The sequence below is a fragment of the Martes martes genome (genome assembly GCF_963455335.1).
Source record: "Martes martes genome assembly, chromosome: 17".
NCBI classification, from domain to species: Eukaryota; Metazoa; Chordata; class Mammalia; order Carnivora; family Mustelidae; genus Martes; species Martes martes.
In genome coordinates this window covers 13066415-14163884 of record NC_137905.1, presented here as the reverse complement: position 1 = coordinate 14163884, position 1097470 = coordinate 13066415, and the positions used below count along the sequence as shown (strand labels likewise).

Genomic DNA, 1097470 nt, shown 5'->3' with positions numbered 1-1097470 from the left:
CGAGACCGTGCAAATGCTGCCTTAGCCCGGTACCAGGCCTGGCTTATGATGAGCAGTCAACAAAACATCAGCTGTCAGGTAAGCCACTTAAACCTCGAACCTTCATCTCATCTTGTAGCAAGTGAACAATAAATCCTGACTTGCCTATCAGACAAGCGGTAGTAAATAAGGCGAGGTTTGCTCCAGCCTTTGGACATGATGAAACTGCACAGGTGGAAGGTTATGATTGCAGTGACGGATGGACTCCGATCCCTCAGGAGGAGGGGACTCTCCGGAGCAGTAGCGAAGCCGCCCGGGGCACAGTGCTGGGGTCTAGATAGGCCAGAGTCCCCGTTTTATCAAGAGTAAGACCCAGACGTGGGTAAAACTCTCACAGGGACATGTCTCTGGGAAAGAACGCTAGGTTTGGGGGGCGGGGTGGGAATCTTCTTTTCTGGGGGGGGTGTGAGGAAGGAGCGAGTTCTTTTGACTTTTGACTTTTGCTGCTGTTAAACATCCTACCAGCTGGCGAAAACGGGGCTCTGGCCATGGCCTCAAGGCTGAAGGGGACAGAGAAGCAACTTTCTGTGGCACTGTTGTTTGTACGTTAACCTAAGAATGTGGATGCGCAGTTGATTATTTTCCTCCAAGCTTTACTTCTACATAGAAGGAGAATGAGGTATTTCCCCATTTCTGCATGAGGTTTAGTTTTGACCTTTCAGCTTGGATCGGTTCTACAAGAAGTAACTGTTGAAGGGACTTGAGAGAAGAGGAAAAGGAGTATGTTCCAGGGAGGACAGCAGCTGGAAGGTGGGGAGGAGGAAAATGAAGTTTCTCCCAACAGCCATTTTGGTGTATGTGGAAAGAGGCTTATGTTTGCTGGTTTCTTACTCACCAGAAATTAGAGAATCGGAACTTGATGTCAGAATTGCATCGTGGAAATAAATTGTTTTTAGAAGTGTACTAAACATTTAATTTATAAATAGCTTAACCTCATTGATAGTATGAAAGTAAAACTGTGATGTTACAGAAAAAAAGGACTAGCTGTTGAGAAGCAAGAGGGCGATTAGGGAAAAACAATGATAAGGGCATGTTTATTTTTCGAGGTGCGTCTGACATGAACTGAAAGTCTAAGGCTGGTCGTAAAGTATAAGAACAGCCATAAAACTTGAGATTAAAATAACTGAAAACTTTATTTTTAATATTCAGTGTTAATGATGTATATTACGTTATGAAAACAATCCGGGGGCACAAGAGATCACAAGCTGCCTTTGAAGGCCTACTCTGGAGAGCGCTGTCAGGGAAGGCAGAAAAGGGGAAGCCTCCAATAAGCCCTTCTAGTCTAGTAAAATTAACTGTCCTGTTGAATCAGTTGAATAACGCATTGAAGAAGTTCATGAATTTTATTTCTCTCTGGGAAGGCTTGTATTTAAGAAAATTATAACATTTTAGGAATGTGAAATCCAAATGAATGACTTGCAACAAAAACAAGGAACTTGGAATGCTGGCAAAACCCCATTTTCTCTCAGCCCCACTGCGAGGAGGGACACGCACACTACCGGCATCTGCCTTCGTGTATCAGGAGTCCCACCTCCCGCCTTGAAGGGAGGATGGCTGCTGGGACCCAGGCAGTCATGGCGGCTTCCTTCTAGGAGAAGCAGACTGTAACTACTCATTTAGAATTCAGTCATACAGCTGCTTTAAAATCATTCCCCAGGGACCAAATACGGGGAGCAAAGACAGGTTTCTTTCGGTGACTTTAAGTAGTCATGCCAGACAAGAGTATTTCTGTTGTAGCGCTGGGCCTGCTACCCTGGATGTGTAGGTCTCCTCTCTCCTTCTGAATTTCTCTGGCTCCTTAGTTCTGTATCATCGTGATCCTACCATCCCCGCAGCAGTGTACCCAGACTCTGGATGTTGCTCTTTGCTGCAAAAGGTGATTTCTTTCATTCTTTCTTTCCCAAGTTCTCAGCCAACAAAGACTTTTTGATAGAAAACTGAGATGATCATCGAGCTCTGCACTGGTACTGGTGGGACTTTTTTTTTCCCTCCAAGATTTTGTTTATTTGTCAGAGAGAGAGACAGAGAGCACAAGCAGGGCAAGAGGCAGAGGGAGAAGCAGACTCCCCGCTGAGTTCGATCCCAGGACCTTAGAATCATGACCTGAGCTGAAGGCAGATGCCCAACCACTGAGCCACCCAGGCGTCCTGATGGGACCATTTGCAAAATCATTTATGTGAAAACCACCGTTGTCTAACATGTCATTTGAAAAGACACCTTTTCATGAGAGAAACAGGGATGTGGACTGCCCACAGAGAAGAGGGTCTCAGAGTACTCCCGACCACAGGTACTCGGGCGCATCGCTGTGGCTGCTGTGCTGTGCTTGGCTCTCCTTGCAGAGCTTCTGCTCCCGGTAGCTCCGCAGGGCCAGCACCACGCCGGCCCCGTACAGCAGCACCAGGAGGCAGGCGAAGGTGGCTGCCGCCCCGTCCGTGCCTGCCAGCTGGCAGTTCATCCAGGTGAGACCCTTGCGGGCATAGAGCCTCTCTCGTGCTCTGCAAGTGTCCGTGGAATTGATCTGCAAGGCCACGTGGAGGTAAATGCCGGTGCCCACGCCGTAGCTCACTGCTGCCAGGAGGCTGAAGGCGGCCTCTAGGAGGAGCCACTTCCCCGACAGTTCCTCCAGACTTTTGGCTCCTTGGAGTAAAACACTCATAGTGAGGACGCCCAGCCCCAGAGAAACAGCCACGCCCCCGTAGATCAGGGGTGCCCGGAGCACTGTGTACTTCTGGTCCAGCTGCCGAACCTGCTCCAGCTCGGTGCCCTCGAATGGTGAGTAGTAGTTGTTCCCAAAGCCGCCGCCACTGGTGAAGGTGGCAGTGAATCCAGCAAGGACAAAGTAGGAGGACACGACACACATGAGAACCATGCCATTCAGTATCACCTCCACTATCTGTACCACACCTAGGAGGAGAGAGATTTGGGATTTAACACCGACATCACTTGCTCAGAAAAGTCTAGGTTAGACTCGAGAAGTACCGCCGGTGCCCTGCTTCTAAGGACACGATCTGATTCAATATTAACATCTTTGGTTTTTGTTTTTTAAACTGACATATGTATGGATGGATGGATGGATTTTTAAGTAGGCTCCATACTCCATATGGGGCTTGAACTCACAAACACTGAGATCAAGAGCTGTATACCCTACCGACTAAGCCAGCCAGGAACCCCAGTTTTTTTTTCTTAATATTCACATGTTCAAAAAACAAAATGCCACTCTGGAAAAAATTTTGTCACGTTTCTTAAAAAAACATATATATATATATACACACACACATACCATGTGACCCTAAGACCAGACTCCTGGAGCATTTATCCTAAAGAAAGAAACACTGAAAGTCTATACAAAACTGTGCACATGAAAGCTCACAGGAGCTTTATCTGTCATTGCCTCATATCAGAAACCTAGATGTCTTTCCGCAGGCGAAGGGTCAGCAGTCAGATGCATCCATACCCCGGGAAACTCCACTCAGCGGTCCAATGGAAGGAGCTGCGGAGACACACGACTGCTCGGACGGCTCTCCAGGGAATTACAATGAGCAGAAGAAAGCCAGTGTTAAAGGTCTTATACACTGTGTGATTCCTGTTATGTAAGTCTCAAAGGACACAATTTGGAGAGTGAGCACAGACCCACGCTTGTTGGCGGATGGGGAGATGTGGGGGAGCCCTAGCAACGTCTGAGCACGGGACAGTTCTGTCGCTGATCATGGTGGTGGTGGTGACGTGAAGATACGTGTGACCGAACGGCACGGAAGTGTGCACACACACAGACACAAGTGCAGTACAGCTGGTGAAATCCACATTTCTCCAACGTCAGTGTCCTGCTGCCGGCGCCACGTTCCGGTGACGCAAGACAGGAGCCCCGGGGAACATGGTGTGGAGGGCGCATCTGTTACCATTTCCTGAATCTACAGTTAAAATTTTAAAGTTTTTTTTTTTAAACTAAACTGACATAAAAAGGAATACACTGGGAAAAATCACTCCTGTCCCTGTCCATCCTGTTCTCTGCCCCCACCCACTTTCATTATTTCCTAATATAACTTTCCAGCGTTCCTTCATGCATATAAAAGCAGACTCAAATCTGCATTTCATTCCCCCCTTCCCTTTTTTTTTTTTTCCCCACCAGGAAGCATACCCCACACACTGTTCTGAGTCTTGTTCATTTACTATTCTAGGAGGTGTTTTCAGATCTGCTCCCACGGCGTCCACAAACTTCGTTATGTGGGCTCCGATGCCACTGTGGGGACAGACCGGTCTGTTCAGCTGACCGTCACGTGGGCTGTTCACTTGGGGGTTTCTTACGCATTTAAGGAAACGAGAGGTGACTGCACACTGAGTATCTTCTCGTCCAAGGTCAGCTTTCATTCATCACTAACAGAGGCCCTGCCTTCTGCTTAGGTGTACTTCTGGAAGAATGTCTCCTGTCATGCTCCAGGGTTCAGAGAATAGAACTCAGAGAGAAGCATATGAACCTAGAGTGGGAACACCAGGCTCCCGTCCCTACACTCTGCTGCAGGGGATGTTGCCCTGACGAGAAGCCTCACACACTTCATCTGACACGGGAAAGTGGTGCCTGCCTGTCTTATCCCGCAGGGCTGGGCTGAGGCCCCGATGAAAGCAAGTACCTATAAATATTTGGAAAGTCATAAAATGTGAATGCAAACGGAGAGTGATGCTACTCAGTAACGTTTAGACAATGGAAGGGGCTTAGTGAGAGATTTAAGAAATGAGACAAATTATGAGAAGTGTGGTTTCCCAAAAATTGGGAAGCCTCGCTAGTACACTGGGGAGTACCATAACGTTTAAAAACTGGGCAGCGAAATACCAGTCTCTCTAACAGACTGAGGCACCATCTCCTGGGCCGGGTGGTCCTAACTCCTGCTGGGCCCACAGGAATTCCTGGAACGTCCGCGGGACACAGCAGCCAAAGGCTCTGACAGTCGATAAGCTACATTCCTCTAATTTAGATCTGAAAATAACATCAGATCAGAACTGCCCACTCACCACCCAGGCGCTGTACGGGACTGGCCACTTGCTCCCCAGAGCAGAACAAGTGAATTGGCCCAAACATCGCTCTACTTCAGGGGGAGCACTTTCTCCTGCATCCGATACCCTTCTCTGCCTTGGTTTTCCTTCTGCACGCAGGTTAATGTCCCACCCCTGCAGGGAGAGACAGGAATACTGTCCTGCTACAAGATGGAGAAACCTGAACGCTTCCTCCTGGGGCAGATTCGGCCAAAACAGTGCAGTCGTGATCCATGCATGTATCTGCTGGGCTGAAATGAAATAAATCTAGATCTTGTCAACTACCCCCCCTGGATAGGACAGTTGAGAGGAATAACGGTCTGATGCCGGGTCCAGTGCTATTGGCTCTGCTGAAGGAATATGGCCACTGAGTATCATCACAGACCAGGCAGGCCTGGCCTGGCTTAGCTATCAATATCAAACAGACTCATGTATTTTCTTCTTCTTCTTTTTTTTTTTTTTTAAGATTTTGTTTATTTATTTGAGAGAGAGCACGAGCAGGAGGAGGGGCAAAGGGAGAGGGAAAGGCAGACCCCCCCCCACCCCACTGAGCAGGGACTTGATCCCAGGACCCTGAGATGGTGATGTGACCTGAAGGCAGATATTTAACCTACTGAGCCACCCAGGCACCCCCAGGCTCATGTACTTCTAACCTTGCTGTTAGCGCAGAAAGATTCACAGCTCTCAGAAGAAAACGAGGGTGATTGCCAGAGCCAGCAGTTTATTTTGATGGCAGGATGGGACAAGTCTCTGGAAAGAGAGAAGAGCGAGGGCTCTAGAGAGGGAAGTGGAGACCAAAACAGACATGAGATTTTTGTTATATATGGGGTCTTTTTGGGTGAGGCTGGTTTTGTGGCTGATCACGTAATATCCTGCTTAATTAGACATCTACTTCTGTGTTTGCACTGTAAATGTGAAAAAAGAGGGGAGCAAATCAAGTTTTTTATTTCTCTAAAATAAAACTGAAACGTGCAGTCAAGCTATGCTAAAATGGAAAATAAAATCTCCTTCTCTCTGGAAGCCAATACTCTTCATGCTTTCTTATGTATTCTTTAAGAAACTGTCTAATCATAGATAAGCATTTATTTCACTTTCTAAACCCAAATGGAACTCACCTTTTAAATATGACAAGTTGCCTGTGTTTAAGGGTATACTGTTAAAAATGTGTTGTAAAGAGGAGCATCACCTCCAAGTTAAAATTTTTCTTTGGACTCTTATTGGATTTACATAAAGCAAAGATCATATTCACTTGTACCCAGAATATGTTGTAATGTTCCCGAAGTCACAATTTAACATGCACTAAGAACCCATGAAGTTGTCTGGCCAAAAGTTGCATTCTTCCGTTGGGAAAGATTTTACATTCTTTTATTCTGGATGGATCCTGAATTCCAGATGTTGGGTTTAATTCTCCATACAATGGTACATTTACAAGAGGTACAAAACACTTATTGAGTTTTCAAGGCCATTGAAAGGGGCTTGTGAGAATTGCTTCTTTGCAGCCCAGTGAATGAATCTGATTCCTCTTTGCTCGGCCCACGCCTACCTCCAACTTACAGGCGGAGTCTCCCCAGCTTCCCTACACCCTGCCTGCAGAGCATCAAGGAAGTGAAGGATCCAAGCCCTCAGTGTGGAAAAACTTTGGGGCTCATCTGCTTAAGACAGCTGTGTTTAGAAAAGTTCAAGCCGGAATGTTGTCTCTGATGTATAGGGCTTTCCACCAACTTGGAAGATAAGGTTCTTCAGATTCACGCGGTTATCTCTCTTGAGCTAATCAAAAGTGCATTTTGCTGCAGCTCGTGCCTTTTCCTCGTGGGTCCTGACTTCCAGTTTTGGTCTGTTTCAATAACTTTGACTCGCTCGCCAGCAGAGGACTCAAGAACTTAGAACCTCAGAGAACGCGGCTCTGTGTAACCTGGAGCTTCCCCAGGACACCGATGTTGGTCCCACCCTCTTCAAGTGCAGGCAAGTCCCATGGCCAAGTATTCCGTGAAAGACAGTGGTTCGGAGTAACTTCCACTGCTGACATTTGGCGGGATGGCTTAAAAGGCCTAAAACTCCAACATCTCTGCAGGCTTCTCTTTGAGCTTCCTGACCCGCCGGTAACCTCGGATGGCCAGCACAGCCCCCAGAGCAAAGAGCCCGATGCTCAGGACGGCGAAGACCGCAGCTCCTATATCCCCACCGTGGAAAGTGCAGCTGAAGCCGCTGTACCCTTTGCTCTGGTACAGCGCCTCCCTCTCTCTGCACACCGGGGACGCATAGGCAGCCGAGAGCTGGTGGAAGTAGAAGTACAGAGCGGGGATGTAGGCCCCCGCGATGAGCACGTCCAACAAGCCTTCAATCAACAGCCACGGGGGGCAGTGCCACGGGACCCGCAGGACGCCCAGGAGGACAAGGAGGCAGCAGAAGGCCATGAGGGCTCCGCTGTAGGCCATCGCCGCAGTGACCGTGGGCAGCTTCAGCTGGTAGAACTGGACGTCCAGCTGCTGTGCTTTCTCCCCGTCAGCGCCCTCGAAACCACTGTAAGCACCTCCGAACTGGTAGTAGTAAATGCCCCCCAGGCTGGTGATGCCCGTGTAGCCCCCTGTGGAACTGTAAGACACGGAGCTGCAGGCCAGGATCAACAAGTTCAGGAGCACCTCCAGCATCTGGCAGCAGGCTGCAAAAGAAGGGTGTGTTACCATTTTGAGAGCTGCTATTTCGTATTCGGAGACGTCCGCCTTGCTGTTCGTCTTCCCTGTGGTAGCTCAGGCCGCCGCCCCGGGCTCTGGGTTCCGCCCCGGGAGGCCCGAGCTGCCCCAGCTGCGTGAGGGGCATGAGATGGGAGCGGGGAACTGTGGGCTCTGGAAATGCTGTCGGAGGTGCTCAGAGCTAAAAATAAGAGTAACTCTCAAGGGAGCCTCCCCCTGCCGGGGTGCAGGAAGATGGCGGGAGAAATCAGGCCAGCTCCCGACCGGAAAGAAAGGCATCCTCCATGGAAGGCGAGAACATTCTCTGCCCCAGCCCTTCCCTGCCAAAGAGACTAAGAAAGACCGATGTCCTCTTTAGATATGTTTTGTGGCTTGCTTCATTTGGAAAGAAGAAACTTCTCCAAGTCTGAAGGAAATAACATAGAGCTTAAAAAATACAATGAAGGGCGCCTGGGTGGCTCAGTTGGTTGAGCGACTGCCTTAGGCTCAGGTCATGATCCCAGACTTCCAGGATCGAGTCCCGCATCGGGCTCCCAGTTCTTTGGGGAGTCTGCTTCTCCCTCTGATCTTCTCCTCTCTCATGCTCTCTCTCACTCATTCTCTCTCAAATAAATAAATAAAATAAAAAAAAATACAATGAAGTCGGAAAAAAGCACGGAAGTCATACATCAAAATGTTAACTGTGGTTCACATATATTGGAAAGAGGAAAGATTAAGTTAACTAAACCCACAAGGTTTACTGAATTAAAGAAACGTAATGGGCTTCCCTGTTCTTAGATTTCAACTCAGTAAGTCTGTTTTACAATTTAACTTTGTTTTCTTTGGTTTCCCTTAAGAGCAAATGTGGGCTGTGATTCTTTTTGCAGGGCTAGGTTCTCTGGGGGACCCTTGGCTTCTCTGTCTTGGACAAGGAAAGAGCTCCAGCTTTTCTGCCCAAACTGGCTGCTTTCCTTAAAATCAACTTCACTGAGATATAACGGATACGGAACAAAACGACCCATGTTAAGTGTACAGCTTGTTGAGTTTTGACAAACACAAATGCCAGGTCTTCCGAAGCAAGATACAGAATATCTTCATCTGCCCAGAAAGTTCCCCCAAGAGACTGCTTGTGGTCAATGCCTCACCCTCCTCCTCAGACAATCACTAGTCTGCTTTCTGCCATTAGGAACGAGGTTGGCCTTTCTAGAATTTCATGTAAATGGAATCATACAGTTATGTACTCTTTTGTGTGTGGCTTCTTTTTCTCAGGATTCTATAAAGCTAGGTGTTCTGAGCTGGAAATTGTATATGCTGGCACAGTCCTGGTAGGTCAGTTGACTACGAGCAGTCAGCCAGCAGCTCCCGGGTGGGTGTTTAGAGAATGGGATTTTGTGCCTGGGTCCAGCTGGTTTATGTATGAAGTCGTGGTACATCTACCTACACACTCTCCAATGGGAATGACAGACTGCCAAGTATTGTCTTTACGCTCCTCACTTTCCTCCAAGATGCAGACAGCCTTATTGTTGTCTTTAATTATAAAAGTACTATATACTTGTGGGAAAAAATAAAGACAAAAACATATAATGTCACAATTACCTAAAATCCAACTGTTTAAAAATGCCATTATTTTTTCTTCTGGACTTTTATCGTACATTCATCATTTTTTCTGTTATTTGCTTTTAGGAGAAGAACACTCTAGCCACTATTATATAACCTATTTTTTCACTTAAGAATATAGGAGGAACATTTTTTTTCTATCTCAGCAAATATAAATCTATTTCTATTTTTATTTTTATTATTTTTTTTTCTACTTTGTATTTTTAGAAGGCGTATAGAATACCACAATGAATTTTAAAAATCCCAGTGTAAAGGACATTAAGGGTTTTCCAATGTCTTGCTGTATGGGGAGGGCAGAGCCCCTGCAACCCCTTGTTCCTGTTGTAGCTTTAACAGAACCAGGAAAGAATAAGCAGGGCTGGGGGAGATGTGTAATCCAGACTACAAGCTGAACGCAAACATCATGATGTGAACATTGCCAGTCGAAGGGGAGAGGGAAAGAACAAAGGAAAAACAGAAACTGCTCCAAACAAATCAGGGAGCCGAAGAGGGAGCAGGAAATACATCTTCTTCCCAGGGAACTGGAACTTCTCAGCCGTCCCTCCAAATAATAAATGAGCACAACCTGTACGTGCATAGGATCCCCTGGTGATCTGACACACACGGGGACAGCTGAACTTGCTTTTTATCTGATCTTAAGCCTCAGCCGCCAACGATTTTAGTAGCTGAGGGGACTTGCTCGGAAGTGAATGTGGGATCCACCTCTTTCCCTCAGTGTCCTGACTGTCCCACTGAACTAGCAAAGCATGACTTCGGGCTCTCCCTAGGAAGCCAGAGAGGGCCACAGCAGCCTCCCGCTTCCACCAGTTTGCTGAGGGAGGAGATGAGTTCACTGATAAGGAAAAGCAGTCACAAAAGACCTACTCTTAAGATAGGGGTGGAAATCTTCAGGTGACCTGCTGGAGACTAGTCCCTGGTGTTCAGTGGCTGTTTCTCTCGACACAAAACCAAGAATTATATACTGATATGGGCCTCTGCATATCCAGAGATCTTTATAGGCCCTCCGCGGTTCTGACTTCTAAACCAGTCTTCCACTGTCTTGACTCAGAAACGATCTCTGGGTCCAAAGCCAAACAGCCGGAAGCAGTCAAAGCTAAATCAAGGTGTATTTTGGTCAGGAGGCTCACGTCCTGCCCTCGCCTCTTGGTAAAATAACCACAGGGGAAAACATACTTCTGCTGAGAAACCTGTTAACCCAGTCTCTGGCTTATTCCTATTATTTTTATCATCAAAGGGGGGGAAAAAAAAAGGAAACGAAAGGTCAGGCAAGTAAACCATCTCAGGCCTTAGAGTTAGGCTCTGAGTTTCCGCTGCAACTCCTCCACGTAACAGCTGTGTGGCTTTGTTATCTTACTATACCTCTCTGAGTCTCAGGAATTATTGAGCAAATTAGAAGCAACGAGGTTGTGCCAATACATGTACACCAGAGTGTAGATTCTTATACCTGGATTGCCTAGAGCTCTTTAACGGAAGTTCCAGAAAACCCCATAATCATGTGCATTATTGGAATCATCCTATGATACAATTTCAGGTACAAGTTCCTTGATTTCTCTCCCTTAGGCTGAGAAGTTTTCCCCCTTAGTCATAGGCAGCCTAGAAGAATTTCTCACCAAATCACGTGAGCTACAAGGGCTCACCATGGCAAACCAGATTATCTTCATTACTGGCAAGGCCAGGACGAATGCTTGGATGGGAACTCAGGGCACCACACTTGGAGCCGACACATATTATTTACATATTCTGCAAACTGCATGTTCTATAACTTTTTTTTTTCTGTTTGTTCTCAGTAAAACAGGGTGGACCAGAAATTACTCACATAGCTGATATCTAATAAGGTTAAGTACTGTTTCAGGACGTGCGTGTATGTGTATGAACCTGGGCCTTCAAGGAAGATCTATTTCTTCCTATGGATCTCAGTCAACAAATTTTAAAAGACATCCTGTGGCATGAACTGCTACCAGGCTGCCCCCTCCAGGTGGCTTTCTGTCTCTAACCCAGCCCTCCCACAGCTGGTTCTCCCTGCGGTTCCACCTGACACCCGCAAGCAGGGCGGCTCGCCTTGCCGCCGGACATTTGAAGAGAAGCACTGGAAATCTCGCTGTAGCTTTCAGATGTGCCTACCTTTTTGGGGGGTTGGGAGAATGAGAACCTCATGCAGTTGTATAAATGGAAATGTTAGGAACCCAAAAGGGAAGTCTGCTTGGATTTTCGCTTCACCAGCTCAGACCCCTTCCAGAACCATCAGCAAACAGTCAACGGTCACAGTGCCTCCCAAATGGCTTACCTCTCCCAGTGCACAAGTATTTGCATTTGTGGCATTCCAGGAGTCCTTCAGCCTCTGACTGGTAATATTCCACTTCCTCTAGTCCAGACCTGGGGTTCGAGGGCAAGTATCTCCCTGCAGTGGGTTCACTGTAACTGAAAACATACATGGCCCTTAGGGGCTTCAAACTCAATAGCTGGTTCAATATTAGAACCCTGAACATCTCACACTGGCATTAAAGAGACATTAAAGAGATGCGCAGAACAGAAACAGATTTTGCTGTAGCATTTCATATTCCAGAGAATTCTCTGGTTTAGGGGCCCCACAGGGTATCCAAACACTTGGCCCAACACTCCTAAGCCACCATGCCACACATCCCTATAATTCTGAGCACTGATTGGATGCTGGTTTGCCCACCTGCTGAAGCTATCTAACCAGGTAGCTGGGAGCCACCTTTGTGAGCCTAACTTTCCAGTTCGGCATGGACCAGGCCTTCTTTAAAGCTAATTTACGTTCACAAGACTCTGATGCCCAGACTGGCATTCTCTTCCTTCTTTTGTTACTTTGCAAAGGGCTGAATCCACAATAATTCTCTAGGCATATGGGTAATACAGATAACTTTGTGTGTCTTCCTGTCTCTCCCTTTTCCTCTGCTAGTTCTGGCACTTTCTTTCCTTCCCCCGCTTTATCCAGCATATCCGGAGCTTTCTACCTGCTGGGCACCAGGGATCCTTCCAGTGTTCTCATTATGGATCTCTGGGGTTTGAAATCCTTAAACTCTCATGGCTTTGGATAAAGTCCAAACTTTCAGCACAGCACACAAGGCCCTGGCTCATCTCTCTTCACTCACAACCTCACATTCAAAGACCCAACCATAGTGAACTGCTCCTCTCCCCTGGCCCCCCAAAAGATGACCTGCACTCCTGTGCTGTAGGTCACTGTGGAAGCTAGTTCTCTGCTTGGAACCCCTTTCATTTCCTCTCCCAGTCTTACCATTCTTGCTCCTTTTCTTTCTTCTTTTCTTGATTTTATTTATTTATTTGAAAAAGAACACTAGTGGGGGAGGGGCAGAGGAAGAGGGAGAAGCAGGCTCCCTGCTGAGCAGAAAGCCTGTGTCGGTCTCTATCCCAGGATCCTGGGATCACGACCTGAGCCAAGGCACATGCTTAACCTTAACTACTGAGCCACCAAAGTCCCCTCATTCTTGCTCCTTTTCCAGAACTCAGCTTCGAGGTCAATGTCCTCCAGGAAACCTTCCAGATCTCAGGCAGGGGATCTGTTCTCTCCAAATCTGTTTCCCCTACAGTGGCAGATCTACCTGTCAGTCTCCTACCAGACTGTGGACACTGTCAGTAGATCTCACCCATTAAGTAACGGAGCCCTGGCCCCTCCATCCTGCCCATTAAATCAAAGTTTATCGTGTGGAAGAAAGGCGGAAATAAATTGTCTTTTGGTTTCAAACCACCAACTGGCTATGAGCCAAAAAAGCAAAAGTAATTCCTTCACTCACCCTGGGTGCGGGGGTGGGGGCAGGGGGTCGTGGTGAGGGACAAGGATACTGGTTTAAAAAGAAACCCAAAATGAAACTCGGGAGCTACCAATGCAATGTGGTTTTGGTCAGGAACGCACAACAGCTCGTGCCTCTGACTGTATCGGGGCATAACCTTTGTCAGAGTTTGGCTAGTTGGTTTTAGATAATGTAACATAAGCTCAGGATAACAGCTTTCCCGCTATGTGGACACAACTGGGAAGGGGACTGAGTTTAAACCTCCAAATCCTACAGCAGAGAGGAGCCTGACTCTTCCTTAAAGAAAAGAGCAGATGTCCAAAACCAGAAGGCAGTCTCACTCCAGTACCTACCTGTCTCCTTGTTGGCCTGGCACATAACCTGGGAATTCAGTAATATCTGTGGAGCTGGATGGAATGTTCGATGGAAAAAAGACCAACTCTTGACGGGGGTGTGGAGTCTAGGGCTGACTGCCTCCTTTCCTCCCTTCCACTCCCTCTCCCAGCTCCCTAAGTCTTCCAGGATAGCATGAGGCTTTCACCTCACAAGACCTTACCAGAATCGTCTGTGCTCTAAAAGGCAGGGACGGCCTAGTTTGTTCATTCAGGGAGGTGGGATCTGAAACAATCAGGGGATTTGCAGGAGGCTGTCCAGAAGGCTTCACTGACAACAGTGGGCAATCTCTACCCTTCAGTGGGGGAGTTTTAGGTAGATTCAGTTCTTTGGGTATAAGAGTAGCTTCTCCCAGCAGTCTGTTTTGAAATGCATATACCCCTACAAGAGGTTACAGATTAAACTATTAACCCTTCACTGGGCTGACCTTATCAGACCCTGACGGGACTTTGGAAGGCTGGTTTTGGAACACAGGACAAGGGTCCGAAGCCCCACGGGGCGGTCCTGTGGGCACGTCTCGGTAGGGTGGGGTGAGGTCAGGGAGGAGCCTCAGGTTAACCCCACCTACCTACCCTCCTTCCCACTCCTTCCCTTTCCGCTCCAGAAGTTTTCTCTTCCTCCTCATCTGGTCCCCGGCCCTGCTACTGCCAGCAGGGGTGGTTTCTGCTTTGTTAATCGGATTCGGATCAAGAAGTGGGGCACCGTAAGGTCTTCCTTCCCCCCCAGGTGTCCTCTGAGACCACAAAAGGGGGGAATGGCACTTTCTTCCTTGAAGCCGCCTTCCTAGACCATGGAGTCGGGCGCTGGAGCACCGCAGCGAGGGGGAGGGGGGGTGTGTGTCTCAGACCCAGGCTTTCCGGGTCACCAGGTCACAGGGCGTCCCGCAGCCCCACCTCACCTTGCCGGGCCACTGGTCCCGAAGCGCTCCTTCCTCTGGGGCGGTAGCTCCGGGGTTTCCCAAGGTGCGGGCCAGGGGGGCGGGGCTGCGTCCCAGGTCGGCCTCCGGGGTCTGTCCCGCGTCCGACTTTGATGGGACTTTTCCCAGACTCTTTGTTCACCGGCGCGAAGGTCCTCGACCCGGTGCCTGTCTTGGCGAGGGTCTCGGTGCCTCCCCCTGTCCCGGTCCCCGTCCCTGCGCTCGCCCACGTTTCTCTCCCTCCGCCGGTCCCCGGGTCGGTCCCGGTGTCGCTCGGGGTGGCGGTCTCGGTCCTGGCGGGGGTGCCGGTCTGGGTCTCGCTCTCTCGGCCGGGCCCGGGGCTCCCGAGCCCCCGACGTACCTTCCATGGCCAGTTTCCGTGTCCCCGCCCCGGAGCGACCCGAGGGCAACAATCCACCACCAGTTTCACGGGCAGGTGGCCAAGCACCGGGGCGAGGGCGGGGGCGGGAAAGGGAGCGGGAGCGGGGCGGGACGCTCACCTGCGCGCACGCGCACTAGCCACGCGGCGGGCTCGGAGGGCGCTCACCTGAGCGCGCGCGTCGGTAGGGGGCGCGGCTGTGCGTGGCGGGCGTGCAGGCGCGCGGGGAGCGTGTGCGAGGCTGAGGGCCGGGGGAAGGGGGTGGCTCGCTGCTCTGCACCCCGCTCAGCGGATACCCCTGCGCCCGCCGCGCCTAGTCGTCCCTGGAGCGTCCTTTCCGTGACCCCGGAAGGTGGGTGGCATAGGGAAGCGAGCTCTGGACTTCCTCAGCCCCTTGGGTGCGTGCCCATCTAGTCACTCGCCCGTGTTTCCTGCCCCTCCAGCCACCCAGCCGTCTCCCCCTGCACTTGCCCTCTCTCGCCTCCTCCGTCTCCCGCTATCCTTAAAACTGTGTTGTTCAGGGGGCTTGAGGCCAGTTCATCTACTACAACAGTCTCGGATTTATAAACGTTTTTAAAGTAACCGCACAGAATAGTCAGCTTTTCCTGTTGTTAATCCTTTAGAGAAATACACGTGAGCAGGTACCCTGGCAGGCCGTGGAGACACAGTGGCGAACTCCCATTATGTGGCGCTTCCCTTCTAGCATGTGTGGGAAAAGAGAGAAAGAGACAATGTCTAAAATTTAATGAGGAAGGCAGGTTTCTTTCCTTAGACCTCAGAAGGGACCTTTGAGTTGAGCCCCGGAAGGCAGCTTTGGGGATAGCTGAAAGAATGTGCCAGAAAGAGAAGCTAGGTAATACAGAGTGGGGATGTGGGATGAGGCTGAGAGGAGCAGCAGCCCGGTGTTGTAGGGTCTCCACAGTGAGGGGTTGTTTTCATTCTGAAAGTAATGGGAAAACATTGAACGGTTTGAGCAAGAAAGTGACTTGCTCTGATTTAGGTTTTTATTATTGGTATTATTACTTTTTTAAAAAAAGATTTTATTTATTTATTTGACAGAGATCACAAGTAGGCAGAGAGGCAGGCAGAGAGAGAGAGGGGGGAAGCAGGCTCCCCGCGGAGCAGAGAGCCCGATGTGGGGCTCGATCCCAGGACCCTGGGATCATGACGCAAGCCGAAGGCAGAGGCTTTAACCCACTGAGCCACCCAGGCACCCCACTTTTTTTTTTTTTTAAGGGAGAGAGAGAGAGAATCTTAAGCAGACTCCACACCCAGCATAGAGTCTGAAGGGGCTTGATCTCATGACCTGAGGGGCTGAGATTCATGACCTGAGCCAAAATCAGAGTCAGACACTTAACCACTGAGTGGCCCAGGCACCCTTGATACATGGTTTGAAAAGATGACTGGCTTTTTTGTAGAGGGTGGAGGATAAGGAGCCAAGAGGAGAGGCAAGAGATAAATTAAGAAGTTGCCAAAGCAACCTGAGTGAGGGGAGCTAGTGGCTCAGTTGCTGGTGAGAAGTGGGTGGATCCGGGTTGTGGTTTGGAGGAAGGACTTAAAGGATGGATTGGATGTGTGGGGGGTGAGGGTGGTGGAGGCAAGTGCTTACTGAGATGGGAAGACTGGAGGGAACCGGGTGTGGGGCAAAGTAGAGAGTTCCATTTTAGACATGCTCGATTTGAGGTGGCAATGATTCATCCAAGTGTAGACGTCCAGTTGCAAAGGGATAGATGAATGAGTCTGGAGGAAGAGGGGGCAGAGATACTCTGTGGGAATAAGGGCAGTTACCTAAAGAGGGAGAAGTTTAAATGCCAGGAAGACCTTGGGATGAGCCCCAGGGAAATCTAACCTTTAGAGCTAACCCTAAAAGGACTGAGAAGTGGTGACTGGGGTAGGAGGAAAGCTGGTAGGGTGAAGTCAACAGGCCTACCTGCCAGAGATCATCCTGCAGAAACACCGTGGGCCATATCCTCAGGCCTCCACAGATATTTACATGAGCAGCACCCTGTTCTGAGCCTGGGACAGCTGTGGCCTTCCAGGAAGCCTGGCGAACAGGCAGACTTGGGATGGTTAGTGAGATGGCAAAGCGCTGCTTCTCTCAGGCCTTCCCTCTGGGCTCCTGGAACCCCTTTTTTGAATAAACCAACACCCTTACCACCTTACCTTTTTATTTTCCTTGTTTTTGTTTTGTTTGGCATCTTTACCTTGACCCACTACTTATTGGTTTGCTGTTAAAGGGTGCAAATGACTCCATTTGGGGCTTTTCTTTTTAAAAGATTTTATTTATTTTTTTGACAGAGAGAGAGAGAACACACACAATCAGGGGGAGCCACAAAAGGGGAGGGGGAAGCAGGTTCCCCCCTGACCAAGGAGCCAGACAGGAGGCTCGATCCCAGGACCCTGGGATCATAACCTGAGCTGAAGGTAGATGCTTAACCGAAGGCAGATGCCCTCAACGCACCACATTGTTTTCTCTTTTATAATTTAATTTTATTTTTTCAGTGTTCCAAGATTCATTGTTTATGCAACACTGGCCTGCCCCGACTCAGATCAGTGGTCTTCCAGTCTGCTCTCCCCCTGAGCAGGACTCTGCGGGACACCCAGGGTGTAGGTTCCTGTCAAAAGCACGTTTGACCCTGGACCCAACGCTGAGGGTCAGTGTTTTCTCTTGTTTTAACAGTATTTCGCCCTTTGCTTTCTCTTCTCCCTTCACAGACTTCATCACTCTGAACACCAAGTCCACTCAGGGCAGGGTGTCTGAGAGTCATCTGTAAATGTTCCCCATTCTGTGCTCAGTCAGGATTTGCTGAATGGAAGGATTGACAGATACATATTGCTTTTTTACTCCCTTTGGGCTGCCTTGTGGAACAAGGGGGACCTGGATATATTTTTGTGGGAGGCTGTGGAGGAAAGTCTTTCAAAAGTCCAAGTGATGACTTAACTTCTCCACAAACTGTCTAGGGCAGATTGCCTTTTCTAAAACAGGTCACAACAATATTTCCGGTCCCACATACTCTTCCAGAACCTTCCCACTGCCCCTTTAAGACGGAGAGTCTTTATCCCCACGCTGGGAGCGTGGGCAGTCCTTTGCAATTGTCTGGATGAAGAGATTCAGGGCTGGCTACATAATTTGTAGGGTCCAGTGCAAAATAAAAATGTGGGACCCTTTGTGTAAATATTATTAGGAATTTCAAGATGGTGACAGCAGAGTATTAAACCAAGTATAGGATGTTCTAAGCGAGGGGTGCTGGGTGACTGCACAGGTCACATCCTGTGAGGCTAGCCCTGAAGAGAATGTGGCAAAAGGGACAAAATGGCTTCTAGGGCCTGTCATAAAAGGCCATGCAGCTTCCCCCTGGCTCTTGGAGAATGCTCCCTCTTGGACTGCAGTCACAGTAATGTGAGGAATCCCAGGCTACATGAGAAAACCATGTGTGGGTGTTCTGGCTGTTAGCACCAGCTGCAGTCCCAGCTGACAGCCCATATCACCTGCCGAAGGCTGGTGAATGCGGGTTCATGATTCCAACCCTAGCCTTTGAATCACCTCCAGCCTTTGGATCTTCCTGCTCAGTTCTTACTCTTACAAAGGAGAGATAACCCATCTCCACTGGGCCTTTCCAAATTCCTGACATGACACAGAATGACACAGAATCCATGAGCATAGTAAATAGTTCTCTTATGCCTCTAAGTTGGCCGGGGAGCAGGGGATTGGATTCATTACTCAGCAAAAGATAGTACCTTCCATGACTCGAGCTCATCTTGGCCTCTCTTTTTCTGAGTAGGGAAATTTTTTGAATTGCAAAATGTATTGCAGTTTTGGTTCAAAACATGCAGTTTATCTATTGTTCCCAATATTTGAAAAATTTACATTTATTTGTGTTGATTTGTATTGTCGGTCTCTCTAGGCTGTCAACTGCCTGGAATGATGTTTTTGACAATATAATGGCATGGCATTTAGGAGGTGCTCAATAACTAATTGTTGGATAAATAACATTAGTTCTTGTTGGTGAATCTGTGTTCTGAGAAAGATGACAGGGACCTTATATTTTCCATATCTTGCATAAGGTACAAGACGGCATAAGGGGCATTAAAAAGAAAAGTTTCCAACTATGTGTAATTTCTGATCAATCAATCAACTACACAAGTCAGGAAGGAGTAAGTAAGGTAGCTAAGTTAGAGCCCAATGAAAATTTGATGGGTTTATTTAATTTTAGTCTAATGTATGTTCTTTCCATTTTTGTAGAAAAGATTAGGAACCAATGCTCTGACCTCACTTTTGCCTTAGTTGGAAGTATAAAATCTTGTGGTTATTCCACCTTCTTCCGGGAACCCTTGGACAGACGTTATGCATATGGTGAAAGGTTACACGGGCAGGAGCCCTTTTCTGAAGAAACCCCTGAATGTTTAGCTAAAGTAAAGATCACCAGTAGCCGAAGGCCAAAGAATGGAAAAGGAAAGTACTTGCCATTGGTGTGTTCAAGAGAAATTTCCTGAAAGGTAAGATCACAACTCTCATTCAGATATAAAGTGGACACATGCTAAACATCTTATTTAACTCAGTAATCACTGAGGGACTCAGGCAGCTGTTACAACAGGTTCAAAAGAAAATCTGAAGAACACACCCCGGATAGGTCGGGAATAATGAAATGAGTGTGCGAAGGAGGCAAAATTGATTGCTTGCCAGGAGGGAAGGGAAAATCAGTTGAACCATTACCAGACAGGATAGAATTTGCATGTCTATAGGCAAAGCTTTTTTTTTTTTTTTCATGGCTATTGAACAGCTACAGTTTGGTGTTGCAAAATAACATGGTTTTCTGCTGAAGCCCAAACAGAAGGGCATTGCTGTCATTTAAACTGGGAAAGCTGGGTGCTCAACGGTCTTAGAGATTTGTGCGTTTGGGAAAATGTAGTGAGGGGCTCGCCCTGAGGAGAAATAGTATGCGCTGCCTCTTCTGATTTAGCAGGCTCGCAATGAAGCCTGTGCATCTGCATTTTTTAATAATTCTCTGAGGCACCCCGTTTGAGAACCAGTATATTCATGTAAATTAGTTTTCCATCCTAACTAAACGAAAACCTAATGTGAGATGAATTCAGATACTCACCTAAGTTTTTTCTTTAAAAAAATAAACATTCCTCTTGGTTTTGGGGACATTCTATGGCATTTGGGGGCAGAGGGTTTACTTTCCCAATTCTGTTCTTAACTCTGAGTGGTTTCATGCAGCCGTCCCTATCAGGAAGACAGCCCTTCAGGTGTGTGAATCCACAGGTAACCCCTGCGTATTCCCTGCACGATCTCCTGACCCCTCTCCCTCTTAGAATATCCTGTGCTGGGCTCCAGACTCCAGGCTCAAGCTCAGGTGACAGGGACTTTCGGACAGTTAAGCCTGCAGCGAAAGCAGAGATGGCCAGCAGGGGGCAGCGCAGGCTCAGGCCGGGGTGTCTACGCCATCTTCCCTTTCCTCAGCCTGAGCGTTTCCCAGCTCACCTGAGCATGGGTGACTATTTCTCTGATCACAGGTGTGATAGAAAACACACAGTTCAGTTTAGTTCAGTATTCCTTGAACTCTGCATACTATGTAAATGACTTCAGGAAGTCCCTCAACGTCTCTGTGTCCAAGTGTCCTTGTTTGCAGAATAGGGATGTTTGCACGCATCTCCCAGGATTAAATCAAGTAAATATGGGTAAAACACTTGAAGCAGTGGTTGGATATATCAATACTATAAAAGTATGAGCTGTTATTACTGTCACTGTTACTGTTTATCAGGCACTGTGGACTCCTAAGTAAATGAGACTTTTTCTTTTTTAAGATTTATTTATTTATTTGAGAGAGAGAAGGTACGCGCTCACACATGCACACAAGTAGGGAGAGGGGCAGAGGGAAAAGAATCTCAAGCAGACCCCCCACTGAACGTGGAGCCCTGCACAGGGCTTGAACTCACGACCCTGAGATCATAACCTGAGCTGAAATCAAGAGTCGGTCCCTTAACTGACTGAGCTACCCACGTGCCTCCTGGACTGTCTTTGAAAGCTCACAGCTCTAAAAGGCAGAGAGGGAAATACATGATATTGCAAAGGAAAAGCTGTGCGTGGGTGTACCTGGGGTATGGAGGGAGGCAGAAGCAACCAAAAAATGGCTTGCCAGAAGAAGGAGTGCTTTTAGGAATAAATAAGACAAAAGGGTTTGGGGCTTGGGGAACAAAGGCAAGGGGCAGCATTCCAAACAAAGGTGGGGGCAGTGAATAGAAAGTAGGCAGGTTTGGGTAGCTTCAGCTTCCATTCCTTCCACTTAGGCCAGCACAAGGAACAAAGGAGGAAGTCAGGGAAAGATAGGGGCAGGGACCAGATCATGACCAGTCTTGGAAATCAGCCTTATGGACTTGCACTTACTGCTCTGGTTCTGGGTTCTCCAAGCAAGGGCATACAACCTCCACTGAGGGGTAGGAAAGACATATTAGCGCTTTAATGTATGAATGTTATCTTTCTGGGAATTTTTTTCTCTGTACCTGGTTTATAATATTAAGTAATATGTTAATACAGTGGTATAATTTTAAATAAATACATTTGGCCCTTGAATGACATGGGGGAGGGTGGAGTACCAAGCCCCTATCCCACTGAAAATCTACGTATAACTTTAGACTTCCCTAACACTTAACTACTAACAACTTACTATTGACTGGAAGCCTTAATGGTAACATAACAGTGCATTAACAAATGTTTTGTATGTTATGCGTATTACATTCTGTATTCTTACAATAAAGTAAGGGAGAGAAAAGAAAATGTTATTAAGGGGTGCCTGGGTGGCTCAGTCGCTAAGCGTCTGCCTTCAGCTCAGGTCATGATCCCGGGATCCTGGGATCGAGCCCTGCATCGGCTATCTGCTGGGCGGGGAGCCTGCTTCTCTCTCTCCCACTCCCCCTGTTTGTGTTCCCTCTCTCACTGTCTCTCTCTGTCAAATAAATAAATAAAATCTTAAAAAAAAGAGAAAATGTTATTAAGAAAATCATAAGGAAGAGAAAATGCATTTACAGTGATGTACTGTATTTATTGAAAAACATCCGCATGTAAGTGGACCTGCACAGTTCAGACCCACGTTCAAGGGTCAGCCGTGTTTGTATATTGGGGTACATGCTAGCTTTATGACTACAGGTCCTGCAGAGCCACCAGAGATGTCTTTTAATCATGGAAGCAATAGTAATAATACTCCAGAACGTCCTAGAAGGCAAGCTAGCCCACTTGAGGCCTTGGCACTGGAGGCGACAAGGCGTGGACTTGAGTGATATGAAGGAGGTGTTTAGTTCCATCAACCAATGAGGAGCAGGTGATCTGTAAGTGGCCAGGTGGCCAAGAGCTTGGGGAACAGAATGTCAAATGCTCAATGAAAAACAAACACTCACAGAACATCAAGTACCCAATGACTATCAGATATTGGTGCAATAAATCTTTTATTACTTTTTTTTATTACAGAGAATTCAGTAAATCCAAGATTAGAAACTTTTCAGTTGTATCTGGACTGTAAGTGACCTTCACTAGATCATGGGAGGAGGATGATTCCTTCTTGCTAGGAAGGAGCCAGACTGCACTTTTGGATGAGAAGATAGGTGGCAGGACCATTGCAGGGAGGAGGGGGAGACAATTTTCCTAGAAGGAAGAGACTTAAGCATATCTATAGGCTCAAGAAAGAGAGGATTAATAATGGGATGAAAAATAGAAACAGGGGCACCTGGGTGGCTCAGCGGGTTAAAGCATCTGCTTTCGGATCAGGTCATGATCCCAGGGTCCTGGGATCAAGCCCCGCATCGGGTTCTCTGCTCAGTGGGAAGCCTGCTTCCTCCTATCTCTCTCTGCCTGCCTCTCTGCCTACTTGTGATCTCTGTCAAATAAATAAATAAAATCTTTAAGAAAAAAAATAGAAACAGCTTCTCCAGCAGCCTCCCCAGAGCCTGGTCCCCTGGCAGTATTACTCCACTTCCTCTCACCAAAGAAACCCCTTCTCTTGTTGTACTGCTTATTTAAAATGGCTAAAAACCTTGACCTTTTTTTTTTTTAAGTTTTATTTTTATTTTATTTATTTTACCTTTTAAGATTTATTTATTTATTTATTTATTTATTTGAGAGAGAGCAAGAGAAATCACAGAGGGAGAGGAAGAGGGAGAAGCAAACTCACCGTTGAGCAGGGAGCCTGACGCAGGGCTCTATCCCAGGACCCTGAGATCATGACCTGAGCCGAAGGCAGATGCTCAACCGACTGAGCCACCCAGGCATCCCTTAAGTTTTATTTTTAAGTAATCTCTACAGCCAGGCTGGGGCTTGAGCCTACAACCCTGAGATCAGGAGTCTCAGGCAGGTGGGCACCCCTAACAAGCATGACTCTTACGCGAATGGTGAAGTGTGTGTCAAAGATTTATTTAGCCCTTTTTGTTTATTTAGCTTAATTTATTTATTTGGATTGTTTATTACTAATGACAGAACAGCAGTATGAGAAAACTGCTCCAGAGGCCTATGGGAGAGACCAAAGTATTTCCAGCTAGTGAAAGACAACACACCAAAAGAAGATGGTCAAGTGAGCTCCCACACTGGCTGCTGTCTTGCAGCAGATGAGCAATAGCCTCGGTTTGCCCAGCACAGTCCTGGTTTTAGCACTGGAAGTTCTTTGTCCTGGGAAGTCCCTCCATCCTCAGGCAAATGGGAACAGTTGGTCACCCAGCCTACAGGACCATAAGCTATAAACTTTAAAGTTATTCTTTCTACTAGACAAGAAATCCCTTCAATCTTTTGTTTCCAAAAAGCATTTGCAGTCGACCAATCCAGAAGAGCATCGAAGTTTATAGAACCTGAGCCCTTATCAAGAGCCAGTGATAAGTCAAACAAGAGGACTCTACCCCTAAAGAATCAGTACTTTTGGTGTGGGCCTGCCTCACAATGCTTCTTAGAACATTGAGGACACACAGTTATCTCTTGTCTCATTTCCAAGTGTTGAATAATTTTTCTTAATACTCTACAAAATAAAACAAAAAGTAGTTTCTATGCATCATCCCCAAGCACCCATTTCTCTAGAAGAAAGAAAATGATCAAGGGCAGGCTGAGTCGTCAGAGCCTGAGGGACACCCCTCCATGTAAGCTGTCCACATGCATAATTAAGAATCACCCCCCCACAGTAGCCACCATTTCAAAAAGCTGCAAAAGGTTTAGAGCTCAACCCCTCAAGCCCCCACCCAAAAAACAAGGTTTAGAACCCAGACAGGATAGAGTTCAGGCTCCAGGACTAGGCCCGGCCAGATAATCCAGGATAATTTCTCTATTTTAAGATTCTTAATCATATCTGCAAAGTTGATTTTGCTCCATGAGGCAACATAGTCACAGTTGCCAGGGAGTAGGCCGTGGACTTCTTGGAGGGGCGTGTTGTGGGTCAGAGATTCAGGAGTGCTTTGGCTGGGTGGTTCATGAGCCTCCCGTGAGGCTACAGCCAAGAGTTCGGTTGGGCTGCAGTTATCTAGGCTTAAATGGGGCTCGGGGATCTGCTCTAAAAGTCAGCCACTCACGTGGTGGACAAGTTATCGCTGCTTCTGGTGGGGGCGGGGGCCTCAGTTCCTCTTCACTGGGGCTGTCCAGAGGACTGCTTGGGTATCAAGACATGGCAGCTGGCTTTCCCCAGAGCAAGAGATCCACGAGACCGAAGTGGAAGCTGCAGTGTTTTTTATTTTGACCTTTGCCTTGGGAGTCACATGCTATCACCACTTCAGTGGAATCATTGGTCACGCGGGTCAGCACTTATTGCATGTGGAAGGACCATGTGAGGGCATGTCCACTGGAAGGCAAGGATCAATGGGCTGTTGTGGAGGCTGACTATCCCTGATGGGTGTTATCTCTAGTTTTTTTTTTTTTTTTAAAGATTTTATTTATTTATTTGAGAGAGAGAGAGAGAGAGAGAGGGAGGGAGAGGGAGCATAAGCAGGAGGAGCAGTAGTCAGAGGAAAAAGCATTTTCCCTGCCGACCTTGATCCCAGGACCCGGTTATCATGACCTGAACCGAAGGCAGATGCCCAACTGATGGAGCCACCCAGGTGCCCCATCACGAATCTTTTGATGTATGGTATCCTTAAGAATTTTCTCAGATTGTGGAAGCATTTTCAAAGCATTCTTTGTTTTTAGGAAAAGTCTATAAATGCATGTATATGTATTAATTGTTAAAGTAATGCAATATCATAAAAAATAACCCTTCATAATTATAAACTACTTTTTTGCACAGTCTATTAAAACTTTGCAGAAATATCTATATGTATGTGTATACATATAAAATACGTGAAATATATTTTAAACTGTTGTAAATATAACACAAACCATTTTGCAATATGATGAGGAGGTTAAGTGTTTGGTCCGTGGAGCCAAATTGCCTGCGTTCAAAGCCCGATTCCACCACTTACTAGCTATGTGACCTTGAGAAAATAACTTAATATTGCTATGCCTCAATTTTCTTATTGGCAACATGAGGATACTAATACATCATACCTGTGAGGATTGAATGAGTTAACATATTTAAAGTGTTTATAACACTACCTAAGACATAGAGTATGTCTTAGGTAGTGTTATAAACACTTTAAATGCCAAGTGAGAGTTTGCCATTGTTAACATTTCTCTTAGCATTATGTCATAGTTTTGTTGTAAAACAGTGTCATGGGGGCTCGGTGGGATAAAGCCTCTGCCTTCGGCTCAGGTCATGATCTCAGGGTCCTGGGGTCGAGCCCCACATTGGGCTCTCTACTCAGTGGGGAGCCTGCTTCCCTCTCTCTCTCTGCCTGCCTCTGTGTACTTGTGATCTCTCTCTCTGTCAAATAAATAAATAAAATCTTTTAAAAAACAAAACAAAACAAAAACAAAAACAAACCAGTGTCATGACTTTCTGGGGAGGAAAAAAAAAGATATGTGGAAGTCCTAACCTCTGGTACTTCAGACTGTGACCGTATTTGGAGATGGAGCTTTTACAGAGGTAATCAAGTTACATGATGTCATTACAGTGGGCCCCTAATCTAATGTGACTGGTGTCCTTATTTTAAAAAGGGACATTGAATGGAAAAAAGAGAGTCTCTTCAACAAATGGTGTTGGGAAAATTGGACAGCCACGTGCAGAAAAATGAAATTGGACCATTTCCTTATACCACACATGAAAATAGACTCAATGGATGAAGGACCTCAATGTGAGAAAGGAATCCACAAAATCCTTGAGGAGAACATGGGCAGCAACTTCTTCCTGGGAACATCGCCAAAGGCAAGGGAAGCAAGGGCAAAAATGAACTACTGGGACTTCATCAAGATCAAAAGCTTTTGCACAGCAAAGGAAACAGTCAACAAAACCAAAAGACAACTGACAGAATGGGAGAAGATATTGGCAAATGACATATTAGATAAAGGGCTAGTATCCAAAATCTATAAAGAGCTTATATAAAGAGCAAACTCAACACCCAAAGAACAAATAATCCAATCAAGAAATGGGCAGAGGACATGAAGAGACATTTCTGCAAAGAAGACATCCAGACGGCCAACAGACACATGAAAAAGTGCTCCACATCACTCGGCATCAGGGAAATACAAATCAAAACCACAATGAGATACCACCTCACACCAGTCAGAATGGCTAAAATGAACAAGTCAAGAAATGACAGATGCTGGCAAGGATGCGGAGAAAGGGAAACCCACTTACACTGTTGGTGGGAATGCAAGCTGGTGCAACCACTCTGGAAAACAGCATGGAGGTTCCTCAAAAAGTTGAAAATAGAGCTACCTTATGACCCAGCAATCGCACTACTAGGTATTTACCCTAAAGATACAAAGGTAGTGTTCCGAAGGGGCACGTGCACCCTAATGTTTATAGCAGCAATGTCCACAATAGCCTAACTATGGAAAGAACCTAGATGTCCATCAACAGATGGACACACACACACACACACACACACACACACTGGAATACTATGCAGCCATCAAAAGAAATGAAATCTTGCCATTTGTGACAAGGTGGATGAAACTAGAGGGTATTATGCTTGGCAAAATGAGTCAATTGGGGTGGGAGGAGTCAAGATGGCGGAGAAGTAGCAGGCTGAGACGACATCGGGTAGCAGGAGATCAGCTAGATAGCTTATCTAACCATTGTGAACACCTACAAATCCAACGGGAAATCGAAGAGAAGAAGAGCAACAATTCTAGAAACAGAAAATCGATCACTTTCTGAAAGGTAGGACCTGCGGAGAAGTGAATCCAAAGCGACGGGAAGATAGACCCCGGGGGGAGAGGCCGGCACCCAGCAAGCAGCGGAGCGACGGAGCACAAAATCGGGACTTTTAAAAGTCGGCTCCACTGGGAGACATCGCTCCAGAGGCTAAACTGGGGGGAAACCCAGGCGGGGTCAGCATAACCCCAGGTCCCGCGGGGTCACAGAAGGACTGGGGGTGTCTGAGTGCTGCAGAGCTCGCAGGTATTAGAGCGGGGAAGCCGGCTACAGTTACAAAGCCGAGGAGCGAGCTCTCAGCCCGGGGTTACCTTGTGCCGGTCGCAGGCTGGGTGGGCTCGGAGCGCGGGCGGAGGCCACGGAGACGGAAGCGACCCTGCGCTTTTCTCCAGCTCCAGCAATTGACTGCTTTCCTCAAGGCGCGACCGCAGGCCAGGGAGGCGGGGCGGTGGGGCGCTTTGCTCTGAGAGCGCACTGAGGAGCGGAACCCCAAGCTCTCGGCTCCTCCGGGCCGGAGACTGGGAGGCCGCCATCTTCATTCCCGTCCTCCAGAACTCTACGGAAAGCGCTCAGGGAACAAAAGCTCCCGAAAGCAAACCCGAGCGGATTCCTTAGCCCGGCCCCTGGCAAGGGCGGTGCAATTCCGCCTGCGGCAAAGACACTTGAGAATCACTACAACAGGCACCTCCCCCAGAAGATCAACAAGAAACCCATCCAAAACCAACTTCAGTCACCAAGAACAGCGGAATTCCACAGCAGGAGAAAGCAAATCCTACCTGGACAAAATGACAAGGCAGAAAAACTCACCTCAAAAAAAAGAACAAGAGGCCGTACCGAAGGCTGGAGACCTAATCAATACGGACATTGGTAACATGACAGATCTGGAGTTCAGAATGACAATTCTCAAGGTTCTAGCCGGGCTCGAAAAAGGCATAGAAGATATTAGAGAAACCCTCTCCGGAGAGATAAAAGCCCTTTCTGGAGAAATAAAAGAACTAAAATCTAACCAAGTTGAAATCAAAAAGCTATTCATGAGGTGCAATCAAAAATGGAAGCTCTCACTGCTAGGATAAATGAGGCAGAAGAAAGAATTAGTGACATAGAAGACCAAATGACAGAGAATAAAGAAGCTGAGCGAAAGAGAGACAAACAAATACTGGGCCACGAGGAGAGAAGTCGAGAGATAAGCGACACCATAAGACGACACAACATTAGAATAATTGGGATTCCAGAAGAAGAAGAAAGAGAGAGGGGAGCAGAAGGTATATTGGAGACAATTATTGGAGAGAATTTCCCTAATATGGCAAAGGGAACAAACATCAAAATCCAGGAGATGCTAAGAACGCCCCTCAAAATCAATAAAAATAGGTCCACACCTCGTCACCTGATAGTAAAATTTACAAGTCTTAGCGACAAAGAGAAAATCCTGAAAGCAGCCCGGGAAAAGAAGTCGGTAACATACAAGGGTAAAAACATTAGATTGGCAGCGGACCTATCCACAGAGACCTGGCAGGCCAGAAAGAACTGGCATGATATATTCAGAGCACTAAACGAGAAAAACATGCAGCCAAGAATCCTATATCCGGCTAGGCTATCATTGAAAATAGAAGGAGAGATAAAGAGCTTCCAGGACAAACAAAAGCTGAAAGAATTTGCAAACACCAAACCAGCTCTACAGGAAATATTGAAAGGGGTCCTCTAAGCCAAGAGAGACCCTAAAAGTAGTAGATCAGAAAGAAACAGAGACAATATACAGGAACAGTCACCTTACAGGCAATACAATGGCACTAAATTCATATCTCTCAATAGTTACCCTGAATGTTAATGGGCTAAATGCCCCAATCAAAAGACACAGGGTATCAGAATGGATAAAAAAACAAAACCCATCAATATGCTGCCTACAAGAAACTCATTTTAGACCCGAAGACACCTCCAGATTTAAAGGGAGGGGGTGGAAAACAATGTACCAGGCTAATGGACATCAGAAGAAAGCTGGGGTGGCAATCCTTAGATCAGATCAATTAGATTTTAAGCCAAAGACTATAATAAGAGATGAGGAAGGACACTATATCATACTCAAAGGGTCTGTCCAACAAGAAGACCTAACAGTCTTAAATATCTACGCCCCTAACATGGGAGCAGCCAACTATATAAACCAATTAATAACAAAATCAAAGAAATACATCGACAGTAATACAATAATAGCAAGGGACTTTAACACTCTCCTCACTGAAATGGACAGGTCATCTAAGCAAAAGATCAATAAGGAAATAAAGGCCTTAAATGACACACTGGACCAGATGGACATCACAGATATCTTCAGAACATTCCATCCCAAAGCAACTGAATATATATTATTCTCTAGTACACATGGAACATTCTCCAGAATAGACCACATCCTGGGTCATAAATCAGGTCTCAACCGGTACCAAAAGACTGAGATCATTCCCTGCATATTTTCAGACCACAATGCTCTGAAGCTAGAACTCAATCACAAGAGGAAATTTGGAAAGAACGCAAATACATGGAGACTAAACAGCATCCTTCTAAAAAATGAATGGGTCAACCAGGAAATTAAAAAAGAATTGAAAAAATTCATGGAAACAAATGATAATGAAAACACAACGGTTCAAAATTTGTGGGACACAACAAAGGCAGTCCTGAGAGGAAAATATATAGTGGTGCAAGCCTTTCTCAAGAAACAAGAAAGGTCTCAAATACACAACCTAACCCTACACCTAAAGGAGCTGGAGAGAGAACAACAAAGAAAACCTAAACCCAGCAGGAGAAGAGAAATCATAAAGATCAGAGCAGAAATCAATGAAATAGAAACTAAAAAAACAATAGAACAAATCAACAAAACTAGGAGCTGGTTCTTCGAAAGAATTAATAAGATTGACAAGCCCCTGGCCAGACTTATCAAAAAGAAAAGAGAAAGGACCCAAATAAATAAAATCATGAATGAAAGAGGAGAGATGACAACCAACACCAAAGAAATACAAACAATTATAAGAACATACTACGAGCAACTCTACGCCAACAAATTTGACAATCTGGAAGAAATGGATACATTTCTAGAGACGTATAAACTACCACAACTGAACCAGGAAGAAATAGATAACCTGAACAGACCCATAACCAGTAAGGAGATTGAAACAGTCATCAAAAATCTCCAAACAAACAAAAGTCCAGGACCAGACGGCTTCCCAGGGGAATTCTACCAAACATTTAAAGAAGAATTAATTCCTGTTCTCCTGAAACTGTTCCAAAAAATCGAAATGGAAGGAAAATTTCCAAACTCATTCTATGAGGCCAGCATCACCTTGATCCCAAAACCAGACAAGGATCCCACCAAAAAAGAGAATTACAGACCAATATCCTTGATGAACACAGATGTGAAAATTCTCACCAAAATACTGGCCAATAGGATCCAACAATACTTTGAAAGGATTATTCACCACGACCAAGTGGGATTTATTCCAGGGCTGCAAGGTTGGTTCAACATCCACAAATCAATCAATGTGATACAATACATTAATAAAAGAAAGAGTAAGAACCATATGATACTCTCAATAGATGCTGAAAAAGCATTTGACAAAGTGCAGCATCCCTTCCTGATTAAAACTCTTCAAAGTGTAGGGATAAAAGGCACATACTTCAATATTATCAAAGCCATCTATGAAAAACCCACCGCAAATATCATTCTCAATGGAGAAAAACTGAAAGCTTTTCCGCTAAGGTCAGGAACACGGCAGGGATGTCCGTTATCACCACTGCTGTTCAACATAGTACTAGAAGTCCTAGCCTCAGCAATCAGACAACAAAAAGAAATTAAAGGCATCCAAATTGGCAAAGAAGAAGTCAAACTATCACTCTTTGCAAATGATATGATACTATATGTGGAAAACCCAAAAGGCTCCACTCCAAAACTGCTAGAACTTATCCAGGAATTCAGTAAAGTGTCAGGATATAAAGTCAATGCACAGAAACCAGTCGCATTTCTTTACACTAACAACAAGACAGAAGAAAGAGAAATTGAGGAGTCAGTCCCATTTACAGTTGCATCCAAAACCATAAGGTACCTAGGAATAAATCTAACCAAAGAGGCAAAGAATCTATACTCAGAAAACTATAAAGTACTCATGAAAGAAATTGAGGAAGACACAAAGAAATGGAAAATCCATGCTCATGGATTGGAAGAACAAATATTGTGAAAATGTCTATTCTACCTAAAGCAATCTACACATTTAATGCAATCCCTATCAAAATCCCATCCATTTTTTTTAAAGAAATAGAACAAATAATCCTAAAATTTATATGGAACCAGAAAAGACATCGAATAGCCAAAGGAATATTGAAAAAGAAAGCCAAAGTCGGTGGCATCACAATTCCAGACTTCAAGCTCTATTACAAAGCTGTCCTTACCAAGACAGTATGGTACTGGCACAAAAACAGACATATAGACCAATGGAACAGAATAGAGAGCCCAGAAATAGACCCTCAACTCTATGGTCAACCAATCTTCGACAAAGCAGGAAAGAATATCCAATGGAAAAAAGACAGGCTCTTCAACAAATGGTGCTGGGAAAATTGGACAGCCACATGCAGAAAAATGAAATTGGACTATTTCCTTACACCACACACGAAAATAGACTCAAAATGGATGAAGGACCTCAATGTGAGAAAGGAATCTATCAAAAGCCTTGAGGAGAATGCAGGCAGCAACCTCTTTGACCTCAACCGCAGCAACTTCTTCCTAGGAACATCGCCAAAGGCAATGGGAGCAAGGGCAAAAATGAACTATTGGGACTTCATCAAGATCAAAAGCTTTTGCACAGCAAAGGAAACAGTCAACAAAACCAAAAGACAACTGACAGAATGGGAGAAGATATTGGCAAACGACATATCAGATAAAGGGCTAGTATCCAAAATCTATAAAGAGCTTATCAAACTCAATACCCAAAGAACACATAATCCAGTCAAGAAATGGGCAGAGGACATGAACAGACATTTCTGCAAAGAAGACATCCAGATGGCCAACAGACACATGAAAAAATGCTCCACATCACTCAGCATCAGGGAAATACAAATCAAAACCACAATGAGATACCACCTCACACCAGTCAGAATGGCTAAAATGAACAAGTCAAGAAATGACAGATGCTGGCGAGGATGCGGAGAGAGGGGAACCCTCCTACACTGCTGGTGGGAATGCAAGCTGGTGCAACCACTCTGGAAAACAGTGTGGAGGTTCCTCAAAAAACTGAAAATAGAGCTACCCTACGACCCAGCAATTGCACTCCTGGGTATATATCCTAAAGATACAAACGTGGTACTCCAAAGGGGCACGTGCACCCGAATGTTTATAGCAGCAATGTCCATAATAGCCAAACTGTGGAAAGAGCCTAGATGTCCATCAACAGATGAATGGATAAAGAAGAAGTGGTATATATACACAATGGAATACTATGCAGCCATCAAAAGACATGAAATCTTGCCATTTGCGACGACGTGGATGGAACTAGAGGATATCATGCTTAGCGAAATAAGTCAATCAGAGAAAGACAACTATCATATGATCTCTTTGATATGAGGACGTGGAGATGCAAGGCGGGGGGGTTGGGGGGAGGTAGGAAAAGAAAAAATGAAAGGATGGGATTGGGAGGGAGACACACCATAAAAGACTCAATCTCAAGAAACAGACTGAGGGTTGCTGGGGGGAGGGGGGGCCGGGAGAGGGTGGTGGGGAAATGGACATTGGGGAGGGTATGTGCTATGATGAGTGCTGTGAAGTGTGTAGACCTGGCGATTCACAGACCTGTACCCCTGGGGATAAAAATACATTATATGTTTATTAAAATAAAAAAATTAAAAAAATGAGTCAATCGGAGAAAGACAACTACCATATGATCTCCCTGATATGAGGAAGTGGAGATGCAATGGGGAGGGGCTTGGGGGGTAGGAAAGGAATAAATGAAACAGGATGGGATCGGGAGGGAAACAAACCATAAGAGACTCTTAATGTCACAAAACAAACTGAGGGGGACGTGGGGGAGAGGGGTGGGGAGAGGGTGGTTGGATTATGGACATTGGGGAGGGTATGTGCTATGGTGAGTACTGTGAAGTGTGTAAACCTGGCAATTCACAGACCTGTACCCCTGGGGCTAATAATATATGTTTATAAAAAAATAAAAATTTTTTCTAAAAAAGGGACATTTGGGGCAGCTGGGTGGCTCAGTCATTGGCCGTCTGCCTTCAGCTCAGGTCATGATCCCAGGGTCCTGGGATCGAGCCTTACATCAGTCTCTACTCAGTGGGGAGCCTGCTTCTCTCTCTCGCTCTCCCCCTGCTTGTGTTCCCTCTCTCACTGTGTCTCTCTCTCTGTCAAATAAATAAAATCTTAAAAAAAAAAGGGGGGGGACATTTGAAGACAGACAAAGACAAGCAAATAGGGGAGATAATGTGAAGAGACAGGGAGGGGACAGCCCTTGGCAAGCCTGAGAGAGAGGCCTGGAGCAGACTCTTCACTCACAGCCCTTAGAAGGAGCCAATCCTACGAACCCCTTGGTCTTGGACCTCTAGCTTCCAGAAGTGTGAGACAATAAATTTCTCTTGTTTAAACCACCCACTTTGGGGCATTTTGTTATAGCAGCACTTGCAAACTAATACACTTTTCTGTGATGGAATATATACCTTTACAGTTGTGATTATACTAATTATTATAACGTGTATTCATTAAACGTGATGTCATCACAATTTATTTAGCTTTTCCCCCACTTGGGGCACTTAGGATGTTTTCAGTGTTACAATATTATAGCTAGTGCGGAAATAACTTACTTTTTAGGATAAATTCTCAGGAGTGGGATTTCTGGGGTCAGGGAATATGGATATTTTTGTAACTTGATGTGCGTTTGTTTTCTTGAAGGGCCACTCTGGTGGTCCATGTCTGAAACATGGTTCTAGCAAATCAAAGTCCTGGGTAATTACCTGTCTCTGTTCTGGGTCTCTCTAGGGCTTCACGCACTTGGTAATGCCCTCTGCCCTCTAGGAGCATCATCGTTTCTGTTATAGTGTTCAGTGAAAAAGTCTGCGAGGTGCTAGCAAACACTAGCGGTTCTCAGAATCTTAGGACGTCAGTAATAACAAAAACAGTTTCCTTCAATGTTTTCATCTCACTAAATGTCCAGCGTGTTGCCTTCAAAGGTGACTCGGAGAGAACCCACTGGCCTGCCCAGGAACAGCACCTGCATCAGCTGATAAGTGTGGGCCCTGTTGGCTTTCTGCACACTGACGTCAGCAGAATGCCCTGTCCTGTTCTTAGCACCACCTTGCCCAGTAGCACCCAGCTGTGGGTGATTCCCAACTCAGGTTTCACAATGTCCCTGGGAAGGCAGTTGAGTACAAGTAGCAGCCCGGGGCTGGGGAGGGTGAAGAAGCTCTGACTTCAAGAGCTAGTTTCCAGTAAAATCTGGACACAGACAAAGGGTGTTGCTCCTCGCCTTCTGACTTCTCCATTCAGCATCATGTCCTTCTTCGGGGGCTCTTGTTACCCCCTCTCCCCTTGTATCCTCTACCCCCCCAAAATCTGCTGAGAGTGAACTTTTACACAGAGGAACAAGTGATCTGTGCCTAATAATATCACTTACCCCCTAACCCGCCAAAATGGAAGCCCCACCGGAGCTGTTGTTTTTTGACTGCTGTAACAGTACCTGGCATGTAGTAAGTGCTCAATAAACATTTGCTGACTAGAGGAATAAACTTCATCCTTTAAAGTCAATACCATTGGAGTGCCTGGGTGGCTCAGTGATTAAGTGACTGCCTTCAGCTCAGGTCAGGATCCTAGGGTCCTGGGATTGAGCCCCGCATCAGACTCCCTGCCGAGGGAGTCTGCTTCTCCCTCTCCTCTGCCGCTCCCCCTGCTTTTCCATTCTCTCTCTCTGTCAAATAAAGAAATGAAAATGCTTTATAAATAAATAAATAATGTCAATATTATTATTTTGGATTATTAGAAGCACTTACTATAGTAGAAATATTTGAAATGGAGAAAAATGTAGAGAAGAAATTAAAATCACCCACAAAAAAGTCACCCATAAGTCTAGAATCCCTTATTCCAAATAATGTTAATGTTTAATATTTTTTCCGGTAACTTTGGACGTCCAAATTTATGTACTTGCTATAGTGAAAGTGCTTTAAAATAGTGTAAGGTGGAGGCACCTGGGTGGCTCAGTTATTAAGGGTCTGCCTTTGGCTCAGGTCATGATCCCACGGTCCTGGTATAGAGCCCTGCATCGGGCTCCTTGCTTGGCAGGAGGCCTGCTTCTCCTTCTCCCATTCCCCCTGCTTGTATTCCCTCTCTTGCTGCCTCTCTCTCTTTCTGTTGAATAAGTAAATAAAATCTTAAAAAAATAAAATAGTGTAAGGTGATTAAAAAATAATAATTTATAATTTCCTAAACATGGTCCTTTGGGTAGTCCAGAGTATTCTCTCCTCCATCCATTTCTGTGCCCAGTGGCCATCTGCTTTTGTTTATATCCTTGGCAAAGGGGATAGAATTATCTTAGGGTATGACAAAATTGGCAAGACCTAATTAATTTTTTAAAAGTAAGTCCACGTCTGGCAGTTCCTTTGGGCTGGGGCTGGGGGAGAGGGAAGCTTCAGGGAGGTAGAGAGTAACGGGCAATATCACAAAATCAAATAAACAACTGTAACGTGTTTGGTGTTGCAACTCCGAAATGGCTGGAAATGATCACAGCCTGAAGGCAGTGATATCGTCCTGTGATATCGTGTGTGGTGAGGGCAGCTCTTCTTGCAAACCAGTCCCAGGGACCCTGCCCTTTGCGTCCTGGGCCTCTTCATTCTACAGTCCTCTCAAAAGATCTCTCTCTCTCTCTCGAGTTGATGGCTTGTTTTAAATCCATCTAATTTAAAACTTTATGTTTTAAGTCTTCCCACAGTAGTGCTATTATGAGAACAACAGAACCAGAAGAGAAGCGTTGGTATCATCTATAGGACCTCCCTTATTTGCCCGGTTTGCTCAGGGTCAACAACAGAGTGTTGACAGCCTAAGACTGGAGCAAAAATTCTGTTATATCTTTCCATTTTTTCACACCAACCCTCCTAGTTGCTCCTTGTTCTGGGTTGAATTATGTTCCCTCTCCAGGATCACAGAATGTGACTTTATTTGGAAATAGGTTATTGCAGGTGTAATTAGTTGTGAAGTAGAGCGGGCCTCCAATCCAGTGTGACTCACGTTCTTATTAAAAGGGGAATTTTGGACACGGACAGGTGCACAGGGAGAGTGCACAGGGAGATGAGGCAGAGAGTAAGAGGATGTACCTATAAGTCAAGGAATGCCTGAGATTGCCAGTAAACCACTATGAGCTGGGGAGAGGCATGAAACAGATTCCCCCTCCCAACCCTGAGAGGGAATCAACCCTGTGGATACATTGATCGCGGACTTCTGGCCTCTGGAATTCTGGGACAATACGATTCTGTTGTTTAAGCAACCCAGTTCTTGTTACTTTGTACCACAGCCCTAGTAAACTAGTACACTCCCCCTAGTAGGACCTCAAGAAGTCATAGACTCTGGGGAGACTAATGCTCTCCCAAGGGCTTAGAGTCTCTTTGGTGATTCTGGCTTCCTTTTTCCTCTCTTTGGAGAGTGGTAGTACTAATTCCAAGCATATATCAATAGTTTGGATTATTAAAGTCGTGAATATGCAGGTTAAGGTAAAATATGAAAATGTGTGATAAAAAAAAACTTGATGCATCCAGTATACCATCAGATTATATCCATGCAAATTACACCTATATATTCAAGGGACCTTATGCAAATTGTATTTATCATTTGTATGCCTATGTATATATACACATAGAGACTGTCTGTATTTATGCTTATGTACAAAGAAGAGGATTAGGAATATAAAAGACATAGATAAACTCCTTCATCCAACCAATGTGCAGAGTGCACATTCCTCTCATTCTCACATGGAACAGTCACCAAGAGAGGTTGATTTTAAGTCAATTATCTAAGTTTCTACGCTAGAAAACTAGAAGTGAGGGCACCTGAGTGGCTCAGCTGTGAAGCATCTACCTTCGGCTCAGGTCATGATCCCAGGGTCCTGGGATCGAGCCCCACATTGGGCTCCCTGTTCAGCAGGAAGCCTGCTTCTCCCTCTCCCACTCCCTCTGCTTATGTTCCCTCTCTGGCTGTCTCTCTCTGTCCAATAAATAAAATCTTTTAAAAATAAAAAAAAAAACTAGAAATGGAAGAGCAAATCTGAAGTAAGTAGAAGAAAAGAAATAATAAAAATTTGAGCAGAACCCAATGAAATAGGGGTGCCCGAGTATCTCAGTCCATTAAGCATCTGCCTTCAGCTCAGGTCATGGTCCCAGAGCCCCGGCATTGAGCCCCACATCACGATCCCTGCTCAGCAGAGTCTGGTTCTCTCCCTCTGGCCCTCTCCGCACTTGGGCTCTCTCTCTCACTCTCTCTCAAATAACTAAATAAAATCTTTTTTTAAAAAAAAGAAACCAATGAAATATAAAACAGGAAATCCATAGAGAAAATCAACAAAACTGAAAGCTGGTTCTTTGAAAAGATTGATATAACTCTAGCCAGGATAATTAAGAAAAAAAGAGTGGTGACACAAATTACTAATATCAGGAATTAAAGAGCGGATATCATTGCAGATCCATGGATATTAAAAAGATAGTAAAGGAATACTATGAGCAACTCTCTGTTCACAAATTTGATAACCTACATGAAATGGACCAATTCCTTGAAAGACACAATCTGCCAAGACTCACAGCACAAGATAGATGATCTGAAAGGGCCTTTATCTGCTAAAGAAGCTGACTCAACAGTATATAGCCTTCCAAAACAGAAAGTGCCAAGCGCACATGGGTTCACTGGTGAATTCTACCAAATATTTAAGGAGGAAAAGCATATCCATTCTCTCCAATCTCTTTCAGAAGATAGAACCAGAGAATATACTTCCTAACTCATTCTGTGAGTCCAGCATTGCCCTCATACCAAAACCTGACAAACTACAGACCAATATTTCTCATGAACACAGATGTAAAAATTCTCAACAAAATATTAGCAAATTAAATCTGACAGTGTATAAAAAGAATTATACAACATGACCCAATGAGATTTATCTCAGGTATGCAAGACTGGTTCAACATTTGAAAATTAATTAATGTAATCTATCACATCAACAGATTAATGAAGAAAAGCCACATGATCATATCCATAGATGCAGAAAAACCATTTGATAAACTCCAGCAGCCCTTCATGATGAAAATTCTTGGTAAACGTGGACTAGAGGGGAGCTTTCTCAACTTCATGAAGAGTATCTGTAAAACAACGTATAGGTCATATTATACTTAATGGTGAGAAACTCAAAGCTTTCCCACAAGAATAGGAAGAAGGCAAGGATGTTCCTTCTCATCACTGCTTTTTAACGTTGTACTTGGAATTCTAGCTAATGCAATAAGACAAGGAAAGGAAATAAAAGGTATACAGATTTGGAAGAAAGAAAGAAAACTGTCTTTGTTAACAGATGACATGATCATTTTCATAGAAAAATTTTTTTAAAACCCAAAAGCTCCTGTAACAAATAAGCAATTATGGCAAGGTTTCAGGATGCAAGGTTAAGATACAGTGATCAGCCACTTTCCTATATATACCAGCAATGAACAAGTGACATTTGAAATTAAAAAACATAATACCATTTATATTAGTACTGAAAAAAATGAAACAGACACAAATCTAACAAAGTAGGTACAAGATTTTATATATATGTGTGTGTGTGTGTGTGTATACATATATATGTGTGTGTATATATATATGGAAAACTATAAAACTCCGATGAAAAATATCAAAGAACTAAATAAATGGAGAGAGATTTCATGTTATTGGATAGGAAGAGCCAATAGTGTCAAATTGTCATTTCTTCCCAAGTTCATCTGTAGATTCAGTATGACCCATCCCCCCCAAATCCCAGTAAGTTGTTTTATGACTATTGACAAACATATCCTAAAGTTTATTTGGAAAGGAAACGACCTAGAATAGCCAACACAATATTGGAAGAGGACAAAGTTAGAGGAATTAATACTACCCAACTTCAAGGCAGAGATTGTCAGACTGGATTTTTTTTTAAAGATTCAGTTTGGGGTGCCTGAGGGGCACAGTCAGTTGAGCGTCTGATTCTTGGTTTCATCTCAGGTGGTGATCTCAGGGTCCTGGGATAGAGTCCTGCATTGGGCTCCATGCTCAGTGCAGAGTCTGCTTGAGATTCTCTTTGTCCCTCTCCCTCTGCCCCTACCTCCCACACTCACTCTCTTTCTGAAATAAATAAATATTTTAAAAAGATTTAATTACATGCTAACTACAAGGACATCCTTTAATTTTTTAAAAAGATTTTATTTATTTGTCAGGGAGAGAGACGGGGAGAAAAAGCACAGGCAGGGGGAGCGGCAAGCAGAGAGAGAAGCAGGCTCCCCATTGAGCAAGGAGCCTGATGTGGGACTCGATCCCAAGACCCTGGGATCATGACCCGAACTGAAGGCAGATGCCCAACTGACTGAGCCAGCCAGGCATCCCAAGAGACATACTTTAGATTCAAAAGCACAAATGGGCTGACGGTAAAAGGATGGGGAAAAATACACATGCAAAGAGTAACCATACATGAACTGAAGTGGCTATACTAATATCAGACAAAATAGGTTTTAAGACAAAAATATTATTAAACACAAAAAGGGAAATTTCATAATCACAAAAGGGTGTAGTAGGTATGACACTTCTAAGCACATACTCACCCAACAGAACCCTGCAATTTAAGAAGCAGAACTGACAGAATCAAAAGAGGAAAGGGAGGGGCGCCTGGGTGGCTCAGTGGGTTGGGCCTCTGCCCTCTGCTCAGGTCCTGATCTCAGGGTCCTGGGATCAAGCTCCGCAGCATCGGCTCTCTGCTCAGCAGGGAGCCTGCTTCCTCCCTTCTCTCTGCCTGCCTCTCTGCCGCCTTGTGATCTCTGTCAAATAAATAAATAAAATCTTAAAAAAAAAAAGATGAAAGGGATTACCAGGAGTAGATATAAGGATGAGAGGAGAGATGACCTTAGGTATCTGGTTTGTATAACTTGATGAATGATGGGGTAGCCATAATCCAAGATGGCTCACAGTGACTTTTGCCTCCTGACATCAATGTCCTTCCTTTCTTTTTTTCTTTTTTAATTTTATTTATTTCTTTGACAGAGAGACAGCGAGAGAGGGAACACAAGCAGGGGAGTAGGAGAGGAAGAAGCAGGCTCCCCACTGAGCAGGGAGCCTGATGTGGGGCTCGATCCCATGACCCTGGGATCATGACCTGAGCCAAAAGCAGATGCTTAACCACTGACCCACCCAGGTGCCCCTCAATGTCCTTCCTTATTTTTTTAGACATTTTTATTAACATATAATATATTATTTGCCCCAGGGGTACAAGTCTGTGAATCGTCAGACTTACACATTTCGCAGCACTCACCATAGCACATACCCTCCCCAATGTCCATAACCCAACTACCCTCTCCATACCGCACCTCCCCCCAGCAACCCTCAGTTTGTTTTGTGAGATTAAGAGTCTCTTATGGTTTGTCTCCCTCCCGATCCCATCTTGTTTCATTTTTTCCTTCCCTACCCCCCAAGCCCCCCACTCTGCCTCTCAAATTCCTCATATCAGGGAGATCATATGATAATTGTCTTTCTCTGATTGAATGTCCTTCCTTATTGAGTAGTGCTAATCTTATGTATCCAGTAGGATACCATAGAAATGACAAAGGGTGGCTTCTGAGGCTAGATCATCCCTGCTCGGCAGGGAGCTGGTTACGGGGCTCCATCCCAGGACCCCGAGATCATGACTTGAGCCCAAGGCAGACGCTTAGCCGACTGAGCCACCCAGGCACCCTGTCATTTTTATTAGTTAGGATGCGTATTTTGGTCTCATTTATTTGGTACTTGTAAATTACATTTGTTTTATGAGTTTTTAAAAATTGAGATGTGTGAATGTGCTCTTACTTTAACCCCTTCTTGGGAATAAGCACCCACCTCTTGATTAAATTGAATTAAGTGTTCCCTTGTGCGTAAAACTAGTGCTGTATAAAACCAGTTAAATAGGGGCGCCTGGGTGGCTCAGTGGGTTGGGCCCGCATTGGGCTCTCTGCTCCGCGGAGAGCCTGCTTGCCTCTCTGTCTGCCTGCCTCACTGCCTATTTGTGATCTCTCTCTCTCCGTCGAATAAATAGAATAAAAAAAAAATCTTAAAACCAGTTAAATAAATATGGCCCCTGCTCTCAGAAATGCACAAACGTGAAAAGAACTAGAGATATATACACTTTCCCAGAGTCCACACTTTGGCACAAGCACAAGAAGCCAAGAATACATTGATCAAATATGCACAAGACACATAAGCATTGCAGTTAATCATTTTCATGTTAGGGCTCACTGACATCTAAGTGGGAACGTAATGGTAGTTAAAAAAAATGAGTAGAGAAGTAAAAATCTATAACTTTTGTGAGCAAATTTATCAGTCACTTTGACAGATTGGTCATACACAAAATCTCTTGAGAAAATACTGATGTATGTTCATGGGTATGCTTATAACTCTTAGTTTATTTATTTTTTAAGACAGGAGACAGGGTTCCTGGGAGAGAGTTGGCATTCACATGCCTTGTAGCTGTGGATTGTTGTCCTGAAGTCAGGCAATATTCCATCACCATCTCTGCACTCCCCGTGCCCCGGTGTGCAGGAAACTTAGCAGGATCAGTCTCTGGTCATTCTCTTTCTGTTCTCTTCTCGCCGTCTGCGTTCCTCGGTAACCCCTCGTTTTTCCCCGCTCTGATTTGCTGGAACTTTCCTCTGCCTCTCAAGCCACATGATTCTCCTTTGGGTGGCCAGGGGTGGGGGAATGGATCCGTTCTGTGGCACATGCAATAAGGTGCAACACCGAAGTCACTGAGCGGGATATTTCTCAATATTTGCTCTGGCAGATGTAGGGAACCAGAGCTGCTCCTGTGTTCTAGGGGACTGAAATCAGTTTGTAAAGAGAAGGGAAGGAATCTGCCTGGCCTCAGGTCTGGAGGGTAGGAGGTTTTGCCAGACAGTGAGTCCAGACTTCCTTTGCTTGTCTGGTTGGCAAATGGACTCCTTCAAGTTGCAACACAAGGGTCAACAAAGTCCTCTCTGCTCCTCTGGGCGCATCCTGAATCTTCTGCAGGCTTCCATGGCGCTGGTTATCTGTCTAGGAGCCTCTTTGTTTATCTATCCCCAGTGCCTATCACAGCGCTTGACACGTCAAGGGCGCTCAGCAAATGTTAACAGAACAAAAGCCAACCGGAGAGGGTTGGCTCTGCCTTCCTTTTGTCATTTGATAATTGGCCAGCAAACCCAATGGCCTAATTAACCAGGGGCTCGGGAGGTCACTTTAGTCACAAAAGTTAATGATTTTTATTGCTTTATTGATTCTTTAACTGTCACTTAAGTACCATGAAGACAGGGTGGGATGTTTTAGTGGCTACGAGGCAGTATAGCCTGGTGGGTAAGAATGCTACCGTGGCCTAAGTTTTGACTCTGCTGTTCAGTCCCTTTGGCATGTTCCTTAACCTTTCTGTGCTTGGGTTCTATGGTGTGTAATAGTACCTGTCTCCTGTTGTGAGAATTGGAGGAGCTAACATTTTTTTTAAAAGATTTATTTATTCATTTATTTATTTGACAGACAGAGATCACAAGTAGGCAGAGAGGCGGGGTGGGGTGGGGTGGGGTGGGGGGTGGGGAAGCAGGCTCCCCGCTGAGCAGAGAGCCCGATGTGGGGCTTGATCCCAGGACCCTGGGATCATGACCTGGGCCGAAGGCAGAGGCTTAACGCACTGAGCCACCCAGGCGCCCCAAGCTTAGAGATTTATAAGATTCTTTGGATATCTTTTTAAAACACACACAGAGATAATACATGGTTTTATAAAAATGAGATCATATTCCAAATTTTGAAAAAAGCGCTGTGGCCCAAGTTGGTCCCTTTCCTTTCTGTTCCCTCCTCCACGACCCCGGTTCAGGTCCTTATTCATTTCTGTGACAGCTTCTTAAACTTCTTAACCAGCTCCCTGCCTGCCACCCTCCTTGCAGTTTTCCTCTCTCCAAAACATCCTCCTCCTCACTGCCGCTGCTCAGGTTAATTTTAATAAAACACTCTTCAGATTATGACCTGTTCATGCTCAAAAACCTATAGCTCCCATGGCCCTTGAGTATCGAGTCCCAACTCCTGGCAATGAAGGCTCCCTAAACCGGCCCAAACCTGGCAGGTTTGGCAGGCATCTCCCCAGTGCCCACTGTGTGCCAGCCTCAGGCTTGGCTCAGGGATGGAGGTTCAGCAATGAATAAGCCGTAGTCTCCTCCACCATCTAGAGGGAGGTCAGACGGATTAACAGCCATTTTCTTTTTCTTTCTTTCTTTTTTTTTTTTTTTAAGATTTTATTTATTTATTTGACAGACAGAGATCACAAGTAGGCAGAGAGGCAGGCAGAGAGAGAGAGGAGGAAGCAGGCTCCCTGCAAAGCAGAGAGCCCGATGAGGGGCACGATCCCAGGACCCTGGGATCATGACCTGAGCCGAAGGCAGAGGCTTTAACCCACTGAGCCACCCAGGCACCCCACTTTGTTTTTTTTTTTAAGGGAGAGAGAGAAAGAGACAAGTGGAGGGGGCAGAGGGAGAGAGAGAATCTTAAGCAGGATCATAACCTGAGCTGAAGGTAGATGCTTAACCGAAGGCAGATGCCCTCAACGCACCACATTGTTTTCTCTTTTATAATTTAATTTTATTTTTTCAGTGTTCCAAGATTCATTGTTTATGCAACACTGGCCTGCCCCGACTCAGATCAGTGGTCTTCCAGTCTGCTCTCCCCCTGAGCAGGACTCTGCGGGACACCCAGGGTGTAGGTTCCTGTCAAAACCACGTTTGACCCTGGACCCAGCGCTGAGGGTCAGTGTTTTCTCTTTTTTGAACAGTAGTTCGCCCTTTGCTTTCTCTTCTCCCTTCACAGACTTCATCACTCTGAACACCAAGTCCACTCAGGGCAGGGTGTCTGAGAGTCATCTGTAAATGTTCCCCATTCTGTGCTCAGTCAGGATTTGCTGAATGGAAGGATTGACAGATACATATTGCTTTTTTACTCCCTTTGGGATGCCTTGTGGAACAAGGGGGACCTGGATATATTTTTGTGGAAGGCTGTGGAGGAAAGTCTTTCAAAAGTCCAAGTGATGACTTAACTTCTCCACAAACTGTCTAGGGCAGATTGCCTTTTCTAAAACAGGTCACAACAATATTTCCGGTCCCACATACTCTTCCAGAACCTTCCCACTGCCCCTTTAAGACGGAGAGTCTTTATCCCCACGCTGGGAGCGTGGGCAGTCCTTTGCAATTGTCTGGATGAAGAGATTCAGGGCTGGCTACATAATTTGTAGGGTCCAGTGCAAAATAAAAATGTGGGACCCTTTGTGTAAATATTATTAGGAATTTCAAGATGGTGACAGCAGAGTATTAAACCAAGTATAGGATGTTCTAAGCGAGGGGTGCTGGGTGACTGCACAGGTCACATCCTGTGAGGCTAGCCCTGAAGAGAATGTGGCAAAAGGGACAAAATGGCTTCTAGGGCCTGTCATAAAAGGCCATGCAGCTTCCCCCTGGCTCTTGGAGAATGCTCCCTCTTGGACTGCAGTCACAGTAATGTGAGGAATCCCAGGCTACATGAGAAAACCATGTGTGGGTGTTCTGGCTGTTAGCACCAGCTGCAGTCCCAGCTGACAGCCCATATCACCTGCCGAAGGCTGGTGAATGCGGGTTCATGATTCCAACCCTAGCCTTTGAATCACCTCCAGCCTTTGGATCTTCCTGCTCAGTTCTTACTCTTACAAAGGAGAGATAACCCATCTCCACTGGGCCTTTCCAAATTCCTGACATGACACAGAATGACACAGATTCCATGAGCATAGTAAATAGTTCTCTTATGCCTCTAAGTTGGCCGGGGAGCAGGGGATTGGATTCATTACTCAGCAAAAGATAGTACCTTCCATGACTCGAGCTCATCTTGGCCTCTCTTTTTCTGAGTAGGGAAATTTTTTGAATTGCAAAATGTATTGCAGTTTTGGTTCAAAACATGCAGTTTATCTATTCCCAATATTTGAAAAATTTACATTTATTTGTGTTGATTTGTATTGTCGGTCTCTCTAGGCTGTCAACTGCCTGGAATGATGTTTTTGACAATATAATGGCATGGCATTTAGGAGGTGCTCAATAACTAATTGTTGGATAAATAACATTAGTTCTTGTTGGTGAATCTGTGTTCTGAGAAAGATGACAGGGACCTTATATTTTCCATATCTTGCATAAGGTACAAGACGGCATAAGGGGCATTAAAAAGAAAAGTTTCCAACTATGTGTAATTTCTGATCAATCAATCAACTACACAAGTCAGGAAGGAGTAAGTAAGGTAGCTAAGTTAGAGCCCAATGAAAATTTGATGGGTTTATTTAATTTTAGTCTAATGTATGTTCTTTCCATTTTTGTAGAAAAGATTAGGAACCAATGCTCTGACCTCACTTTTGCCTTAGTTGGAAGTATAAAATCTTGTGGTTATTCCACCTTCTTCCGGGAACCCTTGGACAGACATTATGCATATGGTGAAAGGTTACACGGGCAGGAGCCCTTTTCTGAAGAAACCCCTGAATGTTTAGCTAAAGTAAAGATCACCAGTAGCCGATGGCCAAAGAATGGAAAAGGAAAGTACTTGCCATTGGTGTGTTCAAGAGAAATTTCCTGAAAGGTAAGATCACAACTCTCATTCAGACATAAAGTGGACACATGCTAAACATCTTATTTAACTCAGTAATCACTGAGGGACTCAGGCAGCTGTTACAACAGGTTCAAAAGAAAATCTGAAGAACACACCCCGGATAGGTCGGGAATAATGAAATGAGTGTGCGAAGGAGGCAAAATTGATTGCTTGCCAGGAGGGAAGGGAAAATCAGTTGAACCGTTACCAGACAGGATAGAATTTGCATGTCTATAGGCAAAGCTTTTTTTTTTTTTTCATGGCTATTGAACAGCTACAGTTTGGTGTTGCAAAATAACATGGTTTTCTGCTGAAGCCCAAACAGAAGGGCATTGCTGTCATTTAAACTGGGAAAGCTGGGTGCTCAACGGTCTTAGAGATTTGTGCGTTTGGGAAAATGTAGTGAGGGGCTCGCCCTGAGGAGAAATAGTATGCGCTGCCTCTTCTGATTTAGCAGGCTCGCAATGAAGCCTGTGCATCTGCATTTTTTAATAATTCTCTGAGGCACCCCGTTTGAGAACCAGTATATTCATGTAAATTAGTTTTCCATCCTAACTAAACGAAAACCTAATGTGAGATGAATTCAGATACTCACCTAAGTTTTTTCTTTAAAAAAATAAACATTCCTCTTGGTTTTGGGGACATTCTATGGCATTTGGGGGCAGAGGGTTTACTTTCCCAATTCTGTTCTTAACTCTGAGTGGTTTCATGCAGCCGTCCCTATCAGGAAGACAGCCCTTCAGGTGTGTGAATCCACAGGTAACCCCTGCATATTCCCTGCACGATCTCCTGGCCCCTCTCCCTCTTAGAATATCCTGTGCTGGGCTCCAGACTCCAGGCTCAAGCTCAGGTGACAGGGACTTTCGGACAGTTAAGCCTGCAGCGAAAGCAGAGATGGCCAGCAGGGGGCAGCGCAGGCTCAGGCCGGGGTGTCTACGCCATCTTCCCTTTCCTCAGCCTGAGCGTTTCCCAGCTCACCTGAGCATGGGTGACTATTTCTCTGATCACAGGTGTGATAGAAAACACACAGTTCAGTTTAGTTCAGTATTCCTTGAACTCTGCATACTATGTAAATGACTTCAGGAAGTCCCTCAACGTCTCTGTGTCCAAGTGTCCTTGTTTGCAGAATAGGGATGTTTGCACGCATCTCCCAGGATTAAATCAAGTAAATATGGGTAAAACACTTGAAGCAGTGGTTGGATATATCAATACTATAAAAGTATGAGCTGTTATTACTGTCACTGTTACTGTTTATCAGGCACTGTGGACTCCTAAGTAAATGAGACTTTTTCTTTTTTAAGATTTATTTATTTATTTGAGAGAGAGAAGGTACGCGCTCACACATGCACACAAGTAGGGAGAGGGGCAGAGGGAAAAGAATCTCAAGCAGACCCCCCACTGAACGTGGAGCCCTGCACAGGGCTTGAACTCACGACCCTGAGATCATAACCTGAGCTGAAATCAAGAGTCAGTCCCTTAACTGACTGAGCTACCCACGTGCCTCCTGGACTGTCTTTGAAAGCTCACAGCTCTAAAAGGCAGAGAGGGAAATACATGATATTGCAAAGGAAAAGCTGTGCGTGGGTGTACCTGGGGTATGGAGGGAGGCAGAAGCAACCAAAAAATGGCTTGCCAGAAGAAGGAGTGCTTTTAGGAATAAATAAGACAAAAGGGTTTGGGGCTTGGGGAACAAAGGCAAGGGGCAGCATTCCAAACAAAGGTGGGGGCAGTGAATAGAAAGTAGGCAGGTTTGGGTAGCTTCAGCTTCCATTCCTTCCACTTAGGCCAGCACAAGGAACAAAGGAGGAAGTCAGGGAAAGATAGGGGCAGGGACCAGATCATGACCAGTCTTGGAAATCAGCCTTATGGACTTGCACTTACTGCTCTGGTTCTGGGTTCTCCAAGCAAGGGCATACAACCTCCACTGAGGGGTAGGAAAGACATATTAGCGCTTTAATGTATGAATGTTATCTTTCTGGGAATTTTTTTCTCTGTACCTGGTTTATAATATTAAGTAATATGTTAATACAGTGGTATAATTTTAAATAAATACATTTGGCCCTTGAATGACATGGGGGAGGGTGGAGTACCAAGCCCCTATCCCACTGAAAATCTACGTATAACTTTAGACTTCCCTAACACTTAACTACTAACAACTTACTATTGACTGGAAGCCTTAATGGTAACATAACAGTGCATTAACAAATGTTTTGTATGTTATGCGTATTACATTCTGTATTCTTACAATAAAGTAAGGGAGAGAAAAGAAAATGTTATTAAGGGGTGCCTGGGTGGCTCAGTCGCTAAGCGTCTGCCTTCAGCTCAGGTCATGATCCCGGGATCCTGGGATCGAGCCCTGCATCGGCTATCTGCTGGGCGGGGAGCCTGCTTCTCTCTCTCCCACTCCCCCTGTTTGTGTTCCCTCTCTCACTGTCTCTCTCTGTCAAATAAATAAATAAAATCTTAAAAAAAAGAGAAAATGTTATTAAGAAAATCATAAGGAAGAGAAAATGCATTTACAGTGATGTACTGTATTTATTGAAAAACATCCGCATGTAAGTGGACCTGCACAGTTCAGACCCACGTTCAAGGGTCAGCCGTGTTTGTATATTGGGGTACATGCTAGCTTTATGACTACAGGTCCTGCAGAGCCACCAGAGATGTCTTTTAATCATGGAAGCAATAGTAATAATACTCCAGAACGTCCTAGAAGGCAAGCTAGCCCACTTGAGGCCTTGGCACTGGAGGCGACAAGGCGTGGACTTGAGTGATATGAAGGAGGTGTTTAGTTCCATCAACCAATGAGGAGCAGGTGATCTGTAAGTGGCCAGGTGGCCAAGAGCTTGGGGAACAGAATGTCAAATGCTCAATGAAAAACAAACACTCACAGAACATCAAGTACCCAATGACTATCAGATATTGGTGCAATAAATCTTTTATTACTTTTTTTTATTACAGAGAATTCAGTAAATCCAAGATTAGAAACTTTTCAGTTGTATCTGGACTGTAAGTGACCTTCACTAGATCATGGGAGGAGGATGATTCCTTCTTGCTAGGAAGGAGCCAGACTGCACTTTTGGATGAGAAGATAGGTGGCAGGACCATTGCAGGGAGGAGGGGGAGACAATTTTCCTAGAAGGAAGAGACTTAAGCATATCTATAGGCTCAAGAAAGAGAGGATTAATAATGGGATGAAAAATAGAAACAGGGGCACCTGGGTGGCTCAGCGGGTTAAAGCATCTGCTTTCGGATCAGGTCATGATCCCAGGGTCCTGGGATCAAGCCCCGCATCGGGTTCTCTGCTCAGTGGGAAGCCTGCTTCCTCCTATCTCTCTCTGCCTGCCTCTCTGCCTACTTGTGATCTCTGTCAAATAAATAAATAAAATCTTTAAGAAAAAAAATAGAAACAGCTTCTCCAGCAGCCTCCCCAGAGCCTGGTCCCCTGGCAGTATTACTCCACTTCCTCTCACCAAAGAAACCCCTTCTCTTGTTGTACTGCTTATTTAAAATGGCTAAAAACCTTGACCTTTTTTTTTTTTAAGTTTTATTTTTATTTTATTTATTTTACCTTTTAAGATTTATTTATTTATTTATTTATTTATTTGAGAGAGAGCAAGAGAAATCACAGAGGGAGAGGAAGAGGGAGAAGCAAACTCACCGTTGAGCAGGGAGCCTGACGCAGGGCTCTATCCCAGGACCCTGAGATCATGACCTGAGCCGAAGGCAGATGCTCAACCGACTGAGCCACCCAGGCATCCCTTAAGTTTTATTTTTAAGTAATCTCTACAGCCAGGCTGGGGCTTGAGCCTACAACCCTGAGATCAGGAGTCTCAGGCAGGTGGGCACCCCTAACAAGCATGACTCTTACGCGAATGGTGAAGTGTGTGTCAAAGATTTATTTAGCCCTTTTTGTTTATTTAGCTTAATTTATTTATTTGGATTGTTTATTACTAATGACAGAACAGCAGTATGAGAAAACTGCTCCAGAGGCCTATGGGAGAGACCAAAGTATTTCCAGCTAGTGAAAGACAACACACCAAAAGAAGATGGTCAAGTGAGCTCCCACACTGGCTGCTGTCTTGCAGCAGATGAGCAATAGCCTCGGTTTGCCCAGCACAGTCCTGGTTTTAGCACTGGAAGTTCTTTGTCCTGGGAAGTCCCTCCATCCTCAGGCAAATGGGAACAGTTGGTCACCCAGCCTACAGGACCATAAGCTATAAACTTTAAAGTTATTCTTTCTACTAGACAAGAAATCCCTTCAATCTTTTGTTTCCAAAAAGCATTTGCAGTCGACCAATCCAGAAGAGCATCGAAGTTTATAGAACCTGAGCCCTTATCAAGAGCCAGTGATAAGTCAAACAAGAGGACTCTACCCCTAAAGAATCAGTACTTTTGGTGTGGGCCTGCCTCACAATGCTTCTTAGAACATTGAGGACACACAGTTATCTCTTGTCTCATTTCCAAGTGTTGAATAATTTTTCTTAATACTCTACAAAATAAAACAAAAAGTAGTTTCTATGCATCATCCCCAAGCACCCATTTCTCTAGAAGAAAGAAAATGATCAAGGGCAGGCTGAGTCGTCAGAGCCTGAGGGACACCCCTCCATGTAAGCTGTCCACATGCATAATTAAGAATCACCCCCCCACAGTAGCCACCATTTCAAAAAGCTGCAAAAGGTTTAGAGCTCAACCCCTCAAGCCCCCACCCAAAAAACAAGGTTTAGAACCCAGACAGGATAGAGTTCAGGCTCCAGGACTAGGCCCGGCCAGATAATCCAGGATAATTTCTCTATTTTAAGATTCTTAATCATATCTGCAAAGTTGATTTTGCTCCATGAGGCAACATAGTCACAGTTGCCAGGGAGTAGGCCGTGGACTTCTTGGAGGGGCGTGTTGTGGGTCAGAGATTCAGGAGTGCTTTGGCTGGGTGGTTCATGAGCCTCCCGTGAGGCTACAGCCAAGAGTTCGGTTGGGCTGCAGTTATCTAGGCTTAAATGGGGCTCGGGGATCTGCTCTAAAAGTCAGCCACTCACGTGGTGGACAAGTTATCGCTGCTTCTGGTGGGGGCGGGGGCCTCAGTTCCTCTTCACTGGGGCTGTCCAGAGGACTGCTTGGGTATCAAGACATGGCAGCTGGCTTTCCCCAGAGCAAGAGATCCACGAGACCGAAGTGGAAGCTGCAGTGTTTTTTATTTTGACCTTTGCCTTGGGAGTCACATGCTATCACCACTTCAGTGGAATCATTGGTCACGCGGGTCAGCACTTATTGCATGTGGAAGGACCATGTGAGGGCATGTCCACTGGAAGGCAAGGATCAATGGGCTGTTGTGGAGGCTGACTATCCCTGATGGGTGTTATCTCTAGTTTTTTTTTTTTTTTTAAAGATTTTATTTATTTATTTGAGAGAGAGAGAGAGAGAGAGAGGGAGGGAGAGGGAGCATAAGCAGGAGGAGCAGTAGTCAGAGGAAAAAGCATTTTCCCTGCCGACCTTGATCCCAGGACCCGGTTATCATGACCTGAACCGAAGGCAGATGCCCAACTGATGGAGCCACCCAGGTGCCCCATCACGAATCTTTTGATGTATGGTATCCTTAAGAATTTTCTCAGATTGTGGAAGCATTTTCAAAGCATTCTTTGTTTTTAGGAAAAGTCTATAAATGCATGTATATGTATTAATTGTTAAAGTAATGCAATATCATAAAAAATAACCCTTCATAATTATAAACTACTTTTTTGCACAGTCTATTAAAACTTTGCAGAAATATCTATATGTATGTGTATACATATAAAATACGTGAAATATATTTTAAACTGTTGTAAATATAACACAAACCATTTTGCAATATGATGAGGAGGTTAAGTGTTTGGTCCGTGGAGCCAAATTGCCTGCGTTCAAAGCCCGATTCCACCACTTACTAGCTATGTGACCTTGAGAAAATAACTTAATATTGCTATGCCTCAATTTTCTTATTGGCAACATGAGGATACTAATACATCATACCTGTGAGGATTGAATGAGTTAACATATTTAAAGTGTTTATAACACTACCTAAGACATAGAGTATGTCTTAGGTAGTGTTATAAACACTTTAAATGCCAAGTGAGAGTTTGCCATTGTTAACATTTCTCTTAGCATTATGTCATAGTTTTGTTGTAAAACAGTGTCATGGGGGCTCGTGGGTGGCTCGGTGGGATAAAGCCTCTGCCTTCGGCTCAGGTCATGATCTCAGGGTCCTGGGATCGAGCCCCACATTGGGCTCTCTACTCAGTGGGGAGCCTGCTTCCCTCTCTCTCTCTGCCTGCCTCTGTGTACTTGTGATCTCTCTCTCTGTCAAATAAATAAATAAAATCTTTAAAAAAACAAAACAAAACAGAAACAAACCAGTGTCATGACTTTCTGGGGAGGAAAAAAAAAGATATGTGGAAGTCCTAACCTCTGGTACTTCAGACTGTGACCGTATTTGGAGATGGAGCTTTTACAGAGGTAATCAAGTTACATGATGTCATTACAGTGGGCCCCTAATCTAATGTGACTGGTGTCCTTATTTTAAAAAGGGACATTCAATGGAAAAAAGAGAGTCTCTTCAACAAATGGTGTTGGGAAAATTGGACAGCCACGTGCAGAAAAATGAAATTGGACCATTTCCTTATACCACACACAAAAATAGACTCAATGGATGAAGGACCTCAATGTGAGAAAGGAATCCACAAAATCCTTGAGGAGAACATGGGCAGCAACTTCTTCCTAGGAACATCGCCAAAGGCAAGGGAAGCCTGGGCAAAAATGAACTACTGGGATTTCATCAAGATCAAAAGCTTTTGCACAGCAAAGGAAACAGTCAACAAAACCAAAAGACAACTGACAGAATGGGAGAAGATATTGGCAAACGACATATTAGATAAAGGGCTAGTATCCAAAATCTATAAAGAGCTTATATAAAGAGCAAACTCAACACCCAAAGAACAAATAATCCAATCAAGAAATGGGCAGAGGACATGAAGAGACATTTCTGCAAAGAAGACATCCAGACGGCCAACAGACACATGAAAAAGTGCTCCACATCACTCGGCATCAGGGAAATACAAATCAAAACCACAATGAGATACCACCTCACACCAGTCAGAATGGCTAAAATGAACAAGTCAGGGAATGACAGAAGCTGGCAAGGATGCGGAGAAAGGGAAACCCACTTACACTGTTGGTGGGAATGCAAGCTGGTGCAACCACTCTGGAAAACAGCATGGAGGTTCCTCAAAAAGTTGAAAATAGAGCTACCTTATGACCCAGCAATCGCACTACTAGGTATTTACCCTAAAGATACAAAGGTAGTGTTCCGAAGGGGCACGTGCACCCTAATGTTTATAGCAGCAATGTCCGCAATAGCCTAACTATGGAAAGAACCTAGATGTCCATCAACAGATGGACACACACACACACACACACACACACACACACTGGAATACTATGCAGCCATCAAAAGAAATGAAATCTTGCCATTTGTGACAACGTGGATGAAACTAGAGGGTATTATGCTTGGCAAAATGAGTCAATTGGGGTGGGAGGAGTCAAGATGGCGGAGAAGTAGCAGGCTGAGACGACATTGGGTAGCAGGAGATCAGCTAGATAGCTTATCTAACCATTGTGAACACCTACAAATCCAACGGGAAATCGAAGAGAAGAAGAGCAACAATTCTAGAAACAGAAAATCGATCACTTTCTGAAAGGTAGGACCTGCGGAGAAGTGAATCCAAAGCGACGGGAAGATAGACCCCGGGGGGAGAGGCCGGCACCCAGCAAGCAGCGGAGCGACGGAGCACAAAATCGGGACTTTTAAAAGTCGGCTCCACTGGGAGACATCGCTCCAGAGGCTAAACTGGGGGGAAACCCAGGCGGGGTCAGCATAACCCCAGGTCCCGCGGGGTCACAGAAGGACTGGGGGTGTCTGAGTGCTGCAGAGCTCGCAGGTATTAGAGCGGGGAAGCCGGCTACAGTTACAAAGCCGAGGAGCGAGCTCTCAGCCCGGGGTTACCTTGTGCCGGTCGCAGGCTGGGTGGGCTCGGAGCGCGGGCGGAGGCCACGGAGACGGAAGCGACCCTGCGCTTTTCTCCAGCTCCAGCAATTGACTGCTTTCCTCAAGGCGCGACCGCAGGCCAGGGAGGCGGGGCGGTGGGGCGCTTTGCTCTGAGAGCGCACTGAGGAGCGGAACCCCAAGCTCTCGGCTCCTCCGGGCCGGAGACTGGGAGGCCGCCATCTTCATTCCCGTCCTCCAGAACTCTACGGAAAGCGCTCAGGGAACAAAAGCTCCCGAAAGCAAACCCGAGCGGATTCCTTAGCCCGGCCCCTGGCAAGGGCGGTGCAATTCCGCCTGCGGCAAAGACACTTGAGAATCACTACAACAGGCACCTCCCCCAGAAGATCAACAAGAAACCCATCCAAAACCAACTTCAGTCACCAAGAACAGCGGAATTCCACAGCAGGAGAAAGCAAATCCTACCTGGACAAAATGACAAGGCAGAAAAACTCACCTCAAAAAAAAGAACAAGAGGCCGTACCGAAGGCTGGAGACCTAATCAATACGGACATTGGTAACATGACAGATCTGGAGTTCAGAATGACAATTCTCAAGGTTCTAGCCGGGCTCGAAAAAGGCATAGAAGATATTAGAGAAACCCTCTCCGGAGAGATAAAAGCCCTTTCTGGAGAAATAAAAGAACTAAAATCTAACCAAGTTGAAATCAAAAAGCTATTCATGAGGTGCAATCAAAAATGGAAGCTCTCACTGCTAGGATAAATGAGGCAGAAGAAAGAATTAGTGACATAGAAGACCAAATGACAGAGAATAAAGAAGCTGAGCGAAAGAGAGACAAACAAATACTGGGCCACGAGGAGAGAAGTCGAGAGATAAGCGACACCATAAGACGACACAACATTAGAATAATTGGGATTCCAGAAGAAGAAGAAAGAGAGAGGGGAGCAGAAGGTATATTGGAGACAATTATTGGAGAGAATTTCCCTAATATGGCAAAGGGAACAAACATCAAAATCCAGGAGATGCTAAGAACGCCCCTCAAAATCAATAAAAATAGGTCCACACCTCGTCACCTGATAGTAAAATTTACAAGTCTTAGCGACAAAGAGAAAATCCTGAAAGCAGCCCGGGAAAAGAAGTCGGTAACATACAAGGGTAAAAACATTAGATTGGCAGCGGACCTATCCACAGAGACCTGGCAGGCCAGAAAGAACTGGCATGATATATTCAGAGCACTAAACGAGAAAAACATGCAGCCAAGAATCCTATATCCGGCTAGGCTATCATTGAAAATAGAAGGAGAGATAAAGAGCTTCCAGGACAAACAAAAGCTGAAAGAATTTGCAAACACCAAACCAGCTCTACAGGAAATATTGAAAGGGGTCCTCTAAGCCAAGAGAGACCCTAAAAGTAGTAGATCAGAAAGAAACAGAGACAATATACAGGAACAGTCACCTTACAGGCAATACAATGGCACTAAATTCATATCTCTCAATAGTTACCCTGAATGTTAATGGGCTAAATGCCCCAATCAAAAGACACAGGGTATCAGAATGGATAAAAAAACAAAACCCATCAATATGCTGCCTACAAGAAACTCATTTTAGACCCGAAGACACCTCCAGATTTAAAGGGAGGGGGTGGAAAACAATGTACCAGGCTAATGGACATCAGAAGAAAGCTGGGGTGGCAATCCTTAGATCAGATCAATTAGATTTTAAGCCAAAGACTATAATAAGAGATGAGGAAGGACACTATATCATACTCAAAGGGTCTGTCCAACAAGAAGACCTAACAGTCTTAAATATCTACGCCCCTAACATGGGAGCAGCCAACTATATAAACCAATTAATAACAAAATCAAAGAAATACATCGACAGTAATACAATAATAGCAAGGGACTTTAACACTCTCCTCACTGAAATGGACAGGTCATCTAAGCAAAAGATCAATAAGGAAATAAAGGCCTTAAATGACACACTGGACCAGATGGACATCACAGATATCTTCAGAACATTCCATCCCAAAGCAACTGAATATATATTATTCTCTAGTACACATGGAACATTCTCCAGAATAGACCACATCCTGGGTCATAAATCAGGTCTCAACCGGTACCAAAAGACTGAGATCATTCCCTGCATATTTTCAGACCACAATGCTCTGAAGCTAGAACTCAATCACAAGAGGAAATTTGGAAAGAACGCAAATACATGGAGACTAAACAGCATCCTTCTAAAAAATGAATGGGTCAACCAGGAAATTAAAAAAGAATTGAAAAAATTCATGGAAACAAATGATAATGAAAACACAACGGTTCAAAATTTGTGGGACACAACAAAGGCAGTCCTGAGAGGAAAATATATAGTGGTGCAAGCCTTTCTCAAGAAACAAGAAAGGTCTCAAATACACAACCTAACCCTACACCTAAAGGAGCTGGAGAGAGAACAACAAAGAAAACCTAAACCCAGCAGGAGAAGAGAAATCATAAAGATCAGAGCAGAAATCAATGAAATAGAAACTAAAAAAACAATAGAACAAATCAACAAAACTAGGAGCTGGTTCTTCGAAAGAATTAATAAGATTGACAAGCCCCTGGCCAGACTTATCAAAAAGAAAAGAGAAAGGACCCAAATAAATAAAATCATGAATGAAAGAGGAGAGATGACAACCAACACCAAAGAAATACAAACAATTATAAGAACATACTACGAGCAACTCTACGCCAACAAATTTGACAATCTGGAAGAAATGGATACATTTCTAGAGACGTATAAACTACCACAACTGAACCAGGAAGAAATAGATAACCTGAACAGACCCATAACCAGTAAGGAGATTGAAACAGTCATCAAAAATCTCCAAACAAACAAAAGTCCAGGACCAGACGGCTTCCCAGGGGAATTCTACCAAACATTTAAAGAAGAATTAATTCCTGTTCTCCTGAAACTGTTCCAAAAAATCGAAATGGAAGGAAAATTTCCAAACTCATTCTATGAGGCCAGCATCACCTTGATCCCAAAACCAGACAAGGATCCCACCAAAAAAGAGAATTACAGACCAATATCCTTGATGAACACAGATGTGAAAATTCTCACCAAAATACTGGCCAATAGGATCCAACAATACTTTGAAAGGATTATTCACCACGACCAAGTGGGATTTATTCCAGGGCTGCAAGGTTGGTTCAACATCCACAAATCAATCAATGTGATACAATACATTAATAAAAGAAAGAGTAAGAACCATATGATACTCTCAATAGATGCTGAAAAAGCATTTGACAAAGTGCAGCATCCCTTCCTGATTAAAACTCTTCAAAGTGTAGGGATAAAAGGCACATACTTCAATATTATCAAAGCCATCTATGAAAAACCCACCGCAAATATCATTCTCAATGGAGAAAAACTGAAAGCTTTTCCGCTAAGGTCAGGAACACGGCAGGGATGTCCGTTATCACCACTGCTGTTCAACATAGTACTAGAAGTCCTAGCCTCAGCAATCAGACAACAAAAAGAAATTAAAGGCATCCAAATTGGCAAAGAAGAAGTCAAACTATCACTCTTTGCAAATGATATGATACTATATGTGGAAAACCCAAAAGGCTCCACTCCAAAACTGCTAGAACTTATCCAGGAATTCAGTAAAGTGTCAGGATATAAAGTCAATGCACAGAAACCAGTCGCATTTCTTTACACTAACAACAAGACAGAAGAAAGAGAAATTGAGGAGTCAGTCCCATTTACAGTTGCATCCAAAACCATAAGGTACCTAGGAATAAATCTAACCAAAGAGGCAAAGAATCTATACTCAGAAAACTATAAAGTACTCATGAAAGAAATTGAGGAAGACACAAAGAAATGGAAAATCCATGCTCATGGATTGGAAGAACAAATATTGTGAAAATGTCTATTCTACCTAAAGCAATCTACACATTTAATGCAATCCCTATCAAAATCCCATCCATTTTTTTTAAAGAAATAGAACAAATAATCCTAAAATTTATATGGAACCAGAAAAGACATCGAATAGCCAAAGGAATATTGAAAAAGAAAGCCAAAGTCGGTGGCATCACAATTCCAGACTTCAAGCTCTATTACAAAGCTGTCCTTACCAAGACAGTATGGTACTGGCACAAAAACAGACATATAGACCAATGGAACAGAATAGAGAGCCCAGAAATAGACCCTCAACTCTATGGTCAACCAATCTTCGACAAAGCAGGAAAGAATATCCAATGGAAAAAAGACAGGCTCTTCAACAAATGGTGCTGGGAAAATTGGACAGCCACATGCAGAAAAATGAAATTGGACTATTTCCTTACACCACACACGAAAATAGACTCAAAATGGATGAAGGACCTCAATGTGAGAAAGGAATCTATCAAAAGCCTTGAGGAGAATGCAGGCAGCAACCTCTTTGACCTCAACCGCAGCAACTTCTTCCTAGGAACATCGCCAAAGGCAATGGGAGCAAGGGCAAAAATGAACTATTGGGACTTCATCAAGATCAAAAGCTTTTGCACAGCAAAGGAAACAGTCAACAAAACCAAAAGACAACTGACAGAATGGGAGAAGATATTGGCAAACGACATATCAGATAAAGGGCTAGTATCCAAAATCTATAAAGAGCTTATCAAACTCAATACCCAAAGAACACATAATCCAGTCAAGAAATGGGCAGAGGACATGAACAGACATTTCTGCAAAGAAGACATCCAGATGGCCAACAGACACATGAAAAAATGCTCCACATCACTCAGCATCAGGGAAATACAAATCAAAACCACAATGAGATACCACCTCACACCAGTCAGAATGGCTAAAATGAACAAGTCAAGAAATGACAGATGCTGGCGAGGATGCGGAGAGAGGGGAACCCTCCTACACTGCTGGTGGGAATGCAAGCTGGTGCAACCACTCTGGAAAACAGTGTGGAGGTTCCTCAAAAAACTGAAAATAGAGCTACCCTACGACCCAGCAATTGCACTCCTGGGTATATATCCTAAAGATACAAACGTGGTACTCCAAAGGGGCACGTGCACCCGAATGTTTATAGCAGCAATGTCCATAATAGCCAAACTGTGGAAAGAGCCTAGATGTCCATCAACAGATGAATGGATAAAGAAGAAGTGGTATATATACACAATGGAATACTATGCAGCCATCAAAAGACATGAAATCTTGCCATTTGCGACGACGTGGATGGAACTAGAGGATATCATGCTTAGCGAAATAAGTCAATCAGAGAAAGACAACTATCATATGATCTCTTTGATATGAGGACGTGGAGATGCAAGGCGGGGGGGTTGGGGGGAGGTAGGAAAAGAAAAAATGAAAGGATGGGATTGGGAGGGAGACACACCATAAAAGACTCAATCTCAAGAAACAGACTGAGGGTTGCTGGGGGGAGGGGGGGCCGGGAGAGGGTGGTGGGGAAATGGACATTGGGGAGGGTATGTGCTATGATGAGTGCTGTGAAGTGTGTAGACCTGGCGATTCACAGACCTGTACCCCTGGGGATAAAAATACATTATATGTTTATTAAAATAAAAAAATTAAAAAAATGAGTCAATCGGAGAAAGACAACTACCATATGATCTCCCTGATATGAGGAAGTGGAGATGCAATGGGGAGGGGCTTGGGGGGTAGGAAAGGAATAAATGAAACAGGATGGGATCGGGAGGGAAACAAACCATAAGAGACTCTTAATGTCACAAAACAAACTGAGGGGGACGTGGGGGAGAGGGGTGGGGAGAGGGTGGTTGGATTATGGACATTGGGGAGGGTATGTGCTATGGTGAGTACTGTGAAGTGTGTAAACCTGGCAATTCACAGACCTGTACCCCTGGGGCTAATAATATATGTTTATAAAAAAATAAAAATTTTTTCTAAAAAAGGGACATTTGGGGCAGCTGGGTGGCTCAGTCATTGGCCGTCTGCCTTCAGCTCAGGTCATGATCCCAGGGTCCTGGGATCGAGCCTTACATCAGTCTCTACTCAGTGGGGAGCCTGCTTCTCTCTCTCGCTCTCCCCCTGCTTGTGTTCCCTCTCTCACTGTGTCTCTCTCTCTGTCAAATAAATAAAATCTTAAAAAAAAAGGGGGGGGGACATTTGAAGACAGACAAAGACAAGCAAATAGGGGAGATAATGTGAAGAGACAGGGAGGGGACAGCCCTTGGCAAGCCTGAGAGAGAGGCCTGGAGCAGACTCTTCACTCACAGCCCTTAGAAGGAGCCAATCCTACGAACCCCTTGGTCTTGGACCTCTAGCTTCCAGAAGTGTGAGACAATAAATTTCTCTTGTTTAAACCACCCACTTTGGGGCATTTTGTTATAGCAGCACTTGCAAACTAATACACTTTTCTGTGATGGAATATATACCTTTACAGTTGTGATTATACTAATTATTATAACGTGTATTCATTAAACGTGATGTCATCACAATTTATTTAGCTTTTCCCCCACTTGGGGCACTTAGGATGTTTTCAGTGTTACAATATTATAGCTAGTGCGGAAATAACTTACTTTTTAGGATAAATTCTCAGGAGTGGGATTTCTGGGGTCAGGGAATATGGATATTTTTGTAACTTGATGTGCGTTTGTTTTCTTGAAGGGCCACTCTGGTGGTCCATGTCTGAAACATGGTTCTAGCAAATCAAAGTCCTGGGTAATTACCTGTCTCTGTTCTGGGTCTCTCTAGGGCTTCACGCACTTGGTAATGCCCTCTGCCCTCTAGGAGCATCATCGTTTCTGTTATAGTGTTCAGTGAAAAAGTCTGCGAGGTGCTAGCAAACACTAGCGGTTCTCAGAATCTTAGGACGTCAGTAATAACAAAAACAGTTTCCTTCAATGTTTTCATCTCACTAAATGTCCAGCGTGTTGCCTTCAAAGGTGACTCGGAGAGAACCCACTGGCCTGCCCAGGAACAGCACCTGCATCAGCTGATAAGTGTGGGCCCTGTTGGCTTTCTGCACACTGACGTCAGCAGAATGCCCTGTCCTGTTCTTAGCACCACCTTGCCCAGTAGCACCCAGCTGTGGGTGATTCCCAACTCAGGTTTCACAATGTCCCTGGGAAGGCAGTTGAGTACAAGTAGCAGCCCGGGGCTGGGGAGGGTGAAGAAGCTCTGACTTCAAGAGCTAGTTTCCAGTAAAATCTGGACACAGACAAAGGGTGTTGCTCCTCGCCTTCTGACTTCTCCATTCAGCATCATGTCCTTCTTCGGGGGCTCTTGTTACCCCCTCTCCCCTTGTATCCTCTACCCCCCAAAAATCTGCTGAGAGTGAACTTTTACACAGAGGAACAAGTGATCTGTGCCTAATAATATCACTTACCCCCTAACCCGCCAAAATGGAAGCCCCACCGGAGCTGTTGTTTTTTGACTGCTGTAACAGTACCTGGCATGTAGTAAGTGCTCAATAAACATTTGCTGACTAGAGGAATAAACTTCATCCTTTAAAGTCAATACCATTGGAGTGCCTGGGTGGCTCAGTGATTAAGTGACTGCCTTCAGCTCAGGTCAGGATCCTAGGGTCCTGGGATTGAGCCCCGCATCAGACTCCCTGCCGAGGGAGTCTGCTTCTCCCTCTCCTCTGCCGCTCCCCCTGCTTTTCCATTCTCTCTCTCTGTCAAATAAAGAAATGAAAATGCTTCATAAATAAATAAATAAATAAATAATGTCAATATTATTATTTTGGATTATTAGAAGCACTTACTATAGTAGAAATATTTGAAATGGAGAAAAATGTAGAGAAGAAATTAAAATCACCCACAAAAAAGTCACCCATAAGTCTAGAATCCCTTATTCCAAATAATGTTAATGTTTAATATTTTTTCCGGTAACTGTGGACGTCCAAATTTATGTACTTGCTATAGTGAAAGTGCTTTAAAATAGTGTAAGGCGGAGGCACCTGGGTGGCTCAGTTATTAAGGGTCTGCCTTTGGCTCAGGTCATGATCCCACGGTCCTGGTATAGAGCCCTGCATCCGGCTCCTTGCTTGGCAGGAGGCCTGCTTCTCCTTCTCCCATTCCCCCTGCTTGTATTCCCTCTCTTGCTGCCTCTCTCTCTTTCTGTTGAATAAGTAAATAAAATCTTAAAAAAATAAAATAGTGTAAGGTGATTAAAAAATAATAATTTATAATTTCCTAAACATGGTCCTTTGGGTAGTCCAGAGTATTCTCTCCTCCATCCATTTCTGTGCCCAGTGGCCATCTGCTTTTGTTTATATCCTTGGCAAAGGGGATAGAATTATCTTAGGGTATGACAAAATTGGCAAGACCTAATTAATTTTTTAAAAGTAAGTCCACGTTTGGCAGTTCCTTTGGGCTGGGGCTGGGGGAGAGGGAAGCTTCAGGGAGGTAGAGAGTAACGGGCAATATCACAAAATCAAATAAACAACTGTAACGTGTTTGGTGTTGCAACTCCGAAAAGGCTGGAAATGATCACAGCCTGAAGGCAGTGATATCGTCCTGTTGATATCGTGTGTGGTGAGGGCAGCTCTTCTTGCAAACCAGTCCCAGGGACCCTTCCCCTTGCGTCCTGGGCCTCTTCATTCTACAGTCCTCTCAAAAGATCTCTCTCTCTCTCTCGAGTTGATGGCTTGTTTTAAATCCATCTAATTTAAAACTTTATGTTTTAAGTCTTCCCGCAGTAGTGCTATTATGAGAACAACAGAACCAGAAGAGAAGCGTTGGTATCATCTATAGGACCTCCCTTATTTGCCCGGTTTGCTCAGGGTCAACAACAGAGTGTTGACAGCCTAAGACTGGAGCAAAAATTCTGTTATATCTTTCCATTTTTTCACACCAACCCTCCTAGTTGCTCCTTGTTCTGGGTTGAATTATGTTCCCTCTCCAGGATCACAGAATGTGACTTTATTTGGAAATAGGTTATTGCAGGTGTAATTAGTTGTGAAGTAGAGCGGGCCTCCAATCCAGTGTGACTCACGTTCTTATTAAAAGGGGAATTTTGGACACGGACAGGTGCACAGGGAGAGTGCACAGGGAGATGAGGCAGAGAGTAAGAGGATGTACCTATAAGTCAAGGAGTGCCTGAGATTGCCAGTAAACCACTATGAGCTGGGGAGAGGCATGAAACAGATTCCCCCTCCCAACCCTGAGAGGGAATCAACCCTGTGGATACATTGATCTCGGACTTCTGGCCTCTGGAATTCTGGGACAATACGATTCTGTTGTTTAAGCAACCCAGTTCTTGTTACTTTGTACCACAGCCCTAGTAAACTAGTACACTCCCCCTGGTAGGACCTCAAGAAGTCATAGACTCTGGGGAGACTAATGCTCTCCCAAGGGCTTAGAGTCTCTTTGGTGATTCTGGCTTCCTTTTTCCTCTCTTTGGAGAGTGGTAGTACTAATTCCAAGCATATATCAATAGTTTGGATTATTAAAGTCGTGAATATGCAGGTTAAGGTAAAATATGAAAATGTGTGATAAAAAAAAAACTTGATGCATCCAGTATACCATCAGATTATATCCATGCAAATTACACCTATATATTCAAGGGACCTTATGCAAATTGTATTTATCATTTGTATGCCTATGTATATATACACATAGAGACTGTCTGTATTTATGCTTATGTACAAAGAAGAGGATTAGGAATATAAAAGACATAGATAAACTCCTTCATCCAACCAATGTGCAGAGTGCACATTCCTCTCATTCTCACATGGAACAGTCACCAAGAGAGGTTGATTTTAAGTCAATTATCTAAGTTTCTACGCTAGAAAACTAGAAGTGAGGGCACCTGAGTGGCTCAGCTGTGAAGCATCTACCTTCGGCTCAGGTCATGATCCCAGGGTCCTGGGATCGAGCCCCACATTGGGCTCCCTGTTCAGCAGGAAGCCTGCTTCTCCCTCTCCCACTCCCTCTGCTTATGTTCCCTCTCTGGCTGTCTCTCTCTGTCCAATAAATAAAATCTTTTAAAAATAAAAAAAAAAACTAGAAATGGAAGAGCAAATCTGAAGTAAGTAGAAGAAAAGAAATAATAAAAATTTGAGCAGAACCCAATGAAATAGGGGTGCCCGAGTATCTCAGTCCATTAAGCATCTGCCTTCAGCTCAGGTCATGGTCCCAGAGCCCCGGCATTGAGCCCCACATCACGATCCCTGCTCAGCAGAGTCTGGTTCTCTCCCTCTGGCCCTCTCCGCACTTGGGCTCTCTCTCTCACTCTCTCTCAAATAACTAAATAAAATCTTTTTTTTTTTTAAAAAGAAACCAATGAAATATAAAACAGGAAATCCATAGAGAAAATCAACAAAACTGAAAGCTGGTTCTTTGAAAAGATTGATATAACTCTAGCCAGGATAATTAAGAAAAAAAGAGTGGTGACACAAATTACTAATATCAGGAATTAAAGAGCGGATATCATTGCAGATCCATGGATATTAAAAAGATAGTAAAGGAATACTATGAGCAACTCTCTGTTCACAAATTTGATAACCTACATGAAATGGACCAATTCCTTGAAAGACACAATCTGCCAAGACTCACAGCACAAGATAGATGATCTGAAAGGGCCTTTATCTGCTAAAGAAGCTGACTCAACAGTATATAGCCTTCCAAAACAGAAAGTGCCAAGCGCACATGGGTTCACTGGTGAATTCTACCAAATATTTAAGGAGGAAAAGCATATCCATTCTCTCCAATCTCTTTCAGAAGATAGAACCAGAGAATATACTTCCTAACTCATTCTGTGAGTCCAGCATTGCCCTCATACCAAAACCTGACAAACTACAGACCAATATTTCTCATGAACCCAGATGTAAAAATTCTCAACAAAATATTAGCAAATTAAATCTGACAGTGTATAAAAAGAATTATACAACATGACCCAATGAGATTTATCTCAGGTATGCAAGACTGGTTCAACATTTGAAAATTAATTAATGTAATCTGTCACATCAACAGATTAATGAAGAAAAGCCACATGATCATATCCATAGATGCAGAAAAACCATTTGATAAACTCCAGCAGCCCTTCATGATGAAAATTCTTGGTAAACGTGGACTAGAGGGGAGCTTTCTCAACTTCATGAAGAGTATCTGTAAAACAACGTATAGGTCATATTATACTTAATGGTGAGAAACTCAAAGCTTTCCCACAAGAATAGGAAGAAGGCAAGGATGTTCCTTCTCATCACTGCTTTTTAACGTTGTACTTGGAATTCTAGCTAATGCAATAAGACAAGGAAAGGAAATAAAAGGTATACAGATTTGGAAGAAAGAAAGAAAACTGTCTTTGTTAACAGATGACATGATCATTTTCATAGAAAAATTTTTTTAAAACCCAAAAGCTCCTGTAACAAATAAGCAATTATGGCAAGGTTTCAGGATGCAAGGTTAAGATACAGTGATCAGCCACTTTCCTATATATACCAGCAATGAACAAGTGACATTTGAAATTAAAAAACATAATACCATTTATATTAGTACTGAAAAAAATGAAACAGACACAAATCTAACAAAGTAGGTACAAGATTTTATATATATGTGTGTGTGTGTGTGTGTATACATATATATGTGTGTGTATATATATATGGAAAACTATAAAACTCCGATGAAAAATATCAAAGAACTAAATAAATGGAGAGAGATTTCATGCTATTGGATAGGAAGAGCCAATAGTGTCAAATTGTCATTTCTTCCCAAGTTCATCTGTAGATTCAGTATGACCCATCCCCCCCAAATCCCAGTAAGTTGTTTTATGACTATTGACAAACATATCCTAAAGTTTATTTGGAAAGGAAACGACCTAGAATAGCCAACACAATATTGGAAGAGGACAAAGTTAGAGGAATTAATACTACCCAACTTCAAGGCAGAGATTGTCAGACTGGATTTTTTTTTAAAGATTCAGTTTGGGGTGCCTGAGGGGCACAGTCAGTTGAGCGTCTGATTCTTGGTTTCATCTCAGGTGGTGATCTCAGGGTCCTGGGATAGAGTCCTGCATTGGGCTCCATGCTCAGTGCAGAGTCTGCTTGAGATTCTCTTTGTCCCTCTCCCTCTGCCCCTACCTCCCACACTCACTCTCTTTCTGAAATAAATAAATATTTTAAAAAGATTTAATTACATGCTAACTACAAGGACATCCTTTAATTTTTTAAAAAGATTTTATTTATTTGTCAGGGAGAGAGACGGGGAGAAAAAGCACAGGCAGGGGGAGCGGCAAGCAGAGAGAGAAGCAGGCTCCCCATTGAGCAAGGAGCCTGATGTGGGACTCGATCCCAAGACCCTGGGATCATGACCCGAACTGAAGGCAGATGCCCAACTGACTGAGCCAGCCAGGCATCCCAAGAGACATACTTTAGATTCAAAAGCACAAATGGGCTGACGGTAAAAGGATGGGGAAAAATACACATGCAAAGAGTAACCATACATGAACTGAAGTGGCTATACTAATATCAGACAAAATAGGTTTTAAGACAAAAATATTATTAAACACAAAAAGGGAAATTTCATAATCACAAAAGGGTGTAGTAGGTATGACACTTCTAAGCACATACTCACCCAACAGAACCCTGCAATTTAAGAAGCAGAACTGACAGAATCAAAAGAGGAAAGGGAGGGGCGCCTGGGTGGCTCAGTGGGTTGGGCCTCTGCCCTCTGCTCAGGTCCTGATCTCAGGGTCCTGGGATCAAGCTCCGCAGCATCGGCTCTCTGCTCAGCAGGGAGCCTGCTTCCTCCCTTCTCTCTGCCTGCCTCTCTGCCGCCTTGTGATCTCTGTCAAATAAATAAATAAAATCTTAAAAAAAAAAAGATGAAAGGGATTACCAGGAGTAGATATAAGGATGAGAGGAGAGATGACCTTAGGTATCTGGTTTGTATAACTTGATGAATGATGGGGTAGCCATAATCCAAGATGGCTCACAGTGACTTTTGCCTCCTGACATCAATGTCCTTCCTTTCTTTTTTTCTTTTTTAATTTTATTTATTTCTTTGACAGAGAGACAGCGAGAGAGGGAACACAAGCAGGGGAGTAGGAGAGGAAGAAGCAGGCTCCCCACTGAGCAGGGAGCCTGATGTGGGGCTCGATCCCATGACCCTGGGATCATGACCTGAGCCAAAAGCAGATGCTTAACCACTGACCCACCCAGGTGCCCCTCAATGTCCTTCCTTATTTTTTTAGACATTTTTATTAACATATAATATATTATTTGCCCCAGGGGTACAAGTCTGTGAATCGTCAGACTTACACATTTCGCAGCACTCACCATAGCACATACCCTCCCCAATGTCCATAACCCAACTACCCTCTCCATACCGCACCTCCCCCCAGCAACCCTCAGTTTGTTTTGTGAGATTAAGAGTCTCTTATGGTTTGTCTCCCTCCCGATCCCATCTTGTTTCATTTTTTCCTTCCCTACCCCCCAAGCCCCCCACTCTGCCTCTCAAATTCCTCATATCAGGGAGATCATATGATAATTGTCTTTCTCTGATTGAATGTCCTTCCTTATTGAGTAGTGCTAATCTTATGTATCCAGTAGGATACCATAGAAATGACAAAGGGTGGCTTCTGAGGCTAGATCATCCCTGCTCGGCAGGGAGCTGGTTACGGGGCTCCATCCCAGGACCCCGAGATCATGACTTGAGCCCAAGGCAGACGCTTAGCCGACTGAGCCACCCAGGCACCCTGTCATTTTTATTAGTTAGGATGCGTATTTTGGTCTCATTTATTTGGTACTTGTAAATTACATTTGTTTTATGAGTTTTTAAAAATTGAGATGTGTGAATGTGCTCTTACTTTAACCCCTTCTTGGGAATAAGCACCCACCTCTTGATTAAATTGAATTAAGTGTTCCCTTGTGCGTAAAACTAGTGCTGTATAAAACCAGTTAAATAGGGGCGCCTGGGTGGCTCAGTGGGTTGGGCCCGCATTGGGCTCTCTGCTCCGCGGAGAGCCTGCTTGCCTCTCTGTCTGCCTGCCTCACTGCCTATTTGTGATCTCTCTCTCTCCGTCGAATAAATAGAATAAAAAAAAAATCTTAAAACCAGTTAAATAAATATGGCCCCTGCTCTCAGAAATGCACAAACGTGAAAAGAACTAGAGATATATACACTTTCCCAGAGTCCACACTTTGGCACAAGCACAAGAAGCCAAGAATACATTGATCAAATATGCACAAGACACATAAGCATTGCAGTTAATCATTTTCACTTCAGGGCTCACTGACATCTAAGTGGGAACGTAATGGTAGTTAAAAAAAATGAGTAGAGAAGTAAAAATCTATAACTTTTGTGAGCAAATTTATCAGTCACTTTGACAGATTGGTCATACACAAAATCTCTTGAGAAAATACTGATGTATGTTCATGGGTATGCTTATAACTCTTAGTTTATTTATTTTTTAAGACAGGAGACAGGGTTCCTGGGAGAGAGTTGGCATTCACATGCCTTGTAGCTGTGGATTGTTGTCCTGAAGTCAGGCAATATTCCATCACCATCTCTGCACTCCCCGTGCCCCGGTGTGCAGGAAACTTAGCAGGATCAGTCTCTGGTCATTCTCTTTCTGTTCTCTTCTCGCCGTCTGCGTTCCTCGGTAACCCCTCGTTTTTCCCCGCTCTGATTTGCTGGAACTTTCCTCTGCCTCTCAAGCCACATGATTCTCCTTTGGGTGGCCAGGGGTGGGGGAATGGATCCGTTCTGTGGCACATGCAATAAGGTGCAACACCGAAGTCACTGAGCGGGATATTTCTCAATATTTGCTCTGGCAGATGTAGGGAACCAGAGCTGCTCCTGTGTTCTAGGGGACTGAAATCAGTTTGTAAAGAGAAGGGAAGGAATCTGCCTGGCCTCAGGTCTGGAGGGTAGGAGGTTTTGCCAGACAGTGAGTCCAGACTTCCTTTGCTTGTCTGGTTGGCAAATGGACTCCTTCAAGTTGCAACACAAGGGTCAACAAAGTCCTCTCTGCTCCTCTGGGCGCATCCTGAATCTTCTGCAGGCTTCCATGGCGCTGGTTATCTGTCTAGGAGCCTCTTTGTTTATCTATCCCCAGTGCCTATCACAGCGCTTGACACGTCAAGGGCGCTCAGCAAATGTTAACAGAACAAAAGCCAACCGGAGAGGGTTGGCTCTGCCTTCCTTTTGTCATTTGATAATTGGCCAGCAAACCGAATGGCCTAATTAACCAGGGGCTCGGGAGGTCACTTTAGTCACAAAAGTTAATGATTTTTATTGCTTTATTGATTCTTTAACTGTCACTTAAGTACCATGAAGACAGGGTGGGATGTTTTAGTGGCTACGAGGCAGTCTAGCCTGGTGGGTAAGAATGCTACCGTGGCCTAAGTTTTGACTCTGCTGTTCAGTCCCTTTGGCATGTTCCTTAACCTTTCTGTGCTTGGGTTCTATGGTGTGTAATAGTACCTGTCTCCTGTTGTGAGAATTGGAGGAGCTAACATTTTTTTAAAAAGATTTATTTATTCATTTATTTATTTGACAGACAGAGATCACAAGTAGGCAGAGAGGCGGGGTGGGGTGGGGTGGGGTGGGGGGTGGGGAAGCAGGCTCCCCGCTGAGCAGAGAGCCCGATGTGGGGCTTGATCCCAGGACCCTGGGATCATGACCTGGGCCAAAGGCAGAGGCTTAACGCACTGAGCCACCCAGGCGCCCCAAGCTTAGAGATTTATAAAATTCTTTGGATATCTTTTTAAAACACACACAGAGATAATACATGGTTTTATAAAAATGAGATCATATTCCAAATTTTGAAAAAAGCGCTGTGGCCCAAGTTGGTCCCTTTCCTTTCTGTTCCCTCCTCCACGACCCTGGTTCAGGTCCTTATTCATTTCTGTGACAGCTTCTTAAACTTCTTAACCAGCTCCCTGCCTGCCACCCTCCTTGCAGTTTTCCTCTCTCCAAAACATCCTCCTCCTCATTGCCGCTGCTCAGGTTAATTTTAATAAAACACTCTTCAGATTATGACCTGTTCATGCTCAAAAACCTATAGCTCCCATGGCCCTTGAGTATCGAGTCCCAACTCCTGGCAATGAAGGCTCCCTAAACCGGCCCAAACCTGGCAGGTTTGGCAGGCATCTCCCCAGTGCCCTCTGTGCGCCAGCCTCAGGCTTGGCTCAGGGATGGAGGTTCAGCAATGAATAAGCCGTAGTCTCCTCCACCATCTAGAGGGAGGTCAGACAGATTAACAGCCATTTTCTTTTTCTTTCTTTCTTTTTTTTTTTTTTTTAAGATTTTATTTATTTATTTGACAGACAGAGATCACAAGTAGGCAGAGAGGCAGGCAGAGAGAGAGAGGAGGAAGCAGGCTCCCTGCAAAGCAGAGAGCCCGATGAGGGGCACGATCCCAGGACCCTGGGATCATGACCTGAGCCGAAGGCAGAGGCTTTAACCCACTGAGCCACCCAGGCACCCCACTTTGTTTTTTTTTTTAAGGGAGAGAGAGAAAGAGACAAGTGGAGGGGGCAGAGGGAGAGAGAGAATCTTAAGCAGGATCATAACCTGAGCTGAAGGTAGATGCTTAACCGAAGGCAGATGCCCTCAACGCACCACATTGTTTTCTCTTTTATAATTTAATTTTATTTTTTCAGTGTTCCAAGATTCATTGTTTATGCAACACTGGCCTGCCCCGACTCAGATCAGTGGTCTTCCAGTCTGCTCTCCCCCTGAGCAGGACTCTGCGGGACACCCAGGGTGTAGGTTCCTGTCAAAACCACGTTTGACCCTGGACCCAGCGCTGAGGGTCAGTGTTTTCTCTTTTTTGAACAGTAGTTCGCCCTTTGCTTTCTCTTCTCCCTTCACAGACTTCATCACTCTGAACACCAAGTCCACTCAGGGCAGGGTGTCTGAGAGTCATCTGTAAATGTTCCCCATTCTGTGCTCAGTCAGGATTTGCTGAATGGAAGGATTGACAGATACATATTGCTTTTTTACTCCCTTTGGGCTGCCTTGTGGAACAAGGGGGACCTGGATATATTTTTGTGGGAGGCTGTGGAGGAAAGTCTTTCAAAAGTCCAAGTGATGACTTAACTTCTCCACAAACTGTCTAGGGCAGATTGCCTTTTCTAAAACAGGTCACAACAATATTTCCGGTCCCACATACTCTTCCAGAACCTTCCCACTGCCCCTTTAAGACGGAGAGTCTTTATCCCCACGCTGGGAGCGTGGGCAGTCCTTTGCAATTGTCTGGATGAAGAGATTCAGGGCTGGCTACATAATTTGTAGGGTCCAGTGCAAAATAAAAATGTGGGACCCTTTGTGTAAATATTATTAGGAATTTCAAGATGGTGACAGCAGAGTATTAAACCAAGTATAGGATGTTCTAAGCGAGGGGTGCTGGGTGACTGCACAGGTCACATCCTGTGAGGCTAGCCCTGAAGAGAATGTGGCAAAAGGGACAAAATGGCTTCTAGGGCCTGTCATAAAAGCCATGCAGCTTCCCCCTGGCTCTTGGAGAATGCTCCCTCTTGGACTGCAGTCACAGTAATGTGAGGAATCCCAGGCTACATGAGAAAACCATGTGTGGGTGTTCTGGCTGTTAGCACCAGCTGCAGTCCCAGCTGACAGCCCATATCACCTGCCGAAGGCTGGTGAATGCGGGTTCATGATTCCAACCCTAGCCTTTGAATCACCTCCAGCCTTTGGATCTTCCTGCTCAGTTCTTACTCTTACAAAGGAGAGATAACCCATCTCCAATGGGCCTTTCCAAATTCCTGACATGACACAGAATGACACAGAATCCATGAGCATAGTAAATAGTTCTCTTATGCCTCTAAGTTGGCCGGGGAGCAGGGGATTGGATTCATTACTCAGCAAAAGATAGTACCTTCCATGACTCGAGCTCATCTTGGCCTCTCTTTTTCTGAGTAGGGAAATTTTTTGAATTGCAAAATGTATTGCAGTTTTGGTTCAAAACATGCAGTTTATCTATTGTTCCCAATATTTGAAAAATTTACATTTATTTGTGTTGATTTGTATTGTCGGTCTCTCTAGGCTGTCAACTGCCTGGAATGATGTTTTTGACAATATAATGGCATGGCATTTAGGAGGTGCTCAATAACTAATTGTTGGATAAATAACATTAGTTCTTGTTGGTGAATCTGTGTTCTGAGAAAGATGACAGGGACCTTATATTTTCCATATCTTGCATAAGGTACAAGACGGCATAAGGGGCATTAAAAAGAAAAGTTTCCAACTATGTGTAATTTCTGATCAATCAATCAACTACACAAGTCAGGAAGGAGTAAGTAAGGTAGCTAAGTTAGAGCCCAATGAAAATTTGATGGGTTTATTTAATTTTAGTCTAATGTATGTTCTTTCCATTTTTGTAGAAAAGATTAGGAACCAATGCTCTGACCTCACTTTTGCCTTAGTTGGAAGTATAAAATCTTGTGGTTATTCCACCTTCTTCCGGGAACCCTTGGACAGACATTATGCATATGGTGAAAGGTTACACGGGCAGGAGCCCTTTTCTGAAGAAACCCCTGAATGTTTAGCTAAAGTAAAGATCACCAGTAGCCGATGGCCAAAGAATGGAAAAGGAAAGTACTTGCCATTGGTGTGTTCAAGAGAAATTTCCTGAAAGGTAAGATCACAACTCTCATTCAGACATAAAGTGGACACATGCTAAACATCTTATTTAACTCAGTAATCACTGAGGGACTCAGGCAGCTGTTACAACAGGTTCAAAAGAAAATCTGAAGAACACACCCCGGATAGGTCGGGAATAATGAAATGAGTGTGCGAAGGAGGCAAAATTGATTGCTTGCCAGGAGGGAAGGGAAAATCAGTTGAACCGTTACCAGACAGGATAGAATTTGCATGTCTATAGGCAAAGCTTTTTTTTTTTTTTCATGGCTATTGAACAGCTACAGTTTGGTGTTGCAAAATAACATGGTTTTCTGCTGAAGCCCAAACAGAAGGGCATTGCTGTCATTTAAACTGGGAAAGCTGGGTGCTCAACGGTCTTAGAGATTTGTGCGTTTGGGAAAATGTAGTGAGGGGCTCGCCCTGAGGAGAAATAGTATGCGCTGCCTCTTCTGATTTAGCAGGCTCGCAATGAAGCCTGTGCATCTGCATTTTTTAATAATTCTCTGAGGCACCCCGTTTGAGAACCAGTATATTCATGTAAATTAGTTTTCCATCCTAACTAAACGAAAACCTAATGTGAGATGAATTCAGATACTCACCTAAGTTTTTTCTTTAAAAAAATAAACATTCCTCTTGGTTTTGGGGACATTCTATGGCATTTGGGGGCAGAGGGTTTACTTTCCCAATTCTGTTCTTAACTCTGAGTGGTTTCATGCAGCCGTCCCTATCAGGAAGACAGCCCTTCAGGTGTGTGAATCCACAGGTAACCCCTGCGTATTCCCTGCACGATCTCCTGGCCCCTCTCCCTCTTAGAATATCCTGTGCTGGGCTCCAGACTCCAGGCTCAAGCTCAGGTGACAGGGACTTTCGGACAGTTAAGCCTGCAGCGAAAGCAGAGATGGCCAGCAGGGGGCAGCGCAGGCTCAGGCCGGGGTGTCTACGCCATCTTCCCTTTCCTCAGCCTGAGCGTTTCCCAGCTCACCTGAGCATGGGTGACTATTTCTCTGATCACAGGTGTGATAGAAAACACACAGTTCAGTTTAGTTCAGTATTCCTTGAACTCTGCATACTATGTAAATGACTTCAGGAAGTCCCTCAACGTCTCTGTGCCCAAGTGTCCTTGTTTGCAGAATAGGGATGTTTGCACGCATCTCCCAGGATTAAATCAAGTAAATATGGGTAAAACACTTGAAGCAGTGGTTGGATATATCAATACTATAAAAGTATGAGCTGTTATTACTGTCACTGTTACTGTTTATCAGGCACTGTGGACTCCTAAGTAAATGAGACTTTTTCTTTTTTAAGATTTATTTATTTATTTGAGAGAGAGAAGGTACGCGCTCACACATGCACACAAGTAGGGAGAGGGGCAGAGGGAAAAGAATCTCAAGCAGACCCCCCACTGAACGTGGAGCCCTGCACAGGGCTTGAACTCACGACCCTGAGATCATAACCTGAGCTGAAATCAAGAGTCAGTCCCTTAACTGACTGAGCTACCCACGTGCCTCCTGGACTGTCTTTGAAAGCTCACAGCTCTAAAAGGCAGAGAGGGAAATACATGATATTGCAAAGGAAAAGCTGTGCGTGGGTGTACCTGGGGTATGGAGGGAGGCAGAAGCAACCAAAAAATGGCTTGCCAGAAGAAGGAGTGCTTTTAGGAATAAATAAGACAAAAGGGTTTGGGGCTTGGGGAACAAAGGCAAGGGGCAGCATTCCAAACAAAGGTGGGGGCAGTGAATAGAAAGTAGGCAGGTTTGGGTAGCTTCAGCTTCCATTCCTTCCACTTAGGCCAGCACAAGGAACAAAGGAGGAAGTCAGGGAAAGATAGGGGCAGGGACCAGATCATGACCAGTCTTGGAAATCAGCCTTACCGACTTGCACTTACTGCTCTGGTTCTGGGTTCTCCAAGCAAGGGCATACAACCTCCACTGAGGGGTAGGAAAGACATATTAGCGCTTTAATGTATGAATGTTATCTTTCTGGGAATTTTTTTCTCTGTACCTGGTTTATAATATTAAGTAATATGTTAATACAGTGGTATAATTTTAAATAAATACATTTGGCCCTTGAATGACATGGGGGAGGGTGGAGTACCAAGCCCCTATCCCACTGAAAATCTACGTATAACTTTAGACTTCCCTAACACTTAACTACTAACAACTTACTATTGACTGGAAGCCTTAATGGTAACATAACAGTGCATTAACAAATGTTTTGTATGTTATGCGTATTACATTCTGTATTCTTACAATAAAGTAAGGGAGAGAAAAGAAAATGTTATTAAGGGGTGCCTGGGTGGCTCAGTCGCTAAGCGTCTGCCTTCAGCTCAGGTCATGATCCCGGGATCCTGGGATCGAGCCCTGCATCGGCTATCTGCTCGGCGGGGAGCCTGCTTCTCTCTCTCCCACTCCCCCTGTTTGTGTTCCCTCTCTCACTGTCTCTCTCTGTCAAATAAATAAATAAAATCTTAAAAAAAAGAGAAAATGTTATTAAGAAAATCATAAGGAAGAGAAAATGCATTTACAGTGATGTACTGTATTTATTGAAAAACATCCGCATGTAAGTGGACCTGCACAGTTCAGACCCACGTTCAAGGGTCAGCCGTGTTTGTATATTGGGGTACATGCTAGCTTTATGACTACAGGTCCTGCAGAGCCACCAGAGATGTCTTTTAATCATGGAAGCAATAGTAATAATATTCCAGAACGTCCTAGAAGGCGAGCTAGCCCACTTGAGGCCTTGGCACTGGAGGCGACAAGGCGTGGACTTGAGTGATATGAAGGAGGTGTTTAGTTCCATCAACCAATGAGGAGCAGGTGATCTGTAAGTGGCCAGGTGGCCAAGAGCTTGGGGAACAGAATGTCAAATGCTCAATGAAAAACAAACACTCACAGAACATCAAGTACCCAATGACTATCAGATATTGGTGCAATAAATCTTTTATTACTTTTTTTTATTACGGAGAATTCAGTAAATCCAAGATTAGAAACTTTTCAGTTGTATCTGGACTGTAAGTGACCTTCACTAGATCATGGAAGGAGGATGATTCCTTCTTGCTAGGAAGGAGCCAGACTGCACTTTTGGATGAGAAGATAGGCGGCAGGACCATTGCAGGGAGGAGGGGGAGACAATTTTCCTAGAAGGAAGAGACTTAAGCATATCTATAGGCTCAAGAAAGAGAGGATTAATAATGGGATGAAAAATAGAAACAGGGGCACCTGGGTGGCTCAGCGGGTTAAAGCATCTGCTTTCGGCTCAGGTCATGATCCCAGGGTCCTGGGATCAAGCCCCGCATCGGGTTCTCTGCTCAGTGGGAAGCCTGCTTCCTCCTCTCTCTCTCTGCCTGCCTCTCTGCCTACTTGTGATCTCTGTCAAATAAATAAATAAAATCTTTAAGAAAAAAAATAGAAACAGCTTCTCCAGCAGCCTCCCCGGAGCCTGGTCCCCTGGCAGTATTACTCCACTTCCTCTCACCAAAGAAACCCCTTCTCTTGTTGTACTGCTTATTTAAAATGGCTAAAAACCTTGACCTTTTTTTTTTTTTAAGTTTTATTTTTATTTTATTTATTTTACCTTTTAAGATTTATTTATTTATTTATTTATTTGAGAGAGAGCAAGAGAAATCACAGAGGGAGAGGAAGAGGGAGAAGCAGACTCACCGTTGAGCAGGGAGCCTGACGCAGGGCTCTATCCCAGGACCCTGAGATCATGACCTGAGCCGAAGGCAGATGCTCAACCGACTGAGCCACCCAGGCATCCCTTAAGTTTTATTTTTAAGTAATCTCTACAGCCAGGCTGGGGCTTGAGCCTACAACCCTGAGATCAGGAGTCTCAGGCAGGTGGGCACCCCTAACAAGCATGACTCTTACGCGAATGGTGAAGTGTGTGTCAAAGATTTATTTAGCCCTTTTTGTTTATTTAGCTTAATTTATTTATTTGGATTGTTTATTACTAATGACAGAACAGCAGTATGAGAAAACTGCTCCAGAGGCCTATGGGAGAGACCAAAGTATTTCCAGCTAGTGAAAGACGACACACCAAAAGAAGATGGTCAAGTGAGCTCCCACACTGGCTGCTGTCTTGCAGCAGATGAGCAATAGCCTCGGTTTGCCCAGCACAGTCCTGGTTTTAGCACTGGAAGTTCTTTGTCCTGGGAAGTCCCTCCATCCTCAGGCAAATGGGAACAGTTGGTCACCCAGCCTACAGGACCATAAGCTATAAACTTTAAAGTTATTCTTTCTACTAGACAAGAAATCCCTTCAATCTTTTGTTTCCAAAAAGCATTTGCAGTCGACCAATCCAGAAGAGCATCGAAGTTTATAGAACCTGAGCCCTTATCAAGAGCCAGTGATAAGTCAAACAAGAGGACTCTACCCCTAAAGAATCAGTACTTTTGGTGTGGGCCTGCCTCACAATGCTTCTTAGAACATTGAGGACACACAGTTATCTCTTGTCTCATTTCCAAGTGTTGAATAATTTTTCTTAATACTCTACAAAATAAAACAAAAAGTAGTTTCTATGCATCATCCCCAAGCACCCATTTCTCTAGAAGAAAGAAAATGATCAAGGGCAGGCTGAGTCGTCAGAGCCTGAGGGACACCCCTCCATGTAAGCTGTCCACATGCATAATTAAGAATCACCCCCCCTACAGTAGCCACCATTTCAAAAAGCTGCAAAAGGTTTAGAGCTCAACCCCTCAAGCCCCCACCCAAAAAACAAGGTTTAGAACCCAGACAGGATAGAGTTCAGGCTCCAGGACTAGGCCCGGCCAGATAATCCAGGATAATTTCTCTATTTTAAGATTCTTAATCATATCTGCAAAGTTGATTTTGCTCCATGAGGCAACATAGTCACAGTTGCCAGGGAGTAGGCCGTGGACTTCTTGGAGGGGCGTGTTGTGGGTCAGAGATTCAGGAGTGCTTTGGCTGGGTGGTTCATGAGCCTCCCGTGAGGCTACAGCCAAGAGTTCGGTTGGGCTGCAGTTATCTAGGCTTAAATGGGGCTCGGGGATCTGCTCTAAAAGTCAGCCACTCACGTGGTGGACAAGTTATCGCTGCTTCTGGTGGGGGCGGGGGCCTCAGTTCCTCTTCACTGGGGCTGTCCAGAAGACTGCTTGGGTATCAAGACATGGCAGCTGGCTTTCCCCAGAGCAAGAGATCCACGAGACCGAAGTGGAAGCTGCAGTGTTTTTTATTTTGACCTTTGCCTTGGGAGTCACATGCTATCACCACTTCAGTGGAATCATTGGTCACGCGGGTCAGCACTTATTGCATGTGGAAGGACCATGTGAGGGCATGTCCACTGGAAGGCAAGGATCAATGGGCTGTTGTGGAGGCTGACTATCCCTGATGGGTGTTATCTCTAGTTTTTTTTTTTTTTTTAAAGATTTTATTTATTTATTTGAGAGAGAGAGAGAGAGAGAGAGGGAGGGAGAGGGAGCATAAGCAGGAGGAGCAGTAGTCAGAGGAAAAAGCATTTTCCCTGCCGACCTTGATCCCAGGACCCGGTTATCATGACCTGAACCGAAGGCAGATGCCCAACTGATGGAGCCACCCAGGTGCCCCATCACGAATCTTTTGATGTATGGTATCCTTAAGAATTTTCTCAGATTGTGGAAGCATTTTCAAAGCATTCTTTGTTTTTAGGAAAAGTCTATAAATGCATGTATATGTATTAATTGTTAAAGTAATGCAATATCATAAAAAATAACCCTTCATAATTATAAACTACTTTTTTGCACAGTCTATTAAAACTTTGCATAAATATCTATATGTATGTGTATACATATAAAATACGTGAAATATATTTTAAACTGTTGTAAATATAACACAAACCATTTTGCAATATGATGAGGAGGTTAAGTGTTTGGTCCGTGGAGCCAAATTGCCTGCGTTCAAAGCCCGATTCCACCACTTACTAGCTATGTGACCTTGAGAAAATAACTTAATATTGCTATGCCTCAATTTTCTTATTGGCAACATGAGGATACTAATACATCATACCTGTGAGGATTGAATGAGTTAACATATTTAAAGTGTTTATAACACTACCTAAGACATAGAGTATGTCTTAGGTAGTGTTATAAACACTTTAAATGCCAAGTGAGAGTTTGCCATTGTTAACATTTCTCTTAGCATTATGTCATAGTTTTGTTGTAAAACAGTGTCATGGGGGCTCGTGGGTGGCTCGGTGGGATAAAGCCTCTGCCTTCGGCTCAGGTCATGATCTCAGGGTCCTGGGATCGAGCCCCACATTGGGCTCTCTACTCAGTGGGGAGCCTGCTTCCCTCTCTCTCTCTGCCTGCCTCTGTGTACTTGTGATCTCTCTCTCTGTCAAATAAATAAATAAAATCTTTAAAAAAACAAAACAAAACAGAAACAAACCAGTGTCATGACTTTCTGGGGAGGAAAAAAAAAGATATGTGGAAGTCCTAACCTCTGGTACTTCAGACTGTGACCGTATTTGGAGATGGAGCTTTTACAGAGGTAATCAAGTTACATGATGTCATTACAGTGGGCCCCTAATCTAATGTGACTGGTGTCCTTATTTTATTTTTTTTTTTTTTTTTTTTTTTTTTTTTTTAAAGATTTTATTTATTTATTTGTCAGAGAGAGAGAGAGAGAAAGAGCGCACAGGCAGACAGAGTGGCAGAGGGAGAAGCAGGCTCCCTGCGGAGCAAGGAGCCCGATGTGGGACTCGATCCCAGGACGCTGGGATCATGACCTGAGCCGAAGGCAGCCGCTTAACCAACTGAGCCACCCAGGCGTCCCTGTCCTTATTTTAAAAAGGGACATTCAATGGAAAAAAGAGAGTCTCTTCAACAAATGGTGTTGGGAAAATTGGACAGCCACGTGCAGAAAAATGAAATTGGACCATTTCCTTATACCACACACAAAAATAGACTCAATGGATGAAGGACCTCAATGTGAGAAAGGAATCCACAAAATCCTTGAGGAGAACATGGGCAGCAACTTCTTCCTAGGAACATCGCCAAAGGCAAGGGAAGCCTGGGCAAAAATGAACTACTGGGATTTCATCAAGATCAAAAGCTTTTGCACAGCAAAGGAAACAGTCAACAAAACCAAAAGACAACTGACAGAATGGGAGAAGATATTGGCAAACGACATATTAGATAAAGGGCTAGTATCCAAAATCTATAAAGAGCTTATATAAAGAGCAAACTCAACACCCAAAGAACAAATAATCCAATCAAGAAATGGGCAGAGGACATGAAGAGACATTTCTGCAAAGAAGACATCCAGACGGCCAACAGACACATGAAAAAGTGCTCCACATCACTCGGCATCAGGGAAATACAAATCAAAACCACAATGAGATACCACCTCACACCAGTCAGAATGGCTAAAATGAACAAGTCAGGGAATGACAGAAGCTGGCAAGGATGCGGAGAAAGGGAAACCCACTTACACTGTTGGTGGGAATGCAAGCTGGTGCAACCACTCTGGAAAACAGCATGGAGGTTCCTCAAAAAGTTGAAAATAGAGCTACCTTATGACCCAGCAATCGCACTACTAGGTATTTACCCTAAAGATACAAAGGTAGTGTTCCGAAGGGGCACGTGCACCCTAATGTTTATAGCAGCAATGTCCGCAATAGCCTAACTATGGAAAGAACCTAGATGTCCATCAACAGATGGACACACACACACACACACACACACACACTGGAATACTATGCAGCCATCAAAAGAAATGAAATCTTGCCATTTGTGACAACGTGGATGAAACTAGAGGGTATTATGCTTGGCAAAATGAGTCAATTGGGGTGGGAGGAGTCAAGATGGCGGAGAAGTAGCAGGCTGAGACGACATTGGGTAGCAGGAGATCAGCTAGATAGCTTATCTAACCATTGTGAACACCTACAAATCCAACGGGAAATCGAAGAGAAGAAGAGCAACAATTCTAGAAACAGAAAATCGATCACTTTCTGAAAGGTAGGACCTGCGGAGAAGTGAATCCAAAGCGACGGGAAGATAGACCCCGGGGGGAGAGGCCGGCACCCAGCAAGCAGCGGAGCGACGGAGCACAAAATCGGGACTTTTAAAAGTCGGCTCCACTGGGAGACATCGCTCCAGAGGCTAAACTGGGGGGAAACCCAGGCGGGGTCAGCATAACCCCAGGTCCCGCGGGGTCACAGAAGGACTGGGGGTGTCTGAGTGCTGCAGAGCTCGCAGGTATTAGAGCGGGGAAGCCGGCTACAGTTACAAAGCCGAGGAGCGAGCTCTCAGCCCGGGGTTACCTTGTGCCGGTCGCAGGCTGGGTGGGCTCGGAGCGCGGGCGGAGGCCACGGAGACGGAAGCGACCCTGCGCTTTTCTCCAGCTCCAGCAATTGACTGCTTTCCTCAAGGCGCGACCGCAGGCCAGGGAGGCGGGGCGGTGGGGCGCTTTGCTCTGAGAGCGCACTGAGGAGCGGAACCCCAAGCTCTCGGCTCCTCCGGGCCGGAGACTGGGAGGCCGCCATCTTCATTCCCGTCCTCCAGAACTCTACGGAAAGCGCTCAGGGAACAAAAGCTCCCGAAAGCAAACCCGAGCGGATTCCTTAGCCCGGCCCCTGGCAAGGGCGGTGCAATTCCGCCTGCGGCAAAGACACTTGAGAATCACTACAACAGGCACCTCCCCCAGAAGATCAACAAGAAACCCATCCAAAACCAACTTCAGTCACCAAGAACAGCGGAATTCCACAGCAGGAGAAAGCAAATCCTACCTGGACAAAATGACAAGGCAGAAAAACTCACCTCAAAAAAAAGAACAAGAGGCCGTACCGAAGGCTGGAGACCTAATCAATACGGACATTGGTAACATGACAGATCTGGAGTTCAGAATGACAATTCTCAAGGTTCTAGCCGGGCTCGAAAAAGGCATAGAAGATATTAGAGAAACCCTCTCCGGAGAGATAAAAGCCCTTTCTGGAGAAATAAAAGAACTAAAATCTAACCAAGTTGAAATCAAAAAGCTATTCATGAGGTGCAATCAAAAATGGAAGCTCTCACTGCTAGGATAAATGAGGCAGAAGAAAGAATTAGTGACATAGAAGACCAAATGACAGAGAATAAAGAAGCTGAGCGAAAGAGAGACAAACAAATACTGGGCCACGAGGAGAGAAGTCGAGAGATAAGCGACACCATAAGACGACACAACATTAGAATAATTGGGATTCCAGAAGAAGAAGAAAGAGAGAGGGGAGCAGAAGGTATATTGGAGACAATTATTGGAGAGAATTTCCCTAATATGGCAAAGGGAACAAACATCAAAATCCAGGAGATGCTAAGAATGCCCCTCAAAATCAATAAAAATAGGTCCACACCTCGTCACCTGATAGTAAAATTTACAAGTCTTAGCGACAAAGAGAAAATCCTGAAAGCAGCCCGGGAAAAGAAGTCGGTAACATACAAGGGTAAAAACATTAGATTGGCAGCGGACCTATCCACAGAGACCTGGCAGGCCAGAAAGAACTGGCATGATATATTCAGAGCACTAAACGAGAAAAACATGCAGCCAAGAATCCTATATCCGGCTAGGCTATCATTGAAAATAGAAGGAGAGATAAAGAGCTTCCAGGACAAACAAAAGCTGAAAGAATTTGCAAACACCAAACCAGCTCTACAGGAAATATTGAAAGGGGTCCTCTAAGCCAAGAGAGACCCTAAAAGTAGTAGATCAGAAAGAAACAGAGACAATATACAGGAACAGTCACCTTACAGGCAATACAATGGCACTAAATTCATATCTCTCAATAGTTACCCTGAATGTTAATGGGCTAAATGCCCCAATCAAAAGACACAGGGTATCAGAATGGATAAAAAAACAAAACCCATCAATATGCTGCCTACAAGAAACTCATTTTAGACCCGAAGACACCTCCAGATTTAAAGGGAGGGGGTGGAAAACAATGTACCAGGCTAATGGACATCAGAAGAAAGCTGGGGTGGCAATCCTTAGATCAGATCAATTAGATTTTAAGCCAAAGACTATAATAAGAGATGAGGAAGGACACTATATCATACTCAAAGGGTCTGTCCAACAAGAAGACCTAACAGTCTTAAATATCTACGCCCCTAACATGGGAGCAGCCAACTATATAAACCAATTAATAACAAAATCAAAGAAATACATCGACAGTAATACAATAATAGCAAGGGACTTTAACACTCTCCTCACTGAAATGGACAGGTCATCTAAGCAAAAGATCAATAAGGAAATAAAGGCCTTAAATGACACACTGGACCAGATGGACATCACAGATATCTTCAGAACATTCCATCCCAAAGCAACTGAATATATATTATTCTCTAGTACACATGGAACATTCTCCAGAATAGACCACATCCTGGGTCATAAATCAGGTCTCAACCGGTACCAAAAGACTGAGATCATTCCCTGCATATTTTCAGACCACAATGCTCTGAAGCTAGAACTCAATCACAAGAGGAAATTTGGAAAGAACGCAAATACATGGAGACTAAACAGCATCCTTCTAAAAAATGAATGGGTCAACCAGGAAATTAAAAAAGAATTGAAAAAATTCATGGAAACAAATGATAATGAAAACACAACGGTTCAAAATTTGTGGGACACAACAAAGGCAGTCCTGAGAGGAAAATATATAGTGGTGCAAGCCTTTCTCAAGAAACAAGAAAGGTCTCAAATACACAACCTAACCCTACACCTAAAGGAGCTGGAGAGAGAACAACAAAGAAAACCTAAACCCAGCAGGAGAAGAGAAATCATAAAGATCAGAGCAGAAATCAATGAAATAGAAACTAAAAAAACAATAGAACAAATCAACAAAACTAGGAGCTGGTTCTTCGAAAGAATTAATAAGATTGACAAGCCCCTGGCCAGACTTATCAAAAAGAAAAGAGAAAGGACCCAAATAAATAAAATCATGAATGAAAGAGGAGAGATGACAACCAACACCAAAGAAATACAAACAATTATAAGAACATACTACGAGCAACTCTACGCCAACAAATTTGACAATCTGGAAGAAATGGATACATTTCTAGAGACGTATAAACTACCACAACTGAACCAGGAAGAAATAGATAACCTGAACAGACCCATAACCAGTAAGGAGATTGAAACAGTCATCAAAAATCTCCAAACAAACAAAAGTCCAGGACCAGACGGCTTCCCAGGGGAATTCTACCAAACATTTAAAGAAGAATTAATTCCTGTTCTCCTGAAACTGTTCCAAAAAATCGAAATGGAAGGAAAATTTCCAAACTCATTCTATGAGGCCAGCATCACCTTGATCCCAAAACCAGACAAGGATCCCACCAAAAAAGAGAATTACAGACCAATATCCTTGATGAACACAGATGTGAAAATTCTCACCAAAATACTGGCCAATAGGATCCAACAATACTTTGAAAGGATTATTCACCACGACCAAGTGGGATTTATTCCAGGGCTGCAAGGTTGGTTCAACATCCACAAATCAATCAATGTGATACAATACATTAATAAAAGAAAGAGTAAGAACCATATGATACTCTCAATAGATGCTGAAAAAGCATTTGACAAAGTGCAGCATCCCTTCCTGATTAAAACTCTTCAAAGTGTAGGGATAAAAGGCACATACTTCAATATTATCAAAGCCATCTATGAAAAACCCACCGCAAATATCATTCTCAATGGAGAAAAACTGAAAGCTTTTCCGCTAAGGTCAGGAACACGGCAGGGATGTCCGTTATCACCACTGCTGTTCAACATAGTACTAGAAGTCCTAGCCTCAGCAATCAGACAACAAAAAGAAATTAAAGGCATCCAAATTGGCAAAGAAGAAGTCAAACTATCACTCTTTGCAAATGATATGATACTATATGTGGAAAACCCAAAAGGCTCCACTCCAAAACTGCTAGAACTTATCCAGGAATTCAGTAAAGTGTCAGGATATAAAGTCAATGCACAGAAACCAGTCGCATTTCTTTACACTAACAACAAGACAGAAGAAAGAGAAATTGAGGAGTCAGTCCCATTTACAGTTGCATCCAAAACCATAAGGTACCTAGGAATAAATCTAACCAAAGAGGCAAAGAATCTATACTCAGAAAACTATAAAGTACTCATGAAAGAAATTGAGGAAGACACAAAGAAATGGAAAATCCATGCTCATGGATTGGAAGAACAAATATTGTGAAAATGTCTATTCTACCTAAAGCAATCTACACATTTAATGCAATCCCTATCAAAATCCCATCCATTTTTTTTAAAGAAATAGAACAAATAATCCTAAAATTTATATGGAACCAGAAAAGACATCGAATAGCCAAAGGAATATTGAAAAAGAAAGCCAAAGTCGGTGGCATCACAATTCCAGACTTCAAGCTCTATTACAAAGCTGTCCTTACCAAGACAGTATGGTACTGGCACAAAAACAGACATATAGACCAATGGAACAGAATAGAGAGCCCAGAAATAGACCCTCAACTCTATGGTCAACCAATCTTCGACAAAGCAGGAAAGAATATCCAATGGAAAAAAGACAGGCTCTTCAACAAATGGTGCTGGGAAAATTGGACAGCCACATGCAGAAAAATGAAATTGGACTATTTCCTTACACCACACACGAAAATAGACTCAAAATGGATGAAGGACCTCAATGTGAGAAAGGAATCTATCAAAAGCCTTGAGGAGAATGCAGGCAGCAACCTCTTTGACCTCAACCGCAGCAACTTCTTCCTAGGAACATCGCCAAAGGCAATGGGAGCAAGGGCAAAAATGAACTATTGGGACTTCATCAAGATCAAAAGCTTTTGCACAGCAAAGGAAACAGTCAACAAAACCAAAAGACAACTGACAGAATGGGAGAAGATATTGGCAAACGACATATCAGATAAAGGGCTAGTATCCAAAATCTATAAAGAGCTTATCAAACTCAATACCCAAAGAACACATAATCCAGTCAAGAAATGGGCAGAGGACATGAACAGACATTTCTGCAAAGAAGACATCCAGATGGCCAACAGACACATGAAAAAATGCTCCACATCACTCAGCATCAGGGAAATACAAATCAAAACCACAATGAGATACCACCTCACACCAGTCAGAATGGCTAAAATGAACAAGTCAAGAAATGACAGATGCTGGCGAGGATGCGGAGAGAGGGGAACCCTCCTACACTGCTGGTGGGAATGCAAGCTGGTGCAACCACTCTGGAAAACAGTGTGGAGGTTCCTCAAAAAACTGAAAATAGAGCTACCCTACGACCCAGCAATTGCACTCCTGGGTATATATCCTAAAGATACAAACGTGGTACTCCAAAGGGGCACGTGCACCCGAATGTTTATAGCAGCAATGTCCATAATAGCCAAACTGTGGAAAGAGCCTAGATGTCCATCAACAGATGAATGGATAAAGAAGAAGTGGTATATATACACAATGGAATACTATGCAGCCATCAAAAGACATGAAATCTTGCCATTTGCGACGACGTGGATGGAACTAGAGGATATCATGCTTAGCGAAATAAGTCAATCAGAGAAAGACAACTATCATATGATCTCTTTGATATGAGGACGTGGAGATGCAAGGCGGGGGGGTTGGGGGGAGGTAGGAAAAGAAAAAATGAAAGGATGGGATTGGGAGGGAGACACACCATAAAAGACTCAATCTCAAGAAACAGACTGAGGGTTGCTGGGGGGAGGGGGGGCCGGGAGAGGGTGGTGGGGAAATGGACATTGGGGAGGGTATGTGCTATGATGAGTGCTGTGAAGTGTGTAGACCTGGCGATTCACAGACCTGTACCCCTGGGGATAAAAATACATTATATGTTTATTAAAATAAAAAAATTAAAAAAATGAGTCAATCGGAGAAAGACAACTACCATATGATCTCCCTGATATGAGGAAGTGGAGATGCAATGGGGAGGGGCTTGGGGGGTAGGAAAGGAATAAATGAAACAGGATGGGATCGGGAGGGAAACAAACCATAAGAGACTCTTAATGTCACAAAACAAACTGAGGGGGACGTGGGGGAGAGGGGTGGGGAGAGGGTGGTTGGATTATGGACATTGGGGAGGGTATGTGCTATGGTGAGTACTGTGAAGTGTGTAAACCTGGCAATTCACAGACCTGTACCCCTGGGGCTAATAATATATGTTTATAAAAAAATAAAAATTTTTTCTAAAAAAGGGACATTTGGGGCAGCTGGGTGGCTCAGTCATTGGCCGTCTGCCTTCAGCTCAGGTCATGATCCCAGGGTCCTGGGATCGAGCCTTACATCAGTCTCTACTCAGTGGGGAGCCTGCTTCTCTCTCTCGCTCTCCCCCTGCTTGTGTTCCCTCTCTCACTGTGTCTCTCTCTCTGTCAAATAAATAAAATCTTAAAAAAAAAGGGGGGGGGACATTTGAAGACAGACAAAGACAAGCAAATAGGGGAGATAATGTGAAGAGACAGGGAGGGGACAGCCCTTGGCAAGCCTGAGAGAGAGGCCTGGAGCAGACTCTTCACTCACAGCCCTTAGAAGGAGCCAATCCTACGAACCCCTTGGTCTTGGACCTCTAGCTTCCAGAAGTGTGAGACAATAAATTTCTCTTGTTTAAACCACCCACTTTGGGGCATTTTGTTATAGCAGCACTTGCAAACTAATACACTTTTCTGTGATGGAATATATACCTTTACAGTTGTGATTATACTAATTATTATAACGTGTATTCATTAAACGTGATGTCATCACAATTTATTTAGCTTTTCCCCCACTTGGGGCACTTAGGATGTTTTCAGTGTTACAATATTATAGCTAGTGCGGAAATAACTTACTTTTTAGGATAAATTCTCAGGAGTGGGATTTCTGGGGTCAGGGAATATGGATATTTTTGTAACTTGATGTGCGTTTGTTTTCTTGAAGGGCCACTCTGGTGGTCCATGTCTGAAACATGGTTCTAGCAAATCAAAGTCCTGGGTAATTACCTGTCTCTGTTCTGGGTCTCTCTAGGGCTTCACGCACTTGGTAATGCCCTCTGCCCTCTAGGAGCATCATCGTTTCTGTTATAGTGTTCAGTGAAAAAGTCTGCGAGGTGCTAGCAAACACTAGCGGTTCTCAGAATCTTAGGACGTCAGTAATAACAAAAACAGTTTCCTTCAATGTTTTCATCTCACTAAATGTCCAGCGTGTTGCCTTCAAAGGTGACTCGGAGAGAACCCACTGGCCTGCCCAGGAACAGCACCTGCATCAGCTGATAAGTGTGGGCCCTGTTGGCTTTCTGCACACTGACGTCAGCAGAATGCCCTGTCCTGTTCTTAGCACCACCTTGCCCAGTAGCACCCAGCTGTGGGTGATTCCCAACTCAGGTTTCACAATGTCCCTGGGAAGGCAGTTGAGTACAAGTAGCAGCCCGGGGCTGGGGAGGGTGAAGAAGCTCTGACTTCAAGAGCTAGTTTCCAGTAAAATCTGGACACAGACAAAGGGTGTTGCTCCTCGCCTTCTGACTTCTCCATTCAGCATCATGTCCTTCTTCGGGGGCTCTTGTTACCCCCTCTCCCCTTGTATCCTCTACCCCCCAAAAATCTGCTGAGAGTGAACTTTTACACAGAGGAACAAGTGATCTGTGCCTAATAATATCACTTACCCCCTAACCCGCCAAAATGGAAGCCCCACCGGAGCTGTTGTTTTTTGACTGCTGTAACAGTACCTGGCATGTAGTAAGTGCTCAATAAACATTTGCTGACTAGAGGAATAAACTTCATCCTTTAAAGTCAATACCATTGGAGTGCCTGGGTGGCTCAGTGATTAAGTGACTGCCTTCAGCTCAGGTCAGGATCCTAGGGTCCTGGGATTGAGCCCCGCATCAGACTCCCTGCCGAGGGAGTCTGCTTCTCCCTCTCCTCTGCCGCTCCCCCTGCTTTTCCATTCTCTCTCTCTGTCAAATAAAGAAATGAAAATGCTTTATAAATAAATAAATAATGTCAATATTATTATTTTGGATTATTAGAAGCACTTACTATAGTAGAAATATTTGAAATGGAGAAAAATGTAGAGAAGAAATTAAAATCACCCACAAAAAAGTCACCCATAAGTCTAGAATCCCTTATTCCAAATAATGTTAATGTTTAATATTTTTTCCGGTAACTTTGGACGTCCAAATTTATGTACTTGCTATAGTGAAAGTGCTTTAAAATAGTGTAAGGTGGAGGCACCTGGGTGGCTCAGTTATTAAGGGTCTGCCTTTGGCTCAGGTCATGATCCCACGGTCCTGGTATAGAGCCCTGCATCGGGCTCCTTGCTTGGCAGGAGGCCTGCTTCTCCTTCTCCCATTCCCCCTGCTTGTATTCCCTCTCTTGCTGCCTCTCTCTCTTTCTGTTGAATAAGTAAATAAAATCTTAAAAAAATAAAATAGTGTAAGGTGATTAAAAAATAATAATTTATAATTTCCTAAACATGGTCCTTTGGGTAGTCCAGAGTATTCTCTCCTCCATCCATTTCTGTGCCCAGTGGCCATCTGCTTTTGTTTATATCCTTGGCAAAGGGGATAGAATTATCTTAGGGTATGACAAAATTGGCAAGACCTAATTAATTTTTTAAAAGTAAGTCCACGTCTGGCAGTTCCTTTGGGCTGGGGCTGGGGGAGAGGGAAGCTTCAGGGAGGTAGAGAGTAACGGGCAATATCACAAAATCAAATAAACAACTGTAACGTGTTTGGTGTTGCAACTCCGAAATGGCTGGAAATGATCACAGCCTGAAGGCAGTGATATCGTCCTGTGATATCGTGTGTGGTGAGGGCAGCTCTTCTTGCAAACCAGTCCCAGGGACCCTGCCCTTTGCGTCCTGGGCCTCTTCATTCTACAGTCCTCTCAAAAGATCTCTCTCTCTCTCTCGAGTTGATGGCTTGTTTTAAATCCATCTAATTTAAAACTTTATGTTTTAAGTCTTCCCACAGTAGTGCTATTATGAGAACAACAGAACCAGAAGAGAAGCGTTGGTATCATCTATAGGACCTCCCTTATTTGCCCGGTTTGCTCAGGGTCAACAACAGAGTGTTGACAGCCTAAGACTGGAGCAAAAATTCTGTTATATCTTTCCATTTTTTCACACCAACCCTCCTAGTTGCTCCTTGTTCTGGGTTGAATTATGTTCCCTCTCCAGGATCACAGAATGTGACTTTATTTGGAAATAGGTTATTGCAGGTGTAATTAGTTGTGAAGTAGAGCGGGCCTCCAATCCAGTGTGACTCACGTTCTTATTAAAAGGGGAATTTTGGACACGGACAGGTGCACAGGGAGAGTGCACAGGGAGATGAGGCAGAGAGTAAGAGGATGTACCTATAAGTCAAGGAATGCCTGAGATTGCCAGTAAACCACTATGAGCTGGGGAGAGGCATGAAACAGATTCCCCCTCCCAACCCTGAGAGGGAATCAACCCTGTGGATACATTGATCGCGGACTTCTGGCCTCTGGAATTCTGGGACAATACGATTCTGTTGTTTAAGCAACCCAGTTCTTGTTACTTTGTACCACAGCCCTAGTAAACTAGTACACTCCCCCTAGTAGGACCTCAAGAAGTCATAGACTCTGGGGAGACTAATGCTCTCCCAAGGGCTTAGAGTCTCTTTGGTGATTCTGGCTTCCTTTTTCCTCTCTTTGGAGAGTGGTAGTACTAATTCCAAGCATATATCAATAGTTTGGATTATTAAAGTCGTGAATATGCAGGTTAAGGTAAAATATGAAAATGTGTGATAAAAAAAAACTTGATGCATCCAGTATACCATCAGATTATATCCATGCAAATTACACCTATATATTCAAGGGACCTTATGCAAATTGTATTTATCATTTGTATGCCTATGTATATATACACATAGAGACTGTCTGTATTTATGCTTATGTACAAAGAAGAGGATTAGGAATATAAAAGACATAGATAAACTCCTTCATCCAACCAATGTGCAGAGTGCACATTCCTCTCATTCTCACATGGAACAGTCACCAAGAGAGGTTGATTTTAAGTCAATTATCTAAGTTTCTACGCTAGAAAACTAGAAGTGAGGGCACCTGAGTGGCTCAGCTGTGAAGCATCTACCTTCGGCTCAGGTCATGATCCCAGGGTCCTGGGATCGAGCCCCACATTGGGCTCCCTGTTCAGCAGGAAGCCTGCTTCTCCCTCTCCCACTCCCTCTGCTTATGTTCCCTCTCTGGCTGTCTCTCTCTGTCCAATAAATAAAATCTTTTAAAAATAAAAAAAAAAACTAGAAATGGAAGAGCAAATCTGAAGTAAGTAGAAGAAAAGAAATAATAAAAATTTGAGCAGAACCCAATGAAATAGGGGTGCCCGAGTATCTCAGTCCATTAAGCATCTGCCTTCAGCTCAGGTCATGGTCCCAGAGCCCCGGCATTGAGCCCCACATCACGATCCCTGCTCAGCAGAGTCTGGTTCTCTCCCTCTGGCCCTCTCCGCACTTGGGCTCTCTCTCTCACTCTCTCTCAAATAACTAAATAAAATCTTTTTTTAAAAAAAAGAAACCAATGAAATATAAAACAGGAAATCCATAGAGAAAATCAACAAAACTGAAAGCTGGTTCTTTGAAAAGATTGATATAACTCTAGCCAGGATAATTAAGAAAAAAAGAGTGGTGACACAAATTACTAATATCAGGAATTAAAGAGCGGATATCATTGCAGATCCATGGATATTAAAAAGATAGTAAAGGAATACTATGAGCAACTCTCTGTTCACAAATTTGATAACCTACATGAAATGGACCAATTCCTTGAAAGACACAATCTGCCAAGACTCACAGCACAAGATAGATGATCTGAAAGGGCCTTTATCTGCTAAAGAAGCTGACTCAACAGTATATAGCCTTCCAAAACAGAAAGTGCCAAGCGCACATGGGTTCACTGGTGAATTCTACCAAATATTTAAGGAGGAAAAGCATATCCATTCTCTCCAATCTCTTTCAGAAGATAGAACCAGAGAATATACTTCCTAACTCATTCTGTGAGTCCAGCATTGCCCTCATACCAAAACCTGACAAACTACAGACCAATATTTCTCATGAACACAGATGTAAAAATTCTCAACAAAATATTAGCAAATTAAATCTGACAGTGTATAAAAAGAATTATACAACATGACCCAATGAGATTTATCTCAGGTATGCAAGACTGGTTCAACATTTGAAAATTAATTAATGTAATCTATCACATCAACAGATTAATGAAGAAAAGCCACATGATCATATCCATAGATGCAGAAAAACCATTTGATAAACTCCAGCAGCCCTTCATGATGAAAATTCTTGGTAAACGTGGACTAGAGGGGAGCTTTCTCAACTTCATGAAGAGTATCTGTAAAACAACGTATAGGTCATATTATACTTAATGGTGAGAAACTCAAAGCTTTCCCACAAGAATAGGAAGAAGGCAAGGATGTTCCTTCTCATCACTGCTTTTTAACGTTGTACTTGGAATTCTAGCTAATGCAATAAGACAAGGAAAGGAAATAAAAGGTATACAGATTTGGAAGAAAGAAAGAAAACTGTCTTTGTTAACAGATGACATGATCATTTTCATAGAAAAATTTTTTTAAAACCCAAAAGCTCCTGTAACAAATAAGCAATTATGGCAAGGTTTCAGGATGCAAGGTTAAGATACAGTGATCAGCCACTTTCCTATATATACCAGCAATGAACAAGTGACATTTGAAATTAAAAAACATAATACCATTTATATTAGTACTGAAAAAAATGAAACAGACACAAATCTAACAAAGTAGGTACAAGATTTTATATATATGTGTGTGTGTGTGTGTGTATACATATATATGTGTGTGTATATATATATGGAAAACTATAAAACTCCGATGAAAAATATCAAAGAACTAAATAAATGGAGAGAGATTTCATGTTATTGGATAGGAAGAGCCAATAGTGTCAAATTGTCATTTCTTCCCAAGTTCATCTGTAGATTCAGTATGACCCATCCCCCCCAAATCCCAGTAAGTTGTTTTATGACTATTGACAAACATATCCTAAAGTTTATTTGGAAAGGAAACGACCTAGAATAGCCAACACAATATTGGAAGAGGACAAAGTTAGAGGAATTAATACTACCCAACTTCAAGGCAGAGATTGTCAGACTGGATTTTTTTTTAAAGATTCAGTTTGGGGTGCCTGAGGGGCACAGTCAGTTGAGCGTCTGATTCTTGGTTTCATCTCAGGTGGTGATCTCAGGGTCCTGGGATAGAGTCCTGCATTGGGCTCCATGCTCAGTGCAGAGTCTGCTTGAGATTCTCTTTGTCCCTCTCCCTCTGCCCCTACCTCCCACACTCACTCTCTTTCTGAAATAAATAAATATTTTAAAAAGATTTAATTACATGCTAACTACAAGGACATCCTTTAATTTTTTAAAAAGATTTTATTTATTTGTCAGGGAGAGAGACGGGGAGAAAAAGCACAGGCAGGGGGAGCGGCAAGCAGAGAGAGAAGCAGGCTCCCCATTGAGCAAGGAGCCTGATGTGGGACTCGATCCCAAGACCCTGGGATCATGACCCGAACTGAAGGCAGATGCCCAACTGACTGAGCCAGCCAGGCATCCCAAGAGACATACTTTAGATTCAAAAGCACAAATGGGCTGACGGTAAAAGGATGGGGAAAAATACACATGCAAAGAGTAACCATACATGAACTGAAGTGGCTATACTAATATCAGACAAAATAGGTTTTAAGACAAAAATATTATTAAACACAAAAAGGGAAATTTCATAATCACAAAAGGGTGTAGTAGGTATGACACTTCTAAGCACATACTCACCCAACAGAACCCTGCAATTTAAGAAGCAGAACTGACAGAATCAAAAGAGGAAAGGGAGGGGCGCCTGGGTGGCTCAGTGGGTTGGGCCTCTGCCCTCTGCTCAGGTCCTGATCTCAGGGTCCTGGGATCAAGCTCCGCAGCATCGGCTCTCTGCTCAGCAGGGAGCCTGCTTCCTCCCTTCTCTCTGCCTGCCTCTCTGCCGCCTTGTGATCTCTGTCAAATAAATAAATAAAATCTTAAAAAAAAAAAGATGAAAGGGATTACCAGGAGTAGATATAAGGATGAGAGGAGAGATGACCTTAGGTATCTGGTTTGTATAACTTGATGAATGATGGGGTAGCCATAATCCAAGATGGCTCACAGTGACTTTTGCCTCCTGACATCAATGTCCTTCCTTTCTTTTTTTCTTTTTTAATTTTATTTATTTCTTTGACAGAGAGACAGCGAGAGAGGGAACACAAGCAGGGGAGTAGGAGAGGAAGAAGCAGGCTCCCCACTGAGCAGGGAGCCTGATGTGGGGCTCGATCCCATGACCCTGGGATCATGACCTGAGCCAAAAGCAGATGCTTAACCACTGACCCACCCAGGTGCCCCTCAATGTCCTTCCTTATTTTTTTAGACATTTTTATTAACATATAATATATTATTTGCCCCAGGGGTACAAGTCTGTGAATCGTCAGACTTACACATTTCGCAGCACTCACCATAGCACATACCCTCCCCAATGTCCATAACCCAACTACCCTCTCCATACCGCACCTCCCCCCAGCAACCCTCAGTTTGTTTTGTGAGATTAAGAGTCTCTTATGGTTTGTCTCCCTCCCGATCCCATCTTGTTTCATTTTTTCCTTCCCTACCCCCCAAGCCCCCCACTCTGCCTCTCAAATTCCTCATATCAGGGAGATCATATGATAATTGTCTTTCTCTGATTGAATGTCCTTCCTTATTGAGTAGTGCTAATCTTATGTATCCAGTAGGATACCATAGAAATGACAAAGGGTGGCTTCTGAGGCTAGATCATCCCTGCTCGGCAGGGAGCTGGTTACGGGGCTCCATCCCAGGACCCCGAGATCATGACTTGAGCCCAAGGCAGACGCTTAGCCGACTGAGCCACCCAGGCACCCTGTCATTTTTATTAGTTAGGATGCGTATTTTGGTCTCATTTATTTGGTACTTGTAAATTACATTTGTTTTATGAGTTTTTAAAAATTGAGATGTGTGAATGTGCTCTTACTTTAACCCCTTCTTGGGAATAAGCACCCACCTCTTGATTAAATTGAATTAAGTGTTCCCTTGTGCGTAAAACTAGTGCTGTATAAAACCAGTTAAATAGGGGCGCCTGGGTGGCTCAGTGGGTTGGGCCCGCATTGGGCTCTCTGCTCCGCGGAGAGCCTGCTTGCCTCTCTGTCTGCCTGCCTCACTGCCTATTTGTGATCTCTCTCTCTCCGTCGAATAAATAGAATAAAAAAAAAATCTTAAAACCAGTTAAATAAATATGGCCCCTGCTCTCAGAAATGCACAAACGTGAAAAGAACTAGAGATATATACACTTTCCCAGAGTCCACACTTTGGCACAAGCACAAGAAGCCAAGAATACATTGATCAAATATGCACAAGACACATAAGCATTGCAGTTAATCATTTTCATGTTAGGGCTCACTGACATCTAAGTGGGAACGTAATGGTAGTTAAAAAAAATGAGTAGAGAAGTAAAAATCTATAACTTTTGTGAGCAAATTTATCAGTCACTTTGACAGATTGGTCATACACAAAATCTCTTGAGAAAATACTGATGTATGTTCATGGGTATGCTTATAACTCTTAGTTTATTTATTTTTTAAGACAGGAGACAGGGTTCCTGGGAGAGAGTTGGCATTCACATGCCTTGTAGCTGTGGATTGTTGTCCTGAAGTCAGGCAATATTCCATCACCATCTCTGCACTCCCCGTGCCCCGGTGTGCAGGAAACTTAGCAGGATCAGTCTCTGGTCATTCTCTTTCTGTTCTCTTCTCGCCGTCTGCGTTCCTCGGTAACCCCTCGTTTTTCCCCGCTCTGATTTGCTGGAACTTTCCTCTGCCTCTCAAGCCACATGATTCTCCTTTGGGTGGCCAGGGGTGGGGGAATGGATCCGTTCTGTGGCACATGCAATAAGGTGCAACACCGAAGTCACTGAGCGGGATATTTCTCAATATTTGCTCTGGCAGATGTAGGGAACCAGAGCTGCTCCTGTGTTCTAGGGGACTGAAATCAGTTTGTAAAGAGAAGGGAAGGAATCTGCCTGGCCTCAGGTCTGGAGGGTAGGAGGTTTTGCCAGACAGTGAGTCCAGACTTCCTTTGCTTGTCTGGTTGGCAAATGGACTCCTTCAAGTTGCAACACAAGGGTCAACAAAGTCCTCTCTGCTCCTCTGGGCGCATCCTGAATCTTCTGCAGGCTTCCATGGCGCTGGTTATCTGTCTAGGAGCCTCTTTGTTTATCTATCCCCAGTGCCTATCACAGCGCTTGACACGTCAAGGGCGCTCAGCAAATGTTAACAGAACAAAAGCCAACCGGAGAGGGTTGGCTCTGCCTTCCTTTTGTCATTTGATAATTGGCCAGCAAACCCAATGGCCTAATTAACCAGGGGCTCGGGAGGTCACTTTAGTCACAAAAGTTAATGATTTTTATTGCTTTATTGATTCTTTAACTGTCACTTAAGTACCATGAAGACAGGGTGGGATGTTTTAGTGGCTACGAGGCAGTATAGCCTGGTGGGTAAGAATGCTACCGTGGCCTAAGTTTTGACTCTGCTGTTCAGTCCCTTTGGCATGTTCCTTAACCTTTCTGTGCTTGGGTTCTATGGTGTGTAATAGTACCTGTCTCCTGTTGTGAGAATTGGAGGAGCTAACATTTTTTTAAAAAGATTTATTTATTCATTTATTTATTTGACAGACAGAGATCACAAGTAGGCAGAGAGGCGGGGTGGGGTGGGGTGGGGTGGGGGGTGGGGAAGCAGGCTCCCCGCTGAGCAGAGAGCCCGATGTGGGGCTTGATCCCAGGACCCTGGGATCATGACCTGGGCCGAAGGCAGAGGCTTAACGCACTGAGCCACCCAGGCGCCCCAAGCTTAGAGATTTATAAGATTCTTTGGATATCTTTTTAAAACACACACAGAGATAATACATGGTTTTATAAAAATGAGATCATATTCCAAATTTTGAAAAAAGCGCTGTGGCCCAAGTTGGTCCCTTTCCTTTCTGTTCCCTCCTCCACGACCCCGGTTCAGGTCCTTATTCATTTCTGTGACAGCTTCTTAAACTTCTTAACCAGCTCCCTGCCTGCCACCCTCCTTGCAGTTTTCCTCTCTCCAAAACATCCTCCTCCTCACTGCCGCTGCTCAGGTTAATTTTAATAAAACACTCTTCAGATTATGACCTGTTCATGCTCAAAAACCTATAGCTCCCATGGCCCTTGAGTATCGAGTCCCAACTCCTGGCAATGAAGGCTCCCTAAACCGGCCCAAACCTGGCAGGTTTGGCAGGCATCTCCCCAGTGCCCACTGTGTGCCAGCCTCAGGCTTGGCTCAGGGATGGAGGTTCAGCAATGAATAAGCCGTAGTCTCCTCCACCATCTAGAGGGAGGTCAGACGGATTAACAGCCATTTTCTTTTTCTTTCTTTCTTTTTTTTTTTTTTTAAGATTTTATTTATTTATTTGACAGACAGAGATCACAAGTAGGCAGAGAGGCAGGCAGAGAGAGAGAGGAGGAAGCAGGCTCCCTGCAAAGCAGAGAGCCCGATGAGGGGCACGATCCCAGGACCCTGGGATCATGACCTGAGCCGAAGGCAGAGGCTTTAACCCACTGAGCCACCCAGGCACCCCACTTTGTTTTTTTTTTTAAGGGAGAGAGAGAAAGAGACAAGTGGAGGGGGCAGAGGGAGAGAGAGAATCTTAAGCAGGATCATAACCTGAGCTGAAGGTAGATGCTTAACCGAAGGCAGATGCCCTCAACGCACCACATTGTTTTCTCTTTTATAATTTAATTTTATTTTTTCAGTGTTCCAAGATTCATTGTTTATGCAACACTGGCCTGCCCCGACTCAGATCAGTGGTCTTCCAGTCTGCTCTCCCCCTGAGCAGGACTCTGCGGGACACCCAGGGTGTAGGTTCCTGTCAAAACCACGTTTGACCCTGGACCCAGCGCTGAGGGTCAGTGTTTTCTCTTTTTTGAACAGTAGTTCGCCCTTTGCTTTCTCTTCTCCCTTCACAGACTTCATCACTCTGAACACCAAGTCCACTCAGGGCAGGGTGTCTGAGAGTCATCTGTAAATGTTCCCCATTCTGTGCTCAGTCAGGATTTGCTGAATGGAAGGATTGACAGATACATATTGCTTTTTTACTCCCTTTGGGATGCCTTGTGGAACAAGGGGGACCTGGATATATTTTTGTGGAAGGCTGTGGAGGAAAGTCTTTCAAAAGTCCAAGTGATGACTTAACTTCTCCACAAACTGTCTAGGGCAGATTGCCTTTTCTAAAACAGGTCACAACAATATTTCCGGTCCCACATACTCTTCCAGAACCTTCCCACTGCCCCTTTAAGACGGAGAGTCTTTATCCCCACGCTGGGAGCGTGGGCAGTCCTTTGCAATTGTCTGGATGAAGAGATTCAGGGCTGGCTACATAATTTGTAGGGTCCAGTGCAAAATAAAAATGTGGGACCCTTTGTGTAAATATTATTAGGAATTTCAAGATGGTGACAGCAGAGTATTAAACCAAGTATAGGATGTTCTAAGCGAGGGGTGCTGGGTGACTGCACAGGTCACATCCTGTGAGGCTAGCCCTGAAGAGAATGTGGCAAAAGGGACAAAATGGCTTCTAGGGCCTGTCATAAAAGGCCATGCAGCTTCCCCCTGGCTCTTGGAGAATGCTCCCTCTTGGACTGCAGTCACAGTAATGTGAGGAATCCCAGGCTACATGAGAAAACCATGTGTGGGTGTTCTGGCTGTTAGCACCAGCTGCAGTCCCAGCTGACAGCCCATATCACCTGCCGAAGGCTGGTGAATGCGGGTTCATGATTCCAACCCTAGCCTTTGAATCACCTCCAGCCTTTGGATCTTCCTGCTCAGTTCTTACTCTTACAAAGGAGAGATAACCCATCTCCACTGGGCCTTTCCAAATTCCTGACATGACACAGAATGACACAGATTCCATGAGCATAGTAAATAGTTCTCTTATGCCTCTAAGTTGGCCGGGGAGCAGGGGATTGGATTCATTACTCAGCAAAAGATAGTACCTTCCATGACTCGAGCTCATCTTGGCCTCTCTTTTTCTGAGTAGGGAAATTTTTTGAATTGCAAAATGTATTGCAGTTTTGGTTCAAAACATGCAGTTTATCTATTCCCAATATTTGAAAAATTTACATTTATTTGTGTTGATTTGTATTGTCGGTCTCTCTAGGCTGTCAACTGCCTGGAATGATGTTTTTGACAATATAATGGCATGGCATTTAGGAGGTGCTCAATAACTAATTGTTGGATAAATAACATTAGTTCTTGTTGGTGAATCTGTGTTCTGAGAAAGATGACAGGGACCTTATATTTTCCATATCTTGCATAAGGTACAAGACGGCATAAGGGGCATTAAAAAGAAAAGTTTCCAACTATGTGTAATTTCTGATCAATCAATCAACTACACAAGTCAGGAAGGAGTAAGTAAGGTAGCTAAGTTAGAGCCCAATGAAAATTTGATGGGTTTATTTAATTTTAGTCTAATGTATGTTCTTTCCATTTTTGTAGAAAAGATTAGGAACCAATGCTCTGACCTCACTTTTGCCTTAGTTGGAAGTATAAAATCTTGTGGTTATTCCACCTTCTTCCGGGAACCCTTGGACAGACATTATGCATATGGTGAAAGGTTACACGGGCAGGAGCCCTTTTCTGAAGAAACCCCTGAATGTTTAGCTAAAGTAAAGATCACCAGTAGCCGATGGCCAAAGAATGGAAAAGGAAAGTACTTGCCATTGGTGTGTTCAAGAGAAATTTCCTGAAAGGTAAGATCACAACTCTCATTCAGACATAAAGTGGACACATGCTAAACATCTTATTTAACTCAGTAATCACTGAGGGACTCAGGCAGCTGTTACAACAGGTTCAAAAGAAAATCTGAAGAACACACCCCGGATAGGTCGGGAATAATGAAATGAGTGTGCGAAGGAGGCAAAATTGATTGCTTGCCAGGAGGGAAGGGAAAATCAGTTGAACCGTTACCAGACAGGATAGAATTTGCATGTCTATAGGCAAAGCTTTTTTTTTTTTTTCATGGCTATTGAACAGCTACAGTTTGGTGTTGCAAAATAACATGGTTTTCTGCTGAAGCCCAAACAGAAGGGCATTGCTGTCATTTAAACTGGGAAAGCTGGGTGCTCAACGGTCTTAGAGATTTGTGCGTTTGGGAAAATGTAGTGAGGGGCTCGCCCTGAGGAGAAATAGTATGCGCTGCCTCTTCTGATTTAGCAGGCTCGCAATGAAGCCTGTGCATCTGCATTTTTTAATAATTCTCTGAGGCACCCCGTTTGAGAACCAGTATATTCATGTAAATTAGTTTTCCATCCTAACTAAACGAAAACCTAATGTGAGATGAATTCAGATACTCACCTAAGTTTTTTCTTTAAAAAAATAAACATTCCTCTTGGTTTTGGGGACATTCTATGGCATTTGGGGGCAGAGGGTTTACTTTCCCAATTCTGTTCTTAACTCTGAGTGGTTTCATGCAGCCGTCCCTATCAGGAAGACAGCCCTTCAGGTGTGTGAATCCACAGGTAACCCCTGCATATTCCCTGCACGATCTCCTGGCCCCTCTCCCTCTTAGAATATCCTGTGCTGGGCTCCAGACTCCAGGCTCAAGCTCAGGTGACAGGGACTTTCGGACAGTTAAGCCTGCAGCGAAAGCAGAGATGGCCAGCAGGGGGCAGCGCAGGCTCAGGCCGGGGTGTCTACGCCATCTTCCCTTTCCTCAGCCTGAGCGTTTCCCAGCTCACCTGAGCATGGGTGACTATTTCTCTGATCACAGGTGTGATAGAAAACACACAGTTCAGTTTAGTTCAGTATTCCTTGAACTCTGCATACTATGTAAATGACTTCAGGAAGTCCCTCAACGTCTCTGTGTCCAAGTGTCCTTGTTTGCAGAATAGGGATGTTTGCACGCATCTCCCAGGATTAAATCAAGTAAATATGGGTAAAACACTTGAAGCAGTGGTTGGATATATCAATACTATAAAAGTATGAGCTGTTATTACTGTCACTGTTACTGTTTATCAGGCACTGTGGACTCCTAAGTAAATGAGACTTTTTCTTTTTTAAGATTTATTTATTTATTTGAGAGAGAGAAGGTACGCGCTCACACATGCACACAAGTAGGGAGAGGGGCAGAGGGAAAAGAATCTCAAGCAGACCCCCCACTGAACGTGGAGCCCTGCACAGGGCTTGAACTCACGACCCTGAGATCATAACCTGAGCTGAAATCAAGAGTCGGTCCCTTAACTGACTGAGCTACCCACGTGCCTCCTGGACTGTCTTTGAAAGCTCACAGCTCTAAAAGGCAGAGAGGGAAATACATGATATTGCAAAGGAAAAGCTGTGCGTGGGTGTACCTGGGGTATGGAGGGAGGCAGAAGCAACCAAAAAATGGCTTGCCAGAAGAAGGAGTGCTTTTAGGAATAAATAAGACAAAAGGGTTTGGGGCTTGGGGAACAAAGGCAAGGGGCAGCATTCCAAACAAAGGTGGGGGCAGTGAATAGAAAGTAGGCAGGTTTGGGTAGCTTCAGCTTCCATTCCTTCCACTTAGGCCAGCACAAGGAACAAAGGAGGAAGTCAGGGAAAGATAGGGGCAGGGACCAGATCATGACCAGTCTTGGAAATCAGCCTTATGGACTTGCACTTACTGCTCTGGTTCTGGGTTCTCCAAGCAAGGGCATACAACCTCCACTGAGGGGTAGGAAAGACATATTAGCGCTTTAATGTATGAATGTTATCTTTCTGGGAATTTTTTTCTCTGTACCTGGTTTATAATATTAAGTAATATGTTAATACAGTGGTATAATTTTAAATAAATACATTTGGCCCTTGAATGACATGGGGGAGGGTGGAGTACCAAGCCCCTATCCCACTGAAAATCTACGTATAACTTTAGACTTCCCTAACACTTAACTACTAACAACTTACTATTGACTGGAAGCCTTAATGGTAACATAACAGTGCATTAACAAATGTTTTGTATGTTATGCGTATTACATTCTGTATTCTTACAATAAAGTAAGGGAGAGAAAAGAAAATGTTATTAAGGGGTGCCTGGGTGGCTCAGTCGCTAAGCGTCTGCCTTCAGCTCAGGTCATGATCCCGGGATCCTGGGATCGAGCCCTGCATCGGCTATCTGCTGGGCGGGGAGCCTGCTTCTCTCTCTCCCACTCCCCCTGTTTGTGTTCCCTCTCTCACTGTCTCTCTCTGTCAAATAAATAAATAAAATCTTAAAAAAAAGAGAAAATGTTATTAAGAAAATCATAAGGAAGAGAAAATGCATTTACAGTGATGTACTGTATTTATTGAAAAACATCCGCATGTAAGTGGACCTGCACAGTTCAGACCCACGTTCAAGGGTCAGCCGTGTTTGTATATTGGGGTACATGCTAGCTTTATGACTACAGGTCCTGCAGAGCCACCAGAGATGTCTTTTAATCATGGAAGCAATAGTAATAATACTCCAGAACGTCCTAGAAGGCAAGCTAGCCCACTTGAGGCCTTGGCACTGGAGGCGACAAGGCGTGGACTTGAGTGATATGAAGGAGGTGTTTAGTTCCATCAACCAATGAGGAGCAGGTGATCTGTAAGTGGCCAGGTGGCCAAGAGCTTGGGGAACAGAATGTCAAATGCTCAATGAAAAACAAACACTCACAGAACATCAAGTACCCAATGACTATCAGATATTGGTGCAATAAATCTTTTATTACTTTTTTTTATTACAGAGAATTCAGTAAATCCAAGATTAGAAACTTTTCAGTTGTATCTGGACTGTAAGTGACCTTCACTAGATCATGGGAGGAGGATGATTCCTTCTTGCTAGGAAGGAGCCAGACTGCACTTTTGGATGAGAAGATAGGTGGCAGGACCATTGCAGGGAGGAGGGGGAGACAATTTTCCTAGAAGGAAGAGACTTAAGCATATCTATAGGCTCAAGAAAGAGAGGATTAATAATGGGATGAAAAATAGAAACAGGGGCACCTGGGTGGCTCAGCGGGTTAAAGCATCTGCTTTCGGATCAGGTCATGATCCCAGGGTCCTGGGATCAAGCCCCGCATCGGGTTCTCTGCTCAGTGGGAAGCCTGCTTCCTCCTATCTCTCTCTGCCTGCCTCTCTGCCTACTTGTGATCTCTGTCAAATAAATAAATAAAATCTTTAAGAAAAAAAATAGAAACAGCTTCTCCAGCAGCCTCCCCAGAGCCTGGTCCCCTGGCAGTATTACTCCACTTCCTCTCACCAAAGAAACCCCTTCTCTTGTTGTACTGCTTATTTAAAATGGCTAAAAACCTTGACCTTTTTTTTTTTTAAGTTTTATTTTTATTTTATTTATTTTACCTTTTAAGATTTATTTATTTATTTATTTATTTATTTGAGAGAGAGCAAGAGAAATCACAGAGGGAGAGGAAGAGGGAGAAGCAAACTCACCGTTGAGCAGGGAGCCTGACGCAGGGCTCTATCCCAGGACCCTGAGATCATGACCTGAGCCGAAGGCAGATGCTCAACCGACTGAGCCACCCAGGCATCCCTTAAGTTTTATTTTTAAGTAATCTCTACAGCCAGGCTGGGGCTTGAGCCTACAACCCTGAGATCAGGAGTCTCAGGCAGGTGGGCACCCCTAACAAGCATGACTCTTACGCGAATGGTGAAGTGTGTGTCAAAGATTTATTTAGCCCTTTTTGTTTATTTAGCTTAATTTATTTATTTGGATTGTTTATTACTAATGACAGAACAGCAGTATGAGAAAACTGCTCCAGAGGCCTATGGGAGAGACCAAAGTATTTCCAGCTAGTGAAAGACAACACACCAAAAGAAGATGGTCAAGTGAGCTCCCACACTGGCTGCTGTCTTGCAGCAGATGAGCAATAGCCTCGGTTTGCCCAGCACAGTCCTGGTTTTAGCACTGGAAGTTCTTTGTCCTGGGAAGTCCCTCCATCCTCAGGCAAATGGGAACAGTTGGTCACCCAGCCTACAGGACCATAAGCTATAAACTTTAAAGTTATTCTTTCTACTAGACAAGAAATCCCTTCAATCTTTTGTTTCCAAAAAGCATTTGCAGTCGACCAATCCAGAAGAGCATCGAAGTTTATAGAACCTGAGCCCTTATCAAGAGCCAGTGATAAGTCAAACAAGAGGACTCTACCCCTAAAGAATCAGTACTTTTGGTGTGGGCCTGCCTCACAATGCTTCTTAGAACATTGAGGACACACAGTTATCTCTTGTCTCATTTCCAAGTGTTGAATAATTTTTCTTAATACTCTACAAAATAAAACAAAAAGTAGTTTCTATGCATCATCCCCAAGCACCCATTTCTCTAGAAGAAAGAAAATGATCAAGGGCAGGCTGAGTCGTCAGAGCCTGAGGGACACCCCTCCATGTAAGCTGTCCACATGCATAATTAAGAATCACCCCCCCACAGTAGCCACCATTTCAAAAAGCTGCAAAAGGTTTAGAGCTCAACCCCTCAAGCCCCCACCCAAAAAACAAGGTTTAGAACCCAGACAGGATAGAGTTCAGGCTCCAGGACTAGGCCCGGCCAGATAATCCAGGATAATTTCTCTATTTTAAGATTCTTAATCATATCTGCAAAGTTGATTTTGCTCCATGAGGCAACATAGTCACAGTTGCCAGGGAGTAGGCCGTGGACTTCTTGGAGGGGCGTGTTGTGGGTCAGAGATTCAGGAGTGCTTTGGCTGGGTGGTTCATGAGCCTCCCGTGAGGCTACAGCCAAGAGTTCGGTTGGGCTGCAGTTATCTAGGCTTAAATGGGGCTCGGGGATCTGCTCTAAAAGTCAGCCACTCACGTGGTGGACAAGTTATTGCTGCTTCTGGTGGGGGCGGGGGCCTCAGTTCCTCTTCACTGGGGCTGTCCAGAGGACTGCTTGGGTATCAAGACATGGCAGCTGGCTTTCCCCAGAGCAAGAGATCCACGAGACCGAAGTGGAAGCTGCAGTGTTTTTTATTTTGACCTTTGCCTTGGGAGTCACATGCTATCACCACTTCAGTGGAATCATTGGTCACGCGGGTCAGCACTTATTGCATGTGGAAGGACCATGTGAGGGCATGTCCACTGGAAGGCAAGGATCAATGGGCTGTTGTGGAGGCTGACTATCCCTGATGGGTGTTATCTCTAGTTTTTTTTTTTTTTTTAAAGATTTTATTTATTTATTTGAGAGAGAGAGAGAGAGAGAGAGGGAGGGAGAGGGAGCATAAGCAGGAGGAGCAGTAGTCAGAGGAAAAAGCATTTTCCCTGCCGACCTTGATCCCAGGACCCGGTTATCATGACCTGAACCGAAGGCAGATGCCCAACTGATGGAGCCACCCAGGTGCCCCATCACGAATCTTTTGATGTATGGTATCCTTAAGAATTTTCTCAGATTGTGGAAGCATTTTCAAAGCATTCTTTGTTTTTAGGAAAAGTCTATAAATGCATGTATATGTATTAATTGTTAAAGTAATGCAATATCATAAAAAATAACCCTTCATAATTATAAACTACTTTTTTGCACAGTCTATTAAAACTTTGCAGAAATATCTATATGTATGTGTATACATATAAAATACGTGAAATATATTTTAAACTGTTGTAAATATAACACAAACCATTTTGCAATATGATGAGGAGGTTAAGTGTTTGGTCCGTGGAGCCAAATTGCCTGCGTTCAAAGCCCGATTCCACCACTTACTAGCTATGTGACCTTGAGAAAATAACTTAATATTGCTATGCCTCAATTTTCTTATTGGCAACATGAGGATACTAATACATCATACCTGTGAGGATTGAATGAGTTAACATATTTAAAGTGTTTATAACACTACCTAAGACATAGAGTATGTCTTAGGTAGTGTTATAAACACTTTAAATGCCAAGTGAGAGTTTGCCATTGTTAACATTTCTCTTAGCATTATGTCATAGTTTTGTTGTAAAACAGTGTCATGGGGGCTCGTGGGTGGCTCGGTGGGATAAAGCCTCTGCCTTCGGCTCAGGTCATGATCTCAGGGTCCTGGGATCGAGCCCCACATTGGGCTCTCTACTCAGTGGGGAGCCTGCTTCCCTCTCTCTCTCTGCCTGCCTCTGTGTACTTGTGATCTCTCTCTCTGTCAAATAAATAAATAAAATCTTTAAAAAAACAAAACAAAACAGAAACAAACCAGTGTCATGACTTTCTGGGGAGGAAAAAAAAAGATATGTGGAAGTCCTAACCTCTGGTACTTCAGACTGTGACCGTATTTGGAGATGGAGCTTTTACAGAGGTAATCAAGTTACATGATGTCATTACAGTGGGCCCCTAATCTAATGTGACTGGTGTCCTTATTTTAAAAAGGGACATTCAATGGAAAAAAGAGAGTCTCTTCAACAAATGGTGTTGGGAAAATTGGACAGCCACGTGCAGAAAAATGAAATTGGACCATTTCCTTATACCACACACAAAAATAGACTCAATGGATGAAGGACCTCAATGTGAGAAAGGAATCCACAAAATCCTTGAGGAGAACATGGGCAGCAACTTCTTCCTAGGAACATCGCCAAAGGCAAGGGAAGCCTGGGCAAAAATGAACTACTGGGATTTCATCAAGATCAAAAGCTTTTGCACAGCAAAGGAAACAGTCAACAAAACCAAAAGACAACTGACAGAATGGGAGAAGATATTGGCAAACGACATATTAGATAAAGGGCTAGTATCCAAAATCTATAAAGAGCTTATATAAAGAGCAAACTCAACACCCAAAGAACAAATAATCCAATCAAGAAATGGGCAGAGGACATGAAGAGACATTTCTGCAAAGAAGACATCCAGACGGCCAACAGACACATGAAAAAGTGCTCCACATCACTCGGCATCAGGGAAATACAAATCAAAACCACAATGAGATACCACCTCACACCAGTCAGAATGGCTAAAATGAACAAGTCAGGGAATGACAGAAGCTGGCAAGGATGCGGAGAAAGGGAAACCCACTTACACTGTTGGTGGGAATGCAAGCTGGTGCAACCACTCTGGAAAACAGCATGGAGGTTCCTCAAAAAGTTGAAAATAGAGCTACCTTATGACCCAGCAATCGCACTACTAGGTATTTACCCTAAAGATACAAAGGTAGTGTTCCGAAGGGGCACGTGCACCCTAATGTTTATAGCAGCAATGTCCGCAATAGCCTAACTATGGAAAGAACCTAGATGTCCATCAACAGATGGACACACACACACACACACACACACACACACTGGAATACTATGCAGCCATCAAAAGAAATGAAATCTTGCCATTTGTGACAACGTGGATGAAACTAGAGGGTATTATGCTTGGCAAAATGAGTCAATTGGGGTGGGAGGAGTCAAGATGGCGGAGAAGTAGCAGGCTGAGACGACATTGGGTAGCAGGAGATCAGCTAGATAGCTTATCTAACCATTGTGAACACCTACAAATCCAACGGGAAATCGAAGAGAAGAAGAGCAACAATTCTAGAAACAGAAAATCGATCACTTTCTGAAAGGTAGGACCTGCGGAGAAGTGAATCCAAAGCGACGGGAAGATAGACCCCGGGGGGAGAGGCCGGCACCCAGCAAGCAGCGGAGCGACGGAGCACAAAATCGGGACTTTTAAAAGTCGGCTCCACTGGGAGACATCGCTCCAGAGGCTAAACTGGGGGGAAACCCAGGCGGGGTCAGCATAACCCCAGGTCCCGCGGGGTCACAGAAGGACTGGGGGTGTCTGAGTGCTGCAGAGCTCGCAGGTATTAGAGCGGGGAAGCCGGCTACAGTTACAAAGCCGAGGAGCGAGCTCTCAGCCCGGGGTTACCTTGTGCCGGTCGCAGGCTGGGTGGGCTCGGAGCGCGGGCGGAGGCCACGGAGACGGAAGCGACCCTGCGCTTTTCTCCAGCTCCAGCAATTGACTGCTTTCCTCAAGGCGCGACCGCAGGCCAGGGAGGCGGGGCGGTGGGGCGCTTTGCTCTGAGAGCGCACTGAGGAGCGGAACCCCAAGCTCTCGGCTCCTCCGGGCCGGAGACTGGGAGGCCGCCATCTTCATTCCCGTCCTCCGGAACTCTACGGAAAGCGCTCAGGGAACAAAAGCTCCCGAAAGCAAACCCGAGCGGATTCCTTAGCCCGGCCCCTGGCAAGGGCGGTGCAATTCCGCCTGCGGCAAAGACACTTGAGAATCACTACAACAGGCACCTCCCCCAGAAGATCAACAAGAAACCCATCCAAAACCAACTTCAGTCACCAAGAACAGCGGAATTCCACAGCAGGAGAAAGCAAATCCTACCTGGACAAAATGACAAGGCAGAAAAACTCACCTCAAAAAAAAGAACAAGAGGCCGTACCGAAGGCTGGAGACCTAATCAATACGGACATTGGTAACATGACAGATCTGGAGTTCAGAATGACAATTCTCAAGGTTCTAGCCGGGCTCGAAAAAGGCATAGAAGATATTAGAGAAACCCTCTCCGGAGAGATAAAAGCCCTTTCTGGAGAAATAAAAGAACTAAAATCTAACCAAGTTGAAATCAAAAAGCTATTCATGAGGTGCAATCAAAAATGGAAGCTCTCACTGCTAGGATAAATGAGGCAGAAGAAAGAATTAGTGACATAGAAGACCAAATGACAGAGAATAAAGAAGCTGAGCGAAAGAGAGACAAACAAATACTGGGCCACGAGGAGAGAAGTCGAGAGATAAGCGACACCATAAGACGACACAACATTAGAATAATTGGGATTCCAGAAGAAGAAGAAAGAGAGAGGGGAGCAGAAGGTATATTGGAGACAATTATTGGAGAGAATTTCCCTAATATGGCAAAGGGAACAAACATCAAAATCCAGGAGATGCTAAGAACGCCCCTCAAAATCAATAAAAATAGGTCCACACCTCGTCACCTGATAGTAAAATTTACAAGTCTTAGCGACAAAGAGAAAATCCTGAAAGCAGCCCGGGAAAAGAAGTCGGTAACATACAAGGGTAAAAACATTAGATTGGCAGCGGACCTATCCACAGAGACCTGGCAGGCCAGAAAGAACTGGCATGATATATTCAGAGCACTAAACGAGAAAAACATGCAGCCAAGAATCCTATATCCGGCTAGGCTATCATTGAAAATAGAAGGAGAGATAAAGAGCTTCCAGGACAAACAAAAGCTGAAAGAATTTGCAAACACCAAACCAGCTCTACAGGAAATATTGAAAGGGGTCCTCTAAGCCAAGAGAGACCCTAAAAGTAGTAGATCAGAAAGAAACAGAGACAATATACAGGAACAGTCACCTTACAGGCAATACAATGGCACTAAATTCATATCTCTCAATAGTTACCCTGAATGTTAATGGGCTAAATGCCCCAATCAAAAGACACAGGGTATCAGAATGGATAAAAAAACAAAACCCATCAATATGCTGCCTACAAGAAACTCATTTTAGACCCGAAGACACCTCCAGATTTAAAGGGAGGGGGTGGAAAACAATGTACCAGGCTAATGGACATCAGAAGAAAGCTGGGGTGGCAATCCTTAGATCAGATCAATTAGATTTTAAGCCAAAGACTATAATAAGAGATGAGGAAGGACACTATATCATACTCAAAGGGTCTGTCCAACAAGAAGACCTAACAGTCTTAAATATCTACGCCCCTAACATGGGAGCAGCCAACTATATAAACCAATTAATAACAAAATCAAAGAAATACATCGACAGTAATACAATAATAGCAAGGGACTTTAACACTCTCCTCACTGAAATGGACAGGTCATCTAAGCAAAAGATCAATAAGGAAATAAAGGCCTTAAATGACACACTGGACCAGATGGACATCACAGATATCTTCAGAACATTCCATCCCAAAGCAACTGAATATATATTATTCTCTAGTACACATGGAACATTCTCCAGAATAGACCACATCCTGGGTCATAAATCAGGTCTCAACCGGTACCAAAAGACTGAGATCATTCCCTGCATATTTTCAGACCACAATGCTCTGAAGCTAGAACTCAATCACAAGAGGAAATTTGGAAAGAACGCAAATACATGGAGACTAAACAGCATCCTTCTAAAAAATGAATGGGTCAACCAGGAAATTAAAAAAGAATTGAAAAAATTCATGGAAACAAATGATAATGAAAACACAACGGTTCAAAATTTGTGGGACACAACAAAGGCAGTCCTGAGAGGAAAATATATAGTGGTGCAAGCCTTTCTCAAGAAACAAGAAAGGTCTCAAATACACAACCTAACCCTACACCTAAAGGAGCTGGAGAGAGAACAACAAAGAAAACCTAAACCCAGCAGGAGAAGAGAAATCATAAAGATCAGAGCAGAAATCAATGAAATAGAAACTAAAAAAACAATAGAACAAATCAACAAAACTAGGAGCTGGTTCTTCGAAAGAATTAATAAGATTGACAAGCCCCTGGCCAGACTTATCAAAAAGAAAAGAGAAAGGACCCAAATAAATAAAATCATGAATGAAAGAGGAGAGATGACAACCAACACCAAAGAAATACAAACAATTATAAGAACATACTACGAGCAACTCTACGCCAACAAATTTGACAATCTGGAAGAAATGGATACATTTCTAGAGACGTATAAACTACCACAACTGAACCAGGAAGAAATAGATAACCTGAACAGACCCATAACCAGTAAGGAGATTGAAACAGTCATCAAAAATCTCCAAACAAACAAAAGTCCAGGACCAGACGGCTTCCCAGGGGAATTCTACCAAACATTTAAAGAAGAATTAATTCCTGTTCTCCTGAAACTGTTCCAAAAAATCGAAATGGAAGGAAAATTTCCAAACTCATTCTATGAGGCCAGCATCACCTTGATCCCAAAACCAGACAAGGATCCCACCAAAAAAGAGAATTACAGACCAATATCCTTGATGAACACAGATGTGAAAATTCTCACCAAAATACTGGCCAATAGGATCCAACAATACTTTGAAAGGATTATTCACCACGACCAAGTGGGATTTATTCCAGGGCTGCAAGGTTGGTTCAACATCCACAAATCAATCAATGTGATACAATACATTAATAAAAGAAAGAGTAAGAACCATATGATACTCTCAATAGATGCTGAAAAAGCATTTGACAAAGTGCAGCATCCCTTCCTGATTAAAACTCTTCAAAGTGTAGGGATAAAAGGCACATACTTCAATATTATCAAAGCCATCTATGAAAAACCCACCGCAAATATCATTCTCAATGGAGAAAAACTGAAAGCTTTTCCGCTAAGGTCAGGAACACGGCAGGGATGTCCGTTATCACCACTGCTGTTCAACATAGTACTAGAAGTCCTAGCCTCAGCAATCAGACAACAAAAAGAAATTAAAGGCATCCAAATTGGCAAAGAAGAAGTCAAACTATCACTCTTTGCAAATGATATGATACTATATGTGGAAAACCCAAAAGGCTCCACTCCAAAACTGCTAGAACTTATCCAGGAATTCAGTAAAGTGTCAGGATATAAAGTCAATGCACAGAAACCAGTCGCATTTCTTTACACTAACAACAAGACAGAAGAAAGAGAAATTGAGGAGTCAGTCCCATTTACAGTTGCATCCAAAACCATAAGGTACCTAGGAATAAATCTAACCAAAGAGGCAAAGAATCTATACTCAGAAAACTATAAAGTACTCATGAAAGAAATTGAGGAAGACACAAAGAAATGGAAAATCCATGCTCATGGATTGGAAGAACAAATATTGTGAAAATGTCTATTCTACCTAAAGCAATCTACACATTTAATGCAATCCCTATCAAAATCCCATCCATTTTTTTTAAAGAAATAGAACAAATAATCCTAAAATTTATATGGAACCAGAAAAGACATCGAATAGCCAAAGGAATATTGAAAAAGAAAGCCAAAGTCGGTGGCATCACAATTCCAGACTTCAAGCTCTATTACAAAGCTGTCCTTACCAAGACAGTATGGTACTGGCACAAAAACAGACATATAGACCAATGGAACAGAATAGAGAGCCCAGAAATAGACCCTCAACTCTATGGTCAACCAATCTTCGACAAAGCAGGAAAGAATATCCAATGGAAAAAAGACAGGCTCTTCAACAAATGGTGCTGGGAAAATTGGACAGCCACATGCAGAAAAATGAAATTGGACTATTTCCTTACACCACACACGAAAATAGACTCAAAATGGATGAAGGACCTCAATGTGAGAAAGGAATCTATCAAAAGCCTTGAGGAGAATGCAGGCAGCAACCTCTTTGACCTCAACCGCAGCAACTTCTTCCTAGGAACATCGCCAAAGGCAATGGGAGCAAGGGCAAAAATGAACTATTGGGACTTCATCAAGATCAAAAGCTTTTGCACAGCAAAGGAAACAGTCAACAAAACCAAAAGACAACTGACAGAATGGGAGAAGATATTGGCAAACGACATATCAGATAAAGGGCTAGTATCCAAAATCTATAAAGAGCTTATCAAACTCAATACCCAAAGAACACATAATCCAGTCAAGAAATGGGCAGAGGACATGAACAGACATTTCTGCAAAGAAGACATCCAGATGGCCAACAGACACATGAAAAAATGCTCCACATCACTCAGCATCAGGGAAATACAAATCAAAACCACAATGAGATACCACCTCACACCAGTCAGAATGGCTAAAATGAACAAGTCAAGAAATGACAGATGCTGGCGAGGATGCGGAGAGAGGGGAACCCTCCTACACTGCTGGTGGGAATGCAAGCTGGTGCAACCACTCTGGAAAACAGTGTGGAGGTTCCTCAAAAAACTGAAAATAGAGCTACCCTACGACCCAGCAATTGCACTCCTGGGTATATATCCTAAAGATACAAACGTGGTACTCCAAAGGGGCACGTGCACCCGAATGTTTATAGCAGCAATGTCCATAATAGCCAAACTGTGGAAAGAGCCTAGATGTCCATCAACAGATGAATGGATAAAGAAGAAGTGGTATATATACACAATGGAATACTATGCAGCCATCAAAAGACATGAAATCTTGCCATTTGCGACGACGTGGATGGAACTAGAGGATATCATGCTTAGCGAAATAAGTCAATCAGAGAAAGACAACTATCATATGATCTCTTTGATATGAGGACGTGGAGATGCAAGGCGGGGGGGTTGGGGGGAGGTAGGAAAAGAAAAAATGAAAGGATGGGATTGGGAGGGAGACACACCATAAAAGACTCAATCTCAAGAAACAGACTGAGGGTTGCTGGGGGGAGGGGGGGCCGGGAGAGGGTGGTGGGGAAATGGACATTGGGGAGGGTATGTGCTATGATGAGTGCTGTGAAGTGTGTAGACCTGGCGATTCACAGACCTGTACCCCTGGGGATAAAAATACATTATATGTTTATTAAAATAAAAAAATTAAAAAAATGAGTCAATCGGAGAAAGACAACTACCATATGATCTCCCTGATATGAGGAAGTGGAGATGCAATGGGGAGGGGCTTGGGGGGTAGGAAAGGAATAAATGAAACAGGATGGGATCGGGAGGGAAACAAACCATAAGAGACTCTTAATGTCACAAAACAAACTGAGGGGGACGTGGGGGAGAGGGGTGGGGAGAGGGTGGTTGGATTATGGACATTGGGGAGGGTATGTGCTATGGTGAGTACTGTGAAGTGTGTAAACCTGGCAATTCACAGACCTGTACCCCTGGGGCTAATAATATATGTTTATAAAAAAATAAAAATTTTTTCTAAAAAAGGGACATTTGGGGCAGCTGGGTGGCTCAGTCATTGGCCGTCTGCCTTCAGCTCAGGTCATGATCCCAGGGTCCTGGGATCGAGCCTTACATCAGTCTCTACTCAGTGGGGAGCCTGCTTCTCTCTCTCGCTCTCCCCCTGCTTGTGTTCCCTCTCTCACTGTGTCTCTCTCTCTGTCAAATAAATAAAATCTTAAAAAAAAAGGGGGGGGGACATTTGAAGACAGACAAAGACAAGCAAATAGGGGAGATAATGTGAAGAGACAGGGAGGGGACAGCCCTTGGCAAGCCTGAGAGAGAGGCCTGGAGCAGACTCTTCACTCACAGCCCTTAGAAGGAGCCAATCCTACGAACCCCTTGGTCTTGGACCTCTAGCTTCCAGAAGTGTGAGACAATAAATTTCTCTTGTTTAAACCACCCACTTTGGGGCATTTTGTTATAGCAGCACTTGCAAACTAATACACTTTTCTGTGATGGAATATATACCTTTACAGTTGTGATTATACTAATTATTATAACGTGTATTCATTAAACGTGATGTCATCACAATTTATTTAGCTTTTCCCCCACTTGGGGCACTTAGGATGTTTTCAGTGTTACAATATTATAGCTAGTGCGGAAATAACTTACTTTTTAGGATAAATTCTCAGGAGTGGGATTTCTGGGGTCAGGGAATATGGATATTTTTGTAACTTGATGTGCGTTTGTTTTCTTGAAGGGCCACTCTGGTGGTCCATGTCTGAAACATGGTTCTAGCAAATCAAAGTCCTGGGTAATTACCTGTCTCTGTTCTGGGTCTCTCTAGGGCTTCACGCACTTGGTAATGCCCTCTGCCCTCTAGGAGCATCATCGTTTCTGTTATAGTGTTCAGTGAAAAAGTCTGCGAGGTGCTAGCAAACACTAGCGGTTCTCAGAATCTTAGGACGTCAGTAATAACAAAAACAGTTTCCTTCAATGTTTTCATCTCACTAAATGTCCAGCGTGTTGCCTTCAAAGGTGACTCGGAGAGAACCCACTGGCCTGCCCAGGAACAGCACCTGCATCAGCTGATAAGTGTGGGCCCTGTTGGCTTTCTGCACACTGACGTCAGCAGAATGCCCTGTCCTGTTCTTAGCACCACCTTGCCCAGTAGCACCCAGCTGTGGGTGATTCCCAACTCAGGTTTCACAATGTCCCTGGGAAGGCAGTTGAGTACAAGTAGCAGCCCGGGGCTGGGGAGGGTGAAGAAGCTCTGACTTCAAGAGCTAGTTTCCAGTAAAATCTGGACACAGACAAAGGGTGTTGCTCCTCGCCTTCTGACTTCTCCATTCAGCATCATGTCCTTCTTCGGGGGCTCTTGTTACCCCCTCTCCCCTTGTATCCTCTACCCCCCAAAAATCTGCTGAGAGTGAACTTTTACACAGAGGAACAAGTGATCTGTGCCTAATAATATCACTTACCCCCTAACCCGCCAAAATGGAAGCCCCACCGGAGCTGTTGTTTTTTGACTGCTGTAACAGTACCTGGCATGTAGTAAGTGCTCAATAAACATTTGCTGACTAGAGGAATAAACTTCATCCTTTAAAGTCAATACCATTGGAGTGCCTGGGTGGCTCAGTGATTAAGTGACTGCCTTCAGCTCAGGTCAGGATCCTAGGGTCCTGGGATTGAGCCCCGCATCAGACTCCCTGCCGAGGGAGTCTGCTTCTCCCTCTCCTCTGCCGCTCCCCCTGCTTTTCCATTCTCTCTCTCTGTCAAATAAAGAAATGAAAATGCTTTATAAATAAATAAATAATGTCAATATTATTATTTTGGATTATTAGAAGCACTTACTATAGTAGAAATATTTGAAATGGAGAAAAATGTAGAGAAGAAATTAAAATCACCCACAAAAAAGTCACCCATAAGTCTAGAATCCCTTATTCCAAATAATGTTAATGTTTAATATTTTTTCCGGTAACTTTGGACGTCCAAATTTATGTACTTGCTATAGTGAAAGTGCTTTAAAATAGTGTAAGGTGGAGGCACCTGGGTGGCTCAGTTATTAAGGGTCTGCCTTTGGCTCAGGTCATGATCCCACGGTCCTGGTATAGAGCCCTGCATCGGGCTCCTTGCTTGGCAGGAGGCCTGCTTCTCCTTCTCCCATTCCCCCTGCTTGTATTCCCTCTCTTGCTGCCTCTCTCTCTTTCTGTTGAATAAGTAAATAAAATCTTAAAAAAATAAAATAGTGTAAGGTGATTAAAAAATAATAATTTATAATTTCCTAAACATGGTCCTTTGGGTAGTCCAGAGTATTCTCTCCTCCATCCATTTCTGTGCCCAGTGGCCATCTGCTTTTGTTTATATCCTTGGCAAAGGGGATAGAATTATCTTAGGGTATGACAAAATTGGCAAGACCTAATTAATTTTTTAAAAGTAAGTCCACGTCTGGCAGTTCCTTTGGGCTGGGGCTGGGGGAGAGGGAAGCTTCAGGGAGGTAGAGAGTAACGGGCAATATCACAAAATCAAATAAACAACTGTAACGTGTTTGGTGTTGCAACTCCGAAATGGCTGGAAATGATCACAGCCTGAAGGCAGTGATATCGTCCTGTGATATCGTGTGTGGTGAGGGCAGCTCTTCTTGCAAACCAGTCCCAGGGACCCTGCCCTTTGCGTCCTGGGCCTCTTCATTCTACAGTCCTCTCAAAAGATCTCTCTCTCTCTCTCGAGTTGATGGCTTGTTTTAAATCCATCTAATTTAAAACTTTATGTTTTAAGTCTTCCCACAGTAGTGCTATTATGAGAACAACAGAACCAGAAGAGAAGCGTTGGTATCATCTATAGGACCTCCCTTATTTGCCCGGTTTGCTCAGGGTCAACAACAGAGTGTTGACAGCCTAAGACTGGAGCAAAAATTCTGTTATATCTTTCCATTTTTTCACACCAACCCTCCTAGTTGCTCCTTGTTCTGGGTTGAATTATGTTCCCTCTCCAGGATCACAGAATGTGACTTTATTTGGAAATAGGTTATTGCAGGTGTAATTAGTTGTGAAGTAGAGCGGGCCTCCAATCCAGTGTGACTCACGTTCTTATTAAAAGGGGAATTTTGGACACGGACAGGTGCACAGGGAGAGTGCACAGGGAGATGAGGCAGAGAGTAAGAGGATGTACCTATAAGTCAAGGAATGCCTGAGATTGCCAGTAAACCACTATGAGCTGGGGAGAGGCATGAAACAGATTCCCCCTCCCAACCCTGAGAGGGAATCAACCCTGTGGATACATTGATCGCGGACTTCTGGCCTCTGGAATTCTGGGACAATACGATTCTGTTGTTTAAGCAACCCAGTTCTTGTTACTTTGTACCACAGCCCTAGTAAACTAGTACACTCCCCCTAGTAGGACCTCAAGAAGTCATAGACTCTGGGGAGACTAATGCTCTCCCAAGGGCTTAGAGTCTCTTTGGTGATTCTGGCTTCCTTTTTCCTCTCTTTGGAGAGTGGTAGTACTAATTCCAAGCATATATCAATAGTTTGGATTATTAAAGTCGTGAATATGCAGGTTAAGGTAAAATATGAAAATGTGTGATAAAAAAAAACTTGATGCATCCAGTATACCATCAGATTATATCCATGCAAATTACACCTATATATTCAAGGGACCTTATGCAAATTGTATTTATCATTTGTATGCCTATGTATATATACACATAGAGACTGTCTGTATTTATGCTTATGTACAAAGAAGAGGATTAGGAATATAAAAGACATAGATAAACTCCTTCATCCAACCAATGTGCAGAGTGCACATTCCTCTCATTCTCACATGGAACAGTCACCAAGAGAGGTTGATTTTAAGTCAATTATCTAAGTTTCTACGCTAGAAAACTAGAAGTGAGGGCACCTGAGTGGCTCAGCTGTGAAGCATCTACCTTCGGCTCAGGTCATGATCCCAGGGTCCTGGGATCGAGCCCCACATTGGGCTCCCTGTTCAGCAGGAAGCCTGCTTCTCCCTCTCCCACTCCCTCTGCTTATGTTCCCTCTCTGGCTGTCTCTCTCTGTCCAATAAATAAAATCTTTTAAAAATAAAAAAAAAAACTAGAAATGGAAGAGCAAATCTGAAGTAAGTAGAAGAAAAGAAATAATAAAAATTTGAGCAGAACCCAATGAAATAGGGGTGCCCGAGTATCTCAGTCCATTAAGCATCTGCCTTCAGCTCAGGTCATGGTCCCAGAGCCCCGGCATTGAGCCCCACATCACGATCCCTGCTCAGCAGAGTCTGGTTCTCTCCCTCTGGCCCTCTCCGCACTTGGGCTCTCTCTCTCACTCTCTCTCAAATAACTAAATAAAATCTTTTTTTAAAAAAAAGAAACCAATGAAATATAAAACAGGAAATCCATAGAGAAAATCAACAAAACTGAAAGCTGGTTCTTTGAAAAGATTGATATAACTCTAGCCAGGATAATTAAGAAAAAAAGAGTGGTGACACAAATTACTAATATCAGGAATTAAAGAGCGGATATCATTGCAGATCCATGGATATTAAAAAGATAGTAAAGGAATACTATGAGCAACTCTCTGTTCACAAATTTGATAACCTACATGAAATGGACCAATTCCTTGAAAGACACAATCTGCCAAGACTCACAGCACAAGATAGATGATCTGAAAGGGCCTTTATCTGCTAAAGAAGCTGACTCAACAGTATATAGCCTTCCAAAACAGAAAGTGCCAAGCGCACATGGGTTCACTGGTGAATTCTACCAAATATTTAAGGAGGAAAAGCATATCCATTCTCTCCAATCTCTTTCAGAAGATAGAACCAGAGAATATACTTCCTAACTCATTCTGTGAGTCCAGCATTGCCCTCATACCAAAACCTGACAAACTACAGACCAATATTTCTCATGAACACAGATGTAAAAATTCTCAACAAAATATTAGCAAATTAAATCTGACAGTGTATAAAAAGAATTATACAACATGACCCAATGAGATTTATCTCAGGTATGCAAGACTGGTTCAACATTTGAAAATTAATTAATGTAATCTATCACATCAACAGATTAATGAAGAAAAGCCACATGATCATATCCATAGATGCAGAAAAACCATTTGATAAACTCCAGCAGCCCTTCATGATGAAAATTCTTGGTAAACGTGGACTAGAGGGGAGCTTTCTCAACTTCATGAAGAGTATCTGTAAAACAACGTATAGGTCATATTATACTTAATGGTGAGAAACTCAAAGCTTTCCCACAAGAATAGGAAGAAGGCAAGGATGTTCCTTCTCATCACTGCTTTTTAACGTTGTACTTGGAATTCTAGCTAATGCAATAAGACAAGGAAAGGAAATAAAAGGTATACAGATTTGGAAGAAAGAAAGAAAACTGTCTTTGTTAACAGATGACATGATCATTTTCATAGAAAAATTTTTTTAAAACCCAAAAGCTCCTGTAACAAATAAGCAATTATGGCAAGGTTTCAGGATGCAAGGTTAAGATACAGTGATCAGCCACTTTCCTATATATACCAGCAATGAACAAGTGACATTTGAAATTAAAAAACATAATACCATTTATATTAGTACTGAAAAAAATGAAACAGACACAAATCTAACAAAGTAGGTACAAGATTTTATATATATGTGTGTGTGTGTGTGTGTATACATATATATGTGTGTGTATATATATATGGAAAACTATAAAACTCCGATGAAAAATATCAAAGAACTAAATAAATGGAGAGAGATTTCATGTTATTGGATAGGAAGAGCCAATAGTGTCAAATTGTCATTTCTTCCCAAGTTCATCTGTAGATTCAGTATGACCCATCCCCCCCAAATCCCAGTAAGTTGTTTTATGACTATTGACAAACATATCCTAAAGTTTATTTGGAAAGGAAACGACCTAGAATAGCCAACACAATATTGGAAGAGGACAAAGTTAGAGGAATTAATACTACCCAACTTCAAGGCAGAGATTGTCAGACTGGATTTTTTTTTAAAGATTCAGTTTGGGGTGCCTGAGGGGCACAGTCAGTTGAGCGTCTGATTCTTGGTTTCATCTCAGGTGGTGATCTCAGGGTCCTGGGATAGAGTCCTGCATTGGGCTCCATGCTCAGTGCAGAGTCTGCTTGAGATTCTCTTTGTCCCTCTCCCTCTGCCCCTACCTCCCACACTCACTCTCTTTCTGAAATAAATAAATATTTTAAAAAGATTTAATTACATGCTAACTACAAGGACATCCTTTAATTTTTTAAAAAGATTTTATTTATTTGTCAGGGAGAGAGACGGGGAGAAAAAGCACAGGCAGGGGGAGCGGCAAGCAGAGAGAGAAGCAGGCTCCCCATTGAGCAAGGAGCCTGATGTGGGACTCGATCCCAAGACCCTGGGATCATGACCCGAACTGAAGGCAGATGCCCAACTGACTGAGCCAGCCAGGCATCCCAAGAGACATACTTTAGATTCAAAAGCACAAATGGGCTGACGGTAAAAGGATGGGGAAAAATACACATGCAAAGAGTAACCATACATGAACTGAAGTGGCTATACTAATATCAGACAAAATAGGTTTTAAGACAAAAATATTATTAAACACAAAAAGGGAAATTTCATAATCACAAAAGGGTGTAGTAGGTATGACACTTCTAAGCACATACTCACCCAACAGAACCCTGCAATTTAAGAAGCAGAACTGACAGAATCAAAAGAGGAAAGGGAGGGGCGCCTGGGTGGCTCAGTGGGTTGGGCCTCTGCCCTCTGCTCAGGTCCTGATCTCAGGGTCCTGGGATCAAGCTCCGCAGCATCGGCTCTCTGCTCAGCAGGGAGCCTGCTTCCTCCCTTCTCTCTGCCTGCCTCTCTGCCGCCTTGTGATCTCTGTCAAATAAATAAATAAAATCTTAAAAAAAAAAAAGATGAAAGGGATTACCAGGAGTAGATATAAGGATGAGAGGAGAGATGACCTTAGGTATCTGGTTTGTATAACTTGATGAATGATGGGGTAGCCATAATCCAAGATGGCTCACAGTGACTTTTGCCTCCTGACATCAATGTCCTTCCTTTCTTTTTTTCTTTTTTAATTTTATTTATTTCTTTGACAGAGAGACAGCGAGAGAGGGAACACAAGCAGGGGTGTAGGAGAGGAAGAAGCAGGCTCCCCACTGAGCAGGGAGCCTGATGTGGGGCTCGATCCCATGACCCTGGGATCATGACCTGAGCCAAAAGCAGATGCTTAACCACTGACCCACCCAGGTGCCCCTCAATGTCCTTCCTTATTTTTTTAGACATTTTTATTAACATATAATATATTATTTTCCCCAGGGGTACAAGTCTGTGAATCGTCAGACTTACATATTTCACAGCACTCACCATAGCACATACCCTCCCCAATGTCCATAACCCAACTACCCTCTCCATACCGCACCTCCCCCCAGCAACCCTCAGTTTGTTTTGTGAGATTAAGAGTCTCTTATGGTTTGTCTCCCTCCCGATCCCATCTTGTTTCATTTTTTCCTTCCCTACCCCCCAAGCCCCCCACTCTGCCTCTCAAATTCCTCATATCAGGGAGATCATATGATAATTGTCTTTCTCTGATTGAATGTCCTTCCTTATTGAGTAGTGCTAATCTTATGTATCCAGTAGGATACCATAGAAATGACAAAGGGTGGCTTCTGAGGCTAGATCATCCCTGCTCGGCAGGGAGCTGGTTACGGGGCTCCATCCCAGGACCCCGAGATCATGACTTGAGCCCAAGGCAGACGCTTAGCCGACTGAGCCACCCAGGCACCCTGTCATTTTTATTAGTTAGGATGCGTATTTTGGTCTCATTTATTTGGTACTTGTAAATTACATTTGTTTTATGAGTTTTTAAAAATTGAGATGTGTGAATGTGCTCTTACTTTAACCCCTTCTTGGGAATAAGCACCCACCTCTTGATTAAATTGAATTAAGTGTTCCCTTGTGCGTAAAACTAGTGCTGTATAAAACCAGTTAAATAGGGGCGCCTGGGTGGCTCAGTGGGTTGGGCCCCCATTGGGCTCTCTGCTCCGCGGAGAGCCTGCTTGCCTCTCTGTCTGCCTGCCTCACTGCCTATTTGTGATCTCTCTCTCTCCGTCGAATAAATAGAATAAAAAAAAATCTTAAAACCGGTTAAATAAATATGGCCCCTGCTCTCAGAAATGCACAAACGTGAAAAGAACTAGAGATATATACACTTTCCCAGAGTCCACACTTTGGCACAAGCACAAGAAGCCAAGAATACATTGATCAAATATGCACAAGACACATAAGCATTGCAGTTAATCATTTTCACGTCAGGGCTCACTGACATCTAAGTGGGAACGTAATGGTAGTTAAAAAAAATGAGTAGAGAAGTAAAAATCTATAACTTTTGTGAGCAAATTTATCAGTCACTTTGACAGATTGGTCATATACAAAATCTCCTGAGAAAATACTGATGTATGTTCATGGGTATGCTTATAACTCTTAGTTTATTTATTTTTTAAGACAGGAGACAGGGTTCCTGGGAGAGAGTTGGCATTCACATGCCTTGTAGCTGTGGATTGTTGTCCTGAAGTCAGGCAATATTCCATCACCATCTCTGCACTCCCCGTGCCCCGGTGTGCAGGAAACTTAGCAGGATCAGTCTCTGGTCATTCTCTTTCTGTTCTCTTCTCGCCGTCTGCGTTCCTCGGTAACCCCTCGTTTTTCCCCGCTCTGATTTGCTGGAACTTTCCTCTGCCTCTCAAGCCACATGATTCTCCTTTGGGTGGCCAGGGGTGGGGGAACGGATCCATTCTGTGGCACATGCAATAAGGTGCAACACCGAAGTCACTGAGCGGGATATTTCTCAATATTTGCTCTGGCAGATGTAGGGAACCAGAGCTGCTCCTGTGTTCTAGGGGACTGAAATCAGTTTGTAAAGAGAAGGGAAGGAATCTGCCTGGCCTCAGGTCTGGAGGGTAGGAGGTTTTGCCAGACAGTGAGTCCAGACTTCCTTTGCTTGTCTGGTTGGCAAATGGACTCCTTCAAGTTGCAACACAAGGGTCAACAAAGTCCTCTCTGCTCCTCTGGGCGCATCCTGAATCTTCTGCAGGCTTCCATGGCGCTGGTTATCTGTCTAGGAGCCTCTTTGTTTATCTATCCCCAGTGCCTATCACAGCGCTTGACACGTCAAGGGCGCTCAGCAAATGTTAACAGAACAAAAGCCAACCGGAGAGGGTTGGCTCTGCCTTCCTTTTGTCATTTGATAATTGGCCAGCAAACCCAATGGCCTAATTAACCAGGGGCTCGGGAGGTCACTTTAGTCACAAAAGTTAATGATTTTTATTGCTTTATTGATTCTTTAACTGTCACTTAAGTACCATGAAGACAGGGTGGGATGTTTTAGTGGCTACGAGGCAGTATAGCCTGGTGGGTAAGAATGCTACCGTGGCCTAAGTTTTGACTCTGCTGTTCAGTCCCTTTGGCATGTTCCTTAACCTTTCTGTGCTTGGGTTCTATGGTGTGTAATAGTACCTGTCTCCTGTTGTGAGAATTGGAGGAGCTAACATTTTTTTTAAAAGATTTATTTATTCATTTATTTATTTGACAGACAGAGATCACAAGTAGGCAGAGAGGCGGGGTGGGGTGGGGTGGGGTGGGGGGTGGGGAAGCAGGCTCCCCGCTGAGCAGAGAGCCCGATGTGGGGCTTGATCCCAGGACCCTGGGATCATGACCTGGGCCGAAGGCAGAGGCTTAACACACTGAGCCACCCAGGCGCCCCAAGCTTAGAGATTTATAAGATTCTTTGGATATCTTTTTAAAACACACACAGAGATAATACATGGTTTTATAAAAATGAGATCATATTCCAAATTTTGAAAAAAGCGCTGTGGCCCAAGTTGGTCCCTTTCCTTTCTGTTCCCTCCTCCACGACCCCGGTTCAGGTCCTTATTCATTTCTGTGACAGCATCTTAAACTTCTTAACCAGCTCCCTGCCTGCCACCCTCCTTGCAGTTTTCCTCTCTCCAAAACATCCTCCTCCTCACTGCCGCTGCTCAGGTTAATTTTAATAAAACACTCTTCAGATTATGACCTGTTCATGCTCAAAAACCTATAGCTCCCATGGCCCTTGAGTATCGAGTCCCAACTCCTGGCAATGAAGGCTCCCTAAACCGGCCCAAACCTGGCAGGTTTGGCAGGCATCTCCCCAGTGCCCACTGTGCGCCAGCCTCAGGCTTGGCTCAGGGATGGAGGTTCAGCAATGAATAAGCCGTAGTCTCCTCCACCATCTAGAGGGAGGTCAGACGGATTAACAGCCATTTTCTTTTTCTTTCTTTTTTTTTTTTTAAGATTTTATTTATTTATTTGACAGACAGAGATCACAAGTAGGCAGAGAGGCAGGCAGAGAGAGAGGAGGAAGCAGGCTTCCTGCAAAGCAGAGAGCCCGATGGGGGGCTCGATCCCAGGACCCTGAGCCGAAGGCAGAGGCTTTAACCCACTGAGCCACCCAGGCGCCCCTAACAGACCTTTTCTATGATACATGGTAAACAGTAGGGTAAAGGTAATCCCAGGGAGCTATAGGATCTTCAAGAAGCATCCACCTTCCTGGTCACGTCCTCATCCCCTCTCATCCAAACCCTCCCTAGTCTGTATCCCACACAGATCCTGGAGACTCTGTCTTTACCCTCAGGTGGGTGGGGCCTGGTGACTCAGGTAGTAACACCTGCTGCACATTATTCCATTCATTTTTGGGCCGCCACCAAGGCTGCGTCTCTTCAAGGGCATCCATAGTAGAATGGATAAATCAATAGATTCAGTCAGTCTGTGGAACACTGCAGGGCAGCGAGATGAATGGGTTACAAGGCCCTGTAGTAACATGGATGAATCTTGCAGACCTAATGCTGAGTGACAGAAGCCAGACACTGAATCTCCTGCAGGCTTCCATGGCGGTGGTTATCTGTCTAGGAGCCTCTTTGTTTATCTAGGAGCCTGTCTAGGAGCCTCTTTACTATTCTATCCCCAGTGCCTATCACAGTGCTTGTCACGTCAAGGGCGCTCAGCAAATGTTAACAGAACAAAAGCCAACCGGAGAGGGTTGGCTCTGCCTTCCTTTTGTCATTTGATAATTGGCCAGCAAACCCAATGGCCTAATTAACCAGGGGCTCGGGAGGTCACTTTAGTCACAAAAGTTAATGATTTTTATTGCTTTATTGATTCTTTAACTGTCACTTAAGTACCATGAAGACAGGGTGGGATGTTTTAGTGGCTACGAGGCAGTATAGCCTGGTGGGTAAGAATGCTACCATGGCCTAAGTTTTGACTCTGCTGTTCAGTCCCTGTGCGACCTTTGGCATGTTCCTTAACCTTTCTGTGCTTGGGTTCTATGGTGTGTAATAGTACCTGTCTCCTGTTGTAAGAATTGGAGGAGCTAATATTTTCTTTTTAAAGATTTATTTATTCATTTATTTATTTGAGAGACAGAGATCACAAGTAGGCAGAGAGGCAGGCAGAGAGAGAGAGAGAGGTGGGGAAGCAGGCTCCCCGCTGAGCAGAGAGCCCGATTCGGGTATCGATCCCAGGACACTGGGATCATGACCTGGGCCAAAGGCAGAGGCTTAACGCACTGAGCCACCCAGGTGCCCTGCATGTGTGTAATTTTGTAAGAAAATTGCTTTCCGACCCAGAAGACTCATTTTGAAACAGAACAGCAGACAAAGTTGTTATCTTTATGGTTGTCTCAAGAAGTGGCCACTAGTATCACAAAAGTAAATAAATTTAGCGTAATGAGTCATTAAACATTACCTTGAAGGGGCATTAGGGCACTTTTCTTTTCCTTCATTTGTGACTTTTCTCTGCCACTCACTCGGAGGCACCATTTCACAGGGGAGACTAGCACTGTTAGAGCAGAGAAAGAAACTGGGGTCAGCTTCTGACTTCCAAAAAGGGCTCTTGAACACCACATAGTATATGATTCCATTTATAGAAAATATCCAGAATAGGCATAAAAAGTAGATTACTGGTTGCCGGGCAGGGGCAGCTGGAGCTGGGGTAGGGTGGGGAGTGGTGAGAAGTGGGCAGGGGTTGCTAATAGGTATGGGGTTTCTTTTTGGAGTGATGGCAATGTTCTGGAATTAAATCGTCGTGATGATTGTGAAACCTTGTGAATATACTAAAAACCAGTGAATTGTACACTTGGTTGACTTTTGTGGTATATGAGTTATGTTTCAATTTTAGAAAACAAATAATGTATTGTTACCAAAAAATTAGTGATCGTGATGTAGAGAAAGGCTGAGGGATTGGAGCATGGTTTAAACTCTGGATTATTCCAGGGGCACCTGGGTGGCTCAGTCATTGGGCGTCTGCCTTCGGCTCAGGTCGTGATCCCAGGTCCTGGGATCGGCCCTGCATTAGGTTCCCTGCTCGGTGGGAGGCCTGCTTCTCCCTCTCTCACTCCCCCTGCTTGTGTTCCCTTCTCTTGCTGTGTCTCTCTCTGTCAAATAAATAAAATATTAAAAAAAAATAAACTCTGGATTATTCTGAACATCAGAATGTGAAGAACACACATTATTTCCCAGGAATCTGGGCCTGTTTATTTAGGGGCTTTCTCTGTAAGTACAAATGACACTCTTCCTAAGAATGCTAAGAATTGGAGTCAGATTGAGGTTCTAGCCATCCACAAATGAAAAAAACCAAGTTCTCATAAAAGAAAAATGACTGAGTGAGTGGAGCATGGTTTAATAGTTATGCATAGAGCAAACCAAAATAGGATGGTGTTATTTGCTACACTCTATTAAAAAGAAAAAAAGGCCAGCAGGCATTTCAATCAGCAAACAGATGACAGTTTACTTTCTTTTTAACTTTTAGAGCCCTTGACATTAATAATAGTTCAACTGATCTTCCCTTCTAACCATAAGAGAAACATCAGACAGACCCAAATTGAGGAATATTCTATACGCCAAGGTCATGAAAAATAAGGAACGTCTGAGAAGCTATCTCAGATTAGATTCAGGGGACGTGACCGCTAAATGTAACATGGGCTCCTGGATGGAATCCTGGAACAGAAAAAAGGATATTAGTGGGAGAACTTGTGAACTCCAAGTGAAAAACGGAGTTTAGTTAATATTAATGGACCAATGTTTATTTCTTATTCGTGACTACAAATGTATCATGGTAACATAGGATGTTAAAAATAGGGGAAACTGGGTGAAGGGTATGGGGAACTCTCTGTATTATCTTCACAGCTTTTTTTGTCCCTCTAAAACTATTCTAAGATAAAAAGTTTAATGAAAATGCCGAAAGCTCCCTCCAGGTTCACCTCTCTTCTGACAGCCTTCTTTCTGTCTAGCTTACAGGTTTGGGGAGGGGGAGGTTTAGTAAATATTGCATGAGATAATGAATGTGGGAACAACCCCCAAAGCTCGCTCTATAAACGTAAGGCAGCATATAAATGACCCAAGTCCAACATAGCTGCCTCATGCCTCATACATTCTTCACTCCACCTTCCATAATGTTATAAAGACTGGTATTTCCTCATTTACTATTCCTTTTACCAGGTACTCTGATTTGTGTCCTATTTATTGCCACCTGGCAAGCAAGTATTGAGTATGGCTCATAGGAAGCGCCATGCCAGACTTGAAGGAGGATGTGGAAAAACAGAAGGAATGCTCCCCGTCTTGTACTTCTTCAGGGACCCAACAGTCCACTAGGGGAATTTAAACATATGCCTTCTTGGTAATCACGGATAATGGCGCAGGTGGAAAGATACAAAGGAACAAATAAGGCAATAAGCAGTAAGAGTCAGGGGAATAGTCAGTGCTTGATCCGCATAATTAATTCATTACTTTCTTAAAATTGTCTCCACCTGGGCCTCTCTTCATTTTCTATTTTTTCCCTATTTTTAGTTATTTATTTTTCTATTTAGGGAAGAAAGGACTACAGTTCTCAACTCACTTTGTCCATTTATTTATTTACTTACTTAGTTATCCATTCATCATTCATTTATTTTATTTTTTTTAAGATTTTATTTGACAGAGATCACAAGTAGGCAGAGAGGCAGGCAGAGGAGTGGGGGAAGCAGGCTCCCTGCTGAGCAGAGAGCCCAATGTGGGGCTCGATACCAGGACCCCAGGACCCCAGGACCACGACCCGAGCGGAAGGCAGAGGCTAAACCCACTGAGCCACCCAGGCCCCCTCATCATTCATTTAGAGCATGAACAGCTCTCTGAGGGACAGAGGAAGAGAGAGATTCCCAAGCAGGCTCCCTGCTGAGCCCAGAACACGATGCGGGGCTTGATCCCAGGACCACGAGATCATGACTTGAGCCGCAATCAGGAGTCGGCTGCTGAGGTGACTTCAGCTCACTTTGTCCTTAAAGAAAGGCAGACTTGTGTGGTCATAAGTGGGGCCACATGGCACCTGGAATTCCAGATCACCACTTGCTACCGTGTGACCCCGGTTTTATCTGCATGGTGGGGATGAAATACGCTCTACTCCCAGGATTGATGTGAGAATGATGGTTTGATTGAGTCGAGAGTGTTGGACGGTCCTTGGTAAGGATCAGGTGCCCAGTCAGTGTGAGCTGTTATTGCCACTGCATGGGTAGAGAAAGGAAGGGTGTGGGAAACAGGGGTGTGAAAATGAAGGGCCCAGGATTTTAGGCGATCAAGGCAAAGCAAGTTTACAAAACTTTTTGTAGTCTTAGGAGAATGTTCACAGTATCATGTAAAATGAGACTTACAGAATGCAAGTCTCTGTTATATAAAGCCTATTGGATGCACACCTAGAAAAAAATAAGAATATTCCAAAATGTTAACTGTGAACAAAATGGATAACAGTTATCTCTGGGTGGTGGAACTATTTAAAAAATACTTTTCTTAAAAAAAAAATACTTTTCTATCAGAAAGTGGAAAGATTGACAGGAGACAGGTGGTTGCCGAGGGCTGGGTAGAGGGGGCGGGAGAATTAGTGTTTAACAGTCATGGAGTTTCAGTTTTTTTTTTTTTTTAAAGTTTTTTTTTTTTATTTATTTATTTGACAGAGATCACAAGTAGGCAGAGAGGCAGGCAGAGAGAGAGGAGGAAGCAGGCTCCCCGCTGAGCAGAGAGCCCGATGCGGGACTCGATCCCAGGACCCTGAGATCATGACCTGAGCCGAAGGCAGCGGCTTAACCACTGAGCCACCCAGGTGCCCCATGGAGTTTCAGTTTTACAGGGATGAAAAAGTTCTAGATATCTCTTGCACAGCAGTGTGAATGTAGATAATACTACTAAGCTGTACACTTGAAAATAAGATGGTAAATTTAATGTTATGTTTTTTTACCACAATTTAAAAGGCCTTTTCTATGGTAAACACAGTAGTTTTTGTTTTTGTATTTTTAAGATTTTATTTATTTGTCAGAGAGAGAGAGAGAAAAAGCACTAGTGGGGAAGGGGGGGTGCACAGCAGGCAGAGGGAGAAGGATTCCATTCCAGGGCCCTGGGATCATGACCTGACCCGAAATCAGACACTTAGCGACTGAGCCACCTAGGCATCCCACAGACACAATCATTTTATGCTTAAGAAAAAAAATGAATAAAAGTTGTTAAGTTTTTTAAAAAAAGATTTTATTTATTCATTTGACAGACAGAGATCACAAGTAGGCAGAGGCAGGTGGTGGGGGGTGTGGGGGGCAGGCTCCCTGCTGAGCAGAGAGCCTGATGCGGGGCTCGATCCCAGGACCCTGAGTCGAAGGCAGAGGCTTAACCCACTGAGCCACCCAGGCGCCCCAAAAGTTGTTAGGTTTTATTTTTTTTTATTTTTTTTTAAAGATTTTTATTTCTTTGACAGACAGAGATCACAAGTAGGCAGAGAAGCAGGCAGAGAGAGAGAAGGAAACAGGCTCCCTGCTGAGCAGAGAGCCCCATGCGGGGCTCAATCCCAGGACCCTGGAATCATGATCAGAGCCGAAGGCAGAGGCTTTAACCCGTTGAGCCACCTGGGCGCCCCAAGTTGTTAGGTTTTAAATGAAAGTCATAACTATGGCTGATTGGTGTAGCTTTTTCTGAGTATGTCTACAGTTTATTGGAACCTGTCTGCCCAGGAGCAGAGTTGTAAGGCTTCCTAAGTAGACATGGGTCCTCTGATTTGTTTTCACACTCAGGGTTCTACTGAGAGAAAACATGAGCTACAGAAGAGGGAAATTACCAAAACTTGTTTGCTTTGGCTGTTTTTCTTTCTGATCTAGGTTCAGTTGTCAGCTACTGACTCTGAGGGAGTGTCCATGTGGATGACCTGATAGAGCCGCCCTTGCCCCCTTCACACCCCCGTAACCCTGCAGATTCTGCGTCAGCTGCGCTATTTGCAGGACCGCCCACCAAAATCCTGTGCTGCTGGCTGTTCTTTGACCTGTAAACCTGAATCTGAGCCAGCTGGGTTGAGACAGAGGAGGCCGGGCAGGTCATCTCAGAGCAGCTGTGCTGTTCCCCAGCAGTTACTTCCTAGATTTGGTTCTCACCTAAGAAAAAAACGAGTCACCCTCTAATTCAGGTAGTAGACATGAGCAGGTAACTCACAGAACACCAAGAACTAAAAAAATAGATGAAAAGTGACCACCCTCATCAAAATAAAAAGGGACAGAAATAACAGCAACACCTTAAGGCCATTTTCTTTATCCTCCTGGCAATCCACGAAGATTTCTTTAGAAAACAGCTCCCAGGATTTGCAAACAATTACCAATAGGGAGGTAATTGGCCCTTCTGAAAGCAAGCTGGCAGTGCACATCAGGAACTTTAAAAATGTTTGTTCTAGAATAGAACATTACATAAAAGGTTCAGAAAGATACGGGAATTGGGTACAAAATGAAAGTGACAATTTCAAATTAACAAGGAGACAGAATTCCATTTCTGGCAATATTAAGGTCAGAATGACCTAGAGAATCTTCAGTTACAAAAATATTTAGGACTTGTGGAATGATTATGTTGTACTCCTGAAACTAATGTAACCTTGTGTGACAACTGTACTTGAACTTAAAAACAAATCTAGGGGCCCCGGATGGCACAGTCGATTGAGCATGGGACTCTTGGTTTTGGCTTGGGTCTGGTCTTGGGGTCGTGGGATCGAGCCCCATGTCAGGTTCCATGCTGAGCACATGAAACTTGGGTTTCTCTCTCCCTCTCCCTCTACCCATTCCCCCACTCTCTAAAATAAATAAATAAATCTTAAAACAAAAACAATTGTAGAACCCTATTTACATCACCAGAAAATCAATCAAGAATGTCTTTGAGGGGTGCCTGGGTGGCTCAGTGGGTTAAAGTTTCTGCCTTTGGCTCAGGTCATGATCCCAGGGTCCTGGGATCAAGCCCCGCATCGGGCTCTCTGCTTAGCAGGGAGCTTGCTTTCTCCTCTCTCTCTGCCTGCTTCTCTGCCTCCTTGTGATCTCTGTCTGTCAAATAAATAAAGTCTTTGGAAAAAAAAAAAAAAAGAATGTCTTTGAATGACACATTAGACCAGATAGACTGAACATACATATATAAAACATCCCCTCTAAACAACAGAATATACATTCTTTTCCAGTGCACATGGAACATTCTTCAGAATAGATCACATGTCAGACCACAAAATGAGTCTCAATAAATTTAAGGAGATTGAAACCATAGCAAGCAGCTTTCATGGTATGACACTAGAACTCAGTTACTATAATAAAACTGGAAAAAACAAATATTTGGAAGATAAATGAGATGGTCCTAAAAAACGAGTGGGTCAACAAAGAAATCAAAGACGAAAAGAAAAAATACTTGGAGACAAATGAAATTGAAAACACAGTGGTCCAAAATCTTTGGGATACAGTGAAAGCAGTTCTAGGAGGGAAGTTTATAGTGATATAGGCCTACCTCAAGAATCAAGAGAAATTTCAAATCATCTAACCTCATACCTAAAGAAACTAGAAAAAGAAGAAAAAGGTTAGTGGAAGGAAGGAAATAATAAAGATCAGAGTAGAACTAAATGAGAAATAGAAATAGAAAAGATGAATGAAACCAAGAGCTGATTCTTTGAAAAGGTAAACAAAATTGATAAACCTTTAGCCAGACCCATCAAAGAAAAAAAAAAGAGGACTCAAATAAATAAAATCATAGGTGAAAGAGGAGAATAGTGCTCTCTTTGGCAGCACTTATACTAAAACTGGAATGATACAGAGAAGATTAGCTTGGCCCTGTGCAAGGATGACATGGAAATTCATGAAGTGTTCCATATTTTTCTGTGAATTGTGTAAGACTCATGAATCACAGACCTGTACCCCTGAAACAAATAATACATTATATGTTAATAAAAAGATAAAAATAAATAAAAAAAAAAAGAAAGAGGAGAACAGTTGACACCACAGAAATGCAAAGGATTATACGAGACTACTATGAAAAACCATATGCCAACAGATTGGATTATAAATTACCTAGAAGAATGAAAAAATACCAAGAAATATACAATCTTCCAAAACTGAATCGGAAAAACAGACCAGTTACTAATAATGAAATGGAATTGGTGATCAAAAAACTCCTAACAAACAAAAGTCCAGGACCAGATGCATTCACATATGAATTCTATCAAACCTTAAAGAAGAGTTAATACCTATTCTCCTCAAACTACTCAAAAAAAAAAAAAATAGAAAGGAAAGCTTCCAAATATATTCTATTAGACCAGCATTACCTGATACCAAAACCAGACAAATACACTGGAAAAAAAAGGCCAAACCAAACAAAAAAATTGTAAGGCAATATCCCTGATGACCATAGATGCAAAAATCCTCAACAAAATATTGGTAAACCACATTCAACAATACATTAAAAGGATCATTCAGTATGACTTATTCTAGAGATGGGAGGAGGGCTCAATATCCAGAAAACAATGTGATACACCACATTAACAAAATGAGGGATAAAAATCACATGATCATCTCAATAAATGCAGAAAAAGCATTTGACAAAATTCAACATTCATTCATGATTAAAACTTCCAAGAAAGTGAGCTTAGAGGAAACATACCTCAATTTAATAAAGGCAATATATGACAAACCCACAGCTAATATACTCAGAAGTGAAAAACAGATTTTGCTCTTAGCTCAGAAACAAGATAAGGATGTCCACTCTCACTGCTTTAATTCAACTTAGTACTAAATGTCCTAGCCACAGCAATCAGACAAGAAAAATAGATGAAAGGCATCCAAATGGGTAAGGAAGAAGTTAAAACGTCCTTATTTGCAGACGACATATTATACATAGAAAATTCTAAGATTACACACACACACACACACACACACACACACACACACACAGAGCTATTAGAAGTAATAAGCTGAGTAAAGTTGCAAGATGCAAAATATTCAGCTATCTTTTGCATTTCTATACACTAATAATGAAATAGCTGAAAGAGAAATTAAGAAAATAATTCCATTTACAATTACACCAAAAGAATAAAATACTTAGGATAAACTTTTTTTAAAAATGATTTTATTTATTTATTTGACAGAGATCACAAGTAGGCAGAGAGGCAGGCAGAGGCGGGGTGGCGGAAGCAGGCTCCCCGCTGAGCAGAGAGCCTGATGTGGGGTTCGATTCCAGGACCCTGAGATCATGACCTGAGCTGAAGGCAGAGGCTTAACCCACTGAGCCACCCAGGTGCCCCAAGGAAAAACTTAACCAAAGACATGAAAGACCTGTACTCTGAAAACTACAAAACATTTTTGAAAGAAACTGAGATGATACAAACAAACAGAAAGACATACCATGCTCATGGATAAGAAGAATTCATATTGTTAAAATATTCATACTACCCAAAGCAATCTACAGGTTCATTGCAATCCCTATGAAAACATCAGTTGTATTTTTCACAGAACTAGAAGAAATGATTCTAAAACTCATATGGAAACACAGAAGACCCCAAATAGCCAAAGCAATCTTGAGAAAGAAGAACAAAAGCAGAATTGTCACTATTCTGGATTTCAAGATACTACAAAGCTATAATAATCAAAACAGTATGGTACTGGCACAGAAACAGACACATGGATCAGTAGAACAGAGTAGAGAGCCCAGAAATAACCTACATTTATATGGTTAATCTATGACAAAGGAGGCAAGAATATACAATGGGGTAAGACAGCCTCTTTAATAAGTCATGCTGAGAATACTGGACATCTACATGCAAAAGAATGAAACTGGACCACCTTTGTACATCATACACAAAAATAACTAAAAATGGATTAAAGACCTAAATGTGACACCTGAAGCCATAAAACTCCTGGAAGAAAACATAGGCAATAATCTCTTTAACATCAGCAATAGAAACATTTTTCTAGACATGTCTCCTCAGGCAAGGGAAACAAAAGCAAAAATAAACTATTGGGGCTACACTGAAATAAAAAGCTTGTGCACAGTGATGGAAACTATCCACAAAATGAAAAGGCAACCTACTCAATGGGAGAAGATATTTGCAAATGATATATCTGGTAAGGGGTTGATATACAATATATAAAGAACTTATACTACTCAATACCAAAAGAACTCCCAAATCATCTGATTAAAAAATGGGCAGATGACCTGAATAGACATTTTCCCAAAGAGACCTGCAGATGGCCAACAGACACATGAAAAGATGCGTAACATCATTAATCAGGAAAATGTAAATCGAAAAACTACATTGAGATATTACCTTACACTTGCTGGAATGGCTAGTATAAAAAAAAAGCAAGAAATTACAAGTGTTGGTGAGGATGCGAAGAGAAAGGAGCCCTCATATACTGTTGGTGGAAATGCAAATTGGGGCAGCCACTGTGGAAAAAAGTATGGAATTTTCTAAAAAAATTGAAGATAGAAATATCCAGTAATTCCACTCCTGGGTATTTATGCAAAGAAAACCAAAACACTAATTCAAAAAAATATATGCACCCCTATGTTTATTACATCATTATTTATAATAGCCAAGATATGGTAGCCACCCAAGTCCATTGATAGATAAATGGTTAAAGAAGGTTTGATACACATATACAACACACATACACAATGGAATATTACTTAGCCATAAAAAATGAGATCTTAACATTTGGGACAACATGGGTAGACCTAGAGGGTATTATGTTCATGAAACAAGTCACACTGAGTAAGAAAAATGCCATATGATTTCACTTAAATGTGGAATCTAAAAAACAAATGAATGAACAAACAAACAAAAAAATTCAGAATCAGCCCTATAAGTAGAAAACAAACTGATGGTTGCCAGAGGAGAAGAGAATTGGAAGATGGGCAGAATGAGTGAAGGGGAGTGGGAGGTATAGCCTTCTAGTTATAAAATGAGTAGGTCATGGGAATGAAAGTACAGCATAGGATATATACCATTAATGATACTGTAATAGTGTCCTATGGTGACAGATGGTAGCTACACTTGTGATGGGCACAACATAACATGCAGAATTGTCCGATCACCATGCTGTATACTGAAACTAAAGTAACATTATGTACCAACTACAGTTCAATCTAAAAATATATATCTAGAAATGTTGGATAAAATATAACAAAAAAGCACCTGGATAGCTCAGTTGGTTAAGCAACTGCCTTCAGCTCAGATCATGATCCCGGAGTCCTGGGATCAAGTCCTGCACTGGGCTCCCAGCTCCACGGGGAGTCTGCTTCTCCCTCTGACTTTCTCCTCGATCATGCTCTTTCTCACTGTCTCTCTCTCAAATACATAAATAAAATATTTTAAAAAATATATAACAAAATGCCTGACTGAGCTCCAAAGATACAAAACGGGAATACTCCAGAGGCCAAACAATGAAAAGGAATGGAACACCAGAGACATAGGTGGGTTGATACTGCTGCTACCCCAGAATTGATTATCTGAGTAATCTGGAGCTCCTGTGTTAACTTCCTGGTGAGGACTGAACACCAAGCCCAAAGACTGTGTGGTTGTGTGGGAGGGGGAGTTGAACCTGAGTCTCATGTGTAGCTGAGATCATTGAGAGTCTAATTCTTGAGTGGCATGTTGTCAAGATAACATATCTATATCGTCTCTTCTTTCTACAGCCCATCAGCTGATCAGTTTGGTAGGTCTATCAGTATTCAAAATGTGATTCTACCTCTAGGAAACTATCTCACACATTATAGGATACTTATAAAAATTCTCGATCATTATTAATGAGTGTGTTCAATATGCTTTATTTTAAGAGAAAAAAATGAGAATCTGTCCCATGTCAACAAGAATAGAATGATTAAATGAATGCTATATAGCCATTAAAAGGAATGAAATTGATCTCCGTGTATGAAATGGAAAGGATGTCAAGACAACATGTTAAGATTTTTTAAAAGGCAAGCTATAGAACAGCATTATTCAACTAATGAATCATTGAACATTATATCAAAAACTAATGATATATACTATACCTTGGCTAGTTGAATTTAAAAAGATAAATAAAATTTTAAAAATTTTAATGATTTATGAAAAAAAAGAACAGCCTTATTCAATAGACACAATGCAAACCACATAGTAATTTCAAATTTTCTAGTAGAAGTACTTAAAAATGTAAAAAGAAGTAGGTGAAATTAATTTTAATAGTGTACTTTATTTGACCCAATGTATACAAAATATTTAAGCATGTAATCAATATAAAATTATTGATGAATTACTTTGCATTATTTTTATATGTCTTCAAAACCTGATGTGTATTTTATACCAACACCACCTCTCAATGTAGACAAACCACCTTTTAAGTACTCAGTAGCCGCTTTTTAAAATTTTTTTATTTATTTATTTTTAAAGATTTTATTTATTTATTTGACAGAGATCACAAGTAGGCAGAGAGGCAGGCAGAGAGAGAGGAGGAAGCAGGCTCCCCGCTGAGCAGAGAGCCCGATGCGGGGCTTGATCCCAGGACCCTGAGATCATGACCTGAGCCGAAGGCAGAGGCTTTAACCCACTGAGCCACCCAGGCGTCCCTCAGTAGCTGCTTTTGACTAGTGACTACAGTAAGGGACAGAGCAGCTACAGCACAAATATGTAGTATCCAGATTTTCAAACAACTTTAAAACCAGCTACATAAGTATTGTATAGAAACCAAAAACACGGGTGGCTTGTGGCTCAGTGGGATAAGCATCTGCCTTCAGCTCAAGTCATGGTCTCAGCGTACTGGGATTGAGCCCCATGTGGGGCTCCTTGCTCAGCAGGGAGCCTGCTTCTCTCTCTCCCTCTGTCATTCCTCCCAGCTGTGCTCTCTGTCTCTCTCACGCTCTCTCTTTCTCAATTATAAAAAGAAAAGAAAAGAAAAGAAACAGAAAACACTAAAGATATGCAAGAAATGACTAAAGCAGCCATCTTTATGGGGTGGAGTTGTGGGGAAAGGTGTTCATGGCTTAGTTTTTAAACATTTCTATTTGAATTTACTATATGACAGTTTTAACTACTGAAAAAAGTAAGAGTAAAAGAAAATGTTTTGGAGTTAGATGGTGGTGATGTACAATGTGTACCAGAAATCATTGAATCTTATACTCTGAAATGAAGAAACCAGTGAATATTTTGTTACCCGAATTTTATCTCAATTAAAAAAAAAAAAGATATGGAACACAATTCCCAACTTTTGGGGGGAGGAAAAAGACTAATGTGTTAGGACTGGTGATGGAATTATAAATGCTTTTAATTTTTTCTAATGCTCTCTGATACTCATGTATTTCAAATAGAGGTGGTGGAGGAATAAAAGCATTTAGGAGAGAAAGGTCTTCTCCCTTGACAAAATCTGTGTGCTTTAGGAACAATGCTGTGTTCTCATTGTGTTGGCAAGTATGCAAAGTCTAACCCTTGTCCATCCTGTGAAGTATACGTCTATCTGTGCCATGTTTAACCACCATTTAGTAAAACAAAGTAGGCTTTGCTTTTTGCTGTAGGTTGCCAAATAACAGAACTGACAGGCCTTTCCTTCTTTGTGTCTTTGGATGTTGCAAGAACAGGGCTGTGTGTTTGCATTTTTGAAACAGAGCAGCCCTGGGTATCTAGCTCAGGGTGCCTGGCTTCCAGCTTTAGAACTAAAATTCTCTTTGACCAGGCAGGCTTTCTGTCCTTACTTCATGCTTCTGCTGCTCCCCTGGTAAGATTGGGTAGTGAATGCTTGCTTCTTTGGTTTGGGGAAGGGAATGTGTTAGATAAGTTCTTCAAAGCACTAAGAGAAGAAAGGTCCAGAAAAATAAAAGGTTATTCAACTCCCCTGGAGACTTGAATCACCCAAAAGTAAATGGAGAAGAAAGAACTTATGTAACAACTCTTTGTCTTCCAATAAATAAACAGATAGGAGCCAGCCATGGAGTCCCCAGGCTTCTCTTAACCCTTGAATGGACTGTATTTTCCATAGGCTCGCCAGAATGCTGAGATTTCCGCTGTGTGTGTTTAGGGAAGTTGTTTTGTTTAGACCTCAACCGACATCTTTTTCTCCCAGTAACTCCTTACCCAGTACATGAGGGAGAATTCAGAGGACAAGATGACATTGCTCAGGTTTTAATTGCCTTGAACCCTTCTGTCGTTTAAGCTATTTGTTGAGTCGGACTTGTTTTGCTTCAACTGCCCAGTTTGTTGTGACTTGAAGTAGAACCTCCTGGACCAGGAAAGGAGGACAAGATGTAGGAAGTGAAGAAACAGGTTGCAGAACAAGTTGTAAACCTGATCCCTTCAGTGTTTTGAAAACCTATGAAATTATGTATCTGTGTATCTACCTTGTATCTATGTATTTTATCATCTGCCTACCTACCTATTAATCCATCTTGGTGAATGATAGAAATGGCCAAATCATTACCACTCCCTACCCCTAGAAGCGAGAATAGAGCATACAGAGAGCAGCGTACAAGGAAGGACCCACACTTTTTACCTTACACGTTTCTGTGCTGTTAACTTGTTACTGGGTTGTTTTGTATCAAAAGAGATTTAATAAAAATTGCCGACTGTAATCATAACTGTTCCTCTGACAGTCCTCTCTGATGTCTCACAAAGTGTCCAGAAAGAGTTAACACAGAAAATTCCAGATGTCTGAAGTGAGGACAAACTCCTGATTTGCTGGTGGGGGTGGGGGAAGGGTTAGAGGTGAGAAGCCTCAGAAATGAGGAGGGGAGGGGAGGGAGGGCTGGCCACCTAGTTCTCACCCTAACCAATAGCACAAAAGTTCTGGGCCCAACGCCCATTTGTGCAGACTATTTCAGGAGTCAAGAACTGCACCTGAGGCCGTTGTCACTGTGACCTGTGAAAGAAGGACACTAAGAGAGCTTCCAGGTTCCTCTACTTAGAGGCTGTTTCTCCTTTAGCTGGAAGGTAAAATCTCAAGCCTCAGCTAATCTGGTGGTGGTAATTGGGATGTAAGCTTTTTTCTCTATGATGTATTGACTTCTTTTTCCACAGGCAGTAAGATGATTATGGGACAGGACTTTATTTTTACTAATGACAAGATTAATGCTAAATTTCTAACCACGTGGAATTATTTTTCCTGGTTTTCTCTACAGAGGGCAAGACATGGTCTATTGAAGCATTAGGGAGATTGTTGGGTAGGCTTTGCTTGGAAAGGAGGCAACACATAGTCTTTGACGGTTTCACAGTTTTCATGTCATTTCCCTTCAGTTGCACCAAGAGCTGTTAAAATTTTACAGGCATTAGGGTTGCACACAGCAAATCTCACAGTAGATAAGTATTCAATGGAACGGTCTTTGCTAATGTTATACAGTGGGTTCTTGCTTTGTCTTCTATCTCAGCAGAAGGTCTTAAAATTCCCCTCATTCATGAGAAAGCATGAGAAATTTGGCAAAAGAAGGCAGTTTGAAAAGAGATGCTTAGTGAAATCACCCTGATTTGTAGGTCCAAATATGGCCCCTCGGGATGGCGCTCTGTTGGTAGAGTCACAGGGACCTCCTTTTTCCCATAGGCTCCACGAGTGATGGACCCGTATGTGATTCAGATGAACGGCAACAGCAGCCTCCCCTCCGTTCTGGATATGCATGTCAACATTGGTGGGAGAAGCTCCTTACCAGAAAAAAGGAAAGGCAGGAAGGCCAGATGGTCAGTGAAGCCTTCAGACATGTCCAACAAAACTTTCAATCCCATCCGGGCCATCGTGGACAGCATGAAGGTGAAGCCAAATCCAGACAAAACCATGATTGCTCTGTCGATTGGTGAGTTGGAGGCTCTTGGGTGAGGGGCGATCACTGTTGTTCTCACCGTCATCCTTACAGCTGGTTGGAGAAGATGGGAGTAGAGGGGGTGTCTGAGCACTGGGCATGGAAGAGTAACATCTCGGTGGCTCTTTCTTTTCTCCCATGAAAAGGGGACCCTACTGTGTTTGGAAACCTGCCTACAGACCCTGAAGTTACCCAAGCCATGAAAGATGCCCTGGACTCGGGGAAATATAATGGCTATGCCCCCTCCATTGGTAAGCTTCTCCTGAGACTCTAACCAGTGGCTTCCAAATCTTTAGTGCCCTTCTATAAGGAATAAATTTCTAGCGGTTCTCCTTGCTTCCTTGATGCACAGTTCCCAAGGAAAGGCTAAAATGCAGTGGTTGTTTGGATTTGGGGAGGGCGATCTCAGAATGCTTAAACACAGCCAGCAAGGTCCAGCTTCTCTCCTGGCTTCCTTTGGCACGCGGAGCCCGCTAAGCTTCCTTCTTTCTCAAATAGCACTCCTATCCTATCATTGCTAATTCTAATAGGAAGGCCTTGGGTGTCATTGCAGCTGCTTGTTTACTGAGCCCTCCAGGTCCTAAATTAATTTACTTAATGCATATGTAAATAGCTTCTTGGCTTTATTTCCCCTTCTCCATACATATGACGGTTATTTTAACTAGGGTTCTAACCACATTCAAATGCAGTTTTAAATGTCTCGGGTGAAAGAGATAAAAACAAACTAGAATATAAAGAAGGGGTTTTCCTCCTGAAGATGAGAAGGTTCTTTCTGACAGAAAGAATTATTCCTATGTAGGTGGTTTTAAAATATAAGTTTCAGATGTACAGCTATACAATATAATAACTTTATATACTACAAAGTGATCACCACAAGTCTGGTTACTGTCCGTCACCATACAGTTGACCCCTTCACCCATTTTAACCATTCCTATTCTCATTTATGTTTAACTGTCTCCATGTATTAAACATTTCCACATTAAGCATTGTAATAAAATCAGTGATCCTTTGGCTTTATTTCAGGGTCGCACATCTCTCTATTATGTACACCTAGCAACATATTCTTTTCTAAAATTATTTTTATTTTTTATTTGAATACAGTTGACATACAATGTTATCTTAGTTTCAGGTGTCCAACATAGTGATTCAACATCTCTGCATTTCATGCTGGGCTCACCACAGCGTAGCAACCATCTGTCTCCATATACCACTATTACAGTATCATTGACTATATTCCTCGTACTGTGCCTTTTATCCTCGTAACTTACTCGTTTCATAACTGGATCCCCTTGTCCCATTCACCCATTTTTGCCCATCCTCCAGCCTGTCTCCCTCTGGTAGCCATCAGTTCATTCTCTGTATTTCTAGGTCTGATTTAGCTTTTGCTTGCTTGTTTGTTCGTTCATTTGTTTGCTTTTTCAATTTGACATGTAAGTGAATTTGTCTTTCTCAATCTGACTTATTTCACTTGACCTAATACCCTCTAGGTCCATCCATGTTGTCACAGAGCCAAGACATAATTACATATTTCTAATGTAGAATACAAATCCAGTTTCATGCTAAAATAGAATTTTTTTAAAAGATTTTATTTATTTGACAGAGAGAGAGCAGAAGTGGGGGAGCAGCAGGTAGAGGGAGAGAGAGAATTAGGCTCCTTGCTGAGCAGAGAGCCCGATGTGGGGCTCAATCCTAAGACCCTGGGATCATGACCTGAGCCAAAGGCAGAGGCTTAACCGACTGAGCCACCCAGGTGCCCCACTACAATAGAATTTTATTTATTTATTTTTAAAGTTTTTATTTATTTATTTGACAGAGAGATCACAAGTAGGCAGAGAGGCAGGCAGAGAGAGAGGAGGAAGCAGGCTTCCTGCAAAGCAGAGAGCCCAATGCAGGGCTCGATCCCATGACCCTGGGATCATGACCTGAGCTGAAGGCAGACGCTGTAACCCACTGAGCCACCCAGGTGCCCCATAAAATAGAATTTTAAAAATACTTCAGAGAGGTCTGAGAGACAAAACTTTTAGGTTTGTTTTTTATACTTTATAAAGTTTCATACAACAAAAATAAAAAAAAAAGGGGGGGAGCCTGGGTGGCTCAGTTGGTTAAGCCTCTGCCTTTGGCTCAGGTCATGATCTCAGGGTCCTGGCATCAAGCCCCATGTTGGGCTCTCTGCTCAGCAGGGAGCCTGTTTCTCCTCTCTCTGCCTGCCTCTCTGCCTACTTGTGATCACTCTCTCTCTCTCTCTCTGTCAAATAAATAAATAAAATCTAAAAAAAAAAAAAAGACCAAAATGTGATTATAAAACAAGTTTATAACTTTTATACCCAAAGTATTAGGGAACTGATTCAACCTGAAAAACCAGAACCAATTCTCCATGTGACAGATATTCAAAGGATATGAACATTTCATGCCAAAATAAATACAGATCATAATGTATATCTAATAAAATGCTCTTCCTTAGGAATACTTAGGAAGTGCTGATTTGTATAACTTTAGGACATTTATTTTTATTAAGTGTAACATTATGAAATAGTGCATCTGGACTTTCTGATTGGAGGTGGAATCTTTTTGGAAAGCAATTTTGTAAAACATAATTTATATGATGGTAACTCTACTTCATGTTTGTAAGCCAACATTTGGAAATATTGTTCAGGAATAGAATGTCAAAGAAAAATATTGTGCAAAACCACCAATAGGTATATCATATGATCTAAAAAACCTAAAAGGGACCCAGTGTATTGAATGCATTGACTATAACTTTTCAAAACATATAGTGCCTGGAAGGGATTTAGAAATAATCTGAATCCTGCTTTTTTTTTTTTAAATGAAAAATAAAACATAATCACAATAACCAAGATGGTGCAGAGTATTTTATAGTTTGGAGAGTTCTCCTTGTTATTAATCATACATTTGAGATTTTTTTTTAAGATTTTATTTATTTATTTGAGAGAGAGACTGAGACAGAGAGAGAGAGCAGGAGCAGGGCAGAGGGAGAGGGAGAAGCAGACTCCCCGCTGAGCAGGAAGCCTGATGTGGTGCTCAGTCCCAGGACTTCAGGATCATGACCTGAGACGAAGGCAGATGCTTAACTGACTGAGCTGTCCAGGAGCTCCCATACATTTCAACTTATTATAAAAATGTAAAACATAAAGTCAATTTCCTTTCTCTATGGTGGCTGAGAGCTAACCTGGATAGCACGTGCTCTAAGCAGGAGCAGAAGGTCGCCGGAAGCCCTCTTGGCTCTCAGGCATAGTAGTCAGCTTCTCCCTTCTACACTTTCAGGCTACTTATCCAGTCGGGAGGAGATTGCTTGTTACTACCACCGGCCGGAGGCACCCCTGGAAGCTAAGGTAAGTCTTAGACAATGTATCAGCTCTGAAGCAGTATTGGGCAATCTGTATCTTCTTCCTTGTTTCTGTCCCACAAGGAATGAGGGGTTCAGGGGGAAAAAAAGGTGTGGAGAATTTCCCTTTGGCAATTTGAGGACTTCTCATATAATGAAGATGCTAATCCATGATTTTATATATATATATTTAAATATTTTCTTTATTTATTTGTCAGAGAGAGAGAGAGAGCGCAAGCAAGCACAAACAGGGGGAGTGGCAGGCAGAGGGAGAGGGAGAAGCAGACTCCCTGCTGAGCAGGGAGCCTGATGCAGGGCTTGATCCCAGGACCCTGAGATCATGACCTGAGCTGAAGGCAGATGCTTAACTGACTGAGCCACCCAGGCATCCCCTAATCCATGATTATATTTAATGTCATTACAATATGATGATGATGTTGCATACAACTTATGTGGTCTCCTGTCTTAAGGAGCCTCAAAGGACTCTGAGGTCCCCCTATATTTGATTTTTCACAAAAGATCATTAAAAAACAATAATTCATGAACACCAAATAAGTAACATTTTAAAAAATTTTACCAATAGGATCTTTTCTTAAATTTGTAGCTTCCCTCATTCACCTGAAGTCCACTCATTTGGGAAGATCAAGGTACTATGACATATCAAAGTGATGGCAGTGCCACGTTTAAATGTCCCTCTCCCTCTATTGTCTACTCTGCATGGTTGATATTTCTTAACATAAGAGGTGCCCTCAGTCTATATTTCAGAGAAGAGTCAGGCTTTAAATTTCTGGTCAAAATAACTAGCCAAGTGAAAAAGTCCAAGGTCAAAATGATCTCTCATGGATCACAGCTGCTATGTCCTTTTTAAAGTCATTTACTTCTTTAAAAAAAAAAAAGATTTATTTATTTAGTTTAGAGAGAGAGAGAGAAAGAGCAGGGAGGGGCAGAGGAAGAGGGAAAGAGAGAATCTCAAGCAGACTCTCTGCTGAGTGAGGAGCGTGATTTGGGGCTGGATCCCATGACCCTGAGATCATGACCTGAGCTGAAATCAAGAGCCAGATGTTTAACCAACAGAGCCACCCAGGCGCCCCAAGTAATTTACGTCTTTTAAGTGGTCAACATTTTCAACATTTAGATATGGATATACATAAACATTAATTTCTTTTAATTTTGGCTTAGTACAGTCCTTTACTACTTCACTTAGAACTTGTAAAAATGAGTTTATTATTGCTTGCTACTCACCCATTGGATAATCTCTTTTCTTCTATTGCTGTTGGAGCTCCTAACAAAGTGAGCCTTTTATTTGTTTTCAGGATGTCATTCTGACTAGTGGCTGCAGTCAGGCTATTGAACTTTGTTTAGCTGTGTTGGCCAACCCAGGACAAAACATCCTAGTTCCGAGACCTGGTTTCTCTCTCTACAGGACTTTGGCTGAATCGATGGGAATTGAGGTCAAACTCTACAATTTATTGGTAAACAACTTTTTAATTTTAGACTCAAGTGCTCAATTATTATGTCATAATAATATATGACAATTATCTTAGCACAGAAAGATCTGGAAGTGGGTGGTAGAGGCCACAAACACATTTTATTTAGAAGACAGTGTTAGGTGAATGTTACCCCTAAATTTTTCAGAATCATCTTGGTCTCACCCTTTCTTCCTCCCTAGCCAGAGAAGTCTTGGGAAATTGACTTGAAACAACTGGAATCTCTGATTGATGAAAAGACAGCTTGTCTCATCGTTAACAATCCGTCAAACCCCTGTGGGTCAGTGTTCAGTAGAAGTCATCTCCAGAAAATTCTGGCTGGTAAGTCCATCAGACTTCATTTGACAGGAGCAGATATGGGTATGGAATCCTTTATCTGTTTCCTGGAATGAGAAAAGAATCCATTCTAAGCTGAGGATGGAAATGGGGGAGCTCCACGGGGTTTCCCAGTGAATAACATGCCACTGGAAAGGTAGGACTTGTCTACAAGGGGAAAAAGGCAACACTTGCCCCTGTACCATTCCCATATGTGGAAGGGAGGGTTTGAAATATCCAGTTGATTAAGTGGAAAATGTAGGCTCTGTACCCTAGAAGAGTATAAGAAGAGTATATAGTTCTTAAAGAGGAAAACAAAACACACAAACATGGAATGCAAAATAAAACAGGTCCAGGTGAATGTTAATTGCTAAGGCAATTCACAGTAAATGATTTCAGCCCATTTCTGTTCTTTTCAGTGGCTGCAAGGCAGTGCGTACCCATCTTAGCTGATGAGATCTATGGAGACATGGTAAGTCTTGAGCAGGATATATCACTACAGTAATCTCAATTCCAGATTATTTCATGGGACCCTTAGCATCTAGAATAACCAGAAGTAATTCTGTAATTCCTAATCATTTCAGTACAGCAAATCAGTATCCTTGCACTCTTAAAAGTATAAATAGATCGGGGTGTCTGGGTGGCTCCGTCGGTTAAGCGTCTGACTCTTGATTTTAGCTCAAGTTGTGATCTCAGTTTTGTGAGATGGAGTCCTGTGTCAGGCTCCACATTGGGTGTGGAGCCTGCTTGAGATGGTCTCTTTCCCTCTCCCTCTACCTCTCCTCCCCCCACCTTAAAAAAGCATACATATAGATCTACGACACCTTAGCCAATTTTCCAAAGTCCAAAAAGCTGAAAATCTGAAGATTTTTGAAATTCATTTGTTGGAAAAACCTGACTTGACCTGATACAAAGATATTTGAAGGTTTTTGATGCATCTCACTTACAGATCTATATATTTGTCAAAAATGTAGGGAAAGGGAGAGAAATGTTAATATGCTTGATTAGGAGTGCTGTTCCCGACTGCCTTCGGGGTGTTATGTAATATATGATGCATGTGCTACATAACGTCTCCAAAATCCAAAAAATTTTGCATTCTGCAACAAAAATGGGCCCAGGAATTTCAGACAAACAGTTGTGGGCCCCTATTTTACTTTTAGATTCCTAATTCCAACAGGCATTCATTCCCTAGAGCAAGCTTCACTGAGTTATACATATACATAGTCCTGGGCCGGAGTCAGTGTCCTCATTGTAGGCTTCCTTGAATCCAGACCAGACACTAGGTTAAATATCTTGGGACAGTCTCCTTTGAAGCCTCTTGGGCTCCCATTCATGCTTTGGGGTAGGATGAGCCCAGAAATCCAATGCCCGGTCCCTAGTTATACAAGGTAAAGGGTGGGAGGCATGGGATCTGGAGGAAAGTAAGCCAGGAGACAACTCTAACAAGCATCTCCTTCCTCAGGTGTTTTCGGATTCCACATTTGAGCCTCTGGCCACCCTCAGCAGCAATGTGCCCATCCTGTCCTGTGGAGGCCTGGCCAAGCGCTGGCTGGTTCCTGGCTGGAGGTTGGGTTGGATCCTCATTCATGACCGAAGAGACATTTTTGGCAACGAGGTAAGAACAATTTGGTGAAATGGTACTTCTAATTTAGTATATATGTATATATTTACTTTGCACGCAGTGGTTAGGAGGTGATTTTGTTGTTGTTGTTGTAGTGTTGTTTTTTTTTCCCCCTTCTCCTTGGTCCTGTAGTTCTGGGTGTCTGGAAAAATGCTGGTAAAGAGGGTACTAGTTATTCCTTTCCAAAACTCGGTTTTCCTATACCTGGCTCTGTGAAGAAGTTCCATCCGCCTCTAGTTTTCAGACTGCAAAAAGGGAAACAATAGCAGTAATGATCCCTGGTATTATCTGGAGGCTTACGATGTGCCAATGTTCAAAATACATCATTTTAATTTAATCCTCCCTGCAACCCGATGAGGCCAGGATTAGTATCATCTACCTTTTATGGCTGAGAAAAGTGAGGCACTAAGACGTTGTGTCATTTGCCCAGAGTCATACCGGAGGTATGTGACAGAGCTGGGCTAAAACCCAAGTGGTCTAATCCAAGAATGCCACTAGGCACCATCACTTCTTCAGAGATGTAAAGCCTGATGAAAAGAATGGTCAGAACAAGAATCCCCAACGCTGGAATGCTTAAGGAAGGCTAAATAACCTGTTTGCCGGGGCACTTTAGATCCGAGATGGGCTGGTGAAGCTGAGTCAGCGGATCCTGGGACCCTGCACGGTTGTCCAGGGAGCTCTGAAAAGCATCCTGCAGCGCACCCCTCAGGAGTTCTACCACAACACCCTGAGCCTCCTGAAGGTAAGCGCAGCCTGTGGACTTCCACTCTGGCAGTCGGGGAAAGTTACCAGTGGAATTGGGGATAACGGGTCCTCATTTCTGGAGCATTGTTCCATTACGGGGCTTCCAAATCAGGAGGTGGCCTCCGTGTAACCGGCCACCCTGACATTTCTCTCATTTCTGGCACTTCACTCGGCTCCTGGTTGAAAGCTTCCCGGGATAAGACTTTTTCTTGTTGACCCTTTATCCCAGCAGAGCAAACTTAGGTTCCCTGCCTTCGGTGTGGGCTCTACTTTTAATGACTTGGTTTTCTTTCACTTAAATTTTGTCCCTTGACATCTTCCTGCCTCCTCTTACAGTCCAATGCTGATCTTTGCTATGGGGCATTGGCTGCCATCCCTGGACTCCAGCCAGTCCGTCCTTCCGGGGCCATGTACCTCATGGTAAGTATGTGGGTGGCGGGTAGTTGGTATAGGGCAAACAGAAGCCGGTCTGCAGCACTCACAAAGACAACCACCTGAGCTTCCCGGCAGGCAGTTTAGGAATTCCTTATTCTGAATTGCCCACTAACATGATTTAACCTCAGTGTTAAACAACAACAACAACAACAAAACACCCTTTAAAATGACTTAATTCCTTGATTCAGAAAATCATTTTATGGGTAGATACAGGGAAGATAGAAGATACAAATAAGAAAAAGAAAAGACACAAATAAGAGGCTTTCCACACCATTGTACTTCAACTAGGAATGATACTGGTTCCCTAGGGGTGTTTGGGAATATATGGGAGTTTTGTTTGTTTGCAGAATGCCTTGTGGCTGGTGTGGGGGGATGCTCTTGGCATTTTGTGGACTGGGGATACTAAGTATCTTGCAATAGGTGGGATTGTTCCATGCAATCAAGAATTGCCTGGCCTGTAATGCTCTTTGGAGAAATACTGGCATTCTGTTTGCAGCTCTCATTTATCATCATCCAGAAAGGAAGTCTTCAAAAAACTTAAATATTAATATAAATATAATTCTCTCTTCCCTACGAAAAATTCCATGACCTCATAAGTGTTAGAACTCTTAGTTTTCAGTAGTGGAGTTCCAAGATACTTTGTAGAGCAGTCCCTACCTTAATTTCTAGCATAGGGAGTTGGTCTGTTTTCCCTCCTTCTGATAAATTTGCCTCTCCCTGTTATTGGTATAGGTTGGAATTGAGATGGAACATTTCCCAGAATTTGAGAACGATGTGGAGTTCACGGAGCGCTTAGTTGCTGAGCAATCAGTCCACTGCCTCCCAGCAACGGTGAGTGCTTGTGTCTCTCTCAGGACATTCTCAACTGTTTTCTAGAGCCTCAGGAGCTCTCCCTGAGCTGGTCTTTAACCTGATTTTTTTTTTTGCCCCAACAAAGTGTATTCTCATTTGATAAGATTTAAACTGATGTGTCTCATGGCCTTGATTTAAGATGTGTTTCTCCCCCATCATTATCCCATCTGTACTGGGGATAAAAGTTGTGGTTGAACATTTTAGGTGAGGGGAAACAAGCCTGTCCCACAAGTCCCTTTCAAGACAAATTAACTGTTATAGACTTAGCACCTCAATGATGGTGTCAACTGAGAAAAGAAGCAGAACCAAAATAAAACAAAAACATTTATTTGGTGTCTCAGAATTGGAATTCGGGGAACACAGATTTAGACAGAAATCCAAATAGTGTCCTTCTACTCCCCACCCTCCCCATCCCCCTGGAACAAAAGTCAAGGGTTTTTAAAGACAAAAGGAAATGCTTGTATTTATTGTTTATAGAATTTTGATTGATTCGTGGCAGAAAACTAATCTTGGCTGAATATAATTTGTTACTAAGGCTATCACTGAGCAAACACTCTTACTATAGCAAGTTGCAGGAAGGAGTAAATAAGGATTCTGGCTGAGTCCTTGGAAGATTTGTGGTTTAAAAGTCTATGTGGCTTAAAAGTTCATGGATTCACCATTCACTGCCTAAAGTCCATCTCCTTAATAACCTCCTGGGTCCATTTTAAAACGCCCTGACATAAGTGACCCCATTTCATTTCACCTCCCATGGTGGAACTGAGCAAACTGACAGCTCTGAGTCAATGACATCACTGCTTCCTGCTGATTAGGACCCTGGTCATTTTAGGGAGGTTTAGTACCAGATTCAATTGCTACAAAAATAACAGGCTCTTATTTCTGCAGTGCTTCGAGTACCCGAATTTCTTCCGAGTGGTAATCACGGTCCCCAAAGTGATGATGCTGGAGGCCTGTAGCCGGATCCAGGAGTTTTGTGAGCTGCACTACCATTGTGCTGAAGGGAGCCAGGAGGAGTGTGACAAATAGGCCCAAGTCCATTCTCTTGAGTATGTGTCCCATCCGGGGAGGGCTGGACTGGGCGTTGTGATTCCTCAAGAGGAATCAGGTGCCCCTACTGGGAGAGGAGCCTCAAAAGCATATCAAGGGTTCAGAATTGCTCCTGCTTTCCCCCAACTATGTCCACGGACACATGCCGAATCCCAGAATCTCCTCTCACTCTGCTCTGCTGGAGTGACTCACTAATTCATGAATCTGCCCCCTCCTGTATGACTTCCTCCTTTTTCCCTGAGAGTACTAGGTGAGCAAAATTTACCAGAAAGTGGTAGAGACAAGCAAAGTTAAAAAAGCTCATGATGAGAGAAATAAAAGATTGAGAGAATTTGTGCCCCCAAACATTTCCTCATGCTATAAGTAAAAGCACACTCTTTCCACTCAGGTCTGAGGCCCAACTCTGTTACTGCTTCACTTCAGGTATACCTTGCTTGATGCAATAGAACTATAACGAAAGAAGTTGGGGACACATATATTTGGTTAATTATATTTTAAACACGGTAGGAAAATTTTCTAATTTGAAGGGTCCCTTACAGAAACTTTCTTGTTGATTTTTTAAAAAGAATTATTGATTGTACAGGGCACCTGGCTGGCTCAGTCGGTAGAGCATGTGACTCCTGATCTTGGGATCATGAGTTTCAGCCCCACATGGGGTGTATTACATACCTACATACGTAAATAAGTCAAATTATTGATTTAAAGCTAATCAATGAACTTTCTAAATTTAGATGTGTGTACATCAGGGTTTCTTAAAATGAGGGCACATCTATATGAAAAAAAAAAAAGGAGGAATCATAGGACCTTCCCAAAATACTGTGGTGTAAGGGCCAGAAATATCCTCACTTATCATTTTTACGGAATCATTGCTTTTTCTGTAAGGTTAATATTGATTTATTGATATATATATTATATTATCTTTTCATATGTTTTCTAAGAAACATTTATATTGACAAGATCCTTTATTTTGCCAAGGGCATAAATTATTGTTTTCTTTTTTTAAAAAAATAAATTTTACTAAGTATGCTCTTTTGTGATGTGGTTTTTCTCCTCTGTGGGGAATTCCTATTTCCAGGTGCTGTTCATTGTTCAGTCTGATTGACGCATTCTAGGCTTCATTTATTTCTTTGTCAATGTACTGACATTGGGCATTACTTAAGAAACACTATTCCTGAAACATCTTATTTAGGAGTTCAACTTTTGGCTTCCTACTTAAAAACAAGGCAAACTAAGAAGCAACATTATAAACCTCTGGCCTTTGACTTCCCACTTCCTACTTTTTGGAACTCCAAATCTCTGGTGCTGGATTCCTATGCTCTAGATCCAGTAACCACTCACTGATGAATGAAACTGAAGGGGTTAAGTTGACCCAGGGAATGAGAGGTATGAGATGTCTTTCATTATGGGCCTCTTGCCTGCAAATCCTCTTATGCCCAATTGACTAGTTTTTTTCCTCATGACCTCCCTTAGAGGAGGAAGCATGAAGTTATCTTGCAAGGTTGGGGGCAGGGGTATACAATAATCAGTCTGGAGATTACTCGCTAAGAGAAATTTTCCTTATCTAGAAGAGGAACTTCAGGTCTCAACCCTGCCAGTCACACCCCTTCAATTTCCTTTACAAAAATAAACATCAAAAGTCCATATTTAGTGAGTTCCCACTAGAATTTACCTTTTAAATTTCTTTGTCAAATCCAGAGGGAACATAAAACAATTGAGATGATAAAGGTATGTTTCCTGTATGCCGCCAATGCCAATAATTTTCCAAAAGTACCCGGTTCCTCTTTTCCTATACCCCCCTGGCCCCAACCCCCAAAATATCTCTGTCCAGAACTATACAGGAAGACTTGGTGGTTTACACAAGACGTTTTATCTTAACATGTGCATATAATTCTAACCAGTTTACTGATTTCTACTCAGACTTCTTAAACTTCCAACTTTGTGTCTACATTTTGATAGAGGAGTCAAGGAAATACTCAAACATTTAAAAAAATACATGAACACTGGGCAATTTCAGAGGATGCAAACAAAAAACCAAAAACATTTCTCTTGCCCGTGTCCTTCACCCACCCAGTCTCTTGTCCCCTGAGATGATCAGTTAGCAGTTGCTGGTCCATTCTTCGAGATTATTCTGTGTATAGGTAAACGTGTGTGTGTGTGTGTGTGTGTGTGTGTGCGCGCGCGCGCGCGCGCGCGCGCGCACGCACGCTAAGTTTTCCTTTCTTCTTTCCTTTCTTCAAAGTATTACCCAACTTTGTAATTCAGCTTCCTATGGAAGACAAATAAGGGGTATTTCTGAGGTGTCCGACACCTCCTGGGTAGTTGGATAAAAAGAAGTCCTGGGCGGGGCTGCTTCCAAACAAGATTAAAATTCCCCCATGAACAGCTTTCCAGATCCCTCTAGGAGGGCCGCCGCAGGACGGACGCGTCTGAGCGTCTCAAAATACACTGCATTAAAAAGTCTGTGAATTCACCTTTCACTCTAGGCCAGAACACCGCCTATGGGGTAACTGGCAAGTACCACACAGCTGGTGCCACAAGGCACCCGACCCCACACCCTAAAAGCCAACAACGCCCTAACCCGGCAGGAGTGGAGTCGGGTGAGGCGAAAGCGTCGCTGCGCAGGCGCCGATGCGCGTGCGGGGGGTGCAGCTCAGGGAGCATGCGCCATCACGGGCACCGTAGCGTCGCTCAGGGCGCGGGCGTAGGACCTGAGAGGACGGCGAGCGTTGATGTCTTTAGCTGGCGCTGGCTTTTTCTCGTTTGGGGGCTTCGGTTTTTCCTCCTCCAGCTTCTCTCTGAGACCCGCGCCCTGTGGAGAGATTCTCTTCGTCGTTTGTCCCCTGTTCGGGCCACATCTGGCAGGAGGCTTCCCGGAAGTTGACACATCCGTAGGTATTATAAACACCTGTTAAATAAGTGAAATGTGCATTTTTCTTTTCCTCCCTCTGGGCCAAACCCAACAAGTCCATGAGTTGTGATACAGAAGCAGAAATTCCCCGTAGCTGTTGTTAGCTGACCACAGTTGTGTGGGCCCTGAAACTTTACTCCAAAGAATTGTGTCCTTCATGGTCCCAAGTATCTGGCGTTCATGTTCGGATTTCTACTCAGGCAGAAAGAAATGAATCCACCGTTCTGCTCCACACACTCCGCACATTACTATCGGGAGGGGCTGTGTTTTAAGCACCTTAAAGGTTGAATTACTGATTTCGTAGTTCGAGAAGAACGGAATTCCCGGTACATCTTATTCATACTCTTAGTATTTTAAACCATTTGGGTATATTTATAAGCAAGTGTCTGGGTTTCCTAGAACCTGCAAATCGGGATGATTTCTATGGGTCGCATTGTTACAGAGCACCTTTCAAAGAATCAGTCGCTTTCCGACATTACAGCTGAAGTATATTATGTAGGAGGTGATGCCATTTCTGCAAAGGAAGCAATGAGATGAACTAGTAAGCGTCTCATAATTTCTATCAGCGTTTCAAGCATGGAAAAGAATTCTTGCTCTTTGAGGCATTTACTCATTTGGTAACAAGTAATTCAGTAATTACACTGAAATGTAAAGTACATTATGGAATTCAAAGTACATTATGCCACTTTTAAAAAAGCCACAGGAGTCCTTCCTTTGGCAGCATGTGTACTAAAATTGGAACAATACAGAGAAGGTGAAGGTGGTACTAGCAGTCCAAATTGAACAGCACATTAAAAGGATTATACACCATGACCAAGTGGGCTTTATTCCAGGAATCCAAGAATGGTTCAACATATGAAAACAACATGAGCATCTCTGTCGATGCAGACAAAGCATTTGACAAGATTCTACACTCTTTCATGATAAAAACACTCAAGCTAGAAATAGGAGGAAATGACATCAACATAATAAAGGCCATCCTAGAAAATCCTGCAGCTAACATAATAGTGAAAGTCCGAAAGCTTTTCCAAGGATTCCCACTTGAAAGCTTTTCCAAGGATTCCCACTCTCGCCAGTTCTACAGTTCTATTCACCATTATGTTGGAAGTCCTAGCCAGAGCAAATATGCAAGAAAAGAAAAGGCAACCAAATTAGGAAGGAAGCAGTAAAATTATGTCTATTATTAGATGACATGACCTTATAGGTAGAAAATCCTAAATATTCCCTAAGAAAACTACTAGGAAGAAAAAAACTAGTAGAACATATCACCTATACTTCAATTAAAAATTAAAATTAAAAAAAGTAAAAATGAAAAAAACCTACTTGACCTAACAACTGAATTCAGCAAAGTTGCAGGATACAAAATCAATGCATAAAAATCAGTTGTGTTTCTATACACCAGCAACAATCTGAAAAGGACATTAAGAAACTAATTTCACTTACAATGGCATCAAAAAGAATAAAATACTTGGGAATAAACCTAACCAAGGAAATGAAAGGTGAAAAGATGCTCAACATCGCTAATCATCAGAGAAAGGCAAAACAAAACCACAATGAGATATCCATGTCCTTTAGGGTGATTACAAGGAAAAAAGAAAGGGAGGGAGGATGGAAAGGAAGGAAAGGAGAAAGAAAGGAAAAGAAAAAAACGTGCTGGAAAGGATGTGAAGAAATTGGAATTGTTGTTCACTCTTGGTGGGAATGTCAAATGATGTATCCACAATGGAAAACATTGCAGTTCCTCAAAAAATTAAAAATTGAACTACTATATGATCTAGCAACGCTACTTGTGGGCATATATCCAAAAGAATTGAAAGCAGGGTGTCAAAGAGATGTTGTAAATCTGTGTTTATAGTAGTAGTATTCACAGGAGTCAAGGGGTGGAAGCAATCCAAAGATGTTCACTGATGGATGAATGGATAAACAAAATGTGGTGTATACATATAACAGAATACTATTCAGGCTTAAAAAGGAAGGAAATGCTATAACATGGTTAAACCTGGAGAATATTATGTTAAATGAAATAAGCCAGTCACAAAATGACAAATAATGTATGATTCCACTTCTACCAGGTATCTAAAGTAGTCAATTTCATTGAAACAGAAAGTATAATGGTGGTTACCAGGCATTGGGGGAGGGGGAAAAAGAGATTTCTGGTTTAGTGGGTATAGAGTTTCCTATTTGCAACATGAACCAAGTTCTGGAGATTTGTTTTACAACAGTGTGAATATACTGAACGTTACTAAACTGTACACTTCCACTTAGAAATCGTTAAGCTGGTAAATTTTATGCTATGTTTCCTTTGTATCTAATAAAAAAAATAGATCCTAAGAGTTCTCATCACGGAAAAAAACCAATTTTTTTCTTTTTTGTTGTATCTGTGTGATGATGGATGTTTTGTTGCACAAATCATTTTTTGTAAAGCTTTTATTTATTTGTGGTTTTTTTTACATTCTTTTTTTAAAAAAGATTTCATTTATTCATTTATTTGTCAGAGGGAGAGAGTATGCACAAGCAGGTAGATGGCAGGCAGAGACGGAGCAAGGAGCCCGATGTGGGACTCGTTTCCAGGACACTGGGATCATGACCTGAACCGAAGGTAGTGGCTTAACTGACTGAGCCACCCAGGTGTCCATCCAAGCTTTTATTTATTTGAAAGAGAATGAGAGAGAGAGAGCAGGATGAGGAGGGAGGGGGGCTAGGGTCAGAGGGAGAAGCAGACTCCCCGCTGAGCAGGGATCCTGATGTGGGACTTGATTCTGGGACCCCATGATCCTGACCTGAGCCGAAGGCAGTCACTTAACCAACTGAACCACCCAGAAGCCCCTTACAAATCATTTCACAATATATGTCAGTCAGGTTGTTACGATGTACTCCTTAAACTTTTATATAGTGCTGTATGCCAATTATATCTCAATAAAGCTGAAAAAAATTGAAAGACACAAAAACGTCAGCTTCACAAAGACAAGGACTTTTTTGTGTGTTTTATTTTCTTGTATATGCTCAGTGCCCAGAACAGCCTCTGTTACATAATCATTTCTCAAACGATATTGGAAGAATGGATGAATGAATGAATGAATGAATGAGAAAATGCAAAGACCAGTGTATTGCCATTACTTTTTAATCTTCTTGTTATGTGAACTACAAGTAGATATTAAGCTTAACTGAAAATATTAGTAGTGCAGAAGGAAGACCCAGAGACAAAGACATTTAGAAAGTTTACTTTCAAAGAGATAACAAGGAAATGGTCAATAAGCACTCAAACAGTTGCTCAACATCATTCGCCTTTAGGAAAATGCAAATCCAAATCACAATGGGATATCACTTCACACTTCCTATGATGGCTATTTACTTTTTTTTTTTTTAACTTTTTTTTTTTCTTTTAAAGTAATGTCTCTGGGGCACCTGGGTGGCTCAGTGGGTTAAAGCCTCTGCCTTCGGCTCAGGTCATGATCCCGGCGTCCTGGAATCGAGCCCCCGCAACCGGCTCTCTGCTCTGCGGGGAGTCTGCTTCCCCCTCTCTCTCTGCCTGCCTCTCTGCCTACTTGTGATCTCTGTGAAATAAATAAATAAAATAAATTAAAAAAAAATAAAGTAATGTCTCTGCCTGTGGTGGGGCTCAAACTCATGACCATGAGCTTAAGAGTTGATTGCTCAGGGCGCCTGGGTGGGCTCGATGGGTTAAGCCTCTGCCTTCTGCTCAGGTAGTAATCTCAGGGTCCTGGGATGGAGCCCTGCATCGGGGTCTCTCCTCAGTGGGGAGCCTGCTTCCTCCTCTCTCTCTCTCTCTCTCTCTCTGCCTGCCTCTCTGCCTACCTGTGATCTCTGTCAAATAAATAAGTAAAATCTTAAAAAAAAAAAAAAAAAGAGTTGCTTGCTCTACCAACCGAGCCAGCCAGGCGTCCTTGATGATGGCTACAATTAAGAAAGCAAACAAGTGTTGGTAAGGATGTGGAGAAATTGGAATGTTTATCCACTGCTGGTAGAAATGTAAAATGTTTAGCCATTTTGGAAAGAAGTTTGCTAGTTTCTCAAAAGGTTAAACATATAGTTACCGTATGACCATCACTTCCGCTCCTAGAGTAAAGAAAACAAGAGAAATGAAAACTATGTCCACGTAAAACTTTTAAAATTCTTTTTTTTTTAAATTTTATTTTATTTTATTTATTTGACAGAGAGAAATCACAACTAGGCAGAGAGGCAGGCAGAGAGAGAGGAGGGAGCAGGCTCCCTGCCGAGCAGAGAACCTAATGAGGGGCTCGATCCCAGGACCTTGAGATCATGACCCGAGCCGAAAGCAGAGGCTTTAACCCACTGAGCCACCCAGGCACCCCCACGTAAAACTTTTATAAGAATGTCCGTAGCAGCATTATTCATTAATAGCTAAAAGGTAGCAACAACCCAAATACCCATCAGCTGAAGAATGGTTGAATAAAGTGTGACATAGGGGTGCCTGGGTGGCTCAGTGGGTTAAAGCCTCTGCCTTCGGCTCAGGTCATGATCCCAGGGTCCTGGGATCGAGCCCCAAATTAGGTTCTCTGCTCAGTGGGGAGCCTGCTTCCCCCTCTCTCTCTGCCTACTTGTGATCTCTGCCTTTCAAATAAATAAATAAAATCTTTAAAAAAAAATAAAGTGTGGGGCGCCTGGGTGGCTCAGTGGGTTAAGCCTCTGCCTTCAGCTCAGGTGATGATCTCAGGGTCCTGGGATCGAGGCCCGCATCAGGCTCAGCGGGTAGTCTGCTCCCCCCCCTTTCTCTGCCTGCCTCTATGCGTCCTTGTGATCTCTCTCTGTCAAATAAATAAATCTTTAAAATCTTAAAAAAAAAAAAAGTGTGACATAGCCATACTGTGGACTATTATTTGGCAGAAAAAAAGGAATGTAGTACTGATGCATGCTACAATGAGCTTTGGAAATACTGTGCTAAGTGAAAGAATCGAGTAAAAAAAAAAAAACTATATATTTGGTGTGATTCCATATATGTCAAATGTCTAAAATAGCCAGATTCATAGAGACAGAAAATAAGTTAGTGATTGCCTGGAGTTGAGGGTGAGGGTATATTTGGCGGGTGGAAGGTGGAGAGTGACTGCTTACAGGTACAGGATTTTTGGGGGGAGGTGATGAAAATGTTCTCAAATTGATTGCGTTGATGGTTGCACAACTTTGAATATGCTAAAAACCATTAAATTTTACACTTAGGTGGGTGAATTTTATAGTATGTAAATTGTATTTCAGTAGGCTGTTTTTCTTTTTTAAAGGTGCAAGGCAGTCAGATTTCAGGAAGATCAAATATTTGTTTGGCATTTAAAGGAATCTCAGGTTTTTAAAAGAAAGGTAAGAATAAAATTACCAGTTTCATTTATCTGTTAATGGTGGAAAATAGTAACTTTTTCTCATGTTAGCCATATCCACAAAGATTGTGGTATTATTTTAGACATTAGTATTCTAAAAGGGATGATACCATTTTTTTTAGGGAATCCACACTAGATATTACTTAGTTTTAAAATTTTTCTAGGGGACCGAAACTAGTGAGGTGACTTCATCATTGCTGATTCATCTCAGCGTACACAGTGTTTTTCCTCATTCTGGCATTTTATTTTATTTTGTTTTTAAAATTTTTAAATTAACATATAATATATTATTAACCCCAGGGGTACAGTCTGTGAATCATCAGGTTTACACTTCACAGCACTCATCATATCACATACCTTTCCCAATGTCCATAATCCAACCACCCTCTCCCTACCCCCCTACCCCAGGCCCCCCTCAGTTTGTTTTGTGAGATTAAGAGTCTCTTATGGTTTGTCTCCCTCCTGATCCCATCTTGTTTCATTTATTTCTTTCCTACCCCCCAAACCTCCCACGTTGCCCCTCAACTTCCTCATATCAGGGAGATCATATAATTGTCTTTCTCTGATTGACTTATTTCACTAGGCATAATACCCTCTAGTTCCATCCACGTTGTCACAAATGGCAAGATTTCATTTCTTTTGATGGCTGCATAGTATTCCGTTGTATATATATACCACATCTTCTTTATCCATTCATCTGTTGATGGACATCTAGGTTCTTTCCATAGTTTGGCAATTGTGGACTTTGCTGCTATAAACATTCGGGTGCACGTGCCCCTTCGGATCACTGCCTTTGTATCTTTAGGGTAAATACCTGGTAGTGCGATTGCTGAATCATAGGGTAGCTCTATTTTCAACTTTCTGAGGAACCTCCATGCTGTTTTCCAGAGTGGCTGTACCAGCTTGCATTCCCACCAACAGTGTAGGAGGGTTCCCCTTTCTCCATACCCTCACCAGCATCTGTCATTTCCTGACTTGTTAATTTTAGCCATTCTGACTGGTGTGAGGTGATATCTCATTGTGGTTTTGATTTGTATTTCCCTGATGCCGAGTGATGTGGAGCACTTTTTCATGTGTCTGTTGGCCATCTGGATGTCGTCTTTGCAGAAAAGTCTGTTCATGTCCTCTGCCCATTTCTTGATTGGATTATTTTTTTTAATTCTTTTTAAAAGATTTTATTTATCTATTTGACAGATAGAGAGTACAAGTAGGCAGAGCAGTAGGCAGAGGGAGAAGCAGACTCCCCGCTGAACAGGGAGTTTGATGCGGGGCTCCATCCCGGGACCCTGGGATCATGACCTGATCCGAAACCAGTCGCTTAACAGACTGAGCCACCCAGGTGCCCCTTGATTGGATTATTTGTTCTGTGGGTGTTGAGTTTGCTAAGCTCTTTATAGATCTTGGGTACTAGACCTTTATATGATAACATTATTTGCAAATATCTTCTCCCATTCTGTCAGTTGTCTTTTGGTTTTGTTAATTGTTTCCTTTGCTGTGCAAAAGCTTTTGATGTGGGTGAAATCCCAATAGTTCATTTTTGCCCTCGCTTCCCTTGCCTTTGGTGATGTTCCTAGGAAGAAGTTGCTGCCTGTGTTCTCCTCAAGGATTTTGATGGATTCCTTTCTCACATCAAGGTCCTTCATCCATCTTGAGTCTATTTTCGTGTGTGGTGTAAGGAAATGGTCCAGTTTCATTTTTCTGCATGTGGCTGTCCAATTTTCCCAACACCATTTGTTGAAGAGACTGTCTTTTTTCCATTGGACATTCTTTCCTGCTTTGTCAAAGATTGGTTGACCATAGAGTTGAGGGTCTATTTATGGGCTTTCTATTCTGTTCCATTGATCTTTGTGTCTGTTTTTGTGCCAGTACCATACTGTCTTGATGAGGACAGCTTTGTCATAGATCTTGAAGTCTGGAATTGTGATGCCACCAACTTTGGCTTGCTTTTTCAACATTCCTCTGGCTATTTGAGGTCTTTTCTGGTTCCATATAAATTTTAGGATTATAAGTTCCATTTCTTTGAAAAAAATGGATGGGATTTTGATAGGGATTTCATTAAATGTGTAGATTGCTTTAGGTAGCATAGACATTTTCACAATATTTGTTCTTCCAATCCATGAGCATGGAACATTTTTCCATGTCTTTGTGTCTTCCTCAATTTCTTTCATGAGTACTTTATAGTTTTCTGAGTGTAGATTCTTAGCCTCTTTGGTTAGGTTTATTCCTAGGTATAGTATGGTTTTGAGTGCAATTGTAAATGGGATTGACTCCTTAATTTCTCTTTCTTCTGTCTTGTTGTTGGTATATAGAAATGCAACTGATTTCTGTGCATTGATTTTATATCCTGACACTTTTCCTGTACAAGTTCTAGCAGATTTGGAGTGGAGTCTTTTGGGTTTTCCACATAAAGTACCATAACATCTGCGAAGAGTGATAGTTTGACTTCTTCTTTGCCGATTTGGATGCCTTTAATTTCTTTTTGTTGTCTGATTGCTGAGGCTAGGACTTCTAGTACTATGTTGAATAGCAGTGGTGATAATGGACATCCCTGCCGTGTTCCTGACCTTAAGGGAAAAGCTCTCAGTTTTTCTCCATTGAGAATGATATTCGCTGTGGGGTTTTCCTAGATGGCTTTGATGATATTGAGGTATGTGCCCTCTATCCCTACGCTTTGAAGAGTTTTGATCAGGAAGGAATGCTATACTTTGTCAAATGCTTTTTCAGCATCTATTGAGAATATCATATGGTTCTTGTTCTTTCTTTTATTAATGTATTGTATCACATTGATTGATTTGTGGATGTTGAACCAAACTTGCAGCCCTAGAATAAATCCCACTTGGTCGTGGTGAATAATCCTTTTAATGTACTGTTGGATCCTATTGCCTAGTATTTTGGTGAGAATTTTCACATCTGTGTTCATCAAGGATATTGGTCTGTAATTCTCTTTTTTGATGGGATCCTTATCTGGTTTTGGGATCAAGGTGATGCTGGCCTCATAAAATGAGTTTGGAAGTTTTCCTTCCATTTCTATTTTTTGGAACAGTTTCAGGAGAATAGGAGTTTATTCTTCTTTAAATGTTTGGTAGAATTCCCCTGGGAAGCTGTCTGGCCCTGGACTCTTGTTTGTTTGGAGATTTTTGATTACTGTTTCAATCCCTTACTGGTTATGGGTCTGTTCGGGTTTTCTATTTCTTCCTGGTTCAGTTGTGGTAGTTTATATGTCTCTAGGAATGCATCCATTTCTTCCAGATTGTCAAATTTGCTGGCATAGAGTTTCTCATAATATGTTCTTATAATTGTTTGTATTTCTTTGGTGTTGGTTGTGATCTCTCCTCTTTCACTCATGATTTTATTTATTTGGGTCCTTTCTCTTTTCTTTTTGATAAGTCTGGCCAGGGGTTTATCAACCTTATTGATAAACTCCTAGTTTCGTTTATTTGTTCTACTGTTTTTTTGGTTTCTATTTCATTGATTTCTGCTCTGATCTTTATGATTTCTCTTCTCCTGCTAGGTTTAGGCTTTATTTGTTGTTCTTTCTCCAGCTCCTTTAGGTGTAGGGTTAGGTTGTGTTCATTCTGGCATTTTATAATAGAAGCAGAAAAACATTGGTTGGGCTTCCACATTGAGAAGAATAAGAAATTTCTAGTGTAACTTACATGCTACACTAGTGCTCTTTAAGCATTTTTGTTCATGTGTTCTCTAAATAATTTTGAATTTTGACCTTGAAATTTTTAGACATACATAAAGTAGAAATAAGAGTACAATTATCACCCATATACCCATCGTTCATTATCAAGGCTTTGCTATATTTTTTTCTTTCCTGCTTGTTTCCTTTTTGGATTATAAAGTAAATCCTAGGCATGTGTCGTTTTTCCTGTATACCCAGTATACATGTCTAAAAACCTGATTGCTTAATCATGGTGCCACATTGAACCAAATAATCAGATTTCTTCAGTTCCATTCAAAATTAGGATCCAAACAAGGTTCAAATATTACTTTTATTTTTTAAAAATTTAAAAAAGATTTTATTTATTTGAGAGAGAGGGAGAAAAGGAGAGAGAGAGAGAGAGAGAGAGCAGGAGCAGTTGTGGAGGGGCAGAGGGAGAGGGAGAAGCAGGCTTCCCACGGAGCAGGGAGCCTGATGTTGGACTCTGTCCCAAGACCCCAGGATCATGACCTGAGCTGAAGGCAGACCTTTAACCAACTGAGCTACCCAGGTGCCCCTTACTTTTAGTTTTAGGGCTCTTAAATCTCTCTTAATCTTTTCATGCCATTGATGTGTTGCAGAAATTGTTGTCCTGTGAACTGTCCCATGCTCTGAATGTGTTTGCTTTCTTGTGGTGTCATTTAACTGGTTCCTCTAAACCCCAAATGTCCATTAAGTGGAATTTAGCTGTAGAACATGCATTTTCAACAGGGATGATATTGGAAATTTTACCTTATTCCTTTTCTCTCTCGATCTTGTATTTCAAGTCCATGTTTCCCCCCAATTTTATGTTAATATAATCCTTTATTATCCTTGAAAGTGTTGTGTTGATCATATTTCTCTTTAGCAAAAATATAGACTGGAGTGGCAGATTGCTAAGTATTGTAACACCCATTGTGTCCTCTTTTCCAGTATTGGAATGCCTGGACAGAAACTCCTTTTCGTGTAATTTCTCCACTTGAGGTCCCAGACTATTGAGATAGTCTGGGAATACATTTGAACACCAAACCCCTGTGAAGGAGTGCCCATGGTTACAGATTCTCAGGGGGAGAATTGTTTTTTGTTTTGTTTTTTTTTTTGTTTGCTTTTTTTTCTCTTCAGAAGCCAGACGAAGAAGTATTTTTAAAAATCCATCTTTTTATTCAAGCTTAACATTTGGGAGGGCCCTGACTTCGTGCAGAGTCTAAATTTTAACTCCCTGCCTTACATGGGCCAATGGGCTCCCCTCCTAGTGTTAAAATCCAAACTCTTGGATTGCTGAGCTAGGCCCAGCTTGAGCGTACTATTACTATCCTAGTTTTCAGTCCCTCTTTACTTATGTTTCTTGGGAGATTGCCCTATTGTCTTGCAAGTTTAGCTCTGAATCTGAGAATGTTTGTTAGATTTGATCCGGCATATCTTGGCATATCTCGGTGTTTTGAAGGCTGAACTTTTTCACTGTTATCTAGTTTCTGATATGGTGATAGAAATTCCCGTGCTTCTAGCTCCCTCCAATCTGATTCTTTCCCCCAGGAATCTGAGTTCCAATGCAGATAAAATTCCCTGTCATTCCCAAATTCTTTAGAATGTTCCTTTACCTCTTTGTCTTAACTGTAACTTGGCTGTTCCCCCAGAGACACTGCCATGCCTAGAGCCAGTTCGAACTCTTTCTCAGAGAGAGTCCTGCGGTAACTATATTTCTTTAAAATATAGGCTTCATTACTTTATACCTTTTCTGTGCACTCTCCTTTGTTTACTTAGGGCTTTGACCTGTGGGACATTTCAGCATTTCTGCAAATGACTGACTAACACCCTAACCTCAAGGCCTCCTGCGGGTCTTAAACTTGAGCTGCTATAAATCCTACTCCCTTTTGGCGGCCCACTCCCATAGCCACACCTTTGTTTTTTCATTGTCATCCTGAAGTAGACAGCTTTAAGAATCTTAAACCTTGATGCATTATATACTCCTCTCAATCTGCTTGCCCTCCAACTCCCTCACAAGTTTACACCTTGACTTTGTTCAGCCCTCTGATGTCTCCATACCTTTCCCCTTGGTCCATTCACTCTTTCACGCTGTTACTCTTCTGTTTCTTTTTGTGTGTACCCCACGGTGCAACACTCACTCACATTCTTGCCAGCCAGTTCAGCCTCTCCCCTTCTTATTTTCTATAGCATTTACCACGCAAAGTCTCTACATGGGATTAATCTAACTGTGAGCCTTCTCCATCTCTATACTTAAAATAAAAATAAGGTAAATTGGTGCCATTGGTGCATGATCTTCAGTCTCACTGGGCCCTCAGCCCTGTGTCAGCAACCCTTTTACAAATACTGGACCAATGACTCCTTGACAGCCTTGACCTTGACCAATGACTCCAATGACAGCCTGGAGCTGAAGATGGCAGAGCACATATAAAAGGAGCTTGAGTGTCTGCACTGCTGCTTGAGAAAGCCATTTACTGAACATGTTGGGCTTTATTTGAACAAGAAAGAAACTTCACTTGTGTCTGAGTCATCAAACATTTGTTAAAGCAGCTACAGTTAGCTTAATCAATGCAATAAAATAGCATTTTGAAATTTTTTATTAAAGATTTTATTTATTTATTTATTTGAGAGAGCAGGCGTGAGCACATGAATGGGGGGAGGGGCAGAGGAAGGGAGAATCTCAAGCAGGTTCCATCTGTGCTCAGCATGGAGCCTGATATGGGGCTCATCTCATGACCCCAAGATCATGACCTCAGCTGAAATCAAGAGTCCAGCACTTAACTGATTGAGCCATCCAGGTGCCCCCCCTATTTTGATATTTTAATTTTCATCAGTAATTAGAGAAAATTCTATTCAGAAACAGTAACACAAAATTTAATCCCTTTATTTTAATTTAAAATACATCATTAATGATACAGTTAAAAATCATCCACCCTTGGAGCACGGCTGGCTCAGTCAGTAGAGCATGTGACTCTTGATCTCATAGTTGTGAGTTCCCAACGTTGGGTGTAGATTACTTAAAAATAAAATCTTGAAAAAAAGATCATCTGCCCTTGAAGAGACTTTTCTCCAAAAAACTATGCAGGGGCCAGCAAGCTTATAAAAAGATGTTCGACATCATCACTGGTCATTAAGGAAATGCAAATTAAAGCCACTGTGTAATATCATTTCTCATCCACTGAGATGACCCTAACAAAAACAATAAAGTAGTAAGTGTTGGCCAGGCCATGGAGAAATAGCCACTCTTGTATGTTGATGGTGGGAATGTAAAATGGTGTAGTTGCTGTGGAAAACAGTTTGTTAATTCCTTGAAAAGATAGGGCACCTGGGTGGCTCAGTGGGTTAAAGCCTCTGCCTTCGGCTCAGGTCATGATCCCAGGGTCCTGGGATCGAGCCCTACATCAGGCTCTCTGCTCAGCAGGGAGCCTGCTTCCTCCTCTCTCTCTCTCTGCCTACTTGTGATCTCTGTCTGTCAAATAAGTAAATAAAATCTTAAAAAAAAAAAGAAAAGATAAACATACAACTGCTAGCGATTCTACTTCGAGATTTAGATATATCCAAAATAATTGCAAAAAGGAATTAAATAAAACCTTGTTTATAAATACTCTTGGCAGCATTATTTACAGTAGCTAAAAATATTATCTAATACATTGTCCATTTTTGAAAGTTTTTGATTGTCCTAGTGTCTTTTTTCAGCCTGCCTCTGTTGAATCTAAGATCCAGTCAAAGTTCAGCCCTTGCATTTTGATGTCTTATCTCTTTAGTCTTCTTTAATTCAAAGCAATACACTTGTCTTTTTTTTTTTTTAAGATTTTATTTATTTATTTATTTATTTATTTGAGAGAGAGAGAGAGAGAGAGAGAATCCATGAAAGGGGGAAAGTCAGAGGGAGAAGCAGAATGCCCTGCTCAGCAGGGAGCCCAATGCAGTACTCATCCTGGGACTCCAGCATCATGACCTGAGCCGAAGGCAGTTGCTTAACCAACTGAGCCACCCAGGCGCCCAGGCACTTTTCTTTTAAAAAGTTTGTCTTTTTTGATTTTGGCAGTTTTGAAGTGTCCAGGCCCATTGTCTGGTAGAACATCCATGTTCAACACTTAACTGCTGCCTCATGATTAGATTCAGGTTGAACAGTTTTGGGCAGGAGGACCACTTCAATGATGATTTGTACTTCCCCATACACTCCACCAGGAGGCATGCAATACCAGTTTGTCACATGATTAGGGATGCTAAATTCAGTCACAGTGTTAAGGTGGCATTAACCTAACAGAATTAGGGGGGGTGGATTATATGAAGAAATGTACCCAAAGGGTCTGGCCCATAAACCTTACCTCTTGCCCATTCCCCTTCAGCTTTGGCTTTGGGGCAAATACACAACATTTCTGACTGTACTTTACCACCACAAGTGCTCTTGGGGGGACTGGTAGCTATCAATAAGTTGAGACTATTTTTAAAAGAGTATTTTATGGGGCGCCTGGGTGGCTCAGAGGGTTAAGCCTCTGCTTTTGGCTCAGGCATGGTCCTAGAATCCTGGGATCGAGCCCCGCATCGGGCTCTCTGCTCAGCAGGGAGCCTGCTTTCCCCCTCTTCTCTGTCTGCCTCTCTTCCTACTTGTGATCTCTGTCTGTCAAATAAATAAATAAATAAAATCTTTAAAAAAATAGTACTTTATTATGAAACTTCCAAACATACAGAGAAGTGGAGAGGGTAGTATAATGAATCTCTGTATTCACCATCCAGTTCACTAAGTAATCACCATTTTGCCAATTTGTTTCCTCCTTTTCTTTTATGGTACATTTTAAAGCAAATCCAAGATACACAAATTCATCCATAAGTACTGTAGTACGGTACATCAGTAACAGAGACTATGTATGTATGCACATACTTACATATATGGATACATAGATTTACACAGACATCTGACACAACCATGATAACACTGTAACATCTAATGAAATGAAAAATAATCCCTTGATGTTACCTAAAAACAAACCATATTCAAAGCTCTGGAATTACTTTTGAGTTTTATTTTTTGAGCCTCTCTCCTTTTTAACACAGAGGTCCCCAAGTGGAACCACTACACAGACTGTTACCAGACTTTGATTTTTACCTTTTGTTATATACATTTATTTTCCTAGGCAAAGCAGATGTGTAGTTAAAAGCACAGATGAACCAGTCTGTGGAGGGTGCAGCCCAAGAATTCCTAACTTTGATAAGCACCCAGGTGGTGGAGACTTAGCCCATAGCTGCCTTAGATGTTAGTTATGCTCATGAGAAACGAGATGCATGGTTAGAAAGCCTCAAAGAGTTTGCTCATGCTTTCATTCTGGTTTTACCATGTGGATGCAGAATTTGTCCAGTTACCCATCAGACGTTTATTGAGCATCTGCTATGTGGACAAACAAGGGGTGGAAACATCCTGTCAGAGGATGGACGATGGAAGATAAACATGCAAATAACTAAGACACCATTACCGTACTGAGAAGCATTATAAAGAATTATGAAAGAATTAAAACAGACCCTGGTTTTCCTTGTTTTAGTCGTTACCTCCTTTCTTTTTTCTTTCTCTGTCCTCTCCTTCCCCGTTTTCCCTTTCTACCTCCCCTTCCCTTGACTAGCGTGACTCACAGGGCTTACAAAGATAGCTCTCAAAAGAACTGTTTTGGGGTGCCTGGGTGGCTCAGTGGGTTAAGCCTCTGCCTTCAGCTCAGGTCATGATCTCAGGGTCCTGGGATCAGGCCCCGCATAGGGTTCTCTGCTCAGCGGGGAGCCTGCTTCCCCCTCTCTCTCTGCCTGCCTCTCTGCCTGCTTGTGATCTCTCTCTCTCTGTCAAATAAATAAATAAAATCTTTAAAAAAAGAGAACTGTCTCAACAGCTACCAAAGTTAAGATTGCACCAACAATCATGAGAAAGAGGCACGAAAACCCCAACATAACCCTTCCATTCTAGCTGCAAAGTTTTGCAGCAGTTACAGATAAAATTGCGGCTGGGATGAGATCCTAACCATCGGCCACTCTCTTCTGTGTCCTATATATAAAAACTCCAATCCTGCTTTAGCTCAGGGAGCTTTGTCATTTTGAAGGATTGCCTGATACAAATCAGCTAAATACCTGAGTCACGTTAACCTCTGAGTCACTTCAACTAGTTTTTTTCCCTTGCCAAAATAAAGAAAACATCGTTTGAAGGGAGAGAGACTTGTGGGAAATTGTCTCTGAAGAGGATGCATTTGAATTGAGACTAAATAATGAGAAGGAGATGGGCTTGAGATACAGAAACCACAGGTGCAAAGGCCAGAAAATTGGTAGAAAGAAGAGAGCATGAATAGAAGTGAGTGAATGGAAAGAGAGAGAAGGACTGTGAGGTCTGGGAAACCCCTGGAGGTTTCTCTTCTCTTTGTTTCAGTGGCTTTCCTGATTGAGTTGTAATTCCTAAATGATTCACGCATTTAAAGTATACAGTTCAGAGGCGCCTGTGTGGCTCAGTCGGTTAAGCATTAAGCATCTGCCTTGGCTCAGATCATGATCTCAGGATCCTGGGATCCGCCTGTGTTATTGTCCTTGTTGGTCTTCCTGATAGGCAGGGAGTATGCGTCTCCCTCTCCCTGACTCCCTCTGCCCTCCACTCCTGTGAGCGCTTTTTCTCGAATAAATAGTCTTTAAAAAGATAAAGTATACAATTTAGTAGTTTTTAGTAGATTCGAAACATTATGCAGCCATTACCACCGTCAATTTTAGAACACTTTTTATCATCCCTAAAAGAAATCCTATACCCATTAATATTCACTTTCTACCTCTATATCCCATTCTCACCCCCAGTTTTAGGCAACCACTAATCTGTTTTCTGTCTGTATGAATTTTTTTACTCTGGACATTTCATGTAAACAGAATCATACAATATATGGTCTTTTTTCATGTCTATAGCATGGTGTTCTCAAGGTTCATCCATGTTGTAGCACATGTCAGCACTTCATTCTTTTTTATGGCAGAATATTACACTATATAAATTATACTACTTTCTCTATCCATTCATTGGTTGATGAATATCTGGGTTGTTTCCACTTTTTGGATATGATCAATAATGTTGCTATAGGGACGCTTGGGTGGCTCTGTCTGTTGGGCATCTGCCTTCTGCTCTGGCCTAAGATCCAGGGGCTGTTCAGCTCTGCCAACTCTCCCTTCGTGCCGGGCTTCAGCCAGTCCCTGACGCTGAGCACGGGCTTCCGAGTCATCAAGAAAAAGCTGTACAGCTAGGAGCAGCTGCTCACTGAGGAGTGTTGAACTTGGGCCTTTAGGGGGCTGGGGGGGAGTGACCCTGCCCCCATGACAGAGAGACAGCTGAACTTTTTGAGGTGGACCCTGGCAGGCAGGAGCTGAGGGACTGAAGCCTGTCCTTGGAAACTGACAACAGCCACCTGAGGGGGAGGAAGGTTGAGGTGGTGGGGGAGCAGGTGGCTCCCGGCCCCTCAGTACTGTAGCATGAAACAAAGGCTCAGGGGCCAACCGGGCCCCTGGCTGGATGTGTATGTAGCATATACTTTACCATTTTTATTGTTACTGACAGTTAAGACAACAGTGGTGTGACAGAGCCAGGAGAGCGGCTGGGCTGCACTGGCCTCTGCAGGGTTGGGGGGAGGGGAGCGTGCTCCTGGTAGTGGCCCTGGTGGGAGGCGGGGAGTCAAGGTGGTTTGTGTATCTCACGGTCTGAAGGGGCCAAATGTGTTCTTTGTTTTTGTAGCTTTTGGTTGTTTGTTGGTTTTTGTTTGTTTGTTTGTTTTTTTCCCGATCGGAGCTTCACTACTGACCTGTCCTAGGCAGCTATCTTATAGACGCGTGAATGTAAGGAGGAAGGGTTGGTGCGGGGATCACTTGGGGATCTTGGACACCTGAAGAAAAACTACACCTGGGAGCTGCGTTTGCCCATCCCCTGCTGTGTACTGAGGAGTGGAGCTGTGAGGGGATGGGGTGGGATTGGGGTTGGGGGCTGGAACCCCTCCCCACCCCCAGGAGTGCCATCTGGGTCTTCCATCTAGAACTGTTTACATGAAGATACTTGCTGTTCATGAATACACTTGATGTTCAAGTATTAAGATCTATGCAATATGGTCATGGTCCCAGGGTTCTGGGATCAAGTCCTCATCAGGCTCCATGCTTAGCAGGGGGTCTGCTTCTCCCTCTCCCTCTGCCTGCTGCTCCCCTGGTTTGTGCTCTCTTTCTCTCTCTCTGACAAATAAAGAACCTCTTTTAAAAAATAATGTTGCTATAAACATTCAGATACAAGTTTTTGTGTGGGTATATGTTTTCATTTTTCTTGAGCATATAACTGTAAGTGGAATTGCTAGGTCATATGGTGACTATATGTTTAACCTTTTGAGGAACTGCAAAACATTATTTGCCTTTTTTATGTCAGCCATCATGGTAGGCATCTAATTGTAGTTTTGTATGTGTGCTGCTGAAGCGAGCACTCTAATTGTGGTATTTGTATTTCCTTAATGACTAATGATTTTGCATATCTTTTCATGTGTATATTGGCCATTTATATATTTTCTTTGGAAAAATGTCTGTTTGCATCCTTTGCCCATTTTTATTTTTTTAATTTTTTTTATAGATTTTATTTATTTATTTGACAGAGAGAGAGAGATCACAAGTAGGCAGAGAGGCTGGTAGAGAGAGAGGAAGGGAAGCAGGCTCCCCGCTGAGCAGAGAGCCCGATGCGGGGCTCAATCCCAGGACCCTGGGATCATGACCTGAGCCAAAGGCAGAGGCTTTAACCCACTGAGCCACCCAGGTGCCCCCCTTTGCCCATTTTTAAATTGGATTATTTTTCTTTTTATTGTTGAACTGTAACAGTTCTTTGTATATTCCAGACACAAGTTCCTTATCAGATGTTTGATTTGCAAATATTTTCTCCCATTCTGTGGGTTATCTTTTCACTTTCTTGATGGTGTCCTTTGAAACAAAAAAGTTTTTCAGTTTGATGTAGTGCAACTTACCGCTTTTTCCTTTAGTTGCTTATGCTTTTGGTGTCATATCTAAGAAACCACTGCCTAACCAAAGATCATGAAAATTTATGATTTCTTCTAAAGGCTATATATTCTTAACTCTTACATATGGGCCTATGATTCATTTGAGTTAATGTTTGTATATGGTGTGAGGTTGGGGGTCTAACTTCATTCTTTTACATTCGGAGATCTAATTGTCCCAGTGCCATTTGTTGAAAAGATTATTCTTTCCCTATTGAGTGGTCTTGACATCCCTGTCAAAGATTACTTGACAATATATGCAAAGGTTCATTTTTGAACTCTCTATTCTATTCCATTGATCTGTTTGTCTATCTTTATACTAGTACTATATTGTCTTTTTTTAAAGGTTTTATTATCTATCTATTTATTTATTTTAGAGAGAGTGCACATGTGTGTGAGTGGAGTGGTGAAGGGGGGCAGAGGGAGAGAGGGAGAGAATCTTAAGCAGGCTCCATGCCCAGTGCAAATCCCTCCACAAGGCTCAATCTCATGACCCTGAGATCATGATCTAAGCCAAAATTGAGAGTTGGATGCTTAACCAACTGAGCCACCCAGGCATCCCTAAGAGTTTATTTTTAAATAATCTCTACACCCAACATGGGGCTCAAACTCACAACTCTGAGATCAAGAGTTGCATGCCCTACTGACTGAGCCATCCATATTGTCTTAATTACTGGAGCTTTGTAGTTAAGTTTTGAAATTGGGACTTCTTTCCCACAGTATTTTCGGATCAGCTTGTCAATTTCTGCAAAGAAGCCAGATGATGTTTTGGATTGTTTGCTAGTATACAGAAATAGAATTGGTATTTGTTTATCGATCTTGTATCCTGCCACCTTGCTAAACTCCTTTATTCTAATATTTTTTAGTGGATTCCTTAGGATTTTCTACATATAAGATCATGTTGTCTGCAAATAGAGATCATTTTATGTCTTCCTTTCCAGTCTGGATACCTTTTATATCTTGCCCACTTGACCTTCATAGAACCTCCAATACCTTATGAAATAAAAGGATGAAAATGAACTTTCTTGTCTTGTTCTTGATCTTGGGGGTGGAGGGAGCATCCATTCTTTTACCATTAAGTATGTTGTTATCTGTGGGTTTTTAATAGATGCCCTTTTCCAGTTTGAGGAGTTCCCTACTACTTTTAGTTTATTGAGTATTTTAATTATGAAAGGTTTTTGGATTTTACCAAGTACTTTTTTTTTTTAACATCTATTGAGATTATCAAAAGGTTTTTTTGTTTTTTGTGGGTGTTTTTGTTTTTTTATTATTTTTAAAATAATTTTATATTTTTTTAAGATTTTATTTATTTATTTGACAGACAGAGATCACAAGTAGGCAGAGAAACAGGCAGAGAGAGAGAGAGAGGAGGAAGCAGGCTCCCTGCCCAGCAGAGAGCCTGATGCTGGACTCGATCCCAGGACCCCGGGATCATGACCTGAGCCAAAGGCAGAGGCTTTAACCCACTGAGCCACCCAGGTGCCCTGTTTTTGGTTTTTTAAAGAGAGAGCGTGCACCAGTGTGCACACAAGCTGGCAGGAAGGGGCAGAGGGAAAGGGAGAGAGAAAATCTTAAGCAGGTTCCATGCTCAGCATGGAGCCCAACTTGGGGCTTAGTCTTACAACCCTGAGATCACGGCCTGAGCCACAATCAAAGTCAAATGCTTAATCAACTGAGCCACCTAGGTGCCCTGGTTTTTGTTTTTATATTCTATTAGTATGATATATTGCATTATTTGATTTTCTGATATAAAATCAACCTTATATTCCTGGGACAATTCCTACTTACTCTGGTGTACCATGTTGCTGAATTGAGTTGACTAGTATTTGTTGAGGCTTTTGCAACTATATTTATAAGAGGTGTTGTTAAGTAGGGGTTTTTGTAACATGTTTTTTGGTTTTTGTCTCAGAGTAACACTGGCCTTGTATAACAGGTTGAGAGGTATTTCCTCCTCCTCTTTATTTTGGAAGAGTTCAAGAGGATTCATATTAATTCTTTAAATGTTCGGTGGAATCTACCATTAAAGCCATTTGGGCTTGGGGTTTTCTTTATGGGAAGTTTCAGAGTATTAATTCAGTCTCTTTACTTGTTATCAGTCTTTCCAGACTTTCTATTTCTTTTTGAGTTGTTTTTGGTAGTTTGTGTCTTTCTAGGATTTTGTTCATTTTGTCTGTTATCTAATTTGTTAGCATATGGTTGTTCATAGCATTCCTTTATCATCTTTTTTATTTTTGTAAAGTCAGTAGTAATATCCCTTTCATTCTCGATTTTAGTGATTTATTTTATTTTATTTATTAATGTTTTTAAAAGACTAGTTTGGGTTTTATTCTAAAACAGACATTAATAGAACGTACTGAAAGTATTGAAACCTTGAAAACACAAATGATTGGCCTCTGATATAAAGATGAGAACTTATTTATGTACTGAGGACCAAATACACATATAGCACTGTATAAAAACAAAAATGTTTATGTTAGATATCACTTCTTAGTGAAGGTATCCGCAAAGGGAAAAGCCTGCAATGTTGATTTGTACCCCTTATGCCACCAACACTGCCAGGTTTCTTTTCAAAAGGTCTGTTGGCTTCATTTTTCCCCTTTATTTACACTACCATCTATCACCCTAGTCCTGGACTTTTTATCTTCTTATGCTGATCATGGCAGGACTGTCTTAACTGATCTCACCGACTCTGATCTTCTTCTGCTGAAAGCTGTCCTGCTTGCCATTACCAGATTAGTCTCCCTAAAACATTACTTTCTTGGTATAATTACCTTCCTAGAGATCTTTAGATAGTCAGGCACTGGAAAAAAATACCACCTTCTTTCATGGTCACTCTTTTCTATCAATATTCTCCAGCAAATTTGTCTTAGATAGATGCTCTTTGATCTCAAACTGGCCGTATTTATTCCCCTGTGTTTATGTTTGCTAATGGTTTTCACCTATCTGCCAAAGCTTAGGTGACCTTCAAATCAATGTCAATTCATCTACTTCCATAAAACCAGTTATAATTATTGACATTTCTTTGACTTCCAATTAATATATTCGTAGAAGTTCATATTCCTTCATTATATGTTCTTTAATTTTGGGTACCAAACTACATTCCTGCCCAGTACAGTGTTCTGCAACTGCTGTCTTGAATAACGTTTGAATAATGCAAGATTTGAATAATGGTGATCTTTGTCTCAATTTTAAGTAAACCAAATTTCAGTAAATAGAATTCTGTCCACTTTAAATGTCTCCTGCATTGTTCTCATAAACCATTTGCACCAATTCTTGCTTGTTTGCAGGGAGTATTAAAACAGAATAAAAGTTATAATTAGTAACAAGTAAATTTTAACCGAACAACTGAAAATAGTTCAGCATAGTCTGGACACCTTTTTTCCCCCCTCCTTTAATAAACACATTGGGTCATATAGAATTGCCATTTTTTTGTATCTTCAAATGATAAAATATCATTTCATATACAATTTTATATGGTTCAGTTTAATACACAGTAAAATTATTAATAAATTTTCTAGTTGTTTCTAATTCACATATGGAATTAAAGTGAACCGTCTAGTTAAGTTTAAGAATCATTCTTTTTATGTATTAATTTGACTCTTCAGTTATAATTGAGATTTTGATAAATAAGCTTCATGAGAATTTGAGAAGTTTCAAGGTGTTTCCTTCTATGCATCATTTTTTTGAAAATTCACAAATTTCTGGGTTTTCTTAAGAAGCACATTTAAATGCAATAAGGTTTAAGTCTTGATATTTTCTTACTCATTTCCATTTTCCTTAGATATCTGTTCAGCTTATTTTCTTTAAAAAAATTTTTTTTTTTGCACATCCTTTCAGGAAAATTTTGGAAAGAACTTTTTTTTTTCTTTTTCTAAGGAAATCCCCTAAATAAAGGATGTAAGACTTAAACACAAAGAACCATGACCACCTGTGGGACTCAGTAGGGATTCAACTCCCATTCTTAGGGGTTAGCATGACTCAGGATTTTTTGCTTCTTATTCAGTTTAGATATCAGAATGTCAGTTTACTCATTTCTGATGAAAAACTGAATTATCACTGATTGGAAATGGTAATGCAAGTGTAATCAGCATTTATTCTTTTTCAGAAGACAAGCTGCATGAGAAATCAAACCACAGTAGGTGGTAGATTTTAAGACACTGATTCAATTTCTTTCATGGTTATAAGTTACAAGCCTACTTAATATATTCTGTTTCTTCCATAGTCAATTTAATAAATTACACCTTTCTTTAAAATATCCATTTTCTCAGGGCGACTTGTGGCTCAGAAGGTTAAGTGTCCAACTCTTGCTTTTGGCTCAGGTCATGATGCCAGGGTTAAGAGCCTGTATGGGGCTCTGTGCTGGGTGTGGAGCCTGCTTAAGGTTCTTTCTTTCCTTGGGGTGCCTGGGTGGCTCAGTGGGTTAAAGCCTCTGCCTTTGGCTCAGGTCATGATCCCAGGGTCCAGGGATCGAGCCCCACATGGGGCTCTCTGCTCAGCGGGGAGCCTGCTTCCCTCTCTCTCTGCCTGCCTCTCTGCCTACTTATGATTTCTGTCTGTCAAATAAATGAAATCTTTAAAAAAAAATTCTTGAAAAAAAATTCTTTCTCTCCTTTTCCTTTTGCCCCTTCCACCTAAATACACTGAAAAGTCCATTTTCTCTAAAATTTCAAGTATCATATATTTGTTCAAGATACGTTCCTATTTTTCAAGTCTCTGATTTTCTATAATTGTATCCCTTCTTTTTTTTTTAATTCTGTCATAGTTTATTCGATTTTAGTAATTTTAGTTTCTTTTTTTATAATTCCCTTTAAAAATAATTGTTATAATTTTTTATAATTTCCGCTTGGAAATTTGGCTAAAAGCCAGTTGGAAGGCAATCACTAAGCAAGTATTTGCCATATGCTCCCAGGTGGCACTTAATTCGTTCATATGCTACACCCTGTGAACACATGTAACTCTTCAGAAACCAGCATAATTTGTAGCTCCTCTTGCCACAGTGGTATCATTATGAGAAATATATGTGAATTTAATTTCTGAATCTCTGCTTTATCCCCTACCTCCCATCTGCCACCCCACTTGACCCAGCACTTCTGAGCTGTTGGCTTTGAGATTCAACTTCCCTTATTTCTCTCAAACAGGAAACTTTTAAATGTTGATTCTTTCTTATATAAATCTTTTTCTTTTTTTAAGATTTTATTTATTTGACACATGGTGAGGGAGAGCACAAGTAGGCAGAGTGGCAGGCAGAGGAAGAAGGAGAAGCAGGCTCCCCACAGGCAGAGAGCCCAGTGCAGGGCTTAATCCCAGGACCCTGGGATCACAGCCTGAGCTGAATGCAGACGTTTAACTGACTGAGCCATCCAGGTGCCCCTTATCTGAATCTTTAAACATGTCACTGTGTTTCTCATAGTAGAAGTTTCTGTGATTAGCCTTTTTTTTTTTTTTAGGATTACATAAAGAATGAGCTCTTTACATATAATACAAATATGGTCAAGATTTCATTTGTTAAACATTTAATGAGTGTCAGGAACTGAGGCAGGGACTGTGCCAGACATCAGTTATAACACAGTGAACAAGATAGTTTCTGCCTTCAAAGAGCTCAAAGATGCAAACATTGGATGGTTTTATTATATGGTATTAAGTTCTGTGATAGTAGAAAGCCAGTACAGGTGACACTGAACAGAGACCTAAGGGTCAAGCTGGGAAAAACTCCCAGAGGAGATGTTTTAGTTGAGAAAGAATTTTTAAAAAATGAGCAGAGAAGTTGGGGATGGGACAGAATAGCACATTCTAGGGTGGGAGAAATAGGATGATCTAAGATCCAGACATGTATGTGGCACATTGGTAGAACTACAAATTTGAGATGGTGGGAAGGTACAGTCTAAGAGGGAGTGACAAGGGAAGGATGCAAGAGCCCAATCATGAAAGGCTATCTAAACTGTATTAAGAAATTTGGAGTTTCTGAATTTTCAGTACGGTGTAGATTGTGTTGAAGTGGGAAGCTTGGAGGCAGGAAGACCAGTCAATGCTTCAGGAGAAGGTGATGGCATGAACAAAACAGGGTGAAGATTTGGAGCGACAAGGAAAAGGGGAAAAATGTACTTAAGAAATGTTGATGGGGTCGAATCGACAGTTGTTGGTGATTGATCAGTGGGAAAGTCAAGGGCAAAGTCCAGTTTTTTGATTTGGCAACAGGTTGAAAAGGTGGGGAAGAGACCTAGAGGGGATGGAGATGTTTGGCGTGGTCTAGGGTGGAGGAGGGGAAAATCATGATGTGTTGTTTGGACATATTGAGTCTGATGTATCTTTTGAGATGTTCAAGGGATGTCAGTCAGTGATTGGACTTACAGATCTGGACCTCAGAGAAGATACACATCAAAGATACAGATTTTGGGGGGTCTTGGGTGGCTTAGTCATTAAGCATCTGCCTTTGGCTCAGGTCATGATCCCAGGGTCCTGGGATCGAGCCCCTCATCGGGCTCCCTGCTTGGCGGGAAGCCTGCCTTTTCCCTCTCCCACTCCCCCTGCTTGTGTTCCCTCTCTTGCTGTGTCTCTGTCAAATAAATAAATAAAATCTTAAAAAAAAAAAAGATACAGATTTGTGGATCATCTACATGTAGGTGGTTTTGAAAACGTAGAAAGCATAGAGTGGGAAAAGAAGAGGATCTATGTTGTGCCTTAAGTAACGCCAACATTTAATAGCTAGGTAGGAGAGAATAATTCTTTGAAAAATTGAGAAGTGGCTAGAGAAATAGGAGGAAAACTAGGATACAGTGTCTCAAGAAGGAGGAAGTTCTTTATCAAGTTTGTTGCTGAGAGTACAGGTGAAATGAGAATTGGAAAATGTCCATTGAGTGAATGAATAATGTGGAATTTTATTATCTAGAGCAGTTTAGAGAAGGGGGCAAAATCCAGATTGAAGTAGGTAGAGGAGGAAGTAAAAGGTGAGAAAATAAAAAGCCACTGACTACAGACAACTCGTCAGAGCAGTCTGGCTGTGAGGTGAGGAGAGGCTAGTAGCACTGGTCCCCGACTTCTGATGGCTCAGGCTAATGACTTTTTGACTTTTTCATGCTGTGAAAACAATATGCATACAATAGAAACCATACATCAGAGTTTGAATTCTTACCTTTTCCCATGCTGGGGATACGTGGTTCAGTTCTGTCGTGAGCTTGTATGGGGGGCGAGCTGCGGCTCCTAGTCAGCCACACCATCACGGGGGTAAAGAGCTGATCTACTGACAGGCATTCCGTACCCGTACAACTGTTCCAGTTTTCACTTTAATACAGTGTTCAATGAATTGCAGGAGATATTCAATTCTTTATTATAAAATGGGTTTTCAGGGAGATGATTTTGCCCAACTGTAGGCTAACATAAATGTTCTGAGCATCTTTAAGGTAGGCCAGGCTAAGCTGTGATGCTCAGTTAAGGGTGCTACATGCATTTCTGACTTGGGATAGTTTTGATCTAGGCTGGGTTTAACCCCAGTGTAAATGGAAGAAGATCTGTAGGTGGATAAGGATATGGGAAGGACAGAAACATTTTTTCAAGATGTGAGTATGTGCAGAATTAAAAAGCCAAAGAGGATGATTCAGTTGAAGAGAAGTTGAGTCGAGAGGGAGTGAATACTGAAGATACACAGTGCTTGAAAAGGTGAGGAGACAGAATCCAAAGCTCTGGTAGTGGGGAGGCTAGCCTTCAACAGGAGACAGAACAGTCTCCATCCTGTAACACAGTATCAGGAGCGAGACAAAACGCTAGAGAGCTTCAGACATTCACAGTGAGGAGTGGAGAAGTCTGGTATCAGATGGCTTTTCTTTTCTCTGGGGAGGAGGAGGAGGTATGCAGCCAGAATACAACTAGGGAAAGTTCTTAACGTTGAGGGGGAAAGAGTTGTATGTGAGTGTTGAAGTAATCCTACACTGATGTGGGCGATCATAAAGCCCCTGTGAATTAACCGCATGCGATCTCCTCTGTTCAGCATTTGCTGGCCCCGGGCTCAGGAGGAGGCAAAAAGAAGCCAGAGTGCTGGGGTCAGCCAGGGTTAGGATTGCTGAAGATAGCTCAGCATTTCTCAGACTGGCTTTTCTCAAAACATTCTCGTGAAAGGTGTTACTAGGCATACTGAGGGAAAAAAAGCTTCCTTGGTCAAAGAAGTTTGGGAGAACCACTAAATGCTCTTTCCCATTTTTAATATGCACATGGACATATTTGAAGTTCTGAGGGCCTTGCATTTGAAAACCTGGTTAAATTTAGTTTTGTCAACTTTTTCAAGCTTATTTGCTCTTGGAATGCTGTGTGTGTGTGTGTGTGTGTGTGTGAGCGTGAGCGCGTGCACTCACCCGGGCTCATGTACGGCATCTGTTAAAATCTCCTGTTTGGTTTATCTCGTCATTTCATCAGGTAATCAGGAGTTCACCTCACCCCTACAGGGGAGCCTTTATCCCTTTCGTCCAACATGTTTACATTATCTGTCATTAGCCGTTTAAATCCATATTGATTTAGGGTGGAACAATAGCTTACTTTTCCTGAAACACACCTCATTCTTCATGAACAGCAGCGCTATGTGCCTGTTGTGCTTGTTCTCAATTCTTGTCATAAACTTAAAAACAAACAGTATGTTCTTCCAGGACCATAAGAAGCCATCTTGAAATGTGGCAAGGCAAACAGGGCCCGCAGCCATCCCAAATAGTTAAGATTAGTGCTGGCAGGGAGGGTGGCAGTGAGAGTTACCTGTATAATTATCATTATTCTAATAATAATAAGCAACATTTTCATAGGTCCTTACAAGATACTCTCATGTGTGTTATTTTGCATAATCACATTTAATTAGTAGAGCAAGGTACAAATCTTATTGTGAGAGCAAGGAACATAGTTTGGGGGGGTGACAAAAGACATGTTGAGGAAAACAGAGAGGAGCTGGGGAGGGTGTCAGAGACAGTGGTCTGGATCATGCGTTCTCAGTGGAACTGCTGTTGCCACCAATGGGGTAAAAGTGGTTTGTGGGGGGGCAACAAATGTAGGTATTACAATGATTTGTGGCCCTTTGGAGGGCCATAAAAACTGCATAAAAATATGCAATGTATTTGTGGTATTAACATTTCATGGTAGAGGACGATCAGAACAAAAATGTCTACCGTAGGCTTGCTGGCGGGGGTGATAATGGAAAAAAGATTGGGGAGCCATGGTTTAAATCCTGTAGTGCCTGTGGAATTTTTGATGTTTGTGAGCGATTCTTTCGTTCCCAGACCTGTTAGCTCATTTGTCTAGCACAGTGTCTGCTTCTGGCTTTATTTGTCCTGCCCATCTTCCCCCAGGCCCTAAATGACCATGTTTTGCCCCCATTAAGCTCTTTTCTTCTGGCCACAGCTGACAGAATTAGGGTGGATATAAGCCAAGACCAGTTATGGCCAGTGCATGACGGGTCCCAGGAAGCCTGGCTTCGCTCACTTCCTCTCATCAGACCCCTGTGATGCTGCTCTGTGTTTTTAAAATGTCTGCTGCACTACTTAACTCCCTTTGAGATGACTTGAGTGAGTGCCGGAAGAGCCCTGGGGGTTGCGATATCTCCCCAGTCAGGACGCTTGGCCTGGGGGTGTACTGTTTGAATAAGATTGGATGTGACTAAATGAGGAGAGAAGAGAAATCCTTTTGAATCGGGCTCTTCATCTTGCATGTATTCAGCATCTGACGAGTGCAGAGTAGGGTTTCTTAACAGCTGTGCTACTGACATTTTGGACCAGAAAATTTTGGTTGGGGGCGGGGTGGGTGCTTTCCTGTACATCGCAGAAGGGTTAGCAGCATCCCAGGCCGCTCCCTTCTACATGCCAGTAACACGCACTCCGCCGGTTGTGACAACCAAAAATGTCTCTAGCCATTGACCAATGTCTCCTGGGGAATAAAATCACCTTGGGTCGAGAACAACTGATATAGATAATATAGACTATCAGAAAGCTATAAATCGGATCCTATCAGTGTGATCAGAAACGCCACAAAGGGCTTGTGATCTGCTGTTGGACATCACCTTGATGAGGATGTTACCAGAAATGATGGAAGACGGTCCCCGAGAGCGCTAAAACCAGCTTTGTTACCAAGATGGTCACAGATACCACTTAAGTGAGTGCTAGCTCGTGTGCCAAATGCTTGCTACACGTGTTCCATTTATTAAATCATCAGCCCTCCCAGTAACTCCAGGAAGTCAGTGCCACCATTATTCTGCCCACCCTACAGTTGAGGGAACTGAGACATGGAAATGTTAGGGGACTTGATGGAGGTCCCCCAGCTGGTAATAGTAGCGTCACCCAGGCAGCATGGTTCCGGAGCCCATGGGCTCATGAGCATGTAATGACTCCTTTGGAGAAGGAGAAGCAAGCAGCTCTGTACTCCAGCATCCTGTAGAGCTGCTTCCTAAGGAAGTTGCTAACATTAAGACAATTCAGGTGGAGGCTGGAATTTCAGAGGTGAAATCGGAAGAAGATGAGTCTGTCACTGTCTGTCCCCTCACTGGACTTCTTCTCTCTTTTTGCACCATCACCTACTGCCCTGGCCTTATTTTCAATGTTGGGGAAACTTTTCATGGTTTTGGAAGGTTCATCGAGGCAAAAAGCATTTGTTTGGGAGATCCTAGCTAGGCTCTTGAGGAGTATCTAGAGTGGCTTAGGTTTATATGTTAGAATAAATTCACTCCTTTAGAGCCACATATAAATGAACTTTGCTAGATCCAGCTGGCAAAGGTAGCTACCCACGCATCTCAGGTAGTGCCAGAGCCCAGGAGCTCCTCTGCAGAATCAAGCGTGAGCATTCCCATATGCCACTGAGGGCACTTTATGAGGTGAGGACCACGTCCAAAGTGGGAGGAGGCACAAAAGGGAAGATGAAGGGGTGGTATCCTTCAGGTTTGGACAAAGTGAAATATTAAGCGAGCCCGGACTCAAAGGTCCCTGGAGTTCCAGACAAATACAGACCGTCTTCCTATTCCTTCTACCCTGAGGACAGCGGTAGTGTCAGGGGTCAGCAGCGTGGGTACTTGGCATGTGCCGAAAAGGCATCTGTCTCGGAGAAGGAAGGCAGACAGTGCTGCTTCCCGGTGGAGGGTGTGGTATTGCCAGGCTGGCCATGAAAGAATCACCAGGGTCGCTTGATCAATACAAAGAAGCCCAGCTCCCATACTGGCGGACTCCAACTCCAGCTGACTTGAGGTGGGGCATGGCAAAATGAATTCTAACCGTAGGTTCAGATGCATCACTAGACCCAGAGTGCTGCAAAGACTTCCCGTGCTGCAAAGACATTTGGAGAGGTGACCTGGAAGGGCTGCACAGTGCCAGCCGTACTAGACCTGAGGTCCTCTAGCCGAGGATCACATTAAAGAACCCTTTGCGGGGTGCCTGGGTGGCTCAGTGGGTTAAAGCCTCGGCCTTCGGCTCAGGTCATGGTCCCAGGGTCCTGGGAATGAACCCCGTGTCGGGCTCTCTGCTCAGCGGGGAGCCTGCTTCCCTCTCTCTGCCTGCCTCTCTGCCTACTTGTGATCTCAGTCTGTCAAATAAATAAAAAAATCTTAAAAACAACAACAACAACAACAACAAAAAAAAAACCCTTTACCCAGACTCTAGGGTGATATATACAGTATTATCACAACTCACACCTCACACAAGGAAGGGCTTAGTTGCTAGTTGCCTAATTTCTACAGCTTCTTAAGAGCACAGTGTGATGGTTAGTATTGATCAGTTTAGACTCAGTCTAACATCTAACACAAAATACTGTCTTAGCAATTTTTTTATGTGTAGGTAATATCAAATAGCAAAAGTGTAAAAAAATCTGTAAAGATGCTTATGTTATCAGGTTAGGATCCTATAAGAATTAGCATTTACTACTAAGTAATTAGAAAGCATAACAGGGGGATCTCCTAACAGAATCCTGTTTGGAATTTTAGTGTTAACGCTTCACGAGTCAAACTCTTCCATGTGTTAGGCAAACCCTGAGGGGAAACGATGTCTGCGTCAGGCCCAGCCACCCCCATGAATTTAAGAGCTTGCTCTGTTGTGCAGAGATCTTATTTTGTATTTGCAATAACGGATAGCTCTGACGGCCTGGCTCGCCGTAAGCTGCCAATCCTGTTCTCTGTTCCCTTTTTGAATCCACCAGGAGTTCCGTGGGCTCAGAGTTCATATCCCTGTGGGATGTGCTGGTGGGCTCTTTGGCAGGAGACCCATTTCCCTGGTTTTCCTGTCTCTTCCCTTTCCCATTGGGTGAGATGGGGACAGAAAAGTTTATGGATCTACTCCACTGATCCGTGTGGTGCCGAACAGGACTCCAGGCCACCAGGTCTTTGAGGTATACATGGAGAGGAAGGCCAAGAAGAGAAAAAGGCAATGCTCCTTTCTCAGGGGCGGTATATGCTGCCGGATCTCTTCTAGGCATGAAGAGAGACACGAACATTTCTCAGCCTGAGCACGTGTGGGTGCGACTCAAGCTCCCATGTGCACCGACAGAGATGTAATTAAGGCTCAGAAGTCTTCAGTTAACTCGCCTAAGGCTGGTGCCCACTGGGAACAGAGCCTCTTGGTGGACTTACTTGGAGGGAGTCCATGCAGACAGAAGGTCCAGGGACAGGTTTTTCTGCTCTTGCTCCGATCTGACAAGGTGGTAGCCCAGCAAAGTCATGGTATCATTGCAGACTTTCTGAAGTTGAGAAACCTTCTTGTAAGGCAAGGTCCAGCGCCAGGCCTGGGAGACGTTGAGGGCGTTCCTGGCATTAGTGTGGAAGGCATGATTACCCATGCCCTTGCCTCTAGTGATGTTGTACACCCAGGTCTGGAGGTGGGGCAAGAATTTCAGTCCCACGTATTTATACATTTGGGCAGTCTGGCCAATGGGGTCCCGGACCAGGTCCTCATAGCGTATGAGCATGTAGCGTTGCCTCAAGGCTTTGGGCAAGGACTGCACAGCCTTATAGATCTCCAGCTGGCTTTGGCAGATGACCTGCATCACAGAGTAAGGCTGATCCTCCTCCTTGAGTTTCTTCCAATGTTCCCCCAACACAGTGCGGCTATCAAGCCTGAGTTCCCCAGTGGTGCGTTCTCGAGAACAGAACACTGCCCGGGGGTCCCGTACCAGGTGCACAATGTGCAGATTGAGGGAGGGGTCTCTCAGCAGTGGGTAGAGCACCTGCAGGTTGAAGAAGCGCACCTCCTTGAGCACCACGTGGCTGTAGGAGCGACAGGCCTTCTCTACCACCTCAAAAGGCTCCTGACTGCACAGAAGCTTGCAATGAGCCTGGGGGATGATCATATCCCGGGAGAAGACATTGCAGGCAGGAGGAGAGCACAGGGCCCTGCTGTTCTCCCACTGGAAGAGGCTGGACTGTCTTCGAGGACCGGGTTTCATGTAGGCATCAAAGACACTCATGTCACACAAAAAAACAGCACGGATCAGATCCCTCACTGCCATATGCAGCCTCCAGGCGGTGCTGTGTGTGAAGGTCATCCAGATGTGCCAGGCGGGCTCCATCAGGTAGAAGACGTCCGGGTGCTGTGCAAAAAGCTGTCCCACAAAAGAAGAGCCAGAGCGCCAGGAAGACAGGACCAGCACGTGCATGGGCTTGGGCTCCTCCTTCGTGGACGGGGAGTTGAAGTTGTGGCCATACAGATGGAACAATAGGGCGAAGATGGCCGTCTGGGAAATCAGAAACAGCAGTGGCCTCATTTTTTTGGGCAGTATCATCATGGTGAAGTGGAAGAACTTTAAGGAACAAGCAGAAGGGCTGTGTTAGGCTTCCGTTTTGGTGTCTGCCTTCCATCCCCTTTCTTGACAAAGCCATTTTTTCCCCCTGACCCCCAGCAAGGAGCAACCTAGAGCGCTGGAAACTTCTGGCAGCCAACTATGCAAATCCTTTGAATCAACTCCCATCCCTTGCAGTTAGTGTGTCAATAAGTTCTATTTATTTTAGGCTCTTTACTTCCTTCCTCCTGGTCTTTCTTGTCCAGTGAGCTACCAAAAATGCCTGAATGTAGCCATATTTCATCGACTTAGAGGAATAGCTCCACTCTGACACCTTGGTGACATGCATGCCTCCACACAGGCCACTTAGGCAAAGCTTAATCACAGTCTGACCAAATTTTGGCTGAATGCTCTGTGATTCCTTCTGAAACTAAGGGAGATAAGTTGACTTGGGAGGAATGACCTCAAGGCCACCGTTCACCCACCTCTCCTGTCTTAGGGAGATTGCCATAGGCCATTTCTCATTACCTTCCTTCATCTCAACCAAGCAAAGGCTTCAGTCCCCTGAAGGATATGGTTGCAGGCTGTAAAACTGTTTGGCTCGAGTTTGGAGTTGTCTCCCCAGTGGCAGAGCCAATTGCCCATGGCACCTGTCATCTGGTCCCCTCTGGTTTGGCATCATCCTGTGGGTTTAGGGACAGGAGGAACTGGCCCAGTGCTGACCTGACATCTGTATAGCTCAGAAACGGTCTGAATCTATTTAGCTTGAATTGTTGTCTCCTTAACAGCTGACTTGGTAGCAGTGTGGCAAGCCAAGCTAAGAGCTGCAGTTACTTGCGACCTGTTAGCCACTGTGCCGCTGCTTGGGGAATGCTTAACTGCTTGACACAATCCAATCAGGGCATCTCAGTACAGATGGCCAGGTTATGTACTGCACAACCTTAGGGAATGCCATCTCATCAAAATTTAAGATATTTCTTATTAAAAAATGTTCTCGTAGGTGACAGTAAAGTATTTTGGTCCAACAGAATAAGAACATTAGGATGATTTTCCAGTTGTTAGATGTTAAACATCTAGAGACGGGTGCCTGGGTGCTCAGTCAGTTAAGTGGCCAACTCTTGACTGAGCTCCATGTTGGGTTCCATGCTTAGTAGGGAGTTTGCTTGGGATACTCTCTCTCCCTCTCCCCCCTGCTTGTGCAGTCCCTTGAAATAAATCAATTAAATAAATAAAATCTTTTAAAAAAATCTAGAGAAATGAATTCTACTTAATAATTCACACTAAGACTCATACAGACTGGTGGCAGTCCTCAACTTACTTCCTTTATAATCAAGGCTGAAAAGACCATGGTTCCCAGTGCCATGCTAGAATGTTATTCTGAGGGGTTTTTTTTAATGGTTTAAGGTTAAGGGTTCTTTAAGGGTTAAGATGAATCTGGATCATTTTGGGTGACTTTGTAGCACAAACAACTATTGAGAGATAGAATAGAATAGCTGTTTCACACAGTGTAAAATATTAATAGTAGCAAGGTGCTAGTTTTTTTTAAAAAACATCTTATTTTTGAGTAATCTGCATACCCAATCTGGGGCTCACACTCACAATCCTGCGATCAAAAGTCCCGTGCTCCGACATCCACGACTGAGCCAGCCAGGCACCCACAGGGTGCTAATTATTATATACCCAAGATACTCTTCCTTCCAGCTTTAAAAAACAAAATACATTAGGGGTGCCTGGGCAGCTCAGTCGGTTAAGCATCTGCCTTGGGCTTAGTGAGCCTGCTTCTTCCTCTCCCTGCCTGCCACTCCCCCTGCTCGTGTTCTCTCTCTGTGTCAAATAAATAAAATCTTTAAAAATAAATAAATAAAATAAGGCTTCCTACAATCCTGCATGCATGCAGGACCTAAGGGGAACACATACCAGCCTGAGTCTCTAGCCTGTCACACTGCAAGTCTTTAACAGGTGTCAGCGGGAAGAAGGGGGGTGGTGGAGTACTACGACAAGCAGTTATGTCTGTGGATAAAGATTATAGTTGTAAATTAGAAAACTTCTAGAGCTCTTTGTAAACAGGGCTAATGATATACCTTAATGATGGGTCATAGTATTTTTCCGGGGGAAAGAACACCTAAGAATTTTACCAGCTGTTGAATCAGTAACCTCCACTGTACTCACAGCTAGGATGAATCTGCTCACTGGTGTTTGGTCATTACTGTACAGAGAAAGTCTACTTCAGTCCATGTCCCCCATCTGCCCGTTTCCCACCTTGCCCCCAGGTAGCTACTGGGTTTATTTTTTATGTGTCTTTTCATTTGCTTTCTACACACCCAAGAAAATTCAAATGTACATGTAGTCTTAATTTCCCCCCTCTTTGTAACAGAAAACATAGCAAGCTATACACACCTTGCTTTTTTAACTTTACCGTGTGTCTTGGCGAGCTTTCCATGGTAGCACATAAAGCACTTCCTCACTCCATTTTACCATAGAGTTCTATCATGCAAATACACCACAATTTATTTAGTTGCCTCATTGCTTGGCTTCTGGCTTATTTCCAGCTCTTTTGCCATTTCAGAAACATCGTTAATGACCTGATGTTTATACATCGTTACACGTATATGTAAGCTAAATCCCCAGAAGGGGAATTTCAGAGTCAAAAAATACACGTGTGTGTAGCTTTGCTATCTGTCACCCAGATCGCCTTCATACTCGTCACAAACCATTCATTATATCCAGAGCTGCAGAAATTCTAGGGTGTAGATTTTCAAGGAGGAATATATAAATATAAAAGCAAGTTTATAGGTTGTTTCCTGAGGCGTGCAGCAGGCTTCCCTTGGAAGTCCCCTGAACCTTCTGGGAAGCATGTACCGACCCAAGCCAAACCTTGTGCCACAGAAACTCTTCTCTTGCATTCATTACAACAATGCATTTCCTCCTTATTGCCAAAAGGATCCAGTGAGGGTCATCTCTTCTTCATGGCCAAGATTACTTTGCTGTATGCCAGGGAAATGTCAGTGAGTGTAATTCCTTTCTTTGCCCTGAAGGTTAGAACAGGAGAAGCTAAGATATGCTCTTAGGTCTTTCAGACTCAAGCCCAAGAGGAAATGATTAGAAACTAGGACATTATTAATAACAGCCCAAGATTGGCCTCCTCTACCCCTACCTCCCAAAGACTTAGGAAATGACTTTAGCAAGAGATCCTCTCCCAAAGGTAATGTGAGTATCTGGAAAAATTTGGAACAAAGATAGGAAACAACAGAGCAAAAGAGAGAGAAAAGTAAATAAGAGAAGAACTTGACCTGTGCACATTTATAAGGAAACCATGGTAGAATTTTATATGCAGGGCCTGTAATCAACTCAAAAAGAAACTAACATTTCTTAAGGATTAGGAATATAGATCTTTCAGAATTATACTCTCCCTAATCCTGGCTTTGGACCAACTCAGTGTCCTGAGCAGGATCAATGGCTGTGGTCCTCCCTGCCTACAAGTAGCTCCTGGCCTCATGCCCTTTCTCTCCCAGAGCTGGAGCCAGGCCTTGTTTTTTTTTTTTTTTTAAGATTATTTATTTATTTATTTATTTGTCAGAGAGAGAGAGGGAGAGTGAGCAAGCACAGGCAGAGGCAGAGGGAGAAGCAGGCTCCCCGCCAAGCAAGGAGCCCGATGTGGGACTCGATCCCAGGATGCTGGGATCATGACCTGAGCCGAAGGCAGCTGCTTAACCAACTGAGCCACCCAGGCGTCCCGAGCCAGGCCTTCTGACCCTGTCCCCAGTTATCCTCAGGCTTTAGTTGTTCACAGTTCTCAGGAATTCCCATGGAAACCCTTTGATTTCTTTCTCTGCTTTTTCCTACCAGGAGCATTCACCCTGGCCAGGAAGAAAATATGCTTTTGTAAAGTGAGTCCCATCTCTTGTCACTGGGATCTAGGTACTTCCTGGATCTAGGCAACCCATGATGGGGCTAGCCAGGACAGCCAAGAAATACCACAGGCAAAGCTCATGTCTGCAGAGATTGTAATCAGCGGTAGAGTTGGATGTTCTTGAGGGCCTGGGAGAAGCGAGCAAATGAAGAAAGGGCAAATTGGTTTTTTTATGGCAGCTCCATGAAGAAAGGGCAAACTGGTTTTTTTACGGCAGTCTCCTCTAATCTAACTTCCACCTCTCCCCTTGTCCTGCACTAACCTCCTCTATAGTCCTTGGAGTTGGTAAGCATCTGTGAGAAGTGTGTGTCAACGACTCCATTTCCAAGTGTTCTTTCCTGGCTGTTGCGTTGCAAGCTTGAACCCCTCCCTCCCTGTTGTCAGAATCCCCACTGTGCTCATCTCTGGCCTGGCCTTTGACAATAAGTAGCCTCTTTCTTCTGTCTCTCAAATTCCCCATCAGCGACTTCTGCCAAAACCTGTCTTTTCTAAAGCACAAGTCTATCAGTCCCCTCCTTGAAATCCTTCCGTAACTTTCCAGCACACACAGGGTTAAATCAAAATCCCCAAGACTTGTACCCTGGGGCCTTCATGGTCTGGTCTTTGATCCCCTGTCAGTCCCCTGCTTTTCAGCACTTTAGGCTCCAGACTTTACTTTCAGTTCTTTCCTGTTATTTAGAAGCCCTTCCTCCCAAGATTGAGTTCTCTAAACTCCATCTCTCACTCTATAGTAAATAGGCGTAGAAGAATTTATTTCTACCACTGGGTGGCTGTAACTTAAGGATAAATACTATGTCTTATCTTGTAAGTGGTTAAGGCTCTTTAAATACTTGTTGACTAAATCTGTAGTTGAATATGGGAAGAGGAATAATGGCTAGAAAGCCGATAACTGAATGAGATCCTTTGAGAAATTTAAAATGCACATGGGTGTCTCTGTAGTATCAGTTACTAAAATTTAGGTGATTCTGTTGAATATTGAGCACAGAACCAAAACTATCTCAAGTGTGTGGAGCGAAATATTAAAGTTAAAGGCAGAGATTTGATGCTATGGCACAGTTAACCTTACTCCAAAAAAGGGGGGAGGTTCTACAGTGAGTATGCATTAATGAAAGCTAGAAAAAAAAAAAAGCCATGAACATTATTTTTTTTTAAACTAATAAGAAATAGAAGCAGGCCATCTGGGTTCTCAGTCGGTTGAGCATCTGACTCTTGATTTCGGCTCAGGTTGTGATCACAGGGTTGTGAGATCAGCCCTGCTCAGCAGGGAGTCTGCTTCTCTCCCTCTCTCACCCTCTTCCTAAATAAATAATCTTAAAAAAGAACTAAATCTTAAAAAAAAAAAAAGAAAGAAAAGCATATTGCAAGGCACAAGACCACTCAGACTACTTCTCTTGTCTAACTAGCTAAGTTAGGAAAAGAAAAAAAAAAACAAACAGAAAACCCTCACCACATCCTGTCATCACTGCCCCCCCAACCAATACTTTAAAAACAGGTTGTGCCAATGAAGTGTGAGTGGTATATTCTTAAAAAACACCATCATCAACATGACCTCACCTGGGAGTCTGGATGACCCCCAAATGGGTACTGTGTAGTTCTTTTAGAAACAAAATGAGCCGGGGGAGGGGGAGGGCCTGGGTGGCTCAGTCGTTTAAGCCTCTGCCTTCAACTCAGGTCATGATCTCAGGGTCCTGGGATCCAGCCCCGCATTGGGCTCCCTGCTCAGCGGGGAGCCTTCTTCTCCCTCTCCCTCTGCCTGCCACTCTCCCTGCTTGTGTGTGCTCGCTCTCGCGCGCTCACTCTCTCTCTCTCTCTCTCTGTCAAATCAAATCTTAAAAAAGAAAAGAAAAAGAGAGAAAGAAAGAAAGACAGGAAGAAAGGAAATGAGGAATTCTGAGGGAAAAAAATAACAGGCACCAATTTAAAGAGCCCTGGATTCCAGCCCCTGGCACATTCCTAACTTAGATTCCCCAGGGAGATTATGCTCCCATAACCCCAAATTACAGATGGCAGAAGATACTTTCACAAACTGAGAATTCAGAGTTGGATTGGAGAAACTGAAATCCAGACATACACCTACAGACCCAGAAAAACCACAGGGATAAGCACCTGGGTAAAGGTGACCCTGTGGTAACAAACGCTGACTAGACCGAAAGTGCCAGGAGGGTTGGACCTGGGCCGTCACCACTGCTCCGTCTCCAGTGTGCCAGAAACAGCACCTGCAACATTTACCGAATGATGACCAAGTAACATCATCTGTTGAGCAGTTTTTAGTGCTTGAGGTGCACTCATTGATGCGGGTGAGGAAGGTAGGCAAGATAGTTTTATTTTGCGCATATAAATGTATTTCACTTCCAACTAGAAGCTCTAGACTGGTCTGAGGCCCTACGGGACAAAAGTCTCTTCTACTTCGGCTGATGTGCCTGCCTCATAACTTAATCTTTTACGTCTGAGTAGCACTCCGCAACTTTGAAAGCCCACTCAGCCACAACCATGACAGCTATCCAGTTAGATACACAAGACACTGATAATCCACACACTCGTTTTTCAGAATAAGTAAACTGAACCCTAAGTGATGGACTCAGCGGTGGAAATAGCCCTACCTGAATCAGACCCCAGGTCTGTTGAGTGTCAGGGATAAGAGCATTCAGTGATCACACCACATCTTGCCTGAGCTAGAGAAAACCTACAGCTCCCTCCACCTCCTGTCTGCCATTCTCTAGCACCCGAGCAGAGAAGCTCCAGGAAGTATAGAAACTTGAACTCAGAAGCCGGGATCGGAGTAAGTTAGATGCACCAGAAGACCATCTACAGAACATCTATCAGGATAGCCCTACTGGCATTCTCTGCTTTTTCAGATCCTGTGAGAGATGGGGCTGGGTGGGGACGAGGGAGCTACTGGCAAGCAGCTTGTGCTTTTTCAGGAAGATTCTCCAGGTGACTCTGATTTAGTCCTCCTCCACAAGCCCCCTTCTCCTCCATTGCCTTTAAAATCCTTAGCTCAGCTGCGGGAGGTTTTCTGATACTCCATCCCAGGAGCCCTGGGACAATGGCCCCGCTGCGGAGTGGTGTATAGAGAAAACTCTCTTCTTACCTTGATAATAGCTTAGGCTTCTCCACTGCTTTAGAGAGGCTCACTGCTAGCCAAGTTGTGCTTTTCTCCTCTGACTCACCAACTCCCCTATCGGCTTCCTCTTCCTCCTTGCATTTTGCATAACCATCCTTACTCAGAACAAATTCCACTGCCCTCTCCCTTCTGCCAGAAGAGTGACCCACCTTCCAAGCGCTCACTCCCAAGTAGCCTTGGTATTAGCAGCTTTAACACAGAGAGACTCGGGCGCTGGGAGAGTCTGTTCGTGGTAGACCGGGAGAAGCAAAGGAGGAAGCGTTCTCTCCCACGACTGGGAGCTGGTGCTGGCCGGCAGGCTCCTTGAAGGCAGCTGAAAAGGTTAACTCCCTTAGGACAGGGTAGTAAAAGAAAAAGGAGACCTGGGAGATGAGGTCGATAGGGAAATCAGAGACAATTACAAACCAAATACCCACAAGATCTTAAGCCTTGTTCTTCCCTTAATCTTATCTCTGTTGCAAAAAAGAGGAGAAAACCTGAATGCTATTTCTGGATTGTACCTACCTGCTCACTCCACTGGATTTAGGGAGATAACGTTTTTTTGGCCTCTGTGTCAGGTTCAACATCTTCCACCCTTCTTACAGGAGACTCTAACTAGATAATTAGCTAGATGTAATAACTAAATGTATGGGAGGGCAAAAATCTATTGGCATTTAGTGCAAGAAACATAATTACCTCCACAAGAAAAAAAGAAACAAGTTATTAAAACTTGTAGCTTCTTACTAGCTGCGTGGCCTTCTGCATATCACACAACTACTCTGAGCTACTTCACATGATTGTTGTGAGTGTAAACAACAGAGGAGAATCCTCAAGTAAATGTAAATTGCAGCCCAGTGTAAAAGCCACTGACTTTGCATTCAGACGTCTGGGCAAGTCCTTCCCACCTCTCCGAGCCCTGGAATATCACTGTAAAATATATATCTACTTTATAAAATTCTTGTGAGTATTAGGGCAGGATTAATGCATGTCATACCCCTGATACAATATTATGACAATAATGAATTAAAAAGTGGTAGTTAAGGGATGCCTGGGAGGCGCAGTCGGTTAGACATTTCAGCTCTTGGTTTCAGCTCAGGTCTGACCTCAGGGGTCAGGTGCGTCCTAAGTCCAGCTCCCTGCTCAGCAGAAAATCTGCTCCGGTTTCCCTACCCTCTTCCTCTGCTCCTCCCCGCTGCGCTATCACTGAAATAAAAAAATAAATGTTGAGAAAAGGTGGTAGTTAATCATAGTACCTCTTTTTTCTTGCTCAGTCGCTGGCCCATTTTCTAGGTTTGAAACAGAGAGCAGGCAGAGTTGTAGGAGTTCTAGGATAATCTAGAAAGTGTCTTTCCTGGTTTCCCTCAGCTGAGCCTCCTAAGGCTTCAACACTGGCACAAATGACCAGACCTATAGTGGTGGGATTTCAGCTGTGTAGCCCTCCCACTCTCCCAGTCTCTCCCCAGCAGGAAGAAGAGACATAATTTTTCTTCCTCAAACTGACTCCATGCTGTACATTGAAGAGCCAGAACGGAGCAGTTGGTGATTCTGCTTTTATTCTTTTTATCAAAGTGAATACTTGTTCATTATTTAAAAATTTGGAAACTACAAAATGTGTAAGTAAGACAATATAAATCCCTTTACATTTTGCTGCCCAGAGAAGACCACTCTTGGTCTTTTTTCCCAGATATGCAGAAATCTGTTTTATTGAGAACACCCTGGAAAATAAAGATTTATACTTGTTTTCCCTTTGTCTTTATTTTAAACATCTAGAATTACAAAATTAGAATAAGGGCAGGAAGGTACAATGTAACAAGTAACATAAAGGAACTGCCTCTTAAAAAAAGAAACCAGGACATTCATTATCAGAGCTGTTTCACCGTATCCTTCCCCTCCCACAACCTCCTCCCACCCTTGTTACTCAGAGGTGATCCCTGTCATGGTAAGTGGTTCATTGCTTTTCCTTATGCTTTGTCATCTTTTTTTTTTTAATTTTTTTTATTTTTGGGGGTGCCTGGGTGGCTCAGTGGTTTAAGCCTCTGCCTTCAGCTCAGGTCATGATCTCAGGGTCCTGGTATGGAGCCCCACGTCAGGCTCTCTGCTTGGCAGGGAGCCTGCTTTCCCCCCTCTCTCTCTGCCTGCCTCTCTGCCTACTTGTGATCTCTAAATGTCAAATAAATAAATAAAATCTTGGGGCACCTGGGTGGCTCAGTGGGTTAAGCCTCTGCCTTCGGCTCAGGTCATGATCCCAGCGTCCTAGGATCGAGCCCCATATCGGGCTCTCTGCTCGCTTGGCGGGAAGCCTGCTTCTCCCTCTTCCACTCCCCCTACTTGTATTCCCTCTCTCACTGTGTCTCTCTCTGTCAAATAAATAAAATCTTTAAAAATAAATAAATAAATAAATAAAATCTTAAAAAAAATTTTTTTTATTTTTAAGTAATCTCTGCATCCACTGTGGGGCTCAAACTTACAACCCCTAGATCAAGAGTTGCACGCTCCACCAACTGAGCCAGCTAGGAGCCTTCTACAGTCTATCATCTTAATCAAGACAATTAAAATTTCCCCAATTTGACCTTTATGTAAGTAGAATCATAGCACATGTGCTTTTTTGATTTTTGCTTTTTTTTGTTTCATACTATCCTTGTAAAACTCATCATGATGCTGCATATAGTTATAGGGGCTTTTTAATTTGTTCTTATTATCCTTGAAACATATCGTGAATATACCACAATTTGTCCACAATCTTATTAACTGACATCTGAAGTGTTTGTAGTTTGGAGCTGTGGTTGAATATTCTTGACCTATCTCTGGGCACACATTTACACAAGTGTCTCTAGGGGATGCTGAGACATGGTGGGGGGTGTTTGGCTTTGATTTTTTCACCTCATACTATGTAATAAGCATTTACCCATGTTAACAAATATTTATGGAAAACATTACTTCAAAAGGATTTGTTGTATGCCAACATTCTAGTGCTTGCTTGTCAGACACTGAGATTTTTCCCAGTTTCCCTGTAACATAGAACACTGTGGTAAATATGGTGACCTTAATGATTACTGAAACACTTAGCATAATTCTCAGTATGAGTAGCTGCCCCGCCTCTTTCCTTACAGGTAATACCACATATCTTAGCCTCTTTATTTTGTGACTCATAGATCAATTTGGAAGAACTTTCAGAAAGTTTGGGCTGAAAACAGTCATAAGGAAATAGGTATTCACAGTAATAAAAAACCCAGGGTATCCCAAACAGAGGGCATTCCCAGGAAGGAATTAGGAGGCACAAAGACTATAAAGGAAGAGAATGATAGGGTAGCTCCTGCTTGTTCGGAGCTGGGGACAAGCCAAGCACTATACTTCGTGCTTATTGGGGTCATTGCATTGTCCTCTTTGCTGTTGCCTTAGGAGGTAATTTCCATATTTTCCAGATGATGGAATAGAGGCTTGTAGAAGCTAAACAATATATCCACAATTATATGGCTTATAGTGGGAAAGTATGGACCCAACCTCCACTCATCAGCAGTGCTGTCTCTCTCTGTGATCATGGACAGGACTAGTGAGTCTGTTCCCTTTTGCTGTCCTCCTAAGAGTAGTTTATTCAGGGCAGAACTCTTTCTACAGTTATAGGAATAGAAATTTAACATTCATAAAGAAGAAAGCACTCACCCAGTTCCGTGTATCACCATGGAATCCTCGGGCCTTGCAGACCTTATGGGGGATTCTACTAGCCTCGTGTAAAAAGAAAAAAAGAGAGAAACTGGGTCTTTGTCAGTCATTGATGAACACCGGTAATTTAACCCAGCCCTTTTTACATTCTTTCCATGGTTTTCTGAAGCCTTCCCAAATATAGTCATCACTCAGATATACCAAAATCCCTAAATAATTCATGTCACCTACTGTCTTTTCCTTGAGAGGAATTTGTGCTGGTAGAGTGCCCAGCAGCTAAAGAAAAGCCTCCTTTGGTCACTAGCCTCTGGTTGGCAGTCGGCACATCCAGATATGCAGCTTCTAAGATTCTCTAGTATTCCACAGCACCAGGAAGAAATGTGAACGCCAGCGTTTGACATCCAAGCCTTCCTGTGGAACAGTCACAGGGAAAACACCATTCCTTTAAGTCAGCACCATCCACAGCACTTCTCTGTGATGAAGAACTGTTACATATCTGCATTGTCTAATACAACAGCCACTAAGACATGAGGCTATCGCACACTTGAAATGTGGATAATGTACCAGATTAGAGAGCTGGGTTAAGGTTGTGTAAATCCAGTCCCTTTTTGAGTCTCAGAAAATTTGATGAAAGATAAAGACCATCTCTCTATGAAAATGTACACTTGATCATCATACAAACACAAAATCATATCCAGTTGTAAGGGGTCCCTACTGAAGAATCCTGACAAAGGGCTGTATGTACTTTAAGTGCTTCTCAAAGCATGATTTCAAGAGGGTTAACTCTCAGGGACCACTGGTCAGCAGAGCTTTGTTCTCCATCCCTCCCCCTTGGACCTTTGCCATCTTTAGAGTCTGGAGACCAACCCTCATGGTAAGGAGTCAGCCACTGAGCCAGAGTCTGATTTTTTCAGGGGTCAAAAAGAATCTTTCTGCTGGTTATATACCCACTCCTACCTTTACCGAGACCATTGCTCCCTGTGTACAAGGATTGGAGTTTCTTCACTGCTGCACTTGGCTACATGTCTTTCCTGTTCACTGACATTAAAAGAACAGTTAGGGATACCTGGGTGACTCAGTCAGTTAAGTGTCCCACTCTTGATTTTGGCTCAGGTCATGATCTCAGGGTTGTGACATCGAGCTCCGTGTCAGGCTCTATGCTGGGCATGGAGTCTGCTTAAGATTCTCTTTCTTGGGGCACCAGGGTGGCTCTGCTATTAAGCGTCTGCCTTTGGCTCAGGTCGTGCTCCAGGGTCCTGGGATGCAGCTCTGCATTGGGCTCCCTGCTGGGAGGGAAGCCTGCTTCTCCCTCTCATACTTCCCTTGCTTGTGTTGCCTCTCTGGCTATCTTTGGCTCTGTCAAATAAATAAATAAAATCTTAAAAAAAAAAAAAAGAAAAAGATTCTCTTTTTCCCTCTCCCCCTCTCCTCCTCTCCCCACCCTCTTAAAAAAAAAAAAAAGAATAGTCAGGCTTTCCTCGAGATCCTTTTCACATAGGGGCTCCAGAATTATCTTTAATCAGTATGAAACAGCCTGCAGTGTGAATGTCAGGACTTGATACCGGAGTGACATTACCCTCTCTACACTGGTCACCAGCCCTGTGTTACTTACCAAGTCCTGGCGTCAGGCTTGACAAGGGTACAGGCTGGGTTTGGAGAATGGATTCTAGAGGACTACAGCTTTCTACTTTGGTTAAAAATCTGCAGGCTGCAAAGGTTGGACCTCAACATCCTAGAGAGTCAGGACCTCCTGAAGAAGTGTGCCAGGAAGGGAATTTTGGTTGCTATAAATCCTATTATCAAATGGACAATTGCCTTCAGTAGAATCTGCTTTTCTGAGCTGGGCCTTGGGGGCAGACACCTGACTGGGGATCCCCTGGCCCTTATCTCTGTGTTAAAAGTATTTGTTTCAATAGTGGGAGAACAAGTTGGATTAGGGCAGGTCAGGATGAAGGAAAAGGTAAACATGGTATTAAGTTTCGTGTTCATTCTTACTTTCTTGAGGCCCCTTAATAGGACAAAGAGGGTGTGAAAATGGGGAATAGAGAGTCAGGAGTTCCTCCTAAAGCCCAGTCTCGTATGTTGGTGGTGGTTCAGGAGCTGGACATTATTGGACAAGAGAGACCTTACCAGGGATTAGATCAAGATATGATCTGAGATGAGAATTCTATCTCCAGGCTTTCAAAAGATATCCAGAGATTGATAGAGGTGATCCATGATGGCCTAGTCAAGGAGTCTTGGGGGATGAAATCCGAGGAGAGTAGAGAGGTGTCTTCTGATGGGCTCCAACCCCATGTATCACATTGGTCACCCCTATAGAACTCAAATGAGTTACTCAAATGAGTTTACTTCCTTTTCTTTTTGTTCACAGACACTGTCTTTGCTCAGGCTCTCAGTTTTTGCTGCTTGAATTTCTGCCAACAACCCCTCAACTCTTCCCTCAACCTCCAATCCTACCCCCTCCAGTCTTTGCTTCACCCGACAGCTAGAGTGATCTTTCATTGTATAGATCCAATCCCAGTCACTTCTCTGATGAAATGCTGCAGTGGAGCTCATTATAGACAAGGTGAAAAAAAAAATTTTTTTTTTTTTTTGGCTTGCCGCTGAGCACTTTTAAAAGCAGGTGTCTCTCTACCCTCCGTCATAATCTTCTTCATGCAGTAAATTCCAGAAGTATTTATTGGTTGCCTATCCCATACCAGGCTTTGCTCAAGGCCCTGAAAACTGCAGTGAGTGAAAGAAGACATTCACTGCTTTTGTGGAGCTTGCATTACACGGGATGGGGGACAAATACATAAATAAAATGTGTGGTATATCAGATTGTGGTAGGTGCTATGAAGAAAAATAAGGAAAGCTAAGATAGAGATTGTGATCTGGGTGGGGGTTGTTCCAATTTTAAATTGAGGGGTCAGGGAAAGTACATTTTGCCAAGGACTTGAAAGGGGTGTGGGGGAAAAAACAAGAGAATATTTGAGGAAGGACCATCCCAAGCAAAGGGAACAGAGAAGTGCAGAGGTACTAAGCTAGGAATCTCAAGGGAAGTGGTGTGACTAGTCAGAAGGCATAATAGGGGATTAAACAAGGAAGTTGAGTGTTTGTCTTTTATTAGTGAGAGTTTGACTCCTACTTTGGGTGAAACGGGAAGCTACTGGAGGGTATGAATTTGGGATGACATATTCTAAAAGGATCATTTGGGATACAGTGAGGGGAATAAACCATAATAGAGTTAAGGGCAGGAGCTAGGAGATCAGCTAGGAGGCTGGGCAAGAGACTAATGGCTTGGATCAGGGTAGTAGCAGTGAAAGTAGTAAATTCTACAATATCTATTAAAACGTATTTTAAAGATAGAGTCAAATAATTCACTGATGGATCAGATGTAGGGATAAGAGTAAGATGAGTCAGGGCTGACCCAAGGATATGGTTGCCATTTTTCAAAAAAGGGAAGAATTAGGTTTGGGTTGGAAATCAGGTGTTTGATTTGAGATGTGTTAATTTCAATGCCTGTTGGACATCCAAGTTGGAATGTTGGAGTAGGCAGGTAAATACACAGTCTGGAGTTCAAAGGAGAGGTCCAGCCTGGAGACACACATTTTTTTTTAAGATTTTATTTATTTATTTGACAGACAGAGATCACAAGTAGACAGAGAGGCAGGCAGAGAGAGAAGGAAGCAGGCTCCCTGCTGAGCAGAGATCCCAATGCGGGGCTCGATCCCAGGACCCTGGGATCACAACCCGAGCCGAAGGCAGAGGCCTTAACCCACTGAGCCACCCAGGTGCCCCTGGAGACACACATTTGCAAGTCGTCAAGATAGAAATAGTGTGTAGAACGATGAGGCTGGATGAGAACACTCTGGAAGAGTGAGAAGATAGAAGGAAGACAAAGGAAACCAGAAGAAGGAATCACTAGCAAGTTAAGAGGAAAACGAGGGGGTGTAGTATCCTGGAAGCCAAGAGAAAAAGGTGTATTAAGGAGAAAGGAGCAATTAGTTATGTTAAAAGCTTCAGAAATATTAAGTAAGTTAGAGACTGGATATTGACCATTGGATGTAGCAAGATCGATGTTATTAATGACCTTGACTAGAAGACATTCAAGGAATCATAAATATGAAAATCTGTGGGAAGGAAAGGAATTGGAAGTAGGGAAGACAGCCAACTATCAGTGTCTAAAGGGGATAAGAAATGGGATAGTAGACGGAAGTGAGGTCAAGAGACAGTTTTTTGTTTTGTTTTGTTTTAAGATGGGAGGAATAACAGCTTGTTTACTAATTGGTGGAAATGGTCCTGGACAGAGAGGAGAATGGTTAGAGGGGTGGAATAAGGTGTACACGAGTAGAGAGTTGGCCCAAGTTAGGAGCACATATGGCTCATCCTTATTAATAGGAGGGAAGGTTGACTGAATGAGCCCAGATGCAGGTAGGTGGGGAGATGATGTTCTGCGAATTCGTGAGCATTCTCTTCTTACTCTTTCTTTTTCTTGGTGAACTAGTTGCCAGGGTTGTCATCTGAGTCTGAGGATAGGAAGTTGTAGAAAGTTTGAAGAGAGAGGAGAAGGTATGGAATGGCCATTAATGAGGAAGGGTTAGTAACTACGCTAGGGTAATGTAAGTAAGATTGATGAGTGATATTGAAGGGCTCTGCAAGGTACATGGTCATAAACTTAAAGTGAGAGCATTTGGCATAGGTGTGTGAATTTTCTAGCTATGTTCAGCTGTTGCACTTGTGTAGACATAGGTGGAGAGTTAGATTTAATTAAGGCTTGTGTTCTGTCAGAGAGTGTAATGAAATGAGAGAGGAGAAAGGGAACCAAGGGTGTATTCAAAAGAGTGATTATGATAAAGAGTCACAGAATCTAAGTGGGATGAGAGGCGAAACAAGGACACGAAGGGAATAACCGAGCTAAGGAGGAGGAGAGGCTTTTCGAGGGGAAGAGGTCAAGGATTTTAGAAATAAGCATTTTGGAAGGATCGTCTGTAAGGATGTTGAGATTGTGTCAGAGCTGGGTTACAAAGGAAGAGCGGCTGCAATAAGAGTAACATAGCCTGGATAACCTCAGAGTCAAAGCTGGGCAGGGTTAAGAAGGAGGGAAGCAGAATGTTCTGGAAGCAGCAGTGGGGAATATTAGAGATAACAGAGGACAGTGATTATTCCACTGTAGGGTATGGGAGAAAAACAGCCACCACTTGAGAGGGCTGCGGAGGAAGCAGTGTCCTCAGAGGAGACTCCTGTTTCCAGAGCAAAAAGGTGAAGAAAAAATTCAAAGACTTTGAAAAAAAAGGGTTATTTTGCTGATTCTGACAATGAATTGCTAGGGGTTTCAGGACGTGGGGGAGCTGGGAAATGCAGGTCAGAGAAGGAGATGTACAGGGCCATTTGGGATGAAATGTGAGAGATAAGGAACCTAGAATCCTGGGCTCCTTGTGTGACTGGCATGAAGCTGGATAAACGGAATCACGGTAACATGATGGTTTCAGGGAGGACCATCACTGGGTTATTGACTTGGTCTATGGTCTCAAGGTGGCCAAACTAAATACTCTTGGTAGTCCAGGGGCCACTTGTTGATGCTTGGCACTGACGATGTAGAGGCAGGGCAGGGGTGTTGTCTTTTCCAGAGCACCCAAACTCTAAAAATTTAGAAACCTCATCCTGGAGAGAACTAGTCTCTCCACTTCTGCAAATGATGCACAGCATCTGGAGTCAACTCGATTGAAGGAACTGGAGTTTTGACTAAGGAAGAAAGGAAGGTCCTGGTGGTGCTTGCAGCACTGACTGGCAGCAAGTTCCTGGGTGCTGACCCAGATGACAAGGCCATTGTCATGGCTCAGTGGTGCTGTTAGGTGCTATCTTTCTGTAGACCTTCAATCTGAGGATTATTGTGTCATAGTCATAAGAAGGCTGCTGCGTGGGACGCCTGGGTGGCTCAGTTGGTTGAGCCACTGCCTTTGGCTCGGGTCGTGATCCCGGGGTCCTGGGATCGAGTCCCACATCGGGCTCCTTGCTCGGCAGGAAGCCTGCTTCTCTTGCTGCCTCTGCCTGCTTGTGTGTACTCTCTCTCTCTGGCAAATAAATAAAATCTTTAAAAAAAAAAAAAGAAGGCTGCTGCGTATCTAGGACTCACATTCTAAATTCCAGACAGAAAATGGGGAAAAGAGGTAAAGGGTGTATACATCCTATGAGGCAAAGATGTGCAAGTACTTGAAGTCTCTGAAGTTCTTCTTAGTTCACGTGGGTTGTTCTGCAAAACATACCTTCCCTTCTCTAGGATCTAGCTAACTTCCATTCTCTTTCAAGATTCAACTATAAGTCAGCATCACCTTCTCAGGGACACCATTCCTTATCTCTGTAGGCTGAGTTAGGTGCCGCTGGTCTTTGTGTTCAGAGACTAGGATAGATTACAGTGCTGACCCCAGCTCTCCTGTCTCTCTACCTGTGCCTGGTGCCATGTAACTCTGATTCTAGTCTCAGCCATGCAACTTGCTTTGACCAGTTGGGATTTTTTAAGCAGGAGCTTAAGTCACTTGTGTAGTTAGGCTTGCACTTCCTCTTGTGTCTAAGCCTCAGTCATGAGAACATCCTGTTGGAGGATGAGAGACATGTGAAGCAGAGAGGAACCATTTTTATGAGGCCATTCTAGATCAGCCAGCAGCAGCCAGGCACTTTGGGATGCCCAACCAAGATCAACAGAACTGCCTAGGCAACCACCTCAGATGTAAGACAAATTAATAGTTATTGTCATACATCACTGAAATTGTGTGGTTGATTGTTACTCAGCATGACGGTGACATTGGATCATTGCTATGGAATCCCTTGAGCATAACTCTGCCCCAAGCCTTAGTCCTGTTTCTCCAACCAATGTTGGGGAACTCCTTTAGGATGGGTCACATTTTATTGGTGTATAACTAGCACCCAGCACAGTGCCTGGCACATAGAAAGTACTCAGTGAAGCTTGTGAAAGGAATGAATAAATGAACCTTTGTTCAAGCTTTAAAAAGGAACTTGCTGCACAACAGGTGCCAAATTCCCCATAACTGAACAGTGTGATCAAATTAACTCACCCATGGAAAACCCGACTCAACAAGGTATGTGAAACTACAATAAAAAATAAGCTCTCATCCCAGATTAAAGTGCTTTTCTACCACAGATGGTCATGTCTTAAACACTGGGGACTCAGTTTCATAGTTTATTATATTGTGTAGGTAGTTTAGAGATAATCTAAATCCCATAAATATACTTTATTTTTAAAAAATATTTATTTATTTGACAGAGAGAAATTCTGAGAGAGCACAAGCAGGCGCAACAGCAAAGGGAGAGGGAGAAGCAGGCTCCCCATTGAGCAGGGACCCTGATGAAGGGCTTGATCTCTGGACCCTGAGATCATGACCTGAGCCCAAGGCAGACGCTTAACTCACTGAGCCACCCAGGTGCCCCTGTTTTAAATTTTTTTAGGAACCTCCGTACGCTTTTCTACAGTGGCTGCACCAGTTTGAATTTCCACCCACAGTCCTTGAGGGTTTCTTTTCCTCCGCTTCCTCACCAACACTTGTTTCTTGTATTTTTTATTGAAGCCAAAGAAGATCATATTTGTGAAAGGTCAGCAATCACCTGGTATGGCATGTTTTGGGAACTTAGAGAGTAATTTTACCAAAGAAGAAAGATTCTGCAGTGAACTAGTAAACAAGACTGGGAGTAACAAATATAATGTTAGATATCAGTTACATGTACATTTTTTATAAAAGGTTGGAAGTGGCAGGGCAGAATGGATTCCAGTTGTGGAAGTCCTTGAATAAAAGGTTAGGGACATTTTGACATTATCTTTTACTCAGGAGAGATAGTTAAACAGCTCTTGAGCAAAGGAGTGACATAATAAAAGACTGGGTCAATCTTAACTGCTAGATTCTAGCAGTATTGTGTGTGATGGTTTTCACAGGAACACATTTAATAGTCATACTAAATTTATATTTATGATTTATATATATATATTTATATTTATGATTTATGCTGGATGTAAATGACCAAGGAATTATTTTGAAATCATGAGATATGCTATTCTCTTCCTGAGAGTCATTTAGCTTGTTGTGCGTTAGGAGTCCTTGAGCTACTATCTTTCCCCCTCTGGCCCTTGGGCTGTCTCATTTTCTTCTATTCTGATTTTAATACACTTCCCTGTCTCTGTTTACCCAGTTCTATAAAAAACTGTTACAGCCAGGGGTAGAAGTCAGAAGTAAGATCAAATGGGACTCCGTGTGGCCAAAACCAGAATCAATATTGGGATAAACTTTTCTAGGCACCTTTTCCAAAGACACATCTCACCTGAGTTTTGGTAGTATTTACCTTTTGGGTGTGAGGGTGTCATTGTGTTCTTGAAAATGTTTCTTAATCTACGAATTATATTTGCTACATGGGTGTCACTATTTCTTTTTATTCAAGTGGAACTTAGAGTCAGGAAGGTACATATCTTACCCAAATCTTCTGTCATGTTAGTGATAGAAGCATGTCTTTTCATACTCCATTCCTTTATACCTTTTTTTTTTTTAAAGAATGTTCTCCTTTCCACCTCATTCCCAATTTCACCTTACAAACTCCCATTCAGCTTTTTAAACCCTGTTCAGAAATGCCTTTTCTGTGCAACTTTTCCTTATCCCCATGCCCAATTCTGTCTCCTCTCACCCCCCACCTCCCTGATTGAAATGATCCTTCTCTGGGTTGTACGAACGTCTGTAATTATGCATATTCCTTTACATGTCTGTCTCTCCTGTTAGACTGTAGGAGCCTTGGTGTTCCTCCCTTTTGTGTCCCCAGCACCAGGCTGGGATACACAGTAGGAACTCTGTCAATGTTACGAATCCAAAGGGAGAGAATCAAAAAGGAAAATTCTAAACTCTCCTAACAATCGAAGCAGAAGATTAAGGGGCAACTCCCAAAGCCATCTCCACCTAGATTCATGTTTTTCGTCTTTAGAATGCTTGGGAGTGGAAGTTTCCCAGCCTTCCTACAGCCATCAAGGAGATGTCAGTGCTGCCCCTCAGGGGTTCCCCCATGGACTCCGGCAGTTGTGTGCTGAGCTCTTCCCACGACACCTTGACCCCTCCCAGGGGCCCCGCCGGGTGTGGTTCCTTTTTCCGGCTCACTGAGTCTTCTGTGTGGATGCTCACTCTATTCGCTTTGTCCTGGTTTTCTCACATTTTCTCCATCCAAGAACTTTGTTTTCTTCCTCTGGAGGAGATCCATCTTCCGCACCACATCCTCCTCACCACATCCTCCTCCACCCATTGCTTCCCAGGAGAGCAGGCAAGAGGAGGCATTGTCTGGGTCCTCTTGTGTGTTTTCTTTTACTTGATGTACCTTCCCTCCAGTTTTTCAAATCGGAAATCAGATAGGCATGGAGTGTAGGCAGGAGGCAGTGAGGACGGAATGAACATGAGCACAGTTTCTTTAGGGGGCGAGAAAGAAGTCTACACTGGCAGGCCGGCTCTTCCGGCTCCTTCTAGCTTCCTGCAGTTACAGCCTCTGGTACCACTGGCTTAGGGCTGAATCTGGCACGTGGGTCTTAGGGAAGCCAAGTCACAAAGCTGCACACACAGCTTGGTGCTCAGGGTGCCAAAAGAACCAGGGAAGGAGCAGGCAAGTTTCAAGGGCTGGGTGGGGGACCAGTTAGGAGAGGCTGAGGGTGGTCAGCAGTGCAAAAGTGTGCTGATAACCCCTTTGAACTCCTCAAATGTGTAACAAAGCACAGCCCAGGTGACCCCACTGCTCTTACCTTTAATGTCTTTTTCTAAGTACTTTCCCTGGTGGCACAGTCAGGTCATTGTTCAACCATGCGCCCCCACCCCAGTCCCTGCATTTCATTGAGGGAACTATTCATATGAGAGTCACCCCAGGCCCCAGACCATAAATTGTTGGAAATGGAGAGTTTGGCCTAGGAGAAGAGAAGGAAGCAGGGTTGACCAGTCCCCTGTGGAGAGGAAGTAGAAAAGAGATAGAAAACACGAATGGTGATTTTTCCTTGTATTTTTCTCTAGCAAGTCTCCACAAGAAGGATGTTTCAAGCTTGTATAGCGACAGTTTTCCTAAACACATAATATAATCACATAAAACAATTATAATCTTTCTGGAGTCTTGAAATTAACAAACATTTCTTTTTTTAAAAAAATGCAAACATCTGAGACCTGAAATGTTGACAGTGGTTGTTAACAGTCATAAGAAGTAGAAGGTACACAAAGTTGCAATTTAGTAGGGAATTTCAGCTTACAGAAATGTAAGCAGTGGGCACCTGGGTGGCTCGGTGGGTTAAGCCTCTGCCTTCAGCTCAGGTCATGGTCTCAGGGTCCTGGGATTGAGCCCCGCATGGGGCTCCCTGCCCAGCAGGGAGCCTGCTTTCCCCCCTCTCTGCCTACTTGTGATCTCTCTCTCTGTCAAATAAATAAATAAAATATTTTTAAAAAGAAAGAAATATAAGCAGTGTTAAGGGAATCAAGAGAATGTGAGTCTGGCAAAAGCAGGAAGCCCTTAGCACCTACAGGTCTGAAGGAGGAAAGGGAGCTCTGTGAAAGCTGAAGGTGTGGGGGAGCGGCCTCTGGCCGGGAGCTGTTTCAGCAGCAGAAGCAGCCACTGCCTGAACTTCTGTGATGTGAAGGGAGGGAGTGGGAAAGAAACACCCATCCTCTGGTTTCCTCCGGTGCTCCCCATTGTCTGAAGCCAGCTGGAAGCCAGAAGGTGAAGAAGCCCATTGATGGCACCCTCAGGGATCAGCCTCCCAGGACCCTGAGGAGGGCAGAGGAGGGTGGAGAACGGATCCAGGGGACGGGGACATGTAGGGAATGACCAAGCCCAGTCAGCACCAGAATGAGGATGAGGAGAGGGAGACTGAGCGAGGCAAATGCAGGGTAGGATCCTGCCTTTATTAAAATTTAGACATTGTGTCATCCTGGATTTTTTGCACTGATTTTGTTTTTTAAAAACTATTACATTAAAATATTATTTGTCGGGCTAATAAAATAAAATATTATTTGGGTGGCTCAGTGGGTTGAGCCTCTGCCTTCGGCTCAGGTCATGATCTCAGGGTCCTGAGATCGAGCCCTGCATCGGGCTCTCTGCTCAGCAGGGAGCCCGCTGCCCCCCCCTGCCGCCCCCCCCGCCGCCCCCCCGCTCCCCGCCAGGGCTCTACTTCTCTCTCTCTGCCTGCCTCTCTGCCTACTTATGATCTCTCTGTGTCAAATAAATAAATAAAATCTTTAAAAATAAAATAAAATATTATTTTTCTTGATTACTGAATTTTTTAGCGTAGCCCGCCCCCTTTAAATTTTGTGCCACTGGCCACGCTCTCATCCTGGCTCTAGAGGGTTTCTCTCTAGATAAAGGTATTGTGGGTGGTTTTTATTTTCTCATTTTTGCTGACCTGTATGTTCTAATTTTTCAAGTTAACGTGTATTCCTTGTATAATAAAAACAAATGCAAAATTTTCCTCTTTGAAAGTAGGGATCCTGGGGCACCTGAGTGGCTCAGTCAGTTAAGCGGTTAAAGATCTGCCTTCAGCTCAGGTCCTGATCCTGGGGTCCTGGGATTGAGCCCCGTGCTGGGCTCCCTGCTAAGCAGGGAATCTGCTTCCCTCTCTCTCTCTCTGCCCTTCCTCCCCAGCTCATGATCTCTCTGTCTCTCAAATAAAAAAATAAAATCTTAAACGGGGCGCCTGGGTGGCTCAGTGGGTTAAAGCCTCTGCTTTCGGCTCAGGTCATGATCCCAGGGTCCTGGGATCGAGCCCCACATCGGGCTCTCTGCTCCGTGGAGAGCCTACTTCCTCCTCTCTCTCCCTGCCTGCCTCTCTTGCCTACTTGTAACCTCTGTCTGTCAAGTAAATAAATAAAATCTTAAAATAAAATAAAATCTTTAAAAAAAAGAACTTTAAAGTAGGGACTCTTATTCGTGCAACATGGAGCAGACTCAGCAAGAAAATCAAATGTTTGTTGAACCAGTGAATTAAAAAATGTGTATATCAACTCTATTTCCAAATCCCACCTCTTCCCAAGTTCTAACTCAAATGCCACTTTCTCATGAAATATTTCCTTATATCTCAAATCACATCGGCCTGTGAAGGCCTACACAATGTGTACATGGGACACCTTTGTCTCTTCGTGTCCCCCCCTCCTCCTGCCACCTGCCCTCTCCCTCACTTAGTTCCTCTACGTTAGCCCCCTCCTGGCTATCGTTTCTGGCACATGGGGAGCAATTGATTAATATTTGGTGAATGAATGAATGAATGAATGAATGAGTGAATGTGGCCTCTCCATTTTTTTGTATCATTCCTGACATCTGTTTTGTTCTATATAGACGTGTATTTATCTTACCTCCCCTATTCTTAAGCAACTCAGGCCATCTTCCTACTCACTTTGATGTGACCATTGGTGCCTGGCACAACGAGAGTAGGGAGAGTCATTTTTTTGAGCCAAGCCTTGTGTTATACATTTACAGGTATCTATCACCTCATTTATTTACCTAAATGACTGTGAGGCTGCAACATCCGTAGGAGTGCACGTAGTCGTAAAAGAGAACTTTTGTTTTTAGTTACACTTTACAGCTAAGGAAGGCAAGGCGTAGAGAGGTTAAGTCGCACGGCGGAGATCACGTTGCTAGTAAGTGGCGTGACAGGAAAGTGCAGTCCCAAATTATACTAGATCAGTCGTTCTCAGAGCGTAGTCCAGGAGCCACTGGGGTTCCCAAAACCCTTCAAGGGGTCTGTACGCTGAAAATCACTCTTGTGTGCCTACAGTGATTTTCTCAAGGCTACATGCACGTGCTATCAAACACCTAAAATACAGAAGTAGGGATAAGAATCCCGCTGTCCTCTGTTAAGCCAGACACTAAACAGATTTCCAAAAATGTAAAAGAATGCCAATCTTTTCACTTCATTTTTTAATGTTTTGTAAAATATGGTTGTTTTTCATAAAACATGTTGTTTATGTTAACATGTAATGTGATTACTATTGTTATTTTAAAATAAGTTAACAAATACTTAAAAATTTCATTGGTGTTAATTTCTAAGATGGTCAATATCAGTAGATGTGGCCACATTTAAACAAAAACTCTTTGGGGTCCTCAACGTCTTTAAGACGTTTATGATCTTTAAGAGTATTATGGGGCCCAGGGATCAAATTGCTTAAGTATTAGATGTACTAGGTAATATTTAAGTTTCTTAGCAGCTCTAAAACTTCAGGGTTCTCTACTCATGAAGCAGTTTAGGTCATACATAACTTTTGGAAGGCAGGGGCAGGGGCTCCAGGTCACGAGGCAATCTCTGGGGCAGCTCAGGGAAGAGAGGCCATCTTGGGATTGGATTCTGTGTCTAGGTTCCACTTTGTTTCACTGGTCTTGGGCACCTGGATTTATTGGGCTCTTAATTGCTCTGTGAACTTCTGGAAACTCCTGTTCCTGTTTTGGACTCACCCATAACTCCCAGTTATGATTCAGTTCTCCAAGACTCATTATTTTAATCTTTGTCTCTCATCCTCTTTTATGCTTATATGATGTGCGTCAGTGTTTACCTTGACCCTTGACTAGACCCTGCTGCCAACTTTTATTTTATCCTCCAACCATGGTTATTGAACATATAAAAATTATGTGTACAAAGTGACATGGACCTGCTGCTTCAAAACATGATCCTTTCTTACTAATATTTTGATAAGTCAGTCCATTGAGTGTCCAAAAGCAACTTACTCTAAAATTAATAGGGAAGTGCCCAGTACACACTAAGGAAGTGGCCTCACTACTGGAACTTTAATAGTTCTACAAAGTAATTAACATTGAGCCCCTGTGATAGGCTGTGGGTGAACTTATATGAGATATCAAGAGGTCATTTTGTGCAATGCCACTATGATGCCATCATATTTCTGGATCATCATGTTCCATTATCTATTTATTTTTAATTTTTATTTATTTATTTGACAGAGATCACAAGTAGGCAGAGAGGCAGGCAGAGAGAGAGGAGGAAGCAGGCTTCTTGCTGAGTAGAGAGCCTAACCCGGGGCTCAATCCCAAGACCTAAGATCATGACCTGAGCCGAAGGCAGAGGCTAATCCACTGCGCCACCCAGGCGCCCCTTCATTATCTTTTTTTTTGTAGTTTTATGGTTTTATTAATGCAAATATGACATGTACACAAGCTGACTATTCATTTTCTTCGCGGCGCAGCCTGGCATTGAGATTGGTAACTCTGACTGCCGGTTGGGCTGCTCTTTCCACAACGGCTTTGTGGTTCTTGGCGGAGACATTGTGAGCAGTCGCTGCACAGTAAGATTTGTTGCCCATCAGGAGCACTTCAAGCTCCTTGACATTGTGGATGAGGAACTTTCGCAAGGGATTTCCTTGCAGAGTGCAGTTAATGCAGTTCACGTTTTTTTTGGTTGTTGTTGTTTCTCCCGTAACTAATGATGGGCATCAAGATCTGGCCCTTGACTCTTCAGCGCACCCTACTGTCAATGCCTCTGGGCTTCCACCCGTTGCGCTTAATTTTGACCTATCGATCTGACTGGTGCTGGATGGACTTCTTGGTCCTCTTTTTAATGATCTCGGGCTTCACCAGAGGTCTGAGGGCAGCCATGATGCCCAGTCATAGATGGCTGCCTCCTGTGCAGGCAGAGAGGGGAACCATGTTCCCATTATCGGACTCCAGACACACCACAGGAATACTGGTGAGGTCTGAGGTTAGCGTAGCTGCTTGCTGGACTAGAACAGAGAACACCCCAGCATGCTCATCTGATGGCATCCCACAGCAGCCCAGATTAAGTCCTTGCGCATCTGTGCCCACGACTCCAGCAGTGGCTTGATTCTTCGTTGTGTCCTCCAAGTGCTGCTCCAAGGTTGTCTTCATCCCGCCTACTGTCTATCCAGCCCTGCCCTGCTGCCAACTTTCTATACTTAGTCTTCCATAAATGAAGGTCTTACAATATCCAAACACTTCCCGAACAACAGATTAGCCCCAAATATCTTACTTCATGTTGCCTGAGGGATATACGGGGTTACAACAGATTTCATGATTTAAATTCTTTCTCATTGATTATGTCTGAGGAGGTAAAGAGGTGGAAGGGAAACTCATTCTTTTGTAATACCTTTCGAATTACTAGCCAAGAAATAAACTAAAACTTTGTTTCAAATGAAGCAAAAAATTAATAATTTATCCTGAAATAACTTCCTTGTTAAATTATCATTAAGTTATCATTCTACCCTGGGAGTGCTCAGCTTGCAGGGTGCTTACAGAAGTACAAAGTGTATCACAGATCACTGGACAGTGAAAAATGAATGTGCATTTTGGGATGGAAACTGCTTTGGGGAGCTTTTTTTTCTGCTTTTTTTTTTTCTGCTTTTCAGTTAACCGAGTCACCGTTTCATGGAACAGACTAAGAATATTCATGGGCCTCTGTTATTTCATGAAAATGATATTTTATAAGAATCCATAAACTTAGATAGAGTATATATTGTATATATAGTATACATACTGGATATGCTTCATACTTTCTATTAATTTGCTGGTATTTGATGTAATTGGTGATTTCTTCATGCTCTGTGGATGCATATGAAGAAAGAAGGTGCTATTCCCAACCAAGTCATTTATTTGCTGTGAGATCTTTGGCCAAGTCTTGCCCTGGATCTCCATGACCCATGTCTGTCCCACAAAGGGAAGACTTGCCTTTGAGGGACAGTTGTGAGGAAAACATAAGGACCAGACCTCAAAGCCTTTTGGAAATTTAGAAGTACTATTCGAAACCTAAGTAGTAGTAGTAGTAGTAGTAGTAACTATTTCTCATGCTTAATTCTCAGAACACTATGGAAGGAAACCGAAAACTAGACATTGGCTCAGCTTGCCAGATTAGAACAAGAAGGCTAAATTCCAAAGCAAGTCAGTGGTGGAGCCTGCTCTGTCTGCCTTTCTCCAGCCCAAAGAAACATCCTCGAAGCTGGAGGTCAGTCTGGGTCAGTGGTCTTCAAAGTGGGAATAGCACCATCTATTTTCAGATCCTCAGCTTTGTGTGGGAGCAGGGCTGCTTGCTCGCTCTGGTTCTCCTTCCCAAAACCCCACCCTCGGGTTCTCCTTCCCAAAACCGATTTCACAATCTGCCCTTCTGCTTGATAAAAAGAATGCGTGCTCCCAACCTGCCCTGAACTGCCCGGGGGAGTCAAAACCTCTGCGGCACCAAACAAAGAGACACTTTGAAATATAGATTTCTGAAAAGGATCCTTTAATAATTAATCAAAGGGAAAAAAAATCCTGCCTCCCTTTTGTCTTCCATCGTCTTGTACATTTTTTTATTGGGAGGAATTGGCCTGTGTTATGACAGTCTGAATTCAGATACTGTGTACGGACGTAGCGGGGTGCAGGTGACTTCACCTCTTCCATCTCTAGTTCATTGTTCAAAAACCTTTGCTCCTGGCAACAACCCCATGAAATCAAAGCAAACATTCAATCCTCAGAATGCCTACCACCCCCCCCCCCATATTTAAGATAAGCTGTTCCATTCAGTATGTTTCATTCAGTACTCACCCCAGGACATCTTTTGTGGGAAGAAAAGGTACCTCTAAACGGGTACAAGTTAATAATGCTGATTCCTTTCAAGGAAACTTCATCTGGGACTGTCATATTATTCAAGATATACTGCATCAATTTGCCAGCAAAAGTTCCATGTGATTTCTTTCAGATTTTCTGTGCATTAATCGATACAGTATTTAATAAGGTACTTTGATCAAAGCATATCCTGAAATATTTATTCCAATAGCAGTCAGTCCTCATCTTATTTCACTTATAAAATGTTTAATGATGCAAGTGTTGGGCTAATTAGCGCAATATGCCTTTCTCTTTCATTGGAAAGTTCAATCATGATTCAAGCAAAAGTAGTAAAGTTAAATTCTGATTTTTATACATCGTTTTATTTTCAAAAACTGAACACCTGATATTTATATATGCACATGCACATATCAAAGAAATATTATATCTTCCTCGTATTTCTTGCTTTGTAAATAACTTCCAATGTTAGTTGAATTTATATTGAAACATTATAAATTGAGTGATGGCAAATAGCATAATTACCTTGTTTTTATAAATTATTCTAAATGTGAATAAATTAATTATGTAAGAGCTGCATTATTTGAATCTTACCTGCTTTTAGTAATGTGTTGTATCTGATGTGTTCCATAATTTATTTCTCAATAGTTGTTATAATATTCCTCAAAAATGCCTATTAACACAGTTTCTTGATTTTTAAAAGTTAGGCAGAAATTAACTCTGATATAGTTTATTGGTTTGAAAATGAGGATCAGAGTTGACAATTAGGTAATATGATACGTGTTTTTCATAAATGGAATGAGACTTATCTCCAAGATTTTTAAAAAAATGTATTTAAAATGTGGGATAAGGAAATTACTTTTATTGAAAAAATATTGAGGGGCACCTGGGTGGCTCAATGAGTTAAGCCTCTGCCTTCGGCCTGGGTCATGATCTTTGGGTCCTGGGATCGAGCCCCGCGTTAGGCCCTCTGCTCGGCGGGGAGCCTGCTTCCCTCTCTCTCTCTGCCTGCCTCTCTGCCTACTTGTGATCTCTGTCAGTCAAATAAATAAATATTTGACACAGAGAGAGAGATCACAATATTTATTTATATTTCAAATATTTATTTATTTGACTGACAGAGATCACAAGTAGGCAGAGAGGCAGGCAGAGACAGAGAGGGGAAGAGCAGAGAGCCCGATGTGGGGCTTGATCTCAGGACCCTGGGATCATGACCTGAGCTAAAGGCAGAGGCTTTAACCCACTGAGCCACCCAGACACCCCAATAAATAAAATATTTTAAAGAAAAAATACAGAATTGGCTATGATGCATTAGAATTAATATTTTGGTTTTTTTCCCAATATTTTCTGAACATAATCAGATTAAACAAGATGTCTCTTACATGAAAGAGTGACAGGGGCACCTGGGTGGCTTAGTTGGTTGAGCATCTGACTCTTGGTTTCAGCTCAGGTCGTGATCTCATGGGTCATGGGATAGAGCTTACCTCAGGCTACATGCTCATGGGGGGAGTCTGCTTGAAGATTCTCTCCCTCTACCCCTCCCCTAACCCCCACGTGCACTCTCTCTCTCTCTCTTTAAGAAATAAGTAAATCTTTAAAAAAGGAGTAACAGGCATAACTGTATAATTCTTAATATTAACAATTATATAATCTGATAATTAATAATTCTTGAATCTATTTGAGTATACTACTTTCCAGAAATTAAGAAAGTGAATGACTCTAATTAGGAAACAAATTATTTTCTGGTTTCTAATTTTTTATTTTCATTAAAACTGAAGGAAGAGGGGCATCTGGGTGGCTCAGTTGCTAAGTGACTGCCTTCGGCTCAGGTCATGATCCCAGGATTCTGGGATGGAGTCCCACAGCAGACTCCCTGGTCAGAGGGAAGCCTGCTTCTCCCTCTCCCACTCCCCCTGCTTCTATTCCTTCTCTCACTGTGTGTCTCTCTCTCTGCATCAAATAAATAAATTAAATCTTTAAAAAAAAAAACTGAAGGAAGAACATGTAATGAAATGCTGGGTCTAGGCAGTGATCATTAATGGCTGCTAAACCATCAGGTGAAAAACTGATGGAGACCTTCATAATGGGTGGATACAGCTAATAACACTGAACCCATTGATACAGCCTATCACACACACACAAAAGAAACCCAGACTTTAGATATCTCCAATGAAATAAAAAAGTACAAACAAACACACCAGCTATGAAGGACTCTTGCCAAAGTATCAAATCTGTATCTAATCAAGGCTCAAGATCTCAATATCAATTTTCAGGAAATACAGAGACCAAAGAGATGTAATCAACAAAATCCAGAACATGGAAAACATATTCTCAGGACAAATGACCCAGTTCTTCAACAAATCAATTGCAAGGGGAAAGAAAAACAAGGAGAAATAATCTATTGATTAAAAAAAAAAAAAAAAGACTGGGGGCACCTGGGTGGCTCAGTGGGTTAAGCCTCTGCCTTCTGCTCGGGCCATGGTCTCAGGGTCCTGGGATGATGCCCTGTGTAGGGGCTTGGTGAAATCTGCTTCTCCCCCTCCCTTTGCCCCTCCCCCTGCTTGTGCTGGTGCACTCTCTTTCTCTCTCTGTCAAATAAATAAATAAAATCTTTTTAAAAAATTAAAACAAAACAAAACAAAAGACTTCAGAGGGGCACCTGGGTGGCTCAGTCAGCTAAGCATCTGACTCTTGACTCTCGATCTCAGCTCAGGACTTGATCTCATGGTTGTGAGTTTAAGCCTCATGTTAGGTTCCACACTAGGCATGGAGCCTACTTAATCCTACTTAAAACAAAACCAAGAGAAATATGAATAGAGCCAGATGTAATTTGTGGGCATTGTTAGACTCTTGAATTGAAAAACCAACACTAAAATCCAAACCAAATCAAAACAAAAGTATGTATGATATAATGTAGAGATACTTAGACAATGGCTGGATATTGGATGATTTACATTTCTTAGGTATACTGGTTTGTTTTAAAAGTGTCCTTATTTTTAAGAGATATTTATAGAGGTATTCTTTCTATTCTCATCCCAAGATGATTCTTGGGATTTGCTTCAAAATGATCCAACGGTGGCAAAGGGGTGGGAGTGGAGGACAGACAGCAGGAAAGGTTTGAAATGAAAGAAGGTTGGCTATGGGTTGGTGAAATTGTCAAAGTTGGATGGGAGTCATGTGGAGATTCATTTTATTATTTTTCTACATTTGTACAGACTTGAACTTTTTAATAATAAAAATTAAAAGATAAAAACAAATCTAGGGCGCCTGGGTGGCTCAGTGGGTTAAGCCTCTGCCTTCGGCTCAGGTCATGATCTCAGGGTCCTGGGATCAAGCCCCGCATCGGGCTTTCTGCTCAGCAGGGAGCCTGCTTCCCCCTCTCTCTCTGCCTGCCTCTCTGCCTACTTGTGATTTCTCTCTCTCTGTCAAATAAATAAATAAAACCTTTTAAAAAAAAACAAATAAAAAAAAAACTCATCGAAGGAGTACCTACTCTAGCTCTCAACTGACAGATCAGTAAAACTAATCCTTTGGTAATATATCACTGTGTGATTTTTGGCATATTCCTTGAAAGGATTGAGTGACTGATGTTGGTATAACAAAACTCTCCATTCCTGTGTGCCTGTTTATATGGACAGTGCTTAAATGTGTAGAGACAAAAACAAGCAATGATTGTTTATGCGGAACTCTTTCATTTCATTTTATTTTTTTAAAGATTTTATATATTTGACAGAGACACACAGAGAGAGGAAACACAAGCAGGGGGAGTGGGAGAGGGAGAAGCAGGCTCCCTACTGAGCAGGGAGACCGATCTGGGGCTCTATCCCAGGACCTTGGATCATGACCTGAGCCAAAGGCAGATGCTTAATGACTGAGCCACCTAGGCACCCTGAACTCTTTTGTTTTAGCAAGAGGTGATATTTATCCATGAATTCATGAGCAAACAGGAAAAAAAAGAAAAGCTCCATCCAGTCTTTTAAGAGACCTGTGTTTTCAAGAATTTTTTTTTTATGTTTAATAGTTGCTTATATTGTTATTTCTTTTTAGAGAGTGGGGAGGGAGCGGGAGAGAGAGAATCCCAAGCAGGCTTCATGCCCAGTGCAGAGTCTGACCTGGGGCTTGATCTCACAACCCTGAGATCATGACCTGAGCCTAAATCAAGAGTTGGATGCTTAACCAGTTGAGCCACCCAGATGCCTCAGTTATTTATATTATTTATCAGAGTAATATTTATGTTGTTTTGATCAATTACATGCTAATAACCAACTATAACAACCCAACCCAGAAGAAATTTTTAGTATTTGGAGACTTTGGGATCAGGAAAAAAAAACTTCAAAAATTATACCAAAAGGGGTGCCTGCGTTGTGTGGTCAGTTAAGTGTCCAAAACTTGCTCTCAGCTCAGGTCATGATCTCTGGGTCATGAGATTGAGCCCCGTGTGGGACTCCGCACTCAGTGGGGAGACTGCTTGGGATTCTCTCTCTCCCTCTCCCTCCACTCCTCCCCCACTCTCCTCTCCAAATCAATCAATAAATCTTAGGGAAAAAAAAAACAAAATAAAAATTACACAAAGATAAAAATCTAAGGGGAAATGTAATGGAAATATAATTTTAAGAAGAAAAAGGAGTGATATAACTTAGAGTTACACAAGAGGTTGTTCATATACTTTTAAAAATAGGTGATGGGTTTGGGGTGCCTGGCTGACTCCGTCAGTAGAGCCCACGGCCCTGATCTCAGGTCGTGAGTTCCGAGGCCCATGTTGAGGGTAGAAATTAACTTAAAAAAAAAATAGGCGATGGGGTATCAAATTAGAGCACTAAGATCATATGGATGTATTTAGAAGAATGACATAACCATTTTATTTTGAAGTGTTATTTATGACATACTGTAGAGCTGCCCTCTACGCCCCAAGCAGGGCATCAGTATCATATGACCTACCAGAAGGTACATCCTTTGCAATTCTTTATACTTATGTTCAAAAATGTTAAATATTAACCAAAAATATGTAGGGAGACTTTTGTTTTGGAATATTTTATTGAGTTAAGTTCACATAACATAAAATTAACCATTAACCACATTAAAGCATACAATTCGTGGCATTTACTATGTTTATAATATTGTGCAACCCCCTCTATTTTGAGACATTTGCATCATCTCAAAAGGAAACCCTGCACTCCTTAGGCAATAACTTCCATCCCTCCCCGCCTGTTTCCTGGCAACCTCTAATGTGTTTTCTGTCTCTATGGATTTATCTATTCTGATGTTTCCTATAAATGGAATCATGCGATATTGGACTTTCTGGGTCTGGTTCCTTTTACTTAGCATAATGTTTTTGAGGTGTATCCAAGTGGGAGTATGTACCAGCACTTCCTTCCCTTTTATGGTTGAAAAATATTCCATTGTCTGTATATACCCCATTGTGATTATTCATTCATCAGGTGATATACATTTGTCTTGTTTCCACCTTTTGGCTAATAGGATCGTGTTGCTATGAACATGAGTGTACCAGTATTTGTTTGAATATTTGTTTCCAACTCTTTTGGGTCTCTACTTAGGAGCAAAATTACTGATAATTCTGTTTCACTTTTTGAGGAACTGCCAAACTTTTCCACAGCTACTGTACCATTTTACATTTCCAGCAACCATAGGTTCCAATTTCTCTGCCTCTTTGAGAACTCTTGTTATTTTCCCTTAAAAAAAAATTGTGACTCACCTGGTAGGTATAGAGTGGTATCTCACTGTGGTTTTGATTTGCATTTCCCTAATGATATTGAATATCTGTTCGTGTGCTTGTTGGCCACGACTACTTAGTTTTTACAGAATCATTTTGGGGGGTGTGCAAGCAAAAGTGTTATGGTCCACGGCTGTAGACATAAGCTGCTGCGTTTCTGAAGGTCTTGTCTAGTACTCTTCTGTTCTCCAGCGGCATCATGCTCTCACCTCAAGGCTTTGTGACAGTTTGTCTGAGTGACCCTCCTCCCATCTAGAGGTGCAGAAATAAAAATAGAAAAATACTTTCCTTCTCAGTGGGGTGCCTGGAGGGTCTGTGCAGACTGAAACCACAATTTATAATATCAAATCTTCTTTCTCTGCTCCCTGCTAAAGGAGCCCTCCTATGTTTTGAAGACACTTAGTTTTGAATGCCAGAGTTAGATAGCCCCTTGTACATAGTGAGCTTTTTACATGCTAATTGGTTGGTTTGACATGAAGTCAGAAGGGACCACAGTGATGAAGAGTTGAAAGGAATTTAGCAACATGTTCAAATACTATCTGGCAACAGGTCTCCAGACTTCCCCTCAAACTTTGCAGCATATAAGAATCACCTGGGATGGTTTTAAAACTCCCATGCCCAGACAGAACTATTACCTAGACAGTTGAATCTTTATCGGGATTTCTCAGCATTGGCCCTACCAACATGTGGGGGTGGGTAACTTTTTGCTTTGGGAGGCTTTCCTGTGCATCATGGAATGTTTAGCATCATCCCTGGGTTCTGTGTACTAGAAGCCTATAGACCCTCCCCCAGTGGTAACAACAGAAAGACATTTGCAAAAAGACAGTTGAGAATCACTGCTATAGGGGGTGGGCATCCAATTTTTAAAAAAGATTTTATTTATTTATTTGAGAGAGAGAGAGCATGAGTGGGGGGAGAGGTAGAGAGAGAAGCAGATGCCCCGCTGAGCAGGGAGTGGACATGGGGCTTTATCCCAGGACCCTGAGATCATGACCTGAGCAGAAGGCTGTCGCTTAACTGACTGAGCCATCTGGTCGCCCCCAGGCATCCTATTTTAAAAAATCTTCCCAGGTGATTCCAGTGTGCAGCCAAGTTTGAGAACCAGTACTCTGATGGAGTTTCCTTTGGGAAGTGTACCTGGTTGAAAGTCCTGGGACTTCTGGAGTGGGGTTTTATAAACTTATTTAATACCGATGAAATAAGAATGGATATATTCCAAGAGAGATGAGCAGTTCCACTAGTCCTATCTAGTAGGCACCTGTTTCTTTCTATCAAGAGAACTTTGGAAAACAAAGAGTCTGTAAACATCTCAAGACGCTCACAAAGCCATCTGAGCCCATAACTTACGGAGAACCTTTATAGAGTGATAATGAAAGAGACTGAACTAATGAAAGGTCTAAGCAACACTCAAGGACCCACAGGGTATACTTACTAGTGCCAAGATAATATCTACCATTGACTGAAGGTCCCATGTGGGCCATGGTCTTGTGCTAGGGGATCTATTTACATGTCATCAAATAAAAAGACATCTAATTTAATAACAGTACTAATAATAAATAGGGCTGGCTTAAGGAATAGGCATGTCAAAAGCTTTTGAAACATGTTTTAAACCTAAGTGATGTACATAATATTTACACATTGTGAGTATGCTCTTCAGCCCCATGTGGCAGGAAGTGTAGCTTGGCTCACACAATACTCTTTCCATCCTCTTTCTACCATGGAAACCAGAAGGCAAAAAAAAAAAAAACCAAACAAAACAAAACCCAAAAACAAACAAAAAAAACCCTTGCCTTCTAGATTCTCTGCTATTGGGAATAGCTATGTGATATAATTTTGGCCACTAAGAATGTAAACTCTATGAGAAAAGAGATTTTTGTCTATTTTGTTCTCTACTGGTCAAAACCCACCAAATTGTATACTCTAAAATATCCAGTTTGGGTGGGGATTAGGAACATTGTGGGAGTGGGAGGACGTGACTTACTGGAACTCATGGCCACTGAAATGGGTCATTCATGCATTCCATGGACACTGAACTACCATGAGTCACACTGTGCTGGGACTCAAGGGTGAGTAATGACCAGTTCTTGTCCTTGAAGAGGTCAGACTTCAAAACAAGACAAGACATCTAAAGAAATTATTTAAAGAGGATAAGCTAAGATGTTGTTCAGGGGTACAAACTTGCAACCAGTAGTAAATAAGTCCTAGAGATCTAATGCACAATATGTGAATATAAACAACAACATTGTATTATAGTCATCAAATTTCCTAAGGACTAGAACTTAATTATTCCAGCCACTAAAAATAAATTATAATTATGTAACAAGATAGAGGTGCTGGTTGTTGCTATAATGGCAATCATATTGCAATATGTAAATGTACAAAATTAACACATTGTATACCTTAAATTTACACGATGTTATATGTTAAATATATTTCAGTTTAAAAAACATCCCAGGGCACCTGGGTGGCTCAGTCGGTTAAGCATCCGACTCTTGATTTCAGCTCAGGTCATGATCTCAGGGTTGTGAGATCACGTCAGCCTCCAGTGTGGAGCCTGCTTAAGATTCTGTCTCTGTCTCTGTCTCTGTGCCCCTTCTCTGCTCCCATGTGCTCTTTCTCTAAAAAACAAACAAACAAATAAAACAAAACCCAAAACCATCCAGTTTGTCATATAATTTCATTTCAATAATGTGAAAAATAAGAGCTATTGTTAAGAAAATTAAAAGGCAAGTTACAAACTGGAAAACAAAAACAAAAACAAAAACAAATTTCTTGGCCCTGCAGGAATCCTGAGAGAAAGGGAGGCACCAAGAAACCCATTTCTCGAAGTTTCAAGTAAATTGCCGAGCTAGCTGATATTTAACCTGCCAACACTAGATGTCACCATTGTGCTGTGCAAAATAGCTGGCACTCAAGCGTGCTATTTAATATTTAGGATGGGGTCAGGCTTTTTGAGCGTTTCAAGATTGTTCATTTTTTCACCCCCGTCTGATGCTAGAATATGATTACTGTGGCTTTACCAAAACTCCCTGAACCTTGATCTTCTCTTGTTTATGATTCATTCTACATCTCTCGTGCTTGATACTGCTTGGAGCCAAGCTGTAAGGGACACACCAAAGAGGGGGTACCAGCCTCAGTGCTTCCTGTGAAGGATGGCCATGTGCAGGGTTCCTGTGTATCTCTGCCTTGGACCTGTGCTTGCATCTCCTTGGAGGTCTCACAGGTGCAAGCTCCACTGCTAGAGCTGGAAAGAGAGCGACCCAGGGATGAGGAGCATGAGGGAAGTGTGTGCAAGGTGGCACTGCCCAGGCGGGAGAAAGGGAGAGACAAGGAGCCCACCTCCTAAGGGGCTAGACACACATTTAAAATGGGGAGACTTCTTGGTCCTGGGAAACTGAACAGCCTCCTGGGTTCTGTCACTAAAGGCTGAAGCTTTAACCGAGGCTCTTATCCAGTTGTTTGGGACCATCCAAAACTATCAGTTTGGTACAAGAAATCACATGTAATATACAGAAGTTATTGTTCCCATTCTTTAATGATTCCTGGACTTTGGCAAGAAAGATGAAGAAAGAATGTATTGTACATGAACTATAAGAGAGTAATAAGGGAGATGAGACCTCACTTCTGTTTAATTTGTTGCATGAGTAGTTAGTAATTTAGGAATTTCTGTTTAGGATAGTGTACTTCATGGATACCTGGGGTTTGTCCTGAGTGAAAAGAGGAAGGGCTCTCCACATATTAGAAATACAAGATTTCCCATTTGCGAGGCTATCTCGGTAAAGGCAATAACCCTATTCACAGGCTTATTTACCCTTGTACTTATGGAAAGTAATCCAGTCATCTAGGCAGAGTATGTCTCATCCATTTCATGTATTGATGCTTTTAGGAATATTTTAACCTGTTTACATTTAATGTGATAAAATTTGGTCTGACGTCTTTCATCTTAAATGCTTTTAATTTTTGATGATTATTGCTGTCCTATTTAGTCCCTTTTGCTATGTGGACTTGGCTTTCTTTATTCTTTTATCATCCTTTGGTATTCTGGAAGATTTCTCCTGTTTTTATTCTACTAGTGGTACTGTTGAGATTTTTTTTTAAAGATTTTATTTATTTATTTGACAGAGAGAGATCACAAGGAGGCAGAGAGTCAGGCAGAGAGAGAGAGGAGGAAGCAGGCTCCCCGCTGAGCAGAGAGTCTGATGGGCTCGATCCCAGGACCCTGAGATCATGACCTGAGCCGAAGGCAGAGGCTTTAACCCACTGAGCCACCCACACGCCCTGGTACTGTTGAGATTTTAAAACATTCTTAGAAATATTCTAGGTGTAGAAAAATAGCATATAGTAAACCTTTGTGTACCTCCCCTTGGCTTTATCATATGTGAACATTTTGTGATGGCTGTTTTACATGTTTCTAAGAACTAAAGCAGTACAGATGTAATTGAAGTCCCCTGTATTAAATTGCATTTCCCTCTCTATGGCTCCAGAGGCAGTTAACCATCTGGATATGGTGTTAATTGTGCCCATAGATGTTTTTAAACTTGTTATATATGGTTATTTCCATAAACAACATCACATTATTTTGCACATTTTGAATCACATAATTGGTATATCTTTCTGCAGCTTACTTTTTAAATTCAGCATGATGTGATTGAGATTTTTAAAAAATATTTTATTTATTTATTTGAGAGAGAGAGAGAGAGAGAGAGCGCGCGCACACATGAGCAGGGGGAGGAGGAGCAGAGGGAGAGAGAGAATCTCAAGCAAGCTCCATGCCCAGTGCAGCGCAGAGAGCCCAACATGGGACCCGATGCCAGGATCCTGAGATCATAACCTAAGACAAAGGCAGCCACTTAACTGACTGAGCGACCCAGGCACCCCTGTAATTTAGATTTAAACACATAGTTCAAGTTCATTCATTTCTGCTTATCTTTAGTATAGTATTTCATTTTGTGAGCTAAAGCTCAGTTGATTTAGCCATTGCCTTAATAATGGACATTAAGGTCATTTGGAGTTTTTTCTTTTGAAAAACTGATGCAGTGAACATTGTTGGACATGTTTCTTTGTACACATGTGAAATAATTTTTCTCTGACATAATTGCTGGGTCCAAATGTAGGGTGAGGGAAAGTGTAATGCTGGTGATGGAAAGAACATGTAACTGGCAACAAGGCCTGGTTTATTTTTCTACCTTGACTATTTTCCTTTTTTGAGATACTGCGTATTTCCTTTATAATAGCCTCAGCTTGTCACTTGTTAGTTGAGGTGATTGGACAATGATATTCAATAGTCCTATAATTTTATGATCCTGTTTATTTTTCAGGAACAATTAAAAGATTTTTTTTTCTATTTTAATTTTTTTTTAGAGTGGGAAGAGGCAGATGGAGAGGGAGAGAGAGAATTTCAAGCAGGCCCCATGCCCAGTGCAGAGCCTGACAAGGGGCCTGACACAGGGCTGGTCCTACAACCCTGAGATCATGACCTGAACCAAAGTCAAGAGTCATACGCTCATACAACTAAGCCACTCAGGTGCCCCTCAGGAGCAATTCTTAAGTGTAATATTGTTTTCCACTTCTAAACACAGATGATGTAACCAAGACTGCAAATAAATTCGTAACAACAAATGATACAGCAAAGGAAGAGACTATGCTCTCTAGTAAACTCCAAAGAAACATTTTCCAAGGAACTACCTTTCTTTTTTTAAAAAAAGATTTTATTTATTTGACAGAGACACAGCAAGAGAGGGAACACGAGCAAGGGGAATGGGAATGGGAGAGGGTGAAGGAGGCTTCCTACTGGGCGGGGAGCCCAATGCAGGGCTTGATCACAGGACCCTGGGATCATGACCAGAGCTGAAGGCAGTTGCTTAACAACTGAGCCACCCAGGCACCCCAAGGAACTATGTTTCTAGAACCTAGGAACTGAAGAGACAATAGGAAATATCCACGGTGGGGAAAGGGGAGGGGAATAAAAGTTTTTTTCCAGCAGGTGTGGACAGGATTAGAATCTCCACTGGAGAGGTTATTTTAGTCAATGTGTAGACATTTTTTCAGTTTCAAAGCATTCCCACTAGGGAGAAGTCCTATGAATGTAGGATATGTGGGAAAGGTATCAGCTTTAATTTAAAACGGATTCAGCACTGAAGAATGTACATGGGGGGTGATACTCTTCAAATATATAGTGTGTAAGAAAACGTTTGGGTGTAACTCAAGAAGAAAGCAAAAGCAAAGGTGTCTTCATGTTTAATAGTTGGTAAGTACATGCTACTTTTAGGGGTTACAGAATGAAGGGAATGACTCACAAATAATAAGAAATCAGTAGAGGTAATATGCTCATTACATATTAAGTGAATAAACTCAATTTCACACAACAAGCATATACTAACAAGTGTGGTTTTTTTTAATAGCAAGTAGAGCACGCCAGAACAATTTCCCACAAAAAATACAAAAAAGTTTGCAGTAATCATAATCTTGCCATTTAGAGTAGTTTACCTAGGAGGCAAATATAAAACTATTGTAGTCAGTGGTAATACTTTCTCTTTATTAATGGAGGCCTTAGACAGAGACGCAAATTCTACGTTAGTCCTGCTGGTTCTAGGATCAGTTCCCTCAGTGGAATAATAGATCTTGAGGTGAAGAAGGCACATGTCCAACGTGTCGTTTTTTTGTCAAGCCAAGGGCATTGAGACAGAATAAACTGGTGATTTTGGAGCAGTTTGAGTGCTGATCATGTGTAAAGGGAAAGTAAGAACACTTAAAGATTAATTTCTAGAGAGTACCATCCAGAAGGCTGAATAAATGTGTACAGATAAATATGCTTGTGTGTATCTACAGTTATAGCTGCTTCCCATTATAGAACAGCCTGTGAGAGATGCTAATGGTAGAGTTCTAAATAGTACTGCGACCATCCAGCTCTTCCTTGTTGCTGACGGGGGCTTTTTATTAGCCTTCTGATTGCTCTCTTGCCTATCTTAAATGCATTTTTCACGCTGCAGTTACAACTCATAGATTTACAACGAAATCAGACCTGGTCCAAAGAGCAGAACCAGCCCCAGTACAGCAAATAAGAGAATCCCCAAATACTAGCGCTCATCCAGGATGACCTTTGGCTTCCTCCGTCTCTTGCGAAGGTTTAAAGTCTGTGCCACCGCAAGCCATTCAAAGAGCAGGTCGCCTCCTCCTCGCTGGGGTAGGCCCGCGTACGGTACGCGGCAGGCATCCGAAGAAGCTCCAGCATCCGAAAGCCGAGGAAGGGCGAGTCCGGGAGACGCGCCGGCGGTGACGCACTTCCGGTGCGCCTCCTGCGGTCCACCAGCAGTCCGCCGCCAGCCGCTCACTTTCTGAGGTGAGTGCGGAATGAGAGGCTTCGTTATGGAGCCTGAGGCTGGCAGTTTCGTGATTCCCGAGGCTTCTGGGAGGTCGTCCCGGGAGGCTGACCCAGGAGGGAGTCGGGCGACGGCTTCGCTATCGAGGAGAGCGGGGCGGTTTGCGGGCTGTCCGCCCCTTGCCCCCGCACTCCTTCACTCGTCGCGGCGGCCACTTCCGGAAATGGGGGCCGAGGCTGTGGGCAGCCGGTGGAAGATGTGGCCCCCTTGGGTGACCGACGTGCCGCAGTTTAGGCTGTTACCCCACTGAGCGCATGTTAAGTGCAGTGTAGTTCCGGTTCCGGGGATGCAGCACTGAGTAAGACAGCCGCAGGGATTTTGAGGCTAACGGGGAAGTGGCTATTAATTCTGATGATACCTCTGCCCCTGCTCGTAATAACCCCATTGATTTTGGACAGAAACGCTCTGAGTTTGGGCCCCGCTTGGCCTGGTGTCTCGCAGCTTCTTTCTCCTCGGTCTTGCCCCACATTCCTTTTGCCCTAGCTGCAGACTTCTTGGCCTGGTACTTGTAAAACATGCACCTTTTGGCCTAGTTAATTCCACTTCTCAAGTCTTCCCTCGACTGGGGCAATCCCCTGCTTGCACTGGCACTGTTGACCTCATCATGGGTTTTCAGACCACCATATACCTAGCACATAACAAATGTTGTAACCTCACACTTAAGTTTTAGTGTAAGTTACACGAGAAGTTGTTTGAATCCCTGGTGCCAACCATATTGCTGTGCACACAGTATACCTCGATAAATACTGACTGAAAGGGCAGATGTATTTGTAATTGCAGTGTAAGGTTATATATATCTATATAGATAGATAGGTAGATACTTGATATAAGAAAAGGATATATGCCCACCAGATCTCACTTTCAGATTGAGTTCTGAAGCTCTGAAGAGGAGTTAACAGGTTAAAAGGTGGGCAAGTTGGGAAAGGCTGTTAGAGGCAGGGGGAAATAGCGAGTGCTAGGACGGATTTGGGACCCAATAAAGCCATTTAATAGTTGCACTATGACATTTCTTTTAATATGAAAAGTAGTGTATTTCTAGTAAGCAGACTGGGGAAATAATTAAAGTGGCACAAAGGAAAAAAATCATCAGTAAGACTACCATTCAGAGATACTGTTTTCAAATTTATATCCATCGAGTGGTTTTGTGGATATTTGTAAGCACACACATGATTTTTACACAATTGGAGGTTGAAATAATAAAATTTTCTCACAGCATTTGAATATTTTCCTATGTTGTGAAATATCCTACAGCATGATTTTTAATGGCTGCTTTTTTCTGATTTGTACCAGATATTTGGATATTTAAGTTTGCATCTTTTTCATATTAGAAGTAACTGTGATGAATGCTTATGAGTAGACATGTCTGAACACATCTCAGATAAGTTCCTCAAGTGGGAATTTTTAAAAATTAACTACCTAAGCAAATTTAAACAGTCCTACATGTGTGTGGTAAGAAAAAGGATTACTTAAGATTGTATAGTAAAAAAGAAATCTCCCTCTTTATTTGGACCCACAGGTCCATTCTCCGGAGGTAACCACTACTAACAATTTTCTAAATTTGAGCAAATCACACACAACTGAATTGGCATTTTATACTTAACAGTATAGATAGGAATATTTTTAAGTAGGTATTTGTTTTGAGGAAAAAAATGGAACAATTTTACATTCCTACCAGCAGATACTGGTTTTCTGTATTTTCTTCAGTATAAAGCATTTTTTTTTTAAGTTCCCAATTGGATAGATAGAAAAATTACATTTTACTGTTTTTTTTTTTTAAAGATTTTATTTATTTATTTGACAGACAGAGATCACAAATAGGCAGAGAGGCAGGCAGAGAGATAGGAGGAAGCAGGCTCCCTGCTGAGCAGAGAGCCCGATGCAGGGCTCAGGGCTCGATCCCAGGACCCTGAGATCATGACCTGAGCCAAAGGAAGAGGCTTTAACCCACTGAGCCACCCAGGCGCCCCTACATTTTACTGTTTTAATTTGTCTTCTTTATACAGTGAAGGGTAAACAGCTTTTGGCGTGTTTGCTGGCCACGTATAGTTGAATTGCCTATCAATGATATTTTCTAGGATGTTCGACTTTTTCTTACTGGTTTTGTAAGGACCTGGGCTATTTATTTTTTTACATATTTTGTAGAGTTAGTTCCTAGTTTGCTTTTGAGTTTTCCTTAGTCATTTAAACCAGAAGTTTTAAAGTAGTTTAATTTGTCATTTTAAGAGTTTTCTCCTTGTTTCTTTGTCATTTGGCTTGTGATCCTACCACTGTGCTGGAACTGCTTGTGCTAGATGTCTCTGCACCCAGGAATATAGACTTACCTTTATTTTCTTTTAGTGTTTCTTTGATTTTGTTTTTCACACTCAGAATTTTAGTGCATATGTAATTTATTTCAGTGTATGATAGGAGATAATTTAATTATACATTTTTTCTTCAGTAGTTAACCAGTTTTTCCAGTGTTGTTCATTGAATAATCTGTCTCTTTTCCCCACTGATTTGGAATGCCATCTTTCTGATTTACTTTTATGCTTTAGTCTTTCCTGGGTCTTAGATTCTGTTTTATTGTTCTAGCAGTTTGTTCTTGTACGAGTGTATCTTTTTCGTTATACATTTCGCATCTGGTATTGCAAGTTTTTTCTTTCCTATTTTCCGTTTTTATTTAAATTTTAGTGACTGTTTTGACTGTTCTGTATCAACTTTGGAATCACTTTATCAGATTTCTAAATAAATTCTGTTCATAATTTGCTTGAAAGTAATATTGGTTAGCTGCTTACAAGTATGGCTCTTGGAATCTGACAAACTTGAAATCCAAGTTTGGCCTAAAACCCAGGTTTGATTCTCTGTTCTCTGTGTGAACATATGGTGAAGTTAATCTCGTAGCTTTTGTTTATCCATCTGTTTGTGGAGGGGGGTGGGAACCCAAAACGTAAATTTCTTTCATTTTTATTTATTTTTTTTGAAGCTTTTATTTGTTTATTTGACAGAGAGAGACACAGTGAGAGGGGGAGTGGGAGAGGGAGAAGCAGGCTTCCCGCCAAGCAGGGAGCCTGATGCGGGGCTTGATCCCAGAACCCAGGGATCATGACCTGAGCTGAAGGCAGACTCTTAACAACTAAGCCACCCAGACACCACCCTAAATCTCTTTTAAAGAAATGTTGTGAGGAGTAGATGAGACAATGTGTATAAAGCATTGTAGTGTGGTGTTGAGCATGCACAAGCTCTTTGTAAAAGGAAGTTATTACTAAATATGTAGATTAGTTTGAAGGAAAGTCAGCATTTACAAAAAGTTTAACATTGATTGTTTCAATCCAGGAACATGTTTCGCCTTTTCATTTATGTTTGTCAATAGTATTTTATATAATTTTCTTTACATAAATTTGTTATATTTTTTACTAAGTTTATTCCTGGGTTCTTTTTTTTTTATTTTTTAGATTTTTAAACAAGCTGTTATATTTAAAAATGTGTTAAGGTACATGCTAAAAATTTGAACAGTTCAAAAGGTATGGAGTGAAAAGAAAGTCTGTTTTCTGTCCTGGATTCCAGTTTCCCAGTCTTCCTGCACCAGAAGCAACTTCTGTTGCCAGTTTCTCACATAGATTCCCTGGGTTCTTTTTAAAATGTTTGCTTTGTTTATTTATATTTTTGCCCTGCTGTATTGTTTTTACCAAGGAGAGATAGCACTACCTAGTGGTTATGAATACAGCTCTTGTGGCCTAAAGTAATTATTTAAACTTTCTAAGTCTCCTTTCCTTGTTTTGGTAAAATGAGAACAATGGTTTTACATATCTGCTAGTATTATAATGAATATAAAGTGTTGAGTTCTGAAGCTGGCACATTGCAAGCCTAGAGAGAATGTCGGTTGTTATTAGCAGCTAATACAGGTTTGCACGTTTAAAGGAAGGTCACTGACTGGGCCAGGCTCACTCTTGGTTCTCTTTGCTTCTTCCCTCAGCCCCTGCCCTTCATTGAGAGGGAGCCCAGGTGATGGCAGCCATGCCCCTGAACGCCTGGCACCAGGTGAGCTGTGACTCCCTCAGGTCCTTCAAGAAATCTTATTTGAAGGAAGAGGGAAATAAGAGGAGTGATTTGGGCAAAAGTGTTAGAGCCAAAGCAGCAGGAAGGCCCCGCAGTGTGACTGGACAGTGACAGATTGAGCAGCCAGAGACCCCAGCGTCCAGGAAACAATGGCTGGAGATGGCTAGAGAGAGTGAGGAATCAGAAGTACAGCCTCTGAGGATCTCTGCTGAGCTGGAGAGCTCCCAGGTTCAGTAGGGACCCCGACACAGGGATCCATGAGATAAGAGACTTAGACTGGTGGTGGAGGTATCCATTATTCAGTAGGAGTATTCAAGATCAACAAGGTGACAAGATTCTTGGGAGGTGGGACCAGAGGGATGGTAGGAGAAACAAAAGAAAAAGGGAGCCTATAGCATTTGTCCTCCCAAAAGAGAGCAAAGTTAGAGGCTCGGGATCAGTGAGGAAAGAATTGGTTCCAGGAAGGGCACATGAACGTCTGTCTTGAGAGTCAGTACTTCTGGTTGAGGCCGGCAGCATGCTGCAATATGGAATGTGGTCCTAGGTGACAGGAAATTGAATTTCAGAGGGGATCCCCATCAGCCCTCAGGGGCACTGTGACTTTGAGCTAGTCACCTAACCTCTTTGTGCCTCAGCCAACCTCATCAGTCAGATGGCAACAGTGCTGCTCATTCCAGGTTAGGAGAAAGATTCTGCCAGGTGCTTTGCAGCTCTGCAGTTTGCTGGGTTGTTGAGTGCTGCTTGATGGGCTCGGTCTTCTTCAGGCTTCTTCATGTCGCATCTCGTCATCCATGATCCTATCCCAAGTGCCATTCCCAGATCATCCATTATCTGGGTTCCTTTCCATTAGTATGGCCTTGCCTGGAAGCCTGATCTCGACGCATCAGTTTATTGTACCCATTGTACCTCCCACTTCTCCTGCACTTCCTGATAATTGCTAGTTTCCCTATGCCACTACCCATGGTCACTGTTTTCAGATTTTTATCATTGACTCTTCACTCTCCTTTGTCACCTCGTTCATTCAGCCCAAGTTCTTTTGTTCCTATCTCAGCACCCATTTGTCCCTTCTTTGGCTTTCCTGATTTTTTTGAAGATTTTATTTATTTATTTGAGAGAGAGGCAGAGAAAGCACGAGTGGGGTGAGGGGCAGAAGGAGAGGGAGAGGGACAAATAGACTGCCTGCTGAGTGAGGAACCTGACACAGGGCTCAATCCCAGGACCCTGAGATCATGACCTGAGCTGAAGTCTGACATTTAACTGAATGAGCCACCCAGGAGCCCCTGGCTTTCCTGATTTTATCATCCCTTTCTTGGATATTGTCAGCAGAGCCTCTCAGTAATTTCGTTCGTCTTCAATCTTGGGCCATCCTGTCCTCTAACATTTATTGCCTGTAAAACTCAGGTTCAGGTTCTTGAATTTGAGTTTGTTGTTGTATGGTGATCCATCTAAGTGCATTAGCTCACAGAGTTGAGGTCAGATTCGCATTTATAAAGATCTTTCTGTGTGCTGGACAAAGGTGGACTTGGAGGATAAGCCTGGAGTTAGGGATCGCAAGTTGCCATGGTCCAAAGGACAGGAGTTAGGGATCGCAAGTTGCCATGGTCCAAAGGACAGTTGCTGAGGAGTTGAGTTATATGGTGACTCATGATGTTGCATAGGAGTCAGATCCAAGAAATATTTAGGAGAGAGAATTGGCAGGATTTGATTACTGATTGCTTGCCAAAACTAAGCAGTGACTAGGGAGATAGTTGAGAATGATTCTCAGGTTCCCATCCAAGGAGACCAGGCTGAAAGTGTTGCTACTGGCTGAGACAGGGAATCAAAATAATGACCAGCATCAGATGTGAGCACTTATCATTTGTTTCTCCTTGTACTGAACAGGATTATAAGCACTTTAAGGGAGAGTGACGGGTTCAGAATTGGACATGTCAGAAATATAACTGGCATGTGGGTCATTGACATCTGAGGCAGGCATGTGACTGATGCCAGGACCACATGAGACCTTGGAGTGAGGATCACGTTCACATGGGGAAGGCACCAAGGAGACAAGAAGGACCACATCATTGTGCTGTCTGGGAAAGAAGAGTTTGGGCTGGCAGGCTGTTTGATTGGCAGAGGACTGCTTATCCGAGAGGTATAGAGACAGCCAAGGAGCCACCGAGCAGCAGTTAGAATCAGGAAGCACTTTGTCCTAGGAAGACTGCCTGGAGTTAAAGAGGCTCTCCCAACACCAGAGTTCTTTCTGAGGGAGGGGCTCAAGCAGAGGCAGCATAGCCCCCTTTTGTGAGGGTGGAGGGGTGGGTGGCACAACAGGGTTCTGTATCAGGTGAGGGCTTCAGAGGGTGGGGCCCCTTTGGACAAACCATGAGTATTCTCAGTAGGTGGCTGTGAGGATTGGGGTAGGCAGGTAGATGTGGACATATAGCAGGGCTCAGTGTAAGTGCAGGGAGCGGGATGGGTAGGCTGGACTCTGATCAGGAAAGTGGGGACGGCAGCAGGGACATCCCTGGGATGTCACCCATGAGAAGTATAGTTGGAGGCCAGTCATCTGTTCTGAAAGACCAGAAGGGCATCTGCAAAAATGAAGAGGGTTTACTTCAGGGAGGCAAATTTGTGAAAGATTTTCTAGCTTCCAGTTTTCTATATTGTGACTTTGCCTCTTATAATAGTAAATCTCATGCGCAATTAGAAGCTGCTCTGACAGTGAAGGGAGTCTCAGAATTGCTGGTTTTAGGTGTGGTCATTCATTAGCACTCAGGGCCATGTCCTTTTACTTTTCCTATCCATCATGGGACTGTCCCTCAGAACCCCACAATGTCCCCTGTGCTCCACACTCTGGCTCTGAGCCAGATGATTGGCTCTGGGGCAGCAAGAACCTCTTGTTTTAGGACGCGGTGACTTTCAAGGATGTGGCTGTCTACCTGGACAGAATGGGCTGGCCTTTCTCCTGCACAGAGAGACCTGTACAGGGAGGTGATGCTGAAAAATTATGGGAACTTGACTTCCCTGGGTAAGGCTACTTCGCCTTTGGGACTCAGATGCCTAGGACAAGGGAAGGGTGGATTGTGGTATGAATCTCATAACCTTTTACATATTTACAGGGTCAAAAACTGCTACACCCTCAGCCTCAGAAGCTGTCAGGCAGGGATGGAGGGAGAAGTCTGAGGTTAGTTTGGGTCTAATGTGGATTGGCCATTCTCTGGTGAGAAACTTCCCACCATAGGAGTTCTGTGCAGGACACCATGGGAAAGAAGTATCTTCTGTTGAAGGTAGTGCCTTCAACTCTCCCAGTGGTCTAAAGAAGACTTCCCTCATTGCTTTTCTTTGCTTGCCTGTGTCTCCCAGGATTTCACTGACAAACTTTAAGTGATTTTTCATGAAGAGGTCACAAATACTCAGTTTCCTTTTGATCAAAAATCTCCTTGGGTTCCCCATTTTCCAGCCCACTTCTGTGGGTCTTATCCTTACTGAGCTGCTTTGGGGTTTCCTCCTCTGACTGCATACACAGCCTTATGTGGTATCTCAAGAACACTAACATGAGACTCCCTTCCAGTGTCATTTTCTGCTTCCTTTTCAGGATACCCAGTTTGCAGACTTGCCCTGATTTCACTTCTGGAAGGAGGGGATTTGTCTTGGGGCCTGGAGCCACAGGACGATCCCCCTGCAGAGGGTACCAGTGATGTCTCTAAAGGTAGGTGAGGCAGGTTTAGAAACATCAACCATAGTCCTTTGTTAGATGCGTGTTTTGCCAGTTTTTGAGCACTTGCTGTGTGCTAAAATAGCACTTCCTTGTTTAAGAAGCTCTGGAGGATACTAATTATGGAGACAGAGTTAGAGAGCTAAAAAAGAGTTAAGTACTTTTAAGAACTGTTGGTATATTGTTGGTATATATGCAGCAGGCTGTGGGACAAGCAGGAGGGGTTAGACGAATTCCCACCTCGAATATCAGGTGATACTTCTTCAGTGGCAGGCCACATGTTCTGCATGCAGCAGATAAGAACACATTGCAGATGGGGCGGGGGAAGATACTCTGGCTGGAGGAAAGGAATAATGTAAGATCCAGTATAATTCCTGGCATAATATAATATCTGGAAAAGGATTAGTGTCTGGAATATATAAACAACTCTGAAAACTCAGCAACAAAAACGAATGAACAACCCAGTTAGGAAATGTACGAAAGGTATGAACAGACATTTCACCAAAGGGAACACAAATGAAAGCATGCTTGACATCATTAGCCATCAGGGAAATGCAGTTTAAAACCACAGTGAGATATCACTACACCTGATCGTGTATGTCACCATATAATTGTGAAGAGCTTCATAGTTTGATGTGAGGAGAATGACCTGGGGAGTGTATTTTAAAATGGACATTTCTGGGGCCAACCTGTGAGCATTCATTGTTCTGTCTTCTTAAGTAAGTGTTCAGGAACGTAGGCTTAGGACTGAAAGCCTAAGCAGGACTTCCTTTTGTTTACTTCTGTGCAGTTGACATGGTGGCCACTGGTCCTGTGTGCTTATTAAACTCTTAAGCGCTTGAAGGGGGGGCTAATTCAAATTGAAATGTCCTCTAAGTATAAAATACCAGATTTTGAAGACTTAGTAAAAAAAAAAAATATAGTGTAAATGATCTCACTGATAATTTTTATGTTGACTTCATGTTGAAATAATGTTTTAGATTTATTGGGTTAAATAAAATACATTATTAAAATTAGTTTTACCATTTTCTTTTTACCTTTTTAATGTGGCTCCCATAAAAACAAAATTACATATGTAGCTTTTGTTTATGGCTCACATTATATTTCTTTTAAACAGGCCTGCTCTACTACAGAGCATATCCTTAAGCCCTCTTATTTAGCCAGCCACGCATAAACATCGTTGGTGTGTCTAGAAAAGCCTAGGACATAGAGGTTATGGCAGATCTGAAGACCTGAAGACTTCTGTCCTAGGGAACTTATTGCATGGAAATGGGAAATGAGAGAGCTGGCAAAACAACGTGGAACAGGAGTGGGAACCCCTGCCACAGTGACCTTGCCACTAGCGGCATATGACATAAGCCCATGATTGCTATGTTTAAAAAATATTAGCTGGACGTCATATATAATTTGATTGGACTATGGGGAAATTAAGGTATAAAATCCTGTTACGTTGTTATTATATTGCAGTTAATAACTTCAGAGGCCTGCATAAGGGTAGGGACAGGGTGATGCAGGGATAGAAAGGATTGTAGAGGTGTCAGGGTAGCACTGATAAAGCTTAGCAGTAAACATAAATGAGTCTTGATATAAAAATAGCTTTTATGGTGACAAGCACAGTAGAATTATCCCATGAAATTTGAGTTTCTCTGGAACATACAGCTCCCTGGGTATAGCAGGCTCTTGAGAATGCAACTGTGATGTTGGGCAAGGTCAAGGCTGGGATTATACAGGGTGTCAAAGTCTGGAAACCTAGGCAGGCATACATAACAGTGTCAAAGGCATTTTCAATCTATTAAAAAATACATCGCTTCCAGGGGCGCCTGGGTGGCTCAGTGGGTTAAAGTCTCTGCCTTCAGCTCAGGTCATGATCTCAGGGTCCTGGGATCGAGCCCCGCATTGGGCTCTCCGCTCAGCGGGGAGCCTGCTTCCTCCTCTCTCTCTCTCTCTGCCTGCCTCTCTGCCTGCCTCTCTGCCTACTTGTGATCTGTCTGTCAAACAAATAAATAAAATCTTTAAAAAAAATTAAAAAAAAATACATCACTTCCAGACTTTATGATCACCCTGTATATGTGAGAGTCCTCCAAATCCATGGTTCTCACTAGGTCCAGCCACTTTTGTTCCCCCAGGGGACATTTGGTAATGTCTGGAGACATTTTTGTTCAGTATACAAAGGAGGGCACTGTGCGGTCTCCTGGGCCTCGAAGCAAACTGTGTTCTCCCCTTTCTAAGTGGTTGAGCAGACACGTTTTGAGTCCCACAACAGCACATACTCAGCCATTTCTAACAGTTAGATGGCATATGCTCAACTCTTGTAGCTCACCAGATGTTACTTCTTGCTCTTAGATTCTGTGTTTCTTCCTCTGTGAGCATTTTCAAGCATTTAAGTACTATGAAGTCACAAGTTATTGGGGACATACAGGGACAAACTCAAAATCTCATTTCCTCTTCCACAGCTGCTATTTTCTGTCTCTGTGATATTTGGTTCTTCCAGTTCAATAGGTTTCTATTTCTGGCAGGCTACATGGAGGTTGGAATAGTAATCTCCAGAGGCTCTATTGTTTCCAGAATAATTCTCAGGTGGCATATGTCTTCCATTTCTCATGTCTGGAATGTTGCCGAGACCAACATTGACAGTGAGTCCACATCAACTCGGGGAATTTCCGAAGAAAGAGATGTGATGATATCACATGGGCTGCCACAGAGTGTTTCTCCGGAAAGTGACTTTCCAGAGGCATGTGGAAACACCAGGAAACACCAGGAGAAACACCAGAGAAACACCAGGAAATCCCCACGGTGAAAAATATTAAAAGAGAGGATGAGAGAAACACCAGGAAATCCCCACGGTGAAAAATATTAAAAGAAAGGATGAGAGTATCCACTATTCAAGGAAATGCTTCAGATGTGAGGAGTGTGGGAGATGCTTCAGCTTTTTTTCTTTACTATGTTAGACATCAGAGAATCCACAGCAGGGAGAAACCCTTTGAGTGTAGTGAGTGTGGGAAATCCTTTAAGGGCAATTCTTCATTAATTCAGCGCCAGAGAATCCATACTGGAGAAAAACCCTATCAGTGTGAGGAATGTGGGCGAGCCTTTAATAATAGTGCAGATCTGATCAGGCATCAGAGAATCCACAGTGGAGACAGGCCCTATGTCTGCCAGGAGTGTGGAAATGGCTTCCCTAGTAGTTTTGAGTTGGTTATACACCAGAGTATCCACACTGGGGAGAAACTTTATGAGTTTAATGAGTGTAGAAAAGCTTTCATTGTTAACACTAAGTAGGCATCAGAGGATCCACAGTGGAGAGAAACCATATGAGTGTCTCAAATGTGGGAAAACCTTTGGAACTTCCTCCCAGCTACATCATCATGCGTATGCTCACCCTAGAGAGAGACCTGTCCTGGACCTTGGTTCCTTTGGCCTCCCAGCATTTTTTACCCCCTTTTCATGGTAATTACCCTTCTGCTTTTTTTTTGGAAAGCCACTCAGCTCTCACTCAGCAGTTGATGTGGTATGTAGGTGGGGCTCACTACCCCACTGCAGAGGTGCAACGTGTGGCCTAGTCTAACCCATCTACACTGTTCCTTCCCCTGCCACAGTGTTGGGTTCAGGTGACGAGGCCTATCTAATCAGGTGCTGAACCTACCAGGAAGCAACATTTCATTCTGCTAGACTCGGGTGTTAGCCTTGATCCATGATGAAGGGTGAAAAGAGGCTAGCCCTGTGTATAAGAGAGAAATGCAGAGAACCAGATCTACCTCTGGGTGTTTCAGTGACATGAATCAATAAATTTCAGGTTTTTGCTTAAGTAGTTTTAAGTTGGGTTTTCTTTCCTTGGTGATACTGAGCCATTTCAATGTCTCACATGTTTCAAAGCCTTCAGAGTTAACATAAACTTATTTTGGTGTCACTAAGTCCATGGTATGCAGAAACCTTTCATATGTATGGTATGTTGGAAACACTGTAGCTGTGATTCTGATGGTTTGTGCAGAGGCACTCTAGTATGAATGTGGGAAAGCCATTAACTCTCAGTTAAGGCATGTTAACATTCAGGTATCCCAAATGGATGGGAGTTACAGCAATTTAAGCACTGTAATGAAAATTTCTTTTTTTTTTTTTTTTTAAGATTTTATCTACTTATTTGACAGAGAGAGAGAGAGAGATAGATCAGAGGCAGGCAGAGAGAGGGGGAAGCAGGCTCCCTGCCGAACAGAGAGCCCAGTGTGGGCCTCGATCCTGGGACCCTGGGATCATGACCTGAGCTGAAGGCGGAGGCTTTAACCCACTGAGCCACTCAGGCGCCCCTGTAGGTGCTTTTCTTTAAGTAGGCTCCATGCCCGACATAGGACTCGAACTCATGAGCTAAGAAGTCACATGTTCTACTGAATGAGCCAGCCAGGTGTTCCTTCAAGTTACTCAAAAACTTAATCTTGGGGCACCTGGGTGCCTCAGTCTGTTAAGCATCTGCCTTTGGCTCATGATCTCAGGGTCCTCAGATCGAGCCCCACATCAGGCTCCCTGCTCAGCGGGAAGCCTGCTTCTCTCTCTACCTCTGCCTCTCCCCCTCACTTGCTCCCTCCCTCTGTCAAATAAATAAAATCTTTAAAAAACAAAACAAAAAACTAAATCTCTATCAATGAATATTCTGTAGGGAAGATGTATGTTTTAAATGGAAAGCCTTGTTTACTTCCTACTCAGTTTCTGACAGAAGTGGATGCTGAATTTTTAATCTTATTTTAGATCTTACCAGATGTTTCCTTTTTGACCTATCTATAGTTAATTATACTAGTGTTGTCCTAATATTTAGTCATATTTGTATTCTCATAATCCTAGTTGGTTATGGTAGTACACATTTCTTTATATCTTGCTGGATAGTATTTGTCAGTATATTTAGGATCTTGTCATCTATATTCATATGTGGGATTGCCCTGTAATTTTTTTCCATCTTTGTCAAGATTGGGAACTGAGTTATATGAGATTGCTAGAAATAGCTAGGAGGCTCTTCTTTTTCTGTACATTAGAACAGTTTCAAAAGCCTAGCAAATATCTGTTCCTGGAAATTTGGAGAAAAGTCCACCTAATAATGCTGGCTGGGCCAGTCGCTTTAGTTGGGGGTAGCGTAGAGGACAAGAGATCTTTGATTACTTTATCAGTTCCTTCTATGGCATTGATCCAATTACACTATTTCTTCTTGAACCAATGTTGGTAATTTATAATTTCTTACTGACATTTACAAATCATTAGCCCTGCCTTTTACCCAGACTATCCTATTTTTTAAAATATTTTCAATATATGTTCCTTAGCATTCCTAAATTTGTTGGTCAGCAAAATCTGTATGAAGAGTTTTCGTTACTCATACACTTGCATGCAAAAGCTTGACATTCATCCTTCTAATGCCTGGAATAACATGGCTGCCATGACCTTTGATTTGGTTAGGGGACTCTAATAACCGAGGAAATGGCCTTGGTTATCCGTCAACAGCAGGGTTCCTCAAACTTGACGCTGTCAACATTTGGGACCTGATGATTTTTTGTTGGTGCTATCCTGTACATTGTAGGATGTTTAACTTACCCACTGACCTCTCCCCACTAGATACTATTTGTAACACTCTGCCTGATCCCAGCCATGAAAATCAAATTTTTGTCCCCTAGAGAGATCATAGAGGTATATTTTTGTAAAATTAGGAGCAAATCCTCTTCTTTGCATGCATGTCAGTCTGTGCCTTGTTTTGTCCCATGCCTCCCCGTACTATCTTCTGCTTGGCATGACAGTTCTCAATTCTATACTTAACTTGCTGTCTGCAATCTTGCCTTGAGAAGACAACTTTATCAACTCCGTATTTGACAGCAATTTCCGCAGTGGGGAGGACATTGGGAGGTCATCTTTTAGTAATGGACTTAAAATTGTGCAGGGATGCCAAAAGTGATTCAAGCAAGGAAATGGTTGAAGTCACTTGAGTCGATGTTTGTTTGTTTCAGTTGTTGCCTCGCCAACAGAATATTAGCCTTTTATTGTTACAGCTATTCTTTAATAAACACTAATAACCAGTACATTGTGTGTGCTTTCCTATGCTAGGTAATTCCCATTAACTGGATCCTCCCAGCAGCCTTTGAAGTAGATACTGTTACCTTGTCTCAGTTAGGAAGTTGAAGAACAAAGAGGTTAAGTAGGTTGCCCAAAGATACAGCTAATAAGTGTAAGAGCGGAGACTCAAACCCAGGCAGTCTGACTTAAGAGCCCTTGCGCTAGCCATTACCCAGTATTGCCCTCCTGTCTCCACTGCTGCTTGTTTTTTTTTTTAGCTTTATTGTATGATTGACATACACTTGAGTCATTTTATTCACATCTGCAAAAGGTTTTGCTGGGATTTTGATTGGATTGCTTTTAATGTATAGATGATTTGGGGAGAATTGACATCTTAACGATATTGTTTTTCAGTCAATGAATACTACATCTCTCTGTGTATTAGGTATTCTTTCATTTGTCATTATTTTGTAGTTTTCAGCATGCATATCTTGGATATATTTTTAGATTTATACCTAAATATTTTGTGATTTTTTGTGCTATTGTAAATGGTACTGTTTTTGAAAATTTATTAAAATTGTATTTGTATCATAGAAAAGATTACTATTAGAAATTTCAGTTTCCAGCAATTAATTTTTTTTTCTCTTTTGTACCTTGACTTTAATTCTGTGACCTTGCTAAACTCACTTGTTAGCTCTAGGAAATTTCGTAGATTCTTTGGGATTTTCTTTTCTTTCTTTCTTTCTTTCTTTATTTGACAGAGAGAGAGAGAGAGAGAGAGAGAGAGAGAACACAAGCAGGGAGAGCTGCAGAGGGAGGGAGAGGGAGAAACAGACTCCGCATTGGCAGTGATCCCCACATGGGACTCGATCCCAGGACCCTGGGATCATGACCTAAGCTGAAGGCAGACTCTTTTTAAAATTTATTTTTATTTTTTTTTATTTTTTCAGTGTTCCAAGATTCATTTTTATGTACCACACCCAGGACTCCATGCAGTAGGTGCCCTCAATACCCACCACGAGTCTCACCCACCTCCCCCCACCCTCTTCCCCTCTAAAACCCTTGAAGGCAGACTCTTAACCAACTGAGCCACACAGGTGCCCTGGGATTTTCTGGGTAGACAGTTATGTCCTCTTGCAAATAGTAACAGTTTTATTTCTTCCTTTCCAATCTGTATGCCCTTTCTTTTCTGGCCTTCCTTGTACTTGTTAGGACTCCCAGTACAGTGTTGAATAGTAGTGGTAAGAGCAGACATACCTGCCTTGCACCTAATCTTGGAAGGAAGGGCATTCTTTCTATCACCATTCAGTATATTTTCAGCTGCAAGGAAACAATCCATACCAAATCCTATGTCTTTGTAGCCACTGCAACAAAACATTGAGTTTTGGTTTTTTTTAAAGATTTTATTTATTATTTTGACAGACAGAGATCAGAAGGAGGCAGAGAGGCAGGCAGAGAGAGAGGAAGGAAGCAGGCTCCCTGCTGAGCAGAGAGCCTGATGCGGGGCTCGTTCCCAGGACCCTGAGATCATGACCTGAGCCGAAGGCAGAGGCTTAACCCACTGAGCCACCCAGGCGCCCCCATTGAGTTTTAACAATGCCTTTTTGGGCAGCCAAGTTTTGTGTGTGAAACTTAAGTTCCACTATAACTTCAGTCCATTTGTGGCCAGGCTTTTCAGAGAGCTGGGAGAGAAGTTGATATTTCCCCCACCACTTTAAAGTCAGGAATAACAGCAAACGTGTCATGATCATATGCTATATTCTGGGTCCCCTGACTTACAGTGCTCTTAGTCTAAATTTAAGTTAGATAACATAGGAGTTAAAGGGAGAGCCGGGTATTCAGGCCATGAAGTGACCAAGACAGGAAGTGGCCTCTTTTGGAATCTGAGGAGTGGCCAAGGCTTTAAGATAATTATGTTTGATGGTAGATACCACAATAGACCTGAGTATGAGTATACATTTTCTTGTAGGTGGTACAATAGAACAGTACCAATTAGCTATTTATTAATCCTGAAGACTCAACTGGAATACTGTGTGGGCAGCTGGGAGTGGAAATTACTCACCATTTAAGCAAAAAGGATTTCAGGTGGCTAGCTTTTCCCCATTCTAATAATCCTAAGGACATTGGATTAGAGTCTTGGACAGGGAAACCCAGATTGCAAAATCCTACTGAATTTCTCTCTAAATATCAAGAGTAGTATGCACTCTGATTCATAAAATGTGACTATGCAGGAAATAAGTAACACTGCTTAAGTTCTAATTCTCTCCCATAAGTCACCTGTGACAGTAATTGTTCACCTGCCATTCACCTGTGACAGTAATCTTGTTGTATTTACTAAATAATTTGAGGGAAAAAAAGACTTGGATAAAAATCAATACAATGTCATGGAGAAACAGGGCACCTAAGTTCAAGCCTTGGTAGGACACATCTGCTAATGCTCATGGCCAGGGTTGAAAGATGGCGCAGTATGTAGTTTGTCCAAAGCACTTCAGAGTACAACTCAAATCACACTGTCTCTCTGCTTGGAGTGGTCATTTACCAGAGATAATTGAGACATTTCTCCTCATTGGGGTAGTCTTTTATTTTTGTTGTTGAGTTTGTGCAGATTAAAAGTATAGCAACCCTCTTCCCTAAGCAAAAAAATCAAGCTCTTCCCAAGTCTTGCCGCTCAACAAACACGTAGGTTTCCATTATTCTAAAGACTAATAGAATTACCAACAATAAAGACTTTGTTTGTTTCGTGTCCAGATTTAATGGACATTATATGAGTAAATGCCCAGAATAGGCAAGTCTGTAGATCTGAAAGTAGATCAGTAGTTGTTTGGGAATGGAGGAAAGCTTCACATGGGGGTCGTATTAATTTTCTGTTTGCTGCTGTAACAAATTACCATGAACAGTGACTTAACACACACTTATTCTATGTATTTATTAATTTATTTTATAGTTCTAGAAGTCAGAAGTCCAAAATGGGTTTCCCTGGTCTAAATTCCAAGTGTTGGTTAAGGAAGGACTATTTTCTTGCCTTTTCTAGTTTCTAGAGGCCACTTTTCTTGGTTTGTGGCTCTTTTCCTCTAGCTTCAAACCCAGCAATGTTGGGACAAGTTTCTCGCAATCTGTCACCTCTGTGGTTCCAGTGACCTCTACCAGTGATCTCTCCACTTTTAAGGACTCTTATGAGTATACTGGGCCCTTCTAGATAATCCAGGATAATCTTATTTTCAAAGCAGCTGATAAGCAATTTAATTCCATCTGCAACCTTAATGTTTCTTTGTTATGTAGCCTAACATACAAGTTCCAGACATGTTTGAGGGGACATTACTCTGCCTATCACAGGGAAGATGGAAAGTGAGTGCTAGTGCTGATGGTTATAGGGTTTCCTTTTGGGAATGATGAAACTGTTCTAAAACTGATTGTGGTGATGGTTGTGCAATTCTTTTAATATGCCGAAAACTACTAAGTTGTATACATTAGTGTGGGATACGAATTACATTTTAATAAAGCGTGTGTGTGTGTGTGTGTGTGTGTGTGTGTGTATTCAGTATTTCTAGAACCAATTTCTGTAATCTTCCTGCCTGAGTCCAGCTCCTCTTCCTGAATTCCTGAATTAACTGAGTCTTACTTAATGACACCTTCATCTATCATGTCACCCAAACTTTATGGCTAGAATAGATTGCTCCCTTTCCTCATATCTGTTATTTGATCTTTTTTTAAAAATCTCCGCTGTTTTCACTTCCTAAACAGTTCTAAAATAGTATCCCTTCTCAATCCTGGTCTTTCTTTTTTTTTAAAGATTTTATTTATTTATTTGAGAGAGAATGAGTGAGAGAGAGCTTGAGAGAGGAGAAGGTTAGAGGGAGAAGCAGACTTCCCGAGGAGCTGGGAGCCGGATGCGGGACTCGATCCTGGAAGTCCGGGATCATGACCTGAGCCGAAAGCCCTCGCTCAACCAATTGAGCCACCCAGGCATCATCAATCCTGGTCTTTCTTAATGTGACTGGATCTTTACCCCTGAGGACAGGGGTATTTTTTTGCCTAACTATCTCTTTGGCATTGTGATGACATCTGTGGACCACTCTAAAACTAGTTATATTAAAATACAGTTAAATGGCTTAAAAAAAATAAATCTGGGATACATTAGTATATGTGTGCCTTTACCACTGTGGTGAAATGAAATGACAAAATCTAAAGGTGAGCCCTAATAACAACGATGACAATTTCAAATTAGGGATGAGAATAGCTTCTATTTTGAGATACCTGCATTAACTGTGATATATGAAAATATCTGTGATTTCTGTTGGTGACAAAGTCACAGGTACTGCTGATAGTAATGTGGTTTGTTGCCAATACGTAATTGAAGGAAATGCTAAATTTCGGTTAGAGATCAACGAAAACAACAGTCAACTTTCTCTGCCATTCAAGGTCTCCGAGGACCGCAGGTTAAGAAGCCCCCGCCCCCCCGGGGCCCAAAGCCTGGGGACAACCGAGCGGCGCGCTCCGGCGTCCTAGAGAGGAGCTCGTGAGTCTCGGGCGACGGTGCCCGGCGGTGACGCGCTTCCGGTCACGCTGCACACTGCGCCTTGTCTGAGGTGAGTGGTGGGCTCCGTCGCCGGGCGTCTCTGCTAGGGGCGCACCCTTCGCCCTTGGAGGAGGCTGCCTCCTGCGTCCCCGAAACCGTGGCGGATGCGGCGGAGGCTGGATGCTGCCGGCCAGTGCTGCCCTCCATTGGGTGGCTTCGCTCGCCCCAGCCCACAGCTGCCGCTTAGGGACGAGGAGCTGTGGACGGAAAGTAGGCGCGCTGTGTGTGCGACAACGCTGCGGAGCCCTGCCCCTTGGCACTGCCACTACCTACCGAGCCGCTGCCTGGCGGCTGCTGCTCCAAGTTCCCGGGATGCCGCTGGAAAGGAGCCAAGCGTGGGCCCCACCCTCCGGGAGCTCTCAGTTTAGTGGGAAAGTCACATAGTCATCAAACCTGATCGATTGACGCCACCTGCTTGCAACCCAGTAGCTGTGGCCTGTTGCTTTCCCGCTGAAGACCAACTCCTTAACGTGTGCACAGGTCCCTGCATGGCTCCATCTTCTACAGCTTGTACACCCTCGTTTTGCAGCACACTCTTCTTTGGCCGTGCTACAGCCTTCTTGGCTTTTCACCTCCAGAATATGCGTTTTTAACCGAGTTAATTCCTATCCTTAAGTCTTCCCATCTAGGATAGATTTCCCTGGCACTAATCACACTTGTGATCTTTGTTATTTATGAGAATCTTTGATTTGTATGTGTCCTTCCTTTAGTCTAGACAAAGCTCCATGACACAGGGTCACACCCGTTTTTCCTCTCTCCACTGTATCTCACACTTGGTCTGGAATGAATGAAGTATATGATAAATGTTTGTTGAGTGAAGAAAGCACAAATTAATGCAAATGTATAATCTCAAACTGGGAGAGGTGGTATACAGTAAAGAGAACACAGTATAAGTGGAAATTCTAACATGGGAAGCTAACCTGGTTTGTAGAGGACAATCTGAAGGATGATCTAGTATTATCTAGGTGAAGTAGGGTCAGGCTGCTGGAGAGTATTGTAGGCAGACCGTATCAGTTACAAAGGTCTTAAGGTTGGAGAAGAGTAGTTCATACAGAGGCAATAGCGGGTACAAAGGCCCCGAATTAGCACAGTAGAGGGAACTGAAGGAAGGTCAGAGTGGCCAAACAAAGAAGGGGGTGGCACAAGATGAGGCCAGCAGGAAATGACATGGTGGCTTTGGGGCAGAATGTGACTGCTTAGTAAGAATACGAAGTGTCGGGGAACCTGGGTGGCTCAGTTGTTAAGCATCTGCCTTTGGCTCAAGTCCTGATCCCAGGACCCTGGAAACTAGCCCTGCATCAGGTTCCCTGCTCAGCAGGAAGCCTGGTTCTCACTCTCCTGCTCCCCCTGCTGGTGGTTCTGCAGTGTCTCTCTCTGTCAAATGCACAAGTAAAATCTTACCAAAAAAATTACAAAGTGTCTGTAGGGGATGATATAGTTAAAGTAATAACCTAGTATTTTGGCATGGTGAGGTGGCCTTTCACGGTCCTTTGCTAATCAGTCACCACTGGGTCCTAGAATGGAGTGGTGAACAAAAAGAAGAGAAAGACTTACTCTGCGATTCTTTTCTCTCGATTTTCTTGGTGACTATTCCATATTAACCTCAGAATCACTGTATCAGGTTCTAAAAGAACCTTTTGGAATTATTACTGGAAGTGATCTAGTGTAGTTAGCTGAAAACGTGACCTTTGGAATCTGGTACATCTGGTTGGAATCCAGGTTCATCTATCACCTCGTGACCTTGGTAAAAATTTGGGAAAAAGAAAATTCAGAGCATTAAAGTGGAGACTGAATGAAGGAATATGAATTTTACATCCAATAACTTTTTTTTTCCTTTTTAGGTTTCTCTGTAAAAGTTTTGAGTTTTTAAAAATTTTTATTTATTTACTTGTTTGACAGAGCACAAGAGTGCAAGCAGGGGGAGGATCAGAGGGAGAGGGACAAGCAGACTCTGCACGGAGGGGTGGGAGGGTATTCAACGTGGGAGTGGATCCTATGATCCCTAGATCCTGACCTGAGCTGAAATCAAGAGTTGGATGCTTAACAGACTGAGCCACGCAGGCTCAATGTATTTTTTAAAAATAAAGGCCTGGGTTTCCTCTTCTTAGGTTTTGCTCTTTGGTCTTTGCTTGTTTTGCTCTTTGTGTACTCCTGTTCCCCCTGTACTTAACATCTTACCCAGGACAGGCAGAATGGCTTGACTGTGGTACAGGCTCCGGTGCCTGAGGGCAAGTTACTTACCCTCTCAAAAGCTGTTTCTTCCGAAGTCACACTTCATTGTATGGAGTGGAGTGAAGGAAGAAATACATGCCACTTCTCCAGTGGGCATTGGAGAAATGATGGCTGCTGCTGTTATTGGCCGCAGGTTTGTTGGTTTAAAGGAGAGCCTTTGACTGGGCCAAGCTCACTCATGGTTCTCTTTGCTTCTTCCCTCAGCCCCTGCCCTTCACTGAGAGGGAGCCAAGGTGATGGCAGCCATGCCCCTGAACGCCTGGCACCAGGTGAGCTGTGACTCCCTCAGGTTAGCCTTCAGAGATCTAATTTGAAAGAAATGCGGCAAGAGAGGGATAATTCTGGCAAGACTCTTAGAACCAAAGCAGCAGGAAGGCATCTTTTCTTTCTCTCCCGTAGGACTGGATGTTGGGGAGAAAGTTGATGGTGAGGGGCTAAGCAGCCAGAAGCCCGGCAAACACTGGCTGGAGGAATTGTCTGGGGAATCAGTGGTCTCCTGTTCTCTAGTTCTCTGCTGAACTGGAGAGCTCCCAGGTTCAGTAGGACCCCCATGGAGGGATCTCTGAGAATGAGGGACTCAGGTTGGTGGTATAAGTATCCAGTGTTTGATGGGAGTGATCGAGATCAGTGAGATTTCAAGGTTCTTGGGAAGTGGGGGCGGAGGGCAAGCAGGAAGAAGACAAGAAAAAGGGGCTCCTAGCCTTTGTTCTCTTAAAGAAAGAAGTTTGGCTTCATAACCAGGGAAAATATATCATCCTTAATGTCACTGCTGCTGGCTAAGGTGAGGCACCAGCAGGCTGTGATGGGGGAAATCTGCGCTAGGACAGGACACCTGAATTTAGGGATCCCATCAGGACTCTGTGGTCTTGAGCCAGTCAGTTGAACTCTGTATTCTGATGGACTTTCATCTGTAAAGTGAGCATTAAGTACCTTACATTTGTGGAACTGGGAAATTGATTTCTTGAGTTGTAGTTCACTTTTTAACTGCGGAGTTGCTAGGTGTTGATTATCATTTCCTCTTCTCGGGACTTATTTATCCAATAACTTAACATCCATGAACCATATCCCAAGTCCCAACCCTGGATTTCTGACATCTTGTAGGTCCCTCTCCCTCACTTTAATCGATACAGTATTTTCCTGATAGCTTCCCACCCTCTTCTGATCTTCTGTAAGTGCTGGTGAGTCACTGGTACCACCATATCACGCAGTCCTGACCACTCAGTTTCCAGATTGCTGAGAAGTTGTTGACTTATTCTCCTTTGATACCACTTCTAGAGAGGCACCAAGTCCCAACTCCTTCAGCCTGCTGTCTCTTTCACTTGTCCCATATTTTATATTGCCATCATTCAGGGTTTGTCATTCCTTTTCTGGGATTTTTGTTGGCAGATCATTCCAGCTAGTTGCTCTGTGTACAGTCTCATGCCTTCCTCTCACTACTTATCACCTGATGAAGCTCAGTGTCCTGAGCTTTGATTTTATCCTCTAGTCCAGGGTTCTCGAACTTTAGTGTGCTCCAGAATCATCTGGAGGGCTCATTAAAGCAGAAATTGCTTTCAGGTGGGGCCTACCAGTTTGCTTTCCAAAAGGTTTTCAGATTCTGCTCCTGCTCCTCCTCCTTCTTTCCCCTCCTCTCCCCCACCTCCCTACTCCTCTTCCTTCTCCTGGTCTTCCTCCTGCTGCTGCTTCTGCCCTGGGGAACCACACTTTAAGAACCACTGTTGTAGTTAGTGCTGACTCATTAAGTCATTGAGTTTAGTGGGTCATGTTGTCACTTTAAATAGATCATTGTATGTGCTGACTGAGGATGGATTCAGTGCAGGACAGCCTAGAACTGGAGCTGTTTAAGTGTCCCCAGCTGTTGAGCTAGGATACTGTTTGTATGATGGTGAAAAAGAGTCAGATTCTGGAAATATTTGGGCAATGAAACTGGCAGGATCTGATTACCAGCTGCATATGAGAAATGGGGAGTGACTGGAGTGAGTTAGTCTCGGGTAGATTTCAGGTTGTAGTGTAGGTGTCTGGGCTGAAATTGGTACTATTAACTGAGGGAAACAATATTGTCGCTCATTGTGCCGATTAGTTTATATGAGTTAGAAAAGCCAGTTTTGGTTGGAAGACAAATTCGGTGTAGTTGATGGGTCAGTCTTATTAGGTCACCAGGGAGTGCTGGAACTAGTGGAAGATGGGGATCTGCAGAATCAGTTGAGGCATTAGAAAGTTGGAGGATATTCATTGCATGTTCAGGTAACCAGGTTGATACTAAAGTCTAAGGAGTAGGTAGAGGGTCTAAACCAGATGCTAGCACTTTCTGGGTAGGTAGAGCTGGGGCCATCAGAGAAGGGAAAGGAGGGGCTGTTGAAAAATCTTGAAACTTGGTTGGTAGAAGCGACTGTAGATTGTCTTGGAGGTATAAAGAAAAGCAGCTAAAAGAGCTGTCCAGCAGAAATTTGATTCCAAAAGCAGATTATCCCAGGAAGACCCATCAGGAAGTCCATCAGAATAGACTGCTCCAGGCGGCACTAAGATCTCTGCTAGATGTTCGTGAATACAGGCAGTATAGCTCTTCAAACACAGATCAGGGTTGGATGAGACAGGCTCATCAGAGCAGACCATGATGCTCTTCTTGTTAAGGTGGGCTTGAGATTTGGGGCAGAATGAGCACTTGTGGGCACCTGGGTGACTCAGTTGGTTAAGCAACTGCCTTTGTCTCAGGTCATGATCCCAGAGTCCCGGGATTGAGTCCCGCATCGGGCTTCCAGCTCCAAAGGGAGTCTGCTTCTCCCTCTGAGCTTCTCCCCTCTCATGATCTCTCTCACTGTCTCTCTCTCAAATAAATAAATAAAATTTTAAAAAAGAATGAACATTTGTCGGGTACAGAGGGATTACCTGGGCACTGAGCACTGAGGCAGTGAAGGGGGAGCAGGTGGGTCCTGACATGCTACCTGTGAGTGGGAGTCTAGATTGAGTGAGTGGGAGTCTAGATCGATTGAAGCTAATGTCCATTCGTAGATGTAACAACAAAATATTAGAAGTATTTATAAAATCAAAGAATTTACTTTGGGAAGTTTAATTAATGGGAGATTATCCAAGGTTTTTGAATGTTACCATGTTACAAAATATTATATTTCATGTCCTAATGGACTCTCTTCTGTTAATGAAAGAAGTTTTGGATTTTTGGTTGTAGAAATAGTGATTTAATGGTCCAATATCCAGTTTCTTCACATTTTCTCATTAGCTGTCCCTATTAGGACCCCTCTCTCATAGTGTCCCCTATGCCCTGTACTCTGTCCCTGAGTCAGAAAATTGGCTCTGGGGCAGCAGGAACCTCTTGTTTTAGGAGTTGGTGACCTTTAAGGATGTGGCTGTCTACTTCACCCGGACAGAATGGGCTGGTCTTTCTCCCACAGAGAAGGCCCTGTACAGAAGCGTGATGCTGGAGAATTATGGGAACTTGACATCCCTGGGTAAGGCTGCTTTCCTTCTGGGGCTCAGGGCTGTGCTTTCCTGTTTCCTTCCTTGTTCTCTCCTAATAGGCTGGGTATGCAGTGTGGAGAGGGAGTGGTTGTCGCTGGTATCCTCCACTCTGCCTCAGGGCTGAAACCAAATGACCCACTTCAAAGGTTCCTGGGTAGGGAGAGATCTTGGGTCAGTTTGGTCGCAATTTATGGAATTGCTCTCCCCTGGTAAGAGTACATCCCATCTTCTAAGGGGCTCTGCACAGTAAGGAGTACATAGTTTCCCTTGCCAGAGCTAATTTCTTAGCTTGTCTAGGGAAGGGTGTGACCCCTTCCCTGTGTCTGTAGGATCTCACTAACTTATCTATTCTTTAAGTAGGAAAGGATGACAGATGCTTGGTTTCTTGATCAAATCTTAGCTTTCTCCAGTCCTGAGCCCTCTTCTGTGGCTCTTATCTTACTGAGGCCCTTGGGGTTTTCCTTCTTTTGACACATTGGACACACAGCTGAAAGGTGCCGTTTTCTCCCCCTTTTCAGGATACCCAGTTCCCAAACCTGCCCTGATCTCACTTTTGGAGGGAGAGAATTTGCCTTGGGGCTTGGAGGCACAGGAGAACCCATCTGCAGAGGGGACCAAAGACATCTGTAAAGGTAAGGAGGAAGGTTTAGAACTGGCAACTATGGAGCTTTATAGAGCACTATATTTTCAAATGAACCATGCTGGGAAGAATTTAAATAAATGGTTGATTTCTCTTATAAGTAAAATACAAAACCTTTCCCATTAATTTTAACTCTTAACAAGATAACAGGTTCCCCTTAGGGTTCATGTAGTTTTTGAATCCATTACTCCTTTCTGAGTTTCAGCATTTCCTATCTAAGTGGTTCCCCCTTCTTTGGACAAGATGGATTTGTTCACAGATGGTTTTCAGCGCTTGCCGTGTGCCAAGCTTTGTTTAAAAAGCTCTGGAGGGGGGCGCCTGGGTGGCTCAGTGGGTTAAAGCCTCTGCCTTCGGCTCAGGTCATGATCCCAGGGTCCTGGGATCGAGCCCCGCATCGGGCTCTCTGCTCAGCGGGGAGCCTGCTTCCTCCTCCCCACTCTCTGCCTGCCTCTCTGCCTACTTGTGATCTCTGTCTGTCAAATAAATAAATTAAAAAAAAAAAATCTTAAAAAAAAAAATAAAAAATAAAAAGCTCTGGAGGATACATGCTATGGGGATAGATGTAAAGAGCTTTTAAAAAGTGTGTTAAAAGCTGTTGTTTGTATATAGGTAGTAGGCCATGGGAGCACAGCAGAAGGAGAAGTTGGAGAAATTACCATTTAGAAGCTCAAGTAAGCTGCTTCAGTGGCAGGTTTTATGTTCCAAATTTGACTTAAAACAGTGGATCCCATGTGGAAAAAAAGAAGATAGATTATCTGGCCTAAGAAAAGGAGTAGAGGATCCAGTAAATTGTTCGGAAGAATTTTGCAGTTTAATATTCAGGGACAGTCACCTGGAGAGCATATTTTATTTTTATTTATTTTTTTTTTAATTTTTTTTTAGATTTTATTTATTAGAGAGAGAGAGAGAGAGAGAACACAGGCAGACAGAGTGGCAGGCAGAGGCAGAGGGCGAAGCAGGCTCCCTGCCGAGCAAGGGGCCCGATGTGGGACTCGATCCCAGGACGCTGGGATCATGACCTGAGCTGAAGGCAGCCGCTCAACCAACTGAGCCACCCAGGGGTCCCTGGAGAGCGTATTTTAAAATGGGTATTTCTGGAGCACTTATAAGTATTTGTTTTTTCTGGTAAGCAGTAGAAAAGCATAAAGCTTAGGACTCAAAGCCTAAGTAAGCTTTCTAGAATCTGAGGTTGACCTAGTCTACAGTATACCCTGACCCCCTTTACTCAGCCAGTGGTGTGGATGAAGGTAGCTGCTGTGTCTTACCCACTCAGCCTTGTATGGAAAATCTAGAATGCATGGTGTGTGGTGGATCTGAGGGCTCTATCCTTTTTTTTTTTTTTTTTTTAAGATTTTATTTATTTATTTGACAGAGATCACAAGTAGAGGGGGGGGGAAGCAGGCTTCCCGCTGAGCAGAGAACCTGATGTGGGGCTTGAACCGGACCCTGAGATCATGACCTGATCTGAAGGCAGAGGCTTAATCCACTGAGCCACTCAGGCACCCCCTGAGGGCTCTATCCTAACAAACTTGGGGCATGGGAGTAGGAAATGACAGAGCAGGTAAAAGCAAACAGGGAGCAGGAGCAGTGACCCCTGCCACTGTGGCTTTGCCTCTAGTGACATAGGCTCATATTTGGTTGTATTTGTGAAATATTAACATAGTATGTGCTTTGGATTGGCCTGAAGGAAACTGAAGGCACTGAATCTCGTTAAACTATTACTATATGCCAGCTGTTAACTTTTGAGTTAGCGAGTTGGGTAGGGGATAGTGGCAGTGCAACCATGGAAGAGGAAAGCGCATGTGGAGCTAACATTGATCACATTTTATCAACACTTGGCCTTCAAAGAGGAGAGTTGAGTCAGATAACACTGAGAAGTCATGACATAAAAGAAACTTTAAATTCATGTGAATTCAGGGGCGCCTGGGTGGCTCAGTGGGTTAAGCCTCTGCCTTTAGCTCAGGTCATGATTCCAGAGTCCTAGGATCAAGTCCCACGTCTGGCTCCCTGCTCAGTGGGGAGTCTGCCACGCCCTCTGCCTGTGCTCTCTAGCTCTGTCAAATAAATACATAAAATCTTGAAAAAAAAAAAAAGGGACGTCTGAGTGGCTCAGTGGGTTGAGCTGCTGCCTTCGGTGCAGGTCATGATCCTAGGCTCCTAGGATCAAGTCCCGCATCGGACTCTGTGCTCAGCAGGGAGCCTGCTTCCTTCTCTCTCTCTCTCTGCCTACTTGTGATTTCTCTCTCTGTCAAATAAATAAATGAAATCTTAAAAAAAAAATTCATGTGAATTCAGATCTGAGCACAGAGTCTGAGGTTCCTTTAGAGTATGTGTAAATGGATGGCCAGTGCAGAAGGCAGTAGTAGAGTCTGAGATAAATGTCAGGTCTACAGGAGTAGATGCAAGTGTACTCTACTGGAGTTTTCATTGAAATGACACCCAGAGGGCAAAAAAGAGCTGAATCTTAAATACTAAGGGATATTTAAATTTTACTGAGACAGGGAAGAGAAAGTAGGCAGAGGAATGTCCCTTAGAGGGAATGTAGAACTGAAGCCAAGAGTAGGAGTTTCAGGGTAGGTACTTTGTAGAGGAGTAAATGGGAGATGAGGAAATTGAGGCAGCACTTTAGATAAGTTTTTGGTAAGTTTAGAAATGAAGTATAACCATACCAACTCTTTTTTTATTATGAGCTTAAGTTGGTATCACATTTTATATCAAAACCTTGTATACTTTTTAGGTACTTTGAGGCTGGAGTATCAAGAGACAAAATTTACCTTGGCATTGCAATATATGTGAATTCTGTTCTGGATTAGGCTAGTATATTTCTTTCTTTTTTCTTCTTTTTTTTTCAAGATTTTTCTTAATCTTTTTTTTTTTTTTAAAGATTTTATTTCTTTATTTGTCAGAGAGAGAGATAGCACGCACAAGCAGGCAGAGTGGCAGGCAGAGGCGGAGAGAGAAGCAGACTCCCTGCTGAGCAAGGACCCCAGTGCGGGACTCAATCCCAAGAGCCTAGGATCATGACCTGCACTGAAGGCAGCAGCTCAACCCACGGAGCCACTCAGACGTCCCTTTTTTTTTTTTTTTTTTCAAGATTTTATGTATTTATTTGACAGAGCTAGAGAGCACAGGCAGGGGAGTGGCAGACTCCCCACTGAGCAGAGAGCCTGACGTGGGACTTGATCCTAGGACTCTGGAATCATGACCTGAGCTAAAGGCAGATATTTAACTGGGCCAGCCAGTTACCCAGTGCATTTCATTTTAAAAAGTGATAGTTACATACTATGTCAATTTTGCAACTAATGGGTAGGCAGTTTGAAAAACACTACTGTAAGAAAAAGTTGGATGTGAAGTGGTGATCATTAAGCCCAAGTGGATTTGAGGGTCTGTAGAAGGAAACGGTTGGTAATGAAGAGGAGGGATGATACAGCTGGTAGAGCAGTGAAGCAGGGGAAGGGAGGAGATGGCATGAGGGGTGACTGGGAAGCATAAGATGTGAGAGCGCAGCAGATGGCTTGGAATGAGTGGGTGTAGAAATGGAAGGGAAAGACATTGAGGGCACTGCATCGGGGCAGCTTTGTTCTTTCAGCAGGAAGGTGTCGGTAATGGCTAGGAAGGTGGTGGCTTGGAAGAACTGCTGTGGGGATCCTGATCTAGATGATGGCAGATTATGGGGCAGCAGGAAAATAAACAGTATTTTGGTTGTTGATTACCCAAGTCCTGGTTTTATCAGTGAGCACCCTAGTAGCAAGAAGGAGGCAGGGTGTGAAGAGCAGACCGCCAGGTCTCAGTTATGATCGCTTTCTTCCATACTGCTCATTACCCTGTTCACTTCAGTCTCCAATGTCTCCTCTCCCACTGCCTTTCTCCAAGGACTCTTCTAGTTTAACTCACACTTGAAGGATGAACTTGATTAATGAGCAGAAGAGTCCCAGGTAACCCAGATTAATGTTAAAACAAAATTAGTCCAACATTTTATATAAAACAGATTGACTTGGGGACACCTGGGTGGCTCGTTTGGTTGAGCATCTGCCTTTGGCTTGGGTCATGATCTCATGGTCCTGGGACTGAGCCTGGCATTGGGCTAGTTGCTCAGCAGGGAGCCTGTTTCTCCCCCTGCCTGCTGTTCCCCCTGCTTGTGCACTCTCGCTTGATCTCTGACAAATAACTAAAATCTTAAAAAAAAAAAAAAAATTAGATTGACTTTAACTGAGGTAAAATGGCATCCAGTCTTGGAATACGAATACCATTTTACAGGTGGCTGTTTGTCTTTCTCTAAAATGAGAAGAACTGCTCTGCAGTCTTGCTGTATCTAAGTAAACTGTATTCTTCCTTTCCAAATAAAGTTTCTGCATGTTTGAGATTCAGACTTTTGTGAGAGTCTGATAACAAGACAGGAATTTCCAGCAATTTTAGGGAGTTCATTGTCCTCTATGAACCTGCAGTGAACAACTTTGGGGGGATGTCCTGCAGCTGAGAACCTCTGAGTGGGATTTTCTTCTCTGTCTGCCTTGTCACAGCCTAGTGCCTTTAATGCTTAGTGTCTCCAGGCTTTTGGGCCAATTGAGTGTATGAATTTTTTAAAAGAATCTTTTTCTTCATCACCTTTGTATTGTGACTCTGTTCTGTTATACATTCTGACTCTGAGTCTCGCCAGCCCCAGTGTCGCCACTTGCTCTTAGGGCCTGTGCCTTTGCTATTTTGCAGGCCTATGAATATGGTAAGGTGGAAAGATAATAGAATATACCAGAGAGAAGTTATTCAAAAAGTTTGGAGTCTGGAAAACTTTAGGAAGCAACCTGGTGTGTGCTGTGTATACCAATACCCTATCTCTCCTCAACTGTTCTCTGTGTGATATTTGGCACTTTGATTTTAGTAGCCTGGTCTTGCTAGCAGTCCAGTGTGGGGGTTGGAATAATAATCTCTAAAGGCTCTGTAATTTCCAATACTGTTTTGTTTCTAGCATAATTCTCAGGTGGCATTTGTGTTTTCTGTTATATTAGATACTGAGACCAGCATCGGCAATGAGTCCACATCAACACAGGGAATTTCTGAAGAAAGAGATGTGATATTGTCACATGGGTTGCAGAAGAGTGCTGTTCAGGGAGCCAACTTTCTAGAAGCCTGTGAACTGGGAGAGCACCAGAAAATCCCCACAGTGAAAAATATTAAAGGAAAGGTTCTGAGAATGCACTGTGCAAGGAAACCCTTCAGATGTGAGGAGTGTGGGAAATGCTTCAGTTATTTTTCGTATTATGTTAGACACCAGAGAATCCACACTGGGGAGAAACCCTTTGAGTGTAATGAGTGTGGAAAAGCCTTTAATGGCAATTCTTCATTAATTCGGCACCAGAGAATCCACACTGGAGAGAAACCCTATCAGTGTGAAGAGTGTGGGCGAGCCTTTAATGATAATGCCAATCTGATCAGGCATCAGAGAATCCACAGTGGGGACAGGCCCTATCTCTGTGGAGAGTGTGGAAATAGTTTTACCAGCAGTTCTGAGTTTGTTATACATCAAAGAATCCACACTGGGGAGAGACCTTATGAGTGTAATGAGTGTGGAAAAGCTTTTATTGGTAATTCACCACTACTTCGACATCAGAAAATCCACACTGGAGAGAAACCCTATGAATGTAATGAGTGTGGCAAAAGCTTTGGAAGGACGTCCCATCTTAGCCAACATCAACGTATTCACACAGGAGAAAAGCCTTATTCTTGTAAAATATGTGGGCAGGCCTTCAATTTTCATACAAAACTAACTCGGCACCAGAGAGTCCACAGTGAAGAGAAACCCTTTGACTGTGTAGATTGTGGAAAAGCCTTTAGTGCTCAGGAACAATTAAAAAGGCACCTGAGGATCCATATTCAGGAGTCTTCCTATTTATGTGATGCATGTGGAAAAGTCTTCACTGGCAAAAGAAATCTTCTTCAGCATCAAAGAAGCCATACTGCAGAGAAAACCTATGAGTGTGTCAAGTACGGAAAAACCTTTAGGACTTCTTCCAAGCTAGGTCATCATGAGCATGTCCACCCTGGAGAGAAACCTGTCCTGGACATTTGTCATTTTGGCCTCCCAGAGTTTTTCACCCCCTTTGCCTGGTAGTAGATTACTGAATTTGCCTGTGGCTTTCATCTTCCACGCAGGAGCAGGATGTGTGACACAGGCCTGGCTCAGCTGCACATTCCTTACCCTCAGCCATGGCTGGTGGGTCAGATGTCAGTAGTTCGCCCAGCGTGGGCCAGCCGCAGCTGCAGGACTCGGCAGGAGTCACGAGGAAGAAATACTCTTCTTTTCCCCGCTTAGTCTGAAAGCTGAGAGGAGCTGTTAGGTTCTTGCGGAGGCTGAGGAGAACGTCCGCGCGGCAAAAGAGAAATCAGAGTTGAAGAGCAGCCCCCCTCGAAGCTCCTGTTTGAACAGCTGCGTGAAACTACATCTGAAGCCAGAAATACAGCTTGGTTTTTGAGTTCCAGTACAATTTAATTTTGTTTTATACAATTTAACCAATACAATTTAACCAATACAATTTAACTTTGTTTTTGTTTTGTTGTCTTTTTGTTCAAGCAAGGTTAGGGTAGGTTTTCGTCCCTTGCGAAAGAGCCACTGTGACAAAAATCTTCAGGAATAACAAACCTGGTGGAGAAACGTTTTTATGTGTATAATGTGTGGGAAAGTGTTTAGCTGTCGTTCCTGCAGTCCCTGTGATTGTGACAAGAATTGTGACAAGAATGAAAAACCCCTTGTAAGGCAGGGGCCTGGGCTACATCAGGTACCAGCTATTTAAGCTCCGTTTCAGTGTTACTGCAAAACTGTGTCTGCGTCAAGGAGTCCATTCTCAAGATTTAAGTCCTGACTTCGAAACAATAGCTACTGCTCTTAAGGCTTTCATTTTGTTTACCCAGTTTTTATGTGGAATGGATGCTTTTCTAGGGACTAAAGTGGGAAATGCCAAGCTGTTGTAGCATTTACAGCATGCCATTTACCAGTTTGTCTAGAATAGCACGCCCGCCGTGCCCTTTGATTTGGTCGGTGGGCCAAGGAAATGCTCTAGATCTCTCATAAGAAGGAGTGCTGATGTATCTCAGTAGGAAGACAAAGAGCTGGCCCTTTTACTTAGGGGATGATTGTGGTCACACTCCAGACTTACCTGCTCCCTAAAGTCTGGCACCTGGTGGCTTCACTGCCCCTTCCTTATTTGCCAGCTGTTGAACGAGCAGTTGTGTCACATGCTTGGACTGACCAATGAGTGATAGGCTGGGGGAATCACTTAACTTAAAATTTGAAGTATAATATACACACAGGAGGGGTGCCTGGGTGGCTCAGTGCGTTAAGCCTCTGCCTTCGGCTCAGGTCATGGATCCCAGGGTCCTGGGATCCGATTGGTGGTTCTTTTGCTGTTGAGTTTTTTTTTTTTTTAAGATTTTATTGACTTACTTGCCAGAGATCACAAGTAGGCAGAGAGGCAGGCACAGAGAGGAAGGGAAGCAGGCTCCCTACTGAGCAGAGAGCCCGATGGGGGGCTCGATTCCAGGACCCTGAGATCATGACCTGAGCCGAAGGCAGAGGCTTAACCCACTGAGTTATCTAGGCGCCCCTGCTGTTGAGTTTTGAGAATTCTTTATATATTCCAGAAGTACAGCAAGAAGTATGGGCTAGCACTTGTTGGATATGTGGCTTGCACATATTTTCTCCTACTCCGTAGCTAGTCTTTTCATCCTTTTAACAGGATCTTTTGTAGAGAACATTTTTAAAATTTTGATGAAGTCTAGTATATCCATTTTTCCTCTTATGACTAATGCATCTTGCTTTAGGTCTAAGAACTGTTTGCCTAGCCCTAAGTCCTAAGGATTTTCTCTTTCATTTGTTTCTAAACATTTTACATTTACATATTTATAGTTTATATAATTTCATTTTACATTTATGGCTGTGATCATTTTGGGTTTATAAGTTGTGATACCTAGGTTGAGCTTCATTTTTTTCCCTATGAATGTCCAGTTGCTCCACCAGCATTTTTTTGAAAGAGCCATGAATTGTTTGCGTACTTTTGTAAAAGAAATAAGCGTATTTATATGGGTCTATTTCTAGGTTCTTCATTCTGTTCCATTGATCTATGTATATACTCCTCTGCCAATAATATACAGTCTTGATTGTTTTAACTACATAATAAGACTTGAAATTGGGTAGACCTAGTACTTTCATGTCATTCTCCTTTTTCAAACTGGTTTACTTACTCTAGATTCTTTGCCTTTTCATATAAATTTTAAATCAGTCTTATCTATATCTTCAAAAAATCTGCTGGAATTTTAGTATGAATTGCATTAAACCTGTATATCAATTTGGGGAACACATGACATCTTTCTTATGCTGAATCTTCCAATTCATGAACCTGGTATTTATTCCCAATAGTTTAGATCTGATTTGATTTCTTTCATCAGCATTTTGTGGCTTTCACCATGCACATCCTTTACATGTTTTGTTAGTGTTCATTTATTTTTAATTTTCTTTTCTTTGTGTGTTTCTTTCCTGGGTAGTTTTTAGTGCTATGACTTCAAGTTCACTACTTTTTTAAAGTTTTTTTTTTCAACATCTACTCTTAATTCTTTCCAGTGTATTTTTTATTGTACATTACAGCTTTCATCTCTGGAAGTTTGATTTAGGTCATTTCTATATTTTCCATGTCTCTACTTAATTTTTGATTCTGTGGGATGCAGTTATAATAACTTTTAAATGCCATTGTCTCCAAATTCTGTAGTGACTATTTCATTAGTTTGCTAGGATTCATATTTAATTTAATTTCTTAGGTTATGAGTTCCTAGTTCAAGTAGTTAGTATTAATTTTAAACTATGAACTCAGTAATACAGGCTGTGATTACAATTTCTTAGGTGACATCCCCACTATCACTCCAAAACTGAGGCAAGGACTATAACCTCTTTTGTTATCTCTCTTTGTTAGTGGGAAGTTTTGTGTTTTGTTTTGTTTTTTTCTAGTTCATCCTTTCATGGGTCCAGACATTTGGGTGGGGTCGGTGTGTGTGTGAGAAGCCCCAGTTCCTACTCCTTGTTTCATGTGGCCTCCTGAATATTATAATACAGCCTCTGCAGATATCAAGATCTTTAAATCTCCACTATTAGCAGTCATGTCGGCCAAATCAGCCAGGGCAGCTAACCTATGGTTTAGTTTCTTGTTCAGTTTTGGTACCTGGGTATATTTTCCTGTGAGCTATGTATAAAATGATGTTATGAATTATATCTTTTTTTTATAAATTATATCTTATTCTAAATTTCTAGATACTAGTTTATATCATTCACTATATTGCCTTAAAGGGAATCCTACCTAGTGATAGTTTTTGTCTCAAAATCATTGCTATATTAATATAGTTAATGCCATCATTCCTTTAGCTTAACACTTGTCTAGTATATCCACTATTTAACATTCAATTCTTTTGCATTTTTATGTTTTAGTAGTACCTTATAAATATGTAACATTTGTTCCCTAGGTGAACCTTAGAATCATTTCGCAAGTTCCAAAACAAATCCCATTTTGATTTTACTTGGGTAGGGCAATTCCTCCCACTTTATTCTTTTTTTTCCCAAAATTATTTGAAATTGGACTTATAGATTAAATCAAGGTGAATGCCATTTCTTTGAAAAATTACTTGTACCTTTCCATATACAAATTTTTATTGTTGTTGGTGGTGGTTATGGTTTAGCCCCTGAATATTTACGTTTTTCTTCATCTATGTCTTAAACATTTATTATTAAATTTATTCTTAATTTTTTGTTTGCTTTGTTGCTTTTGTGAATATGACCTCTCCCTGCCCTATTTCTACACATAATAGATTGAGTGATTTGTTAATTTCATTCACAATATCAATAAGTAAAGGAAATTTTTATAATGAGACATTCTTGAATTCTTGGAATGAACCCCAAACAGACTTTTGTTGTTTTCGCATAATTTTCAAGATAAGTAGGCAGAACATCCTTTACTATGTTATCTTAAAACTGGAAACACCAGAAACAGATACTTTAACTGGGGGAAGATCTGTCGTTTCCTCCTGGTGGGCAGGGAGGAAGGGTTTTGGGGAGGCTCTGGGACTGTAAGGACAGAGGGTGCTTAGAGCTGAGCAGGAGGATTCTTGGCTGCAGGCCCAGCATAGAGATGGACTTACAGAACAGTAAAATATGAGAACCAGCCTAAATTTTTAAGTGTGTTTTGATTTTAAGTATGTGCATATCATATTTCCATCATTCCTCATTCCTAGAGGTATTCTATAAGGCTATGGTGCTGGGTACTGATTTGAAGAACCCAAATCTGTGTGGTTAATTAAGCATGATGAAAGCTTATTTCTCACTCATATATCATCTGAAGGTAAGTAGTCCGGGACTGGTACAGCAGCCTGGTGGTATCTCCTAGCAGCTCTGTCATCCCCAGGGACAGCATCCTCATTCACATGGTTTACACCCTTGTCAGACGCTTACCCCCTTATCAGTGTTCCATCTAACTGGAAGGGATATTGGGCCAGGAATGGCACATTCCTTTTCTTTAAGGGCGTAGCATCACCTTTTCTTATAGCCTATTTGCCAGAAGTTGGTCACCTAGTCGCACTTTAAAGAGGGCCATATGGGGTGCCTGGGTGGCTCAGTGGGTTAAGCCTCTGCCTTCAGCTCAGATCATGATCTCAGGGTCCTGGGATCGAGTTCTGCATCGGGCTGTCTGCCTGCCTTCCCGCCTACTTGTGATTTCTCTCTCTGTGTGTTAAATAAATAAAAATCTTTAAAAAAAAAAAAAAGAGGGCCATATGTGTCAGCAGACATGAAAACAACATTAGGGGTGCCTGCATGGTTCAGTTGGTTAAACGTCTGCCTTTGGCTCAGGTCATGGTCCCAGGGTCCTGGGATTGAGCCCTGAGTCGGGCTCCTTGCTCAGAGGGAGCCTGCTTCTCCCTCTCCTGCTTCTCTCCCTCAAATAAATAAAATCTTAAAAAGAAAATTTAAAGAGGGCCAGAAAGTGTTATTTTTTCTGGACTGTCTTTGGCTTACTAGAGATTCTGTTAATATATAAAGGAAGAACAGAGATTAACAGACAAGTGGTCTCTGCTTCTGCAGGACTTTTGTAACTTGGCATGTGCCTGTGCTAGTACTCTCAAGAGCAGGAGCTTCAGGTTATTTAGGAGGCCTTCTTATCTGTAAACTTACTGGCTGGTTTATGATCCAACATTTGGGCCCAGCATTTCTATGACACTGTGATCTCCTAATTCCTTCCTATTTCTTTAGACAAGCCCTCAGTCCTCGATAAAGTTCTGCTAAACGGAAAAACAAACAAACACCAAAAACCTTATTTGCAAGAGCAATGTAATCCCCAGTTATCACTCTGCCAAATCTTGGGACCGTTTTCCAATCTGAACAAGAGAGGCTGTGTAAAATGCTCGTTTTAGGAAGTAGCGATGATCAGGGACAAGGCAAAACAGAGAAGGGCTCCTGACAGTGTTCAGTGTCATGATTCTAGGCATAAGATACATCCTACCTCCAGGGGCCCAGAAATAAAGAAGGGTCCTACTCTGGAGTTGGGGTTGGAGCCTTTGGATAATGTCAACAGGAGGTATTTGTTACATGCCTCCTTTGTGCCAGTACTTGTGCTTTAGCTGAGGATAACGATGCTAAACAAGATAGATACAGTCCCTGCTTCCTGGAGTGAGCAAAGACAGTTAAACAGAAATACAGAATGCTATGATGGCATGTAACTTGGGGCCTGCCTTATTCTGGATGGTCAGAAAAAACTCGCTTACCAGGGGAAATGGGACTTGAGCCTAGATTTCAAGTAACAATCAAGGTGGAGGGTGGGAATGGGAAGGGCATTCTAGGTTTAGAGAACAGTATTCAGCAAGTGGGGCTGAAGTTGAGAGAGGAGGAGGAATGAGAGAGCTAGGAGGCTGGGAGAGAGAAGTCGGACTGACTGCCAACCACATTCCAATGCTGTAGCATCTCAGGGATCAGAGCTAGAAGAAAGGCCTGCACTATTAAGGTTGGGAGGGAACCTAAGGATGGTCTAATCCTGTGGCTTTTAGTGCCATTCCCCTTCCCCCTTGACTCATTTTGAAATTTTATGGGAGTATTTTTGTTGCAATGTTTGGTGGTATTAGATGGGAACCAGGAGTGCCACGAATCCTGAAAGGCAAAGGAGGGTTCCACCTATTTGGAAAAGTTTTCACAGACTTTCTGGTCTTTCTGGACGTTCATGTAAGGAAAAACTGTTTATAAATGACCAGAATCTAGAACCTGTTTTTCAGCTAAATGATTTTTATACAGTTTTAACATATGTTGATTTTCCAGGAATATAACTACTGTATAATCAAAAGAAGATTGTACTGTTTTACTTAAACCTTACCAAGAAGTGTTCACCATTTTGGATCACGGTTTGCAATTTTTTGAAACATCAGTAAAAGACAGCACTGTGGCTGTGGCGTTCAGGCACATTCAACATGAAAAGGCAACTATCTGACCTTTGGGACTATAGCAGTCATGATCAGACATTTACATATTGAAATGTGTATTTTTACAAATCATTTTCCTTTTATACCTCCTCTATGAAAGCATGGTATTATGGTTGGTTATTTTTTTCTTATAGTTTCAAGTATTTATTTAAATTATAGTTAATTAACGTATTGTGTAGTACTAGTTTCAGGAGTAGAATTTAGTGATTCATCACTTATATGCTCATCACAAGTGCCCTCCTTTATACTCCTATCCATCCAGCCCACCCCGCCAACCTCCCTTCCGGAACCCTCAACTTATTTTCTATCCTTAAGAGTTTGCTTTATGGTTTGCCTCTTTATCCCCAATGTTCATCTGTTTCTTAAATTCCACATATGAGACATATGGTATTTGTCTTTCTCTGACTGACTTATTTCACATAGCATAATACTCTCTAGCTCCAACCACATTGTTTCAAATGGCCAAGGTTTCATTTTTTCATGGTTGAGTAATGTTCCACTCAAATACCTACCTATCTCACAACTTCTTTATCCATTCATCAGTTGTTAAAACGTGGGTTGTTTATATTACCTATGATCTTCTAAGTCATGATCTGTGAGTTTCATGACAGGAGAATAAAGCGGTCACTAGAAAACAGTTGTTACAAAAAGGCAACCTTAGGTGTGACAGCCTGTGATAGATGCACAGGCCCAGCCCAGAACTCCCAAATCCGGTTGCACCTGCAGCTTTACTAAAATACAGATACCTGGCGCCACCCCCAGGGGTCAATCCAGCTCTCGCCTCTGATGCTTCCCCAGCCCACCTCGAGGAATAATGGCCCTGCGGCCAGGTCCCGCATGAGAGGGGCGTGGGGCCCAGAAGCCCCTGTTCCTGAGACTCGGGCTGCAGGGGCGGGGCCAGAGCACCACCAAGGGGGAGCAACGCTGCTCCTAGAGAGGCTCGGCCGCGGCCCGGTGACGCACTTCCGACTGCGCCGTGGTAACGTCCGCGGCGGAGGTGAGTGTGGGGGTGCGGTCGGCGGGGGCGGTGCCGGCGGTAGCTGTGGGTTGGGTAGGGATGCGGCTCCGGCGCTTGGAGGAGTGGGTAGGGCGCTGGTCCGCGGTCCTCCTGCGTCGGTCCTAAATTCCCGCTTTGGACTTAGTGACCGAATCGGAAGGCGCAGCGTGGATTAGTGCCACAGCACTCTGTTCCGGGAAGATGCCACTGACCTTTCGGGAAGATGTGTCGGAGCAGCCAGGGGGTGGAATATTTGCAGGGGTGAAGCAGATTATGATATCGCGAGTCCTGACGCGTTGAAGTCGTACAGGGGCTGTTACCTGTATGCATTTCAAATATGGACTGTGCCGCCTGACTCCTCTAACATTGGGTCGTGAATCAGGGTTCAGGGAGCACAGAAAAAGCAGAGCCCCTGGGTCACCGGGGAGTAGAAGCAGCCCAGCTCTTCGAGAGCATTGTCTTCTGGATCTGGCAAGTTCCAAAAGGTAATTTGGCCCTCGTCTCGGGCTGTTGGGATGATTTCTACGTTGTAATCACTTACTTGCTCAGTTGCAGAATACACATAAAATACACATCATAAGAGAGTTCCAGAGTGGCTCATTCATACCGTAATGAAAGTTATACGAAAATTTTACTACACTAAAATTATAAAATAGTAATTAAAATATGAAATACGAAAAGGAAAACCTCTGGAATGTGGCTAATCGTGTATACAGAAGAAAATTTACGTTCTTACAGGTGTTCATTGCCAAATAGGAAAGAATGAAATAATAAATCGTGCATCCTCAAGAAACATTTGGGCAGAGGTTTTTAACCTTATAGTACCTAGTTCCTAGTTAAAACACTGCTTTCCGGAGTTATTTAGTTCTTTTCTTTCCCACCACTTCAGTGTGGTTATGTTATTCAGTTGTAGTATAACTAGGCTCATTTGATGTTTGTATTCCTTTTTGATTTGTCACCCCATCCCATCCTGGTTGGTTTATTTAATATATGTATATTTATTTATTTATTCGGCTATGTGAAACGTTACTGTGGCTATGAAAGTCAGAAGAAAAAGGCAAACTCAGAAGTATCACTACCCCCCTCATCTCTTCTACCCGATTTCCTTTCATCCTCTTTTCCCTCCCAGACTCCTTTCATTTCCTGTCCATATCTGCGGCAATGATTCTCCTTAGTTTCTTATTTATCCTTCTATTTCTTTTTTGTACAAGTGACCAGATATTTTTTTATACTCCTGTTTTTTGTACGCAAGAGGTAGCACACTGCCTTTTGCACTTTACTTGTTTCATTTGACAATATATTCTGGAAATCACTCCTTATTATGAGCTAAGTATGTTTTTTTAAACGTTACTCATGCATACTGAAGACTTCATCTAGCATGGCATTTAAGAAGCACAGTAGTAGCAGGATGCCCGAGTGGCTCAGTTGTTAAGCGTCTGCCTTCAGCTCAGGTCATGATCCCAGGATCCTGGGATTGAGCCCCTCATTGGGCTTCCTGCTCAGAGGGAAGCCTGCTTCTTCCTCTCCCACTCCCCCTGCCTGTGTTCCCTTTCTTGCTGTATCTCTCTCTGTCAAATAAATAAATAAAATCTTAAAAAAAAGAAAAAAAAAAGCAGCATAGTAGTAAAATGTGTACCCATGAACACACCATCCCACTAAGGAGAACATTTCCAGTACTGCTTCTCAACCCAGCTCCCAGCTTCCCACCCCTCTAGAGGTAACAACTATCTTGAATTTTGTGTTAGTCATAGTCTTACCTATTTATAAAAATAATTTTATCTCATAAAATATGTCTGTAAACAATGTGTTTAATTTTTGAGCTTTATGCAAATGGCCTTGTAGTGTCTTGAGTCATCTGGGACTTGTATGACTCAATACTATGTTCCTGAAATCATCTCTGTTGTGGCGTGTAATTGTGAGCCATTCATCTTTGCTGCTGGATAATATTCCTTTTTAAAAATGAGGACAGTTTATTTACGTATTCTAAATGGATATGTGGGTTGTTTCCGGTGTTTGGTATTCAGATACTCACAATGAATAATTTTGTACATGTTTTCTACATAATGAGGGTTTCTCTAAGGCATAAATTTTTAAATGTAAGCATGAGTATTGAATTTTATCAAATGCCTTTGGCATCTGTTGGGATGGAGAGTGTGTTTACCTTTCTTTGATTTATTCATGTGGAAAAGTATACTAATCTGTATTCTAATATTAAGCTTTACTCGCATTCGTGGGATGATCCCTTTTAGTCATGGTATGTCACTGTAATGAAATACTGGAGTGTATTCCTTTATATTGGGGATTTTTCTGTCAGTATTCATAAATGAGACTGGTTTGTGGTTTTTGTATCAGTGTTGTGCTGGCATTGTAAAAAGGACCAGGAAACTTACTTTGCTGTTCTCTCCTACAGTTTCTGTAGTGTTAGAATTACTCATTTCTTAAAGGCTTGAAAAGATTTGTCTGTGATACATACAGGCTCAGTGTTTTATGAGAGTTTGCTCTTACTGGCTGTCTCAGTTTAATTAGGTAAAAGTAATCATGGATGCCAGAGACATATCTACATAATGAAACTAGTAGAGTTGATTTATTAGATCCAAATAGAATTATATGTTCTTCTATCATAGAATAAGTTTTCTTTGTAAGTACTTACGCTTCAGCTAACAGAAAAAGACCTCAAAATCTGTAAAGCAGAAGTAAATAGAGCAGGTTATTTAAACACCTTGCAGTATAGCCAGAAATTATGAACAGAGAAGCAATTAGCAACAAACTATCCTAAACAGTCTGTGGTCAGTTGCTGACAGGCTATAAAATGTAATTAACATAATTAAAACATGAAATATTAAAAAAACCTCTGTCATGTGGCAAATAGTGTATTCAAAGGGAAAATTTATGGGTTTACAGATTTTAATTGCTAAATAGGAAAGAACGAAAATAAATGAATAAGTCATGCAACCTCAAGAAGGTAGAAAAAAAGGATGCCTGCGTGACACAGTCGATTAAGTGTCTGCCTCCATCGGGGGTCATGGTCCTGGAATCCTGGGATTGAGCCCCGCGTCAGGCTCCCTGCTAAGTGGAGCGCCTGCTTCTCCCTCTGCCTGCTGCTCTCCCTGTTTGTGCTCTTTCTCTTTCTCGCTCTCGCTCTGTCTCAAATAAATAAATAAAATCTTAAAAAAAAAAAAAAGGTAGAAAAAGCCTTCTGTCGTCCAGCTTCCCCCAAAAGCAGAACACAGGACAGAAATTTGTGTGCAGGCAGTTTACTGTGGAACGTATTCCAAGGGCAGAGTGGAGGACAAGAGGAACAAAACAAGAGGGAGAGCCAATACGAGGGAGGGCACGTTGTCGGGCTGGCCTGTCGACAGGCTAATGGTGCTCAGTTTTGCAGGATCTTTGAGGAGCCTTGGAATCTCACGTAGGAGACTGAAGGGGAAAGTATTTATCCACTGACCTCTGTCCCCTTTTGGTCATGGGTATTCTCATAGGCATTCTCATAGGCATTAACTTCTGCCTTTCAGGACCTAGCAGGTGTCCGTGGGTATCTGCAGATGCCCCCCACAGGACACCAGAGAAGCCCCAGGGCAGGAATCAGCCATATATGGTATAGATCCTTGAGGATGCGTTGGTGGGTTATACCCGCACAAAGCTCGTCAGAGTCTCTGGCACTGGACTGAGACCAGAGGATTTAGAGGGGAACAGAAGGTGTACCTCTCACAGAGGTGCAGCTCTTACAGAACTAAGGGAACAAAGAAAGCAGAACTTAATGAGCTAAAAGGAAATAGAAAAATAGAAAAATTTGTTCTTTAAAAATAAAACAACATTCAGGGGTGCTTGGGTGGCTCAGTGGGTTAAAGCCTCTGCCTTCGGCTCAGGTCATGATCCCAGAGTCCTGGGATCAAGCCCCGCATCGGGCTCTCTGCTCCACGGGGAGCCTGCTTCCTCCTCTCTCTCTGCCTTGTCTCTCTGCCTACTTGTGATCTCTGTCTATCAAATAAGTAAATTTTAAAAAAATCTTTAAAATAAAAAAAAATTAAAATTAAAAATTAAAAAAATAAAACAACATTCAGGTACACAAACCAGTGTTCAAGTTAACTTTATTAGTCTGCTCAGGCCATCATACAGAATACCATAGACTGCATGGTTCAAACAACAGAAATTTATTTTTACAGTTCTAGAAGCTGAAAGCCCAAGTTTAAGGTGCCAGACAATTTGGCTTTTGGTGAGGGCTCTCCTTGGGTTGCAGAAGAGCAACCTTCTCACTGGGTCTGCATGTAGTAGAAAAAGAACTCTGGTGTCCTTCCTCCTTTTTATAAGGGCACCAGCCCTATCAGAGTAGGGCTCAGATTTATGGCTTTGTTTAATCTTATTACCTCCTCACAGGTTCTATATCCAAATACAGTCACATTGGGGGAATAGGACTTCAACGTATGAATCTTGGAGGGGACACCTTCCATCTGTAACATTAACAAAGGGGAAGGGGTCTAGAAAACACAGGTATTCATGTATTCAAAAGTGGGAAAAGCAAAGTAGCTCCAGATATGGAAGAAATGGAAAGAATCATGAACCAGTGGTTTCCACAACTCTGCACTCAAGTTGAAATCTTGGAAGACATGAATGGTATTTTAGGAAAACACGTATTTTCAAGACTAACGTTGGCAGCAGTAAAAACCCGAAAATAAGCAGTCCGTATGTTTTGAATACAGTGAACAAGGGGTTCTGGGTCCTGGGACCCTAGATGATACAGTGATCCCCTCTTTCAGGGAGCTGAGGCTCTGGCTTCTTCACTGTCAGAGGCTGGAGAACATGAGGAGGCAGCCTGGGACCTCAAAGGTAAGCCTGGGCCATGCGGGAGGCTGGCTTCCCAAGGTCTCTACAGAGATAGTGGGGCTCTTGAGGACACTCAGCTGTGTGAGGGAGCAGGCAGGTTGTGGGGGGTGGGGGGAGTGGGCAGCTGTCTCCTTCAGCTCCCAGGGGCCTGACTCAGGTCTCTGTGCAGGGGCCGCAGCCCTGCCAGCTTGGCTTTTCTGGCAGTGTAATCGAGGGTGTTGCTTGTTTAGAGAGAAACAAGTAAGTCCGAGATCTTGGTAATGTTCTGTTAAGCTCAATTGTTGCATGTGGGTCTTTGCTTAATTATCCTTTAGGCTCTGAATACACTTTATGTCTGCCCTTGTGTGTGTGGTATGTGTCGGAATTGTGAAATCCTAGGGTTCCTGACAGCATCAGTGTCATGGCTGGGAGGGGCCTGGGCCCTGAGCCAGTGAACGGATCGCCCCCTTCTTCATGTGGCAGCGCCTCCTGCACCCCTGTCTGGACAGTGGCTGCCTGCGTCTCACATCTGTGAGGGCTGTGTGGTTCCTTCTGGGACGGGGCTCACCTCACACTTCTCTCTCTCTGTTTTTCCTCGGCTCCAGCCCTGCTCTGAGAGGGAAAGCACGTGATGGCAGCCGCGCCCTTGACAGCCTGGCCCCAGGTGAGCTGTGGCCCCTTCAGCTCTTCCTCCGAACAGTTTCAAGCGGAAGAAAACCGAGAAGGGAAGCTGGGGAGCTCTGTGGTGGAAGCTGGGGGGGCCCTCCTCGCTTCTGCCTGGCACTTGTGAGCAGAGCGGTGATGTGAAGGGGCGGAAGCAGCAGGAGAGCATCCCCGAAGGCAGGAGTGAAGTGTTGTGCCCACCGAGGTGCTTTGCTCCTCTGGTGACAAGGAAACATGCAAGCCGCCCGTGGAGGGTGCGCCATTCGTGGGTGCGAATGGACGGGGGTAGCAGAGGATTAGGCTGCCCAGGGGCCGGGCCGTAGGTGAAGAGGAGTCGTGGGCCTGGGTCATCATGAAGGCCGGCTGTGCCTCGGACTTGGTGGGGGCAGGGAGACGAGAAGAGGGGGGTCCAGAGAGGGGGAAAGAAAGTCCTGTGGGACGGGGCGTCTCACTGTGTCCCGGAGAGGCTTTCAGAGCTTGGGTGCAGGAGCTCCGACTTAGGTCTCTGATAAGAGCTCTGGACCCTCCCCCGGCTCAGAAAAATAAGCATGCAAACCACATTCTCCATACAGTTTCAGGGACTTCATGGATGCCCTGAAGCGCATCCATGGGCCTCCGTGGACTACAGTTTGGAAATAACAGTAGTCACAGGAACTCCAGTAACATTGTTCGAGGCTTGCTCTCCTGCGGGCACCACACTAAGCACTCCGGTGGATCGCTTAGTCCTGACACCCGTCCTCTGCGCTAGGGGCTGTGTTGTGCTCTTTCTGCCACAGAAGACACGAGGGCAAGGGGGAGTAGAGCGTCTTGCCCAAGGTCATACAGCCAATGTTTGATTTTTTTTTTTTAAGATTTTTATGTATTTATTTGAGAGAGAATGGGAAAGAGAGAGAGCACGAGAAGAGGAGGGCCAGAGGGAGAAGCAGACTCCCCTTGGAGCTGGGAGCCCAATGTGGGGCTTGATCCCGGGACTCCAGGATCATGACCCGAGCCGAAGGCAGTTGCTTAACCAACTGAGCCACCAGGCTTGCGCACCCCGCCCCCCGGGTATGATTCTTCACTGCTCATCCTTAGATACGTGTACGACCTGTGAAGTTAACACGGTCAGAGTTGTGATGGCTTTGTAGGGAATAATTTTTAGGGGTGATTCAAAAAGAAGCTGACCACTTCAGTAAGAATTCTATTGGTCCAGGTTGATGTGGGCTTCATCAAGGAAAGTGGTTGTTAAAGAAAAAGAATCCCATTCAAGTAATGCTTAACATAAAAAGCTTTAGGATGTTGAGAGTCAAAGGACTGCGTGGGGGGTAGGTAAGGGAGAGGGAGGAGTCAGGAACAGTCCCCAGGGTTCTGGCTGAGGTTTCCTGCACACGTGGTGGGGGATGTTGGGGTTCAGGAAGAGGCGCCAACTTCCTAGGGTGAAGGGTGGTGGTGGCGGCAGTGAAGGCATTTAATATTGCTCAGAGAAGTTCCATGACCCGTCCAAGGTCACAGGTGAGTGACTTGCAGACTCATGCAGAGGTTGAACTAGAATTGCTGTTGGCTGAAGGTCAGTAGAAGGAAGCAAGACAGATCCTGGAAGAGAGGAATTGAGGGCATATCCCTGCCAGTGTGTCTCCAAGGTTGTTGGGGAAGGGGCAGAGAGAGAGAAAGCGACCAGAGGCTACAGGTCCCCCAAAGGGAGGCATGAGCCCTGATGGCAGAGCCTGTGCTGAGCACATGGAGTAGTGATGCAGAGACGAGCGGCTGGAAGCGCGGCCGAGTAGCTGGCCACCCGGAAGGCTGATCTCCCCCGTTTCCCGAACCTTCTCGGAGAAACAGTGAATTCTTGCGTAAAGTTGAAAAGGATGAGAGGCATGAATGGGAGAGGGTAACAGAAAATGTTGGGCTTTCAGCAAAATGCCTCTGGAAGCAGAATGGGCCGCTGCCCCCCACCTTAGCTGGCCAGGACAGCGCTGAGCTGCTGGTGGTGCTCAGGCAGCTGCATTGCCTTTTGTAGCAGCAGCAGTGACAGCCGGGCGCGGGGCCAGATGGAGGCCATAGCTCTTCTTCGAGGGTGGATAGAAGTTTTCAGGTGAGGGGAGCAGGATGGAGAAGCCGAGATTCCAAGTGGGAATGCTGGTGGGTTGGTCCTGAGCAGCATCTGCCTCTGAGGACGGGGCCTAACGGAGACGGTGGAGTTGCTTTGGGGGAACTCGATTATGGGAACTTTCTTCCTGTCATCCCAACTTAGGATATCGTTTATAAATGTAAAATATGGCATAAAATATGCCTTGAGAGAAGTCAGATATTCTCCATCATGTACTTTCCAGGTGCTATTTCTCAAACCTGTCCCCTTTTCATTAATTCTGTGCTCTTCACAAGCTCCCTCCCCAAGCCCTTATACTGCCCTCTGCCCCTCACTTAGGGCCTGAGCCATGGAATTGGCCCTAGGGCAGCAGGAACCTGTTGTTTCAGAAGTCGGTGACCTTCGAGGACGTGGCTGTGTACTTCACCCAGACGGAATGGGATGGCCTGTCCCCTGCACAGAGGGCCCTGTACAGGGATGTGATGCTGGAGAATTATGGGAATGTGGCCTCCCTGGGTAAGGCCTCTCTCCCCCTGGGACCCGGACTCTGCCAGTTGGGGTTTCCTGGCTTATTGCCCCCTAACAGGTTGCAGGTGGGGTCTCTGGTAATCCTTTACTGAGTGGGAACCCCAGGGGCTGAGATTCCTAATCCCCCTTGAGTCAGGGGCTGCTGGGAAGGGTGAACCTCAAGCCTTTTTTGGGCCCATACAGGACTTTGCCAGGACTGGTGTGCCCTCTCTATCCACCCTCTAGAAGTTGTGGTTTGGATACAGTGTGGAAAAAAGAAACTTACTGTTTCATACAGCGTTATCTTTGGGTTCACCCTCAACCAACCTGTGTATCTTGAGGCCTTCTGGGCCCAAGTCTGGGCCATTCTCAACTCCTCCCACACCTTCTCAGGCACTCCCCCCCAACACATATACCTTGCAAGCCTCCCGTCTTTCCAGTTGTCCCCCGGAACCCCCTCTTTCCCATAGTCTTTAGGCATGGGATCCCCTAGCACTCTTTGCCATCCCATTGCCAAGACAGTCTGAGGAGATGCTTAAGAACTCATCTGTGGGACAATATTCACCTGTGTCTCCCATTTCTTTCCCCCTAAACAGGATTTTCGCTTCTCAAACCTGCTGTGATCTCACAACTGGAGGGAGCAGGTGAGCTGGGGCGCCCATCTCCACTGGTGGCTGGAACAGAAATAGGCCCCCAGGGCCTCTGGACTGGTAAGGGACATACAGGTTGCCTAATATGGGGGAAAGTTTAACTCTTTAAGAAGGAGGTCCGCTTGGGGTGCCTGGGTGGCTCAGTGGGTAAAGCCACTGCCTTCGGCTCAGGTCATAATCCTGGGGTCCTGGGATTGAGCCCCGCATCGGGCTCTCTGCTCAGCAGGGAGCCTGCTTCCCTTCCTCTCTCTCTGCCTGCCTCTCTGTCTACTTGTGATCTCTGTCTGTCAAATAAATAAATTAAAAAATCTTTATAAAAAAAAATCTTAAAAAAAGAAAAATAAAGCACATCGCATATAGAAGGGAAAAGAAATGATGTTGTGGAGCTCCTCAAAGGAGTCTGGATTTCATTCTGTAGTCAGCAGGAAATCCTGAAGTCTGAAGTTTTCGAATAACCATCATGATCTGAGTTGAGAATGGAAACATTAATTAGCGTGTGAAGGTTAATTGGAGCAAGGAATCAAATGGCTTTTAGGCAGACAGAAGGGGAAGGTAGGTACAGGGTACAAGGCCCATGTCAGCAGAGTGGACTCTCTTCTAAAAAAAAACTTTCAGAAAACAAAAAACAAAAACTTTCAAAAGTCCTATCCGGTGACTTCTGTTTAAATCTCATTTGCTGGAACTGTCTTATGGCCCCCCTTTTGCAAGAGCGTGGAAAATACGGTTTTTAGCTGTAGTTTTTATTGCTACCTCAAAAAAATTGGAGAACATATTAGTAAGGAAGAAAGGGAGAATGGAATTGGTTAAGTAACTGATAGCATCTGCCACACCATAGGATTTGGTAAATAGAAGGTCACTAGTATAGAAAAATTGGCAAAGAATATAAGTGTGATCCACATAAGAAGTACAAATTTTAATAAATGTGAAAAATCTTCACCCTCTTAGAAACCAGTGAAATACAAATTAAAATAGAGATGTTCCACCTAACACACTTGACATAGGTAGGCTGAGTCCAAGGACCCGGGGGTGGGGGGGCTCCTACAGGACCAGCCAAGAGGGTCCTGGGCTTTGAGCAGGACAGAAATCAAGTGCAAGCCAGGAGGAAGTGAGAGCAGAGTTTATTGAATAGCATAAGTGATAGAATATAGCAGGTGGAGTGTTTGGGAGACTCAGAAAGGAAAAGAAAGTGTCTTCTTTGCTTGGGGTCTAGGGTTTTTTTGAGGATTGGGGTCGGTCCAGTATACATGTCCTTTTCAGACACCCAGGAGCTGGTCAGAACAAAGACAAGTGCCTAGGTGTCCTCCATAAAGCGCGTATTACCTGGAGCTAGGTGGTTTTGGCATCAAGAGTTCTAGAGTCAGTGGTCTAGAAAACGTACACGACGACTCTGCTTGGTCATTAGATGTTATCACCTGTGCTGGAAGACTCCAAAAAATCATTAACTCCTTGACCCTTGTAAGAAGGACCTACATCATTTGTACTGTAAGGCATGTACAGTGCAGGGGTACAGGTCCTAGCAAGAATAGAAGCAGGAAAATAAAAAGCAGTTTTTCATGGAGTTCCTTCAGCTTCCCTAGTTCCTACAGAGAACAGTTACATTGATGGAGAGAATACACCAAACTGGAAAAGACTTTTGGAGGTGAATGTGAATCAGTAGTCTTTCTAGAAAGTACTTTAGCAGTACATATAAAGAGCCTTTTAAAGTCTGTCCTTGATAGTCTGGATGTTCTCTCCTAGACTATCCTAATAAAGTAATCAGAGATACAGACAAAGATGTACATGCACAAAAGTTCATCATAATTTTATATAATAAAATGTTGGAAATAACATTTCCAACAGACATTCAGTATAGAGACATTCAGTATAAAGAGAACTGGTTAAATTAAGATACCTCTACAGGATGGAATGCTATTTAAAAAATATTTTTATAGGGGAGCCTGGGTGGCTTAGTGGGTTAAAGCCTCTGCCTTTGGTTTGCGTCATGATCCCAGGATCCTAGGATCAAGCCCCGTATTGGGCTCTCTGCTCAGCAGGGAGCCTGTTTCCCCTTCTCTCTTTCTGCTTGCTTCTCTGCCTACTTGTGATCTCTGTCAAATGAATAAATAAAATCTTAAAAAAAAAATTTTTTTTTTTACAAACTAAAGATACTGGAAAATTATCATTATTAGTGTTAAGGAAGAAAAATATTTTCAATTTTGAATAAAAACATTTTTTTTAAAGATTTTATTCATTCATTTGACAGAGATCACAAGCAGGCAGAGAGGCAGGCAGAGAGAGAGAGGGAAGCAGGCTCCCCGCTGAGCAGAGAGCCCGATGCGGGGCTCGATCCCAGGACCCCGGGATCACGACCCGAGCCGAAGGCAGAGGCTTCAACCCACCGAGCCACCCAGGCGCCCCTTGAATAAAAACATTTTTAGAAAAATGATTGGAAGGAAAAATCTTTGGGGAAGGAGATAACAGAAAAGTAGGTGTAGTTGTTAGATGGTTGTATTTCATGTAACTTGAATTTTCTTCTTTGCACATTTCTGATATTAGGGATGAATACTATTTTTATAATTAGGAAAAGATCAACAGTGTTTTGAAAATGATTGCTAGCGAAATCCTGGTCGCTTGGGTCTCTTGAGGGTGATTAGAATGAAATCCTGGGGCAGGGGGCTTATTACATGTGTTGAGGAGAGATGGGAGATGAAAAACAGAGGCAGCATTTTGAGGTCAGTTTTGAGAAGTTTGGAAACAAAGACATCCCTAGCTCTATTGCGACTGTAGGGATAGGGATTCCAAAACGAATGTTAGGAACGGGAGCTCCTGGGTGACTTAGTCCCCCTGCCTTCAGCTCAGGTCATGATCTTGGGGTCCTGGGATTGAGCCCCATGTCAGGCTCTCTGCTCAGTGGGAAGCCAGCGTCTCCCGCTCCCTCTGCCTCGCCCCCTGCTTATGTGCTTTTTCTGCCAAATGAATGGATGAAATCTTAAAAAAAAAAAGAAGAAGAAGAAGAGCATTAGGGACTGACTAGTTTCAGGATTGAGGGAAGAAGGAGGAAAGGCAGGGAGGGCTCAGCAGTGTTCTGGAGGGGGCGGGCTGAGATGGATCAAAGGGATAAAGTGGGCCTAAAGACTGCTTCTCTGAGGAGAGAAGAAAGAAGGTGAAGGAGGAATTTTGGGAAGCCGTGAGTTTAAGTTCTAAAAAGAGAAACAAAGTTCTTTCCCTTTCACCTCCTGGTGCTGCAAACTCTTGCCATCCTCAGTGTTGCCACATGTTGGATCCTGTGCCCTTTCCTTCTTAAGCAGTTTCCATTTTTACCAACAAGGGACTTAAGGACACGGGGATAGCAGAGAAAAAACTGCAGAGTATAGTCAAGTGTGGAGTCATGGAAAGAATGCTCATCCGGGGGATAAAACCTAGGATTTTATTCCATTACTGTCCCACTTAACCTTTATGTTACCGGTTATTTGCATAGAGGTTGGTAATCTTTTGAAATTGTTCATGCTCAAAACTGTACAGGAAGTGTGTAAAGCACACTGGAGAACAAAGTCTCCCAGACTTCCTGTACTAATTTGCTCAGTTTCTTGTGTGTTCTTCCAGGACTTTTCTAGGCATGCCCATACAAATATATAAGTATATATTGGCCCATTTTATTTTTCCTTCATACAAATGGAATCTGCCTTACATCCATTTGTCAGCTTATTTTTCCATTTAATAGTGTATCTTGGACATCTTTTCACATCAGCACATATGGATTTGTTTCTTCCTTCCTTCCCTTTTTAAAAAAAAACAAAAAACAAAAAACAACCAGCTACATAGTACTCTACCTTATGGATGAACCTTAGATTCTTTGACCTAGTTTGGTGATTTTCAAGAGACCCTTGATTAACTAAGATTCTTTATTCCTTTTACCATAGTTCTTTTCTCTAACATGGTTCTTACATGATATTTTATGTTTTCTGGTTTTTTTTAATAGTAGATATTGATATCCAGACTGACAATAATTTGACAAAGGAAGTGTATGAAGAAAAACACAATACACCATTTGAACTTCAGAGGCACTTTTCCCAGGGGACAGACTTTTCAGAAGCCTGTATTCTAGAGAAACAGCAGGAAGTCTGTTTAGTGGGAAGCATGAAGAAAGAAAACAGTGTCATTGATGGAACAGTGAAAGACGACACAAGCCCTGTGGAGGAGTGTTTGTTTAGTCAGAGTCCAAACTTGGGTCAGTGTCACGCCATCAGCCCTGGAGAGCAGCCTCCTGAATGTATAGGATTGGAGAGAGCCTTCAGCTTTGACACAAAACTTATTCAGCATGAAATAATTAATTCTGGGGAAAGACCTTTTAAATGTGAAGAATTAGTGGAAACCTTCAGGTGTAACTCTGAGCATCAAGATGGCCACACTGGGGAGAAGCCCTATCGGTGTAAAGAGTGTGGCAAAGCCTTTAGCATTAATGCAAAATTAATATGGCATCAGAGACTTCATAGTGGGGAGAAACCCTTCAAATGTGTGGAGTGTGGGAAAAGCTTCAGTTACAGTTCCCATTATATCACACATCAGACAATCCACAGCGGGGAGAAGCCCTATCAGTGCAAGGTGTGTGGGAAAGCCTTCAGCGTGAATGGGAGTCTAAGTCGGCATCAGAGAATCCATACAGGAGAGAAGCCCTATCAGTGCAAGGAGTGTGGAAGTGGCTTCAGCTGTAGTTCTGCATACATCACACACCAGAGGGTCCACACTGGAGAGAAGCCCTATGAGTGCAATGACTGTGGGAAAGCTTTCAATGTGAATGCAAAATTAATTCAACATCAGAGGATCCACACTGGAGAGAAACCTTACGAGTGTAATGAGTGTGGGAAAGGCTTCAGGTGCAGCTCCCAGCTGCGGCAGCATCAGAGTGTCCACACTGGGGAGAAGCCCTATCAGTGTAAGGAGTGTGCAAAAGCTTTCAGTAATAATGCAAAACTCATTCAGCATCAAAGAATCCACACAGGCGAGAAGCCCTATGAGTGTACTGAATGTGGAAAAGCCTTTAGTGTCAAAGGGAAGTTAATCCAGCACCAGAGAATTCACACAGGTGAGAAACCCTATGGATGTAACGAATGTGGGAAAGCCTTCAGGTGTAACTCCCAGCTGCGGCAGCATCTGAGAATCCACACGGGGGAAAAGCCCTATGAGTGCAGTGAGTGTGGAAAGGCCTTCAGCGTTAATGCAAAACTAATGCAGCATCAGAGGATTCATACTGGGGAGAAACCCTTTGAGTGTAATGAGTGTGGGAAATGCTTTACTTCTAAAAGAAACCTGCTTGATCATCACCGAATCCATACTGGAGAAAAGCCTTATCAGTGTAAGGAATGTGGGAAAGCCTTCAGTATCAATGCCAAACTAACGAGGCATCAGAGAATACACACTGGGGAGAAACCTTTCAAATGTATGGAATGTGAAAAAGCATTTAGCTGTAGTTCTGACTATATTGTACATCAGAGGATCCATACTGGAGAGAAACCCTTTCAGTGTAAGGAGTGTGGAAAGGCCTTCCACGTTAATGCCCATTTAATTCGGCATCAGAGAAGCCACACTGGGGAGAAACCGTTCAGATGCGTGGAGTGTGGCAAAGGGTTCAGCTATAGTTCTGACTGTATTATACATCAGACTGTCCATACTTGGAAGAAACCCTACGTGTGTAACGTGTGTGGGAAAGCCTTCAGGTTTAGCTTCCAACTTGCTCAGCATCAGAGTGTCCATAGTGAAGGAAAATCCTAATGAGAAGGATGTAGAAAACTCTCAAAGTTAATGAAATGGATCAAGTATCATCAGATTCACTGTGGTGGAAAACCGTGAGGGAAATGAAACCCATATTTCCCCTCTTTTAAAATCAGGAATGATGACTGGTTAAAACGTAATAACCAAAAATATATAGCTTGTCTTACACCGACAACCAATTAGAAAATATGAAAAGATCCCATTCCCAACATCATCAAGAAAAGTGGCTCTCCTAGGAATAAACTTAAGTGTTACACGGGATTTATATGGAGAAAGAAATCTCCACTGAGGCCACAAAAGGAAAAATAAATGGGGAGAGAGGGGAAACCTTGTTCTTGGATAGGAAGATTCATGAAGATCCTCCCTCTACCTAAATTTACTTCCCTTTCATTTTGGACACCAAGCATGTATCCCTTTTGTAAAGAGGATAAACAATAAAGATTTCCTTAGAAAGAAAAGATGAGTAAATTCTTTATGTTCATGGAAGGGAGAAAACCTTTCCTAAGCATCATATGAAAGCTAGAAACCAACCATAAGGGAAAATGTCAATACAATGGCTTTTCAAAATTAAATATTTATTTTCTTGATAACCCCAAATAAAGTTAAAAGATAAAGCACAAAAAGTAGAAATACCTTTGTGCAATTTATAAGTGTTTAATATGTAAAGATAGATTTTATAATCAAGAGAAAAGTAATCTAATAAAACCCAGAAAAATGACATCAGCAGGCGGTTTTTAAAAATATTAAAATAACTTAATAAAGAGATGTTCAGTCTCAGTCCTGCAAGGATTGAAAATGAAACATGCACACAGTCATACACAGGGAGCCCTCCGACCTCTCTTCCACAGACCCTCCAACAGACACATAGCCACAATGTCCCCTGTGTATGCAGAGACGGTAAACCCCCAGAGGCCACTGACACCTGCCCTTGGCGTGTTCCGTAGCTCAAGCAACCACTGTTGGCTAGGGATGCTATCTTGAGTATGTCAAAGGAACCGTTCCTGTGTACTGAGTGTGGAAAAGCCCTTAGTGTCCGGGGGATGCCATTGTGTGTAACTCCCATCGCTCTGCCCCCAAGTTCCTGGGAGCTGAGCAAGGGTGGAGGCCAGACCCTGGAGCCCCCAGAACATAGGAAGGAGCATGGCCTTTCTTCCCACTGACTATCTGACCCTGCTCCTCTGGAAGTTCCAGATGACACACTAAGACCCGAAAGTGCCCCAGGCCATGGGTCCAAGTCCTTCATTTACTTAGAATCAGGCCCAAAGATGGATGGCACTACCTCTGGTCACACAGCAAATCAGCTGCTGATGTGGTCCCTTTACCCAGGCCACAATGCCACAGCACTCCCCAAACCATCCTGGTCCATGAGCAGCCACTAGTTGGGTTTATACCCAACTAGGCCTGGTCCTGGCTCCCAGCAGGGTCTGGCAGTTTCTTGGCCGTGGCAAGACCAAGGTGGGGATTCTAGGAGGGTCAAGAACCACTAACGATAGATCCTACTGTCTGGAATCGGCTACCAGTGTCCTATGTGACCATGGTCTCTCTCTGGGTCTCAGGCTCTTGTCAATGGGTAAGGCCTGGTCCCAGAATTCAAGGCCCTTCCCACCCAGATGGTCCTTGAGGGTTTTCTTCCTCTCTGTAGGTTTGGTACTGCCCAGGACAGGTCCTCTGCTCAGAGCCCAAGGACAAGAGAAGGAAGAAAGTTAGACACCGGCAGAACCTCATGAAGCCACATGGCTCCATCCCCCAGCAGTCCTGCCATCTTGGATCCTCAGTGTGCTTTACTGCAGCCCAGAGCTGCCTGGGTCCAGTGGAAGCCTTATCAGGAACAAAGGAGCCATGGCACTGGAGACCTCGGCTCCCTCACAAAAGCTCTTCTCTTTTTCCGAACTGGAGCTGTGGCCCTGGAAAGGCCAGGATTAAATAAAGCCTTTCTCCCTTGGTCCCAGTCAGTGTGTTCTATCCCTATAGCACACCCTTCCAGCCTGGCCTGTCACACTGGAAGGGCCCTCAGAGAGCATCTGGTCCTGCCCTGTCCAGGTCAGGAGGGTAAATTGCCACGTCCAGGTCAGAGGAAAATGGCTGTCCACAGTCGCCCAGCAGGTCAGGGGACAACCTGGGGAGAAAGGCCAAAGCAGGACAAGTCTTCAGTGTCATCTGGGGGAACAAGAGGCCCAGCACAGCGACTCCCGGGCTGGTATCCCTCTCCTGGCACTGGGGCTGGGGGTTGTGAGAAGAGGCTTCTGGACCTCTACCTTTGAGGTCCCCACTCTCCCCAACCACAACCCCACTCGGTGCCAGCCTGTCTCTTGATAGGGAGCTGAGGACACCCTTCCCCTTCCACAGACCAAGTCTGACCAATGCTGCGGAACGGAAGATGAGGCCAACCTCGGTAGTCTGCAGTCCATAGTCCCCCGTCTAGGGGCGGGGAGAGCTCCCGGCAGTCCCTTCCCCCAGCTCTCAGGCCCGGGTGCTGCACAGACCACGTGGTCCCCAGCAAATCCAAGTCGTGCCAGGGCTCCCGGGGCTCTAGCACTGGGTTTGAGCCCACTCTGCTGGGCCCTGGCTCCTCCGCCTGTCCTCGGACTGCCAGCGGCCCGAGCCTCTCTTCCGCTCCAGCTCTCCCTGCCACGGCTTGCCAGCCCTGGGTGGCTCTGGTGATCCTGCAGTGTGACCCCCCCACCCTTGCCGGCCACCGAAATCCCACTCGCGCTCAGCCGAAGCCCAGCCTCCGGGAAAACCCCGCGCTGCTCCGCCGACTTCGCCCAGCCAGCTACGGTAAGAGGCAGTTGGGTCACCCGTTCCGCGTGTCGGCCACCCTCCTTTGGCCTGCGAGCCTTTGGCCCACGTGTTCCCAGGGTAGGGACCGGAGGCTCCAGATCCCAGCCGCCCCGGGGCCACCGCGCGTGTGTAGGGAGCCAGGCGACGGCTTTCGGCGGCCGCCTCACTCCCCCGCCCGCACGGGGGCGCCTTCCCGCCCTGGCACTATTTTGGCCTCTGTGTGACGGGGCCTGGCCGCGCGCGTCCAGGGCGCTGTGACCTGCACTTGGGCATGAGAAGCCATTCGCAGCCAGTGGCCGCCAGCCTCGGGCCCCTGCTGTCCCCGGCGGCCGGTTCTCTCCCTGCAGGGCTCGAGACGCCCAGCCCGCTCTCCCCAGAACCGCCACTGCGAGGCTGCCGGCCGCGGGCGGCTCCTCCCTGCCCTGATCCCCGGGGTATCCCTGGAGCAGAGTCCTGGGGCGGCTGAGACTGAGCTCTTGGTGGCAGCTCTCCCGGAGATCCGGCGAGGGTGGGGGTGGGAGTGGGGGTGGGGGTGGGGTGGACCCGACCTTAGACGCCAGGCAGGGCGGGGTCCGAAGGACCCTTAGAACGCTTAGGCCAGCGTGTTGCAAACTTCTCAAGAAGTAGATCCCCCTCGACCCATCCCTTCTTCCCCGCTCCCCACCCCACAGGGAAATCTTAGAGGCGCGTATACTCTTAAGTAGAGTCTCCGTGAAAGACTGGGGTGGGGGTGGGGTGCGGGGGGGTGCGGGGTAGGGCAGTTGCCATTGGGTCCCAACGCCAAGGGCAGGGGTTTTGCTTAAGGATGATGCCTTGGAAGGTAAGAGGGCACACAGGACGGAAATCGGAACGCGTTCCGCAGAATCCAAGAGTCCCACGCAGCGCCACGGATGTGAGGTGGGTGGGGAGAACAATAGATGAGGCAGATGGGGTCCACAGCTGGGCTCCCTGGGGAAGGGCACATAGTAAAGAATGGTGAGTTGGCCTCCCCATGACAACGGGAGAAGAGAGTTAGTACAGGCAGCGAGGCCTAGTCATGCTTTGCCGTGTCCCTTCTGCCCAGAGGGCTCTCCCTGCCTTCAGACTGAGCTCACTCAGCCAAACTCCACACCCGCCTTGCTGGCCTCCCTGGTCTCCTTCGCCAGCACCGGGTGCCCCGCGCTGTGTCCTCCACCAGCTCTCTGAGCCCTCGACCTGAAGTTGCTGTGTTACGACCTTATCCTGTGGATCACGAAGTCACTGGGGGGTGGCAGTCGGGGCAGCTCATCAGGCTAGGCCAGACCTTGCTGGTTGAATCATTTCAGTTGAGCGGATAATGTTAGTGAGTCAGTAAGCCTGTGTTTATATGGTTTATATGGTTTATATGTCTTCATCAACAATGGGTGTCCAGGTGAATTCTCAGAGAGGCTCTCATGCTGAAAGAGAAATAAATTCCCGGGCTTGGGAGCCATCAGACAAGCATAGCCATCAAGCGCACTGGCCTAGGAGCGCAAACATCTTAGAATTTGGTTGCATTCCAGTTTCCCACCAGAGGGCGCTCCACCCCCAAATAAAGATCTGGAGGCTGACGTTGGAGATCCCGCTCTGGTGACTCAAGTTCTCTGACCTCAGTGTTTGCCCTCTCCCCCGGCCCTGCCCCCGGTGCTGCGGCGCACCGTCCCCGCCCCCAAGCTGCCATTAGACTATAGCTGGCCAGGGTGTCTGGGGACAGGGGTACCTGCAACTGGCTGGCTCTTCCCCTTGGGGAGCAAAGGTTAAGAAAACCACCAGCTAAGCTGCCTGGTGTTTGCTAGATGAAGGAGGGAAAAAATGCTGTGGGAACTTGCAAGACCTCTAACTCATGACAAAATGACAGTTTTAATTTCTTTATGGTGGTTAAATACACAAAACATAAAACTGACCATTTTAACTATCTCAGAGTGTCTAATTCAGTAGCATTAGGTACATTCACAGTGTTGCGCACCCATCACCACCACCTAGTTTCAGATCTTTTCCATCAACCCGGAAGGAATCCCCTATTAAAAAAGCAGTCTTGGGGCGCCTGGGTGGCTCAGTGGATTAAAGCCTCTGCCTTCGGCTCAGGTCATGATCCCAGCGTCCTGGGATCGAGCCCCTTGGGGCGCCTGGGTGGCTCAGTGGATTAAAGCCTCTGCCTTCGGCTCAGGTCATGATCCCAGTGTCCTGGGATCGAGCCCCGCATCGGACTCTCTGCTTAGCAGGGAGCCTGCTTCCCCCTCTCTCTCTGCCTGCCTCTCTGCCTACTTGCGATCTCTGTCAAATAAATAAATAAAATATTAAAAAAAAAAAAAGAAAAAAAAAGCAGTCTTCCATCCCCAGCGCCTGGCAAGCACTAGTCTGCTCTCTGTCTCTATGGATTTGCCTATCCTGGGTATTTCATGTGAATGGAATCAGACAATATGTGGCCTTTGTGTCTGGCTTTTTTCACTCAGTGTAATGTTATCAAGGTTCCCCCACATTGTAGCATGAATCGGCACTTCCTTCCTTCTTACTGGCAACTAATAAGTCATTGTGTGGATATAGCACATTTTGCTTATCCATCCATCTGTTGATGGGCACTTGGGTTGTTAGCTTCTGTTTTCAGTTCTCTCAGGTATATACCTAGGAGTGGAATGGCTAGTTTATGTGGTAGTTCTGTGTTTAACTTTTTGAGGAACTGCCAAACTTTTTTCTACAGGGGCTGCACCAGTTTACGTTCCCACCAAGAGTGCCCAGGCTTTCCAGTTTCTCCACATCCTCATCAACATTTATTATTTGCTATAACTTGTGTTGTTGTTCTATCCATCCTAGTGGGTGTGAAGTGGAATCTTGTTATGTATTGGATTTGATTTCTATTTCCCTGGTGAGTCCTAATGTTGGGCATCTTTTTTTTTTTCAAGATTTAAAAAAAATTATTTCTTTGACAGAGATAACAGCGAGAGAGGGAACACAAGCAGGGGGAGTGGGAGAGGGAGAGGGAGAAGCAGGCGTCCTGCTGAGCAGGGAGCCCGGTGCAGGGCTCAATCCCAAGACCCTGGGATCATGACCTGAGCTGAAGGCAGACACTTAACGAATTTAGGAAATATTTCTTAAATAAGACTCAAAAAAAAAAAAAAGAAAAAGAAAAAAGAGAAAAGGGCTAACCTTAAAAGACTAGATAAGCTGGACTGAATTAAAATTAAGAACTTCTGTTCATCTCAGACACCATTAGGAGAGCTCAAAGGCCAGCCCCAGACCGGCTGAAGACACAGCTGGGGCATATGTTCTGCCAAAGGATTCGTAGGCAGAGCAGAGAAAGAACCCCTATGATTCAATACAGCTCCCTCACAAACATATTTTTTTTTCACAAACATATTTTTAAAAATCATGTAGGCCTGGCTTTGGACCCTAGCTCTTCTCACCTGTTCAGTGAGATCCTGTCCACGAGGTTCTGAGCCCCCGAATTAATTCTTGTATTTCCAAACTGGGGATAAAACCCCTGCCTCACTGTTGTGTTTCCTGTAAGAATCAAAAAAGGGACTAATCCGCCAAAAATGGATCATCAGTCAGCTGGGGAATTTTATCAATAGCCCTCTGTCCCTCCCTCACACATCGGAGCTCCCCAAGGCCTTGGGGCAGATGTTGGGCTGGTCTCTGGTAACTTGTTCAGAGTACAGGGGAGTGTAACTGTGATATGTGAGTGGACAAAGAACAACATTCCCGGCTGAGGGAAGTGTGAGGGTAGAAAGGTACAGTCAGGTTCTTTGGGGGTGAGAACAGGCTGGGCTTGGCAGGGGACAGATCTTAAATACCGGACCGAGGATAATGCCAGGCATTATCGGGAAGGCCACAGGCAACCATAAAAGTTGTGGGACAAGGGGTGCATAAATGATGGGGAATGAGGGAGAGACAGAGAGCTTTGGAGATGAGATGAGGGGTAGTAAAAGATTTCTCGGTACGCAGCAGCCATTTCAGGAATTCTGCTTCGAAAGAAGGAAGAAAGGAATCGGAGTGAAAGAGAGTATGTATTCAGTGGGAGGGGTGGGCCAGAGGTAGGGGGTTTGTGCGGGAGAAGAGCGGGAGGGGATCACGCTTCACCTCCTGCTCACTCCTGCGGAAGGGGACCACCAGACAGAGGGGCTGGCCAGGGTTCTCAAATCGGGCACCTTGTTGGAAACAGTCTGGGTCCCCATCCCACACCAACAGAATTAGGGTCTCTGGGGTGGGTCCTGCACTCCCGGGGATTCAGGTGCTCAAATCTGAGACCATCCTGGCCTGGTAAGACAGCCACCGAGGAGAAAGTCCTCCCTGGTCTTCCCGTCCAGAGACGCTGGAGAAAGACAAAGGGTCACAGAGCCCGGCGCATTCAAGGCGGCAGAGGTGGCCCCTCCCCTCCCTCCGTAGCCCATAGCGGCCTCAGCCCAAGCCAGGCTTCGCCCTAATGGGGTGCATCTGGCGATGAGAATCCGCACCCCCTCCTGGGGACAGCTCAAGCAGCTCTCTGTCTCTCCACAAACACTGGCTCTTGGGGCCGGCCCGAGCCCGAGCCTAAGACCTAGCCCTTAAAACTTTCTCTCTCCATCTTGCCTCCTGCCCTTGACTTTCCTTGGCGGACCCCCATCCCATCCCTCTCCCAAGGCCACGGGGGCTAATAGGAAGAGGCCAGTGGTGGCCACGCCCCGGAAGACACCTGCCCCAGGTTCTGACCCAGGGCTTGATTATCAATTAAGCTAAGGTTTAAAATAGCAGCCCTGCAGGGGAGAAGGCTGTACCTGGGCGTGGGAGGGAGGGTCCCAGCGAGGGTTCAGTTCTGCGGCCTGGCCTTCCCTTCTCCGGCTTTGACCTTCTACCTTCAGGGGTGAGTTTCCTGCCAGTGGGGGGATTGGTGAGGGCCTGACTTGCCGGCAGGAGGAACCCGTTTCCCCCCCCCCCCAACACCCCCGCCTCACCCGCAGCTAACATTTTGTATTGAAGCTTGCCCAAGAGTTGCCGGTAAGGGGAGGGGTCCCTGCATTTCCAGCTCTGGGGTGAGAGCAGAGGGGGTTTCAGTGATGTTGATTCTTCCCTCTGCTCTTTTAAAAGATTTTATTTATTTGACAGACAGAGATCACAGGTAGGCAGAAAGCGAGGGAGAAGCAGGCTCCCCGCTGAGCAGAGAGCCCGACGTGGGGCTTGATCCCAGGACCCCAGGATCACGACCTGAGCCAAAGGCAGAGGCTTTAACCCACTGAGCCACCCAGGTGCCCCGCCTCTGCTCTTTTTAGAAAGCCTTGTCTTACTCTTAGGGTGAAGTCCTCTTCATATGTGAGATCCTGGCTAAATGGCCTCACTGCCTTTAAGCTTCACCTGAGGGCCGCTTGCTCGTTCCTTCCCGCCCATCCTCACCACACTGGCCAGGAGCGGGTGTTGCTCTGCGAGTCGGCTTACTTCGAGGAGCCTGATGCGTGTCAGGGTGAATTTGTTAAAATTTTTAAACAAGTACCTAGGCATCACGAGGACCCCACCTTGTCCTTTGGGGGAAGATGAGAAAGACGGATTTGGTCAAGAAAAAGACTCCAGGTCTAGCAATTTTAAATTTAGGTTCAAAGAGCCACACCTGTGCAGAAACGATCCCAAGCTGGGCAGAGACTTTCCTCCCACTCTTCTTGTCCCCATGGCAATTTGCATTCCCCAAGGCGACTCCTCCTCCTAGGTTCTTAGGTGCACACAAACATATGCAAAGACAGGTTCTAATGGCCATCCTCCTCTCACACCAAAGCTGCGTCTTAGGCACTTTGTTCTGAACCTTGGATCCACCCCTCCCCACACTGACGCACCTGGGAATTTTCCCGGTCCTCCAGGTTGTGTCCTTCTTACTTTTCACAGCGGCTTCGTATTCCAGGCGATGCAGGTCCTGTAACGTTTCACCGGTCCCTTCCTCGTGGCCGCAGGGTTTGTCACCAGTCCCCTCCCATGGACGGGGGTTTGTCCAGTCACCTGCTGTCCCGGCCAGTGCTGCGGCTAGAGCCTCATGTTGCCTGGACTTCAGTGTTAGGTTAGAGGGCAACAGCCTTTGTACCGTTTTTGTTTTGTGTTTTTTTTTTTTTTTTTTGTCCTAGAGGGAAGAATCAAGTGGCTGAAGAAGTGGCTGTTTTGTCTTCCTTCTGGTGGGGAGGCAGGAAGGAGACCGTTCAGAGCCAGACCTGGGCAGGGTGGGCAGGGAGGAGGAGGTGGGTTTGAACCTTTTCCTTGTGTTTTCTAGTTATTTGTTCACCTGAGCTTCAGTTTTTAAAATATGTAAAATGTGGGGAGGATGCTGTGGGATCACGTGTGTCAAGTGTTTAGTTCAAGGCCAGACGCAGAGTGAGAGAGCTCGAGGTGTCCAGAGTAGCGGTGTGTGGCGATACAGCTGCCCGACATCATCCCTGGGGTGACTCTGGGGTGACTGCCGGTGCATGTGGGGAGCATGGGGTCTCCGAGCAAGGACTGAGCTTTGTCAGCCGGCATTGGTTCCCCGGGGAAGATCCCTTCGTTCTGTCCCTGAGCTGCTGTGCTCCACTGTGGAACACTGGGGCTCCCCAGGCCCTTTCTGGGGCTCCCCGTTGGGAGGCCTGGAGGGAGGAGGCACATGATCTGCCTTACGTCCTCAAAGCTCCGGTCCCTGGCACAGTCCACAGATGAATGCACTCGCTGCCGTTGACAGGGCTGCCGCTAGCCGTACAGAATTCTGTGTATTCTACCTGCATGATTCCATTCATTCCTCAGAATTACCCCATAGGGTAGGAGAGACGAACAGCCCCACCAGCCAGCCCCTCGGTCATGGTGGGGCCTAGCTCCATCCAAACGGAACCTCATGTTTGCCGCACGCCTCTGGGCCCTTCCATGCCGCCCCCTCAAGGCAGGGAAGGAGCCTGTGACATGAGCGGAGTTGCCCCGTGTTCACACTGGGCATGAGTCCTCCGTGGAGAGGTATGGTGCCAGACTAAAGGGTGACTTGGATTTCGTAGGACTGGAAATGTCATCTGTGGGTCTGGAAGGAAAAACAAACACCTGCTACTAACATCTCGAAACGTCTGTGTGACACTTTCGCCCTTAACACCATCACTGCCAACATGTAGGATAAAACACCGGTCAGCAGCCTGTCTTTGGCGTCCTGTCGGCAACACAGTGTTCTCAGACCCTTGCAAACAGACCCTCAGCAGGGCCCATGCGTGTATCTGTGTCTGTTCTCTTGCTGCAGGAGCTCAGGACGAATTGGCTGCCCCAGCGCTGTTGGAACAGCCCTAGAACCGGGTGACTAGGGGATTGCACTGATCTGAGAGCATGAGTAGAGAGAAGGATGAGGCGTTGTTTCGTATACTCAGTATTTATGATGAGCCAGAGGAGACGAGGAACGTTCCCGAAAGCTTTGGCATTTCCTCCCAGCATGAGCACCAAGCACAGTCCCATCCAGAGGGGGTGTATGGAATGCCCCAGCAGGCCCTCGGTTCCCCGACACAGCGTGGCCTGGTTTGTCAGGAGATGAGCGCCGGGACCCCACAGCAGTGGGTCCTCCAGACTCTGGGCAGATCTGAGCTCCAGGCCAGTTGTCTCCCCCAGGCAGAGCCAGAAGCAGCCGCAGAGCTGGACCCCAGGTAGGTGTTGCTTGAACTAGACTGGGGGAGGGAGCGGGAGCTGTCCTGGGGAGAGGAGATCCCGGCACCGAGCTCTCCAGATCACACTGTGTCCCCCTACCCTTCATCCACGTGTCATAGCTTCCTGCCAGGACCCAAGTTTGGTAAGTCCCAGCTCGGACGTGTGGGCAGGGAAGGTGGCAGCCCAAGGCCGGGCCTCGGATGGGGGACGAGGTGTGAGGCCTGGTGTCGGGGAAGCAGGCTTCTCCTTGAGTCCTGCGGTCCTGTTGCTGTGGGCCACCCTCTCCGTGAGCCGGTGGGTCTTGGTATTTCCCTGCAGGCCCCCCTTGCCCCTCACCTCTGCCCAGTGAAGAAGTCTGGTCGTTCCTCAGGACAATCGTAAGTGTTTTATTTTTTCTACACTTGGGATCTTTGCCTTCCCCACTCCTCCCCAAAAGAGAAGCTAGTAAGGAAAGGGGAGGGCATGTGGTGTGCCTGGATTCTCTCCCACAGCGGTGGGTGTCCTACAGCTCCCTGCTGCCTTTGAACTTGGCTGCCGGGCTCTCACTGCCACTGTGTGGGGCCTTCGGCTCACGGTGTCTCCTCTTCTTGAGCTGCGTCGGGAGCGGGGGGTGTCTGAGCCGGACCCTGCTGTCAGTGCTGGTGCACAGAGCTGTCTCCGAACCTCGGGTGAACACTCAGGAATTCAGTCAGGGGACCGGGCAGGTGGCCGCCCATGGATGATGGAAGGCCAGGACTGTGCCCTCTGATGGGTACCCGCGTTCTCCTCTCCCCAGCCGCCCGTTCCCAATGAAGCGGTGGTCAGGCAGAGGGTCCCCCGGCGGTGCTGGAAGGTTGGCAGGCTCCGCCACGGAAAGAAAGTCTACGCCGTGGCCATCAGCAGCTCGACTCACCACGTGTACACGTGTGGCCACGGCTACATTAAGGTCTGGGACGAGAGCGCCCTGCATGCCCTCAGCAAGGCCCCGCAGGCCCAGCTGGACTTGCAGGTGAGGGGTGTTCGGGAAGGGCCGGGGGAACCTAGACGTGACCTCTGTCGTGTGACTTGGAGCCTGGCCCTCGAGGAGGTTAAGTGAGGGCGGGGACTGTTCCTGCAGGACCACCAGAACTGTGTCCTGGCCTGCAAGCTGTTCCCGGATGAGCAGTGCCTCATCACCGGGGGTCTGTCCCGGAGCCTGACCCTGTGGGATCTGGCGCCCACACCACGTGTCAGGGCCCAGCTGGCCTCCACGGGCCCCCTGTGCTATTCCCTGGCGCTCTCCTCCAATGCCCAGATCTGCTTGGCGTGTTTCAAAGGATTTGTCGAGATTTGGGATTTGCAGAACCAAATCTTGATCAGGTACGCCCCCGGGGAGGGCTGGACGGTGAGGTCTTTGGGAAGGCTCGTGTCCCTTTCTGGACCTCCCTCGCCCCTCTGTGCGGTAGGACTCGGTGAGTCCGTGCGGAGACTAGATGTGGGGGCTTCCTGGGCCCGAAACGTCCTGGTGTTGAGCCGGTGCGCGAACCTCGGCGATCTTCTCCGGCCAGGAAGCACGAGGTCCCTGAATACGGGTCCCGCTGCGTGGACATCGCGGGCAATAAGTTCTGGACAGGAGGTGAAGACACCAGACTCTATTCCTGGGACCTGAGGAGCTACCAGAGGTTGCAGGAGCACGAGTTACGGCACGAGGTGTCTGGCAGCCCCCGGTGGGCTGCGGGCGGTCCCCGTGGCCGGGAGTGGGGGCCTGAGTTCCACAGGGGGGCGGGGTGTGAATGACAGTGTAGACAGCTTGGACCGCTGACTCCGGTCCTTCTTCCAAACAGATCCTCAGCATTACCCACGAGCCCACTGAGGAGTGGGTGCTGGTAGGCCTGAGAACAAGCGACATCATAATTCTCCACACACACCGGCCCGAGAAGTTTAAGGCAGTCTTGCATAAATACGTCAACCACCACAACATCAAGTTTGCCTCCTGTGGTGAGTGGAAGCCAGGCGACCCCTCTAGGAGTCCCGTCCCCCACACCCCCAGGATGTCTGGTCCTCTGCAGAGTCTGGGTCCAGCCTTGTTTCGGGCTCTGTTCTTCCCTCCCGGCCCCAAGCCCGGCTGAGTGGAGACCCAGGTGTCCGGTTCCCTGCTGCTGTCACTTCTGCACCCACGTCCCCCTTCCCCACTGCCACCTTTCCCCCCATCTCCTGGCATCCTGCCTGTCTTCTGTCCCCATCCCTCTCCTCTCCAACTCTCCCTGTAACTGTGCCTTCCTACCCAGAATAGCAGCCTGGAGACAAGGGCCGGCAGAAAAGGCATGAAGCCCCATCTGATTGTCCTTCTGTGCAGGGATACTGAGCCCCGTCCTGTGTGGGGCTGGAGGGAAGGGCCAGATGAGGGGAATGGTTTGCCTCTTGTCTCTGGTTTTTCTAGATGGGCCCATTGGGCCAGAGGAAGAGCTTCTCTTTGCTTACTCACCTTGGGGAGGGACCTGGGCCTGGAATGCAAGCTTGGTCTCTGGCTTCTCCACCTGCCTTTCCTTCGCCAGGGAGCTACTTTGTGACCGCGATCGACGAGTCAATCCACGGCATAGCCGCACCTTCTCTACAAAGGTTGTTTCAGGTATTGGGAGGAGGGCTCTGCAAACCCAGACTCTCAGAGCTCACAGGCCCAGATCCCAGTGGGTCGGGTCCCAAGGACAGTGACGGAAACTATCCCTGGGGTAGTATATGGGGCCCTTTACTAGACCCAGGGGAATGCGGACTCAAGGTTCTGTGACCTCATGGGCTCCGCCGTGAGCCCCGAGACCTGCCCCGTTGTCTCCAGACTGAACCTCAGGTCTGTCCTTCACCTTGAAACTGCCCCCAAGTGAGGCCTTCATCTGTGGCCCATGCCTGGCGCCTGCCTGTGATCATTCTTCTGGCCTCCTTCCATGTAGGTAGAAGAGCCGACAGATGTCCTGTGTTGTGATGTGTCTGCTGACAACCAGTATCTGGTCACGGGCTCCAAGAACAGTGCTACGGTTTACCAGCTCTTGTACTGAAGTTTGCGTGCTGTGTTCCTGCTGGCGAAGACCCAGAGGAGGCCAGCAGGCGGAGGGCATGGCAGCCTCCATGGCCCGATACCTTCACCTGACCCTCGGTGGTCGGGCCTCTGTCTGCTCCCTCCGTCCCGGACACACCTTGCCTGTGCTCGCAGGTTTTTATGATACGACGTAGGGGTTTTTCCTTTGTTACTATTCTTACTGCTGATTTCTGAGTTTGGGTGGGGAAACTTGCTTTTGTAATTAACAAAATAGAAAAGCAAAAACCAAAATGGCATGATAACGTGGTCAGTTTTTTCAAAGAGCAAACCCCTTGTGATGGATTTCTTAGACCCCATTCAGCAACTTCCAAGGTGGGGAAGGAATTTTACAGCAGACTTAGTTTGGCTTGCAACTTTTTTGGCGGGTCAGAGATTTCTTGGAAACTTCAGAAAGCTCAAGAAGAAAGGCATGTCCCTGTGCAAACCTTCAGGCTGTGTCACGGAGTCAGCACCCCATCAACACTCCATTCCTGACCCAGGTTAAGACTCCCTGAGCTGGTCTAACCATATCCCAAGGAAGGGCTCGCACTCTCCCTCTCTCTCTCTCTCTCTGTCCCCGCTCTCTGCTTTTAGCCGCTTCGTGAAGATATGCGGCTTTATCTGAGTCTTTGGAAGGCTTGATTTTTGTTCTGGCATTCTGTAATATTTTTGTCTGGTCCTCTGCAGGTGGAAAAAGCCCAGCTCCTGAAATCAAGCCATAGAGGCCTGCTTCCTTGTCCCTGCCCATTCTGCCTCCTCTTTGTTTGCTTAGGGTTGGCACAGCTGAGACAGCTCAAGTTTGGAGCTCAGAGTTGTCACTGGGAGGAGATGCAAAGCCAGGGACCAAGTGTGCCATCCTTTGACCGAGATACAGTCAGGTACCTAGGTCTTGCTGACGGATCTTGAGTGAGGAATGAGTCTCTCATTCCTGGACCAAGGCTAAAGGAGTCGGGGGCATCCCCCCCGCCCCCCCACCGCTCTGCCCCCAGGTTCTGGGTCCCCTTCTATCAGCTCAAGGCAAGGAGGTGGAGGTCCTTGGGGACTGCAGGGCCATGAGGTGGAAGCATCCACTGGGCCAGACACAAAATTACAAGTGTCCACTGATGGGTGAATGGACAAGGAAAATCTGATGTATCTGTAATACACACACAAGGGAATGTCGGGTTCAGCCTTTAAAAGGAAGGAAATTCTGACCTCTGCTGCAACACGGATGAACCCTGAAGGCCTTGTGGGAAGTGGAATGAGCCAGTCACAGAAGGACAAATACTGTGATTCTACTCCTATGAGGTCCTCCGATCACTCACAGAGACAGGCAGCAGAAGGGTGGTTGCAGGGGGCTGAGGGAGAGAGAGAAATGGAAGGTGAGTGTTTGATGGGGATAGAGTTTCACTTCTGTAAGGTGACAAGGATTCTGGAGATGGAGGGTGGCCCCAGTGACACAGCAGCTTGGGCGTGCTCAGTGCTGCTGACCCGTACACCTCCAGGTGGTGGAGATGGTGTAAGATCTGTTACGTGCATTTTACACAATTAAATCAACAATGAGGGAATGACAAAGATCAAGTTCAGAATAGTGGTGATCTCTGGGGAGGGAGGGAGAGAAACTGGGTCGTAAAGTGAGAAAAAGGGAGCTTTGACTCCATCTGCAGTGTTTTTGTCTTAAAAAATGAAGTTAGTCAAAATAAAAAATGAGCACCTGGGTGAGACCACCAGGAAAGGGGACCGACAGGCCACAGAAGGGGAGAGGATATTTGCAAATCCTATTTCTGGTCAGGGACTTCTATCCAAAATACACAAGGAATTCTTATAACTCAACAATAAAAAGACAAGTAAACCAATTGTACACGGGGCAAAGGATTTGGATAGGTTTTTCTCCAAAGGAGACACACTCATGGCCAGTAAGCATGGGGAAGGGTGCTCACCATCACTGGGAAAATGCCAATCAAATCCACCCTCTAGGAAGGCTAGAATAAAACAGGCAACAGCAAGTGTTGGTAAGGATGTGGAGAAAGTAGAACCCTACATGGTGCAGCTGCTTTGAAAAACAGTTGGGTAGCTATAAGCGCTCAACCTAATTACCACGTGACCCAGCAGTCCCACTCTCGCGTGTGTCCGAGAGAACTGAAAGAAGAAGAAAACCACGTAAGGGCGGAGGCAGTAACTAGAGTGATAAAAGAGTCCTAAGGTTTTTTTTCTGGAAAAGTAAAAGTCTGGAGTGCTTGGCTGGCTCAGTCAGTAGAGCACACCACCGTTGATCTCTTAGGGTTGTGAGTTCGAGCCCTATGTTGGGCAAAAAGATTTTTTTTTTTAATGATTTTATTTATCTATTTGATAGAGAGACAGTGAAAGAGGAAGCTGGGGCAGTGGGAGGGGGAGAAGCAGGCCCCCAGCTCAGCAGGGAGCAGGGCTCCATCCCAGGACCCTGGGATTACGGCCTGAGCTGAAGGCAGACGCTTAACAACTGAGCCACCCAGGTGCCCAAGATTACTTTAAAAAAAAAGGTAAAAGTCCCAGTTAATAGTAGTCTTCATAAGTCAAGTAGTAGCATTGGGATTTCTAGGTTAATTATCAAAAGAATATTAAACAAGGGTACAGTTTCAAACTAGAGGGAAAATGCTGGCATAATAGAACATAAGAATGTTAATATTAGTATTTATATTTATAATCAGCATAATCTTAATATATATAATTTGATATTGATCTATTAATATAAATATAGTAATAAAGCATTCCAAAAGAAGAGAGGATATAACAAACTAGAATTTTTTAAAATTATTTTTTAAAGATTTTATTTATTTGAGTGAGTGAGAGAGAGCGTGCGCGTGTGAGTGGGAGCACATGTGTGTCCACATGTGAGTGGGCAGGGGGGAAGGGCAGAGGGAGAAGCAGGCTCCCCTCTGAGCAGGAAGCCCAATGCGGGGCTTGATCCCAGGACCCTGGGATCATGACCTCAGCCAGAGGCAGACACTGAACAGACTGAGCCACCCAGGTACCACTTAACTAACTAGAATTAAAATAAAACAGGCAGAACAAAAAGGGAAACCTTATACAAATGGTAGATTTAAATCCAAACATACCAGTAATAATAGTAAATGTAAATAGAGTAAATATTCCTATTAATCTGTAGAGGTTGTATGACTGGGTTAAAAATATCTCAAATATGTGTTTAAGAAAGACATATATATATGTATATTTAAAGAGATGTATATTTAAGATGTATATTTAAGGAGACATATATATATATTTAAAGATTTTGTCAGAGAGCACAAGCAGGGGGAGCAGCAGGCTCCCCACTGAGCAGGGAGCCCAATGCAGGACTTGATCCCAGGACCCTGGGATCATGACCTGTTCTAAAGGGAAATGCTTAACTGACTGAGTCACCCAGCTGCCCCTAAAAGAAACATTAAAACAAGGATAAAGTATGAAACTCATAGAAAAAGATGCTTCTTCTACATACTAAATCAAAGCAAGCTGATATTACTATTAGACCACACATAGTTTAAAATGAAATGCAAAACTGGCAGTAAAGGAAACACTTCGTAAGTGTTCAATTCAGGTTCAGTTAAGCAGGAAGACAGGAGAATTCTATGCTTTATGTATTAATGTAGTCTCAAAATATATGCAAATTGACAAAACAGACAAATCTATCAATAACCAATATTTCAAACAGACCAAAAAAAGGAACAGATTTAAAAAAAAGAATATAGAAGATGAACATGAGTAGAAAATGTAGTTCATTGCTATGACCAGTACAGAATACATACTTTTCCCCACATACACAAAAAGCATTTACAAAACGTGAGCATGTTGCTGGGCGCCTGGGTGGCTCAGTGGGTTAAAGCCTCTGCCTTCAGCTCAGGTCATGGTCCCAGGGTCCTGGGATCGAGCCCCGCATCGGGCTCTCTGCTCCTTGGAGGGCCTGCTTCCTCCTCTCTCTCTGCCTGCCTCTCTGGCTACTTGTGATCTCTGTCTGTCAAATAGATTAATGAAATCTTTAAAAAAAAACAAACAAACAAAAAAAATGTGAGCATACATTGAGCTATAAATTTCAGTGGATTTAATTCTTATAGAATTAAATTTAATTTAATTTTAATTAAATTAATTAAATTTAATTCTTATAGAGTATATTCTATGCCTGGCTGGCTCAGTTAGTAGAGTATGTGATTCTTGATCTCAGGGCCATGAGTTCAAGCCCCTCATTGGTGTAGAGCTTACTTTAAAAATTAAAAATAAGTTAAAAATATACATATATAAAAATGATATCTATATTTTATTGATGTGAAGAACAAAGGCAAAATAAATGAGATAAAATTAAATTTCCTTCTAACTTGCAGCCCATTGACAAATACTTGAGGCAGGCAGAGTATGACAGTCCTCCAGAAATTCCCGACGGTTTTACTGTTAATCCTTTGCTAGAGGGAAAAACCACCTTGGCTAGACGATCCCTACCTAGGCCTCCAGGATCCTCTAAATCTTTAACATACGAAAATCCTTTTGGAAAATTCCTTTGTCTTGACCACCCCCAACTCCAAAGCTGGTCATCACTTGCCCCTCAACAATCCCAGCTCCGCTCCTTCTGCCCAGGGTCTTGCCCCGGGTCTATAACAAAGCCACCTTTTTGCACCAAAAACCTCTCAAGGATTCCTTCTTGACTCTTTGTTCGGGAACCCCACTTCAAACCACATCGCTATGACCACAGTGCGACCAATTAAGATAGAAATGAATAATAAAAACTAGAAATTTCCCTATTTTGGAAAGTAAGAAATATCCTTCTAAATAATTAATAAAAGACTAAATCACAAAGTAATTGGAAGCTATTGTAAACCGAATAATCAAAACTTGCAGGGGTCAGCTGGAGCTGTGGGTAGAGCCGTGGCCTCGCCTGGGCCGCCAGGGTCGCGCGCCACCTTGCTGTCCTGGGCCACGTGGGCGGGGCGCCCCCGCCCTGAGCGCCCAGGTCCTCCCCCACCACACCTGGGCGGGCTCTTGAAAGCGGGGTCTGGGATGGAGGGAGGAAACAGTCTCTGGAGATAGCCGGAAATGAACGTAGAGACCCGGTTCTGCTGCGAGTAAAGTTGGGGCAAAGGGAGGGATCCAGGTGACGCGGTTTCTCAAGTGCTGCAAAAGCAAGCGCACCACTCGGCCGCGCTCTGTCCATCTCCCCGCTGTCGCGACAGCACGGCGAGTTTTCTCACTTCCGGCTTTTTATTCTCGGGAGGGGGCCGTGGTCCTTGCTCCCGCCTGGGGCGTCGCGTTCCTGCTGAGGGAGGTCCCCGGCAGCTGGGGTCTCCGTTCCCCCGTCCGCGTTGTCTCCGTGTCCAGGGGCCTTCAATGCACCGTCGCAGCAAGTTTTTCTGCACACAGCATATTGGAGCGCAGCAAAACTCTCGTGCCCTCTCTGAGGCTCGAACTCAGGACCTTCAGATTATGAGACTGACGCGCTGCCCACTGCGCTAAGAGGGCCGTGAAAGGGATGTTCCTTTTTGTCACTAAAGGGATGTGTCTACGGCCCCTTCGCCTTCACAGGTCTATCTCTCCCTGCAGCGACCCGGGGGTCCCTACCCCGCGGCGGGCCCCACGCCATTGGCTTGTACCGACACGCGGGGAAGGAGGGTCGCTCCTGGGAGAGGAGCGGTTTCCGCGGAGAGAACGCGCGCCGAGCCCCGCAGCCCCGCGCGGACCCGGCCCCGAGCCGCGGCGCGCCGGGCAGGTGCCCAGGCTCCGAGGGGGACCCCCCCCGGCGCGCTCGGGCACTCGGAGGGCGCGCGCCTGGCACGGGTGCGGACAGGTGAGAGGGGGCCTCCGAGTCCAGGTGTCAGTCCAGAGGGCGGGGGCGGGAGAGAGGACCTCCGGCTGGCCGTGCTGACCCGCTGGGACAGAGGCTGCGGGTGGGCGGCAGGGGGCGCCCCCGAGTAAGGGGAGGGTGGGTAGGGCCCCGGTAGCAGGCGTGGGGGGCGGAGCGGATGAGGGGGAGAGAGGGGCATGAGGTCTCCAGGCCTTGGTCCTGGATTAGGGGTGGGAGTGAGGTAGGGGAAGGGAGAAAAGATTTCAGAGGACTTTGGGGATGTGAATTCAGGAGGGAAGCACAGGGAAGAAACTATGGTTACTTTGGACTTGCCAGTTTATCAGACTGTATTTTTGTATTTCCTTTCCAATGATTTGCTCCCTTGTTACATATAAGGGTATCTCATCTGGAAGGTCAGAAGACTGGCACCATTGCCCCCAGCAGGGTTTTAAGTTTTATTGTAATAAGATGGGTGGGTGGGCAGAACATACAACCATCCCTAGGAAGGTTTTCCTTCCTTATTCCTTCCCTCCCCGGCTTCCTTATTCCTGAAGGGAAATTTCTGCTGCAGATGCCCAGACAGATGGCTCCCAAGGAATCATTCATTGCCTGTCCCATTTACCCAGCGATTATTACAGGTAAGATGACTACGTTGGACTTGTCAGCTTATTCACTCCCCACCTCTTGTGGGATTCTTGCTTTCACCCGAGAAGCAAATATATTTTCATATCTGGTAGGACTAGCCCCTTCCCCCTCCTTGCACCTTTAAGGGTTTTGGTGCTCCATTGCAAACAGGTTTCGAGTCACTCTTGTAACACAGTTCACACTGATTCCCTCTTATTTCCCTGATTTCCAACCCTGTGCTTCCAGATTGTTCTCAGTTGTTCCCTCTGTGTCAGTTCTGCCTCCTATCTTGACTGGGTGTTCCAGACAGGTGATCCAGGGACAGGAGCTGACCCACCTCTAAGTATGCCACATTCAGAAGGATGGGTGGCGGGGCTCTGGGCCCGACCCCAAGCCACCCTCTGCTGCCATCTCCTGCCCAGACTCAAGAGCTGGTGGGAGAATGTGCACTGAGCAACGAGCACTGCATGGAGAGTCAACGGCTTGGGTTTGGTTTTCCCTCAGCTGCTTCCCAACCTTGACTTTGTGGCTTCCCCTCCTTTTCATCCTGGGGTGGCACAAACTCTGCCCCAAGAATAGGAGGCCGAATCTGACAGGCGAAGGGCTTTTCGGGGGGGCGGGGGGTATCGGAGCTGTGAAGCCAGAGCTCCCTCTACCTCCCACCTTGAGAAGTTGCAGAGGGAAGGACATACTTTGTTCTAGGAGTCTCTCTAAACATGCTTTGCAAGGTGTCCCCACGCCCAGGCTTGCGCCGTTTCTCACTGTCCTTTAGGAGAAATAGCCATTAGGGCCCTGCAGTGGTAAGACAGACCCTTGGCCTCCCAGCCAGGTGAGATGTACTGTCCATCCAGGGCCTTCCTCCCGTCCTCCCGTCCTCCCGTCCTCCCGTCTGCCTGCTCCTCCTAATCCGTTTCCTGGGCTCCTCCTGCACAGTGGCCTGAGACCACCAGAGATGCTTCTCTCTCTCCATCACTTCTTTGAAACCTTTGCTCTTCCCCTAAGATGATTGCTCTTTCTCTGGGGCAGAGGTGGGTATGGAATCTTCTGGATCCTCTGCAGCAGGTATATAAGAACTAGTTTTAGCTTATTGATAGGCCTGAGAGGGGAGGGCCTGAGAGGAGAGGCAGGTGCAGTGGGAGGGGTGGGAGGTGGGGGGTGGGGGCTTATTGTGAGGAGTCAGTGTTCGAGACCCCCCCAGGACTTGGGTGGGCAGGGAGTGAGGAGCTGAGGGGAAAAGCAGGCCCCAGGGAATGTGAGAGGAGTCTCTGCCTTCTTTCTTTCCCTGGGGCTTTCTTACCGGCTTCTTCATTACTAAAATCATTCCCTCTTCACACTTAGCTCAGCTATGTTGCCTCCCACGAGCCCCTCCCTTGATTCGCTGGTGGGTATTTGGTCCTCCCTTCTGTTCCCCTCCAGCTCTCTGGGCACCGCACATTGTGTTTGAGATGCCCAGCACGTTATTACCTCCGAGGAGAGGGACAGATTTATCTTCTCACATTCCGTCTCCTCGGCGTCCATCCCAGGGCCTCCCCCATGAATGACAAGCCATTCTCTCTAGGTGTTCCTGCAGTCCGTGATGTCAGGGATGCAGGGAGGAAAAACTGCTTTGTGTGTGTTGGGCCCCTGATAGGACTTCGTTGACAGGGTCCTGGGGATTCGGCAGGAGGGCACTAGCAAATCAAGCAGAACCTCCCGCCCTTCTGCCCCGGCAGGGAGGGTCAGGGTCTTGAAATCCACCCGCATGCAAAGTGAAGCCTTTCAGGATCCCAGGAAGGGATGCCTGCAGTTTTCCAGCCCTTCCGCCAGGGGGCAGCCTTGCATTGCCTCTAACATCCAAATGGTTTGCGTTGAATGCCAGGAGCCTTGCCTGTGAGACCTGGTCTCTGTTTTGGCTTTGACCAGCTGCATGATCTGCAGAAAGTCTCTTCACTTTCTGGATTTGTTTCTCCTCTATGAAGGAACAGGGCCAATCCCTTCCATCTTTTTCTAGGTTGCCAGCATCCCATAAATTCCCTGAGCTGTGGCCATGCGGCCGGGGAGGGGGACTAAGTCCTCTGCCGTCTACTTCTCATAATGCCCTTACAAGACCAGGTCTTGGAGACAGCCGTGCACGGCTGCTGGAGTGAGGGGCCTCCGTTCGTCTCCAGGTCAGCCGTGATTGGTGGCCTTGACCTCTCTATTCCCGTAAAGTGGTGACCACACCTGCACCGGCCTCGCCAGGCTGCGGCCTCCAACCTAGCATGGACAGGCAGCCGCGGTGACCGGTGCTCATCACTGATCGTGCGAGCACTGTGAGCCGGAGGACCTTTTCTGGCTTTGCTGAGCTCCGCTGCTCACTGCCTGGTGTGGAGGGTCCAGCATTCTCAAGGGCATCTGCTAGGGAACAGGAGCAGCCCCCCAGAGCTGTCCCACCCCAGTCCCCTTGGTTCTAGTCGCCTGGTTTCCAAAGCTGGCTGCCCATCAAAATAACTGAGGAATGCTTGTTATTCACCCACAAGAAAAGTACTTATTTAAAGCGTTAAATTCATTGTCAATTTCTGAGTTACTTATAGAGCTGAGAGAAGCTAAGCTAAGAAGGTCATTCGGTAGGAGGAACACGTTCAGGCAGTGGTCTTTGTAGTGGTCAGTTTTTGAAAAACCCCAAACCTCAGATTGTTGTCTGTGTGCACCTTCTTGGACAAAAGGAAGTTCTTAACTTGGGGAAGGTGCATATTGCGTCTTCTCAGTAGGTCTCGGGGAACTAACTGTATGTGGAATCCTGGGTGGCGGGGGCGCTCAGGGGCTCCTCCTGGGTGGGGCTGTGCTGGAGCTCCCTGGTGGAGTGGGTGTCTTTGTTTTGGGATGTTCGTGGGAATCACAGAGATGACAGGTGGCCTGTGACATCCACTCTTTCAAGGAGAAGGATTTCTTCTATCTGTTGGTGGGACCCCAGCTGGGTGAGCCAGGAGGAGGCCTGCCATCCACTTGACACCCCATGTGACTCCTAGGAACTGGTTTTGGGGCTTCTGGCCCATGTGGAAGGCAGGAAGAATAAGACCCCACAGATTGGCTTCTTGTTGGTGTTGGGAACCAGATTTCACCTGTGCTGATGGTTGGGCCAGAGGAACTCTCTGGCCATTGGGGGTGTCTTCTAGGAAGTTTCTGGTGACTTCTTACTTCTTGGAGTTGTTTTGAGGGATGTGGTTTGTTGATAGTAAGATTCATATGAGAAATAAACTTGCTAGAATATCCAGGGAAACATTGCAATGTTGAAAAGGTGGGGGGGTCCATTAGTGCTTGTTCACCAGACATTAAAGCAAAAAGTAAATCCTCTGTAATGAGAACAGCGCGGCTGTGGCACATGAGTAGACCAGTGGAATAGAACAGAAAGCACAGAAATGAACCTAAGTACAAAAGGAAATTGAGTGTGGGATAAAGGTGGCATCTCGAATCTCAGAGGCAATGATAGCCTTTTTAATAAATGGTGCTGGGAAACGGGGCAGTTATTTCAAAAGAGAATTAAATTCATAGGTCACATCGTATGGAAGAGTGCACTCAAATGGTTCATGAATGTAGATGTAAAAAAAACGAAACCGTGTAAGTACTAGTGTGAAAAGAAAAAGCGTGGGTAAATTCTACTTAAGCTCCATGTAAGGAAAGGATTTCAAACACCACAAAGTCAAAAGACAACTAAAAAATAGGGAGAAAATATTTGCAACACCCAAAACCAAGGGCTTCTCGGCAAAGATGAAGAGCTTACGCTCCCTAATACATAGAGAACTCTAGAGAACTGAGGGACAGAGGATGAACTCTCCAAAGGAGAAACGGGAAAAGACTCGAACGGGCAGTTCGCACACACGCCCAAAGACCATGGTCCGCGAACATGGGACATAGTGAACAAGCACATCCGTGGCCGGACATCCGTCAGTTCCAACAGCTGAGTGCCGGGGGCTGCCCTGGCTTGGCTCCTGGAACGAGGAAAGGACATTAATGAGCAACTGACGAAATGTGAGTGCTGTCTGTGAATTAGTTAACATCTCCACGTTCAGCTCCTGCTTTTGCTCCTGGCGTTCGCCGTTACCTAAGTGTTAACATCTGGAAGAGCTGGGTGAAGCGCGTGTGGGAGCTTGATTATTCAGTCGGAAAATTACTTTAAGAGAAAAGTTTTAAAAGTTAAAAAAACAAACGGAGAAAAGTGAGCACCCTCTCCTCTCCCTCCAGAGATTCTCATTAGTGACTCTTAGAAAGGGGGCTGTGGGGGCTCTGTTTTTAACAAACTCTTCTGGTATTCGGGTGCAAAGCCCCCTGGACCAGGTGGGCTGTAACATCTGTTTTATTCATGGGCGCAAGAAATGTTTGAGAGTCTCCAACCTCAATAAATAATCAATAAAACCTGCAGGCATAATGGCTGCCCGAGTTGGAGCACAGACCTGGGCCGTGGGTGTGCCAGGCAATTTCATGTTTCTCTGTCAGGAAATACATCTGATATTTTTTAAAAATGTTAATTTTTTAAAAAAGATTTTATTTATCTATTTGACAGAGATCACAAGCAGGCAGAGAGACAGACAGAGAGAGAGAGAGGAGGAAGCAGGCTCCCTGCCCAGCACAGAGCCCAATGCGGGGCTCGATCCCAGGACCCTGGGATCATGACCTGAGCCGAAGGCAGAGGCTTTAACCCACTGAGCCACCCAGGTGCCCCCATTTTTTTTTTTAATCAAAGACTCCCTATGGATCAGATACTTTCTGCATTAACTGAATCCCCGAATTCATTTACTCAAAATATATCGATGGCTTTGTGTGCCAGGCTGACCCTGTTTTGTGGGGACGAAAAATGGAAGAAGGGTCAGTTCCTGTCCCCAAGGAATTTATGATTCACTGGCGGAGACGCACCCTGGGAAATAACGCTAACAGACGCCAGAGTGTGGTCAAGTCTCAGGGGGGGTTGGATTTGAGCTGGACCTGTGGGGGCTGCAGATGGGCGGTTGGTCAGTTGGAATGTGGGGAAAGGGAACAGCCTGAGAGGCAGTTGGGGGGGTTGGTTCCAAGCAGAGAGGACCGTTGGGGGAATGAGAAGGCTGCTGGAGAGGGATGGCTCAAGGGGACAGCTTCAGGTCTGAGATGACTGGATGAAAGGTAGTGCTATGAGCCAAAACAGGGGAGCCGGGAGGGCTCGCTGGGTTGAGATAGGCGAGTCTCCCTTACCGTGCTCGGATCTGTGAGCGGCCCCTGAGGACCCTACATTGGGGGCAGGAGACCAGTATGGCCACGCCATACTAGCTTTCTGGAGAGAGTGGACCCAGGGCTCTTGGGGGTGTGGTGGTGGCTGAGGCTGGAGGGAAGGGTCAGGCACTTGGAGCTGGTTGGGTTTCAGGGGAAGACAGACATCTGTGTGCATATGTTCCACTGGCCTTTGAAAATGTGGGTCTGTTGAAAGGAAAAGAGGGAGGCTCAAAACAGACCGGCCCCCACTGCTGCCAGGGGAGGGGGGGAGAAGGCGTGTCTCGAGGGTCCTGGTTGGGACCATGTGCACCTGGGCCTAGGAGAGGGGTGTTTGATCCAGTAACCCCCGTTCTGACCCCTATTGTGTGCATGTGGGAGCTCTGTCGTTCTTGAGTTTTCTCGCCTTTAAATCCGGAAGGAACACAACACGTCTGGAAAGCACTGTGGTAGGATTAAATGGCTCACATATGTAAAGTGATTTCAGGTGTGTGCAGGACTTACAAATGCTACCATTTAATTAGGGGCCAGGAGGAGACTGAAGGAGCAAGTCAAGGGGCTGCAGAGGCTTCCCAAGCCCTGGGAAGAGTGAGTCCTAAGAAGCGGAATGCAGTCGTCACGATTTCGAGCAGCCGCTAGATGCCAGGTAGTGAAGGCATATTAGCACAGACAGTCCTCACTCTAACCTCATGAGGGATTTTTTTGTTACCATCCCTAGTCTGTGCTGAAACATGAAGGTACAGGAGTGTGACTTACATGTTCTGTTCTAATCTGGAGTATTAAGTGGCCCAGGGGTTAAAGGTTGGCCACCTCTGGAGATGGTCATTTGCAGGATGTCTTCAAGTGCTGAGGCTCTGCTAAGTGCAGGTGACCTTAAGCTGTCCCCACCTTCCCTGGCTGGAGTGCAGGTTGATCATAGCTCCTGCAGAGAGACTGGCCATCCTTTGTCCTGGGAGTCTCTAGAAGCGCACTTACTATGCCTCTTTCCTGCATCCAGCCTTCCAGCTGCCGTCTGGGAAATAATTCCTTGAGACGTCCCACATCCGACGGACTCATCCTGAGCCGGCCTGCTCCAAGTCTTTTCTCCTACCTCTGCCTCTCCGTCCCACCCATGCAGATCCTGCCACCGTTGCCCATAGGGACCACATCCCTTCCTCCCTACTTCCTCTGGCCTTAAAAGGGGCCAGAGTGAACTTGATCCTTCCTCTGAACTTGTAGAGAAACTTCCCTCAGCATGACTCCTGTATACCTTTCCTGCTTCCCCGGGAGGATGTCTCTTTCTTCGGATGGTTTAGACTTTGCTGAGTTCCCTGGGTAAGAAACATCTCCCAGGTATTGAACTCTCAAGTGTCCGGATTGTGGACAGGTTTGTGCAGGATTCAGGAAACCCAAGTGTTCATCAGCAGGGCTGAGGCAAGAGGGCTGGGAGAATCCTAGGGATCCCGGCAGATACGGACCTGGCCAGCGTGGCCAGCCAAGAGAGGTGGGTAGATTCTTGAGGTGGGCAGCCACTGTGAGCCATGGTGAGTTAGGAGGGAGAGCAGGAGGAAGGAAGAGGAAGCAGTTGGGACAAGGGACGAATGAGGAGGGACGTTGGCTGTGTCTGTTCCTGACCCCAGAAAATGCCTTTCCACGTTCTTCTGTCTCTGTCCGTTTTCCTCTAGAGCTCACTGTATCTGCCGCTAGAGTACCCCCGCTCCATTTGCTTGGTACTGCCTCCCCCATCCCTCTGCACTCACTCCACCAAATCTTTGCTTCACTGTTTCCTCGGTTATCTGCCTCACTCTGGAAACTCCACGGGGGCTGGAACAGTGGCTCACCGTCTCTCATTCTTAACGTACCAGACCCAGTGGCTGGGCTGCCGAAAGCCACCAATATGTGATCCTGATCAGACCCATTCAGGGATGCAGTAAGGGAGAGAAAGGAAATGATGGTGGGCATGAGTTTCCCGTTAATAGGGATACTGGCGGTTCCTCCGGGGTTGTCTAGAGCGAAAGGAGAAACTCCCCAGGAGGGGTATGCACTGAACCCCACCCCTCAGCTTTCCTGGGCAGGGACCCAAAGAAATCCGTGAGGCCTACTTGAGGTTTGGGTTCCTTAGCAGTGCGACAGCAGGGGGCGCTCTGGCCCCACCTAGAGCCCTGCCTTGGACACCCTAGTCCTCTCCCTCCTGCGGGGGAAGTGCTGACCCCAGCTGCAGGACGCCCGCAGGTGACACTGTAGCAGCTGGGAACCTAAGGCGGTTGGCTGGGTCCTCTTCTTGGGGCCCAGTGTGGGGAAAGAGACCCTCCTCTTCACACCTTCCAGCTCGTTCTAGGATGCAGACCATCCCCCAGATCATCCTGGGCTGTGGTGCTGCTCTGTGGACCCTTCATGCTCTGTGGCCTCAGATATTGCCCTTAGGGGACCGGAGCCCAGAAAATCCACGTTCTCCTGCTGTGGGGACTGGCCCTACACCGGGTGTTTCCCGTCTCCTTCCCAGAAGCCACCCAGACACAACGAGGGGTACGAGCAAGCCAGGCAAGGAAAGGAGCCAGGGCTCTTAGGGAGAAGCCCCAGGCGGGGCCGGATGGAGGCCGGTTGCACATCTGGCAGATGGGGAAGGGCTGTCGCCCGGGGGTGGCTGTTGTTTTCTGAAACAAAAATTTTTCCATTGGAATACGGCTATTTGCAAACTATCAGAAAAATGTGCCCGGGAAGACAGTTGGCTGGAACGCAGTCTCCTGCTTGTCACAGGCCTTCCGGGGACGCGAAGGTGCCACGCTGCGTGGCTTTCCACAGGAAGCCGGTGGTGAGACTGGAGAGTCGTCGGCTGGAAATGAGGACAGAGGAGGAGTCCTGTGACCAGGTGTCGGAGCGCGGGCATCAGTCTCGGTCTTGGCTGCAGGAGGAGAGTCCCCTCGGTCCCCGCGCCCCAGCCTGCCCGCCCGCGCCCCAGCCATCTCCTGCCGTGGAACAAAAGCAGAGACAGACTCAGGGACCAAGGCGAGGTTTAATGGAGGAAGAATGAGGACTCCTCGGGGACTCCGGTGATTCATCATTTCCAGAGGCTGACTGGCTGTGGGGGCCCGTGAGGAGCTCAGAGAGGGGCCCAGAGGAAGCCTGGCTGGGCGGCTTTGGTGCCCACAGATGCACAGGCCACGTGCCTGGGAGCTGACTTTGCTGGCTCCATGAGTCGATCGCCGGGGGGGCAGGTGAGCGTGGTCGGAGATGACCAGGCGCTGACCTGGACCCCTGCTCCCTGCCTGGCCTGAGCCCAGGGTGGCCCCTGCCCAGCCCTGCCACTCGGGGGAGGCGGCACGGGACCCTCTGCCCGCAGATGGAGCCTCCAGGGGAGGGCACTGCCTCCACATTGGTGGGTGTCCACGCCCACGCCAGTGCCTGTGGAGCTGCGGCCCCGTGCAGGGTGCTGTCACCGAGCTGGCCCGCGAGTGGAGGGCGGCCCAGGAGCGTGAACCTCATGGAAAGTCAGCCTGGAGCTGGAGTGTCTGGGCCTCGCCTGCGGCTCTGCCACTTGCTGGCTGCCCCACCTTGGAAAAGTTTTCTTAAGGCTCTCTGTGCCCCAGTGTCCTTCTCTGTCACATGGTGATCAACAGTCCTGACCCGGTTACTGGGCCGTGAGGTCTAAATGAGGTAATACGGGCCACAGGTTCTTTTGAGCAGGATTTCTTTTACTTAGAAGGATTAAAAAAAAAATTGGAATATTCCCTAAGAAGGGTTCCTGATCTCAATATCTTTGGGTTCCTGATATTGGGGGGGGGGGTGTGTGGAAGGGCATCAGGGATTGAATGGCCTCAGGGACTCCTCCAGACCGCAAAGCCTCGTGTCTGTGTGTATGTGCGTTAAGTCACGTGCCCCTCCCTCCCCAGCACAGGTTCTGTATACTAAGATGCTCAGGGGGCGGGTCCTGACTGGAGATTGGATGCCTGGGTGGGGGGGTGGGGAGGTGGTTCAAATGTCTTTATTTGAGACCAGCGTTTCTCAACCTCAGTGCTATTGACATTTGGGGCTGGATGACTCTATGCTGTGGGGTGCTGTCCTGTGCATTGTAGGATGATTAGTAGCATCTGTAGCTCTTTGCCACGAGATGCCAGTTGTGACAATCAAAAATGTCTCCAGATGTTGCTAAATGTCCTTAGGGAAGGGAGAGGGGGACAGACTGCCTCTGCTGGAAAGCTCCTGCTTTGTCCAATTTTCTGGGCAGCGAGCCCTCCCTAAGTAGACATTATTCACTGTCCTGAAATTTATAGCAAAGTCACTTTTTTGAGCCTCCGTTTTTCTGCCTCCTCCTGTGCACAGTCCACATGGGGTCCAGTGAAAATCCTGGCAGAGGGTTTTTCAAAATTGGTGGACCGTCGGCTTTCCAAACCCCAGTCCCGTCTGATATAAATGACTGGTTCCTTAACCTGGCCGGGCAGCTGGATCTTTGGAACTTGGTTTTTATTGTATTTCTTTTTTTCGCTCAAACCTAAAGGGTTTTTAGAGCGTTAAATGCAAAATAAATCACTCAGTCCTTTATTATTAAAACCCAAGCTATGATAAAAATTAAACAGTTAATTCTGTGGAGAACAAGATCTTGAGGTAATCTTCTTTTGTGGTGAATACATTTTTTTTTTTTTTAAACCACAGACCTCAAATGGGTAGTTCCTCATTCAGGGGAAAGGCCAGAGAAGGGTTTTAAGGAGAAGACCCAGCAAGAAACAGATGTGGAAAAGGAATCGGAAGCATTGGAGGTTCCCACTGTTTAGGGTTCCCAGCACGGGTGCCCTCATGCTGGGACATCCTGCTTTTTTCCTAAATGCTGTGGAGCTTGCTTTGGGGCAAGTCCTTTCAGCCGTGGGTTTGCCAGCACCAAGACCTCCTGTCTTGGGACCAGGGTGCCCAGGAGTGGGCATCAGAAGCAAGCTTTGGAAATGCTGGGGTGGCTGCTGGGAGCACCTCTGGGTGACGGACTGTCTTAAACGAAGCGGCTGGTGTTTGCCCTGTGGGATTTGGGAGGTCTTGTCAGTGACACCGGGGGTCAGAAGCAGCATGGCGTCCAGCTCGCCAAGGTGTGTGTCTGTGTCGGTAGCACTGAGTGTGGTCATTTGAGTCCCCTTTGTATTCGGTGGCCTGGGCTGTCATCTGCACAGCTGGTCCTGTGGGCACGGTGATTAAGATTCCAGCCAGCGCCTGGGGACACCATGGCTGTGCCAGGATAGATGTAACCTACGACGAGACATCTAGGGTCCGGTAAGGTGTGTGCACCCCGGCAAGGATGCTGGCTGCTTGGAAAGCATCGAGACGGCTCTGGGCAGAGCAAATGGGGCTCCTGTCCCCGGGTTTCTTAAGAATGCACTTGGATGCTGTTCTATGTAGACCAAGTTAATGCTGTGGGTCATCCTACATGAGCTCCTACATGAGCTGTTGGAGACTTGTGATTGGCAGATGGGCGTGGCAGCCCCAGGGCAGTTAGTTGAAGTTAGTTGCAAATGGGCCCCTCAGAGAGGAAGTTTCTTCAAGCCAGACAAGCTAACACCAAGGGTTGTGGTGCAAATCGCCCTAACAGCGTAGAGTTGTTGTGTAGACGGTCTTGCTGTATAGACGGTCGAGCTGATGCTAGAGTGGATCCGGTCTCCACTGGTGGGGCCACACTCTCATTTAGAAGAGCCAGGGAGGATGGGTGGGGCAGGCGATGACCCGGTTGGCCCTGGATTGGCCATCTTTGTGGGCACCAAGTTGGGTCCTCTTTGACACTGTGACACAGTGGTTCTCCTGCACTTGCCTGCCGAAGTGAAGGGTTTCAGCGAAGCACGGAGACGAGGTCAGGGGCCTGAGACCTCAGACAGGCCTAGGACAAGCTGTGGGGGTTTCCTCTGCAGGCCTGGACCCTGGTGGAGGCTAAGCTCCTCCAGTGAACCATGAGGAGAATCTTACGGTTTGGCTCATTGCTGGCGCTGGAAGGAAGCAGTTTGAGTGATGGTCTTTGTAGTGGTTAAACAGTTTTTGGAACCCCCAAACCTCAGATTGTTGTCTGCATGTACCCTCTTGGGCAAAAGCATGTTCTTACTCGGGGAAGGTGCAGACTGTGTTTTCTCAGTAGGTCTAAGGAGAACCACAGGTTCTGAGCCTTCGTTTGTCTGCCTCCTTCTGTGCACGGTCCACATGGGGTCCAGTGAAAATCCTGGCAAAGGGTTTTTCAAAATTGGTGGACCGTGGGCTTTCCAAACAGGTGGAAGGACAGGACCAACCCCCCTTCTGGGGGGGTTGGTGGTGCTCTCTGTCCCCAGTGGGCTGGGCATCTCCATCTTGGAAGTCGTGGAGACGATGGAAACAGCAGGTGGCCTGTGACATCCAGCTCTTCAGAGGAGAAGGATTTCTTGCCTCTATTGGTGGGACCCCAGCTGGGCCAGCGAGGAGGCCTGCCATGCCCTCAAGGCCTCAGATGACCCCTAGGAATTGGTGTTGGGGCTCCCAGTCCAGGTTGGACTCCTTCAGCAAGAAGACCCTATGGGTTGGCTTATTTTCGATGCCAAGAGGCAGGCCCCACCTGTGATGGTAGCTGGGCCAGAGGAGCTCTTTGGTCATTGTAGGTGCCTTCCAGGAAGTTTCTGGTGACTGCTTACTTCTTGGAGCTGTTTTGAGGGACACTGTTTGTTGAAGCTCTCTTTCTATCTTGGTGTGTTTGTCCTAAAACGTATCTCAGGTTGGAGGCATCCCATCTCTGTGTCAAGAGCTCTTGTAATGTCCTGTGCCGTGGATGGGATTTCATGGCTTTCCTGTTTAAAATGCAACTGTAAATTTTACAGGACCTTTCTGGATGGTTGTTATTTTGTTTGTTTGTTTGTTTTTTTGTTTTGTTTTTTTTAGTTTTTTCTCCAGGGCCTGGATTTCCTGCTGGTTCATTTTCCCTTCCTCAAGCAACTTCTGTTCTTTTCCCTTCCTGCTGGGCTGTCTGTGCGGGGACATGACGTGTTGCCCCTGGACTTCATTAGGGCCTGTGGGGTGCTGCCTTCCCGCCCCATGCGAGCAGCCACCCAGTGCAGGGAGCACCTGCCTCCTTCACTGCTTCATGCCCTCTCGCAGTTCTGGCCGCTGGCCCCATGGTCCCTCGGGGGACTGGAAGGCTGCATCTTTCTCAGACCACTCTCTTTCTTCCCGACTCTGTGTTGCAGAGCCGTGAGCCGCTGCCAGCGGCCTCCTGAAGGCTTGTGTGATGTTCTTCTCGATTTTTGGGTAGTGTCTGGGCCATACATATTCTTCCTTGTTCTTCCCGCTACGCCCTGGTGGCCCCTCCCTATCCTGGTGGAAGAGAAAGAGGCGGCCCGTTTCAAGCCAGGGTGGACAGTATTTCTGTCTTGGGATGATCGTGATCTGACACGATCATCAGACTTTGTCTTTTCTCATCCTGGGGTTAAACTGCTTTCTGACTCGTGGTGCATCGGAGGCTGGTGGGGGGAGGGGGTTGGCGGTGTGAGCCGTGGTAAACGCCCCCGAGGATGTGGACTCCTGTCCAGCCTCCTTGGTGGAGGGATGCGGTCAGGTGTCAACTCTCCAGAGCTTTTGTAGCCTCCTCACCTTTTGGGGCCAATCTCTTTTGCCTGTGGCTCTTCCGCTCCTTCCCAGTTAATCCAGCTGTGGCTTCGGCTGCGTGGTCTTTGATGAAATATCCTGTCTTCTGAGGAGTGTCTCCTAACTTCAGTGATTTTTCATGAAACCAGAGGCCAAAGAAACAGTGGCCCCGGAAAGGGAGTCGCAAGCAGTAGCCTGGCTTCTCGGGGTTCAGACCACCTTTGGAGAGGGACTAAGACTCTGCCCTCTAGGCTGTGCCTGCCTTCAGTTCTCCTTCCTGGGTGCTGTCAGTAACCCCTGGGGGTTGCTCGCCCTGAAGCCAGGGTATGCCTTTTGTGATTTTGAGCAGGGTTTTGTTGTGGGGGAAGAAGAACCCTTCAGAACTTCACTTTGGTTTTTAAAATTCCCATTCCAAAACCTTGCTTTCCTTTAACCCTTTAAAATCTGTTTGCAGTTTCTGCTCTAACAAATTGTATCGATCCCTTTTAAGGAGGGGGGAGTCCGTGAGATTCTGGGTCCTGTTCGGAGCAGTTAGTGGTGAGAGCCTGGGACCGGGCGTTGCAGGCAGGACTGTTGTGTTCGGCCCGGGGCTGGTGGTCAGCAGCTCACTGGTCTCTCCGTGTCCCAGAGGGGCAGGGTGGGGTGGGGATGGGGGCCACTGGCTTCACGGACTTGCCCCCTCCACTTGGTTTAATGCTCTGCTGTCATTGTCTTGAAATTCTGTGTAATTTTTGGAAGAAGGAAGCCACGTGTTTTCTTTTAGCACTGGGCCCTACGGATCACTGACGTGGTTCGTCCTGATGAGGGGCAGTTCGCTGAGGGAGCTGTGGAAAGAGGCTGGGGTTGAGGAGAGGGGGTAGAGGGTGGGTGTGGATGGGAAGGGAAGGAGCCATCTTAAAATCAATGGGGTGAGGAGGGCGAGATAAGGCATTTTGTATGGGACTCAAGGCAAGAACATCCATGTGATCATCGGCCATCTCATCAGACTGGGAGCCCCGGGCAGGCGGGGACAGGTGCGCTTTGGTTCTTGGCTCTGTCACCCCCGGCATGGGTGCAGCACAACTCGTGGTTGTAGTTAACCCCCCAGAGAATGGTTGTCAGACAGTGACAGGTCTCAGAACCCAGCTGAGTGACAGCGGAATGTGCTGCTTTGGCAGCTGGTGAATTTCCTCCTGGTCAGGGCACTGGTTAAGCAGAAACCAGCTCCTTATTTGATGTTGTCGTGATGGTTTTCTTGTTGTTTTCCCACGACGGAGCATGCAGCCTTTGGTACATTCCTTTCCGTGGCCCTGAACTTGTGGATTACTCTGTGCCTTTTGAAGAATGTTGTTCTCCCGGCCTCTGGCCCTCCAGTCAGGATTCTTTGTGTTTCTGCTGGGTTGCTTTTTCCTAACCCCCACGACCTCCCCCGGTTGGGCACCATGACACTCTTAACTCATGCACCTTAAAACCGACCGCTGAACGGGATGACGGAGGCTTCCTGCACGTGCCTCCCCACTGGCTGGCACTCCCGCCCTCATCCCTGCAACTGAACCAACCCTCTGATCACCAGTGAGGTGGTCTGAACATAGTGAAGATGCTCGCATGGCCTCTGAGCTCTCTACCTACCCCGACCTGCCTTCCCTGTCCTGGGAGCTAATCCCTCCCAGCTTGTGGGTGTGGATGTTTCCCTGCTCCTTACTGTGCCTGGATTTGCTGGAAAAACACCTTCGGGTGATAGGTCTCCAGGAAGGAGATGGTGCTGGAGCCTATGAGAGGGTCTGTGTGTGGTGTCCGCTCCGTCCTGGGCAGCTACAGCTCGGTGGGGGAGCCCAGAGGTACTTTGTTTTGGGGGTGGGGGCTTGGGATCCTTCCCTCCCACGTGTAGAGGGTTAATTTAAGCACACTTCTCAGTTCCTGGCAGGTGATTATCAGTGGTCTATGCCGGGTCCCTCTCTTGGTGTTGCACTCCCTTTGGGTGAGATTTCCCACGGCCATTCATCTCCCTTGGGGACAACCATTTGGGATGCTCAGTGGGGGTCCTTTTTTTTAAATGCTCTAACAAAACATCGTTACTGTCTTGTGTATAAGCACATTTAGTTCACGTAGATGAAATTGTTATGCCATTTCTTATTCTGTTTCCTTCCTCCTTTAGCACTATGTTTTAAGGTGCGGTCTTCCGCTCTACGTTCTTAAAATGTATTGAGATTACCCCAAGAGCTTTTGTTTATGTGGGTTAAAACTATCGATACTTGCCCCATTAGAAATCAAAACAGACGTTTACAAATTTTTTTTATTCATTTGCAAATAGAAATGGTGAAAACATGGCAAGTTAAGATAAATAATATTTTAGCATTATTATGAAAATAGTTTTGACCCTGCAGACTCCTTGCCCTGTAGTAAGGTGTCCGTTTGTTCCAGGATCCAGAAGGATACTATGAAGGGTAAGGTTTGGAAAGTGAATTTCATTTGTAAAACCTGCATCTGAAGAGAAATGGTGAAATGTAGTGTATTGTAGGAAAGTTTGCTAGGTTTGATGGGCTTGTCTCCCTGGCTTACTGATCATTGCCTGCAGTATGGAAGGTTATTCTAGATAGCAGAGACTCTGTGTCTTACCAGAACACTTTTTGGTGCTTTATGTTGAATTTGTCCTGTTGTAGGATAGGTGATTTTAAAACACAAAGAACCAAAAAGTTATCCGTTATGAACATGCCATATGTATATATGTATATGTATATAAACAGGCATTTCCTGTTTATTTTACTTATTTTATAATCCATAAGGATTTTTTTTAAGGAAATGAAGAGGATATTCACTTATTTTTGGTCTGTGGTTATTAGGTTGTGCAACCACCTCCACTATCTAATTCTGCCTGATTCCAGACAGAATTAATTCCTAATTAATGAATTCCTTATTGTTAGGGCCCTAATTAATTCCCCAGCTCCCAATTTGAAAATGAAACCCTGCGCCCACTAGTGGTCGCTCCCTGTTAAGGTACCCCTTCCCCGCCCCCTGGCAACCATGACTCTACTTCCCGTCTCAAGGACTTTGTCTCTCATGGCTTCTCGGTATACATGGCATCACCCAAGATGGGGCCTTTTTCGTCTGGCCTCTTCTACGCAGAGTCACATTTTTGAGGTTCATCCGTGTTGTAGCACGTGTTAGCACTTTGTTGCCTTTTGTGGGCGACTCTCCAGTCAAACCCTCGTATGGATGTACTGTACTTTGTTGCTCCATCGCTTGATGGACATTAGACTTGCTTCCACTCTTTGGCTATTATGAATAATGCTGCTGTGAACACTGTGCAAGTTTTTATGGGGACGGAGGGCATCTCATTAGCCCCGTGTCCGTTTACTTTCAGCAGTTGGCACGTTTTGACCTGGGTGACCAACAGTTTGTTTCTCAGGCGCCCATGATCGTATGTTAATCAGGTGTCCAAATCTCATCTGACAACTCTTTAGATGTTTGCCTCCTTGAATAATTTAATAAGTAGAGAGGAAAAGAAAACAGAGGAAAGGGAACTTTTTAGGGTATCTTCTATGCCTGCAGTGGTCTTTGAGGTGCCCCAGAGGAGCCCTGGAAAATCACAAAGATTTGGGTTTGCTCCTTATTAAAAGAGGGCTGCTAGCAATTATCAGGTTGGTTTGAAGTGTTCCTGTCATAAGATTTGCACTAGAGGAGTTGTCAGATCAGAAGACACGTTCCACCTTCCTGAAGTTAAGCTTATATGGATGAAATGTGAGTGTAAATATTTTAGAAGAATTGTGAGTGTGTGAGTGTGGGTGATGGGAAGTCCCTGGAGATTTGTCAGTGCCCTCACTGCCCACATGTGTGTGTACCCTCAGGGGAAGCGCCCGTCTAAAGTCTTAGGAAATAGTTCTGCACTGTCCTTGGATAGAGACATGTCCTGTCCTCCATTCTGGTGATACTGGTGAGAGTAACAGACAAACCACAGCTACACAGGCTTTGTCATACAGGCGTTCTGGGGCAACACTGTACAGCTTGTTCTGGGACACGCTTCCCCGGGGGCTCTGCTCTAAGCCCCAGGATGCAGTTTGTGTGTCTGAGACAAGGGACAGTCCTACAGCCTCATGAAGAATGACTGTACCAGGTACTTCCAACCATCCCGCCTTGAAAGAATAGACTCAGGGGTGCGGGCTTCTGAGCAGACGTCGCTAGAGCAGCTCTCCGACTAGCCCTGTGGGCCGCATCAGGATTTCCAGAACTCTCTTTGTTCCGGAAGCAAGACGGCGTCCTGAAAGCAGACCGCTAATCCAAGCTCCAGTGGAACAAGAATGGATTACGTAGGACTGCATGGAATGATGTGGGAATTGTATTGTGCTTTTGTGTTTAAACTAGTAATGTCTTGTGGCTCTATATTTTTCTGGTTTTGTGGGGAAGACTTTTCTCTTCTTCGGGCTCCCTTTAATCCACACAATTTAGTAGACTCTGCTTTTCGAAACAGAAATAAGGCATTTAAAAACGATACTTGGTTCCGGCTGGTGTGTAATGGTATCTCATCTCACCAGTGGCTAGCGATGTCAATCTTGTGTTTGTTTTCAAGTGGGCTCCCTGCCCAGGGTGCAGCCCCGTACCGAGCTTGAACTCACAACCCTGAGATCAAGACCTGAGCTGAGATTGTAAGAGTGGGTTAGCATAAGAATGGCCATCCTGAAGGCCGGGAAGCCATTTTACTGAGCGTCCCTAACCGGCCCACACACTGCACACGTGAAACCTGAAAAAAACAACTGAATCATATACCACCAGGGTGGTTAGGCGGTGGCGCCACAGGGACCAGGTGTTAATGAAAAACAAATAGTTAACTTGCAGAGATCACAATCGTGCAAGACCGGAGTCGCCCTTGGTTTGCAAATGTCCTGGTGATTTACAACAAAGAGGCTATCTTTTCAATGGCCCAAATTCTAGAGACAAATGGCTCAGTTCCTTGAGGCCAAATGTCACCCTCCCCACCATAAAACTGAGGGAGGCTGAGGCAGAAGGAAATAGAAATAAAGTTAAATTTCTTCTAAACCTAAATCTCACTTAACCGCCAGGATGGCGCCAGGGTGACGCCCGGGGGGGCGAAAAGTTAAGCAGAGTTAAACCGTCAAAGTGTGACTGTAGCTATGAAAAAGTGCCTTGAAAATGCTATATAAACCCTTGGCTCTGAGAACTCGGGGTCCTCGTTGAAACCCGCTGCGCCGGGCAGATACTTGGACCCCAGCTGGCTGGAAATAAACCTCGCTGTGTGACTTGCATTATCGAGAGTGTTTTCTGTCTAATTGAGGCGTGGTCGACTCCGTACCCTAACATTTGGAGGTCCTCAGGGAAACGGACAACTCCCTGATAACGAGGTTTAACTAAAGGAACCGCGGAAGGAGGATTGGCCACCTCCGTCTGGAGAACTCAAAAAGTTCTCGCCTGGAGGGACTGAAGGTCCCTATCTGGATCTGGTAGAGAATTCTCATCTGGGTGGGCGAAAGGGTTGCGACCCTGGAGGCCCCATTACTGGAAGTCGTGGGAGACGTCCCCGACGAAAGTGACGTCCACAGTGGACGCCGTCTGGACGGCCAGGTAAGGATCCTGAGTGTCGTGTGAGTGGGACGGCGCCTGTGGATGTGGTGTGGCTGACCGGCCGGTGGGTGTTAGAAAACTCGGTTTGGATTTGTGTGTTTGTTGGCTTTGTGTCCCTTGTCTTTTCCTGGCTTCTTTTTGTAAGAATGCTCTTGCAGCCGGGCCCTGCCTGAAGGCTCGGCTGCCGTTGCAGTCGGAGCTTAACTTCCTTCCAGTTTTGTCTTCGTGGCTGCGCCGGATCGTTTGTCTTTGGGAGTATGTTCTTGTTAATTGTCGTGAGTGTATTTGATGAGGGAGCAGGAGGCTGGCTGAGGACAAAGCAAAAGCTGGCACCTTGCACCCCCTCTCCACCCGCTCCCCTCCCCTCGGTACTATAGGTGACATTCCCCAGGCACTCCTGACTGCCATAAATGAGAAACAAATAGTTAACTTGCAGAGATCACAATCCTGCAAGGCAGGAGTCTCCCTTGGTTTACAAATGTCCTTGAGATTTACGACAAAGAAGTTACCTTGTCAATAGCCCAATTTCCAGAGGCACATAACTCAGTTCCTCAAGCCCTAACATCACCCTCCCCTACATAAAAACTGAAGGAGGCTGAGGTAGAAGGATAAGTAAATAAAGTTAAATTTCTTCGAAACCTAAATCTCACTAACAAGGACGCTTGATAGCAGGAATGCGACATTCCACCAGGAGACTCCCAATTGTCTTTATGTCAGTGCCTCATTAGAGGGAAAATGGCCTTGGCTTGATAGTAACCAGGCCTTCAATATCCTGACAGTCTTCTTTACCCTGATAGCCCTTCTGAACACCCCCTTTGTCCTCACCTACCTAACTCCTGTGTATGTAACCAGCCACTCGTCACATCCCCGAGGCAGCAGCTCTTCCTGCCCACAGGTCCTGTCCCCGTGCTTTAATAAACCAGCATTTTGCACCAAAGATGTCTCAAGAATTCTTTCTTGGTCATCGGCTCTGGACCTCAGCCCACCGAACCTCACCTAGGTTCTAGAACTTCATATTTGTCTTGTTGTGGACTGAGGATGGGATGAAACGATGAGAACTGAGCCAGCATCGGAATTTCTGGGTCTGAATCTGTCTGTCTGCTTGCGGAGCTCTGGGTAGGGCCCACCGGGGAGAAGCTGGACGCAGCCATGCTCCCCAGGGCTGGAGTGGATGCGGGGATGCCCCATCCCTCTTCTGGTAGATCGTCTAGGGGTCTGAGTCCCTCGTAGGCAGTCATCTGGGTCTGTAGGGGACTGGGTAACCCCCACCAGCGGGTGAGGGCCGCTGGGTCTGGTTCTGATCTGTGGCTCCTCTCGGCGAGCGTCTGTAGGGGGCCGGGTAACCCCTGTAGGGGTCGGGAAAACCCCCACCCGCGGCAGGCTCTGGATGAGGGCCGCCGGGTTTGCGGTTGTCTTTGTCTTGTCTTTTTTTGTTGTCTGTTGGGTTGTTTGTTGTGTTTGAAGGAATGGGGCAAGCAGAGTAAGGGGACTCTGACGTTCGTCTCTCCGTTCCTCCTAATAGATGTGGGGCTTCTCCCTCACTCATTTCGTGTGTTAATGGCTATAACTAGAGCCAACTGGGGTTGGTCTAACTCGAGACGGAGACTTTAAGGAATATTCCCAAGCAGCTGCCGAAACAAACTTTGTTTCAGGGACATTCCTTGCCTTCTCTGGCCGGACGCGGACTGCCTAGCCCCTCCCCCTTGCTGGCGGGAAAGCAAGGCATCTGCTCCTCTGTTGGAGCTGATGAGCTCAAAAACTGGGAATCCTTTCTCTGCCTTCTGGCGGCACTGTTTCTTCTGTCTCCCCCTTCTCGTCTTCTGCACCAACGTGTGTGCAACCTGCACGAGTAGCCTCTAGATCATGCACCAGGGCTCCTTCTCCCCTCACTGTCAAGGAGCAAGAAGAGCAGCCCCTGGACCTAACACCCCCCCCAGTCCGGACCTTCCCACCCGTGTCTCAGGTAAACATTCAAAGTGGAGTGGGCCCAGGTGAGACGTAAAACAGTATTTGAACTAAGTTAAGTTTGTTGGTTTAATTAAGATATACATGTCTTTTATCAGCAGTAAATGTGAAACTCCAAAGTTTACTGAAGGTCAAATAAGCTTGTGTTATTAAAATCTGTGTTAAAATCTGTTGAAATCTATCAGCAAAGAGATGACTAAACTGATGGTTAATTGTCTGTCTCAAAGTCTTAATGGGTGATGATTAAAGTAGCTTTCAAAGTCTTTGGTAACCTGAAAGTTTAAAGTTTTGCTTGGGTAGCAAATAAGATTAAATTTTATTTGGTCTTTTCCAGATAGGATAAAGCGCTAAAGCATTGAGTATTGAACATAGGTTTGTGCTTTTGACTAATTACAGCAAAGAAAATAAGAATATTTAAATCTGTTGGTAAACATGTTTTGTGCTTAACTGATTGATAAATTTGCCATCTAAAGAATTCTGTTGTTAAAAAAAATAAAGAATTCTGTTGTAACAGCTCACAATTGGTGTATATTTAATCTTCAGTAGAGGTGAAGGTATTTCTAAGAGTGCAAAATTCTGCTAAGTGTAACTAAGACTGATGGAAATAAGGGAAACCACTCTGTATGTGGAAAAGCAGAAGATATGTAAAGAGATAAGAAATGGGAATACATCCTGTTAAAAGTAAGAGGAGGTAATTTTGTCCTGAATAAAATAGTTGTTTGGAAGGAAATGGCTTGGGACAAAACCTGAATACAAAGGAAAGTCGTAGAAGGTTTGTGAAGGGAAATCTTCAGAAAAGGAATTTTAGGTATGGTCAGGACAGACTAAAAAAAAAGGGGGGAGAAAAAGACCAGATGCCTGATCCTGTTTAAATAAGAAAGAAAGAAAAACAGCCCCAAGGCCTCTGTCGGAGCCAGACCCATGCGTAAAGAATGGAAGGGGAGACTGATCACCTCCCATTAGCCAGGGATACCCAGAGGGGGGGTGCCCAACCTGTTTGAATCTGAGGAGTGCCTGACTGTGTGAATGTGTCTGTACAGCTCCACCACTTCGGCTACGGAGTCTGAGGGGGCTGCACCCTGGGTCTCGGGGGCGTCATATAGCATAAGGGTCATCTACTCCACCTACTCCACGGAGTAGCCTGGTCTGGGGGTTTATACGGACAGACCTTAGCTAAGATGCTCCTAAGTTCCCGCGAGGGACGTGAGCAGGACAGCATCTGAAAGATCCCCCTCCCTTTGTCTGCGACATCATTCACGATGGGAGGGAAACCCAGAAAACTCACTATCTTAGAAAAAAAAGGGAAGACACTGGTATAGAAAAGCTGGTTTTCTCTCTGTTTAAAAGGACAAAGTTTTCTTAGGTTAATTGAAAGTAAATTGTTTTCTCTTTGCCCGCCCAGAGTTGTAAATGAGATCTCTTTGGCTCATAAGGCTTCCTTGATATGCTAAGTTACTCAGGGAATACTGCCAAACCAGTGATAAACCTTGGGTTAGATTTGGGTAAATGCTGTAGCTACCGTAGAGGTTCAATACATTTACTAGAGTTTAATGTTTTGATAAGGGTCATCACTTGATATTTAACCATATTTATTCTGAGTTTTTGTCATTTGTAATTGTTTTAATTCTCTTGTAAGATGAATTCCGCCCTAAAGGAAATTCATATGGGAAGAATTTCAGGACAAATACAGGTCTTTGATATGTTAAAATCCTGGGAACTGAAATGGGTAAAAATTTACAGAAGTAAGGGCTGCATTCGGACTAAACCAGAATTAGTAACATGGGACTAGATGAACTGAAAGGTTGTAATGTTGTGTCTCTTAATGTTTTAAACATTACAGGTTCTGTAATGTTTACTCCTCTAGACTAGGGAAACTTTTTCTTAAGTTATCTGTAACTTATAGAGATGTAAAAGTACTCATTTTGTAAACGAATCAAGGCATTCAACTTTTCTCTCTATCTGAACCCTCTGAAACCAAAAGGGCTCAATAGGTATTCATCCTTCCAGGGCAATCAGTCATTTGCATAAGTTCAATAAGAATCTGTTCTCCTGGGGCACCTGGGTGGCTCAGTGGGTTAAGCCTCTGCCTTCGGCTCAGGTCATGGTCTCGGGGTCCTGGGATCGAGCCCCACGTCGGGCTCTCTGCTCGGTGGGGAGCCTGCTTCCTCCTCTCTCTCTGCCTGTCTCTCTGCCTACTTGTGATCTCTGTCAAATAAATAAATAAAATATTAAAAAAAAAAAAGAATCTGTTCTCCTTGTAACAGGACACTGCTGGAAACATGGGTTATTTTACCAAGGCTTTGACTGGGATGTCATATTTGAGAAGACTCAGATACGACCAGACAGTTTAAAGGAACGAAGGTTGACTTTATGAAACCTGGAGCCGTAAAGCCCTTTGGAACTGTTGGCCTGATAACCTTGCTTACAGAGTTCCCAGCAGCCTTACCAGGTGAGTAAAGAATGTCACTCCCTGGCAGGGGCAGGACCTCAGGAAGAAAAATTTGCCCAAGTTGACAGGTATTACAGGCATGTCTGATGGCAAGTACGTGGCTTGGTTTCTGGCCTGGAGAGGCTACTAAATGTTCAACCTGGAGATTGCTTGTAAGAAGTTCCAGCAAAGCAGATTCTACAAGATCTATATGAATACTTACTGTTTTTGCTGAGCTTATGTAAATAATTAGGCCAAGTTTGTTAAAACTGGACTTGTTTTTTTCAAATGACTTAATCCTGATTTGGCTATCTCTGGAAATGAGGGTTATTTTAGAGAGAAAAATTATGTTTTAATAACATGCCTTTATGGGTGTTAAATTCTAAATTTGATTGTTATTAAAGGTTTGTTTACCTAAACTAAACAGCTTAAGGTAAACTTCAGAGAAGTTACGCGATAACTCGTGGTAAACGATCTTGCCTTTGCCAGTCAGTCAGCCCTAGACAAACAGCCTTACTGAGTGCCCCAGCACTGGCCATCCCAGATGTTACCAAGCCCTTCAACTTGTATGTAGATGAAAAGGCAGGGGTGACTGAAAGAGTTTTTGACTAAGACTCTGAGGCCTTGGCAAAGGCCAGTAGCCTATCTTGGCAAGAAACCAGATCCAGTAGCGGCTGGGTTCCCCGTTGCCTCCCCATAATTGCTGCCACAGCCCTCCTGGTCAAGGATGCAAGTAAATTGACTTTGGGTCAAAATCTCATCTTGACCACCACTCACGCTATCGAGGGCCTTCTCTGGACTCCAGCAGACCGGTGGACGACAAACGCCGGAGTGACGGGGTATCAGGTCCTCCTTAATGATGACTGATCAGTCTGTACTCCAGTCACTGCAGGCATTACAGTCTGTCTCCAAAAAAGCCCATGCAGGGGCGCCTGGGTGGCTCAGCAGGTCAAAGCCTCTGCCTTCTGCTCAGGTGATGATCCCAGGGTCCTGTGGTCGAACCCCACATCGGGCTCTCTGCTCAGCAGGGAGCCTGCTTCCTCCTCTCTCTCTGCCTGCCTCTCTGCCTACTTGTGATCTCAGTCTGTCAAGTAAATTAATAAAATCTTAAAAAAAAAAAAAAAGCCCACGCAGGGAGCCAGACTGCCCACACTGGGACGGAGACGGAGGTGGAGGCACATCCCTACCAACCCGGAGATTTGGTTTGGATACCAAGTGGAAAACCTGGAGCCCCGCTGGAAGGGACCGTTTACTGTCATCCCGACCACTCCCACGGCAATAAAAGTAGAAGGCATCAGGGCCTGGATTCATGCGGGTCACGTCAAACGAAGACACCCCCCAGAGGTGGATGCCGCTGCCGATGGACCCCGCTGGACCCTGCTGGACCCCATCGGTCGTGGACTAAAACTAAGACTTAAAAGAAACAATGAGTTCATTAAACTCATTGTTGCCCCTGTTGTTAAGATATAGGCGGGAGGTGTAAGCAAGTGCAAAATAACAAAGGGGGGGCTTAACATACTGTTTCTGGGTAAATCACACGGGAGTCATTAAAACAGCCTAGCAGCCGTTAAAAGGGAGGGGGTATAGAACTGGCAGAAGAGTCAAAGATTTGACTAATCTCCAAAGAAAAGGGGGGAATGTAAGAGTGGGTTAGCATAAGAATGGCCATCCTGAAGGCCGGGAAGCCATTTTACTGAGCGTCCCTAACCGGCCCACACTGCATACGTGAAACCTGAAAAAACAACTGAATCATATACCACCAGGGTGGTTAGGCGGTGGCACCACAGGGACCAGATATTAATGAAAAACAAATAGTTAACTTGCAGAGATCACAATCCTGCAAGACAGGAGTCTCCCTTGGTTTGCAAATGTCCTGGTGATTCTTTTCAATGGCCCAAATTCCAGAGACAAATGGCTCAGTTCCTTGAGGCCAAATGTCACCCTCCCCACCATAAAACTGAGGGAGGCTGAGGCAGAAGGAAATAGAAATAAAGTTAAATTTCTTCTAAACCGAAATCTCACTTAGCCGCCAGGATGGCGCCAGGGTAACGCTGGGGGTGGGGGGGCGAAAAGTTAAGCAGTTAAACCGTCAAAGTGTGACTGTAGCTATGAAAAAGTGCCTTGAAAATGCTATATAAACCCTTGGCTCTGAGAACTCGGGGTCCTCGTTGAAACCCGCTGCGCCGGGCAGATACTTGGACCCCAGCTGGCTGGAAATAAACCTCGCTGTGTGACTTGCATTATTGAGACTGTTCTCTGTCTAATTGAGGGGTGGTGGACTCCGTACCCTAACAAGATGAAGACTCAGATGCTTAACCGATTGAGCCACTCTGGCGCCCCAGTGATGTCCATCTTTTTTGTGTTTGCTGCTCACAGACACTTTTTGGTGTCTTCCTGCCTCTGCCAGGGGGTCAGCACGGACTGCTCAGCTCCTCAGCCGTGGCAGACAGACCTGCACCCCTAAGGTGTCTGCCAGGTTTGGAGGACTCCCATCCCCGCAGGAGGGGACAGCGCACCAGGCGGCCACCTTCTCTGAAAGCCGAGTAGGACTTCCCAGATTTGGAACCAGCGGAGTCCCTGAGAGTCCTGGGGCAGCCGGGAACTTCCAGCTGGGGGTGGAGGAAGCCTCCGGCTCTTGGGCCCGGACAACCTTGTGTCTCTGGAGTGGACTCATCGGCTCTTGCTGCTGCATTTATCCGTTATCACCGACTTGGGGCCTTAAAACAGCACACACTATAATCTTACCGCTCTGGAGGCCAGAAGTCCAAAATGGGCTGCTATCAAAGCCTCGAGGGGCTTCTGCAAGCTCTGAGGGAGAATCTATTTTCCTGCTTCGGGGAGTTTCTAGATGCCTCCGGCTTCCACCTGGGATGGCCGAACCTTTCCCACAGTGCATCCCTTGACCTCTGCCTCCCTCCTTCCCATCTAAGGACCCTTGGGATTACTTGGGGGCACTGGGGTGATCTCCCTAAAGTCAGCTGATTAGCCACCTTAATTCCTTCCAGGACCTTAATTCCCCTTTGCCTGGTAAGAGAACATATTGACTACGTCCTGACATCTTTGGGGGCCCCTAATGCAGGACAGCGTTGGGGTACTGGGTGGGGATGCTGGGAGGAATGGGCTCAAGGTGTGTGGGTGGAGCAGGCATGGGCAGGGGGAGCTTGCCGCCCTTGGGAACTCCCGCTCTGGTTGGGGGAGCTCCCGGAACACATACCAGGTGACATGCTCATGGTGCCACGGGGGAAAATGCTGCCGGGAGGAACTAGGGGTGATGGGGAGCGGTGGCTACAGTTTTATCAGGGTGGGCCTCACTGAGGAGGTTCTCCATCTGAAAATAGGATCCATCGCATAGGATTCCTGCAGCATTAAATGTAATGTCAAAATGCAGCCTGTAGACCATGAATGATTGATTAAAAAAAAATTAGTTATTTCTGTATTCTAGGATCTCAACTCTGTGGATGCCTGGGCCAGGCTGGCCCCCTGCCATGGGGCATCTGAGGAATGGTGGGGCTCATTACATTGGGAGGAGGAGAGGTTGACTTTGTGGTGGTCTAGACCTCCTGGTTGGAGGTGTCCCCAGCTTGGAGGACATCACCTGGTCCCACTGTTGCCACACCCAGCCGGTGTCGCTCCTAGAGAGAATGTGGGTCCAGTGTGTGGGAGCATGCCCCAGCTCTGCCCCACACTGGCCATGAGATGTGGGGCTCTTCCTTAACCTCTTCAATCTTGAGTTTCCTTTGTGCAGTAGAGGCGGTCACAGCACCTCTCCAAGGAGTGGGGGATACCTCAGGTCCACCGTTTAGCATAATACGGGGCACTTCGCTTTCAGGAAGGGATCACTGCTGCCATTATCTCAGAGGTGAAGAGACAGACACGCGGCAAAGAAGGGACAGGTTGGTGAAGAGGCAGGCGGGGAATGACGAGGGAAAGCCCAGAGTCCTGGGGTCCTACGCCCCTGCTTTTTGTGGTTACTCCCCAGTTGGGTGGTCCTAATGGCTCCCCCCTCCCCACCCCATAGGACAGGCGCTCTCCTCATCAAGAGCTGCTGCCTGCAGAGAGAAGTTGACCACTTTAGAACTGGGTGAGCTTCCACGCAGAACGTTTCCACTTTATTGTCTGTAAACTCTTCTTTGGTAAACAAGGAGACAAGGAACCCACAGAGCAAAGGAGCACGCCGAGTCCGGAAGACAAAGGGCCAGCACCCTCCACGAACAGGGACTCTGAGAAGACAGCTATGCCATTAGCGAGGTGGTGGGTGGAACTAGGGAGTTTCGGTGGGTGGTGGCACGGGAGAGAGGGGAGGGGAGTGGGAGGGAAGAGTCCGCTCGGTGGGACGGAGAAGCCTAGATCATACAGCAGAGGAGCTCATGCATCACAGCGAAGAGGGGCAGGGAAGCTCCGCCCATGTCCCCGCCCACCGCCCACTAGGGTGGTGCACTTCCGTGGGCAGAGCAGCGTGCGGGTCGGGGCCGGTCCGGGGAGGCTGGAGAGGGGGCTCCCGGAGGCCCGTCAGCAACCCACCCTCCACTCCTCTCCTCTCCTGCTCTGCAGGCTGGTGGGTGCAGGTGGCAGGGGCGGAGGAGGGGTGCTCACGATCTCGGGGGTCCGGGGAGAAGTGGCAGGGCAGCGGGGGCAGGGTTTGGGGGAGGCGGAGAAACAGCCCCCGACTCCGCTTTACATGGGGGGCTCGCTGCAGAGGACGATCTCCAGGTCCTTGCGGTAGAGCTTCCCCGCCTCAGCCAACGACATGACACTCTTTCTGTAGTTGGTGAGCTGCTGGATATTCATTTCCTAGGAGACAAGTGGAGAGAGAAAGAGCCCCTCACTGGATAGCTCCAGCGGAGCGTCCTTTTTGCTCATTCTGCTCGTTCACCAGAATGCTCCTCTTCTCCCATCCCAGCAAACGTGGGCTTTGGAGTCAGAAAGCCCTGCGTTAAACGCTCTCTCTCTTCCTGGCTGCCTTGCTTTCGGGACAGTAGTCAACCTTTCTGAGTCTCTGCTCAGCTGCCTCATCTGTAAAATGGGCACATTAACAGCGTCTGCCTCATTGAGGTGTTAGGACGGTTAGCTGAGGGAATGAATGCAAACGATGGGCAGTGCGGCCCCTGGCACACAGCGTGCCCTCCCAAATCGGCTAGTCCCTATCTCTGCATGCCTTGTATCAAGTTCTCCTCTCCCTGGGGGGCTCTGGTACTCGCTGTGTGTCCTTGTAGGTGAGGAAGAGAACACCGGGGAAGTTCCCTGATCTTGTCCCCCGGCCCCACAGAAAATACTTTTCTAAACCTCCTCCTCCTCCATTTAAACAAGGAATCCTAACTCCTGCCGCCTCCTAGCGGCAAAGCTCTCCTGCCTACTTCTTGTTCACTGGGTTCTGTGGCCATTCAGAGGCCACGAGGACAGGTGAGCCACGGACATAGGGCCACTGTCTCAAGTAAAATGGAGGCCAACATTAGAACATCAATACCTGATATGCCTTGGGTTGAATACATGCTTTACAGTAACTGATTGGGGTACAGATAACCAATAGGTCTAACATACAGCAGAACCGTCACTTACACTATCTTTTTGTCTCCCTCCCTCCCCTGCCTCTTCCCTCCTCTTGTCTTGAAAACGTCGGCAGATCTTCCTTCCTCCCTCCTTCCCTTCGTTTCTCCCTCCCCTCCTCTCTCTCTCATTCTTTTCCTTTTTTCACCACCCCTTTCAGGCTGATGGTCTTTATCTCCATTCAGCTAATGAAAAAACGGAAGCATAAAAACTATGGTATTTGTTAAAGGACTGGACCAACTCTACAGCCACAACATCCTTGGTCTCCAGAGCCTCGAAGTCTATGTAATTCTTTGCCTGGCTCACCTGTCCTCAGTCACCTCTTTTTTGAGTGCTCAAAGATCAGGCCTTTACGGGGTCCCAGGACATCCCCTCATGTTACTGATTCCTGGTTCTGTGCCAGCAGCCACCCCGAAGGCACTTTGCAAGCATCATTAGCTTTGGGGAGCATATTCCCTAAAGGTCTGAAGTCCCTGGAAATACCACCTAGTTTGTTATACTATCCACCATTCAAATTAGGAGCCAAGGAAGGGACCCCATATATCAACATGGAGCTGGAGAACCACCTCGCCCCCCACGCCGATTCAATGAGAGGGCTGTGCTCACTTTCTATATCTAGAAGGTCTGCTTGAAGCTGAGGAAGGCTGTAGTGAGCTGCAGTGGCCCCAGGAGTGGTGAGAAATACTGAGGTTTGGGGCGCCTGGATGGCTCAATGGGTTAAAGCCTCTGCCTTCGGCTCAGGTCATGATCTCAGGGTTCTGGAATCGAGCCCCGCATCGGGCTCTCTGCTCAGCAGGGAGCCTGCTTCCTCCTCTTTCTCTCTGCCTGCCTCTCTGCCTGCTTGTGATCTCTATCTGTCAAATAAAATCTTTAAAAAAAAAAATACTGAGGTTTGATTGCACCAGCCTGTCCCTCAGGGACCTCAAACATGAATCTGTTCAGAATCCACGTCCGAGACCTCGCGCCATCCAAATGGAATGTGCATCTGCCATGTGGGTTCACAGAACACGGCCCGCTCCCCTCCCGGCACAGGTGCTGTTTCCTGTGGTTCTCTCTACTGGTTCCTGCTGTCCATCCCCAGGGGCCACATCCTGAGCTTAGGACAGGTGGGAGACTCCCAGGTAAACGACTGTATTGGTATCATCGTTCTCCAACCTTCAGAGTTACTTCCTAACCCCCAACACCTGTTTTTTTTTTTTTTTAAGATTTTATTATTTATTTGACAGAGATCACAAGTAGGCAGAGAGGCAGGCAGAGAGAAAGAGGAAGGGAAACAGGCTCCCTGCTGAGCAGAGAGCCCGATGTGGGGCTCGATTCCAGGACCCTGAGATCATGACCTGAGCCGAAGGCAGAGGCTTTACCCCACTGAGTCACCCAGGTGCCCCCCAACACCTGTTTTTGTTTCTACATCTTGAGTGAACCTGTGCGGCTGTAGGATTTGTATTTTGTGGTAATTAAGAAAGAACCCAAGAGCACCTGGGCTCAGTGAGTTAAGCATCTGCCTTGGGCTCAGGTCATGATCCTGGGGTCCTGGGATCGAGCCCAGCATTGGGCTCTCTGCTCAGCAGGGAGTCTGCTCCTCCTTGGCCTTCTCCCTCTGCTCCCTCTCCCCATTATGCTGGCTTTGTCTCTCAAATAAATTAGTCTTAACAAAAAAAAAGTTAGGTGAAGCGCAGAAAATTGAGGTCACTCCCCAGATTTAATGCTTGCCTTCAGGGTCGATCAACCTCAGGTGTCGAGCAGGGCCACATGGAGAATAATGATGCCTCATTAATACAATTACAGTTAAAGATATTTTCCACTAGGATGCCAACATTCCTTGGACACGTAAGGTTGCATAAATAATTTTCTCCTAGGGTTTGGGGCCAGGAAGGAGTCCGCTGAGTTCAAACACCTAGTGAAGACATCCTTCTTCCTACGAAGCATGTGCTTGCTTATAATTTATTTTCTGCCTCTTTCAGAAAGCATTTGTCGGTAACAAAAAAAAATGTAGGATGAAAGCAATGAATCATGATAGTCAGGACAAAGATGAAGCGGTCAGAAAGCCAGCAAGTGGCAGGGGAGACAGATTCAGGCTGCAGTGAATTTTTTCCCCTGAAATTGAGCAGTAAATTTAGCTTGTGCCTGGCCGGCAAGACGGTTAGGCAACGTGAGGAAGTGTAGAGTGTTCATCATCTGAATAAAGAAAACAGCAAAACCATTTGCTTAGAGAAAGGCATCCCGGGAGGTGAAGGAAGGTGGCCGCTAAGACAGCTGTGGGCTCCTGGTCCCCCTGCTGCCCCCGGCCCCCCAGCCCCCGGATGAGCCCGCTGCTTGCGGTCTATCCTTCAAGCAACGCCACCAGGCAAAGTAATAGTTTGGTTCCCCGCCTTTTGCCTTTTCTTTTAGGGGAACACATGCTTCCGTGGCTCCTCTCAGCCTCCTCCAGACTCTGCATTTATTTATTTTTTTTTCAAGATTTTATCTATTCATTTGAGAGGGAAAGAGCGCACATGCACACACAGCCGGGGGGGAGGGGCAGAGGGAGAAATATCTTCACCTCCCACTGGCCCCTTCTTTCCCAAATCACTCCCCCCCCTTTTCTTTTTGTAAATTTAAATTCAATGAACATATATTATTATTGGAAGTTCTCCCAACTCTCCTTGTGGGGAAAGTCTTTTCTGATGGCGATCGGGTTGCCAGTGCCTTATCATCGCACCACTGCAGAGGGCCAACAGGTGGGGACACCCCGACTGTCTGGGGGTGGCTGAACAGATAGAAAGTGCTGGACACAAACCCTGGAATATTACTCGGCCTTAAAAAGGAAGGATGTCAGCACTGCCACAACATGGGTGAACCTGGAAGGCGTTATGCTCAGTGAGGTAGGTCCGTCACAGAGACAAGACCTGGATGCCACCATTTGTAGGAGGTGCCGAAAGCGGTCAAGTTGTAGACACGGTAGCCTGGTGGGGGTCTGGGGGCCTGAGGGCCTGGGGGCTGGGAGAGGAAGGGCTGGAGAGCTCTTGTTTGCTGGGTGCGGAGTTTGGGTTTTGCAAGAGGAAGAGAGTTCCGGACCGGGTGGTGATTACAGTGTGGGTGTCCTCGGTACTGCTGAGGGGTGCTCAGAAATGGGGAAGAAGCTTTGTGCGAAGGGGGTTTTACTACAGTTGAAAGAAACGTCAACCGAGCATCCATCCAGAAACCAAACAACAGCCCCCACACTGCCGTTGCCTAGTTATGGGTGATCAGAGGAGAGCGAACGTACCCCACAGGCCTTTCCCCCCTCCCTCAGAAGCCTCTCCCCTGCCCCAGGGCCAGCTCCCTCGGCCTCAGGGCTCAGCGGCTCACCTTCTTGTTCTTCTCATACAGGTCCTTCAGCAGGGCATCCAGCTCGTTCTCGTCGATGTAGCCGCTCCCGTCCTGGAGGTGCGGAGCAGGGGCACACAGAGCTCGAGAATCAGGCCCCACCACCCTTGACCTGGCCTCCCGATCCCCCCAGCTCCTCCCAGGGAGCCTGCAGAGTCTGACCTTCCCTCTGCTCCGTGCAGAAGGCGTTCACACCCCACGGTGTCAAAATAACACCCAACTGCTGACTTCCCCAGCCAAGGCAGGAGAGGGACACTCCAGGGCAAACGTGTGTCCCGGTGTTTTTCATTTGCATTGAAAATACAGATGAGGTTCCAGAAGCATTTAGCTAACTCCCTAAGATGTCAGGATGAACACAGGGGCTATTTAAAGCTTACCCTCCAGACTACTGGAGTCACAAGTTGGGGCAGCAAAGGAAGGGGTGACGGCGGTAAGGGGGTCCTCTCCCTCCCAACTGCCTAGCAAAACAGTTGGCTCCGATGCGAAATGATGAGCCGGCAACAAGGGAGCAATACCGAGCACCTCCTTCCCCCGAAAAGACAAAGAGGAGCCGGTGGCTGGGGGCTCCCCTGCTGACGGGGCCCCTGCTTTTCCCTCCCACGCTGCTCTCCGCCGTCTTACCTTGTCGTAAAATGTGAAGATCGCGTTGAACTCCTCTGAGGTCAGCTTCATGCCCTGTAAGGCCCGAGGTATTAAAGAGAGAAGCAAAAGCCTGGGAGGGTGCGCGTGCATGCACGTGCATGTGTGCATGCCCATGTATGCAAATGAGCGCACCGCTTGTGTGTGCATGAGTGGGCGCGTATGTCCGTGTGCACGTGCGTGCACATGTGTGAGTGAGCGCATATGTGTGCATGTGGGAGCGTGTGTACATGGATGTGTGCATGGATGCATGCGTGTACAAGTGAGCAGGCACAGGGCTGCGTGTGTGCATGTGTGTGTGCACGTGAGTGTGCGCACGTGTGCGTGTGCTGGAGGGCCAACAGGAGGGTGGCAGCATGAAGTGCGTGGGGATGAGGGAAGGGAGGAAGTGAAGAAAAGCAGAGGCTCTTTTACCTGAAATTTAAGCAGGAAGTTTTCCTGTACAGGCAAGAGTCTGGAAAGGAAGCGTTAGAGCAGAGCTTAGGAGACAGGGCAGAGGCTGGAACAACGGAACAGAGGGGGATGTGGAAGCCGCGCCTGTGGTTCTGGAAACTGTCTCTGAGCACGGAGGAATTAGTGGCAAGGTCTGCATGGAGGGAGGTGGACACGCTGAGGTGCTGGAACTCTCTCTAGCTTGGTGTTGAGCTTCATGACACCCGACCCCTCACTTCCTACAGCCCTCCCCCCACCCCCGACTGGTCTTCCAGCCAGGGAGGGTGGCACAGAACCGTAGGCAGAGGTCCTGCGAGAAGTGACCCTGGGGTGGGCTCGGGCACTTACCGGGACATCTCCGAGAGGCCCAGCTTGCCATCCCCGTTCAAGTCGAACATCCGTAGCTGTTGGGGACAGACAGAGATGCCTGGGTGATTTGCTTTGACCCCTCATGGGGGACCTTGACCTGCCATCCCCTTGCATTAGAGAGGAAGGGAGAAGGGTGGGTGTGCTCTGCCCCCTCTGAGGTCACCCGGAGGCCAGAGACCAGCAGGGTCTAAATGGGTCCCTGCTCCTCTCTCCTCTTCTCGGGGTGAGGGTCCCAGGAGCCGGGCTGGCCAGCTGCAAAGGCCCACCCTCTCCCAGAGCTGGGGAGGTTGTCATGGAAACAGATGCTCCCGTCTCCTCCTAGCTCAGTGAGGATCTCAGACAGAGGGTGTGTGAGCCCAGGGACCAGCATCCCTTTTGCCACTGGGAGTCACTTCACCAGGGCCTGAAGACTCAGCCAGCAAAGAACCCTGGAAACCCAGAACCCCCTGGCATGGGGCAGGCCCCAGTCCCGGGCCTCTGCCCACTCACTATGGTTTGGGTGTATTCCTGCAGCTTGGGTTCATCATATGGCCGGTTCGCCTTCTTCAGCAGGTCAGACAGAAATCCCTAGAACACAAAAGGTCTCTTGAGAGCTCCTGACGCAGTCAGCCCCTCCTTTATTACTTGCTCCTTCAGTCAGTCAACACCGTTTTCTGAGGTCTCCCATTCGTATGGCTTACATCCCTCCTGATTCCCTAATCCCTAATGCTTGTGGGATGACCATGAAGGCCTGGATGCAACTTCAGCCCCCAGAAGAGGCTGCAGAGACTGGTTCTGGCACCTTAGGGAGCCCAGGACCCAGGGCTAAGCAGCGCCTGGGCACCACTGGTTGCGAAGGGATGGTGGGGTAGGCTCACAGGTGTGGGACCGATCTGCCAGAATTGTCTTGAAGGTGCCTGTCCCAGGCACTGATGTGCAAGGGAGTGGAGTCTGGTCAAGCTCCCTGGCCCCGTGGCTCCCTGTTACTCATTCACGTGGCCGTCCTGAACACGTCCACCGATTTGGAGTCGGGCTTAATTCCTGAGCATTCCATAAACCCATGTTCCCCACTCAACATATCCTCCCTCCCTGGGTTCCTTAAACCTACCACCACTCTGGCCTCAGTCCCACTCCCTGTGCCTCCCATACCCTCCCCAAGGCCCATCCCACCTTGAGCTCGTTGGCTTCAATGTAGCCACTTCTGTCTGTGTCGTACTTCCGCCAAGCCTGCAACGGGGACAACAACCTATTTGCAAGGACCCGTCAAGACCTCTAAGCCTCCTTCCAGTTCCCTTTAATGGACCAGGTTGGGTCTTGATGTTCAAGAGTATTACCGGGGGAGGGGGACGTGGAGATGGTCTAGCCCAGTCCCTTCCGTGTCACAGATGAAGAAATGGGGAAAGCGTCTTGGCCAAGGTCACACAGAGAAGGAGAAAAAAAAAAAAAATCCCTGGGACGATACCTACCTACTCTTCACTGGCCTGGGTCTCTTTTTGGATCATTTCGTAACTACGGTTATGGTTTTCTTTTATTTTTTTTGGACAGGGTTATGGTTTTCTAAGGCGCTAACCAAGCAACTTCTAGCACTAGATCTGGTGGATCCAGTTTTTGCTGTGGGTATACAGCATGTTCTTTTACTGCTCAGGAAGCTTCTGATTGTCTGGGTGGGGCCTGGGCCAAGGGTAAGAATCTTCTGGAAGGGTCAGATACAGTCCCTGTACTCCCTCCTCCATCCCCTCATCACGGTGCACGTGGCATCCACAGCTGAAGGGGAACAGAAGTGGTAGTGCTGTCAGCTCATTTAGACTGTCCCAAGGCTACTCCCCATCTGTGTGATAAAAAGCATTTCTTTCTCTGTTTTTTAAGGAAACCACCCCTCTCCCTGATCAACCCAGAGGGCCCAATTTCCCCAAATCTTTGATCTAAGTTGGTGCCTGAATATATTTCTTCTATTTTCTTTCTTTCTTTCTTTTTTTTTTTTTGGAAGATTTTATTTATTTATTCGACAGAGATCACAAGTAGGCAGAGAAGCAGGCAGAGAGAGGGGAGGAAGCAGGCTCCCTGCTGAGCAGAGAGCCCGATGCGGGGCTCGATCCCAGAACCCTGGGGTCATGACCTGAGCTGAAGGCAGAGGCTTTAACCCACTGAGCCACCCAGGCACCCCTTTCTTCTATTTTCTTTCAAGGTTTCTTCCCTTGACTTTTTCCTCTCTTCTCCCTCACCTCCAGAGTGCACACCATACACTGGTGACACCGGCTTTACTAAGAATCAGCAGGTACTAATTATTTTGCCAAATTTGGATCCCCTGCATCCCCTCCCTTCTCTATGTCATGCCTCCCTTTTATTGTCTGGAGGGTGAGTTTGCAGATAACCCAGGACCTTTCTTCCATACCAGCAAACAAGGCTGTGTAATTCTCATGGGATAGTGGTGACCCAGGGAATTTGGTAGTATTTTTTTGGGGGGGGGGAACCTGATTGTTTAAAAAGTTATGAGACATGAGCAAATCCCAGCAAAAATGTAGACTTATGCCACGGACAACTTGGATAGATGGTATTTGATCAGGGAAGTGTCTTTTCTCTGGGGAGGAAAAATGCTTTGGTTCCATTCAAATATTCCTTCCTGTGCCCAGAAAGCCTAACCCTTGAGAAAGAACCAGTAAGAGCACATTTATAAATATGACGTCACCAACCACCTGCATGTACCCAGTGCCTTAGAGTTTAGCTCATCTGAGTCTTGACTGAGAAAATAGGTAGATAGCCCCTAAAAGTTGGGGCTAAAGTTGCCTAAAAGGTGGGTAACCTGGGGGTGCCTGGGTGGCTCAGTCGGTTGAGCGCCTGCTCAAGCCCCACATCAGGCTCCTTGCTCAGCAGGAAGCCTACTTCTCCCTCTCCCTCTGCCTCTCCCCCTGCCCTCTCTCTCTCTCTCTGACAAATGAATAAAATCTTGGGGAAAAAAAAGGAGGGTAACCTGAAGGCACCGCAGTCCTCACTCAGAGCAAAGCATCGCTTTGATTTTTGCTTTTTTTTGGTGGGGGGGGGGGGCGGAGATCCTCAGCGGCTCTGACCTCCCCCCCCACCCCCCACCCCCCGCCCCGCCTCCTCCCCAGGCTCTCCCTTTTCACTTCTCTTCCCGCCAGTGCTTTGTGCTCATCCATCAGTGGGTCATTCTCTTCCCATTGAAGGAAAAGAGTTCAAGGGACCTGGGCTTTGTGAAATCTCAAAGAAATCCTGAGGCGTCACTAAAATTAGAAATTACAATGTTGTGCTTAGCAGTGGGACGGAGCTCTCTGCCCGCGCTATAGCCTTTCAAGGCGGCACAGGGACCAATTCCTGTTTCCAGCTGATGAAAATGGAACAAGTGGCCAAGCCCAGGGGGATGGCGCTGCGGGATGGTGGGGTCCCCGGGAAACTCGGTTGGGGCGGTGGTCTCAGCTGCTATACTGTGGATTAAAGGATGAAGATATAAGAATATGGAATCCTATCGACAACACAGGGAGAAACCACTAATGACTCTGAGAGAGGGGGACACGGAGAGAGAAAGGTCTTTTTTGCTTCTCTTTAAGTATTTCCAGCTCCCCTCACCCCCGCAAACTATTCGTCATCTCCATTTTCCAGATCAGAGGTGGAAGAGACACCAATTTTTGGATGCCTCCCTCTCCATCAGGGAAGGAACCATCAGCCACAAGGCTCCCTTTTCTACAGACAGAAAAATGGACTCTCACAAAAGCAGCACTCTGGCAAGGAGATGCAGACTTTCTACCCCACCAGAAGACAGGCAAGAGAAGGACTAAGAACAGAATCCAGAATGTCAATGACTAGCTTACAGAATCTGGCCATCTTGAAAAGCCTGGAGAAAATCCTTTAAGGCACCATAAAATTAAATCCATATCTGAGGCTTAGGCAAGCTGCCACTTAAAAAATGACTTTTCTGCTCTGAGAATTGGTTCTTTCTAACCAATTTTCTACCCATGTGGGGAACTCCATGCCGTGTGGATTTCTGGACTAACTCTCCATTAGTTTTAGGCAGTAAATCACGGAGAGGGATTACCGGTGTCTGGACATGGATTTAACACGAGGAATGGCAACTCGAGTCAAGTTGAAGGCCAGTCATTCTCCTAGCAGGCAGTGTGTGGGGGGGGTATCGGTTAAGTTCCCCTCTGGGGGACACATATCTTGAACAGCTAGGGTGCAGAGTCCAGAAAAATACCAAGAACTAATCAGCAGTTTGTCAGGTATCAGGATTAGTCATGTATTTGGTTGAATCATATGGAATTTCCAATTTTTATAAATCAAAAATGGTCAAATATCAGCGATTTCACATGGCTGCATCTATCGGTTCAATATTACTCAAAAAAAAAAAAATTGAGTTTGGGTGGTCTACTTCACTCAAGGATTTCAGAGTTTCTTTTGCAAAGATCTCTTTTAAGGGGCGGGCACTGATGTGTAGACCACAGTCAAGAATCAGAACTAGAAGGGGCGCCTGGGAGGCTCAGTGGGTTAGAGCCTCTGCCTTCGGCTCAGGTCATGATCCCAGAGTCCTGGGATCGAGCCCCAAGTAGGGCTCTCTGCTCAGTGGGGAGCATGCTTCCTCCTCTCTCTCTGCCTGCCTCTCTGCCTACTTGTGATCTCTGTCTGTCAAATAAGTAAATAAAATCTTAAAAAAAAAAATCAGAACTGGAAGATCCTGCAAACTGAAATTCCGACCCTCCCCAGGCTTTTCCAGCTTTGGGATGGCACAGAAATCCATGCTCCCCTCTCATGCTCCTTGGAACCCTGACCTCAAGGGACACCAATGTTATTGAGAACACAGTACGTGAACTCTGGAAGCCAAAGGACGTGAAACAGGTCTCTTCACTGCAGTATTTCTGAGATATGGCAAGATGCAAATGTCTATGGACCAGTTCCCAAAGGGGAGATAAGCGTGTACCCGGCATTTCCCACATGTACTTCCCCACACTTACTTCTCACCGTATTCTGCACACTTTGATGTGCACATATCATATGGGGATCTTGCTGAAATGTAGATTCTGAGTCAGTGGGTCAGGGACTCTGCGTTTCTCACACGCACTCAGGTGATGGTGAAGCAGATGGCGCTGGTCCAGGGACTACACTCTGAGTCATGGAGCTCTAAGGGGTTTAGCATCGCCCCCCGGGGGGACCACTGCCAGGCACTGGGGTGGGCCTGGCCCTGAACATGGGAGAAAGGCAGCGCCTTGGCCTCACCTCCATAAACTCGGTGCTGGAGCCCACGTGCTGCCGAAAGCACAAAAGGAAGTTCTCTTCCGTCGGCAGGATCTGTGCCAGCTGCGGGGGGCCAGAGAGCAACACAGAGACACAGAGACGTTACTGGAGCAGAGACACAGAGACGTTACTGGAGGGCCCCGCCAGGGAGCAGAGCCCACTCTGCCAGAGGGCGGTGAATGGCCTGTGGCAAGGCAGCGTGGGACCCACATTTTGCTCTTCTTCCTGAGAACAGCCCCTCAAAAGGGAAGAAGGATGTTCTGAGGAGTGCATTTGGGTCGCCCCCCCCCCCCGCAGGGACAGATAGTGGAGCCCCTTTAAAAATGCAAATGTCCGGTCTCCCAAAGAATACTTAATAGATGATTCCAGCGACATAAAATTCTAAAGAAGGCAAACGAATCTGAGATGAGTGGTAGCCTGGGATTTTTTTTTTTAACCACAATTTATTATTATTTTTTAAATTTTAAAAATTTTTAATAAACATATAATGTATTATTAGCCCCAGGGGTACAGGTCTGTGAATCGCCAGGTTTACACACTTCACAGCACTCACCATAGCATATACCCTCCCCAATGTCCATAGCCCCACCACCCTCTCCCTACCCCCTCCCCTGGTCACCCTCAGTTTGTTTTGTGACAGTAAGAGTCTCTTATGGTTTGTCTCCCTCCCAATCCCATCTTGTTTCATTTATTCTTTTCCTACCCCACAACCCCCCCACGTTGCTTCTCCACTTCCTCATATCAGGGAGATCATATGATAGTTGTCTTTCTCTGACTGACTTATTTCGATAAGCATAATATCCTCTAGTTCCATGCACGCCGTCGCAAATTGGCCTGGGATTTTCAAGGGCGATAGAAATGCTCTATCTTGATCGCGGTGATAATTACATGGCTGTGCACAACGTCTAAGCTCCCAGAACTTGACTCTCCCAATCAGTGCAGCTTATTGTATATAAATTATACCTCAACAAATCTGATTTTCAGAAAATGCAAAAATACCCTTGTTCAGCCCCCTTATTTTGCTCCGAGCGTCCTTGGGTCACAGGCAAATCCTGATTGGTCTGAGTCAGGTAAATGTGCTAATTCCCTTGCCAGGGATTGGTTTATGAGCAGGCATGTGATCTAGTTCTGGCCAATGGGATGTGAGGGGAGGTCTGCTAGAAGTACTCCCGGCAAAGGTTTCCTAGCTCCCAGGTGGAGCCAAACGAGACGGATCCTTTCTGCATCCCGACGTGGGTGCTTCCAGATGGGATGGCTGGAGCAGCAAGCCAGCCTGAAGATGAAGGTGTTTTGGGGGGCAGAGAAGTGCAGAGAAGCAGAGCTGGGGACCTGGCCTCCTTCATCTAGAGCCATTCCTTCTCGTGGCTCTTGTCTCACTAGGAGCCTCTCATGGTTTAAGCCAGGAGTAGGTAAACAATGGCCCGTGAGCCAAATCTGGCCCAATGCCTATTTCTATAAATGAACTTGTCTTGGAACATGGCCATGCCCATTCATTTACATACTGTCTATGGCTGCTTTTCTGCCACAGTGGCAGAGTTGGAAGAATTGTGACAGAAACTATATGGCCTAAAAATCCTAAAACATGTACCATAATCTGGATCTTTCCAGAAAAAAGTCTGGTGACCCCCGGTTTAAGCCCATTTGAGTCAGGATTCTCTGAGACTTGCAGCTTAGACATCTATGCTGTTGGTGCCCTTCCCAGATCCCCCTTAGCTAGGCTGGTGGGCCATCCCTCATGCCGTGAAGGACACCTGCTAATGGCTCAGAGCTGCTCCCTGCATCAGAGCTGCCCTCCAACAAACCACCACTGCCTCGGGCACCCACCTCCACCTCCCCGACCTGGAGGGGGCAGCCTGTATCCAACAACTGACTGAACTAGGGGTATGAAGGACCACCCCATCCCTTGCCCCACGATGAGACCACCTCTGGGGCAATCCTCATTCCAGAGCTCCCCGTGAGTTCAGGTCAAGACCTAGTTCCATCTGACACCACGTCCTTCCTTAGCTCCTTCCTCTGCCTTTTCCTGCTGTGCTCTTCCCATCTTTCGAGAGTTCTCTCTCCATAAATCCCATCCACTTGAGTCCTTTCTCAGTCTCTGCTTCCGGGGCACTGACCTAAGGCAGATTTCACCCAACCCACCCTGGGAGGAGCTACGCCCTCATTCCTGCGCTGCCATCATTATTCCCGAGCATCAGACCGTGTACACATCACAAACTGATGGCCGGCGGCACGCGCACGTGTCTGTACCGTGTACGTAGGAATGTATGTGTGTATATGTGTGGATACGTAAGCTGTTTAATTAGACAAGGAAGCCATTAAACTGAGGTGACCTTAATGCCTTAGTAGCCTATGTGAGCAAACCCAAATGGAAACCAGTCAAAACAGCCCAGGAGGGGTTCCCAAATAATGCAACCGCTTAAGCGACAGCCAATCAGATACCTTCCTTGCTCTGCTCCCACCTCTTCTCTATAAGATTCTTTCCCTAGCTACTGTTGGGGGAGTGTTCCTAATCACTCATGGTTTGTCACTGCCCCATTTGAATCAATTTTTGCTCAAATACACTCTTAAAATTTTTAATATGCCTCCATTTGTTTTAGCAATATGTATTTATGGAAATGTATGTATGTGTATATATAATATATAAATGATATGTGTTATATATGTAAATTATGTGTTTAAAATTAATTAAGTAATTAAAACTATTGCCTTGGGATGCCTTTTGGCGGGGCATGAACTCTCTTGTTCTCCAGCGGTCCTGCTCCTTCCTCTCTTAAGCTGGGTTCCTCACCCATTCGGAGTAGCTGCTGGGACCGTGAGAGCGCGTGAGAGCGCGTGAGGTCTCCCTCCCTGTCTTAGGCCACTGTTGGTTGCTTCTTTCCTTGTGAGGCTCGGAAAAAGTCCTGCCTGTTCTTGTTGATCAGCCTAGGTGCTGGGGGTGGGGTGGGGGCTTCCAGACCCCTCCCCCCCACCCCGCTTTAGAGGCCTAGAAGGACACTTGTGCTTGGCAGAGTGGAGGTGACGGGAACCCCTCTCCCCCACAGCTCTTAGCCAGGATGTAGGTAGAACTCACCTCTGCCATCTCGATTTTGCCGTCGGAGTTCTTGTCATACTTCTGCATGAACTCCTTCATCTTCTCCCCAAAGTTATCACTCTTTGACATCTGGGGAAAAACAGAGGGGGGCTGACTGTGCTGCCAGGCCCCACGGGAACCACAGACCTCTCACCTGCTTGGCGTGGCAGCGGCATGGAACATTCTACGCCCCAGATCTGCAGGCCTGGAACCAGGCCAGGCCGACGCTCTGACTGGTCAGGGCCCCACTCATCTCCTTCCCAAGATCCCTCCAAGTCCAAGTGATCTCTCCTCTGAGGCTCGGTCACATGGGGACATACACCCCCGTCCCATGTAATTCATGCGATCAAACACTCCCCTCTGCCTTTGAGACGGGATTAAACCACAGCTTTGTCAGAAGGGCGAGGACTTATTCCCATCACTCAGATGAGAGAACTACCTTATGAAGGCAGCTTCTTATACAAGCCAACTTATCCCAGGAAGAAACTAGCACTACCCCAGAGCAAGGTAAACCATGCATTTTCTTCTCTCGGGTCTAAAGGGAATTCATGGTATTTTTCACTCTGATTTTAAGCCAGGAGGAAGGTGAGGAGAAAATCTTCATACAGCTGGGGGGTAATTTCAATCATCTGTGAGATTATTGTGACTACTCCAAAGGCAGAGAACTTCAAAAGCTCCTTTGGCCCATCACTGCCCATGGTAAATCTAAGGTTCTCTGAAATTCTCCAATCTTAGCCTGTTTTGGGTGCTCCTGAATAGTTCTGTGTATGAACACGCTCTTCCTTAACCCTCACCGATGGGCAGTCTGCTTGTGCGGCTGATGGCGCCTCTTGCCTTCTCTGATGACTTCCGGGGGGGTTGGGCGCTTCCTCGGATCGGGCCCTGGAGAATTCTACCCGTTCTTCAGATTAGAGTCTGTTCTTTCTACCTGGGAAGCGGTTTCAATTTCCCAGGATTTATTCATCAGTATTTCCTGCCTTATATGTACGAGTGTGCACGGAATGCTCCTAGGCCTGGATCCCAGATGGGGTGAGCTGATCTAGTTTTCAGAGCAGCCCCAGTGGGGTGAGTCTTCTGTCCATTCTACACACTGGTACAGGCTGGGGTGCCGTGTCTTCTCCCAGGGTCACCAGCTGGTGTAGCTAGAATTGGAACTTGTGGCTCCTGCTTCCAAGGCTACTATCCCTTCTGCCCAGCTGCTCTGAACACCAGTCGCGGATGCTGTCAGTTGAGATGTTGTTGACAGGTTTGAGAATCACCCCGAAGCCATCTGAGGAGGGGAGTGACTAAGATTTCAGACTAGAAGCACTGATCCCAGAATCAGTTTTGATGCCTGGGATTTCTGGGATGCAGGCTTCATTATACTAGTAATGAGGGGTGATGGGGGAACAGTTGATAAACCCATGAATCACAGCCGTCGCTGAAGCCCATGGCCGGACCTCCTTCTCGCTGGAGCACTCTGCTGGGCTCTGGACCAGGAGCTCACTGGTGGATTTGCTGCTCGTCTCCCAGACTGCCCCATGGAGACTTGCTAAGAGGCAGGGGATCAGCCAATAGACACGTAGCAGGAGAGAGTGGGGAGACCCCCAAGGGACCAGTGGGAGCTGGGGGAGGTGATGGGTCTGACTGTGTATATCTGAGAACCAGACGTGGGGATCGCAATAAACTAGGTCCGATTACCTCAGCTTTTCGGTATTTCAGACAGTCCTCCCAAGGCTTTCATGAATTTAATAGTGTAAGCTTGTGACTACAGGCCCCACAGTGACCCTGCCGTGAAGGGGTGGGACGTGATTTGGAGTCGCTTCAGGCAGGCTAAGAAAGGCAGACTGACACCGCCACGAATGAGGCCAGGCCGTACTCTCTGGTTCAGATGCTGGTTTGGAGCAACCAAGTTTCCCTCTAGGTCCTTGCTGAGGATTCCAGACTCTGTTGGTCTAGAACAGTGGTTCTTGGGTGGGGATTATTCTGTGGCCCCCACAGGGGACCTTTGGTAATTTCTCGAGACATTTTTGATTGCTACAACTGTAAGAGGATGCTGCTGGCATCTCACGGGGAGAGCCAGTGACGGTGCTATATATCCTACAATCACAGGACAGCCCCCGTCCACCTCCCCACGACAAAGAATTATCCAGCCCTGTCCATAGAGCCGAGGCTGAGAAACTCTGGTCTCCAATAAAGACACTTGAAACCCCTGAGGCATCCAATCGAGTCATGACCCCCCTGAGAATCTTAGATAGGCTCTGGACTATTCCTTAGGAAAATAAAAGGGTTTTATACACATATACACAGACACAAACTTTGCAGTTTTGGGGGGTTCAGTAACCCCTGGTATCTATTCACGAACACCCCTCAATCCCAGACACCCAAAGGTATTGCAGGAAGGTTCTCTTTTTAAGGGATTATTCCAATTTAAAAAACATTCTTACAAATGAAAGAAAAACTTGGGAGGTCAAGACCGGAGATGTCAGGCTGGCTTAGGAGATGCAGAATTTGGGGCAGACAATGCTGACCAAAGCCACGATCAGGATGATAGAAAAAAATCAAACAGTTCGACAGAGTACTGGGCTTACCATGCCAGAGCCTTTTCTTGCTTTCTCCAGCTCTTGGAAAAAGTTTTCTAGCTCTTTACCTTCAATATACCCATTTCCTGTGAAAAAAGCAAAGAAAAAGAAACAAGCAGTTGACCTCAGAGCTGCATAGTAAGACTGATGGGGTGGGGTGAGGGGGTGGGGAAGTCAGGGGCTTCAGGGAGAACTTCTCCTTGGTTAACAAGCAGGTGTGTCTGGGTTGGCCTCAGACGGTGCAGCGTGAGGGACGTGGGTCCTGCCCTCAGGGTGTTTCCAACTGTACAGCTGCAAGATCAGTAACCACGGGCCTTTGGGGTATACATTCAGTAGACGGAGAACACTGGGAGGGACCAGGATCCGGGCCAAGTTGGTAGAAGTGGGCGGAGCCGGAACTGTCCGCAGCTGGCTGGGTGAGCCCGGGATCGGGATCGAGAATTTAACGGGGTGGTGGTGGAGGAGGGGAGACACAAGGTCATCAGCATCCCAGCTAGTCAGCAGGTGGCAGACCCTGGTCGCAGGGGTGATTGAGGCCCGAGACAGAATTTGGGTCTCTGGAGTGGGAGGGTATATTGAGTTGAAGAGTGTCCCCCGTGCCCCCAAATCCGTGTCCATGGAGAACATCAGAATGTAACCTCAGTTGGAAATAGGGTAATCAGTGAAGAGGAAGCCATAGTAGATTAGGTAGGCCCTAATCCAATGACCTGGGTCCTTATAAGAAGGCCATGTGGAGACACAGAGAGACACACGGGGAAGAAGATTATGTAAAGACTGAGACAAGATTGGAGTGATGCTATCTCCAAGCTAAGGAATGCCATGGATTGCTGGCAACTACTAGAAGCCGGAAGAGAGACACGGAAGGATTGTCCCCAAGAGCCTCCAGAAGGAACAATTCTGTCAACACCTTAGTTCTGGACTTCCAGCCCCAGAACAGGAAGAGAAAAAAAACCTCTGTTGGTTTAAGCCACCTGGTCTGTGGGACTCTGTTACAACAGCTCTGGGAAACTAACACAGAAGGGAAGCGTGGGAAGAGAAAGGCGGGGGGTGTCCGTCCTTCGGGCTAGGGGCACCCGAGAGCATCAGTCACCGGGATTATGAGGAGGGGAGGCAACCCACTGCACGGCCATGAAGAGAGGGGGCCCTCTGGTCTGGGAAAATCCTGTTCTGCTTGCTCACTGCCTGTAGGACTTTGGGAAAGTCATTTAACCCATATCAGCTGCAAAATGAGTTATGACACTTAAATGGGATTTTGTATGTACCAAGCCACCCATTATGAGTGCACCGTAAATGTGACTTGTTCCTGTTCAATGACCAGAACCTGTGTAGAAGATGGAAAGAATCAGGGCAAAAACTGCAATGATCAGGACTGGGCCCCAAGGTCAGTGCCTGACTTTGAAGATCACATTAAGTGGTGAGAGGCCTTTAGGTTCTCAAGTCTTATACCGAGATGGCCTAGAGACTGGGTAAGCTGAGCCCATAGCCAAGGTCACTAGTCCCTGCTGTGATTGAGAGCAGGCATTTGTGGGTTGGAAATCAGACAGGCCGAAGGTAGTGCTCCCCCACACTCCCCCAAACTGGAATCTCCTGGGATCTTTTTTTTTTTTTTTAAAGATTTTATTTATTTATCAGACAGAGATCACAAGCAGGCAGAGAGAGAGGAAGGGAAGCAGGCTGCCCGCTGAGCCGAGAGCCTGATGCGGGGCTCGATCCCAGGACCCTGAGATCATGACCTGAGCCGAAGGCAGAGGCTTTAACCCACTGAGCCACCCAGGCGCCCCTCTCCTAGGAATCTTTAAAAAAAAGAAAAACATGGGTGTCTGGCTCCCACCCACAGACATGCTGGTGCCATTGGTTTGGGGTGTGAACTAAGCATCACTTTTTTTTTTTTTTTTTTTTTTAAAGTTCCCCAGATGATTTCCATGAGCATCAAGTTTGGAAACCACGAGCCTAAAGTCAAGTTTCAAATCTGATCTAAAACAATTGAGCAAGGTTCCTATAGAGAATAGCCAACTGGTAGCTTTCTTCAAGAGCAAATGGAATTACAAGTGAAACAGAGACAATAAAAAAGGACTATTTATCCTGGCCCTTGGGGGTGGGATGGGGTTGCAGTGGGGGTGGGGGTTCTCCCCACCCTCTGCCCCCTGGCATCCTCTGAGAATTTAGATTCCCAATAAATAGCCACAGAGGCGCCCCCTAGTGGAGAAGATGCCACAATAAACATGGCATGGAGAGGATCCCGTGAGATAAATGATATATTTTTGTCAGCAGGGAAAAGATGTGATTGTATTTAGGGGATGGGGGAAGGGGACTGGAGCTCCCTTTGTTCCCCCTGGCATAGAATGGTCATCGTTCTTGCGACACTTGGAATTTCATGTGCGTGCGTCTAATGGCCTGTGAGGCCAGCGGGAGAGGGGGCATGAGCGGAAGGGCCCAGGGCTTTCCAGGCAAAAGGCAGTCTAGTTGATGATGCCTCGGGGTTGAAAGAACAAGTACTTTTTCTCTGCCTCACCACTCCCTGCAATGATCCGGAAGGATGGGTTTCAGCTCTGACCAGCATCTCTCCCCACCCTCAGAGCTGGCCCTGCTCTGCCACTTCCCCGCCAGCTTCCGCACCTGCTGTAGAAGGGGGGTGCGGGCGGGTTACCCACACTCCTTGCAGACGCACCCACACCCACTTCTCCTGCCGCTATTACTCACTGTTTCGCTCTGGGATGTCACCTCTCCGGACCTGTTTCCTCACCTATAAAATAGGGATAATGATGGTGCCTGCCTCCTACGGTAGACAGTGAAGACTCCACGGGGGTAAAAACACATGGAATGTGTTGGCCCACAGCGAGCCTCCAAAATGCCAGTGGTCAACACCACCACGGCGGGTGTTTCTGTCCAGGCCGGGGGACACCTTGCCCTTGGGCTGCTTGCTTTCAGCCAGGAAGAGTTGGGGTGCAGGAGGCCAAAGCAGGTGAGGCCAGGACTGAAACACGTCCCATTGAGCAACATGAATTTGGGAAGAAGAAACATAGAAGAGTACAGACCTGTGGGACCCACCTTTCCCCTGAGGTTTCTCTGAAACTTACTAAGAATAAATGTCCTTGTGTTTATTCCTGTTCTAGAAAGGTTTTAAGGTGGTTTAATAACCTCCAGAACCTGACAATCAGCCTGTGCCTTGCCCAGCGGGAGACACGGACACTTGTGAACATCAGCAATGGCTCCTGGATACGCTTTTAATTTTTCAAAGCACGTTCGCTTCTCTCTTTGCTTCAGGAGATAATTTGAAGCCTCACTATGTGTAAAGTCCTGTGTAGGTTGCCATGGGGGGGCCAGAATATGACACCGCACAAGGCTGGGCTCCCATCTTCCAAGTTGTCATAATCCACCCAGACACACAGGATCGTAACAGGGCCGAGTAGAATTCTCTTCTTCTGACAAAGAAACTTGAGGCACAGAGACGGTAAGCAATCTGTTCAGGGACACACAGCAACGCGGGACCAGAATTGGAGTATCCTAATTGCTGATCTAGGTTTCATGCATTCATTCATTCATTCAACATTTCCTGAACATTCACTTTTTGCCCGCTGTATGCTAGGCCTCAGGGGTATAAAAGTGAGCTAGACGGGGTCTGCCAGGATGGGTCTTATGTTCTAACTGGGTGGGGATGGGGCAGGGCAGACAAACAGCAAGGAAAAGGAAAGATGATGTAGTAGAATGGGGAGGGGGTGTCAGGGCTACTTGACAGGGTGGGCACGGAAAGCTTCTCTGAGAACCCCCAGCTACCAGGAAGAGGAGGAGAAAGGGAAGACTAACCATGGAGGCCGGGGGAGGAGCCAGGACCCAGCGACGGTAGAAAGGGGTCCCCTCCCCAGCCCACCTTGCACAGCCTGAGCAGCAGGAGGGCCCCAGAGGCTGGCAAGCCCCTCGCACCCTACGAGGAATCCCACCACCACTTCCTCTCCGTGCCCCCAACGAAGAGACAAAAGGCGCCTCAATTCAACAAACCTATACTGTTGGAAGTAACAGTAGTTCAACTTTGTGCCTGGTGCTTGGCGGCGGGGGCTGGGGGGCTGGGGGGGTCTATAGACAAGTCCTCGACGTGGGCTTACTCCCTAGAGCGGTTCATGGTCCAGTGGGGCAAGGCAGCCAAACAAGAATCGTCAGGATCTACCAGCCGAACGCAGAGGGAGAGGGGCAGAGACTGGATAGGGAGGCAGGGGCTGTGGGGCCCAGAAGGGGGCATCTTTCACCATTGGAGGGAAAGGCCTTTGCTACTTGGTCTCTCTCAGGGCGAATCCCATCCGTCCCCCAGGAGGCAGCTGCTATCCTGGTCTCGTCTGGGTGGGGGGTAGGCCAGGTTGACCAACATCCTTCCAGAGCAGACTTCAGCACCAGACGAATGGATTGCTTTTTCTCTGACCCCAGTATCAGGGCGTGGGGTGACTGGCCACCAAGCAAATCTCATGTGGACGGGTATTGATAAGAATGTGGTTACCATGGCAACTGCCACTCCTTCGCTTCCTGTCAAACTGCATCCTGAGAATATTAGGAAGAGGGGGCTGGGTGGGAGTCAGAGACCCTGCATCTTTCCTTACTGTACTCTGGCTACCAGTCTTCATCACCACCGTGCCTCAGTTTCCCCCAGTTGAAACTGAGACAACATTTCTTGGGGGCCCCTGGGTGGCTCAGTTGAGTGTCTAATTTTGGCTCAGTTCGGGATCTCAGGGTCCTCGGATGGAGCCCCTTGTCTGGCTACTTCTTCCCGCTCAGTGTGGAGTCTCCTTATCCCGCTCCCTCTGCTCCTCCCCTCCCCCTCGAGCCTGCACGCATGCACCACCCCCCAGATAAACAAACACACAAAAAATCTTAAAAAAAAAAAAAGTGAGACACCACTTCTTTACTATTAAGCTGATCACAGACACCTGGAAAGCCTTGACTAAAGGATGCTTTGCCCCTTGTTGGAAAGAAGGCCCCTTGTTTCTCACTGAGATTCACATGTACAGATTTTCTAAGAGTTGAACAGGGAAGAGAGTAAGAGGTATAATTCTGCTACCAGCTCCATGACTGCCCATGTGACATCGAGCGAGTCAATCTCACTGAGCCTCCATTTCTTGATCCCTAAAATGGATATAACTGTTTATGCCCTTTCTGCTTTATAGAGCTGCTGTGAGAGCCACACAAGGTATTATTGTGAAAGCATTCCGGAAAATGTAAAATCTCACATGAAGGGAAAGCATCATTTCTAACCTCTGTCCTCTGACCCAGTCCATGGCTGTCAACTCTTCAGCTCAGAGTAGAGAGTACTGGTTTTCAGCCAAGCTGTCTAATAGAGTCACCTGGGGGGTGCCTGGGTGGCTCAGTGGGTTAAGCCTCAGGTCATGATCTCAGGGTCCTGGGATCAGAGCCCCACATCGGGCTCTCTGCTCAGCAGGGAGCCTGCTTTCCCCCCTCTCTCTGCCTGCCTCTCTGCCTACTTGTGATCTCTCTCTCTCTCTGTCAAATAAAAAAAATAAAACAGGGGGTGCCTGGGTGGCTCAGTGGGTTAAAAAAATAAAATAAAATAAAATAAAAATTAGAGTCACCTGGGAGGCTTTTAAAACACCATTGCCTGGGTCCCGCCCCTGGAGGTTTAGATTTAATTGATGGGGGTGAGGACTTCTCTTGAGCCTGTTTTCAAAAGCTCTCGGTGATTCTAACGTGCAGTCAGAATTAAGGAGCGATTTGTGGTGAGTCTCAAGTGTTAAGGTGTGCAAGAATTACCTGGGGATCTTATTAAAGTGCAGAGTCTAATTCAGCAGGTCTGGAGGGTAAGGGCTTGCTGTTCCTAGTGGGGTCTGCGGAACAGCAGCATCAGAATTACCTGGGAGCTTGTTTCAAGTGCAGAAGCCCAGACCTTCCCCAAGAACTCCTGAGGCGGAAGTGCTGGGAGAGAGACCCCAAAATCTGTGTTTAAACAAGGCCTCCTACGCTTCGAGTTTGAGAACTAGGGGCCTGGCCGCAGTAGCGCTCACCAGTCCGTGACTCCCCGCGATGCACAGGTTAGAGACATCCAGGACAGGGATTGCCAAATTCCAGACGTCCTCGTTAAGAAAGTGTTCCTGAGACCCGGCCACCTGGTTGTCTGTCCGGAGTTCAGATTTATGGAAAGGCAAATAGCCCTCTGCCCACCCAAGCCTGAGCACCCTTCGGGACAGTCGAACCCCACCCCCTGGGGCAAGAAAAGGGCTGAGAAAACACAGAGCTTTCAGACGTGACTTTCAGTCTGTGTTTCTGGGCCGAGCTGCTTCTCGAACAGTGGTTCTGGAGCTTCGCTGGGTCCTCTGAGCCTGGGGACATCTGGCAGCGGAACGCTGGGCTGGTTCCCAGGTTTGGGGGAGGCCAGAAGGCTGGGGCAGATTGGACAGCAGAGAGCCAAGGAGGAGCGGGGGAGGGCCAAGCGAGGCCAGAGGCCCCAGATGGGTCCGGCTGGGCCAAGGAGGGCACGGCCTGCCACAGGCCGGGAGAGCTGCCAGGAGACGCCCTGTTTTCCAAGAGCCTCATGCCCGCTCTAGTAATTCGGGTTCCCCAGGTGTTGGAAGAGATTTCCCCGAAGGGTCTTCTCAGCCCTGGAAACCTCCCTCAGGGGTTCAGCCAAGACAGCCACTGAAGTCCGGAGGGGAATAAGCTGGGGCAGCGGGCAGGGACGCAGGCTCCCCGGGCTGGCAGCTGCCCTGGGCGAGGTGGGCTCAAGCTGCCTTGTTTGTGAAAACTCGTCCCAGGGCTGCCTCCCCGGGGAGCCCCAGCTCCTCACAGACACAGCGCCTCCCTGGCTGGTGTAATCACCCCCAAGGGCAGGCTGTGGGGCCCAGAGTGTCCCCAGAGGCCACCAGCACAGGGCAACCCAGCACGCTGCAGACACATCACAGCAAAGGGCTCTGTTAGCAAAGCATTTGGGGGTCTAGGGGTGAAAGTTGAGTGGGGGCTGATTCCTAAGGCTTACCCCAGGTGGGCCAGGAGGCTGCCCCCGAAGAACCCCACATCCTGCCATCACGACCCCCAAGCCCGTCCCTTGCTGTCCCAGATGAGACCCACAGACCCCACAGAGATTGGCAGACAGGGTTAAAAGACAGCTCCCACCTCGGCTCCCCGCACCAGACCCCTTGGACTCTCTTGTGCCAAGAAGTGATCGTTTTTAGGAGCCCTGGAATCACCCTAGGAATGGCACAGTGATACTGCATTGTACATGTTACAGTGTTTGCCTAAGTACTTAATATATACCAAGTATTCTGTAACCCTGTTTGGGCAAGTCTCTTTTACTGTTCCAAAAACCTTCACTTAGTATCCCAGTGCAAGCTGCCCCGACCTCTCCCCACCTTGGAGAGGCCCTGGGGCTTCGTTCTCCTCGCCTCTCCCTGCAGGCACACGGACTAAACCGAGAGGCTCCACCAGGCCTGCCTGGGTGCTCAGGCCTGGAGGTGCTCATGGTGCCTGGATCCGAGGAGACACTTCTGTTATTGCCATCGGGTGTGGGAGGACAGAGGAGGGAAGACAGGGCAGGGCCTTCCTCTCACTAATTTTCAAAGGCCTTGAGGCCCCCATGGGTGGCAAACAAGGCTCACTCCCTGTAAGAGGCTTTGAAGACCCACCCCCCCCAACACCAGGGCCACCTGGAGGCAGCAGATACCCTGAAGTATCTGGGCAGATTCCCACACCTGGAGGTACAGATCCTCTTACAACTTTACTGTTTTGCGGATTCACCCCAGACACATAAGCTCTTAGAAAATTTGCAAACACTCTGGAAATTAACTTAGTTAAAGCAAATGCCTTCTAATTTTTACCTCAGCCGCTCTGTAGAGAACCACCATTTTCCATTCCCCATAACGTGTGGCATTCTCTCGAATATCTTCCAGCATTTGAGCTTCGTGAATAACGAAAATGGGTTCATATGGTAATAGTGTCCTGCTCCCATTAAAAAAAAAAAACCTTAGTAGTCCATCTTGGACATTCTCCCATGTCAGTGGAAAAGCTCCCCCTCCCTGTGCTTGGTTGCATAATATTCCCCTATAGAGATGGGTACAATTCATTGTTCTCATCCCTGGTGAAGGGCATTTCCTTTCAGATTTTCAGCATTCCCAAGAACTCAGTAATAGATGCCCTTGTCTGTCTAACTTTTTGTACACGTCATGGTAGAGCTATGTTAGAGAGATTCCGGGGGGGGGGGGATTTGCAGTCCCTGTTTGGCCCAGGTGTCTGCTGGCCTCTGGGAGAGAACACATCCTGTCCCTGTGCTTTCAGTGGCTTCTAAAGACTGTGGTATTTTTCCCTGTTGAGCCGCACCTTGGCTCTCCGTGGAAATTCCTACCGGTCACCCGTGGAACCGGAGCCTGGTGGCCCATCTGATCGGAACCACACGGACAGGCCAGTGTGGGCTCTCAGTTGGGCCTCGCACGGCTGCTTGGATCACGCAGGGTGAGGACGTTCTGGAGCAAGAGGTGACCAGGCAGCATGGGATGGGGCTCAGACGTGGAGGACCATGTAAGGGTCACTCTGAGCATGGAGGCGGCATGCGGGTCAGAGCGCGGGCTTGGCTGCGGTCTTCCCTACCTCTGCCTTGGGGAGATGACATCTGAATTCTCCCAAATGCGTGGCTGCAGCTGACCTTGGAGGGAGAGTCCAGGGATGGAACCAGGCACGAGGAGACAGGATCCCTGGGTGCCCCCCACCCTCCCACTTTGCCGTGTGGTCTTGCGAAAAGAACTCTGCCTCTCTGAGTCCCAGTTTCTCTCTCTCCAAGCACCTACTCCTTCCTTTCTCCATGAGACTGATGCGGGTTTTGAAAAGAATCTCTTAGGGCAGCGTCACCAGGATGACCTTCCTCCTGGTTGGTAACAGGCTGAGTTAGGGTCAGAGCCCCCCGCCCCAGCTCCCCTCTCTTTGGCATCCAGCTTCTCCTAAGTTTGCCTCGTCTTTGTTTCCTAGAGGGTCTGGGAAGAGTGGGGCAGTGGCTCCCTCCCCCGGGGGCTGTGCCTGACTGGGCTCCAGGGTCCTGGTGGGCTGCACATGGGAGCCCTCCCAGAGCTCTTTACGTTTGTAAGAGGCAGGGGGACTCCGTATCAGGGAGCAACTCCAAAGGGAACACAGAAGCCAGACTTAGTTAAGGGGGAGGCCCAGATAGGGCAGGGAGTGCCTCAGGGGAGAGGGGTGGGCTCCCCAGAAGTCTTTGGGTGTGCGCGAGGGGTTAGGTAGGGAAGGTATGGAGCAAGGCCGTCCATAGCCTCTTTCTGGATCCTTCCGTGGAACTCCAATCTGGCTGTATACTCCTTTTCCTAAATCACCTCTGTGCCATCTCTGGCACCGCAAGCCCCTTTGTTTTCTCTCTGTTAGGTCTGGGGCTCCTCCTTGGGACCTCCCTGAGGCAGTGGCCGGAGAGGGCAACGGGGTGTCTGGTAGGCAGGAATCAAGAAGCAAGCATTGAGCTCCCCTTTGCCATGGGAGCAGGAGGGAACCAGAGGCACAGTGGCTTTGGGGGTGTTCGTCGGACTCTTGCGTCCAGTGCTAGCTTAGCTTTGCTCCAGCCCGCGCCAGGACCCCTTCCCGAGATTAAAGAAACAGCTCATCGCCTCTGAGGCAGGGGGTGGTAGAGGTTTTCGGTGGGCAAGTGGGAAGGCGGTTTCCAGCGTCACAGAAAAATCCCTCTTGCAACCCAAATGCATGTTCCCAGGGAATAAACCCTGGCCGGGAAGGAGCCCCACTACTCCCTTGCTATACAGCCTGCGAGAACCCGCCCCCCATGCCCCTGTCCTCACCTGCGCCAGGAGCACCTCGCCTGCCCAGCAGCCTCACAGGGACTCCAGGAGGTGTGATTGTGTTTGGAACAGTATGAGGTCTCAGATAGATGGAAGGATTTGCATGATTATTGAGTGTGCTACTGGTTGTCCCCATGAGGACAGGGGGAAAGTAGGAACCATGGAGTCCTCTGTTTGTTATAGCTGACTCATCTGGCAGGAGGCCTTTGGTATAACCTTGGCCACTTGGTAACTTTCCTTGAATCCTGCAAGTCTCTGGTGCAGATAAACTGGCAGAAGCATCCTTGGGGAATGTGCGTGTCATCTGGAATACTAAGAGGCTGCACCTTACAGCCCTTTTCACCCAGGCAGTCTTATGGCCCAAGCTGGGGATCGGAAGTACCAACCCTCCTTAGCCCCATTTTACAGATTTAACAGCCTACCTGCCTCCTTCAGTAATTCACAGGCAGATCACCATCCCAACCCGGGGATTACCTGCCCGGTCCTCCCCCTGGCTCCCAACCCAGCTTTCTCAGGTGGCTCCCAGGGAACAAAACTTGACTCATTAACTTTACTAGGCATTAACCCTTGCCTCTCCAAGCACCCACCCTGGGCAGAGGGCCTCTGTTTAGCCACCTGCATGCCCTGCAGAGATGAGGAAAGGAGGAGGGAGGAATTAAGTGAGCCACCCCTGGTCCTCCCTCTGGTTCCCATCCCCCCTCACTGTCAATCCCAGGCTAAAACCCCGACGCCACCACCCTGCCAGTGGTCCCAGATGCCTGAACATTTGGGATGCCCATCTCGGCCAGGCCCTGAGAAGGGAATCAGATCACTTAGTTTTTTTGGAGGGGTGGAGAAAACGTCTCTAGCAAGATCAGAGGCCCCTAAAGGGGTGGGGGTCTCCCTTTATGCCTGAATCAGACCATCATAGACTCTTGGAATGCCAGCGCAGGGAGACACCTCCTAAGGTCATTCAGTCCGGCCCTCGATTTTTGGGGGAGTCAGTGTCTCAGTAGGCATTTAAGATTGTGCCTCCCTCCACCCAGAGATGTCACCGAAAGCAGCCAGGATTATCACCATGAGGGAATATGTCAGGCTGGTCCCCCAACCCTGTCCCCACCACACCCACTGCTGCTGTGTAGGGACCCGTTTGCCCAGGGAGGATGGGAAATGGGCAAAGGAAGCCCAAGGGGTGTTCAGGGCCCCCAGGTCACTCCCGACTCCCGCTCCCAGCCAGTTCGTCTGGGGGAGGCCCAGGCTTTCCCTTTAGTATCCCCCAGCTGGACCCAACCTCCAGGACAGTGGGGGGGGGGCGGGCTAAGCTGGCATTAAACAAAAGGAGAACCCCAAGAAGGAAGCGAGTGGGCTTGAGACCTGTGGCTGCAGCAGCTGAAGGCAGGCCACTACCTTGGAGAGAAAGGCGGGATGATAAGATGGCAGGGGGAATCACGGGGAGCCTTGCCCGCCCAGGCCTCCTCTCTGGGAAAGCTCCAACTTGCCCAGAATGAGGCTGCAAAAGCTGGCGGGCTCTCCGCCGTCTATGTCGGAGAAGAAAAGTTGCTGACAGTTGTCACCAGAGCAGCCCGGGCATCTCCCAAACTCCAGACCCCGACCTCAGCAGGCTTTGGGGCCCAAACACCACCCCCCTCCCCGCTCCCGGGACGAACGTACACCTGTCCGCATCGGCGCTGTCCCCTTCCCCTCCACCGCGGGTTCCCTGGGGGCCAACGGGCCCAGAAGTTGAGAGATCTACTGACCGTCTGCGTCAAAGTGCTTCCAGATTTCCAGGAACTGGGATGCCGTCAGCTCGGCCAGGTGCAGGTAGGGGGGCTGCTGCTGCGGGCTAGCCATGGCGAGCTGCTGGGAGACCTCAGGCGCACAGCGTTGTCCCTGCGCCCGGCTCCGCTCCCGCACTCGGCCAGGTCCTGCGCGCCACGCTGCCTTTATATACGGTGCGGAGGCTGCGCCCGCGCCCGGCCGCCGGCAGGGGGCGCGCGCGCTCAGAGAATCGGCCCGGGGCTCGGTGGGGCGGCGGCGGCGCGGGGCTTGGCGGGGAGCGCGGGGTGGGGGCCAGGGGCGCGCAGGTGGGCGCTGAGACCACTGGAAGCAGAGGCCCCCGGGTGCTGAGGCGGGGGAGAGGCTGCTCTTGCCTCTCTCTGACCGTCTTGAGTACAGCCGCCCCGTATTGTTACTAGCACGGAGCGGTAGTAATAGCAGTAGTAACAGCGGCGCCACGAGTAGTAATAATAATTCGAGCTTGACAAGGAGTTGGCACCCGCACCTCGCAGCTCACTAGGTCTCTCTCAGGGCGCCTCTCGTCCGGCCCTTCCACGATAGCAAGAACAGGGACCGCTTTTCTGAGGAGGGGACTCGAGACTTGACATGACGAACTGACTTGCCCAGCAAAGAGGGGCCGAGCTGGAATTGGAACCCAGCTCTTTCCCATGCTCTCGTGGCCCCTCAGTACAGCCCATGCTTGGGGGCGAAGCCGAGAGTTCTCAAGGCTTTGTTGGGGCGGAGCGGCTGGAATCAGGGACACCCAGGGAAGATCCAGATGGAATGGAGGAGGGGCTTCCATGGTCCCCTTGGTGGTGGTTGTCGTCCTCCCCTGCCTGACTGTGTCCCTCAGCGCTCTGGTTACCCACCTGTCCCTGGACAGGCTCTGAGGGCTTTTAGACAGTTGTTCGAGGAGTGTCTCCCCTACTGGGGCTTAACCCCATCCACCTAAGGACATCGTGGGAACCTGCCTCGGCCAGTGGGCAGAGAACATCCATTGCTGACCTTGGAATGTTCCATGCTGGTCTCAGAGAAAACAGAAGTAGCTGCTGAGGGCACAGTTCTGAGGACAGCTGACCGGACTCCCCAAGCTGGGCACTGGGCTCCCTCCCCATTCTCTCCAGGAGCCTGAGGCCTGCATGCAGCCTCCGGCTGGCTGTGGGTACCCATTACCCCTGGAGCAGGCCTCCTTTCTCCCCTCTCCTGCTGGCTGACTGAGAAATGAATTGATGCTCATTAACACGTGCTAATGAGTGTTAGCTGAACTGCCTTCTGAAGGGAGAGCGAAAGGGAAGGAGGTAAGTGAGAATCAAAAGAAGGTCGCTGGGGCAGAGGAGCTGGCAGGAGACAGAAGGGGAAGGTTGTCCCTTGGAGGCAGAGGCTTTAACCCACTGAGCCACCCAGGCGCCCCAAGGTTGTCCCTTGGAGGGAGGGACAGCCTAGAGCGAGACTCAGAGGGGCAGTACAGAGCGAATGCTCCAGAGCCTCTTGATTTTGCTCGGAGCAAATGTGTTTAGAGTCTCTTGCAGGAACACACGAAGGGAGAGAAGGAGACCTAAAAAGCCAGAGGCCCAAATGTATTCCCCTCCTCCTTGTGCCAGAGGAGAGCGGGGCCTGGGAAATTCACCAAAGCTGCCGGGTTTCTCTAGTACTGCCTCTGGGAAGGCAGAATGGCTCAGGAGTTGGGGGTGGACACTCTGGAATCAGGTCTGAATCCCAGAATAAGCTGTGTGACCTTGGGCAAATTACATAATCTCTCTGTGTCTCAAATGTTCTCTTCTGCAAAATGGGAATGTGGGTATTTACCTGTTAGGGTTGTTCTGAGGTTTCAATGAATTGATGTTCCCACTGCCCTTCATGGATCCAGAGATCAGCAGTGATTAGCTTGGCAAGAGATTCCTTGGCCAGCATCCCTCTCTGGGGTAACCATGGCTCCCAAAGGGGCCAATCCCAGAGGGAGGCCAAGGGGAAGTCTAAGCACAAGCTCTTCACCACAGTGCTGCAGAGTCCCGCAGGGTGCAGGCTCAGCCCCTTCCAGCTCTGCCACTGTCATCTGGGCTCCTCTGTCTCACCTCCTGCTCCTCTCCTGGCCCAGATCGGCGGGGCCAGTGAGCTCATCCCTGGTTCTCTAAGGAGCAAAGCCAGTATTTCCTTGCTGCTTTGGTTTTCCTGGTGAAGAAGAGAGAGTAGAGCTCATGCTTCCTACTTTCCGGAGGCTGAGATGGGTGTTGGGTACGTTGCGGGGTAGCGGGGGGGGGGGTGTTGGCTTGCCTGGGGGACGTTCTGGGTATGATGGCAGCGTGGCCACAGTGACCACCAACTCTGCCTTGGGACAGCCCAGCATTATTCATGTTAGATGCGTGATTGGAGTCTTTCTGGGAGGCCCATCCCTGGGCCCATCTCAGACACAGAGGGCTGCAAAGCCCAAGCAAGTCCCTTTGTCCTTTGTCCCCAAGCCAAGCACTGCAGAAGCAGTTGTGTCGAGGAGTTACAAGCTCTGCTCAGGGGTCAGAAAACTGCAGGTTCAAAACCTGCTTAGTATTTGTGAGGCTGTGAGCAAGCTCTTTGACCCTTAGGAAAAAATAGAGGTTAAAAAAAGTCATATTGGGCACACAAAGTCAGTGTAGGGACCAAAAATATTGTAGTCAAGGGGTTAACTAGCAAGAATCCTGGCAGTGGTGTTTGCTTAACTGAAACATAGTTATTATATGAACACAGGATGTTAGAAGGAATTTTTCTGGTTATTCTGAAAAGGGGCCGAGTGCCCCACTTGTAGAGCTCTTGCAGAAGCCAGGCACCTCCTGTCTGCAGGACTCCTGAAGCCTGACCTTTACTTCGACCCAGGCCATGGGCTGTTCTGAGAGAAGGCTGTGTGTGGGGGGCGGGGGGGGGGCGGGTATAGGGAGGGAGCCTCAGTCTTTGGGGAGTGCAGCCTTTGTGGCTTCTGTGAAGCCACGTTTTGTTGTGGGGGGTCTCCAGAAGACCTTTCCAGGTCAGGGAAAGTGCCTTGGCCCCCTGTCAAGACAGAAGTGGTGCCGTTTCAGACTTAGAGTCGTCTGAAGGCTCACACTGTCCTGTCCGGTGCCTGGAAGGATTGCGCGCCGTCCCTGCTCTGAGCAGCCTTTGGAGGTCGCTGTGGCTCCCAAGAAAGGTACATGGAGTTGAAGGGCAGAGCAGAAGCCAGACCTGCCGGTCAGCCTTTGGTATTGAAGGAAGTCGGGGTAGAGCTGAAAACTGATCTAGAAAAACCTTCGTTCCACTCTGCTGGACCCCTGACTCCCCAGAGCCCTGCAGCTCTTCCAGCCCACAGGGAGCAGATAGGTGAGGAGAGCTCCTCTTCCCCCTCTCCTCCTGGGGAGCAGATGTCCCAGAGCCAGGCCCCCTCCATCCCCCACATCATGCTTAGCCCAGGAGGGAGCCAAGGTCCTTGTTTGGCAGTGGGGGGAATGGGAAGCTTTGCATCGGGGAAAAAGACTGGGGTTTCGGCTAGACTGGACCAAGTTTAAGTAACTAAACATGAAGAGAAAACCGTAGACTCAGAACAGGAGATTGCTAAGGGATGGGAAAGAGATTCAAGGAGTGTGTTTGAAAGCAGTGATGATGCTTGTATCTCCATGAATGGAGACTCTTGTAATTCCCTTAGATGTCTGAGGTTTTGCTATCTCCCAGGAGCTCCCTCTCTCATTTATAACAGTAAGAAGGGATGACTACCATGAGGATACCTTTAAATGCTTTGATAGAGGGCTTTGGTATATCGTGTTTGGTTTGGGCCTTACAACTAGCCTGTGGGATAGGGATTGCCCATTTTAAAAGATAAGGATACGAAAGCTCAGAGAGATTAACACCCAACCCAGACCCCGCAGGGGTGGGATTCCGGGAACACTCTGGCTGCTGTACTTTCCAGTTTCCAGGGTATATGCAGTTTTTGGGGACCAGGTGCCAGGCCCCCACTTTCCCCCAAGTGTGTGTATGCAACATGCTTCCTAGATCCTGGCCACAGGTTGCTTTCCTGTGGCCAGGAGTGGTGTCATGTCCACGGTTTCCAGGATGCCCATGAGTTCAAGTGATGGCTGGCTCCCTCCTTCCCCAGAAGGGGAAAATTGGGTACCTTTTTCCTTTTTGCTCCCCCAGCTCACCAGCTGCTCCCCAGGTGCTGCAACCCAATGTCAAGGATCGGTGAGGAGGCTTGCCCGACTCGCCCTCTGCCTCAGAGCCCCGAGTCGCTTTCTGAAGGGAGGGGGGCCTGTGGACGGTGAGGTGGTGAGAGGCTGGAGAACAGATGACAACTTTGCAGCCAGCACCCACTGGGCCCAGATAATTGGCAGGGCTCCTCAGGGCACCTGGTGTTAGTTTGGAGCACATCAAAGAGAAAACCAGAAGCCTGATCCGGTTCCTCCCTCTGCCTGGAACTATTTCTTCCAGATATTGCTTCTTTGGTCTTTATAATGGTCGGGCCTCGCGGCCCGGGTGCCAGAAAGCTGGCTTTACTTCCCGGGAAGGAGGATAAAAGGGACGCAGGAGCCCAGCAGTTTCCATGGAAACGGATCAGGTGGAGGAGAATAGAGTCCAGAGGAACCCAGAGGTAGGAGCAGGACTTTTGAGTAAACTCTACCTGAAGCCTGAGAATCTATGGACAAAATAGTTGCCTCTGAGGAAGGGATTTGGGCCACCAGGATAGCAACAGGTTGTGGAATAAGAAAAGCCGGGGGGGCTGGTGAGTGACACCCTCCCCCAGTAGGCAGGGCACGGTGGCTGAGAGCTCAGGCTCCAGAATCCCATAGGTACCTTTCAGCTTTTGCTTTTGCTGCTAATCAGCAGTTCTGCCAGGTGATGGCTGTGTGAGCCTGGGCAAGGTATCTACCCTCTCTGAGCTTTCATTTTCTCATTGGAGACATGAGGACAATTCTAGTAACTTCCTTGTATGGCTTTTGTGAGGGTTAAACACAGTAACTCATGTAAAGGGTGATGTAGGGCCTGGGACAGCATAAGCACTCAAATATTGTTACAGGTGGGAAAACTGATGGAAGTTGATAGGTCTAATTCAGTCAGTGTAGCCCATCCCCCTGACCAAGGTGACCAGTTCAGGGAGAGGCAATGAGAGATTGTTTCTCAGAATGTGAAGGAGCTACAGAAAGGGCTGCCTCTCCACTCGCAGACGTTCCGGTATGAAGCTGTGAGGTCTGGAATGCTGCAGCCATCTTGACACCATGAGTGAAGAATCTAGAGTGGCCTAAGTTGAGGAAGGGCACAGGATGGAGACTGAGGATGAAGCCCACGTTGCAGAAGGTGGGACAGAGAGACTGTAAGAAATTGGATGGATGTGATGTTGGGGTCCTGGAACAATGGTCAAGAAAGAATTCTTGAGACATTTTTGGTGCAAAAAAGGTGGTTTTATTATAGCACGGGACAGGACCCGTGGGCAGGAAGGGCTGCCCTGGGATTGTGAGGAGTGGCTGATTGTATGCTTTTTAGTTAGTGGGGATTAGAGATGGTGTAAGTCTTGCTTCTGGGAAGATAAGATTCATGAGACCATTCAGATGTATATCAGTGGGCCGTGTGTTTGAAGGATGATTGCTAGCATATATCTTGTGGGGGATAGAGATAAGGGAAGTTTCCAAAGGGATTTTTATTTATTTTCATTTCATAAAATTTTTTAGAGAGGGAGCAGAAGAGAGAGAATCTCAAGCAGGCACCCAGCTGAGTGTGGACCACTTCCCCCAATACGGAGCCCGATCTCAGACTCTGAGATCATGACCTGAGCTAAAATCAAGAGTCAGATGCCTAACGGACTGAGCTGCCCAGGTGTCCCTCCAAAGGGTTTTTTAAAAAAGACTTACAGGATCTCAGAGGTCAGGCTAATGTCAAGGTAAGGTTGCTTTTCTCATCTAGCAAAGTATTAACATTAAGGCAGTTGAGTTCCCCAAGGGAGGTCACTCTGCTTGTCTCAGGTACTTGTCAATGGGCTGCAAATTGTAAGGAAATTTTATTTTTTTACATTTCTTTGGTCTTTGACATCATTTGAACTATTGGATCAAGCCGAGCCTGAAGTACCTTTGGATTTTCTGTTGTGTGAATCGACATATACCCATTAGTGTTTAAGCCCGTTTATGTTGGATTTTGTTTCATTTGCAATGCAAAAGTTCTCAGTCTTGACCCAAGAAGAGGGCAGTTGTTCTAAAGGAAGCTGGAATTGGGAAACCTTTTGGAAACAGGGCTTCTGTCCTCTCTGTTTTCTTAGGGTAGCAGGACCCCCTTTCATAGATTCTGCCTCCATCTGGATCCTTCCTCCATTTTCTGCTCTCACACAGCAAGGACCCTCACACCTTGCCTTTTCCATCCTACCCATAGCCACCCAGCGTCAGTGTGTCCTCAAGAATCATAGCTTCCATTTCTCCCCACAGCCTCGGCCTCTCTGTTTCCCTGTTCCAAATTCTGAAGGGAAGAATGTGATTGGTCCAGGTCATCTTTTTGTGTTGGGCCGTTCAGATCCTCGGTTGCTGTTGCCCTGGGCACCGCCCCCACCTCCTGATCCAATCAGCCGTGGCTGGGGACCCGGAGCAAGAGCAGTGCAGGGAGGTCACAGGGTCTCTGTCTCAACTACTCAGCTCTGCCTTTGTAGCATGAAAGCAGCCACAGACAATATGCAAACAAATGAACATCTCTCTGTTTCAATAAAACTTTATTTACAAAAACATGTGCTGAGCTGGACGTGGCCTATGGGCCACAGTTCACTGACCCCTGATCTAGTGGAAAGAGTTCTAGATTCTCTCTAACCTCTCCAAGTCCCAGTTTCTTCTATGAAATAGGGACCATAATAGCACCCATGTAGAAAGACTGTTGGAACACATCAGTAAGATGACGAATGGAAATTATTTAGCACAGTGTTTGGCACAGGGTGATAGATACTGGCTGCTTTGATTCTCTTTATTGTTGGATGGGATCGCAGAATAGCGGGATTCTAGGTCCACCAATTTGCTTTGTGATCTAGAAGAGGCCCTTCGTATTCTCTGAGCTGAGCTGGGAGCTGGTCCTCTCCTCTTCTCAGAAGGTGGGACGGGATTACCAAAGAAAGGGTTGGAGGAACTGGAGAAAGGCAAGACTCAGGCGAGGAGGGCAAAGGGAAACGTAGCTGCTGTGAATCCAAATCTGTGTGGCCTCCTTGGGAGGCTGGCTTGGCCTCTGCTCAGGGACCTGGCAGGAAGCCCTGGGCTCCATTTGCAAACAAACCTGCTCTGTTTCCTGCCAGCATGGGACTTCCTGGTGGCCAGGAATTTGGAACCGTTCACCAAGGCTGGGAAAAAGGTCCCTGAAGGATCAGTGTCCCACTTCCAGGATTTCCCAGGATGCAGTGGGGATGCTGGGATGAAGTGCTCAAAGATAAGGGATGCATTCCATTCATGAATGAATTCATTTAAGATTGAATTCCTCCCTGCAGAGGTGGGACCTGTGGCCCGGGAAGGGGATTGGGGAGGGGCACCCAACAGTAGCTGCTGCCCCCAACATAGGACCAGATGCACCTGGGTGGTCCAGGCGGGGAGAGACAAGGCTGCCATTCGGGACCAGTGGCCACGGGGAGGACCCACTGTTTCTCCAAGTGACCTCCACCCCCACCACTAGGTCTCTGGTAATCCCTGCCCTCCCTCATACTCAGACACTGTCCTGGAGACACAGACAAGAAAAGGATGGAAGAGACAGCATTTATCCAAAAGAAACTAACTCCCCCAAAAGTTCCCTCCTAAGCCAAACAGCACGGTGTTGCCATAAATTGGCAATTTTAACGTGTGCTCCCCCATTCCTGTCCCTGCTTCCCAGCAGGATGGGAGCCCCTGGAGGATGATCACATCAACTATGGGAAAGAAAAAGCCTATATTTTCCTTGTGCATCTGTCTCAGTGATCTGTGACTCTGCTACACTCAGTTGCTTTGTCACCCCCACTGGAACGGAAGTCGGGACCCATCTGTTCTGTTCAGATTTTCCCATCTCTTCTGGGCACTCAGTGAATAATTGTTGAATGAATGAATGAATGAATGAATGAAGGGCAGCAGAGAGGAAGAGGATGTTTCTGTGTATAGAATCAGGACCCTCTGGAGGCTCTAGAAAGGACCCCAGGCGCTGACCTGGCCAACTCATGTCCTGGCAGTCAGGGCCCAGGCAGTGGGCCCATCTGGGTTGCCCTCAGGAGGGCAGCTGCTCTCTCTGTCGGGGGCTGCAGCACCGGCTGGTGGGGCGGAGCGGGCTGGCTCTCAGCATCTCCTCATTCACTAATTCCCAGGCCTGGCTCCGGGCTGTGGCCTGCCTTGCCCTGCCTTCCTGACCACGTCACTGGGAATCCCCTCGGAGGCAGGCCACAGGATGGGGCGTGTGGGGAGCGGTTCTAGGCTGGAAGAGACCGCAGTGGGACACTTCCTGGAACCTTCAGCTCCGGCTGGGATCGCCGATGGTCTGAGACAGGAGCCAGAAGGCTGGGCCAAGCCTAGCCCAGCTGGTGCCGGAGGGTGACAGAGGAGGGGGTTCAGAAGGAAGAGGGGGAGTAAGGTAGGGAAGGGAATGTGGTTGTCCAGGAGCTGCAGAGCTAGTTAGTGAGGTCTGGGCCTCCAGGGTCACCTGCTTCTAGTAGATGCCCATGGCACTCTACCAAGGTCCTTCTAGCAAAGGAACAGCATTCTCCAGCAGCTGTGAGTGTTGACTGCTAGGACATTGTCCTCTGGAGAATTGCCACCTTGTCCAGAGATGCTCCCTACAACCCCGTGTGGGCTGACCACAGCCAGTGACTGACGGATACATGGTGTCATGGGCCGGCCCCTTGCCGAGAGAGAGAGAGAGAGAGAGAGAGAGAGAGAGAGAGGACCCTGCCGGTACCATTCATGCTCCAGAACTCCCTGTGGGATCTGGCCATGACCAGACCAGCTGAACCTGCACCTTTACCCGGCTTTTCCCCCTGCCCCATCCCTCTTCCCTGCTTCTCCCAGGTTTCTCCCGGGGCCCCTCCCCGTTCCCGCAGTAACTCACCAGCACAAGAATCCCTGTCCCAGGCTCCGCTTTCAGATCAGACCTAAGACATAGTCTCAGACTAAAATCTCTCTTGCCACTTGCTGGGAAGCCCAGCTCCACCGTCAGGACCCTGGTTTCCCAGGGTATCTAGAAACGTGTGTTTTCACAAGAGGGCAAGGTAATTTCCAGAATCTCAGTGTGTCAGTGGCTTTGACACAGAGCCCTAGCATCACCGCTCATCAGATGCTTGGAATTGGACCAAGACTTTAGCTTCTCAGAGTTTCCCTTTCTGCGTCTGAGGGGTCATTGACACCATCTTGCAGGGGAGCTGTGAGATAGGGAGAGCCGGGGAGCCAGGGACAAAGAATCTTGCTCGGAGTCAGAGAGATCTGCCCCGCTGCGTGAACTTGGGTGTGTGGTTAATGTTTCTAGGCTCTGTTTTCTAATCCGTAAGACAAAGATAATATGAGTAGTGAAGGCACAGGTTCCTGAGGGCACTAAGGATATGTATAACACTTAATACAAAGCCTGGCCCCTTAGTAAACATGAGCCAGAGGCAGTTCCTATGGGGTCCGCCCAGACTAAGTACTCAATACAGAGTAAATGTTGTTCTTAGAAATAGGTATTTGTCTATACTTAGTTGGTAATAATAATAATAATAATAAAAATAATAATCTTAAGTAATTTGGGAGAGGTACCTAAAACATGACCCAGGAGTGTGGCACGTTGGACCCCTGGGGCCTGATGCGTGGGGTGTGCGCTTACAGCCGGCCCGCACAAACCCCGAGACCAGGGTTCTGCAACCCGCCGCCGTTTATCACCCTGCCATCTCCTCCACACTTGAGAGCCATTCCCCAGGGATCAGGCGCCAAGCACGCAGAACAAGGAGCCGCTTTTTTCTGTAGGTCTGGAGGAGGGGAAGCAAGGATGGGGAACAGCGAAGGGTGACCAAGGGCTTGTCCTTGCAGAGAGGATGGTTTGGTGGGAAAGGTGCGAGTTCTGCCACTCAGGTGAAGCTGGGGTCAGTGACGTGTCGTTCCCAGGTGCATCCAGCCGCCCCCTGTGTCTGCGTGTCCTGCAAGCAAAGGATGGCCTTTTCCATTTGTAAGGGCTTGGAAAGAACAAAATGGAAAATGATATTTCTAATGAAAATTATATGAAATTCCCGTTTCGTTGTCTATAACCGTCTTACAGAGACCCAGCCATGCTGTCTGTGGCTGCTTACATGGGGGCAATGGCAGAATGGAGAGCTCCCAGCTGAGACCCAATGACCCGCAAAGCCAAAAACATTGGCTCTCTGGCCCTTTCTGGGACAAGGTGGCCAGGCCCTGACTTAAAGCATCAGGCTGATCAAGAAAGGTCAGAAAGTAAGAAAAGCAAAAAGCACGTTGCTTCTCCCCTGCTCACATTTTGGTTTTCCTCTGCCTCCTCCCTTTAGTAACCTTTCCCTTGCAATGCTCGGTCCTTTCTTAACGCCTGGCTGATGCCAAGGGATGAATCTGATTAATAAACTCGCACTAAGGTGTCGGTGACCTAATGCATGGCCACCCTTCTTCTCCCGAGAGACTGGACTCAGGGAATAAATCTTTGCGTGGTGGAATTTGGGGAACCGTGGACTGTGTCTTTGTGCGCGCATGTGTGCTTGTGTGCATGTGCGTGAGAAAGACAGGAGAGGAGACTTATAATCCCAGAGAGTGGAAGCTGCTGAGTCCTGGCCCAAAGGAAAAGGCCAAATAGATTCTTTGGGAACAAACCGGGGAATGAGCGGGAGGAGCTCACCTTAGTGGCTCCTGGAACCTCGGAAGACAGGTTAGATCAGGTGTTTCCTCTTCTGATGTGAGTTCTAAAGCTGCCCGGGGCAGGCTCCTTTGATGGCCAGAGGAGCTGGGAGGATGTGGAATCCGAGGAAAAGTGGGACCATGGGGGTACCCCCCTCTCCTAACACTCTGCCCAGAAATTGACCCCCTCCCCGTGGCGTAGCCAGAGGACAGGTGATAGCTGGCTTTGTGCCTTTGTTGGCCTCCACACTCGGCTCTGCCGGCCTTTGGTGTGCCTTGGTGCAGCAGTGCACCTTTGTCCTTCTCGTCTCCCTGCTGCCCGGATCTGAAGGGCAGTCCCAGTGGGAGAGCGGGGCGGTTCAGCGTGCCCGCTGCTGCTCCTCGGCTGTCCCGCAGACTGTGGCTTCAGCCTCCTGACTTCAGGCTCTCATTGGCTGGATGGCTGCCGTGGGGTTCTGCCCAGCCTGCCTCCCCTGCTGTGAATTCTCCAAGTTGCCCTTCCTTACCAGAACCAGGGCGAGTTTTCTGAAATGCCAGCTGTTATGGGCTGGATTGTGTCCCCCGCCCCCCAACTCCTATGTTGAAGTCCCAACCCGCAGGACCGCGGGTATGACTGTGTTTGGGGATACACCTTTTACAGAGGTCATTAAGTGAAAAAGAGGCTGTTGGGGTGAGCCCTAATCCAATCCGGTGTCCCAAGAAGAGGATATTTGGACCGACAGAGGGAAACCGGGGGTACACACACGGAGTGAGAGGGTCACCTCCTGCAAGCCGGAGACAGGCGTCCGAGGGAAACCGGCCCTGCTGACACCTTGATCTCGGACTTCCAGCCTCTAGATTGCGTGAAAATAAATTTCTGTTGTTGACACAATACAGCTACGGGGGCCGTTAGAAGACAGACACCAGCTTACCTCTCTGTCTAAAATCCTTGACTCTCTATCATGTGCCATGTCTTGGGTTGGAAAGCTCCTTCCCCAACCTGGCAAATCCCTCCCACCTTCTCGATTCCTTCCCAGTGCACCTCCTCTTCCGGCCTCCTTGAGGGGAATGCCAGGTTGGGCTGTGATGGCTGTTCCATGCTGGATTTCCCAGCGGCCAGTCCGGGTGCTCCTGGTAGATGAAACCTGAGCCTCATGGATCCCTGTGGCCCCAGGACTCCACTCACTGTCAGACCTTTGGCACGCGTGGCTCCTCTTGGTGAGTGCACTGTTGGAGGTCAGTGCTGGGCTGAGACCTCATTTGCATGATCTCATTTACCTTCCAGCCCTAAAGTGGATGTCCTGCACTTTCTGTCTCCTTACTCTGCAGCGAGGAGTCAATATAATGAACCTGAAGTGCTTGGCACAATGACATGGGCATGTGACAGCCTCTATGGGCTTTGCTTCCACCGGCTTGCACCTGCTCCCTTCTTCAGGGACCCCTCTCCCCCCACCCCACCCCGAGCCGCTTCACCTGCAAGGGGATAGGAAGTGCTCATATGGGGTCAGGCAGAGGCCAAGACTTTATTCGATGTCACACCCCGGCTTGGCCTCCTTCCGTCTCTGTCCTGCTCCCTCCACCCCACTCCCGGTTCCTCCCGTGGCAGCATTTCCTTGGTAAATCACTTGTCTCAAGTGATTTGAGACACACAGATAAATCACAAATCCTTGTCTCAAGCTCTGCTTCTGGGAGAGTCGGATGTAAGATGGGGTTGGCAAACTTTTCCTGCAAAGGGCCCGATAATAAGGACTTCATAAATATTGAGGCTGTGTGGGCCAGAGAGTCTCTGTCCTAACTACCCAACTCTGCTGTTGTAGCAGGAAAGCAGCCCTGGACCATATGTGAATGAATATACATGACTGTGTCCCAATAAAACTTTATTGACAGGAAGAGGAGGGGGGCTGAATTGAGTCTGGGGGCCAGGGTTTGCTGATCTTTGGCTGAAGACAACAGCCCTAGAAGCTTGGTGCTCTGTCCCACCCTTACAGATGAGAACACTGAGGTATAGAGAAGCTGAGTAGCCGGTCCAAGGTCAGGTGTGGGTCACGTACAGGCAGGGCCAGCGGACTGGTTCTGAATTCTGTATGCTGAACTGGTCCCTGCAATTAGAGGTCTGGTAAGCGGATGACTCCAGGTGTCCAGCAGGGAGGTAAGAGAAAGGAGTGGCAGGGGAGAAAGTCCTTGTTGGCTTAACTCCCTTCCACCTCCAGAAGGAAGACTGGCCAGTGTGTACTTGGGGTGGGTTGGCAGGGATGCATGTCCCCTAAAGTCCTAGGTGATCGCCACTGATTTTCGGTCTGTTCACTTGCCTCTCTGAAGCTCTGGTGGACTGAGGACTCCTGGAATCCTTTGCGAAACCTACGTGTTGGAACGATTTTAAAAATAGCACCGGGTCCTTTGACAAGATGAGCGTTAATTACCCTGAAGCTCCGGGGCCCCAGCAGTGTGCGGCACAGCAGAGGATCAGAGGGAGGCTGTCGGTACGCCCCGAATTTTCCAGCTCAGGCCAGGGGGCTGCTTCACTGTCAGGGTCTCCAACCTGAATATGATTCTTATAGGGAAGCGGCAGAACCTGCTTTCTGGGGCTGAGCTTTCTGGCCAGCTGTATCTGTGTATGTGTGTGTGTGTGTGTGTGTGTGTGTGTGTGTGTGTGAACTTTTTCTTAGTAAAAATAATTTATATTCATTGTAGTAAATGCTGCTAAACAAAAAGGAGAAAACCCACCCACCATCCTGTGCCCTGGGTTAGTGATTTATTAATACTTTGGTTTAATTCCTCCCAGTCTTTTGTCTATGCCTATCTCTAGATGTTATTATTACAAAAATGGGACCTTTCTGTGCCTACGTCTTAGTGTCAATGGCATATTTTGACCATGGCATTGTATACCCTTCTACAGTGTCTTTTGAAATGGCCATGCGTGCTATACTGTTTGTGTGTCTGGACCCTAACTTCTCTGCTTACCAGTTAACTATTATTAGGGAAAAAGCATCAACTCCAGTCTTTTTTTCTTTTTTTTTTTTTTTTAAAGATTTTTATTTATTTATTTGACTGACAGAGATCACAAGTAGGCAGAGGGAGAGAAGGGGAAGCAGGCTCCCTGCTGAGCAGAGAGCCCGATGTGGTGCTCCATCCCAGGTCCCTGAGATCATGACCTGAGCTGAAGGCAGAGGCTTAACCCACTAAGCCACCCAGGCACCCCAATTCCAGTCATTTTACTGTTATTTTCTTTGAAGATTTTATTCATCCACTTGAGAGAGAGAGAAAGAGAGAGAACAAATAAGGGGAGGGGCAGAGGGAGAGGGGGAAGCAGGCTCCCCGCTGAGCAGGGAGCCTGATGTGGGCTCGATCCCAGGACCCCAGGATCATGACCTGAGCCGAAGGCAGCCGCTTAAGTCATTTACTGTCATAAACAGAGCAACTAAGTCTTTGTTTGAGTCCTTGATGATCCCCTTATGTTTTTAGGTGTGCAATGGCTGAGGCTTGGGGGAGCCATTGGGGCAGTTGAAATCTCATCGATCTGTTAGAAATGATCTGCAGCCTCTCGACAAGACATTCTGAGGGAGCAATTAAGGGCACATGTTCTAACACTTGAGCAGCTGGGTTTGAATCCCAGCTCTGACTAAAAAAAGGTTTGGGACCCTGGACACATTACTTAACTTCCATTTCTTTATCTGTAATGTTGGAACGACAGTACTGTCCAACTTTGAGCTCCTAGGATAACCATGTGACTCTCTGCCACTGCTCTGGCAGGGTTCCCTCCTGCTTTTCCCTTGGTTCTGCTCCCCCAGCCTCACTGAGGGAACTTGTGAGTGGCAAGTCTACCACAGGGCCTTTGCACTTGCTGTGTGGCCATGGTGCCCCCCTCTCTCCCCTCTCTGCTCCCTTTGCAAGGACACTGTCCCTCCTTCCCCAAACACAGCATCACCTCTCAGTGAATCCCTCCTTGAGCTGTTTGATTTTGAAGAGCAGCCAGGCGGCTGGAAGCCCAGGGAAGAACTGAGGGCCCTTCCTAGTCCTGAGTTCCCTCTCTTTTGGGGCTCCATTTCTCTTCTCATTCACACTCATTTTTTGCTGCAGTGGCCTGGAATTGCTTGCTGCCCTGAATGCTCTCCCTGCCTGCCCTCCCCGCCAACTCCAATGCTTTTAGTGCTGTTCTCTCTGTAAGGGGGAACTTTCCCTCCCCACCACCCACCCCCACCACATCCCACTACCTCTTGCCCATCCTTTCAGGGCTCAGCTCAGGTCTCTGAGAAGTGCCCCCGATCCCTGCCCTCCACCCCAGCCTCACGAGTCCGCAGCCCCCATGCTTCTGTCCACATTGCTTTTCTCACACCGTGTTTTCTTACTGGCTTTTCCAACACAACTGTCCTGGTGGACGCAGGGACGGTGCAGCCCTCACTGTTGTGTCCTCCATGCCTTGCCTGACACAAAGAAGGTGCTCCTATTGTTGGGTGAATGAATGAATAATGAGGAAATAAGGCACCAGAAATGTCAGGGGTGGGGAGAATGGCTTCTGGGTGGGACACCTACTCGTGGTTGCGGGGTGAAATGGTGCCGGGGCCTGGGGTCTCGGGGTCTGCCTCGCTCGGGCCAGGCACTTCCGCAGTGTTTTGGATAAAGCATCCTTATGTGTCTGAGGGAGTGACATTCTCTGCTTGGTGTCCCAGCTCTGTCAGATTCAAATGCTTTAGCCAGTTTCTATAAATGTGAACATTTCAATCGGGCAGCAGTTGCCATGGTAACGGGCTGAATCTTAGAACTTGGGGACTGGGAGCAGACCAGAGACCAGATAACTTTCAAGAGGCCCTTTTTGAATTGTGCTGGTGTGTGGAAGCTCACTAAGGAGATCTGCCTTTGCCCAAGTGCTCCCTGATGCTGATACTCAGCGCTTCCCTCTCTCTGGGAAGGGACTTTCAGGGGTTTCATCAACCATATTTGTGCTGTCATCAGCTTATCCTCTTGGACCCCAGGTGGTTTGGGGCTCAGATGAGGTAGGCTGAGATTTTTCTTGGGACGCCGAGGTGATAGGACTGGGAAGGGGCATAGTAAAGCAGGGAGAGGAAGGTCACTCACACCTTTAACATTCTGCTCTGGTCAAACTTGGAAGTGACAATCCAGGCTCAGGGGCACATCCTCCTCCTGGAGCTTTCTCAAGTGGTAGGACTTTGTTTTTTTTTTTTTTTTTTTTAAATATTTTATTTATTTGACAGACAGAGATCACAAGTAGGCAGAGAGGCAGGCAGAGAGAGAGGGAGGAGGAAGCAGGCTCCCCGCCAAGCAGAGAGCCCGACGCGGGGCTCGATCCCAGGACCCTGGGATCACGACCCGAGCCGAAGGCAGAGGCTTTAACCCACCGAGCCACCCAGGCGCCCCAGGACTTTGTTTTTGAAACATTAACTAATATTATTGTCCCCATGGCATTTTTCCCCCATTCAGACTGTACTGCCGTGTGGTCAGTATTTTGCAACACATACAGCTGTGCATATGCATACAGTTGTTCAGGTTGTGCACTGTGTAAGTCCATCCAGGCTGTGTATATGAGGCTTCCCGAATTGTGCAGTGTGCTTGCCCTGAGAAGGGAGGTAACAAAAGAAAAGGGAGAGGCTTCAGGGATTTTGCATTCTGAAGTCTTGGCCTTGGGGGAACGAAATGAACTCTAAGTATAGATGAAAGGATGAGAGAATGGTGGATAACCAAGAATAAGGATTCTTCAGCCACAGTCTAAATAAAGATTCCTTGAGGTATCGGAGGGAGAAGAGAGGTAGTGGCTCATTGAGAAGAGGACCCTGAACTCTGCAACTTGGGCCAAGTCCGGGTCAGGGGATGGGGGGGGGGGAGTGTGTGGCAAAAACCCCACCAGTCAGCTGAATCTGGGAGTCTCCGAGACCTGTGCCCCTTTTCCCAGATGGTGTTCCAGAAAAGAAATCGCTGCATGGTAGATCCAGGCCTCAAAAGGTGAGGCATGGGGGGATGATTTCAGTGCTGTGGGCACAGCTTCAGAGCCAGCCATGAGAGACAAACGATCCTGGGGCAGGATGGGCCATGACTGAGCAGACTTCTCTGTGGACCAGCAATCAGGGAGGATGGCCTAGCGGCTGGATCAGGGGGCCCAGGTGGGGGGGGATTGCTGGAATCAGATCTCTCTCCACCACAACTCCTCAATGGTCTTGGAAGCCCAGGTGCAAGTATGTGGGGAAATGGGACAGGGGGGTCCTCAGTTTGGCCCAGATTTAGTGTCTATTCTACGGCAGATGAGGAGTGAGAGTAGAGATTAAGTTGCAGTAAAGACAAAAAAGGTCTAAATTACCATAGAATTTTTTTTTCTTCAAGTAGGAAGAAAAGAAGAAGCAGGAGGAGGAGGAGAAGGAAGAGTAGGGGCTTTTCCATAGACAATCCCAAGTTAAAGCAATCTCAGGTTGTCCTCAAAGAGAGAAGTCTGGGCCTCCAGGGAACGCAGCCATGTCCCTCTGCCCCAAAGGTCGCAGTGCCTGCCAGGCAGCGAGACACATGACTGGTGACCTAGACAGAGATTCAGGAATCACAGCAGTGAATTGGATAATCCATTTAGAGGCAGCTGGCTGAGCTGGCCTGGTGGGAGAGCCACTGGGAGGCTGGCATAGGCAGAGAGACCTGGGGAACAAGGGGTTGTGTGCCCCGGGCCTTGTAAAGCAAACAAATCCCATTTTTTAAGGTGGTGTAGCCCTCCTTAGAAGGGATCGCTGGGAAAGTATCAACCAATATCCCTTATGAAAGTAACATAGTCTTAATAAGATGTTATTAAATAACATGACAAAAAATCGTCACATGTGGAAGGAGCCAAATATAACAGAATATAGTCTATAATATTTCATTAATATCGAACTCGAAAAGAATAGAATTAAACTATGTTGTTTGGAGATACATGATTAGGTGGTGATTTTAAGAAAAAAGGAGGATGTGAGGAGAATGGGTATCTTTTTTTTTTTTTTTTTTAAAGATTTTATTTATTTGAGACACAGAGAGAGTGTACACAGTGGGGGAGCAGTGGGCAGAGGGAGAAGCAGGCTCCCCGCTAAGCAGGGAGCCTGACACGGGTCTCAATCCCAGGACCCCAGGATCATGACCTGAGCCAAAGGCAGATGCTTAATCGACTGAGCCACCCAGGCACCCCAGAGAATGGGTATCTTTAGGGGGGAAGGAGGGAACTAGAGTCAGAAAGGACACAGGTGGGGCTTCTGGGGTCCAATCCAGGTGGTGGTCATGTGGGTGTTTGTCCTCCGATTTACAAAGCTGCAAATTGACGTTGTATGCACGGCCCTCTAAATGTGTCCTGTTTCATGATATGGAAATAGAAACCATATACTTTGCCCGTAGGAAATTAGGAAAATAGGAAAAAGTACAAAATAGAAAGAGAAAAGACACCTATGATCACTCTACCTAGAAGCTGACATTTTGGCGTGAATCCTTTCGGAAGGAGTGGAGCTCGGTAGTTAAGGAGAACACTCTGGAGTTAAATTGACCCAACAGGGTTCAGACTTTGGCCTTGCCACGTACTAAATGTGAGAACTTGGACAAGCGATGCAAGTTCTCAGCTGCCAAGTAAGGGATCCTGACAATACCTGTCTAGGAGCGTTGTCATGGGGATGGAATTAAATAATGCACGAGAAGCACCCCAAATGTAATAAATGTTCAATCAGTGTTAGCTATTTTTAGTTCATTCCGATCGTTTTTAAAGCATACATATACGTATATCTAATTTGTATATTATATGCATATATATGTAATCTATGTTATTTGAAATTATGATCACAGTTCTTAGTAGTTCTGAATTGAGACAATTAAAAAAAAGCAGTGATCCCTTATGGAAGTCTTTAGAGGGACAGTTTGATACATTAAAGCCTGAATAATCTGACACAACCTCCAAAGCTGTCTGTAACCTGCATGGCTCCATCATTCTCCAAAGGCTGAGTATCTGCCTGTGTCTTTCCTTACACACCCCCTTTGTCTGGCATGCCTTCTCTTTTTTTGGTGGTTGAAATTGGACTCATCCTTTGGGACCTAGTACAAGTGCTTTGCATGAAACCCTCCTTCATCCTATGAACTGGGACAGAAGAGATTAGTCCTCTACCTGGGCATATCCTGCGGTAGGGAGGGTGGGGGAGTGGAGAAGCCCACACCATCTCCTACCTCCAAGGAACAGGTGGAGCCTTAGTGTTTACCTACGAGGGTGATGGACGCGTCTCCAGATTGCTTCCTGCTGATTTGAAAGTCACAGGGAAAAAGCCTCAGGTCAAGGTTCAGCGTGGGAATAACCTACCTAGATGCTAGGGCCTTAGCAGAACTTTAAACAGTTCAAGCTACTCTGACTCCTTCCCTTCATTTCAAAGCTGAAAAAGATCACAGACTTGAACATAGGAGAGACTTTTTCTCAGGTCGAAGAAATCTGGAGGCGGGTGGCTGGACCTCATACTGGAGACTCCACAGTGCCGTGAGGCCAGCTGTCCTCTCTCTGCTTTGCCATCTCTAGGGCACAGCCATCGTCAAGTCACCACAGGGCCTAAAATGACTGCCAGTGCACCAGCCATTACATATCCAGGCCAGGCTGTAGGGCCAGGATGTAAAGGGACATATAAGGGAGGCTTATCTTTATTCTAAAAGAGTCTTTCCAGTAGTCTCATTTGACACTTCTGTTTACATCTCACTGGCCAGAACTTAGTCACTTGGCCATAGCTAAACTCAAAGGAGTCTGGGAAGTATCGCCACCGAAACACAACTGGCATGTCGTTATAAAGAAGGAAGGTGAGAATGGTTTGTTGGGAGAGGCTCCCAGCAGCCTCTGCCTCTGCAGGAGGCTCTCCCCACAGGCAGTGTTAGCAGCATGGCTCTCACCTGTGAGGGGAGCTGGCACTGAACAGGCATTTCTTGGGAGGGCCGTGGGCTAAGGCGGGGCATGTAAATGTCCCAATCCCATACAAAGGCCCTGGGGTCCTAGAAAGTGGCTGTCCTGTGTGGCAGTGGTTTCCTCGGGCTTCCTGCAGTTTCTTGCTCTGGTGTGTTCTTTTGACCCCTCCTTGAAGGCCATCCTCCCAAACCTCAGGTCTGAGGTGCGCTAGCACGATTTCCAGAAACTTCCAGAGTTTGTTGTTTGTTTTTTACTACTCTATACTTCTCAAAGTTTTTCACACACATGGGTCTACTTTATTCTCACCAAAGCCTCATTTCGTAGTAATACCTGATGTTTAGGGGGAAATCCCCAGCACTTCTATATTCTACATTCTCACAGCGACCGAGGGGCCAGAGCTGCTGGAAGCCCATCTTTCAGATGAAGATGTGGGGGCTCTGAGAGGAGAACTGGCTTGTCTGGGGTCACAGAGGATGTGGTTGCGGATTGAACCCGGTTCTGTCTGATTCTGAAACCCCTACTCCTTAACCATAAGACTAGGTTAGCTCTTATTCTCATTTGATAGTTGAGAAAAAGAAACCCAAAGGAGGTTAAAGTGGCTTGTAAAAGCTTATAAGCCAAGTGGGTGGGTAGTGATGCCAGCATCAGGACCCAGGCTCCTAGGCCTCTCACCACTGAGCTGCATGGTCCCATTGCTCTGGACCTGGGAGCATCACCCAGGCCACGCGGACTGATATGGCCCAGAATTACCCTGAGGATCCCTGCCGCCTCCTCACCATTTCCAACCCAGGTGAATCGAGACCAAAGGGGGAAGTGTGAGGTGTCTGGGAGAGGCTGCAGACGTAGCAGGAAGGAGCGATAAGCATCTTCTGAATTGTGAGCTGAACCTCTTTGATCTGAAAGTCCATGGGAGGAAACTGGTTAGACCCCCACCGAAGCCTTTCCCTGCCATGGCGTCTGTGCGGTAGTTCTTGAACTTGCTGCGGTCGCCAGGCCTGCAGCGTTGTGACACCCTCAGGATGGGCCCTGCTGCTGCTGGTGTGGAAAAGCAGGCATCAGACGGAGCTCTCCTGCTGTCAGCACTAAACAGGAGGGTTTTTTTGTTTGTTTGTTTTTGTTTTTTGCTGGTTCCGGCCCATGCCATGACCTTGACATCTCTTCCCCACTATTTGGCAGGCATTGTCCCAGAGTCCAAGCTGTAAGAAGAAAGCCCAGATTTAAGAGCCCTTTATAGAAAATGCCAGCTGGACCCTAGCAAAGCGTCCTGGAGATCCCACAGGGGACACCTTGGGGCTCTTTCAGGTCTTCCCAGCTTCGTTCAAGGGCTGAGCACTGTGGCCAGCCAGGCATTTGGGGTGCGTGTGCTGCTGGTTTGTCCTGTTAATAGCTCTGAGGTTTTCTCTGGCCCCCTTAATTGTTTCAGGAGCACCCGGGACCAGCATGCCCAAAGCTGGAAGGGAACACAACAGTCACCTTGTCCACTCCTGGGTCTCCAGGCAGAACCAGACCTCCTGGGAATATTTGCCAGTTGAAAATAATTCAGCAGGTGGTCCTATACCCTGCATCAGTGCCTGACATCCTAGGTACTCAGTGAATGAACACCGAATGAATGAATATAGGAATCAGTGGCCTCTGTAACTAATGATTTTTGAGCCAGGAAGTTCTTCAGGGAATGCTGAGAACTCATGTTTACTCATTAGTTGTATGGCACCCAAGACGAGTGGGAGCTCAGGAAACTAGCGTCTCAGTAGAAAGAGAGGACAATAACAGTAGTTACATATTAAGATCTTGCTATTTGCTAAATGCTTTATACGAATCATCTTTTTAAATACTCACAAAAACCCTTCAAGGTAAACATTATCCTCCTTTTAAATATTAGGAAACTGAGGGCTAGGGAGGTCAAGCCACTTAGCCAAGGTCAAACACCTAGTGAGTGGCAGATCCAAGATCCAAATCAGGTTTTTCTGATATGGTCTTAGCCAACGTACTTAAAAGAAAATCTTTGGGTTCTGAAGCTAATACTAAAAAAATCTTTGGGGGAAATTCTCACTTCTCTTTCCTTCATTTGCTTCTTTCCTCTTCAGAGAAAGTCTTTCAAGAAATGGGTAGAGTGTGGGCTGATAACCCTTTGTGTGGTTGGACAATGGAGCCACTATACTTCTCCTGAACCACATTGATAAGGAAATAGTCTCTGATAACTTTGAGGTTCTCCATATATTTCTCTTCTCAAATGGGGCCCAAGATCTTTTCATTTATCCATCCATCCATCCATCCTCCCATCCATCCAATCCATCCATCCATCCATGTATCATAGAATATACTGATGCTCTGAATATGTTCTATGCTAGGGATACAATAGAAAATAAAATGGACACAGTGAATCCCTGTCCTCATGAAACTTACTCTCTCCTCTCTGAGTACCTTTGGACAGAGAAGGCCAATTCTATGATGGGCAGTGAGAGTGACCTTATGCTATCCTCTGGTCTCCATAGGTAATAGAAGGAAGGCAAAGTAGTAGGGTATAATACAAGAGTCAAGCAGGGGATTCTGGTAAACTAGAAAGCTCATGGCCCACCTAAAGCAGATAGCCAGTCCTGCATTCCAGCTGAATGTGGTCCTGCAACACAGTGTGGTTAGATATTTGGATTTTGTCAAAAGAAGCTGGATATTTACATATTTTCGTATGTGAGAGCTCCCACTTTTAAGATGTGGACGATTCTTTCTAGTAAATCTTCCCGTCTCCCCCACCGCCTCCGTCCCTCTCCATATGCATTCTCTGCCCCTCCCCCACCCCACCATGAGTCTGATCAATCTATGGGCTGTTGGTTTGCAATTTTTGCTTTATAGCCACCGAGCAGATTACGTAAGAGTGGAAATCCGCATTAAAGAGATACTAGTTCATCTTTGCTACTCTTTGATCTTTTTAAAAATTCAAGCTTGGCACTTTAGCTCTACAACTATTATCCGTTAAGAATAATTTCTCCGAAGCTTGCCTCTGGCTAGTAAGATTAGTGAGGTGTCCCTGGAGGGTGCAGGCATGAACGTGCATTTAGCTATGTGTGTATTACTATGATTGTGAAAGCCACCTTATTTAAGGTGGTTTAAGGAAAACTCTTTGATCTTTCAGAGCCTCCTTTGAAAGCAAGAGTAAGAGCAGAGGGACAGGACGATTCAGCTGAGAACCTAGAACTGGGACACAGACAGTCTTTCCCGTCTAGGTCACTGAATCACGCCCAGCCCAAGGCAAAACTGTCCAAAGCATGTAAGCATCAACAGCTGCCCGGTGGACCATGTGTGAGGGACTCGGGATCTCAATTTGCTACGATATTTGGGTTTTCTGTCCCACTTCGAGGCTGTACTTAGGTGCCACCCTTGAGAACAAAGACGTGCACATTGCCAGCCAGCGCTGTCATTCCCTACTCAGTGGCCGTAGGGATGGAGGGAGAAGGGGGATGGGCTGTGGTGTTTAGTGAACCCAAGAAGAAGCCACGCTCCAAGGAGCGATCTTGAATTTAGGTTATTTGCCTGCTGTGCGTTTTTCTCAATGTCAGGCGCTCTTATGTCGCCCTGATGATTCTTACCACATCTCGGTACCGCCTTTGCTCTCGTTTACACAGTTCAGAGCAGTCGACCCATATTTTTTTTGCTTAAATGATTTATTCTATAAGGAAAATTTATCTCACCACCATTAGGCCAAAGCCATTGTTGCTTGGCATAAATAGAAGGTGATGATAAGGTTTGCTACAGTTTTATAAAGGCTTATCTGCATGTTTTGCATTTTGCACGCCATTTGTGGGGTGCGTGAGGTCTGAGTCCTTCTGTGTGGAGAGGAGCGGATGCCGAGCTGTGGGTCATACATAGGTAACGGGCTAGGGACCCGGTTCTCGTGTATTTCTTTCTGGGAGGCTGTTAGTTCACCAGTGCATTCACTGGCTTGATCCTCTGTTTCCATCCCTGTGATCTGTCTTCAGTAAGATCATCTCTGGGAGTCACAAACGCTGTGGTGTTCTGCCCTGGGTGTTTCGTGTGCTTCTTTGGCTGCAGACCTGGCTGATCTCCAGCCAGCACACACCAGGATCGTCACCCCTGATGTTTATGGCTGTCGCCTGGTCTGATTGCTCAATGCCTTGCCTTTGGTTCATTCAGATGGGTTGGTTGTGAAATATTTTGAGTATCACTCTCGGTGGCAACCAACAGAAACGGGTTCAAAATAACAAAGTGGGGTAGATTCATTGGAAGGAACTGGGTTCTCATAGAACTTGGTTGGAGGCTGAAGAACCTGGCTGGGGATGGGGCAGAACCGAGGTCAGTTTGGAGTGGTGTGATGCGGGACACACGGCTTGGTCAGGCCCTGATGCTGGTGGGGATCGACCCTCTAGGGCCCAGTCTCTTTGGCTGTCTGATCAAGACTAAGATCCAGAGAGGGAGAGTCTGACCAGACACAACTTAAGTGACAAGGGGCAAGGCCTGGATTATTGTATTCCAAAGAGGTGAATTCTCAAAAGGAAACAGAGGTGCTAGGTAGTCAAAAAGCAACATGTGTGGGACACCTGCGTGTCTCAGTGGGTTAAATGTCTGATTCTTCGTATCAGCTCAGGTCTTGATCTCAGGGTCGTGAGTTCAGGCCCCTTGCTGGGCTCGAGGTTCAGATTATATTATATTATATTATATTATATTATATTATATTATATATAAATAGGTAACATGTATCCAATATTATCGTCTTGTGAGATCTGGGGGAGAAAAACCTAGGTACCTTGCTCATTAGTGGAATAATTGTGGGATGGGAAGAAAATGAGATTTCCCATAAAAAATAAGGTTGGAAAATAATGGTAATATTTACCCTCTAATTATTTATGGGAAAGAAGTGCCTTTTTCTTAAAGATTTTATATTTCCATACTGCATTATTATACTAACCAAAACTTGTGTATTTAATGAGAAAAATCATTGTAGCTGGAGTGTAAGTTTCTTATTTTGCTTAATGTAGGTAAAACTCTGAGTTAATATGTGTAAAACAAGGACAATGAAACCTCACAGATGTGGGATTTAATGAGTATGTGACTGGAGTGTTGTCTTTGAGCCACAGTTCCTTTCACTGAGTAGTTTGTGAGATCTCTGGCAAATGCTTTCTAGGAAACTTTTCTGTGGCCTGAGGCCAAGGTAAACTTCCCAGTATCTCTCTTGGGTTGATATTACCCAGGTAGGTATTCTGCCACAGATAAGTCTGTGGAGGCCTCGCTAAGTCATAAGCACTTTTACTGGTGCCTGAAAATGAACCAACTTGTATGTAGTACTCCCCAATTTATCAGGCTCGTGTGTGTGGGGGAAGTAGTAGTTAATTATTTGGCATCAAGTAGATCGAACTCTGAATGTCTGACTGAACTTTTTTTTTTAAAGACTTTATATATTTATTTGAGAGAGAGAGATAGCAAGAGAGAGCAGGAATGGGGGGTGGGGAGAGGGAGAAGCAGACTCCTTGCAGAGCAGAGAGCCTGACATGGGGCTCGATCCCAGAAGAGTAGATTTTTTTGGTGAAAGTCATCTAACGGATCGGTGATTTTCCAACTTCTGACATATGTATTTTTAAATACATATGTACATATGTATATGTATATGTAAAAATACTTATGTATTTTTAAAATTTCAGTACACACACACACAGAGAAGCACAACGTTTATGAGATAGCACATAACCTGACTACGTGCAAGTAACACTGTGAGTTTTTGTTCCTTTCTTTTCTTTGCAAAATGCTGGTCAAAACCCCCTCATATGGATTTTGCACAATTCCACAGTTTTAAAAACAGGGGTAAAGATGGTCCAAGTTCAAAGCCAACAACTTCTGCCCTATTTGTTGTTGGTGGAGCTGTCCGGATTCTTCATTTCTGCCTCTTAGCCTGACTTGTTTTATAGGAAAAAGCATCCTACAACCTCTTGAGTTAGCCAACAGAAGAGGAACTTTTCATTTTTATTTTACTTTATTATTTTTAAAATTTTTTAGTTTTTATTAACATATAGTGTGTTATTAGCCCCAGGGATACAGGTCTGTGAATCGCTAGGTTTACACACTTCATGGCACTCACCATTGCACATACCCTCCCCAATGTCCATAAGCCAACCACTCAGAAGAAGCACTTTTATGCTCAGTTTTCCCTCTTTCCCACCCTGAAAAGATATTCTCTGGCCACAGGGCCGGATGTATCAATGCAGAGCTGTGTGTAATGGAAACAGCCCTTGCTAACAGCCAGCCACAGCTCTGAGCGCTTTGCACGTGTTCTCTTTCTTCATCCTCGCAATAACCCCATTCAAAAGAAGTAGACCTAATTCTTTTTTTTTTTTTTTTAAAGATTTATTTATTTATTTATTTGACAGACAAAGCTCACAAGCAGGCAGAGAGGGGGCGGGGAAGCAGGCTCCCCGCTGAGCAGAGAGCCCGATTGGGGCTCCATCCCAGGACCCTGAGACCATGACCCGAGCTGAAGGCAGAGGCTTAACCCACTGAGCCACCCAGGCGCCCCAGTAGACCTAATTCTTATCTCTATTTTCAAATAAGCGGATTCTGAAGGAGATTTTGTAACTTGCTCAATGTCACACAGTTACGGAGAGGTGGGGTTGAGATTTCAACCCTGACCTCTCTGACTTCAAAGATGTTTGGTAAAATTTCTCCTTAAGAATTAGTGTGGGTGCGGAGCTGAATAATTTAGATCAATTCCGCAGCACAGTATTTACTTTTTCACAGAAGGTCCAAATCACAGTGCTCACCCCGGGGCCCAGGGCTGTGGCGTATTATCCCAGGGCACAATGGCATGGGAAGTTCAGCGCCGGTGACTGGCCAACACTGATGACTCCACCTTGCTCTGGCCCAAGCCGCATTCCTCTGAGCTCCAAGCAGGCTGCCATCTGGAGAAATGCTTCTTTTATGAGGAACTGCTAAGCCCACGAGACCCTCCTGCAGCAGAACATACCTTCCACATGCCTGTATGTTAGCTTCCCGCAAGTCCAGCCAAGGGAGCGCAGCCAGCACCCGGGAACAGGGAAGGAGCGTACATATTCAAAGTACGTCTATGTGCAATCCACATACACTCTCTAGTTCAAACTAGAGAGTCGGAGATACCTATGTAAATGGCCAATATTGTACCAGCGCAAGCTTCCCCAAGGTCACCTGGGCATTGCAACATTTTGCAGTCCAGACATCTGACATGAACCAGATGGCTCCCTTCTTTTTTCATAATAACGTGTTTACTTCTTCTCATCCTCTGTCTGACATTTATGGAGTACCTGGTCAGATGAGCAAAGAAAAATAAGACAAGACTCATCTGCTATTGAGGTGATGCTGTCTCCTCCCTTCCACAGCTGCCTGTCATGGGACTTTGTGCCTTGCCCCAGGCATCATCTGTCTCTTTCGGTTCTTCTGTTCTGTTTTTGCAAACTCCTCCCTCCTTTCCCCAGAGACGAACACAAATTGATGTGTGCACTGAAGACCGGCGCATGGGGACATCAGGGTTTGAAGAAAGCCAGTTTTCCCTGTGGTGGACTTGATAGGCTCTGTTCCCCATGGTTCCTCCACTTCTAACCGACTATGCTAATTTGAACCTCGTAAACAAGCAGACAGTGGCTTCAAAGAGGCGAAGTGTGCAAAGTTGTTCTGAACTCTGCTGATGTTGTGGGTTTCCTGTCCTTTGTTCTTCACCAATAAGTATTGTTTTGCTCTCAACCTGCATTCTCTTACCTACCACGCAGGATTCCTGAGAATATTTTGCCATCATTTTAATCATAGTTAGTAAGTAGTGCATACGGAACTTTGGTATTTGGTTGATTGATACTCCATAGGGGTAGGTATTGGCATCTTTTCTGATCTCCTTTTGACTGGTCTGGATACATGCTCGTTGAATTAATTAATTAGAAAATGACATGAGCCAGAGTCCATGTGAGGATGGTCTTCATCCCAAGATGTTGAATAAAGCCTGGGTCCATCTAGAAATGGTTGTGTTGTGCCTGGTGGTATAATATGGAACATGCTCAAGAGAAAATACTTACAAAATGAAAACCCTGAGAGTCAACAGACATCTCTGGTTTAGAGGCAAAGGCCAAAGCAGCCAATGTCAACCACCATCTTTTCTGATGGTGCCCTTTTGATCATCATGGGATGTGATTATGGGCATATCGAAGAGACAAGAAAGTCAAACCTAGCAGTGGGCCATTAGGTATTACCATGAGAGAAGTTTTGGGGGCATTTGCACAAATGGAAAGATGATCAAAGCCTTTTCCATAGCTGGGCCAATGTCAGTTATCTATAATGTCTCCTAGAATTACACAATCCAGACAGACCTCTCTCTCTTCTCTGTATTGGCTCAGGACCCCAAGATGCCCCCAGCGTTATTGGAATTTTAGAGCTGGAAAGAACTTTTGATATCATTGAGTTCAAATGACCTTGTTTCATAACCGTCTCGGGCTAATTGAATTCCTTCATTTATTCATTGATTCAGCCTCTGTGTCTTAAAGGTCTACCAGATGCCAGGCACTGAGCTCGTGTTGCTACAGGGGCACAGTAGTAAACAAATCAGGAGAGTCCAGACGACGCTCTTAGCTCTTGTATCATTTACGTTCCAATGACAGAGAGAAAAGCAGTTGAAGAAGTAAATGAGCGAGATGGTTTCAGATAGTGGCGAATCCTATCTGGGAGGGAGATAAAGCAAGGGGGCAAGTGACCGAGAGAGGGCTGGGTATGAGAATAAGGGAACATGCCTCTGCAGTGAAAATTTGAATTGGCATCTAAATGACAAGAAGGAGTCAGCTTTGCACAGTTCCATGTGAAGAATTCGCAGCTGCTTCTCTGGCAAATACCACAAGATGAGAATAAGTCGTGAGATTCAAGAGCAGAAAGAAGACCAGTGTGACGGGATCACCGTGAGGGAGGGGGAGGCGAGAGACTGGGTGGCGGTCATCTCATGCTCGGCTTTGCAAGTCATGGCAAGTGGTTTGGGTTTCAGTCCGGGTGCAGTGGGAAAACATGGGGGAGCTTTAAGCAGGGAATCGAAGTGATTTGATACTGCCTTTTTAAAGGACGACTCTAGCTGTTTAAGGAAAATAGTCCATTGGAGCTGACAATGGAGAAACCTGATCCAAATACGTGATACCTCCTTAATCACACAGTGACTTAATAGCAGAGCCAGGGGTAAAAATACTAGGTTTCTTCCAACAACACATGGATTCAGTTCAGTTGAAAAAATGTAAAAATAAAAGAGTAGTTACCATTTATTAAATGCTTAGTGTTGCCAGGCTCAGTGATGCAACATTGTATCTAGTAGTTGTCATAATCATCTGAGGTGAGTCTCATTCTTCTTCTTTCTATTTTATGAATAAAGAAACTGAAGCTTCAAGTTCACACAGATAGCAAATGACAGAGAGGCGGAGTGAGGATTAAAACCCAAACTAACTCCCATAGAGCCCACATGCCCCAAAGCGCATCTCATTATTTGCAGTGGGGACAGTCTAGCCTAGTGGTTAGGTAGGTGGGTGTTGGAGCCGGGCGAGCTGTGTTCAAACTCCAGCTCTCTTGCTTACTAACTGTGTCACCTTGGGAAAGTCACATCATTGTAATATGGTTGAAATTTTTGCTATGTCGCATCCCTCTCCCCACCAGTTCCCATGGTGGTCAGTAATAAAACTCGGGGAAGCAGTATGACCCTTGTGCTTTGTCTCTGCAAAGAATAGAGAAGCTGGGAAGTTTGGGTCCATGTTATACCTATGGCTTATAGGATGGATGGTACCTCAGGGAGAGGAACAGATGCGTATCTTCTGCATTCCCAAGAAAAAGGAAAAGTGGAGTTGGGTGGGAGGATTCTGAATTAGTCCTAATGAGCAGCCCTGGGGCTGGGAAGGCAGAAAGTCCTGGTGGGTTCCTTGGTGCACATGTGGTCTGAAAGCCAACTTTTCTCCGGTTTCGCACTGTTCAGTGTCTGTGCTCTTCCACATCATGGTCAGCAGGGGGCAGTGCAGCCAATGTATTCCTTGTGAGTGAGGGGTTGTCTGCTTGTAGCCCAGGGGTCTGGGAGAGAGTTTATGCAGCCTGAAACTGCACCTGTCTGAGCAGCTTCAGAGTAGAGAACGCCACCTTCTTTCTCCTCCGGGACCCTAGTCTTCCGTCTTTCCTCGTCTCCTGTTCTACATCCTCTAGTCTGCCTTACATCCTCATGTCTCACCTTTTCTTTGTGAAGCCTGCTCGTACCCGTTCCTTCCTGGCATCTTCCCAAATATTCCTCGAGAGAGGCCGGGCCAGGGTAGGTACCTGTCATTCACAGATGAAGAAACCGACGCTCAGGGAGGTGCCTGGTCCCTAGCCCCGGTTCCTCCCTCCGATATACTTACAGGACCTGAAAGCCAGGGGTCAAGGCAGGTCATGTTTGTCATTCCGGAGAAGGAGCCTCCACCACCAGTGACCCACCTTCACCTTGGAATTAGAGCAAAAGCTGCCAGAACAATAAAACAAGAAGGGGCTCGCTCAGAGCTGGGGGCCCTGGGGAACTGTCCGTCTCATGAGGGCCTCCAGGGGAAGGATCCCAAGCCAGAGGGCAAAACCCTTTGAATACACACACACTCAGGACCACGTGGGGATGGATCATCTTTGTACTTTTTAAGAAAAGAAGCTGCCGGAGTCCCTGCCTTAGGGCCCAGTTGGTGGGACTGAGCCGGTGAAAGCCAAGACCGCGTCCTCTTTGCGGAAACATCGGGCCGTAAGCGACTGTCTCCGTCTCTTTAAACCTTGTTTCTTGTCATGTATGATCATAATTGGGCGACTGTAATGGGGCAGTCATGACAGAGCCTACGCACTCTGCATTCAGCCAGTATTGCTCTTGGTGAAATGGGGCTTTACTATTTTCATAGTCACTCATTATGGAAGGTTGGTTACCTCGATGGCTCTAATTAACGACTCCCTGTATCCTTACCCTCTGTCATGATAATTTCTAGACCCTACCCTCTCCGGCTCCAAGCTGGCCCGTGTCTTGCTTTGGCCCATAGGATGTGTCATCTCTTAGTGGCAAGCCTGGGCCTTCAAGAGCCTTGCACTCGTCTGCAGCCCCTTGCTTGCTGTTGAAACCCTGCCACGACTGTATGAAAAAGCCCAGCTAGCCTGCCGGAGGATGAGAACCACACAGCGGGAGACATCAGGACGCGCTACAGCCCATAGACCCCCGTCATGCGAGAGCGCCCAACTAAGACCAGTAGGACTGCCCACCACACACACAGTTGACCTCAGGTACACCAATAAGTTCAGCTGGGACCAGAAGAAGTGCTCAGCGGACCCCTATATCATGAAAATAGCAAGTCCTTATCGTTTAGTGTTGCTTAATTCGGGGACAGTTTTTTATGCAGCCACAGCTAACCGATGCACTAAAAATTTTATGTAGGCTAACCGTAGGAGCATAATGTGGGGGTGACTACTCGGAGGGTTATAAACTGTGTTACTGAACACTTAAAGCAGGATGATATTTTTAGAGGCTCAAGGTCAGATATAGTTCATGGTGGTTCGGCCTAAACCCTGGAATAAAACACCTGGTTCCAGATCCCTCCTCTACCACTTACTGATTAGGCACCTTTGGTCCAATTTCTCTATGACTCAATTTCCTCTTCTGTAGCATTGGGATAAAAATAGTTACTGGAAAGGTCGTGAGGATAAGACGGGCTGGTGTATGTAATTAGCATGGTGTGTGGAAGGTAGCAAGTGTTGAGTAAATGTTAAGCGTTCTCGCTGGTGGTATATTTAACCTTCACACGACATTGCTACATACAGTCACATGGTTGCTGCAGGTCCAACTGGTAACCCATGACAGGACTTTGCAGTGAAGGCTTCTACAGCTCTGATAAAAGAAAAATTGCAATTGCGTGTATATTTTTCCTCCGTTCTTTAATTAGAAAAGTCATCTATATTGTATACCTTAATCAAAATCTCTTAAAGGGCAAAATTCCTGATTCAAAGAAAACCTGTATTGTGGGCTATGACTTACAATTATGAATATTGAACCCTACTTCAGTGCCTCATGGCAGACCTTATTTTCTTAGAAAGGAAATGTGCACACCACGCTCAGGGTGAGACAAGAGCATAAATCTCTCTTTGTTGCGAGTTGCAACAGCCTACCTCCTATTTTGTTGAACAAGGAAACAGCAATTATCCACAATATCAAAGGTGGAAAAAAAAAATCATCTGACTATAGAGCTCTCATGTAAAAGGCTTAACTTAACAGGAGATCTGAAAAGGAAATCAGATGTAGGTTTGATGTTCAGGGCAAAACTTCCTTTGGTGATCAATTCCTCACTGGCTTTCAGATAAACTAGTTGATGTTTATTCCTAGTGGAGAAGGACAGTTGTGAGGGAGGGGGAGTCAGGGTGGAAATTCTTCCCGGACTGGAGAGGAATGCTGTGCTAACGTTTTGGTCCTGAGCAGAAGTAGGTTGGGTGAGCATTCACTGATTTTGTTGACTCTCAGTTGATTTAATTTAAACAATAACAAAAAACCAAACTTGACCCTTTCCCCAAAACACTGGCTCTTAGCCTTTTTTGTTTTGTTTTGTCTTGGTCATGTCATTGGGGTATCTGATGTTAACTATATACCTATGAACACCCACCGCACTCTGTGTATCCCATCAAGGGCTTCCCAGTCTCTCAAGTGCATCAGCGAGCTCCATGGTTCTGTTTTAAAGGGAATAACAAGTGCCCCAAGTCCCATTACCCAGTGATGGATCTTTTCCAGCCCCTTCTCACACAGATCGGATGGAGGCATTTCCTCCCCGTATGTTCTTCCAGGGATCACAGTGAATGCACTTGACATTATCACAAGAACTCGTCTGTGAGTCGTCTGGCAGACATAGTGACTCTCCAGTGGGCCACAGAGGAAATCTGTGATCACACCGAGGTTTCTGTGTTAGGCTGCTGCCGGACTCCCACTCAAATGACCCTGAGGTTCTTGGGTTGGACCTCCCCCCAGCTTAGCTTCCTGAGGGTGGCAGGGTGGTCAAGGTGAGCGGGTGTGATGCTTCAGCCTGGCAAACAGCTGGTGGGCTCCCAGGGTCCAGAAATGGGGCTACACCAGATGGTTACAGTAGGTTCCGTCTGGAGTGTTCGATGTTTGGGCCTTATGGGTTACTAGACATTATGACTAACCCCCCTGGATGCAAGTGGCAGAAACCTACAGTTTTTATCGTACGTCTCCAAATCTGGGGAGGAAGCATAGTGCCTTTCTCTCTTTCCTCATACCTGGCTCTCTCTCCTTATCTTTGAGCACAGCAGAAGCTAGCTGACTGACAGTTCCTAATTAATATCGTTTCATTTCAAGCTTCTAGCAGAAACTAACCAGTCTCCAGGTGGCAGTTCAGAATTCTTGGGGGGAAGGTATCTCATTGGTCAGGTTTGGGTCAGGTGTCCATCTCCAGTCAGCTGTGGCTAGAGGGTCAAGGTCACATGATACCATTTAGCCTGCCCGCATGAGTGGTGAGGAGGAGGGCGGTTACCTGAGAAAGGCACTGTGGCAGGCAGCTTCTGAAATGGCTCCCGGTGATCACTGCTTCCTGGGGCTCCCACCTCTGTGCAATCCCCTCCCCTGGAGTGTGGCTGGCACCTAGCCTAGTGACTCTTGATTTGACTGAGTAGACTACGCCCAAATTAGGTTGCAAAAGGCTGGGACTTGCGTCTTGCTCAAACTCTTTCTCTCTGGTTCTTCTTGTGTCCTTATTCTGATAAAGCAAGCTGCCGTATTGTGCCCATGGATGGAGAGGTCCATGGGGTAAGGCATGGAGGGCGGCGCCTGGCCAAGCACCAGAAAGGAACTAAATCCTGCCAATAATCATGGGAGTGAGTTTGGGAGCGGAGCCTTCCCCAGTTGAGCCCTGACTGGCCTCCTGAAGGTAGCCTTGGAAGACACCCAGAGCCAAAGGCACCCAGCTAAGTTGTGCTGGGATTCCCGACCCACAGAAACTCTGAGATGACACATGTTGTTTTTAGTCACTAAGGTTTGCTCCACCATTCCAGAAGCCCCGCCCCTAAGCTACTAAATTTTGTGGTAGTTCATTGTGTAACAACAGATAACGAATCCAGGTACTTAGTGGGTGAAGGGGCTTGGAGGCCACGTGACCTGTGTCTTGTCCTAAGTGCACCATGCGCCAGCCATGTGGTTTTGTGCCAGTTATCCTACTGATTCAAGTCACGTTCTTGTCTGCAAAATATGCACAATAGTACTAATACGGTTGTTATGGGGACTAAGTGAGTAAACCCAGTGCCCGCTTGCAGATTAGGTATGCGAAGATTAATAGCTAACTAATTAATTAATGTTAGTGATAGCAATGAAGTTCGCTACTGTTCACAGCTCTGCTAACCCTAAACACTGGGGTTACGGGTGCCTCAGTTTCTTCTTCAAAGAAGTCTAAAGAACTCTGTGCGCCTTATGGAGATGCTATAGAGAGGAACATAAAATACCCAGAAAGCTCTTCGAAGCAAATGGCTACTTAGCTACTAAACCTGAGGAGCTATTTCCATTCCACTCATTTTGGTTTTCATAGCGAAGAACCATTTCGGTATCACAGAGAAGCCGAATGACAGAATTCATGCTCTCAGATTCAAAATGTCAAAAAAATATGTGGGCTGATGGAATGGAATTTATTTTCGCAGTTTTTCCCTCGCACAAAGGCATCCAACAACTGTCTGCAGCCAATTATTTGCTGTGTGGAAATGCCAGGGCACGACGCAGGTGGCAATTTATCACAGAGACGAGACCTGAAGATGACGAGCGCAGGGGTAATCAAGGGTGCTTAAAAGGTTTCTGCCTTTGAGGCCAAAGCCCATGGTGTCAAAAGGTTTGATGGGATTTGCTCATTAATTCCAAAGCTTGGATGCTTAGTTAGCGTGTTTTCATTTCTCCTCAGGGATGCTGTTTTTCTCCCACTGGGAGCTTGGCGGTGGGGAGAGGGCTGAGAGGGGGGAAGGAGGTGTTGGATTTGCAAAGTTCCCACTTGCCTCACCTCCCTCTTTACAGCACAGCATCCCAAGGTTGCTGCCCAGGCCTGCATTTCCTACCACAGTGTGTGTTTGTTGTAGCACGGGGTAGGGGTGGGGGTGGGGGGTGGGGGGCTCCACCCGCCTTCCCCTCTTCTCCATTCATTCACAGGGCTGAGCTGCGTCCTTCTGGAAACTGGCTGCTGAGTTGGGGGGGTGCTTTCTTTCTTTTTTATTTTTTTGAATCTTTTCCCTTTATTTTTTTAATATATTTTTTAATTTTTTTATAAACATATAATGTATTATTAGCCCCAGGGGTACAGGTCTGTGGATCGCCAGGTTTACACACTTCACAGCACTCACCATAGCACATACCCTCCGCAATGTCCGTAACCCCACCATGGGGGGTGCTTTCGGAGCCTCCCTCCTAAAGTTAAGCACAACAAAAGTCCTTTGTGTTGGGGGTGACACCACTCCTTGCTGAGAAACCAAGGGGCAGGAGAAAGAGTTAGTTGATGGCAAGTGTGGTAGCCAGACAGACTTCATGAAAACTAGCAGGCTCCCTGAGTAGGGCCTCTCACCACCAGGAGACGGGGGTCTCCTTGAATAATCGCATTTCACCTTTTGTCCCCATCCAGCCCTGTCCCTGAGGATGGGTAGGGTAAAAGTGCCAGTCTCCTCACAACGATAAAACAACACGTTTGGCTACCAGAATCACCATCCTCTGTCATTCAGTGAAATAAATGAGTTAAAAATAACTACTACCAACAATGAAACAATGAAAGAGGTTATCCTCATGCTCTAAACCAAAAAGTGCCTTATGAGAAGAAAAACAGATTTTGGTGTGAGTCAGTGCAGCAACTAAATCACCCTTTCCCCTACAAGTGATACAAGGGAAGGAAGTGACTTGCAAAACTTTGAGAATTCTGCCCAATACCCCCTGATTTGGATAGGAGACAATGAAGTTGGTGTAGGAAACTTAGAGAAAAGTCAAAGAAATCTCTTCCAAGAGCAGAGGTTCCCGTCTATGATTTCAGGATCACAGCTAAGTCAGGAAAAGCCCCCTGCTGCCGTATCTGCCAGGATTCTATGCTGAATCAGGGGATTGAGTTGAAACCTAAGGATACTATCCCCGAGGGAAAAGGGATACCTCAATCTGGACTTTAACAGTAAGTCTAGCGGTATACCAAAGGCTGCAGGAAATTAGCCAAATTCTTTCCACGTTCCTGCCCCCAGGCTATAAGAAGGTGGGTGGAATGTAATTCCCAGGCCTGGAAATGTTGCTGGAAGGGAAGAAGGTCCCAGATAAGGTTCAGAAATGGTTCATGAGAATCCATCTATCAAAGCAAAAGGAAGAACTGGGGAGAGCTGTCTCTTTGAAGCCTAAGCAAGATGACAAGAAGCAACATGGCAACTAAGTGAACATTCTGCAGGTGAATGAAACGAAGGGAAGAGTTAAACGAGCATAGCCAGCATAAAACAGATGAGAGACTGCAAGGGGGAAAAAAAAAAAGCCCAAGCAATCAAAAGCCACCAAGGAACGTAGGAGAAGTCCCCTGCAATTGCTTTGAGCTACAGAGTAAATTAATAAGAACATGAATTCGGTAAGACCAGAGTAAAAAACCAAGCAAAACAAAAGAAAACCTCATTTCAGGGATGAAATTTAACAAACCAAAAGATGAATGGAGAGGTCAAGGAAAGAAGGGCGAAGGCAGTGCTCATCAGCAGTTATCATGGAATGAATTCTACAGACTTACTGGGAAAGAAAGTCTAAATGTCCTTCGAGGATAAAGGGCATGCGAGACATTTTTAAACTTGCTCAAACCTGGCACTTATGAGCCCTCTTGAAAAAAAAGTTCTTAAAACCATGGAAAAAATGACATAGATGGAGAAACAATGGTAAAAGGACTCCAGATGAATCAACTTAGATATGACGACACCAAGGAATGAGTGACCATCTATTGACATGTGGGCAGCTGTGCATGGAAGAGGTCTTTGGGGCTAAAACTCGGTTTCAGTTCAGTTTGAGAAGCCTGTGAGATATCCCAGCTGAGATAGGGTAGGCAGCTCTATATGAGACCAGAGGTTGAAAAAGAGGTCTGGGAGGAAGATACACATTTGAGAATCACAGATGTAGAGATGTAGAGAATCACAGATGTAGAGAATCACAGATGTAGAGAGGACATTTGAGGCTTGAGATGGGGTGAGATCACCCCAGGAATGGATATAGAGAAGTAGGTCAAGGAATAAGACTTGGCTTCCCCCAATGTTAAGAGTCAGGGATAAAGGAGAAATGAGCAAAGGTGGAGAGGGATGGTCAGTGAGGGAGGAGGTAAACCAGAAGAGGGTGGTATCTGGAAAGCCAGGAGATAGGTGGGTATCAATGAGAAGTAGGTGACCAGCTGTGTCAAATGCTGCTTGTTAGAAGATTAAAGTAAAATAGGATTTTTCATTTTCATTCATGGGTGACATGATAAGAGCCATTTCAGTGGAGTTGTATAGTTGAGAGCCTGATTAAAGGGGGTTTAAAAGACATTTCAGAAACTTTTGCTGCAAATAGGGGAAAGAAGAGGGGCAGTATGTGGCTAGGATGATGGGTCAAGATAATTGTTTTAAAATGGGACTCAATGTAGTGAATAAAAAAGAAGAGGGATGATTTCTAACTGGCTGGCTCTAGCCTCAGTAGTGGGCTCTGGGTTGGAGAAGTAAATCTGGGAATCATCAACATATTTAAGATTGTCTGGAAATTAGCTGAGATAACCTAGGATTACTGTTTCAAGAGGGAAAATCACAAGGTTACATAGTGCCAGGAATTCAGTAAAGATAAGGGCAAAAAGGGGAACCCTCTTACACTGTTGGTGGGAATGCAAGTTGGTGCAGCCACTTTGGAGAACAGTGTGGAGATTCCTTAAGAAATTAAAAATAGAGCTTCCCTATGACCCTGCAATTGCACTACTGGGTATTTGCCCCAAAGATACAGATGTAGTGAAAAGAAGGCCCATCTGTACCCCAATGTTTATAGCAGCAATGGCCACGGTCGCCAAATTGTGGAAAGAACCAACATGCCCTTCAATGGACGAATGGATAAGGAAGATGTGGTCCATATACACTATGGAGTATTATGCCTCCATCAGAAAGGATGAATACCCAACTTTTGTAGCAACATGGACAGGACTGGAAGAGATTATGCTGAGTGAAATAAATCAAGCAGAGAGAGTCAATTATCATATGGTTTCACTTATTTGTGGAGCATAACAAATAACATGGAGGACATGGGGAAATGGAGAGGAGAAGGGAGTTGAGGGAAATTGGAAGGGGAGGTGAACCATGAGAGACTATGGACTCTGAAAAACAACCTGAGGGTTTTGAAGGGGCGGGGGTGGGAGGTTGGGGGAGCCAGGTGGTGGGTTTTATGGAGGGCACATATTGCATGGAGCTCTGGGTGTGGTGCATAAACAATGAATTCTGTTATGCTGAAAAGAAATAAAAAAAAAAGAAAAAAATGATAAGGACAAAAAATTTTAGGTTGGATGTAGCAACAAAGGAGGTTATTTGAGGTCTTTTAATAAAAGACTTTCAGGGGTATAATGAAGGAGAAGCAAATTTTTCTTGAGTTGAAAACTTACTGGGAGATAATGAAGTGGAAATCATCATGAGGACACAACTCTCTTAAGAACTCTGGCTGAAAAAGAGGTAGACGAGAGATAGGGCAGTAGCTGGAGGAAGACACAGGTTTCAGAAATTTATTTTCAAGATGGTGGAGACATGCATGTCTAAATGTTGTTGGAAAGTTTCTCATGGTGAGGAGAACCTCCCCTGTGCCTTTGGGATGCAGTTTGGGGAGATAAAGAAAGGAGAATGATAAATACAGGAGAACAAGAGAGAGAGAGAGCGCGCGCGTTGGTGGAATCAGTTTCCCTGAGAAGGTAGAAGGACCTGAGACACAGAACAGAAGTGATTAGTCTTAGACACCTGTTTCATTATGAGAGGAAGGATAAGAAAATGGGTATAGATGCACATAAATTAGTGGTGGGTTGCAGAATACTGGAGTTCTCTTTTGATGACTTCTATTTCCTTTGTGAAGGAGGAGATGAGGTCATTTCCTGACAAGGAATGAGCGAACGATAGGGTAAGAATTATGAGGAAAGCAGAAGAATTTTAAAATATCTCTGGGAAAGAAAAAGCGACTAGTTGCTTAGAAACATAGAAAAGGGAGTAGGAAGAATGTAAGAGAGTCAGAATATAAGAGAGTTAATTGTTCCCCTTTCTCCTTTGTCCACTGCACCCAATAAATGGACCTCTTTCCTTGTTAAAATGTTCAGTGTTCAAAATGGGTGCTCAAGGAGGATGTGGATAAGTTGGGCTTGAATTTCTCTAGGTATCTTTTTTAAATTTTAATTTATTTTGCAGCAGGGGGAGGGACAGAGAGAGAGAGAGAGAGAGAGAATCTTTTTTTTTTTTTTTTTTAAGATTTGATTTATTTATTTGGCAAAGAGAGACACAGCAAGGGAGGGAACACAAGCAGAGGGAGAGGGAGAAGCAGGCCCCCCACCAAGCAGGGAGCCTGATGTGGGGCTCAATCCCAGGACCCTGGGATCATGGCCCAAACCAAAGTCTTGAGCCAGGGAGAAAATCTTAAGCAGGCTCCAGGTTCAGCACAGAGCCCGACACAGGGCTCACTCTCATGACCCTGAGATCATGACCCTGCGATCATGACCTGAGCCAAAATCAGGAGTGAGACAGTTAACCGACTGAGTCACCCAGGTGTCCCTCCTCTAGGTCTCTTAAAGGTCATTGTCAACAAATTCCTTTTGTCCCTTCTGGTCTCAGCTTTGCAGCTAGTTCTCTAGTGAGCCTACCTCAATTCCTTGGCTAGGAGATATGAGGGGATGTTGATCTAACTCCAACAGGCACTCTGGAAACATTGGAATCGGGACGGTAGAATTTGGATTGAGGCGGAGAGGAGGTTCAATGAAGGAACTAGACATGTGAGAGTGCTTTTGACCATCTTCTATAGCAGGGTCACAAGTTTTGGCCCTTGGGCCATATCCAGTTCCACTGCCTTTTTCTGAAATAGAATTTTATTGCAATAAAGCCATGTCTCTGCTTTTCAGCTCCCACTCCAGAGTGGAGTGGTTGTGACAGAGACCTTATGGACCACACACTGAAAATAGTGACCCTCTGGTCTTTTTACAGAAAATGTTTGTCAGTCTCTGTTCTAGAGGAAAGATGGGAAGGTTTCAGAGGAAATATAACCTTGAGAAAAATCCCAACTCTGTGTCTATTTCCTTTTCTGCAGAATAAGAACACCATTCATTAAATCATTCTTTCATTTAACAAACATTTATTGATTGCTTATTATGTGCCAGAAGCTGGGAGTGCAGAGATCAATAAGATCCAGCCTTGTCCTTTCAAAGCCCACAGCAGAGACAGATGGGTAAACAAATTGTTGGAAGACCTAGACATAAATGCTATGTGAGTGCCATGGGGATGACGGGGAGGTGTCTCACCTGGCCCAGATGGGACTGGGAAGGCTTCAGAGAAAAACAAGAGGAGGGGCTGGCTCATCAGCCTCTAGGGTTGCTAAGGATGAGAATGAAACCAGCCAGGGATCATATAGTGTGAGTAAATATATGGGGTGCCTGGGTGGCTCAGTGGGTTGAGCGCTGGCTCTTGGTTTTGGCTTAGGTTATGATGTCAGGGTCCTGGAATCAAACCCCGCATGGGGCTCCATGCTTAGCGAGGAGTCTGCTTGAGGATTTCTCTCCCTCTCCTTCTGCCCCTCATTGCTCTCTTTCACTCTCTCTCTAATAAGTAAATAAATCTTTAAAAAAAGATAAAGGAAAGTCAGGGAGGGGGATTCTAGAAGCACCAACTTAGAAGGGGTAAGTGATGGGAGCTGGAAATGGAGCAGTGAGAGGTGGAAGGAGAGTCAGGAAATTGTCAAGAATATTATTGGGACACACAGGGAACCATCCCTTCACCCTGTTCTTGACGCAGCTCCTTCCCTGATCATGGCCTTTCCTGTGGAGCCCAGATGTGGTTTCTCAACTGACTCAGCAGAGCGCTCTGGCCAGCTGCCATTAATCAGTCAGAGTTTATCCCTGACATGAACTCAGTAGGGCATCTTAAGGTACACACAAGCAATTTGTTAATCACAAAACACCCCCAACATGTAATGTGGTGTGAAAAAAATTAAAATCTAGTAATATGATAATATGTGTGGCTCAACCCAGATATCAGAATTTGAAATATATTTCAAATATTTTGGCAATGTACGCCGAACACAAAACAAAACCCATTTTTCATGGATTCATCATAATTTTCTCTAATTGAAGCTGAGAAGCACACTCTCATTCCTGAAAATCGTGCATACAATGTGATTTGGCTGGACAGATGGATTTCTAAAGTGCATGGGAGTTTGAATGGATTTAGAAATGAGGCCGATGGTCTTCTTTTCTTGGTTTTAAAATTTTTAGGAAATATTTCAAACATTCAGACAAGAGAATAATGTAACACCCATGCATCCGCTACCTGCATTTTAAAAGTGCCAATATTTTGCTAGAGCTTCAGAGCTTAGAAAAAGAATAAAGAGGCTCCAGATACAGTTGATGCCCTTTTTGTGTCTCATTGCCATCTCCTCTGCCTTCCCAGAGGTTACCACTCTCTGGAAGTGAGTGTGTCTTTATCATCTGGGTTTTTTTTTTTTTTTTTTGTATTTTTACTATGTGTGTATGGATAAACATTAAACAGAATTGTCTCATGTGTTTTCAAACATTATGTAAATGGCAGGCAACGCAAGACTGTTCTGCGACTTGCCTTTATCACTCCGCATTATGTTTTCGAAATGCATCCACGTTGATTCATGTGTTCATTCATTTTTTTTTTAAAGATTTTATTTATTCATTTGACAGACAGAGATCACAAGTAGGCAGAGAGGCAGGCAGAGAGAGAGGGGGAAGCAGGCTCCCTGCTGAGCAGAGAGCCCGATGCGGGGCTCGATTCCAGGACCCTGGGATCATGACCTGAGCTGAAGGCAGAGGCTTAACCCACTGAGCCCCCCAGGCGACTCTGTTCATTCATTTTATAGAGAGTCTTCTTTCTGCTCTTTGAAACCTGCCCAAATTGTTGAAAACAGAAGCAGATACATCTGAAAGCTTCTCAGTGACCGATATGACATAATTTGGTCTCAATCGTCTTCTCTTGCTTGCCTTTCTTCTCCTACGTCTCCCTGCCTCTTTTTCTCTCTCGCTCTGTTAAGGGTTTTGAATATAAGAAGAAACAGCAATGGGAGAACCTTGTAAGGAGGGTCTGAATTTAGCACCCCATCTTCCGGAAAAGAACAGACATTTTTCAGGGGCAGCCCACATCTCTGAGATGCTGCCTGAGAGCAAGAAGCCGGGCTCAGCATTTTGTATTTGTTAAGTAATCCTCAGTGTGACACTTGGAGGTCTTCCTTGCCCAAGGTCATGTAGCTAACAGGTGGAGAGTTTAACCCAGGCATTCACAAGTCAGCGCTGTCGCTGTCGTGCTTAGCCATTCAAAAAGAGAAGCTGTATTGATCCCAAGGCGGGACAGCACTAGGTGAGCTATTAACAGGAAGGAGTCCCCCAAGGTTAGTGCTTTAACAACTTTTGGTATTGATTCCACTTCTAAATTAAATACCATAATCATTGTTAATAATAAATAATAATAAAGCAGGCACTTAAAAAAAAATCACAGGGTTGAAGGTCACTTTCGTTTTCTCACCTGATCTTCAGCCGCCCACTGATTTCCAGCTCCCTCCGGGTGTTTCTGCCTGACTATTCCATGATCCTCCCTAACACTCCATGAACCAAACACGGTCATTTCGTTCCCACTTGACCATTTCCTCTTGCAGCGGATTCTGGCACCTCAGTCTGGCTTCCATGGCCCTCTGGACTCTGGCTGCTCAGTCCCTGCTGTGGACCGTGTAGTGCCCACAAAATCCAGATGTTGAAGTCCTGGCCCCCACTGTGATGGTATTTGGAGATGCAGCCAGATTGGGAGGTCATTAGGTTTAGATGAGCTCATGAGGGGGAGGTCCCCATGATAGGATGAGTGTCCTTATAAGAAGAGACCAGAGAGCTTGCTCTCTCTCTGCTCTCTTGCTCTCTCTCCTCTTTATGAGAGGACACAGTGAGAGAGAGTGGCCATCTGCAAGCCAGGACCAGAGTCCTGACCAAGAACCCAATCTGCCAGCGCGTTAATCTCGAACTTCCCAGCCTCCAGGGCCGTGAGAAATATGTTTCTTTTCTTTTTCTGTAAAGATTTTATTTATTTATTTGTCAGAGAGAAAAAGTGCACACACCAAGAGGGCAGGCAGAGGGAGAAGCAGACTCCCTGTTGAGCAGGGAGCCCGATGCAGGACTTGATCCCAGGACCCCGGGATCATGACCAGAGCTGCAGGCAGATGCTTTAACTGACTGAGCCACCCAGGCATCCTAATACATTTCTATTCTTTAAGTCCCCCAGTCTGTGGTATTTTCTGATCACAGCCTGAACTGACTGAGATGCTATCTCTGTAGCATTTCAGTCTTCTTAACCTTCCATCTCTTTTCTGCAGTTACCTTTCTTGTCCATCGGTTCACCCAGGTATTTTCCTGAACGAGGCTGGTACTCCCTCTCCCCAATAACAGCAGCTTTTTAAGACAAAAAGTGAAGTCTCTTTTCCCCATCTTTTTCCTATTAGCTCCCCTTCCTTAGACTCCTGAAATACTCTGTACCATACAAGGGAGCACTTAATTGTGTAATGTTATTTATTTTTAAACATCTTGTGTCTGCAGTAAAACGATTTAATGCTTCAAGGGTGGGCCATGTCTTCTGTTCTATTCCATATGCCACTATTTCCCAACTTTTTTCTTTTTTCCAAAACGTGCCCATCTCACAATAATATATGTTGCTTCTTAAACCCTTAAGAATTTTTGAAAAAGTCATTTTGGCGCTTTTTACATGGAAGAGAACAAAGACGTGATTTTAAGTAAATAAGTATTTTAGGTCAATGTAGTATTAGTGATCATATTATGAATCTTATTCTAAAGTTCATTTAAAATATCATGATATTCATAACATGATACTGATACTCACAACATAAAAACACATGTTTGGCTTTCCCCCATTTAGTGACTTGATCTATTAACTTTTTTTTTTTTTAAGATTTCATTTATTTAATTGACAGGGAGACACAGCAAACAGCGAGAGAGGGAACACAAGCAGGGGGACTGGGAGAGGGAGAAGCAGGCTTCCTGCAGAGCAGGGAGCCTGATGCGGGGCTTGATGCCAGGACCCTGGGATCATGACCTGAGCTGAAGGCAGACACTTAACGGCTGAGCCACCCAGGTACCCTTGATCTATTAACTTTAACTAGGTAAGGAAATAAATGAATTGTTGAAAAAATAAGTTTTAAGAAAGACATTTCATACTGTATCTTAATTCTGAATATTTACTAAAGTGCAGAATGAGGTTTAATTATGTGTTATAGCACCCAGACAAGATGAAAACTGCTTCCATAACCCGCTGTTTATAATTTTTTTGTATTTATGCATAAAAATTAATTGATTTTGTCTTAATATTCTTTGTTTAGTTCCTAAACAGTAAGAGAGAAGAGATTTTGGCTGCTGTTTTCAAGCACTTTCCCACAAATACTACCATTCAGATGCTCTACCTAATAGCTGAATAGACAAATTGGTTATAATTTTTGCTGCATTTTCTCTTTTTAGCAATGTATTTTAACGCTGTGTAAGAATTTTGGTCAGAATGCCATTTAAAGATCTAGTGAAGATCATCACGAGGGAAACTGGAACAATTATTAGCAAGCTTATAAACTTTGCTGGCTTCTGGAATTTCCATGTCCATGTTCTCTTCCTTGGTTTGCTGCCTTTAAACAATGGTCCATTCCGTGTGGCGAGAAGAGAGTAAGTGGCCCACTGTGTGACCAAGAATGGGAACAATTTAAGATTGTGTAATGGTCAAAACCAAGCCTGAATGGGGTTCACCAAATCAAATAAATGGCTCGATGACTGAGCCATAAGAACACAGGTCTGGTTGGCACCAAATCCAGTGCTGTTTCCTTCATGCTCATTCAGTGGTTCTGATTCCTGTGTTAATAGGAAATGCTAGATACTCATTGTATGTGTGTATTTTTTTCAATAGGAAGCGATGCCATTCCAGATTTTTATGGTGTGAATCTGTGTATTTCCCTCACTATTTTATCATGAACAAATTTCAACAGAGGAAAGCTGAAACAATGAGTGCACAGCCATAGAATCCACCATCTAGATTCTAAAAATTGTGGACATCACGTGACACTTACTTCACCACTTATCCACTCTTCCATCCATATATCAGTCCATCTTACATGTGGTGCATTTCGAAGTAAGATACAGAAGTCAGTACACTTCTCTCTAAATTCTTCAGCATATGGGTAACTAGAGTTCAATATTTGAATATTTGTTTATGGCTCTCTCTTTTTTTCCAAGGTAACATTTATGTTTAGTGAAATGCACAAATCTTAATTATACCATTTGATGAATTTCGATAGATACATATACTTCTTAACTTAAACTCCCTGTCTAGCTATAGAACATTTCAGACATTCCAGATAACTCCCTCTGGGATTTTGGAACCATGATTTATACATTGTTGCCCCACAGAATTGGTCTGGAGATGTAGTTAGAGACTCAGCAAGTTGATTGGTGATAAAGGACCACAGAGCAGTTTTGTCTCTGTTTTCTTTGACACAGAAGTATAATCAGAGCAGGGACTGGAGAGCTGGTTGCTTTAATTTTGTATGCTAATTATTTGCTCATTGTCATGCCAGTTGAGTATAAAGAATACTCAGGAGTTGGAAAACAGTAACTAACCACCGTAGCTTGCTTCCATCCAGACACTTACGCATATTTGTTAAAGTACGGTATTTAAAAGTTGGTACCAAATGCATTCACGTTAACTGTGCATTTTTATCCAAATTTCCAAATACATCAGTGCAGGGCTTGGTTATTTTCCTTGAACTTTTTAAAGTCTCAGATACCAGTTTTATTCATTCCTAGCATTTCATCTTTTCCCCAAATTTTGTAAACCCTCCTGCTCTTAGGACAAAAGAAATGAAACTTATCATTTTAAATAAAACTTCTGGCCTCATATAAGCATTTCTCACCATGAATGTGGATTATAAAGTTGTTTTTAAATTACCAGAGGCAATTTCTAGGAATTCTCTGCAGAACAGATTGGCCTTAGAATGAGGCAGAGCTAGGTCTAAACGCTGACTGTGTTACTTACTGATTCCATGACCTTTGGCAAATTGCTTAATCACTTTGATCCTTGACTTCTCTGTTTATAAAAGGGGGACAATACATGTATCTACTTCATGGAGTTGTTGAGAGGATTAAATGAATTTAAAAAGGCAGTTTTCGGTGCTGAGCACATATTATGTACTCAAAAACTGTTAGTTAATGTTGTGATTATTTTAGTAAAGACTGGCTCAGTATATGCTTTGTTGTTTGAAATACTCCTGATAATATTTATAAAGCTCAGGGAACATAGTAATTGTATTTAAGAGATCACATAGCCCTCATCTAGCATCTAATCCCCTAAAAGAACAATATTCACAGCTTTTCACTTTAAATTAATATTTATCAAGAAACAGAGGTAAAAAGCAACCAACTCCCACCAATAGCTAAAATGAAAGATTCACGACACCAAAAGTTGGTGAGGATGTGAAGGAACCAGAATTCTTTGTTGTTGTTTAGTTTTTATTTCATAATCATAATCTTAACTCTGTAATCTAAGTTGACTTGGAGGGGGATAAGGAAAATATGGAACCATGGAACTGCCCCAGGGAACACAAAGATCATTGGATATTTTCAGCAGATGGGGGCAATGGGGTCCTCTCCTAAACTACAGGAGGAAGAGTCTGGTGCTTAAGATAGGACACAAGTCAAATTTATTAGATTTGTCCACATCAGCAATGGTGATCTTCTTAGTGGTCTTGTCATTCCTGGATCCAAGGTGTTCTGTGGCTGCTACAATATTCCTGCCCTCTCTCACCTTGCCAGAGACCACATACATACATGCCATCCACTCACTCAGTTTTGGCAGTGCAGATGGAAAACTGGGAACCATTTGTGTAGGGTCCAGCATTTGCCAAGGACAAGATGCCAGGACCCATATGCTCCAGGATGAAATTCTCATAAAATTTCTCCCCCTAGATGGATTTGCTGCCAGGGCCATTATGGCGTATGAAGTCACCCCCCTGGCATGTAAATCCTGGAATAATACTGTCAAAGCAGGAAATTTTATAACAAATCCTTTCTCCCCAGTTCTCAGAGCATGCAAGTTTTCTGCTGTCATTGGCTTTGTCTGCAAACAGCTCAAAGGAGATGCACCCCAAAGGCTCACCGTCCCTGGCAATGTCCAAGAACAAGGTAGGGTCGACCGTGGCTGGGCGGCGTCTACAAGGGCCAGAATTCTTAGGTGTGGTGAGTAGGAATGTAAAATAGTTCAAACACTCTGAGAAAACTGTTTGGAGGTTTCTTCAAAGTTACACATAGATCTACCTACCCAAGAGTAAAGAAAACATATGCTTACAGAAATGTCTTGTGCTAGAATGTTCATAGCAGGTTTATTCACAACAGCCTCAAACTGGAAACAGAACTCAGATGTCCATCAACAAAAGAATAGATAACTAAATTATGGTCTATCCATACAATGACATACTAATTAGCAGTAAAAAAGGAACAAACGTCAAAGATATAAAACAACATGAATATTGAATATTGACAGGGGTCAGAACGTGTTGCCCCAAAATATGGTGACTGGCATATTAAATATTTTAAGTTAAAGGAATTTGAGAAAAGGCAGGTTCAGGAAGGACCCTCTGACCTTGCCTGAAGCAGGTCACGAGATCCTGATGTGAGATAGGCAATCCCTATAACTGGAGGAAAGGAACACCCTTATCTGAAGATAGAAGGACTTCAAGAGGACTCTGGATGAACAGGCCTTGCTAAATTTCCCCGGCTGTACTACTCTTAGCTCATACCCATTTGTCACACTTTCCCACAACTTTCTACTCCTCATTAAACTTAGTACAAAAATACTCAGATTTTTTTTTAAGGATTTTATTTATTTATTTGACAGAGAGAGAGATCACAAGTAGGTAGAGAGGCAGGCAGAAAGCGGGGGGGGGGGGGAAGCAGGCTCCCCGCTGAGCAAAGAGCCTGACATGGGGCTCGATCCCAGGACCCCGGGACCATGACCTGAGCTGAAGGCAGAGGCCCAACCCTCTGAGCCCCTCAGGTGCCCCCAAAATACTCAGATTTAAGTTTCTCCAGATCTTCCTTTCCTTGGGGAGGCTCCCATGTCACATAAAACATGTTAGTAAATTTACATGCTTTCCTCTTGTTAATCTATCTTTTGTTACAGAGCCCCAGCTGAGAATTTAGAAGGGTAGAAGGAAAAGATTTTTTTCTCCCCCACCAAAAAAAAAAAAAAAAATTACTGGGTGGAAATGGGCTGCAAAGAAACAAACTGTAATGACTGAATTTATATAAAATTCTAAAACAGGCAAAACTAAACTATGACTGTATAAAACAGAGCAGTGGTTGCTTCTTGGGAGTGGGAGATTGATTGGGAAGGGGCTTAAGGGAATTTTCTGGAACATTTAATAGGTGTTTGGCAAAAGTGGTTGAATAGTGCCTGGAGGATTTCAGCATATGACTACATATAATTAGAAAATTTAAAAAAAAGCGGGGCAAACAACCTGTCAATTTGGAAGTTTTGGGGAGATCTTTTCCTTCCAAACAGCTTTCCATTGGTTGCTCCTCATGCTCTCCAAAACTTGTATTTTTCCTTTTTTGTTTTCGCCAGTGTAATGGGTAATTGTAACTCATTACAGGGTTAGTTTACATTTCCCCCAAGACTAATGAAGTTGGGTATCTTTTCACATGTTTATTGGACTTTTGGGTATCATCTTTTAGAAGTGTTTGTTCTGGGACTTTTTTTTTTTTTTTTTGGGCCCATTTTTTCCACTAGGGCATCTTTTCTTATTTTTTTGTAGGAGTTATATATTTCGGATAGGAGGCCTTTGTCATACGTATGTATTGTAAATAACTTCTCTCACTCTGTATGTTGTCTTTTCACTCTCAATGGTGTCTTCTGGTGAATAAACATTCCTAATTTAATATGGTTCAATTTATATATTTTCCCTTTATGTTTAGTGCTTTTTCTGCTTTGTTGTAAACTTTTTGCCTACTTCAAGGTCACACAAATGTTTTCTTATGTTTTCTGCTAAAAGTGTTGCTTGACTTTTAAAATATAGATTGGCAACCCAAATGAAATATATTTTTATGATGGAGGTAAAAGTCCAAATAAATTTTTTTCCATATGAATATCCAAATGACCTAGCACCATTTTTTAAAAAAGATTTATTTATTTATTATTTAATTGACAGACAGAGATCACAAACAGGCAGAGAGGCAGGCAGAGAGAGAGGGGGAAGCAGGCTCCCCGCTGAGCAGAGAGCCCGATGCGGGGCTCGATCCCAGGACCCTGGGATCACGACCCGAGCCGAAGGCAGAGGCTCTAACCCACTGAGCCACCCAGGCGCCCCATAGCACCATTTTTTTTGAAAAGACAATTGTTTCCCCTCAATTGATGCACACCCTGGAGGACTTATAAAATAATGTATTTTATATACATATATATGTAATTTATGTAAATGGTTCAAACTGTACACACAGTTTTGTTTTCCTATTTTTATGCAACACTGTTGACACACATAACCTATTATTAGCTGAATAGTATCCCATTATATGGATGTATCATGAGGAATTTAATTATTTCCCCCAAAAGCAGACATTTAGAGTTTCCAGTTTTTGCTACTGCTGTTGTTAAGGTGCTGAAATGAACATTTTGTTCAAAGAGGGTGCCTGTTTGTTTCCTAAGGATAAAGTGCTAGGTGCGGGAATCTCCCGGCTCAGGTGCAAGGCCATTTTAAAGTTTGCCTTCTGTAAGGATTATGCCAATTTTTATGCCCACCCACAGTCTAGAAATGTGTTTCATCATATTCTCGCCAACAGTGGCCATTATCGATCTTTTTAATCTTTGGTAAATTAGGTGAAAAGGAAACACAGTGTTTTCATTTCCAACTTTTTTTTTAATAATAGGTTAAAATTTTTTGTATATCCTTATTGGCTGTTTTACTTGTTTTGGATGGCCTGTTCAACTTTTCGCCCAATTTTCCTTTGAGATTGTCTTTTCCTTACTGACTTATAAACATATATATGTTATAACAACAGAGTGTTCTCTTGCAGTTTGCCTTGTTTGGCTTTTAAGCTCATACTGTGTTTCGAGCACCGGTTTTAACTCAACAAACCACCTTCTGCCTAACAGTCTTAGAAAGCCTTCCCTGCACAGAGGCCAGGTGGGCGGAGCCAGCGTGCTCAGGAAGGGTCGCCCCTCCCCGCCCCACGGAGGGGGCGGGGCCAAAAGACGCCCCGCCTCCGCGAGCACGCTCCGTTGCCATGGAAGCCGTGGGCAAGGAGCTTGGCGTTTCCCTGCTTCAGTACCCGGCAGAGAAACGAAACCTAAGTAGCGAGGGCTTCGGGCGGCGAGAGTCGCCGGCGTGCGTAACGTTGACGCGTGACGCCAGCCCGGCCTCGAGGCGCGTGCGCAATGTGTCTTTCAGGGCCCTCGGGCCACCGTTCGGCAGCGGCGCGCCCTGGAGGTGGGTTCCCGCTTCTGGTGTGGCGGGGGCGGGCCAGGGCCTCTTTCTCGGCCTCTCGGAGCGCCACCTACCTCTGCAGTGGCAGGGAGGCTGGGGGCGCCGCAGACGTTTAGGAGCGACCGTTCCGGGAAGCGGCCCGGGAGCGGAAGTGGAGGATGGTTCCCTCGAGTGAGGAGAGAGCGTGAAGCGCTGCCTCTCTAGACTCAGGGGGCCGAGGTGGGCGTGAGCGAAGGTAATCACACCCGGGTTCTGAGGCCGGGTCCTCCTGCGACTTTCCAGAGGGTGAAGCAGGGGCTGGGACTGAGGTTCCTCCAGATCAGGAGGGATCGGGCCGCTCGAATGGAGCTTGGGACTCACTTGCATCAGGTGAAAGGTGATCGTGGGTGCCCCTGGCCCAAATTAAAGCGCTGGATACCCTCCAGCTAATTATTTTCACCGTTGCTGGGAGGAGGAGTTGCCAGAAACACTTCTAAAACTCCTTTGTAAGCGTTAATTGGAGAGAGCACTGTTGATGAGATCTTGTGGGTTTTGTGTCAGGCTCACGAATTTTGCAGGTATTTCCTTTGTGGCTTCGAGCAGGAAGCTACAGGACTTTCCCACTCTAATCTGCAAAACAAGAATGGTAATGCTGACCCTCCTGGCAGAATTATGATGCCACAAAGCTCTATGGAGTGCTTAATGAAAGGGGCAGAGGAACATCCGGAAACTTTTTTTCTTCTATTCTGTAAACCACGCGTTTTGTTGTTGTTTTTTATTTTTGGTCATGCATTGAAGTGCTGGAGTGAAGTTGAAGTGAATTATTATGACTCCTATTCAGAACCTAATCAGAGGAGTGCCCTTTGTGCTAAGTATCATATACATTCATTTGTTCAATAAATACTGTGTGTTTACTGTGTACTAAGCACTGTTGTAACCTTGGGGTGATAAATGAGTCAACAAAGCAAAGATCCTTGCCTTGTGGAGCTTAGATTCCCATTTGGGGAAGACAAAAAATAAACATAATAAGCAAAATATATTAGAAGGAAAGGAAAGTCATGGAAAAAGAAAAGTACAGCTAGGCCCATACCTTTACCATTGGTGGTAGTGCAAGATGCAACTAGGGTGTCAGGGTAAATGTCATAGAAGAATTACACCTGAGTAAATATTCGAAGGAGATGAGGGGGTTAGCTATGCAGGTAATCTGGAGGAAGAGGATTCCAGGAAGAGGAATTGATCGAGACTTGCAGGTTGCGTTGTACCTGGTGTTAAGTGAACAGCAATAAAACTTGTGTGGCTGGAGCAGAATGAATAAGGAGAATAATAGACAATTAGGTTAGAGATAGGTTGGGGCTGGAGGGCAGAAATCTTCAAGGTCCTTGTAGGAGTGTGGCATTTACTTTGAGTGAAATGGGGAGCCAAAGCAGGCAAAGATAGAAGAGACCAGTTAGAAGGCTATGGCAGTAATCCAGCAGAGAATTGACAGTGTCTACAATTAGGAGGCTGGTGGCTGGAGGTGGGTGGCTTCTGGGAATTTGATAGGAGGAAAGGAAAGTTGGATTATAGACCTGAGCATTATTCGAAATATACATACATATATATGTATATATACACATATACATATATAAATACATATAGTCAATATCCATAATTTTAATATAAATATATCAGATATAATCTTGAATTGTGTACCACAGGTGTAGTCCAGAAGAACAGTGAAGTGTTTGAATTACTTTAGTTTTTCTCATGTGAAGGTAATTATCTGTTAGCTTAGGTAAGATTTCAGAGCTTACCTATAGCCATTAATTAGTATGGGAAATTAGACTAAAATCAGATAGACTATAATTGCCATCTAAACATGGTTGTAGTTTCCAGTAAGCACAGTGGAAATTAAGACAAAATAACTTGTAATAAACTTTCGCTTGCTTTTATTTAGTATTTTATTGAATGTGACAGTGCCTCATTTTTGCCTTCTTTCAGAAGTCTGTCTGAATATAGATTCTAACTAAAAAAAAAAAAAATCTAAGATAAGAAAAAGTAATTGCTGGGCAAGTGTGACCATTAACTATACTTTTCGCGTATTGTAAAAAAACTGTCATGAACAGAAATGGCTAAGAAGATACTTGTTATTTCAAGAAGCTTACAAGCTAGCGGAGTATACAGGGTTGTAAATAATTTAAACAAAACATAAGAGGATGAAAAAAGTGTGCCAAAAGAACAGTACAAAATAAATGCTAATAGAATATAGTCTTTCGGGTATTGTGTTTATCGTGGCTTAGCTCACTTTTGTTTCCCATTTTAATCGTGAAACATTGGCTTTTTGTGGGATGATGGTTGTGTTGTCAATTTTTTGTGTTTGACAAATTTAGATTCTTTTTGAAAAACTGGTGTAGAATGCATTGAGTATACTAAGTAAATGCAGAACTTAGGAACTTAAAGCGCCTACTAATTAACACTGAGCCCACAAGTACTATGTAATACTTATAGCTCTGTCTTCTGGGATGTATAACTTAGGCCAACACTATGCCATTAAGCCATGCTTCTTTCCCTTATATCTATTTCCTTTTCCAGTGTTTTTGGTTTCTTAGGCGGTGTTAGAACACAGAATGTAGGTTGACTGTTTATAATTTGTAAATTCAGTGAGGATATTTCTTTAATTTAAAGATCCTCTATCAAAGTGTGTTACATTTTAGTGGCAAGAAGATACAATATTTTATAGTGGAGGCGTGGAGTTGTCTGAGCAGATGAGATAGGAATCTAGAGACGTGCCAGGTTGGCAACAGTTCAGTTTCAGCATTGAGCTGAATAGAGGCTAACCAGTCAGGTACACCACAGTTAACAAGCAGTATGGTGATGAGTGTTAGTTGGTGTCCTGTAAAGGCAATTTGGTACCAGATCGTATTGGTACCAAAGTGCCTGTCTTAGCAAGTGTGTGAGATCTGGATGGAGGATGTATTTGGCAGTCGTAGGTGAATAAGTGTGTGGGCAGAGAGGCCTGGTAGCAATACCAGTAATGGGTTCAGGTGTAGAATCTTTTTCCAGAAGGAGCTGAGATTTGAAGGGAACTAAAAAAAGCTGAAAGTCACTTGTTAAAGCTTGGTCAAAGTTCAAGGGACGAATCTTAGTCTGACAGTGTGTTTGGGGCCATGTGGGTGGTGTCTCAGCCATGGGTAGAGGAAAATTTTGGGTAGGAGCTAGATAGATTATTCTGTTAATATGAGCTGCCATCACTGATGAATATTCGTTGGTATATGCTTTTTATATGCTAACATGTTTATCCTCATCTAAAAAAAAATGATACCCTAACTTTTTTAAAATAAGAAACAGGTTCAAAGGTGTAATTTGCCCAGGCCCACTTTTTAACTGTGGATTTGAGTTCAGGTCTATTGGATGTAAAAGCCTTTACTCTTTCTTTATTCCGAATTACTTCATTGTGTAACAGAATGTGCGGACATTAGTCTTCCCATTTTAGGTAGTTTGTCATGAGTATGATCTGATTTGCTGTGGATGAGATTTCACTCACTAATAAATTTGATTCATTTAATTATGTGTTTTCTTTTTCTAGATTTTAATTTAATTTGAAAATGAGTAAGTGCAGAAAGCCACCACTGGGTTCAAGTCCTGAGACATTCAGCCCAGATGTTCTTGCTGACATTTTTGAACTCTTTGCCAAGAACTTTTCTTATGGCAAGCCACTTAATAATGAGTGGCAGTTACCAGATCCCAGTGAGGTTTTCACTTGTGACCACATGGAATTTAATACATTGCTTGATTTGAAGAACTCCCTAAATGAAGTAAAAAACCTACTGAGTGATAAGAAATTGGATGAGTGGCATGAACACACTGCTTTCACTAACAAAGCTGGAAAAATAATTTCTCATGTGAAAAAATCTGTGAATGCTGAACTTTGTACTCAAGCATGGTGTAAGTTTCATGAAATTTTGTGCAGCTTTCCACTTATTCCACAGGAGGCTTTTCAGAATGGAAAACTGAATTCTCTACACCTTTGTGAAGCTCCTGGCGCTTTTATAGCGAGTCTCAATCACTACTTAAAATCCCATCGATTCCCCTGTGATTGGAGTTGGGTCGCTAATACTTTGAATCCATACCATGAAGCAAATGACAATCTTATGATGATTATGGATGACCGACTTATTGCAAATACCTTGCGTTGGTGGTACTTTGGTCCAGATAACACTGGTGATATCATGACCTTGAAATACCTGACTGGACTTCAGAACTTCGTAAGCAACATGGCTACTATTCACTTGATCACCGCAGATGGGAGTTTTGATTGCCAAGGAAACCCAGGTGAACAAGAAGCTTTAGTTTCTTCTTTGCATTATTGTGAAGTTGTCACTGCTCTGACAACTCTTGGAAATGGTGGCTCTTTTGTTCTGAAGATGTTTACTTTGTTTGAACATTGTTCCATAAACCTGATGTACCTGCTAAACTGTTCCTTTGACCAAGTCCATGTTTTTAAACCTGCTACTAGCAAGGCAGGGAACTCAGAAGTCTATGTGGTTTGTCTCCACTATAAGGGAAGAGAGGCACTCCATCCTTTGTTATCTAAGATGGTGCTGAATTTCGGGACAGAAATGACCCAGAAAGCTCTCTTTCCCCATCATGTGATTCCCGAATCTTTTCTTAAAAGGCATGAAGAATGTTGTATGTTCTTTCATAAATACCAGCTAGAGACTATTTCTGAGAACATTCGTCTGTTTCAGTGCATGGAAAAAGGGGAACAAACAAAGCTGAATAATTTAAGGGACTGTGCTGTTCAATATTTCATGCAAAAGTTTCAGTTGAAGCCTCTTTCCAGAAATAATTGGCTAGTGAAAAAATCTAATATTGGTTGTAGTACAAATACAAAATGGTTTGGGCAGAGGAACAGATATTTTAAAACCTATAATGAAAGGAAAATGCTGGAAACCCTTTCGTGGAAAGATAAGGTGGCCAAAGGATACTTTAATAGTTGGGCAGAAGAACATGCTGTGTATCATTCTGGGCAAAATTCTGTCTTAGAAGGGACAGCTTCCAGTCTTGAGTGTCACTTATGGCATATTTTAGAGGGAAAGAAACTGCCAAAGGTAAAGTGTTCTCCTTTCTGTGATGGTGAAATTTTAAAGACTCTTAATGAAGCAATTGAAAAGTCATCAGGAGGAGCCTTGAATTTGGATTCCAAGTTCTGGCCCAAACAGCAGTATTACTGTTCTTGTCACATTTTTACTGAAGAACTGATATTTTCTGAGTTGTTTAACCTAACCAAGTGCCTTCAGGATGAGCAGGTGGTAGAACCCGGCAACCAAACGAAGTGCCTGCTTGTGGGCTTTCCAACCCTCCGTGATATCAAAACACATATACCACTGGAAGTTCACCTCTTGGAATCAACTGAACTCATGACTTTCGGCTGTTCATTGCTTCATGACGGAGACCCGACTTACCAGCAGCTGTTTCTGGACTGCCTTCTACATTCATTGCAGCAGCTTCATACAGGGGATGTTATGATTTTGCCTGTACTTTCTTGTTTTACAAGATTTATGGCCGGTTTGATCTTTGTACTGCACAGCTGTTTCAGATTCATCACATTTTCTTGTCCCACTTCTTCTGAGCCCCTGAGGACCTGTGCGGTCCTGCTGTGTGTTGGTTATCAGGACCTTCCAAATCCTGTTTTCCAGTATCTGCAGAATGTGAATGAATTGTTAAGCTCTTTGCTTAAATCTGACGCACCCCAGCAGGTTTTACAGTTTGTGCCAATGGAGGTGCTCCTTAAGGGGGCACTACTTGATTTTTTGTGGGATTTGAATGCTGCCATTGCTAAAAGGCATTTGCACCTAATTATTCAAGGAGAGAGAGAAGAAATCATCGGCAGCCTTCAGCTATGATGTTGAACTTGTCTTTTCTGAGATTTAACTTTATGGCTTCTTATGGTTTCTATTGTTATTTCAGTCCTTTGCTATTTAAAAACCATTGATTTGGGGGAAAGGCCAACTTTTGATCATTGAAAGTCTCATTATTTTGGGAAAACCACCAGCTAGTTCTGATCTCCTATACATGCCTGTAGGCATGGAGTTTGCCGTGTGGTGCAGTCTCTGCAGTGATGATATTCAACCTCAGACATGAGATGTGCATATACAGTTGGGATGGACACATGCACACTTATTTAAGCAGTTTACTTGGTCTTACTTATTTGTTTCAAGATTTGCACCCATGTGCCTTCCTTCAGATTAGATTTTTTCCCAACTGATTTCCTTAGTGGCTAATGCTGTTAATCAATCGAGAGAGGTCTCCAATGAAAGGAGGTGAGCCATTCCTCAGCAACACTGGTGTTCTTTAATACTGACCGTGTCAGTTACGGATTCGGGGAAACTCTTGCCAAATGTTCAGTATGTGCCATTCCTTGCCTTTAGGCCACTGACCCAGTTTACTTGTGTGGTTCAAATGAAGCTATGTGCTGTTTTCTGAATATTTAATGACCACAGCCGTCCAGCCAGAAAGGATATCAGGACAGCTTCAAACCAAAGATCATGTTTAAAACAATGAAAAATCACTGTGTCTAGTACACACTTGTATCATGAAAAGTTTCTTTTAGGAATGGTGTAGAAATCTTTAACTTCCGGGAAATAATCTGTAAGCTAACAGATTTTTTTAGATTGTAAAATAGTGTGTATGGACTCCTTTTGGGAACATATGAATGTAATGAACATAGAGTGAATCCTAAAGAAAAATTTTAACACTTCCAGAATGATGGTTCAGCATTCAAAATTTTTCGGTCTTGTTTCTTTGAAAGTAGCACTTTACCAAAAGATTGACCATGAGATGGTTATTTTATCAGTTGTGTCTGATTTCTTTTGAATTATATGTATTTGACCTGTAAATGAGCTTTTCTGGCAAACTGTATTAAGCAGATCTTCATTACTTCGAAGTTCCACAAAGTGGGGAATGTTTATATTCTCACATGTGCATTTTAGACATTTTTGTTAGTTATTAAAAAATAGATGTATTCTCTGATGTATTTGGTTGATAAATATTAATCTGAAATTTTTTCATGTTCTTTGCTATTTTGAGTTCCATTATAGATTCATGAATAAAGTCATTAGCAGAGAGATTTTGTGTTCGTCTTTTTTAAAGAGACTCATGGAGGAAGTTAAAAATATATCTTGGAAACATTTTTTTAAAGGAAGGTTTGAATGGGAGTTAATGTTCCTTCATTTCCTCTGATTTGTATTCATTAAAATTTAGTCCTTAATATTGTAATATTTATGGAATTTCTACTTCAGGAAAGAAACTGAATACTGGTACTGGTATTAAAACTTTCTTTTAAGCACCTCAAATAAGCATTGAATGCTTACGTGGTTGTTTTTTTTTTTTTTTTTTTACACTAATCCATCTCTGTTGGAATACATAGCATAGTGGTGTATATTAGAATATATTTTGGTATTTAACTTGACGTTTGGAATCAGTTGCTGTTCATCTGATTTTTTTGGATTCATATTTCCTCCATAGGTGAGAATAGGACTTGAAGGTTCAGATTGAACTTGATGTGGATGACAGGTACCAATGACTTATAGGAACTTCTCTTTGAGAAAAAGGGAGGAAAAATGCTGTCGAAAAAATGAATGACAAGGAGACTGTAAGGTGAGACATGATTTATATATTAAAATAGGGTTCTTTAAAAAAAATTATTTTTGTAGATTTTGAGATTTTTAACTTAATTGTTGAAATTAAGAGTTTTGTTGAAAAGAGTTTTTCAACAACCAGAAAATGTAAACTTCATAAATGTGTTTTCTAAAAACTTAGATGAGAAACAGGTCTTATAAATTTAATTTTTCCACTGTTCATTTTTGTCCTCCCTAAGAAAAAGTTTTATATTTTAGTGGAGGCCTTTATATATTATCCTAATGTTGCTTAAATATTTTAATGCATTGAAAATACCTTTTCTCGAGTAAATTAAACATCGAATTTGTGGACTTTACTCCATCTTTAAAATAGTTTTTTATGTTTAAAAAGATCCAGAGATCTTGGAGTGGAATGAAAGAAGCATTTAAAATACTAGGAAGAATTGGAAAAAAAAGTTGTTCGATGCTTTTGTTATTTTACTTATTTTTTTTTAAAATTTTATTTATTTATTTGACAGACAGAGATCACAAGTAGGCAGAGAGGCAGGCAGAGAGAGAGCAAGGGAAGCAGGCTCCCTGCTGAGCAGAGAGCCCCATGCGGGGCTCGATCCCAGGACCCTGGGATCATGACCTGAGCCAAAAGCAGAGGCTTTAACTCACTGAGCCACCCAGGCACCCCTATTTTACTTATTTTTGATGAGAATATACCTGGTCTTTAAAAATACGTAAACCTACTTTTCATTTCCAGTTGAACTCATAATAGTTAGACTGCTGTGGCATGGGTAAATGAAACAGTTAATCCCTTAACATTTTCATATTTTTAGAAATGAAAATGTTGATTATCAACCCAACCAAAATCTTATTTTCCATGTTTAAAGACTTTTCCATATTTAAATTGATTTGAAAACAAAAGGGCAACACTGGTACTTCGTTTAGTGTATTTTTGCTTTATTCTGAGGTGAAAGTAAGAGATAAGACATTTTTAAGATTTTATTTATGTATTTGACAGACAGAGATTACAAGTAGGCAGAGAGGCAGGCAGAGAGAGAGGAAGCAGGCGCTCCACGGAACATAGAGCCCTATGTGGGGCTCGATCCCAGGACCCTGGGATTATGACCTGAGTGGAAGGCAGAGGCTTTAACCCATTGAGCCACCCAGGCACCCCAAGATAAGACATTTTTAGTTTCAATTTTTTAAATTGTTTGAAACAATAAACAATTATCATTTTTAATTTAAGCAGTACAAAGATTTTACAGCATTAGGGTTTTTTTGGCTAATTTTTATGTTTTAAAAAATAACATTTATTAATTAAACTGGTATAATTAGGCGTTATTTAAATGTCCTTTGTTACCTGTTTAATACATTTTGAAGAAAACTTAGACTTAATGTAAATATTATCCTCTATTAAAATGATGAAAAATTATTATGCATAGATGGTACAGATATGTAAGGCCTGACTGAAAATTTGTTTATTACATAGTTACTCTTGAAAATAGAGATTCAGTTGTTTGTAAATAGTCCTCCCCAGCCCTTTTCTATTCTTTTTTTTTTTTTTTTTACTAGATTAAAACTCATTTCAGGCTGATCTTAGGAGCAGAACTAACCATAAAACAAAAATTTCAGTATTCCCTAATGAATTTCTATTTGGATGGAAAACATTTTTCAGAGCTGGCCTCATGGTAGCAGGTGAACCAAAAGCATATGACATATAGTAACTCATAATAAGTAGCTATGTTTTAGGGCATGTAATTAAAGCAAAAATCCTCAAAATATATAATGAGTTCCTACTATTTTGTATTTTCTGATCAATGTATTCTTTATATAAAGTAGCAATCTTTGAATATGGAGTTCTGCCCCCCCAATCTGTTATTTATATTTTCTTAGTTTGAACCAATACAGAAGATCAAAGTAACTTACCTTTGGATAAGTATAAGTTTATACGGTAATGTTTAGGGAAGAGGAGAAGCTGCTTTATAACCACAGATATGGTGACGTTGTCTGCTGTTTTTTGTTAGTAAAAATATTTAGAAATTACCTGTCATTGAGCATGGGTTAGCATTTAATCTTACTCAAGTGAAAATTTTATTTAAAAGCCTGATCTGCTTGTGGTCACATACAGGTTGTATACTCATTTACAAGTTGTACCCAGAGTAGTGTTTTCTCTAATTTTCTTGAGATTTTACTCTTTCTGTCTTTCCAGAGTATCTTTATAGACCCAGTGAGGTGTAATTCTGTGTTTACCGTGTGCCAAGTGTAGCAACATCAGTATAGCCTATTACTGGACTTTTAATATAATTTATTACTTAAAATTGCAGCCACATTGTTGATTTGTGGGCTAAATTTGTCATGATATAATTAAAACATTTATAGAGATTGCTCTTTAAACTGTTTGTGTACATTTTGCCAAAAAGCTACTTTTATTAAAATGATTCTATAGACCTTTGTGGATAAACATATTTTATTTACCTGTGTATCTGCATCTTTTTGCTATTTAAGCTTCTGTTTCAACACCAAATTATTTTATTGGGCAAGACAGATGTGCTTTTACGGTTTCGACTTTCGAGAATTTCTTTTATTTTCAGTGAATTTCAGGATTGAGAAATTAGTCTACCTACTAGACCGGTTCAGAAACTTCAAAAGAAGCACAAACATATCCTAGTGATTTTTTTTTTATTAGAGTAAACATCATTCCTGTAACTATTTGATAACTCCAGTAATATTAATCTCTTCCTGGAGCTGTTACACTTACTGCTTGAATCATTCAGTCTGGGCATTACCTTAAATAAAGCAATATTACATTGTTCCTTTTTTTCACCATTCCTTCATTTTCTTTCCAGAATTATAAATTGAAGGGCCGAGTGCTATGGCATATGTTTATTTTATATTTCATATTGTCAGTACAGGTGTTATTTTATATTTTGTGTAGTCAATATATGTGTCTTCAGAATACTATTTTTTTATTATAGAAAATCTACAAACATACACAAAATTAAAATCATATTAACAACCCTTGGCCAGGTTCCGTATCCACCAAAATTTTGCTTAACTTGCTTTATCCTCCTACCTTTTTTTTTTTTTCCCGGAGTATTTTAAAACAAATTCATGAAATCTTAACAGATAAGGACTTTATTGCATGTGACAAAATTAATATCACCCGATACTTACTCCATGTTCAAATTTTCCAGGTTGTCTCAAAAGTGCCTTTTTATGGTTGGTTCAAATAAGGATCCAAATAAGGCTGGCACATTGTATTTGCTTAATGTGCCTCTGAACTCTTTCTATGAAAAAGTCCCTCACCCTATTTCTGTAGCCCCAACATTTTCTTTTCTATGCCATGCTAACTGGCCTGTACTTTTCCTCATGCTGAATTTGATCATGTTTTGATTTGTATCTCTATGCCACATATTCCTTATAAATTGGTAGTTAGAGGTAGAGGTTTGATTACCTTTGGCAGGAAAACTTCGTAAATGGCATTGTGTACTTCCTTTTTTCGTCAGATCAGGAAGCACAAAATGGCTAGTTGCCCCGTCTCAGTGACATTAAGGTCAGTTGGATTCAAATGTCAACCTTATTTATACACTGCATTTTTCTGTTGATCTTTCACTTTATTATTTTATATTTAATAGGTAGTGATACTTAGCTCTAGTAGAGTTTACAAGTTATTGATTAATAACATTTCTTCAGTTATTAATTGGACTTTATAATATGTACTTGAAGTCATCATTATTTATTTATTTATTTTTTAAAGATTTATTTATTTAACAGAGATTATAAGTAGGCAGAGAGGCAGGCAGAGAGAGGAGGAAGCAGGCTCCCTGCTGAGCAGAGAGCCAGATGTGGGGCTCGATCCCTGAGATTGTGACCTGAGCTGAAGGCAGAGGCTTTAACCCACTGAGCCACCCAGGTGCCCCATCATCATTATTTATTTTTTAGAAATAGTTTATTCAGGAAAAAACATGGAAAAAGTGCTTCATTTTTTAAAACACTTTATCAGTTTTCAGAAAAATAAGATGATGTTTTAGCAACCCTCAAAGGTGACTAATGAAATTTAATTTGGTGGTTTTTAAACTGTCTTTAGGAGCTCATGGGTGGTTATGTATTTGATGTATTTTAACCAGTTACAAGTACTGTTCTCATTTGATGCTCAAATTATCCTATTTTGACTTGGGTGGGTGAGGGATGAGCTCCTTCAGGTTAATACCTATGTCATTTTTTACATAATTTAAACAGCCTTTGAAAGCTTCTCTGCTTTCTGACAACATATGCCCATGTCATCTATATTTCTGCCCAGACCTGACATCATCCTGACCTTAATGGGAATGTCTACAGTGCAGTGGTTCTCAAGACTCTTTTCCTCTCTTAAAAATTACTGGAGAATCCAAAGAGCTTTTGTTCATTGGAATTGTATCTGTTGAGATGTTCCATGTCAGAAGCTAAACCTCATAAAAATTTTAAGTTTCATCAATTAAGAAATAACAGTGATAAAAGTATTGTGTTAACATAAACATTTTACAAAAAATAACTTTCAAAACAAAAGTTAGAAACATGGAAGTATTTACATTTTTGTAGATCTTTTTTGTATTATAGTAGAAGACAGATTCTCATTTCCCTTTTACATTTAGTCTGTTTGCACTGCATTAAGTTGAAGTACTTAAGAAAATCTGGACTTCCAATAGGTAGTTGGAAAAGGAAGGAGTATTTTAATAACCTTTTCGGATAATTATGGATGTTCTTTGATGCTTTTCCAAAACTTGACAGGTGATAAACTTGATTGCAAAGAAGAATCTTAAAGTATATTAATGAGACTTTTTGTACTCTGTTAAAATCCATTGGTCTGTCTTGTACTTTGAAGGGATCGCTTACTCACACGTGGTTTTGTAACCCCACAAATTCGTCATTTGGAAGATGAGTTCATTGAGTTATGCAGATCTTGCAAATGTTTTTGACATATTTGATTTATATGGTACCAAAAAAAATCACATTTTTAAACTCACTGCTGATCTTTTTTTTTCTTTTTTGGATGTTTTATTTGTGCTTATTAAAATTTTTTTTTAATTTTTTTATTAGCATGTAAGATATTATTAGCCCCAGGGGTACAGGTCTGTGAATCGCCAGGTTTACACACTTCACAGCACTCATCATAGCACATACCTTCCCCAATGTCCATAACCCCACCAACCTCTCCCTACCCCCCTCCCCCAGGCAACCCTCAGTGTTTTTTGTGAGATTAAGAGTTTCTTATGGGTCTCTTATCACATCTTGTTTCATTTATTCCTTTCCTACACGCAAACCCACATTGCCTCCCAACTTCCTCATATCAGGGAGGTCATAGCAATCACACTACTGGGTATTTACCCTAAAGATAGAAATGTAGTGATCTGAAGGGGCATGTGCACCCGAATATTTATAGCAGCAATGTCCACAATAGCCAAACTATGGAAAGAACCTAGATGTCCATCAACAGATGAATGGATAAAGAAGATGTGGTATATATATATACAATGGAATACTATGCAGCCATCAAAAGAAATGAAATCTTGCCATTTGCGACGATGTGGATGGAACTAGAGGGTATTGTGCTGAGCGAAATAACTCACTGATGATCTTAACAGAAAACAAATCTAAGTATTGAGAAGCTGTCGAACTCAGAGTGGTGGACAAAAATTTTCTAAAATTTTAATTTTTGTTTGAATGATTGAATTCTCTCTAAGCAACAACTTTGTCAGTTTTCCTTGAAGTGAGAGCTCACCTTATTAATTATTAAGGAAATATCTGTTGAATACCCAAGTCTATAACTACAAACTATAATTACCAACTACATAATAGCTATAGTTTGTCTCCCAGTTGTTCTTCCAAGTAAATACGATGTTCCATGAAAAATACACAATTTCAGTTTGCAACTTGATTGCACACATGCTTTTCCTGGGGACAGCCATCCTACTTTGGTATGCAGCAGAAATGCTTTATATGTACTTCCCATTTCTTCACCTAGAATATTTAAGGCATTTGCTCAAGGGTCAAAATTTAACAAGTTGGATTATTTTTACTACTTCAGGATATTCTTAAGTAAAAAATCGCTTTTTTTCCACCGCCACGAATATGTGCGTTGAAGAATTCAATGACAACTTAGAGGAGTTTAGTGCCATTACCTTGATTTGTGCTAAGGCACCAGCAGCAGTTTTGCCCACCACTGCTTTTGGATCATCATAGTATAAAGCGGAAATACATAATGTCTTGGTTTGGATCCACAGACCGTAGTTTGAGAATTGCTGTCCTAGTCTATTTCCATTGTATCAGCTGCTAATTTTAAAAAATGTATTCATTTTTAAAAAATTATTTAAAGTTTATTTTAATGTTATTTACATCCATGAGTTATTCCTATTTTTGAGGTTTTAAAAAAATATAAATGTTCAGTTTTTCCATTGCTAAAATCTGTGGAGATGAGTATATTTTTCTCTTTAGTTCTTTTTTTAAAATTTTATTTTATTATGTTAGCCATCATACAGTACATCAGTAGTTTTTGACGTAGTGTTCTGTGATTCATTGTTTGCATTTAACACCCAGTGCTCCATGCAATATGTGTCCTCCTTAATACCCATCACCGGGCTCACCCATTCCCCACCCCCACTTCTCTGAAACCCTCAGTTTGTTTCGCAGAGTCAATGGTCTCTCATGGTTCGTCTTCCCCTCTGATTCCCCCCACCCCTTCAGTTTTCCCTTCCTTTTCCTAATGCCCTCTATGCTATTCCTTATGTTCCACATATAAGTGAAACCATATGGTAATTTACTTTCTCTGCTTGACTTATTTCACTCAGAATATTCTCCGGTTCCATCCATGTCGTTGCAAATGGTGGGTATTCATCCTTTTTGATGGCTGAGTAATATTCCATTGTGTATATGGGCCAGATCTTCTTTATCCCTTCGTCTGTTGAAGGGCATCTAGGCTCCTTCTACAGTTTGGCTATTGTGAACATTGCTGCTATGAACATTGGGGTGCATGTTGCCCTTCTTTTTGCTACATCTGTATCTTTGGGGTAAATACCCAGTAGTGCAATTACTGGGTCATAGGGTAGCTCTGTTTTTAATTTTTTGAGGAATCTCCACACTGTTTTCCAAAGTGGCTGCACGAGCTTGCATTCCCACTTAATGGTGTAAGAGGGTTCCCCTTCCTCCACAACCTCTCCAACATTTGTTGATTCTTGCCTTGTCAATTATTACCATTCTAACTGGTATAAGGTGATATCTCAGTGTGGTTTTGATTTGAATTTCCCTGATGACTAATGATGTTGAACATTTTTTCATGTATCCATTAGTCATTTGTATGTCTTTGGAGAAGGGTCTGTGCATGTCTTCTGCCCATTTTTTGACTTATTTGTTTTTTGGGTGTTGAGTTTGAGAAATTCTTTATAGATCTTGGATAACAGCCCTTTATCTGTATTGTCATCTGCAAATATCTTCTCCCATTCTGTGGGTTGCCTCTTTGTTTTGTTGACTGTTCCATTTGCTGTGCAGAAGCTTTTTATCTTGAAATCCCAAAAGTTCAGTTTTGCTTTGGAGACATTTCTTGAAAGATGTTGCTGTGGCCAATGTCAGAGAGGTTACTGCCTATGCTTCCCTTAAAGATTTTGATAGATTCCTGTCTCACATTGAGGTCTTTCATCCATTTAGAGTTTATCTTTGTGTATGGTGTAAGAGAATGGTTGAGTTTCATTCTTCTGCATGTGGCTATCCAATTTTCCCAGCACCATTTATTGAAGAGACTGTCTTTTTTCCATTGGATATATTTTTAAAAATATTTTATTTATTTATTTGACACAGAGAGATCACAAGTAGGCAGAGAGGCAGGCAGAGAGAGAGGGGGGAAGCAGGCTTCCCGCTGAGCAGAGAGCCCAATGCGGGACTCGATCCCAGGACCCTGAGATCATGACCTGAGCCGAAGGCAGAGGCTTAACCCACTGAGCCACCCAGGTGCCCCCCACTGGATATTTTTTCTGGCTTTGTCGAAGATTATTTGACCGTAGAGTCGAAGGTATATAGCTGGGCTCTCTCTTCTGTTCCCTTGATCTGTTTTTGTACCAGTACCATGCTGTCTTGGTGATCACAGCTCTGTTATATAGCTTGAAATCAGGCAATGTGATGCCCCTAGCTTTTTCTTTTTCAACATTTCCTTGGCAATTCCGGGTCTTTTCTGGGTCCCTACAAATTTTAGAATTGTTTGTTCCAGCACTTTGAAAAATAGTTCTATTAAAATGATTAATTAATGGATTTCCAAATACTAAACCCCTCTTACATTTCTGGAATAAACACTACTTGATCATGATGGATTTTTGGATTCTGTTTGCTAAAATTTGCTAATAAACGAGATTGGTTTATAGTTATTTTATTATGCAGTATTTGTCTGGTTTTGGAATTGATGTTAAATTTGCATTATAAAAATAATTTGGATGTTGTTTCTTTCAGTGCTCTGAAGTGGCTTAAGAAGTGTTTACATAATCTGGGACGCCTGGGTGGCTCAGTTGGTTGGGCGGCTGCCTTCGGCTCAGGTCATAGTCCCGGCGTCCTGGGATCGAGTCCCACATCGGGCTCCTTGCTCTGCAGGGAGCCTGCTTCTCCCTCTGCCATTCTGTCTGCCTGTGCTCACTCACTCTCTCTCTGACAAATAAATAAATCTTAAAAAAAAAAAAAGAAGTATTTACATAATCTGATCTTTATAAGTTTAGTGGATTTCTTTGTGAAACTGGCTGAGTCTAGTGTCTTTTTGTCAGAGAAGCTCTTTAATGACTTTCTATTTCTGTTTTTCTTTTTACATAATTCACTTATTTAGAATGTTGTTTATTTCATCTATATATTATCTAAAATGTTTTTATTTCATATAGTTGTACAAAGTAGTCTCATGATTTAAAAAAAATCCGTTTTGACCCTTGTTTCTTTTGTGTGCTTGTGCTTTCTCACCTTTTAGAAATCAAGTTAACAATTTCTGTTTTGTTGATTAGTTTTCAGAGAATGAGCTATTTTGGTTTACTGTTTTTTTCTAAGTCCTTGATTTATTTTTAAAAATTAAGATATAATTGACATGTAACATTATATTAGTTTCAGGTATATAACATAATGGTTCAATATATATATATTGTGAAATGATCATCACAATAAGTTCAATTAACATTTATCACTGTACAGTTATAATACTTTCTTACAAGAAAGATCTGCTTTCTTTGTAACTTTTGACTATAACACAGTATTATTAAATATACATTATATATGTATCATATATATTATATATTATATGTTTTGTGTATGTGTGTGTATATATATATAGTGTGTGTGTGTATTTATTTATATTTGGATGAAACTCCTGCCTCTGGGGTGCCTGGATGGATCATTTAGTTAAGCGTCTGCCTTCGGCTCAGGTCATGGTCCCAGGGTCCTGGGACGGACCCCCTCATCTTGCTCCCTCTCCTCCGTGCTTCTGCTCTTTCTCGCTATCTCTGTCTTTGTCTCTCAAATACATAAATAAAAAATCTTAAAAAAAAAAACCCCAAAACCCTGCCACTGGCAAACACCAATCTGTTCTCTGTATTCATGACCTTGGTTAAATTTTTAAAAATATTATGCATATAAATGAGATCATATGGTATTTATCTTTTTCCATCTGACTTGTTTCACTTAGCATAAAGCCCTTAAGGTCTATCACGTTGTTGCAAATGGCACGATGTCCCTTTTTTTAAATGGCTGAATAATATTTCATCATCTTTATTCATTCACCCATCCCTGGACACTTAGGCTATTTCCATGTTTTGGGTATTGTGAATAATGCTGCAATGAACATGGGAGTGAAGGCATCTTTTTGAGGTAGTGTTTTCATTTCTTTCACATTAAAAACTCAAGTGGAATTGCTGGATCATATGATAGTTTTGAGGAACTTCCATACTGTTTCAGTGGAATAAAACTTAGAGGCTGCACCAATTTACATTCCCACCAACAATGCATGAGCATTCCTTTTCCACATCCTCACCAACATTTATTTCTAATTTTTTTTGTAATAGCCATTCTAACAGGTGTGAGGTATCTCGTTGTGGTTTGACCTGTATTTCCCCAATGATAATTAATGTTAAGGGTCTTTTCATGTACCTATTTGCCATCTCTATGTCTTTGGAAAAATGTCTATTCAGATCCTCTGCCCATTTTTTAATTGGGTTGTTGTTTTGCTCTTGAGTTGTATGAGTTCTTTCTATACTTTGGATATTAACCCCTTATCTAATATATCATTTGCAATTATTTTCTCCATATCCATGAACATGGAATATCTTTCCATTTATTTGTTTCTTCTTTAATTCTTTTATCATTGTCTTATTGTTTTCAATGTATAGGTCGAAACTCTGGTTAAATTTCTTCCTAGGTATTTTATTTTATTTTTTGACACAGTTGAAAATGGGATTGTTTTCTTAATTTTTCTTGTGATAGTTTGTTATTAGTGTATAGAAACATAATAGATTTTTGTATATTGATTTGGTATCCTACAACTTTATTGAATTTTTTTACTAGCTCTCACAGTTTTTTGGTAGTCCTAATATTTTCTGTTTATAATATGTCAACTGCAAATAGTGACAGTTTTACTTCTTTCTTTCCAATTTGGATGACTTAAGAAAAAACACCATTTACTTGAAAGAGAGAGAGCACGAGTGGGAGGAAGGGCAGAGGGAGAGGGAGAAACAGACTCTCCACTGAGCAGAGAGCCCAGCACTGCCAGATCCCAGGAACCTTTGATCATGACCTTGGCCGAAGATCAGGATCATGACCTGAGCTGAAGGCAGATGCTTAACTGAGTCACCCAGGTGCCCCATGGGTGACTTTTATTTCTTTCTCTTGCCAAGTGCTCTGGCTAGGATTTCTTTTTTTTTTTTTTTAAAGATTTTATTTATTTATTTGACAGACAGATCACAAGTAGGCATAGAGGCAGGCAGGCAGAGAGAGAAGGGAGGAAGCAGGCTCCCCGCTGAGCAGAGAGCCCGATGCGGAGCTCGATCCCAGGACCCTGGGATCATGACCTGAGCCAAAGGCAGCGGCTTTAACCCACTGAGCCACCCAGGCGCCCCCTGGCTAGGATTTCTGATACTGTTTTGAACAAAAGTGGTGAGAGTGGGCAACCTTGTCTTATTATTGATCTTAGAGAAAAGATTATAGTTTTTCACCATTGAGTATGACATTAGCTGTGTGATTGTCATTTATGGCTGTTATGTTGGGGTATGTTCTCTCTATACCCAACTTGTTGAGAGTTTTGATCATAAATAGGTGTTGAAATTTGTCAGATGTTTTTTCTACATGTATTGAGATGATCATATGATTTTTACCCTCATTTTGTCAATGTAGTGTAAAACATTAATTGACTTGTGGATGTAGAACCATCCTTGCAGCTCTGGAATAAATCCCATTTGCATAGTGTGTGATTTTTTCATGTATTGTTGAATTTGGTATGCTCATATTTTATTGGGGATTTTTGCATCTATGTTCATGACAGATATTGGCCTCTAGTTTTCTTGTGTCATCCTTGTCTGCTTTTGGTATCAATAGTGACAATAGTAACAATAATGCTGGCCTTGTAAGATGAGTCTGGAAGTGTTCCTTACTCTTCTTCTTCTTCTTTTTTTTTTTTTTTTTTTTTGGAGTTTGACAAGACTTGGTATTAATTCTTCTTTAAATATTTTATAGAATTTACCAGTGAACCTGTCTGGTCCTGGACTTTTGTTTTTTGGTGGTTTTTTATTACTGATTTAGTCTTCTTACTAGTAATCTGTTCAGATGTTCTCTTTTCATGATTAGGTCTTGGTAGGTTGTATGTTTCTGGGATTTATCCATTTCTTCTAGGCTGTCTAATTTTTTGGTATGTATTCATAATAGTCTCTTAAGATCCTTTATATTTCTGTGGTATCAGTCGTGATGTCTTCTCTTTCATTTCTGATTTTATTTGAGCCTCTTCTGTTTTTTTCTTAGTGTAGCTAAAGTTTTGTCTTACTAGTTTACTTTTTAAGAAAAACAACTCTTAGTTTCATTTATCTTTTCTGCTATCCTTTTAGTCTACTTCATTTATTTCCACTCTGATCTTCATTTTTTCTTTCTTTCTATTAATTTTGGGCTTTGTTTATTCTTTTTCTCGTTCCTTGAGGCTTAAGAGTAAGTGGTGTATTTGAGATTTTTCTTGTTACTTGAGGTAGGCATTTATTGCTATGAACTTCCATCTTAGAACTGCTTTTGCTGCATTCCACACGTTTTGGTATGTTGTATTTCCATTTTCCTTTGTCTGAAGGTATATTTTGATTTCTCTTTTGATTTCTTCTTTGACCCATTGGTTATCTAGTAGCATGTTATTTAATCTCCATAATTTTGGAATTTTCCAGTTTTCTTTTTGTAATTAATTTCCAGTTTCATACGAACACTGTGATTAGAAAAGATGCTTGATCTTTTTTCGGTCTTTAAATGTATTAAGACTTGTTTTGTGGCCTAACATGATCTGTCCTGGGAAATGTTCCATGTGTGCTTGAGAAGAATATGTCTTTTGTTGCTTGTGGATGGAATGATCTGTATAATATATCTATTAAGTCCATGTGATTTAATGTATTTTTTAAGGCCAGTGTTTCCTTATTGATTTTCTGTGTGGATAGTCTATCCATTGATGAAAATAGAGTATTGAAGTCCTCTGTTGCTATTGTATTGCTGTCTGTCTCTCCCTTTATCTCTGTTAATACCTACTTTATCTATTTAGGCGCTCCTATGTCTGGCCCCTCTGTGGCAGTGTAGGCAATGACTGGAGTCAGGGCCATCTCTGAGTCTACAAGCCATTCTGGGGGCCTTAACTATCTACATGCACATGGGGAACAGCTGTGGGGCCCTGGGCTGGCATCTTGCATGCACATAGCTGTTGAAGCTGACGCTGGCAGTGTGGACTTGGGTTTTGGTGTGGAGGGACTCAGGTAGCTGGTATCTGTGAGCCTAAAAACCTGCAGGGTGAAAATCTCATGGCAAAATCTGCAGGGCTTCTGTCTGCAGGGGCTGTGCTAGCTGTTGGCTTCCTCAGCAATAAAAAAAGCTGGTGGGGTCCTCGTGAAGCAGTCTGCTGGGGTCTGTAGTGAGACTCTCAGCGAAGAAAGCCAGGGTTGGGGTCTGTAGCATCTGCAAGGGCTGTTGAGGTCCTTAGCACTGAAGATTTTTGTGGACCTCTGCAGAGCAGGCCACTAGGAACCACAGTTGATCACACTGTGAGTGATATTGGGAGCCCCTCCCCTTGTTCTCTGTTCCTAGCCATTTTGAAAGGTCTCAGCTTTGCTGGTTTCTAGGTAGGGTAGAACTGAAGTGGGTTCTTTGTGCAGTGCTCTGAAAGGTTGGGGAAACTTGTTGCTCAGCCTGCTTTCCTTTTACCAGCATGGGGAGCTCTCTTGGACTGGGGGAATTCCCTCTTGGCACAGAACAGTGCCAGCCTGGGGGATGGAATGATGCAGGCAAAATGAAACTTCTTCCTGCCCCTTTTCTATGGTTATTTTCAGTTTTTTCCCCCTCTATTGTGTTGCTGAAGCTGCTTTCTATCTTTTCTTTTCTTTTTTAATTTAATTGTTTATGGGGGGCAGGGCAGACGGAGAAGGAGAGAGAGAATCTCAAGCTTAGCAGGGAGTCTGATGCAGGGCTTGATCCCACAACCCTGTGATCATGACCTGAGCCAAAATTAAAGAGCTGGATGCTTAATCTACTGCACTACACAGACACCTCTGTTGGTGAAGCTTCTTAGGTGGACTTCTGAACTCTCCCAGAGCTATTTTTTGTTCATGGATAAGTATCTAATCTTTTTTTTTTTTTTTTTTTTTTTGGTGGGAGAGTGGAGGTTAGAGTCGACCTCCTCCTTCATCTTGATGATGTCACTCTCTCATCCAGTCCTCAAAAAATGTCACTCTACTGTCTTCTAGCTTGTATGATTCTACCAAGATGGCTATTATAACTCATATGTTTATTTCTCTTTATTAATTTTGCCCCCTTTGGCTGCTTTCAAGATTTTCTCTTTGTTTTGTGTTTTCAGAAGTTGGATATGATATGTCTGTCTCTGGCTTGGATATTTATCTTGCTTGGTGGTTTGATCTGTAGTTTGATAGATGACATTACTTTTGAAAATTCTTAGCCATTATTCCTTCAAATATTTATTCTAACCAATTCCCTGTCTTTTTTTCTTTCTGGAATTCTAATTGTGTATCTGTTAGATAATTTGATATTGTCCTATATATATTTTTTAAAATTTTTACTCTTCTCTCTTTCAGTTTGGGTATTTTCAAATTCAGTAATTCTTCCCTTAGTTCTGTTAAGTCTACTGATGAACTTGCCATGACAATCTGGATCTCTAACACTGTGTTTTTTTATTTCCAACATCTTCATTGATTTTTCTCAGTTACCATCTCTGCTGAAATTACTCATCTGACAATGAGTGTTGTTATTTTTTTCATTGGAGCCTTTGACATATTTTTGTAGTTATTTTACTTAAAAAATTTTTAATAAGATTTTATTTTTACGTAATCTCTACACACAATGTGGAGCTTGAACTCACAATGCTGAGATCAAGAGTTGCACACTCCATGGACTAAGCCAGCCAAGTACCCGCATAGTTATTTTTTATTAAATGTTGATAGCTCCAACATCTGTGTTATATGTAGGTTTGGTTCTGTTGATTGTTTTGTCTCTCGGTATTATGAAGTTATTTCCCTTGATTTTTTTTTTTTTAACACCACATCACCAGTGATTTTTTTTGTTTATTTGTGTTTGTGTTTTTATAGGGGAGATGGAGAAGAAGAATCTGGGCTGGGTTCCATGACCATCCTGCAGCAGCTGCTCTTCCTCACCCTTAAGCCTGTAACATGTATGAGGGATGCCTTCTCAGGACTCTTGCCTTTTTTGTAAGTACAAATTGCTGTCTGTAGAGAGAGAAGCCTGCAGGTGGGGTTAACTCCCCTTATATCTGTAGCCTTTAGGGCTCCCTATTGTGCCACCATCCAGTACTAGCCTCCACTGTTTTGTTAATAACTCTTTAAAAAAAGTTTTTTAATTAACATATAATGTATTATTTGCCCCAGGGGTACAGGTATGTGAATCATCAGCCTTACACACTTCACAGCACTCATCATAGCACACATCCTCCCCAATGTCCATAACCCAACCACCCTCTCCATACACCCCTCCCCCCAGCAACCCTCAGTTTGTTTTGTGAGATTAAGAGTCTCCTATGGTTTGTCTCCCTCCTGATCCCCTTCTTGTTTCATTTTTTCCTTCCCTATCCCCCAAGCCCCCCACTTTGCCTCTCAAATTCCTCATATCAGAGGGGTCATATGATAATTGTCTTTCTCTGATTGACTTATTTCACTTAGCATAATACCCTGTAGTTCCATCCACATTGTTGCAGATGGCAAGATTTTGGGGTTTTTTGATGGCTGCATAGTATTCCATTGTATATATACCACATCTTCTTTATCCGTTCATCTGTTGATGGACATCTAGACTCTTTCCATTGTTTGGCTATTGTGGATATGGCTGCTATAAACATTTGGGTGCCTGTGCCCTTTTGGATCACTACATTTGTATCTTTAGGGTAAATACCCAGTAGTGCAATTGCCGCATCATAGGATAGCTCTATTTTCAACCTTTTGAGGAACCTCCATACTGTTTTCCAGAGTGGCTATACCAGTTTGCATTCCCACCAAGTGTGTAGGAGGGTTCCCCTTTCTCTGCATCCTCGCCAGCACCTGTCATTTCCTGACTGGTTAATTTTAGCCATTCTGACTGATGTGAGGTGGTATCCCATTGTGGTTTTTGATTTGTATTTCCGTGACGCTGAGGAATGTTGAGCATTTTTTCATGTGTCTGTAGGCCATTTGGATGTTGTCTTTGCAGAAATGTCTGTTCATATCCTCTGTTCGTATTTGTTCTTTGGGTGTTGAGTTTGATAAGTTCTTTATAGATTTTGGGTACTAGCCTTTATCTGATACGTCATTTGCAAATATCTTCTCCCATTCTGTCAGTTGTCTTTTGGTTTTGTTGGCTGTTTCCTTTGCTGTGCAAAAGCTTTTGATCTTGATGAAGTCCCGGTAGTTCATTTTCCCCTTGCTTCCCTTGCCTTTGGTGATGTTTCTAGGAAGAAGTTACTGTGGCTGAGGTCGATGAGCTTGCTGCCTGTGTTCTCCTCAAGGATTTTGATGGATTACTTTCTCACATTGTGGTCATTCATCCGTTCGGAGCCTGTTTTTGTGTGTGGTGCAAGGAAATGGTCCAGTTTCATTTTTCTGCATGTGGCTGTCCAAATTTCCCAACGCCATCTGTTGAAGAGGCTGTCTTTTTTCCATTGGGTATTCTTTCCTGCTTTGTCAAATATTAGTTGACCATAGAGTTGAGGGTCTATTTCTGGGCTTTCTATTCTGTTCCATTGATCTATGTGTCTGTTTTTGTGCCAGTACCATACTGTCTTGATGATGACAGCTTTGTAATAGAGGTTGAAGTCTGGAATTGTGATGCCACCAACTTTGGCTTTCTTTTTCAACATTCCTCTGGCTATTCGAGGTCTTTTCTGGTTCCATATAAATTTTAGGATTATTTCATCCATTTCTTTGAAAAAAATTGATGGTATTTTGATAGGGATTGCATTAAACATGTAGATTGCTTTAGGTAGCATAGACATTTTCACAATATTTGTTCTTCCAATCCATGAGCATGGAATATTTTTCCATTTCTTTGTGTCTTCCTCAATTTCTTTCATGAGTACTTTATAGTTTTCTGAGTACAGATTCTTTGCCTCTTTGGTTAGGTTTATTCCTAGGTATCTTATTGTTTTGGGTGCAATTGTAAATGGGATCGAATCCTTAATTTCTCTTTCTTCTGTCTTGTTGTTGGTGTATAGAAATGCAACTGATTTCTGTGCATTGATTTTATATCCTGACACTTTACTGAATTCCTGTACAAGTTCTAGCAGATTTGGCGTGGAGTCTTTTGGGTTTTCCATATAAAGTATCATATCATCTGCAAAGAGTGATAGTTTGACTTCTTCTTTGCTGATTCGGATGGCTTTAATTTCTTTTTGTTGTCTGATTGCAGAGGCTGGGACTTCTAGTACTATGTTGGATAGCAGTGGTGATAGTGGACATCCCTGCTGTGTTCCTGACCTTAGTGGAAAACTCGCAGTTTTTCTCCATTGAGAATGATACTCGTTGTGGGTTTTTCATAGATGGCTTTGATGATATTGAGGTATGTACCCTCTATACCTACACTTTGAAGATTTTTGATCAAGAAAGAATGCTGTACTTTGTCAAATGCCTTTTCAGCATCTATTGAGAGTGTCATATGGTTCTTGTTCTTTCTTTTATTAATGTATTGTATCACACTGATTGATTTGCAGATATTGAACCAACCTTGCAGTCCTGGAATAAATCGACTTGGTCGTGGTGAATAATCCTTTTAATGTACTGTTGGATCCTGTTGGCTAGTATTTTGGTGAGAATTTTCGCATCTGTGTTCATGAAGGATTATTGGTCTGTAATTCTCTTTTTTGATGGGATCCTTGTCTGGTTTTGGGATCAAGGTGATGCTGGCCTCATAAAATGAGTTTGGAAGTTTACCTTCCATTTTTATTTTTTGGAACAGTTTCAGAAGAATAGGTACTAATTCTTTAAATGTTTGGTAGAATTCCCCTGGGAAGCCGTCTTGCCCTAGGCTGTTGTTTGTTGGGAGATTTTTGATGACTGCTTCAATCTCCTTACTGGTTATGGGTCTGTTCAGGTTTTTCTATTTCTTCCTGGTTCAGTTTTCGTAGTTTATACATCTGTAGGAAGGCATCCATTTCTTCCAGATTGTCAAATTTGCTGGCATAGAGTTTCTCATAATATGTTCTTATAATTGTTTGTATTTCTTTGGTGTTGGTTGTGATCTCTCCTCTTTTCATTCATGATTTTATTTATTTGGGTCCTTTCTCTTTTCTTTTTGATAGGTCTGGCCAGGGGCTTATCAATCTTATTAATTCTTTCAAAGAAAAAGCTCCTAGTTTCGTTGATTTTGTTCTACTGTTTTTTTGGTTTCTGTTACATTGATTTCTGCTCTGATCTTTGTGATTTCTCTTCCTCTGCTGGATTTAGGCTTTCTTTGCTGTTCTTTCTCCAGCTCCTTTAGGTGTGGGGTTAGGTTGTGTATTTGAGACCTTTCTTGTTTCCTGAGAAAGGCTTGTATCACTATATACTTTCCTCTCAGAACTGTCTTTGCTCTGTCCCACAGATTTTGAACTGTTGTGTTTTCATTATCATTTGTTTCCATGAATTTTTTTCAATTCTTTTTTAATTTCCTGGTTGACCCATTCATTTTTTAGTAGGATACTCCTTAGCCTCCATGTATTTGAGTTCTTTCCAACTTTCCTCTTGTGATTGAGTTCTAGCTTCAGAGCATTGTGGTCTGGAAATATTCAGGGATAGATCCCAATCTTTTGGTACCAGTTGAGACCTGATTTGTGACCCAGGATGTGACTATTCTGGAGAATGTTCCATGTGCACTGGAGAAGAATGTGTATTCTGTTGCTTTGGGATGGAATGTTCTGAATATATCTGTGATGTCCATCTGGTCCAGTGTGTCATTTCAGGCTTTTATTTCCTTGTTGACCTTTTGCTTGGATGATCTGTCCATCTCAGTAAGGGGGATGTTAAAGACCCCTACTGTTATTGTATTGTTGTTATTATATTATATATATATATATTATATATATTATATATATATATAATATATATATGTTGGGGCATAGATATTTAAAATTGTTAGATCTTATTGTTGGACAGGCCTTTTAAGCATGATATAGTGTCCTTCCTCATCTCTATTATAGTCTTTGGCTTAAAATCTAATTGATCTGATATAAGGATTGCCACCCCAGCTTTCTTTTGATGTCCATTAGCATGGTAAATTGTTTTCCACCCCTTCACTTTAAATCTGGAGGTGTCTTTGGGTCTAAAATGAGTTCCTTGTAGACAGCATATTGATGAGTTTTGGTTTCTCATCCGTTCCGATACCCTGTCTTTTGATTGGGGCATTTAGCCCATTTACATTCAGGGTAACTATTGAAAGATATGAATTTAGTGCCACTGTATTGCCTGTAAGGTGACTGATACTGTATATTGTCTCTGTTTCTTTCAGATCTACTACTTTTAGGCTCTCTTTGCTTAGAGGACCCCTTTTAATATTTCCTGTAGGGCCGGCTTGCTGTTTACAAATTCCTTTAGTTTTTGTTTGTTCTGGAAAATTTTTATCTCTTCTTCTATTTTCAATGATAACCTAGCTGGATATAGTACTCTTGGCTGCATGTTTTTCTCATTTAGTGCTCTGAATATATCATGCCTATTCTTTTTGGCCTGCCAGGTCTCTGTGGATAAGTCCGCTGCCAATCTAATATTTTTACCATTGTATGTTACAGACTTCTTGTCCCGAGCTGCTCTCATGCTTTTCTCTTTGTCATTAAGACTTGTAAGTTTTACTTTTAGTTGACGGGGTATAGACCTATTTTTATTGGTTTTGAGGGAGATTCTTTTTGCCTCCTGGATTTTAATGCTTGTTCCCTTTGCCATATTAGGGAAATTCTCTACAATAATTCACTCGAATATACCTTCTGGCCCCCTCTCTCTTTCTTCTTCTTCTGGAATCCCAATTATTGTAATATTGTTTCATCTTGTGGTATCAGTTATCTCTCGAATTCTCCCCTTGTGGTCCAGTAGTTTTTTGTCTCTCCTTTGTTCAACTTCTTTATTCTCTGTCATTTGGTCATCTGTATCACTAATTCTCTCTTCTGCCTCATTTATCCTAGCAGTAAGAGCCTCCATTTTTGATTGCACCTCATTAATAGCTTTTTTGATTTCAGCTTGGTTAGATTTTAGTTCTTTTATTTCTCCAGAAAGGGCTTTTTTTCCTCCAGATAGGGTTTCTCAAATATCTTCCATGCCTTTTTCGAGCCCAGCTGGGACCTTGAGAATCGTCATTCTGAACTCTAGACCTGACATATTACCAATGTCTGTATTGATTAGGTTCTTAGCATTTGGTACTGCCTCTTGTTCTTTTTTTTGTGGTGAGTTTTTCCACCTTGTCATTTTACCCGGATGAGAATATATGAATGAGAGAATAAAATACTAAAAGGGTGGCAAAGACCCTAGAAAAATGTACACTAACCAAATCAGAAGAGACCCCAAATTGGGGGGAGAAGAAAGGGGATAAAAGAAATTAAAAAAAAAAATATATATATTTATTAGACTGTTGAATAGAACAGAGCCACCCACTTGATTTTGGGTGTATTTTGGTCTTTTAGAAGAAACTACCTCCCCAACGTTTAAAGAAAAACATTATATATATATACACACATATATATACACACATATATATATATACACATATGTATATACACACACACACACATATATATATATACATATATATATATATATCTCAGAATGAGTAAACACGATGAAGGGATGGAATATGGCTGTAAAGATGAAAATAAAAAAAATTCTAAAAAAGGAATTGGTAAGATAAGTTTGTTGGAAGAAGAAAGTGGAGAGAATTTGCTCAGGCTCAAGACCAGAACAAAGCCTTTTGCTAGATTTAGGGTATATTTTGAACTATTGGAAGAAATTGTATCCCAAATTTTTTATGAGAAAAAAACCTATATGTATACAAAAAATAAAGTTAGATACAATGAAGGATAAAATATGACTATAATAATGAAGGTTTAAAAAGATTTTTCTTTTTAGAAAGGTATTGTTAAGATAAATTGGTTAAAAAATGTTAAAAGAGGAACGAGGAAAAGTTAAAAAAATTAGAATAAGAAAAAAAATAAAATTAAAAAAAAAATTTAACTTCGCAAGACTAAAGGATCATGGGGAGAAAGCCATGAATTCCATGCATTGCTTTCCCCATCTCTGGAGTTCCGCTGTTCTCCTTGATCAGAGAGCTTGTTCTTGGCTGGATGTTCTTGCTCATCTTCTGTGAGAGGGGCCTGTTGTTGGGATTTTTAAGTGTCTTTGCCCAAGGCAGAATTGCAGTGCCCTTGCCAGGGGCCAGGCTAAGAAATCTGCTCGAGTTCCCTCTTGGGAGCTTTTGTTCCGGGAACACTTTCTATAGAGCTCTGGAGGACAGGAATGAAAATGGTGGCCTCCCAGTCTCCTGCCTGGAGGAGCTGAGAGTTTGGGGCCCCACTCCTCAGTGCACCCTTGGAGAAAAGCGGTCAATCATTCCCATCTCCCTGGTCTCCGGCCACACTCTGAGCTCACCTGGCCTGTGACCAAGTGTTTCTGTCTCTGGTGCACAGCCCCTTTGGAGTCTCCAAACCCAGCAGATTCCTCCCTCCAGAGAAGGAAGGTGAGTCTCCCCGGATCTGCCACTTGTGGGGTCCCTGCTCAAAGAGCAGTGGTCCGACTGTGCCGCAGATCACATTTTAAGGTAATCTCAAGCTCAGAGCTCACTCCTTGGCTCCGTCTCTGTAGTCGGCTTCCCTGCTCTGATACCTGTGAGCTCTGCTACACTCAGATACCCCCGATCTCTCTGTGACCCTGTGGGACCTGAGACCACACTGTCCCTACGAGGGCTCCACCCCTGTTTAGCCTCTGGAGCGATGTCCCTCGGTGGAGCAGACTTTTAAAAGTTCGGATTTTGTGCTCCGCTGCTCCACTAATTGCTGGGAGTTGGCTGTTCCCCCGTGGTCCGTCTTCCTGTCACTTCGGATTCACTTCTCCGCACGTCCGACCTTACAGAAAGTGGTTGATTTTCTGTTTCTAGAATTGCTGCTCTTCTTCTCTTTGATCTCCTGTTGGGTTTGCAGGTGTTCAGAATGGTTTCATAACTATCTAGCTGAACTCCTGTGACCTGATGTCATCTCAGTCTGCTACTCCTCCACCGTCTTCTATTTTGTTAATAATTCTAGGTGAATTCTTCTTCCCTGTGTTCACCTGCTCCAAGTAAACAGGGGCTTGTACTCAGTGTCTCCCTATAGGCACTTGTCTCAACCCAGATTTGGGACCAGTTGGCATTTCCTCAGCTTCACCTGTGATGGATCCAGGAAAAGTTATTCACTTGCAGTTTGTTCAACTTCCTTTCTCTTTTTCTGTTTTTTTTTTTTTTTTCTTTCTATTGTCAGGATGGGAGGGACATTCATTCTAGCCCTTTTCCAGATCTCTGTAACCAAGTAGAAACCAGAAACTGGATCTCCCTGTTTATTCCTGATATCACTACTGGTAGGGTGACTATTTGTCCTGGTTTACACCAGTATAATTATTAATAGCATCCTCCTTTCACTAAAGAGTTTGTTTGAATGATAAGTGATCATCCTGTCCTCAAAATTATTACATAAACAAAGTTTGACCAGGAGCATGTGTTAAGTTAGGATGGATTTGTTTATCCTGGATAAAATTAAGATATTGATCATTTTGGTGATATTCAAAGGGACTTTGGGAGAAAAGGTGTTAATGAAAGACACATCAGCCAAACCCAATATGTAGTCTCTGGGTCTTGTTTCACTCCGAAAGGATTTTTGTTAGGCAATTGGAGACATTAGAACATGGGCTAGACTTATTGTGATTTTGTCAAGTATTATAATGATATTATAAATATATTTTTTAAAAAATCTTATTTGTCAGAGATAAATTCTGGTGCATTTCAAGGTGAAATGGTATGACAGAGAGGATTTATTTTAAAATACTCAAAAAAGGTGAAGAGGAGAGAAATGTGATAGATAAAAACAAGAATGATGAAGTGGTAATTACTGAAGTTAGGTAATGTGTATGTGGGGTTCATTATTTTATTATCTCATCTTTTTCTTATTTTTATCAATTTTCATAATAACTCTAAAAAGAGACAATGATATTATCAGGAACCTAGTTCTTAAAAAAGGTAATTATCCTACAGTTTACACTGGTAGAGGTGAATTTTTTCTTGTGGCTGATCAGAGAGGCCAGGTAGCCATGCCTAAAATTTCTTTTGAAAACTTTCTATGCTTCTGTGATTATTTAGCAAACCAGATAATTGGTGCTGTGCTAGGTACAGGGAGAACAAAAAGAGGTGAAATACTATGGTTTCCACACAGTTCAGTCCTGCAGTTCACACTGGACCAGGAGGAGGGCATGGTGTCTTAGTGCTGATTCCATTTAATGTCTCCTTTGTACAAACTTATGTTAGAAGGGGTGCACTCTTTTTTCTGGTGCAAGCTTCTATTAGAAGGGATTCATGCAAACTTACATTAGAAGTGGGGGGGTAACAGGGCTATGAACTCCATGAGGGGAAGCACTGTTCACTGTTTTTAATAGTGGTATACCTAGTACTATTACTGGCACATAAAAGACATGAAATAAATATTGGATGAAGAAATGAATGAATCAAGTCACATCCGCTTCTTGTCACATAAAAGGAACCTAATAAATGCTGTATTTGTTGAATTGAATTGTGAGTGACAGAATTGAAAAGAGAATTTCAGAGTTTATGTATCCATTTAGGGCTGGACCTCTTCCAAGTCTTTGAAAGATGCTCAGAAGAACAGAATCAGCCAATGTGATGTATGTGAGCAGGAAAGGGAAGCCAAAATGAAGTGCAGTTTCATTTGAATCTGAAAGAACAATATACAGTTACATACATTCCACCTTTTTCTTTCAAATATATTCATGGAAATGATTAGGAGAGGACGGTGATTCTCTTCTCCCCTCTAAAAGTCCTCGTGCTACATATCGCTCTGCAAGGAAATCAGGAGATTCTGTAATATCCTGTCGGCAAAATTTGAAACAACAGGTATCCTTAAAGATATAGGTGTAATTAATCATGGTCTGCTTGTTTTGATGAGCATGCAAGAGTGACAAGTTAATAATAAATCTCCAGCTCGTCCAGAGAAGGTGGCTAGGAGGTGCTATGGTTTAATTTACATCTTTGGAAGCACTGAAGATTTAATAATCTCCCTGCCTCATACATCAAACTAACACCCCCGAGGCAGAAAAGCAAAACATTTTTAACTGTTAATCTGAGAAGCAATAAAATCCTATCTCGGGTCCCAAATAAATTGAGTTTCTGGTGGTTTCAATGGACGCCTAGTGTGCGTGATTTATTCAGATTCCAAAGCTATTCAGGACCCCTGGGAAGCTTGGCTGCAAACCCAGCAAGCTGGGAACACCACGGGGATCGCCAGTCTAATCAGAAGGTCTAGACCAAGGGCAGTGACTGATTTTACCTTAGGTCTACCCAATTTATTTTACCTTCTATGTCAATTACCCGTAGATTATGGAATACAAACATACATGAATTTGAGATTCATTTGTAAATGATTCCTTTTAGTTGGGATTGTAGCCATTTTTATGCTTATATAGTACCTGTTCTCAAAAGAGCAAAGGCTGTCTTGAAGCTTTTACTTTCAAAGCGTAGGGTTTTAATTTGGCTGGAGAAACTGGGATGCAGGTGGGGGGAGTAACCCTTCAAGGCACGGTGAGCCATTTGCAAAAGCTAAGCAATGTTCAGACTTCCACTCTTCATTTCTTAAGCAGCTCAGCTGTGAATTATATTGAATTTATTCGTTCAGAAAATGGTTTCCTTATTGATATCATCTTCCTTGTTTAAAGAAAGGGCTGTAAGGATCTCAGAGAAAGAGGAAGGTAGAGTTTGTGCATTTGCAGTATGCATGTGTGTATGCATTGCTCTAGTTCGTTGTGAAATAATTTAAGGAATTAGACATAAAATGTGGTCCCAGCTCATCTTCTTACTGATGCTGCTTATAATTTCAATTAAATCGTTTGTGGCATTTAATGCACCATTATAGGACATGGAAAAAAGAGCCTAAATTGATGCCCTAAAATAGCTTATTCCCCTCCTCCTCTATGTCCCTCCAGCACTCCCCCCCACCCCCCATGGCTCTAAATTCCAGCTGTAAGTTAAAGTTGCATTTTGTCATGTCTTCCAAGGGCACGTTTACTGACATAGAATGAGCTTCAGGTTATTACTGGTGCTGTCCATTCAACTTAGCAATTAGGAAAACATACCACCCCAGATATACCTGGGCTGCTTCTAAGGAAGGCTAGATTCTTCCTGTCAGGAGTTCAGTTAGGGCCAGGTGGGAGACACCCTGGAGGAGAATCTCTTCCCCCTTCCGTAATTAGCAAATATCTATTGACCACCTTAGGTCCTGGGGATGTAAAGGCCATATGAGGACAGAGGCAAAGAGCACCGTGTCAGTTTCTTACTGTTACCATTAACAAATTACCACAAATTTAGTGGGTTAAAATAACAAAGATTTATGGTCTTCCTCTTTTGAAGTTCAGAAGTCTAAAATCAAGGTATTGGCAGGTCTGGGTTCCTTTTCAAGGCTCTAGGGAAGAGTCTGTTTCCTTAACTTTTCCAGCTTCTAGAGGCTGCCTGCTTTCCTTGGCTCATGGCTCCTTCCTTAAGTCACATCAACGGCTTCTTCTGTTGTCACATCTGCTGCTCCTCAATGTGATCTCCTATCTCCCTCTTACAAGGGTTCTTGTGATTACATTGAGCCCATCTGGGTAATCCAAGATAATCACCCCACTTCGAAACCCTTAATTTAATCTCATGGCAAAGCTCTGTTTTCCATATATGGTAACATTTTCAGGTTCTAGGAATTAGGATTTGGATGTCTTTGCAGAGGCCATTCTTTCTTTCTTTCTTTAAAATTTAATTTTATTTTTTCAGCGTTCCAAGATTCATTGTTTATGCACCACACCCAGTGCTCCATGCAATACATGCCCTCCTTAATACCCACCAGCAGGCTCACCCATCCCCTCACCACCTGCCAAAACCCTCAGTTTGTTTCTCAGAGTCCACAGTCTCTCATGGTTTGTCTCCCCCTCCAATTTCCCCCAAATCCCTTCTCCTCTCCTCCCCATGTCCTTCATGTTATTCCTTATGCTCCCAAATAAGTGAAACCATATGATAATTGACTTTCTCTGCTTGACTTATTTCACTCAGCATAATCTCCTCCAGGTCCCAACCATGTTGATGCAAAAGTTGGGTATTCTTCCTTTCTGATGGCTGAGTAATATTCCATTGTATATATGGACAGCATCTTCTTTAACCATTCATCTGCTGAAGGGCATCTGGGCTCCTTCCACAGTTTGGCGACTGTAGCCATTGCTGCTATGAATATTGGGGTGTATGTGCCCCTTCTTTTCACTAGATCTGTATTTTTGGGTAAATACCCAGCAGTGCAATTACTGGGTCACAGGGTAGCTCTATTTTTAGTTTCTTAAGGAATCTCATGCTGTTTTCTAGAGGCTGCACCAGCTTGCATTCCCACCAGCAGTGTAAGAGGGCTCTGCTGGGACCATTATTTAGCACAGAATTTGTCATTGGACAGCTCTGCCCCTCGATAACTTAACATGACCATTAAGTAAGTTTCTTAACCTTTCTGAATCTGGGAAGTGGCATAAACAATACCCATCTCATAGGGTTGTGTTAAGGATTAAATGACTAAAAACTGCAACGTGTCTGACACATACTAGTTGAGTGAATGAGAAGTGAATGAATTATTGTTCTTAACAATTCAGTGATGTCAGGTCATAGTCTCACCTTTTTGAGGACTTCTGAGTCTAGTGGAAAAGATAAACAGGAAAACCAATAATTATAACTGTGAGGCAATGTGACATAGGCTGTATTTGTCTCAGGCTCCAAGAATCTTCCATGCGTGACTTCAATCAGTCTTTTATAGATGGTCACCTAGCCTTGAGTTTTGAGGTGAAGGAAGGCAGAATACAGAAAGTCATCTGAGGCTGTGGCTGACATGAAATGTCAGGTCCTAGAATGTTGTGTGGCTTTTTGTTTTTGTTTTTGTTCTGATGAGGTCATGTTTTTTCCTAAACAAAAGCTAGTTCCTGGTCTTGAGATACTATATTAACTCTCTTGGCATTAGGGTTTATGCCTTTAACAAGCTGGAGCCTCGGAGGGCTTAAAACTGTGTTGTATGGGAGAAGGAAAGACAGTCGTGCGGGTCTGTAAGATAAAGTTGAAAGTCCTTCTGTTCTTTTCTCTTCTGCTTTCCTCCTCTTGCTACTGACCTTCACGCTTTCCATTCCCCAGGCAAAAGAGTGCTGAGCTGATTGGAAACATTCCAGGGTTGTAGCTGGGCCAAGTTGGATAGAGACTCTGAATCCCCGCCTGAAAATACGGGCACTCTGGGTGGGTACCATTCATGTTTCTCCCCCACCCAAGCTGCCTGAGTGGTGAGGACCCGGTCCACTGTTTTCCTTCCATGTATAGCCTTTCTCCATGTGTCAGCTGGATTGGACATGCATGCTCTCCCTATCCTGTTTTGTTTCCCAGTTCTTTCCTCATCTTACTTGACCTTTCAGTGGCATGGGACACAGACTCTTCATCTGGCTTCTAGAACACTGCTTTCTTCTCTTTTCTTCCTATTCATGTCCACTCCATCTCAGTCATCTCTGCTGGGTCTTCCTCACTTTCCTGACTTAATATTCAAATTTGCCAAAGTTCAGTTCGGCTTCTTCTCTTTTCTGCCACCAGTAACCCACCCTTAAGGATTTAAATACTATCAAAATATTGGTGATGTTTGCATTCATTTCCCATTCCTACTGTAACAAATGACTACAAATTTAGTGGCTTCAAACAACGCTGATTTATTATCTTACAGTTCTTTAGGTTCAAGGTATGACTTAGCCTCACTGGGCTAAAATAACCTGTCACCAGTCCGCATTCCTTTCTGAAGGCTCAAGTAGACAGTCCATTTCTTTGCTTTTTGCAGCTTCTAGAGGCTGCCTACGTGCCTTAGCTTGTGGTTTTCTTCCTGTATCTTCAAAGCCTTTGATGTCTTATCTCTTGGACCTTCTTCCATCAGCTCTCCCTCTTTCACCAGAGCCAAGGAAAGTTCTTTGCTTTTAAGGATCTCTCTGATTTGATTGGGCTCAGTCACATAATCCGAGATAATCACTTCATCTCAAAGTCCCTACTCTTTTTTGAGGGGGGGGGGGCCCTATTTATTTATTTATTTATTTATTTATTTTTAACATCTTAATTTTTATTTTATTTTTTTTCAGTGTTCCAAGATTCATAGTTTATGCAGCACACCCAGTGCTCCATGCGATATGTGCCCTCCCAACCTCCCTCAGTTTGTTTCTCAGAGTCCACGGTCTCTCATGCTTTGTCTCCTCTCCAATTTCCCCCAGTTCACTTTTCCTTTCCTTCTCCTAATGTCCTCCATGTTATTCCTTATGCTCCACAAGTAAGTGAAACCATGTGATAATTGACTTTCTCTGCTTGTCAAAGTCCATACTCTTAATCACATCTGCGAAGTCTTTTTTTTGCCCCCCATGGGAGATAATATATTCCAAGGTTCTGAAGATTAGGTCAAGGACATCTTTGGGGAGACCTTGTTCTGCCTACCACAATGCCCATATACATGTCTCCAGCCTGGATCATTCTCCCAAATTCCAGAACGATGCATTCAACTACCTACTTGATTTCTCCATTTGGATGTTTAATAGACACCTAGTTTGTCCAAAACTAGGTTCCTGAGCAGCTTCCTGCACTCCTGCTTCTCTTGAGTCTCTGTCATATCAGTTGATGGAGCCACCTTTTTAGTTGCTTAGGTCAAAACCCAAGAATGATTTTTGACTTCGCTCTCTCACTCTCTGTCTCTCGTAGCTATCTCTAGTCCTTCAGGTAAATCCTGGTGGCTCTACTTTTAAAGCTATCCGTAGTGTGGCCACTTTTCCCCTCCCTTCCTGCTATCACCCTGTCTTAGCCACCACCATCTCTCCTCTACATCATTACAGTAGCTTCCTAATTGGTCTCTCTGTGTCTATGCTTTCCCCCCTTGTTGTGTATTCAACACAGCAGCAGAGCCATCTTGTTAAAATGCAAGTTGTTTAAAGTCATTCCTCTTTCCAAAAATCACCAATGATTTCCTACACGATTTAGAGTAAAAGCCCAAGTCCTTAAAGTGGCCTGCAGTGGTGCTCTGCCCCCCCTGACCTTCACATTACTCCTTCTACCTTCTCTTCTCTCTTTACTTTGTTTATTCTGGCTCCAGCCATAGTAGCTTCCTCATCTCCATAGCTTCCTTACTATTTCATAAATATTCAAAGCACATTCATACCTCAGGATCTTCACATAAGCTATTTTCCTCTGCCTGAAATCTCTTCCTTGAGAAAAGCACATGGCTTCTTCTCTTACCTCCAAGTGTTTGCTCAAATGTCATCTTCTCAGTGGGGTCTACCCTGTAACCATTTATCTAATATTGTATCTACATTGACCTTTCCTGCTTTGTTTTTCTTGTACTCTATAGTGTACTTATTTATCTTGTTGTAGTCTCTTTCCTCCCACTTGAAAGTAGACTCCACAAAGGCAGGAGTTTTTTCCTGTAGTGTTCACTGTTGTAGTCTCAGTCCCAAGAACAGTGGCCCATGGTAGGTACTCAATAAAATTTGTTGCGTGGATGTGTGAGCTCCCTTTAGCATTGGTGAGTGGTTTTTGGGTTAGCCTTCCTTACATCAGAAAAAAGATCAAATTTGAATGTTAGGAGACTAGAGTGAATAATATAACATTGGGAACTCTAAATTTAGGGTAAGATGCTTCTAGAAATTGAACTGCTTGCTACTTATAAATGTTTCTATTAGAGAAATAAGCAATTTTAAATAAAAAAATTTTTAAATAAAATTTTAAATAAAAAAAATTTTAAATAAAAAAAATTAAGACCCCAGATCTGTCTTTTAGTGCCTGGAGTGAGAAAAGGTATAATAAATTTGATCATTGTAATGTGACAGAAGAAATACATAAATTTTTTCTTCTTCCCTTGTGCCTAGCACAGAGCTCCTAAAATTTGAATTTCCTGAGTGATAGGGCTGATCTTTTTATCATTCATTATTAGGCCCTTTCAACTACACCTGAGTTTATGCTAATGAAAATTAATAAAGGTACAGAATTAAGTATTCTGTCTTTGCTGTATAAACTGTGTTCAGGGAAAAATAGCTGATGAGGAAAGTTATTTTTTTGTTTCAAGTTTTATTTAAATTCTTGATCGTTAACATATAGTGTAATATTGGTTTTAAGAGTAGAGTTTAGTAATTCATCACTTACATGTAACACCCAGTGCTTATCACAAGTGCCCTCCTTAATGCCCATCACCCATGTAGTCCCTCATGGACCTCTCATCCATCTCCCTTTTAGCAATCCCTTTTCTATATCGTTGATAGTCTCTTATGGTTTGCTTCCCTCTATCTTTTTTTTCCCTTCCGCTATGTTCATCTTTTTTGTTTCTTAAATTCTGCATATGAGTGAGTGAGATCATTCAATATATGTCTTTCTCTGACTGACTTATTTTGCTTAGCATAATATACCCTCTAGCTCAATCTACATCGTTGCAAATGGCCAAGATTTCATTCCTTTTTATGACTGAAAAATATTCCACTGTATATATATATACACTGCATCTTCTTTATTCATTCATCAGTCAGTGGATGCAGGGGTAGTTCAATATTTGTGAATCACTCAACGTGATATACCACATTAATAAAAAAAAAGATAAGAACCATATGATCCTCTCAATAGATGCAGAAAAAGTATTTATTTAATTGTATAATATTTTCTTATTTTGAAATAATCTCAGATTTACCAAAAATGTCAAGGATAGTACAAAAGCTACTTTTTCCCCCAAGCCATTGGAGAGGAAGGTAACAACCTGATGTCCCATAATCCCTGAACACTAAATACGTGAAATCTTTTGCATTTCCTGTAAATAAGGGCACTCTCTTAGATAACCACAACACAGTCATCAAATTTAAGAAATTAAAATTGACGTCCAGTTGTACTAATAACATCCTTTATAATAGGAGTCCTTCCTTTTGTACTTTTGTGTCAGGTGGTGTCTGATTTTGGTGTGTCCCATTACTGATGATGTTCATTTTGATTAGTTGATTAAGGTGGAGTCTATCAGACTTCTTCACTGTGAAGTTACTCTTTTCTCTTTGTGATTAATAAGTATTTTATGAGGAGGTACTTTGGAAATATTTAAATATCCTGTTCTTCATCAAACATTTATTTTATTCATTTATTTATGTCAGCAAATTAATGCATTCTCATTTTATTTAATGGGTTATAATCTGTTACAGTCATTATTTATTTTGATGCCCAGATTTCTCAGATTAGAAATACAGGAGCCGCACCAACCTGGCCTGTGTGTCTGTCCCATCCTACTTTGAGTACTTCCTCACTTCCTGGCACAGGATGTCCCAAGAGCATCTTGTACTTTCCTTGCTCTAAGCCTGGGGTCAGCCATTTCTCTGGTTCCTTTTCAGTGGAGAATAGTTCTTAGAGACCAAGATCAGGTGTTACTGCTGCTGAGTGTCATTGCCCCCAGTCCCTCTCACCCTCCTAGTGGGTAGAGCTAGAGAGAAAGAGAGAGAGAGAGAGAGTGTGTCTGTGTGTGTGTCTGTGTGTGTGTGTGTGTATGATGTAATGTGTGGACCTTGTTTGTATTTAGATTCAGGTGAACTAACTGGGGAAACTTTATAGGAACTTTATAAAGGACTTGTTAATTTTGTTGCATGTGATAAAGACCTTGTGGTTATGTCTTTAAAAAAGGTTATGTCTTTAGGGGTATCTGAGTGGGGTAGTCAGTTAAGTGTCCCACTCTTGGCTTCAGCTCAGGTTATGATCTCAGGGTTATGAGATCGAGCCCTGTATTGGGCTCTGCACTTAGTGTGGAGTCTGTTGGGATTCTCTCCCTCTTTCTCCTCCTTTATCTAAGAGAGGCAACTGACACACTTACAGGTGAACTCTCTCTTCAAAGTGGTTAAATGAGATGATAATAATATAGGTAGAAAGGACTATGTAAATAATTTGTTATTCCATAATACACATATGTATATGCTCATGTATATACACACTGTATACATATGCATACACACATGTACAGACACACACATGTACATAAAATAATTTGGTATATGAGTGTCTGGAATCTCAGCTCTCTGTATCCAATGTCTAGAGCTCATATAATCCAAAATCTCCTTGTTAAACTGAAGTTGTATCACAAGCCGTGTGAGACACAGAAAGGTTTTGACTGTGTTTAGAGGAGAAGACTTGTTTCCTGACCCTGAATTTTAAGTATTGTATACATTTTATTCCAAAGATGGAACTGATCGTTGGAGACATCATAACATATTCTTGGCTTTGTTTCAGTTTTTGCAACGTTAAACAGTTATTTAGGACCAAATGCAAAACCAGTCTTTCGTCCTCTTGTCTGTGACCTGTCATGGGTGTGCCAGAAAAGATTGATACAGACATTAGTTCTTCTGTCCTGCTCTGGGTATGGGGGCTGGCCTCTAACCCCCACAGCTGTTCCCTGCTGGAATGGTCAAGTTCCCGGGTGCTCTTTGACCTCCTCAGCAGCTGTAACAGCAAGCAATTTAGTGCAAAAGAATCTATCAATTAATCTCTTTGTTATTGGACGTTTCAGACACTTGTGTCTCGGTTCATACTGTAAATGAGGTGGGAAGTGGCATGACTCTTAATTGTCACAGGCATGTCCCATCGTGGTCGTCCTGCCTACTCAACCAGTGACCCATGGGGGGCTCTAGAGCCCGGAGAAGAAGAGCGACAGTGTTAGGACATGAGGCTGTGGATTTTACATAACTTCCTCACCACTGGCAGTGACGCTACCCTTTATCTCCCACTCCAAGAAGCATATCAAAATGAATGAGAGGGCTAATAACCTCGAGTCCTCTTTAACTACGAAATTAATTATTCAAAAACTTAAATCCTTGGAACGTTGCTAACAAGTAGTGTCAGGATATCATAGTCTCGAGCTACTGCTCTAATGGAATAATTTTAGTGAAGAAAAAAAGAAATAAGGCCACCTGAGTGGCTCAGTCAGTTAAGCACCCACCTTTGGCTCAGGTCATGATCCCAGGGCCCTGGGATCAAGCCCCCATTCGGCTCCCCGCTCAGTGGGAAGCCTGCTTCTCCCTCTCCCTGTGCTCTCTCTCTCTCACCCACTACCTTTTTCAAATAAATAAATAAATAAATAAATAAATAAACAATCTTTAAAAAAATTTAAAAAAAGGAAACGTAAAACAATGTCTACACACTTAGGCAGAATTGTCCAGAGGCCTGACTGTTGCCAAAGCTGAAAAATCCCTTGGAAATCTTCAGCTTCGCAGTTAATTACCACCTCCTTTGGCTGTTTCTCTTCTACTGCTCTTCCCTCCTCTTCCTGTGATTTTCCTTCTCGCTGCCAAACACACTTTCTCTTCCAGACATCATCTGTTTTCAGAATACATTTGCATTTCCTTTTTCCTTCCCAACATGTCCCTACTTTGGGGTCTGTATTTCCCCCTCATGGACTGCTTCTGTGTTACCACATGGACTGGTGGGAGGGAAAGCCGGGGCTTGTAGAACTGAAATATAACCAGCAACCCAACAGAGGCATTTTTTCTGGGCTCTATGCTCTATGTTCCTGGTGTACCCACTTCCTTAAAAACCTCAGGGCACAGGGTTTAGTTTGGAGTTTGTCTTTAAACTATCTTTTGTTTGTTATAAAACTTCAAAGATTTCAAAGTGTAAAAATGAGAAAGTAAAAGCCATTCTGTCCAACATTGGTTGCATTCCTCAGAGGAACATGAACTCCTCAGCTACACATAGTGACCGCTATCAACGGTTCTGGTCTTTATGCCATGTGTGTATCAAAATGTGAAATATGGAATATGTGAAACTTAAAACAAATTGGGCCATCCTCTATATATTGTTTGCTGTTTATTATTTTACATAAACATCATGGGCATCTTTTCATATCAATGCACATAATGTTTCTCATTACATTTAAGAACTGGGATTCCAGAGTATGAATGTACATGATTTACTTACCTGATCCATTACTAATAAATATTTTTTCAAATTTCTCATTATTACCAGTGCCTAACATGTTTATCTTTATGCTTGTGTAGCTGTATTTGTAGAATAGTTGGAATTGCTTCATCAAAGGATATGTACATTTTACATGTTGGTGGATACTGTCCAAAACTTTATATGTAATCACAAATAGAAGCCCAGCATTTTCTCCCCTCAGTTATTGGAGATTATAACCAGATGAATAATAATAATTTGTAAAGGATAAATTATTTTACAAGTTATTTTTTTCCTATTTGTTGAACAATCACAGATATGCTAGAGCAAGGTGATAAAGAAATGGGGATTCAGAGATTAAGCGATTTGCGCAAGGTAATACACTTGGACGTGGGTGAGCTGAGCCCCAAGTCCTTCCTATTTAGAAGCCTGAAATTCCTACACTTTATCCTACAGCACTTTGGCTTCTCACATGGAGCACCAAAACTTGCACTGTGATAGAAGGATTGAGGGTAGGTGGGGGAGAGGAAATGTGGTGGCCAGCCAACTTTATGCTACTGTGGTCCACCCATGGACGTACAGACATTTCTCTCCCTGCCATTACTCCCTCAGTAATCTCATCCAGTCTCAGCTTTATTTATTTATTTTTTTAATATTTCATTTATTTATTTGACACAGAGAGAGAGAGAGATCACAAGCAGGCAGAGAGGCAGGCAGAGAGAAGGGGAAGCAGGTTCTCCACTGTGCAGAGAGCCTGATGTGGGGCTCGATCCCAGGACCCTGAGATCATGACCTGAGCTGAAGGCAGAGGCTTAACCCACTGAGCCACCCAGGTGGCCCCGGTCTCAGCTTTAAATACCATCTGTATGTCAGTGACTCCCAAACTTATATTTCAGTGTAGCATTCTCTCCTCAACATACCCTAGACCCAGCTCTGGCTCTTCCTCTCTCAGCCAGCTCTACCTGCAGCCGGCACCATCTCGCTTGTAACTTCTGCACCCTTTTAGTTTGTCAGGCCCAGATTCCTGATTCTTCTTTCACACCCTCATCCATGGGGACTGTGACCAAAGGCCTTAGTGCGACTCCTGACCAGGTTTGGAATTAAAATCCAGGCATGTCTTGTTCTAAAACATACCTAGATTATACTGCTTTATTCTAATCCTGTTAGCTTGAAAGGGAATTCTAATCTGACTCTTGGAACTTGCACTCTAATTTAGGAGCCTGTGAACTGAGTGAATGTTTGGAGATGAGATTAGATCTCAATAAATTTATTTCTACTCGTTTTTGGATGAATACCCAACTTTTGTAGCAACATGGACGGGACTGGAAGAGATTATGCTGAGTGAAATAAGTCAAGCAGAGACTGTCAATTATCATATGGTTTCACTTATTTGTGGAGCATAACAAATAACATGGAGGACATGGGGAGATGGAGAGGAGAAGGGAGTTGAGGGAAATTGGAAGGGGAGGTGAACCATGAGAGACTATGGACTCTGAAAAACAACCTGAGGGTTTTGAAGGGGTGGGGGGTGGGAGGTTGGGGGAACCAGGTGGTGGGTATTAGGGAGGGCACGTATTGCATGGAACACTGGGTGTGGTGCAAAAACAATGAATACTGTTACGCTGAAAAGAAATTAAAAAAAAAAAAGGAAAAAAAAAGACTACAAAAATAGGAAGTCTGAGTTAAATTTATTGAAAACATAATTTAATCCTAGCTGAGAAGCTCAGTGGGCCCAGACTTTGCAAGCACACATGTCCTCCCTTCATCAATTCTTCCACGTTGCGAGCACATTGATGGGGAGGCAGGAAATGGGGGCGAGTGGAGTCCCATAAGTGAGCCTCTTGCTCTGGTGCTTTTTCTCTCCCTCGTGAGAGTACAGGATCAGAAAGAAAATCTTCGAGTGGAAAGGCAGCTGATTTTGAGGACTTACACAGGAGCTGGGGCGAAGTGTATCTTCCTCAATGCACAAAGGAAGGCAAGCTCTTAAGTAAACTATGGTGAAAAACGTAAATTATTGATCAGGAGGGGGATTTAACTTGTCAGGAGGCATTTTTATTAATTTTAGCATATCCTCTTGGTACTGGTGCATCTGTGTCTATGTTTGTATATTGGAAGTTGTCACACTTAGAAACCAAAGGTTGAATAGTTAATATATGTGCTCTTTTAATTATAATTCACTTGTCAACTGGGACCTTCCTAGCCGTAGGAAGTTTAGGGAAACTTGATTCAAATCCTCCCTTTTCCAGCCTGGCTAGAGCTGGCCTGGACCAGAGGGCATCCTTGGAATGCTAACATCGGAAAGTTCTGCATAGACCGCTGCACGTTGGTTGCCCCAAGCTCCACTGAGTCAGGAGCCGTCACTACACATCAGGCTGTTTCCAGGCTGCTTGCATTTAATGAAGTAAAAAGCTCCCCCAAAGACTTAAGGGGTTGTGTATGCCCCCGCCCAGCAGCCGTAAACCATGTCTTTGGCTGCTTGGTGTCCCTCTTTCTCTCTTCCCTGCAACCTCTGTTGTGGTCAGCAACTTTGATTTCTTTTTCTCATCCAGAGTAGTTCTGCCTCTCAAGGTCCTTGGGGGCAGGGATCCCACGTTTTATTCCATGGGGGTATACCGTGAAATGCCTTAACAAAGGTGGATCTCATCTAAGAGAAAATCTTAACCCAGCTATGTAGAGAATAAAATTGTGTCTATTACATTACATAAGGAATATTTTGTACAAATATGGATGAGAATTTTTGACTCGGTTTGGAAAATAGTGAACTGTCTTCTTTCGGTCTCTCTCCAAAGATGTTATAAGATATAAATCCACCCCCAATTACACATTTTTTGTTCTTTTCTCCTGGAGTTTGTCAGGAAGGGCTAAACTGAGGATAGATCTTAACTGTTTTTCTTGTTTTAGGGACATCATGGAATTTTACTCAGAGGTGCGTGGCTTGATGCATTAGCAAACCCCTCAGGATACTGACTCTGCAAGGGGAATTGTGTCTGCATCTTAAAAATCAAGTGATGCATTTTTCCTAATGGGAAGCATTAAAGATTCAAGTCTGATTTTTGACCAGACACCATAATAATGAGAAACTTGTCAAAGCCATTTATCAAGAAAGAGCTAGAGGGAGGTCAGGTCAGATGGATGAGACTCTGGGTGACCTAGAGCCTCTGAGTCAGGATCCCTTCTGTTCCTTTTGGACTGGGCACATCTGAACAAGGGTGGGAACCTGTTTGGGGTGGAGGTCAGAAGTCTCACCTGGCTTTCATTTCTTCTTACTCAATATGTCTGGATGCAGGGAGAGTCAAGGAATGTTATTTGTAGGGAAGTTAGCCAGGAGAAGAGGGAGACGTGGGGAAAAGCATACATAGGAGATGGAAGGTGAGCCAAGAGAATATAACATGTTTAGGAGCTTCCAGAAATCTCTGTCTGTGCCCCCACTTGAAACGTTGTGCTCTGGTCACCAGAGAAGAAGAATAATGATAATGGCTAGCATTTATTGCATGCGTACTCTATACCAGACACAGTGTTTAATGTGTACATGAGAAGGTGCTCAGCTTTATTAAGTCACCAGAGAGATACGAATTGAAGCTACAAGGTGGTAATGCTACAGACCCATTAGAGTGGTGAAAGTGCAAATGTCAACAAATGCCGAGTGTGGGAAGGATTTGGAGCAACTGGGCTCTCTCTCGTACGTGGCTCGTAGGGATTTCAGTCAGAATAGCCACTTTGGAAAACTGGCTGGGGAGGGCAGTCTGCTACAGCCGATACCCTCTGACTGAGAAATTTGACCCGACCCAGAAACTGTCTATGTATTTTTACATATATTTATGTGTACATATTTTACATATATTTCTATGTAAGAAATTTCGAAGCAGGACTACTTGTCAAAGCCTCAAACTGTAAACAACTGAAATCTCCATCAAGAATAGAACAGATACATAAAGCACAGAATAGTCACAGACTGCACTACTGGGTAGCGGTAGCGGTGAGTGGGCTCCGACGACGGGCAACACTGGCTGAATCTCATTTACTCAATGGTAACTCCGTGAGGTAGCTCTTAGTCTTACTCTCATTTTGCAGATAGGGTGAGTGAGGGCAGAGAGGGGACGGTACTGCTGGAGCCCCAACTAGTGAAGGAGCTGGGATTCAAACCCTGGCAGCTGAATCCCACCCTTTCAGCACTGTGTCCCGCGACCCCAAGCCTCTGGCCACACACACAGCGGGTGTTTCATGTGCGTGCTGCGTTAGTATAAGACACGGTGGAGCTGGTACCGGCCTGTCCTGTGAACTGCGTCTTCCAGCTAAGTGTGATCACCACGTGCCAGGCTGTATACAAGTGCTTCACCTAGAACATCACGTTTCATCCTCACAACAGTGCCTGCCCAGAGTAGCAGGCGCTGTTGCGCCTGGAGAAATAGACAGGGAGAGGTAAAGTAATTGACTCAGGTCTTATCCCTAGTATGTGACAGAGCCAGGGTTCAAAGCCCAGTCCGTGTGCTGCAGAGTCTGGGCCCTTGACCATCCCACACATGCCTCTCCGTACCAGCCAGCACCGCAAAGCCGCAGGGCCAGAGGCCAGCAGGAACTACTGCTTCTGGTCACAGGATGTGAGTTCTTTGAGCTGTCCCAGTCGACAAAAGTGATGAGAATTTGAGACCAAACCCGTGAGGGTTCATGGGGGACAGCCGGTTTCTGAGCAAAGTATCCGCCATAGATGGTCTTTACCCACTTTCAAGGGAAGAAGAAGCCCGCATCTCTACAGCCTGGACCACATCTTAATGGAAACAAATAAGATAATAAGGTAATCTCTGCAGTGTTGGAAGCAATGCCAGCTCGCTCCCAGGCAGGCTGTGAGCAGGGCCCCTTTCTTCAATCCGGAGCTGAGAGGACCTGTACTAGGGAGGAGCGTTTCTTAGCAGATGGTGGAGCTGCACCTGGAATTCTCCAGTGAGCTCTGAAGTGGGCACGGGCCTGTGCCCCAGGGATCTCTAATGAGAGGAGGCCGGGACACTGACACCCTCTAGCCACTGGCCGCTCAAGGAACAGATGCAAGGCCTTATTGCTTTGCCAAGAGCAGAAGACTCTGGGGACTCAAGTTCTTTTGCTTGACTGTGTTGGAGGAATGAGAAGCAGGAGAGTTGAGGCATTTCAAAATATTTCATCCTGATTATGGAGTGACATGGTCTCCAGCCTGAATCATTACAGTGGCCTCCTACCTAGCCTCTCTAACTCCAGCCTTTCCCCTTCCAGACTGACCTAAGTCCATACCCAAAGCTCTGGCTGCCACTGCCCCAAGCACACCTTCGCTGTTGACTCTCCTGGTGTCTTTCCAAATGCTGAACACTCCCTTTTTACATGAAAAGAGACAGCTTATTCTTCACAGCCCAGTTCAAAGGCCTCTCCCTGGCCTTGCCCTTCCTAACCAAATATCCAAGGGCAATTAATTGTTTCCTCCCCAGTATGCCCAAAATATTTTTTTCCTCTTTTTTTTTTTTTTAAGATTTTATTTATTTATTTGACAGAGTCACAGAGAGAAAGGGAACACAAGCAGGGGCCGTGGGAGAGGGAGAAGCAGGCTTCCGGATGAGCAGGGAGCCCAATGTGGGGCTTGATCCCAGGACCTTGGGAACAGAGATGCTTAATGACTGAGCCACCCAGGCACCCCTTTTCTCTGTCTTTTCCTTTTTTTTTTTTTCCCAAAGACTTTGTTTACCTATTTGACAGAGATCTCAAGTGGGTGGAGAGGCAGGCAGAGAGAGAGAAAGGAGGAAGCAGGCTTCCCGCTGAGCAGAGAGCCCGATGCGGGGCTCGATCCCAGAATCCTGGGATCATGACCAGAGCCGAAGGCAGAGGCTTTAACCCACTGAGCCACCCAGGCATCCCTCTCCATCTTTTCAATATAACATCCCTGCTCTAACAGATTCAGGGACTATTTGCGATCCCGTCCTGGAGTTGACGGTGAGCTTCCTGTGGGCAGGAGCAGGGGTGTGTCCATCACAGCCCTAGCAGCTAACAGCACTCAGCTTGTCTTGGTGCTGAAAATACAGTTGTTGGATGAAATCCAAAAGCACAGAGTTTTAAGGTGTTAGATCATAGTTTCTTTGCAACCCCAATATAGCACTGACCAAAAAAAGAAAAAAAAAAAAAAAGCTTTTCTTAGGCCAGCTTTCCTCTCTGTTGTCACATTGCTTTCTCATATGGACCCTTCTTGTCACTTCAGTGTTAGTACCAGAAACCCTAGCTTCTAAGGGCAGGTCGTGAGTTGCTTTCCTCCACCTCAGCGTTCTCATTGGGGTGGGTGGTGGGATGGCGATGGACTTATCAGTGATGTGATCTGTTATGTAATGAGTATTTGTGCGTGGGGAGCAAGAACTTATTTGTTTTCTGTGCTCTGCCCCTCCCAGCTCCCATGGTGGGTTAGCAGGTATCAAAAGCTTTAACAAGCAGATTTTTAAAAATTTGATTTTACTTTTTAGAACAGTTGACTAAAGTTTATCATGTATTGAGACTTCCTTAGCTTTTTCCTGATGTTCTTTTCTGTTCCAGGATCCGCTCCAGGATAAGACATCACATTTAGTTATCATGCTGACTTAGGTTTCTCACCACTGTGACCGCTTCTCAGACTTTCTGTGTTTTGGATCACCTTGACAGTTTTGATAAATACCGGTCATATATACTGTAGGATGTCCCGCTATTAGAATATGACTGATGTTTTCCTCATGATTAGACTGGGGTTACAGTTTTGGGGGAGGAACATCACAGGTAAGATGTCATTTTCATCATGTCATGTCAAGAGCATAAGCAAAGTTCAAAAAATGTCAGTGTATAATAACTCTTACGTCTCCTCAATTTTGCGTTCCCGTCTGTATTTTGTATCTCAATTAATGGCTTCATCACGCACACAGTCATGATGACTACACATCGCATCTGCTCTTTCTTCTCCGTCTCTCGTCCAACCAGCCATACTTATCGATTACAAGATGCTAGTGTTTTTTTTTGTTTTTTTTGTTTTTTTTGTATTTTTTCCCCCATCTCTCATTCACTCTGCCTCTGGTTAACACTGTTATTTTTTCCTAGACTGTTACCTAGCCCCCTACCTGGTCTCTCTGACTCCATTTCCTGACCTCTTCATGTCACTGCTCCTCATTCTCTTGGCTAACTATTGTTCTAACATCAACTCTGCCTTCATTAATCTCAGAATGGTTCCCCATCACATACAGAGGAACATTTAAATTTGTTAGTGTGGAATTCAAGGCTCATCTAGTGCTAACTCCAAACAACCTCATTTGCTATGGTAAATACTAGTTCCCTTACTCTTATCGCTAATGGTTTTGGGGAATATATTTATCTCAAAAATAAATAAATGTTTTCTATAAGTAAATCCCCCCCCCCACCGGCATTAGAGTAAATGAAACGGTGTGTGTGTTTGTGTGTATGACTTGTGTATCACACCAATGATGTGTACCTCTCCAGGCCATAGCTTTCTCTGAGAAAAAGAGCTACCCATGGCTAAAAGTCTGGTATAAATAGGATGGGTCCACTTGCTGCAGAGTTTATATCAAGTTAGAGAAGAGGAAAGGGAAAAAGAAGGTTAAGAAGGGCATGCTGTTGCTCAAAGGTGTGTGTATGTGTGTGTGTGTCTGTCTGTCTGTCTCCGCACTCCACAAAACCTCTACTCGTTTTCCTTCCTCAGGGGCTAGAACTACAACCTCTGCTCTCTCACACTCTCTGTGTGGCTCAGGAGCCTGGCCCAGCTTAGCTGGCTCCTCCACCTTTGGGTTTCCCGCAGGGCCACACTTTCTAAAATTCACGGGCTAAACCTCACCTCCTTCGAACTTCTGTAACTCAGAGAGCTTTTGTCACACTCCAGGAATGGTGTTTAAATGAACATTAAATTCCTTCATTGTGCTTGAGTGTATAATAGGGCTGTCCAAAATTTAATGAGCAAAAGAAATTGGCTTTCAAATTCCATCTGCCAATTATTCATGTAAGTCCACGATCTTCATTATTAAAGTTTAGAAGTGCATGAGGCATTTGTGAAAGTCTCTTCGGTGCCTGCTGCGGAATGCATAAGCAGTGTAGACCAGGGACCATTTTTTATGCCCAGCACTAGATGAAGAGAAAGGTAACAGGGGTGGGAAGCAAGAGTGGAGAGAGAGGGAACCACAGGTCCAGGAGTGCTCACAGGCAAGAGTTTGGATAAGTCACTGAATTAATTAATCAGAAAGATTAATGCCCTCTCTGCATGCTTATAAATATTGAGCTGTTAGCAGCCCAGTGAAGCTGTGTTTTGGGAAAAGGCAGAGACTGTGCAGAAATAGTTATACCGATTCAGAAACTGTTTTCATTTTCTGAGCTCCTAAATGATGAAACTGTTTTCTGAGAGTGGAGTAAGAACTGTCACTCTGGGATGGGAAACGTCCACAGGTCATCCAATAAAAGCAGAACCTGTAACCAAACCACCGATGTTTTCACAGTCCAGGAATCCCATTTATCCACGGTGTATAATGCTTCCATTTTACATGACTCTAGATAACTCTGTGTTGCCTGCAGCAGAAATAAAGACTGTTTATTAAGGGTTTAGGTGACAAGGTGCAGACCTTGACAGACCAAGACAGTGGGTCAGAGGAAGGAAGAACACATGGAGGGAACATGTCTTATAATTCCACTATATTCATGTGGACTTGAAACATACACACTCACTATCCACCCATGTATGTATCAGCCGTGTTCCTCCACTAGGATCCCAATTTTCCCTCATTAATGCTAACAATATTTTGAAATACTTTTGGTGTTATTATCCATGTTGTTTATACCTTTATTAGTGCAGGTACGCAATACTTGATTTAAAAAATGGTTGGCGATGTTGCTGCTACCTGATTTGAATTTTTATTTCCCCTTTCCCCCCTTCTAATGGGGGGAGGTTATTTTTCTCAAACCCTAACATAATTTTAGATTTTACCTTGCCCTTCATTGCCTACCAAAAGTCATTGGCCTCAGATTTCAAAGTCATAACCATCTCTATAGGGTCAGCAACTAGGACCAAACCATATCAGGGTCATCCCTGGCTGTCATTAACTCCTCTGATGTGTCCATCTGCTTTTCTAATGAGGCAGGGACCTGAGGACTCTCCAAAGCCTCAGTGGTTTAATGGGAAGATGAGGGCAATGGAGAGCTTTAAAATTTGTTTTCTTATTGACTTCTAGTGTTGAGTCTGCTCAGCTTACAAAAAACTACTAGCCCAGTCCCTGCCTCCTTCTAGCCCTTTCCCATGGCATTATTATGGAGGCTCTATCTTTTATGTTTAGTCTGCCTAGAAAATAAACAACTGAAAATTTTCCTCTCTTTGTCCCTGGTATCTGACACAGCTGATACAGTCTTGAATATCTAAGTATCTGAGAAATACGTGTTTGAATGAATGGGTGAGTTCTTATATATTCGTCTCCATTTCTCTAATAGGATATTATGATTATCAGGCAGACTTTTTATATGGACTCAAATCAAACATTTTCTTGGAGGGGGAGGGGGCAGGCAGAGGAAGAATCTTTTTTTTTAGTTTCATTTTTTTTTTCAGTGTTTCAAAATTCATTGTTTATGCACCACACCCAGTGCTCCATGCAATACGTGCCCTCCTTAATACCCACCAGCAGGCTCATGTATCCCCTCACCACCTCCCAAAACTCTCAGTTTGTTTCTCAGAATCCACAGTCTCTCATGGTTCGTCTCCCCCTCCGATTTTCCCCAACTCACTTCTCTCCTTCTCCCAGTGTCCTCCATATTATTTCTTTTGCTCCACAAATAAGTGAGACCATATGATAATTGACTTTCTCTGCTTGACTTATTTCACTCAGCATAATCTCCTCCAGTCCCGTCCATGTTGATACAAAAGTCCTTTCTGATGGAGACGTAATATTCCATTGTATATATGGACCATATCTTCTTTATCCATTTGTCTGTTGAAGGGCATGTTGGCTCTTTCCACAGTTTGGTGACTGTGGCCTTTGCTGCTGTGAATATTGGGGTACAGATGGCCCTTCTTTTCACTACATCTGTATCTTTGGGGTAGGTACCCAGTAGTGCAATTGCAGGGTCATAGAGTAGCTCTATTTTTAATTTCTTAACGAATCTCCGCACTGTTTTCCAAAGTGGCTGCACCAACTTGCATTCTCACCAACAGTGCAAGAGGGTTCCCCTTTCTCCACATCCTCTCCAACACACGTTGTTTACTGTCATGTTAATTTTGGCCATTCTAACTGGTGTAAGATGGTATCTTAAGATGTGGTTTTGATTTGAACCTCCCAGAGAGAGAATCTTAAGCAGACTCCACTTGGTACAAATACAAACTAGATACAAAAGTGAATTTTTTTAGGATGAGTTGTAACAAATTATAACTTTGAAAGAACTGATGAGTACCACACACATCACAAAATAAAAAAATAAGATTTTTATTCATCAGCTGCCTGCCACATTTTTATGATGATTTTCTTCTCTACTCTTGTCTACCTAGTCTTTGATTGCCTCTTCATATAACAGTGATTCTGTCACATCATTTTCTAGAGGAAATAGTTCAGTTTTTTCTCCAGGATGGTTGGCATAAATTGGTGTTTTTAATTATTGCTAGTTTCATGTATATCGTTGTATGCTACCTCACACACAGACCTATTCACTCTTTGTAGTTCTGCTACACGTGTGGGCCCTATAAACACAGGAACTCTATTTTGTGAGATTTTCACCTAGAAGGGGAAGAAAGCATAAATGCATCTGTAATTGTATATACTGCATTATCAAGTATTTTCCTAACAAGAGACAATTTTGATTTTGCCTGCGTATTGATAAGAATGAAGGCCTCTGCTTGAAACCATACATACCTGATGATTGGCAGAATTTTTTGCAGATGAGCTCTTGGTCCTTCCCTTTGAAACTGTAGGTCTTCTCTACCACATGCTTTTGGTTCCATATGACACCTTCATGTCATGAATCAGTCCCTGATCCTGGGTGTTCACATCCACGACTGTTTAAATTATGACTCCTAGCTGCCAGACACAACAGGCATCTCGTGTCTCCTCATGACAAGTGTCTCTCTCTGGGTCTCCCCTTGACAGTTAATCACAGGCAGCGCAGTCCTGTTGGCAGTTCTCGGATTTGCATTTTGGGGAAGTCCAAAACAGAATCAAGCCTGCTTTTCAGTTCTCTTCCAACCCAGACATAGTCTATATTGACGAATCCTCAGGACATGAGGCAAGATTTATTCCCCCTACAAGCAAGAGAGTGGGTCATTAAACATGGTGCTGACAGTTTTTATTCCTAGGCACTGTAAGAACATTATAATTAGTCTTTTAATTGTTGAGCTGAGTCTGATGTCCTAGCAGGAGAAGTCCAGCTCCTCAAATTGAATAAATTGAAATCGCTCACAGCCAGGGGGCATGCACAGAAGATGGCGTGTATGTAGAATTAGATGAGGAAACAGGGTGACATCAATCTTGGTGAAGACCTTAGTCTCAGGCCAGATGGACCTAATAAGTCCTTCCACTTACTGCCCGGGTGATTTTGGGCAGGTGACTAGTGCTTTTGGAGCCTTAGCATCTCATCTGTGAGATGAAGAGAATAACCCCATGGGCTTGTGAGGATCCCGGTGTGTCAAGCACTCTGTACGGACACAAAGGGCAAGGACTTCAGAAACATTAGGTACCATTTCTTCCACCATTTCTTTCTCTTCTACGTCTATCTAGATGTCTAGCTCTCTGATATCTTTGGTTATTTAAGCCTTTTTCCAGAATCCAGCCTCTTCAGCTTTCTTCAAAACCAACTTTTTTTTTTTGTGACATTGTTCAGAGCTAAGTCACTTTCTGCCTGTAGTGCCTACAAGTCGCATTTTGCAAATAATAACCCCTCCCATTCATGTAACAATCTGCTATTTATCAAGTGTTTTCCTTTGCTGTTATTACTCAGCCTTCCAAATGGTTCTCTCTCTAATGGTGGTGTCACCGAGCTCACCATGCTCCGCCCTTCTCTTGCCCGTCTTGAGGCTGGTGCCCGGCAGGCCCCCCCCCCCCCCCCCCGCACTGGCAGCTCCTCCCCTGTGGATGCCTGGCTGTGGGTCATTCACATCTCACCACTGGGGTCACCTTTCACAGGGGCCTCTGGCTCAGCCCCTCCGCTGTTCTCCATCATAGCATCCTACTTTACTATTTCATAGTACTTTTCACATCCGATATTTTATTTGTTTTTTATCCAAATTCTCATGCTACAATGTGGGCCTTGCGAAAGCGAAATGTTTTTCTGTTTCCTTAGGCCGTGTCTTCTTAGTATGGGTGACCTTATCCCCAAGGGGCAAAAACTGGTTCTTGAGGGGGCAAAAAAAAAAAAAACAAAAAAAAAACCCTCAAATATCACTTTTTAATGCATAGAATGCAGATTTATACATAGCATATAGACCAATATACAGTGCATGCATATTAACATTTCGGAGGCATAATTAGAACAATTGTGGCTAAAAAGTCTCCTTAGGGGAGCAGTGACGAAAAAAACAGGGTTGAGAACACTGCTTTACAGGATAGAGCACTTTTGAGCACAGACTAGCCTCATAAATAGTATTTTTTGAATGTCTGAATCGTGCCTTTTAGTAGCTGTAGACACTGAGGTTGGGAGAGGTGAAGCAGCTAGCCTCAGCACCAAAAGGTGGTGGGTGGTAGAACTGAGCCTCCGACCTAAGTTTACCAGCTCCTGGGCTTTCTAGTCCAAGCTAACCAGTAAATGCCCAGTACATGCTTTTTGAGTTAACTTGTACATAGTAGACATTTTTGCAAGAGGAAGCAAAATGAGCTCATATTTTCCAAGTGGCACGGTCAATGTTCTCAAGACATTTTATCCAGAAAAGTCACACTAGTCTTCTTCTCTGGGGGCATTCGTGATGTGTTCTGCATGGCTCATCTTTGAGATGGGACTCAATGCCATCTCCTGCTCTTGGTGAAAGTGTCTTAGTAATTGTTTGGTGTAGTGTCTTAGTAATTGTTTCATAGCATCTGTGGGCCCAAAGAAGCAGCCAACTACTCCCGTTTATTAAGTAATCAGGCCCCAGATAGCTTAATAAGTACATATGTCCTAACAACGTAGCACCTGTTGATCACCGCACACCTTCGCAAACCTTGGAAGCATATCACAACACCCTCCACATTTCTGTGCCACACTGATTTTCAAGTGGTGCTTGTTTTCTTCATAGCACTTATTTGAAAACCTGCTTTGACATGATTTTGTCATTGGAAACAGTATAGTAATCTAGTGTTGAAACTGTGGACTGTCTTAAGGTACTAGTTTCCCACAGATGTTGCTGTGATTCCTGTGAAAATTTAAAATATCCAGAGACACCACTGTGAATTCCATGTGGTACCCTGAAGTGCCTCAGCACACAGTTTGAGAACTGTGGTGCTAGACCAAGGCAAGATATGAAGCTGGCTTGAGGTAGATGAGTGGCCGGAGAATTGGAAAGAAGTGGGAAATTTGGCATATATGTAGAAGTGAAAAACTGAAGCCAGGGAAAACTGGTCCAAAATGGTAAAGGAACAGGGTGTGAGGATGGAGGAAAGAATGAAATTTAGGGCCTGCTTGATTGGAGAACTCCCATGTAGTAGATGGCTTTAAGGACTCTCACTTTCTTGAGAATGACCACAGTCCTCCATACAGGGGTGGCCCTGGCCACCGTACCATTCAGTGTGGCTCATCTCTAGCAGATGATTGAGCTGGAGGAATATGTTGCACTCGAGTCAGCCTAAGCCACTTGGATTTTCTCTTCTACGAATTTGGAATTAAAACTTAGCAGTGTCTGATAGCCATTTGCATGTCTTCATTGGAAAAGTGTCTGTTCATATCTTCTGCCCATTTTTTAATATGATTATCTGTTTTGTGTGTGTTGAGTTTGAGAAGTTCTTTATAGATCCTGGATATCAACCTTTTGTCTGTACTGTCATTTGCAAATATCTTCTCCCATTCCGTGGGTTGCCTCTTTGTTTTGTTGACTGTTTCCTTTGCTGTGCAGAAGCTTTTGATCTTGATGAAGTCCCAAAAGTTCATTTTCGCTTTTGTTTCCTTTGCCTTTGGAGACATATCTTGAAAGAAGTTGCTGTGGCTGATATCAAAGAGGTTACTGCCTATGTTCTCCTCTAGGATTCTGATGGATTCCTGTCTCACGTTGAGGTCTTTTATCCATTTCGAGTTTATCTTTGTGTATGGTGTAAGAGATATGAACAGACACTTCTCCAATGAAGACATACAAATGTCTATCAGACACATGAAAAAATGTTCATCATCACTAGCCATCAGGGAGATTCAAATTAAAACCACATTGAGATACCACCTTACACCAGTTAGAATGGCCAAAATTAGCAAGACAGGAAACAACATGTGTTGGAGAGGATGTGGAGAAAGGGGAACCCTCTTACACTGTTGGTGGGAATGCAAATTGGTGCAGCCACTTTGGAGAACAGTGTGGAGATCCCTCAAGAAATTAAAAATAGAGCTTCCCTAGGACCCTGCAATTGCACTGCTGGGTATTTACCCCAAAGATACAGATGTAGTGAAAAGAAGGGCCATCTGTACCCCAATGTTTATAGCAGCAGTAGCCACGGTCGCCAAACTGTGGAAAGAACCAAGATGCCCTTCAATGGACGAATGGGTAAGGAAGATGTGGTCCATATACACTATGGAGTATTATGCCTCCATCAGAAAGGATGAATACCCAACTTTTGTAGCAACATGGACAGGACTGGAAGAGATTATGCTGAGTGAAATAAGTCAAGCAGAGCGACTCAATTATCATATGGTTTCACTTATTTGTGGAGTATAACAAATAACATGGAGGACATGGGGAGATGGAGAGGAGAAGGGAGTTGAGGGAAATTGGAAGGGGAGATGAACCATGAGAGACTATGGACTCTGAAAAACAACCTGAGGGTTTCGAAGGGGTGGGGGGTGGGAGGTTGGGGGAGCCAGGTGGTGGGAATTAAGGAGGGCACGTATTGCATGGAGCACTGGGTGTGGTGCAAAAACAATGAATTCTGTTGCGATGAAAAAAAAAAAAGAAACTTAACATGTTCGTTTCTTATGACTACAGCAACAAATTACCACTAACTAGGTGGCTTCCAATAACAGAAATTTATTCTTTCACAGTTCTGAAGGCCAGAGGTCTGAAATCAAGGCACAGGCAGGCCTGTACTCGCTTTGGAGGCTCTGGGGAGAATCCTTCCATGCCTCTTCCAGTTTCTGATGGCTCTGGTGGTCCTGGGCTTCCTTGGCCATACCACTCCAATCCCTGCCTCTGTGGTCACATTCTTACCTCCCCTTTTTGTGTCTGTGACTTCTCCCATTCTGTCTCTTACACAGTTGGTAGATTTAGGGTTCACCTGGATAATTTAGGATAATCTCATATCTCAGGACCCTTAATTACACCCACAAAGACCTTTTTTTCTGAATAAGATAACATTCACAGGGTATGGGTATTGGGATGTGAGCATACCTTTTTCAAAGCCACCATATAATCCACTATACTTGGAAATTTGGGGATGTTTGGGCACTGAGAGGATGGGTATATGGGGCACTGAGATGACTGCTTTGTAAGATTTGGTAGAGAATAGGGGCACCTGGGTGGTTCAGTCAGTCAGGCGTCTGCCTTTGGCTCGGATCATTATCCCAGAGTCCTGGCATCAAACCCCATGTCAGACTCCCTGCTCTGCAGGGAGTCTGCTACTCCCTTTCCCTCTGCCTGCTGCTCCCCCTGCTTGTGCTCTCTCTCTCTCTGTGTCAAATAAATAAATAAATAAATAAATAAATTCTTTAAAAAAAAAAAAAAAAGATTTGGTAGAGGATAGAGAGAGACAGGCCTAAGGTGAAAGGGAAAAAAAATGACACAGGTATCTATAGAGAAGTAGGGAGATTTGGGCCCAGAGAGAGGCAGACAGAGGGACTAGCCCTACTTTGGTTCTGTTTAATTTTCCACTTCTTGGTTCCTATCCCCCAGGAAGCCCAGCTGCCCTCAGGATTTAAGATTTAGGTGAATTTTTCAATTAATTCTCCAGTTGGCTTAAACTAATTGGAGTTGGCTTCTCTAATTACAACCAAGAGGCTTGATGAAGGTGAAATAGCAGAAGGGTGGTGAGATGGGTCTCCATTTTGGCAAACCTACAGTCTTCTTAAGGCTGTAATTTATGCTACCCAAGCATCAGTAGGAAATTTTGGCAGTGGCTATTCACAAAATGAGGCTGATTAGAATTTTTTTTTCCACATAAAACTGGCAAAGGTAGTTCATTTACCTCACTGTCTCAAAATGTAAGGAATTAAATTTTTTCCCCACAATAATCCCATTCTACCGACTTCTCCAGAGGACTGGAGAGAACTGTGTTTCCTTTTGAGCTCTAGTAAAGGAGAGCACTCTGGGATTTGCCCAGTGTGGTCAGGATACAAAGGGACTGACTAGAACTCATACCCTGTGAGGAACTGTTGGAGAAACTCAGGCAGTTTAATCTGAAAAATGGAGGACTTGGAAAGCCACTCCAGATGGTTTTTAAATTGGAAAAATTTTCACGTAAAAGAGATACAGGAGTCACATTCTGTTTTATTTCAGGAAAAGTTTTCAGAAGTTTTGGCTGTTCAAATGCAGAGTGTCATGATGCTTGATCTTAGTTTTGGGAAAGTGTGAAAAGTAAGCATCTTCTACAAACAAAAGACTGATCTCCTTGAGGGCAGGGACTGGACCTTATATGCTGAGTATACTCCATGCCTAACATCAGTTCAGTGCTTAGTGGCTTCTTAGTCAAAGCTTGGTAAAGGGAAGAACAAAAAGCAAGAGTTTAAACAGAGGCTAGGTATCTTGGTTTGGGTTGCTGTGACAAAAACATACTACACTGGGTGGGCTAAACAATAGACATTTATTCCTTACTGTTCTGGAAGCCAGAAAGTCTAAGATCAAGGTGTCAGCAGGTTCAGAATCAGCTGAGAGTCCGCTTCCTGGTTCGTAGATGCTATCTTTTCGCTGTAACCTTACATGGTGGACAGGCTCTAGGGAGCTCTCTGGGGTCTATTTTATAAGGGCACTAATCCCATTCATGAGGGCTCCACCCTCCTGATCAAATCACCCAAAGGCCGCACTTCTCAACACCAGCGTATTAGTTGGTTATTAGTAACCAACCAAGTAGTTGGGGGTTAGTAAATTCTGAATTTTGAATAATGACACAAATATTTAGTCTTTAGCGCTGAGCAACTGTCTGCAGGTGATGTCAAAGAGATAGAAAGCCAGACTGAAGGATGGTGACAATATTCATAAGAATGATAGCTTTCCTTCTTAGGCCCTTGGTTTATGTTATTATCTTAATTCCGTCCTCACCGATCGGGTGCAGTAGTTCCCCTACTGTACAGATGTGGCCACTTAAGCGCCGAGAGGCTATGGAGCAAAGTCCACACCAGGAGTAAGTTCAGAACTGGAGTCCTGTCACCATAGTAAGAAAAATCATTGCTCACGTATCGTTCTAAAAGTTTTATACACATTGATCTCTACAGCTTTTTATAATGGTGAATCCATGATTTCTGGGTATTTGCCCCCTAAGTTCTTGACCATGGCTCTCCTCTGCATGGGCCCCATGGACCAGGATTGCTGAGGCTGGCTGGGTGGCTTGAGGCCCCCAGGGCAACAGGCATATTTAACCACTGAAGTCGAAGGAAGGCTCAGTCTTCACTGCTCGTTGACCCAACTACCTGCTCACACCGTAGAAAGAACAGGCCCTGGCCTCATCTCTTACCCAATACAAGTGTGAGGTTCCATAGGGGTCAGGCAGATCTAGACTAGAGACCGTCTTCATCCTTCCTGTTGAAGGCAAATAAATGTAAGGTAAAGATCCCCAAATTTGATCTACTTACGAATACCATTATTAATTTTCAGTGGGATATCCATTTCTAGACACGGGTTTTTTTTGTTTGTTTGTTTTTGCATTTGTTTTTCCCTGTGTTGCTTGCCCACCTGTCTATCTGGCAGCGAGAACAAGCCAAGCTTTCATCCCTATGCAGCAGCTGCAGATGGGCTCTGAGGAAGCCCCAGCTCTCAGAAGCCCCGGAAAGGCCTTTGGGGATTGGGGATTAAATGCTAGCTTAGGTCTGGCTCCGAGGTCTGGCTCTGTGTCTTTAGATAACCTCTTCTTCTCCTTGTAATAATATGCACTTTAATCCTTAACTTTATACATCAACTGCTCTGTACACCTCAAGAATAACACACACTTGTATTTATAGGCTGTCTTGTATTTCTTCCGTAACCCTTCAGTCAGACAAGCATGACTTGTGGCTGCAGTCATAAAGCAACTTGATTTTTGTCTTCTAGTTTCTCTTTAAAATGTCTCTGTGGGACAAATGGTTTCCCTGCCCATTGGCTGAACTCAGTCAGGTGCCGAGACTTTTGTGGACTCTCCTGAGTGTCAAAATCCAGTCTCAGGACAGTTGTTAAAATGTTCTGTCCAAGGTGATAATCAAAACTTTGAAAGTTGTGGCTTCCCTCCTTTTTGAGCTTGGGCTGCTGCCCGTAGGAACCCCCCAGCTGGGGAATAGAAGCGGGGTCACCTTCTTCTTTCCCGTTGTCTTCTACTTGGGCTCATTGCCCGCCTCCACACCTGTGCCCCAAGTTTCGCAACTCTTTTCCGGTCCTGTTGGGATTAGAGCATGAAGAGGGAGGAAAGAAAAAGGCAGTAAGAAAATTGTTACTTGTCTGATACTGCCATGATTAAGATGATACTCCCACCTGTGGGGCAAGAGCCTTTCAGAAAGGTTACCCTCATTGCCAGGCGTCTGTACCCTGCTGTTCTCTTACTGGGGTCAAATGCATTTCCCATTTACTTGGTTCTTTGCTTTTCCTTGGCCCCTAGGAACCTTTGCTGAAGTCCCTTTGTCTCATCAGATTTTCCTCTTAGAAAGGATCCAAAATAACCCTACACATCTTTTTTGAGTGGCCCATAGGAGCTCTATAGAAAACCCTCATGCCTTTTTTTACCTTGATACATCCTAGGGGGAGGGGACAGTTTGTCCCCAACCAACCAATTCTTGCTTTGCTCTGCTGTCTGCTGACTAGTTCACCCATCCCTTACCCTTTAGAATTTCCAGGTGGGATTCAGACACAAGCCCCCTGTGACCCCGATAGGTTGAACTCACTGGTGGTCTTTGCAAAGCCTCCTTTTTTTGATTGAAGGATAGGGGATGGGGCTCACAGCTAGCTCTCTTTAAAGAAATCCTCCCCAATCACCTACTCCTGGCCCTTTTATGTACTCATGTGTGAAAGGCTTAAGATTTGTCTGACCTATTTTCTTTGTAAATTCTTTATCTAGTTTCTCTATTTGCAGTTTGCTATCTATCCTGCCTCAGTTGAAATATCTATTTTATTTTTTAAAAGTTATTTATTTATTATTATTTTTTTAAAGATTTTATTTATTCACTTGACAGAGAGAGATCACATGTAGGCAGAGAGGCAGGCAGAGAGAAGGGGGGGAAGCAGGCTCCCCGCTAAGCAGAGAGCCGGATGTGGGGCTCGATCCCAGGACCCCAGGACCATGACCTGAGCGGAAGGCAGAGGCTCAGCCCCCTGAGCCACCCAGGTGCCCCTTTATTTATTTATTTTAAGTGATCTCTACACCCATTGTGGGGCTTGAACTCATGATCAAGAGTCATGTGCTCTTCTGGCTGAGCCTGCTAGGCGCCCCCTGAAAGTTCCGTTTTAATATCTGTAATAAGATGTTACTTGTTTATTCAACTAGCATTAAGTTCCCACAAGACCAATGCTAATAGAAATATAATGCAAGCCACATACATAATTTAACATTTTCTAGCAATTAGACTAAGAACAAGAAACAAGGGGCGCCTGGGTGGCTCAGTGGGTTAAGCCTCTGCCTTCAGCTCGGGTCATGATCCCAGGGTCCTGGGATCAAGCCCCACATCAGGCTCTCTGCTCAGCAGGGAGCCTGCTATCCCCTGCCTCTCCACCTACTTGTGATCTCTCTCAAATAAAGAAATAAAATCTTAAAAAGAAAAAAACAAGAAACAAGTGAAAATAATTTTAATAATAATCTTACTTGACCAAAATGTTATTATTTCAGTACGAAATCAATATTAAAAATTCTTAAAGAGATATTTTACAGTTTTGTCTTGCACTTGGTGTTTGAAATCTGGAGTTTATATTGCTCCACATTCCAGTTTGGACCAGCCACAAGCTGAATGCTCAATGGTTGCAAATGTCAGGTGTATGCTATGATAGGCAGCGTGGCGGTAGACTGTGAGCTCTACAGGCAAGACTGGTGCTCTTCTTGGTCATTACTATGTACCATAGGCCAAGCACTGGATATCTGTGAAATTGAACTGAAATATAATAGAATGAAGAAATTATCCAGGGAATTGTTCAGTGGCTTTGCACAACACGTATAGTCTAAATCACTCAATTCTGCATACATTTAGTTAGCCCACATAGTTTGTAATTCATTTATTCCCCAAGCATTTATGCTTCATAAAGGCAGGAGTATCTGTCTTATTCCCACGATCCACTGTAATTTCTAGTTTTGTGATACGGGGGTTCATGTAGTCAACAAATATTTATTCAGTGTCCATGCCGGGCCAGTTATTTTAGGTGCTGGGGATCCTGTGTTGAGTGATGTCTCTGTCCTCCGGGAGCTCACAGACATTGCAAAGTCACAAGGGCTATGAAGGAAAGAAAGGGTGATGTGATAGGGTGTGACTGGGGATGGGCGGGTGAGGGAGGAGGGAGAAGGTGCCAGTCCTTTGAAAAACCAGGGGAAGGGCAATCTGATTGTCTCCTCCCACAGTCTTACAAGCCGTCTCCTTTTCAGCTGTACTGGCCTTTCATTTTCTCTAACATTCGAATTCATTTCTTCTGGCTTTCTGTATCTTTAGCCTGTGATGCTCTCTTCCTTGCTCTTCTCCAGCTGGTGTCTTCTCACATCTTGGTTCAAATGTGGTCTCCTCAGTGTGAACCTCTCTGACCACCCTATCTGTAGGACATGTTACTTTAGACACTTCCTGTCATATCACATTTTATTTATTATCATAAACTGAAATGATCTTGTTTATTCATCTGTTGTTTCCCACACCACAAGGAAAACTCTGAGAAATCAGGGACTTTGTCTTCACAATTGCTATACTCCAGTGGCTAGAAAGGCACTTCTGTGTCAAATGTATGACTCATAATTAGTGATCAGTACATATTTATTGAGTGAATGAATGAAAGTCAAGAGTTAAAGTCTTTGAGAGATATCTCAAGGCAGGGTATGAGTGAGGCCGCCGTCTAAATGAAGTCTGGGAAGAATCACACTTTTTATCTGTGGTCTCTGATCAGAAAGATGGGGTTAATACATGTAGAAATTATTCTTTTGGACTGTCTCGAGTTCTGGTTCTGGCTCCTTTGAGAATCTGTAGTTATGGACCATCCCTACTGGATGAGTGGACATAGACTTTTGCATATAACTTAAGCGGGTTCATGGACATTCTACCTGAAGATAAAATTGGCGCCAAGTTAAAAATTTCTGTGGAAACGAGAACCGTTGCAGTAGCAAGGAGAGACAAATGTTTCATGAGACAAGGCATGAAGCACATTTTGGAAGTGAGGACGGGTGCCTGCTAGAGGGTGCCTTTAGGGAGAGAGGGCGTCCGAAGAATTCCTGAAAACCAAGGTCATTTCCACCAAACAGAGCAGCCTGGCAGTTGCTATGGACGCTTGCCTTGTCCAATCACACTGCAGCTTGCTAGGCTGCGGGGTGCTCCGTGGTTGCTGTGGCAACGGATGGCAACATTTCGGCCGGGAAGCTGGAGGTGAGTGGGTGGCTCAGACCTGAGTGCGGAGCTCCTCGGCTGCGGCTGCGCCTGTGAGTTGGACGCAGGGTCTTTCTTGGTGAGGAGCCGGGACAGAATTGCCAGGCGGTCGCGGGCATTCCGGAGTCAGACGTCCTTGCAGTGATCAAGGGTTCACAGTGCGAGGGGCTTAGGGACTGGCCGGGGCATCTTCTCATGTTCCCACCCTTTACCTCGTGGGTTCCCCAAGCTTTCCAGACCCCGCTCCTCCTCAGCCTTCTCTGGCCCCTTCTTCTTATTCCCATTAAAATAGCAGAACCTCCGACCTTGGTATTCACTTTGCTCCTAACTTCTATTTAGCCGTGAGGCCTGCGGGCCAATCATTTTCCATATTTTCTCCCCCAGATAAGGTGCCCCGCTTCCATCCCTCCAATCCCTTCCACTTTCCTTCCCAGAAAGACTGTGAGGATCAATGACTGACCCATCCACCCTCAGGCATACTTCCTCTCTGTGGTTACATTTGACAGCCATGGTCCTGTGAGGTGATTTTAATCATGAGCCTGCCTTTACTCTGGAGCCTTCTGGACTCAGAGACTGCCCCATGATGGGGGCTAGCGAGTGGCCGTTGCTATGACTCTTAATCCCCACCTTTGCTGGATACAAGGTGTACTGTCCTCTGTGTGTGCTCACCTGTTTGCCTTGGATTTGTTTCTTGCTCTTTTTCTCTACTGGGTCTTGTCCTTTTCGTTTCATAGTACTTCAAATACTGTATCTTATCAAGAGGATTCTCTTCTTTACTCCTTAAAGTAATTGAGGTCCTCCTCCATGTCCAGGACTAAGGTAGGTGTTTTGCTGGAAAGAAAAAATACTGTTACAAGATCTGTGTGCCCTTGATGAGGTTGTATGGTGGACTCACATTTTACTGTGTTAAGTTCAGAAGTCAGTGCTAAGGTCAAAATTGGATTCAGCCAAAAATATCTTGAGACAATCCCTTTAAATTACCTCGAGCAAACCAATTCTGAAATCAAACCATTGAAAAGCTTTCATTCTGAGAATATTTGAAATTCTAATTTATAGACTTTTCCTGTATGTCTCCATAGATTAGAAGGATAAATTTGTCAGTTCCATTACGTCTTTATTCTAAATTTTGCTGTGGCCCTCATTTCCTTCTTGAGTTCCTTTCTTGACAATGTTGAGGAGGCTGGCGCCCTTTGAAAGGCTACCTGGACATCACTCTTTGCTTCTTGGGCTGGTAAATCCTTCGTATCATTCATGTGGACCTTCCATGGTGTCCCCAGCGTGTACTGGACTGACAGACTATTCCAGCAGCGATGACCCCAACACTAGCATTTTCAGGATTGTCTCACCTCGTCCTACAAACCGCTGACTGGAACAGAAGAGACAACCACCCAACTATTTATTTTTATTTGTTTGTTTGTTTTTACCACCCAACTATTTTAAGGGTTATTTTTCTGTCTTGATTTAGCTAAGTATGAATATAGTTGAAATTCCATCATCCCCATTGATGTAACTCTCCTGGGGTCTTATTTTAGAGATTATATTTGCTCTGCATAGGCATGAACACTTGATATTTCCAGTGTTTAATGAGTTTGTCTTTCTAATGGAAAAATAATGATTATCACTTTACTATAATTTGCATTTTCCAGATTACTAGTGAAATCGAGTGGTTTATGTCTGTTCACTCTTGATAATTGGTCTTCTGGGGATTGCCTTTTTCTTTATTGTTTCCCAATTTAAATTTGACTGTCCTTCTTGAATTGATTTGTAGGATTACTGTACATACCCTGGATACTGATACTTTGTATACTATGTTGAGATATGAATTAAATTAAATTTTCTCCTAGTGTGTTCTTAGCTATTTTTTAAAGTCAGGTTGAGGATATATAATTTATGTGCTATAAAATTCACCTCTTTTACGTGTATAGTTCCATGTTTTTCAAAAAATATATAGCATGTAACCACAGTAATATATAGAATGATTCTATTAGCTCAAAGTTGTAGTCAATCCCCTTTCCCTACCTCCAGCCCCTGGAAACCAATGATCTGATTCCTGTTTCTGTGTTTTCCAAAATACCAGGTAAATGGACTCATAAAATACATAGCACTTTTTATCTGGCTTGTTTTATTTAACACATTGATTTTGAGATTTCTCCATGCTGTCACACAAACAGTAGCTCATGCCTTATTGTTGAGTACTATTCAGTTGAATGGATGTATACCTGTCAATGGACTTGGGGGTTGCCTCCAGTATTTGGTGATTACTAATAAATAAAACTGCTATAAACATCGCATACAGGTCTTTGTATCAACATATGTTATTTTATTTTGGATAAATACCCAAAGTGGGATTCTGTGATAAGTGTGTGTTTAATTTTATAAGAAACTGCCAAACTGTGTTCCAAGTGGCTGTCCCATTTTGCCCTTCTGCTAGCGTAGTGTGAGAGTTTTACTTCCTCGACAACCTTGCCAGCAGGTGACAGTTCTGTTAATCTTGATTATTCTTGTAGATGTGTAGTGGTATCTCATTCTGTTTTTGATTTGCATTTCCTTTATGACTAATGGTGTTGAACAATGTGTGCTTATTTGTTACTCTCTTTTGTCTTCGGTGAAGTTTCTGTTCATATCATTTGCCCATGTCCTATTTGGTTGTCTTCTTGTTGAGTTGTTTTTAATTTTGAGGAAGTCCAGTTTATCACAGTTTTCTTCCATGGACTATGCTATCTAAAACTCTCTGCCTAATCCAAGGTAACACCAATGTTCTTTTCTGTTTTCTTCTCAAATTTTTATAGACTTATGTTTTACATTTTATTTCATTTTCATTGTTTTATTTTAATCATTTTATTGTTTTGTTATTTCATTTTATTTTATTTGTATATGAGCAAACTTAGATTTATTTTGAGTGTGAGAATGATTCCTATAACAAACCACAAAGCAGAGAGGAAGTTATTATTTGTTATTAGTTAGTAGGTTAGTTCCACAAACTTCAAAATAGTTTTGAGAATGTTTTTCCACATTAGCAGCAAAAACATTTAGAACATGAAAACTCTTCATCAAGTTTGAAAGAAGCCTGCTTCGCTTGTGAGTACTGCAATCATGTTTTAACTGATATACTTTGGGATCTGTTTAAAGTAGTGATTCTTGATCCTGGGTATGGGGATCTTTATATTTTATGTTTATGTTCATCTCTTGGGGGACAGGGTTCCAAGCTTTTTTCTGATTCCTAGTGGGACTGAGACCTCAAAGGTCAACGTTACTGGCTTAGAATGAGCATGTATCAGAGCACAGGGGCTAGTAATACACTCGATTATGGTTGTTATTATTGAAAGTGAAGAAACAACCATTTCCTGTAGGCAGTCTCTTCTCAAATGATTCCTTCCAAGATCTGTTCCCTCATTAATGCTTCAGAGGCACTTAGCATTTGGCTGCTCTTCATATACAATATCTTGCAAAGGGAATGAGGACTTGAAATAAGGCAAAAATGATTGTACGATCATGGCTGGGAGGACTTCAGGTTGGGCAGAGAAGGATAAGTAAGAAATTGACAAATCACCAGATGTCTCCACTGTGATTTGATTTGAAAAACTGTGTAGTCTTTTTATTTCTTTGAGAATTTAAAATGCTTAAGTTCTGATTTTTTTTTAAAGAGTCATAGTTACCCCTTGTGGTAGGGAAGAAAAGTGGGATTTTAAAAAAGCATGCTTGACTTAAAAAAAAAATGTTCTTTGCTTGATTGAAAGGCTTGTCAGGAAGTATATGATCTTGTCGAAGTAGTGCTCTTCATGTTACAGTGAATACAAAAGAGTTAACTTGGTTGACTTTAAAGAAAAATTAGTGTGAGATGACTTCGGAAGAAATCTCTTGTAATTTCTTGGCAGTTCATAATCTCCTGCATTTTATTTGGCATCTTCTTGCTTTAGTAGACTATCTAAAATGTCCTGTAAGGTTGCTCTAATAGCATTATGATCTGACTGTGTCTGTGTCTGTTTTTATTTCTCTAAACCACTATTGTAAGCTCAAGTTAAATAACTTTACCTAATTCTATGTTCTGTACAACTATGTTGTTGATGCTTGTTTTTATTATAAACAATCCACCCAAGTTTGCCGCCGTGGCTTTGAAAAATCCCTAATTAAAATAGATTTCAAGGTTAAGCTATTTTTATTCATGCCTGAAAACAATTACCAATACTTGTGGCTCTTAAAATAATAACAGTGTTGTAAGCATATTTCAAAACCAGGAAGGCAGAAATTTGTGTTTATGAAAGCCAAAAAATTAGTCTTGCAATGCTTGGGAATGTCCTTGGTAATTAATTATAGGTGATGTGTATTATATGGAGCTCAAAGATTTTAGCAGGGAAAAAAGGGGGCCTGATGTATTTAATTTCTGATATAATTCCTGTCATTCTCAGAGGGAATTAAAGTTTAATAAAAAGGAATAACAAAGGGATATAATCTGAGAATAGTAATTAATAACTTTGGCTTTACCAGGATGAGATTCCATAATAAATGGTAGGCTGTCATTTGCTAAATCATGAAATATTGTGGAGGGAAAAGGCAACATACTTTCACAATATGGCTCATCATGTTAGAACTGTTAGTGGTAGGGGAGTTTTGTACTTGTGAAGCATTTGTGTTTTTACATCGCTGCTTGTAATTATAATTAAACAGATGGTTCCTGAAAAGATAGTGTGTTCTTAGCAATTAAAACCATGGCAAGCAGCTTTTCCTCTTCCCCAACATACAATTAAACTGAATGGAATCGCACACCCTGTGGGTGCTTCAGAGGCAAGGTTCTGTGCAGATTCAAGTAGATTAGTATTCTGTTCCCCAGCCCTGTCATCTTGCCCCTGCAAACTGAGAGCTTTGCAGCTGCAGAGGACTTCCAAACATGGGTTTTAGGAAGTAGTTACCTCTTCTCTGCTTTCTCCCCAAATCCTACTATTGCCATAGGAAGACTGACATATTATGTTTTTCTTTTTAATTTTTAAAATTTTTAAAAAATATATTTATTTACTTATTTGAGCGAGAGAGAGAGAGAGAGAGAGAGAGAAAGCATGAGAGGGAGGGGCAGAGGGAGAGAGAGTCTCAAGCAGAATCCATGCTGAATGTGGAGCCAGACGTGGGGCTTGACCCCAGGTCCCTGAGATAGTAGTCTTAGCTGAAACCAGGAGTCAGACACTCAACTGACTGACTGCCACCCAGACACCCCTGATAGATTCTGTTTTTAAATGGAATCTTTGGGGCGCCTGGGTGGCTCAGTGGGTTAAGGTCTCTGCCTTCGGCTCGGGTCATGATCTCAGGGTCCTGGGATCGAGCCCCACATCGGGCTCTTGCTCCGCGGGGAGCCTGCTTCCTCCTCTCTCTCTGCCTGCCTCTCTGCCTAGTTGTGATTTCTCTCTGTCAAATAAATAAAATATTAAAAAACAAAACAAAACAAAACAAAAAAAACTAATAAATGGGATCTTTGGAACAGTTTCTAACAACCATTGGATGTGTTGTTTCTTACATGGCTTTCTAAATTTTGGTCACTCTGCTCATGAAATTCCTTAAGGACACAGGAAAATTAGACTTTTTTTTCTTCTTAAGACCATGAATGGTGACATGTTTTGCTTGTGAAAAAAAACCTTTCATTTCAGAATTTTTATCTAACGAATATAGAATTTACTTTGGATTCTAGGAAAACCAAATTCTGTTTCATTTACGATTCCTATTACAACAAAGAAACTTAAGGAGATTCTTTTTTTTTTTCAACAAGGATTCAGCACCCTGTGAAATATTTCACCATTTGAAATACAGCTTTGTGGCCAGTGGTCCCTCCCTTGAACTAACTCCCAGCAGTGTTAATGGGTCTCCCCCAGAGCAGTGTAGTTTGAGCCTGTGGTGCTCTGTTCACAGATGAAACCTTGGAAGAAGTGTTTTGTTTGCACGAGCACAAATAGGCCCAAATATACTTTCAATGATTTTAGGTACAGGCTTTTGTGCCCACAAGTAGCAGTTATTTGCTGGGGTAATTAACCATCTGCACCTTATTATGGGAGTGCAGCTGGCTAATTATGCCCAGTGCCATAGGGCAGGTTCAACTTCTCATCTGCATAAGAAGTGGATTTGCAACAAAGGGCACTGACCTTTACAAATGAGTCCCTAAATTTAACCAGTTCAGTTGGAGGTCACCACTCATGGATCTTTGTTTTGTTTTGTTTTGTTCAGAAGTGAAATTTATATATGGGTAATGATATTTCTATTTGTAAAGCAATTAATAGAGAACCATAGGACAGCCATAGTATTATGAGCCAGGGACAATGAGATCCCTGCTGAGTTCAGATTGTTTTGGTTCTTCATTTTGAAAAAATGGAACATCAGTATGGATGTACATGTATTCGTGAACTTGTATGGAGACTTCAAATGAGGCAAATTGGCATATTAACCATTTCAGAATCATTTTCAGCGATGGTCATATATTATTCTTGTATCTGTCCAATAGTTGTACATTACTGGATGGTTTGTTTGAGGAAACAGCAGAATCTTACATTTTAGGGCAGTTCAGATTCACAGACAGTATTAAGTGTGAAGGAGATCTGCTGGGATGAACTTCCCATATTTGTCTGTCCAAAATTGTCCTTAATTCGCCACTACTCTTGAAAGATATTTTTGCTGGTTATAGAATTAAAAAATGGCAGTTTTTTCTTCCAGCATATTTGAATTCATCATTCTTCTATCTTCTGGCTTCCACTGTGTTGATAAATGAGCTCTCAATGTAACCACAGCTCCATTGAAAATAATCATTTTTATTGGCTCTTTTAATAATTTTTCTCTTTATTTTTGGTTTTCTTTACCCTCTCAAAGACAAGTCCAGGTATGGATTTTTTTTTCTCTCCCATCTATGCAGCTTAGAATTTGATGGGCTTTTTGAACCTATATATTGGTCTTTTCCAACACTGCAGCAGATTACCCAGGTATTAGCTTTCAATTACATCCTCTAACTCCTCTCCTGTCACTCAAGGCTCCCATGATATCAGTTCTCTGTCCTTCGTGTCTCTGACTTCCCTTGTATGTTTTCTCTTCCTCTGTCACTCCATGTACTGACCTGCCTGATTCTTCTGATCCATTTTCTAGTTCAGTCATCTTCTCCTCAGCTGTTTAAAATATGTTTTTTACGGGGTGCCTGGGTGGCTCAGTGGGTTAAAGCCTCTGCCTTCGGCTCACGTCACGATCCCAGGGTCCTGGGCTCGAGCCCTGCATCAGGCTCTCTGCTCAGTGGGGAGCCTGCTTCCCTTCCTCTCTCTCTGCCTGCCTCTCTGCCTACTTATGATCTCTGTCTGTCAAATAAATAAATAAAAATCTTTATAAAAAAATAAGATGTTTTTATTTTTCTGAGAAATTTCTAAATTTAGTCACTGTATTTTTCATTGTTAGATGTTGTATTTGAATCTTTTTCAAATCTGCTGTACAACTTCCTCTGACAGATTTTGTTTTTTTAAAAATTTTCAAACCTGAAGAAAACTTGAAGTAATTGTACCAAATATCCTTTAGTTGGATCTGTCATTTGTTGTTACCATTCTCACATTTGCTTTTGCTCGCTCTCTCTTTCTCTTTTGAACCATTTGAAAGCAAAATATGACTTGTAGAGAGAGATGTCATGACACTGCTCCTTTATATAAGTTAGCAGGTATTTGCTAAGGTCAAGAACATTCTTTTACAGAACCACAGTGCTGTTATCACATAAAATTGATACAGTATTGTCTGATACACACTCTATGTTCATGTTTCCCTATGTTTTTAAAGATTTTAGTTATTTATTAGAGCACATGCGTGAGCACAAGCAGGGGGGAGAGGAAGAGGGAGAGGGAGAAGCAGGCTCCCTGCCGAGCAGGGAACTTGATGTGGGACTTGATCCTAGGACCCTGGGATCATGATCTGAGCTGAAGGCAGATCCTTTACCAACTGAGCTACCCAGGTGCCCCTCCGCAGTTTTTGAATAAAATAAAATAGTTGCTTTAAAAAAATGAAATCCAGGATCCAGTCAAAGGTTATATGCTATGTTGAGCTATGAAGCTTTTTAGTTCCCTTTAATGTAGAACAGTTTCCTTGACATTTGGTGGTGGTGGGGTGTTTGTTGGGTTTTGTTTTTCAGGACATTGGCATTTTGGGAGTCCAGTTGTTTACAGAATTGCTGTAATTTAAAAAAAATGGATTTGTGTGCCCTAAAGATATCTTCAGGTTTATCTGTTAGTTCTTCGAACAGTAAAAACACAGTTGTTTTATAGTCTGTATCTAATAAGTCCCCTGTATGAAACCTTTGATGATCTTTCTGACATTTTTAGTTTCTGCTGATTTTGTTTATGGTATCTAGTTTTCTTGTGTGTTTGCTTATTTCTTTTCCTCATTGTCCTTAAAATAATATTTGTAGGGATTTTTACTTTTTGAGGTATGGGATTGATGGTACCTTCCGTGATAGAATTACATTTGCTTCTGCAAGACACCTCAAGATCTGTTAATGTGGGACTATCCTAGACCTAGCTCATGGCTTGAAGTTCTCTGGCCAGTTTAGTGGATGAACTTGGGCTGCAGTTTGAGTCAGTAGTGTCCCTACCTTGTGGAATATTTTTTACCCTTTCCTTTTCTTTTTCTTCTCTTTCTCTGCTTAACACCATCACAAATTCTGCTGTGGCTTTCTGGGGATGATGATGGAGTGGCCAGTCTTAATTTTGGTCCCAGCCTGGGGTGAAGAGGTTTCTCATTAAACTTCCCATCTTTAGCAGGCTCTAATTGTTGACTTCCATCTCATTGCCCAGCACGGCCACCAAACAAAGCCCCAATTTTTTAAAGAGTAGCAAATACCCTGGGGCAGAAGGGCTTATGGAGTTTTAGTGCTTCACTTTCTCCTCTGGTGTTGATCACATTTAGATTTTGGTCTGGTAATTGCTCATTATATTGAGAGCCTTTTTAAAAAAATTATTTTATTGATAGGCTTTTAATACTTTTGGGGAGATTAACATTTATCTCCCCTAAATTTTTAGTAGTGTTCACATGAATGGTTGGTTCAACCATTCTGCCGTTTCTGGAAATGGAAGTCCTCTTTAATTTTGGGAGAAAAATTTATTTTTGTCCTTATTAGAAATGTAAGTTGGATATAGGTATTTTTCAAAGTATCGTAATGGAAATCGATCTGGCCAAGTTCTGTGACACCAAAACACTAAGAATTTTCCAGTCAGTATTTACCAATGTGATAATGAAAGAAGAAAAAGGACCTGTTATACGCCAGACTGCTCAGGTACGATTTTATAGTATGCAGCCAATCTCTGCCATTGGTTTTCATTATTGAATTCTGTTATGACAACCATCCAGTGTGAATTAAAATAAATACATTTGACATTTTAATAAAAGGTAGACATATAGCATCTAGCAAGTAGCTGCTGGTGAGGATGTATGAGCTAGTGATTAGTGTTGAAAGCACTCAGTTTGATCAGGGTCAAGCTAACTTGCTGTTCATTTGCTCCCGGGAATTACCACATCCTTAAAGGCTGGCAGAGACTGATGAAAGCCCCGGTCCCTTTCTTCATCGATGTTAGTTGGAGCCCTGGAAGGGTCAATGAATAAATCCAGGTTTGCTCTAATATGTGTGGCTGACTTTCTTAAAGGGATTCTAAATATTTTCTGTGAAAGGAAATTTGATCCCCAGGCATTATTTTTGTCAGAGGGATTTGGTTAACAAATAAGATCACTTTCAAATAATGTTTGCAAAGAACCCTAAGTTGTTAATACTTAGAGGAAATGCATGTAAAATGTACGAGTTTTCTGTAAAGAATTTTCTCTGTAACCCATTATAGGGCTATATACTTCTTTAAAGTATGAAAATGAAGTATTTTGGACCCCGATGACCCAGAATTTTTGGATCAATGTGAACTTCTGCAGAGATCTTGCTATGTGCTAGTTTTATTCACATGTGAACTTGGGAAGAGCAGAATTATTTGTGTATGGAATTACCTGTCCTGTGTTACCTAATCCAAATATCTAATGACTTTTCATGATTTCCAGATTTTTAGACATCCTGGATGGTGCATCCTGATTGATACCCTGATGGTTCAAATGAATTAGTCTATGCATTATATACAAATGCAAAATGTATAAGCTTATTCTCTTCTATTCTAATAGAAGTAAGGTATTTTCAACTGGCTTTGGAAATAGCAACTCACACCATCACATATTACTTATTTGCAAGTCTTCCTAATAAACCCCAGGAGTAAATTTTAAGTAAATGTATGATTTCTGGGATGCCTGGGTGGCCTTGGTTAAGCATCTGCACTCAGCTAAGGTCATGATCCCAGGGTCCTTGGATTGAGTCCTGCATTGGTCTCCTTGCTCACTGGGGAGCCTACTTCTCCCTCTGCCTGCCTCTCTGCCTGCTTGTGCTCTTTCTCATCAAATAAATAAATAAAATCTTCATTAAAAATTTACAGTTCTTAAAAACAAAACAATTATCCATTTGAGAGTGATAGGTCTCAAGTAATAGAAACTTAGTTCAAACTTCAATACAGCTTAATTAGCATAAGGAATTTATTAGTCCATTTAGTTAGGACACTAGGATGGCTGATAAGTTCAAAAGATGAACCACTTGTATCAGGGCCTTGAGGTTTAGAACTGCTTTCTTTTCTTTCTTTTTTTTTTTTTTAAAGATTTTATTTATTCATTTGTCAGAGAGAAAACATGAGCACAAGAAGGGGGAGCGGAAGGCAGAGGGAGAGGGAGAAGCAAGCTCCCTGCTGAGCAAGGAGCCCGGTGTGGGGCTTCATCCCAGGACTCTGGGATCATGACCTGAGCTGAAGGCAGACACTTGACCAACTGAGCCCACCCAAGTGTTTCTAGAACTGCTTTTAATAGCAGTGTGGTTCACTCCTCTTCATCGTTCTTTCCTCCTATCATCTGTCCATCCTTTTCACATTTCTGATTTTATCTCCTTGACTTAACTTTTTTTTTTTCTTCTCAAAAAATGCTTTTTTTTTTTCCATGTGGTGGGGAAGATGGCTGCCAGTAGCTTTAAATTCATTTTCACCCAGCAAAACTGAGGAAGAAAATTCTCTTTCTCAATGGCCAGCTATCAGTAAAGGGAAGGACTGACATTGTTAGAGTCCCATGCTCATACCCAAGACCAGTCAGAGCATAGGAGAATTGAGTAATTTTATTTTTCGAGAAATGCATACTCAATTAGGAATACTCTCCAACAGCTCTTAACTCCTTTTAACAATCTACTTTTATTTATAAGTATTATTATTATTATTATTCCTTTGCTTATGTTTCTTCAACAAAAGAGTCACAAAGAAATGGTAGGCTGCAGATTTTAAAAAAATTATTTTTAAATTTTGCTAAGCCCGTAGGAGGGAGCCATTACATCTGTTGTTGATATTAAAATATGAGTAAGCCGGGCGCCTGGGTGGCTCAGTGGGTTAAGCCGCTGCCTTCGGCTCAGGTCATGATCTCGGGGTCCTAGGATCGAGTCCCGCATCGGGCTCTCTGCTCAGCGGGGAGCCTGCTTCCCTCCCTCTCTCTGCCTGCCTCTCTGTCTACTTGTGATCTCTCTCTGTCAAATGGATAAATAAAAATCTTTAAAAATAAAAAAAAAATATGAGTAAGCCCTCATTGATTTGATGGTTAAATCCAAAATAAGGAATTTTAGTTATCAATGAATGGTAATTTCAGTATCTCTTCTTCATTGCAACAATTCACAAACAAATACATGTGTATTCATTTCATACAATGAAAATAGTAAGAATTGCCTGGTATTCATAAGAAGCTTATAAAAGAGTTCACCTTGAGTGATGTGTGTGGTGTGAATTGAAGCAAATTCTCCAAATGAACATTCTTCATGTGTAACAGCTGTAGAAGTCAGAGGCATTCTGTTTGTATTTCTCCAAGCCAACTGGTCTTTAGAATCTGGTGGTAACAGACTCAATGGTATATAAAATGGAAGTTATTATATATATATATATTTAAAAGACTTTATTTATTTGTTTATTTGACAGAGATCACAGATAGGCAGAGAGGCAGGCAGAGAGAGAGAGGGGGAAGCAGGCTCCCTGCTGAACAGAGAACCTGATGCAGGGCTTGATCCCAGGACCCTGAGATCATGACCTGAGCCCAAGGCAGAGACTTAACCCACTGAGCCACACAGGCACCTGGAAGTTATTATATTTTATTAGAGCAAACATGTATTTAAAGTATCTTGTCTGTTATGTTTACATTAGCGTATTTGACAAAGTGAGCAAGACCATAAAAAACTGCTTTTGCACGTTTTGATCTAAATGGTTCTCAAGTTATTCATGCTGTGGTTACACATTACAAATAATGGACAGACTGCAATTATTTATAATGAATTCACTTTGTCAAGAGATCGTGGCCACAGAGTACAGCTCAGATGACACTTGTGTCAAAGAACATTAATTGGCTCAGATAGCTCGGAAGTTCCTGGCTGGATCTTAGGATTTAAATGATGTCATCAGAACTCAGGCTCATGGTACTGCTTTCATGTGTGGCTTCATTCTTAACAGCCTCTCTCCTCTCATAGGGGCAAGAGGGCTGCCAGCAGCTTCAAGCTCATATCCCACTTTTTGGCAACCTCAATGGAAGGAAAGCATCCCTCTTTTTCAGCAGTTCCAGTAAAGTCAGAATTAAGCCTCATTGGCTGTGATTGGTTTGGCTTTAGTCATTTGGCATGTCCAGAACCAATCACTGTGACCAGAGAGATGTGATATTAGGATAACCCATTCCTGCACTGGGGCAAGGAGTGGGGTACTTCCACGAGGAAAAATGATATTGATCCCTGAAGAAGGGTAAATAGATGCAGGGTAGTAAAAACTTATAAATACCTGACAAATGAGTCCTTTTTAAAATGATGATATCTTTGAGGGCCACCTGGGCGGCTCAGTTGGTTAAGCATTCAACTCTTGACTTTGGTTCAGGTTATGATCTCTCAGGGTTATGAGATCGAGCCCCACGTCAGGCTCCGGGTGCTGAGTGTGGAGACTGCTCTCTCTCTCCTCTCTCTCCCCTCTTCCCCACCTCCCTCTCATTCACATTCTCTCTCTCAAAAAAATTTTTTTCTAAAAAAAAAAAAAGATATCTTTGAGAAAGCAAGCATAAGTGGTTTAGTGATTCAGCTACCCACCTGACCATTCAACAAATAATTATTGACTCCATACTAGGCATTATGTTAGGCAGTGTTGAGGGTGATGGTCAAGGTGTCTGACCCATGGAACTTGTTCTCTGGTGAAGAAGAGAGACACACAAATCTAGTTACAGGGCACCTGGGTGGCTCAGTTGGTTGAGGAACTGCCTTTAGCTCAAGTCACGATCCTGTAGTACCAGGATCAGAGTCCTGCATCAGGCTCCCCTCTCAGCAGGGAGTCTGCTTCTCCATCTGACCCTCCCCCATTTCATGCTCTCCTACCCTTTCTCTCAAATAAATAAATAAAATCTTTAAAAAAAGAAATCTGGTTACACAAATTATTTACTCAATATATGGGAAGTGAAATTGCTATGAGACCTTAGGAAAGGCTTTCTAGAGCAGGCAGTGATGTTTCAACTGACATCTGTAGGGTGAATCTAAGTTAGCATGGGAAAGTGGGACTGAAGGAGAGAGTTCCAGAGATTTTACCTCTAAATAACCTTGTAGTTTGATCAGGGGAAACAGGACAGCCTGACAACCTAGAGTGAAGGGGACCAGAGTACACTGGTAGGGTTAATGGACTTGGAATGAGAGGCTAGGCATTCCAGAGATAACTATGCATTTTACCATGTCTTCTGAGGGTGTCTGTAATAGTGTCTCATAATTCAGATCCATACATGGACTAAGACTCTTTCTGAAAAATCTAGCTAAAGCTCAGAGAGTCTCAATTTTAATATACATTTTCAAAATAATTTATTGCTTTTTGTTGTTGTTCTTCAAGTGAGAAGGGGCTGGGAAAATATGTCTTTGGTTGCTTTGTGGAGAAATGAAAAATGTTTACTTCTGGCCATTGAAGTTCCACAAGTAGGTATTCATTGTTAATATAGCAAGTTGTCAATATAACAGTTGTTTCTCAACCTGATACCTAAAATCAATTACAATGTCATGACATCAGCTCTATCATGAATGGATAATCCAGGTTAATTTTAGGAATTTAGAAACTTCACTTCTACCAGTCCTGGGAACTATTTGTATTATGCTTCATTTTTGAGTTTTATCTTCAAATTAAAACAAAAAACAAACCTCTATTTTTGCATTGGAAAATTCTTTAGGCATGGATTAGGTTTTCTCCCCTTATACAGTTTACCCTTGGCAAATAAGGATTTCTGTTCTGAGAAGGGTAGAATGGGTAGTACTGGTCTGTCCTCCTGTAGAGGACAACTGGAAGACCTGGGTTGGTTATCAACAGGAGCTTGCTTCAGGTCACTAGAAGGATAACAAGATGGTGAAGAATTATCAGGCCAGCTGTAAGGGAACAGGGACCCAGAGAAGTGAGCTCCAAACTTAGAACCTCGGAGAGCACATGCACATTCCAAGGAAGATGCCAGGAGACGAAGAAGCAGGGCAGTGTTTGTGGGCTAAAGCAGCAGGGATTGGTGACCAGGGCCTGCCAAGGATAGAGGGGGCCCAGTGAATTCCTCTTTGGGTTTAGACCTCAAAGGGCTGCTTAAGAGGAATAGGGACGAGATGGAATTTGGCACATGAAACCATTTGAATTAAAACAAACAGACAAACAAACCATAGAGTGGGCAAAGACATCTGCAAAGACCTATAACTGAAGAGTCATCCAGAATATTTGAAGGACCTCTACAAATCAATAAGAAAAAGACAACCCAGCAGGAAAAGTCAAGAGACTTGAACACTTCACAAGACCTTTCATAAAAAGGGGACATCCAAATGGTCAATCAACATATGCAAAGATACTCAATCTCATTAGCAATCATGGAAATGACAATTAATAACACAGTGAGCTATGATGATACCCCCACCAGATAGCTAAAATTTAGGTTGCTAATAGCAAGTGTTAGCAAGTTTGGGTGGCCCCCAGATCTGTCATACACTGCTAGTGGGAGGATAAAATAGGTACAATGACTTTGGAAAACCGTTTAGCATTATCTCCCATAGTTTAAGATATGCTTACTTATGACCCAGCAATTCCATTCCTAGATATGCACTCTTGTGCCCAGACAGACATTTGTAAGACTGTTCCTGTCTTATTCATGATAGCCTCAAACTGGAAACAACCCAGATATTAACCAATAGTACAATAGATTAATGAATAATAGTATATTTCCAACAGTGAACTATTAAACTTAAATGAAGAGAAACAGATTACAGGTATATGTAATGAAATAGATACATAAAGTAGAACAAAAGAAGCCAGACAGAGAAGATTGCATACTGTGTGATTCCATTGCTTCAAATATTAAAAACTGGGCAAAACCATAACGTTTAGGGATGCATACTTAGGTAATAAAGTCAAGGAAGTGATTTCTAGGAAAGTGAAGATGCTGATTGCCCTTTAGTGGGAAGAGATGGCTTAGTGACTGGGAAGGGATATGTGGGTCCTTGCGGGGGGAGAGTGGAAATGGTGTGCTGACTGCATTTTCTTTCTTTACTGGGATGATCATTACATAGATGTTCACTTTGTAAGACATTCATTGAGCTGTACATTTTGGAGATATCTTTATGTATGTCTATAAAATTTCACAGTAAAATATTTGAAAAGGCAATATCACTTTATCTTTTATCTACCTCATTGTAACTAAAAGCAGAATTTATCAAGCGATCAGCCGGCAACAATGCTTTTCATTTAGAGATGTGACCAAGCCTGAATGCAGGTGGAGATGCAAAGCCAAAGTCAAATTCCAGTTTGATTTCTGGGTGCTTGTTACTGTATGCTGGAGGTCATATCACTAAGTTTCATCTTCACTCCTCAGAGCCAATGTGATTTTATTTATAGTTAATACAGTACTTTGCAGATAGTAGATACTCTGTTAAGTTGAAAGATAATTGAATTCCCATGTGAGAAAAGGAATCTATTTTGGAACTGTAATGTTTGTAGATTCTTGGTTTAAATCACGAAAATGATGTGAATTGGAGCTCACAAATAATAAATAAGAAATTTCTGCAGCTGAGGCTCTCTCTGTTCCTGTTGTTACTGTTAAAAAGAAGACACAACAGAACCCAAATACTGTCGTTTGTGCTAAGCCCCTGTCAACAAACACAGAGTTAATATCTAATCTGACTGCAGTTTCAGACTGTCCTAGAAATGTTACTTTGAACCAGTCAATCTGGAATTACCTGGGCAGCACTAGTGAGGTAATCTACCTGATAGGTCCCATCCATCCCTACAGGAAGGTGAGGCTGCCTGAAAAAAATCCATTATTTTAACTTTCTGTTCCTACCCCTTTCTGCCTATTAAACCTGTCTGTTTTGTAGGGCTTTTTGAAGCTTCTTTCTTTTTGCTCAAAGAGATGCTGCCTGATTCATGAATAATTGAAAAAAGTCAATTTGATCTTCAAATTTACTCTGTTGAATATTGTTTTTGTTTTTGTTGTTGTTTTAGAGAGAGAGCACATGCATGAGAGAGTGAGCAGGGAAGGGTGGAGGGAGAGGGAGAGAGAATCCCAAGCAGGCTCCACGCTCAGTGTGCAGCCCAACTCCGGGCTCTATTTCGCAACACTGAGATCACAACCTGAGCTGAAACCAAGACTGAGCCACCCAGGCGCCCCTGAATTTTTTTTTTTTTTTTTTTTAACATTGCCCTCTTCCTGTATGGTCCATACTTGGCTATTTGACTTTTCCCCTGCCTGTGTCTGGCCTGGTTCTACAGTTTGAACAAGTTTCTAGCACTTGACATTTTTCTTTGAGAAGCTGTTCTTTTTGTAATTTGATGCCGAAGAAAATTAGTTTTCACCATGCATCTTGTGATATTTTGATTTATAATACAAAATAAGTATTTGGTCTTCACTATTTCTGGTACTGAGGTCCTAAAACCCTTGGAATTTCCTAAGTGAGGAAAACAATAAAGGGGTCTTTTGTTACGATAAGGAACTTTTGGACTCTCATAAGGGTGAGGACCTGGTTGCCAGGAGAACCAACCATCTGACTAGAGAGCTATAACTTTCAGTCCCTGCCTGTCCCCCACCCCCAACCTCTGGGGAGGGGAGGCTGAAGGGGAGGTTGGAGGGGAGAGGGGCTGGAGGTGAATGGCCAGTGGTTTAATCAGTCATGCCTATGTAATAAATCCTCTTTAAAAGTCCAAAAGGACAAGGTTTGGAGAGCTTCCAGATCAGTGAACGTGTAGAGATTTGGGGAGAGTGGTGCCCTTGGAGAGGGCATGGAAGTTCTGCACTCCTTCCCACATATCTCGTCTTTTGTATCTTTTCTATCTGGCTATTCCTGCACTATATCCTTTTATAATAAACCAGTGATCTAGTAAGTAAAATGTTTCTCTGAGTTCTGAGAGTCACTCTAGTGAATTAATCTAACCTGAGAAGGAGATCTTGGGAGCCTCTGATTTATCTCTGGTTGGTCAAAAGTAACACTCTGGGCTTGTGACTAGCATCTGTTGGTAATGGGGGACATGGTCTTGTAGGACTGAACTTTTAACCTGTGGAATCTAATGTTGTCTCTGGGTAGATGGTGTCAGAACTGAGTTGAATTGTAGGACAGCCAGCTGGTATCCTGAGTGTTGCTTGCTGGTGCAGGGAATAGTGTCCCCTTTTTGCCCTCCCCTCATTGAATTGGTGGCCAGAACAAAACACATCTTCATTTTCTTTTTCTTCAACATGGGTCAAACAAGAGGATTCTTTTCTGAAATTTTTCTCTTTTATCTGTATCAGATATCAGAGGTCACATATTCTGCAGAGACATTATTTTCAGGAAATATTTCAAGGAAAAGAGAGCAGAGACTAGTGTGAAACCTATGAAATCCAAAGTAATCCAATTTAAAAGAGATCAAACAGATAGAAAACCAAGGAGCATAACAGCTTTAGAAACAATAGAAAAACAGAAGATGAAGTAAGATTAAAAAATTAGAATTAATCCTCTTATTCTGAGTTCCTGGAGAACCCCTCACTAACAACAAAGTCGTGTTGTATTTGAGCATTTTCCCTAAAATTTTCTTTGATCTTTTCCTGCTAAAATGGTGTTTGGGGGTAAAGAAACATTTGTTATTGTTCCAGAGTATAATTGCCCTGCACTCACTGTAGCACTACCAGAAACTGAAGACATGAACAGATTCATTGCTTTTTTTTTTTTTTTAACCAAACTTTCTGTGAATACTAACACTAAGAACAATTATATGCCAGATACTGTGCAAAGTGAAGTACTTTACACGCATTATCTCATCTAATCCTCACGTTGAACACATTGAGTAGAGGTGGTAGCTGGCTTCCAAGATGGCTCCCAGCGATCCTCCCTTCCTGGTATTCATGTGGCTTCTTCCACACTGAATAGGACTGATCGGTGGGACTGGTAGATGTTGCATGAATGTTGGTGGTGATTTTGGGGTCACAGAGCCTCTCTCATGGTCTATTGACTGCTTGCTGTGAAAGTCGCCAGTCATCATGCTACAAGGACACTCATGCAGCCCTATTGAGAGACCCATGAGGAGAGAACTGAGGTCTCCCACCCAGAGCCATGTGAGCCAGCCATCTTGGAAGTGGATTTTTCCAGCCTTAGTCAAACCCTCAGATAGCTGCAACCCTCACTGCCATCTTTGACTAGAACCTAAGAGACCCTAAGCCAGAATCACCTAGACCAGTGTCTTTCAAATTCTTAAATCACAGAAACTTTGAGAAGTAAGAAACTACTAAGTTTTGGTGCAATTCGTTACCTGGTAATAGGTAACTACTGTTATCTCCATTATACAGATGAGAGAACTAAGGCTTGGGAAGATTGGGGGGAAAATTTCTTTTTTTTTTTTTTTCCAAAATTATGTGAAAGCATTTTTAGTCAGTCAACCTATATGTTTAGTAAAATGTGTTAGAGGCATGTGGGCTAGTGCATTGCACAGTAAGTATGAAATGTAGTGTTTCCGTTGGAATTTCTTTGAGATTTGTTTTCATCTTACATGTTGCTTGCTGGGTAGAAAAGATTTTAAGTTGTTCTGAGATTTAACCTGGGAACACATATGCCAGCTTTTTATTTGGCTTTGCAGCAAAGGAGAGACTTGGGAATGGAAGAAGAAGGTAGGAATAAAAATGTGAGGAAATTAATCTTTGAGACCTTCAGGATAAAGGGAAAGCAAGAAGAAATGGATAGAGATGAGGGATGGGGTGGAGTTCAGGTGATCATGATATAGTTATGTGACATGTACATGTCCCTACAGTGTCGGGGGATGTTCACTAATTTAATGATAGATGTCATGAAATTCTGCCTTACCAGACAGCAACCCATTCTGCATTTGATCGCTTTTAGACTCAGCTCCCTTATGAGTTCCTAGAGGTGAACAAAACAAGTTTGTGCAGAAAATGAATTTTGTGCTTAAGAATATCTTAAAACATTTTTTTAGAAGAATCCAGTGCTGCAAATCAATAAGGCAGATCTTTAATGCAAACCCCATCCTGCCCGGTCTCCCTCCTAAGCGTTAGCCAAGAATACATTTTCTTGTCTTTTCTCTGAAAGAAGATATTGTGACTTAACCTAGACTCTGTTCCATAGAAACACAGAAGGAACCCAAGGTTGACATTTAAATTAACACAAAACAAAAGGGAGAAAGAGTTCTTCTGAGAACTATTTCAGTCTTGTGAAAATTCTCCTTTAATGAATGCAATTTAATATTAAAATAAATTCAAATATTAACTGAGCCTTTTTTTCCTTTGCAGTCACACATAATCCCTACAGTTAAGCTTATATTCTGGAGGTACAGACAGGCTTATAAGCAAATAATTGCAATAGAATGTATTACCTTCAATAATAGAGGCATATGCAAAGGACAGAATGATTGACACCCTTTGTATTAGGGAAAGCCTTACTTCTGGGGATCCTTGAGATGGTTTTTTTGGGATGAATAAAAGTTTGCTGGGCAGATGGGGGGATAGGGAAGTGAGAAGAAAGGATGAGCTTATATAAAATGGATAGAGGTATGAAATAGCCAGGTGCATTTGGGGACTGTGGAAAGTCATTTGTAGGGATTGATTAATGAATTTAACTCATATATTAAATAAGCATATGTATCTCATACCGTAGCGGGCAGTGAGAATACAGTAATGGAAAAGACAAAGTTTCTGTCCTCAAGGAACTTACAGTCTATGGGCAGCGGTAGATGAATAAATAACCATGACAGGGGTGAGCATGAGATCATAAAGAAGGGGCTGCCTTGGAGGGTCCAGAGAAGGCTTTCTGAAAGAGGAGGCATCTGAGCCCAGAAAGACAAATGGGAGTTAGTGGTGGGGGTAGGATTTTGGAAGGAAAGGGGTTCTGGGTGATATGTATGAGTCTGGAGGTGTGTGAACATTTGAAAAATAGTGAACTGCAAATTGAGCATAATGTACAAGAAGAGTGAGTTCCTGGTACATATGTCATGCTAAGGAGCTTACAGAATATTCTGGACTAAAGGATTTTAGGTAGGGAAATGACATGACCCTGTTTTCCCTTTAGAAAGGTCACTGTGGCTTCAGTGCAGAGAGTGTTGTGAGGATGTGAAGCTGGAGTCAGGGAGGTCAGTTAAGAGGTTGTTCTGGTCAAGACACGAGGGTTACATTAACAAAGGAGGACCACAGGGATGAAAAGGAGGAGATGGCTTTGTGAGCTATCCTGGGGGTCGAGGCAGAGTAATGTCATGATTAAGCATGTGGACTCTGGAGCCGGAGTGACTGGTTCTCCTCTCAGCTCTCGCCTTTACTAGTATGGGAACTGGGGCAGCTTACTTACTTTCTCTGTGCTTCTGGATTTTTTAATCTGTGATTTGGGGAATAATAGTACCTACATCTAGTGCATAATGCTTGGAACACTGTTCTGGTTCATAGTGAGTGTTCAGTAAACAGTTATCATTTTTTTTTTCATTAGAATTTTTTTTATTGTTTTTCATTTTCAGCATAACAGTATTCATTGTTTTTGCACCACACCCAGTGTTCCATGCAATACGTGCCCTCCCTAATACCCACCACCTGGTTCCCCCAACCTCCCACCCCCCACCCCTTCAAAACCCCCAGGTTGTTTTCCAGAGTCCATAGTCTCTCATGGTTCACCTCCCCTTCCAATTTCCCTCAATTCCCTTCTCCTCTCCATCTCCCCATGTCCTCCACGTTATTTGTTATGCTCCACCAATAAGTGAAACCATATGATAATTATCTGTCTCTGCTTGACTTATTTCACTCAGCATAATCTCTTCCAGTCCTGTCCATGTTGCTACAAAAGTTGGGTATTTATTCATCCTTTCTGATGGAGGCATGATACTCCATAGTGTATATGGACATATGACTGATTGGAGGAGAGGCCAGTCATAGATGACACCTGAATTTGGGGAGTGGGCAGTTGTGTGAATGGGGATTCCATCACAGAGGAATGAATGCAGGAGAGAGCAGCTCTGGGGGGCATGCTGGGCTTGAGGTGGCTGTGGACACCCAGGTGGAGACAGATTGTATGCAGTGGGGTCCATGGAATGGAGCCCAGAAGGGACCTGGGGAAGCATAAATCCTTTAGAATTGCAGGAGGGCATGGGATAGAGGGGAGTCCTGGAATAGGCTGCCGAGGAGAGAGCTGACAGGGACAACAGGATGGCAGGTGTACAGGGGCCAGCGGAAGCCAGCGACTCTGAATTTGTTGTGACACGGTCTGCACTCTTGTGTGGTTTTCTCCAGCCGTCTTCACCACCTGGGGGTGGGAGAGAAGCGCAGCCGGACTGACCCAGGGTTGGGGTTTTACTGGCTGAGACAGCAAGACCTGCAATCAGGATGTTGACCGTACTGCTCGGAGACTGGGCCGGGGTTAACTGAGAGATGTCGGCTACAGAGGCAAAAGTGAAGACGTGAGAAGGCGCGAGGGAGCAGGAGTTGAGTGTGATTCTGGGACCACTGGCTTGGGAAAGTGATCATGGAGACCGCATCCGTGTGCACGCAGGCTGTACAGGGGAATGGAGGGTGGAAAGAGAGATAATGGCTACTTAACTAAAATAGAGTTCTAGGAGTTTCTGAAGTTAATTTTAACAGATAAAAATTTATTCTTGGTAGAAACGAAAGACTTGGCGATATGCCTAGCTGGTATAGTAAATGTCTTAATAAAAGTATTGTTATCCAGACCTCTTCAGTTAAAAACTTATTTGGTTAAAAAAAAAAAAAGTTCATTGGTTCATGGCTCCTTTTACCATATTTTTGACCTGAGGGTGGTCATTAAAAGCAGGGTGTTAATGGAATACATGAGTAAAGGCATTCCAGGGACATTAATGCATTCGGCCTATTTGCATGGATTCAGTTTTGTGTTAGATATTGGAACACTGGACTAGGTGATTGTCATTTTTAATAACACTCCTGAATATTGACTCTCTCTAATTTACTGGTTGATTGTTCGTTAGAAATTCACAGGCGTCCATTAAATGCGAGACAGTATGCATTTTAGTCTCTACCTTCAGGAGTCTATGGGCTGTTAAGATCAGAATACGCACACACATAACTGTAAAGTAGAAAGTTTTAGATGTCATAAAAGAGAGGAAAAAGTAAGATGCTGGAAGGTCAGAGATGTTGAACAGTCACTTCCAGCTGGTAAGATCAGAAAGAAATTGCTTCGATAAGGAACTGACATTTGAATCAGGAAGGGATCCGTGCAGAGGTAAAGAAAGGACATTGCAGTTGGAAGGAGCAGTGTGAACAGCTCTTTAGGGAAAAATATCTTAACCCTTGTAGTTAAGGAGCAGCAAAACCATGATCCAAGTACAGCAGGCGGGACTTGTAGTAAGGTATTTAGTGACCAAAACAGGAAAAAAACAAAAAAAACAGGAAAATAGTCGAGATTTTTAAAGTACTTAAGAAATCATTTATAGAAAGAAGTAAGTTTTAATAAAAAATACCCCAGTCATCAGATTTTAAGGTAACTGCTTTGTATTTTGGTTTGATAAAGAGGAAGTCATTGTATTTCTATTCTGTTGACATAGAATGGTCAACTTATGTCACAGCCATAGCTTATGAATACATCTTTTTTCTTTAAAAGATTTTATTTATTTATTTGACAGAGATCATAAGCACGCAGAGATGCGGGCAGAGAGAGGGGGAAGCAGGCTCCCCGCTGAACAGAGAGCCCGATATGGGGCTCCATCCCAGGACCATGGGACCATGACCCGAGCCGAAGGCAGAGGCTTTAACCCACTGAGCCACCCAGGCGCCCTACATCCTTTTTTTTTTTTTAACATCTTAATTCTATTTTATTTTTTTCAATGTTCCAAGATTCATTGTTTATGCGCCACACCCAGTGCTCCATGCACTACATGCCCTCCTTAATACCCATCAGCAGGCTCAGCTAATCCCCACCCCCATCCTTTCCAAAATCCTCAGTTTGTTTCTTAGAGTCCACAGTCTCTCATGGTTTGTCTCCCTCTCCAATTTCCCCCAACTCACTTCTCCTTTCCTTCTCCTAATGTCCTCCATGTTATTCCTTATGTTCTGCAAGTGAGTGAAACCATATTATAATTGACTCTCTCTGCTTGACTTATTTCACTCAGCATAATCTCCTCCAGTTCTGTCCATGTTGATACAGAAGTTGATTATTCATCCTTGCTGATGGCTGTGTAATATTCTATTGTATATATGGACCATATTTTCTTTATCCATTCATCTCTTGAAGGGCATCTCAGCTCTTCCCACAGGTTAGCAATTTTATTTATTTATTTGAGACAGAGAGAGAGAGCGTGCATGAGCAGGGAGAGGAGCAGAGGGAGAGGGAAATGCAGAGTCCCCACTGAGCAGGGAGCCTGATGAGGGGCTGTATCCCAGGACCCTGAGATCATGACCTGAGCTGAAGGCAGGCATTTAACCAGCTGAGCCACTGAGGCACCCCATGAATACAGCTTTTCATACTTGGGGTACTTCACCAGCGAAAGATATTTACTCATCAAAGGATATATACAGACTCTGAGCAGTTTTTAAAGATGGCCAAAATGAAGTTACACATTTATATGCCACCTGTAGCATGTAAATGTCCACCTTTATAACATCCACATCTACAACGAGTTTTGCCTGTCTTTTTCAATTTTTCTTGAAAAACTTTAAAAATAAAATTTCCTTTGAAATAACTGTAGATTCACAGGAAGTTGCAAAGAAAGTACAGAGAGGTCTCAAGTACCCTTGACCTCCTATTTCCCCCATGGCTGCATCTTACAGCACTATAGCATAATATAAAAATAAGAAAATTGTCATTGGCACAACATATATGTATAGTTCTATGTGCATTTATTTATATAACTTCCCCTACAACCAAGATACAGAAAATTCCTTTATTAAGTTCTATAATAGCACTAGAAAGTGAACGCATACCTTATAAGAAGTGAAAAACTTACTATAAGCAAATTTTCTCTTATTTACCCCACCTCTATAAGCCTTAAGATTTTGCCTGTCGTCTTATTTCTTCTCTATGTGTCTATTTTATCACTACAAACATCCCTCTCCACCATCCCTAACCCCTGGGGACCACTACTTTGTTCTTCATCTCTGTAATTTTGTTATTTGAGACTGTTACGTAAATGGAATCACACAGTATGCAACCTTTTGGGATTATTATGTTTTTTTCAATTCTTTTTGTCCCTGAGATCCGTTCAAGTTGTATTATCAATAGTCTGTTCCTTTTTTTTTTTTTTTTGTCTGTTCCTTTTTATTGCTGAATAGTATTCTGTGGTACCAGGTACCATATCTGGCTCACCGTTCTGCCGAGGGGCATTTAGGTAGTGAAAGCTGCCATGAATAAGCATGCACAGGATTTTGTATGTATTGGTATTTTTAATTATGAAAAATGGAGAGAATAGTATAATCTTCAGTGGTTGTCAGTATTCTCCCATTCTTATTTCTTCTATCCTCCTCCCTCACACACCCACACACCTATACCTGCATTCATATTCCCCACATGCATTTTTTCCCTAGAGTATTATAAAGTAAATGTCAGCTATAATTTCTCTGTACCTGTACATGCTACATATCTCTAACAGATAAGAACATTCTTTTGAGAATTCATACCCACAGTACCATTATCCTACCAAAGAACCAATAATTATTTTATATCATCTACTATTCATTTATTTGAATCCTGATCTAAACGAGGCACACCCTTGCATTTGGTCAGTTTAGAGCTCTTTTAGTTTATATTATAACTGTCCCCTGCCCACAACTCTCTGATGCTTTTTATTCCTTGAATAAAGTAGGCCATTTTCCTATAACATTTCTCATATTCTTGATTTGGCTTAATTGTATTCCTCCAGAATATGCTTGCTCCTGCATTCTCTGTGTCTCCTGTAACCTGGCTGGTAGGTCTAGAGGTGTAGTTAGGTTTTTGTTAATAGTTCCACATGGCTGGTGCTCTGTGGAGCATCATGTGGAGGCATCGTGGTATGTCTGGTTTTCACGCATTTAATGTTAGGCTTGGTTTAGAGGGCTCCAGTGGTGTTAGTCCGATTGAGTCATTATAGAGTTCTTCAACAACATCTTTCCTAATGGTTTTAGCATCGAATGATCTTTTGTTTCATTAGGGCCTGCATAATGGTCATTATTTTTCTGTTGCTTCTTCTGAGTTTATTAGCTGGAATTCTTCTATGAAGGACTGTTTTCCTTCCTTAATGATTTGGTGAACTTGCAATGCAATTTGTACCAAAAAAGTGCATGATAAATGGCTGATTCTTTCCTTTTATTTTTTCCAAAATAATCAGTTTGGTGCCTTCACAACTTCCAAAGTTGACCAATGATTTTTTAGTATCATTTGAATTTAAATTTTTGAGAGACTTATCCATTGCAGACTTTAAAAAAATATTCAAATTGTCCTATATTTGGTGAATGGGAACTCTTTTAGAGTTCTCCAGTGGCCTTTGATAATGTCCTTGTTTTATAGTAAAATAGAATATTCAAAGTTCATCTTATACATTTCATGCCTCAGACCTCAAATTACCAATTTCTCTAAGGAGCTGTGGTTCCTTTTAGTGGGAAATGGCATTTAGAGGCCATGATATGTCCTTGACTGTTATTGCTTCCTGAGCCTTCATTGTTTCTGGGCCCTTTCAGTAGACAGGTTATTTAAAAGGAGAAAATAATCATGAGCTCATACTTGTTTTCAATTTAAGTGTAAGATTATAGGGTTTCTTAATATAAGAACTTCTTTGATTTTATTTTTTTCTTAAGCTGAATTGTTTGGTTCCTAACAATATTCCTTTAACTACTTGTTTTGAAAATATTATTACTGGGGCACCTAGCTGGCTTAGTAGAATATGAAAACTCTCGATCTTGGGTTTGTGAGTTCAAGCCCCATGTTGGGCCTAGAGCAAAAAAAAATGTATATTGTCACTAATATTATGACTAACAGTAAGACTACGATTTAATGAAGACAGTCAAAATACTGTGTTTTAAGGTCAGTTGGAGTAATTGTTTTCTCTTTGTGGTTAAGACACCAGCTTGATATACAGCCAGGTTCATTTCTTTCAGTTGGTTTTCAGTTTTTAAGAATTGATTTTTTCAGGGGCACCCGGGTGGCTCAGTCCGTTGAGCTACTGACTCTTGGTTTCAGCCCAAGTCAGTCTCAGGGCTGTGAGATCAAGCCCCGCATTGGGCTCTGCACTCAGCGTGGAGTCTGCTTGGGATTTTTTTCTCTCTCCCTACCCCTTCTGCTTGTGCATGCTCCCTCTCTCTCAAATAAACAAATCTTTAAAAAAAAAAAAAGAGTTGATTTTTTAAGTGTTTTAACGTGTTATACGCAAACTGAATCATGGAACACTACATCAATGATGTATTATATGGTGACTAACATAACATAATAAAAAAGAAAGAAAGAAAGAAATGCTTCACAGAATTCTCCAGTGAAACAAAAAATAAATAAATAAAATGTATTTTTAATAACCTTACTGAGATAAAACTCACATACCATACAATTCACCCCTAAGGTGTATATACAACTCAGCAGTTTTTAGTGTATTTACAAATATGTGCAATCATCACCACAGTCCACTTTAGAACATTGTCGTCTTAGTAAGATAATCCATACCTCTTAGCCATCAACCCCTGCCCCATCCTTTCGTTTCTTCCATCCCTAAGCAACCACTAATTTATTCTTTCTCTCTAGAGAGTTCCCCATTCTGGACGCTTTATGTGCATGGACTCATACAACATGTGGTCTTTTGTGACTGGCTTCTTTTACTGAGCATCCTATTTTTGAGGTTCTTCCATGTCTCTGTGACCCAATGGGGTATTTCAGGCTCAACCCTTGGGTTCTGGGATTTTCACAGAGGCATCTTGTCTGTGGGGTAGTTTCTAGTTGGTCTTTTTGTGGGAGACTGAAGTTGGCTCTCACCCATTCCAGCGTGCTGCTGACATCACTTCCCATATTACCTTGTGTTGTATCAATTAGACACATCACAGTTGATTCATTGTCTTTCTCTGTTTAGTATGACTACTTTGCTTTTTCTAATTTCTTTTGGTACTTAGGAAGGTTGGCGTTTAGTAGTTTTTGGTGTAGAAACCCTTTAAAATGGCTACATTAGTAATTTATTGCTGTATAATAAATTACCCTAAAATTAGTAGCTTAAAACGGTGAATATTAGTTTTCTCGCAGTTTCTATGGGTCAGGAGTCTAGGTGTGGCTTATTAGTTGGGTGCCTCCTCCTCAGTGTCTGTTATGCATCTGCACGCAAGCTGTTGGCTGGGCCTCTAGTCATCTAAAGGCTCAAATGGGGCTGGCAAGTCTGCCTTCGGGCTCATTCACAGGGTTGTTGGCAGGCCTCAGAAGACCCACTTCCAAGTTCACTCATGTCATTGTTAGCAGGCGTGGTCCCTCACCACATGGGCCTCTCTCTAAGCTTTCTGAGTGTCCTCACAGTGTGGCAGCTAATGATCTGAGAGAGTGCCGGACAGTTCCTAAGATGGATCCAGGTCTCTTTAAAAGTAATCTCAGAAGTGACATTCATCGCTTGTGCTGTATTATATTTGTTAGAATACCTAAGGACAGCCCACACGCAAGGGCAGGGTATTAGTAAATACATGTGTGCTGGAAACAGGTGTCATTGACTGCCATCTATGGGCTTCCTACCATAATTCCCATAAGCTCCTTTATTCTACCTGGGTAAATAGTTTGACTCCTACCTAATAGTTAAATAGTGTTAATGATCTTGTTTCACTTTTCTATTTTTTACTTTTCTTTTAAAATTGCATTCTTTCAAGTTTGTCAGAAAATATGCTTAAATTCTATTTTCTCCTCATATCTTCAACTTCATTATTAAAATTAACTCTATAAATAAATACATGAATTGTTCATTGTCAGTCCTTTCATTGAAGTTCCCCAGTCATCTATTGGTTGCCTGAAGCCCATCCTCTAGTACATTTCGCAGGAAGGGAAATTGTTCACAATTTTCCCTGAGCTTTTACATGTTCAAAACTCCCTTTCTGTAGCTTTGGTAATTGAGGGAGAGCTTGGCTGTATGTAAAACTCTTGGCTCATAGTTTTTAAAGTTTTGGAAAATATTGTCCTTCACTTTCCCATTTCTTAGGTTCCTTTTCCAAGGTCCATTGACATCTAATTCTCCTGCCCCTCTAAGTTATTTTACCTTTTTTGCCTGGAAGCTATGAGAAGTTTAAAGATTTCTCTAAAAGTCTAATAGTTGTGCCAAGATATAACTTAGAGTTGACCATCTGCATCTGTCTTCATAGACACCTACCAGTCCCTTTTCATTATGTTTTCTTTTATTTTTGGAAACTTTTTATTGGATGATAGTTTTAAATATTAGTTCCACTCTAGAACTTTATTTTTCTTCTTCATGGGTTCCAGTTATAATGTACTGGATCTTTTTTTTGACTGCTATTTCAGTCATTTGTCCTCTGATCTTGTTTACCTTCTAAAACATTTTATATGGGGCGCCTGGGTGGCTCAGTGGGTTAAAGCCTCTGTCTTCGGCTCAGGTCATGATCTCAGGGTCCTGGGATTGAGCTCCGCATCAGGCTCTCTGCTCCGCAGGGAGCCTGCTTCCTCCTCTCTCTCTGCCTGCCTCTCTGCCTAGTTGTGATTTCTCTCTGTCAAATAAATAAAATATTAAAAAAAAACATTTTATATTCATTTCCCGGGGTGTTTTACTGCTTTACTTCAGTGTACCTTACTGCATTTTCATTCAGATCTATTTTTCTTTATGCACCTCTTTCCTTATGGTTTTGGTCTGGTAATGACTTACTGTCTTGTGAGTTTTTATTTTTTATTTTTTATTTTCAGCGTAACAGTATTCATTGTTTTTGCACCACACCCAGTACTCCATGCAATACGTGCCCTCCCTAATACCCACCACCTGGTTCCCCCAACCTCCCACCCCCCACCCCTTCAAAACCCTCAGGTTGTTTTTCAGAGTCCATAGTCTCTCATGGTTCACCTCCCCTTCCAATTTCCCTCAATTCCCTTCTCCTCTCCATCTCCCCATGTCCTCCATGTTATTTGTTATGCTCCACCAATAAGTGAAACCATATGATAATTGACTGTCTCTGCTTGACTTATTTCACTCAGCATAATCTCTTCCAGTCCTGTCCATGTTGCTACAAAAGTTGGGTATTCATCCTTTCTGATGGAGGCATAATACTCCATAGTGTATATGGACCACATCTTCCTTATCCATTCGTCCATTGAAGGGCATCTTGGTTCTTTCCACAGTTTGGCGACCGTGGCTACTGCTGCTATAAACATTGGGGTACAGATGGCCCTTCTTTTCACTACATCTGTATCTTTGGGGTAAATACCCAGCAGTGCAATTGCAGGGTCCTAGGGAAGCTCTATTTTTAATTTCTTGAGGAATCTCCACACTGTTCTCCAAAGTGGCTGCACCAACTTGCATTCCCACCAACAGTGTAAGAGGGTTCCCCTTTCTCCACATCCTCTCCAGCACACGTTGTTTCCTGTCATGTTAATTTTGGCCATTCTAACTGGTGTAAGGTGGTATCTCAATGTGATTTTAATTTGAGTCTCCCTGATGGCTAGTTTTTAATGACTTCTATGGTTTCTTACTTGACATTGTATCCAAGTATTTTTAGTTTGTGTTTGTTTGTGTTTTTTTGGGCACAGAGTTGGATAAACTAGCCAGCTATTACTGAAAACGGAAATCCCCACTTGTCACAAATGGGCCTCCATGGTTGCAACTGTTCTACTAAAAAGCATAAGGAAGGATATGTAGAGGGGAGATGTCCTATCTCTTTGATTTCAAGATATAGACTGGCTATTTAATGACTTATTTATGACAATAAACATCAAAAATTCTCCAGAAACTTCCTCTTCCTTATCTCATACTGCTTTTTTAGCGTCTGCTCAGCTTGAAGGCCTGAAGCCTTATGTTTTTTTTCTGTTTGGAGGGTGTCATGAGAGAGAATTGTCAAATAAGTATAAAGTAGCAAACTATGAAGTGTATTTATTGGGCAGTGTTTGTTTATCTGGGAGGATAAAAGTACCAAATTTAGGAACTACATGTATATCCGGGTCTTCCTTGAGCTCAGTCCAGAATCACTTGGTTTGTCTAAAAGGATTCCTAGACTTTGGGATAAGGTTAAACCTGGACTAATTACATGGAATAGACTGCTCTAGTTAAGGCATTTGTTACAAGCATTTGATGTATTTTTGAAGATTAGTCTTTTCTAAACATTTTGTATTTGAAAAATCTTTAAAAAAATTGTGACCTGTATTCAGAATTAACTGTATTTGTTCTAAAACCCTTTTTTTCACTTCTAGGTGAATGAAGGAAATAACTAAAAATGACCAGTAGAAGACTCGAGGAGTCTATGGGGGCTGTTCAGATGGGGTTAGTCAGAATGCTGAAAGGATTCCAAAGCAAGGTTCTGCCACCCTTGAGTCCAAGGGTGGTTACAAAAGAAGAAGCAAATCCAATGGTAATGTACCCGAGACTTTCAAGTGTGAAAGACTTAATGCAGTCTCCTCAGGAGGGTGACAGCTGCTACTTGGCATTCTCAGAACTCAGGGAATTACTGACTGACAATATCAATGTAGGTAACATGGCAGCTTGCTGCGGAGCAGAGGTTCCTCTTAAAAGCCCGAGCAGTTTTTGAAATTACATGCCTCAAAGTAGAGACTTGAATTGCTTAAGCTAATCAGTTGAAGTAAGACTATGCAATGAAATTATGATGGTTTTCTAAATGTTAGATTGAACCCTATGAGGCTGCCGTGTGTGTAGTGCAAAAACAGTGAGGTATCAGAATTTCGTAGGGTTTGACCTCAACAGTGTAATACCTCTTGACTGGCAAGAGTTATTTCTGTTTGCATATTTGTAGAACAGTATCAAAATGATGACTGTATGGTATCAAGGAAAAATACACTTTTTCTCTGTCCTTCAAAATAAAACATACTTCTATTTTCAATAGGTTATAGTAATGTGATGAGAATGGAATTATAAACTACATGCTATAGAAAATATCAGTAACAATTTACAGGGTTTAAGATAGTATTCATCAAATTTTAAAGACCAGACTCAAGTTATGTTCCGAGGAAAAAAAATAAAACCTATCATCACTCTCTTTTGTGGTGGTCATCATTTCATATTTAAACTCCTGACTTTTTGCTTTTAAGACTTTATTATTTTTATTTAAACTGTGACACAGCTGATACCTCTTAACATTTCAGTATTCAAATCTTAGTTCCAATCAAAAAGAACCTAAAAAAAAAAAACCCAAGAAGCAGCATTAGAAATATGCTTTCATTTATATGGATTCAATCACAGAAATTAATTTTGTAGGGATTTTGAAGAGCATTGATTTTAACCCAAGGTGAAACGAATCAGCTAAATTATATACCTCTGGCTGTTTTTAAAAGTCTTGGTGCATACTTAAGCATTATGTTGCTGTGAATGATCATCATCCCCTTGCATATAAAGTAAGCCCTGGAACATTCCAGAACAACGATAAGTAAATAATTGTGTTTGGTCCTGGGTAAATAATTCTTGTTGGGTTATTTAAATGCCTTTATTTAAATGATAGGTTACATTTTTTTTTCCCCTCATAACATGAGAAAGCATTTGTGTTCCTGTTTTGATGTGAGTAGGAGTGGCTGCTAAATCTGATGATGGGCCTTAGGGCTCTTTTAAAACAAGGTCTAAACATGCTCCTGGGATTTCTAAAAAGTTCAAACTCATTCCTAAGCTGTGCAGTCACACTCCCTAGATCCTTTCTTTCTTCTTTTTCTTTTTTTTTTTTTTAAAAAGATTTTATTTATTTATTTGACAGAGAGAGAGAGATCACAAGTAGGGAGAGAGGCAGGCAGAGAGAGAGAGGAGGAAGCAGGATCCCTGCTGAGCAGAGAGCCCAATGCTGGGCTGGATCCCAGAACCCTGGGATCATGACCGGAGCCGAAGGCAGAGGCTTTAACACACTGAGCCACCCAGGTGCCCCAGATCCTTTCTATTTCACAAGATTCCTCTTTAACCTGCTGTAGCGAGATAGCTAAATACCCAAACTTTGCTTGTTTGTTGTAACTTCAACTGAGAAGTAGAAGCATTTCATATTCCTCAGCTCTGAAGACCAGAAGTGATTTTTGGAAGTAGGGCTGTATGCTCAGATGCTTCTTCTGAGCGTAAATGTTAAACTCTTTGGATATGTTCCAGTGCAATTTCTTGACTCCCCACCCCCCAGTTTCTTTTGTGTGGTTTCTTCAAAATCACACGTCATTTCAAATTAGTGTGCAAAGAGCTCAAAAGTGCACAGGTACTTCTCTTGTATTATTTAGTTAATTTAAATATTTCATAAGGGAACTTGGTGGCATTCCACAATTATCCTGAAAGCTGCAAACACAAATTATTCATTAGTGGCACTTATGAAAACAGTTTTTCAGTATAACCATTTATGAATCTTCAGCTGTTTTTTATTTTTTTATTCTTTAATCTAGCTGACACCCTCGGAATTCCTGAAGGAAATGTCCCTCACCACAGAGCAGAGACTGGCTAATACACGTTTGATGTGCCGACCACAGATCATCGAACTTTTAGATATGGGGGAAACGCATCAAAAGGTAGCTGCCTCTTATCATACTTGCTTATGAGGCAGGCCCTGGAATAATGTGAACATTCTAGAACAACAGGAACTAAGTCATGGTTATTGTTTCTGGGCTAATTCCTTACTGAGTTTGTGTTATATATTCTTTTTCTACCTCTTTTGATCTTCATATTTGTTGATTTAATATGGAGAGAATTTAATTAATAAGTACAAATAACTTTTGACTAGTCACATTTCTTAGTTACTTCTGGACACTATTGTTTATACGTCAGGAGTAGTTCCAAGGATTATAGTGGCCAAATCCAATTAAGTCATCTTAACACGACAAGAAATCCCGTCTTCCCTGAACTGTCGTCACTAGAAAGGAAGAAGGTGGAATTGTTTATTAAAGGCGGCATTTGTTATCTGTTCTGGCTTACTTCCAATAGCAAATGTATTCTTTTAGTCTCTAAAGAATAGTTATTTTAACCTGTTTCCATATTCTAATGTAAACCATGAATTCTAGGCTTTAGGAGCACATGGTTATAAAATAAGGTCTTATTTCCTACTTTTAAATTAATTTCTTGAATTAGATGCTTTACTTTTTATGTACAAATTATGGTATGAACCTCCATTAGTCAAACTGTTGGAGATCTGCCTCCTCTCAAAGGCTTCCCTGGGCTATTCCTGAGAGATTTTCAGAGATCTTTCCCCCCGTGATGAATGAGTTCCTGAGGCTCTTTTGCACTCGCTGCAGCACCATTGCCTTCCCTGTGTAGGATCTGCACAAAATTTGCTCTTTCTCTGAGCCCTGCTAGCTTTAGTTATGGTTTCTTCTCTTCTTTGAGGCCAGTAACATGGCTTCTCCCATTACTAACTTGTCCTGATCACGGGCTATTTGCTCCTCTCCCATCATGTAACTGAGACCAGCCTTATTTTCCTGAATGTACTGCTTGTGCGTGTTTTAACATATTTTGACCCCTCCTATGAAGGATGACATAATTAGTACACTTTACTGTATCTCATCATTTCTCCTCGTTTTTTCTCAACTCATTTGATTATTTTTACTTTATTTTCTGGAGTTTTATTTGTTCTTAGTTGGGTGACAGTCATCTTCCACCAATATCTTCAAGAAGAGCCTATGGACGCTATACTTCCTTGGTTTTGTGTTTGACAATGTTTGCCTATTGCCTTTATGCCGAATTTCAGATTTGTTAGGTATAAAATTCTTGGGTCACACGTTTTCCCCATAAAAGCTGTGCAGGCATTTTCCTCACTACCTTCTGGCTTTAATGGTAAGCAGAAATATGATGCATAATGGTATGCAGAAGTGTGATGAAGCCAGCTTGATTTATCCTGCTACAGATATGTCAGTCTTTTAGCTCTTATGGCCAAAGATTGTTTATTCTAATTTAGTATGCAGTGATTTCACTAAGACATGACTAAACTTTTCTTGAGATACTACTACGTATCTTTAGTTTACTTCTAGAAAGTTTTTCTTGAATTACCCAGTATTTATTCTTGCCATTTTTTCATTCTTCTTGAGAACTATCAATTATGAATATGTTGGACCTTCTTTGTCTACCCTTCTACATATTGTATTCCCTTGCCAACCATTTTTAATTTTCTGTTCATTTCCATTTCATTGTAATTATTTCCATCAGGTTATTCTCTCTGTTCCTTACTTTGAGTCTTGTGTATATGTGTTTCTCTTATCATTCATCCTTAGTTTGACCAGTTCAGCACTTCTGGATTATCTCACAGCATTTGTCTCAATGTCCCTTTTTATTTACTTGTAGCTCAGCTATCATATTCCTTTTATTTTCTTCCTACTTCACTGGTTGTTTTTATCTTATTTTATTTTTTGGATCACTCTCCTGTTCCTGATCACTAAATGTTGGAACTCCCCAGAACTTTTTCTTTTGAATTCATTCTTCAGGTGACCCCTTCTAGGAGCAGGCTTTAAATTCTACTTTTTTAAATGTTTACTTTCACAACTGTTTATCTTGCTGTGACCCATCCTCTGAACTCTGGGTCAGTTATTCAGCCCAATGAATGATAGGTGGCTCAGACTTAAAATATTCAAGCTCTAATGTTTGTGTTTCCTTCCTTCCCTAAAGACACAATCTTATCTCTTTTGTCTCCTCCATCTAGTATATATTTTCTCAGGCCAGAAACCTACTTTGGGATTATCTCTGATGCCTCTTTTTTTCCTTCATCTTATGTGAAATCCAATGACAAGTGCTATAAACTTCTGCTTTCACAAATATGGCTTTAATCAAACTGCTTCTCACCAGCTGCACCAATACCCTCCTAGTTCAAACCACCATTCTCTAGACTACTGAAATAGTCTCCCTGTTTCCATCTCATTCCCCCATCATCAATTCTGCACAAAGAAGAAAGAATGATTTTTAAAAAATGTAAATTAGTACATGTTACTTCCATGTGTAAAGCCATCCAACAGCTTCCTCTTACCCTCAGAGTTATAGGGTCCTGCATTGTCTGATCCTATTTCCCTCACAGACCTCTTTTCCTTCCACTCTTCCCTGGCTCATTCTCTCTAGCTGTGCCCCCCTCCTTTTGTTGCTCTTCAAACACTCAATGATAATCCACACCTCAGGGCCTTTGCACCTGCTAGTCATTCTAACTGTAATCTATTCTCTCAGATCTTTGCAGGATTTGCTTAGATCTCTGCTTGGATGTATTTTCCTCAGAGACGCTCTCCCTTGACATCTGTTGAAAAGAGCATACACCCTGCATTCACACTCTCTCCTTGTCCGTTAGTTTTCTATGTAGCCGAATCACTGCCTGACCTCATATTATACATTTCTTTATTTTTTATCCATTTCCCCAAGAATGTCAGCTTCATGAGGGCAAGGGCTTTGTTGGCTTTGCTCACTACTGTGTGCTTAACATTTGGAGAATATTGGAAACCCAATTAGTGTTTATGAGTGAACACATGAATTTTTCATCACTTTGATTGCTTAAGTCCTCCCTGCCTCTTAATTATTTGCTTTGTGGTTTTGTATTTTTTTTTCATTATGTCTTTTGGGTTTATAGTCAAACAGTGTAGCCAATATTTTCATTGCTTCAGCACAACTTTCCTATTAACTGTTCTTCACTTGCCATTTTCTTTGTTCCTTTGTTTTCCTTGAATATTTTTGCACTGATCTTTATTTATCAAGATATTACTATTATTGTTACCACTCATTTTTGGAGGGAAGAGGGATGTTTCTCCCAGACTTGTGATCTGCAGGCAATTCTTGTTGAGGCAGGTCCTAGTGTGTCCCAGACCATCAGGAATCCTTCATGATTCTCAGCACAGCATTTTATGAAAGAGGATTGTGTGCATGTGTTTGTTTGGAAGGGGGCTGAGAGGAAGGAAGGAAGGATGAGCTGTGTTAGCCTTTTCCCAGAGTTGTGACTTGTGGGGTCCCTTAGGAATCAGAATCCTTCTCTTCTAGGCTGCCTCAGTGAAAAACTTCCTATAAACATGTGAATTTATGTGTTGCCCATTTGGCCCTGCCTTCCCTACTGTTTCCTGGTGCCAAATGGCATACAGGTAATTTCTTATTGCCATCCCTAGTATTCCAAACAAGGAGTTGGTGGTTTTGCCTATCAGAGTATGCCACCTGCTTCGGAGATCTGTATAGGGCAAGCCTTACCTGAGATCTGAAATTGTGGACGTTCTCACTGGGCATCTCTTAACCCTGGTTATTTGTGGCAGGAGGGTTGGGGAAATGGAGCTCAAGCTGCCAGTTAAGACCTATACAAAGTCCATCTTGGAGTCTGTCATTTATGCTGAAATCCATTGTTTCCTCTGCACTATAGGGCTTCTGTCATAGGTCCAGCTGTGCATGGGAATTGCAGTTGGAATTGCTAATACTTACTAATACGTGATATTGTTAGTCTCTTTAATTGAAATTGTTCTATTGGGTGTATTGTGTTGTCACACTGTGGTTTACTTGCAGTTTCTTGATTTCTGACGAGTTTAAGCAAATTTTTATGTTCATTAACCATTTGGATATCATCTTTTGTGAATTGCATATTTATGTGTTTTGTCCATTTCTTACTGATTTGAAAAAGTTCTTCATATATTCTGGAGACTAGTCCTTTATCATTATGTGTATCACAAATAATCTTCTCTCATTCCTTGGATTTCTTTTTCATTTCTCAAAGGGTATCTTTTGATGAATGTCTTTTAATCAACATGACAAAATTTGCCAATCTTTTCATTTATGTCTTATATTTTCTGTGCCCCATTAAAGAAAATTTTGCATTCTTCAACATCATGAAGATATTCCTCTTGGTTTTCTTCTGAATATTTTCTTGTTTTACCTTTCATTCTGAGAGCTTTGATTCACTTGGAATGTTGTATGATAGGGATTAAATTGATATTTTTCCTATGGAATATCCAGTTAACCCAACACTATTCATTAAAGAGAATATATCTCTTCCCCAACACTTGTTAGTGTTACCTTTGTCGTAAATCAAGACTCCATATATTTAAGGATTTGTTTCCAGGCTTTTAAATCTGGCACATTTGTTTTTTAGGATAAATCTTATGCTAATATTTCACTATTTTAATAACTCTGATAAGTGATAGTATATGTTATGTAATAATATAATAAGTTTTGCTACCTGATAAAGGAAGTCCTCCTATCTTGTTCTTTAAATGTATGTTGTTTATTCTTGGTTCTTTGCTTTTACATGTAAATTTTATAATCAACTTATTAATTTCCAAAAAATTTTTCTACCTAATTTTTTTTATTAGATTGCATTGAATTTTTAGATCAGTTAGGGGAATATTGTTTTTCAATTCATGAACAGTGTATATTCCTGTATTTATGTAAGTCATCTTTAATTATTCTCAAGAATATCTTGTAGTTTTCCTGGATAAAGATTTACACATCTTTCTTTGGACTTATTCCTATGTATTTTATGTTTTGGGATGCTATCTTAAATGGTTTATAAATTTCATTTCCTAAGTGTTCTTTGCTAGTATATGGAAATATAATTGATTTTTTCGTTGCCTTTGTACTCAGGGACCTTGGTAAGTAACTTATTAATTCTAATAGTTTATCTGTAGGTTATTTTGAATTTTCTAAATAAGCAATTTTTTTTCTTCTGGGGAAAATGACAGTTTTGTTTCTTTTTAATCAATTTCTAATGTTAAAACAACTTTGAATTTCTGAGATAAACCCAATTTGGTCATGATGTGTTATCCTTTTTATGTATTGTGGGTTACAGTTTACTAATGTTTTATTCCTTTTAAAAAAAAATCTATTGTATATAACTAAGATTAGCCTATAGCTTTCCTTTCTCCCGCTGTGTTTCTTAGTTATAAGAAAATTGTGCTACCATCATTGATTTGGGAGATATTAATTTTTTTTCTTTCCTTTGGGAGAGTTTCTATAATATTCATGCTTTTTCTTTAAATGTTTGCTAGAATTTGCCTGTAAAGTTATTTGGGCTGAGGTTTTCGCTATCAAAAGTTTTTACTTACAGATTCCTCATAGTTCCATAACTGCTCATATTTTCCATTTCTTCTTGTGCTAGTTTTGATAAATTGTATTTTCTTAGGATTCGTAACTTTAATCTAAATTTTCACATTTCTTGACATAATATCCAGTTATTATCTTTTCAGTTAGTTCAGTTTCTGTTGTAATGTTCTCATTTTCATTCTTTATATTGGCTCTTTGTGACTTTTGTCTTGTTTTCTTGATCATACTCACTAGATATTTTATCAATTTTATTAGTCTTTAAAGACTTGACTTTTGGCTCTGTTGATTCTGTAGTTACTTTCTATTTTATGAATTTTTATTGTTTTGGTTATATCCTTTTTTTCATTTGTTTGGATTTTTTTTTTTTATGTTTGCTATTGCTTTTCTAAATTATTGAGATGGATGCTTACATCTTCATTTTGCAGACTATACTAAGGTGCCCCAGGGTGCAATTGTGTACTCACAGAGCAACATGGAATATTCTAAAATTTCAAGGAAACATGGCAATGCTCAAAACCTATTGGATTCAAAACCTAATAGCTTGAGATAATTCATACTTTTGACATTAGATTGTACTGTCTTGTTAAGCTCTTCAGTGCCTTCACACAGATATTTGTTGATAGAGTTTTTCTTGTTATTTTCATAGGGAAATCATGACCTTATTCACCATTGCTGTAAATGGAAGTTTTGGGTTGGTGTTCTAATTAGCCTGTATTTTTTAAATGAGGACCAAATCTTCTACTTTCTTTTGTATTAAACAAGTTGTTCACAATAACTTCAGTACTTACAACAATTATTGCCTATAGTAGTTACCCCTTTCTGAGTGTTTTGTATGTTTTTAGTATTAACATCCATAGGTCTATGTAATATTTTCATTTATTGCCCTGTCATTTCTGCCACTGTGGGACTATATAATGAATTTACTCTTTCAATGCAGTCCTCAGGAGTTGACCTGGATCAGGCATTATTCCAGCCCTTTCCATCAGAAATTGTGTTTCAGAACTATACTCCCTGTGAAGTCTATGAAGTTCCACTCATTTTGAGGAATAATGACAAAGTGAGTATGTTTGCTGGACGTACCTTTCATGGATATATAAGGAATTAAATAAAATGGGATCCTATAGGGTCTTAGATAAATTCTTTAATTTGAGAGACCTAGAAAAGTAGATAAAAACATGCCCTTTGACTATAAGTTTAATGAAGACAAGATTATGTTGATTTACTCATGTATATTCAGGCCCAGATCAGGGTCCACCAAATGATCAACTCCCAATATGTACAGTAACATTTTGTTGAGTAAAATATTAGCTAGGTAAATGTCGCAATTTTAAAAAATGTTAATTTATTTATTTGAGAGAGAGAGAGAGTGAACGGTGGTGGTGGGGTTACGGGCAGGGAGTGAGAGAGCCTTTTTTTTTTTTTTTAAATATTTTATTTATTTGACAGACAGAGATCACAAGTAGGCAGAGAGGCAGGCAGAGAGAGAGAGGGAAGCAGGCTCGCTGCTGAGCAGAGAGCCCGATGCGGGGCTCGATCCCAGGACCCTGGGACCATGACCTGAGTGGAAAGCAGAGGCTTTAACCCACTGAGCCACCCAGGCACCCCAGGAGTGAGAGAGCCTTAAGCATACTCTTCTGTAAGCATGGAGCCCAACTCGGGGCTCGATCTCACGACCCCAAGATCATGACAGGACCTGAAACCTAGAGTTGGCTGCTTAACTGATTGAGACACCAAGGTGCCCCAAATGTCATGAAATTCTTATGTGTGACCAGTTTAGCTAGGTTTTCATTCAAGACAGGGTGAAACAAATATTCATGTTTTCTGTATTAGAGCCGCTGTAAACTCTACTCATGTGAATTGCAGTTGTTGAGCTAAATTATTTATACTTTATAAATTGTACTTTTAAAAAAACTTCAAAACAAATGTATCTCCCTTTCTTTTTTTTCTCCAAACTTCAAAACAGATATATCTCCCTTTCTCCTTTTTCATTCTCCTCCTTTCTACCTTAGATAGCCTTCAGATTTTTGTCCACAGATCATTTTGGACAGCTTCTCCCACTGTCTATACCTTGGCCTTTTGTCGTGGCAACTGAGTTTCTTCTCCATCCATATGGCTTTTTCCCCGCTAGAGATAAATTATGGTTTACTTCAAGAAAAGGTATTAAGTGCCTGAAGAGTTCCTTGACATCTAACAATAATGGAAGAAAGAATAATGTGAGAAGTCAGCATGAAGCACAGTTAAATGTGAAAAGTAATCAGATGGAGAGGAAGGCATCTGAGAGATACTGAACTTCAGATGTGAAGACAGGTAGGAATACCTCAGGAGTTCAAGAATGTGGAGACAAAAATTCTAGCTGTAAGAAAAAAAGGAAAATAAATGAAGACTATGCAAGAAAACTTTTAGTTATATTTGGTACAATAGCTCATTAAAGGAATCACTGATGCCTTTCAGAGATCAATGGGGTGATATAGTGACAGCAGAGTCAGACTCTGGAGAAAATGGTATATTTAGTTCTTGGCTACAGGAGTGTTAGCAAGAGAAGCTCAAGGGACAGAAGTTAAAAGGGTAGGCAGAGAGAAGAAAAAGAATCCGAGATGCTCAGAATTATGCCCCAGACCTCAAGAAGAGATGTGTTCCATAGACATCAGGACTCTCTCTTTTCATATAGGCTGCCAACCAGTTCCCTTTGTCAATTCCAGTTCTCTTTTTCCCTTTCTCCATGACTTTTTGACTCTTGCTCAAGTATTTTAAGGCTGTTAAAGACAGAGAGGAGCTAGCCCAAGGGATATTTTGATCACTCTTCCTTGGCCCTAAACAAGAAATGATTGCCAGTGGGTATAATATGAGCAAGTAAAGGGTATAGGCCATTTGTAAGTTTTGTCTGCCAAGGGGCACTAAGTTCTCATGGATAACCCAGCACCTCTTGGTTCGATGCTGCTACAGTGTTACCTCACGAAAGGAAGGTCCCCATCCAGGGAAAGCCCAGCTACCAAAAGTAGCTTGATTTCTCTAGCCTAGGCAGGCTTGTCCTTGGGTAACTCACCCAAGGACAAGCCTGCTTCTCTACTTCCTTAGTTCATGGACTCATAAAAAACTGCTGGGAGAGATATGGGGCACAGAAAAATGCTTTCTATCTTATTTGCCATTTATTTCCTTCCTCCTTGGCACTGAATGCAAAAGATAGAGCCTGTTTGGTCATTATTTCTCTATCTCACAATACAAGGTGGGAGTAAGCTATGAACCCTTTACAAGCCTCAACTTGATTCTACTTAGGATATAATCATTAGCACCCAGACTCTAGAGTCAGACTAATCTGGTGGATTCCAGCCGAGCAGTCTCCCAGCTGCAGACTGTGGGTAAGTCGCTTCACTACTCTGGGCCACAGTGGTACTAATAGTACCCATTTCAGTCAACTGTGTGGAATATTAAATGAGGTAATGAATGCAAAGCGTTCAGCTCACTGTCACATAAGAAGCACTAAACCATTATTATTGTCATTACTATTACCGGTACGTAGTGTTGCTGGTATTTTCTTTTTTCATTTTTAATCTGTGATTCTGCTCTTGCCAGAAGTATTCCCAGCAAGCTTCCACAGTGTCGTTCTGTCCATCATAAATGACACTGCACCTTCCCCTTACCAGCAAAGCCAGATGGGCTCCTATCACATTCGCACGTCTCTTCCTTACCCCCCACTCTCGAGTCTTAGCATCTGTCTGAATTCTCTCTCTGCATTTCTTCTTCCTTTGCCCATCTAGGTTTCAGCTTTGAGAGGTTGTGTGGGTTCTTTTTTCCTCATTTTGCACCTGAGGCTTCTCTGTCACCTTTAACTATGTAGTTCACTGTCTTTTGCCCCCTTGGAGTCTTCAAAAAAAAAAAAAAAAGAAAGAAAGAAAGAAAAATCTTTTCCTTTTCCTTGTGTCCCTGAAACCTCCACCCCCATTCTCCTTGCATTTATGTGTCTTTTATTGCTTAGACTGTGTTAGATAAACAGAGATACGTACTCTGGGCAAGGCAAGCAGAGTAGAGGAGGACTTGAAGAGAAGGAGAAGCTATTTGAAGCCGCTCCGACACTGGCCTGGGGACTTGTGCTGTTGCTCTGTTCTTGCTCACAGGGGTGTCTACTGAGGACTGTGCCCCAGATGGAAGGTGGACTGAGGCTGGGGCTTGGTGAAGGACACTGAGGACAAGTGTCCTGTTCCGCGTCTGTAGAACGGGGGTCATAAGTTAGCTCCGAGGATATTGAGAGGATTAAGCTATGCCTCATGTGCAGGGGGTGGTCCACAGCAGGTGTGCAGGAAGCGTGAATTCTTCTCCTGGAGCACTTCTCAAATGTTGGGAAATCCAGCTTACCTCTGCTGTGTGGGTGGGGTTTTAGCTGATCAAGCAGTTCCTCTTCAAACATGGTCTTATTTATTTATTTAGATTTTAGTTATTTACTTGACAGAGAGAGAGCAAGGGCACAAGCAGGGGGAGCAGCAGAGGGAGAGGGAGATGTGGGGCGCGATCCCAGGACCATAGGATCATGACTGGACCCAAAGGCAGACACTTAACCTACTGAGCCACCCAGGTGCCCTGAAGATAGTCACATTTAAATGATACAATGACAATTTGCAATAACAATAAAAATGAATAATAACTTCAGTAAAAATTAAAGCTCAAATGCACCAAATGAGTCATCTCCTCTCACAGCTGAAACGGAAGTTAAGCCTTGGCCAAGGTCGTGCGTGGCTAATGAGAAGCCGACGGAGATTTCCTAGTGGACAGCAAAGCCCGTGCTTCGGCATCTGTCTTTTCACAGGCAGAGTGTCCACCATGGTGTGTTTCTCTTGCAGATTCCAAGGATGGTGAAAGTTACCGGGGAAAGTTCACCTTACTTTAAAGTCATCAGCCCCAAAGATTCCGGCCACAAAGTAGCTCCTGGTGTGCCATCCATATTCCGAATCCTCTTCTCTCCAGAGGAGAACAAGGTAGGAAAGCAGTTGAATATGTGTCACTAGCGGTTTGTAATTCTGAGCATGCGCGGAGGTGGTGCTGGTGCTGGCAGTGTTGTTGTCAGTGGTATTGGAAGTTGTGTCACTGATAGTGTTGGTGGCAGTTGTGGTGTTGAGGGGGTGGTGTTGGTGTCGATGGTGTTACTGGTGGGGGTGGTTAGAGGAGCAGTAAGGGTGGCCCAGAGGAGCGTGTAGCGCACCCCTGGGAATGAGGGAAGGACTGTCAAAGAGAACTGAGGGCTTCCATGAACTCTAAGTAGCTGGGGTATAAAGAAGGGTGATCCTTCTGGGTGCTCCCCACCCCCCTCACCTACCTCAGCATATTTATATTTGACTACGAGCCAGAGAGTCACCAAAAAGGAAAAGGTGTGCTCTAGATGCAGGGAGTTGAGGCAAAAGATAGAGATTATGGCTTCTTGGAAATTTGGGATCTTAGTGAGTTGCATCCCTCCTCCCTGGATTCTAACAAGTTTAGAAGAGACTGAAGATCCAAATATTGATCCTGGTAGGATTCTTATTAATGGCAAAGAATGTGGCCAGTACCTGAGGCCCGGAAAGAGTCTCCTGCTCCCCAGTGTTGGCAGATAACTGGGCCCTGAGAGGCTGACGTCCGGATAGCTCCGCTGAAGCCCAAGCAGACCAGCTAGAGCCAAGAGCAGAGACCTGCCTGGTCCGCTCAGCCCTGTCCGCACCTCGAAAGGCCAGAAAGAGCCCAAGTTCAAAAACAGGCCATTTCCCCTCCACACCAGCCCAGCTGTGTTCCCAAACCAGTCCATTCTGAAGCCGTCTCAGTTGTAGAAATTCCAGTTCCTCCTGGAAGGAAGGACCAGCTGAGGGCGACTGAGGATGGACTCTTCCTCCCCAGCCCTTTTCCAGGAGTACAAAACTGTGGGTTGAGTTTTCTTCTCTGTGGGCCAAAGTGGGGACTTGTGGGGTGGAGGAAAGGGCTTTTACTGGCATAATTGGAGGAGTGAGGACAAAAACAAGGTTCAAACAAGCAGAATGAAACGTCAGGTTATATATAATGTTAATGGTCTGTGCTCGTCTGTATTGTGCCCTTAGGGTTAGAACCACAAAAACATGTCAGACACAGAAAGAACCAGCTTTGAATCCCTGCTTCTTCATCACTAATATATATCAGCCACTTTAATGCCATTACTAGTATTACTGCCACTATTGCTACTATTCCTGCTTCCTGGGGAGCAGGGATAGAGATCATGTGGTCAGCCAAGTGTGTATCCCTCTAGTGAGTGGGTAGAAATTCTCTTGTAATAATGCTGCTGTTATAATTTTGCCTCTTTGTATAGCGTTACTATCTATTTCTTGGGTTGTATTCACGGACCTGTAATTTTGCCTGGGGCCCTAGGGAAATAAATGGGAAGATAAATAGTTCCAGAAGTAGTGAGGTTTTTAATGTGCTATTGTTGTTCTCTGCTATCACAGTCCTTGTTTTTTTCTTGAGGATCTATATCTGAATACCATCTGTGAAGAGATTGGTATCTGGATTTAGTTTGGGTGTCAAATTCCTCCACTGTCATTTGGGTAGGAAGCCTTTGTGCAGCTTGAAATAGAAAGCTTACTGGATTCGAGGAGCTGGAGTTCCTTACTTCTTTTCTGTGCTGGAGAAAAGAATGTCTTCTGTTGGATAAGTTTTGTTCTACCTGTAGAAAGTCTGGCTGAGAAATGAACACACGGGAGTTTCTGAGGAGGTGGAATGTTCTATATGTGTGACAAGTGTGTGGGTTATATGGATGAATTCATTTGTCAAAATTGTATGTTTAATATTTATGCTTTCTAATATATCTAAATTCCACCTTAAAAACTATAAAACAGAATAATTGCAATGGAAGGGGGGAGTGGATGGAGATCTAGATGAAGCCAGGATGGCAGAACGTGAATATTTGTTGAAGCTGGCTGGCAGGGACACAGCGCTTGTTACACTCTTTTGTTTTCTTTGTGTATGTTTTCAACTTTCCCTGATCAGAAGCTGAAAGGGAAAGATTTTATTGCTGCTTATCTATACAGCAAATAGATAACCCAAATGTATGTTAGGTATGTTTGTATTTACTGTGTAACTATGAAATGCTAACCTTCCTGTTGAGGGTTATGACTTGGCTATGACTTGGCTGTATTTTGTGGCTGCTTTTCTTACTCTTTGCTTTTGCATTCCCTCTTACCTTTCCATTTCACCAACAAACCCCTAATTAAAAAAAAAAACTTATTGGCAAACCCCTGTCTATTGGCAAACCCCTAATTAAAAGAGTAATTAAGTTGAAAGTTGTCTTACTGTTTCTTCTAAGTATTTGAACGTCATCAAAGTCTACATGCATGTAGGAGGAAACACAGAGTGAGAACAATGGCTACCTATGAGAAATTTAAGCAGCCAATTTTGGATACAGGAAGATTTTTCTGGGCTTGGACTCCAAGCTATAATATAATTTACAGAATGTGTTTTTCTGAAATATTGTCATTTCTCCTCTTGCTGGCTTGTCTAAGACTAATGGTGGGAATTTGGGGAAGCTCCTGCTGCTAGCTCTGGTCCCCCTTTTCTGCCAAGATCCTGTTGCACGTGCCCCATCAGCAGGGTCCCTTCTCAGGAGTTTCTGCCGGTCGTCTGGGCATCTGCATTCACTCACCGTTGGAAGGCCAGCAGGCCCACGCACAGAACGACCAGCAAGGGTGAGTCGTGCTCTCTGCAGTGCCGCTCCAACACATGGCACAGGAGCCAGGTTTATTTCAGGGCAGAGAGAAGTCAGTCTTTTCACCGTGTCACTTTCTCTTCAGTTGGCCAAATTGATAGGCAACGTACATATGTACTTTTCTTCCTTATCCCCTGCTGATCTGAGCTCATTTACCCTCCTCACATCTGGAGGGCGAGATATGTAAATTGCAGCATGCCACAGCTTAATAAGCCAGTCCCCTTTCAATTGGATTTTCAGCACCCATGTATATTAGCCCATCGAAGATGATAATGTAATTTACATTTTCCCCTGTCATCTTTTAATCTGGCTTCCTGGGGTTTAATTTGTTAAGAATGCCAAGTGCCCAGATAACAGGTGCAGCAGATTCACTCTGGCTTTCCTTAACTCTTCTTGTCAAACAGACTTTAAAAAAAAAAAGATCTGATATCTTATTAATCTCATAATCCTGGTGTATGTTAATGTGGTAGAGATATATTAGTGTTCTCATTACACTGTAAAATTCTGGAGGCTTGCACTTTCCTTGACCTCTTGAATTTATATCTTTACTATTAGAAGAAGAATGAAAAGTATTAGGCTTTTGTAGGAAAGCAAAACTGGGTGCTTCCTTAGACTTAAGAAAGCATTTGTTTACTATAGAATTGTCATATGGATATGATTGTGGTGATTTAAAGAGCAATTTTATTGCTCAGTTATATCTTAAGGAAAAATATAATGTGTTGTCAAAATAGTTTTCCTGGTTTGATACTATAAAATTTAAAAATTGTCCAAGAAGACTAGAAAAATGTTAATGTATTTTATGCTATCTAGGTGTACAATGATAATGAATTATATTGTCAGTGTCTTTAATTAAAGTGTAGATACCATAAAATTTTCCAGAATCAACCATTTTTGTTGGCAAAAACTGTGATAGGGATTTGTTTTCTTCCCGCCTGGAATTCGCCGTCCCTAAGACTGTCTTGAGTCATCCCATCACCCGAGTGCCTAGCACAGTGCCTGACAAATATGAAGCATGCAGTAAATATTTGTTGAGTAACATAAGTAAGTAAAAATTAATCTCAAGAAAATCTAGGGAAGTTTCTTCAACTTGAGGATGGCCTACAGATGATCAAAGCAAAAACCCTTAAAAAGGGCTCAAATATCTTTTTGTGCCATGAATGTATTAGACCTTCACTTTTTCTTGTTTTTCTCCATTTTATGTCACATCTTCAGTGAGTGTCTGTCATTACTGTTTAGCATTCTGAACTTGATAAACATTGTTTTGTAATAAAGCTAACAAGGCTATTGGGAATTCTCTTTGTGAAGAACTCTTGATAGTTTAGTACCCAAATGAAGATATTAAAAATGAGTAATATTCTTTCATTCACTCTAGGCCAGGACTAGTTCTATGAGCCAGAACCCACTGGAGAACAAAACAAGCTTTGGCCTTCATGGAGCTTATGTTCCTCCATGAATAACAGGCAGATATATAATGGAATGTCAGCTACTGACATGGTAGAGAATAGAGAGTGATGGACTCTTGTTTCTTTTCAGTAAGGGGGGGCGGTCAGGGAAGCCTTCTGTGCTCAGGTGACACTGAGCAGAGAACCAAATTAAGCTGCGCACGTCTGTGGGAAGACATTTGTCGGGGAGAGGGAATGGCAATGACGAAGGCCTGTGGCTGAAACACGCTTGACAGCAGGCTCGGGGACGAGCGGGGAGGCATGTGGCAGACGTGGAGGGACCTGCTGGAAAATGATAGCTAGATATATCTCAACTGGGAAGATCTGGATACTGACTGGACATTTGACGATATTGAGGAGCTACTGTAATTTTTTAGGTATGGTAACAGTATTGTGGTTACGTTAACTTTTTAAAGGTCCTTATCTTTCAGAGACAAATAACAAAGTATTTACAGAGGAAATAATATGGTGTATGGGGCTTACTACAAAATCCGTGGAGCAGGAGCAGGCTAGATGAAGCATGACTGCTCAGGTGCTGAAAACTTGGAAATCTGGGTGATAGATATAGATACATGTATACATATACACATATACATATACATGTATGTATACATATAGGTAGATATTTTTTAAGTTGGTTTGCTTAAGTCAGGGTCCCAACAAAGACGTAAATGCATCCCTGTCCGGTTCTGCCAAATGGTCCTCTATCCCCTATGATTCCTATAAACTGGTGGTTACATCTAGAGGCTTGATTGGATTCATATTTGATTTGGGGGGGGGCAAGAATTCTTAGGTGGTTGGTTCTTCTCTTGTATTACATCACGAGGCAAAAAATGTCCATCATTCTGTTCTGGTTTTGTAATGATCCATTGAGGATCCCGAGGTGCAGCTCCTCCAGGAAGGATAGGATACAAACAGAATCCTTTTCCTTTACCTCCCACGGTGGGTTTTTCTTAGGAATGCCATCTCTGCCTTGCATTTTGGGATCCGTCCAGTTGCTGCATGAGGATAGACTGAAGGGAGTGTAAGGTGTGGCAGCGAGTTGCCCATCCTTATCATCTAAGAGAATCCCAAATTGGGATTGGAGTCCCTGCTGCCTAGAAGAAAAGACTGCATTTCCCCCAGCCTCCTTTGCAGCTATGTGTGTCTGTGTGTTGGCCAGAGACGTGAGCGAGGTTTCCAGGTGTGTGCTTGCCGAAAGCTGACTCAGCGTGCGGGTGCTTCGTTTTGCCTCTCTGCCTTCTCCTTTTGGCCTGCCACCGCCTGGGAGAGAGAGCTGGCATCCCAAGAATTACTGTGCTGCACGAGGCGGCATTGAGGGTAGATGCTGAGTGCAGTCATGGTAGAGCAAGAAGTTAGGCATTTGGGTCTCTGGGGACACTGTGGAGCCACCATCCCAATCCAGCCTGCTTACTTGTGAACTGGTTTATGGGAGAGTAATAAACTTCTGTCTGTCCAATCTGAGTTGCTCTGATTTTGTTCTGTTTCCTGTTATATGCACCAGAATCCAACCCTGTTAACTACAGGCATAAGAGGCTGTTTCATAGTTGGGGTAAAAGATAAGGATGATTTGGACCAGGATAGTGACAGCGAAGGTGTGGCAAGTAGATGGACAAAGGACACACATTTTTGTGGTAGAGCTGTCAGGATTTGCTAACGGATTGGATAATGGGTGTGAGAAAGGAGTCTAATTTGACTTCTAGTGTTTTGGCAAGCAGCTGACTGAACGGCGGTGCCATTTACTGAGATAGGGAAAAGTAGAGGAAAAGCAGGTTTGTGAGGCTGGGTGGGAGTAAAGTTGGGAATCGGAAGGATTCAGGGAATCTGGTGTTTATACATTAAGTTGGAACTTCCCTTTAAGCATCAAAGTGGAAATACCAAATAGGCCATTGGACACAATTATCTGTGGCCAAAGGGAGAGGTTGGGTAGAGACAAATATTTGAAAATCATATAAAGATGATCCTTTCCACCAAGGGGTGGATGAGCTGATGTTGAGAGTGAGTATGCATAAAGAAGTTGGGAAAAGGAGGAGGTGCCTGCAGAAGATGCTTCTAGGAAGGGGTGGTCATGAAGTCAGAGGAAAACCAGAAGATTATAGTGCTCTAGAATCCCAAATGGATGCAGTATTTCAAAAAGGAGGGAGAGATCAACTTTGGATTATGTCCAAAGCTATGAAAAGTAGAATAGAATAAGGATGCTGAGTGAGCCACTGGATTTGTCAAAGCCATTAGTGAACTTGGCAGGAAGAGTTTCTGTGGAATGCTGTATACAGAAGCCTAATCGGGTGGGTTGAAGAGAGAATGGACAGCAAGGAGGTGGTGATATTGAGCACAAGGAACACCCGTGAGCAGTTTTGCTGTCAAGGATAATTAGAAAAATGGGGCAGTAGCTGGAGGTAGATGTTGGGCTCAAGGGTAGATTAGTTAATATTTAAGAGGAAGCTATGCTGATGTGTCAGTGTTCAGTAAAGTGGGAAAACAGATGCTTCAGGAAAATCCTGGAGTGAGCTAGAGGGATTGAGATCTAATGTACAAGGACAGGGGTTGGGCTTAGGAACAGGTGTGAAGGCAGAGTAGACGGGTATGGGTATTGGTGGGTTAGTAGATCTGGGGGTAACTTGGAAAGAAAAAGTTACAGGGGAAGTTAATTACCTTAAGTGGATCATTTCTACATGAATCAGAAATTAACCACATTATCACAATACACTATGGATAAAAATGGTCAAAATAAATTTGGAAGTCTCAGGTCTCTTTTCATGCCAAAGGTCAGAGGCCATTCTCTTTGAGTAGACAGAGAGATGTAACTGCCACCAGGAAGCTGAGAACCCCGCTGAGTCTTGTGAAGAGTCGGTGGTAAAGGATAAGGCCCACGGTGCCTGACCAGTCTCGTTTTCAAACTGATTAGGACTTCAGAACTGATTCTTCCCTGCAGAGGGAAGAATTTCAGATTGCGACCATATTTAATAAATACTTTAAGTGGTTAGAGAATCCATAACATTTTCCAGGGACACCAAAGATTAAATTCACTGAGTCCTAATCAAATATAGTTCCAGTTTTACTCTGTGCTAGCCATTCTTCCATCAGCTTTAGGAGTGGAGGAAAGGCAGAGGGAGGATTGTGAGGGTCTAACCATGCTTGCCTTTGATGAATGCCTGGAGAGTCATTGGCTGCAGGAGAGAACCCCATTTTCCTTTGCCCGAGACTGTGAAGGACAGCATTATTGCCATGTTTGCTCTCTATCGTGGAGCTAATATAAAAATCAAGATTCATTCTTCTCCCTTCTCACAAAGTCAAATCTGCCATTTTTGTATTTTGCTGCTCTGTTTTTTAAAGTTTGGGGGCTAGGTGTTTTGGAAGGAAAGCTAATGGACAAAAAGTAGACTGGATGTTTTGTCTGGAGAGCATTTTTATAAAGGATAAGCTTTTAGGATAGATAGTAACTCATGGCTATGTCTCTCATAGTAGAGCGGAAAAAGCTTGGAATAAATATTTTGGCTCTGAACGGTGACCTGATTGCTCTGAATCTAAATACAGTGGAAAGGGAGTATATAAACTAAAGTAATTGCTTAGCTTGAAGGCTGACAGAATCTCCCCAGGCATTACGTCTGAATTAATTGTAAGCCAGTAGAGCAATATATAATTGTATATTACATAATCTAATATAGTCATATTAAATATAGAACTTCAGAGATTAGAATACATTTTTAGGGAGTTGTTTAAAAAATTTCTTCATATTCTTTTATGAATATATGAATTGATTATGAAAAAAATATGTACTTCAGACCAAACTTCAAATCTTCCTCTGATGGAAATTTGAAAAGGTTTGAAAACATCTCTGAATATTTCAATTAGTCTCCTAAACTGTTTTAAGCTGTATCCAATTTCTTATAGAACAAAGCAGGAAGTTTGTAAATATAGAATAAAATAAGACAAATGACTTTGGGATCACCTCTCATTCTGGATTCAGCAGCATCTTTTGTCCTTTTTCTCAAAGCCTCTGTTAATATTAAGTCTCCACACGTGCCAGAAGCTTTCCAGTTCCTAATTCCCGACAAAACCTTTGCTTGCTGGGTTTGATCCACTAAGAAAAAATGAAAACAGTACTTATCTCTTTAGGATTTTGATGGATTCAGACTAGACTGTTTCATTGGTGAATTCTGTGGGGTTTTCTAGGATTAAGTATGCTTAATGCAATTTGTACTCCCTTATGTGTGATTAGCATAATTTTTGAGCCTGGCATTTCCATCTAGAAACCAGAATCAGATGAAGAGCTAAGAGTCCAACAACTCAATTTTAATAAATTTCATGACTACTCTCCATTAGTTTTTATTACTTCTTCCTACTGTAAGGCCTTTACATTTGCGATTCTCCTTGCCAGGAACACTCCTTTCCTAGATCTCGCCTGACTGGCTCCTTTGGCTGTTCAGGTTTCTATCCAAAGGCCACCTCCTCAGGAAGGCCTCCTTGGTTGTTCTAACCAAAAGCAGCCTCTTCCAGCATTATCACTTTACCATGTTTTATCTTCTTCAAAGCCCTTGTTGCTTTGTGAAATTATCTTGTTGTATTATTCTCATGGGGATTATCATTATTATTATTCTAACAATAAGAGTAAACACAAGTTGAGTTTTTCCTGTATACCTTACCCAAGTCCTTGTATTTAATACAGCATTTTAGTAATGACAGCTAGTGTTTATGGAGTACTCACAACTCACCAAATGCTACACAAAGCATGTACCACACTCGGCCAGGCCACTGCCTTGCTGCACGGACTGGTACAGGGGCTTCCTGACTCTCCTAGCTTTTCCCATTTTAGCTTCTTACAGTTTGCTGCCCACAGAGCAGCTAGTGATCTTCCTAAAACATAAATCAGCTTTCAACAGCAGCAGGCTTTCGGGCATCTTCAGGTCCTAACTAGTTTACCAGGCCCGGTGGGATCTAGCCCCTTTTACTTCCCTGCCCTGTCTCTAACCTCTCCTGACCTCTGACCTCTGGCCCCAAATCACACTTCCCTCAGTGTGCCGTCCAGCCACATACGGCTCAGGTCTCACTCTGCTCAGATCTCTGCTGAATTATTACTGCTCACAGAGGCCTTTCCCAAGCACGTCATGTAAACAAGCAAGCAATCATTTTCCATCCCCTTCTCATGCTTCATTTCTCACCGCTGCTCAACATTGCTTTACTCATTTTCCTGCCCTCAGCAAATCTTTTTTGAATGTTTACTACGTTCTGGGCCCTGTTCTAGGCACTGAATACACGAAGTCAGCATGTCCCTATTGATTTGATTATGTATCAAACTATATATCAGACATTCCCATTCCCACTTTTTACCTAAAGCCCATGGAGAGATTTTCTGAAACCTCCACCTTTTAATACCATTTACTACATGGCTTCTGAAAGAAAATTTAAGTTCCAAGTGGGCTTTACATTTACGAATGTCGCCATGCATCTAAATGATAGGAAAACTTAAAACAAAAGCTTGGTTTAGATAAATTCCTTTCATAGTAACTTCTGAGCTTCTGATCTATTCTTGAGGGGACTACTAATACTTTCCTTTTATATCTAGTTTTGTTTGTTGGTGAGGGTTCCATTTTTACTTTTTCTTTGGTATATTGAAGATGAGAGTTCTATTTTTCTATCTTATGAAATGATAAAAAAAAAAAAAGGGCGACTTAATTTCAGCATTTCCTTGCATTTAAATCCAAGACTGGGGAAAATACATGTCTGGGACCTCAGCATTTTTATGTAGAATGGTCAGAGATGGCTTTGCACAAGAGACGAGGTTTAAACTGGGCTATGTAACAGTTTGTTATTGTCTATAGTAACAGATTACCCCTAAACCCACTGACTTCAAATAATAAACATTATTGCTCACAAGACTCTGGTTCAGGGGTCTTGACTGGGCCCACTCATGCATTGGGTCAACAATGCTGCTTATCTTGGTTGGGCTGTCTCACATATCTGGGGCTGTGGGCTGGTCTGGCATGGTCCTGGCTGGGCTCTTGTCCTGCAGTAGGCTGGACAATGTTTACTCATATGGCAGTGGCAAGGTTCCAAGAGCAAGACTAAAAATGCCCAAAGCTTCCTGAGGCCTCAGCTTGAAACTGGCAGAGCATAATTTTGACCACGTTCCATTGGTCCAAGCTTGGCATGGAGAGATAGACTCTACTCATGATGGAGAAGCTGCAAGGTCATAGTGCTAAGAGTATGGGCTTGGAGGGACCATAAATTGGAGCCATTAATCTAATGGCTTGGAGGATAAGTAGGATTTGGAAGAAGGATGTGAAGCAACGAGTGTGAACTTCCTCTGATCTAAAGAAAAATGTGCCTTGACTGCCTGCGTCCCACCTCCCTAATATCTGGAAAACACATAAGTGGAGAGCATAAGCTTCTCCACTGACTTGTGGGTTTTAACACTTGAACTGTTCTCTTTCTCTCAGAAAAGAATGTCTCATGGAAAGCACATCTATAATTGTCTTGAGGAGCTTTCATAGAAGACGTTAAGTTGGTTTGCAAGGCAGCTGGTACATGGCCATTTTACTTGCACAGTTATCTTGATCGTGTTGGCATCTCCACAAATAATGATTATACCCTTCTCTTGTAGGATTATGCCCATATTTTGACCTGTATAACTGAAAGAGAAAAGTTTATTGTACCCATCAAAGCTAGGGGTGCACGAGCGATCCTAGACTTTCCTGACAAGCTGGATTTTTCCACTTGCCCTGTCAAACACAGCACTCAGAAGGTTCTGCTGGTACGAAACATCGGCAACAGAGATGCTGTGTTTCACATGAAAACCCACAGGTATGCATTCCTCCAGTTCTTGTTTTTGATTGGTTATAGCTAAATCTATTCAGCACAGGTAATTTGCTAGAACAGCAGTCAAGGTGGAACTGCTTGTTATAGTCTTCAGTCACAGGGCCAAGAGACCTCACCGATACAGGGCCAACTTCCTCTTCATTCCAAGAGGAAACTAACATTCAAGAATCACTTGGGGTTTGGATATGGGTGGTTTTTTGAAATGTTAGTACAAATCTTTTTATGTAGCATAGAGAACGGCCCATGGAAATCTATTAGTAAATATATCTAGTCTTTCTAGGTATTTTCAGGTTATCTGTTCTGCCATACTGTAGGCAGTAGGGCTGCTGGGGATGTGGGTGGAGGGCACATTCCTTGGGGGGAAGTTTGTGTTTAGTCTTTACAGGAATGTCCCAGGAGCATCACTATCTCTAAACAGTTTCATGTAGACCTAAGTTTATGTCTGGATTCCTATATCTCCTGGCTGAAATATTACTTTTAATATTTCTTGTAGCACAGGTCTATTGGAAATTCTCATCATTTTGTTCACTTGAAACAAAGCATTTTGCCTTCATTTTTGGAAAATATTCTCTACAGTTTAGAATTTGGGGTTGACTATTCTGTATATGCATAATTTGTTTCAGGAGTATAAAGATGGCATTTCATTGTCTTTTGGCTTACATTTTTCTTATGAGGTCTCTGCCAAAACTCTTTGTTCCTCTAGGTGTAATTACGTCTTTTTTGTGGGCTGCCTTTCAGATTTGTCTTTATATTTGGTTTTTAATAATTCAAACAAGGTATGTCTAGGCATTTTTTTTTGTCTTTTTTGTTTGTTTTTTATTTTAAGGATTTTGTTTTGTTTTTGTTTAATTTTGGTTTTCATCCTGTCTGAGTTTCCACACTTCCAATACGTCTTTTGTTATTTTTGGAAAATCTTAGCCATTATCTCTTCAAACACTAATTCTGTTCCATTCTCTCTTGCACTTTCTTCTGCCCATAGGGAAGTTCTGTCTGCTTCTGGTAAAGCAGTCTGCACCTTTCTTTCTCCCTTGGCGGTGGGGGGGATCGTCCAAATTCAGATTTCAGGTTGCTTGTTTGCTCTGCAATGTCTGCTTTCTGATTCGTTCAAGAAAAGCTGTGATTTTGTGTTTACCTGCTTTTTTTTCATTGTTAGGGTGGGCAACCTCTTTCTAGCTTTCTGCATCCCAGGCAGAAGCAAGACCCCTTGAACTCATTTAGCTAAATCAATCAGCAAAGGCAAAGTTGTTCTGAAGATCAGTGTCTTTTGACCTTGTCCCTAAGTGCTTATATGGCCTTTGTCATCTCCTGGTGAGATTCACAGAATTTGAAGGAGTAGAAAGCAGGTTAACTGGCTCGCCATGACTTATGAAAGAACGAATCTTTTTTTTATTTAAAAAAGTCCTCCCACAACCGCTTTCCATAATACACGTTAAAAACTTACTGTTATAGTCATATTTTTCCTATGAAAAAGAAAATCCACCTAAGGTGGAAAAACAAGGGCAGGCAGCACATCTTCCTGGACTGAGGCTGAATCTTAAAAGCTACCTATAAATGGCAATTTACTCTTTATTACCTTCATACAAAAGTGAAGTAAAATCACCTCATAGATGTCATAGTGTGAAGTTGCAGAAAGAGATGTAAAACTTTTCTACCCATATAACTATGAATGTGAATCATCTTCTAATATAGAAATACTTCCAAGGTAAAATAGTGAGCCACCTCAAGGACTAGCTAGGAATCATAAAGACATTAGAAACTCTAGTCCGACATTCCCATTTTACAGATGAAGGAAATAAGGCCCGAGAGGGGAAGTGACTTATCCAAGTTCCTTCATGAACTAACACCCAAACCTGGATCAGAACAAACATGGGCCAGGTCTGGGCTTACTTACCCTTGGGTCCACTCCTTCCCTTTCCCAGGCTTCATTCAGTATCTCTTGGCAGTTAGCTTTCCTAGCTGCCTCAGCTGAATTCCAGCTTACTTTGACTACTGCAGGGCACTAGAAGGAGAATGCAGAGTAGCAAGGGGCCGGGGCATTTCTCCTCCACCCTCTCTGCCTTCAGCAGAGGCCCCAGCAGAGGCTGCATCTCCTCTATGGTTCTGACTCCTGTCGACCTAGCCTGCCCATGGTTCCAACTTCTGTCAGGTTCCCATGATCTGATAACACTTCCTCCTCCTCTTGTCTCCAGCCCAGGGGTGAGAATCGCTAACTGCTGTTACTTATCCCTGAGAGATCTTGTCATCTTAAATTGGGCCTCTCATTTCTCTCATCTTCTGGACAATCAATCGCTCAATTCAATTTGTTTGCAAATATTTTTGCTTTCCTGTTTAGGTATCTTATCTATTCATGATAGAGTAGTTTTATGTTCTTTCCACAAAATGCATGTTTTCTAAGCATGCCATCAATTCTTTGAGCTACCCCACATCCTTCCAGTAAATCCGTTTTCTGTTTAAGTTAGCCAGAGTTGGTTTCTGTTGTTTGCAACTGAGAACCCTGGGGGTTGCAATGAGAAAGGATGTAATTGAACTTGTGGTCACATTGTATTAAATCAGAATCTTCGGGGAGATGCCCTGACAAGCGTCCATTCTAAAAAAAAAATGCACAGTGATTGTGTTGCCCCAAAGGTGAGGACCACTCTTTCAGTTAATATGATTGCCAACGTGGTAGAGCAATGGATATATTGCGAGATTTTGGAGTAGAAAACCCGGGGTCTGTTCTTACTCTGATCACTTTAAGAGTCAATGCACGGAAACAATATCTCATGGGAAATCATTTTAAAAAATCATATTCTTTTCATTGAAATAATGATTGAATTAATGGTTAAGCTTATAAATGGTTAGGTTCATATAAATTATAAAAAATAAAATGTTCTTTATATGTCTGTTGCCCCCATTAGAATGTGAGTTTCTCAAAAGCAAGGGTTGTATCTGTTTTCATTTCTATTTTCCCTGCATCAAATATAGTGCCTAGAAGAATTAAGTGCTCAATAAATGTTTATAGGATGCCTAACCAACGGTATATCACAAGGCAAAGCTACAACTATAAACCCGCACAATAATTTAAAATTAAAAAAATGGTCCTGGTTCTATAAAATAGGCATAATGTTTTTACGCTAATAAAAGGAGTCGCAGTGTGCTATAAAATATACAGAGAATATAAACCATTACTCTTCAAGTTTATTGCAGATTTGACCTGAAACTCTAGTAGGTACCAGAATAATTCTGACTATTAAAGTGGGATTAATTTTGGAAGGTGAAATAGGAAAGATGAAGAAGCAGTCTCAAAATCCAAAACCTTATGTCAGGAATCAGTTAATAAGAAAGAGTGTCTGAAGAAAACATACTAATATTAAATTCCATATTTAATATAGCAGAGCCAATATTTAGCCTTCTGCTAAAATATCGATTTGTAAGGATGGAAAAGTTTTAGTTCTCAAGAGCAGTTTATAGTGGGTTGAACAAAAAACTCAAAATCTTTTTTGTGGCTCATGATTTTTCATGAACCCAAGTTTCCTCCTTAATCAAGCATTCAGTATTAATGGGGCTATTATATCAAAACCAAACATTTTGGTAGACAGAGTCAGCTCTATGCCCTTGAGAAACAATGCCTTTTACCTCTTTGTTAAGAGTATTTTCTGATACTTGATATTTTCTGGCTGGTTCAGCCTGACTGCCTGTAGTAAAATGAAGTACAAAATCAAATTATAGACAATGTTTAAGTGCCAGAACTTAACACACTCTACCCAATTAGCATCTGATTTATTGAGAAAGCTTAGGCAGCTCTAAGTAGCAATGGTTGTCCCCGGTGTTTTGTTTTTTTGACTACTGAAGAAATTTAGTGTAATATAAACCCAACAGTGAGGACAACAGAAAAGTATCTGTTACTTCTGTATAGAATTTGGATTTCTGGAGGTCCTAGAGAAGGGTCTCTTTGTCCCTAGAAAATTAGCTTAGGTTCTACTGTGCAATACCATCCAATTCATTTCAAAACTGTTCTTTTCGCTACCAAGAAATATTTGAAAAGAAAATGAAAGCGCCATGTAGGAAGAAAAAATATTAGGACCCAGGGAGGCAAAGATAGAAGAAAATATTACAACATTGTTCCCAAAGTCAGGAAACTGGGCCCAGTTCTCTGTTCTTAAGATTCTTACCGACACCATGAGGGACCAACTTTTAAGACTGTGAGCCTTACTTTGGATCTCCTACCTTCATCTCAGGAAGCAGAGATTCTTGGGATGCTAAAAGTCTGCTCCTTTTCTGTTCCACCAAAATGTTATAAAGGTGACTTAATGATTACAGATATTTTTATTTCCCTCTGAAAGTTGGTTGTAATTCAATCCACAACCTCTTCTGAGAGGCTTCTTTGAGTAAAGAACTGTGCATAGGGTGAGACACAAAGATGTATCTCTTCAGGTGGCTTCAATGTTCAGGCGTGGTTTGGGGAGGCAGAGAGAACTTGAACTTGCAGGCAGGCTTCTAACCCTGCTCCACGGCCACCTCGTTGGGTAACTTTGGGCCAGTTGCCTGCCCTTTTAGAGCATCTGTTTTCTCATATCTAAAGTGGAAATAACAATACCTCCTTTCTGCAGATTTTCCCCAGGATTAAGAGGATTGGCGTACAGAAGGGACCCAACATAGTTAGGGCCCGGTGTGGAGTTCATGCTCATGGCAGCTTATCTGCTTTCCCTTTCATGTTGTCTCATGAGAGTCTGTAGCTACAGACAGGAGCAGGTGTGAAAACTAACTCTAGTACAAGGTGAACTGAAGTGCGAAGTAAAGAGAAAGTTCGAGCCTCTGAGGAAGGAGACTTTGTTAACAAGACAGAATCCAGGAAGATTCTAGTTAAGAGGTACCTTTGAGTCTGGGCAGTGATAAGTGACTTTGGAGGCAATAGGACCTGTGGAAAATGGTAAGTATTCTTGTGGGAGCCTAACAGCTGGAGAATGTCTGTGCAGGGGGCGCGGTCTGGAACAGAGAGAGGGGGCGATGCTAGGTGAGGTTATGGTGAAGGGAGCGGAGCCCTCCCACCCTTTCCCTCTCCAGCTGATTTGGAATGTGACAGATAACGTGGGACATTTGGGCAGACGTATGTGTTTAATGAAAATGTAAAATCTGGTTGGGAGCAGATTGTGTGGAACCTCAAATGCTTAGGGCTTTGAGCTTTATTACATACATTATGAGGACCACTGAAAGTGTTGAGATGCATGTGTTAGGACCTGTAGATGTTTTTTACAGTTTCCCTAGAGCAGTGTGAAGGATTGAGAGGAGAATAATAAAAACTTGAACTCATCTAAACACCCAGGATCATCCTCAGGCTCATCATCCATCTAGAGGCTGCCAGTGATGGAGATAACAGAAATAATAATGAACATTAGTTTAGCACTGCCTAGTGCTAGGCTTTGTTCTCAGCACTTCACCTGTGTCCGCTCCTTTGGTCCTCCTGACAACCCTACGGAGTAGGTGCTGTCCTTACCCTCATCTTATAGACCAGGACACTGAAGCTTCAGTGACTTGCCTCAAGGTCATGGCAGAGCTGAGTTTTGAACTTTTTCAGTTGGCTTCAGGCTAGGGACCACTACCCCCATAGAGCCTCTACACAGTGCCTGTGGTTCACTGGAGAGTTGGTGCTATAGGTGTGGGAAAAGGACAAGGGAATGGGAAGATAAAGAAGTGAACGTAGAGGGAGATCCAAATAGAGAGCCCCAGAGAAAAGAAACAGTTTCCCATGGTGGGAAGCACTGCAGAGAAGATCTCTGGTACCACCATGTCCTACCCTTGCCATGGCTCTGTACCCTCACAGAAGCTTAGGCTTTCGGATATTAAGTTCATTACCTAAGGGAAGATTTCAGGGATGAAACTAAAAAACAGTTGTGATAGAAGTAAATAATCAGAAAAAAACGTAGCCTGCCAGATACATTGTACAACGCATTACTTTGAAAAACTAGCAATTTAGAGAAGTGAAATGGACCATGAAAATAATTAAATGGGCTGGGTTTTCTATTTAGAAGGAAGAACTCTGTAAGTTATTTAAGGTACTCCATGATCAGATCCAGCTTCTCTCTTACCACTTCCTTCCAGGGAAATGAAATGAAACGATTTCCTGTTCCCAAAGCCACCCTACCACCCCATAATGTCTCCGTGCACAAATTCTATTTTCAAGGCATACAACTTATCCCCAGTTTGCCTTTCTAAATGCTCTCCACCAGTCTCCAGCTTGCTGTCACCCAGGAGGCTGACCTGCGTGGCATGGGTCAACAGGCTCCCATCCCTTTGGCTTCTGATTGGGTTCAGCCAGTGGGAGTCCCAGCAGGTGACCAGACGAGAGGATGTGAAGTCGGGACACTTTCTCCCCTAATCTTCCCTGTGAGGCCATCTGGGCTGACTGTCTTTCTTGACTAAAGGTCCTTGTGCCTCATATAGCAGCGTTCTCATAGGACTCCTGTAGGTTTCAAAACCACTCCTTCTCCTTGGCTCTTTAGGCCTAGAGGTCATAACGGCTTAACTCTTTATAACCTTGGGGGATTGTATTATTTGTAGTTCCCCTTACCCCTTCTGTTAAGCAGACCCTTTGTTAAACTGCCCTAACGTCATCCTCATGTGGTTGTGTGATCTTCGGGAGTCTCATAGAGTTTTCCATTATGAAACCTTCTCTTCACTGAACTATGACAAAACTTGGTTTTTTATCCTTTTGAAGGTATTTTTCTTTTGCAAATTACATTATTTGCAGACATGTTTTAGGGCCGAACACTGGAATCACTCATGAATGTTAAAAGAATGGCTGAATGGCAAGGACACAAGCGAGAATATTACTGTATCATTTAAGTTTCTCTTATACCTGCTGGTCTAGTACTGCTATTTTAACCTTAAAAGCGAAGTTCTTTCATGTCAGGGGAGAAGTGTACTTTACTTCTGAATCACCGAATTGTTCTAGTGCCTGCAGTGCTACCTCCACAATCTCTCTTCCACTCTTGCTGGGAATGCAAGCTGGTGCAGCCACTTTGGAAAACAGTGTGGAGGTTCCTCAAAAAGTTAAAAATAGAGCTGCCTTATGACCCAGCAATTGCACTACTGGGTATTTACCCCCAAAAGTTACAGAGGTAGTGAAAAGAAGGGGTACATGCACCTCAATGTTCATAGCACCTGTGTGCGTAACAGCCAAACTGTGGAAGGAGTCCAGATGCCCTTCAACAGATAAATGGTCCAAGAAGATGTGGTCCATAGACATGATGGAATATTACTCAGCCATCAGAAAGGATGAATACCCAACTTTTGCATCAGCATGGATGGAACTGGAGGAGATTATGCTGAGTGAAATAAATCAAGCAGAGAAAGTCAGTTATCATATGGTTTCACTTAATTTGTGGAACATAAGGAATAACATGGAGGACATTAGGAGATGGAAGGGAAAAATGAAGGCGGGGACATCAGAGGGGAAGAAGAATTATGAGAGGCTATGGACTCCGAGAAACAACCTGAGAGTTTTAGGGGGGACGGGAGTGGGGGGATGGGTGAGTCCAGTGATGGGTATTAAGGAGGTCCCGTATTGCATGGAGCACTGGGTGTTGTATGCAAACAATAAATCTTGGAACACTACATCAAACACTAATGTTGTACTGTATGGTGACTAACAAAACAAAATAATAATAAGAAAAGAAAAGAAAAAAAAAGAACTCCCCTATCCTTTCCTCCTCCCCTCACACCAGATAGGAATGGACTCTGATAGTGTGTCTCGCCGTGTGCTGCAGGCCTTTCTCCGTGGAGCCCTCTTCCGGAACTCTTAATGTGGGGGAGTCCATGCAGCTGGAAGTGGATTTTGAGCCGCAGACTGTGGGCAGCCACAGCAAAAGGCTTATCGTGCATTACGACACAGGTATGCATCCTTCTTTGTTAAAAGTTCTACATGTTAAGAAAGGTCGGTTGGAAAATACAGTGAAGCAAAATAGGAAATGGTTCTTTTGGCTGCGTTAAAGTAAGCTAAGATCCATGAGGTGAAGAACCAAAGAATGAATGCCTCCCATAGAAATAATGTTGAGCCAGAAATAAATCCCACCAAACTGGTTTTTCCAATGCTTGAAAGCCTGACAAATAACAGCTCTCAGGAAGGGAACTACACCCTGAAGTCACACTGGTAGCTTAATTGTATTTATAGGTAAATGAAACATTATGGTAACTGAATACCCCATGGATTTTCCATTTGATTTATTACTGCAATTGTCTTAACGTTTAAAAAAATGTAAATCCCAGTTCAGAATGTCTCCTGTGTGCTGACCAGTCTACGTAAGATCCACTTGCCTTAATCCTTAGAAGGCACAACATCTTACTTAAATGTGGTTCTGTGTCTATTGCTACCAGCATTTTCTGAAGGCTCCAGTCTGTACAATAACGAAAATTATACATTGTTTTTGCTAATATTTAATTGATGGTCAAGTAGGCTGCACGTACACTAGGCAAGTCTCCAAAGTTGGTTGTTAGATTAATATTTTACCACTGCCATTTATTATTTCATGATTTTTCTCATTTCCTTCTCACTTCTTTTTTACCCATTTGTGTTTATTGACTCAGATTGTCTGCATCAGGAGGGCACTGTAGGCAGAAAACACAAGTGCACAGCCAGGGAAAGAGCAACAGATGACATCTGGGTCACAGTTCAGAGTTGCTGCCTTTGTGGACACACCTCTGAGCAGGGCAGCTCTGGTCCGTGCTTAAGGACCTGTTGTTAAGTGGTCCAATTTCCACGTTGCCTGATGGAGCAACGCATACCCAGTGGTACAACCTGTGTATCTTATCTTTCAGTGTAAGCCAGGATTCACCGGCTGCTAGCAAGGCAAACCTAACCCGAACTCCCTTAAGCAAAAAGGGGAGAGTTTTGACCCATATAACCTAGCAGAGGTAAGGTAAAGGTAAAAAGCATAGCTTATAACACATCAGGAACATGAATGTTTCCAAAGTACCTGTGCCATTTTACAGTCCCATCAGCAAAGCACGAGACTTCCGATTGCTTCAGATCCTTGCTGATAAACGCAGTTGTTGTCTTCTTTTTTTTCCTGCTACCACATAGTGTTGTCTTGTTCATTTTAGACCCACTAGTAGTGTGAAGCTATGTCTTCTAGTGGTTTTAGTTTTTATCTAATGATTAATGATGTTGAGGACCTTTTCCTGTGCTTACTGGCCATTCATATATCTTTTTTAATGAAGTGTCTGTTCAAGTCTTTTGCTCATTTTTTATTGAGTTGGTTTTTTCTTTTATTAATTTGTAAAAGTACTTTGTAACTTGGTATTCTGAACACTAATCACTTGTCAGATATATGTATCGTTAATATATTCTTCCAGTTTGTAGCTTCCCCCTTTTCATTTCCTTCGTATTTCTTCAGTAGCAGAAATTTTTAATTTTGAGTATGTTGACATTATCAATGCTTTTCCTTTAAGATTAATGCTTTTTGCCTTCTTGCTAGGAAATCATCACCTTCTCAAGGATCACAAACATACTCTATGTTTACTTTTAAAAGAGTAATAGTTGTAACAACTTTGTTGAGATTAATGATTGATCTTTGATTTCATATTTGTATAAATATGTGTGAGGTAGGGACTGTGTTTAATTTTCCCCCCCTATGTGGATTCTTGGCTCTTCTCCCTTCTATAATCTTTCTTGTTCTGGAATTCCAATCAGTTACTCTGTTATTCTGTTCCTTAGTCTATTATTATTCTCATTTATTCCTTTTTTTAAATAAGAGATTAACATTTTTGAAAAAGATTTATTTGAAAGAGAGAGAGAACATGAAAGCGGGAGTGTTGGCAAAGGAAGAGGGAGAGAATCTCAAACAGACTCTTCACTGAGTGTGTAGCCCAATGTGGGCCTTGACCCTGAGATCATGACCTGAGCTGAAACCAAGAAGTCAGAAGCTTAACCAGTCAACCACCCAGGTGCCCTGATTTTTTATTCCTTTAAACCTCTATTGTACTTTTTCTATTTCTTTGTCTTTGTAGAACTTCTCTGAATACTTTTTTCTCCTCTATTCAGTAATTCCCTCTTCCATGAAGTCTCATCTGCTGAGTTTTAATTTTTCAATTATAAGTATTTTCATTTCTGAAATTTTATTTGGTTCTTGATTCAATCTGTTCTTAAATCTGATTACTTTCTACTCTTTTATTCTTCAAGTTTCCCTTTTATTTCTTAAGTATGTTAAACATTGTCATTCTCATTCTGTTTCTGAGCATTTAAATATATTAAATCTGCTTATTTAGTTAGTTTGCTTTTTATTAGTTCTGATGGTTTTCAACCACGATATCTGTGGGGGAGGAAGTATATGGTTTTCCTCCACTCTTCTAAGCTTTTGGCTGGGCCCCCTGTAGCAAAGGACAGATTAAGAAGAGAAAAACATGCACATTTATTTAATGTAAGTTTTCCTTTGATGCATGCAGGCCAAGTCCAGGAAGCCAGAGGGGTTCCGCAAGATCAGCCAAGAAGGTCCTTGGCTTCACTAGGACGGAAATGCGAGCCCACAGGAAGTGAGAGCAGAGTTTATTGAAGATAAGGAGAGAGCAGATACGGATGGAGATTCTGGGGAGACTCAGAAAGGGAAAGAGGGAGTCTTGTCTTTGTCAGGGTCTGGTATGCATATCCCCTCAGGCATCCAGGAACTGGTTAAAAGTAGAAGACAAAGGCCCAAGTCTTATTCCTTGGAGCCAGGGGGGCCTTGGCGTGGAGATATCTGGAGCCCTGGTCTGGAATGCGCATATGATGACTTCCTCAGGTCTTCTCACCTGGTTCTTCCTTAGATGTTATCTGTTCTAGAGAAATCATTAACTCCTTGTCCCTTACAAGGAGGATATACTGAGGGATGTGTTAAGTGGGGTGGGGGTGTAGGTTCTGATAAGAACAGAGACAGGAAAAGGAGCAAAAGCAGATTTTTAGGGAGTCTTTCTCTTTGCCTATCTCCTCGAGGCATGCAAGCTTTCATAAGGAAATGAAGACCTGGAGGAGTGGTTAAATCTGAGGGTTTTTTTGTTTCATTTTTGGTTTTTTGCTAGGTTTGATGAAGAGTAGAGAACTGTTCAGAGTAGAGAACTGACAAAAGACAGCCTGGGCCCTACACTATTTCTTGCAATTTTTCTTTTTGATGTTCTTATTTTCTGATAGGGTTAATGATGGATTTTAAAGTAGTTTAAAAACTATTTTTATCAACTATTTTAGTTATTTCAGTCTCCAGTTTAATTTGCTGCTTAAACTGACTCTATGTCTTTTTTCACATCATTCAGCATGATTTATGGAGTAGTTCATCCTTTCCTACTGTTCTATAACGCTCTCTATGTAGTATAGTATGAGTATGATTTATCTCTCACGTATTTAGGTTTTCGCTAATTTCTCTCAGCAGTAGTGTTCTGGGTAAAAGCCTTGAACATTGTGGTTAGGTTTATTCCTTTATAGTCTTATTTTTTATGTTTATTATTTACATATTTATTATGTAATCTTCATCACATTTTTTTATTGAGGTATAGTCTAGATACAATAAGATGCACAGTTCTCCAGTGTACAGTTTGGTGAGTTTTGGCAAGACCTGTGTAATGACCACTCCGTTAAGGATGGAGAACATCCCTGGCTTCAGAGTCCTCTCATGCCCTTTCCAGTCAGTCCCTCCATCCCCGTCCTAGACATTCTGTGTCCTCTCACCCTATAGTCGTGTTGCTTGTTCTTGGACTTCAAATAAATATGCTCAATAGAGTATATAGTCTCTTGTGTCTGGTTTCTTTCATTCAACATAATGTTTTGGAGATGTATTCATGTGGTTGTGTGTAGCAAACTCCCTTCTTTACCCGTGAGCAGTATCCCACTGTAGGCTTATCCATGGTTTATTTGTTCTCCTGTTAATGTAACTTTAGTTTGTTTGAAGTTTGGGATTATTATGAATAAAGCTCGAATAACCATTCTCGTACAAGTTATGTGTGTGTGTGTGTGTGTGTGTGTGTGTGCATGCGTATGTGTTTTTATTTTTCTCTGGTAAATGTTGAGGGTAAGGTTGCTGGGTCATAGAGTAGGTATATGTTTTAACTTTCTGAGAAGCTTCCAAACAGTTTTCTAAAGTGGTTGAAGCATTTTGAAGACCAACCACAGCACCCAGCCCCCACCAAGCCAGGTGATAGGTAGGTCTTCTGGTTACTCCACATTCTCATCAACTCTGGGTCATTGTTGATCTTTTAATTTTAGTCATCCTAGCTGCAGAGTTATTATTAGCCAAATATAAACAAAAGCCTATATATTTTGCTTTTTTTTATAATTTGTTTTTAATTGGCATTTCTCCAGTGACTAATGATGTTGAGTATCTTTTCATTTGCTTAGACCATTTTTATGTATTCTATTCTCAAGTGTGTATTCAGAGTTTTTGCTTATACTTTAGAAGGTTATTTGTCCTTTTGTTATTGACTCATGTTTGTTTTTTTTCCCCCCAATACAGGCCTTTCAGAAACAGTTATTGCAAATATCTCCTAAAAGTAGATTATCTTTCTAATTTTCTTACTAGTATCTTTTCACTAGCAAAAGAATTTAATTTCGATGAAGTATAGTTTATCACTTCCTTTATAGCTGGAATGGTGTGTTTCTTCTAATTTTATTTTCTAAATTTTGGGGGCATATCAAAAAGGAGTTGTATTTTGTATATTGATCTTTTATACCTTCAAACCTCAATAAATTAACTTATTGATTCCTACTTTATCTGTAGATAATTTTGGATTTTGTATATACACAGGTCATCTGCAAATAATGATAGTTTTATTCTTTTTCAGTCCTTAAGCCTTTTATTTCTTTTTTTTTAAGCTTTTTATTTATTTATTTGACAGAGATCACAAGTAGGCAGAGAGGCAGGCAGAGAGAGAGAGAGGGAGGGAGGCAGGCTCCCTGCTGAGCAGAGAACCCAATGCGGGACTCGACCAGAACCCTGAGATCATGACCTGAGCCGAAGGCAGAAGCTTAACCCACTGAGCCACCCAGGCACCCCAAGTCTTTTGTTTCCTATTCTTTCTTGCACAGCTAGGCCTTTATCAGCGTTTAATGGAAATGGTGATAGCAAACATCCTTCTCTTGTTCTCAGTCTCAGAGTGGAAGTTCTCACTGTTTCATCATTTAGTATGATGCTCTTAATGGATACTCTCTTTCAGATTAAGAACATTTTCTTCCACCTCTAGGTTTCTAAAAACTTTAATTTTGAATGGGTGTTGACTTTTATATATTATACATTTGTTGAGATGGTCATATATCATTTCACCTTTTCATGCAATGGCTTCGTCTTTGGTCTAAAAAAACCAATTGGTCTCATAAAACAAGTTGGGAATTATTCTACTTTTTCATTCTCTGCAAGTGTTGTCATTTCTAATATTCATATTATTTCTTCTTTAAGGGTTTGAAAAATTCACTTTTCAAGCTATCTGGGCCTAGAGCCTTTTTTGGGAGGTTTTTAGTTATTCAGTTATTCAGTTTATTTAGTACATTTAGATCTACTAAGGTGTTTCTGTTTTGTTTCCTTGTGTAATTTTTGGAAAACTTTTTAAAGAAAATTTTCAGTTTAATCTGAAAATTTAAATTTGTTGGCATAAAATGTTCATAATAACCCTAAGACGGGAGGGCAGCTGGGGAATGGATGAGCCTGGTGGTGGTTATTAAGGAGGATACTTTTTGCATGGAGCTCTGGGTGTTATATGTAAACAATGAATCTTGGAACACTACATCAAAAACTAATGATTTGTTGTATGGTAACTAACATAACACAGTAAAAATTTAAAAAACAAAACAAAGGAAAACAAAAAACCCTAAGCTTTGTGATATCTATAGGTTTTATAGCAGATCTCCTCTTTCATTATTGATATTGGTAATTTGTGTCTTCTCACTTCCTTCCTTCCTCCCTTCCTTTCTTCCTTTCTTTTTTTATTCTTGAATTTCAACAAATGCCTTTGTGTTGATAGTGTTGATAGTGGGTGAAAGTGAAAAATACGAGTGTTAATAAATTCAATCAATGATATATTTCTTCCATCTGGATCTCTATATATTTGTGAGTTATCATTTTCACTTATGTCAGCCCCTAAAATTAAGTATTGGAAAAAATATGGTCTTAGAATTATGTTTGGATTAGTTAATCACAAGGAGTTTTAAATCAGGAGTTTAAAAAAGAATGAAGCATAGTCAATTTTTGTTGGTAAACATAATTGTTGATAAACATACCAAATTATCTTTAAATATCTTTCATCTTTTGCTCATTTTAAATATTTTGAATCACATTTTTAATACATTTGACATATGAGTGCTCTAATACTCTAGTCCTAGTACTCTAGTACTCATAGGTATATATATGTATATATGTACTCATAGTATATAATATAATTATGAATGAACAAGTATACATAGGGTGGTGGCATAATATCAAAAATTTTATTTGGTTGGGTTTTGAGACCAACAGTTTAGAATGCTCCATTAGCTCAATAGAATCAAAGCTTGAGAGAAGACTTAACTAATAATCAAATCTAGATTTTACAAATGAAAAACTGAAGCTTTAAGAAACCAAGTGAAAAAAAAAAGAAAGAAAAGAAAAGAAACCAAGTGGCCTCCAAGTTTGCTTGAGTAGCAGAAGCACAATTAAAACCCAGGCTCAGACTGTAATCTCCTGTGCGGTGCTTTTTCCACCAGAGTAGATCATCTCTATAATCTCTCATGTCACTACCTAGATACTTGTACTCCTTAAATTTATTGACTGTGAAATGCAGCTTTCACTGGCCTTCAATCTATATTTTAACTTTTGGGTAAGTATTTGAGTTGACACCCATACTTACATTTATAGTCGTGTGCCAAAAGAAACAAGTATTCGTGTATTAAAATTGAATCACCATGGCAAAGTTGACTTCCACACTGTGAGGTTCTGGTGTCAACTTTGGTTCACAGTCATTTTCTGAAGATGCAGATAGAGGTAAACTATCTTGTAGCATTTTTCCTTACATGAAGTGAACTGCTGATAAGAATATGCTTTCATCTTTGTTGTGGGTTATCAATGACCGGAACCTATAACCTTTCATTAGTGAAGAACAGTAATGACTGTCTAAACACAATCATGGAGCTTTTCCAGGCAGCCATGATCATTGCCTTCTCATTTCACTAAATAAGCATCTGATTGAATGTTCTGCAGCTGTTTCAAGTATGAATTGATTTGAGGAGGGAAATTTTGCTTGGATTTTTTTCATACTTCCTCAAACAATGTTCCAGAAGGAAGAGCATTGATAATCATCAGCAGGAAGTACTCAATCACGTTTCTAACAGTTGTGTTTATGCCCTTCAGTTGCTGGTCCTCCATTGGATAGAAATTCTTGGTTAAATGCAGCTAGGAGATTTTTCTTTTTCATCAATCAGAGTTTGAACCAGTGCTCTAGGAGGTTGAGTGTAAATTTCACCAATATCTAGTATTTTACTCATCAGTGTTTACCTGAACCAGAACTCTTCTGTGCTTTCTTCTGTATATGTCTTTCTGTGGTGAAACCAAGTTTGTTTAGGAAATTGATTTAACCACAGAAATGATTTTATTGCCTTTTTATAATAGTCTGAAAGAGAAGAACTGAAGTAACTTGATACCTCTTACAAACCAATTCTTCCAGAAGAGATTAAGAACACAATTAGTCAAGACTACATTCTTAAAAACAAAATAGAACAAAACCAGAAACAAAACAGTTGAGTAAACTAATTCTATCATTTTCAATAAAACGGAGATGTGAAAATATTATTTGACTCTTAAAAGATAAATAAATGGTTAACTGCTTAAGTTTTGCACTTTTTAACTGGGTATTGAGAAACTTTAGGTAATCTAGGGGTTCAAGGAGATACTAGTATTTAGAACGGGCTTTAAGGAAAAACATATTCTTATTAAATCTTTGGTTACTGGAATGAACCCTAGAAGTAAGAGCATAAAAGTGTTTTTTATTCAATGCCTGGTGAGATTGCTGTCATCTTAGAGGTGACATTAACCACTGGCACAATCAGGAAATGGAGCTGATGCACTTACTCAGCATTTTTAAAGTATTATGTCTTTTACTGAAGAGGAGATATTTCAATTCAGGAGTCAGAAGTTGGCAAATAGGCTCTTTTCCCCCAAAGATACCATGATGTATTATTATTAAAGATAAAAGTAATCATAATATTAGTACTTCAAAGGACAGCTTTATAGTCGTTTATATATTGTACACTAATAAACCATAAAGATCTTTTTTTTTCCTCCTAAAGGCCAAGAAAGGAATACCAAAATAGAACATAGCAAGTAATTGAGTGCAATTTGTTATCTCACAGTTGAAATTACTAAATAATATTTATCTGAATATACTGGTGCAGACCTCCCTGTATAAGCTTTGTTTCAGCTGTGTGATTATTATGATTAATTATAATCATAATTATAATAATGTGTGTGTGTGCTGTTATAATTAGAAAACCTAGCAAAACATAGTTATGGTAGGGGCTCCTGGATGGTTCAGTGGGTTGAGCCTCTGCCTTCGGCTCAGGTCATGGGGATCAGGTCAGGGTCCTGGGATCGAGCCCCGTGTTGGGCTCTCTGCTCAGCAGAGAGCCTGCTTCCCTTTCTCTCTCTCTTTCTCTCTGCCTGCCTCTCTGCCTACTTGTGATCTCTCTCTGTCAAATTAAAAAAAAATCTTAAAAACAAAATAAAACACAGTTATGGTAAAAGAGTAAATGTTTTAACGTGGCTTCAGAGGCAATGGAAACACTCCTTGACCATTTCCTTTTCTTCATTTCTTCTTCCATACCTTAGGATAGGGAATAGCACAAGTTTGGATGCACAGATGGTCAGGATTGTTTAGGAGGTTGGAATGAGGTTTCTGTTGATTACATAGCAAGTGAAGACTCGAGTCATGAGGTGTTCACATTTAAAAGGACATTAGAGGACATCTCTTAACCCCATTATTTTATTTTATTTTAAAAAAATCTTTTGACGTATAGTTGACACGCAGTGTTATATTAGTTTCAGGTGTACAACATCGTGATTGGGCATTTATACACATCACAAAACACTCGTGTAGTTGCCATCTGTTGCCATTCAAAATTAATGCAATACGATTGACTATATTCCTTATGCCGTACTTTTCATTCCTGTGACTTACTTTATAACTGGAAGTTTTTACCTCTTAATACCATTCACCTACCTCACTCCCCCCACCCCTTTTGCTGCAATCACCAAATTATTCTCTGCATTTATGTAACTCCCTTTATTTTAGAGATGAGTAAACTGAGGTTCAGAGACATTAAATAACTATCCACCTAAGTAAAGCTGGAACTTGAACCCAGGTCTTTGCCATCCTCTGAGGCCAGCATACTTTCTGTAATCCTCCACTGCCCTCCATGGAGATGGAGAATACTGACTTTGACATTGCCACTGATTTGCTGGGTGAGCTCAGTCAAGCAAGTCTTGGAAGTTGTTTCCTGCACCTTTCAAAGAAAGAGCACTTCTAAAGAAGTTTGATTCAGCAATTCACTTGCATGGGTGAATTTGACCCTGCTGTGGCCAGGAAATGAAAAACACTCTTTCCACCAACTTGCTAGTTCCTAGAGAATCTATGGCTCCACTCATATATTTTATTTATTGCCCTCTTTGTCTGAAAGTACTGAAACCACAGTATGAAATATATTGTGTATATAGCTAGCTTCATATTTTTTTGGTAAACTTAGTTTTGTTCATTTTTTTGTTTTGTTTTGTTTGATTGATAGTAGCAAAACTAACAAGAGCTAATGAGACTTCCAGAAAACATTTTTACTAGGACATAATAAATGACAGTGGCTAACCTCATCTGCAGTGATCACAGCATTCAACCCTAGAAACCAAATCGGAAGCCAAATGGGAACAGGCACTCCAAGGAAAGGAAAATACCAATGCTGCAGAACAGCAACCTTGTCCACTCTGGCAGGCATAACATCCCTTCATCCAACCAGTTTTCTAAGTAGCTAGGGTTTGGGAGCCGTTTCTAAGGTTGTCTTCATGAGATGGGTGGACAAAGCAAGTCACATTCCTAAAGTTGTGGAGACAAGAGTTATTGCTGCCTCTACTTTGTAGATCTGATGATTTTTGGAAGATGGATTAAAAAAATCAATATTAGATGGTTTTCAAAAAGAGTGTAGTGGTTTTTGCTATGTTTCTAGAAGAAAGAGTTTTGCAGTGAGCAACTCAAATTGATGATATTAGTCCCTCTGACCCTGAGATTTGAATGAACTAAATAAGCCCTTGGATCTTTTTCCTTGATTAGACTTTTAAACAATGAAATATTTCAAATCATAACAGAAGCACAGAAGTAATAAAATCGACAACGGTTATGTTTAACGCATCTCAACATTTTGCCATACACTTTTCTTTCAGATGTTTTATTTTTATTTTTATTTTTTTAATTTTATTTAATAAACATATAATGTATTTTTATCCCCAGGGGTACAGGTCTGTGAATCACCAGGTTTACACATTTCACAGCACTCATCATAGCACATACCCTCCACAATATCCATATCCCCACCACCCTCTCCCATCCCCCCTCCCCCCAGCAACCCTCAGTCTGTTTTTTGAGATTGAGTCTTTTATGGTTTGTCTCCCTCCCTATCCCATCTTCTTTCATTTTTTCTTTTCATACCCCCCCAATCCCCCCACATCGCATCTCTACTTCCTCATATCAGGGAGATCATATGATAGTTGTCTTTCTCCGATTGACTTATTTCACTAAGCATGATACCCTCTAGTTCCATCCACATCGTCGCAAATGGCAAGAGTTCATTTCTTTTGATGGCTGCATAGTATTCCATTGTGTATATATACCACCTCTTCTTTATCCATTCATCTGTTGATGAACATCTAGGTTCTTTCCATAGTTTGGCTATTGTGGACATTGCTGCTATAAACATTCGAGTGCACATGCCCCTTCGGAGCACCACCTTTGTATCTTTACAAACTACCCAGTAGTGCAATCGCTGGGTCATGGGATAGCTCTATTTTCAGTTTTTTGAGGAACCTCCACACTGTTTTCCAGAGTGGTTGCACCAGCTTGCATTCCCACCAACAGTGTAGGAGGGTTCCCCTCTCTCTGCATCCTCGCCAGCATCTGTCATTTCTTGACTTGTTAATTTTAGCCATTCTGACTGATGTGAGGTTGTATCTCATTGTGGTTTTGATTTGTATTTCCCTGTGGTTTTGATTTGTATGTTTTGATTTGTATTTGATTTGCCGAGTGATGTGGAGCATTTTTTCATGTGTCTGTTGGCCATCTGGATGTCTTCTTTGCAGAAATGTCTGTTCATGTCCTCTGCCCATTTCTTGATTGGATTATTTGTTCTTTGGGTGTTGAGTTTGCTAAGCTCTTTATAGATTTTGGATACTAGCCCTTTATCTGATATGTCATTTGCAAATATCTTCTCCCATTCTGTCGTTGTCTTTTGGTTTTGTTAACTGTTTCCTTTGCTGTGCAAAAGCTTTTGATCTTGATGAAATCCCAGTAGTTCATTTTTGCCCTTGCTTCTGTTGTCTTTGGCGATGTTCCTAGGAAGAAGTTGCTGCGGTTGAGGTCAAAGAGGTTGCTGCCTGCATTCTCCTCAAGGATTTTGATGGCTTCCTTTCTCACATTGAGGTCCTTCATCCATTTTTAGTCTATTTTCATGTGTGGTGTAAGGAAATAGTCCAATGTCATTTTTCTGCATGTGGCTGTCCAATTTTCCCAGCACCATTTGTTGAAGAGGCTGTCTTTTTTCCATTGGACATTCCTTCCTCCTTTGTCGAAGATTAGTTGACCATAGAGTTGAGGGTCTTTTTCTGGTCTCTCTATTCTGTTCCACTGATCTATGTGTCTGTTTTTGTGCTAGTACCGTACTGTCTTGATGATGACAGCTTTGTAATAGAGCTTGAAGTCCGAAATTGTGATGCCACCAACTTTGGCTTTCTTTTTCAATATTCCTTTGGCTATTCGAGGTCTTTTCTGGTTCCATATAAATTTTAGGATTACTTGTTCTATTTCTTTGAAAAAAATGGATGGGATTTTGGTAGGGATTGCATTAAATGTGTAGATTGCTTTAGGTAGAATAGACATTTTCACAATATTTGTTCTTCCAATCCATGAGCATGGAACATTTTTCCATTTCTCTGTGTCTTCCTCAATTTCTTTCATGAATACTTTATAGTTTTCTGAGTGTAGATTCTTTGCCTCTTTGGTTAGGTTTATTCTTAGGTATCTTATGGTTTTGGGTGCAATTGAAAATGGGACTGACTCCTCAATTTCTCTTTCTTCTGTCTTGTTGTTAGTGTAGAGAAATGCAACTGATTTCTGTGCATTGACTTTATATCCTGACACTTTACTGAATTCTTGTACAAGTTCTAGCAGTTTTGGAGTGGAGCCTTTTGGGTTTTCCACGTATAGTATCATATCATCAGATGTTTTATTTTATGGATAACTAAACTGAGTACAGATTTGAAGTCATCTCATTACTCTGTCCTGATCTGATTCTCATGGCTTCTCAGAGGAGCTGTGTTTGGTTCATTTTTATGGAATTTTTACATATTTATCTATAAATCATATGTTATTGTCCCGAGTAGTTTTTTTTTTAAAAAGAGTATTTATTTATTTATTTATTTGAGAAAGAGAGCATGAGAGAGGGCCCAGAGAGAGGAGCAGAGGGGGAGGGAGAGAGACAAGCATCTCCATGCTGAGTGAAGAGCCTCACATGAGGCTCGATCTCATGACCCTGAAATCATGACCTAAGCTGAAACCAAGAGTCAGCCACTTAACCAACTGAGCCACCCAGGCACTCTGTTTGAGTAGTTTTAAACTTCACATAAATGATATCATACAGTATATACCATTTCCCAACCTGGCTTTTTCATTCAACACTACATTTTGAAGATCTAAACGCATAGATCCATATAGCTCTGATTCATTTTAACTAATGCAACACACTCCAGCATGTGAACATGCTATAATCTGTTCTTCTATTGGATATTAGGATGTTCTTCTTAGTTTTCTGCTATTACGAACAATTCCACAATGAGTATCTCTGTATATGTCTTGTGCAGCTGTAGGAGATTTTCTTTAAGAAGTGAAATTGCAGAGTTATATGTCAGGAGTATATTGGGCTTTCCTGGAAACTAAATTGGTCAGTCATATGGTTGTACTAATTTGTATTTTCATCAGCATTATATGGAAATTCTTGTTTTCCCACATCCTTACAACATAGTTCCAAAATAGCATTGCCAAACTATTTGATTTTTGTTAATCTGATGGTTATGAAATAGTATTTTATTTTATATTTCTCTCATTAGTAGTGTTACCTTGCAGCTTTACCATGTTTCCTGAAGACCCTATAATCCTTTCTTATGTTAAACTTTTGGATAATTAATGTATTCATGTGTTCAAAAATTAAAGCAATATCTTAAAAATATGTATTGAAAGGTGTCATTTCTACTTTGCCTCATTCACCCCACCCAGCTCTTATTTTATTCTGGTGTTTTGTGCACATAGATGCAAACATGAATGCAGATTCTTATTTTCCCTCCTTACCTAAAAATAACATACTATGTGAATTGTTCTAAACCTTACTTTTTCCACTTAATCATATATCCTAGAGATCTTTCTGTATCACCCTGTACTTGTACACCTGCATGGCATTCCCCTTTTAGGTGTAGCACAGATAATTTAGCCAGTCTTCTCTTGGTGGGTACTTCGGCTGTTTCTTCTCTGTTGTTACTAAGGTCAGTGTTTTAATGAATACTCTTGATCTTGTTCTCACTGGTCAACAGGATAAATTCCTAGAAGAGGGCCAGAGGATAAGTTATTTTGCAAGCTTGATAGATATTTTAATCTGTGTCACCCAACTCACTCCATGAGGGAGGAAGAATGCACCACTTTGCATTCCCATGGCAACAGATTATGTTCTCAAACTTTTATTGTACCCAATGTGTTTGGGGGAATGGTATATAGATACATCTTTAGTTGTGTCACTTTTATTATGAGAGAAGTTGAGCATCTTTTAACACATATAGGGGGCCTGTATATTTCTTTTGTTACAACTCTCTTCTATTCTTGTCCTGGATTGTCAATATTGATTTCTAAGACTTATTTACATATTTGGGGATTTAATTTATTTGTTTTAGATATGAGTTGTAAATATTTTGACCACTTTTTCTTTTGTTTTTACTTAAGTTTTCATAGCATTCAAAATTTCTTTTTTCTTTTCTTCTTCTTCTTCTTTTTTTTTTTTTTTTTAAGTAGGTTCCACACCCAATGTGGAGCCCAGTGCAGGACCTGAACTCACAACCCTGAGACCAAGACCTGAGCTGAGATCATGAGTCAGACACTTAACCAACTGAGGCACCCAGGCCCCCCAAATTTCTTTTTTCCTTTTTATGTAATAACATTTCTTAATATTTTTTAGAGGAATATGGATTTTGAGACATGGTTAGAAAACTTTCTCCTCAAAAGTTACAAAAAAGTTTTCATGTGTATTATTCTACTTTTATGGTTTCATATTAAACACTTAAATATTTTATTCATTTGGCATTTATTCTGTTGCTAGATGGGAGATATGTTTTCTCATATGGCTACTAGGTTGTCCCAATAGTGCTTTTTTTGTTTAAAGTTTATTCTTATACCAATGATTTGAGATGCTGCCTTTATACTATAATAAATTCTAGCATGTATTTGGGCCTGTTTTGACTTTTTATTCTATTCCATCAGTCTTTCTTTTAAAGCTGTCTTAATTACTGAGGCTTTATACTATGTTTTAATTCTACCAGTTCCCAAAGGATAATGACAATAATTCACAGCTCATAAAGCTCAGCAAACCCTTTTTAGTTCGAATATTGCTGGAAACTAAAGCAAAAAGAATGTCATAAAAGGAGTCAGAAGAAAAAAACACACATTACTTAAATGGCACACTAATAATGCTGACTGCAAAGTTTTCAGCTGAAATTATGGAAACCGGAAGACAGTAATGTGATATTATTCAAGTGCTGCAAGAAAAACAGTGCTAATTTACCATTCTTTACCTATTCCTAAAAATGAAGATAAAACAAAAATGTTTGTAGACAAACGAAGTCTGAAAAACTATAAATTCTGGTTTGGCATTGTTTCCCCCTTCATCACATTGAAGAACCATTCCATTTTTCTTTTAGTTTCCATTGTTTCATTTGAAAAGTTAGCTGTAATTCTAACCATGGGTCCTTGGAAGATAATATGCCTTTTCCTCTAACTGCTTTTAGGACTTTCCCCTTTGTCTTTGATTTTCTTTAGTTTCACTACAATATATTCATATATTTAAGTTTCTCCACTTGACATTCATTTGGGCTTTTTGAATTGTAAACTGATGCCTTCAATCAACCATAGAAAACTCTTAACCCTCATCTCTTGAAATATTGTCTTTGCTTCATTATATCTTTCCTCTCCTTCTGACTTTCCAATTTGCGTACTATTTTACTCATTCGTTCATTTTTCATGTAATTTTTTTCTTCATATTGCCTTTTGTATTTTCTGAACCATGGTCCATTTCACTATTTTTTTCATAAAATTATTAAAATTCTTTTATTAATCTTATTCTTAGAGATTTAAAAATTTAGGTGATTTTATTTTATTTCTATAAGAGCCTAGTATGGCTCTTGTTCAAGTTTTCTAGGTCTTTGATTTCCCACTCCTTGGATATAGCTCCAAGGTCATCCTTTGTTTCTTTAGACACAGTTGGTTTACAGTCTGTATGTGATGATTCTAGTATATAATAATTTGTTAATCTCTTTTTGTCTTTCTTACATTTGCCAGTTCAAACAAATGGAGTTTTGTTTCTTTGCATGTCTGGTTATGTTTGAATGTGTATTTTAAAAAATGTTGAAAATTTGAAATTTTGGATATAAGTACTTTCCTCCAAAGAGAAGTGTGTTACTCCTGCTAGGTTTCTGAGAGTGAAACCAGTCCAGGATCACCAAATCCAAGGACTGAAATTCTCTTCAATCACAGACAATTCCAGCATAGTATTTAATTCTGAATTAGGGCTAGTCTGCTTCTAATTCAAACTCATCTTGAGGGTACAGTCCTTTGAGGATAAGTTGTTGTGGAGAAAGTCTTTTTGTTTGTTTTAAGTCTCCCTTTCTTTAGACTTAGGGTTTTGATTTCCATCCTTCCTGCCTGCACAGGAATAGCTCAGCATTGCCAAGAGTACCATATCCATGGATCAAAACTTTCTTCCATGCTCAATGATCTCTTTGGTCCTTTTTTTGTTTAATTTTGGCCTGGTAGTTCTTTAATGTGACAGTAGTTCTGAAGTGACTTTAAGAAGATGTTTGTTCATATTTTGTCCAGATTTTTAAGTTATTTTAGCAGAAAAGCCCATTAACTTAACCTACCTTATCTTTGCTAGAAAAAGAAAATTAGCTATGTCTCATTTTAAATAGTACATCAAGCCAGACCTATTTATGGTCTCCTTAGTTTCTTTAAGAAAGGTGCTACTTTTAAAGGGAAGGTGGAAGTTGAGTTTCAAAATGTAATTTTAAAATATATAAACTTATTTTTAAAAGCCATAAAGAAAAGAGTTGGACTACAGAAAGACTAAGAGAAAAGAGACTTAACTTGGAAAAAAAGTCATACAGAAATTCAAATATCTAATTGAGGAAAAAATTGCAACATGAGTAACAAAGAGCTAATTTTTTAATATCAAAAAAGTCTCACAAATCAATATGAAAAAGGTAAACTTCTCAAAAGGAAATGAACAAGGCTATAAAAGACATCTCACAGAAAAAGGTGTTTTAAAGTTCTTTAATCTATGAGAAGATGTTCAACATCATTCATAATTAAGACTATGCAAATTAAAACAATGATTTCTCACTTATCATATTATTAAGCTTAGCTCATCAGAAAGTTTAAACGTTGTCAAGAGTACATACCTTGATTTGGGAAGGGAGTACATGAAAATATTAACAGCTCTTACCTTTGAAAGGCTGGCCTAAGATTGAGTGAAGGGGAGAAGACATTTTATTTTTACAGTGTATGCTTTTATGGTATTTGAATGTGTATTTAAAAAATACATTTTTAAATAAAAGTTTAAAATTTTAGGGGCACCTGGGTGGCTCAGTGGGTTGAAGCCTCTGCCTTCGGCTCGGGTCATGATCCCAGGGTTTTGGGATCGAGCCCCACGTCGGGCTCTCTGCTCAGCAGGGAGCCTGCTTCCTCCTCTCTCTCTGCCTGCCTCTCTGCCTACTTGTGATTTCTGTCTGTCAAATAAATAAATAAAATCTTAAAAAAAAAAGTTTAAAATTTTAGAGTCAAATGCCTGGATACTTTCTTCTGTGTTCAAAGCTTTTCTGTGTTTAAAGTGATAGCGCATAAAGGATGTTTGCACTGTATAAAGCATTATTAATTTACTAAGTGCCTGCTTGGTTAATACAATAGTGAATGGAGCAGAAATGTTTGCTAAAAAATAAGGTACAAGTGCTTATGCTTTTTGGGTTCTGATTAAACTTAGAGCAGCACAGGTTGTTCCTGGTGTTTAAGTATTTCCTTTTTCTACTCTGATGTCAGAGTGAGGCACCCTTGTGACATTGCAGAGATCAGGTAGAACATAGTTTGTATGTTTGTATCTTCTTGGAAGCCCAAGGGGCCTCATGTTTTACCTAGAATCAAGGGAATTGGTGCATCTTGAATGAAATCGGGAACTTAAATTACTATGCTGAATAAAGGTGTTCTTAATATTAAGATTTTTAAAATTTACACATAGCTTTGTTCTTAATATTTTATTTTCTTTCTGTGTAACTACTACCTAGATATAGTATGTGTATGTTTTGTTTGTTTTAATTACTGTTTAAGAAAGTGATTCCTTTTAAATAGTTGTATGTTTTTTGTTTTTTTTAACTAATGAAGTTATTAATTCTTTTTTTTTTTTTTTTTTTTTTAGATTTTATTTATTTGACAGAGAGAGACACAGTGAGAGAGGGAACAGAAGCAGGGGGAGTGGGAGAGGGAGAAGTAGGCTTCCCACCGAGCAGGAAGCCAGATGTGGGGTTTGATCCCAGGACCCTGGGATCATGACTCGAGCCAAAGGTAGAGGCTTAACCCACTGAGCCACCCAGGCACCCCTAATTCTTTCTTTCCGATCCCCTTTGGATTGGACTTAGATCCTTGCATGCTCCAAGTATATCTCTTCCTAGATATACTTGGAGGTACAGTTACTTTAAGAATCAGAATGCCAGCTCATGCTTGGGATAAAGAAGAGGCAAATGGTTAATTTCTCGAACACAGGTACCCTTGTGGTCAGGCTATAGGATTTAAAAATATTACCAAGAAGGGGCACATAGGTGTTTCAGTCGATTAAGTATCTGACTCTTGGTTTTGGCTCAGGTCATGATCTCAGGGTCCTGAGATGGAGCCCAGCGCTGCCAGAGTCTGCCTGTCCGTTTCCCCCTGCTCCTTCCTGTGTGCTCGCTCTCTCTCTCGAGAGAGACTATATAAATAAAATATTCTAAAAAATTACAAAGAAGAAAATGTAACGCCCACCCTAACAATTTGTATGGTTTTTACAGTGACCAAATAAGATAGTTTGAGTCTCCATAACTTCACCAAACATAATAGTCAAGTTTTCTGATCATGTCTGATCTCTGGATTGATTGCGGGGTGGGGGGAGCAGAGAATGAAATGTCTAATGCTTGTCCCGTAACTTCACCTTGGGGAAAAAGTGACCTAGTAGTCATTCTAGAATAAATCTCAAAGTGTGTTTGTACTTTGTTAATTTCTAGGTGAAAAAGTCTTTTTATCTCTGTATGGAGCTGCCATAGACATGAATATAAGGCTGGACAGGAACTCCTTGATCCTTGAGAAAACCTACATATCTCTGTCCAGTCAGCGAATTATAACTATTCACAACCGCAGTAACATCATTGCCCACTTCCAGTGGAAGATATTTGCTACCCAGGAAGAAGAAGACAGAGAAAAGTATAGGTTTGTAAGAAAACTCACCATTATGCTGTAATCTGGGGGAACTCAAAGCTCACTTATCATGAAAAATCTGAGACTTTTGTGGTAAGTTTTTAATGAACTCAAATAAGGTCAGATTTTTATAACTTGGTTCTGGTGTATGATGCTCCTTTTTTCATTTAAAGAACTTGAATTGAGCTATTTGGAACATAGTGTTGTCCACCCACGGTTAATCTTAACCTAGGTATAATTTATTAGTGGCTAAACTCCTAGATTTTTAAGACCAAATATATAATTTTTCACTAGTCTCTCAAAACCAACCTAAAGGACTGTATTTTGTTTCATAAACCTAATCAGATTGGTCAGATTTCATGGTTTCTAAAAATAATCTCCTTTGGATTGGGATCAATGTGGATTTTTTTTTCATGAGGAGATATTTCCAGAAAATATGAAGAACGAGGAACAAGAAGGGCTTAGATATGATGGCTTTTATATTCTCAGCTTTAGTAACATTGCTCAATCCCTGCTAACCATATAATTTAATGATTTCTTGTTGGTATCTTTAATCTTTTCCTTTTTAAAATACTTTAGGCAGGGGAGAAAATTAATAAAGTGGCAAGCCAAACTCTTTTAACTAATCTCATCACTGTTAAATTTTGAATATTTCTTTTTACTGAATCTATCCCTGCCTCTTCTAAAGTCCATTTTCATTTTTATCTCCTTCCACCCTCCCTGAATTAGCGCTTTTGCTGCTTTCATTGGACTTCGTTTCAGCCTTTTTTATTTGCCTCTCCATTTTCATTAAAGATTAGCCCTGGGAAGCTTCAAAGCTTTGTTTAAAACCAAGTTAGTATGTGATAAAAATAAAAGTCTTAGGTCCACGGAAACCGGGCAGAAATCCCCCAGTGTTCTGTCCCTAATTGAATCAGAAGGAGCTGTGACAATGGCGGGACCCAGTGGACCAGAAGCTTTATCATTCAGACAATGAGCTTTAATCACTGGATTACCACTGTGCCATCTTTAAAAAGTGAGAAAAGAAAAGCCTTTCCTGCCTCAAAACTTCAGTTCGCCTCATAGCATAGAAATACCAGTAGTTCAAAAGGCAAGAGAAAACTGCTTATCCACTGCTTCATCTGTCCCGATTCCCTCATTCATGAGTGTCCCAACAATAAGAATGGTCCAAGCATGCTTAAAAAGGAAATAGGAGAGCAGGTACAAACGAAGAAATTCCAGCAAACACAGTGTTTCAATATCCTGCTTGTCCTGCGGGCATAATCTTTTGGGGAGCATGGGTACACACTGTCAGAAGGAAAGCCAGCTTTACCTTCAACTTTGTGCATTTGACTATATGTCTAACCCATGCCTGATGCCAGGGCAACGTCCAAAAGTGTTTAAGGAAGTTAATTTCAACAGTGAAACTCACGAAACACTTAAACCAATAATTATCAGAGATGCCAGGGACAGAGAATGTAATTTCAATGACGCCTGGATAGACATTTTTTTCTTTTATTCCTCTACTCTTTGTCTCTTTCATATCATCCTGAGGCTTCTTTTTCCTTTTCTCTTGTGTTTTCTTTCTTTCACTATCTTTCGTGCTCTCTTAGTTCCTATAGAATTTTTTTTTTGTAGCAAAGGAATAATATGCAATAACATTTTCATAATCGTGATTGGCAGCCTACTTTGATCATCTAGGATTTTGCCGTTCCATTAAACAATGAATGTGAAAAGTGGCTTCAGATGACTAAATAAGAATACTTCCATTTTCACTTTGGGTGACAAATGGCAACACGACTCATGCTTCTCCAAACTGGATTGGTTGATCTAAGTGCAGACGTTACTGAATACGCTGCTCTTTACCTTCTCCCTCTGCCTTTCCTCGGCCCAGATGGCCAGGGCAAGAGGGGAAAGAGAGTTAGAGGGGAACTAGGCCGTTTATGCCTAATTTCTTAGTTGGCCAGGTTGTCTTTTCTGTTTTATGCCTCTCTTGTTCCTTGTTCTATCCCCAGCCATGCCATAACTTTTGTATTTTTTAATGTATTTTTTAAATTGAAGTTCATGTTATTAGTCATGAATTCTTGTCCTGGACATAATTGGAGATGGAATGCCTATCCTCTCAAAAATCAAGACAAATACAGAGAGGTTTGCCTTTTACTGAAGGCAGTTTGGTCCTCAGTTTGGTCCTCAACTTGGAACAGAGAGGATCTGCTCTAAATGCGTTCATGCATACTTTGCAAGAATAAAGTTTCCCTTTGGAACTCCTCAAGGACCCAAGACTTGTTCTATACAAGAACTCCTAGAGTCCTCAGTGGAACCCCCCACAAAGTTGTCAGCATGGATTTATTCCTCAACTTTCAGGTACAGGAAGTGACGTGTTTCTCTAGATAGACCAAGTTTTAATGAGCTTTGAGCCTGCCACCCAGCGAAGAGTAAATGTAATCATAGTTGTGTTTGGGAGTCCCTTCTCTTCCTCAGGGTGATGCAAGAATCCTCAGACTTGGACGGTAACTTGGTAAACAGGAAGGCAGACCCAGTCTTCAATTTAGAATAGTCATCACAGAGTTGCTTGGTGTCCAGGGTCACCTGGTCTGTTTGAAGATGGATGACTTCATCTTTTTTATGCCAACTGTGGACATGAGAATATTTCTCTCTTGAAGGCCAAAGCTCTTAATTTTTAATCTCCTCAGCATCCAGGTACACTTCTTGGGGGCACTGCAAAGGAGCAGGGTCTCTAGCACCTCAGTATAAGGATGCATTTACTGGTCCAGTGCTACTGTACCTGAGGCACAAGGTTTTCCCATTCCTTATAATGCATAGGCTGAACAGGACTTGATGCCTGAATGTGGCTACCAGACCATTTGTAAAACAGGTTAAATCCATGGTTTTACTGAGAAAGAGGGCTAGTGTGTGGTTTTGCTGTCTGATGAAAGGTTTCCTCATCTGTAAATCAGAAGCACCTCTGAATGTCAGAGACCATGAAGAGCAGCAGGACAAGATGGCCCAACGGTGGACCGAGGGTTAGATGAGCCCTTGCTGGAGTCAGCTCAGCTCAAGGTGTTTCACGTTCCCTTCTTAGACTCACAGCCTTGGTTCCAGTTCTCAAATCAGAGGGCAAAGAGGAAGACGTACAGTGCATCACCACCCCCTTTGCATTATGTGGCTGTAAGGGATTCATGGGCCCCAGCAGTGTGGGAGAAGAGCATTTGGGAATTTTTGTTTCATTCTCTCTTCTGTCGTGAGGTTTGAGTTAATCATACTCATCAGTTCATGCAGCATTATCATCCTTGGTCCATATAAGACATTTTATTTCTACACCACACTCCCAAGAACCCCCTCAAGAAATAGAAGGTTTATGATTCCCATTATTTGTTTAAAAATTTTTTCAGTCTCTCACATCAAATTTACCCACACCTGTTAGTATTACAGCAAGCACTTCAGTGAACATCTTTCTGGCTGTGTCATTGCTTATATCCATGATTGGTTTCTTCAGGATATATTCCCAAAGATAGGGGTCATAAATTCCACTCACAGGAGTAAGTGGTTTCCTTTCTTTCTGTGAACTGACTTCTCTTTACTTGATGTGCTCAGCCCAGCAGTGTAGAAGGACTGCTGCTCTGGTTACCTTGGACACTGCTTTCCAGCTAACAATGAAGAGAAAGCACAGGGTGCTTTCTTCCCGGGACACAGAACACATTAAACCCATTTCTTTGACTTCTTTATCTTCTGTGACCAAAGGGCCCTGAGTGCTAAGTCATTAAAAAGAGCTGTTTGGTGTTGCTGAACATAATTGTCTGCATGAAGTCGTTTAGGAAGTAGTTGGGGCTGGGACAGGAATTCAGCAACGCCAGGTTCTTACTGAGCACTCACTTAACTGAATAAATTGTCTCTCACCAGTGGCAATATCAGGAAAATGGTGAGAAAATGGTCCTATGTCCTGGGAGGAGATAAAATCCAGTCTTCAAGGTACAGATGAAGTAACAGGTCCTAAGGGTAATGTGAACACAACCGTGGTGAGGACAGTGAGGAAAGGGTTGGGGAAGGCTGCTTTTCTGACTTATCACAATGGATACCAAGAGCTAGAAAGAGAGAAAAAAGGAGGTGTCTTGAGGTGTGGTTTGAGCATTTTATAAGCTTGAGAGATTGATCGTTACTTATGACTGACCTAGGGAGAAAATAGTATTTATGAAGTACCTGCTTTGTCCCAGGAACTGTCAGGTCCTTCTTCACATTTTATCCTCAACACATCTTTATGAGGGAGGAGCTCCTGTTATCTCTGTTGGATAGATGAAGGCACTGAGGCTGGGAGGAATTCTGGAACCTCCAAAGTCATAGAGCTAGTAAATGGTAGCAGAATCAACATCCAAGCCTAGTCCTTGCTGGTTTCAGATTCTGTTCTCCAGGTAACTAACAGCTGAGAAAGTATTAGAGCTAAGTAAGTCTAAAAAGGAAAAAAAAATTGTATTTCAAGTGTGAGAGGCAGGGTAGATATTATTTAAAAAGCAGCCTGGAAAACACAATTATCTAAAAGAAAATATTTGTCTAAATATACATGAGGGTTCAGTAATAAGCAAATGGGCATTGAGTAGAACAGGAAGCCCAGGAGGACTTGTTGAAGGAAGTGACTAAAGGTGAGCAAACGGATGCTCTTGAGAGGATGAAGTCCAAGGTCACTCAGCTCATATGTTACAGACTTACAGCAAAAAAGGACCGCCTCAGCGTGATGGGCGAGACCACTTCCAGGAGGATGGACTGGAGGGGAACACTTTACAGTGTTCTTCATGGGAGTACCAAAACGAGTCTCACATTTCCTGTATTTTCTTTAGGGTCTGTGATGACCTGAGCAAAGAGGAAAAGAATGAGACCGATGAGTTTCTTGAAGAGTGCATTATCGATCCTTCACTCCGAGAACGTCTTTCCATCCTCTCCCGCACCTTTGAGAATCAGAGGAGGCTGGTGCAGGCAGACAGCATGCTCTTCTTGAGTAACATTTTCACTATTGAGCCCCTGGTGAGCACATAAATAAAATCTGACCATACAATAAACATATATGGGGGCACAGGGCTTATTTTGATAAAAGTACTCACTCTGGGATTGATACTGAGTTCTGGGAACATAAAGATTTCAGCTGAAAGCCTCACATCGTTATGAGACACTGAATGAAGGCTAACGGTAAGAATGCTCACAGGTCACATTCATAGGTCATACATTTTCCCCCCCAATTGCTGTGTTAAACATCTCATATGTGTTACTCAATTTATCTTGTTTATATATGTGTTATCTTACAACAACCTTATAAGATATAATCAGTTCTGCATTCTACAGATGAGGAAATTAAGACTTAGAAAAATTCGATAACCTGCTCTAAGCCAAGTAGTGTCTGCATTTAGAAGTGTAGCCCTGACCAGCCTGACTCTAGGGCAGATTTCCTCAACCTCTGCACTGTTGACCTCTGGAGCTAGATAATTCTTTGTCCTGTACATGGTAAGATGTTTAATAGCATTCCTGACCTTTACCCACCAGATGCTAATTGTGACAGCCCAAACTGTCTCCGGCCATTGTCACATGTTCCCTTGGCAGGCAAAATCACTTGGGTTGAGAAGTACTTTGTTCTTAATTCACTCAATAAATACTTACTGACTGTATGTTCTATCTTAGGGACTATGTGTGAACAAGGCATGAGTGAACAAAACAGACTTAGTCCTCAACCTCACTGGTGAGGGCTGGGCCAGACCTAGAACAGGGTTGTTCTGATTCTACAGAACCAACTCTTGACCACATTCCCTACTGCTTCAAAATGAAAGTAGCTAATACCTTCTATATTTACTATGTGGTAGGCACTGTGCATGACCTTACATCCAACAAGTGTAGAGTGATAGGAGGGTGAAGATAGCAATAGAAGTTGAGAAAGCCTTGGGGTGCTTGGGTGGCTCAGTTGGTTAAGGTTCTGGCTCTTGATTTTGGCTCAGGTCATGATCTCAGGATCATGAGATCGAGCCCCATGTCTGGCTCTACATTGGGCTCCACACTGGGCATAGATGCTGCTTAAGATTCTCTCTCTCCCTTTCCATCTGCCCATCCCCCTCTGCTCATTTGCTGCATGCTCACTCTCTCTCGCTCACTCTCTCTCAAGAAGTAGTAGTAGTAGTAGTAGTAGTAGTAGTAGTAGTAGTAGTAGAGAAAGCCCAAAGCTAATTGGAGCTGCTGGATTGTCACTTCCAAACCATCTGGAGAGAAGACATGGGCACATGGACACATTAGAATGCAAGTTTACTGGTGGGAAATGCCACTGACTTGTGGAGACCTGTTTTCCTTATGTCTGTGCTTCCAAACTGTTTTTAAAGGATAGAAGATAGGGGCACCTGGGTGGCTCAGTGAGTTAAAGCCTCTGCCTTCGGCTCAGGTCGTAATCCCAGGGTCCTGGGATCGAGCCCCACATCGGGCTCTCTGCTCGGCAGGGAGCCTGCTTCCCCCTCCCTCTCTGCCTACTTATGACCTCTCTCTCTCTCTGTCAAATAAATAAAAAATATCTTTAAAAAAAAGGATAGAAGATAGAAAGGGGATTCCATAGCTGAGAAAGTTTCACAGACAGGGGTTTCAATATTTTTTGAAAGGTTTTGAAAGATGTCTAAGTTTTTAATATGATAATGTGCGTTATAATTTCCAAGAGAGAGCCTTCTCCTTGGAGACATGCTTTGGGACTATTGTTTTGCAGGATCTGCTGTGTGAATGTCTGGTAAAGATAGTCAGTATACTAGTTCAGAGGTTGAGGTAATTATCATAGGCCAAATTAGAGAAGGTTTCTTGGGAGAAGAGCCTTCAGTTAGGTCTTTCAGGACAGGGCTTTTGAAAAACAAAATGGGGGATGTGTATGGCATGGATAATTCAAGGCTCCAGGAATAGATCAGTTTGCTTGAAGTAAGGGGTTGATGTGAGTAGTAAGGTTGGAGATAGGACTTGAGGCTAAATTTTCTCTCACCTCAGAAGACTGTCCAGGGCTCAATTAAGCAAAGGGGTCTTCAGATATGATGGGCTAGACCAGCAAGAGGTTAAAACAAGACTAACATGTAGTCTTGGGAGAACAGGACAGGTGCCTGTGATAACAGGTCAAGCCAGAATATGTTAGGAAGGCATTATAAGTCCAAGCAAGCCAAGGCTGAGCTGGACAGAGGCAGGGAGGAGCAGTCAGTCATGGTAATCTTAGACATGCTGGTAAGTCCAGAGCATAGAAGTCTAAGATTTTTCCCAGCTGGTACGGGAGATCTGGACTGATGACTGCTGTTCTGTTTGTCCTAGCCTTCTGGGAATGAATAGCTCTGGGATGGCAAACATTGGTGGTCAGGAGTGGGTGAGAGGACCCCAGGAGAGTTTCGTACATTTTCAATTCAGAAAGTAGAAAGACTAGGGTTACCTCAGATTTACTTTTCTTCATGAGCTCTTCCATAACTTAAAGCTTCTTATGGAGACTGCAGAGATACATGTGTGTTAAAATGTGGTATTTAATATGATTGCTTTTGAACTCTAGATAGGAACTGAATTGGGCGTTATTATCACGAGGCATCTTTTCACCATTAGGAAGAAAAAAAATTTTTTTTAATAGGGATATAAAGAAGTGGTATCTTTCAAATAAATGAGACTAATTTTGTTTATATTGTGTGAAAAAAAAATCACTGAAAACAGGAAGGGGATAATATTCACTTAGAATGCAAGTGGTGTTTATGGCATCTATAATGATTTTGGTTTTTCTGTATATGATTCTTCTTTTTTCTCATAATATTCACTAGCCAGTTCTTGACAATTTTTACAAAATGAAAATGAAGTCATGGAACTTCCTAGTGTCTTCTTAAAGTTATCCTGGTCAAAACAGCTGAACTCAGTGTCAGTAACAGTGAATTATTTATTAATGTTAAATCTCCCTTTTTTCTCCTCCTTCGAGATCCTAATGGTTTTATAGAAATGCATTTCTTGTGAATGTAATATAATCTTACCTGGTAAATTAATCTGAAGCTATTTGATAGGGAAATTTTTGCCATTTTATGAGCTTCCTGATGCAAATGTGAGCTATATGCATTTTCTGCTATTGAGGTTTTGGTCTTCTGATACAAGTAAATAAATGCTACAGTAGCTTTGGATGAGAGAGTTGGGAAAGGACTTACAGAAGAGACGAGACCTGAACTGAATTTTGGAGGAAGGGTAAGTGGAAAGGAAGGAGAATATTTCCAGCTGGGGAAATTGTGAAACTAAAATATTAAATAACAATGAATGGACCAGTTTTGCTAGGGCAGGTGGTCATGGAAAGATGGGAAGGCGAATAGAGGAAGGTCTGGGGTGCCTGGCCCAGCTGTTGAATGGTAGACTGTAGCCTCCTGCTTCCCGCAGTGTGCGTCTGCAAATACTGGGTCTGAGGGGGAGTAATGTGCATTCCTTGAAGAAAGGAAGTTCTGTGGTCAGAGAAATTTGAGAAACACTGGTTCAAGAGAAAAAGATTCTCCAGAGGGTAGAGTGCAAGCAGTATTTTTCCCCATGACCATAGACCCCCTTCTCCCACACAGCATGCCCAACGTATTGGAGGCTCACTGTGGGGTTTGCAGTAGGTGCATGATGTGTACAGATGTTTTAGAAATATTATCTGGGTAGCCACAAGTCGATCAAATTGGAGGAGGATGGATTGGGGCTGGGAGAGGGTACGGGTCAGGCGAAATGTGCGAGGGCAGGAAGTACCAGGGAAACTGAACGTCGCTGCAGGCAAGTTCAGGGTGATGTGTGAAGGTCATGCTGACCTGGATGGTCAGCCTGCTGATGGTTGGAAACCAAAGGAAATGGCAGATGTGGGAGATACTCAAAAGAAAGGCATTAAAGTGCTTTGTGATTGGTTGTTGAGGGCGAGACATGATGAGGAATCACATGTCTCCTCAGACCTGAACTAGAGTGGCTGGGAGAATATGATGTCTTTGATGGTAATTAGCAAATCAGGAGTCTTGGGTTTAATTCCTGGCTTAGCTAATAGCATATGTGACCTTAAACAAGCCATTTGATCTCTCTTGGCTTTGGTTGTCTTGTACACAAAAGGATGTTGGGGTAGGACACTTAGGTCCTTTTTGATTCACAAATTTTGATTCTCCAATTCGGTAACAAACTCTGAGCTCCTTAAGTTAAGGAGTGCCTTATCCTTATCTGTACCTCACACCGACCACCCTGCCAATAAATGGAGGGTGGAGGGAGGGAGGGAAGGAGGGAGAAAGGCAGGGAAAAAGGAAGGAATGGAAATCAGCAGATGATCATGAGTCTGGTTCTGAATATGTTGAATTTGAGACGACAATAGATGTCCAAAAAGTTTTGGAAATGCAGTGTTAAATATGTAGGAGAGGAATCAGAAGTGGAAGCAAGACTTATGACTATTATATAGAAGTCTTCATTGAGGGCATGCAAAGAAGATGGGAATTCTGAGAGCAGAGGGAACGAGGAAAATTGCAGAGGGCCCAAGACAGACCTGACATGCTCACCTTTGAGGAGCCTGCGAAGAGAGGAGAGGAGAGGCTGTAAATTCACAGAGCAGGATGGCTAAGAGGAGAAGCAGCCATCTGGGAGCACAGCAGCATATCTCACGTACCTTTCTATCCTATTGTGGCAAGTTCTTCACCGTTTTCTTCTGAGGTTTTCTTCTGAATCTTGCTCATGTATTAGATCAGCTATGCCAAATGGCCACTATTTAATTTCTGACAGATGAGCTATGCATCAGCGATTCATTTTTTGATTACAGTGTGATTCCTTTTAATTAGCTTCTTGATTATGAGTTGAGTTCACAGTAGAAGCAGGGAAGATTAAAACCAAGCAGTGTTACCTACTGATCTAAAAATCAATCTCAAATGGATACCCTATCCAAAAAAAAAATAAAAATAAAAATAAAAGGCAGATGTCAGGGCTTAGAGACCACCTTGCTTTCAGAAGGGTTCTTCAGCCTCTGTGTCCATTGAGGAAGGGCATTGTCTTCAGATGAAGTAAACTTAAAAAGGAAAAAAAAAACACCACAACTGTTACCTTAGGGTCTGGAAGGAAGTAAGAAATGATATGCTTATTCTGTCAGACCCACATCTAAATGTCTTGGCTCTTCCACGCATCACCTAAAACCAAGTTTAGTTTGGCCCTTACTGTGTTCTGTGCATATTGAATGTTTTACGGGAACATTGTTCCTATTCTAGAGGCTCTTGTAATTTAAAGCAAGTAGATTTAGGATCCAGATCAGTCACTGTCCCTAAAAGGCCCACACATAGTGATGAGTATGAATTTAATAAAGTCGTATTAATTTGATCATTTGAGAAGTAGTTTAACTCAATGCTGACCCAGATTCTAGAGCTGCAAGTTCTTATTCTCTTCTACCACCTGTTCACCACTTGGCCACTGGGTAGTTGCATTGTCTTAGCTTACTTTCTCCTCAATATGCTCATCGTATAACATTGCCATAGAGTCTGTTGTTCAAACCTGGAGTTATGCTGGCGTGCCTTGAGTATGTACTGATATGGTCTCAGAATGCAGAGGCAGGAGTTTGTCTTTTGAGAGACCCCAGAGGTGTTCACTGGCAGAGAAAGGGGGTAGACAGGGACCCAGAGTGACCACTGGGGTCACACAGGACAGATACAGGACAGAGGTCTGGAAGGATTTTTTTAAAATCTTGATAATTTATTGATCTTCTAGTGGTAGGCCATGATTATTGTTCTAGTCATAAATATATGTGGTATATTACTACTATTTATATCAAGTTCCTCATGTCAATTCTTTTGATAATGTCTCGGAATATTAACCTAGAATTTTCCATTTATGCCTTGCCTAGGGAAGGTACTGAGTTCTGCAGAATACTGATTATTTCTCAAGCTACCTGCGTCTGTGTATTTTTTCCCCCCACTTTGGAAAAAAATTGCAAAACTGAGTCTATTATGAATGTTTTGTGCCTTCCAGAAAAGCAAGTGGAATCGACTACTTTCAGAACTATAATATTCTATTTTACTAGATGGACTCTGGCTATACAGAATTTTGACAGTCTCATTATGTTATATCCTCTGCTTAGGTCTCTTGGGCACCCTGAGTGAGAGAGATTCAGAGACAAAAACCACAAATCTGAGAACCACGAGGCAGAAGAGTATCACAGGGCAAAAAAAGAATTAAGCTTTCAATTTCCATGGGTGTCTGGGAGTCCTCTGAGAAATCACAACACAGACGTGCTGGCCTTGTTTCTGGACTCTGGTACTCCTGGCTCAGGTCACACTTCTAAGATGTAGCAATTTTCTGAATATTGAACACTTGATATTTTCTCAAAAAGAGAGGCCTGGGAAAGTAAAGATATTTGCCCAAACTGATCCTAACTGATTGCCTGACATCGACGAGCAGGGCAAACATTCCCACTTCTGTTAGCAAATGTCTTTTCCATCAAAGAAAACTTCATCCCGTATCCCTAGGGAAGCTTTACCTTAATTTAACTAAGCCTCGGAAAGGGAGGGAAACTTGATCATTCCTTTATTACCATGTAAGTAATAGTAAACCATGCTTTGTCGTCACCTAAGCCTACAGAAAACATGCGGTTCAGCAATTCGGACTGATAGCAGAGCTCAAATTTAGTTTGCTTTATTTTTCCCAAATCGGCATAGCATGTAGGCTCAGCAGAACCAGGTTGGGTGGAAGCCCAGATCGCTACCAAAAGAGGAAAGATCTAGCTCTTTACTGCAAACCCCTTCCACTTCTTGTACCATTAGTCATGAGTCACACTGCAAACATGTGGGAGCTGACTCCTCGGAAATGGACACCAGAAGGGAGAAAGGAGGGCAGGAATCTGCTGAGAGCAAACTGTCCTTGACAAGTCACAGCTCTTCTGTCAGTATGATTTTCCATCCTTCAGCCTCCCTTTATTATTATTTGTCCTCTCTGATCCTTGCGCTCAGGCAAACCTTTTCCAGTCGTGCTGGTACGTCCTCTATTGTACTGGAGAGCCTTTGTAGGTCATGAAGTAAGTTAGCAGGCTTCACTGTTGAAAGAGACACGAATCTTGTCTCTCTACAGAAGGGCGTGAACATCACACACAACTGCCTTGGCTCCTAGAAAACCGCAGTGGAATTTTCACTGCATAGGGGTTGGGGTATCTCACTGAAGACAGAACACAACTTTAGTGAGACTTGCTCTGACAGATGGCCAGACCTTAGACCCCTCTCTTAGAAAGTTTGCTGGTCATTATTTTGAGATCAAAACTTTACTAAAATCAGTGTCTTGCCCCAGGAATTACAGTTGAGTAGAAAAGTCTCCTTGAATATCATGTGCCAACTCAGTCTTTTCTCTCAATGATAATTAGGGTAGTTTACCTTCAATGTGTTCGCTTCCATTTTTTTTTTCCTTATGACTCTTTGAGACAACTTCTACTTGCTCTAAGTGGTGATAAAGGGAGCCATGATTTCTCTTATTGATCTGGAAGATTCTAGAAGAAAAATTGTAGATGGCGAAACAGATTATAGTTTCTCATCAGTGCTTCTCTTTTTAATTGATTGATAGAAACTTAATTAAGAAGTTATTTTTATTCCCAAGAGAAATTTTACATTTTTTTCCTTGAATATGATAACACAGCTAAAGATATTTGTTTACGTAGTCAGGAATTTTTCCATTTTGGTGGAACATGATGAAATTCATCACACATTACACAGCTGCTCTTGAAATCATTTTTCACTGACCTTGTTCTGAACTGACTGCACCTTGACCCAACCAGGATAGCTTTATAAAGACCTTCCAATACATTTCTGAAGAGCTCCAACGCATGAATGTTGACTGTGTCGTCCAAAGGAGCCTCCTGTGAGTCACCTTCCAATGTACCTGCGCATATGAGCATACAGTGCCTCCTACTTTGTTCACCAGGTCCTCCTGGCCTCATCTAAGCCTGGTTATTAGTTGTAATGTTTTTAGATTTCTTCTGGCATTTTTTTTTAATGATGTGAGAAAGGTGAGGCCTGATCTTTTGTTATAATTGCAGGGGGTTCAGGAAATTAAAGAAAAATATATTATAAAATCCCAGTTCTTCCACTTATGGTTGGTGTGGTCTTAGGTGAGATACTTAACTTCTGTTTGGTTGTCTCATCTTTAAAATGGGGATAATACTTAACAAGATTGTAAAGTTTGAAGTGGATATTGTACATCGGTACTTACCACAGTGCTGGGAACATGAGCTCTCGGTTAATGGTTGCTGATACTATGATTTAGAGTTAGATCTGATTCGGTCTCATCAGATTAGGGAGTATGATTGGAAATTGTAGCATTAGAGTGGGAAACATTTAGATCACTCTTCTAAATTTAAGTTGGAGGTTAAAATGCAACTAATTAAATTGACAAATGTAGACATTAAGTCATCATTTATTTTCCAGATAAACCAAGTGGATTAAGTGTATTTGTAATTCTGTTCTTGCAGTTGGGTTCTGATTTTGCAAAATTTGCAAAAATAATCCTTCATTGGAAGGGAGGCAGTGAGGGATGAAGGAAGGAAGGAGGAGGGGAGATGAGTGATAGGTGGGAAGGAAGGTGATTTTTAAGATATTTTCTTTTTTATTTAAGGATTTTCATGGGAGATTTTTAAAAGAACCACTTTAGTCATTGTCATTGTAAGTTTTTAAGAAGATAATTTTAAAAGGACACTTTTCTCATGAAGGTATCCATCTCCTGTGATGAACTAGTGGCAGTGTGTCCATAGACATCTTACAGAAAGTCTTGGAACTGAATCCTTCAAGTCACTTGGTTGGTTGTAATTATTCCAGATGGAAAGATGAAGTTCCATTTCCAGAGATGTGTAATATTTGAGTAAAAGCTGCAATATGAGAGTTTGCTTTAGACCTAAAAACTTGATTCAAATTCAGAGTTCAATTTGAATTCAATTCAATTCAAAGCTGATTCCTTCTAGAAGACCACTTGATCAGTAAGTGAAATGCAGCTAGGGATCTGAGGAAAAAAACAAAACATTAAGACCAAAAAGGAAAATATTTGTAACATAACTGAAGGCCATTTTGACAATTATTTTCAACAAACAACAAAATAGTCACTTACAGATCATATCCTAGATACTCAGTCTTTCATTTAGAGTGGGAGAATAGACTTATGGGAGAGGAGTCATGCACAGAAGGAACACAGAGCAGCAGGGGTTCTGTGCCATGAGGCTGCTTTCCGAGGACCAGGAAGACAAGATATTAATGGCAGAGCAGGCAGGGAAAATTCTGAATGTTTTCCTTTTCAGAAAGAGACTTTAGAACTGAACGATAACAAAGGGAACATTCTTTTCAGAGACTTAATTTCAGGAGGGTTGGAGAAGTGATGTGAAATGTTTCAGAGCTATGTAAGTAAAAAGTGGGGTCAGTTTAGGCTGATCGCCTATTTCTGAGGTTTATTTTCTCTGATTTGCTAGAAGGTGCTATGTCGAGTTTTTGCCATAAAGAAATAGAAGTTATTTTACTTTTGTTTTAATCCCAACTGAAAAATAAGTGTCCTTCTGCATGTTCTTAACTCCTTCCAATGACCTAATATTGAAAACATCCCTCTGTGAAAGGGAACTGAATGACCACACTTCCATTTTTATAGATGCACATAGTCCTCTTAATGCACATGACCTGCGACAAGCCCATTATGTTGTCCCCTCAAGAGGGTTTTAGAATCGGATTTGTCCTTGAATTTCCTCCCAGGGCTCAGTAAAACCTGCAAGTTACTCACAGCTGTTTCAGGCCCGGCAAAACCCCTGCAGCCCAGGATAAGACAGCACTGAGCCCACAGTCCCATTCGCTCAGGCAGGCTGAACCCTCTGGACTCAGACTCCCTCCCCAAGCAGAAGTGCTTCTCCACCCCGGGAGCCTCCATATCAGATGATCCTCTTACAGATCGCATCCAAACACCAGCACTCCCTCCTCTGGGGGGTTTTTGGTCACCCATGGATTGTGCCTTCCCACCATTTTCCAACCCACTGGTTCTGGTAATCAGACTTCTGTGATGATGGGGTGTTCCAGGAATGCTTCCGGGATAGAACTTAAGTGTGTTGCCTTTTTGTATGCATATGGGCTTTGGGTTCTCTTGCTGGGATAATGTTTTTGAAAGTGGTCTGGCTCACCCCAAGCCATAAAATGCTTGAATTTTCTCACAGGTACTGAGCTTATCTGATTTCTGGTGTATCCTTAAGGGCCACTTCCTCCTGTCCTGGTGAGACTTTTCTGGCATAAGTTTTCTCAGGATCCAGAGTAGCTCCTTTGGTCAGTCAGTTTGGATAGAAACAGGCCAGTTGTGTCCATTCTATACCCCCAAACAGAGCAGTGTCTAAACCCACCAGGGCAATACATTTGTCTCTCAGGAGGAATCCCAGGTCTTCGGCTCTTCGGAGACGGAACGCCCACTGATGGACCCGTGAACAGATGAGTCACCTCTTCGGCCTGGCCTCTTTGCCCAATCTAGCCATGGGTGTTCCTAATGCTCCATGTCATTGGAACCCCCACAAATCATTAAAGGGCTAGTATTTTCCATTTATCAGAAGGGAGCAGGTACTTGTTTCAAGGTTTGGAAAAGTGCCACAGTGCAACGCCTCAAAAAGTGAAAATGCTTAGGTCTTCCCTCTTCCCCACATGCTCTCAGAGGCTCCTTTCAGCTCTAAATTTGCACGAATTTGGGGTTCCAGTGGAGGAGAAAGTGGCAGAAATAGGTTGCAAAGTTGAATAGGCATCTGCTAATAAGTACACAGTGTGCAAACTGTGTATGCTGATTGGCATATGACTGATTGGATAATATGTCGAGAACTGTGAGCCACCAGTGGTTTAGGGCCGGGAACGAAGTAGTCCCTGTGTTCATGGGGCCTCATCCTCGTGGGCTGATCTGGGCTGTAGGAGCTCCCCGGACCCACAGGATGCTCATGGTCCTCACTGCTGCTTCTGTGCCCTTTGTCATTGTGAATTCAGGGGACACTGCCTGGGAGGTACACTAATCAGTCTGTTACCTTCATAAACAAACCCAAGCAGGCTCTAGTTTGCTATTTCCATCCTGTTTGATGTCTGCATTTTAAACCATTTTGTTCTCTGCTCGAGTCTTTACTCCAGCACTATGTTCATTTCAGCCAGACTGGAGTGAGTAGAATATGTATTGGGGATTTTCTGAAACTGAAGCCTAATTATTTACCAGGTTGTCTTTTCTTATTTTTCTGTTTAGTTGGTGGGATCGTTTAAAGATCTTTGGATGTGATTATCATTTATGCCTAATTTAATTTTTTTTATTTTTTTACTAACATATACTATATTATTAGCCCCAGGGGTACAGGTCTGTGAATCGCCAGGTTTACACACTTAACAGCACCCACCATAGCACATACCCTCCCCAATGTCCATAATACTTATGCCTAATTTGATCTATTTACAAAAATCATTGAAAAAATACATGCTTTTTCCTCCCCCTATTTTTTCAATACTTTCATCTTATTCTTTCCAGGTGGCATAAAAATAATATCAATTATAGTAAACATTTTTTGAGCTCTAAGTACCGAGCATGGGGCAAAACATGTGACCTGCATGACCTTGTCAGACTTTGGGTGGGAAACTCTTTGAGGCAGGTAGGACTACATCTCCTTTTACAGCCCTGACAAGTTCATGAAGAGGCCTCAGGTTACATGGTCAATACAACAATATTTTTCAAGAGATACTTCAAGGGAATTTCTGTATGTGGTCTGTGTATATTATAATTTCAAAACTAGGTTTCTTTATTATGACTTTTGAGTGGTTTGCATTAAAACAAGAACTATACACTGGATTAGAATCAGTGTTTGACCATAAGAGACTCTTAATCTCACAAAACAAACTGAGGGCTGCTGGGGGGGTAGGGAGAGGGTGGTGGGGTTATGGACATTGGGGAGGGTATGTGCTATGGTGAGTGCTGTGAAGTGTGTAAACCTGGCGATTCACAGACCTGTACCCCCGAGGCTAATACATATAATACATTATATGTTAATAAAAAAATTAAAAATTAAAAAAAAAATCAGTGTTTGACCTGGTCATTGTTTTGCCTTAGGCCATTGTTATGTTTGCACAGAATTATAGTATTTCATTATGTTGTCACCTCAAGAGTAAGTTAGCCTATCTGAACCTTGTATGCATATATATAAGGTGCAGCACGTCCCAGGTATACTATACAGTATTTGTATGCACATTTATCCTCCCTCTGAGATGTGGGTTCCATGCAGTCTCAGACCACACCCTTCTTCATCTCTGCAACCTGGTGCTGGTCATCTGTTGATACAGTGAATGTCCATTGAATGCACAAATATTGAAAATGTTCCAAATATCCAAGCTTCCTTTAGTAATTATATATTCACGAACTCACTGAAATTACCTTTGAAGCTCATTTCCAAATTGTACCACCTCTTAGCAAGTAACATAAATTTACTACCTGTTGGGTAAAATAGTACTTTCTTTAATGTGTTGTAAAAATATTTCCTTCAAGTTTCTTGAGGTTATAACATAGGAGCAACACTTAAAAGCAGTGCCTTCTCTTCATCACGTTGGGGATTTTTTTGGTTTGTTTTTGTTTTTAAAGATTTTATTTATTTAGAGAGTGTGCGAGCGGTGAGGAGGCGCAGAGAGCAGGGGAGGGAGAGAATCTCAAGCAGACTCTGGGCTGAGCGTGGAGCCTGATGTGAGGCTGGATCTCAGGACGCTGAGATCATCACCTGAGCCGAAATCAAGAGTCAGATGCTGAACCGACTGAGCCACCTGGGTGCCTCTTCATCACACTGTTTTTTAATGATTCTTTTCATGGTTTTCAGGAAGGTGATGTCTGGCCTAACTCATCAGTTGAAATCACGGTGTACTTTAATCCTCTGGAAGCCAGGCTCTACCAGCAGACAGTTCACTGTGACATTTCAGGTAAAGACTTTCTCTATGTGGCAAACTCTATGTGGCAAAACCAAGTGCCCAGAGCATCAAGTGGGGTGCTTCTCTGTGTGTGTGTGTGTGTGTGTGTGTGTGTGTGTGTGTGTATGTGTTCAGACTATAGGAAGTGAATTGATATCAGTAGAAGAATAATAGAGTCAAGTTACGCACTTCTCATTTTATTCTAGAATAGATCAGACTTTGCAGACTTTGAAGTACATTATAACTGTGGTGTGGTCAGGGCAAGGGGGCATGGGAAACCATGGATCTGGGTTTCCTCTTGATTTTTAGAGCAGTAGCAATATTACGTGACACAAATTTTCAGAATTTCATTTTTTGTTCTTTTTATAATATTTGGCTATTTAATTTTTCCTTTTTTGAGCTTTGAATCAAAATAACGCATGCCAAGGAGGATGGGGAGGCAGCCTGGCAGTGGCCAGAATCAGCATGGGGGAGGTACAAGGAGAGTGGCAACTTGGTAGCTTCAGAAGATTGGATACAGAGAGAAGAGTTAAACAAAAAAGTGATCAGGATAACAAGAGCCAGAATTATTTTTCTCTCTTGGAGGAGGCAGAAAGATATATATACATATCTTCTATATATATGAGAAAGGCTAAGATGAGCCTTTGGTATTGGAACAGAATTGGAGTTATCGCTATGAACCCATGGTTGCTATGCACAGATATAGAATATATATGTAAATGTGGGTATATGTTTATGTATATTTCCTACCTATGAACACTGAGAGGTCCTTTGAGATCCAGCTTTGAGATCCTAGTAACAATGAGAACTCCTCATACCCAAAGCTTGGTTTCTGAATCCCAATCTCTTCTAAGAGGGACTTTTTCCGGGACTCAGGCAGGGAAAGAACAAGATGAGCCTTGAACACCCTTTCATATTGGAAACTAAGGAAATGCTCAAAGAATGACAGGGACATGTCAAAATGATACGGAAACCAGCAAAGGGACTCCCACTGACCAAATTTGGAACAAGTGAAGAATCAAGAAAATAATGATACTAATAGATTATAATCCACTGAATAAATAGGAATCTATGAATCCACTAAATAAAAATTTACTGTTTGGCAATCATGGTAATAATCAGTGCAGGTAAAAAAACATTCTTAAGATTTAATGGCCCTCAAAATATCCTACCTTAAAATGCTTATTAACTATGAAGGGGAGAAATCTAACTTTACAATGAAGAAGTCTGGGAAATGTTATTTTAGTTAAGACTGGCGGTAATATGGCAGGTCAACCTCATGGACTACTCACTAGGATACCACCAGACCACAGCATCTTTTCAATGATATTAGGACCAAAATATCTAATACGGGTCTAATTGTGGGGAAACATTAGACTAACCCAGATTGAAGAACAGAACAAGATTACCAGCCTGTAATCCTCAAAGACATCAAGCTCACGAAAGTCAAGAAAGACCGAAGAACTATCCTAGATTGAGGGAGACTCAAGAGACACAACATCTGGGTGTTAACACGTGAGTGAGGGCTGGATCCTTTGCTATAAAGCAGATTATTGGGTAAAGGGTGTATGGAAGTTCTTTGTACTACTCTGGAAACTTTTCTGTTTTAAAAAAAATGTCTCAGGGGGCGCCTGGGTGGCTCAGTGGGTTAAAAGCCTCTGCCTTCGGCTCAGGTCATGATCTCAGGTTCCTGGGATCGAGCCCCGCATCGGGCTCTCTGCTCAGCGGGGAGCCTGCTTCCTCCTCTCTCTGCCTGCCTCTCTGCCTACTTGTGATCTCTCTCTGTCAAATTAAAAAAAAAAAATGTCTCAGAATTCTTTTTTAAAAGGCTGGTGCTGATAAATATGTAAAACAATTAGATAGCAAGATTAAAAAGTTAACTAGCAGTCTATTTCTCCAGTGTTACTTTTAAGAAGCACTTCTAGCTGTTTCTTGCAGGGGTACTTTTCCTTGCTAGTTCTATGCTTAAATTGATTGCTATTTTTTTATTTATCAACTTCAGATACTACATGTGAGTCCCTACTATGAAAGACGAGAATTTAGTTCCCATATGATCTCATTGTCCCCCTGGCTGGCCTTATTGAGTTATAATTTACATGCAGTGAAATTCACCCTATTTTGGTGTACAGTCATGTAACTGGCACCAAAATAAAGGTTCAGAATATCTCCATCATACCATAACGTTTCCTCATGCCACTTTACATGCAGTCCCATTCCCCTATCTCAGCCCCTGGCAACCCAGTTATTTTGATTGTATTTTATTTTATGAGTTTTATTTATAGTCTTAAATAATATACTTAAAACTGTATTTTTGTTCCATCAACTCTACAGTATTTCTTGACGTGTAAGAATATTGGGACCCCTAACCTGCCCTCTGCCATTCCACCCTGTTTCTCCCTCTTACCTTCTATCACTTGTTTTACTTTCATATTAGAATTGTTGGTAACCATATTTAAGTTCTCTGTTTTGTCTACATGAATTTTATACACTGAAGGGCTCAGTTTATTCCAGGATTACATTTTGCCCTCCATTGGTTGAATGTTCTGACTTCTGTTGGTGGATGTTAACCACTCAAAGAATTCCCCTAAGGTCTGTCTGTGTCAAGTAGTTTCTCTTTCTTCGTTGTCCATCAGTTTTCACCATGATGCTCCATTTTAGCTTACTCCATCATTAAATCAACTCTTCCGTGCAGGTTTTGGGTCCCCCCCGCCCTGACCAATATTTCTAATTTTTCATTTCTTCACTCTTGTCTAATTGTAGAATGTGTGCTCTTCTTTTCCTTGAAGGCATTTTTCTCAGAGCCTACCAGCTTCTCATTCTAAATCAGATCGACCACCTCCTACACATTTGTTACTCAGGAATTTTTAAAGTTTCTATGTGTGTTCCATTATAACTTTTTACTCTCACTTTGCTAAAGTAGCTCCCTCAGAAAGGGTCTATAGGAGGGAAACTTTGATCCTTGAATGCCTGTTAATGTCTCATTCACCCTCCATATTCACTTGATAGATTGGCTGATATTTCTAGGTTCAAAGTAATCTCTCCTCAGAAGGTTGAAGACATTGTGCCAACTTTATGGTATAAGTCCAGAAGTCTGAAGTCACCTAATTCGCATTCCTTGGTGGTTGGCCTGTTATTTCTGTCTCAGTGTTTTCTAGAGTTTTCTTTTTGTACTTGAGGTCTGAAATGCCATGAAGCCATATCCAAGAGCAGGTTTTATAATTTATCCTCCTCAGCTCTCTGTGGGCCATTAGAGTCTGCTTCCTCATGTGTTACTTCAGTTCTGGGAAATTGTATTATTTTTTTTAATGTACTTTCCTCCATTATTTTTCATTTTATTCTTCTGAAACTCTTAACAGTCTGGTATTAGACCTACAGGATTGATCATCTGTTCTCAAAGAACCAGATTTTAATCAAACATGAGTAATATATGACATTAAACGCCATTTAATTCTATTAAATAAGGGTGCCAAGAGAAATGTTTATTTGTTAGAAAATTCAGGTAGAAAGTACCATGCAGTCATAGGGATCCTTCCAGTGCTTTCTGGTCCATGATTGTCCTTTGTGTATAAGAATGAGAAAACGGGTTCAATTTTCAGAGTGGTTAGTGCTGCTTACCCCTCCTGTGTAACATGCAGGTCTCCCAGGATTTACAGCTGTGGTGGCTATTTTAATGATAAAATATTAAGTGGTGAGAGAGCAGCAAGAGTACATGATCATTAGTGGCTTCAAGTGCAAAAATCCCACCGTTCTGCTCTACCTAGCATGTTTTTAGTCTACATAGTCACTTTTCTCTGTGTATCAAGGGGCCAAGCAGTGTAAGAACAATGCAGAAGGATGGGCTGGCTGCCTAAGTCAAGACTGTGCTGCCCTCCTCCTCCCCCAAGTATTGTGTCCCTTCCTGACGATGTTTCCCTCATCTTCCCTGCAAGTAACCACCACTTTGCTTTTTATGATAGTTATTTTTGTTTGTTTTCATGTATAAGTTCACTGCCTATGTGTTTATGTCTAAGCAAAATAGTATGATTTTGCTGGTTTAAAAAATGTATATATTGAAATTATACTCTGTGTCTGATGCTGTTAGCACTGGGAAGATAAAGCCCCTCATAAACATTGATTAAATGGATGAGCAATTACATGAAAAAAATGAATGAATGAGTGAATGAATCCTAATTTGATCTGGTCTTTCCCTTGCCCATGAATGCAAGATTCTCAAGATGGCCCCAGAGTGAGGGCAGGATGGACTAGGAGTTTCAGGATTGACATAAATCTGTTTCCACACTTCAAAACAGCATCCTTTGTCCCAGACTTCTTAACGGGTCTGGAGGAAATGTTGGTACAGCAGTGTTCAGACAGAGGCTGGAAATGCTCCAGTGTCCCCCATGCCACAGGTGGTGGGACCTCCCTCCCAGCTCTGACTCCCCCGGGATGTCGTGCTTGGCCATGTGCCAGGGGGTTGGCTGCTCTCCAGGAGGTTCCCAAACATTACATAACTAGTTGTATTCATCTATTGTTGTGTTTGCAGTTCTGAATTCTGCCACAGAATTCACATCCTGGGTAAACTGAATAGTATAATTTTCCATCTGCATGACATTCTTCTTTATTTTGTTAGTGGTTTATTAAAAGACATGATTGCCAGAGAAGGGTTTTGTTTACATTGTAATTCCATATTATCTTCCTTGTAAATTCCATGTAATTCTGTGTCTTTTCAAGGGCTGGTGATGATTCCTTAGTATTATCTTCAAAGAGCTGGTAAAACCTCCTGGTTTTAGGTCACTAAGAAATGCTTCTTAGGCAGATAGAAAAAGCCCTTTCCCTTGTTTTGCTTTGCTTTGCTTTTGTTTTTTAATGTACTTTGAGCATATAGAAGCAAATACGTACAGCTATGCTTCCCCCTCGTGCCTTTATTACATAAACGATAGCATACTTTACACAGTGATTCTGACACTGCTTTTTAAATATTTCTTGCAGATTATTCCATTAACACTAAAGAAAAAGTCATTCTCTTTCATGATCATACAGGAATCCTTTGTATTTACATACTGTAGTTTAATTTTTAACCATTTGTCACTAAGAAATAGGACATAGATCCACAAATGTGCATAAAATATACTGTGGTGGGTAGAGTAACAGCTTCCCCAAGATATCTGTGCCTAATCCCCAGAACCAATGAATATATTGCTGTGTTTGTGTTATATTACCTGACAAAGGGAAATTAGGGCAGAAAATGGAATTTAGGTTACTAATGAGCTGACCTTATCTGTATTGTGTGGGTGGCTCAATAGAGAATCACAAGGGTCCTTAAATGTCAAAGAGGGAGGCAGTATTATCAGTCTCAGTGTCACAACGATGTGATACGAGAAAGGCTCAACCAGCCATTTCTGGCTTTAAAGATAAAGGGCCAAGGGCTGGAGAAAAACTGGAAAAGGCAAGAAAATGGATTTCCCCCTGGAACCTCCTGAAGGAAATGCAGCTCTGACCACACTTGGATTTTAGTCCAGGGAGAGCCAACTTAGATTTCTGACCTCTCTATTTTTTATTGTGTTACGTTAGTCACCACATAGTACATCATTAGTTTTTGATGCAGCGTTCCATGATTCATTGTTTGTGTGTAACACCCAGTGCTCCATGCAACCTGTGCCCTCCTTAATACCCATCACCAGGCTCACCCTATTTTTTTAAGATAATAAACTTATGCATTAAGCATAATTCTTGCAGATTATTCCATTAACACTAGAGAAAAAGAGTCATTCTCTTTCATGATCATATAGGAATCCTTTGTTCATGGCGATCTGTCTCAGCAGCAACAGGAAACTAATACACACACATACGTATTGTCATTACAAGACAAATATGTAGCTGCTACCAAGATCCAGAAGAGAATATTTCCAGTTCCAAGAAGCCCCCTGTGTGTCCTTCCCAGTCACACTCCCCTCACCCTAACCTCCCCCTGGGATAATCACCATTTTGTCCTTTATGGTCATTATTTCATTGCTTCCATTTATAGTTTTTACCCCAATGTATGTGCACATAAAAAATGCAATTTGATACTGCCTGTTTTGGAAACATACACAGTTGGAATCAGTCTGCACGTCTCATCCATGTTGTTGCTTGTTGCCCTGGTTGTATTTCACTTTCATTGTTGTGTAGTATTCCATCCCGGAAATATACATTCAGAGACAGGAAGTAGCAGGGAAGGCCCTTGTCATTGGTCTTTTTTTTTTTTTTTTTTTTTTTAAGAATTTATTTATTTATTTGGCAGAGAGAGATCACAAGTAGACAGAGAGAGAGAGAGAGAGAGAGAGAGAGGAGGAAGCAGGCTCCCTGCCGAGCAGAGAGCCCGATGCGGGACTTGATCCCAGGACCCTGAGATCATGACCTGAGCCGAAGGCAGAGGCTTAACCCACTGAGCCACCCAGGTGCCCCTGTCATTGGTCTTGAAGGAAGCCTCTCAACACACATGAAATGTAACCCATATCTCCAGCTGCAACTTTTTTTTTTCTTTTGCAAGCTTTTATATCTAGGGATCGTAAGTACAAAGATGTACAAAACCAGATTCCCTGTCCTCAGTAAGCATAGCAATGAAGGAGGAAATGGACAAGTAAATCAACACTTATGTTGCAGTGCTATCCAGGGAATGAGTGTTTAATAGGAGAGGGTACGGGGCACACAGCTTGGTCTGGAGTTTTCCGGGAAGGCTCCCCAGTAAAAGTGACCCTTTGAAGTGTTCATTAGTCCAGTAAAAAAAGGATGTGGGCCTGGGAACCCTTTGTGCAAGTACATGGCAAGAGCATGAAATGGCAAAGAATTACAAATTCTTAGCATGTGGCTGCGGGAGAGACAGAGACTGGGCTGGAGAGGTGGGAGCAGGAGATGGGGCTGGAGGCTTGAGGAGTAAGTAGCTCAGGGAGGGCTGCCCTTGACTGCTGGACTAAGAACCTTGGAATTGCTCCTGACTGTAGTCAGGAAACATGGAAAGGCTCTAAACAAGGGAGGGACCTGCTTATATCTGAACCCAGGTAATATAAATCACTATAACCTTTCCGGCTCCCCTGAAACTGAAATTTTTTCTTCATTGAAATTTTCAAATTTTCTTAGAAGTAGTTAAACTATGTTAGATATAAAGACTTGCTGATGGTCCACAAGCTGTGGCTTGAGAAACTACTTCCTATCTGTCTTGACTTTCCAATGTAATGTGGAAATTCCTAATCTAATCATGAAGATTACCTTTAAAAAAAAAAAAACTCAACGGGAAACCGCACATATTTGGCTTGGATCACCATATGGGAACTTCAAAGGAAGCAACACTTACTGATTTAAACTGTGAAATATATTGCTAGATAACATCGTTAGTGGGTGCTTCAGAGTCAAATGTGAAAAAGCAGCATGGTAGAAAGGATGCCAGATGTACCTGCTTCCTTTCAGGACCCAATTAAAATGAAACTGGAGTGTCCATTTTCGTCCTGTCCATCGGAAGTAGAATCTGAATTGTTAGGACAATTTAGAGCTTTTGATGTTTATCCTAACTGAACTAAAGAATGGACAGTTAGGAGAGAGAAATGTTGAAAACATTTTTGAGTTTTCAGAGTGATAATTAAGTAATGCTCTACATATTTGTAGGGTTTCTTCCTCAAAACTCATCAGACTGCCACCTCATAATAATATAAGGTTTCTTGGTCCTATGAATAAGAAATTATCTTCTTGATCAACTACACTATTGACTTTAAGTTATATGTTCAGTTATCAAATATTTCAAAAATAAAGAACACAAGGAATAATATCTAAGTATCTGTGTATGCATACCCAGATTTAGGAAAACTTGAACAAATGGAAAGGTCTCTTGATGCTTTTTTGGTCAGGAAAGTCAACATCATAAATAGGTCAGTTCTTCTTGTAAATATAAGGTGATCCCAATGGTAACATCAACCTTTTTTTTCTTTTTTTAAATCAGGTTGATTCCAAAGTTCTTATGGAGGAAATAAATGAACTAGAATTGCTTAGAAAATTCAGAAAAACAAGAATAATGTGGGAGGACTGGCCCCACCATATGTTAAAACTTATTTAAAATCTATAATAAGTACAATTGGATCGTTCTGGCATGAAAAGAAAGAAGCTATTGAATCAATACTCATTCTTTTCATCCTTATCCATCAGCAGCAGCAGCAGCAACAGCAGCATGCCCTAATCCCCTAAGCCCACCCCTCCCCCCAAGCCTCATTTCCCAATGTCCTTGGTATGTGAGCAAAATAAAAACCCTAATTTATTGAAGCTACTTTGTTCATCTTTTGCTGAGTAACAAACCACCCTAAATTTAGTGGCTTAACACAACCAGCAGCCATTTCTTTTGCTCACAGATCTGTAGTTTGGTCGGGATTCCGCAAGGACGGCCCCTCCTTGCTCTACGTGGGGACAGCTGGACAGGCCAGAAGGTGAAGGCTGGTATCATTTTACAGCTCACCCACCTACATGTCTAGCAGTTAATTGTGGATGTTGGCAGGGACCTCACCAGGTTCTGCTTCCCTGGATCCCCTGTCCACGGCCTCTCCATGAGGCTGCTTGCTTGTAGCATGGACAACAGACTAGATTGTTGATGCGGGAAATCTGCCGCAGTCTGATTGTTGTTTCTTTAAGTGACCCGTCTCCTGTGTCAGACTGATACCCAGAATTACTTCATCCTTTGGTATTCTACAGTTTCATTGCGATGGATTTGCCTTTGTTTATCCTACTTAGGTTCTTGGTCTGCTTCCTCAGTCTAAGCAACTTTCATCACTCCTGGAATTTCTCAGCAATTATCTCGTCAATATTTTTTTCTCTCATAATCTCAGGTTTCTTCTTCTGGAAACTCTTTCAGATATTATGTCTTTCCCATGGGAATCACTATGTCTTCTAACATCTTCGTTATATTTTTTATTTCTTTGTTTCTCTTTGATATATCCTGAGTATTTTTCTAAGAGCTTCCTGTCAGTTGACTAATTCTTGAGCATTTTCTACTCTTTGGTATTCATCTGTTCAGTTTTTAATTCCATCACCTTGGTTTTTCAGTTTTAGAAGTTCTATATCATTTTAATACGTTCATTTTTTCTCCTTCACGATGGTTTCTTTTTCTTTATTTGCCTCTTAAAAGATTTTAAGAATGCAGTGTTACAGTTTCTTTATGAGTTTTCTATTATCTCCAACTCTTGGGGTACTGATTTGCATGTTTATAGTAAATACTTTCCTCTTACTGGATTGTTTCGTCAGATGGCTTGAAATGTTTGCATTGTAAGCCCATCTTTAGCACATGTTGTGGACTGAATATTTGTGTTCTCCCAAAATTCGTATGTTGAAACTTCATCCTCCGTGAGATGTTTTTTTGGAGGTGGGACGTTTGGAGGGTGATTAGGTGGTGAGGGCAGAGCCCTCATGATTGGGATTAGTGTCCTTATAAAGGAGACCCCTGAGTACTCCCTCACTCCGTCCTCCATGTGAGGACAGTGTGAAAAGATGGCTCTCACCAGACACTGAATCTGCTGCCACCTTGATCTTGGAATTTCCAGTTTCCAGAACTGTGAAAAATAAGTATTTGTTGTTTAAGCCACCCAGTCTCTGGTATTTTTGTTAGAGAAGCCCAAACAGATGAAGAGAGCGTGGCTATTGGTTCATGGAAGTATTCTTTCACAGCATTTTTCAGGATCCTCCATCTATTATTTTCTCAGCTTCTGACTCTTTTACCTATCATCTAGGGTAAATTTGGATTCCGTATCTATACTTGAGACTTTAATCTTTCATAGGAACTTCTGTCCACTATTGAGAGATCTACGTAGATGACAATTTTCATAACTGCTTCCCTAGACCAATAGATAGAATTTTTCTTCTTGTTTCCTTTCCAGAAAAAGGTATCCTTTCCAAGGTCCTGTATTTATGCAAGGATCTAAGTTCAGGTCCTTATTCCTGCAGAGGAGCAAAGCCAAATGTCCTGTTTTTGTGAGGGTGTTAAAACTGAAGGCACTAGACCACAAGACCTTTATGAACTTTACAAATCCCCAAATTCTTTTCTCATTTCTGTCACCTGGTATTTTCCTTTCTTCCTTTTGAGCTCGGATAAGTATTAAAAATACGTATTTGTCATATTTTTAATAAAGCTTTTTTAAAAATTTGAAATGGAGGATTGGACTGAATCTGCTTACTCTGCCATGTTTCAGAAGTTAGCATAGTTAACAATGTTCATGTTTCTTGAGGAAACATCCCCAGAGAATCTGCATAGACTTACTCTGGCTCATCATTAACAATGGAGATCCTTGGGTTTCATCTATGTTTTATTGAATCAAAATCTGTGGAAATTGTGTTAGAGAATATCTGTCTTAAATGAAGGCCAAAAAGTGTATGGCAAGGTTACAGGATACAAGATCTATGTAGAGAGAATCAATTGTGTTTCTGTACGTTGAATAATGGGAAATTGACATTTAAAAAAGCAGTATCACTTACAATAGCATTAAAAAATCCTAAATAGGGGCGCCTGGGTGGCTCAGTGGGTTAAAGCCTCTGCCTTCGGCTCAGGTCATGATCCCAGGGTCCTGGGATCGAGCCCCGCATCGGGCTCTCTGCTCAGCAGAGAGCCTGCTTCCTCCTCTCTCTCTCTCTCTGCCTGCCTCTCTGACTACTTGCGATCTCTGTCTGTCAAATAAATAAATAAAATCTTTTAAAAAAAAAATCCTAAATACTTAAAGATAAATTTGACAAGAGATGTCTAAGATCTATATACAGAAAATCACCAAACATTGCTGAGAGAAATTAAAGACCTGAATAAATGGAGAACTATACCTTGTTAAAAAGTGAGTAAATTCAATATCATTAAGATGTTATTTCTTCCTCATGTTTATCTATAGATTCAGTGCAATCCAAATAGAAATTCTAGCTGGTGTGTGTGTGTGTGTGTGTGTGTGTGTGTGTGTGTGTAGATATTGAGAGGCTGATTCTCAAATTCATATAGAAATGCAAAGAGTCTAGAATAGCGAAAACAATTTTGGACAAGAACAAAACTAGAAGGCTACTACTCCCTGCTTTCAAGACAGTTTTTAAGCTGCAGTAGTGAAGGTAATCTTGGATAATCTCCCCATTTCAAAATTCTTAACTTAATCACATATTTTGCCATACAAGGTAATATTCACTCTTTTGCCATATAAGGTAATATTTACTGGAATTAGGACACTGACCATCTTTGGAGGTCATTATTCAGTCTACCAAAGAGGCCATGTGGATGCCCAGTTGTTTTGGCTCTATATAATCTAGTCCATCTTCCTGTGTTGACGCTCAGCCCCTGCTCTGTCACAAAATAAATTCACATAGATGTGTACATTTATTCTGAGTTCTGTGTTGTTTCCTTAGTCATTTTGCACCTTTTGCCCCAATACCACATTATCTTAATTATAATAGCTTTATAAAAGATCTTAATATATCAAGGGGCAAGTCGTTCTCATTTTTTCCTTTTAAAGAATGTCTTGCTTATTATTGTCCCTTTGATTTTACATTTAAATTTTATGATCATCCTGTTAAATTCCACCAAATTCTGCCTGCCAGCATTTTGTTTTAACAGAGCATTGGAATTACAGATACAGATCCGTTAGAGGAAAATTGACAATTTTATGACATTGAGTCTTCCTTTTCAAGAACATATCCTAGCTTTCCATCATTTAGATCTTTGTTAATATATTTCAATAAAGTTTTATGATTTTCCCCTTGAAGATTTTAAGTATGTATTGTTAGATTTATTTGAGGTACTTTATATTTTTGTTGCTATTATAAATTGTGTCTTGAAAATTAGTTTTGATTGTTGCTGTATATAGAAATGCAGTTGACTTTTGAATATTGACTTGGTTACCATCACTGTAACTCTATCTTATTAATTTTTAAAAATTGTTTATAGATTCTTTAGGATTTTCCAGGTAGACACTCCCCAAATATGTGAATAATGGCAGCTTGTTCTCCCTAGTTATACTCTCCCCGCTCTTCTTTCTTGTCTGACTGCAGGAATGGAGCTCAGGTATAATATTGGACTTTTAAGATAGCTGGCAAATTTCTGAGAACTCCTAGTTACATTTCCTGGAATTTAATGCAGTGTGATCTCTTGCATTCAGGGACTTCAGGGCTGTTGAAGGGGGTTCTGCAGTACATCTCTCTGCTGCTTGTGTGAAACCCAGACACTGTAACCAGAGATGGGAAACTTCCCTATTTTAAAAAACATTGTAATATTTGGCTCTTCTAACAAAGACTGTGTCATTAGAGCTTACTAGTTCCTTCAGGTTTGTCCCTCTTACTGTCTTTTGCTAAGACAAGACAAATCCATGCTTCATAAATCTTGCAGGAAAGTAGCATTTATAATACAACCTTAAAATTTAGACTAACTCTTGCAAAAGCAAGGCTGGTTATCACTTGTATTCCCGTTCTGTTCTGGCTAGCTACAAATAAGACAATCTCCTTTGAAATAATTAATAATTCTTAAGAAACATTGGCTCACTGCTTTATTATAACACAACTCCTTTTTTTTGTTATTATTATTAAGGAAAGCAGTCAGGGTAACAGATGGGGAAGGCTTTAAGCCTGACAGTTATAAATAGTCTGGCTGTTTATTCCACAATATATTTGCAATTCTCTTTCTTTGCCATTCTGAAAGTTGGATCCCTGTCAAAATACTTTTCTCTTGACCAAGGATTACAAATCATTGCCGGTAGATTAGAACTCTAAAATAATGGAGGAAGTTGATGAGGTTCTCTGAAAATTTTACTTATATTTTAGAGGATTGTCAACACAAACACCTGATCTTCAGAGAAGGACCTGTTTTCCAGGGATCAGATGGATTGGGGGAACTCTTTGAATGAATCAGGGGTCCCAAGTATTGCTAAAATTGCTCTTGTTTCTTATAATCAAAGTAATACTTGCCTAATGATCACTGTGTTGCCAAGCACTAGAGGGGACACAGAGACAGTTAACTCCTGACTAAAAAGACAGGCATAGAGAGAGAGCATTAGTTAAGTAGCAACAAAAGACTAGAACATTAAGTGACACAAGGCATTATATTGATGGTAATGTAAGTTAGAAATACGATTTGGTTGTTGAAAGCACATTTGCTGTCATACTAAACATTACATCCAACCGAGCATCAGAGTCTTTTTAGTGTTCAAAATGTTACACACAGAGGAAATATATTATTTTTGCTTAAAGAACTTTAAATGGTGTAAATTTAAAGATAACCCATCAAAGTATCAAAGACTTTCAAAAATGGCAATATCCCCACTGTCAGGGAGGGTATGGAGAGATAGAAATCTTTAAATCCTGTTGGTGTTTGTGTACAAATTCCTACACTCATTCTGGAGGGCAGTACGGCCATAGCTATCAAAATGTTAAATGTACATCTCTTTGTTCTGGCAATTCCATTTCCATTAATGGTGGGCTAGACAATTCGGATTCTCTCTCCTCTCCCCCATCTCCCTCTAAAAACAAGTAGAAGAGCAAGGCAAAATATTTTCAAAGCCTTTTTTGAAGGCAGAAGAGAACTACCAGAACAGTGAGAATTACGGGGCTAAGATCCAAGAGAAGAAGGAAACCAAGACAATCAGACTGCAGGGGCACTTTATCCTCAGCGATACAGCCTTTTTGGTAGATACCACTGAGAAGATGAAGTTAAGTAGAGTTAGGGAAGAAACGTAGGATTTCACGGGATGCCCAAAGAGAAAGGGCTCTAGTGACCTCCTAAACTTCAGGATGGGACCCAGGGAGGTGAGGACTGGAAATGTACCAATCCTCACAATGCCTGAAGCTCAGCTTCGGTTTCTTTTTTTTTTTTTAATTAAATTTTTTATTTATTTTCAGCGTAACAGTATTCATTGTTTTTTCACCACACCCAGTGCTCCATGCAATCTGTGCCCTCCCTAATACCCACCACCTGGTTCCCCCACCCTCCCACCCCACCCCTTCAAAACCCTCAGGTTGTTTTTCAGAGTCCATAGTCTCTCATGGTTCACCTCCCCTTCCAATTTCCCTCAACTCCCTTCTCCTCTCCATCTACCCTTGTCCTCTATATTATTTGTTATGCTCCACCAATAAGTGAAACCATATGATACTTGACTTTCTCTGTTTGACTTATTTCACTCAGCATAATCTCTTCCAGTCCTGTCCATGTTGCTACAAAAGTTGGGTATTCGTCCTTTCTGATGGAGGCATAATACTCCATAGTGTATATGGACCACATCTTATCCATTCATCGGTTGAAGGGCATCTTGGTTCTTTCCACAGTTTGGCGACCGTGGCCATTGCTGCTATAAACATTGGGGTACAGATGGCCCTTCTTTTCACTACATCTGTATCTTTGGGGTAAATACCCAGCAGTGCAATTGCAGGGTCATAGGGAAGATCTATTTTTAATTTCCTGAGGAATCTCCACACTGTTCTCCAAAGTGGCTGCACCAGTTTGCATTCCCACCAACAGTGTAAGAGGGTTCCCCTTTCTCCACATCCTCTCCAACACACATTGTTTCCTGTCTTGCTAATTTTGGCCATTCTAACTGGTGTAAGGTTGTATCTCAATGTGGTTTTGATTTGAATCTCCCTGATGGCTAGTGATGATGAACATTTTTTCATGTATCTGGTAGCCATTTGTATGTCTTCATTGGAGAAGTGTCTGTTCATATCTTCTGCCCATTTTTTAATATGATTATCTGTTTTGTGTGTGTTGAGTTTGAGGAGTTCTTTATAGATCCTGGATATCAACCTTTTATCTGTACTGTCATTTGCAAATATCTTCTCCCATTCCGTGGGTTGCCTCTTTGTTTTGATGACTGTTTCTTTTGCTATGCAGAAGCTTTTGATCTTGATGAAGTCCCAAAAGTTCATCTTTGCCTTTGTTTCCTTTGCCTTTGGAGACATATCTTGAAAGAAGTTGCTGTGGCTGATATCAAAGAGGTTACTCCCTATGTTCTCCTCAAGGATTCTGATGGATTCCTGTCTCACGTTGAGGTCTTTTATCCATTTCAAGTTTATCTTTGTGTACGGTGTAAGAGAATGGTCAAGTTTCATTCTTCTACATATAGCTGTCCAGTTTTCCCAGCACCATTTATTGAAGAGACTGTCTTTTTTCCACTGGATATTTTTTCCTGTTTTGTCGAAGATTATTTGACCATAGAGTTGAGGGTCCATATCTGGGCTCTCTACTCTGTTCCACTGGTCCATGTGTCTGTTTTTATGCCAGTACCATGCTGTCTTGGTGATCACAGCTTTGTAGTAAAGCTTGAAATCAGGTAATGTGATGCCACCAGTTTTATTTTTGTTTTTCAACATTTCCTTAGCAATTCGGGGTCTCTTCTGATTCCATACAAATTTTAGTATTATTTGCTCCAGCTCTTTGAAAAATACTGGTGGAATTTTGATCGGAATGGCATTAAAAGTATAGATTGCTCTGGGCAGTATAGACATTTTAACGATGTTTATTCTTCCGATCCAAGAGCATGGAATGGTCTTCCATCTTTTTGGGTCTTCTTCAATTTCTTTTAGGAGTGTTCTGTAGTTCCTCGAGTACAGATCTTTAACCTCTTTGGTTAGGTTTATTCCGAGGTATCTTATGGTTTTTGGTGCTATAGTAAATGGAATCGATTCTCTAATTTGCCTTTCTGTATTTTCATTGTTAGTGTATAAGAAAGCCACTGATTTCTGGACATTGACTTTGTATCCTGCTACATTACTGAATTGCTGTATGAGTTCTAGTAGTTTGGGGGTGGAGTCTTTCGGGTTTTCCATATAAAGAATCATGTCATCTGTGAAGAGAGAGAGTTTGACTTCTTCCTTGCCAATTTGGATACCTTTTATTTCTCTTTGTTGTCTGATTGCTGTTGCTAGGACTTCTAATACTATGTTGAACAAGAGTGGTGAGAGTGGGCATCCTTGTCATGTTCCTGATCTCAATGGGAAGGCTGCAAGCTTTTTCCCATTGAGGATGATATTTGCTGTGGGTTTTTCATAGATAGATTTGATTTCTTTTTCAGTTATCGATTTGATTACAACAGTTCTTCTTCACTGGGATTCCAGGATATTATTTCTAATGTTCTAAGGCATCAGTTGTGTATGAGGAATTAACATCTCCTTTATATCTAGGCTAGATAGTACTAGCTATTTACCCTTTCTGGGAAAATTGAGAAGCTAGTTACTCAAATGACTTGGTACAGGGCTTAATTCTCTGTCAGAATCTTAGCTGAGAGTGGTAAGATTAGAAAATTCTAATGCTCCCTAGTCACCAGCCAGAAGCTAGAGGAAGATAATATCTTTTCAGGACTTCAAACGACCGCTCCATCATTATATACGCTGACCAGCACTCAGTCATAAATAACCACGCATATCCGGAGAAAACACAGTCTGATAGAACACCAAGATAAACAATAGAAATGCCATAGAGAGCCAGAAAGTAGAACTATTTGGCAGATTTTTTTTTTTATGTCAAAAAGATTTTCAGTGTTCTTTTTAAAAAATGATTGAGCAGAGGCCTGGAAACTCTTAAAAAATCTAATGGGAAGTCTGGAACTGAAAAGTTAAAATGACAAATTAAGAACTTAATAGAATTGAATAGACCATTAGGTACAGCCAGAGATAAATTTTATAAACTGGAAATTAAATAATTCTAAAGAAAATACCCATACTGAAGCATACAGAGACAAAATATAGAAAAGAGCATCAGAGCTGAATAGGATGTTGCAAAAGTTTATCTATCTGGATGAAAAGAAGTGGGAAAATGGAGCTTAGGCAATATTTGAAGATGTAATGACTGAACATTTTCCAAAAACTGATGAGTGGCATTCATCTACAGATTCAAGAAGTGCTACAAAGCCCAGGAAGGATACATGTAAACCACACCTGAGAACATCATAGTAAAACTGCTAAAAACCAAAATCAAAAAGAAAATCTTAATGCAGTCAGAGGAAAAGACATATTACCTCAAATGAGCAGTAAGACAATAAGCTGACTTCTCAACAGAGATAGTGGAAGACAAGAAACTATAGAATATCTTCAAAGTGCTTAAAGAAAGTGTAGGAAAATTGTTCATAAATGCATTCAAGGATATTAATTACATTGTAATTCGTTGAATGAAAAGTTGGGAGACTTTCTCCCTCTGTCCCTCCCCCCATTGGCTCGTTCTCTCTCTCTCAAATACATAAATAAAATCTTGAAAAAAAAAAAAGAAAAGAAAAGTTGGAAGCCATTTAAATATCCAACAAGAGGGACTGGTTAAAAATACTTACTCATCTTCAGGTGATGGTATGTAAAAATGTTGCAGGTATGTTTTCAAGTAAAAAAAAAAGCAGGTTAAAAAATAATATAAGCCTATGCTCTCATTTATATTAAACTTAATATAGTATTTACTATTTAAATATAATTTCATGTAGTGTTTTAGTGTCTAAATATGATTAGGTATGGAAGGATAGGCACCAAAATACTAATAGTGATCTTTGGGTAGTGGAACTTGTGAGAATTTTCCACTTTCTTTATAATGTTTTTATAAAGACCATGTATTATCAAATGAAGAAATACCCATTTTTAAAAAGGAAACAAAACCAATCAATACTTTAAAGATTGTGCTTTCTGTCTACCCTGGGTCCACTGTGGATGTGCAATCACGGATATTGTTTAGTGGATCCAATTACCTCTACTGAAAGAAAGTCTGCAAAATAAGGGTCAGGTAAGACTCCTAGACCCAGATCCTTTAATACTCTGGTCTTCCTAAATCTAGGGAAATCAGTGAGAACAATGTCCTTTGGAGCCCTAAGGTGACTCTCATTTTTTAAGAAGCATCAGTCAGAGGTCACCCTTCTCTAATTTAGAGAAATTACTTTTTTTTTTTTAATAAGAAACTTAAGAATACCATTAAGACTGGGTTAAATTTTTTTAATTGTTTTTTTTCCTGCTAAAATATCAGCCTAAATTAGAATATAAGCTGCTCCCTAAAAATAAGAAACTACCAGTGTTCTTGTTACTGAAAGATAAGCTAAATCCTTGGCATTGGTTAAATTGGAGTTCCCTGGGTCCAGTGCAGTACTGTTGATCGCTTACATTGGCAACACGTTGTGCATAATTTGGGGGTAATAAAGCATCCTTCAGGGTAATAAAGTCTGAATTGTTTTTATAGGCCGAGAGATCCGTCTGCCCCTCCGAATCAGAGGGGAAGGTATGGGACCAAAGATTCACTTCAACTTTGAAATGCTGGACATTGGAAAAGTTTTCATTGGATCTGTACATTGTTATGAGGTAAGCACTAGAATTGTTCATTGAGACTCAAACAGTACTTAGCTTTTTAGGTTTACTTTATTTTGTGTATGTGTTCATTGATAGAAAATGTGCACCATCACACCCATTTACCATTACTCATTCTTGGCCTCTGGAATGATCTGGCTCTTACTTGTCTCCCTAGCCATGTTTAAGGTCTCCCCTCTAAATTTCCTCAAGGCAATGAAATCATACTTTAATTGGTTTTATCCTCATCATCTTGTGGATTGCAAAGGGGAAAATCATAATCTTCTCCCATCCTTTTATGTTGTTCTCTGACAACGTAAATCCTACAGACCAGAGGAGAGAGAAATGTTCACATTTTCCAGAAAGTCCTAATGAGGTTAGCTGTTTTCACACTTCAGTGTTTTCTCTGAATGCACTAGTCTCCAATCCATGATTAAAAACCAGTCATTGTACTTTCTGGAACTTTCTTTTAGAAACTTCCCTGCTTTGTCTTTCCAATTAGATAGAAAATGATCCTTTTACAAGTTGTACTCACAGGTTCTTCAGAATCAAAGTTACTTCACTGTCACTTCACCACTAACTTTGTATCTTGGGTACTTTTTTTTTTTTTTTTTTAGATTTTATTTATATATTTGACAGACAGAGATCACAAGTAGGCAGAGAGGCAGGCAGAGAGAGAGGAGAAAGCAGGCTCTCCACGGAGCAGAGAGCCCGATGCGGGGCTCGATCCCAGGACGCTGGGATCATGACCTGAGCCGAAGGCAGAGGCTTTAACCCACTGAGCCACCCAGGCGCCCGCTTTTTTTTTTTTTTTTAATCAAATTGTAACCATTGATTCCTAAACTTTAAATGTTTGTATTTCTCTAAAGGTAGTAATGAAAGCAATTACTTAATGAGAGGCAAATAGGTGTCAGGTTCCATGCTTCCTCGTGTGTGCACGTCTGTCTATGTGTGTTTAGCTTCCAGTCCTTACAAAAGTGTGAAAGGTAGGTTTTATTGTCCCTGCTCTACAATGAACAAGAAGAGGCAGAGAGTGGTTCATACCATCAGCAACATCATCCTTCATGTACGCTGAGCGCAATACCAGTACTTTTACATTCAGTAGTTGGCTTGGGCCCTCAGTAAATCCTAGGGGGTAGGGGCGATGACAATTCCCTGGCACTTAGAGAAGTTTTGCCAGTTAAGGTAATGCTAGATTCTGTAACAAATACAAAGACCCATACTCTCTGAGATGTGACAAGCCTATTTCCCTGCTTAGGTTAAGTCTCAGGCAAGGTTACCTGTCAGAAGACAGCTCTCAGCCAGCGGAGCATCTGGCCCCAGGCTCCTTCCTGCCTGTAGCTCTCTGCCACCGCCTCCCCCTGCCCCATGTGGCCTGCAAGATTGCAGACTCACATGTGTCACGCGGGTGGGAGGGGAAAGAGCATGGAGAGAGGTATCGGGAAGATCTTTCGTAGCAGTTGGCCCTATCGGTGGCCCACGCCGATCTGTTCGCGTCTCATCAGCTGTGCATCGCTGCATGAGTATCTGGGAAATGCAGTCTCGTTGGGAGCACAGGAGAGAGAGGAAGTGGGTTCAGTGAAGGGCAACCCTGACCCTCCCATGTCTGTTAGGTAACTCGGCAAAGTCATTCAGCTAGTAAATGTGAGCAAGCTCTGGGTTACTAAGGCCCTGTGTCCTGGGAAGAGAAGGTTTTTTGCTTCCAGCCTGCAGCCAGCTCAGCTCTCAGCCCAGCCTAACCTTGGCAGGGGAGGCAAATGCCTGGCTGCTGCTGCGAGTTTCCTACTGTGTCATTTATCCCCACATCCACTAAAGTAGCTGTGGCTTAAATGGGACAGCGTGGAAGGTAAATAGAGATGTGAGTGTTGTAATGAGATGGAAGATCCGTGGAGCACGATTTAAATGAAGAACGAGGTCTCATGACTGTCATGCCCTGAAAAATGGCACAGCTGCTCTGTTGCATTGTCTTTTGCATTTTGAAAAAAGGGTCACTTTGGGAGGAAAAACATGTGCATCGCTTCTTACGAAATTCACATTCCGTCCGTAATTTAACCAGTGTGAATTTCCCTTACATTTCACAGACTGTGTCTTGTGGATGCCACATCAGAAAAGGACCTTTAGTTCTGATGCAAAATGGATAAGTTTTCCCTGAGCATAATAATAATTTCTTACAAATTTAACCGAAGGGCGTTTGAGGCCACCACTTCTCACCCTCCTAGATTTGACCAGTAAAGTAAATCGCAGACAGCTAAGTAAGTGTTAGATGAGGTGCTGCATCAGATCGGACAGTTTGGAGGGCTGCGTGTTGGCAGAGAAGGACATGGTAAGGTGCTTCCAACAGGAATATTTTGCACTCTCTGCGTATTTAGTGCTGATGCCTCATTGCATCTCTCTTTCCATTTATTATGTTACCTACTTGAGACGAATTTGAATAACTACCTATTGCCCTTAGTCATCGCTGAGCTTAGCAAACACGTAAAAAGTAAACCACAGCTCCAAGAGTGTACACTCTTCCCCAGTGTAATTAGAAGGAAAACAAGGGGAAGCTCTACTATAAATTTTCTCCTCCCCAAGGAGTTGCACTGCAAAAGTAAGATAATCAAAAGGTCTCAGAATTTCATCCCAAATGACTTGCTGGATTCTTCATACACATGAAGATGCTCCTTTCCCAGGGGGAGAGGAATGACATGCATGTTCTCAAAGTTGGAAGTCCTGGTGCCTTAGGCAAAATCCAGGTAAACCAAAAAAATAAAAACGCAACCTGTGCATCTCCGTAGAGGGAAAACCAATTCCCTTTGCATGGAATTCCCTTTGAATTACCACGAATATCTTTGAGTTGCCTTGAAGTTCCCACTAACGTGTTGCAGTCCCTTCTTAAGCACAGGAAAATTCAAACCTGTTCTGTGTGATGCTGAGAATAGAGATAGCGATCGCTGGTGTTGATGAGCTCTCTTTGGGAGGCATCCTCGTCTAAGAATGACATAAATTGGTTTCATCTTCACAGCAATCTGAGAAGTTGGTGGTACTTACACTTTGCAGATGGAAAAACCGGGGCACAGAGAAACAAAGCAGGTTTCCCAAGGTCACGCAGCTAGGAAGTCAGTGGTAGAGCTGGGATTTGAGCCCAGGCCATTTGGCTTCTGAGTCCCTGGCCATAATCACTTTCTACATGGTTTGCTTAAAAGGAATGAAGGGTGAAGCATGAATTCTACGACCAGGGAACTTTAAAACTGAGTGAGGAGATGGAAAATGAATGTAAAAAGATGAATAAAATATCAAGCAGCAATTAGTTATAGATCTCTTTTGGCGCATCATCTTTCTTCTCTGGGAAGAAGTGGTGGTTTTCCTCTCTGAAGGCCCCTGACTCTTTTCTGCACATGCTCTTGATTCCTCCTCCTTTGCTTCTCAGCAGGCAACCTGAGCTGGTGGACACCCCACATCCACCCAGACCCCACTCCCTTGGTTACCTAGCCCCCTTCTCTTTCTCCAACAAACATGTGGACCAGGGACTGAGCATGCATTATCCCGTTTAGCATAAATATCCCGGGTCTCCTCCGCCATACTCGCCGCAGCTTTGCCACCCCCACTCTTGCTCCTCACCCTTAGTCCTCTCCAAACAGGAATCTCAAATAATCAACCTCTATTTCCTCCGTACCCACTCACTCCCTGAACATTTGGGCTCTGGGTTCTGCAGTTACACTCCACTGGAGTTCCTTTCTTCTTCAAGGGCAGGGATGGCTTTTAATTAAAAATAAAAAATCTGTGACATTCTCTCAGAGTTTGTTCCCCTTCAGCTCTGCCTGCATTCAACCCCTTCTGGAAATTCTCCTCCCTTGGCTTCTTCTGGGTTCCTGACATTGCCCCGCATACCTTTCTGTACCTTTCTTCCTGATCACCTGTGCTCTTTCTCCTTGGTGCTTTGAGTGTAAGTCGAAGGCAGTATGTAAACAGAAGAACACGCTGTCCACCTGTTCAGGTGTGAGCACTGGCAAGAGATAGAGACCGTCTTAGAAGCCCAGGAACAGAGCTGCGTGGTTAAAGCACAGGCTCATCGGACAGGTCCCACGGGAGTTAGGAGCAGGAGCAATGGACTGAGCCAGGTGTGGACAACTCTGAATGCCAGACACAAACTTTTTACATACACACACTTAGTGGGCAAGCAAATACGGGCCTGTGGTATATAGAAATGAAACTTTTCTATAGTAAAACAGTTGCTTACACAAGCATCCCCAGACAAGAGAGTTGTATCCATGCAATAGAGTCTGAAGTGACAGTGTCCCAATAGAATGAAATCTAATAGCACAACAAAGAGAATCCTTGTCCTCTGGAATTCCAGCGATGTCTCGTTCACATTCTCCAGGGTACGCTGAGAACACAGGTGTAGGTAGTTCTTACCTACCTTCCCTCAGTTACCCTACAGAGAATCAGAAAAAGGCATTTTAAGGATCCTTTTCAGTAGATATAATTACAATCAGTATTTATAACGTGACTATAGTACATGTGACAACTCTGTTACAAAGAGGATACTAAAAACACCAAAATTACTTCAGCATTGGGTTTCTCATCTTCAGACCTTCAAGGCAGAAGACTGTTCATATCTCCCCTGGAGTTCTTCTCTGGCTTTAATTCTCTCTGTGTTGGTGTTAAACAGTACAGCTACATGCTAATATGAAAATAAATCCGATGTCCATGCTCTATCTTTGAATTCTTGGCTTTTTATTGATATAGGCAATACTATCCAACAAAGGCAGCATTGATGCCCTCTTCAACGTGATCCCTCCAACTTCAGCTTTGGGGACCTGCTTTGTTTTCAGCCCCAGGGAAGGCATCATCGAACCAAATGGAGTCCAGGCAGTCCAGATCTCTTTCAGTTCTGCCATTTTGGGGCACTTTGAAGAAGTGTTCCTGGTCAATGTCAATGGATCCCCTGAGCCTGTGAAATTGACCATTAGGTAAGATATTATCTATAACTAATGTGGAAGCTAACTAAAGCTTTTATCTACTGCTTTCTTAAACTTCAATACCAGTTCATGTCTTGGATGTCCATAATTGTCTTTGTTGATAAGAACACATCAAAATAATGGAGTGTTTTAAATTTCCACTGGCATTTACATACTGAGCATGTGTAACTTATTATTATAATGTGGATACAGATGCTTTTTGGGGATCTAGTTTTTCTACAAACTACAGCTTTATAAAATAAGAACTTAAAACATTAAGCTAGTTTCCAGTTATACTCTGTTTTAGGATATTCAGGGAAAAAAATCATTCCAATAACATCTAGATAAAGTTATATTCTGGACCAGGCTTTAGCTATTATCCCCATTTCTCTAAACTTTCATCTTCCATTTTTATTTTAAGGAAAAATTTTAAATGTTCATACCTATAATACCTCCGGATATCGTAAAAGAGTCTACTTAGAGCATCAGTCATCCAAGGCTAGACTTGCAGCTTTTGTGCTAGAAGTCCTTTGATGGCTTTTCCAGCTGTTTGTGATCACTGAAATTCATTAATAGCAGAGTTTGCCCTCAGGATTTAAAAAGAAGTACTCTATGACCAACCCATTGGGCAGATCTACAACTTTGGTTCCTGGTGCTTAGAAAGATCATGTCTTCAGAACACATTGCAGATCCTATTTGGATTTTCATAGTAACAGGTTGTTAATTACGATGGCAGTCTCTCTTATTATGGTTACTCCTAGCAGGACCTCCTTCCATCTATAACTAAGGTCTCCCTCAGGGTCTGAGGATAACATAGACATTGTAGTCTGAAGAATCTTAGGAAAATTTGTTGATCTCAGAATATCTACTGGAAACTCAGAATCTCAAGAGAAACTTAAAGGTTATTACCACTTCTTTCGATTCTTCCACCTAAGTGTCCCTGTTATGGAGCGAATTGTGTCTTCCCAAATTCCTGTATTGAAATTCTGATGCCCAGTACTTAGGAATGGGACTGTATTTGGAGATAGGGCTTTTAAAGAATTAAGATAACATGGGGTCATGTGGGTGGGCCTTAATACAGTGTGACTGGTATCCTTCTAAGAACAGGCACACAGATAGGAAAACACCCTATAAAGACATAAAGAGAAGATGGCCATCTACAAGCTGAGGAGGGAGTCCCTCAGAAGAAACTAACCCTGCTGCCACATTGATTTTGGACTTCCAGCCCATAGAGCTATGAGGAAATAAATTTCTGTTGTTTTAGCTACTCAGGTTGAGAAAGCCTGCCATAATCATAAACTTTTTTTAAGTCTCAAGACTTATCTGAACCATTCAGAAGGCATTTATATTTTCTTCCATAATACATCTGTGTTTGTGATAATAGAAAAAAAAAATCAGTGTTGCTTTCTAAATATTTGAATAACATTTACTCTTCAAGAAGATGCACCACGCTCATCCTGGCCCACGGTTGACACCCTTCAGTGATAAAAAGAACATGAGGAGGGCAGGAGTATTTTTCACAATAAATGAGCTCTTGGTCACCTCCCACCTCAATAACAATTCACATTTTGTGACAAGCAATGGAGGTGGTTATCTGGAGAAGCAGGAAGAGTAAACCTGCAAATGCAACCTCTGTCTCCCTTTCAGAGATTATCTGATCCTCCAGGGTCCTCAGTAAGCTCCAGGAGATCAGCTCTTCAAAGTCCCATCTGAATAAGGTCTTCCAACTTCCTGACTTCAAGAGGTATCACTCAGCCTCTTGAGTATCCTCCACAACATCCAGCATCATTGATGGGCCTCCATCCAAAACGGGGAAGACAAAACCTTAAAACTCTGCTCTTATAAATATTTGAGATAAAAAAAAATAATCACCCTATTTGAAGGCAAGAATGTATAGTATAAAATGACCATTAGTTTACTTTTCATGAAGGAAAAAGGAAAATACTTGCCAAGACAGTCCAGTTGTCCTTCAGGTTGAATAAGAAAACCCATCCCAGTTTCATGTATCTACTCTCTAATTAAGTGCAGCCTAATAATAAATACTGCATTTATTGACCCACATACATACACATTGCAACTCTATTAGGAATACATGTGTATTTTGGATATTCACTTAAACTTTTTTTTTTTTTTCAAGATTTTACTTACTTATTTGAAAGAGAGAGAATGAGAGAGACAGCATGAGACAGTGTAGGGTCAGAGAGAGAAGCAGACTCCCCACTGAGCTGAGAGCCTGATGTGGGGCTTGATCCCAGGATTCCAGGATCAGACCTGAGCTGAAGGCAGTCACTTAACCAACTGAGCCACCCAGGCACCCCTTCACTTAAACTTTTCTTGAGTACCTCCTACATGCAAGATTGTAGATTAGGTACAGTGACTGGCGTATTTGAGTTTGTTAAGACATTCCTGTTGCATGAATCCTACTGTCCTAACCTTTGGCTCTGAATAAATTTTCCAAATTCAGGATGTGATCGCCCATTCTCTCAAAATTCCCAGGCTAACTAAAAAATATAGTGAAATGACAAGGGAATTGAAAGGCTAAACTAAGAAAATATCCATTTAACATAAATAAAGGCAATAATGGAGAAAAAGAGGAATGAGATGGCATTAAGACATATAAAAAACAAGGAGTAAAGTATAATACATGAATCCTACTTTATCAGTAATTATATTAAATGTAAATATATTTAACACTTCAATTAAAGGCAGAGATCAGCAGAATGGATTTTTTAAAAACCCACAAAACACAATTCAACTATATTTAGATCCAAAAATATGAATAAGTTGAAACTAAAAGGGATGGGAAAAGATATACTAGGCAATCAGTAACCAAAAGAAAGCTGTACTAATACCAGACAAAATAGACTTTAAAATAAAAATTGTTACTTGAGACAAAGAACATTTTACAGTAACAAAAGAGTTAAGCCATTAAGGAAATATAACAATTATAAATAAATATGCACCAAACAGCAGAGCCCCCAGATATGTGAAGGATAAACTAACAGAACCAAAGAGAGAAATGAGAATAGATTTGTGGTTGCTTAGGGCAGGGGGTGGGGGATAGAACATGATAGAGCTATCATGTGTATCTTACCCACATTAATATTCTGTGCCTTTGGTTTGGTGCTGTGTCTGCTCTGCCTCATTCATTGGAGGAATTTGGTGGTAAGTTAACCACAGCAACATTTGCTAAAACCCAGTGGTTCGAGTCTTGAAAAAGAACTCTAAGAACCACTGTGATAGACCATCATCTCAAAGTTTCTTTAAGTGCTAGATTCTGTACTTGATTTAATGCCATTTTACGGTTTTTGGACTTAACCGTCTCCCTAATTCATGACTGCTACTCTGAATTCACTGGACTCCCTATCCACTCTCCCAATTTGTATTCCTACTTCCAGAGGCTGCGTCATTGGCCCTACCTTCCATTTTAATGTTCCTGCTCTGCACTTTGGTGATGTTTCCTTTGGTGAGTATTTTTCCATTTGAAGTTAAAAATTGAGTGGAATTAGTTTTCTCTCTACATGGAAGGAGGAAGGCTTACAAAGAACCTCTCCTACCATTTTTTTTTTTATAGGTAGTAGCTAAAGGGGTCTAGAAATGTTCTCTCCTTTCTCTGCAGCAGTGCATTTTGATGTCATTTCCGTTTATATGTGGAAGTTATAACCATGTCCTGGGCACTAAGAGCTGTCAGGCTATGGTCGACCAGGCTCTTCCAGCAGTGGAAAAATGGAAAGCCTTAGACTTCACACTCCTATCTGAATGTTCTGAACACTCTATCTATCTATCTACCATCGGATTTTTTTTTTTTTTTTTATTCTAGAGAGAGAGAGAGAGAGCACAAATGGGAGGAGTAGAGGGAGAGGGAAAGATTCTCAAGCAGACTCCATACTGAGCAGGGAGCCCAGTGCCCAGCTCCACCTCACGACCCTGAGATCATGACCTGAACCAAAAGCAGAAGTCAGGTGCTCAACTAACTGCACCACCCAGGCGTCCCCCTGAACACTCTATTTAGGTGCAGATTCTGATTTGTCAGTCTGGCTACACAAGAACCTGTGCACAGAGATGCTCTCAAGTTTCAAGTGAATTCAGTGGTGCTTTGACTCAGGTGTTCTATCACTCCAAATGGAAGACGTCTATATTTTTATGTTGTCTTCTTGCTCAGTTACTTCCCTGAGTCATTTTTTCCTGTCTCAGCATTTCCAATAATAAAAATGACAGCATTAGCAGTGGAAGTTTCCATTTATTGGTTCCATCTTATATTCTAATCACTGCTAAGTGAATTACATACAGTACTACATTTAAACCTTTTAGCAATCCTTTGAGGAAATGCTATTTAGGATTCCCATTTTGGAGCTGGAAGAACTGAGCATTCGAACAGTTAAATAACTTCCCATGGTCACACAGCAGTGACAGAATGAGTATTTCAAATGAGATCTGTCTAAACCATGCACGGTGAATGGGGTAATTATATTTTGGGGGTTTAACAAAAAAGCATAGATCTAATCAATGTTTGTCCTCCTCCAAAGTTCAGTCCTATCCGATAGAATCTTATTCGTTAGTAACTAATTTTCTCATTAGGGAGAAATTAATCTTATTTAAATTATATTTAATGAATTGATTTCATGGAAAATTAATTCATCACAGTGGTTCTTTGAGGAGGTGATAATAATTTAGAAAAGGCTGAGAAACCCTAGTCTGAATCCATAGTCCACAGTCCTTTCCATTTTTCTTTTGTTTCCTCCATTTTGACTTTCATTTCTTTTGCCTCAAGTAAGCCCATCTGCTTGGGGAAAAATTTTTCTTCACAATGTATCTTTTCTTTACAAAAAGCTGATTCATAATTCCTTTATCAGTTGCTTTAACACTTAACATTTCCTAACATGTAAGAAAATCTATATAAATGGAGTTGAATGTCTCTTAATTACCATAGAATATGAAAATGGCGGGAGACATTTTTACAAATTTATTATGCATTTTAAGTCATAGAGTTTTTGAAGGGAAGTAAAAGTGACCTACGACTTGAAAATTGTCTGATGGCCAACTATGACAGACATACTCTCTCAAGGGTAATTGTGACTGATCCACAATAAGAGGTGAATTACTTACCCAGAGATCTATGCAGTTATCCTCCAAACAGCTCACCTGAGTCCATAGAGAGGTGTCGGTAACTGATGCATGATAGCGTCATATCCTTCCACAGGCATTTAAATATGAACTCTAACATGGAATATTTGGAAAATGTGCCCACTGTCATATTGCCTTGGAGGTAGAAAGCAGAATCTAAATAAGCACCTCAGTCATTCCAAGGAATCTCATTCTGATTCACTGCCTAGAAGCTGTCTTATTTGTTCACTGCTGAAAGGTTAACGTCAATACTATACCAATGATAAGCCAATTTTTGAGCCCCAAGAATATCTGAGTCTAAAATTTAAAAAGCACCTAAGACCCTAATAGTACATTTCAACAAAATATGGCAAACAGGAAGTGTATGTTTGTGCCTAAGATGCCACTGATTTATTCAAAATGCTGTATTTGATATTGGCAAGCTCTGGCTAACACAGTGGATAAAACCATGTATGCATGCTCTAAAGCTGGGTAGGTTTTTATTCCCCCATTAATGTCTTCCATTTGGTCTGTTGTTATCCCTAAGTATACAAGAAAGGCCATTATTGGGTAATTAATTCATTGTTTCCTTGAGCTATAGAGATAATAATCAATAGCTATTTCTCATGGTTGGTCCAGCTAGAAGTTTTGGTAACTAGCTTAGGTGAAAATTATGAACAGCTTATTTCTCTTTTGTTGTATAACATCTTATTGGGCCATTTGGTGATAAGGCAGCTAGGCAAGAGGTGGGAGGACACTGCAGACCCATGACCCAAGATTCCCCAGGGCTGAGATAGGAAAACTTACCCTCCTAAGTTCACCTTCAAAATTCAAGTCTCATTTCTTTTAGTCTGGATATAGATTCCTTAATCTTGTCTGCAGTGTGGCAGGAAATGTTAGCAAAAACATACCTTTTTGCTTGCCAACAAGACATTTAGGGCTATTTCATTTTCAAAACCAATTAGGCCAGTTAATTCAAGCTACATGGCTGTGCTTTTGGATTCTGCACCCTAAAAGCCAAAGTCAGAGATAATTTTATGATACAAATTTCAAAATTATTTTATGATAATATTTTTAAGTCCTGAAGTTGGAACTAGAGCTCTCTCATGACTCCTACTGAAAGTATCATTATTTATTTCTCTAGAAAGTTTGGCCTTCCATCACAAAGAAACATCATCCATGATGTTTCATCCATCCTGATTACTATCTCACGTGTGCAATCAGGGCTTTGATGAGGCAGACAAAAGTAAACATGTTATTGGCTCAGGGATGAAAGACCAATAAGGATGCATATAGTTCCAGATGCAAGAGGAATTAACTGTTACAGGAATGAGCCAGGGACTGGAAGAGTTTTCTTCCAAGATGATTGGCATATTGTATAGAGTAAACAAGGTTTGCAGAGACTCGGAGTGTTGGGGAGTACCTTGAGCTAACTAAAGTTGGTAATATTGTCCCCCGTATTGGCACTAAGGCCCATTCTTGAAGAGGTGTCTGTTACAGGTTAGTGTTAGAGACAGGGCATTTATATGCTTAGAGACAAAGATTCTAGATTTGGCATCAGGGCCTGTTGGGATTGATGGTATTAGGTCATTATTAATATACTAAAGTAAACGAGAGGTATTAGTCCTATTGGTTGGCATCTGAAATGTTTGAAGTATGGCTATAAATATTTTGATGGTAGGATTGGATGTTAGATGACATATCTAATAATTAATTACATTGACTGAAGCTACAGTAGCATAAGAGAGTCAGATTATAGAATTTGGGTGGTGATTGTCCCTGAAGGAACACTGAAGCTTTGCTAAGTCCTCAGATTCACCAAAGAGTAAGTAACAACTGATATGCCAGATGATAGGCCCAAAGGGGCAGGGTCCGTATCTGCACACTCACTATTTTTCAGGAGCTACAAGAACATATTAAATGAGAATAAGGAGTTTAGAAGGCTTCAGGTACTCAGTGGATCTGACCATTGGATAATTTGGTCAGAGAAATTAAGGTCTGAGGACAAATTTGCTGGGATAAATATAGGGATTTTTAAAAAGCAACATGGTAGTTGTCTTCCATGGTCCAGGTATGAACTGGTCATATTTCACTCAAAAAGAAATATTTAGGGATGCCTGGGTGGCTCAGTGGGTTAAGCCTCTGCCTTCAGCTCAGGTCATGATCTCAGGGTCCTGGGATCGTGCTCCACATCCGGAGCCTGCTTCCCCCTCTCTCTCTGCCTGCCTCTCTGCCTACTTGTTATCTCTCTCTCTCTGTCAAACAAATAAAATCTTAAAAAAAAAAAAAGAAATATTTAAATTGACTTTAGGAGGGTATAAAGTAGGGTTTAAATTAATTGTAATTGTGTCTTAGAATCTTAATTGCAATGATTATAGAAAGTCTTACAAAGGTTAGCAGAAAAAAATTCATAGAAAGCATGACGAAAGCCCTACATGCTGTAGTATTAGGAGTTGGTGCAAGCAGAAGCCCAGGGGGTAGCACTTGTATTCATAATGAGCCTGCAGTCTTTAATAAAATAACATCCTCTTCTCTAGTCTCCTTAACAAGCAATGTGGGGTCTACAAGTAGTTGTGCAAGGAATTGTTCTAGCTAGGAGGTTATAACTGGCTTTATTCTCGGAAAAACTTTTAGTTTCAGGGAAATAGTCTGAGCCGGTCGTTTGGAAGGACCCATCTGAAACCTTACACAAACCATTTCCAGAGCACACCTGACGTTGTAAGAGTGCTTCTCCCCTAAATGGTCAGGTGGAATAAGGGTGACGCATCCATAATTGCAAGAATCCTTGCTGGGAGAGCTCAGGAGTTGAATGCAACAACACCTGACTGTGAAACTGACTTTTGAGCAGTTCCCCTGGAATTGCCAAGAGAACCCTTCAGGTCCACTTAATCAGGCAATTCTTTTTCCATAACAGATCTCTTCCAAGTAGATTGGCAGGTGGTATCACAAAGGAGATACAAATGTGTTTCATCCAGCAGCCCTGATGTGTCGACAAAGGCTCAGTCATGGGGACCTGGAGAAGCAGATGTGGTCACAATACCCCCTGCAGTGACGTAGGAACTAGTCCCAAGACCAGCTGTGTTTTACTGCAGTAGGGTTCAAGGTGGAAAGAGTAGCGTTGGCATCTAGTAGAAATATGCATATTTGTTCTCGTTTCGTTCTGAAAGTGGTGGCAGATACAGTGGCCACCTCAGGAGTCCAAAATTAGAGCTCAGTTTATAGCTTGCCAGACAAGGAGGATCCATATCTCTTAGAAAATGACCAGGAGTCTCCCAGAACTGAATGTAGGAAGGCTAGATTTAACACGACAAAGTAGCTTTGTCTAAGGGAGGTAAAAGCCGGTGTGGCAGTCTCTGGCTGGCTCAAACGCAGTTTGTAAAGTCTCTCTCAGGAGAGGCTATTATTCGATTTTGTGTCATCGACCCTGAGTGCGTGAGCCTCAGACAGGTCCAGGATGAGTTATATAATGTCTTGGCAGGCTCTAGGTCACACAGCGGGGAAAACCACACAGGCTTCTCCTTTAACACACTGGCAAATAAAAAGAGCAAATATGATTCAGTTTCTTTAAAAAACCTGTATTCTATGCAAAAATTAAATGCAAAATATACTTTTGGAGGGCAAGTCACCAAACAGGTGATAAGAGGCTGCTTCTGAGAGGGACCTGGATGGACATCAAGGCATAGTCTCATGTCTCTTGTTGCTACATAGTAAGTGTGTAAAAGTATTCATCGAAGAAAGAAAAGGAAAGGAAAGGGAAGGGGCGGGAAAGGAAGGCAGGAAAGAAGGGAGGGGGGAAGAGAAATAAAGAAATGCATTCGTTTGTTGTACGACTGAAGACTGTCAGTGGGAGGTGGAGTTAAGCAAGTAGCAATGAGCTGCATAGACATTTGAGAGTTTTGACACTGCTAGCCAAGGTTGAAGTTCAAGGGAGGCTACAGTGGGGCTCTTACTGCTTACCTCACATTTTGTTTTCCAGGCTTCCCTCATACCTTGATATGTTCCCTCAATAATACCTCCTTGGTCCCCATGACCTTCAAACTGCGTGTCCCTGGGGATGGTGATGGCCATAAAAGCATTTCAAGTTGCCAGTATTCAGACTACAAAATGCCGTCTTGGAACAAGGATGAAATGCGCATAATGCAACCAAAAGAATTCACCATCACTCCCAGCAGTGGCACCATTCGCCCCCAAGGATTTGCCGCTATCAGGGTAAAGTGCACAGCCTTCCAGCACATATGGGCAAGGAGCCAAACTCTCAAATATTTATTAGGGCCACAGCTAAGGTATGGTTTACATGCCCACCATCAGTGGGAGGCAGTGACCCTAATTCACGTGGAAAAGTGGGCCTTTAAGGCAATAAACTACCGGGGCCAAAGAAACCAGATATAAATATATTGGGCGAAAAGAACTGACACTGCCCTAGTGGATTTCCATCAATCTAGATACACTGCCCTCACCAGAACAATGGATTCTAGCGATTTGTAGTACAACCAATGCTCTGTATAGACAGTATACTCACGGGTACAAATAGTAAAGGATTTAAGAATTCATTGACAATTAAGTCCTACTTTCCTTTGGAATCAATCGTTTATACCAGTAAAGGTCCAGATTTGTGCCCCAGATGATAACCCAGTTTATTCAGATTTTTAATACAAATCTGGGCTTCATGGTGAGTGTAGATGTGATATTCCTCACAGTGGTTTATATTTAGACCCACGGTGTGATGCTCTGGTAATGGCCAGCAGCAGAATTATTTCACAGCTGACTGAGAAAGGTTTTACTGTCCTCCCTCACTGACTTTTGCTTCTCCAAATAGTTGGGTCTAGTATTATTGAAGGCTACTAAATTGAAATTATTTTATCTTTTCTGGGAAAGAAAAAGTAAGATTTCCATAGCTAAAGTTGGTAATTTTCTCTTTGAATATTTAATTCAGCTATGGCCTTATCCCCTCACATTTTACAAAATGTTTTCTAATATCTCACCATGAATCCATTCATCCTCAGTCTTTTCTGGGACTTTTTGGCTCTTCGAAGGGCTTCTCCATGGACCTAATGAAATTTATATTATATATCGTTACAACTTCTCAGGGGTGTGGTACTTAGTCTGCTTGGGCTGCTAATTTTACCAACACTCAAGTCTGAGTGGCTGATAAACAACAGAAATTTATTTCTCACAGTTTGGAGACAGGACATCTGAGATCAGGGAGACAGAATGGGAGGGTTCTGGTGAAGGACCTCTTCCAGGTTGCAGACTGCTGACTTCCTGTGTCCTCTCATGGTGGGAGGAACTGGGGAGCTCTGGGGGAGCTTTCTTATAAGACCTCTACCCTCAAGACCTAATCACCCCCCAGTGGCCCCACCTTCTAATTACCATCACACTACAGGTTAGGATTTCAATATAATGAATTTTGTTTGGGGATGGGGGGAGGGAGGACACAACCATTCAGATGATTGCAGTTCCTAGCTGTGACTTTCCCAGGAAGAAGCGCTGTTGCCAACAGCCTACACATTACCTGCCTTTTCTGTTTGCCTCTCACACATGGCATAGGAAGATTTTAGGAGCCATAACATCCATCTAGCAGCCTTCTGCCAGAACTTCCTGTTCTTCTGCCTTCTAACCGTAGCTCAGATAGAAACAGGGCCTCTTCACTCCAAGCCCCTCTGCACGTGGGGGCAGCTACTTCTCCCTGAATCTGACAAGTTTCCTTTCCAAATCCATGGCTCCATCTTCTTTTCCCTTTTATATTTGGAAAAGCTTTCTCCAAGCTTCAGCTTTTGCTCCTGAACTATACTTCAGCCATGTCTGTGTAGACGCGAATTTGCATCCAATGATTCCCTTTGCAACCAAGACAAAAGTTTTAATTAGTCCTTCATACATAATTTATAGGTAGAAAAGCTTTCACTTCTGCCAGAAGCTGTTCTCCCCACTTAGAAGTATCTCTTCCACTACAAATCATCTTTAAGCAATTAAATATTGTGACAAGACTTCAACAGCCTGAATGTAAAATTTCACAATAATAAATAAAAAAACATAGGGTAAAAAATATATATATATACTGGGCACATATTGTCCTTGAATAGACCTTTATTTGGAGCTTCCCGTTTTTTGCTCTAATGATGAATATGGAGGGTAAAGAAGGGAGACGAGATTTTGATTTTTCTTTTTTTTTAGATTTTATTTATTTGTCAGAGAGAGAGGGCAAGCACAAGCAGAGGGAGCGGCAGGCAGAAGGAGAAGCAGACTCCCCACTGAGCAAGGAGCCCGATGCAGGACTTGATCCCAGGACCCTGGGATCAGGATCTGAGCTGAAGGCAGACGCTTAACCCACTGAGCCACCCTGGCATCCCAAGATTTTGATTTTTCTTAAAAAGAAAATTATCGAGGGGTGCCTGGGTGGCTCAGTGGGTTAAAGCCTCTGCCTTCGGCTCAGGTCATGATCTTAGGGTCCTGGGATCGAGCCCCACATCGAGCCCCACATCGGGCTCTCTGCTCAGCAGGGAGGCTGCTTCCCCCCCTCTCTCTGCCTGCCTCTCTGCCTACTTGTGATCTCTCTCTCTCTGTCAAATAAGTAAATTAAATTTTTTTAAAAAAATGTCTTAGCTTTAAAAAAATATGTTACAAAAAATTATCTAGTCGATTCCTTATGCCATTTTCTGGAACTGACATGGTCATGTTCATTTATTTTTCTCTAAGAGAGACTTAGCTATAGTGTTTTATTGGTGTATTGAATTTTCATAATTGACAGAGCCCAGAGGCATAGAGAACAATTTAAATTGAGTAATTAAAGTTTGTTTGATATGGCTCATCCTTCAGGGTCATTTTTCCCCTGATGCAAGTGTATGACTTCTTTGATACAGTCTTCTCAGAAATGAGCAAACCTATTGTGCTAAAAACCATTTGGTTTCTAACCTGGCCTTTGAAAAAACTCATCAGGCCCTGACCCCGAAATGTAACTTGTTCCACTAAAAATGTAAAATGCCACACATCCCGTAACAAAGTACTTAGAAGCCGTACTCCATGTGGTCCGGCCCTGTTCCTTTCCCCCCTGCGCAGGGGGAGGGCTGGCCTTGCAGAAGAGCCGCTTCTCACCTCTTCCTTTCCAGGTGACCTTATGCTCCAACACTGTGCAGAAATACGAGCTGGCCCTGGTGGTGGATGTGGAGGGCATCGGGGAAGAAGTGCTGGCGCTCCTAATTACTGCAAGGTATCCCCTCACCTGCTTTCTCTCTTCCCCGGCCCCCCTGAGCCGCCAGTAATGGGCTGCCTCTCCCAGAGGCAATGCGCCTGCAGTCGGTTCACACTGCATTGGTTCTGCTTTCCTGGGGAAGGAAGCTGAATCTGATATTCAAATGACAAAGCTTTGAAACTGCCAACTGCACCTTTGGTGGAGATAAGAGAAGGGATGTGCATGTGTGTTGCAGGTGTTAAGAATAATAGTGCTTTCTAATGGTCTGATTTTCCCAGTGTATAACTAAAAAGGTTTTACCAGAAAGAGGCAAACAGTTGCTGGTTTTTATTTTTATCTTTAAATATAGTACTCCAGGGTTATGCCCAGAAAGAACAGTGCTGCCAGTCCTGCTGTGGGAGATCCATTTAGCGAGACAGTCCTGCTTTCAGGACACCATTATCACGAGTTAAATGCCACCCGAATGAGGCCCTCTAACCATATCAACTCCTCAGAACACCCCCGCCTTCTCTGTATTTTAATAGAGGCAACAATGGGCTCTGGGGCTCAGGTGAAGATCCTGGCTCTGCCCTTTGTCACTTGTGTCACCTTGACCAAGTTCCTGTCTTTTCCAAAGGTTGGAGCATGACACCAACGATGACGGTCATCCTAAGTAAATAAATAAAATCATGGCCCACACTTTTGCCAAAGCAAACAGGTGTCCAGGTCTGAGCCTTTAGGGGGTATGTATGAAAATGCCATCATCTCCATGAAATTACTTAGCAAAAACCTGGTGGGGTTTAGGCCTCACGGATTGCAGAAGATGTACTGTAAAGGGCTTGAAGGTCAAGGCCTTGCTGTGGTCTACTTAGTCTTCTTTCCAAAGACCTACCTAATGATTTTGTTTGTTTAAAAATAGCAAAAACTTTCATCTGGTCCTTTCTATACCCAGGTTTACCTTTTTGCCTAGTCTTGCATTTCATTGCTTTTCTGTGTGGGTTTATTCTGATACTTCCCCCCTCTCAGCCCCCCTTCCCAGCAGATATCAATAGCAAATCCTGAATTTAAAAAGGGGGGGCGGCAGGGGATCTTAAGCAGCTATGAGTTTCCTGCCATATACTCTGTGACCCAAGTCAAATACTGCAAGTCCTATCAGCCACCGTATTTCAGGTAGTAAAGGATTAGCTTTATGAAAGTCATCAGGTCAACTGGCAACTCCATTCTAGCTAAAAGTGAACACCCATCCCATTCTAAACCTCAAACTTTAAGTTAACAAGACTCTCATGTCATTATTTTTGGTGTAATCTGTAGGAACTGCTTGAAGACCCTCAACAAAAGAATTGCTTTTAGAACTTGCAGAGAGCAGGCAGTGACAGCTTGCTGTGCCCTCTACCACAGGTTAATCATCTCTCTCTGAGTGAGCTCTCGCTCAGTGCTCTGGGCACTGTGCTATATTATTCATTCACAATACCTCCTATATTTCCCTCAACACTCTGAGAAGAGTTCATTATGCTAATGTCAGTCCCTAGAATTACCTTCATTACACCTCTGAGCAAAGTGGGACTCTGGGAGGGAAAACTACTTGCTCAAGCTTGTACTTGTTAAGGTCAGTATTTGAGACTGGATCTGACTCAGATGCCAGTGCTCCCCACCGTGGCACTGTATTGTCACCACTGTCCATGCCAGTTCCGGGCTGAGCAGCTGTCTGAGCCTACAGCTCCAAGACAGCTGTTCTGCATAGGAATTAGAATTATTACCATAATTTAGATGGTACAGACTGTAGCTAGTCCTTGGAGGACTCTGACTGGTCCAAAGTGTCACAGCTAGTTAGGACCCCATGCTGGTGGCATTGGCCCTATTTGACTTGGAAACGCATCCACTACCCTAAGGATCTTGCACTGTGGGGGTACCTTGGGGAAACAAGGCCAAATATGAAAAACAATGGAAATGTTAGTCATTACCCATGGAGGACTGCTGTTTAAGGAGTCCTGCTTCTAGCCCTTTTTTGATTAAAAAGTGGTGACTAGGGGCTAAGGGATAAGGACGACAGGAGAGGAGATTTGAAAATGATTAATGTAGTCGTTAGAGAAAAACTTTGTGACAGTGACAAATGGTGTTTAACTTGGGACTCAGCCTTCTCCATATGTAAACAAGCTCTCTATCCTCTTGAATTCTTTAATGGTCTCCTTCCTTTGAGCAGGTGTATTGTACCTACCCTCCACATGGTTAACCCAGAGGTGGACTTTGGGCGCTGCTTCCTGAAGTACCCCTACGAGAAAACAGTCCAGCTTGTCAATCAAGATGACCTCCCAGGATGCTATGCGGTCCTGCCTCAGGTGAGTTACGTTATCCTTTTCCAGTGTTGATTTTTCTTCAGTTGGATTTTCTTGATGAGAAAGAGAAACCCTTCTAAAGAGCCATGTTCCTGAACACATGACCTTCTGTACTTCTTATTTTTAGCCCTGAGAAAATCTGGGCATGGGGTCATAAAGCCGCAGCTGGGTTGCCACCCGCATGATTGAGCATCTACAGATGTAAACAGTTATTAATTTCCCAGGTAATTTGCCTTTGTTAAAGAAAGGAGAGGGTCAATTAAGCCAACATGAAGAAGTTGTACCTGCAAATAATTGCCTATGAATTAAACTAGGAGTTTTCATTTATGGCCATGGCTGTGACTTGAACAGCATCACTAAGATACGATATTTAGAAGTGGACTTGTTGAATTAGAAGGCTAGAGTTACTACAAAAAGAAGAAAAAAAAGGAAATCATCTCCTAATGTTTTATGAAATGGATCTGTCTGCATACCACTACAACTAGCTAAGTGGGACATGAAGCAATTAAACACATATGGACTAAAGATTCAAAAAGATCTCTACACATCAAAGAAATGGAACGTTACTAATGGGATGCAATTTACCAAGAATGCATTTGTATTTAAAGCTCTATTGCTCTGGGACGCCTGGGTGGCTCAGTCGGTTGAGCGGCTACCTTAGGTTCGGGTCATGATCCCCGAGTCCTGGGATCAAGTCCCACATCGGGCTCCCTGCACAGCGGGGAACCTGCTTCTCCCTCTGCCTCTCTGCCTGCCACTCTGCCTGCCTGTGTGCTCTCTCTCTGACAAATAAATAAAAATAAAATCTTAAAAAAAAAAAAAACAACTATTGCTCTGTAAGGGCAGTACTCTAATAAAAATTCATACCAAAAAAAAAAGCCCACCCCCCAAAACCCAAATCATATAGGGTTTTTATTTGACTGTAGGCTTAAAATGAGTTCAAAGACCAGTATGGAGGCCATCAAACCAAGGCAGGTTAGGCTGTATCAGAGGAACACAGTGGTCGGCTAAAGGAAGAAGATAACCATTGCTCAAGGCAGTGCCAGACTTTGTGTTCAGATCTTGACATCAAAATTTTTAGTGGAAACATAAAAAAAAATTATGTGTGGAGTAACCAGAATGGCAATTGACATCATCTGGAAATTCAAGTTCTATGAGAAGCACAGTGTTTAAAAAGGGACAGAAAAGACTTAGCTAGGATGAAATAGCCATCTTTTCCTAGTTGAAGGGCCATTATGTAAAAGAGGAAATTAGAATTACCCTATGGACTTCTCTGAGACAAAACCAGAAGCCAAGGGTTGGGTTTGATGAGAGCCAACTTTTCTAACTTTTAGGTGATCGACAATGGAATAGGCTAGCCTTGAGTAGCACACGATCATCTCAAGAATTCAGAGCAGAGCCTGCCCCTGAGGTGGTGAGGGAGCTTTTTCTGCACACCTGGGCTGGGAGAAGGGTGAGATGCTTGCTTGGAGCACAGAATTTAGAGGGGAGCCCCAAAACTCAGCCATCAAGATAAATCATATTTTCATGTTACATTTTAAGAAATCAAAATTAATGCAAAATTAAAACAAAATATCAAATATTAGATAAAGACAGAATCAGCATTGCTGATCTTCCCTTTGGCTTCAGGTACCCATAAGGCTTGGGCAGAGCACTGCCGCATTGACCCGCTGGGTTGGATTAGGCCGTGTTAGCCCATTCCAGGTGCACAAAGACCATGGGGATCTCTGGACAGCTGAAATCTGTATGCTCTGTCCTTTTTCTCTAGGAGCTGAAATTTCCCAGAAGTACCCAAATTTAATTGGCCAATGGGATTTTTAAAGTTGTATTTGTTGCTGTCTTAAAGTTGTATTTGTTGCTAGCAGGGCACCTGGGTGGCTCAGTCAGTTAAGTGGCCAACTCTTGATTTCAGCTCAGGTCATGATCTCAGGGTCCTGGGATCGAGCCCCATTATCTGGCTCCATGCTCAGCAGGAAGTCTGCTGGAGATTCCCTCCCTCTCCCTCTGCCCCTCCCCCTGCTTGCATTCTCTCTCTCTCTCTAATTAAATAAATAAATCTTAAAAAAAAAAAACTAGTAATATGTTAAGAGCAGGGTTTTGAAGAACATACAGTGATAAATGCTGGATAACATTCGTTCGTTCATTCATTCATTCATTCTTTCACCTACCTATGTTGCCATTTAATAAAACACAGACTGAGCATATGTTCTGGGCCAGGAAATGGGCATTCCAGGTCATGCCCTAGGAAGCTGACAGTCCATGCAACAGATGGACACACAGATAGTACACACTGTGGACTAGGGCTGCAGGATGCCCCCTGGTAACAGAGGAAAAGCCCTGAGTCTTGAGCAGGGTGGGTACCTGCAGGTGTTCAGGATGGATGTGCAGGTCAGTCAAAGGGAGGGGGCGTTCTAGGAGGAGTAACACACATGCAAAGGGCTGGAGGTAGGAACCAGTATCGTGCTCAGGAAGGACCAGGAGCCTCTGTTGACAGAGCACAAAGGAATGAGGTGGCGGGGGATAAAGCATGAACACCCGGAGGACCAGGCCAAAGAATTTGGCTTAGGGACTAATTCACATTGCAGGTAATTTCAGCATCTTGCTGGGTTGTGCACTTTGGATTGGGGCCGAATGCACACCCTGCTTTTCTTTAGCAGAATTGAGGTGCCCGTCCCCATTTACTTGCCTAAATGGTGACATACTCTTAAAAAACCTCCATGGACTCAGGATGACACTTGTTTCAAAATAACCTAATATGCTATTTATTTCATACCCTGCCAGGGGCTTGCTTATCTGTCCAGCTTGTCTCTCCCACCAGGTATATGGAGATAAGCCTGCTGTGTTACTCTCCAGTCCCACGCCCTGTGGAGTCATCCCTCCCCACAGCACCGTTCACATACCTCTGGCCCTGGAGACCCAGGTCACTGGGGAATATAGGTCCACAGTCTACATCTCAACCTTTGGGAGCCCGGACCCCCCTATGGTGAGAGCCAGTTTTCAGAATTACAGTTAAAATTTCTGTACTTCTTGCAGACTCCATATTTCTGTATTTTCTGGTTTTGCATTTTCACTCTGCAATAGTAAAATACTAGTGCTGTATTACTCCAGGAATCTATCTTCAGATTCATGTAAACAAAGTACCGTTTTATAACATTTGTCCTTTTTAATTTTTTATTTTGTGTTTTAATTTGTAAATTTTTTAGTTTTTCAATTTTTATTTTTAAATTATTTTAAATTTTAATTCTAACATAGTTAACATGCAGTGTTATGTTAGTTTCAGATGTACGATATAGTCATTCAGCAAGTCTATATATTATTATTATTACTCAGTGCTCATCAAGATGAGTGTCCTCTTAATCCTATCACCTATTTCCCCCATCGCCCCTATCTACCTCCCCTCTGTTGTTCTATACAGTTAAGAGTCTGTGTTTTGGTTTTCTCTTTTTTTTCTCCCTTTGTTTTGTTTTGTTTGTTTGTTTGTTTCTTAAATTCCATATATGCATGAGATTATATGTTATTGGTCTTTCTCTGACTGACTTATCTCACTTTGCGTTGTACTCTCTAGATCCATCCCTGTTGTCACAAATGGCAAACTGCCTTCTTTTTTATGGCTGAGTAATATTCCACCGTATATACACACCATGTCTTCTTTATCAATAGCATTTGTTCCTAAACTCCTATTAGAAGTTTCTCTCTCTCTCTCTCTCTCTCTCTCACACACACACACACACACACACACACACACAGTGGGGGCCTGGCCCCCCTCCAGAAACTCTGAGGAGAGAGCCCATCTGTGTGTGGATCATCCTCCTCCGTTGTTCCCGAGCAAAGCTGAGTATCCCTCACTGGCTGCACGTGGGCTCTGAGCATGATTCCAGTCACTGCTCACTGGATCTTTTCCTGTATTTTGACTGGACTCATAGGCCCAAATGAACCTACTAAAGCTGTGGGAAGAGGGAGATGTGGAAAGTGATCTGCCGCTTGAGCTGAATCAAAGGATACATCTTGAACCTTGAAGATGCCCAGCAGGCTGTGAATCCCTAGACATTTGGTTTAGTTGGGAGCTGGGCGATGTAGGTGTACAATTATTTGAAGTGATTCTGAATGCTTAGAGAGTAAACTAGGGTTTTGCTGTTATCTCTTCATATAAGATGCCATAGATAAACCTCCCGACCTAGAAAGCAACCTCACAAAGGCAGGCCAATGGGAAACCTGCCCCCGGTCCAGGCACCCCGCCCTGCACCGATGCAGCCCATGACGAGGTCCCATGCTGAGCAGGCAGCACTGTATGAAAGAAGAAGGCCCCCCCTTCCTCAGGCAGATACAATGCCTGGATGGAGGCACGGGGCTAGCAGGAGAAGAACAAGGTGTTTCTCAGTCCCCAGACTGCACAGCTGTGTGCAGCGGACAGCCCTGTTGTTTCCTCTCAGTGTGCGCTTGGGCTGACCAGGCAAGCCATTCATCCCTTTTGGGGAGGAATTCCAGGCTGGGTTCATGGGTCTGACCAGCATGACCATCTCTGTGTCCCTCTGACCACAGAGTACAGAGGGAAGGAATGACAGTTCTCTAAGCACCCTCTAGTGCCCCTACTCTTTATAAAAAGAGTGAAACCATCTCCAAGGCCAGCCATTTTTCAGCTCTTCTTCTGTTTTTTCTCTTGCATGGAACATAGGTCTGTCGCATAAAGAGCATCGGAGAAGGTCCAGTTATCTATGTACATCCCACTCAAGTCGATTTTGGCAATATCTATGTCCTAAAGGACTCCTCAAGGGTTCTCAACCTGTCTAACCAGTCCTTCATCCCTGCGCTATTTCAGGCACGCATGGTGAGTAGATGGCGGGTCATCGTGGGGTAAAAACACAGCTTTGCTCCTACCTTATTGGCAGTGGTCCTGTTTTTACAAAATGCCTTTGAAAATGGTCAACAGAAGCAGAGATTTCTATGGTTTGACTGTATTAAGCTCTGTCATTCTCATCCTCGGTTCCTCTCTATTACAATCCCTTTGTTGACTAGGAAATACAATGTGCATACAGTTTAGTACACAAGCAAATATATTTAGTGTAATGTTGGGAGGATGCTTCCAAGATCTTCTTACTGAACTATGCCTAAGTCCCTCCCCCACCTCTGTAAAACACCTCTTAGATGTCCCCATAACTGAAAATGCCTTTTTATATTTAATTTAAACTCTTTGGTCACAAATATGTTACGATGCTAGTTCTAGTTTTATCCTCTCTTCCTTTTAGCAATATTTTGATGTAATTTATAAAGATACATAAAGTACAGCAAGATATTTGCCAAAATTCGAAATTAAAGAAAACTAAAACAAGGATTGATACAAAAAAAAGATATGTAATAATTCTAGAAATGAGTTTGTCCTATGTCTGTGTATTTTATAATATACACGTCTGCTAGTCTTCTATAAATTCATTTTTAACAGATAATACCAATTTTTACAGAATTTAGAAACTTCTCATCCAGCAACTGAAAATATTTTTGATTTTAGAAAAAGTTTTCTAAATTTAAATATAAAATATTAAATAGCATAGCCCTCATCCTTTCCCCAACTTATTGATATTTGAATGAACGCTAACATTTGGTTTCAGTATTTGTCAGATATTTCTGAAAAATGAATTATTAATTTTCTAAAAGTCCATTAGAAGGAACAGGATCATGGTTTTCTGCTGACTTGTCACAGCTCCTTAGTCATTGGTCCCAATAAACATTCATTCATCATTACTATTATTTCTTCTTATTATCAGTTGTCATTCGTCCTTATAAAGGCAGCCATTTCCTGCATAGTCACTGCTCTTTGCAGTACAAGGTTCTGACACAACCCCACCCTTGTCCGAGTGCCTTGTGGATCTTGTGTGGAAAATAATGTCTAATAATGTTGAAAGAAAAATCCTACAGAAAAGATGCCTCAGCTAGTCTTCATCCAGTGAATTAGTTGATGTGTTTGGTGGAAAGCAAGGAATATTGCTAGGAAGTGTTGCTTGTGGCCCAGCTTTGTGTGTGCAGAGTTCACACTGGAGGAGGCACAGAGGCAGCCGAGCTGTCAAGGACACTGAGAGGTGGCCCGGGAGGGTCCGAGCAGATTACAGAGGAGGAGATGAGCAGAAACCACCAGGATGCTTAGGTACCAGGGTAGCACCTGCCGCTTGGTTAAATTCTCAGGTAGTTCCAGATTTCGCTTTTTGACACATGTTAAAAACCAAAAAAACGCACCAAGGATCTATGGGTTTTCATTAATATAGTGTATATATTGAATGATCCAGCTGGTTGTTAAAATGGGACTTTTTCGGGGCACCTGCGTGGCTCAGTGGGTTAAAGCCTCTGCCTTTGGCTTGGGTCATGATCTCAGGGTCCTGGGATCGAGCCCCGAGTCGGGCTCTCTGCTCAGCAGGGAGCCTGCTTCCCTTCCTCTCTCTCTGCCTACTTGTGATCTCTGTCTGTCAAATGAATAAAATCTTTAAAAAAAAAATGGGACTTTTTCTTTTCCACAAAGGTTTCATGATTCCATCTTTTGATCTTTAGTATCCTCTTAAATCAGCAAGCTCCAGTTCCAAGCAACCAAATGTGTGATGTAAGCGATTGGTTGTAGACTCTGTTTCCCTGCACATCCACTCTTGGAAAACTGGTGGTGTTGAGCTGATTGTCCTTCCAGCATAAAAGTAGTTTCAGCTGTAATTCTCATGAGTGAACAGGTCACTCCTTTCACATTTTAGCTGGAGTTTTGATGGCTATCCTAGTAAATAAATACTAATGTGTGTTAATATTATAGGAATTGAATGACACTAACTGGGACATTAACTACAGTGGGAAGAAATAGAAATACCATTTACTAAATTTTGAAATTGTTGTACAGTGCTGAACCTGCAAATTCATTCTCATAGAAATTACCAGGCATTAGGAAAAAGTTTCAATTAGTAGTTGTTTTTTTCCCCTAACTAAACCAAGAGCTCAGTACCCAGGCTACCGGTGGTCTGGTATTTGTTGCATTTCATTTCTCACTCAGAGAGAAGCAGGGCAAGGACATACTCTTCACTTCTTCCAGGATTACTAAGGATTCAGCTCTGAAAGTTCTCTCTCTCTTCCTGCTGGATGCCCTGACAGGTGGGCTCATCCTCTCTCCTCTCTTGGCTGTTGGAAAATGTCAGCCCTTCCCCCATGTGGCTCCCACTGTCAGCCGCTTGCCACGCTCAGTCTTGTGCATGGCCTGCAGTCACAACAACCACTGTGATTACATTCTCTCTTGCTTGGCAAGAGACATGTGTTTGTCATCAGCTGGAGGGGCAGGAGATAGGAAGCTGGAAGCCCACCTTCCCCATGCTGTTGGGAAATAAATTAGACTTGGAGTGATTTTGAATTTCTCAGAAATAAATGCTGTATTAAAAAGTGATTAAAACCCCTGAAACTTCTTAGTATAATATGGAGCGAAGAAACGGTGAAGATTATATCTTTTCTGTTTCAGTAAAGCTTAACTTGTCCTGAGTCTAAAAAAAAAAAAATGTTTAGTAAAAGCAGAGAATTGTGTGACCCAGAGCCATAGTTCTCCTTTGCTTTGGAATGCTTGAAACACCAGCCTCCCCTAACGGTTCCCTGTGGCTGATTTATTTGGATTTAAGATGAAAGACTCAAAACAATAGAGTAAGTCACCTCTGGTTTGGAGGTTAAAAATATCAAAGTGTGAGAGCAGAGCAGAGAAAGGCCATTTTGGCAAGAGTACGTGGGCTTTGCTTCACACATAGCACTCCTCTCTTCCTCTGGGTGACAGCAGAAATAAGGCAAAAATATGGCAGTTCTCTGGGCCCTAGGACTTCAGCATCAGGCTGGAAGATAGACATCTTCTTTCATGGGTGCCCCTCGCTAAGCAAAGAATGTGCATTGCCCAGCACTTGTTCAGAAACATCTGGAATCTATTCAACCTAAGGAAACAATTAGCTCAAGAACTTGCATCCAGATGTCAGTGACATCTTGAGATTCGGCTGGCACTGAAGCATTTTGCATGGGCTTTCTCTCTCCGTGATCTGTGGGAGAGGCCATTACAGTTAGACCTTTAGAGTTTCCGGAATCCAGGAAATGAGAATACTGATGCTTCATTCAAGCTTGGCTCCTTTTAAACATTTATTTTCTTTGTCACTTGCTAAGCCATACACAGTGATAACAGCATTCAGGGAATCATTGGGATTTCACATCTTCAGGCCCTAAGCCATTGGGTCCTTTCCTTGTCTAGGTAGGGACACCCTCTTTATATTTACTTGTTTGTCTGCTTGTCTCCTTCTATTTGCCACTTTATGTACGGTATTTCACTTACTGTAACCCGTGAGAGAAATATTGTTATAATGCCCATTTGAATGAGGTAGAAGCAGAGGTACAGACAGGTTCAATAAATTGCCATAAGTGGCAGAGCCTGGTTCCCAGGACTAGTGGTCTGACTTCAGACTCATACTCTTTTCTACTGTACTGCCTAACTTTGCCCAACCAGTGGTTATCCAAAAGGATGTGAAAATGGGGAAAGGATTTTTGTTTCATGTCCATGAAAGACCTTAAAAGGTAGACATGCCTAGAAGAACAGATTTTTCTAAAAAGTTGGAGGAAGAAATTAAGGAGTGTTTCTGAAGTAGAGTATATTAAGAAATGAAGAGTATGATATAGTGTCATACTTAAGGGTCTATCCAACAAGATTATCTAACAATTGTAAATATTCTTGTCCCCAACATGGGAGCAGCCAATTATAAAACCAATTAATAACCAAAGTAAAGAAACACATTGATAATAATACATTAATAGTAGGGGACTTTACTCATAGCAATGGACAGATCATCTAAGCAGAAGATCAACAAAGAAACAAGGGGCTTTGAATGACATACTGGACCAGATGGACTTCACAGATACATAGAACATTCCATCCTAAAACAACAGAATAATCATTCTTCTCAAGTGCACATAGAACTTTCTCCAGAAGAGATCACATACTATGTCACAAATCAGGTCTCAACTGATATCAAAAGATTGGAATTATTCTCTGCATATTTTCAGTTAAAACTTGAATTCAATCCCAAGAGGAAATTTGGAAGGAGCTCAAAACACTTGTAGGTTAAAGAGCATCCTAGTAAAAAATGAATGGGTCAACCAGGAAATTAAAGAATTTAAAAATTTCTTTAAAAAATTCATGGAAACTAATGAGAATGAAAACATATCTGTTCAGAACCTTTGGGACACAACAAAAGTGGTCCTAAGAGGGAAGAACATTGCAATACAAAAAAAGACCTCACTCAAAAAATTAGAAAAATCTTAAATATACAAGCTAACTTTATACCTAAAGGAGCTGGAGAAAGAACAGCAAATAAAACCTAAACTGAGCAGGAGAAGAGAAATAATAAAGATTAGATCAGAAATCATTAACTAGAAACCAGAAGAACAGTAAAACAGATAAATGAAGTTAGAAGTTTGTTCTTTGAAAGAGTTAATATGATAGATAAACCTCTAACCAATCTTATCCAAAAGAAAAGAGAAAGGACCTAAATTAATAAAATCATGAATAAAAGGGAAGAGATCACGATTAACACCAAGGAAATAGAAATTATTAGTAGTAATTATTACCAGCAACTCTATGCCAACAAATTAAGCAATCTGGAAGAAATGAATGCATTCCTGGAAACTGATAAACTACCAAGACTGAAACAGGAAGAAATAGATCATCTGAATAGACTAATAACCAGCTAGGAAATTGAAGCAGTAATCAAAAACCTCCCAAAAAACAAGAGCTCAGGGCCAGATGACTTCCCAGGGGAATTCTACCAAACATTTCAAGAAGAAATCATACCTATTTTACTGAAGCTGTTTCAAAAAAAATAGAAATAGAAGGGAAACTTCCAAATTCATTCTATGAGGCCAGCCATTACCCTGATCCCAAAACCAGGTGAAGACCCCGTCAAAAAGTAGAAGTACAGACCAGTATCCCTGATGAACATGGAGGCCGAAATACTCAATAGGATCCTAGCCTATAGGATCCAACAGTACATTAAGAGGATTATTCACGACCAAGTGGGAATTATTCCTGGGATGCAAGAGTGGTTCAACATTCACAAATCAACCAGCATGATAGATCATATTAATAAAAGAAAAGAACAATATTATTCTCTCAGTTGATGCAGAAAAAGCATTTGACAAAATGTAGCACCCTTTCTTGATGAAAACTCTTCAAAATATAGGGCTAGAGGGATCATACCTCGATATGATAAAAGCCATCTACAAAAAGCCCACAGCAAATATTCTCAATGACAAAAAACTGAGACCTTTTCCCCTCAGGCCAGAAACACAACAAGGATGCCCACTCTCACCACTGTTGTTCAACATAGTACTAGAAGTCCTAACCTCAGCAATCAGACAACAAAAAGAAACAAAAAGCATTCAGATTGGCAAAGAAGAGGTCAAACACTCACTCTTAGCAGATGACATGATACTTCATGTGAAAACCGAAAAGACTCCACCCCAAAATTGCTAGAACTCATACAGCAGTTCAGCAATGTGGCAGAATACAAAATCAATGCACAGAAATCAGTAGCATTTCTATACACCAACAATGTGACTGAAGAAAGAGAACTTAAGGAATCAATCCTATTTACATTTGCACCAAAAACCATAGGTTACCTAGGAATAAACCTAACCAAGGAGGCAAAGGAACTGTATTTAGAAGATTGTAAAACACTCAGGAAAAAAATTTGAGGAAGAGAGGAAGACACAAAGAGATGGAAAAACATTCCATGCTCATGAATCGGAAGAAGAAATATTGTTAAAATGTCTGTGCTACCCATAGCAATCTACACATTCAGTGCAATCCCTATCAAAATACCATTGACATTTTTCACAGAGCTGGAAAAAATAATCCTGAAATTTGTATGGAAACAGAAAAGACTCTGAATAACCAAGGGAATGTTGAAAACAACAACAACAAAGCTGGGGGCATCAATAATGCCTGACTTCAAGCTATATTACAAAGCTGTGATCACTAAGACAGCATGGTACTCGCACAAAAACAGACACATAGATCAATGGAACAGAATAGAGAGCCCAGAAATGGACCCTCAACTCTATGGTCAACTAATCAGGAAAGAATATCCAATGGAAAAAAGACAGTCTCTTCAATAAATGGTGCTGAGAAAATTGGACAGCCACACACAGAAGAATGAAACTGGACCATTCTGTTACACCATACACAAAGATAAACTCAAAATGGATGCAAGATCTAAATGTGAGACAGGAATCCATCAAAATCCTAGAGGAGAACACAGGCAACGACCTCTTTGAACCTTGGCCACAGCAACTTCTTGCCAGACACATCTCTAAAGGCAAGGAAGACAAAAGCAAAAATGAACTATTGGAACTTCATTGAGATAAAAAGCTTCTGCACAGCAAAGGAAATAGTCAACAAAATTAAAAAGGCAACCTACGGAATGGGAGAAGATATTTGCAAATGACACATCAGATAAAGAGCTGGTATCCAAGATCTATAAAGAATTTCTCAAACTCAACACCCCAAGAAATAATCCAGTCAAGAAATGGGCAGAAGACATGAACAGACATTTCTCCAAAGAAAACATACAAATGACCAAAAGACACATGAAAAAATGCTCCACATCACTTGTTATCAGGGAAATACAAATCAAAACCACAATGAGATACCACCTTACACCAGTTAGAATGGCTAAAGTTAACAAGACAGGAAACAACAAATGTTGGCAATGGTATGGAGAAAGGGGAACCCTTTTACACTGTTGGAGGGATTGCAAGCTGATATAGCCACTCTGGAAAACAGTGTGGAGGTTCCTCAAAAAGTTAAAAATAGAGTTACCCTATAGCCCAGAAGTTGCACTACTGGGTATTTATCCCAAAAATACAGATATAATGAAATAAAGAGGCACCTGTACCCCAGTGTTCCTAGTAGCAATGTCCATAGTAGCCAAACTGTGGAGATGTCCTTCAACAGATGAATGGATAAAGATGTGGTATAAACCATATAAATATACATTCCATATACAATGGAATATTACTCAGATATTCAAAAGGATAACTACCTACCATTTACATCAGTGTGGATGGAACTGGAGGGTATTATGCTAAGTGAAATAAGTCAATCAGAGCAAGACAATTATATGGTTTCACTCATATGTGTAATATAAGAAATAGCATGGAGGATCATAGGGGAAGGGAGGGAAAACTGAATGGGAGGAAATCAGAGAGGGAGACAAACCATGACAGATTGTTGACTCTGGGAAACAAATTGAGGGTTGTGGAAAGGGAGGTGGGGGGTATGGGGTAACTGGGTGATGGGCATTAAGGAGGGCATGTGATGAGCACTGGGTTTTATATGCAATTGATGAATCACTGACCACTACATCTGAAATAAATGATGTACTATATGTTGGCTAATTGAATTTAAATTTTAAAAATATTAACCTTGTACAATAACACTGTTGAATTTTGTGTATCCATCTGTATCAGCCTTCAGTGTTGCCACACATCTCTTAATTAGTTCTAATTGTTGGCAAACGCTCAAGTGCAGACTTCTGTTCCAGTCCTTATACCTTCCTTCTCATTCTTGCCTCATCACATTGAGTAGGATCTTCAATGTAATATTGAATAGTAAAGTAAGGTAGAGTGAGCATCTCTGTTTTATCCCTGACTTTAATGAATAAGCTCCAAATGTTTTACTCTAAGCATAATATCTCCTACAGATTTGTGGTTAATACTTATGTCACATTCAGAAGTTTTCATCCATTCCTATTCTGATATCATGAACATGTACTAAAACTTAGTGCATTTCCTGTATCTATTCAAGTGATATGATTTTTCTCCTTTAATATGTTAATACAGTAAATTAAGTTAATAGATTTTCCAGTTGTGAATCATATTTACATTCTCTAGGATGACTCCAACCAGTTGTATTATTTGAGTACACTATTGATATGATTGCTGTCATATTATTTATATTTTTGCATCTGTTTATAATTTTTTTACATTGCATTTTTCTGGTTTTGGTATCAAGAATCTCATATTCTTATAATATGAGTTAGCTTTTCCTCTTTTAAATTTTTGAAAAGATCTTTATATAATCTACATAAAGTAGGATCCATTCCTTGATGATAAAGACATTTAATCATAGGAAGTTCATGTGTTTATTGAGGGTGGAAAGGTGTACAAAACATGATGAAATTTTTAACTAAGATTCCTTTTGTGTAATGATTATTTAAATTTTTCTAGAAAATTTTCATTTAATCTAAATGCAAATGTATTGGCATAAAATTATTCTAAATATGATTTTGATGATTTTTAAATGTTCATACACTAATTTCTGCTCATAAAATGTACCACTTTTTCCTACATTATTTATAATTATTTCATTCTTTTTTAGGAACCTTAATTGTAATGTTTAACAATACTTTAAATCATTTTAATCATGCCTTTAAAGCTTATAAATATTCTCTTTATGCAAAACTTTGGCTCCATAATCATCATTTTTATTTGTAATACTTTTTTATTATAAATATTTGATAAATTTTACTGTGATTTTCTTTTTAATATGTGAGTTATATATGGGGTATATATTTTTAATTCTTTACATTTCCCTTTTTTAAAGAATTTTAATAGATAACTTTTAACTGTAATGAAGTTGGAAAACATTGATTGCATGATACATAGTCTTCGAATTTGTATTTTGGGAGACATAGTTATGGTTGGTTTTTTTTTTTTTTTTAAATTTTTTATTTATTTTCAGCGTAACAGTATTCATTGTTTTTTCACCACACCCAGTGCTCCATGCAATCTGTGCCCTCCCTAATACCCACCACCTGGTTCCCCCACCCTCCCACCCCGCCCCTTCAAAACCCTCAGGTTGTTTTTCAGAGTCCATAGTCTCTCATGGTTCACCTCCCCTTCCAATTTCCCTCAACTCCCTTCTCCTCTCCATCTACCCTTGTCCTCTATATTATTTGTTATGCTCCACCAATAAGTGAAACCATATGATACTTGACTTTCTCTGTTTGACTTATTTCACTCAACATAATCTCTTCCAGTCCTGTCCATGTTGCTACAAAAGTTGGGTATTCGTCCTTTCTGATGGAGGCATAATACTCCATAGTGTATATGGACCACATCTTCCTTATCCATTCATCCGTTGAAGGGCATCTTGGTTCTTTCCACAGTTTGGCGACCGTGGCCATTGCTGCTATAAACATTGGGGTACAGATGGCCCTTCTTTTCACTACATCTGTATCTTTGGGGTAAATACCCAGCAGTGCAATTGCAGGGTCATAGGGAAGATCTATTTTTAATTTCCTGAGGAATCTCCACACTGTTCTCCAAAGTGGCTGCACCAGTTTGCATTCCCACCAACAGTGTAAGAGGGTTCCCCTTTCTCCACATCCTCTCCAACACACGTTGTTTCCTGTCTTGCTAATTTTGGCCATTCTAACTGGTGTAAGGTGGTATCTCAATGTGGTTTTGATTTGAATCTCCCTGATGGCTAGTGATGATGAACATTTTTTCATGTGTCTGGTAGCCATTTGTATGTCTTCATTGGAGAAGTGTCTGTTCATATCTTCTGCCCATTTTTTGATATGATTATCTGTTTTGTGTGTGTTGAGTTTGAGGAGTTCTTTATAGATCCTGGATATCAACCTTTTATCTGTACTGTCATTTGCAAATATCTTCTCCCATTCCGTGGGTTGCCTCTTTGTTTTGATGACTGTTTCTTTTGCTGTGCAGAAGCTTTTTATCTTGATGAAGTCCCAGAAGTTCATCTTTGCCTTTATTTCCTTCGCCTTTGGAGACATATCTTGAAAGAAGTTGCTATGGCTGATATCAAAGAGGTTACTCCCTATGTTCTCCTCGAGGATTCTGATGGATGGTTGGTTTTTATAAATATTTCACATTACCTTTTAAAAGAATATAGACTCTCAAGTGATTGGATGTGAAAGACCGTATGTTTATATTTGATCAACCTTATTGATTATATTGTTTAAATCTTTTAAAGCCTTATTAATTATTTGTATGATATAATAGTTTCTGATAGAATTTTATCAAACTCTTCCACTTTTTCATTTCTCCTTGTAATTATGTCAATTTTTTTCTCCATATATTTCAAAGCTATGTTAATAGGTGCACATAAATTCATGACTTTTATTTCTCCTTGGTATGTTATTCCCTTTTTCATAGGATACTGTGTATTTTAATTCCTAAATATGCTTTCTAACTTAAATTCTGTTTTGCCTGATAGTAATATTGCTACTTTAGCTTTCTTTCAGTTAGCATTTTCCAGTCCTTTGTTTTCAGATTTGTGTGTGTCTGTGTATTTGTTTTGTGTGTCAACTTAAAATCTCTTTTAAATAGCATATGGCCCAATTTTTAAAACTCTAATGATATACTCTGTCTTTTAATTGACAGGAATATTAGTTTCCTATTGCTGCTGTGACAAGCTTATTATCTTACAATTCTGGAGGACATTAGTCTAAAATGCATCTATAAGGTTGCATATATTTTTTGAAACTCTAGAAAAAAAATCTAATTCCTTGCCTTTTACAGCTTCTGGAGGCCACCAACATTCTTTGGCTTGTGGCCCCTTCCTTCATCTTCAAAGCCAGCAACAGACCATCTTCCCTCCTCCCTGACTTCTGCTTCCATCCTTATATCTCTGACTTTGACACTCTTGCCTTTTTCTTATAAAGACCTTTGTTACCACATTAGGACTATCCCAATAACCCAGGATAATCTGTTCATTTCAAAATCCTTAATCACATCTGGAAGCCCCTTTGACATGTGAGGGCAGCATATTCACAGATACCAGGGATTAGAACATTTTTAAAGGCCTATTATTCAACCTTCCATACCAAGACCTTTTAAAATTTATTATAATTATTGATGTATATGAACTCACTCCTACCCTGTCATTTCCCATATACTATTCTGGCTTTTTTCCTTCTTTATTTATTTCTTTTTCTGCTTTAAATTGTATTGATGAATTTTCTCCAAGCCCTCCTCCAACCACTACTACCTCTCATACATTTCCTATAGTCATTTGAAAGCTAAAGATCTTATTTTATTTAATTAGCTCTTTTTATATTGTTAAGAAATATCATATCTTTTTCTAACAATAATGAAAGAATGTTGGTCCTCCTCAAGAATAAGACAAGGACTCCATCACCCACTTTTTATATCTTGACCTTTCCCCTCTTCCATAATTTTTTTATTATTGTGTAGAATTTTGGATCTTCTCTTCTTTACCACAAAGTTGTTGATTTTTGTCAGTAATTAATTACTCACTGGTTAACAAAATTGTTTGCTGATTTTTCTTTATTCTTTTGTATCTCTCTGCTTCCTTCTTGGTTTGTATTTCTTTGTACTAAATTATATATCTCTAAGTTCTGTGCTATATAGAGGTCTCATAGTTTATGTATATTTGACTATATCTTGATTTCACCTATACTCTTGCACGATAGTTTAGCTAAGTATGAAATTCTATTTGACAGTATTTTTTCCTTTGAAGATTGATCTCTGGCATCAGTCATTGCTGATAAAATTCCATTGTTAGTCAGATTATTACTCCTTTATAGATCATTTCTTTTTCTCACAAGGTGCTTTTAAGATTGTGTTTTTATTCTTGGTTTTTGTAGATTTCTCTTTAAAGGTGTTGAAAGAGTTGACCTTTCTAAATACCGGAAAGTTTTGGCCATTATCTCCTCAAATGTTCTTCTTTGCCCATCCTTCTGTCTGTCTCCTTCTTTGAGCAAACTACACACACACACACATCCTAGTACATTACTACATGTCTATTTTTATTTCTCATCCATGTCTTTCATCTCTTCATCTCTCTGTGCTGCCTCCTCAGTAGTATGCTTTAGTTTACAGATTCTGCCTTTGATTTTGGCAAATTTAAAGTTTATCTCACCTATTTAATTTTTTAGTTAATTTCAGTGGCTATATTTTTCAATTCCAAGATTTATAATTGATTAATCATAAGCACTATTCTTGATTCATATCTGTTTTTGTTTCATAATTTTTGTTTCATATATATTATCCTATCCTGCATCTCTTTGAGGACCTCAGAAACACTTTCTAATCAATTTCACTTAATTCTATAGATTTATTGAGAATTAATTCATTAGCTGATTGTTTGTAACTGTCCTTCTTAGCATTTGGAATTTTAAATGATAGATTAATCTAGCATGAGGTATATTTTTTCTCATTCTCAGTAGTCTTGCCTCCTTGTCTAACATTTTCTTCATTTGCCTTAACCCTGAACAACTATCACAAGCCCGGAATCAAGTGTTGAGCCTTTTTCAAAACCCCATGGGGATACTGGAAAAATCAGATTCAGTCATTACACTTGACAATGGCTTGACGTAGGACCTGTCTACATGACAGTCTGTACTTCACCACTACCACTGGTACAACTGTGTGTGTATTGCCTTGGGAACATCACAGCTTTGCTCAGCCTTCTTTCAAATTCAGGGAAACTCTCTTGGCTGGGAACTCTAGCTCTTATTCCTTACTTCCTGAAAAAATCTTTTGGGCTTTCTTTTTGTCCCTCAAGTTTCCTTTTTGATTTTAGGACCTAGAGCCCAGGAGATCTGTGGCTTCAGGACCCTCTTATTGCTTCTGTTCCACACAATGTTAATCTTGTTTTGGAGTATAACTATACCTGGTTCTTCCTTGTTTCAAAATTGTATCTCTTTTTTCTATGTGTTAGAGTGAAGGTTGTGTTTCAAATATTGATTTATAGTCAGTTCTCTATACTAATTTTTATAGTGAGTACTTACAAAAGGGTGGTGAATTTTGTCTTCATTTGGCATAAGGGAGCAGAATTTTCTTATATCTTTGCTTTAGTTATGAGAAATCTATAAAAATAAATTCATGAGAATAGGTAAATAAGAGGATAACATTCTAGTTTATCATGGTGGGCATCTTTTCTTTAATACATGAATGTCATAGCCATTTTAAAATGGATTGTGCTTTTCCTGAGAGCCATTCCAGGGGACTTATTCAGTGACAAAAGAATACAAAGGACAATAATAAATATCAAGAAACTTACAGAAGCAAAGGATTGTGCTTGACAGAGAGCTGTGAGCCTCTTACCCTGACTCTCACTTGAGACTTCTTTTACTTTGGCAAAGCTAAATGTGAAACCCAGAAGACAGATTCCAGCAGGTCATACTGATTATAAACCACACTATAAAAAGGAAAGCTATCGATTGAATACTAGGTAACATGATGGGTCAGCACCTTCTCTGAATTTAGAATGACAGCTCTACTGATTGAATATGATTAGTTTGAATGTAAGCTAAGGCCAAAATGAAAGGCAGAGGTTTTGTTCATTTGTCAAATGAACAGGGCATTTCTGGATACAGGGTATCTAGAAAATAAAAGAAAAATATATGAGTTTCTTGCATGATTTGCAAGACTTTCCATCTTCATTCTGCCTGTTCCAACTCTTAATTAGCTTAAGCAAATTGTTTTTTCTAATTAATTATTATTCAGTTTTACAGTTAATGCTTGTCACCACAGAGGGAGATTAGGGAAAACTTCCTTTATATTGATCAGATGTATTTTTCTTTCCAAATTCTACTTTCCCTCCTCCATAAAAATTTATAACTTCTTCTCCATTACCAGCGGCATCATGTACTCAATCATTGTGGACTAAATGTTTGTGTCCCTCCAGAATTCATATGTTGAAATCATAACCCCCAATATGATGGTATAAGTAGGTTAGGGGTTGGGGAGGTAATTAGGTCATGAAGGTGGAGTCTTTATGAATGGGATTGGCACCCTCAAAAAAGAGACCCCAGAGAGCTCCACTCTTTCCATCATGTGAGGATACAATGAAAATAATGGTTGTCTATAACCTGGAGGAGGGCTCTCACCAGGACCTGACCATTTTTATGCTCTGATCTCAGACTTCCACCCTTCAAAACTATGAGAAATAAATTTCTCTTGTTTATAAACCACCCAGTCTATGTTAGAGCAGCCTTAACTAAGATACCAGCTCATGTCACTTTTAAGGGATGGCTATCATTGTCATTATCAACAAAAGAATTTATTCTGGGGCACCTGGGTGGCTCCGTGGGTTAAGCCTCTGCCTTCGGCTCAGGTCATGATCTCAGGGTCCTGGGATCAAGTACTGAATCGGGCTCTCTGCTTGTCAGGGAGCCTGCTTCCTCCTCTCTCTCTCTGCCTGCCTCTCTGCCTACTTGTGATCTCTCTCTGTCAAATAAATAAATAAAATCTTTTAAAAAAACTTATTCTGACTATGCACGGAGAGCAGACAGTAATATTCAATAACAAGCTAGTATAAAATGAAATAAACACTTTTATATAATGAAAAAAGGCAAGAAGAGATGTGATAAGTAGTATGGTGTAAAGGTTTATTAATAGTATGAGATCACCAACACACTTATGTCAAGATTATATAATGTTTTTCAGGAAGAAAATCATACTCTTTCTTAGGCCCATTTCCTCTTCCCTGTCATAAGCAAAAAAGACAAACTGGAGGGGCATAAATGACATGGGAGAGCTCTTCGTAGGATGGCACTTGTGTCTTTTTTGGAGACATCTGTGATGAAATTGTTGTATGCAGCATTAAGTTTCATACTTTGGAAGAAAAAAAATCCCTCTCTGGAATGTTAGTACATTAAATTGGAATGTGTCTGAGAGGGAAGTGCAACATTCTCAGAGGGCAGGCATGGTCATGTGTCACACACAGTTGTCTAACATATGGTAGTCACTCAACAAAGAGTTGTTTAATATATGAGTGTTGAAGTAGTATTCCATACTATCAAGAGTAAGGATGTTGTAGTGAGGCAGATCTGGAATGGAGTCCTAATTCTACCTGTTCAAACTCTGGGAAAGTTATTTACCTTTCTGAGACTGACTCCTTTCCTTTAAATGAAACTAATAATGGCATCTAGAAGATTAAACATGATAATATATCTAGAAAGTGCCTGGTGAAAATAAGCATTTGGCATTCAATAAATGCTAGCTTTGATTATTAATGTTGACAGCCAAAAAGATCTAGGTGAAATGACTTATGGAAAGACTTAAATCTTTATGACACTATATCTTAAGATTCTTTATATTATTTCCTTAGATAAGAAAGAGAAATAAATAAGGCACACTCAGAGAGGCCCTAAGATTTCAAACGAACTGATCCATATAGTACAGAGCTCTGTGAAATGGGAGCTTTAATGCTGCCTTTTCCCTCACTTTTCACTTGTTTCTCTAAATTTTTGACAGTGAAGCCTTCTTATAAAATAGAAAATATTTGTATTAATGAGTGCATATATGTTCTTCCATATCAAAGAAAAGAGGTTTATTAGAAAATAGGTTAGTATTTAGAAATTTCAAGTTCAATTGCTTTCTGATTCTCTATCTCCTTGGAGCTTATTTATTCATTTATTTGTATAGATGCTCCCTGAAATTTGTGTAAGTCATGTCTACATGCTTAGGAGCTGTCCTCTTCCCTTTTAGTTAACTATCTTCATGCTTTGTGTTTGATCTGACAATGTTCACTGAGTTTTGATAAGGCAGTGACTTTCAGAAAGGACATTACAGTCCTTGTTTAAAGATACATCCTAGTAACCTGAAAAGATTGTGGTACATATTACTCACAAGCGATGTAAATTACATATACCTGCCTCCCTCATGCATCCAAACTCAGCTGGCCTTAAAATTCTTACAGACTTTTTCCCCCACAAATGGGGAAATCAAAAGGTAGGGCAATTATTTGACCACTAAGAACTTTCAGCAGATCAGTGACCAACCACTTATTCAATCTACTATGCCAAACTACTTCCCTTTAAGAACAAGGAGAAAATCTGGGCAAAATTATGAGTTTAAAAGTATCAAAGCCAGTGACAAACAAAAAGAAAAAGGAAACCAAGAAATATATGCTCAGCATTTGTGACTGTTTTTCTTATGGAATCCCTGCAGAGGTTGAAAAACTAAAAAGAGCATTCAGCAAACTCACAGGGCTGTGAAGATAAAAATTGAAATCTGGACTTGCTAGAGAGATAAAAGTTGGAGAAGATTGGACTGGTAAAACTTTCAGACTTTTGGTTAGGACTCTAATAAAGCTACTTTACAAAAGTAAACTAGCACAGACCCTCATTTCAAATTATTTTAATCTCTGCCTGGATAAAGAACATCTAGAATTATTAGTTCTCCCCACGTCTTTCCCAGAAGCAAATATATATTACTCTCACCAAAGGAAGAAAACATTATTCTAAGCTTTAAATATTTTGTGTATCTACAGTTTTGGTATACAAAGTCTAACAGTTAATTTAAAAGTAACCAGGCATACAAGGAGATAAGACTACTGAACAGAAAACTACGATATGCTTAATGTGCTCAAGGCAAGATTTAAAATTTTGGTACAACTACAGAAAGTATAGAAGAGAACAAATGGAACTGATGACCTGAAAAATACAATTGGAATTAGGGACTCGGTGGATGGGCTTAACGGCTTATTAGATACAGATGAAGAGAGAATTGTGGAAGTGGGAGATATATCAGAAGAAACCACCCAAAATGAAAAGGGAAAGGAATAAAAGGATGAAAAATGTAGAAGAGTTGGTTACACAAACAAATGCACACAGAGGGTATGGTTATTGGACTGCCAGATGGTGCGAAGAGAATGGAGAAGAAGAGATCATGGCTGAGACATCAAGCCAGATTCAAAAAACATTATAAACATAAAGCAAGATGAATATAAAGAAAACCACATCTAGGCACATTATAGTAAAACTGCTTAAGACCAGAGAATAGGTATTAAAGGCATCCAGAGACACAAAGACTGTTTACTTGAAAAGGAATAATAGTAAACTGGCTGCTGAGTCTCAGGCACTGCTGAGGGCAGGCTACCACTGTGAAAAAAAGAGGACTGCTAGCAAGTCTTCATTCTGAAAGGCCCCCTTCTCCCTTAATCCCCAGCACATGAGCAGCAGATTGGAATATTCTCTGGGCAGTTTCACTAACTTCAAGGAAAGGCAGAAATAAACTGATAGTTGGGCATTTAAAATATCTGGTGGCCCTTGCTTGAGCACATACAGTTTTAGTGCTTCACAAGGACTGAATGAAGCTGCATCAAGAAAGCCTGTAATACAGCAGCAAGGAACCAGAAAACATGAAGTTGAGAACCTGGAGGAAATGAAGATAATACAGTGAGAAGAAAGCTTAAAATGATCATTAGTAATCTCAGGAAAATAAAAGATGGCTTTTCATCCATGAACAAGAACAGGTTGATATATTTTTTAAAGAAGCAATAAAATTGTCATAGAAGTTAAAAATACAATCACATAAGTTAAAATTTTGATAAAAGAATTGAAAAATAAAATTGAGACGCTATTAGAGAGTAGAACAACAGGAAGAAAAGCTAGAAACAAGGAGAAAAGATTAGAAAATTAAATGATTTTTTCAGCATTTTAAAGATACAAATAAGTAGTTCCAGGAAGAATAAATTTAAAAATGGAGGTGAGGAGATTATGCAAGGAATGTCTCCAGAACTAACAGAGAAGAACTTATGGAAACTTATGGAAAAGACTCATCAAAAATGCTGCATAATTGGTGAAAATAACTTATGGAAACTTATGGAAAAGACTCATCAGATATGCTGCATAACTGATGAAAATAAGCCCATTAGAGAACACACCTTTAAATTCCAGATGAAAAAGTATTAGTGCTCAAAAAAAAAAAAAAATCAGGAACCAGAGTGACCTCTAACTTCTAGACAGCAAACCTGGGGTGGAAAAAAGACTTTTTGAAGGAAAATAAATTTTAGTCTTGAATTCATCATCCAGCCACAAGATTAATCAAGTGTGGGGGTAGAATAAAGATATTTCAGGCATGCAAGATCAAAACATTTACCCTCCATGAATCATTCCTTGGGAAGGTACTGAAGAACATTCTCCACCAAAGTGAGGAAAACATGAGATCTGGGATACAGGGGCTCAGATATAGGAAAGAAACTCAAGGAATACACAGGGCCTGCTATGTGGCATTCTTAGGAGGCCAGCTGTGTTGCAGGCCTAGAGAACAGCCACTCCAGGCAAGGGTTGCAGAACAGATCGCTCCAGGAGAGATTTATCTCTAAGAAAATGCAGCTGATACAAAATCGGATGTTTCTGAAAGTACTGAGAGGACATTTACTCCTTTGAGAGTTTGGGGATGCGTCCATGATAGATACATTAAACAACAAGCAAAGACAAGACAATAACTCCTAGGAAAATAAAAGTTGTACACAAATGGAAATGTAATCGCAGTATGCTTTTCATAGCTCAGCTGTAAATAGTATTTGCATGCTCATAATAGTATAGGTTCTCACCAGAAAATAAATTTTAACTATATTTGGGTTAGTGGGGAGGGGGGAGAAAGTGATGGAGAGAGGAGAAGAAGAGAGCTGTCATTGTCTTCTGTAGAGAGAAGTAAATTGGTAATGCTCAAATTGTAAAGTTAAGAAGTAGCAGTAGATGCCTTAGAGGAACGCAAATACCAAAAGAAAATCCAAAAAAAATGGATAGCTGTTGCCTCTGTTAATGGACAAAGATGGGAATAGTGGGGAAGGGTGGGAGAGTAGGTTCAAGGGATTACTGTTTTTCATGTTTTTTTTCTTAGAACCATTTGACTTTGCAAATTATCTGCATGTGTACATTTCATAAAAATTTGAAAATTTAAATCTTGCTGCAGGAAAGTATTATGCTATTACCATTTTTGTAAGAAAATGTAGTATATATGTAAATGGGCTTTTTTTTTTTAAGTCATAAAAAATCTCTGGAAAGATATGCAGAAAACCACCAACAGTGGCTGCCTCTTGGGATGGCAGCTAGTTTCCATCAACAGACAGGAGAGAGAGAGAGAGATTCTTGACCCTTATGCTCATTTGAGTTTTACGCTGTGTACTTGTATTATTTACTTACAAAGAAAAACTTCTAAGAAATAAAGAAATCAGGAATGAAATGGAAGCAAGAGAGCAAACAAAGTTAAAATTACATGGGCTCTAAAGAGAGTGCCCATAACCTAACCTAAAAGGTTAGGACAGGTTCTTTATTCAATAAATACAAACGCATGTTTTCTTACCATGCAATTGACATTATCCTTGTAGAACAAATGGAGGAAGAAAAAAACCACTCACGATGCCACGAAGCATATAATCACTCTTAAATTTTCAGTGTATATCTTTTGAAACATCACTCTGTATGTGTATGTGTTTGTGTATTTCTAACCCCTCCCATGGGATAATAGTACTTCATTACCAGCTATTTTCACTCAACAATGAAGTGTAGTCACGTTCAATATGAATCATTAAGGAATATTCCGGTTCAGATCATTTCAGTGACTGATTTTATTTCATCCCTTGGCTCCACCACAGTTGATTCATTAAGCCCCTACTGATAAATTGTTTCCAGTTTTTCACCACCATAAACAATGCTCGTGTCCTAATTGCCGATCACATTCCTCACTGTTTCCTTAAACTGGGCTTCTAGAAATGGTCGTTTGGCATGAACATAACTAAAAGGCTTGACATATCTTATGAAATTATCTCCTAGAAAATTTATACCAATTTACATCCTGCCCCCAGCAGTGCTGAAGAATGTCACCGTCTCTCAGACCCTTGCCAGCATTTGGTTTATTTTTGCCAAATCTGGCAGATGAAAAAAAAAAAAAGTCGTATTGTAAGTGTTTCTTCAGCTTACTGGTAAGGCTGAATATTTTCATATACTTATTGCCAAAAAAAATTTTTTTAACACTTTCCCCATGCCTAGTACTGTGCTAACTGAAGAGAGAGGCATCAAAACACACAGGATGGTCTCTTTCTTCGAAGGGCTTACAATTTCAGAAGAGGAAATGAATACACAACCAATACAGTATTACAGTGCACTGTGTTATGATATGTAACCAGAGGGGAGGAAGGGATTAATTCTTCTATAAAACTTAAAGTGTTCATACATTAAACATTTGAGTGGAGACTGGAAGGAGGAGGAAGAGGAAGACAGGGAAATGGGGTGTGCGATCCCAGAGAGTAGCGTGGTTAAATGCAGCGATGACGTACAGTACCCTTGGGAAGGTTGGGTGAGCTGGCAGGGCAGAAGCCAGGGATACACACTGGAAATTGACAGTGCCTAGGAAGGAAGCCTGGAAAAGTGCACTGGGGCCTTCTTATGAAGAATTGGGAATAGATTCTCCAGACCAAAGGCTTCTGTCTGGTATTCCAGTCTTGTTTACAGGCTGCCATGTTGCAAATGGAGTAAGTGGCAAATATCCACCATGAACCCTAGAAATTACATGTAAAGTGTGTGTGTGTTTACATTTTCTGTGGTGGGTTTCCATAGCATTCTCAAAGGGAATAAAGGATTCGACACCACCGGTCCAGACCTTGGAGAGCCTTCCAGTATCTTCAGCAGGAGAGGAGCAGTATCAGGCCTGGGAGAAAGAACCCTGGCACTAATGTAGACTGGGGAGGACACGAGCAGGAAGGGGAACTGGATGTGAAGTTTTGATAGATAATGTTATTTATGGAGCTTTTACTCTATGGTAGACAACATGCTGGATGCTTGGCACCTATATTATTTCATCTTCAAACAGCACATTTAACAAATGAGGAAACTGAAATGGATTTTTTAATTAATCCCGGATCACGTGGCTACAAATGGCAGAGTCCATGGTTGACCACCAAGTCATGTGACTTCACAGCCCACTTTTGTAAACATTACCCTTCCCTGTCTCTCTTGTAAAGCCCCGGCACCATTTCTTTCGCGCTTCATCTCCTAATTCTCAGTTAATTATTTTAAGTAGCAAAGTGACTCATTTCAGGGAAGGAAATCAAATGAGTCGAGATAGCATTTAGCAGACGAAAAAGAGAAGGGCCTCTGTGACTGTTCATTGTCCTTATTCCACAAAGAATTGATCGTCTGCTGAGATAATAGCATTAGTCCAAAGAAATCCCTAGCTCTGCACATTGGTTCCTGTTGTTATTTGTGCCTTCTCATTCCATGGGAGGAAATTCTTGCAGACTTTAACTGGCAAACAAGTCATTTTGGAGAAAGCGTACAGCATTTTCTTCAAGCTCCACGGTCATTCGCACCATGGAAGAGGAAGTCTGCCTAAGTACATTCCCTCTCATTTATTGTTGAGATGACATGTGCAAACAATAGCGTTCACTTCTGCCTTTCGTGGCAAGTATGAAATACCTTCTGCCTTTCGTGGCAAGTATTAAATACACCATGAGGAAACTTGTAAAAGCTCTGACTGTATTACCTTGGGAGCTGAGCGCTGCCTAAGAAGTACGCTGATGCACTATTATCAGGTAAAAAGCAAATGTTATCTTCAGACGTGTGAAACCTCAGGGTGTCACACTCATCACCAGCAGGCACGGAATTCTGAATTGCAGAAGATCACCATCTTTCCATCTTTCACAATCCCGTGGGCACGCATGTACTAACCTTCTCTACGTGTTGTTCACGGGCTGCTCTAAGGACTTGGCCTTTTTACCCCCAATTCTCAGAAAAAACCAGAACCAGAGACAGCTATTGCTGAAGTTTAGATGGAAGGCTTAGGAAAGCTCATTTTTATCATTTTTGGAACAAATATGTGAAACCCTAAGGGCTCATCTGGTCCATTAAGGATAATCTCCCCACCTTTTTTGTTTTGTTTTGTTTTGCTTTGCTTTGTTTCAGAGGTAATTTAGTGATTCATCAGCTGCATATTTAACACCCAGTGTTAATCACATCCAGTGCCCTCCTTAATTCCCCTTACCCAGTCACCTCATCCTCCCACCAGCAACCCTTAGTTTGTTTCCTATAGTTCGGAGCCTCTTATGGTTTGTCTCCCTCTCTGTTTTCATCTTATTTTTCCTTCCCTTCCCCTATGTTCATCTGCTTTGTTTCTTAAATTCCACATGTGAATGAAATCATGTATTTGTCCTTCTCTGACTGACTTATTTCACTTAGCATAATACCCTCTAGTTCCATCCACATCATTGCAAATGCCAAGATTTCATTCTTTTTGATGGTCGAGTAGTATTCCGTGTGTGTGTGTGTGTGTGTGTGTACACTACATCTTTATCCATTCATCTGTCAATGGACATCTGGGCTCTTTCCACAGTTTGGCTATTGTGGACATTGCTGCTATAAACATTGGGGTGCACGTGCCCTTTCAAATCACCGTTTGTATCCTTTGGATAAATATCAAATAGTGCAATTGCTGGGTTGTAGCATAGTTCTATTTTTAACTTTTTTTTAAAAGATTTTACTTATTTATTTGACAGACAGAGATCACAAGTAGTCAGAGAGGCAGGCAGAGAGAGAGGAAGAAGCAGGCTCCCCATTGAGCAGAGAGCCCGATGCAGGGCTCGATCCCAGGACCCTGGGATCATGACCTGAGCCGAAGGCAGAGGCTTTAACCCACTGAGCCACCCAGGTGCCCCTGTTTTTAACTTTTTGAGGAATCTCCATGCTGTCTTCCAGAGTGAGCCCAATCCCTTTGAAGGGCTCATCTGATCCACTAAGGATAATCTCCCCATCTTAAAATCAGTGGACGTGGGACCTTAACTCCATCTCCAAAATCCCTTCATAGCTCTAGATTCACGTTTGATTAAATAACTGGGAAAAGATACTGTACACCAGGACACAGACACCTTGGGGGCCACCTTATAATTCTGCCTTCCACAGACCCTCACACGCTGCTTCTCTTCTGGCAAGGGTAGTGTCTGTCATATGCTTTCTTAGCATCCCTCTTTGTTTCCTCAGTTTTGTAATCTTATTATTTTTGGCAAATACCAGTGAGCCTATAATCATGTGTCATGTGGAGCATTTCATATTTTGGTGAAATGATGACGATGGCATCATTTGTGAGGACTTACTCTGTCAGACGCTGCTCCAAGTTTCACATGCGAGACCTCGCTGAAGCATCACCACGGTCAGCTCAGTGGGTGCAGCTGGTGTCACAAGCTCCAGATGAGAACACTGAGCCTGGGCATGGCTAAGTAACATGCCCAAGATCCAGTGGTTGGAAAGCAGTGGCGCTGGGACTCAAACCCACATCCCTTTCCTTCAGAGCCCTTCTTCCTAACCCATTTCCTTCATCTTACTCTATTGGGGTTTTGAAAGGTTGGGCAGTGTCCTCCATAGCTATGATGATCATCATTCATCCATTCCTTCTTCCATCAGAACTGCCATCTAATAACAGAAAATATCACATTTGCCAAGTCCCTCCTAGTAGCAAAGGACATCCCTAAAAGTCAAAGAGCAAAGAGACACAAGGGTGTTAGAGCAGTTTAAAGCTTGACTTTGGAGAAGAATAGTCCAGTACCTTAGAAGCTGGCATTTTTTTTTTTAATTTGACAGACAGAAATCACAAGTAGGCAGAGAGGCAGGCACAGAGAGAGGTGGAGGAAGGCTCCCCGCCGAGCAGAGAGCCCGATGTGGGGCTCGATCCCAGGACCCTGAGATCATGACCTGAGCTGAGAACAGAGGCTTAACCCACCAAGCCACCCAGGCACCCCAGCAGCTGGCATTTTAATGTGCCTTGTTCGTGAGTTCTATGATATACTCTGCTGCCTGGTTTTATGCCAAACATTGATTAATAAGCTTCATCAAAAAGAAAACTCACCAATTCAGCCCTGGAGAACAACTTCACATCTTCTTTCCAGTGTAGCCGACCTGTGTCAGCAGGATTCAGGATAGAAATGGTACCCATCCATTGAAAACTAATGTCCCCTGACTCGAAATAGCTCTTATGCTGGTGACACCCTATCTTCGTTGTGAACAGAGGATTGACCTGTGCTACTGGCTAGAGGAGGACAATAAATGGCTATAACAGGAGAGATGACACTGACAGAACCTTCTTCTGAAAGGCATTTGCTTTTTGATAAAAGAAGGAAAAAATGGCATTGATTTGTGCTTTATTTGTGAGCTGAGTCTCATAAATGAGTAAAACTCTGTAGAATGCTCCAAGACCACTAATTTGGGAATAAGGGCCAACAGCTGAGATGATCTGGTCTAGAACTTTCTTATTTTCTCTTGTAGCTGCCCCTCCATTTTTCCTAACCGCAGACAGGTATGAACCCCAGGCCTGCAATTCCCGTAGGAGTTGAAATGCCAAGTTATGTGTCCATTTCTGTGTTCTGATGGAGTAAATTCTTCACCTTCCAAAATCTGAGATCCAGGGGGAAAAAAGCGAACAGGGCAAAGGGGATCAAGAGTACTGGGGGGAAGGTTTGCAATTTAAAATGTGGTGGGCAGAGTAGATTTCGTTGGGAGGAAAGAGTAAGCTATGAGCGTCTAAGTGGTTAACGGAAATAGATTGGTGGGCATCACTTCCAACTCTATTAATGAGTCCTGTCATGTATTTCAAGATGAGTCTGAAATATTAGCAAATGAAATTCCATCGATTATTATGAAATAATATATATCAAAACTTCCTGTTTTATGTTCATTAATGAAAGTTGTTCATCCTCACTATAACATCATAGAAACTTTGCCCTTGAAAAACGTTTGTTTTAAAAATTACAGATTCCAGGAAAGATGCTGTACCTTCTGTTGGTGTCTCAGAATTTGGAGATTAGAGCAGCTCATTAGTATAAGCTTGTTAGAGGACTGGACTGTCATCCTGAGAAAGAGATATAAAGAACCTTCACGGAGCATTCACAAGTGGAATCATAGGTTTGCTCTTCAGAATCAGATTGCTTTTTGAGAAAAAGAAAAGCCAACAAACACCCAGCTGCTTTGATTCAAAAAAAATAATGTTTGTCTCTGATGTGGAGTTCTGCAGTGCCAGCCGTTTGAAGTCTAGAGAGCTTTGACATGAGCAGAATGAAAAGCCAAGAATATCTTCACTGTTAACTTGTAGTCTTGTGTTGCAGGCACACAAAAAGTCCCTGTGGACGGTTGAACCCAGTGAGGGCATGGTTCCCCCGGAAACCGATCTTCAGCTGACACTGACGGCCAACGTGAACGACATCCTGACATTCAAAGATATGGTCGTGTTGGACATCGAAAATAGCAACACTTACCGGATTCCTGTCCAGGCTTCTGGAGTTGGCTCCACCATTGTCTCAGATAAGCCCTTTGCTCCAGAGCTCAATTTGGGAGCACATTTTAGGTAGGGAGACTTCCTGGATTGATTCTTACAGATACTAGAGATGTTGCATTAGCTGAGCATCTCCTCTACCTTGAAAAACTTTTATTTCTTTTTAAAGATTTTATTTATTTATTTGACAGAGAGAGATCACAAGTAGGCAGAGAGGCAGGCAGAGAAAGAGAGAGGGGGAAGCAGGCTCCGCACTGAACAGAGAGCCCGATGCAGGACTCCATCCCAGGACCCTGAGATTATGACCTGAGCCGAAAGCAGAGGCTTAACCCACAGAGCCGCCCAGGCACCCTGGAAAACTATTTTAAGTAAATAGAACTGGCATCTTTAGCCTCACCTCCCTTTTCCTGTCTTTATTCTCCCTCCAAATGGGTACATCATCTGCCAGAAGACATTTCCTAGGCACAGCATAATGGAGTTCTCCAAGCTGTGTCCCTCCACACTAGAGAAGAGACTTCTGGAAGTACATTTTTCTCTCAAACATATAGTGGCTTCTTTGTGACAAATTTAGAATCTCAGCCATGATGTCTCCTCTTCAATTCCAATGCACTGCTAATTCCTCTCCATGAATGTAGAAAATACAGATGCAACTCGGTGGTGACCTGAATAGAGTATAACTTGGAAGGTTAAAAATGTATTGTATATTATCAGTTATTGCAAGGCCAATAATTTTTCTGGTATTATGTCCTCTGCTTGTCTCCCCACCCAAGCACCAACAATTGAGATGGTTGCACTGGACTCCACCTGGAAAGCTAGAAACTCTCCATATTTAAATAAAAGGTGGTACAGGATAGACATCTTTGACTAGAGCAGTCTAAAGCCACCTCTGAAAATGAGGTTTAAATGCTAACAGGGGTGGATATATATGGGGGTTTATTCATGGCTCCCCCGAGGAGTCACATGGCTGCTGCTAGTGGGCTCTTGGGGGCCAGCTGAATCTGGCCTGTCTGTGGCAATACTGTGAACAGATCTCAGAGGGGTGCTCCTGCCTGGTGTAACAGGCCTTGAAACCAAGATGGACACGCTATACTTAGAAAGGATGTGCCTGACAAAAATCAGTTAGGGCCCCTCCCCAAAAGCCCATCCATACCCCTTTTCCTCTGCTCCATCTACAACACAGGACACTTGATTGAAACTACATTAACCAATAGGCATGAAGTAACAGACGAGTCAGATCGTTGAATTGCACATGTTTTCAGAGACGCATCCAATTACAGTTTTTGTGTCAACTAGGTATAAAAATACTCCTCTCCACCCATCTAGTGGCCATAAGCTAGGGCATTTTGTCATTGCATACCATGCTTCTATTTCCAAATTTCTTGTTAAGTGCACTCAAATATAATTATAGAAAACAGTACACTGCACGCCGGACTTAATTACATGTTCTCCTTAGTCTCCAAATAGTGTCAGATAGCCCCCGAGGATTTTCTGACACTTGCCTAGAAATGGAGGGTTAGCTAATAGTTGTCTATGAATGCAAAAGCAAACAGCAGCTTTTAGCTGCCAATTTCTCCTCTGAACAAACCCTGCTTTTATTCTTTTCACCATAAAATCATGATGCCAGCCGTCTCCAGGAGAAGCATCAAAAGCAAGGGTGGGTAAACCGCAGCCCACTGCCTGCTCCTGTAAATGCAGTCTTACTGGCACACAGCCGTGCCCATTCCTACACAGACACTTTCTGGGGCTCCTTTCACACTACAATGGAGAGTTGAGTTGTCGTGACAGACCACATGGCCCACAAAGTCTGAAGTATTTATTATTCATCTCTTTACAGAAACAGTTGGCCAACTTTTTGAACGTAATTGTCTGAAGAAAAACCCATATGGCGCCTCTTCTGGTTGCATATAGTGGGGCAACGCCCTTAAATTTTCAGAGCTTCTATTTCTTTACCTATAAGATGGGAGAAGATATGCTTATTATTACTGGGTTGCTGTGAGGATGAAAGATACACCTACCATGTACAAGTGACAGAGACACTGCCTACTTTATAAATAGTTTGTATTATTTATTATTTCCCTAAAGCCTGAACTTAACCATGAAGTCAAGCTACTGCAGTAAACATGCTCTGTGGACACATATTTAGGTAGAAATGGTTACACCTGACGGCTGGCAAATACTCATTATTTATCTGATGCTTCAACTTACTTATTAGATCTGATGCTATTTGTAATGAGAAACAGAGGAGATGAAGTCTCAAAGCCTGATAAAATTTTAAAAATAAAAAAGTTCTCCATTCTGAGATGAGTTTTCTCCCTGGGGAAAAAAAATTTTTAAGTAAGCTTATAAATCAGTTATTTATTTTTATTTTTATTTTTCTAGGATTTTATATATTTATTTGAGAAAGAGAGACAGAGATAGCAACAGAGAATGTAAGCAGGGAGGAGAGGGAGAAGCAGGCTCCCTGCTTAGCAGGGAGCCTGATGTGGGGCTTGATCCCAGGACCCTGGGATCATGACCTGAGCTGAAGATAGATGCTGAGATGAAGGCAGATTAATCAGCTGAGCTATCCAAGTGTCCCTAAATCAGTTTTTTAAAAAATGCTAAACAAAATAATGTTTGAGCCAAGGTCTTAGAAATCCCAGTGTCTCGCAAAGAGCCAATCAAGAGGTTCTTTATAAATATTTATGGTATAGATGAATGAACGAAGAAATGAACTCATGAATGAAATAGCAGCATTTTTAAAGGACTATTCTGAGAAAAATGACCAATCCAGCTGAGGTTGTGGTCCATCATACAGTCCCCTTGAGCTCTGGCCGGGCTTGCTGGGTATATGTGGTTTCTCTTCCAAGTGCCCTTCAAGTTGAGCACATCACAAGGTATTTTGCTCAGTCAGTGGAAATTTACTCAACAGGGGTTGAAATGTATTTCTCCTCCAGGAGGTATTTTGCCTTCCTTTCACTCCTCAGAATCATTTCTCATAAATTAGAGTGGTTTTCACACATACTGTGTCTGTGTTCTGTGCCCCTTCCCTGGTGATGGCAACTCAGGGACCAGACCCAGGTGCCGGACTCAAGGCTGTGGACTCCATTACGTTTTAATGGACATAAAAGTGTCCCATTACTGTGGTGCCTCCTCATAGCTTCATCATGTAGCCTTCCTAAATTTAAAAAAAAATAATGTCCTTTTCTTTACTCCCTTTTTAAATACTTTCAGAGTAAATCCCAAGTGTAGAAAACTGAACAGAACACCCCAAAGCTGAGTGCTCTCAACCCCTGCCTCCTCTTTTCCAGCCTGGACACCTACTATTACCGCTTCAAGTTGACCAACAAAGGACGTCGGGTCCAGCAGTTGTTCTGGATGAATGAAGATTTTCGTCCGCAGGGCAAGCTGAGCAAGAAGGGCCTGGCTAAGAAGGGTCTTGCTAAGAGCCAGCCCCAAACTCAGGGCTCCCAGGAGTCCAGGGCACCCCTGGGCCCCGTGTTTCAGCTTCATCCCGTCAGAATGGAGCTGTACCCCGACCAGACGATCGACGTGATACTCGAAGGCTATTCTGCTACTCCCAGGGTGAGAGGATAACACGTTTAGAAGCTATTTTTCTCCTAAATAAATCTTTGCTCTATTTCTTAGGAGAGTCCCTTGACATTTATCTGAAGAAAGGATGTGGTTGCTCATTTCACACAGCACGGAGTTACCATGGCAGCACCCATTGCTCTCAGGGTTCAGCTCTGCTCAGTTTTCTGTTTGTTTCTACAGCTACCATGAACCCAACCTTACACTGACATTTCAAGTAGGTTCTCCTCCCCAGGGTCAGCAGGGACCAGCCAGCAAGTCTCTGGCAGAGGGCCAGCCAGCGTTCAGCCAAAGCTAAGCCTCCTCTCAACACTTAGCAATATTAATTTCACATTTCTTCAAAAAGGATGTTTTTAGAGACACTCTCAGCCAACTCTCCTATCTAGGGATTGGGACATCCTTGGCCCCTTCCCTCTCAACCTGACACAACAGTTTCCTATTTATAACCGTCATTGTTTTGCTTGTCAATTCAAAAGCTGAGTTATCATCAGCTTTGATGTCCTGCTCATATTTATATCATCACTACCCTGCTTTAAACATTTAAGCAGTTCCAAATCATTGTCTGTTTATTCGTATTCCGTCATGGAAATTGGAAACCGTCAAAAAAATAAAAGAAACGTCCTAAATCACACCTGAGCCTCTTCTACCTCACAAATGCAGGCTCTGTGGATGCAAGATGATCATGCTTGAGCTCCTGCTGGTGTCACTAAAGTAGGAGGTGATACTGAACTTTTTCCTCACACAATAGGAAAGGGGAGAAATTGGTCTCCCAGCAGACAAGATGGGAAAGCCCGTCCCTTGCCTTAGCTCCTCTAGGGTCACAGAATTTATCTCCTTTACATTCTTTCTTCGCAGAGCGTTTTCAGGCAAAACACATCCTCAGTGCAAAAATGAAAAGGTTATTTCCCATCGTGGAGTAAATAATGTGCTCTTTCTTTCTGGTATCAGAGATTCAGCCAACTTTTACCAAGTACGTACCCCACGACAAACACCATGCAAGGCACTGAGGCTGCATGATGGCTAGAATGCAGCCCCTCATCTCAAGACACTGGCAGTCTATTGCAGGAGCACATCTACAATGTTGTTCTCGAGAGCTGATCATATTTTTAAAGGCATTAAATCTGAGCAGCTGGGATTCTAAATTCAGTTTAAGATTTACTAAAAGCTTCCCAGAATGTTCTTCCCTGTTGTAGTACATAATTGAGAAGAGACTTAAATTCATTAACATCCAAAACCTGAATATTCCTCAGTATAAACTATTCGTGATATCACTTCACTCCAAGCCCTTTGTACTTTATAAAAATCTGGGCCTCTTGGGTCCAAAGAAATGTTGGTTTCTATAGCATGATTTTTAAATACTTAAGAATGAAAGGCAACATTTTTCTAGCCGTAGCTCCTGACTAGCTTGATAAGAAATCTTGTATCTACCATTGAACTTTAAGCCCAGGACGGATTTTACCTGCCTCGTCTGCCACTGTTCTGTATGTCCAGTCCCTAACCGTCCTGATACATAATACATGTTAAACTGAATGTAAATCAATTGTGTCCTCAGGAGCAGTCAGAAACCAACACGGGATCCTCCCAGGATGTAATGGGCCAATCAGACTTTAATAATAGTGTGACAGAGAGCAATCCCTGAAATGCACCGCTCAGAAAAATGTGCTTTTTCCCTGGGGTTTCCAGGCAGGTAGTTGAGAATTAGCTTGCTGATTGTTGAGAAATAAGTTTTCAGAGCAGTGGATATTCCAAAAGTGCTGGTGTATCTCCTCTACAGAAAGTCAAAGAAAAGCTGGTGTGCCATGCCATGATCGGGGCACAGAAGGGGAAGAGCTTGGTGATGACTGTGAATATCCTCTGTGAGTTTATAGCGCCGCTTATCCAGCTGTCCACGAAACAGCTCATATACCGACTGGAGAAGGTCAGTGCGGCTTGCTGCCTAGGGTGGGCCGGGGAGGGGTCAGCATGTTCACATTTTCATTTTGGAAGCTAAATTAATGGGAAGACTGTTGACACCCACACCCAGCCAGTGTTTTTTAAGCTTCAGAGGCCAATACACATTGAATTAAAACTTCTGAATCTAAACCTACATTCCTCTGAAATGTAAATTGCTATGGAAATTCTACTTCCATCATTCCTGATTTAGAAGACCGAAGTAAGTGAAGGGGTATTCCAGCACACTGAAAATGCATTTTAGTTGATCTTTTTACTCTAACTAGATTAAATAAACATCACAGTATAGAAAGGGTTGGAGTAGAATTATTGATAATTATAATACGGAAGAATAGGTGCCACTAGCAACCTCTTTGACCTCAGCCATAGTAACTTCTTACTAGACACGTCGCTGGAGGTGAGGGAAACAAAAGAAAACATAAACTGTTGGGACTTCATCAAGATATAAAGCTTCTGCACAGCAAAGGAAGCAATCACAAAACTAAAAGGCAGCCTGTAGAATGGGCTGTATTTGCAAATGACATATCTGATAAAGGGTTAGTATCCAAAATCTGTAAAGAACTTATCAAACTCAACACCCAAAGAACAAATAATCCAGTTAAGACATGGGCAGAAGACATGAATAGACACTTCTGCAAAAAACCACATCCAGATGGCTAACAGACAAAACAAAATACATCCAACATCCTCAGCACCAGGGAAATACAGATCAAAACCACAATGAAATGCCACCTCACACCAGTCAGAACAGCTCAAACTAACGCAAGAAACAACAGGTGTTGGTGAGGGTGAGGAGAAAGAGGAACCCTCTTACACTGTTGGTAAGAATGCAAGCTGGTGCAGCCACTCTGGAAAACAGAATGGAGGTTCCTCAAAAATAACACTAGAGCTACCCTATGATCCAGCAATTGCACTACTGGGTATTTAGCCAAAGGATACAAAAATGCAGATTTGAAAAGGTACACACACTCCAGTGTTTGTAGCAGCACAATCAACAGTAGCCGAGCTATGGAGAGAGTCCAAATATCCATCAAATGTTGAATGGTTAAAGATGTGATAGATACGATGGAATATTACTCAGCCATCAAAAAGAATGAAATCTTGCCGTTCATGAAGACACGGATGGAGCTAGAGTGTATTATGCTAAGTGAAATAAGTCAGTCAGAGGAAGACAGATACCATGTGATTTCATATGTGGAATCTAAGGAACAAAACAGATGAACATATCTGAGGGGGAAAAGAAGAAGAGGTGGAAACAAACCGTAAGAGACTGTTAATGACAGGGAACAAACTAAGGGTTGCTGGAGGGAGGTGGGTAAGGGATGGGCTGGATGGGCGATGGGCATTAAGGAGGGCACTTCTGAGGAGCACTGGGTGTTGTACGTAAGTGAGGAATCACTGAATTCTACTCCAGAAGTCAATATTGCACTGTATGTTAAATAACTAGAATTTAAATAAAAATTTGAAAAAAGAAAGAATAGCCACCACTTAGCTGAATGGTATCCACTGGCATCAAGCTGTGCTTCTCACATGCACTTTCCCAGCTGTTTCCTCACGACAATCTGTGCTTTAGCTTCTGTTGTCGTTCCCATCGCACGTGTGAGGAAATGGAGATGCAAGTTAAGCTGTTATGCAGATCACCTAACACCGCCCGAGAATTATCAACTTAAACAGATTCACACTCTTTAATTTATATGGCTATAAATGCCCATGACTTTATATGGCCATTAGGGACATGCAATGAATGGAGGAGGCAGAGGATGGGGAAAGCTAGGAATGGTCACTGCTCGGTGCAGGGGGTCAGGATGGCGAGGAGGTGGGCGACACATCACAGCAGATTGTCACCTATTCCTAGGCAGACTTCCATCCTAGAATTATGTAAAATCCAAACCAGAGATGTAGAGAATATCTCTTCCAAGTTGAGGACTGTATTGGTGCTGGAAATCTGGTGAACCAGCCTGACATAGTCAAAGCTAAGAGACTGGTTGAGGTTACAGACTAAACAAATTATTAAAATTATTTGTTTAAGATTCAATTTTAAACAGTGCCATGGAAAAGAGATAAAAGGCTCTGTGAGAACATGTCTTGGAGACATGGCCATATTTGTACATGTGGTCACAGAGGGCTTCCTTCAGCAAGGGCCTCACGCTGAGACTTGAAGGAGAAATAGAAGTTAGTCTGGTGACGAGGGCAGGGCAGAGAATCACAAGCAGAGGGAACAGCACATACAAAGGGCCTGAGTTAGGAAAGAGGTTGGGAGTATACAGAACTGAAAGATCACCTTAGAGAATGTGCCCAGAATGACAGGAGGTCCATCTAGAGAAAAGGGGCAGAGGCCAGATGAGTTTGGCATGACTGGGAGGCATGTTCTCGACTTTGGGTTTTGTTCTGGGTGGCCATTGGAGAGCTATAGGCAGGGAGAGGAGTGACATGGTCAGATTTATTCATTGGAACAGTCGTACTGGCTGCCTAATGGAATATTTATCAAGGCCTACCACATACCAGGCTCTGTGTTGAGACTAGGGATAGAACAGTGAGAATAGTCCCTCCCAGATGAACCTCACAGCCAACTGGGAAAACTAAGTATTAATTAAGCTATTGTTCCATAGTGTGGAACATATGTAATCAAAGCTAGGTCCTGACATGGTGTCCTACAGATGGACTAAGTTTGGCAGTGCCTAAATGATTATGGGGCAATCCACCGGGAATCCTTTTGTTACCTGGAGACTCGCAGGAGAATGTTCAAGACCATTGTTTCTGGTAGTGGATTCCATTATATTTTGTTCATGTTAAACATCTCTTGAGCATCCACCGTAGATAAAGTGCTCTGCTAGGAGACGAATAAGGGAGCTTATAATCAAGGAGGGGAGGGCAGATGTACAAGTTCACTTCAAGCCAACAGATAATTCTTGGGCACTTACATCGTATGGCAGCAAAGACACAGCAAAACCCTGGCTTAATAGGCTAGTGGGGAAAGTAGACTTTGAAGAAGTAGAATAGGGGTTTCAGCTACAGGATGATCAACTGTGACAAGCTCTATGAGATATGTAAAAATTAATACTACACGAGTTCCTGCTTAGTTATTATGTTTTCATTGCTCTATCTTAAAATTTTCCTTTTAAAGTAATATTTATTGGAGATAAATATTTATTGGCAGAGATATTTATTGGAGAGATATTTATTGGCAACAGCTGCACCAAATTCAGTGGCATTGCATTTCCTCTAAATTTGGTTATTCAGAGAAAATTCAGTGAATATTTATTGAATATTTTATGCAAGACATTACAGTGTATGTTAAATATGCAGCCTGGTTTCTTATTAGATTTTTTTTTGTGAGCCTATAAACACTCATAAAAATGTGTGCATAGTGTTCCTTTCCATCTTTTTATATCCTTAAGCCTTGGGTTTTTTTTTTAATTCTTGTTTAAATCTCTGTTATCACTAGAATAAAAGAGCAAATATTTTGAATATGGTAGCGACTTATTGAATTAAGAAACAAATTATCATAACTCTGTGTTCGTTTGTTTTTGCCCTTCTCTTCTTCCCCCCAAATATCATAATTGTGAACTCTGTCCAACTACTGTGTTTTTCATTATTTCCCACTCACATGTAAGCCATATCAGGGACAATGAAGAAATGCAGCTTTATTACCCAGCGTACACAAGAGGCCTGTTGGTGTTGGCGTTCCGAGTTAATTATGTAACACCCAATTATCTGTCCTGTCTCTTTGGGGGCTCAAGGCAGTGGGCCTGATTTAGGACGTTAGACTCTAACAATACCAGCCCTGCCTATGGGGAGAATTCTTCTGTAACCATTTCCTCAGATTTGATCTACTTTATAACTGTGGTTACCATTCATAACCACACAGACGAAGCCACATCTCTGTGGAATTGAAAAGGTCAACTGAAAGTAGCAGCCAGTTTGCTTCATGAAGTCCAGCAGCCAATCCTGTCTCCTGATATGTGGGGAGACAAACAACCCAGAGAGAAGGGGTCATTTTAAAATAGAATGGCTCTGTGTGCATCGACTCCTTCTCATCGCTAACCTCTAAATGGCCTCTTGCCAAAACCAACCAAGTATGGCTTCTTCGCGTCACGGCTTCCTGAGGTGACAGAGCTGTCTGAAGGAAGGTCACTGGGTGGTTAGCCTTTGTATGGCCCCAAGGTGCTGCTTCATCCCTTCCCCAAACTGTATTATATCATCTGCAAATACAAGGTGAAGTCAGTACCTATATTAGAGGGAGGGAAACAACGGCTGGCATCTCGTGCCAGGTGCCAGACTGAGCCCCTGAAAGAACTCTGGGCGTCCACAGGGGACCAGTGGAGTACAACTAAGGCAGAGGAGGCTTAAGCCAGCTGTTAAGGACTGAATGTTTGTGTCCCCCCCCGAGTCCCCGACCCCAGATTCATAGACTGAACTCCTAATCCCTAGTGTGATGATGCTGGAGGTGGGGGCCTTTGGGAGGTCCTGAAGTCGTGAAGACAGAGCCCTCAGGAATAGGATGAGTGCCCTGAAATTCGAGACAAGAGAGATGATCTCCCTCTCAGCCATGTGAGAAGACAGCCGTCTAAAGCCAGACACCAGATCTGCTGGCACCTTGATCTTGGACTTTCTAGCCTCCAGGACTCTGAGACATAAATGTCTGTTGCTTAAAGCACCCTGTCTATGACATTCATTATAGCAGCCCAAACTGACAGAGACATAACCGGCTCTGGTTCCCCGAGCCCCTCCAAGCTAGAATCAGGGGACAGGGACCACAGCAGAAGGAAGACTGTGTCAAACAAAGAAGCAGGGACCGAGTCTGACCAAAATATAGAATCAGAAGGATTTAACTGAAATTGGAACAAGGAGAAAAAGCAAATCAAAACAATGAGGCCTTGTGAAAACAGGCTAGAGTTGTGGGCATGATTGGTGGGAGGCTCTCTTTGGCAGCCGGAGACTGAGCTTGTGGCTGCCTCCTGCTGATATTAAAGGATACCCTTTCCACGGCACACGAGAAATAGCACGAGCTTCCACATCAGAGTGAGAAAAATGTTCAGCTAAAGATCCATTTCTGATGCTTTCTCCCGTTGAAAAACTAAATCTGATGTGTCGAAGAAAGTGAAAAGAAGCTTCTAAATCAACTATCCCAGTCTTACCAGGAAAAATGTGCAGGAAATGGTTGTGAGCATTTGTCACCGTAACAATATATTGCAAACATATACATTTTTGCAAATTGGATATTTTAAGCATAGAAGAAATATTGTATAAGGAAAATGTTCTGTTCATTATAATGAGGCAGGGTTCTTCTACAAGAGATCACTGATTTATTAAATTTTGTTTTATGATACTAGAAAACTATAGTAACAGTACTATCCAGAGGCATGGCTTGTATAGGTGTGTTTACCCTGGCAACAAGAGAGTAAGAAATCTAATCCGTGTTTTCTGGCTTACGTAAGTTCATTTATCAGTAGTCCGCTATAAATTCCAAATGATTTATTTAAATCCATTCAAGAGAAAAAGGCAGAGAGCAAAGATGGGGAGGGAATGCTAATTCTACTGTTAACAATGAACATGAGACTTTGATTGCTAAAGGCTTACTATTTTTACCGTAACTCGCTTTCCTCTTTTTCCTCTTTTGCAGAAACCTAACACTGTCCTGGAACCTGATTACCAGCCCTTGGTTATGAAGAACATTTCCACCCTGCCCGTGAATGTGTTACTTTCAACAAGTGGACCCTTCTTTATCTGCGAGACTGATAAATCTCCCCTGCCATTAATTCCTGAAGTAAGTTGACAGAAGGCTGTCCTAACGAGCTCCTGGGAGAGTTGTGTGTGACAAAGGAAGAGAACCAATGTCAGTATACTACCTAATTTCCGTCTAGACAAATAGAAAGAATTCAAGAAACAAAGAGGGAAGAACATAGAAACTTTGAAATGTCATAAACTCCAATGTCAACCAACTGTTATTAACAGTGTAAGAACTTTGGCTCATTATGATGACCCTTCATTCCTGCCTACTGGAATCTTCAGAAAACAGTGACTTCCCACTGATGACAATAGAGATCTTTCAATTCTACTTTCTTAAATCGGACCAAAGCTCCCTCCTCTAGCCAACAGGGAAGTAGCTAAAACAAGTCTCTAGACCAGAGAGAGCCATCTCCAGATACTAAGAAATCCAAACCGGACTGAAGGAGAAGGCTGTGAGCTTACTGAGCCCCCGGTCTGAGGCAGGACGCAGTATTCTCTAAATATCCCTACAGGATCACCGCCATGGTTCTTTGCTGGGCATGAGGACACCAGTGGAAATGGCCAGGCCATGGGGCAGGTGGCACGGAAGAGCTGTAGGGAAGGAGTGAAGGAGAAACCAGATCCACACACCACCGTGCTCAGCTTCCCAGGCTAGGGAGACAGCTCATGAAGGAGTGACATAAAGGAGGAAGGGAGGGCAGGCAGTGACAGTGCGATCTCAGAAGAGGGAACCTATGACGGAAGATTTGCTGTGAGACTCACTCGGGGAGATGATCCTGGGGGGAGCAGGGGGACAGAACTGCTTAGGGAGAGGGTTGCCTATGGTACCCAGCTGGTGGCTGTAAACTCCCCTCCCCACCCCCAATTCTTTACTGGGTTACCTTCAAGCCTGAGCTGGGGAAAAAAACAGCTAAGATCTTTGAATAGAGGAATAAAAGACAGAAGAGGCAGAAGAAACACCTACTGCCAGGGAACCTACATAAGGAAGAAGACCAAAAGTATAAATGTTGTTCTCTACAGTCTCAAAAAAATGATAGATGGTATGACCTATCTTTAAAAAAAAAACAAAAAACAAAAAAAACTTAAAGATGAGATACAAGTGTTCTAAGTGGAGACAAAGACTAAACTCAGAGCAAAGAGGAACAAGTGGGATGACAAAATGAAAATTCAGACATGACCAGCTTTCTCAGTCTGGGTGGTAGATCAGACCCACTCTCTTGTCCCTCCTGAAACGTTAAGATAAAAGTAGAAATGTTCAGAAGGAAAGAAGCCCAGAACAATAAAATCAAGTGGGAAGAGGATGGAAATAACCAAATAGTGAGAGATTTGAACAAATTCTAGAAGAGAGAATGAGGATGGAATGGGTTGACAAAAAGCCACAAAAACCTGCATTCTAGAAAATTCTCCAGTGAAATGGCAAAGATGTTGGAGTCATTCAGCCTAAATAGCCTGAGCTCAGAGGTAACAAGTGTGAAGCGAGCACTAGAAATAGAGGAATTCCACGTGCACTAGACAGCTGTCCCTCCTGACCCCACACAAAAAATATGGGCAGCTGGCTCTTATCCTAAGACCTAAAGATAAGTGCTCTTCCCCAGAGAAATTGATAAAAATGTCAGGGGAAATTTGATGTTTCTAGTGTGAGTTTCACCCCTTCAGCATTATGCCTGGCGTCTGGGCTATGTCCACAACTTGATCATCCCGTCTCTGCCCAAGGAAACTGTTCTATGGACCGGCCCTATAATACGAATTGAGACATGGCAGCCTCTGGATTGTTGGGATGCCAGATTGGGTCAGGAACTACCACTTCTTGTAGTAACTCTTAAAGCGCAGTGTGGCCTTTCATATTATTTGCATGTATAACTTTAATAAAAGCATATGTACAGTTTAAAAAAATGAAGAGCCCCTACAAATCAATAGGAAACATACCAACAGCCCATTAGAAAAATAGACAAGGGAAATGAACAGAGTTCAGAGAAAGAAAAATAAAGCAGTTCTTAAACATGAAAATGTGCTCAACTTTAATTACATTAGAAGAAATGAAATTCAACTTATGATGAAACACATTTTTTTTCCTATCAGATTAGCAAAGAGCAAAAATTGGATAGTTTTCTGTATTGGGAAGGCATGTGGAAACAGTGTTGGGGAAGGTATACATCAGAAGGTAATATGGCTACGGCTGTTAAAATTTAAATTTTAAATTTTAATTTAAAATTTTAAATGCCCATACCCTTTGACCTACTTCTTCTATTGCTAAGAATTTACCCTTCAGCTGAATTTACCCTTCAGCAAGGATATTCATTGCGGCATTGAATATAAGAGCAAAATATTGGGAGCCAATATCTATCAGTAGGAGATTGGTTAAGTCAATGTTGGCAGAATTTTATGATAGAATAAAATGCTGCTAAAAGGCAACTCCATATGCTCTGATGGGTGATCTCCCAATGGAAAAAGCAAGTTGCGGAACAGGAGTGCACAGTATGCTCTCATGTGTATAAAAAATTTAAAAATACATACATGAACATGATTTTCTATTCGTAGAATGTCTCCAACAAGGATAAGCAAGACACTTGTGACCTTGGTTACTACAGGGGAGGGGAACTAGTTGGCTTGAATAAGAGGTTTCGATTTTTTAAATTAAGTCCATACCTTGTCCTGGGACAGAATGTTATGAAATATTCAACAGGGAGACATATCTTAGTGAAGTTCCTGGTCTTACTGATACCCAAAGAGTTCTATGGTCTCTAAGCAGAAAAGAAGGGGCCCGTCAAGGGAGGAGTTTAGACTCAGCACAGACTTCTCCACGATAATACTTAGTGCCAGATGACAAGGAAGCAATACTACAGAGTTTTCCGAGAAAGAGCAACCCAGCTACTGTCCTTTGGGTGTAAAGACAACAGACAGACACTCTCAGAATGCGAGAATCAGTGAACACAGCATTCAGACAACTGGGGCCAATGAAATACAACCATGCAGGAAAAGAACCGAATAAAGCACTCGGCAATGGGAAACCCTCTAAGGGAAAGACTGGTGGGAAGCACTGAGCCCATTCAGCTGTAGAACTGAGTCTACACGACTTTGCTGGTTATGACTTGGGAACAGGATGTTTGAAAGCTCTACATTTAAAAAGGAACACTACAGCCAATAAAAACTGGGAGATGCAGGGAGCATAAGTGTGTTGATATTTCCTTCCTTTTTACAGGTGGCATCAGTAAGCTATTATCTAAATTTGAAACTGCTTAATACTTAGCTATCTTCTTGATCATAAAGGGATAGTAGTAGTACTCGGCATTCATATACCATACTTGCACTGTGTGCTAGGCACTGCTCTGAACACATTACATACATATTAACTCATTTTAGCCTCTTAAAAAAAAAAAGTAGGGACTGTTATTACCCCTATTTCACAGATAGAGAAGCTGAGGTCTAGGAAGGCTAGGCAGTTTTCCTCAAATTCACAGACCTGGTAACTGGCAGAAGCCAGATTTGGACCCAAGCAGTCTGGCTCCAGAGTCAGAATATTTTTTTCAGGTGGTTTTGGTTTTGGTTTTGTTTTTAGGAAAAACCCAAATATTTAAAAAAGTAAATTAGTCTAATTTCATTTTTTGTGAAAATCATATTTACCCATCCGTTCTGTCTGGACTCATGTTTAAAAAACGCTAACTCTGAGAAATAATACGTGGTGACATTGTAGATGAGTTTCTCCTTTCTCCTCTTTGTGCTTTTACACGTCATGCAGCCTTCTGCAGCTGTGTGTCGTTTTGTAGGGGAGAAAGCCTTTAAGTCGATCTTCGAAGATACTGAAATGGCAGGCATCGCAGTCACTAGTGCTGGACATGGTGGCAGCCTCAGGAATGTGCTGTCGGTGTGCCCTGGCCACCCACCGAGGTGGCCGGCCGTGCTCGCGGATGGGATGAGCTGACTGAAGGGTCCCTGCCCTCCCTCTGGTTCTTGAGTCCGGTGATTGGCTTTAGCCACCGAAGCCATCTAATCCGGTCACACTGAGGTGCACAGGGAAAGACCTGAACCCTCGAACTCCGAACTCCGCAGCGAGGCAAGAGCTCTGTAAAACACAGTCCTGCCTCCAACTGCCTCGGGGCACTTTCTGCAAAACCAGGAGGTGCCTTCCTGCGGATTAACTGTGGGAACTGAGCAACTCCTGGGAAAGCCAACTGGTAGGTAGCCAGGCTTTGTATCCTAAGGTGTTCCAGTGGCCTTGGTGGCAAGGAACACATGGGGATTTGCATTAGAGAGAGAAAAGGATAAACACAGTCCACTAAACAAACTCTGCCAAGCTCCCGAGTGTCATTTTAGGTTGAATGGAAAACAGCAGAAAGTAGCTAACGCTGTGCTTAAGAGTTAGAATTGCAGACAGGAGTAAAGAAATTAAATTGCCTCACCCATCCCTTTCTGGGTCACGCGCTCCAGAGCCCCTCCCCCAGGGCTGTAGAAGGCTTTTTAAACATTTCTTAAGCAGCGGATTTTTCCCACTTGTCTAGGAAGAGCATTTTAAAATCTAATTCATTTTCAGTTAAGAGTATTTTATAATAGTTATTCATTGCAGACTTTCCCTTTTGCAACTCCTCAGTCCTTGTCACTCCACAACTATTACCAAAATCCCTTCCTTCAAATGATTCCTATCCAGATTCTCCTTCCTTTTGTTTCCAACTAATAAAATATGTGTGTGTGCATTTATGCATATTAAATACCTATAGTTATCGATATAGTATAGATATCTATATAGATTTGGATATATTAGCTATTTAATTATGCATAGGTGTGAATATATAATTAGGGATCAAAGAAGTGTGGATATATATGCATTTCATACTAATCTGTGTGTACAAATGTGTGCATCTGTGTTTGTGTAGGAGTATGAATACATATAGATCACTTTGGTTGTCCTGTTTCATGGAGCTTGTTGGAAAAGCACAGTACAAAAGTTAGTAATTCCTCCATTATCTTGCTTGTAGCCCATTAAACTGGAGATTGATGGAGAAAAAAAGTTGCTGGTCAAATTCGACCCTTCCTACAGAAACGATTTGAACAACTGGGTGGCAGAAGAGATTCTAGCGATCAAATACATAGAACACCCCCAAGTAGACAGCCTGAACCTGCGGGGAGAAGTGAACTACCCCAACCTCAGCTTTGAGACCACGGAGCTGGATTTCGGCTGTATCCTGAACGACACCGAGGTCATTCGATACGTGACAATCACCAACTGCAGCCCCTTGCTGGTGAAGTTCCGCTGGTTCTTCCTGGTGGACGACGAGGAAAATCAGATCAGGTACCACGTGCCCGGCAGTCCCTCACAGCCCTTCTCTGCTTGTCATTGTCCTCTCTTGCAGGCTTTGCACTGGGTTTCCTGAATTCCACGTTCTGGTCTTTCGAGTTTCAGTTTCTACAGCTAATTATTAACAGAAAGAACAAAGGACCTCAACATGGCTCATCCTAGATTTTCCAACAGGAAGATCAGATAAAACATCTTTGAAAACACCAATTACCCCCAGATTAGCAGCACAATATCCATAAGCCTGCTTTAATTTTGAATCAAGTGGTTGGATCATTAGAAATTTGCTGCTAAAAAAATGAAGTCTTTATAGCATTCTCTTAAGCATTTCAAACCCAAAGAATGAATCGAGGATTACGACACAGGGAATATGTGCTGCACTGAGCTCCACGCTCTGCATATTTCGGTGGGTTTCAGTCTGCCCCATATATACGCACATGTGTCCATGCAGACATATATATCTGCACAAAGCAGTGGGAGGTGGCGAGTGCCAAAAGAGGAAAGCCGTCTTCACAATATTTGGATTTCCAAGTGTCTCTCTGTTCAATTAAAAGCTAAATCTAAACTTAATTTGGAAAACACTCCTTCAAAGAATATAAACAGCCTGTTTCAGGCCTCAGGAACATTTTCTTGGGAGTCCAAAGCCTCCTTCTTGGATGTTCAGCCGGCTCTGTGTCCGGCACCTGAACGTCCGGTAGCCGCGCTGAGTAGGGAAGGCTCATGTTGTTTCCTCAGCTTGTCGGTACTTCTCGTACGCAGCCCTCATCTTGTCGATGACAGCCAGCTTTCCCCTTCCCTTGCTTGTTACCACGGTAACCACTGCTTGCTCTGGATGTCTCCGAAGACATCTAATAACACTGAAGCCGGGCCAGGGCCTGAACGACGGGGCCTGCTCATTAGGTGCCAAGGACTGTTTAGGTTTGGGATGAAATCAGCCAACCTGACCTAATGAGCTTTGAATACCAGATTCTTTGAAGTTATTTTTGATGTAACATAGCGACATGAATTTATTCTATCTGGGAGAAAGGGACATGCTTTGTTTCTTTTCCATTTTTGAGAGGCCATTTCCATAATTAAAATAATGGCGTTTTGAAAATGTGCTTGACCAATCCTGGAGATGATGCACTTAATTTTTCATTGGTTTGAGTATCTTTTTAACCATTTACCCCCCTGTCTTCAGGATCTTCCTATATCTCAATATCGAACTTCTGCTTATAATTCATTTGTTCACTCATTCACTCATTCACTCAGGAAACATTTGATAAGTGACTCTTACGCATTAGACAGTGTGTGAGGTGTCAGGGATATAAAAGTAAGACATTATCCCAGGCCTGAGGCTCTTGGGGAAGTGGAGGGAACACGTGATCACACCAGGCTCTGAGGAAGGACAGAGCGGGGATGACAGCCCAGAGGGATCCAGGAAGGCTGTCCTGAGAAGCACATTTCAGTGTCTCCGGCAGAGCCACAAGGAAACACTCTGCCTCACAGGAATAGCATGTTTATGTTCACTGGGATTCATGGATTCCATTCTGTCACAAGTGACAGGAAACCTGATCCCAAACAAAAACAAAAAGGAAAGGACATTCACTGGCTCCTACAATTCAAAAGTCCAGATCCACTCTGGTTTCCGGCCCAGCTGAAAGCGAGGCTCAAACAGTGTCACCAGACCCAGGCGCCCCATCCCTCAGCTCTGCTCTCTCGTGTGTTAGCCAAGTTCTCAGGCCAGCTTTTCTCCCCTGGTCTGCACATGGCTGCTGACGCTCCTGGGGCTGCATTCTTGCAGATCTGAGCTCCCAGAAAGGAACATTAGGCCTTGTACCAGAACTCTCCGGAGATTCACTCTGATCGGACCAACTCAGTCCCGTTTCCTGTCCTCTCCCCAAGTCAGTGGCTCCACCGAGGTGAAGCACTGATCAGCGTGGGCCTGGGCCACCTGCCCCACTCCAAGGGCTGCCATGGTGACCTCAGAACCCCATGGACTGAATGGGGTAGGAGTGGGGCAGATCTGCAGGCAAAAGCTGACGTGTGGGAGGACGAATGCTAGAAGGGCAAGGATGCATCTGTCTACAGTGTCCGCAGAGGGCCCGTCAGCGCGGCTGCTGCGCAGAATTCACCGGCTGGGGAGAAGCCAGGGAGAAGTCTGGGGTGTAGATCGACAGTCGTGTGTGAGAGGGCTGGTGTCCAGGATAAGGAGTTTAGACTTTTGAAAGTAGTGGGGAGATTTGTAATCAAGAGGCAACAAAGTCAGCTTTTTTTGTTTTTCTTCAGAAAGAAAACTCAGCCTCATTCAACATAACTCCCCGACCCTCCTTCAGAAACACCTGCCTTCCTTGCTTTGAATAACAGTGCGCTCTCCTGCTTTCCAGCTTCGCCCCTCAACCTTCCAGGTCCTCCTCAGTCCGGAACAGGTGCGCTGTGTGGGGGACGCAGGGCTTCCTCCTAGGCGCCGCTCTTCTTGCGAAGGCAGTTAACCCCTGCCGCCGAGGCTCCCACGCCTCTCCACCTAGACCCTCTGCTGGGTCCCAAGAGCATCTCCTTCTTGACCTCTCCTCTTGGGTGTTTCTCGGGTAACTCATGTCTAACATGGCCCATGCCAAACTCGGACTCTTCGCTGGCCCCTCCCTGCCTCTCTTCCAGGGCCCCCCGTCGCCAAGAGTGACACCGCTGTCCTGAGAGGATCCAGATTCCTTTCCGTCCCTGACTTCACTCAGCAACCCATCACCAAGTGCTACTATTCTGCCTTCTCACACCCCCTCTTTCCCATCTCCATGGTGATTATCCTAGTTCAGGTGCCGTCCTAGACCGTGTTGATGCCCCCAGCCGGGCTTCATCACCCCCCAGGTAGCCAAGTGATGAACAGATCATTGCCTGTGTTTTCAGCCTTCAATGAGCACCCGTACTTTTTAGGATGAAATACAAAATACCTACTGTGCTCGGTAAGGCTCAGCGTGGGCGTCCCTGTGCTCCTCCCTGGCTTCTCACTTCACTCTGCCCTCCCCATGCCAGCCCCTTTCCTGTCCGGTGCATTCCTGTCTAAGCCCGCACTCTCTGTGCAAGCTCTCCCTGTGCCCCGCCTCACCAGCCCCTGCTCCCTTGTCAAGTCTCAGCCCCAGGAGGCTTCCATGGGAAGCCATCTGGAGACCCTTCCCTACCCGACCTCTCCTGTCATAGACTCTGGTAGCCCATCTCCTCTGGGACACATCACACTTATAATTATGGCTCAGTGTCCGACATCCCAGCTGGCCCTTCAACCCCTTGAGGCCAGGGAGCTCCTCTGTCCTGTCACCTCTGGATCCCACAGCCCAGCACAGAGTGGGCAGCACAGAGTAGGTCCTCAAAGGGTATTTTCTAATTTGTGACTACTCCTGCCACACCAGGTATTTGTGGCAAGGTAGAATCATTTCATCACTGATTAAAGATTCTTTTCTGTCGGTTTCTTGGCATCTGTCAAATGGAAAGGTTCAAGGTATAAATGTCACCTTGATTAGAAAAAAAATGCCACTTGCCTTTTAGACAGGCTTTCCCTGCAGACAGTCTGAAAAACATAAGCCACTCATTGGCTAAAGGTCACTTTTATCAGGTGTCCCAACACTAACCTTTCTTTTCCAATTAGAATTCTCCTAAGCCTCACCGTTAGTAAGAGAAACAGAAACTTGGAAGAGGATGCCCAGACACTCTCACCATCTCTCCCTGTCACACACATGTGTACACACATGCGTGTGTGCATGGGTGGGACTTTGTAGGCAATCCTGACCGGGCCATTTAAAGTGTCTGTCTTGTTTGAGCATTTTTTTTTCCAAGTTGGCCCTCATGTCACATCAAAGAACAAAGAAAGAAACCGCATGGACAAGCATGCTAAGAAAGCACTCTCTCAGAGGAAAGCCAGCCATTGCCTTGGACTCCCGCTGATCCCCGTGAATTCACGACTATGACTGGGCTCTGGACTCTGGTGGCTGACGGGACAGGCCATGTGTACACACACACGTCATGAGGAAGCTGGGGTAAAAATTAAGGTGTGGGTGTGTCTGTGGGTAAGAGCCAGCAGTAGGAACATGCCCCTCGGGTCTGTCTCTTTGGCAGGGCTGCTCAGCTGGTAGAGAACATGCCACTTCACGGCATCTGCAGGAAAGACACACACAGGGCAGCCCACATGCGAAGCAGCCTTTACCCCTTGGAAGCCAGAGAGAGCCACGCGATGCTGGCTCGGCTGCTATCTCTGCCCCAGCTCAGGGCCGCAGAGCTGAGGCGATGCTGAAACTAGAGCACGGGGCCAAGTGGTCTCCAATGACACTGTGGCCTTTTTTTAAAAAATTATTATTTTTTAATTTAAATTCAATTAATTAACATATAGCGATTATTAGTTTCAGAGGTGGAGTTCAGGGATTCATCAGTCTTCTACCCAGTGCTCATGACACCACATGCCCTCCTTAATGCCCATCACCCGGTTACCTTATCCCCTCCCCCCATCCCTTCTATTAACCCTCAGTTTGTTGCCTATGATTTAGAGTCTCTTATGGTTTGTCTCCCTCTCTGACTTCATCTTCTTTTATTTTTCCCTCCCTTCCCCTAGGATCCTCTGTTTTGTTTCTTAAATCCCACATATGGTGAAATCATATGGTGGTTGTCTTCTTCTGATTTAGTTATTTTACTCAGCATAATACCCTCTAGTTCTAGCCATGCCTTGCAAATGGCAAGGTTTCAATTTTTTGATGGCTGCATAGTATTCTATTATATATATATATACCACATCTTCTTTATCCATTGATCTGTCGATGGACATCTGGGATCTTTCCATGGTTTGGCTGTTGTGGACATCACTGCTATAAACATTAGGGTGCACGTGCCCCTTCAGATCACTATATTTGTATCTTTGGGGTAAGTACCCAGTAGTGCAATTGCCGGGTCGTAGGGTAGCTCTATTTTCAACTTTTTGAGGAACCTCCATGCTGTTCTCCAGAGTGGCTGCACCAGCTTGCATTCCCACCGACAGTGTAGGAGGGTTCCCCTTTCTCCAGTGTGGCCTTTTTGTTTCCAAATCAGATTATAAATAAATAAATCAAGCACAGGAGCCTGAGGGCACCGAGCCCTGCAGCAAAGGAACATGTGTAGATCTCACATTGATGTTTCTGCGATGAGCATCGATTGTCCAACATTGTGATTGGAAGAGGAAGATGGAAGAACTGGGAGGAAGGTAGGGGAAGCCTCATTTCTGGATGCTTCCATCTGTCTCCATCATTCCTCAATTTCTGTTGCCCCCAAAGTGGAACTGTTCTAAGACATATTAGCGGTCATTAGGGTCCTGGGCCGTGGAGTCGGACATGGCTGGTTAGAATCCGGGCTCTGTCCTCCCGGCCATATGACCCCGTGTTCCAGTTTACTTCCCTGTAAAGTGCAGATAACGTAGACACCTAAAAGAGATGTCGTGAGGATCGAATGAGATGTGTCTGTGAAGTGCACGCGTCTCCGAGATAAGAAAGAAAATCTGAAACTGGTGGCTGTCTTTCGGTTCTCCAGGGGTCCCTTCCTCTCCTTCATTCCTTCACACCAAGTGCCACTAAGCAAAGCACTCCCCGGGACCCTAAAGCGTTGGAGCTACAGGGTCCTTAGACACCAAGATGACGGACCCAGACCCCTTTCTTTCTGACAAAGGGTAGAAAACCCTTTTCCTGTGCCAGGCTGTGTTCACCAAGGCTGAAGCCAGGCAGCCCGGTGCACCTCCCTGTCCTCTTCACCCCACCTCCCCACAGCCAGGTTCTTTAGTTTTCTTTTGAAACAAAAACAGCTTTACTGATTGCCTGAGGGCACACCCCAGGTATCCTGCTGTGCAGCTGTCCCAAGCTGCTCAGGGAGTCCTGCCCCATGTGACCTTGGGCTCCTCTACCAGCAGAGCTCTTGAAACTGCCTGTCCTGTAATACATGCTCAGTAAATGCCAGCCCTGACAGACACTCCTTTACTGAGGAAACCGAGGAGGCTAATGTTAATTAATGTTCATTCATTAAATGTTAATACCAGACCTTGTTTGAGAAGCAGCATCCCAGGAGTGGCTTTGAGACATTTTTCCGGAAATCAGTCTGAAGCCTGAAGCCTGAGGGCTGCGGGTGCCTGTCTCTGGCCTAAGCTTCAGTCCCTTCCATAAATATCCCTCTCTGTTCCCCACCAACCCTGCATGTCTTAGAATCCTTGAAGCTCCTGCATTCACAGTTTTTTTCTTTTCCATCTCCCGGAGAAGTTTGGATAAGCAATAAAAGCAAGCAGGGAGCCCTGGCACAAGAGGAAACGCAGCTCTGATGAAGGAGCAGAAGGGGCCAAAGTGGGAAGAAAGCGGTGGCCTCAGCTGGCCTTGGGCACAATGCCGAGTCAAGCTCGAAGCCCTTCCAGGCCCCTTTTTTCTTCCTTAACTCTCCCCAACCTGTGTCTGAGCCAGGATAATTTCACAGCCCAAGGAATGAAGCCAGTGGGAATGGGGGCTATCCTCCACACCCTTCTCCTCATATCATCCTAAACTAGTGGCTTAAAACAAAATAGTGTTATTCTCTTTCCGTTCTGGAGGTCAAGAGTCTGAATCCATTTCACTGGGCCTAAGCCAAGAGTGGTCACGGCCAAGCTCCCTCTACTCCCTCCGGACGCTCTAGGGAAAATCTAGGAATATCCCCCTTCTTGCCCTTTCCGGCTTCCAGAGCTGCATTCCTGGCATTCCTTGGATCCTGGCCCCTTCCTCCATCCTCAAAGCCTGCAGCAGTGTCTTCCCATCATTCTCTCTCTGCTGAGATCACCACATCCCCTTCTCTACTCTCGGCAGTAGTATCACGTTCTGCCTCCCCCTTGTAAGGACACCTGTGATTATACCATTGGCCCCACCCAGATCCATCGCCCCATCTCAAGACTTTACTTAATCACATCTGCAAAGTCCCTCTTTTGCCACCTCAGGAAACATTCACAGGTTATGGGGATTCCAACAGGGACATGTGGAGGATGCCCATCATTCAACCTACCAGACTCCCCAGCTCTGCCAGCCCCATGCACTCATGCTCCCTCCACTCTCTGCCAGTCCAAATTGGCTTCTAAAAATGGATTTTTCAATACTGACTACCTTATAATGCCAGAAGGAACTTTTTGGTTCTAATATTTAGCAAATGGAAGTCTAACTTTAAAAAAAAAAAATGCTTTGGCCCATGTAACGGAAAGTGTCTAGGTGTGGGCTTCAGGCACAGCTTGAACCAAGGTCAGGCAGTATCACCTGGCCCTCCTGTCTCTCCCACCATCTCTTTGCTCCACCATCTGCTGTGTCAGCTCCACTTTCGGGCAGATCCCGCACACAAAGTGGCAGGATGACTCACGAGCTCCAGCAGTGCCAGCTCTCATATGCCAGGTTCAAGTCCAGGGAGAAGAGGTAGAGGCTCTTTCTCTGCAATGAGCACTGGCAAATGTTTTGCTGCAACTCTCTGGCTGTGGTTGGTTCCTATGTCCATTCCTCAGCTGAGGCCTGGGGAACCCAGTGGTGCCCTGGAGTTAGGCTGCAAGTGAGAGACAGGCTCATTGTCAGAGGGGAGCATGAGGCACCTGTGCTGAGAAAGGGAGGCTAGATCCCAGGTAGCAAAGAGCAAAGATGCCCACCACAATGACCAAGCAGATGCCTTGTGTTTCCCTGGTGAGTCTCAAGCCAAAGAAATGGGCATCTGATTATGAACTTTGGCAGCCGGTTTTTGGAAGGCTCTCTGAGGGACCCTAGCAGTGCCCCAGGGATGTGGTAAGCTGCTAGGCCCCTCAGACTGGAAAGGCAGCTCACGTGAGGGCCCTGTGCCTTTTCCCGGCACCATGACCCTGTCACCATGGAGCATAGACTCCAGCTTCAAAGCACCATCACCTTCTCTGCTTCTGCAGCTTCGACCTTCCACGTGAACGACAACATCCCCATCTTTGAAACCTTAGGATCGGACCACCAATACAGTGAACAAATCTGTATCTTTACTGAGAGAAAAACCTCTTTTAACAGCCTTACTGAGAAAAATGTGTCTCCCATGGCAATTATTTCCTGTAGACAATTGTGTAAGGCCAAACCTGCATAGTAAAAGCATGACAGGAAGATTCTGTAGTTTTGACCATGGAAGTAACGATAATTGTGTTGATCACGTGCCAGTCACAGTTACAGCCCCATTACATATCTTAGCTCACGTCACATGGCAGTCCTGGGAAGTATTAACATTCTTCCCTTGAAATTGAGCTCCCACAGGGGACCCGGACCCCGGGTGTGCACTGAGCACAAAGCCCCTGCCTTGACCGCTGTCTTTACTGACATATCAAAGAGCATTTTTCTATATATCCCATTACTGGATATCCATCTTTCACTTAAATGAAGGTTCATTTAATGAAGACCCAAGGATCTCGGGAACGTGAGCACTGTCATGGCCTGTAGCGAGGTGGGAGGTACGCTAGAGGAGGACCAAACAGGACTTGCTGAGGGGCTGGCTGGGAGGGGGAAGAAAAGGCTCTGTCAAGGTCAGTGCCTGGATTTTCAGTTCAAGGAACTAGGTGAGTGGGAGATAGTACCATCGGGTGAGGAGAGAAACAGTCCAGATTTGGCAGTAGAAGGAGGAAGAGGGTCTGGGCCTGGACAAGATGACAATAAAGTTCCATGAATAGGCACCCACCCCCACCACAGAACAAGAATCAGGGTAGAAACTGGGCTCCTTCAGCACAACCTGGTGGGTAGCCCAGTGCTACATGACACTGAGTAAACAATAGAAATAGTTTCCAGTGAGCAGGATTTCACAGATGCGCTTAAAAAAAAAAAGTAACAGATTTGTAAATCTCTGTCATAGACACTTAGCTCCTCACAACTCATTTACAGATGGCCCTTAGCCCCATCTGTTCATTTAAGAACTTCTGGCAGAAATGGGATGGCAAAGATGAGGGTGGAAATCAGGAGTTCTCGGTCCTGTGACAACATGCGAGAAGTTTGTGGGATGTGCAGTTTTGTCGTCTTTGGTCTTTCTTCTTTCCACTCTGCTGATGAGCTGCTGGGGATATCAGGATAAGGTGCTTTCTCAGGTTAGCATTTTGTGGTTCGAGGAGGCCCAGGAAGGGGACTCTGATTGGAAGAGTAGGCAAAATTAGAGGACTAGGCAAAGAAGGCTGAGAAAGAAGAAAGTGACCACATAAACCAAGAAAGGGGAATTTGTTTTTAAGTTACAGGGAAACAGTTCCATTTCCAGTAATATAGTGGGCTAAAATGCTAATTTAAATTATATATATATATATTATATTTATTTATTTTTTTTAAATTTTGAGGTCTGGATAAGCTAACAGGAATTCCCACAGAGAACATTCGAGGGAACATTGAACGTTTATATTAGTGTGCTATTTTATGTTAGTTTGCTAGTTTACCTCAGACTGGAAGGCTAAAACAGAATGTATTTTCTCACAGTCCTGGAAGCTAGAAACCTGAGATCAAAGTGTTGACAGGGTTGGTTCCTTCTGTGGGCCATGAGGGAAGGATCCATTCTAGGCCCTCTTCTTGGCTTGGAGGTGACTGTCTTCCCCCTGGGCCTTGCCTCTGTACATGTCTGTGGCCAGATTTCCAAATTTTATAATGATAACGCGAATGTTGCCTCACCCCCCATTATAAATGTGACATTCTTTATAAATTTAAGCCCCTCGTGAAAGAGAACAGTGTGGGGCCAGCCTCCAGCTAACCTGCTTGTACTCCATGGTGATGCCCCCTAGAAGTTTCCCAGGCTTCCTTCATCAGGCCTCCCACAGCCTGGATCCTACAGCCCATCCACCTAGGATCTCCTCTCCTGCTATGACAGGCCAGTGAATTTATCTGACCCCCGGGGTCAGATTAGCCTCTGGGACTGCTGGGAAGACTGTAACCTTCTCTCAAGTCTGAGCTTCCAGAGACAAGTTCCTGTGTAGTGGGTCCGCAAGAGATCAAGGCCAAGAGCCTTTGAAGGAGAACTTTGAGGAGGGTGGGCCTTTTGCTCATTTCATACTTAACTTAAGGTGATCACTGGAAGGGATCCTATCGTCTACTTCTGTTTGCCACCGTTTCATCCAATTTCCTGAGATACCACATCCATTACCCCATCGAGAAATGAACTGAGCTGTTTTTCATTTCAGTTTTGAGTGTTATGAAACTTTTCGTCCTGCTTTAATGTTGTTACAGTAGAACTCCAGTCACCTTATTATAGATTCATTCTTTTTAAGGCATCTTCCCAGTGCCTCCAGCACTGGCGAAGGGTATCGGCCTCGTAGATGTTCCGTGTGAGCAAAGCTGGCTTCTAAAGAAATCAGTGGCAAGCGTCAGTGCGTATTTGAACCTGAGTTAGGGCTATGTCTGCTTCATTCACTTAGTGATCTGATTCTTTAAAAGAGCCTATTTGATTTATCTATGTGTTCATATTAATTAAAATGCCCCACAGCTAGCTACATCTACTGAAGACCCAACATTAAAAGAAATCAACTTGAAAAAAACCATCCTGTTTTGAAAGTATTTCTAAAGGGCTTTGAAACTGATCACAAGGGAGATTTCACAGCCTGCCTACCTGTTCTGCCGTCTTTCGAAGAGTGTGTAGCAGTGGGGACACCTTCTGGAGCTTTTATAGAAGTGGCCATTTCTCACAGAAATCCCTCTGGAGAGCGTCAGGGAAATTCTGGGTACATTCCTCCACTACTCACCTTGCAGCAAAACTCTGTGGGAAGTCACTTCAAGGCAAGGTCAAATGTGGCTGGCTTTTCCTTACCTAGACTACAATCAGGATGGAACCCTCATCGTCCAAAAGAAGGGTTCTAGACAATACATTGTTCTTTATGTTGTGGCTTTCAATTACCCCTAAAATGAAAAAGCCTGTGAGTCACTGCCATGGGCCTGGCGTGGCAGATGTAACCAAGGAGAAGCCCTTACCCATTAAGGAGGTGGACTGTCCAGCAAACTGGTGAAAAGTGAGCTCTGGAGCCAGGCTAATTTACTGGCTCTCTCAGCTTCAGTTTTGTCATCTGAAGACTGAGGACCTTCGCAGTACCTACCTCACTGAGCTGTTGCGAAGACTTAATCAGGCAGACCTTATTGAGCGTTTCATATAGTACCTGGTGGAGAGTAAGTGATGAGTTGTGTTGGCTGCAGGTACCTACCTCGGGCCCGTTTTAGTCTGTTTGGATTGCTATAACAATCCAAGCACCACACATCCATCTCTCACAGTTCCGGAGGCCGAGAAGCCCAGCAGATGATGCAGACAGACTTGGTGTCTGGTGAGAACTGCTTCCTGGTTCGCCTATGGTGTCTTTCTGCTGTCTGCTTAAGGTGGAAGGGCCAGGCTCGCTCTCCGGGCTCTCCTGAATAAGGGCATGAATCCCATCATGAAGCTTCTGCTTCATAATCACCTCTCAGAGGGCTCACCTCCTGATACCATCGCCTTACAGGTTAGGATCCCAGATCTGGGGGGGGACACAGACATTCAGACCATAGCAAGGCTCTCGTTCGACCACCAATTTTTGTGACCTTCTTGCCACCATCTTCTTTGTCCTTGGTACTTGGCCTTGAGTGCACAGCAGAATCACGTTGGAAGCTTTTAAATATCCTGACTCGAAGTGAATCAGACTCTCTGTAGTTGGGACTCGGGCATCAGCTGATGTTACAGTTCGGCACGCGATTCCAACGGACAGCTGCAGGAGGAACCACTGTTCGAGAAGCTTCAACTGCAACTCCTTTCGAGAACCTTTAAAAATATGATTTCACCCCCAAAGTTCTGGGGGTGAAAACTTGAACTTTGGCTACTCGTTGATGTTCTGCCAACATCCCCCTTAGCATAGGTGACCAGTTGGAAGCATTCTGGGACACGATCAAATCAAAGGGCTAAGGCAGGCTGCTTTCATAATGGGTATGTGCCTGCGGTTTGCTTCCCTTTCTCATGTGCCAGAGCTGGGACGAGCTGGTAGGGAAGGCACTGAGCCAGCCCCATCTGTCATTTGCTTCCCGATGTGGGAGGTTCAGCAACTGTAAGACGACAAAGCCAGGCAATAAATAAGGAAACGTGGTTGGGACTTTGTGCCTAGAGGGGCTCAGGAACTTGCTTACTTTTCACTTGACTTAAAGCAATGATTAGTCTCCACTTAGAGATAGAAAACAGGGGCCAGTCTAATGTGGAGCAGGCTGGTGATGAGTGGAGTTAGAGGAAGGGAGGGAGGCAGGGAGGGAATTCATCTGAATTCCAACAATGAAGGTGTTCCCCAGTCAGCCCAACACAAGAGCAGCAGCTCAGCGCATTGGACTTCTGCCCTGACTCAGGCACCCTGCTGAGGGTCCCGTGTAAGCCTCAAACAATCAGGTGAGGAGGACTCTATCACCCAGTACCCAGGTCACACAGTGTGTGAACGGGGAAGCCAGAGTTCAAACCCAGGCTGTCTGACCCCTCCCACCCCCCCGGCCTTGAACTGAATCACTGGGCACTCCACTCCACTTGCTGTCGGCGGAGCACTCGTACTCTGAATGATACCCGTCCCTATATCTCTGACACTGACCCACCGGCCTCTGGGTCCCTTGAAGCAAGATTTGGCTTTCTGATCTTTGATAAGCATGCAGTGCTGCAGTGGTCTCCCTAGAAACAGAGCCTGAGATGCTGATTCTTGGGCAGGTGCTTATCAAGGGAGGCTCTCCGGAGAAACTGTGAGAGAGTAAGAAAAATGAGATAGGGCAAGGGGAGAACTAGGGCATCTGCCCAACCCGGTGGGGAGCTCTGGAGTGTAAATTGCCTCTGAGCCTGTCCCAGTCAGAGCCCTCACTCTCATCTAGCCATCCTAGCCTGCAGATGGCACCCTAAGGGGAGGGAGGGCATAACCTTCCAGACATCTCAGGGTCAGGGAAGGCAATTCCTACCAACGAGCCAGAGAAAGGGGCAGCCGACACCCAGAGCACCCAGTGAGTGGGGGCATCGTTCCGGTGCGAGAGGTGTAACAGTATGCCAGCTACAGCTGTCAGTATGTATATCCATACATATGGCAACATGTGAGCCAAACAAACACCTTTAGTCCAGCCAGGGGTGGTTTTCACCCTTTGTAGGCACACTCCCAGAATCCAGGTGCAATGAATCACTGGATTAGAGGTCGCTGTGTCTCCTGCATGTCTGCTCCCCACCCCACACATGCCCCCCAGCCACCCCGAGACCGTGGCTGCCTGCCCCGATGCCAGCACGCAACCAACACACACCCTTCGGTCTCCGAGTATCATCTGGACCACGGCACAGCATCTCAACTGAAACAAACATGTTCGAGCCGTTATCCCTGCTTCCGGTGAAGGGAGAAGAGCAAAAAAGACTGGAGCACTTTTAAAGTCTGCAGCACAAAAGAGTGTTATCGATCCTAACTTACCCAAGAGTTGAAAATAAAATAGGAGGAGGGGAAGCCGCGGGGCCCAAACCAGTGTGGCTGACAGACAGGGTGTCCGACGTCCATGTGATCTGTCACAGCTAAAGGAAAGGTTTCTTTCCTGGCTTCTCCGGGGATGCTTGTATGGGGAGATCTGGAATCGGAGCAGTATTGATTTTCCTTGTTTGCTACGTACTCTCTTTTAAAAATAACTGAACCTAATCCTCTTGGGGTCAGCATAACAGGAAAGTAATCATCTGTTCCTGAGGGTAAAATGAAATCTGATCCCCCAAACCACCAACACTCTATTTCAGTTTTTTTGGAGCAGGTTTTTTATTTGAATGATAAATTAAAGCCTTCACTATGACAAAGGCTTCACTGTCTCCTTATGGCTTCATACTCTCCCAGTCTCCTTTGTTTGTCTCCAGAGACCTCTCACTTCCAACTGTTCAGGTGTCACGATCCACGGAGGTGTTGTTTGTCCTCAGGTCTGCAGACACGCTACAGCGTTGAATTTTTCCTTTACAGATATTCCCATAGGCACTTTTTTTTTCCCCATGCAGCACAACATCCCAGGAGTGTGCAAATGTTGGATGAGAGAGTGCTATTACGTGGGGCAGCTCAGCCCAGTCTCCCTGGGCATCTCTGCTGACCTGGGGTGATTTAATGAGTGCTCGGAATCATCCTCCACTCATCAGCACCGGCCCTCGCTGGGAAGCCTGAGTGATAACCTCCTATAAACTATCAGCCCCAGTCCTTAGCCATCGTGCTGCCATTCCCACCCACCGTGGGTCCTAAATCTGGCTGTACATTAGAATAATCTGGGAAGGCTGTTAAAAATCGCACTCCTGGGCCCTGTCTGAGGCCTGTTGAATCAGAATTCACCCAAGAATGGGGTTCAGGAATCTTTATTTTATTGAGCTTTCCAGCACCCAGCCCAACATGGACCCTTAGCTGAAAATGGTGTGATTTCAGCACAAGAGAATGTCAACTTGAGACATCTGGCCTGGAATAAACCTCAACGGAAACTCATGGAAGAATACGAAAGGAGCTTTTGCATTCTTCTCCAAGGTCTTAGGGAGTGGGGTGGGTGGGGTTTGGGTGGAGGTACAGTGCAGCCCTGACAGGTGGCGGTGGCTGGTTCTTTCTTTGGAACGCAAGCCCCTGACTTAAGCTTTGACTGCCGATGCATCTGTTTCAAAGAGGCACCGCCTCAGAGGCTGCGATCTGGAGTAACCAACTGTCATCCGTACAGCTGGAAAAGGAGCCAGGCCCCACCGCTCACTAACGTTCCTTCCATCTCAGAATCTTGGTAGATTTGGATAACCGGCCGTTTGGGCTACTTTTCTCTGCTTGACCCTGCACTATAAATTCCCATGGAGCACAGGCTGGCAAAAGCTGACGCATGCCTGTGCCCCCGCCCACCCACCCCGCCTTTGTAGGTTCGTGTCATGGCCGAGGAAGGCCTACAGTGCCCCCCTGTCCCAGGCGGAGTCCATCCCGCTCACCTCAACTTCTGCCAGCTCGCAAGCAGCGCCAGCGACAGAGTCCCCCGAGATGGATCTAAATGATTTTGTTAAGTAAGTGCAAATGCAAAGCCAGATGGGGTTTTAAAAATAGCAATTTCTTTCCTCCACACTGACTTACATTCTCAAACTCATCCCTTATTTATTCAACTGGCCACTCACTAGTCAACATTTTAGTGAGGGCTTTCTGCACATGACGCCCTCGACTGTGCCTCTGGGATAGAGTAGAAAATCATTTCTGCTCTCAGGAAGTCACAGCCTCCTGAGCCCTGGAGGACTAAGCCCTTCCCATCACACTGCCCTCTCCATCCGTCCAGGGTCTGCAGCCAGGGTCAGGTCAAGTGTAGCAAGCTAAAAAGGATATGGCAATTGGCCAAACAGTATATCCTCACAATAAAATGCCTCAGTAAATAATGAAAGTTAACATGGAGCTCTGGGAACACAGCAAATTGTCTGGAGAGTTGCTAGAGCTTCCCAGAATTTCTCATAATTTGGACATAGGCTCAGTAGGCCAGGAAAGAAGGGTTGGAGTCTATGGAAAATTGGCCAGCTTGATGTCCCAGAGTCCATGTTTGAGGGCAGGGAGTAACAGAGCACTGCCCAGCTGGCCTCTTGAGAAAAGCATCCTTTGAGTGAGAACCCATTTATCTTTTGGGGTGCAGTAGGGGAGAGAGGAAGGTGGGTCTTCGACGTAGCTGAAGACCATGTTGTGATGATTGCTGAATGAGTTATTCAACACATCTCATTCAACTCTCCAGGACTGTCCTCACAGATGAAGGTGTCGAGTGTGAAGAAAGAGAATATAAGAAAGTACAAGTGCCCACCGTGGTCATCTCCGATGTACAGTTTTCAGTCCACAGCATGTCTTGGCAAGCCGAGGGTCCTTCCTCTAAAGGAAAAACAGAGGCAGGAGCAATGGCAAGTGTCATGCTCGGGTTTGGGTGGGATGAGGCTGGGGAATGTCATCCGGGTCACTTCCCAACCGAACACCCCCAGAGCCAACATCCCACTGAGAGCCACACACCTCAGCACATAGACTTTTCTCTTTAATGAAAAAGCTGGTTATCTGTCACTCAAGGCATTCTTCCCAGCTCCCAGATAGAGCCTACAAAAGGAGAAAGATTCTCCTCAGTCATCCCTTAGTGAAAACAAAGGGGAGACCAAGGGATTTTAAAAATTCATACCCTTATATTCTTCTAGAAGGATGGCCTAAGGAAATCATTGGAGATATAAAGATTTAGGTACAACAATGTTTGTCACAACACTTTAGAAATAGCAAAAAAGGGGCGCCTGGGTGGCTCAGTGGTTTAAAGCCTCTGCCTTTGGCTCAGGTCATGATCCCAGGGTCCTGGGATCGAGCCCCACATCCGGCTCTCTGCTCAGCAGGGAGCCTGCTTCCTCCTCTCTCTGTCTGCCTCTCTCTTGTGATCTCTGTCAAAAAAATAAATAAAATCTTAAAAAAAAAAGAAATAGCAAAAAAAATTTGGAAAAATAAATTAGCATATCTCCATGGACAATATAAAATCTTTTAAAATAGGGTTTGTTGGGACACCTGGGTGGCTCAGTAGGTTAAGCGTCTCCCTTCAGCTCAGGTCATGATCCGGGGCCCTAGGATTGAGTCCCACATTGGGCTCCCTGCTCAGTGGGGAGCCTGTTTCTGCCTCTGCCTGCCACTCTCCCTGCTTGTGTTCCCTCTTTCTCTCTTTCTCTGGCAAATAAATAAATAAAATCTTTTTTTAAAAAAATAAAAATAAAATAGAGTTTGTCTCAGTAGTGGCAGAGTGGGAGTAAGCAAGCATTTTCATACTTTGTAGGTAATTATGAACTGGCATAGCCTCCGTGACATATGATTTGGAGAGTGTATCAAAATTTAAAATGCACAGTTCCTCTGCTAGGATACTCTTCTCTGGATATGCCTTTATGCTCTCATAGACAAGGATTCTCCTTGTACACTGAAGCTTTGGTGGTAAAAGTAAGAAAAATTGGAAACAACTTTACTCCATAGTAGGAGACTTGCTGAATAAACCAAATTGTAGCTGCACAAAGCAATACTAGAAAATGTTTTTTTTTTTTTAAGGCAAAAGATTTATGCAGTCTGAAGAGAAACCAGAGTATTAAAGATCCTTTTTTAAAAAAATGAGGAAGTTCTCTAATACTGATTTAGAGCAGCCTCTGATATATTAAGTAAAAATAAATCCATGTTCTATATTTATTTTTTATTTTAATTACAATAGAGTTAGCATACAGTGTTGCATCAGCTTCAGGTGTACAACATAGTGACCCAACTGTGTGGGTTGCACACTATGTTGTCACCATGTGATTCAACAAGTCTGTATATTACCCGGTGCTTGTCGTGTGAAGTGCATGCTTTGTCCTCATGCCCTGTTTCACCCCTCCTCCCACCCATTTCCCTTCTGGGAACCACCTGATTGTTCTCTGTGGTGAAGAGTCGGCCTCTTGGTTTGTCTCTTCTTTTTCTTTGTGGAATTGCTTTGTTTCTTAAATTCCACATATGAGTGAAATCAGATAGTATTTGCCTTTCTCTGACTGACTGACCTCCCTTAGCATTATACTCTCTAGGTCATTCCATGTTGCTGCAAATGGCAAAATGTGATTCTTTTTTTAGGGCTGAGTAATATTCCATTGGTGGTATATATCCCCCCCCCTTCTTTATCCATTTGTCTATCAGTAGACACTTGGGCGCTTCCATAATTTGGCTATTGTAAGTAATGCTGCAGTAAACGTAGGGGTGCATCGATCCCTTTGAGTTAGTGTTTTCATATTCTTTGGGTAAATACCCAGTAGAGGAATTACTGGATTATATGGCAATTCTATTTTTAATTTTTTGAGGAACCTCCACACTGTTTTCCATTGTCCGCACCAGTTTGCATTCCGACCAACAGTGCACAAGGGTTCCTTTTCCTCCACATCCTCACCAGCACTTGTTGCTTGTGTTTTTTGACTGTAGCCATTATGACATGTGTGAGGTAAGAGCCTATTGGGGTTTTGATTTGCATTTCCCTGATGATGAGTGATGATGAACATCTTTTCATTTACCTGTTGGATACATATTCTATTTTTTAAAAGTATGTTAGGTGATCCTTGGGAATAATATTTAGTCACATGGATGGCACCACTCATATCAACTGGCAAGTCAGAACACAAACACATATCCTTATATAAACACATTATACGCCCACACATATATATGTATAACTTAGTATAACTTAGTAATTGACTTATATTTCATTTTGAAGCTTTCTGTATTTTCCAGATTTTTAGAATACATGTGTCTTTTAAAACAGTTGTCTTTTAAATGTTTTCTTTTTTCTATGTTCAAAGAGGTTTGTCCTGGAAAACTCAACAATACAGAAAAATGAAAGTAATAATTTCCTCACAATGCCACCACTTACAGAAAAGTGCTACCGCAATTTTAGCAGACAACCTCCCAGCTCACTGTTTGATCTCTGAATGAATTTGCACATGCTTTTACCTTCGGGTGTGATCTCTGGATACATGCAATTGTACAGAAGTGGAACTGCTTTTTCACTCCATAATACGTTGTGCATATGATTCCCAGTCCCGAAATATACACTGAATCATCCTCTGTGGATGCAGGTACCATACCCTCTCCATTCAAAGTGATCTCCCATTGATAGGCATTTCGTTTGCTTCCAAAGTTTTGCTCTTTTAAGGAGTTCTGCGGTGAACATCATTATACATGTATTTTGGGCACTTGTCCATTGATCTCCATAGGGGAAAAATGTACCATTTTTAAGGTATGAACAATACACTTCAATTTTCTGTCGCTGAGTGGGGAGGAGCACATGGAGGACCTGTCGTGAACACTTGTTAGCTTTTCCCCACATCTCTAATTTCTAGGGATTAAACCTCAACTCTGATGAAACAGAAAAAACAGACCCAATCCCGAGCCAGGTGGAGGTTCAGGAACCCCCATGGATCCTAGAGCGGGAAGAAATATTTTCCATCGGGATCGAAGAAGTAAGTAACACCTTCTGGGCCCTGAAGTCACGTGAGACTGACTCTGCTTGCTTGAGCACCTGCCCCAATTTGGAAACGTAAACCTTGGCAGACCACTGTGCCCCCGATTGTCATCACTTACGTGCAGGGTGCTGGGCGAGCCACCTTTCACGGAGTCAAACAAGTTAAGGTCAGGAATTAACTCATAAATTGACTAAAGCTTACCCTACCTTCATCCCGGCTGAGGCCCTCCCACAGGGTGACTTACCGGTGTTTGGTGTTCTAGGTGTTTGATATTCTGCCCCTCTACGGAGTGCTGCAGCCGCACAGTAGCCACCAGATGTCATTCACCTTCTACGGACACTGTGACATCGTTGCACAGGCTAAAGCCCTGTGCGAAGTAGAAGGAGGGCCCACCTACGAGATAATGCTGAAGGGAGAGGCTTCCCTGGTCAACTATTCCTTTGACACCAAGGATATTAACTACGGGTTACAGGTATTGCCAACTACAGGGAGGGGACTTCCCGGTTTCTCCTCAAACATCGCACACAGTTCTGTGCTCTGACATCTCCTGGAACCTCAGATCATCACAGTCTTGCCATCACCCCAACCTTGATCCCTGATCTGCCTCCCTAAACCTGATCATCTCACCTCCAGCTGTTGGCCAGGCATTTTTTCACCTGCTTCTCTGTCTCCTGGAATTCATGTTAGATGCCTTCCCTTGCAATCCAGAAGCCCACGTCCACCCCTGCTTTTCTTCCAACAGCGCTATCACCTTCTCAGTCCCTTAAGTTTACCATCTCCAAGGCATTTGCCACTGCGCTCTTGCTACCCGCTACCACCTCTCCATCTTTACCGGCATCTGGGCTTTCTAATTCATCCAGCAGGATCCCGCGGCATCAGTGTGCCCTTCCCATGGCTACTGAGGTTCTCAGGGCTCGGGGGCTTCTCAAGCCGTGCCTGAGATAGGACAGCAGTCCTTCTCAACCCATAACGTGTGTACGAGTCCCCCAGGAATCTGCTTCCAGGGCAGATTCTGGTTCAGTAGGTCTGGGGTGGGGCCTTGAGAGAGATGACTCTCTCAAGCAGTTCTGTCAAGCTCCCAGGTGAGGCCGAGAAGGGATTACAGAAGAAGGGATTACACCGCACTCCTCGCTTCCGCCACCAACCCGTCTACACAGCACTGCTACATAGACTTTCCCAAAACTGCATTTTCATCTTCTCAAGTCCCACAACAGTTAACCCCAGCAGCATTTGGGAAAGCAACATAGTATTGAGAAAGGAGTGTGGTTTTGTAGTCAGAAGAACTGGGATGTCACCCCAGTCTGACCTCTTACTCGGAACCTTGAGCATATCAAGACCTCTCCAAGCCACAGTGCCCCTCATCTGTAAAGTAAGAATGGGGTAGCAGTGCCTGTCTCCTAGGTGGCTGTGGTCATTTAAGTAAAGTATCTGGACAGTCCTGTGCATGGGGCAGGGAAGCCTCCATTCCTGAGACCCTTTCTCTGTCACCCATTGGATCAGAGTCAAGCTCTTCCACCTGGGTGAGTATCTCCTAAGCCCCTCTATTAACTGATGCTCCTTACAGATTACATTTCATTTATTACAGTTTCCCCTTCGAGCCCGTTCATCCATGTGTGACCAAACTAGTTTACACGCCAACCCTACTACTTCCCAGCCCTCCCTGCCCCAATATTTCCTCTTATATTATCCCTCTTGTCTACTCTGCCAACCCCAAGTGTCACATACTATCAGACTCAGCCCCCCTCCGTCCTCTACTTTTTTCCCTCTTACTTCGCATTCTCTTGGCATTTAAATATATTCTTTGCCATCAAATAATGTACATTCTAGTTTTTGGTTTAGAATAATTGTTAATTCTATGTCTGTACACCTTCTTTTCCCAATTAGATTTGTGTTATGTACTCAGAAACCATATCTCCTACCAAATTATAATGGGAATTAGACACCCCCCATTATACAGCTCCTGCATGTAGAAGTACTGAACTGTGGGTGTGCATGTGTTTATAGGTTAAAGATTGTGCCTAGAAGCAATTCACCTGACACCTGTTCAGACTTTGTCCACTGGGTTGACCAAATGGAATTCTCCTTCATTCCTTATCTCCAGAGTCTTCTGGGCAAGTAATTCTGGCTCAGCTTACAGTGTATTCTTTGAAACAGCCAGTCCTTCCCCTAGCTTATCCCGAGAACCCCCAAAGTGGCCTCAGTCTGTGGTTATTGGCCCTGCTGATTAGCTGCTGAGCTGTTAGTAAAATCTCAAGAAAAAAGAGTATGTTTTGCCAATTACACCATGTCTCTCCCTATAAATAGAAAAATCCTAATTCTGAATGCAAATCTCATCCAAAAAATAAATATTAATATGGCAAAGTTTACTTTTAAGATCCTCCATTATGAGTCTCTGTGGTGCGGAGGATTAGACACCCCCACACGCAGTCCCGCTAACCTGAACTTGTCGTCAGTAGAGCTAACGTGGAGCCAGGCTTCCAGGGTCTGGTGCTCCTCCCGCCCCAGGGGCCACCTTGGTGACAGTAAAATGTGGATTGGCCAGCATCTAGATTGTGAAAAATGAAATCCGTGTCTGTGAGGCTTACTTGTCCACCGCCCTTTGCCAGGATAATAGCAGCACCCCAAAGGGTGGCTGACGGCAGCCCCTCTCCTTCTCATCTCCAGCTGTTCGACCACATCTCAGAGAATGAGATCACACTGAGGAACACTGGCAAAGTTGGCTTTGAGTTCAAGGTTCTGACTGACCACCTGTCTTCACCAGACCACCTTCTGCCTGGAGTGCCCCTAATCCTGCCCATTTCAGTAAGTAGCCTCCTTGCCCACGATGGCTGTGGGGAAATGGTAGGGAGGACCCAAGTTCAAACCTGCAAGCCACAAGCCCGTGGAATGTGGGATTATGTTAGACATTCTCTGCCAGGTTGATGGGTGTGATTTTTTTTTTAACAACAAATAAAGAGTTTTCAGAATCAATCAATCAATCAATCAATCAGTCCATCCAAGCACTTTACTCATTTATTAAGCAAGGATTTATTGAGTCTTGCATGAGCCAGGCACTGCCCAGGCACAAGGGATTCCCCCTGTGAACAAGAGAGTCTAACCCAATGGTTTGGGGTTTTTGTTTTTTTTTTTCCATGATTATAAGAGTGGTTTTTTTTCCACTCACGTCCTCACACTTCCCTTGTAATTCCTTGAAACCAGGGGCCTCCTCCCCACCTGGGCTTACTCTTTCCTTTTTAAGCTACAGTTTTATTACGCATGGATGCATCCTTAAACTGCTTTTAGTTTATGAATTTTTCCGAACTTTTAAGCACCCGCTATGACCAGGTACTTTTTTGCCACTGGGGATGGCATAGTGTAGTAAACAAAACAGACAAATATACTTAATCCTAAAACTTGGACATTTTGCTTTATCAGATTTCGCTTTATCTAGAGTTTTATGAAAATGGCACTGGTAAGTCATCTTGTGCCTTTTGCTTTTTTTTTCATTCAATATTGTGTTTCTAAGACCAGTGTACATTGTTGCATGTAGCTGTAGTTCATTTATTTTCACCATTAAATAATATCCCTTCTTTAACTATATTGAAAGCAGTCTTTCTTTTTCCTGTCAGAGCACATTTGGGATTTTTTTTCCCCCTAAAACTTTGCTGTTAGAAATAATCCTGCTACAAATATTCTCATACCTGTCTCCTGGTGTAAGTTGGAAACATTGTCATGGGGAATTTCCCTAGGAGTTAAATGTCTGGGTCATGGGCTTTGCATGTGTTCAATTTTGATAAGATTTTTCACAGTGTTTTTTTTTACCTCCCCAGCACCACAGCATTCCCACCAGATGTATATAAGTTTCTTTTGATACATGTTCTCACCAAAATTTGGTCCTTTTTGGCAATATGTCATTTTAAAAAGTTCATCATGTTCCTAGTTTCATTTCCCTGATTGCTTATAAGGATGAGCCTCTCTTACTGCATTTATTCCCCATTCATATTTCCTCTTTTATGAAATACCCGTTCGCGCCTACTACCTACTGTTCTCTTGCTTGTCGTTTTCACATATCTTCATGTGAATGAACAGAGCAGCACAACAGGCCTGTGGGACTGTCCTCTCCATTAAGTCTCCAGAAGCGGGGTCCATTGTAAATATTAACATTCTCTCCGGTCTTTGTGCTGCATAGGGTTTTATCAGTTCACATCAAGAGCAGGAGCTGAAGGTTTACTACTTACCTGGAGTACCTGAGGTCTTTCAGAGGAGTTTCCAGATACAGATTGCACACCTGGACCCAGAAAACATCACTCTGCGTGGAGAGGGGATCTTCCCCCGAATCTGCCTCGATCTCCCCAGGAAACTCCGCGGTATTACTACCCCCTATAGAATTTCCTACTGGGGGACAAAAGATGCATTCTGCTTTGTTTATTCGAAGGTTGATTGGCACTCCCATTATTTGCTTAGCAGTATTCATTGGTTTCTTCTGTGTGATTCCTCAATTGCAGGAAAAAAAAATCGAATTGAAATTGACCCAGTGACCTGAGTTTAATGAGACAGGATATGGTCCATGGTAGTCCCAAAATTAAGACCCCTGGCCAGTTTTGCCATGGGGGAACTGCAATCCAGAGGGATCAGGAAGTTGCACTTGGAAAGGCCTTTTCCTCCAGCTACAGTCTGTCCCTGAATTGTCCTCACTGTGGCACACTCACAGATGGCCACTGAGAGGCAAAGTCTGATTTTACTCCAAGGAGTAGAAATCACAAAATAAAAACTGCACAGAAAGGCAACCAAGGTTCCGACCCCTTTTGTGGTTTGGCATTACACAGTTTAGTGGCTAATTTAGACTTTGATTAGTTGTCTGCCCACACGCTTAGCCAAGGTTTCTCTGGTAACATCTAGCCCCTGGAGCCATCCCTCTAGACCGAAAGACTTCCATTGTGGCAAATCCCAAAGCTCAGCTGAGCAGCTGTCTTAGCCATGGACTCTCTGGCTCTTTCTTCCCGACATGGGGTACAAGGTGAAGGGTTAAGACAAAGTTCTCATTCTTCTCTGAGACTCCTTCAAGCTCCTTGAAATCTTTATTCCACAGATGGCTTCAGATGGAGCCCTTGTACTCAGTCTTTCCCCCTCTCCTGTGCCCCAAAGTCACTGGCTCGCCTGCTGATTGATGATCATCTGTTATATCCTGACTGCATCCTGAAAATACAAACACAACTATTGGTCCATTTAAGACCATGTTACACTCTAGGATCTAGAGTTCCTGCCAGCCAGACGTTAGTTAGTCCATAGAGAAGTGTCAGGACAGAAAGCCTTTGCCACTTGGTGGAAAACCCAGTTCCCAGCCAGCCTCGTTAAGGCAGTAGCCATGTTTGGCCAGCAGAGGGCTTTCAGAGACTGTCCATCTGAGGGTCTCCTGTGCTCCGGTTCATTACAAGTCCAATGCTTCCTATTATTCCAGAGTACGCAATTCTCTTTCTCTGCCTACCTCATCCCTCAAGCATGTGAATTCGCATCGGCCGACGGGTGAACTTGGGTGTCTGAAATCTCTCCACTGATTGCCTGCATCCCTGATTGGGGGAATTGAAACCTGTTAAGTTGCCGTTGTAGCTGCAAATATCGTCCTCTGGTTTGCTGGGATTTAATAAACGTGCAAAGTGACCTAAAGGATGACCGGCCATCTGAGTGTGTCCAGCATGGAGGGGGCTCCCAAGTCATGCAGCGTTAGTGCTAGACCCAGAGGAGCACCGAGGAAGCTGGGATCTGCTTGCTCACCCTGTGACTTAGGATATTACTGCCACCAAGTTCTTGAGAACCAGTTGGGGGCTCACTACAGCATAATCTCCTTAAACTCCATAGGGTTTCTGATACAAACTGAACTCACTCACAAACTACGTCACCCTCTGAGGCAGAGAAAACATGGCAGACGAAGCACCAAAAAGTTCACTTCCCTTCTCACTCTATGCACCCTGAGCTGACAGTCTGTGTTTTAGGCACAATTCATATATGTCTAATCATCCTTATTTCCTTCTCCTTCCAATCCCACAGGAAATGAGAAGTATGAAACCTTTTTGAATCAAGCCAGAAAAAACCTAGAAAAAGAACACCACAAGAAACATGAAATACTCATTCACTTAGAGACGACTGAGGAAATGTCTGAGGATGAATCTTTGGAGGTAAGATTAGCTTCACCCTGCACAGAATGACGGTGGCAGAACAGGAGGTGCAAAGGCCCAGGGGCAAGAAGGACATGGTATCTCTGAGAAACAGGAGAAAAAGCTGTAACTAGAGCAAAGAAGGGGGAGAGGTAAGGGGTCCCCTAGGGAACCTATTAAGGGTTTCGAACTTTATTCTGAGGGCAACAGCAGGTCACTGAAGTGTTTCAAGTGGAGCCTTGGGTAATCAGATTTGCATCTTTAAAAAATCTCTCTGGCTGCCCTGTGGAGCTCCGAGAAGCTCTCAGGGGCCTGCGGGGGATGAGAATAGATGTGCTGAGGTGTGCTCAGTTTCTTAGAAGCTGATGGGGTAACTCTAAATGAGAGGTGGTGGTCATGTCAACAAGGGTGATGACACAGGAGGTAGGGAGACTCTGGTAGGTTCAAGAAATACTCTGGAGGTGGAATGGTCAGTGATTAGGGATTGGTTGGATGTGGGGGTGAGGCAGAGGTGACCCACTGAGATGGGAAACTCGGGACCTGAGGAGAGAGAGAGGCTGGAGAAAGTGCTCTGAGTCACCAGACGGTCATTGTGATCACAGGAAAGGGTGAGATTTCCCGGGAAGTGTACCGAGTGAGCAAGGGAGAGCATTGATCCAGAGTAGAGCCTCTGGTCTCCAGCAGCTAAGTCGGGGCAGGGGCAGCCAAAGAGGTTCAGCATGGTGTCTCCAAGGTGGGAGCCCAGCCAGGAGTTGGTCTTTTGAGGGAGAAAGTGACCCAGCTTATAAATAAAGGCTGTCCTTGTGGGGGGAAGTAAGAGCAAAAATCCCAAAATGTTCTCCCTCTCTATTCCCTGAAATTCTTCTCTCCACAGTCCATTCCTCACCATGAAGGCTGCTTTCTCCCTGTGCTCATCTTTTAAAATGCAAATGTGCATGAGAATATGGTCCCAAGGAAGAGTTACTTATGAAGCTAGCTAGAGAGCCCTTAGGCTGGGGAAGAGCAGTGTCACTGGGGAGACCAGGAGCCCCAAAGGCCACCCACGATGGCTTGTTTTGCTGAAACTTTGAGTGCACCTTTGCTCCAAGGATGATCATAATTAATAACATGAGCTACCATTTACCAAATGTTGCCCAAGCCTGTGTCACCCTATGGACATGCATTCATTCACGCCCTCCCACGGTGGCAGAGAGCCATACGGTGCTACTCTTGTCTCAATTTTACAGTGTGACAGGATTTGTGGAAGTGAGGTGCAGGTCCCCAGGCAGGCAGCCAAGCTAGGCTCTGAATCCAGGCCTGTCCGACTCCCAGGACTGTGTTCTTAGCCTCTGTCCTGTCCCCTGGGGCCCCCAGCTGTCCATACAGGACAGCAGCACGTCTCCACTCTGCTCACAACATTGCCGGGTGGCTCCTCACTGGAGCCTTAGCCCCGCCGTCTCTGGCGGCCGCCCCAGTTCCGGGCTGGGGCTTCTGAGAACCGGCTGAAGGCCCCAGCAGAGCGAGCTCGTCCTCGGGCCCAAGGTAGCGGGCCACCTCTCCTGGCTCCGGACAAGCACAGGGTGGGCTTTGCTTGCGTCGGGATGACTGGACACACCTGTCGGTGATGCATGCGCCTCTCCCAGCAGCTCACCGCTTCCCTTGGTCTCATCACGGGCCCCTCCACACGTTAACCTTTCCGCTTGGCCCCAGACCTAAGGTATGAGTCTTCGAGAACAGTGTTTCTCGGCCTTTTTTCACTCTCACCTCCCAGGACATTTTTTTTTTCTAACCACCCCCCCCCCCATGAAATAGTCTTATTATATTAAAAAAAAAAACTCTTTGAACACTTTGACAATAAAATTTTTTAACTTTTTATTTTGCAATATCTATAGAGTCACAGGATGTGGCCAAAGAGAAACTATTTTCCCCAAAGGTAACATTTTACATAACTTGTAAGACATGGTACCACAATATGAAAACCAGGAAATGGTCATCGGTACAAGCCACAGAGCGTATCAGATTTCCGTTTGATTTGCGCTCATTTGTGTGTGTGGTTCCACATAATTTTTTTGTACATGTAGGTTTCTGTCACCCCTACCACAATTAAGGTACAGAACTGTTCCACCACCACAAAGATCCCTTGTGCTTCAGGAAATAGAATTAAAAACAAAATCTCCGGGGCACCTGGGTGGCTCAGTGGGTTAAAGCCTCTGCCTTCAGCTCAGGTCATGATCCCAGGGTCCTGGCATCGAGCCCCACATCGGGCTCTCTGCTCAGCGGGGAGCCTGCTTCCCTTCCTCTCTCTCTGCCTGTCTCTCTGCCTACTTGTGATCTCTGTCTGTCAAATAAATAAATAAAAATCTTAAAAAAAACAAACAAAAAAAAACACAAAATCTCCTTCCAACCCAGAGAATCTCCCCACAGAGGGAGAAGAGAAAGAAAACAATTTTATCGTTGAATAAACATTAAACCAGGATGTGATCCGCATTACAGACCGTCCACTAAGAGATTGCAAAGACAGAAAGAAATTTCAGCCTTTTATATAACCAAACATATGACCTCTTATATACATGTTCTCGAGGTAAACACTAACTAGCCCTTAAGTAAGAACTATAACTAACTATAACTAGTCCTCAAGTAAGAGAACTTGATAGCACCACCTGTCATACATCATTCATCCTGAATTCACATGGTAATCAGGGTGACCCTCTGTGTTAGAAAATCGGCTTTACATGGTACTGGCATAAAAACAGACACATAGACCAGTGGAACAGAGTAGAGAGCCCAGATATGGACCCTCAACTCTAGTCTCTTCAATAAATGGTGCTGGGAAAACTGGACAGCTATATGTAGGAGAATGAAACTCGACCACTCTCTTACACCATACACAAAGATAAACTCGAAATGGATAAAAGACCTCAACATGAGACAGGAATCCATCAGAATCCTAGAGGAGAACATAGGCAGTAACCTCTTCAATATCAGCCACAGCAACTTCTTTCAAGATATGTCTCCAAAGGCAAAGGACACAAAAGCAAAAATGAACTTTTGGGACTTCATCAAGATCAAAAGCTTCTGCACAGCAAAGGAAACAGTCAACAAAACAAAGAGGCAACCCACGGAATAGGAGAAGATATTTGCAAATGACAGTACAGACAAAAGGTTGATATCCAGGATCTATGAAGAACTCCTCAAACTCAACACACACAAAACAGATAATCATATCAAAAAATGGGCAGAAGATATGAACAGACACTTCTCCAATGAAGACATACAAATGGCTATCAGACACATGAAAAAATGTTCATCATCACTAGCCATCAGGGAGATTCAAATTAAAACCACATTGAGATACCACCTTACACCAGTTAGAATGGCCAAAATTAGCAAGACAGGAAACAACGTGTGTTGGAGAGGATGTGGAGAAAGGGGAACCCTCTTACACTGTTGGTGGGAATGCAAGTTGGTGCAGCCACTTTGGAGAACAGTGTGGAGATTCCTCAAGAAATTAAAAATAGAGCTTCCCTATGACCCTGCAATTGCACTGCTGGGTATTTACCCCAAAGATACAGATGTAGTGAAAAGACGGACCATCTGTACCCCAATGTTTATAGCAGCAATGACCACGGTCGCCAAACTGTGGAAAGAACCGAGATGCCCTTCAATGGACGAATGGATAAGGAAGATGTGGTCCATATACACTATGGAGTATTATGCCTCCATCAGAAAGGATGAATACTCAACTTTTGTAGCAACATGGACGGGACTGGAAGAGATTATGCTGAGTGAAATAAATCAAGCAGAGAGAGTCAATTATCATATGGTTTCACTTATTTGTGGAGCATAACAAATAACATGGAGGTCATGGGGAGATGGAGAGGAGAAGGGAGTTGGGGGAAATTGGAAGGAGAGGTGAACCATGAGAGACTATGGACTCTGAAAAACAACCTGAGGGTTTTGAAGGGACGGGGGGTGGGAGGTTGGGGGAACCAGGTGGTGGGTATTAGGGAGGGCACGTATTGCATGGAGCACTGGGTGTGGTGCAAAAACAATGAGTACTGTTACACTGAAAATAAAAAAATAAGTATAAAAACTAAAAGAAAATTGGCTTTATCCAGAGGGAAACCTCTCATGTTTGCAGGTTAGAGCCCTCTGAAGTCAGGCTCCTAGCCTCTCACAGAAACTAGGAGATGGGGCCTCTATCTTACCTGATGATCACATTTTGAACAGAAGGTTCCCGGGGCCTTGAGGAAGACACTGCTGGGTTATAAAGCTGACCAGAGTCTTATGTAGGCTTTAAGAAGATCTATATGTATTTCAGAAAAACAGAGAAAGAACTCACAAGCTTTTAAAGCAATTTGTCCGAAGAAAGGGGAGCAGGAAGAGTCTCTCCCCTTATTTTCAACAAGGAGAATTCAACCTCTTATCTTTCATTTGTATTTGGCCTTACAAACTACTTCTTCATAGCCACCCCCCAATCTCCTATCCCTTGCCCCTGGCAACCACGGTAGTTCTCTGTCTCTATACTTTCATTATTTCAAGAATGTTATGTAAAGAGAATCATTCAGTGCGTAACCTTTTTCATTGAGTGTCATGCCCTTGAGATCCATGAGTATCGATAGTTCTTTCCTTTCCATTATTGAGGACAATTCCATGGTGTGGACATGCCTGTTTATCGCTCCCTCCACCACCCCCATGGAAATTGCAATACCACAGATATACTGTATATCTGTTTATGTATTGTGGCCCTTTGGAAGGCCACAAATCACTGTAATATCTAAAATTTTTTCATCCCCCCCCCTTCCATGAAGCAATTCTTTCCCTCTTAGAGATGATTTGCCCCATTGAGAATGCATGTTCTAGAAGAATTTGCTCACTTGCTGTTCTCTCTTACTCCAGTTAAGTCCTCAGCTCCAGATGGAAGTAGAGCGACTTATAGTCCAAGGCTACGCCATAGAACATCAGAAAACAATTATCCCCGATTCCACAGATGACCTGAGCTATCGGAGTCGTCAAAAACTAGCCAAGTGAGTGTCGTTCTGTTTGGGGCTTGTTTCAGAGGGCATCAGAGCAAACGGTGTCACCCACCGGAGTGCAGCCTGAGTTAATTAATGGTTGATCATCTAGAAATGAAATCTACTCACCTCCTATATCTGCCATTCTCCAGCATCCGGCCAACCAGGAAGGTCTGTGCCTCTGAAAGTCAGAAACCTCTGGCTTTGCCTGATGGAGCGGCTGGGTTTCAGGTTCATGAGGGCCTAGGCTGAATGTGTTTTGAGATAATGACTGAAACAGCAGTATGGACTCCTGGGCGTAGGGGAGTTTCTTGTTCCTAGTCTTCTCTCTGGAGGGTGGTGGTTCTCCATTCCCAAGGACAAAATTGTGACAAGAAATAGAAGAGAACAGCACAATCTCTGTTTTGGAAAAGTGATGGTAAAGAGAGATCGTTAACTGTTTCAGAGTCCAGCTGCCAGAGTATGTCCTGGATTTTGGTCACATCATCCTTGGTGACGTTCGGACACATATCATCAAGATCACCAACACCAGTCACTTCCCAGTGTCCTTCCATGCAGAAAAGCGTGTCCTTCACGACACAGGTAACCAAGCTAGGGAGACCTTTTCCTCTTGCCCTTGTCATTTCTAACAAGGTGCCCAGCTGTACTGTTCTGCTGGAATTGTGTTCATGTTTTTTCTGGGATCAGCTGAAAGAATTCTTGGCCCATGAACTGAGACTTGGAACGGTCATCCTGCCCCAGAAGGACTCTACCTATGGCAGCGCTTGTTTGCTCTTTCTCTTTCCCACGAAGAAATTTTGTTTATCTTGGTCCAGGCTTCAGTACTGAGTTAGATCGTGTAAAGAATCTCCCTTACTGTGAAACGGAAACATTTGAAATCAAATTTGACCCACAAGGAGCCAGTCTTCCTGTTGGAAACAAAGAGGTCATCTTACCCATCAAGGTACGACGCAATGCAGGGCCCAGCTGGTCATCCTCAGCTACCGTTACCCTTAGAATGAGCCAGTTACCATTTCGGAGCCCCAAGTCTTCTCCCAACCCCATGCCACGTGGTAACACCAGCTTTATGCCTGTTCTAGGTGGTTGGAGGGCCAACAGTTCACATCTGTCTCCAAGCCAAGGTGACCATTCCCACTATGACACTGTCTTGTGGGAAAGTGGAGTTTGCCACAGTTCAGTGTGGACAGTGCCTCGTGGAAACTGTTCAGTTTTCTAATCCTCTCCAAGTCCCTTGCGAATGGTTCGTCCACAGCCATAAGCCAGTTAACAAGGTAAACGGGTTGTAGCCCATCAGTCTGCTTCTTCCATCTCCATTTTGGCCAGAATCATGATTCGAGACCTTCACACTTTCATTATTTCAGTCTTCGGCTCGAGACCTATAGTGACAACCATTGCTTCCTAAATACAATCTAGGCCCTTAGCCCTCCATTCAAGGACTTCCCAGGCCATGCTGTCTGGTGGATGTCTTACTTATCTCTATAGCCCTGGTATCTACACATTCCCTGACAGCTGGGAGGGACTCAGTAAATGTAGGCTGACTGAGTGGAGTATGGAATAAATCCGTTTTCCATAGTAGATGATCTAATTGTCTAATATCTATTAACCAGCTGGAGAAACACATGCCAAAATACTTAAGACGGAAACTCCATGCTGAATTAAAGCCAAAGACACACATCTTTGAGATCCAGCCCATGTCTGGGGTCTTGGATCCTGGGGAAAGGTCCAACGTGCAAGTGAAATTCATGCCTAAAGAAGAGGTAAGCTTTAAAGAAATGTGGTTCCATTCAGACTTTTTGGGTTTCTTTGAGCTTTCCTCAAAGGCCCACTTGACGAGGCCCGTGTCCAGGGAATTGCTGAGTGACCTTGGCCTTGCTATTGTGATAAGGACATTAAGTACTTGCTTCATGCAGGAGCCGTGTGACCCCGTAGTTAAGAGCACCAGCTCCAGAATCGGGTCTATCTAGCACGTCGGCTTTTATCCGCAGACCTGGGTGAGTGGCCTTCTGCTTCTGCACTTGGAGGCTGCATGGCTTTGAGTAAATCTCTTCGCCTCTAAACCTCAGTCTGCTCATAGATAAAATGAAAAATAATATCACATGTCAAAAATCCCCTATTGCAATTCTAAAATCCAATAAGCTCCAGAAACCAGGGGGGAAATTTTCATAAGTTTCAGACCCAAACTCATTTGGTGGAAAAAACCTCATCTGAACTGACAGGAGACTACTTAACCTTTATTTATCCCACTTAGTTTGCGGACTCAAACATTGCAACTGTAGAAATATTAGTGTCTGGTTTTTAGGGGACCTGCCCCAGCCCCCGCAGAGGATATTATATAACAGAGAATCTGTACATTATGTTTGCCTTTTAAAAATCTGAATTTGAAAGCTTCTCGCTCGTAGGGTTTCAGCTAAGACAGTATCAACCGGCCATACCTACTCCCTAGGGTTATTTTGAAGATTAAATGAATTAATGTGAATAAAAATGCACAGCAAATGGCTCTATATGTAGTAAGTATCTCAGTAACTATTTATGTTGTCATCAGTTGTTGGGATAATAAGAAGTACTTCCTGGTGGATGTACTCCCTGGGCCTCGTAGGCATTTCTTTTTTGAATACCATTAGCACAAATCTACTCCTAGCAAAGAAACAGAGTAAAAATAAAATCTTCCAGCCAGAGAGGATCTCACGGGGTTACCCTGTAAAGACTTGTGCTCAAAGCTTAAGGCATTAGGGAGATGGCTTTCTCTCCTTTATTCTTTTAAAAGAAGAAAATCGATGTAGGTTTTATAGAACGCCTACAGTTAACGCCCATTTTCCTGGTAATGGAAATGCTTTGAAGAAATGCTGTAGAGTCTGCAGAGAGAAAGAAGAAAAGGGAATGACTTCATATCTGATTCTAAAATAAAGCCCCTGCTTCTTTCATTATCAAAATCTCCCCAACCCTGTCTTTGAAAAGAAAAGAGAATTAATGTTTGTCATTCTTAGAGTCTTAAGACTTTTAGGGGTTTTATTATCAGGGTTGCCAAGATTTGTGGTACTTTACTAAAAGAGGGACATGTCAGTAAATAAGTAAAATAAATAAATAAATAAATAGATCTATTCAGGTGGTTCCATAAATGTTGAATTGGAATGGGTCAAAGTTAGTAAAGTGTTTCCGCCAACTGGGAGAGCAACTTATTAGCAATATGCAAGGAATTGATTAGCCTTGCAACCCACACAGTCCACGTCTCTGTCTCCTTCAGCATCGGCACCACAGGAGAAATCACGGATGTTATAACAGATGTTCAGAATACTCTGTTAGAAAACAAGGAAATGAATAAAATGTCTTAGAAATATTTCCATAAAAAGCAATCAAAATATAGAAGTTTGGATCAAAAGGTGCTAAGTCCATAGTTACATAAAAAACCCTTTTAGCCAATAATTCGTTCTCTTACTGTCTCCAACAATATTTTGTGGGTGTGAATCTATGTCCATCCACATTCTATCCATCTGATTTTCCTTCTTGAGCTAAGATTCTTAGAAACTCTTCAAATCGTGAAGCCAATCATGTTCTCCACACCCAAGCCATGAGCCTAACTATATCAGAATGACCTGGGCAGATTTCCCAGCCTTTCCCTCTCCCTGTCAAGTCAGGATCTCTAGGGATGGGCGTGTGAATCCACATTTTTAATAGGTTCCCTAGTAAAACCAGATTAGGATAGTTGGTATCCCTATCAATTGGTATTCAGACTGTAATTATATCTGATAAACTGAATGCTTCAGCTGACCATCCCTGACCCGCTGCTTAACTGTATTTTCAAATAACAGAAATATGTTCATTCAGAATCTACCAGAAACAGACTTGGAGACAAGGATTCAAGTGCAAGCAGATTAACTGAGAAGTGCAGGAAACACTGATGGAGAAGTAAAAGGCGGTTGGGGAAAAGAAGGCAGCTGATAGGGTGTGCGAGTGAGCCAGCTGCCTTGGAGACTGGAACGTAATCCTACTGGGAAACTCTGAGGAAATGGACAAAATGCACATTTTAGAACTACCCCTTCCCGGGAGCAAGGAACCTGAGGTGTTTATGTGGTAGTTCCTTAGTCACTGGTTGAGGATTGCTTCCAGAAGATGTTAATCCCAGTACTTCTGCCCTGCCCTGCTGCACGCGTGCAGCAGGGCCCATGACGTGAGAGCAGAGGTACAGATAGTGCAGAGTCTGAAGGATGAGTGTGGCATCCAAAGGGCCTTCTGTGAGTGATGAAGCACTTGGTACAATGCCGGGCATGCTGGATACCCAGTATTAATGCAGAATTATAAATTGTTCTCATGCAATTTTACATAAAACATGTCCTCTCTTAATGTCAGTAGCATCAGTTTTGTCCCCACGTGGTTTCCAGGTTTACATCACATGTGACAAAAAAACAAAGTTAAGGTGCTTATTCTGTTTTTATGTCTTCCAGAAATTCTACAGCCAAACCCTGGTGTTCCAGATTGCCCAGAGTGCTCAGAAGCTTATGCTGCTGGCACAGGGGCAAGGTCTAGAGCCACGCTTGGAATTTAGTCCTTCGGTTCTGGAGCTGGGGCCTCTGCTGCCTTATGCACCTGGAGACGAGGGTGAGGTGGTGGTGAAGAATCCCTGCAGCTTTCCCATTGAGTTTTACTCCTTAGAATTTGACCAGCAGTATCTCTTAGAAGAGAAGGTGAGCAGAGGCCAAAACCAAATTTCATTTTCCTCCCCGTGCTGGTCCCTACTGTGTACTGATGCTCTTCCCCTGATGTGGACAACTTCCTCCTGACCTTTGCCCCTTCTTCCCCTTAAGCCCTTCCTTGTCAGTTTAAAGATCACTTTGTAGCCTTTCTTGACCTCCTTCCCTTGCTGTGATTAGAATTTGTTGCTTCTTTGTGATCTCGTTACACATTTTAAACAACTAATTGAAAAACTAATTATTGCTCATGGTTAAAATTCAAACAGTAAAGAATGTAAGCAGCAATCATTGTATTTGAAGTGAGTTTCTTATTGACAGCATGTAATCGGGTTTAAAAAAAAAATACACTCTGGTAGTCTCTGTCTTTAATTGGTGTATCTAAACCATTTACATTTAATAAAATTAATGTCAGGGCTTAAGTCTTTTTTTTTTTCTGTTTGTTCTGGGCTACATTTTTTCCAATTGTTCTTCCATGTACTTTTTTTTTAAAAAAAATTTTAGAGCAGTTTTAAGTTCACAGCAAAATTGAGGGGAAGTTACAGAGATTTCCCATATAACCCTGCCCCCCACACATACATACTTTCCTCTTATTATCAACATCTCCGACTAACATGGTACATTTGTTACAATTGATGAATCTACGTTGATACATCATAATCACCCAAAATGCACAGTTTACGTTTGAGTTCACTCTTGGTGTTGTACATTCTGTGGGTTTGGACAAATGTCTAATGACATGTATTTGCCATTACAGTATCATACAGAGTATTTTCACTGCCCTAAAAATCCTCCGTGTTCTCCTACTCATCCCTCCCTCTTCCCAACCCCTGGCAACCATTGATCTTTTTACTATCCGCATAGTCTGGCCTTTTCTAAAATGTCATATAATTGCAGACATACAGCATACCTTTTCAGATGGGCTTCTTTCATTTACTAATATACACATAAGTTTCCTCCATAGCTTGATAGCTCTTTTTTTTAATACTAAATAATATTGCATGGTCTGGACATCGCAGTTTTTTTATCCACTCACCTACTGCAGGATATCTTGGTGGTTTCTCAGTTTGGGCAATTATAAATAAAGCTGCCGTCAACATCCATGTGCAGGTTTTTGTGTGGACATAAATTTTTTTTTTAAATCAAACTTTATTTTTAAATAAAGGCAATAATGCATAAGTACAATGGATAGCTGGCATTTGATTTCATATCTGTGTCCTTTTGTTTCTCCTTTCCAAAAAGAAAGCAGATAAAAAATGGAGTCAAGTTCAACACTTTCAACGAGTAAGCAGACAAGTTCTGATGCAGTCCGTACCTCAGATTTATTGTCTAGAAGTTGCCAGTTTATGCAAGCTTAAAGACTTGTTATCATGAGTTCATAATTTTGCTTTAAAAAGAGGGAAAGCGGAAGGAGATCAGCCCTCTCATTTTAATTTTTTTTTTTTTTTTTTTTTTTTTTTTTTAAGGACACACCACATCCAGCATGGAGCCCAATGCTGGGCTTTTTTTTTTTTTTTTTAATTAAATTTTTTATTTATTTTCAGCGTAACAGTATTCATTGTTTTTTCACCACACCCAGTGCTCCATGCAATCTGTGCCCTCCCTAATACCCACCACCTGGTTCCCCCACCCTCCCACCCCGCCCCTTCTAAACCCTCAGGTTGTTTTTCAGAGTCCATAGTCTCTCATGGTTCACCTCTCCTTCCAATTTCCCTCAACTCCCTTCTCCTCTCCATCTACCCTTGTCCTCTATATTATTTGTTATGCTCCACCAATAAGTGAAACCATATGATACTTGACTTTCTCTGTTTGACTTATTTCACTCAGCATAATCTCTTCCAGTCCTGTCCATGTTGCTACAAAAGTTGGGTATTCGTCCTTTCTGATGGAGGCATAATACTCCATAGTGTATATGGACCACATCTTCCTTATCCATTCATCCGTTGAAGGGCATCTTGGTTCTTTCCACAGTTTGGCGACCGTGGCCATTGCTGCTATAAACATTGGGGTACAGATGGCCCTTCTTTTCACTACATCTGTATCTTTGGGGTAAATACCCAGCAGTGCAATTGCAGGGTCATAGGGAAGATCTATTTTTATCTCCTTTGGACAAGTACCACGTAGCACAATTGCTGGATCGTAGGGTAAGGTATGTTTAGTTTTAAAAGAAACTGCCAGAGAGTCTTCCAAAGTGGTTGACCGTCTTGCTTTCCCACCAGCCGTGAGTGAATGTTCCAGTTCTCCCGCATTCTCATCCGCAGTAGATGTTGTCAGTGTTTCGGGTTTGGGCCATTCTAATAGGTATGTAGCCTGCCTTGTTTTGATTTGCATTTCCCTGCTGACCTCTGAGGTGGAGCATCTGTTCATATGCTTATTTGCCGTCTGTCTGTCTTCCTTGGCGAGGTGTCTGTTAAGGTCTTTGGCCCATTTTTTAATCCAGTGGTTTGTTCTCTCTCTGTTGCAGTTTAAGAGGTCTTAACATATTTTGAATAATAAGTTTATCAGACGTATCTTTGGCAAATATTTTCTCCCATTCTATAACTTGTCTTTTCATTCTCTTGACATTGTCTTTTGCAGAGCAGAGGTTTTTAATTTTAATAAAGTCCAGCTCATCAATTATTATTTTCGTGGACTCTGCCTCTGGTGTGTTTCTAGAAAGTTGTCACCACACCCAGGGTCATCTGGATTTTCTCTTAAGGCACATTCTAAGAGTTTTATGGCCGTGCGTGTGTCATTTAGGCCTTTGATCCATTTTAAGCTTTGCAAAAGATGTCCCATCCATCTAGATTTGTGCTTCTTGCATCTGGATGTCCAGGTCTGACATTGTTTGTTGGAAAAACTATCTTTGCTCATTGCATTGCATTTGCCCCTTTGCCAGAGGTCACTGGACAGGTCACTTGGGTCTATTTGGATCTCTGTTCTGTTCCACTGACCTAGCTGGGTCTGTTCTTACCATCTCCACCCTGTTCCGCTACCTTGAGGCTGGGATGTATAAACTATCCCTTTATCTAATACTCTTAGTACTCTACCTGTTAGAGACTGCTTCTTAGTTCCCTACTGTGAGCAGTTATGAAATTAGCTACTAATCTCTTTTTCTCTCTCCTCAGCACCCTCTAACTTAAAATGATATTCTTCTCAATTAATGCTTACTGGGTAATCATGTCACATGCACTCACTCTATGTTTTGCTTCTTGTATCGTATCTGTCATGTCAGAGCTTACAGCATTAGGCTGTCAGAACCTACTTTCTATCACTTAGTCTTAGTTCTCTATTTACGTGTGTTCAGTGTTCAGCACCAGTCCTTAGGATGAAACTTCTCCAGTCACCTCTGTGTGGTCTGCAGTGGATTCCTCAGGAGGGGCTCATGGAAACGCTATTTCCTGAGTACATGCCTGGTGTAACTATTCACCTGCGGCTTTTATGCTTAAAGATAGGTTTGGTTGGATACAATACCTTTCACTCGGTTTGCACTTGAATATCTTAAATGCATTGCTTCATCGTTTTCTCCTATGCTGCTCATGAAGTCTGATGCTTAGTTTTTTGTTGTATATTAATTCGTTATTTACGGCTGCAAAACAAATTGCTCCCAAGCTTGGCAACTTCAAACAACAAGCATTTGTTATCTCGTGTTGTCTGTGGGTCAGAAATTTAGGAATGGCTTGGCTAAGATGGTTCTGCTTCCTCTGGACCTTCCCCCAACTCAACCTGTTTGTCTTCTGTCTTCTTTACATCTAGTGTTTATGCTCTGCCCGATTTAGATTCTGCATCTAGAAGTTTTTCTCAGAATGGGAATTTGTCCCTGTGGAAGGGAGTCTTTTCATTAGGTATTCATGAAGTGCTCAGTAGCTTCTGTTGGCCCCACATCCTCTGCTGTGCCAGGTTCAAGGGAAAGGCAAAGCAAAGGTCCTGAGACGTGCGGCAGGCTTCATAAGGAGCACTCTTGGGAGGAATACCAGGAAACAATAAGGAGAGCAGACCTGGTCAGAGAGGTGAGCTGTGATGGGATTATAGCAGAGACCTCGGGGGAGCCCACAGGGAGCTCCGGAGCTGGGCCCGCTCTTCAGAATTGCCCCAGCTGAAGCAACCTGGCCAGGCCTTTGTGTGTCTGCATCACCTAGTCTTTGGAATGTTCTTTCCTTTCCCCACTGACCTGCCATGCCAGCTTGTCCTGTATCAAATCTCCATATGTGAATGGATCTATTCTAAGCCTTCTTTTCTGTATCGTCTCTGGTCAGTTAGTCTACCCCAATATCATTTCCACGCTGTTACCCCAGCTTCAAAAGTCCTTATATCTAGTAGGACAGTCCTCTCTCTTTCTTCTTCTTCATTAATGTTTTAACACTCTTTTTATTTTAAGATTTTATTTATTTATTTGAAAGAGAGAGAGAGCATGAGCAGAGGGGTTGCCGAGAGGGAGAGGAAGAGGGAGAAGCAGACTCCCTGCTCAACAAGGAGCCCAATACTGGGCTTGATCCTAGGACCCTGAGATCATGACCTGAGCCGAAGGCAAATGCTTAACCCACTGAGCCACCCAGGTGCCCTAACTCTTTCTTTTTTTTTTATACCATTTTTTTATATTCAAGTATAATTAACATACATGATTATATTAATTTCAGGCATTTCAACTATTCTTAGCTCTTTATTCTTCCATATAAATTTTAGAATGAGCTTCTTTAACAGTGGTTTTCACACAACTAAAAACAGTGATCCTAGAGAAGGAAAGGTTGCTCAACAAAACAGAGTTTTCACGTAAATTAGGCCGTATAGGAAGCAAATGCTTTCTAGAACTTTATTGTACTGTGTCTTATAAATATACATACACACTAAGTTTACCAGATTTAGCAGAAAGAAAAACAAGTTACACAGTTAAATTTGAATTTCAGATAAAAAACATAGGACATATTTTACATGGACATTTTTATACTAAAAAAATTATTCATTGTTTATCTGTAATTCAGATTAAACTGCGCATCCCATATTTCATCGAACAACCCCAAAACACATTCCCTCCCTACCCCCACACTCCCCCCCAACACATTCATGCATACACATACTTAATACCATTTTACCGGTTTTTCCCTGGATCATCTGTTTATGAGACAGCCGCCTTCCTTGTCTAACATTGCTCCCCACAGGGTTTTTCAAGAACATGTCACTCAGAGTGGATAATGGAGCTCTGTACTTTTGTCAATGGGAAAAAACAACAAAACAGTGTATGTTATTTATAAAACAAGAGGAAAAATCTCTCCCGCATGTGAAATGCCCAGGCTCAAATGGGGCAAAATTCAAGATCTTATATCCCCAGATTCAGGGCCCAGCCTCTCTTTTTAGACCTCCCCGAAGGCCCATGCTGCACACTCCCGCCTCTGGCAGCAGCCAAGGTCTTACAAGGTGGGTCGGCAGACCCCGTGAGGGCTGTCCGGAGGAAGAAGCTTCCAGCCAGCCAACAGCCATCGCCCTCTTCCTCTTGCAGATCTTACGAACGCTGAAAGGCTACGATTCCTACAACACCCTGCTGCTGCCTCCCCGCCTTCCGGGGGAAAAGCTGCCCCCAGAGCTGTACGAGTACTTTAAGGAGATGAAGCGGTCGAAAGAGGAGCAGATGAAGGCCAAGTATCTGGAGAGTCTGGGCCAGGAAAACGGTGAGAGCTCGGTGCCAAGAGCCCGGCTTCAGTCCCTGTCCTGGAGCCCCGGAGGTGTCCCTCCTGGGAGGCCAGCCAGGCCTGTGCTAGGTGCCTCACAGATTTTGTTTCTATCCCTCCCAGAATGGGCCTGTCATCCCTGCTGCATGGAAGTGGAAGTACCCTGCATGGGGTACGTTCTCCTCTCTGTAGAGTCTAGCAAGGAGTTTAGACCTCAAAACAATGGGTACAGGCGTTAAGGAAGGCACTTGAAGTAATGAGCGTTGGGTGTTCTATGCAACTGATGAACACTGAATTCTCCCTCTGAAACCAATAATACAGGATATATTTAATTTAAATAATAAGCGATACAGGTATAGAAGAACACGTACTAGATACCCAGCCCCGTGCTGAAGGCTTTACACATAGAGATGAGAAACTAGAGCACTGACAGGCCAGGTCCGCAGTTTGAAGGGGTAGAATCAGGATTCGAGCCCAGATCTCTCTGGCTCCGGAGACCGTGGTGGTAACCACAGTGTCCCACAGATTCTGTGTGTGCCCAGGTGATGCAGTAACACATCACACAGGGTATAGCTTGGTGCCCTAAAAGAGGTAGGGAATGGGGGTTCACACAAGGAAGAGGTTGGCCCTCCATGGTCCTCAAGGCCAAACCCCAATCATAAAGCTTGACTGTGCTCTTATAATGTGCCCTTTCCTGGCCTACTGCCCCTGAGTTACCCCGTCATACACCCATGGCGCTCCCTTATGTGCACCTGAACTTCAAGGCTCCTGAATGACCTGTAGCATGATGCATGCTTCTCCTTCCTGCTTTCCATGCTCATCCCAGAAGTTGCCCTCCCTGCTGTTATTTGCTCTCTTTCTCTGTGTAACAGTCATCGCGTGTATAATTGTTTTCTTCATACCCGTCTGCCCCCCAAATGAGAAGTCCCTGTAAAGGCAGTGATCACACATTCCCCATCGTAGTGCCCAATAAATATGTGCTGTGAGAGCGAATGAATGAACTGAATAAAGTCCATTTTCTCCCACCCTTGAGCTTATCTTGCCTCTCAAGGAAACTAATCAGAGAATACTAGTTTGTCCTTTTAGGACAAAGATGAGAGAAGACCACCTCTCCCCGCATTCTCCTGGTCATGTCATTGAGCACTATTGGTACTCAGATGCTAGAAATGCCATCATGGAGACCACAGACCGGGGGCTTAACCAACAGAAGTTTATTTTCTCACGCTACAGGAGGCTCAATGTCTAAGACAAAGGTGTCAGCAGGGTTGTTTTCTTCTGAACCTCCTTCCTCGGCTTGTAGATAGCCATCATCCCCCGGTCTTGACATAGTCTTCCCTCTGGGTGTCTGTTCAAATCTCCTTTTAAAGACCACCAGTCAGGGGTGCCTGGGTGGCTCAGTGGGTTAAAGCCTCTGCCTTCAGCTCAGGTCATGATCCCAGGGTCCTGGGATCGAGCCCCGCATCGGGCTTTCTGCTCAGTAGGGAGCCTGCTTCCCTTCCTGTCTCTCTGCCTGCCTCTCTGCCTACTTGTGATCTCTGTCTGTCAAATAAATAAATAAAATCTTAAAAAAAAAAAAAAGACCACCAGTCATACTGCAGTGTGGACAGAATAGGACACCTATATGACCTTATTTTAACGTTATTTGCCACTTTAAATACAGTCACATTCTGAGGTATTGGAGAGTTAGGATTTCAACATATGAATTTTAGGGGAACCAATTAAGCCTATAACTAGCTGCCACAATGTATGTTCCAAGAATGGAGCTGAAGTGTGGTAAACAGATCAATAAAACAAGACCCTGTGTTTGAGAGCCACAGGGTCAGGAAGGAGGTGGGAGGACAGACACTGACACTCAAACCCACTGTCATGGGGGTGGGGAGGCACGGGGGTAGACAGCTGCAGGGGCTGCCAGGTACAAAGGCATCATGACCTCAGAGAAGGGCCCTGTCACTCTCGTCCCCATCCTTACAACAGTACAGTGACAGGTTCATTTTTTCATTTGGCCCTGAAAGGTGGCGGAGAACAGGGACACAGGGGGCCAGAGGGGGCCAGGCAGGTGCATACTCTGCTTTTCCCCAGGGCTTCTCTGAGCCTCTGCTCCCTCTGCTCTCACGTGCAGACTGTCCTCCCTGCTTCCCACGCCATGGCCAGCATGGCCGGTCACAGGAGAGCTCCGACCTCTCCGCCTTAGATGTCAATGCCCCATGCCTCCCAGGATCAGTGTCTTGGCCCCCTGGGGGAGAGGGGGCCATTTTGTGCAATCACAGCCTAATATCCCATTGGAATTGTGGGATAGTGCCAGTGGGGAGGGCGCTGGGCAGACAAAATGGGAGATGTTTGTAGTGAGGCCATGGACAAATGTTCATGACAAGTTAAGGGGGAAAATAGGCTACAATTGGGATATACACTATAATCCCAAGTTCAGCTTTGAAAAAATGAGAAAGGAACAGTCTGAGAACTTGGAGCTTTCCTGTTCTGGTATCATGAAATGCAGTTGCAATCACCATTTCTTTGTCTTTCCGTCTCTTTCGCCGATGAATTTTATAATTCCTACTCTTCTGAATTTTCTAAATTCCCTGAAACAACTGTATAATTTTTGTGGGTTTTTTTTTTTTTTATGTTAAGATGTAGAAACACTCTGGGCAGGGAAACTTCTTAACAGCCAACCGACTGCTGTTCTCATTTCTTGGGGTTGGCTAGTCCAAGGTGATGGTGACCAGGTCAGTGATTCTCCACTTTGTCTCTCTTTCATTTTGTGTCCCCATCGCCCCTGTCCCCCTCCCAACTCTTCTGCATGTGTGTTTGCGTGCTTGGCTCTTGGGCAGAAGAGGAAGACGGGCTGTCGTCTGATCTGGGAACCTCAGCCAGTACAAAGAGGACCTCACTGAGCCGAGGGATCTCGGTCACATCCAACCTCGAAGAACGGCACCTTCCCACAGCCGAGTCTAAGACTTACCCAGATGAAGAGGAAGATGACGAGAGCCTGGAAAAAATCATGTTTCAAAGTAAAGAAGCATTTTAATGTTTTGGTAACAGTTCTCCCTATACAGAGGTGGGAAGACTGTCCAGTACCTCTTCACTTTTCTCCCTGAAATGCACCCTCAAGCCTTCTAGCCCTGCTGGGTGTTAATTCTGCATATGAATATGCCATCATATTTATTCAGCCGTTTCCTGTCATGCTGCAAATTCAGCTAGTGTCTAGTATCATTTTTTTTCAGCAGGGTACATTCCCCCAAGATAGAGTTAACAGTCAGAGAGTATCTGTATTTCAATTCTAGTGGTTGTGGACAAACTATTAGCCAAAAAAGTCACTGCCATGTGGGGGAGTGAGAACACTTGCAACAGGTGATTTGTAAAACAAAAATGTCGAAGAAAGGAAAAGTTGTTCCCCTTTCCACCAGACCGTGTGAATCCCAGGCATGTCCACATGTACTTACTTGCACACATATATTTTTACTTTGCAGCTGACAAGTTACAGAGCATTGACAGCCACTCCACAGAAGAAGTTGGAGAAGTCGAGAGCAACCCAGTGAGCAAGGCGATAGCTCGCCACCTGGGCATTGATATTTCCGCAGAAGGCCACATATCCAAGAACAGGAAAGGCATCGCCATTATCATCCATGGGACTCCAATGTCTGGTATGCACAGCCCTGAAGGGTTGCCCCTGTAGGGTTTACGGTGAAGTTTACACATATAATTTTTAAGACAATAAAAGACTCTTTCATTTGAAATTTATATACCACAGGACTATCCCCAAACTACTCAATTGCCAATGTCAGAGATACAGGGTTAGAGAAAGAGCAGGGATCCCTTATTTTTAATTAATACATCTCTGACCTGTTTGAGCTTATATTCTTTCAATAATTTAAAAACATTAAACTATAAAAGAAAAATCCAAGACATGAAATCATTTAAAAAGAGAGGGGGAAATATGTACAAATCTCTTGAATTGGCCACATTCCTTCTATAAATTTATCTTGGGAAAATATTTAATGACGTGGACGAAGATGAACAGCATGGCTGCTCGCTGCAGCATTGCTTACCGTAATGAAAAACTGGGAGCAACTGAAGCATTCAGTGCAGAAGACTGGTTAATTAAACCTTAGTACATCCGTAAAGTAAATTAATTTGCCATTAAAAATAGTGCTACATGCACCCGTGTTCATAGCAGCATTATTCACAATGGCCAAAAGCTAGAAACAGTGCCACCGTCCATTGACAGGTGAATGGGAAAATGAAATGTGGTCCAATGGGCTATTACTCAGCCTCAAAAAAGAGGGAAATCCTGACACCTGCTACAACATGGATGAACACTTAGACATTATACTGAGTGAAATCATCACCCAAAGACAATTGCTGCATGATTCCACTTATATAAAGCACTTAAAGGAGTCAGACTCATAGAAACAGAAAGGAGAGTGGTGGTTTCCAGGGGCTGGGGAAAGGGAAGGATGGGGGCTTATTGTGTGGTGGCTACAGAGTTTCCATGTGGGAAGATGAAAAAGTGCTGGAGCTCGATGGTGGTGACGGTCACACCACAGTGTGAATGGACTAATGTAACTTACCAGTACATGTACCCATGGTCACGATGGTAAATTTTGTGTGTTCATCACCACAGTTTTTTCAAAGTGCCATAGAAGTATATTGAATGAATAGAAAGATATTCATGATACATCATTTTAAGTGAGAAAAAAAGTGTCATCCTTAGGATTTGCAATCTGTATTAATTTCCTATTGCTGCTGTGGTAGGCAGCTGCACACTTAGTAGGTTGAAATAATATAAATTGATGTCCTTTCTGAAGATCAGAAATCTAAAATGTGTCGGGAAGGCTGCATTCCTGCTGGAGGCACGTAGGAGAGGATCCATTTCCTTGTCTTTTGTAGCTTCTAGAAATGTCGCCTGCATTCCTTGGCTCAGGGCCCCTTCCTCCGTCTTGAAAACCAGCATCATAGGAGCGCCTGGGTGGCCCAGTCGGTTAAGCATCTGACTCTCGATTTCAGCTCAGGTCCTGATCTCAGGGTCATGAGATCATCCTCACACAGGGCTCTGTGCTCAGCAGGGGTTCTTCTTGAGAGTCTCCCCCTTTCCCTCCACCTTCCCTGCTCACTTCTCTCTCTCTCTCTCTCTCATTCTCAAATAAATAAATAAATAAATCTTATGGGGGGCAGGGGGCGGGAAATCAGTGTCTTCCAGTGTCTCTTCCTTTGCTTCACCATCACATCCCCTGTTCTGACCTGCTTGTCTCCTGGAAGGGCCCCTGGGGTTACCTTGGGCCCACCCAGACAAGGGAGGATAATTTCCCGTATCAGGATCCTTAACTTAATTGCAACTGCAAAGCGGCTTTACCACCTAAGGTTAACATTTCCACAGGCTGCGGGCATTTGGATGTGGATGTCTTTGGGAGGGGTCTTTGTTCAGCCTACCACAGAGCAGGTTTCTTTTTCCTAAGAAATATAAATACATGAGTTGTACATGCATACTTAGCAGCCACAGGCTAGCTGTAATATCTCTGGATGAGCAAATTGTGGACCTTTTTTTTCCCCCTTTTCTCCTGTTTATTTGTATTTCCTGCTTTCTTTTTAATGAGCAGACATTTTAAAATGAGAAAAGATCAACACAAGTTACTCTTTAAACCAAAAAAGTCTTCCCGTTAGAATCAGAGACAGTAGAACTACAAAAAAAAAAAAAAATTCTTTTAATATTTTATTTATTTGAGAGAGAGAGAAAGAGAGAGCACTCAAGAGTGGGAGGAAGGGCAGAGGGAGAAGCAGACTCCCCACTGAGCAGGGATCCCGACAGGGGACCCGATCCCAGTACCAGGAGATCATGACCTGAGCTGAAGGCAGATGTTTAACCGACTGAGCCACCAGGCACGCTTAGAGCTACAAAATTTTAAAAGGTCATGACCAAATCACCTTTTAACTGCGGAGAAAATTCAGAGAGGATGCGTGTTGCCATCACGCTGTGCACGGCGCACTGGTGGTGGAATGAGAACCAGAATTCTCGTGGTTCTGGTCTTGCCTCTATTTTCTGCTGCCACTTCTGGCCACATTAGAGACTTAAAGGCAAAGCACTTGGAGAGATCACTTTATAGCGGTCTCCATTCTAGGAGCTTCTTCTGTCTAGAACACTGAGCTGCTGAGAGCCAGGAAATTCAACCTCCTGACCTTTTTTTGCAGGAAAATCGGCCACTGCAGTCAGCATGGCCAAATACTACAATGCAGCCTGCTTGAATATTGACTCCGTTGTGCTGGAAGCCATCTCCGATGGCAGCAACATCCCGGGGATCCGGGCCCGGGAGCTCTGCATTAGGGCTGCCATAGAGCAGTCCATGAAGGAAGAAGAGTCTGGTAAGAGCCATTTCCCCTGACTTTCTGTGCTCAAGTGCCTGGCACCCCTGCTGCTAATTCCCATCTTCCTTGTGTCCCACGTTGAGCTTTTCTCCCCATGCCTGGCTGAAGGCTGACTTACAGCATACTGCCAACTTATAACCCGAGGAGGAATTCTCTCCCCCAAGCGTCTACAGCGCCCCGTGCTGCCCAATACAGGCACACACTTGGCACTACAGGGAACAGGACAATGAATAGGATGCAGCTTCCACCTTTGAGGGTGGCCCATGAAAGGCAAGCAGACAGGGGTTTGTTCAGAGCAGAGGGAAAGAACATGGCAGGAGGGCAACTTTGGGGTGGCTGGGTTCCAACAAGCGTGATCTCGGGAAGTTTTAGTGGAAATGAGCTTTGAAGGAGCAGGTGAACGTTGACAGGCAAAGATGAAGACAAGGACATTCCAGTCCAAGAAAGCAAGGAAGCTGACAGTCGATTAGAGGTTGGGAGGTGGGTGGAGGCCCATCATAGTTGACCTTGATGCCTGGATTATGAATTTGGGTTTTATTTTGAAGGAACAGAGGACTCAGGTGGTTTTTACCCTCGGGGAGAAATGGCCAGAGAGTCACAGTGGAAAAGCAGCAGCCCTTGTAACGTCTTATAAAGGGAGCAGTGGAGATGCTAAGGATGAACAGGCTTGGGCCAGCTGCCCCAAGGAGGGCTCCCGACGTTCCAGGTGGTCACGTCAGGAAACCAGGAGAAGAGTGATGTTGTTTACCAAAATAGGAAACACGGGAGGAGAAGAAAGCTTACTGGCAAGGAAAATTAATTGAGTTTTGGACCCCACTGTAGTAAGGCCCGGTGTGGCCTACCTACCAGAGGTTGGGAATCCCAGCTCCATCGGGTTGTCTAAGGACCTAGAAGGCAGGGGAATGTGAAACTATACTGAAGTAGAGTGACTGCTCTGAGCAGAACCACTTTTATATAAATATTCATAACAGCATAACATCAGTTGTTTCTTTCTTTTTTTCTTTTTTTTTAGGATTTTATTTATTTATTTGACAGAGAGAGATCACAAGTAGGCAGAGAGGCAGGCAGAGAGAGAGGAAGGAAAGCAGACTCCCTGCTGAGCAGAGAGCCTGACATGGGACTTGATCCCAGGACCCTGAGATCATGACCCGAGCCAAAGGCAGAGGCTTTAACCCACTGAGCCACCCCGGCACCCCATTTTCTTTCTTTCATTTTTTTTTTTTTGAGAGAAAGAGAGCAGGGGGAAGGGCAGAGGGGGAGGGAGAGAGAATCACAAGCAGGTTCCACACCCAGCATGGAGCCTAATGCAGGGCTCGATCCCACAACCCCAAGATCATGACCTGAGCCAAAACTGAAAGTCGGACACTTAACCTACTGAGCCACCCAGACGCCCACAAGCCAGCATCTATAATAGTGCACCGTGTCTGCTAGCTGGTTGATAAAAGTGGCTGGGGCTTTCAGACGTGTCCTCTCCTCTTAGTACCTCTGCATGGGATGCTTAGAGAAATAGAGGAGTCTTTGCTGGGAAGATAACAGAAATAGCTCTTTAGTAATGTAAGGGAGGAAAAATAATTTTCTCTCTGTCCTTCTGAGTTCTTGACTAAGACTCTATAATAAAAAATTCACAAGAAAAAAGCAAGTTTATTAACATGTTTATCTTATGTGTACAGGGGAGATACTCAGGAAGAAACGAGGTGGCTTACAATTTTGAATTAAATACTGTCTTCACGAGAAAAGAAGAGGAGGGAGGTAGTCCTTGTAGGGGAGAGCAAATGAGTTTTAGGGAAGAGGAGTAGACCCACAGAAGAACGGATGAGGGTAGATAGTTTGGTACATCCCTGGTGGATGTAACTGCCAGTGTGTGGCTTTGGGACAATGGAGTTCCCTTTGGACGCCTCTTTTTCGGCAGATAAGGGAAGTTAAGAGAAGTCTTCTTCCTGCGTTTGCCCACAGCTCAAGTGCCCACAGCTCAAAAGAGAGAGCAGTATATTCTGAGGTGCCGTGTCCAGAACTCCGCGCATCGTATTTTGGGGGTGGCCTAGTCTACCTTCAGTGGGAACTCCAAGCTGCATCACAATTCTGGTTCTCTTAGATTTTTGCTTCCTTTTCTCTCAACTAAACTACACTTCACAGAGGTCTTTGGAGCTGTGTTGGTGTCCCATGACACACTGGGGATTCCGGTTTCCAATCTGAGAGGGTAATGTCAAGCTAAAGACATAACTGGGGGAGTCTTCCTCAACGAAGCCAGAGGTTCAACTGCTGAAAGAGAGGAAGACAACCCAGAAAGCTCCAGAAAGGGGCGCCTGGGTGGCTCAGTGGGTTAAAGCCTCTGCCTTCAGCTCAGGTCATGATCCCAGGGGCCTGGGATTGAGCCCCGCATCGGGCTCTCTGCTCAGCAGGGAGCCTGCTTCCTCTTCTCTCTCTGCCTGCCTCTCTGCCTACTTGTGATCTCTGTCTGTCAAATTTTTAAAAAAAGGAAAAGAAAAGAAAGCTCCAGAAAGAGGAGAGGGATGGAAAGGGACATTGGGGAACACTTACATTTTAGGAGGAGGGCGTGAAGGAGAAGCCAGGAAGTCCAAGAAGGCAGAGTGAGGAGGCTCAGAGGGCTGGGCAGTCAGGAGAGCAGGGTGGAGGGAAGTCGAGGAGGCTGAGGTGCGGGAAGGAGTGGAGCGAGAAGGGCTTTCACACCTCTCCAGAGCCCCGGTGGAGTCTGGGGGACCCTTCCTGACTCGTTTGTCTCATAGGCCCCATCACTGGTTCATATACCACTTCCGCGACTTCCTTATTCTACTGTCTGCCGACCCCGCCAGAATGTCGGCTGGAAGCAGAGGTTTGTGTTAGTGCTCATCGCTGAGGTATTCCCAGCCCCTAGCATGGTGCCTGGCACAGAGCAGGCACAGAGTAAAGACTTCCCAAAGTGTATCGAATCAGCGAGGGAATGTAGTCAGAGATTGCTGAAAGTACAGATAAATGAGCCCTGCGAGGGCCACTGTGGCTCGCAGTTCAGAGGTCACCAGGCACTTTGGAGAAAGCCCTTTCAAGGGAGGGGTTAACCCCAGACCTCGACTCGCTGTTCGCTATGGACGATCCTGCCTGTCCCACACCGCAGCCACTGGCCACTTGACATGTGACCAGTACAGACTGAAGTGTGCTGCCAGGGTGGTTATTTGAAGACGTAGTATGAGTTAAAGGCTATTCTATAAAATAGCAGAGTAACCATTTCTATGTGTTGTTTACATGTTGGGATGATCACATTTTGGATATAGAGGGTTAAAGAAAACACACCATGAAAAGCCATGTGTACTTTTTTAATGCAGCTACTAGAAGATTTTAAATTACATACGTATTACGTGTCCATTGACAGATGTGGCCCACACTACTGTTTTTGGAGTCGGGCTGTGAGGGAAAGAGAGGGGGTGTCATGATGATGTCTGGAAAGAAATGAAAGAACTGGCTTTTTAAGATAGGGCAGAATGATGGCAAGGACCGGGAAAGCTGAGACGCATAGAACAGCCCGGAAGAGACTGCACAGCCATGGCAGGAGGTGGGGGGGGTGGTGGCGGGAGTGCAGGACTCTGGACCAGGTGAGCGGGCGCGGACAGTGGGAGGCCAGAGCAGTCGTTATCAAGGCAGAGCCGGAGGTGGCGGGGACGGGGCGGATGAGTGCAGGACTGGCTGCAGAACTCTGGTGCAGTTGCTCTACTGGTGGCTTCAGGTTCTTTGCCCCTCTGCTCCCACCCACCCCCCACCTCCAGATGCAGTATGGAGTCTTTGTACCTATAATCACCTCCTGGAGGAAAGACAGAGGGAACACATGAAAAGATAGAGCGGGCTAAGCATAGTGACAGCTCCCAAGGGAGTTCTGAGGACCTATTTGCTGAAATATGGTCACCAAGCATGAGCCTTACCGAGTCTGTCCATGCACTGGAGAATGGTGGCAGCTGCCTGGGCACACATCCGCATCACCCCGTCTTAGTGTCGGGGTCCCAGGGCAGGGCCCTAGTGCACCAGTGGTTTCAGGAGCGCTTGCCCTCGGGGCTGGAAGAGAACATGGGGCGACTAACACGGGATCCACTGGGACGTCGGGCAGCGGAGAAACCTGCACTCCAGCCTTGGGGGCTGCAGCCTCTTCTCCCAGCCCCTCCCAGCCAGCTGCAGGCCGAGATGGCTTTGTGGTCCTCAAGAGAGTCACACCCGTCATACCAGATGTTGTGCCATCCCCACCATCATTTCCTTGCTATCCTCAGGTGGATTTTAATATAAATCTACTCTCTCTCTCTGTAGCCCAAGAGGCTGCTTCGGGCCAAACCGCTGTGGGACAAGTACGTCTGAGCAGTGAGACCCTGGGCAAGCTGACCTCAGATTCCACACTGGTAACCCCCGAAATGAAACCTACGAAGCCACTGCGCGGAAGCATGGTGATCGCCAAAAGCAAGACGGAGAGCCACGGCTCCGGGTCCCAGAAGCAGCATCACCAGCACGCGCCTGAGACGCCGCAGGTACAGATCAGGCTCCCCCAGCGGAGGGTTGGGGTCCTTCCCCCTGCCCTTCCCCCTCAGCGTCCTGCAGCCTCGGCAGCACGGCTTCGTGGCTGGGGGTGCCCTCTCCAGGCTCACGGTGCAGGCGCTGGCAGGCGTGGTCCTCCGGCAGGGGTTCAGCAAGAACTTTCATGCGAGGCACTGGCTTGAGTGCTCGCAAAGTGGAGATAAACGAAGCAAAAATCCCTGTGCTCATGCTGCACCAAGGGTCCGATGAGGGAGATGACCACACGTACACGTATCTGCAATAAAATGAGATTGGTGACAAAAGACGTTTGTGAAAAAGAACTGGGGTGAACCCTATGAAACGGCCAACAACGGCAGTTTCCTATGGTTCAGCCTAATACGACAGGAACGCTGAGGATGAAACCATTTGTATCAACTGCAGGGGCGGGGAGGCTGCACGGGAGTCTGTGAGAGTGTATCAGAGGCACCAGAAAATCCCAATTCTGACCCCAATCCCCTTTCTTTTTTTTTTTTTTTTAAGATTTTATTTATTTATTTGACAGACAGAGATCGCAAGTAGGCAGAGAGGCAGAGAGAGAGAGAGGAAGCAGGTTCCCCGCTAAGCAGAGAGCCCAATGTGGGGCTCGATCCCAGGACCCTGAGATCATGACCTGAGCAGAAGACAGAGGTTTAACCCACTGAGCCACCCAGGCGCCCCTCCCCGTTCAATAAATAGGGAACTTAAAACCTATTCAAGATCACCCCATCCCCCATGCGGCTGCCACAGTGTGACAGGACTCAGGGTTTGGACAACAGTCGCCCTGTTGGAGTGCGTCACCCAGAATTGGCTGTTCGGTTTTCCAAAGCTCTCCTAAAGCATGAACTCTCCAATGACTGGAGTTTAGTCATGTTCCAAGTGGGAAGAAATGTGTACTGGGTCATATAATGAAGATATTACCTGTAATATAAGGTCATTTATTTATAAATCACCATGTTCTAGGAGAGCACCTGCTGGAAATCCTGGTCTTTTGAATGACATTTAATCCGACACTCACACTTCTCAGTTCCACGGCCTCCTCAGGTACTCACTGCCATGGTCGTGTTCTAGAACTGGTTCATCATTACCCATAAATTCCAAGACCTCTGCCTTACACTTCCCACTTCCTGACCCCCATCTTTAACTTTCCAGATGACTTTCTCCAGGAGGTAATTGGTCCCATGCAAACCTTCAGTCCATATCTTCACTGCCGGCCCCCTCTTTGGTTGTTTTCTTGCCCCGTTTGGAATCCGTGACTGTCCCTGTAGCCTCTCCCTCGCCCCTTCCTCTTCTGCATACTCTCCAAGCCAAAGTTCAGCCCTGGTAAACCCGATTCTCGGCGTCCTGAGGCAGGGTGGCTGAACACAGCTAGAGACAGCCCTCCTCTCTCCTGAATGGTCTTCATCCAAATTTAAGACCGCACATCTCAAATAGACCCTCTGGTCTGCCCTAGTAAATTTGCCCTCCTTCTCTTCGAGATAACCATTTTATGGAGGTCATCACTCTCCAAACCTCGAAGGCCCTTTCCTGTTCCCTACTCCCAGCTAATAATCTCTCTCCTGGCTGCATGGAGGGAGCAGCAACACTGAAAGGCGACCACCTGACTCTCCCACCACCAGACCTACGAGCCAGGCTGCACCCCAGCCCAGCATCGCGCCTTCCCTGCCAGAGTCACCGCCCCAGCTCTCACCTGAGGCCCTGCCCCTGAGCACCAGACCCCCCCCCCACCAATTCTCACTCAAGAGCTGAATTCCTGCAGTCATGCCCTCTCTCCTGCTTGGTTGTGCCCTACCTAGTGACTCCTTCCCATCAGCATCTATGCATGTTATGTGCCTCCTATCTTTAAAAATACTGCCCTGAGGCCCCAGACCGCCCTCCAGCTATCACCTCCTCCAGTCAACACCTCTTCACAGCTGTTCCTCCAGAGACTTGCCACAGGCCTTCCTCCTCAGCCTCACCACATTCTTTCTTGGACCTATTCCAGGGAGGCCCTTGTCCTTACCACCACTCCTCTCAAGCAGCACTCCTCTCAAGGTCACTGCCATTCATCTTGCCAGATCCCGTGGCCGGTGTTCTCTCCTCATCCCCTGTGACCTCACAGCAGCTGATAACTCCTCCTCCTAGAAGCACTTCCTGGCCATCAGAACACCACACTCTTCTACTTTCCTTCTGCCCCATTAAGGACTCCCTCCTCTCCTCCAGCTTCTCCACCTCCTCCAGCTTCTCCACCTCCTCCAGAGCCTTAGGATTTTGGACTAGACTAGAACTGAGTCATCTCCTTTTGTTATCTACCTTTTCGCCATAGGTGATCTTATCCAGCTCATGGCTTAAGTACTTAAATTTTTTCAGTATGCATATGACCCTCAAATTTCTATTTCCAACCCTAATTTCTTCCCCAGCTCAGGTGCATACATCCAAACTCACACTGAATGGCTTAGAGACCCCTCAAAATTTACATGTCTGAGAAGTGATTCTGGCCCATTCCCAAAACAGAACAAGACAAAAAAAAAAAAATAGCTCTTCCCTCAGTTTTTGCTTTCTTCATAATTGACTTTACCATTTTCCAACTTGATCAGGCCAACACTCAAGGAGTCATTCTTGGGGCCTCTCTTCCTTTCACATTCCCTTCCAAGTCCTGGGGGAATGGGATGTGAAGGAAAGTGTCAACCACGTCTCCCTACCTCCACCATGACCATCCTCATCCCTGCCACCATCATCTCCTGCTTGGAGCGTGGAAACATCTAACTAACTAACTAACTACCCTTGTCACCCAAGCACCAGGCACAGTGGTCTTTCAAAAATAAAACTCAGACCACACATCTGCCTGAAACATGCCAGCAACTTCCCATTATACTTGGAATAAAATCCGAATTCCTCCCTGGGGTCTGCAAGCCCTGCGTGTTCACACCTGACTATGTCTTCCACTTTAATGAAGCCCGGCCCTCTTCCCCACCGCTCACTTAATCTAGTAACACAAGGCTCCCATGTACTCCCCAGATCCCAGCAAGCACACTCAGGTTCTTGTCCAACTCTGTCATGCCTCTCTGTCCCTTTACCTCCTGCTGTTCTCCCTGGCACTTGTCACTACTTGAGACGGTTGTTGATTTGTATATTCACGTGGTCCTTTTCTGTCTGCCCCACTTGCAATGAGGACCACGTGGGCAGCAACATTGCCCGCCTTGTTTGTTGTTGTATCCCCAGTGCTAGAGGGGTCCCGCGTGCACAGTAGGTGCTCAATTACTATTTCTTGAATGAACAAATTCCGGGTGCTCAGTACATACACAAAGCAGCTTCCATAGTGTCCCTGCCTGAAGCTCACAGCAGTTCTTTAAGAGAGACAGGAATTTTCCATTTTACGATGCAATCCCCATATTACAGAGGAGGAAACGAGGCCCAGAGAGATTTCATCATTTCCGTGAGGTCACATGGCTTGTACGTGTGAGAGCTGCTGCGACACCAAGCTGGATTCTAATTCCTGATCCTTCTCCCGCTCCGCAGGTTTCCTCCAGCCCCCTCCCTACGGGGCCCGCGCAGCGCCGGCTCAGCGTCAGCCCCAGTATCGGAGGTGAGACAGGGCTTGTGAGCTGTGTGCTCCCCGAGGACCTGCTCACCCAGATCCTGGCTGAGCGCATCCAGGTGGGTCTGTGTCCCCACCCCCACCCCTGCACAGAGCTACGGGGCTCCCACTCCATCCCTGTGCTGGGAGCTGAGGTTCCGATCCATAGCGCACCCATGGCTGCTCAGAATCCAGGGGCTCTGGACAGGAAGGATGGGTTTCTTCGTCCCCAACAGCCATTTGCTTGTCCTTTTGACATCCCTGGTCAGTCCCTGGCCTTGGCGCAGTCTGCAGGTTGAAGCCACACGCCTTAAAGCTCCAGTGAGCGGGTTACATATTTTTTAAAAAATCAGTCATGATACAGCCCTCTGGTAGCATATTAAAAATCATCTCATGGAGTCACGAAAAGTTAGAACTTCATTAATTTCTATTAAAAATTGTCTTCAATATGTTATTCAGTGAGAAAAGCAGATGATGAAATAATACATAAAGCACAAGTACATTTCTATAAAAGTATTTCTAAATGTGTATCATACAGACCTAGTAAAAACTCCCAAGGCACATGTAACTGGTTATCTTTGGTTAACAGGATAGTGGATTTTTAGTTCTCTCCATACATTTCTGAATTACTTCATGATGGCAGATTGCTTTTAAAGTCAAGAAACACAATAACTGTTTCCATTTTTTTTTTCAGAATGTGTTGTACAGTTAAAAGAAAACAAGATCAGCAGGGATGGGGAGGGTACCACTTAAGCCTGTTTGCTGCTTGTGGTTTCCAGAGAGCTAAATTGTTCACCAGGTCCTGGAGTTGTCCATTTGCCTAGGTTTTTTTGAACTGGGCCACAATAGTAGTTGCGCATTTAAATATAACGAAACAGAGCCTGAGTTTCCCAAGAGGAGTGTTAATATAGGAAATGACTTGTGTTCAGGTTTAATGGCTACTGCACTCAAGGTGCTGTCCCTTTCAGTGGATGTGAGCCAGGCGGGCCAGTACATGTGCAGGTGTGCCACGGGCCTGGGTTAAATCACGGGGCAGCCAAGGTGGCCCCACAGAGCTGACCTACTTAAAACACCCATCCTGGATGAAACATGGAACTTGCCTGCTTCTTTCATCCACAGTCTTGCTACAAAGAAAACAAAAAAACAGCAGTTGCAATAAATGGTGTCTTTAGTGATGTAGTTGATTTACATTGTGACACAAGATTCTTGCCTCATCAAAAACTGTTAGTGATGGGGCACCCGGGTGGCACAGTAGGTGAAGCGTCTGCCTTCGGCTCAGGTCATGATCCCAGGATCCTGGGATCGAGCCCCGCATTGGGCTTCTTGCTTGGCGGGGGCCCTGCTTCTCCCTCTGCCTCTGCCCTTCCCATACTTGCTCACTCACTTGCTCTTACTCTCTCTGAAATAAATGAAATCTTTTTAAAAAAAAAAAAACAAAAAACCCAGCTATGATCAGCCTCTGCCCAGGGCCGGTCCCTGTGTGTACGACCCTTGAGTAACACGTCAGTGCAGCAGAGGGAGCTCTTCCGTGACTCGTGGGATGGAGCTCTTTACCCGCCACGGCGTTACTAACACTAAGAAAGCTACGAATGGCCCACCTGCTCCCGGCCCTTGCTGTCTGTTTTTCGGCGCGTGGGAATATCTTGCCTTTCCATTTTCCGTCCTGCACCCCCGGACCTTCCCAGACCCTCACTTTCACATTCCGTTTGCTTCCCCCATTTCCATAGCAACAGAATCAACCTTTCACCCTGCAAATACAGATAATGCAGACCTATCGTGACTGGTAAACTCTTTGGGTGTTTCTCTTGTATTTTCTAACAGCGCGTTGAACATAGCAGGTGGAAGGGTGGTTCCTCGGTGTTTTCCCCGGGGCACAGTAGGCCTGCTGACCCGGTTGCAGCCCCAGGGAAAGCGCCTGCAGACGAACGAGCCGCCGTTCTCTGTAGGGAGCTGGGGAACTGCGGCCCTGCTGACCGTCTCTGCTCACTGCGCTTTCAGCTGAGTGACTGCTTCCAGGGAGTGGTGTTTGACAGCCTCGAGACCCTCTTCGCTCGGAACATGGCCGTGGCTCTCCTCTGCCTTCTGAAGGCCATCGGCAACCGGGACCACATCTACGTTATCAACATGGCCCAGGATTACACAGCCATGAAGGCCCAGGAGAAAGCCAAAAAGGAGCAAGAAGGTAAAGCCCCATGCCCTCCTGGGCTGTCCGTCTGGCAGAGCCAGGGGCCGTGCGAAGTGCTTTCCCGCCAGGCTGACCCACCGGGAATATTCCATTCGCCGTGTCTCCCCTCTGTCCTGTAAGGCACCTGGCAGACACAGGTGACCTGCTGAGAGACGACAGGCTGAGGGATGAACCCAGCCGGCTCTTCCCGTAATAGTCACATTCCCCTTCCCCCCGATATTACAGTGCGTCCCTTCATCTTCTCTATAATCACAGTCAACACAAGGGGACCCCATCACCGTACGGTCCCATCCTGACTCAGGTGACTCATTAGCTGCTTGCTTTTGCTTACGACAACTGTGCCCTTCTTGCCAAGCTGGAGGTGCTGAGAAACCTCACGAGCCCGTTTCTACATCTTGGCGGGCTCTGTCCAGCCATCACAGCAAACACTCTGTACATTTGAAACACCTAGGCATGGCACCTGGGGTTATTTGATCCTCTCAATGACTCCCTGAAGATCATTGTCCCCCCTTTACAGATGAGGAAAATGACTCTTGGTTTTGGCTCGGGTCATGATCTCAGGGCCATGAGATTGAGCCCCGTGTCGGGCTCCGCGCTCAGCGGGAGTCTACTTAAGATTCTCTCTCTTCCTCTCCCTCTGCTCTCTCTCCCCACTCATGCTTGCTCTCTCTCCCTCTCTCAAATAAGTAAATAATTTTTTTTTAAAAAAAGATCACACAGCAAATTAGTAAGGTTTATGTAACTCTGAAACCTTTGCATTTTCTGTCGCTACAACAGTGGCCTGAAAAAAATTTCAGTGACTGAAAAATAGATTTACACACATACACAGTAAGGTCAGCTTGAGTTCCTGCTGTAGTCAGAAGCAGTCGTAACAAATTTTGGTCCCCAGAGGAAAAAACCATGCTGTCCCTGGAAGGCAGAGTTCTGCTCTGGCCACATCACTGCCCTTCCTTTCTTGGCCTTACCTCTGTCTTCTGGAAAAATCTACACAAATCGTAATGCTTTTCCATTAAGGGAAATAATTACAAACATGAGGTCTCTTAGCTCTTAAACAGAGTTCAAAGACTGCTTCCTTACATTCTCATCCAGAGAAAAATTAGGAAGAATGACCAGGCATCCCCAGCAGTGTTCCAACCTCCAGCTTCCTGGTTTTTCAGAAAGCTCATTTCCAACTTAAAAGAAAATACCTCTTTCATTTTCTCAATTACCTGCGGATTGAAGTTTTTCGCAGTTGCATTATGGGCTCCTCTCCCTTTGAAGATTCCTCTGCCTTTGAAGAAGTCCTGAGACAGCATCCAGTAACAATAGTATTGTATTAAAATCTAATTTTTACTGAACATTTATGAATCTGCCAGGCACTGGCCTAAACGCTTTACAGGATTACTTATTTGATCCCCACCACAGCCCGGGAAAGAGGAATCATTATTCTTATCTGTTTCTATCCCTTGGTAAGTGTCAGAGAAAGATCTCCAGACACATCTTTCTGAGCCCAAAGCTCAAACCCAGAAGAACGGAAGGTAGGAAGTTGTGCTGGTGAAGCATGAAAAAGAGGCCGAGAGCCTTCGTGCTGGGAGCGAGCCTCGCTTTTGTACCTGGAGTCTGAAGGGTGTGGGAGATGTTGCCCCTTTGTCTGCAAATGGCTCTTGTCACCCTGAGGAATCTGGTGGCACATGTTCGTCATGGATAAAGTCAGCAGGTGGCCTGTTCCTTCCCTATCGCTGCAGTGGCAACTTACCACAAACCTGGTGACTTCCAACAACACAGGTTTACTGTCTTGCGGTTCTGGAAGCCAGGAGACCTAAAAGCGGGGTATCGGCAGGGCTCCGTTTCTTTGACGTCTCCAGGGAGAGAATCCTTTCCCTTGCCCTTTCGAGCTTCCGGAGGCCACCCGCCTTCCTCAGCTCGTGGTCCCTACTTCACAGCCTTCTGACCTCCGCCTCTATCATCTCCTTCTCTGACCCTGACCCTCCTGTCTCCCTCTTACAAGGACCTTTGTGGTTATACTGGGCCCACCCAGACAATCTAGGACCGTCTCCCCAGTTCAGGGTCCTGAGCACAACCGCGCCTGCAAAATCCTCTCTGCCACGCCAGGTCCCACGGTCACCCTTCTGGGGACTGGGACATCTCTGGAACTGCTATTCCGGATGGATACCAGGTTGGGAGCCGTGTGAGTGAAGCAAGGCCCGCCAGAGATGAGGCACGCCGCCGCGGCACCAGCCGCCTGGCCCTGGCGCGGACCCCTCTGCAGCCGGTGTGGGCTGGGAGCTAAGCCACCGGGGCACCCCACAGCCGAGGCTGGGGACTTACCTCCCCTCCCCTTCCTGTCTTTGTTCCCTCCACAGAGCGCAAACACAGGGAGGCACTTGAGAAAGAGAAGGAGCGTCTCCAAAACATTGATGAGGATGAATATGACGCCATGACCGAGGAGGAGAAGATCGTGTTCAATCGAGAGGTTCAGCAGGCCCTTCGCGAGAGGAAAAAGAGGTCAGAATCGAGGGCCAGGCAGGGCGAAAGTGGTTCTCCTGGGAGTAGCACACAGCCCGTCCTGAAGGCTGGGGTCACCTTCCAGGGGAGCAGCCATGACCAAGGGAGACCCCGGAGGATGACCTGCTAAGAGCAGGAAAACACATTGCCCGTCGAGGGTGTTGGTTGCGGCAGCCTTCCTGAGTTTCTCCCATTCTCCTCTCCTCTCCTTCTCTCTGGAGGACGTCTGACTGGGGGGAGGTTTTATGACGGAATGGGGGATACTTCTGGTCGCTGTCCTGGGGCTCTCCCTACTTTCCCCTGACACCTGTCCCCTAGGTACAGCTCATCAATCAGCCTCTGTGCTCAGGTGTCCGCAGCTGGTGACCGAGAGGCCACTCTCTTGACATGAGCTTAATGGTTGTCCCCCAGAACTCGGCCAGTTCTCCTTCCCCAACCACCATCGTGGCCTTCGGTGGTGGTATCTGTCCCCGGAGTTCTGGCCGCTTCTCCCACGCGGTCCTCAGCCTGGGCTTTGCCGGAGACCCCGGGCAAGCTCCCAGCCACTCTCTGTGCCCTTCACTGGGGATCACTCAGGAATGACTGGATCCCCTCCCCACCACCTGGGGCCCGGGAGACTCACGCTCTCTCAGCTACAGGTTAGGCAGAGGATAAATGTCCTTATCTGCCTTCAGACCTTCAAACGTGCCAGGGAAAGAGGGCAGATTTCTTATCTTGCATAGAATTCCAAACGTGGGAAGGGGCAGACCCAAGACACTTGCCCTTCCATTTAACCTCCTTCTCTCCTCTTCCTCTACTTCCAGATTACTCCCACTGACCCCCAAAGAGCTTTTATGTCCTCTCCGCCCCCACAGTATGCCCTCATTTCTTCATCCGGATGGTCCCTTGTAAAAATGCCTGGTTCTCCAGGGGTATAAAAAGCCTGGCTTTGGGATTCCAAAGGAAGGTCTTTTCTTTCTCGTCCAGGACATTGCTTTCAGGAATTCATTTCATGGCGCACTTAGAAAATGGAAATCTGATCCTCAAAGCTCAGCAATGATTTGTTTGTCACACACACACACACACACACACACACACACACATGTAATGAAGATTTGGCTTCAGTGGGTAGAGAGTCACAGCAACCAGGACCAGCCAGGGATTCCTAGAGATGGAGACAGAGGGGTTTTGTATTTTCGGAAATGCTGTCCTCTCCACAATTGTTTGTACTTGGTGCCCTCTCTGCCATTGGCAGCAGGACAGGTACGGCTGAATCCATAGCAGGGAGGCAGGAGAGAGAGAGAGAAGAGGAATGCAGCTTTCAGATCCAGCACCATGGCCCTAAGCTAGCCATTAGGGACTGCTATTTAAAATACGATTTCTTGTTGTTTGGACATCAGACATGACAGTGTAGGAAGCTGGGCCTCATCTGAATTGCTTATTTATTCATTTTAGCGAGAGAGAGAGAGAGAGAGAGAGAGAGCGCGCACAAGAGCAGGGGAAAAGGCAGAGGGAGAGGGTGAGAGAGAATCTCCAGCAAACGACATCCCCCCCCCCCCCACCGCCCGCCGCCCTGCTGAGCACGGAGCCTGACACGGGGCTCGACCCAGGGCTCAATTCCACGACTCTGAGACCCTGACCTGAGCTGAAATCAAGAGTAGGACCTTTACCTGACTTCACCCCCTCCAGGTGCCCCTGAAAGTTACTTTTTAAAAACTGTTAACATCACGCTTCTTTTTAGCCCTTGCCTTGTTCTCTTAGGAAAGAAGATTGGAATAGAAATACAGACTGAGAATTCCTCTTCGTTGAGTTGGAGTTCATCAGTTTTGCTGAATGACCGTTCAGAGACCCTCCTTTCTTTCCTTCTTTCCTCCCCCTCCCTTCCTCCTTCCTTCCTTCTTTCCTTCTTCCTTCCTTCCTTCCTTCCCGTTTACACAGATTTCTTTTGTTCGTTCTTTTTATGCCCAAGAAAACTCTTCCCCGGTCCATCCATCGGACCCTCCCAGGCAGAGGAGGGGCTCGGGGCCGGAGGGGCTCTGAACTCTGTTTTCTCGGCCTGCTTTGATGAAGGGAGCTGGAGAGGCTGGCACGGGAGATGCAGGAAAAGAAGCTGCAGCAGGAGCTTGAGCGGCAAAGGGAAGAAGATGAACTGAAACGGAAAGTCAAAAAGCCAAAGCAATTACCAGTGAAGGAGGAAACTCCCCCGAAGAAATCTCAAACCAGCCGGCAGGTAGCAACCCTCACTCGCTCCTCAGCAAGAGGCAGAACAGAGGGAGCGGTCACTGTAACTAGCCCCTCAAGCCTGCACATGTCCCTTCCACAAAACTGACCTGATACCGTTCGGGTCTCGTGGTGGAGCAGAAGGTGGGAGGGAAGGGGCCGACATTCGCTGAGAACTGATTGCGGGCCAAGAGCTCGGCCTGCACTTTATTTGGCTCCCCTCCCACCCTCTGGGGTACAGAGACATGAGCCCCACCCCAAGAGAGTTCCAGGACCCCACCCAGTTACGTCTGACCACAGTCCTTGCTCTTTCCACTGTCCCCCCAAGTCCCCTGGATACTGCTGACCAGGCTGCCTTAACAGCTGGCCTCCAGTAAGCCACAAAGTCTGGGGAGGCCCTGTGTTCAACCAAGAGCTTATCTCGACCACAGTCTAGGGAGCCACTCTAACATCTGCTTGGCCTTGCAGACCCGTGGAGGTGGTTTATCCGCCTGCAAAGCTTAGCAGTCATGCATCTTACCGAGGATGGAGAAACAGAGGGTAGTGGCCAAGCCCCCGCCCTCCTCGGTGAGCAAGCGCTCTAGGAGACTGCTGTGCCACCACCGACTGGTCCACGCTCTCCAGGCTGTGTTAGAGATTCAGACAGATGTGGAGAAGGAGGGGTGCAGTGAGGCCAGGGGACAGCCAACCCTGGCCAGGCCCACCTCCAAGCCCGTCCTTAGGGAGGAAGAGCGCCCTCACCTGGAACGGGGACTCTGGACTGTCCTGCCAGCTATCGTCATTAGACTCGACTTGACTTTATGTCACCAAAGAATGAGCAGAAAACTGTGGAGTCTCCCCAAGGATTTCATCCAGGGGAGAAGAAAATCAGAGCCCACAAAGCAAGTTTCAAAAGAGAGAAAGAATCAAGTTGGTTTCTCTTTGCCGGGTTACGTAAATAAATACATATTTTTTTAAAAGCCTTGGGCACAGCCAAATTCTAAACTTCTCTTTGTTGCCAACAAAGGGCCATAGAGAGGATGTTTTATCAAACACCCCCCAGGTGATCCTCAGAGCCCTGATGTAGGCAGGAGGCACCTGCAATCCTGTGGGGCCTCAGGCAGGTTTTTTCTCCCTTAAAGAACTGTTTTAAGCATTTTTTAAAAAAAGATTTTATTTATTTATTTGACAGAGATCACAAATAGGCAGAGAGGCAGGCGGGAGGAGGGGCGGGGAAGCAGGCTCCCTGCTGAGCAGAGAGCCCCATGTGGGGCTCGATCCCAGGACCCCGGGGACCATGACCTGAGCTGAAGGCAGAGGCCCCAACCCACTGAGCCACCCAGGCGCCCCATGTTTTAAGCATGTTTTATGTGTTTTGCTTTCTAGATTCTTACTTTTTCCAAACTAGAGGTCAAGACGGATGCACTGGAAAGGAAAACATCTATTAGGGAACATTTAAATGAGAAGGATGATCTAAACAAGAAGAGGAAAAACCAGCTGGGAGACATCCACCTGCTCGGGCTCCCCCTGGTGCAGGAGCAAGAGGACAGTGAAGGGGACCTCCTCAAGGATGCTGACAAGCACCTGGCCCAGAAGTTTAAGACCTACGAGTTGACTCTGAGGGATATTCAGAATATCCTCATGAACTGGGACCGGAAGCAAGGCATTCTGCTGCATCACACCGGTGCCGAGGACATGACCCACGAGCCTGATGACCAGCGCCAGGTTCCTTCAGGCGGGCGCCGAGGCCGCAAGGACCGAGAGAGGGAGCGTGCAGAGAAGGAGCGGGCTGAGAAGGAGCGCCAGGAACGGGAGAAGGCCGAGAGGGAGCGTCTGGAGAAGCTCCGGGCCCTGGAGGAGCGGAGCGACGGCGGAGAGGGGGAAGGAGGGGAGGAGGACCACCACGAGGGGAAGAAGGATCTGGGTGTGCCATTCCTAACCATCCAGACGCCCGACTTCGAAGGCGTGAGCTGGAGGCAGGCCATGGAGAATGACAGGCTCCCCAAAGGGGATCAGGTACAGACTCTTCTCTGGGATGGAGACGTGATCAATCAGGTAGTGGGTACTGTGCTAATCGCCGTTAAAGTGTTCCTTTCCGTACCCTTTTAATTCCATTCATCTCTGATGTCCCCTTGGATATGAGACAACGGTGGCTAAAAGGCCCTTTTTCTAGTTGGTGAAAATACATGGGAAGTTCCACAGATCTAAATTACTCCATCTAACCTCATAAAAAACTGCCTATAGCGTTTTGGGGGGTTTTATTTTGTTTTTATTCAAATTTTAGTTAGTTAACTTATACTGTAATGCTGGTTTCAGGAGTAGAATTTAGGGATTCATCAGTTACATATGACACCCAGTGCTCATCCCAACAAGTACCCTGCTCAATGCCCAGCACCCCTCCAGCCCACCCCACACCTTCCTCTCCCCAGCAAGCCTGTTTGTTCTCTATCATGAAGAGTCTCTTGTGATTTGCTTCCCTCTCTTTTTTTTCCTTCCCCTATGTTTATTTGTCTTGTTTCTTAAATTCTACATATGAGTGAAGTCATATGGTATTTGCCTTTCTCTGGCTGACTTATTTTTTTTTTAAGTAGGCTCCACACCTGACATGGGGCTTGAACTCATGACCCTGAGATCAAGAGTCGCACACTCTAACAACAGAACTAGCCAGGCATGCCTTTCTGATCAACTAATTTCACTTAACAATACTCTCTAGCTCTATCCACATCACTGCAAATGGCAAGATTCCGTTCTTTTTGATGGCTGAGTAATATTCCATTACACACACACACACACACACACACACACACACACACACACGTGTGTGTGTGTGTGTGTGTATACCACCTCTGCTTTCTCCGCTCATCAGTCGATGGACATCAGGGCTCTTCTCCATAATTGGCTCTTGTTGATGCTGCTACTATAAACATTGGGGTACAGGTGCCCCTTCAACTCTGTATTGTTGTATCAGTTGGGTAAATACCTAGTAGTGTAAGTGCTGGGTTGTAAGGTAGTTCAACTGTTAACTTTTTGAGGAACCTCCATGCTGTTCTCCAGAGTGGCTGCACCAGCTTGCATTCCCACCGACAGTGTAGGAGGGCTCCCCTTTGTCCACATCCTTGCTGACACCTGCTGTTTCCCATGTTGTTAGTTTTAGCCATTCTGACAGGTGCGAGGTGGCATCTCATTGTGGTTTTGATGTGCACGTCCCTAATAATGAGTGATGTCGAGCACCTTCTCATGTGTCTGTTGGCCATCTGTGTGTCTTCTTTGGAGAAATGTCTGTTCATGTCTTCTGTCTGTTTCTTAACTGGATTATTTGCTTTTGGGGGTATTAAATTTAGTAAGTTCTTCATAGATTTTCAGAGTTGATTTTAAATATTGACAATACTAGTGTTATCGGCTGGCAAGATAGGTGTACTGTGGAAGCAAGAGTCTCAATTACTTGAAAATCTTGTTCCCACAGCTTCTTTATAGTGACAGAAATCATGCTATTAGATGGCTTTTTGTTCCTAGAAAATATTGCATTGCCAGAAGCCCCTGGGTGAGGGTTTGGAGGAGATGGTTTTTATAACATTTTGTCCAGAAATGAGCTTTTTCTGCAAAACACCAGAAAGCAAATATTTCAAGCTGCAAGTCCTACAGTCCCTGTCGCAACCACCACCATGTAAATCAACGGACATGACTCAGTCCCAGTACAACTTAATTTACAAAAGCAGGTAACAGGCCAGATCTGAGCCGGGGGCCACAGTTTGCTGATTTCTAGTTTAGTTGATCAGAAACTAGGTGCAGCCTTAACAAGGAGAGAACAGAGCCTGGGAGGAAGGTTTGGCAGGTGAGAGTTGATGGGAAAACACAGGTAATTCCTCAAAGGGGCAGATTGGGGTGGGATGCGGCCGCACATGGAGAGTCTCGCTGCAGTGGTCCGGGTAGGCCAAAGGCTGGAAGATAATTGGGGGACACATGACCCCAAACCACTCGTTTCACAGTTCTGCCTCTGTTTAGCCTGAGGGGAGGACTCTTGGCCACTTTTCTCCCCAGAAATATGTTTTTTGAAAAAGAACTTCTTTTCATCTTGTTTTATGTTCCAGGACTATAGCCAAGGTTACCTTCTGGTCTATTCTCATTGTCCCCACACCCCAAGTGACAGCTTAGACTGTTGGTTACAGTTCTTTACCCCTGGCTCCATTTAATAATTGGTACAAACTACCCGTCCCTTTCCCTCACAGACATTCAAATCCTGGGAGTTAACACTGGCTACGCTTAGGCAGGAAAAGCCTTTGGCGGCCTGACCCGCCCAAACCCAGGATTCCACACACACAGCTGCCGGCTCGGCCTAAGTGCCCGCTTGGTCCACAGAACGGATGCTGTGGCGGGCTGTCCAGTTTGCCGTTGTGACAGTGACTTCTGCGGAGGTCGCCTGCTTGGGCTGAGGGGTTTCCATGCTGAGAAGGGAGCTGCTGCGAAACGTTCAAGCTGCCAGCTCTGGAGGGTGCCCACTCAGTTGAAACAGAGCAGAAGGGGAGAATGCTGCAGGAATGCATTTTCTCTTCGGTTTCTTTTCGACTTGTCTCTTCATTCCCATCCTTTACCTAATTCCCAGAACCCTGACTTGTTTTCTTTGCAATAATTGACCTGCTCCAACCCTCACTTACTTTCAGCATCAGAAAGAAAGAACATTTAAAAGTAACTGAAAGGGGTGCCTGGGTGGCTCAGTGGGTTAAGCCTCTGCCTTCGGCTCAGGTCATGACCTCAGGGTCCTGGGATGGAGCCCTGCATCGGGCTCTCTGCTCAGCAGGGAGCCTGCTTCCCCCCTCTCTGTCTGCCTCTCTGCCTACTTGTGATCGCTCTCTCTCTCTCTCTCTCTCTCTCTCTCTCTGTGTCAAATAAATAAATAAAATCTTTTAAAAAAATAAATAAAATAAAGGTAACTGAAAGATTAACATGGGGTCTGGAAGCAGATGGAGTGGCTCTGTACCGTAGACATCAGAATCTTAAGACCTGGCATCTAAAACGTACTGGGCGCCTGCTGTGTGCTGGGCCCTGTGCTGTAATACCGGCCTAGCTCCTGTCCCAGTGGAGTTTACATACATTCTCAGAGACAGACATGATAAGCGGACTAAGACCATGATAAGAGAAGAATAGGGGGCACGCAGCCCACAGCAAGAGCCCCAGCCTGCTCTGGGGGCACGGGGGTCAAGAAAGACCTGCAGAGCTGTATCACGGTCCCTTCACCCCTCTTCCCCGACACATGCCCATGGCAGTGGCACCTCCCAAGAATGTTAGGAAGAGGCAGGAGAGTCCAAACCTCCCTGTGCTCACTCAGGGGAGCAGCTGGGGACACCCTGCCCTCTGCATTAGAAATTAACCATTGGCTTTTCCTTTAGATCCTGGACGTCTTGGGTCTGGGTTCCTCGGGACCACCCATCCCACCTCCCGCCTTATTCTCAGTCATCTCCTACCCTCTGAAGCGGCTGCCTTTGGCCACAACAGAAATCCTGAAGCATTTCGTGTTTGTGATCTCCCCATCTGAAGAGCTGTCCCTGCTGGAGGAGAAAAGAGAAGGGGAAGCAGAAGCAGAGCTTTCGGGCACCGCGGGCTCCGGGAAGGTAAGGAGCAAGCCAGCCTCTTGTTCTCCTGACTTTGGCAGGACTTCAGATGGGCAGACAAGGAAGGTCACCCTCCGCATGGTCAAAAACGGGGTATGGGGTTGGGTGTCACGTTCACTGACGTGTTTGCCATTGACTCGTCATGTATCCTGCCTGGGACCCCATGGGAGCCTCTCTCAAAATGCCTGATTCTCATCTTCCACCCTTTCTGGTCCCCGTGGGATGGTCTAGGGAACTTGTTGAATTGCTCTAAAGCTCATTTGGGAGAAATAATAAGCAAAAGCAGCGCTCTCTCTCTTTCTCTCTCTCTCTCTCTCTTTTTTTTTTTTTTTCCAAAAGCAGCTCTCTTAAAGAAAGATATTAGAATGTATTGGGAAGCTAAGGTCATTCACACAGTACATGAGAAGACAAGAATCAATAGGGGCACCTAGGTGGCTCAGTGGGTTAAATCCTCTGCCTTCGGCTCAGGTCATGATCCCAGAGTCCTGGGATCGAGCCCCACATCGGGCTCTCTGCTCAGCAGGGAGCCTGCTTCCCTTCCTCTCTCTCTGCCTGCCTCTCTGCCTACTTGTGATCTCTTGTCTGACAAATAAATAAATAAAATCTTTAAAAAAAAAAAAAAAAAAGAATAGACACAAGTTAAGGGAACACACAACACTAAGAACAGATTTTCAAAGAAATTATGAGCATGAGATTGGATATTGTGGTAAACTCACTTTTTATCTCTTTGCCTGACACAATAGAGTAAAATTCATTCCAGCTAGATCAAAACTATGAGTAACTGAAATGAAATCACATGTAAGTAGAAGAAAATAGGTATGCAATTAATAGACTAAATCACAAAGGAAAATAGGTTTGACCAATAATATGCAGAATGTATGTCTATTAAAAGCTGGAGAAGGGTTATTTATTCCCAGGGAAATATGGTAGCCCCAAATTTGAATCTCTCCACCCAGCTTCCTATAAACCAAGCACATCAGCAAATCACCAGTAGGAAATAAAATCACCAGTAAGCCCCGCCTCAGCCTCAATTTGGTGAAGAGATTGCCTCAAACTTCTATTTAAAAATAAGTGGGGAATTAGCATTTGAGATCAGCAGCATGAATGGACATGCCCTACTAGAAAAAAGTCCAAATAAAAAAGAAAATGGAAAAAATTGCCCACATCGGAGGTAACGATGACACCCACTTCTTTCCTTAAAATTAGCCATTAACAGAAAAGGGTTAAGCATTCTTGAACTTAACCATTCTAGGAGGAACTCTAATTCATGCCCAGTTGGCAAAGGAAAGCTCTTCATTCTAGAAGAATGGCAGCCAAAACTATAGAAAGAATAGTAAAATTAGAAATGACGTAATTAAGGAGCACCAACTGATCTAAAAAGCATACTTTGTTGGGAAACAAGATAATACAAGCCAGAACCTCGTCTCACAGGGGACTAGCTGGCAGCAAAAGGAAACACCCACATTATGGAGGCCAGGTCTGGCGGGTGCCATTCCAGGGTGAATACAGTGCATCGGTAATCATGGGTTGATTTTTTTTTTTTTTTTTTGGTCCCTTGTTGTGATGGAGTGTGACATATACAGCACCTTGTCTGAATCTCATCAAACTTTATGCCTAATTTCCAGTTTACAGAAAATACAGGGAATGAAGGAATAAGCGAAATGACACTCGAGGAATAGTCAGAAAATTTCAGAGTATGGAATATTCTATAGGAATACAGACTGGTCTGCCCACAAGTCAGTGTGATTGGGAGGGGGTGAGGGGTCTGGAGTAAAGGGTACTAAAAACACACCCCAAGAAAACGCAGTGCAGGAAACCTCTCCCTGCAGCTTGAAGCTTTCTCTGGGCTTCGGCCTCCTCTTCAGGGAATGGGGAGCCCAGGAAAGCACCAGCTCTCCTCCTCTTCTCCCCTGGTGAAGTAGGCCAGGCCCTCCTCTCTGCCCTCGGCAGCTGCCAGCATCCTGAACACACAGCACACACGTATTCTAGGCGTCTCTGTCTTCCGTTCATGTGTATGTCAATGAGTATTTAAGATCTGTGCTTGTGTTTAATTAAGACCCAGGAGGAGCAAACCACCTCCTCTAAGGGGAGCAGACAGAAACCAAAAGAAAAAGCAGACCAGGCCCGAGACACTCAGAAGGACAAGCGTCGCATGGCCTTCAACAGGAAGGGCCTCTCTGCGGGAACGGCCGGAGCCATTGCCCCCTTGTCGGACATGGACCAGAACAACTTCGCTGGGCAGTTCTCCCAGGAGAAATTCATCAGGTGGGCCTCTGAGTCACCCGGAATAGCTGTCCTGCTGTCCTGCCAGCAGGCCCTCCGGATGGCCAGGGCTTCTCCCAGGTAGCAGCCCTGCCTGCTCTTAGGGGCCCAAAGGAAGCCTTCTCTCTTTAAAAGGCCTGTGGTCGTTTGCAGGCTGAATCATTTCCGGTGGATCGTGCCAGCCAACGGTGAGGTGACGCTGCGAATACACTTCTCTTCCAACGACCTCGGGAACTTCGACCAGACATTCAACTTCGAGATCCTTGGAACCCGCCGCCAGTACCAGCTCTATTGCCGAGGTGTCTGCTGTTACCCCTACATTTGCCAAGACCCGAAGTAAGTGTATTTTACCTTAAAAGAGAAAGTTGATCGAGCTGGAACGATACATAGAAGCATGGCCCTTGCACACAGACAACACACAGATTTATGAAGCGTCCCATATGTTTGCACACCAAGACCACAGGCTGCCGGGGCTGGACCGTGGGTATATCCAAGAAAGAATAAATCTGTAGGCCTTGCCTGTTAATAAACAGTATCTACACCTAAAAGAGAGAGAGAGAGAGAGAGAGTTGAAAAATATTGAATAAATAAATGAGTGAATCGACAAACATTTTCTTTTGGCCCTATGGCGCTTTAAGCAAGGTAGCTCTTACTGCTAACGTGGAACTGGGGCAGCCCCCGGGCCCTCTGGTCGTATGGGGCTTCGGTGTCTTGGACATCCATGAAGCCACAGGAATGGCGTGGACCATCAAAGCGAGCTACAGAGGATGTTAATAGGTGCGAAGGCCAGGGAAGCGTCGTCCTCTGGCCAGATAGTTTGCTTATTTGACAATAAAGCAAATTTAAGCAGGTTTTATATGTACTCTCGGATTTTTTTGTCCTATAATATCACTAAAGGTGTGACTTTCCACGGGGGGACATTTTTCTGAGCTACGAAACACCACCGTACCCCTTATCCACAACATAAAGTCACCCAGCTGGGCAAGCTAGTGGGCCAAACCCTCTGGGGCCGAGGCCTTTTGTAGCTTATCCACTAAGAGGAGTTTTTTTGCAGTTCTTACCAGGGCCCACACTGAACGAGGAACTCTGAAGCTGGTTAATGTCCACCAGAACTAGTTTTCCACAGAGATTTTCAGTTTTTCTAGTTGGGTACACTGGCATGGGAAATCTATCTCAGCTCTACCATCAGCCACTCATTATGAAAGACACCTGGGAATCTTTTTCTTAAGTTCAAGCTCTCATCCCTGGGTAGGTGGAAGGGAGGGAGAAGGAATAAGGGCTCAACTAAGGTCCTCAGATTAAGAATCGTTCTGTCTCCAGATAGCTGAACCCTTTGCTGAACAGGGAGTGTTGGGTTCAGGTCAACATCAAATGGAGGCATTGAACTTGCACTCAGCCTCTCCTCCTCTTTCCATCCCCTGTGTTCAGAGTGGTATTTCCTCAGCGAAAGCCAGACATGAAGCAAAACGAGGTCATCTTTAAGAAGTATATTATAAGCACGGAGAAGTTTTACTTTGGGCCCCTGCTCTGCGGAAAATCAAGAGATAAGTACGTGTTCCATTATTTCAAGGCAAATTTCAGACTTCCCGTTGGACTCACGAATGGTACATGCCGGGGTGCTCTGTGGACATAGCTTTTACTACTGCTGCCTCGGTTAGCTCTGAACCACGGGAGGACTGGGTTCTTGCACCCCAAGTTTCTGCTAAGCCACCCAGATGAATGTGGGTGCCATCTTCCCAGATGGAAAAGCCTGGAGAAAGTCGAGGTTTTGGTGGGGAAAGAGTAGGACCAAGCGTCTACTTTGGGATATGTTGCTTGAGATGCTTAGGTGATATAGCTAGTAGCCACACACACGAAGGAATAAGCTCTGTGGTCTGGTTCTCTGGGGACATCCATGGGGTTCAACAACAGAGAGGTCCTAGGAGTCTTAGCAAAGGTCCTTTTGGGGATTTCTGAGGATTAAGTCTGAGCAAAGTGAGTTGAGGAATCAGTGGGAGGTGAGAGAATGGAGACCGAGTGTAAAGGTTGTTCTCTGGAAATCTTGGCCCTGAACAGAAGTGCAGGCAGCCAAGGATGGGAGGGGACATGGGATCCAGGAACACTGCTCACACACTGTGGTTCTTACGCTGTTTGGATGCCAAGGGGACAAAGGGAGGAGGAGGTAGGCGTTTCCAGAGGAAGTAAAGGCCATTGGTGGTACAGCTCCCTGAGACCACACAAACGGGGTGCAGAGATGCTGCTCTTGCCAGGAAGAGTGAAGGCGGACGGCTTCGGTTGCAGATGGTTTGGGCCCAGGAGAAGGTTCCCATGCTACCGTCTGTTTTCTCCATGACACATGTTGTAAGGTCATCCCTAACAGGAAGGGAAGCGGAGGGAAGATAAAAATGTTGAGAAAATGCAGATGAAACAGTTCTTGTGGGAAGTTGGAGAGGTAGAATAGTAGAGAAACAGAGGAAGGTTGTCAGGCAGAATTGGGGCCCTGGGTGAGGTTGACGGTCACATGTTTTTAGAGACACCAGTTTTTTCGGTTATGTACAAACTTCTCACTGTGTAGGCAGGGAGGCGTGACCAGAACTGGACCCAGCTCTAAGCACGTCTTAATTCAGTCTGGCATTTATTATGGTAATTAGAGTGTTTGTGTTCATGCTGACTTGGTAGAACTAACAAATCCTCTTTGTTCTCCAGCCTCTTAATAACTGGAGTTTGGTTCCTGAGAGGCTGGACCAGAAAGCCAAGACGCACAGGGTTGACTGATGCTGGAGTGGATCTTCCTCTAGAAGGGGCCCAGTAGAAGGGTTTCAGAGAGAGAAGAAGTGGGCTCAGGTTGATGAACACGATGGACACTGCAGTCCAGGGTCAAGAGTCAGGGAAATCATTGCTATTCAGAGAGGCATGTGTCCTGGCAGCCCTGGAACCGACCAGAACTTGGGGCCAGACAGCACGGGTCCAGGAGGAGAGGGATTACAGTGGCCCAAAAAACGAGACCCAGTACAACCGGGTGTTATTTATTTTCTCAAACCCTGCTGAGCCTCAATGTTCTCATCTGCAAAATGGGAAAATAGTAGCAGCCGTCCACAGATTTGTGAAACTGAACTGGATAATGAGGACTTAGCACATGGGATTTAGCACAGTAAAGGCCACCACCCCTTTGGTAGTGCCGCAGAGAGCACTCTGCCTCTCTGACCCTGATTTGCTCTCTACAATTTCCTGTCCTTCCTTCTTCCATCACCGCATATCCAAAAAGCTTTTCAGACTGTCCCTGGGCACCAGTGGGTGCTACGGTGCCTTTGCTCTGCTCTCTGATAATGTGCATCTTCACCAGCATTCCTTGAACTTTCTGTGGTTCCTTTTCATTACCATTAACTGAGCAGCTTCTAATGCCCACAGTGCTCACCTCTGTGGCTCTTTCCCCAAGTCACAAGGGAACAGAAACAGCCTTACAACAGTGAACCACACCAAGTGACTCCATGTCAAAACAGCAATGTCTTGTACAGGTCTAGGAGAAGGAGGTAAATGTGATCATCTCTAAGGCAGATGGGAAAGAACAAGCTGCTCTCAAAGGATTATATGTCCTGGGAATATAAGCCCTGGGAAGGATAGACCCTCACATTTTTTCAGAATTCTTTGCAATAATGGAGCACCTGGCTGGCTCTGTTGATAGAGCATGCAACTCTTGATCTCAGGGTCATGAGTTCGAGCCCCACGTTGGGTATAGAGATTACTTAAATAAATAAATTAATTAAACTTTTTTAAAAAAGAATATTTTGCAATAATAGCTACCATCTGGGGGCATTTGATATCTGTAGCTGTCCTGAAGAGCATTAGGTACACCATTGCATGTAATACTCATAGGAATCCTAAGAAGTATTATCATCCCATCTTAGAGATGAGGAGACCAAGGCTTGGCAGGGGTGGGGGTGGGGGGATCAAGTCCAGCTGCAAGTCTTCACAACTGTGAAGCTTAGCTGCCAGGCCGCTGCCTCAGTGTACCACATTACCCTCTGGCACTGCCGTATGCCCCACAGTCTCCTTTGCCTCCTGAACTCCCAGTCCATCCTTACATCCACATCCCTAATCTTTGCTCACTTCCAGGTACAAGTCCTCCTTGTTCCCAGGCAACATGGAGACACTGACCATCCTGAACAATTCCCCGATGGTCGTGGAGGCATTCTTCTGTTTTCAGAATGATGTCAAAGCAAACACCTACTTCCTGGAGCCCATCAACATGACTCTGAAACCCAATGAGAAGCAGGTACAGCCACACGGAAACAAGTCCACCAGGGCAAGTCTTTCTTGAGAAATTGGAGGTCGCGGCATTCTTAGCTTCAATGTACTGTTTTGATGCTTCCTTTAGATGCTGAATATATGGGCCTACCCTACCGCGGTCGGTGTCTTTGATGACTGCATTGTCTGCTGCATCAAGGAGAACCCAGAGCCCGCTGTCTTCAAGTTAACCTGCCAAGGGGTCCGCCCAGAACTTGAGCTGGACTCCAAACAATTGCATTTTGACCGGCTCTTGTTGCACAGGTCAGAGTTCTGGATGATACCAGGACTGCGATGGGATTTAAAGAACATTTAGTTCTAGGGTGGCCAACTCATCCTGATTTTCTCAGCCCTCTCCTTGTTTTAACACTGAAAATCCTACATCTGGGGAAACTTCTGGTCCTGTACAAACCAAGATGTTTCGCCCATGGGGTCCAGGGCCAACCACCCCCCAAAATTAACTGCCAAAATGTGCGCATATTTGCATTTTTCTCAGAAGGAATCACTTTTTCCAAATTCTCTAAGCTGTCCATTGCCCTCAAAGGTTAAGAATCTTTGCTTTAGAAGTTAAAGCACAAGTAAGTGAAACCACATAATAATTGTCTTTCTCTGCTTGACTTATTTCACTCAGCATAATCTCCTCCAGTCCCATCCATGTTGATGCAAAAGTTGGGTATTCATCCTTTCTGATGGCTGCGTAATATTCCATTGTATATATGGACCACATCTTCTTTATCCATTCGTCTATTGAAGGGCATCTCAGCTCTTTCCATAGTTTGATGGTTGTGGACATTGCTGCTATGAACACTGGGGTGCATAAAGCCCTTCTTTTCACTACATCTGTATCTTTGGGGTAAATACCCAGTAGTGCAATTGCCAGGTCATAGAGTAGCTCTATTTTTAATTTTTTGAGGAATCTCCACACTGTTTTTCAAAGTGGCTGCCCAGCTTGCATTCCCACCAACAGTGTAAGAGGGTTCCCCTTTCTCCACTTACTTGTGGAACATAAAGAATAACATGGAGGACATTAGGAGAAGGAAAGGAAAAGTAAATTGAGGGAAATCGGAGGGGGAGACGAACCATGAGAGACTGTGGACTCCGAGAAACAGGGTTTTAGAGAGGAGGTGGGTAGGGGGTTGGGTGAGCCCGGTGATGGGTGTTAAGGAGGGCACGTATTGCATGGACCACTGGGTGTTGTATGTAAACAATGAATCTTGGAACAGTGCATCAAAAACTAATGCTGTATTTTATGGTGACTAACATAACACAATAAAAAAAATAGATTCTCCTAGAAAAGGAAGGAAGGAAGGAAAGAAGGAAGAAATTAAAGCACAGAGAACACTAGACAAGAACTGGAACTTAACATTTTATCCGCTGGCATTATATTATTCTAAATAGAGAATGTTTATTTCTGGGGCTACTAGTAGAGACTATAATGATATACATATCATTCCTTCATCATTACCACAAGGCCCTGTCCCCTGGTAACCTCCAGTTAGTGAGCTAAGCAATGACTAAAGTAACCAGAGGGCATTTTTGGACCTGCCTGAATAAATCAGAACCATTTGAGATGGACAAAACTCCTTTTGGTCTCTACAGGAAAGAATGCAAGGTGGTTCTTCTCCGCAATGTCACACCCCTGCCGGTGGCCTGGCGGATCACCAGCCTGGATCACCTGGGCGATGACTTCGCCGTGTCCACCATGCAGGGGACCATCCCCAGCAAGGCTGAGTACAGCCTGCAGGTGTACTTCCAGCCCTCCAAGCCTGTCAACATCAAGAAGGTGATCCGGTTGGAGGTGAGGTGTCGCACATCTCCAGACTTGGCCATCAGAATGTGTACATCCTGTGTTCTCTGACAAGCACACACTCACACACACACGGAGCCACGTCTCTGTGTTACACACTCCTTACTGATCCCTGTTTGACAACCACTGACCCACAGTGTCTTGTTCTGCACCCAACTGTAAGCTCCGTGGAGGCAGTCTTGTTTGTGGCTGATTGCCGCTGCACAAACAGCGCGCTCACTCAGCGCAGACGGAGGGAGGGAGGGAGAGAATGGCGTTACTATCCCAGAGGAAGCCTGAGACACCCGATTCCTCACTCCCAAACCCTGTCACGGCTCAGACCAGATGCCTATCTCGGTACCATCACCTTTCACCCAGATGCTCCCAGCAGACACCTAGGAACCATCTTGGGGTCCCTCCTTCCCCTGACAGCCTGCCCCCCAGCTGCCTCCCAGCCTATCTCCCTCCCACCCGCTCCTCTGCCCACACTGCCACCGCCCTCTCCCAGCTGCCCGTGGCGTGTCTCTTGCCTGCACTTGGGCCCGATTCCCACTGGGGGTCAGTCAGGTCAAGCCCCTCTCCTTCCCGCAGCAACCTGCTGGCTCCAGCCGCAGTGAAGACCAAGCCCAGGGTCCCCACAGGCTTCTCAGGCCCTTCCCGCCTCAGTATCTACCCTAGCTTTCACACCTCAACTCTGTCACATGGTCTCTTGGCTTTTTCCTGCCTCCGGCCCTTGGCCTTGCCACAACCCTGCCAAGAATGTTGCCCCTAGGCTCTGCGGCATCTACTAAACAACACTGCTCCAACTGGGTTCCGCTAATCACCCCACAGAAGAAATCCCCTTATGTGCGGTCCCTCACCCTGCCTTCTGTCCTCCAGAGCGCCTCGCCCTGGCGGACGTCCTGTTTCTTTACTTTATCTTGTGAACTCCATCAGGACAAGGTCTTGCCTGACTTGCTTATCATCTGTTTTCATTCCCGAGAGCTGATGTAACAAATGCCCAAAACTACCACAAACTAAGTGGCTTAAAACAACACACATTTATTCTCTTACAATTCTGGAAGCCAAAAGGCTGAAATTGAGGTATCTGCAGGGTCACATTCCCTCTGAAGCCTCTAGGGAAAAATGCTTCCTCGCCTCTTCCAGCTCCTGGTGGCTCCAGTTCTTGGGCTCGTGGCTGTATCACTCCAACCTCCACCTCTGTCTTCACGTGGCCCTCTGTGCCTGTGTCTTCTCCTCTTCTGTCTTTTGTAAAGACATTTGTCATTGGGTTTAGGGCCCACCAGATAAACCAGGAGGATCTCATCTTGAGATCTTTAATTTAATTACATCTTCAAAGACTTTTTCCAAATAAAGTCACATTCACGGGTTCTAGGGGTTAAGACATGGCCGCCATTCAGTCCGCTGCCCCATCAGATCCCCAACATCTGGCACAGGCCTGAACGTAGAAGTTACTCAGGAGAATCTGTAAGATGAACGAACGAATGAACGAATGAATGAATGTCATTGACTTTTGATGCTTGCATCGATTCTGCAACAATGAAGGGATTATCCAAGTTTCTCTTTGAATACTTGTAGGGATAGAAAACTTACTCTCAAAGCAGCGTGACCTTCCTTTGAACAGGTCTGACTATTAATTCTTCCTTGGGCTGGGTTCAGATTTCCAACTGTGACTTCCATGAATTAATCCTGTTTCTACTTTTGGGTCCACTCAATGGATCCAGGCTCTCTTGTCACCTACTATGACGGTCCTTAAGGTAGCTGAACACAGATACTGAGAGATTCATTTAATCAACAATTATTTTTGAGTATAAGGGTGATGGTCAACATTTTAAACACCAGTCTCTACACAGACAGGGTCTCTACACAATGACCCAGGCCACATGGCTGGTGTAGAGTCCCAGCTTTGTCAGCTTCATCCTTCTGTGCTGGGTCATGGAACTTCCAGGGGTTCCTGTGTGGGGGTGTGGGGAGGCAGGCAAGATGGGATACTTGGAGAGGTCATGTGACAGATGTTTACCAGCTGGTATGGAAACATTTCTTTCTTTTTTTTTTTTTAATTTCTTTTCAGCGTAACGGTATTCATTGTTTTTGCACCACACCCAGTGCTCCATGCAATACGTGCCCTCCCTAATATTTACCACCTGGTTCCCCCAACCTCCCACCCCCACCCCTTCAAAATCCTCAGGTTGTTTTTCAGAGTCCATAGTCTCTCGTGGTTCATCTCCCCCTCCAATTTCCCTCAACTCCCTTCTCCTCTCCATCTCCCCATGTCCTCCATGTTATTTGTTATGCTCCACCAATAAGTGAAACCATATGATAATTGAGTCTCTCTGCTTGACTTATTTCACTCAGCATAATCTCTTCCAGTCCCGTCCATGTTGCTACAAAAGTTGAGTATTCATCCTTTCTGATGGAGGCATAATACTCCATAGTGTATGTGGACCACATCTTCCTTATCCATTCATCCGTTGAAGGGCATCTTGGTTCTTTCCACAGTTTGGCGACCGTGGCTATTGCTGCTATAAACATGGGGTACAGATGGCCCTTCTTTTCACTACATCTGTATCTTTGGGGTAGATACCCAGTAGTGCAATTGCTGGGTCATAGGGAAACTCTATTTTTAATTTCTTGAGGAATCTCCACACTGTTCTCCAAAGTGGCTGCACCAACTTGCATTCCCACCAACACTGTAAGAGGGTTCCCCTTTCTCCACATCCTCTCCAACACATGTTGTTTCCTGTCTGGCTAACCAAAGAGGTAACCAAAGAGGTAAAGGATCTGTACTTGAGGAACTATAGAACACTCATGAAAGAAATTGAAGAAGACACAAAAAGATGGAAGACCATTCCATGCTCTTGGATCGGAAGACTATACATTGTTAAAATGTCTATACTGCCTAGAGCAATCTATACTTTTAATGCCATTCCGATCAAAATTCCACCGGTATTTTTCAAAGAGCTGGAGCAAATAATCCTAAAATTTGTATGGAATCAGAAGAGACCCCAAATTGCTAAGGAAATGTTGAAAAACAAAAATAAAACTGGCGGCATCATGTTACCTGATTTCAAGCTTTACTACAAAGCTGTGATCACCAAGACAGCATGGTACTGGCATAAAAACAGACACATAGACCAGTGGAACAGAGTAGAGAGCCCAGGTATGGACCCTCAACTCTATGGTCAAATAATCTTCGACAAAACAGGAAAAAATATCCAGTGGAAAAAAGACAGTCTCTTCAATAAATGGTGCTGGGAAAACTGGACAGCTATATGTAGAAGAATGAAACTCGACCATTCTCTTACACCGTACACAAAGATAAACCCGAAATGGATAAAAGACCTCAACATGAGACAGGAATCCATCAGAATCCTAGAGGAGAACATAGGGAGTAACCTCTTTGATATCAGCCACAGCAACTTCTTTCAAGATATGTCTCCAAAGGCAAAGGACACAAAAGCGAAAATGAACTTTTGGGACTTCATCAAGATCAAAAGCTTCTGCACAGCAAAGGAAACAGTCAACAAAGCAAAGAGGAAACCCACGGAATGGGAGAAGATATTTGCAAATGACAGTACAGACAAAAGGTTGATATCCGGGATCTATAAAGAACTCCTCAACCTCAACACACACAAAACAGATAATCATATCAAAAAATGGGCAGAAGACATGAACAGACACTTCTCCAATGAAGACATACAAATGGCTATCAGACACATGAAAAAATGTTCATCATCACTAGTCATCAGGGAGATTCAAATTAAAACCACATTGAGATACCACCTTACACCAGTTAGAATGGCCAAAATTAGCAAGACAGGAAACATTTCTTTATTTTAGGGATGATATGGCATCCCTGTGTGTTCCAGTCAAAGCAGACACAGTGGGTTTCCCCTCAGGCTCCTTAAAGTTGTCTAAGGTTTCTCTTCCCCAGATTCCTTCAACATCTACATAAGGAAATGCCTTGCTTTCTGATCCCCTTGGAAAGTGCTCTGGTGAACTCATTTTATTTTACTTGTGTACCTCTTAAATTGTTTGTCCTATTTCCCTCAGTTACAAAATTTAATTTCCACCCTCTACTCCAATAAGAAAGCAAAGGAAGTAGAATGCTCTGGGTGCATGGCATCTATCAGGAGAAAGGTACTGTGTAAATTATGGAAATGATAATCCAGATTGTTTGTCCTGTTTTACCCTCCTGCTGCCAGTCCTTCTTGTCATCTCTGTCAGAGGCTGAGCAGCAAAAGAAGGTAAAACATAAGTTGGTTCAATTTGCTCTGTGAAACGTTAGTAAAATGCATAATGAAAGAAAAGATGGAAATTCTGAATTAAAACTTGAGTTTGGTGACAGCTACCAATTTCCCACTTGACACCAAGCACAAGTCATGGAGAACTGGTGACTTTATTTCTCAATTTGAGGCACCACCAGAGAGGCAGTGGTGTCCGGGAGAGCTACCCCCCATGGCCAACAGCTCTTCCCCTTGATGAATGGACACTTTATCACCCCCTTGTTTGTCTCAGGAGTTAAAAGTAGGGTCCAGCTGACAGCTGACAGCAGTTCAGGTGCTCCTCGGGATAGGGAGCAACTGGGGGGCAGGGGCAGGCTTGCATTTTTTTTTTGTTTGTTTTTACACTTCCAACTTGAATAGTAAAGGTGTTCACTTAAATAAAACATTTGAAATTTCCTGGAGAGAAACATTAAATACTTATTTTATATGAAAATCTAGTGCTTTTTCCAGAGGTTGAACCAGAAACAAAGAACAGAAGAATTCGGATTTATAAAATCAGTAAAGCAAGAGTGATTGACAATGTGCAAGTTTTCTGTTTCAATGGGCAGAAAAATGCTCTTCAGGTTTATTTTATTTAGGAGTTCCAAAGAACACTTTGCTTTGTATGTATACTCACAGCCCTAAACTTCAATAATGCAGCGAAAATCACGCAAATAATTTAAACCTTGTAAGTGGACAAGATGAAAAATGCTGTCGCTTTTCCCCATTCTTATATTGATTGTCTACACTGGCATTTCCCAAAGGATGTTATGAGAACACCAATCATACCAAATGGTCACTGAAGACAAAATTTAAATGCATCTTTAAAATATTCTCTACCACATCTCCTTCTTCATCATTCCTGTTGAGTGGCACATAGTTCAAGCTCCAAGTCCCCCATGGATCTTGCTTTTACTGAAGAATCCCTTTTACCCTAACAGGTTTTAGATGCAGAAAATCTTGTTGGTGTGGTTCAGATTGAAAACATCTTGGTCTTTGCAGAGTCTTACGACGTTGCCTTGGACATCACCTTCCCCAAAGGTCTGTTGACCCCTTCAGGGAAAGGGTGTTTAGAAGTTACGTCTTTGAGTGCAATGTAGTTCTTATGTAGAGGAAGACTAATGGTTGTTGGGGAGGGCGTGGAATTTCAGCAAATAGTGATGCAAGCCCCAGAGTAATGTCGGCAACATGACTAAGAATCTTAGTTTTCTCCAGCTAGAGATGACAAGGGGTGGCGATAATCACAAATTTGACAGAGCTCTTTTCCCACCTGCATTAGTCTTCCATCACTGCTGTAACAAATTGCCACAAATTGTGGCTCATAACAGTACAGTTTTATCATCTTACATTTCCATGGGTCAGAAGTCCAAAACTGAACTAACTGGCCTAACATCAAGATACCGGCAGAGCCACGTTCCTTTCTGGAACTCCGGAGGAGAATCCATTTCTTTACCTTTTCTAGCTTCTAGAAGCTACCTACATCCTTGGCTCATGGTCCTTTTTTCTCCATCTTCAAAGGCAACATTGTTAGGTCAGGTCATTCTCATACCATTATCTCTCTTGTTCTCCACTTCTATCTCCCTCTTCTACTTGTGTAGTGATTACAGTGGGTCCACCCAGAGAATCCAGGATATTCTTTCTATTTTAAAGTCAGATGATAGATAGATAGACAGACAGAGTCAGCTGATGAGCAACCTTAATTCCATCCATCATCCCCCTTTACCGTATGACCAAGCAGATTCACAGGTTCATATGCATATTTACAGCATATTCACGGGGATAAGGACACGGACACCTTCTGAGGGCACAGAGCATTATTCTGCCCACTGCACTGCTCTCACACCCAGGTTAGACCCTCCCTGTTGGCATGTAGTTTTCCATTATTCTCGCTGCTTCTGCTTGCCCTCCTTCTCAGCAAGATTCAGAGAACATGAGAGCTGCCTGTTTGCCTAGATGTCATGAGTCTTACATACAAGGATATTTATTGCAGCATTATTTGTACTAATGGACGATTGGAAATAACCTAAATATCTATTAAGAATGGAATGCTATTGGGGCACATGGGTGGCTCAGTGAGTTAAGCCTCTGCCTTTGGCTCAGGTCATGATCTCGGGGTCCTGGGATTGAGCCCCCCATCGGGCTCTCTGCTCAGCAGGGAGCCTGCTTCCCTCTCTCTCTCTCTGCCTGCTGCTCTGCCTACTTGTGATCTTTCTCCCTCTATTGCCATAGAAATAATACTGTAAATTATAGAGCAGCATATCGTGGTGTATTATATGACCATTAAGATCACATTTATAAGGAGTTTTTAATTATGTGGGAAAATGCTTATGAGGCAGTGCTAAGTAAAACAATACAAATTTATATGTAATATTCTAACTATGTTGACTATATACTTGATGCAAAAAAATTTTTAGCTACTAGAAGTTTTAACTAATGGAAAGCATGAAGGGAAGGACAGTGGTCCTAAGGTGGAGGGAGCTGAAGTAGGTGCCAAAGCAGAGTCCATCATTTGTTTGCTGAGAATCAGTTACAGGCAGTTTTCTCAGCTGCAGTGTTTTCAGAAAATAAATTTTCTGAGCTTGACACCATGGATTTTCCATGGGAACTTCAATAGGAAGTTCCTCTGCTTCTGACTCCCACGCCATCTAATCCCCCTCCCCACCCTGGTCGCTGGCCTCTGCAGGAGCTGAAGGAGGCCTTGACTTTGGGATCGTGAAGGTCATGGAAGAGGTGAAGCAGCCCCTCCAGCTGAAGAATCGTGGGAAGTATGAGATCATGTTCAGGTAACCTGGAATCCATCAGGCATATGGTCATCCACCTCCACTCATGGGGAGGAAGGGCTGTTTGGGAGGTAAAAACAGAAACCTGATTGAGGAAATCATAAGAACCATCTCTGTTTGTAGCCTCTCTCAGGCTTCAAATGAATGAAATTCCAACTGCTAAGAGCAGAGGTTTTCACGCTGCTCTCAACCCTGTGGCTTTACAGGGACCCCTGAAGTCTCTCTCAAAGCACCCGGAGCCACAGGGTCCTGGGGGGTGGGAGAGAGACTCAGAGGGAGAGGTGGGGAAGAAGACGTGCTAGGTGAGGAGAGGTCCAGGGGGTGGAGGGAGAGACCGGAGGTGGAGACCTGGCCTTCAGCTGACATGTCCTCCTCTTGGCTCCAGTCTGTTTCATAAGTTGACATTCCATGTAAGATTTCATATGAAAAAAAGGGCTTTTTCCAATTTTCTTTTTTTAGTTTTGAGAACCACTGTGTTATAGAACCCAAATGGTGGCCTGGTGGAGTGGAGCTCCAGCTTGTGCTCATCTCTCGGGATGAGAAATGAAGGACTAAATAAGAGATTTCTCAGAGAGGAAAGGGTGGTGCCAGGTGGGGGGAGGGAGGAGGTCACTCAGGTAGGGCCACACAACCCTTGGGGGCAATGCCAGCAGCCATGGCCAATCTGTTCTATGGAAGATGATCCTTCTCCTGGAAGAATTTGTGGTTGATAAAGGGACCTCCCCCTCATAGACTTAGAAGAAATTCTGTGCATTCATGATAGCTTCATTTCAGCTAAAAGAAGGCTGAAATGGGAGAAGTCCCACCTCAGGGCTACCATTCCTAGACCCATGCTTTGAAATAGATAAATATAAATAGAAGCTTAACAAACTTAGAAGAAAACCACTGCCCCCTTGGAATTAGCACTGAGTGGGATCCTGCTGGCTTTTGAGTTTTGTTGTAGGTTATCACAGAACGTTAGTTCTGCTCTTCTAGATTACATGGACCAGTCACCCTCGGGATGGAGCAGGCGATCAAAATTCATAGAAAGAACTTGTGGGAAAGTGAGGAAGCTCAGGCACCAAGCATGGAGCAATGGCGTGGCCATGTCTCCTGGAGCGTGGGGGTGGCATTTAGGTCCCCAAAGAAACTCCAAGTGTCCCATCTCTGCTTGAGTTCCTTGCTCCTGTTGCAGTCCCTCTGCCATTCTCATGAGTCAGCTGCCCTCTCTGGCTTCCCACCTCACCTCCACTGGGCCACGGCCTCCTTTTCCAAGTGCCTCTGCTAAATGGCTTCTGCCCCCACTTTCTCTCTGCTTAAGATCCCCTGGCTTCTGCATCACTGTTCCCTGTGTATGTGCTAATATTCAGTCCTAGAGAGGGGAGGAAGGGATACAGAGAGAGAAAGGGAGAGATAGGGGGAGTGATAGACAGACAGAAAGATGAATTCATTTAGTTGGTCCATATCCAGCACCAAGTGTCCCTGTTGGACAAGAGATCTCCTGCAAAGGCACCTCTTGACCTCAGGCTAGAGATGGCTATGTTTGCCTCAAGCATCACTCACCAGCCTAGTTAGTCCTGGCTGCAGAGGGGTGCTCGCAGAGTCCAAAGCACAGTGGGCACTTCCAGACACGGTGCTTAAGCAGACACGGCTGACACTCAACCATCTGGAGTCTCCTCTCTAGTATCTTGGGTTCCCCAGAATGGTTTCAACTGGCCTTTCATTCTCATCTTTCAGCTTTTCTGTGGACTCCTTGGGGATTTTGGCAACCAATGTAAATTCCATGATCTCTATCCAACCCAAGAAGGGCTCATTAACCTCAGCTGAAAAGCCCACAAATGTCCAGGTATTATTTCGTGCAAAAAAGGAAGTGAAGATTGAACACCAACCGATTCTGCGCTGTCAGGTAAAATAGCTCAAAGGGAGGATTCACTCGGTGACAGGATTGTGGGACTCATGTCCAAAAAATTAAATAAATAAAGGCTACATCGCCTAGCCCATGCTCCAGGGTTTGGTTAGGTGGGGGGGTGTGCAAAGTCATCAGCAACCAAGAGTGCCAGACAGGCAATAGAGCCATGATCTTTGGAGAGCTGAGTTCAGACATCAAGTGCAAGAGAAGAGTGGGGAAGTGAAAGAGGAGGTCAGCTCGGTCCACGTTGATCCATAGCTAACACCTACTAAGTTTGATATCAGTATTTTCTAATACTGTTGGTGCAATAATATGAAGAAAATGAAAGAAAGAATGAAACTGGCTTCATGGCAGTAACGAAAACAGAGAATGAAGCAGACAGTCCTGGAAGTCCTAAAGCATAGTGGCTGACATCTTCCCAATCCTTCCTCTCTTTCTAGATTATTGAACCCAATATCACAGAAGGAGGTGAAACCATTGCCAGCATCCCAATCAAGTTTTCTGTGAATGCGGTGTACTCTAAATACAACATCAGCCCTTCCTCCATCATCAACTTTGGGGCTTTGATCTGTGGCACTCGGAAAAGCACCACCTTCAGCATAGAAAATCAAGGTGTTACTGACTTCAAGTACGCCCTCTATAGGCTGACCGGGGAGAGCCCCATTCATCAAAAGAAAGTGTAAGACAAGTCTATACTTATCTCGTGCCATTCGCTGGTTAATTAGTGCATTGTATTTTATGAAGAGCTTTCAAATATTTTATCTAAATTCACCCAATCCCCTTTTCGTGGGGTGAGGTCACTAAGGTTTAGAAATGGCTTGTCTGGGGCACCTGGGTGGCTCAGTGGGTTAAAGCCTCTGCCTTTAGCTCAGGTCATGATCTCGGGGTCCTGGATCGAGCCCCGCATCGGGCTCTCTGCTCAGCAGGGAGCCTGCTTCCCCCTCTCTCTCTGCCTGCCTCTCTGCCTACTTGTGATCTCTCTCTGTCAAATAAATAAATAAAATCTTTTAAAAAAATAAAGAATGAAATGGCTTGTCTAAGATTAAGCAAGAAATCACCAGTAGATCTCAGTTCTGAACCCACATCTCTGCCCTCAGATTTCATATGCTTTCTTACTGTCACACATGTGATAGATTTAATTGAACAAATATAAAGTCTTCCATGTGGGGTTGTGTCTCTTGTCCTGGTGCTTCTAACATGCTGCAGGACTCACAGTAAGTCATTGTCCTATTTATTGTCCTGTAGAATGTGGAGGGACTAGTATAACCACAAACTGAGTCAAAAGAAATCAGAGCTGTGCCTCACATGAGAGGTGGCAGAAGGTACCCCAGAAATATAGACAAGGGAAGCACACTGCTGCCTTCCGTCTACTGGGCCCTGCTTTGACCTTCTCTGCATGAAGGCACTGTCAAAACAGCTCTCTTAGTTGTTCCAAAGGCAAAACTCTGTATTCTTCACAAGGCAGCTCTTAATTCTTTATAATACTTTACCTTTTGCATGCTTTGGCTTTTGATGGTCATATCCTTTTTTGGGCAAATTAAGTATAGTTTTACCAATTCCCAAGGCTCTTTGTCCTAATTAATTGACTCCCTAATTAATTAATTAGTTTAAAATTGACTTTCCAGTTAATTGTTTTAAATCAGACATACCTTGTTTGTAATTGTTTTGCATTTTTGTAGATACCCTCTTCCATTGTGGCTAAGTTTGAACATATTAAGAAACATTGGGCTAAGCTATCCAAAATCTCTTTCTAAAGAGAAAAAAAGCCCTGGCCTTTTTTCTTAGTAGACTTTATAATAAAAGTTGGTGCATGATACTTGCTTATTAATACTAATGTTTGCTTCACACACACAAAAATAAGTCTCTTCCTTCCAAATTTAATTTCAACTTAATTTATGCAACTTTTTTAGCATTTATTTTATCATAATTTAATACTGTTTATAGATATTATGATATATTTGTATTTGCTTTAAGTTGTTTTAGTTTTAATTTGTTTTTCATCTTAGTATGTACAAATTTGTGCAAAATGCTCAAAGGGGGTTGAAATGTAATTGTTCTGGTCATTGAGCAAGTAAATGCTGAACTAGATAAAACTCAAAAGTTTAAGATTGCACCTCAAATGCATTGGATGTTGTAGGTTAACTGGCCTCCAGAAAAACTAATTACTGAATAAACTAGCTTCAGGTGAAGCAAACAGAACTTATGTTCGAGCTATTGCCTAAACTCAGTTTAAAAACACCATGACTGGGGCGCCTGGGTGGCTCAGTGGGTTAAGCCTCTGCCTTCGGCTCCGGTCATGATCTCAGGGTCCTGGGATCAAGCCCCATATCAGGCTCTCTGCTCAGCAGGGAGCCTGCTTCCCCATCCCCATCTTTCTCTCTGCCTGCTGCTCTGCCTACTTGTGATCTCTGTCTGTCAAATAAATAAATAAAATCTTAAAAATAAATAAATAAAAATAAAAACACCATGACTATAAATGTGAAGAAAAGGGACAGAATTTAAGTTTTTATTTGACATCTCATTTTTTTTTAAAGTAAGATCAGGTTACAGATTTTTCTACAAATGATTTTCTATAAGTAATTTTCACACACTGCTTTCTAGAGAACTCAAGTAAACACTTAAACATTATTGTTTTCTTGCAGCAATTTTCAATGTCCTTATGAATCATATTCAATAAGTCCAATGACTTTATAATTTTCGTATCATTGTTGAATGAGGTCTGCTAATGATAAATAAGCTGACTTTCCCAGATGCCCCCTTGGCTATCTCTCCCATTCTTGGGAGAAGAGACCCTGCAATTAGCTGACAGATCGTACTTAATGTCACCACCCCAACCTGAGCGTGTCCTCTTGCTTCTTTAATCAGAGTCAGCCATGTCAGACATGCACGATCCCGGGAAAGCGAGAGCTTCTACAAGCCTGGCCCTTCCAAAGCAACCAAGTTCTCTGATGCAGTTCAGAAAGAAGTAAATGTCACAAACCAGGTGAGTACCCTTTTCCTTGTCAAAGGAACCCTATAAAGCTGCCCTCCAACTAGTTCCCTCCTGCCTAGTTCTTGCCACAGATACCTCCCTATGCTAGCAAGATCTGAACCTACCGTGGCAGGAATACTAGCTCTCTTGAAATAATCACTTTTATTTTCAAGCAAGGCATTGACTTTTCATTTGATATCCTCTTTTGTTTTAAAACCTTCATTGGTTCTCGTTGCCTTAAAATTAAGTTTCATCTCTTCATATATGTTTTAATCATGGATTATCTATTTATAAGAAACAAAGTCCATTTGGACTGGCTTACATAAAAGCAGGTTTTAAGACTTCTTCTCTAGTAAGAGGAAACAGAGATATTTCATCTTTCTTGCCAGAGTAGTGTCAGAGAAGTCCCACTCAAACAGAAGATCTAAATAAGATTCTGAGTCTCATAATAGCTAAAATTCCCAGGTTTCAAATCAAAATCATGCATCATACCAAAAACGAGGAAGATCTCAAATTGGAAATAGACAGGCAACAGGTGCCAGCCTTAATATAACTGTTAGAATTACCTGACAAAGATCGTAAAGCAGCCGACATAAAAATGCTTCAAAGAGCAATTACAAACATGCTTGGAACAAATGAAAACATAGTTAGTTTTCAGCAAAGCAAGAGAAGATGTAAAGAACCGAATAGAAATTTTGAAAGTGATTGGGGCACCTGGGTGGCTCAGTGGGTTAAAGCCTCTGCCTTCGGCTCGGGTCATGATCCCAGGGTCCTGGGATCGAGCCCCGCATGGGGCTCTCTGCTCGGCAGGGAGCCTGCTTCCCTTCCTCTCTCTCTGCCTCTCTCTGCCTACTTGTGATCTCTCTCTGTCAAATAAATAAATAAACAAAATCTTTAAAAGAAAAGAAAAAAAAAGAAATTTTGAAAGTGAAAAAACAACCAAAACTTAACTCAGTTAGTGGGTTCAACAAGAGGATAGAGGGGATAGAGGAAAAACTCCATGAACTTGAATACAGAACCATAGAAATTCCTCTCTCTTTTTCCTATTGCCCTCATAACAAATTACCTCAAACATAGTGGCTTAGGGCAATACAAATTTTTTAGCTTATACTTCCATAGATATACTTCCATAGCTTGACATAGGTCTCACTGGGCTAACATCAAGGTATTGGCAAAGCTGTGTTCTTTTCTGGAGACGTTGGGAGAGAATCCATTTCCTTACCTTTTCCAGCTTATAGAGGACACCTGTCTTTCTTGGTTCATGATTTCCTTCCTCCAACCTTAAAACCAGCCATGATGGATCAAGTTCTTCTCACATCACATGACTCCAGCCTCTTCCATAGCCACATCCCCGTCTAACTCTCTTAGGTTTGCTCCTTCCACATATAAGGACCCCTGTGATCACACTGGTCCCAGGATAATACAGGATAATCTCCCCATCTCAAGATTCTTAATTTAGTCATATCAACAAAGTGGGTTTTTTTTCCATGTAGGGTAACATATTCACAGGTACCAGGGATTAGGATGTGGACATCTTTGGGAAGCCATTATTCTACCCAATCTAAACAAGAGAAGAAAAAAACTCTGTTTTGAGTTCTATTGAAAAATCTATTTGAGTCTAATGAATTAAAAAATGAGCAGACCCTGAAGGACCTGTGGAAAAAATCTAATATCCCTGTCCTGGGGCAGCTAGCTGGCTCAGTTGGTAGAGAGTGTTCTCATGTGACTCTTGATCTCTGGGTCATGAGTTTGAGCCCCACATTGGGGATAGAGATTATAAATAAATAAACTTTAAAAAAAGAAAAGAAAAGAAACCTAAACAAATCCACACCCACACACATCATAGTCAGACTTTTCAACACAAAAGACAAAAAATCTTAAAACCAGTGAAAGAGGAATGACCTTACGTATAGAAAGGGAAACTATTTGAATGGCAGCAGATTTCTTATCAAAAACCATAGGGGCCAGAAGAAAGTGGTTCAACATTTTGCAAGTGCAGGAAGTAGACAACTGTGAAGCCCGAATCTTACATACAGGAAAAATATGCCTCAGAAATAAATGGAAAATTAAAGTATTCTAAAATGAAGGAAAATTAGTTTGTTACCACCAGGTCTCTCCCAAAAAACTGGCTAAAGGAAGTTCTCTGAACAGAAAGTAAATAATAAAAGAAGGAATTGTGGAGGGAGCTAGCTGGCTTAGTCGATAGAGCATATATGACTCTTGATCTCAGGGTCTTGAGTTCAACCCCACATTGTAGGCAGAGATTTCTTGGAAAAAAATCTTGGGTGGCTCAGTCAGTTAAGTGTCCAACTCTTGATTTTGTTTCTTCATGATCCCAGGATTGTGAGATGGAGCCCCATGCTGGGCTCTGCACTCAGCGGGGAGTCTGCCCTTCCTCTTACCCCCTCAGATAAATAATCTTTTTAAAAAAGATTTTTTTTATTTATTTGACAGAAAGACACACAGTGAGAGAGGGAACACAAGCAGGGGGAGTGGGAGAGGGAGAAGCAGGCTTCCTGCTGAGCAGGGAGCCCAATTTGGGGCTCAATCCCAGGACCCTGGGATCATGACCTGAGCCAAAGCCAAATGCTTAACAACTGAGCCACCCAGGTGTCCTAAATAAATCTTTTTAAAAATCTTTTTAAAAAAAAGAATTATGAAACATCATGTAGGAAGTAAAATCATGGCAGGCAATTATGTATGTAAATTCAATAGACTTCCCTCCTCCTCTTGAGTTTTCTAAATAATGTTTATCAATTAAAGCAAACATTAGAACACTGTCTGATATGACTCTAAATGGATGTAGAGGAGATATTTATTAGACACTTATGAAAGGCAGAGGATGAATAAGCAATTGATCTACAACGTGGTAAATACTATAATTGAAGTGTGTGTGGAGGGAAAAACTCCAGAAAGGTGAAGGAATAAGTCCTGTTGTTCCTGGTAACTGTTACAAGTCATTGAAGGCTTCCTAGAAGCCTTCCTCATGCATTGTGGATTATGTTTAGCTACAAGTAACACCCCAACAGTAGTGGTCTAAACAGATAGGATATGGGGTTTTTTTCTTCTTTTTTTATTAGTTTAAGGGTAGCATTTAGTGATTCATGAGTTGCATATAACACTCAGTGCTCATTACATCAAGTGCCTTCCTTAACGTCCATCACCCAGTCACCCCATCCCTTACCCTCCTCCCCTCCAGCAACCCTCAGTTTGTTTTCTAAAGTTAAGAGCCTCTTAGGTTTGCCTAGGATATGTTTAAATAAGGTAGGTAGTTGCTTGTGTTGGCTTAGAGGCTCCTTGAAGTCTGTGAGTCTCTTGACTTTTCCTCATGGTTCCAAGATAGCTGCCACAGCTCTAGCCAGCACATGTGCATTCAAGGCAAAAATAAAGAGAAAGTAGGTACTCTACACTTTCTGGACATCAGTAATTGTTGGCTGCATTTGGATTGAATTTTCTACATACTGGTTTTTATGTCTTCTCAAGTATTTTCCTCTTCAACAGAAGCCTTCTATTTAATTAACATGCATAATTTTCTACATGTGTTTCTATAACTCTCATCCCTTCTAACATATGTATCTTCAGGGTTGGGGTTTTTTTGTTCATTTTCACTTGTTTGTTTTGCCTTCTTAGCCCACTGTATCTTCTTTACTCCCAGTGAAGCAGCCTCTCTCTAATACCCTACTTCTTCGTTCCAATGACCCTGTCTGCTCTCCCACCTTGACACTTCACTCTCAAGGTCACACCCTGGATCTCCCATCAAAGGAAACTGAGGTGCTTCTGAACTCTTGATTTCTAAGGTTCCTTTCTCTGACCACCATTCCTTTCTCGCTACTTGCTGTTTTGAGTCTACCCTTTTCTGCTGTTCTTTGCCTTCAGTGTGACTTTGTTCCTTTGAGACAACATTCAACCATATTCTTATTATTCAAACCTTCTCCCTCTCACCAATTTATATTCCTACCAACAGTGAACAATAATAAATTTGATACTAACCATTCAAACAGGCATGAGGTGGTATCTTGTTGTGATTTTGATTTGCATCTCCCTGATGATAGGTGATCACCTTTGTTGATAGATTTTATGAAAAACCTTGAGATGAGGGAGATTCCCCTGGATTATCCTCGGCCCAATGTGATCACGAGGCTCTGGTAGTGGTTGAAGGAATGGGGAGATGTTGGTCAAAGGGTATAAACTTCCAGTTATAAGGTGATTAGTTCTGGGGATTTAATATTTGCTTGGTGATTCTAGTTAACAGTACTGTATTATATACTTGAAAGTTGCTGAGAGAGTAGATGGTAAATGTTCTCATCATACAAAAACACAAAAGGTGATTATGTGAGCTGATACATGTTAACTAACATTATTGTGGTAATCATTTTGTGGTATATTCCAGTATTCAATCAGCACATTGTAGCCTTAAACTTATACAATGTCCTATGTCTATTATATGTCAGTGAAGCTGGGTGTGAGGGAAAGAAGAGGAAGGAAGCTCCTAGGCACCAGAGGAGTGTGTGATAATATCCCATTTTCTGAGCCCTAATTCTGTGCCATATGCTAGGGGAAGTGCCTCCACACACATTTCTTCCTTTGAAGCCTCCAGTGATTCAAGGTAGGGGCTTTAGCCCCATATCATGGATAGACAGACTCAGAGAAGTCACTTGCCCAAGGTCAAACAGTTAAAATCTAGCAGGGGTGGGATTCAGACTCATGAGTATCTGACTCAGAAATCACAGCCTTACCCGTCCGTGCCCCTCCGCCAGGAGATTCCCATCTGGTAAGACTTGTGCAATGTGGAGTATGTCTGTTTCCTTGAGCTCGCACTCCGTCACAGCTGGTCAGAAGGAATGTGCACAGACGGAAGCACGGAGGGAGCCCATCCCTGAAGATTCCCCGGGGTTTTTTTTTTGTCTCCGGGAGAAAGCTGGGGTTCAGAGAGAGCCTGTGAGGAGAAGCCCCATGGGTCCCTCCCGACGCCATCTTACAGCTCTGGTAGAAGGGCTCTGACTCTTTCACCCCCTCTGCCTCCACCCCTCCCACCCCCTCCATCGTTCCTGCAGGCACGTTTCACCCACGGCATGTTCACTGTGTACCCCGGATTCGGCTCCATCCCTCCGGGAGGAGTGCAAGCCATCACTGTCGACTGCATGGCTGACCCCGTGGGAAGGTGTGAGGAATTCATAGCGATCGATATATCTGACCGAGACCCAAGAGACCAGCCTGCTGGCATTCCTTACAGCTTGCTGGCCGAAGCCTGTCTACCAGGTACTGGGCACTCAGATTGGACAGCCTCCCCCCGTAAAGGCCCCCCCTCCCACCATGCATGTGGTTGGCACATATGGCCACACTGCTTCCTTTGGGTCCTTAGAACTTTCTGTAGTGTCTTCAGCCATATTTTTCCTTAAAGACTTGCAAGGCATATACCCCTAAAAGATGTTCAGCTTGAAACTCCTAGTCTTCCTGAGTTTGGTCCAGGATTCTCAGACAAATAGAATTATCTGGGAATCATGGTGTAATGGGATATGACACAGGACCTGGGAACACTAATTCCGGCCATTCCCTGTGGACAACATATGCACAGAGAACAATGGTCAGCGACTGCACATACTCTAACTAAGCAGGATTCAAGTAAAGCACAGAGAAAATTCTTCTTGCTTTGACTATAGGCACCGCACAGCCTCGCACCATGGGCCAAATGCCCACCCCAGATCCTGGATCTAACCTCTCCTTACCACTGGGAGGAACACAGGGTTGGGGTCTGACAGCCAGCAGGAGCTGTGCAGAAAAGGAAGAGAAGATAGAATTTGCGCCATCACTCCCACCCCCTTGTGGGAAATCCCCTACATCTCCTCTATGACCACCCTCCATCAGAACACTAACCTTCAGACTAGCCATTACAGAAAGCAGGAGCTGGGCTGTCAGGCCTCATCTCTCCTTCTCCCCAGGCTTTGTGACCGACAACAATGCCGTGATATTTGAGGAGCACCAGATCTGCAACAGCGCCACTCTGCTCAACATCCTCCAGACCATAGAGAGTGGGGGGCTCTTTGTGGAGGACGAGAACAAGTTCATCTTCTGCAACGTCCTGGTGGGTCATCAGGCCAAGGCTCGGTTCAAGATCAGCAACATGGGGAAGATCGCGTGTGATGTGAACATCGTCGTTAAGCCCATCTCCAACAAGGTAAGCAGCCCCAAATGGCGCTAGCCCACCAGAGCTGGCATGAAGCCTTGGAAAGAGCTCTTGGAAATCCTGCTGCAGAGCTGCTAGAGCTGAGTGGGGACAACCTGGCTCTCAGGCCCTGCTGGAAGTCAGATGAGGTCACTAGGTAGTTTCCCAAGAAACCGGACATTTGTCTCAGTGGGTGCTTCCTCTGGGTTTTAAAATGGTCCACACCCACGAGCAGCTCACTCATCCATCCAACACTCAGCTCTGCATCTAATAGATGAAATATTGTGGTGCGAGCCAAAGACGAGTGCCGATTTGGGCAGACTGCTTCGTGCTGCCCATTTGTCTGGAAAGGAGGGTTTGGGGGATGTCAGATGATCTCATCCCTTTCATGATTTCTCTCAGGCCCTGGTGACATCCAGTTATTTCTCTCTGACCTTTTTCTGGACATGAAGGGGCAGCTTTTTTCCTGTTCTGCACTAAAACCATAAAAAGGGAACAAGCCTGATTTCTCAAAGACAGGTTTTTACCAGGGGATTTGCAGACATTTATTTTCCTCCTCCCTAATTTGCACACTATCCCTTGAAAAGAGCAAAGAAACCTTAGTGCTCTCAGCTTAAAATCAAGAGGGGAGAGTAAGTCTCGAATCCCACTGGCCAACCTTAAGAACAAAAAAATCCTTTTGAGGCCTTGCCAGGGTCCCTACAGTCCCTCCAGTCTTCCTCAAAACCCTGCCACAAGAGGGGGACAGAGAAAATGCTGACACACGCTGATCCCTGCTGTCCCTCCCCAGCTCATTGCCCGCATCACTGACATTTTTGAAGTGGAACCTAATAAGATGTGTGTTGCCAGCCGCTCACATGCCTTTGCCACGGTGACCTTCACCCCGCAGACCATGCAGACCTACCAGTGTATCTTCGAGGCTACCTTGGATGGCTTGCCCAGGTACCAGCTCCCCTGTCCCTCCCTGCAGGGTGAGGAGGGAATGCCATGCCGGGCACGCCTGGCTGATGGGCCTCCCCCTTCCGGTTCCCTGCAGCAACCTGACCAGAAACCGCAGCCTCGGGTTTGATATCGTCGGGGAAGGGACCCTCCCTCGGGTGATCGTGGTGCGGCCAGTTCTCTGCAACCAGCATGGAAACCCCTTGCTCCTCTTCAAGAGGCTCCTGCTTGGTCAGTCAGAGAAGCTGCCTCTCATCCTCAAGAACAACGGCACCATCCCCGCCCAGGTACTGCGGGGGGCGAAACGTGGGACAGAAAGGGAGAAGAATGACTCAGAAGTCGGACTTTCGGCTTTGAGGTCTCTGCCATCCCTGACCTGCGAGGACTTCTTTGATGTCCCTCACGCATTAACCTGTGTAAGGCGTGGGACACGCAGAGCCGAGTCAGCCAGAGTGTCTGCCTCAAGGAGTGTAAGAAAGCAGAGTACACAGCCCGCCGAGAGTTCCTGTGTGAAGCGTGTGCAGGGATACACCCTGAGCCGAGCGGGGAGGACTATGGGTATTCTTGGAGTCTTCTTTATCCTTCCATTTTTTCTGTAATGAACTTGCATTTTGAATAAGGAAGAAACAAAAGAAACTTCAATAGGGGTGAGAGATGCCACATCTCGGGGGACTCTTGGTTCAGCCATTAAACTGTGGTTTTATTTTGATTATTTTTTTTCTGTTCACATCCGTGTTTTACCAAAAAAAAAAAAAAAAAGGTGATAAACTGTGTAAGGATTCCACGAAGAACTGCAGGACTTTTGAGAATGTTCTACTCCCATCTAGGGGAATCAAGGAAAATTTCACTCTAAAATGACACAGAGGCTGGGCATTGCAGGACAGCTGGGTTTCAGGAAGGGCGCGTGGCAGGGACTGCATCCCAGCTGGGGAAAGAAAACTATTCAGACAAAGGCACAGAAGCAAAAAATGTGTCCGGCACACAACAGGAACTCGTAGGCCCCCAGCAACGTGAGAGCGCAGGGGCCGGAAGAGCAGTGGGAGATAAAAATAGAAGGGAGAGTAAGGACAGCTCGCAGGAGGCTTTGGATTCTCTCTATATTTTCAACACTGCAAGATGTTCTTACTATCTTGTTGGATTTTTTTTTAAGACTTCTTTATTTATTTGAGAGAGAGAGAGAGAGAAAGTGAGAGACAGAGCAGGAGTAACAAGGGAGGGGAGAGGCAGAGGGAGAAGCAAACTCCTTACCGACCAAGGAGCCTGAGGTGGGGCTCGATCCCAGGACCCATGGGTGGTGACCTGAACTGAAGGCAGACACTTAACGGACTGAGCCACCCAGGCGCCCCTCATTGTCGGGTTTTGTTGTTCATACAGTTAAGGCTCATTTAGATTCACCCACATTTGTCACTTTCATTGCTCCCCCTCTTACACAGCGCCCCCTTCCACCTGAGCTCCTCTGCCTCTCCCCGCTGAAACCGCCTGGACTGTTCCCTCAACGCGGGTCTGCTGGCAGTGAATTCTCTCAGCTTGTACTTGAAAATCTCCATTTCTTCTTCATTTTTAGGGCCATTTTTACTGGCTGTAGAACTCTCCCTCGATAGTTGTTTTCTCCCAGCTGATGAGAGCTTTCATTCCAGTGTGTTCTGGTTTCCACTGTCGCTTGCTGAGACGGCAGCTATGTCTAAAATGTCCTGTTAAGGTCATCTTTCTCCTCCGACTTTGTCTGGCATTTTCACTTTGTGTTCGTCTTCTGTGGTTTCACTATGACGTGACTAGGTATGGATTTCTTTCCATTGATCCCTCCCGGAATTCACCTGGCTTCTTGATTCTGGAATCGATGTCTTAAATCAGTTTTGGCGTTTTTCTCTGGGCTCCATTCTGGATAATCTCTTAGGACCTGTCTTTAGCTCATTAACTTTCCTTTTAGCTGTGTCTAATTTTTATTATACCTTCCACTGAGTTCTTCAGTTATTATATTTTTCAGTTCTAGAAGTTCTATTAGGCTGCTTTTCAAATATATATAGTCAGTTTGGAAGATTTCTGACTTTGTGCTGAAACTGTCAGACTTGGCTTTATTTCTTGAACATAGTAATCACAGCCATTTTGCCATCTATACCCGGTCATTCCAAAATCTGGATTCCCTGTGGGTCTGTTTCTGATATCCGCTATTTCTGCTCATTTTTGCCCATGATGTCCTTTCTCCTCATGTGCCTAGTTATCTTCGATCCCGTGTTGAGTATGATACCTGAAAATTATTTAGAAATAACAACACTAAAGATGATGTTCCTTTTCTTCAGAGACAATTTTCATTTGCTTCTGCCAAGTACTTTGAGACATTAGAAACTTAGGATCACCTAAAACTAGTTTTAGGGCTTGAGATTTCGTGGACTCAGAGCAAGATTGCTTCCCGGGGGTAGGGGCGAGCTGGGTTATAGCCAACCTGTCTACCTTTGGTCCTATCGGCAGGTTCTTTGGGGTCACAGTCTACAGGAAAGAAAATACCCACCTTTCACAATACTTTCGCCCTCTTAGCACCAAGAGGCCATCAAAAGCACAACTGAGCCTCCTACCTACCTCTTCTAGACAGCAAGCACTCCAAGTCAAAAACAGCCCAGAAATGTAGGCTAGACTTTCTGGATTCCCGTGCTCTCCCAGATCTTGGTCTGGCTACTCTTCATTACCTTCTTAGCCCTGTGATGCTTTAAAGAAATGTGTTTTTCCTGTTGTTGTCATCCTGTTTTTTGTTTGTTTTGAATCCACATTACCTAGTTTCCCATTGCCCTGTATGGTTTCCATTATTGTAGCTTTATAAAATGTTCTAGCATCTAATTTAGTAAATTCCTGCTCACCTATTCCCCATTTTTCTAATTTTTCTTGACAATTTTTACATATCTGTCTTCTCAGATGAACTTTAGACATCATCTTTTAATGTTCTTCAAAAGGTCCAATTAGGAATCCTGTGAATTATTTGGGAAGAATTTCTACTGTTAGAGTATTTAGGCTCTCAGGAGCAACATTTCGAATTCCCATCCATTTATCTAGATTTTTTTAATGTCAACATTTGTCAGATAACTCCTCCATATAGTTTCTTTCTAAGATTGTTTCTAAACTTATCATTTTTTAATCTCAGAAGTTTCCCATGTAGTACCACTATTTCTTTATTCTTTTTGCCTCATTTCTTATATCATTCAATCGTATTTATGATGGTACCAGCGTGACTGTCTTCTAAAACTGATTTCTCAGACCTAAAATCAGAAATAGGGCTTTTGTTTTTGCATCCACTGTGGTGGTCCAGAAAATATCCCTTTTCTTCACCTAAGCCATAGACCTACTTTGGTTTTCTTTTTAACTCGGCAGGCAGCTCCATATGACACTATCAGGCAACTGATGGATTAACACCTAGGAGACACTGGTTTTGGGGGAACTCATATCCATGTAAGCCTTGATAGAATGATGAGTATTCATCTCCATTGTGTTACTCCAGAGTATATTTAGCAGCTGCCTCTGTCAGCAGCAGAGGCCTTGGCAAGCCCATCTTGACACTACGTAGCTTGAGCATCATAAAGTCACCCCTAGTCTCTGGACCACCAGTTCCTTACTTGTTTAATAAGAGCTGAACTGAGCTTTCCTTTTCCTCCCCAGGTCTAATATTTATTTTATTTCCCTTTTAGTAAGTAATTTTAAAAAGTGAGCTCTGGGCACAATGACTTTTTGAATACTTTCCAAACACCACCGTATCTCTACCCAGACTCAAAACCCATGAGCCCGCCTGTAAGCTTAACACTCAGCCTTGCTTTCTTTATGCCAGCTGCATGTCGATCTGAGGGACCAACTAGGCGTCTTCTCCCTGAAAGGGATCCCCACCACCTCCTACATCTACATCACAGAGGAGAACAAACCACATGCCAAAGGTAGGTAGAGGGAATGTAGCTTCTGGAGGGCGATGGGTCCCAGGAGCTGTTTTATTAGGGAACTAATAAGGACCCAGCCACAGTAGGATACTCAGTCTCATCACCAGGGGCCTCTGTAGGTAAGGCTCACTCCCACATAAAGCTGCCCTCCCTTGAGTCAGGATCTCTCTGGTTACATCTTCCTTTAAACTAGTTCTAAATCTCATGTCTCTCTCTTTTGCAGCAAAGAAAGCTCACACGGCCTCCCTGGTTGTTCCTCCTGGAAACACAGCTGGATTCGATGTCGTTTTCCAATCCCAGAAGGTTGGGAGAATGAAAGGCACCATCCACTTGTCCGTGGTCGACAACCAGTATGAGGAGACAATCATCCACATGGTGGGAGAAGGTTATGAGGATGACGTCACCTTGGGCAACATCCATGGGCTGGTGCTTTCCGGCAGCCCTGAGACCCCAGAGATCTCTGAGATCATTGAGGAAAATAGTATGGAAGACTTGGTAACAGGTGAGAGAAATGGAAGTGAGGTACTGATAACAGTCGGCTCAGGCCATTTTAAATAAGAGTGAAATTTAAATAACAGCTCAGCCAGCTTCCTGGGAATTTGGGAGAGCATCTCCTCTTCCTCACTGTATGCCCCTTCATTTGTGGCTCAGACAATGCTTTCAATCACATGTTCCCTCAAGGAACATTTCTTGAGCATCAACATGCCTGAACCAGGCACTCTGCTGAGCCCTGGAATTTTAAAGAGTAAGAAGAGAGTCTCCACCTTGGGGAGCTTAGAGTTTTAGCTAATTCCAGTATAGCTAATAAATGAAATTCAGAGTTCACATTCCAGATTAGCTAAGTGAGCACGTATCTCTCTAGTTTTCCCCATTTCTTTCAGCTGGCTTATATCGGCATTGTCTGTTTCGTGTACCCTAGACATTCCGCGAGAAATTGTGGGCTTCTTTAATTAAAGAATGTGTAGGTTTGTGGCACCTCTAGAACATCCTTCTGTTGGTGTCTGAGGCCCTGCAGCATCAGGAGCACCTGGGAGCTTGTTAGAAATGGGAATGGCCGGGCCTGCCCCAGCACCTCGGGCTGGCGGAAGCTGAGTCTACATTTCAGCAAGATCCCTCAGTGACTTGTGTGTGTGTTAAAACTGAAGATGGGCTCCTCTGCGGTCCGTCTCGCACTTCGTTTAGTTGACTATGTTCTTTGTGGTGGAAGAAAATTTATGTCATCGTTATTTTCAAAAAGCACTTGTTAATCACCCTAATTGTATAGCTAATTGGTATGAATTGAGTGATAAACACATTCTCATCATCTTTCCAGAAGCCTTATTACAACTGGACAGTCTACATGACATGACTTAAAATCAACACTCCTCACACATAGGACGTTTCTCCCGTTAGTGGCTACCGGGTGACATCTCTCTTGTGAGGGGTCAAGCAGAAGCCAGCATGAACCCCGGTTCAGAAATCAGATTGCACACTTACAATAGGGTTACCAGGTTTAGAAAATCAGAATATAGGAGTCCCTGTTAAATTTGAATTTCAGATAAAAAGCAGAGTTTTTTTTATTATTTGTGTGTCCCCAAATATTGTATAGAACATACTGATACTGTAAGTGACTCATCAATTATTTATGATTCAAGTTTAACATGGACTTTTTTATTTTATCTTATTTTCACCCTTAATAATATTGTTTGAGCAAACAAATGGAGTAGGCACCCTATATTTTCTCTTAGAGGTGAGGGCCAAGGTAGATGGATGGATGTGGATGGATGGATGGATGGATGGACGGACGGATGGACAGCTGGATGGGCAGATAGACAAATAGATTTCCCAAGGAGGGAAAATTTAAGCTAAGGGACTCCAAATTTTTCCAGAATAATCATCAAAGGGAGGGAGGGATGCATGAGGGTAGGGCCCCGTGTCTTTCAGGTGCAGCCTCCTTAGGGAAGTGAGCCCCAGGAGGAGGCCAGGGACGACTCAGAGACCTTCTGCTTCTGTCCATAGCTTCTCTGGTGGACCACATCCAGTTTGGGGACTGCCACATTGGAAACAGCTATAACGTGAACTTCACAATCACAAACCACAGCCAAGTGAACGTGATACGGTTTGAATGGCCCCTTTTAGCTACAGTTTCCTTTTCCCCACAGGTGAGTGCAAGCCATTCACTGTTCTCTGGACTTCCTTGGCCAACATCAATTTGATAGTCGGTCTCTTCCCATGAATACATAGGATGGGATGGATGGTTCTCAAGCTGAGAAACAGCCTAAGAACTACCCCTTACTCAGACCAGGTGCCAGAGGACACTGTTCATGTCTCCTTGGGTCTAAGGACAGAGAATGAGGTCTGCCGAGATGGTTGCTAGGCTGGTGTTGAGGAATCCCACGGAAACCTGTGTGGATGAAAACAGGTCTCGTCTTCCTGTCCCGGAGTATAGATCTGTGTTCCCCGAAGTGTATGTTCTTTAGAGCATTAGTCCTGCAAAAGTGGTTCATTGGAAGCTAAAATGGGGGTAGTCGGTTCTGTGAACAACTGAGATTGAGCAAATTTGCATATTATATCTTTCTCTTAAAGGTGCCCAGTGCTATTCAGCACACTAAAACCTAGTTAACTTTGTTTTACCTGGAATTTTCTGGACCCTTCTTTTAGCATCTCACAGCACACCTTTTATGAATTGCTAACCAAATCTCGACGTCCCACAAGGCCTAAGAGAATGTGGTAGCAGATCTAGCCTCTGGCTAGTTGTTGTTTTTCATAGTTCACTGTTGAGTTCCCAGAACAGTGGATATACCTAGATGTGTCCGCTGCTCCTATCCTGTTTTGGTCACCAAGTCTGTTCACACATGGACAAGGGGAGAGGGCAAGGAGATTTGGGGACCCTACTTTGTCACCTTTATTTTTTAGTTTTTTTGTTTAAGTAGGTTCCATGCCCAGTGTGGAACCCAACACAGGCCTTGAACTCACGGCCCTGAGATCAAGACCTGAGCTGAGATCAAGGGTTGGACTCTCAACTGACTGAGCCACCTAGGCACCGGCTTTGTCACTTTTGAATCTTTGCATGCTCTCAGGGAGTTTGGCTTCTTGGAGGGATGTAAAGTGTCAGTCAAAGTAGGCAGAGATGAGCTCAATATAGTGCATTTAGTGCCCCACGGGCACACACACTCCTGCATAGACGCCCCCACCACCCACGTACACATTTGTGGCCTTGGGAATACTAAGCTTTCTTCTCCCTTCACTTCCCAGTGGAAAGTTTTTAGATCTGTCTGAAACATTATAGGACTATTATATATATATATGTCTGTGTGTTTATATATGTTAAACCTTAAATGATTTTATGCTATAGACCAAATTAAATTTCCCATTTATCTGGTATACTTCAGTGAATCTCAGCTTTTCTGGCCTCAGGATTCCTTTACCCTATTAAACATTATCAAGGAACTCAAAAAAGCTTTTGTTTGTGTGGGTTATATCTGCTGATAGTTACCATATTAGAAATTAAAACTGAGACTATCTGAAAACATATATTTATTCATTTTTAAATAATAAACCTATTTATGTTAATATAAGTACCACTTTTTCATGAAAACGGCTATGTTTTTCAAAATACAACAGTTAATGAGAAGAGTGGCATTATTTTACAGTTTTACAAATCTCTTTAATATCTGGCTTAGTAGAAGGAGCTAGATTCTCCTATTTGCTTCTCCATTGATCTGCCGCAATATCGTCTGTCATGTAACCTCTAGAACGTTCCATTGTATACTCACGAGAAAATGAGAGTGAAAAAATCAACTAACATCTTAGTATTATGATGAAAGTAGTTTTGACCTCATGAACTTCTGAAAAGGTCATAGGGGTCCCAGAGGTCACCTGACCACACTCTGAGAACTGTGAATATACTGAGTGCGCCTGTCCCTGGTCCATACAGATCATATCGATGAAGAAGCACAGGTAGTTTGGAGTATGGTACCTGGCGCCATGCTGTCGGGGGCTGAATCCAGTTCTTCCAGTATTCTTGGGAGGACCACGAACAAGTTACAAGTTTCCTTACCTGTACAATAGGGGCAATGGCTCTACATCTCCCTGGGTCATTGTAGGGATTAGCAGAATTGTGTAAAGGTTTAAATTGTGCCCAATGCAAGTAACAGTTTAACAAATATTAGCTGCTTTCATTTTTAGTCTTGTATTTCTAAGAACCTCTTATACATCTTTAAGACCATCTACATAGGCAGGTTTGAGTGACATATTTTTTGCCAAGATTTTTGGCTCTACCCCTTCTCTAGAATGTCACCACCACATATCAAAAGTCCTTAAGCTCAGATTCCCAAAAATACTAATACCAGGGTCTTCCCCAGATGGGCCACCTCCACCCTGGGTGTGCCAAGGACACAGTGGTGACCATGAAGTCAGACGTGCCCATCAATCTGAAGAAGATGGGGATCAAGTGTAAGCTGTCCAGGATCACGTTTCCACTCCCTGCAGAGCAGGTCCCTGACTGGGATGACCGCATGCGCACGGTCAAGTGGGTGGATGTGCTCAGAAACCCACCTGGGACTTTGACTACAAAACGGAAGGTGAGTGAGGACATCAGGCACAGATCTGACCAGGCCTACCAGGGCTGGGGGCCTGCTGCTCTCTACTTCAGTGTCTCATCATTGTCTTCCAACAAAAAAAGAAAAAAAATGTTTCCCATTCTACTTAACCTTGATTTCAGAAGTGACAACTGAACTTGCATGCCCACCCACACATCTTGATCTGTCCAGCTTTGGTTTCAGTCTGGATGCCTCATGCAGCAAGTCCTCCCACCTTTTTCAACAGCACAGGGCCTCACCTTTCGGTCAGTTCCTCTTTCCCTTGGGTGTCCAAAATTAGATTAGACTCTTTGGTTCATGACAGAATCTCATCTGTGATCCAAGAATGCCCCTCTTTTAATCAGTCCTTGGTTGGTTTCTTTTGCATAGTAGAATAAACAGAGATGAACTCACATCAACACAGGAAATAGAACATGGAACACGTGTGTGCTTCTCAGCCATTCCTTCCCCCTGCCTTCCCTCTTAGATGTAATCACCATACTGAATCTCGTTTACTTACTCCCTTGATTTTTGTGTTTTTTCTTTCTTTTTTAACCTATGCATTCTTTTTGTTTTTTAAGATTTTATTTATTATTTGACAGAGACGTAGCGAGAGAGGGAACACAAGCAGGGGGAGTGGGAGAGGGAGAAGCAGGCTTCCCCCTGAGTAGAGAGCCCGATGCGGGACCCTGGGATCGTGACCTGAGCCAAAGGCAGATGCTTAACAACTAAGCCACCCAGGCATTCATTAGTTGTAGTTTTTCACTTTAGTTTTTTAAAAAGGTTAGATTGCATGTGATCCGTATTGTCACATGTGGCTATCGTGCACCCAATTTCACTGCTCTATAAAATTCTATTATTATTTATCATTCATTCTTCTTTTGAAAATTATTTGTGATTTTGCTATCATGCACAGTGTTTCTGTAAATATTACCATTCATGTCAAGTGGTGTTCATTTGTAAAAGTTTATATTCCTGGAAGTGGAATTGCCAAGCCATAGGATATGTGAATTTCAGCTTTCCAAGGTAATGCCCAAGTGTTTTCCAAAATGGCTGTACCAATGTATACTCTTACTGGCAAAGGGATCTCACTGATACGCATTTTCTCCACAACTGGGCATTGCCAGACCTCTCGCTTTTTATCATTTATGTGAATGAGAAATGGTCTCATTTGGGGACTACTTTGCATTTCCCTAACCACTGATAAAGTTGAGTATGTCTTCATATGATTATTGGCCATAATGGTTGTCTCTTATATAAATGCCTTTTACTTATTTTTCAATTAGCTGCTTATCCTTAATATGAGTTATTTTATTTTTTATAAACTCTACTATTCCTTCCTACTATTTGTCTGCAAACGTCTTCACCAAATTTAAAGCTTTTTACTTTTTTTGATGTATCTTTTGATGAACAAAAAATATTCTTAAGTTTAATATAGTCATATCTATTAACCTCATTTTCTATATTTATTATTTTTGTGTCTTATTTTTAAAGCCCTTCCCTACCAGAAAAGAAAAAATATGCTTTTTTTTTTTTTTAGGTTTAAGAACTTTGCTGTTTATATTTAAGCCCTTGGCCCACATGGACTTTATGTATGGTGTGAAGCAAGGACCCAATTTTACAGTTTTCCATCTAGATAACTAACCTGGCCAAATCCTCTTTTTTGTTTAGCCCTTCTGTTTCCTAGTGATCTGCCATGACTCCCTTGTCATCTAAACTTCATACATACCTAGGATATTTCTTGTCTTAGTATTCTGCTTCATTGTTGATTTGTCTATCCCTATGCCAGTTTTAACCTGCCTCAACTTCTATAGCTTCACAGTCAGCCTTGTTATCTGGAAGGAAAGTCCCTTTTCCATACTGTTTTGTTCTGAAGTGTTTTATTTATTCTTGGTCTTTTATTTTTCTATCTAATTTTGGAATCCACTAACCAAGTACTATGGAAACACGAATGGAAGCTTGATTGGAATTGGATTTCATCCATAAGTCAGTTTAGGAAGAATTAGCAATTTCACAATATTAATTTCTCCTTTCTATTAACAAATTTTATCTCTTTATTTAGATCTTTAAGATTTTTTTTTACTACACTTCAGGTTCTTTAAAAGTGTTAGGACTCTTCAGGCTTTTGATTTGTTCTTGAGTCAATGTTATTAAATTATTTTTCTAGGAATTTGCCCTTTGACTAAGTTTTCATATGTATTTTCATAAAATTATTTATAATATTTTCTATCACTTGTTTAAATCTGTAGGGTTGGTGGTGATGTCCTCCTCTTCATTTTTGATATTGGTTATTTGTATTTATTCCTTTTTTTTTTCTTGATCAATCTCACTGAAGACTTTTTAAGTCATTCCAAATAAACAAATTTTGGCTTCATTGGTCCTCTCTGTTTTCGACCTATTCTTGATTTCATTAATATCTCTCCCTATCTTTATGACTTCCTTTCTTCTGCCTTCTTCTGAGTCCATCTAACCAAAAAACCTCATGTCTCTGCAATCCTACTACTCTCAGTAATTTGTTTCCTTCCCCATTTCGGAGTCATTTAGGTTTGCCTGAATCATTTATTCTGGAACTTGAGTTTGTGTGTTGGTGCTCATTTGCACGGGTAAAATATAGTACCGTGCTCCCCCACAGCACTTTATTCCTCTGGGTTAACTGGCTCCACCTTTGTTACAGGTAATAGAGACAGACCCCGAGCCCGCCCACTCTGTAGTAGAAGAGAACTATCGAGAACTGCGTCTTCAGATCAGTGCCAATGTGAATTTCGCTTCGTATGCATGCCACACAAGCAACGTGCACTTTAAAGAAACGCTGGTTTACCAGACCCGAGTGTTTCAGTGAGTCTTTCAGAGCCCCCCACCTCACAGGAACGCTCTTTCATTCCATCATCTGCCCACTCCTTCACCACACATTTCTTCAGCGTCTCTGACAGCACATACCAGGCAACAGAGCCGCTTAGCACTCACCAGAGTAACTCTGCAGGAGCAGTGAAACCTTCAGACCCACAAAGCTATGGAAGTTCCCACTTGAAGTCAAGATATAGGCCAGGAAACACAGTCTGCCGGCAGGAGCAGCATCCTGCCATCAGGTCCCCGGTGGTGACCGTCCTGGCAGCAGCAGTCGACACCACCAACCAGGAGCGGCTCTTTTCTCCCCAACCCCAGGTCACAGTTCGGACAATATCCACACTGATGGCAGTGGGTCCGTCTCAGCTTAGGAGCCCCACAACCTAGAGAAGGCAACACTCCTCATAACCATTCCATAGGTATAGCTTCTAGGATCCCTGTGGGGGACATGCCCAGTTACAAGAGTCACTACACTAAAAAAAAACCCTAAAGCTATATCTTCCCTCCAGGAATCATAATTCCCTCCAGACCAGATGCAATTTACCAATCAGGGGTCATTTTTACTAGAAACAGGTTGCCTAATAATACAACTGGTATTTCTCCTTTATCGTGTTTCCAGGGAAACAGAGCTAGAAATTTCACTTGTAGCCAAAATTGTCCTCAGAAGGAAAAAGAGTTATGCGAACTCACACACGGGAATACAGGAGGTCATGGGCCCCCATCTTAAGGAGCTCATGGTGGGCGGGGGGAGGATGGGTGAAAATAGGTGAATTGATAGTTGCGGTGTGGTGGTGTGTGTATTCTGGAGAGTACCTAAAACAGCCTGAGATGTGGGGACAACCAGGAAGCAGAGAGCTCAGCAGGGAAGGCGCCCCAGACGAAGTGGTGCCCCGCTGAACTGCGGAAGATGAACAGGAGGTAGCCAGGTGAAGAAGTGAGTGAGGAAGGAAAGGGCCTTCTAGACAGAGAGAACAGCACATATAAAGACAGACTATTCTTTAAGAATTACAAGCACAAAAATGTGAACCACTAATGTTTCAACTTTGTAAGAATTAGTAATTAACTTGTTCCACTTGCATTTGTTACCCTTTACATGTTCTCACCAATTTTTATAGAAGCAAAAGAGATAAGGCAGGAGGTAGGACCTTCTACTGATACCTATTTCTCCTAAAGTAGGGGTTGGCAAACTTGGCCCACGGACCAAATCCAGCCAGCTGCCTCTCATTGTAAATAAAGTTACTTCTGGCCAGGGCCATGCCCATCAGTTTACGTGTTGTCTGTGGCTGCTTTTGCACTGCAACAGCAAAGTGAGTAGTTGCTACAAAGACCTATGGTACACAAAGCCCAAAAAAAAAAAAAAAAGTGCTATCTTGCCCTTTGTTAAAAAAAAAAAAAAAGTTTGCCAATCCCAATCTAAACCAAGAACTCTTTTTAATCAGAAGTATTCTGTACCACCAAGATTTCTCCACTTTATAACATTTTCTTTAAGATAATGACCAGTTCTCATACTAGTACACAATAAACACAAGCCCCTGAGGTCCAAGCACTTGACTTTGGGCGTACCTGCATGGTCTACCTGGATTGGGTAATGGAAACCTAATCCTTATACCCTACTCTTACACCCTACTGCACCCCACTCACAAACTCTCAACTCCTACCACTTCCCTAAAACTAGAATAGCACTTGTGTTTCTTTCTCTAGGACAATCATTTTCTTGTGTCAAAGCCTCATCCTTCTGCTGTGATTGTGATCAAGTTTAAATGTGATTCCAGAAGAAAGATTCTATCTCCTGTTCTTGTCTTAGATGCAGGGAAACTTGAGGCAAGAAAGGGCTCCACTAATTCAGAATTTGAGACACGTCTCAGCCAGTGAAGGAATCTCAGGCAGGGGTAAAGAAGCCTCTGACCACAGGGACATTGTTCCCAGTGGGAGATGCTTCAGGAAGGGAGGGACTATGAAATTTGCACCTAAAGGAGGGAAACACATTTTGATTCCTCTCCCATGGAAATGTTTCAGGATTACAGCAATGCATGCCGAGAGCTCATTGCGTAGGGTACTTACTGGTGGTGTTCCAGATGATTTTTGGTACTAAACATTTGGATAATTTTACTTTTAATAGCTATGTACATATTTTACATGTTTTAGAAGAAAATATAACTAGCATAGCAAATGCATGATGTTGGATAAAATGCTTAAAACTTGCCTTTTGAAAAAATGTTTAAGAAACACAGTGATGACTTAAAGAAGTTAAGTAACAGTATAGATGATGGGCAGACAGAAAAAAATCGCTGACAGCACTTTTCTCAAATCCATTCTCTGATCTATCTGTAGGTTTGAACTGGTTAATTCAGGAAGCGTGCAGCTGGAATTCAACTGGGTATCAGAAGAGACTACAAAGGCTGTCAGTTTTGCAATGCCAGATAACCAAGGTAAACACAATGACAGGAAAAACCCAGGGCTTGAACTGAGTCCCCAGTTAATAGGAGAGCCTTGTTCATGGAGCAGTGAGCACTGCCCCTACAGCCCCCACCCCAGTAGCCAAGGAGAAGCAGAGAAAACGTCTCATGGTGTCTGCAGAACCCAAAGGGTCTGAGAAACTCAAGAGCTGACCTCTGTCCTCCTGGAGCCTGAACCCTGGCCATCCACCAGGCCACCACCCTGACCACAGAGCCCTGGGAATCTTATCTTGTTTTTTAGGCGTTAGCCTCTTGGAAGATTACAGACCCTTGCTGAAACTATGAAATGTTTCCCCAAGAAAATACACACCCATACCCAAGTTGATACGTATAAAGTCCTCAGAAAAGGGCTCAACACTTGGTGGACAGATACTCGTTACTGTTGTTGCAGTTTTGGAGATTCACAGACCTTTTGAATGGGCCCCAGGTTGTGAACCCCTTTTTTTAAAACAATGATTCTCCAAAAATTAGGTTCACAGCCCATTATTCTTGAGACAGAATACCTAGAGACATCTCTTTGACCCACCCCCTTGAGCCAAAAGGAAACAGCTTTGAAAACTTGATAGAATTAATAGAAGTATTTTCAGGAGTCTCCTATGAGAGACGTAAGCCAGTTCCTTACCCCCAGGGCCCAAGATTAGGCATACCTGCTGGAAGAGGTGAGCCCAGACCCCACAGAGGGTCCCTCTGGACCTGTGAGTGGGCTGCCTTCCATCTGCTCGCCCACTGCAAATGCAGTGCACCACTGGCTGTCTCTGTTTGCCCCCAGGTTCCGCTCAAAAAGACCAGCTTAGCCAGGGCACGCTGCACACGGTCAGCACCCTGGACAGTGCCACCGACCACTGGAATGAAGTTTCCCTGCCACCCTTCTCTGTGGAGCCCTCCTCAGGCACTGTGCCTGCAGGCAAAACTCGGAAGCTCAAAGTGAAATTCTCCCCGCTGGAGGTTGGGGACTTCGAGGGCCATCTTTTCTGCCAGTAAGAAGTGCTCCCCAGAACAAAGTTTGGCATCTTCTGTCCTCTCTTTTGTCCCACCACTACCACCATTCTTTCCAGCCTTGGGCCCCCCCACAGCACCCAAATGGTCACATTTCCTTTTTGGAAGATTCAAAAGGGCCAGGGCTTGGAATATACAGAGAATTGGGCCTTTTGTATCACTCACCAACACTCTCTAGACTCTTCCTCCTGCCCCCTTCCCCCTTCCCAGCCACATACAGGTTTCCACTGAGCAACAGAATGGCTGACGGACAGATGGGTTCCAGTACTTGGGCACGTACGAACTTAGGAAAACTTTCTTGTATGTTTTCTGAGACTTGGTTTCCTCATGTAGAAAGCAAACAGCAATACCCACCTTGTACTGTTGCCATGAACCTTAAATGAGTCAATTCAAGTGAAGGCTTAACAGAGAACCTGGCACACAATTATCCCATACACATACCTGGTGGTGGGGGAGGCATGGACCTGACACAGGTCGGTGAGGAATAGAAGGGCCCACACCCAGTTCCAGAAAAGCCAATCTAGTAACTTCTAGCCCTGAAAGCTCCTGATATGCTAACCACTCCCAGGAAAGCTCCATGCAGAACACCCACCTTACAGAGGACTGTATGAACCCCAGCATGGGGTAGACAGACCTGCGTGGGCCATGAGAGCCTTGTGGAGCCCCACAACCCACCACAGGGACCCTCCCCCACATCTTGGCTGCCTGAACTTGGTGCTGGGGCTAAGTCTGATCACATCTACCTCACCTTCTCCAAGGCGCTCAGGATACTCTTTTAGGATTTTTCTGTCCATGTTCATACCCCAGTAGGTGCCTATGAGAGGACCCAGAGGGTAAGACTTTCTGCTCAATTTACAGCAGGGAGATTTTGTCACCACTGCTGGAGGGATAACCTGAGGCTGTACTTAGATACAGAAAAGGAGCCAGAATTCAGCCCCTCCTCCTCAGCGCATTCACAAGTCCATCCACTCAACAGTTAATGAGTCAGCACCTACCATGTATCACGCACTGTTCAGGGACTGAGATTGTGTCGTTGACCAGCACAGTCTCTGCTTTTTTGGAGCTCACATTCTGGTGGACATAATAATTTATTTCCAACTCTGAAAGCAACAACTGATTTAAAAATAAGTAAGAATAACTTTATCCTCTCAGGATTCCCAACTTGCCACCAGGGGAGCAAGGTCCAGTCCTAACAACGAAAGGGCGGAGCTTCTTGCCCTTCTGCCATTTTGACCTGAAACACTCCGACTACATCAGCGGTCATCGGCGCAACCCAGACCTCCGAGGGCCTGGTGGTGGGGCTCTGGACCCCAACACCCAGGTGATTGAGTTCACCAGTGTGGGCATAGGAGGGAAGAGTCTCCGGTGAGTTGCCTAGGTTTACATCAGTTGAGTTCCTATCACTAAGTCCTTCTAAAGAATGGGGAGGAAGAATTCAGGGAAGTCAGTGAGACTAAATCCTAAAAGTGGGCTTGAACTACTGGGGTTGGACTTCAGAGAACTGTTCTAGTAAAGAAGCTGGATTTGTTCTCCTTAGTGTCAACACTGGGGAAAATTTGGAAGACATAAACACAGAATCCCTGACCACCCCCTTAACCACAGAGGATCAATGGGACAGAAGCACCCTGGGCATCATTTTTACTCCAAAGTCCAGTTCGCTAGCCATAGTCTGGAGCCCCAGTGGAGATGCAGTTTTCATTTCTATGTTAATGAAGTGCCCAGATAAGTTCTACTTCCCAGATAGGGGGGCCTGTGCTAGAGAAGATCGTAAGAATGTTTGTCTTATTCCTCAACACCCCCCCCGTGTCACTCTCTGTGATCAATTCTTCCTCCTCGGCCAGGACTTTTACAATACTGAACCCCACTAACACCACCTACACCTTCTGCTGGATCTCTGAAGAAACTGAAAGTCTCCAGAACCCTGCAGCCTTCACATGCCTTACAGAGAAGGGCCTCATTCACCCAGAAAAGAAAGCTGAGGTGTGTATGTGAATGAAGACTGCCTGATGAAAGACTTTATTCTCTCTCTCTCTCTCTCTCCCTCTCTCTCTCTCTCTGGATAGCAAGTGTGCTGTAGACCATAGGTAGAGTGAGGGAGCACAGCCTGAGGGTGCATGAATCAATAAGTATTTCTTGAGTAGCATAAACAGGAGGCCATCCTCATGGATAAGACATACCTGCACTCCCTTGGTTGGCCATGGAGAGATGGAGAGTTCTAGCATTTGCAGTTTTAAAAACTGAAACTATTAAAGCAGGGAAGGGGATCTGGGCACTTATGGCTGGGGACTCTAGGACCCATAGAGAAACAGGAAGGCTTATTTTTTCCCCCAAGGGACTGACAGTGGTAAAAGTATACAGGTGTGTTTTTACTTGGTCCGGTCAAAGGGCAAAACAGAAAAGTGAGTCCTGTCCCACAGCTCAGTCCTCATGTTTACACAGTGGTGTGGGGACTAGAGTGTGGGGTTAGACCTAGGGAAGCATGAATTCATTGGCCAAAACAGACCCCATATCCTATAAATTCCACAGAGAATCTCAGGCAGAAATAGATCCGTGAAATAGAAATGATGAATTCAAATGCCTTCGGGCAGGTCCCACAAATGAATGGAGCAGGCCCAGGGGACAATGACAAGGAATGCTGAGCCCACCCCTGGCTGGCTGCTGTGCTTCTCTGTCAGGTGACCACACACAGACAAGTGGCCCAGGGCTGCTGATTTTCCTGAACTTTTGGGGAAAGGCCAAAATTCCATATTTCTCTCAGATTCTGTCCGTTTTTACAGGCCAAACAAAGACATGGTGTGAAATATGGCTGTCCAGCCACCAGAGGCTGTGGGGAGGGGGGTGGACCCCCTCAGAAGGACCTGTGGGCAGGGTCCAAACAGACACTGATATCGCTGGAACAGCCACACTTACCTGCCTTCACAGAGACAGCAGAAAGGGAGGGGTGACCTGATAATGTCAACCATCGTAACCCCAGCACCAGGAAGCCTCCAAGGGCACGTGGAACAAGCAAACAGAAACACCTTTTACCCCTCTGTTCCCACCTGTCTTCTTAGATTACCTTCCAGTTCACACCTTCCCATCTGGACATCACAGAAGCCTTCTGGACTTTCTTAATCCCCGAACACAACATCACTGTCCCTTTCCTACTGGTGGGCAAAGCCACCGATCCTCTCATCAATCTGGACAAGTCACACCTCAACTTCAGCTGTCTCCTCATTGGTAAGCCTGCCCTGTTGGTCTATGTGTGAGTTGGTGGGACCTGTGAGGGCTGACCCGGCAATGAGCTCCAGGAGCAGACTCGGGTGGCAAACTTGTCCTGGTGCCTGTCAGACGTTCTCTATCACTGTTCACAAAGCCAAGAAATATTTATCTCTCCATCTAACTTCCACCGGGTGTCTTCTAAATCCACACACTAATAACCTCTGAGAATTCAGGAGCCTTGCTGCAGACCTTGCTTGTTAGGTTCCTCGAAGGCCTGGACTGACTATGTCCATTTCCAGAGCCCCATGTCATCCCCGTCTTACTTGCACGTGCCTCCAGAGGACGCACTGTACTTGCTCGCCTCTCAGTCTGCACCCCAGTGATCAGATTTCTCTGCCATCCTTTCACGCATTTATTCAGCTCAACAAATGTTACCGAGCCCTTGTATGACCCAGGCACGGTTCTGTGAGCTGAGAATGCCGTGGGTAAAGCCAAAGTCTCCCCCTCCCCCCCCCCCGCCGGTTATATTCTAGTAATAGAAAGCAGACCAGCAAGGGATGCCTGGGGGGGCTCAGTCAGTTAAGCACCTGCTGCCTTCAGCTCAGGTCATGATCTCAGGTCCTGGATCGAGTCCCACATTGGACTTCTTGCTCAGTGAGGAGCCTGCTTCTCCCTCTGCCTGCCTCTCCCCGCTGTTTGAATGCTCTTTCTCACTCTCTCTCCTCTCTCTCTCTCTCTCTGGTTCTCTCTGACAAATAAATAAATAAAATCTTTAAAAAAAAAAAAAAGAAAGCAGACTACTAAAAAAGAAAAAAATATATATACAGCATGTCAGATGTTAGTAAGTATTCTAGAGAAGAGTAAAGCAGGGTGGGGAGAGTAAAGATGCCAGTAGGCAGTAGGAAAGTGACATTTGATCAGACACCTGAAGGAAATAAAGGAAGTGATTGCCAGGTCCCTTGTCACATGGATGCAGGGTGTGTGTGTGTGTGTGTGTGTGTGTCTGTAAAATACAATTAAGGGAGAGGATTTTTAGTAACTCATTAGATTTTTATATTTAGAAAAATAATATACTTCATAATAAGATGATAAGTCTATTATATAAGGAAAATTTATTTTATCTCCGCCTATCCTTTCCATCAAAGGAAGCCCATGTTAACAGCTTATTATGTAATATTTCCATACATTTCTTATACTGATACATATAAGTATGTGGGAGGAGACTGTGATGTTCCAGAAGGTTTCGAACAAATAAATGGGCAGTAGAGCATAAGAATAATAACAGTACTCTTTTTTTTTAAAGATTTTATTTATTTATTTGACAAAGATCACAAGTAGGCAGAGAGGCAGGCAGAGAGAGAGAAGAGGAAGCAGGCTCCCTGCTGAGCAGAGAGCCCGATGCGGGGCTCGATCCCAGAACCCCGGGATCATGACCTGAGCCGAAGGCAGAGGCTTTAACCCCCTGAGCCACCCAGGTGCCCCAATAACAGTACTCTTGACTATAGAGAACAAATGAATGGCTACCAGAGGGGAGGGGTAGAGGGATGGTGAAGAACCAGGTGATGGGGACTAAGGAGTGCTCTTGTCGTGATGAGCACCGGGTGGGGTATGGAAGTGGTGAATCACTACATGACACACCTGAGACTAATAGAACACTGTTAACTAACTGGAATTAAAATTAAATTAAATAAATAGAAACAGCAACAGCAAGGCGAACAGAATTTAATCTGGGGATGCAAAGGTGGTGCATTTCAATATAATGATTATATCAACAGATTAAAGAACAACCAGGTGATCGTATGAATATGCACTAAAAAAGTCATTGCAGAAATTCTTAACAAAAACTCTAATTGTAAGATAGGAAGGAACAGAGGGGAAAACTTAAATAGAGGAGACTACCGTGGGGCGCCTGGGTGGCTCAGTCAGTTATGTATCTGACTCTTGATTTCAGCTTAGATCACGATCTCAGGGTCATGAGATGGAGCCCCGCGTGGGACTTTGGGCTGAGAGTGGAGCCTGCTTGGGATTCTCTCTCTCCCTCTGCCCCTCCCCCAACCCTGCTCACACATACGCTCACGCTCACTCTCCCTCCCTCTTTCCCTCTTCCTCAAAAAAAAAGAAGACTAACCAAAATCAAGAGGCAGATATTATACTGTAATTAAACACTGGAACCACTTCAGTTAAAAATCAGGAATTAGGCAAGGATGCTCATTACCATCATTATTATTGAATACTTTCTTTGTGATTTTAGTTAGCAAATATAATAAAACAAGAAAATTCAAGAATTGGCATAAACATTAAGGAAAAAGAGACAAAACTATCTCATTTGCTGTTGCTGGTGACTTCTTACATAGAAAACCTCCAGAGGCTCTAGAGAAAAGCAAAACAAACCACTAGAATCAACAAGATAATTTAGTAAGCGGCTGGATGCAAGACAATTATGTAAAAATCAATAGTTTCTCTTTCTTTAAGCAATAAGCACCCAGAAACAGAAAAAAAAAGTCCATTCGATATTGACAAAACCTATATAATATCTAAGGATAAATGTAACAAGAAAAGCACAGGACTTATATGAAGAAAACTATAAAATCGTATTAAAATGCCCTCAAACAAGATGTGAACGTTTACCAGTTCTCTCAAGATTAAATACAAATTTAATCAAGTTCCAATTAGAATTCCAATTGGTGTTGCCAGATAAAATACAGGATGCATAGTCACATTTGAATTTCAGATAACAGTGAGTAATTTTTTTAATATAAATATGTCAATACGAGTATGTGTCATGCAATATTTGGGACATACTTACACTAAAAAAATATTTCCTAAATCTGGCAGCCTTAATCCCAAAAGGATTGGGGGCAGAGGGAGAATTAGATAAAATGATTCTAAAGTATATGTAGAAAACAAATGCTCTACAATAGACATGGAAAGTAAGAAAAAGCAAAATAGTTACAGAAGATGTACTCAGGCCCTGTCAGGACTCTCACAACATACCTGAGCTCTGATTCAAAACCGTGTAATGCAGAGACTATCTACAAAGATATGGGCCTGCCAGGGAGGGTGAAGCCCTCATCACCTAAGCGGGAAGGCATTAGTTCCAAAGGAACAAAGAGAGAAAATGATGTCATCAGAATCACCTCGGGACAGCTGCGACCGAGTCAGAGGGGCCAGAGGGCTCCCAGCAGGAGCAGGAAATTGAGGGAATAAAGTTCTAGAAGGAGAGAGGTGAATCTCGCCAGGGGAAGCAGGACCCTTGTAGGGAAGAAAAGGAGGAAAGAAAGAAGGAAAGGAGGTAGTCAAAGACTGAGGAGCTTGGGAGAAGAAAGAAAAGAAGTTGAAAAGTTTTTTCTGTGACGGCTTCCTCTTGCTCGAGGAGCAGTATCTGCTGAATGCTTCAGGAGCGGGCGGGAGGCCTTCACTCAGGGCTGGTGTTTCTCCCTTAGGCAGAGAAGCCAGGGAGACCGTGCACATCATCAACAAGGAGGAGCAGGGGTTCTCTTTTGCCTTCCAGGACAACTCCCGGTATTCCGAAGGTTTCAGCAACAGCCTGGTCATATGTCCCATGGAAGGTTGGATCCCACCACTGTCCAGGTAAAGAAAAAGCCCCCCACAACTGCACACCCCCACTATAGCAAGGGTTCTAGACCTGCTAGCCAGGAGAATCCATTTCCCCCAGAGTGCCCTGTATCACATCTCTTCCAACTCCAAAATTTATATGAACAATCCCATCCGTGTCCTCCTTATTTTCCATTGTTCGTTTTCCTGATAAGTTGCAGAGCACTGAGAACTTTAAGACCTTCTTCTAGATATTTTTCTCTCATGTTTACATTCTTTTCCTTTTTTTCTGTTATATTTGTGAATTCATAAAGCAATGTTCAGCCATGACTGGCAAATCTTCAGAACTCGTCGTAATTTGGAATGACAGTGACTTTTCCTCATAGAGCATGTGCTAACCCATCAGGCTCATATTCTTTAGCAGGTTATAACAGGTTGGCCTTGGCCACTAATCTGCTCTCTCCTTCCCCAACCAGGTTCCCGGTTGATATTTTCTTCACACCAAAGCAGGAGGGAGATGTGAACTTTAATTTGATCTGCAATGTGAAAAAGAAAGCTCACCCTCTGACTTTAAATGTCAAGGCTGAGGGATACACTATGAATGCGGAGGTCAAGTGCAAGGACAGGACTGGTTTGATCACTCTCCTGACTCCCAAAGAGACTAACATTATCAACTTCTATGAGGTCAGAGTGTGAAAGAGCCTTGATTCACTCTCACTCTCCTCTCCTCTCCCCCTCTCTCTTTCTCTGTTTCCACACTGGCTGGGAAAGGAAGTAGAAGGGAATGTTAGCTGCAGCTCTCTGTTTCAAATGCCAGGGAGACCAGAAGAACAGCAGCATGCCAGAAGCATCTCCACCCTCAGAATGCATATAGTTTTTATGTGAAAACTTATTTTATCTTTCAGGGGGTGGAGAGATGGTAGGGAAGGGAATAATACTTGATTTCAACATACAGGAAGGATGTTTGTCCACCAAGGTTGTCTAAAAATTAAATTGCCATCTTACACTTCAGGTATGAGCCCCCACCCCCCCATCATTTAGTAGCTCTTGGTGGAATATCTGACTACATTAATTAAGCCCATGATACTCAGCTCACTAACATCATCTGTCATCCCTATCTCCCAAATGATATTTTTCCCCAGCATCTTACATATCCTAACCCCAGAGAAGGGAACCATGATTTGCATTCCATCAACCTACTACTCTGTTCTCTGTCTCTCAGGTAGAGTTGAACGAATGTGTTCAGTGTGAACTCAGCTTTATCAACACTGGAAAATTCAACTTCAGCTTCCAAGCGGAGCTATCTGGCCCCAAATCCCTATTGCAATACTTGGAATTTTCCCCCATTGATGGCAGTGTGGATGTAGGGCAGACTGCACATGCCTCCGTGTCTTTCCAGCCATTTAAGAAGTGTGTCTTGAAAGGCCTGGAACTCAGAATCAAGGTGAGACCATTTAACATTGTCTGACCCTGAAACCACTCCCAGCACTCTCTCTTGAGAGATTAATTCTCCTGTATGTTCCTTGTCTTCTACACCCTTCTAGAAGCTCCTGGAGAGTGGTCGTGTTGGAAACAGTCTCATAATCTCTAGTATAAAGGGTTCATCCACAGTTGAGGCACCCAGTGAATAAGTGTCCATTGTAAAGCAGTGGACCATCCATGCCCTGGAATCCTATGCAGCTATGAAAATGAATAAGGGAGATGGGTGGGCGGTGCAGAGGAAGTAAGAGAGACAAAATATGTATGACATTTTCCAAGATACATCACTGAATGAAAAACCAAGGATTCATGATGCCCGCAGGAATGGCAGAGAAGGACCGCTGGAGAGCTGCTCTCCCATAGTGATGAGAACACTGGCAAAAACTAGCAAAAGCAATTTTTTCAGAACTCTTGAAGTTAACCAAAGGCTAGCAAGAATCCTAGAATCATTTATTCAAGAAAAATGGCTGAATTGTGTGTATATGCCTCATTTTCTTTATTCACCTGTCGATGAACGTTCAGGTTGTTTGCACATCTTGACTACTGTGACTAGTGCTACACTGAACGTGAGAGTGTTGACACCTCTTCAAGATCCTGACTTCAATTCTTCTGGGTACCAAAGCCAAATAAAGACACCACAAGAAAAAAAAACTATGGGCCAATAACCCTAATGAATACAGGTAGAACAATCCTCAACACCATACCAGTAAATTAAATCCAACAATACACTGAAAAGATCATACACTACAACCAAGTGGAACTTACCTCTCAGATGCCAGGATGGTCCAGTATACAAAGACCAATTAATGTGATATCTGACGTTAACAGAATAAAGGATAAAAATCACATGATCATCTCAATGGAAGGCAAAAAGCATTTGACAAAATTCATGATAAAAACTCTCGACAAACTAGGATTAGAAAGAAACTACCCCCAACATAATAAAGGTCATATATGAAAAGCTCACAGCTAACGTCATGCTCATCAGTGAAAAGCTAAATGCTTTTCCTTTAAGATCAGGACCAAGGCAAGGATGCCCACTCTCACCACTTCTGGAAGGCCTAGGCAGAGTGATTAGACAAGAAGAAGAGAAAATGTATCCAAATTGGAAAGGAAGAGGTAAAATTGTCCCTGTGTGCAGACAACATGATTTTATATATAGAAAACCCAAAATATTCCATTAAAAAATCTGTTAGAATTGGGGCTCCTGGGTGGCTCAGTTGGTTAAGCCTCTGCCTTCAGCTCAGGTCATGATCCTGGGGTCCTGGGATCAAGCTCCACATGAGGCTCCCTGCTCTTTGGGCAGTCTGCTTCTCCCTCTCTCTCTGCCTGCTGCACCCCCCCACCATGCTCTCTCTATAAAATAAATATATAAAATCTTTAAATTAAAAAATCTATTAGAATTAATAAAATAATTCAGTACAGTTGCAGAACACAAAGTCAACAAACAAAAATCAGTTGCTTTCCTATATACTAACAAGAAACTATCTGACAAGAAAATTAGGAAAATAATCTCATTTACAATATCACAGAAAAGGATTCAATTCTCAGGAATAAACTAAGGTGGTGAAAGACTTATATACTGAAAACTACAAACACTGATGAAAGAAATTAAAGACACAGACAAATGGAAAGACATCCTGTGTTCATGAGTGGAAAGCCTTAATACTGTTAAAATTTCCATGCTACCCAAAGCCATCTATAGATTCAGTGCTATCCCTATCCAAATCCCAATGGCACAAACACAGGAAAACAATTCTACGATTCACATGAAGCCACGAAAGACCACAAATAGCCAATTAATCCTGAGAAAGAAGAACAAGGCTAGAGGCATCATTCATCCTGATTTCAAAATATGTTACAAAGCTACCATCATCAAAATAGCATAGTACTAGCATGGAGACAGACACATAGACCAATGGTACAGAACAGAGAGCCCCAGAAATAAATGCACACATATACTGCCAACCGATCTTTGACAAGGTTGCCAAGTACCCACAATGGGAAAGAAGAGCCTCTTCGGCAAATGGTGCTGGGAGAATTGGAGATCCATGTGCAAAAGAATGAAACTGAGCCTTTTACACCATGCCCAGAAGTCAGCTGCAAATGGATTAAAGACTTCACCGTAAGTCCTTAAGCCATTAAACTCCTAGAAGACAACATCGAGGGAAAGTTTTATGAACTTGGTTTGGCAGTGACTTCATGGATATGACACTAAATGCACAGGCAACAAAAACAAAAATAAAAAGGAAGACTATCTCAAACTCAAAAGCTTCTGCACAGCGAAAGCGAGAATTGACAGAGTGAAGAGACATGGTCTTTATTCATATCCTTACAGAAGAGGTGATGGACAGGGAACCAGGGGGTATGACAATTAGAACCCAAGGTCAGTTGCTGGCCAGTCCATAATTTAGAGGGACATGAAGTCATAGTTAAGTCTTAAAAAAAATTTTTTTTCACTAGAAAAAAGTAAAACTCCTAGTTTGGAACTCAAGGGCAATGTTGCAGCCATCTTACCTGGGAAGAGGCAGGCACCCTACCTCAGAAGGAGCCCATCGCTTTGGAGAAACATCTTTTTCAGAACTTCCATGTCTTCCTAAAGAAAGAAACATCGCACACACACACACACACATCATAGTACCTTCCTGCTCTAACTGGCAGAAGAGTTGAAGGTGGTCAATTTTAATCCTTTCTAGGCAATCAGTCACAAAATATAAAGACTTTAAAAGCCTTAAACTGTTTTTCAATTTATAAAGTTGCTTATGAAAACGTGTGCCAATGACTGTTATAATGCTTCTTCTAATGATGTTTAGGATAAATAGTGGATATTTTGTTTTAAATAAATTTTCAGCTTTCCAAATTTCACATTCTTAAGTTTCTGAAGAGCAAATTAAGTTCATGTCCCAATAGACACCTGTGTCATCTTACTGAGAACCCAGGGATGACCCATACTGTTTCTATCTTCCACTCTTTCACCCTTGACATAGGGCGCTTTGACTTCCTTCATTCTTGTCCTTTCCTGGTCGCAAGGTGGCCATTCCCCCCTGCAGCCCTAGGTCTGCATTCAAAGTGCAAATAAGAGGGAAGAGCCTGAAGGCAAAACAAACAAAAAACCAACAACCAAGCAACCCAGCTCTCTCAGCAAGACCACCTCTGTATTCAAAATAGGACACCCTCTTGTCCTTTTCTGTTTATATCCGGATGACCAGAACTATGTCTGAGGACCACCCTTAGTGTCAAGGAAGGACAGGAACTCAAGTATTTTCCCCAGGGTGGGTGCATTGGCAGCTAAGCAGAGTCCTGCCAATAGGGAACCCCTGGGAAGCAGATGGGGGGCAATAACCAGCAGTGTCCGCCACACCCCTGCCTTCCGGCTGAATCCTCGCTGCCAGAGCCAATGCGGGGTCTGATGGCAACTGTCTCACTTTGCTTTCCTCAAGTAAAAAAACTCCTAACCTATGAATCAGATTCTCTGCCCATGGAGTCCTAGCACCTGATTTTTTTTTTGGAAAATCACCAACTGCTTTCCTCCTTCACCTGGGGACTCGAGGAGCCCTTTGTTCACACTTGTAATCCCGCTCTGCCTACCATTGCCTCCCCGCAGATCAGCCACGGCCCGACATTTCTGTGCAGCCTCTCAGGCTGCGCTGTGAGCCCCGCTGTTCATTTCTCCTTCACCAGCTACAACTTTGGGACCTGCTTCATCTACCAAGCTGGGATGCCCCCATACAAACAAATCCTGGTTGTCACCAACAAGGAAGAAACGTCTATGAGGTAAGCAGTCTTCCCAGAGCTTCCAGATGAGTCTGTAGCTCCTCATGGGTCATACAGGTGAAGTGCTGTCGAAACAGAAAAAGATTACGGGAAAGAGTCAAACATAGCTGGGCATGAATCCCGAGTCTCCTTTCCCCACCACTACTACTTGGGTAGCCATGAGCTGCTCTGCTGAAAATCTTGAAATGAGGAGGGCGATGCCTGATGAGAGGTTCAGCGGCTTCCGTGTATTTTCCCCACATAATAGATGTGGAAACCAAGGTTTGAAGAGTTAAAAAGTGAATTTCCCAGGCCATTACTTCGTAGTGAATAACAGATCTATACCGAGCTGATTAAATTCTAGCCTCTCTGCACCATCCCGGTGTGGAACGTTCCAGTACGGGTTTCTGGGCCTTATTCCAGACCTATCAAAAAAGGATTTCCAGAGACTAGCCCAGAGACCTGTGTTTCCTCAAGGCTTTCTAGGTTAGTGCTATGCAATAGAACTTTCCTGGACCCTGGGACTGTTACATGTCTGTGCTTCCAATATGGCAGCCCACGACTCCATGCAGCTGCAGAGCACTTAAATTGTGCCTGGTGCAGCTGAGGGGCCGAATTTTTAGTTTGTTAAATTTTAATGCATTTGAATTTGAATTTGAATAGCCACATGGGTCTAGTAGCTGCCAGCCACTAGATAGCCACTAGGTAGATAGCACAGGCCTAAGTTTGAACCCCAGCTCTTCCCTAGCTGTGCGACCTTGGGCACATGTTCTCACCTCTCCTTGCCTGAGATGGTGGATAATAATAGAGCCACCCATATGGGGCTCTCAGGAGGATTAAATTAGGCCCCAGAGAGAGCCCTAAGAGCAGTGCCTGGACATAGGAAATGCTCAGTTATGGTTATCTGCTGCTGCTGCTGGGATGCTGACGGTTATCATCCTGAAGGGTACCTTACAAGAGTGTCATGTGATTGGAAATGCTCATTAAAAACCTTATCTACCTGCACTCTTTCCTGCGTGATTTAATTCAATCAGAAAGGAAAGGCATTCAGTTCCGTTTATTGGCCTAGCAGGACTCCTTCTCTAAGTATCTGGAAGACAGACAAGGAAGTACTGAAGTGGGGAGGTCTCATGCCTTCCTACCCACAAGTGGATGTAGAGTGGACATGGTCTTCGAAGATGCCATGTAATTGTGCGATTAGTGATAATGAGAACAGATCGCCTTTGTGGAGTGTTTCCTCCGTCCCCTGCTTAGTGACTGACTCAGTCACTTTATTCCATTTAATGCCCCCAACAGCCTTACGAGGTAGCTGTCACTACCCAACTTTACAGATAAGGCAATAGAGGCTCAAAGGGCAAGTAACTTTTCTCAGGTCTCATGGCTGGTTGGTGGTTAGAGCCCAGATCCAAACTCCTGTGTATCTGACTCAGAGCACACACTTCTCTCCTCTGTGCTTTGGCCCCCAGTTACTTAGGAAGCACTTCTCCTCCTCCTCCTCTACCTCCTTCTCCATTTCTTCCTTAAAGAGAGAGAGAGAGCACTCTCACAGGGTTGGGGTGGGGGGAAAGAGGTAGAAGGAGAGGAAGAGAGACTCTTAAGCAGGCTCCATGCCCAGCATAGAACCTGATGCAGGGCTCGATCTTAAGACCCTGAGATCATGACCTGAGCTGAAGTTAAGAGGCAGATACTTGACCTACTTAGCCACCCAGGCACCCCAGGAAGTATTTCCTTCCTTTGCATGGAACAAAGGGCCATGGCACTTTTGAGTTTGAGGCCCAATTCTGCCAGGATCTCAGGGTGTGATTTGGGGTAAGTAACTTGATTATGCCAGGGAGCCATGGCCTGGACCACTGCTAAGGTCCCTTCCAACGCTTACCTCCTCTGACTCCAGGGCAGAGGGCAGGAAATCCATCAGTACCCAGCTCAGAGAGATAAGGGGACAGAATCGGTCTTTCTGGGGGACTTAAACATGTGTTCTGACCTCCAGGAGCACAGGCTGGCCCTGGAGATCCTCTTCCTTTGTAGACAAAATGGAAATATGCGCACCCTCTAACTTCCACACCTTCCTCCTGATTTTCTGCAGCTTAGACTGTCTGTATACCAATACCACATACCTCGAGGTGAACTTCCGCGTCGATGTGATAAAGCCGGGAAAGACACTGGAGATTCCAATCACCTTTTATCCTCGAGAAAGTATCCAATACCGAGAACTCATCCCCTTTGAAATCAATGGGCTCTCACAGCAAATAATTGAAATCAAAGGGAAAGGCACCGAAATGAAGGTAAGAGACCTTGATGAGATCCTCGAGCTTGGCACACTCCTTTTTGCCCTCCCAGCCACCTGTGCCCCCCTGAGCGCACTCTTCCTCCCCTCTCCACCTGTCTGGCCCCCAAGCTCCTCTGTCAGAGGCCAGTCAGTCCCACTGAAGTGTGAACTGTCAAATCTGACTCTTCCTTAGACCAGACTTCAGTGAATCATAGGCTACAAGGAATCATGGGCACCAGAGAAACATTCTTTTTCTTGGAGAAGTTTGAGACTATCAGATGCATAATCCCAAGCCCATCCTTCTCCTCTTACATCAGGGTGTGTTTTGTTTTCAGGTTTAATAGGCTAGATTTGTTTTGGATAGCAATTTATTTTGGCTGTGTGTGCAGATGTGCATTTCAATTGTGGAACATCTTTCCTTAATGCCACATTGAGTAATGTTCTCTGCCAGACACAGATCCCAGGATTATGTTCGATTGAGGGCATGGCTTCTAAGTAGGCGCTCCTAATGAAAGTCCTGTGCTAATCCCTTTCTCCCCAATGTCTGGTAAACCTTTAAGGTGTCTGTTTGATGAGCATATATGCATTTTACTAGGACGTTCTGGAAGATGGAAGGCTTTCCCAGATGCTCAGAAATGCACGGGACATTTCTGCCACAGACAGAGAAGATGGGGGAGGGCTGGGAGGGAGGTGTCCCTGGCAGCCTTCCCATCAAGCTAGAGGAACCCCAGAACATGACCTCCTGGTGTGTCTGCACCCAAGCTGGACGGGGCGGTGGGGGGGGTGTCTCTTCTGCTCTCACTGCTCATTCAGTCACTCACTTACTCTGTACCCACTGTGTGTAGGTCCTTTGGGGGAAATCCCGAAGGGACCTCCAGGAGCACAGGCCGCTGCTAGGGACTCTCAGCTTTGGAGACCGAATGGAAATGGCTGGATATCAAGAAAGCTGAGGAGCAGGGGGTGTGCGCTTTAGGGACTGAGCAAATGACAGTGACCCACACAGGGTCTGCTGCAGAGTCCTGCGGGCCAGGCCCAGCCTGACCTTGATCCATCCCGGCCAACACCAGGATCAGGGCCTTGTGAGGACTTGGAAGCGTGTCCGCCGCGGCACCTCTGCAGCCGCCATTGTAGTCTGAATGCTCGGCTCCTGTCACTCCTCCAGGCTCTCCCTCCCGCCGCCTTCCAGCCCGTCTCCAGAGAGACGCAAGCCAGAGCACCCCCAAAACACGCGTCGAGGGAGTCACTCCGTGTTGTCCCGGCTTCCCGCTTCTCCCAGCAGGAACCCTGACTACCTGCCAGCCTGTCTTCTCAGGGCAGCCCTCGTTCCCGGCCACAGGCCTTGACTGAGCCACTCCTCCGACTCACGGCCTTGCCACAGAGCGTCCCCCTGCCCCCAGGGGGCCCTCCAACCTCACACCTACCCCGACTCAAACTGACTAGATCCTGCCCTTCCTTTAGCTCCCCAGTGCAGCGTAGACATGCCCTCTCAGGGATGCCTTCCCAGAACCCCCCGACAGTTGAGCTTCTGTAGTGTGCTCTCAAGGTACCCCGAGCGTTTCCTCCACAACCCTTCACCCTGTTGTAATTATGTAGTTGCGTAAGGAGCCACTTAGGGGTTCCTTTATGCCCATGAATGTCCACTCCCCGTATGAAGACGGCGGGACACCGTGGGAGATGAAGCATCCTCACCTCACCAGAGCAGACGGGTCACGCCGGTTACTCTTCTCCGTAACTGATGAAACCCTCGGTCCCTGATCTCTTTCCTGTTCCGCAGATGTCAGTGCTGGATCCGGCCAACAAGATTGTGAAGTTAGGAGCTGTCCTGCCGGGACAGGTAGTGAAAAAAACGGTTTCCATCATGAACAACAGCCACACCCAGCTCACATTCAGCCTGTCGGTCCTGTTCTCAGTTCCAGACCTCCAGGAACCCAAGGTTGGTGCTCAGGGCTCCCAGCGGGCCCCTCCCTCGTCCCGATGGTACAGATGACCGTGCTCGCCACACTGACCACCCCCACTTCTCGCACACCTGCAGTGTGCCCGGCCGTTCCAAGAGCTCCCCGCGTGCCACCTCGGAGTGTCCTCCCAAAAGCAGTGTGGGGCCGCTGCTTTCTTTATTCTCACTTTACACAGAAGGACACCAAGGCTTAGAGAGGCTGCACACTTCGAAAGGGCGGCAAGTGAAAGAGAAAGGGACACGATTCAGTAGATCCGGATTCTCATGAACGTATCTATCCTGTAAAAGTCTCAAAGAAAACCGTTTTCCCCATAATCTCACACCCGGAAACAATCACTTGCCAATGACCGCCTTCTTGCCATATGTCCACCCAGCGGAGAGACAGCGAGATCGAGCTCTGGTGTCTCTTCCACAAGGGTTCTAGTCCCATCATGAGGCTCCCACTCTCATGACCTCATCTAAACCTAATTATCCCCTAGAGGCTGAACACCATTCACATATGAATTTGGGGGGTCACCATTCAGGCCGTAGCAAGGTCATATGACATAGACAGGTCTGGTGGAGTTTCCAGTCTTCAGGCATCACTGACCCAGAAATAACACCCGAACAGCCTAGAAACTGCAGAGGCCAGATGTGAGTTGGGAAAGGGCAGCTCAGAGGACAGCTGGGGCTGTTGGGAGGCCTCACGGTGGAGGGAGGCCTGCACTAAGGCTAGGGTGAGAGGCGAACGCAGGCAGACAGGTTGGGGAGAGGTGCGCTCGCAGGCAAAGCTCCGTGTGCTCCGGAGACTCTGCTTGCAGACGTCCAGGTGGGAGGTGGTGCAGCAGGAGCACCGCGAACCGTCTGCGGGTGGCCAGGAAAATGGGCTGGGGAGCTAACCAGAGCAAGAGAGCTGGTGGGCCTCTCACCCATGGCCATGCTGCCTTCCAGAGACGGGGTCGACTTGTTGCTTCGATTTCCTCGTTCATCTCAGGCGATGTCCTCAGTGCCACTGGGCCGGGGCCCCTGACTTTTGGGCCAAGCCGCTTTAGTCTCTTTCGGGGATGAGTAACCTGTACTGGCCCCATGGCCTTGGGCTTGGCCTTCAGTGTCACAGTGTTTGCAGAAATCGCAAAGATCGAGGTCCCGGTGCAGTTTCTAGCCCACCTCACCCCAGCCACTGCAGTCCTCCGCTCTGCACCCGCGGGGAGCACAAGTGCCAAAGGAGCCTTGGTTTCCTTAGAGCTGACCTTCATTCATTTCTGCCAGGACAGAGTGGGAAGGGGAGACGATATGAATTTAAACCGCAGTTCCCAGGCTCTAGAACGCGTGGGTCAGGGCACTTTTGATGATGTGAGTTCCGGGCTCTCCCAAAATTCAATCGGCCTGGAGAAGGACTGCATCTGAAACAGTACACCAGGGAGTGTGGTGCAGGGAGTACAGGGAGCCCTCCCTGGAAAGACATCAGAGCATTGAGCGTTTTCCATTTCCTCTTATCGTACTGTTTCCTCCACCGGAGAGTAGGGGTCATGTGCTGCAAGGGGTTGGAGAGAGAATTAACATTTGCAGAATGCCAATTACCTGCCACGCTTTCCTACGGATGATCTGAATCTTCACATAAAGTCACAGAAAGCTTAAGTAACTTGCCAAAGATGACCCAGCCAGCGGGAGGGAGCAGAATGGGCTCTGACCCCTGGGCTATTGCAGCCCTAACAGCAAGCCCCAGAAACGGATGCCTCTGACGCCCCCTGCCCTCAGCGGCTGAGTCTCACTGTGCTTCTGTCCAGGTCCTCACCCTGATACCCTTCCACAACATCACTCTGAAGCACAAAGAGGTCTGTAAGCTGGAAGTCATCTTTGCCCCGAAGAAGCGCATCCCTCCCTTCTCTGAGGAGGTGTTAATGGAGTGTATGGGGCTCCTGCGTCCCCTCTTCCTACTGAGCGGCTGCTGCCAGGCCCTGGAGATCTCCCTGGACCAGGAGCATCTCCCCTTCGGGCCAGTCGTGTATCAGACACAAGCCACGCGTCGCATCCTTATGTTGAACACGGGTGACGTGGGTGCAAGGTAGGAGAGTGGCTCGCCCACTCCGAGGCCAGCACAGCCCTGGGACACTGGCTCTGCCCTCAGTCTGGACAGGACATCTGTGTTACAAGTCTGGCCACTTGTCACTTCTTTCCCCTCTCTTTCACATCCCCTCCCTTTGCTCAAGATGTGACAATGGTGGTCCCGCTCGGGTGACTGCTGCTGCCAGGAAGACGAAAATTAATGTCATCGAGAACATTTGCTTGGTGCCTGTTCTATGCCCTTTACGTGGCTCCTCTTGACCAATCCCAAACAGTTCCATCACTGATCCATTTTACAGATGAAACAACTGAGATTACTTTACCAGAATCATGCATTTAGCAAGGACTCACACTGTGCAGGTGCAGTGCTGGACAGTCTAGCAAATAAGCTCCCATTAATTATCCCAGGTCCCTGTAAGGTCCTCTGCTGTCCCCATTCCACAGATGAAGGTGAGGCTCAAGGAGGTTAGGTGATCGACCTGAGGTCACTTAGGCAAGAAATGAAAAAGACAGGATTGGAACCTGAGTATATCTATGACCGTTGTCCTCTCCAGCCTCTTCCCTCCGGCTAGCAGGCACCCACCCCAGTCACTACTCAGGCTTGCCACCATACCCGTGCAGGCAGGCACTGCATACCTGCAGGGGGTGCCCTCGCTCAGACTTCAATGAGAACAGCACCCTGAGGGCTTGATGTGGTGCCCCCTGTCCCCAGTGCTGGAAGCACAGGTCTGCCCGCACCACCCTCTGTCTCCTGTCTGGCCCCCAGAGGGATGACTATACAGGGCCCTCAGGTCCCAGCAACACCAACAGCAGGTGCAGTGCTCACAGGCGGATCTGACCTGCGAGACGATGCAGGGAGTGCTGATAGCCACGGTCTCGGGGAGGGTTCAGTCCTAGCCCAATCCCTTCCTAGCTGTGTGATCTTGGGTACACACGTGCTAGTGCGTTCATGCACATGTTCCCCCCACAAGCCACTTGTGGACCATAAGATAATATGCAGCCCTTTCCCACCCTGCTCAGGTCCGAGAGGCCACTGAGCCATCTTACCCAGGATCGACCCGGCTCTCGTCCCCACCTGCCCCTGCCACGCCCAGTGATGGTCTTCCTCGCAGGTCCCAGGGCGTATTCAAGGGGGGTGAACGTCTAAAAGCCCAGGCAATGTCTCTTGATCTCAGCAGCATTGAAGACACCCCCAGGATACTAGTAAACTGTCTTTCTTTCTCCTTTTGTCTTGGAAAAGGTTTAAATGGGATGTCAAAAAATTTGAGCCTCATTTCTCCATCAGCCCAGAAGAAGGCTATATCACTGCAGGCATGGAGGTTTCTTTCGAAGTGACCTACCATCCCACTGAAGTGGGCAAGGAGAGTCTCTACAAAAACTTGCCCTGCTTCATCCAGGGAGGCAATCCCCTGAGCCTGACCCTCTCTGGAGTCTGCGTGGGACCACCTGCAGTAAAAGAGGTCAGTAGATGCTGCTCACAGATGGGCCAGCAGCCGGAGGGGTCCCGGCAAGCTCCGCAATTAGAAACGAGTGACTCGTTCAAACAGTCCTTGTGCCAACACCAGACTTTTAGACCGGCTCCCCGACCCCTGCCACAGGGCTTTTGCATATTCTGTTCCCACTGCTGGAACATTCACTTTCCCTCTTCATTTAGTTCATTCCTATTCACTCTTCAGCTCTCAGCTCAAGCATCCCATTCTCAGGGAAGCTTGCCCGGCTGTCTCTGGCTAGATTGACTTCTCTTACAAGCTCTGTAAGGAAAGGGCACACACCTTTCTCTCCTTCTCTCTCATGAAAAAAAAAAGGAGGAGAATGGGCCTTGGGTTAACCCTCTGCTAGCCATGTCCACAGAAACCGGAGAGTGGACTCTGTTCCACTTACGGTAAAAACCACTTATGCTAAAAATGACACCCAGTCTTCATCTCTGTAATCCCATTATTTCAAGAGTGTTATGTAGGTGGAATCATACAGGGGCACCTCGGTGGCTCAGTTGGTTAAGCGTCTGCCTTCGGCTCAGGTCATGATCCCAGGGTCCTGGGATAGAGCCTCACATTGGGCTCCCTGCTCAGCGGGAAGCCTGCTTCTCCCTCTCCCACTCCCCCTGCTTGTGTTCCCTCTCTCACTGTGTCTCTCTCTTTCAAACAAATAAATAAAATCTTTAAAAATAAACAAATAAATAGATAAATGGAATCATATGGTATGCTATGAACATGTCTCTGTAAGTCTGGCAAGAACATATGCTTTCATTTTCTTGGGTAAATATCTAGGAGTGGAATGGTGGGTCATAGAGCAGACATATATTTACTTTTTTAAGAACCTAGTAAACTGTTTCCCAAAGTGGTTGTGTCGTTTTACATTTCTACCAGCAATGGCTGACATTTCTACTTATGTCACATCTTGCCAACACTTGGTATAGTCGGTTGTTTTAATTTTAGTCATTCTAATAAATATGTGGTGCTGTCTCCTTGTGTTTCTTAATTTGTAGTTACCTGATGACGAATGATGTCAAGCATCTTTGTGGGCATTTATTTGCCTCCATATATCATCTCTGTTGAAGTATCTGTTCAAATTTTCCATCTCTTTAACCGGGTTGTTGGTTTTCTTATTATTGAGTTTTGAGAGTTCTTCATATATGCAGGACACAGATTTTACAATTAGATCATCAATCTGTTTTGAGTTTTTGTATGTAGTGCAAGATATGGATCAAAATTCATCTCCTTGTATGTTTTGGGATATGGACATGGTTGAAAAGCGCACCCTTTCTCTGCTTGAAATACCTTTGCACTTTTTTCAGAAACCATTTGACGATACAGGGGCGGGTCTATTGCTGAATTCTGTTCCTGTCTCCTAATCTATTGACTCTTCTTACCACCACTGCCACAGTGTCCCCGTGGCTACATTCGGTGATCAGTTCTCAACTGTTGACCTGTTAATAGCATTTGAAACCTTGAACAAGTCCCTTGAAGGAGGATTGCTCCAACACTTCCCTCACATGGCTCCTAGGATACCACCCTTTCCTGGGTTTTTCCTACCTCATTAGATGCTCCGTCTCATCTCCTCTTCTGATTTTTCTTAACATGGGCATGTGCCAGCCAGGAATTAGTTCTTAAATTTCTTCTTGTTTCTAAAACCAATTAACTTCTTGACAATCTCATCCAGTTTCTTGGTCTTAAAAAAACAAAACAAAAACAAAGCAAAACACTGCCATACCCTCCACTCCCAAATATGTATCTCCAGCCTAAACCTTTCTTTGAACTCCTCATTTATAAATTGCACTGCCTGCCTGAGGTGCCTGCTTTCTTCCAGGTGGTGAACTTCACCTGCCAGGTGCGCTCCAAGCACACGCAGACCATCATGCTTTCAAACCGTACCAACCAGACCTGGAACCTGCACCCCATCTTTGAGGGTGAGCACTGGGAGGGGCCTGAGTTCATCACCCTGGAGCCCCATCAGCAAAACAAGCCCTATGAGATCACCTACAGACCCCGCACCATGAACGTGGAGAACCGCAAACATCAGGTAGACTAAGGCTTCCCCCACCCCCGTGGGTTTCCCTGTGTGTTTGGAGGGGGAAGAGTGGTGCAAAAAAGGTAAGGGGCGCCTGGGTGGCTCAGTGGGTTAAGCCTCTGCCTTCGGCTCAGGTCATGATCTCAGGGTCCTGGGATTGAGCCCCACATCAGGCTCTCTGCTCTGCAGGGAGCCTGCTTCCCCCTCTCTCTCTGCCTGCCTCTCTGCCTACTTGTGATCTCTCTCTCTCTCTGTCAAATAAATAAATAAAATCTTTTAAAAAAAAAAAGAGCTAAGGAGACAGAGTTTGGGGGCTCAGGAATGTTCAAATAAAAGGGGACACCTCTAACAATGTTGGAACAATAGGGAATCATGCAGATTATTGAGTCCAAAGCCTCCCTCGGTGCCCACATGTTTTCATGTATAGGAGATTCTCTTAGAATGAGGGACACAGTTCTGGACAGAGTCCTGGACTAAGCATCAAGCAATTAATATTTAGCTTAACTGCACAAATTTTTATCATCATGGCTGTCATAAAAATAAAAAAAGGAAAGAAGCTGCAATCACCCACCCTAAAAAAAGGAGAACTGTTCTCTTCTATCTTCACCACCAACCCTCACTCAGATACAGCCATAGCTGCCATCAGCATACCCAATTTTGCCTTCTGTTTATTTTCATTTTATATTATATCATGAACATTTTTCTGTTTCACTAGTCTTTGTGATCATCATGTTTAATGGTTGTCTAATATTTCTTTGAATGGGGGCGCCTGGGTGGCTCACTGGGTTGAACCTCTGCCTTCGACTCAGGTCATGATCTCACAGTCCTGGGATCGAGCCCCGCATCGGGCTCTCTGCTCGGCGGGGAGCCTGCTTCCCCCTCTCTCTGACTGCTTCTCCCTCTCTCTGACTGCTTCTCTGCCTACTTGTGATCTTTGTCTGTCAAATAAATAAAATCTTTAAAAAAATATATTTCTTTGAATGAGAATTCCATAATTTATTTGACATTCCCCAGTTGTTGAATATAAAAGTTATTACCAAATTTTCATCAATATTATAAACGGTTTTAGTGTGTGTGTGTGTGTGTGTGTGTGTGTGTGTGTGTGCAGCTTTTTCCTCTGAAGGGCTTTATAAGTTCCCTGGCATAAGGCTGCCGGCTAGCTTAACTGATAGAGCCTGAGACTCTCAAGTTCCTTGGGGTGGGGTTCCTGGTTCAAATACATATGAACATGTTTATGACTCTTGAAACATACTACCAAGCTGCTTTCTAAGAGTTATGCTTACATGAGGGTCTCCGTTAACCCTGAGTCACTACTATGCCTGAGCAGTAGCTAACAAGGGACCTTCTGTGCCATTCTGACTATGCTTCTCCCCCTCAGGGCACCCTCTTCTTCCCCCTCCCCGATGGGACTGGCTGGCTATATGTGCTGCATGGGGTTGCCGAGCTCCCCAAAGCCGTGGCCAACATCTTCCGTGAAGTACCATGTAAGACGCCCTACGTTGAACTCCTGCCAATCAACAACTGGCTTAACAAGCCCCAGAGGTGAGGGAGTGGGGCAAAGGGTCAGAGCGGAGGAGATGGAGGGAGGACATCCACTGTTAGCCTGGCCTTTCCACTGGTCAGCGCCTCCAGAAGACACTGAGGGGCTGAAAGATTCAGAGATGCATTTCCCTGAGGTGGCCAGGCACTTCCTGACCTCTAAGCTTCCAGACACCCAGGGCTATCCATGCATAGCCAATTACCTAAGTCTCCCAGACCAGGTCCTGGCATGAAATAAGTGCTCGGTAAATGTTAGCTGTTATTATTATCAAAATAAGAATTGTGGTGGTGATGATCGAGTGCTCTACCATATCACCTAAGCCGCTGGCCAGAGAAGGACGTCCCTTGGGTCTTTAGTTGCAGTGGGAGTAGAGTAGAGTACAAGGGCTAGAGAAGCTTGAGGACCAGCAGCCTGTTCCACTTCTTTGACAGAGAAGGAGCCAAAGGCTTGGAGAAGAGACTTCCTTACTGAAGGCTGCCAGGTAGCATAGTGGATGGAGGCCCAGACCTAAATGTGAATCCTGGTTCTACCAATAACTGGTCATGTTATCTGAGCATGTTTCCTCTTGGCCTCTATCTCCCCATTAGTCAGATGGAGGTGATGACATCATAGGTACCCCCCTGTGTCACTAGGAACACATGTGGAGCACTGATTCAGCACCTGGCATGTAACAGGTGTCGATAAATTATAGTTATGAGTGTTGTTAGAGACAAAGTGAAGACCAGAACCCTGGACCCATGTGCTTGTCACAAAGTCAAGAGTAGAAATAACACCTTTTCTTCATTCCTTTGGGCAGATGGTCTCATTTTCTCTATCCTCTCTTCATGTGCTCCTGTGTCCCCCCTCCAGATTCCGGGTCATTGTGGAAATGATAAAACCAGAGAAGCCAGACCTAAGCGTCACCTTAAAAGGCCTTGATTACATTGATGTTCTGTCTGGCTCCAAGAAAGACTACAAGCTGAACTTCTTTTCCCACAAGGAGGGACTATACAGTGCAAAGGTATCTACACATAAAAGTATTTCCCTGGAGCCCTGGGGGTTTGCCCCTGAGGATGATGACCCTGGTGTTAGGAAGTGAAGATGTCCTCCCGCCAGCCCATCCTTATCCTGTTGGGCTAACCATTTAGTGACCTGGAAAAGGCTTTCAGGATTCCCAGCCTCTTTATGATAGAGCCAGATTGCAAGGCCCTCCGTCATCATGTGGGCCCACACCAAACATGCAAGGCAGGAGAATCATGAAAATCCTTGAGTAGTAAATAAGTCTGGGCCAGCAAACACCGGACCACAATAATAAGAAAAGATCCCTTTTTCAGAGTGCTGATAGTGACTAGCACCGTACTGAACACTCAGTACACACAGCTAGTAATGCCAAAGCCAGGATTCATTCAACTCAGAGCCACCATGGGGTCTTTCATGCATCAGTCGTTTCTCCTAATTCATTTATTAGTGCAATAAGTACCTATGAGCATGTCTGCCACATACTATACTGAGTGTTGGCAACACAGCAATGATCAAAAATAGGCAGAGTCTCTGTCTGCAGGAAATGCACAGTCCAGTGAAAGGAGAAGGGCATTAATGGTACTGTGAATGTATAATCACAAAATGAGATACGTGCTTTGAAGAAAAGGAGCAAATATGGATCAGTAGCTCACAGGGGAGGTTAGGGCTGAAGATAATATGTGGAATATTACTCATTTATAGATGATATGTAGAAATTACTCATTTATACTATGGCTTCTATACATTTATAGGTAGTACTAGAAGCCATGACTAAGGATGGAAAAAGTGAGGGAAAGATTTTAAAGTGAAAAAAGAAAAAAACATAAGACTGTATTTCCTCCCTCCAGAAGAGATACTGGGAAAACCCACACAGTAGAATGTCATCCTCTCCTACAAATACTGAGGTGGGCTGCTCCTCTCAGATCACATTCACAGGCTAACAGAGTACCTTAAAACCAAGGTCTCATGAAACATCTGAAGGAAAAAAAACCACTATGAACAGAAATACCAGCTCAAAAAAGAGGAACCCCTAAGATAAAAGATGTATTAAAGCAAACAGAAGATTTTTAGTGAATATTATTAATATCCTCAAGGAGATAAAAGAAGATAATCCTACCCATAATAGAAGAACAGGTTATTGTGGATGATAATCAATTAGAGACCTGGAAAATTTAAAAAATAGTATGTTTTGATAGAAAACCAAAGAGAAAGGCTGAATAGTGTAATGAACTCTAAGGAAGAGAGAACTAGTAAGTTAGAAGATACAGCTGAGTAACAGCACAGACTTTAGCACAAAGACATGGCAAGAATGGAAGGAAGTAAGAAGTGCTGGAGAAGAGTGGCGAGGTTGGATCCCTCAGGCATTGCTGGCAGGAGTGTAAATGGTGCAGCTGCTGCAGAAAACGGTCTGGCATTTCTTAAATGGTTAAACAAAGAGTTACCATGTGACTCAGCAATTTCACTCTTAAGTGTATACCCGGGATAAATGAAAACATACGTCCACACAAAAACCTGTATGTAAATGTTCATGGCAGCATTATTCATAAGAACCAAAAAACCCACCAAGAAACAAACCAAATGTCCATCAATCCAAATGGATAAATACAAAGGAATATTATTTGGCAATGAAAAGAAATGGAAATGAAGTGCCAATACATGCAACACAAGAGTGAACGTTGAAAACACTATGCTAGCTGAACAGAGCCAGTCACAAATGGCCACATATTGTATGATTTCATTTATATGAAATGTCCAGAATAGGCAGATCTATAGAAAGAGAAAGCAAATTAGTGGTGTCTATGGCAAGAGTGGATGAGTTAGGAGGAAATGGCGAGTGATTGGTTATGGACCCTGAGTTTTTCAGGGTGATGAAAATGGTCCAAAATTGATTGTGGCGATACTTGCATCACTTTTTGACTATACTAAAAACCACTAAATTGTACACTTTAAATCGGTGAATTATATGGTATGTGAATCACATCTCAGTAAAGCTGTTTCAAAAAAAAAAAAAGAATGAAAGGAAATGTGAAACATAAAATACAAATCAAAGAGTTCTGATATCCACCCAATAAGAAATTCAACACCCCAAAATCAAATAATCCAGTTAAAAGATAGGCAGAAGACAAAAAGAAAAGACTTATTTTCCAAAGAAGACATCCAGATGGCTTACAGACACATGAAAAATGCTCAACGTCACTCATCATCAGGGAAATATAAATAAAACCATGATGAGATACTACCTCACAACTGTCAGAATGGCTAAAATTAACAACACAGGAAACAATGGGTGTTGGCAAGGATGTGGAGAACAGGGAACCCTCTTGCACTATTGGCAGTAACGTCAGATTTCTCACGGTAACAGTGAATACAAGAAACGGGGAGGGGCACCTGGATGGCTCAGTAAGTGTGACTCTTGATTTTGCCTCAAATCATGAGCTTGAGTCCTGTGTTGGGCTCCACACTGGACATGGAGCCTGTGAGCCTGCTTAAGATTTTCTCTCTTCCTCTCCCTCTGCCCCACCCCACCCCCTTCTCATGTGCATAGGTGCATGCTCACTCTCTTTCTTCCAAAAAAGAAAAAGGTGGGGGGGCAATGGAGTAAGCTATTCATATAACTTAGAGTGATGTTCAATCTAGAACTTTTTCCAAACAAAACTATTATGAGGACAAAATAAAGACATTTTTAAAGATGCAATGACTCGGGGCACCTGAGTGGCTCAGTGGGTTAAGCCTTTGTCTTTGGCTCAGGTCATGACCTCAGGGTCCTGGGATCGAGCCCCACATCAGGCTCTCTGCTCCGCGGGGAGCCTGCTTCCTCCTCTCTCTCTGCCTGCCTCTTTGCCTGCTTGTGATCTCTGTCTGTCAAGTAAATAAATAAAATCTTAAAAAAAAAAATGCAACGACTCAAAGTAACCCATATATATATATATATCTATATATATAAAATCCTTGTTTGAAATAAGTACTGTAAAATTAAAAGTTTTTGAATTAGCAAAATTTTAAAAATAAGTAAGTGAATTCAAGAGGAAAACATAAGGATACAATGAACAAAGAATCACAATTCAATTGATAGGTAATTTCAAATAATTATTGAAAAGCAATCTGAAATGAACATTTCATATGGCCTCAATATAGGAAATAGCCAGGGGAAGAATAAAATAAGACAATGAAAAATATTTTCTCATTCAGTGGGAAACAATAGGGAAATGAAAGATGTTCTTTCATTCATCAGAAGGGTAGGGAAAGAGTAAAAACAGTCATAAACTATAGATGTGAACAGAAAAATATAAGTAAGTATATGTTTTAAAGCATTAAGTAAAAATGATGGTGAACCCAGATCACAGAGTCTCTTTACAATAATATGTATTAAAATTAACAAAAGTTCTTTAAAAATCAAAAGCACTTCTTCTGACTATAATGGCGTAACTACTCTTCCCACCATAAATGATCATAAAACTGGACAAAATATCTGAGGCAAGTCTTCTCAGGCATTAACAACAGGCAGCACAATACTGCAATCCATCCAAGAGAAGAAAAGCTAATGAGATGAATCTCCATAATTGTCCTGGCTCACTGCCAAGGAACAAATTTCCTGACTGCAGTGCAGGGACCTGGAGTCTAAGCAAAGCACAGCTGCCCCCATTGAACTGAAAATGCAGAAATCAGAGTTTGGTGTGGTTGAAATAGCTATTCTCTACAGGGTGGGAGAGGAGTGGAGGGAGCAATGCATGGAGTGGCAGGGTCTGGGGGTGGGGAGGGGAGGGAGACCGAAGTCTGTCTGGAAGCCCCCCTCAAAGTCTTTGGCTGAGAGTTGTCCTGCACATGCACAAGATGAGACTACATGGGATTCATCAGAGAACAGCTTCCAAAAGAGTTGATAAAGGAACAAAGATGCACTAATCAGTGCTGGGGAACTTTGGAGGTTTAGCTCAGCCAGAGTGAAGAGGTTGCATAAACATCTCACCAACATCCTAAGAATCCAGTTGAAATACCAGAAAGGCCAAAAGAAAGGACCATGCCCTTAGAATAAGTCCTTTTAGATCCTTAAAAAGCCTAAAACTAAGCACTTACAACATCAGGGAGGACAAAATTTGGAGATTGAATCCCACCAAGTTGAAAGGTCTTGAGAAACAACTTGAGCTTCCCATACATCTGCTCTAACAAAAGCTACACAACTTTAAGGTGATAGGTCAATAAGTCAATGACTGAACTGCCTCCTAGAATAAAATCAACACTCTTACAAGGAAGATAACAGAATCCAGAATCTCTACAATGATGACCAGCAACATCCAGTGCACCAGCAGAAATTACTAGACTTGTGATGAAGCATGGAAATGTGACTCATAGTCAAGAAAAATGCAGTCAATGAAAATGAACTCCAAGATGGGTGAGATACTGGATTTAGCAAACAAAGACCTCAGAGCTATTATAAACATGTTTAGAACTAAAAGAAAATATTTTAAATAATTAAATATGGACAGGTAAGGAATCTCAGCAGAGAAATGGAAACTATAAAAAAAAAAAAACCAAATGGATATTCTAGAATTGAAAACTACAATAAACCAAAATGAAAATTTCACTGGATGTGCTTAATAGCAGATTGAATAAAAAGTTAAAAGATTTGCCATTTGCGATGATGTGGATGGAACTAGAGGGTATTATGCTTAGCGAAATAAGTCAATCAGAGAAAGACAACTATCATATGATCTCCCTGATATGAGGAAGTGGAGATGCAACGTGGGGGGTTTGGGGGTTAGGAAAAGAATAAATGAAACAAGATGGGATCGGGAGGGAGACAAACCATAAGAGACTCTAAATCTTACAGAACAAACTGAGCGTTGCTGGGGGGAGGGGGGTCGGGAGAGGGTGGTGGGATTATGGACATTGTGGGGGTGTGTGCTGTGGTGAGTGCTGTGGAGTGTGTAAACCTGGCGATTCACAGACATGTACCCCTGGGGCTAAAAATACATTATATGTTTATAAAAAATTTAAAAAAATTTTTTTAAAAAGATAAAAGATTGAATAAAAGGAACCAGTGCCTTGGGAACCTGTGAGAAAATATACAATTTTCTAATACATGAGTAGTGAGAAGAGAGTGAGAATAGGGCAGGACCATGAAAGATTGTGGACTCTAAGAAACAAACTGAGGGTTTTGGGGGGGAGATGGGGAGGGGATGGGTGAGCCCAGTGATGGGTATTAAGGAGGGCATGGATTGCATGGAGCACTGGGTGTTATACGCAAACAATGAATCATGGAATGTGCTACATCAAACGCTAATGATGTATTGTATCGTGACTACCATACCACACACAAAAAAAGAAAGAAAACTATTTGAAAAAAAATTGTGAAACTTCCCTGCTATGATTTTAAAAATAGATATATTTACAGATCCAAGAAACTTGGCAAACCACAAGCAGGAAAAATATAAAGAAAACCATGATATATGAGAAAAACCATGCCTATGCACATCATAGTAAAACTGCTGAGAACCAAAGATAAAGAGAAAAGCTTTAAACAACCAGATATTAAAAAATCTGTTACAGGGGTGCCTGGGTGGCTCAGTGGGTTAAAGCCTCTGCCTTTGGCTCAGGTCATGATCCCAGGGTCCTGGGATTGAGCCCTGCATCAGGCTCTCTGCTCACCAGGGAGCCTGCTTCCTCCTCTCTCTCTTGCTGCCAACCTCTCTGCCTACTTGCGATCTCTGTCAAATTAATAAATAAACAATCTTTTTTAAAAAAAAATCTTACATATGGGAGACAATAATAAAAATGACCACTGACTTCTCTTCAGATATAATGGAAGCCATCTGCAAAATGCTGAATGCTATCAACCAAAAATTCTCCATTCACTGAAAATATCCTTTAAAATGGAGATCTTTTCAGATAAAAGGACATGAGAGAATTTATTGCCAGCAGACTTGCATCACTGGACAACACACTAATAAGGACTCTCCAATCTGAGGGAAAATGATACCAATAGAAATCTGGATCTACTGGTACCAGAAGCTTGTCGTGTCTGCCCCAGGGGTGAGGAGACAATGTTCTGCAGTCACAAGGGTGGGGCTCTGGAGTCACGTCAACCTTGTTCAGATCCTGGCTCTGACACTTCTCTCCGCACGGGACCTTGGCAGGATACTTAACCTTGCTGAACTTCAGTTTCCTCGGGAAAGAAACAACTATAACAAAACGAAACAAAAACAAAAGAAAGAAGGGAAACAGCAAGAGGAATAATAATGCTGCCTACAAGTTGTATACATTAAGCAAGTACTTCTAGTGCCTAGCACACAGGCATCGTTCACTAAATATTAGATGCTGTCATTACCATTGTTGGTATTTCTATGGGTTCCAGCAGCAACTGGCAGAGGAGTGAAGCCCACTACAGCACGAACCTCTTGAGTTCTTGCTTGTTTTCTGGGGCCAGCTAGCGGTCCCCCCGGGGCCCCTTCACCTTCAGCACTAGACAGTGCTGCTCTCGCCTCTTCTCAGCAACCCCGGGCTGTTCCATCAGCTCTCACCTGGGAGGAGCCAGAGCAGAACCCTGCAGGAGAAAGGCTGGCTGGTGGGGGTGCAGACCGTGTCGGAGTGCGGGTGTCAGCCCGGGACCTGCTTCATGTCCCCAGGCTACGCTAGCAGAGAGAAAGAGCTCCTTGAGACAGCAGGAGCCCCTCCACTAACCAGCCCCCTGCCCTGATTCCTCCCCCTCTCCCTGTGAGCCCAGGTGATCTTCCGAAACGAAGTGACCAGTGAGTTCTTACACTACCTGGTGAGTTTCAGGGTCATCCCGTCAGGCGTCATCAAAACCATCGAGATGACGAGCCCCGTCCGGCAGAGCACGTCAGCCTCCATCAAGGTGGAGAACCCCCTGCCCTATTTGGTGACCTTCTCCACGGAATGCAGGGTGCCTGACATCAGCCTGCCCTCCCAGTTTGTGGTGCCTGCCAACTCCGAGGTACGGTGCCTGCCAGCTTCCAGGGGCCCCTGATACCTGTGATGGGCGCCCTGCCTGTGGGGGGTTGCACCCTTGAGGTTGGCCCCGCCCTGACTGTGGCTGGGAAGGCAGGGGATGGTCCCTCAGTCCCCCTCCTAATCTCCCTTTCCCCCTTCTGCCCGAGTCCTCACATAAACACGAGCATAAGAGCGCTTTGGTTCACACATGTCATATGCTTGTTTGTTTTGTTCAATTTGCAACTATTTTTGGTTTTTGCTAATTACAAAGGTAACGTAGAGTATGTGTGGTGAAAGGGAAAGCAAGGGACATAACGTCATGGAGTGACCAGCATGTGCACCGGTCACACCCACGCTCGCTCATGCGCAGACCCCTGCAGGAGGGAGGCACAGGAAGCCCGCGCCCCGCTGGGAACACGCGGCCTGGAATTCTGAGCGCGTCTGGCGAGGAACTTTCTTTTGACTCTTTTCAGTCTATGGCTCCAAACTCTCGCTGTCCAGATTCCTTCAAAATCCCTTCTATTTCTCCAACTTGAGCTTAGTCCCTGTGCCCACTCCAATTCTTCCTTCCCCTTCAGAACCCAAAATCTGTTTTGTTCTTCAGAGAGTCGCCATGCCCTTCATTTTGTCTCTATATTTTTCATCATGAATTATGCAGGAATGTATAACACACACACATAGACTTAATATATATGTGTGTAACATATATATATGTATATGTGTAACATATATATGTATATGTGTAACATATACATATATATAATGTATTAAAACGTGTTTACTTAATATATATGTGTGTAACATATATATGTATATGTGTAACATATACATATATATATAATGTATTAAAACGTGTTTACTTAACTACAGAAGAAATATCTGTATAACCAATACCCAGTCCACGACGTAAAAAATTGTCACCACCCAGAAACCTCTATCTCCACTCACAATACTGTCCCTCACTCCTAAAACTTATCACTGTCCTCATTTTATAATAATTTCTTGCTTTTAAGGCATATGGCTTAGATTTGCCATTTTTGAACTTTATACAAAAGAAATCGTACTATAAACACTCTTTAACATTTTATGTCTTCTGCTGTTATGTCTTATGTCGTGACGGCCATCACGTTGATGCACACAGCTGAGGTTCATTCATCCCCATCGCTGTAGAATATTCCATCACACGACCATACCACAAGTTAGATAGCCATTCTACTGAGGCCAAGACACGTGCGTTGGTTTTAGCATTTGGCTATCATTAAAAATGCTGCTGCAGACCTCACCACACAAGTGCCTTCCTGATGTACACGGCATGTGTCTGTCCACAGTGTGCGCCTAGCAGGAGAATCATGGTGCAGGCTTGTAACTGCCAATCAGGAGATAACCTCCGGTCAGTAATGAGATTTGACCAACTTTTGGCACTGTCACATTTTTAAAGGCTTGCCAATCTGATAAAACTTGGGAAAAACTGGGGCGCCTGGGTGGCTCAGTGGGTTAGGCCGCTGCCTTCGGCTCAGGTCATGATCTCAGGGTCCTGGGATCGAGTCCCGCATCGGGCTCTCTGCTCAGCAGGGAGCCTGCTTCCCTCTCTCTCTCTCTGCCTGCCTCTCTGCCTACTTGTGATCTCTCTCTGTCAAACAAATAAATAAATAAGATCTTAAAAAAAAAAAACTTGGGATAAACTAATAGTGCCTTGTGATCTTAATTTACGTTTTTACAAGCGGATTGACCTCAGTTGGGTAACAGCCTGTGTGGGAGATCTGCCTCCTTGCTCATGAGTGAGAATGGACCAGTTTTCCTTTCTTGTTTTCTTGTCCAATTTGAGCATCCATTCTGCTAGCGATAGAAGAAGAATCGGGGATTTCCCTGCTGTCTTGATTCCATGCAAGAATTTATGAAAGATTGAAGTTATGTCTTCTTCGAACTCACAGATGAAGCCACTGAGCCCTGGTGACTTCTTTTGGGGAAGATTGTCTGCTCTCCTGACTTGGTTCCTCTCCTGAGTTATTCAACTATTTAAATTTTCTGTTCCTTCCTGAATCAGTAACAAGAGCATGCCGATTTGATCCGTATCTTCAAAATATTGACACAGCATTGTTAATATCCTCTTACCACCTCTTCTATATGATGTTCCTTTCTCATTTCTAATATTGGTTATTGTCCCTTCTATTTCTTGATCTGTTTTGTTAGAGGTTCCTCAGTCTTGTATCTTATATTCAAAAAGGCATCTTTTGGTTTTATTTGTACTCTTTATTGTATGTTTATTTTCTAAGTTGCTTGATTTCGGCTTTTAATCATTTCCTTCTTTCTGCTTCCTGTGTTACTGGTGCTTTATCTAATTTCTAAGCTGAATGCTTAGTGCAGTTACTTCTAGTCCTCTTTATTTTCCCATACACACCTTTAGACCAGAAGCCCCCCTCCTGAGTGCTGCTGTAGCTGCAGTGTACAAATTTTTACATGCAGCATTTTTTATCATTAGGTTCAAAAATGTTCTAACTTTCATTATTATGAATACTTCTTTTTTGACTCATGGGTTATTAGAAGTGTTTCTTCATTTCCAAATGTGGGGATTTTTCTACATGTTGTTTTTCAAATTATTTTGTGGTCAGGGAATATCTTCCACATTGTTTCAGTCCTCTAGAATTTGTTTGCCTTATGGCTCAATAGATGATCTTTTTTTAAAAAAAACCTCCATATTTTTTTAAAGTATGTGTTTGCCATTTTGATGTTAATTCTCTGATATTTTAGTCTACTTGTTTGGTCAGATTTAAGAGAGTATGTTAAAGTCACCACTGTGATGGGGATTTGTCCGTTTGTCCTTGTAGTCCTTTTTTGTTGTTGTTGTCCTTGTAGTTCTGTCATGTTTTTGTTCTATATAATTTGAAGCTACGTTACTAAATTAAAATCATACTATCCTTCTGATAATGTTGTATTAAGACTTGATCATCTCTTATATTCCTGTTCTTCAAGCATATCATGGCCATTCTTGGCCCTTTGCATTTCCATATAAATCAGCTTGGGGTGCCTGGGTGGCTCAGTGTGTTAAGCCTCTGCCTTCGGCTCAGGTCATAATCCCAGGGTCCTGGGATCGAGCCCTGCATCTGCTCTCTGCTCAACAGGGAGCCTGCTTTCCTGCCCCCTCTCTGCCTGTCTCTCTGCCTACTTGTGATCTCTGTCTGTCAGATAAATAAATAAAATCTTTTTTAAAAAATCATCTTGTCGAGTTCCTCCAAAAACATTAAATAACCTGTTAGGATTTTGATTGGATTATTTTTAGAATGTATTAGCTACCTGTTGATCCATAATAAGTTGCCCTAAAAATTAGCAACTTAAAACCACAAGCGTTTATCACTACTCCGTTTCTGAGGCTCGGGAATCCAAGAGCAGCAGCTTAGCTGGGTGGTTTGGGTTGAGGATCCTTCATGAGGTTGGAGTCAGTTGTCACCTAAAAGGCTTGACTGGGGATGAGTAACCTGCTTCCATACTCACTCATGTGGTTGTTGGAAAGGCCTCCGTTCCTTGCTGGCTGTTGGCTCAAGGCTTCAGTTCCTCACCATGTACACTTCTCCTCAGAGCTGCTTTCAACATGACAGCTTGCTTCCCCCAGAGCGAGGGACCTAAGAGAAGCTGAGAGACCAAAGGAGAAGAGCATCCCCAAAACAGAAACCACTCTTCTCCTCTTAATCTCAGAAATGATATGCCATCTCTCTGCCATGTACTGGGGGTCACATGGACCAGCCCTGGTCCAACATGGGAGAGGATGACTCAAGAATGTGAGTGGCAAGAGGGAGGACTCACTGGGGGCCATTCTGGAGGATATCTGTCACAGAGAATTCCAGTCTTTATGCTCTCGAGATTTCCAATCCATGAGCACATCCCCATTTGTTTAAGTCCTCTTATTTAATTTCTCTCAATAATATTTTTTTTCGTCTTCTATGTAGAAGACTTATTCATCTTTTGTTAGATTTATTTCTAGGTTTTATTTATCTTGATACTGTTGTAAAACCTTTTCAAAATTTCATTTTCTATTGTTGCAAGTATATAACAATATTCATGATTTTTGTGTATTGACTTTGCTTTTATTTTTTGGCTTTTAAAGTTTTTATTTTAATTTCAATTAGTTAACACACAGTGTTATATTAGTTTCAGGTGTCTGATATATGGATTCCACACTTCCATATGTCACCTGGTGCTTGTCACCACGAGTGCTGTCCTTCATCCCCACCACCTCTTTCACCCATCACACTATCCACCTCCCCTCTCATAATCTTCAGATTCTCTTTCTTGATTTGTCTCTCTTTTTTTTCCTTTCCTCATTTGTTTTGTTTCTTAAATTCCACCTGTGCATGAAATCATATGGCATTTGTCTTTCTTTGACTAAGTTATTTTGCTTAGCATTATACTCTCTAGATCCATCCATGTCATTGGAAATGGCAAGAGTCCATTCTTTTTGATAGCTGAGTAATATTCCATTGGTGGTATATATACCACCTCTTCTTTATCTATTCATCAATCAGTAGACACTTTGGCTGCTTCAATATCTTGGCTATTGTAAATCATTCTGCAATAAACATCAGGGTGAACATATCCCTTTGAATTAGTGCTTTTGTGTTCTTTGGGTAAATACCCAGTAGTGCAATTGCTGGATCACAGGGTAGGTCTATTTTTAACTTTTTGTATACTGGCTTTGTAACCAACCACCTTAAATAATTCACTTATCAATAATAATAATTTCAATTATAGATTTTTTTGTACATGTACAATCCTGTCATCTGTATGTAAATACAATTTTGTTTCTTCCATTATAAACTTCCTCCTTTAAGTTCCTTTTCTTGCCTTAGAGGGCTACCCAGAACATGCAGCACAATGTTGACTAGGAAGGCGATAAACAGCATCTTTGCCTTGTTCCCAATCTTGAAGGGCAAGCTTTCAAAGTTTCACCATTTACTGTGTTTATTTTGGATTTCTTATAGATACCCTTTATCAAATTAAGGATGTTCCCCCCTCTTCCTAATTTTCTAAGAACTTTTTTTTTTAACTCCATAAATGGATGTAGAGTTTTATCAAATGCCTTTACTGTATCGAGATGTTTTTGACTCTTCTCTTTGTTCTCCTTTTAATGTCAGTGTGGCAACTGACTGGTTTTTCTAATGTTAAACCAATTTTTCATTCATGGAATAAACCCATCTTTGTCACAGAACATTATCTTCTTTATAGATTGCTGGATTCAGTTGGATAATATTTTTATTGGGCACTTTGTATGTATGTTTGGGGGAGCAGAGAATGGCATCCACTTTTCTATTAGCCTTGTCGGGTTTTGGTCTCAAAATCATGCTATCTGAACTGGGTTCCCTCTTTTTCTCTTCTTTGGGTGAATTTGTGGAATACTTAGATTGTCTAATAGAACTTACCAGTAAATCTTTACGATCCTGGAATTTTGTTAAAGGAAATCTTTTTTACTATTGCTTAAGTCTCTTTAATGGTTACAAAAATACCTGGGTTTTCTTTATCTACTTGAGTCTGGATTTGTAAGTTACATCTTTCATGCATTTGTCCATTCTCATCTAACTTCTTAAATTGTGGTAAAATCATCTGAATTTGTATACTGTATTCTTTTCCATTCAACAGCTACAACAACTTTAATGATACCCTCTTTTTAGTCTATTCGTCAATGAGAAGAACTAGTTCTTTTTTAAAAAAGAAATAATATCACCTCAGAATAAATACAAGATTTTAACTACACAAAAGTATATGGAAGAGAAAATCAAAGTCCCCAAACCCCGTTTCCTTCAGCCAAAGATAACTACTGGTAACAATCTGATACACATCCTTGCTGTCTCTTTGCTATACCTGCATAGACATATTCTTCTCCACAAAAATAGGCACATGCTTTATATACATTTATGGAATGTCCTTCCTTTGACTTACAGTATCAACACCACCACCTTTCATGGCAATGTTTAGAGCTCTGCCTCTTCCTTTCTAATGGCTACATACTTTTCCACCAACGTGCATAAACTATGATTTATTTAGCCGAGCTCTTACTGCTAACTCATTTGAGTTGTTTCCCTTATTTTGTTATTATAAGCCATACTCTTTGGTCCTGGTTTTGTTTTGCCATGGGTGATAGTAGAAGGAGGAAGAGAAAATCTTGCCCAAGAGAAGGTAGAACCCAGGAAGCTGTCCTGAGATTGGCTAAGAGCAAAGAAGGAGCTGCTGACCTTCAACCCTTCTGCTGGCAACACTCACCACCATTGCCATACGTGTGTGCTCTTGAGAGAAGATCTAATACCTGTTAGACGCAGAGAGATTCCAGATATATAAATACCCCTAAGTTATTTCTGGGGAAAGCTAGAAAGGATACAGAAGAGAGAAAGGGCTATTTGGACAGAGATTCCCTGGGCTCGAGATCAGTGTGAGCATTTGCTGTGAAGCACCATTTCTCCCACCAACCTACTCTGAGGTCACTGGGTGGGAAGGTATGCACTGGACTCTCGGCCTTATAGGAGCCTCTGTCTTCTCTTGCAGGGCACATTCTCATTTGAATTCCAGCCCCTGAGAGCTGGAGAAACCTTTGGGAGACTAACACTGCACAACAGTGATTTGGGCTACTACCTGTATGAGCTCAGTCTGAAGGCCACACCAGCGCTGCCTGAAAAGCCCATCCACTTCCAGGCCATTCTTGGCAGTGGTCAGAGCATCTTTGCCAAGTTCATCAATTACACCCGGCAGAAGACCGAATACTACTGCAGGGTGAGCAGCCGCTGTCCCACCCTCTGTCCTCCCCTGACCAGAAGTCTGAGCTTAAAAATAATAGGAGGAAGATACAGGGGGTGCAGAGGGAGTCAGGGGTTTCATCTAGCCTGGAAACTCCCAGCTAGAAACAAACACTATCAGGCCTGGGTTCTTCCTTACAGACTCTACCTTAACAAGCTGGGGTGGGGTGGGGGGTGGGAGTTGTGCTTCCCACAGCATGACAGTGGTCACTAGAAGAGACAGTGGTGCTTAGCGGTCATGAGTATAGGCTGTGAAATCCAACAGCCTTGGATTTGTTCACCACTTATTCCTCAAATACTTTACTAAAGCTCTCTAAACTCTTCTAGAAATGGTAATAATACCCCAACCTCACAGGATTGCTCTGAGGCTTTTAAAAGATGCATATGAAACTGTCTCCATAGAGCCTGGCTCATAGTAAATGCTTATATATGTTACCTATTACGTAAGTTGGAATCCAGTTTTAACTACTGAAACAGAAACCCAAAATAAAGTAAAAGTAAAGTAAGTAAAAGTGAGTAAAGTCAAGTCAGTAAAGTAAAAGTTGTTCTTCTCTGAGATAACAGTGTGAACATGAGCAATTTAGGCTGGAATGGCAGCTCCATGACATCAGGCATCCAGACTTCGGTCCTGATGCTCTTCCCTCTGTAGAGAGTTGTTTGGTCCACAGGGACCAAGATAGCTTACCATGATGTCTATATTCTGGCCAGCCCCAGGGGGGATGGCAGGGAGCTATATATATCCCTTCCACTCACATCCCCTTGAACAAAATAGCATAAGACCATACCTGGCAACAAGGGGAGCTAGGAGGTACACCTTGTGCCCTGGGTTCCATGGCTACAGTCAGGAAGCATGGGCTCTTGGTCCATCATACCAGTCAGGGGAAGCTAGGTTATGCTGTAGTAACAAACAGCCCCAATATCTTGGTGGCTTAAAACAACAAAGGTTTGTCCCTCATTTGTGCTATCTATCCAGTGAGGGTCAGCGGGGGCTTTGCTCATCACAGCCATTTGGGGATCCAGGCTGAAGGACCACCGCCAGCTCAGATGTCGCTGGTCATAATACCAGAGGGCTGAAAAGATCCCAAGGGGACCTGAGCACTGGCATTCGAGTGCCCTGGTGTGGAAGTGACCCCTTTCACTTCTGCTCAAAACTAACTGACAAGAACATCCATGAGGATCCGGAGTGTTCTGCCTGTCATGGGTGTGGGAGAAAAGAAGAGCAAGATGGGGGCAGGGAGCAGCCCCAGCGGAGGCCGCACTGCGTAACCCAGCTTGGTGTCTCTGGGCAAGTCACTTAACATCTCTTAGCCTTGATTTCTTTGTAGTAAAATGGGTGTAATAATTAGTATTACCTATTCTTCAAGGGACTTATAAGGGCACAACTTTTTTTTTAAAGATTTTATTTATTTATTTGACAGACAGAGATCACAAGTAGGCAGAGAGGCAGGCAGAGAGAGAGAGAGGAGGAAGCAGGCTCCCTGCTGAGCAGAGAGCCCAATGCAAGGCTCGATCCCAGTACCCTGAGATCATGACCTGAGCCGAAGGCAGAGGCTTTAACCCACTGAGCCACCCAGGCACCCAAGGGCACAACTTTTAATGACCTGCCCAGCCTCGCACAAACATAGGTTACTTGATGTCTGAGAGCAGGTGGGCAGGGAGCAGGGGGTGGGCCCAAGCCATCCGTGTGTCCTTTGGGCTCCTATGTAAACCAAGTGCATCTCTTCCTCTTTCAGACTGACTGTCAAGACTTCCACACGGAAAAGATCATTAACGCAGCCCCAGGGGCTCAAGGAGGCACCGAAGTCAGTGTGGAAGTCTATTTTGAGCCCAGCCACCTGGGCGAGACCAAGGGCATCCTGACGCTGTCATCGATTATAGGCGGGGAGTATATCATCCCCCTCTTCGGAGTGGCTCTGCTCCCGAAGCCCCAGGGTCCCTTCCTGATCCGAGCTGGGTACAACATAGTCATCCCCTTCAAGAACATTTTCTATCATACGGTCACCTTCTCCTTCATCGTGGAGAACCCAGCCTTCTCTGTTCGTGCCGTAGACTCCGTGCGGCCCAAGAAGATCAACAATATCACCGTCTCCTTTGAAGGAAACCCATCGGGCAGCAAAACACCCATCACCAGCAAGCTCATTGTGTCTTGTCCTCCCAGTGAAGGCAATGAAGCAGGGGTTAAATGGGTTTATTACCTGAAGGGGATCACCCCTTAACTAAGGTCAGCTGCATCAGTAGAAAGCCATCTCCCCAGCCTTCGAATGTATGTATTATTCCAGCCTGGAAAAAAAAAAAAAAAAAAAAAACAGAGAAAATAGTCAGAATTCTACAGCTACTGTTTTAGCTCCTCCTTCAAATTTCCATATTATATGCTCTTCAAATATATACCTGAAATATATACAGATATTTTCATATTACACATGGTTACTACAAAAAGAGGGGGAAAAAAGCTATATTGTACTTTTTAAGGGCAAGTCCCTGAATTTGGTTTCTAGTCATATCCTCAACACTCAAGGAATAATCTCCATTTTTAATAAGATGACACAGATATCACACTCGTGACCTCTTATCAGATAGCACTTCTCGCATGACATTGGGCCCCCACAGTGCCTTTTAAAAATCCATAATGGCTTAAAAAGCCCTTAGACGACTCTCTTTTGATTGGATATTTTACTCTGCTTTCACTTAAAAGCCAAATAAGACACTATTTTCAAAATGACAACAGATGACACCTGCCCATTATTGTAGGGCCTGGGGCCAGAGATGCTCCCTCCATCTCAGAATCCCATGTCTGTTCCCCACAGAAAGTTCTTGCTGAAGGCCAGGTCCTGGAGAAATGCAGAGCCCACAGTCCCCCACTCCCAAGCCCGGCCCCGTGCCTAGCAGTCAGCCTGTAGCACAGCAATTCCCTCCCACCTGCACGTCTGAATCGGCCAATTCCGCTCCAGACCCTTCCAGCCCATGTTCTGATTTAATTGGTCTGGGGAGCAATGGAGGCATCCAGGAATCTACTTCCAAGGAAGGACCACACCGCAGTCTGCTAATGGTTAAACTGAAGCCATTCTGTATGTGCGGGGTGAGGTCTAAGACAGTGCCTTTCCTAAGAGGGATAGCCCTGGGGAAGCTCCACCTCCAAGGGGGTGTGGGACATCTGCCTTAGCCTAAGCTCTGGCCCTGGGTCCTGGAACATGTATTAGTAGGACCACTTAAAATAATAATAATAATAGGACCACTTAGCTGTTGGCACCACCTGATGAAATAAAGATGATTGTGGACTGGCCCTGGAGTGGATTTGCTTCTGCCCTCACGCCTGAGGGTCCCCTGCCTCCACCTCATCCCCCTCCGCATCCCCTATAGCCTACCTGCACAGACAGGGAGAAAGCACAAAAGGAGATGACCAGCGCTCCAAACCAGCGATTCTGAAAATTGGTCCCTGGCCCGGCAGTGACAGCATCCCCTGGAATGTATCAAAAATGTGCATTCTCAGGGCACACCCAGACCTGCAGAGTCAGAAACTCCAGGGGTGTGGCCCAGCAACCTGTGTTTTAAAAAGCCCTTATTGCTTTTAGTGGTGTGGTGTTTTTTGTTTTGTTTTGTTTTGTTTTGTTTTGTTTTTAATGGAGGGAGATTCTTCTAACCCTTCTCTACCTCCCCGCCAACCCTCGGCCCAGTAGACCTTGTGCTCAGCTAAAGTATTTGCAGAGCTACACGTAATAGCTGATCTGCAGAACTACCAAAGATGCTGCTAATGGGATAAAGACAAACACTAGATGACAGATTTTCCAGATGCTTAAATGAGCAAAGATCGCACCGAGCAGCCATCTGAGAGGATGTGGAGATCCACGAGCATGCGTTACGACTAGCAAACGCCCAGAGTCTGATGAAACCAAGGCTTTTCGAATTGTATCATCTACTGAAATCACCCAGAGGGCTTGCTAACCTACAGGCTGTGGGGCCCCATCCCCACAGGGTCTGATTTAGTAGCTTTAGCAGGCTTGAGAATTTGCGTTTCTGCCAGGTTCCCCATGAGGCCAAGGGTCGCCGTCCGAGGATCGCCCTGCCCAGCACAGCTGGGCAGCCGGAGCCACCTTGCTCCAACACCACCTGGGAACGTGCTAGGGATGCAGCCTCTCAGGCTGCCCCAGACCTCCTGGATCAGCTTGTGCCTTTTAAGGCATCTCTAGGAGATGATGCGTACTCCGCGGCTGAGAGCGGCTGCCTTAAAGGCAACTATGGAAGTTGAGCCTTTCCAGAAGCCACAGCCCTGGTGCTTTCCGTGAGAACCCTAGACACTGGCTGCTACAGACAATGGCCACTTCCCAGTGTCACCACCAGCCAAGTGGTGCCAGCTGGCCAGGGGCAATTTCCCTACCTCAGCCCTCCTCCAGCTCCCCAGGCCACTCAGTCCAGAGCCCACAGCGTCCTGGACTGGAGTGAGGAGGCAGGCCACCTCCCTGGGACCATAGCTCAGCTCACACCCTGCCCTATCAGGAACACCTCTCCAGGAGGCCTTGAAATGTGACACATCTCTTCCCTGGAGGTCCTGCTCATATTTCCTCTGCCTCAAAAAGACAGTAACAGAACTTCATTTTGGCAAACCTGGAATGACAAAGGACCTCAAGAGAGTGCTAGGGGAGAAGCTTGGTGAAAATGAACATTCCGATACCAGCTAATGGAAATTACCTTGAAAAAGATCCATTCTCAGCAAAGCAGACCTGCTAGCCTAGAAGTGTCTGAGTGTGGCCAGCCTGGCCAGAGCTGGCCACCAGGTTAGAGGAGTGAGCACATGAGAAAGCAAAGGTGGCCTTGGGCATTCTTCTCATTGCCACAGCCGGTCCAGGAATACATAAATAACCTTAATTAGTTGGCATTTTCCAAGGTAATGGAATGAGAGAAAAGGAAGCACCTCCCCCCCACCCCAGGAATTTCTAAACTAAAGGTAGGACAAAGCATTGGTTTGAGCTTTGAATTTAAAAAACTGGTTTCTTAGCAACCTACTCCACAATGTGATTTCAGGAGAAAAGAGTTCCTTCTGGTCAAAACTTTACTGTTTCAATTATTAAAAACTGTATCTCGCTATGACCCTCGGGAAACTCAGTTCACCTTTAAGAAAAAGCCAAACCAAACAGCAAAAGAAACAGATGAAATATTATATTAGATCCAGGTCCAGTGGACGTGAATACTCACTGGAGAAGTAGATCCACATCATTCCCATTGATTTAAATTTTTTTCATTGTTTTGCATCAGCCATCATCAAAAATCCCAGACATAAACTTTGTGAAGACATTTGGAAATGTCCTTATCAGTGCCACCTGGTGTCAAGGTAAGAGGAGGAAACTATGAAGCAAAACATTTTTTCTGGAGACAAATCTAAATTTAGAGTGGTTTCAGATTGGTGGTCCACCCCCCTCCACTCATTGGATTGTGCTGGCAAAGGTTTTCAAAGCTGTGAAAACCCGACTGGTAAAGGAAAGCACTTTTTTCACAGATTTCTCTAGACACAATTCCTCCATGACTTATTGAATTTGGGGTTAGTTTTTTGTACTTGTTTCTATGGCTGCATAACAGATTCCCACAAACCCAGCAGCTTAAAACAACACAAGTTTCTTATCTCACAATGTCGATGGCTCAGAAGTCCAGAATGGACTCAACTGGGTTCTTGGCTCAGAGTCTCACTGGCTGAAATCAAGATGCCAGCCAGCTGCATCTTCATCTGAAAGCTCAACGAGGAAAAGATCCACTTCTGAGTTCTCTTGGTGTTGACAAAATTCACTTCCTTGCAGCCATATAATTGAAGTCCCCATTTTCCTGGCAACGGACAACCCTCAGGAGACCACTTTTGGCAACTAGCGGCCATTCTAAGGTCTTTAACATGTGGCCCATCATGGATGGTTCACTTTTGTTACTGTTTACTCTTCAAGGTCAGCAGGAGAATCTCTCTCCTGCTTCAAATGCCTCCTGACTACTTTTAAGGCCTCATCTGGTTAGGTTGGACCCACCCAGGATAATCTCCCTTTTTATTAACTAAAGTCAACTGATTAGGGACTTTAATTACATCTACAAATTCCCTTCTGCTATATAACGTAATTGTTAGAGTGACAGTCCACCGTATTTACAAGTCTTGTTCACACTCAAGGGGAGGGGATTATACAGGGTACGTACCCAAAGGGGTGGGAATCTTGGGGTCCATACTGGAATTCTGCCTACCACCCCCCCTCACTTGTGTCCCATAGATTCTGATCTATGGATTGAGGATAAGAGTCTATTTTCAACTTCATTATCAGATTCACATGCATACTTTCCACTCATTAGAAAAAGTACTGTCGTGTATTATGCTCATATTTAATACTCTCTGGGCTCCACTGTGGTCTAGCCCTTGTCCTAAGATCCCTGTCCACTATGGAAGCTTACAATAAGGAACTCTGTCTGATGCCTCTCCCTATATAGCCACAATACATCCATACGGTGCTTTTAAAAATTTTACCACATAAAAACAAAACAAACAAACAAACAAACAAAAACCCAACCCTCTAAGGTATCCAAGCACAATAAACGCACTCTCCTGAGTCCCAAATGATGGGGTGACAGCCACTGTTGGTACCTGGGATTTTTAGGTAGTAGACAGGTAGTACTGTTTTTAATTGAGAATTTATTTTAATGTTTTAAAAACATACCTAACTATTCACAGCCATGATTTTACGGCATAAGACTAAAGAATTTAAGATTTTCGAAAGTAAGTTGGTTTGAGAAAAATATCTTTTTATAGTACAAGTGGCTAGAATATGGCGAAACTAACGACGGAATTACTCCAATTGGGGAAACACTGCCACATGCGAAACTGGTGACTAAATAGTAAATGAACGAGTGGGTTCACTGAGTATTTAGCAAGCTAAGCTACGGGCGTCAGGCTCCATGAACCCCTTCGTACACAGGAGCCCACCACGCGCCTTGCCAACCACATGCAGCTACCTGAGCGCCCGGGCCCGCGCCCCACACGCACCATCTGGAACCACACGCGTGCGTGAGGGGAGGAGATGGACCCTTGTGGGGGCGTGGAAAACCCACCTGCAGCCTGCGTGGGGGGGCGTGGCTGGCGAGGGGACGGTCCTCCAAGCGGAAGGCGGAAGCGGCTGCAGAGTCACATGATCCGTGTAACATGGCCGCTGCCCCTTGAGCACTGCCGGTGCCGGGCGGGAGCGGGTCGCGTGAGCCGTTAGGCGGCTTGGAACAGGTGTGCGGGGGCGGGGTCCAGGCCCGGGGTTCCGAGACGGCGCGAGGCGGCGGAGCGAGACAGGCAGGCCCAAGGCGGCGTGGTCCATGAGCCGGCGCCGGAGGCAGCGCGGAGCCGCAGACTCCCCCGGCCCCGGCGCCGCCCGGGCAGCCGCGGGCTGAGGAGTCGCGGGGCTCCGGGGAGCGCCCGGAGCTGCCACCATGAACCCCGAGAAAGACTTCGCGCCGCTCACGCCCAACATCGTGCGCGCCCTGAATGACAAGCTCTACGAAAAGCGGAAGGTGGCAGCGCTGGAGATCGAGAAGTAAGCCGCCGGCACCCGGGTTTGGGCGTGGGGAGTGGAGCCAGGACCCCGCCCTGGCTGTGCAGGGCTCCTGCTCCTCGGAGGGGACCCTTCACGCCTTTCCAGCCAGTTTTAGGCCCTTAGCGCAGTGCAGGAGATTAGGAGTCCTAGCTTTGCTTTTGACGGGTTGTATGACTTGGGCCAAGTTCTCTAACCGCCTGGTGCCCCCAGAGGATTGCCGTGCGGTTAAAGCGACAAAGCATATGGGTAGTGCTATAGCACAGTGGCTGGCACACGGCTCGTCTTGGCGTGTGGACGCCATCAAAACCTGCAAATCAGAGAGGGGTCTCTGTGATGGGATGGAGGTGAGAAGCATGAGCATATGCTAATGATGTTGACCTGCCTCATTTCTTACCCAGCTTCTGAGAAGTGAAAGGGACTGTTGGGTGACCAAGTGGAGAAATCAGGTCCGAAATCTCAAGACTCAGAGGACTGTTCATTTTATCCCTGCCATATCACCCTTCCCTGCAGGTGGAAGGAGTAATTTGACCTTTCTTACTTCTACAGTTTTACTACACATATGTGTAACCATGACCTGACATTTTGCTTTATTCCCCAATGTACTTTAAAACAAGGTGTTAAACTAGGAATGTTTCCTTAAGATTTTCTGCTGTTCGTTTACATTTGTTGCCCGCCCCAGTCAAATCTTTGTGATAAAGTCAGGTGGGTGGATGATTTGAGAAGAGCAGAGAGCATCAAGCTGTGAAACTTGAAAGAATGCCAGACTGGGAGTCAGAACACATAGATGGTAGTCCTGCCAGTAGGACAGCCACTGGCCCTATGTGGCTTTTTACACAGAAGTTATTAAAGACAAAATAAAAATTTTAAATCCAGTTACCCATATTTCAAATGTTTGATAGCCACATGTGGCTGTGGCTACCATAAAGGGCAGTACAGGTCTTAGAACATTTCTATTGCTGCAGAATGTTGGACAGCTCCAGTCTAATCCATGGTATGATACTCATTCTTTGACCTTGGGCAGATTGTTTCACTCAGGGTTTCTTAACCTCAGCACGATTAACATTTTGGGACAGGTGAGTCTTGGTTGTGGTGAGCTGTCCTGTGCATTGTAGGATTTTTAGCGGCATCCCTCATCTCTACCCAGTAGATGCCAATAGGTCTCTGTCAGTTCTAACAACCAAAAATGTCTCCAGTGTCTCCAGATATCTCCTGGGAGTGCAGGTATCACCCCAGGTGAGAACCACTGCCTTAACTGCTCTGGGTTTTCCTTTCCTCCTCAACTAAGGGGTTTGGACTGTGTTAAGACGACCCTCTCATTCAGCACTAACATTCCGTATGTTCCAAACCACCTAGCTGCTTCTCTCATGAAGCACTGCTTTCTGGTCTGCTGTGTTTCCGTGCTTCTGCTTGTTTATGCCCTGGCTCTTACTAATGCTAGCAAGTCTTAAAGATGAGGATCACTGTACTGAGTAGGAGACGCAGAGCTGATGTATCAACATGGCTCCACGTCCATGGGTTTTATTGGCTTTGAAGCTACACTGACACCCGATTTTGGCCGTCACCCAGTCTGTTCTCCAGAATGTCTGATTTTCCTCGTTGCTTGAATTATCTGTTGAGTCCTTGACTGAGGTATTCATCTGAGCATTACTGTTGCCGCAAGCATAGTGCACTAAGTGCTCTTACTCTGCGGGCTCTGCCATTAGGGTTTTGTCTTTAAGGGGGTTCTTTTTGTATTCGACATTGCCCTTGATTTGTGGAATTCAGAGAAACCTAGGGACTTAACTAGACTATGGACTCCTTAAGCGCAGAGACCCCGTTTTATTTATCTTCACCACTTGACACAGCATTTGATGGTTGGTGACTTAATGAGTGAATGACAGTACATTTTTGGTGGGGAAGTAACATTGCATTCTAAGGACTTTGCTACCCAAGAGTGTGGCCAACAGACCAGCAGGGTCAGGATCACCTGGGAGTTTGTTAGAAAGAGATTCTCCAGCCTCGCCCCAGACCTCTGAATCAGAATCTGCATTTTGATGAAATCTGTGGGTGATTTGTGTATACATTAAAGTCTGAGAAGCACTGGTGTAGAGGGCCCTGATCTGTTCCTAGCCTTCTTTTGCCGTATTTGGAATGAGGAGTGCCCGTTAGCTATTTTCCCCAATATATGTATCACAAATTGCTTAGGGATAGATGGTGGCTTACCTGCTTCACCAAAGAGCTTTCTGGCGTCTCTGCTGAGGAGACACTAATCCTGTTGGATCAGGACTACAGCCTAGTGACCTCATTTAACCGTAATTTCTTCCTACAATTGTAGACCCTGTCTTCAAATACAGTCACAGTGGGGTTTAGAGCTTCAACATGCACATTGTTGGGACACAATTCAATCCATAACCCTAGTCATTAAAAAAAAAAAAAATGATCTTGCGTGAAGCGCTCTCTGCCTGATTTGGGGAAAGGAGGGTAAGGAAACCTCCCTTCATTTGGTCACTGCACACCCCTCATCTCTTTATTTTGCATGGCTTCAGTATACAATCTAGGTGATGGCATTTCACAGACGAAGAGACAGAAGATCTTTGGGGTTAAATACTTTTCCCAAGGTGTCACAACTAGAACCTGGATTAAAAACCCAGGGTCATCTGTCTCAAAAAGCTTTCCCACTGCAATGAATGGTTTTCCCTACGAAGAAGAGCACATATATTGAATAAAGGAAGTTTCATACTTGAGCATTTCCATGGTTGTTTTAACTGCCGTTTTTGGTTTTCCAGAAACATCTGCTCAGTTGGACAGAGCCAGAGCTACATATGTTTTTCCAATGAAGGATTAAAATTCGTAGTAAGAGGAGGGCGTTTTTTTCTTGATGACAGGACTCTCAGACACTAAAAATGCAGAGATGTGATTGTGCAGCTCAAAAGAACCTTGAACTCTAGAATCTCAAGAGCAGGCTGGGTTAATGACCAAAGATCTGATCGCTAAATGTGTAAGCCTGCTGTGCGCAGTCCTGGAGAGCTTTTCCCTCCACAGCCTCCCACCAACATGCCCACACAGTTTGCTAAAGAATAAGGCTCTTGGGCTAGGATTTTAGAATGTCTGTTTCAGGTTTGGTGGGCTCTCAGTTTCAGGGGATATAGTCATGGATCAGTCCTGATGAAAAGGTTGGTAAGACCTTGGCCAGGCTGTGCTCTCCAGGAGAGTGTAGCGTGGGGAGAGAAATGCCAAGAGGCACTTGGAGAACTGCAGGGGATGCTCACTGAGGGGGCGGTGTCCCCCACTCTGGCTCAGAGTGGCCCCCCACTGCAGGCTCAGAGAGACGGCGCCCTTCATGGTAACCAGGAATGGGCTCAGTGCTGATTCTCTAGTGTTCCTGAACTTTGAGTTCCAAAAGCCAGCAAATGTAGGGGCCCAGGCCATGCCCCTGAGAACACCGAAGCCCGAGGGAGGGCAGGTCGTGGGATAATGCATCCTTTGCCTCCCAGAGAGGGGGCAGGGATCCTTGGCACTGGGTGATCAGATAAAGGTTAACTGTTGAGTTTGACCTGGCTCTGGAGCCCCCCCACCGCCCCCACCGCTGCTGCAAGGAGACACTGTTTATCACCAATGGCTTAAGGCAGGCATGGGTCGCTGGATGGAATCAGCAATAGATTGCTCAGTCCATGGGTTACAGACCCATAGCTAGGGGCTGTGTCCTCCTTATATACCGGTTTGAGTTGGTCTGAACTGCAAGGTATTTTAATTGATAAATTTCACAGTGAAGCTCAGCTTTCCAGCTTCTCTTAAGGAACGGGAAGTGTGTCTCTGTGGAGCCCACCATCCCACATAGCAGATAAGGGGGACCTAGGGGCCTCCCTTCTGGCTAGAACATGGCCTCCCCAGTTTGCTTCTTGTATTGGCACGTTCACCACAACCTTTCCTCCCTTGTATCTCCTGCTCGGCACCTATCAGCATGTGAGTCTGTGACCTCTGGTTTCATTCCTCTGTGCCTCAGTTTTCTCATCTTAAACACAAATGCACCCTGAAAACATTAGGCTAAGTGAAAGGAGCCAGTCACAAAGGGCCATGAGTTTCATTTATATGAAAATTTCACTCTGTGAATTATCTAGAATAGGCAAATTCAGAGAGAGAAAGTAGATTAGTGGTTGCCTAGGGCTTAGGGGAGGGGATTGGGGGAGTATGGGGAGTGACTACTAATGGCACACACAAAAAAAACCACTGAACCACACGCACTAAAAGAGTGAATTTATGGTGTGAATTACAGCAATTTAAAAAAAACTAAGAGTAGTGTTTTATTGCAGTGAGGGAAGCACTCATTAAGTGGTCACAGTTACTGTCTCGATCTCGTTTCTCCTTTACGGTCTTTCCGCTGATTCCAGCCAGTGGAAGCTTGTTGTATTTCGACCGTTAACTCTGGGGCCTTTTCAGAAGGTCTTTGGTCCTTGCTCAGAGGCAAACATTACACTTTCCATGTTCACATAGTGGAGACTAGTGAGCAAGTGGAAACCAAATTATTTAAATTCTCAGCAGAGGAGATGGGCATGTTTACCGAGATTATCTCTGGGAAGTTGCTGCCCAGATTTGTCATCTGAACACAGCCTGTGATACAGAGAAGCGCGAGAGATACGTGAACTCGGCAAGATGAGAAAAGGCAGCAGCCCCAAGGCCACACTGAGAGCTTCACAACACGAGAATAAACACACCTCTGGATTTCTCTTCCTCTCCTTTTTTGGGGCCAGGAGCATGGCAGGTTCTCAGTCCACATTTAGGGAGTGAATGTGATCTTGTGTGGTGTGTGCGAGATCACAGTCTGTCTCTCGGATTCTGGCATTGCACTAACGCTGCTCTGGGAGCGTGTGCAACACAGAACACATTCCATGCCTTCTCGTATTCTCTAGAAACAGTCTAAGGGCGTTGAAATGTGTGGCCCCACCTTATAGCCAAGGACGTCTCCTCTGAAGACACAGGAACATAAGTGCAGTGACCAGTGACCTGGCGGGGACATTTGGACATCACCAGATGAAAGGGGGTTTAGGATTCAGTGACACGAGAAACGTCAAGTGCTTGGCAGCCGGTAGGCACCCGACGAGCAGCAGCTGGGATGTTTGAGGACGGAGGGTGTGCAGCGTAGCAGGAACAACTTTAGACCTTGGAGTCAGGAAAACCTAGGTTAATTTCTGCACCTGTCATCTATAAGTTGTGTGACCTTGTTTCTTTTTTTTTTTAAGATTTTATTTATTTATTTGACAGAGATCACAAGTAGGCAGAGAGGTAGGCAGAGAGAGAGAGGAGGAAGCAGGCTCCCTGCTGAGCAGAGAGCCCGATGCGGGGCTCAATCCCAGGACCCTCGGAACATGACCTAAGCTGAAGGCAGAGGCTTTAACCCACTGAGCCACCCAGGTGCCCCGTGACCTTGTGAGTTTCTTAACATCTCTGAGTCTCAGTTCCTCCCATCTGTAGAATGGGTGTTCTAGTACTTAACCCAAGGGTTTGTTTTAAAGTATAGATTAGGTAACATGGGTAAGGCATCCGGCATTTATCACCTCGCAGCTAGGAAGTGCTCAGCAAGTGGTTGCTTATTTCCTGCTTTCCCAGTAGGAGTCCGGCTGGAGAGCGATTCAGAGCAGGGCGCGTGTCATCTGTATTCCCTGTGCGTGGTGGAGGGATGCTCCAGGGATGTCTGAGCGCTGAACAGGATGGGGCAGTGTGTGGAGAAAGCTGCGTTTTGCTTGGGGCCTCCGTTCTCCACGAGGAGCGTTTGCCCTGTCACTGAGTGCGTTCGCTGTGCAGCTTTGGTTTCAGAAGACGGGCGAGAGGACCTGGTGTACAGCTGCAGGGGCTTGGGCTTTGACGGGGCTCACGTGTTCAGATCCTCTGTGAGCCCGGGCAAGGGGACTCGGGTTCCCTGAGGCCGTCTCTCCTCTGCAGGATGAGGCAGTATTCAGAGCAGAAGGAGGTGGTTCCACGGAGGAACAGAAGTCCCCAGTGTAGAGTGTCCCCGGGAAGGCGTCCACCACCTGTCCTCGTGTGGGCAATCGTAGGTGACGATTGTCACCGCTGTGTTGCACAGGCCAAGGGGGTCCGGCATGGGGCTGTGGTTATGTTGCTGAGACGATGGCCCTGGGTTTCTTCTGATGACCGTTTCCGAATGTGTCCTCCCCTGTCAGGGGTTCCTTCTGTCGAGGAGGGGGGCATCGGTGTGGCACCACGCGCTGTTGGGGGCTGCGTCATGAGCTTGAAGTTGCCACTCTGGGTTTGTGTCTTGTGGGGAATGGGTGTTCCTGCCGGCTGGCTACACCTCTGACCTCGAGAGTGGAGGCTCCGGGCAGCCTCTAAGGACACCTCCTCAGCCTGGGTTTTCAGTGCTTTTTAGAGGGAACCAGGCAGAAGCAGCCCCTCTTCCCCAGGACACAGGACAGTAGAGCCTGTGACCTTTACATCCAGGAGGGTCCCAGGGATTTGTGATGTGCGAGTTTCTGGGCCAGATACTCACTTCAAAACTAGTGCGGCTTCAGATCCCCGCCTGTGGCTCGCGGCCGTGGATGAAAGAGGAAACAATGCGGTCTTTAGAAGAGAGGCTGGGCCTGCAGCCGGGGGTGCCTGGAGTTTCAACTTCACTTAACTCTGCCTTCCTTTGTAGTGCGTTTTTCTCTCCACATGCTCTTGCGAAGTGGAAAGGCGAGTCTTGTCGCTGGGCCTGTTTTGGAGCACCTGTTTGGACAGAGGGCTCAGAGCGCCCCTCCGCCCCTTGGCAGCGGGCCTCCGGAGCGCACCGTGGCTTCTGCATCTTTCCCAGCCACAGCTCAGGTGTCCTGGGCCCTTCACACTGTGCCTTTGGGGAGCCAGTAATGGTGCCCTTTGCTCCTAAGTTGAATCCTAACGCTTGGGGCTGAGGACCCGCAGATACCATGTGGTTAAGCCAGCCGGGTAGGTTTAGAAGCGTTAGGCCGCCCCGTGTCGCCTGTATGGCAGCGTGGGGCTCTGGCCGTGTTTGCCCCACAGCTCGCGGTGTCCTGCAGTGCTGCCGGCCCCTCGGCCCAGTCCCCAGGCCGCGCCGGCTGTCCTGCACGTCCCGTGTGCACAGCACAAGACCCCGAGAGGGGTGGCATGAGAGACACAGGGGCTCCAGTCTGTCCTCAGGGACTTCAGTCAAGGGACTATGGAGACAGAAGTATACACCTGAGAGTGACAGTGGCATTCGCCAGTGTGTTGCTGGGAAGAGAATGAGAGGGTCACTGACTCCTTCTGAATTCGGAGGAGTGACCCCTTCCTGGGATGTTCCGGAGAAGCAGGGGGGATGGATTCATAGGCTTTGAAGGCTGAGTGGGATGTGGAGCAGGAGCTTTCCCGGGGAGTGGGGCCCTAAGGCCAGAGGGAGCAGGGCCCAGGTTTACAGGGCGAAGGCGGCTCTGTCTGGAGTGGACGGTTACACAGGGCAGTAAGACGAGCAAGGCCAGCCCAGTGCTCTTGTGGTTGCCCTGAGGGCCAGGCAAAGAGTATGGCCGTGACTTGGGAGACAGCTTTTCCCACTGGAGCCCCAGGGCTTGGCCCACCGAGCCAGCCCCAGTGTTCTCCAGGCTGCTGGCCTTCGTGAGCACGTGTTCTGATGGCTTCCCCTTCCGGGGGAACCATTTTCTTGTTTTCTTCAACATATCCCCAAGTGTGCGGGGTTCTGGGGCCTCAGGACTTAAACGAGTCACTATTTTTGCGGTGGCCCGAGGTGCCCTGTGTTGAGCCCTGGAAAGATTCGGGTGGGGAGGCCGACGGTGTTGGCGTCGAGCAAGTGAGAAGTGCTCCTGGGCTTCCGAAGCAGGGGGGGTGGGGGGTGGGGTTCCTAAATACAAACCAGCCTCCTGCTTGCCCATCCCCTGCCGTCGGGAGACCCTGGTGCTCGTGCCAGCTGTCACCCCAGCATTAGAGCCCCATTCCTCACACCCGCACCATGCGGTCTCTGAGGCCTTCAGACTTCTCAGAGCTCCCCGACACCATTCGGACCCTCACCACCCTCCGCTGCAGATCGCTCTTACCTTCCGTGGCTCCTCACTGCCACCAGACGTAACTGCCCGTTCCTTTGCCATGCGCAAGCCCGGGAGCAGCTTCACCGGCCCTGTCACCCATTTCTTCTCCACCTCTGTCCTTCACTCTGCCAAACGGGATGCCTCCCTCCTTCCTCTGAGCCAGCGTTCACGCCGTTCCTCTGTCTGGGCTTCCTGGTCCCGAACAGTTCCAGAATGAACACTGCTCATCCTTCAGAGCCTCTCTCATGCCCCTTAGGAAGCCATGCCCGATCCCTCCCCACCAGATGGCAGGCCTGCTCCTCTTGCCGGCCCTTCTCGCCTCACAGGCTTCTCACTGGATCGTTCCGTCTCTGCTTTGCATGCAAGTCCTGTGTGCCGCCTAGTTTCCTCCCCAACCTTACCCCAGCAGAGAGCCCCCCATGGCAGGGAACACATCCGTATGCTGCTCCAAGAGAGGGAAGAGTGCCCTTGCCAGGTGCTCAGGGACCTTTGTGGCCTGAAGCAGGCAGACAGGCGAGGCCACGGTTTCCGGGTGGCACATGCCACTGGCATGGCTGGCTCTCTGGCGGGTGCCCTGCTGAAGCCTCATGGGTGTGCTCAGTCCCACTCTGGGTGCTGCTCGAACTCATCCTGAGCACAAGCACGACCTGGCTTCCTCAGGAGGGCTCTCGGCATCCAGATTCCCCGGGCAGGCTCTCTGGGCAGGAGCGGGAGGCAGAGCTGCTTTCAATGGCTTTGGTGATCCCCATATCCTGGCCCCCTCGAGAACAGGGAGGCATGGGTTCTAGATGTTTGTGGAGTCCAAGACACTGAGTATTTTTCATCAAAGATATTTAAAACTCAGCTAGAAACAAGTCCTTCTCAGCTCTCAGATTGTAGTCGCATATTCTTTAGGCAGTGTGACCTCTCAAATCCAGTCTTCTGGGATTCAAAAAAAAAAAAAAATTCTGCTGTTTGCATTGGCCGGGAATCGAACCCGGGCCTCCCGCGTGGCAGGCGAGAATTCTACCACTGAACCACCAATGCTCCAGCTGTGAGCAGCTGTGTGAGCACCTCCCTTTAACCCCCGTCCTGAGCCTCCTTATAGCTCTGCTGATTCATAGACTATAAGGCCAGGCTCTGATGCTGCCACATCAGCACAGCTGTGGGAACAGAAAGCTTCGGCTCCAGAGCTGAAGAAAGGAGGCAGACAGTGGGTGTGTGTGAGAGAGAGAGGGAGAGAGAAGGTGCTTTGCCTTCAGACATCAGGACAGAAACCAGAGCTGGGGTCCCTCCTCAGTAGCCAAAAGCCCTTGGAGATTTCAGATGACTTTGTGCCCCTCGCATGTGTGGATCCCCGTTCCATGCCCACCGTGTGCCGAGCTGCTTTACAGTTCTCGGGTTTCACCCCAACTTCCCGCCGGAGCCCGGCCAGGCAGAGTCACTCACGGGTGGAGGGCATGAAGGCCTTGGTCCCCACAGCCAGTGGTGCCTCCTCGGAGAGCCCAGCTGCTGTTCCTCCACTCACTGAGCAGAGAGGTGAGGTCAAATTCACAGCGCCCTGGGCTGCGGTAGGCCAGCTGGGTTGAGGAGATTGGCTTCTCCAGCAGGATCGCTGTGTGAGGGGAAGCCTGCCAGGAAAAGGCCAAAAGAACAGCTCTGCATTGGCCGGGAATCGAACCCGGGCCTCCCGCGTGGCAGGCGAGAATTCTACCACTGAACCACCAATGCTCCAGCTGTTCTGGGATGGGTCTGCCCGGCTTTTCTCAAGGGGCTGTGTCTGTGGGTGCTCGGGAGCTCCAGTAGATCACTGTGCCTCACCTGGCTAGTTTGTCCAGTTTGGGAAGCCAGACCGGTTTATAGAGAACCATCCTTGCTGGGCCTTATTAGGCTGCTTTGGGAAGAGGGGGAAGGAGGGGCTTGACGTATGGAACTGGCATTGAGCTTGAACCTGGATGCCCTTAGCCCATCCAGAGCCCTCAGCTCCCTGGGGTGGGCTTGGTGGAATTTCACCCCATAAAGATACTAAAAAAAAAATTAAAAGAGGCACCTCACAGGCCATTCGTACACCACCTTCCTGAAGTACCCATCCCTGCTCCCACATCCATGAGCTCGGGAGCCGGGCCTGTTTTGTTCACAGCTGTGCTCACAGTGCTTGGCCCTATATTGGGCCAGGATTTAATACAGCAAGATTTAATATAGCAAGTTATATTACTTGCTGTATTAAATCTTCATCAAACCGTGTCAACCCCTCATTGAACAGCCGTTTTGTGGGAGTGGTCATTGCCCCCTAAGGCGGCACATTTACGTTTGGACAGCTCTCATTACTGGCAGCTTCCTGACACTGAGCGGGGCCACATGGACGAATTGGTGCCTTTTGGACTTAATTGTCCATAAAATTCTCTGAGCCAGCTTGAGACCCCCATTCATGCGGCAGGGGAGCAGTGGGCCCACCACGATGGACACAGAGCAGGTAGCCAGTGAGTCCGGGCAGCTGCTTTGAAAACTCTGTATTCTGTAGACGGCCCCTTGGCTGCCCAACTCGTAGCAATCTCCCTCATGCCTGGATGGTGGGATGGGCTCCGTCCATCTCACAGCTTCTTAAGACACTTTCCCCATGCTCTTCAAAAACCATGGATGCTTCCCTGTTACCCATGCTGCGAGATTCATTCTCCCTAATCTGAGACGGCCCAGGTGGCCGCAGCCCATCCTGGTAGGTCTCCCGCTGCTGCTCTGTTCTCTGGGGCCCCAGACAAGCTTGACTAGGGCCACCTCCTCGCCTTGGCTCTTATGTTTCCTCCTGCCTGGAACGCCCCTGTTTCCTTCTCTCTCCCTGCCTCCTTCAAGGTCTGGCTGAAATCACACTTCTGGGAAGATGTCCCTGACACCCAGGCCTTAACTCCGCATCAGTTATCTGGGGAGCTGGTGATCAGTTCTCAGAGACTGATCTGTGATGGAACCGGGCCTCCCTCTGCTCTCCTCCTCTCCAGGCAGGGCCTGCCTGCCGTGGGATCATCCCCCAGTGTGACCATAGGAGCTCCTTTCCATACCAGGGGCCTCCCTTAGACGTCCCTTCTCCCTCAGCGTTACTTCCCAGGTGGACACCTTGGAGGCGGACCTGCCTTCCTGGCCTCCCGTGTTCCATGGGTTCCTGATGCTCTTGTCTTCAAAGTAAAGCAGCCCCTCCTGCTCTTTCCCACTGCCTCAGGCGTGTTTCAGGCCTCCTTCCTGACCCTGAGGTTTTTTGGTCTCCTGTCAAACCCACCCCCACAGCCTAGCCTCTCCAGACCGCCACCGGGAATAACCTAATTAAATCATAGATCTGAGCATGTCATCTTGTTGCTGGAAAACTGTCAGTGGATTGTCTTCCTTGAACTGTCTGGCCATTCCTTCCACAGGCCAAACTCCTGTCCTCTAAATATACCATGTTTTTCAGGGCTCTTTGCCTTTGGCCAGTCTCTCTCCTGTACCTTGTCCTTTACTTGAAAAGTGCCTGCGGGTGTTTTCCAGATCTGGCTTGTGATGGAACGGGGCCTCCCTCCGCTCTCCTCCTCTCTGGGCAGGGCCTGCCGTGGGATCCTCCCCGAGGGTGACCATAGGGCACCTCCTGTTCAGCCCAAGAAGACGAGCGCGTGGCATTTTTCTGGCTTCCGTTGTATCAGTCGCACCACATTGCACCATTTACTTGTTTGTGTGTGGATCTTGCCCCCTGGACTGGAACCTGATGCAGCGCCATCCGTGGACGTGATGGCACAGACGCAAAGAACCTCTCTCGGGTGTGGGATTGGGGGGCGGAGCCAGTGTCGAATAAGGGTGGTCCACCGGCTGGACGTTGGACCACGTTGCCGTTTTTGGTCCCCAGCAAGACATTCCCTTGCATTCTCTCAGACTCCCAGAGGTGAGGTAGGTCTGCCGTTCCCCGTTCTGTTGTACACAGAGGGAAACTGTGACCCAGAATAGGGAAACGACCCGTCACCCCGCCAGTACCTTCCAGTCAGCAGCAGAACCGGGAAAGGCCCACCCTGAGGTGCAGGACTTCCGATTCCTCTTTCTAAACAGGTCATCTCCCTGCCCCATCTCTGGCCCTAGAGCCAGCAGCCGGGGAGGGGGAGGCCTGACCCCACTGCCCTGCAGCCCCTCTCTCCTCTCTCTCCAGGCTGGTCCGGGAGTTCGTGGCCCAGAACAACACCGTGCAAATCAAGCATGTGATCCAGACCCTATCTCAGGAGTTTGCCCTGTCTCAGCACCCCCACAGCCGGAAGGGGGGCCTCATCGGCCTGGCTGCCTGCTCCATCGCACTGGGCAAGGTGGGCCTTTCTCCTGAAGGGGCAGACACAGCAGCAGTAGCCTTCGCTTTCACCGCCCGGCCCCAGCGGTCTGCCGCAGACTTCCACTTTATGGCCATCCTTGCCACCCCTGAGACCTGCCGGGCGGCCGGGCTCTGCGGCGGTGTGGCCTCTGGCCCGGGAGGCCGACTTGCCCAAGGCCAGGCCTCATGCAAAGGCCGGAGCCGCTCCAGGGGAGCCGGGATGTCCGCCGGGGTGGGGTGGTGGGCTGCGGGCCCATGGGCTGGCCCACCTTGAGCTGTGTCTCCTCCTGCCCCCCGCAGGACTCAGGGCTGTACCTGAAGGAGCTCATCGAGCCTGTGCTCACCTGCTTCAACGACGCCGACAGCCGGCTGCGTTACTACGCGTGCGAGGCGCTGTACAACATCGTCAAGGTGGCCCGTGGTGCCGTGTTGCCCCACTTCAATGTGCTCTTCGACGGGCTCAGCAAGGTGACTGCCCTCCGCCGCCTGGGGCCGGCCTGAGCCTGAGCCTGTCCGGCCCCGCGGGACCCCTGGGGCCCCTCCCCGCAGAGGCAGGCGAGTGGATGAATGCAGGCCTGTGGGCACCTGCCGTCTGTGCAGTCTCATCATTGTCTCTGATGGCGTTGCAGGGACGTTTGATTTGTTTTTTTTCCACTTCTCTAGTAACTGATTTTTATCACAGTTGATGAAAGCGTCAGTCCCCCAGAGTGCAGCGGAAACACAGGTAGTTTGAGGAGTCCCAGCCTCCCTTACAGAAGGCAAAGACGGTGAATCCCTAGTACAGACTGTATTTCCACACGAGGGCAGCACTGCCCGTAAGCGCTGGAAAAAGCTCTGCTTACAAAGGCCAAGGAGCCCCTGACATAGCGTACTCTGGGCGCACCTCCGGGCAGAGCGACCTCGAAGCTTTGCAGCCCGGCTGACCGCCCCAGTTGTCCCCGGGCCACCGCCTCAGTCCCTGCCTCCTGGAGCGGAGCAAGGACCCAGTGTGTTAGGATGGGAACCCCCTGAGGAAGGCTGGTGGGGACCCAGTACCTGGCCTAGTGGCAGCCAGTGCCAGAGGTCCCCGCGCGGAACCAGAAGTCTGCGCATTTCCGTTCCTCGGCCACGTGCCATGTTGCCTGTCCCTACCTCCCCACTGTCCTTCGGTTGAGTCCCTGAAGGAGGTGCCTGCCAGGGACTTGGCTCTGTGGGTTTTTAGTAGATTCCTGGTCCTGTATATTGACTGTAACCATCTCTTTGTTTTTGAACCTCTCATAGTTGGCTGCAGACCCAGACCCCAATGTGAAGAGTGGATCTGAGCTCCTAGACCGCCTTTTAAAGGTAGGACTTGGTCCCACTTTTATTTTGGGATCTGTCTCTTCCATCTGTCTATATGGCTTATAAATTCTGTCTTTGGGGTCGCTCTTCCTATTTTTCAAAAATTTTTTCATTTATGTACAGTAGAAGTGACTCTGGTGTACAGTTCTTTTTTATTTCATTGATTTGTGTATTTTTTTGAGAGAGAACACAACCAGGGGGAGGGGCAGAGGGAGAAGGAGAAGTGGATTCAGTCCCAGGACGCCAGGATTATGACCTGAGCCAAAGGCAGCCGTTTAACGAGCTGAGCCGTCCAGATGCCCTCAGTGTACAGTTCTGTGACAGGTGTACAGACTTGTGTCACCAGCACAACCAGAGTACAGAAACTTTCTATCACCCCAAACATCCCCTCCTGCTAGCCACACCCAGGACAAAGAAGAGTGCCCATCCCCTCCCATTCCCACCCTGCTCCCAGTGACAGGGGGCTGCTGATGGTCAGCTTACCAGGGCATCGATCAGATGTAGGGTTTTACTGTATGATTATCCTCTTGACTCTGATTCCTGCTTTTACCCCAGTCGTTTTTGCTCTTCCCTTGGCCTGTGCGAGGGCGGTTGCTCTGGGACCTCTCCTCCGTAGCCGGAGCTCTGTCCTTTTCGTCTGCGGCCCCCTGACCCCTGGAGCTAGACCCTGGGCCCATAATTCAGTCAGGTCAGGCTGCCCTTGGCCTCTGGCTCTCAGCAGCTCACGTGCCTTTGATCCACAGGACATTGTGACGGAAAGCAACAAGTTTGACCTGGTGGGCTTCATCCCTTTGTTGAGGGAGAGGATTTACTCCAACAACCAGTACGCCAGGCAGTTCATCATCTCCTGGGTAAGGGCCAGCCCCGTGACAGTTTCTCCAGCCATAAGGAGCCTCTGGTTCAGTAGAATCTGCCCTCTGGCATACCCTGGGCAGTTCCTGTGGCTGAGAGTAGCCTCATTGTTAAACCTCTAATGGCCAGTTATGTAAGGTAATCCAGACACGCTTATTCCGGTCTGCCCCAAAGCCCGTCATGTTTGCCCGCGATGATGCAGTTCTTTCCTTGTCCCAGGAAACACCCCCGTGTCTCTTTAAAGCTGGGGGTGCCATTGTCAGCAGCCATACCTCTTCGAGCCTTGTCTTTCCTTTCCCTTCTCCCTTGGAGCCAAGTCACCATTCTCCTGCATGTTTAACAAAAGCCCTGTCTGGGGGGGTGGAGGCGGGGTGCTGTAGGGCCATGAAATGCAACGTCAGCAGGGTTGCCTTCTCCCTGCCCAGTACCAGAGCACTGATGAGGAGGAGACGAGGGATCCTAGGCTGGTATAACTTTCCCTCCCGATTTCTTTCCCTGGGTCAGATCCTGGTTCTGGAGTCTGTGCCAGACATCAACCTGCTGGATTATTTGCCGGAGATCCTGGATGGGCTCTTCCAGATCCTGGGCGACAACGGCAAAGAGATTCGGAAAATGTGAGTGGAGGGAGGGGGCGGGCAGCTGCTCGGTGCTCACGCACCCCCCACACCCAGCAGAGGGGTGGCCACGGGGGAATAAGTTCAGTCTCTTCGTCCTGGCTCATGTGCTTCCTGCCTCATGGGAAGCAGAGAGCTCGTCTACCCCCAGCCTCTGGAAAACAGCCGTCCGGCAGCTGCGAAGTGTGGTCCCCTCTCAGAGGGCCCCCCCAGCGTGGAAGCGGGCACCGGGAGAGGGTCGTCCAGCCCTGGCTGGTGTGTGCTATTTTCCTTCTCCTCCTCTCATCGGTAGGTGTGAGGTGGTCCTTGGAGAATTCCTGAAAGAAATCAAGAAGAACCCCTCCAGTGTTAAGTTTGCAGAGATGGCCAACATCTTGGTGATCCACTGCCAGACCACAGGTGGGTATGAAGGCCCCGTGGCCACCGCCACCTCCTTGGAAGCAGCAAGAGCCCCGGTAGGAGTATGAACCTGCCCCCACCTGGACTGGGGCAGTGCGGTGGTGGGTCCCTGGGGGAGGGAGGTCAGGTCCTCCATCACTGTGGAGGCCCTTGCGCTTGGTCTGACCTTGGAGTAAGAACTGGAGACCATCTTGCTGGGAAGCTTGGCATTTTACTATGAATCGAAACGTTTGCAGGTTGGGACTGTATCCATGAGCTTCTGCTGAATATCAAACCCCCAAAAAACTAACTGCCTCACGGGGCGGCTACTTAGTGTTGGTCGGGAATCTCTAGGTCAGCCGGGTAGCTCCGTTCACCTGGGCCAGGCTTAGCCGCACTTGGTTATACAGCCACAGTCCACTGAGGGGTCCTCTGAGGCTGGCTGGTCTGGGATGGCCTCACTCATGTCAGCCAGTTAGCTGGCTGTCACCTGGGAAGCAGGGACCATTGATGCATGTGTCTCATCGTCCAGCATGCTAGCCCAGATGCGTTCACATGGCATCAGTGAGGTCCTAAGACCTTTGGTAGAGGGGAGCAAGGCCTCCGGAGGCCTGGGCTTGAACCCGCCACACCTTCACTTCTGACACCTCTGCTGGCCGCAGGAGGAAGGCCAGCCCAGACTCAAGCATTGGGGAAGTGAAATCACCCCTTGATGAGAGCAGCTGTGGAGCCCCTTTCTGGGTGCAGAGGGTGGCGAATCCTGGCCGCTCTTACATCTGCGGCAACATTGTCGTGCCCTCCCACCTGGCACCTGTGTGGATCTTTGGAAAGCAGGAGAGTATCCGTGAGGCTAGAAGCAGTGCAGGCCCTCGGGTCTCCTCCATTCCCTTCCTCAGGCTCTGCTCAGTGGGAGGGAGCAGTCTGGCTGCTCATGTCGACCCTCCTGGAACCCACCAATTCCTCTTCCAGATGACCTGATCCAGCTGACGGCCATGTGCTGGATGCGGGAGTTCATCCAGCTGGCTGGCCGGGTGATGCTGCCCTACTCTTCCGGGATCCTGACGGCTGTCTTGCCCTGCCTGGCCTACGACGACCGCAAGAAGAGTATCCTTTGCTCCGAAGGAGGCTGTGACATTGCAGGACCCTGGTGTGGGAGGATGGGGGTTCCCTTATGATCCATCATACCTCCAGATAGCCCCTGGCACCTAGGAAACCAGCAGCGGAGCAGGACACGGACGGACAGGGGGCGCCGGGGCAGCACCAGGGACATGGCGCTAACACCGCTGTCCCCAAGCCTGTCCTGCTTGCTTACAGATCTGGAGCAGCTCTTCCAGGTCCCACAGTTCCAAGCCCATGAGCTCACACTGCCCTGGGGAGTCCTGTTGGAAGGAAGCCCACCGGGAAAGGTCCTACGAGAAGACAAGAGCATTTCACGGGGACTCAGGGCAGACTGTCCACTAATCCACCCCTGGGAGGGTACCGAGTCCTTGACCAATGCCAGTGACATCAGGTTTAGGGAACACCCCTGGGGTGCGGCTACTCCTTACATCAGTGGACTCAGGCATCAAGGAGGTGGCCAACGTGTGCAACCAAAGCCTGATGAAGCTGGTCACCCCTGAGGATGACGAGCCTGACGAGCTGAAGCCAGTGCTGCAGAGGCAGGCAGAGCCCAACCCCGATGATTCCCTGGCCAAGCAGGAAGGGACACCCAGTGGTGAGTGGGCTCTGCCTCCTGCCCCTGCCCTCCGAGGGTGACTTGATGTGGGGCCTCCCTGAACCAGCCCTGGGGACTTCCCAGGTGTCAATTCATTTAATTCTGGTAACTACCCAGTGAGGTGGCAGTAGCTATTCTCCCCGTTCTACAGAGGGGCACAGAGAGCCGACCAGGATCTGCGTTAAGCCTTTCTAAAACCTTTTTCTGTGTCTGGGTGCAGGAAATGGTTGTTTCCAATGTGCGAAGCTTTGGGGTCTGGCAGAGTGGTCCAGGTTGCAGGGGTTGTGTGGATCCTGGCCATAAACGTCCAGCTGCCCAGAAGCCAGCTGCCTTGACTGTGCTGGCCGAAGGAGGCTAAGAGCGCTGCGGATGCAGCCTCTTCAGTCCTGGGGGGTTGCGCTGCCCAAGTCGGGGTCTTTGCAAAATGAAATGGCTCTGCCGTTCTTTCAGACTCTTTGACATTATTGTTTTATTTCTCCAAAACATGAGGAAAACCACTCTTAATGTCAGTTAGAGTCTGGAGTTTGAGTCTCTAAATCTTATCTCAAACTCTGACTTTTTCTTATTAAGGGGCTTCTGTCCTCCGTGAGAGGGCACTGATGAGCTGATGTTCTCCTTTGCGGAGTCAGCCAGAGAGTACGCTGATGCAGGGCTGACTCACATTTTTAAGGCTAACAGACTCAGGTCTGGAACCTTACTTCCAGGAGCCAAAAGAATTTCTAATGCATTTTCTCCTGTCGCCATTCTCCAACTTCTCTTGAACATCTGAGCAGTATGTCAGGCACGTGAGCCCCATGGACCTCCTGGCCTGGCCTTGGCTGGCCGGAGCAGCAGCATTCCATATGCCAGACGAGCTCTAGTGTCAGGTTACAGCTGTGCATCGCTTTGGTGAGCCAGAGCAGCAAAACAGCTGGAGACACAGCAGCCCGCAGGTGGAGCATTGGTGGTTCAGTGGTAGAATTCTCGCCTGCCACGCGGGAGGCCCGGGTTCGATTCCCGGCCAATGCAGTAGCTGTAACCTTTTGGGCAGCTCCTTGAAAAAGAAAATTGGGGGAGATAAAGCTCCTCTCAAGGCAGGAGCTTTCTTACCAGGAGAAACTAGAATCTCAGGAATAGAGCTGCTTACTGTACTTTGACAGATGTATGAGTATTTTATTATCTTTTCATTTTTAGATTCTCATTTTAGAAAATTTGGAAAGTAGAAAAAAATATAAAGAAGCAAGACTGCCCCCTCCAAGAGGGAATTAGTGTAATCTTGGCATTTTTTTTTCTATTACATACATATAACATAATAACGTGTATGTTTTCCATATATGTATATGTATACATATTATATGGTGTACATAATCCCACATACTGCTTTTTTTGTTTGTGGGATGGCTTCTTCTGGTTTTTGTTTTGTTTTGCTTTGTTTTGTTTTTTGCTTGAGAAATTGCAACACGGAGAAGTTGTATTTTATACTGACTTTAAAAGTTAATGCCTCTTAACCCGTTGAGTCAGAAAATAGGATAATGGTTGCCAAGCTGGAGGGAAAGAGGGAATTGGATACCCGGATATTCTGGATATCTTCGGGGAGTGTTGGAAATGTTCTAGAATCAAATAGTGGTGAGCTTGCAGAACTTTGTGGTTTTACAAACAAACATCCAGTTGTATGCTTTAAAATGGTGAGTTTTATGTTACATGAAATATGTCTTATTTTTTAAAGCAAGTTGCCTCGTCCCCCAAAGTGGAACCTAGCAGCCCCAACCCCACCTTTTCTGCTTATGTGGCAACACGTAAGGCCCTGTGGGAGGGAACCACTGTCTTCTGCAGGTCATGGCAGCTGCTAAAAACCCCAGCCGGAGCACTGGGGTTCCACAGGAGTACCCTCGCCTGCCAGAAACCAGGGTGCCGCTGCCAGCCAACGTAGCTTCTTTCACTTTTTTCGATCGTTTTCCTAAGCACTCTTGCAACAGCTCCCTGCTTCCGAGGCTCTCATGCCAGGCCGGGATACAGTCAGGCAGCTTGGCTCTGGCTTTTACTGCCTCATAAACAGCATTTCAGCAGATGCAAAGCTCAGTTTCTAGTAGTTCCTAGAGATGATGACAGCTAATCTGGGGCTCCACATCCACGCACGCAGACCTGCTCAGCTTGTAACCACCACTGTGCCAAAGGGCTGGGAAAAGGCCCCAGCAAGCCAGGAGACAGCGATGACTCAGCTGGTTGAGTCAACAGGTTCATCCCAGCCTCTGGCCCTTTTTCTCATTACTGTTTTGCTCCACTGCTCCAGCCCCGGTCACCTGGCCAGAGGCAGGAATTCCTGCCTCCTCTCCCTCATTGTTGGGGAGGGCTGGGTTGGGGGGGAGATAAGGGGATGTAAGATCCATAACGAGGCTTATCAGCCAGGCATTCTTGGCGTGGGTGTACATGTGCGAGCATGCACTCGCCCTCACCGCTGGCCATGGGGCCTCCGCTGTGCCACACTTTCCCCAGCCCCTCTCCACTTGCTCTGGCTTCCCCTTGGCCCTGCCACTTCAGGGGTCCATAATGCAGTGTCCTTGCTCCAAGTTCCTGTAGCTCTTGATCTAATCTGTGTTCCCTCTTCCCCTTCATGATGCTGCCTGAGTGTCTCAAGAGTCCTGGTCTAGATTCTGGGGTCAGAGTGGCCTGCTGCTGAGTCCTGGCTTCGTTAACCTCCTTTCTGTTGCCCTTGGACAAGCCACTGAGCCTTTTTAAGTTTCCGATTCCTTATTTGGGTAACAATAATAATACCAAACCTATAGCGTGATGGTGAGTTTTAAGCGAGATATTTGCTTAGAAAGCTTTTAGCACATGGCAAAGGCCAGACACTCTCAGGAACAGGTGCTTTCATGTCAAATTGTTGTAAGACATGCGTAGCACATACTTAACCTACTCGGCAAGGCTCTCAGCGCAGGGCTTTTAGGTCCTTGTTGTTTATGACCAGCCTTCCCCAGATGGTAATGGGCCCCTGGTAGGTCCTAAATGAGGGACCGTAGGGGTCAGGGATAGAAGTTCGTGTGGCAGGTGAGGGGGCAGAGCTGTAAATAGTGTTTCCAGGAAAGGGCTACCAGCCGCCGTTGGTGGGCGTGTAATGGTCTCCATCCATTTGCAAGACTTTGACGGGCCTGGACCTCGCAGCAGCGTCTGTGGGCCCGGCAGATGCGGGTGGACTGGACCCGGGTCCTGCCTGCAAGGAGCTCAGGGCCAGAGCCACAGCTGCTCAACCACTTAATCACGTGTGGCCCTCCATGTGGTCACACAGGACTGGGGGCTCCACGCCAGGTCCATGTCGGGCATCTGAACTGAATCTGTTCCTTCTCCTTAGCTTCCACTCAGCCCCCGCCCCACCCGGCATTTTACTCTGATTGTAAAGGAAAGACACGTGCCCTGTGGAGATTCGTGGGGAGGAAGCGTTCCCAGTGAGAGAGGCACAGAGTAAGCCAGTGAAGTACGGTGTCTGGTCGATCTGTTCAGCAGCCTGTGTCAGAAGCCATAACATTTAAGAACTTGTGCTTAGGAAATCAACAGAGACGTAGGTGAGGTTTTTCATTTTGTGAAGCTCCCGGTGAAGCAGGTGTTAGCTCACGTACTATCCTGACGAGCCCGTGCGGTAGGCACTGGTTACCCCGTCATACAGGTGAGGGACTGGCGGCGAAGTCAGGTGAGCCGCCCGGGGTCACACAGCTGCTGCCTACGGGAGTCCGGGCTCAGACTTGGCCCAAGGGCTCTGAGACCGGGCTGCTCGTGCTGCTCACACCCTGGCTCCCTGAGGAGGGAATAATCCAAAACAGGAAGCCACAGGGGTACAGCTTGACTGGAATGGGAACACTGCAGAGCAAGACAGTCTACCATTTTTACTCATCAACTTGGCAAAAATGTGAAAGATTACTAAGACCCCCGTGTGAGGCTTGCTGGGGATCGACTGCTCCTGTGTTCCTGAAGTGCATTTGTCACCGGTAGAACCTTCCTAAAGAACAACTTACCAATGTGGATTAAAACCTAAAATGCCTGACCCTTCCCCCAGCAGTACCCCCCACGTGGGATCCCAGAGACGTGCGCTCACACAGGAGGACACGTCGGGGAGGGGAAGAATGAAAGTTAGGAAACAATCGAAATTAATTTGATGCCTGTTTCTGACACTGGGTCATTTCATCTACAAATGTGCGTGTTTCTAGAAGTCAAGAGGGAAGAGGCCGCCGGGGGTGTGGAGTCCTGGCCGCCAGTCCAGGCTGGCCCACCCAGGCTTCCCTGCAAGTCCTCCTCCCCTTTGGGCCCAGACATGTTCCATCAGCCCCAGCCCACACCTGTCCCCACCAAGCTGTGCCCCATCCCCTAAAGGGCCTCTGGGACTAGAGGAGAGAGGCAACAGCTCGGAGCCTTTCTGTTCAACATGGAAATCAAGGCCCTCTTTACCTGGATACTGGGGGGATGGTCCATGGTCCACAGGAATAGCACTGCTTTAAGACGTAGTACAAGGTAGGACCAAAAAAAAAAAAAAAATGGCAGAAAATATCCTATGATTCCATTTATGTTACAGAACAAAATGAAGGAGAACAAAAGATCGTGAGGGATACTTGCCTAACCAGAAGTGGTTACCTGCACATAGAATAAAGTAAGATCGAAGGTTAGGGAGAGGTGGGCCATGTTTTGCTTTGCTTGTAATTTTTAGCATGAGAATATGTTTTACTTATATAATTTAAAACTTCTAAGAGATCAAGGCTAGTACCATTTGAACAACAATACATAAATAATGATAGTTTTATTTTGTAACCCACAGAATAAAATATATATACATAATGATCTGGATAGTTGGGAAGGAGCAGTTTTTCCAGATAGAGGAATTCCAGTTGATAAATGTAGAAGGACAGAGAAAAACAGAAGATCACCATTAGGGAAACTCTACAGTCATTATTATTACAGACCCCACTGATGGATGCAAAGTCTGCAGGGGAAAGTTTGAGGAAAAAACTGGATATTTGTCTAGTCTCAAGTCTTCTCCAAGATATTTACTTATTACAAAAAGGAGACTAGTAACTCACAGGAAAGAAACCCAGCAGACACTACCACGATCGGATGATTAGGTTAGCACCACCGATAACAACACAGACATCACATCTCCCCTGACATGAGGCACTGAGAAGGCGATCAGATCACTGTGGTGTGCTTTTCCAGAAACGTGTAACTTCAGCCTCATCATGAGAAAACACGCGACCAACCCAAGTGGCAACACATTCTGCAGAGTAACTGACCAGGGCTTCCGTGTTACCGAGTTCATGAAAGATAAGGAAAGCCTGCCGAACGGTCCCCAATGGGAGGGGACGAAGCCAGGACAACTAAATGCAACGAGTGCTCCTGGATTCTGTCCTGGAGCTAAGGGCGTGAGTGGAAAAACCGGTGACATTCTAGTTTTGTTCACAGTCTTGTGTCAGTGCATTTTCTCTGGTTTGGTAACAGGATGTTAACACTAGGAGCAGCAGGGTGAAGGGCAAACAGAGTTCTGTGCTATTTTTGCAACTTTTCAGAAATCTAAAATTATTCCCAAATAAAAAGTTTTGTTTTTGTTTTGCTCTTTTTGATTTCAGAAAATGGGTTCCACAGCCTCTCACCCCTAGCTCTCGGCAACTTCTAGTCTACGTTCTGTCTTTATAGATCTGCCCATTCTGGACATTTCACACAAATGGAATCCCTATAATATGTGCGCCTTTGCGACCAGGTTCTTTGCCTTGGCATGTGTTCGGTGTTGATCCATGTCAGAGCGCGTATCAGTGCTTCACGCCTTGTTATTGCTGAATGATAGGCTGTTGTACGGTTCTAGCACATTTTATTGATCCATTCATCGGCTCGTCGGCAGTTGGATTGCTCTGAACGTGGTGTGCGGTTCTGGTGTGGCCAGAAGTGCCCTTTGCTCTGGGGTGTCCGTCTCGGAGTGGAACTGCTGGGTCGTAGGGTAACTGCCTGAGCCCTCAAGGAACTGCCAGGCAGTTTGCCAGAGCATCCGCACTGTTCTGCGTTCCCACCCACAGCATCCAAGGGTTTTCGTTTCTCCACAGCCTCACTCGGCTTACTGTCTTTGTTTTAGCCCCCATGGTGGGTGTGAAGTGGTCCCTCCTGGAAGGTTTGATTTACAGTGCCCCGGTGGCTGGTAATGTGGACCGTCCCAGGAGTGGTTTGTGACAACCGCTGCCCTCGAGCCAGCAGTCCCTTCTGAGATTTCCCAGATGTGTGAGCACGGGTGTCCTCTTTTTGAGATCGCGGTGCCTAAAAACTTCCAAGCATGGGTGCTCTCCAGCAGGCTTTGGGGAAGGAGTTGGCATTGTGTCCTTGGGGCTCCCGAGCTAAGTCCTTTTCAAGAGCCAGAGTCAAGGTGTGGGGAGCTAGAGAGTCTGTGTCCTTACAGCAGGGATCTCGTTCCTCGGAAGACCCCAGCAGCACTCAGGCATGACCCCTTGTTCCTCTCACTGTCCCCAGGAGGCCCGGATGGCTCTTGTGACTCCAGCTTTGGTGGCGGCGGCGGCAGCGTCTTCACACCGGCCAGGTAAGTGGCTTGTGCCAGCCGGAGGTGTTGATAGAAAGCAAGCGGCCTAGATCTTTCCTGGGTGCCAGAGACCGCAGGAAAGACCCAGGGCAAACTCTCCATCGGAGGGAGTCTGCAGGACGCTGAGCGAACCCACTCCTGCAATTCTGACGGACCGGTGGCCGTGGGGAGAGATTAGAAGCCGCTGGGGCTCCGCAAGTCCGAGCTGTAAAAGAACCACCAGTGCGTGGTGGCCACGGGGAGACACATACAGACGCCTTCGCCCAGCGCTTTTGCTTGTCCGGAGAACGTGGGGCTGTTAGGACTGACAAAGAGAAGGCAGTTCCAGAGGCCGAGGGCGTAGAGACTGGGCAGCAGCGGGGCCTCTCCCGGGCGCCAGGTCGGCTGTCGTTGCGCAGCCTTCCACGTGGGGGCGGTGCAGGCCCAGCAGCAGGAGCATCCCCTTCACCGCGGTTCCCCGCATCCTGTGTGCAGGGGATGGCCTTCCCCCACAGAGGGAGTTCTCTCGCCGTTCTGTCCCTGTCCCGAGTCCCCTAGACTCGCCCCATGTCAGTTTTTCTGTGGGGCTGGCAGCGGATGGCGTTCTCCTGCCGCGGGCGTCTTCCCTCTGAGCTCAACACTGCACCCGGGCCCTGGGGGACGGCTCACTCCGGAGGAGAAGATAGATCTGCGTTCAATCCCCGAGAGGCTCTCTTCTCCCCAGGCTTTCAGGATCTTTCTTCCTCTTGTGTCATTTGTTCGTTTGTTCTCATCTCTCAGGACCCTGTGGGGGTGTTCCCAGTGTGTGAGTGCGGACTATGGATGTGGATCACCCCGGGACCTCTCCTAATCGCCCATGCAAGGCAGATGTGTTCATCCCGTTAGTTGTCTCATGTTCCAGAGTACCTGCCTGCGTTCAGCCCCGCAGGCTCCAAGATGGGAGCCCTGACTGTGGTCCCCAACTTTGAGGTTCTCTAGTGGGGAGACAGAAACAGGACAGTGGTTTCTGTGGGGGGGGGCTCAGTTTTGGGGACGAGCCATGGTACCTGAGCCTCAGCTCGCCAGCTTCGTGGCTGACAAGGCTGATCACACGCGAGTGCTTCCTCAGCCCGCCGTGCCAAATGCTTTGTCACGTCATTGGGTCTTGCTGATGTTTAAATCCCATGGGGTCATTAGGAGTAGTATTTCCTGCATTTCCGGGCTGAGGAGGGACAGGCGATCTGGGGGCTGCTGTGTAGAGCAGGGGTTGAGGAGGGGTCGGGCGAGTGCCGACCAGCTAGGGGGCCACAGCGGCCACCCTGCAGGACGGGAAGAGCCTCAGCTTGAAGCGGCAACAGAACATGGAGAAAGTTGGAAAGATTTTTCCTCCGTTTGGAAGGATGATTTGACAGGATTTGTGAATGCACATGGTGGAGCGAGAGGAGAGGCACGAGGGGATGAATAGCGTCTAGATTTGGGGCTTGAGCCAACTCAAGATATCCTGCACTTCCAGGCTGGGCTGGAAGGAGGAACAGGTGTGTGAGTGGCCAGTCAAGGGCTCTGCGCCCCGTGGCCCTGAGCACCCTTGGGGGCGGTGAAGGAGGCTGGTTTGGATCCTGGATTCTAGAGCTGGGGGAGACGTGGATGGAGGTGGGGGGAGCTGGCACCCTGCAGAGGGGTCAGCTTCTGTTGTCAAGGCCGTGGGAGCCTGCCTGAGTGGTGGCGGGGCCGTGTGCAGACCTGGGACTTGGGGGGTCCTCTGGCAGCCCCAGGGACGGTCCGTGCAGGAGGGGCAACAGCGGGAGCCCCGGAGCCCTTCGCAGACTTGTCACTGTTGTCTAGGCCGCAGGGACTTGTCCTGCTCTACGAGGGTGGCAGTATGAGGTGAAGGGAGGCCTAGGAGGAGGCAGAGATCGGATATCACGGACCGACCGTGCAGGTGGGCACGACTCTCTGCTGTTTCACTTACGAGGCAGGGGCGCCATTTGCTAGGGCAGCTCTGGACGCCGAGGCTTGGAACTGCCTCATTGGAGGCAGGCTTCGGTTTATACCTGTCACTGAGGAGCCCGTGCCAGATCTGCCCTTTTGAAATTAAAAACCCAAGAGCAAATCATCTCATGCTTTCTGTCTCCCACGAATGGCCATTTCCTCGTGGCACCTGCTGATCTGCATCAAAGTCATGAAATGACTCTGATCCAAGGTGCCTGGGCCCCCCACTCCTTGGAAACAGCAGCAGAGGACAGTAGGGTGGGTGCATGCTTCCTCCAGTAGGGGCTGCCAGAGGGGGACGGCGCTTGGGCAAGGAGGCCCCTTCTGGAATCACCAGGACACACAACCCGCCCTGTGACCATCCAGCCCCACTGCCTGCCCACAGCTCCCGCGAATCCTCTGCACAGTGGAGTCCAGCCGCCTGGACACACGTCCTGACTCGGTGGCCTTGCTCCCTGCCTCAGTTTCCTCATCTGTAAACTGGGTGCAGTGATAGTACCTATCTCCTGGGGCTGTGGTGCGCCTATGAATTGAATATGTAAAGAGAATGGAATGGTGCCCGGCCCACGGAAAGCACTTTACATGTTTTCGCGATAGTTACTATAACGAGAACCTCATCGTTATACCCATTTTACAAATGAAACAGGCCCGGAGAGTTTAACTTCTTGCCCAGAGTCACTCAGCTACTTATTGGCCAAACTGGAATTCTCAAGCCAGGCCGGTCTGCCTCCCAAGCCCACCCTTACTGGTCGCACTGGAAGAGTTAGAGAAGCTTTGCGTGTCAGCCTCCCTCACTCAGCTGCCGCGGGAGCCCGGGACACGTGTTGCCGTGCGCGCCCGCATCCGTTCTGATGCCCTGGGCCTCGCCGAGGGCCGTGGTGTCCTCCGTGACTTTCGGTATAGGTCTCCTGGTATAGCTGGCTGCAGAAAGGTAGGCAGAAAGATCTGGAATTCAGTGCTTCCCAACTTCTAGCATCTGCTCACTGAAAAGAAGGTGTAAAGACACTTTATGAAAAACGAGTGTTGAGTTCAGAAACAATGATTTTTTATTATTAATTAACGTTCTTCTAGTTTGATTAGCGATGTACCATATGAGTACCATATACAAAGGTACTAACAGAGTTAGACATTACGGACATGAAGTGCCACCTCCCAGAGAGAACCACTGGAATTTATCGTTATTTATTGGTACTATCAGAAGCATTATTTTATGGGTCGGTATTTTAACAGCCGCAGTAGTGCCATGCATTTGGAAAACGTAGTACATATATGTGTAAGACATGAGTTATGAGATGCTTTATGAGAAAACGCGCAGTGGAAATGGAGTTTTGCAGACACCTTGAAATAACTCCGAAGCCCCCAGGAGTGACTAGTCTAGACTTTTTGGAACCGGCACAGAAATATGCTTTAAACTGGGAGAGAGCTCCCTTCTGCTCTCTGGGTAAGGCAAGCCAGGGCAGAGGCCACCCCATCTCCGACTCCAGGCCAGCAGCAGCTCAGCAGCCGAGCACACCATGCAGCCTGCCCTCCGGAAGAGGGACCCGAGTTCCCGCAGGGTTCGGCTTCCTGCGGAGCATATGGGGGTGCCCAGCACACAGCGGCCGGCCCCACCCAGCCGAGCAGCTGAGAGCCGCCTCCTTGGCAGCTAGTGGGATCCTTCCAGGGCACGAAGACCAGTCTCCCTGGTGCCCTGGGGTGAGCCTGCATCCCATGAGCCTCCCCTCCAGCCAGCCAGGAGACGTGAGACCTGGACAGAGTGTGTCCAGCTAAGGGAACAGGTTTTCAGGGCATGGCTGTGTGGCCCTGGGCAGGTCCCATACTGTCTCATCCGTGCATGGAAGGATCCAGTTACATGAACCACGAGATCCCTTTCAGCTGTGCTCTTCTTGCCTCACCCATGATCTGAAGGTGCCCGTGTCTGGGGAGCTTGGCTGTGGGGGAAGTCGGAGAATGTCAGGGCACAGAATGCTGCCACTCCACACACACCGGCTCCATGAAATCCTTCGTCGTTTGGCCTTGACACAGGGCCTCCTGAGGGGGATGCCACCGAGGGCTGGCGGCCCCTGCTTTGTCCCTCAGAAGAGACACTGAGCTGGCCAGAAGTGAAGCCAGGGACCCCCTGTAAAGCAAGGAGTCTAGCTGCCCCAGGGACCACCTAGCATCTTGGAGCCTTCCTTGGGCCGCTGACGTGCCCCCCATACAGATTGGTACCGCGCTTTCCCGGTTTTCTCTGTCGCCCCACACGGAGACTTTGTCTACCGTACTGATAGGAAAATATATTAAAAAGCATATGTGATCGGGACGCCTGGGTGGCTCAGTTGGTTAAGCGGCTGCCTTCGGCTCAGTTCATGATCCCAGCGTCCTGGGATCGAGTCCCACATCAGGCTCCTTGCTCCGCAGGGAGCCTGCTTCTCCCTCTGCCTCTCTGTCTGCCTGTGCTCACTCTCTCTCTCTCTCTCTCTCTGACAAATAAATAAATAAATAAAATTTAAAATCTTAAAAAAAAAAAAAAGCATATGTGATGACCTCTTTCTACCTCTGGTACGTGGGGCTGCCAGGTCTGACTGGCCAGGGCATGGCCGGCCCACAGAGGGGCTGCCATCCTGCTGCCTCTGCCAGGGGCCAGTTGGAAATGGTCGGGACGCCCCGGGATGGGGCGACTTCCGCTCCTTCCTCACAGCCTCCTGAACTCCTCCTTTGTTAAGGCCTCGGGCTGCAGGTATGCTTCTGGAACTTCTCCAGCTTCTCAAGGAGAAGAGCTATAACACGCCAGAAGGAGCCAGGTAGGAGGCCAGCAGGGTGGGGGAAAGAAGGACTTAGAGATGAGACAGTAAGTCCTGGTCATTGGCAGGAGCGGAGGGAGTGTCTAGGAAGTGGTCAGAGAAGAGGAATGCTCTGGAAGCCATAGGGAGCTCGTTAGCTGGACACTGTGCGCTGTGTCATCTGTGGTGGTAGCCGCTGTCGTGGGGCTGCTGGGCACGTGCCACGTGGCTGGTCTGAACAGAGGTGTGCTGTCGGGGTGAGACGTGTGCTGGATTTCAAAGACTTAGGACACAGAAAAGGACATGAAGTATCCTATGAATGACATGTATGTTGATTTATATGTTGATCCCATGTTCAAATGGTACCTGTTTCTTGTTACTTGTTAGTACAAAACTTAAAAATGTGAAATTCTATCTGTGGCTCACATTCTGTTTCTATCAGACAGCGTAAGAGAGGAATTGGTAAAGAGACTGGCTGGGAGCTTGTGTTTGCCATCCTGAACTTGTCTGTCTGTGCCTTAGTTTCCCCATCTGTCTTAGGCTTCCAAAGAATCTAGATGTTTGGATATTCTCAGAAGCCCCCAGAACTTTCGGCCACATGACTCTGGGGACATCTGAGGCCAGAGGCTCAGCACGCCCAGCCCCTCTGGCTACCAGAGGACAGGAGTGCCCGCTGTCACCCCTGGAACGAGCGCCACGGGGAGTCATCAAACCATACTAAAGAGCAGTTCCGCTGAGCAGTTCCAGAGCTGAGAGCGGAGCCCTTTAGGGATTCACATCAAATGAGTTCAGAGAGGCTGCGGGCGAATTAGGGAAGCGCAGGCATCGAGTTCCTGCTGCAAATGAATAATTGAGCAGCCTAGAAATACCACGCGAGACCGTTTTGTACTGACGGGCAGCAGACCTGCCTGGCCGGGGTCCTCGGGAAAGGCAGCCCTGGGCAGCACCTGTCATGACACCTTTGGGCAAAATACGGTATGACTTGTCGCAGGAAGAGAGCCCCTCCCTAACATCCTGAGGTTCTCTGCCCGTGCTGTCCGCATCCCCAAGAACTCCAGCCTCTGCCTGGGAACCGCGCTTGGGGCCGAGGGCTGTGTCCGTCACCATCCCAGAGGCACCCAGCCTTCTCAGGGTTGCTCAGCAGGACTTCTCTCTCCCTGGAGACCAGTGAGGCTTCGAGCCTGGGAGCCTGTGTCCCACCAGAGCAAAGCACAGTCGGAACAAGCTCTGTTTCTCAGAGGCAGAGGCTGTGTTGCCTCTTCCCCGGCTCAGTTACAGCTTCACAGGCAACTCTCAAGGCTTCTCAACTGAGCCAGGCCCCGTGCCACATGGCCTGGGGTATGGTGAGATCTAAAGCCACGACCCCGTCCTTACTCGAGAAATGTTCTTCGTTTGCCTGGCGAAAAGCCTGTTGGCTCCTCAGGCTGCTTACAGGGCTCTCCCCAGGACTGGCCAAAGGTGGCGGGTTGGTTTTATCATCAGAGGGCCTGGACTCCATGCCCTGAGGCCTGATGGGGCCCAGCTCGGTGACATCAGATAGGTTTTCTCCTGTCCAGGCCAGGCTCGTGCTGGGGAGGCGGGCGCGCACGCAGCAGACTGGCCCTCTTCCCCTGCATCTGGTTGTCATGGCTCCGGCCTTGGAAAGGAAGGAGGAAGGCCGAGAGGGTGAAGCCAGCCCTCCGGGAGCCATGCCGGGAGGGTACCACCTGCCCGCCCAGGAGAGGGAGGTGGAGTGCGGTGCTCAGCACTGTGGCCTTGGCAGACCAGCTCCAGTGGCTTCAACCTGGCTCTCCTCCCTAATCTTGCCCACAGCACTGAGAGGGCCCCAGTCACCCTCCACCTCGATGGCATCGTGCAGGTCCTCAACTGCCACCTCAGCGACATGGCCATCGGGATGATGACCAGGATCGCCGTCCTGAAGTGGCTGTACCACCTGTATATAAAGACTCCCCGGAAGGTGAGTCCCAGGGTCCATCAGCCCCAGAGACCCTTCCAGGCTGGGGTCTGCTTTGGGGCCCACCTTGGTTTTCAGGGCCTGCCTCGTGCTTGGTGGGCTTCTGATCAGTGTAGTTCTAGAAAGTCCCAGGCAGGCAGAGGAGTGACAGCTGCTGGAGGGGCCCCGGGAGGGTGTGGGGGTGGTCTGTGCGGTGTAGCGAGACCCCGTTCGTGCCAAATCCAGTGGTGGAGCAGGGGGAGCTAACAGGCGGCCGCCTTCTCTGCTCTGCAGATGTTCCGGCATACCGACAGCCTCTTCCCCATCCTGCTGCAGACGCTATCGGATGAATCCGACGAGGTAGGTCCCCTGTGCCCCCTGCCGTCTATGCTCGGCTGCCCGGGCTCCCCTTTTTTTTTTTTTTTAAAGATTTTATTTATTTATTTGTCAAAGAGAGAGAGAGGAGCGAGAGCGAGCACAAGCAGACAGAGTGGCAGGCAGAGGCAGAGGGAGAAGCAGGCTCCCTGCCAAGCAAGGAGCCCGATGTGGGACTTGATCCCAGGACGCTGGAATCATGACCTGAGCTGAAGGCAGCCGCCCAACCAACCGAGCCACCCAGGCATCCCAACCGGCCTCCCCTTTTGAGTGGCTGATGGGACCTAATAGATGAGCGGTGCTCGTTCTGTTGTTTCTTAAATCGGCATCCCCAGAATTGCTCTCTTCCTATCTGGTAAAGTGCATTGCTTCCAGGGAAAGCTGTGTTTAATGCTCTTGGCTTTGGCAACAAGGACTTCCTCCACCAGCCCTTCTCAAGAGCACCGGCTCAGTGCATGGGCAGAACACCAGCCTCAGGGGGGATCTGGCTCGTCTGTAGAAGGCGGGGATGTGGTGGTGGGCAGCTCAGCTGTGGGCTGGGCTCCCAAAGGCAAGGTCTGGCCCCACTTAGCTGCCTGACCATAAGTTAAATTGCTTCACGACTCTGCCCGTCCAGTTCCTTCTCTGCACAGTGGGGCAGTCACAGCACATGGCTGTCAGGGTGACCTGACCCTCGGAAGATGCCGAGTGCCGGGCCGCACAGTGTGAACCCCTCCAGGGCTCTGGCTCTGTTCATTTCACCCAGACCTCATTCTGCCTTCTGGTTTGAAGTTATCCCTTTAAACTTTGCTCTGCTGGGGTCATCAAGAGTAGAAGGGGGAGGCTAGCCCAGAGAGGGGGAAGGAGAGCTGGGCCCTGTGTCCTTCAGCCGTCTAGGGGACGCCCCACCTGTCCCCACCCATTCTCAGCAGCGTTTCATTCTGTGCAATTAGGCTAAGGCAGCTCTTTTTCAGGACTCCCTAGCCTCCCAGCCAAGGGGCAACATTTGCCCCTGGGGGTTGCCATCAGCCAGGATAGCATCCCTTCTCTCCACCCATGCCAGCTCCTGGCTGCCTGTCAGATGCTGGACGAGTGGGCCTTGACTGCTCCCTCTCCTTCCCCCTTCTGGGCTATGGGCAGCTGTGGGCTCCAGGCAGAGCTGTGTGTGCCCCGTCAGGCAGTAGGCATGGGAATCCACACTGCCCATTGGGAACGTGAGAGGGGACAAGATCTTGCGGGGGTGGGGGGGTCACCGCTCCCAGCTTTTTGTGCATGAGGCACCTGAGGCTGGTACCAGGCTGTGTGGGGCCCAGGGTAGTTTTCCTGCAGCCTGAATTTGTTTTCTTGGACCTGAGCTGAAAAGAGATGCACACAGGCAAGCGTCTGCCTCTCTGTCCTCTGAGGTACTCCGCATTTCCAGAAAAATCCAAAACAGATGGTCTGGGCATCTGCCCTTGACCCCTCCTGGCTGTCCCGCTCACGTGTTCGCGTGCGCGCGCGCGCGCACACACACACACACACACACACACACATACATACGCACTCGTGGTCTCTCTCTGCCTTCCCCTCAGCACCCCACTGCAGTGTGGGGCCCAGGAGGACACAGCCCAGTTCTGGCTGAGTTAGGGGTGACTCACTGCACAGTCACGGCCCTCATTTCAGTACAGAAAGGAAGAGCAGAACTTTGCTGATTGGTTCCTTCCCTAGGACTTCACTGGAAGCAGCTGAGTCTTCAATCCTTTAAATTGAGTTGTTTAATCCCATCTAGCTCTCCTTGCTCGTGACGGGTTTCTGTGTGCGTGTGCATTTACGGGGAGCGGGAGGAGATGCAGTCCATTAAACAGCTCTGTTCGGGTTGCGGCTGTGGAAACTCGATTTGCTGAAGTGCCAAATGTTCTCGGAGCTTTGGGCATATCTTGTGGGCTCCTGCTGGGAAAAGATTGCAGCAGCTCTTGGGGACAGTCGCAGGGCTGAAGGGGGGCTGTTGCCGTAACAGGAGCAGAGAGTCCCTGCTTTCCCATCTCTCCAGGGGAGGGTGATGGGGACCAGGATAATCAGTGGTGAGTCCTGATTCTGCTAGTTCTTCACCAGCTCCCATTCCTAAGTGTCCCCTACCCATCTCTTCGGCAGCCTTGAGGGCATACTGTGTTCTTGGCAATGGAAATACAGCCATGAACAACACAAAGTCCCCCTTCTCCTGGAGCTTCCTTCCTGGGGTATCTAGAAATCACTCTTTGGGGGGTTTTCCCAGTATTTCCAAACACAGCCCTGATTTCAAATCAGAGCTCCCTGAGGTTTAAGACCATGAAAGTCCATTCAGTCAAATCAGACCACAGCCAGACTGGTGGGGACAGGCCCCTTCCTATCGATGGCCTCATGGAGACTCCTTCACTCACAGAATTTAGCTACAGTGTTACATCTAGCGGAGGGGCCTCAAAGCTCAGGTTATCCCACTGTTTTGGGTGATTCTTAACCACAGCTTGTATGAAGTCATTCCTGTGCCAGGAGCTGTGCTTGATTCGGGGTATCTGGGGAACCCTCGACAATTCTGCGGGGAAGGAGTTACTATTTCCATCTCACAGTTCAGAAGACTCAGAGTGAGGGAGGTGAAGCCCCTCCCAACAGCTAGGAGGTGTGAGGCCAAACTCAAAACCAGATCTGTGTGACTCCAAAGCCCATCCTCCCATTCGCTCAACCGTCGGGCCTGCGTTCCCCCAGGTGTTGGTCCCAGCGCCCACACCAGAACCATGGGGAGGTGGGGAGCTTGTGTTTAGTAAGTCAGCAGCCCCATTTCTGGCTGCCTTCTCCTGGTCCACAAGTTCTTCAGAACAGTTTTCCAGGTAGTGTGGACAGCTGGAGTATCCTACAGAAGCTTCAGCTCCCAGACCCTTTGTCTGTTTTCTTATCGATTTGGAGAAGCTCTTTGAATATACAAAGAGGACTGGGGACATTGCGTTGCAAATATTTTTCTCTCCCAGTTTGATTGTGATAAACTCACATGCTTCTCACCCTTGGTGGGAGTCGCTGGCCTCAGGGAACAGAGTGTGCCCAGGTGTTCCTGATACACGAGCTGGGCGCAGGGAGGGACAGAGCCTCAGAGAACCCGCCATGTTCCATGGCCCCATTGGCACGTGGCCTTGCTGGGGTGTCTTGCCTGTCATTGTCACTCAGTTCTTCTCCAGTGATACTTCGTAGTCTACACCCTTCTGGCCCCCTCAGTTGATTCTGCTTTTCCGTCATTCAGGATAAGTGGCTGTTTCCTCAGCATCGCCTGCTCCTTGCACACTTCTTATGAAAATCCCTTTTGTCAGAAAGAATTTGCAGGTGTCAAATTAAAATTTTTGGCACCAAAAAAAAAAAAAAATTCTTGGCACCAGACAAGAAATCCTCCTATTAGCTGGAGATGCAATTACATGTTGTTGTTTTTTTTTTTTAATTTTTTTTAAAGATTTTATTTATTTATTTGAGAGAGAGAGAGAGAATGAGAGAGAGAAAGAGAGCATGAGAGGAGAGAGGTCAGTGGGAGAAGCAGACTCCCTGCCGAGCAGGGAGCCTGATGTGGGACTCAATCCTGGGACTCCAGGATCATGACCTGAGCCGAAGGCAGTCGCTTAACCAACTGAGCCACCCAGGTGCCCCGCAATTACATGTTTTTAAGTGAAAACGCAACCCTGATTTCCACAGCATGGAATGTAGGTGCTCGGAGCTTCTTGCCAGACCCTGGTAGGGAGGTGGGCCTGCTTCTTCCCCTGCCCGCAAGATGCCAGCTGTCGGCTACCTCCAAGCCTGCAGCTGCCTGTGCGAGCGCCACCCGTGAGCCCCAGGATGGCTCCTCTCAATGTCCCTGAAGGTGTGGCTGGTCCCAGAGGGGCCTTGGGACCACCCTGAGTCCTCACCCCCAAGCACCGCTGCCTCCCAGCCTGCATCGAGAATCCTCAGGGTGTAAAGCTGGGCATCCACTGGTCTCCATCTGTCCAAACCCATAGAACATACAGTGCCAGGAGCGAGCCCTGAAGTAAACTGTGGCACTCTCCCACCCAGGCGCAGGGCTTATCCCAGTTTCTGTAAGTCATTTTGTAAAGCCTTCAGGCCTTTTTTGTAGGTCTTACTCATCATGAAGCTTATTTTCAGTATTTTAAGTTTTGTCGTGATGTTGAGTGGCATCCCTTTTCAGTAACATTTTCTCCCCAGGTGACAGTGCAGCTTGATGGTTTAAGAACACGGGTTTGGGGGTCGACAGTCCAAGAGTCTGGTCCTGGCTCATCACTCGGAAGTTGGTTAACCTTGATCTTGAGCCAATGAGCTGGTCTCCCTGAGCCCCAGTTTGCTTATCCAAAAACCGAGAATAATAGGAGAGGCACCCTCCTAGATCTGGCCTCCCAGGTGAGCATTAAATGAGGTCATGGGTATAGAGTACATGACACGTGTGAACACGTGGCAAATTCTAGCTCCTCTGGTGCTGGTACTCGTTTCCGTCAAAACGGCAACGATACACATGGAAATCAGGAAGGATAGGCTCTGCTTTTTCCCCACATCCTTCCTGTCCCAGCTTCAGCTGCAAAAGTCAGAACAGAAGCTCGTCTCTGTCCTCTGTTTCCCCGCCTGTCTTAGGACCGCACGGACCCCGCGCGGATGGCCGGTGGGCAGGCTTCTTTGGGGGCTCATTGTCCATCTCCAGCCATAGGACGACCACGGAGAAGGCAGTGAGCAGTAGGACCAGCACCCATCTCTGTATCTTCCCCCTTCCCCACCCCCCTCCATCAGCAGCCCCAGCCCAAGTCAGTGGGCTGTGTTTGGCATCGCAGGTGGAAGGGTGGTGCTGGCTGCCCTGGCTCCGGGGTAGAGAGGAGGGAGGGCATCATCGGCAGAGGGCCGGCCTCAGCGGCTTCCGAGCCGCTTGCCCAGAAGCAAGCCTCAAGGTCCATGGAGATCCAGAGGGCACACACTCCCCTGGGGCCTCCAGAGCCAGCCCGCGCAGAGTCCTCTCACCTCTCGGAGCCGAGGTGTCCTTAATGCTTCAGAGCAGAGTTTCTCATCCCGGGAGAAATGCCCCCCTCCAGTCCCCTAGGCTCCAAGGATCAGTGAGGAGAGATTGCTGAGGGGAGTTGATGGCTCATGATGTACAAGCAGAAAAAAATAATGAGCCTTTCATCAACGAGGAAGCCTGCAGGGTAGGACGGTGAGGGCTACACGGGCGACAGGGGCCGGTTCCAGGGCTGGTGCCCATGTGCCGCGTGTGGAGTGTGACCGGCCCACGCAGACAGTGTGGCAGGCTGGCTGTAGGCAGTGATCGGGGGCATCTCTTGAAGCACCCTCGAGAGCTGTGATGTACCCTGGTCCAGGGCGACCGGGCCCTTCACTGTCCTCAACCCCACAGCACACCAGAGAAGCGTGCACTCGTGAAGCAGGGAACCCAAGGGGTGGCTCTCACTTTTGCCACGTCCTGGAGGAAAGGGGGGACACGGCTGACTTTGGGGGAGACAGGAGAGAATTTCATGTTTTCATGGTCTGCGTCCTAGGAGAAATGGAGAGATTTTCCAGTCTCTCAAAGGAGAGTGCTCACCGGGCTTGCCTTTCCCAGGGACTCTTATCACTCTGGTCTTGTGGGTCCGCCGTTTCAAAGGGATTTAGTTAGTGGCGACAAGGCCTTAGCCAAGGGGATCTCCCCACAGAGGGAGGCCCCAGACTGAGACCATCCTGCTGGGTTCATTTTCTTACTCAGGGTCCAGGGTGGCCGGGGCTGCGCTCTCCTGTCCCCAGGGGCGGCACGGGGGCAGGTGCAGCTAGTGAGGTGGGCCGTCGCTCAGTGTCTGCCCCAGCAGTGGGGTTTCCACGCCATTACAGCCTCTTCCTTTGAGGGCAGCTTTGAGAGCTGATGGCCCACCCAGCACCCCCACCACTGGCTGCCCTTAGAATCCACAGTGGGTGCTGGGCTCGGACCCCCATATCCGTGGAAGCGGCTGGAAGCCAGAGGGGATGGAAGGCGAGGTTGATGGGGCAGGTGCCTTACTCAGAGCACGTTGTTTCTGTCGTGACCACCCAGCCTGGCACTCTTGGGTTGCTTTTCATTATCCCCAGTTTGACCTAAAAGGACATCCAAGTGTGAGGAGGGTAACTTGCCCAAGCTCATACCGCCAGGAGCCAGAAGTTGGGTATGTCTGTTCTAGAACATCTAAAAGCACACAAGAGCTGACCTCAGTGCAGAGCAGGGGTCCAGGCAGGGTGGAGCACAACGTCATTCAGACTGTCCCCCTCTCCCGTCTTCGGTTCTGAGCACTGAACCTTGACCTGCCTTGTTGCGCTGCTCGCCCTCCCAGGGCGCATGCTGAAGGAGTAGTGCTGGCCGCTGGGCCGGCGAGAGGCCGTGTGGGAAGTGGCCTGGAGAGGACCAGGAGGGCAGGCCTCTGCCCTGCACTGCCCCGCTCTCCGTGGGACCCGGCACGTCCCCGGCACCTCCTTGCCTCCATCCAGCGCAGTTGGCCTGCTCTGCGTTCGTCCCATCCAGCTCTGACTCTGTGTGGTCCTGACCCCACTCCCTGGAATACTAATGGGGCGAGCTCGGAGTGGACCGTCTCCCAGAAGAATGGGGTTTGCTCCTCCTCCTGAGATCCCTGCCTCAGTCTTCCTTTCAGTCCAGTTTTCATCGCCTCTACTCTCCGAAACAAACAAAACAACTCCTCCTCTCCTGTCCTCGGTCCCCAAGATTCCTTTACAGTCAGGTCATGCCTTCGGGGCAGATACCAGCCAGAAAACCAAGGGGCCACATGTTGGGGGCCAAGAACGTGGTTCCTCTTGCCGAGAGTTCCCCCAGCCTAGGGAGGTAAACTGGGTCCCGGCAGGGACAGCACAAGCAGGAGAAGGCCCTTGCCTGCCATAGCCTCCCTGAGCCACCGGACCCCCCACCCCCTGCCCCGGGGCCATGCTGAGGCCGCAGGGCGCTCACCCACACGGCTCTTCCTGTGGGCTCTCCTTGTGGCTGATGCTGCCGCTTCCTTTGGGGCTTTCTGAGAGAGAGTGAGAGGAGGGAGGAACATGCAGGGAGAAGGGCGACAGGGAAAGCTCAGGGTTGTGCTCACAGTCCCCAGGGAAAGCCAGCCCGGACCCACCCCCAGCCCCGCGGAGGCACCAGCAGTCACCGCTAGGGGTCCTGGAAGGATTTGGTCTTCTGAAAGGAGTTCTGGCAGCAGATCATTGCTGGGGAGGAGAGAGGACCGCCTTGGTGATGGTTCTAGAATTGTGCCTGGTGAGACGGCCACAAGTGAAGGGGGACCCAAGTAACCGCAGCCGGCCTGACAGCATTCTGCTCTGGGGAAGGCAGGTCTGTGTGCCCACAGAGTCTGTAGTGTTCCTGTCTAGGTGGACTCCTTCCCCTGATGTGCAGGCGAGAAGCCAAAGCTGGCACAGTAGCTAGTGGACATGCAGAGGGGCAGGGGGCCTGCTGCCTGGTGGCCCCGGGCTCCCAGGGAAGGCAGAGGTGGGGCTCGGGAGGGGAGAATAAGGCCCTCCCGGATAGAGGGCCCAGCAGCACAGGAGGGATTCCACAAAGGAAAGCCAGTTGGGGACTGCCTTCCCCTGGGACAGGGCCGGTGGCTCTTGGGAGGCCAGGCTACAGGGCTGAGTGACCTGCAGGGGTGACCACACTCCCTGGCCCTGGGCCTGACTGCCTGCCCCCCCCCACCCCTCTCCCCTTGAACTCAGGAAGCGATCGGTGATCTTACCTAGAAAGGCCAAGGTCCAGTAACCAGACGTCAGCCCCACGGTGGAGCCATCCACACAGGAGCCGCTGTCAGAATCCTCTGGAGCTTTTTAAAACCCAGCTGCTTCGGCCTTGACCCAGACCTCCTTAGTTGTTCGCTGAGGTCGGGCCTCGTCGCCTGGGTTCTGGTATTTTCCATTCACTTGCTGCCTGCCAGACCCTGTGCCAGACAGCCTCGAGCGTGCGTTACCTTAGCACATCTCCACAGCAACCCTTCCCGGGTGGCCTCTGCTGTGTCCCCCCACTTCACCAAAGCAGAAACCGAGGCTCAAAGGAGGGAAGTACCTTGGTCAAGACCTCAGCTCAGATGCCCTTGGAAGCCTAGTCTCACACAGCCCCTCCTCCTGCACATCACACAGGACCCTGTCTGTGTGCCCTCACACCCTCCCAGAGCCCTTGTCACACTTTGGGGGGACAGAGGCTGTGTCCACTATGTGCTCAGAAACCATAGGAGGGGCCGTGGCTGGTGAGCCGCCCCTCCCCCCGCCTCTGTTGGGCCCCAGCCCTGCCAGAGCACACCTGTCTCCGTGGGGCCGGGTGCGCCTAGCCGGCACGTACACTGGCGTCAAGCAGAGGCCTGGTGGAGGGCAGGGGATGGGGAGCCCGGCGCTGCCCTCCCAGTTGCCATGGACGGGTGCCCGGAGACAGCTGGGCCCTCGGCTCATTACCTGGTAACCGAGTGCTCGCGGTGTGCGCGCCGTTCCCATGCTGCCTGGAGCACAGCAGGCCCTTCCCCAGCCTCTGGCTCGTTCTTGGCGAGAATGTGTAACACTGAGTGATGCACCCCCCCCACCCCCAGACGGGGGCCTGGCGGGATGCAAGTGAGCGATGGCTGGCATCACCAGGAGGGAGATCAGGATTGAGGGTACACAGTGGGGGGACTTGGGAACGGGCCTCCAAGTCGTCCTACCAGGGCCGGCCTTTCTCTTCTCCTCTACCCTCCAAGGGATGGAAGCTAGAACGGTTTAAGCAGCCAGAGCCCACACTGTGCTGTCACTGTTCAGGGGACGTAACTATAAGCACCAAATGCCGGCCTTTCACACATATGGCACAGAACTGGGCACTTAGGGAAGGATTTTAGTTTATTAAAAATGTAGGGAAGGAAGGGGAAGGAAGGAAAAAGAGAAAAGAGGAGAAGAAAAGAAATTCTTGATACCTATTTGCGTGTGTTCAAAGTCAGGCCAAGAAACAAGATACAATCCTTTTTTAAGTTGTTTTTGCTTTACTGAGATCGAAGAGGTTTTTAATCAGAGTGGTTTTCTCAATGGGAAATAAAACAGATCCGAGCCTAAGCAATCCTCTCCTGCCTCCAAATCCGAATTTCTGGCAGTGCTTTCCTTGCTTTTGCTGAAGGCAGGGCTGAGGGACCCGCCCCCCACCCCCCAGGAGATGCTGGGCTGGCCCACTCTGACCCCGTTCTGGCCAAAAGTTTTTCTGGGAATCTCACCCCTTTCCCGGGCCTGGCTGGGCCCGATTGCTGCCTTCTGCGGCTCAGGTTTACTCTGTGTCTGCAACGGGACCCTCCAGCCCTGGTGCTGGCTGCTGCTGCTGGGTGCCTTCCTCCAGAGCTCCACTGGGGGACTGCTCTGGGGCCCGTGGGAGATCCCGTGGCCTTCCTCAGTACCCCCAAGGGGATACTTCCTAGGGTCAGTTCCTTGGCGGATTCCACAGGCCACAGGAGCCATTCTGTATGTGGTCAGAGACTCAAGGCCTGACCGCTGGGCCTGTACTCCTTGTGAAGGAAACGATCAGGAAGCAGAGGGCCCCAAGGCTCCGAGGATCCCCGGCCTCGGTGCCTCCACGCTTCCTTTCAGCTCCACTTCCCAAGAATAAGAAGCAGCCTGACCTGACCCAGATCTCAGGCGCAACCCTGTGGCCCCATGGCTGTGGGCAGAGGCATCACGTAGCCTTGGCAGTGGCCCGCACCGGCCAGACCCTAGCCCCCAGGGCCTTTAGCCTGAATTCACCTTTCCTGGCAGCACCTAGCTGTGTCCCTTGGAAAGACTCTCGAAGCTTCCTCCTGACTGGAGAGGGCCCAGTGTGAGGATTTCCTTCCCTCCTCGCGGGCTGGAAGGCTGAGCCAGTTGACATCTGGGGCCTAATCAGCTGATCAGGGGCCGAGCCAAACTTGTGACAAAAGTTTCTTAGAGATAAGTGGGTAGAGTGAAGTGGAGGCCTCTCCAGCCATCCCCTTGGCAGAAGCTCTCAGACCCAGCCGCATCTTCCATTTCCTGCCGGGCGCTGCCGATCACAAGTGTTCAATCAGCATCTGCGAGGTGCTTCGCCCTGCGACTTCGGAGTCAGGAGCCTCAGTAGGAGGCCAGGATGGGACCCCCCCCCCCCCCCCCCCCGCCCAGGGAGTCAGCCTCGTTCAGCGCTGGGTCTCCAGCCATTCCCAGGGTGGCAAAAGCACAGCCGGGAACAGCCAGGGAGAGTGAAAGAAGGGGGCCTCCCACAGCAAGGGGTTTTCCAGGGCTGCTCTGTGGACAAGGTGCTGGGACAGGGAGGGCCTGGTCGGACTAATAAAAAGAAGGAAGGCGGCGCCACCCTGGAGATCCGGCCTGTGGCCTGCTGGGGTGCAGTGCGGTGCCTGCCTGCAGGTGCCCCGTCCAGATGGCCACTTCCCTCCCACGCCAAAATATGCCCTTGGCCGGTGTCAAGTCTCCTAGAAGCAAGGGCTTGCTCAGGAATCCTTAGGCCTCCTTGACCTTGCTCCCCAAGCCACAGAGGGTAGGCCGCCCCCCCCACCACCCCCCAACTCCGGCCTTCCTCTCAGAGTTGCTTTGTCAGATGTTTTCCGCTCCCAGTTGTCACTGACCCTTTCACTCCACCGGTGGCCAGCTCACAGCTCACCCCACTCCGGGACCGGGACCCGGGACCAGCTGATGTGCCTTCCCTACCACCACTCCCCGCCAGCTTGTTGCCATGGCAACTGCAGGCACTCCTGCCCCTGCAGAATATTGCTTTCTTGTAACCTTCTTCCTCCTCCCTCTCCCCCCACCCTCTTTCTCTCACACAAAAAGAAAGCACAAGTGTTTTATATTCATTTTGCAAAAAGCTGTGTAGTGCATACTAATTGGCGCGGCTTCCTCCTGCTTTCTTTGAGCCTTGCCTGGTTCTCAGAGCCAGGACTGCAGGCCAGCATAGGCTTGGGCCCAGCCAGCCTGCTCCTTGGAAGGGGACGAACTCCATTTCCAGCGCCCGAGCTGCGGGCCTTTCATCCAAGCCTTGAGCTGGTGCCCTGCGAGCAAGGCTGCTGAGGTCACCGTGTCCTTGTCCCAGACCTTCTTGTCCACTGACCAGAACCCTTGGTTTTGGTTTTTGGAGCACCAAAACCCTGGCCTGGCACAGAGATTCAAAGCCAGGTTCAGCCGGAGGGCAGAGCATGGCTCCCCCTTGGTCCCTGTTGCTTGGTCCTAGCACCCACTCCCCCCTTAGCATTGCCTCCCTGGACCACTCCGCACTCCCTGGGCCGAGCAGAGTCCTGGCCTAGGCCTGTGTCAGGATTATTGCTCCGTAGCCTCAAGTTCAGCCCCTAGGGCTCAGTGGGATTTGCTGTCAGCTAGGAGAGCGCCAGCATCTGGATTGGATGGGCACAGGAGCCCTGGAATGGTCCCCACAGATTCCCCACTCTCTTTTCAAGCTGTTCCTTGCCGACCTTTTGGCAGCCCCTTCCTCTCTTTGCGTCTTGGAGGCTGAAGGAGATGGTGGTGCTCTTCTCAGACTCCCATTGGAAAGAACCAGGAGGGTGCTGTGTGTGTGTGCGCGCGTGCATGCACGCGAGCTCTCTCGTGTGTCAGGGACACGTGGTATTGTCCCAGGCAGGGCTAGCTTTCAGATTTTTGCCAGTCCCCAAGGACCAGAGATAAATCTTTCGATACGTAAGCACTAGAGGAGTGACTGGGATGATTGAAGGAACCTGTAGACAACATCTCTGGCTTTAATTGTGCAGTTGAAGTATAATTTGTATTCATTTGCCATTTGGTGTTAAACTTTCCAAAATAAGAGAATTCAAAATGTAAAATACACAGTTTTGCTGGCTGCTGCTCTCCAGTGGGGCTGGAGGAGGTGGTACAAAGATGTCCATGCAGATTTTCTCTTTGGTAGAGAAATGAAATCTGGAGCCCGGCACATATGCGTTGGTGTTCCTGCCCAGTCCCTGAGCCAGGACCACTGACCAGGCTCAGCTGGGGTACCAAAAATCTCGTAACAGAAGGGGAACTTGGAGTGTCTCCTATAATGACGACAACCTTCTGAGGGCGAAGCTCTGTTGGCACATGTAAGGAAACAGACTCCCCGTCACCTGCAAAATCAAGTTCACACCTCTTTGTCTGGGTCATAGCTCTTGGTGGACCTGCCCCTGCCTCTAACTTTTGCCTGATTTCTGGCTGTGCCCCATGTTAAATAACCAGAGTTCAACTGAGCAAATTTAAAGATCACAGTGGCTTTATTCTCCAATTCATGAAACAGGCAGTAGCATCCCCCTCTAGCATTAGAGAGAAGGTGTAGGAAAAGAGAGGTTTTTAAAGGCAGAAAGGGGCAGAGAGAGAAAATTATTTGCAAAGAATGCATTGTTTCAGGCAAGGTCACCTTTCTAAGAGGACTGGAAGGGGTCTGCTAGGAAGATTATCTTACTAGTGCTGACCAGGTAATTCCATGTTGACTGGCCAAACGTTGAAACTGCAATTACGGTAGATATTAAGTCTTGGTGTGTTGTGGGATTTAGCCCAAATGACTCCATTTAGGGCCTGCTGTCTGCTGTGTAACACCTAGCCCAACTCCATGCCCCACTCCAGAGCTGGATTAAAGCTCTGGTTCCTGGATCGTGCCACGTGACTTGGACTCCGTGTCCGTGAAAGGTGGATACTAGTTAAGAGAATGCTTTGCGTGCCTCCCTCTGTGCCTGGTTCCCTGGCAGACCACTCTCCCGGTACTTCTGCGGCCTCTTGCTCCCCACAGGCCAGGCTGCACATGCACGCATTGTAAGTGTTTGTTGACCGCCTGTCTCCCTCGCCAAGGTCACTGTCTTGAGAGGCAGGGCCATCCGGTTGCGCTTCGTCTCTCCAGCCAGCACAGCCCCGGCCCACAGTGGGTGCTTATGGATCTGGGGGAGGGGTCCGAGGGGTGAAGTTAACTGACTGCGAGTGAGGACTGTCTGACCACAAAGCCCAGTGTAGCTTATCAGGCTATGGTTTCGGGGCCGGAGTTGTGTTTGAAGCAGGCTCCCTGATCCCTTGTGCAGGTCACTTTCTTCCCCAGGAGACTGAGAGCAAATGAGGGCATTAATTCTAGCTGGAGAGGAGAGCTTCCTCCTCTGGTCTCCTGGTCCCTTGCAGCCTGGCCCACGGGCTGCTCCGAGGGTGGGCCAGGCCTCTCAGGTGCTGGTGGTTCTTTGCAAGCATCTTTTCTGATAGGGGAATAAATACCCGCCGGAAGCCTGGTGTGGGCCCCTATGGCTCTTGTGGGGCAGGGCTGTAGCTGAGTGCCAGCCTGGCCCCGGCTGCCCTGCGCTTTCCTCACCGGCCACATCTGACCGCCAGGATTTGCTGCCAAGGGGATGTGTGCCTCGGCCCAGCCACACAGCCGGCCCCGGGGAGGAGCAGCCTGTGGCTCCGGGCCACGGTGGGGCTGGCCAATGCCAGGAGATGAAGGCTGAGTGCCCTCAGCCTTCCCGGGGGTCAGAACCAAGCGCAGGATTGTGGGGAGTCAGCAAGGCCCCACCACCCTGGGCTGTGGGAACAGCAAGAGCAAACTGCTCCACACGTACCTCTGGACTGGGACTTAGGGCGCCGATTTGGGGTTTTGACTTGATTCTCTTCTCTTTTTAGATACAGTTTGTCAACCATAAAATTCGCCCTTTTAAAGTATACAATTTAGGGGTGCCTGGCTGGCTCGGTGGAGCATGTAACTCTTGATCTTGGGGTCGTGAGTTTGAGCCCCATGTTGGATATAAGGATAACTTTTTAAAAAAAACTTTTTTAAAAAGTAAAATATACACCTTAGTGGGTTTTAGTATATTGACAAGGTAGTGCAGACATCACTATCTAATCCCGGAACATTTTTCCCATCTCAGAGAGAAACCCTGTACCAACCAGCAGTCGCTTCCCATGTCTCCCTCCCCCAGCCCCCGGCAGCCACAGGCTATGCTCTGTCTCTGTAGATTTGCCTGGTCTGAACATTTCACGTAAATGGAATCATCATACAGTATGTGGCCTTTTGCATCTGGCTTTTCTTACTTAGCAAATGTTTTCAAGGTTCATCTGTTTTATAGCATGTATCAGAACTTCATTCCTTTTCTTGCCAAATAATGGGTCCTGGCGTGGATATGCCCCGTTCTGCTTACCCATTTATCGGTTGATATACATTTGGGTTTGTGCTGTTGTGATACACAGTGAACGGTACATATTTGGGCTTCATTCCTCATTCGGGCACACAGGTCCAAAAACCCTTGGAATTTCCTGAGTGTTGAAAATAATATAGGTGACTTTTGTTAGGTTAGTGAGGCAACATGGATGCCCAAAAGGATGGGGGGCTGGTTGCCAGGAGAACCAATCACATGATGAGAGCATTGAACTTCCAACCCAAGTTCAAGGAGGAGAGGGGAACCAGAGAGAGTTGAACCAGCTGACAACAGCCAGTGGATTTCATCAGCTCTACCTATGTGATGAAGCCTCCGGGAAAACCAATAAGATGGGGTTTGGAGAGCTTCTGGGTTGGTAACCATCTGGAGATTTGGGGAAAATGATGCCCCAGGGAGCATGAAGCTCTGGGCTCCTTTGCACAAACTGTCCCCTGTTCCTCTCTTTTATCTGGCCGTTCCTGAGTTATATCTTTTTATATGAAACCAGTGATTTAGTCAGTAAAGCGTTTCTCTGAGTACCGCAAGCCACTCTAGCAAACGACTCAAACCTGAGGAGTGGGTCATGGGAACCTCTGCTCTATAGCCAGTCGTCAGAAGCACAGGTGACAGCCTGGCCTTGTGATTAGAACCTAAAGCCGGGGGGAGGGGAGGGAAGGGCAGTCTCATAGGACGGAGCCCTCACCCTGCGGGGTCTGCCGCTCCCTCCAGGCAGCTGGTCAGAACTGAGTTGAATTGTAGGACCCCCCCAGCTGGTATCAGGAAAAAACACATCAGAGTCAGTGTCAGGACCTTAGGGTTGTTTCCATTTTCTAGCCATGATGAACACTGATGCTGCGAACACATCTGTGTGAGTCCCCGGAGGACACGTTTTCGGCCCTCTTGGGTAAACACTGGAAGTGGAAGTGTGGTGACTCTGTTTAACTTTCTGAGGCAAGCCATGAGTTACTCTCCCCTCACCTCCCTGTCCTTCAGACCATGACTTGCTTGGACGGTTGAGCATCTTGAGTGCGTAGCCCGTGCTCGGGCCACTGTCTCGTGGAGTGCGGCGCTGTCGCCCGCCTGGCTGTCTTTTCCCCCAGCCCACCCCCTCCCTCCGTGTCCTTTTCCGCCGCCACCGAAGTAGAGAGCTTCCTGGAGAGCAGATGGCCGGGGCCTCACGGCTCCTGAGCTTCGCCCTACCAGGCTCCCAGCTCTTGGCCTGGGCACAGGGGCGTGCTCATTGCTGCCATCTGTCTAGGCTGCTTAGCCGCCACGATCTTCAGCCAGCGTGGATCCATTCCCTGCAGGCCCAGTGGTCAGCATGTTCCAAAATTACGCATACCTGTGCATGAGAGGCCAGGCGAGCATGGGTCTCCCCGCTGGGCCGTGGGCAGAGGCATGTTGGATTCCCCTGCGGCCCCGGCACCCAGCACAGTGGCTGGCACTCCGGGAGGAGGTGGGGCACTCCGGCGGTGCTGAGAGCCGGGGAGCAACGACAGAAAGGACACAGATAGACGTGGGAGGTGATGTGTGTGTGAGTGAGCGCTGTGTCCAGCCTGAAGGAGGCTGGAGCATGGCAGGGTAGGGAGCAAAACCACCGTGGGCTTGTGGGACAACTGAGTGCTGGGCACACTGTGCAGCTGGGAGCAGGCCTGGGACCAGGGCTGACGGAGAGGATACCAGAAGTGACGACCAGGGCAAGGCAGGAGGACGCATTGGCAGGTCACTTGCAATGAGACAGGAACCACTCTGAAGCTTTGAGGAGAGGACAGTAGCTTTGTCCTTTTTTTTTTTTTTTTCTTTTTTTAGATGAAATTTGCCCTTTTAAAAAACATAGTTCAGGGCACCTGGGTGGCTCAGTTGGTTAAGCGTCTGCCTTCAGCTCAGGTCATGATCCCAGGGTCCTGGGATCAAGTTCCACGTTGGGCTCCTTGCTCAGCAGGGAGCCTGCTTCTCCCTCACCCAGCCCCCCACTCCTGCTCTCTCTCTCTCTTTCTCTCACTCTCTCTTAAATAAATTTTTTTTAAAAATCTTTTAAAAAATATATACAGTTCAGTGGTTTTTAGCATATTTACAAGGTTGTGTGACCATCACTACTATCTAACTCCAGAACATTTTCACCATCCCATAAAAAGCCCTGTAGTAGCCTTATCTTGACTACTGTCACCATATTCCAGCCAGCTGGTCTGTCATGGTAAACATGACCCACCCCCCACCCCCACCCCACTGTGGCCCCAGCCACCGGTGCTCTGTGTCACTGCCACGGGTCCAGGCCCAAAGCCCGTGGTTGCCATGGCAATTCATCTGTCCCTAGTCACCTGTCTGTGCCCAGCAGGCACCCGCCGAGCACCACGGACAGTCCTGGGGGCACACGTGTGCTAGGCCAGGCACGTTCCTCTTGTGAGCAGAGAGGAGTGGGGGGAGGGAAGGGGCAGGCAGCCCTCCCTGCAGTGTGCTCAGCACCCTGCTGGCTGTGGATGCGCGTGAAGAGCGAGAGGACATGAGTGCTGTGTGGGGCAGGCAGCCTCTAAGGGCATGGGGGCTTTGGGTTCTGAAGCAGCCCTGGGGAACCTTGTGACACACGGCACTGACTGGAGCTCACGCTCAGCTGTTCTCCGTGCTCACCTCTGTGTCTTCCCTGGAAGAACGCAGCAGGCGGGGGTCAGGCCTATGTGTGACCATGAAGGAGGCAGCTGAGAATTGAATGACATGTCTGGGAGTTAGGAAGTCCCTTGTCTTGGAGCCCAGAGTCCCGTTCTGAATGTAGAGGGTAGCCTGGAGTCACCTCTGGAGGAGAATCTGCTCTGTGACCAGATAATGGGCCGAGCTGTGGCCAACATACCAGCCGTGTGGCCTAGTGAGCACTGTCAGTCCCTCGCGGGGTTAACCTTGGGGCATGGCCAGCCCAGGAGCCCTGGGACACACACCACATGGGCTGCACCCCAGTGCCTGAGTCCCACATCTTCCGGGCACCTCTCAGATCCCTGCTTGGGGGACTAGAGAGGAGTGGTCATGGGAAAGCTTACTCCCATGCTTCCGACTCCAGCTTTTTTCCTCCACTTGCCCCCATCTTCTGCCTGTGTTTTCTTCAATCCTTATCTTTTGCAGAACTTTCTGAACGCCATTAATAGTCATAGTCTTGCCAGCTCTCACCAGCCTGTCACCCCCTGCAGACCCCTCTCCACCCCCTGGAGGCAGCTCTCTGTCTCCAACCACAGCTCTCCAGAGGCCCTTGTCCTTCATCCTTTGTTTTTCTCCCCCAGGTTATCCTGAAGGATCTAGAAGTGTTGGCAGAAATTGCTTCCTCCCCTGCAGGCCAGACAGATGACCCAGGCCCCCTGGATGGCCCTGACCTCCGGGTCAGCCACTCAGAGCTTCAGGTGCCCACCCCTGGCAGAGCCAACCTGCTGAATACTCCCGGTAAGTAATCCCCTTCTGGCTACATCCAGGGGCCCTGGGAATGCTGGTGCTGAGTGTGAGCGGTCAGAAATTTCCTCTGCTTTCTGAGAGGCAGGCAGACCTTGCCCTCCTGCTGCCTCCCCACCCCCGGAAGAGGCCCTCACATCCCCTTTTTCTCATCTTCGTGCTCCGTTCATACTTTTGAACCATCAGCTAAATATAAAACCGTCTGAATCAGCTGATTGTCTCTTTCGCTGGGGCAGCGTCTCCCCAGTCAGGAATCAGGGGGCTTTGGAGCCTAGGGTCTCACAGGTGGAAGACTAGGCAGCCATTTCCTTCCTCATCAGGGAGCTAAAAATAGCAAACAACATGGCAGGCAGCCCAGGCAAGAGAGGGGATGATTCAAACAGGATGTTTCTGGGCAGTCCTTGGACCTGAAGGTGGCCATGGTGTTCCTGGGGCTCACCCCTCGGGGTCCTTCCAAACGGCAGGAGGCTCTCCTCCCTAGGCCAGTGCAACTCCCAACTCCTCCCTCCCGGGCGGACGTCAGTTCCCTCCAGGGACGTGATCCTGGGAAATGCCAAGGATGCAAGTTGATAGGAAAGTCCCAGCAAATCTTGGGTGTTTGCCTGGGGTATGTCTTTGTCTCCTGAGTGGTTCTTGACATCCAGTTACAAGGTCCTAGATGGCTCCTCCTTTGATGCCAAAGCCAAAAGTCAAAAAGATTGAGGACCTTGCAGCGGCAGCTTCCGTCCTGCCACTCTAGCAGACTGCGCCCCCGGAGGCGCTCTGGTACCCTGTTCTGGGAACACCTGCTCAGCGGAGCCGCCGGGGCCCTGCTGGCCTGGCCATACCCCAGGGCAGCCAGGCCAAGTCACAGAAGGCTGGTGCACTAAAGACATCTCCCTGGTGACATGTGAAGTCAGGGGCTCCCTCAGCTCCTGCAATGGGGTGTCACATAGGACCCCAGGCTTCAGGCCAGTGCTGCTGCACGTGCTCTGCCTGCAACTGGTCCCAAGTATCCAGCTGTTTCTGCCTGAAGCAAGGAAAGGGGCTCTGGTGGCAGCGCAGTTTCCTTCTCCTGTTTCCCCAGGATGCAGCGGCTTCCTTGCCCAGGAGCCCAGTTTCCTCCAGGCAGTCAGCAGCAGAACGGACTGCAGAACAGTCCGTTCTCCATCCTGTGTCCCACGTCAGCACTCAGCACCCCTAAGTCCCTGGGACAGATGGCAAGAATGCCAGAGGTTGAGTGTGGGCACCAAGGCATGGTGTGGGGATGGGGTCTCAGTGAGAGGGCAGAGGAGCAGCCGCAAGGGGCTGAGGGTGAGAAGTGACTGCAAGAGGGGCAGAGCGAGCAGAAGGCATCCTGTGGGTTGGAGCCAGCCCTCAGATCTCCCTCCACAGGAAGCAGTTGTCCAGAAGGAATCTTCTCTCCTCCTCAGGGTGAGGGAGGCCAAACCTGAGGCAGCACAGCCTCGGGCAGGGGAAGGACACCTCCGTCTCAGTCTCCGGGACTCCCACATCTGTCCCTCTACCTCTAAGGTGTTTTTCCTCTTTCTCTGGGCACCAAGAAGTTGATGACTTCTTAAAGTGCTTACTCATTAGCGGAGGGATGTGCTGGCAAGTGGCCTGGGGCCCAGGTCTGCTGGAGTGGCCGGGGCGTGTGCCCCCGGGAGGCCCAGACCTTGGAGCTCCAGGAGCCCCCCCATCAGCCGCTGGGGAGCAGGAGCTGAAGGGAGCCTCAGACAGCTAGGTGCTCAGAACCCTGGCTCCTGGCCCTGCCGAGGTAGGTGGGCTGCTGACGGGGCTGAGGTGGTGAAGATTTGCCCCAGCTCACCAGGGCTGTCGGACTGGCTCACATCAGCCAGGGACTCACCCTGAATTCATAGAAAAACAACCAAGTGTGCCAGATGGAAGAAATTCCATCCTGGAAAGAACACTAAGGAAGTGCCTACAGTCAGTATCACTTCTTGCCTCAAGGATCCGCAGCACTGTGGGCCACCACGTGTGCTCAGCCTGAGACTCACATGTTCCCTGCAGAGAGTGTGGGAACCACACGTGCGTGCCTGCCCGCAGCTGGCACCAGATTTTTTAAGTGGGTCCATGATTTCAAAAGGTCAAGTTCAAACCAGTAAAGAGAAGAGCACAGGAAACCAGAGCTGGGCCGCATCCCCTCTCCTGCCTCAGCTGCCTTGGGGAAGGCACTGGCCAGGCACCAAGGATGTGGGGGGTGGCTGTTTGGGTCAGAAAGCACGCAGGAAGTGTGCAGTCATTCATCTGTGGGCTGCTCCTTCTCCCAGGGCTTCTCAGGCATGCAAGAGGGTCATTCTTTCTGTTTCCATCCGGGCATGCACGTGGACAGAGGCTACAAGCCAGCCCCTCTTCCTGTTTGGATTTGGCTTTCCTCTGGCTCTCTAGGGCACAGCTCTGAGAACTTACAGAGTGCTGTGCTATGTCCTTTTAGGATAGAGAGACCCCACCCCCGCAGTAAAGGGTCTTCCTGGAAAGCCAGGGAGGCAGGGAGTGGAGCAAAGATGAAATCCACGCGTTTGCAAGGAGCTCGATGGCCCAGCCTGCTCCCTGGGTCTGTAAACTCAAATGGTGCAGGTTTAGTGTGAGGGCTGGGGCAGCATCACCACCTGCGAAGCTGCCTGGGGGGCTTAAAGGCACCTTGGCTGCAGTCCCTGGGGCCTGCAGAGCTGCCCGCAGGGGGCGTTCCTCCCACCAGGCCTTGTGCAGACATCGCCTCCTCCAGTGCAGAGCGTGTGAGCAGAGCTGATGGTCTTGCTTCTCCCACCACCGCTTGGTTGCTGACCTTCGCAGAGCCCCAGGCCGGGACGAGGCTCACCTCGGGGGCATTCAGGAGGGGGCTGCCTGGGGTGGGCGGCCCCGAAGGAAGCCCGAGTCCTGCTGTCTCCTAATTGCGATTTGGTGAAATGAAATGGAAACAACCTCTTGGGTCTCCTCTGGGTGGGCAGCTATTGTGCATTCTCTGTCTGTCTCCACTCAGGGATGCCAGCCGAGGCCCCCTACACTCTGAGGAGAGGGGGTGATGAGCCCCCTTCAAGCCAAAGGCTCAGCAGAAGTAGGAGGCTTCCGGGATCAGTCTCTTATTTGAGACATGCTGGGCCCTCCTGGGCCCTGGATGTTCCTGCTGCAGGACAGGGAGCGGCCTTGGCCAGGCGCCACAGCAGTGTGGCTGTCTGAGGTCAGAGGTCAGCCCAGGACTGATGTTTGCCCCCAAAACCGGGTCTTCCCTTTCCTCTCCTTCCAGCCAAGCAGGCACATTCTTAATGGGATGACTGCTTACATCAGTGAGCCCTGTAGGGTTCTCTGGTCCAAGGTGGAGTTTGACCCTGGCTCTAAAAATGGGCAGAGATGAAATGTTCTGATTCCATTTCACTCCTTATCATCCTGGCTGGTGTGGCCAAATTCACAAACAAGTTCTAGAAGAAACCCAAGAAGCCATCCCTGGGCATTGTTCCCAGTGATAATGGTGACTATAACACATTTGTTAGGACCGGACGCTGTTGTCCAGTGTGTCACCTCACGGAAATTTGCTGTGGGTTAGTCCCTCGACTCCTCACGACAACTGTGAGAGAAAGCACTGTTGTCATTCTTACCTGGGAGGGGAAGGTTGTAGTAGGTGTTGGTGCAAACCCAGGAGCCCAGCCTGAGAGTCTCCTGTCGTCACCCCGACGCTTAGAGGAGAAAAGCACTTGGCCAGCCCTGAAAACTTCTACCACCCAAGGAGGGGAGCAGAGCAGTGGTGGCCAGGCCAGCAGTCCATGCTTCTCCTGTGGGGCGGTGGGCCACGGCCCCAGCGTGGCCTATCTCTGGAGGGTAGCCCTCCTCTGCACAGTGACTTCAGGGACCCCTTTCTGGCCTCAGCAACTCATGCCTTCTGCCTCCACTTCCTCCAGCCGCACCAGACGAGTTCCCAGCCCCAAAAGCCTTCTCTGTTGCTCTTGGAGCTTTAAAAGGCCTCCTTCCTACATAGTCTTCCAGATGGCTTGGGTGCCAGGGTCAGAAGGCTCTAAGTTGTACTCATCTCTGAATGCCCATAGCTGGGTGCCCAGGAGGGGTTAGTACCTTTCAGAGTCATTATCATGCTGGAAGGAGGGGATGCCAGACCCGGCCGCCCCGTCACCAGCACCATATCGAACATTCCCCTAGCACCATTGCGCAGGTCTTCGCTTGTGGCCAGGTGGACAGCCTAGCTCTCTGCAACACAGGCTCAGTCTCAGAGATGGCCCTCCGGCCTCTTCCTCCTGTGTCTCTCCAGTGCCGCCCTTGCCCCCACCCCCAGCAGCAGTCTTTCCTGGCGCCGCCCCTCTCTACTGCCCTGTCAGCTGGAAATTCCTCCAGGGCCCTGTCGTGGCCCATTAGCTTATCTCTTCCTCTGAAGCAGGCAGCTGGAAAGCCCCCCGGATGTGGGTGACTGCCCAGGGCTGAGGGCTCCCTGGCCTCAGCTGGGCTGGCTCACAGCAAAGAAGGTAACTGCCTCTTGGATCGAGTCCCAAGGGTGCCATTGCCACGACGTCTTCGCCACCCTTTTATCCATGTGGCCTTGGGGCCTGGGCCCTCCGATTCAGCAGGCTCCACGCCTCCCGAGACCCTGCTGCTTGGAGTCCGAGGCCTCCTTTTCTCCCAGCCCCTTGATTCCGTAAGGGAAGCTGCCCCTTCCCCACCTGCGTCCCTGGGTTCCGTGCCTCCTCCCAGTCATGCAGCCCCCGCCTCGGAGCAATCCCCGTGCCAGCCACTGTGTTAGGCTCCTTACCCCCATGGGGTTCCCAGTCAGGAACTGGCCCCAGAGAGGGCGTCACTTCCTCAAGCCTGCCCTGCCAGTCGGCCACAGGGCCTGGATCTGCCCCGGCCCCCCAGCCTTTCCTCCACACGCTCTGGGCGGCGGGGTCCAAATGCCCCCTGCCACGGGGGAGGGAGATGGGTGAGAGGCCGGGGAGCCAGCAGGGACCCCGCCGGCTCTGGGCCGGGCCACGAAGGCTTTTGCATCTGGTTTTGTTGAACTGTAAGTCGTTTTGCCTATTGAGGCCAGAGCTATTTTTATCCTGACATGTGAGGCTCCTTCGCGTCATAGCCACAAAACTCAATCTAAAGCATCCCAGGGAAGGCTGTTTGTGAGGCGCTGTGCGGATCCTCATGTCGCCACATCAGGTTTCACTTAGCACCATCTGCACGGCTGGCTCCCTGGCCGCCCACCCCACCCGCCTGGGTTTGTACTCCCAGCGCTCCCGACAGCATCTGTCTGCCCCTCGGCCAGCCAGCAGTCACGGGCACTTCCTGCCAGAGCCCGCTTGTCCAGACTTCTCCAACGAGGAGTGCCAGGCGGGCGGCATTCAGCTCCGGGGCCGGTCCTCGGCGGGATCGGGGAATGGAGACCCCGCGCTCCCAGGCCCCCTGAAGAGTGTGCCTCTCGGGAGACCCGAGGCCCGCTTGTCCCCACGCCCCGCCTTGCTGGGCCCCAGCCAGAACAGCTGGCACCCCGTCTTTAGCGGGCCCGCAAGGCTGTCGTCAGCAGTGCCGCCGAGCAAAAGCCTCCCGGCCCTGGTGGCCCCGTAGCTCCTCGGGGCACAGTGTTGGGGCGCCTGCCGGGAGCTGCGTGCTGGGCTCCCGTCCAGGCTCTGCCTCCTCCTAAAGGACCAGCGGCACCTGGCCCAGGGCCCCACCCTGTGGGAGAGCCCAGCAGAGGTGGCTTTTGTGGGGAAAAAGAGGCTGGTTGCCCGCCCAGCTGTGGAGGCTGAGAAGAGTGAGCGTCAGAGGCGGGAGAGGCGGCCGTGGGGCGCTGTGCGCTCCGCGGGGAGGAGCGGGCTGCAGCTGGGCAGACATGAGTTCAGCCCAGAGAGGCCGTCATTCCTCGTAGTAACACTTCCCGGCATGAGTCTGCCGTCTCTCCGCCCCACCACCTCCTCCCTCGCCTGCAGCTCTGATTCTCGCAGGTTCTGTCTCAAGCCAGCTGGGCCTGAGGGGCTGGTTCCTCAGAAAAGTGGCTGACGGGCCAGTGGGAAATGGAGGCTGGGAGAGACCAAGGAGGCCCTCACCCTGTCCATGGGGAGCCCCCAGGGGACCCTGTCCTCCAGCGACCCACCCAGGAAGGGTTTCCTGCCCTTGCCCAGACCTGCCCTCTCGACACAGTCGGGCCAGGATTGCAGGGAGCTTTCCAGGCTCCTCCTCGAGAGAGCCCGTTCTGGCGGCGCGGAGCCTGAGGGACAAAGGTCCCTGCCCAGCAGCTGCAGGCCCCGGCAGCTCCCTGACACTCCCATCAGCCGGGTCTGGCTCTGAGGCCGGCGCCAGGCCCCCACTCAGTTTGCACCCAGCCTCCTGCTCTCCGTGGTCTTTACACGGGAGCGCCGGGAGGGCTGAGCTGTGGAAGCTTTCCCAGCAGCCACCGCGCTGTGAGAACGTGAGTCATCCGCCGGGGCTTCTCCCAGATGTCTCTCTGCTCCTCTCCCTCCTGCTAGGGGGCCGCGGCTCCGGGGGCTGCCATGCGGGCCTGGACACTGAACCTTAATCGTGTTAATCGTGTGGCCCGGAGGGGCTTTGACTAAGACCAGGATGTGTTCAGAGCAGCTCCAAGCCTTCTCTCCTACCATCTCAGGCCAGCTGTCAGCCGAGAGGCGGGCAGATCTCCCTCCCTAAATGTGGGGCTGGGGCTAGGGAGAGCCACAGGTGATCCCATCTTCTCACAGCCTGCCTGCCTCCCAGCAGAGCCCTGGGAAACTGTCCCAGATCTGAAGTCTCCGCTCAAGAGACTCCAGACTGTCCGCAGCCCTCAGTCGTCTATTCCAAGAGGGAGAGACGGGCACAGTCTGCCCCTTGCTATGCCCCGGTTCTGGCGTGTTTGCTAATAGCAGCAGCCCCCGTTCACTGAGCACGGACTGTGCGGCAGGCCCCGGGCCCGGTGCATCACATGTTTTGTCTCATTAAAAGGGTCTCTTACACTCCAAGGTGTGCCTGGCTGGCTCAGTCTCTTGATCTCATGAGTTCAAGCCCCACCTCGGGCTTAAAGATTACTTAATTTAAAAAAAAAATTCTTTGAATGGAAGGAAAGGGGTTCTTATTGGCCCCACCTTACAAATGAAGAAACTGAGGGTTTGGGGAGAGACTTGCCCAGAGTTGGACAGCTAGTAAGAGGCAGACATCTGATCTGAACCAGGTCTCATGGACTCCAAAGCCTTGCTCTAGAACACCATGCTCCATGTTTCTGCCTGCCCGAGATACCCAGCTCCTTGGAAATGGAGACGGTAACCCACATTGTGGAAGATTTCTTTATGGTCACTCGCTGTTTGGGTCCCTTTGTCCTTTGGAATATGTTGGAACCTAAATGGCCCTGAGCCTGGAAGTGATGGAGGTTGGGGCTGCACATACAGAAGCAAAAAGGGGACAGGGACACAGGAGCCCTCACAGATGAGCACGGAGAAGGTTCCAGTTCACACACGCAGCCGGCGTTGGGGGTGTGCAGCCAGGCCACCACGGAGGCAGTGCGGGGACGGGGAGGAGGGGCTCTGGCAGCCGCATCTGCAGCCACCTCTTCAGAGATCAGCCCCAGCTGGGCCCGGGGTAATTCGATCTGTAAGAATGTGACACTTGATTCTGCAAACAGTCCCTCTGGGCCAGGGAGCAGAGACTGTTTGCCATTCCAGAGTCACTCAGGACCTCCCAGGCCAGGCTGTTCTGGGCAGGGACCCAGAACAACGAACTGCAAACATCAAGAAGTTCAATGAGGTCTGCCCTCGTGTTGGACTTCTTACTCAAGGCTTGCCCCTTGCACACAGTCGCAGGGGCTGTCCAGGAGGCTCTCCGGAGAAAGGACAATAGTTTGAAGGTATGGTTCCTAGTAAGGAATCCTCACAGAGTAATTCACAGCTGGGAAAAACAAAACAGAAAGGCACCTCTTCCCGTTCCCAGCCACACCGTGCAAGGACATCAGGGAAGTCTGAATTGAGCAAAAAGCTCCTGAAAGGAGGGTTTTACTGCTTCTGGCCACTGGCATCTTGTGAAGTCAGTCCGTGGGGTGCCTCTGTAGGCCTTGCTTCTGGTCCTGTGGATGGTTCCGTACATTCATGTTTTATGTGTGGGGCTGATGCTTCTGGGACCCAAAAGACCCTCACAGCCAAGCTTGGTTCCCTGTTGTACACAGGTATGTGGCCATCCTCTCCCTGTTCTGGGCAGGAAGTCAGGACTTCAGGGCCAGAGAGAGGCCAGCCTGGCACATAATGGCTCACATGTCTCTGCTGGCCACCGTGCTTGCCCTGGTGTCCTCCCTGAGCTCCCAGAGGGCTGCAGCCAGGTGCTTCCTCCGCAGCTTCTGCCAGTGCCACTGTCTCTGTGTCCTCCGTCTTGGCAGGGCCTTCATTCCAGGCTTCTGCCCCTTGTTTAGGAACATACCGCCCACTAACCTGCTAACCCCAAACTGCCCCAACACCAACACCCAAGTGATGGGCAACACGGCAGAGCTGTTGAAACCAGCTGCGTGGACTCCGAGGCCACCACTCGTCAGCTCTGTGACTTCGGATAGTCCTCAGCCTAATTAACAGTTTCTCCACCTGTAGAATGAGAAGAGTAGTAGCCCGTATTTTCGAGGATTATTTTGAGGTTTAATCAGATGCTATGTGTGAAGGCTTTAGACATGCATAGCACGTAATAAGTCCCTGGTAAATGGTAGCTCTTGGTTGCCTACAAAGATACCATGTTGGGGTGGGCACCTGGATGGCTCAGTGGGTTAAGCCTCTGCCTTCAGCTCGGGTCATGATTTCAGGGTCCTGGTATCAAGCCCCGTGTCGGGCTCCCTGCTCAGCGGGGAGCCTGCTTCCCCCTCTCTCTCTGCCTGCTTCCCCCTCTCTCTCTGCCTGCTCTCTGCCCACTTGTGATTTCTCCCTCTATCAAATAGATAAATGAAATCTATCTGCCTACTCATGATCTCTCTCTCTCTGTCAAATAAATAAATAAAATCTTTAAAAAAAAAAAAAGATACCATGTTGGGGTGGGTGCCTGGGTGGCTCAGTGGGTTGAGCCTCTGCCTTCGGCTCAGGTCCTGATCTCAGTGTCCTGGGATCTAGTCTCGCATCGGGCTCTCTGCTCAGCAGGGAGCCTGCTTCCTGCTCTCTCTCTGCCTACTTGTGATCTCTCTCTGTCAAATAAACAAATAAATTCTAAAAAAAAAAAAAAGCCTCTGCCTTCGGCTCAGGTCATGAGATCTCAGGGTCCTGGGATCAAGGCCCACATCAGGCTCTCTGCTCAGCGGGGAGCCTGCTTCTCCCTCTCTCTCTGCCTGCTCTCTGCCCACTTGTGATTTCTCCCTCTATCAAATAGATAAATGAAATCTTTAAAAAAAAAAAAAAAAAGATACCATGTTGGGGAGATACTGGTCAAAGGGTATAAACTTCCAGTTAGAGTTTAATAAGTTCTGGTCATCTAACATACAAAACAGTGATGATAGTTAATATTACTATAGTATATACTTGAAAGTTGTTGAGACAGTTGATGGTAAATGTTCTCACAAAACAAAAAAAAAGGTAATTATGTGCAATAAGGAAGGTATTGACTGACTCCAGAGCGCTGTGGTGTCCTTTTTTTGCAATGTGTCCAGGTATGAAATCCACACGTTGTACACCTTGAACTTATATAATGGTATAGGCAATGCTATCTCAATAAAGCTAGAAAAAATACAATGTGAAAAAGCATCAGGGCAGCTGGCTGGCTTAGTTGGAAGAGCATGTGACTCTTGATCTCAGGGTCATGAGTTTGAGCCCCACCTTGTGGATAGAGATTACTTAAATAAATAAATAAACTCCAAAAAAACTTCTTGAAAAAAAAAATAAAGCACCTATAAAGTAAAAAGAAAGAAGATACCATGTTATACTAAGACAATTAGGTATCCATCCCCATGCAAAAGAATTTGGACATCTTCCTCACACCATATACAAAAGTTAAAGTAGATGAGAGACCTAAGTATAAGAGCTATATTTTTTTAAAAAACAGTTCTTAGGAGGCATATCAGTAAATCTATATGACCTTGGGATAGGTAATACTTTCTAGATATGGCACCAAAAGCACAAGCAACCAAAAAAAAAAAAATTGGACTTTATCAGAATTTAAAATCCTGTGCTTCAAAGGACACCATGGAGGAAATTAGAAGGAAAAAAAAAAAAAGAATGGAGGAAGATATCTGCAAATCATACATTTGGTAAGAGACATGTATCTAGAACTCTTACAACTCTGCAATAAAAAGACAAATAACCCAGGGGCGCCTGGGTGACTCAGTGAGTTAAAGCCTCTGCCTTCGGCTCAGGTCATGATCCCAGGGTCCTGGAATTGGGCCCCACGTCGGGCTCTTTGCTCAGCGGGGAGCCTGCTTCCTCCTCTCTCTCTCTCTCTGCCTACTTCTGATCTCTGTCAAATAAATAAATAAATAAAATCTTAAAAAAAAAAAAAAAAAAGACAACCCAATTTTAAAATGGGCAAAGGACTTGTATAGACATTTCTCCAAAGATCTGCAAGAACCAGTAAGCCCGTAAAAAGATGCTCAGTGTCATTAGTCATCAGGAAAATGGAAATCAAACCCGCAATGAGACACTTCCCATCCACGAGGATGGCTCTAATCAAAAGACAGGTAATAACAAGTGTTGGCAAGAATGTGAGAAAATTGGAATCTCACACTCCACTGGTGGGAATGTAAAACGATCTAGCCCTTACGGAAAACGGTCTGGCAGTTCCTTAACAGTTACATATAGAGTAACCACGTGATTCAGAAATTCCACTCCTGGGTATACAAAAGAAATGAAAACGTGTTTACACAAAAATTTATGCATGAATATCCACAGCAGCATTATCCTTTTTTTTTTAAATTAAGTAAACTCTACACCCAATGAGGGGCTCGAACTCATGACCCCAAGATAAAGAGTCACATGCTCTACCGACCGAGGCAGCCAGGCGCCCCACGCCATTATTCTTAATAGCCAAAAAGTGGGAACAACCAAATATCCAGCAACTGATGAATGGATAAAATATGGTATATCCAGGGGCCCCTGGGTGGCTCAGAGGGTTAGGGCCTCAGCCTTTGGCTCGGGTCATGATCCCAGGGTCCTGGGATCGAGCCCCACATCGGGCTCTCTCCTTGGCGGGGAGGCTGCTTCCTCCTCTCTCTCTCTGCCTGCCTCTCTGCCTACTTGTGATCTCTCTGTGTCGAAAAAATAAATAAAATATTTAAAAAAATATATGGTATATCCATACAATGAAGTATTATCCAACCACAAAAATGAATACAAAGTGGATACGTACCATAATGTGGATGAACCTTGAAAACACTCCGAGTCAAAGAAGCTGCCTACTCTCTGATTCCGTTAGTACAAAATTTCCTGAAGAGGCAAATCCAGAGACAGAAAGTAGATTAATGATTGCCAGGAGCTGGAGGAGGGGAGGATGGGGAGTGGCAGCTAATGGGTACGAGGTTTCTTTTTGGGTAATGTTTTGGAATTCGTGGTGAGCGATGCACGATTTTATAACTATACTGTCGTAAAATACACTGAATTGTACACTTTAAAAGGGTGAACTTCATGATACGTGAATTGTATCTCAAGCTGTGGTGTGTGCATTGTTGTTTTTTTTTTTTAATTTATTTATTTGACAGACAGAGATCACAAGTAGGCAGAGAGGCAGACAGAGAGAGAGGGGGAAGCAGGCGCCCCGCTGAGCAGAGAGCCCGATGCGGGGCTCGATCCCAGGACCCTGGAATCATGACCTGAGCCGAAGGCAGAGGCTTTAACCCACTGAGCCACCCAGGTGCCCCCGTGTGTGCGTTTTGTGCCCTGTTAGTTCCTTGGGCAGAGGGAGTGAGGATTCCTACCATCCCTAACACCTTCCCAACAGTGCTGTTGAGGTCAGCATGGGTGGCAAAGAAAAAAAGATCACATGGGGTGTATGAATGTACTACATGGGGATCAGCCAGGCATTCCGTCAGCCCTGCTGTCATCCCCTCCATGACCGATACCTTGCAGAGGGGACCCGTGCTGGGGTGGGACTCTCGGGGGGACTGGACCTGGCCCTTGGTGTATTTTCAGCTGGGATGCTTATCAAGGCTACTCCGAATGTGCTTCTGGTTCTCAAGCCAACTCTGGATTTGGGAAGTCTTTTTTTTTTTTTTTTTTTTAATTTTATTTACTTATTTGACAGATCACAAGTAGGCAGAGAGGCAGGCAGAGAGAGAGAGAGAGGGGGAAGCAGGCTCCCTGCTGAACAGAGAGCCTGACTCGGTGCTTGATGCCAGGACCCTGAGATCACGACCTGAGCCAAAGGCAGAGGCTTAACCCACTTAGCCACCCAGGCGCCCCAAGGAGTGTGCGTTTTGTTGACTGTCGAAGTCGTATGCCTGTTTTACTCCTTTCTTCTCTTCGATTTCTCACCTGTCCTTAACCAGCCAAAATGAAGTCCAAGTGCATTTTATTTATTGGGATGATAGGTCCAGGTGTGTTCTATAAAAATTTCCCAGCACGTAGCAGTAGGTCTCCCAGATAGGAGGTGTTCGCTAAGTCACTGGGGGCTGGCTGGAGAGGGGCACCCGTGAGTGGGTGTTTGTACAGTAAGCAGTTGTATTTGTTCTCATGTACTTGTATAGTCCTTGCTTTTCTGCTGTCAACCCGAGGCCCTGGATTGAAGGTTTTCCCTCACCTTGCTCTGCACACAGCTGCACCCCCACACACACACCACCTTTCTGGCATTTGTGACGGTATATGTTCCGTGGGGGTCCCACCATGCTGTGGGCCATACAGTAACTCTTGGCTCTGTCCCTTTCTCTGCAGGTACCAAAGGCTTAGAATGTTCTCCTTCCACCCCCACCATGAACTCCTACTTTTATAAGTTCATGATCAACCTTCTCAAGAGGTTCAGCAGTGAACGCAAGCTCCTGGAGGCCAGAGGCGCTTTCATCATCAGGTCAGACTCGGCGCGCTTTCTCCTCCTCACAGCCACACTTTCTCACTGCGCGCCGCGCCGGGGCTGCCAGCAGCCGTGTTCTCTTCCGCTTCTCTCCCCTCCTTTTCCTTTGCATTTACTCTTAAAGAAGCAAAGGCGCCCCCCACTTCACATCGGGCCTGCTGGTGCTGCCAACATGGGACAGGTCCATGTCGCCATTTCTTGAACGAACGAATTACTTTTCCACTTGTTGAGACACTGTTTTCCCTGGAGGTTAAAGGTCCTGTCAGTGTGTCCTTGTTGGAGTCTTTGGGGAAGAAAGTAGGTGATCTGGATGGAACACGAAATGGGGCTCAGGTGCCCAGCTGCCCGCACGGGGTTTGGCCAGGGCTGGTGGCAGCAGTCGCTCTAGCGGAGCTGGGATCTCGAGTCATGTGAGCCTGGCCTTGAGCAGTCCCAGGGCCCCGGCCACTCTCGACCTCTAGGACTCCCGCCACCAACAGCATGGCCAGCTCTGGCCCTTTGCCACCGCCTCAGCTCCAAGTAGCCAGGGTCACAGAAGAGTGTGACCTTAAAGTCATCAAAATCTAGATGGGGCAAAGATTTCTCCAGGCTCCCCAACAAAGCCAGGGAGAGGAGTTTTCTGGAATGGTCTGAGTAGCTTTCGGTGCTCTACAGCAGTAGCTTCCTGTCAGTCACCTAGGGCTCTCACCCTGACCCGTGAAATAAGCATTTCTGGGGGGATGGGGTTCTAGAGCCGTCCAGGGTGCTCGGGGAGCTGACTAGATAGTGGTGCGTGCAGTCGGGAAGGCTCCTGAGGCTCTCTGTGAGTCTGGGGATTGAAGGGGGATTGCTGGCCGAGGGTCCAGCCTGTACGGAGTCTTCAAGTCAGTAAAGAACACGGAGCATTCATTCTTCTGTGATCCACAGGGCAAGCAGGAGAGGAGCCCAGCCTTGCTGGCCACACCGAGGCCAGAGGGAGCCACTGAAGGGGCTTGGGTGGGGGGACGGTGTGACCAGATTTGTATTTTTAAAGATTCCTGTGCCGCTGAGGAGAAGGGGTAGGTGGAGACAGCAAGGCGGACGTGTGGGAGACCAGTGGGAGGCTGTTGTCCAAGTGGGAGATGGTGGCTGCTTGGAAGGGGGATGGGAAGAAGCGGCGCCATTCTGTAATTTGTAAGATGTATCATTGATTAGTGACTGATTACATGAGGGCCTGAGGGGACAGGCTGTTGGGAGTGACACCAGGACTCTGGCTGGTGGTGGTAGTCCCTGTGATGGGAGCTCTGGAGGGAGGAGGGTCCCATGTTTGAGTTGGAATTGCTTTGGTAACATCAAAGGAGAGATGATGAATCAGGTTGCTCCCTGTGACTCTGAGAAGAGGGACCTGTGCCCAAGAGAGAAAAGTGGAAATGGATAGCATAGTCCTTCATTCATTCTCTCACTCACTCATTCATTCAGCAGATGGTATTACTGAGTACTGACTCTGCCAAGTACTGCTCTAGATGGTTCCGTCCTCGAGGAGCTTGCTTTCTTAGGGAAGAAGAATGGTCAGTGGTAAGAGGGGCAGAGGAGGTAGGGAAGGGGCCTGAGGCCAAGCCCCCGGGAGCTCCAGTGTGTAGTGATCGGGGAGAAAGAGAAGCCAGGAAAGGAGGCTGAGATGAAGGCCCTGAGAGGTGGGAAGAAGCAAAAGGGGGTGGCAGGAGGCAGCAAGGGGAGGTGAGGCCCACAAGCTTCTGCCGGGAGCCTTGCCAGGAGCCTTCCTGGCCACAAGGCGAGCCGAGGAGGGAAATGGAGGGAGCAGGCCCCTCCCTCTTCGTCCAGAGCTGCCTGCCAGGGCCCTCGCTTGAGGACTGAGGGTGGAGTTGAGGGCGTGGGGTCAGAGGACCGAGCTGCAGGAGGGGACAGGCCCGCCTGGCCAGAAGGACAAATAGCAGGACCACAAAGTTTCTGCCCATCAGGGGGAGGGATTCTGATGGTCCAGACCACCAAAAGGTGTCCGGGTGGTGGTGGGAGGCTGTCACGGCCTCTTGCTCTTCTGAGGTCCTGGAGAGCAGGGTTTCGCAGGCTCGGTGCTGTTGGCGTTGGGGCTGGATGGTCCCTGGTGGTCAGGCCCGTCCTGTGTGCTGTGGGATGTGGAGCGGCACCCGCCCTCCCAGCTGGAACATCAGGAATGTTCCCAGACAGGGCCACAAGCCCCTGGGAGCAGAATCCTCCCAGGTGAGAGTCCCACAGTTACCCAGGGACGGAAGCGGATTCTTACCCTGCTCGACCAGAAGGGGAGGGCTTCCCGTTTTACTTCACATCAAGTTGGACAGTGGGATTGAAGTGGGGATTAGAAGTGGAGATTAGAAGTGGTTCAGGAGACCCCCCACTGGGAGAGCGACAGTCTGTCCCCACATGAGTGACAGTGTATTTTACGTGGTTTTCCATACTGCAGACATGTCCGTTCACTTGATGAGCTCCCCCTTGCCTGGAAGCCTTTCAGGCACCAGTGGAGAGAGAGGCCTTTGAAGAAGGCATTTGTAACTAGTTCCCCTCCAGAGAACCTGACTGTATTGGGTTTTTCCATCCTCTAGCAGCCTCCCTTGTCCCATCAGGGGCTCGGAGAGAGCGAGCTCAGAGCAGTCAGCAGAATGCCAGGCTGCACCAAGCAGAAGTGTGGGCAGCCAGGGCCCGCGTCGGTGTCCTCCCCACCTGCTCAGGGACCCTGGGCTCTCTGAAGCTGGGGGCCCGGCGGCCACTGCATATTCCCATTTACAGCCTCGGGGTGGTGAGGCTTTACTTGCTTTGTCTAGTGTCTTCCTAGCCTCCTGGGCTGACGGGCATCCTCATTTTGTAGAGGGAAATGAGAGGAAGCCCCTGCCTGTCAGGCTTGGTGGGAGCTGAGCTGCAGACCCTCGCGCTCTGCTAATTCCGCACCCACCGCTTCATCGCCTCCGTGAGAGAGTGCAGCGGCCGGGCGCCTTGCAAGGCTCTGCGCAGCCTGTGACCCGGGCCCTGGCGTAGGAACCCGGTGGGCCGGGATGGAAGGAACCTCGGGGCTGGGACCCTCCCACTTGTCCCTCCTGGTCCTTGGCGTCATTTGTCCAGCCTGCCATCGCCCCCCCAAGAAGCAGCACCAGTACCTGCTTCCCCTGAGCAACATGGGCCCTGTGGGCCCGCCGCCGCTGACCAGCCTGGGTTACGGTCCCCGCCAGCCGGTCTAGGCTCTCGGTGGGGGCAGAAAGCACACCGTCAGACGTGGAGGAGGCCTTGAAGACACAGGCTCTCCGCCTTCCTGTGATCAGATGGGGGAGTGAGTCCCTTCAGCCGAGTTTGCTGGGGAGCGGCCGTCGAGAGCGTCAGCCTGCCGGTCTGCTTCTCATTTCATTTCCTTATTTTTTGCTGACAGCTTTAAAGAAAAGCATAGTAGTGGTTTGTGCAGACTGCTGAGATGAAGCCACAGGCCTGATAAGAAACAGAGAGTGATTTAACCCTCTCCTTCAGGTGTTAAACCAGTGAGAAGCCGTCATTTCTATAGTAGTGTGTTTAGCTCAGGGAGCAGGAGGGCTTGCCGTCCAGAGGACGAGAGCAGCCAGAGTTGCTGAAGGCAAACATCTGGTGGGCGTCTTGGCGTTGAGGAAGATGCTTGATTTCCCTCAGGACCCTGGAGTGTTTCCTCTCCCCCACACAGCTTTCCCAGGCTGTACCTCCGTTGGAGGGGGGGTGTGGGAGTGGGGCCCCCAAACTCCCCCCAGGCTCCTGGGCGGGTCAGACCTCCTCTGTGTCCATATGGCCTTGTTCTCTTGTGGACATAACAGTTCAGCTGCGTAGTGAACTCAGGGAGGCCCGTGGCTCCAATGCCTCATCTCGGCTAGACTCGCCAAGATGCGCTCTGGGCCCAGGCCCTCCTCTCAGCTGCAGGAGTCAAAGCTGAGCCCACAAGTGGGGAAGAGGACATGGGGGAGGGGTGCCAGACATGGGCAGCCCACAGCCCTGCCCGTGCCTCTCCCCTTCCCTGGACTCCACCGGAATGGGGCCCATGGGCCTCCCACAGGTCCTCAGGATCCGGATTAAGATTGCAACTTCTGGAGTCCAGGAGACTTGGGTTCAAATCCCAGTTCTTCCAGTTTTGGGTCACGTGACCTGTTTCTGTGGTGGTGCCAGCTTTGTCGTTTTGCAGAGAGGGCTGCATAAGATGGTCACTCCCAGCACAGGTTGGTGAAGGGGAGCTCTTGTTCCGCCTCGTGACACGGCCTCAGCCTCCCAGGGTGGTCTGTGAAGACGGGATACCAGACTCCAGAGAGGGCGAAGTAACTAAGGCTTCTGTGCTGAGAGCTGGCCCTGGCGCGCCAGGCCTGCGGCCCCAGCACCTCAGACACCCACCAGCGGCCCGGCCCTGGCCCCATTAAAACAACTCTGCCCCGAGTAGGTGTTGGTGTACATTTCCCTCCTCCGGCCTCTTCCCACCCTCCATGCCAATGCGGCAGAACAAGCGCGGGGCTGTTTTCCCATGAACCGGGCCACTTATACTCAGTAGAAAGGGAGAGGAGGGAGAAAATGCAGCTTCTTTGATAAACTGATAGGAACTGCAGCGTGATCCGACAGCTGTGATCCTTACAAGGCCTGCTTCTGTGCTGGGAAGTGAGCGAGTCTTGGGACACCCCACTCCGCCCGCCAAGATGGCCCTCTGGCCAGCCGTCCTTTGGCTTAACCAACTGTGCTTCCCCCACCCCTTCCTCCCTGCTGCCTTGCAGAGAGGACTTGCCAGAGAATGCTTTCTTTTTAACGAGTGCCTGCTGCGAACTCAAAGGCTCCAACCCCAGCCAGCCCCACCGATGGTGGATGAGGTCCTGAGCACCCTTCCCGGGGACATGGGTGCCCCTAAGATGAGAGCATTTGAAGAGGCTGGATCGGGGGCCCAAGTGGGAGAGCAGGAGGCAGTCCTGCGTCTTCTTCCATGAGACCTGCACCCAGAGAAGCCCTGAGATAAAGCTTCTGGTTCATTCTGGTCCTCCTCTCACCTCTGATAGACACAGGCATGGCAGCCTCTCCAGTTCAGCAAATGCTCACAGTCCCTATGATGTACTCCTGCTGATCCTGCCCTGCCCCCCCCACCCCCCGGGTTTGCCCGTGCTTGGTGGGAAGTGAGGGAGATTGATCAGCCACTGAGATGGGTGGTAGGGCTGGAGGCCTAGGAAGCCACTTAAAACTGGACTTGTTTTTAATTGCATCTTGGGCAAGGCCTCGAGAAGCAGCTGTCTTTTTTGCTATAACTGAGGAATTCCACTTTGCTGTCCTTGTATGGTCACCCGTGAGACAGGCTGTCATCTGGGGCCACATCACCACTGTGGCCAGGGCAGCCCACACTGGCTGACCCTCCCCACCCCGCTCCCCTTCTCACTCTATGTCCTCCCAGACCTTCCCAGCCCCCGGAGCTCATTGACATTGGTTACCCCCCTTACGGTTTTCAGAGGCACCACTTGTCGTGATAGGGGGCCTTAGCCAGGCCCCCCAACCCAAAGCCCACGGTGCTGATGCTAATGCAGGATGAATCCAAGTAAAGTGGCAAGACCCAGATCCCTGGTTCAAACGGCATTTTAAGATAGCACACCTTGCCTCTGGCCCCCAGCCCGCAGGAGAGAGCTTCTAAGAGGCCCTCCCCGCTTTCTTCCACTCTCCCCTTTAATGGAGTGCATTCATTTGCTCCAAATAAAAATAAATTGCCTTGACGAACATGTGCCAGCCAGAGTCTGTCTGCTTAGAAGGGACCCAGAATGCAGGTGGGGTTTGAGCTTTTATTCATCTGAAGCCATACTGGTGGGGTCCCCAGCTGAGGGGAAGGAGACAGGACCTGAACCGGGTTGGAGGAATTCTTCCAAGGAATTTCTTATATTCCTTTCAGAAGCTTCTCTTCTTGCTGACTTGAAGGAAGTCTGCCTGACTCCTGTGTGCATCCTCTGGAAGTTTCCAGTCATTCTTTCCCCAGAGACCAGGGGCCTGGGGTGCTTTTGTTGAGATGCAGGTCGGAAAGGGAGTGTGTGACAGAAGCTCTTTTGCACAACCTGCTCTTGGCTTTGATCTAACCGGAAGCAGCACTGAGAGTACGTCACTGGCGGGGAGACACGATCTGACATGCCAGACAAGACTGAGAGAAGAGTCCGCCCTCAAAGGTGAAATACAAAGATGTCCTTGGGGAGGGCAAAATTCAGGCAGCCCAAAGAGCCTGGCCTGGTCTGTTTCCACTGTCTCCTAACCCATGGAAAGGGGCCACCTCCCAGCACCTCACAGAACCATCTGTGACCCGGGAGGGCTGGGGACCTGGAAGCAGGCTAGTGGCTTTGCTCTGCCTCCTCCAGGCAGTCTCCAGGGTCCCCCTGTCTCTCTCTCTCTCTCTCTCTCTCTCACACACACACACACACACACAGGCACTCCCTGTAAGAAGGGCGTATTTTCTTCTGGAAAACGGGAACCACATGTGGTGGGCCCTGTCAGGCAAGGCTGGGATTAATTACGTCCTATGGCGGGGGACAGAGAGGAAGTGCTGGCCAGAGGGAGCCCTGCACGGTGTGTGCTGAAGTCTGAGGCGCTTCAGAGGAAAGCATCTCCGTGTTTCAAGGGTTCTCGCGGATCCCTGTGACAGGGGACTGGAAGAAGGCCAAGGGTCTGCTCCCTTTAGCAGAGCTTGTGGGAGGTTAGAGGTCACAGATGAACTTGGTGGGAGGCCATGTGACCCAAGCAGCCCTCCTCCCACGGGGCCAGCCATTCACCTTGCAGTGAGAAGCCCCTGTGGATGGGGTGAGAGTTCAGGAGGGACTGGCAGGAAAGGTCTCTCCGTGCCCCCGCACGGCATGCTTCGGACCCCCAGCGCGCGGGTGCTGGCACCTGCTCTATTCTTCCCAGCCTCAGTTTAAAAGCACTTTCTGGTAGTCTCCACACCTACAAAGCGTCAGCTCCCCAGCCCATGGCTCAGGCAGCCTGCAGGGCTGGGGGTGACTGTCAAGAGCCGTTGCCAGTGGCTGAGAACTTGATAATGAATTTCCTTCTGAAGCTTGAGAGCTTTTCCGGATGGAATCGGCAGTACTGTCTGGATCTGTTTATACTTTACCTAAGGATGCCAGGAAACCAACAAAGTTTTGACCTTGGTAAGTCAGACAGCTTAGTTAATTAGCACGTAGCTGACGGCTATCATAAGGTAGCATCTTAACAAAGTAGTGGCAGGAATTGGCCGCTAGAAGTCGTTTCCATCCTCCTGCTTCCTTGGGGTAGGGCTGCATCTGAACCAGGACAGGCAAAAGGGTGTCCTTGCTTTTAAAGGTGCCTCTGAACTCCTTCTGGAACAGGAGTTTCAGAGTGAATCCCGTTCACCCATCGTAGAATGTTTCTTAGGAAGCTCTTTCTTTTATGCTCGTATCATTTCACCTTAGATTTTTGGGGCCTCTGTGTGGGTTCTCCCCTTTCTCCCCACAAGTGGTTTCCTTTAGCAGATAGCCATGAAAACGCACACACGCACCCTGCCGCCCCCCCCCCCAAACACATACACCGTGCCCCTGTCTTCCGAAAAATATAGAGAAGGTCTCTATCGTGTGCAGTTTGTGAAAGCCCGCCCAGAACAGCTGCTCCTTCCAGACGAGGGTTCCTGTCTCAGCCTGCATGGTGGTTCGGTCTCCAAGGACTCTCACCTGGGAGAAACTTGGCACTGAATTGAGCCTCCGAAGGCAAGCACAGGCCCACGAGGAGTACATATGGCCCTCGGGGAAGGGTGCTCTGTAACCCAGTCTGTGATGGCCCACCGAAGCGGCCCTTGGGGTCCAAAGTGGAGAATGGCACTTCCTTTAAAAGTTGGCAGCTTCAACTCCCAGGAGCGCCCCCCGCCCCCCGTCCTGGGTACTGCTCCACACTCCATGGAGCTGCTGGGTAGCCGGTCAGAGACCCCAGCGCAGGGTGTCCTGGTTTCTTCCAGACTGGGGGATGGAGGCCATTTGGGAAAACTACGGTTTCCAGTCTGGACTCTGCTTTTCCTCAGCCCTCGTGGGAAGGAAGCTGTGCTCCCTCATGGTATCTCCCTTCCACCCTGGGGTGTTAACCCATAGGAAATGCCCACCAAGACCCTTCCTGATGTGGGCACTGAGGCCTCTGCCAGGGCTCTCATCCCGCTAGCCACCGCCTCCCATGCAGAAGTGAAATGCTGAGTAAATCTGCATGTCCTTTCTTGCCTGCCTTCTGGGCCCCGGCCTCCAGCCTGCTGCCCGTCCGTTATCCTGGCCTACTTCCGGTCTATATTTAGATGACATAATCTCATTGGAACTGCTTGGTACTTGGACTGTGAGTGTCTTTCTGGGTCTAAATCTCTGTTTCTACTTGCTCAAGTGGATCTGCCTCACCGCCCCCCCCCCCCAATCTTCTCCTAGATGATACGTTCTACCTTCCGGGTCATCGCAGTCGCTTGCACCGTCCACGTTAACGTCTCTCGCTGAAGCTGGGCTGGGCTGGATTTCAGGTGCTCTCCAGAGTCTTCCCTCATTTCTCTCCTGTCCCCTGCCAGGCGTCCCATGCTGTCTGTTCTGAGCCTTGCCTCTCTCTCCTCTCGGAGGCTGCTATCCCGTGAGCTTAGTGTTCCGTCTTTCTCCATTTCCTGGGCCACGCACCCAGCTCCAGCCCTCACACAGGACGGGTTTCCTGACATGGAGACACCGGAGCCTCCTTGTGCTCCCCCAGAGAGCTGCTGCCTTCGTCTGTAACGGCGCACCTGTTTCCAGTTCATCCTCAGCTTTGTCGTCAGTGAACTTGTCCTCGGAGGGGCCCCTGTGCCCCAGTCTGCCACTTGAGTATCCAGCCCCTCCCCATAAAGGAAGAACAGCCCTTGTGTAGCTTCAAAGGAGCATGTGTCTCAGAAACTACTCCGTCCCCAGGAGTTCTGACTGGTTTTCTGCTCTTTCTGCTTGTTCTGCCATCTCTGGCAAAACCCCCTTCCCTTCTTAACCGGTTCAGTGCCCAGATCTGTCGTCTTCCCTCTCTCGATCAGGGCAGTGTGGCAGCCTTACCTCCCTCCGAGCCTTGATGCCTGTGATGACTTTTTCGATGTAAATTTTCATTGAAAAACAATACACTGTCTCAACGTGCACAAATCATAGCTGTACTACCACTCAGTTAATTTTCTCGAATTGTCTACACCCATGTAACCAGCACTCAGATCAAGAAGTACAGCATTTCTGGTACCCAGCGGTCCCTTTCTTGTCCCCTCCTAGTTAGGACCCCTTTCTTCCTCCCCAGAGTAGCTACTATCCTGACTTCTAACACTACAGGTTTGTTTTACCTGGTTTTGAACTTGATATAAACTGAATCCCGCAGTTTGTACTTTGACAAAGTGGCTTCTTTTGATCTATTTTGTGTCTGTGAGAGTCGCCCTTGTTAGATGTGCAGTAGTTAGGGGCGCCTGGGTGGCTCAGTGGGTTAAAGCCTCTGCCTTCAGCTCAGGTCATGATCCCAGGGTCCTGGGATCAAGCCCCGAATCAGGCTCTCTGCTCAGCGGGGAGCCTGCTTCCTCCTCTCTCTCTCTCTCTCTCTCTCTCTCTCTCTCTCTGCCTGCCTCTCTGCCTACTTGTGATCTCTATCAACTTAAAAAAAAAAATCTTAAAAAAAAAAAAGATGTGCAATAGTTCACACTTCTGGAGAGTGTTCAGGGTATGAAGATACCTGGATTCATGTACCCGTTCTGCTCTTGTCGGGCCTTGTCTTACTTTCAGTCTGGCGCTGTTAACGTGAACATACGGGTATGTTCCTCTTAGACACATGTCTAAGAGTGGCTGGCTCAAAGCCCTACATGGTTTAGCTTTGGGAGTTATTTCTGGGGTGGCTGCATCGGTGTCCATTCCCGTAGCCTATCCGGGAGCTCCACAGCTCTCCCATCCTCACAAGTGCCTGGTATCATCAGTCTTGGCTTCTAGCCCTTCAGGTTGGTGTATGGTGATGCCACTTGTGGTTTTAATTTGTGTTTCCCTGAAGACTAATGGAGAACTTCTCATCACTTACTGGCCTTTTGGATATCCTCTTCTGCAGTGAGCCTTTTCAAGTTACTTCCCTATTGGGTTTTGGTGCTTATTTGTTAAAGTTCCATATATATTCTTTATGTATTCTGGATTCAAGTCTTTCTCCGATGTGCACCCTACAGTCCTCTTCTCCTACTCCGCGGCATGCCTTATTGTTCTCTTGATAGTGTCTCTTAGTAAGTAGAAGTTACTGATCTTTAATGTCGTGCAGGTGAAGTTTTTCTTCACAGTTAGCGTTTATGTTTTGTGGTGCTTTTTCAGGGGATTAGGAGCTCCTAAAACGAACCATAAAGCTGCCTGTTTCTGGGTGACGTTTGTCCAGCATTCTCACCGAGCTGGAATATTACTTCACCTCCTACCCAAGGTATTATTTCTTAGCTCTAGCCAAGGTCTTGGAGGCCACCTAGTCCGGCCTGCTGGTGCTTGTCAAAGCAAAGATATGGAGTCACCCTCCATCCTCCCAGCCAGCTGAACCCCAGCGGCTTCTGGTGCGGCCAGGCCGGCGGTGGTCTGCAGCCTGGGGTCGGGAACCGCACACCTAGCCGTATCGGTGGGCGCTCTGAGTAACAGGAGGCAGGAACCCAGGTCACAGGTACCACAGTGAGCAAGGGGCTTGATGAGCCTGTGTGACCAGACAGAGGCAAAAAGCAGCAAGATGCAGGAACTCGGCGTTTCCCGGTCTCTCTTCTCTCTTCTCGGCCCTTGTTTGGGGTCAGCCTTGTTGTCTTGGTCTCTTCAAGGGTTGGGGACATGGCCACCACGTCCCCGCAGGCTGTGCTCAGTGGCTCACACTGGGTCATGCGCCCATCCCACGGGCCAGCAGCGGCCCGACCAGAACCCGCGTGGAGTGGGGAGCAGCAGGTCTCCAGAGGAAAGGGGCCACTCTGCCCACGAGAAGGGGAAGGATTTGCCGACCGGCAGCAGCCCCGGGGGCCCGGCAGCCTATGTGCTTCCCTGAGTGGTTGTCTCACTTGGAAAGTGAAGATGCAGGTTGTTACTCTCGCCTGTGAATGCTCGGGAGGGTGTAATGACGTAACAAGAAATGTTCCGAAGCGTGTCCGGCACCCGGTAGCTGTGACAATGGTTTTGATGAGTGGCATCTGCCATCTCTCCGTGCCGTCTGGAGCTCGGAACCCCGGGCCTGGGTGGGTCGCTGGCCGCCCCCCAGCCACCCCCTGCCCCGCCACTCGCTCGCTCTGACACGGCCACTCCGTCCCTGGTCTGGGGCCGGCCCGCACGGTCTCTTGTCTTCTGAGGAAGGGTGAGGGAGAAAGTCACTGAACAAACCAACACGTGACCCCGGGCGTCCTCTCTTCCTCTGCCCCTGACCTCCACCCCGCCCTGTTCAGGGCGGCCTAGTCAGGACTCCTGACTGCGCGGGTCGGAAAACCCGCCCTCGCTGGGTGTGGAGAGACAGGGCGGGAGTGTGCGGTCAGGGACAAGGATTGGCTCGTGTCCTCAGGACTTGGTCTCACCTCCCACCTCCCTAGCTGGCTCTTCCTCCTCCATCAGCCCCCCGCGGGCAGGCCCTGCGGCAGGACGGCAACCCGCAGCTCTCGGCTTCCTCCGCTCAGTCAGTGCCGCCACCTTCAGCCGCGGTGCTGGGCTTGGGGCTCACGGACCTGTCGCCGTGGCCAGGGAAGCGCCGTGCCTTGGTGGTCCGGGACCCGATCGTGGGCCGGCCTGCAGGTGCAGGGGGAAGAGCATCTGTCCACGGGAACCAGCACCCCAGACTGCGGGTGGGGGAGGCAGCCCCAGCTGGTGTCCACGCTGTGGTTGAGGTCCGTATGCGGCCTGAAGGGGGACGTGAAGCGGGGCCCCGCGGTGGGGCGGCAGCAGGAGCCAAATCCCCCCTCCATCCAGGAAGGGGGGAGGGGTGGGGCTGTGTAGTGCCTGGTGACCCACGACCTTCCCAGACCACCCTGAGGGCAGGCAGGGGAGCCTCCAGCTGATCCTTCTCTGTGGCTTCTTTCCTTTTGAACACTGCGCCCCGCCAGAGGCTGTAGGCCATGGCCTGTGTGGCTGGCTGTGAACTTGGAGGTTAGACACAGGATTGAAGAGAGACCAGGAGATTCTCCGTCTGGATTTTAGGCTTAGTTTGGAGTGGCCAGAAGAGACCTTACAGGTCAACTGAATCTTTCACACAGAAGGAACGGGGGGTCTGATTTTTCCAGACTGTTTGCACGTGCTGCCTTCATGCCACAGCCTGGGCTAGGCAGACCCAAGCCCAAACGGCACAACATGCAGACAGGGACTCAGATGGGCCCGGGGTGCTGAGAGGGACAAGCTCAGGCTAGCCCCACTGGGACTAAGGGTCAGACATTCACTCTCCACAAGGTCCTTTCCATGACTTCCTGGAGCTCGTGCAGTCTGCCAGGCCCCACGCCAGCCCTGTGCATGCACTAGACGGAGAACCCGTCCTTCCCTTCACCGAGGGAGCAGTTTAGTGACATAGGCAGACAGGTGAAAAGTGACCGAGAAATGTGTGTCCTTGCTGTTGTGATCCGAGCTCTGGAGGAAACTGCAGAGGGGAAGGATGGTATGTGGTGGGGGTGGGGGGGTCCTCAGGTTTGGGCTTTGTTAAGGGGGGGTACCCCACAGCTTCAGGGGAGCCAGGAAGCTGTGACCTGGATCCGATATTTTCTTGGAGCATAAAAGTGTGCCCTAGTTTTCCCTCTCCTCGGGCTCAGCTGAAGCTACGCCAAGAATTGGCTTTTAAAGGCTGCCTGAAATGCAGTCTGCAGCCAAAAATCTATAGAGCCAGTGCATTTGTGACCTTGTTGAAAATGCTTACTGAGGAAAATCAAGGGGGTAGGATTTGGGGATTTTTTTTTTCCTTTTTAAAATTTAAAAAACAAGTCAATTTCGCCCTCCTCTCCCCATCCCTTTCCCTCTTGGCACATTCCCGCCCCAGAATGCCTGAGTCCTCCAAGCCCCACTGAGCTCATCTCTTCCATTTGTCCACTCCTCCCCCATTCCCCAATCCCGCTCCACCACCCCCCCATGCTTCAGGAATGAAAAATACCAAGTGGGTTAAAATAAGGAGCCTGGGTATAGCCCTGGAAATTAGGCCACAGCTGTCAGGCCAGGCGAGAGTCCTGTCTCTGAGAATGGAAATGCCTGGAGCAAGCACCCGGCCCCTCCCCTGTGAGGACCGATAAGAGGCTCTGCCCCAGCGCTGCCCCCACCTCCCCAGGGGGCGGCCAGGAAATGCCATTTGTCATTGAGCGGACCTGTCTCAGTGCCCACTGGCGAGGACACCATGGTGGGCAGAGCTGGTCCCTGCCCTCCAAGGGACAGTCACAAACACCAGCAGCGATGGTGGACTGGGGGAGCAGGTGGGGTGGGGGTAATGCCCAGCCCCGGTGGAGGGGTCCGGGAAAGCTTCGGGAAAGAGACACTGTCTAACTGAGCCACGAAAGAGAAGTAGGGACTGGGTGAGGATGGGGAGGAGAAAAGGTTTCTGATGGAGCCAGCAGTCTGCTCAGAAGCCATGGGGCCCATGCCCTGGCACCCCAGGGAGCTGGGAGTGCCCCCTCAGACCTCTGGCTGTCTCATGAGCAGCCCTGGGGCACCCGGTGAACCCCTGATGGGCCTGAGCAGGTCCAGAAAGCTCTCCATCTGCCATGAGCATGCATAAGACCCTGAGAGGAGAAACCCCTGATAGGTGGCCACCCCTAGAGTCTTCAGGATGGCACCGAGCTCCTGAAGAGATCCCCCATCTCCCCCAGCCAAGGAAGGACCGCAAGTCTGTGTGAGGCCAAGCTGAGGTGGCTGGGCGCCCCACCTGCCCTGCCATGCTTCCAGAACATCCAGGGAATGGAAGGGAAGTGGGGCCCAGGGCTCACAGGGTGCAGGGGGAGACTCAAGTACATGCTACCTTGTGACTTTAATATGGTCTCTTCCCCCCCATTAGCCTCCCAAAACACCAAAGACTGGTTAAGGAGTGGCTCAGGAAGCTTACTTGACAAGGGATTGGGCTGCTACCTCTTCCCAGAAGATTCAGTGCTGCTGGGAGCAGCAGTTTGAGCAGATAATCTGGACTAAATTTAAAAACTTTCTCGGCACCGCAGATGTCCCTGCCCCAACATGTTTGACTGCTTAGGGGACCCTGCCGTCAGCCGGTTCAGGTGCCTGTGACTTCAGCCGGCTGGCTTTGTCCGGTCATTTCTCCCGAGAAGAGTCGCTTTTTTCTCCCTCCTCCGTGTGCTGAGCCCCTCCTTTGAGCCCCTTTCCCAAAGGAGCCCCCCCTGCCCACCTATGTCAGTGGCCTCTGGCCCAGACAGTTGGCCAGTTTTCCTAGAGTGACCTCACTTCCTTCCTGCCCTTGAAGCCCAAGCAGCCGCCCCCGGTCCCATCCCTTCTGCTTCTCCCAGCCTCCCGGTAGCGTGGTAATTGGTTTCTTAGATCTTCAGCTGCGCACCCTGTCTGGGAGTATTTCCCGGTCCCCTGACCCTCCGCAGGAAGACCTGTGATCTTGCTGCCGTGGGGACCCTGAGGGTTGGGGGCCGCGCAGCACCGGCTGCTCTGTCAGCTGCCCGCCCCTGCAGTCCCTCTGCTCTCTCTCAGGCCAGGAGTGTCTGAAATAGCAGCAGTGCCGCCGGTCCCCCACTGCTGCCCAAGGTCACACTCTCCCCAGGATGCGGGCTCTGGGACTGGTGTGACCAAGCAGCTGCCTGGTGATATCTGCCCCCAGCTCGGCTCCCGGAATGAGTTATCTGTCATCATGGTTCTCGGAAGGTCACAGATTTCATTGCATTTCTGTGGTGTTGGGAGAAAATGTCAAGCTTCTCCACATGTTCAATCTTCCCAAACCAGGAGGATGGCGGGGCAGGAGGGCGGGGACAGGGAAGCCCGGAGAGAGGAAGGCAGGATGGACAGACCCTAATAGGCTTGAGGCCCAAGGGGCATGTGGACGGGGGCGGGGGCCCCAGCACAGTCTTACCCACAGCTGTGCCACTTCTCAGGGGCCAGGAGCCCTGGCATGGCCTCCAGGGAGGACATCTCCCTGAGGTTGCATCATCTGAGTCGTCCTGCTCTGTCTGCACCCCGCCCCCAACAATCTCCCAGTCCACGCTCTCCCTCAGCCTTCACTCGGCTCTGCCCTACCACTCCGAAGGGGCGTCTGGAAAGACAGCCCTTAGACCCTCTCTATTTCTACTAGAAGAAGGTGACTGCATGGGGCCCTAGTGACGCTAGCAACACCAGCCCAGGGGGTGGCCTTGCCCTGCGCAGCTGTGGCCACACATGGACATGCACTCACGCTTCGCACTGCTCGCACCCACGACCCTGGGCTCCCCGGCCAGCGGCGTGGGGCAGCTCTCCTGCTCTGACTGAAGGCAGGGTCTTCATCTTCATTGAGACTTTCTCCTCGTGATTCTATTTCCAGAGAAAGCCTCCCATGTAGTAGGCACTCCTGCCTCCGAGTGGAGCCAGGCCTTTTCTCCTGCTCGTATTATGCTAATCACTCCTTGCAAACAGGCAGACTTTGTAGGAGGTTTGCCTGGTTTTAGATGAAGCCTACGCCTTTGAAGCAAAGAGCCACAGTAGCTAAAAATACCATCTCCCTGCTGTTGATCCTCTCATTTGTAAAATGCATGTTTCCATTGTTAAATCTGCAAATGTGCAGCAGCCCCCACCAGAGAGACAGAGCCGCTCTGCTGTCTGGGCTGGAGCAGGAGCCCGGACACCCTCCGAGGAGGCGCCCCCTTCCCAGCTCCCTGCTCCCCGTGCCTCCCCTGAGAACATCTCTGACGGAGTCCAGACGATCCCAGAAGAACTTCCTTCTTAGCTTGTGTTGAAAAAAATGTAAACCACGTAAGATAGAAATCCAAACAGTGCAGAAGACGTAGCATAAAATGTAAGCCCTGTCACCACCACCTCCTGCCCAGGAGTAGCCTCTGTTTTGGGGCTGCGTATTTCCTTCCAAAACTCAGTCTTGCGCTCATGAGTGCACTGCGTGGCCGAGTGTGGTTTTGGCCGTGGCTGTGCATTTCCAGCAGCAGATCCGGGACTGCCCTGCCTTGTTTGCACACAGGGTTTGGCTCCCAGCAGAGTGGCTTGGGGTCATCCTCCCTTTTCGAGGTCACCACCTCACCGTGTTCCACTCCACCACCTGTCTTCTGTGGGCGTGGTGACCCTGTCTCTGCTCCGTGGCAGTGGCCGGGTGGGATGGCCGCTCCCCAGCAGGGCCCTCGCCTGGCCCAGCACTGCCTTGGAGAGCCCGGTCTGTAACTGAGACCTGGGACTCTGGATGGCTGCAGACACTTTCCCCAGAGGGACTTCCACGCACACCTCCCGCCTGGGGACTTTTCTCACTCTATTCATTTAATCCAATGCGCATTTCCTGAGCTGGAAAGGAACGGTTCAGATGAAAAGCCCATTTCATGCATCTTAAAACTCCCTGAAAATGACTGATCACAAGAGGAATTTTCACAGCCTCCTGGCAGGGGGTGGAGGAGGGTACAAATAAGAGAAACCCCCTTCATTCAGCCACAAAGGACCGAGGGAGTCCCTTCCTTGCTGCCTTTGTCCTGTCGCTTCTGCTGTGGCCCTTCCTTCCTCCCAGCCCTTTCTCTCTGATCTTTACCATTTTCCGAGAGACTCAGCAGCGAGGAGGTCGCTGTGATATTTGCTCTGCGACCGGCAGTGCCGTGTTCCTGTTTCGCTTCCCATTCTCTTGCGGACGCTTATCTTTGTGCCCTGTAAGCGGGTTCTTGTGAAGAGCTACAGATGGCAGTCTCAGTTTATAAGTGTCCTCAGACCCCCAAGAGTAAAGATTTGAAGGCCAGAAAGGCAGGAACCGCGTGTGCCCGGCGCCGCTGAGCCGAGCTTCCTCCCCTGCGGCGTCCGTGACAGCCGGAGCGACCACAGCCTGAGGCCGGGGTGCCGGCGCGGGTCTGGCCTGAGCGTTGTCCTCCCTTTCCTTCCGTTTGAACAGAGCGAGTCGGGGCTGCCCACGGCGGGCTTGGGACCCCTCGGGTGGAGATGCTCAGGGAAGTAGCGAGACACTGGGTGGAAACCTAGGAAGACCAGGCCCGGACTCTGGGGAGGTGAGGGGACATCACGAGGACCCCAACCCGGGGCCTTCCCCAAAGCTCCGTGGCTGTGCATCCTTTGGGACTGCTAGTGAGAGCTCCCCATTTCTCCCAGAGAGCGGCGTTGCTGGGCTGGTGGCAGTAGCTCTGGGGAGGCAGTTTGGGGGCAGTGGTTCGCAGTCCCGACTGTGAAGGCCATTAGTAATACAGATCACCACTTTCTGGAGTGGGCCTCGGCGTGGTCTCGGCGTCCCATATGGTCTTTGGCCAACTCCGGCATACAGCTGGGTTCAGGGGTGTCTTGGAAAGGTGCTGTTCCTGGCTTGGAGGGCATTTCTGGTTCTGAACAGTAATTGCATGACTTTGGGTGGGGGCTAGGACACTGGTGGGCCAAGGGGTGGTGGTTCCCCGCTTAGAGGTGGGGGAGGGGCTGCCAGGATGAAGAACTGAGGCTGCCACCAGCAAGCAAAACGGCAGGCCCTGGTTGGAGCCCTTCGGGGCACATTAAATCCCTTGGAGGAAAGTCACCACGAGACCGAGAGATAGAGGAGCATCGCTGTGCGTGCCCAGAACCCACGACTATGAGGGCAGCTGGCCTTCTTGCATGAAGGGTTTGGTGGGGGAGGCATTCTGGCCCCAGCAGGGACAACGTGAGCAGCAGGCTGCTGGGCTCGGGTGGGCGGCATGGCTGTGAGGTGAGAGGGGCAGAGCTGTGGGGAGGCCTCAGTGTCTGGGCTCAGTGCCGAGCATGGCGGAAGGGAGATGCTCACCGTCTGGAAAAGTTTGTGGTCGTAAAAGCAGCAGTGGGGAGGAATCCCTTGGCCTGGAACAAAGGACCAGTTTGGGAATCATGGGATGAAGTGGTAGAAAATCTGCACAGAGCAGCTCGGTAACAGGAAGCCATTTGGGACAAGGGGTGTCCCCAGGCCATTCCCACGGATGATGGAGCAGCCCTGGGCGGGCTCCTCTGGCTCCTGGCACTTGTCCTACTTACTTGCCTTTGTTCTCAGAATGTCACCTCATCACCTCTGTAGTTTGCAGCGGAAACGGCAGAGATGGCTCAGGGGAAGGGGGACTTTCCCTTACCCGTCCTAAGGCAGATTCTATGTCTCTGTCTGTCTACTTCACTACAAGCCATGGGGTGAAGCGGTGCCCCTGCACTGGACATTTGCGTCGCAAGGCTCTGGGGTCTCCTGTCAGCTGGAGAGAAGGGCTGCGCCAGGGAGGAGAGGTCTGTCCTGCAGGTGCCACGCCACGTGGGATGGTCTGGCAGAATGGGACAGGGACTGTGCTCCTCCGTGGGCCTGGCAGTGTGGCCTGGGACCAGTGCTTGGCTTCACTTTGGTCCTCTGTTCCGTGAGCACAGGATCCCTGAGGACATCCACGCACCTGGCAGGAAGTTGGCCGGGGCGTGGATGGGCCGGCTCGTCTGGGGCCTGAAAACAGTTTGCCAGGCTGTGTGTGTGTGTGTGTGTGTGTGTTGGCATTAGTGTGTGTGTTGGCATTAGTGTGCGGCCACTTCATGGGCAGGGAGGCTAAGCACATCCTTGGAAGGAAATCCTGCTTCGAAGGGTGGGAACTCAGAGGGCTTCAAAGGGAGAGAAAGTCTCTGTCGTGATTCTCTAACAGTTAGCCCAGGGGCTCCCAGATGTACGAGGCTTCGAGTTGCTGTTTGCCTGACTGTGTGGGCCCCAGTTCAGAGCCCTCGCAGTCATTGTATTGAAATCCCTCCTCCTCACCTGAGACCTCAGGCAGCAACTGACCTGCCACCTGTGCTCAGGAGCCGGGGCTCCCGGCAGAGGTGTCTGGGCAGCTGCTGATGGGGTCACCTGCACAGAGTCATACCCCCTACCCCCGACCCCAACCAGATCTGAGTTTGGGTTCTGACCGTAGCATGGCTGTGGGTGCGGTGCCTAGACTCTGCCTCCCACTCGACCACCAGGAGAAAAAGCCACAAGAACTCAGCATCAGCACAGGTCAGCACTGTCCTGGCCAGGTGTGGCCAGTGTGGTCATTGCCTGCCACCCACAGACCCAGGGGGAGAGTCAGGTAGAGGGACCGGGTTTGTAGATAGATAAACTTTCCAGAGTCACAAGACGGTTCCAGAGAAACTCAGGCAGGTTTCGGTCCATCAGTGGGCCCAGTGATATCTGCAGCCAAGGTATCCCCAAACCATCTTCTGAGCCCCTGTGCCACCTGGGCCATGAAACCCACGGGCTGGGTGTGTGGCCAGGTAGCGGCTCAGAGCGTGGGGGCTGGGATGGGCCACCAGACGGGGCCTTGGCTAGGCTCTTATTTGCGCTTCACTCTCATTCCCTGGTAAGAGGGGTGGCTGAAATCACACCTGTCCCCATGTTCAAGGCATTCAAGGTACATGACATGCCCAAGATAGAGAGAGCACTCACAGATGTGCCACATGTGTCGTTACTGGGCAGAAACCTCCATGACAGGGACCTGGCTGTTCTCAAGGACATACTGTGGGTCAGTGGTTCTTGGAACCGATTGTCCTGGGGACAACAGGATTTCCTTCAGTGAGCCTTCCCTTTGTTTTCCTTTGCTCTGAGTGTTCAAAACATGAAATGCTCAGGAGCCGTGGGCTTCTCTATCAAGGGTTCAAGGGCAGGAAGGGTGGCCTCCCGGCTCAGACCACCTCCCCTACCTCCCAGTAGCACCTTTTCCTCCAGCACCAACACGACTCAGCCCGGCCCCCAGGGTCTTCCCAGCAGGACTCGTGTCCCAGGCGCCTCCAGCATGGGGCTCCCACCCCTGCCATCTGACCCGTATTCTGGGGGTGTCTCTGCCACGTGGGATAGAAGGTGGAACGTCTTTTCTGGGGCACAAACCTGGACCTCGTCTGTAAGTCAGAGACCTCTCCTGGCATAATCTGAAAGCGCCTCAGCCAGAACCAGACCCTTCACAGGCTGCCTCCCCCATGCAGTGTTCAAACCGTCCTGAGTCCCCTGCGGTCCCTCCCATAAGCCAAGTTCCGTAGGTGAAGGAATCCGAGCCGCCGCCGTGCCCCTCCTGGCCGCTCATCCTCTATTCCATAAGTGTCCGTCCCTGGACCGGGCCTAGTGGGGTTCCAGACACATTCTGCGTTGGGAAGCATAGGTTAAGAAAGGAGACACACCACAGGCTCCACAAGGTGAAGCTCAGGAGGGTGGGGGACCACACGGAGCTTGAGGGAGGAGACTGTGGGACTAGCAGGGGTGGGGCAGGACAGGGGTCAAAGGCCCTCCCTGGGGTCCTGGTTGGGGACAGCTTGATCAAAGGCCTGAAGGGGGCTGGAGAGGTCCCTGCAGATGGACAGTGGGAAACAGGCTTGGCCAGATTGATAAGAGCACAAGGAAAATGGGCCTGGGTCTGTCAGGGATCAGGTGCAGGAGACAGCTTCTGTCCTGGGGAGCAGGCGGGACCCCTTACATGGCAGAGAGGCCCGTCTGGCCACGTATAAGGCAGGGGGTCAGCTGTCCCTGCTCTGCGCCACTCCTATCTCGGTCCCTAGAGACAGCCCCGAACCTAGAGACAGGTTGGCTCATCCCAACCAGCTGAGACCATTTGGTTTTCTTGGCCACTCCCATCCAGATCCGGTCTGTGCTGGAGGTGTCTGCATGAGCCCCGCCGGGGTGGCTTTGGCCCCCGGGAGCTGGCCGGGCTCATCTGTAAAGAGGAACAGAGAACTGAGTAGATAAAAGACCCTTTCTTCCTCTCCCCCATCATGCTGCAGCCCTCCCGCCATCCCTTTCCACCAGCTCCCAGCAAGACCCAGAAAAACAAGTCCTCGTGCCTCCTCCCACCCTCTACCCCCCACCCCAACGAGACTTTTAAACGTATCAGCGGCATCGACTGCATTAAACACACTGAATTTTTAAGGCGTGAGTTGGCAGGGTTACCGTGGTTGCCTCTGCCCTGAGGGGCACACTGCTGAGGACTGATTGAAAGAAATAGAACAGATTTACAGTTTTCATACTTGGGAAGCAGGGAGCTGGAAGAGAAGAGGAGTGTGGGGCGGGGTGGGACGGGGAGAAGTGGGGGCAGTGAGGCTCTGGAGCTTTCTGAACTACAGATGGGAGGCCGCTGCTGCCTCCCGGTTCTAATGTTACCCTGACCTGAAAGCTGCTTTCTCTTTAAATGCCTAAAGGATCCCAGCTGTCCCCCGGGGGCAGAGCCAAGGCCAAGGCCAGAGGGCCCTTTCCAGTGGGAATGGTGGCGGTGACTCTGGGCCCTGTGTTTTCTGTACCTGACATAAGGCTGCAGTTGGGAGTTATAGTTGTGAGATCCAGGCATCTGCTAGGATAGCCCGTGTCCCCTTGGCCTCAGACCACTGATGTGGACTCCAGCCAGGAGCCAAAATAGAGAAGTGAGGGCCTGAACCTCAGTACATGGTGTTGGCCTCGTCAGTTCACAGGCGCTGGGGATAGAGATGAAGGAAGTGAGCCCAGCTAGAGGAAGAGGGGAGGGCTCTGAGCAGAAATGACTTGGCCCTGCTGCCAAGGACACCTGCACCAGAGGTGCCTGAGACTTGTCCCTCAGCCCGATGGTTCTGACCCTGAGGCCGCCTTGCAGAGGGCCATGGGGTCTACCCCGCCGGAGCTTTCCTCCAAGGCAGCATCCAATTCTAGCCTCAGCAAGGGAGCTACATCCGGGCCTGCGTGCCCAGTGGCCCTCCAGACCCCAGCCAACAGTGTTTTCCACCCCAGAGCTGATCCTCCCTTCCCCAGGCCGCCCACTGGAGAGCCGAGCCGCAAGTCGGGTCCAGCACGGCCTGGTGAGGCTGGAGGCCTGGACCCGCCTGGGCAGGATCCGGGATGCCAGGGGGCCCCGAGGCCACAGCGCGGAAGTGGAGGTATGGGGCAGGGCAGCATGGGCAGGCGGGTTAGGAGCCGCAAGCGGACCTTCCTGTGTGTCTGTGGGAAGCTGGTTACTGGGCCCCGCCCAGCAGGAGGTGCCGGATGGAATCGACCATGGGGCCACCTCCTGTGTGACACTAATGGCTCAGTTCCTCTGGGTCTGGACGGCCCTGGAGGCCTCGTCCCCTTGATCGCATGGAAGACTCGGGGTGGGGGTGGGGGTGGGAGTTCCCAGGGCACTTGGCCCCGAGGGGCAAGAGCACTAAAGCAGGAAGCAGGAAGGGAGCGTTAGCAGCTGGGGGAGGCTGGGGGCGGGAGGTGGGTTCCCCGGCTTCTCTCTCAACACTGGCATCACCTTCTGCTCACGTGTGCTGTTAGCCCAAGTCTCTCTGCACCGGGCCAGCTGTTCATGGCTTGTGCTGGTGGCTTTCCCGCCAACTTGGGATAGTCAAGAATGGGAAAGGCCTCCATCTCCCCTTAAACTTCTCTTGAATCCATCTGGGGCCCTTCTCACATCCCTGCCTAGTAGCCTTGGGCCGAGCGGCTAGCAGGGCCGGCCCAGCACCTGAGAGCCAACACCATTGGGCCACCAGGTAAGGGAGGTGCTCCGGGGCCCTCCAGGCTGAGCGCTCACTCCAGGCACCCCCTCCAAGGGTCAGACACACCATCTGCTTCTGCCTTTCGTCTCTCTTTAAAAAGCCAGGCTTGGGGCACCTGCATAACTCAGTGGGTTAAAGCCTCTGCTTTTGGCTCAGGTCATCATCCCAGGGTGCTGGGATCGAGCCCCGCATGGGGCTCTCTGCTCCACAGGGAGCCTGCTTCACCCTCTCCCTCTCTGCCTGCCTCTCTGCCTACTTGTGATCTCTGCCTGTCAAATAAATAAAAAAAAAAAAACTTTTAAAAATAAAAATTGAAAAGAAAAAGAAAAAGCCAGGCTTGTGGAAAGAGAGGGGGTAGGGGAGTGGAAGGCGGCAGCCAGTGTAGACTAGCTCACTGCACTTCCCGGGCCAGCCCTCAGCTCTGGGCTCAGTGTCAGAACAGTCGGGGCGGGGTTGTGGGGGCATCAGCATGCCCTTACTTGGGGATGGGAGCTGGAGGAGAGCCCCAGGAGAGAACCAGCATAAGCATCTTGCAAATGGCCCAGGGGCCTGGGAAGCATCAGCTGACCGTGAAGGAGGTGTGGAGGGGCTGCAGTTTCTGACCTTGGCAGCTTTGCTGGTCTTGTTTCCAGAGGGCACAGGGAAGTGGGGTCATGGGAAGAAGTGTGACATCTTCCCCAAAGCCACATGGCATGGTTCAGACTCCCCCAGCACAGCATGGCAGGGAGGCGGAGTGCTTCCTTCTGAGAAAGGTACATGTCCATGCTGAGGACTCGACCCTCCTGGGCCCACACCCCAGTATGGGGTCCCTGCTCCTGCAGACCAGCCTGGCCCAGGGAAGGAGCCCCCTCTCCAGCCTTGCCCTTCCCCAGGCCCTGGGGTTCATCTGTCCTGAAAGGAACTGCTCACCCGCTTTTTACCACCAAACAGGCTTCCTCAGTGCTGACCCCTGTCCTTCATGCCCTGCCAGGCCCTGGGGGTAGGAGGCAGGGCTGGCCCGTTGGAGAGAGGCATCTGGAGGCAGAAGCAGCCCACACTCACACACGCAGAGGTGACGGCCTCTTCTTTCCTGTTCTGCACGTGGCCCTCGAGGGGGAAGGGGGTGCAAAGCCGCTGGGTCTTACCCTCCAAACCAAGGCTTGGCCTGGCCTGAGTTGGTGACCTGTCCTGGCCCGTAGAGGAAGAGCAACATGTGGCCCCTTTCCCACTGCCAGGACAGGGGAAGGACAGTAACGGGCCCCCTGTTGGCCTAGTAGGGGCCAGCCTGTGCCATGCCTGTCTCCCCTGCAGCAGGCAGCTGCTGCTGCCTCACGCGGGGTTCTCCCGTCCGGCCTGGGCCACAGGGCCTCAGGGTGAGACTGGCCCGTCTCGAGCCACCTGCAAGGCTGGTCGATGCCCTCCTCCTCCTCCCTGCTCTGGCCCACAGGTGGCCAGAAGCAGGGGCTGTGGGTGGCTGCCAGGCAGGGGCTCAGGAGCACACCTTCCACTCTGGGCCACCACTGAGGCCACTGGCCATTCAGGGCCGGAGTCTGGTGAACGAGGATGCTTAGCCAGTGTTAGTGGTTGAAGAGGCAGTGACACAAAACTCGTGCCAGCCTGGCAAGTGTGGTGTGGCCATTTCCAGGCGGCCCCTCTCCAGAGTGCCTTCCCCTGGCCCTGCTGTAGACCTTGGTCTTTTGAAGTTACCCCCAAGAAGGCACCTCTGTGGAGAGGCAGTGTCCTCTCAATCCATTAGAGAAAGTGGGGGTCCCTGTCTTGGGTCAGGCCCCAGGCAGGTTGCTCCCCTGAGAGGGACCAAAGAGAACTGTTCCTTCCCTGGCATGAACCCAGACCCAGAAGCAGGGCACCAGCTGCACAGGCAAACAGCAGGGGGCTGGAGGAGGGGGAGGCAAAGCCCATCCACAGGGCTCTGGCCTGAGGTGAGAGGCTGCATCCCAGAGACCCAGAGACCCCCTCAGGCCACATGCGTGTGGACCCCCAGCCCTGAGGTTGTGCCCTCCCAGACCTCCTGGAGGTTTCCTCCTGCCTAATCCCTCTGCCTTGTCCCCAGGTGTTCTCCAAGCTGCTGTCTCATGATGAATGGTACTTTAATATGAGTATTAAAAAATACGGGCAAATGTTTAATGCTTGCAAGCCATGTTCATGACCACTGCCATGCCTGAGAGCCGGGCAGGCCGCCCAAGCAGGGCTCAGCAGAAGTGATGACACCGCAGCCCCGCGAGGCCGCCATCTGCCAGGCTCCCGCGGGGCGCCGACAGGCCCCAGGGAGGCGGAGTAGGAGCAGGAACCGGGTTCTGGAAGGGGACTCTTCTGGGTCTGGATCCTCCCCGCTCCCCCGGTCAGCGGTGTGCCTGGCAGCGTGGTGTGCGGACTTGGCTCAACGCCCTGGGAGGACCCTGGGGCTGGGCCTCTGGAGACTCGGAGGCCCCCTGGGCAGGCCGTTTCACGGGCTTGGGGTTGAAGTGAAAAATGGGTCCCTCCCTCCCCACCGCCCACCTTCCTATTCAAGGAAGAGGAATCAGCGTCCTGGTCAAGTACTCAGAGCCCTCCAGGCCACGGCCCGGTTGACCTACCCAGATTACTCTTCTCCTTCCCCCTAAGATGCCTATCACCCAGCAAGCCCACAGAGACCTGGGCTGCTCTACTTCCCGTCAGCCCTTGCCCATCCCGCGAGGACGTGCTTGGCGTGTGGTAAGAGCTCCCAGTGAGCAGCTAATACTTCATTGTTCCTGCCTTCTGGAGGCTTCGTGACCCAGCAGGCTGGGAATTTCCTTCTTCCCAAACCTTGGGTGACCTTGGAATGGGATGGAAGAGGCTGGATGAGAGGAGACGAGGTGTAGCCCCTGCCTCCGAGGGTGGCCCGGCCGCAGGGGTGGGGGGCGAAACAGCCCCTCCAGGCTCTGCCCAGCAGCCTCCTGGGGCGGGGAGACCGCCCTGCTGAAGCAAACATCCAGAGCACAGTGGGGTCTGAGACTTGCTGGAGGCCATGCCCCCCACCGCCACTCCTCTCTGAGGAGCCCCTTCCTGGCTTCTCCCTCTTTCCCTCTCCCGCTGGTTTAACTAGCGGAGCTTCAGGGCGGCTCCTCAGGGTGCTGTGACATTGCTGTGTCCTGCCAGCGTGTGTTCAGGGGTCTCCTGAGCCAAGCCCCGGGCAGGGCAGCCAGGCCCTGAGTGATGAGGGGGGAAACATAACATCCGGGAAGCCACCCTCTGCAGAGTAAAGGAGGTGAGTGAAGGAGGAACCCTAAGAGCTGAGTTGGAGAGAAATGACCAGAAGATGCAAGATCCTAGAGGTGTGGTGAGGAGTTGGGATTTGTTCAGATCCCGTGGGAAACTGCTGGGGGGTGGCATGCTCTGACTGGCACTTTTCAGGGCTTGCCCCAGTGGGCGGTCCTCTGAGGGTGGATTGTAGGGATGAGAGAAGCAGCAGGGAGACCAGTGAGGAGACAGCTTGGAATTGACCGCAAGAGATGGCCAACACTTGCCAGGCTGGCGGGTGCACTGGACAGAGAAGCCAGGGGTTCAAGAGCGACTCCTTCCTTGGGCAGAGCAGCAGGGACACTGCTTCCTGAGATAGGAAGGCAGGGAGCCGGAGTGTGGTGCGTGGCCCTGCCAAATTTGAAATGCCTGTTGGGCAGCCATTTGGGATGGCTTTGAAAACATGGGACCAGGCGTGACCGCCGAGAGATGCAGACGAGAGAGAGAGAGGGAGAGCACGCGTGTGCTGGGCCACCACAACACGAGAGGAGAAGCAGTCACTGAAGGAGGGAAAGGCCAGGATGGTGTGCTCTCACTGGTGATGAGAGAAGAGCATTTCTAGAAAATGCTAGAAATTTCTAGAAGGCCCATGACCTTCTGTAGCGCCATCAGTGTTCCGGGTTCTGAGGGACGCCAGGAGGCCTTGGCACCCGCCTGTCCTCACCACCACCATCCCCTTTGCTTACCCCTCCACGCTTCTCCAGCTGTCCTCATGTGAATGCCCCACCCCCGCCCTCTGGCTGCTACAGGTCCCCATGCCCCGTGGTCCCCGGAGAGTGATGCCTTGGCAGAGCCTCAGCTGTTGGCCTCTGTCATGGAGACGGCAGCAGCTGCAGGCGACGGGCATTTGTGACCATTTGTCAGAATTCTCCCCTTCCTCCCTGGCCTGCCCTTCTGGAACATTTCTATCCCACGGCCCTGGAGACAGAGCTCATCCAGGGGTGGGAGGCCCAGGAGGGGACAGAAAGTACTGTCTGTGCTCTGCAGAAGAGCCAAGCTTCTTCCTATGAGCTGGCTGTCACCCCCACCTGTGGTACCACTGGGGTACCCAAGTAGGGTCCCGTTAACCAAGTACTGTGCAGCTCTCTTCTGAGTGTCTCCCATCTTGCATGGGGGTATTACCCCCAAGTAGGAGGTGAAGAAATTGTGGCACAGAGACACTGGGGTCACACAACTGGTTGGAAGTGCCAAGCTCTGGGGGCACACAGGTGAGCAGGGGTGCCACCCAGGCGATGGCAAAGCCCCTCCCATGCCACTATCCAGCCCCACCCCCCGCCCCAACAGCTTGTTTCCACTTCTCTGGTGCTTTCTTCCCCAAGGCTGCTAGTTCCAGCTGGGCCTGGGCTGGAGACGGCCTGCCCACTGTTTGCGCTTCGTGGTTTGGCCTCTCTATTACCAAATGCTCTGGGATTTTTCTGGAGCCGGGGGTGGGGAGGAATCTTCTGCTGTCTGGCCCCAAGGCATGGCTGGTATTCAGAGGGAAGCAGGAAACCAGAGCCTGATAAATGCAGAGCTTAGTGTGAGTTCAGTGACCTGGGATGGCTGTGTGTCCAGCATCTTGGCTGCAAATGTGACTCGTGTTGTCGGGTTCATGTAGACTTTGAGGCAGGCCCCAGACCTTTGTACCCACAGGCCCATGTTTGGGTCTGTGTACTTGCTGGGAGCAGAGGCAAGGAGTCAGGCGGACATACGTGCACCCTGGACGGGGCACAGGGCAGGTTAGGGAGTGGATGCGGAGCGCAGTCGGTAGCTCAGTGGCCATGCTCCCAACAGAAAGGCCCACTCGTCCCCTCGAGGCCCGGCCTCCGTGGGCGCCACGGCAAAGAAGGGAGCTGGAGCAGGCTTCCTCCGAGCCTGTCCTTGAGACCTGCCTCCTACTGTTGACATCATCTTGGCCCAGGGACCCTGGAAAATCTGCTTTTCTCCATTCTCTGGATTTCCTGTTTTCCTTTTTATAGAATGGAGACTCCTTTCCACGAAGCATAACCCTAACCCTGCAGGACTTCCAAGAGGAGAGATGGGGGGAAGGACAAGTGGCCCTAACTCATTCTGTGACCTCGGTCAAGTCATTTTGCCTCCCTGCACCCAAGTTTCCCTTATGTGAACAGCAGAGATAAAACTCAGGGTTGTCATAGGACCCGTCCATCTCACAAGCACCCACTGAGCCCTGCAGCGGGCAGGCACCATGCACTCCGGGCGGGGGGTGGGGGTGGGGTCGCACCTGTGAACAACACAGATAGGTTCCTGAGCCCAGGGGGGCCCGCAGAGGACAGCGCATCGATGACCAGTACGTGGGTTACTTGTCGCATGAAGGTCATCTCTATCCAAAAAAGTAAAGGCGGGAAGGGGTAGGGAGTACCTCAGCACATGGGGGGCATTGCTGTGACATGTGGGAGGTCTGGAAGGTAATGTGGGGCCTCTGCAGCAACAGTGGTAGGAGAGGCCTATGGTTCCTCTTAGAATTCCCTCTTGGGGGCAGGGGCAGGGGACGGAGGTCAGTCCAGCCTGTGGGGCTCCAGAGTTGCTGGGTCAGAGTGAGCAGGGCTGGGAGGCATGGAGCCAGGCCCCCTGTGAGCCGCACCCCACCCTTCCCCACAGGCCTGAGAGCTGGGGTCCCAGGCCAAACGCAGGAAAGAGCGGGTTTCGTCAGGATGCTACAAGACCAGGGAGAGGCTCCCTAGGTTAAGCCCAGAGGTTTCTGTAACCTCTCCTTGGCCTGTTTTCCAGGCAGCTCTGCCTCCTGCTGAATGCAGAGAACATCTTTCACTCGATGGCAGACATCCTGCTCCGAGAGGAGGACCTCAAGTTTGCCTCAACCATGGTCCATACCCTCAACACCATCCTGCTCACCTCCACGGAGCTTTTCCAGCTGAGAAACCAGCTCAAGGACCTGAAGACTCTGGTACTCTGCGTCCACGGGCTCGGGTCCCGGGTTTGGTCCCGCACGCACACAGGCACACAGCCACGCTAAGCCACCCTCGCCCCAGGGGACTCTCGGGGGGGAGACGGGACAATATCTGAGATCTCCAGGTCCAGTGTGAACTACAGACTCCCTGGCATGCTGCTCAGTGCCAACCGTGGCAGTAAGTCAGAGGCCGTTTCCTTGGAGCCACCTGCTGCAGAGATCTCTGCCCACGAAAGGCTCTGGACTCTGCTCCAGGGTCCGCGTGCCCTCCCTGAGCTGCCAAAGACCATGCATTTTCCCCTTGTTGACACCCCACCCCCTACCCTGCACACCGAGCAGACTGGCTTCTGGGACCCAGTGGCTCACGCCTCCTGGGCCGTGCTACCCTGTGTGAGTCAGGCTCCTGGGTTAAATCATGGCCAAACATCAGGGATCGTTGCTGTCCCTACCCTCCTCCTCAGCCGTGGTCCTTCCCTCGAACAGGGGAACAGATCTGTCTCTAAAGGCCCCCTGTCCTAAGCCAAGGTGTCACAGTGCTGCCTGGCCCAGGCTTTGGATAAGGGCCCAGTGGGGCTGATCAGTGAGAGTGAGGTGAGGGGCTGCTCACTGTTCTGCCAGCCTGCCCTGGGCGACAGTGTCCGGTCAAGGGCTTCGCGTGGCCCCCAAGCAGGGGGCTGGGCTTCGGAGGGCCTCCGGAAGTGGCTGCCACTCTGGGTGTGCTGGTGGCTCCAGCAGTTTCATTCCCTGTTGTGGGCCGTGGTCTCCGCCCCACCTCCTCCCCCAGCTCAGACCCTGTCTCTGCTCCCTCTCAGGGAGTCTCAAGGATGTCCACGCCTGCTTTAGGGCATCACAGGCCAGGAGACTCGGAATGACCAGGCCACACCTCTGCCTTCTTTTTGTGGTTCTTTCCACACACTTGCAGAGGACTGATTGAAGAATTCTCCTCAGGGCAGGGGCTCCCTGCGTGTGGGCTCAGCTCCTGGGCTGGTTCCTGAGTACCAGGCGGGCTGCAGAAGAGGGAGGAGATGTGGCATCTGAGCACGAGACAGGGTGCTGCCGGGGAGACCCCAAGGCCTGAGGAAGCTTCCTCCCAGCCCCACAGGCTCCGGGACCACCGAGTTCCGGGGAGGACAGTTACTGTTCTTTGCCGAGGGCAGGAATGCCGGCGCAGAGGACAGGCTCATGCCCAACCGGGCCCTCACAGCAGCACCACGTGGCTCTGTGGGACTGGGAGTAATGACAGGGTCTGAGGAGGAGCTGTCAGCGTTTCCTTTGTGACGGCTTGTTTCCCAGCTGGGCTGCCAAACACAGCCCTGGGTGCTGAGCTGGCTCCCCAGGACTGCACAAGAGCCCCCGGATCTCAGGCCCCGGGTGGGAAGGAGCCAGGGCTGTGTCGGCTGCTCACACCTCTTCCCCCTCAGGAGAGCCAGAACCTATTCTGCTGCCTCTACCGTTCCTGGTGCCACAACCCCGTCACAACCGTGTCCCTGTGCTTCCTCACCCAGAACTACCGACACGCCTACGACCTCATCCAGAAGTTGTATCCTTCCCGTTCATCCATCCAGGTGGCAGGCCCAGTGGCCATGCTCCTGTCCCGTCACCCCCCTCCCTGCCTCCAGGCCTCGTGACCCCAGGACCTTGGAGGACACGGAGACGGGTGTATTTGAGAGCAAGCTGGGGGCAGCAGACAGGGTCCTCTAGGTCTCGTGGCAGGAGCTGCCCTTGCAGAACCTCGTAAGCCAGGGATCGAGGCTGAGGGGTGCTGATGGGGCCACCTAGGTTTGGGTGCCCCTGGGTGGGGGCAGGGAGAGGCCCCTGGAATGGGGAAGGTGGGTGGACTGCAGTGCGGGGACCTGGGTGAGGCCTGCATGCTTGAGTTCTGGTGTCTGCACCATTGCTAGTGAACTCAAGGACCTTTTGGGGCCACAGAGCCAGAGGGAGCCCAGGTTGGCTGGGACAGCGGGGAGAAGCAGGCCGGGGGAGAGGCCTCAGCCAGAGAGAAGACCTGCAGCTCGCCTTGGGGCCTGGAAAGGCATCTATGGGCAGATTGGTCACAGTTCTTAGAAGGCTGAAGCACACCAGCTTCCTCTGTGAATGCCTGGCGCGTGACCCTGGATTAAAAAGCTGCTTAGGACACAAAATGGGCCTCCTCTCCTGATGGGACTGGGAGCTGGGGGTAAGGAGAGAAGGGCCCTGAGGTACCTCCGCTGAGGGTCGGCGTGGTCTCGCCTCACTCCCCGAGGCTGCCTGCTCTCCGTCCACACCCTAGATTTGCTTTTCTCAGTCATTGGTGTGGCCCAGAGACTGTAGGCCATACGCTTGCGGCAGCCCTGACCTTGGCCCTGCGGACAGGCGTCCACCCAGGCAGGAACCGGGATCTTTCCTGCTCAGCCTCCCCCGGCCCCTCCTCCCAGTCTGCAGGGCTGAGATAAGAGCCTTTCAGAGCCAGGAGGGCACAGAGGAGAGAGCCCCCGTGCAGAACCGGAGTGCCCACGCAGGGGGACCCCTGGGCCCTTTTTCACTTAGAGGGATGGAGAGGCAAAGAGGCAGGTGGACTGGTGGACCTTCATGCTTCAGCAGAGCAGGTTCTGCTTCTGAAGCCAGGGCCCGGGTGAGAAGAACACACGTTCCCAACCCCTGAGTCGCCGCTCTCCGGTGGCCTGCACCCCCACAGAGTCCCCTCCCAGAGACCGGCCATCCCGGCCCAACAGTCAGACTTTCCTTGACCCCCACCCAGCGGAGACCTGGAGGTCACAGTGGATTTCCTCACAGAGGTGGACAAGCTGGTGCAGCTGATCGAGTGCCCCATCTTCACATGTAAGACCCTTCCCTCCGCCGCTCTGCCCTGCCTCAGGGAGGGGGCGGGGAGGGGGCTCCCCCCACTGGCGGAGGTGGGGGGGTCCTCCAATGCCAGAAGAAAAGGCTGGGGATGACAGGGCTGGGGCGTCCAGTCCAGCGGGACCGGGACGAATGGCATCAGGACGAGCGCCTGAAGGTGGGTCTCGCGGACTCAGGCCATCTGAAGGTGAATGACATCCCCGCTGGGGGTCCCGGAGCGGCCGGTTCACAGCTGTTCCCGCGCCCCCTGCAAGCACACTGCCCTGTGCCCCAGCTCTCAGAAGCTGCAGGCATACCCAGGCCCACCTGCAGGGCCTTCTCTGTGCCTGGGAGCCACATCCTCCCCTCTCTGCGTTTGCGTTCGCGGGGAGCAGCTAGGCAGGAGCCGCCAGATGGTCACATTCAGGCTGAATGTGCAGAAGTGGCCGCTGGCCGCTGGCTGGGGCACGCACAGCCCTTGGCATCTCAGCGCACCTGGCGCTTGCTCCCCAGAGAGGGCAGCCCCCAGAATAAAAATCCTGCGCTTGCAGTAAGGTCAGGAAGCAGAGAGGCAGCCCTGCCGGTGGCCTCCCTCCTGTCCTGCTGGTTGCCCCGGCCTTCTGCTCCCTGGCAGCGCCTCGAACCCGCCCAAGCTTCTCCACGTAGCCGGGCACCACAGGGCTAGAGGCCCAGGACAAAGACCCTGTTCCCAGTGGCGTGCAGCCAAGCCTGTCCCACGTGGTCCCCTGGCCTGACATCTCACTTCCCCAAGGGCCTTCTGGAGCAGCCAGGCACGCACACTCTCCTGAGGTCAGGTCCAGCCTGACCCTGGAGAAGCCACGAGCGCCCTCTCACCAGGTCCAGGGCTTTGCGGGGGTGACCGCAGCAGATGCACCCTGCTCCTGCTCAGCTCCGCATCCCACTCCCGGCTTGCCTGGCCCCTCCTGGGGACTGGCTTGGCCCCACAGCCCCAGCTTCCCCAAGACCTGCTACTCAGGTCTCCATGGGCGGCTCCTCCCTGCGGCAAGAAGAGGGTTGGGGTGTGGGGGCTGGGGGCAGCTGGGCCTGGCTGCTCTGGCTCCAGCATCAGCCCAGACCCCTGCACGGCTGCTGGGGTGCCGTGGCCTCTCTGGGTGTTGGCGGCACATTCCCCACCAGCGATGCCTGGGACTGGGCCTTCGAGACACAAGAAGGCAGGAGCCCGTGGTTCTCCCGGAGGGGCTCGGAGGAGGGCGGCGTGGGACTGCTGACTTGGGACAGGTGCTGGGCAGGACCGGGGCGCCACTCCCATCTAGCAGGGTACTGACAGGGCTGGTACCTGAGATGGCTTTCCAGAAGCACCTACCAGACACTCTGGAGCTTGGTGTGTGTTTTGCCACATGCACCAGCGTTCTTCCATCCTGCCCTCCCTTAAAGCTGCCCTAATCCGGGCTTTCTCTCCTGCTCACCCTATTTATAGCTCTCTTGTGTTGGCACGTGCAGAGCAGACCGGGGAATCTGTTACACTCCAGGCCCCGAGCTCCCTCATTACCGGGCTGCAGTGAGGGTAGGGGCTCAGGGCTGAGGCCCTGCGGCAGCACAGGGGTCGTCAGGCCAAGGGCTCGCTCGGCACAGATGGGCAGGAAGAAGGAGGGGAGATGCCCCAAGGACAGGCGAGGTGACCCTGGAGGAGGGGGCGGGCGTGTCTGGCTGTGGGGGAGCCCCCGCTTCCCTCTAAAGCACAGCCTTCCGGCTGGCCGGCTCCCAGGCAGGCCTGGGGCGGTGGCTGAGCCCTGACCTCTCCCCTCTGCCCCGCCGCAGATCTGCGCCTGCAGCTCCTGGACGTGAAGAGCCACCCGCACCTGATCAAGGCCTTGTACGGCCTGCTCATGCTGCTGCCGCAGAGCAGCGCCTTCCAGCTGCTGTCCCGCCGGCTGCAGTGCGTGCCCAACCCCGAGCTGCTCCAGACCGAGTGAGTGCGGCTAGGGACCACTGCCCCCCACCCCGCCCCCAGAGGAGGCCGGCCAGAGGAGTCAGAACCACACACGCCGGGCACCGTGGAGACCGGCCACCCCACTGCCACCAGCCCTTGGGCCTCTCGGGGCCCCAGGCGGAGGGGCTCCGGGAGGGTTTACAAGGTGGTACAGGCTAACGATACCTTCTCCACACAGTCAGGGTTGAGTTAGTCAAAAAATAAGAGAGCATGCCAGAGTCACCCAGACGGATGCCCCTAGAGGGAAGCCGCTTGCAGGACGAGGGAGAGGGAGTTCAGTTCACATCCTAGGCTAGAGATAAGTGCCCAGTCCCATGCAGACAGGCGTGAGAGTCCGGCCTTGGGTGGCCCTCTTCTCGGTCTAAGGCAGAGGCTCCAGCCTGGGCCTCAGAGAGACCCCAGCCTCGCTGCGACCTTCCGAAGCCTATCCTGGATGGCACGGGAGGCAGGCTGCACCCGAAGCTACCCCGCTCCGGTCCTGCCCATGGGAAGAGCAGGTCCTGGGCACACCGCCACCACAAGTCCCAGCATGGCCGCCTCCAGGCAGGAGGGCTATGGCCCCGGGGGGGCGGGGGGGGGGCGCTGTCCAGCCCGGCTCTCACCCCAAACCCACGGCTGGCCCGGCCCCCAGAGCCTGCGGGGCTGTGTCTATATTTGGTAACCCTTGCAGGCTCTGCCTCATCCACAGGCATCTGGCATCCGAGATGGAAAATTTCACTTGTCAGGTCGCCATGGAAACCAGCAGAGCCACTGAGGAGATTTACGCTGAATGGAGCGCATGCAGCTTGCATCAGATGCCCTGGGTGTCTAGAGTTCCCTCCCAGGCTGTTAGAGCCACTTGGCAGGCCTGGCACCTCGCTCTCATGAAGGGCCTCGGGCTTCAGCCCCTGGGACTGATGTGGGCAGCCTTGGAATGGGCAGCCTAACACTCAGGGCCCCGGACCCAAGCCCCTGTGCCCTCTGTGGTACTGGCTTTGGGCTCCCACCACCCCTGCGGTCTGGCTTGGCCTCTGTCCAGAGGCTGGCTGCAGACCACCTGACAGGCTGACTACCTAGGCCAGCTGGAGGGGCTTGAGCCCCCAGCGGGTGTGCCGCCACCCCCCACCCCGGCCAAGGCCCAGCTCCTGCCTACCCCACCCACTTTCCCAGATAGCGGTGCTCCGGAAGGCAGAGCTGGGCACAGTCCCGGCTGCTCCTAGTGATGCCTGAGTGATCCCCAGGGAGCAGGGAGTTGCGGTCCCCATTGGATGCCCCTGGTCGGAATACCTCTAGCTCCTGGGACTCGGGCCCTGAAGCCACACCGTAGCGTCCCTAGCCTGGCCTCTGCACCACCCTTTCTACTGTCCAGTGGGTGTTAGGGTCACCTGGCAGGCACTTAGGAGGAAAGGTGCAGCTGGCGAGGAGGGGAGGAGGAGGCAGGAAGGGCTGCTTCCTGTGACCTTTGGTTCTGGTCCCCACCCCCAACCAGCCCGCCTTCCAGACCCTGCACTGCTGAGGGCCATATGCCTATCAGCGCTCTGCCCACGACATCTTGTGGGGGCTGGGGATGTAAAGCTCACGGTAGTAGGAGCCCTCACGGCATGGCATGCTCCAGGCCTGGGTACAAGTTTGCAGAGGGAGGGAAGCTGGGGAAAAAGGATTCTCCCTAAGCCTCCCATGGTCAGAGTCAAGGGAGTCTTGGGCCAAGGGTTTGAGACCTCTGGGTTCTCAGGTCAGTGGGCAGGTCACAGGCTTGGACTAGGATCTAAGTTGGTTTTTGTTGTTGTTGTTGTTTTTAATTTAACAGAGAGAGATCACAAGTAGGCAGAGAGCCAGGCGGGGGTTGGGGGGTGGGTAGCAGGCTCCCCGTTGAGCAGAGAGCCCGATGTGGGGCTCGATCCCAGGACCCTGAGATCATGACCTGAGCCGAAGGCAGAGGCTTAACCCACTGAGCCACCCAGGCGTCCCCTGGACTAGGATCTGATCCAAGCTCTGCTAAAGATTTGCTGTGTGACCTCAGATCCGTCTCTTGGTTCTCGGTTTCTTCATTAGTAAATGAGCATTTGGGTTAAATGGATGCTTGAGGCTCGGCCCAGCCTTCAAGGCCCCAGGTGCCCAGCCTTTCTTCGCAGGGACCCTGGAAGAGTTGGCACAGATACGCGCAAGGAGACATTGGGCGGGGAGAGGGCCCCAAGAACAGCTGGGGGAGGGGTCAGATTGCAGGGTTGGGCACAGAGGGACAGCTCACACCCAGGAGAGGGAGACAGGGACAATCTCAGCCCTGGGAGGGGCAGGCAGCTGGAAGACAGCTTTGGGTTGCCTGACAGGCCTGCAAGCCAGGAACAGCTGGGTTTGGGGGTTCTGTACCCCTCCCCCATCCCTCATTCTGTGTGCTCAAGGCGCCAGCAGGGCTCGGAGACCCTGGCCACGCTCAGGTTTCCAGGCCACTCCCCAGAAACCATCTCAGTGATGCAGGAGGGAACCTCTGAAGCAAAAAAGCTGGTCACAGGTGCATGGGTGGGGGTGGCAGGAGAGAGGGCCAGCTTTGGGTTCTGGAATCCCATCTCTGCTGCTGGTGGGGTGTCCCCCAGCCACTGACTGCCCGCGGGGTGTTGTCAACAGAGCAGGAAGGGCTTGCGCAGCAGCCGTGCCCACTGTGACAGGCAGGGAGAGGAGCCCTGGCCCGCATGCTCAGAGGAGACCTACCCTACCCCCACGGGACACACTCCTCCCCACTACCGCCCCCCCCTCACAGAAAACCTCAGGCCAGGAGGGGTCCAGGGAGGGAGGCCGAGTCACCGAGGGCCCAGGGAGCACAAGGTGTGCCCCACTCCTCCCCACCCCCACACGCTGCCCCAGCCACCTCTGGGCACATCCCCCCGGGTTGGCTGCCACTGCTGGCATCTCCACAGAAACCCTAACCTCAGTCCTACCTCTGGACCTGAAGCCTGGGCTTGCCATTAGGGTCGAGGGGAGCGGCCGGCATACAGACCCCCAGACGCCCAGGCACGTACTGCAGTGTCCCGTCTGGGCGCGTGTTCCCAGGCCCACAGGTCTCCCGCATCTCTGCCTGCGGGGCTGGGGCAGCGCCTGGCCACTCCCTAGAGAGAGCTCTAAGCCTCAGGGTGTCCCTCGGCTTCCCCAGAAGCCCAGGTTACTCTCTCAGGGCGGTGACACCGGGACCGCAGAGCTACTGTGACAGGGAGCCCCCTTCCCCGTTCCCAGGGGAGCTGAATACAGGAGCTGGAGTTCAGAATGCTGCCCGCAGTCTGCCCCCACCAGAGCCACCCGGCTCCTGCTGGTCTTTGTTGAACCGATGTTGCCTGAGGCCCAGGAAAACGGGGGCCACGCCACTGTCTAGGGTGCCTTCAGCAGGAGGGGAACACACCGAGTAGGTAGGGGGCCACCTCCAAGCTCCAGCCCCATCCTGACCACGGGAAGGGTTCCCACCGCCCCTGGTCCTGCCTCAGCAGACAGGTGGGTGGTTAGAGAGGCCTGTCAGGGGCCAAGCTTATTGGGGAGGGTTTCCTCTGGGTGAAGTGCCATCATTTTCCCCCCAAGTAGACTGAGCCGCAGATATACAGGCGGCCTTGAGCTGCTGGGCCCCGGCTGGCCTCGCCTAGAGGACCAGGGTTGTAGCCACGGTGGCCACCCATTAAGCTGGGGCTGGGCACCAGGCTAAGCTCTTCGGTGTCGAATCTGAGGGAACCCTCACACCTACCCCATGGGGTGGCTTCTGTGGCCGTCCCCCTTTACAGAGGAGGAAACTGAGCCACGGGTCCAAGGTCCAGTGGCTACGAAGTGGTCGTATTGCAATTGGATCCTGGCTTATCTAGCTTGTGTGCTCAGCTGTTGTGCCTCAATATTGGGGTCTGTCCATGAACTCAGGGGGCCAAGGAGTCTCATGAACAGCCCACAGCCTTCATGAGACCCCCCCCTTACTAGGGCCACCAGGCCTCAGGAGCTAGAAGCAAATATTTTTCCAGCCCACACAGATCTGTTTCCTAAGCCAAGGAGGCTCAGTTGAGAGAGAAGCAGACTTCCAGGAGATTCTCTGGAGGGGTGCTTATAAACAGTGCAGGGCCCCGGGGGATCTAGTCCCTGGGGCAAGCTGAACAGGGCTATTACCCTGCACAACCCCAGGGAGCATCAGGCACATTGTAGCTGTGCTCTGCACAACCTGTGCAACCGTACAGAGCAGGGGGAGGGGGTGGTAACAACAGGAGTTGTAGGAACCGCCAGCATGCCCGGTGGTGAAACCAGCTCTCCTCCCTCAGGGACAGAAAATGACCACAGGCCTTTGGACCTCAACACTCAAAAATCGATGTCCTGACAAGCTAAAGGCCCAGTAGAGTCTCTTCAGCAGTAGACAATCCCTGTTGTCTGCAGGCCTAGTCCTGCCCCAGAGAAAGGGCCAGGCTGCCTCCTCCCCCTTTTCCCTGGACCCTGTTCCAGGCCCCAGCTGGCTTCCTGGCTGGCTGCTAGCCCTGGCTTTCACCCCAAAGGGAGCCAGTCGTAAACAGGAAATGCTTCCCGATGCGATGCCTGCTCTGGGCCCCATCGCCAGCCCACAGACTGAAGACCATATCCAAGCAGCACTGTTGACTGGTCCCAGCACTTGAGGGGGAGGGGATGTTCACTGGGCTCCCCTGCTTTGGGGCTGACCGTTGGGCAAGGGATCCCGGGCCTGAGGCAGACCTACTCCCCAAGGTTGAGCTCCGTGAGCCTGTGGCCCTGCCCTGACCCCGGCCCTCCTATGCCCGGTGCCACCTGGCCCCCAGCTCCCTACCGGGCTTGCCGAGACTGATGCTGAGCCTTTCTTCTTCCCCAGAGACAGTCCACAAGCAGCCCCCAAGGCGCAGAAAGCGGATTCCCCCAGCATCGACTACGCAGAGCTGCTGCAGCACTTTGAGAAGGTCCAGAAGAAGCACCTGGAAGTTAGGCACCAGCGGAGTGGGCGTGGGGATCACCTGGACCGGAGGGTTGTCCTCTGACGGTCCTGGCATGGAGAAGGGCCCAAGGAGTGGCCCCATGGAGCATTCAGGGTCTTCGGGCCCCCTCCCTGAGGAGCTCAAACACCTGCCTCAAAGGCAGGGCCGGGCCTGGCCACCAGAGCGGGGTAGGGGCACAGAGGCTGGCCACCCAAGCTCCTCACACAGCCCAGCCCTCTGGGCCCCCATTGCTGGCAGCTGCACCCTGGTGCTCAGGCAGCCGGCTTCCCACCGGGGTGCGGCCGAAGCCTCAGACACCACCCATTCTCTGGGACCAGTCTCTTTCTAACATCCTCTTGTAAAAGAGCTTGACCTCTCCAGCCCGCCAGAGCTCTGGCCTCGTGCTGTGTGTGCACACTGGAGTATGCATACCTGTCTGCAGACAGGGACCAGCCCGGAAGTCCGTATCAGTGACACACCCCCTGCCCCAATAAAGAAATGACGGGAAACTCTCAGCCGCACATGCTTGCTCCTTCCCACTGGCACCGGCTCTCTGCCTGCCTGATGCCCACAGCTGCTCCAGGACCATGTTGCCCCAAGGAGTGCTGGCTGCACCTGGAGGCTGGTCACCTGACAGTTCCCTGATGGGTGTGTTCTGGGTCCCACTCTCACCACTGGGACCCACCCCTTCCTGGAGACCACCAAGCACTGGCCTGGCCTGAAACCCTGAGCCCTACCGTCCCAGGCACCTGACTTTTCCACCCAGATTTCCCTGGGGAATGCGGCCACGTCCCCCTTGAACAGGGGAACCAAACCTTAAGTTTCTGAATGAAAGGGTGTGCCCTACAGGCTGCACATCACTGGAAATGGAAGGGCAGGGACTGAGGAAGCATCTCAGGTGCCCACTTTGATTTGGCTAAATAAGCCGCATTAGCCCAGGCGTGGGCCTGAGTCCACCAGATTCCAGCTCTGGGCAGCCTCTGGGTGGCCTAATGAGCACCCAAGTGGTTCTCATGAAGGCACCCGGGGTGGGGGAGAATGAGCTTGTGCCTCTCGGAGAGGGTGGGTTTCCCCGCCTGGAGTCTCCAGGACGAAGGGCAGTACTCGCCCGTCGTCCACGTGAACACGGCGTGCGTCCCTACACACGTGCGTCCAGGCGTCGGAGACTGGGGCCGGCAGCCCACCTCTGCCCCGCTGGTCTGACACCGGCCCCCGCTGCCGAGTAAGCAGATTGCCCCTACCCGGTCACGACACCTCAAAAGCTCATCCTGCCCCCTCCCTTACCCCCCAATGCGAGTGACTTCGGCCCCTCTTGGAAAAACAGCCAAAGAGCTTTTGGAGGACCGTGCGGACTCATCATTGCCTCGGATGGAACGTCCCAAGGCGGGCGACACCCCACGCCCCCCACCCCCGCTGTGTGTCGTGTATTGCGCCCGCGGGACGCCCCCAGAGGAGCCCAGCCCACCGCCCGATCCCTAAAAGCGCCCGAAGACCCCGGCCCTAGATCACAGGCTTGAATGGGGTTCCGAACCCCTTCCGGAGGGGGGGGGCAGACACCCAACTCCCGGGCTCCAGCCGCCAGGCAGCCTCGCGGGCCCCGCCCCAGCACCGCCCCCGGCCCGCGGCGACGCCCGAGCCCGCCGGCCCCGCTCGCCCGGCCAGTCCGGCTGCGCCCGGGCTCGGATTTCAAAGCCGGGCTCCGGCGCTGAATGGGCCTGCGCCCGGCCGGCCTTTCCCACAGCCCCCGCCCCCCGCCCCCCACCCCCGCCGCGGTCCTCCCTCCGCCGCGCCCACGTGACGCCCGAGCCGCGGCGGCTCGGATTACCGCCGGCGCTCCAGTCCCCGCGCCGAGGCCGCGCCGCCAGCTGCCCGCGCCGCGCCCCCCGCGCCGTCCGCCCGCCCCGCCGCGCCATGGCCCGCGCCGCCCCGCCGCGGCCCGCCAGCCCCGAGCGCCGCGCGGCCGGCCGCTGAGCGCCGCCCGGAGGCGGAGGCCCGGCCCGGCCCGGCCTCGGAGCGAGCGCCCGCCGCGCCCGGCTCCCCCGGCTGCTGGCGCCCCGCGCCCCTGCCCGCTCCCGCTGCCGCCGCCGCCGCCGCCCGGCCGGAGCATGGAGACGGCGGAGAAGGAGTGCGGCGCCCTGGGCGGGCTCTTCCAGGCCATCGTCAACGACATGAAGGTAATGGGGTGCGGCGGGGCCGGGTGCCCGGCGGGCGCGCGGGTGCGGGTCCCCTCTGGGGACGAGTGGCGGCGGGCTTTCGGGCCCCGCTGTGTGCGCGCGCCGCGCTGTGTGTGTCCTTGTCTGAACGCGTCCGGCCTGCGTCGGCTGTGTGCCTGGGTCTCGGGGTCCCCGTCTGAGGGGTGTTGGTGTTCGTGTGTCGGGGTGTCCAGGCGGCGCCCGGGGTCTCTGCCTGGGGTCGCCGGGCCGTAGCGCCCCCGTGGGGTCCCCACCGCAGGCTGCTCTTCGCGGGCTCCCTGTGCCCCCAGCCCCCAAATCATGAATGAGGTTTGGCTCGGGTTTCGACTCTAGGGTCCTAATGTGATGGGTCCCGGGTCTCGCCGGCCTCCGCCCCCTACCGCTACCGTGCACCCTCCGCCGCCCCAATTCCGCACCACCACCACCCCCCCGCCCCCCGACGGCCCTGGAGCCCAGACAATGCTGTCACCGCCAAAGCAGGGGAAAATAATAAGGCAGAGAACCGTTAACTCCTTCCCCGCCGGCCTCGGCCTCTGTGCTCGACCCTGCGACTCTTGCACGCCCCCACCCCAACACACCCCTGCCCAGGTCCCCTGAAACAGGCCCTAGGAAGCTGCAGGACTCCAAGGTCTCCAGGCTGACTGTCCCTGCATCCCAAGGCCTCTGTCCTCACCTTGGAAGGAGGAAGGGAGAGGGTTTGGGTTTCTGGAGGATCCCCAAGGGTGAGCCTACTACCACCCCAGGCCTTCAGCACCAACCCCCAACCCCGCACACCCCCCATGACTGGCCAAGGCCAGACAGGAGCAGGCCACCAACTCTTGGTCCACCACTGGCTCTCTAGGTGGGGAAACTGAGGCCTGGGACTGGCTCAAGGTCATTAAGGAGACTGTCCGACTCTGTCCCTGACCTCACTCCTCTCTGTTGATCTGGGGAGCAAGGGAGATCCTCTCCCCAGAGAGGCCAGGGTTTGGCAGGGCTGCCCCAGGCTGACTAGGCAGAGAGGAGTTGCAGCCCCAGTGACAGGATGGGGGCCGGGAACAATGCTCCTGCCTTTCTCCTCTGAGGCAGGATTGTGGGGCAGGGGAAGGAACCGGGCTCTGCACATGAACTCCAGAGAGCCCCCACCCTGTCACACACTCCCAAGTATACCACACAGAATCCCACGGTGACATGACAGGCCCAGGAGGAGACACCACACAGTGTCTAGTGCAGCTAGCCCCACAGTGCCCAGGCAGGCCCTTCCGGAGGCTCCCAGTGCTACTCAGGGAACAGCCCTAGGGGCAGCTGCTGGATCCCTGCCCCTGAAAGAGGCCTGAGGCCATCGCCACCGAGAACTACAGGCTGAGCAGCATACAGATGTCCCCCAACCCCAAGAGCGTGCTCCCCTGAGACCTCCATCCCTTGCAACTCTACCTCTGGACCACCCTACCAGCCCTCAGAAGTCCTGGCCCCTCTCTGTCCTCAGCAGGCCCTCCTGTCCTGGGGACATCACAGCCCTGGCCCTGGGATCCCTTCCTAGGGCCAGACAGCCCAGATCACCTGCCTCCCCGCCCCCCCCCCCCCGCTACTTCCAGGGCTGGCAGAGAATGGGACCTTCCCGCCCCCTCCTCCTGCTGACAGCCTCTCTGCTAACACTGCAGAGAGCAGCAGCTTCTCTCTTCAGAAAAGAGGGACAGAAGTGTCCCTCTCTCCCCAGGCAATATGCAAGGAACTTTGAGATCAGACAGAAGGAAAAGGGAGATAGAGCAAGAGATTCAGGCCGGGTTTTCTGACATGTGGCAGTTTCACCTGGGGTGATGCCAAGTACCTAGGACATATGCATGTGTTCAGGCCAGGGACAGAGCAGGGGACTGGGCCACCTGGAGGTTGATCACCTGGTTTTAGGGGGCAGCTTCTGGCTCTTTCCCTCACTGGTCTGAGCCCCAGAAGCAGCGGGGGCTTGCATAGAGGAAGGGGGCTGAGCTGGGGAGACAGAGCTTGCCCCATGAGGCCTGTCCACAACCCTATAGCAGCCCCCCTGGAAGCCCCGGCTCCAGTCTGGGGTCGGCAGCAGAGCTGGAGGGAAGCCGCCCCGAGCTGCACCTGGAGGGAGCACAGAGGCCCGGAGCTGCACCTGGAGGCCGGAGACCCTGAGCTGCACCTGGAGGGAGGCCGCCCCAAGCTGCACCTGGAAGGAGGCCGGAGGCCCCGAGCTGCACCTAGAGGCTGGAGGGCAGGGAGGAGGCCTCTGAGTCAGGGTCGGGGTGGGGTGCTCAGGAGCTGTCCCTGCCTCTGTGCCTCACTTAGCTCAGATTCCCACTGGGTGGTTGCCAGGCCGCCCGCTGAAGTTCAGAGAGGGGCAGAGGCTTGCCCAAGATGGCAGGACAGGGCAAAATGCCTTCAACAGAGTGGGGGGGGCCTCTACTTGGCACTGACCCATCCAGAAAATGGGCCCATAAACTTTGCCTGTCCTCCCATAGGCCCTGCCCTGTGGGAGGGGCCTCCGCAGACAGGCCGGGATCCTGTGTCCCCGGTTTTCAGCCAGCATTGACTGAGCCCTGTACTGGGCAAGGTGCTGAGTGCTTCTCCTACAGCGCCTCCTGGAGTCTCCACTCAGACCCAGAGGTGTAGCTGCAGTTCCCAGTCCAATTTGACAGGTGAGGAAACTGAGGCTCAGAGTGGAGCCCTGGTCCAGGGTCACCCAGAAAGCCCTCTCTCTGGGGTCATAGCCAGGACTACCAACCTCCCACCCCCCCCCCAGGTCAGAGACCGAGTCTCCAAGGACCAGGAGTCCCGGCCACCTCCACGTCAGTCTCGTGCCATCCACCTGAGCACCTCTAGTGACAAGCACTGGGGACAGAGTGGGTGTTTCTCCCATCCCTGCAGTTCCTGTCCCCTCCTCCCCTCCCAGCTCCCAGATGCTCATCGCTCTGTACCCTGGAAGTGCGTGTAGTGACCGGTCAGACATGGGATCAGAGCTTGCCCCTGCCATCTGCAGGGCTTGAGCCCGTCAGTTCATCCCTCTGAGCCTCAGTTTCCTGATGTGTAGAATGCAGGTGATGGTCGTATTTATCTTGCGGGGCCGTGCTGAGGACCCGACGCGCTCTCACGGCTTCACACAGCGCCTGGCTGCCGCGAGCGCTCGGCCAGCAGCGGTCACCTCCGCGAGTAGTAACCCAGAGTCTCAGAGCCTGATGACCCGGGCATGGCCAGGGTGAGGGCGTGGGCCCAGATGAACCCTGAAAACCCTCCCTTGGGACACTGGCTGCTCCAGCCGCCCCACCACCACAACCTCTACATCTCCGGGGTCTTTTATGAATTACCTACCAGTGGGGGCAGAGCCCCAGTCCTTAGAGACCAAGGTGCACCTGTCCCTCTGCTGAGGGCCCCTCAGGCCTCCCCCACACCACGTCTTGTCCCCTCCCCGCTGGGAAAGCTGACGGGGTGAAAGTCTAGGAAGAAGTGAGCCTGGCTGGCTGGAGGCTGGGGAGATGACTGGTCTGTCCCCAGCTTCTCCTAATCCCTTGTGCTCCAAGCCTGCCCAGCGTCTGCCGAGGGGCTGAGAAGGTGTCCTGGGGGGTCAGGACAACTGCCCCTGGACCCCGGCCTCCTCGGCATTGGCCCCTCTCCCTGGGGGTCTTAGCAAGGCTTTGGGGCTGGGATGTTGAGGTGATGTGAGCACTCCACCTTTCAGAAGACTCTTGGGGGTGCCAAGGTGAGGGTCAGCTCCTTGGGATTGCCAGGGACAACCTACCAGGCTCCTTGACCCTGAACTGCGTGCACATGGAGACAGCCCACCCACAGCCTCCCCTGGCCTGCGCCAGCCTGTGTGAACTTCTCAAATATTTGCTTTCTCTGGGCACTGGCTGGGCTGGGAGGAGAGGGAGTTTCTAAGGCTGTCAGAAGCTGTCCTGTCTCCTGTCCACCCCTGCAGGCTGTCCTCAGCTGGAGAGGCCATCTCCAACCTGCCCTTGGGTTCCAGTCTGGCAGAGCCTCCTCCTGAAGCCTTGAGGCCTGGGGTCTCTGCCTTCCCTGTTTCCCCAGCACCGAGCGCCCCAGCCTACATGGAAGGGAGACGCCCTCTGGGGCCGGGGCTTTGCTGGCCTTGGGCTCCTCTTCAAGCATCCAGGCTACCACAGGGCCCTCAGGCCAGGGCCGAGGTTTCTCCGGGACCCAGCCACCATGGGAGGGCGCATTAACCAGAAAAGCCCCTTGATCAGACTGGACAACTTGGTCGCCAAGAGCCCAGCCTCCCCGTTGGGAAACCCCCTCCCAATTCAGAGCTTTGGGCCAGACTGGGATAAAGGCCACACTGTGTCCCCAGGAGGGGAGGGGAACTGGGGGTGGAGAAAGGTGGCTCTGTTGGCCGCACAAGGCCCCATTCAGCCTGGGGCCTGGCTGTCCCGGGCAGGCTGGCTGGGCCCTGGAGCAGTCACAGCCTCCCTGGGCCTGGGAGCCGCTGCTGCTGGCCTGGGATGGATGGGTGTCCAGGCCAGTAGCAGCTTCCGGGGCCCGGGGTGGGGGACCCCCCAGAGGCCCCAGTTTGAGACCGGCATCCCTGAGCCCTGCTGGTGCACACTGGCCCTCTGCCCGCCCCCTTGCTGTATGGACTATCCCGCCTGTGTCCACAGGGACATGGTTCCCCTCATGCAGTTCAGCCCAGAGTCCCTGCCAGAACCCAGGGGAGCCCCGAGGAGACAGAACCTGCCATTTATTGTTTCCATCTCCCCTGATGGAGGATGTAGGCCAAAACGGTGGCCTCTGTAGACGGTAGGCCAGACTTCCTATCAGGGAGGGAGGGATGAGCAAAGGCCGTCTTTCCCACTGCCAGGCCTTCCTTATGCCCCATGGCTCTGTCCTTGGTCCTCTGTTACCCAGAAGGCCCAGGAGCCTCCGTCTCCATGGGGGCAGGGCCACTGTCTCAGAAACTGCCCAGAATCCTGATGGAGGCAGGTAGGGAGCCCAGCCCAGGTGGAGCCTTGCAAGCCGCCTCAGTCTCATTACCTCTTCATCTCCTCTGCAGAGCTCCTACCCCATCTGGGAGGACTTCAACTCTAAGGCCACAAAGCTGCATTCCCAGCTGAGGTGAGGCTACTGAGGGTGCCCCCACTGGGGAGGGGACGGGCAGAGGAGAGGACACTTCACCCACAGACTGTCCCACTGTCCATCTCCCCAGGACCACTGTGCTGGCTGCTGTGGCCTTCTTGGATGCCTTCCAGAAAGTGGCAGACATGGCCACCAACACCCGAGGTGGGGAGGGGGCGTGGCTGGAGGTTGGGTATGCCCCCGGTTGGGCTTGGAGGCTGGAAAGGCTGAGCGAAATGTGAGCCAGGGAGAGGACACTGGGCCCAGAGTTGGGACCCTGAATTCTGCTCCCTAATAGAATAGGCTGGTCGTGGAGAGAGTGAGCCTCTTATCACTAATGGCATGCAAGCAGGAGTGGGCGAACGGTGATAGGGATGTTACAGCGGAGGTTCCTCGATCAGCTCGATCCTTCTGCCACAGTGGTTCAGCCTTCTGTACACTGCGTCTGACCATGGCTGTTTCTCACCCCCCTCTCATCCATCCGTCTGAGAGCATGCAGGGGCAGCCAAGCCCCTGTTGGCCTTGGCGTCTCCTCTGTCTTCTAGTTCAAGTAGCAAGGACCCGGGTCCCCTGAGAGCCAAGGTAGCGGGCACTTGCTCGCACTCTCACGCCTGCCTCTGGGCATCTGGAAGGGGTTCCCGCCAGGGCTGGAGGGGATTTGGGCAGGCCCTTTGGATGGTCTCTCGCACCGGCCTGACCACCAGACCACCCGCAGCTGCAGCAGGCGGGCACGGCCGGGATGGGCAGGGCCTTGGTTCCCGCGCGGAGAGTCTTGGCAAATACTGAGAACCGACCAAATCTCCCCCCCCCCCCCCCCATGGATCGCGGGATCCCAGAGCGGGATCGCGCAATGCTGGGGGCGGGGCATGGGCTGCGAGCTCGGTCTTCGCGGGCCGGCGCGCCCCCTCGTGGCTGAGGCTGGGAATGCAGATGCCCCAGCGGGCCCCTTCCCAAGCTGCGCGCTTGCCTCGCCAGGGGCCACCCGGGACATTGGCTCGGCGCTCACGCGCATGTGCATGCGCCACCGCAGCATCGAGACCAAGCTGCGGCAGTTCACCAAGTGAGTGGGCGCCGCGGGCGGGCGGGCAGGGGGGCGCAGGGAGACCCCGCTGGTGGCCCTGACCCTCCCGCGCCTCCCACAGCGCACTGCTGGAGAGCCTCATCAACCCGCTGCAGGAGCGCATCGAGGACTGGAAGAAGTCGGCCAACCAGCTGGACAAGGACCACGCAAAAGGTAGGCCCTGGGCTGGGGCCAGGGCTTCCTGCCCCCATTGTGCAGAGCACATCCCCCCTCTCCCCATCATAGCACTCCTCTCTCACCCCGTGTGCAGAGTACAAACGAGCCCGGCATGAGATCAAGAAAAAGTCTTCAGACACGCTGAAGCTGCAGAAGAAAGCACGCAAAGGTAGAGCCCACAGAGGCCCATGGACGCGTAGCCCCACGGGGCCCCACTCCGTACCCCCCACATCCTATGGGGTGCCCCAGGGAGTCATCCTGGCTGGAGGGACCCTATCCTGGACAAGACCCTCCAACCTGCTGGGTGGGACAGAGGGAGCCTCCCTGCACCCCAGACCTGGCCCAGGCCCTCCCCTCTCAGGGAGGCAGCAGGAGGCCCCACAGGCCCAGGCACCCACACCCCTGCCCCAGGAGTGGCTCTTTCCATCCGGCTGTCTTTCACACATTCTTTCTTTCTCTGTCTCTCCTCCTCTCCTCCTCCCACATCCTTCCTGTAGAGCTACTTGGTAAGTCAAATGTCCGTCCCTCCAGCTGCTGCTCCCGTCCTTGTCCCATTTGTCTGTCTCCCCCAGCTCAGGGCCATTGGAAGGAGCCTCTCCAGGCCAAGGAGGAGCGAGGAAGGCGGTCGGTCCAGCGAGGGAGGGGCCCGGGGCACAGTCCCCCTGGGGCCCTGTGGGCCCCTGGCCAGGGATGAGTCCCAGGCCACTGCTGGGTCAGTCTGCCAGGCCAAGAGGTGTTGGAGTGGGCAGGGTGGGGGGCACAGGCCCTGGCTACCCCCTCCTACCAGGCCTGCCCCATTACCTGTTGCCTTCTCACTTCCTGTCTCACCATCTCTCCATCATCCTCTTGCCTCTCTCTCTCTCTCTCTCGCTGCTGCTTTGTGTCGCTGTTGCTGTCCTTGTGTACCACTCCCTGAGCTGAGTGGGAGCCCACACTGAGAAAACCCCCTTCCCTTCCCCAGGGGCCCAGCCCCTAGTTCTCCTGGCCCCCACACCCCTCAGTGGGCTGGCCTACAGCTGAGCCCTCTGGCTCTACTTTGTCCTCCTCCCACCCTCTTCCTGTGCCCGGTGAGGTGAGCGGGTGCTGGCCCACAGGCAGTGAGGGTACCCCCAGGGCTGGAAGTCTCAGCTGTAGAGGCCTCTGCTGGACTCACCTGGGCACACCTGCTCCCGGGGTGGCTCCCGGTGGGCTCCGCCCACTCCAGGTCCCAGGTGGCTTTGCAGCTTTGGTGTCTTTCCTGTGTCTGTCTGTCTGTCCTCTCTGCCTGCTCTGGGACCAGCCCCGGCACAAGCCCTGGAGTCCTGGCTGCCCTCCCCAGTCCCCAGACCCCTGTGGCAATGCCCAGCCCCACCTCCAGGGATGCACCACGGGGCCTGAGCCACACACACAGCGAGCCGGGCGGCGTCCCCAGCGCGGCCTCTCCTCCCCGCCCCTCCAGGGAAAGGAGACCTGCAGCCTCAGCTGGACAGCGCCCTGCAGGACGTCAACGACATGTACCTGCTGCTGGAGGAGACAGAGAAGCAGGCAGTGCGCCGGGCCCTGATCGAGGAGCGCGGGCGCTTCTGCACCTTCATCACGTTCCTGCAGCCTGTGGTGGTGGGTCCCTCGGAATCTGGGCGTGTTCTCAGCATCCCTGCCATTGGGCTGGTTGAAGGGTCTCCAAGAACCTGAGGAAATCCCAAGAATCAGGATTTGGGAGCCACTGCTGGGAGTCCTTCTGGGTGACTCAGAGGCCCCAGCAGATGGGACCGGGCTCAGGGTTGATCCCGAGACCTCTGAGAAAGGCCACGGCTCAGTCATCCCGGCTGCACGTCTTCAGAGCCGCGTGCTCACCGCCCAAAGGCAGGTCTCATAGCTCGTGATGCGCTAATTCAGGCTGGACCAATGGTCACAGTGGCCCCAGGGTGTCTGGTTCTAGCCTCCATCAGGCCTGAGCAGCGCTGGGTGAGAGGGGAGAAGCCAGGGGAGGCCCGTCCCTCCAGGGTGGGGGGCATGGGCAAGGCCGGTGGGTCTGACCCACGGCTTCCCCAGAACGGCGAGCTGACCATGCTGGGAGAGATCACCCACCTGCAGGGCATCATCGACGACCTGGTGGTGCTGACGGCCGAACCCCACAAGCTGCCCCCCGCCAGCGAGCAGGTGCGGCCAGGCCTGGGGCTGGGGACGGGGTGGGGATGGCCTGCCCTTGGTTGGGGACAGTAAAGGAAAAGAGGACAGAGGACCAGACACATCCTAACATGCACTGTGGGACATCCAGGAGCACCTGCCCCGGGGAGGGATGGTGTGCCCAGGACCCAGTGGGAGCCTCAGTCTGAGAGCAGAAGTGGGGAGGGCTCGTGGCACTGGGCCCCATGTCTGCCCCCAGGCTCCCCCTTAACAAGCCAGACCTGGTGACGCTTGCCTGTCGTCTGTAGCCAGAACCTGTCCCGTCCGCTGGTCCCAGGCACACAGACACACCTGCCCATGCTTGCCAACCGCTCGGCTCACCGTCGTGCTCCCACTGCACAAGGGACGGTCCTCCCCAACAGGCCTGTCCTGTGCTCTCACTTGGCACCTACCATGTGTGCGGCACTCCGCCAAGCACTTTCTATACCATCCCATTGACTCCCCCCCACCAGTGGCCCTGCAAGACAGGAACCACGGGCTGCTCACAGGGCCACTGAGGTTCCAGGAACTTGCCCGAGAGGTGCGGCAGAGCCAAGATTCGAGCCCCACAGTGTCCCTCGTGGTCCCCGTCTGGGCTGCTCTGCCAGGACAGTGAGTCCCCAGGGACACTTGGTTCTCCAGTGGCTACCCCCCAGGAGGGGGCAGCATCCCTGAGAAGCAGGGGGAAGGGGGTGGGCAGAGCCTCCCTTGATGTTCCTCTTCCCCTCCTCTGGCAGCCCTGCTTTCAGACTCCCCCGGAGGGTCTCTTGCCGAGGCTCGGCTCTCAATAGGGAAGAGAGTAGGGGAGCCTCTGGCCCTACCAGACCTCTGTGGAGGCCCCCAGAACACAATAAGGGTCTTTGCAGAGGAAGGCTGCCTCCGGTGACCCCGTCCCTGTCCCTGTCCAGGTAATCAAAGACCTGAAGGGCTCGGACTATAGCTGGTCCTACCAGACGCCCCCATCGTCGCCCAGCGGCTCCGGCTCACGGAAGTCCAGCATGTGCAGGTCAGTGCAGGGTGGACGGGGGGGCGGGCAGGCGAGGACGGGAGGCGGGGGCCCCCAAGGAGAGGATGGGGGAGCTCCCAGCAAAGCTGCATCAAGAGCTGCTTCCGGGCCCCAGAATTCACACAAGTGCATCACAGAGGAATCCTCGTGCAAGCAGAGAGGACAGACGTACCTGTGTGTCGAGGCTGCTGCCCGCGCACGCATGTGGTGGGGGCAGGAGCAGCTTTGTTTACAGAGCAGTCACTGTGTGCCAGGGGCCATGCTAAGTGCTTTATGGGTTTTCTTCACTGAATCCTAACACCACCGTATCAGGTATGGTGGTATCTCCATTTCACTGAAGGGGAAACTGAGGCGTGGGTCATGGCATCGCACGACTGTCGGCAGGGGTGGAGGGATAGTAAGAATCTAAAATCAGTGACGGGCACAGATGTTTCTGGGCAGGTGTGCTGAGGCCCCAAAGTAAGGGACACTCCGACCTGGCTGGTTCCTGAGCTCTGGTTCCTGGCCACTGCCTCTGGCCCGAACTCCAGCCCATGCTGGCCCCCAAAGTCTCGTTCGATCATGGTGCAGGCTCAGCATCAGGGACACCTCCAGGGCTGGCACTAGGACAGCATGTGGAGGAGACATTTAAGATTCAAGGTTCCTTAGGGGGGAGGGCAGTGAACACAGAGTGAGTTACTGGTGGGAGAGGCCCCTCTGTCCCAGGCTTCCCTTCCCCAGAACCACCTCTGGGCACCTGGGCACAGGAGGTAAGCCGGGCATGGCCATCAGCAGCTCCTGTGGAGGGAGGGGGCCCGGGTCTGTTGGACCTCAGGTAGGTGTCTATCACGGCAGGAAGGGTTGATGGCAGAAGACACCTGTGACCCAGGGTGGGGGCTGAGTAACTTCAGCATCTCGTTCAGAAAGAAGGCCGCCTTATTGGCCAAGCGTGAAGTGATTGCACAGAGGGTGTGAGCTACAGAGGGCTGGACACAGTCAAGGGGGTGGAGGGGTTGAGGACAATGGTGGGTCCAGGACTCACACAGATGGTCACTGCAGCCTAGATACCCAGTTAGGATTTCATGGCAAAGATCAGACTTTGAGGAGGCAATCCAGATACAGACTTGTGTTGGGTTCTAGCCCAAATGGGCCAGGGTTTGATGCTTTGTGACTTGGTTGTTAATGGCAAAGTAGGAAGCAGAGTGACTGCTTGGCCCTAGGGATCCCCTGGAACCCTGGGGTTCTCCGGGGGCAGGTGCTGGGCCAGCTCTTGGGTGTGGTCCCCTGCCCACCCCTACCCCCCACTGTCCCACAACCCAACTCTCCTGTGGCACCCAGGTCTCACGACTTGTAGTCTGACATTGTCTTTTCCTTCCTTTGCCCCTCACCTCTTTCCTCCACCCTCGTCTGTCACCCTTTCCTCCACACGCACCCTTGTGTCTCCCCGTCCGGCTGCTGTCCCCCTCCCTGACTCCCCCAGTGCCCCCAGCAGCAGTAGCGGTGCCAAGGGTGGCGGAGCCCCGTGGCCTGGGGGTGCCCAAACATACTCACCCAGTTCCACCTGTCGCTACCGCAGCCTGGCCCAGCCAGCCACCGCGGCCGCCCGCCTCTCCAGCGTCTCGTCCCACGACTCTGGCTTCGTCTCCCAGGACGCCACCTACTCCAAGCCCCCCTCACCCATGCCTTCCGACATCACCAGCCAGGTGAGGAGTGTCTGCAGGGCCTGCAGCTGTTGAAACAGGCCTGGAGGTCCCCAGGATCCCCTCACCGGGGACCAGCCTGGCTACGGAGAGGTGGAGAAGGTTAGAGCCACCTGCATGGGCCACAGAGGCATCAGCTGGGGGCTTTTGTGGCCCCACTTCCTCACCATTTCCTGATTCCCTATCTCCTGCCTTCTTCCAGCCATGGGAGCCCCGAGGGGGCTGCTTAGCAGCTCTGATCCCTTGTGACCCTCCCCCTGCATAGGCTTACTGTGATGGGGTGGCTGGCCCTAGAAGTCATCCCCTGGAGCCCCACAAATCTCCCCAGAAGCAGGCTTAGATCCTGTAGCCTAAGCGAGATGGGCAAACAGAGGGACCACAGTAGAAGACAAAAGAACGTCAGGCCGCCTGCCCACAGGGCTATCCTCAGGGTGTCAGGAGTGACTGCATTTGGATCCAGTCTGCTATTCCTCCCCATCTAGACTAGTGCCTCCATTTGGGCTCAGTATTTTAAGTTTTGGGTTTTTTGCTCAAGGATATCCCCATTACACTTTCAGTCTCTCTCCCTGTGCTGGCTCATTCCCATCAGTAACACAAACAAGCTCTAGCATCATGCATCTTAAAAGCTCTCCCTTCCCCCCATGTTATCCTCCAACTGCCTAGTATCCTTCACAGCAGAACTTCTCGAAAGAGTTGTCTGTCCTGACCATCTCTACCTCATTTCCCATTCACTTGTCTGCTTCACTTATGTCTAACTGATTTAGATTTGTTAATTTCTCCCATATAGTTCTTTGCGTGTTTGCTGTATATATTTTGAGACTCTTTTATTAAGTGCATACACATTTAAAATGTCAACTTTTCGTGGTGACTTGAATCTTCTAACATGATGTAGTTGATCCTTTGTTCCTTATAATACCTTTCATCTTAAAGTCTCTTGTTGGATGTTACTACAGCTATCTCAGCTGTATTCTGTTCAAGATTTATATTATTTTTCCCATCTCTTGGCTTTTAAACTCACTGGATCTTTATGTTTCAGTTGAGTCTCCTAAAACAGCAGATGCTTAGGTTTTCTTTTATACAGGTTGACAGTCTCTATCTTTTAATCGTTATTTTTAGTCCATTTATATTTATTGTGATGACTGACATATTTGGACTCCTGTCTTTTTTCTTTTTATTCATTCTGCTTTTTCTTTGCCTCTTTTGTCTCTTCCCTTGCCATTTGTTTTTCTTTTTCCCATTTGTTCCCCCTGCTAGATTGTAAGTTATACTGTGTTTCTTTTCTTTTACAGGGTACCTTGAAATTTTACCGTACACCCTTACAAAGGGTGTATTCACTTCCTGAATAATTCAAGGATCTTAATCATATTTTAACTTGGTCACCCACTTCTTCCCAATTTATAAGCTATTATATGTTACTCTCTATTTTTTTATAACACTCACAAATGACTTTTTTTTCTGAACTTCACCATCGTTTCACACAGACAGTATTTGTCTAGATTTCTCCATGTGTTTACACATTTCTTCATTATTTCTTTTTGCACCTCAAGTCTTCTTTCTGAAGTATAGCACTTCCTTTAGAAGTTCTTTTTTTTTCCTTTTTTAAAATTTTATTTATTTATTTGACAGAGATCACAAGTAGGCAGAGAGGCAGGCAGAGAGAGGTAGAAGCAGGATCCCTGCTGAGCAGAGAGCCCGATGCGGGGCTCGATCCCAGGACCCTGGGATCATGACCTGAGCCGAAGGCAGAGGCTTTAACCCACTGAGCCACCCAGGCTCTCCTCTTTAGAAGTTCTTTTAGAGTAGATCTGTAGTAGTAAATTCTTGGGTTTTGTTTATCCATAAACATGTGTCATTTTGTCATCTTTCTTGAAAGTTTTGCCAGGGGCACGATTCTGAGGTAGCAGTCATTCTCTCTCCACACTTGGGTATTTTTCCAATGTGTGTTTTGGCTTCTGTCATCGGTTTCCGTCAGATTGTTGTTCCTTTGTGAGTGAGCTTACTTTGCTCCCTGGTCACTTTGAAGATCTTTGCCCTTCAGTTTGTGTCTTATTGCAGATTCGTTTTTACGTAGCCTCATTTGGTATGTTGGTATACCTCCCTCTTTGTATTCTTGTCTTTCATATGTTCTGGAAGTTTTCAGCCATTATTTATGTATTCCTACCTTCATTCTTGCTATTGGCTCCCTCTGAGATTCCAGTTCAGTGTGTTGCGAAACCTTCTCAATTATTCTGCTCTGTACCCTTCTCTTAATTCTCACACTTCTGTCTCCTCCCTTCTCTAGACAATGTTCTGGATCACTTATTCAGGGCTGTCTTCCAGTTTCCTTTTTCTCCATGTCACAGGAACTTAACCTCTCCATTGAGGCTTTTTTCCAACTTGGTATTTTGAAATAACTTCAGACTTATAGGAAAGTGGTCAAAAGAGTACAGACTTCTCGCCTACCCCTCCCAAGCCTCCCCTGATGTTAACCCCTCATGTAGCTACAATACTATCGACGAACCTAAGGTCTTTTCTCAAATGTTGCTCGTTCCTCTGGTCCAGGAGGGCAGGATCCGGCCCAGGACCCTGCGTCACAGTTAGTTGTCGGATCTCTTGTGGCTCCTCAAATCTGTGGTGGTTTTTCAGTCCTTCTTTCCTGATTTTGATTCTTTTGATACTTTTGATACCAGTCAGCTGTTTCATGGAACATCTGTTGGTTTGGGTGTGTCTGGTGTCCTCCCATAATTAGACTGAGGTCCCACATTTCTGGCAAGAATCCTGTAACAGTGGGGGGTGGCTGCTCCTCGTCCTCACCAACCCTTGGTGTTTTTACATCTTCTTCATTTTAGCCATTCTGGGGGGAACATCTGGTAGTGCCCTGTGTTTTTAATGTGCAGGTCACTGATGAGGAATGAGGTTGAGCACCTTCTCAGGCCACTTGGCTGTCCTCTTTTCTGAAGGACCTGTTCACGTTTTTGCCCACGTTTTTGCCCGTTTTTCTACTAGGTGGTGTTTTGGGTTTTTTTTTTTTTAAGATTTATTTATTTATTTGACAGACAGAGATCACAAGCGGGCAGAGAGGCAGGTGGGGTGGGGGAGGAAGCAGGCTCCCCACGGAGCAGAGAACCCGATGCGATGCGGTGCTCGATCCCAGGACCCTGGGATCATGACCTGAGCCGAAGGCAGAGGCTTAACTCACTGAGCCACCCAGGTGCCCCGTTTTGTTGTTGTTGTTTTTTTTCTTATTAATTTCTAGGACTTCTTCTATATTAGGGATACAACTCCTTCATCTGAGATCTCTGATTCTGTGGGTTCCCTTTCTACCCTCTTAATGGAGTCTTTTAATGACCTAAAATTCTTAATTTTAACGGACATCCAGTTTGTTCCGCTTATTCATATTTTGACCTTGTGCTTTTTGCGTTCTGAGCCACATTTGTGCGCCCCAAAGAAGCAAAGATATTTCCCGAGAAAAGTCTTTCTCTTTTACCCAGATCTGCCCCTCATCAGGAATTGATGGTGTACATGTGCGCGCGTGTGTGTAATATGAGGTCGGGGTCATTTTTCCACACAGATATCTAATTGGCAAGTTATTGAAGAGGCCGTGTCTTACCCCCACTGTACTACAGTGTCATCTTTGCCCTAAATCAGGTGTTATCTTTGTACCTGTAGCCTTTTGGGGGAGTCTGTAATCTGTCTGTCGGTTGATTTGTGTTCTCATACCAAGACCATACCGCCTTAATTATTGTCACTTTATGCAAAACTTTGATACGTGCTAACAGAAATCTTCCAGCTTTGTTATTCTTAAGTATGCCCTTGTCTATTTTTGGCCTTTCGCAATTCCTTGTATCCCTTAATGTCCGCTGGTCAGTTCCCATCAAAAAAACAGGAAAAGCGGCTCCTGGGGTTTTGACCGGGGATTGCTCACGTCTCTCCATTTATTTTGGCTTTTGCTTCTCTCGGTGATGTTTCGTAGTTTGCACGTAAAGGTATTCCACATCTGTCACTGGTTTGTTTGTGGGGTTTTTTTTTCAGGATATTTGATGTTTATTGATGATATTTATTCATTTTAAAGATTACTTATTTACTTACTTATTTGAGTGAGCGAGTGAGAAGGGGAGCAGAGGGAGAGGGACAAGCAGACTCCACGCTGAGCGCAGAGCCTGATGTGAGGCTGAACCCCATGACCCTGAGATCATGACCTGAGCCAAAATCAAGTCAGATGTTCAACCGGCTGAGCCACCCAGGCGCCCCTGTTGATGCTATTTTAAATTATATTAGCTCCTTAGGGGTTTTTTTGTTTGTTGGCTGCTGATACTTAAAATTTTGGGGTTTTTCCCTTGGCATATTAATCTTATATTGAATAATTTTATTAAAATCGCTTGTCATTTCTGGTAACTGTAGACTCGTGAGAATTCTGCATATACAACCATCATGTCTTTGATGAGTAATGACTGCTTTTTTCTTCCTCGCCAACCCTTTTGCTTTCTGCTACTTCTTGCCTCACGGCCCTGCTAAGATTCCCAGTACTGAGCAGAAATGGTGATGGTGGGCATCCTTCTCTCTTTCCCGCCCTCCAAGGGAAATATATTGGTATTTGCCTAGACACTCTTTATTATCAGATTAAGGAAGTTTTTTCTATCCCCAGTTTAAGTATTTGTTTGTGAATTAACATTGAATTTTTCCACTGAGTGTTCCTAATGCCTTTTCTGTTGGTTTTTGTTTGCTTTCACAATTATATTGGTAAATCCACATTTGTTTCTTGTTTCATCGAAGCCTCACCTGTGGTGCTTTATTTCCTTTTATTTTGGTGATCTTGGTTCATCAGAAACCATAAAAAATCTGGGGGTCTAAATTAAGGAGGATTTGAAGAATTTGAGAGGGCAGGCGCCGTACAAATAATGGACCCTTTGCACGCCTCTTGCTGGACCCTTATTCGGGCCATCGCAGGGCTTGCCCCTCACCTTGGCCCTTCCCCAGTCTCCCAGTCACTGTACTGCTCTCAGCGTGTGCCTCAGGGAGCCCTCATGGTCCTACGTCCACCCCGGCTGCTGCTTTGGTCTTCATTCTTGTGTCTTTTGAGTTGGGGGCTTCCCAGGCCACCCGATCCCCGCACCTGCCCAGAGCAGGAGTCTCCCCTGCACACGTGGTCCACGCGGAAGTGGACTCCCAGCCCCCACCATTCTGTGACCTAGTTCTTGAAGTCTCCAGGGAGGCCTCTGTGCCCTCATCTGATAGACCCCGGCAGCGTTAGCGCCACTGACTGTCCATCTTCCGCGGGGCAGCTCCTGAGTTCTGTAACATCGTCTGCTTCTGGGTTTCTTCCCACTTCTGTGGCAGCTCCTTGCTCTTCCCCTTGGCTGGACCCTCCTCTTCCCAGTCACCGGCCGGGGGCCTGCCTGGGTCCTTGTACCTTCTCTCTAACGGCGCGTGCTGCCGGGGTGACCTTGCTCTGTCTCACGGCTGTGGATTGGTGGCTGCTACCCTTGTCTTCTCCCTCAACTCCAGACCTGTGAATGCGGTTGCCCGCATCGCATCTGTGTGTGGACAGCGGACAGGCAGCTCGGCTCTGCGCGTGCGGGATGGAGCTCCGGACTCCTTCCTTCCCGCAGGCGTGCTCTTCTGACACGACAGGGACGCCGTCGACTCCTCCTCCCTCCCTCGTGTCTCTCTTTCCCTGGCCCACCACATCCAGGCCGTGGGCAGCGAGTCCTGTTGTGAATTCTCACTACCTCTGGCTCTTGGGCTGGGCCGCGGAGTCGGCCGGTGCCCGCCGTTTGCGCTCAGGGTGCTGAGATCTGCCGCAGACGCTCGCAGGGGTGGCGGGGTGGGGCACCGAGCCGGAGCGCCCCGCTGCATGCCGGCGCTGTGACCAGGTCTGTTCTCTCCTCTCCTCCTGGCCTCCCCGCCCCGTCCGCCCGCCTGCTCGCCTCTGCATGGCAGAAGTCCTCCAGCTCTGCGTCCTCAGAGGCCTCGGAAACCTGCCAGTCCGTTAGCGAGTGCAGCTCCCCCACCTCGGTCAGTGTTCCCCACCTGCAGTGGGACGCAGGGAGGGTCCAGGGTCAACCAGAGGGGGGTGCACACGGTGCCTGCTCCCCACAGGAAAAGCCGCCTGGGCACACCTGCAGCCACTCCCAACACACATCTTTCCCTCCTGGGACATGCTATCCTACCCCTGGGCCTGGAGGGACTGAGGGGTCATGGTACCCTCCATGCTCTGTCCTTGGCCATGATCATGGGCCTGACCCCCATATGGGCCTGAAAACCCTGAACCTCAACAATAGTGAGGGGACCCATCACTGCAGATGACAGGGCCAAGGGCCCCCTGACCCATCCACCACCCCCTGCAGGACTGGGCCAAGGCAGGCCCCCATGAGCAGCCCTCGGGCACCAGCCTGCAGCGGAGAAAGGACCGAGCGGAGCACCCCCGAGACACAGAACCAGGCCTGGCCAGCGGGGGTGCCCTGGGCCCCAGCGGAGAGGAGGCACCACGACCCCGCATGTCCCCTGCCACCATCGCAGCCAAGGTAGGCGCCAGCTCTCGGGCAGCCCAGCCCGGGGCCCAACCTTCACTCCCAGGTCCGTGCCTGAAGGCCCAGCAACTGGTGTCGGGGCCAGCCCTGGCTTCTTGGCGGGAGCCACCTGGAATCCGGGCCGAGGGGGGCAGCGGGGAGCCGGGCTTCAGGCTGCAGTCTTCCCACCCCCAGCACGGCGAGGAGGTGTCCCCCGCCGCCAGTGACCTGGCCATGGTGCTGACCCGCGGCCTGAGCCTGGAGCACCAGAAGAGCAGTCGGGACTCGCTGCAGTACTCCAGCGGCTACAGCACGCAGACCACCACGCCCTCGTGCTCCGAGGACACCATCCCCTCCCAAGGTAGGCCCTGGGGCCGGGGCCGGGGCGGATCCGCCGGCCTTCCGAGCCCCGGCCCACCGCATCCCGTGTCACCAGGCTCCGACTACGACTGCTACTCCGTGAACGGGGACGCGGACGGCGAGGGCCCGGCCGAGTTTGACAAGTCATCCACCATCCCCCGCAACAGCAACATCGCCCAGAACTACCGCCGCCTGATCCAGACCAAGCGGCCGGCCTCCACCGCGGGGCTGCCCAGCGCCTCGGGCGCGCCCCCCGGCGTGGCCACCATCCGCCGCACGCCGTCCACCAAGCCCGCCGTGCGCCGCGCGCTGTCCAGCGCCGGCCCCATCCCCATCCGGCCGCCCATCGTCCCCGTGAAGACGCCCACCGTGCCCGACTCCCCCGGCTACGCGGGGCCCACGCGGGCGGGCAGCGAGGAGTGCGTCTTCTACAGCGATGAGGCCGCCTCGCCCCTGGCCGCGGACCTGGCCAAGGCCTCCCCAAAGCGGCTGAGCCTGCCCAACACGGCGTGGGCCAGCCCGGCTCCCGAGGCGGCCAGCTACACGGGGCTGGCGGCGGATGACGACGACGAGCAGCAGCAGCTGGCCGCCAACCGGCACAGCCTGGTGGAGAAGCTCGGGGAGCTGGTGGCGGGCGCCCACGCGCTGGGCGAGGGCCAGTTCCCCTTCCCCACGGCCCTGGCCGCCGCCGCTGCCGCCGCCCCTGCTGAGGAGACGCCCAGCCCACCCCCTGCCGCCCCGGGCGACCCCCCGGCCGAAGACATGCTGGTGGCCATCCGCCGCGGGGTGCGGCTCCGCAGGACCGTCACCAACGACAGGTCGGCGCCCCGCATCTTGTGATGGCGCCGCCCTCCCGCCCTCCGGCCCCGTGTGACGCAGGTGGCCGGACCAGTGACCCACAGCCGCTCAGAGCGAAGGCACAGCGAGGAGACAGCAGAGCCAGGCAAGCCTTTGGTTTTCTGTTTTTTAAGTCACGTGTGATGGAAAGACACTCATCTTGGATTTCAGCATTTACACGGGAAGTGACTTCTTTAACCAAGCCCGCCAGCTCGGAGCCTGCAGGCCTTGAACTGGAGCTGGAGCCTGTTTTATATGTTTCTTGCCTGTTCTGCCCCTCCTCTTCCTCTTCCTCAGGCCCTGCCTCTCCCCCCCGCCCCCACGCACAGGGGGAGCCCCGCTCTGGGCCTGCCCTGCCCCGGGGCCTCACGTGGAGACCAGGCCCCTCTCCCTCCTTCCCCTTTCTCTCCCCTCCCGAGTTCTGTCCGGAAGGCAGGCTGTCTGCAGAGGGGCCCGGCGCCCAGTCGGCTGAGGTGGGAGCTTTGACTGAAAAGCTACACGGGATGGCGGGGAGCAGGTTGAGGTTGGGAGGCCCAGCCTCCTGTGGAGGGAAGAGGCGCACAGCCCCAGGGCCCTGCGTTGAGTCTTGGGGACGCGTTTGGAGAAGGCCATGGCGCCTAAGGTGGCTTCGGGTCCTAGCGTGCCGGCGCTGGGGCAGTGTGGCTGTGGGAGAGGGGCAGGCCACAGGGTCCCCTGGCCAGCCCCCCGGGAGCTGCTTTCGGATGTGTGGCCCTCACATGGGCACGTTGAGAATTTAACTCTGGTGGCACTTTGGTCACGGTTTCGGCCACCTTTGGGCATAGGGGCTGGAGCTGGGTAGAGGGTGTGGGGGTTATTTTATGATTATAATAGCGAAAGAGCTGACTAGACAGGACTGTGTGGGGGGACAGGGTGGACCGTACAGGGTGTCCAAGAGTGCCTGAGGGACAGGGGTCCTCACAGTGGCCCAGTGGGCCCATGGCAGGAGGAGGAGGGCCAAATTGCTTCCTCAAAGCCAGGAGGCAGCTGTTTTTTCCTCCAGTTTCTGGAGCAAAGCCAAAATAAGGTTGGAGAAGGCCGGGTGTTGGGGGTTGGCCAGCACATCTGCTTGGATGGGGCTGGGGTGCAGCCCAGGGAGCTTGGCTTTGACTCTCTGTCGCCAGAGGAGATGCCAACCCGGTGCGGTCCCCCCGGAGTCCGGTCCTGTGCTGGTGGTGGGTGTGGGGTGGGGGTGCCCTCCCCTCCACGTGCGGAGTCCCGCCAACTCGAAGCAGGTAGAAGCAGGTGCGTCTAGGGCGAGTGGAGGGCTTCCCATTGTCCCGCCGGCCCGCAGTGAGGGTGGCCGGGCTTGGAGGGCAGCGGGACCACAGGGCAGGGGGCCTCCTGGGGTCAGGAGAGCAGGGATTGGGTCTGAGTCTCAGCACCAGGCTGGAGCTACTGGTAGTTCTTGTGCAGGGAACTGGGGTCCAAGCAAGGTGGCCAGGCAGGTCTGGGGCACCAAGGTAGCCCCTGGGTGCCTGGAGCCCCCCCACCCAGGCTCCCAAGGGCAGATGGAGGATGGTATCTGTAAGTTGCTGTCTGAGAACAGCCTTGCTGACGGCTCAGGCCAACCCGAGAGCCCAGGTTAGGGCATCTTGAGAGAGGGCCCAGGTGAGGGAGGGCCTGAAAAGGACAGGAGAGCAGATGGCCCGTTGGGGAAGGTGGGGCGGGCGGGGGGAGCGGGCAGGCAGTTACACTGCCCCTTCCCCGCAGGGCTGTGCTGTCATTTCCCCGGGTGGGCTGAGGGAGTAAGATGCAGGGTGTGTGATATGAGCAGGGCAAGGAGCAGTGGGGTAGGGGGGTGACTTGGGAGGCCCAAGGAGGGGGGTGGGCATGGCAGAGCCACCCCCCCCCCAAGCCACCCCAGGGCTGTACATAACTCCTCCATCCCCTTGACCGCCTATCTCCCATCTAGTGACCACCTCTTAGGCCCACCCCCTCGGGATCCGAGCCAACCAGCCCGCATCACAAACTTTGGTTTGGGGAACTTCTTTACTTTTTTTTTGTTTTTGTTTTTTTTCCCATTTTGTACAGAGAAATATTCTTTTCAAAAGCGTCTTTTGACTGAAGTAACTTTTCTGGTGCTGTTGTTAACTTGTTCCTTTTTTTAATTTATTTCCCCACCCGGGTCTCTGCTCCTGGTTCCTACTCACCCTTTCTTCCCTTCCCACTGCACCCCCCCCCAATCCCATCTGACCCATTTTGTTTCTTTTCTTTCTGTCCGTTTTTGGATAAATTATCCTCTCCTCCCTGCCCCCTCCGCCCCCCCCCCCCTTGATTTAAATAGTCACTGCTACAAGTAACAAATGCACTGTGAAGATTCCAGTATTAATAAAGTTGTACTGTAATTAACACCCCTGCGTCCGCCTGGCTTCCTCCCCGGCTGCTCACCGGCCCCCTGCAGCAGCCGTGCAGCCCCGGCCCCAGGCCGCCCCAGATTGGGCCTGGGGCAGGGGCACCCGGGCTCCATGTGCAAGGGGGCAGGAGCAGCCAGGTCTGGTGCCAGGACCTATGCTTTTGAACACCTGCACCCTGTCCCAGCCAGATGGAGCCAGGGAGGGCGACCAGGGGGCACAGAGGAGGACCAGCCTAACACCCTCTGCCCCTCGGTCTCCGTCTTACTGAGGCCCCGGCCGCTCGGGCAGGTGTGGAAGGAACTCAGGCCCTTGAAGACCACTTCCAGGCCTCCAGGCTAAGGCTTCATCCATTCCAGATCCAAATCTTGAGACCCAGGCCCCAGGGCCCGACCAGCCCACCTGTCTCCTGAGTTGTGGAACTGGAACACGGAGGCCGCGGAGGGGCTCTCAGGCCTCTGGGGTTCACCTTTGCAGATGCAAACCAAACCAAACCGAAACAAAACAAGTGTTTAATAGAAAATATAAGGAACTGGAAGAGCATCCACTGTGGCAAGACGGGGTATGTGGCCCGGCCCCCTCCCTCCCCGTGCTCTCCCACCTGCCCAGCACAGTTCTCGCCTCTGCAGGCCACGGGAGACACTCGGCACCGCCTCCAGGCCCCGGAGGCAGCCCAGGTGGTGCAGGAAGAGGAGAGACCTCTGTCCCCCTTCAGGTACCCCCAGACCCCCGCTGCTCCAGGTGAGACCAGGTCAGGTACAGAATGCGGGGAGCTGAGCCCTTCCCAGGCACAGAATCCCCTCAAAGGAAACACACTCTCCTGAGGGTTCCTCTCTCAAGGCAGGTAGGGGACTCCTCACCACGGCCCAGAGAAGTCTCAGGTTCAACCAAACTTCCCCATGTAAGTCACCACACGGGCCTCTAGGGGCAAGAGGTCTCTGCCTGGGCCCCCAGCAGCTTCACGGAGCCGGGGGTCCGGTCTCGGATCCTGGGGAGCGAGGGAGGGAGGTAGGGGGCCGCTGGGACAGAGGGTAGGGCTGGGCAGCCGCACACTGCAATGAGGGCTCCGGGCTGTGGGGCTGAGGGCTCGGCACCTCGCAGTCCTGCCAGTTTAGGACGGAACTTTGTTTACCTGCAGGAGACAGGGGGGAACAAAAAAGACTGCAGGCAGGCCCAACAGCCCTCTGGGTCCCCAGCCCACACCACATTGTTCTCATCCCCATACCCGGGGCTCCTCTTGGCTTGCAGAAGTGCCTTGTAGCCCCGGGGAGTGGAGGGCAAGCCCAGGAGGGCCCTGGCTCTGCTCAGTGACCTGAGCTCAGAAACCTGGGGTCCAGCCCCCAGCCCCAGCCCCTTGTTCCTTACAGCACGAACAGTACAGCAATTCCATGACTCGGAAGCAGTTGTCCAGGAGGGCTTTGGGTCGCACCAGCTTCAGGCTTATCCTCGGGGCACTCAGGAGTGACACTGTCGCGTCCACCTTGGGGCCGACCTCCACATCCTGGAAGGGAGGAGGCCCTCAGGACCATGGGTACCACCACCCCAACCCCAGGGAAGAGGCAGGGCCACATCCCAGGAGAACCCTGGAAACTGCCTTGCTTGGAGCTGCTCCAACCCCGGAGGAAGGGGACTAACGGTGACCAGAAGGCCTGTGGGTAACTTCTCTACTGCTTCCTGCAGGCGCCAAGGTACCTCGACACCCTTCACCCAAGCCCAACACAGAGGCTCCTCTTTTTCCATCTTTGGAAAAATGACTGCAGGGAAAGTAGGGGACATCCCTGCTAGTCCAGCCCAGGCCCGGCCACCAGCACATAAGGAAGGGGTCCTGGGCCCAGGAGACTGTCCTTCAGGATTCAAAGATCTGCACTGCCTGCAGGGAACGAGATAAGGGACCCTCACGAGGACACAGGCCAGTCTCCGGCTCCAAGCTCAGGGTGCTTCTGTCCACCGTATGCAACGACAGGGAACACTGTGGGGAGCAGGCAGGGACACCCGGGGGACGCAACGGGGCCAGAGCTGGTACAGGAGACATGGCCTAGAATGGAGATGCAGGGCCTGAGCCTGGGAAAGACCGTCCTCAGGGTAGTGTACTGGGTTGAGTTGCCCGTCCCCCTAATCCCCCCCTCCAAAAAAACTAGGTCCAACCCTGGGACCTGTGAACAGGACGTTTGCAGGTATAATTCAGGATCTCCAGATGAGATCAGTTTGAATGTAGGGTAGGCCCTAAATCCAGTGCCTGGCGGCCTTGTAAGAGGGGGCACTCGAGGGAAAGGCCACGTGAGGGACACGTGGCCACAAGCCAACAGCAGTAGTGGCCAGCAGAAGCAGGGAAGAGGCAGGAAGGGTCCCTCCTCCCCAGAACCTTTAGAGAGAGCAGGGCCTTGCTGCCACCCTGAGTGCAGGGTTTCCGGCCCCAGGCCTGTGGCAGGAGAATTTCTGTAATATTCCACCAGTTAGCGGTCCTGTGTCACAGCAACTTGAAAAAGCCAATCTACAAAGGCTTTGAAAGAGCAGTGAGGGTGGCAGGAGAGAGAAGGCGCCCATCCCCGTGGCCCCGTCCCTGGCGGGGAGAGCCCACTGCCCACCGGATGCTGGGCATATTCGGAGCAGGGCACAGACTGTTAACTCCGTGAGAATGAAGACGGACTTAAAGCTGGTTAAATGTGAACAAGCTGGGGGGACTGGGCCCCCAGTCTCAGCCCAGCCCCAACCTCCTTCACAGCTCCCAAGAGCTCAAGAGTCGGGGCTCTCCCAAGGAAAACCAAGGATGCAAAACTGTCTCTTCAGGTCAGCTCCAATAGGCTGCCCACAGGCACAGGAGAGCCACCGAGGAGACCACTGGGCCTCCGAGCCTCCGCCCAAACCAGAGCCTCCCCAGAACTCCCAGCAGCCATGGGCTCCTAAATTCCGGGGTCCCCCGCAGCTCCCAGCTCTGGCTGGGCAGCAGGTGGGGCTCCCCGGGCAGGCTCCTACTTGGGGACTAGGGCAAAAAGGGGGTGAGGGGAGGGGTCCCGCAGCACACCCATGGCCTGCAGGGGCTCACACTGATTCCGCGACCTTAGGCTGCCGGATTCATAGAGTCCTCATATCAACCCTGCCAAGCAGGCCATGATCAGGAACCTTCTTATGACACCAAGCCCATAGTTTACTTTGTGCTGTATGAGCTATGGACTTTAACAAACGTAGAATATCATGTATCCACCTTTACAAGTAAGCACTTCCTTACCCTAAAACCTGTGTTCATTCCTCTGCCTCTTCATGCTTCCTCCCCTCTCCCCCAAGAGAAGCCTCTACAAACAAAGCCAGAGGGATCGATGACTTGGCCAAGATCCCAGGTCAAGAGAGACAGAGCCTCTCCTGCCCCTAGCCAAGGCCACCCACCGGGCACTGGCCCTGTCTTCCTCTCTCATTTCTCCCACACCCTTTAGGACACGCTGAAACTTTCCACGTGTTCACACTTCAACCATCCCTGGCCGCCACACACGCGCGCATGCGCGTCCCCCGCCCCGAAGCTGGGCGCAGCTCACCGTGAGGCTCTGCTGCACGTCCAGCAGCAGCGTGCGGACCTCCTCCAGGTACTTCCAGGACGGGTGGCCCTCAAGCAGCACCTCCTGCACCGACTCCGTAGCACTGAGGCTCACCCAGACCCACAGGTACCGCAGCTCCTGCTGGCTGACCCGCGCCCTCTGCTGCGGGGACAGGACAGATCGATGAGGCCAGCAGACATGTGCCTCCAGGCCCGCCCCGCCACTGCTCTGATCACCCCCCACCCCACGCGGCCCCACGAAGGGAGCAGAACACGGGCAGCCATGGTAAACAAGGAGCAGCCTCGGGGCCTCAGCCAAGGGCAGGCTTGGTCCCAGAGCTGGGAAAGGCCCCTGGCAGCAGGACCTGCCAAGACCAATGTGCTTCTCAGGCTGGGTCCATGGGGTGTCCCAGGAGGCAGGGGTCTCCCAGCCCAGGAGGGGGTCTCCCAGCCCAGGAGGGGTTCTCACCAGCCTGGTGATGTTGGCCATTCTGAGCACCCCCTCATAAGGCACGCTGACCCTGTAGTTGATGGGGAAGTAGTGTTTCTGGGGAAGTACAAGAACAAACCATGAGGTCAGAGTCAGAAATGGCTCAGACAGGCTCCCCCCACTCCCAGACAATCTGCTGTAGGAGGAGAGGGCCAAGGACCAGCCCGCTGTTGGCAGCGGTGGCCTTCGAGAGAGAAGATGCCCTCGGTTCTCCACTGGGGTAACAACAGCTCTCCTTCCTCTGGGACACAGGGGAGGCTGAGACAAAGTGTGGAGCTCCTACGATGGCAGAAATGTTAGGCCAAGAAGTGGTTGGAGGACCTAGTACCCCCAAGAGTAGTACATTGTTTGGGAGGTGAGGAAAACGAGCTCAAGTAAGATGACCTAAGCTGCTTATGGTGCCGGCTGCAGAGCTCTGCCGGATACTGAAAACTTAAACAGGTGAATAGTGTGGTATGTGAATGACATCCAGTAAAGCTGTCAAGGAGAAAAGAAAAAAGACAGACTTTCAGAACCACAGTGCCAGGTCCTTATCTATCTGCCCTGCCAGTAAGTGCCTGGGACTCCCGCAAGGCTTCCTGGAAGAAAGGATCAAAGGTCAGATCAGGTAGCGGGGGTGAAGGGCCTGGGGGGACACCTGCAGGGAAGGGGACAGTGTGGACCAGGCACACTGGTGCGTGCCGTGGAGAAAGAGGCCATTGGCTCAGGGCTGACAGAGACCCACGGCGGGGCCCGCAAGGTCCTACACCCTGGGAGCCCAAGGGCTTGGGCAGGTGCCTACACAGTTACCATGTACTGAAGACGGTTCCTGTACTGTAGCTTGTCCCGCAGAAAGCCGGTAACCGCACACTCCTCGGTCTGTGTCAAGGGCCACATCTCCAAACCCTCGTTCCCCAGGGACATGCCAAGGAGGATCCCGAGATCTGTGGACCAAACCCAACAGCAATACATGAGCACCCTGTGCCACTCCCCCGCCACCTGGGTGTGCCCTCCCTTCCCCCAGCCATGGGAGGGGTAGGGGTGCAGAGCCCAGAAGACGCCCTCCCCTCCAGGGTCCAGGCTCAGACAGCAAGGCCAGGTGAGCTCGAGCAGTCCAGCTGGTGCACCCCTGCCCCCAGCAGGCAGAGTCCCCCCAGCAGTCACACCCTGAGGTTAGTGTCAAGTCTCCTCATGGGGCAGGCACAACCCCCTGGAGGGCTGGAGTGTCCTCAAAGCCTGCGTCTCCATTTCCATCTGGGGTTTCAGGAGACACGGATGCTCGTTCAACTCTGCAAATGACTCTAGGGTGACTGGAGCCATTTCCCTCCCTGCTGTAGCTGATCTTGGCATCCCTCTAAGACGCTCAAATCACTGTGGCCCTTCCAGTGTGCTCATTCTGGGGAAGCCTGCGACTCTCTCCTCCGGCTGCGGCTCCCCACCCCTACCCCCCGCCCCCCGCCAGCCAACAGTCTGCCTTCGAACATTACCAGCTTTCACCACTGGGGGGGTCACTGTGACTTCAAAAACAGCTTTTGCGATTTCCTGGACCCTAACACACTTAGAAAAAATATCAGAGAGCTTACAACAAATATGAAAACGCTTCAGACTCACCAGAGCAGAAAGAAAACACAGATGGGCAGGAGCTGTATCCCCAAAAAAACCTCCCCAATAAAGGTAAAGAAATACATATTAAAACAATCAGATGCGGGGTGCCTGGGTAGCTCAGTGGGTTAAAGCCTCTGCCTTCAGCTCGGGTCATGATCCCAGGGTCCTGGGATCAAGCCCCACATCGGGCTCTCTGCTCAACGGGGAGCCCGCTCCCCCTCCTCTCTCTGCCTGCCTCTCTGCCTACTTGTGATCTCTGTCTGTCAAATAAATAAAAAATAAAATCTTTAAAAAAAAAAAAACAATCAGATGCCATGTTTCACTTATCAAAAAGGAAAGTAGGGTTTTTTTACATTTCATTTTCATAACACTTAGTGCTGGCAAAGTCGTGAGGCAGGTGCTCTTATCCTGGAAAGCACTTTGGCCATTTTTTTAAATTGGTGGACTTAATAATGTCCACACCTGTTGACCTATTAAGCCTTAAAATTTGTCACATCCTTTGACCTGCTAAAGTGCCTGGGTTGTGCAGCGGGTTAAGCCTCTGACTCTTGGTTTCAGCTCAGGCCCTGATCTCAGGGTTATGAGATCGAGCCCCGCATTGGGCTCCATACTCATCCGGGAGTCTACCTGGGACTCTCTCTCCCTCCACCCCTCCCCACCTCAAATAAATACTCTTTAAGAAAATTTTTGTAAATGTTCACATCCTTTGACCCATTAAATTCATTTCTAGGGATAAGCCTGAAGGAAAACAAGAAAGAGAGTCATCACCAAAATATTCAAGGACGAAGAGTCCCGCTGCGGTATTCTCTCCCTAAGAATGACAATCCGTAAATGGCCCACATGTTCATTACTGAACATCACCAATCAAAACCACCCTGTCAGAGAAGGTTTATGCTTACTTCCTCCCTGGCCTGGACCTGCTCCTGGCCACCTCTCCACCTTCTCAGTGCTGCCACCTGGTCCTGGCTCTGGCTGGACCCTCCCCAGGAGCGCCCCACATAGCCCCAAGCCCGTGTCCAGGATGCGCTGTGCCCCACCAGCCCTTCCTCGCACAGCGGTCCGCCAACCGTATTTTTCAAGGTTGCAAATTTGCAACCCACCTTGCATTTTCTCTCTCTTGTCTCTTCCCAAGTGCTTGCACTGGATTTTGGACAAAAGACCAGGTAAACACAAACCGAACCAGTGTTTTCTGCTGCTTCCTATCTTGTCTCTAAATCATGAAGCCCCTCAGCTTGGCACCACGGCAAACTGAGATCATTCCTGGTTTGCAGTTTTTGCTAACGCTTTGCCTCTGCCCTGGGTATCCTCTCACATGGCAGACCTTTCTCAATGTCTCACCGAGACTCCTTCCCCCAAGCCCCAATCAGGCTCTCCCCTGCCTGAACCAGCCCCCACAGCCTCAGTCTCTAGCACCATCTGTCCACCTCATTATCTTGACCAGACAACCCGGCCCCCAGTATGTGAGTCCATAATGCAGTCAGCCACAACATAGTCTTGTTTACTGAGCACTGTGGGGGTTCATCTTGAACAAGGGATGAGGAGCATGCATCTGAATTTTCTGGAAAGCTGGTTAAGGCCCAGAGTGTCTGAGTCAGGAAGTCTGAGGCGGGCCCGGAGAATTTGTATTTCTAGCAAGTTCCAAGCTGCTGCTGTTGATCTGGGGACTACACTTGGAGAACCACCGACCTCCAGAGACAGTTGCAAACTGGTGTCCCAAGGGCCACAACTCAGTTCACAGAGATTTCACATAAAAATCTGAATTTCCATCTTGTCTTTAAAATCAGTATCTCTGTCCACACTTGGCCTTCCTTCCCATGGGCCACTCATCCTGAAGTACCACCCTTGCTTCCCTCACCCCTGTCCTGACAGCAGTGGGCTCCTAGCAGGAACGAGTCAGAAAAAGCCACCCCGGCATGCATGGGCTGAGCCAGAAACCTTGTCCCTGGGCATCTGCCTTCCGCCAGACCCAGACTTCCTTTAGATCTGCAGACTGATTACCACCTCCAAATTTCAGCTCCTTTTCTGCTGCCTCTGCCCCAAGAAACAGGCCAGCAACCAGTGATTCCATGGGGCCAGCATGGCTGTAGCCTCACAGCAGCTCTGAACCCCAGAGAGCCCCACCGCCAGTGCACCCCTGACCCAGGAAGGGGGCCGCTCTTGGTCCCCCACCCTCCAGAAGGAAGACACCCCCAAGACAGAAGAGGAGGCTGAAGAAAAAGCAAGTGAGGAAGGAGCTCCCTTCTCAGATCCCTGGCTGGGAGGGTGAGGGGCTGCACCTCTCCTGGGGACAGACCCTTGTGGAGGGACAAATGGGGCTTGTCCACCACCTGCAGCAACCAAGTCTGAACCTGCACAGAGGGTTGAACAGCATCCCCCCCAAAATCCTTATTCACCCAGGGCTTCAGATGTGACCTTATTAGGAAATGGGGTCTTTGGGGATAACATGAGGGCCCGACTTAAATCCAATGACCAGGTGTCCTCATAAGAAGTGGAGAGGACAGAGAGAGACGCAGAAAGTGTCAGGAGGAGACAGGCACAGACCAGCGCGATGGCACCCCAAACCACGGACTGCCAGCCACCACCAGAAGCAGGAAGCGGCAGAAAGGAGTCTCCCCCAGAGCTTCAGAGGAGGCGTGGCCCTGTCCCCACCTTAATTTTAGACGTCTGGCCTCCAGACCTGGGACAGAAGAAATTTCTGCTCTGTTCAGTCACCGAGTTTGTGCCAATTTGTTATGGCAGCCCATCCTTCTCCAGCACCCAGCCCCTCTACGAGCCCCCGACCTGCAGCCCTCCCTGCCTCCCACCCCACAGCCCATCCCCGCCCCAGCGGGCAGTCAGCCTCCACCCTGCCTTCCACTCCCACGGCCATCTCCGGAACAGACCCTCATCACTTCCTGCCCACAAGGTCGCAGCAAGGCCGGCAAGTAGCACAGACGGATCTTCCGAAAGCAGAGTCACTCCCGGATCTTGAGCCTTCCAGGGCTCCCTGATGTCTCATGAACGGGCCTTTATGGCCTCCACCATCTGAGCCCAAACCTGCTTTCCAGCCTGGCCGTTCATGGTCCCAAGGCTGAACCCTTACTCACGCTCTTCTCTCTACCTGAGACACTGTCCTCACCTTCCTACATCCACCTGTGTGAACACTGTCCACTCAAGTAGCTCCTCACCACACCGCTCTTCTTGCTCCTTCTTGTCCTAGAAGCTTCCAGAACACTGGGTCTGGGTCCTTCTGCCTGTTCTGCATGTCCCGACCCTTTGCAGTATCCCTCCACAAGGGCCAGCCTGGACCCCTTGCGGGATCAAACCCCAGACCTCATCCATAAGGCACACAGCTCCGAGCGCCTACCTCCGCACTAGGCATCGGGGAGAGGTGCACGAGCTAGCCTAGTCCTTGTTGCCATGGCAGTCACTCTCCAGTGGGCACGTGGGAGGCACCAGAAAAATGTGTTGAATTTGAGTCAATTCAATTGAATCTTGGAGTCTGAAGGGATCTTGGTCTGGCCTCCCACCAGCAGGCTTGAGAGGCTTCTAGACACGTTCTGTCCTCATTTCAACTTATTTTTCTTTTTACCAACAACACTGTTCTCTTTCTGCCTCTTAATTTTGTTCTGTCACGGAGGGAGGCGCAGAGGGAACAGGCTGCTTTCTCCAGCACCTGGTGGCACTTCTCCCACGGGTCTTGGGAGACACTTCCACACGCTCCCGCCCCCGGCTGGCCACACCCAGGGAGACCAGAAGTCCTCTCTGCCCCCTCTGCCCCCCTACCCCGTGCACCCCAGCACCAGACAGCCTGAGAAGGTGCTGCTGCCCCTTGCCCCCAGTGCCTGCCCCATCCCCTTGACCACCCACTGGCCATGCCCACCCAGCCTAGGACCTGTAGTCACACCGCGGGTCTGAGCTGCGGTGGGCTACAGCCAGGGCAGAGAGCGGCCACGGGAGTCCCCAGGCTGTTAAGCTGGGAAGCACCTCAACTTCTCACCAGCAGGAATGGCCCGGTTGCCTTGGTTACAGCAGAGCCCGGCTCTGGGCCAACGCCTCCCGGGGCAGTCTCCACGGACACCCCCACCCCCACCCCGGTACTCACAGTGCAGCCCGGCGATTCCCCAGGACATGGTGGCGCGCTGTGTCCCCCAGAGAGCAGAGGCAGTGTCCCCGGCTGTGTGTGTGTCTCCACAAAGGCCCAGATGGGGCCTACATGGCCTCGGGTCAGTGAAGGTGCCCCAAGGCTGGGGAAGGGCTGGCCGCAGAGGAGCTGCCCGGCAGGGGGCGGCAGGTGCTCCTGGGGCAGTGCCCGCCCTTATCTGCCTGGCCGGGCGGAGGACAGCTGGGGGGCGGCGGCTGCGAGTCCCATGGCAGCTGGCGGGACCTGGCCTGAGACTCCGGCCTCGGGGTCTTCCGTCTCAAGCCAGAGGAGAGAGTCCCCAGCAGGCCCCTCGGAATCTGGGGCTGGGTTGTGCTTTCTCTGATTTCTCCGTCTGCAGCTGCTCAATGTGAAATCTGGCTCTGGAGGGAGAAAGGAGGAGAGAAACCGATTATGTAAGAGCAGTGCTGCCACTCAGACATCAGCCACGGGCACCGGCAGTCTGTGTGCGCGCCGCACCCCCAGCCGGGCAGGGGACCCCGGGGAGACTCCGGAGGCCGGCGACCCGGCTGCACGCGAGAAGGGGCTTCAGAACGTCCCAAGGGCAGTGCTGGCCCAGGAGTGAGTTACAGGGACCCCAGCTGACAGACACGCGCCTGAACAAAAGCAGGACCGAGCAATGAATGGCTGCATGGGTTCAGTCTGGGGAGCTTCCTGAAGGAGGTGAGGTTGCACGGGGGTGAAGTACCTGAAGGACTCGGGCTGCCAGGAGGGGAAAACCGCAGCTCTCTGGACAGTCTCCTCGCGCGCGGACCTCCCAGAAGGGCCTTGGGTCCTGAGCCCCACCCTACATCCCGGACCCCCAGGCCCTGACGGAGACGCCGAGAAAGGAAGAAATGGCGTCGCAGCCACCTTCGTGCCGCACCAGAGAGTCGGAAGCCGGGTGCCTTCTGTGGCTCTAGCCCTTGAGCCCCTCCAGGATGGAGCACACGTAGGAAAGCTGAGGGAGACACCGAGCGGAGTCGCCTGCTGACTCGGGGGCTAGAGCCTTTGGGGTGGCACGGAGGAAAGTAGGCCCTTTCCCGGCAAATGGGGCCAGACCAGTGGCCTGACAGCCGTCTGCCTCAGAGAGTGGCCTTCCCCACACCTGAGGGGGCAGCCCCGTCTTCCCCCCACCGCCCCTCATGGGGGACGGGGAGGAGCTTGAGAACGTGCCTCTTCCACGCCACCCCGGGCTACCCCCCGGCGGACAAGCAGGCATTAGGAAGCCCACACAGGGGACAGGTATGTAAGAAAGTATATGCTGGAATGTTCTGTGCAGTTCAGTTGTGAATGCGACATTTTAAAAAACTGTAATCACGTTACTACTGTTGCACATTCCCAAATCAAGAATTCCTTATATCATCTAATACAGAATCCATGTTCAATTTTCCCTGATTGTTTTAAAAATATCTGTCTCTAGGGGCGCCTGGGTGACTCAGTGAGTTAAGCCTCTGCCTTCGTTCGGCTCAGGTCATGATCTCAGGGTCTTGGGATTGAGCCCCACATCGGGCTCCCTGCTCATTGGGGATCCTGCTTCCCCCACCCCCCCCAACCTGCCTCTCTGCCTACTTGTGGTCTCTGTCTGTTAAATAAATAAATAAAATCTTTAAAAATAAATAATAAAAAAATAAAAATATCTGTCTCTCTTTTTTTTAAGTTGCTTTGTTTGAATTGAGAGTCTAACAAGGTCCATTGATTGGAGTGTCTCTACATCATTTTTCTTTTTTTTTTCTTTTTTAAATATTAAGATATACTTCACAGGCCATAAAATTTGCCATTTCCAAGTGTATCATTCCGTGGGATTCTTTTAGTAGATTCACAAAGTTGTACAACAATCATCCACAATCTACTTCCAAAAATTTTTTTAAAGATTTTATTTATTTATTTGGCAGACAGAGATCACAAGTAGACAGAGAGGCAGGCAGAGAGAGGGGAAGCAGGCTCCCCACCAAGCAGAGAGCCTGATGCGGGGCTCGATCCCAGGACCCTGAGATCATGACCTGAGCTGAAAGCAGAGGTTTAACCCACTGAGCCACCCAGGCACCCCTCAGAACATTTTCATCACCCCCAAAATAAACTGTATTCATTTGCAGTCTCTGTTTATTTCTTCCCCCCATCCAGTCCCTGGCAAGCAATCTATGAATTTGCTTTCTGTCTCTATGGATTTGCTTCTTCTGGACGTTTCTTATCAACGGAGTCACACAGTATGTGGTCCTTTAGGACTTTGCTTCTTTCACTTAGTGTAATGTTTTCACAGTTCATTCATCTTGTACTGTGTGATAACTCAATGTGTCCCCCTAAATTCCTAGGTTGTAGCCCTAGCCCCCAGTGTGGTGGGAGATGGGACTTTGGGGAGGTAATTAGGGTTATGGGATTCGTGACTTTAGAAGAAGAGCCACTAGAGAGAGAGCTTCCTGCTCTCTCTGCATGCCCCCTCCACCCCGCCCAGGGAAGAGGTCGTGTGAGCACCCAATGAGGTGATCACCTGCAGCCCACGAGGAGAGTCCACACCAGAAACAAGCCATGCTGGTCCCTGAGCTCGGACCTCCAGCCTCCAGAACTGTGAGCGAGTACACTTCTGTTCTTTAAGTACCAATCCATGGCATTTTATTATGGCAGCCCAAACAGCCTAGGACATGGCATCTATCGGTACTCCATTGCTTTTTTTCCTAATTTTTAAAAAAAATTTTTTAAAGATTTCAATTTTGAGTACTCTCTATACCCAACATGGGGCTCGAACTCACGACCCTGAGATCAAGAGTCACATGCTCCGCCAACTGAGCCAGCCAGGTGCCCCCCCCCTTTTTTTGCCTTTTTAAATAAAGTTAAACAGGAAAACAAAAATTCGCATGCTGCTTCCCTGTCCATCCCCTTCCCTGCTCCCACGCCCGCACTTGGCGCCGGCTCCCTTTCCCTCACCCACTCACACAGGCCCAGGCGATCCAACGGAGAAAGCCACAGTGCTCCGAGTACACAGAGATGAGGAGAGAGCAGGTGAGCTGTGTCCACATTCCAGGTCACACTGGGCAAATCCACACTCTCTGGGTTCCGGAGGACCAGAGTAAGTTCCCCGGACCAGATGCTCGTCCTCCTGATCCGCGTCCAGTCCAGTGTCAAAGTGAGTCTTCTTCCCAGGATCGGGGAGGAGAGCAAAAGCTTCGCTGACTTCCTCCAACGGTCTCTCCTCCTCCTCCTCCACTTCAGCACTGGCTCCCCCTGGGCCGTCTGGATGGTGCTTCAAGGCTCGTTGCAGAGAAGTTTTCTCGATCTCGTCCTCAGAGCCATTCACGTCCACTCCCAGAACCTTGTAGTAGGCTTTCCTTCAGCTCCGGCTGTGCAATGTTTTAGGAGCTGTGCATGTTCTTAATGTTTTCTTCGTCTGATACACTTTTCTGCAGTCCTGTCCTGCTTTTTGAAATTGTTCTGTATCCATGTAACACTGAGCTTTTCCCAAGGAGGATTTTAACTAAGTGGCCCCAAGCCTCGCTGCATTTGTGCAAACTTCTGTTGCACCATCTAATCTCCTGAGCTTGGAATGAACTATACCCCAGTTACAGCAGGGTTCGGCATTTGTTTTTATATTGTTGGGGGTCTGTCCCTGGGGCTTCTGTATATAGCTCATAGGCCAGCTTGTCATTTCCTCCTTTAAATGCTTTATTCCCACCTTCTTTCTCTGCTTTAAGGGCTTTGGCATTTCTGCAAGCAAGGCAGGCACTTCTGTGGTCAGGAGTCACCTTGGAAGCCTGTATAAAAAACTGAACTACTTTCTCAATGCGGTCTTCCTAATAATGGCAGAGACCTCCTACACACAGAGCATGGCCCTTAGTGGAATGTCACTGGCCGCAGACTGTCCTTCTAGATAATGACCCAGCATGGCTAAATATTGTGCTTTGGTAATTTTGAAGCAACGGCAGATGGGGCAAACTCTAGGGCACCATCCATGCTGAAAACCACTTGCCAAAAATCCTGCTTCTCAGAATCTGTTTCTTCTTTTCTCATGCTCATATATGTCCTATTGTGCCTGAACACTTTTGTGAGCCAGTTCTAGAGCTCTCTGGAAACGGTGACATGCCACCATGGCATTCCCTAGAGGTCGGGGGCATTGGCCTTCCCATAGACGTCCCCAGGTTTAAAACTATCATTGAACCTCACTGCTATGTGTCTCCAAAAGCTTCGTGGAACTTTCTGAGCATCATCAAAATGGCCACTCAATTCTCACATAGCTGGCATTTTTAGGACGCATATCTAGGTTTTATTTATTTTTCTTAAGATTTTAGTTATTTATTTGACAGAAATCACAAGCAGGCAGAGAGGCAGGCAGAGAGAAAGGAAGGGAAGCAGGCTCCCTGCTGAGCAGAGAGCCCGATGTGGGGCTCGATCCCAGGACCCTGAGATCATGACCTGAGCCAGAGGCAGAGGCTTTAACCCACTGAGCCACCCAGGCGCCCCCATATCTAGGTTTTAGTACAATAATTATAAGCTTCACTATCATCTTTCTTGGCATAGTTTGCATTTCCTTTTTTCCTTGAAAGACTGCTTCCCTCTTCACCATCAAGCAGCTCTGGCTCTGTCACCGCCATTACCACATGGTGCTGGAGGCAACCACCATCTTACCCCTGAGACTACCACTCCATTCTTTTTTACTGTCAAATAATATTCCATTGTATGGATACACCACATTTTCTCTAACCATTCATCAATTGATGGACATTTGGGTTGTTTTCACTGGGGGGGCTATTATGAATTAATACCCAGTGGAAAAAAGACAGTCTTTTCAATAAATGATGCTGGGAAAATTGGACAGCCACATGGAGAAGAAGGATATTGGACCATTCTCTTACACTGCACTCAAAGATAAACTCTAAACGGATGAAAGACCTCAGTATGAGACAGGAATCCATCAAAATCCTAGAGGAGAACCTCAGCAATAACCTCTTCGACATCGGCCACAGCGATGTCTTTCAAGTCATGTCTCCAAAGGCAAGCGAAACAAAAGCGAAAGGGGACTATTGGGACTTCATCAAGATAAAAAGCTTCTGCACAGCAAAGGAAACAGGCAACAAAACAAGAAGGCAACCCATGGAATGGGAGAAGATATTTGCAAATGACACTACAGACAAAGCGCTGATATCTAAGATCTATAAAGAACTTCTCAAACTCAACAACCAAAAAACAAATAATCAAGTCAAAAAATGGCCAGAAGACATGAACAGACACTTCTCCAAAGAAGACATACAAATGGCTAACAGATACATGAAAAAATGTTCAATGTTATTAGCCATCAGGGAAATTCAAATCAAAACCACATTGATAGACCACCTTACACCAGTTAGAATGGCAAAAATTGACAAGGGAAGAAACAACAAATGTTGGAGAGATTGTGGAGAAAGGGGAACCCTCTTACACTGTTGGTGGGGATGCAAGTCGGTACAGCCACTTTGGAAAACAATATGGAGTTCCCTTGAAAAGTTGAAAAGAGAGGTACCCTACAACCCATCAATTGCACTACTGGGCATTTACCCCAAAGATACAAATGTAGTGATCCAGAGGGGCACCTGCACTCCAATGTTTATGGCAGCAATGTCCACAATAGCCCAACCATGGAAAGAGCCCAGATAGCCATTGACAGATGAATGGATAAAGAACATGTGGTCTTACTCAGCCATGGGAGAAAAAAAAAAGAAATCTTGCCATTTTCAACAATATGGATGGAACTAGAGGGTATTATGCTAAGCAAAATAAGTCAATCAGAGAAAGACAATTATCATATGATCTCACTGATGAGCAGAATTTAAGAAACAACGCAGAGGATCATAGGGGAAGAGAGGAAAAAATGAAACAAGATGAAACCAGAGAGGGAGACAAATCGTAAGACTCTTAACCTTAGGAAACAAACTGAGGGTTGCTGGAGGGGAGGTGGGTGGAGGGATGGGGTGACTGGGACACTGGGGAGGGTGTGTGCTATGGTAAGCGCTGGGTATTGTGTAAAACTGATGAATCACAGACCTGTACCCTTGAAACAAATAATACATTATATTTTAATAATAATTTAAAAAAATTTTAAAGACAAGATTAAGTATTTTCCCCCATTTTGTAGGGTGTCTTTTCACTTTGTTGATAGTGTCCCAGGATACACAACAGTTTTTAAGTCTGATGAAGTCCAATTTATCTTTTTTTTTTCTTTTTTTTGGTTGTTTGTGCTTTTGGTATCCTATCTAAGAAGCTGCTGCCTAATCCAAGGTCGCAATGATTTATAAGTGTTTTAAGAGTTTTAGAGTTTTAGCTTTTCCATTTAAGTCTGTGATGCATTTGGAGTTAATTTTTGCATATGCTGTGAGGTAAGAGCCCAACTTCATTTTTGTGGGGCTATCCAACTGTCCCAGCACCATTTTTGGAAAAGACTATTTCCTCCATTGGATGGTACTGGGACCCTCACCAGAACTCAGCTGACCACAGAGGCATAGACAGATAGGGATTTACTTCTGGACTCTCAATCCCATTCCACTGATCTGTATGTTTACCTCTATGCCAGTACCACACTATCTTCAATTTCTGTAAATCTGTGTAAGTTCTGAACTCTTAAGGCCTTTTAATATATGAAAGCTTATTTTCCCTTTTTTGTTATTGTTGAAGAAACTGGGTCATTCTGGATTTGGTTGACTGCATCCTTGGAATGCCATTCAACATACTTATCGATGCATTTCTTAATATTCAGATCAAAAACCTCCATTAAATTTGGGTATAGTTTTCATAGGAGGTATTGCCTTACAGCAGGAGGCACCAAACGTCTTCTCATCCCCCTTTAGTGAGCTAATGTCAAGTTCTTTCTCCATGATTCATCTATTAAAAAATTCTCCATCAGCCTTTTATCTTTCATCAAACACTGAGGATTCTAGCCCGCATCCAGTATTCCATTAGTCAATCCGGGTGGTGAATTTCTGCTTCTACTTTTCCTTCTACATTTATTACTGTGATCCTCCTAGAATGGAGAACTTTCCCTCCTCCTCTGTTTTCTTACCTCAAAGTTTGTTCTGTATAGAAAAACCAGGGTAATCGTTTGATTCTTTCCCTTGGCTTATGTACCAGTTTCCAGAATGGGTTCTTCCCTGGAATCCTCCAAAGGTAACTAGTGATGATTCTTCAGTATCATTTGGATTCATTAATCTTTTAACTTCTATAATTCAATCCATTGAAGTTGCTTTTAAGGCAGGTTGACTGAGGTAAATTTGCATACGCTGAAGTCCATCTTCTTTAAGTGTACAGTTTGATGAGTTTTAATAAATATACACAAACACGTTATTCTAAGATCTGGAACATTTCTATCACCCCAAAAACTTCTCCTGTATCCCTTTGTAGCCAATCCCTTTCCCTGCTCTATACCTCTGATGAATATTTATCTAATTGCTATTCCTAATAGGGTTTTCCCCCCCAAAATATTATATAAACAGAATTATAAAGTATGTTGCCCTTTCTGTTGTGTCTTCTTTCACTTAGCAAATGTGTTGGGGATACTCAACAGAGTGTATCAGTGGTCCATTCCTTTTATACTGAGTAGCATTCCATTATATCACAATTTGTTGATCCATTTATCAGTTGACAAGCATTTGCATTGCTCCCAGGGTTTCCCAAGTATGAATAAAGCCACATACATTTGCATACAAATGGTCTTTCTCTGGAAATATTTTATTTTTCTTAGGGAAATATCTAGGGGTGAGTCACTGGGCCGTATGAGAGCTGGAGATGTAACAACAAGAAATTGCGAAGCTGTTTGTTATTCTTCTCGGTGCTCAAATTATTTCATCATGAGGATAGTGGGAGCTCCTTCCAGTAGGGTCCTGTCCTACGAACATGACTCCAGTAGTCTTCAACAGCTTCCTTGCTTTCAAGCATGAATGGAGTTTCGAGGCCCACCTCGGACATTTTCTGCCTCGGACTAGAAATGAGCTACTTTTCCGCAGAGCTCTGTTTGTGGGGAATGATACTTAGAAATCAGAGCCTGAGCTCTAGGAGTGCTTATTGGTTGTCAGTGTCCATAGGCTCTTCAGGTGGACAGACCTTTTTTTTGAGAGAAAGACACAGCGAGCCCACATCCAAGCGGAGGGGAGAGGCAGAGGGAAAGAAAGAATCTTAAACAGGCTCCACACTCAGCACGGAACCCAGTGCGGGGCTTGATCTCACGACCCTGATATCGTGACCTGAGCTGAGATCAGGAGTCAGACACTTATCCAACGGAGACACGCAGGTGCCCCCAGAAATTACTATTTTTAAGTAGAAAAATAATTTATAGATAAATCATTAGAATTATAAGGTTTCTTTTAACTTCCTTGGATTATGTGCATCTCTCTTGCCTTGTACTGAGAATCTTTTTTCTTATTGACACTTAAGATGATCATTTGTTTTCTCCTTCTGTATGGACAGTAGTTTCAAAATGGTAACACGGATATCACTTAACAAGAGACAAGTCCATGCAGTTTAAGATTTCTTCATGGTTCTACGTTCAGTTATCTCCTCACTGGACATGTACAGTCCAAAAACCATACACTTCCATCTGCTTGTTATTTTTAGGGATTTTTAAAAATTTTAATTACATAAAACACGTAATTCCAAAGTAAAAACTATAGAAAGTATGTTCAGAAAGTTCTAGCTTCCAGTCCCTATCTTTCGCTCCTATCATTTCCCTCTCCCTGAAGATAAACATTTCATATATTTTGATTTATCATTGAATGGTTTATATTTCAAAACAGAAGCAGGGGCGCCTGGGTGGCTCATTTGGTTAGGCATCTGACTCATGATTTCAGCTCAGGTATTGATCTCAGCGTCCCGGGATCTAGCCCCAGTCAGGCTCCATACTCAGTCGGAGTTTGCTTGGGGGTCTCTCTCCTTCTCCCTTTGCCTCTCCCCCCAATCATGTTCTAAAATCAATCAATCAATCAATCTTGGGGGGGAAAAGCATGTTTTTCATAGTTTGTATCTTTTTGCCTATAAAAGGTAGCATATTATTTTTTAAAGCATATTGCTTTTTACTTTTTTAAAAGGTTTTATTTATTTGAGAGACAGCACGAGCTGGGGGAGGGGCAGAGGGAGAAGCAGACTCCCCACTGAGCAGGGACCCCGATGTGGGGCTTAATCCCAGGACCCCCGAGATCATGACCTGAGCCAAAGGCAGACGCTTAACTGACTGAGCCATCTGGGCACCCCTAAAAACTTTTTATTTTAAAATAAAACACAGTTGGGGCACCTGGCTGGCTCAGTCAGTAGAGCATAGGACTCTTGATCTCGGGGTTGTGAGTCTGAGCCCCATGTTGGATATAGAGAATACTTAAAAATAATAATATAAAATAAAATATTTAAAATAGAACACAGGGATAACATCCAACAAATGTACAGTTTAATGAATTATCGTAAGACAATCATGCCTTGGAACTATCACCAAATCAAGAAATAGAAAAGTTGGCCAGGCACCCCAGAAGCCCCTCATGAGACCTACCCCAGTCACAGCACCCCCCTAAAGCAACCACCGTCCTAGGACAGCATTCACCGTGATGGTTTCTTTTTATTTTATTTTTTTTTCCCGTGATGGTTTCTTTACGGCTTTATCCAGCACACTATCAACTGTGCCTCCCTCAATACTATAGCTTTCAAGCTTCATCTTTTTCTTAAATTTCATGTATCCTTTAAGTCTTTTCTCATCTATGGAATTTCCCTTCCATCCCATTCCCTCCCTTACAATTCATCTGTGGATGAACCCGGGATATTTGCTCAGTACAGTGTCTCCGGTCCAGACTTCATCGATAGCACACTCATGGTACAATTCAATATGTTCCTTTGTCCTCTGTTTCTGCACATTGGCAGCTGGATCAGACTCAAGCTCAAACCCTTTGTTACCAGTGTAAGTGCAACTGGGTTATTTCAACAGGAGGTATGCAACATCTGATAATTATTCTTTTCTGATGTTGATGGCCGCTGATTCTTCATGCCTAGACCCATTAATTCATTGACAGTTGCTAAGTGTGATATTCTCACTTACTTTGGTATCTGATCAAGGCTTTTCCCACGAGGCAAGCGGAGGCAGGAGCAGATCAGCAGTTTGGCCAAGATGCCTGATATGAATGAAATATTGTGCTTTCCTCCCACAGCTGACCTCTCTATGAAATCAGAAGGGCTCCAGACCTGTGTGATCTGTTTTCGAGTGCCTGTTTCCCAGACTAGACTGGACGGGATCCAGATAGGCACTGCCTTTACACTTGTCATCCAAAGTCACCTGGCAGGTTTTATCAAGTGAGACCCACTCCTGGGCCCACAGACCAAATGCTTGCAGCAAGCAGGACGCTCCTGGCAGGTGTGGCATGTAATGATTAGGAGCAGCTGGGAGGCTTGGCACCCAGGCCAGATCCCCTGGGCACCTTCCAAGTTGGCGTATTGTCTTAAGTGAAACAGAACATGAACACCTGCCCAGTTCAACAGATGACCGAAGCGCTGAGACAGGAAGACATGTTCCTCAACTCACCTTGGGGTCAGGTGCCTAGCCCAACACACCTTGGGCGTATTTACATATATTGAGACATATTTCTCTATAGTCACTCGCCTTTTTACTCAAATTAACTTGTAAAGAAAACGGGATAACACTTTCATTAAGAGAGAAACAGTTGTCACTTGCCAAAATGAAAAGGTCACATCAAGGAAAGCAAAAACAAATGTAATTAAATTCTAGTGAGAAAGCTTTACCTGCTGAAGGCTGAGCTACAGATCTGCTCTCTCTCTCTCTCTCTTTTTTTTTTTGAAAAGGGAGACGAGCAAAGGTTAGAGAACTGTAAGGAACAAACGGAGGGGGAGGGGTAAGTGGGGGATGGGCATTAAGGAGGGCCTGTGATGTAATGACCACTGGGTGTTCCATGCAACTGATGAATCATGAACTTCTATGCATGAAACTAATAATACACCATGTGGTAACTAACTTGAATTTAAATAAAATCATTTAAAAAAAAAGAAAAGGAAAAAAAAATATTTTAGCACAGACAGAGTCTTTTCCCCAGAGCAGTATTTCTCAACCAGGAGCTGGATTCTGTCCCCCAGGTGACATTGGGCAATGTCAACAGATATTTTTGGTTGTCCCAACTGTGGATAGGGGTGCTGGGGCCAACGGTCTCGTGCAAGCAGGCCAGAGATGCTGTCAACACCCTCCAGTGCACAGGGCAGCCCCTCACAACAAAGAATTTTCTGGCCCCAAATGTCAATAGTGCTGAGGCTGGGAAACCCTTCCTAGATAAGTCAGGAGGGTTGAAAAAGAACGGCAAAGTCACTTCCTCCCTCTGGGACCCAGCGTGATTTAAGGAGGGAGCCAGGGACCCGTAACACCATCTAACGTGAACCAGGGCTGCAACCCCTCACTTAGAGGAAGCTGGAGACGCAGGGAAGAGGGGAAGCACCAGCCTCGGGTGCTAAAAGGGGGCTCTTAGCCAAAGGCTCACTGAGAAGGTGAGCTCGCAGCAGCAGTACCAGGCGCCATTCTGCTGTACTAAGCCGCAAGCCACTACTCCGTGCGGCTGCCATGCTGGGAATTAGTAACTGGTGATTCTGGTAAGAGGCTCACAGGGCAGTGGGGCAGGCAAGAGCGAAAGACACGGGCACAAAAGAGCATCACGAAAAAAATGTGTGCAGCCAAAGGGAAGATGAGGAACCACCCACCAGGGGACCCCAGGTGAGTGGGGGTCAGGGGGGCAGGAAAGGTTTCCGAAGGAAGAATTGATTCTGATTCTTAAGCCTCCCACGCAGCTCCCTCTGGGTGAAAGCAGGGCTAATTCAAAAGCAAGGCGCGCCTTCCAGGGGAGCGCAAGGATCCACACATTTTTTTTTTTTAAATAGGGAACAGAATAGCGTTGGGATGTATGGGCTTTTTTTTTTTTTTTTAAGATTTTATTTATTTATTTGACAGAGAGAGATCACAAGTAGGCAGAGAGGCAGGCAGAGAGAGAGTGGGGAAGCAGGCTCCCTGCTGAGCAGAGAGCCTGATGCGGGGGGGGGGGGGGGGGGGGGGACCCAGGACCCTGAGATCATGACCTGAGCCGAAGGCAGAGGCTTTAACCCACTGAGCCACCCAGGCGCCCCTCTCCAATAATTTTAAAGGAAACGGCAAGCTGTAGGCCAGGCGTATCCGCTGCCCTGCTATTTACTTTTGCAGAAAGAAAACTGGAAACAACTCAGGCTAAACTACAGGAAAACAGCGTAATCCGAGAACTAATTGGTATTTATTGGGAGCTGACCGTGGGCCAATGGGTGTAGCAAAATGATGACACCTTTCTCTCCTGTGGCAACTCTGCAAATGAGCCCTCCCACTAAATGAGAAAAGCCAGACTGAAAAAACAGAAGGGCAGAAGGGAGTCTTCTCAACCCATACTGCAGAAACTGCTGGACATCCTTAGACCGGGGGGGGGGGGGGGGGGGGTGACGGGGGGTGTTAAGCATAAGCTTTACCCCACCCCATGCATAAAAAGAACCTGAAATGGACCATGGGCTTAATGGTAAGACCTAACACTATAAAAATTCTAAGCAAAAACCCAGGAGAAAATCTTTGTGGCTTTGAGGTGGTCAGAATGTTCTTTAATATGAAACCAGAAGTAGAAACCGTGAAAAAGAATGGCGGTGAGGGAGGCTCATCAGGACCCAGCTGGAATTATGTTATCAGAGCGTTCGTTTTTGTGGCTATTTATAGCAGGTGATGTGGCTCTCCTATTAAAATAAACGTGGCTGGGTCTTTCAAACGTGAATGACTCTAAGGAAGAAAACGTGCAGGGAAGATAGAGACTGTGAGGCTAGAAATGGAGTTCAAACCCTGGCTCCACCTTGCAGAAGGAGAGGTGAGGATCCACTGCCTCAGGCTCCTCATCTGTAAAATGGGCTTGATATGAACTTCCAGCCTCAGTGGGTTACGTGAGGATTTACCAAGTTTCTATCTATGGAAAGCTCAGAACATGAGCTGGTGTAGCGTTCCAAGTACTCAGTATTTTTCATTGTTATCATTCACTATTATAAATTGCAGTAAAAATGAGTTTTGGAAAACTTCTGCCTCCTCATTTATTTTTGAATGATTTCCTTTATTGCTGTTGCCTTTGCACCATCAATAGAGATCTGTGAGGAAAACACTTACTTGATTGTGAAAGAAGAAAGAAGCCCAGTGTGGAAGTAGTCACATGGGACCCCTGTACACTCTAAACAGCCCCGACTTTGAGAAAGCCGCTGCTGTCCCCTTGCAGGACTCTGACCTCCAACCATTAACCTCCAACCTCTGACCTCTGGCAAGCAAGAAGACTCAAGAGTAGAACAGAGTGTGGAGGCTCCACACTAGTGCTATTCTTGGAACACAGGGATAAGTGGACAAAGGGATCCCAGCAGACCTTTAGAGCCTGAAAACATCTTTGGAGCAATAGCATAAAAAAGAAAACAAACCAGAGGCGCCTGGGTGGCTCAGTGGGTTAAGCCTCTGCCTTCGGCTCAGGTCATGATCCCAGGATCCTGGGATCGAGCCCCGCATCAGGCTCTCTGCTCAGCAGGGAGCCTGCTTCCCCTCTCTCTCTGCCTGCCTCTCTGCCTACTTGTAATCTCTGTCAAATAAATAAATAAAATCTTTTTAAAAATAAAAGAAAAAGAAAACAAACCAAAGCAAAAAGGGGTGAGGTAGGAGTCAGTAGTCTTCAGCCCGGCAGCACCGTGGAGGGACACCTCTGCAGAGAGCTACCCTCTCTGGGCGTCAAAGGCAACAACCAGCACCAAGAAAGCAGCAGACACAGAGCAGCGGAACTCTCCCGTGTCACTCTTGGAAGCGTCCACCAGTACAATCACTGTGAAGACTGGCAATTCTAATGAAGTTAAACGTAAACCTGCCCCATAGCATAGCAATTCCATTCCTCATATTCAACCTGGAGAAATCAAAGCCCATGTCCACCAGAAAATGAACGAGAAAATGCGTCGCCACAACATACACCTTTTGAATCATCCAGAGCTCCAAACACTGAAAACCATCCAAATGTCCATCCATGCAAGAATGGATGCAAAAACTGTGATCTGATCACACGACACAACACCACGCAGCAAGAAAAAGGAACCTACTGGTCTGTGCAAAAACACGGCCGAATCTTAAAAACACTGTGAGCCAAGGAGGCTAAATGCAAAAAAGCACAGGCTACAGAATTCCACTTATAGGTAAATGCAAGGATAGGCCAGAAGATTGGTCAACAGTGATAGAAATCTGAATGCTGGTGGTGTGGGGTGGCTGGTGGTGGTAGGAATTCCCAGGAAAGGGGCATGATGGCAACACTCCAGCTCCTGACTGGTAGTCGTCTGGGTAGACACAACGGTCAAAAAGCATCCATGTTGAATAGTGTCCCCTCCAAAATTCACGTCCACCTGGAAACTCAGAACGTGACCTTACTTGGAAATCGGTCCAAGGAACGGTGCGGATGTAATAATTTAGAGTAAGGTCACACCAGATTAGGGTCGATCGTAATCCAATGACTCATGTTCTTTTAAGAAGAGTGGCAGAGTACCACGTGGTGATGAAGACAGAGAGGGAAACAGCGCGTCCACAAGCCAAGGAACGCCAGGAACCGCAAGCAACCCCCAGGAGCCAGGAGGAGGCCGTGAGAGATCCTCTCAGGAGCTTCAAAGAGATCAGGGCCCTGCTGACACCTGGATTTTGGATTTCTAGTCTCCAGACCTGTGAGAGAACACCCTTCTGGTTCCTTTAACCCCCAGGTTTGCGGTACTTTGCTTGTAACCCTAAGATACTAATACACCACCAAACTAATACACCACCTACATATAAGGCCTGAGCATTTTAAGTAAATTATACTCCAATTTAAAACATTTTACGGGCGCCTGGGTGGCTCAGTAGGTTAAGCGTCTGCCTCCAGCTCAGGTCATGATTCCAGGGTCCTGGGATCGAGCCCCGCATCGAGCTCCTGGCTCAGCAGGGAGCCTGCTTCTCCCTCTCCCTCTGCCTCTCGCTTTGCTCGTGCTCACTTTCTCTCAGTCTCAAATGAATAAAAAAAATCTTTAAAAAAATGAAAAATAAAACGTTTTCAGTAGTTAGTTGGAAACAGCAAGCTAGTGCTGCCGGCTCCCCACACCTGAAGGAGAGCCAGCCCAGTGACGTTCACCGGGAGAACCCGGACACTGTCCAGCTGGACCCCTCTCCCTTTACACTCATCCACCATTCGAAGCTGTCTCCTCTGTCCACAGCAAAAATGTGCCCTATACCCTCTCAAAAACTGATACCACAGGTGTGTATGGGCAGCACTACCCAAGACAGTCACCTTGCAGCCGCCACGTTCAAAAGCCAACCAGTCAATTTTCAAGGGAGCTCTAAGCCTTGGAATTAAAGACTGCAGAAAAACCTGGTCAGAGGCCAAGAGCGTTGGGCCCACTCTTTGTCCTAGCTCACAAATGTATTATCTGAAATGCCAACCTTAAGGAATCTTTCATTCCTCTGCCTTCTGTAGCCCAGACACTGACAAAAGATTTTCTTTCCTTCATAGTTTGCTTCATCTTAGAAGCCTGGAGAACTTGCTGACCTTGAGAACTTGCTGATCACTTGTCTAAGCACACCCTGCAGATATCTGCCTGAGGGCTGAGGTCAGCGAAGGTCAGGAAGGTCACTGAATGCAGGGACCACGCGGTCCCATCCCCACTGGATTCTTTAATCCCCACTCAGGCTCCCTAACATTCATTGCAAGGAGTTCTCCATATACTAAACTTACTGACTCCTCATAACGAGACTAGACATGGGAAATGTTCTCATCCTCACTTTCCAGTAAGGAAACCGAGGACCAGAGGCGTGAAGTAACTTGTCTGAGATCACACAAGTAGTAAACCCAAGAGCAAGGACTTAAGCCCAGACAAACTGGCCAAGCAGTTACTGTTGTTTGTTTTTTTTTTTTTAAAGGTCGTTTGCATACGTCTTTTTCCTTCTTTTTTTTTTTTTTTTTTTTTTTTTAGATTTTATTTATTTAGTTGACAGACAGACTACAAGTAGGCAAGAGAGGTAGGCAGGGAGAGAGAGGAGGAAGCAGGTTCTCCACGGAGCAGAGAGCCCGATGTGGGGCTCGATCCCAGGACCCTGGGATCATGACCTGAGCCAAAAGCAGAGGCTTTAACCCACTGAGCCACCCAGGCGCCCCCAGCAGTTACTATCTTAATCACTGGGCGGCACTGCCAAGTGGTTGCCTCATCTACGGACTGGGCACGGCATCCCTCCAGTGACCAAGAACCCAGAGGTGCTTCTTTGTTACAGACCCAGACTCTTCACTTTTTCCCTCTTCCTGAGAAAAGTTAGGACAGAGAGTCCCAAGTTTATAATACCCCAGTGGCTCTAAAAGCCTATTGCAACATCCTCTCAAGTATTAGGTAAACGAAACTGAGTATAATAAAAATTGTTTAGCTACATTTTGGTGGGGGGGTGACATGTTTTGTTTTGAAATTAATCAAAACAATAATGGAACTAAACTGAAAAAGACTAAGATCAGAATCATGCAGTTTTCCATAAATTGGTGGAAAACCCCAGTTTCTTTTCTTTTTTGATATAAGCTCTATGCCCAGTGTGGGGCTTGAACTCATGGCCGCCACATCAAGAGCTGCCTGCTTTACCAACTGGGCCAGCCAGGTGTCCCAACCCCGGTTTCTATTGCCAGGAAAGAGTCTGGAGCTGGGTTGCTGGGAAGAGAAACAAACTAATGGTTCCTTACTTCAGGAAGGGCCACTTCAGCCCACATGCACTGACTCTAATGTTTATAGACCCTCTCCAGCGGAGTTCACAGTGGCAAATGGCTCTGTCAACAAAGCTTCCCCAACAGGGCGGCACAGCATAGTAAAAGACCATAGGGAATTTATTTAAAGAAGGCAAGGACAGTTCAATATTAGGAAACTTCTGAATACAACATAATAATAGATCCTAGGAGATCCATAAATGTAATAAACATGTGACAAAATTTAACACCATTTTCTGGTAAAGAAAAAAAATCCTCATTAAAGTAGGATGTGATGGATAATTCCTTAACATGATAAAACATATAAAACTCGGATAAAAGCCAGGATTTTGATTAACTGGGAAGACCCTAGTAGCATTCCCACTAAAGTCAAGGCAGATGTACAGGTGCCAACTAATTGTTATACAGAAGGTACTAGTCAATGCAATTAAAAAACCTCAAGAAATTAGAGATATAAGAATTGGATAGGAAGCCAAATCATTTCCATTTATATATGGTATGCATTCCATCCAAAAGAACCGAGAAACTACTACAAACAATAGACAGAAAAGGCTCCACAAAAAAGATAAATGTCTAGGAATAAACTTATCAAAAAATATGCAAGCTTTTTACTAAAAAACTATAAACAATACTGAAGGACACAGAAAAAAGATTTTCATGGAAAGACATACCATGTTCTTGGATAGAAAGATTCAACATCATGTTACATATGTCCATTCTATGAAGTTAATGTGCAAATTTAAAGCAACCTCAATATATTCCACAAAAGAGGATATTTAAATGGCCAACACCTATATTTTTAAAGGTGCTCAAACTCATTGATAATTAGAGAAGTGAAAATTAAAACCAAAATTAATTACCACAGCACACATCAGAATGAATCAAATGTAAAAGACGAACAAAACCAGGTTTTACAAGCATGTAGAAAAACTGGAATCCTCAGACACCATTGGAAGGGGGGTAAATTGTTACACATCAGTTTGAACATTTGAACGACAGTTTGGCAGTATTTTCTGAAGTTGAATACATGCATATCCCATGGCCCAGACATTCCTCTTATAAGTAAATATCCAACAGAAATACATATATATGGACACCAAAAGCTGTTCATAGCAGCCTTATTCACGACAGCCAAAAGCTGGGAACAGGGGCAGTTGGGTGGATCAGCTGGTTAAGTGGCTGACTCTCGATTTTGGTTCAGGGCATGATCTCAGGATCCTGGGATGGAGCCCGGCAGTGGGCTCTGTGCTCAGCAGGGAGTCTGCCTGAGCTTCTTTCTCTCCCTCTGCCCTTTCCCCCACTCACACACATGCATGATCTCTCTCTCTCAAATAAATAAATAAATCCAAACAAACAAACAAACAAACAAACAAAACCTGGTAACAATTTAAATATCCATCAACTGGAGAACAGATAATTCTCACAGATGAAATATTATAATGTTGAGCAAAGAAGCCATCTACAAAAGAGTACATGTACACAAGGTTTTGGGTTTTGTTTTGTTTTTTAAGCAACAAAACCAATCTCTTACGTAAGAAACGAAGATGATGATTACCTTTCAGAAGAGACTGAAATCTAGGGGAGACTTCTAGGGATCTACAGGGGGATCTAGGGGGGCTTCTGTACACTGATTATGCTCTAGTTCCAGATCTGGGGAACAGTTTACTGTGTGTTTGCTTTGTGAGAACCCATTATGTTGTATACTCATAATTCATTCACTTTTCTGTATGTGCGTTATACTTCAGTTTTTACTAAAGCAATTCCAATAAAAACACCAACATGTGTGTATAATTAGATATGAGATTTTAAACTTCAAATAGAAAAGCTAATATGCAAGAATAGCCCAAAAGAGAGCTAAAAATAAGTGGAGCAGCCCTTCCATATACTAAAATACATTTTTAAATATTATAAACCTTAGCAAGCATAACAGTGGGAACATGAATGAACATGAATCAAGAGAAACCAACGGAAAAGACTAGCAAATTCTGGAAGAGACTCACATACCACGAGGAAAGAGCTAATGATAAAGTAGCTTCTCATTTTACCAGGGAGAGGATAAGCAGTGGGGGTGGACGGTGACTTGGATTTATACTTCACACCATGCATCAGGATAAATTCCAAATGGATCAACATTTGAATGTTAAAATAATAGAAGTAGGGAAGATTTTTGCACCCGTAAGTCAACATTCAGAAACCATTAAAAAAAAAAACTGATAAATTTGACTGCATAAAATTAAAAAATGCATGCATACAAAACAAATAAACCATCCACAAGATCAAAGAAAGGCTAAAACTGGACACAACTTGTAGCAAAGCAAAAGGCTAATCTCCCTAATAGATAATCACCTAGAAATGAGGAAGGAAACGGCAACAATCCAATTTTAAAAATAAGCAAAAACTGAACAAAGAAAAAAAGAGATAAAGAAAGCCGACTCTTAACTATAGAGAACTGGTGGGTACCAGAGGGGAGATGGGGGGATGGAGGAAACAGATGAAGGGGATTAGTAATACACTGAACGTGATGAGCACTGAGTAATGTACAGAACTGCCGAAACACTGTATTGTACACCTGAGACTAAAATAACACTGCATGGTAACTGTATTGGAATTAAATTTTTTTTTAAGATTTTATTTATTTATTTGACAGACAGAGATCACAAGTAGGCAGAGAGGCAGGCAGAGAGAGAGGGGGGAGGAAGCAGGCTCCCTGCCGAGCAGAGAGCCCGATGCGGGGTTCGATTCCAGGACCCTGGGATCATGACCTGAGCCGAAGGCAGAGGCTTTAATCCACTGAGCCACCCAGGCACCCCGGAATTAAATTTTTTAAAAACAAATGAAGAATACTTTCATTATTGAAGTCATTTCACAGTATACATAAGTCAAACCGCTATGCTAAATGTATACAACGATGTGTGTCGATTGCTCAATAAAACAAAAAATAGTTTAATTTTAAACACAAAAAAAGAAAAGATTATGAGTAAGACAGCTATAGAAAAAGAAATAAAAATGGTCCTTAGATGTATCACGAGTTTAAAACTTCTCCTAACGGGTGCCTAGGTGGCTCAGTCGGTTGAGCATCTGACTCCAGCTCAGGTCATGACCTCAGGGTCCTGGGACTGAGATCCGAGTCAGGCTCTACACTCAGCAGGGAGTCTGTTTCTCTCTGCCCCTATCCCCTCCTCATTCTTTCTCTCTCAAATTAATAAATAAATACAATCTTTAAAAAATCTTTTCATAACAAATTTAAATTAAGACTCCATTGAGTCATTTTCTCACCTATCAGATTGGTAAAAATCCAGTGATGTAACGATTTAATGCGCTGGCAAAGATGTGGGAAAACAGTAACTTCTCATCCAAAGCTGGTGGAGGCCTATTAGTAAGGCAGATACCTAGAATCCCGTTTCTGGGACTCTATCCTGCATATATAATACGCACCTGCGAAGTATCCCACGTACGAGCAGTGTCTTTGACAGCAGACGTCATACAACCTGAGAGTTCACCACACCACAGAACAGCATGATATATTCCGTGAAACAAGCAAGGCACAGAAGTGTGTATTTGATCTTGTGAATTGTGCCTGGCAGAGGTGGCAATGCATTTTATTTATTTATACACACACACGCACACACACGTATATGTGTATATAGGTTTCTAAATGCAAACACAAGCATATACAAGTTTATATATATAAAAATGTACTGTATACATAAAAATATATATACTTGTATTTGCTTGAAAAAACTCTGTATTAGAATAATTCACACTAAAGTATAAATGACTGGCAGCTCAGAACCTCCCAGAAATAGCACATCCTTTAAAGAAGATGCCTGTTAATAAACAAGTAAATACATCTGTAATTTGATGGATTTTTTTTGTCAGGGTGATAAAGTGAATTGGAAAGATGCTCATCCAGCAAGTCCGGAGATTTGGGGAGTCAGGAGGGCAGCCATGTACCAGGAGATTCCTTAGTTCCCCCAAGGATCAGCCTTAATTAGATTAGACCCAATAAACTCAAAGCTCAAAAAGTTGCCTGGGTGAGGAGGGTACTGGGTGATTATGGAACAGGTTATGGGGACTGGGTGGTTATGGAAAAGAAAAACTTTCACTATAATCCTTTTTAACAAGATGTTTAAACTGTAGGAATGTATTATCTAATCAGAACAGTGAACGGTATAAGAGAAGAGGGTCTTGATCAGGAATTCCCCCCCAAGACCCCCCCAGCACCTGTCCCAAGAGCCTCTGTCATTTACAATCAGGTAATGTTAAATATTTACGAGGAGTTTTATCACCCTGTAAGAGCTCATCGACTTTACCAGAAACATAAATATTGCAAGACACAGTGTGATAGGCAGATTGTGAGCAACTCGATTCACCTACCTTAAACTTTAAGTTGGCTCTTTAAGACAGCAAAGAAGGCGAAAACACCACAAAATCGCTGTGAAGTGCTGGCAGGTGAGCGTTTCGTTTCGGGGAAGCGGCTCCAACAAGCTCTGCACACCACAGCCAAGCCTCAGCCCTTCTCAAAGGTCAGTGTGCTTCAGACGCACCGGGAGGCGTTGTGAAAACACAGGCTCCCTGTCCCCACCCTCAGAGATGAAACTCACTAGGTCTGGGGCCCATGAACTTGTGTCTCTAATGAGCTTCTACTCCAGGGTGATCGTTTAAGGACACATTTGATCGTCCAGTCCACAGCAAGGCACCACGGCCTGGGATGTGTGAATAAATCACGTGGGAAGCTTATTAAAATACAGATTCGGATTCAGAGAGGTCTGGAGCCGGGCCTGGGGCTCTACATTTCTAAACAAGCTCCAAGGCGTTGCAGGGGATACTGGTCTGCACTCCGCACACAGGGTACCAAGGTTCAGGAAAGAGCCAACTCCATTCATTTTACAGAGAGAAAACTGTGCCTGGGACAAGGTAAAGGATTTTCCCCAGGTTCCCTGGACAGTCAGAGCAGAGACCAGCTGAGGCCCAGTCCACAATGGCCAGCACTGCTCAGGGATGCCTCCCTGAGCCATCACCAGACCTACCCCACAAAGCTGCATGAACCAACAGTGACGCCTCTAGAAGACGGTGTAGAAATTCTCTCTTTAAAAAAAAAAAAAAAAAAAGATTTTGTTTATTTATTTGACAGAGAAAGAGAGATCACAAGTAGGCAGAGAGAGAGAGGAGGAAGCTGGCTCCCTTCCGAGCAGAGAGCCCGATGCCGGACTCGATCCCAGGACTCTGAGATCATGACCTGAGCCGAAGGCAGAGGCTTTAACCCACTGAGCCACCCAGGCGCCCCGTGTAGAAATTTTCTAAAGGTGCGTGGGTGGCATCAGTCAGTGAAGCGTCTGACTCTTGATTTCAGTGTGGGTCACGATCTCAGGGTCATGGGATCGAGCCCCTCATGGAGCCCCCACTCCAGGCTCCATGCTCAGCGGGGAGTCTGCTTGAGATTCTCTCTCCCTGCCCCTCCCCCCTCTCTAAAAGAAAGAAAGAAATCTTCAAACAAAATTATTAATACATAGAAAGTCCTCTACTGAGTGGCTCAGTGAGTTAAGCCTCTGCCTTCAGCTCAGGTCATGATCTCAGGGTCCTGGGATCAAGCCCCGCATCAGGCTCTCTGCTCAGCGGGGACCCTGCTTCCTCCTCTCTCTCTCTGCCTGCCTCTCTGCCTGCTTGTGATCTCTGTCTATCAAATAAACAAATAAAATCTTAAAAAAAAAAAAAGAAAAGAAAAAAGAAAGTCCTCCACTCTTCTAAGAAATAAGCCACATACCAGAGAGCTTGCTTAGCTCCAATCACCAGTCTGTTCTTTTTTTAAATGCACTTCTGGCAAAATTATTTCTTCAGTTTTAGCACCTTCCCCTCCAGTGACTCACACCTCTGTCAGGCCCTGCTGTGGGAACCCGGGGGAGACGCTCAGCACTTCTCAACATGGGTGATCTGATTCTGAGGGAGGCGGGGGGCAGATCCCTGGGAAAGCTAAGGAGTCTATATATGGCTCCCGAATGACCTCAAAGCCTATAGACTTGCGCTGTTTGCCTTTTGCCAACTCACTTCATCACCGTGAAGAAAAGTCCATCACATTACAGATTTACTGGGATTAACAAGCATCTTCTTTTCAGGACCACAGTCTCTCTCGCTTCGCGTGCAATTACGCTGAAACCGAGGGAAACGGGTAGAATTCAGGACACTAACGTCTCCGGACTAATGGAGGCAGAGGGAGCCTTCCCTGAGGTGGAGCTTGATCCGGGAGCCCAGCTGCGGCTTGGCCTCTGCTCCACCGGCACCAGTAGGCCTCACCCCACCCCGGTGCCTCACAGGCTCTGAATGGTTTGTGGGAGGGCTCTGCTGCCAACTTGCTGTGTGACTGAGTAAATCACAGTTTGAGAGACTTTCAGAGCTGCAAGGAACGGGTCCCCTGGTCCTCTGATCCCAGAACCCCAATTTCTGAGCCAAAAAAATGCATGGCCCCTAATGGCCTGCCTGGGCTTGGCTTCCCCAGAGGCAGAGCCTGTGACAGGGGTTCAGTGTCACGTGAGGCGCTGAGGGCGTGCTCTCAAGAGAAGCCTGAGAGGTAATGTGAGCAGGATAGGGAAGGGCCGTTCTGGTAGGCTCTGAGGCATTCTTTTTTTTTTTTTTTTAAAGATTTTTATTTATTTATTTGACAGACAGAGATCACAAGTAGGCAGAGAGGCAGGCAGAGAGAGAGAGAGAGGAGGAAGCAGGCTCCCTGTTGAGCAGAGAGCCCGATGTGGGGCTCGATCCCAGGATCCTGGGATCATGACCTGTGCCGAAGGCAGAGGCTTTAACCCAGAGCCACACAGGGGCCCCGAGGCATTCTTTTTTTTTAAAATAGTTTTCTTTTTTTTTTTTTTTAAGATTTTATTTATTTATTTGACAGAGAGAGATCCCAAGTAGGCGGAGAGGCAGGCAGAGAGAGAGGAGGAAGCAGGCTCCCCGCTGAGCAGAGAGCCCTATGTGGGGCTCAATCCCAGGACCTGGGATCAGGACCTGAGCCCAAGGCAGAGGCTTTAACCCACTGAGCCACCCAGGCGCACCAATCGTTTTATTTTTTTAAGATTATTTATTTATTTATTTGACAGAGATCACAAGTAGGCAGAGAGGCAGGCAGTGGGGTGGGGAAGCAGGCTCCCTGATGAGCAGAGAGCCCGATGCAGGGCTCGATCCCAGGAACCTGAGATCATGACCTGAGCTGAAGGCAGAGGCTTTAACCCACTGAGCCACCCAGGCGCCCCTCTGAAGCATTTTTAAGTGACACCGCAGAGTCCTCCCAACTGAGGCAAGGAGGCTGGGCCCTGACTCAGTCAGGGGCCCCCCCCTGGGTGGGGGAGGGGTATAACCTCCCAAGTATCTCTGGCAAGGTGGCTTGGAGGAGGACATGGGTGTGCCGGTTGTCCCAGACCTTCCCACCCCACCACCGCTGGGAAATGCATCCAACAGTGGGTGAAGGGGATCAGAGCGCCTCAGATGTGTGTCTAAACAAGAGGCCCCAAAAATCACGAAAGAGAGAAGGTAAGAGAAGAACACAAGCTTTCCACCCCCCACTCCCCCACCCCCACCCCCGATTTCCAGAAGAATCTCGGAACCTGCACTTAGAATAAACCCGAACTGCTCTCCTGACTTCCCGGCAGGCAGCAAGGTGACCCCTCCCCCAGCTCCGCCCACTGACGTCAACCACACCTCAGACTGGCTCCTCCCTAAGGACTTTGCCTGTTTCCTCTACGTAGAGGTTCCAGCCCAGATTTTTTGCCCAGCGGACTCCTTGTCAACTCAAATATCACCTGCACAGAAAGGCCTTCTCTGACCATCCCAGGTCATTCCCTGTCCCACACCCCCGTGGCACTTCAGTGTAGCAGTGGCCACTCTGACATTATCTTAGCTCTGCATTATCTGTCTTTCCTTGGAGCGGAGCCTTGCTCTGGTCTCACCACTCCGTCCCCAGAGCACACAGCTTTGTACACAGGAGACCGGAGCATCTGAGGAATAACCTCAGAAGGAATGAATTGGACATTTGTCAGGATGCTGAAATGCCAACAGAGAAGTCGGTCAGCTAAACACTCCGCACCCCAAGGAGGAGGAGGAAAACCAGGCAGGTTGGGGAAGGGGAGCATCTACCACAACTTTCCTTGTCTGCCCGATTCCTCTCTCCTCCCCCAGCTCCCTCTCCCAGCGCCTGCCCCTCAGTTTGGAGCCAGAGTTACCATCAACCTTACGGAGATCCTTCCCCTTTCAGACCTCTCGAAATGACCATGGGTTCCAATTCTAGCTCTAGCTCTGAGCCCCCCTTTCCCCATGGGTACCCAAGTGAGGCACAAGGATTGTGCCAGACATGGAGGCACATGGCTCAAACACACACCACCACAAAGGTAAGCCAGCACAGGGTAACTTCCTGTCTCCTTGCAAGGCCCCATTCCCTCTCCTGGCCCCCTCTGTGGCTCAGGCTCCAGGACAGTCTCCACTGCAGCTACAATGACTCTGGTCACCTCTGAGATTAGGCAGCATTTTCAATGTGTCGGGCCCTGCACCAGCTGCCTGATAGACACTTGCTCACTCACCTGCATGACCCTGAGTTATCGTGGCTACCCCACATCTCGCAGCAGCATGATCTCCGTTTTACAAATGAGGAGACTAAAACAGAGAGATTCAGCCACTGGCCGAAGGACACACAGGTAGTGACCGGAAGCATCTGGATTCAAATCCCAGCCTTGGATGCTTGAGTCTCATTTGAGTGGTTTGTCACCATGGGCTCACTGAATACAGCAACCCAGAAAAGACAGATCATGACCTTCATTTCACAGGGGAGGAAACTGCCCACAAGCCCTGGACCTGGTGGGCCACTGCCCCATGCACCAGGGGACACTCTCATGAGGTGCACAGACTGGCCAAAATCCACGGCCAGCTACCACCATCTTGGTTTGGTCCCAGATATAGAACTGGATTTCTATTTACTAACACCAAAGCTGGAAACAAACTACACACACCAGCAGGTGAATGGATTAAAAAAATATGATAGACCGGGGCACCTGGGTGGCTCAGTGGATTAAAGCCTCTGCCTTCGGCTCAGGTCATGATCCCAGGGTCCTGGGATCAAGCCCCGCGTGGGGCACTCTGCTCGGCAGGGAGCCTGCTTCCCCCTCTCTCTCTCTGCCTGCCTCTCTGCCTACTTGTGATCTCTCTCTGTCAAATAAATAAATAAAATCTTTAAAAAAAATATGATAGACCAATACTACAGAAAGAATGGACGATCGCTACACATGACATGGTGAAGCTCAAAACAGTCACGCTGACTGAAAGGAACCAGACATCCCCCAGGGAAAGATGACTGCTGTATAATTCCATTTATTTAAAACTCCAGAAAACCCAAACTAATCTATAGGGACAAAAAGCAAACTAGTGGCTGTGTGGGGAGGGTGGGTGGGGAGAGAGGAATTTCAAGGGTGAAAAGGAACTCTTGCCAGTGATTGATATGGTCATTACCTGGGTTCTGGCATCAATATTCAAAATTAGCAAATTGTGCACTTTCATGTAGTCTACCACACCTTAATTTTACCTCAATATGCAATTCTTTAAACACTGCATATAAATCAAGGTCCCTGCAACAGGCAAACTCATAGAGACAGAAAGTAGAATGGTGACTGCCAGGGGCTGGGGAGAGCTGGGAAGGGAGAGTTACTGTTTAATGGGTGTCGAGTTTCTGTTGGGGATGATGAAAAAGTTCTGGAAATAGAGAGTGGTGATGATTATACAACACTGTGAATGTACTTAATGTTACTGAGTTGTGTACTTTTTAAAAATGCTTACACTGGTCATTTTTATGTTGTGTATATTTTCCCACAATTTAAAAAATGTAAAAAAAAAACCCTCAAAAATATGGCATATAAGTAGACACTTGTATTTGAGGGGAAAGATGAGGGCTCTCTGCTCTTCTCAACGTATTAAGAGGTGTCTGTCCTCAAAGAGGTTTCGAACAGCCCTTCTCCCATAGGACAGACAGCCTTCCCCTCTCATAGAGCAAGACCCTCATGAAGCTTTGCTCCATGGACCCAGGATTGCCAGGGGACGGTCAGGCCCCCACCTCTGCAGCAAGCACCCCTCCACGAGGTCTGACCGGCCGTGATCCCTTAGACTTGCCACTCCCCGAGCAGAATGCCCTTCCCTCTTCACATGCCAGCCCTCCCACCTTCTCCCTCCTCCATGCCACACCTCCACCCAGATTCTCACACACCACCCTTGTCCCACAGAAGGCTGCCAGCCTTCTGCTTGTTCCAGATGTCCCCCTCTCCAAGGGGGTTGCCCCTTGGTGCCCCCAGACCCCCGGGGCCTCTTGTCCTTTGGCCCTCATCACGGTGTCCTGTGCATCTGGTCTCTCATCTCTGCGCTGGGCGCTCCTTCGGGTCGGGGACTTTGTCTAACCTCCTCTGCCGCCAACTTCCAGATTCTAGTTTAAAGCCTGCCCAGCCCATCAACTGTCAGGATGTGGGCTGAACCAGTCCCTTCTTTACCAATGCAGGAATGTCCCTAGTGGAGAATAATGTGGGAAAACGGCATTCTTGGTGAACAGAGCAGCTTTGTTTCTGAGTTTTGGCTCATGGAGGACGAACTCTGGGGACTTGGGCAGACCCGTGCCCAGTGCCGGGAAACCTAGCCTCGGCTTCTCCTTATGGACTCTCCTTCCTGACTTGGGACCCAGAGAGCAAATCATTTCCTTTCTCTAGACCTCACTTTCCTTATCTGAAAACGGAGCTCGGAGAACTCGAGTAGTGGAGGCGACATGGGAGTGTTTGCAGGGGTCCCTGCGCGGACAGCATCTTGGTCACTCAAGGCCCATTTTCCTGCAGAGCTTTGGCCTCAGACTCCTTGAGTTTTGTTCAAGTCTCGCTCTTCCAAGGGTGCCGGTGGGGGTGTCCCTGCCCTTCACAGGCCCTCGTGCACAGGTGGCCCGTTCTGGCCCATGGTTGGATCGGTTTTTGTTTCACCTTTCACAAGCAATGTGGATCTGTGCTTGTAACAACAGTGCGCCTGTGATTAAACGGTCATTCACTGTAGCCTCCCACCTCTCTCCCCTGCTGCAACCCAAGCCCCCCTGGACTCCTAGCTACGCCTATCACGAGGAGACACAGGGAGGTGTGCGGCAAAGGGCGGAGCTATCTTTCCAGCTAACATGCGTCACTGTCACAGATAAGGAAGAAGGAGACATGCAGCCCCTGTCCCTGAGTCACTTCCCCGAAAGGGAAGGTCCGGGGCCCCGGGAGAGTCGCCAACCTCCTCACTAGATCCCTTCCTCCTTACTCACACGTGCCCGGTCTGATTCAGGACTGGCTTGCTTCCACCGGGAACCCCACTCATGTCCCTACTTCCTTCTGTAAGAACATGAAACTTTTTTTTTTTTTTTAAAGAGAAGTCTTTTTTTTTTTTTTTTTAAGATTTTTATTTATGTATTGACAGATAGAGATTACAAGTAGGCAGAGAGGCAGGCAGAGAGAGAGGAGGAAGCAGGCTCCCTGCTGAGCAGAGAGCCCGATGCGGGGCTCGATCCCAGGACCCCGGGATCATGACCTGAGCCGAAGGCAGAGGCTTTAACTCACTGAGCCACCCAGACGCCCCAGAACATGAAACTTTTTAAACAGGTCATGGAGTCTCCACCACAAGGCTAAATTCTGTCTTACACGCAGGACTGTAACAGAGCCTCTCCCGTGTGCCCAGAGCTTTGCACGCAAAGATGAAAAGCTTCGAGCCCCAGTCTGGAGCAGCGAGCCCCTGGCCACAGAGCAGGCTGGTTGGGGCGGGGGGTGGGGGGGAGTAGGTGCCTCAGCAAACAGGACAGAAAGGAGACTAGGAAGGGGGTGACAGGCTTCCTGGAGCAGGAACCTGAAGGGGCCTTCCCACCCTTCTAACAAATAAGGACAAACAGCTCCATGTACCTCGTGAGTGGACCCAACCTAGGCAAGAAGGGTTGTTCCAGAACTTTGAGGAATATTTGTTACCTGAGTCAGTGGCCCAGCGGCTGGCAGTCAGGCCCATCTATCCTCACCAGAGAGGTACAGGGGGTGAGCAACCTTGGGTTCTACCAGCCCCCTAGCTTCCTTCCTCCTCACCCAATCCCCCAGACTTTCCCACAGTGGGCCTCAAAGCCAAACATGAGCTGAAGGAACGCCAACTGAAATCCTCTTCCCTCCTTTCTCTGTCACGGTTCTACTTCTGGACCTCACGTGCTTTCTTCCAGAGACATCTCATAGGTATACTTTTTTTTAAAGATTGTATTTATTTATTTGACAGAGAGAGAGAGCACAAGCAGGGGGAGCAGCAGAGGGAGAGGGGGAAGCAGACTCCCCGATGAGCAGGGACCCCTATGCGGGGCTCAATCCCAGGACCCTGGGATCATGACCTGAGCTGAAGGCAGAGGCTTAACCAATGGAGCCACCCAGGTGCCCCTCAAATGGACAATCTCCACAACCGCCACTTCCTCCTCCCATTCCAGAGTGTCCGACATAAGCAAGCATCTCTATCTCTCCCTCTTCCTTTTTAATCCAACCATAGTACACCACAGCACTTAAAGTGTATTGAAGAGTGGCCCCCCGAAGTTCCCATCCACCCGGAACCTCAGAATGTGACCTCATCTGGAAATGGGGTCTTTACAGATGTAATCCCTAAGATGAGGTCATGCTGGATGATGGGGGGGCCCTAAATCCAAGGGTGGACGTCCTTCTAAGAGGAGAGAGACACGCACACAAAGGAAAGCCATATGAAGACAGAGACAGAAGCACAGCGACACAGCTACAAGTAAAAAAAATGCCAAAGACTTGGGGAACCACCAGAACCTAGGAGGAGGCCAGGAAGGACCCCCATTCCCAAGCATTCAGAGGGAGCACGGCCCTTGATCTCACGCTTCTGGCCTCCCATCTGGGAGAGGAAGTAGTCTGTTGTTTTAAGCCACCCATCGCCGCCTTAGGAAACGCACAGAAACCCCTTCTCACTCCCCCTCTCCAGAAGACCGTGACAGTCTCACTTTTTCCCTATTAGCTGTTAAGTATTCCCCCGTGTATAGACCATGGCTGATTTCATCCACCTCCTGTCGATGAACATCTAGGCCATTTCCAGTCGTTTGCTTCCACAGGTAATGCTGCAACGGCTCTTAGTACCGAAAGCGGTGTGCTCCTAGGCAAACACACGGTGAGAGGCAGAACTCCTGACTTGAGGAATAGGCACATTGGGTACATTTACGTTCTCGAAAGCTATCGCAAGAAGGCCCTCCAAAGAGAGCAGACACTTGACATTGGTAAAAGCAATGTACGGAAGTGTTTCACTGGCTCACTCGTTTGCTTTTCCTATCCCAAATCAATGTACGTTTGTGGTCACAAATAAAACAACACAGTACAAAGATGTCGGTGTTTGTGTCTCTCTTCTTTCAAGGGCGCCAGGTCGGACATCTCCCTCTTACACCTCCTTCTCCTCCCCCTCCCCTTGGCAGTATGAAAAGTGCCAACACCTGTCCTTCCACAGCTTTCTCCTTGCTCACGCTACAGCCCGCAGACAAACACAGAGGACGTTTGCTCACTTGGATTAATACAATCAAATAACCAGATCCACCGAACTTGTCTCCCGCTTCACAGTAGGCAAATCTGCAAGTCAGCATCACAAGTGTGTTCTCCTATAGACACAAACACACCCATTCAGAGATCACCGTCCGTAAATGGGATCAGAGCAGACACGCTGAGTGCCACGTGTTGCAGATCTTTTCAGTGCTGTCTGGAGACCTCTTTTTCTCCTCCTCTCCCTTCTCTCCTCCCCTTTCTTCTCCTGCAGCCCTACCAGAGCAACTCTGCTGGGAAGCCTTCCCTCTCCCTCAGGCTCACAGATCTGTTTTGAAATACACACCTATCCGCAGGTGTGGGGCCGTGGGGTCAAGTGTTTCTTTCTGTGTCAAGTGTTTCTTTCTCCCATTTGCAAAAATGGGAGATTAGCACCCAACTCCATTCCTAATTTTTCTCACTCCATGTTATAGTCCCTCAGGGAAATCCTTCTAAATCTTTCAATGGCTCTGGAATATTTCCTGGCCGTGGGACTTTTGCTTTATTTCCAGCTGCTGTGGTGGTGGTGGGTTTTGTTTTGGTTTTGGCTTTTTTGGACGTTATGAATAATTCCACAGTAAACATCTGGGGACATTTATCCTCTTTCTTTTTCGTTCTTGCTGCCCACTCCCTGCTGGTTTCCTCCAGTGTTTTGCAACTTGCGCTTTTCTCTCAAATTCAACAAGGATCCTACAGGCAGCCTGAGCAGGCTGGGTTGAAGGTATATCCCTCCGAAGAGGTAATGCTTTGGCTTCTGCCAGGTGTCCCAGAAAGACACCAGTCAGAATTTGCTTTTTTTTTTTTCCCTTGCAAAATACACACATTAAACTTACCATCTGAACCATTTCTCCAGGACTCTTCATCTTGTAAAACAGAAACTTTAGGTCTTTTAAACAACTCCCCACCTCCCCCTTCCCTCATCCCCTGGCAACCACCACTCACTCTACTTTCTGTCTCTATGGACTTTCCAGCCCGGAATAGCTTTTATGTTCATTTCCTGGCCTAGACACTCTAGGATCACATGAGTTGTGTAAATTGAATCCAAGATTCAAAAGAAGGCAGGAGTGTAGTCGTACATTTCTCAGAAGAGGCCTTCCCCAACCAGGCCAGGTTAGAAGAGCTTCCTTCTCCTCTGCCTTTGAAGGTGAGTATATTTTTTTCTGGCCTAACTTTCAACTTCTTTTAAGTCTCTTGCTCAAGGGCTATCCTATTTCCATGCAGCTCAGCTATGCATAAAAAGTGTGTTGACTGTTTTCCATCCTGTTTCTGGATGTTTTATAGTTTTCCCCACTAACTATCAAATCTTCCATCTTGCTGGAAAGCAATCTCCCTTACATTTCTTTTTCTTTGTAGAGGTTATTTTAGCCTTAACTTTGCATGGCTCCTGCCTTATTTCTCCAATGGAGCTAGAGGTCTGGCATTCACCAGGCATAGTCCCCTCTGGATATACAGGAAATGCCCCATGAAAACCAGAAGTAGGAAGGGAAAAGAGCCAGAACTCTCTGTAAGGGATGGGGGGTGGACACACAGATGGTGCTGCCTCTGCTTCAAGGATGTTTGGGGCCCATAAAACTTATGTTTATAACATTGGCAAGGGGCCATAGGATGGAACTGGGACTACCCTCAATGGAATAAAGAGCTAATGGGACAGTAATAGTGGCTAATGTTAATCACTTTGTCCCTTAATTCCTACACACATACACACACAACACGAGAGTTAGAAATTCTCACCCTCATATTAAAGATGAGGAAACCAAACTGATGGTTGGGAGAAAAGGTGGGGGGGATGGGGGAAACCAGTGAAGGGGATTAAAGGTACATTTTCCCGATGAGCACTGAGTAACGTGTAGAATTGCTGAATCACCACATTGTGCACCTGAAACTGACAGAACACTGAATGTTAACGATACGGGACTAAAAACAAAAAAGGGGCACCTGAGTGGCTCAGCGGGTTAAAGCCTCTGCCTCCAGCTCAGGTCATGATCCCAGCGTCCTGGGATCGAGCCCCACATCAGGCTCTCTGCTCAGCAGGGAGCCTGCTTCCTCCTCTCTCTCTCTCTGCCTGCTTCTCTGCCTACTTGTGATCTCCGTCTGTCAAATAAATAAAATCTTTAAAAAAAAAAAAAAAGATTTCACATGTGGAAAAAAAGGACAAGCTTTCATAGGTAAATTCCCTTTACTATATTAAAATCTCCACCTATTAACCAAAAAAACCAAAAAAACACCCAGATGAGGAAAACAAAGCCCAGAAAGTTTGACAACATGCCCAAGGTCACATGGTAGCACGTGGGAGAACAAGTATCAAATCTAAGTATGTTTGGCCCCAAAGCCCTTGCTGATAACTGCGTGAGAGGGCGGCCTGCAAGCAAAAGGGAAAGACCACGTGCCCCCACTCAGCAGCTTTCTGCCTGCGCGGCCAAGAGAGGCCTGACTCAGGGGACAGAGCCCACGAGGATGTGGAGCCGAAGGGCTGACCTGAGCACCCCGCCTCTTCATAGTCACAACCCAGAGGCTGCATGCATGGCCTCAGCTGGTCACGGCAGGACACTCTGGCCGGAGCGCGGGCTGCTGGGCCTAGAGAGGAGCTATTCCTCTTCACCACGCTGGCTTTCTGGGCTTCCTCAGAGGTTAGACAGTCTGTGGCCCTTGCCCTTTGGTCTCCCCTCATCCCTCCCTGTCTGGGCTTACGCTGGGCTAGGAGCTCAGCTTTGTCTTCCCAGCTGGGCAACCGGCTGGTCAGGGGCACCCATGAATCCCAAGGCCATCAGAAGTCTCCTCACAGGTGAGGGAAGACAGCCTCTCGACCCACTGTCACCACCCCACAGGGGCTGGTGATGTTGAGATCCCAGTTAACAAGGAATCAGACTCTGAACCAGCAGAGACACAGGGGGGACAGGAGAATGGAAGAGAGGAAGAGCTGAATCATATCAGAGTGACTCAGGAAACTTCTGGACCCAATAGGTGCCCCAATAGGGGTCCTTCCCCTTCCTTCTCAGCACACCCCCTCTTTTCCCGGGATCCCTCATGTCTCCCAGAATCCCCCACTTCTCCCAGCATCCCCTCATCTCCCAGATCTTTCCCACATCGGCTCACTTCTCCCAAATACATTCTCCCAGGTCCAATCCAGAAACAGCTATCAACAGATTCTCATGTCAATCAGTAACAGCATTTCCATCAAGTAAAGTTCTTTTCAAGTCTAATGCACAACAGATGGTAAAATGCACCAATATTTTACACCCCACTAAGAAACAGGGAGGGGGAGCTGAGCTGTCAAATTATGATATGCCATTGGTCCTGATTTCAGAGATGTTAAAATGTGGGGAGTGGGGGGAAAGGTGGATTTTACAATCTGTGGAATATGGTAACACTAAGAGCCTTGTTGTGCCTTTGTTGTCTTGCGGGAGGGTTGCAGGGTATTTCCATGTGAAAATCACTGTGAGTGGCTAGTATGCAGGAACTGTATGCCCAGAGCTGTCCTAGACTCTTGGAGTCTTTCCTTCTGGAAATCACAGTCTAGTAGGTGATCTTGGAGGCAGGCCCAAAGCACATCTACAAAACAGGTAAAGGCCAGTTTCTATAGTGTTAACAATAAATACAGTAAGTGTTTGGAGAAGGGACGGACTAGAGTTGGCCAGCTGGTCAGAGGAGACCTCATGCAAAGAAAAGGGGTGGACAAATTAAGCTACAAGATGAAGGACAGAGAATGGGGATAAGAAAAGGCTGAGAAGGGAGAAGTGGAGATAAAGTGAACGAGGCATGGAGAGGAGGCCCGTGGCAGATACTCTGGATGGCAAAGAGAAGGTTGTTTATCTGGAGCAAAGAAGCTGCATTGGGGTGTCACGGAATCTATACTGAATAGGCAAAGTCAAGGCCAGACTACAGATCATCTCCCGAGCCAGGCAGTTCTTGATGTGACATGCAGCTGGGAGCCAGTGCAGATTCTTGAGCTGGGGAGTGACCTGATGAGCACATTAACTTAGGGACCCCTGACTTGCAAGTTGAATTGGAGGCAAAAGCTGGAGTGATGAAGAAAGACAGCCTCTAGGGCGTGTCTAATGGACCTCATGTGCCCAGAGGGGCTGAGGGGCAGTTCTCCCTGGCAGTTTGAGCCGTGCCTAGATGGAAAGGAGTCCCAGGCCCTTTTAAGAACTGTCCCTTCAGGGCACTGGCCACCAGCCATTTGCCTGGTCTATTCCAGGGGTGCAGCTGTATAAGGAACCATCTTCTACTCAGTAAAACTGGTGCCATTCAGAAGCAGAGGCCGCAGGACACAGTGCTCACATTTGTGCAGGATGTAATTATCATGTTAAGTGAGTCCTTTCTGCCTCGAGGAATTGAAGATAAGAGGTACATATGTCTTTGATAAGAGGTACATATGTCTGATACGTGTTCATTGATAAAATTCGGCAGTCTTTCTGAATGGGCCCTACCTGACAATTTGTAGTAAGAACCATAAAACCCGATGAACCCCATGAAAGAGTAACTCCTCTTTACAGGGTGGGCCCTGAGAATATCAAGTTGGAAATGGCCCAGAGCAGGGCCACTGGGAGAGGGGAGAGCCAGAGAACTACCCCAGGGTCGGTCTGAGCTGCTTAAGTGAGGCACCTACAAACCTATCAAGCTGGGGAGAAGGGCCGCTATTCCGAGTGCCCCTATCCTGGGTGCTAGGACCCGACAGAGGCAATGTAGTGTTACAGCAAAGATTTTGCTTCAGGGCCCATTTCCTCATCTGGAAAATGGGAATGAAATTTCAGCCAATGGCCATCTTGGTCAGTGAGGAGCTATTATTACTACTGGTATGACAGACAGACAATAGCCAGATGTAAATATTCTTAGCAGGGTTGGGGGACGGGTAGAGGGCAGCATGCAGGGGGCTGTAGGGCATCCACTGGCCCCAGTGTCTGAGGCAGAGGTGGGAAATGGGAGGCCAGAGAGCCTAGTGCCAGGTCTAGGGAAGTTACCTCCAACCTGGCAGGGAGACTAAGTGGGGAAGCCAACTGGGCCCATACTTGGCCACTCCGATACTCAGCCCTCAGCAGCCCACGGCTTCTCTTCAGCTCTCCATCACAGCCCGTCCTGAGCACGCGGCCCCTTCTATGCCTCTGGGGATGCCCTGGCCATTCCCCTAACAATGTTGATCTCAATATGGATAAATTTATCAGTATGGAAAAATCCCTTTTCTCCTAGGGTCAGCCAAACAAGGGTAGGCTGGTCCCTAGAAGAACGTGTCTAAGCAGCGAGAGAGGAAACGAAATTAAGGAATTATAACACAGCCATCTAGTAACAGGATTTCTAAGTCCTTATTCTGACAGGAATCTGGCCCCAGACTGGGCTGCAGCCTCCTCTACCTATCTCCTCCCTTCCTCCTCATTGGTACCTATTTGTCTTGGCAAGAAGCCCTCCCTTCCAGAACCTGCTTCCTCTGGCCTAGAGCAGCATCAGCCCTGCGCCTAGCTCTTGGCAGGACCAGCCTCTCTGCTTAAGCTCGTGGACAATTCAGCTGGCCCCTGAGAATCCTCCTTTGGCCCTCAGCCCTCCCACAGGGATAATAATACCTGCGAGGCAGAGTCCCTGGGGGGACCGGTGATATAGTTGATGGCACCAACTACAGTGAATGTCGGCTACGGAAGAGCAGGACCCCCTCTTGTTCTCTGCCCCATCTCCTGTCCTTGACCCACAGCGAATGCTCCTGGATGTTTGTTGAATTCGTAATAAGCATTAACAGGAGCTTGAGTATATACATACCATCTCTAGAAGGATCCACAAGAACCTAGCACCAGTGAATGTCTTTGGATAGTTGAAAATAGAGACCCAAGGAACAGGATACAGAGAGGAAACTACTTTTCACTGTAAATCAATCTGTATTTTTTTTTCTGTGCACATGTATTACCTGTTTGAAATTAAAAACCACGATACCATTTATGTTAGGACCAAAACAATGAAACACTTTGGTATAAATCTATCAAAATATGTAGAAGATCTGTATAAGGAAAACTCTAACTCTGATGGAAATCAAGGAACTCCTAAACAAATGTCTAGAGATTCCATGTCAGGGACAGAAAGACACAGTAATTTTTAAGACGTTTGCCATCTCAATCAAATCCCACAGGGTTATTTTTGTGGATATCTACACACTGATCCTAACGTTCATGTAGAGAGGCAAAAGACCCAATATTGAAGAACAAGCCTGGAGGGCTAATGCTACCTGATTTCAAGACTTAGTACAAAGGTGTGCTAATTAAGACAGTGAGGTATTGGCAGAGGAAGAGACAAAGAGATCAATGGAACAGAATACAAGCCCAGAAACAGACCTACTTCTGAAAGCAAACATTCATAAGTTAGAACTTAATCTAAGAAAACCTAAAAGGTATAAAATAAAATGCATTCAGCCCATGTTTTATGCTTTGCAAGCCCAGAATTTAAGATCCTGAACCAACCTCAGTTTCCTTCTCTGGGGTCAAGACTCAAGCTTTATAGAGCTGGGTTAACGGCTAAGTTGTCACTGCAGTATGATAGTCAAAAAGTTCGTTGCCTGTGTGATTTCCAGGGAAAAGGAGAGGAGTGGCCTCACGGCCAGGAGGGGATCCAGGGCAGAGAGGAACCCTTGGCAGAGGTGTCGCTCAAGGAAGGTTTCCCAACTGTGGATACGCACTGGAAAGTACCTGGCCCCAGCCCAACCTCCACCGGGCCAGCTAGTCAGCTGGCCTCTGTGAATCACAGTTTCACTGGGGCCTGGGACAGCTCCTCCAAGAAGGCAGGCAGGAGGGCTACAAAGACCACAGTCCAGTGTGGTGGAGGTGGGAGGGTACCTGGAGGGCAAGACCAGGCCAAAAGGACCACCATCCTGTCCTGGTGTGTCCCTTCCCCTGTAGGATATTGGGAAGTCCCCGATCACCTTTTTCATCCTTAAAATAACACACCCAAGACCCACTCCCAGGGTGGCAGTGGGGAGAAAGCTTAAATGTAGTTAGTTATTCTACCAAGCAGTAGGTGGAATGAATATTGCTGTCAGACCAGCAACGGACACGGAGCCTCAAAGGCAGCAGCAGAGACAGGGGAAAAGCTGGATTTCTAAACACACGGTTTAACTTCTCCAATCCTCACTCTCCTCATCTCGACCAGGGGGAATAACACACTCCTTTATCTCCCAGCTTCTGTATGAATTAGCAACCTGCCTGGTACTGAGATGTCCCTAACTGAGAGCTCCATGTGCCTTTATGAGGTCTGAATGCCACCCCAGCAAACTGAGTCATTCTAGATAAACCACCATCCCTCTGTAATCCTACTCAGCTCTGAGGACAAAGGAAGCCACCACATTGCCACCATGAGAGAGAGAATTTATTGCCTTGCAGGTACTAGACTGGGAACTTGGGACCATCTGAATCATGTGGACAAGGTCTTGGCACCAGGAGAGCGAGGTTGGAAAAAAAAACACTGTTGCAAAAAAAGCAAAATGTACTCAGCTATGGGAAAGACTTAAAGCCCTGGAAGAGAGTTTTTAAGGGGGGGGTCCCATTTAATGGAAGAAGGGGGGCAGTAAGCAACAGAGAGCTTGGCTCCCAATCAAAGCCAATGTTGTCTGCAGTTTTATCCTTGGACCCTGGGGACACACGCAGGCTGGGCCTGGCTCCACAAAGCCACCAGCCGGAGGGAGGGGGACAGCACCGGTTACCTGGCGAGCAGAGGGGGCAGCAGCTGAATCCACACCTTTGAGAGTGTCAAGAGCCTGGGAACTGTCAGCCAGGCACAGCTGGGCAGGAAGCAGCCAACTTTTTGGCAGGTGGATTTTGGAGATTTTCACTCAATATAAAGGGCGAGAGCCAGAGGTCTAGGTTGAAGTCACAGTTCTCCATCTACTTGGCAGTCTTGAACCAGTGACTTAAACCTTGGGCCTCAGTTTCCAGCTGTAAAATGGGGATACAGGAGCACCAGCTGCACAGCGTTGTAATAAGGATTTGAGACCAAGCATGTTCTGCACTTAACACAGTGCTCGCCTGAAGTAAATGGCAGCAGCGGTTATTACTGTCAGACAGGGGCGGTCTGGAAGCAAGCCTTCCCACCTGCCTGCCCCGTCCCTCCCTCTGACTTGGGTCCCACCTTCACATTGGCCTGTTATGTGTAACTTTCTGGACTGGATCACATCAGAGAGGCACAGAGCCTTGGAGGGCCCCCGCCAAGCCCACCGCCCCGTGCAGGAATCTCCTCCACAGCTGGCCGAGTCTCTCCTTCCATGGCTCCAGGAGTGGGCAGTGCTCCACATGTGGATGGCTCTGATCACAAGTCCTCTAGGTGGAGCTGCAAACTGGCTTACCGTGCGAGTGATTTTTCTGCCAGGGACTTTCCAGTGTCCGGAATCCACCCATCCCACAAACACTAGGATCACCCTGAGCAGGGTCCTAGGAAGTCCTCCAGAAAGTCCCCCTGAACCCCACACTGAGCACCTCGTGCAGAATGGCACTCCCCATGAGGACACACACACACACCCCAACACCTAGATCCCTGAGGCACAAAGTCTAGGATGTCCCCAGACCTGACACCAACAATAGTTCACATGCACTGCCTCACAAAATCCCTGTGAGGCATGTTCTGTTTTCTCCCCCAGTTTAAAAAATTGTGGTAAAATACACAGAACATAAAACCTGAACCACTTCTAAGTGTCCAGTGCAGTGGTATTAAGCACATTCCCACTGCCGTGCAGCCATCACTAACCTCCATCTCCAGAACTCTCCTCATCTTGCAAAACTGAAACTCTATACCCATGAAATAATAACGTCTCCAGTTCCTAGCAACCACCACTCTATTTTCTGTTTCCATAATCGGGACGACACGAAGCACCTCATATAAGTGGAATCATACAGGATAGTCTTTGTCTGGCTTATTTCACTGAGCATACCATCCTCCAAGTTCATCCATGCTGGAGGCTGTATCAGAATTTCCTTCCATTTTAAGGTTGAGTAATATTCCATTACACGTGTTTACTACCTTTAACTTATCCGTTCATCTGTGGATGGACACTTGTGTTGCTTCTATCTTTTGGCTATTGTAAACAAGGTTGCTTTATTATAAACACAGGTGTACTATCTTTTCAAGACCCCGCTTTCAATTATTTTGGGTATGTATCCAGGAGTGGGATTGCTGGATCATATGGTAGTTTTATTTTTAATTTTTTGAGGCACTGCCAAACTGTTTTCCATAGCATCTGTACCATCTAACAACCCCACCGACAGCACACAAGGGTTCCAATTTTTCTGCACCCCTGCCCACACTGGTAATTTTTTGTTTTTGTTTTTTAATAGTAGCAATCCTAAAACATATGCAACCTATAGGGAGAGCCTATTTTTTATCCCTACTTCACAGCAGAGGAAAGCAGGACTGGAGAGGCACTGTGACCTACTCAAGGTCCCACAGGCAGCACATTTCAGAGCTGGGATTCAAGCTCAGGGCTGTCTGCAACTGTCTGGTACTCTCGACAGCCCCTATCCCCACAAATGCTTGCTGTCCAACTCGTCAGTGACCTCCCTGGGGTCTCCAATGTCCTCAGAGCTCTGTTCAGGGCCTGGCTAGGGAGGAAGACCTCCCCACCCCCAAAACCCCAGCCCCCTGGATCTACCAGACCCAGGCAATCCTGAAATCAGCATCCAACAAAGGCGGGACCCTGCATACAACCCACATAGCCTTTGGCCTGGAGGCCTCTTCAGGGGGCCTCCTTCTTGGCTGGTCTGCCTAGCAACAGAGTGGGATTCAAGGCTGCTTCCGCGGCATCTAGAGAGAAGTGCAGGAGGGGAGGTGCTAGAGAGGCTGGAGGGGCTGGAGGGGCGCCCACGCAGCTCTAGGATTGAGGATTCCGATTTCTTTAGTGCAGGGAGGCCCGGACCAGAGTGGGTGGAGGGAGGAATAGGGCTGCTGAGAAGGGCCAGGACAGGCCTGCGAGGTTACTCGCAGGCATGCAGACGCAGAGCCGGTGCGTCCCTGGCCCTGCAGCGTCCCACCTGCACAACCGTGGACAAGCTAGGATTCCCTACCTCTCAGTTTCTTCACCTGCAAAATCGGGAAGACAGTCAAAGCTTGCCGGGAGCTGCGGGTACTAAACGATCACTAGATCCACGACGCCAGGCCAAAGACTGGGCCTGACTGCGCTGGCACCACTGCTGCTTTCCCCGCTCTTGCGTGTCCCCCACTTTATCCCACAGTGCTCTGCTCTCCACCAATGGGGGATGGCAGAGCCTTAGATTAAGAGTCCACCCTCCCAGGTGACTCCTTTTAGGAGTAACACATTTGAATGTATTAGTGCTGGTCGGCTTCTTAGAAAAAACAAATGAATAGGGCACACCTGGCTGGCTCAGTCCACGGGGCATGCAACTCTTGATCTCACAGGGTTGTAAGTTAAAGCTCCAAGTTGGGTGTAGAGATTATTTAAATAAATAAATAAAACTTGAAACAGAAAAAAAAAAAAAACAATAATACCTCCAGACAAACAAAGACATGGTCGAAAAGATGTTTGCTACTGCGTTATTTGTAACAATGATAATTTGGTAGCGCCCTGAATTTCATCCAAGGGGACTAGCTGAACTAACATCCTACCATGAAATAGGATAGTTTATGATCACTATAAAGGAAATTGGAGCTCTGTATTTATTGGCATTTATTGGCATTTCCATGGCAATAAATGGTGAGTGGGGAGAAAACACAGGTTATGAAATAGGTCATGTATAGATGATCCCACAGAACACAGATCTGCTTGTGTGTGTGTACAGACTACAGGTGCTCCAAGTATGGCTTCCTGATCACTCAATAGCATCACCTAAGAGCGTGTTAAAAATACAGAATCTTGGGCTCCATGCTGGGCGTGGAGCTTACTTTAAAAAAAAAAGAAGAAGGGGCGCCTGGGTGGCTCAGTGGGTTAAAGCCTCTGCTTTCGGCTCAGGTCATGATCCCAGGGACCTGGGATCGAACCCCGCATCGGGCTCTCTGCTCAGCGGGGAGCCTGCTTCCTCCTCTCTGCCTGCATCTCTGCCTACTTGTGATCTCTGTCTGTCAAATAAAAAAAAAAAAAGAAGAAGAAGAAAAGAAAGAAAGAAAGGTAGGAAGAAAGAAAGAAAGAAAGAAGGAAAGAAAGAAAGACAGGGGGAAAAAAAAGAACTATAGCAACTTGTGCCTACCCCGAGCCTCTGGAATCAGAATCTAACAAAACGCTCAGGTGATTCCTGTGGAGGTTAGAGTTTGAGAAGCGATGAAGTAAGGCAGAGCTGCCCAATAAAGTATCATTAGGGGTGTTACCTTTGGGGGAGTGGGGTGTGGGATGAGGATTTTCTTTTCTTCCTCTGCTTTTCTGAATTGTTAGTATTTTTTCTAATAAGCACATGTCATAAAAACAATAAAGCCTTTAAAATGCTTGCAAAGACATAAGATCCTGGCTCCCGGGTGGCTCTGTTGCTTAAGTTAAGACTCTTGGTTTTGGCTCACGTCATGATCTCATGGTGGTGGGATTGAGCCCAGCATCGGGCTTTGCACTCAGTGCATAGTCTGCTTCAGATTCCCTCCCTCTTCCTCCTGCTCACTCTCTCTCTAATAAATAAATAAAATCAAAAAAATAAATAAATAAATAAGGGACCCCTGGATGGCTCAGTCGGTTTGGGCCGCTGCCTTCGGCTCCGGTCGTGATCCCGCGGCCCTGGGATCGAGTCCCGCATCGGGCTCTTTGCTCGTCAGGGAGCCTGCTTCTCTCCCCACCTCTGCCTGCCACTCTGCCCGCTTATGCGTGCGCACCCTCTCTCTCTTTCTCTCTCTCTGACAGATAAATAAATGAAATCTTTAAAAAATTTAAAAAAATAAGATCCCAAACTATAAAAATCACATAGGAGAAAACACAAGTAAAAAAAACTTTGTTAACACTGGACTTAGCAATTATTTCTTAGCTAGAACACCAAAGCAAGGACAACAAAAGCAAAAATAGATAAATGGGACTACATCAAAATTGAAAAAACTTCTGTGCATCAAAGGACCCAATCAACAGAGTGAAAAGGCAACCTATGGAAGAAAATATCCACAAATGTAAGGGTTAATATCCAGGATATATAAAAACTCCTACAATTCAACAACAAAAAGTCCAATAACCTGACTGGGGGAAAAAATACACAGAGGATGTAAATAGATAGTTCACCAAAGATATATAAATGGCCAACAGGTATACAAAAAGATGATCAGCGTCACCTGTCACTAGGGAAATGCAAATCAAAACCACAATGAACTACCATCCCACATCCATTAAGATGGTCATTATCAAAAAGGCAGACAATTACAAGTGTTGGTAAGGATGTGGAAAACTGGAAGTTCTCCAGGCGTGGTCACTGACCCTTCCTGGCTGGAATGCACAGACAGAACTCTCCAGGCAGCCCCTGGGAAACTCCGGAGGCAGGTTCCCAGGCTAAATGCAGCTCAGATCCCAGCGGACATCATCTCCTACTCATGGGACAGGGCCCTCTCATGTTAAGTGTGTAAGACGGAGTCTACAATTCCCCTGGGGTTGCTACAGGCCTGGAGGCCACCGTTCTCAGACCTCCATGGAGCCCCCAGCGTTAAAGGGCCAGATTCCCCATTTCAGACAAAATGCCTCAATCAAGACGGAGTCAGGTACTGCCACCAGACAGTACTGCCTTGGGGAGGGGGCGGTGGAGGTGAGGGGAACTTCAACTTCCAAAGACATTTTGCAGATCCCCAGAAGAAAGAGCTACAGGAAGCCTACCTGCCCTGAACTCTCAACTGAGGCAGAAGAGGGACCCACCCATTCTGGTGGTGAGCTGGGATCAGAACCCCAGAACCCAGCACCCCAACTTCCAGGCCAGGCTCTCCCACACTGAGCCTATCCTGTGCATTTATTTAGTTGGGGTACCATTAAAGCCCCTGAGACGGGGTGGAAGGCTGGTGCATTTCAGGCTTCCAACACCATCCCCTAAAACTGCCAGAACAGGCATCCCCAATCCCACTTAAATCCCCACATCCTTAAGATAAAGTACATATTCTCACTAGACTTATCAACATCCTTCAAAATTTGGTCCCCGCTGACTCCTCTCACCTCATACCCCACTCTTCCAGCCTTGCAGCCTCCTGAACTTCCCACCTTCCCCAAACTCTGCTTTCTCCCACTTCTGCTTAGTAGCCCGTTCTTCCTTTGTAAGCAGGGAGCTGTCCCGGAGCCCCCAGGCTGCTCAGTCACTGTCTCCTCTGCTCCTGTGAAATGGGCTGTGTGCCTATATCGAGAGCATGGAATCTGTCTTCTGTGTCTCTCCTGTTTCCAGCACCATGGCCAGCCAGCCCAGTAAATGATTATTGACCAAGAAAACAAAAGCATGTGAGTTTTCGGCCTGTCTTTTATGGCTAATTCCGGTATCTTCCTAAAGGCTCTGGAGCATGGCCTTGACCTTCCACAGTAATGGGTCCCTATGTGTCAAATGCTTGACCCATGTTATTGCATGTAATTCTATGGCATAGGCATTAACTTCCATTTTATTGAGGAAGAAATCAATGCTTAGAAAAGTCTAATGGGGGGCACCTGCGTGGCTCAGTGGGTTAAGCCTCTGCCTTCGGCTCGGGTCATGATCTCAGGGTCTTGGGATCAAGTCCCGCATCAGGCTCTCTGCTCCATGGGGAGCCTGCTTCCTCCTCTCTCTCCGCCTGCCTCTCTGCCTACTTGTGATCTCTGTCAAATAAACAAATAAAATCTTTAAAAAAGAAAAAGAGAGAAGTTTAATGACTGACTGCCCACAGTCAGGATTGGAACCCGGCCTGAACAGCCTGTGCTTATTCCACTGCACCTCATAGGTGGCCTCCCAATAACTTGCTAGAGTGGGATAACAGGTGCCTGGGGAATTCTCCACTCTGTCCAGGGATCCCTTAAACTGCACTTTGACCCAGGAGGCTGAGAGATGGGTGACATCTTGATCAGATGGCAGAAGTCAAGAGTCTGGGGAACCTTCAGAAATAAAGAGGCTGACAGCTGACCTGCTGTCCTCCCCATACCCAGCGCTCCAGCCATAGTACAGATAGGGGCCTAAGTAAAAAAAGAAATCCTCTGTCAGGGGAGAAGACTTTCACTCCAGTTATAATGGGGCTGGAAAAGAAGAGTCAAGGAGTCAAAAAGATGCCCTTGGGATGACCTTCTCAATTCCACCCGACTGGTAAAATGACCCGGAGAGAGCCGCAGGCTTGAAGAGCCTACCAGGGGTGCTTTAAGTCCCAGACTTTGTGCCAAGCGCTTTACAAATATTCTATCAGTTATTAAATTTTTATAATCTCTATTCTGCAGATGAACTGAGGTACAATTATTAAGTGAGAGTTCAAGGTCAAGAGGTTATGCATACAAACCCAGGCTTGCCTGCCTTCAAAGGTCATTGTCTTAACCACCACGCAAACTGCCTCCTTCCTGAAAAATCCTCAGAGAAAACAAGTTCCTTACCACCCCCTCATACCATCATGGTTCTGAAAATTAGGAATTAGTCACATAATTGAGTGAGTTCACCCCATGTGTATCATGAAGTATAAAAATGTTCTTGCCCTATGCCCCAAGTGTTCATTCATTCTAGATGGAAAATAAACTCCAAGGAGAGGGGGAAAAGTTTTTTAAAAACTTCAAAAAAGTTATTTTCAGTGTTGTCTATAAAAGCCAGATTACTAACTGCAAAACACCTGGAAGCAACCCAGCTTCCCTACTGAGGGACAAAGGCTGCGTGTGCTGGGATGGACTTGTTAATGTGGTGGACAGCACATAAACCTTGAGTATGTATGACCTATAGTAGTTGGGTTGTGTGCATTTAAAATAAATGTCAAGTGGAAAAGTAGAACTCATTTTAATTTTAGAGTACCATCTGAATGAGGCAGGCTCACCTATGCCATTTTCTTTCCCCCCTTTTTAAAGAACTCTAACTCAATTAATTTTTGATAAGGTAATTCAAGCATGTGATAACTCATTCACACAGAGTACTTAAAGATCTAAAGACCTAAAGCACTATGCAGCGAACCCACAACAATCGTTTAAACATGTGGGTTTGATGATTTACAAAACCCAGAAGAGAACACGGGAAAGTAACTTGCTTTATGGTTATTTGGATCTGCCTTTTTCCCTGCAAGCCTGAAGAAACACGTAGAGAATTCACATTTCTGAGACATAGTGCAGAGCGGCTTGGCGGGGGTGGGGGGTGGGGGGGCTGTCTTTTTCAATTCTTGCTCAAATCCCTCTTGCTGTGATCTGCAAAAAGCAGCAGCTAAATTGAGGTGAAGTCAGGAAAAGGAAACCATATGAGAAAAAAATGCCTTCTTACCTGTTCACCCAGGAGGATGTGGTTTTCTAGGGTCTTGCTGAGGATTTCAATGGACTCCAGGACTGGAGCAGGTGCCCAGGAGCTGGGGGCACTGGGTGCCAGGTGGGAGAGGCTGCGGCTTCCCTTAGCCTGCAATCCAGGCTTCCTGACTGATGAGAAGGGCGGGGGAAAGCAGGCCACTGCAGCTCCCGATTCAGAAACTGAAGCCAGCAAGGGCGGGGCAGGGCCACGTGTCCCCAGCGTGCCTTGGGAGTGCGGGTAGGAGGGGGCCACAAACCCAGACGATCAGCCAGGAACTGTTTCCTGGCTCAGAGTGCCTGGCAAGTTAATGGTAACAGTCCCCAGAGTCAGATTTTGGCTCCTAGGCAGGTTGGGCCATTTTAAGGGGATACCCTAGCTCCTCTCCAGAACACATTTACTCTGGCAAAAAAATTCTCCTTACAAAACTTTATTAGCTGGATGATGTGGAAATGACTGCAGTGCATGTGTACACAGAGGGACAGATGGAGAAAAGGCCTTGGATAAATATCACCACTGCTGAGGACCAATCCATTACCCAGTGTACAGAGAGACAGACATGAGCCCAGAGATGAAGCCCGGGACTTCCTACATGACTTCTGGTGTAACTCGTGATAGGACACATAGCACAGGGAGTTCCTGAGGACACAGAAATGAGGCCCTTTGCTCAGCCTCACCTCTGAGAATAAGGGCACTTACACTTTGCCTGGGTCAGATCAAATGCTGAGAATGGTTCTGCCCAGCAGAGTTCCGTGGGCACCACAGGGAAGCTCCTCCCCCACCTAGTTTTCATAGCAAGCTCCATATATCTGGAGATGTTAGGGGTGGGCCAACCCCCCAAAGGATCCTTTAGCGCTTCCTCCAGAGGACATTACCAACAGGGATCAGGGGACAGGGGAAGGGCTGTGTTCACAGCATCAAACTACTCAAGAGAGTAATTTCCAGCTCCCATTTCTCTGAATGGGAGCACAAAATTTTTATTAAAGGACCCCTTAATAACATCTAGAATTCCAGAGCACCTAGTTTGAAAAATGCTAGCCTAGATGTTAACATGTCTTATTCTGAATGACAACATCTAGCACAAATGGTTGTTTAAGAAATGATTTCTCAGGGCGTCTGGGTGGCTCAGTCGTTAAGCATCTCCCTTCAACTCAGGTCATGATCCCAGGGCCCTGGGATCGAGCCCTGTATCGGGCTCCCTGCTCAGTGGGGCACCTGCTTCTCCCTCTCCTACTCCCCCCACTTGTGTTCCCTCTCTCAGTGTCTCTGTCAAATAAAAATCTTTAAAAAAAAACAAAAAGCAAAAAACATCAGTTTAAAAAAAAAAGACTTCTCAGTTGGGTTGACAAAATTGGATTCCTGGTTTGGCCCTGAACTTCCAACAGGACAAGGCACTCACTGGAATGTACTTGGCTAATTTTCCACCCTCATCCCTAAGGCTGTGCCTACGCCAGCCACACCCTCCCACTCTACAAGGCCTTGGCAGAGTCAGGGGGCCTGGAGGGAGGGTAGCAGAGTGGAAGTGACGGGGGCACAACCCTAGGAGCTCATGGGAGCCTCACAGAAGCCAGAAAACTCCACTGTGCCCTCTCTGGGGCCCCTCGCTTGGAATGTCCCTTCCTTTCGAAGCCTTGCACATAGGACTGCAGTTCAAGATGGAGATGGCTCTAGACATCCCTGGGTTCCAGACCCAAGTTCAGTGGCCGTGCCTCCTCATCCCCTGGAGGCTCAGCAACAGCACTTTGCTGTTACCGTGACCCCTGAAGGTTGGTTTCCACTTTATAGACAGGAAACTGAGACCATGTTTAGAGAATGGTGAACCCATCAGACTCTGTTCAAGGCTCTTTCTATGGCCTTCACTCCAACTTGGCATTTGAGACAGGATTTTTACTGTTTTCCGTGGTAAAGTGGCCTTTCCCCAGCTGCAGCATCAGCTCAGTAAAGGCAAGAGATTCCCCAGACTGCTTTGTTAACAACACTAGGCTCTAATAACCCAATAAATGTTGATACTTCTCATGACCATCATGTCACTAGCCTATACATATCTATTCATGCCCCCAAACTATTAAATGTGTGAAAACCCTAGATGAACTAATGCAAAGAATCTCACATTCCCTGAGATTTTGTTTGCTGTCAGAGAAGGCAAGTTCTGCTGGGTAAGCCTATGAATGAAAATGTGAAGGCTCTAGAAGGCAGAGGTGGGGTACTGAGATGGGTTTGCCTTTGGGCTTACCAAAAAACCCAGTGAGGGGGCACCTGGGTGGGTCAGTGGGTTAAAGCCTCTGCCTTCAGCTCAGCTCATGATCCCAGGGTCCTGGGATCAAGCCCCACATCGGGCTCTCTGCTCAGCGGGGAGCCTGCTCCCCCCCGCCCCCCACCTCTCTCCCTACTTATGATCTCTGTCAAATAAATAAAATCTTAAAAAAAAAAAAAGAGTTAAAAACCACTGCATGCTGCAACAGGTTTCTTTCTCTTTCTAGACTGAAAACCTTTGGGTACCCACCATCTACCTCTTTTTTCAGATTCAGGATCTTCTGACTTTTCCCAGAAGTCACAAGGCTGTACCTGTTTTAACTGAAGAGACGAAGAGACGTGGCTCTTCAGAAACTTGCCGCCAGGCTCCCTAGCAAACTCACCAGAACTCCTAGGTTATAAAAACTGTCCTTCAACTTTTGGGTGCAGAGCAGACCTGCAAGGAGATGGCATGTAGTAGGTGCTTAGTAAATACTGGTGGAATAAATGAATTTGTCAGCATCCTCTGGTGGGTTGGTCATGTCTTCTGAGGTTGGTTTTCAAGCTTCTATAGGAATAGCTGGCTAGGCCGGTGCAGACTGGTGGAGGGGACTCTTCTGAGCGCTGTGTAGTGTGTATCTGCTGATTTCAGTTTGCTCAACTTCACACAAGCCCCACACACTGGGCTAACAGATCCCCAAATGTAGTAGCCACTGACCACAGTTGTTTAATGACTCCCTACCACGTACCCAAGATTAAGCCCTATGGCCCCCACACTTATTTTTGTGGACAAGGTTTGATTTCAGCAGCAGAGATGGTTCTTCTGAGGTCTTGATATAGCCCTTGAATGTGTTTTAAAGGTACAATAAACAAAATACCCACATATAATATACCATATGCACGTGAGCAAGTGGATGACTCAGGCAAACATATGTCATTTCTTTTTTGAACAGAAACAGAATTCAGGAATTTTTTTTAAAAAATCGGAAGCCGGGCTGATCTCATCTGAAGAATGTTCCCAACGTTTCTGGCTTCCCACTAATGAGAAACTCAAGAGAGACTGCATCACAGGAGCACCACACATTCTGAAGACCAGTGCTCTTCTCCCCAGGACAGGAGTGAACTCCAAGGGCCTTTCCCAGACACAGCAGTCTTGCTAGCAATACATTAAAAAAAAAAAAAAAACCAAGAAAAGCAACATTCCATCCATAGTCCAACTTGGCCCCCAACCCCACCCCAGGAATGCTATTCTTGGCAAGAGATCTTCCAGAGGAAAACAGCATCTGCAGAACCTCTAACTGTGAGGTCAGGGAAAGATGAGGCAGCTGAAAACTTTTCAGTTCTTTCTTAGACCCAAGTTACAGGGATCTAACAGAGCAGCAGGATGGGAGCAATCCTAGTAACTCAGGGCACATGCCTCAGTCTTGACATTTTTCCTTTCTGAGTTCCATGGAAGACTCCGATGTGTTCTGTAAGTCTATCTACAGAGTTCCCCATTTACCTGGCTGCTCAGTTAAACCAAAGGAGTTCATTAGTCCCCCTAACACCTACATAGATGGGATCTGTAACTTGGTCTCATCCTATCATCAAGTTTTATTAATCACATTTCGTAGCTTCTGGGACAATAGCTATGAACTAGACAAAATTCCTGAGCTCAACGTATTCAAGCCTAATACCCTGTGCCTGTAATCCAGAAATTCTACTTGCAGACCACAAGCAAATTTATGGACAAACAGAGGAAGGAAACTCAATGGCGACAATTCCTGGATATGACACCTTAAGCACAGGCAACAAAATAAAAAATAAACAAGTGGGACTACATCAAATGAAAAAGCTTCTGCACAAAAAGAAAAATCAACAAAGTGAGACGACAGCCAACAGAATGGGAAAAATTATTTGCAAACTAAGTATCTAGATAAGGGGTTAACATCCAAAATATATAAAGGACTCATACAGGGGCACCTGGGTGGCTCAGTGAGTTAAAGCCTCTGCTCTCAGCTCAGGTCATCATCCCAGAGTCCTGGGATCGAGCCCCGCATCGGGCTCTCTACTTGGCAAGGAGCCTGCTTTCCTTCCTCTCTACCTGCCTCTCTGCCTACTTGTGATCTCTGTCAAATAAATTAAAAAAAAAAAAAAAAAAAAAAGAACTCATACAACTCAATAGCAAACAATCCCATTAAAAAATGGGCAAAGGGGAACACTAATTAAAAAATATACATGCACTCTTATATTTATTGCAGCATTATTTACAGTAACCAAGATACAGAAGTTGTTTAAACGTCCATCAATGAAGATGTGTATATATATTATGGAGTATTACCCAGCCATAAACAAAATGAAATCTTTCCCTAGGCAATGACACAAATAGAGCAAGAGCGTATAATGCTAAGTGACATTAGTCAGTCAGAGAAAGACAAATACAGTATGCTTTCATTCATATGTTGAATTTAAGAAACAAAGAAAAAAGAGACCAAAAAAAAAGACTCTTAAAAACAAAGAACAAACTGGTGGTTGCCAGAGGAGAGAGATTGTGAGGAGTGGTGAAACAGAGAATCAAGAGTACACTTATCCTTTTTTTTCCTTTAAGATTTTATTTATTTATTTGAGAGAAAGAGAGATTATATGCACTCAGGCATAGGAGGAGGGAGAGGGAGAGAATCTCAAACATGTGGGGCTTGATCTCACGACCTAGGATCATGACCTGAGCCAAAACCAAGAGTCGGACGCTTAATCGACTGAGCCACCCAAGCGCCCCTAGAGTACACTTATCTTGATGAGCACTGAGTAATGTGTAGAATTTCTGAATCATTATGCTGCACATCTGACACTATTAACACTGTTAGTTATATTTCTATTTTTTAAAAAATGGGCAAAGGAACTTAACAGACATTTCTCCAATGTAGCTACACAAAAATAAACTCAAAATGGATAAAAGACCTAAATGTGAGACCTGAAACCATAAAAATCCTGAGGTAACAGGCAGTAATGTCTGACACTGGCCATGCCAACATTTGCCTAGACAGGTCTCCTGAGGAAAGAGAAATGAAAGCAAAAATAAACTACTGGGACTACATCAAAATAAAAAGCTTTTGCACAACAAATGAAACAATCAACATAACTAAAAGGCAACCTACTGAATGGGAGAAGACGCCTGGTAAATGACATATTCGATAAATGATCAGTATCCAAAATATAAAGAACTGATACAACTCAACACCCAAAAAACAAATAATCCCATTAAAGAATGGGCACAAGACATGGACAGACCTTTCTCCAAAGATGGCCAACAGACACATGAAAAGATTCTCAACATCATTCATCATCAGGGAAATGCAAATCAAAACCACAATAAGGTTATCACCTCACATCTGTCAGAATGGCTAAAATCAAAAACAAGAAACAAGTGTTAACAAGTGTTGGTGAGGATGTGGAGAAAAAGGAACCCTCATGCAGCGCTGGCAAGGATGCAAACTGGTGCAGCCATGCTGCAAACAGTATGATGGTTCCTCAAAAAGTTAAAAATAGAATTACCCTACTATCCAGTAATTGCACTACCGGGTTTTCACCCCCAAAATACAAAAGCACTAATCAAAGGGATACATGCACCCCTATGTTTATAGAAGCATTATTTACAATCACCAAATTATGGAAGCAACCCAAGTGTCCATCAATAGATGAGTAGATAAAGATGTGGTATGTAAACACACACACACACACACACACACACAGAGCCATAAAAAAAGAATTGTAATCTTGCCATTTGCAATGACATTGATGCGGCTATAAAGTATAATGCTAAGTGAAATTAAGTCAGTGAGAGAGAAATACCGTATTATCTCACTCATATGTGGAACTTAAAAACAAATGAGGAAAGGGGGAAAAAAAAAAAGAGAGACAAACCAAGAAACACTCTTAACTATAGAAAACAAATGGATGGTTATCACAAGGGAGATGAGTGGGGGGATGGGGAAATAGCTATGGGGATTAAAAGTGCAATTATCATGATGAGCACTAAGTAACATAGAATTGTGGAATTACTGTATTATTGTATACCTGAAACATTAAACACACTGTACACTGAAACACAACAGACCACTGTATGTTAACCATACTGGAAAATAACGTAATAACAGAAGTCGTGATATACACATATGCAATGGAATATTATTCAGTCATTAAAAAAAACTACAAGGAAATCTTGCCCTTTGTAACACAGGTGGTCTTAAACTTAAGGGTATTATGCTAAGTGAATTAAGTCAGACAGAATCATGTATGATCTCACCTATCTGTGGAATCTAAAAAAACACCTAACTCCTAAAAGGATATGAGATCTATAGCTGGGAATGGAGGCAGGAGCAGGGTTGGAGCAAGGTGGTCAAAACATATCAACTTCCAGTCCTAATTATTAGACATATAATGTATAACATGACTATAATTAACACTGCTATGTAATATATGTGAAAGTTGTTGAGAGAGTAGATCCTAAGTGCTCAACCCAAGGAGAAAAAAAGTATTTTTGCTCCTTTTTATTCTATCTCTAAGATGATGAATGTAATCATTTTACATTGTATATACATCAGCCAAACCATGATTCTGTACACTTTAAACTTATACAGTGATATATGTCAATTATACCTCAAAGCTGGAGGGATAAAAAAGATAAAAGAAAATCCTTCCAGCTGTTAGAAACCTGGTAGAGAAATCAAGTCCAGAAGGCCCCTGTTACAGAGCTGAAATGTTAATCTGTATATCCCTCAACACTCTACCTTATCTAGCACCCATTTGGGTAAGTCAATAGAGAATGTGATAAAGTCAACAGACACGTCAAAAGTAAAGCAATGTAAGGGGAAAAGAAAACATCCTAACGTGTGTACTGGGTGGGGAGGGAAGGAGACTCCTCTATGGTTCTTCTGGGACTCCTAAAGGAAAATGGAAGACTTCACTGTCTTCCTGACCTAAGTCCCATATATGTAAAGAGCTTAGGTTCGGCTCAATAAGCACCCACCATGTGCTGAGCTGGGTGCTGGGTATTCTGGATGTTCTCATTTTATTCTCACACCAACCCTGTTTATCTCCATGTTAGGGTGATGCAATCCGCCTTACCAATGTCATAGATCTATTCAGAGAGGCAAAGACTTGACTGAATTCAGGCCTGTGAGTTCATGTCTAGACTTATTTACAAGTTCCCATTTTAGACTTAGCATTTCACAATCTTTAGGGGAAAGTGCCCAGGAATCTATATTGAGTGGCTTAAGGGATGATTTTCATGATTAGAGAAATTTGAGAGAAAAAAATAAATAAAACATACTAACAAAATTTGTACTCCCCAAAGGCATAGGGTCACTTTGACTTCTTGGATAATGTTGGAACTCTTAGGAACCAAGATGCTGTCTCAAGTAAGGTTGAGTACCAAGATGCTGTCTCAAGTAAGGGACTTGCATGCAGCTTATCTGACATCTCTCCCTTTAAGATGGGGGGAACCAAGGCTCACAAATTTTAAATGGCTTGCCCAAACTCACTCAGCTGTTATGGGCCAAGCCGGATCAGACAAGTTGCCAGATTCTAGCTCTTTCTACCATAAACACATTTTGATTGTTTCACACGCAAAAGCCTTTTCTCCCTACTAGGTTATTAAGTTCAACTGAGCAAACCCTGTGAATTTCTTACTGTGTTTATTATTAGTACAATGCTCAGAATATTATTAGCTCATCATTTGCTGTCATCTACCACCTTTTGCAATACGCACCCACATGTCTGTGACAATCCCACTGAGTTTGTGATCATTTTCCCTGGGCTTTGGGTTATAAACGAATGGGAAAGGAGGGAATCTCATAATATGAAACCTTTGCCTGGCCTACCTGTAGCTCTCCAGTGGGGCAATACTCATTCCACACATTCCCAGCTGTGGCAAAAGATCTAAAATTAAGATTCAATATTATATGCTGTAAAATTAAAAAGGCTTCAAACAGCCTAAGTGCAAGTTCCCCTCCCAACTCTGCTCTTACAGATAAGGTTCCCAACCTAAACCTAAACCCTCTTTATCAAAGGACTATACCATTCCTGCTCATTTCTGGGCAGCAGAAACTAGTCTATAGACTAGTAGTCTATAGATTTATGCAAACAAGCCAATCACAGTCACATCTTCCCACAGGAAGAAGGAGGCACCCCGCCTTCTTGATATTAGAAAGCCTGTCTCCCTCCTAAAGCCCCCAGTTGTTTACTTAGTTAAGTGCAACCCCCATGTGGCCTTGCATGGCATACAGTGCTCTTTTCCCCTTGGCTGTGATTTTGTAACCGATGAAGTGCTGTCTGTGTCATCCCCCCACCCACTCTGTATAGACAATTCCTAATTCTATACAGAGATCAAGTTTTCCTTTCTTACATAAACCCCCTGACTACAGGAAGCAGTACTTCAGGAGAAAACCGGGCACAAGAGGCCACTACTCAAGCATCTATGCGAAGTTTCCCAGACTACTACATGTCAACATCAGACAATCTGACAGACTGAACGGAATGGATTTAGGTAGGGCTCACAGAAAAAATGAGTCCTGGAATTAGGCCATAAAAATATAATTCTAAAGTGTCACCTGCTATGTCAGTCAGTGAGATAACAGAAGTGTTAACTAGCGATTCAATTCCTGGCAAAACCTGGATCTCTCCTCACTGCTCTAAAACCTAGTCATGGTTAGAGATATGCAGCACGAGGAACCCTCTCAACAGTGGACTGTGGGCTGTTCAGGGCCAAAGGTTGTGTCTAACCACTTCCATTCCTGATTCTAACACAGTGCTAGCCACAGAGAATCTGCTCATGGAAGTGGCTGAGCCTACGCACATGAAGAATGTTTTATTCTGTGAAAGACCAAGAAGAGCAGTGAGCTCAGGTCTTACCAGGTTCAATAAACCTGGGGAACTGCCGGGAAGATTAAGGCTGCCTTTTCAGGTGTGGACATTTACAGGTAACAGGCTACCAGTGGTGCCTCCTCATACTCCAAAGGCCCTCCCGAGTTTGCCTAAGATGTCCAATGCAGACAGGACTTCCCACCCCGCAACCTGCCCCACACCCCAAACAGTTACCCATGAGCCTTTAAATAGGGACCACATATACTGATTTTGTTCCCAAGGGCAGGTTAGTATCTGGGTTCTTCTGTACTTACTGATCCTTCCTAGGAGTCATATGCCAAACGATCATTTCAGGAGCTGTAGAAGTAAACGGAGCATCTGTTAAGAGACCACCCACCTGGAATGCATGCCAAATCCATCACTCTAAGACCTCAAAGTAGAAGGAAGCTAAAACAGGGGAGAAGAAATCAGCCACCATTCCTCAATATCCAATGGGAAGAAGAATGGCTGACCACACGGTTATTACCGAGCCCAAGTTTTATCTGCATAGCAAAAAGAACTACAAGAAGCCAAAAAAACCACCACGGAACTGGGATTGTGAAGCCACAGGGTGCCAGAAGTACAAGCAGGTAGCTGGAAGGAAGGAGGATACTCCATTCTTCATGCTCTAACTCGGGCTCAAATTCCCCACCTAAATTCTCACCCCCAGAAAAGACACATGGACACAAGCCACCTTAAAAACTAGATCTGTATTTCTGGTTAGATTCCAGAGTGGCAGAACTCAGGAGTTATACTATATTCAACCTGGTCTCCCCCTCAGCTTGCCTCCCTCCCTTCCTCCCACAAAGATAACATTGTACAAAACTATATTTACAAGAAAACCAGTTAAAAACTAAGGGTGTATACAAAAGTAGACAAAGAGACCCAGAAATATCAATGTAGGGAAAGGTTTGGGGGAGAGGGAACATCTTATTACACACCAGAAACTGGGGGCAATGTATTAGGTACTAGGCAGAAAGAAGCATAGCAAAGTTCAGTGCCAATTTTAGGGGGAACCAGTCACTCCAGGGAAAGAGTGGATAGGCAAGACCTACTAGCTTTAATATTACAAAGTCTTATCCAACCACCCTTCTTCTGCCATATGGGTTCAGAGCCACGTGGTGGGGAAACAGAACAGTCTCTGACACAAGTCCCACAGGAAAAGCAAGGGCTCAGAAGGCATAGCGGGTCCGGATGTCCTCAAGCTTCTTGGACACCTCAGGTGGGGTTCGGTCCAGTTCTTCAGAGACGTTCTTCTGTTTGTTGGGCTCCATGGAGTTGAACTGCTCACAGAGATCTCCATCTATCACATTCTAAGACACAGAAAAGTGAGGAAGAAATAGGTCAGATGCTTAAAGAAAGTGGCGTGCAAAAGCAGCAGCAAAGAAAGCTTTTATTCTCTCTCAGGTATCTGAACCATTTCAGAGCCAGGGACCCTACTCTAAGTTCATCCTTAGTATTCTGTGTTCAGAGTAGCAAAACTGGGTGAAGCCTCTTCTCTGGCTGTGGTCTGCCCTGGGGGAAGAGGTTCTTGAAAATCACTAGCCATTCTTCTCCGCCATTACTGACTCTATTGATCCAGTCCTTTGATGTTCCTTCAATCAGGACTGTTCTGATTTTCAAGGGAGGGAGGTCCAGAGAAAAGACAAGTTACATGGAGCAAGGATCCCCCTTTTCAACTCAGATTTCCAACGAAGACCTACCTTAACAGGGAAGTAATAGGAACGAAAACTGAGGTGGTCTCGCCCACAGAGAGGAGGATGCTCAGACCGTAGATGCATTTCTACATGCTGGAAGAAGTCATGGTCCTGGTGGAAGATACAAAGAAATCTATCACCAAAGAAAAAAGTGATTTCAACTAGTCTACAGTTTCCAGAAGCACAATGAACAGACAAGCCACTGGTCTTTTTTTTTTTTTAACCATCAAACAGATGTTAACTACCAAACTGCTCCTGTGACAACCCCAGGTTTTCCTGTTACAAGATACCTAAAACCTGAAAGAAAGCCCACCTATATTTGCAGAGCACAAGAGAACACCATATGTAAAGACAGATTCGTAAAGTCAGATTCCTGATCCCTGTTTCCTTAGCTGGAATGACATAAACCCAATTTAGCCAATCCTAGAGCTGAGTCGAGGAGGCAGCAAGTACACAATCTACCTCACTGTAGTAATCATCATTCCTAGTCTGTGGGGTTTGGTTCTGGGGCTTTGGCCACGAACCCTATACCCATACCAGAACGAAACCAAACCTGGGGTGCCTGGGTGGCTCAGTTGCTTAAGCGACAGACTATTGACTTTGGCTCAGGTCATGACCTCAAGGTCCTGGGATCAAGCCCTAGGTTGGGCTCAATGCTCAGTGGAGAGCCTATCTGAGGATTCTCTCTTCCTCTCCCTCTGTCCCTTCCCCTGCTCGTGCTCTCTCTTTCTCTCTCTCTCTAAAATATCTTTAAAAAAGAACTAAACCAAACCCCGGCACAGTATAAAAACAAACGGCTTGGAGGAAGAGGGAAATCAGGATTCCTATCTTCTCAGGCACTTCTATCACCTTATAGTACTTCCAGAACTTGCCCAGCTGCAGGTGGGGACAGAAGATTTGCCCTCTTAGGCTGATTTAGCACCAAGGAACAACCTTGTGAAGGCAAAGGCCAGAAGAATGTGGGAGATTTCACCTCATGGGATGTGAATGGGACAAGGATGCCAATTCCCCCTGACAAGGTGGTATAGACAAGCGATTCTGAGCCTCCAGGGATCAGTGTGGTCTTCTGTAATGACAGCACGGTCTCGCCCACATGGTAGTTCATGATCACCTCTGCCTGTAAGTTGAAAACAGACTAGTAACTCTGTCCTTGCTCTCTGGACCTGTTCTAGATTCCCAAGAGCAAGCAGTGCCTCCAAAGAGCAGATTTCACCTTCTTTTAAATCCAAACATTACTAACATTTAAAAATACTTTAGAATGTTCTTAACATTTACTTGAGATTAATGTCACAATGCTGAAGTTAAATCATTTCTGATAATTATAATGGAAAAATACTTTGTTAAATTACCAAGTTTGCAATAAAAAGAAACCATCACAGATAATTATTAAAAAGCAGCAGTCATTAGACTAGCTCTCTAAAACAGACCTATTTTAAATGTCCAGAGATGCTCTACTACAGAAGTATACACCTACAGAAGGAAAGCAAAGAGCCCAGAACAACCCCTCAGAGAAGAGCCGGTTAATATCAGGAATGTGTGCAATGATTTTTTCCAAGGAACACACTATGCTCTAGTCACTGCTAAAATGTCTTGGAAAAATTCTATTTTGCAGTGATAAAAATGGAATGGTGACTTGGTCACTGTACATCAAGCCCAGCATCTACCCATCACAGGCTATGAAAGGACGCCCATGAGCAGGGGAGTACTCAGCATAGTCATGTGCACTGCAGACAGCTGACTACAAAATGTTCCCTCACTATGGGTCATGGGGAGTGTAGGCTGACAGGCTCTCTTTCGGGGTCCCTTCTATAATCTTACCTTCTGAGAGGCCCCGTTGAGCAAGCCTCGGTCCCACAGGGCTTTGTTTCCTGTGGGATCCTCATCCACTTCGTCATTGGTGTTAGGTGGGAGCCTCACCTATAAGGAAGTGACAGAAGTCGTGGGGCTGGGTCCTGCACAGACTCACTGGGATCACCAAGCAACATGTTTACCCTAGATCCTTGAAAGTAAGCCTGGGACCACACCTTTGGCAGAGGCCTAAGCCTGTCTCCTGCAACCTGATGTCTGAGTGACAAACTCAGTAGATTCAACCCATGAACAAGAACAAAACAAAGGCTATATAACATATACAAGAGAAGTCAAATTGGGCTTAAAAAGAAACCAAAATTCTCACACAGATAAAAATAATTCTTACTCATTAGCTCAAGCAAAACCTATCATGACTATTAAATCATATTCCGTAAGGAGGAGGGAGATGGACCTGTACAGGTGATGGAGGGATGGGACCAGGGGATTTCTAAAAGATTGTTAAGAATGGGGATGGGATGCCTGGGTGGCTCAGTTGGTTAAGCGGCTGCCTTCGGCTTAGGTCATGATCCCAGCGTCCTGGGATCGAGTCCCACATCGGGCTCCTTGCTCCGCAGGGAGCCTGCTTCTCCCTCTGCCACTCTGTCTGCCTGTGCTCGCGCTCTCTCTCTCTCTCTCTCTCTCTCTCTCTCTGACAAATAAATAAATAAATAAATCTTTAAAAAAAAAAAAAAAAAAAAAGAATGGGGAGCTTGACTGCCTTAGTCAGTAGAGAATGAGACTCTTAATCTAAGGGTTGCGTTCAAGCCCCATGTTGGGTGTACAGAATATTAAATAATAATAATTTAAAAATCTTTAAATATAAAAATAAATAAAAGACTGGTAAGAGGGCTTAAAGAGGGTGCCTGGGTGGCTCAGTCAGTTAAGCGTCTGCCTTCAGCTCAGGCCATGAACTCGGGGTCCTGGATCAAGTCCCACATCGAGTCCTGGATCGGGCTCCCTGCTCACTGGGGAGTATGCTTCTCCCTCCTGCTCTGCCTTGCTGGTCTCTCTGGCTATGCTCTGTCAAATAAATAAAATCTTGGGGCACCTGGGTGGCTCAGTGGGTTAAAGTCTCTGCCTTCGGCTCAGGTCGTGATCTCAGGGTCCTGGGATCGAGCCCCGCACTGGGCTCTCTGCTTAGGGGGGAGACTGCTTCCCTCTCTCTCTCTGCCTGCCTCTCTGCCTACTTGTGATCTCTGTCAAATTAATAAATAAAATCTTTGAAAAAAATTAAAATTAAAATAAATAAATAAATAAAATCTTAAAAAAAAAGAAAAAAAATGAGAGAGGGCTTAAAGAACACAATATTTCCTTTTTAGAGCCAGCTTTAGAATTAAATTTTATACCCATTTTCAATTTCCACAGTAGAGATCACAGTCCTGTGTCCTTTACCACTGAAAAGAACTGGCTTTCCTACACATCACTGTAACCCACATAAATATCAACTCACCACACAAATGTTGCCAAATTTGTCTGCCCCAGCCACAGTGTCATAGTCCAGGAGGCTAGCTGTAGTAACCCATCGTGGGTAAGTATCATCGGCGAAAATGATAAGCTGGTTCTCATTACGCTTGTATCGAACCCAGATGAAACTTTCTTGGACATCAGACACAATTACCCTGTGTCCAATAGTCTGGATCCCAGAGATGTAATTGGCAATATGCTGGGAAAAACAAAGACATGAATGGGCATAACCTTGAGATTCAGAACCCAGAGACATTTAAGCTTCTCCTGAATGAACCGTGTATTTATATATGACCTATAGAATGGCAGTCAACAGTAAATTCCTAAAAGATGGAAAAAGAGCTAACTGGTTTTAATACAGTGGAAATGTATGCTCAATTCTCATAGTTAAATACTCTGCATTTAACAGAAATATGGTTCTTAGTGTGTCCACAGGACACAAATATGGTTCTTAGTGTGAAGAAGTCAAGAAACTGACCTAACTTTTGTCCTTCTCAAGTCACAAAGGCCTAATTCTAAGGCTGGAATTGAGGAACTACAAGGTCCTAAAAAGACATATGATTTTAAGTTACTATCCACTATCCCACCAATGTTTCCTCCTTCTTCACGAGCTAGTTCTGATGCCCTGTACAAGCTATTTACCTTGTTCTCACACTTTCGGAGTAACTTCTTCTTCCCCAGGTCATAAACTCGCAGAAGCTTCCCCACACCAATCAACACCCTCCCCTGGAATGGGGCAATGGCAGCAGGGACCTCTTCCACTGGAGTCTGTGAGAAGAAAAGCAGGCAATGCAGCTATTAGAACACCAGCCATATGTTAACCGTATCCTCTTGACCCAAAATGTCTACAAGACAGTGTGTGATCGCCTTTGGTTCGTCAGAGAAATAAACCACACATACAAGTCTCTATGAACACGTCCCATGGTGCACTGTACGTCACTCAGCAAATGGATCAGTGCCACAAGCCATAGGAAACCCTGAGGCCTGATGAATGTGGTCTCAGAGCCTGTGCTAATTCAATTGGTGCCACAAACAATGAAGCCTCAATGCAGAAGTGATTCCTGGTTGTGGAGGGATGGAATGGGAAAGGGGTGCTAGTGACAAGTGACATCTCAGTTGTAAGGGAGATACAATGAGTTTAGCACAAAGAAAAGAACATGAGTAATTACTTCCTAGAAGACATTCCCCTGGGGAAGGGCTAGAGGAGCTACATGCATGTGCTGTCCATGTGGAAGAATGGGATATTTTTCCTCTTAATTTAAAAATTGTGGTAAGATACACATAAAACTTATCATTCTGAGCATTTTTTAGTATACAATTCAGTGGCATCAAACATGTTCACAGTGTTGTGCAACCATCACCACCATCCACCCCCAGAACTTTTTCATTTTTCCAAACGGAAAGTGTTATCCATTAAATGTTAATTCTCCAGAGGTCACAAATTGCTGCCTGCTTAGTAAAACCAATGAACAAGGGGCCAATTCTGTGTGCATCTGTGTCACCACTGTGGCTGGTTAGTATACAGGCTTCCTGTGAGACTCCCAGGCAGTGGAGCTTCACTGGAGCATGGAAGCGCCAGCATTTTCTGTGTGCCACCAAAAGATGGAACATAATCAATGAGCTGGCTTCCAAAATGGTCACCAGAAGACTTGACCTACAACTTAAGCAAAAGTGGGAGAGACCAGTAGGACCTACGATCCAGGAAAACCAATGGCTGGTTCTTACCTTGTGCAAAAACTCCAGTTTTTCCCCATTGTTCACGAGCTTGTAGGTATAGACAAAGCCCCCGGCTACAGACCTGGGATTGAGAATCAGGTCTTTGGCCACACCCACCAACACATACCAATCATCACCAGTGTTGGAAAACCTGCACACAGCTACACTGTAAAAAGAAACAGAGAAACAGGAGTCAGGTATTAACTATAGTCCAGAGAATTCCTGCCCTCAAAACCCTAGATGTCCGGAGCTCCTTACCTAAAAGCGGCCTCATTCTGTTCTAGCTGGACAAGATCCAGCGTGTTCCCTTGAATAGGATTCATCACTCGGATCACAGAGGCCCACTGCCCATTGCCAGCTTTAGGAGCTCCAAAAATGGACTCAGGGAGGTTTTCGTTGAGGAACGCTGCTGCCATCTCTGCAGCAAGTTCCCGCTCATCCTCCCCTGCTGCTTCTACCATTTCCTAAATTAACAAACAAAATCAAAAACACAAAAACAGAAGAGCTGGTATATTCAGAGGTAGGTGGTGGGTGAGAAGTGGACAAGTAGCACAACAGTTCATATCCTGACTAGCAAAGTCTGTAGGCTAAAACCAGATTTCCCAAAATGAAGATTAAAGGGAAAGGTGTACAGACAATGGGAAGAGAGAAAACCACTAAAGGGGAAACCAGGTACTTCATTTTTTAATGTTAAAAAAACCTAACATTGACTGTGGCAAATACTTGGCAAGTGGTCTCAGATACATAAAACAAAGACACCACTTTTCTACCTAACCTCCCTGATTTCCCTCGCTACGACTCCTTGTCTCATCTCTTCTAGTCGAGACACAGTTTTGCACGATGGGGCTCTTTGGGTTTTTTTTGTTGTTGGGAAATGATTTCTGGAAAGAACTACTGTTGCAGAGAATTGAACACTGTCTCCTTTGGGCCCAAATCCAGAAAACACATACACAGGCTGTTTGGGAAGCTCAAGGATTGAAGAACTCTGTTCCAGAAGGAAAGCTGAAAACTGAATAAACCCAAGGTCCGTGTATTAGTCCCAAGTCACAAGAAAACTTCTAAAACCAAGGACAGGGGCAAAGGGCTCTGCTTAAAGGCCCTGAAAAGAACCTGGGTCTTTTTTAATGTATAATATGCTATAGATGTATATATAGATATATATATAAAATGTGTAATATGATCAGCAATTACACAAGTTTAAACTTTTCAACAAAATTTCACATGAATGCCTTTTAACTAAACCCTAATGTCAGTCTCATTACCTCTGCCATTTGCTGCTTCCTCTGAGCTTTTGTTGCCTCAGTGTAGGCATTGTGGTCCGTCTCAATGATGATAAGGTTGTTACTCTCAGGGTGAATGACAAATTTCCTGGGTGTGTACTGCAGTGGAAAGGCCACTTGATTGAAGACAGCACCTAGCTTCTCCAGAGCTAAAATCCTATGGGGGAAAAGGCAGGGAATCAACAGATCACTCACTCAGGATTTAGAAACTCCTATCAAAATGGTCTGTGACTGGTCACACAAAGGCATCAATCCCTAAAAGCTCTAATGTTGGCATATTCCTCTCTTTGGAGAGAAACATTGAATCAGGTATTTTACAAACATCTGAATGATGAAATTAAGTGTTTAAGCATCAAAAGTTGTCATTCTACAAGAAAAAAAATAAGTATCACATACAGAAAACCAAAACCCAAACCACTGATCCTTCAGTTTTGATTCTTCTGGTCCAACCCACATAATGATCTGTCTTATAAAGGCATCCTACCACGACAGATTCAAAGCAGAGAGAAAACCTACTCTCGGGAGACACACAACACAGAAGGCAGCACAGATATTCCCATGTTGTATTATTCCTAAAAAAATATGAGGCTAGTCAGCGTCTAAGTAGAACTTATACCACTGGTGATACCCAAAAGGACTTCAGGCAGTTTTCAGATGGACTTTAATAATTAATAAGCCCTTGTGTGCCAAAGGACATCATCAAGAAAGTGAAAAGACAATCTACAGAATGAGAGAAAATTAGGAGAAAATATGCGCAAATCTTATCCAATAAGGGTGTTACAACTAGATCATACAAAGAACTCTTAGAATTCAGTAACAAAAAAAAAAACAATTAGTCCAGTTAAAAATAAGCAAGGGATCTCAACAGTACTCCAAAGAAAAATGGCAAGAAAGCACATGCTCATCATTCAGCATCAAAAAACTGTCCATCTAAACCACCGTAAGATACTACACTTCACACTACTAGAATGGTTGGAACTAAGAAGTCAAATAAATGCATGTGGGTGAGGATGTGAAGAAACTGAAACTCTCATACCTTGCTTGTGGAAAACAAAAACAGTAGACCCTTTGGAAAGCAATCTGGCAACTCCTCAAAAAGTTAAATACAGAGTTACCACAGAACCCACCATTCCACTCTTTCAGTTATATATCAAAGAAAAATGAAAATATATGCCCCCCCAAAAACATGCACAAGAATATCCACAGCAGCATTATTCATAAGTGGAAGTGACTAGTTTTGACAGTAAGTACTCTAAACACTGGTGTTACCAAGAGTTCTGCTGTTAACTATTTCACACAGTGGCCTTCCCTGAAAGATTCTGTTCTGGGGAGGAAACGCTCTTCTGCTACAAAAGTGAAAAAATCTGTGGTTGTGTCCACATTTATAGGAATTCAAAAGAGAAGAAGCACCCATAAATAATGTGAATGTCCATGAATGAGGCTAGGTCTTGACTGGTAGAGATGTGGGTGGGAAGCATGCCAGGGTACAGAGTAAAAAAAAACATGAGAGAGGAGACAGCAATTCTGCTGGAACAGAAGGTACATAAAGGCATGAGGGTTAGAGAGAGAGAACAATGACTGCAAAGATCTTGAAAGGTGCTGCACAGAAATCTGGGAGTTCACCTGGTAAGTTACCCACGTAACAAGAGCGTATAGTTCCTCTTGATAGGGTTCCTCTTACAAACAGTTACAACCAGGGCATGAACACAGGTGGTGTTAAAAGATTAAAGAAGAAAAAACGAAACCCGAAACTTGAGAAAGTCAAACTAAATATAGCATATTTTTCAAACCGAATAGCCATCTTGCAACAGAACAGTGCTCACTCCAACATCACTGCATAAACAATAGTTGTTCAACTTGCAAAAGGCCTAAATAATTTATACTGAGTTAAAATTAGAAGATGTAACACTGCAAATGACAGGACCAAATGAGAAAAAGTTATCAGCAAACCAATGCCTGCCAGCTCTAAAACTAATCCAACAGTACTGCTCTGGAAAAACAGATGGTATAATCTCAAGGAAACTGAACCATACTGCTGAGTATATTAGAACTTGGCCCTGAAAATCTAAACAGAAGCTACAACTCCAAAAATCAAAACTTGGCTACCAGGTACTTAAAATCCTGAGACAAATGAAGGTTTCAGTTGCAACACTCTAGTGCCATGGTGAAGAGTTGGCTCTCTGCCATCGCTTCGTAACTTCTTCCAGCACTCTGGCAAAACCACAATCCCAGCCATGGGCAGAAAGGATTCCCACTGGGCTTGAACCATGGGACTCTCACCTCAGAGTATTGGTGGAGATGGCCACAATACCCTCAGGACACTGCTCAGAGGCAAAGCCAGACGCAAACTCCAGGGTCTCATAAGACAACGGGGTGAGATGGAAACGAGACTGGTAGGAATAGCTCAACCACGATCGGCTTGACATTGCCAACACCTGAGGAAAGAAAAACATTCCCACATACTTGGGAAAAAGACAAACATGGAATGCTAACCAAACACCCTATCCACAAATTTTAGTCTACAGAATATCCCAAGGAATTTTTGAAACCTAAAAGACTACCTTAAGAAAAAAGAGCACCAGAGGTGCCTGGGTGGCTCAACTGGTTAAGTGTCCGACTCTTGATTTCGGCTTAGGTCATGATTGAAGAGTCTTGAGATCCAGCCCCAGGTCAGGTTCCACACTGAGTGTGGAGCCTGCTTGAGATTCTCTCCCTCCCCATATGTCCCTCCCTCCTCATGCACTCATGCATGCTCCCTCTCTCCTCTCTAATAAAAGAAAGAAGAAAGAGGACTGGAGAAGAGGACTGGCTTAGTATTTGCTAAAAGCACGGGCCACAAGCTGTATAACCTAATCACTCAATCTCTCTAAGCCTCTCTAAGGCTCAATTTCCACATCAGTAAAATGGGAACACTATAACAAGGGAGGATAGTTTCAAGAATTAAATGCAGTAACAAAGAACTAGCATAGCACTCAGCAACAATAACATTCTTAGTTACAAAGGACACAATGTTTCCCAACCTCTTTCACGTTACATAGTAAACCCTGGTATTGATATAAGGTTACTCATGGGTAGTGGTACTCTAGATAAGAGGTTTCTAGCTACCTCTCAGTCAGCTCCATTTGCCCACCCTAGAGCTGAACAGACTGATAACCTATTCCACCCATAACCAAAACGTAGCTCAGTGCCATGGAAAACTCTGCATTAAGGGACCCAAGACTTCCCACAGAAAAGAAGCTAATTAAGAGAAAGCTAGTATCAAACTAACTATGTATGGGTGAATTACTGAAAGAAAAGCTGATGCCATTAAGGTCCAAAAATGCAGCCTGCCCCCTTTCATTACTTACTGCTTCCTGGCCTTGCATCCGGACACGAAAGAGTTTCACAGGACGGGACCCCAGGTACCTAGTGCGTGTGTCAGACAGATCCCCAGTGACAGGGTCCAAGACAGTTCTCAGCAGCACACCATTCTAACAAAAAGGAAAAGAGTGGGTGAAGCCTACCCCTAATGGAAGCTCCCTGGCTACTGCATAGAATATATAAGTTCAGAACAGATAAAAGGAAATGACGGGGTTTAAAGAATATCCCAATAACCAGACAACAACTCATTCATTCTCTCACTAAATCACTCACTCAAGTAGTTACTGAGCATTTACTAAGTGAAAAGCACTTATTGTTCACTACATATCTGTTAAAATTCTTTCTACCAAGTATGTTAAACTCTTCTTTATAATTTTAAATCTTAGGACATATGCACAGTTAAGGGGTGCCTGGGTGGCTCAGTCAGTTGAACATCCTTAAGACTTAGTTTTGGCTCAGGTCATGATCTCGTGGGTCATGGGACAGAGCTCTGCATCAAGCTTCATGCTCACTGGGGAGCCTGCTTAAAGATTCTTTCCCTCTGCCCATCCCCCAACTCATGCATGCACTCTCTCTAAAATAAGTAACCCTTAAAAACAAAACAAAACAAAACAAACCATGTATAGTTAAAATAAACAAGGCCTGCTGTGGTTTCTAAATGCCATTTCTCCTAAAAAGATTAAGACTCTTGGGACGCCTAGATGGCTCAGTCAGTTAAGCATGTGCTCAGGTCATGATCCCAGGGTCCTGAGATCAAGTCCCGCATCCGGCTCCCTGCTCAGCAGGGAGCCTGCTTCTCCCCCTCCTTGTGCTCACTTGCTCTTTCTCTGACAAACAAATAAAAATCTTTTAAAAAAAGATTAAGACTCTGAAGAGAAACAGCTAATTCAGGTCTGGGTAAAGAATATTTCAGGTGAATACAGGGGCGCTCTGTTGTACCAGAAGGAAGCACCCGAAGATAACAGGGTCATGTTAAAAGGACAAAGGAACTAACTTCAAAAGGGAACTCCCACCCATCTAAAATGAGGCAATTTAGCATCCAAAAACTGAAAGACCATAATAGTTTGAAGCACAGATACATAAAAATCTTCAAGTTCAAAGGTTAATAAAAAAAAATTTACTTTATCAGTCCCCACTTGAGATTGCTGTGGTACCAACTCCTTACTGTGAAAACAGATGAACAAAGGGGAAAAAAACAAAGTATTTATCCTTTCCCTGTATGAACTATCTTTTGCGGTAAGAAAATTTTGTCTTTTGAGAAAAGTTTCAGGTAATGAAATGAAGAGTGCAATAGAAAATCATCATTTCTCAATCCCTAATGACATAATGGATCTAGGCAATGGGCCTAGAAGCAATGCTACTGGGTAAAAGGCTGACAGGGAGCAGATAATTTAAAATAGATACAAACATTCTAACGCCACTAAAATAGCATAACCAGACATTACATGCCTTCTGATGTGATGTAATAGAAAGTAAAGGGCACCACTTAAAAAACATTGTCTCCCACAAAATATTAAATCTGAATCTAATAAACGTGCTATCCAATTATATAATCAAACCACATGTGGCTAGCCAGAATTGTGATGTGCCATTAAGTATAAAATATAATATATGAGATTTCAAAGACTGTTCAAAAAGAGAGAAAATAAAGTGTCTTAATTTTTACACCAATTACAAACTGAAATGACATCTGAAGTATTCTGGGTTAAAGAAAACATTAAAATTAATTTCATCTGTTCCTTTTGTGGCTACCAGTATATTTAATTGACACATGTAGCTTGCACTGTATTTTAAATGGATGGCATGGTCTAGATCCACCCACTACTTTACAGGAAATACAGATGATAGACAAACATTAAACACAAAAGGAAAGACTGCTAAATTCAGAAGGTGGAAATTTTAAGACAAATGATCTAGTTTCTTAAAAAAAAGGGGGGGAATAAAAATTATTAAAAGACACATAAAGGGAGAGGTCATGCAGAAGATGCAAACTGCAAATGGCTTTCTGCAAATCCTAAGTACAACCAAAGGTAAAACATTTTTGGAAAAACAAAAACAAACCAACCAAGAAAAGCCAGAACATGAACAAGATATCAGATATTAAAGAACTGCTGTGTTGGGCATGGTAATAAAATTGTGGCCTAAAAAGAAAACAATGCATACATCTGTTATGGCTACATTCTCAAGTATTTATAGATGAAATGACAAATCATCTTGGATTTGCTTTATCATACTCCAGAAGAAAGAAAAAGGGGGAATAGATGAAACAACAACAGTAGAATGTTGGTAACTATTAAGATTGGTGATGGATACACTGAGGGTTGTTACATTAGACTAACTCCTGTGCAGTTTGAGAAATTTCTAAATCAGGAAATAAAATTAAAAAGCAAAAAGTATCAGGGCTAGATTATTCACCCAGGGCGTTGAGCAAATAATCATTAAGGAAAATGAAAAGTATATGGTCAAAAAATACTGACAGACACTCTGCTACCCTTAGGTTCCTGCTTTTCATGCAAAAAAGAGCTCCACTGCTTTGACAATAGGGAACATCCAGGGATCCTCTGTTACTAAAGGAGCCCATTATACATCAAGAGCTTTTAGTTTCCAAAAGCTGCATATTCTAAGAACTGCAAAGGACTCTTGAAATCCCTCTAGTTCTGGGGCACCTGGGTGGCTCAGTGGGTTAAGCCTTTGCCTTCGGCTCAGGTCATGATCTCAGGATCCTGGGATCGAGCCCCGGGTCAGGCTCTTTGGTCAGCAGGGAGCCTGCCTCCCCCTCCCTCTGCCTGCCTCTCTGCCTACTTGTGATTACTCTCTCTGTCAAATAAATAAAATCTTAAAAAAGAAAAAAAGAAACCCCTCTAGTTGTGACCCAGAGTAGTGATGACAACACATTTGTATCAAAGACTAGGAAAACTTTGTCCTAGGCCTGACTTGTTCTAATTAGAGCTGACAGAAACGGAACACACAGCAGCACTGTTCACTTTTCATAAGATGGTAAACTGTAAATAAAAGGCACAGTAAATACCCTTATTGAACAGGGACTGCACAAAAGCTAAAGAAGGCCTGAAACCAACAATGTGAGCCTTAGATCTCTTACCTGTAACCCAATATTCAGGTATAGGAAGCCAATAGAGCCCCTCTCACCCAGCTCATCTTGCTTCTCAGTGCCACCCATTTCCACAATACACAAGGACTCAGGCTGAGCTGGGAGAGCCTGCATGCTCAGAGGCTGCAAACAGTCCTAAGGAGGAAAGAAAAAAGAGTAAAACATAGGAAATGACCAACTTTGGAAAAATCTACCCAGAGAAATCTAATTGGAGGAGTGGAGAAACAACTTTCTTGTGGACAGGGGCATCCTATACAGTAAGTTCTAAATGGGTTATTACTAGTTAAGCCAAATCTTAGAATAAGCTCTGGAGCTCTGGAAAGAACCACGATTTCCTTTCTGTAAAAGTGGGTAATCAGAAGTAAATAAGCAAAGTATAACTATTCCTGAAAGTTAACCAAAGCCCAGGGTCAGTCCCAAGCCCTTTCTCGCAAACAATCTTCGGTTGTTTTTAACAAGGCTTAAGGCAAGAAAGCATTTAGTATTCCAGGATCAGGATCTTTAAAGTACTAAGGTGTGTTGCTATGATAATCAGGAGAAGCAGCCAGTGCTGACTGCACGGGCTAGCCCAGCTGATCCCAGAGAAGCCCATCAGGAGTGGGCCAGAAGCTCAGGTTCAGTCAAGATTAACACTCACCGACGGATCCAGAGAGATGATTCTAACAGTATTGTCCACCAGCCCCACAGCCAGGAAGCGAGACCGCTGCTCTCCAGGAGGCACGTTAGCCAGACTCATGCACACCACATCTGCCGACATCTCCTTCCGCTCTGTGTACTCGTTCAGCTGTCCTGACTACAGAAGTGAGAAAGAGAAAGGTGACAAACCACTCCAACTTGCCCCTAAACCCTGGGCCGGGGAAAGGAAGGAGGACTGTTCAATTCCTTTTCACTTTTTCTCACTCCTCTTACTATCATCAATGACCAAGAATTTCTCTACTTAAGGTACCAAGACTGAATGCTTTAGGCTAACAGAGAGTAACAAAATTACTGACAAGACAATCAAAAGACAACCTAATGTCTTTGTCTTTGACAAATTCAACATGCTACAAATTTTCTAAAGCAAACTTAGTTTTCAGGAAATAGAAATATATAAAATTGTTTATCTGTTCATGAGAATACTCTGGGTGAAGGAGATTTCAAATATGGAACTTAAAGAAATCTCAACCAGAGGTACAGTTAGACTCTCAGGTTGGCCACATCCAGAAACTTAGAGCATGTAAGTATACCCAACATCCTTCCATATAGAAAAGCAAAAGAAAATTTCTGAAATGGCTTCAGATTATAAAAATTAAAACTTACGGCCAATATTTGGTGGAAAAGCAGAGTGTAAAGGGCAAGAGAAGCAAGTATTTCACTGCTGAGATTTCATAATTCCAGTTAGAATTATGATATGAACTTACCCTTTCCACCTCACCCCCACCCCCACCAGGCCAGAGTGGCTTCTGTATACTTTCCCTCTTGAATTTTCCTGTGAATATCATCTAGATATTGGACTACAACTCTCATCTTTACCTCTGGACCCTAACACCAAGTCCCACAATGAATGATAAAATAACATACAGGATCCATCTCAAAGTAGACCAGCTCTCCTCCTGTCAGGGCGATCACCACCTGTCGCTGGTTCACTGCACATTTTACAATCGTTTTCTTTCCAGGGGTCTTCCATTCATTTACTCGCTTGTCTGCTCGTATGTGCCGAATACCATCAGGATACACCTAAGTCAGTGACCAGAAGGAAACTGGACTTTAGCAATGTGACTCACTGCTCAGCAAGACCCACATATCTAACAGATGGGTCACTCTTGTCAGAACTGGAGCCATTGCATTTGAGTCGCCAGTGGCTCAATGACAAAAAGGAGTTACTAGGCCCTGTATAGGTAAACTTAAAATAAGTTCATGTTTTCAATGTCCTCTTCAAAAGAGTTTTTCAAAGCTCATTAATGTCAGCACAGCAGCCTACACCACAATAAAAGGACAAAGTAAGGCGAGTTAAGTAACTCTCTCTCTGGAAATCCTCACCTGCACCAAGGCATCATCTCCTAACAATGAGCAGGACAAGGTTGGGGTGGTGCCCAGGAACCCAGAGTCAGTCACTTCTTCCACAGTCTCTCCGATGGACAACACCAGTGTGGCATTCACGAAAGACACAATGATGTAGGCATCAAATTCATCTGCAAGAGGGAAGAGAAGAGGAGGTGGTTAGCTAAGAACTCATTAGTTACAAAGCTAATTGAGACATACTAAGTTTTCTCTTCAGAAACCTTCCAAGGCACTTCTTCTATGTGTAGCCATCACACACACACACACACACACACACACTCATGTGGCAAACGGCACAAGATGATCCAAAAGTTAATTGAAGGTCATAACAGCCTACAGATATATTCTGCTTCCTTAAATGCCTAAATGCATTGAGTAGGTATACCCACCCCAATAGCTCTGAAAGCTAATTTTCCTTGAGGCATTTGCTGGAAAAACACAAGATGACAAAGCAGGGTAACCAGGCAGGAAGAAATTTTGAATACTACAATATTTACATATACTGAAGTGAGAGCTTGGTTATTTGTGCCAGATGCAAATCACAATTCACCCTTAAAAATAATCCCTATAACCAAGAAAGGTCCCCAGCCTCTTCCAAAAGAAGTTTATGTGGGAACGTAAGTCCTAATGAACCTAATGAATAAAACAGATTACTTAAAGCCTCAATGAGACTATCGTTCTCAGGTTCATAACTGAGAATCCCAGGATGTCCCAACAGCAATGAGATAAGAGGATAACCAGGAAGTGGGGGGGGGGGGTGCTGTTTATATTGTCAGTCCTCAACCTCTCTACTCTCATTATTTAAAAACGCAACTATTCAGTGTGACAAGCAATCCTATTAGGATTTGCTTTTCTTTTAACAAAACATAGTTATAGATAAACAAACATGAGTGAGTTTCTCAAAGTCAGAGGATCTGAATACAGGCAATCCCAGAAGTTTCTCACACAGACCCCATAGTTAAAGGCCACCTATTTCCCATATATTTCATCCTACACATAAAAACAGCTTCTGTGTGTCTCCCACATCCAGCACAATGTTTAGCATTATGCTTGATAAATGCTGAAGAAAGGTGTATTTATTTTTCATGAAGGACTGAGATTTCCTTATTTTACATCTGAATTTTCTTTATCAATTCCCCTTTCTGTCCTCCTTCCCTCATAAGAAATCAGGTGAACAAGGGACAGAAGTACAAGTAGACAAGATACTAAATTAAGTTTGATTGTTGTTTTGGGTTTTTTGTTGTTTTTTTTTTTTTTTGGAGAAGATACTAAATTAAAGTGGCTACCTCACTCATAGCAGAAGGAGCTTTAGGGCGCTGTGTGCCTGAGCCCTTGTCCAAAGCTTAGTACCATAGAGCTGATCCACTCCACTCACATCAAGGACAGTTTGGATTCTGATTGCTCCAAAGGTGGTTCAGCTGAACCAAGACTACTCTACTAGTTCAGCAGAATCAGTGTTCTTCACAGAAAAAGAGGCCAACGGAAGACATATCACTAGCCTAGAACAGTACTCTGCCCTATGAGCAGGACATACTCAACTTGACAGACTATAACCAGCATTTTTAAATAGAAATACATAGAAATAAATACAATTTATGAAATTGCTTTACACATGAAATTAATCACCCAGTAAGGGTGAGTATTATTTTCCAAACTCGTGCTTAATACATGCGTATCCTGACTGGGTGGCTGAAAGGCAAGTATCAAAGATCTTTCCTAATGGGTATAATCCAATGGCTATACCAGGAATCCAGAATAAGGGTTCAAGTTCCAAATCATAAACACTGGAGAAGTAGATAGCTAGTTTTAGATTATCTTTGTTACACCTGTTAAGATGTATCAAATGCTTTGGGGACACTTTATAAAATGACTTCATAAGACAACACTGTTCACCACCATGTGAGTAAGGACAGGGTTATCCCAGAAATGGATGACTTAATAGTTTACAACAAAACCAAAATGAATCTCCACACAATACCAAACCTGGAAGCTTTACTCCAGCTGTTTATGAACTGGAAATTTGTCGTGTGTAAAAATAACAGAAACTGCTAAATTTTAACTATATGAATATTACGTCCTTTCCCATACTCTCATTACTGAAACCCAATACCCTAAAAGCTGTGCCAGAGCAAATTAAAGCCAAACAACAAAGGGCTTTTAAATGGTCAGATTTCTGGTCTTTTCCTTCAGTCAAGAAGAAAGGGAAAAACTTCCAGCAGAGACCATGGAAATTTTAACTAAAATGCAAGAGAATGAGGAGAGGAAGGAAGGTGGGCTGCCTGGGTCTTTACCCTCCCTTTGACCCAAGGCCCCATACTGCTCAGATATAAAAATAAAGAAAAGCTCAGTGGACTTAAATAGGTGGACTCAGTGGACTTAAATAGGATCTTACAATCTCTGAGCAATTCAACAACCACTAGAGCTGCTTTACATCACAGATTCCCTCATAACATCCATTACCCTGTGAACACTAAGCACACTCTAACTTTCCTTTCTGTTCTTCAGCTAGGAGGACTTATAGCAGGCCAGTTGCTCATGTCCTAGGGAAGCTATAGGTTGAGTTGGAATTCAGAACATAATCAAGCTAAATGACCATAAATATCTACCTTGCCTTTTTCCAGAAGTTACAACTTTCATATAAAAGAACATTAGTTCCTGGGGTGCCTGGGTGTCTCAGTGGGTTAAAGCCTCTGCCTTCAGCTCGGGTCATGATCCCAGGGTCCTGGGGTCGAGCCCCGCATGGGACACTCTGCTCAGCAGGAAGCCTGCTTTCTCCTCTCTCTCTCTCTGCTTGCCTCTCTGCCTACTTGTGATCTCTGTCAAATAAATAAATAAATTCTTAAAAAAAAAAAAAAAAGAACATTAGTTCAGGGGCACCTGGGTGGCTCAGTCAGTTAAGCCTCTGCTTTGGCTCAGGTGGTGATCCCAGGGTTCTGGGATCAAGCCCCATGTCAGGCTGCCTGCTCAGCTGTGCTCTCTCTATCTTATGCTCTATCTTGTACTCTTGCTCTCTAATAAATACAAACTTTAAAAATAAAAATCTTACATATATATATGTATGTATATATATGTGTGTCTATATATATATATATATATATATATATATAAAAAGGACATTAGTTCATACCTCAGTGAAGAATCTATCAGGGTATGAGAATGCATCTTTCTCACTTAAATAAAACTCCTGAGCACTGCTAAAGCAACCCACAGGGGAGGGAATACTTTATTCTTCTCTCCTCTGCCTTAGTATCTGAAGCTCAACAAACAGCTCACTCTAAAAGGCAAAGTGAGTGACCATACAATGACTTAAGCTTCCAGTATCTCATTCGCACTTTATACTTGGGACTACCTGGTGCCTGCCTTGCCTCAGCAATCCTGATCACGCTCCGGCTTTCTCCAGGACTTGAGTCAGTACAACTGGAACACACAAAACTCCAAAGAGTGTATGGAGTTAAGGCTTTCCTAGCTATACTTTCTTTCAGCTTAGTGAAAGACAAATCAGACATATTTTCCACTAAGGGAAAAAATAAAGAAAGCCGATTCCTGCCTCAGACCATGTAATATACAGGCAGATGGGCGTGCATCTCTATAATGCACAACAGCCAACTGCAAAGTTACCCTCTGAGAGATGCCATCAGGGCAGTCTTATTACTTTGTGCAGATCCCTCTCCCTGGGCAACTATAACACCCCATGGTAGACCCTAGCAGTACGTACACACCTGTGGTGATCAGCACCTTCACCAGCCACCTGTGGAAGAGAAAAAAAGGCTTGGTATTGGTAGTGTGCATCACCACGTACCAGCCAAGGTTAGTAGTTGCCTGGAAGACTACAGCATGTGTGGACATGTGGGCTATTCACTCAACAGTAACTTGGAAGTATCTGGAAAGAGAATGAAGAGAGAACCTGACCTGTTTTATGTAAACAGGTGATTTGGGTGATCACCCAAATTATAGTTCCTAAAAATAAAATTTATCAGGATGTAAGTCTTTTCCTAGATTTTGGTATTTAGAGAAGAAAAAATTTCCACTACAAGTTCCACCATGCAACATACTGCTGATCACTGACTTATCAAGCACTATCAAAAAAGCCTTTTCTGATTCTCCAACATAACCCCATTCCTTGTCCTCTAACACACCCTGGCAACATGCTTGTGCCTTTCATTATAGCAGAACACACAGCAGTTTTGTATACCTATCTTCTTTTTTAGATGGCAAGTGCCCTGAGGGGAAGGATCCTATCTCAATCACTCTGAATGCAAGGTGGACACCTGGAAAGACTGCAGGATGAGAGTACAGAACTTAACCTAAAAATCCAGCGAGAACCACAGACACCCACTACAGGGTTAGTCAAATGAACATTGGATTGGAAGTTCAGAAACTGCTTTCGGTTTCCATTACCTCAACATGCTATCTCAGAAAAGTCAACCTGTGTGATTTTTCTGCCTTCATCATAAAAATGAGGAGTAACCTTCCTGTAAATCTAAACCTATGTTAAAGTTTAAGAAGTAGAAAATGAAACACAAAGACAGGAAGGGTACGGAATACTAGGGTTTTATCTCAAAGGCTCAAAAAATTCAAAGTGTAGACAATGTTTGCAGTGAGTCGTAATATCAACCAGCCACGAAGCTAAAGGTGAACATCAATATTGACCAGTTTCTTTAGGAAGACATTAAACAAAATGAGGAAATCCTTCAAAATCAATCTAAGAATTATCTTCTCAGCAAAAATGAACCTACTAATTTCCTGTTTGCTTTTTTTCTTTCTACTGATCTCAGACTTGGCTCAAATGTCCACATGAAAACAAAACCCACCACTATGTGCATTCTACTAATATGAAGAGGTTTCCCTCCTACACATTTCCCAGCTCCCATAAAATCAAACATCAGAACATCAAAATAGCAGGAAGATTTCCAGCTGTTTTCTTGAAAATGCTTTGTATGCTGGCCAGGGTGCTCTTACTCAGCAGGCCCACATTCCTAAGGGAACAAGAGGAAGATGAAGTCTAGGAATAGAAATGACCTACACCCCCAAAGAATCCAAGGGAAAATGAGAGTTAAGTTCCAGTTCTCAAATTCAATTAACTCAAGACTTCCCTGCTGGCTGTTGCCCTATTATGCATTTTCACAAAAATTTCAAAATTTTAGGATGAAGTGGCCCATTTTTATCCAGGAGCACGGACTCCTGTTGCCTCCATCCCTTCTTTTCAACCCACTCTAAAATTCTAATTCCAGTCAATCAATCTCAATCTAAACTTTTCTGAAGCACAACTACACCCACTAAGGGGGACTAATAAGCTTAATCAAATCTCTTAATACCTAGAACAACACCTTCAACTTCACCGTGGTTTCAGCACAATAGAAGAAAACACTGAAGAAAAATGAAGAAGTGAAAACTTTTCCTCACACCACACCTCTTACACAGATGGAACCAGTACCGTCAAGATGAATACAGTACCCTTACTCATGCGTACAAAAAGGTGAAGGCATCCTGATTCAGAGTCTGAGAAACATGATGTCAGGCCAGAAAATGTTTCTAGTATGTTGCTAAAAAAAACCGATATAGAAATATTTTGAATGCAGACTCCTAAGCCTTCTACTGTCAATGTCACCCAGACCCACTTTCTGACTACTGGGAATGGGCTGCTTACCTTCAATGTGCCGACGCACTGTCCAGACAGCATTGGGGTTACCGGGTAACTCAGAGACAGCCATTTCTGATACCTGACAGGAGAGGAGACAAACCACAGATCCAGTGAGCACAGAACTTAGCTCCTTGCTTAAAACTACACTAGACAATAGGATTCTGAAAAGGCAGTGCTCACACAGCATGTTGGATTAAAAGAATGGAATTAGGGCACCTGGGTGGTTCAGTTGGTAGAGCATGTGACTCCTGATCTTGGGGTTGTAAGTTCAAGCCCCATGATGGGGTGTAGAAATCACTTTTTTTTTTTAAGGTTTTTTTTTTTTTAATTTATTTGACAGAAAGAGAGATCACAAGTAGGCAGAGAGGTAGGAAAGGGGGAGGGGGAAGGAGGACCCCACTGAGCAGAGAGCCCAATGTGGGGCTCAATCCCAGGACCTTGGGATCATGACCTGAACCAAAGGCAGAGGCTTAACCCATTGAGCCATCCAGATGCCCGGGGATTACTTAAAAATAAGGGGAAAAAACCCTTCTTTTAATCTTTAAAAAAATGGAATCATTTTATTAAAAAAAGAAGAAAAAAAGTTGAGAACCAAAAGGGCTGGAAATATTGGCAATCCCCCTAACAAACTTTAGCAAAAAGTGATGGAATATTTAGGATAGCTGTTGCATCAAAAACTATACAATTTCTTTCAGTATGACATGCCTGCATCTTCCTCTAGAGAATACATAGAATCAAACAGGCCATGATCTAAGTTAGCATCCCATTTCTTCCTTAGCTACCTTAAGGCCAAATCCCATCTCTCTTCAAGGACCAATTCAAATGCTACATCCTTTAGGAAAAATCTTCCCTTATTCTCTTATGAGGGAGTCCACTCTCCCTCCTATAAGCTCTCACAGAAATCACCGCCTCCTAGGGCATTTATCTAAAAACCGATTTCAGCCTGTTTCCTCCTCTCTCTCTCTCTGCCTACTTGTGATCTCTGTCTGTCAAATAAATAAAAAATAAATAAATAAAATCTTTAAAAAAAAAAAAAAAGGGGGGCGCCTCGGTGGCTCAGTGGGTTAAAGCCTCTGCCTTTGGCTCCAGTCATGATCCCAGGGTCCTGGGATCGAGCCCCGAGTTGGGCTCTCTGCTCTGCGGGGAGCCTGTTTCCTCCTCTCTCTCTCTCTCTCTCTCTGCCTACTTGTGATCTCTGTCTGTCAAATAAATAAATAAATAAATAATCTTTAAAAAGCAATTTCAGGAATTATTCTGTCCTTCCTACTAGATTTTATGCTCCTTAAGGTTAGAGTTAAGAATCCTCTGAATATCCTATAGGTTCTCAAATCTCAAACATGAGAGGAAATGAAATATTTGAGATGAGCTAACAACGATCTAGAAGAAAACTAAGCGTAGGTTACACATGAACTCACGATACAATCCCTGTATTTTTTTCTGTAAATACAAAACCATTCCAAAATAAAAATGTTACTATTTTTACATGACCCAGAAATGATTTACTTAATATATTGTACCATGTAACCACATCTTATAGAGAGAACTCATGGCAATCCATTCAAGGCATTAATCTTTTTTTTTTTTAACTTAACTAATAAAATCATAGGAATACCTGATCATGGAAGAGGAGAATTGAGTAAAACTTCATCACCAATAAAACCTAAGTGTTAGGAGTGCAATACTCTACACCAAATGCAACATGTGACAGTGACCCTGCTCAAATGAGATCATCATCTAGCTTAACAAGGTTCAACAAATAAATATGGAAGAACAAAATAATGTTTAACAATTTCAAAATATTTTTCTGTGTAACAGACATCTTTTGTAGACCTGGAAAAAAGTGGGAGGGGGTGGAAGACTCAAAAACAACGATTCTTAATTGGATTCTTTATCTCTTACACTGTACATAAAATTTTCTGTTAATGCACATATGCACTTCTGGTGGAGAATGTTAGCTTTTGTCAAATGCTGGATGGTATCTGATGAGTCATCAAAAGCTGTTAGTATATACTGGATTTAAGTCATTACAAAATTTACTAGCCTGATGAGTATTTTGGCAGAGCCAAAAAATTTTCAAATACCCTGAAACACCAGTATTAATAGCTAGCATAAATTAAACAGATACTCTATGCCAGACTTTGAGCTAAGTGCTTCATACGCATTCTCTCACTTAATTCACACAACAATCTTTAAAACAGGTACTATTATTAAGCTCATTTTACAGAAGAGGAGAAACGAAAGCTTAGTAATAGCTACTAAGTGGTAGAGCCAGAATTCAAAACCAAGGTCAGTCATCTTGTCTGTATTTCAATAAAGATTTACAAAAACAGGCAGTGGGTCACTGAGAGCTTATAGTGTACCAACCCCCAACACTAAAGCAAACTGCCATAGGAAGCTTTATTTTGCTCTTAACAGAATCAACCCCAGGGAACTTGCTAAAAATAAAAAAGCATCAACTCTAGAACCAAGAGGATGTGGGATTTGAGTGTCCATGTCACCTAAAAGATCCAGCAATAAAGAATTAAATAAATTCTGATCTATCCACTACAGTGGAATATTACAGAAACATTAAAAAGAATACAACATAAAAAAATTAACTTAGTAAAATAAAATATACAGTATTAATATAGTTAAAAACACATAAATACCTAAAAACCTTGAATACAGGGCAAGATTAGAAGGAAACAGAATAAAATGCTCCATGCAGATTTCCTCCATGTTCTAGTTGGTGAACGTGGAGCCAGTAGGGGTTATTTCCCCCACTTTTAACCCTATTCGCCAATTTTTAAAAATGTGTCTCTTGTACTAACGTGTTAAAAAGATTAGGAAATTTAAACTTTGTTATGGAAAAAGAGGAGGAAGAAAAACATTTTTTCATTCACAGAAACACCAATCACTAATCTCATCAGATTAAAGCCATAAGCTGCTTTTTCAATGCTTCTCTCCAAAAGCTGCAGATGATCTAAATAAAAATGCCCAGCTTACCTCAAGTCCATGCCTTAGGACTCTCAGAGACGATCGGGGTCCCCTACCACAGGCCACATAAAGCTGTGGTGTGTCTTCATTGGCCAGATCAGCTATCTGAACAGAGGAAAAAGGCAAAAAAATGTCTACTGGTACTAAGTTTTCAAAACTAAACCTGATTTTCTTGGGGGACAAAGTATTTTTTTTTAATTTTTTTATTTTAATAAACATATAATGTATTTTTATCCCCAGGGGTACAGGTCTGTGAATCGTCAGGTTTACACATTTCACAGCACTCATCATAGCCCATACCCTCCCCAATGTCCATTTCCCCACCACCCTCTCCCGTCCCCCCTCCCCCCTGCAACCCTCAGTCTGTTTCTTGAGATTGAGTCTTTTATGGTTTGTCTCCCTCCCAATCCCATCTTTTCGTTTTTTCTTTTCCTACCTCCCCCCAACCCCCCCCCCCCGCCTTGCATCTCCACTGGGACAAAGTATTTTTTAGTTTACTAAAATTATATATTGGCTACAAGCCCTGGTAGCATTATGGGGGAAACCCTCGTGTTCTAAAAAGCAAACCAATTTAAAGCAACAAATTTTACTAACAAAAAAAAGGCTTGTATCAGTTTTTCAGTTAGCAAATTATTTTTTTACAGCGAGTAAAATGAGTGTTATAGAACCCTGAATTGAAATTTAGTATTTCCTTTCAACTAAAAATATAAACTACGATATTATTAGAGTATCAGTGACTGTCACCAATAAAAATGACTTTTATTCATATAACATTAAAATTTATACACCTCCAATTATTCCTCTCATCACTACTTCAAAATTACATTCAATAGATCTGCTAGACTACACATTATCAAAGTTGCCTTACCAACAGATACTCCTACAATGTAACTGAGTAACCACTGGGTAACTACACCTGACTGTTCAGGAACCAAATGGGGAAGACGTGTTATGTTGGTATCCCAGACATCTAGCTGCTTTCCAGTACATTTTTTGGTCAATAATGAGGCCAATCACTTGTACTACAGTTTTGTCAAACAGGTCAGTTCAAGTGAAAATTCTTAACTGTAAGACAATACAGCCTACTGTAACACGGACAAATGTGTGTTGAGTGCATACAGCCTTCACACTGATCTCTTCTTCAAAAAAATTAACTTACCTATTTCAAATGCACCATCTTGTTATTTAAAGCCTTGATAAAGAAGCAAATCAATTACCTTTTCATAACTGAAAAAATACCTTGCTATCTTGGCTTATGTTTATTACTACGTGCATTTAAAAATATTATTCAGACATAACATCTTTGAAGAACAAAAAAAGGGAGCGCCTGGGTGGTTCAGTCAGTTAAGAGGCTGACTCCTGATTTCTGCTCAGGTCATGATCTCAGGGTTATGAGACTGAGCCCTGCATCAGGCTCCAAACTGTGCACAGTCAGCTTGAGAGTCTCTCTCCCTTTGCCCCCTCCCCTGCTCAAATGTGCACGCACACATGCAAGTGCTTTCTCTCTAAATAAATAAAATCTTTAAAAATAAATAAATATGAAAATATTATTCAGAGAAGAAATCCAGTTGCCTCACCAGGCTAGTAAAGACACCATGGCACAAAAAAATACTCAGCCCTGCTACAGATACCTGAACTTTCTGTTAATTTTATCCTTTATCTACAAATGACACCGTTATTTCTTCAAATTCCAATGGAAGGGGGGGAAATCACTAACAACCTATTTAGGAACTACTTAGTATTTTCTACTGCCTCAGGGCTAATTTCTCAAAAAGAAAGAACAAAAGCAGTTAATGTCAAGAATGGTTAATTTTACCAGAAATAGTGACTTAATGCTGACTCATTTCCCCAGCACTCAGTAAACAAACCTCTTTCCATTAAAAGTGTGATCTACTAGACAGGGTAGGCTGGTGCCTAATGGTCACTCAAACCCCAGCAACCCAGGATACAAAGGCATGGCAAAATTCCTGCTAAAACTGAGTGTCACCAGCGGGGCACAGTCCCCATCCTGGCTACCCTGGGTTCCTCCCTGAGAATGTATTTAAAAAAACTGTTCCTGACTGATCCCAATGTCTCTGGAGAATTTTAAGAAATGGTATGTTAAAATAAGATAGAGGTATTCCTTGACTATAAATATTCATAGACTATTAAGTGCTAAAAGATCAATTTCAGAACATACAAAGTACATGAGCCCACTTACATTAAAAAGAAAGGGGTGGGGCACCTGGCTGGCTCAGTGGGGTAAGGGTCAGAAACTTGGTTTCAGAACAAAGTACAAGAGCCAATTTACATTAAAAAGAAAGGGGTGGGGCACCTGGCTGGCTCAGTGGGTTAAGGGTCAGAATCTTGGTTTCAGAACATGGTCTCAAGATCGTGAGATCAAGCTCTGCATCAGAGAGCTCTGTGCTGGGCCTGGAGCCTGCAAGAGATTCTCTCCCTCTCCCCTCACCCAACCCCCTGTAAACTCTCTCTCTAAAAAATAATAAAAAGAAAAAAAAGAAACATATAACACACAAACACACATGTGCACTGAAAGATCCAACGAAAATGCCTGGAAGCAAACACAAGTTGTTAATAGCAGCATCCTCAGTGGATAGAAAGCTGAAAATAAGATTGGGAGTAGGAATTTTACCATTTACCTTTTGTATGGTTTAGAATTTTTATATTGAACACAAGTTATAGAATTAAAAAAAAAGTCTAAGGATTGATGTAGTGGTTTTTAGTTCTCCACTTTTCACCTTTAACTGCTTCACCTTTACACTCTGGTGATTTCCACAGATATGCTGATGAACCTCATTCTTAGACTACATCTCAATTTAACTGCAGTTAAAACTTTCAACTCATTCAGATACAAAAACATGTGGCTGGTACTGGTCATTGTGGAAGTGACTGGAAAGACCCACACCTGGCAAAACAAAATGGGAGACAGGCTGTCCAATTCATCAACCAGCACAAGGTTTTTGAGTGGTCTTGGTTGGAAGAAGAATGTGTCTCCTTCTTCCAGAGGCATGGCAGATGAAAACTCAGGTTCTTCATCATCATCTCCGAGATGGGCAATTTGATATAAGTAACTGGGGAGAAGCACAGAAAAATTTAATTAAACACTTTCTGCCTAAAGATTACGTTTACTATAAACACAATGCTCAGAAAGCACTTTCCAAAGATCTAATCAAAATTCTAACATGCACTATTGAGTCAGCATCTATAGTTCCAAATCTGTTTATCTGAGTGGGGTCTTCTTTCTTAGAATAGAACGGGATGAAAAAATTAAGACTACTGAATTCAGGGGACATGTGACTGGCTCAATCAATAGAGGATGCAACTCCTGATCTCAGAGTTTTGAGTTCGAGCCCCAGGCTAGGCACAGATTACTTTAAAAAAAAAAAAAGAAAAAGAAAGAAAGAAAGAAAGAAAGAAAGAAAGAAAGAAAGAAAAAGACTACTGATTTCAGATTGGTACAGTGAAGGCCCTTAGCACCACAGTGTTTAAAAGCACCTGGCTTCCACTAGAGTGCCTAGGTTTGAATCCCAGCTCTGCCCCTCAACTACCTACATATTATTTATCTGTATGTGCGTCACTTGTATCAATTTATAAAAATAAATAGTACCTTCCCGTAGAATGCAATGAGTATGTAGAACTGAGTATGCATGGAACCTGTGAGACCAATGTTTGTCAAATAAAATGGAATAAACGAAACTAAAAAAAAATCCCAATTACACTTTAGGGAATTTGATCACAGAGAAATTTGTGAAATTTGTAAATTTGTGAAAGAAATCAGATCAGACACCTAAGTCCCTAAAATAAAATGACATAAACGAAATCCAAAGAAAATCTACAACCATGTCCTATTTTAACCAAAACCAGGTCCAGCCTAACAGAAAACAGGAACTGGTGGTCACTTTGCAATAACATGCAAATATCACAGTATGATTCCCCAAAACACTCCCCATACGGACATTACAGTATCATTCCCCAAAACAAAACATAAACATATCAGAGGTAATAAGCAACAAAATCATTCTGTCTTTCTCCCGTCTGTAGTCTGGCTAATAACACTTAGTGAAATGATTCACCAAAAAAAAAAAAAAAAGAGGTAAAGCAACTTTAAGAGTAGATAATCTGGAACAACACACCATCATAAGCTGAGTATGCACTTAACTTTTGGGAAGCTCAATTTAAAAAAGAAACACCAAATCACTGGTCACGTTAACCCTTTAAGTAATAGACCAGGACCTTTAATACACAGCACTTTAAACAACTGTAAGTTTAGCTTTTTAGAAGCAGAATAAAATGACTAAATCAGCATCTGAAATACATAGCTATTCAAGAAATAATTACCAAATAAACCTCAGCATGTAACACTTTAGGTAAACACATCAAATTCTATGCTTAAATGACAAAAAAAGGAAATAGATTATCCTTCAACAACGTATAAAAGCACTGAAAAGGGGCGCCTGGGTGGCTCAGTGGGTTAAAGCCACTACTTTCGGCTCAGGTCATGGTCTCAGAGTCCTGGGATCAAGCCCCACATCAGGCTCTCTGCTTGGCAGGGAGTCTGCTCCCTCTCCCGCCCCTGCTTGCCTCTCTGCCTACTTGTGATCTCTGTCAAATAAACAAACTCTCAAAAAAAAAAAAAAAAGCACTGAAAATATAAGATACACATATAAAAAGTTAATTAGTATAAATTCCTCACTCAGGCAAGAGGTGTACACACAGATGATAAAGTCCACCTGACAAAAATACCTTCAGTATCTACTAACTGCCAGATAACCAAAAGGATGCTAGGCTCACTACCTCCCATCAGAGGGAAGGTTGGTTAAATCTTGGTAAGTTTCTGTGACTACAGTGTTGTGCTTCAGAGCAGAACTTTGGAACCAGATGGTCTGGGACTTAGGTGTCTGATCAAATTTCTTTCTATAAATTCTCTGTGACCCAGTTCCCTAAAGTGTAAATGAGGTAAGGGCACTGTCTCACTGAGAATGTTATGCATTGATATTATGTTATTTGCAGCGCTTAGAACAGTGCTTGGAACACAGTAAATACTAAATGCTAAATGTCTGATAAATAGGTTGCTTTATGATTGAGTTAATACCCACAGTACATGCTCCTGAAGACCCAAATCAGCACGTTTTAAGTGCTCCAGACTTTGGCTTCAGTTCAGCAGCAATGGATAATTTCTCACAAGCTCAAACCCATCCCAGTCTGAAAAGTACCCGCCTATATACTTCAGTCTTTCTACTCTCTGCCCCAAGAGATAAATTTCAAACCAGAAAGTTTTGGGAAATGAGCAAAACAGCAAAAAATAAAAATCACCCATAATCCTAGCAGTATCCCAGAGTACTCACAGTAACATTTCAATGGATCTACTTTCAGTATTTTTATTTTCTAGTTTTTGTATGTAATATTATTTTAAAGAACTGCATCATTATTTAAAAAGCTACTTTTTAAATAAGCAGTGTATCTTAAAATATTTTTCATATCAGTATTTTTCACTTAAAATTTCTATTTATTATGGAAATTTTTAAACACATACATAAGAGAGAATAGTATAATTAATGAACCCATATGTGCCCATTGCTCAGCTTCAACAAAGGTCAACCCATGACCAGTCTTATTTTATTTCCCATTTCTCCAAAATAATATTAATCTCTTGATATTTTCAAATAGTATTCAAATTTCACCAGTCTCAATATTTTATTATTTTTTAAAGATTTGAGAAAGCCTACATGCACACAGGGGAGGGAGGGAGTGGGAGAGACAGTCTTGTTTTTTTAAGGTTTTATTTGAGACAGAGAGAGCAAGTGAGAGAGAAAGAACAAGCAGGGGAGAGGGAGCCCAATGGAGGACTCAATCCCAGGACCCTGGGATCATGACCTGAGCCAAAGGCAGACATTTAACCAACTGAGCCACCCAGGTGCCCAGGGAAGACAGTCTTTTTTTTTTTTTTTAAGATTTTATTTATTTGACAGAGATCACAAGTAGGCAGAGAGGCAAGACAGAGAGAGAGAGAGAGAGAGAGAGAGGGAAGGAGGCTCCCTGCTGAGCAGAGAGCCCGATGCAGGACTCGATCCCAGGACCCTGAGATCCTCCACCCACTGAGCCACCCAGGTGCCCCCAGGGAAGACAGTCTTAAGCAGACTCCGCACTGCGTGTGGAGCCTGGTGCAGGGCTCAAACTTACCTCCTTGAGATCATGACCTGAGCTGAAACCAAGTTAGATACTTAACTGACTGTGTCCTGCCTGTCTCATTATTTTTATAAAGTATTAAAAATACAGAAAACATCTTTAGTGGCTGCATGTCTTATGACCATGCCCCATACTGATGGGATATTTAGGCTGTACTTTTGCTTTCACAAATAGCGCTATAGTGAACATCGTGGGTGCATCTTTGTGTTAACCGAATATAGCCATAGTTTAAATTCATAAGTGCAGGATGAAATTCTGATAAAGTCAGTAAGGATGAGTAACAGGCATGTCTAAGAAAGGAAAAACAAAGGAAAGGAGAAAGGCAGAAATGGGATAGAATTCTAGAATCCTAGACACAACTTCATTTTAATCATGAGGAAACAGTATTAGTTAAGTGACTGCAGAGACTTTAGCAAATACTGGCAAGACCTAAACTAAAAATAAAAGGCAAGACCAAGTCACTGAGTAATTTGGAGACTAGATATTGGTCTTAAATTCAAGGCTAGAGTTCAGATTTTATCCATTTGGTAATAAAAAGTCATCAAAGATTGTAACACAGGGATAAGGGAAAGGATTCATCAAGGTTGTGTCTTAGCTGCTTAACAAGTTTTACAGGAAAAGACAATGAAATGTAGTAAGAAAACTAGTGAAGTAGTTTAGACTAGCACTACAAAAAAAGGGATAAAGGAGTAAAAAGAGAAGTTAGCACTCAAACGAAAGTGGTTTTTTGTCCACAAAAATTGAGATGTTAAACTCAAGTTGCTAGAACTCACCCATTAGCCATTAACAGAAGTACCAGGGTTGGGAAGGTCAGTGACGTGGCCAGGCAGCTGTGGGTACGTACTGACAAGCTTCAACTTTAGATTTGTACAAGTGAAGCCTTGGTAGAACATGAAAGTAATTTCAAAAACATTCAATAAAATGTCCAGCAAGAAGCTCAAAAAGATCACTTCTGAAGCTACTTTTGCAGCTACCTGAAGATAGTGACTGAAGTCACCGAGTGAAAAACCAAGAAAAACAATGTAAAGGGGAAAGGAGGGCAAAACCTTTGAAGAAACTAGAACATTCTTTTGGAAAGCTCTGTGGCCTCAGAGCCACATCTCCCTCCTGCCAACTTTTATAATAACAAGGGTGAACTAGGATAATAAAAGGATTACTCACTGGTTTCCAAATTCTGATGCTACAAAAAGGAAGCCTGTTTTAAGCACACACATGGCAGCAGCAACAGGCACAGTATCAAAATACTTGAGCCGGATCTCAGTAACCTGGAGGGGGGAAAAGAAAGATTCTACCATGTAGGCAAGTGAAGCTAGGCCACAGAAGGTAGCCCGGTATTGTAAGACAGCAGAAGTAGAATAACAAATAAAATATTGTCCTCAGTATCTAAACCCAGGGTTACCAAACTAAGACCCAAGCCCAGCCTAATTTGCTTATGTACTTCCTATAGCTGCTTCTGTGCCATAATGGCAGAGTTGTATAATTGAGGCAGAGAGTATATTGCCCATAAAAGCTGAAAATGTTTATTACTGGGCCTTTATCAAAAAATTTGCCAACTCCTGAGCTCAACAGGTATCTAAAAAAATGCTCAGTTGTTCACAGAGCTCCTCCACAGGATAAAAACAGTAACAGATCATGTGCATTACCAGTTTTCAGTAGACATCAAGAGCTTTTTCTTGCTACTCACTATAAGTGGCATTATTCAGTCTCATACATGAGACTACCAGACCAGGAATCTGTTAACCAGAGAAAACCTACATTTCTATACCAGTTGCACATATAAAAAGCTTTAACACCTTAGACAACCCCTTTTTAAGATATTATTTCCATTTTATTAAACTTGTAAAGTATTAACTGCCCTATCTCAGAGTAGTTTTGAAGAAAAGATGGTTTATAAAACCACTCTAAACCTTAAATGTACACATAAGTACCAGTTTTTGAATTAAGATTATTTAAATACATCAAAACTAGAATACCATAGGACATTTTATCAAACCAGACTAACCTAACAAAAGTGTTTCTTCATTTTTTTCCCCTCTCCATCCACAGTCTGCTTACCATATCTTCATCTGTCTCCAAAGTGATCTTGAAGATATCTCCCTGCTCAGTTTGGGCCAAAAAGAAGAACATCGATTTGGTCTTATGGGTGGCAGAGCAGACAAAAATCATTCCTCTTTCAGGATCATCCAGGTCATTCTAGCAAAGTCAAATACAGAACCAACAACTTAGAAATGAGTACTTCTTATTTAGGGAATGCAGCACCTTACCCAATAGGGATCATACAGGTCACCCACCCAAGGCCTAGAAATAACCCCACGGTCCTTTATAAGTTTTGACCCAGAGAACCTGTTCGCCAAAATATAAAATGCAGTAGCCAAAATTCTTGTTTACTATAAATATGTGACAAAGCCTGTATATTAAAAAAATAGCCACAGGGCACCTGGGTGGCTCAGCTGGTTAAGCAACTCCCTTCAGCACAGCTCATGATCTCAGGGTCCTGGGACTGGCTTTCTGCCAGTCAGGCTTTCTGCTCAGCAGGGAGCCTGCTTCTCCCTTTCCCTCTGCCTGCCACTCTGCCTGCTTGTGCGTGCACTCTCCCTAATAAATAAATAGAATCTTAAAAAAAAAAAGCTACAATTTCACTCTACATTCTGATCCAATGAGTAAGAAAAAAACTTCCTTCAGAGAAAAATGTCAAAGATATAAAACTTAAAGAGTCATCATTTCAGACTATGAAGAAGTCTTACATGCCCATGACACTACCATCCAAACTATCCTTCATTAGCCTTGTTCCACATCATCTTCCTTAACTCCTCCAAGGCAACTCTTTGACTATAATCCTGGGTGTTTTTTTTTAAATGTTTCCAACATTTTGTATTTCTCCCACTGACTTAGTTCTTCGAGGGCAAAACATGTTTTATACTTTTTTGTAGTCCCAAAACCAAGTATAATGCATGGCAGTTAGGTGCTCAGTAAATGTCTGATGAGCCAAACTGAACTTCCCACCCCTTACCAAGAACTGAACTTGACAGATTTCTTCTCAGATTTCCTAAAATTCATGGACTCTTATCTGGATATCATATATTAGTTCAACTAAGTAAGATCTACAAGGTTCAACCCCAGGACCTATAAGTTAATATTAAAAAGATATAAAATGAGGGGTGAAAGGAGAGACTGAGGAAGCAGAGATTAAACGAGATTAGCTGAAGCTGGATATACAGTTCATTATATTCTACTTTGCATATCCTGAATAATTTCCACAGTACATTGTTAAGATTAAAATTGATAAAACATCACTTTTAACCATCAATGTAGTAACTGAACTGAGGGAAACGCACTGTGTGAGAAGATGTTAGGGAAAAGAATATTTACCACCTCAAAATTCACCATCTGCTTCCACACCAATTACAAAAAGGAAAAAGTACCTTCACAATTAAGTAGCACAGGCAGACACTACCTTAACAATTTCACATCACCAAGTCAAACCAACATTCTGTACCACCCCTAATGTGATAGAATTGGAAATATGCCACTCCTTCTGTAACGATTCTATCAAAAAATATTAGCATGGATACAATCATATGGAAAAATATGATGGGACAAACTTCAAGAAAATTAGCCCTCACTCAAAAAAAGTCAGTAAAAGACCAAAAGCAAACAAAGGTGAGACAAAATATTCTAAAAGGGCAGCAAAAGTAAGTAAAAGGGTACTTTTGAGGACAATGAGAGAAACTGGTATATGAACTGTACATAAGATAACTGTATTACACAAAACAGTATATCTCTTGCACATGATATTGGTAGCATGGTTACATAGCAGGAAAATTTCTTTCTTTTTCAGAGCTACATCTTAGGAGATTCTTAGAATGTCATGATAACTGCAACTTATTTCCAAAAGGTTTGTCTAAAAATGTATACAGATATATCATAAGAAAACAACCCAAGGGATGCTTGGGTGGCTCAGTCAGTTAAGCGTCTGCCTTTAGCTCAGGTCATGATCCCAGGGTCCTGGGATTGAGTTCCACATCGGGCCTGAGCAGGGAGCCTGCTTCTTCGTCTGCCTGAAGCTCCCCTCTGCTTGTGTGCTCTCTGTCTCCCCCGACCCCTGACAAATTGTCTTTTTTTTTTTTTTTAAAGATTTTATTTACTTGACAGAGATCACAAGTAGTCAGAGAGGCAGGCAGAGAGAGAGGAAGGGAAGCAGGCTCCCCACTGAGCAGAGAGCTGATGCGGGGCTCCATCCCAGGACCCTGGGATCATGACCCGAGCTGAAGGCAGAGGTTTTAATCCACTGAGCCACGCAGGCGCCCCAACAAATCAAGTCTTTAAAAAAAAGGAAAAAAAGGAACAAAACCCAAATGCAATAAAACATTAAACTGGTGAATCTTTTTTTGTATATAAAAGACAAACAAGAATTCATTTTTCTATTCTTTAAAATTTCCTGTACATTGGAATGGAGGCAAAAAAGACAAAACAGTAGAAAACAATCTACCTCCAATAAATATGTCTGGCTTCTTCAAACTAGAAACACAGGAATTTCAAACTGATCATCCACAGATTCTTCTGAAATGGAAACCATATTTTTAATTCCTTTTCTCAAAAAATTTGTTTTGCTTTCACTAAAATACCAGCTTCACCGGGGCGCCTGGGTGGCTCAGTGGGTTAAGCCTCTGCCTTTGGCTCGGGTCATGATCTCAGGGTCCTGGGATTGAGCCCGGGACTGGGCTCTCTGCTCAGCAGGGAGTCTGCTTTCCCCTCTCTCTCTGCCTGCCTCTCTACTTGTGATCTCTCTGTCATATGAATAAAATCTTTAAAATAAATTAACTTCACAAATACCACTATCTTTTCTTATGGCAAAGATTTTTACCCGTCTCCTGGGAATTGGACAGCGGATATCTGGTTGGTCACCGAAGTTCTTGTAGGTGATATAGTTTTCAGAGCAGATTAACACTCCACTTGGACCATCTGACCCTCCGGGAACTACAAGAAAAAAAACAGAACTTAGCAATGATATAACATAGTATGAATTACGACTTAGCTTTCAGTTCCTTCTCTCCTTCAGCACAACCTGGATGAAGGTCTAAGTGCCTCAGACTAAGAAATATTCAAAGTGTTTCTTTTCCCTGATACTAGCATAAGACAAGGATGGAGTGCAGTTCGGATAGCCTTAGCCTGTGCAGGTACCTGATGCCGCATCTAAAATTTCTAACTGAGTCAAAACTCAGTTCTCATCTTTAGCCCTATAACCCAACTGTGTACTGGACACTTTTACAAGGATACTCCACAAGCAGCTTAAAAATACATTGTATTCATAAACAAACTCAAGTTCCTTCCCAAATCTGTTCGACCTCCTGGGTCCTCCATCTCAGAGAACACAACTATCAGTCAACAGACCAAACCAGAAACCTGGGTGTCCCTCTTCAAGTCTCTGTCCCCTCACAGCTCTACTGAGTCTACGTTCTTAGCAGTGCTCATGCTGCCAATCCCCTGGGTTAGTAAAACAGCTTTCTAATCTGGCTTACATTCTTACCCTCCACTTAATTAGCCAAAATGTAAGGAAGTGATGTTTCCAAAATATTCATCTTTAACAAATTATTCCCTGCTTAAAATCCTTCAGTCACATCAACAAAAAATAAGTTAAATAAAATCCTTCAGTAGCTACCTTCCCACCACAGCCCTTTAGTTCTATTGATCCATGAGCTTCCGAAAGTTCTTTGAATGAACAATGTTCTTTCTCTGCACATGGGCCTTTGTGCATCTCACTCTCCTTGTTCACAACAGAAACTCCTTCCTCCAACCACCCCCCCAATACCTAAATAACTAGTTCTCAGGTCTCAGCATAGAGCTCTTCTCCAGGAAGATTTCTCTAACATATTCCTTTCTTTCCCTGGGTTAGAGACCTCTCCTCTACCCTGTCATGGCATTTGACACACTCTCTGGCAATTTTTTTGTTACTTGGACTTATTCATCACCAGACTCAATCTTGCATAAAAGGAGACACCACATAGGAGACTGACTCTGCACATACTGACTGTAGAGGCTCAATAAAAAACTGGTGAACAGGGCGCCTGGGTGGCTCAGTGGGTTGAGCCTCTGCCTTCGGCTCAGGTCATGATCTCAGGGTCCTGGGATGGAGCCCTGCATCAGGCTCTCTGCTCAGCAGGGAGCCTGCTTCCCCCCCTCTCTCTGGCTGCTTCTCTGCCTACTTGTGATCTCTCTGTCAAATAAATAAATAAAATCTTAAAAAAAAAATTGGTGAACAAATGAAGACCTGTCAGCAAAACATATGGTAATGTTACAGCAAATAATGAGATGTGTAGTCTATTGTCCAAGGTTCTTCTGTTTAATACATGGCCTCTTTAATTAAGATTTAATGCTTAAAGACAAGTGCTACTTTATTCTCCAAAATCTTCCCCCAACAGTGCGTATTTCACTTTAGACATCAATTCAAGTGCAAATGACTCAACACAAAAAGGACTGGATCACTCTCTTCCCCAAGACAGTGGGGAAGAAACTTACAGGACCACAAATATACATGTCCCATTTAGTCTTTTAATATAATAAATTAAACTGATACTGATTTTCTTTTTCAAGGTTTCATTTTCTAAGTAATCTCTCAGTTCAACGTGGGACTGGAACTTAACATCCCCAAGATCAAGAGTCACATGCTAGGGGTGCCTGGGTGGCTCAGTGGGTTAAAGCCTCTGCCTTCAGCTCAGGTCATGATCCCAGGGTCTTGGGATGGAGCCCCGCATCGCAGGGAGCCTGCTTCCTCCCCTCTCTCTCTCTGCCAGCCTCTCTGCTTACTTGTGATCTTCGTCTGTCAAATAAATAAATAAAATCTTTAAGAAAAAAAAAAAAAAAAAAGAGTCACATGCTCCACTGACTGAGCCCATCAGGCACCCCGGATACTGATTTTCTAATCGTAAACATCTCTGAATACCTATAAAAATCTTACTTAGCTCTGATGCATTTAAAGCAGACTTCAATCTTCTAAGACCTTAGGTTTTGGTATTTATAACCATAACCAACATATACAGATTTTTGTTACTAACCTTTCCCAATTTTGATACTTAAGTTACATTAGGGTCATAAAGTGGTACAATAGTTTTTTATTTTTTTCCTATCTCTGGAGAAATTTCAGATCCCTAAAAATTCTAGACCTTAAATCTTTTAGGGAATATTTCTGACTACTGCTGCAATTTCCTTAATGGATGCTGGTCTATTCAGGTTCTTAATTTCTTATAGGGTCAATTTTGGGAACTGCCTTCAAAAATATTTCTATTTCACCTAAGTTTTTAAATTCATGGACATACATACCATTTTATCTTGTTGATTTATCCATTTCATTTGTCTTTTCAAATAATTAGGTTTTAGTTTTCTAATGACAGTGAAAGACTGTCTACAGTAAAAATATCACAGCACCCAACAGTAGTCAATGTTCTAAGCTGTGTGCTCTCCCCATCCTTTCTTCCCTGCCCCCTTAGAAGATAAGAGTCAGCCACTCCATGAACTTCTAACTTTGCCAAAACATAGGCAAGGTACTCAGATTTACCACAAATGGATTATAGTTTCCAAACCCTATTAAGTAAACTCTCCTAGGTTTGCATATAAAATGGGCCAAGCAAAAAGGTACAGAATACTTCTGAGAATAAAGTACCTGTAAAGGCATCTGGGTGCCTGTAGTTAAGCCTCTGCCTTTAATTCAGGTCATGATCCTGGGGTTCTGGGATCGAGACCCACATTGGGCTCCCTGCTCAGTGGGGAGTCTGCTTCTCCCTCTCCCCACCTCTGCTCTTGCTCTCTCCCTCTCTCTCTCAAATGAATAAAAAAAAATTTAAAAAAAAATACCTGTAATAAGAAAGTTGCCATGTTCCTCCAAAGGTTCACTGTATTTTCGGACCACATGATTTAAACCAAGGTCTAATTCATAGAAGGTAAGTGTCTGCTGAGTATTAGCCGCCGCTTCCCCTGTTGGATCATTGTCTGCTTCCTGTAAAGAAGGACAATGGCACAAACACAGCATTAGGATCCCTCCATCTCATGAGTGGGGAAGCAAAGGTCCCCAACAGTTTACCAAAGCTCACCCTACTAAGTAATAGCAGAGCTGGAACACAAACCTGGGTCTCCTATTTTTGGGATCAAGGTTCCCTCTAATGAAGGCTACAGCCTTCCATTCAAGGCAAAGAATAGTATGCCCCACCCTTCACCACCTCCCTGAAAAAAAAGTCCCACATACAGTTTCACCTCCTTTTTCAGACAGCTCTTCCCCCCAAAATACTGTTTTTATAGGGAGATTGTTCGAATCAGAGTAAGGTTATATAGTTAAAGTTAAGCTGTGAAATATTCCAAAGACTCCCGATAGGACATTTGGAAAACAGAAAAGATTTGTTAGCAAAAGAACTGTAAGACAAACACAACGAAGAAACAATCAGGAAAGCACTGAGGTGAATCAAAGAAACCATTGTGTGGGGGGAGGGGGAGAAGGAGGAAGGGGGATAGAGGAAGAGAGCAGGGAGTCAATGAGTCCCCATTACCTCATAATCCATTTCCAGACAAGCAAACATTGGATTTTCAAATCCCACATCTACTCCAACCACATGATATACTAAAGTGTTCGCTTTGTGGGCCTCTAGGGGAGATGAAATGGTAAGCCGGGCTGCAGCATCTCTGTTTAAGATATATACCAATTTCTGTTTTTCAATGGCACCTACAGATAAAGTAGACAAAACAAATAAAATTTCCAGAAAATGCAAAGAAGGGCTTATAGAACAGCCAAACTCGCATCACAATTGTTTCTTTAAAATTATTAATTGCCAACATTAACTCCACAAGTGTATTAACTTAGGATTTTACTATTAGTAAAATAGACAATAGAATTTTACTCCCTTCCTTCCTAATAGGGATCTTAAAAAGTTTTCTCTTCAAGAAAACTTTTCAGTGTGCCCTATATTTAACGATACTGGGAAACAAAACGTTAATTCCTAAAAATGCCAACTTTATTCTCTGAATTGAATCTAATGATTTCATGACTTGTCAAAAGAGTTGCCTTCTGGAAGCCTGATCAGATACACAGAAATTTCTTCAAGAGAGATATCAGAGAAGAGACATGAATGTGAATCATCACTTCAGGCAGATGAAAGCAACCATATTCACTGCCTAATTACAATCATTTCATTGTAGGCTTTCTGCTACACAGAAATGGGGAAAACATCTAATTCAACCAGAAAGGAAATAAAAAAGGTGTGTTAAGACCATTGCCATTGTTTTAAAAGGAAAAGCAACTTTAAACCATGGCATTAATCCAAATGTGATCCAAACTTTACCCAGATAAGGAACTCACAGGCACACTGCCAAAAGCACAGCACTATTACCCCAAACTGAGAATCTATGAAATCTCAAAGATACACTTAATAGATCAAGTCACTCACTAATCATAACAGCTCGCCCTTTGGGATCCACAGCTAAAAACTGGCCAGGAACAATGCGGCGGCATCCGCTCTTGCCAAAGGTTTCCTGGTGAATTTTCTCAAACATATTCTTAGATGGCTGGTATTCCAAGATAACAATCCGACCCGAGTCACTGCCAACCACAATGTAGTCTTTGGTGCCACCAGTCAGCCTAAAGGCCATGAGTGACCGGATAACACCAAATACTTCCACAGTTAGTAGAGTGTGTACTTTGCCAGTGTTGGGGTCAGGACGAAGCAGCTCCAGTATCTTCCCACGGGAAACAACAATTTCCTGCTGTTTGGTTCCTAGATCACCAAAACAATAAAGATCATGAATAATCAGAACTAGCCCAAAAAGTAAACTGGATGGGTCAAAATGCCACTCAAGACAAATAAAATTAAGTTGGGGTATTTTTTAAATTTTATTTCATTCCTAGAATTGGTATGACTTAACAAAAGTGATATCAAAGAAAAACTTTTACAAAATGGTCACACAGGGGCACCTGGGTGGCTCAAGACATTAAGCATCTGCCTTCAGCTCAGGTCATGATCCCAGCATCCTAGGATCCATCCCTACACTGGGCTCCCTGCTCACCAAGGAGCCTGCTTCTCCCTCTCTAGCTCCCCTGTGCTTGTGTTCCCTCTCTCACTCTGTCAAATAAATAAAATCTTTAAAAAAAAAGTCACATAGGGATGCCTGGGTAGCTCAGTCACTTAAGCATCTGCCTTTGGCTCAGGTCATGATCCCAGGGTCCTAGGACGGAGCCCCACCTCAGGCTTCCTCTCTCTGTCCCTCCTCCTGCTTGTGTCCATGCATGCATGTGCATACTCTCTCTCTCACAAATAAATAAAATCTTTTAAAAAAATGCTCAATAGGTACTTTTTAAAAACCCTTTTTATTTTTCTAAAATTTGCCATCAATTTGCATAATTGGGAGTTGTCTACAAATCATTATTAACATACGTTAAGCTTCATAGAATTAATTATTTCCAAAGGTTCTTTTTAGCTCATCTTGAATGCTATTATACTAGAAAATCATATTCTTATCTGTGCAGTTTGATGGATTATCTCAAACAACTTTTAAAGCTGCTATCTAATATATACCATTTATTTCTAAACTCTGTCCTGGGGGCACCTGGGTAGGGGTAGCTAAGTCATTAAGCATCCACCTTCAGCTCAGGTCATGATCCCAGAGTCCTGGGATTGAGCCCCACATCAGGCTCTGTGCTCAGCGGGAAGCCTGTTTCTCCCTCTCCCACTCCCCCTGCCTGTGTTCCCTTTCTCGCTGTCTCTCTCTGTATCATATAAATAAACATCTTTTAAAAAAAAGTATACTTTAAAATAAATAAAAAAATAAGCTCAGTCCTGGGAAAATTCACTTGCTTTCATAACCATTAATGACATTTTCAAATGCATTAACAGCCAATTTGTCCCCATCTCTCCCTGCCTGCTACACAATTCCACTTGGATGTGTTGTCATCAACTTTTTTTTTTTTTAAGATTTTTTTATTTATTTACTTGAGAGAGAGAGAGAGCATAAGAGCGGAGAAGGTCAGAAGGAGAAGTCGACTCCCTGCCGAGCCGGGAGCCCGATGCAGGACTCGATCCCGGGACTCCAGGATCATGACCCGAGCTGAAGGCAGTCGCTCAACCAACTGAGCCACCCAGGCGCCCCATGTTGTCATCAACTTTTAAATGAATGTTTAAAATAACGATATTCCCTCTTCCCAAATTCCCTCTCTAGTCCCAACTAACCTGCTATCAATGTTACTGCTATTTTCTCTACCACCTAGGTTGTTCTATCTGTCCCCACTTTCCTAGTACAGGTCTTCACTATCTAATGCCTAAACATCCTCCTCCCCTATCAGATATCTGACTCCTATAAACCCCAATCCATTCTCATTTGCTCATGGCCACCGTTTATCAGGTCACCTTACTTCCCAAAGGCCCTTTCAGGATCAGGTAAGATCAAGTACTTCAAACGGCTTTGGAGACTATAAAGTGTTACATAAATGTTGTCTATCATTCAGAAAATTTTTTTGTTATTTCAGGGAAAACGTTTGAACTTGATAAAGGAATCTGAAGCATTAAACTAATTAATGTCAAAAATGTTAAATTCAGGGGCGCCGGGGTGGCTCAGTGGGTTAAAGCCTCTGCCTTCCGCTTAGGTCATGATCCCAGGGTCCTGGGATCGAGCCCCGCATCGGGCTCTCTGCTCAACAGGGAGCCCTGCTTCCCTCCCCACTGCCTGCCTGTCTGCCTATTTGTAATCCCTGTCTGTCAAATAAATAAATAAAATCTTTTTTAAAAAAAAGTTAAATTCGGAAAGAAAGTTAACTGGATATCTTACCAGAGAAGTTGCCATGAATGGCAAAGCTAATGCCTGTGGCTCGCTGCAAGGTCAAGTTGTATAGGAACATGATGGCAGCAACACTGTGATACTCGCAACTCAATCAGGCCGCAGTTATAAGGAGTCAAAACAAGCTAAGAGCACATAAAAGCACAAAAATATCAGCTGGGAGACTTACTTTAACAGACATTTCTGCACAGGAACTTCTGGCTGAAGGGCAGAACCCATACAGTAAGGCTTATTGACAAATAACGTTATTTATAACCAGAGAGCATTCTACATGCCATGCACTAGGCTGTATACTTTGCCTCTAATCCCTCAAGAAATCTACAAATAACTCATTATACTAATTATATAGATGAAGAAATTGAGGTTAAGAAATTAAATTACCTGCCTGAGATCATTAACAAGTGGTAAAATCTTTGGGATCTGTACCATTAAAAAACTGTGTGCCTTTACTGTCAAGAAACTAAGCAGCTCTGCATGTTCTTGCATTTATTTGCATAGGCTATACACACATATGGTTCAGAATTCTTTAAAAGCACAGCAAAAGCTCCTTTCCATCCATTCCCTAGCCTCCATCCCTTCTCCCTGTGCCAAAAGACCATCACTGAATTCAAACTTCGCAAAATCTTCAGAATAGATACTAGTGTCCCCCACTTTGCAAATGATAAAATTGAAAATCAGGGAAGGAAACAGTTGCCCAAGTACCAAAACACGAATTCAAAAGAGGGTCTTGGCACCAAAACCTGTTTCCGTTATTTACGCTTTCAATACACTGAGTCTTCCCACCTTACAGTTGGCGTGTCGTTTACGTCCATCTTAACCCCTTTTCTCACCCACCCCCGGACCTAAAAGCCGGGCAATTTCTGTAAGTCTTACTTTGATCCAGGCTTCGTTCCCACCTTGGAGACGGAAGTGGGAGACGACTCCTGAAAGCAGTTTTCGTACCCAAGCAATCCCCTCCACCTCTTTCCCTGGCCTGGACCTTACGGGCCTAGGCTGCTTCAAAACCCGGCCAGAAGCCCGGCCAATCCTCCTACATGACCGCTTTCTGCCTCCCCAAGCCCGGGAAAGTTGGGAGGCTTCTTCTTTACCCTGCAGCAGGAAGGATGGCGTAGATATCCGACAGATGCTGAGTTCTTTCAAGGCCTAAGCCACCGCCAGCTTCAACCCACCGGCGTCCGCCATTAGCTCTTAAGGCAGGGACCTTCCGGCGGGCGCGCGACGTATAAGGAGTCCCCAACCGGCGCCTGAAGAATATATAGGCAATTTTTAAAAATATTTCTTTCTTCGACTCGACATTGAAAATTAGTTAAACATACCTTATGCCCGTCACTTTTCCCAGGAGAACAGAAATCAAATAGACCTTTTAAAGTGTACTTAAAAAAAAAACTACCCATAAATCCGTCGGGCATGTTCTTGGGCAGCCGTATGACCGAGCGCGCAAACGAGGCGGGGTCCTCGCGGGGCCGGAAGCGCGAAATGGGGACCAAGATGGCGGATCTCGAGTCCCCTCAGAAGCTGTCAGGGGTTCCTCCGCCTGAGGGGATGGGAGGAGGCTGCTGCTCGGAAATCTCTACCGAGCTCATTCGCTCCCTGACCGAGCTGCAGGAGCTAGAGGCTGTATACGAACGGCTCTGCGGCGAGGAGGTGGGGGGATGACCCAGGGGCAGGGGGTTTAGGAGACGTCAGTCTTGGGAATTCCGGGCTGTGGGAAGTTCTCACTCTGCCTCTGCCGAGGGAAACAAAAAAGCACTTATTGAAGAAGGAGGAGTGTAGTTGAGTGTATCTGGGGGGACGTGACATCTCTGGTCACTTGATCTGGTGTCCCTAAACTTGTTTTCCCTGTCATTTCGGCGATCTGCTTCGTTCCCTTTGATTTCCCTGGCCCTTAATCTAAGTTTTTCGGCCAGAGCAGTTAGAGTCAACTTGCTTGCTTCTCAAAGTAAGAAAGGCTCCTTTGCGTTGAATTAGCAATTTAAAAAATTACGAAACGCTTTCACCGCGTTACCTCCTTTAAGAAGGAAGTCTTTGCAAATAAACCTGAAGCGTTATAAGACTTTTGTAGGGAATGACTTGGGGGGTGTAATTTTAGCGTTCGGTAAGTGCACAGCTTTGTAGCTGCTTGAGATTTTAAGACAGGCACAACTGTCTAATCTTGGGCTAGGAACTTTCATCTTTTGGACCCCTGCATTGTGTCGGGGTATAGACTATATTCTCTTGAGGATTCCTTGCACCCTCCATTTTCCGTGGCAACCCGATGCTGTCAATATATTTTTAAATATCATTTGAGTTCCTTGCCACTCAGAAGAAAGAGATCTAAGGTCTGATAAAGTTTAGTAGCTGTTCCCTAAACCAAACTTGTAATTAAGTTCGAGTACAAAAGGCAATTTCAGCGGGAGGGAGAAGGGATTATTGATATCTAAGAATATCTTCAAATATTAAATTGCATCAACTAAAGCAGTTTATGGTAACATTTTTCAGCAAGATGTGCTTTATAAAATTTAGTATTCTAACAGTCCTAAGCATGCATTCATTAAGTCAGTCAATTTTTAAGGTGAAATTAAGTCCCTCTTCCAGACGAACAATTTTAGTTCTGTATTTGTATTTGATGACTGTCAGGGGGACGTTCCCCTCTGGATCCTCCTGAACTATTTTAATAGAAATATATAGCTGATATTGATGGCTGTTAATAAACGATACTTCACATACTCTGTTAAGCACTTTACGTTTGTTACCTTGTTTGGCTCTCACAACAGTCCTATAGGTTATGTATTACGTTTTACAGATGAAGAAACTCAAGCATTTAAGAAGGTTAACATCTTTTGTAGTAATGCAGTAAATACTTTGCTGAGAGAATTATGTTTTTATCCCTTCTGGGTACTGACTGTACACTATGAAGAGACTTTTTGTAACTTCCACTTTGAAAGTTTCATTACCCATTATATTTTAAATGCCTTCCTGCATTAGGTACTATGCTAATTATATTGAAATAAAGTTTACTTCTTTCCTTTGTGGTATTTATCTGCTAGATAGAATAAAATACACAAAAGGTAGCAACCAGCATGCAGTGTGATACATGCAAAAATGAAGTATTATTGGTTAAAGTCCTAGGAGAACTCAGTGAAAGGAAAGACATTCGAAGTGGGATTCACCCTTAAGCTAAGTGGTTGGGTTAGGTAACTCTTAAGGTTCCTTCTGACCATTCTGATAACAAAAATGCTTGTCTGTGTTTCAGAAACTGGTAGAGAGAGAACTGGATGCTCTTTTGGAACAGCAAAACACCGTTGAAAGTAAAATGGTCACTCTCCATCGAATGGGGTGAGTCTTGGGGTGAGTCTCGCAGCTCAGCAAGAGCTATTGTCATTCCGACAAGGTCCACTGGATAAATTACTGTTTTTCCTAACTTTCTGTTATAAAATGCCACTTGACTTTGAAATGTAGAGGAGGATTATTTCAGGGTGAAGTGAACACTTAAGGGTATAGTCAAGTGGTTCTCAAAAGTGTCCTTGGAAGTATCAAACTCATTGGGAAACTTGTTGGAAATGCAAATTATGAGGCACCACTCAAAACCTACTGAATCAGAAACACTGGGGGTAGAGCCAAGGAATCTGACAAGCTTTTAACAAGCACACCCACTGATCCTGATTATGGTTCAAGGTTGAGAACCACTGTTTTTACAAACTTTGGGTATTTGCTAGTCATAAAAATTGCTCTTTGATCTCATCACCCTCTTTGATTGTTGGTTAGTGCACTTTATACTCAGCAGTGGGGAGCATCTATTCTCTGGTTCTTTAGCGGTACCTATTTAGAGGTCTGTTTAGTAGTTATAAAAAGTAATTTTTTTATTTAGTACAGACCTGAGTTTTCAGCAAAATACTCTTTAGGAAAAGCTGTGAGTAGAGTGAACTGAGCTAAAAGTTGTGGGGAAGTACAAAGACAGTAGAAGACATAGTCTCCATTTACAAAAAGATTTTCCATCTCTTATTCCTACCTTCTGCCTCTAATGTGTATGTGCTGACATGTGTCTCCAGTCCCAATCTGCAGTTGATTGAAGGAGATGCAAAGCAGCTAGCTGGAATGATCACCTTTACCTGCAACCTAGCTGAGAATGTATCCAGCAAAGTCCGTCAGCTTGACTTGGCCAAGGTAATCCCGTTGAACTTCTGATGTTTGAGTTAGTAGGGGGCAGTAGAGAGGCCACCGCATTAGAAATTAGAGTAGCACCATTCAATAGAAATCTAATCCAAGATAGTAAAACCCCACAGAGAGGCAGAAGAGAAAACTCAAGACCAGTACATCTTATGAATAAGGACATAAAAATCCTCAGCAACACCAACAAACCAAATCTAGCACCACATGGAAAAGAATATACTATGACCAAGTGGGATTTATCCCAGGAATGCAGAGTTGCTTTAACATCTGAAAATTAGGGGCACCTGGGTGGCTCAGTCGATCTGATCTCAGAGTCCTGGGGTCGAGCCTTGCATCAGGCTTCCTGCTCAGCAGGAGGCCTGCTTTTCCCTCTCCCACTCCCCCTGCTTGTATTCCCTCTCTCAAGCGCACTCGCGCTCTCTCTCTCTCTCTCTCTCTCTGTCAGATAAATAAATAAAATCCTTAAAAAAAAAATCTGAAAATCAATTAATATATCCACCACATCAGTAGAGTAAAGGATAAAAACACATGATCATCTCGTAAACTCAGAAAAGGCATAAACTCAAAAAACTTGTAATAAAAGGGAACTTCCTCAACCTGATAAAGGCCAATTACAAAAATCCCACATCTGACTTCATACTTACCAGTGAAAGACTGGGTGCATTGCCCCTAAGATCAGGAATAAAACAAGGATGCAGCTCTTCTTTTCTTCAACATTGTACTGGAGTTTCTAGACAGACATTTAAGCAAGAAAATGAAATATAAATCATCCAAATTGGAAAAGAATATAAACTATACATTTAATTTTAGATTTTTCTAGTAGCCATTTTTCTTCATTTTTCTATTTTTCCTCTTTCTTTCTCTTTTCTTCCTTCCTTCCTTCTTTCTTTTCCTTTCTTTCAAGTAGGCTCTGCACCCAACATGGGTTTTAAATGCATGACCTTGAGATCAAGAGTATCATGCTCTCCTGACTGAGCCAGCCAGGTGTTCCACTAGTAGCCAGTATTTTAAATTTTTTTTCATTATTTTAAAAAGTAAAACAGGGGGTCGCCTGGGTAGCTCAGTTGGTTAGGCATCTGCCTTCGGCTCAAGTCATAGTCCCAGGGTCTTGGGATTGAGCCCCACATCAGGCTCCCGGCTCGGTGGGGAAACTGCTTCTCTCTCTCCCTCTTGCTCTGTGAAATCAATCAATCAATCTTTTTAAATTCAAAAATAAATAAATAAAATATCTTAAAAATAAAAAGTAAAATAGAAATAGATGAAAATAATCTTAGTAATATGTTTTATCTAACCCATTATATCCAAAATACCATTTAAATATATGATTACTATAAAATGGTATTAATGAGATATTTTGCCTTATTTCTATATTAAATCTTTGAAACTCAGTGTGTGTTTTATACATCTTAATTTGGACTAGCCACATTTCAAGTCCTCAATGGCCACAGAGTGTTAATGACTACTGTAGTGAATAGCAGAGGATCTGGGCTCTTGACTAAGTCAGTCCCAGCCTCAGTTTTCCCCTGTGAAATACCATAACTCTTTCCAATCTATTTGTAGAGATTCTGTAAAAATAACTTACCACAAAATGCTAATAGCCACACAGCCGCCAAGTCACATTGTTAAGGTTTTTTTAAACATTTTTGCTTATTCTAGGGGAACCTGACTGACTCGGTAGGAAGAAAGCACAACTCTTGATCTTAGGGTTGTGAGTTCTAGCCCCATGTTGGATGTAGAGATTACTTAAATAAACAAAACTTAAAGAAAAAAAATCTTGCCTATTCTAAAAGAAAAATACTTTCCGCATGTTTCACTTATCTTATTACTTGGTTTATAATGTCCTCTTCCCAAATGTTAAATACAGCCTGATTCTATTATTAATTTAACAGCATTGGCCAAATACAAATATGGCTTGTCCTTGTTCCTGCTTCCATTAAAATGAATGACCTCGTCACGTAAATAAAATTGCATGATACTGTTGGTGCTATTGATCATCATCAATAACAGTTTTGTGACTGGTCTTGGTTTTGGTTCAGGGCCTCAGGTTAACTGGATTCTCCCCCCGAATCTCCCTACCTTCTAAAGAGATGTTTTGAAAGAATAGGGCATTGTTTCTAAGCACCAGGTCTTTTTGCAGAACCGCCTCTATCAAGCCATCCAGAGAGCTGATGATATCTTGGACCTGAAGTTCTGCATGGATGGAGTTCAGACTGCTTTGAGGAATGAAGATTATGAGCAGGCTGCGGCCCACATTCATCGCTACTTGTGCCTGGACAAGTCAGTCATTGAGCTCAGCCGACAGGGCAAAGAAGGTGACATCCATCCCAAACTGTTGATTTCTATGGTCATTACAAGTATCTGTAATCTGGTTTAAGCACCTATAAATTCTGGTTTAGTTACAGGCATCTGTAATCTGAACAAGGCAAACTCACCCAAGAAAAAGGGTGTCAGGCAATTTCCTTGTCTGGTACTCAACCCTAGAGAGGTTGTAGACTACCCTAGGACAGGGTGTTGTTATTCCCATTTTATGAAAAAGGAAACTGAATCCAGATCTACTGTTCCTCTGGCCAGTGGGTTTTTACTTTACCATATCGCCTACTTACAAAATTGAATTCTTAGCCTGGCTTTGTAGGCCTTCTGTGATTTCAACCCACCCTGTCTGTCTCACTTTGTTTCATGCTATTCACTCATGCATCCATTTATTGTGCACGTATATAGAATACTGTGTATGCCAGAGTTTATATTACTTGCAATACCCTAGAAATATTTTTTTCATCTTTTTATCTCTATTCCTGTGCTCATTTCATTCCCTTGGCCTGGAATGTATGTACTTGTTTTTCAGGTATCAAAACCCTGCCCATCTTTAAAAGATAGGATATCATTTCTGGGAAGACTTTTTTAATTACTTCAACTGAAATGTGACTTGTGGACACTTTCTTACTACACTTACTCACTTAGTTTGTTATAGTTACTTGTGCACAGATCTTATTTTTTTTTTCGCTTGATTAGAACTTCTGTATATTTTGAATGAATAGTGGTGCACAAAGTGGCATGGACCTGAGAGAGTACCATTCTTTACATTATTTCCCATTTTCCTCCCATTGTGCAGGCAGCATGATTGACGCCAACCTGAAATTGCTGCAGGAAGCTGAGCAGCGTCTCAAAGCCATTGTAACGGAGAAGTTTGCCATTGCTACTAAGGAAGGGGATCTGCCCCAGGTGGAGCGCTTCTTCAAGATCTTCCCACTGCTGGGTCTACATGAGGAGGGATTAAGCAAGTTCTCAGAATACCTTTGCAAGCAGGTATGGCCCCTGATTGCTTGGTAGGAGAGTGATGTGATTCTCTGCCTGCAGATCGGGGCACTGTGTGGATCCAGTTTCTGTGGATACTTTCTCACTTCTGGATTTAACTCCCCTTTCCTGCTCCCACTGTAGCAGGACTGGATGCGTACATTCATTCAACACTTACCTAGGAATGGCCTAGACAACTACTGATGTACATTCATTTCCGACAGACCAAGTGAAAACATAGGAAAATTAAAATGCAAGTTCTCTGACAAGTTGAATCACCCTTTTTAAGATGTCAGCCAGAAACTGGCTTCTTTTAAGAGCATTCAGAGTTGTTGGCTAGTTGTTTTCAGACTCCATAACCAGGATTGAGTCTCAAAATAAGCCACATTGAGATGAAGGAGGTAAGGTCACTTAAGGTTAAATCCTGAAAAAGAAACAGGTTTCAGTTAAAGTCTCAGCCCCTTTCCCTTGACCTTAGATGGAAAGATGCAAATCTCAGCAGGTATGTGTGCAGAGGGTTATTGTTTATAACTATATGTCAGAGTACATCCTGCCACCTCCCCCCCGGCAAATTCTCTGTGATAGAACACTGTTCCGCATTAAGAAAAATGAGACAGTTCTGAAAGTGCTGACCTGTTTCATTTTCTAACATATGGTTAAATTAAACAACTATATGCAACGTTTTTGCTTCAAATGACAGAGGTGGCAATAAAATACATGTTTGTATAAGCATAGGGTATTTTTCAAAGGGTTAATGATGGTTTTCTCTGGAGAAGAGACTAAGAGACATAGATAAAAGAAGAACTGCTTTTCACTGAGCACTCCTTTATTCCTTTTGAATATTTAAGTGTGTGTGTCTTAACCATTCTCAAAAATTTATTAAAAGTAAAATATAAGGGGCGCCTGGGTGGCTCAGTGTGTTAAAGCCTCTCACTTCGGCTCGGGTCATGATCCCGGGGTCCTGGGATCGAGCCCCACATCGGGCTCTCTGCTCAGCGGGGAGCCTGCTTCCCCCCTCTCTCTCAGCCTGCCCCTCTGCCTACTTGTGATCTCTGTCAAATAAATAAAATAAAATAAAATATAAGGGGGATATGTGGGGCTCGCCATTTTTTTATCAGTACTTTGCCATCTTGACCTAGAAATGGCTTGTACTATAAATCCCTTTAAAATAAATAAAATCTTTAAAAATAAATAAATAAATCCCTTTAAAATCTGCAGTACCCACGTACCTTGTCCTGCTCAGTGAAGCACCATTTTTGTTTGCTTGGTTTTTTTAGGATTTTATTTATTTGACAGAGAGAGACAGCCAGAGAGGGAAACAAGCAAGGGGAGTAGGAGAGGGAAAAGCAGGTTTCCTGCTGAGCAGGGAACCCGATACAGGGCTTGATCTCAGGGCCCTGGGACCATGACCGGAGCCAAAGCAGACACTTAACGACTGAGCCATCCGGGTGCCCTCAATGAAGCACCATTAATGATAACTTTGAGTTATCCTTTGAGGTGATTATTGGAAGTGGGGACTCTCTCCTTTGACTAATGGCAATACATACCTTCAAAGAAAAGGAAAGCATTATTTATGTCTTTGAATTAAAGAAGAGTTACCACTATGCTCAAGTTCTTTGTCTTCCCTGAGGCCCAGAAAACAGATCCCCCAAGGGATGTTCCTCTCTAAGCTTTCAAGCATCAAAGCAAACATGAGAAAAGAAAGCCAAGGGAGTTCTTTTCGGAAAACAGAAACTAGCCTTTGATCTGAGAATTGTTACGGATTTTCCACTTTTCAGGTGGCCAGTAAATCTGAGGAGAATCTGCTGTTGGTGCTGGGGTCGGACATGAGTGATCGGAGAGCTGCAGTCATCTTTGCAGATACACTCACTCTTCTTTTTGAAGGTAAATCTCCTTTTCCACTCAAGAGAGACTGGAGACTTCACCACTTAACACCCACACCCTAGGTTTTCTTCTCCCCTTGCTAGCCTGATGCCTTCATTTTACTCCTATACCTTGATGTGTATTGATTGATACATTGGAGAATTAACCTTTTTTTTTTTTTTAGATTTTATTTATTTATTTGACAGAGAGAGAGATTACAAGTAGGCAGAGAGGCAGGCAGAGAGAGGGGAAGCAGGCTCCCCGCTGAGTAGAGAGCCCGATGCGGGGCTCGATCCCAGGACCCTGAGATCATGACCTGAGCCGAAGGCAGAGGCTTAACCCACTGAGCCACCCAGGCACTCCTGGAGAATTAACTTTTTAATTTTAATTTTAATTTTAAGCAAAAATTAGAGTCTCTCAAGTCTTTTAATCCACCCTATCCCTCAAGACCCAAATGCTAAGAGTAAATTTAACCATAAAGTAAATTATTGGGAAGAGAGTGATGCTGATTTCTAAAGATGCTCCTGTTAAACTATCATACATAAAGTAAATTCTTTCTGATTTACCAAGCACTGAATATATTAAACAGACATTTGCTTAGCAATTCCCAGCACTGGCAAGAACCATTTGTATTCATTTGGGGAGGTGAAATAGCATTAAAGGGTTGAGCTAGACCCCAGGCCAGTCCTGGATAGAAGAAAGGAGTTTATTTTGTGGAAGGAATATTTGGAATCCAGCCCTCTCATTTTCTCCATTCTAGGTATTGCCCGCATTGTGGAGACCCACCAGCCAATAGTGGAGACCTATTACGGGCCAGGAAGACTTTATACTCTGATAAAATACCTGCAGGTGGAATGTGACAGACAAGTGGAGAAAGTGGTGGACAAGTTCATCAAGCAGCGGGACTACCACCAGCAGGTGAGTAGGGGAAGCTGCAGGGGGGTTTGGACACAGTGTGAGCCAGCGATACTGAATGCAGTAAATTTAAGGTGCGATAGGGAAGGGATGAAAGCAGAGGTAGATAGAAAAATACGTGCCAAATGCAAACTGCCTGCATCTTGCCTCTCAGCAACTTACTTTGGATTTGAGGTATTCTGATGATATAGTACGAGACTGAGAAAGAAGTAGAAAGGGCTTCTTGGAAGAAACACAAAACAGAAACAGTAGAGTACCTCTCTATCACAGAATATGCAACAGTACCTTCTAGTGATATAAGGAGAATTCTATTTCTTAAGGTCCTATTAAGTGTCAAGTCATTTGTCTCAGATTTCTCCTTAGTTCTTTAAGTGCTCACAGTAACACTTGCTTTTTTGTGAACTTTATTTCTCCTTTCCTTTGAGCAGAGGAGATAAGTAGGATTTAGAAATAGGGGTAGCCGTTCAGCTTTATTTCTAGAACTCTAGGAGAGTACGCAGTAGTTCATTTGAACACCATTAACATCACTTTTAAGTGCAATAATAGAGGAGAGCATTAGCATCTAAATCAAAAGTAAATTTTTGGCTAATCATCCTGATAGCCTACTTTTGGTCTGCCTGTTAAGCAAACTAAACTTTAACATTCTTTTATGCCAGAAGTTTGGAGGGACCAGCAAGAGGGAGATAGCAGGAGGGTGGGGAAAAACATTCTCATTTCTTTGGTATATTGCAGTTCCGGCATGTCCAGAATAGCTTGATGAGAAATTCTACAACAGAAAAAATAGAACCAAGGTAATAACCCTCTTTTTTCTTCGCCCATAGGAGTTTGAATTGGTAATCATGTATCATTCAGAGACTGCTCTATTACTATGTGACTGTGTTTCAGAAATACTCTATGACTCAACCTTTTATTTTTTTCTAATAAAAATATGCTTGTTAAAATTCAAACATAAAAAAATGTATTCATTCAATCAGTAAATTTTTACTGAGTACACATTTTGGGTCAAACACTGGTCTTTGGTACTGGGGATGTGGCAGCAAGCAAAGTAAGCAAACCAGACATAATTCTTTCCTTGTGGCATCTGTAGTCTATAAAGTAGATAATAATGATACCTAACATATATATAGTGTTTACTATATGGCATACATTGTCTTATATTTATTTTTTTATGCCTTTTTTAAGATTTTATTTATATATTTGACAGAGAGAGAGAGACCACAAGCAGACAGAGAGGCAGGCAGAGAGAGAAGGAGAAGCAGGCTCCCTGCTGAGCAGAGAGCCCAATGCAGGGCTCGATCCCAGGACCCCGAGATCATGACCCAAGCCAAAGGCAGAGGCTTAACCCACTGAGCCACCCAGGCGCCCCTTTATGTCTTAACAAATATTCAGGCATTTATTCAGGGGTTTCTCAGCCTCTTGTCATTTTGGCTAGATAATTCTTTGGTAGGGTGGATCATGCTGTGTATTGTAAGATGTTTGGTGGTGGCATTCTTGGCCTCCCACCTACTAGATGCTGGTAGCATGATGTCACCAGACACTGCCAAATGTCTTGGGGGCGGAGGGTGGGATGAAAATCACCTTCAGTTGAGGGTCACTGATATAATCCAGAAACTTTTTTTTACAGAGGAGGAGACTAAGGCCTGAAAAGGTCAAGTGACTGGCCCAAGGTCATACAGCTAGAAGATCACAGAGCCAGGATTAGAATCCAAGCAGTCCTACTCTAGAGTTCATATTGTTAATCATTATGATATACTACGTGTAGGGCGCAGGAGAGCATATAATAAAGGGATCTAACTTAGCTGATAAAGTTCAAGGAAAAGTCTCAGGAAATGACCTTAGATCTAGGACCTTAAGAGTAACTAGAAATGGGGTGCCTGGGTGGCTCAGTCCTTTAAGCCTTTGCCTTCGGCTCAGGTCATGATCCCAGAGTCCTGGGATCAAGCCCCATATCAGGCTTCCTGCTCAGTGGGCAGCCTGCTTCTCCTTCTCCCTCTGCCTCTCTGCTTGTGCTCACTTGTGTGCTCTCTTTGTGTCAAATAAATAAAATCTTTAAAAAAAAAAAGTGACTAGAAATAAGATGTGAAGAGTTTTCCAGGTAGAGCGGGGAAAACATATGCAGAGTCACTGTGTATTTGAAAAACTGAAAGAAGAGCAGTGTAGTTGAAGTACAGAGTTGGGGAGAACCTGGTCTCAGGTAAATCCAGACAGGTCATTAGAGTCAGACCACTTAGGGTCCTATATCCTAACTGCAATGGAAATCATGTGATTACAGTATGACCACATCTATGTTATGAAAAGCTCTTCTGGAGTTCAGTATGGAAAATGAGCTAATTTGTGTGTATAATGTGAGGGAGGGATTCAACTTCATTCTTTTTTTTTTTTTTTAATTTATTTATTTGACAGAGATCAAATGTAGGCAGAGAGACAGGCAGGGGGTGGGGGGAAAGCAGGCTCCCTGCTGAGCAGAGAGCCTGATATGGGGCTCGATCCCAGGACCCTGAGATCATGACCTAAGCCGAAGGCAAGAGGCTTAACCCACTGAGCCACCCAGGCGCCCCAACTTCATTCTTTCTAATGTGGAGATCAGTCATCATCACAGCACAATTTGTTGAAAAGACCATTCTTACTGAATTGTCTGAGCACTTCTGTTGGAGATCAGTTGACTATAATGTGAGGATTTCTGGACTCTAAACTAATCTATATGCCTGTCCTTAAAGCCAGTACCACACTGTCTTCATTATAGTAAGTTTTCAAATTCGGAAGTGTGAGTCCTTCAACTTTGTTAATTTTTTCAAGATTGTTTTGGCTCTTCATCTGAATGGGCATGGGTCACAGTTTAATAGTGTATCCTAAAATCCCACCACAGCTAAATAAGAGCTTGGGGAGGTGTGGTTCCTTTCATGTGAAGCATAGATAATTTTTACTCAAACCACTAGCAAAAATACACCTCCCGTTCTCTTATTTAGCCCTGACAGTATTTTAGTGGTGAGTGAAACAGGTAAGTGGAGTATGTGGTTGAAGCTGTCTCTGAGTATAATCAGGCCAGCAGAGACAGGATGACCATCTGGCAGAGCTGACCCTTCTGGGCCCGGTGGGAGGGGGAGTTTGGGACTCCGTTTGCCCTGTTGTTCTTATATCTGGAAATCCAGTGTCCTCCTTCTTACTCCTGCTCCATGTATCTCAGGGAATTGGACCCTATCCTGACTGAGGTCACCCTCATGAATGCCCGCAGTGAGCTGTACTTACGCTTCCTCAGGAAGAGGATCAGCTCTGATTTTGAGGTGGGGGACTCCATGGCCTCAGAAGAAGTAAAGCAAGGTAAAAGGCATTTCCCATATTTTCTGGGAGGGCTAGGACAGAGTTGGCACTGATCTCTTAATCACACCACACTGATCTTGTAAGCCACAGATCTCTTAACAAGGAAATAACTTGCGCTTCTTAGCCTTTGTAGTCTGTGGGCAAACTGACTCCCAAGAAGAAAGACAGACTTACTGAATATTAGAATTAGACTGGCTCTATGAGACCATTTAGTCATTTTACAGGTGAGGAAAGCTAATTCCAGAATGGATGAATTATTTTCCTCTAATCTTTTCTCTGTACCATGTTTTGTCACCAGGTTGACTTAGGGACTAGTATTTAATATAAATAGGTGATATGCCACCTGGCTGGCTTAGTCAATGGAGCATGTGACTCTTGATGTTGGGATTGTGAGTTTGAGCCCCACATTGGGTATAGAGATTACTTAAAAATAAAATCTTAAAAAATAATAATGATAATAAAATACATAAGATAGGTGATTTGCACACATGATGTGTAGGTACACAGAACAAAAAGATATACTTAATTCCACAAGGAAACTTTTGGGAGTGATAGGAATATTCTAAAACTGGATTGTGGTTATTATTACAAAACTCTATAAAGTTACTTAAAAAAAATTGAAATATACAAATACAAGGTGTGAATTTTATAGTATGTAACACTTCAGTGGCTCCTGGGTGGCCCATTTGGTTAAGCATCTGTCTTCACCTCAGGTCATGATCTGAGAGTCCTGAGATCGAGCTGTGCACACTTGCTTTCTTTCTGCCTCTCTCTCTCTCTCCAATAAATAAAATCTTTAAAAAAAAATAACACTTTAATACAGTATTGAGACATAATATTGAGGAAAGACTATATATTTTAAAGAGCATATGAAAAGAGTATGTTGTATAAAGAAAGCCTTTCACTCCCTCCCTCAGGCTCCCAGTTCCCCCAGTCACAAGTTTTGAAGGGATAAATACATTGGGAAGAAATGTGGGCCACAGGCCAGTTCCATTTACAGATTGATTCTCTGGATTTTTAAGAAGACCATTTAATTCCTGGTGGTTAAGCATATGCAGGATTCCCTGAACTAGAGACTTGAAACTATCACAGCATCTCTGGCATTCTACATGACTTTAATACATGGCAAGGGAAATATTTATATGACCCAGAGTGGTATTGCTCTGATTTGATGTTTAAAGAAGATGTATGCTCATTTGGATTTTGATGCACATTGCTAGTCATAAAGACTGTCACTGTTCAGAGCTGTGTGTCCAATACAGTAGCCACCAGCCCCATGGGACTTTCTAAATTTACATTTAACTAAAGTTAACTAAAATTAAGAATTCAGTTTCTCCAAACTGAGGGTTGCTGGGTAGAGGGGGGTAGGGAGAGGGTGGTTGTGTTATGGACATTGGGGAGGGTATGGGCTATGGTGAGTGCTGTGAAGTGTGTAAACCTGGCGATTCACAGACCTGTACCCTTGGGGTTAATAATACATTATATGTTAATAAAAAATAAAAAACTTAAAAAATAAAAATAATTAAAAGAGAATTCAGTTTCTCAATTACATTAGCCACATTTCAAGTGCTGAATAGTCGCCACTGTATTAGACAACACAGATACAGAACATGTTAATTACCACAGAAAATTCTGTTGGACCACACTGGTTTAGAGAATGAAATATAGCGTACCCAATATATTTCAGTCTTTGCCCTGGAAACTTAAGAATTTTAAGGCTTACTAATTAATTCTAATGGGAAAGAAGTAAAAAGTCCTTTGTACACTTTAACTGTAGGCAGGGGTGCCTGGCATTCTCAGTCAGCTAGTATGCGACTCAATCTCAGGATTGTGAGTTTGAGCCCCATATTGAGTACAGAGATTACTCAAAGATAAAAATCTTTTAAAAATTACCATAATCTGCAATTACTGTGGTTTCTAGTTATCTCTAATAAGGACAAAACATTTAGAAATAACCCAAGTGTCTAAAGATAGAGTTTAGGGGCGCCTGGGTGGCTCAGTGGGTTAGGCCTCTGTCTTTGGCTTGGGTCATGATCTCGGGGTCTTGGGATCGAGCCCCGCATTGGGATCTCTGCTCGGCGGGGAGCCTGCTTCTCTCTCTCTCTCCGCCTACTTGTGATCTCTCTTTCTCTGTCAAATAAATAAATAAAATGTTAAAAAAAAAAGTTTTAAAAAATGTGGACTATCTACCTGATAAGATATCACACAGCCAGGGTGCCTGGGTGGCTCAGTGGGTTAAAGCCTCTGCCTTCAGCTCAGGTCATGATCTCAGGGTACTGGGATCGAGCCCCACGTCGGGCTCTCTGCTCAGCAGGGAGCCTGCTTCCTCCTCTCTCTCTGCCTGCCTCTCTGCCTACTTGTGATCTCTGTCTGTCAAATAAATAAATAAAATCTTTAAAAAAAAAAAAAGATATCACACAGCCATTAAAAATAAGTAAGTTAAGAAAAAAGAAGCTTTGTAGAAACATTGAAAATATTTATGATATAATCTTTTTGTTTTTTTTATTAATTTTGTATTTGAGTATAGTTTACATACAATGTTACATAGTTTCAGGCATATATAATATACTTTTTAAAAAGCCTTATTGGTTTTAAATAAGAGAGAGAGAGAGAGCACGCGCATTGCATCCAAATGCATGAGCAGGAGGGGCAAAGGAGGAGAGACTCCTCAAGCAGACTCCCGGCTAAGCACAGAGCCTTCTGCAGGGCTCCATCTCATTACCTGAGATCATGACCAAAATCAAGTCAGGCGCTCAACTTACTGAGCTATCTAAGTGCCCCCCCAGGGCGTATATGATATAATTTCTTAAAGCAAAATACAAAATTATGTCTGTACTGTGATTATAACCATGTAAATTATGTACAGACTGGGAGCAAAGACTAGAAAGGAACCTGGGAAAATTGAAACAGTTGAACTTTTTCTCTTGAGGAAGAAAAGTGAGTATCCATTTCCTGGCTGTCCCTTAGAGCACCAGAAGAGCCTGGACAAGCTCCTTAATAACTGCCTGTTGAGCTGTACCATGCAGGAGCTCATTGGCTTCTATATCACCATGGAGGAGTACTTCATGAGGGAGACTGTCAACAAGGTAGGACAGAGGATACACTCCTTGGAAATGGGGATTCCTGTGCAAGAAACCAGACTGGAGGAATGGACGAGGCATGTCACATTTCTTGGCCTGCTTTGAGAATATCCTTGCGTGCAACTGAGCAGTACCCCTTTGCATGATTAGAGGGCATTTTTAGGGTTGTCATGCTCTCCAAAGACCTAGCTAGGATGTCCTTCCCAAGAATCACAAAAGAACACCTCAGCTCCTCAGGGAGCATACTTGTGATCCCCTCCCAGGGAGCCTACCTACTTCCCTGGAAGTATGTGAGTAAAGAACCCCAGGGAAGAAGGGCCTCTCCTGATGTCTTATGTCCTGGGTGACAGGTGTCCCCAGGGCAAAGGCCCTAAATACTTAATGTCCTAACATCGTCATCAGTAGGGAAATGAGCTGTTTTGGCAAGGAGGATCCACACCAGGCTGTGACCAGAGTAAGCCATGTTGGGAGAAACAAGGGCCAGCTCAAAAAGAAGCAGAACCGGAGCCTATTCCTGAACCATCTAGAACAGTGGCATGCAGAATTGGAGCCTTCACTGGCTGCTTTGCCTTTTGGTTAGGCTGTGGCTTTGGACACCTATGAGAAAGGCCAGTTGACATCCAGCATGGTGGATGATGTCTTCTACATTGTTAAGAAGTGCATTGGCCGGGCTCTGTCCAGTTCCAGCATCGACTGTCTCTGTGCCATGATCAACCTTGCAACCACGGAGCTGGAGTCTGACTTCAGGTAGGGTTGACTCCCTTTCTACTTTCTAGGAAGGAGAAAGGTCCTAGTTTGATTTAATGTTGATTCCTGAGGCCAATGTTGCTTCCTTTTATTTCCCATATGATTCTAGTTCAGTGATATACAGGATAAAATTCCTATCCATGGGACAACATCCTTGGGTCCAGGCAGCTGTAGAGCAGCCAGATATCTTACAGGCTGCATCTGTGCTCCCTGAACTGGACTGGAGGGGTTACTGACCCTCAGGCCTAGGAAAGAGAAGAGGCAGCTCAGGTGAAGGCAGTAGGTATAATATAGCAATCATAGTTACCATTGCTACAAACCAAGCACTATACTAATTTTCTGCTCTCATTCAGTCCTGATAACAACCCTATGATGTAGGAACCATTACCTCTCTTACAGATGAGGAAACTAGGGCTCAGGGAGAGCAGGCACCTCATAAATGGTGGAATATGGAGTGGAGCCCAAAACTGACTCCCAAAACCTATTCTCTCACCACCTAATGGTACTGCCTTTCACTAAGCTCTGTGCCTCCTCTTGCGTTTGTTGGAGCTCAGTGGCGATAACTGAAATCCTCATAGGAAGCAAAGAACTGGCCAATCTCGTCTATATGTTCTGGTCTATCAATGCCCTTAAAGAGGCATTGGTCTCTCTCATATCCTGGATGTTCAAGTTCTCCTACAATGGTCTCAAGGATTGGTTATCCCCCCAAAAAGAGCAGCTCATGCCACTGGGTTAGGGTCATGCACCCTCTCTTCCTCCATCCTGGAAGCCAGATTGAGTGCTGTCAATCTCCATATGCCATTCTGCTCCCCTCCCAGGGATGTTCTGTGTAACAAGCTGAGGATGGGCTTCCCAGCCACCACCCTCCAGGACATCCAGCGAGGGGTGACGAGTGCCGTGAACATCATGCACAGCAGCCTCCAGCAAGGCAAATTTGACACAAAAGGCATTGAGAGCACTGACGAGGCCAAGCTGTCCTTTCTGGTAGGTAGCCCCATAGATTGGGAGCTGGTCCATTTATTTCAAGAGGTTAAATTATGACCTCTAAGCCACAGTGTAATTAGCTTTCAACTAGAGACTTTTCATCCATTCCCTCTATAGAAGGAAAACTCCTTTAAGGAAAGCTCCCCCTAGAAGGTTCTGAAACCACTTCTTATTCAGGGACCTATTTCTGAGCAGTCCAATCCAGGACATCGCTGTTCCCTGCCTGGAAGGCTGGGCTCCTCAGCTCTCCCAGGTGCTCATTCCCAAGAGCACTAGGAAGCTGTTCCTGGGGCTCCACAGAGTATCAAGCCTGGGTTGCATCTGCCACAAAACCGACTGTAATATCTGTGCCAAGCCTCCAGCCCACTTCTCTGAGGGAAGTCCCACAATATGGAGGGGTACTGATCATTTAGGCCTAGCAGGGTGGTTTTCCTAGCACACTTCTTAGACTTTCAACTTCCTCAGAAAGATGACCTTTTTGAAGCTCTTAGCCAGAATGACGGACAACATGAAGCAGTGTCTTACCAGTTGTACGACAGCTGGGAATGGAAAAGCATGGAAGGATGAAAGGGCTTATACAAGGTTAACAGCCAGTTTGTGATGAGTCAAAAGAATATAGATGAGTCCTGAGCCTGTGATCAGCCCTTCCTGGCATGTGCTGTATTGGCATGAGTGGTAACAGTGGTAGTCAGAAGTCATTCTGCTCCACCCCCACAACGGCCAGGCTCTTGAGTCTTCTTCGCTCCTGGGGTTCAGAGCCTGAAGGAAACACCCAACAATAGAACTCTCCATTTGTAGCCTACAAAGAGAGTCTCTGGACACCCTGGGATTAGATGCCAAGTCTGTAACTTTTTTTTTCTCCCTGGAAGCAGGGTCCTTGGCTTTTATCAGCTTCTTAAAGATATCCGTGACCCCCGAAAGAGTTAAGAGCTGTTGTTTATGGAGACAGTAGCATAAACATACTAATATCCACCCACCTGTGCAAGTTAACCCACAGTGACTCATCCTTAGGCAGATTCAGGGTGGAGGCTCTTTAGGCAGCCCCGCTGTCTTCCTGTCACTGAAAATATTTTCCCTGAGCATGGGTTCTAGTGATTTGGGATGTCCTGGTTGTTTCCAAGAAAGAGGATCAGCTCCAAGAAGCTTCTGAAATCCGACACCTTTGGAGAATTTTGCCAAAATGTCTGGCAGCCAGTTTCCTGTGATCACAAACTGACTTAAATTTTTCATTTTGTTTGCATTCATTTCATTTTCTACCGAACTTACTTTTATTCTTTCATGTCTCTGCTCAGAAATGACCACCTAGCTGCTGACCACCTCAGAGCTCTGCCTCTTCACTTGGTGGTTTGTTGACAGCTTCCAGAGTCTCACCTATCCTGCCACACTAGTGCTGTTCTCCTCCCCTTGGCCCCACAAGTCCCCATGACACTGGCTGCCACACAGACAGCTTCATTGTTTGAGGGCCCAGAAGATAAGACCAACAAGAATGGTGATGCTAAATGCTTTGTGACAGGTTTCCCGTTTCCCCAACGCCATCTACTTAAAATGTCATCACTCCCACTGCGGCACTTATTTCTTATGTCACCTTGATTCATTTGGCTGTCAAGATGAATTCCCCATCGGTGCTGACATATCAGTCACCACGAGCCACGGGTAAGCCCAGTGAATCCATGCTTACAAGGACTGTCAGTAAAATGAAACTTTGAAATCAATAGCTTTTGAACTCAAATCCATTTTCCCCTTATGATAGATTTTTCTTATGCCCTTAAATGCCTTGGAAACATTTAAGTTGTGGCCTTCATCCTTCAGCTGTCATGACAGCGCACTTATTTCTCTGCAGGCTTGTGATGTTAGCAGCCTTGTGTGTGGCATGCTAACGAAAGGCTTTAAGTCTTACCATCCCCCATGAAAGCGGCCTTGGCACTGTCAGCAGCAAGATCTTTCAGTATTGGCTGCAGGACAGTGATGAGGGAAGCACTCTTGGGGACACAAGGGGGGTCATCCTAATCTCAGTCCTTGGAGTTCTAGGATTCTTCTTTTACCCCCAAATCCTGAAGCTTCTGACTCATCTCTTGAAAATTGGCTCCTCCCTGCCTCACCCCTGCCTTCATGGTCATGCCCCCAGCACACCAGTTCAGAGAGAGTATGATCCTCTCAAACTCTGTAATTTCAACCCCACACAGCCTCTAGATTAGTATTACCAAACCACATCTGTGCGCATCCAGCATTCACCTGGTAGGTAGTAATCCTCGGTGCCACCCCGTTGTCCACAGGAGAGCATGGCTTCCAACTTCTAGTCTGACTTCACTCACCTCTGCAGCTTTACCTCTTGCCATTTCCTGCATATATCTATGCACTAATTCTGCTGATCCCCAAATACCTTTGGGGTTTTCTGCCACTCTGCAACTGTGTATGTTCTCCCTTCTGCAGAACACATTCATTTACTCATTCATTCAACAAATAATTACTGAGATGCTTCTATGTATTAGGCACTGCTCTAGGCTCTGGAACTGCACTGCACGATGTAGCAGCCAGTAGGCAGAGATGGCTATTTAAATTAAAACCAATAAATAAAATCTTTTTTAAAAAGGCCGGCGGGGGGGCGGGGTGCGCCTGGGTGGCTCAGTGGGTTAAAGCCTCTGCCTTTGGCTCAGGTCATGATCCCAGGGTCCTGGGATCGAGCCCCGCATCGGGCTCTCTGCTCAGCAGGGACCCTGCTTCCTCCTCTCTCTCCTGCCTGCCTCTCTGCCTACTTGTGATCACTGTCTGTCAAATAAATAAATAAAATCTTAAAAAAAAAAAAAAAAGGCGGGGGGGCTGCCTGTGTGGCTCAGTCTATTAAGTGTCTGCCTTCTGCTCAGGTCATGATCTCGGGGTCCTGGGATCAAGTCCCACATCGGGCTCCTTGCCCAGCAGGAAGCCTGCTTCTCCCTCTGCCTGCCTCTCCTCCTGCTTGTGCTCTGACAAATAAATAAAATCTTTTTAATAAATAACTAATAAATTTAAACCAAAAATCCAGTTCCTAAGTTGTACTAGCCATATTTCAATGTTCATTAGCCTCATGTACAGATGGTTAGGGGCTACTGTACTAGACAATTAAGATTTAGAATGTTTCTATCATCAAGAAAGTTCTGTTGGGCAGTGTTCTACTAGAGATATAGCTCTAAAGAAAACAGAATATATCCCTCCCTTTATGGAGTTCTCATTCTAGTGGGAAAGGCAAACAAGAAGCAAACAAAATAATAATGGGTAATCCTAAATACCATTAAGAAAATATCAAAGGGGCCTGACAATGCACTAGAGAAAGGCCGGTGCTGGTGGAGAAATGTACTCACCCTCATCTGTCAGAATTACTCCAGCCTTTTGGAGCTGAATTAAGTTCATCTCAGTCACCAGTTCTTCCAAGGAGCTTTCCTTGAATGCCTTAGACCAAAATGTTTCTTTCTTCTAAATGACCATAGCGGTTTGTGCCTTAATCATCACTTTTGTTACACGCTGCTTTTTATGATGCGTATTTCTGCACCAAGCTTATAAGATGATACAGTTATGAAAGAAGGAGCTCTTAGCTAAGAGTAGGGAGACCTGATTTCTATTTCTGGCTGTAGCCCTGTGGCCTGTCACTAACTTTCTGTCCTCTCACCCTGCTTTATTCTGCATTATGTTTATCATTATCTGATATTTCTTATCTGACTTGCCTTCTGAAATATGAACTCTATGAGAGGGTAGATTTCTTTTTTTTTTTAATATTTTATTTATTTATTTGACAGACAGATCACAAGTAGGCAAAGAGGCAGGCAGAGAGAGAGGAGGAAGCAGGCTCCCTGCTGAGCAGAGAGCCCGATGCGGGGCTCGATCCCAGGACCCTGGGATCACGACCTGAGCCGAAGGCAGAGGCCTAACCCACTGAGCCACCCAGGCGCCCCGAGAGGGTAGATTTCAGGAAACTTTTTTTTTTAAGATTTTATCTATTTGACAGAGAGACCATGAGCGGGGGGGGGGGGGGCCACGAAGAAGCAGGATTTCCCACTGAGCAAGGAGCCACACATGGGGCTCGATCCCAGGACCCTGGGATCATGACCTGAGCCAAAGGCAGATGCTTAATGGCTCAACTGAGCCACCCAGCTGCCCCAGAAAGCATTTCTTAAATGAATGTCAGCCTTTGCCTCACTGACCTGGGCTTGGAGCTCAGGACTTCTCCCAGACCTGTGTGCCTAAACATGGGACAAAAAGAAACCTTGGGTCACTACCCCTGACGTTAGATGGCTTTGCTGCCTTAGTGTCAGGCACAGGAGAAAGGGCAAGCCTGGTTCACCATTCCGCCCAATCTAAGACCTGCGCACCCTTCCAGATGACCCTGCTGTGTGTGTTCCTTAGCGCTCCTCTGAGCCTCAGGAGTACAGCTGTCAGCCAGTCTGGCACTGGAGTGGTTCAGACACCAGTGAGCAGGAAGTCACAGTCCTCTGTCTTCATCTCCCAGGTCACCCTGAACAATGTGGAAGTGTGCAGTGAGAACATCTCCACCCTGAAGAAGACGCTGGAGGTATGGCGGACATTGCCTGTTAGCTGCAGCCTCTTTGGGCCTGCCTGTGCAGGGAGGGCTGTGTACTGGTTCTGGTGGGGACTGTGCATCCCCTGGCATGGAGCTAGTCTTCCTTCAGAGCACCAGAGCGGATTTGCTCGTGATCAGCCCACCAGTTGGAAGATCAGAATTCAAATTAGCACTTCCAGCATATACTGGGCCTGTGACCTCAGGCAAGTCCCTTAACTCCCTGAGCCTCAACACACTCATCTATAAAACAGATTTCCTTCCTGCCCTCATTTGGGTTTATTGGGGGCGTAATTAAAAAGGTGTTGAAAGAACTTTAAAAAATGATAAAGTCCTATAAAAATATTAGGAAATTAAGATGAAATAAGGTTTACCAAACCTGCTACAAAGCTGTTGCTGTTACTTTTTTTTTTTTTTTTTTTTTTTTTAAGGAAGACTGCACAGTTTGGTGTAAATTGCTTGGGTTTGGAAGTCAGATACCCCTGGGTTCATAGCTCTGTTTGACCCGACCAGCTGTGTGGCATGAGGCGGGTTCTCTAACCTCCTGGAGCCTCAGTGTCCTCATCTATAAATAGGGAGAATGATATCTGCCTCACAGAGTTAAAAAAATTGAATGTGATAATATAAAATACCTGGTTTGTGAGAGGCATGCCAGGGTAGTTAGTAACTATACTAACAGTTAATAACTAATAATAGCACAAGACAATTATTTTGCTAAGTATTAGAAAATGAAGGGCCAACTCTCCCCCACTCCAAAAGTCTGCCTCTGGGAGAGGAGGGGAGCCAGGGTCCTGCCATCCCAGCGGACACTGAGTCCGAAGAGGAAACGTTACTGCAGAGACACAGGGCTGATGGTGAGTGTTGGCTTAGGGGTGGGCAGACTGAGGGGGCCAGAAGCCAGCACAGGGGGCGAGATCCTTATAACTGATGCGGTTCCTGAAGGAGGCTGAGAGAGAGCAGCCAGGTGGGAGATTCAGATTCGAAATTTACCCCAAAAAAGGCCTTAAAATGGAATAAAATAAGAGTGAACCAAAAGCATAGTGTTCATCACACAGTAGGTGTTTGCCAAGGTAGCTGTCATCATTGTTGAGTCACAGCACCTTTTAGATTATATTCCTGACTTTGTCCTTAACATTAGGATATTGAATTTGGAAGGAGTATTTTGGGAAATGTTAGAAATTTAGACCTGAGCCAGCAGAATTAGCAAGTGAAAGAAAAGGGTAGCAAAGAGCTGAGAAAACTGTTCCCATGAATCCCACCCACCTTAGACGCGCATTTCACGCGTGTTCTTCCTGAACCGCACCAGCAGTCCTTCGGGATAGGTCAGGTGGCGTGAGGAGGTTAAAAGGCCGGGCAAAGACAGTGCGTGTTCAGCTGCTGTGGAACTGAGGGCTCCCGCCGGCTGCATCAGGCCCCTTGCAGCTCTTCCGCACTGCTGCCTGCCGTAGCCAGAAGCGCACAGACTTCTAAGGAGCTCCTGGCAAACCAAAACACGGTGAGTTTCAGGCAGCTCCACTTGTGATGTTCTCCATACCTAGGCTGTTGTACAGGTGTTAGGAACAGGCACTCTGCAGCCAGGATCCCAGCTGGAATCCCAGCTCTACAACTTAAATACTGGGTAGCGTTACACCAATTACTAACTTCTCTGTGCCTCAGTTTCCTCATCTATACAAAGAGATAGTAACAGTACCTACTTCATAAGACAGGTACCTTAATTAATAAAAGTTAAATAATTTAAATAGGGCCTGGCATACAGTAAGCACTTAAAACTTAGCTGTGATCACAATGATCTCCCCTGGGCACCCAGACCAAATTATTTTATTTTGTTATAAAGATTTATTTATTGGGGTGCCTTGGTGTCAAGAGTCAAACACTCGACTGACTGAGCCACCGAGGCGCCCCAGGACCAAATTATCTAAAAAGCAGAAACTATAACAATAAAGGCTCGCATCGCCTGAGTGTCCACTGCTTGCCAGGAGCTGTGCTAGGCACTTTGTGCATCATCTCCTCCAACTCTCCAAACTACCATGGGGACAGGAATTTGTGTTCCCATTTTATAAACAGGGTAATTGAAGCTCAGAAACTTTTTAAATCACTTGACCAAGGTCACTCAACCAGTATGTAGCCAGAATTTGAAGCTAGGAATGGCTGACTCTAAAGGTATGAAAAAACTTCCGCTTTTTTATGTTTTCTATTCATACCCTCTGATACCAATACTCTCATCTTACAAAGGGAGAAATGAGAACCAAGTGGCTAGCCACTGGGATAGAATCCACGTTTTCTGAAACCTATCAAGGACTCTTGCCTAGGAGTGTAGTGGACTGTAGCTGTTCCCAGGGAAGGCTGGAGTCAGAGACATGGCTGCTTGCACGTGGGCATCCTCTCTACCCTCCCCGCACCCGTACATCCCAGCCATGCTTGGAAGCCTGATAACTGGGTACTCTCCCCTAGAGTGACTGCACCAAGTTGTTCAGCCAGGGCATTGGAGGGGAGCAGGCCCAAGCCAAGTTTGACAGCTGCCTTTCTGACTTGGCTGCCGTGTCCAACAAATTCCGAGACCTCTTGCAGGTAAGCCCCAGGATCAGTTGCTGACTGAATCCTGTGCCTGTGTGTTGCTCTGAGAATATTGTTACTGGTTTATTACGGGATCAATACATATAAGGAACAAGGAGAAGTGAGGGAATGGCATGCAAGACACTGAACTCATGTGAGTCCCTTGAAGATTAGTTTTTCAGCAGTTGTCATCCTGACAAGCCAGCATTGTGGTCCTTTTGAGTCTCCACTTGGCCTCCAGTGCCAAGAGCCCAGAAATGTGCTCAGAAGAAGTGCAACCACCTGGTTATTCAGACCTGCAGCCTGGCCTTAGGCAAAGATGCTGCCTACTATCAGGTACTCAGAAATCTCTTCTCTTGAGTTTGCCAAACCAACCCCATAGCCTGGACCTGAACTGGCCCAGATCTGGAAAGGAACAGGTTGTTTCTGACCTCTTCAATTAGCATTTTCTGGTAGACTTTGGACAGGCTCACAGGAAAACCAGAAAACTAGTCTAATGCCCTGGCAGTCACAAGATGGATGGAGCAAAAGGAAGGAAGGGTGAGGTACACGCATCTCCTGTGTCTGATGTGTCTCTGCCTCGTCTTTCCGCAGGAAGGGCTGACGGAGTTAAACAGCACAGCCATCAAGCCGCAGGTGCAGCCTTGGATCAACACCTTCTTGTCTGTCTCCCACAACATCGAAGAGGTCAGCCTGACCATAGGCAACCATCAGGCCCAGAATTATTCCTCATTCTCCAGCTCCCTGGCTGGAGGGCAGTGGAGCTGTCTGAACAGACCAGCCTTTCCCTGCCTCTTTGGCCCACTTTCCTCACCCTGGCAGACAAGGTTCTTCCCAGGAAACAGGTTGTTCCTGCAGACAGACGGGCTCTGAAAGACACCTATAGGGGGTTTTCCATGACCTGGCACATCCTCTTTTATTAAGGCTTTTTGCCCTACCTATCACACTTAAGAGCTTTTTTCTTAGCCTAATGATGTCATTCCTGCAGAACATGAGATCCAAAAGGAAATAAAATGCCAGGAGCTTTACCATATTGTGTGGCCACTGCTGCAGCCCAGAGCCATTTCCTGATCGGAAGTGTGATATAAAAGCAGCAGTAGCGTATGCCAGCTTGGATGTCCAAGCTGCTTCACCTGGATGAGTCAGAAGCTAGAGAGGAAAGACCTCTTCCTCTGTTTTCTTAGAGGGGTGAAAGGGGGGGGTAGGGTGAATGGTACTTTCTGGAGAAACTCTCAGTACCCAGCTTGTTTCCTGACAGGAAGAATTCAACGACTATGAGGCCAATGACCCCTGGGTACAACAGTTCATCCTTAACCTGGAGCAACAAATGGCGGAGTTCAAGGTGAGCAGGGGCTGAGAGACCAGGTTATGGAATTACCCCCTTCTTCCCAAGTCAGCAGCCTTCGGCTTCTCATCACACTCTACTGGGAACCCCGAAAACTCTTCCAGGCCCCAGCCTGTAGACATACTCCCCGATGGCCTCTTGTAACTGTGCCTACTCCCCGCTCCCACAAAGACTCCTGTTGGAGGCAGGGGGGCTTAGATAGGACTCTCGCTTATGTCTAACCTCTTGTGTGCAGGCCAGCCTGTCTCCAGTCATCTATGACAGCTTGACCGGCCTCATGACCAGCCTTGTTGCAGTCGAGCTGGAGAGAGTGGTGCTGAAATCCACCTTTAACCGGGTAAGGTCCAGGGAGTAAAGTTCCCCAGCTCTTGTTTTTCCTCTGAGGAGGACAAGACCTGCCGTCCTAGGCCTTGCATCCGCTCAGTCTGCTGCCTGCAGCTCCCTGCACATCCAGCTGCAGTCTTGCCCTGGCATCTGAGGCCTTGGAGCTGACTGAGGCACAGGAGGGCCAGGCCTTGAACGCTGGCTGAGCTTGCGCTCCCTTGCAGCTGGGCGGTCTGCAGTTTGATAAGGAGCTGAGGTCACTCATCGCCTACCTCACCACAGTGACCACCTGGACCATCAGAGACAAGTTTGCCCGGCTCTCCCAGATGGCCACAATCCTCAATCTGGAGCGGGTATGTGTGGCTCCCTTGACCTGGTGAGGGAAAGGTAACTGGGAAGAGAGGCAGAAACAACACTTGGATCCCTGCCTCTTCTCAAAACCAAGTGTCCACCAGCAGCCCAGTCCGACAGAGCACCTTCTTCCTGGGCACTGCCCTGCCCTGCCTTCTCTCAGGGTAGCCTCTCATTGCTGACTTGCCAGTATTCTTCCCCGCAGGTCACGGAGATCCTAGATTACTGGGGCGCCAACTCTGGCCCACTGACGTGGCGCCTCACCCCTGCCGAAGTACGCCAGGTGCTGGCTCTGCGCATGGACTTCCGCAGCGAGGACATCAAGAGGCTGCGCCTGTAGCCGCAGTCCATCTGGCCTGTCATTCTTCAGGCCCTGTTCCCTAAGTGGCCACAGCAAAGTAGCTGAGCAAGGCTGTCTGGCTTGGGGAGCTCTGACAGCACAGACTGTTCCACTGCGGACAGCAGGAAGTAAGGCTCAGCTCACCCTGCGGTCTGCACTCAGGCCTGTCTGCGTGGTGCTTTGCAGGCAGCCTCCCCCCACCAAGAGAGGTGAGTCCCTTGGGCTCCTAATTATGTGGGAAAGCCAAGGCAGGCCAGCTTTCTGCATGGGCAGTCATTCTCTCTTCCTTAGACACTACAGCAAACAGGCTGCCTCCCAGCCAGCCCTAAAGGACTTGGGTATATCTGGGGACCCGGGGAATTAGGTTTACTCTAAAAGGCTGTGATGTTTATGATCACCCTGAATAAAGACACTCCTTGGAGAGATGCCAGCGTGCTGTTTCCAGGGAGGGCTGGATGTTACACGGTAAGACAGGTCCACAGTTGCACCGAAGTGTGAAAGCAAAAGCCTAAAGCCTCAGCCTCCTCCTGCACCCCGAGGGGTACACAGCCACCGTCAGGACCCACATGGAAGCACGCACCTCAACCTCCTCTAATCCTGGATCCTCATGCCCCTCCTGGGCCCTTAGCACCAGGAGCTGGATCATCTCAGGGGCAGTTGGCCACAGTGCCAAGGCAAGTGGGAATTACTCCTGGCAGGGACAAAAAAGAGCTTTATGAAAACAGCCTGGAAGGGCAGAGAAAATTTATTCCAAGAAGGTTGCAATCCTGAGAACCAATTGCCCATAGGCACTGGGACATGTGGCATCGTCCGTAGTGTTAATGGTTAAGGCCTCCATTAGCGGTGACTTACTGTAAGACCGCATTGGCTCATGGCCACAAACAGGAGTATGGACCCACACCCCTGTTCCGCCTCCTCCATCAAGTCAGACTAGGAATGAGTGTTGAACGGGAAGTCTTCTCAGGCAAACGCCTGACCTCTAAGGAAGGCCACAGGAAATGCCTCAGAGAGCCTTTTCAGGGTTAGCCTTACCAAGGGACCCCAGCCATCTGCTAAAGCTGGTCATCCTTTTTCCAGGCCCTCCTGGAGAATGAGGAGGCCAAGGCCCAAGGTGGGCCTTTGTAAAGGCCACATGGGACACTGAGCTTAGGACTTTCCTATGTCCAGATGGAGCAGAGGCGAAGCCTAGGCCACAGTCAACCAGAAGGTCACAGTCCTATTCCCAGGCACCATCCATTCCCAAGCTCCAGAAAGGGCTGGGCCCCAGCTCCCGGTGGCTGGCTTCCTTTGGGAGCAGGTTCGCAAAGGGCTGGGTAGAGTAGAAGGCTGACACTCCCATGGGGGAAGGAAGGGCAGGGCCGCTGTAGCTTCAGGTTTTCTCCTCTTACAGAGGGACAAGCCTTCTGGGAAGGAGCATCAGGTTGAGGTCTCACCCCCCAGTAGCTGCAGGCTCAGGCCCTGAGTGTCCACTTGTACCAGGTGGACGCTGTAGTTCCCGAGGCCCTGTGAGCAAAGGACAGGAGGTGTTCAGAGGATAGGAGGCTCTGAGCAGGTCTCGGGCCACAAACTTCATGCTGCTAGGTGGTCGGGAGACTTGCAGCTGTAGCCCCTGCTCAGTGGTGGGCCACAGTGAGGGCTCCTGTCCCCCACCAATAACCACACCCCCAACACAGGTACCTCAGTCTTGGCCAGGACAGCCTCCAGAGCCTCCTTTTGCCGCGGCTCCTTGGTCAACAGATAGAGAAAACCCCCGCCACCTGCCCCTGCCAGGCTCTGGCCATGTACGTGGGGGGCCAGGACATCCATCATACGCCGCACAGCCAGGGGCTCACAACCTGGAGCCATGAGCTTCTTTTGTTCCCAGTATGAGGTCAGGCACTGGCCCAGCAAAGGCAGGCTCCCTGGAGAGGGGACAGAGAGGAGCGGCCTGCCTGAGCCAGGATATTCCTTCAACACCCATTTGTAGACCGAATGAGGTGCCAAGAGGCACTACTTAACCAGTGTCATGGTTAAAAACCTAGGTCCAGTCTGGCTGGACACAGGAGTGCTGAAGCCCGCCACACAGGGTTGTTTGAGGAGTAAAGGTGCATAGAGCGGCTGGCGTGGGGCCCAATACAGTATTTAGTCAACTGTGGCCACACACATGGAACCCTGATCCACTGACTGTGGAACTCAACACTGGGGCTCAGCCTCCTTCCCAGTCTACTGCCTGGTCAGTGGGGCTAGAGGCCTGCCTTGTGATGCAAGTGTTATCCTAAGATAGTGCTCCCACCTAAGAGTGAGACCCCACAGAGAAGATGGTAGACTTTTGTCTCCAGGGGCCTCATATATGGGGTCTGAGCCAAGCCTGCAAAGGCTCCTGACCTTAAACCCACAGGTGACAAGGTACTCACTCCCAGTGCCCTGAGACCCAACAAGAAGGACCTCACCTTGGCGGAAGGCTTCAGCACATTCCTCGGTGTGCTGCACCAGGCTGTGGGCATTCTGCACGACGGCAGGCAGCCGGGCATACCAGTTCCTCAGCACATCCTGCAGATGGGGCAGGAGGGAGGCAGTAAGGTTGTGGGCCCAGCCGAGCTGCCTGCCTCCCTCCCTCCTGGGGCCAGGGCTCACCTGCAGCAGATTCCGTGCCAGCCGGGTCTTGCCAGTGTACACCAGTAGCAGGTGGTCATTGAGCTGCTGGACAAAGCCCTCAGGCACAGTGATCTCCTCCACATCCACCTTCAGTGGCAGCTGAGCCCGGGAGCGGCCCACCTTGATGCCAGGCATTAGGCCACCCACTTGGTCCTGCCAGCCACCTCCTGCAACCCCAGCATCCCATCACTTTTGGAGCCTATCTGGCTCAACTTCTGTGTCCCAGCCCCGGCTCCCAGCCCTACACCCCGGGCAGGGACCAGTGTGGGAAGACAGCTTCCCCCAACTCAGGCTAGGCCAGGTTAGCTGTGCAGCTTCTGCCCCCAGCCCTGGGAAAAGGACAAGCCCAGCAAGGGAAAAGGGTTTCACTCTGGAGCCAAGCTTGGAACTCACAAGGCCTGAGTTCTGTTGCAGACCTAACTGTAAATGGAATTGGGTAAACCACATCAAAGGGTAAGCCCTAATGGTAAACTTCTCTCCTCCAGGAGAGATGACATAGGACCTTCCCTGCAGCCTAACAGGCCTCTGCACCCTGTCTTTTCTAATAAAGAGTGCTAATGTTAGGGGCGCCTTGGTGGCTCAGTGGGTTAATCCTCTGCCTTCGGCTCAGGTCCTGATCCCAGGGTCCTGGGATCGAGCCCCGCATTGAGCTCTCTGCTCAGCAGGGAGCCTGCTTCCCTGTCTCTCTCTGCCTGCCTCTCTGCCTACTTGTGACCTCTCTCTGTGTCAAATAAATAAATAAAATCTTTTAAAAAAATAAATAAATACATAAATAAAAATTAAAATTTAAAAAAAAGAGTGCTGATGCTAGAAACCAGCTTTTCAGCATCTCTCATTTTCACCATCATCATTGAACGTGAAAGAGCTTGTTCACATCTTGCTTTACCAATGAACAGTATGGATCTCCTCCTCTTGCAGCTATATAAAAGTGACACCATTTGAGAGAATTCTGAGATAGGCCTTTCATATCTGGGGAAGGGCCTACAAGGATTTAAAGTACAATATGCCAATGGCAGGAAGCATCTGGAACTTTACAGCCAAGACATGGCGGTTGCGTCAGGCTCCCAATGTCAAGAACTCTTTACCAGCACCCCTCTCCTTTAGAGCACTCAGCACAGCGTGTAATTATATGTTCATCTGAGTGGTTATTGATTTGGGTCTGTCTCAGTAGGTGATAGGATTTCTGAGGGCAAGAACCCTGTTTTTGCTCACTTGCTCATTTTATCCCCAAGGCCCAACACAGAGTGGATATTTAACAAATTGTTGTCAGTTGGCTATATGAAGGATTTGAATGGTACACCTCAGAAGGAAAGTGATAAGCCCCCTCCCCCCACCCTGCTAATGACTACCCTTTCTGGGGGTGAATCATGGCAGTGAAGGGAGGAGGCTGGGCTACAAAGTAGCCAGAGAAGATGCCACAGTCAGGCATCCAGCTTCCTTCCCAGGGTCCTGCAGGTGAGGCCCTGCATCCGGAGGTGACCAGAGCGCCATAGGATCTGGAGTCAGACAAACCTTCAGCTGCTCTCCCTTGTGCACAGATTCCAAGGGCCCATGGTAGTGTTGGGGAGGAAGGTGCCAGTAAAATTCCATTATGATCACAGCCATGTATTGGGCCTTCTACGCACCCCCCCTATGGTAGTGGGGGGCACATGTGGCCAGAAGGCAAGCTTAAAGTTCTATTCCCTATTCCAAACCCACCTTTGCCCAGCCCCACCCTGAGGGACAGCCCTTGGTGGGGACAGAATCATGAGGACTAGCACTGGGTATAACAGGTACCTAGTAAGACACATGAAAGCTGCAGCACTGAATCTGGCACTTAGTAGGTGCTCCTAAAGCATCAGGCCCTTGGAGGTTGAAATATTTCAAGTTGAAAACCAACCAGAAAGGGTCGGGGTAGTAAGAAGGACACTGTAGCCACTTTAAGTAATACAGTTACATGGCTGGCTGCAAGTCCAGGGAGCCCCTGGAGGGCCTCAGAGAAATGCCCGTGACCTCCCTCCTGCCCCAGGGCAGTCCCATACCTGTGGTGAGCACCTGTTCCAGGTGCAGCACTGCATGGATCAGGGCCTCGGTGCCCACCACCCGGCCCGCGGCCCTCTGCAAGGCAGCCAGGGCTGCGCCTGCCAGGATGCTGCTCGTGCCTGCAGGGTGCCGAGGAAGACACCAGGCATGAAACAGCCCTGCCCAGCCCCGTCCTGCCCCACCCGCTCCCTCGGCTGGGCAGAGGTCGGGGAGGGGATCAGAGGGGAGGCCGGGGGTTGGGGACGCAACCGGTGGGCAGCAGGGAGATAAGACCCGCTCACCAAGACCAGAGCCATGGGGCAGCTCAGACCAGGCGTGCAGCTCGAAGCCTCCCCCGAAGGTCTGCAGCAGCTGCTCTCTCAACGAAAGCTTGGAGCCGACATGCACAATCCCCGCACAGATGAAGGCTGCCTTCAGCAGAGCCCCTGCAAAGGGACCGGCAAGGAATTTGGTCTCCAAGGGTAGAAGCAGATACCCCAAGCCACCTCCACTACTGCCCAGCCCAGCATGGGGCTCACTGGGGGACAAAAGCCCAGCAGTATTGTAGGCCCCATCCCTAAGCCATAAGAGGCCCTCTGATGACTTCGGGGCTCCTCCACCAGACAGGCTCCCCCTCAGGCCAGACCTCTATGGCCTGCCTGCAGGGTCTCCAAGGTTCTGCCCTCACCCCTCAGCTGGCCACGAGTGCCATCCCCGCCTGTAGATGTCACAAGCGCCCTGACCTGGGGCATGGGGCTGGCAGTAATCCTGCAGGTCATCCAGGCTCCAGCATACCATCTTCATGGCCATCTTGTCCTGCCGAGGCCCCACTGCCAGCCACAGCTCGGGCTCCAGGATGCGGCGTGCCCTGGCCCCGATGGGCCGGCGGCCATCCACTCGCACAGCCAAACCCAGCACTGCCCCACCGAGCTCATAGGCAAGGGGTGGCGTGTCACTCCAGCCACCTTCAGCAATTGGACAAGACCAAGTGGGTCACAAGGGCTGCGAGCCCAGCTCTGGGGTGGCTACCCTCACCCCCAACGCCCGGGGCTCACCAGAGAAATCCACACGAGCCGGGCACTCGGCCACCACCCACTGCCCGGGTGCTGGCAGCTCTACCGGCTCCGTGGAGACAAAGCGCTGGGCTGACATCACAGCCTGGCGGATAAGAATCTGCCCGGCTCCCTCATAGTGGCGGGCAGCTCGCACCAGCAAGGCCGGCCTGCCAAGAGGGCACGGAGATAGGCTGGCATGCAGCCCCACGTTGGGAATGGACTGCCTGGGCTTGGGGACCCGACTGCTCTGGGTAACCTGGGTAGGAAGACACCCCACCTCCCTGTGGGTCTCCACCTCCAAGGATGGCCAGGGACCTCTCCAAAGGTCTTGATGTCATTAGCACCCACCTGGTCAGCCACTTGTCCCGCTCCTGGGCCAGCGCCTGCACACCTCCCACCAAGTCTCCACACTCCAGGTACGAGAAGGGCCGCATCCACCCAGGGTTGGCAGCTGGCCCGCTCCGTAAGCCTCCTCGACCCTCTGCCATGCAGCCCAGGACATCGGCCACACAGGCCAGAGCCCGGGCTGCCACACCAGGGTCTCCCGCACCAGCTGCAACTGAGAAACGAGGAGTCAGTGTGGTGGGGGAGGAGCCTGCCCCAGAAGACTACTTGGCCATCCCCAAACACTCCAGGTCCCTCATACCTCTTCAATTTTGCCCAAGATGTGTCCTTGCTCATGAGTGTACCCCGCCTTGCTGCCTGGGAAAGTTCTTCTCATCAGCCCTACCCCAGATGTACCTCTTCACCCCTCACCCGGGACGTCCCCAGCGGCTGGGAGCTCAGGCTTTCGGGTCAGACCACCTGGGTTTACTCTCAACCCCAGATAATGAGGTCTGCCCATGAGACTAAGCCTGAGCCCCTAGCCCGTGTGCCCGGGCCTTCAGATGGAGCCAACCACATCCCAACCCACTGCAAAACATGCAGGGTTTGCTGATGCCCCAAGGACCCAGAGGCTCAGTCCTAGGCCTCGGCCTCTCACCAAACCCCCCACGGACAGGGATGAAACTTCCCACAAAGTTACAAGTACACTCTACTGCGTCTCTCCCCTGCTTTAAAGTCTCCTGGCTCCCTAGTGCCCTAGACTGATGACTCAGAGGGCAGGTGATGGTGGGACGGGCTTTCCAGTACACTCACCCTCGTCCAGCGTGGCCAGCAGGAGCCCAGGACAGCCCTCTCGGACAGCGGCCCGGGTCAACGGGCGCAGGCTAAGGTCCTGCCGGGCCTCCAGCACACGTCTCGCCTTACGCAGGGCCTGGCAGAAGAACAGGTCCCGGCGGGAGGCCAGGATGGCAGCCCGGTCCAGGCACGGCTGCAGCTGCTCCCAGGACAGACGCCAACAGGCCCGCCAGGCCCGTAGGGCCTTGCCCCCATCCTCCTGGGGGTCCAGCATCCACAGCAAGTCCTGGGGCCCCAAGGCCCTCAAAGGGTGGAGCACAGGAAAGAGGCGGGCACTAAGAAGGCAACGCTCTGCAGGGGGAGTGTCTGGATCCCACAGATCCCAGTCCCTGATGTGAGGAAAAGGCACATGAGCAGGGGGGAAGGCAGGGCTCCTGCCTGGTCACCAAGCCCTGACTGCCTGTCAGCTGGGAGCTGGCTCATTCGTGGGCACAGTCCAAACTCTTCCGGAGGCAGCCCAAGTGGACAATTCAGAGAGGGAGGCCCAGCTGTCTTGCCTCCTTTCCGAGACCTAAGCAGAGCCAGGAATCTGGAGTTGCCCAGGAAGATGCTGGGGCAAATCAGGCTGCCCCAAACTACCCCAGGCCCCAGGGACGGTTGGAGGGGTCGGTGCAGCTCTGTGGGGCAGGAGCAAGGGCAGGAATGAGCCCCAGAGAGGCAGCCCCCCCTGGCTGCCAAGGCCCATGGAGGCCCATCGGGGCCACCCACCTTACCGAACACCTGTTTTCCGGAAGAATTCACTCCAGGACATGTTGAGATACGTTCCTGTCCCCTGCCTCTGGGGGAAGAGGAGGAGGCAGTCAGGGCATTGGGGGCGACAGGAGGGGGTGAGGGACACTAAGGCCAGAAGGGACAGGAAGAGAGACAGGCACATACACAAGCGAGCTCTGAAACACTGTGCCAAGCTCTGAAGCCTCAATTCTCCTGCCAGGTTCCGGGAACTCAGAGTGGAAACCTGTTTCTAGGCCCATCATCGACCATAACTGGCTCTGCAGTCCAAGGTGGGCCACCACTCTCTCTGAACCTCAGCATCTGGCCTACGACATGGGCATAAAAATTCCCACCTGGCCCACCACACAGCAGACAAGGAGGGAGGAGGGAAAGGCCTGCTGAGACTACCGACCACACCCTCCTCACCCCTGTCCCTCAGGCCAGGGCTTAGAGACACTCACAGCGGCGTAGGAGCCGGGCTGGGACGCTCGGGGCTCCCCAAAGCGTTATGGTGGGCGATGAGGGAGGTGGGGAGGACACCTACCTCCCAGCTGTCTAGACGGCCAACGAGGGTGAATACACGGCCTGGGGCACCATGCAGCCGCACGTGGTGTCCCTGCAGGACGAGATCGTGCAGCTCCAAGCCACGCAGGGCCTCGCACTGCGCTGTGTCCAGGCCACTCACAAGGCAGCCAGTGCCGACGTGAACGGGGCCCTGGAAAAGAGAAGGCAGGCATCCCAGCACTGCCCTTGGTACCCCCACCGGTCCATTCTGGCCCCCGGCCGCTGGAGCCCTGCCCTCCCTCTGCCCTGCTGCCTGGCCTCACCTGAAGGTGGCAGTGTTGCAAGACACTCCCAGCACCCAGCCGGACGGGGCCCTCCAGCAGGCAGCTGACCACAGAGCTGCCACCGCCCAGGAGCTCCGGCTCCTATGAAGCCAGGGAGGAGGTCGTGAGAGCCCTAAGCCCAGGACTGCCCAATCCCCTTGAGCATCCAAGGCCCTGGCCAGAATTCCCGCTATTCCCCAAGCCTGATGGCCAGCCAGATCCCTCTACCCTGGCCCCAACCTCAGGCCAGCTCCCCTCACCCCTTGTCCACGTTGGCCCCTAGTGGCACACTCTGCCCGCCTTCTCCCCCAGACCAAATCTGCCCTTCGTGACAGAGGTCCCCCATGACAGCTCTCCCAGGAATCCTCTCCCACCTGTCCAGCCACCCCCACCCCTGCCACTCTGAGGGCCACCCGTGAGCTCTCCCTGCCTGCTTCCTCAGCCCATGGCACTGACCCTGGCCTGTCGCCTCAAATGTGCCTGTCTCCCCAAGCAGACCCCACAGAAAGCGTGGAGCGAGTTTTCTCTAGTTTCTCAGTCAGGCAGACCTGGCCACTCATGGGCTCTGTGGCTTTAAGCAAGATACTTAACCTCTCTGAGCCTCCAGTGCCTCATGTGAACGATGAGAATAATCGCACCTACACTCGTAGGTGGTCTGTTCCAAGCACCGGCTATCCCTTCCCTTTCCTGAAGCCCCCGCCCCACCCGTCCACAGGTACCCCAGCAGGCACTTCTGCTGCCCCCCCCGGCCCCAGGCAGGCCTTACCTCCACCTGGGAGTGCACTACCCGGGCCCTGGGAGCCCCTGGGAACGTGAGGCTGCACAGGAACGCACTGGCCGAGTTACTCAGGTAGTTGTAGCTGCCGTCAGGGACATAAGCTGTAAAGACACAAGCACTGACCCCAACCTCGTGCCTGCTGTGGCAGATGCCAGGCCAGGCCTCCCACCGGAACACACATCATCAGGCCCCGGGAAGGCAGGCAGGCAGGCCAATGAGCCCACTGTCCCCTGGGGAAGTGGGACTCCAGAGAGGCTCAGCACCTGTCCAGGTCATCCAGCTAGGAGCAGAAAGACTGGAACTGGGGCCCGGGAATGAAACAAAGGAGAAGGGATGAGAGTTATGGGTTCTGGACTGGGAGAGGGTCATTGTCTGGCAGGCACTAGGCCTGCCTGGTCTGGGAGCCTGGAGTCTGGGCAGGAAGCCACCGCATTGAGGGGCCCTCACTCCTGTGGTCTCCCCGCCCCAGAGAGCCGAGCGGCAGTACCCACCCATGGTGAGGGGCTGATCTCGAAGCTCCCTCCACAGCTCAGCCCGGGCAGCCTGCAGATAACCTGCGCCGTCCGAGTCACCCTGCCCCATCTCCGGGGGCTGCCCCACCAGGAAGTCCTCCCTGTTCACGTTCCGGGCCATGCAGAGCAGGATGTCGAAAAAGAGAGACAGCTGGGGCAGGGGTAGGAAGCACAGCTATTGGGAAGGTTCCTGGGCTGAGCTGGGGAGTCCCATTCCCAGAGACACTGACCCAGAGAGGGAAAGGGACTGGCCCAAGGCCATGCAACGAGGTGGCCAGTGTCAGGATGTCTATCCAAGGCCTGGGGACCCCAGCCCACACCCCTGGTCACCTGGACAGGCCGGGCTCCGGAGTCCAAGCCCATGTAGGTGCAGGCATCCAAGGGTGGGCTCACATGGGTGGCCAGGAGGTGCTCAGCTGTCTCCACAGAGAAAAAGGCGACTCCGGAGACCTGAAGAGGTCAGGGTCAGGTGGGGAGGGGTGTACGCTAGGGCCAGGCTTGGGCCTGAGTTGGGAAGGGTATGGGAAGGCCCATGCAGACAGGCCAGGCAAGGTTGACTGCCACACAGGACAGGGTCCTTTGTGTCTGGGCCACTCCAGCACCCAGACTCCAGGCTTACTGGGAGTGGCTCCCACTCAGGGACCCCTCAACAGGCACATTCTGACACCCCCCTCAATTTTCAGGCCTTCCTGAACTAGAGATAGAGAACGAGAAATAGTTCCCTATCTTCCTCAAAGTCCAGTCCCAAACTCTTACCCAACAGTCCTATCCTTGTCTTTCATTCTAAAAGCATCCCCCAAGTCAGATTCTAGACTTCCTCCCAACTGCTTCCCAAAATTACTCACTTTCTGGTTCGGGACCAGACCCTGAATTCCAAGGCCACACCTTCCTCAGATTCTAGCTCTACCTGCACCCCTGAACGCTAGTTCTAGACCTTACTCAGCTTCTGGTTCTGGCCTGCCCCGGAATGTTCTGGAAGGAGTGGAGCTCTGCCCTGAGCGGGAAGGCAAACACTCCCTGCCTCATCCCAGAAGGCCTCCAAAGCCCCCAGTGTGGGTCTAGCAGCCGTACCAGTGGCACCCGCCCATCCGGCCTGGCACACCGTTGTATCTCTGCCTCGGTGCCTTGGTAGTAAATGTCCAAAACAAAGCCCTGCGTGGGGTGGGGAAGAGAACAGAGTTAGGGCAAACAGCAAGGGAGGATCAGCCAGGAGGGGACCACAAGGTGTTCTCCCAATGAAAACCAGGTCCCAGCATGCTGGCGGGGGGGGGGGGGGGGGGGGGGGGCATGAGCGCAGACACTCCCACCCCCCGACGGTAGAGGGCAGGCTCTGAAAGTCTTCATCACCTGAGCGCGAGCACAGAACCCAGCAGGGGCCAATTAAGTGAGCACAGGGTCTGTTTGCAGGGCAGCTGCTCCCGATCCACACCATGCCACAAAGCCCCGGATGAGAGGCTTCCCTGAGCACAGGGCCAGGAGGCCAACCCAGATGGTTCAGTGGCCCACACCACCGTCGCAGGGGCACTACCTGGGCATCAGTGAGGAAAACACCATGGTTCCGGGCATAGGCCATGCTCCCCGGAAGGGCAATCACTCTGGCTCCCCGGAAGTTGTCCCAGCTGATCCCTGTGAGTGAGGCAGTCAGGCAGGTCCCTGGGGCCCCCAACCCCAAGACACGGGGCCCCAGCCAGGAGGAGGCAAGAGCTCCGGGCAGGGGCATCCAGACACCTCTATAGGGAACATGGTCTCCAAAGACAAGGGGCATTCCTCTGGGGGAATGGCAACACCTGCCCTCCCAAAATTCTTCCACGGAGCCCTGCAGAGCCGAAGCGGGAGGGTGGGGTGTCTCCGTTCTCTAACCAGAGGGGGAAGGGAAGCCCAGAGACCAAGTGAAGAAAGGTGGCTGGCTGTGGCTAGGGTAGGCAGTCCCAAGCCTTCTCAGGCTCACCTGGGTTTGGAGGAACAGACAGCAGCATGTCGGTGCTGCAAATCCACACGCCTGGCGGGGAGCCTGGGCCCAGCTGTGGAGGAGAGAGAGCATGGAGCCGGTGGCCTGGCCCAGCTCTCTGCTCCCACACAACCCTGTGGCGGCCCGTCCAGGAGGACTCTGGCTGCTGGGGCCTCCCTCGACCAGTGAGGCCGAGGCCGGTCCTTCCCTCTACTCTGAGGGGGACACCTCTCCACCGGCATGGCCCAGACTAACTTCCCGAAGCTCTAGTTCTGGGCACTCCCGGAGCCGTTCCTCCTGGTGTCTCCTGTCTGCACCAGCACAGATGGCATAGCCGGGGGTGCCGTGGGAGAGCCGTGGCTCTGTCTGGGGTGAGGCCCCATGATCACCGCCAGCCTCACCCGATGGCTCATGATGTCCAGCAAGCAGTCCAGGTTGCAGACCATGGCCTCCACCGGAGCCTCGGGGTTCTCCACAGGGAGGCAGGTGAAGGCCCGGCCACAGTCCTCAAAAGGGAAATCTCGGCCCTAGGGAGGGAGCAGCCACAAGAGAAAGAACCCTCAGGGCAGAGAGCCTGGGGACACCCTATCAGCTGTGCCAGGCAGGAAGCCATTAAGCTAGAAGACTTTTTACAATGTACATTTTCTCTGGCCCCTGGCTGGCTTAGTCCGTGGAGCATGTAACTCTTGATCTCAGGATCGTGAGTTCAAGCCCCACAATGGGTGTAAAGATTACTTAAAATCTTAATGTGAAATGCATTATCTCAGTTTTTTTTTTTTTAATTTATTTGAGAGAGAAAGAGCACAAGGAGAGGCAGAGGGAGAGGAAGAAGCAGACTCCCCTCTGAGAAGAGAGCCTGAAGTGGGGCTTGATCCCAGGATTCTGGGATCCATGACCTGAGCAGAAGGCAGATGCTTAACTGACTGAGCCACCCAGGGCCTCATCAGAGTCCTTTCTTTCTTTCTTTCTTTTTTTTTTCCAGAACTTCTTTTTTAAAAAGATTTTATTTATTTATTTGACAGACAGAGATCACAAGTAGGCAGAGAGGCAGGTGTGGGGGGTGGGGAAACAGGCTCCCCACTGAGCAGAGAGCCCAATGTGGGTCTCCATCCCAGGACCCCGAGATCATGACCTGAGCCGAAGGCAGAGGCTTAACCCACTGAGTCACCAGGTGCCCCCAGAGTCTTTTCTTATAACGTTTTCAATTACATGATTATGGTGAAAAATTAGAAAGTGCAGATCTGCAAAAATAAAACAATTCCTCAGGGATAATAGCCATTGCCCTCATTTTAAGTTGTATCCTTTCAGATTTTTAATTTTTTAATGAGATAATGAGCAGGTGAAGACAAGAGAACTTAACACACACACACACACACACACACAGCTAAAGTAAAACCAGGGGAAAAGACTGGGAATTATATCAATGTCAATATCCTAGCTGGTGGTTACATTACAGATCTCGAAAATATTACCCCTGGAAAAATCTGGGCAAAGTTGGCAAAGGCTTCTCTTTGTATTATTTCTTGCATGTGGATCTGTATTCATCTTAATCAAAAATTCCAATTAAAAGGGCACTTGAGGGGCACCTGGTGGCTCAGTGGGTTAAGGCCTCTGCCTTCGGCTCGGCTGGGGTTGGGTTGTGATTGGGATCAAGCCCCACATTGGGCTCTCTGCTCAGCGGGGAGCCTGCTTCCACTTCTCTATCTGCCTGCCTCTCTGCCTACTTGTGATCTCTGCCTGTCAAATAAATAAAATAAAACCTTTAAAAAATATAATAAAAGGGCACTTGACTGGCTCAGTTGGTAGAGTGTGCAACTCTTGACCTCGGGGTTGTAAGTTAGAGCACCCTGTCAAGTGAAGAGATTATTTTTTTTTTAAATCTAAACAAGGGGTGGCTGGATAGCTCAGTTGGTTAAGTGACTGACTCTTGATTTTGGCTCAGGTCATGATCTCAGGGTCCTGGGATCAAGCCCTGCATAGGGCTCCCTGCTCTGCGGGGAGCCTGCTTCTCCCTCTCTGTCTGCCACTTCCCCTGCTTGTGCTCTCTCTCTCTGTCAAATAAATAAATAAAATCTTTAAAAAAAAAAAAAGCTGAGGTCATTTTATGTAAACTTACGTGGCTGGCTCTTCCCAGTAAACAATGAAAACATATTCCCTGAATGCTCAGAGCGAGCCAGGCCAGGCCCTGTTTTAGCATTCATGTGGATCATCTCAGCCCTTCCACGTGAAGTAGAAACTGGCATCACCCTTTTTTTACAGATGAGGAAACTAAGGCCTAGAAAGAAAGGGTCAAGTGACTTGTCCAAGGTCACAGACCGCTTCAGTCTCTGTCCAGGCCAATGCATAGAGTTGGCTGGACTTCTAAACCATAATAAATGACAACAATACAAGTGCTGCTTATATTCTGCCTGTTCCCTATTTCTGGACACTTGGATCAATTCTGACTCTGATTCTTCTGGATTTGCCCAATGAGCACCTTGCACAAACACAAAGATAAAACAACTATCTAACCCAGGGACCGATGGTTCCAGCCTTCAGCACAGCCCCCGCAGAAACACGTGGCCCCCTACTAACCATGTGCAGGATGAGGATCCGGGCCGACTGCAGGACATCAGATGTGACCACCTGTCAAAAGTGCAAGAGCCCCATTGACAGAAGCCTCGGCAGAGGTACCCAAGGATGCTGTCCTCTTATCCAGGGAAAGACCCCAACACAAATTCACTCAGGTACCAAAGGAAGAAAAGACAAGATCAGGACCAATGACCATAGGCAGGCAAGGGGTGGCCCTGGCCCCTTCTGGATGAGGGAGCCTAGAGGCCTTCCACCTGGGCCACCCCTCTGCCCCTATTTTTTAGGGGAAGCTATAGGCAAGAATGTGGGGTTAGCGGGGTTACTCACGGTAAGTCAGCTCCACGGCAACCAAACAGTGGTGGCCTCCCCTGACACGGCCACCTCCGTCCCTGTGACCAGCCTCACTCCCTACACCAGGGAGCCATGAGGGCAAGGTGGCCGAGTGAAGGGGCTGTGTGGGGGGGTTGCGGGGGTGGGGACATGGTCCCAGTGGGAACACTGACCCCCATGCCCTGCACAAAGTGGGCAGCTCTATCCCAGTCCTGGAAAACAGTTGCCACAGGGGAAGGAGAGGCCAGGAGAGCAAGATGGAAGTTTTTAAGAGAAGCTGGAAAGGCTAATTCTGAGATCCTGGCTCCAATGGCCTAGAACCACTAGAAGGTCTGGCCCTGCCTTCCTCCTGCCCCCCACCTGGGAAGTCTGCCCAATCCACAGGTATGAAAATGGGTACCAGATGCTAAACTGGCCAGGTAATGGAGCCCAGAGAGCTGGTGACCTTGGAGACCATCTGTCGTGAGCTCCCATCCCTGCTCCGACCAGAGTGCGTGCCGGAGGAGGGCACGCCGTGAGCACTCACCGTGAAGCCTGCCCGGGCACTCAGGTGTTCAGCAGCCACCAGCAGGGCATTGAGGGTGGCCCCTCCGCTCCCCACACGCGTCTCAGGGTCCTCCACGGCCAGTAACAGCGTCCCAGGCGGGATCTGCTCCCGCTTCTGGCGCACCTCCAGCTCTGGGGTCAGAACGCAAGCTGGGACCAGCTGCCAGCCTCCCCACCCTGGTCCAGAGCAGCAAAAGCCAATCTCCTGAGAGTCACTATTTTCTCTTTGTTAACTCAGGAAAGCTTATTTTTCAGAGGTATAATGGACATATAACATTCTGTGCGTTTCGTCTGTACAACGTCATGATTCGGTATTCGAGAAAGAAAAATGGAATGTGGCACAAATTTGCATGCCAGCCCTGCAGAGAAGCCATTGCTAACCTTCTCTGTGTGGTTCCAATTTCAGCATACGTGCTGCCAAAGCAAACACTTAGTAGCTTTTCATGGAGCCACTCGTTAGATCTTCACCCAACTCTATGAGTAAGTACAACCAGTCCCATTTAATGGACACAAAAAACTGAGTCTCAGTGAAAATGACATGATGGGTCTTGAGGTCACATGGTTAGAAAGCAGCAGAATCTGGGCTTTAACCCAGGTCCTCCCAGCTCGTGGGGCTGTGAGGGTGTGATGAGGAATCTACATCAGAGACAAAGTGGGAGGGAGGATCCCCTACCTGTCTGGAAGACATGGACACTCTCCTGGTACTGGCAAGTCAGGATGATGACCGTCCAATCGACCCCCTGGGGCTGTTCCATTCTAGCCAAAGTTCGGGGCTCCCTGAGACAGAGATGAAGGTGTGTGTGAACTTTTGAAAAAAAAAATTATCTTACCCTAAAATTGATTCCTGCTGGTACACAGTTCTATTAATTTTAACACACGTATGGGGGCGCCTGGGTGGCTCTGTCAGTTAAGTGTTGGACTCTTGATTTCGGCTCAGGTCACGATCTCAGGGTTGTGAGGTCAAGCCCCTGCTTAAGATTCTCTCTCTCTCCTTCTCTCTCTGCTCTTCTTACTCCCTCTCTAAAAAAAACTCAAAAGACAAAAAAAAAATCCTGCATGCCATCCCTCCATCCTTCACCCCTGACAACCACACTGTTCTCTGTAGCTATGGTTCAGCTATAATCTTTTGATTAACATAATGCCTTTGAGACTCATCCAAGTTGACTGCTTGTACCCCACTGCACGGACTGGCATCCGTGGTCTCCATCTACCCATCGAAAGACACATGGGCTGTTTCCAGGTTTGGAGAATCACGGACAAGAGCTGCTACAAACATTCGTGTGCGGGCTGAGTGTGAATGTTAAGACCTCATCTCTGCCAGTGTACACCCAGGTATGGGATGGCTGGGTTATGTGTGAGTGTATCTGAATTTCTCAACCTGGTTGCGTGTGATTTCTTCAGGAGAGGGAGTGAGGGGAGCAAGGTGGGGTTGACATTGAGTCCCCATCTGAAAGCAAAGGGCTTTATTCAGTCTCACTCATCATTCAGGTATTGGCTGTGAGCTAGTGGGAGGGGAGGGGAGGGGAGGAAGGTTCTAACCTCCCAGGCTCCTGAAGCCAAGGGCAATTCCCTGGAGAAGGGAGCAGCTGTGGGAGGGATGCACCAACCTGTTCAAAAGGATAAGGCAGGGTGCCAACAGCGCCCACTAGAGGGACCTTAGAGGGGACCGTCCCTTCCAGAAGCTCCAAGCCAGAAGGGGGCTACAAGGCGCTTGGCAGCCTTCCTCTAGGGCACTCTGAGCAAGTGAGGGGCAAGTGGGCCAAAGCTATGGCTCCGCCCTCTCCTACCTGCCTCAACATTCCTCTCCTACCAGATGGGAAATGAATTGGACTCTTGAGTCCCCAAGACCACGTGTAAACAGTCCTCAAAAGTCCCCTGGCATCCACCTCTGGAAGGGATCTGAGTGCTGTCCCACAAAGCAGCAGCCCCCCACCTCTTCCCTCTGACTTCCAAAGCTGAGCATGGGGAAGGGTGATGGGGGGCCCAGAGTGTGTGTCCAGGAGTCAGCCCACTCTCCCACTAAGAACCAACAGCAACAGCATCTCTCACACCAGACTCTGCAGCCATCAAGCCTACGGTTAGGGCTGACAGACACCACCACTTGGCAACACCCACACTCCCACCAGCTTTCAGGGAGAGCCTCCACCACTAAGAGAAATTGCTCTGTTCCCTGCTAAGCCCAGGAGGGAAATCCAGAGGGGAAGTCTGAGCTAGAGATCTTGGCCAGCCACCTGAGGAAAAAGGCATTCCCCAGGATGTCCATCTGGCCTTTCCAGTAAAGAAGCCTCGTGGGACTCCAGCTTGGTCACAAACTTACCATGTGATCTCCGGCACCCTAACACCCTCAGGTCTCCTGCAGCAGAGAGTATAACTGACAAGTGCCCCCAGCTTGTTCACATGGAAGCCACGCCTCCACCAACTCTTCCCAACCCATCAGTGACTCTGTGCAGCAAGGACATGAACACAGACCAATTCCTGCAAGATGGGGATCCTCTGAAAGGCAACCCGGGCTCCTGGAGTTCCCATCAACCCAACAGAACTGTCTCAGAACTGCAAGTGTGTCAAACATCCTTCCTATCCTCCTTCCTTCCTTCCCTTCTTCTGGTACTCCTTCACAGGCAGCAGCCTGACAGCTCTCCGTGTCTTCTCTAGCTCCCTCCCCTTCTTCCCCCTTCCCCAATAAATCTCTTGCAAGTCTAGTCGCATCTTTGTTTCTGCTTCTCCAAGGACCTGAACCAAAATGGGGAGTATAATATCATCCCTCTCTTGGCACCTTCAAAGGAAAAAAAAAAAAATCACTGTAAGAACCTCTAACTTAAAAGAAAAAAAAAACAAAAAACCTCTAACTTCATGTCAGGGAAGTACTATCTTTATCCTCAAAGATTAAGAAACTGAGGCACAGAGAGATTAAGTAACCTGCCCAAGGTTGCACAGCGAGCAAGTAGCACAGCCAAAATGAACCAGACACTTTTCTCCAGAGTCCATTCTTTTAACCACTACACTGAACCTACTTTGTGGGAATAAGGAAAGAATGAAAGGTGTAAATGTATGGAAAGTGCTCCGAGTGTATTAGCCATTGTGACAAAGTCTAAACAAATACAAGGTGATAATGAAATGAGGTCAATGTTAATGATAACAGCCGCTGGGACTGAGTTAACTGGCCCGCAGTTAAGACATTTTGGTTTCTTATCCTCACAACACCCCTGCAGGATAAGTATTATTATCTCCACTTTAAAGAAGCTAACAGATGCTGCAGCCATGACTGGGACCTGGGTCACTCTAAGTCTAATTCAGGTGACAGTGATAATGACATTGGGTCCCAAGCAAAGGTGCTGAAAGGGAGCAAGGAAGAAATGTCCCAAGGAGGGTCCAATGACCCAGAAAATCTGAGCCTAGCCTTGGTCTCAGCATAATGGCTGAGAGACATGGACAGGTGACAGATCATGGCCAGAAGGGAGGAGGGCAGGCCTATCTGGACTGCACCCCACTAGAGCCTTAGGTCAGAAGAGCAGTCCCAAGCTGAAAAATCAGCCCTGGGAGCTCTGTTCCCATCCCTGCCTCCTCCTGTGTGATTTTGAACAGGTTAACTCATCTCTGCAAGCCAAAGATACCAACTTCCTAGGACTGCTGCCAGTATTAAATAAAATGGAAACAATACGGCATGGGGGTAGAGGGGGTGCGCAATGAGTGGTAGTTCTCTCCAGCAGGGAAAGGGAACAGGAGAGTTTAACATGACCCTGAAGCCAGGGGGAGTGAACACTGGCTCTGAAATATTCTCCAGGTCAAAGATGTCCCAAAGATGAAAAAATCACGGAAAGTCTAGGGATATCAAGCTAGGTGAAGCAGCACGCTTTACCAGATCAGCCCAAAGGGTATTTTATGATAACACAAAAGGTGGAATGATACTAGTGGCTAAAGTTCGGGGAGTGCTTTTTTTGCAACACCACCGGCATTGCATAATCAGCTCACAGGACTCACTCAATAGCCCTATGAATTGGATCTTATCACACACATGATACAGTTAAGAAAACTAGCTGAAAGAGATGAAAAGAGTCTGCTCAGTCACACACAGCGGCACAGGCAGGCCAGGTGTGTGCAATGCCAAGGTTCATGTTCTTCAGCACCCTGCAGGAGTGAGACACCTCTCCTGCGGTGTATCCCGTCATACCTGACATTTACAGAAAAGTTAGAAAAGAATACAGAGCTCTATTCCAATATTCTGCCCACTTTCAATAACATTTCATCTACTGAGGCCAAGTTTAATGTCCTCAGCTAATTTTCCCCGTCCCAAAATTGGATAGGGAAGGGGAGCAAGGGACAGAATAAAATAATAAAACCTCTTCATATATGCTTTTTGGAAGAGTGGCGGTGCAGGGATTTTGCATTTCTGAGCTTGAAAGTTAAAAACAAAACAAAATAAAAACAGCTCATGAAGGGATCTGTCTTGCCTTCTGGAAAATAAAACGGCAAACTGAAGTTGACTGGGAGTAAAATCACTTTGTAAATTATACAAACGTCCTGTAATCGAGATTTGTGCATAATGATGAGCCCAGATGGGGTAAACTAAGGCAGGAAACACGGCCTCAAAGCAGTCAGCAGCGCTGGCATCCAGCGCCCCACCTGCCTCAGGGGTGAAGGGCCTCTGGGATCCGTATCCCTCCCTGTCCCAGGCGTCCCCAGGTGGCCGGCACTGTCCAGGTCCCAGGGCTCTCACTGAAAAGACCCAGACCAACAGGTAGCAGACGTCCCCTACAGCCAGGGGACGCCCAGGGGCGCTGGCAGAGTTCTCCGACACTCTTCCCTATCGGGAACCTGGAGGCTACTGGCCAAGCTCTGTCCTGCCAGTCCGAGAGTGTGGGCCGAAAAGCAGTGGCGGGGGACCGGGGCGTGCTAAGCGAGGACCCGCACGGACCGACATACCTGCCTCTGCTGGGCGTTCGGCGCCGCGGGCTCTTTAACGCGGGTCGCTTGTCCCCCGCCCCCTCCTCGCGGTGCACCCTAGGAAATGTAGTTTCACCCCTCCGCCTGTCCTGGCTTGTCCTCCCTAAAAAACTAATTCGGAGCTCTGTATTGCACGGGTCCACAGATTTGGCGAGGGCGGCACTTTCCTAAAGGACGTGTAAGTTCAGATCGAGAAAGGAGGTGAGATGAGAAGGAGGGGAGGGGCTCTATGGCCCAGCAGAACTACAACTCCCAGAGGAACGAATGCTTCTTAAAGACACAGGCTCGTTTTTCTGGGACTCGAGGTTCCTCGTTTGGGGTCTGTTTAGACCCCTAGCCAGGACCTGGGGCAGCTGCTTTTCTCAGAAGAAAATAAAATCCATTGAGGGGGGGGAAAAGTAATAATAGCTGTCGCCCGAGTGTAAGCGGCTACTGTTGGACTGGCAGTTGGCTAATGCTTTCATGGATTTCATGACATGGGTCCTTACAGAAGAAACTTTGCAACTCTGCAGTAGGAAGAGAATCTGCGGAGTTTTTGGAAAAGCTGTGAATGGCAGCATTGTTTGTAATAGAGAAAAATTGTTTTTTCTCTATTCTCTAGGGTACATCCATGCCATGGAATACTATGCACAATGAGAAAGAAGTAAGTAGAACTGTGTGTACAATAGGGAACAGTGTTCAAGGTAGGGAGAAAAAACGTAGAACCATATGTACAGGAAGACACTCGGGTCAAAAATAATGTATATGGGCCGCCTGGGTGGCTCAGTGGATTAAAGCCTCTGCCTTCGGTTCAGGTCATGATCCCAGGGTCCTGGGATCGAGCCCCACATCGGGCTCTCTGCTCAGCAGGGAGCCTGCTTCCCTTCCTCTCCCTCTGCCTGTCTCTCTGCCTACTTGTGATCTCTGTCTTTCAAATAAATAAATAAAATATTTTTTAAAAAATGTAGGGGCGCCTGGGTGGCTCAGTGGGTTAAAGCCTCTGCCTTCGACTCAGGTCATGATCTCAGGATCCTGGGATCGAGCCCCACATTGGGCTCCCTGCTCAGCAGGGAGCCTGCTTCCTCCTCTTTCTGCCTGCCTTTCTGCCTACTTGTGATTTCTGTCAAATAAATAAATAAAATTTTTTAAAAAAACAATGTATATGGACACATAGTATTCATAACAGGATGGAGACTGCTGGGGATCGAGATGGGCAAGGAGAACTTGAGTTTCGTAGCTATTGTTTGAATTTTTCTTTCAAGAATGTACTTTCCAAATCTTCTGTCCTCAGTAGGGAGCCTGGGAGGCCTTGGCATTGATCTCAAAGGAGATGAGGGACCCTGCTCAAACTCTATGTAACCTTAGCCAGTCACTTGGCTTCTCTGTGTCTCCTTGTCACCATCTGTAAAACAGGTTAATAACAGTATCAAATGCCTGACATTGTGAGGATAAGATAACTTCCTGACTCCACAGTAGGTGCTCAAAAACAGTCCTATTAATCATTAATAGGATTATTGTTATTGTTCTTCTCATGTTGCCTCATTAAATCAGGGTCTTTGGTTTGTCCGTGATTGGATCCTCAGTCCCCCAAACAGTGCCTAGGACATTGTAGGTGGTTAAAATAATTTGTCAAACGAATGAATAACCAACACTTCCCTAGTCAGCCTCCACTACCCCACCTCCTCCCCCAAATCTCTCTTCCTTCCCTTTGTCTTCTCCCCCTGGAGTTGTTCCCCCTCTTCACTTGGCCCAGGTCTGACCCCCCCACTTCAGTGCCTGCTCTTTGTCTTCTGTGAACCCAGGAAGCCTCCAGGGAAGTGGTGAGCTTTCCCCCACTGCTGCTGTTCTCAGCAATGCAGATCCCCGCTCTGCAGTGGAGTGGAAGGCAGGGATGCCTCTAACTGCAGCTCTGGTAGGGGCTCCCGGAGATCCGTGTGCTCCAAGGAGCTCAGAGGCAAAGGGGTTCACCCCACTTCCTAGGGCAGGCACACTGAAGGGGGAGCTCCAAAGGCATTCTAGAATTCCTTGGTGTGAGTTGCAATGATGCTCAGAACATTTTTAGTAAGATGAAGCTCTGAGCACACTCTTTCAGCAATAGACATAACAACACGTACCTCTCCTCTGTACATAGTCCCACTGTCTCGGGTAGATAGACCCATAAAAATAAAAGTTCTCATACTATAATTTAGGATAGAGTATAATGGTTAAATACAAGGGTGAGAAATCAGACAAGTGCTCGTCAATTTCCGTTACTTTCTTACTGGGCGAGCAAGACACTCAACCTCTCTGAGCCTCATTTTCTTCATCTGTAAGAATACAAGAGTATTTGCCTAATCAGCTTGTTGGGAGGATTATGCACTAATGCACACAAAAGGATTAGCACAGTGCCTGGCCAGGGTAGGCATCCAATTTCCTTATTAAATGCTGCAAGGGTGTGAGGGCCCAGGTCCAGGAGGGCTTCTTGGAGGAGGTGCAATCTGCAGGGCCCCAGATGAGATGCATGCCGGCTGCTGGTAGCAGGAAATACCTCTGGGAGCCAGGACTACCCATAGGGATATCCTAGGTTGGGCTCCGTAGATGTAGAGCCTGAGACATGGATTCTTGTGCAAAGGATTTATTAGGGCAGTGCGGGAAGCAGGATTAGGGCAGGGTTAGAAGCCAAGCAAAGATGTCTAGCCTTGTTCTGATCTTACAGCAAGCTCTGGGGCATAAAATTCAAAAAGAGGTGTACCTCTCTCTGAAGCAAGGGAGCTGGACTTTGTACCCCACATCAGTCATTTATAGGCTACGGGCCAATGGGAGGTAGGGAAAGGAGGAGCATAATTTCCCAGGCCCATCTGGATGAAACAGTTCATGTGGACTGAGGACAATTCTCCGGAGAAGAGTAAAACTGTGAGTAATTAGCGGCCAACGCAACAACTGAGAAAAGTGGAGAATGGGTGCACCATTGCTGTAAAGGGGTGCAGCCCACAGCTGCACTACAGGAAGAGTAGAGAAGACATGGGGACTAGTCGAGGAAAATGGAGAGAGGATATTAAACTCTTGTGCTGGGACTTCCAAGGAGAAAACAAAACAGCTGGTATGGTTTTTAAAAGTTATTTTTTTAGGGGCACCCGGGTGGCTCGGATCAAGAACTCTGGGTCCTGGGATTAAGTCCCACATTGGGCTCCCTGCTCAGTGGGGAGTCTGCTTCTCCCTCTCCCTCTGCCCCTCCTTCCTGCTCTCTCTCTCAAATAAATAAATAAATAAATATTATTTTTTAAAGATTTATTTATTTATGTATTTGAGAGAGAGTGAGAGCACACAGACGGGGGGAAAGGGAGGGGCAGAGGGAGAGAGAGAATCTCAAGCAGACTCCACGCTGAGCAGGGAGCCCAGTGCCCAGCTCAGCCTCATGACCCTGAGATCACGACCTGAGCCAAAAGCAAAAGTCCAATGCTTAACCAACTCAGCCACCCAGGCACCCCGAGTGTTTTAATTTTTAAAATGTCCAACTCTTGATCTCAGGTCAGCTCACAGTCTTGAGTTCAAGCCCTGCATTAGGCTCCATGCTGGGTGTGAAGCCTACTTTAAAAAAAAAAGAAAAAAGAAAAAAGAAAAAAAATTAAAACAAAGGCTTGACAGACTAAAAAACGAGCCCTTTCTGCAGAGCTCTTAAATGTACTTCATCATTTAGTGGACCCTCTTCCCCAAATCCTGACCGTTACCTTTCACAAATATCTTGTGTAGTATTTTCAAAGAGAGCTTCTATAAGATGTTAACAAGGGTTGCTGCAAATGGGGTGTAGAACCACGAAACAAAGGTAGACAGGCTTATTTTCTTCTCACAACTTTAAGAAACCAATATACTGGATAAACAAAGTATAGTATATCTATGCAATGGAGTGGTATTTGGTCATAAAAGAATGAAATACGGACACATGCTATAACATGGGTGAACCTTAGAAACATTATGCTAACTGAAAGACGTCAGACACGAATGACTGTATTTTGTATGATTCCATTTATATGAAATATTTAGAATAGTGAATCCATAGGGATGGAACACAGTGGTTGCCAGGGGCTTGGGGGAGGGAGCATGAGGCATGGTTGCTTAATGGGTACAGGATTTTCTTTTGGGATCATGAAAATGTTTTGGAACTAGATAAAAGTATTGGTTACAAAGCATTGTGAATGTACTAAATGCACTGAATTGTATGCTATAAAGTGGTTCATTTCTGGGTGCCTCCTCCAAAAAAAATTAAAATTAAAATAACAAAACAGCTAATTTTATGTTTTGTGATTTTCACCTCAATTTTAAAAACAGCCACAAAAGCTCAGTTGCTAATGGGGTATCACTGCTCTCAGGCCTTCTCGATGGACAAAGGTAGGGAAAAAATATCTGTATGCATGGAGAACTTTACAATCACGTATAAAGCATTTCACACACAGGTTAGGGAATCCTTTTTATAGGAGCAACCTGCACACCTTTGAGAAGGCTGATCCAGTGCATGGAACATTGGTGGGAAATGGTTCCCCTGAAATGAGTCCCCCAGGGCACTAAGGATAGGGCACAAATAGAAGGATGACTTCTATTTTAGTCAGCAGCTTTGTTCTGCTGTTTCATATGGCTTTTGAGAAACTAATTCTCTGATCTGTACCTCAATTTATCCACCGGAACAATGGTGTCCATCGCTATAACTGAAAGGACCATAAAAAAAAACTTGGTATTTTGGGGGTGCTTGGCTGATGCAGTTGGTAGAATGTGTGACTCTTGGTCTCAGGGTTGTGAGTTTGAGCCCCACATCAGGTGTGGAGATTAAAACAAAATCTTTTAAAAAAACCCCACCAAAACCTTGATATTTTTAATGGTGTGCCAGAGTGCTTTGCTAGATCTCAATCTCTTAGAAGGTAGGGTGCAATTTTTCAACTTCATCGTGCCCTCCATCGTGCTTTGCACATAAGGAATAGGTAATACGTATTATATATGAATGACCTTAGACAAGCCACTTAACCTCCTTGAGCTGCCTGCCAATTCAGTTCTGCCAGAGACTAAGAAATAATTTCATTAATTTAATCAATATTTCTTGAAGGTCTGTTTTGACCTACAAACGCCAGTCCCCTGCTCTCCAATAGTTTCTTTCTTTTTTTTTTTTAAAGATTTTATTTATTTATTTGACAGACAGAGATCACAAGTAGGCAGAGAGGCAGGCAGAGAAAGAGAGGAGGAAGCAGGCTCCCCGCCGAGCAGAGATCCCGATGTGGGGCTCGATCCCAGGACCCTGGGATCATGACCTGAGCCGAAGGCAGAGGCTTTAACCCGCTGAGCCACCCAGGCGCCCCTCCAATAGTTTCTTATCCACTGAGCTAATGATAACAAAAGACACCATCAGCTGAAATGTCTTCAATCTATCCACTGACTTTTTAATTTGGATCATGAATATTTATTTATTTATTCGTTTGTTTGTTTGTGAGAGAATGAGTGGGGGGAAGGGGCAAAGGAAGAGGGAGAGAGAATCTCAAGCAGACTCCATGCTGAGGATGGAGCCCAAACTGGGGCTCGATCCCAGGACCCTGAGATCATGACCTGAGCTGAAACCAAGAGTCGGATGCTTAAGCGACTGAGCCATCCAGGTGCCACAACATACAGATCACTTTTAATCTTTGCTCACAGGGTGTCCTAACAAATAGCCATCCCTGTATGCAACTAAGAAAATGTGTAAATAGGATACTTTCTTACAATTTGCTGGGTCAAATGGTGTGTGCATGTGAAATTTGAAGATACTACTAAGTTACTCTTCTTAGAGGCTGTACCAGTTTCCAGTCACACTCACAGCATACACGAATCCTGTTCCCCACACTCTTGCCAAGATAGTTATCGAGCTATTTGGTCTTTGCCAATCTGATAGGTGAAAAATGATATTTCAGTGCGGTTTTAATTTGCATTTATTTATTCAGCATGAAGCTCAGAAAATAATGGTTGGTGAGGATGTGGAAAAACGGAAACCCTCGTCACTGCTGTGGAAATGTAAAACAGTACACCCGTTATGGAAAATTCTTTTTTTTTTTTTTTAAGATTTTTATTTATTTGTCAGAGAGAGACAGTGAGAGAGAGGGAACAGAAGCAGAGGGAGTGAGAGAGGGAGAAGCAGGCCTCCTGCTGAGCAGAGAGCCCGATGTGGGGCTTGATCCTGGCACCCCGGGATCATGACCTGAGTCGAAGGCAGACGCCCAATGATTTCGCCACCCAGGTGCCCCCCGTTATGGAAAATTCTATGATGGTTCCTCCAAAAATTAAAAAACAGAGTTGTCATATGATACAGCAATTCCACAGTTGGGTATAGACCTAAAAGAACTGAAAGCAAGGGGGTGCCTGGGTGGCTCAGTGGGTTAAGCCTCTGCCTTCAGCTTGGGTCATGATCTCGGGGTCCTGGGATCGAGCCCCACATCGGGCTCTCTGATCAGCAGGGAGCCTGCTTCTCCTCCTCTCTGCCTGCCTCTCTGCCTACTTGTGATCTCTGTCTGTCAAATAAACAAAATCTTTAAAAAATTTAAAAAAAAGGAACTGAAAGCAGGGACTTAAAGAGAGATTTCTATACCCATATTCATAGCAGCTTTATTTGCAATAGCCAAAAAATGGAAGCAACCCAAGTGTCAAATGATAAATAAATGGATACAATGTGGAATATACACACAATAGAATATTATCCTGCCTGAAAGAGGAAGGAAGTCCTGACACATGCTACAATGTGGATGAACATTGAGGACATTATGCTAAGTGAAACAAACCAGACACAGAAGGACAAATACTGTCCTCATGCTGATATGACTTCATAGTCAAACTTATAGAGATGGAAAGTAGAATGGTGGTTGTCAGGAACTGGGGGGAGGGGAAAATGTGAGGAGTCATTGTTTAATGGGTACAGAACTTTTCAGTTTTGCAAGATGAAAAGAGCTCTGTGGATGAGTGGTGGTGATGGGTGCACAACACTGTGAATGTACTTAATGCCACTGAACTGTTCACTTAAAAATGGTTAAGGCAGTGGGAGCCTGGGTGGCTCACTTGTTAAGTGTCTGCTTTCGGCTCAGGTCATGATCCCAGGGTTCTGGGATCAAGCCCCGCATCAGGCTCCCTGCTCAGCGAGAAACCTGCTTCTCCCTCTCCCACTCCCCCTGCTTGTGCTCCCTTTCTCTCTGTCTCTCTCTCCCTCTATCAAATTAATAAATTAAAAAATCTTTTTAAAAAAATGGTTAAGGTGGTAAAGTTCATGTTATGTGTATTTTACTACAATTTTTTAAAAAACAGAAGCCCTGCATCTTTCATATCATAGCCATTGTGTTTCCTTCTTTTGTGAATTGTTTATATAATTTTTACATTACCTATTGGGTTTTTGATCTTCTTACTGATTTACAAAAGCATCTTGTATTAGCGCTTCACCTTTTTTTTTTTAAGATTTTATTTATTTATTTGACAGACCGAGATCACAAGTAGGCAGAGAGGCAGGCAGAGAGAGGGGGGAAGCAGGCTCCCTGCTGAGCAGAAACCCCGATGTGGGGCTCGATCCCAGGACCCTGAGATCATGACCTGAGCTGAAAGCAGTGGCTTTAACCCACTGAGCCACCCAGGCGCCCCAGCTCTTCACCCTTTAATATAAATTCCAAAAATGTCTCCCATTTTCTATTAACTTGGTTTTTGGTGGTGGTGTTGGTAGTGGTTTTTAGCTAGGTATGAGGTGGAGATGTCACTGAAAAAGGTTTAACCATTTTATTATGGAAAACTTCAAACACATGCAAAAATAGAAAAAATTATTATAATGAACCCCAAGTAACCGTCATTCCCCCTGACTCCAACAATAATCAATCCAGTCAAACTTGTTGTATCTATACCTTCATCCAACCCTGAATTATTCTGAAGCAAACCCCAGACATCTTATCATACCATAAATAGGATTTCAGGATTTCAGTATATATTATTAAATGAGGTCTCTTAGACAAAAAACTAACCACAACACCATCAGCACACTTAAAATTAATAGCAATCGCTTAATATCCAATGGTCAGTGTTCAAGTCTCCCCCACTTTTTAAAAATGATTTCATCCATTTACTTGACAGAGAGCCCAAGCAGGGGGAGCAGCAGGCAGAGGGAGAGGAAGAAGCAGGCTCCCCACTGAGCAAGGAGCCTGACTCATTCCATTCCATGCCCTGGGATCTCGACCTGAGCCATGACTAACCAACGAAGCCACCCAGGTTCCCCAAATTTCCCCTATTCTTTTTTTGTTGTTTGAATAAAGTCCATACATTGTGACTGGTTGACAGGGCTTTTAAAATTTACAGATTCTCTTCTATGTCTTTTTTTTTTTTAATTTTAAAGGTATTCATTGAAGAAACCGGGTCATTTGTCCTATACGGTTTCTCACTGCATTTTCTTGATTGTATCTTACATGGTTTCAAATAACCTAGTCCTCTGATACTAGCATATTCTGTATATTGGTGTTGTTAGCTTTGGGGTGATTTCTGTCTTCAACACTACTTTCAGAGTGTCTTACTTCCATGGATGAAGTACGGTTGTCTTTGTTTTTCATGACACTGAGAAGCATTGGTGATTTTTACTTCAATCCACTAATTTAGTCACTGTTGACTTAATTTTTTAGCAAACGGTTCCCCAATTGTCCCTGTATCATTATAGAGTAATTCACCTTTTCTTCCGCTTATTTAAGAATGTATCTTTACGAGGCGCCCGGGTGGCTCAGTGGGTTAAAGCCTCTGCCCTCACTCAGGCCGTGATCTCAGGCTCCTGGGATCGAGCCCCGCATCGGGCTCTCTGCTCAGCGGGGAGCCTGCTTCCCACTCTCTCTCTGCTTGCCTGTCTGCCTGCTTGTGATCTCTCTCTCTCTCTGTCAAATAAATAAATAAAATCTTAAAAAAAAAAAGAATGTATCTTTACTACATGCCAATTTCCCTTTAGTGTTTAAGCTCATTCCTGTGAGTATCTGAGTTTACTTCTAGACTGGCAGGTCTGTCATTGATCTATCATACCCTTTAAGAAAGGGAGCCCAATTCGGGCTTGATCCCAGGACCCTGGGATCATGACCTGAGCCCAAGGCAGATGAGTAACTGACTGAGCCACCCTGGCACCCCTATTTATCCAAATAATTTTTAAAAATCAATTTATCTACTTCTCTCTCCCATCTCCAAAAAATGAACAACAACAAAAAGAACAACCAACCTGCTAGTATTTGTACTGGAATCACAATAATTTATAGATTAACTTCATTTATTTTTGATAGTCTTCCTACCTAAGATCATAGTATTTCTTCAATCTTTACAACAGCTCTAAAAAATGAGGTCTTTTGGGGCATCTGGGTGGTTCAGTGGGTTGAGCCTCTGCCTTCTGGTCAGGTCATGATCTCAGGGTCCTGGGATTGAGCCCCGCATCGGGCTCTCTGCTCAGCAGAGAGCCTGCTTCCCCCTCTCCCTCTGCCTGCTGCTCTACTTGTGATCTCTCTCTCTGTCAAATAAATAAGTAAAATCTTTTTTAAAAATGAGGTCTTTGATTATTATTATTCCCATTATACAAATGAAAGAATTGTGTTAACTTGCTCTGGGTCAGGCACATCATGGGGTTGGGGGAGCTGCCAGACGGGTCTACCTTTAAGCTTCTGTCCCCCAAACAGAACCCCAGGGTGTGATGGAGCCAATTCCTCTCACTTTGCAACTTACTACTTAGTAGCTGTCTGCCTGCAAAGCCCTGTGCTCTCATCTGCCATGTTCCAACTCCCAAATTCCCATTCCACTTCCTCTGTTGCATTGGACAGGTCACCAGCAAAGCTAGACTTTTCAAAGAATGATTCAAATCCAAACGCTACCCTGAGGCAGTTGGGGACAACCTTCTGGAGGAAGGAAAACTCGAGGTAGACTTCAGACAGGCAGAATTTGGATTGGCGGATGGGATGGGAAAACGAACCAGCAAGGGGAAAAAGGTAAAGCAATATGACATCTAAGTGGGAGGTGGTAAGGGTGATGATAAGGGTCTCTGTTGGAGCTGAGGTAGAGAGAAGGTCTCTTTGCCCCGTCCATGAAAGGGCATCTTAGTTCTCCCTGAACCATCTGCCAACAGAGATTCGGGAGACGAGTATAAACTCAAAAAAAAATTCATGAACCTTCTGCATATGAGGGAATGTTGTCATGGCACGTGACTCAGGGGCAGAGGCCAAGCCCCTGTAGGAAGGGCCTGGCACCTCGTTTTATGGAAAGAGCAGGGGCTTGCATGTGGATGACTTAGCTGTCACTGGCCTGTGATGGAGACACAAATCTAAAAGAAACAGAAAAGCATCCCAGAGTCAACTTTAGTCAAGGTCTAACGCCTCTGGTGGCCACTTGGCTACTTGCCCAAGGACCTGGGAGTCACTCACCCTTTTGGCCCTCGGTGGATGGGTGGAGACTAGAATCTGGGCCCTGAGGACTCAGTGTACCCACCCCCTTTTGTCAAAGATAAACAAAGCCAGACACCAAAGTGGTAAGGCCAGATTTTAACCAGGAATATACTGCTGCAATAAGGAAGAGGATCCAGTGTGAACTGAATTCAGTTTCGGTTTGTAGAGGTGACACACTTTAAAGAGAGAATGAGGGAGTACGGAGGGAGGTGGAAGGGGCTCTGGAGTCAGGGAAGTGAAAAATGATGAAGGATTGGTGGGTGTAAATGATTAAGCCCGCTGTCTGTTAGGAAGTTAGGATGCTATCCTCCCACAGAGGCTGGGAGACCCAGGCCCTACCCTTCCTCATGATTACATTTCAAAGGAAGGGCTTTCAGGTCCTCGGGAAAGGCACCCCTGAGCTGTAGAAGCTACATATACATCTCAAAAGGACAGAGGAAGGAGTCACAGTTGCAAGCCCTTTGTAGTAAGTGTTTAAGTTGGAGTAGTCACCTATCTTCTGGGGTTCGCTACAACAAACTACAAATCCTTTCCACAGCTTTGAGGTTTACCTGGCCTGCCCTTGAGAAGAGCTACCGTCATCCTAGGGATGTGGCTCCGAGGTGTTAGAAACTATGTTACTGTGTTTAAAGTCTTTACTGTGCAGGGTGGAGGATGAATGAAATCGTTTGTGTTGAGGAGTGTAGTTTTTATACACCAAGCTTGAGGCCCTGTGGGAGAAAAGAGCTCAGACGAGCCTGGCTTAAGTTTGGTCAAGCAGTGAGTCTTTGTCACCTTACAGCTGGTAGAGTCTAGGATTGTGTCTAAGGGTGATGGTCGCCAAGTGTTGTCTTCAGGGGTTTGTAGTTCCCAGAACTACAAGGTCAAGGAGAGCCTACCTGAGAGGTCAGGAAGCTACCTTCCCATCTTTCACCACCCCAACCTGTTTCATTTTTATTTATTTAATTTTTTAAAGATTTTATTTGAGAGAGAGGTAAAAAACAAACAAACAAACAAACAAAAAAGAGCGGGGGTGGGGGACGGGACAAGCTGACCCCTCACTGAGCAGGGAGTCCAATATGGGGCTCAATCCCAGGACCTTGAGATCATAACCAAAGCTGAAGTCAGATGCTTAACCAACTGAGCCACCCAGGTGCCTCACCAACCTATTTTAGGTCGTAGCCCACCCAGAGGGAGTGGATTCTACTGAGCCCACTGTACTCCCCATTTGAGATCATACTCCTTGGCTTACATCCTTGGAGGGGAGGGGCAGTTACCACCAGAAAAACCTTCCCAGCTTTAGAGAAAACACCAAGGGCTAAGATCAGGGACACCTTTCAATCAGATGGCCCACACCCTATTTTTCTTTCCAGGATGAACTAATTTGTTTATTTATTACAATTAAAAAGAGCACTCCTGGGGCGCCTGGGTGGCTCAGTGGGTTAAAGCCTCTGCCTTCGGCTCGGGTCATGATCCCAGAGTCCTGGGATCGAGCCCCGCATCGGGCTCTCTGCTCCGTGGAGAGCCTGCTTTCTCCTCTCTCTCTGCCTGCCTCTCTGCCTACTTGTGATCTCTGTCTGTCAAATAAATAAATAAAATCTTAAAAAAAAAAAAAGAGCACTCCTGTGCTAAACTACGCTAGGACCCTGCCTTACATGGCCTGGCTTTTCCGAGGCTAATATTTCACAGCAGGCCTATCCTTGAAGGACAAAGTCAGAACAAACAAACAGCACCAGTAGCAGTTCTCAAAGTGCTTCCCCAGACCAGCAGCCAGCAGCCTCACGTGGGATGTTGCTAGAAATGCAAATTCCCAGGCACACCTTAGAGTTAATGAAACAGATACCGCGAGTGGGGAGCCAGCTGTATTTGAGCAAGCTCTCCAGGAGAGTCTGAAAACACGCCAAAGTTTGAGAACCACTGACCTACAGGCTTCCGCTCTGCCAGAGGAGATAGATGAAGCTTGGAGGACGAAAGCGCAGTCGACCTGGAGCTTCTTGAAGGGTTTGAGTTAGGTTTGGAAGTTGGGGAAGGTTCCTGATAAGAGAAGACATGGAAAAAATATTGAAAACGTGTGCGCCTTACCCTAAACAGTAGGGAGGGAGCTAAGAGCATCTGACAAAAGAGAGTGAGACTGGAACGAGGTGCTCCGGGAAACCCACAGTCACTCGGCTCCCTTTTCCCGGGTGGGGAAAACCCCACGCCCACGCAGCTCCTGGAGCCCCTGCTCCTCTCGCCTGAGCACAAAGGCCCCACCACAGCTCCTACGGCTTGGAGAACCCGGGCACGCAGCCAAACTGGTCTCAGGTCATGGCTCTTTGGGAGCGCGAGTGGGAACTGTACCCGAGGCTCTGTTCGGGGGCCCGGAGGCTTCCCCTTCAGCCGGACTCGGCCGCATCTGGCCACAGACGCGTCTGAGAGGCATCCTGGGCTACAGTTTGCACCTCCCTCGGGATCCAGGTATTCAACCCGAGCCCGGAGCACCGCAGAGTCCCACACCCTCTATTTCAAACGCCGGGAGCCCAGCCTTCTGGGAATGGAGATTTCCCATCCCCCGCCGCGCCGACCCCACCTCCTACGCGGTAGACCCCCCCCCTCGGGTCCCGGACGAACTACAAAGTCCACAATCCCTATAGCGCGCGCGCTGTCTTCCGGGAGCTGTAGTCCTGGATGTGGCGCGCCCCTAGCGGTCCGGCGCCGGCTGCACTCCATATCCCAGCATGCCCGCGCGGGTGCGGGTGGAGGAGGGTGGGGAGAGACAGAGAGGATGTGAATGGGGAGGGGGCAGTCGTCCCCTTCCCCCACCCTTCCCTTCAAGCCGGGCTGGGGTGGGGGGAGGGGCCGGACTGAGGCGGCGGCGGCGGCGGCTCGCTCCGGGAGGGCAGAGCCGGCAAGGGCGGGACTGGCCCGCTGCGGACGGACGAGGGAACCGCGGAGCTAACGGGTCCGGACGCCGCCAGCGGCGGCTGCTTTCTGCACGGGCGGAGGCGGCGACAGGAGCGGCGAGCATGGCCCGCGCGGCGCCCGGCGCTGACTGAGGTGCGCGGGCGGGATGAAGGCGGGCGGGATGCGGGGCGCCCCGGGCCCCTTGCTGCCCGAACCCCTTAACGCGCGGGCAGCTGGCTCGGCCCAACGGCCCAGACCCGCCCGGTCCACCCCGACAACTTCCCCGGGGTCTGGGCTCTGGGTTGCCCCATGGGGGCGCGGGTCCGCCTGTCTTGGCCTCAATCCCCATCCCCGCCTTCTGCTTCTGCACCTCGAGCCGCTCCCAGCCCTTGAGGCGCGACTGTTCCACTCTTTGGTGGCAGCCCCCAGCCCCAGCTCTGGGAAGCGCTCGCTGCCCCAGTCCCGACTTACTGTCCACTGGCTACTTCGTACCCCCAACCCCTGCGCACTCTTGGCCTCTGAGCTACCTGGAGACCCCTGCCCCGCTTCTCTTGGCCACAGGCTGTCTTTGCACCATCAGCACCTCTCTCCTCTTTCCCCTACTTGGCACTCCCCCCCTAGCCACCCCCGATGGCCCAGTTCCCTCTGATGAAACCTAACAGCTTGACCTCCTTCCTACTTTGGAGAAACTGAGGCATGACATAAACCAGGAACTTGGCCAAGGCCATGCCCCAGTCCTTTGAGGGCTGTCCTGAGCCCATGCTTTGGAATGGAAGTCTTTTTTTTTTTTTTCCTTCAGCCATTCCACTGTAACTGGACCGGACTTCCCAAGCCTCCTGATGCATCCCTGGGCTGAGCTCACTTTAGGTTCCCCTTTAGCTTTCTACCACTTCTGCTAACCCCATCCTCCTTCCCATAGCCCACTTCTGGCCCTCTCTGCCTGTGAAGAGTCACCCACCCATTGCTTCTTTGCTCAAGTTAGCCTTTCAATTTCTGTTCTTGCCAACTGCATCCATCTCCCATCTTGTCTCTTGCTTTACAGTTGCATAAAGCACTGAAGAACAGAGTCTAAGGTATTGGGGGAAAGGGGGAAGAGAAGTGCTGGTGGCAGAAAGGGAGTGGCAGCCTCTTCCCAAAAAAGCCTCCGAGGGGGCTTCAGGGCACTCTGGGGCCTCTGGGAAACAGTCATTCCTGGAAGGGTAGCTCACACTCCCATCTTGTCTTTGGGACAATTGCCTAGACACCAGTTGGTTATTCCTTTCTCTTATTATGCCTGGTGGGCTCTGAAGTCCCTCTGAGATGGAGGGAACCTCCTACCTTGGTAGAGATGGTGGCATAAGAGGAGTCTGGGAGACCACACCCCTAAAACTTTGCGAGATTCTGCTGCTAACTTTGGGAGGGGTTGCTGGTTCAAGGAAGGATGCCTGCTTATGTGCCCTGAGTGCTTTGTGGAGGAAGGCACAGTGTCTGTAGGCGGTAATCTCGAGTTTAGTCGTGGTGTTCAGGATCTGAAGGGAACTGGGAACCAGGGCTCAGAGAGGTGGCACAGACTTGCCTAGTTCAGGTTTTTGTTTTCTAGTCTTCCTTTGGCAAATTTGCCTTCGGGTCACGCTTTTCCAGCCTAGTCTTCA

The 1097470-nt window shown here is 45.6% G+C and overlaps 16 protein-coding genes and 1 pseudogene across 34 annotated transcripts in view; 10 read left to right on the top strand and 7 right to left on the bottom strand.

Annotated features, from left to right (window-relative positions):
* Positions 1-1156: 1156 nt before the first annotated feature.
* Positions 1157-14933, bottom strand: MARVELD3 (MARVEL domain containing 3; the record flags this gene model as incomplete). Of its 4 annotated transcripts, none has more annotated exons than XM_080828017.1 (3): positions 14412-14933; positions 11635-11768; positions 1157-2943 (listed from the first exon to the last, which is right to left on the bottom strand). In XM_080828017.1, exons 1-3 carry the CDS (start codon positions 14795-14797, stop codon positions 2306-2308), a joined length of 1158 nt encoding a protein of 385 aa, XP_080684143.1. In that variant the 5' UTR covers positions 14798-14933. The 4 variants fall into 4 exon arrangements, with proteins under 4 accessions (XP_080684143.1, XP_080684144.1, XP_080684145.1 ...); XM_080828018.1 differs by having other exon boundaries at positions 2306-2943; positions 11635-11762; positions 14412-14869; XM_080828019.1 differs by lacking the exon at positions 1157-2943 and adding an exon at positions 4267-7723 and having other exon boundaries at positions 14412-14869.
* A 123396-nt stretch (positions 14934-138329) lies between these two features.
* TAT (tyrosine aminotransferase) lies at positions 138330-150172 on the top strand. The gene is made up of 12 exons (XM_080829281.1): positions 138330-138445; positions 139050-139296; positions 139449-139553; positions 142585-142652; positions 143959-144117; positions 144315-144453; positions 144867-144919; positions 145910-146062; positions 146682-146810; positions 147149-147232; positions 147980-148078; positions 148985-150172. The coding sequence occupies exons 2-12, from the start codon at positions 139062-139064 to the stop codon at positions 149123-149125; spliced, it is 1365 nt and encodes a 454-aa protein (XP_080685407.1). The 5' UTR covers positions 138330-138445; positions 139050-139061; the 3' UTR covers positions 149126-150172.
* A 32484-nt stretch (positions 150173-182656) lies between these two features.
* On the bottom strand, positions 182657-183817 carry CHST4 (carbohydrate sulfotransferase 4; the record flags this gene model as incomplete). Its single annotated transcript, XM_080829492.1, has 1 exon — positions 182657-183817. Exon 1 carries the CDS (start codon positions 183809-183811, stop codon positions 182657-182659), a length of 1155 nt encoding a protein of 384 aa, XP_080685618.1. The 5' UTR covers positions 183812-183817.
* A 24814-nt stretch (positions 183818-208631) lies between these two features.
* Positions 208632-209094, bottom strand: LOC308358793 (large ribosomal subunit protein eL32-like; annotated as a pseudogene). The gene has a single exon. The product of its transcript is annotated as a large ribosomal subunit protein eL32-like (transcript).
* A 33208-nt stretch (positions 209095-242302) lies between these two features.
* Positions 242303-255335, top strand: ZNF19 (zinc finger protein 19). The gene is made up of 5 exons (XM_080829078.1): positions 242303-242469; positions 244896-244960; positions 248029-248155; positions 248684-248797; positions 253809-255335. The coding sequence occupies exons 2-5, from the start codon at positions 244928-244930 to the stop codon at positions 254909-254911; spliced, it is 1377 nt and encodes a 458-aa protein (XP_080685204.1). The 5' UTR covers positions 242303-242469; positions 244896-244927; the 3' UTR covers positions 254912-255335.
* Positions 255336-262308: 6973 nt separating this feature from the next.
* ZNF23 (zinc finger protein 23) lies at positions 262309-277177 on the top strand. 3 transcript variants are annotated; one of them, XM_080827793.1, is made up of 6 exons: positions 262309-262779; positions 267049-267118; positions 267700-267758; positions 270212-270338; positions 270926-271039; positions 274938-277177. In XM_080827793.1, the coding sequence occupies exons 3-6, from the start codon at positions 267726-267728 to the stop codon at positions 276725-276727; spliced, it is 2064 nt and encodes a 687-aa protein (XP_080683919.1). In that variant the 5' UTR covers positions 262309-262779; positions 267049-267118; positions 267700-267725; the 3' UTR covers positions 276728-277177. The 3 variants fall into 3 exon arrangements, with proteins under 3 accessions (XP_080683919.1, XP_080683920.1, XP_080683921.1); XM_080827794.1 differs by having other exon boundaries at positions 270162-270338; XM_080827795.1 differs by lacking the exon at positions 262309-262779 and having other exon boundaries at positions 266999-267118; positions 270162-270338; positions 274941-277171.
* A 9609-nt stretch (positions 277178-286786) lies between these two features.
* On the top strand, positions 286787-290281 carry TLE7 (TLE family member 7; the record flags this gene model as incomplete). The annotated part of the gene is made up of 9 exons (XM_080827790.1): positions 286787-287097; positions 287218-287240; positions 287417-287475; positions 287874-288086; positions 288195-288436; positions 288625-288766; positions 288901-289054; positions 289612-289685; positions 290006-290281. The coding sequence occupies 9 exons, from the start codon at positions 286787-286789 to the stop codon at positions 290279-290281; spliced, it is 1494 nt and encodes a 497-aa protein (XP_080683916.1).
* Positions 290282-323304: 33023 nt separating this feature from the next.
* On the bottom strand, positions 323305-352074 carry CALB2 (calbindin 2). The gene is made up of 11 exons (XM_080829393.1): positions 351918-352074; positions 340415-340491; positions 337845-337934; positions 334757-334837; positions 330704-330760; positions 330044-330121; positions 329534-329589; positions 329168-329207; positions 328736-328789; positions 328097-328168; positions 323305-324016 (listed from the first exon to the last, which is right to left on the bottom strand). Exons 1-11 carry the CDS (start codon positions 352009-352011, stop codon positions 323900-323902), a joined length of 816 nt encoding a protein of 271 aa, XP_080685519.1. The 5' UTR covers positions 352012-352074; the 3' UTR covers positions 323305-323899.
* A 50287-nt stretch (positions 352075-402361) lies between these two features.
* On the top strand, positions 402362-409362 carry CMTR2 (cap methyltransferase 2). The gene is made up of 2 exons (XM_080828754.1): positions 402362-402518; positions 405828-409362. Exon 2 carries the CDS (start codon positions 405847-405849, stop codon positions 408145-408147), a length of 2301 nt encoding a protein of 766 aa, XP_080684880.1. The 5' UTR covers positions 402362-402518; positions 405828-405846; the 3' UTR covers positions 408148-409362.
* Positions 409363-496482: 87120 nt separating this feature from the next.
* Positions 496483-798919, top strand: HYDIN (HYDIN axonemal central pair apparatus protein; the record flags this gene model as incomplete). Of its 2 annotated transcripts, none has more annotated exons than XM_080829076.1 (85): positions 496483-496617; positions 498623-498745; positions 505150-505269; positions 509045-509179; positions 519946-520145; positions 527906-528030; positions 546926-547127; positions 551924-552107; positions 564898-564997; positions 583125-583243; positions 587957-588180; positions 591567-591634; positions 597248-597480; positions 600375-600475; positions 602637-602772; positions 605588-605752; positions 607442-607594; positions 632675-632913; positions 636132-636405; positions 638186-638329; positions 643985-644128; positions 649062-649375; positions 664211-664318; positions 665023-665104; positions 668147-668266; positions 668532-668741; positions 670934-671071; positions 672438-672615; positions 674294-674421; positions 679279-679406; positions 679840-679976; positions 680210-680337; positions 680474-680665; positions 681002-681151; positions 683834-684073; positions 689550-689718; positions 692544-692723; positions 693183-693356; positions 695899-696069; positions 700357-700571; positions 704092-704229; positions 706148-706331; positions 708677-708818; positions 710868-711027; positions 712383-713012; positions 716381-716602; positions 718659-718867; positions 719018-719200; positions 720293-720412; positions 722957-723116; positions 723219-723391; positions 724727-724925; positions 730120-730219; positions 731862-731961; positions 733675-733843; positions 734287-734525; positions 736712-736829; positions 741872-742076; positions 742757-742992; positions 743771-743922; positions 744017-744206; positions 747728-747830; positions 748054-748332; positions 749829-749971; positions 752174-752392; positions 755064-755224; positions 757565-757662; positions 758459-758666; positions 759838-760050; positions 760527-760665; positions 761739-761904; positions 765330-765477; positions 765918-766125; positions 766664-766885; positions 770525-770694; positions 772757-772955; positions 774714-774872; positions 776660-776937; positions 778177-778396; positions 780243-780455; positions 781822-781985; positions 782833-782983; positions 789701-789931; positions 796456-796680; positions 798437-798919. In XM_080829076.1, the coding sequence occupies 85 exons, from the start codon at positions 496483-496485 to the stop codon at positions 798917-798919; spliced, it is 15315 nt and encodes a 5104-aa protein (XP_080685202.1). The 2 variants fall into 2 exon arrangements, with proteins under 2 accessions (XP_080685202.1, XP_080685201.1); XM_080829075.1 differs by having other exon boundaries at positions 664181-664318; positions 665023-665125.
* Positions 798920-803831: 4912 nt separating this feature from the next.
* VAC14 (VAC14 component of PIKFYVE complex) lies at positions 803832-904253 on the top strand. Its single transcript, XM_080828141.1, has 19 exons — positions 803832-804238; positions 816380-816530; positions 816833-817000; positions 817793-817855; positions 818596-818703; positions 819209-819318; positions 819611-819717; positions 820666-820800; positions 821258-821410; positions 827879-827945; positions 834467-834611; positions 834882-834947; positions 852301-852457; positions 865249-865381; positions 893863-894037; positions 895462-895580; positions 896778-896857; positions 898658-898808; positions 903640-904253. Exons 1-19 carry the CDS (start codon positions 804135-804137, stop codon positions 903800-903802), a joined length of 2355 nt encoding a protein of 784 aa, XP_080684267.1. The 5' UTR covers positions 803832-804134; the 3' UTR covers positions 903803-904253.
* Positions 904254-905731: 1478 nt separating this feature from the next.
* MTSS2 (MTSS I-BAR domain containing 2) lies at positions 905732-927119 on the top strand. Of its 6 annotated transcripts, none has more exons than XM_080828332.1 (14): positions 905733-905913; positions 910934-910995; positions 911087-911160; positions 911971-912055; positions 912138-912229; positions 912327-912401; positions 913671-913828; positions 914264-914371; positions 915286-915383; positions 916843-917065; positions 922982-923056; positions 923389-923565; positions 923746-923911; positions 923987-927119. In XM_080828332.1, exons 1-14 carry the CDS (start codon positions 905845-905847, stop codon positions 924748-924750), a joined length of 2226 nt encoding a protein of 741 aa, XP_080684458.1. In that variant the 5' UTR covers positions 905733-905844; the 3' UTR covers positions 924751-927119. The 6 variants fall into 6 exon arrangements, with proteins under 6 accessions (XP_080684459.1, XP_080684458.1, XP_080684460.1 ...); XM_080828334.1 differs by having other exon boundaries at positions 905734-905913; positions 916939-917065; XM_080828336.1 differs by lacking the exon at positions 905733-905913 and adding an exon at positions 908374-908567.
* Positions 927120-927613: 494 nt separating this feature from the next.
* IL34 (interleukin 34) lies at positions 927614-982659 on the bottom strand. Of its 5 annotated transcripts, none has more exons than XM_080828339.1 (7): positions 982494-982659; positions 936804-937222; positions 931925-932058; positions 931115-931192; positions 930647-930808; positions 928485-928620; positions 927614-928251 (listed from the first exon to the last, which is right to left on the bottom strand). In XM_080828339.1, exons 2-7 carry the CDS (start codon positions 936829-936831, stop codon positions 928079-928081), a joined length of 711 nt encoding a protein of 236 aa, XP_080684465.1. In that variant the 5' UTR covers positions 936832-937222; positions 982494-982659; the 3' UTR covers positions 927614-928078. The 5 variants fall into 5 exon arrangements, with proteins under 5 accessions (XP_080684465.1, XP_080684466.1, XP_080684464.1 ...); XM_080828340.1 differs by lacking the exon at positions 982494-982659 and adding an exon at positions 958630-958687; XM_080828338.1 differs by lacking the exon at positions 982494-982659 and adding an exon at positions 957977-958297.
* Positions 982660-992313: 9654 nt separating this feature from the next.
* SF3B3 (splicing factor 3b subunit 3) lies at positions 992314-1035945 on the bottom strand. The gene is made up of 26 exons (XM_080828331.1): positions 1035836-1035945; positions 1034739-1034872; positions 1032368-1032694; positions 1031474-1031646; positions 1030788-1030929; positions 1027804-1027916; positions 1024995-1025132; positions 1024101-1024204; positions 1019659-1019824; positions 1016763-1016858; positions 1013784-1013856; positions 1008116-1008267; positions 1007657-1007812; positions 1006734-1006889; positions 1006088-1006231; positions 1002975-1003097; positions 1001908-1002062; positions 999610-999784; positions 998606-998811; positions 998357-998513; positions 997274-997399; positions 996618-996830; positions 995138-995236; positions 994293-994436; positions 993326-993430; positions 992314-992935 (listed from the first exon to the last, which is right to left on the bottom strand). Exons 2-26 carry the CDS (start codon positions 1034806-1034808, stop codon positions 992795-992797), a joined length of 3654 nt encoding a protein of 1217 aa, XP_080684457.1. The 5' UTR covers positions 1034809-1034872; positions 1035836-1035945; the 3' UTR covers positions 992314-992794.
* Positions 1035946-1036206: 261 nt separating this feature from the next.
* Positions 1036207-1062977, top strand: COG4 (component of oligomeric golgi complex 4). 3 transcript variants are annotated; one of them, XM_080828329.1, is made up of 19 exons: positions 1036207-1036391; positions 1037980-1038074; positions 1038776-1038890; positions 1041034-1041208; positions 1042006-1042199; positions 1043966-1044071; positions 1044811-1044968; positions 1045698-1045756; positions 1048150-1048283; positions 1051251-1051369; positions 1051944-1052110; positions 1052929-1053094; positions 1057572-1057634; positions 1060092-1060208; positions 1060788-1060880; positions 1061452-1061535; positions 1061774-1061875; positions 1062087-1062215; positions 1062419-1062977. In XM_080828329.1, the coding sequence occupies exons 3-19, from the start codon at positions 1038822-1038824 to the stop codon at positions 1062551-1062553; spliced, it is 2070 nt and encodes a 689-aa protein (XP_080684455.1). In that variant the 5' UTR covers positions 1036207-1036391; positions 1037980-1038074; positions 1038776-1038821; the 3' UTR covers positions 1062554-1062977. The 3 variants fall into 3 exon arrangements, with proteins under 3 accessions (XP_080684455.1, XP_080684454.1, XP_080684456.1); XM_080828328.1 differs by having other exon boundaries at positions 1036213-1036391; positions 1037980-1038062; XM_080828330.1 differs by lacking the exons at positions 1051944-1052110; positions 1052929-1053094 and having other exon boundaries at positions 1036215-1036391; positions 1037980-1038062.
* Positions 1062978-1063282: 305 nt separating this feature from the next.
* Positions 1063283-1082615, bottom strand: FCSK (fucose kinase). Its single transcript, XM_080828327.1, has 24 exons — positions 1082566-1082615; positions 1078319-1078422; positions 1077626-1077777; positions 1076773-1076823; positions 1074600-1074725; positions 1074199-1074271; positions 1073779-1073876; positions 1073322-1073402; positions 1072581-1072700; positions 1072230-1072401; positions 1071727-1071839; positions 1070961-1071062; positions 1070678-1070848; positions 1070136-1070200; positions 1069381-1069751; positions 1068592-1068802; positions 1068244-1068410; positions 1067932-1068153; positions 1067491-1067634; positions 1067209-1067328; positions 1065167-1065354; positions 1064983-1065082; positions 1064231-1064454; positions 1063283-1064056 (listed from the first exon to the last, which is right to left on the bottom strand). The coding sequence occupies exons 2-24, from the start codon at positions 1078398-1078400 to the stop codon at positions 1063970-1063972; spliced, it is 3240 nt and encodes a 1079-aa protein (XP_080684453.1). The 5' UTR covers positions 1078401-1078422; positions 1082566-1082615; the 3' UTR covers positions 1063283-1063969.
* A 13225-nt stretch (positions 1082616-1095840) lies between these two features.
* ST3GAL2 (ST3 beta-galactoside alpha-2,3-sialyltransferase 2) overlaps positions 1095841-1097470 on the top strand; it is a 47488-nt gene continuing 45858 nt past the window's right edge. The window contains exon 1 of the mRNA XM_080827895.1: positions 1095841-1095992. The gene's annotated coding sequence lies outside the window, so the exon portion shown is untranslated. The remainder of the gene's footprint in view (positions 1095993-1097470) is intronic.

Bases quoted from the DNA above. Each gene is read 5' to 3' on its own strand.
- ZNF23 (XM_080827793.1), top strand. From the start codon at position 267,726: ATGGCAGCCGCGCCCTTGACAGCCTGGCCCCAG. The intron at 267,759-270,211 runs GTGAGCTGTGGC...CTGTTGTTTCAG, and splicing joins CCTTGACAGCCTGGCCCCAG to AAGTCGGTGACCTTCGAGGA. The intron at 270,339-270,925 runs GTAAGGCCTCTC...CCCCCTAAACAG, and splicing joins TGGGAATGTGGCCTCCCTGG to GATTTTCGCTTCTCAAACCT.
- TAT (XM_080829281.1), top strand. From the start codon at position 139,062: ATGGACCCGTATGTGATTCAGATGAACGGCAACAGCAGCCTCCCCTCC. The intron at 146,811-147,148 runs GTAAGCGCAGCC...CTCCTCTTACAG, and splicing joins ACACCCTGAGCCTCCTGAAG to TCCAATGCTGATCTTTGCTA. The intron at 147,233-147,979 runs GTAAGTATGTGG...TTATTGGTATAG, and splicing joins CCGGGGCCATGTACCTCATG to GTTGGAATTGAGATGGAACA.
- SF3B3 (XM_080828331.1), bottom strand. From the start codon at position 1,034,808: ATGTTCCTATACAACTTGACCTTGCAGCGAGCCACAGGCATTAGCTTT. The intron at 1,031,647-1,032,367 runs GTGAGTGACTTG...CTTTATCTGTAG, and splicing joins AGGGCGAGCTGTTATGATTA to GTGCCATTGAAAAACAGAAA. The intron at 998,514-998,605 runs GTAAGGAGCTCC...TTCTTTTTACAG, and splicing joins CAGAATGAGGCCGCTTTTAG to TGTAGCTGTGTGCAGGTTTT.
- ZNF19 (XM_080829078.1), top strand. From the start codon at position 244,928: ATGGCAGCCATGCCCCTGAACGCCTGGCACCAG. The intron at 248,156-248,683 runs GTAAGGCTGCTT...CCCCCTTTTCAG, and splicing joins TGGGAACTTGACATCCCTGG to GATACCCAGTTCCCAAACCT. The intron at 248,798-253,808 runs GTAAGGAGGAAG...CTGTTATATTAG, and splicing joins GACCAAAGACATCTGTAAAG to ATACTGAGACCAGCATCGGC.
- CALB2 (XM_080829393.1), bottom strand. From the start codon at position 352,011: ATGGCTAGCCCGCAGCAGCAGCCCCCCTACCTGCACCTGGCCGAGCTG. The intron at 329,208-329,533 runs GTAAGTGCCCGA...CTTCCTTTCCAG, and splicing joins GGCCTCTCGGAGATGTCCCG to ACTCTTGCCTGTACAGGAAA. The intron at 328,790-329,167 runs GTAAAAGAGCCT...CGGGCCTTACAG, and splicing joins ACTTCCTGCTTAAATTTCAG to GGCATGAAGCTGACCTCAGA.
- VAC14 (XM_080828141.1), top strand. From the start codon at position 804,135: ATGAACCCCGAGAAAGACTTCGCGCCGCTCACGCCCAACATCGTGCGC. The intron at 834,948-852,300 runs GTAGGTCCCCTG...TTTCTCCCCCAG, and splicing joins TATCGGATGAATCCGACGAG to GTTATCCTGAAGGATCTAGA. The intron at 894,038-895,461 runs GTACTCTGCGTC...CTTCCCCCTCAG, and splicing joins TCAAGGACCTGAAGACTCTG to GAGAGCCAGAACCTATTCTG.
- COG4 (XM_080828328.1), top strand. From the start codon at position 1,036,224: ATGGGGACCAAGATGGCGGATCTCGAGTCCCCTCAGAAGCTGTCAGGG. The intron at 1,042,200-1,043,965 runs GTATGGCCCCTG...TCCACTTTTCAG, and splicing joins CAGAATACCTTTGCAAGCAG to GTGGCCAGTAAATCTGAGGA. The intron at 1,044,969-1,045,697 runs GTGAGTAGGGGA...GGTATATTGCAG, and splicing joins AGCGGGACTACCACCAGCAG to TTCCGGCATGTCCAGAATAG.
- MTSS2 (XM_080828332.1), top strand. From the start codon at position 905,845: ATGGAGACGGCGGAGAAGGAGTGCGGCGCCCTGGGCGGGCTCTTCCAG. The intron at 910,996-911,086 runs GTGAGGCTACTG...CCATCTCCCCAG, and splicing joins AAGCTGCATTCCCAGCTGAG to GACCACTGTGCTGGCTGCTG. The intron at 913,829-914,263 runs GTGGGTCCCTCG...CGGCTTCCCCAG, and splicing joins CGTTCCTGCAGCCTGTGGTG to AACGGCGAGCTGACCATGCT.
- CMTR2 (XM_080828754.1), top strand. From the start codon at position 405,847: ATGAGTAAGTGCAGAAAGCCACCACTGGGTTCAAGTCCTGAGACATTC.
- FCSK (XM_080828327.1), bottom strand. From the start codon at position 1,078,400: ATGGAACAGCCCCAGGGGGTCGATTGGACGGTCATCATCCTGACTTGC. The intron at 1,071,063-1,071,726 runs GTAAGGCCTGCC...CTGGCTTCATAG, and splicing joins TAGTGCACTCCCAGGTGGAG to GAGCCGGAGCTCCTGGGCGG. The intron at 1,064,057-1,064,230 runs GTACCTGTGTTG...CTTTGCTCACAG, and splicing joins CTGTCCTGGCCAAGACTGAG to GGCCTCGGGAACTACAGCGT.
- IL34 (XM_080828339.1), bottom strand. From the start codon at position 936,831: ATGTCCTGGGGAATCGCCGGGCTGCACT. The intron at 930,809-931,114 runs GTGAGAACCCCT...CTGTCCCCGCAG, and splicing joins TGGCCAACATCACCAGGCTG to CAGAGGGCGCGGGTCAGCCA. The intron at 928,621-930,646 runs GTGAGCTGCGCC...CCTCCCTTCCAG, and splicing joins ACGTGCAGCAGAGCCTCACG to GATGTGGAGGTCGGCCCCAA.